The sequence below is a fragment of the Geotrypetes seraphini genome, chromosome 9 (assembly GCF_902459505.1).
Source record: "Geotrypetes seraphini chromosome 9, aGeoSer1.1, whole genome shotgun sequence".
NCBI classification, from domain to species: Eukaryota; Metazoa; Chordata; class Amphibia; order Gymnophiona; family Dermophiidae; genus Geotrypetes; species Geotrypetes seraphini.
In genome coordinates, this window is record NC_047092.1 from 73,987,222 (window position 1) to 74,968,774 (window position 981,553).

At 43.1% G+C, this 981,553-nt stretch overlaps 3 protein-coding genes across 8 annotated transcripts; 2 read left to right on the plus strand and 1 right to left on the minus strand.

Moving 5' to 3' along the window:
• Window positions 1-442: 442 nt before the first annotated feature.
• On the plus strand, window positions 443-193,243 carry SLCO1A2 (solute carrier organic anion transporter family member 1A2). 3 transcript variants are annotated; one of them, XM_033959647.1, is made up of 15 exons: window positions 443-493; window positions 22,078-22,188; window positions 29,519-29,660; window positions 47,211-47,343; window positions 55,288-55,397; window positions 60,522-60,668; window positions 76,979-77,077; window positions 99,075-99,308; window positions 100,690-100,854; window positions 111,304-111,499; window positions 129,822-129,984; window positions 142,444-142,631; window positions 149,361-149,425; window positions 163,511-163,628; window positions 192,406-193,243. In XM_033959647.1, the coding sequence occupies exons 2-15, from the start codon at window positions 22,129-22,131 to the stop codon at window positions 192,626-192,628; spliced, it is 2,043 nt and encodes a 680-aa protein (XP_033815538.1). In that variant the 5' UTR covers window positions 443-493; window positions 22,078-22,128; the 3' UTR covers window positions 192,629-193,243. The 3 variants fall into 3 exon arrangements, with proteins under 3 accessions (XP_033815538.1, XP_033815540.1, XP_033815539.1); XM_033959649.1 differs by lacking the exon at window positions 99,075-99,308; XM_033959648.1 differs by lacking the exon at window positions 29,519-29,660 and having other exon boundaries at window positions 462-493.
• A 3,263-nt stretch (window positions 193,244-196,506) lies between these two features.
• On the minus strand, window positions 196,507-224,641 carry NDUFB2 (NADH:ubiquinone oxidoreductase subunit B2). 3 transcript variants are annotated; one of them, XM_033959508.1, is made up of 4 exons: window positions 224,251-224,641; window positions 223,567-223,630; window positions 206,668-206,750; window positions 196,507-196,792 (listed from the first exon to the last, which is right to left on the minus strand). In XM_033959508.1, exons 1-3 carry the CDS (start codon window positions 224,427-224,429, stop codon window positions 206,676-206,678), a joined length of 318 nt encoding a protein of 105 aa, XP_033815399.1. In that variant the 5' UTR covers window positions 224,430-224,641; the 3' UTR covers window positions 196,507-196,792; window positions 206,668-206,675. The 3 variants fall into 3 exon arrangements, with proteins under 3 accessions (XP_033815399.1, XP_033815397.1, XP_033815398.1); XM_033959506.1 differs by having other exon boundaries at window positions 223,486-223,630; window positions 224,251-224,622; XM_033959507.1 differs by lacking the exon at window positions 196,507-196,792 and adding an exon at window positions 204,460-204,479 and having other exon boundaries at window positions 223,486-223,630; window positions 224,251-224,624.
• An 11,898-nt stretch (window positions 224,642-236,539) lies between these two features.
• Window positions 236,540-759,324, plus strand: MON2 (MON2 homolog, regulator of endosome-to-Golgi trafficking). Of its 2 annotated transcripts, XM_033958262.1 has the most exons (35): window positions 236,540-236,910; window positions 261,218-261,281; window positions 281,581-281,708; window positions 303,005-303,136; window positions 307,764-307,893; window positions 317,801-317,898; window positions 332,281-332,406; window positions 342,723-342,917; window positions 355,502-355,626; window positions 392,677-392,816; window positions 413,247-413,400; window positions 416,000-416,232; window positions 448,369-448,450; window positions 458,346-458,527; window positions 474,441-474,553; window positions 491,931-492,035; window positions 492,250-492,330; window positions 492,431-492,504; window positions 492,583-492,673; window positions 498,160-498,261; window positions 508,181-508,291; window positions 524,213-524,388; window positions 553,810-553,972; window positions 579,538-579,831; window positions 592,534-592,732; window positions 604,858-605,486; window positions 627,643-627,786; window positions 628,156-628,173; window positions 628,458-628,586; window positions 634,697-634,887; window positions 675,070-675,130; window positions 704,257-704,380; window positions 708,913-709,120; window positions 736,749-736,831; window positions 758,692-759,324. In XM_033958262.1, the coding sequence occupies exons 1-35, from the start codon at window positions 236,803-236,805 to the stop codon at window positions 758,853-758,855; spliced, it is 5,157 nt and encodes a 1,718-aa protein (XP_033814153.1). In that variant the 5' UTR covers window positions 236,540-236,802; the 3' UTR covers window positions 758,856-759,324. The 2 variants fall into 2 exon arrangements, with proteins under 2 accessions (XP_033814153.1, XP_033814154.1); XM_033958263.1 differs by lacking the exon at window positions 628,156-628,173.
• The last annotated feature ends 222,229 nt before the right edge of the window (window positions 759,325-981,553 follow it).

A 981,553-nucleotide genomic window follows, 5' to 3' on the forward strand; every position in this document is an offset into this window, starting at 1 on the left:
CACATAGCGTGGGTTTTAGCTCTGGCAGTGGCGGTAACTGCTCTGACGCTCATAGGAATTCTATGAGAGTTGGAGCAGTTACTACCGCTGCCAGCGCTAAAACCCATGCTATGTGTTTATAAAAGAGGGGGGAATATTTTTTATCCCCTATTCAATGACTGATAAGCAGAGAACAACCCTACAGTTTGTCTCATGGAATGTCTATGATCTTCAGCATCTGGTGTAGAGAGAGAAAATGTTGATTGCTCTTAAGAAACTAAATTCATTTGTCAGTGCTGCGTGTGTCTGGTAGTGCTAAAGAAATAATTAATAGTAGTAGTAGGCTACTTTGATATACCTTTTAACAATTGGTTTTCACAACAGCTGGCTTGTAATATGGTTAATTATCAACAAAATGCCTAGAATAGACCAAAGTCTCTTTGTATAAGTCTAACTTGTTTCAGGAATTAACTGTATTTGGACTGAAAATTAACTTCAGCGTGTGATGCCTCTGGTAAGTATAACCTATATTATATTTTAACAATGTTTATGCATACAGTACATTAGATTTTATAACCCCAAATGCTAACATAAGAAATTGTTAGTTCTTCTCACAGAAAAATGTAATCACTTCAGTTTTTCCATAAATATGTTATCTAAGAACATTATTTGACTTTTCAAATCAAGCATGGTACTGGAAGATTGGAGGGTGGCTAATGTAATGCCAGTTCTTAAAAGGGGTTCCAGAAATGACACGGGAAATTATAGACGTCGGTGCTGGGCAAAATGATAGAAATGCTTTTAAAGAACAAAATTTCTGAGCATATACTTAGGCATGGATTAAAGGGATTCAGTCAAAGGAAATCTTGCCTCATAAATCTGCTACTTTTCCCTCCTTTCCTTCTTCAATCATGTCTGTCTCTAATATGATTGCTAAAATGTTAATTGATTTAATTAGTTTGTATGGTGTTTAGTTTGTCCAATAGTATGTGAGACCACTATCTAGTGGCTTTTTAAATTGTACATCGCTTAGAAAATTTGTATAAGCGATTCATCAAATGGTAATAAAACTTGAACTTGAAACTTCTTTCAAGGGGCGAATAAAATGTGGACAAAGGTGAGCTGGTTGATATTGTGCATCTGGATTTTCAGAAGGCATTTGACAAAGTACCTCATGAACGACTCATGAGGAAATTAGAAAGTCATTGGATAGAAGGCAATGTTCTTTTGTGGATTAAGAACTAGTTTAAAATATAGAAAATGGAGAATAGGATTAAATGGTCAATATTCTCAATGGAGAAAAATAAATAGTGGAGTTCCCTAGGGGACTATGCTAGGACTGCGGCTTTTTAACATATTTAGAAATGTTCTGAAAACAGGTATAATGAGTGAGATGATTAAGTTTGCTGATGACACAAACTTATTCAAACTTGTTAAATCACAAGAAGATTGTGAAATATTGCAGAAGGATCTTAGGAAACAGAGAGTAGGAATCCAGATAGCAGATGACATTTAATGTGAATAAGAGCAAAGTGATGCATGTGGAAATAGGACCCTCAAACTGTAGTTACATGCTGCAAGGTTTCACATTAGAAGTCTCCACCCAGGTAAAGGATTTTAGGTATCATCATTGGTAATGCATTGAAATTCTCTTCTCAATATGCAGTGGTGGTTAAGAAAGCAAATGGAATATTAGGAATTATTAGGAAATGAATGGTGAATAAAACTGACCAAGCAGAAAAATTAACATCCATGGAAGTGAGCCTTGGGGACGTACACAGGCAGATAGAAAAATTAAAAACTGACAAATCCCCGGGTCCGGACGGAATCCACCCAAGGGTTCTGAAGGAACTAAAGGAGGAAATAGCGGAACTACTTCAGCAAATTTGCAATCTATCCCTGAAAACAGGCGAAATCCCGGAGGATTGGAAGATAGCCAATGTTACACCCTTCTTTAAAAAGGGATCAAGAGGTGACCCGGGAAACTACAGACCAGTGAGTTTGACCTCGGTTCCGGGGAAAATGGCGGAAGCGCTGATAAAAGACAACATCGATGAACATTTTGAAAGAAACAAATTTCTGATAACCAGCCAACATGGATTCTGCAAGGGGAGATCGTGCCTAACGAACTTATTGCACTTCTTCGAAGGAGTTAACAGACAGATGGACAGAGGAGACCCCATAGACATCATATATCTAGATTTCCAAAAGGCCTTTGACAAGGTACCCCATGAACACCTACTTTGGAAACTGAAGAACCATGGGGTGGAAGGAGACGTACATAGATGGATCAGGAATTGGTTGGCGGGTAGGAAACAGAGGGTAGGAGTGAAAGGCCACTACTCAGACTGGAGGAAGGTCACTAGTGGTGTTCTGCAGGGCTCGGTGCTCGGACTGCTGCTATTTAATATATTTATAAACAGGGACGAAGTGCGAGATAATAAAATTCGCGGACGACACCAAACTATTTAGTAGAGCTCGGACTAAAGAGGACTGTGAAGAATTACAAAGGGAATTGAACAAACTGGGGGAATGGGCAACAAGATGGCAGATGAAGTTCAACATTGAGAAATGTAAAGTACTACATGTGGGAAGCAGAAACCTGAGGTACAGCTATACGATGGGAAGGATGTTATTGAATGAGAGTACCCAAGAAAGGGACTTGGGGGTAATGGTGGACATGACAATGAAGCCGACGGCACAGTGCGCAGCGGCCGCTAAGAGAGCAAATAGAATTCTAGGTATAATCAAGAAGGGTATTACAACCAGAACGAAAAAAGTTATCCTGCCGTTGTATCGGGCGATGGTGCGTCCGCATCTGGAGTACTGCATCCAATATTGGTTGCTGTACCTTAAGAAGGATATGGCAATACTCGAGAGGGTTCAGAGGAGAGCGACACGTTTGATAAAAGGTATGGAAAACCTTTCATACGCTGAGAGATTGGAGAAACTGGGTCTCTTTTCCCTGGAGAAGAATAGACTTAAAGGGGATATGATAGAGACTTACAAGATCATGAAGGGCATAAAGAGAATAGATAGGGACAGATTCTTCAAACTTTCGGAAAATAAAAGAACAAGAGGGCATTCAGAAAAGTTGAAAGTGGACAGATTCAAAACGAATGCTAGGAAGTTTTTCTTCAAAGTGTGGTGGACACCTGGAATGCGCTTCCAGAGGGCATAATAGGGCAGAGTACGGTACTGGGGTTCAAGAAAGGATTGGACAATTTCCTATTGGAAAAGGGGATAGAGGGGTATAGATAGAGGATTACTGCACAGGCCCTGTTGGGCCGCCGTGTGAGCGGACTGCTGGGCACGATGGATCTCAGGTCTGACCCAGTGAGGCATTGCTTATGTTCTTATATTATAATGTCTTTGATTCCCTCTTTAGTTCAGCTGCATCTTGAATATTGTGTGCAATTTTGATCACTGCATCTCAAAGATGTGAAGGGGCATTTTCAATATGACATCCAGATCCAAGTTTGGATGTTTTGTGGACACATGCAAAATCCACAAGTGGACATGCCCATTTTTAAAGCAGAAAAACATCTTTTTGTTTTGAAAATGGCCATTTCTCAGATGTGCTTGTCCTCAGTGTGTCTATCTGTTTGAACCATTAAAAAAACCCTCAAAAAAGTCCAAAAGAAAAAAAAATGCACAAAACAAGCTATTGGGATGAAGGAGCGAGCAGCAGTTTTAGTAGACTGATGATAACACACACACATCCCAGCAGAGCACCTTAGGGGGCACTGCAGTCAACATCACATAAAAAATCCCAGGTACACATATCACCATAACCCCCCTTATAGTGTATGGTGAGCCCTCCAAAACTCACCCTAAACCTAATGGACCCAAATGTACACCATATCAATAGTCCTTATGCCTGCAGATGTCAACTTTATGTAGGTACAGTGGGATTTGGATGTTTGTTGTTTTTTTAAGGCTACCCTATTCCACCACAAATGCAGTAGTTAGAACAGCATATGGGCCTGGGTCCCCATCTCTATAGTTTACAACACCGCCCATTGTGCTCCTCCAGGAACCTGCTTACTGCTCTGCTAGGACTGGCCATAACATATGAAGCTATCATACAGGCAGGTATGCACTGTTTCATTCACATCTCTGGGGGGGTGGGATTGAGATCAGTGACCACTAGGGGAGTGTGTGTGTGTGTTGGGGGGGGGAGGGTCATGCCTTTATTCCTCCAGTGGTAGTCTAGTTAGTTTTGGCACCTTTATGGCACTCATTTGTTGTTAAAACAGGGCTAGCCCTAAACGTCCAAATTGTGCCCTGAACGTTTTCTAAAATGTTCAGTTATTGCAGAAAAATGTCTAAATCATAAGCCCTCAGTAGTCCCGCCCAAACCATGCCTCCAACATGCCCCCTTCAGATTTAGACTCACTGCAGACAACCACCATAGAAATCCATCTCCAAAATCCATTTTCAAATGTAGCAAATTGGGAGCTTAGGCAAGAAAAAGTCTATCTGCCCCTTTATGCCACATTTTTGAAAATGAGCCCCAGAGTGGAATTAGAAAAGATACAGAGAAAGTTGACAAAAATGATAAATGGTTGAATGACTTCTCTAAGAGAAAAAGCTAAAGAGGTTAAGGCTCTCCAGCTTAGAGAAGTGATGATTGAGAGGAAGATATGAATCAGTTCTATAAAAAAAAAACCAAACCTGAAACAGGTAAATATAAATTCCTTATTTACACTTTGCAAAAGTTCAAGGACTAGGGAGCACACGATGAAGCTACTAAGTAGCAAATTTAAAAACAAATTGGAGAAAATATTTCTTCATTCAGGGGCTCATCATAACTGAAAAGGAAATGCGTCTAAAAACCCGCCCAAGTCAGCACTTGGACAATCTAAAAGACAGGTCGTCCAAGTGCCGATAATCAAACTGAATTTCTGGACATATTCAAAGGCTTTTTAGGTCTCTGAATGCCACTGCGCCCACAGCTAAAAGGAGTGTTTTTGGAGGAGTCATGAGGGTGGGATTTGGGTGGGGCTTGGGCTGACCTAGACTTAGTCGTACTGTAGGGATAAACAATAAGTTTTACGAGGCTGCCTGGACGGAACTTATACGTTGTGACTTAGGTGATCTAAAACCAGGTCTAAGTGCCCAGAAGGTAACCAAAGTGACCAGATAACCACTACAGACACAAAGTACAGACCTCCCCACACTCCCCCAGTGATCACTGACCCACTCACAACGCCATAAAAATCAGAATAAAAATGTAAATACCTGTCTCCGGAACATCAGCACCTGCTACAGGAAAGCCTAGTAGAGCTGCACAGAGATCTTTTAAGTGGCCTGGGAGGTAGGCTAGTGATCCATAGAGAGGAGAACCCAGGTCCATAAGCCACTCTAACCATTATATTCATGGTGAAAAATGTGAGCCCACCAAAAATAAAACCCCTACTGTACTGCCATATAGGTGCCACATGCAGCCAAAGGGGTTATAGACAGGTAGGTATAGTGGGTTTGGGGGGGGCTCACCATAACCTATAAGGGAGTTCTGGTAAGATGTTTACGTGGCACCCTTTATGTGAAGTTCACAGCAATGCCTTGTAAGGTGTTTCACTGCTCTGTTGCCATGTCTGGGTGGCCTGTCCATCACATTGCTGGCCCCTCCACAAGGTCCACAAGGTCTTGTTATGGGCATTTAGGACTTGGGACAAATATTTGGATGAGAATGTGATATGAAGATAGACACAGTGGCAGTCTGGACAATCAAACGCCTGGACGTACATATGGACGATTTTTTTTTTTTTTTAAGTATACTTTTGACATATTTTTCAAGAATGGACATTTGTGCCCTGCCAACTTTGGGTTACTAACTCCCTATGTCAAAATCTGACTTAGATATATGTTTTGATTATGCCCCTCTCAATGTATAATTAAAGTGTGGAATTCATTGCCAGAGAACGTGGTTAAAGCACTTAGCTAAGTAAGATTTTTTAAATGTTTGGACAAGATCCTAGAAGAAAAGTTCATAAGCTATTAAGATGGACTTGGGAAAATCCACTGCTTATACATTGGATAACCAGCATAAAATCAGTCTTACTCTTCTGGAATCATGTGAAGTAATTGTAATCTGGTGTGATTGGGCTGAGCGGTCATTACCCATCACTCTTCTTTCTTGTCAACTTTGTTCTTTCAGACGTGCTTCAGGCATACTGTTCTTACACCTATACAACCCCCCTGGTCTCTTGGGCCACCTCTTCATTGATCCCTCTGGTCACCACCGGTCACTCACTCTCGGGCCACCTCTCTTAAGTTATCTAGGTGCTACATAAAGGGACCTCTGACAGCTCACGGTACCATTTAACGGTCTCTCCATTGGTCCCCACCGTTCCATCCTCAGGGTACTTGCCAGCTCCCCTCAGCCTTTGTATCTTGAACTCTTCCAACTGCTTCTGGGGCCACTGCCAGTTCCTTGCTCCCCAGCCTCTTGGGTCCCCACCAGGCCTGTATGCTCTTCACTGGTCCCTCCGCTGGTCTTCAAGCATGGGGTACTCTCCTGGTCACCTCAAGCTCTACCAGGCCCTCTGGCTACTTCACTCCTCAACTAGTCACCACTGGTCTCTCCACTAGCTATGGTCAGCCAGGAGTCCACTGGTACTCTGGTCCTTCCAACCCTCTGGTCGCTGGTCATTCTCTGAGGACTGGCTCTTTAGGCACACTTTCTCTCTCTCTGAGGACTCTCCTAATCCCTCAGGTGCTCTCTCACTGGGTCCTCTACTAGTCGTCAAGCCTGAGTGCACTTCAGTCACTCCAAGCTCTACCAGGTAAGCTAGTACAGGGAAAGGTCTCTCTCTCTCTCTGAAGACTCTCCTAGTCCCTCAGATGCTGTCTCTCATTGGATCCTCAGCTGGTCATCAACCCTGAGTGCTCTCCAGTTACTCCAAGCTCTACCAGGTAGGCTAGTACCGGGCAAGGTCTTTCTCTCACACTGTGCCCCCTGTTAGTACTGGACAGCTTCTGTACTGCACCGGTCAGTACTGGTATTGAGGGCTTATCGGGAATTAAGCCAAACCCAGCATTCCTCCTCTCAAGGATTGCCCAGGCTCCTGAAGGAGCTATTGCGTTTCTCAGCTCTTAGCTTAGGAACTGTCCTTTTCAGCACTTTACTTCACTCAGGGTGAATGGACAGCTCCCAGCAGCCTATGCAATATCTCTAGGCAAATGAGCTCTAATGCTCAGGCTCCCTCTGCTGGCTAGTGACAGGAACTTCACCCTGTCATACCTGGTTTGGCCACTACTTGAAACAAGATACTGGGCTTGATGGACCTTTGGTCTGTCCCTGTATGGCAATATTTATGTTCTTATGTTTATTTATCTGTATCTACATTAAAAGGATATAAAATACAGAAGGAATTTTTAATTTGAAACAAAAACATTAAGTCTATTAAGGAGGTAAAAGATTAAGTTAGAGCGGTATGTCGCAAACTGTGTGCCATGGCATAGTAACATAGAAACATAGAAATAGACGGCTGATAAGGGCCACGGCCCATCTAGTCTGCCCACCCCAATGACCCTCCCCTACCTTTCTCTGTAAATAGATCCCACATGTCTATCCCATTTGGCCTTAAAATCAGGCATGCTGCTGGCCTCAATAACCTGAAGTGGAAGACTATTCCAGCGATCAACCACCCTTTCCACCCTGGTGTCCCTGTGCAGTTTCCCGCCCCTGATTTTCCACGGATGCCCCCTTGTTGCTGAGGGACCCTTGAAAAAGAAGATATCTTCTTCCACCTCGATGCGGCCCGTGAGATACTTGAATGTCTCGATCATGTCACCCCTCTCTCTGCATTCCTCGAGTGAGTACAGCTGCAACTTATCCAGGCGTTCCTCGTACGGGAGATCCTTGAGTCCCGAGACCATCCAGGTGGCCATTCTCTGGACCGACTCCAATCTTAGCACATCCTTACGGTAATGCGGCCTCCATAATTACACACAGTATACCAGGTGGGGTCTCACCATGGATCTATACAATGGCATAATGACTTCAGGCTTACGGCTGACGAAACTTCTGCGTATGCAACCTATGATTTGCCTTGCCTTGGATGAAGCTTGCTCCACTTGATTGGCAGTCTTCATGTTCTCACTGTCGATCACCCCTAAGTCTCGTTCTGCTTCAGTTCTTGTTCTTGTAGGGTGCATTGGCGAGATTCTGGGTCTGCTGCCAGGGAATGAAATGTACACAAGTCTGTCATTGCTGGCGCTGGCACCTCTCCGTCCCCCAGCATACCTCTGTAAATGTTCGCCAGCACAAGAGCTCAGGGCTTCGTCAGGAGGGCCTCTAAGCATGCATATGTTTTTAATCACAGTCCTTGAATTTGTATCTGATCCTCTCCCAATCCCTTTTCTCTGTAATAAATACTCATTAAATACCATTTCCCTCTTGATTTCTCCTGCCTCACTCCGGACACACACATGCGCACACCAAGAATTCTCCCATGCCTGAAAAATCTTTCTCAGTCCAAGAGAGGAGGACAGGGTGCTCCTTTACCCATATAAAAACTTACTGCTGATAGTGCTGACAGCTACAGACACTTAGAAATTCTTTATAAAGGGTGCAAGCAGTAACTGGATGAACTGAAGCTGTGACCATTCAAAGAATTGCCTTGACCCAGACAGATGATAGAGTTTTAGAGTTTCTTTGTGAAAGATAGCTGCGGGATTTTGTTCATGGTGAATGGCTCCCCCAGGTTCTGCACTTTGTGTGGTGGTTTTTTTTAACTTCTAAAGAACGTTACAGAATTATTCTGATGCCATTCCATTTTTGCACTATTACATCTAGCCTGAAGGATACTCTCGTGAAAATAATACAGAGGCCAGGATTTATGCAGCTAACTTTTGTGCCCTTTTATGAAGCTGAAATAGGCACTAACACATGCTTAATCCAGCTTAAATGGCATACTGCAGGACACATTCAGGTATCCTGCAGTAAGTGCAAAATGTGTGCAAGCTAACCATATCTGGGGATAAAGAATGGGTGTTACTGCGTACTAACAGGTTAGTGAATGAATAGCACAAAATAGGTGGCAGTATGTGCACATGCACTAATTTTTTTAATGGCTGTGCACTAATGGTAATCACAAATAAATATTCATTAAATGTATAGGTACCTAAATGTCCTTCAGAAGTACATGTATTTAATGTCCTCTTTCATTTTGCCCCAACATGGTCTGTGTTTTGGCCTCCGGGGAAGGCCTGCCTCAGGGATAAAGGAATCAATGCAGTTGGTGGCGCTGTAGCACTGAAATAAAAAGCTCTGGACTTGTGATGAGGTGCTTAAAAATAAAATAAAACGCTGGGAAGCGTGAACACTTGATGCATAGAGCTGTTCACACTTCCCAGCATTTTATTTTATTTTTAAGCACCTCATTGCATGTCCGGAGCTTTTTATTTCAGTGCCACAGCGCCACCTACTGGATTGACCTCTTTATCCCTGAGGCAGGCCTCCCCTGGAGGCCAAAACACGGACCATGTTGGGGCACAATGAAAGAGGACATTACATACATGACATTATATTTATGTACCTATACATATATTGAATATTTGTGATTACAAATCAATAAAGTTTATTGTTTCCAAGGCTGACATGAACAGTCCCATTCCCCACTTGTTTCTTGTTTGGTTTGCTCTACGTGGGGTTGTTTTCCTTGCACTAATGGTCACATAAAAAAAACAAGGGCACTAAAACCCTTGAAAAACAAACAAAGCCCAAAAAAGTGGGGATGGAACACTACACAACCACTGGGGATATATTAACAAAATCAAATCTCAATGATAAAGTCTTTCTAAAAAACTTTATATAAAGTAACTTGACCCGACACGGTCTGTGATTTGGCTCTGCCTACATCAGTGGTACATATTGTATCAGGTAGATCATGATCTCATGTACTGGGAAGAAATTACTGCTTCAATACATCAATGAGAGAGTGAGAATTGCAACAATAGCGTTTGTTCCTACAAGCCACAGGAGAATTGCTTACCAACAATTACCAACGATAGCATGTATTCCAACAAACTGCAGAAAAATGCATGGCCATTAATACAAAAAATATCTGAAGGAAGGTCATTGTTGTGCAGAGGGTGTAAAAATCTATTTTAATGTAATTTGATGTATCGTGTGTGTCTGAGCCAGTGGATCAACAAGAGCAAAAGAAATTGACCCTGGAGAATCCACAGAGAAAAAGTCCAAGAAAAACTGTGGAGAAGTGGTGTTCCTGATATGGATAGATCTCACACATATTCTTTGGGGAAATCCTGAAAACCCGAGTGGATTGCAGCCCTCGAGGAGGGACTTTGAACACCCCTGGACAAGATGAAAACCCATTTCCGGCTCTTTCTTACAAGATCCGCTCTGTCTGCTGTACCACTTTTTATCTATGCTGCCTGTGAACCATCTCATCCAAAAATCCTCCTTGAGCGCTGTGTGGCGATATTTCAGCTACTCTTTGGACCTGTCTTAGAGGCGCTGCCACTTTTGACAACCCCGACTCTTTCTACCATGGATGGGCCTCGTTAATTTTTAATCAGCCTTTATCCATTGTAACTTTTGAAATGAACTGTTACTAATGACTAGTTATATGTCAGTATAATGAATGGAATGCACACTTCCAATTTGGTAATGAAAGCAGCTTGTTTAGAATTTTGTTCCATTTTGTCGCTCAGCAGTCCAATTACCATCCGACTACTTATACACAGCATATCACAGGCCATGCATTTAGAGTCGCTCGTGGAAAGGCTCATATGGCAAATGATTAGATAAATAAAATCACCAAGTAACAAAGGCAAGAAAGATGATTTATTTTCATTTTAGTAATTAAAACATGTCTGTTCTGAGAATTTACTTATATCTATATTTGCCACTGTACGAGTATAAAATAAATATATGTGGGGAATGCTTTATGCGTTTAAAAATTCTGACAGTGATTAATCACAATTAACTGATGTGCAGCCCTACTGTTTATTTATTTAATTTATTTACATTTGATTGATATACTGCATACTCCAAAGGACTGGCTTCTAAGTAATTCACATTAAAACAAATTAGCTGTCAGGGGAGAGAGAAGGCAAGGAGAAGAAAAGGAAGAGTTGGGTTAGCAAGATATACAATGCAAAACAGGTGTGTTTTCAGAGCTGCTTTGATCTTAGTATAAGAAGGTTCAAGCTGGAGGTGAGGAAGGAGTGAATTCTAAAGTGGGCCAGCATGACTTTGTTGCGGTGGCATAAATGGTGTCAAGGCAAATGGCAGATACTATAGAACTCTGGAATTCATTGCCAGAGAATGTGGTGAAATCAGTTAGCATAGCGGCGTTTTTAAAAGGTTTGGCTAATTTCCTAAATGAGAAGTCCATAGGCTATTATTCCTAGTATAAGCAGTATAGAATCTGTTTGCCACTTGGGACCTAGATTGGCCACTGTTAGAAGCAGGATACTAGGCTTAATGAGCCTTCGGTCTGTCCCAGTATGGCAATTCTTATGTTCTTATAATACTATGTGTAAAATTCATCATTGCTTAGATTTAATAGACAACTGGGTAACTTATCATTTACTGAAGTTGAACAGAGAAACCCCTCCCCCCCCCCAAATGTCTGTTGTTAGGATAGTATTTGGAACAATCCTCACTATTGGAAAAGAACATTTTAAATTTGATTCTTGACTGATAGTTCTAGGAGTTCAGGTAGATTAATTTTATGCATAGAACTGTAGGTGAATGAACTATAGGTGAATGATTTATTTAAAAATCAATATCTTGAATTACTAGTGTTTACAATAGTTTTACAGGCTCTACTGCTATTTTAGGGCCTGATTCTCAAAGCTCCTACAACACAGTAATAAATACTAGGTTGGGAGTGGGTGATGCTCAGCACAAACAGCATGCAAATCACATAAAAGGAAGGGGGGGTGAAGAACTGTGCCTGGTGCCTGCTCAGAAGAACAAATTGGTAGGCACAGCTCTTCTGAGCAGGCCCAGTAATTTCTGCAGGCTGATATCACTGCTCCTTCCTCCTGATGGTAGCTGCTGCTCTCCCTCTGCCCAGCTGATCGATCAGTTGAACCAGCAGGACTCACCGGAGCTGCTGATCAGCTGAGCCAGCACAGGGAGAGCGGAGCAGCAATCAACATGGAGGAGGTGTTCGGCTGGTGGGCTTGGGTAGGGTTACCATATGGCTCCAGAAAATGAGGACGGATTGAGAAGGCAAACAGAATGTTGGGTATTATCAAGAAGGGTATTACAACCAGAACGAAAGAAGTCATCCTGCCGTTGTATCGGGCAATGGTGCGCCCGCACCTGGAGTACTGTGTCCAGTATTGGTCACCGTATCTTAAGAAGGATATGGCAATACTTGAGAGGGTTCAGAGGAGAGCAACATGAATGATTAAAGGCATGGAAAACCTTTCATACACTGAAAGACTGGAGAGACTGGGGCTCTTCTCCCTGGAAAAGCGGAGACTTAGAGGGGACATGATAGAAACCTACAAGATCATGAAGGGCATAGAGAGAGTAGAGAGGGACAGATTCTTCAAACTTTCAGAACATAAAAGAACAAGAGGGCATTCGGAAAAGCTGAAAGGGGACAGATTCAAAACGAATGCTAGGAAGTTTTTCTTTACCCAGCGTGTTGTGGACATCTGGAATGCGCTTCCAGAGCACATAATAGGGCAGAGTACGGTGCATGGGTTCAAGAAAGGATTGGACAATTTCCTACTGGAAAAAGGGATAGAGGGGTATAGATAGAGGGCTACTGCACAGGTCCTAGACCTGTTGGGCCACCGCGTGGGCGGACTGCTGGGCACGATGGACCTCTGGTCTGACCCAGTGGTGGCATTTCTTATGTTCTTATGAGACATCCAGGTTTTACTTCTATTGAAAGCAATGAAAGTAAAACTCGGATGTCTCAATCCGTCCTCCTTTTTCTGGAGCCATATGGTAACCCTAGGCTTGGGAATCCCCACCAGCTTCAATAAGGGAGCTGAAATTTTGGATGGGCTTGAGCCCAAATTGAGTGGGCCCCAGCCCACCCATGGCTATAGCACTGCATTATTTGCTTTGGCTAGCTTACATAAGAACATAAGAAGTGCCATCTCCGGAACAGACCCTAGGTCCATCAAGTCCGGCGATCTGCACACGCGGAGGCCACGCCAGGTGTACCCTGGCATAGTATTAGTCCCCATATCACTCTAAGCTTCTCATAAGAGATGTGCATCTAGTTTAACCTTACCTATGTCACCTTAAGCCACTCATAAGGAGATGTACATCTAACTTACCCTTAAACCCTGGAATGGATGGATCACCGTTCATTCAAGTTCAATTCACTTTTGTCTTTAAAATATACTTGGCATATGGTGATTTGGATCCAAAGCTGAACGGGACGCATTAATTTTGTTTTGGAGCAGCAAGTAGTGTGGCAGATTGGGGGTTTACCTGCTTTGATTCAAAGGCTGAATTCAAATACCCAAGAACTTTATACATGCTAAAGAGCATTGAGAATTTATGCTTGCAGTTTTCATGGGATACTTTTCAAAAGTAAAGCATGGCATTTACAAAACTATCCTCCTATCTGCTTTGGTGCATATGCCATGGGAGAATTGCTACAGCAGCTTTGTAAATTGGGTCCTTATTTCTTCCTGAATCAAAGAAGAATTTGTATTTATCTTGCCACATGAGCTTGAGAATCAAGATTGAAGATCTTATTAAAAGAACTTTGTTGATTACTTCCTTTTGTACTCTGACCAGAATTAGATTATAAGAATCTTTTATACAAGTTTCAAGTTTATTAGGTTTTTATATACCGCCTATCAAGGTTATCTAAGCGGTTTTTACAATCAGGTACTCAAGTGTTTTCCCTATCTGTCCTGGTGGCCTCACAATCTATCTAATGCACCTGGGGCTATGGAGGACTGAGTGACTACCCATGGTCACAAGGAGCAGTGCGGAGTTTGAATCCACAATCCCAAGGTGCTGAGGCTGTAACTCCAACCACTGCGCCATACACTCCTTATTTTCTCAGATGTCTTGTTTACATAGGCCTAGATGCACAAAAGTCAGTCGGTATTATCGACTGTATCACTGTTGGCCAATTCGCTGGCCAATTCCCCAACAGCGATCGATCAAGTTTGCATGTAAATGATTTGCACAGAGGTGCAAATCATTTGCATGCAAATGCGATTGATTCAATTGCTCAGTGAGCGATTGACACATGCGTAAAGCCCTAACAGCAGTGACAGTGAAAGCAGCCTTCTGTCACTGCTGTTAGGGCTTCTGGGTTTGTTTTGTTTTTAATGGCACAGATGTGCGTGTGTTAAACACAACCTATCCCATTAAAAAAAAATAAGCCCCCTCGCATCATGTCCTCCTACCCTGTGCTGTCATCCCAAGCCACCGTCCACTCCCCCTCCCCCCCGAACCGCTGATCCATGGCAAAATGGCAGGAGGGATACCCATTCCCTCCTGCCATGAAGGAACTCCCTCTCCCCTCCTCCCCCCGATAAAAAAGGCAGGAGGGATGCCACTCCCTCCTGCCATGAAGGAATTCCTCGACCGAAAAAATGGGCAGGAGGGATGCCCACTCCCTCCTGTCACAAAGGAACTCCCTACCCCCACCTGAAAAAAAGCAGGAAGGATGCCCACTCCCTCCTTCCACTGGTGGCCCCCATCCCCACTCCCCCTCCTGGCCCCCTGCCCCATACCTCCTAAAAGTTGAGAGCAGGAGGTACTGAGAACACCTCCTGCTCCTCCTGACTAAGACACTGGGCCTTAGGCCCCAGTTGGCTCAGACACCACAGGCGTCTGAGCCAATCAGGGACATCCTTAGGCTCCTTCCTAAGGAAGTCCCTGATTGGCTCCTTCTTTTTAGGTTCCTTCCTAAGGAAGTCCCTGATTGGCTCCTTCTTTTTTGGCTCCTTCCTAAGGAAGACCCTGATGTACTGGGGAGGGGCCTAAGGCCCAGTGTCGTAGTTGGAGGGAGGAGGAGCAGGAGGTGTTCTCGGAACCTCCTGCTCCCAACTTTTAGGGGGTAGGGGGGCCTCCGTGGCAGGAAGGAATGGGCATCCTCCTGCCTTTTTTTCTAGGTGGGAGTTCCTTCATGGCAGGAGGGAGCGGGCATCCCTCCTGCCTTTTTTTCATGTGGGGGAAATCCATTGTGGCAGAAGGGAGTGGGCATCCCTCCTGCCATTTGTTTTAGTTTCTTAGGGGGCGCTGTGTTTATCGGGGGTCATTGGGGAGGGCCGTTGGAGATTTTTTTTCATTTTTTTTAATAGGACAGATATTTTGCAAAATATCTGTGCCATTGAACCCCCCCCCCAAAAAAAAAAAAAAACCCCAGGCAGACCAGTCACACAGTTACCGACAGGTCTAGAGCAATTGTGTTTTACGATGTTAAATAGCCAAGCAATGTTAGTAGATCAATCACTTGGCTATTTTGCATGGGGTTTTACTAATTTGCATGGATCAGATCGGATCGGAAAATGGGCAATCGAGGGGAAAAATACTCAGGACAGCAGTTTTGTGCATCGGGTCGGGGAATCCGCTAGATGATCATTAGACGATTGGTAAATTTTGTGCATCCCCCAGGTAGTTAGGAAGTTCTCAGTGGGGAAGGAGGTTGAGTATGAAATCATTCTTCTAAGGGTAAGGTTAAAATATATGAATTTCATACATTTTTTTGTGGGGGAGGATCCAGACCAATTCAAAGCACTGCTGGTTGTGTATCTCATATTTATTGGCCTGTTAGTGCCTCCTCTTTTTTCCATCTAAGTCCAAATCAGTGTTGGGATCCTGGTACCATATACTTTCATTCACAACTACCTGCAAATTTTTTTCTTAATAGAAATTTCTATTATGGTCACTAAAGCAATGGTTTGAGGTAAGTATACATGCACCAGAGCTCCTTCTGTACATCTGGTTGTCAGGTATCATTACCCTTTATGACCATGACTACTTCCCTCTCCAAGGGCTGTGAATGCCTCTGGAAGATTCTCATCCCCAGTGGACCTTGATTCAGAAGACCCAGAGGTTCATAATCGAAATGAAAATGCATCTAAAAACCCACATAAATTGGCACTTGGACAACCTATAAGACAGGTTGTCCAAGTGCCAATAATTTGAAATGGGTTTTAGATGTATCTAGAGGCAACTTAGGCTTTCTGACTGCTGCTGTGTGGCCAAAGTGAAAAGGGGCATTTTTTGAGGAATGGTTAGGGCCGACCAAACTTAGTCGTCCAGCAGCGATAATCGAAAGTTTAACATGACTGCCTAGATGGAACTTATACATTGTGACCTAGACGATCTAAAAACAGGTCTAAGTGCCCAGAAGGTATCCAAAGTGACCAGAGAACCACTGCAGGGACAAAGTACACACACACACACAAGAATGCGGTATAAAAATAGATTACTTGGAGGTCTGGACGATCAAACAGCTGGACGTAGAAGTAGACGAGTCTCGAAAAAAAATATTTTGGATGTATTTTTCGAGAATGGACTATAGACGCTGCTGACTTTGGGCAATTAGCACTCTAGGCTCGAAACGGACTTAGACCTTTTTTTAAATTATTATGCTGCTCTCAATCTGGGAACTGAACCACTAGCTTTCTACATGGAAGTACATAGCACTGCCACTGAGCAAGCCCTTTTAAAGCATTGCAAAAAAAAGAAAAATCTTGTAGAGCTACCGCTAATTCGGTTTTAGATCTGGTTTTGGCTTACTAATTGTTAAGAGGGCATTTTTCAAGACCATTTTTATGGACAAAGGTGTACTTTAAATACAAAAATAGCCTTTTACATAACTGTATGCCCAGTTTGCACATAAAGGGATACTTTTACAAAGCTGGGGTAAAAAGTGGCCTTAGCCTTCCCTTAAGCCTTTTTTACTGCAGCTGTAAAAATGGCTTTTTTCCATTTTTTGTTTTAATGACCTTGCACTAATGTTGCCATAGCACCAGTGGAGTAGTAAGGGGGGGCAGTCCACCCCAGGCGCAATGTTGAGGGTATGCCGGCACTCCTCCTCCTCTCCACCCCTTCCCACGCATGACGCCATGCGTGCATCTCCCTTCCCTTCCCCATACCTGCAGTTGTTCACTGCCGCAACAACTTCAATGTGTGTCTTTGCAACCATGTCGTCTCTCCCACTGACGTCACTTCTGGGTGCCATGCATAGGAAGTGACATCAGAAAGAGAGCCGATGGCGTCATGAGAAGCATGCTGAAGTTCTTGTTGCTTGCCGTGCTGAACAGCTAGATGTATGGGGATAGGGAAGGGGGCACGTGCGCTGCGGGGGGAATGGGGAAGGAACAGGGCAGCAGAGACGGAGAAGGGGCGCGTCTCACCCACCCTACACTACCTCATAACACGCTATTTTTCTTAATTAGTGTGTGAGCACTTACCACGCTATCATGCACTAACCAGTTAGTATGCAGTAATGTAATAGGACTAACTCGTTAGCGCAGAAACGCACACACTCCACTTCTGATACACCCCATCAAAAAAAAGAATAATTTTGTACTGCCTGGTTAGTATGCACAGTTTTCAGGATCACCATGGGATGCTGTAGCACATTCTATGATAACGCCATTTTGTGCTGGATCAGATGCATTTTAGTACCTAACACAGCTTAGTAAAAGAGCTCCAAAGTTACTGTATGTCTATATATATATATATATATATATATATATATATATATATATATATATATATATATATACAGTGGAACCTTGGTTTACGAGCATAATTCGTTCCAGGAGTATGCTCGTAAACCAAATTGCTCATATATCAAAGTGAGTTTCCCCATAGGAATGAATGGAAACTCGCTTGATACGTTCCCCCCCCCCCCCCACCGAGGCCACCAGCACTGCTCCGTTCCCCCCCCCCTCGATGCCACCGTTGCTGCTTCATACCCCCTGGCAATCCGGCATCCCCCCACGATCCTACATCCCCCACCGATTACCCAAATAGCATCCCTTACCCCAATTTGGCACCGGCAACAGCACCAACGCGCAGGACATGCCGGTGCCCGAAGATCCTCCCTCTTGGCTGGACTGGGCATCAAAGATCCTCTCTCTTGGCTGGGCTGGGTTGGACTGGGCCTTGAGCATTTGTGCATGCTCAAGGCCTTCTGGTCTCGCTCTCTCTGAGATTCTCTTAAACTGTGTAAAGGTGTTCCCAGCAGTGGGGTTGTGAAGGGCTTTGCATTTGCGTGCATGCTTTTGAAAATCTGGTTCATAGACAGTAACATGGAAGACAAAGGCGCGCGCCAACTGAGCGCAAGACGGAGGCACGCGCCGAAGAAAAAGACTGTTTTTAGAGGCTGCGACGGGGGGTTTTGTTGGGGAGTCCCTCCCACTTTACCTAATACAGATCGCGGCAGCGTTGTGGGGGGTTTGGGGGGTTGTAACCCCCCCACATTTTAATGAAAACGTAACTTTTCCCCTAAAAACAGGGAAAAAGTTAAGTTTTCAGTAAAATGTGGGGGTTACAACCCCCAAACCCCCCACAATGCGGCGCGATCTGTATAAAGTAAAGTGGGGGTTCCCCCCCACACCCCCGTCGTAGCCCCTAAAAACAGTCTTTTTCTTCGGCGCGCACCTCCGCGCTGCGCTCAGTTGTCTGCTCGCGCCTTTGTCCCGGCGCGCTTTTGACCTGACACCGAAAATCTTGTAGTATTTCTGCTAGAGATCAGGCTGCCAAATAAGGTATATAGAGAGCGTTCCCTTTTGCCTGCTTAAGCAGCCTGACCCTTGCCATTTAAACAGTAAGATTACCAAAGGGACATCTCAGTAGCCATTTTGCCCTTATTTAGCAGCCTGGCTCAGAATGGTAATCCCCTGAGATTAATGCTGTGAGGGGTCTCGGAAGCTTTAAGACAAAGTTGTTCCACTCTCCAGGATTCATAGATAGATTAATTATTCCATAGAGCCCAGCAAGAGTACTAAGATCGAAATCTCTTAGCTACACCTTCACAATGCCATCTCTTTTACGATACTACAAGAAAACCAGTTTTCTCAGTGACAGCGCCTACCCTATGGAACTCATTCCCAAATTCTCTCCAATCATCATATGAGAAATTTAAAACCAATTCTACAAACTTTCCTGTTCAAAGATGCCTTCAATCTATAAACGCATAGATATTTTTCATGCAGAATGAGGACTACAGTACTTTACTAATAAATAATGTATTTCTCCCCTCTTTTACTATGTGTCCAACTTTGTTATGAGTTTGTTTTGTCAGTCTGTCCTTTTCCCCATTTTTATCCGTAAGTCACTTTGATTTTGGAAAAGTGTGATATAAAACTTTTAATAAATTTGAAACATCACTCCTGTTTCCACTAGAAATCAAGGATCTCAGTAGTGCAGATGGGTATTGGGTGTGGTGGGTCTGCTAGGGGGGATTCAGGGGGGAGCTATTGCTGCTGGAGGGGAGCAGTTGGGGTCTTTATGCTAGGAGTTTTGAGTGGAAGGGATCTGTTGAATTGGTGGAGTGGAGGGGTTGGCTTTCACGGGGCGATCAGTTGTGGGGGTTAGAGAGAGGATCAAATATTTTGTGGGGGTTATCAGGGGGAATGAGGTTGGGGTGTGAGCATTGCTTCAGGCATTTTTTCTACAGTGGCAGAAGCGATTTTAAAAAGTTACTCCCATAAATACAATGTATATAAGGGGCATTGCCAGAGGTTGTGATAAGAGCAGATAGGGTAGCTAGTTTTAAGAAAGGTTTGGACAAGTTCCTGGAGGAAAAGTACATAGTCTGTTATTGAGAAAGGCACGGGGGAAGCCACTGCTTGCCCTGGATCAGTAGCATGAAATATTGCTACACCTTGGGTTTTGGCCAGGTGCTAGTGACCTGGATTGACACTGTGAGAACAGGCTGCTGGGCTTGATGGACCCAGTAAGGCTATTCTTATGTTCTTTACACAATTTTCTCCATGTGCAGCCTCTCGAAATCACTACTCCCATCACATATGATGAGGCATATACATACAATTATGCTTCTGGCAAAAATACTACAGGAATTCTCTACATCCCAGACTGGATAAATGAATTCATCTCTCCGTGTTCTTTCTAAATCAGGGCTCCATGACTTTTATTTTACAGTTATCACCTCAACTTTAAAGAGGACAATTCTATAACAGGGTGCTTGGTAAGCTACAAAGGAAAGTAGATGCTTAACTTTTAGGTTCAAGGGGTGGGAAAGGGAGATGGAGTTTGGTATACCACTTTTCTGTGGTTACAATCACAGAAACTTTCATATTATATACAGGTGCACTTCTCCCTCGTATTCGCTGTGATATGGGATTAACAGAACTGCGAATAACTTTTTCATATGTTATTCGTTGTTTTCTATTAAAAACCGCAAATAACATGGTGGGAGACCTGGCCTGTTCCTGAAGGAGAAGCAAAACACAGTGAAGAAAGTGCTGGGAATCAGTGATTTTTCACTGTAAATGCTTGGAATTAGCGATTTCTCTATGCAAGCTGATGTAATTTTTTCAGGGGGGGGGGGGGAGAGCCAGCAAGCAAGCAAGCTAAAAACTGTAAATAATCGAAACCGCGAATGCTGAAATCGTGACTACGGAGGGAGAAGTGTACTTATTTTGTACCTGGGGCAATGGAGGGTTAAGTGACTTGCCCAGAATCGCAAGGAGCCACACTGGGAATTGAGAAATGTTCTCTGGTTGTTGACACTAACTATTAAGCTACTCCTCTACCTCTACTGTGTTAGCGCCTTTATGGGTGGAAATGGAGGTTTTGATAATTGTTCCTCTCATGTACAATACACAATTATGTGTGTATAACAAATATCCACAATTACATGTTGATAATAAATAGGTGAATAATTGTGCAAGTATATTCTGGAAGCTTCTCAGGAAGCAGAGTATAGATGTAGAAGACTTACATGAGAAAAGTAGGCGCACAAAAATACAGGTACACTCCTTTGTGTGTACTTTTCCCAAGTAAATTTTTAAGTGAACAATTTCCTCTTGCAACATTGATGTAAAGTCTGTAAGTAAAAAAGAAATGTGCTCTTTGCAAGTTGCCTCCCTCTTTTTCCCTCCATAATGCGGATCTGTGAAATTTGCACAAAATGCTTTTCACGCTAAATGTCACTTTACAGCTGTTGGTCTGCTTCATATGTTGTGGTCATGAGAGAGGATACAAACCTTTTGGTTCTTTGTTGGATTATATCTACAAACGGTCTTGCATAAAAGGATCCCTTTGAGGGCGGATGTTCTGCTTTTTCCCCAGGTTCATTTCCTGGGGCTGTCTGGGGGGGAATATGTTGCTGCAAAAAGCTTCCTTAATGGCTAGAAAGTATATCCTTTTACAGTGGAGACAACCTGAAACTCCTATTTTTATCCTCTGGAAGAATGAAATGTTTACATTGTTAGAACTAGAATATTTGGATGTTTAAAGGGGTACACCAGGTCAGTGGAGAAGGTTTAAAATAATCCCCTGTATGGGATGGCTTGTAGCGCTCTGATAAATTCTTAATAATTGAACACTTGGGTGGGAGAGGGGTTGTTTTAATGTTTTATGCTTTTAATTTATACCTTTAAGGGGTCCTTTTACTAAGGCGCGCTAGTGCATCTTAGCACGTGCTAAAAATTAGCGTGCGCTAAATGCTAACGCATGTTAACATGTCCATTATATCTTATGGACGCATTAGCATTTAGCGCTTGCTAATTTTTAGCGCACGCTAAGACGCACTGGCGTGCCTTAGTAAAAGGACCCCTAAGTCTCCGTGAAGAAACATTGCGGGAGACTTTACATTGTCTGTTACATCATTTCTTTTGTTGCAAATCTTATGTATTTATTGAAACTGGAAAATGTATAAATATAAAAATTTGCACATAATGTACAGTAACCTAAAAGTTACATGTGTAAATTTGAACCCCCATTTATGCTCCATCCAAGCTCTGCCCTTGTATACACCCCCTTGCAAATAAGCGCTATGTAAGCTAAGTAGGTATGTAAAGAACAATGCATAAGCAGAATTTTGGCAGTTCTACATGTACATATTCTAAACATTTATGTCTGTAACGGGTGCACAAATGTTATCGAATTACCTCTAACGTTCTTTTTTGTAATAGACTCAAACCGAGAACTGGCAAGTTTAGAGGAAGAACAAAGAAAAAGCAAAAATGAAGGAAACTGAAACGCTACAATCAGCAAAGAAACAATGCTGCATTTCCAAACTAAAGGTCAGGAGTTGTGTGCATTTTTACTAACTATTGGCAATGATTGATGGAAAGAGACTCTTGAGAGGTTGCAAGTTAAGCTTTAATTTTTGTCATAAAACATTATAATTGTAATTGTATAAACTCTCAAGCCCAAAACAAAATGCCTTGGAAAACAATGTTCACCCATGTGGTCCACCAATGTGGTTCCTATACAGTATTTGGTAATCTCTAAATTTTAGCTGGTTAGGAAATTACAAAACAGAAATATACTCCTATGCCGATGACATCTAACTGCTCCTTCCACTAGGCGAAAACCGATCATCCCAAATCGCCACCCTCCAACACTGCCTCTCTGAAATGAAAACCTGGATGACGAACAATAAACTACAGCTGAACACCTCCAAGACTGAACTTTTATGGATCAGGAAAAAAAGCACCAAATTCACACGCCCAACACTATCATGGGACTCCACCTTACTAACAGCAGCAGATAAGATACGCAGCCTAAGAGTAACATTAGACGGCCACCTGTCCCTGTCCACCACATTTCTCAAGTAGTCTCCGCCTCAAGTTTCAAGTTTATTAAAGTTTTTGATTAATCGCTTAATCGTACTTCAAAGCGATGAACATACATTAAAAAAACAATTAAAATTACAATATTAAAAGTAATACATTATTTAAACATAAACATTAAAATAAACTAGACTATATACAAACTTAACAAACAAGAACAAAAAGGCGAAGGGGATTTGAACTACAAATTAATATAGAAAAGGTGGTCAGGTAAAAACACAAGGTTAGGAATTTAAGATGCATGGTCAAATACAACATTATTAATAAATTCGAGATTAAGCATCTTTGAAAAGGAATGTTTTTAAATTAGTCTTAAATTTATCAATATTATGTTCTTCTCTTAAATAAATTGGAAGAGAATTCCAGATTTGTGGGGCAGTAACGGAAAAGATAAATTGTCTTCTAGTGTTGATGATCTTGAGAGAAGGAATTGTCAGTAAATGTTGTTCGTTTGACCGCAATGTTCTGTTTGAGGAGTAAGGAATCAGTGATTTAAAAACAAATGCGGGTGTTTTAAAAAGTATTGATTTAAAAGTGAGTAGACATAGTTTATAAGTTATTCTATGAGATACCAGAAGCCAATGAGCGTTCTTAAGAAGTGGTGTTACGTGATCAAATTTTTTTGTCTTTGTTATAAGTTTGATGGAAGTATTTTGTATGATTTGTAGACATCTAATTTCACTTTGTGCAATTCCTTTAAAAAGGGCGTTGCAGTAATTGATTTTAGAGATTACTAAGGAGTGGATAAGGATATTAAGTGATTTAGAACAAAGATATTACCTCCGCCAACTAAGAAGGATCAAACCCTACATCTCCATACCTGACCTGGCCCAACTCCTCTACGCCTATGTCCTCTACGAGATGGATTACTGCAACTCCCTATTTAATGGAGTAGCCAAAAAAGATCTCAAGCGCCTCCAGCGGGTACAAAATGCAGCAATCCGCCTCCTGCATAGCCTCAACTACCATAACCCCATCTCCCCAGCCCTCCGCGAAGAGCACTGGTAAGGGTTGCTGCTGAACATGGGAAGAGGTGCTGATGGATGGGGGGGCAAAAAAAGGAAGGGAGGCCAACTGCTGGACAGGGGGAGTAGAAAAGAGGTGCTGCTGGACAGGAGGGGCAGGAAAAGGAAGGGAGGCCTACTGCTGGACAGGGGGAACAGAAAAGAGGTACTGCTGGACAGAGGAAAATGTGCTGATGGACAGGGGTGGCAAAAAAAGGAAGGGAGGCCTACTGCCGGACAGGGGGAGTAGAAAAGAGGTGCTGCTGGACAGGAGGGGCAGAAAAAGGAAGGGAGGCCTACTGCTGGACAGGGGGGAACAGAAAAAAGGTACTGCTGGACAGGGGAAGAGGTGATGATAGATGGGGGGTGCAAAAAAAGGAAGGGAGGCCTACTGCTGGACAGGGGGAACAGAAAAGAGGTACTGCTGGACAGGGGAAGAGGTGCTGATGGATGGGGGGGCAAAAAAAGGAAGGGAGGCCTACTGCTGAACGGGGGGAGTAGAAAAGAGGTGCTGATGGACAGGGGCGGCAGAAAAAGGAAGGGAGGTCTACTGCTGGACAAGGGGAGTAGGAAAGAGGTGCTGCTGGACAGGGGGGAGTTAAAATAAAAGGATAAGGGCTGCTGCTGGATAAGGGGAGCAGTGAAGGGGTGGTGGTGGACACAGGGGAAGAAAAAGGAAGGGAGAATGGACAGGGGGAGCAGGCATGGGGTGGTGGTGGACAGCCGAGGAAAAAGAAAGACAGAAAGAAAGAAATACAGAAATAGGCTAAGGAGAGAGAGAGAAAGAAATAAATACAGACACACACACAAATATTCTAGCACCCGTTAATGTAACGGGCTTAAAGACTATTATCTATATAAAACATTTAAATATAAGTACAAATCATTTTCTCACATCATTCATAGCATCCATCATTCATTCGGGGCCCCTTTCATCCATAGATCCACACCATATATTTCATTCATATTTAATGTAAGAAAGCTTTTCTTCTATGCCCAGTATACCCAGCTCAAACACATCTGTTATCAATTAGACCACGAGGCTCAAGGCGGGAAAACTCTGAACAAAAGATAGACAAAGAGAAAATCATTAACACGAAATGAAGTCACTACCTCAAGATGGAGTTCTTAATATCTTTCTATGTATCATGTATATCCTGATTTCCTCTATGGTCTGGCTTAATTGCGAAGTACATAAAAAGAATATTATTATGCTTTTCCTTAATATTAATCTATAGTGTGTTTTTCTGGCCTTGGCTACATCCATATTCAGATTTTTATTCACCAACTTTTTGTACGCTTCTATTGGGCGTGACCTTAACTAACACATATGCTTGTATCTAACTAGAGTTACCCAGAACCATACGAAAAGCAGGCATTTTTGTAGAAAAACTCCACAAATTACTCCACAAACACATCTTATTCATTATCCATTCCATAGCACCCCCTAGAGTCCATGAGTGCCATTATTGCTCAATCTTTATACCACATTCTCAACCAAAAATTCATCCAAGTCCCAAACACCCAGAACAAGACCTTTTGGACTTGGGAGAGGCCAGCATTGTGATGGACTGGCCACCCAGACATGGTAACAGAGCAGAGGGGCACTTTATAGGGCACTGTGAAAATCACAAAAAGGGTGCCACATAAACTTCTCACCAGAACTCCCTTATAGGTTATGGTGAGCTCCCCAAAATACTTCCAAAACCCTATTTGCCCACCTGTCTACAACCCCAATAGCCCTTAAGGCTGCAGATGCAATCTATATGGCAGTACAGTAGTGTTTTGGTGGTCTCACATTTTCCACCTTTAATGTAGTGGTTAGAGTGGTTTATAGGCCTGGGTCCTCATCTCTAAGGTTCAGTAGCCCAACATCCAGACTACTTAAGCCATCTCTGTGCAACTCTACTAGGCTTTCCGATAGCAGGTGCTGATGCTTCATAGGCAGGTATGTATGTTTTTATTTTGAACCTTGTGGGGATATGATGGGGTCAGTGAACATGGAGGGAGTGTATGGGCTCTTTACTTTGTCCTTGCAGTGGTTATCTGGTCACTTTTGATACTTTTTTGGCACTTACACATGCTTTTACATTGTCTAACTCTCACGACATATAAATTTTGCCTAGGAAGTCTCGTCAAACATTTGATTATCCTTGCAGGATGACTAAGCCTAGGTCAGCCCACATCCTACCCTAACCACTCCTCCAGAAATGCCCCTTTCAGCTTTGGGCATTCAGCAAGATTCAGAGGCCTAGAAAGTCCCTGGATACATCCAAAAAACCATTTTGATTATTAGCACTTGGATGACCTGTTTTTTGGTTTTTAGATGTGTTTAAGTTTCGATTATGAGCCCCAAAGTATATTAAATTTTGCCAGGTACTGACAGGATAAAGTCATTCTACTGACTTTAAAGATATTTGACCTCCAAAGTAAATGCTAATACTCTGATCTTACTGTTTCTCTATTTTCATATAAAAAAGAAAGATTAAGATATGTTTCCAGAATGTAATGGGAAATATCCCCCCCCCCAAAAAAAAAGGCACCAAATGGAGGATTTTTAAATAAAAATATCCACATTGCTATCTTTGAAACTCATTTTTAAGACATTTGTCTCTTCAATTTGTCTAAATCTCAAGGGGCATATTGGGGGCAGGGGGGGCAGGACTAGGGCAGGCTTATGATATAGACATTTTTCCACAAAAATGGAACATTGTAAAAATGCCCAGTGCCAAAAATTGGACATTTTAAGCTAGACCTGTTTCAATAACGAATAAGTGCCAAAAAAGCGCCCAAACTGGCCAGATGGCCACTGGAAGGATAAAGATGTGGTCCCTCCTTAATCACCTAGTGATCACTGACCGCATCTCATCTCCCTAAGAGGTGACAATAATAGTACATACCAGGCTGTATGACACCTATGCCTATACTTGAGAACTCAATATCAAATATGTATCTTAATTCTACTGATGCTGAAAATTTAAGATCCACTAAACTAATCATGTAGCTCTAGCAGTGGTTGACAAACTGCTGCAAGAAATAATGGATAACAACAAACCCTTTGGAGGAAAAGTTTTCTTACTTAGTGGAGATATCCGTCAAACACTTCTCGTGGTGCCTCACGGTAACCAGACAAAAATTGTAGAGGCATGTATAAAGAATAACAAGCTGTGGCCCAAATTCAAAGTCCTCAACCTTAACAACAATATTCGCACAGTCGACTCTGATTTCGGCATTTGGCTCATCAAAGTTGGTAATGGTGATACGCCACACATTGACAACTTGCCTGATGACATAATTGAAATCCCTTCCAAAATTTTAACCACAGACAATATCATCAAAGACTTTGTGGGAGAAAAAAATTCCTGTTACTAATATTCCAAAATTAACAAAAAAATCTATACTTTGCCCAAAAAATTCTGATGTTAAAACCATAAATGAAGAGGTGCTCAACATTTTGGAAGGACAAATTGTAACATATCTCAGCTCAACCTCAATTGATGACTCAACTCAGGAAGATACGCAAAACTATCCAATAGAGTTCCTGAGTGAGCTAACTCCAACAGGTATGCCGAAGCATAAACTCAACCTTAAAAAGGGAGCAATAATTATGCTCCTTAGAAACCCGTTCGACAAGGTTCCACATGAACGACTACTTCGGAAAATTGTGAGCCATGGAATCGAGGGTGAAATACTCAAGTGGATTAAAAATTGGCTAGAAAACAGAGAGTGGGGGTAAATGAACAATACTCAGACTGGAAGAGCATTACCAGTGGGGTGCCGCAGGGCTCGGTGCTTGGACCTGTGCTCTTCAACATCTTTATAAACGATCTGGACATTGGTACGATGAATGAGATGATTAAATTTGCAGATGATACAAAGTTATTCAGAGTAGTGAAGACACAGGGGGATTGCGAAGATCTGCAACGTGACATAATCAAGCTTGAGAAATGGGCATCGACATGGCAAATGAGGTTCAACATGGATAAGTGTAAAGTGATGCATGTCGGTAACAAAAATCTCATGCACGAATACAGGATGTCCGGGGCGGTACTTGGAGAGAGACCTCCCAGGAAAGAGACTTGGGAGTTCTGATTGGCAAGTCAATGAAGCATGGCGGTGGTGGCAAAAAGGGCAAACACAATGCTAGGAATGATAAAGAAGAGGATCACAAACAGATCAAAGAAGGTTATCATACCACTGTATCAGGCCATGGTGCGCCCTCACCTGGAGTACTACGTCCAACACTGGTCGCCATACATGAAGAAGGACATGGTACTACTCGAAAGGGTCCAGAGAAGAGCGACAAAAATGGTTAAGGGGCTGGAGGAGTTGCCGTACAGTGAGAGATTGGAGAAACCAGGCCTCTTCTCCCTTGAAAAGATCAAAACATTTAAAATACTGAAGGGAATAGACTTAGCAGATAAAGACAGATTGTTCACTCTCTCCAAGGTAAGGAGAACGAGAGGGCACTCTCTAAAGATGAAAAGGGATAAATTCCGTACAAACGTAAGGAAGTTCTTCTTCACATAAACTGTATGCCTCACTGGTTTGGGTTCAGTTACAGGATGGCAAAAAGGCATTAAAGCTGTAAATGCATATAAAATTTAAAAATGTCCAGCTTTAGTTCATCTAAATGCCTCCTTCCAAAATGTAGTTTATTTGTTTACTGCTGTATTACTTTCTATAAATTTTCAAAAATAATGATTAAACAGCAGCATATTTCTTTTTTACTTATCCTTTTAATGCAGTGTCTCTAGCATGCCCCAACGGGACCCATTTCGCCAAAAAGGGCTTTTTCAAGGGTTCATAAAGGAGCTCTTTCTCAGCGTCCTTTCGTATTTGGGGCTAGAGTTTGTCCCCATGTCATTCTCTACTTCTGACCTGTGTGTATTTGCTAAACTGCCTGCATCTTGGTTTCCAAGGGAACTGGAGGGCAGATGCAGACAGGTAGTCACCTTTAATACTGCCTTTGGTTTCCAGCAGTTTCCAGAAACCAAAGGGTAATGTGAGAAGCCAAGCCAGTTCTTGGGACTTCCTGGAGGGTGGTCTCAGAAATGTAACCTCACTCCAGAGGAGTCTTAAGCCCTGGCTGTGGGTGGGAAGTTTGTCTTTTGAGCAGAAGAAACAAACTGATCACAACAAAACCAACTCTGATTTAGGTCTGTGGTCTATACAATTCCAAGTTTCAAGTTTAATAAAATTTGATAAAATCGCTTATCTAGGTTTACTAAGCGAGTTACAATCCAATAATGGTACAGTTAAAAACAAGTTAGACACCTGTAAAAAAGGTCAGTAAAGGGAGAAATTGCAGCAGGATCCATCCAACAAGGAGGATCCCAGTGTATCTGAGCTATTTACATTTGATTGGGACTTTATACATAATTTTGGAGTTGTTTAAAGAAACTGTTACTGTTCACAGGTATTGCCTTTTCTGTGTTCCAAGGAGGAATAAAAGGTTTGAGCTATTTCAGCAACTTGCTTGTGTGGTCTAACATCATTTGTAGAGCAAGTAGAAGTCTGGTGCATGCTTGCTGTAGAGTTCAACTGTGGAAGCTGGCCCTTGCTCTGGTCCTCGACAAATAAAAATGCCCCTTCCCAGCATCCATGTATCAAAGGGGGTTATAAAAGAGAGAGAAAAAAAATAAAGGAAATACATCAATTGCACAGTGATCATTGAATTTTTTTACAGTTGATTCTTGTTAATGAGCTTGCAATATACTGTACAGTATTATTAAGTCATATTTCTAACAATACATATGTTTCTATTGCCATAGGTATTTCTTTTGGCATTATCATTTGCATATTTAGCTAAAGGAATGGCTGGAAGTTACTCAAAAAGCATGATTACGCAAATAGAAAGAAGATTTAATATACCAGCTTCTCTAGTTGGAGTTATTGATGCAAGCTTTGAAATTGGTAAATATTTTAATTATATATATATATATATATACTGACTTCTCCCCCTTTGGCTCTTTTTAAAATATTGGCTTTGGCAATCTAAGATTCCACCTTTCATCACTAACTCTCCTGATTCTATTAACTCCTCTTTAGTTGTACCTGTCTGGGAAAGTAATAATTATCTCTAAAATATTTTAAAACACTATTTCTCCACTAGGCGTTAGCGGCTAGTGCGGCAGGCAGTATAAGGTGCGGTATTACGCACGTTAAACCCCTACCGCAGCTTGATAAAAGGAACATAAGCAATGCCTCCGCTGGGTCAGACCTGAGGTCCATCGCGCCCAACAGGTCCAGGACCTGTGCAGTAATCTCTATCTATACCCCTCTATCCCCTTTTCCAGCAGGAAATTGTCCAATCCTTTCTTAAACCCCAGTACCGTACTCTGCCCTATAACATCCTCTGGAAGCGCATTCCAGGTGTCCACCACATGTTGGGTAAAGAAGAACTTCCTAGCATTCGTTTTGAATCTGTCCCCTTTCAACTTTTCCGAATGCTCCCTTGTTTTTTTATTTTCTGAAAGTTTGAAGAATGTATCCTTCTCTACTCTCTCTATGCCCTTCATGATCCTGTAAGTCTCTATCATATCCCCTCTAAGTCTCCTCTTCTCCAGGGAAAAGAGACCCAGTTTCTCCAATCTCTCAGCGTATGAAAGGTTTTCCATCCCCTTAATCAGACGTGTCGCTCTCCTCTGAACTCTCTCGAGTAACACCATATCCTTCTTAAGGTATGGTGACCAATATTGGACGCAGTACTCCAGATGCGGACGCACCATCGCCCGATACAATGACAGGATAACTTCTTTCATTCTGGTTGTAATACCCTTCTTGATTATACCTAGCATTCTATTCGCTCTCTTAGCGGCCGCTGCGCATTGTGCCGTCGGCTTCATTGTCATGTCCATCATTACCCCCAAGTCCCTTTCTTGGGTACTCTCATTCAATAACATCCCTCCCATCGTGTAATTGTACCTCAGATTTCTGCTTCCCACATGCAATACTTTACACTTCTCAACATTGAACTTCATCTGCCATCTCGCTGCCCATTCCCCTAGTTTGTCCAAGTCCCTTTGCAATTCTTCGCAGTCCTCCTTTGTCTGAGCTCCACTAAATAGTTTGGTGTTGTCCACAAATTTTATTATCTCACACTTCGTTCCTATTTCTAAATCATTTATGAATATATTAAAAAGCAGCGGCCCGAGCCCTGAGCCCTGCGGAACACACTCGTGACCTTTCTCCAGTCTGAGTAGTGCCATTTCACCCCTACCCTCTGTTTCCTACCCTCTAACCAGTTTCTGATCCATCTATGCACGTCTCCGTCCACCCCACGGTTCTTCAGTTTTCGGAGTAGACGTTCATGAGGCACCTTGTCAAAGGCTTTCTGGAAATCTAGGTATATGAGGCCTATGGGGTCTCCTCTGTCCCCTAGGTCTTATTCTCCTTAGATCAAGGGTGTCAAACTTCAGGCATGGAGGGTGGCAAACCAATCTGGTTTGCTGGATATCTCTGATATTCACAGCCAAGATGATCAGCTGTCCTAGAAGGATGCAAAACTATATCAAATAGGAAAGGTACAAGAAGGTTACACTACTTGCCAGCTTGTAATGACAGCATATGAAGACTACAAAGACATCTTCTTAAGTAATGTTTATCTCATGACAAAATTTGCATGGGAGATGATGTCCGAGACTGGCACACTCCTAAGTAACTTGAGATTGTGTATTCTGCCTTTGACAGAGAGGCAGTTATATGTGACATTGGCAAAACAGGACAGATGGAAAACAGTCAAAGCAGCCAGGGTAGACTAGGAAAAAGGGAAACCATGGTGGGATAAGGAGGGGCCCATGAGTGGAATGGTATAAGGAAACACCACTGATCCATAACATTGAATGGATAGCCCAAAATATGACCATTTTAAGAAGTAACACTGCTTAGGAAAAAGATTCAGTAGAAATAGTGCAGCCTATAAAAGTATGGCAGTGAACATAAAGAACATTAAGGTATCAGATCTGAATAATGTAGATCTATAAAGTGTCTTTCACTAACCCCCTCTTCTACGAATGGCCCGCGCTGCTCCCGATGCTCAAAGAGTTCAGTGCTAGAAACTGCTAGTGCAGTTTCATAGAAGAGGGGGTAAGTGTGTAGCATTGAGGACGAAAGGTCATTACACATTTTAGAGTATTACCTACTAAAGGGCTTCAAAGGCAGCAGTTTATACCTCACAGTATATCTTATACAAAGTAACAGAAAGAGGTGGTTTTTTTACTAATCACATTAATCGATAACTTATTTAACTTTATATAAATTCTCAATATTGGTGTTTCAACAGTGCCACTGAAATTTCATGGTCTGTTCTGGCCTTAATTAGTGTAGAGAGAAAATATATTTTCTTCTGAGTGAAGCAGTAAGTAAACTATAATAAACAATTGCCACACTCACTGTCAAAATCAATAAATAATTAAATATCTTCCTCGTGAATCATTCTTCATTCAATTGTTCATCATCATTTTCAAATCTCAATAAATAAATATTTTATAGTGACCTCAGCGGCTACACTCAAGCATCATATTTCATGTAAAGCTTGAGTCATACCGCAGCCAGCCTCCTCATCGGCCACAATATCTATATTTTCCTAATAAGTTTATTTAATAAATTTTAAAACCCAAGTTGACTTGACTTATCTTATCTTAGTAATCATCTAGTACTCGGGGCTCCAACGTGAATTCAGTGTTTCGCCAGAGAGCTGTTTCAAGGAGCATCCCCATTTAAGCCATCACACCACTTTCTCCGTGCTGGTCTCAATGATTCACAAGGAAGATATTTAATTATTTATTGATTTTGACAGTGAGTGTGGTAATTGTTTATCATACTGAAATTTCATGGGCACCTTTTCCATTTAATTTTATACCAGCTACTTTTAAGGATAAGTTATCTTTAAAATCAAGCAAAGTGCAAAGTGATACATATGAGAAGGAGGAACCCAAATTATATTTACATGATAGTAAATGTCAAAATGTATAGTGTTGCATATGCCTTTCAGTGCTATATATGTGATAAATAGTATTAGTAGTAGTATGATGCAAGATTTCACATTAGGAGTCGCTGCCCAGGAAAAGGATCTAGGTGTCATCATTGATGATAAGATGAAACCCTCTGCTGAGTTTGAAGCAGCAATTAAGAACACAAATTTCTATGATTTTATATGACGCAGCACAGGATGTACATAAGAACATAAGTAATGCATCTGCTGGGTCAGACCAGAGGTCCATCGTGCCCAGCAGTCCGCTCACGCGGTGGCCCATCAAGTCCAGGACCTGTATAGTAATCGTCTATCTATACCCTTCTATCCTCTTTTCCTTCAGGAAATCATCAAATCCCTTCTTGAACCCCAAAACTGTACTCTGTCCTATCACACTGTCTGGAAGCGCATTTCAGGTGTCCACCACCCTCTGGGTGAAGAAGAACATCCTAGCATTGGTTTTGAATCTGTCCCCTTTTAATTTTTCTGAATGCCCTCTTGTTCTTGTAGTCTTCGAAAGTTTGACGAATCTGTCCCTCTCCACTTTCTCTATGCCCTTCATGATCTTGTAAGTCTCTATCATATCCCCTCTAAGTCTCCACTTCTCCAGGAAAAAGAGCCCCAGTTTCTCCAATCTTTCAGCTTATGAAAGGTTTTCCATACCCTTTATCAAGCGTGTTGCTCTTTTTTGAACCCTCTCGAGTATCGCCATATCCTTCTTTAGGTACGGCGACCAATATTGGACGCAGTACTCCAGATGCGGGTGCACCATCACCCGATACAACATAACAGACTCCTAATGAAGGTATAGGCTGTCAAAACACAGTCCGTGTTGGGTCTTTACTACATCCATACATCTGCATTTTGCTGCTTCATTTTCATATAGTGCTTTTAATAAAGTGACTTCATTTTGGACTCCTGTTCTCATCCTGGTTATTTGTGGCATCAGCCTATATGGCTTCCAAACTTCTGCCCTAAGCCACAAACCAACTGCTTCGCTTGCAAGAAGAAAAGCGATTACATGTGCCCTCGGGACATGCCCTCCACCTTGAGAATGCCCGAAAAAGATCTTACTCGCACTACCTACAGTGTCTCTGGAACAAACTACCTACTTACATAAGATCGTTAGAAGATCTACTAAACTTCAGGAAGGCAATAAAAACTCACCCTCTTCCACTGACCCTCTATGAGCATGCACTGATCCTAATTCCCCAGACTTTCTGACAAAGGGCCCGACCCTCCATTAACTTGACTCTCAATTTCTGATATGCCTCGTCCTTTGATTGACCATGCCATGTTTTGTCATACAATGTTCTACCACCTCTGTCACACTGTTCACCATCCTTGTCCTACTATACATCATATTTAGCATACATTATTTGCCATACTATGACAGCCATGCTTCAATCTCTCATGCCTTGTCTGTCATTCTATGTCTTCCATGTTATGCTTCGTCATGCACACTTGCCTAACCAATTTTTCTAGTCATGTTATACTGTTTGCCATGCTTTCTAATACTATGTTTACCATGCTATGTTTTGTTGAACTATGCTTGCCATGCTGTCATACCATGTTTTATCATATTATATTTTTATCATGCTTTGTAAACTTTGGTTTTCCATCTTTGTCAGATGATATTTTTCATGTGGCAAGAACTGCGGGTTGTAGATTCCAACCCCACACTGCTTCCTGTGACCCGGGCCACTCCCCCATTGCCTCAGGTACATTAGATAGATTGTGAGCCCACTGGGACAGACAGAAAAGAATGCTTGAGTACCTGAATAAATTCATGTAAATCGTTCTGAGCTCCCCTGGGAGATCGGTATAGAAAATTGAATAAATAAATTTAAACGTGAGGATCCTGAACTTTACCAAATTGTTAACTGCAACCTCAAAAGATTTGTTTTAAAGGTTTCTGAAAGAAAAATTGGGATATATGACTTAGGCCTTCTGCCTCTACATAAGATCTACTATTTGCCTGTGCCTATGCAGCGTGCTAACTCCATGGATGGTAAATGTATTTATTTAAAATTTTTCTATACCGCTTAAGAACTAAACAGTTCACATGAGTTAAAACAAACATAATAATTATAACAAACCAAAATCTTAAAATCAACAGGGGAGAACTCTTCTTTTACAAAGAACTGTTAAGTCATACGAATGTGGTAACAAACAATTGGGTTTTTAGCTGTTTCTTGAATTGAAACTGATCAATACATTGTCACAAATGACCCACCAAAGCATTTCACATTTTAACACCAGCTATGTAGAATGTCATTGCTCTGGTGTCTGCATAGTAACCTTGCTTCTTGAGGTTAATAAATTTTAAAAGTAATACATGCACATTTAAAATGGATCGTGAGATGGACCGGAAGCCAGTGAAAGTTTAGAAACAAAGGAGACACATGGTCAAATTTAATTTTTCCAAAGATTAGTTTTGCAGCAGTATTCTGTATCAGTTGAAGTCTTTGAAGGCAGGTCTTTGTTACGCCAAGATAGATTGTCTTGGAAATTCCAAGGTTGAGAGCATTGCGATAGTCCAACCTCAACATAACCATCCCTTGTACAATAGTTCTAAAATCATAGGTCGAGATCATTGGTTTAAGGCAGGGGTGTCAAAGTCCCTCTTCGAGGGCTGCAATCCAGTCGGGTTTTCAGGATTTCCCCAATGAATATGCATGAGATCTATTTGCATGCACTGCTTTTATTGTATGCTAATCAATCTCATGCATATTCATTGGGAAAATCCTGAAAACCCAACTGGATTGCGGCCCTCAAGGAGGGACTTTGACACCCCTGGTGTAAGGCAATGAAGCATATGAAGTTGACCAATACATGCTTTTACAGTCTTAACAATCTGTAATTTCATGGTTAAACCTAGGTCCAAAACAACCCCTAAAACTGTAATTTCCCTCACCTCTTAACACACAAAAGGATTCTGGCCACGTCTCTTCCCTACTTCTCCCTACAAACATCAGCTCTGTTTTTCCTAAATTTAAACACAGGATATGACCACTCATCCATTCTTCTATCTTTGCTATATAACTATTTATAGAGTATTGTAGATCCACAATCCGCAATCTGTTTAATCAGATAGTTTATTAATAACATTTTGGAAAGTTCTGTTAGGGAAGTAACTTTAAGAACTACTCTCTTAGTGACTTTCATTTTCCAGTATGATAAAGAGGCCCTTTTGCATCTCTTTTTCAAGTCTCTTAATTTTAATTTTTTTGATGAGAAAATTTCTATTTTCCCTGATATTTCTAAGTGGATTCAAAACAGGAGGAATAAATTCCTCACATACAGACAGTATGTAGTTTCCAAGGGGGATAAATTTCAGCTGAAGAACAGTATCTTTGTAAATGTATGGTAACTTTGGATCAATATCATTATTATTCCATGAGCCCTCACAATTACATTTTTTCCTTAAAGTAGAGGGGTTTCAATGCCTATATCCTAGTTATTTATTGAAATTCTAGTAGGTAAAGTCTGTAAAGCTTATTAGAGGTTTGACCACTGCTATTACCTTAATACAAGGCAAATCAAAACTAAAGGAAACTTTCTCTGACTTATACTTAATTGTCTCTCTCCTATGTAGTCTTAACTAGGAGGCTAAATATATATTCTCAGACAAGGGAAGACTTGCCATAGTGCATTGTCTACTGTAATGACCTTCATGTTACACACAATGCAATGACTTCTGAGTAGCGAGTTACATAGTCTAAGATGACTAGAATATATTTGATGCCTCAGGTACTCTTTTCCAAGGGTCCCACAAAGCCAGTAGTTATTCTCTGAAATGGAATTTCAACAATGGGCATAGGTATGAGAGGGGCAGGAGGAACCCTTGTTTGGCTGCTCCTCTGGCAGAATGGGCAGGACTGGCAATACACTTGGACTTGTTTGTATAAGCCTTACCAGAAAAACTGGGCCAATGTTCACTTCTGAGTTTCTCTTTCCCTATGTGACCTCCTAACAGGTGACTATGAGCTAACTGCATCACGTGCCTGCAATAGGGTTGCAGCACTAACAGTTGCTCCACTTCCTCTCCTTCCAATGATCCCTTGGCCATCCTGTATACCAAATTACCTTTTAATATAAAATATGGGGTAATTACCTTTGAAAGGTCTTCATTACCCACTAATTTCCCATCTACCATCACCACCTAGGTGCAGGCCTCTCTGAGGAACTCATCATCTGAACCTTCTTAAAATTTCCTGAATTGTCTTCCCCATTCCATTCGACCATATTCTCTAATGGACCAGGGTTTTCCTGAGTGTCTTCACCTGTACCCAAGTCCTCATCTAAATTAGGGGTACTGTGTAGCTTCTCCAGGTGCACTGCCAGCAAGGTTTGGTTGGCTTGGAATTCTCTTCATACAAATCAGGATCTTCCAAAGGAAAGAGATTAGGGAAAGATGTATCCTTCTTCTCTGGGCTGGTAATTGGCAAAAATCCCAGCCCAGGATAACTGGATAAGATAGTCAAAGTATAACCTCAACCTCCAAATGAACTTCTCTGACTGTATACGAGACAAAGTCATGGTCCACTCATAATTCACTTGAGATCGGGAGAGGATCCCTTTTCGAATAAGATTTCTCACATTGCCAGAGTCCACCAGTGCTTAATATGGGCTTCCTTCCAGTTCAATTTGGAGCACAAAGTTCCTGCCTTCTGGCTGGGAAGCTTCCACAAAATCACAAGAGTGTGGCTCCACAGCATTCGCATCCAGAGTTTCTTTGTTCATTCTGAGACAGCCTTGCCAAATGTCCCTTGTCTCCACATTTAAAGCAAGTTGGTTATTGTCCCCATGTCCACATGGGGCATTGTGTTCTGTGCAAAGATGGCCTCTATCGCTCCAACCTTCCCTTCTGGGTTCCTGAGCTTGACAGTGGCCTCTTCTCCCTTGGGGTGCTTGACTCCTGCCATCTCTTTTTTCCTTCCAGGACTCCCACCTAATCTCCTCTCCTTCTCTGGTTCAGGGACTGGTTGTACTTGGTGGAATATTTCTACCTCTTCCAAGGCACTCTCCAGCATCAGTTTGGAGTGTTGCTTCACCCATTGTCTTGTGGACTGAGGTAGACCATCTGGGAAATGCTCCAGGAGAACCAGATTCACTATTTCCACACTGGACTTTCCCTCTGGTTGCAGTTATCTCCAATATCTTTCAGCTTGTAGAAAAAACTGCAAGGAGTTTCCTTTACATGGAGAGTGTTTTTCCTGAATTGTTGCCTATAGGATTCTGGATACGCCCTACCCACTCCAGGATGGCAGCCAGGCAATCAGGGTTGGCACTTTGGAAGGCAATTTGACTGCTGCTGGTTAACAGGTTTCCCAAATATGTAGTCTGCTGCATCTTTACAGCCAACCATGGGGACAATCCTCTCAAAATTCACCAGAAAATGATCTGTGTCATCTTCCGGGGTCATTTTCGGCAATACTGGGATATGTATATTTGCAGGAGATATTGGCCCCTCTGTAGTACCATGGATGTCTAGGTCAAAGATCCCTGCTGCAATTCTATCAGCTTCTGAAAAAATTGTTGCTGTAGTTGTTGCTGCTGCTGTGGCCACTGCTATTCAAGAAATCCATCAAGACAAACTCCACAGGAAGTATCTAAATCCCCCAAAGTAACCCGCTCAACTATGTAATCTCTTCTGAAATTATCTAATGTAATCCGCCTTGAACCACAAGGTAATGGCGGAATAAAAGTTAATGTTCAAAGTGCACCTGCATAAACTGTTTTTGCTGTTGCTATATTTTTAGAAACTGCTGCTGCTGCTGTTGGCCCTCCACCAGGGTCTGCATTAGTTTCTCCATGTTTTGCTTGCAGCCTTGGTGCATACTGAGTAAACACAACCCGTCTCCCCCTCCCCACACCACCAAAAAAAAAAAAAAAAAAATCTGGCCTGTCTAGAACTAAATACACTGTTTCATAGTAACATAGTAACATAGTAGATGATGGCAGATAAAGACCTGAATGGTCCACCCAGTCTGTCCAACCTGATTCAATTTAAATTTTTTTTTTTTTTTCTTCTTAGCTATTTCTGGGCAAGAATCCAAAGCTTTACCCGGTACTGTGCTTGGGTTCCAACTGCTGAAATCTCTGTTAAGACTTACTCCAGGCCATCTACACCCTCCCAGCCATTGAAGCCCTCCCCTGCCCATCCTCCACCAAACGGCCATACAAAGACACAGACCGTGCAAGTCTGCCCAGTAACTGGCCTAGTTCAATATTTAATATTATTTTCTGATTCTAAATCTTCTGTGTTCATCCCACGCTTCTTTGAACTCAGTCACAGTTTTACTCTCCACCACCTCTCTCGGGAGCGCATTCCAGGCATCCACTACCCTCTCCGTAAAGTAGAATTTCCTAACATTGCCCCTGAATCTACCACCCCTCAACCTCAAATTATGTCCTCTGGTTTTACCATTTTCCTTTCTCTGGAAAAGATTTTGTTCTACGTTAAAACCCTTCAAGTATTTGAACGTCTGAATCATATCTCCCCTGTCTCTCCTTTCCTCTAGGGTATACATATTCAGGGCTTCCAGTCTCTCCTCATACGTCTTCTGGCGCAAGCCTCCTATCATTTTCGTCACCCTCCTCTGGACCGCCTCAAGTCTTCTTACGTCTTTCGCCAGATACGGTCTCCAAAACTGAACACAATACTCCAAGTGGGGCCTCACCAATGACCTGTACAGGGGCATCAACACCTTCTTCCTTCTACTGACTACGCCTCTCTTTATACAGCCCAGCATCCTTCTGGCTGCAGCCACTGCCTTGTCACACTGTTTTTTCGCCTTTAGATCTTCGGACACTATAACCCCAAGGTCCCTCTCCCCGTCCGTGCATATCAGCTTCTCTCCTCCCAGCATATACGGTTCCTTCCTATTATTAATCCCTAAATGCATTACTCTGCATTTCTTTGCATTGAATTTTAGTTGCCAGGCATTAGACCATTCCTCTAACTTTTGCAGATCCTTTTTCATATTTTCCACTCACTCTTCGGTGTCTTCTCTGTTACAAATCTTGGTATCATCTGCAAAAAGGCACACTTTTCCTTCTAACCCTTCAGCAATGTCACTCACAAACATATTGAACAGGATTGGCCCCAGCACCGAACCCTGAGGGACTCCACTAGTCACCTTTCCTTCCTTCGAGTGACTTCCATTAACCACCACCCTCTGGCGTCTGCCGACAGCCAGTTTCTGACCCAGTTCACCACTTTGGGTCCTAACTTCAGCCCTTCAAGTTTGTTCAACAGCCTCCTATGAGAAACTGTATCAAAGGCTTTGCTGAAATCCAAGTAAATTACATCTAGCATATGTCCTCGATCCAGCTCTCTGGTCACCCAATCAAAAAATTCAATCAGGTTCGTTTGGCACGATTTACCTTTTGTAAAGCCATGTTGCCTCAGATCCTGTAACCCATTAGATTCAAGGAAGTACACTATCCTTTCTTTCAGCAACACTTCCATTATTTTTCCAACAACTGAAGTGAGGCTCACCGGCCTGTAGTTTCCTGCTTCATCCCTGTGACCACTTTTATGAATAGGGACCACATCCGCTCTCCTCCAATCCCCAGGAATCACTCCCATCTCCAGAGATTTGTTGAACAAATCTTTAATAGGACTCGCCAGAACCTCTCTGAGCTCCCTTAGTATCCTGGGATGGATCCCGTCTGGTCCCATCGCTTTGTCCACTTTCAGTTTTTCAAGTTGCTCATAAACACCCTCCTCCGTGAACGGCGCAGAATCTACTCCATTTTCTCGTGTAACTTTGCCAGACAGTCTCGGTCCTTCTCCAGGATTTTCTTTTGTGAACACAGAACAGAAGTATTTGTTTAGCACATTTGCTTTCTCCTCATCACTCTCCACATATTTGTTCTCAGCATCTTTTAGCCTAGCAATTCCATTTTTTATCTTCCTCCTTTCACTAATATATCTGAAAAAATTTTTATCTCCCTTTTTTACATTTTTAGCCATTTGTTCTATCGCCTGTGCCTTCGCCAAACGTATCTCTCTCTTGGCTTCTTTCAGTTTCACCCTGTAGTCCTTTCTGCTCTCCTCTTCTTGGGATTTTTTATATTTCATGAACGCCAACTCTTTCGCCTTTATTTTCTCAGCCACTAGGTTGGAGAACCATATCGGCTTTCTTTTTCTCTTGTTTTTATTGATTTTCTTCACATAAAGGTCCGTAGCCATTTTTATCGCTCCTTTCAGCTTAGACCACTGTCTTTCCACTTCTCTTATGTCCTCCCATCCTAACAGCTCTTTCTTCAGGTACTTTCCCATTGCATTAAAGTACATACGTTTGAAATCTAGGACTTTAAGTATCGTGCGGGCCGCTCTCCACTTTAGCCGTTATATCAAACCAAACCATTTGATGATCACTACTTCCCAGGTGAGCACCCACTCGAACATTAGAGATATCTCTCCATTTGTGAGGACCAGATCCAATATCGCTTTTTCCCTTGTGGGTTCCGCCACCATTTGTATGAGCAGAGCCTCTTGAAAGGCATCCACAATCTCCCTACTTCTTTCCGATTCTGCAGACGGAACATTCCAGTCCGCATCCGGCAGGTTGAAATCTCCCAACAGCAGAACCTCCTCTTTCCTTCCAAACTTTTGGATATCCACAATCAGATCCTTATCAATTTGCTGCGATTGAGTCGGAGGTCTGTAGACTACACCCATGTAGATAGAAGTTCCATCTTTTCTTTTCAGAGCAATCCATATAGCTTCTTCCTCTCCCCAGGTCCCTTGCATTTCGGTCGCTTGGATATTGATCTTTAAGAACATAAGAAGTTGCCTCCACTGGGTCAGACCAGAGGTCCATCGCACCCAGCTGTTCGCTCCCGCGGCGGCCCATCAGGTCTATGACCTGTGAAGTGGTTCCTGACCATTTCTCTAACCTACCTCTACTTCTATCTGTACCCCTCAATCCCCTTATCCTTTAGGAACCTATCTAAACCTTCCTTGAACCCCTGTAATGTGCTCTGGCCTATCACAACCTCCGGAAGCGCGTTCCATGTGTCAACCACCCTCTGGGTAAAAAAGAACTTCCTAGCATTTGTTCTAAACCTGTCCCCTCTCAGTTTCTCCGAGTGACCCCTTGTACTTGTGGTTCCCCACAGTCTGAAGAATCTGTCCCTGTCTACCTTCTCTATGCCCCTCAGGATTTTGAAGGTTTCTATCGTGTCTCCTCTAAGTCTCCGCTTTTCCAGGGAGAACAGCCCCAGCATTTTCAACTTGTCAGCGTATGAAAAGTTTTCCATACCTTTTATCAGTTTAGTCACTCTTCTCTGGACCCCCTCAAGTACTGCCATATCCTTCTTGAGGTACGGCGACCAGTACTGGACACAGTACTCCAGATGTGGACGCACCATTGCACGATACAGCGGAATGATGACTTTCTTCGTCCTGGTTGTGCTACCCTTTTTAATGATACCCAGCATTCTGTTTGCTTTCTTTGAGGCTGTTGCACACTGTGTCGATGCTTTCAATGTTGAGTCCACCATCACCCCCAGATCTCTTTCAAGGTTGCTCATCCCCTGCATTGCGTCTTTGTTTTTTTTTTTCAAAAAATGTCCACTCAGTCTCGATCTCTCTATCGCTTTTTCCCGGTTCAGTATCCTTGTTTGATACTCTAGTCCGATGTGTCGATGTCAGATCAACTATCGGCTTTCCCCTTCTCCTCAGTTTAAAGCCATGTCTATGCTGCTCTGGACATTGCGTGCTAGCATCCTCGTCCCAGCCGTGCTCAGGTGCAGTCCGTCCCTCCTGTAGAGCTTGTTCTTCCCCAAAAAAGTTGTCCAGTTCCGTACAAAGTGGAAACCCTCCTCTTCACACCGTCTCCTCAGCCAACCGTTTATTGCTTGCAGCTCGGTCTGCCTCCTTGCATCCGCCCTCGGTACTGGCAGGATCTCTGAGAAGGCTATCTTCTTTGTCCTCAGCTTCAGTTTCCTCCCCAGGGTCTTAAACTGCTCAGTCAGTGTAGTCCTGTTGTAGTTCCTTCTACTGACGTCGTTGGTTCCAACGTGGATTATCACTGCTGTCTCCTCTGTCTCAGCTCCCTCCAGGATTCTCTCGATTCTGTCGGAGATGTCCTTTGTCCTCGCCCCCGGGAGACATGTCACTAGTCGGTCTTCTCTGCCTCCTGCAACATGACTGTCCACCTCTCTCAGGATTGAGTCTCCCACTACGATTGCAGATTTCCCTTTTCTCAGCTTCCTCTTGGGTCTCAGGTCCATATCAGTGACTCGATCCTCCAATCCTTCCTCCGGGTTCTGATGGGTCTCTGCCTCCTCAGTTCCTCCGCAAGGTCCTCCCCCCCTGGGATCTGGTGGATTCTGTCCTCCATCTGTTGGTTCACTTCTGAATTGCTGGTGATCCTGTGCCTCCACCATCTTGCAGGCCTCCTCGATGAATCTCTCGAGCTCTCTAACCTGCTCGTTGATGTGGCTCTCTCTGGTGGTATCCTCAGTTGCCTCAATTGCCCACGGTTCCTCTACGGTGCGGAGTCCCTCCAGTTCCTGGACCTTGACCTGCAGTCTCGCGACCTCCTTCTTCAGGCTATCCAGTTCCTGACATCGACCGCATATGTACGCCTGCCTCCCGGAGGGGAGGTAGTCATACATATGACACTCGATGCAGTATACTGGGTAGCTTTGTTGGGTTCCTGCTGCCTCCATTTCTCTTTTCTCGTACCAAAAGTTCCTCAGTGTGTTCTCTCTCTCTCGGCCTGCTGCTGGTGTCCTCTCTCTCTCTCGCTCTGTCTGCTGCTGGTGTCCTCTCTCTCGCTCTGCCTGCTGCTGGTGTCCTCTCTCTCGCTCTGCTGCTGGTGTCCTCTCTCTCTCGCTCTGCCTGCTGCTGGTGTCCTCTCTCTCTCTCTCTCGCTCTGCCTGCTGCTGGTGTCCTCTCTCTCTCTCGCTCTGCCTGCTGCTGATGTCCTCTCTCTCTCTCGCTCTGCCTGCTGTTGGTGTCCTCTCTCTCTCTCGCTCTGCCTGCTGCTGGTGTCCTCTCTCTCTCTCGCTCTGCCTGCTGTTGGTGTCCTCTCTCTCTCGCTCTGCCTGCTGCTGGTGTCCTCTCTCTCGCTCTGCCTGCTGCTGGTTTCTTCTCTCTCTTTCGCTCTGCCTGCTGCTGGTGTCCTCTCTCTCTCTCGCTCTGCCTGCTGCTGGTGTCCTCTCTCTCTCTCTCGCTCGCTCTGCCTGCTGCTGGTGTCCTCTCTCTCTCTCGCTCTGCCTGCTGCTGGTGTAGTGACTCGCTCTTTGTGAAGGCCCTTCGCAAAGGCGCTCTCGCTAAGGCGAGCGCCTTTGACGCGCGCCTTCGACGTGCGCCGAACGGCTCAGCGCCATTGGCTCCTCCCCTTTTAAGGGGGAGCTTCGGATCGGTGCTTGGCTGACATAGAGAGCTACTCCTCCACCTTTATGACCATCTCTGTCCTTCCTAAAAAGATTATATCCCGGTATGTTTGCATCCCATCCATGTGATTCACTGAACCATGTCTCTGTGATAGCAACAATATCTAGATCTGCCTCTAACATCAGGGCTTGCAGATCATAAACTTTGTTGCTTAGACTGCGAGCATTTGTGGTTATCGCTTTCCAGCTATTTTTCAGCGATAATCTCCTTTTTCGTATGGATTTTTGTGTCGTTTCACTTTCCGTTGCAATACTAAGTTGCTGATATTGCTTATGTTGCAGCCTTTACTACTATCATATATTTTCTTTTGCCAGGGGTGGTCTCTATAATTGTCCTTCGTACATACACCCCCCCCCCCCCCGCCTTCTAGTTTAAATGCCTAGAAAAATATTGTCTAAATTTCTCTGCAAGGTTTCTTTTGCCTGCTGTAGTAATATGTAGCCCATCAGTGCAATATAGCTTCTTGTCCTTCCATGTATTTCCCCATCCTCCTATGTACCTGAAGCCTTCTTGATGACACCAGGCTCTGAGCCATCTATTAAAGTCCTCTGTGTTTTTCACTCTTTGCTCTCCTTTTCCATATGCAGGCAGTATTTCAGAAAAAGCTAAAGTGTTTACAAAAGGTTTCACGCCCTCACCAAGCTCCCAAAAAGCTTTCTGTGCTGCAAGTGTGGAGTTGTTGGCCAGGTCATTTGTTCCCAGATGGATGACAACATCAGTGTTAAAATCCTTAGTTTCTTCCTTAATTATAGTCTGTATTTGTCTGGAACTCCTGGTAGCTGAGGATCCTGGAAGACATTTCACTATTTTGGTCTCCTCGCCTTGTGTTCCTCTGATGATGGAATCCCCCAACAGTAATAGTTTTCTGTTTTTGGCTTTTTTATTTGTACTTAGGGTGCGCTTGTTCTCTTGAGTTACCTTCATTGGTTCCAGTCCCACCTCCCTTCTGTTTTCTTGAGTATCGCAGTGCATTAGTGGAGCGAAGGAATTCTGTAGAGGTAATATTAGTGAAGGTGGATGTTTCTGAGTTATCTCTCAACTCTCTGGGGTGAAACTAATCTTCTTAGCCCAAATTATGGTTTGATACTGGTTAGCCCAGAGCTCTGGAAGCTGAGGATTCTGGTTTCAGGAACAGAATGAATGAATACGTCTCATTGCAAAAAAACAGACGATGGGACGACAGAACTGATCTGATCCTTAAAGCTGAGTTTCAAGTCAAAAAGAACCCCAATAATACAGATGAAGTTCTGGAAAGGTTGGGGGAGGGTATCCAATGAGGGATGAGGAGGAGAGACTGATGAGGATGGAGAAAGATCCTTGGGATTTTGAGGCATTGAGAAAGAGCAAGTTGTCTTTCAACCATACCCGAAGCATGTATTCAGAGTGGTTATTAAGGAGGTGTCAGACACAGTGCAGAAGACCTGAATGTCATCTACATAACAAAGCCAAATGCACCTATTGTCTTAAATGACAGCAGAGGAGTTAGGAAGATTTTAAAAAGTGTAGGGGCCAAAAGGGAATCATGAAAGTGGGGGAGGAAAGGTTTTGAAAAGAGAGCTGAAAAGTACAAATGCTAAGATAACTAGACAACCAGGACAGAATTGTGTGTCAGATACCAATAGATGACAGTATATGGAGAAGAAAGAGGTGATTCACAAGATCAAAGGCTGAGGAGAGATTGAGAGATACTAGTCTAACAACCTGTTGGCAATCCAGGGCAGTGCAGATAGAGTTATGCAAGGCTAAGAGAAGAAATTCTGTGCTGTGACTGCATAGAATGCAATGTGTTAATGTTCTAAAGAAAATGCTCCAGTTGAACAAGGGCAAGCCTTTTGAGAATCTTAAAGAAGAAGGGGAAGTTAGAAATGAGGCAAAATCTGGGAGTGTCATCGTGGACAATATTTATTTATTTAAAACATTTCTACACCGCTTAAAACCTAATGTTAAAAGTGCTGCTCAGTGTGCAGTAGCAGACGAAAACAGAATGTTAGGAATTATTAAAAAAAGAGCAGAGATGAATTCAAAGAATATCATAATGCCTTTATATTGCTCCATGTTGAGATCATACCTTGAGTACTTTGTGCAGTTCTGGTTGCCTCATCTCAAAAAAGATATGCTGAAACAAGAAAAGTTACAGAGGAGCAAAACCAAAATAATTAAGGAGATTGAAGGACTCTCATATGAAGAAAAGCTAAAGTGGTTAGAGCTCTTCAGCTTAGAGAAGAGACAACTGTGGGGAGATAAGATTGAAGCCTATAAAATCCTTAATTGAGTGAAACAGGTAAATGTGAATCAATTGTTTTACCTTTTCAAAAAGTAGAAAGATGGACACTCCATGAAGTTATATGATAATACTTTTAAAAGAAATACAAGAAATATTTTTTCACTCAGTGAATAGTTAAGTTCTGGAACTCCTTGATGGAGCAACTGATAAAAGCATTTAATATAACTGGGTTTTAAAATGGTTTTGAACAAATTCCTGAAGGAAAAGTCCATAAATCATTATTAAGGTAGATCTAGGGATATCCACAGCTTATCCCTGGGATTAAGTAGCATGAAATCATTTTAGTACTCTGCCAGGTAATTGTAACTTGAACTGGCCACTGTTGAAAACCAGATATTGGACTAGATAGACCATTGGTCAGACCCAATAGGGCAATTCTTATGTTTGTATGTTCTTAAGCAATTGCTTCCTAATACACTTTGCAAAAGGACCCATAGAAAAATTTGTTCCTACCTTGAATTTAAAACAATGAACCAGAAAAAAAATAAGTCTAACAACTCCAAAATGAATTGCGGACTGAGGTTCTAATATATGTATAGATACAATTAATACACAAGTAAAAATATTTTTGTAGACAATACATAAATATAGTTGAAAATTGACATTTTCCCAAAAATTATACAGATGAGCTGTTTTATCAGAAAAGAATACTAGATCAAGAATACCACTTTATAGAATTTTAACTCAGACTCTGTTTTGTGTCTATATGTAAAATAATCTATTTCAATTATTTTTGGTCCTTCAACTCAATATGTCTCTATTTTTCCACTACTTATACAATTACAGGAAATTTGTTGGTGATTGCATTTGTGAGTTACTTTGGAGCAAAACTTCATAGGCCAAGAATAATCACCACTGGATGTTGTATAATGGGACTTGGATGTTGTATAATGGGACTGCCTCATTTTTTAATGGGACGGTAAGTAGATAACTGATTTATACATTTATCAAGGTATGATAGTTCCATCCATTTTTCCTTTCTTATGTAGAATTTTGACCTTTAATCCCTGAAGCACAATCAATATTCATGAAAATAGCAAGATATTTTTGACAAAAATATACTACAATAGTAGCCCAATGAATGTCCAGTACAAGAACATTATCCCAGGACAAGCAGGCAGCCTATTCTCACATGTGGGTGACGTCATCCACGGAGCCCAGATGCAGACAACCTCGCAAGCAGACTTGCTTATAGAAAACTTCGAAGTTTCGAGTCTGCTGCATCGCACATGCGCGAGTGCCTTCCCACCCAGCACAGGGCATGTCTCCTCAGTTCTCAGTTTTCAGCGGAGCTGAGAAGTCTATCTTTGACACTGCATTTAACTTCGTTCACTTCGTGCCGTCTCTCACCGCGGTTTGTGTTAGTTATTTTTGTGAATTGCTGTGTTCTTTCTTTCTTTTCTGGTTAAAAAAAAAAGTTTTATTTTTTTCATCGACTGACTGGCGGGGCAGGCCGTGTGCCCGCAGTCTGCAGGCTTCGACTTCGCAGCGGCTATCTTCCCTCCTATGTCCCCCCAGCCAGTCATGGGCTTCATGAAGTGTAGCCAGTGCCAGCGTGCGATTTCTCTCACGGACCCACACCGCTGGTATCTTCGTTGTCTCGGACCTGACCATAGTCTGACCTTGTGCGAGCACTGCACTACTCTTCAACCTCGAGCCTTGAAACGTCATTGAGTTCAAGTGGATAAGCTGTTCAGGATTGACTCTTCAGTTACACCCTCGACCTCGACTCCAGACTCGGCCAAGCCTTCAATCAGGGGTCCTCCTGCTTCCACAACTCCGACCTCGAGTCTCATCAGACCTTCCTCATTTGGTTCGGTCTTAGCCTCGAGTACACCTGCTATATCTTCCCCTGAGCATCCCTCAGGTCAGATAGCTAAGCGGTGGTCCTCAAGTTACCCAAGCATCAATCCAAGTCAAAGCATGCTTCCACTGCCACCTCGGAGCCTTTAGCCTCAGCAAGTGGTCCAGTTTCAGACTCAGATCCACAATTGCAGGCTTCTCTCCAGACCATGTTAGAGCAGCAATTTGTTCAGTTATTGAGCAAATATGTTCCTGCCTCGACTCTACTCTCTCCACTCCAGCCTGCACAATCAGCAGTCTCCCGTGAGGTCGAGTCTCTGCCTCCACCTCGAGCTGAGATTACACACTCTATGCAAGGAGTTGAGTCTTTGTGAGTGTCTCGATTGGAATCTTCACACTCTATGCAAGGAGTTGAGTTGTTGTGAGTATCTCGACAGGAATCCTCACACTCAAGACAAGGAGTCGAGTCCTTGGGAGTGCTTTGAGATTCCTCGATCCAAACTACTGAGTTTCGATCTACAGCATCTAGCCCTATTCAATCATCACCGGTGTTGCCAGTTTCCAGGCATAGGGCGAAGTCTCCTCAGCCTTACACGAGAACTACTTCCAAACAGTCTTCTCATTGACAATCGAGGCCTTCATCGAGACATCCATCGAGGCGCAGGTCTTCTTCTAGAGAAAAGCCTTCCTTGTCCAGACCTCCATCTATACCCTCTGTCTCAAGGCCTTCCACCCCTCATTCGAGGTCACCAGCTGCAGACCCTGAGGACTCTTCTGCTTCCATTGCCTCCTCCCAGTCTGCTTATTCTTTGGGTTTTCAATACTCCAGAGAGGCTTCGCCTTCCTTCTCCACTCGAGGTGTCTCGAGGTCATCGAGTCCTGCTCGAGGCCAAGCTCTGGCAGATCAATTGTCTTTTTCCTCCTTCCTACGTCAGATGGCTGACAACCTGGATATCAAATTGGATGCTGGTTCTAAGTACTCCAAAGAATATCTAGAAGAAATGCATCTGCCTCAGCCTCTTGCAGAGTCACTTAAGCTTCCTCTTAACAGACTTTTGTCTCAAACTTTCAAACGAAATCTGGAGACTCCTTATTCTATTCCTGCTTTTCCAGGAAAATTGGAATCACGATATAGAACCCTACATTGCAATGGATTTGATAATTCACAACTATCTCACCAATCCCTCCTTGTGGAATCTTCATTGAAGAGAACCCATCCTTCTAGAGTCTCTGCCACAGTACCTCCTGGAAGAGAGGGCAAGACCATGGACAAGTTTGGCCATCGCCTTTACCAAAATTCTATGATGGCTTCCAGAGTCCTGAATTACAATTTTATCTTCACGACTTATTTTAAGTTCCTGATTGATCATCTTCCAAGTTTTATGAAGAACTTGGATAAACATAGACATGTGGAGTTTCTGGAGCTCGGTGCTACCTTGGCACAACTTTGCTTGCATCTTCTCCAGTCATCTTATGATGCCTTCAAGCTTACTTCCAGGGTCACTGCTTTCTCAGTAGCGATACGCCGCCTGGCCTGGCTTCGCACCATCAATATGGACCCCAATCTTCAGGATCGTCTGGCTAATATTCCTTGTGAAGTCAATGTCCTCTTTAATGAAACCATAGAGGCCGCCACCAAGAAGTTGTCTGAACATGAAAAATCTTTTGCTTCCATCGTCAGACCAAAGCCTAAGCCAGCTCCTGCAAAACCTTCTCGCCCTCTTTCAACTTTCCAGAGGTGTTATCCTCCAAGGGTGGCTCCATATACTCGAGCACCCACCAAGAAACAACAGCAGCAGAAGCAACATAAACCTCAGCCTTCTGCTGTACCTAAGGCTTCTCAGCCTTTATGACTGTCTCAAACAGAGCATAACCTCCATCATTCTGTCTCTGTCCTCCTTTCCACCCATAGGAGGTTGTCTCCATCATTTTTACCATCGATGGGAGTCCATTACATCCGATCTCTGGGTGCTGTCCATAATCAGGGAAGGATACTCTCTTAATTTCACTCAGATTTTACCAGAGCTCCCTCCAAGAGAGTATCCATCCAATCCATCCCAGACCGCCCTTCTTCTTCAGGAAGCTTAAGCTCTACTCCATCTCCATGCCATCGAGGAAGTTCCTTTGGAACAGCAGAACAGGGGGTTTTACTCCTGTTATGTCCTAGTTCCGAAGAAGATGGGCGATCTGCCACCCATCCTGGATCTCAGGGCTCTCAACAAATTTTTGGTCAAAGAAAAATTTTGCATGCTGTCCCTGGCATCCCTGTATCCTCTTTTAGATCAGAACAATTGCTTTTGTTCTGTGGCTTACACTCACATTCCCATTCATCCAGCCTCCCGTCAGTGCCTCAGATGTCGGGAGTAGAATCTGCATTATCAATACAGAGTGCTACCCTTCGGCCTGGCATAATCCCCCAGAGTGTTCACCAAGTGCCTAGTGGTGGTAGCAGCAGCTCTAAGGAACCATGGTTTTCAGGTGTTTCCCTACCTGGACAACTGGCTCATCAAAGATTCAACATATCAGGGGGTTATTGTAGCGACCCAACGGACGACGTGGTTCCTACAAAGCTTGGGATTCGAAATCAACTTTCCCAAATCCCACCTTCAGCCCTCTCAGAATCTGCAGTTTATCGGAGCTGTGCTGGACACTATTCAACTCAGAGCATTCCTTCCTCAACAACATCTGGATGCTCTAATTCAGCTGTCACAATGTGTTTTCCCGTTCTTCTCTTTCAGCGAGACACAGGAGGATACTCCTAGGTCACATGACCTCAACAGTTCACGTGACTCCTTTTGCCAGACTTCACCTCAGAATTCCTCAGCGGACCTTGGCATCTCAGTGAACGCAGGCTTGCGATCCACTCTCTTGACACATTACAGTCACTCCTTCATTGAGACAGTCTCACCACTGGTGGATGCTCTCTTCCAATCTCTCCAGAGGTTTGCTGTTTCAGATGACCCCTCATCAGAAGGTCCTCATGACAGATTCATCAACCTATACTTGGGGGGCTCACATTGACAGTCTCCGTACTCAAGGCCATTGGACCAGCACGGATCGTCAGTGTCATATCAATCAATTGGAACTCAGAGCAATTTTCAATGCTCTCAAAGCTTTTCAACACCTTCTTCACGACCAAGTAGTTCTCAACAAACAGGGGGGAACAGGATCTCCCTCTCTTTGTCAGGAAGCTCTGAAGGTTTGGGACTGGCAATTCTTCACAACACCTTCCTCAAAGCTGTCTACATCCAAAGGGAGAAAAACTGTTTGGCGGACAAGTTGAGTCATCTTCTGCAACCTCATGAATGGACACTCAATTCCTCGCCTCTTCATCACATTTTTTCCACAGTGGGGAATGCCTCATATAGATCTCTTTGCATCTCCCCACATCCACAAACTGCCTCAGTTCTGCTCCAGGATATATTCTCCTCATCACCTCGAGGAAGATGCTTTTCTATTGGAATGGACGAATCTCTTCCTGTATGCATTCTCTCCATTCCCTCTCATTCTCAAGACTCTTGTCAAGCTGAAGAACAATCATGCCACCATGCCGTGCCAACCTTGGTACTCCCTTCTACTTCAACTCAGCAGCAGGGAGCCATAACTTCTACCAGTTTTTCCATCTCTGCTTACACAGAGTAAGGGTCTCTACTTCATCCCAACCTGCAGTCTCTACACCTGACAGCTTGGTACCTCTCAACTTAACTCCTTTTCAGTTTTCTCAACCTGTAAGAGACATTTTAGAGGCTTCTAGAAAGCCTACCACTAGACAATGCTACCACCAGAAATGGACTAGATTTTCAACATGGTGCATCTCTCACCATATGGAGCCTCGAGATACCTCCTTGGCTTCTGTTTGGATTATCTTTTGCACTTATCTACTTCTGGCCTCAAGTCTACATCCATTCAAGTCCATCTCAGTGTTATTGCTGCTTTTCATCAGCCTATTGAAGGGAAACCCCTCTCTGCTCATCTGGTGGTTTCCAAATTTATGAAAGGACTTTTCAATGTCAAACCTCCTCTCAAACCGCCTCCAGTGGTTTGGGATCTCAATATTGTTCTTGCTCAAATGATGAAGCCTCCATTTGAACCAATTTCTGCTGCTCATCTGAAATATGTCACTTGGAAAGTGACGTTTCTCATTGCCCTCACATCTGCTTGAAGAATCAGTGAGCTGCAAGCTTTAGTTGCTGATCCGCCTTTCACAGTGTTCCATCATGACAAGGTGGTCCTCTGTACTCATCCTAAATTCTTACCTAAAGTGATTTCAGAATTTCATCTCAATCAATCCATTGTTCTAACAGTATTTTTTCCAAAGCCTCATTCTCATCCTGGAGAATCAGCTCTTCATACTCTGGACTGTAAATGTGCTTTGGCCTTTTACCTGGAATGCACCAATCCACACAGATCTGCTCCTCAACTTTTTGTCTCCTTCGATCCAAACAAGTTGGGACATCCAATTTCTAAGCGTACCATCTCCAACTGGATGGCTGTTTGTATATCTTTCTGCTATGCCCAGGCTGGACTGCATCTACAGAGTCAAGTCATAGCCATGGCGACTTCAGTAGCTTTCCTTAGATCCACTCCTATTGAGGAAATTTGCAAAGCTGCCACCTGGTCCTCGGTTCATACTTTCACCTCTCATTATTGTCTGGATGTTTTCTCCAGATGGGATGGCCATTTTGGCCAGAAAGTATTACTAAATTTATTCTCCTAATTTGCCAATACTTCCACCATCCCATTCTGGTTAGCTTGGAGGTTGCCCACATGTGAGAATAGGCTGCCTGCTTGTCCTGGGATAAAGCACAGTTACTTACCATAACAGTTGTTATCCAGGGACAGCAGACGGCTATTCTCACAACCCACCCATTCCCCTGGTTGGTTTCTCTGATAGCTATCTGAACTGAGAAGACTCGCCCTGTGCTGGGCGGGAAGGCACTCGCACATGCGCAGTGCGACAGATTCAAAACTTTGAAGTTTTCTACAAGCAAGTCTGCTTGCGAGGCTGTCCTCATCCAGGCTCCGTGAATGACATCACCCACAAGTGTCTGCTGTCCCTGGATAACAACTGTTACGGTAAGTAACTGTGCTATCTAGTTGCTATTCAAAAACACTGATGCAATTAATTGCAACATGAACCACATACTGTCAAAGCGGTTTGGTATACCATCAATAATACGCAGAACATTGGCGCATTGACAATTCCATTCCATCAAATACGCGCACCGACAAGTGTGCACATGAAAAGAGGGGAATTGTCGAGGCAGAATTATAAGTGTAGTGGAGGGTTTTTTTTTGCCACAATGTTGTAATTCAGAGCGCGTTGGCATTGAACACACACCCCCCCCCCCTCAACGAGAGCGTGAGTGTAGAGGGGGGTTCCACTCCTCTGAGCACAAATGGGAAGGCATAGGGTGATGCACATTTGTCCTGCACGCAAATGTCAGGGCAGAATTGTCAGCACGCCAATGTCCTGTGCGCATTTGACGGGTAACCAAGTGGTTTTCATTGGACAATGAAGTCTTAAGGTACTAAGTACTTTTTAAATAAATATTTGAGCCAGATGTATATGTGGAGGGACATTTTTGATAGGACATATAAGTCTGATTTTGGACATTATGAGAAAAATGTCCATTTTCAAACCTGCAAGATATGTGTGTGTGGGGGGTGGGATTCAAGCTAGACGTCTAATTTCTTTTTTGCCATTATTACATAAGAACATAAGAATAGCCTTACTGGGTCAGACCAATGGTCCATCAAGGCCAGTAGTCCGTTCTCATGGTAGCCAATCCAGGTCACTAGTACCTGGCCAAAACCCAACATTCCATGCTACTGATCCAGGGCAAGCAGTGGCTTCCCCCACTTTCTCAATAACAGACTATGGACTTTTCCTTCAGGAAATTGTCCAAACCTTTATTAAAACCAACTACACTACCTGTTCTTACCATAACCTCTGGTATTGCATTTCAGAGCTTAACTATTCTCTGAGTGAACAAAAATTTCCTCCTCTTGGTTTTAAAAGTATTTCCCTGTAACTTCATTGAGTGTCCTCTAGTTTTTGTAATTTTGACGGAGAGAAAAATCGATCCACTTATACCTGTTCTACTCCACTCAGGATTTTGTAGACTTCAATCATATCTCCCCTCAGCCGTCTCTTTTCCAAGCTGCAGAGCCCTAACCTTTTTAGTCTTTCCTCATACGAGAGGAGTTCTATCCCCTTTATCATCTTGGTTGCTCCTCTTATAACCTTTTCTAGTGCTGCTGTATCTTTCTTGAGATAAGGCAACCAGAACTGAAAGCAATACTTCAGATGAGTTTGCATCATGAAATGATACAGGGGCATTATAGCATTCTTAGTCTTGTTAACTATCCCTTTTTAAATAATTCTTAGTACCCTGTTTGCTTATTTGGCCGCTGTCGCACATTGGGCAGAAGGTTTCATCGTATTGTCTATGGTGACACCCAGATCCTTTTCTTGGGTGCTAACCCCCAAGGTTAGGGTTACCAGATGTTCATTTACATCCTATAGTTAATTTTCTCAAAAACAGGTACTAACCAGCAAATATACTCTGGTCGTTGCAGCAACAGCTTTGGCAGGAAGCCATTTATCAAGGTTCCCTCTAGCACTCTTCAATCATAGGCCCTGAATCTAGCCACCAAATGTCATCCTTCAAGGACAGCATGATTTCTTCCACCTGAGGAGTAGAATAACTGACTGCACAGCATTCATAGCTATAGCAAACCAAGAGAACAGTTTTGGTTTTTTAATATACATACAAGTATAAAGTACTGTAATGGTGGTTAACATTGTCATACAGGAACTATGTTATAGATTGATTGTTGAGATATACCCCCTCCTTTTCTAACACGTAGCATGGGTTTTAGCGCCAGCAGTGCCAGTAACTGCTCTGACACTCATAGAATTCCTATAGTGTCGGAGCAGTTACCGCTGCTGCCGGCGCTAAAACACGCGCTATGCGTTAGTAAAGGAGAGGGATAGTTTTTATATTGATAAAGAAGAGTTTCTCATATTAGCCATAAAAATTGTTCATTTTTATAGGTATCAATATGAAAAGGCAGTTTATTCATCAAACAGCTCATCTTCCAGTATGTCTCTGTGCATAGCAAATCAAAACCAGTCTTTCATACCATTGGAGGAAATATCACCAGGTACAATCTTTTGTTGTATTTAATCAACTGCGTTGCTTGTCAGTTATTGTACAGGCTTATTGTAATTCTGGAGATATGGAAATTATGTATATTCTGTAATTGATTAGAATAAAATATACCAGGACCCTGCCCCTTGTTTATTGAGTAGATAGAGATACCACTCCAAAAAATACAAATACAAGTGAGATTTTTCAGATGCTGTTTATTTCTGGAAAGTTTTAAATGATCTGCTGCTCTGCAAATGAAAGAAGCAACACAAAATTACATTTATCTTTCTGTGATACCTCTTGCGTGAAATGGTGTGGTGGCCGTGTTAATCCACTCTTCAACGTAATATATGGAAATAAAACAAACCAATGCAATCAAGTGGTACAGAGAATACACAATACCCTAATCTTCTTGGACCTTCAGATGGTATATGTACCACATTTTGACCTAACTATTTACTTAATGGGTCTTTTGAAATGGCGGTTCCAAAATACCACCACAAACACCAAATGTGAATGGGCCGAATGGTCCTCGCCCATTAATTCCTCACTCCCAGGCTCTTCTGGACTTACAGGCACTGTTCTAACACCTTCATCACATGACCTTTCTGGTCTCTCAGGCCGCTAAAGATCGTTCCAGCCATTGCCGGTCCCTCTGATTGCCGTCAGCCACTCATTCTGGTCACTCCTGGGCATCTCTGAACATTTTGGTAGCCACTCTGGGCCCTACTGGTCACTCTGGTTGCTAGCCTCTAGCATCCCCACTGGTCCTGGACACCACCGGTCTCTCTGGTTGCCAGCCTCTTGGCTCCAGCCGGTCCCTTTGATTCCTTCGCTAGTCGCCACCGGTCTCCCCACCAGTTCTCAACCAGCCACTGTCTGCCAGATCTTCACCGGTACAGTGGTTTCTCCACAGACTCATTTGGACTTTTAGGTGTTCCACTGAGGACTCTCCTGGTCCCTCAGACACTTTCTCTCTGAGACTGTCCAGATCACTCGGATGCTTTCTCACTGAGCCCTCTACTGGGTCATCAAGCTTGAGGGCTCTCCAATCCCTCCAAGCTCTACCAGGTAGACTCTCACTATGGGGCTACTATTGGTCTCTCTGGATGCTGGTCTCTCAGGTCTCCTCTCTCTGAGGACTCTCCAGGTCCCTCAGATGCTTTGTCACTGGGCCCTCTACTGGTTGTCAAGCTTGAGGGCTCTCCGGTCCCTCCAAGCTCTACCAGGTAGGCTAATACATGGCAGGGTCTCTTTCTCTCTCTGCTGCACCGTGCCCTCTGTCAACACCTATCAACACTGGACAGCTCTTCCACTGTACCAGGCCCCCTGTCAGCCCTGGCCAGTATTGGGCTTACTGGGAGTTAAGCCAAAGCCAGTGTCCTCTTCCCATAGGAGCTCTTGTCTTTTTCAGCTGACTGCTCTGAAACTGTCTTTTTCAGCACCACTGTTCCCACAGAGTGAGTGGACATCTCCCAGCAGTCTTTGCAGGATGTTATGCAGATGAGCTTCACACACCACTGCTCAGGCTTCCTCTGCTGGCCCGGGACAGGAACTTTACCCTGTCACAGGTCTCAACCACCTCATCATTGGTCCATGGAGTGCTTATTCGTTAACTTCAAACTCTCAAAATATTCATTCAAAGAATCATTCACTTCTCCAGGCAATATAGACCTGTGGCTTATGCTACCATTTGGAGGCTTTTCCTTTCTTGGGTACTTCTCAATATTAGCACCCTTCCAGACTTCTATGTTTTATATTCTTTCTTTTTTGGCACAAGCGTATTGCCAAGGGCTTCAGCTTCAAGTGGCAATCTTAGCTTGTTACAAGGGCTAGGTATCTCACTCTTTGCTTACTTCTTATCTTCAGGTAGTTCATTTCCTAAAAGGAGTACAGTATATTCGTACACCTCTTAAGAAGCCCTGTCCGGAGTACAGTCTTAAGGTACCTCTTTGCAGTTTACAGAAGGCTCTGTTTCAACCTTGTCTTTTGAGACTCTTATCTTTTGAACACGGTGTTTCTTGCCATGGCTTCAGCTCGGTGGTTTTCTGAGTTGCAGGCCTTGTATGGCGGGGATTCTTATTTCTGATTTACAAGTTCGGACAGTACCACAATTTCTTTCTAAGGTGGTGTCATCCTTTCTTTTATGCCGCTCTCACTTTTCCTTCCTTCTTCCTAGGAGGAGGAATGGGGAGGCGAGCTTTTCTTCACTGCGTTTCTTAAAAGTGCGTAGCATTCTCTGCAATCTGTAGGTTTCTAACGACTTTTAGTCGTTTAGATCACCTCTTTGTATTCTTCAAGGGATGCGACAAATGTAAAGCAGCGTCCAAAGCCTCCATCGCTCGAAGGGTCCAGGAGGACATTCTTTACGTTTACTTGATGGCAGGGAAGCGATTTGCGGAAGAATTTCGTGACTATTCAGCCAGAGCGATGGCTACTTCTTGGACTCAGGTTTTTTCCTTGGAGGAGTTTTGTCATGCAACTACTTGGTCTTCCAAGAACACTTTATCTCAGCATTACCGGTTGGATGTGGGGGCGCATGTGGAGGCTGCTTTTAGTGCTTCAGTTGTTGCAGAGGCGGCGTTTGCTTCCCACCCAGATTGAGGATTGCTTTGTTACATCCCATTAGTCTCTGGATTCATCTGCTGCTGTTGCTAAGGAAGGAAAAATTATGTTCTTACCTGTTAATTTTCTTTCCTTTAGATGCAGCAGATGAATCCAGAGCCCCACCCTTTCTGGATATTGACTGTCGTTTTTTTCTTTTGCAACTTTCGAAGTCTGTTATTATTGATAGTTGTATTCCGTTTAGAAAATCCATCAGTAAATGCTAATATTCAGTGGAGATAGCTGACTATCTCTTGCTGAATATTAGTGTTTAGTCAGAGTTGTTTCTGGATGATTAAATAGCGCTGAATATTGAGTAGTTTATGCCTGGCATCTCTGAAATATAGCATTAACTTTGTGGTTTCACCAAGTAAATGTACTAGAACTTTCTTATGATAATAAATGTACCCTTTGGTTGTTCTATGACATCTCACTTGCCTTTTTCTTTCTCTTTTTTTTCTAGAGCCATATGGTAACCCTAGGTTAAGTGCCATTGAATATTAGACGCTAGCCCCTATGCCCCTCCCCCCTGAACTCCGTTCATTGGGAAGTCCCTTTTATCTCTACCCTTCTCCTCCACTGCCAACTCCAGACTCTGTCCCTTCTTTCTTGCCACATTATATGCCTGGAATTGGCTGCCAGAGTCAATATGTCATACTCTGTCTCTAGCAGTGTTCAAATCCAAGCTAAGAACCCAATTTTTTGAAGCTGCTTTCTTCTCCTAACTCTCACTCAACATCAGATACCTATACCCATTGTATCATTCCTTCAGCCAGAAACTCCCCAACCCTGAGATATCCTATCTGTCTATCCAAATGAGATTGTACGCTCTTCTGAGCAGGGACCATCTATTGAATGTACAATGCTGTGTACGCCTTTCAGCACTATGGAAATGATAAATTGTAGTAGTAGTACTAGCCCCAACCAAGTGATTTAACCAGCCAGCAACCCTCTGAAGGCAGGCAATAGGAGTCTCTTCTATAACAGAAGCTAGGCAATTAGATTCCATTATAGAATACTAGCATAACCTGCTATTTGTGGGCCTAATTTTTAGTTATCCACTCTTATACCTTGCTTAAGCGAGGGCAGCAAAATGTGGCAGGACATAAATGGGAGCTCCACTTATGTCCCCCCCATGCTCTGCCCATGCGTATGCCCCTTTGCAAATGCTCGCTATGCAAGATAGTTTTTAACGAATAGGGCTCAGACGGCACACTAGCAGATACAGCTATGAGCACATTTCTCCCATCTTAAGAAAATTGCATTGGTAACCAGTATCTATTTGTGTTCAATTTAGTCTTAAAACGTGTTCAACAAGGCATCTATGATAATCTGCCAGATTATCTGGCTAAATGCCTGTTGCGGTACAAACCATCTTGGTCACTGAGATCTGAAAATTGTATGTTGCTTGATACAGGGGAATTGAGCATTGTTCGATATGTGCGAACTAAAAAATTCTGCTTTTCTATGGAATGCTATGTCGGGCACTCTGAGGTTTTGCGATAATCTGTTGTAATTCAGAAAATTGCTCAAAACTTACCTCTTTGTACATGCATTTTTCTGTTAGCTCTCCACTTCTCAATGAAGATTATGTTACACTCATGCAATAATGTTTGTATCCCTGACCTCTGGTTTGTTTTTATGTTTTTTTAACTTATTATGTACTTAGGGCTCCTTTTACAAAGCTGCAATAGCATTTTTAGTGCACACAGAATTTTAGCATGTGCTAAACCCGCACTAAGCAGCTAGAACTAACGCCAGCTCAATGCTGGCATTAGCGTCTAGCACAAACGTCAAACTGCTAGCACAGCTTTGTAAAAGGAGCCCTTATCTTGTAAAACTGTATGTATTATAACCTGTGTATGTGAATTGTGAGCCGCTTTGGTATAAAAAAAAAAAAAAGCACATTATAAATGTTTTAAATAAATAAATACAGGCGTAAGTGGGCTTGGAAGCACATATACAGTAATATCCTAAATATTCATACGTGCAATGGATGCATAAATATTAGTGCCTAGTTTGTAGATTTGCCATTTACAAAACTAGTTTTTTCTCTTTGAAAATAAGCTACCATACTGGATGTAAGCTAAAAGCACCAATGTAACTTCCGCTGTGACTGTCTAATGGAGTAGTTTTGAAAATCCTACTCCTGCATGTGCAAATTTCCTCCCCTGTTTCCTTATGACTGGACTAAAAGTGCACATGCTGGGGTAGGTCATACTGTGGCTCACTGGTTGAGCTAGTGCCTCTGCACCCAGAGGTTGTAAGATCAAATCCCAGTGCTGTTCCTTGTGACCCTGGGCAAGTCGCTTAATCCTCCAGTGCCCATCGCTTTGAATGTAAGCTTTAAAATGCCAAAGCCACAAAAAGGTGGTATACAAGTCTCCATTCCCTATCCCTTTTAGCTGGACAGAGGAGGGCAATTTTCAGGCAAGCCAAATTCTCCAGGTAAATGGCTTTAATGATGTTCCTTCCCATATTTAAACTTAATATCAAATACACTAATATGTATACATATATTTTTGGTTTGCAGAGTGTATAAAAGAGACAAAGTCTCGAATGTGGTTATATGTGCTCTTGGGGAACATTCTTCGAGGAATTGGTGAGACACCAATAGCACCATTAGGACTTTCCTATGTGGATGATTTTGCCAAGACGGAAAACTCTCCCTTTTATATCGGTAAAATATAGCATTTACATTTGCTTCATTAGACACTAAATCATATTTCATTGAAAATAAAATTTTAAGAAACCTCTTTTATTACTGCCTATTATATCCTATTTGGAGCCCTTTTCCACTTTATGTTTGAAACAATTGAAGAGGTTGATGGTACTAGCATTAGCTCATATGGTTAGTATGTGAGGGAAACAGTCTGACACTCCAAGGATGTGCAGATACATGATGACACCAAGTCTAAGGAAAAACACACCTAAATACAGGTCCCAAGATCCAAAATCCCTCATTAGCTACTAATAAAAGTCATGGACTGCCAAAAGCATATGGAAACACCACACAAAAACTCTCATGGGGAATGTGGTCAGGGCCGCCATCAGAAATTTCTGGGCCCTTTACTGAGCAATCCTATTGGGCCCCCCACGCACCCCTTCCCCCCCCCCCCCGACTCCCTCTTCTTCCATGGGCCGAATACACACATACTTTTCTCTGTCGCCGCACTCTTTGACCAAAAGATTTGTAAGCCTGCAACCACGTCAAGGTAGACTCTTTCAGCAGGGCCCTAACCTAACCTAAACTAAACTAATCTATACCTATCTATACTAATCTATACTAAACGGATCTTTTTGCATTTTCTAATAACAAACTCAAGAGAAACACACATCCAAAACTCATTTCCCCTCCAGTTAGAGGCTACAAATTGAAAAAACACCACGAACACCTTCTCTCTCACCAAGCAGTCCTATGGGGCAAAGACCTAGACCAACCGCTTTCGCCCACTACATACGGGGAATTCAGGGAACGCCTAAAAACATACCTGTTCCAGAAATACCTAAACAATTGACCCGCGCTCCCTCTCCCTCCCCCCTCCCTATTCCACCTGAACTTACAGCACTGTTATAAATATAATCTGCTATCTTCATCTTATCGTAACTTTACGTTGCTATTTATCCCCAACAGGTCCTGTCGGACATTTCCTCCTGAGGTCTCTGATCTCTGTATTTCCTCTGAATATCTACTTATTGTATTTCGCTGAATGTCCAGCACTCTTGATTGTAAACCGCCTAGAAGTCGCAGATTGTGGCGGTATAGAAGAATAAAGTTATTATTATTATTATCTATTCTAAACTAACATATGTCTAATACTGAACTAATAACAAACTAACAAACATCTGCATAATAAATAACTAATAAATAATAGCGCTAGTAGCTATAATTCACTTTTGAATGTAAAATATCAGTTAAGGATTTCTTTTGACCTTTGTAGGCCAGAAGTAGATCACAATTGCACAATATTTTTTGTAACAAGTATTAAATGTGTTTTTATAAATACTGTAAGCTTCTCCCCCTCTGTCTTCCCCATATCCTTTCAGGGTCCTTCTCCCCCCTCTGTCTTCCCCATGTGTTTTCAGCGTCCTTCTCCCCCCCATCTTCCCATGTCCTTTCAGGGTCCTTCTCCCCCCTCTGTCTTCCCCATGTGCTTTCAGCATCCTTCTCCCCCCCATCTTCCCCATGTCCTTTCAGCGTCCTTCTCCACCCCTTTGTCTTCCCCAGTGCATACCAGACCAGAAAAATGCATACCACTAGAACGCTAACTCCATGCCCACTATCCAGCCAAGCCAGCATCCCCACCATCTGGGGAAAAAGACCTCCACCAAAACCTAACTCAAACACACAAAAATACCAAACCTCACCAAGAACTGTCATCAATACAACCACTACACCCACCACAAAATACACTACAATTGCTTGCGCCTATATGAACATCAGATCCGTCAGCCCAAAGGCAGAATTAATCAAAGATTGGCTGACCAAAGACAATCTAGACTGTCTCTTCCTAACCGAAACATGGCTCACCTCTGAGTCAGATCCAAGCATCACAGAATTCTGCCCCAAAGGATATAAACTTGAAGTAGTATGTCGAGAAAACAAAAGAGGAGGAGGTCTAGCAATCATAATAAAAAACAATCTCAACATCAACGTACTAACCAAGCACTCAACCCCTTATCTTGATCTGCTAGCCTGCCAAATATCTGACAAATCACTTAATGGAAACCTGAATTGTCTTATTTGCTACATTACACCAGGTAAATGGAACACTTCAAAACAAGAACTTGAAGAATTCATCTTCCAGAACTCACTCTCCTCCTCACACAACTTGATCCTCGGAGACTTAAATCTCCACTTAGAAGATCAATCATCCAAACAAACAACAGATATACTCTCATACCTCAACACTCTATCCTATCAAATTCTCAACCCAGAACCCACACACGAAAAAGGTCATCAACTCGATATAGCAGCTTATTCATCCCCAAATCAAAACACACAATACATCTACATCTCAAACGGGTCCTGGCACCCTACTCTATGGTCAGACCATTTCAAATATTCATTCACCATCAATTGGGCTCAAAATAACAACAAACCCATCCCAAAGAAAACACTCATCAAATTCAGACCGAAAATCGAACCTCACACATTCTGGAACACAGTCGACCCCAAAATCGACCCCAACAACCCCAAAGAATTCATAAATAGTTGGCGGACCCTCAGTGAATCTACACTAAACGAACTAGCTCCAATAAAAAACAAAAACAAAATAGACAGACCATCTAATAAATGGTTCGACGACGAACTTCTACAACTAAAGAGAAAATGCAGACAACTAGAAAGGTCATGGAAAAAACAAAAACACAATCACATCAAAGACGAATGGAAAATCCTGATCAAACAATACAATACCAAACTGAAGGAAAAACGAAAAAACTACTACTCCAAACTCATCAGCACCGAAAAACCAGACACAAGAATACTTTTTGACATCTTAAGAAAGCTCACTGATACCAAACCATTTCTCGCCACCCAAGGAAACCAAACTCCCACAGCCACCCAATTAGCGGATCACTTCAAACACAAAATCATCACAACCAGATCCACATTCAACAATTCAAGAATCAACATAGAAGAAATACGAATCAATCCCAAAACAGATGAAGCAATCCCAGCAGACAGGATATGGACAAACTTCACAAAGATACAATGGTCAGACTTGAACAGGCTTTACAAAAAATACAGCAAATCCTCATGTGACTTGAATAACTGTCCCTCATACTTACTAGCAACAGCTTCCACCAAATTTAAAGCTAGCCTCACACTATGGCTTCAAACAACACTAAGCGAAGGTCATTTCCCACCGGAATTAGGAGAAATCATAATTACACCCATCCTAAAAGATCCCAAAGGCCCTATAGATAATCCTGCAAACTATAGACCAATCGCATCAATCCCACTATACATTAAAATAACAGAAGGCCTTGTCGCACAACACCTCTCCAACTACCTTGAAGACCATCACATACTACATCCATCACAATCTGGATTCAGATCCAACCATAGCACAGAAACTCTACTGGTATCACTATTAGACATTGCCCGACAACACCTCAGCAAAGGAAACAAGCTGCTTCTCATTCAACTCGACCTTTCTGCGGCATTCGACTTAGTTGACCATCACACACTACTCCAGACATTAGACGCAATAGGAATCTCAGGTAATGTTCACAAATGGTTCCAAAGCTTCCTCAAAACACGAACATACAAAGTCAAATCAAAAGAGCACATATCCGATCCATGGTCAAACCCATGTGGAGTACCACAAGGATCACCTTTGTCACCCATATTATTTAACCTCTTCATAGCATCCCTAGGCATAACCCTAGACGCCCTAAACACAGTATCATTCAGCTACGCAGATGATATAACTATCCTCCTCCCCTTTAATATTCAAGACCCCTTATCCACAAACCACCTGAAAATGATAATGGAAACGGTAGAAAAATGGATGTCAAATCATAAACTAAAACTGAACTCGGAAAAAACTAAATTCCTACTACTGGAAAGGGAAAAAAAACCATCTCTCACAGAACTAGAAGTAAATACAATCAAGTACCCAATGCAAAGCACACTCAAGATCCTGGGAATTCTACTAGACAGAAATTGCACAATGCAGTCTCAAATCCACAAAATCATCCAAAAAGCATTCTTCACAATACGTAACCTAAGAAAAATAAGAAAATTCTTCAACAAAGATCAATATAAGATATTAGTACAATCCCTAGTACTGAGTATTGTAGATTACTGTAACAGCCTATACCTATCATGCCCAAATTACATGATAAAACAATTACAGACAGTTCAGAACACAGCCCTCAGAATCATCTACTCACTAAGCAAATATGACCACATAACCAAAGCATACCTAGACTCACACTGGCTACCAATAAAAGCAAGATCCCAGTTCAAATTCTACTGTCTATTATACAAAGTAATGCATGGAGCAGCACCCATCTACCTAAACAACAGACTACACCGTAACCTCTCACACAGATCAAGGAGAACCCAGAGCCTATTCACTTACCCCCCTCTCAAAGGAACACGACGAAAGAAACTATATGACAGCCTTTTAGCAACACAGGCAGCAAAGATCGATATTAACATCACCAATCTACTGACCAAATCAATAGACATTAAAGCATTCCGAAAAGAAATCAAAACTCATCTCTTCAAAAAACACTTCCCATCATCATAACCTCACAAAAGTATTAGAAAATGCGCTCATGACTACCCTAACACCACCACCAGCAACACCTTGAATCCGGACAGTATTATCTCCACTCATCTAAACAACAGAACCCGGACATTATTAACTCTACTCGTCTAAACAACCTATCACTATCTATTATCCATTACCAATTTCTCCTGGAAAAGTCCAGAATAACAATTGTAACTTAACGCATCCTTGATTATATGTACTGTAAAGCTACTGGAAATGTCCAGTCTTCTAAATTGTAATCCGCTTAGAACCGCAAGGCACAAGCGGAATAGAAATCACAAATGTAATGTAATGTAATGTAATGCTTTCAGCGGCCTTCTCCCCCCTCAGTTTTACCCATTTCCCTTAAGCGTCTTTTCTTCTCCACTCCACCTTTCCTCCCTTTCTCCCTCCCTGCCCCTTACCTTTGTGGCGCTTTCCCACCCGACCGACAACAGAACAGGCCCGGTCGGACAAACCTCCCTGCCCTGTAGCCGCGAATCTAAATTACCTTCTTACAGCAGCTGGAGTATTGAAGCTGCTGTAAGAAGATAATTTAGATTCGCAGCTACAGGGCAGGGAGGTTTGTCGGCCGGGCCTGTTGTCGGTCGGTTGGGGGAAGTGCTACAAGGCTAAGGGGACCTGACTGGCTGTGCACACAACCCCCAAGGCTGCACCCGGGGCGGACCGCCCCCTCCCCCTTCGGAACACGACTGCCTTTTCCCTACCTGCCCTGCCGCAAGCAGCCGACCCAAAGTCTTCCCGATGTCAGCGCTGATGTCGGAGGAAGGGAGGGCTTTGCTTAAGCCCTCCCTCCGACATCAGCGCTGACATTGGGAAGACTTCTGTTCGGCTGTGTGCTGCGGCAGGGCAGGTAAGGAGGAGAGGAGACTATGCTTGCGACCCTGGGGAAGCCCGGGCCCCCTGTCAGCTCCGGGCCCCTGAATGCAGGACTGGTAGTACTGCCCTGATGGCGGCCCTGAATGTGGTATAAAATACAAATTCTTAAATATAAATTATAATATTGTAAATCATAAATATAAATTGTTAAGATGGTGGATCCTCAGTATGAGGTCATGAGCAATAAAAGCACACTCCCTAAGAAACCACAAGTCCTTCGCTCCAATATAAGACCGTATAAAAACAGTGGATTAATTTATAACCATTGTTGGCCACACACCATCATCATATCTCACCCATGTGCAAATGTATGAAAAAAAAATATCTGTGAATTAATCTGTGAAGCTTAATAAAGATTATTAGTAAGAAACCACATTCCACATAACAATCACAAACTGTGTGCTGGAGCACCTGAGATTTCAGGTGTGCCGCGGCATACTGGGGAGGAGGAGAGGTGATAGCTGACTGCCTATAGAATGTGCCTCTCACCGCGAGAGGCATGTCCTGTAGGCAATTAGCCGGCATCTGCACCTCTCCTTCTCTCCGGCCCTCTTCCCTGCTGCCCCCCTCCCTCCCCCGGGCATCTCGGGGTCCGTCTGGAGGGCCTTTGCGCATGTGTGGACATCATCACAGTGACATCTGCGCATTTCTGGATGCCTCCAGCCACGGCCACTATGTTTGGTGTGCTGTGGCTCGACAAAGTTTGCGGAACAACTGACATATATTTTCAAAAAGACGCTGTGTAGGAAACTAATATAAAAAGAATAGTATATAGGAAGCAAATACAGTATTTTCAGCACAGCAGGAAAGATAACGTACAAAGGCAAAACAAAAATAGAAATAATGGCTTCTAATACTATCTCCTAATACAAATACTTAGTTAGGATAATGAAATGAACAGAAGTTAAATGATGTCAACACACACTCCTTGTCAAAAGCCACCTATAAACCCAGTTGTAATAGTGACCACAGAACTTAAACTTATATAACCTTAGTCTGTTGCTTGAATTGATGCCTAACAGTTATACCCAGGGCTGGCAATGCAGGAGGTAGTGCTTTAACCGTTGATCCTCTTTTGTGATTTGTCGTTGTCTGTGTGCTAGCTGCTATTGCTAATGCTAATGATGTCTTATACACCGCTATATCTCCTACTAGATTCAAAGCAGTTTACAAAAAAACTACAAAAATTTACAAAGGGTGATAAAGAACAAAAACACTGAAAATTATAAATAATAATAATAATAATAATTTTATTTTTATATACCGCCAAAGCCATAGTAGTTTGAGGCGGTTTACAACAAGAAGAGCTGGACAGTCAGCGAAGGGAAATAACAATGAAGACTTTGGATACAGCGAAGAAAAAAATAACAGTGAGGATTTTGGTTACATAAAGTCACAATGTGGGGAAACAAGAATATGTGAAAAGGAGTACAGTAGAGGGTTTAAGGGTTCTTGGTTACAAATCGGTTGAACAGGTTTGTTTTAACTAGTTTTCTGAAGTTAAGGTAGGATGAGGAGAGTTTGATGAAGTTACCTAGCCAGTTGTTTTGTTGACTTGCTTGGAAGGCTAGTGTTCTGTTTAGGAATCTTTTGTATTGGCAGGTTTTTATTGAAGGGTGGCTGAACAAATGTATTCTACGTGCTAAACATCATAGTTTGAGTGAAGCCCATTGTTCAAAGAGAGAGATTTTCATTGTAATAGGTAGGTATAGTTCTAATTACTGTTGGAAGATCATTCCAAATTTTAGAACCTAGGTATTGAAAGGTGTATTCATGGTATCTTTTATATTTGACAGATTTTAATGATGGATATAATAAGACTTTGGGCTAGATGCACTAAAGATACCGATTTGATTGCTGTTGGCCGATTCTCCAGCAGCGATCGAAGTGCAAATCATTTGCATGCAAATGCGACCGAACAATCACTCAGTGAGCGATTGACACATGCGCAGAGCCCTAACAGCAGTGACAGGGGAAGCAACCTCCTGTCACTGCTGTTAGGGCACTGTGACTCCCCCCATAGAAGCAACTCCTTCCCCCATGGCAGCGATGCAGCAGGAGGGATGCCCACTCCCTCCTGCCGATGCGACTCCCCCCCTCTGCAGCAGCGATAAGGCAGGAGGGATGCCCACTTCCTCCTGCCACCAAAGACCCAATCCTGCACCAGGTGCCCCCCAAACATCCTCTACCCTCCCCCTTCCCCTCCCCTGAAATAAAAGGCAGGAGGGATGTGCCACCAGAAGTCACCCGCCAACCCCCAAACCTCCCGTACCTTCTCAGAGACATTGGAGCAGGATGGAAGCTCAGTCTGTCCTGCTTGTAGGCTTGCTACTCCAGAATGAAAGGGCTTTCCCTCCCTGGTGTATCATGTGATGCATGGGGAGAGGCCTTAGGCTCCTCCCTCTGAATCCTGGGATACAAGGAGGAGGCGTCTAAGCCATATTGCTGCCCGATGGGGGGGAGTTGCATTGGCAGAGAGGTGATTTTTTCTTTTTTATGGGACAAATGTTTTGCATAACACACGTAAAATATCTGTGCCATTGAAAAAAAAATGAAAAACACCAGTCTTACCTGTCAGTAGCACAGTTTTTTCTGACAGCTAAAACCCCTTTTTTTTGCATAGTCAAGCAATGTTAGTGCATCAATCGCTTGGCTATTTTGTATGGCTGGATTAGTAAATGGGCGATCGAGGGGGAAAACACGCGGTGAGCCATTTTGTGAATTGGGTCACTAATAGCGATTGTTGCTAAAGCTGTGAAAACAAGTGTAGCGATGATCACTGACTTTAGGTTTAGAGGTTCCAGGAGAGCTCATACCTCTAGTGCACACCTGGCAGCAGCCTTCAAGTAATCCCAATGATACTAGGTCAGTAGCTGAACTTCCTCTGATTGGAGGGAGGTTTTCAGTCTATTGAGAAGCTTGAGCAAGGAATTCATTTGTCCTCTACTGAACCTATTTGTGGACAGAGTTTGAGCAACAGTGACATGGCTGCTGGATATTCAGGCTTAGGCAGATACTCTATATATTTCATTGTGCCCAAGAAAGACTCAGATGAATGGAGCCAGATCTTGGATCTGACGTTGGTCAGTTCAAGGCTGAAGGTACCCTGGTTCTGAATGGAGATTGTGCATTCAGCCATAGCTTTGGTGGCACTGGGGGAATTTCTGGCCTCTCTAGATTTGTCAGAGGCTTACTTACATATTCCAATATTCTGACTCACATATACTGGAGAGCCATTTCCAGTTCTCAATGCTCCCATTCGGCAGGCAACGGCACCTCACACCTCTACCAAGATGATGGTTATTGTCACAGTGCACCTACATAAAGCAGGGACCCAGAAATATCCATACTTGGACAACTGCTTGATCAGAGCTCCATCCAAACATGAGGGAGAGACAGAAGGCACAAGTTGTCCAGCTACCGCAGGACCTTGGTTGGATTATCAACTTTTAGAACACTTACTTGCAGCCCACATAATCCCTAGAATGCTTGGGAATTTACTTCAATATGGCAGAAGGCTGTGTTTTTTGTCAGAGACACGCAAACTGAAACTAAGAGGCCAAATTGTGGATATCCAGGTGATGCCAGCTCACACAATTTGGCACTATCTGCAGGTTCTGGGGTCAATGATGGCTACCATAGAGGAGGTTCTGGGGGCGAAAGCTCATCAACCACCTTTCCATGAAGCACTATTGTCCTGCTGGACTCCACAGGCAGATTCTCTGCAGAGGTGGCTGCCCTGGAAGGTGGAAGCACATCAAAGTTTACATTGGTGGCTACAATCGGAGTAGCTGAAAAAAGTCTTGCCACTCCACATATTCTTTTGGGTGATCCTGATGACAGATGCCAGCCTTTAAGGCTGAGGGGTCATTGCGAGGGTCATCCAGTTCAGGGCCAATGGTTGCCCTCACAGAGGAAGTGGTCGATCAACCATTTGGAGCTGTGAGCCATGTGTCTGGCCCTACAGATGTTGGAAAACTCTCTGGAAGGCAAAGTGGTCAGGGTTTTCTCTGATAATTCTACAGTGGTGGCCTATGTCAACATGCAAGGAGGCCCAGTTGTTTGCTGGACAGAAGTCCACCTGCAAGCTCTATCAGCAGTGGACCATGTACAGTCCGGCTATTAGGAGTGGACCATGTACAGTCCGGCTATCTCAACTAGCAGACCCTAGACCCAGGGGAATTATCTCTGTCTCAGAAGGTCTTCAACAGCCTTGTGCATTGATGGGGGCATCCAACATTCAATTTGATGACATTGGCAGTCTACAAAAAAAGTCTCTCAATTCGGCTGAAGATTTGAGCCCAGAAGTGCCAACATGGATGCTGTAGACAACAGTGCCCAGAGAAAGGGCTATCATACATTTTTACCCATGGCCTGTGATGGGCCAGGTCATTCAAAGAATAGTGAACCATCTGGAGTTGGCAATCCTGGTTGATTCCGGTTGGTCACATCGGCTGTGATACATGGATCTGGTTCATCTATAGAGGGACAAGTGTCTCACACTTCCACTGCATCTGACTCTGCTCTCGCAAAGTCCAGTTGCCTTGGAGAATCCAGAATGCTTTAGGCTTCCAGCATAGCTTCTGAGGGTGCAGTCTTAGCATGGAAGAGCCTCTTGGAGGTGGTTATTGCTACCTTCCTCAGATATAATAAACCAGCAACTGTTATGGCCTATGCTAAGGCTTAGGAGATGTTTCAGTGCTGGTGTACTAAGGAAAATGTGAAGCTGGTGAAGGCTCCAACATTAGTGGTCCTAGTGTTTCTCCAGGGTGATCTCAAGAGGGGTGTGGCCATTGGCCCCTTCAAAGTACAAGTGACAAGAATCATATTTTAGGGCATGAATAGAAGATATCCAGTTGTCACCAGATTTTGGAAAGGAGCCTAGCAGTTGCAGCCTCCTCTGTGACAGCTATTTCTGATGTAGAATCTTAACTCAGTAAGATTCCATATGTGCCTTTGCAAGAGGTGTCACTGATGGATCTTACTGCTGAGACAGTTTTTTTAGTAGCTATTGGTTTCAGAACTACAAGCTCTGTCATGCAGAGAGCCTTTCCTCAGGTTTATGAAGGCAGGGGTCTTCCTCTGCTCTGTCCCTTCATTCTGCCAAAGTAGTCATAGATTTCCATGTAAATTAGAAAGTTTGACTGCTCACGTCCTTTTCCATAGGTTTGCATAATAATCATTTTAAAAAACTTTTGACATTGCTGGATGTTAAGAGAGTTCTTCTCCATTAGTTAGAATCTTAGGCTCCTCCCCAGTGCATCCCAGGATGCACCAGGAAGGTGGCCTAAGGCCCTGATTGGCCCAGATACCTAAGGCCCCTCCCATAAATGGGGTTTAAGATATCCAGGTCAATCAGGGCCATAGGCCCCTCCCCGGTGTATCCCAGGAAGGGGAAGGTCTGCAATTTTGAAGAGGCGGGCCTGCTGGCAACAGGGAATGAGCATCCCTCTTGCTGACTTCTACAGTAAGGTATGGAGGGAGGGTTGCTTGAACTGGGCGGAGTTCTGAGCTGACCCCCCCCTAGCTCACCAGACCACAAGGGCTGTCTTTTGGGGTCTTGGTAGGGTGGTGGGAAGCAGTAGTTTCAAGTTTCAAGTTTAATATTTTTCTTGATTGATCGCTTAATCACATTCTAAGCGATGAACAGATTAAAATATAATCAAATAGAGGCAAAACAATACAAACTTTAAATAATAACATTGGGTAGATAACTAATACATTATACTCATTACATAAGGTAAGATAGGGGTTTGAAATACAATTAATAAAGATAAGCAAAACAAAGGAAAAATACAGTAGGGAAACAAATAACCATAGAACATAATAAAATCGCTGGTTTCAGAATTGTTAATTTAAATATTAAAAGCATCTTTAAAAAGAAATGTTTTTAGATTACTTTTAAATTTTCCTAAGTCCTGCTCATTTCGTAAGTAAATTGGGAGAGCGTTCCAAGTCTGAGGAGCAGTTACCGAAAAGATAAGCTGCTGTCTAGTGTTAATAACCTTAAGTGAAGGAATGGTCAACAAATTTTGCTCATTAGATCTCAAGGTTCTGCTTGGATGATATGGTATTAGTAGTTTAAATATGAATGCTGGAGTCTTGTAGAGAAGAGACTTAAAAACAAGCAAACAAAGTTTATATGTTATCCGATGGATAACTGGAAGCCAATGTGCATTTATTAAAAGGGGTGTACCTAAGGGGGGGGGGGCGGTGCACGCCCCAAAGGGGTGCACAGGAGAGAGCTGAACGGGGACGAAGGGGTACCCGCGGGGTTAAATATAACTCGAGCTGTGAGGCTCATCATCTGCTCCTACTGCCCTGCTGCTCACATATAGCCGATCGGAAGTCTTCCCCGATGTCAGCGCTGACGTCAGAGGGAGGGCTTAAGCAAAGCCTGCCCTCGGACGTCAGCACTGACGTCAGGGAAGACTTCCGGTCGGCTATGTGTGCGCGGCAGGACAGGCAGGAAATAGAAGACAAGCCTCGCGGCTCGAGCTACATTTTGCTGAGAAAGTTGCTAAGATGGGCTGGGAGGCAAACGCGGAACACAAAAGGGGGGAGGGAGTGCGTTTTGGACACAAGGCATGAACTTGGGAAAGATATGCTGAGGTGGGGGAGGGAATGCGTTTTTGAACACAGAAGGCATGGACTTGGGAGAGAGGAAGGGAGGGAAAGAGATAGTTGTGTACAAGGGGAATAGAAGAAAGGAGAATTTTTGGTCATAGAGAGGGAGTGAGGTACAGACAGTGGCATACCAAGGTGGGGGTGGGGTGGGGTGGGGGTGGGGGCAGTCCGCCCCGGGTTTATGCCCAAAGGGGGTGCACAGCTGGCCACCCTCCAGTGTTCTCCCTAGGTGGCAAACTGCGTCTCTTTAGCCACTTGAGTGCCACCGCCGCCATCGGAAACAGACCAGTGCCGATTTTTACCTGCTTTTCCCTGTGGGGCTGACCAACTCTCGTAACCCGCGTCAATTCTGACATCGGAGAGGACATTCTGGGCCAGCCAATCGCTGCCTGGCTGGCCCAGAATGTCCTCTCCGACATTAGAATTGACGGGTGGCGAGAGTTGGTCGGCCCCGCGGGGAAGAGAAGCAGGGTGAACTCGGCACCGGCCTGTTCCCGATGGCGACAGTGGCAGCCTATTCCCCAGTGGCGGCAGTGGCAGCATTTTCCCAATGGTGGTGGCATAAGGGAGGGCAGGGAGAAAGAAAGAAAGCGGGGACAGGGAGCCAGAAAGAAAGAAAGGGGGCAGGGTGAAACAAAGAAAAATGGGGCACAGAGAGAGAGAGAAAGAAAGCAGACATACAGAACGAAAGAGGGCATGGAGAGAGAAAGAAAGAAGGGGGCAGGGTGAAACAAAGAAAGAAATGGGGCATGGAGAGAGAGAGAAAAACAGACATACAGAAAGAAAGGGGGTATGGAGAGAGAGAAAAAGAAAGAAGGGGGCAGGGTGAAACAAAGAAAAAGTTTGGGGAGGGAATGAGGTCTGGAGGAGAGGAAGCATAGAGGAGGCTGAAAGAAGGGAAGAAATATTGGATGCACAGTCAGAAGAATAAAGTGCAACCAGAGACTGATGAAATTACCAAAGTTAGGAAAAATAATTTTATTTTCAATTTAGTGATCAAAATGTGTCCGTTTTGAGAATTTATATATGCTGTCTATATTTTGCACTATGGCCCCCTTTTACTAAACCTCAATAGCGTTTTTTAGCGCAGGGAGCCTATGAGCGTCGAGAGCAGTGTGGGCATTCAGCGCAGCTCCCTGCACTAAAAACCGCTATCGCGGTTTAGTAAAAAGGGAGGGGGAATATTTGTCTATTTTTGTATAATTGTTACTGAGGTGACATTGCATAAAGTCATCTACCTTGATCTCTTTGAAAACACGCGGAATATAAATGATAATTAACATTTTCTCTGCGTACAGCATGCTTTGTGTTTTTAGCATTTTATTGTTGGTAGATCATTTTGACTTGGCCACAAAGGTAAGGGGGAGGGAGGGAGGGGAGCTGCTGAAAGACATCTAGTAATCCTTGCAGGCTTGACTGTGTAGAGAATTATTTTTGTAAAATCATGTTTTGTTATGTGACTGGCATTATTTAGACTTTAATTTCTATGAATAAATAGAATGAAAATGATATAAAATTACTTGCTTGTTTTTATGTGCGTGCGCTGAAGGAAAGTGGAGAGAGAGTGGGCTGAGGACACTGAAGGGAAATGGGTAAGAGAGTGGGGAGAAGACGCTGATTTATAAATTGACAATTGTACAGAATATTGTTTCTTTTTATACTTTAATATAAACAAATCAAGGCTTGTGTGGATGGAATCAGGTGGTTTGCGGGAATGGGGACCGAGCTTACGGGGATTAGTCCAATAAAATGGTATTTTTTTTATTTCTCATTATTTTTTTTATTTTTATTTGTTAATTTGTAAAGTGGTGATTGTTATGTATCAGTTTTTTCAAATTTACATTTACTGTCTTTATATTTTGCACTGTATTAGAGGACATGTGTTACTGTTTTTGTGGTGTTGCATTGTATCCAGGGTCTGGTTTCTTGGCGGTTCAGTTTAACTTTTGTCTACATATTTCTATTTTTAGTTTGTAATTATTCCATATTGGGAGAGGGTGTATCTCTGTTCTGTGTGTATGAAAAGAACATAGTTTTCAGTTGGCATTGACTACAGGATCAATTGACTGTGCGGGATCTGGCTTGTTTAGTTTTACAATGTATGTGTTGGTGTTCTAGTGCTCACTGCAGTGTTTAAGATGCTGCCTTTTCCTAGGTACACTCTTGTGCAATACGTGGATTGTTACTAAAAATCATATTTTTCATATAATGGGGGGGGGTGTCAAAAAATTATGGGCCCCAGGTGCCACATACCCTAGGTACGCCACTGGTTGTACAGAATTTTCATTTGTTTTCTTGTAAAAGCATCTTTTCAATGTTAACTCCTCTCTATGATAAGTGAACTTTCATAATCACCAAAAATCTAAAATCACCAAATTTGTGATCACAGATAATTGCATGATCTACTACTGGTTTGTCTTTGGCCTGTGTCTTAATGACACTTTTGAGTTTGATACGGTAATGTGCTTGTTAAAGGCCCTTTTGGTCTTGCCAATATAAACATGTTTCATGGACATATCACAGCACACACCACATTTTTAGTTTTGCAGTTAGAAAATTGTCTTAATTCTAAACATTCCTCTGTAGATGGGTGATTAAAAGTTTTAGGCCTAGATTCACTAACCTCACAGATCCGATCCGTGAGGTAGCCGGGCACCCGATTCACAACGTATCTGCATGCAAATTAGGCCGATCGGAGGCACGCCTCAAACCAACCACACGGATCACTGATTGTGATACATGCACAGACCATCTTCTTTGCGTGTAGATGATCTGCGCATGTGCTTTCTCTCCGTGATTTTTTTTTTTTTGCTCTCTGCAATTTTTTTAAACTTTTTTACTTGCTATGGTTTTAACCCGCAGGTTTAAAATAGGGCTGTACTGGGGCATGTTCTGGAACTTAACAGAGCATGCCGTAGTGCAGCCCCGCTTTAACCCGCAGGAGTCATGGCGTCAAGAGCAGGAGAGTCGTTGTTCCTTCCCAAACAAGCATCGGTTGACATTTTTAACTTATTTTTTAGATAAATAAGGTCACAGTAGGCGGTAACACAAGTCTCATGTAAGGATTTTGCTTGACTACATGAGAGTCCATGAACTGCAAAAGGTGTATAATAAATTATACGTTTCTGTATAATTGCAGCTCGCTTTAGCCTTGAGAGGTATCATGCCAGAGTTTTCTCCATTGCTCAATGTGGCACCAGGGAAACCAAGGAACCCTAGGTCCATTCAGTGTGCTGAATTTCTTGCCTGCTGCAGTGCCACCGACTCCCATCTAGGGATCTTAGGGTTTATCCCATGTTTTCTTGAATTCTGGTACTGGGTTCTGTCTGCTTCACCTCCTAAAGGAGGCCATTCCATGCATTCACTCCCCCCCCCACCCCCCTCTTTTCCATGAAGATATTTTCTGATGTTGCTCCCTCGGAGATGCAGTTTCAAAATAAAACTGAAGCCCTTGGCTGAACACTAACTAAAAGAAAAGATATTCTGTGTTGTAGCTCTTTTTCTTTTTGATGGATGCAAGCCGACTCTTCTGCAAACTTTCATTCTAATATCTAATTTAGCATTTAGGCTGGAAAAGTGCGCCTCCTTACTGCAGACTAGTGCTTGCTGCTTGAGAATTGCAGGAGAGTTAGGGCAGAGAGCAGGAGAGTCAGGGCAGAGAGCAGGGTTTTTGCACAAGCGACTAGTCCTCAGCAGTCGCTTAGTTTTGGATCAGCCAGCCCAGTTGGTGTGCCTGAATTTGTTTAGTGAATCGAGGCCCTTCCTACTTTGCATGCACGGATTGGATCGGGTGCGGATATGCTCGGGAGGAAGGTTAGTGAATCGGGTTGGGGTCGCAAAGTGGTCGGAGCATGATCGGTGGGCTTAGTGAATCTAGCCCTTAGTTTTCAAATTCATATGACACACTGAGTAACTATGACATGAATAAAGATGTGCAAACTGATTATGATCCAAAAGCTTTGCCTCAAACTGTATTTCCCATTGCTGCTATTGAACTTTTTATATGAACTAGAATTAAGATTATATTTCCTCCCTCCCACTCCCATCTACAAATCACACACCATTTGATTTTTCTTTGATCTTTCCAATGGTAAGTACCTAATTTACAGTTCTCCTATATCATTCCTATAGAAACAGAATATATGCTAGTATTGCATCTTGAATCTGCATTTACATTTACTATGCTGTTTTTCAGGTTGTGTACAGACTGTGGCAATAATAGGTCCTTTGTTTGGTTCATTACTGGCTGCATTTTGTGCAAAGCTGCATGTCGACATTGGATCCATAAATCTAGGTAACAGAATATTTTTAATACTTTGGGTATATAGTAAGGAGATGGATAAGACTATATTACACTAGAATTCTCGATACATGGTTGAAATAATATCAAGAAGAAGGTTTTCAATATGTTTCTCTTTATTGCGTATTTATCATTCCCCCTTTCACAGTGAGCATCAGAGCCATTTACATACAGTAATCCAACATTAACATAGTAGTTGACATAAGAACATAAGAATTGCCACTGCTGGGTCAGACCAGTGGTCCATCATGCTCAGCAGTCCGCTCCCACGGCGACCCTTAGGTCAAAGACCAGTGCCCTAACTGAGACTAGCCTTACCTGCGTACGTTCTGGTTCAGCAGGAACGTGTCTAACTTTGTCTTGAATTCCTGGAGGGTGTTTTCCCCTATAACAGCCTCCGGAAGAGCGTTCCCGTTTTCTACCACTCTCTGGGTGAAGAAGAACTTCCTTATGTTTGTACGGAATCTATCCCCTTTTAACTTTAGAGAGTGCCCTCTCATTCTCTCTACCTTGGAGAGGAAGAACAACCTGTCTTTATCTACTAAGTCTATTCCCTTCATTATCTTGAATGTTTTGATCATGTCCTCTCTCAGTCTCCTCTTTTCAAGGGAGAAGAGGCCCAGTTTCTCTAATCTCTCACTGTACGGCAACTCCTCCAGCCCCTTAACCATTTTAGTCGCTCTTCTCTGGACCCTTTCAAGTAGTACTGTGTCCTTCTTCATGTATAGCGACCAGAACTGAGCGCGGTATTCCAGGTAGGGTGGGGTACCAATGCCCGGTACAGTGGCATGATAACCTTCTCCAATCTGTTTGTGATCCCCTTCTTAATCATTCCTAGCATTCTGTTCACCCTTTTCACCTCCGCCATGCATTGCGCGGACGACTTCATTGATTTGTCCATTAGTACTCCCAAGTCTCTTTCTTGGGGGTCTCTCCGAGTACTGCACGGGACATCCTGTATTCGTGTATAAGATTTTTGTTACCGACATGCATCACCTTACACTTAACCAAGTTAAACCTCATTTGCCATATCACGGCCCAATACTCGAGCATGTTTATGTCACGTTGCAAGTCTTTGCAAACCTTCTGTGTCTTCATGACTCTGAATAACTTTGTATCGTCTGCAAATTTTATCACCTCGCTCGTTGTACCAATTTTCAGGACATTTATAAATATCTTGAAGAGCATGGGTCCAAGCACTGAACCCCGTGGCATTCCACTTGTGATGCTTTTCCAGTCCGAGTATTGTCCATTTACCTCACTCTCTGTTTCCTGTTCCTTCCTATGATGGCAGATAAAGACCCAAATGGTCCATCCAGTCTGCCCAACCTGATTCAATTAATTTTTTTTTTCTTCTTCTTAGCTATTTCTGGGCAAAGCTCTGCCCGGTACTGTGCTTAGGTTCCAACTACTGAAGGCTCCGTCAAAGCTCACTCCAGCCCACCTACACCATCCCAGCCATTGAAGCCCTACCCAGCCCATCCTCAACCAAATGGTCATATACAGACACAGACCATGCAAGTCTGCCCAGTACTGGCCTTAGTTCTTCAATATTTACTATTATTTTCTGATTCTAGATCCTCTATGTTCATCCCAAGCTTTTTTGAACTCTTTCACCGTTTTCTTCTCCACCACCTCTCTCAGGAGCACATTCCAGGCATCCAGCACCTCTCCATAAAGAATAATTTCCTTACATTGTTCTTGAGTCACCCACCCCTCAGCCTCAAATTATGCCCTCTGGTTTTACCATTTTCCTTTCTCTGGAAAAGATTTTGTTCTACGTTAATACCTTTCAAGTACTTGAACATCTGAATCATATCTCCCCTGTCCCTCCTTTCCTCTAGGGTATATATATTCAGGGCTTTCAGTCTCTCCTCATACATCTTATGGCGCAAACCTCCTATCATTTTTATCACCCTCCTCTGGACCGCTTCAAGTCTTCTTTTGTCCTTCACCAGATAAGGTCTCCAAAACTGAACACAATACTCCAAGTGGGGCTTCACCAACGATCTGTACAGGGACATCAATACCTTCTTTCTTCTACTGGTTACGCCTCTCTTTAAACAGCCCAGCATCCTTCTGGCAGCAGCCACCACCTTGTCATACTGTTTTTTCATCTTTAGATCTTCAGACACCATCACCCCAAGGTCCCTCTCCCCACCCATTCATAGCAGCCTCTCACCACCCAGCACATAAGGTTCCTTCCAATTATTAATCCCCAAATGCATTACTCTGCATTTCTATGAGTTGAATTTTAGTTGCCAGATATTAGACCATTCCTCTGGGGGCGCTAGTGAGCCGGTGAAGAGATGGCAGCATAACTTTTGTGCTCCAGCTACACAATTACAGAATCGATAATTAACCATATTTTTCTGTGGCAAATTCGGGTGAATTCTTCTAGCAAGGATCTTTAATACGGTATGGCAACTTCCAAAGTAGGAAAGAGGCACAAGCCTGACCCACCGTCTCCCAAAAAATCGGCAGAAGATGCCAAAGACGAGGAAGGCTCCCAGAACATCATGGCGGAGCTTAAAGCATTGAGATCCATGCTTGCTGATGTGGGAATCGACGTTACTGAAATCAAATCTGAACTAGCTGACATGCGAGAGGATGTTACTCAATTTCAGCAGCGTTTACAAACTATTGAGGATAAGCAATCAGCTCAGCAGACCACTATTAAAGAACTTCAGATTCAAGTTTAAAAAATTGCCAATTTGGAGCGTGAGCTCAAAGACGCGAACCTCCGCTCTCGGCGAAACAATCTTAGAATTTTGGGAGTACCGGAGGGGACAGAGTCAACGGATATGGTTCACTATCTGGAAAACTTCATACCAAAAATACTGGATCTCAAATTTGACAAGCCACTAGAAATCGACAGGGCATATCGGGTTCCCTCGCACAAGTTAACCAATGCCCATTACCCACGCCCGATTGTGTTCCGTCTGCTAAGATACAGTCAAATCCCGGAAATAATGGCAAGAGCAAGGGTAAAATCGCCTCTGAAACTAGACGTATATTCCATCTTATTTGTCCCGGATTTAAGCAAAAAGACAGCACAGCTTCGGAAGCAGATGTTAGCCTACCGGCCTAAATTGAAGGAGCTGAATGCAAGATACGGGATGATGTACCCAGCGAGGATGAGGGTAACCCTCAATAACAACACTAAAGATTTTACAGAACCGACTGCACTAGCGGATTTCATAGAGGAAATGAGCCCATCAACTATAGACGCAGTATGATTGGAGACATTGAAGTTGTTCTCTTCCTACACGTTTTCAGTTATTCACAGAACGAGTGTCACTTTTGAGACAATGGTGGAGCATGATATATAACACACTGTTAACAGCAATGTGGGATTACTCTGATGGAGACACGGACATATTTATGTATTAAAGGAGCAATTACTCATTTTCCACTAAAAGGTGATCTGCTCCATGTTACTACATATCACCAATTCAACAAAAATGGCGTTACCTTCTTCTTCTTGTGGATGACCACGTGTCAACAGGCACGAAACTTTCGCGCCTTGTAGTGGTCGCGTCATCAGGGTGACATGCGAGCTTGCAGAGTTTACGTAAAGCGTCACATTCTTCGCTGCTTAATCCTCTGATCGCAATACTAAACGTAACTGAGAATCCTGTTATGAGCTTACAATATGTGATTGCTGCCTTTCCTATCTTCTAATGGCGTCTGCATTTACTTATGTCTTCTGTTTCAGCACTCGGTTTGACAACACTGCTACTCACGGGTTATTTTCTTAACTGATTGTTAGATGTCATATTGCTTTGCAGAAGTATTGCATAGGTATAGTTAGCTGGCGATAGCTAGAGATTTTCAATTTATTCTGTCTATTGCTACAGTTACACTGCTTTAAGATCGTTTCTTTTTCACTGTATTATTTACAATATATAAGTGGTTAGAATTTGTCAAAATTCACCTCCGGATTTCTTAATTGCTCACATCAGCTGTTATGCTTCGTTGTCCATATTCTACTGCTAGTATATCATATACGTTTAATCGCGCGATCTTACAGTATGCATTGACCGTATATGATGACAAGTATTATTAGCTCATTTGTACAATTCAATAATTTTGTTTTAACATCTTAGATTCTTTATACTATATTCACTATATATTTGCAATTAGGTGGCTGTCCTTAATTTAATCCACCGATTTAATATGACCATGAGTACATAGTATAGGCTGCATCACTATTGGTGAGTGTCACATACTGCCACACTAGAGGTATTGCACTTATATGGTTGAATTTAGGATAAACTTTTTGATTATTTCATACGATTATTTTAGCTTCTAACTTAGTATTTGTATATCTTTATGAAACGCACTATATTCTCCTTTGTAATGTTGTAACGCCGCTGAGATTCCATACACTTGGTAGATATTATTAGAGCCTTTTGACAACCTATTGTTGTTCTTATATATCCGCTTCTTATGTATTCTCAATGGTGTTACTTTTGCTTTAAGTTATTATTGACATACATTATCTAATATTTTATTTTCTTGCACATTCTTCCACACTTTATAGTTTACCTTATAGCCGTTTAAAGTACTGACAAACACACTACCAAAAAAAAAAAAAAAAAACTTGCACTGCACAGGTATTATTGGCTCATTCTGTCCATAATACATAGTTCTGGATTATCATAGGTCACTTCATTACACACAGGGTTACACATCATTCACTCGATTAACACATTGTATACACACTACTACAAAAGATGGCATAGTTCAGATGTTATTGGTTTATTCTGTTCGTGCTATTCTGTCCTAAAATATTACAGTCCACCTCCCTTCATCTATATTATACATCACTCCCTTGTTTAAATCATAGTTATACGCACAACCACATACATTTGCATTGAACTGATGTCATAAGTTTATTCTGTTCATGCTCCACTGTTATGGAAATAGCAATCCATCTCCGTACATATAATGTCATACATCAATTTTTATTTTAATATATTAATTCACATCCTACCACGAACAATTGCATAAAATGGATGTTATTGGTTTATTCTGTCATACCGGACTGTCCTGGAATATCACACTATCTTTCCGTAAATATAATATTATACCTCACTCCCTTGTTTAAATTATGGATCTACACACTACCATATACATTTGCCTTGAACTGAAGATATAGGTTTATTCTGTTCATGTGCTAATGTTATGGAATATTACAATTCATTTCAGTACATACAATGCTATATATCACTATTACGTTTACTGCATTCACATACACACTCCCACAAATGTTTGCATTGAACAGCTATTTTTGATATTTTGTTCATGCTACTGTAATGGAATATTACAGTCCATTTCATTACATACAATATTATCTATCACTCCCTTATCTCAATCAGTGTCCTGCACAATTTCACGCACACTTGCATTGAACAGATGTTATAGATTTATTCTGTTCATGCTATACTGTTCTAGAAGTTGCAGCACAAATCAGTTCTTGTGTTTACTGAAATGACATACACACTACCACAACCATTTGCATTGAACAGTTGTCTTTGATTAATTCTATTCATATTATATGGTAATGGAATATTGCAGTTCACATCGTAATATACAATATTATACATCACTTCCTTGGTTAAATCTTTGATATACACGATACCACATACACTAGCATTGAACTGATGTTATAAGTTTCTTCTGTTCATGCCTTACTTCTCTGAATATCACAGCTTATCTCAATATAAATAGTGCTGTACATCACATTCTTGTTTACTGTACTGTCATACACTCTTTCGCAAGCAATTGCTCTGAACAGATGTTATTAGTTTATTCTGTTCATGCTTTATTGTCTTGGAATACTACAGTCCATTTCATTACCTGTAATTTTATTTATCATTCCCTTGTTTGAATCACTGTTTCACATATTACCACATATACTTGCAATGACCTAATGATGTTGGTTTTATGCTATCCATACTATTCATCACATACAATGGTAGGGTACAGATGTTATTGGTTTATTCTGAACCTGCTATATTGCTTTTGATTGTTATGGTTCATTTCACTATATATAATGTTCATTTTGGTAAATATCACCCACTCATTTAACGCATTGACATACACATTACCATAATCATCTGCATTTACAAGATTTCATTGGTTTATTCAGATCATGGTAATACTAATTACTAACTGTTGTTACACTTCATCAACTACATAATGGCTACACATATTATTATTTGACCATTCAGTTACATGCTGTGCTGTAAGATGCGTTTGTCATTCTGGACAATAGGAGTAATTTACGACATTTGAAATACATTAAATATGTTATAGATTCATCACATGTTGACATGTAGTACCATCATATCACTTGACAATTTGAATGGTTGATACAAGAGTGAGTAGACTGATACTGTTTCTATCCAATTACTCTTATGGTTTAGATTCATGTCATATAAAAAAGGAAAAAAAAAATAATAATTATACTTGAGTGCACTTAAAATATATAGTTGACTAGAGGGTAAATGCTGTGGTTCGTTCTCCACCACATGTCTTAATTGTTACTTAGCATATTGACACCGTTATCACTGTGTTTTTCTTTAATATAGTGGTTAATGATAGGCTCTTATATTACAATTAGCAGCTGGAAAAGGTTGTGCTGCTTCTCACCTGTTCGCTTCCCATAGATATATATACCATATTTTTGTCCGATCCTTTGTTATGGGGACGCAAGTATGGTATCTTGGTACAGACGTGGGTTGTTTATGTGATACACATTACCTGGAATTGGGGCTTGGTTTGGTTCGCAGGGGCTACAGCGGCTTAAAACAACATGTACTCACATCTAAATGTCATTGAAACTACTTTCACTAAATGTAAAAGGTTTTAATAATCCAATTAAGAGAAAGAAAATACTCACCTATACTTCTCGCAAATCTCCTGATGTCCTCCTATTTCAAGAAACACATTTAACAGATACTGAAAGTCAAAAATTAAAAGTTCCTTGGGCCAATGATGTTTATTACTCACCAGCAGTAAACAAAAAGAATGGTACTGCAATGTTAATTAGATCTTGTCAGAATCTAAAGTTCTTGCTCATAAAAATGATTTGGAGGGCAGATGGAATATGGTAAAAGTACAAGTGGTAAACTACACTATTGCTATATTCAATATCTATGCACCTAACATTGATGACCCGATATTTTTTGATACTCTTACCGCACTAGCTTTGGCAGAAAATGCGCAAGCATATGTTATAGCTGGAGATTTCAATCTGGCCTTGGAGCCCTCCCTTGATAGGAAATCTACTGTATCCTATAGAATCACGAAGGCATGGCATAGTTTGCATAACATGCTGTCTCAACTGAATCTAATAGATTCTTGGAGATTCCTACATCATACGGAATTACAATATTCGTTTTATTCACCCCCCCCCATAACTCCTACTCTCGAATAGATTATTTCTTCATAAGTAAATGCTTAGTTCCTTGCTTATTAAATACATTGATTAATGAGATATCGGTTTCGGACCATGCTGCTATAGAACTACATTTGGACAATCTCTTACCTAGACATGCCTCCTGTACATGGAGATTTAATAATGCATTACTTGAGGACCCACAGTTCATCCCTTACATAAGGGCTGCCTTAACTGATTATTTTGAGTTGAACACTAGTGACCAAATAGATAGGGTTACACTATGGGATACATGCAAAGCATATATTAGAGGTTGTATAATTGCTTACCAAGCAAAAATTAAAAAAAAACACTCAACAATCTCTAATCGACCTAATATCAGATATTAGAAATTTAGAGATATCATATCAATCGAATCCATCAAATATGCAGCTATTGCAGCAACTTCGGGAACGTAGACTAGAGTATAACTTAACATTAAGTACTCAAGCGGGCAACATGTTATTCATGCAATCTGCATCCTATCATAGTTCAAATAATAGAAGCGGACACCTATTAGCTCAATATTTGAAGATGCGAGAGGAGAAATCTTATATTTATGCTATTTTAGATGACTCTGGTGATAAACATATTGAACCAAAAGGAATTATTCAACATTTTAAAGTGTTCTATGACTCTTTATATTCTACAGAATTGTCCCATTCTGATTCGAAAGAATTTTTGAAGCCCCTACTTCAAAGACCTCAATTAAATTCAGAAGATAACATCCCTCTAGAAGAAGAGATCACGGTCCCTGACATTATAGCGTCTCTATCATTAATGGCTAAGAAAAAATCCCCGGGACCGGATGGATACACAGTTGAATTTTATTCTACTTTCCAAGATATATTAGCTCCTCAATTATGTCAATTGTTTCACTATTATTCTACCACAGGTGATATTAGAGGAACGTTTACCGAAGCGTCCATAATCGTGTTACCTAAGCCGGGTAAGGATCCGTTGAAAATACAGAATTACAGACCTCTATCCCTAATTAATGTAGACGCAAAGATATATGCTAAGATACCGGCTAACCGAATTCAAAAAGTACTACCTATACTGATAGGCAAAGAACAGAATGGTTTTATGCAAGGCAGACTTGCCAGCGATAACACCAGACTGTTCACCTCAATTATCCAAATTGCCCAACATTCATCTCATCCTTACCTGGCTTTAGCTTTAGATGCTGAAAAGGCATTCGATCGAGTTGAGTGGGATTTTCTATTTCAGACAATATCTTGGTTTGGGTTCTCTGACAAATTCATATCAATGGTCCGGTTGTTGTACACTAGGCCTTCTACTACTGTCAGAATAAATGGTTTAATTTCGGAAATGTTTTATCCCACCCGTGGTACCCAACAGGGATGCCCACTATCTCTGTTACTATTTAATTTAGCGCTGGAGCCTCTTCTCATTTACATTCGTCAATCTCCTGAAATAGCAGGTGTTCGCTATGGATCAATTGAATTTAAACTTTCTGCGTATGCGGATGACGTGTTAGTATACACTGATCCTGCTTCATTGCCAATTTTATTGCGATTGATTAGTTATTATTCCCAATATTCTGGATACAAACTTAATACTTCTAAAACAGAATTGCTTCCTCTTAATAAACACATCCTGCAACATACTATTGCGGACTATAAATTTCAGTGGACTCAAACGAAGCTTAAGTATCTGGGTATACATTTCGGATCTACAATAGAGGATATAATAAAGTTTGCAATAGAAGATATCGTGCTCATGATAGGTACACTAACTGCTAGATGGAGTCCCCTAAATTTAACATGGTGGGGACGGATGGAAACTATTAAGATGATGTTAACTCCAAAAATTTTATACCCTCTTAATATGCTACCAGTTCTATTCCCCCTATCATTCTATAAAAGAGTAGACCAATTACTGACCAAGTTTCTTTGGAATAATAAGACTCCCAGGATAGCGTTGAACAGATTAAAATTACCCAAATGCGAGGGCGGCACTAATTTCCCTAACTTTTTGGACTATCATTATGCCTTTTTACTCAGACAAGGTGCTAAATGGATTTTACATGATACTAATGGATTGTCTGATAGTAATTGGATAACACTAGATGTAGAGACATATAGATGGACGTCGCTACCATCATTAGCTTTCATTTCATCTTCAGGATTTTTGACACATGGAGGCTACTAAGGCTGCTATTCATACAATGGACAAACTCTTACCTCATAAATGGAACGAATCACTCCATATCCCAATTTGGAACAACCCTAATATACAAATTCAACATACTACAGTAAATTGGAAAAAGTGGAAATCAGCAGGTATACAAACATTAGGTCACCTATACGATGGAAGCAATTGGATACCATATGATATACTAAGAACTCGGTATTGTCTTCCCCCGTCTACATTTTTTCAGTGGTTGCAACTCAAGCATGCCTTTCGTGATCTTTTACATAATAATAAGGACAAGTGGGTAGACCCTGACCTCCTGAGTTATTGTACAACATTCACCTTTAAGAAAAAGGAAGCTTCTAACTGGTATAAACTGATTCAATCATACAGACTGCCTTCCCATCATTCTACTCAAACTAAATGGCGGGAAGAATTAATGATACCCTTAGTTGAAGAAGATTGGAATCAAATGTGGGCTATGATCTATAAATTGACTAGTTCAGCAGCATTGTACCAGTCCTTTTTCTTTTTGATTTACCGAGCTTTTTGGACACCAAGCAAACTATCGAAATTACAAAAAGAACAGATCAATGGATTATGTTGGTCCTGTAAACTCTCTATTGGGTCGTTACAACATATGATTTATGATTGCCCCTTGTTACATGATTATTGGCATTCGGTGTGGACACAAATCTGTTCTTTTTTAGAGTTTAAGGAACAATTGTCCTATCCGACATTATTTATTAGCTTAACCGGTTCACATATGTCAATTCCTCTTGATAAAGTTCCATTACTTCAATTTCTCCTGTTAGTTGCACTGCGCATCATACTTACTAACTGGAAAGACTTTTCCAATGTATCACACATTGAATGGTGGAACACTGCATGTCTCTACGCCAAATATGAAAGAGTGGCAGCCACTCGGAGGGGATTTCTATCTAGATTTGAAAAAATGTGGGCACCATTACTTGCCTATATGGAGTATAGGAAGTGAGTACTGTGCTGCTGTGGCCCCTGTGGACCTAACGATTCTAACAATGCTAATGACCCTAATGATTCCATTGTTCACAATGATACCACTGCTGTAGCTACTGTGATGTTATGACTGTATTGTTACTGTGAGGTTTTTACTTATCAAGCTAGCCTTTGAGTTAAGGTATATAACATTATGCTTAGACTTATACTGTTTCACTTACTACCACGTCTGACCAGTTCTATTAGTTCTGGTTTTGTTGTTTGTTCTTGTTGCTTCATTATTACTATGGTTATATACTGAGGCATGGATGTCAATCTACATGTTTTTTTTGTTGTCACTGTCATGGATAATGTCATTCGTGCCTATGGATGTATGTATATTTTAAAATACTAATAAAGATGATTGAACTAAAAAAAAAAAAAAGACCATTCCTCTAACTTTTGCAGATCCTTTTTCATGTTTTCCACTCCCGCCATGGTGTCTACTCTGTTACAAATCTTGGTATCATGCGCAAAAAGGCAAACCTTACCTTCTATCCCTTCAGCAATTTCACTCACAAACATATTGAACAGGATCGGCCCCAAGACTGAACCCTGAGGGACTCCACTATTCGCCTTTCCTTCCTCTGAGTGGCTTCCATTAACCACCATCCTCTGGCATCTGTCCGACAACCAGTTTCTAATCCAGTTCACCACTTTGGGTCCTAACTTCAGCCCTTCAAGTTTGTTCAAGAGCCCTCCTATGAGGAACCGTATCAAAGGCTCTGCTAAAATCTAAGTAAATTACATTTAGCATATGTCCTCGATCCAATTCTGTGGTCACCCAATCAAAAAATTCAATCAGGTTCAGAGTAGTGAAGACAAAGGGGGATTGCGAAGATCTGCAACCTGACATAATCAGGCTCAAGGAATGGGCATCAACATGGTAGATGAGGTTCAACGTGGATAAGTGTAAAGTGATGCATGTAGGTAACAAAAATCTCATGCACGAATACAGGATGTCCGGGGTGGTACTTGGAGAGACCTCCCAGGAAAGAGACTTGGGAGTTATGATCGACAAGTTGATGAAGCCATCCACGCAATGTGCGGTGGCGGCAAAAAGGTGAACAGAATGCTAGGAATAATAAAGAAGGGGATCACAAACAGATCGGAGAAGGTTATCATGCCGCTGTACCGGTGTACCGGTGCACCCTCGCCTGGAGTACTGCGTCCAGCACTGGTCGCAGTACATGAAGAAGGACACGGTACTACTCGAAAGGGTTCAGAGAAGAGCAACTAAGATGGTTAAGGGGCTGAAGGAGTTGCCGTACAGTGAAAGATTAGAGAAACTGGGCCTTTTCTCCCTCGAACAGAGGAGATTGAGAGGGGACATGATCGAAACATTCAAGGTACTGAAGGGAATAGACTTAGTAGATAAGGACAGGTTGTTCACCCTCTCCAGGGTAGGGAGAACGAGAGGGCACTCTCTAAAATTGAAAGGGGATAGATTCCGCACCAATGTATGGAGGTTCTTCTTCACCCAGAGAGTGGTTGAAAACTAGAACACTCTTCCGGAGTCTGTCATAGGGGAAAACACCTCCAGGGATTCAAGACAAAGTTAGACAAGTTCCTGCTGAACCAGAACGTACTCAATAAGGGCTAGTCTCAGTTAGGGTGCTGGTCTTTGACCAGAGGGCCGCCGCCTGAGCAGATTGCTGGGCACGATGGACCACTGGTCTGACGCAGCAGCAGCAATTCTTATGTTCTTATGTTTAGCATGATTTACTTTAGTAAAGCCATGTTGCCTCGGATCCTGTAACCTATTAATTTCTAGGAAGTTCACTATCCTTTCTTTAAGCAACACTTCCATTATTTTTCCAACAACCGAAGTGAAGATCTTTTGCCTATAGTTTCACACTTCATCTCTGTGACCACTTTTGTGAATAGGGACCACACGCGCTCTTCTGAATTCCCCAGGAACCATTCCCGTCTCCAGAGATTTGTTGAAGTCTTTAAGGTTTAACAATTTTTTATTGAAGACAACAGTGAAAACAGGAGAAACAACTGAAAACAGTACAATATAAGTTTTGTCTTCCACATTTTGTTGTACCCAAAACCTCTCCCAAAATCCACAACTCACCCCATCTCCTTACCCCAATAGACAAAGAGACCGCCCCCCAAAAAAACATCCACTGAGCATACGAGAAAATACAACCGAAACCAGATCAACTGGGTAGTAGCAGTTAAAGCCTATACAATGGGGTTAACTGTACCAACATAATCCCCACCCATCCCTCTAAACCAGATGGATAAGAAAAGAGAATAGATTCCAAGACCCTGGGTTCGTGGAAAAGCTGGCAGACAGACTCCAGAATTAGCCACCCAGCCATATATGAGTTAGCGACCAACGCAGGACAACCATCTTAAAGAAACACGAAAAATATAGCAAGTGTCCATGGTTGAATGTAAAATGCACCCCCCCCAGGAGAAATGAAGAGTAGACAAGGAAAAACAGTATCTAGTCTGTAAAAACGAGATGAAAAGTAAGAAAAAGGAAAGAAAGATCGAGTAAAGAGAGAAAGAGAAAAGCGAGGAAAACCATATCTCTGGCATGCCACCGAGCCTCCCCCCCCCCCCCCCTCCGAATAGTTGCCGAACAGCACCAGTCAAAGGACATTTAAAATATCACTACAAGCTCTAGGACTCAAAGACTTGAATATAAGGGACCCAGATAGAGAAAAACTGTTTCTGTTGAACAAGTCTTTAATAGGACCTGCCAGAACCTCTTTGGGCTCCCTCATTATCCTGGGATGGATCTCATCTGGTCCCATCACTTTGTCCACCTTCAGTTGTTCAGGTTGCTCATAAACACTTTCCTCTGTGAACGACGCAGAATCTACTCCATTTTCTTGTGTAACTTTGCCAGACAATCTCAGTCCTTTTCCGGGATTTTCTTCCGTGAACACAGAACAGAAGTATTTGTTTAGCACATTTGCTTTTTCCTCATCATTCTCCACATATAGGATCCTAGCATCTTTTAGTTTAGCAATTCCATTTTTCATCTTCCTCCTCCAGGGACTCCCCCATATCCAGCTTTCTTGTTACCCAATCAAAGAAGCTGATCAGATTGGATTGGCAGGACCTTCCCTTTGTAAATCCATGTTGATGGGGATCCCATAGATTCTCCTCGTTCAGGATCGTATCTAATTTATGTTTAATTAGTGTTTCCATGAGTTTACTCACTATTGATGTGAGACTTACCGGTCTGTAATTCGCAGCCTCCGTCCTGCAACCCTTTTTGTGGAGTGGAATGTCTTTAGCTGTCTTCCAATCCAACGGGACTCTTCCTGTACTCAGGGAAAGATTGAAGAGCACGGATAATGGTTCCGCCAGGACATCACACAACTCTCTAAGCACCCTGGGGTGTAGATTGTCCGGTCCCATGGCTTTGTTCACTTTGAGTTTTGATAGCTCACAGTAGACGCTGCTGTGTGTAAACTCGAAATTCCGAAATGGGTCATCCGAGCTTTGCCTTGTCTGCAACTTTGGACCGGACCTCGGCGCCTCGCAGGTAAAGACTGAGCAGAAGTATTCATTTAGTAGTTCGGCTTTATCGGAATCCGATTCTACATAATTCCCGTCCGGTTTCCTAAGGCATACTCTCCCATCTGTGTTTCTTTTTCTATCACTAATGTACCTGAAAAAGGATTTATCCCCTTTCTTAATGTTCTTTGCTAGATTCTCTTCTATTCGAAGTTTGGCCTCTCTGACTGCTGTTTTGACAGCTTTAGACCTGGCCTGATAGTCTTCTTTTGCCTCCCTTTTTCCTGATCGTTTGTAGGAAATAAATGCTTTTTTTCTTTTCTTTAACGAGGTCCAAGATCTCCGCAGTGAACCACTGGAGTTTATTGTTTCTCCGTCATTTGCTTACTGTTTTTATGTAACGGTTTGTTGCTTCGTGTAGGGTAGATTTCAGGGTTGACCACATAGCCTCTACATTATCGGTTTCAGCTTGGTTTTGCAGCGCCCGATGGACGAAATCTCCCATGCGTTTGAAGTCAGTGCCCCGAAAGTTGAGGACCTTTGTTGCTGTGTTTGATCTACTGAAACCTTTCCTGAGGTTGAACCATACCATGTTGTGGTCGCTGGAGGCTAGCGTATCGCCTACTGAAACCTCTGAGACTTTTTCCGTTGGTGAGTACCAGGTCCAGTATCGCCTGATCCCTAGTGGGCTCCAATACCATTTGTTTGAGTCTTGCTCCCTTTATGGAGGTTAATAGCCTTCTGCTGCTGCTGGTTGTAGCGGAAAGTGTGTTCCAATCTACATCGAGCATGTTGAAGTCCCCTAACAGTACTGTGTCCCCTTGCAAAGTGATGTTCTCTATGTCATCGATTAATTATATATCCTTGTCTTCCTGTTGTCTTGGAGGCCTGTATACCACACCAAGATACAGGCATTTGTCATTTCCCCTGGCCAGGTTCACCAAGAGGGATTCCCCGGTGTACTTGACATCTATGATTTTGGTAGCTTTGATGTCTTCTTTAGTGTATAGTGCTACCCCTCCTCCTAACTTGCCCTCTTTGTCTCAACGAAATAAGTTGTAACCTGGTATAGCCATATCCCACCCATGTGAGTCTGTGAACCAAGTCTCGGATATCGCCACCACGTCTTGGTCGGCGTTCAATATTTCCGTCTCCAATTCCAGAATTTTATTGCCTAAACTGTGTGCATTAACATACATAGCCCTCCATACCTTATGTTTGCTAAGTCCCTGTGGAGAATTTCCCGCCTGAGTTAGTGTGACTCCTGTAGTATTGTTTTCAATGTGTGTACTTACCTCAGACTCAGAAATGGAGTTTCGACTTACCTCTCCAGGATAGTTACTTACTGCGCTGGTATGTGAGTGGGTACCCTCCCCCAACTTACCTAGTTTAAAGCCCTAGGCAGTACTTCTGAAAAAGCTACAATCTTTACAAAAGAGTTTGGTTTTATATTTCTTTATTGGTTTTATAATTTTGACAATCACAATCAAAACACAAGAAAAAATATCATGATAAAAGAAAATGTCATTAAATCCAAATAATTCAAGGTAAATTTTGATTACACAATATAGTTAGTCCACTATCAAATAGAGATGGAGCTGAAATTGCTGAAATTGAACATCCAAATTATATAACCAGGAAAACCAAAAGGAGGCTCGACTGCCGTTGAACATTTTCTCATCTAAACGGATTAAAAGAATCAGAGTAAGCAATTGCTTACTATCCTGAGATGCAATAAATTTAGATAAGTGCTGCGGTTCATAGAAAGCATATCTGTTCTCTTTATATACTATAATACATTTACAGGGGTACCTCAAAACAAAGGTCTCCCCCAACTGAACCACCCTAGGTCTCAATATAAGAAACTGTTTTCTCTCTTCTGTGTCGGACGTGAAACATCTGGGTACATTCTGACATTTGAAGAACAATTTTAACATCCATTCCCTATCTGAATCAATAGCAAACTGCACTAGTAAAGTAGCTGGTACCTGAGTCTCAATTTCTGACCTCTACAGGAAATTAGATAAATCCATACTATCTGCAGATAAATTCTGCTGATTGGGATTTTGAGACCTAGATCTCACAGGTAATTAATATATTTTAGAGAGAGGTGGATATGAGGAGTCAGGTACTTTCAAAACTTCACTTAAGTAATGCTTAAACATATCTATTGCCGATATGGAAAATAATTTCAGAAAGTTAATAATCTGCAAATTACATCTCCTAATGGAGTTTTCCACCATTTCTTGCTTGAAATGAACTTGCACTATCTTTAACCCAAGTTAGTGCTTTTGTTTCTAAAGATTTTATTCTGGTGTCAGTCATCTGATTTATTTTCCAAAACCGAAACTTTATTCTTCAAATCCAAACTTTCTAATAGTACCCCAGTACAACGTTGCTGTATCTGGCTTCCCAGGGAAATCTGGAGACTAGAAAAATTGATTCCATATTGAAGACTTTAGGTTTACGTAGGGGCAAAAACTCAGTTCTGATTTCCCCTGATAAAGCAATTGTACTTGCGTTTGCTGCAAAAATATCAGAAACCACTTTTGTCTGGTCCTCTTACTTCCTCATAGCTCTGGGTTCCCTGCCAGGTATGCAAGAGGGCATCCTGGACCTTACTCAGCGTTGACTGCTCCTCTCCCACTTCTACAACTTCCGCTCCCGACGCCTCAGGAAGAACCGGAGACAAGCTGACACCCTCAAAGGAAAGAACACACGCTTCAGCTTGCGCGTTCCCTCCAGCCGAGGCATTATCTTCAGGCTTCTGCGCTCTTGGGCCTTGCTGCACAAACTCGTCCATCGGGCCAGTCTGAGGTAACTGCTCTCCCGGTAAACTCGGGTGTTTAGATTTCCTTTTCACCATGGCTAGGTATGAATATTCCGCAAAGACCGCCACGACGTCTCGGTGCAAGTTTGAACCGCCATCTTGTCAAGCTCCACCTCTTCATATCATCTACAAAAGGCTTCAATTCAAAATTGTGGAGAGCCCTCTATGGTGTCCCCCAGGGCTCTCCATTGTCTCCAATCTTATTTAACATCTACATGAGTTAATTGAAACATTATAATTTGAATACCCGAGAAACTTTATTAACATATGCTGATGATATCTTCATATTACTTGAGGTTGATCCACATCTCGATAATTTGATACCCAATATTAACCATTGTATTACTAAACTTCAGTCTTGGGTGACAGTGATCCAGATGAAATTAAATGCTGTAAAGACTAAGCTTTTATGGCTTGGCCCAAAGTTAGATTCTCTCCCTTCTGCTGTGATCTTAGACTCAGGAGAATCTTTGAAAATTGAGTTTTCTTCGTTAATACTAGGTATTGTTATCGATTCTTTACTTACATTTAAGTACCAACTAAATTTGCTTATTATAAAGTGTTTTTTCAGCCTCCATGCTCTGAGAAGAATGAGAGCACTTTTTCACCAACAACACTTCTCTGTATTGGTTCAATCAATCATTTTGTCAAGGCTGGATTACTGCAATTCAGTGTATTTGGGTCTTTTAAAGGTCAGTCTGCAGAGACTTCAATTAATACAGAACACTGCAGCTATACCTATCTTTGGTAAGAGTAAATTTGATCACGTAACCCTTCTGCTCAAGGAATTACATTGGCTTCCAGTGTATCTCAGAATTCAATTTAAGTGCTTTTGTATTGCATTTAAGATTCTATTTGGCATTTTTGCCACTTTGATTCCTTTAGACTGAAATGTTCATAGATCTCATCTTGCCAGAAGTTCTCAAAAATTAAAACTTACATTTCCCTCTCTCAGTGGTAAAAACAGAACCTTTAAGAGATTTAGTTATTGCTTTGCTTTTAAATTAACTGAATTCTGGAATGCTTTACTGCTTACATTAAGAAGTTTAGGTTCTTTTGCTTTATTCCGGAAAGTTCTGAAAACTTTTTTGTTTGCTAAACATTTTGGAAATTAACTATTTCAGTCTACTTTTTCTTGTCAAATTTATGCATTATGTTTTACATTATTGTAAACTGAGTTGAGCTTCTCTTGGTTGATGACTCGGTCTATAAAACTAAGTTTTAGTTTAGTTTATGGGAAAGTCCTGGGCAATGGAAAAGAAAGAAGGAAAGAGGGATGTTGGACCCTAGGGGAGGGAAAAATGTTTGATCTGGATCCAGAGGTGGAAGGGAGGATGAAGAGATGTGAATCATGGAATGGAGGGATAGAGGGGAAGAAGGGAAGAGAGAAAGTGAAGTGTCAGATCATGGGGTGGATGGGAGGTATAGAAGGGGAGAAGGAGAGATGTTGAATCACAAGATGAAAGGAAGGGAGGGAAGAAAGCAAGAAATGTAAAAGGTCCAGGCTAGAGAATGACACGGGGAGCGATCCCCGCAGCGAACCGCTGCATGGCTGCGGTTTGGCTACGGGTTATGGTGACCTCATTAGCAAATCGCCGCAGACGCGGGGACAAATCCTTTCACCGACCGCAAAAACGGTGAATAGATTTGTCCCCGCAGGCCAATGTCCCCCCCTCTAGGAACCGCAATTTACCTGTGTTTTCACCGTGCTCCTCATTTGTCAGATCAACCCTTCCTGCCAATAGAACCCGCCCCCCCCCGACGATCGCCCTCACTGGTAGGAGGGTGCCCAACCCCTCCTGCCGGTCCCTCCCCCAACAAACCCCGCCATCCCGAAACACCACCCTTAGTCTTACTTTCCAAGTTGGACCGGACAGCTCCTCGCTCGTCTGGCCAGCAGGCCTGCCTCCGTCCAAATGAGGCGGGCCCGCCCCTCCCCTTCCCTGCCTAACCCACAGGATCCTAGGGCCTGATTGGCCCAAGCACCTAAGGCCCCTCCTATAGCGGGAGTGGCTTTAGGTGCCTAGACCAATCAGGCCCTAGGATCCTGTGGGTTGGGCAGGGTAGGGGCGGGCCCGCCTCATTTGGACGGAGGCAAGCCTGCTGGCCATACGTGTGAGGAGCCGTCCGGTCCAACTTGGAAAGTAAGACTAAGGGGGTTCCGGGGTGGGAGGGTTCGTTGGGGGGGGGGTCCAGCAGGAGGGGTTGGGTACCCTCCTGCCGGCGATCTTAGGGGAGGCCATTGGGAGGACCGGCAGGAGGGGTTGGGTACCCTTCTGCTGCGATTGTCGGGAGGGCCGTTGGGGGGGTCTACAGGAGGGGTTGGGTGCCCTCCTGCCGTGATCGCTGGGGGGAGGGGAGACTTGCAGCCGTAGCCGCGGTCACTATGCTAATCACGGCAGGGAGATCTTTGCCGCGATTAGGTACAGCGGCCGCGTCTACTTACCATATAGGCTAACATTGTAAGCATTTAAAGTACATGTCGTGTTTGTTTTTGCATTGCTAGCCCCAGGGGTGGTGGAAGATTAGTGATTGAAAAACTTTATGAAAAATAACTATTTTAAATTTAGTGATCAAAATGTGTCAGTTTTGAGAATTTATATTAATTAATTTTTTCTCTGCGTGTTTTGTTTTTGTATAGTTATTAACTAATATTTAACTAAGTTTTAAAGTTTTAAAGAATGTTTCCTTTATACGTAAATAAAGAAAAGTGAATGGGATTGCAGTGGCGGTGACGGGGCGGTGAATGGGGTGGCAGTGGCGGTGACGGGGCGGTGAAGAGGATGGTGAGACGGGGACGGGGCGGTGACGGAGATGGTGAGACGGGGACGGGGCGGTGACGGGGATGGTGAGACGGGGACGGGGCGGTGACGGGGACCAATTTTTTCACCGTGTCATTCTCTAGTCCAGGCATTTCTTCCTCTAGTTGGCCCATCTCATTCCCTTCCCCTCACCTTTCCGCTTTTCAAAAACTACTCTCTGTCCCTTTCTGTATAGCTATTAAAAGGGCAAAAAGATGACTAGTTTTTCTAACACAGATCCTGCAGAAATAATGCCTAGATTATAGATTCTGATATTTACACCTGCTGCATGGAGCAGGCATAAAAGGAAATGCTTAAAGTATATGTATTTTATAAAATGTAAATCATGATTCTGCCCACACTCCTCCCAAATTCTTCCTCTATATATGGTGCCTTATGTTGTCGCAAACACAGCCAATTTGTATCCACAGCTTAATTGTTTAGTAAACCTAATCAGTACCAATAATTAGCAAATAACACCTCATAATTGTTGCTAATTTGGACTAATTAAAATTATGAGCACACAGTAGGACAGGGGTGTCCAATGTTGGTCCTCGAGGGCCGCAGTCCAGTCGGATTTTCAGGATTTCCCCAATGAATATACATGAGGCCTATTTGCATGCACTGCTTTCATTGTATGCTAATAGATCTCATGCATATTCATTGGGGAAATCCTGAAAACCCAACTGGATTGCGGCCCTCGAGGACCGACATTGGACACCCCTGCAGTAGGATTATTCTATAAAGTGCTGCACATCAGGTCTAGTGCACAAATCTGAAAAGGGAATGTGGCCAGGGAAGGAACATAGGCAAATCGTGGGCATCTCTAGAATTTATGATCACTGTTATAGAATATGCCCAATGCATGCACAAGTTAGGCATAGGTATTTAGGCCTGGTTTTCCTTGGCCTAAATGGGAGCACCTAAAAGTTATGAAGTGCACTGGTACCTGGTGCAATTTTATAAAGTTTATATACCATTTTATGAAATCACATGAAGCGCTTTTCTAGTTGGCGCTGTTTTTTGTTTTTTTTTGGGGGGGGGGCACCATATATAGAATATGGCCCTAAATTCTTATATTCTCAGGAAGATGCATGAGTTCCAAATCAAAATGAGGCTGTGTTGGTAGTTTCCCAAGCCATGGACATTTTCTGGTGCTGCTTCAATCTAATCAAATACCGTAAGTTTCTTAAGGAGATCATGGTCACTACCAATTATCTGGATTTTCTCAAACCGGCTTTTAAGCCAAGCGTTTGCTTCATGAATTCCCTTGGAGTTTGGGATTCTCTACAGGCTGTGTTAGACATGGGCAGTGTCATGAAAAGTTGGGAGTTGTTCAATGTAAGTGGCTCACAAGTATTTGGTCCTTTATAAGTGCAGAGAAAGTAGCACTTGCACATGTACCCTGAGTGTTCTTCTCTAAGGGCACAGGTAAGTGTTATAACACACAACTGCAAATGGAGCATACAGATGGGCTGAGCATGAATGGGTGTCCCAGTTATGAGAGCATCTTACAAAATATTGTAAGCTACTCACCATGTCACATTTAGATGCACTAGATCTATGGTTGGTGTAACTATGGGTGCCTAAATTTTGGCTATGCTTTTGTCGGGTTACTCTAAATAAAGTTATACAGTAGTATAGCTTTTCACCATGTTGCATTAGAACATCTAGAAGGAGGCGCCCACTTATAGGACAATTTTATTGTTATGTTTATTAGGATTAATGTTTGTTTTCCTAAATGCAGCTTATCATACTTTATTTGTTATTTTATATTGTTACTTTTATACAGTATACTCTGTTATTTTATTATGTATGTTTTGTTGTTACTCACTCAGAATTGTTGGATTTGGTGGGATACAAATTTTTAAATAAATACCGCCCCCCCTTTTTTTTTTTTTAACAAAATCACAAAAGCAGTTTTTAGCAAAGGCCGGCACGCTAAATGCTCTGAGCTGCTCCCAATGCTAATAGAACTGTATGAGCGTCAGAAGCAGCACAGAGCATTCAGCCTGCACTAAAAACCACTTTTGCAGTTTTATTAAGGGGGGGGGTAAATAAATAAATTTGGTTGTTGATCTGTGTCTTGCTTCAAATACATAGCTTGAGGAGGCAAGTAATGTTTTTAAATTAAGTTCTCATAATTCATTCTACGTAGTATTTTTTTTGTGTCATTGGATCATGCTTGTTTACCTGATATTCTAATGACAAATATGAAATTACATACAACTCAAGATATAATGTATTTCATTATAGCCGACATTACACTAAGCCTTACTGATACACGTTGGGTTGGTGCCTGGTGGCTTGGCTATTTGATATGTGGATTAGTGAATGTCTTGGCTGCAATCCCTTTCTGTTTTCTGCCAAAAACCCTTCCAAAAGAAGGACTAGAAGATGAAGCAAAGTTATCAATTGAAATTTCTAAAAACCTGCTGAAAGAAACTGAGAGAAATCAACATCAAGACAGCAAACAGAACATCATGAAAGGTAAGTTTGTTAACACTTCATAATTGGCATTAATTGGCACTAATTAAAAGTTGCACGCACAACTCAGAAAGCATGATTCTATGAAAAGGGGTGTGGCTTGAGGTGGCTCATTGGCATTCCTAAAAGTTATGTGCATTGTTATAGAATACACCCCATGCGTGTATAACTTAGGCACAGGCATTTAGGCCTGGTTGTAGATAGTCTAAATGGGTATATCTAACTTATGCAATGCACACAGGCACTAAGTGCAATTCTGTAAAACATAAGCACACTTTTTAGTATCACACTGAGACCTCCTTTTATGAAACTGCAATAACAGCTTCTAGCGCAGGGAGCAGCACTGAATGACCCACGCTGCTCCCGACGCTCATTGAGTTCCTATGAGCGTCGGGAGCAGTGCAGGCCCTTCAGCACAGGCCCTTCAGCACGGCTCCCCGCACTAGAAACTGCTATCGCAGTTTCGTAAAAGAGGGGATAAGTGCCAATTTTGTTGGCACCACTTTTTTAGATGCCTTATATAGAAATATGGTCCTGCATGCATGAAAAAATGAATAGGTGACACTTTGAATAAATTTTGTTTTAAATGAACATAAACTGATTTTTCTTCTTTTTTAAAATCCTTTTTGGCTGTGTGCACCCTTGTGTACTATTTGCCAAATCCATTCTGTGAGAAGTCTCATGAGCAAAAATCTTGTATACCCTACATCAGTGTTCTTCAACCACCGGTCCATGGACCAGTGCCGGTCCACAGAAATTTCCTGCCAGTCCACAGGGCTAGCACATGCATCAGGCCCAAAACAGTGTTCTTCAACCACCAATCCACGGTGCGATCGATGCGGCGTTATCTTCGAGCCAGCTCCCTCTTCCTAACTGATTCAGTGCACAAAGCCACGGGCAATGGCTCCTATGGGCATCCTGCGCCTGAACCGGAAGCCTTCTCTATGACGTTGCAACGTCAGAGGGAAGGCTTCCAGATGAGGCACGGGACGTGCAAGGTGCAATTAGTACTATTAGGGGGCGGGGTCTGGGGTGGACATTGGGTAGAGATGGGCGGTGACTGGCCCACGACTTAGCCCAGTGTTCCTCAACCGCCGGTCCATGGACCGATGCCGGTCCACAGAATAATTATTTTATTTCTGCCGGTCCATAGATGTAAAAAGGTTGAAAAACTGCCCTACATACTGCCAGTCATATCACTATAGGCAACCTGCATTGAACAAAGGAAGCAAAAGGCTTTTATTTTGACCATACAGTATACTTTGGATAGAATAAAATGCAAATTGCCTGCTGAGAATCTTATCACGTGAATATAATTAAATGTAATTGTAAATTAGAGATAACATGTACAAAAGTCATATGTTGTTTTCTTTCTTTTTTTTAGATTTTTTGCCATGTCTACAAAGACTTTCCTTGAATTCTGTTTATGTGTTATTCCTGTGCATAACAGTGCTACAGTTTAATGCCTTTGTTGGCCTGATCACGTTTATGCCAAAATATATTGAAACACAGTATGGAAAATCAGCATCAGAAGCTATCTTTCTATTAGGTATATATTTTTGCTTATTATAACAGTTATAATTGATATGTCTACCAAACCAGTAGATAAGATAATCTATGTTTCTCAAGAGTCTATGGTGAAAAGTATTTTTCATTGGAAAGGTCCATCACATCCTTTATCATCTACAAATTATTTTGGAATGTATTTTTATACTTTTCTGTTTAAGCAAGACTATCAGATTTCTATTATTGTTGTGTTTATATATCATTGCATTGGGACCTTTCTGTCACAATAATTTATTTATTTATTTATTTTTACTATCAATGATTTATTTTAATCATAATAATGTATTACAGTTTCCCCCAGAAAAGTTAAATCGGTGAAAATTAGAAATTTTGGGGCCCTCCCTTTTACTAAGCTTTGCTAAGCATGCATTAGTGCTTACCGCATTTTAAAATCCACTACCATTGGGCGTGCTCAAGCATGGTATTTTTGTATTTTAAAAGAGATCAGGACATTACCGAGAGAATTACATTACAACGATTTAAGTAAATTACATGTTGTGGTATAGAAATACAAGTATAAGATATCTGGATTTATCGATAGAATAACTTGACAGGGTTCAAGTGGTTACAAGGTTCAGTGGGGAAAACAAAATAGGCAACTGAAGAGAGGTACCTAACTTTGAAGGAATCAGTTAAGTGGATACCTAAGGGAGATGCTTATTTAGGAGAAGGTTAAATGGATACCTAAGGGAGGTGCTTATTTAGGAGTTTGGATATTTTTGGTAAATGAGGTTCAAGGGGATGACTAGTGTGTTATTTGCTGGGGAGAGTGCATGTGCGATTGGGGAGGGGAATATTAAGTAAGGACGTGTTTTTTGAAAATAAATGTTTTGATTTCTTTCCGAAATACTTTGATGTCTGTTGTTTTGATCATCAGTTTGGTGATGGTGGGGTCAATTTTCGCTGCTTGAGTTGCTAGAAGGCTGTCGTAAAGTTTCTTACGTCGGGTACCATTATGAGGGGGGAAGGTGAAAAGATTCTGAGTTCTTCTTGATCTGGGTAGTCGGTAGCGGCAAAGACGGTTGTTCAGGTAATTGGGGGCCATACCATGGGTTACTTTGAAAAGTAAGCAGTAGAGTTTGAATTGAGTTCTTGCTTTTATCGGAAGCCAGTGAGAGTCTACATAGGCGGGTGTGACATGGTCGAATTTGCTGAGCGAGTAGATAGAGTCTGATAGCTGTGTTCTGAACGGTCTGTAGTTGTTTTATCATAGTATTTGGGCATGGTAGGTAGAGGCTGTTGCAGTAATCTAAGGAGCTGAGTATGAGGGATTGTACAATGATCTTGAAGTGTTCTTTGGAAAATAATTTTATTATTTTTCTTAGGTTTCGCATGGTGAAGAATGCTTTTTTTATGGTTTTGTGTATTTGTGTTTGCATTGTGCAGCCTCTGTCTAGGTGTGTTCCCAGAATTTTGAGAGTATTCTGTATTGGATATTTGATTGTGTTTACATCTAGTTCTGTTAGGGATGGTTTTTGTTCCTTCTCTAGTAGTAGGAATTTGGTTTTCTCCGCATTCAGTTTTAACTTGTGGTTCGTCATCCATTTTTCTACAGTTTCCAATGTTGTTTTCAGGCGTCCGTTGGAGGTGGGGTCTTGGATGTCGAAGGGGAGGAGGATGGTTATATCAACCGCGTAGCTGAAGGATGTAATGTTTAGGGCATCTAGGGCCGTGCCTAGGGATGCTATGAAGAGGTTGAAAAGTATGGGCGATAGAGGGGATCCTTGTGGAACTCCGCAGGGGTTTGACCATGAGTCGGATAGAAGATCATTTGACTTGACTCTGTATGATCTTGTTTTGAGGAATCCTTGGAACCAGTTGAGAACATTACCTGATATTCCTATGGCATCTAGTATCTGGAGTAGTATGGAATGGTCAACTAAGTCGAATGCTGCTGAAAGATCGAGTTGGATGATTAGTAACTTATTTCCTTTGCTGAGGTGCTGACGGGCTATGTCTAGTAGGGAAACCAGAAGTGTTTCAGTACTGTGATTGGTTCTGAATCCGGATTGAGTAGGGTGTAGGATGTGGTGGTCTTCTAGGTAATTGGTGAGATATTGTGCTACTAGACCCTCTATGAGTTTGACGTATAGAGGTATAGAAGCGATTGGTCTATAATTTGTTGGGCTATCTATTGGGCCTTTGGGGTCTTTTAGTATGGGAGTAATTATGATTTCGCCAAGTTCCGGAGGAAACTGACCTTCCCTTAGGGTGGTTTGCAGCCATAGCGTGAGACCAGCTGTGAATTTAGTGGATGCTGTAGCTAGTAGATAAGGAGGACAATTGTTCAAATCACATGAAGATTTGCTGTATTTTTTGTACAGCCGGTCTAGATCTGACCATTGTGTCGTTGGGAAGTCGGTCCAGATCCTATCTGCTGAGGTGGCTTCGTCTTTTGTGGGTTTTGTTAGTATCTCTTCTAAGATGTTTTGAGAGTTGTTGAATGTGGATCTGTTTGTGATGATTTTGTGTTTGAAATGGTCCGCTAGTTGGGAGGCTGTTGGAGTTTGGTTTCCTAGGGTGGCGAGGTGGGGTTTGGTATCAGTGAGATTTCTGACAAGGTTGAAAAGTTTTTTTGTGTCCGGTTTATCGGTGCCAATGAGTTTGGAGTAGTAGTCTGTTCTTTTTTCCTTCAGTTTGATTTTGTATTGTTTGATTTGGTGTCTCCATTCTGTTTTGGTGTGGTCTTGTTTCTGTTTTTTTCCATGTCCTTTCTAATTGTCTGCATTGTCTTTTTAGGTGTAGGAGTTCGGCGTCAAACCATTTGTCTGATGGTCTGCATATTTTATTTTTTGTTTTTGGTGGTGCTAGTTTGTTTAAAGCGGATTCACTTGTGGAGCGCCATGTGTTTATGAATCCTTTGGGATTGTTTAGGTCTATTTTTGGGTCTACTGTGTCCCAGAATGTGGTAGGTTCGATTTTCTTTCTGGACTTGAAGCTTGTTGTGTGTGGCATGGGTTTGTTGTTATTCTGCACCCAGTTAATTGTGAAGGTGTACTTGTAATGGTCAGATCATAAGGTGGGATGCCATGAGCCGTTGGTGATGTGGATGTTTTGTGTGTTAAGGTTGGGGGAAGTGTAAGCGGCTATATCAAGTTGATGGCCCTTTTCATGCGTGGGTTCGGGATTGAGTATCTGGTAAGATAGGGTGTTGAGGTATGAAAGAATGTCCGCTACTTGTTTGGAGGTGTGGTCTTCTAAGTGGAGATTGATGTCTCCTAGGATCAGGTTATGTGTAGAGGAGAGGGAATGCTGGAGGATAAATTCTTCGAGGTCTTGTTTAGAGGTGTTCCATTTTCCTGGTGTGACATAGCAGAGAAGGCAGTTCAGAGTTCCTGTGAGAGTGTTGTCAGAAAGTTGGCAGGCTAGAAGGTCTAGGTGGGGGGTGGAGTGCATGGCTAGGACTTTAATGTTGAAGTTGTTTTTTGCAATGATTGCATTTCCTAGAGTACTGTGCTTCTGTCTCTTGTAGGAGTACTCAAACACTAAAATTTTAAAAAATATAAGCAGAGTTCTGAGCATTATTAATATGTAGCTGGCATTACAATAGTTATGCTCAACAGCTATACAACAGTTCTCAGTTGTCACTGAAATTATTCCTCTAATCAGTAGTGATCAGTAGGGCTTTTTGAATGCAAAAGCCTGATTATTATCTCTATCATGTGAACTCCTCAGAAGGTGTAGACAAAAAGCATCTAAAGTCTCAGTGCTTTTTGGCCAAAAATCTACATCTTTGAACTCAATACACCAGGGTCTTTCTCTCATTATCCTGCCTATGTAGCAAGAGGAAGTACATGGGATGCAAAGGTCTGCAGACTGAGAGAATTAATTCTAATACTCTTGTTAAATCTGAAAAGCTGAAAAGATAACGCAAAACATCAAACAGCTGTTGAATTTCATGGAACATAATACACTACTACTAAAGTGGGAAAGGAGAATACAACTTTGGAAATTGCCCTTCCAAAACACTTACACAAATATATCTCTATATTCATCTCTGGTGTCAGGAATATATTCTTCCAAATTATAAGCCAATTACTACAGAATGTGAAATAGTGCAATGAATAGGGTGATAAAGACTAATGTTGCTAACCTCAAAAATATGAGGTATGTGTAGTTATGAATTTATCTCATCTAATATTCCATGAAAGTGGTCTTTCTTAGTACTCCTCGCCTTATTCCTACAAACTCTAGCATACCAAGGGTGGAGTGGTAGGAGCAATCTGTTCCAGGTGCTGGAAGTTGGGGATGCTGGAGCAGTCACAAGGCCATGGTCCACATGCGCACAGCCGTCGGCTCCACCAACCTCCTCCCCCTCCAAAATCAACTTCCTTTTCCAGGGCAGGGAACCAGTAGAGCCTTTGGCCACATGCATGCAGACCATGACCCCACAACTGCTATTGCCTGGAGGAGAGGGTGCTCCATCCCAGGTAGCCAGCAAGCCGGGCATGCCATTGCCTTCACCTAGCTGATATTTTGATTCTGTTCTTTCTTTTTTGTAGCTTTTCTCTAATGTTCTTTTTGCTCCTTTTCCTAGTGTTATCTATTCTGTTCTTTCTGCCCAGCTGACTTCCATAGCACATCTCTAATCTCAGGCTCTGCCCTGAATTATATAGCCAAGGAAGCTAAGTACAATAAGCTCATGGACATGAGCTCTGGAAAGTGAGGTCATTCTGTACATCATCATAATTTCAGTACCACCCACCCCCCTTCCTAAACAGGTGCCACTGATAGCAATAGCTAGAATTTCTGAAATCAGTCTGACTGTTAAAACCACAAGTTTCATGTTCCAAAATGGGGATGCTCACCTTTTTAATTTGTCCACCAATGGTAGGTTTTTGCTTTCATCTCCCCTTGCTTTAAATGGGCCCTGCTCTTTCCTTTTCATCTAGCTCCATACTATATCAGCATGGACCTGGCTGTGTGTGGAAACATCATTTTTCTATAGCCTGGCATCTCTAAAGCCATAATAATAAATAAAAATTGGCTAAGCGATCCTTGTCCCTGAAAAATTATATAAAAAACTAACAAAATTTAAGAAAATATAAGAAAATAACTAAGCAAATGGTCACTTATATAAATTATCAGTATAAGTGATAAATAAGAAATAATAATAACACATGACACTAAAGGACATCAGTATTTGAAAGCATATATGAGAAATAGCCTGAGCCAATACATCGTACGTTATCCATTCAAGGCTCATACTGATGTCCTTTAGTGTCATGTGTTATTATTATTTCTTATTTATCACTTATACTGATAATTTATATAAGTGACCATTTGCTTAGTTATTTTCTTATATTTTCTTATATTTTGTTAGTTTTTTATATAATTTTTCAGGGACAAGGATCGCTTAGCCAATTTTTATTTATTATTGTATTGGACAGTATTGGCTATTCTAGTCTTTCCGGGTTGCAAATTCTTTTTGCTGTTTTGGTAAAATCTCTAAAGCCAAACAGCCTGTTGTAGTTTTGTTCATAATCACAATGGATTCTTCAGAAACAAAATAAGTTTGCTCACAAGGACTTTCTATTGTGCATAGGCCTTGGGTAAATTCCACAATTTGGACCTCTTTATCAACTCTCTTTACTTTGTCCCCTACAACCCCAAAAGCAAGCGCTGGAAGCAATTCTATAAGTGTACGATACCTCCATTTAGGTTTTCCGATGCAACATAAAACCTATCTCTAACAGCACCTGAATACCTAGATTTTCTTATAGAATACTTGCATAATCTAATATTTATTTATTTATTTGATTTTATATCCCATCCTTCCCAAAGAGCTCAGAACTGGTTGGTATGCCTTACATTTGCATGCCCACAAATACACCAGCCAAAGGCTTGGTGTAACTCCGATTACGGACTAGTTCAGTGGAAAGAGACAGAGAGTGGTGGTAAATGGAGCTCACTCTGAGGAAAGGGATATTACCAGTGGTGTGCTGCAAGCTTTGGTTCTTGGACCTGTTTTTTTGTAAGTGATGTTACTGATGATACCAAAATCTGCAATCGGGTAGATGGTGTGAAGAACATGAGGATAGACCTATCAAAGCTTGAAGAATGGTCTGGAATTTGGCAGCAAAGATTAAATGCTAACGAATGCAGAGTCATGAATTTAGGCTGCAAAAACCTTAAGGAGCAGTATAGTTTAGGGGGGTGAAGAACTTTTCTGTACAAAAAAGGAGCAGGACTTATGATCATATGTGATGATCTTAAGGTATTCATACAGGTAGAAAAGGTAATAGTGAAAGCTAGAAAAATGCTTTAGTATAAAGCAGTGTTATCGCAAACTTTTTATAATGGTAGCACACTAATATTGGGGCTGGGGCTGGAGGGCACCCGGAAATGCACGAATATGGATGTGATGATGTCATGTACATGCATAATATCATCACATCAACGTCCACACATGTGCGATGGCCTCCAGCCATGGCCCTGAGCCTCTTATTACGGCTGGTAGGGTGGTGCTGCAGAAGGAGAGGTGAGGAGAAGGTGCAGAGGCACCTGCGAGGAGGAGAGATGCTGGCGCCAGCTGACCGACTACAGGACATGCCTCTCATCATGAGTGGCACATCTTGTAAGAAGTCAGCCAGTGCCGATGCCTCTCCTCCTCACTGGCATCTCGGGGCACACCTGAAATCCTCTGGGACACACAATTTGCAATACACTGGTAAAAAGGATGAGAAATGGCCAGTACGAAAAAGGAGATGGTGCCCCTGTATAAGACACTGGTAAGATCTCATTTAGAATATTGTGTACAATTCTGGAACCCACACCTTCAAAAAGGTATAAACAGGATAGAGTCAGTCCAGAGGAAGGCTACTAAAATGGTCAGTGGTCTTTGTTACAAAGCATATGAGGACAGACTTTAGAGTAAAGGCAGATGAGGGAGATATGATGTAGACAATTAAATACCTACGTGGCATAAATGTTAATGAGGCAAGTCTCTTACTTTTGAAAGAAAACTCTGGAATAAGGGGGCATAGGATGAAGTCGAAAGGGATTGACTCAAAAGTAACCTCAGAAAATACTTTTTCATGGAAAGAGAGTGGTGATTGTGTAGAATAGCCTCCCGGTGGAGGTGGTAGAAATAAAAAGTGTATCTGACTTCAAGAAAGCTTGAGACATATATATTGTGATCTCTAAGGGAGATAAAGTGATAGTAGATGGCAGGGATAGGCAGACTAGATGGGCTTTATGGAAGCTGATATTCAGAGATTTAAGGGAGCATGAAGCTCTCCTTTTAGGCAGCCATTTAAATCACTTCTGGCCGCCTAAAAGAGTGCCACTGAATATCCCCCTCAGTCCGCCAAACTAAAAAGTGAGCAGGTCAGGGGCTATGCTCGGGTTGGTACCAGAGAGGAGCCCAGGTTATGTGGGTGCCAGCATATTCAGTGCCAGCACCTGCATATTGAACACTGCCCATGTTCTACCCACATATATACATCCATTTACATACCATGCAATTTACACACACTATTACAGAATAATACTTAAGTCACTTACTGTCACTTTTGCTGGTAAGTATACACTTATGTGCATGACCGTACAATACACTTTTGTTCTCATATGGTAAGTAAATGTGGGTGCACTGATACAGAATTGCCACCTTATGAACCTTATTCACAATATGAATGCACAATTCTCAGTGAAAAGAAGATAATGGATTATTATTGTATACAGTATACAGTAAAATCTTGAATTGCGAGTAACTTAATGTGAGAGTGTTTTGCAAGATGAGCAAAACATTTTATTCAATTTTAATGTGATAAATGAGCAAGGTCTTGCAATACGAGTACGTACAGTATATGCGCATCAAGCCATCACAACTGAGCTGATGGTTCTTCTCTCTCTGATGCTGCGGGAGTGTGGTGACTATTCTAAAAAAGCGAGGTCTTCAATACAAGTACGTACAGTATTTTGTTTTAAAATTTTTGGGTTGTGGAACGAATCGTCTGAGTTTCCATTATTTCTTATTGGGAAATTCGCTTTGATATACGAGTGTTTTAGATTACAAGCATGTTTCCGGAACAAATTATGCTTGTAAACCAAGGTTGTACTGTACTTCTGTTTGGGATTGAGAATGCCACAATCAGTATGAAATTGAATAGGGGTACTCAAATTGCAGCTATTCAGTGCAAAGAGCCCTAACATTGAGCAGTGTGACCTTACTGGGTCAGACCAAAGGTCTATCTAGCCTAGTATCCTGTTTCCAATAGTGGCCAGTTCAGGTCACAAATACCAGGCAGAGACTAGAGAGTTGCGTGGGGACAGAAATCCCACCCATCCTCACCTGTCCCCGCCAGGATCCTCTCCGTCCCCACCCATCCCCGTAAGGAATTATCTCCATCCCCGCCCATTCCCATAAAAAGCAGCAATTACTTCTGACAGGATCATCAATTCCACAGTTTCTTGTGTGTTTGTGCTGCTGTTTTCCTTGTGGAATCTCTTTGGTGGAACCCTTTTTTTGTTTTCTGTTCAGGTAATTAACTTATAAACCCCCTCTTTTACTAAGGCTGACGTGTCCATTATATTATATGGATGAAGCCTGCTTCCAAAGCCTTCCATCCCCGTGGGAGTCCCGTGGACTAGAGGGGGGTCCCCGTGGGAGTCCCATGGGTTAGGGGGGAATCCCGCGGAACTCCCACAGGACCCGTGGGATTCCTGCGATTCCCGTTTCCGTGCAGACCTCTAGCAGAGACCCAAAAAGTGGCAAGATTCCATGCTACTTAATCCCAAGGATTAGCATCTGTTTTCCCTAGATCTGCCTTAATAAGAATTTATTTTTATTTATTTAAAAAAATTATCAACCACCTACATCTAGGTGGCATTACATTAACACAGAATATAACAATAAACCTTTTTTAGACCCAGCTACATTAGTTGGTTTTACCACTTGCTCTAGTTATGTTGAGTGAAAAAATATTTTCTCTGTTTGTTTTATGTAACTTAATGAAGTACTTTTTGAAAGGGTAAACAATTGATTTATGTTTACCTACTTTGATCCATTCAGAATTTCATAGACCTTTAATATCTTACCTCAGCCATCTCTTTTCCCAAGCTGAAAATCTCTAACCTCTTTAGCCTTTCCTCATATAAGAATCCTTCCATACCCTTAATCATTTTGGTTGCCCTTCTTTATATCCTTTCTAGATCTACTATATTTATTTGAGATGTGGTGATCAGAACTGCAAACAATATTCAAGGTGCAGTCTCACCATAGAGCGATACAGAGGCATTATGATAATCTTTATTTATTCTCTATTCCTTTCCTAATAATTCCTAACATTTTGTTTATTTTTATTGGCTGCCATTGTACACTAAGCAGATTTTAATATATTGTCTGCAATAATAGCTAAATCCTTTTCCTGGTGTAAGCCTGGGTTTCCTTAACTGTACTCCCTCACTAGGCTACCTTGAAGGAGGGCAAGATTCAGGCAGAGAGAGGATTAAAATCCCTAGTATAGGAACAGAATAGGGAGAAAAGTTTCTCCAGAGGGTTCTCAGGAAGGGCTGCAGTATCTAAAGATGAGCCCCTCCCCAGATGCCTCCTGTATGCCCGGGTCAGCCTGGGACTGTATAAGGCTGTCTTTGAGCTGCTACATACCCAGCATGAGCCCAGCCAGATGCCATCCCAGAGATTTTAATTGCAGGACTGCCAGGATGTGCAGTAACAGGCTTTGATATATTTGATTGAAGCAACTATTTTTTGGTTTACCTTCAATTCTTTGGCAGTTTCTGTAAAGGCTCAGTGCTACTACCATGTTCAAGTTACCACAAACAATAAATAACAAATGAGTGCATTCATTGGAGTCCAGTATATCATCTCATCTCTTGCCTGCATCCAACATGCCAGCCCTCATATCTTCATGTAAAGAGTGAATGCCACTGATACCCAATTAGGTAGAGGATTTTCCTAAGACTCTTCCTTAATCCATCACCATTGATAAAAATCAAAGGCTTTTGTTAAGTCTACAGTAGTAACAGATCTTGCTAACACTCATGATATTTCTTTTGGAATTGTCTATTCATGGTGCCTCTCACAACACAGAAGCCATTATAGGTTTAAGGAATGATGTCATTTGCTGGTGTTGCCCCACTGACATATGTTATTATTATATAACCACAGGAGGTGACACTCTATCTTAGCTGTTGAATTAAGCTGTTTATGTGAATATGCCATGTGCCAGGCTTGCTGCATTACACTGATGCTTTATAACACAATTTTATGTCTAGTCTGATTTTCAGGATATCTACAAATAATATTCATGAGATAGATCTGCATACAATTCAGTATACACAAATCTTTTCATGCATATTCATTGTGGATATCCTGAAAACCAGACTACCTAGGGGTACTCCAGAACTGGCAGGAGAAATACTAGTTTATATAATTGAACTAAATGTGATTATGTTTGTTATATCTTTATAGGTGTTTACAACTTGCCAGTAATTTGCATTGGGTATTTTTTGGGTGGCTTATTTATGAAAAGATTCAAGGTAACTATACTACAAGCTGCATATATTGGATTATGCACCTCTCTCATAGAATACCTGATCTACTTTTTGGCTTTTGCCCTTGTTTGCAAGAAGTCTGAAGTTGCTGGTCTCACTGTCTCTTATACAGGGTAGGTTCTATATTTAGCATTATTTAATGAATGTCTGATATGCTTTTGTTTTTCCTTGATTTGATTGACTGTATTGGTTCCATGTATTTAAGGAAAATCTTTCAATCAGGGCAATTTTCAAATTAATTTTCCTTGATTTGAGTAGCCACCTTTATCTATTTATTGATTTATGAAATTCTCATATACCACAAAGAGGATTATTATTCCTACGTTTATTTTTCAAAAAGTCATTTAACCAAATAAAAGGGCCATTGTTCCAAATCAATAGACTACTCAAACTGTGTGAAAAAGAGGAAAACTCCACCTTCTCAGTGTCTGTGGAGGAAAGATTTCAGTGACAAGTACAGAGAAAACAGGGGGCTTAAGCCCTGAAAAAAACCACCATCATAAGTCAGAAAACTCCATTCTCATCAACCCTTATTTTCTCCGGCTGTGGAAATTAAGAATGTTGTTCTTATCCTGGTTAAAAAACATCCTAACATCAGCATTTTATCTGCATCTAATTATATCAAGGGTAGGTGGGTTCAAATCATCATGAAAATAAATAATTCCACCATATCTTTAACTAACATTTACGCTCCTACAGTTGATTCCCAAAAATTTATTGAAGAAATTGCTAATAAAGTAGTTGCAACTAAGGTTATACATCACATTGTAGTGGGTGATTATAATATGATTATGGACAGAATTTCGAATTCAACCTATAGAATACCTAAGGCATGGACCACCCTTTCGGATATAATGACACATTTAGATCTGAAAGATGCTTGGCGATCCCTTCACCCATACAGTAAAGAATACACTTTTTATTCACCACTTCACTGTTCTTACTCATGCAAAGACATGTTTCTCATCAGCCATTCTCTCTGTCAATTCACAAAAGAGGCTTCTATTGAAGAAATTATGATATCTGACCATGCTGCCATAGCTTTAACTTTAGACAATATCATAAAAGTGCCTGTTTCCAAACAATGGAGATTTAACTCTAGTCTCCTCCAAGAATCAGACTTCAAGGAACAAATTAACAATGCCATTAAATAATTTTTTCAGTTTAATAAACCTGAAGATACTAATTGGACAACTTGGGATGCCTTCAAAGCATACATTCGAGGTGTGATCATCTCACTTAATTCCAAAATTAGGAAATTAAAAGATACGGAAGTTAAAACACTGGAACAGGAGATTAAACCCAAGGAGCTTGAGCACCAACAAGATACTAGAAACTTTAATACTCTCGTAGACCTTCAAAAACTTTGTTTCCAATATAACTCTATCTTACGGAAAAATGCGGCTCACTCAGTCTTCACCTCCGAAGCTAATTATTACGCTGAGAATATCAAATCAGGACATCTTCTAGCAACATACAGTGATACCTTGGAATCCGAACTTAATCTGTTCCAGAATCCCGTTAGAGTTCCAAAGCGTTTGAGTTCCAAGACAATTTTTCCCATTGAAAATAATAGAAACTGTTCCTGGGTCCCACAAACTCAAATTTTAACAGGACATACACTGGATTTTAAGGTAAAATATTAACAAAAATTCCAAAGCAGCATTCAGATTCTGGGGCACAAACACACACATACAATGTGCAGGGTGTTCGGATTAGAGAGTTGCACGGGGACAGAAATCAAACCCATCCCCGCCCGTACCCGGAAGAATCAAACCCATCCCCATCCGTCCCCGTTGGAATCAAATCCGTCCCTATAAACTTCAGAAGTAGTTATTTCATTTAATTATGCTACTTAATTAAAGGCTCTGGTAGAGACCCATTTACATATAAGCAAAGACACTTTTTAAATTTGGAAATATTAATTGAGAAGAATACATACTTTGTAAATGGGTTTCTACCAGAGCCTCTAATGTAAATATAAAATATAAATACTCAGCTGATGAGGACCCTCAAGCTGTCAGCTGAGGACTTCCTCTGCAGTTGGCCGAGGGGTCCCTTTTGCCAAGCTTGGCAGGCAGTAGTAGCGTCCAAGTCACAGATGCTGGCAGTGGCACCTCAGTGGCTCATGGATGCTGCCAGCGACTGCTGCGCTTGGTGGAGGGGAGTTCTGGCCGTCTCTAGAGGAGGTCCTCTGCTTGCGGAGCTTGGAGTCACAGTCCCCAAGTTAACATTTAACAAAGAAAGTTTTGAATGGTATTGAATCGTACACTTATACTCAACTTACTGGATTGTTCCAAAGTTGTCCAATCATTGGCTGCCAAATGAGATTTAAAAGTAAATAAAATAAAATACAACAATTAATCTAGTGGTTTACCGGTAATCAAAGACAGTCCAAAACAGCATGCTGTAGAAATGCCAATCAATTCAAAAACATCAACAACACAATTGAATGATCAAATAACCAAACATCCAGACAAACAACTTACCCATCCAACTAATAAACAACTAAGAAATTGAGTGGACAATTACCCAAATATCCAGTAAGCAATTGTGTGCATACCCAATCAACTGCTAAAAAAACAACACTTAAGGATCCAGACACCCAGGTAACTAGTCAAAGCAGCTGACTGACCAAAATGATTCATCAGACAAGCAGGGCTGGTGTTAGGGATGTGCAAACAAGGCAACAGTCTTGAGTACCATGCCACAGGGGCCCTAAATGTTGTCAGAAGCTGGAGGTGGCATAGCTAGCTGTTGAACCATGGGGCCTCTTCCAAATTATTGTTCTGGAGCTAAGCATGATCTAACATTGTCTCTTCCAGGCAAAAGTGCTGCAGTAGGAAGGAGGCATTAGAGCAGGGCTACTCGATTGTGGTCCTCAAGATCCACAGGATAGTCACAACATGCACGGCAGAGGGCTTTTCATGTGTTTTCTTTCACAGAGAACCTCCCACCGCATCACATCCTACTCCGATCGATGAATTCTATATGGGGGGGTTGGGAGTTCTACTCCCAGTCCCTGCCCTTTTTACCTGCCGCCGGAACTTTCAAACTGCTCCGTTAAGAGAGAAAAGCTGTGCAGGTCCACCAAGTCGCAGAGCTTAGCAGTGTCCTCATTCGGCCCTGCACATGACTGACGTGAAGCCTTTCCTCCAATGTCGGAGGAAGACTTCTGGGTCAGTTACGTGTGGCGTGTTGCAGGAAGGAAAAAAAGACGAGCCTCTCGGCTCAAGCTGCCTCCAACCCCGCGGGATCTCCAAGACCATGAGGGGCATCCCCACGGGATCCCCGTGACCCAAGGGGGCGTCCCCACGGGATCCCCACGACCCGAAGGGGGAACCCGCAGTATCCCCATTGTCCCCGTTCTCGTTCCCGTGCAGCTCTCTAGTTCGGATTCCAAAGCAGAGTTTGGATTCTGGGGCACAAACAATGTGCAGGGTGTTCGGATTCCAAAGCAGAGTTCGAATTCTGGGGCACAAGCACGCACATACAAATGTGTAGGGCATTCAGATTCCAAAGCAGAGTTTGGATTAAAGACAAAATTTACTACAAAAAAAGGTTCGGATTCCAAGTCATTCGAGTTCTGGGGTGTTCGGATTCTGAGGTACCACTGTATTTGCAAAGGAAAAGTAAAAAAACAAAACAAAAAAACAATCGATAAAATCATCTCTTCTTCCGGTGACACCATTTCCATAACTACTGAGATTATAAATGAATTTTTGAGAACTTGAAGATTCACAGAATCGCTCGCGCCGAAATAATTTTCGGATCTTAGGAATTCCGGAGGCGAAAGAAGGCAGAGCCATGATACCTTTTCTACAATCTCTGCTCCCTACCCTCTTGGATATGTCTTTTCAACATGATTTGGAAATTGATAGAGCTCACCGCGTGCCTTCTCATGCACCTGTTCCTGGAGCGAAGTACCCGAGACCTATTGTGATCCGTCTCCTGCGGTTCAGTCAAGTAATGGAAATTATGCAGCAGGCTAAATTGAAAAGACCGCTGAAATATGAGGGTCACTCTGTTTTGATTGTGCCAGACCTTGCCAAGCAAACTGCGAAGCTACGTAAACAACTCATGGAAATACCGGCCTCGGCTCAAGACCATTGGAGCAAAATTTGGTATGTTCTATCCGGCCACCCTTCGTGCACCCACAATAATGCTACTAAGAACTTTGAAAACCCTGCTGAACTGGCGGACTTTCTTGAAGGTCTAGCGCCCAGCAACTATTGACAATACATGATCCTAGTATGCTAATAAGTCTGTAGCTTGGATTCAATATCTTCGGTTAAGACCACTTAATGGCTGTTTTGATTATATTATATATATTTACTGTTGCTTCACTGTTTCTGAGTTTGCCTCCAGATTTATGACAATGATAATCTTTCAACACTAATCATGACATGGTAATATATCTTATGACTGAATGTTGTGCTATCTCCAACACTATGCTATGTTGGCTGACTGCTTTAAATTTTCTTCTACACATCCATTGCATTTTGTTCTTAATGCTATTTTACCTAAGATAGATGCTGATTATAATGCAATTAGATATTAACCGTCTTAGAGTCCATTAAATTGGCTATAGGGATAGTAATAATGGCTAGCTTTCCACTGATTCAGCCCTTATGTTCTCTTGACCCGACTGTTATTTTGATTCCATCTGTGTCACTGTTATTCGTTCTCATTTTAATGAATACTTGTTTCATCTCTACTTTAATCAACTCTGCAGTTACTGACTTTGAAGCACACTTTTCTTACTCTAATGTCTCTGCTATACTGTGCATAGCATGCGCTAATGCATAGCTACAGGTAATGAACACTGTGAATATGATGTGGTATTGTTCTTAGATAAGTTATGACCTTAACTTTTTGTTCTCTCAATGTAAAAGGGGCTCAACAATCCCATTAAAAAACAAAAAATATGGAATTATATCCAAACTCTACAACCGGATATCTTATTTTTGCAGGAGACCCATTTATCATCTGTGGACTCTGCAAACTTTTCTTTCTCATGGCCATACCTGGTTTGTTTCACCTGCTATCGATAAACGCAATGGGGTTATTACCATCCTCAGAAAATAGGCCGGATATTAAGCTCCTATCACATCTGACAGACCTAGAAGGCAGATGGATATGCGCTACTATTGACTTTAATGGTAAAAACTAATAGACTTGTATGAACATTTATGGTCCCAATGTTGATGACCCTGTTTTCTTTGACTCTATATCAGAGCAATTAGCTTCTGCATTAAACCGTCCAATTATATTAGGTGGTGATTTTCAACCTTATATTGGATCCGACCTAAAGATAGGAAATCTAGATCTGTATATAAACCAGCTAGAAATTGGCACAAATTGCAAGATTTACTATCACAATTCGACTTGATGATCCGTGGAGAATACAACATCTGAATGAGGCTGAGTATACATTTAATTCTGTTCACACACTCCTCTTATACCCGATCGATTTTTCTTAATGAGCACCTCACTAGCTAATATTTCTACATTCGTTCTACAATCAAAGAAAATACTGATCTCTGATCATGCTGCAGTTCTTCTAACGACTAAGTGAGATGATGAATTCTCAACCTCAGAAGAGCTGGCGACTTAACACTTCTTTACTTTCTGAACCAGATTTATTTCGTTTATTGAAAAGGAGATCTCTGATTTTTTACTCTGAATAAACCATCTGATACTACTTGGATTACTTTATGGGACTCCTTCAAAGCTTATCTTAGAGGCTCTATTATCTCATTTTCCTCGCATATGAAATCACAAAGGCTTTTGGAATTACAAGCTCTGGAAAAATCCATTAAGCAACTGGAACAGGATCATATACTTTCTGCTAATGACTTTTCAATTCTGAAAGAACTACGCTCTTTACGATTGAAATATAATCTATTATCGAGTCAAGTTGCCCATAATCAAGTGTTGTTGAAAAATGCCTCCTACTATATGGAAAGCAACACCTGTGGGCACAGGCTTGCCCAATATTTGAAAGGCCGATCCTCCAAAAAATACATCCCCGCTATTAAGGACGAAACTGACACCATGCTTACGAGCGCTCCGGATATCGTAGCTACCTTCCAAAGATTCTATACCACCTTATATACCTCTGAGGCTAACATTTCTACGTCTGCCTCGACTTTTCTTCATGACTTGCCTGTACTACTTTGTCCACTGAGGCAGACTGAACTATTAAATGTGGAGTTGAACCCAGATGAGATCATGAAGGCTGTACGCTCCCTCGCTAAGAAGAAGGCCCCTGGTCCGGATGGTTTCCCCTCAGAATTCTACCAAGTCTTTCTTCCTCACATATTACCACACTTGTTTGAGTTTTTTTCAAGCTCTCATTGCAGATGGATATGGTCATGGACCTTTACAGAGCGACAATCATTGTCCTTCCTAAAGAATGGAAAAGACCCTACAGATGTCACCAACTACCGTCCTCTTTCGCTCATCAACACGTGATGCGAAGATATTTGCTAAAATAATTGCTGAATAATTACAACCAGTTTTAACAAAGATAATCCATCCAGAACAAACGGTTTCTTATCTGGTCGTTTGTCTTCTGATAACTCCAGAATATTTGCAAATATCATTCAATACTCTACTCAGATCAAGACTCCTTTATTGGCGATAGCACTTGACGCTGAAAAAGCGTTCGATCGTATTGAGTGGTCTTATAGCTTTCAAGTGCTTCACTGGTATGGATTTCCTCCTTATTTTTTGTCTCTTATACGCATCCTTTATACTAATCCTACAGCGAGACTCTGCATAAATGATATCTTCTCCTCTCCGTTCCTATTGACTAGAGGCACGAGACAGGGCTGCCCTTTATACTCCCCTTTTATTCAATATGCACTAGAACCCTTACTGATTGCTATACGTATGCATAAGAATATTTCTGGAGTTAAAATGGGAGACTACGAGATTAAGCTGACCGCATATGCGGATGATGTCCTTATATATGCCTCGCCTTCTCTCTTCCATACATTACTGACCTGATTCGCCGATACTACCTTTTTTCTGGATACAAACTGAACTTATCTAAATCTGAGATAATGCTTATCAATCTGCCCAGAATTAGTGATGATGTTAAAAAATTGGGATTTCATTGGTCGCCATATAAGATTAAGTATTTGGGGAGTCTACTTTGGGCCTACACTGGATGAAACTCTGGAATATAATATGGATTATATTCTGAATAAAATTAAACGATCTTTAGCACTCTGGTCACCCCTTAAACTATTCCTGGTGGGGACGCCTGGACACTATTAAAATGATGATAGTCCCAGTGGTGAATTATGTGCTTTCCATGATACCAGTATTATTTAATAGAGCTTTTTATAAAAAAATAGAGTCTACCTTGATCGACTTTTTATGGATACATAAAGTGCCACGGATTGGCCTGCAAAAGCTTAAAAGTTCTAGACAAAATGGAGGGGTATCCTTTCCTAGCTTTTTTGAATATCATGTAGCCTATATTCTCAGGCAGAGCGCCCGCTGGTATTGTACATTAGACAATGCTGACATCACTCCTTGTCACCTATTAGAATCACATATTACTAATGTTTCTTTAAAATATGCACCAGTTATGTCTTTACCCACTGAGTCTTTGAATAATCCTATCCTGCGGTCTGCGGTGCTCTCTTTTAAGGAAGTAGAAGCCTTTTCAAATGTGAAATGGAATGATACATTACAGACTTCCTTATGGCTGAATCCTGACATCAAAATTCAAAACAATCCAGTCTCCTGGAAATCTTGGCAACAGGCTGGTTTATGGTCTGTGAATCAGCTTTATGATGGAGCTCAATGGCACACGTTTGCTTCTATCTGTAGATCTTTTGATCTTCCACCATCACAGTTTTTCAGATGGCTACAATTGACTCATGCCATTAAAAAGGATTTGCTGCCGAAGTGTCCCTCATCTGAACGGCCGTTGTTTCTTTCTCACTGCAATTCAATTGTCTCACAGGGCAAAGAGGCATCGAGATGGTACAAGATCCTTCAATTAGCTAAATACCCTCTTGATTCTACTATAATTCAACCCTGGCACAAATTGCTTGAAATCAAACTAGATGATCACACATGGAATGATATCTGCCTTTTGAAAGGAAGATCTCTGCACTCGGCTTCCATGAGACAAACTGCATTTTTTATTCTTCATAGGGCCTATTGGACCCCTCAGCGATTGACTAAATTTAACACACAAGGATCCAAAAACTGCTGGTCCTGCCGTACGAATGAAGGATCCTTGCAACACATGCTGTTTGATTGCCCTCTATTGGCAGCCTTTTGGTCTTCAGTCTGAAGACGGTTTCTGCTGCATTGAATATCACTTGCCCTCTGACTTATGACATCCTCATTATAGGTGACAAGGAATCCATCTTACCTATCTCTGATTTAAATCGCGTTTTGCTTAGAGCTCTACTCTTAATTGCCATAAAAGAAATTTTGGCCAATTGGAAGAACTTATCTGCTACTTCATACACGTCATGGTGGTCTACTGTATCTCTTGTTGTGAAATATGAACGTATATATGCTGAGAAATTTGGCTCCTTATGCAAATTTTATGACATTTGGGATCCTATTTTGAACCTCTGATACTTCTCCCTTACCTTGCATTGAGTTACACCTATACCGACTTACCTTGCTTCATTCCTCTGATACTCTATTTTTCTTGCCTGAATATCATTATATATATATTAATATCTATGCTTCTAAGTATGTAAAAATATTATGGAAAACTATATTCTTCTGAACTGACCGACAATACAACTTCACATACCTTTTTAGATGAAATCGAACTTCCAAAGCTATCAATTGAAGATCAAGACCAGCTTTCCTTACCTATGATGCAGAGTGAGATCCTAGACTCAATTTCTGAAATGGCCAAAAACAAATCACCAGGCCCAGATGGATTCACAGTTGATTTCTGTCAATCTTTCCAAAACACTCTAGTACCTTACTTGCAGCAGTTTTTCGCTCAGCTGATAAGGCAAGGAGTCGCATCAGGAACATTCAAAGAAGCAACTCTTATTGTCGTCCCTAAACTGGGGAAGGATCCTTTGCACGTCACAAACTATAGACCACTCTCTATAATAAATGTGGATGCCAAGATTTTTGCCAAAATACTTGCGACTAGGCTGCAACAAGTCATTCCACACCTGATTACAACAGATCAAACTGGATTCATTAATGGCAGACATTCATTTAACAATTCCCGTACACTATTGAACATAATTGCTGCATGTCAATCTTCTGATCACAAACTTACACTTATAGGACTGGATGCAGAAAAGGCATTCGACAGAGTAGAATGGCCCTTTATCTATGCTACTCTATGTAAATTTGATTTTCCTGCTTAATTCACCAACATTTTATTTATTTATTTATTCATTTATTTAGCCCATCCTCCCAAAGGAGCCCACATGATTGCTGTACTATACTCTGATCCAAGTACAAGAATTTCTTTAAACCCACCAGAGGAACACGTCAAGGATGCCCTTTGTCCCCTTTACTTTTCATTTTAGCGTTGGAACCATTATTGGTGGCCATCAGAGCTCAACCAGATATTATTGGATTTAAATACAATGATGTTGAAATTAAGCTATCCGCTTATGCTGATGACATCATGCTTTATGTTACACCTGATTCCATCCCCCAAGTCATCAAAGTTATTGAGCAATATGCGCAGGTGTCAGAATATAAATTGAACACTAATAAATCGGAATTAATGCCTCTCAACTGTACTGAAGACAAGCAAATTATTGAATCACTTGGATTTAGTTGGAATATAAACAAATTGAAATATTTAGGTCTTAAACTGAATGACTAAATTCTGATTATGTTTTAAATTTGATAAAATAATTAACACATAGATGGTCTCCATTAAAAATCACCTAGTGGGGTCGACTCGCCAATATTAAAATGATGATTCAACCCAAAATTAATTATTTGTTAAGCATGCTACCCTACCTCTTAAACAAGAAATTTATGCCATAATATTGAACAAACTTTGAGTAAATTATTGTGGAATACAAGCAGTCACATATCGAATTGCATAAACTTAAAAATGTTAAATCAAAAGGTGGTGTCAACTTCCTGGATTTCTTTAAATACCATCTGGCTTTTATAATGCGTCATGGTTCCTTATGGATGCATAACAAAACTAAATATAATCCCCCTTCGTGGCTTATTTTGGAAAAAGCTCACCTGGTGCCAACACACTTGCATTTACTCCATCTATATCCTTCTCTTTAAAAAACAAGAACAATTAAATTGTATTCTGAGATCAACGAGAGAGGTTATATAACATTTTGATAATATTATGGAAATTAAATGGATGGATATCTTGCTGATCTCACTTTGGAACAATGATACCTTCAAAATTCAAAACATCACTTTGAACTGGCCTATATGGCACTTTACAAGATCTTCTTAACCATAATGACTTTTGAGGAATTATGTAAAAGTATAATTTACCGGCTGACCAATAAGATAGTTGGTTGCAACTAAAACAATATATTAATGCAACAATTCCAGATAAGCTAAAGTTAAAGATTATACCTGATCTCTTTCTACAAAGTTTTACTATTACTCCTCTCAAAGGCGCTGCCTCTAAATGGTATGGTTTACTGCGCCAAGCGTTACCAGTGTCTATATCAGTGTTGATGAGTGCTTGGTAACCTGACTTAGATATATCTGTTGATGAAGAAACATGGCAAGAATTGTGGACCAGAACATTTAAATCGATTCAACCGGCCTCAACCCTTGAGTCGATATACTTTTTTTTTTAACATCAGACTCACTGGACTCCGCAGAAGATTGCTAAATTTTCACAAAAAGCCTCTAATCTATGTTGGTCCTGTGAGAAATCAGTGAGCACTCTGCCTCACATGATTTTTCAATGCTCTCAACTCACGATATACTGGGAGAAAGTTTGGGGCACCATATTCGCCATACTAAAATCCAAGAACTGTTAAATCTCAAAATCATTGTTCTAGGACAACAGGGACTCACACAATCCCTATCGGAACCCAACACTCGCATACTTAATATTCTACTGTTTTTAGCTATCAAAAACATTTTACACTGCTGGAAGAATTTATCCAAGGTAGAATTCATAGTATGGTAGAACACTCTATGTATTACTACCAAATTTGAAAGTGTAATCGCAGAAAAACATCATTCCATTTCCTTAAAATCTGGAGCCCGGTTCAATCTTATTGTGCTTTAGACCAGTGTTTTTCAACCGCTGTTCCGCGGCACACTAGTGTGCCGCGAGATGTTGCCTGGTGTGCCGCAGGGCCGCCATCAGGGCAGTACTACCAGTCCTGCATTCAGGGGCCTGGAGCTGACAGGGGGCCCGGGCTCCCCCAGGGTCCTAGGCAGTGTTCTAAGGCAGGGGCGCCAGTAGCTCGCCAAGGCAAAGTGAGTCGATCACCCAGGACTCACTTTGTCTTGGCGATCTAATCTATCGAGCCGATAAGTCTTCTTCTCCCCGACGTCAATTCTGCAGTCGGAGAAGAAGTTCGGGCCAGCCAATCGCTGCCTGGCTGGGCGGAACTTCCTCTCCGATTGCAGAATTGACGTCAGGGAGAGCATGTGTCGGCGTTGGCTTTGGGGCCTGTTATCCATTGGTGGGTCCTGTTCCCCGATGGCAACGGCAGTGGCAGTGGCTTGGGGAATGGCAGGGAGAAAGAAAGAAAGGGGGCAGGCAGGGAACAGAAGGAAAGAAGAGAAACAGAAAAAAAGAAAGAAAGGTCAGAGAGAGAGGAAGAAAAAGTTGGGGGAGGGAATGAGGTGTGGAGGAGAGAAAGCATACAGGCTGATAGAAGGGAAGAAAGATTGGATGCACAGTCAGAAGAAGAAAGTGCAACCAGAAATCACCAGACAAGGTAGGAAAAATGATTTTATTTTAAATTTAGCAAAGTGGAGGCAGTATTACCACAGTTTTCAAAGGAATTTGCCCAAATAACTTAATAGTTAACTGGGTAAATTCCCAGAGATGAAAACTTCCCTTCACTTACTATGCACAGTTCTGAATTTATATCTGCTGTCTATATTTTACAATATGGTCACCTTTTACTAAACCGCAATAGTGGTTTTTAGCGCAGGGAGCCTATGAGCGTCAAGAGCAGCGCTGGGCATTCAGCAAAGCTCCCTGCACTAAAAACTGCTATTGTGGTTTAATAAAAAGGATGGAGGGTATATTTGTCTATTTTTGTATGGTTGTTACTGAGGTGACAATGCATAGAGTCATCTGCCTTGACCTCTTTGAAAAAAACCCAGAATAGGAATGATAATTAACATTTTCTCAGCGTATAGTTGCTTTGTGTTTTTTAATTTTATTATTGGTAGATCATTTTGACTTGGTCATTTTAAAGTAGCTCACAAGCTCAAAAAGTTTGGGCACCTCTGAGCTACAGCGTTGAAACTGTGTATTTCTATTTTATCCCCCCTTTTACAAAACTGTGGAGCGTTTTTTAGTGCCAGCCGTGGTGGTAGCAGCTCTGATACTCAGAATTCTATGAGTGTCAGGGCTGTTACCACTGTGGCTAAAATCCACACTACAGTTTTGTAAAAGGGTGAGGGGTTAGTTTGTGATGACATATTCCATACTAGGCGAAGGTGTTTTCTGTGTTCTGTGTGTTTGAAAGACATGGTTTTCTGTTAGGATTGATGGTGTAGGATTGATCTGTGCTGGTCTGGCTTGTTTAGTTTTACAGAGCTGTCATCTGGAGCTGTCATCCGCCGGCTCATCGGGGATCGATCAGAAGAGTGCTGAGTGTGACGGACAGCGGCTATCTGGAGGAGACAAGCGCAGTAAGTCCTGAGTGACAGTGAGATACTGCAGTGATGGACAAGTTTTTGAAAAGGAAAGAACTAGACTCTGAACAAAATTTGGAGCCAGATGAGAGCCCAAGTATGAGTGGGGGTCAAAAGAAAGCAAAGATGGTTAGCGCAAGCAAATTCTCTGGCGCAAGGCAATATAGCGAAAGCTATATTTCAGTTGGATTTACTTTCACTGGAGATGCAAACAAACCAACTCCACTGTCCGTGGTGTGTGGTGAAAAGCTAGCTAACAGTGCTATGGTCCCAAGCAAACTTAAACGCCATCTCCAAACGAAACACCCTTCGCTTCAAAACAAGAATGCGGACTATTTTGTTCGCCTGCGTGACAACACGGAGAAACAGACAACTTTCATGAGAAAAACCACAAAGGTAAATGAAAGAGTTCTTAAAGCTAGCTATCAAGTTGCTGAACTTATAGCCAAGTCAAAAAAGTCGCACACTGTGGCAGAGACATTAATATTTCCTGCCTGCAAAGCTATTGTAGAGGAGATGCTCGGACCTGAAGCAGCTAAGGAAATAGCCAAAGTCCCTCTCTCAGACAACACAATTTCCAGACGTATTAATGACATGTCTGCAGACATCGAAAGTGTGGTTTTGGAAAAGATCCGTATCAGTGAGAAATTTGCATTGCAACTTGACGAGTCTACTGATATCAGTGGACATGCTCAACTCTTGGCCAATGTGCATTTTGTTGATGGTGATGCAATTAGAGAAAACTTCTTTTTTTGCAAGGCATTGCCAGAAAAAACAACAGGAGAATAAATTTTTCGGGTCACATCAGAATACCTTGAAAAAGGAGGACTTAAGTGGGAAAACTGCACAAGTGTCTGCACCGATGGAGCTGCAGCCATGGTCGGGCGCACCAAAGGCTTTGTAAGCAGAGTGAAGGAAAGAAATCCAGATGTGATTGTTACGCATTGTTTTTTACACCGTGAGGCCCTCGTAGCCAAGACTTTACCAGCAGTCCTAGTTCATGTGTTAGATGATGTTGTGTGCATGGTAAACTTTGTAAAGTCACGACCCGTGAAAAGTCGCATATTTGCAGCTTTGTGTGAGGAGATGGGAGCGAAGCATAAAACCTTGCTGTTTCATACGGAGGTCCGGTGGTTGTCGCGTGGCAAGGTCTTGGTTCGTGTGTATGAGCTGCGGGAGGAACTTAAAGTGTTTCTGACAAATGAGAGGTCAGATTACGCAAAGCAGCTTGCAAGTGATGAGTGGTGTGCAAGGCTGGCATACCTGGCAGATATATTTTATCATCTGAATGAACTGAACACACGAATGCAAGGCCGAAGTGAAAACCTGCTTACAAGTACAGATAAAATAAATGGATTCCGTTCAAAGGTGCAACTCTGGCATCAACACGTGGAAAGTGGCAATCTTGAAATGTTCACACTCACCAAGCAATGGCAAGGTGTTCACACTGCTGCACTGTGTGAGATAATAGTTAAACATTTAAAAACTCTTGAGGAGAAGTTGTCATTTTATTTCTCTTCAGTCTCCACTGAATGCCTTGACTGGGTTAGAGACCCTTATAGCTCAGCATCAGTTGGTGGAAAGGACATGACTTTACAGGAGCAGGAGGAACTAACTGAACTGAGACAAAATCGTGGTTTCAAGCTAAGATTTGCTGATCTACCTTTGGACAGTTTTTGGTTGGATACCGCCAAGGAGTTCCCCCTTCTGGCAAACAAAGCTATTTTGACATTGCTCTCATTTTCCACTACATATCTGTGTGAGATTAGCTTTTCAAGCATGATTGCTATAAAAACCAAATACAGAGAGAGACTGAGAGCTGTTGACGAAGAGCTACGTGTGTGTCTTTCTTCGATTCCAGCCAGAATATCAGCTTTGTGTTCAGCCAAACAGGCCCAGGTTTCGCACTGAATAAAGTATTTTATAATTTTTCACTATTCTGTTTACTTAATATTTCATAATAAAGTAATTATAAAATACTTTCTTTGTGTTTATTTGATTCCTATTCAAGAGAATTACTTTATATATAGTCAATATAGGCACAGAGTTAAATTTTTTAACATTTTCTAATGGTGGTGTGCCTCGTGATTTTTTTCATGAAACAAGTGTGCCTTTGCCCAAAAAAAGGTTGAAAAACACTGCTTTAGACCATTGACAAATAGTATTTTAGATCATATTGTATAAATTTTATACTGATCATCTTCTCTTAACATAATTTAATATGTGATGCTTGTTGGAAGTTCTCTTGTATGCTTATATGCCAGCTGCTGATAATGCATGTGCTGATCTTGCCATTTACATCTGATATACACAGTTTATATTTATAATACGCATAATTTGTACAGTTTGTATTGTTTCTTGTTTTATTTAATATTTGTATACTCTGTTTATTCATAATATAAAATTAATAAAAACACTTGAAACTTAAAAAAAAGAAAACTCCATTCTAGACCTTCTTATCTTCTAAAGTTCCATCATGCAAGATCTCACCAGCAAGTTTTATCTTAAAGCAAATTTTATTAAAGATCTGCAAACATAAAACATAAGCATTGCCATATTGGGACAGACAAAAGGACCTTCAAGCCTGTTATGTTTCGAACAGTGGCCAATTCAGATCAGAAGAACCTGGCAAGATCCCAAAAGAGTAAAACAGATTTTATGTCTTTGGAACCAACTTTTCAAAATGACTAGGGATGCTCAACTCACCACAAATTATCATGCCTATATAAAGTAAATTAAGGCATGGTGGGTTGTGTAAACACAATTGGTCAGGCTGTCTTTAAAGGAAGAGCACGTCAGGTGGTGCTATCCCTAGCATTGTGAGGAAAACAATGCTAGGGATAGCACTGCAAGTCCCACTACTGCAAGTCCCTCCATAGTTTACCATCCTAATCCCAGCCCATCTATACCACACTCAGAAATTTTGAGTGATGTGGCATCCATACTCTTCCACTGTTCTCACAATGAGGGTTAAGAAGGGTGAAAATACAGATGCCATGTGGGCCAAAGTGACTGATCTGCGTGGAATTGCTGGAGTGTAGAAGACAGCAAGTAATGGGAGCTGGGCAGGGGTGAGTATGGATATGTGTGATAAGAATTATGGGGGAAGCGGTGATTGAAGAGTGGAGATTGGTGGGATGATGATTAAAGTGAAAAGTGGAGGTCAGAGATTTGTGTGAGAATAAAAAATGGAGGCTAATATATGCCAGGGTGGGGGGAGGGGGGTAGAAGGGGAGGAGAAATAATGTTTTATTTTTCTTTATCTTCCACTGAGTCTTATGGGGGAAAAATTTGAAAAATGCTGTGCTATAAATTAGAAAACATTGATTCAGCTCAGATCAAATGTGGAGAATTTTCAGAGAAATGCAGGATGGGTATCTATGAAGTTAATAGGTAGCTACAGAGTCAGCCAGCTACTTGCCTATCCCTAAAGTGAGCATTCTCATTAAATGTTAATTTGTGGTGGTTCTCGAATATTCTGATTTCAGTTTGTCTTGCAAAGAACTATAATTATTGGGAAAGACTTTCAGGGAACACTTGATGAAGTTATAGGGAAATACTTTTAAAACCAATAGGAGGAAATTTTTTTTCACTCAGAGAATAGTTAAACTCTAGAATGCGTTGCCAGAGGTTGTGGTAAGAGCAGATAGCATAGCTGGTTTTAAGAAAGGTTTGGACAATTTCCTGGAGGATAATCCATAGTCAGTTATTGAGAAAGACATGGGGGAAACCACTGTTTGCCCTGGATCAGCTGTGAGAATAATAAAAATAATTTTATTTTGCATACTGCCATACCCAGAGAGTTCTAGGCGGTTCACAACAGTTAAAATCGAAGTACAAACATTGTAATCATTGAAGTTAACAGGAAAAAGTAGTAAAATGATAGTAGTAATAAGATGCATTAAGAATTCAGTCTGTGGAATATTTGCGCTTTGAGCTGCTTTCTGAACTCCAGATAGGAAGAGGCATCAAGCACAGTTTGGGCGAGCCAAGAATTTAGTTTAGCCGCCTGAAAAGAAACGGCTTTTTCAAGGAACCTTTTGAAATGGCATAATTTTAATGAGGGAAGGTCTTATTGTTGTCATTTAAATTGAAGTGGGGGTTAAGATAACTTGGTAACATACCAAATACTGTTTTGTAGCAGAAGCATGAGAATTTGAACAAGACTGGATTCAAATGGTAACCAGTGTAATTTATGGTAGAAAGGGGTAAAGTGTTCTTATTTGTTCAAGCCGAAGATGAGTCGGACGGCAGTATTCTGAACCAGCCTCAGCTTTCTGATGGTTTTCTTGAAGGAGCCCAGATATATGATGTTACAGTAGTCCAGGAAGCTGAGAATGGAGGATTGTACTAACAATCGAAAAGAGGTGTTGTCAAAGTATTTTTTTATGGTGCGGAGTTTCCAGAGGACCGAGATACTTTTCTTAAACACAAAGTCAGAATGTTTCTCCAGAGTAACATGTTTGTCTAAAGTGACTCCTAGTATTTTTAAGGATTGTGCGAGACAATAGTTCGATCCATTCACATGTATCGTGGAGTCATTGATTTTATCGTTGGGTGTTGCCAGGAAGAATTTGTTTTTTTCTGAGTTTAACTTTAATTTAAATGCTGACATCCAAAGTTCCACCTGATTAAGAATAATTGATAGAGAATTTAGAAACTCTGGTGTGAAACAAGTTAGCGGGATGATTATAGTAATGTCGTCTGCATAGATGAAAAATTTGAGCTTTAAACTCTACAAGAGATTTCCCAAGGAGACAAGATAGATATTAAACAGGGTAGGGGACAAAGGGGAGCCCTGCGGAACCCCACACAAGTTGCCCCAACTATATAAGAAAGTGTCATTCCTAAACACCTAGTATGATCTATTTCCCAGGAACCCACGGAACCAGTTGAGAACATGGCCTGAGATACCAATGGTTGCCAGACAGTCCAGGAGAATAGTATGATCGACCAGGTCAAATGCACTACTCGGATCAAGTTGTAAGATTAGAGTGCTTGATCCTTGCCTAAAGAGTAAGTGCAGGTAATCGAACAACGTGGCAATAATGGTTTCGGTACTGTGGCCTGAATGAAAGCCCGATTGATTGTCATGTAAAATGTTATATTTCTCCAAATATGTGGTGAGTTCAGCATTTACCACCCCTTTTGCTATTTTAGTTACTAGTGGGATACTAGCAATGAGTCTGTAGTTAGATGGGGCATTAAATGGTTCTTTTGCATTTTTTTTTATAGGTGTAATCATAATATGACCTTGCTTTATTGGGAACTTTCCTGAGGATAATAAAAAGTTTACCCAAGTTAACAACTTGACTTTAAAGTTGACTGGGGCAGTTTTCATGACATTTGGGAGACAAATGGGCTACTGGGCTTGATGGACCATTGGTCTGACCTAGTAAGGCTATTCTTATGTTCTTATTTTCTTAAATGATTCAAGTGCTACAATATCCAGCAGACTGACATACACAGAAGCTCCCCTTGAAAATTCTATTCCAGATCCTAATCTGTGCACCCCAGTCCTAGCAATTACAGATCCAATGGTTGTCTTGGGAGTTTGCAATGTATTTTTCCATCACAATCTTAAATGTCTTTCAGCCATGAACAAGTTTCTTATTTGGATGCCTTTAAATCTGATTGCAATCTTAACTGTACATGCCCAACCAATACTTGGGACCCAGTTTGTGGAGATAATGGAATCACATACATTACAGCTTGCCTTGCTGGATGTGAATCATCAATCAAGGCTGGACAAAATACAGTAAGGCATCCTATCGTTACATTATTTCATATTTTTCTTCTCTGAAATATATAGAAAAAGATAATAGAGTAATTTCATAACAGATTTCCTAGGTTTGGAGGGCAAGTAAGTGCCTATTTTATAGACACATAGGTGCCATTTCATTTAACCAGTGATTAAATTGTTGGAGGTAGGATTTAAGTAGTGTGAACAGGTGCAAAGCATACGGGTCTGTACTTTTAAAATGCATATTTAATAGTTTAATTTTCAAAGGGAAATTACCCAGCTAGTGTAAAAATATGCATGTGAAATATGGTTACATATGTTTGTGTAGGTGATGGAAGGGCAGAATGAGTTATCATGTGTCTTTTTGAAAATGTCAGTTGCCTTTATAGAATACTATGAGAAACCTGGAAGAGAACATGGCTAGGTTGAAGCTGCAGACTAGGGCTGCCTGATTCAAGATTCAAATTGATTCTCCGATTCAGTTTGGCTGAATTGATTCAAAATGATTTATTTTACAAAAAAACCAGGACTCACCGATTCAGGCTTAAGAGCTGCATGGGAACTGGGCTGTCGGGAATCCCCTCCAGACTTGCCTACCTGCCTGTGTCCTCTGAGTATTCTTGAGCTCTCCAGGATCCTCTCCAAGGCTTCAATAGGCTGCCAGCAACGGTTCCTCCTATATGCTGCCAGCGGCTGATCCAGAAGGCTTCCCTCTGATGTAAAACGTGTCAGATGGAGGGCTTCCGTCTGATACATTTTAGGTCAAAGGGAAGTTTTCTGGGTTAGCCGTTGGCAGCATGTAAGAGGAACACAAAAAGACAGAGAAGGCGACCTGTGGTGCTCAATATATTTATTGTAGTCAAGACTCGACATGTATGTGTTGCAGCCGTAAGGCCTGCCTCAGGAGTCGGAGCCTTAATTCATTATTTTACATTGTTGTAGTTCTCTCTTGTTAATATGGTGTTTAACTCATGCATACAAGCAAGCAAATGGAGCTGACAATAAATGAATGATCAAGATGTGTCTGCTGAATGTGTCATGATGCTCCGGGAAGGGGAAGGCCTGCCATTTTGAAGAGTCGGGCCTGCCAGTTGGAGGGAGTAGGCTCCGACTCGCTGTCATTGGAAAGATATAGTGTCCGAGAGTGTCTGTGGGTGTTAGGGGCAGGGGACCCTGATAGCGGGAAGGAGTGAGCATCCCTCCTGCTGGGAGTGTCCGGGGGTCTGTTGGGGCCCAGTAGCAGCAGCAGTGGCATCCCTCCTGCCAGGAGTGTTGGGGGGCTGTTGGACCCAGCAGCAGCAGCAGGAGGGAATGGGAATTCCTCCTGCCAGGGGGGTGGGGGGAATCACCAGCAGCGTAAGGGAGTGGGCATCCCTCCTGCCAGGAAATGGTACATCTCTGGCAAATGAAATGATAGAAAGATGTGGTTTGTTACATTTGATTCAGCATCTTCTTGATTACTTAGCCAGCTGAATAACTCACTTTTTAAGACTTAGTCCTTTTTCTTGGATTATGACACATCATGAAAACAGGAAAAGAACTCCCAAAATTTAAAGGAAGGGTACAACACACATCCAGACACACACATACCATACTTCATGAACTAAAGCAACTAATAACCAGACTTTATGCTATGTGCCTGTTACCTCCAAGCAATACCACCCGTAAGCATCTACTAGCCTAACTGAAAAGCTAGAGAGAACAAATGTGTCTTCAGCAACACTTTAAAGTGAGGAAATGATTGTTCTGATCGGATATGATCCAGGAGGGAGTTCCAGAGGGAAGATGCCAAAAAATTTAAAAAGATGTGTTTCATGTGGACTCCAAGTGTGCCTGGCTTGGATCAGGAAGAACCATCCTGTATGAATCGAGGGAACACAAGCTAGAGAATACAGGAAGCGGGATGGAGTGTAGAGGATGGTTAATGACTAAAGATACAGTGGCTGGGCCAGGCCTCAGATGAGTGGGCAAACCCGGCTCAGGACAGCAGGCAAGATTTATTTGTGCGCCTTTTATATGGTGGGTGGAAGGAAAACCCGGACACCGGATTTCAGAACCAACACGTAACTGGGTTTATTGAAGCACAAGAAAAAAAAACCAAAATTCCAAAAGGAACAATTATTTCCCCCCGGTATCCCTTATGCCATTTCTTCTGCTTAAGTCCAAACCCTCTCTCGGGGCTTTAGCTCATGCCCTGGACAGTCCTTGTCAGTGAGGAGAAAAAAAAATATAAATTCAAAACCACATCAACCTTTTTGTCTCTCCCAGGTTCCCTAAGTCACCCTCCTTAGGGCTGCTGGCTTACATTCATTCCAGTTCTTGCCAGCACTGGCGAAGTACTACAGGTGCCAGTCTATTTCTCAAATACTTCTCAGGCAGAGAGAGAAAAAAAACGTTTTCTCTGCTATGCCTTCTCTCTCTATCACCTCGTCCCTTCTAAGGACTCTCACAGCCCAGCTTTGCAGGCTGTGTGGAGCAAGCCTCCCTTTACCCAGGTCTTCAGACCCTCCCAATATGCTCCCCTAGTGTCTTTCTGCTTTAGTCTTTTGGGACCTGGGTGAATTGAGGTTTATAGAAACCTTGTTTTAATTTGGCACTGCTGCCTAGGCAGTACCTGCAGCCTTACTCTAGCTCAGGCTTCTTGTGGGCAGCTTGGAGGAAGAAAACAGCTTCACACTGCTCATTCATAGGTCCATGTCTTCCTCCAGCACACATTCTTCTGGGTCAGCTTCCCTGTATACTCCCCGCTCAGTATCGCAGGGACTGGAGACTTCCATTAAGTCCTCCACTTCAGGCTTTACCACCCCTCCCTCACTCTGAGTGGTTGGGAACTTCCCTAAGTAGTTTTCTTCATCATCATAACCATCTTCCAGCCCTTCACACCAAGGCTTTCTGTCCTTGCTGGCTGGCCTTGTGGAAAACCTCTTTTCTGGGGGATAAGAGACGTTTGGAAACTGCCCTCCCTGTGTGCTGCCTGGCTTGCCCAATCAGGGCCAGCTGTCTTCCCCTGATCGCCCTGCAGTCTTCCTATTTGAGGCTTACGTGACTGCAGAGCTCAATAGCTAACTCCACCCCCTTCTGTATTGGTTTTGTGTGTCTCCCTAGCTTTGGGAAAGGAGTAATAGGGGATAGACTGTGGTTTCTGTGCCCTCCCTGCTTGAATTCCTGGCTGTGACCTCACCTGCCTTTTCTCCCTTCTCTCTGGCTGTGCTAAATTAGGGCTTTTAGCAGGGTGTACAGGCTTTATTTCAGGACTTGCAGGTTTGAGGGCTGCACTTTTGATTGGGCTAGCAGTCTTTTTAACCATGACAGGAGCTTCCCTGTCACAATATAAAGGAATGCATGAGTGAAAAGCTCTATGTGTAAGTATTAAAATCTGGAATTTAATTGTGTAATGCACAGGTAGCCAGTGAGAAGAGAAGTGGGGAGACATGATCATATATGTGTGGTACAATTTTGAAGCATTTGAAGACATTTGATCTGAGATAAAGGGAGACCAGCATAGACAGAATTAAAATTGTCAAGTTTGGAAATGAGGAAAGCCTGAATAACAGTGTGCATAAAGCATTATTCAGTTTTGGCACTTTTTTGTATGTTTATTCTTGTATATTCTGTATATTTTCACCATGATCAAATTTTCACTACAGATATTATTGAACCCCTGAGGTAGACCTTTTTGGCTGAAACACAGCCCCTGTCAGATCTGTTTATTGTGAGAATTAACTTACTTTCTGTATGCACACTGCTCCTGGTTTTTTCTCTTCCACTGTTTTCTTTGTTCTGGATTTTTTTGTGGGGAATTTTCCTGTTTTTCTTGTCCATTTAAATTAAATCTACATGTAGAACAATAAAAATTTTATATGACAATCATATATAATAAAATGCTAAGCGCGCATGCGCACTCGCGCCGCGTGTTCCCTGATCTGTCACGGCGGCACGAGTGCGCATGCGCGCTATGTCACCAGGGAAGAGCAGAAGATTCCATCAGCAATTGCACTGGCCGGCCGACACCGGAGCAGGCCAGCGTGCCTCCACTGCAGAGCCAAAGATCTGCTGCCGAAACAAACTCCACCCCAGCATGAAGGGAAGGGTCCGGCCAGCTGGAGGCAGAAGGAAACAACTAAAAATAACACTTCCGGGGCAGGCAGATAGCGCAGTAAGGGTGATGCACCTGCATCGGAGAAGGCTTCCGACGCAGGCGGCGATCTTGAGAGGAGACGGCGGGAGATTGCCAGAATGTGGGAAGGCAGGTAGGGAAGTTTAAAGACTACGCCACTAAGTTTTAAAGTCGTGAAAAGCCGACGGCCATGAAGTATGCAGGCGGCATACTTCACGACCGACGGCTTTTCAACCCACCCCAGCACCGCCACCGCTGAACCTTTGAAAACCCTCCACCCCCACCAGCACTGCCGGCTGCGATTAAGGCCTGGCTTCTTACTAATCCAAGCAAGCACCTTGCACTATCGCTGTTGAAGTAACCGGCAGCGTGTGATGTCACCTTGAGGTAATTGCAAGTCTGAGGCAAGCCAGAGCACAATGAAACAAGATTTATTACTCTTCTAAGGTAACAGAGGGGGAGGGAAGAAGAGATGGCAGGGCATGGAAGGAGGAAGGTTTGCCAGACCAAGGGAAAAGGAAGGGGCAAAGAAAAGAGGAGATGCCATATGAAACAGAGAGAGAGAGAGAGGGCAGACACTGGATGGAAAGAGAAGAGAGGGCAGTGAATGGAAGAGGCAAGACAGAGGGTGAATAGTAGATAGAGTAGATAGAAGGGGTAGAGAGAGGGAGACAGACAATGAATGGAAGTGTGGGAGAGAGGAGGGACAGCTGCTGAATGGAAGTCTGAGGGATAAGGGGAGCAGACTTGGAAGAAAGTGGGGAGGAGAAAGAAAAATGGGCACATGTGAGGGAAGAGGATAGAGTTAGAAATAAAGATAGACAGACAGGGGGCCAGGGAGAAAGACAGAAAGAATTACAAACAGCGTCCAAGGAGAGAGAGACAAATAAAAAAACAACAGACAGACAGACATTTCTCTAGCACCCATTAATGTAACAGGCTGGGGGGGGAGGTAACAGGAAGGGAGCCCTACTGCTGGACAGGGGAAGCAGAGAACAGGTGCTGCTGGGCAGGGGGAAGGTAAAATGAAGGGAGAAGGGCTGGACAGTCGAGGAAAGAGAGAGACAGAAAGAAAGACAGACAGAAAGCAGCCAAGGAGAGAAAATGAAAAAAAGAAACACAAAGACACACATCTATTCTAGCACCCGTTAATGTAACGGGCCTAAAGACTAGTATCTTTTATATTTTTATGACAATATCTTTTATATTTTTCTAAGTTTTATATATATGGGCTTCAAATTTGAGTGCTTACTGATCTTCATAGTACATATTCTCATAATGAGTATCTAAAAATGTGTCCGTGCTCATATATCAAGGGTATGCATTCAAAAAGTGTACATTTTTTTAAAAGCAACCAAAATATGATCTTGTTTCAATGAGCTGCTTCAGGGTCCGGAAAAATCCATACTATAAACTACGTCAAACAATCTAATATTTACTCACTTGACAAACACCTAACCCTGGAAAACCACACAAACCTACTGTTTAAAAAATGTATTTCGGTCCTCTGGAAACTTCGCACTATTAAAAAATTCTGTGATGAAAAGTCCTTCCATTTACTAGTACAATCATCCATCTTAAGCACCCTAGATTGCTGTAACATCATATACCTAGGAACTTATAAAAAGAACCTCAACAAGCTGAGATTAATTCAGAACACCACGATCCGACTAATCCACAGTTTAAAAAAATGGGAACACATTTCCCCTTATTATCAGAAACTCCACTGGTTACCCGCAGAATCCAGAGTCCTCTTCAAGTTTGCTTGTTTTTGCTACAAAGCTGTCTTTGGGATTCTTCCAGCTTACCTAATCTCCCAGTTCTCCCCCAAGAGTCCAAGAGCACTCGCAGAACAATCCTATTTAATTACCCCTCCTTGAAATCTTACCAATACAAAAAGTTTCTAGATAGAATGTTATCATTCCAGGCAGCTAGGCTGAACACATGGCTTGGAAAGCCCATACTTGAGGCCACTACATACGCAGACTTTAGAAAATCCCTGAAAACTCGACTGTTTAACAAATTCTAAATTCCCATACCCAACTCTTCCTCACCATGACCCTTCCACCTCGCCCCCTAATTCCAAGGCCCAAAACTAATCATACTTTCCACCTTGAATCTCATGTACTGACATAATGTATCTTTATTGTAACCCACCAGCACCCCATGTACTGACAAAACGTATCTTTATTTTAACCCATGTACTGACTAAATGTATCTTTATGGTAACCCACCTGTATCCCTTACACTGACAAAATGCACCTTGATAGTAAACCACTTGTATTGTAACCCACTTGCATCCCATGTACTGACAAAATATATCTTTACTGTAACCCGCTTGTATCCCATTACTGACAAAATGAATCTTTAATGTAAACCACTTGCATCCCATGTACTGACTAAACGTATCTTTATTGTAAACCGTTTCTATCCCATGTACTATCAAATGTATCTTTATTGTAAACCTCTTCGAACTTCACGGTATAGCGGTATATAAGAAATAAATTATTATTATTATTAATAAAATGAAACACAATAGTGATAGTATCTTTAAGACTCACTTCATATACCTCACTATGGTATCAGCATAGATGAACCAATCCCTCACAATAATTGTCATTCTATAGTATTATTAAAACTAGAGAACTCAGACCCCATACCTGTCCCGTCCCTGCGAACTCAGACCCCATCCCTGTCCTGTCCCCATGAGCTCAGTCCCTGTCCCCACCCCGTCCCCACAAACCATCTGATCCCATCCACACAAACCTCAAATAGTTTTATACTGAACACAGCTACAATACTACTTTGTCCTAAAGCAATACTACTTTATCCTAAAGCAAAAAAAAAGAAAAGAAACAGAAATTTTTTTCTACCTTTGTTGTCTGGTTTCTGCTTTCCTTATCGTCTCATCATTCTCTTCCTTCCATGTCTGTCTTCTCTCTGCCTGTTCCTTATGACATCTGCTCTATTTCTATGCCTCTACTAGAAACTGTCTGTTTCTCCCTTCCATCTCTCCCTCCCCCTCCATTGGTCTGGCACCCATCTCCTTCCCTCCACTCCCCCCATGGTCTGGCATCTGTGTCTTCTTCCCTTCCATCTCTCCCTCCCTTCCCCAGGTGGTTTTTAGCATCTCTCTCCTCCTTTCCTCCCTTCAGATCTGGTATCTATCTTCTCCTCCTCCCCCAATGCTCCGGTGTCTCTTTCTCCTCTCCCTTTCCCTTCCTTTTCTGATCTTCCTTCTCAATTTGTTTTCTACCTCTTGTCTACTTGCTTTCCAGTCCTCAATTTCCATATCATTGTGTCTACCTACAACTTGCCACCTCTTTCCTTCATCCCTTCCAGTATCTCACTAAATCTATCCTCTTACCCCAATCCAGCATGTGCTCTATTTCTTTATCCCCTCTTTCCACCCAGTATGTGCTCGCTCTCTCCTTTCCCTTCCAGATTCTATTCCCCTCTCTATCCTCTCTCATCCAGTGTCTGTTCCCCTCTCTCTCTCCCCTCCCATCCAGTGTCTGCTCCCCTTTCTCTCCTCCTCATTTCCTTCTAGCATCTGCTCCCTCTCTCTCCACTTTCAACATCTGTTCCCCTTGTTCACACTCCACTTCCAACCAGCATCTGCTCCACCTTTCCCTCCACTTCCCTTCAGCGCCACTCAACCTCTTCACTTCGGGCCACCTTCTTCCCTTCCCCTCACCTTCGCAGGCGTTCTTCAGACTTTTCTTTTTATGGATGTCCAAATATGGCAACGTTCTCACAAATCCTGCGCAACTGCCCCAAACTTCTCGTCTGATGGGCTGTAGTAGACAAATTCCATGACTATCTATATTGTGCCAAATTCACAGTATGCCCAGGCAGAAACAGGAAGTGCATCAGAGGAGAAACTTTGGGGCAGTCACGCGGGACTTGTGAGGATGGTTTACCACAATCGGACACCTCAGAAAGAAGATAAAATTCTGAAGAGTGCCCGCGAAGGTGAGGGGAAGGGAGGAAGGTGGCCTGACGAAGTGAAGAGGTTGGGAAGGGAAGCAATGCGGCAGATACTTTAGTCATCAGCGGCACATTCCCTCTGCCGCAGTCCTGCCCCTCCTCTGACATCAGGGGCAGGATCGCAGCAGAGGAAACGTGCCATTGATGATGACGGCAGCTGCATGGATCGCTACAGCACTGGTGATCCTGCAGGCTGCCGTATTATGTTAAGGTAATAGCGGGGAAGCTGGGGGAACATGCAGGCCTTCGGAGGGAGGGGGGGGGGCAGGCCAGGCCTTCAGAATGTGGTTGATTCAGGCCTTCAGAATGTGGAGTTCTGAAAATGCTGCCTATGGTTAAAGGCAAGCTTTCATAAAGGATCCCAGGTGCCTTAAGTCCCTTGGGCCTAAAAATGCTGCCTAGCTTCTCTGAGCGAAGTTGGCCCTAGTAGCCAAGCTCATCAAGAACTTGGGGAAGCTGGGGGAACATGCAGGCCTTCAGGGAACCCTGGGGGAATATGCAGGCCTTTGGGGGGGCAGACCCTCAGGGGAAGCTGGGGGAACATTCAAGCCTTCATGGGTGGAGGGGGCAAGCCTTCTGGGGAGGGGGGCCCTGGTGTAGAAGTACACGGAGGGAGGGAAGGGGGGTTTGAAGAGATGTGCATATAACGGGGGAAGGGAATAAATAATGGGTCTAAAAACAACAGAGAGGGAGAGAGATAGTGGACAATGAGATTTAGGGAAGGAAGGAAGGAACAGAAAGGGAGAGAAGTTGGACACAAGGGATGGTGTGGAGGGGGAGGGGTGGGGATAAAGATACTGGATAGGAGGGTAGTTGGGAAGAGAAAGGGAGTGCTGGTGGACCCTGGGGTGGTGGGGAAGGAGGGAGAGATGCTGGATGAAGAGTAGTTGAGAAAAAGAGAGATGGTGGATCTGGGGATGGTGGGGTCCATCACTGCAGCTGTGGGGATGAGGGAAAAAAAAAAGGAAAGATGCCAGACCTCCGGGGGAGGGAAGGGAAATGGACGGGGAGGACAGAGATAGAAGATGGATGGTTAGCACGGAGAAAGAAGGAGACCCTGATCAGAAGACAGCCAGAGCTTGGAACCAACATGATTTAAATAATGACCAGACAACAAAAGATAGAAAAAATAATTTTATTTTCTGTTTTGTGATTACAATTTGTCAGATTTGAAATGTGTATCCTGTCAGAACTGGTGTTAGACAGCGAACGTGAGCTAGGATTTAACAGAGAGAAAGGAAGTCTTTTTTGCTTATTTTGTTTACATCACAGCACAGTGTGGGTAGGAAATGGTGAAGGAGGTGAAGAGGCTATAAAATAAATCCACCAGGATCTTTGTAAAAAACACCCAATAGGGCAGGAAAATCGAATCGACATTTTTTTTCCTGAATCAGGCAGCACTAATAGTGGATACTGTGGTGACTATGGACCAAGAGAAAGTTTTGCAGACCCTAATGGCTAAGCTGTGCCAGGAAGTTGCAGCCCTGAAGGAGGCGCAATTGCATAAACGAGGAGAAAAGCCAGAGAGAAAGAACTCTGGAAATGACAAAAAGTGCAAGGAGACTCAAACATCAACCAATACACATGATCCCAACAGTATGGAAAAGGCTAGGCCTACTTCTTGCTACAGGTAGACAGAAGGAAGTCACTGGTAAAACAGTAATCCCACTGGCTGGAGAGTGCGACATTGACTCTCACATGGGACCAAGTCCATCAAGCATCAGGGAAACTCGCGAGGGAGCCAATGAAGCAGCACCTGGAGACCCAAAATGCAAACAGCTCCAATTCCAGACTAGAAGTCTCCTTGAAAGTAGAAGGGAAACTAGTGTTGGCTTTTGCTGGCAGTCAACTGTCCTATATTGTGCATAGATGCTAGCCAAGTGTTAGATGCAGTATTGTATCAGGAGTATCCAGATGGTATGAGGCCAGCCAAAAATTATATATACCTGAAAAGTAGTATCCAGCTCACCAGCTTGAATTCCTAGCATTGAAGTGGGCTATAGTAGACAAACTCCATGACTATCTATATTGTGCCAAATTCACAGTATGCACGGAAAACAATCCATTTACATATGTGCTGACTACGACTAAGCTTAATGCTACTGTGATCACAGATGGCTTGCTGCACTAGCTACATATGACTTCAGTTTGAAATTCTGTCCAGGAAAAGTAAACATTGATGCTGATGCACTATCAAAGAGAACATAAAGCAGTAATTCTACGGTACAAGTGTTCTTCTGGCCTGCTTCCTGTGCAGGGGTTGCACTAACATTTAAGCTTGCCCTTGAGTTTGGATAGACAGCATGGGATATGAAGCTTTACATGTATCCTATACTATAAAGAGCAATAATTGCATGTTTGCATGTTTGTTGGAAATTTTATCTTGAAAACGGCTCTAAGAATTTTGATGAAATGGGGAGAGGTTACCTTTTAGGGTACCAGAAAGTGATTTAACTAGATGTTAAGTTTGGGAAAATTTATTGCTGGGGGTGGTTTTTTGGGGTTTGGGGAAAAAAAAAAAACACATTTGGAGCAGGAACGCACTGAGAAAAACTGTTGGAGCACCAGAGTGAGATTTGGAATGCACTGAGAAAGTCTATTGGAGCACCAGAATGAGGCTTAGAACACACTGAGAAAGTTTTCAGCACTCAATCTGAGGAAATAGGCAGGAGGGAAGTTTGGCAGATAAAACCATCAGCTTGGGCACGAGAAAAAAACACACAGTTCACAAACACAAAGGAGGGAACTCCACAACCTGGGGAAAATTAAATAGATAATGAGGTTGGGCACGTCACAAGCACACAGGAAGAAAGTTAGGCTGATAAATCATAATTTCAACACACAACCTGGGCATTTCACTGAGGATGTGTCTGATACACACCATTCTTAAAACATTTAAAATCTCTGCTTCCTAGCTAAACCCATTACACGCTTGTATATTATTCTGTAGAACATTTATTGCTTCTACCTACTACTCTTCACAAACTGTAGGACTTAACAAAAAAGAATCACCTCTCATACTCAACTAAAAACAAACCTTTAGTTCGTACCCACAAAACAATGGAAACTTAAACACTACAGTATAATAGCAACAATATAAAACTAAAACAAGAATATGTTCATCATCATAACACAACTTGTCTGAGTGAAGCTCGGTCTTCCTCATAAAATATGCAAGTATTTAGTGCTAACATTTAAGTCTGCTTTTGAGACAGTAGGCAGTATCTCTTTAGAATTTGTTCTAGTATTTTATAAGGACAAATAGGTTCCGTTGTGTCTTTATAAAACAGTAAAACGAAATATGTGCCTTCCATTCCTGTTAAGCTTGGCACCCTTTTATAAAATTTCTGTTTAGAAACAAGTGCCTCAAAGAATACAGAAGAAAGGGTAGTTGCAAGGATTCTTCTAAATACAGCAATACTCCCGGCAATTGTCAGAGAAATATTTTCTGAACTAGCCCAACTACCCTCATTGATGAAAGACCTTTACATCAATAAAATTGTCGCTGGTTTTTACTAAACTATGGTAGAAAATTTTACCATGGGCCAGCAAGGTAAATTCTCCAACGCTCATAGGAATTGAATGAGCATCGGAGTATTTACCTCACTGCCTATGGTAAAAAGCTCTACCGCGGTTTGGTAAAAGGAGTCCTGTATGATTAACTGCTTTACCAGCAGCTGGTGCATTGTGTACCCCAGATTTACTCTGAACTATCCATTGATTACCTCTCCCCACAAGATATAAACACATATACATATACCCCCCTTTTACAAAACTTGAAAAAAATTGGATCCTTTTATGACTGTGACTCTTAATTCAAAATCTTTGGGCCTACCCTCTCAAATGGTTCAACCTCATTCTATTATAATGGTATTCAAACTATCATCCCCCCCCCCCTTTTCTTTTTTTATTACAATACCGCGCAAGAGGTTTTTAGTGCCGGCATGATGAATGCTCTATGCTGCTTCAACGCTCATAGGAACTCTATGATCATAGGAGCAGCGCAAACTATTCTGCGTACCAGCCAGTGCTAAAACCGCTTACGCGGTATTGATAGTTTGAATACCATTATAATAGAATGAGATTGAACCATTTGAGAGGGTAGGCACAAAGGTTTTGAATTAAGAGACAAAGCCATAAAAGGATCTAATTTTTGCAAGTTAAAATAAAAGCAGAGTATATAAATAATGGGTTGGATTTGATACATGCCATCTTGTCTATCTATGCTGTACTTTGTTGTTGCTTGCTTTTTTTTTTTTTTTTTTTAAAGCAAAAGCTACAATTAGTTCAGGTATGTTGCAGTCGCTTTGATGAATACAAAATTGTACTGCTGTAGAGCATTAAATAAACGACTTATCTTTTGACAGGTGTTTAAAAACTGTAGCTGCCTTCTCGAAACTTCAGCAACTTTATATAGAAATGCCTCTGCAGTTCCTGGCCAGTGTCAAAGAGAAGAAAACTGTGACACAATGTTACATTACCATTTGATATTGTCTTTACTGTGCTGTTTGATTTATTCTTTTGGAGGCATTCCGGGATACATGGTCTTAATAAGGTATAATATATAGCATGATTACAAATATATGTTTCATTAATCGTAGGGTTGTTCAGAAAAACTGTGCGAATTGAAGTTTTTCCCATGATTTTGTGCTTGATCAGCAAATAATTTTTTAAAGCCCATCCTGGGGTCCCTCAAAGCCACTGATTACATAAAACACTGTTTTTCTTAAAATTTGCTGTTATTTTTGCTTAATGGAGCAAATTTTTTAGTATTATAGCTATAATTTTTATGTTTTCACACTCTGCAATGATACATTGACAAAAAGACATTTTATACAAAACATCTAGCAGTATTTTATTAAATAAACCTTCAATATCTGCACTTTATTGTGGAAAATAACAGAAATTTACTGTATATACTCGAATATAGGATGAGATTTTTGGGTCAAAAAAGCCTTGTCCTATATTTGGGTCATCACCTGACCCCCTCCCCAACTTGATTCAGGCCTCTGATAGGCCGGGACAGGAGAGATCCCTCCTGTCTCCCAGCCCATACAAATATATATTTTTAATATCCCCCCTGCATACCTTTTCAGTTAACACCCCCCACCCCCCCACACCTTTTCAGTTATCCCTGATGGTCCAGCAGTGTATGGGCAGGTCCGCGCACCTTCCCTGCGCCTCCTTCCGGGCTCGGGACTTGTCAATCAGGGCTCGCAGCAAACAGGCACACAGGAGTGAGGTTCCTGAGCTCCCGTGCAGCCCTGTGCTGCTAGCAGAATGGCTGCCACCAGTTCTCGCAAGACTTGCAGGACTTGGCGGTAGCTATTCTGCTAGCAGTGCAGGGAAGCGCAAGAGCTCGAGAAGCTCGCTCCTGCATGCCTGTGTGCTGTGAGCCCCAATTGGCGAGTCCTGAGCCCAGAAGGAGGTGCGCAGGGCAGGAGCACGGTCCTGCCTATACACCACTGGATCACCAGGGATAACTGAAAAGGTACGTGAGGGGGGGGGGGGAATGGTAACAGAAAAGGTACGTGGAGGTGAGGGGGTAAAAAAAGATTTGTAACCGCCGGGCTGGGAGATGGGAGGTGGAAGAGGAGGTGGAACAGGGTGCAGAGCCTAGCAGGGAGGGGGGACAGGGTGCAGTGCAGAACCTGGTAGGGAGGGGGGAACAGGGTGCAGCGCGGAGTCTGGCAAGTAGTGAGGGAGGCTGGTTGCATAGCCTGATAGGGAGGGGGGCTGGCTGCATAGTGTGCTTGGGCAGGGAGGGAAGGGGGCTGGGTGCAGAGCCTGGTAGGGAGGGGGGCTGGCTGCATAGTATGCTAGGGCAGAGAGGGAAGGGAGCTGGGTGCAGAACCTGGCAGGGAGGAGGACTGAGTACTGAGCTTGGCAGGGGAGGGCGTGAGGGAGAGGACACTGGATGCAGATCCTGGCAGGACATGGCACTTGAATATTAAGCCCCCATCTTATATTCAAATCAACCATTTTTCCTCCTTTTGGAAGGGAATAATTGGGGCCTCAAATTATATTCGGATCGACTTATATTCGAGTATATACGGTAACATACTTCGCTACTAGCTAAACACGTACACTTTGGTGCAGTCATCTACAAATGGCGTTCCTAATTCTCAATCATTCAATGTATTCTTGAGACAGTCAGAATAAAGCCTGTGATGCTGTTCAACTCCATGCAACAAGGCCTCACACTGCGCTGGGTCTGTGGTGATGCCAGTGGCAAAGTCAATGTTGTCATAGTGAAGGTGGTAAATGATGCAGCCAAGCAAGGTGTTAAACTGATAACTGACTGCCACTGGCATCACCACAGACCCAGTTCAGTGTGAGGCCTTGTTGCAAGGAGTTGAACAGTATCACAGGCTTTTATCTTAATGATCTCAAGAAGACATTGAGGACCATATTCTATAAACTTCACCTTAAGGTAGGCATCAGTAGGTGCCTACCAGTGCCTAACTTAAGTTGAAAATGCCATTAAAAAGAAAAGTATAAGCACTACTGGCGCCTTAAAAAATGGTGTATGCATTGCACCTACGGAAGTGTTATACGACGCCTTATGCCACTGTAGGTAACTTGGCTTTATTACCAAATGTATGACCAGGAGATGTAAGTGTATTGTAGCTTCTTTGATGTTTCCAGTTATTTGATGCAAAACCTTTAAAAAGTGTTGCTTTGGGTATTTTACTTTATTCTAATGGCCCGATAATCAGCAGGCAGAGCTTTGACTGCCTGCCGCAGGCATTCAACCTAGATATTCAATGCCAGTCTGTTTCTGTCAACCAGCATTGAATATCCATTCACTTTTGACCATGGCAACTTAGCTGGCTAAGCTGATATTCAACACTAACCAGTTAATTGCTTAGAGGTTAAAGATGGGCCTATTATTTCTGTGGCCTATTTTAACCATTAAATGTAGCCGGTTTGGCACTGAATATCCATGCCTAACCTGCTACATTGTGCAATATAGCTGGATAGCGGCTAGCCACTAACTATGAATATTCTGCAGAAGATAGCCAGTTATCTCCTGTTGAATATCTGCAGTTAAGCACTCAAATGCTATTTAGCTGGCCAGGCTGGTTAAATAGTTTTGAATATTGGCCAGCATATGTCTTAACTGCATGCAAAAGAAAACAAAAGAATATTCTTCATTTAATATGAAATATTTTTTCAAGACAATTTCCCCTGGATTCTCTAACTGGTGTCCATGTCAGCGGCCGCCTTAAAAGCAGCCGTCAATCATGTGACAGTGCTGGTTACAGAATTGAGCCCGATTCACACAAAGATAGGTGGCTGAAATATAGGCTCAGAAAACCCTTGCCTACATTTTGGTCACCTAACTTTGCCACAAGATCCCAGAACCAGACCACAGCTGCAATAAGCTGATCACAGCAGGGGAATTTATCCCCGATCAGCTGAGTCAGCAGGACTCACCAAAGCCGCAGGTTCAGGGAGTCTTGCTGGCTCAGCTGATTGGGGGAACTTGCCCTGCAGCAATCGGCTAAACCAGCTGCACCGGACAGACGACCCCTCTCCCCCAGTCAGTAAGAGGAATACCCACTCCCTCCTTCCTGACACCCCCCAACACCCTCCCACATCCAAAATTGGCAGGAGGGATGCCCATTCCCTCCTGTCTGAGAACACCTCCCCAACACCCCACCCTGACAGTCCCTGAACCTTTACCTGGACATAAAAATAGCCTTACTAAGTCAGACCAATGGTCCATCAAGCCTAGTAGTCTGTTCTCACAGTGCCAATCCAGGTCACTAGTATCTGGTCAAAACCCAAGGAGTAGCAATAATCCATGCTACCAATCCAGGGCAAGCAGTGGCTTCCCCCATGTCTGTCTCAATAACAGACTATGGACTTTTCCTCCAGGAAATTGTCCAAACCTTTCTTAAAACTAGCTACGCTATCTGCTCTAACCACAACCTCTGGCAATGCGTTCCAGAGCTTAACCATTCTCTGAGTGAAAAAAAATTTCCTCCTATTGGTTTCATATTTCCCTGTAACTTCATCGAGTGTCCCCTAGTCTTTGTAAAATTTGACGGAGTGAAAAATCGATCCACTTGTACCTGTTCAACTCCACTCAGGATTTTGTAGACTTCAATGATATCTCCCCTCAGCCATCTCTTTACCAAGCTGAAGAGCCCTAACTTTTTAATCTTTCCTCATATGAGAGTTCCATCCCCTTTATCATCTTGGTTTGCTCTTCTTTGAACCTTTTCTAGTGCCACTATATCATTCTTGAGATAAGGAGACCAGAATTGAATGCAATACTCCAGATGAGGTCGTATCATGGAGAGATACAAGGGCATTATAACATTCTTAGTCTTGTCAACCATCCCTTTTTAAATAATTTCTAACATCTTGTTTGCTGTTTTGGCCGCTGCTGCACATTGGATGGAAGGTTTCATTGCATTGTCTATGATGACACCCAGATCCTTTTCTTGGGTGCTAACCCACAAGGTAGACCCTAGCATCCGGTAACTGTGATTTCGTTTATTCTTCCCAATGTGCATCACTTTGCATTTGTCCACATTAAATTTCATCTGCCACTTGGACGCCCAGTCTTCCAATTTCCTAAGGTCTGCCTGCAATTTTTCACAATCCGCATGCGTTTTAACAACTTTGAATAGTTTAGTGTCATCTGCAAATTTAATCACCTCATTCATTCCAGTTTCCAGATCATTTATAAATAAATTAAATAGCACTGGTCCCAGGACAGACCCCTATGATACTCCACTGTTTACTCTCCTCCACTGAGAAAAATTACCATTTAACCCTACCGTCTGTTTTCTATCCGATAACCAATTCCTAATCTACATCTGAACTCTGCCACCTATCCCAAGACTCTTCAATTTTCTCAGGTGCCTCTCATGAGGAACTTTATCGAAAGCTTTCTGAGAATCTAGAAACACTACATCAACCGGCTCACCTTTATTCACATGTTTATTCACAGCTTCAAAGAAGTCAAGCATATTGGTGAGGCAAGATCTCCCTCGACTGAACCCATGCTGACTCCATCTCATTAAATCATGTTTGTCTACATGTTCCACAATTTTATTTTTTATAATTGTTTCCACCATTTTGCCAGGCACTGAAGTGAGGCTTACCGATCTGTAATTTTCCAGTTATCCCCTGAAGCCCTTTTTAAAAATAGGCGTAATATTGGCCAACCTCCAATCTTTAAGTATTACAGACGATTTTAGTGACAGGTTATAGATCACTAACAGCAGGTCAGCAATTTCATGTTTGAGTTCTTTTAGTACCCTGGGATGTATACCATCTGGTCCAGGCATTTATCACTTTTTAACATGTCAATTTGGCTTAGTATATCTCCAGATTCACTGTGATTTCTTTCAGTTCCTCCACATCATCACCCTTGAAAACCATTTCCGGTTCAGGTAGATCTCATACATTTTCTTCCATAAAAACTGAAGCAAAGAATTCATTCAGTTTCTCTTGATATGGCCTTATCAACCCTGAGCACTCCTTTTGCTCTTTGATCATCCAACAGTCCCATGGATTCCCTTACATGTTTTCTTCTTCTGATATATCTAAAAAAAAATTGTTATGAGTTTTTGCCTCTTTTGCAAGTTTCTCATATTCTTTCTTAACTGTCTTTATCATTGCTTTGCATCTAACTTGACAGTGCTTGTGTTTCTTCTTATTTTCTTCATTCCGATCCTTTTCCCACCTACTGTGGACACCCTCTGAATCCCCAACACCTCACTCAGACACCTCTCCTACAACATAGTACCTTAAATAACAATCCAACTGGAGGGATGCTCACTCCCTCCTGCTGGCAAGCCCACCTCTTCAAAATGGCATGCCTTCCCCTTCCCAGTGCTTCCTGGAATGCACTAGGGAGGGGCCTAAGGCTCTCATTGGCCCAGATGCCTAAGGTCCCTCCCATGGTGGGGCCTTAGGCACATGGGTCAACCGAAGTCTTAGATTTCCTTCCCAGTGCATCCTGGGATGCAATGGGAGTGGCCTAAGACTCTGATTTGCCAGATACCTTAGGCATCTGGACCAATGATAACCTTAGGCCCCTCCCAGGTGTATCCCAGAATGCATCAGGAAGGGGAAGGCCCACCATTTTGGAAGAGGCGGGCCTGCCGGCAGGAGGGAGTAGGCATTCCTCTTCCCTGCCATATCCTAAAGCAGTGGTTCTCAACCCTGTCCTGGGGGACCCCCAGCCAGTTGGGTTTTCGAGATATCCCTAATGAATATGCATAAGACACATTTGCATGCCTGTCTCCTCCATTATCTGCAAATTTCTCTCATGCATATTCATTAGGGATATCCTGAAAACCCAACTGGCAGGGGTTCTCCTAGGACAGGGTTGAGAACCACTGGGTACCTGGGAGGGGTTCAGGAGGTATCAGGGGGGATGTTGGGGTGTGAGGGCATGTATGGTGTGTCGGGGAGTATTGGAGTATGTTGGGGAATGTCGGGTGGGTGAAGGGGGAGTGTCAGGTGAGTGTTGGAAAGTGTCTGGGGTTCACCCAAGGCCACTTCCAGATGAAACCACGCCCAGCCTTGGGCGAGCTTAAGCATCCCTAGGCATCTCCCTACACCTGCAACAGGTTCCTACAGTGTTAGGTGGCCTGTCTCTGGTTTTGTTTTTTTGTTGTTTTTTTTTATAAAACATATGTCCCAATTGGCTGGTTAGACAGTGGTAGGACGCCTATTGCTACCTATAATTGGGAAGCCATTTATAGAATTTGCCCCTTTGTGTTCAATTTGCATGTATGTATCACCAAGAAATTATGATTTGGGTTTTGGATTCCTTTTAATAGTTATCATGCTATTCATTTTTATTTGTATGTTTTTTTATTTTATATGTTAATTTTTAGAATTATACTCTGGCCCTGATGCAGCCCATGATTGAGAAAAATGTAACTCACATCGGGTGTTTTTAAGTTGGACAGTTTGAATAAAGAAATATTTATATGTTTTATTTGGAATCCACTCCTTTTCTACATAGACTACCTTTTCCATGCCCCCTTCTCCCCTCCCACTCCTAATTTAAATCATATTGATCCAGGCTTCCAATTGAACATGTAAATAGCACATAAATACTTATTTACATGAAGTTTAAAAGAGTTAGAAAGTTTAGGGTGAATGGAGAGTTAGAAGTGATATCCTCCATATGTAGTATCCAAACCTACTCCACCTAGTTACAGAGTTTGGTTTGTCAGCCATCAAATTATACTACTTTCTAAACTGTTTACCAGTACTATTAATTGATTTTCTCAATTCTCTTATCTAGGAGTTTAAAACCAGAAGAAAAATCTCTTGGAGTGGGTGTCCATTTTCTAATTGCTAGGGCATTTGGTAAGAACTCTGGGGTTTTTTTTTGTTGGGCTGGGGAGGGTCAATTCTCTTTATTAACAAACAGAACACAATACAGCATAACAACATTGTAAAGCCAACTTCCATTAAAGAGAAAAGTAATCCATGCTTGCATTCTATTCATTTTCATCTTCATTTCTCTTCGTTGTAATATCACTTTAGGCTCCTTTAACAAAGCCGTGGTAATGGCTGAGCTGCTGTAATCACTCTGATGTCCATAGGGATTTAATGGGAGTTGTGTTGCCACATGGCAGCCGCTACCGTAGCTTTTTAAAGGTGTTTTGTTTTGGGTTTTTGTTTTGTTTTTTTTTTTTGCTAAAATGAGGGATAAAATTATAAGGTATGTACAGCCAAGTTATTCAAACTTATCTTGCATTCTTAACCAGTCCTGTTTTTGAGCAGACTTTATGATCAGTTTAGCTTATTGGTTTTAAATACATCCACTAAGAGCTGAATGGAGGAGTAGCCTAGTGGTTAGAGCACTAGGTTGATAGCCAGGAAAGTTCAGTAGATGATATGAAGTCATTGGAGCAGTGAATCCGGGCCCCCCTGACCTTCTCAGGCCCAAGGCACGGGTCTACTAGGCCAACCCTTTAATCCAACCCTGTGTGTATGCCCTTACAACACAGACCCTAGGACACTTCCAGAGGAAATTGTACCAGATACTGAGGCCACACCCTGGAAGATTCTGTCAGTGAAGGACATTAGTGACCCCTCAGAACAGACAGAGAAGGAACTCCATGAATGTTTAAATCAGCAAAATAGAATGCTAACTAATATTAAACCAGTCTCAGAGAAACTAGAAATATCAGCAAAATAGAATGCTAGCTGATATTAGTCTCAGAGAAACTAGTTCTAGTGACACTGCCTCTATTATTCTAGCAATAGGAAAGGTGCTAGAAAATAATCAAAAGACTCAAAGAAAAATACTTTCTATAAGAAGTTAAAAACATTTTCAGGAGGAGAAGATGATTATGATAATTGGATGGAGCAAGCTGCCCAGATGGTGGAGGAATGGGAGTGCCCTGTGAGCACAATTACTGCATCTTGGCTCAACATAGGGTACCTTTTGACGCCAATAACTCACATAAAGATATGCATTTTCATAAAAATAATATTTATTCAATTTATATCAAAATTAAATTTGAGGTTAAAATTTGAATTAGAATGCCAATTAATTATATGCATTTCTATAAACCATAACCCCATAATTATTGTTTGTGTGAGAGAGAGATCAACACAAGAGCCAAATTGTCTATACATGTGGAGAAAGATCTCCACCAAATCAGAGCTGTATAGTTGCTTATATACTATTGCAATGACTGGTGATACATCACGTCAGCTTCCAATACTTAGCTAACATGTTCGCTCAGAAGGCGGGACTATTTCAGACAAAGAAAATTCCTTAAGTTTTGAACAGGCTTAAAGAAAAATTTTACAAAGTATAAAAGTTAAATATTTTTCTGTTTCCAAGATATGTATTTAGAATTACATAAAATAATATGATAATGTGTACTCTTCAAAGGAAAACTCCATAGCATCTCTATCTTAGTGTAATAAACTACTAGTTTTACCAAATGAATAAAAAACCACTACCTTTTAGCAAAAGATTCTTATTCTCAAAAGATTCTAGGAAGTATGCATTATTGAAGATAGATAATGTTACCCTTAGAAAACAAGATATGAAAATATCTTTCATGAATCAGCATGTCTTTCTATAGTCTTAAAGGATAAATCAAAAAATTCTTTCTAACCAAGGTAATTTTCTCCAGAAAAAGCAGCTGACAGTTTTCACAAACACAAGCCCAAGCTAATTTCTTCTTAAATACCTCTGCTTCAAAAGCCGGACAGATTACACAAGTTTTTCCTACAACTTACATTACATGTACTAATAGAGAAAAGACCAGTTTGTGAACAGAAAATATTCTTAAATTAGGAAAACTTATATTTTAAATCTAGTTTTAAGGATATTTCACTATTTAGGCAAAACCCAGACAAAAGGTCAAATAGTTGACCTATATCCTGTCTTGGGCCTCTTGAAATGTCTAATGTCCATAATCAAGCTTCAAGGGCTGAGCATTTCCATGACAGCAATCCAAGAGACTGGCCAAAGGTCAGATAGGTCAAACTACACATGTGTGTTCATACTTCATCTGGATTTTCTAAAGTTTTGTAAAGTATTTATAAGTTTTTAGAACATTTTCCTATTTGAAAATCACACATACAATCATGTAGTCAATCATCCTTGGAGCTCCAAGTTTCATTCATATTTCACAGATTCAATAAGTATTACAGCACATAGAGAAGATTTTAACACACAAACTTCTCGTGCCCAGGAATGTGAAATCATATATCTTCATTACAACTAGGCCAGAAGTCAGAGGCCCTTCCAACCAGTTTCTCAGGCCTACCAGTTAAATATTGAACAAATAAACAGGCTTAAAGCAGGAAAGTAACCTTTAGCTAAAAGCCTGAAACCAAATAGAGAGAAAAGGAAACTAAGGATTTTCACCTTACCTTCTATAAATAGTGCACTTAATCTTTTCTAAATCCTGCTTAACCAGCAAATTACACAAATATATATATCTTGTTCCTATGATTTTCTTACTATTTATTCCCAGTTTTTCTGGCTCTTAACTGTATCCTATATTCAATTTTCTGTATCTCTTTCCCAGAGAAGCACTTAACTTTTTACATACTTTAACTTGGGCATTGCCTTATCTATCAATTTTATCTTTAGCTAGTTTACTCAGGTATCTTGACATATGGAAAGTAGGTGTCTGCATGTAGAAAAATCTACATCCAACTGGGGTCTCTCTCTCTGTTTTATGCTTACATATATCAAACAAATACCTTTTACACTGTCCATCTTAGGACGCTTGCCACACCCTCATTTATTTGAGTCAAAGGGCCACATCCTCACTTGCCATGGAAAAAAGAAGGTAATTGGCAAAAGCCTAAGGGGCTCCAGCTCTACAGGTTTTTGGGGCTGTAAAAGTTGAAAACCCCCAAGCCTCAACATCATTTGGTGGGATTAGTCAGAGAACTTCCTTGTAGCTGAACTACCAACTGTCAGAGATTTCATTAGATATAGGTTGTATTTGAGAAATATCAGTGATCAAGACATGAAATTACAGCACTGCTGGACTGGTCAATGACCAAATGAATTTGCTCAGTGGCACAAAACAAATCTAAAATTCAGTGATCCTATTTTAAATAGCCATGTTATGATTAAAGCAAAATTGAAATCCATTTGGGAACACCAGCAAAGTCTCTGTGGACAGAACAAGACTGGAGGAGAAAGACAGATTTATGGAGAAACTTGACACAATGATGGACATAACTGCAAGTGTGAAATAAAGAGTTCTACTGATGTGGGATGCAATTCTTTCTGTATCAGTGGAATACACATACTAGAGAATGACACAGGGAAAAAAATTTGTCCCCATCACCGCCCAGTCCCCGCGACCACCATCCCTGTCACCACCTCATCCCTGCGACCACGGTCCCTACCCCGTCCCTGTCCCTATGACCACTGTCCCCGCCCCGTCCCCATCCCCATAGCATACATACGGGCCTCAGTACTGCAATATTTAGCTTATTCCTTCCTTATAAATCAAAGTTCTGACTGTTGAAATAGAGAAAGAGATGTTCACCTGGCAGGGCTTTGTTTATAAATTTTTATCAACACAATTAATATACTACTTTATCCTAAAGCAAAATAAATAAATAAATATAATTTTTTTTTCTACCTTTGTTGTCTGGTTTCTGCTTTCCTCATCTTCTCCTCATTCAATTCTTTCCATCCACTGTCTGCCTTCTCTTTGCATCTTCCATTTGCTCTGTTACTGTGGCTCTCCCTTCCATTTCTCCCTCCACTCCCCCCCCCATTGGTCTGGCACCCATCTTCTTCCCTCCACTCCCCCCATAGTCTGGCATCTCTGTCTTCTTCCCTTCAGCGCCTTCCCCCCACTCTCTTCCCCAATTCTATTCAGCATCTGTTCCTCTCCACCCCACCTTCCCTCCCTCTCTCCCTTACCCAGTTCCCATCAGCATCTTCTCCCCACTCTCTCTTCCCCATTTCCCTACAGCTTCTGTTTCTCTCCACCCCACCTTCCCCAGTTCCCTTCAGCATCTGTTTCTCCCCACCCCACCTTCCCCAGTTCCCTTCAGCATCTGTTCCCCCCACCCCACCTTCCCCAGTTCCCTTCAGCGTCTGTTCCCCCCACCCCACCTTCCCCAGTTCTCTTCAGTATCTGTTTCTCCCCACCCCATCTTCCTCAGTTTCCTTCAGCATCTGTTCCTCTACACCCCACCTTTCCTCCCTTTCTCTTTCCCTGCCGCTTACCTTCGTGGCAGGCGATTTCTAAATTTCCTTCCTACTAGCAGCCGAAGCGTTGAAGTTGTGTGTGGCTGCAGGAAAGGTCGTCTCTGATACAACTTCTAGTTGCAACAGAGATGACCTTTACGGCAGCCACACGCAACTTCAATGCTCTGGCTACTCGTAGGAAGGAAATTTAGAAATCGCCCGCCATGAAGGTAAGGGGCAGGGAGGGAGAAGGGGAGATGCTTGGACAGGGCGGCGGTGATCGGGCAGCAGTTATCAGTAAGGAGGGAGGGAGATGTTTGGATTGGGCGGTAGTGGCGATCGGGCAGCGGAAGGGATCAGTAAGGAGGGAGGGAGCATGATTGGTGACCGCACGCATTCCCTCCCTTAACTGTGGGGACAAGGCCATTCACTGCTCCATGGAGTGGTGAATGGCCTTGTCTCCGTAGCTGCGATGAACATTGTTTTTTCCCCACCGTTTTGGCGGGTTACCTGCAGCTTACCGGGGGTATCAGCCACCGTGTCATTCTCTAACACATACTTTGTGACCACAGCAGAGAGAAGAAGAGTCCTTTGATTGAGTTAGCCTTTATATAAGGTCAAAAAGAAAATGTTGGGAGTGTTGGACCTCATCAGATTGGATCAGTCGACCTTCCTGAGACCAGAAGACGAGAACTAAAGAAGGAAAGGCAAGCAAAAAGGAATGATGATGAAGAAAAGCAGAGAATGAAGAATGAAAAAAAGAACAGCAGAAGAGCAAGATCGAGAGATCTAGATTCTATGCATGAAGTGGAACAGGAAGAGCAAGATATTGTGGTGGAAGAACCAATGGAAGAAGCTTCTGTTGCTCTAGAGAAAGCTAGGAAGAGACCAAAATATAATACTAGCCTTTGCCAGTTCAAGATATTTGTTGCATACTTCTGCTTTATTTTTCAATTTGTAAAAAGTTGTTTATATGAGAGATATTTTCAACGACTACTGTCATTTCAGGCTGTAAGTTGAGACACACTGACTTTAATCAATTAATAGCCAGCTCAACCTCTTATTTGCATTTTAGAAAGTTACAGAAATCTTATTTTGTTTGTACAATATTTGGAAGATTAATGTTTTGGACTGTATTTCACTGTAACTATACAATCCTCTTTATTTTGTAACCACATTGAACTTCAAGGTAATGAGGGATACAAATAAGTTTTTGTGTTATGTTTACACCATACTGGACTGAGAGACATAACAGAGATTGCTACTACTGCCTGGATTGATGCAGGATTCATCACTCACTTGGATACTGCTTTGGTGATTGATCACAACAAGGCAAAGAGGGCTCAGATGAGAATCATTTAAAAAAAAATTGGATGTACAGTATGAGTAGGAACTGCAGCAGAATGGCATCAACTGAATTTTCTTTGATGGTCATCATGATGATACCAGGGACATGTTAAAGGTAGAAAAGAATGGCAAAATATATCCAGGTAAGATGAAAGAGGAACATTATATAGTGTGTATGGAGCCAGGAGGCAGATATCTGTGGCATTATGTTCTTGCAAAAGCAACTTAAGAGAAGAGTCGTGCAGAAATAATTGCCGATAATTTGGTTGCATGGCTGAGAGAAAGAGGAGAAGAAAAAATTATTCAAGCTATTGGAATTAATTCCTGTAGTGTAAACACTGGTTGGGAGGTAGGATTGATGCTTTATGTTGAGAAACTACAAGGAAGCTGATGTGGATTGTTTGTATTCTGCGCACAGGCAAACTACCATTCAGGCACTTGGTGATTGGTTTAGATAACAAGACATTAAACAACAACAAATGGGCAGGTCCCTTGGAAAAATGCTGGATTCTGCTACTGAACTGGAAATAAATCCTGATTTTATGAAGATCTCTGTTGGCCTCAGCTCAGTGATGAAATGATCAAATTCTTAAGCACGAATCAAAACTATCGCTATAGAGTTGTAACTACTATTAGAACAGGTATCTTGACAAGGGATCTGGCTCTGTTGTAAATAGGGCCTATATCACTTAGCAGATGGTCCACAACAGCTCTGGTTCATGAGAATATGGATTTCCAAGCATAATCTGAAATAAAAGATACTGAAAAACTTAAGAATGATTGTAGAGTTCTGTAATGGGCTTTACATGGTAGACTGGTTCAATACAAAAATAGATAGCAACTGGACACAAGGTCCCAGGCATCTCCTTTCCCAGCTGCATCTGTTGAAAGAACAGTGTGAAGAGGTAAGTAAGAAAGTCATGCCTACAGTAAGAAGGTCAACTTGGTATGTTACAGTGAGTCTGTTCTTCAAGCTATGTTGAGCAGTGAAGAGGAACAGGAGAGAAGTGATGCAGTAGAAAAGATACTAAAGATCGGAGGTGAAAAGACACAGCTTGGAGACAGCAGAGTGAGACCCAGAAAAACACCATCCATCAACACTGAGGCAATTCAGTCCCAGGCAAGATGATGGAGGCACTAATAAAGGACACCATCTGTGAACACATAGAAAAAATGGACAACTAAAATCGAGCCAGCATGGCTTCTGCAAGGGAAGATCGTGCCAAACAAACCTACTGCACTTCTTTGAAGGGATAAACAGCCAGATGGACAAAGGAGAACCCATAGACATCATCTATCTCGACTTCCAAAAGGCCTTTGACACGGTGCCCCATGAGTGGCTTCTTAGGAAGCTGTGGAGCCACGGGGTGGAAGGGAACATACACAGATGGATTAAACACTGGTTGGCAGACAGAAAGCAACGGGTTGGAGTGAAGGGCCACTACTCGGACTGGTGGAAGGTCACGAGCGGTGTTCCCCAGGGGTCGGTGCTCGGACCGCTGCTGTTCAATGTATTCATAAACGACCTAGAAGCAGGGACGAAGTGTGAAGTTATAAAATTTGCGGATGACACCAAACTCTGCAGCAGGGTTAGAACCACGGAAGAATGTGAAGACCTACAAAGGAACCTAAACAAACTGGAAGAGTGGCCAAGCAAATGGCAAATGCGCTTTAATATAGAGAAATGCAAAGTCATGCATTTAGGGGGAAAAAAACCGATGTTCAGCTACAAAATGGGGGGGTCAGTGCTAGGGGATAGTAACCTTGAAAAAGACTTGGGTGTGCTGGTAGATACTACAATGAAACCAACGGCACAATGTGCAGCAGCCTCCAAGAAAGCAAACAGAATATTGGGTATTATTAAGAAGGGCATTACAACCAGGAAGAAGGAAGTCATCATGCCGCTGTATCGTGTGATGGTTCGTCCGCATCTGGAGTACTGTGTCCAGTATTGGTCACCGTACCTCAAGAAGGACATGGCGATACTTGAAAGGGTCCAGAGAAGAGCGACGAAAATGATAACAGGTATGGAAAACCTTTCATACGCAGACAGGTTGGGAAGGCTGGGGCTCTTCTCCCTTGAAAAGAGGAGACTCAGAGGAGACATGATAGAGACTTTCAAGATCATGAAGGGCATAGAGAGGATGGAAAGGGACAGATTCTTCAGATTATTGGGAACCACAAGCACAAGGGGGCACTCAGAGAAGCTGAAAGGGGACAATTTTAGAACCAATGCTAGGAAGTTCTTTTTTACACAGAGGGTGGTGGACACCTGGAATGCGCTTCCGGAGGTTGTGATAGGACAGAGTACACTACGGGGGTTCAAGGAAGGATTGGATAAATTGCTGAACGATAAGGGGATTGAAGGATACAGATAGAGGTAGAGATAGGTTTTAGACAGAGTGTGGATAGAAGGATAAAAGGGATTAGAGAAGGATCACATTACAGGTCATGGGCCTGATGGGCCGCCGCAGGTGTGGACTGCAGGGCACGATGGACCTCGGATCTGACCCAGCGGAGGCAACTTCTTATGTTCTTAACTACACTCACCCAATTACTTGAATGGAGCTCTGGAGTCTCTGAGCCTCCTCTTACCTGTACCATGACAATAGCAAACAAATACCTGTACCATGACAATAGCAGACAAAGGCATTCTGAGCAAGCCCATGATGGTTCCAGACTGGCCATCACACACCCAGTCCATAGAAAGGTGTGTAAAAATGGCAACAGAGGCTGCTGGTCATGTGTACAATCAGGAAAGGAGAAAACATTATACAGTAAAACCTTGGTTTGCAAGCATAATTCGTTCCAGAAGCATGCTTGTAATCCAAAGCACTCGTATATCAAAGCAAATTTCCCCATAAAAAATAATGGAAACTCAGACAATTCGTTCCACAACCTAAAAACTTTAATACAAAATACTGTATTTTCACGTAGATAACGCGCACCCGTGTAAAACGCACACACGGGTATAGCGCGCGGAAAACACAAATTTATGTACATAAATTTTTATATACCGCGCACACCCGTATACCACGCATGCTGCCCGTCTCTTCCGTCGCCGCCCGACTCTCCTTTTGCCCGCCCCGACTCTCCTCTGGCCACCCCGACTCTCCTTTCGCCCGCCCCGACTCTCCTCTCCCCCTTGAAGTCCTGTCCCCACCCTGAAAGCCTGATCCCCCCCCCGACGTCCGATTCACCCCCCCCCCCCCCGCAGGACCGCTGGCACCCCCACCCCGAAGGACCGCTCGCACGCACGCCCAACCCGACCATGTGCCCAAGGCCCCGCCCCCGGGAGGGACCTAAGGCTCCCGGGCCTATTCTGATTGGCCCAGGCGCCTTAGGCCCCACCAGTAGGCGGAGCTTTGGGACGGATTGGCCAATCCGGCCTCATTCCGTCGTTGACTGCCTGCCGAACAGGCGGGTTTGGCTCCCGTCTGTCCAGCCAACCACACAATGGTACGGGGAAGGGGGGTGGGGTGTCATGGGGGTCGGCCAGGGGGGTCACGGGTCGGCTGGGGGGGCGGTCGAAGGTTCTTGGGGGGGGCGGTCGTTGGGGGGAGGGGAGTTTGCGTCGAGGACAGGAGGGCCTGGGATCCCTCCTGCCCGTAATGTAGTGCGGGGTGGGGGTAGGGGGTCGCCGTGGCCAGGAGGGTTTGGGCTCCCTCCTGGCCTGATATTGTTGGGGAGTTGGGGAGTCTGCGGGGCAAGAGGGCTTGGGCTCCCTTTTGCCCCGATCGTGTCGGGGGGCAAGAGGGCTTGAGCTCCCTCTTGCCCCGATCGTGTCGGGGGTGCCGCGGTTGGCTGGGGCAAGAGGGCTTGAGCTCCCTCTTGACCCAATCGTGTCGGGGAGTCGGCGGGGCAAGAGGGCTTGACGTTAGAGAAAGGGCGAATCGCTGGAAGAGGAAGCAGCGCAGGCGCAGGGCTCACAGAAGGGCCGGGACCGCCAAGAGGAAGCAGCAGGACACCGGTAGGAGCTTCTACATGATGGGGGGGGGGGGTCGGGAGGCTGTGGGGGTGCGAGCGGTCCTTCAGGGTGGGGGTGCGGGTGGGAGTGCGTGCGAGCGCTCCTTCATGCGGGTGCGTGTGAGCGGTCCTTCGGGGTAGGGGTGTGAGCGGTCCTGCAGGGGGGGGGGGTGAATCGGATGTCGGGGTGGAACTATGTAAAAAAAATTTTGTACAGCGCGCTTACGCGTATAACGCGCAAGGTTATGCACGGTTTGTAAAAACACGTATAACGCGTGCGTTATATGCGAGAAAATACGGTGCTATACGTACTTGTATTGCAAGACCTTGCTCGTTTAGAACAGTCACTACACTCCTGCAGCGTCAGAGAGAGAAGAACCATCGGCTCAGTTGTGATGATGTGATGCATGTATACTGTATGTACTCGTATTGCAAGACCTCGCTCGTTTAGAACAGTCACTACACTCCTGCAGCGTCAGAGAGAGAAGAGCCATCGGCTCAGTTGTGATGTGTGTATACTGTATGTACTTGTATTGCAAGACATTGCTTGTATATCAAGTTAAAATTTAATAAAAGGTTTTGTTTGTCTTGCAAAACACTTGCAAACCAAGTTACTAGCAATCCAAAGTTTTACTGTATTAGGGGTCAAATGGTCATTAGCCAAAACAGAAGCAAACAATGTATAGCCTCTTTGCTGGATTTTGTTAAATAACATTAAATTAACTGCATAAATGACATTTTAAAGACAATTATGTGGCTACAGATTTAGTTCAGACTATTTGTTCGTTCAAATAAATATTACTTAATTTCTACATATTTCAACTGAGATTTGATGTAGATAAGACTCACTTTAAGCAGTTTCTGAAGATAGCTTTAGATTCAGCTTGCACAGCTATAATTTGGTCACCAGTAGTTTGTAAAGTTTGTAAAAGTAAAAATCTACCCATAAAATTGACATACCTTACTACCTCAATGTAAACCTATATTACGCCTGTGTTAACCATGCAGAAAGTTTTCTGCATGGGCCCCTTAGGATGTGAGCTCCCTAGAGACAAAAAGAGGCAAATTCTATAAGAGGCACCTAAGGTTGGGCGCCTAACTTAATTAGTATGTCAGCTTCAATTATGAGCTTTAACAAGCTAATTGAAAAAATTGAAACTTAATTGGGCGATGGGCGATAGGCACCTTTCAGAAATGCAATTCTACAAAAGGTAGGCGCCTATTGCTTGGTGCACAATGCCAAAGTAGGCGCATTTAGGGGCGAAGAAGGACTTAGGCACTACAGCCTAGGCTCAATTCTGTAAAGGACTTAGGCGCCTATAATATAGGCCTTTAAAATCCTGGCCTATATTACAGGCGCCTAAGTTTTGTTAGGTATCAGTAGGTGCAATTCTGTAAAAAGTACCTAAGCGTGATTAACACACGATAGGCACCTATATTATAGGTGCCTATATTTTTAGATGCTATTTACAGAATTTCCATCCAAATGCCTATTGTGATTAAATGTAATTCACTTGAGCTACTACTGGAAAAAAAGTGTGAGCTAAATCTAAATAATATTGAACAGTGGGGGAGAGGGGGACAATTTTCAGAGGCATGTAGAAAGTATAAATTGATTGTATTCCATGGAATACCGAAAAGTACAGGTACATTTTCAGCTGAATTAGAAAGCTATTGCAAGGAGTGCCAGAAAATCAGGACAGAAAACTGTGCATGTAAAATTTAATTTTCAAATGTATAATTGTAATTTTTTCCTGATTCCTCAGATGCAAAAATAGCCTGCATACAGATTCATATAGCAAGGAAAGAAGTGGAGAAGGAAAGAGTGCAGGCAAAAAAAGATATCCTCATAAAGTGGTGTAGTAAGAGGGGTGGACTGCTCCAGGTGCTGTCTTGGTGTTGGTCCTCTCCACCCTCCCCCATTCCTTTCCACTCCTCCCCCTCTGCGCACTTGCCTTCCCCCTCCCCTGTACCTTTAATTCTTCAACAGCATGAGCAGCAGCTCCAACCTGCTGCTCGCACCAGCCTCAGCTCTTTATCTGATGTCACTTCCTGGTTGTGGGACTAGAAAGTGACATCAGAGGGAAATCTGAGCCTGATGCAGGCAGCAAGTTGGAGATGCTGCTCATGCCAGGGAAATTAAAGATGTACAGAGGAAGGAAAGGGGTGTGCATACATGGTGGGGAGTTGGGGAAGGAGACGGGGCCAGAGAAGAGGACAGGGGTGCCACTGCCCTGGCCACCTCCCACCCTCGCTACACATACCCCCAAATTCTATAAATGACACATAGAGATGTGTGCTACATAACTTTATAGAAACATGCAGAGCAATGCACTAGTTGGCTCCAATATTTAGGTATATATAAAATCAGGCCTATACTGCATACCTTAGTCAGATCTGCCCAATGAGTGAAACTGCTAATATGTACCAACTTTGAGTAACCTTACTGCTACCTGGCTATGGCACCAGTTTTCACACTCCCTGTTCTCCTGACATTATGGAAGCTGTAGTGCCTGATCCTGCCCATTGAAATCAGTGCTGCAAGTTCCATAATGCACCAGGAAAGGGTAGTCAGAAATCCAGAACTGAACCAAAATCTCCAGCTTGTTACTGGATAACTTGACATTTGCATTGTATTACTTTGGCTAAACCTGGCAGAAAACTGTAATCTTGCCTTTTGTATACTGTACTTGTCACATTTTCCCGTGTCTGTCAATTCACTAATAAATACACATTGATATACTAATTGTAAACTGCTTAGCTTTAATGAAAAGCAGTATAGCAAATAAAAGTGAACTGTGAACTTTAAACTAGTGAACTATGCCATGCTACTATAAAACTATTGAACTAAAATAAGAGGTCATTAACTATTAAACATGTAGTAACAAAATTAATCTGTGTTTTTGTTGCAAGTCCATTTTTATGCAGTGAGCCCTGAGAGAAGGCTGGAGTGGAGGAATAGTCTAGTCTAGTGGGTAGAGTAGTGGGCAGGGAAGTGGTGTTAAATCCTACATCAAGTACAAACTTGGGGGTCTTTTTACTAAGCTGTGGTAAGGCTTACTATGATACATGCTTAGGCGTGGTAGATGCTCGGCATGTGCTAACCACACACTAAAATTTTTTTATAATTTTTTGAGAGTATGTCTTGGGTAAAGAGTATACATTCCTGCGCTAATCAATTAGCACATCTATATTACCATGTGCTAACTAATTAGCACAGGATTACCACATGAGCCTGTGCCACTTACAAAATAGGTACTGGAAAGTGCACCTGTGGTAATTCTTTATATAATGGCTATGCGCTCAGTGGTGTAGTAAGAGGGGGGTGGGGGGAAGACTGCCTTGGACACCGTCTTAACAGGGGTGCCAGCACCTCTCCTCCTCTCTGCCCCGCCCTGGCGTTGAAATGTTGAAATGTTCACCAGTGTGGACAGCATCTTCCACCTGGTTCTCACGCCAGCCTCAGATCCCTTATTACATCACTTTCTGGTCACGGGACTAGAACATGATGTCGGAAGGGATCTGATGCTGCTCGCACTATGAACATTTCAAGAGTTACACGTAGGGCAGGGGTGCTGAAGCAGCAGGGAAGAATGGGAAGGGGAATTCACGTGAGAGGGCGTAGCAATGCTGGGCACTAACCTCCCCAGCTACACCACTGCATGCGCTAATAGCAACATTAACACATGGCCATTAATACAAAAAATAGAAAATTGGCAATTTTCCAGCTGCTATAAAAATGACCTTAGTTCACAGGAAAAACCTCCATAAGGGCATACTATGGTCATTTTTACCACAGCTTAGTAAAAGGACCCCTTAGATTGTAAGTCCACTAGGGGCTACCTGAATGTAGCTCACCTTGAACAGGTAGATACTGCATGCATTAAATGTTACTAAAGGGTCCCCAGATCTGTTTACAATTTTAAAAATAATTTGTAGTTCTATTTGAAATTTTTTTAGGTATCAGATATGGTACCTATCATATTGCCGAGACCAGGGGTAGGCAATTCCGGTCCTCGAGAGCCGGAGCCAGGTCAGGTTTTCAGGATATCCACAATAAATATGCATGAGATAGATTTGTATCTCAAGGAGGCAGTGCATGCAAATCCATCTCATACATATTCATTGTGGAGATCCTGAAAACCTGACCTGGCTCTGGCTCTTGAGGACCGGAATTGCCTACTCCTGGCCTAGACCATAATCAGGGATTGCAACTAGATAAGTAATTGAATGGCTTCTGAATTCTACATTTTTCTGTAATAGGCACAGAAATGAGGTGTCATTTCCAACTCCAATTGAATTATCCTGGCAGTCTGTCACAGGAATACAGCTCTATAATACAGCAAAGCATAAGTGAATAATTACCTATTTATTTGCTATCAAATGAAAAATACAAGTGTAATATTTCTGATTTATAACCATATTTTACCCTGTTTGATATGTAGCTGGGATTCCATCCCCAATTTCTTATGGAGCTATAATTGATACCACATGTTTAAAATGGGGAACTACAAGGTGTGGCACACCAGGAGCATGCAGAATGTATGATGCTGATGCCTACAGGTAAAATCAAATGTACTCTATACATTTGTGGTAACTACCTTTTATACTCGAATATAAACAGATTTTGGGGCCCAAAAATGGCCCAAAAATGGGGGTCTCAGTTTATATTCCAGACAACCATATAAGTGGCACCTTTTCAATGTCAGATGATGGTTTCTTGCATTCTCCCCTACCACCCCATGACCAACTCTGCTCTCCTGCACATCCCCTCCTCAATGACCGATACTGCTCTTTGCATTCCTTCCCGATGACCAATCCTGCTCTCTGCACTCCCTTTGATTGATGCTGCACATACCCCCGATGACCGACATTGTTTTCTGTACCCCCTCCCAATGACTGATGCTTTCCTTCATTCTCCCCCTCCTGATGACAGACACTGCTGCTCTTCTGCACATTCCCCCCAATGATCAACACTGCTCTCTGCAACCCCCTATGACCAATGCTACTCTCCTGCACACATACACGATGACCCACGCTATTCTCTGCATCTCCCCAATGACTGAAGCTGCTCTCTGCACCCCCTCCCAATGACTGACGCCATCTGTACCGTCTCCATGAGCAATGTTGCTGTATTTCATCCCCTCACACACACACACCCTGCCGCATTATCCTTACCACTCTGATGCTGAAGAAGGCTGCGAGCAATGCTCCGTCCAGGGCCAGTGTGGGGCCTTGAGCATATGTACATGCTCAAGGCATGCGCTCTCCTGCCCTCTCTGAAATTCCCAGAGACAGCGGGATCCAGCAGGCATTGAGTATGCACAGATGCTTAAGGACCCGCATTAGCCCAGTAGAGAATGATGTCAGTTTACTTGAGCCAATTTTTCTGCAATCTCTTGTTTCAGTTCTTGAATTTCATCTCACAAGGCAAGAATCTGATATTTCTTAGACAAATACTGCTTTTTCAGAGTATAGTAAAATGTTTCTCAGTAGACTTTCGCAATAATGGAAGATATATGCACTCCTAGAAATAATCAAATAAGTTTAGCAGGGATAATAATATGTACTGTATATTATCAATAGTAAATTTGACCAAAATGGGCACATCCCTATGTTACTACCGTATGTTACTATGATGCTGCAGTTCAGCTAGGAGATACTGCCTTTCTGCTGGGTTTTTAAAATATACTGTATATATTTAACAGGGCCGCCATCAGAAATTTCAGGGCCCCTTACTGAGCAATCCTATTGGGCCCCCCCACGCACCCCTTCCCCCCCCTTCTTCCATGGGCCGAATACACACATACTTTTCTCTGTCGCCACACTCTTTGACCAAAAGATTTGTAAGCCTGCAACCACGTCAAGGTAGACTCTTTCAGCAGGGCCCTAACCTAACCTAAACTAAATTAATCTATACCTATCTATTCTAAACTAACATATGTCTAATACTGAACTAATAACAAACTAACAAACATCTGCATAATAAATAACTAATAAATAATAGTGCTAGTAGCTATAATTCACTTTTGAATGTAAAATCTCAGTTAAGGATTTCTTTTGACCTTTGTAGGCCAGAAGTAGATCACAATTGCACAATATTTTTTGTAACAAGTATTAAATGTGTTTTTATAAATACTGTAAGCTTAATAAATATATCAGAAAAAACTACACATCTGAGCGCATATCTGAACATACACATCTGTTTGATCCCATCCTCCTCTGCTTGCCTATAGCTGCATCATGCATGTTAAAAATGTACGATATGTTGATATGTGCACCTTCTTTTCTTCCCATCCATCCTCCTCAGCCTGTCCTTACACATCCACAGCTGCGTGTTAATGATGATGTATATGTTATGATGATAAATAAGTGCATATGAGCACATCATTAACATGCAGCTATGGATGAATATAAAAAAGGAACAATATTCTGTACAATTGTCAATTTATAAATCAGCGTCTTCTCCCCATTCTCTCTTCCCCATTTCCCTTCAGCGTCCTCAGCCCACTCTCTCTCCACTTTCCTTCAGCGCACGCACATAAAAACAAGCAAGTAATTTATATCATTTTCATTCTATTCATTCATAGAAATTAAAGTCTAAATAATGCTAGTCACATAACAAAACATGATTTTACAAAAATAATTCCCTGCAGTCAAGCCTTCAAGGATTACTAGATGTCTTTCAGCAGTTCCCCTCCCTCCCTCCCTCCCTCCCCCTTACCTTTGTGGACAAGTCAAAATGATCTACCAACAATAAAATTTTAAAAACAAAAAGCACGCTGTACGCAGAGAAAATGTTAATTATCATTTATATTCCGTGGGTTTTCAAAGAGGTCAAGGCAGATGACTTTATGCAATGTCACCTCAGTAACAATTATACAAAAATAGACAAATATTCCCCCTCCTTTTTACTAAAACGCGATAGTGGTTTTTAGCGCAGGGAGCTGCGCTGAATGCCCCACGCTGCTCTCAACGCTCATAGGCTCCCTGCGCTAAAAAAACGCTATTGCGATTTAGTAAAAGGGGGCCATAGTGCAAAATATAGACAGCATATATAAATTCTCAAAGCAGACACATTTTGATCACTAAATTGAAAATAAAACCATTTTTCCTACCTTTGGTAATTTCATCAGTCTCTGGTTGCACTTTATTCTTCTGACTGTGCATCCAATATTTCTTATATTTCTTCCCTTCTTTCAGCCTCCTGTATGCTTCCTCTCCTCCAGACCTCATTCCCTCCCCAAACTTTTTCTTTGTTTCACCCTGCCTCTTCTTTCTTTTTCTCTCTCTCCATACCCCCTTTCTTTCTGTATGTATGTTTTTCTCTCTCACCCTGCCCCCTTCTTTCTCTCACCACACCCTCTTTCGTTATGTATGTCTGTCTTTCTCTCTCTTTCCGTGCCCCATTTTTCTTTGTATCACCCTGCCCCCTTTCTTTCTTTCTGGCTTCCTGCCCCCCCTATCTTTCTTTCTCCCTGCCCTCCCCTATGCCACTGCCACTAGGGAATAGGCTGTCACTGCCACCATCGGGAACAGGCCGGCGCCGAGTTCGCCCTGCTTCTCTTCCCCGCGGGGCCGACCAACTCTCGCCACCCGACATCAATTGTAACGTCGGAGAGGACGTTCTAGGCCAGCCAGGCAGCGATTGGCTGGCCCAGAACGTCCTCTCCGACGTCAGAATTGACACGAGTGGCGAGAGTTGGCCGGCCCCACAGGGAAAAGCAGGGAGAACTTGGCACCGGCCTGTTCCCGATGGCAGCGGTGGCACTCAAGTGGCTAAAGAGCCGCAGTTTGCCGGCCTAGGGAGAACACTGGAGGGTGGCCAGCTGTGCACCCCCTTGGGACGTAAACCTAGGGCGGGGCGGACTGCCCCCCCCACCCTGGTATGCCACTATCTGTACCTCACTCCCTCCCTATGACCAAAAATTCTCCCTTCCTCTCTCCCAAGTCCATGCCTTCTGTGTCCAAAAACTCATTCCCTCCCCCACCTCAGCATCTCTTTCCCTCCCTTCCTCTCTCCTAAGTCCATGCCTTCTGTGTCCAAAAACCCATTCCTTCCCCCACCTCAGCATCTCTTTCCCTCCCTTCCTCTCTCCCAAGTTCATGCCTTGTGTCCAAAACGCACTCCCTCCACCCTTTTGTGTTCCGCGTTTGCCTCCCAGCCCATCTTTGCAACTTTCTCAGCAAAACAAAGCTCAATCCGCGAGGCTTGTCTTCTGTTTCCTGCCTGCCCTGCCGCGCACAAATAGCCGACCGGAAGTATTCTCCGACGTCAGCGCTGACGTCAGAGGGCAGGCTTTGCTTAAGCACTCCCTCCGACGTCAGCGCTGACATCGGGGAACACTTGCGATCGGCTATATGTGAGCGGCAGGGCAGGCAGGAACAGAAGACGAGCCTTGCGGCTCGAGATGTATTGAACTCCACGGGTCCCCCGTCCAGCTCTCTCCTGTCCACGTGGGGCGGACCGCCCCTCCCCCTAGACTGTGGCCTAGGACCCTGGGGGAGCCCGGGCCCCTGAATGCAGGACTGGTGGTACTGCCCTGATGGCGGCCCTGATAGTTAAGATAGCTAACTGTTTTTCTACCTGCATTTTATTAAGATAATTTCAGACATTGCATAATAAATTCAGGGAGGGGGGGGGAAGAGAAAGGAGAGAGATCATTACCATACTTTGATATAAACCCTCAGTTTATATTCGAGTCAACCTTTTTCTGGTTTATATTTGGATCAGTTTATATTAGAGTATATACTAATATTTATAGAGATAAGCAAACGCAAACTGTGTGACTTATGGATCATGAGTTATTGATGTTCCCACTAGTAATTTATATGTCATTTAGGCTTTGGTGGCTCTATCACTTATGGGTGATGTATGGATCGTAGAGAATTTTGTTTAACTAGTTCAGGGGTGTCCAATGTCGGTCCTAGAAGGCCGCAATCCAGTCGGGTTTTCAGGATTTCCCCAATGAATATGCATGAGATCTATATGCATGAATTGCTTTCAATGCATATTCATTAGGGAAATCCTGAAAACCCGACTGGACTGCGGCCCTCGAGGACCGACATTGGACAACCCTGAACTAGTTTAATGAATAACTTGTCTTTCGAACTGAATTAAACTAGAGCTGCATTTCAATAAAAAATTTTATTGCACAAAGTTATTTTATTTATTTCCCACTGCAGCTGTTTGTGACTCTAGGCATGTCACCTAACCTTCCACTGCCCAAGGCACAAAATAAGTACTTGTATATAATATGTAAACTGCTTTGATTGTAACCACTGAAAGGCAGTATATCAAATCCCACCCTTCCTTCCCTAAAGGACTGATAACCTCCCTCCCTTCTATCCCTATATACATCTCTCCCTTTCTCTTTCTTCCCGCTCTCTCCTCTTCCCCCAGGTAAATAATCCCTTTTTCTTGGGGTCCATTATCTCTCTCTCCCCTTCCTCCTTCTCTCCTATTATCCACCACTTTTCCTTCTATCCTCTCCATCCCCATGAGCAGCAACACAAACTACTCTTCTTGTAGTAGCTAGAGCTCACTGCCTGAGCCATAGCTTTCTTCAGTGCCCCTCCATTTCTACATGTGAGTTTGCAGCTCACTCCCCTCCCATCACCCGGGGTTCAGCATCTGTTCCCCAACTGGTCTATCTTAATGGTGGTCTTCTGTTGGTCCCTGGAGGTGACAGCATTACACATATGTGGCCTGTAGCCTGCTCCAAAGCTTTTCCTGTTTCTGCATGGGCAGGACGGGTCAAAGAAAAAACTTTGGACCAGGCTGCAGGCAGCATACAGTATTTGTAGTGTGCATTAAGAGACGTTGGACAACGGTGACAACATCAAATCTATACTGCGCAGAAGAAAGGCCCAGCAATCTACTTCTGTGTTCTGCTATGAAAACTTGATGATGAAAGATAATGAAGATGGCCAATGGTGCTAAGGTGCTTTATTGTTCATTTACATTAAAAACATACCTTACTGTATGAATATGATTATGAAATGATCTTGTACACAAAAACAAATCTGTGAAAACTATAATGTAGAAATGGAAATTTATTAAGTGACTGCCCATAGAGTTTTGCTCTGTGGTTCAGTTGCTCCTATTGTCTCGGATTGATTATTGTAATCTTCTCTTATAAGAACATAAGAACATAAGCAGTGCCTCCGCCGGGTCAGACCATAGGTCCATCCTGCCCAGCAGTCCGCTCCCGCGGCGGCCCAAACTGGTCACGACCTGTCTGTATCACCAGAAGAGGCTCCCTTGCCACCTTGGTTTCTCATTTAAGTCCTATCTTCCTATCGAAGCCCTAACCTTCCGGTCTTGCACATGCATGACCTGGTTTGGTTTCTATACTCATTACTTGGTTAGCTTTCTATACTTGTGTTACATCCCAGCTCCTCCCTCAGTATCCCACGATCCCTTTATCCCTCAGGAATCCGTCCAATCCCTGTTTGAATCCCTGTACCGTACTCTGCCTGATCACTTCCTCTGGTAGCGCATTCCAAGTGTCCATGACCCTTTGGGTGAAAAAAAACTTCCTTGCATTTGTTTTGAACCTATCTCCCTTCAGTTTCTCCGAATGCCCCCTCGTATTCGCTGTCCCTTTCAGTCTGAAGAATCTGTCCCTATCCACCCTCTCTATGCCCCTCATGATCTTGAAGGTCTCTATCATATCTCCCCTGAGCCTCCTCTTCTCCAGAGAGAAGAGCCCCAGCCTATCCAACCTCTCGGCGTATGGGCAGTGTTCCAGCCCTTTTACCATTTTCGTTGCTCTCCTTTGGACTCTCTCAAGTACCGCCATGTCCTTCTTGAGGTGCGGCGACCAATACTGAACGCAGTATTCCAGATGTGGACGCACCATCGCTCGATACAATGGCATGATGACTTCCCGTGTTCTGGTTGTTATGCCCTTCTTTATGATGCCCAGCATCCTGTTGGCTTTTTTCGATGCTACTGCGCACTGGGCAGATGGCTTCAGTGATGCATCCAACAGCACACCCAAGTCTCTCTCAAGTCTGCTGTCTCCCAACAATACCCCCCCAATTTGTAGTTGAACAACGGGTTCTTTTTCCCTATATGCATGACCTTGCATTTGTCCACGTTAAAGCGCATTTGCCATTTGTTTGCCCAGTCTTCCAGCTTGTCCAGGTCCCTTTGTAGGTCCTCACACTCCTCCCTGGTCCTAACTCTGCCGCACAGTTTGGTATCGTCTGCAAATTTTATAACCTCGCACTTTGCCTCCTTTTCCAGGTCATTGATAAATATGTTAAAGAGTAATGGCCCCAGCACCGACCCCTGTGGCACACCGCTTGTGACTCCCCGCCAGTCAGAATATTGACCCTTTACTCCGACCCTCTGCAGTCTACCCGACAACCAGTGCTTGATCCATCTGTGCACATCCCCTCCCACCCCGTGGTTCCACAGCTTCTTAAGCAGCCTTTCATGTGGCACCTTGTCGAAAGCCTTTTGAAAATCGAGGTAAATGATATCTATGGGTTCCCCATTGTCCACCCGACTGCTTATTCCCTCAAAGAAGTACAGAAGGTTTGTTAGGCACGACCTTCCCTTACAGAATCCGTGCTGGCTTGTTCTCAGTAGGCCATTCCTCTCGATGTGCTCGCAAATGCCGTCCTTGATCATAGCTTCCACCATCTTCCCTATAATTGAAGTCAGGCTCACCGGCCTGTAGTTCCCGGGGTCACCCCTCGATCCCTTCTTGAAGATAGGTGTGACATTTGCCAATTTCCAGTCCTCTGGTACCTCACCAGTGTCAGTTTGAAAGTGGCCCCCACAATATTAGGTGGTAGGGGTTAAGTGAAAGGCGTACTGACAAACGCCAGGTCCCAGGTTCAGTTCCTTCACAGAAGTTTCGTTAGGGATAGAATCAAATAAGAAGCACAGCCAGGGGTGATTATATAAAGAATATATTATAGAAATAGTCTTACAGAAAAGTAATATTTATAAGCATTACAATTAAGCAGAGAGCATTACACTTAAGCAGAGAGCAAGCAGTCTCACTGCCTTACAGAGGTCAGAGGCAGAGAGGGACATAGAAGCTTGCAGTTCTAGGAAGCTTCGTGTTAGATAAATAAAGGGAAGGATAGACAGAGAGAGGGAGAGCCAAGACAGAACCAGAGTGCCGAGCAAAGAGCCAAGAGGTAGTTAGATAGAAAGAGAGAGAGGTAACTTGATAGAGCAGAGAGCAGGCTTTTATACCTTGGAATCTTATTCTGAATAGAGAAAATATTGTATCTCCCAGTATCTTTCTGTTTAGAATTTGTAAACTGTTTGAGACAATGGTTAATTTAATTAACAAAGGAGGGTGAGAAACCTGATGGGATTAAGTCTCTGGCTTGATCTGTGCACCCTTGTCCTAAGCACCCTCTTAATCAGGCATTAACACCTTTTAGCTAGCCATGATTCAATCAGGGCTACTTGAAACTTAAAATATATCAATCAGGGCTACTTAAAACAGTTTCCCTGCACTAAGGGTCTATCTGCCTTCCCATGCCAGGGTCAGATTGATATAATCTCCCAGAGGCCTCTAGGCTGACATCTCCCATAATTTTTTTATTTTTATTCTTTGAAATGAGGGCAAGCTTGTGGTACCCTCGCTTACCTCCAACAGTACGTCCCCTGTCTTGCAGAATCTCCAAGCTATGAAGATAGGTTGTAAACAGTTCCCATTACGAGTTCAAACCTCTGTCTTAGGTCGTATAGGCCATAATCTGGGCGGGGATCCCAGTATGCCTATATCTTACCCGTCGTTGAGCGAGTGAACGTTGCATAATGGATGAAGCTTTTTCAGGAGGTTCAGGTATAAAGGTACCAAGATGTCATAAGAGAGAGTATCTAAGTATGGGGTATGGGATAATATTATATCTGACCCTGGTAATGGTAATGCAATAGGCCATGCCAAATTAAAACCAAATTAGAACCAAATTAGCAAGTGTCAGAAAAGATACTGGAAATACATGTATAACTGCCTTAGAAGTTAGAAGGAAGCTTGTATGATAAGCGTTGTAAAGAAATGTACATGTGTTTCACTTTACAGCAAAGAAAAATCATAATAATACATAACAAAATTTGTACAATAATTAAGATAATGATAGGGTGAATTAAAGCATTAAATACGTGGTTTGCAGTGGGCGAATACCCAAAGAAAAGTTCCCAAACTGAGACATGAGCATCTTGTATTAAATTTTGTGTGATCTGTCCATTTTAAAAGTGATAGTATGAATCACTTCTTTGGAAGTTTTCTTAAGTTGTTTAATGTAAGTATGGAGTTCAGTAAAGTTCAGCAGCTTGTGGAATGTCTCATTCCCCATTCCAAGAGGTAGTGGATGTAAAGTCTGGAATGTCCATAGAATAGGTTAAATAGGAGGAATTGTACAGCAAAGCGTTCTTAGGAAGGTGGCTATATCCGATGAACAGGAAACATTGTGTACAGCATGTGTGGAAAAGTCTTTGCAGCCAGGGTGCAGGAAGATGAATTAGTCCAGCAGGAACCGGCAGTCTCTTTAAACTGATGAGGTTCACACTTGAAATGAAAGGATGTTTGCACAGGATCTGATGTTTGCACAGGATCAGTCAAGTCACTGGAAACTGGTGGTGTTCGCCCTTGAGATGAAATGATGTCTGTGCATACAGGGAGGGATTTTAAAAGAGTCCCGATATCATTTAGCAGCTGTACTCCAGTGTGATCCAAATAAGAGATAGAAAATGGAAGAGAAAACATGTTGCCTGTACTGAATGTAGAGAGAGAGAAACCAGGTTGCCTGTACTGAATGCATAGAGAGAGAGAGAGAGAGAGACTAGTTGCCTGTACTGAATGTGGCAACATGTAACAATATTAATGCATTTACTTGTTATAGTTATGGCAAAAGACAGACAATAATCAGGTACTTAAGGTTCTTAATCAGACATTCCAAAAAGATATGTTTTTGTGTGCTGCATATAACTTATGGCAATTCAGAGAAACCATAATTCTGTACTGAATGTATATATAAAAAAAATTATGTCAGAAATGTGTACTGAATCTAATGAGGAGCATAGAATAAACATGGTATAGATATAGAATAAAACCTTTTCTTAAAAATATAACCCCTAACTAAGCTACATTTAGCATATGCAAATTATAGGGAAAAAAAGAACATTGCGCAATTGGGCTAGTTAAAAAAAATTGGGGAAAAGAGCTCTAGAAATGGCCAATGTTATGTATCCTGGGGTACCCCCTAAACTAAAACAAATAGACAAAAGACAGACCACATAGCACAGACAACATAAAACACAAATTTTGAGGCGTCGGCATTATTCTTCCATCTGTCAAGTGTTCAGGGCTGAATTTAACTCTGCAAATAAACACATTGTTATAGAAAAACACAGCAAAGATGAACACCTGAGTAGTACAAATAATGCATATCATAACCATCTCATATTCAGAAAAGGCATAAAGCTAATATCTTCTTTGGAACATCTTTATCTCTGCAGTGATAAAGAGGAACCTTGGAAAACACTAGAAATATCTTTGTGCCAAAATTGGTCTGGGATGGCAATATCCGAACTGCTGCTAGGAAAAAGAAAAAAAAAACATTTTAAATTAGCAGCAACCTCAAGGTCACTTAGAGCAAACTTAGTCCATGTTCCATTCAGGTCGACCTGGACCACATGTCTGCCACCTGGGTCCCACTGCACTCGGAGGAATGGGCACTGCGGTGCAGAAGTCAGGTGCAGGCTAGATTTGTCTTCTTTTGTCTGCACGGTTGTGTCCTGGCATTCAGAGGCAAGGGGCAAATTCCGAAAATCATTAGTCATGTCTAGGACAGAGAAAAATGCACATGTAGGGTTAAATTTCACAGTAATGTCAGAGCAAGAGGAAGCCACTGGCACTACAGGCTTTGAAATCTTAGTTAGGGCCTGAGAGTGTATAGTGAGCCTAACAGAGCCCTCTGATTTAGCAAATGACCCAGTTGGAGAGACACATGCTAAAGAGATAGGTCCACTCCGACCCCTCTCCTCCATCTTAGGCACCAGTTCTGTTGCTGGAGGAAGTACTGGATGCTGTGTTTGTGGTTCAGGATCTTTGCCCTCAAACAAAATTTTTGTGTACCTTTTCTCACAATCTTGTGCCCAAACTGAAAGATCTGCAGCCTCTGAGTGAGTTACACTATGATCATGCTTCTGCACTGGCATGCTACACAGTGTGGCTAACTGCACAGGAATAACCTTGTGAACCAAAGGTTTAGAAGCATTAGGAATTCCTGTACCTAATACAAGACCAGCCACCTCAACAATTTCTTTGCCTGTATTCTCACTCGTGCTGGCAGTAGTTTCTACAATGTCTTTCATTTGTTCCTTTTGTGGGATAGACACACACTTTGAAGCTATGTCATTTAGACCCTGAATCTCACAAATTTCCATATTTTTCTGATCTCCAGTAGGAGGTGCTCTATCTGTGAAACTGATTCTAGCCCCTGTATCGATCAATTTTAATGTATCCTGACCCTCTATGGTAGTATTAACCTTGGGGCTTTCGGAAGTGTCCAAAATCAAAGGTGCAACATATCTCAAGCTGAATTCTGAGTCTGACTTCTTTCTCTTATCCTGTGTCTCCAAAAGTGAGTCCACAGGTAAGTGAAAGGAGTCTGGCTGGGCTGTGAAGGCCTGAGTCACCTTGGCATTCGGACACAGAGAGTCAGGACATCCCTATGCACTAACAGTGTTTTTCCTAGCTGTCAAATCACTTTTTACTCTGTCCAATTCTATCTGCATTGTGTGACGATCCTGTTCCCATTTCCTTTTCTCTTTCTCTAATTTTTCCTTTTGGTCTCTGAGTTCATGGAAGGGAATGTAAGTGGAGGAATTTCTGTAACTACCTCTGACATGCCCTCTATTTCCTGTGTGTGGTGTTTTCTTGTATTGGGGTACTCCCTCAGCACGCCACCTTCTAGCTTCAGAGACTGAAATAATTTGAGCTGGCTGGCTCTTCCACACAGACCCAATCCTGAGCAGTAAAGTGTCAAAAGGTGTAGTTTTAGGGTCCTCCGAGAACAACAGAAGGTGTTTAGTAATCTCGGGAGATAATAATTCTAATAGGAATTCTTTATGTTCTCTCTGGCCATAATCTGAGGAAATGGGCCAATGTTCCTGTTCGTTAAGTACCGCGTTGATTACCCACACTCTATATGCAAACTGCTCTGGTGTATCACTTGGCAGGGGTGAAAGAGTTCTAAGTACTTGCAAAGAGGTGCAGCGAAATAGTTGTTCGATGCCCATCTTTACAAATTGGTATGGATGAACAAGAGATCCAAATTTATAATAATGTGGACCCAGGGCTAGGTGCATAAGCTTATCAAAATCTGCATTGTTCCTTTTGTATTTCCCTAGACCCCAGTGAATCAGTATGTCAGTAGCCCATTTGCACCATTCATTTATGTTAAAAGGCATAGGGCCCACTTTCTCCACTATTCTTTCAATATCACTATCTTTCATATGTCCCTGCAGCACTACAGTTACTGGAGCTGTGTCACTTATAGGGGTACTATTGGTATTGCTCTGGCCTGGTAATGAATTTTCTTCACTTTCGTTTGTCAGTTCTTCTTCCTGTTCTACATCTGTAGCTAGTTTACCCTTTCTCTGACCTGCTACAAAAACGGTTTTCTGACTACATGGATTATATGGTGATGGTGGCACAGGTGCAGACGGCAGAATAGCCTGTCCCTGTGAGGCACATTTTGACTTTAAATACTTTAATTCTGCCTTGGCCTCTTCTAATTGTTCATTTACAGTTAAAAAGGAATTTGTGGCCTGAACAATTTGGGTTCTTAGCATGGATATATTAATTTGTGCCTCATCTAAGTCTTTGGACAGCTGATGGCACTGAGTGTTCAAGTCAGTATTATCTTGTTTTAGGCTAATAAGTCCTCTACATAAGCCCTGAATGAAAAGGCATTTGCGTTTATCTGTTTTCTTTCTAAACTCCTGAGAATGAGAAACCATTTGTTTCTGAATATCGTGCCATGTGTTTTCTGGAAAATTACCCTCATATGGACCCCCTTTCTTGTCAAAATATTTGTGTACAATATCTGTGAGTTCTTGAAAATCAAAAGGGTTCATATTTGAGGCTGCAGAAGTCTGCCTTGGTTCGTGGGCCTTGCTCATATATTTCATGAGAGAGAATGGGCTTCTAAATGTCCCTGTCTGTGTGTAGCCTTTGAGATTGAAATGCTCCCACTTATGAAGGAGGGAGACTTTAGTTAATAGGTAGAAAAGCGAGGTAAAGCGTGTTAGGCAAGAGTCATTGGCATAAATAATACACTTATGCCCACACTTGCCCACACTGGTTACTACCTGAAATTTACAGGCAGAAGTTTAGCAGGATAAAATATAGAAGAGCAGAGGTGTCAGCTGCCAGTTCCAGTCCAGTGTGCACTGGGCCTTTCACCAGGGCAGAGACTGACAAGAAATAGAATTAAAAGCACAAGGTAAAAAAAGTTAAAGTTAGTACAGATGTGGCATGTCTTAATTGAGTGACTGTTTTCACTTTGAACCCTGCTTTTCTTCAGAGCAGCTCAAATATTCTTACATGCAACACCCTAGCAAGCATATCAAATCATACAATGCAAACTGGCACAGGTAAACTACAAAGACTTTTGATAGTAAAATCTCACCAAATATAAAACCCAAAATATTACTGAAACTTTTCACAATTGTGTCATCCAGTCTAAAACAATTTAAGGGTTCCAAAAGGACTTTTGATTTCTATCTCACTCTGTCTATCAATCAAAAATTGAAATAAAATCTCACCAAGTATAAAACCCCACAATATTACTGGAACTTTTCAACAGTGTGTCATCCAGTCTAACGTACAATCAATCTAAGGGTTTTCCAAGGACTTTTGATTTCTATCTCACTCTGTAATCCTATTGCACAGTGCATAAAAAAACTTAAATTCTACTTACCCAGATGAAATTATCAGGAAGGACCGAGACAAAGCCCCCAAAATGTCAGTTTGAAAGTGGCCCCCACAATATTAGGTGGTAGGGGTTAAGTGAAAGGCGTACTGACAAACGCCAGGTCCCAGGTTCAGTTCCTTCACAGAAGTTTCGTTAGGGATAGAATCAAATAAGAAGCACAGCCAGGGGTGATTATATAAAGAATATATTATAGAAATAGTCTTACAGAAAAGTAATATTTATAAGCATTACAATTAAGCAGAGAGCATTACACTTAAGCAGAGAGCAAGCAGTCTCACTGCCTTACAGAGGTCAGAGGCAGAGAGGGACATAGAAGCTTGCAGTTCTAGGAAGCTTCGTGTTAGATAAATAAAGGGAAGGATAGACAGAGAGAGGGAGAGCCAAGACAGAACCAGAGTGCCGAGCAAAGAGCCAAGAGGTAGTTAGATAGAAAGAGAGAGAGGTAACTTGATAGAGCAGAGAGCAGGCTTTTATACCTTGGAATCTTATTCTGAATAGAGAAAATATTGTATCTCCCAGTATCTTTCTGTTTAGAATTTGTAAACTGTTTGAGACAATGGTTAATTTAATTAACAAAGGAGGGTGAGAAACCTGATGGGATTAAGTCTCTGGCTTGATCTGTGCACCCTTGTCCTAAGCACCCTCTTAATCAGGCATTAACACCTTTTAGCTAGCCATGATTCAATCAGGGCTACTTGAAACTTAAAATATATCAATCAGGGCTACTTAAAACAGTTTCCCTGCACTAAGGGTCTATCTGCCTTCCCATGCCAGGGTCAGATTGATATAATCTCCCAGAGGCCTCTAGGCTGACAACCAGTTTTCAAGGATAGGTTGCAAACATGCTGGATTGTGCCCGCTATTTCTTGTCTTAGTTCCTTCAGAACTCTTGGGTGGATCCCGTCCGGGCCCGGTGATTTGCCGCATTTTAGCCTGTCTATCTGTTTGAGGACATCCTCCTTACTTACCTCTATGTGCTCCAATTTTTCAGCCTGTTCCCCACTCATGAGCTCCTCTGAGTCCGGTATATTAGATGTGTCTTCGCTCGTGAAAACCGACGAGAAGAACGTGTTCAACCTCTCAGCTACCTCTTTATCCTCCTTAATCACTCCCTTCCTATCACCATCGTCCAACGGCCCCACCTCCTCTCTCGCTGGTCGCTTCCCCTTAACGTAACTGAAGAATGCCTTGAAGTTTTTCGCCTCCCTGGCCAGCCCCTCTTCGTATTCCCCCTTTGCTTTTCTAACCTCCCGGTGGCATTCCTTTTGGCATTTCCTGTGCGCCTGGTGATTTTCCTCCTTTGGGTCCTTTTTCCATCTCCGGAAGGATACTTTTTTGTCCTTTATCGCCCTCTTTACTTCTGTTGACATCCAAACCGGGTCCTTTCATCGCTTGTTCTTGCAGCCTTTCCTGAAACTGGGGACGTACATTCTCTGTGCTTCCTGCAGGGTGTCCCTGAATAGGGTCCAGGCGCTTCCCACAGTCTCCATCCTAAAGATGTTTCTGAGCTTCCTCCCCACCATTTCCCTCATAGCAACATAGTTCCCTTTCTTGAAGTTCAGCGCAGTTGTTGCGGTCCTCCTTACTATGGGTGTCTCTCTTTCTAATGTGAATCTGATCGTGTTGTGATCACTGTTGCCTAGTGGTCCTCCCACTTCTATCCCTCTTGCAGGCCCCCCTAATCCGTTTAGGATGAGGTCAAGAGTAGTATCCCCTCGCGTCGGTTCTTTGACTAGTTGCTCCATGAAGCAGTCCTTCACAGCTTCTACAAATCCTGTCTCCCTAGTGCAGTTGGAGTGACCCGTAGTTGAAGTCCCCCATCACTGTTACACTTCCAGTCCTGCATTCCTGTCTCAATTCCGCTTCCAAGTCGTGTCCGACTCCTTCTGGCGTACCAGGTGGTCGATAGTACAGCCCCAGTTTTATGACCGCACCCTTGTTTCCCGGTAATTTGACCCATAGCGATTCCAGCCCCTCTGCCTTCGTTGCCATATCCATCCCGACCGAGTGGATAGAGTCCTTTATATATAGTGCTATGCCTCCCCCCTTCTTGTGGGTCCTGTCCCTCCTGTAGAGCTTGTACCCCGGCAGCGCCACATCCCATTGATTTTCCTCTGTCCACCAGGTTTCTACAATTCCAATTATATCCAGGTCCTCCCCCTTGGCCACGACTTCTAGTTCACCCATCTTGGCCATGAGGCTTCTTGCGTTTGCGTATAAGCACCGCAGGTCCCGTCGTTTTTCTTCCACCTCTGCATTTACCTGGGCCACTTGCCCTTGGATTTCGGGCTGTTTTCCCGTTCCCTGTGCTTCTGCTTTGCCCTCAGCCTTTACCCTCTTAGCTTTCAGCTTCCCCACATCCCCGTCACCCCACTTCCCCGCTTTTCCTCTGGGTTTTCTAGCCCTACCGGCCCCCTCTTGGGCTATCATTCCTTGAGCCTCTGTTTGATCCCCCTCGCCTTGTGGTACCTCTATATTACCCTCGGCTTTCGCCCTCGTGCCACCCAGTCCCCCTGTGTCTCCATGCCCATTAGTTTTCTCCCAGCAAGCTCCCTTTACCTGATGTTTCCCTTGCTGTCTGATTCTAAGATCTTCCGGTCCCTCTGCTTCCTCCCTGCAGTCAGCCCGTTCAGCATCTGTTCTGGATACTGTTGTCCGAAGCGTCAACATCAGATCAGCTGTCGGCTTTCCCCCTCTCCTCAGTTTAAAGCCCTCTCGATCTCCTTCCTCACATTGGCTGCCAGTAGTCTAGTTCCCGCTGTGCTCAGGTGCAGGCCATCCCGCCGGTAGAGCTTGCTCTTTCCCCAGAAGGACGTCCAGTTCCTCACAAAGTAGAAGCCCTCCTCCTGGCACCATCTCCTCAACCATGCATTCACAGCTTGGAGGTCTGCCTGCCTCTTTGCATCTGCTCTCGGTACAGGCAGGATCTCCGAGAATGCTATCCTCCGTGTGCTCCGCTTCAGCTTTCGTCCCAGGACCCTGAACTGGTCAGTCAGTGTGGCCATGCTGAAGTTCCTCCGGCTCACATCATTCGTTCCGACGTGGATTATTACCGCAGTCTCCTCTGTCTCTGCTCCGTCCAGGATCCTCTCAATCCTGTCAGTGATGTCTCGTGTCTTGGCCCCTGGGAGACAAGTCACTAGCCGGTCCTCCCTTCCTCCAGCTACATGACTGTCTACCTCTCTCAAGATCAAGTCTCCCACCACAATAGCAGACTTCCCTTTCCTCAGCAACCTCCTCTGCCTCAGGACCGTGTCCTCGGTGTAGTGTGGTGTCTCTCCCTCGGGGTCCCGGTGAGTCGCGGACTCCTCCTCTTGCGTGGTTCCTCCGCTAGGTCCTTCCCCGGTGTCGCCTTGTGGATCCTGGGTCTCGTCTGCCGACATCCGTCTGTGCTGCTGCTGATCCCGTTCCTCCACCTTCCTATAGGCCTCCTCGATGAATCTCTCGAGGTCCCTCACCTGGTCCACAATGGGGCCTGCTCCGTCTGTGTTCTGGGTAGACCAGCTCGTCTCCTCTGTGGTGCGCAGTCCCTCCAGTCCCTCCAGTTCCTGGAGTTTCTGGAGTTTCCAGTTTCTGCCGACCTCCATCCTCAGGCTTTCCAGTTCCTGACACCGACTGCATATGTACTCCCGCCTTCCCAAAGGGAGGTAGTCGTACATATTGCACTCTGTGCAGTATACCGGAAAGTACCTCTGGGATCCTGGGTCCTCCATTGCTCTCGTAAAGTGCTGGTGTGCTCCTGCAGAGAGAAAAGAGAAAAGAAGGTGATTTCTTGGTGTTTCTGTCTCCCTCGCAAGGCTCCTTCGCAAAGGCGCTCTCGCTAAGGCGAGCGCCTTTGCCGCTCGCCTTCGCCACGCGCCGAATGGCTGCGCGCCATTGGCTCCCTTCCTATTAAGGGGGGGAGTCCGGGCGCTGACGTCGGTGGTGACGCGGTGCGGGTGGGCGGAGCTAACTCTCGCCACTACCCGCTCCTTGCTCCCACCGTCCCCTGCCTTCTCCTTCTCCTTTGCCTGTCTCCTCTGTCTCCTCTGACCCACTCTCCTGCTGCTACAGCCGCCGCTTGCTCAGCTCCCCTCCTCGTGGCTGCTGTGGTTGTCTCTGATTGACAAAGAAAGCATGTAAACCTGTACAACTTCTTATTAATTCAGCTGCTATATTGATAATGGGCATCCCTAAGTTTGCCCATATTATTCCAGTTTTGAAAGCTCTACACTAGTTACCTCTTCAGCAGAGGATTTGTTACAAAGCATTATCATTTGTTCATCAAATATTGTACTCCTCTGCTCCTACTTGTTTTCAGAACTTGTGGGAAGTTTAACAACCTGCCAGATGTTTGCGATCTGAAGGAAGGATGTCACTAATCAGTCTAAAAGTAAATGGGATTCACTATGCAAAATCTAAAAAGTTTATTTTTTCCATTGCTGGTAAAAAAATCTCTGGAATTACATTACATTAGGGATTTCTATTCTGCCATTACCTTACAGTTCAAGGCAGATTACAAAAGAATTATCAAGGAAGTATTACAAAAAGATCTTACCAAAAAGAGATTTGGTCATTTTCAAAGAGAGTAAGAAATGAGTATGGTTATTTGTTTAGGGTAGTTGGCTTTAGTGAGAGGGGGTGTTTGATACTTGCGGTGTTATTTCTTTTTTCAGGAATTTCTTAAATAGTATGGTCATCAATCTCAAGTACAACGAGAGTATGCAAAGATCATATGTCCTTTAGGAAATTATTGAAAATACAATTATTTGTAGAAGCTTTTCTCTAAACTCTGTGGTTATTGTTTGTTTTTTGATTTTCTGATATTTTGGTATTAAGAGAAATTTGCTATATTTTATTAAGCTTGTTTGTGTTTTAAAATTGTGTATGTAATGTTCTTGTACATCACTTAGTTTTAAGCGATTCATAAAGTTTTAAAATAAATAAATAATCTAAGGGTTCAACGATGATTCAAAAATTTTGAGTGTTCAAATGAAGAGGTAACTGATATAGTCGTAGAAACATTGATTTTTAAATGGACACTGATCTTTTGAGGTATATTTTAATGTAAATGAAGGGCAATATCTTTATGTAAAAGTGATATTCTTTTGTTATTATTTATATATCTTCATGTTTCGTATGGTTGCTAGATAATTGCTAACCTTTTGTTATCTTTTAATGATATATTTTTGTTGTTTTCGATTTTGTTAAAAACACAATTGTCCTCTTACCACGGTGTCAAATAGAATGCTAGGAATGATTAAGAAGGGGATCATGAACAGATTGGAGAAGGTTGTCATGCCTCTGTACTGTGCCATGGTACGTCCCCTCCTGGAATACTGCGTCCAGCACTAGTCGCCGTACTTGAAGGACACAGTACTACTCAAAAGGGTACAGAGAAGAGCGATAAAAATGGTTATGGGGCTGGAGGAGTTATTGTACAGTGAAAGATTAGAGAAACTGGGCCTCTTCTCCCTTGAAAAGAGGAGTCTGAGAGGGGACATGATCGAAACATTCATGATAACAAAGAGAATAGACTTAGTAGATAAAGACAGGTTGTTCACCCTCTCCAAGGTAGGGAGAACGATAGGGAACTCTCTAAAGTTAAAAGGGAATAGATTCCGTACAAACGTAAGGAAGTTCTTCTTCACCCAGAGAGTGGTGGAAAACTGGAATGCTCTTCTGGAGGCTGTTATAGGGGAAAACACCCTCTAGGGATTCAAGACAAAGTTAGATAAGTTCCTGCTGAACCAGAAAGTACATAGGTAAGGCTAGACTCAGTTAGGGCACTGGTCTTTGACCTAAAGGCTGCCACGGGAGTGGACTGCTGGGCACGATGGACTACTGTTCTGACCCAGCAGCGGCAATTCTTATGTTCTTATATATATAATTTTTATTTATGTTGATGTATTTTCTGTGTTTGAATTGCATTATAAATTCTGTTTGCATTTTTTATGCTCCTAAACATGTGATATTGTCATTTTTATTTTATTTTTTGCATTTGTAGACCCCTGATGGGGGCCATAGGGCCAAAACATGTTTGTGTCGAGTCTTTTATAATCTGAACAAGAAAGCAACTTAGCATCATTGGCCGTCATCACTGTGTTCATTTAATTTTCATCCTGTGGAGTTGTTTTTCTTGTTTTGTTGGTATAATATTAGACACCCAAGTGACCAAACATTCACATATGCCTATTATGTTTGTGTGATCTTCTCAGATTTCAATGTCAAATTAATTGTCTCCGAGGCAATTAATTGAGAATGTGATCCATGTAAGAATTCATGAACTGGTGATTAAATGCGTTGAATACCATCAGCTTAAACCACCTTAACTTCAATTGTTATGAAACTTAAATGACAAATTGTGACTGAAAGCTACAAATTTAACTATTATTTTTCTCACTATTTATGAATAATTTTTACCAATTGTAAGCTTTAAAAATAAAATAAACATATACTATAATTGAAATATGTTGACATATTTTTTGGGCACTGTAGAGTGCCAATGACATCTCTTTTTTATAAGCGCAATAAAAAAATTTTTGACTGTATGTTATAAGGTGGTTGAAGATAACTTTCAGTATGAAATATAGCATACTTGGCCTGACTTTAAGAGTTTTCCAGGCCTCTTACCCACTCCCCAGAGTCTGAAAAAGGTCCTAAACAGATCCAAAGAAGCCTTTTAGTCAACAGCTCTTTCCTCAAGCAAATATATGCAAATTATATATGTAATTCACAGGTTGCTGTTAAAACTATCTTTAATGCTGAGCCTCTACAACCTCTCCCTTATTACCAGGCTTACTGAGGGTTAGGCACTAGGCCAGCATTCCTCCCCTCAAAGGTCACCTGTAGAGTCTGATCTCTAAAAAGTCATCAGAGTTCAGTCTCCAAGAAAGAGCCTGTAGCTTCGAGACTCTTCTCGCTGCAAGAAAGACCATCTTAAGCATCAGATCCATCAAGGATGCTTCCTTCAACAGCTCATAGCCTGGTTGAAGCCTTGCAAAACCACATTAAGGTTTTAAGAAGAGAACAGGAGTTTTACTGGGGGCCTGAGCTGCAATGCCCCCTTTAGGAATCTGCCTATGTCTGGATGACAAACCAATGAAGCTTTTCAGTCTTGAGCCCTGAAACAAGAAAGTCCCGCCACTTGGACTCTGAGGGATGCCACTGTAAGCCCCTTGTCAAGGCTAGCCTGGAGGAAGGCTTAACATCAAAGAGATCAGCACAGAGAAAGGTTCCTCCTTTTCCTTAATGCACCAGTGCTGGAGTTTCCCTTGCCTTCGCATATGCAGAAGCTATTGTAGGCTATTTGGATCTGAGCAGAGTAGCAATGACTACCTCTGAGTATCCCTTGTGAGCTAACACCATACACTCAACAACCAGGCCGTAAGAGCAAAGTGATCCGGATCTTCTGTGACCACTGGTCCTGAGAAAGAAGGTCCAGCTGTATTTGTAGTCTGAGACTTGTGCCTGTCTGAAGAAGCACTAGGTCTGCATACCATGGTCTCCGTGGCCAAACAAGCCATGAGAATGACTGCTCCCTGATGTCTTGCAATCCTTAGCGAACAGTTGCTGACACTCCTGTGCCATTCGATTCAACCAAACCATTGTCTTGTCTACATTAAGGGACCCTTCAGGAGCATCCCAATGCTCTGTGAGCAACACATTTATATCAGGATACCAGGGAAATGAAGAAGACAGGGCTTTCACTCTGCTCATTATAGAGCAGGGGGGAGCTCCTGGGAGTCCAAGTTTAACTCCTGCAGAGAGTCAGCGATAAGCTCTAACAGAGAAGGGTCTGACCTGGCAGAAGACCATGGGGTCATCCCCTTGATCAAGGGCCAGCACTGTATCTAGTGCATATGTATCTGCCTGCGACCCTCGCATCTCCCAACAGGGAGGGCTCGCTCTGTGACAATAAGGGCACCGAAATAGTCCCTTCATTTTCTGAGTCTCCATCAGAAAGACCCACGTGATCCTGGCTAGCTTCTGAAACTGAGGCAAATGTATCCTGGGAGTCCTAGCCTCCTTGTGTGCCTCCTGGTGCACTTCCAGACATCCCTTGAGGATTTTGGCCATCCAGAAAGGCTCTTCACCTTAGATTGACAAATTCAGGAGAAAATGCCATGTTAGGCAGTGCAGAGGCTTCTCTAGATGACTCCAGCTTGCATCTCTTGGGCTCCGCAGCCTTCACACCCCTGCTTTTAGGATGACCATCATTCTGGGACTCTGAAAAGGATTTACTCCCAACCAATGGACCCTCAACCATTCCTCAGCCATGGAGAGCAAAGGGAGACTAAGCTCAGGCCCCCTTCATGTGCTGCATGGTACGTCGCACAAGGGCGCCCTTTGGTCACCCATCCAGTGCAAACCTGGCATGGATTAGGAGTACAGGAGCGTGAGGACACCATCCCTGCTAGTTTTAAGGCAAAATGAGGTGGTTTGAAGCTTCTGGAGAACTTTTTAAAAAATTGGTAAATTCAAGATGGCTACTGTGGCAGCATTTTGGTGCTAAAAAAAGGCTCCAAAATGCTTTAGCTAAATTTTTTTAAGAACTGTGATTTTAGAGGTGGGGAAACCTAAGGGAAAGGGGAGAAACCTAAATAAACAGGTTTTAAAGGGGGCTTATATTCTTAGATTGTCATAAAAGTTCCTTTTAGTATTCGCAAGACAGTCCAAGAATGTAAAACTTTTGAAATCAAAATGATAAAATATTTTGATACCCACCAGACAGGATCCAACAAGGACCTTGGCTTTCTTTCCCACTACAAACAAACTTAGGGAAAGATTCACTAAGCTTTGCGAGCCTTCTCCAACCCCGACCCAATTCACTAACCTTCTGGCTAATCCGATCTGCACATGCAAATGAGGGGAAATGGCATGCAAAGTAGGAAGGCAGCGATTCACTAAACCAACGAAAGAACACCGATTGGTCTGGCCGATCCAAAAAGAAGCGACTGCTGAGGACCAGTCGCTCACGTCCTTGCTGACTGTCCTGCTTTCTGCCGCCCTGAAATCCAAGCCCTGCAGCCAGCAAAATAAAAAACATCTCCCTTGTGAAAAAAGCCCCTGATCTCTGCCACCCTGCCTCTCTACAAGTCTGTGTTTTTAACCTGAGAGTTTAAAGCAGGGCTGCACTATGGCGTGTTCTGCTTAGTTGTTCCAGTCTGGCTGCAAAGAGTGTTCTGTTCCCTTGAAATGATTCTCATGGGGCCAGCAAGTACAGCCACCCCTCCCCCCTTCTATTTTGACCTCAAGTTTGTGTGGAGAGCAAGCAAGCACGTATCGCATCTCCAGGCAGAGAGAATGGTCTGCGCATGCCTCTGGATCACTGCAGCAATCCATGGGATCGCTTGTGGGCGTGTGTCCCATCAGATCATTTGCATGGAGAATGTTTAGTGCACTGTTCTTCAACCGCCGGTCCGCAGGAAATTTCTGCCGGTCTGCGCAGAGATGGCAAGATTGCTGCTGCTGCTGCTAAAGCTGACAGGAAGTCTTCTTTCCGATGTCAATTCTAATGTCAGAGAGGACGTTCTGGGCCAGCCAATCGCTGCCTGGCTGGCCCAGAATGTCCTCTACGACGTCAGAATCGATGTCGGAAAGAAGACTTCCTGTTGGCTTTATCAGCAGCAGAAGGGAGGTAAGAAGGGGAAAGGAAGGAGGGAGGCTTTTTTTTTGTGCATGGCAGGGAGGGAGAGAGGTAGACAGGCAGGCAGGCTGGCTTCTTTGGTGGGGGTGGGACAAAGTGTGGAAGGCAGTGAGAGGGACATAGGAAGGAGGCACTGGAGGCTCTAAAGACAGGGAGGGGCACTAAGGACATGGGAAGGAGGCACTGGGGGCACTAAGGACATGAGAAGGAGGCACAAGGGGCACTAAGGACATAGGAAGGAAAGAGGGAGGGAATAGAAAGGGACAATTGTTGGGCCTGAGTACAGAAAGAAAGAAATGAAAGGATACACAGACAGAAGGAAACGCAACCAGAGACTCATGAAATCATCAGACAGCAAAGGTAGGAAAAATGATTTTATTTTCAATTTAGTGATCAAAACATGTCAGTTAGTTTTGAGAATTTATATTTGCTGTCTATATTTTGCACTATATTTATCTATTTTTTCTATAGTTACTGAGGTGACCGAGCTCGCGGAGATGGGGCGGAAACGGGGTTTTTAAATTTTAGTCCTAATAGTTTGCTGGTCCACAAAATAATTATTTTATTTCTGCCGGTCCACGAACGTAAAAAGGTTGAAAAACACTGGTTTAGAGAATCGGTCGCCTGGCAATACTCAGACACGAGTTGCCCACGGATTGGATCGGAAAGGTGAGTTTAGTGAATCTAGGCCTATAACTGTTTTATCACCTGTCTCCTACAACAATACCATGGCTTTCTTCCCCACTACAAAGAAATTCAAATTGCTTTGTCACCTCTTTGTCTCCAACTACAACTAAAATGCTTTCATGTTTCCCTTATATATACTGATTTTGCCAACATTTGCATATTTCTGATTTGAGGAAGAAGGTGTTACCTTCAAAAGCTAGTCATAAACTACACTAAGTTGGTCCAATAAAAAAGGTATTATTTTTATTTTATGTTGTTTTATTTCTACATATTACCTTGAAGAGTGGACTAACACGACCACCACACCATTTCACCTTTTTGAAGGAAATCACTAAAGACAGTATACAGCAAGATAATGCATGCATATTAAAACAATTGTAGCTTTCAATTACTGTAAACAGGCTGTTTGACTATTGGTCCTATATTCTCACATTGAGGCTCAAAGCACTTACATACAAATTACCATAGAAACCTATGATATTTTGTGTATCTAAGTGCTTTGTAAATGAGCCCCATTTTGGTGTTCTCTGTACTTACAAAATTTTACTTAAAATTTATTTCAAAAATTCTTTTAATTTTCAGGAAATAAAATCTTAATGAAAACTTCTTTTTGCATGCCGCTAAGATTCAGTGCTAGAACATGTACAATTGGGTGGCAGAATCCCAAGGCAGTATAGTATGGGTGAAATACTTATGCGTATGAAAGAAGAATGGGATCTGGGGGTGATTATATCTGATGCTATTATGATGGCCAAGCAGGTAGATAAGGTAATAGGAAAAGCCAGAAAAAGGCTTGGGTCCATAAATATAGGAATAGTGCAGGAAAAGGTGATTATAAGTGTTTAGTGAGCTCTCAATTGGAGGACTGCACATTCAAAAGTTTCAAGTTTATTCAAGTTTCAAGTTTTATTAATTTTGATATACCAACCATCAAGTTAATATCTGGCCGGTTAACAATATATTTAAAAGAAAGAGAAGCTAAAAGAAACTAAAAAAAAAGGTATTGTGTATATACAAATAACATTACCAGACGAACTAGACAGTGAGGATAGAAGGGAAGGGAGGGTGAAGTTACATATTTGAGAAGAAAAATGGAGATAGTAGGGTTAGGATAAAACATAATGGAGAGGGACGCTTTAAAGAAAGCGGTTATTATTGATAAATAGAAGAAAAAAAAAAAAAAAAAAGGAATGAAGGCTCTACGTGTTAGCGAAAGCATCACGAAATAAAAAAGTTTTTAAATCTGTCTTAAATTTGTCGAGTCGTGATTCGTCGCGGAGTAGCTGTGGCAGGGAATTCCAGAGGGTAGGGGCAGTTACTGCGAAATTTACTTTACGTGTATTGTAGAAGTCTTTGATAGAGGGGATAAAAAGAAGTTTTTGATCAGTTGATCTCAGAGTGCGTGAGGAACAGTAGGGAATGAGAAGTTTATCAAGGAATGAGGGCAGATGAGAGTTTTATTTTAAAGGATAGTAAGATAATTTTAAAGGTGATGCGGTGAGTAATAGGGAGCCAGTGTGCTTCTTTTAAAAGAGGGGTGATATGGTCGTATCTGCCTACTTTATGGATAAGTTTTATTGCAGTATTTTGTATTAGTTGTAAACGACAAATTTCTTTTTGAGGGAGGCCATTTAGAAGAGAGTTACAGTAATCGAGATGAGAAATTACTAATGAATGTATCAGGATAGTGATTGAGTTAGTTTCAAGGATAGAAGTTAGAGATCGGATGATGCGTAATTTATAGAAACAAGTTTTAACCACTGAACTTATGTGATCATGAAAGGTAAGATCCCTGTCAATGATTACACCTAAAAGTTTTATCTTAGTGTCCATTTGGATTGGTGTAGATTTAATAGAGATGTTGTCCAATAAAAATTCTGTGGATTTGATAGGGAGTAACAAACTTCGGGATTTGTCTAGATTGAGGGAAAGCTTGTTTGTGTACAACCAATCATATATGGTGTTTAGTTTGTTATTAATGTCTTTGATGTCTGAAATGTTTAAAGTATTAATTGGGTGGAGGAGTTGTATGTCATCGGCGTATGCAAAAATAGTAAATCCGATGGATTGAGCTAATGTAAGGAGAGGAGATAAGAAAATATTAAATAGTAGTGGGGATAGGATAGAACCTTGAGGGACACCATAGGAGTGAGTTGTGGCTGCAGAGGAAGTATTGTTTATATGTACTATATTGTAACGTTCATTAAAGAAGGATGTAAACCATAAGAGAGCTGAACCTGAAATACCGCAATCTTTAAGTCTATTGATCAGAAGAGAGTGATCAATGGTGTCAAAGGCAGCTGCTAAATCTAGGGAAATAAGAACCACAGATTTTTGATGGTCATGATAGTATTGAATGGTAGAGATAAGGCCTAATAGTGATAGTTCTGTAGAATGGGATGAGCGGAATCCTGTTTGACAAGGATGTAGAGCATGGGTTTTTTCGATAAATTCAGAGAGTTGGGAATGAATGATTTTTTCTGTTAATTTAGAGATCGTAGGCAGATTAGCGATGGGGCGGTAATTTTTGGGTAATGAGGGATCTAAATTGTATTGTTTGAGTTTGGGAAAAATAAGGGCTGTTTTCCATGCTTTTGGTACGGTATAATCAGAAAAAGATTTGGATATCATTGCTGAAATGAATGGGCCAAAGAAAGAAAAAAATTTGTTGAGAATGGAAGGTGGGATACTTTCCATGGGATTGTTGGATGTGTTTAATGATTGTAAGATAAGATGGAGATTTGTTAATGAAGGCATTTTGAAATTTGAGAGGGTACTGAAGGAAAGTTGTAAAGAGTCGTTAGAGTTTTGAGAAGAGGAATCGGGAAGTAAAGGTCCGAGATGAGATCTAATATTTTTAATTTTATTGTCAAAGAAATGTGATAGTTCGTCAGCTTTAGGTTGGGTAGAGGGAGGTAGGATTTTTTTCTTGGAGTATTTAGAAAGTGATTGAGCTATGTTAAAGAGATTAGAAGAGTTACGAGTAGAAGTAATCAATTTTGAAAAATATTCTTTTTTTGTTTGTTGTATAGTTTTTTTGTACTGAAAGGCTTTTTCTTTGTATGTAATAAGCAAATTATTGAGTCGGGATATGCGCCATTTGTTTTCAATAGAACGAAGTTGTCTAAGGAGTAAGGCGAGATTTTGGTTGAACCAGGGTTGTTGTTTTTTATGATTTTGTTTTGAATTTAGGTGTATTTCAACTTGGGGTGCCAAGGAGTCTAATAGTGATTTGGTAGAGGTTTCCCAAACTGAAAACTGTTCTAAAATAGAAAGAGTAGAGAAGTCTTCAATATTTAGATCAAAAGAAGCTAGGATTGCAGATTGAGTTAAAAGGATTTAAGCAGGATGATTATCGCCAAAGAGTGACTACTAAAATGGCAAAACTGTGATGTTTAACACATGCAGAACTAAAGTAGAATAAATAACAGCCAACACTTAAGTCTTTTTTAAAATCATTTTCTTTAAGAACTCTTTAAGCCTTTAGTTACAGATATTTTAGGGATTATCCTTTTGTCACATCCTATTCCTCAGGCTGGATGGTATTAGCAACTCTTCTATTCTTCTCCTTGGAAAGATGTGGTGGTGGGCTGGTTCTCCATTTACTGCTCCCCACTCCTTCCAAGTTTATTATCTTTTCTCCTGTTCATGGCTGGGCTAGCCAGAGATCTTTTTCCATTCATTTAATTATGCAGTGGCCAGTGAAGCAAGAGACAAAAGCAAAGGCATTGAAAATGGGCTAAGTAAATATATTGCCACAGTTTCCTTCCAAGAGGTATCTCCTTTTTCACTGTTAGTCACTGATTAGGAAATTCATATTTACTAGTTAAACTTCATTACTCTGGTAGAGCCAATAGACATCTCTGCAGTTTCTTAAGGGAGCAGACAAGAACATAAGAATTGCCATACTGGGACAGACTGAAGGTCCATCAAGCCCAGAATTCTGTTTCCAACAGTAGCCAACCCAAGTCCCAAGTACCTAGCTAGATCCCAAATAGTAAAACAGATTTTATGCTGCTTAGCCTAAGAATAAGCAGTGGATTTCTCCAAGCCATCTCAATAATGGCCTAGGGACTACTCTTTTAGGAAATTATCCAAACCTTTTTTTAAACCCTGCTAAGCTAACTGATTTCACATTCTCCAGCAATGAATTCCAGAGTTTAATTACACATTGTATGAAGAAATATTTTCTCTGGTTTGTTTTAAATCTACTATTTAGTAGCTTCATCGCATGCTCCCTAGTCCTAGTATTTCTGGAAAAAGTGAACAAGCAATTCATATCCACCCTTTCCACTCCATTCAGCATTTTATAGACCTCTATCATATCACCCCTGAACTGTCTCTTCTCCAAGCTGAAGAGCCCTAGCTACTGTAGCTTTTCCTCATAGGGAAGTTGTCCCAAATCTTTTATCATTTTCGTCGCTCTTCTCTGTACCTTTTCTAATTCAGCTACAGTATATCTTTTTTGAGATATGGCGACCAGAATTGCATAATATTCCAGTTGTGGCCATACCATAGAGCAATACAAGGGCATTATAATATTTTCATCTGTTTTCCATTCCTTTCCTGATAACATTCTATTTGCTTTCTTAGCAGCCTCCACACATTGAGCTGAGGGTTTCAACGTATCCTCAACCATGACACCTAGAAGATCCTTTTCCTGGGTAGTGACTCCTAGCATAAAACCCAGCATCATGTAGCTATAGTTTGGGTTCCTTTCCTATATGCATCACTTTGCACTTGCTCACATTATACAACATCTGTTATTTTGAAGCCCAGTCTTCCATTTTCAAACATGAAAGACATCTGATGAAGGAGGGATGTAAAGCTTAATATTGGTTTGGATGGGCAGGCTAGATGGTCTTTACTGACATCACTGTCTATGTTTCATCTATACAAGTATGATATTCATTGAGACTTTATTTTTATAAGCGATTGTTAGCCAAAGAAAAGAATATACTTAACAACAAAAAAAAGGTTGCATTACGTTTGCATTTTACAAACTGCATGATACACTTTTGATAGATTGTTTGTTAAATTTTACAGGTTGGTCTTCCTTGGTGTGACAGCAGCATTGCGTGCAATGTCCTACATTCCGTGTGCATTTATTATCATCATCTTAAAAAGGCGACATGTCCAAGAAAAGAACAAAACTTCAATGAATGATGGAATGGAAATGCAAAACGAAGAACAAGAAAACAATTCTGTTGATAAAGACAATGTTCAGCAAATGGATAGTTTACATATGCAATCACAAAGCAATCTTTAGAATAGGTATTTGTTAGAATGGAAGACTGCCAAATCTAGTCTTGTTTTGATAAGCATAGGTTTAAAATGTTTGCTTTATTGGCCCCTTTGAATCCTCTTCAGGTTGTGTCATCTTTCATCAGAATGACAAAATAAAATTAGACATAAATGTTATTTTACATTAGATTTCTGGTCCATGTAGGCCTCTCTTTCACAGTGCAAAGACAGCTGAGGAAGGAACATCCATGAAGTTTCTAAAGCTAATATAAAGTCAGAGCTATATTTCATTTATTTGTGTTGACCTAGTAAATGATATATACAGTATACTCGGAAACCTCACACATACCAGATGCTTGCAAAACAGCAAGAAAAAATAGTTCTATGCTAAGCCAGAATGAACAGACAGAAGCAAAATATTCTGATACTTCACAGGGGTTTTTTTTCCCCAAAGAATTATCACTAGTAAACATTAGTGCTGCCCGATTCAGGGGAAATTTATTTGATTTAGCCCATTAAATTGATTTTTTGATTCAATTCACTTTTCCTGCCCAATCGCGTGTTTTTTTCAAATATCCTGGTAGGTATATTTTGTAGCCTATTCACTCACCCCATCTCCCTTTGACCTCTCCAACCCCACACCAGCGCTGTGGTATAAACAAAATAAACAAGACTTTTTCTTTCTCTGTCAGGTCCTAGCTCACGCTTGCTGCTTAACACCAGCTCTGGCAGGATATGCATTTCAAATCTGACATATTGTAATCACAAAATAGAAAATAAAATTATTTTTTCTACCTTTTGTTGTCTGGTCAATTTATTATTCATATGATGTTGGTCCCAGGCTCTGATTTGTTTGACTTCTGTTAACTGCTCACCAGGGTCTCCTATCCATTTGACATTTTCTTCTTCCTCCATGCTCATCATCCATCTTTCATCTCTGTACCTTCCCTTACACTGCCATGTCCAATACTTCTGTTTCTTTCCCACTGTCTACCATCTCTCTCTCTCTGCCTTGTGCCCTGGGTCAAACCTCTCTAATCCTCTCCATGAAGCATCTCTTTCTCTCCCCCATTATCAAGTTTCTTTCCCCATTTCTCCCTGCCCTCCACCCTATGTCCAATATTTCTCCCTCTCTTCTCTATGCATGTCTCCCTCCCCTCCACCCTATGCAGGATTTTACGCCATGCTACCTTTGTGGCATCTCTCCCTTCCTCTCCTCTAACCCATGTCCAACAATTCTTCTACTACTCTCTCCCCCCATATGCAACAGCTTTCTATCCCTCCTATTCCCCTGTGCAGCACCTCCTGACCAACCCCTCCACCATGAGATCTGACATATGGGACTCCCAAAGCAGCAGTGGAGATGGCCAGTGGAGAGGCAGCGCTCTGAACAGGCTGCTTCTGACCAGCCCTGCCAAGGCTTTTCTTTGCCTTGTCATCAGTAACGTCATCAATGACGCGGCAGAGGGAAGGTCATGGCAGGGTAGGCCAGGAGCAGCCACCACTGCTGCTTCTTTAGGAGACCTGGAGGTGAAAAGACTCACTGAATCAGTGGGTTCAATTTTTTTAGAAAGCAAATCGTTCACTGATGTGAATCGATGAATCGATTCTAATCAGGCGGCACTAGTAAACACTAAACCCTATATATATAAAATTAATATCCATTATACACACGTGTGCACACATACACATATATATTTATTTATACACAGGGTGTATAAATAAATATATATTTATTTATAAATATATAACAGGGTGAGGCAAAAAAATAACCCTAGAGATTTTTGTAGCCACTTGGAGTTTCAATGTTAAATTATACAGCTTTTATTTGTTGTTAATTTAATTCCACTTGGCACATAAAAGTAATGACATGGAGAAAACATTTGTCCCTGGTTCTATGAGCTTAACCCCGTCTCGTCGATTCTGGTCCTCCATCCTGTCTCTGTAAACCATCTGATCCCATCCACACAAGCCTTAAATAGTTTTATACTGAACTTATTTTCTTAAAGTATAAAAAGAAACAATATTCTGTACATTTGTCATTTTATAAATCAAAGTTCTGGCTGCTGAATTGGAGAAAGAGATGTTCAGCTGGCAGGGCTTTATGAATTTTTATCAACATAACTAATATACTACTTTATCCTAAAGCAAAAGAAAATAAATATAATTTTTTTTTTCTACCTTTGTTGTCTGGTTTCTGCTTACATCTTCTCCTCATTCAATTCCTTCCATCCACTGTCTGTCTTCTCTCTGCCTCTTGCATATGCTCTCTTATTGTGCCTCTCCCTCCACCTACCCCCATTGGTCTGGCATCTCTGTCTTCGTCCCACTCTCTGTTCCCCATTTCCCTTCAGCGTCTTCTCCCCACTCTCTGTTCTCCATTTCCCTTCAGCGTCTGTTCCTTTCCACCCCCCCTCCTCCACTTCCCTTCAGCGTCTGTTCATTTCCACCCCTTCCCTCTCTCCACCCCCCCTCACACAGTCTGTGTATCTCCCTCCCTTCCACTTATCTTTGTGGTGCATTTTAATTTAATTTGTTCAAGCAGCCCTACCCTGAAGTCACTTGTGTTTGCAAAAGCTTCTCCTCTAACGGAACTAGAAGTTGGCTCCTGTGAGAACTTTTTATAAGACTGTGTTGAACCATGGCTAGCTCTTGTTTGTACTTGCTGTGTGCAGCCAGCCGCTGTGAGACCAAAGGGTGTGCAATCGGAGCTGAGACAGTTTTTGGACTGACCTGGAGGAACCACTACTATTGCTATTTTTCTCCCAGGTAAGTACAGTGGTACCTTGGTTTATGAGTGCACCGGTTTGCGAGTGTTTTGCAAGACGAGCAAAACATTCACAAAATCGGTGCCTCGGAAACCGAGCTTGCCTCAATTTGCAAGCGGCGACCCCCCATGATCCGGCACCCTCCTCCTGCAATCCGGCAACCCCTGTTCGCGTCGCACCCCCCCTGCCACGATCTGAAATCCTCCAGACCCACCCAAACACGCTGCTTACCCCCATCTGGCCACTGGCACCAACGCACAGGACATGCCAGTGCCTGAAGATCTGCGTCCTCTTCTTTGCTGGGCCTTGAGCATCTGCGCATGCTCACGGCCTGCGAGTTCACGCTGTCTCCGAGATTCTCCAAGAATCTCGGAGAGAGCGTGAACTCGCAGGCCTTGAGGATGTGCAGATGCTCAAGGCCCAGCAAAGAAGAGGACGCAGATCTTCGAGCACCAGCACTGGCACGTCCTGTGCGTTGGTGCTGGTGGCCAGATGGGGTAAGCAATGTGTTTGGGTGGGTCTGGGGGATTTCAGATCACGGCAGGGGGGGTGCGACGCGAGCGGGGGGATGCCGGATCGCGGGGGGAGGGGTAGAGCAGAGCCGCTGGCCTCGGGGGGGGGGGGGGGTGGGTGGGAACGTATCAAGTCTGAGTTTCCCTTAGTTCCTATGGGGAAACTCGCTTTGATAGACGAGTATTTTGGTTTACGAGCATGCTTCTGGAACAAATTATGCTCGTAAACCAAGATACCACTGTACTTGGCTTTTTGTGGTGTTTATTGTTTTGTGCACTTTTTTGTTTAACTTTGTGGCACACTACTGTGTGACTGTACACTGGTTACTATAGTTTCCTCTACAGTTGGGTGGGGTTCAGGTTTTTCTCGGATTGTGCCTGCTGAGTTTTTTACTGAATTTCCCACCCAACATGTAAGAGGAGCCAATGATTAAGGACATGTTGCCTTAGTGGCTAAAAGTACCTGACTTGAAACTATATATTGTCAGTGTGTCTGAGGCTCGTTTGATTAATTCTGTGTTTACACTGACAGTTCACAGAGTACTGACTTTTTTTTTTTAATCTATTTATTATATACCTAAAAATTTGACAGGTGGGGAGACAAGATGGCGTTTGGAGCAGGACGCTGAGAGGAGCACTTTCTCTTTTGCTCTCTCCCCTTCGAAACAGGGGATGTATAACAACTGAAATCATACATTTAATAAAATGAAAACCAAAGAATGGTCTTTTATGTAAAGAAAAAGCTAAGGGATTCACTTGTCTAGTTTGCCTTATTGCTTATTTACATGCATCCATTAATTCATTGACACATTTGTGATTTTTTAAATTTTATTTACACTAAGTATATATTTTGGAAATTTGACAAAGCTTGACCCAGATAGTCTTGTCCATGAGATGGAATTGGTGAACCTGTGGAAAAAGGAATAAAATGAGTATAGTAGAACAAAATGGATAATGCGCCATGAATCGTTCAGCAGAGACCAGTACTAAGGGCTCCTTTTATCAAAGGCGCATTACGGGGGTTAGCGCGTCGGACATTTCATCACGCGCTCACCCCTGCGGTAACCCTAAAAACTAACACCTCGTCAATGGAGGCGTTAGCGACTAGCGTGGCAGGTGGTTGAACGCGCGACATTCCACGTGTTAACCGCCTACCACACCTTGATAAAAGGAGCCCCTAAGTGTTGCACACAAGTAATAAACTGTTGGCCTGGATAGGGAAATAAAGCAACGGCTTCCCTTAACATACAATTTAAGAAACAAAATTTAGAATCAAAATTCAAGCAGGTCAATTTTCAGCACCAGGGTGATAACTTTTTTTTTTTTTTGTGATCCTATTTGAACATAAGAACATAAGCATTGCCTCCGCTGGGTCAGACCCGAGGTCCATCGCGCCCAGCAGTCCTCTCACACGGCAGCCCAACAGGTCCAGGACCTGCACAGTACTCTTCTATCTATACCCTTTTATCCCCTTTTCTAGTAGGAAAATGTCCAATCCTTTCTTGAACCCCAATACCGTACTCTGCCCTATTACATCCTCTGGAAGCGCATTCCAGGTATCTACCACACGTTGAGTAAAGAAGAACTTCCTAGCATTTGTTTTGAATCTGTCCCCTTTCAACTTCTCCGAATGCCCTCTTGTTTTTATTTTTTTAAAGTTTGAAGAATCTGTCCCTCTCTACTCTCTCTATGCCCTTCAAGATCTTGTAAGTCTCTATCAGATCCCCTCTAAGTCTCCTCTTCTCCAGGGAAAAGAGTCCCAGTTTCTCCAATCTCTCAGCGTATGAAAGATTTTCCATCCCTTTTATCAGACGTGTCGCTCTCCTCTGAACCCTCTCTAGTAACGCCATGTCTTTCTTAAGGTACAGCGACCAATATTGGACACAGTACTCCAGATGCGGGCGCACCATCGCCCGATACAAAAGCAGGATAACTTCTTTCGTTCTGGTAATAATACCCTTCTTGATTATACCTAGCATTCTATTCACTCTCTTAGCGGCCGCTGCGCACTGTGCCGTTGGCTTCATTGTCATGTCCACAATTACCCCCAAGTCCCTTTCTTGGGTATTCTCTTTCACTAACATCCCTCCCATCGTATAGTTGTACCTCGGATTTCTGCTTCCCACATGTAATACTTTACATTTCTCAACATTGAACTTCATCTGCCATCTCGTCGCCCATTCTCCTAGTTTGTTCAAGTCCCTTTGCAATTCTTCGCAGTCCTCTTTAGGCCGAGCTCGACTAAATAGTTTGGTGTCGTCTACAAATTTTATTATCTCACACTGAATGGAATTGCTGAAAATACTCATTTAATGTTAATGTAACTTATCCATTAAACATTGTACCTGCTATTTCTGCAGTCTAAGTTAGACTGATAAGTTACGACTCTGGCAGCTGAATATCACCATTAGATCTACCATGCAATACTCCTAAGCCTACCTCCAGCAGAACACCTCAACTTTGACTTTATGATTTCTAAGGCCAAAATTTAGCCATTTTCTGTCCAGCTAATTGTTGGCAGTTGCTGCTGACCTCTTAATTGCTTTAAATACCAGTCCCCTAGTATCTAGTGGTATAATATAAAGCTCAAAATAACAAAGCTCCTTACTCTCAAACATTAATAAATAGAAACCAACTGTTACCTGGTGAACATATCCTCCCCCCAACCAAACATTCACAGCATAATTTCCTCCTCCCTGAACCCAGTAACACCCCTCACACTGGCCTCAACTCAGAGACCTCTTCCCCTTCTCTTTACTGCAACACTGAGGTCCCAAAAGTGGCATCAAAGTGAGCCGCCATATCCATCTGGAAAAAAAAACAGGTAAAGGTAGGAAGAAAGGACCAAGTAGCCACCCTGAAATTTTAACTGGCAAAAAACACACAAGACTCTGCCCACAAAGCAGCAACACTTCTAGTGGAGTGGGCCTGAAAAGAAACCAGCAGCAGCTAGCCATGGGTGACATAAGCCATGGAAAAGGCCATCAGGCGATCGAGGCCACTGATGCCGGCCAACTACGCTGAGGTAGAGCAGTCAGGACAGATATCCAAAAATCATTAGCCTTCTCCTTCTCCAAAAGAGGAGCAAGACTCTCTTGCCATCCAACTTGCGAGTTCTAGTGCAGACCTTTGACTCCTTTACTGGCCAACAAGTCTAGAAACAAATCCAGAGGCAGGCAAAAGAAATCTATCTTGTGCCCCTCCCAAATGATGTCCACCATCCATTTTATCTGAAGACATGCAAGTCCACTCCTGGTAAAACTGAGCAAGGTGGCCCTCTGGAAGGCAGTTTAGGAGCAGTAGCAGCCTGGGTTCTAGATGCATAAAGACATCTGGAATTGGAAGTGTTATCATGGGGACTGTATCCCTGAGAATATCTCGGAGGAAGAACTTGAGGATCGCTGATAAAAACAGTGGGAGGGTTACCAAAGTGGTTGGCCTACCAAAGGCCAACGAGACTTAAGGAGGGGACAGTGGTCACAGGGATGGGATGGGGTGGGGACGGTTGTCACAGGGGCGGTGGCTGCAGGGATGGGGACAAATTTTTTTCCTGTGTCATTCTCTAGTCTGGACGAACTCATGGTCAGTGAATGGCCTTGTCCCCAAAGCCGCAGTGAACACTGTTCTTCTCCCCCCCCCCATTTCAGGGGTTATCCGCGGCTTACAGCGGGTAACAGCCACCATGTCATTCTCTGATCCACACCTTTCCCAAAAGGAAGCTGACCCTTGAAAGGAAATCTGCTTAAAAGTAGACTTGGAGGCAGAGTCCCCAGCCCAAGGACGGATCCAGAGGCCAGCATGCAGACACCGCATAAGCGGTAAGAACTTGAATGAGATCAAAAAGGGCATCTGCCACACCATCCAACACTAGCTGAGGACAGACATTCACTTCCACAGAAGGCACCCTGCACAATCTTGTGTGACAGACATGTGCCACAAAGGAGGCTGCTGCTGCCTTGATGCCTGAAGAAGCCACTTCAAAAAGGTTTTTTTTGTGTTAAATAGAATATCCACTCTGCGATCCTGGGAGTCCTCAAACACTACTCCCCCATCACTAAGGAAGTCCGTGCACTGGATATCCTGTGCCATGGCAGAATCCACCTTAGATTGCTCAAAACTGCTGAAAAGCAGGAACAAGAGAGCCGGAAAGAGCAGCTTAGGCATCCCTATTGTTCTGTAACCAGACCAAGAAATAACAGACACTATGACATGGAAAGAAGAGATTCCAATTTTTTGCTTTTTCATAACCTCAGCAAGCAAATGGTGAACAAAGCCTACTTAAAAGGTCTGCTGACAAAGGGGTCCTCTCCTAAATCCAGGCTCTCAGGGTGACAGTGCTGTATGAGTTCCAGCCAAGGTATCAGCCAGATCCAAAATAAAAGCAGTGTCAGGAGACAAAAGCAGCATAATATCTGTAATGCAAAATGCAACCGAGCTCTGCCATAGTCAGATGAGAGGGCTCCTGAAAACAGATCTCTGGCACTGGTGCAACTGGTTCATAAACTGATGTGCTCACTGGCTGAGTCCGAGCTGGATTCAAAGAATAAACTTTCTAGAGGAGCTGGGAAAAAAAAAGGGCCAGTGAAAAAAACTCACACCTTGTCCACTGTAGGGCCCTGCTGAAGCGCTCGCTCTGTGCCAAGAGTCCCCAGATTCTTAACGCTGGCGTTTGGCGCCAGACTGCAGAACGGCCTCTGGTTGGGAATTTTTCCTGAAATCATGGACCTATGTCCCTCCCCCAGAGGTCGCTGATTTGGCGCCAATTCGGCGCAATCAATGCACACATTTGACAGAGTAGGGGCTTGGGAGTCCATTGCAAATGATTTTTAATCAATTCGATGGGTTTTCAGGCACAAATAAAACTTCAGAGATCGATAAAAATCCAAGACTCGCACCAAAAATGGCAAAAATAAACAAAATCCGAAAATTAAAAATAGCAATTTGGGGTTTAGGGAGGTGGAAGACCCAAATCCTACCTTCAGAAACTCTCAAAAATAAGTTTTAGAAAGTTTCACAGACCACCTCTGAAGTTCCCATAGGAAATAACATAGGTCTGTACTCACAGTCACTGAAATGCCTTGCCTGTCGGTAGAGAATAACACGGGGACAAATTTTTTCCCATCCTCACTCATTTTCCTGTCCCATCCTAGCGAGTTTTTTTCCTGTACCTGCCCCATTCCTGCAAGCTCCTTCCTCATCTGCACAAGCCTAAAACACTTTAAAATCATAAAGTGTTTGAGGCTTGTGCGGTTAAGGCAGAGCTTAGAGGAATGGGGCGGAGGCAGGGACAAAACTCGTGGTGATGGGATGGGGAAATTGAGTTCCTGTAGGGACAGGGAAAAATTTGTCCCGTGTCATTCTCTACCTGTCAGCTCTTTTCACTGCAGCTGAATGAAGGAAAAGATTTTCTGCCTCAGAATAGCTCCTTCCTCATCTGCACAAGCCTAAAACACTTTAAAATCATAAAGTGTTTGAGGCTTGTGCGGTTAAGGCAGAGCTTAGAGAATGGGGCGGAGGCAGGGACAAAACTCGTGGTGATGGGATGGGGAAATTGAGTTCCTGTAGGGACAGGGAAAAATTTGTCCCGTGTCATTCTCTACCTGTCAGCTCTTTTCACTGCAGCTGAATGAAGGAAAAGATTTTCTGCCTCAGAATAGCTCCAAAATGACCAAACTTGAAGATCTTCGGACTGCCAGTCGTACGGACACTGACTATAACCCCTGCCCCCACAGATCCTCTCCATATGACCGGGGACAGGACGCATAAAGCCTGTGCTTAAACTCCTAACAAGGTCAGCAGGTAAGTGAGCTTCGAGGGGAATGGACCCCCACGTCTAGGAAAGGTGTCACATACCAGGCTAACACCACAAATCCACCGAAGTTTCTCAGTCTTTCATCTGACAGAGAACCACTGCAAAGGGGTTTCAAGGCACTCAAACCACCAAAAAGAAACGTTAAGTGAAAAAGTAAGAAAAAAAAAGATACAGAGCAAATCCAAAAGACTTATGCACGGATTTCTTGCAAAAACTGAAAACTACATGGGGCTCTAATTTTTTGAGGTGGAACATGTGCTCAGAAAAAAAGTGTTTGGATTTCTGCAACTCCCGGATTGCAGGAATGGACTGAACACCTAGCGTACTGAATCCGGAAGGGATGTAACAGAAACAGTCATTCTGAAGAGGTGGCACCTATTGGCTGGAGAGAGTATGCTTCCCTCCTCCTGATTTTTAATCTGAAGGTCCGGGGGTGTCGGGAGATGTTCAGGGATATTGAAGGGAGGGGTGTAAGGCTGGAGGACTGTCTCTCTGTGGGGCTGGGATCGGTGAAAGAAAGGGAGGGAGGGAGGGACGGAAGAATTGTGGTTCTCCCTATCGGTTCAGCTGATGCTGGCAGGGGACTATCCGATCAGCCAAGTTGGAAGGACTCCATGAAACTGACTCAGCTGATTGGGATTCCCCTGCCATGATCAGCTGATGGCAAGCTGTTCAGACAAGGCACCACATGCTAGCTGCTTGAACGTCCAAAAAGCTGGCTTTTGTGTGTCTAGCATGTAGATGTCTGTATATTTGAAAATGGCCAAAAAATATAGATGAACTAAGTGCCATAAAAAATACACCTATGGCAGCTTTGAAAATGGACTTTTTCTACTGGGTTTGTGGCCATCTTGCCCAAAACGTCCAACGTCAGAGTTAAATGTAATCCGGAAGGGATATACCAAAATTATCATGGTCTTGTTCTCCCTCCTTCCATCCAGGCTTTCTTTTTCCTGGCATCTTTTCTGTGGTATGGCTTGCCTTTGAGATTTTGCTCAGAAACTTTGTAAATACAATTCAATGGCTTTTTTCAATGGCTTTAAATACAACGTACTGCTGATTGATTCAATCACTGAGGCAGACAATTTAAATAACTATAACTTATGGTCATATCTTTTTAATTTTAGAAACTTTTATCACTAAGCCCTGGATTAGTACTGTATCTTGTATGAATGTGTTCTTTCCTATCAATTATTGGAGTTCTTTTCTTGCTACTGATTTTTGGAGAGTGGCTCTTTTTTGTAAATCATTTTAGACTTGGCGTGTCCAAAATTTTTCAATTCATCAAAAGTTTAACAAACATTTGTTTGCTTCTCTTCAGTCATCAGCACAGAATACCATTTCAGGCACTGGTATCTCTCCCACATCTGTCTTGGTGATGACCAAAGCAAAGAATTCATTTAATCTCTCCGCTATGGCCTTGTCTTCTTTAAGTGTCATTCTACCCCTTGGTCATCTAGCATTCCAACTGATTCTTTTATCGGCTTCTTGCTTTATTATACCAAAAAACTTTTACTATGCTTATTTTTGCCTCCAAAGCAATATTCTTTTCAGTATCTCTTCGCCTTCCTTATCAATGCCTTACATTTGACTTCCCATTCCTTATATCATTTCCTATTATTTCCAGTCAGATCTTTTTCTGTAGGATTTTCTTTTAACTCTAAAAGTTTTCTTCATATCACACTCTAAACCAGGGATCTCAAAGTCCCTCCTTGAGGGCCGCAATCGTCGGGTTTTCAGGATTTCCTCAATGAATATGCATTGAAAGCAGTGCATGCACATAGATCTCATGCATATTCATTGGGGAAATCCTGAAAACCCGACTGGATTGCAGCCCTCAAGGAGGGACTTTGAGACCCCTGCTCTAAACCATGACAGCTGTCATTAGCTCTTCCTTCCTGCTTTTTTAATATATCTGGTCTGGGTTTCCAGGATGGTATTTTTGAATAGCATCCATGCCTGATGTAAACTTTTGACCTTTGAAACTGCTCCTCTTAAGTTTTCTTTTGACCATTCTCCTCATTTTATCAGTCTCATTTTTGAAAGTTACAAGCTAACATACTGGATCTGCTGTGTGTATTTACTCCAGAAATTAAATCTAATCACGTTATGATCACTGTTAACAAGTGGCCCCAGCACCACAACCTCCTGCACCACTAAATGACTAGGTCTAGAATTGGTCCCCCTCTTATTCCACTTTTCACATGGTAACCACCAACACATTCACCTCCAGCATTATTAATCCCTTCCTCAACTCATCCTCTTTTAAGATTCATTTCCCTCCTCACAGATAACTATAGACTGAAAGGAGTTTTCGGTGGCTCTCTTCCCTTACCATCAGCTGAATATCGGGTCCTGATAGCATAGTGACATATGGGGTCTGGATAACAGCCCTCTGTTCTACACAGTAGATATAACTGTAAATGGACATGATCGGGAGGGTTTGAAGAGCGAGCTGCCTGTCAGCTTCATCTCTGTCCCTGCCTTTCCTGAATTCTAATGCTATTGGCTGATTGGGGAACTTGAGGGAAAAAGAAAAATTATTATTAAACTGATTTATAGCCTGTAACTTTTAATATTCAAGGCGGGTTAAAAGTTTATGATATATACACACACACTACACTGTATCGTATTAAGAGCAAATCAGAACATTAAATAAGTGAATAAGTATCCTACAACAGTTACCTCTGCATCCTCCTCCAGCCTCTCTTTACTCTTCCAATGGCAACTTGGTTGCACTGGAAGAGAGGAGCCAGAGCATAGCTCCACAGTACTGTCCAATTGCTGTAGGCACAAGAAGGAAAAAGCGTATTTTGCTGATAGAAGGGCTAAATTGAACTTCTGTCACAGACTGAACGTTTCTGAACCAAGATCTCCACATTCTCCATAATCTTCCTTTGCACAGAAAGCAAAGCATTGTGTACTTGGCTGACTTTTGCTGAAATGATGCACTATTTAACTGCACTCTGAAAAGTATCTGAATTACGTGGATATAGCCAAATTATCAAGAACTACCGTATTTTTGCGGATATAACGCGCGCGTTATACGCGTTTTTACCTACCGCGCATACCCCTCGCGCGTTATATGCCTGAGCGCGGTATACAAAAGTTTTTAAACATAGTTCCCACCCCGCCCGACGCCCGATTCACCCCCCCAGCAGGACCGCTCGCACCCCCACCCCAAACGACCGCTCGCACGCACTCCCACCCGCACCCGCATCCACGATCGGAGCAAGAGGGAGCCCAAGCCCTCTTGCCTGGCCGACTCCCCGACATCCGATACATCCCCCCCGGCAGGACCACTCGCACCCCCACCCCGAAGGACCGCCGACTTCCCGACAATATCGGGCCAGAAGGGAGCCCAAACCCTCCTGGCCACGGTGACCCCCTAACCCCACCCCGCACTACATTACGGGCAGGAGGGATCCCAGGCCCTCCTGCCCTCGACGCAAACCCCTTCCCCCCCAACGACCGCCCCCCCCAAGAACCTCCGACCGCCCCCCCAGCCGACCCGCGACCCCCCTGGCCGACCCCCACGACCCCCCCACCCCCCTTCCCCGTACCTTTGGTAGTTGGCCGGACAGACGGGAGCCAAACCCGCCTGTCCGGCAGGCAGCCAACGAAGGAATGAGGCCGGATTGGCCCATCCGTCCTAAAGCTCCGCCTACTGGTGGGGCCTAAGGCGCGTGGGCCAATCAGAATAGGCCCTGGAGCCTTAGGTCCCACCTGGGGGCGCGGCCTGAGACACATGGTCGGGTTGGGCCCATGTGCCTCAGGCCGCGCCCCCAGGTGGGACCTAAGGCTCCAGGGCCTATTCTGATTGGCCCACGCGCCTTAGGCCCCACCAGTAGGCGGAGCTTTAGGACGGATGGGCCAATCCGGCCTCATTCCTTCGTTGGCTGCCTGCCGGACAGGCGGGTTTGGCTCCCGTCTGTCCGGCCAACTACCAAAGGTACGGGGAAGGGGGGTGGGAGGGTCGTGGGGGTCGGCCAGGGGGGTCGCGGGTCGGCTGGGGGGGCGGTCGGAGGTTCTTGGGGGGGGCGGTCGTTGGGGGGAGGGGGGTTTGCGTCGAGGGCAGGAGGGCCTGGGATCCCTCCTGCCCGTAAAGTAGTGCGGGGTGGGGTTAGGGGGTCGCCGTGGCCAGGAGGGTTTGGGCTCCCTTCTGGCCCAACTACACAAAGGTACGGGGAAGGCGGGTGGGGGTGTCGTGGGGGTCGGCCAGGGGGGTCGCGGGTCGGCTGGGGGACGGGCGGAGGTTCTTGGGGGGGGGGGGGCGGTCGTTGGGGGGGGGGGGTTTGCGTCGAGGGCAGGAGGGCCTGGGATCCCTCCTGCCCGTAATGTAGTGCGGGGTGGGGTTAGGGGGTCGCCGTGGCCAGGAGGGTTTGGGCTCCCTCCTGGCCCGATATTGTTGGGGAGTCGGCGGTCCTTCGGGTTGAGGGTGCGAGTGGTCCTGCCGGGGGGGGGGGGGATGTATCGGACGTCGGGGGGGGGGGGGCATCAGGCTTTCAGGATGGGGACAGACCTTCAAGGGGGGACAGGACTTCAAGGGGGGGACAGTGCACGGAAAGTCAGGGGGGGTGAACGGAGAGTCGGGACAGCGCACGGAAAGTCAGGGCAGTGCACGGAAGTCAGGGGGGGGGTGAACGGAGAGTCGGGACAGCGCACGGAAAGTCAGGGCAGTGCACGGAAGTCAGGGGGGGTGAACGGAGAGTCGGGACAGCGCACGGAAAGTCAGGGCGGGCGAAAGGAGCATCGGGCATCATGCGCGGTATACCCGTGAGCGCGGTATACAAAAGTTTTTGTACATATCATCGTGATTTCTGCGCGCTATACCCGTGTGCGCGTTTTACACGGGTGCGCGTTATATCCGCGAAAATACGGTACATAGCTACTTCTTAGGATTCATAATCCTAATCCAAATCAGGGAATGACCTTCCAAACATGACAGCACCTACATACAAATAGAACAGACCTTAGAATTTATTCTTCATCATCTGGTGGAATGCCCAACTCTTCATCTGTCCATTTAGAGACGTCTGGATACGGAAAATGACCCTAAAAATACAAAACACATAACACATTTAATAAATAATTCAGGTACATTATTCCAAAGCCAGCCTGCTTGCCTGCCTACCTCCTTCCTTCCCTGCGGCGCACAAAAAAAAGCCTCCCTCCTCCCTTCCCCGGAATGTCCTCTCCGACGTCAGAATTGATGTTGGGAAGAAGGCTTCTGGGTAGCGATTAGCAGCAGCAGGGAGGTAAGGAGAGAGACTGGGAATCAGTAGTAGTGGCGGCTGAAAGACACCAGATAGCCTGGGCTGATCATAGAAAGTACAAAAAAAAAAAAAAGACTACCCGATTTTGTTTGCAAAATTAGCTGTCAATGACTGTGAAAATGATGGTTTAAAGCACCCCTACAAACCAAAACCAGAACCAGCAGGAAATCAGACCAATGGTTTGATAATGAATTACTCCAACTCAAAAGACAGTGTAGAAGATTAGAAAGAAAATGGAGAAAAAAGAACCAAGATCAAACAAAAACCGACTGGAAAAAAATCAACAAACAATACAAAAATCTACTAAAAGATAAGAGGAAAAGCTACTACACTAATCTCATAGGCACGGAAACCCAAGATTCCAAAAAAATATTCCAAATCCTGAAAGAATTAACAGACACCAAACCATACACTACCACCACGAACACACCTCCACCATCACCCACCCTCTTAGCAGAACACTTCAAGAACAAAATCACCAACACCAGAGCCACACTCATCCTTAACCCATCCCATCAAAATCCAACCACAATCCACCCTACAGGAAAAGAGGCAATCGCAGCAGACAGAATTTGGACTCAATTCCCTAACACACAATGGTCAGAATTCAACAAATTCTACAAAAAATACAGCCATGCCTCCTGTGACCTCAACCATTGCCCCTCATATCTCCTTACCACCTCCAGTGTAAAATTCCGCACCATAACTCTACAATGGATCCAATTCACGCTCACAGAAGGCACATTCCCTGCTGACCTCAGCGAAATTGTCATCACCCCAATCCAAAAAGACCCAAAAGCACCACAAAACCTCCCATCTAACTTTAGACCTATAGCCTCAATTCCGCTATATGTCAAAATTATAGAAGGCCTTGTAGCCAAACTCCTCACCAATTACATAGAGGACCATAACCTACTCCACCCCATGCAATCAGGCTTCAGAACAAACTTCAGCACAGAGACACTACTAGGCTCCCTTATGGATACCGTCAGACAACAACTTAGTACAGGGAAAAAAATGCTACTCATACAACTGGACCTATCGGCGGCATTCGACCTAGTAGACCACAACATCCTTCTACAGATCTTAGATGCAATAGGCATCTCAGACAAAGTATACTCCTGGTTTGAAGGATTCCTAAAACTCAGAACCTACAGTGTAAAATCAAACAAAGAAAAGTCAGAATCCTGGTCAAACCCCTGCGGCGTACCACAAGGATCTCCACTATCCCCTACCCTCTTCAATCTCTACACTGCTTCTCTAGGAACGCATCTGGATAATCTAGGCATAACCTCCTATAGTTATGCGGATGACATCACCATCCTCGTCCCATACGATCATTCTAAACCTACCATGACAGACAAACTTCACCAAACACTTGAAGCAGTCACAACCTGGATGAAAAATCACAAACTTAAACTCAACCAAGACAAAACCAAATTCATCCTCCTAGAAAATGACAAAATCCAAACCACAACCAACCTAGACATAAACGCAACCAAATATCCCATCCAAACCACCATAAAACTACTAGGCATGACCATAGACAGATGCTGCACAATGCAACCACAAATAAATAAAACAATTCAAAAATCATTCGCAATCATGAGAAACCTGAGACAAGTCCGAAAATTCTTTGAAAGAACACAATTCCAACTTATAGTACAATCCCTAATACTAGGTATATTGGACTACTGTAACATACTCTTCCTTCCATGTCCTGCAACTACGATAAGACAACTCCAAACAATCCAAAATACAGCTTTGAGACTCATCTACTCATTGAAAAAACATGACCACATCACTGAAGCCTTCATCAACTCACACTGGCTCCCAATCCAAGAAAGAATCCACTTCAAATTTTACTGCATATTATTTAAAACCATACACGGAGACAGCCCATCATACCTGATCAATCGCCTCATCCAAGCACCCAGTACCAGACACAGAAAAACGCACTCACCATTCATACCCCCCCCCAATCAAAGAAGTAAAAAGAACAAAACTACACGACGGCCTCCTAGCCACTCAAGCCGCAAGACTGGACAACCAGATCTCCAACCTTCTGATGACCACCCCAGACTATAGGACATTCAGAAAAGAAATAAAAACCACACTTTTCAAGAAATTCCTGAAATAGCAATAACAACACGACCTCTAAATGCTCTTAAGATCTACAACTTACCTCTCTAGCTAATCATTGTAATTCTGTCTTTTTTAAATTAACCTTTTGTAATCCGCCTTGAACCGCAAGGTAATGGCGGAATAGAAATCCCTAATGTAATGTAATGTAATGTAATGTTGACAAACCGTACCCCATTTGCTCCCCTAATTCTGCTGTATTAGATCTGTGAACAAATGACAGCTGTTGCCCATAACTTCTCCATGGACTACCTTTACCAACATACAGGGTAAGAGGCCATTAGGAGCCTTTTTACGATATTGCATTAAGACAATGGTTCTTAAACCTAGCCTGGGGGACCCCTAGCTGGGCGGTGGAAGGAAGGAGGGAGGGTTTTTTTGTGCGTAGCAGTCTGGGAAGGAGGTAGGCAGGCAAGCAGGCTGGCTTTGGCGTGACAGGGAGGGAGGGAGTTAGCAGGTAGGCTGGCTTCGGGGGTAGGGGTGGGACAAAATCTGGAAGGCAGTGAGGGGAACATAGAAAGGAGGCACTGGGGGGCAATAAGGACATAGGAAGGAAGGAGGGAGGGAATAGAAAGGGACAATTGTTGGGCCCGAGTGCAAAAAGAAAGAAATGCAACCAGAGACTCATGAAATCACCAGACAGCAAAGGTAGGAAAAATTATTTTATTTTCAATTTAGTGATCAAAATGTGTCAGTTTTGAGAATTTATATCTGCTGTCTATATTTTGCACTATATTTGTCTATTTTTCTATAGTTACTGAGGTGACATTGCATATTTTAAAGTCATCTGCCTTGATATCTTTGAACCCCCCCAAATATAAATGATAATTAACATTTTCTCTGTGTATAGTGTGCTTTGTAGTTTTTTAAAAATTTTACCATTATGAATTAATAAGATAAGTGTACAGGAAAAATGAATGGAAGAAATTGGGGCAGGGTTAGGGCAGGATTGGGGCAGGACTGACAATTAATAGATGTCCCCTTTTGATGAAAAAAATAAATGGTCACGTTATCCTTAGCCTCTCATAGGTAAGATAATTCAGAGAAATCAAAAACATGTGAGATTAATAATTTTCATAGCAGGTAATATGGACTCTTTTAGCAAAGTAAGAACCAGGTCTAGGGAACAGCCTAGCAGTTAGCTTTAAACCCAAAGATATATAAAATAACAATTGTTCAGAATATTGTTTCTTTTTATACTTTAATAAAATGATTTCAATATAAAATCATAACTATTCGAGGTTTGTGCGGATGGGATCAGACACAGTTTACAGCAGTGGTCTCAAACCTGAAGCCTGGGGGCCACGTGGCCCGCCAGGTACTATTTTGAGGCCCTCGGTATGTTTATAATCACAAAAGTAAAATAAAACAATTTCTTAATCATATGTCTCTTTAGCTATATATTACAACTAGTCTTTAAGCCCGTTATATTAACGGGTGCTAGAATAGATTTGTGTGCCTGTCTGTCTTTCTTTCTGTCTCTCTCTTTCTCTCTCCTTGGCCGCTGTATGTCTGTCTGTCTTTGTTTTGGTGTCTGTTTCCTTGGCTGCTGTATGTCTGTCTGTCTTTGTTTTGGTGTCTGTCTCCTTGGCTGCTGTATGTCTGTCTGTCTTTGTTTTGGTGTCTGTCTCTTTTAATCTGTCTCTGTAGCCCCCTGTCCTTCTGTGTGTGTGTCTTTTTTTCTGTTTGTCTCTCTCTCCTTGTCCAAAGTTGGTTTGTTTGGTTTTTTCTTTAAATCTGTCTCTTTAGACCCCTGTTCTTCTGTGTGGTTTTTTGACTGTCACCTTCTGTCTATCTCTTTGGCTGCTGTCTGAATGTCTTACTTTTGGTCTCTCTGTCTGTGTTTGTTTTGGTGTTTGTCTCTTTGGCTGCTTTATGTGGGGGTTTTTTTTCTGTCTCCTATTATTAACCAGAATTCCCTCCCCCCACACTACTTCCCTGTGCAGCAGCAGCGTTTCCCCTACCCCCCCTTTCCTTTCCCACGGTCTGGCCGGCTCCCTTAGTCCCTTTCCGCCCCTCCTTCCCTTCTGGCGGTCCCGACAAACCTGCGACTCCAGCAGCGTCTGCAGCACTGTACACACGCTGCTTCGGGGCCTTCTACTGCCCTGATTTGCTCTGCCACGTCTCTGATGATGTCATCAGAGATGTGCCAGAATAAATCAGGGCAGTAGAAGGCCCCGAAGCAGCGTGTGTACAGTGCTGCAGACGCTGTTGGAGTCGCAAGTTTGTCAGGACCGCGGGAAGGGACTAAGTGAGCCGGTTGGATCGCGGGAAGGGAAGGGGGGGCGGGAAGGGAGTAAGTGAGCCGGTCGAATCGCGGGAAGGGAAGAGGGGGCGGCAAGGGAGTAAGTGAGCCAGTTGGATCGCGGGAAGGGAAGGGGCGGCAAGGGAGTAAGGGAGCCGGTCGGATAACGGGAAGGGAAGGGGGGGCGGCAAGGGATTAAGTGATTCTGAAGCCGCAAGTGTGGGGCCGTTTCTGCAGCCACGCGAGGTGGAGAGCAGAGAGGCTTCTGTGGCGCGCATGCGCACTCTGCCGGCCACATCCCGACAGATCAGGACTCAGGGAACACGGGATAAGAGTGCGCATTCATGCTTAGCATATTATTATTATAGATATCATTATTAAGACTTAGCCAAAAGGAAAGATTTATAAACTATAAAGAGTTTTACTTCATGCAAAATTGTTATTTCTTTAATAAGACATTAACTATTTTTTCTGAGGCCTTCCAAGTACCTATAAATCCAAAATGTGGCCTGCAAAGGGTTTGAGTTTTAGATCACTGGTTTACAGGGACTAAGCTCCCAGGGATGGAGCTGTGACCTTTACCAACAGAGGCTATTTTGAAACTGAAGCTGAAACATGAAGGAGAAAATAGGCATTGCTGCAACCCATGGGGCTTCCTAAACCTGGAATAAATTCCATCTGCAGCAGTCAGCATTTGAAAAAAACAAAACATGCTGACTGCTGCCAGCTGAATATTTACCAATATATTCATAAATGTAAAGAAAAAAATAATATGTATTTAATATGCCAAATTATCTAAATGGCCTATGATTTAAGAAATTTTACTAAATAATCTAACACATCCTGCCACACGGAACAGGGTGGGGAGCACTGCGATTAAGTTTAGAGAAAACCAGATGTTCCACATAAGGGATTGGAGGAGAGCGGATGTGGTCCCTATTCATAAAAGTGGTCACAGGGATGAAGCAGGAAACTACAGGCCGGTGAGCCTCACTTCAGTTGTTGGAAAAATAATGGAAGTGTTGCTGAAAGAAAGGATAGTGTACTTCCTTGAATCTAATGGGTTACAGGATCCGAGGCAACATGGCTTTACAAAAGGTAAATCGTGCCAAACGAACCTGATTGAATTTTTTGATTGGGTGACCAGAGAGCTGGATCGAGGACATATGCTAGATGTAATTTGCTTGGATTTCAGCAAAGCCTTTGATACAGTTCTTCATAGGAGGCTGTTGAACAAACTTGAAGGGCTGAAGTTAGGACCCAAAATAGTGAACTGGGTCAGAAACTGGCTGTCGGACAGACGCCAGAGGGTGGTGGTTAATGGAAGTGGCTCGAAGGAAGGAAAGGTGACTAGTGAAGTCCCTCAGGGTTCGGTGCTGGGGCCAATCCTGTTCAATATGTTTGTGAGTGACATTGCTGAAGGGTTAGAAGAAAAAGTGTGCCTTTTTGCAGATGATACCAAGATTTGTAACAGAGTAAACACCGAAGAGGGAGTGGAAAATATGAAAAAGGATCTGCAAAAGTTAGAGGAATGGTCTAATGCCTGGCAACTAAAATTCAATGCAAAAAAAATGCAGAGTAATGCATTTGGGGATTAATAATAGGAAGGAACCGTATATGCTGGGAGGAGAGAAGCTGATATGCACGGACGGGGAGAGGGACCTTGGGGTTATAGTGTCCGAAGATCTAAAGGTGAAAAAACAGTGTGACAAGGCAGTGGCTGCTGCCAGAAGGATGCTGGGCTGTATAAAGAGAGGCGTAGTAAGTAGAGGAAGAAGGTGTTGATGCCCCTGTACAGGTCATTGGTGAGGCCCCACTTTGAGTATTGTGTTCAGTTTTGGAGACCGTATCTGGCGAAAGACGTAAGAAGACTTGAGGCGATCCAGAGGAGGGCGATGAAAATGATAGGAGGCTTGCGTCAGAAGACGTATGAGGAGAGACTGGAAGCCCTGAATATGTATACCCTAGAGCACAGGTGTCAAAGTCGGTCCTCGAGGGCCGGAATCCAGTCGGGTTTTCAGGATTTCCCCAATGAATATGCATGAGATCTATGTGCATGCACTGCTTTCAATGCATATTCATTGGGGAAATCCTGAAAACCCGACTGGATTAAGGCCCTCGAGGAGGGACTTTGACACCCCTGCCCTAGAGGAAAGGAGAGACAGGGGAGATATGATTCAGACGTTAAAATACTTGAAGGGTATTAACGTAGAACAAAATCTTTTCCAGAGAAAGGAAAATGGTAAAACCAGAGGACATAATTTGAGGTTGAGGGGTGGTAGATTCAGGGGCAATGTTAGGAAATTCTACTTTACGGAGAGGGTAGTGGATGCCTGGAATGAGCTCCCGAGAGAGGTGGTGGAGAGTAAAACTGTGACTGAGTTCAAAGAAGCGTGGGATGAACACAGAAGATTTAGAATCAGAAAATAATATTAAATATTGAACTAGGCCAGTTACTGGGCAGACTTGCACAGTCTGTGTCTGTGTATGGCCATTTGGTGGAGGATGGGCAGGGGAGGGCTTCAATGGCTGGGAGGGTGTAGATTGGCTGGAGTAAGTCTTAACAGAGATTTTGGCAGTTGGAACCCAAGCACAGTACCGGGTAAAGCTTTGGATTCTTGCCCAGAAATAGCTAAGAAGAAAAAAATTAAAAAAAAAAAAATTTTTTTAAATTGAATCAGGTTGGGCAGACTGGATGGACCATTCGGGTCTTTATCTGCCGTCATCTACTATGTTACTATGTTACTGTAGATAGAGAAAGCCAAGCTCTGTGATAGATCACCTTATATACTGTGCATGGATAGAAAGTACATTACGGAAAAAGAAAACATATTCCAAACAATAAACAAATCTAGGCTAATTATGGCACAAAACAAAAGAGCAACAAAAGCAAGTCAAGAAATAGGGGCAAAAAAGGAGGGAGAGGATTGTGCCAGGAGAGAAGCAAACAAAATACTCAAACAGGGGGCTCAGCAGTGACCACCTGAGATTAGGAGAGGCATGTAGAGAAGTGAGCAAGTATTAGTGCTGCCCAATTCAGGGAATTCTTCAGTTACGTAAAAGGGAAGCGACCAGTGAGAGAGGAGGTGGGGCCGTTGGACGATGGGGATAGGAAGGGAGTGATTAAGGAGGATAAAGAGGTAGCTGAGAGGTTGAACACGTTCTTCTCGTCGGTTTTCACGAGAGAAGACACATCTAATATACCGGACTCAGAGGAGCTCATGAGTGGGGAACAGGCTGAAAAATTAGAACACATAGAGGTAAGTAAGGAGGATGTCCTCAAACAGATAGACAGGTTAAAATGCGGCAAATCGCCGGGCCCGGACAGGATCCACCCAAGGGTTCTGAAAGAACTAAGACAAGAAATAGCGGGCACAATCCAGCATGTTTGCAACCTATCCTTGAAAACTGGAGAGGTACCAGAGAACTGGAAATTGGCGAATGTCACACCTATCTTCAAGAAGGGATCGAGGGGTGACCCCGGAAACTACAGGCCGGTGAGCCTGACTTCAATTATAGGGAAGATGGTGGAAGCTATGATCAAGGACGGTATTTGCAAGCACATCGAGAGATATGGCCTACTGAGAACAAGCCAGCATGGATTCTGTAAGGGAAGGTCATGCTTAACGAACCTTCTGTACTTCTTTGAGGGAATAAGCAGTCGGGTGGACAATGGGGAACCTATAGACATCATTTACCTTGATTTTCAAAAGGCTTTCGACAAGGTGCCACATGAAAGGCTGCTTAGGAAGCTGTGGAACCACGGGGTGGGAGGGGATGTGCACAGATGGATCGAGCACTGGTTGTCGGGTAGACTGCAGAGGGTTGGAGTAAAGGGACAATACTCTGACTGGCGGGGAGTCACGAGCGGTGTGCCACAGGGATCGGTGCTGGGGCCGTTACTCTTCAACATATTTATCAATGACCTGGAAAAGGAGGCAAAGTGCGAGGTTATAAAATTTGCAGACGATACCAAACTGTGCGGCAGAGTTAGGTCCAGGGAGGAGTGTGAGGACCTACAAAGGGACCTGAACAAGCTGGAAGACTGGGCAAACAAATGGCAAATGCGATTTAACGTGGAAAAATGCAAGGTCATGCATATAGGGAAAAAGAACCCGTTGTTCGACTACAAATTGGGGGGTGCATCGTTGGGAGACAGCAGTCTTGAGAGAGACTTGGGTGTGCTGGTGGATGCATCACTGAAGCCATCTGCACAGTGCGCAGCAGCCTCGAAAAAAGCCAACAGGATGCTGGGCATCATAAAGAGGGGCATAACAACCAGGACGCGGGAAGTCATCATGCCATTGTATCGAGCGATGGTGCGTCCGCATCTGGAATACTGCGTTCAATATTGGTCGCCGTACCTCAAGAAGGACATGGCGGTACTTGAGAGAGTCCAAAGGAGAGCAACGAAACTGGTAAGAGGGCTGGAACACTGCCCATACGCCGAGAGGTTGGATAGGCTGGGGCTCTTCTCTCTGGAAAAGAGGAGGCTCAGGGGAGATATGATAGAGACCTTCAAGATCATGAGGGGCATAGAGAGGGTGGATAGGGACAGATTCTTCAGGCTGAAGGGGTCAACAGGCACGAGGGGGCATTCGGAGAAACTGAAGGGAGATAGGTTCAGAACAAATGCAAGGAAGTTTTTTTTCACCCAAAGGGTCGTGGACACTTGGAATGCGCTACCGGAGGAAGTGATAAGGCAGAGTACGGTACAAGGGTTCAAACAGGGATTGGACAGATTCCTGAGGGATAGGGGGATCGTGGGATACTGAGAGAGGTTCTGGGATGTAACACAGGTATAGAAAGCTAACCAGGAAATAAGTATAGAAATCCAACCAGGTCGTGGATGTGCAAGACCGGAGGGTTAGGACTTCGATGGGAAGATAGGACTCAATGGGAAACCAAGGTGGCAAAGGGGCCCCTTCTGGTGACTCAGACAGGCCGTGACCTGTTCGGGCCGCCACGGGAGCGGACTGCTAGGCGGGATGGACCTATGGTCTGACCCGGCGGAGGCACTGCTTATGTTCTTATGTTCTTATTTGATTTGGCTTATTATATAGATTTTTTTAATTCAATTTTCTCACTCAATCAGGTGTTTTTGGTTATTTTAACATCCTGGTGGGTTTATTTTGTATCCTTTCTACCCACCCCGCCCCCTTTGCCCTCTCTAACTCCATGCCAGTGCTGTGGTATAAACAAAACCAAATAAAAAAATATGTTTCCTCTCTCTGTTAGGTCCTAGCTCATGAACACTGTCTCTAACACCAACTCTGTCAGGATACACATTTCAAATCTGACATACTGTAATCACAAAATAGAAAATATAATTATTTTTTCGATCTTCCACTGCCATATCCAACATTTGTTTCTTCCCCATTGTCTACCATCTCTCTCCTTGTCTTGTGCCCTGGGTCAAACCTCTCTATTCCCCTCCATGCAGCACCTTTCCTTTCCTCCCCTCCATCATCATGTACAACATCTCCTTTTCTCTCCCCTTGCTCCATCTCTCCCTGCCCTCCACCCTACGTCCAACATTCCTCCCTCTCTCTTCTCCATACATGTCTCCCTCCCCCTCAACCATATGCAGGATTTCTCCCTCACCACTTTCTACCACTGTTTACCGCATAGAATATAGGCTGGCAAAATGGCCTTATGGTGGCCTTGGAAGTGGAAGCACCCCGCTTAGAAGAATGAGTCAGCACAAAAAGATGGTCAGACAGGCAAAACTCATTTGTGACCTCTAGATAACACAGAAGAACTTTGCGGACATCCAATTTCCACAAAATGCAGTCCTGCTTCTTAAAACTAGTAGGCTGAAAAGCAGGCAAATGACTTCCCGATGGAATGCCGACACCACCTTTGGAAGAAATGAAGGAATTGTACAGAGAGGAATCCCTGTCTCCGAGATCCTCAGGAAAGACTCTACAAGACAGAGCCTGGAGTTCTGAGACACATTTCACTGAAGTAACGGCGACCAGAAATCCACCTTTAGCTTCAGGTCCAAGAGAGAAGCATCCTTCAGAGGCTCAAAAGGAGCTTTGGTGAGGCCAGACAAAACCAAGTTAAGGTCCCACAAAGGTCTAATGCAAAGAGCACCTTTCAGAAAACTGGACACATCAGGATGAAGCTAAAGACTACGTTCCTGGGCTCTGTAGCAAGAAAGCTCAGCAGCTTGGACCTGAAGGGAAGCCACAGTGAGGCCCATGTCAAGATCCGCCTGTAGAGAGGCTAACACTAAAGAAACAGGAGCTGATTACGGCTCCACACTTTTCTGGGTCGCACCAATGTTGGCAAGTCTTCCACATCTTAGCATAGGCAGACAGAGTAGTCGACTGCTTAGATTTCAGAAGAGTAGAATTGACAACATCAGAATATCCTTTATGCTCCAATGCTTCGCACTCATAGCCATGGCATAAGAGCAAAGAGATTGGGATCCTCCATACAGGCTGAACTGAGAGAATAGATCTGGAAAAGTCTGAAACCGAAGGCTGCAACCTATGCGAAGACACATCAGATCTGTGAGGCCAGTCTGGAGCCACCAGAATTACCCTTCCCTGATGAGTTGCAATCTGACTAAGGATCTAACTGATCATGAGCCAGGGAGGAAAACATACAGTAGGCCACAGCTGTACTAGAGCGTCTAAGCCCTTGCTTCCAGGCTCTGATCTTTGACTGAAGAATCAGTTTACTTTCAAGTTCTTCGCTGTTGTCACAAGGTCAAAGTGAGGCCGACCCTAGCACTGCACAATGGCCAAAACACTGCCGAGGACAGTTCCCACTCGCTCAGATCCAAAGTCTGTCTGCTGAGAAAGTCAGATTGAACAGTCGACTCCCGCTACATGCATTTCTGAAAGGGCCAGGAGATGACACTCCACCCAGAGAAAGAGCAGGCGGGCTTCCTGAGCCAGAGAAGTACTCTTGGTTCCTTCCTGGCAATTGACAAATGCCACCGCTGTTGCACTGTTGGAGAAGACTTTGATTGCTTAGCCCTCCAGTTGACTGCAATTTCACCAGAGCCAAGTGAATGGCCTGCAGTTCCAATTAGTTGATGGACCATTTCTTTTGAGAGGGCATCCAATGCCCCTGAATAGGACGACGGTTAAAATGGGTTTCCCAGCCGTGGTGACTGGCATCTGTCATCATAACTACCCAAGATGCAATCTGCAGTGGCATGTTCCTGTTGGTCCGGTTTCCAGAGAACAAGGAAGAGCTGTCAGCAACAACTGTCTGTAGAGTCTAGCGGAAGAGCAACGCATGCTGCAGAGGATGCATATGCACCCTTGCCCATAAGTTGCAATCCAAAATATATAATTAAAAACAATGTCACAAACTATGAAAAGACATAAAAAATCATTTCATAAACTATAATAATATTCTTCATAACTTAGTCATTTACCAAAACATACACAACACAATAAAAAAGATTCACTTAAATAATTCCAACACAGTATATTATTTATGCAACCACTGTTGGCTATCAGTGCCATTAATTTCACTTCCCGCTGAACCTCTCCAAGAGTACTGTACTCAGGGTGCATTGTGGAGGCACATCCTTACATTTTGGGGGGGGTCTACTGCACCCCCTTGCAAAACCTTACAGTCATCATAAGGATTTCCCCAGAACTGGGTTAAATAGAGAAACAGTGGCTGACAGAGAGGGCATGCCTAAAGAAGCAACACCACATAGACACGTCAGATGCGGAGCGGGACTGTGCAAGGGAAGAACAGCTGATCAAACATATTCCACAGAAATTTCAGAATATCTGCAAGGGCCTTGGGACCCTGGGGCTTTGAGCCACCCTTTGAAGACTTCACCTTGTGGTTTTTGGACTGCAGAGGGTCCGCAGCCTGGCGCACGGAACATTCAGCCATGCCGAGTCCTGAAAACAAAGAAGATTACTCTAAGGGACTAGCCAAGCATTTTAATACTTGCTTAGTCATGGGAGAGGTTCAGCTTTGCGCTGCTGCCTCTCCTGACCATGCCATGAGGCATGTGGAGCAAGGACACTCCTGAGGCGTTACATTTGCACAATCCTGGTAAGAATTCACATTAGGAGAGCCCAAGGACTCCATCTGGAATTGCTGGGAAGTTTTGAAAAAAAAGAAAACCCAAAAACTAGACAGCTAAAAATCCAAGATGGCCATCACTAAGAAATTCACACCAAAATCACAATTGTTTTTATTTAGCCAAGTCCAAAAATGGCTATTTTAGATTTTTTTAAGTGGGGGGAACACAGGAGGACATGCATAAACACTGAAAAACTATGAAATTCAGACCCCTCACCCTGATTCACCTCAAAGGCTGTGACACCTTACTGTGATCTGTGCTTGAAAAGTGCTGCAGCCTACCTCAGCTCTCTCAAAGTAGCAGGATAAGAAGAAACCACTGCATCATGTTGAGAATGCTTCCACGACACTGATCTTTAGGCTGCAAATCAGACATGGCGCCGGACCGTACCTCCACCCACATGGACCAACGGACATGGGTGGAGGCAAAAAACACAGCCGGAACCCTGCGAGACACCGCTGAACCCCCAAAGGACACCTAACAGCCTGCATTCAAATCTCTGCTTAACAGAGGGTGAGGGAAAAGCGGGCATGGTTCCAAGCTACATAGAAACTATTGCAGGCTGGCCATCAAGTATCACCAGGGATTGGCTTGTCTGCTGCTTCTCTATGCACACAAGAGCTGAAGAAACACTCCAAGCACAAAGAAATTCCGAAAAAGGGATGAAAATAAAATAAGAAAAAAGAAGAGCAAAACAGAAACACTCCTTAATGCACGTGTGCAAAAGGGAAAAACTGCAGATGGTGTATAGCTCTCAGTGAAGTACAATAGAGTCACAGAAAAAATCCAGAGTGGATTCCTTCTGCATAAGGCACGCGGCCATTGGGGTACAACCCACTTGTGTAGAATGTCACTTGTCTAGAATGTCTCACCTATTGCACTGGAAAACATTTTCATCTTTGTTTTCCATTACTTTCCTGATATTCCTAACATTCTATTTGCTTTCTTGCCCTACTGTTGCACACTGAGCTGAGGGTTTCAACATATCCTCAACAATGACACCTACACTAATGGCCAAAACTGTGGAAACACTAAAGAGTTTTTTGAGATCACAGAATTTTATTCAACTGTTGCTCCATTTACTTAATTCTGCAACGAATGATATTTATAAACATTACTGGCAATTTTGTGTAGTAATCTTGTTTTGTGGTTAGGAATGACTTTTAGTGATTTGACATCAAAAAGGTACACAATCGGTTGTGTTTCTTTTGATATATATTGCTTAGATTTTGAGCACATACAGTAGGTTGTTTATGTGTTTTGTTTTGATGCTCAGATGTCACAGCTTGTGGGTGTTGTCTAAAGGCCCTTTGTACAATATGACAAAATCTGAATTGCTATTTTTCATTAATTGCAATTTAATTGAATTAAAATAATATTAATTGTCTAAATGCACTAAAATTACAGCTGTATGCTAAATTTTGCAGAAGAGACTTCACTGGTCGCCTAAAAAGAGCAATAGCCAAATAGCCATAACCTTAAGAAAAGAAGGCTACAGTTACCAAGAGACTGCAGCCAAAATTGGTCAAAGTGTTTCACCGGTTGGGGTACTAAAACTCTGCAAGCGCTTTGAAAAGACTAAAAGCATCAAAAACAAAGCTGGAAGGCGCCAGAAAAAAGGTTACACCTCAGACTGATAGGATAGTGAAAATGGCTCTACAGAATCGGAAATTAACTTCCGCTGAAATCAATAAGTCACTGGCCGAAACAGGGGTGTTGAGTGTCAGGCTAGACAGTTCACCAGAGACTGGTGAAAGCATGCCTTGCGAGCAAGAATTCCCAGGAAAAAGCTCTTCCTCAATGCAGTTCAGCATTGTAAACATTTGAATGGGGCAGTGGAAGGTGGTGTTGTGGAGCAATGAGACCTGAATCTCCATATCTGGCAGTGAGTGTCCACTATGTTCGTAGGCAACTGGGCAAGGACTGTTTGCCAGAGTGTACTACTGCCACATGATGCATCCTCTGACTGTGATGATCTGGGCCTGCATGTTGTTGGTCAATTGCAGGTGCTTGGAGTGATAAATGCTGACAAATACATAAAGGAGGTCCTTCAGTTCAAGGTCCTGCTCTCAGCCAGAGACATCTTTGATGCCAGTCGACTATTCATTTTTCAACAGGATGGTGTCTCATGCCACACCTAGTTTAAAGAGGTAGAGCTGCTGGAAACAGTCCAGATCTCCCCATTCACGACATCTGTGTCAGATTAAAGAGAGCAGTAGCAGCATGACTGTCCAACAAATCTAAGTTGATAGCAACAATAATCAACTCCTGGTTCCACATAACTTTCTGTTTAAAACAAACAAAAGATCTATTTGTATACACTGCATGAGATCTATTTGTATACACTGCTCCCACTGCCATGAGGAGCAGAAGCAGAGCTCCTGACCCGAATTAGACGTTATGGATCAGTGGGGAGGTAGAATAGCTCTAAAGGTCACCAGGGTAATCTGATTACTGTGTTAGCTTCAAAGGGCCTGTTGTTGCAGTCCCTTACAGTTCAAACCTATAGACAGAGAGAGAGAGAGAAAGAGAAATACCAAACTTGAATATAAACCTGTATGTTTGGGCCAAAAAAAAAAATTGGCCCAAAAATGGGGGTCCTGGTTTATATTAGGGCCAGCACCCCCTCCCAGAATTACTGCAGGCCGCTGCCAGGATCTGCACCCTGTTCCCACTCCCAGCCCTCGTACCTCCTCTACCGATCCCTGGTGGTCCAGAGGTGCAGCGGACAGGAGTAAGCTTTCCGTGCTCCTGCCCTGCTGCTAACCCGGTCGGTGGTAGCTGCAGCAAGATCGGATTTCTTCAGCCGCAGGAACCAGTGGCTGTGGCTTTGCGATGTGTGACTGGGAGGAGAGAGCCAGCCAGAAGAGGTAAACACCGGCAAGAGGCATGACTTTGGGCCGCTGAATAGAGGGAAAGACAACAAGGGGCACGTTGGGACACCAAAGGGAGGAGTAGGGGCACGTTTTTATAGGAAGGGAGAGACAGGGTCATGTTGGTACACAGAAGGGAGAACAAACTTGGGACACAGAATGGAGGGAGAGATTGGAGCACAAACTTGGGACACAAAATGAAGGGGGTGAGGGAAAGAGATATTGAGGTGGGGGGAATAGAAAGGAAGAGTTGTTGGGCATCTGTGTCTGAGTGAGAGGGAAAGAGATGGAGGGAGGGGAGCATGAACTTGGGACACAGGATGGAAAAATGGAGGGAGTAAGGGAAAGATGCTAAAGTGGGGAATAGACAGGGAGAATTGTTGGACATGGGTGTCTGCGTGAGAGGGAAAGAGATGGCGCACATGGGGAAATGAAGAACGCGGTGAATTGCTGGGCATAGGGATGGAGAGAGAAATATTGGACATGGTAATGGCGAGGGAAAAGTGGGACAGATGAAGAGCAAAAGTGTAAACCTATCTTTTCTTTATATTTAGACTACAGTACTTTATTTTGAAGAGTTTCTTTAATGCTTTTATAGACTGTGTACTACTGTACAGGATCTGAGTTACATACAAATTCAACTTAAGAACCGTTTAAAAAAAACAAACAAAAACAAAACCAGAACTCTTTCTTAACCCAGGGACTGCCTGTAGTCTTAATTTAAATTGTCAATTATCCTACTTAGGACAACAGGTGAACTGGTTATTACATATGATGGCAAATTCACTAGAAGAGGAGGTGCTACTCAGAATAGTCAGTGGTAAAAGGAAGCTGGATACCATAAGAATGACACGGGAATGAACATCAAGCAGTTGAAAGAAGCCATGCTTTCCTTTTTTCCATGGCTTCTTTCAACTGCTTGATGTTCATTCCCGTGTCATTCTTATGGTATCCGGCTTCCTTTTACCACTGACTATTCTGAGTAGCACCTCCTCTTCTAGTGAATTTGCCATCATAATATCCAAGGGCCGGACACAACTGAATGGATAGTAGTAGTATTATTGGAATGAATAAAATTAATAAAAATTAAATAAACAGCATAACAAATATTTCAGTCAAGTGAAGTTCTCTGATCAGTCCTGTTCTGTCCCCCACCCCAAGCAATGTGTTAAAAAAAACTTACCAAAACTGCTTCTGGATTATGCCAAAAATGCCATAAGATCCAAAACCACATGAAGCTGCTAATAAAATGCGCCTGTCTCACCTGAGACTTGGTCAGTTCAGGAAATTGTCTGTACCGTGGCGTTATGTGAACACCTCCACTGCCACTAGAAAGAAAGTAAAGAACCAGAGCTAGACAATTCAAAGGCAACACAAATTTTGTTCAGCAGCCAGGATACAACAGCCACCAAAGTCAACAGTGCAATGCAAATAATTATACTGCTGGATTTAAAATAACCTTTGTGGCACCATATATCTTTCAAGAAAAAACAAGGACGACAATCTTTATATAGAACAAAAAATCTTATAAAGTGGCCGACTGAGGAATAGAAAAATCACTAATGCCTGAAAGACTCGGTAACAAATTCCTACAAGCAGTGCTGCATTCAACTGACTATTATTATTATGGATCAGGTTATCTTCAATCAACTGCAGTTATCTGATCCTTTTCTGGGAATGAGAGAAAAAGAAAAGGTATGGTGATGAAGGAGGAGATCGTCCAATTTCCCCTTCTCAAATAGCCAACACTCGGGGGGTGGGGGTGTATAAAGGATTACCAACTTCCATTCTGTACCTAAGGGTGGCTTCAGCCAGTTAGTAAAATAGATTCAGAGAAGAACATGAGTAGAGCCCACGGTAACAAGCCAAGTTATTTAGGCCGAACTTCCTAATGACTACCAATTAAAGTACTCGGTAACCACAGTTGCATCTCTCCCCCCATACTCACTTCCGGACCTGAACTGCTCCTTTCACGCCGCCGCCTCGGAGGAACCGAATCCCCGCTCGTATACCACTACCAATACAAATCGTAGACGCCATAGCGCATTTCGACCTTCGAATCGCTAGTCGCCCTCTACTACAAAGAATGCGCAACCGCGCATTCCTGCCTCTGATAGGCCGAATCATTTTGCCGAGCGTTCATTGAAAACCGTGAGCGTCCGTCCAAGTTCTCCATTGGCTCTTAGACAAATAAGTGTTTTATCGTGCTCGTGAGAAGAGAAAGAGGCGAATTTCGTTATGTTGTTTTTAGTAGCTTTACGTTAAGTAAAATACAGCCATTTTATAAGCTCCTTTTCCTTTTGTACTCCTATGGCACAGTACTGGTTTCATTTTACTAGGGTTACCAAATTGGTAAGTAAAAAAAAAAAAAGAGGCCACCTGACCCCGGTCCCGCCCATTCCCTACCTCACATACAGTGCCCTGCCCCTCCTATCTCCCCCAAGTTTCACCTATAAACCGCACCCCCCTGGAAGCCAGTGGCTGTAGTAATGGGAGGGGGGGGGCAGTCCGCCCAGGGCTCCATCATGGGAGGGCCAGCACCTCTCTTTTCCGACCTGCTGCTGCGCACGTGCCTTCCCTTCCCTTCCTCATACCTACTTAGGACTCAAATACCATATCTAACTTGACCATTTATTTTTTTCATCAAAATGGAACATCTATTAATATTCAGTCCCGCCCCCAATCCCGCCCTAGCCCCACCTCCAATCCTGCCCTAGTCCCGCCCCAATCCCCACTCCCACTCCCACCCTAGCCCCGCCCCCAATTTCTTCCATTCATTTTTCATGTACACACAATATCTTATTTCATAATGGTAACCATAAAATTTAAAAAAAACACAAAGCACCCTATATGCAGAGAAAATGTTAATTATCATTTATATTTGGGGGGTTTTCAAAGATGTCACCTCAGTAACTATAGAAAAATAGACAAATATAGTGCAAAATATAGACAGCAGATATAAATTCTCAAAACTGACACATTTTGATTACTAAATTGAAAATAAAATAATTTTTCCTACCTTTGCTGTCTGGTGATTTCTTGAGTCTCTGGTTGTGTTTCCTTCTGACTGTGCATTAGAGAGTTGCGTGGGGACAGAAATCCCACCCGTCCCTGCCAAAATCCCACCCGTCCCCATGAGGAATCCCACCCGTCCCCGTGAGGAATCCCTCCGTCCTCACCTGTCCCCGCGAAGAATCCCCTCTGTGCCCACCCGTCCCCGTGAGGAATCCCCTCCGTCCCCGTCCGTCCCTATATTCAGAAATAGTTATTTCATTTAATTATGCTACTGAATTAAAGGCTCTTGTAGAAACCCATTTACAAATAAGCAAAGAGACTTTATTAATTTGGAAATATTAATTGGGAAGAATACATACTTTGTAAACGGGTTTCTACCAGAGCCTCTAAAATAGATATAAATACTCAGCTGATGCGAACCTCCAAGCTGTCAGCTGAAGACTTCCTTTGCAGTTGGCCGGGGGTCCCTTTTGCCAAGCTTGGCAGGCAGCAGTAGCGTCCCTGAGTCACAGATACTGGCACTTCTTTATCATGCCTAGCATTCTATTTGCTTTCGCCACCACCGCCACACATTGCGCTGACAGTTTCAGGGTCCTATCTATCAGTACACCCAGGTCCTTTTCCTGTTCGGTCTTTCCCAGAGTTACACCTGACATACTATACTTGTGATCTTTATTTTTTTCTGCCTAAATGCATCACTTTGCATTTTTCCACATTAAAATTCATCTGCCATTTATTTGCCCACTTCTCCAATTGATTCAAGTCGTTCTGGAGTTCCTCGCTGTCCTTCTGCGATCTGATTGCCCGGCATAGCTTTGTGTCATCTGCAAACTTGATGATTTCACTGGATGTTCAAGTTTATTAGGATTTTATATACCGCCTATCAAGGTTATCTAAGCGGTTTTTACAATCAGGTACTCAAGCATTTTCCCTCTCTGTCCCGGTGGGCTCACAATCTATCTAACGTATCTAATGTAATGTTCCTTCTTCCAGGTCATTTATGAAAATATTAAATAAGATGGGTTCAAGTACCAAGTCTTGCCTACTGGTTGGGTCAGCCTTACTCAGGGGCAGATGGAGTAGAATGGCATATCTCTTTGTAGTGACTAGATTTTAAGTGCTGGAGGGACAGGGGCTGTCTCTTCCATGAGTCTGCATTGCACTGCGTATACGTAGAAGGGCCGCAACAGTATTAGCTGTTTCATATTGCTTTATCATTTGCTAGAAGCAGTTAAGGCAGAAAGGAACTGGAAAAGATTGCTCAAGGTTTATTTTGTTTCTGTGAATTATGTCCTCAAAAGGCTCCTGGCATCTGTGGACAGTGAATTTCTGACATCTGCTCCCCCTGCTATTGAGGACATAACTTACAAACAGTGGCGTACCTAGGGTATGTGGCACCCGGGGCCCATCATTTTTTGACACCCCCCCCCCCCCATGTAAAAAAATATTTTTTGTAATAACCATGAAAAATAAATGGTCATAATAGAAACAGGCACTGAAAATTTTATTTTATTGAACCTCATATATGTAACCATTAATCCAAACATAACATAAATTATGTTTGAATTGTCATGACATCAGAAGTACATATGGAGTAGTTGCAGGTGATGCTTGGGACAATTCTGATTGTGTTAGTTCGGTTTTATGAATAGAAGAGTTTTTATTTCTTTTCTGAAGGTTTTGTAGTTTGTGGTCGAGGTCAATAGGTTGTAGAGTTGGGGGTTGAGTGTTAGGAGGTGGTCGAACAGTTTTTTTTCTTTTGACGATTTTGGTTGGAGGGTGTGTGAATGGTGCGTGAATTATCCTATGTCTGGTTGAAGTGGATTTAATTATTTAGCTGAAGAAATTAGTAAACCCCCCCCCCCCATTCCACACACATTAATTCTCTTCCATTTTTGTTCCCATTCTAAAAAACACTGATAAGTTCCCGGAAAAAAAAATACATTAAAATAAGAAGTGAAAACAAAGGCCCCTACAGATGAGAACATAACATAACAATAGCCTAACTGGGTCAGACCAATGGTCCATCATGCCCAGTAGCCCATTCTCATGGTAACCAATCCAGGTCACTAGTACCTGGTCAAAACCCAAAGAGTAGCAACATTCCATGCCACCGATCCAGGGCAAGCAGACACTTCCCCCATGTCTTAATAACAGACTATGGACTTTTCCTCCAGGAATTTGTCCAAACCTTTCTTAAAATCAGCAATGCTATCTGCTTTTACCATAATTTCTGGCCACTTCATTTTTAAGCTTAGATCTTTCCTTCCAAACAGAGACCTTGCTAGATGTAACATACAGAAAGAACAAGGTAACTTCACAAGGACTTAGCTGTGCAGGAAATATGAATCTCCTCATACACCCACCATATAGTGCAAAAATGTGCAAAGGTCTGGTTTTTTCTTTCGATCACTACATAGCCTAATGCCACACAAGCAGCGCTGTTACAAACATATTCTGAAGGTCAATGCTAAGGTTAACAAAGTTTCCTTCCTTGGACCACAAGGAGATACTGACAAACCACTAGAAGAGATCCCAGAACAACTACCCAGGCACAACACCCAAAGACCCACTCAGTGTGTGAACCAGTTGAGTGGAGTGGACTAACTGGGGGGTGAAAATGGGTCCAGAGTTTGCTCAGCAGAATTTCCCAGACCACCTCTTCCTCTCAACACATTGACACGCTGCTGCCACCACCACCACCACCATTAGGAACACCTCACCGGGTAGGCCAGCAATGCTTATAAACTTTATAAAACACATTATTATATTTTCTTATAAAGCACATATTTTAACTGAACTCTCTGACATCCTCAGCCTTGCCATTCACAAAAATAGAAGGAAGAAAAGTTCCTGTTTCCTGCTGTCTCATGTCCCCGGCCTATACAATATTTTTCTTCTGCAGACCCTTCAAAAGTTTGACCAAATCCTCGTTTCACTTGCATTATAAAGTACTGAGGATGCCATCTCTCTCCAATCCCAGGTCCTAAAGTCTAAGACAGTAGCGCAAACTAGTGCTGCCCGATTCAAGAAAAAAAAAAAAAATTCGATTCGATTCAGCCTATTGAATTGGATTTTCGATTCAACTTTCCTGTCCAATTGGGTGTTTGTTTGTTTTTTTTTCAAACATCCTGGTGGGTTTATTTTATAGCTTTTTCACCCCCCTTTGGCTTCTCCTAACCACACTGTCGCTGTGGTGTAAATAAAATCAAGAAACAAAAAGGACTTTTCCTCTCTGTTAAATCCTAGCTCAGTTTGCGGTCTAACACCAGCTCTGGCAGGATTCACATTTCAAATTTGACATATTGTAATCACAAAACAGAAAATAGAATTAGTTTTTCTACCTTTTGTTGTCTGGTTATTTTTCAAATCTTGTTGGTCCAAGGCTCTGGTTGTCTTCTGATAACTTGCTTGCCAGGGTCTCCTTCTTCCTTCTTTCTGCATGCTAACCATCCATCTGCCATCTCTGTCCTCCCTGTTTCCCTTCCCTCCCCAGGAGGTCTGGCATTTATCCTTTTTTCGTCTCCCTCCACAGATCCATCTTTTCTTAACTACCCTTTCATCCAGCATCTCTCCCTCTTTCCCCACCACCCCAGGGTCCACCATCTCTCCCTTTCTTTTCCCAACTACCCTCCTATCCAGTATCTCTATCCCCCCTCCACACCATCCCTTGTGTCCAACTTCTCTCCCTTTCTGTTCCTTCCCTCTCTAAAAACCATGGTCCATCATCTCTATTTTCATGGTCCATGGTCCCTCTTCTCTATTTTCAGACCCATTATTTCTTCCCACCCAAAGTCCGGCATATGCGCGTCTCTTTGAACCCCCCCCATTCCCTCCGTGTATTTCTACACCAGGGCCCCCCTCCCTGAAGGCCTGTCCCCCCCCCTTAAAGGTCTGCATCCCACCCCTGAAGGCCTGCACCCCCCCCTTGAAGGCCTGCCTGCCAGCCTGTCCCCCCCCCTTGAAGGCCTGCCTGCCTGCCTGATCCCCTTGAAGGCTTATCCCCCCTCTTGAAGGCCTTTTCCCCCCCTTGAAGGCCTGTCCCCCCCCTTAAGGCCTGTCCCTCCCTTGAAAGCCTGCCTGCCTGCCTGTCCGCTCCCCCCCTTGAAGGCCTGTCCCTCCATTGAAAGCCTGCCTGCCTGTCCCCCCCCCTTGAAGGCCTGTCCCCCCCTTTGAAGGCCTGCCTGTCCCTCCCCCCTTGAAGGCCTGCCTGCCTGCCTGTCACCCCCCCTCCCCCTTGAAGGTCTGCCTGCTTGCCCGCCCCACCCCGAAGGACCGTTCGCCCCCCTGGCCTCCCTGCACCACCTATGAAGCAGCCCGCAGCGGGATCGCGATGTCAGCGATCCCTGCGCTGCTTCGGAGCTGCTTCCTCCGCCGCGGTCCCGCCCCTCCTCTGACATCAGAGGAGGTGCGGGACCGCGGCGCAGGAGCAGCGCCGAAGCAGCTCAGGGATCGTTGACATCGCGATCCTGCTGCGGGCTGCTTCATAGGTGGTGCAGGGAGGCCAGGGGGGCGAGCGGTCCTTCGGGGGTGGGGGGGACTGAACGGCAAGGCCGGGAGCACCCCCTCAGGGCTTGCACCCGGGGCGGACTGCACCCCCACTTAGTACGCTACTGCTTACAGAAACAAAGACACACTCCGGGCATCCTATTCTAGTTCCTTCATGCAGTAACTGCTTCTGGCAAATGATAAGGCAATGCACAAGCAGAAAGCTGAGCTGGAAGCCACAGGAAGCCCCCGAAGGACACAGTTAAAACTGTGTATAGGGAACGTGAACTTAAACACAGCTGAAGTGGTGTCCTTGCACAGCCCTGGTTTTTAACTGGTTTATATTCGTTCACAGCGCAATCGGGGTTTCTCCCTGTTGGCAGCGCCATCGCAGTACCACCACTGTTGTGTACATCCACCAATACAGAGTTTACAGTTTGATTTTCTGCCGACAGGGCAGGGTTCTTAACCTAGTCTTCAGGATATACCCAACCAGTCAGGTTTTCAGTCAAGCAGCCCCTGTTTTTTGGAAAGCTCAGTTGGTCTTCTTTTCCCTACCTGCCCTGCCGCAGCACACAGCGGACCGGAAGTCTTCCCGATGTCAGCGCTGACGTCGGAGGGAGAGAGGGCTTTGCTTAAGCCCTCCCTCCGACGTCAGCGCTGACATCGTGAAAGGCTTCTGGTCGTCTGTGTGCTAAGGCAGGACAGGTAGGGAAAAGAAGACACGCCTCACGGTTCAGTGCATCGGAACCCCGCAGGATCCCCGCGACCCTAGGGGGCATCCCCACGGGATCCCCGTGACCCTAGGGGGCGTCCCCACGGGATCCCCGCGACCCGAAGGGGGAACCCGCGGGATTCCCATCATCCCCGTTCAGCTCTCTACTGTGCATCCTTTTCTTTCATTTATTTCTGCACTCAGGCCCAACAATTGTCCCTTTCTATTCCCTCCTTCCTTCCTTCCTATGTCCTTAGTGCCCCCAGTGCCTTCTTCCTATGTCCTTAGTGCCCCCAGCGCCTCCTTCCTATGTCCTTAGTGTCCCCAGTGCCTCCTTCCTATGTCCTTAGTGCCCCTTTCTATGTCCTTAGTGCCCCCAGATCCAGTGTCAGTTCTCCTTTGTACCTTTGTTCCAGGTCTCCCTCTCTCTCCCTCCTCTGTTATGATCTTGCCTCTCTCTGCTCTTCCTCAGGGGCTCTCCCCCTCTGTCTGCACCTCCCAAAGTCCTGCTTCTGACTCCTGTCTTTCTCCTTTGGTCCAGGCCTTTAACTCTCTAGTCTTTCTTCTACATACAATCCCCCTACCTTCTCTGCCTCTTTCTCTCCTTCCTTCATCCCTCCTTCTTATGTCCCCCTCACTGCCTTCCAGCCTTTGTCCCATCCCCTCCCCTCCCAAAAAGCCTGCCGGCCTACCTCCCCCAAAGCCAGCCTGCCTGCCTCCATCAAAGCCAGCTTGCCTGCCTGCCTACCTCCCCCAAAGCCAGCCTGCCTCCCCCAGAGCCAGCCTACCTCCTCCAGAGACAGCCTCCTGCCTCCCCCAAAGTCAGCCAGTTTGCCTGCCTACCTCCCCCAGAGCCAGCCTGTCTCCCCAGAGCCAGCCTGCCTGCCTACCTCCCCCAAAGCTAGCCTGCCTGCCTGTCTCCCCAAAGCCTGCCTACCTACCTTCCCCAAAGCCAGACTGCCTGCCTCCCCCAAAGTCAGCCAGTCTGCCTGCCTTCCTCCCCCAGAGCTAGCCTGCCTGTCTGCCTGCCTGCCTGCCTCCCCCAAAGCCTGCTTACCTACCTACTTCCCCCAAAGCCAGCCTGCCTGCCTACCTCCCCCAGAGCCAGCCTGCCTCCCCCAAAGCCAGACAGCCAGCCAGCTTGCCTGCCTACCTCCTTCCCCCCTACCACGGGATAAAAAAAAGCCTCACTCCAGGCCCGACTTAAACTTCCCTCTGGTCCACCGCCGCTGCTCCTCTGCATACCTTCCTGCCTAATCGCGCCCAGAAGCCTTCTTCCCGACGTCAATTCGAACATCCTCTCTGAATTGACATCGGGAAGAAGGCTTCTGGGCATGATTAGACAGGAAGGTAAGCAGAGGAGCAGCGGCGGTGGTTCGGGGGGGGGGGGGAATTTAAATCAGGCCGGAAGGGACATTTTTGGGGTTTTTTTGGTGCAGCAGGGAGGGACAGGAAGCGATCGCCTGTCCCATTGTCCCCGCGCACAGCTTCGGGACGCTGTCCCTGAAAACGGGACATTTTGGCGTCCCGAAGCTGTGTGTGGGGACAACGGGACAGGGGATCTGAAAACGGGACTGTCCCGTTCAAAACAGGACGTATGGTCACCTTAATCACTATGTCCAACATTCCTCCCCCTTTCATCCCCTTCAATTTTTCCCTCTCCACCACCATCTCCAAAGTTTCTCCCTTCTATTCCCCATGCATCTCTACCTCACTCCTCTCTCTATGCCCAATTTTCCTCTTTCTTCCTTTCCCCATGTGCACCATCTCTTTCCCTCTCACTCACCTTCATGCCCAACATTTCTTCCTTTCTATTCCCTCCCTCCTATGTCCCAAGGTATTGCCCCTTTCCTCCCTCCCTTCTGTGTCCCATGTTCATGCCCCCTCCCTTCCTTCTGTGTCCCGAGTTCGTGCCCACCCTGCCTTTCAGCTTTTTTCTCAAAATCGTGCCCCTCCCATGTCCCAACACGCTCCTTCCCCTCCTCTTTCTCCCAGATCATGTCCCCTCTCTACTTGCTCTCTCCAGGGCCTCTCTTTCCCTTGCTTGCTTCCTTCAGGGCGGTCCAGCTGGGCTGCTCCTTCAGCGGCACTTTTTGCAGGGATACACAGGCAGTGACTCACATGCTGCACATGGCTGTCCCACAAGCCTTCCCTCTGACGTCAGCTCTGATGTCAGAGAGTAGGTTTCCGGGTCAGCCACTTGCAGAGTGAAATAACCGCTGATGCATCCTGCAACAAGTGCTACTGAAGGCAGGAAGGAACAGTCCACCTTGAAGGAGGTAACTGGGATCCTCCGCTGACCTGGAAGGCTTTCTCCGACATCAGCTCTGACATCAGAGGGAAGCCTGGGTCGGCTTCGGTGGGTGGGCAGGAAGGAGGGCATGGGATCCCCACCGGCGGCAGCAGCTTCAGTGGAGGGGTGGATGGGCAGGCAATATGAAGAGTATGGGATCCTCGATGGTGGCAGCCATTAAGGAGGAAGGGGGACGTGAAACCTGCACAGTACTGTGTACCCCCAAGAAGCAGCTTGTGTACCGTACCTTAAGAAACACTGCACTAGACCACCAGGATTTTGTTTTGAGGTGGTCAGAGAGATTGGAAGGGGGTGTTTAGTGTTGGGGGTGTCCGGCCATTCCAGTTTTGGGCCCGTCTGCCAGCAGGGCTGTATTTTATTTAATGCTGTTGTGCTTGTGTTGTGTGCACACAACACACACACAACAGTTACTGGCAGCTCCAGAACTGCCGGATATTAGTGATTGGAAAGGAGGGGGATTCCCTTTTGCGCATCGCTAGGAAAGTTCATTTAAATACTAATGAACTCCTAGTGATGTATTTTCAGAGGGTTCTGGGGGTTTGGGAAGAAGGGAGCATGCATGGCAGGGGAGGGGCGTGGAAGTGTGTTTCTGCCCCAGGTGCCCCCTACCCTTGCTATGCCATTGAGCGCAGCCTCTCTTTAGACCCCCATCTGGGGCATGTACCTTAAAAACACAAAATAAAAACATTTATGAATAAAACAATGTAAAAAATGACCAAAGGTGTGTATGTAAAATCTGGAAACATCAAGTAAAATAACTTAAACATACAATAAAAACTCATGAAAAATGCATCAAGTGAAATAACTTAAACAAACAATTAAAACCCATAAAGATGCATAATCATCAATTGTTGAACCTTGGAAAAGTATGAGAAAATACAATGTGGGGTAAAGAGAAACGAATGAGAAAACGGCAACGGTTAGAGCTGTCTAAACTTGAACTGCAAACCTGTGAGGAGTGAAATGAGATGTGAGCACTTGTTTTCATAGGGAGAGATCGTGCGAATATAGATGTGTTGACTATGGCACAGAGAAATAAATATGGAGTGGATATAAAGTATTGCAAAATAGTACTAAGCGCAGTGGTTGAAATGGTGAGCTGGAAGTGAGACACTGCTTGCTCACTTCCGGCTCACCACATATTAGCTTTCCCACGTATTCACCATTATAGGACCCCCAGGGACCCCTGAAGAAGACTTTTTGTCGAAACGCGGACCGTGTCGAGTCCTGCATCCCTAGCGGATTAGGTCCTTTAAGGCTCTTATGTGGATTACTTTACTTTTAGTGGATGATTTTACTTTTATGTGGATGATTTTGCTTTTATGTGGATGATTTTAGTGTACCTTTGGAACTTTGACATTTTCAAATAAAGTCCATTAAGGAACATCATCATTCCACAGAGTTTCTTTTGGTTTCCACTGATAAAGGAACATCATCATTCCACAGAGTTTCTTTTGGTTTCCACTGATAAAAGAAAAACAAAACTCACCCCATTCAATAGAACCTAAATATAGGGCAATGCAATTCTTAAAACCTAGGGGGCTGATATTCAATGGAACTTATCCAGGTAGGAATGGCTAAGTTCTGTTCACTTGATCAACACCCAGATTTTTAGTGGCATTATTCAAATAATGTTGCTGAAAATCCAGACTGACCATTTTGGCACTATCTGGATGGTGCCAGGGTGGTTAGAGATTGAGAAGGCATTTATCTGGTTAGCAGTGATATTAAGGTAACCAGGTAACTGCCTAGATAAAAGGACAATAAAATGCTGCCCTAACTTTATCTAGTTAATTATCTGGGTACTTCTCTAACTATTGCAAGTATCCTGATGCCCAATCCCTCCTGCTGCAATCACATGAACTCCCCCTCCCCTAATAATCGGCTGGAGGAATTTCCAGTCCCTCCTACGTACACCCCCCACCCTCCACTGATCAGCGGCAGGAGGGATGCCCAGTCTCTCCTGTTGACACCACCCAAAGTACACCACATCCCCGAATCCCCCCCACTAGGAACCCCTCTTAACCTGGTTTCATTGGTCAACTGGACAGCTCCTGCTTGTGTCCGGGCAACAGGCCTGCCTTCGAAGGAATGGCAGGCCTGCCCCTTCCCAGTGCATCTTGGGATGCACCGGGGAGGAGCCTAAAGGCCTGATTGGCCCAGGTGTTTAAGGCCCCTCCTATTCCTAGCCAACCGGAATTATAGGCCTAACATTCTGATTGGCCAGATCCCCTAGGCCCCTCCTATTCTGGCCAATCGAAATCTTAGGCTACTCCCAGTGCATCCCAGAATGCACTGAGAGCTGGATTTAACATTACATTTGGCCGAGAGGCATCCCTCCTACCGCCAATCATTGGGGGGGGGGGGGTAAACGGCAGGAGGGACTGGGCATCCCTCCTGTCGTGATCATTACGGGGGTGGGGGGTCAGGTTGCTTGGGCTGCCATGATCTTCTCAGCTGTCCAATCCGGAACTTATACCTGTTTTGACTTGGTCTAAGTCAAAACGAATAAGTTTTATCTAGGCAACCTGTCAGACTTTTCAATTATGGCTGCCAGATGACTAAGGGCTCCTTTTACTAAGGTGCGCTAACGTTTTTAGCGCATGCACAAGATTAGCGTGCATTAGCTGAAAAATTACAGCCTGCTTAAAAGGAGGCGATAGCAGCTAGTGCGCACAGCATTTTAGCATGTGCTAAAACTGCTAGCGTGCTTTTGTAAAAGGAGCCCTAAGTATAGGTTGGCCATGTACCTTACCTACTCCTCCAAAAATGCCCCTTTTCGATCTGGACGCACAGAGGCAGGGAAAAGGCCTAAGCTGGTTTTAGGTACGTCTAAAACCCTGGTCGATTATCGGTACTTGGACTACCTGTCTTTTTGATTCTCCAAGTACCAATTTAGGTGGGTTTTTAGATATATTTGGTTTTTGATTATGAACCCCTTAGTATTTAGGGATTAAAGAAAATATCCACAGTAGGTGGCATTTAAAAAATGCTGACCACCTTAGGCTGAATATGAGTGCCTCTTCATAGTTTCAAATGAAAATATAGCCAAACAGGATACTTTCAGCTGTATTTTGAAGACGGTATAGTGATACTTTCATGTTTATGTCATGCATTTGTAAATTATGGGCTCCTTTTACAAAGGTGCGCTAGTGTTTTTAGCGCACGCACAGGATTAGCGAGTGCTATAGCCGAAAAATTACCGCCTGCTTAAAAGGAGGCGGTAGCGGCTAGAGCGTGCATTTTAGCGCGCGCTATAACCACTAGCACACCTTTGTAAAAGGAGCCCATACTTAATTTTAGTGTATGTGAATTTCATTTACTTTTTATCACAGTATATTTTTTCATATATCCAACTGAACTGACATTTAACTTTTTTTTGTGCTTTTAATAAGTGTTAACCTGGTTACCTAGGAATGAGGAGAATGACAGGGAAGAAGTGGGGCTTGATACTAGTATTCTCTCTACTCACTTTCTGTGAGTCACCATGACATGCAGGTTTGAAAAGCACTGTCGTTGATATGAGGTAAAACCGGCTTAAATTATCCCCAATAACACGACGCTAGTCATCTGTATTTTAATAACCCGTTCCACAACTCTTCTCATCTATACCTGCTGCCGGCTCGTTCTCTAATAAATAAGCAGCTGCCAAACCTTAAAAGCACAAAAGGCGACAAGACCACGCCCCCTACGTGCAACTCACCGGCGGAGCGCGCAAGCGCCCGCGTCCTTTGCTTGTGTTTACGGAAGTAGTCCGTGACGTGTCACTGTGCGCGCGCCCCAGGGTTTGTGGGAATTAGGCTGCTGGCAGAAAGTCGGAGAGGTGCTGCCGTCACTGAGAAATGGCTGCGGCCTGAACTCAACTTGAAGTGTGCAGTGCCTGTGTAAGAGTAGCAGAGGCCCTGCGTCCGCTCCTTTCTGAGTCCAAGCAACCGCGCTCCGCAGGCGGAGAGGCGAGGTAGGCGAAAATGTGCACCAGTAGCCCCGAAGCGGTGAAGAAACTGCTTGAAAACATGCAGAGTGACTTGCGAGCCCTCTCGCTGGAGTGCAGAAAGAAGTTTCCCCCTGTGAAAGAGGTGAGTGCGGTTGTGCTGCAGATACGTGAGCGCGGAGATGGGAAAGGGCGAACTGGATCCCTTGGTTATTCATTAACGCGTTACACTAAGAGGACCAATTTGGTGGCGCCGGGACTTTATAAGCTTTTCTTCCTTTTGTAGCTCAATAGAGTATCTTTGGCTTGAAGAAATTAGCCGTGAAGCTTGTCACCTTACATCTGTGTAAGTTGCTATATTAAACCCCCCCAAAACGTAGGAATCTGAACCTCATTGACATTCTTAATATACAGGCTTCCTCAATCTGTGAATGAGAAGGAAAATACTGTATATTGCATACCCGGAATTCAGTAAATGTTGCAGAGTTCTTTAGATTCTTGTTTTTAGCAACATATAAACATGAATGGGCACATATTTACAAAAGATCAAAAGGAAATCACTCACTCAAGGCAACTGAATTATGAAAGTTTTCAAATTGTCAATAGTAGCAACAATTAAAGTTGAAGCTTTGACGATTCAAATATCGTGTTACTATGTATCCAGTATAAAAGGACTTTGATTTATCTCAGTCCTTTCTCAAAGATTCAAGGTGAGTTACATTTAGGTACAATAGCCATTTTCTCCTGTCCCCATAGGGTTTACAATCTGGACTTGAAGGTGAATTAGTGGCAGTTAAGTGACTGGCCATTTGCTTATCTGTTTGTGGCAGGGTACCTGCTGTCAAAATATGCTAGTGTGAGAATGATATGGCTTTCTTTGTAGCACCCATGACATGCTCTGCCTTGAAATACAGATATAATTGTGTTTTGAAAAATGATCAGTGTTTATTCTAAAGTGTTTTTTTTTTTTTGCTTGTCTTTATTGATGACTGGTTCAGCGAGTGCTGTATAAGTCACATTGTGCTAAGCAGCAAATAGGAATAAAGCTTTCTATGAATCATAATCTCTGCTTTATTACCAGCTGGTTGTAGTACGTAAACATTTAACTTTCTATAAAACTTATTAAAATAATCACTATTATTATTTGTTAATACAGCAGTCTTTTAGAAAAACAGGATAGTATGTTTTATTTCCATTTTGCAATGTAATGTTCCTTTAAAACCATGTGTAATGTTCTGTACTGGCAACATTTGTACAAATAAGAAGAATTTTGGTTAAACTTTTAAATAATTGTGTAGATCTTGAATTGATGAAACCATCCTTTTGCACTCTGGTATTAAAACAGTATCCCTGTTTTTCCATTGGTAAATTAAACAGGTTTGCATAACTACAGTAAAATAGAAAAAAAAATAAAGCACTATAATACTACACTTAATACTTTTCTTATGGGAACATCCAATCACTATGGTCCTGCTTGGAATACTTCTCCTGTCAGGGCTTATTGGGTGATTTGTCAGAAAATTCACTACTACCACCTCTTCCTTCCATATCCACTTCTGGGATCACCTGCCTTTCTTTATATTCCTACACTTCATTCTCCCTGCTCTGAGCCGCTGCTGCCTCCAGAGCTCCATTGCCTCCTGGGACTTTAAGTCCTTTTCCCCAGCTCTTTTCCTCTTAGAAATGTGTTCCTTTCCTCTGCTGTGGGGAATTAGTCCCTGCTTTCCTCCAATATTGTATGTCTATTTATATTTATTTATTTATTTATATACCACTTATATCCTAAGTGGTTTACATTTACATTCAGGTACTTTATCATATTTCCCTATCTGTTCCGGTGGGCTCAAACTCTATCTAGTGTACCTGGGGCAATGAGGGGATTAAGTGACTTGCCCATGGTCACAAGGAGCAGCAAGGGATTAAGAGTATAAGAACATAAGAATTGCCACTGCTGGGTCAGACCAGTGGTCCATCATGCCCAGCAGTCCGCTCACATGGCGGCCCTCTGGTCAAAGACCAGCGCCCTAACTGAGACTAGTCCTACCAGTGCTCTTGTTCACAACCTCAGGGTGCTAAGGCTGTAGCTCTAACCACTGCATCACACACTTCCATGCATTTATCAAAAATGTAACAATGAGCAGGTTATTAGTGTACTAAGTGAAATTAAAAATATATATAGAGGGAGCCCTTTATGATTTTTTAAAAAAAACTGAGGTTTGATATATTGCATGTAGTATACAAATTTAATATGAAAATCAGAAAAAACCCCACCATTGTTAGAGAGGATAGAGATCAAGAAAAGGCAGAGAGAATGAGAAGAAAGTAGTCCAGAAACAGGTAGACACTTTAGGTGTCAGGCTCTGTACTGACCAAAATTGCCAAATGCCTGTGAAAACAAGTGGGTTTCCCATGTGTTTTCAAATTTTACATAAGAAGATTCTAATTGGAAGAGTGGTAGAAAGGAATTCTAGAACATAGGTCCTAGGGGAATCCAGGCAAGTAGAGGATATGTGTAAACAACTTGAGTCTACTGGAGGAGCATAAAAAATGGGGCATTATTTAGTCAGTAATGAGAAATGCAAAGTAAGGCAAACAAGGTGTTAATATCCGATGCTGAAAAAGCTTACCAAAGTTAGAAGACAACTGAATATGGCAGAGCTGGCTTTCATATACAGTAGAGCAAGAATAAGGAAGTAAACCCCACGAGAAAGCAACAGAAATGGTACAAGTAGGGATTGAACTGTACACATCAACCAAGAATAAATTAAAATGAATAAATATTTATTAAAATAAGTTTCTGTTGTATATTCAATCTGTATTGTAGACCTGACACGGTCCATGTTTTGGCGTTTGAGCCTGCCTCAGGAGTACAAAAGACATGGAGCAGGTGGTGTGCTTATGACGTCAATGATTGCTGTTTGCAGTAAATCGTGTACAATCCTAGAGTAAAAGTATATCCCTCCAAAGGAATAAGCAGCAGTGCAAACAGAAACAAATAGGGTAACAAACCCAATAAGCTCCTAGCATATAAACATGAAGGGCAGAAAGGGATGAATTATATTTCTAAAATGTGCACAGGAGAAGAGGAATTAAGGCACAAAGGGACTTCGCATTTGGGTCCTCTGTGCTCACAGCAGGCTCATCTGCCCTGCCCTAGTCTCGGGGGACTACATTAGAGCATTGGGACATCCCCACTGGTTAAGATTGATATACCTTTTCCACCAGAAGGAAATATTAGGTTCTTACCTTGATGATAATCTTTCTGGTAGAAAGGTATATCAGTCTTGATGATCCACTCTGTCAGATATTGATTTTGCCTGCTTACTGTGTCATACAGGTATGGATTTCCAAAGGTTGGGATCTTCGCCTACATCTGAAGAGTAAAGAGACCTTGCTAGTTTAGAGACAAGTGAGAGTATGACAGCTTCACAGGTATTCATGCTGGTTGTGCTCAGGTAGATAGCTTGTTCATTCTACCTTGTTTCCATACTAGGTTTTTTTTATTGACATTTTTGAACAATCACTGTTGCAGAGCAGAATAAAAGTGATTTGTTTTGGAGATTCCTCGTACCCTTTCCTTTTACCTCTTATAGTGGTTTACAACTGCTTTGAGCCAAACTGAGGAGCTATATAGCACAGCCCAGTGAGGAAGGAGCTGGAGTCGAAAAAAGTAGATGATAATTTCCTCTCTAACCACAAGTTGTGTAGAAAACATTGCGGTAAGAACCTAATTTTTCCATCATGAGGAGAGTATGAAGCCCTCAGGAGCTACTTAGCCTCCTATGTAATGCATGAACTAAATTAGGCAAATAGCCAACTTAATGATGAAATTTTGGTTGAAGGAATTACAGTGGCTATAAGCAATCTGAAAGTGAATAAAATTCATGACTTTGATGGAATTTCAGCTGAATTTTATAAGTCTGTCAAGAGAAGTTTGTTTTCTCCTTGTAAGTCTCTGTAGTTGAATCCTGGAGGGAGGGGCACACTCTCTGATCTGCTATGCAAATATTACTAAAATTTATACTCCTGCCGGAATTTGGCATAAAAAAATTTTAAAATTCTGCAATCAAAGGCTCTCTTTTATAAAGCTGCAGCTGAGGTTTCTACCTTGACCCAGAGTGTTAAATGCTTTGACGCTCATAGGAATTCTATGAGTGTCGGAGCATTTAGCATATTTGCGGTTTTTCGAATTTCGGGAGAGTAGTGTAAACACCACATCACCAGACTTAACTTATGGACGCCAAGTCCTAAGTAGCCTCACACCCAGACTACAAGTTCGGATAGCTAGAGAACAACAACCAAAATATTGTGAAATCCTCCACTTCCAATTTATGCCAAGGAGCTATTAAATAACAGAGGTTATGTACCCTACTGTTATACAGAGGTTAACCCTCAGAACACATGTGAGCAATCAGTGCCTGAGAGCCGTATTCTGCAGAAACCACAACGGTAGCGCTCTTCCACGAATAGCCTGACTGCAGAGCACCAGACTTCCATGACTCCAAGAATTCATAAGTACTCCTGTTGATTGAATCCGCTACTTCTTCCACTGGTCCTAGCCCATGGCAAAGCCATCACTTTCATGAAAATGCACGACAGGATAAGAGACCCCCTTCCCCTTGCAAAGTTCTAGGGTATCAATCCTGTAAATACAAAAACAAAATGATGGCTTACAACCCAAAGAAGAGCCAATTGAAAGTATGAATTCAACAGGACTCTCAAAAGAGGTGAACTGCTGAACAAATGCAGGAAGAAAACCTCACCTAAGAGAGGAAATGACTCCTACACTTACACACAGAATGCTACATGAGAGGCATGGTTGAATCCAGCCTCCACCCCTATCAGCTAAGCCCTACCGAAGGTTGATGAGCTACACTCCAGAAGCTACGAATAAAGCTGATGTAACAAAGAGGAACCTGAAAGGTGAATAGTTGAAACTATTGGATAGAAACAAATGCAGATCCAGGTAGAGATGGACGGACTGGCTAGACCCTATCTGAAATGAGAGGGAAGAATGTAGTCCACCTACATCGTCTAAGCTGTGAAGAAGGCAAAGAAAAGCAAGATACAATATGCCAACAGGGGAGTCCAGCCTGTGAGAGAAACTAGATGTACCGAGAAGAACTGCAATGATCGCCCTCACCAAGATATGGGCTATAAAAAACAATCGAATAGCAACAGGCATGCTGGTACCCGTGAAAATGAGGAGAGCAGGCGGTAAGCAGACTCCGCCAAAATACCAGACCAGTGATCTAGAAAGGGAAGAGAGGACGATTAGCCCACCAAGAAGAATAAATGTAGCCCAACTGCTACAGAAAGAAATAGACAGTACCCATATCTCCCGATCCTACTTTGTGGCTGTAAGGTCTAATTCAGATCAGGTCCATTCCCCTCGTAACAGCTCCACTTATGATGTCCAAAGTGATGGTGTTAGTGGTGGCTTTGTCTGGTTAGAGACAGAGAAATCAGTTATATCCAAACCAAGACACCAGGTCTGCTGAGCGTCCTCTCATCAAAGAGCCTTTAGGTAACTCAAAGAGTATAAGCGGAATAAAATCTGAGTAAAACGCATGAACTCATAAACCATGCGACATAGAAAATTCAAGTCAGGGAATGACCAACAGAGTATCTGGGACAAGAAAAACTGTAAATCGGACAAACGGAGCATTAGAGAAACAAGAACTGCAATATAGTTTGAAACTAAAGAGCTACTGCCACTGGTCTGTTCACCATCCAGAGCGGTTGCCTCCCCGTCTGACCGACCTCAGGGAGTGCAAGCCCGCACAATGACAGGACAAACTGCAGCATACATTCTGTCCTTGCAATTCAGCCCAGTGCCTGCCTGCACAGCAGTTAATCTGGGAACATGTGCACAAGATACATGAATAGAATCTTTTCTTACCAGAAAATGGAGAAATGAGGTACCATTCCTAGCATAGCACATGAAATCCACCAGATACGAGAAGTAGGAAGTTGAAAGTATAGTTCAAAGAGTGGCCTGAAAAGGTCATCGCCATGCATTAAACCCCATTTGAATCTCCTGAGATCAAGTGCAGATGCACACTGGCGGTTGCTGAAGAACTGCCTCGTATCCAGAGCAACAAAACCCAAAATTGCAGCTGCTCAAGCTCCAGAAATCCCACCAGAGAAATAATCTGCCCAAAAGAAACAATTGCAAGCACAGTAATGAGTCTGGTCACCACCAAACCACAATAACCAAAGGGCCACCATAAAGGCTGCTACCTACATAAGACCAGAACGTAAGGCAACACCCTAAGAGGAGAAAACCGCCTGACTAACCTGCCTGAACATTCTGCCAGTCAGAATTAAACGAAGACTCTGACCTGCAGCAAAGACAGAAAGGAGAAGCAAGCTCGGAGCCCTCTATATGGACACCATGAGATCCAGTGAACTGTCAAAAGACAGAAGATAACAAAGGCTGTGAAGAAAGAGTAGGGTGATGGTACATCCTAAAGCCCACTATCACAGCTCAAAGGAAACTAAACCGAGAGAGCTACTACTGCTATAGAGGTTAGGTCCCATAATCTACTCAGCCTAGCCGAGAAGTTCAACATAGGCCTATTCTAGCACTCAGCCGTCACCAGGAAAAGGGCCCTGAATAGACCTCACAGAAAAGGCCACAGAACCTTACCGCCCATGACATGTGCTACAACCTTGCAACCCAAGACTGTCGCCAAAGGTTAGGAGAAAAGTAGAATACATTTGTGCAGTTCAAAAACAAAATACAACTCCCCTGTCGCCAGAGAAAAGGGTTCTATTCCAGAATAGAGAAACATGGAACCATTACAAGCGCCAGCAATGTCCAGCTCCTGAAGAACCCAAGGAAGGGAGCACTGAAAATCCTGAATGAGACACCCATAGCCGAAGACACACACACACTCAACCTGTGTAGGAAAATAAAGGAGAGAGAAGACATCAAGGCGCCGGGGCCCAACATAGTAAATAATAGCTCACCTACCAGTAGCTGCAGATAGTCTATGTGAGCGCCTCAAACTATATGCTGGGATTTGAACCTATGATCTCTGGAAGATGAGTACAGGGCTGTACCCATTGAAACACAGCAGCTTCCTACAGACGCTTGCTACCATGCGTAGTCGGGGAAATTGTGGATAAAGGGACCCACCAAAGTCCCCAAAGACTACGTAACTAAAATAAACACATCAAATAGGCATGCCCCAAGTCAGCGCCTTAACCTAACAACCAAATAGAAAGGAAGTATATCCATTGTTGTTTCAGGAAATACCTGCATACCCAGCACTGAGTGAAGGTGGGCCCACCAACCACCGTCAGGGACAGGAAAAACACCCCCGTAGTGGCCTAAGAGAGTGCCTAGAAGGAACCAGGTGCAGAATAGCAACCTGAGGTTCAAAATATTTTCTGCTGTACTTCTATCAGAGGATCTGACACAAAAATTAAAAAAACGAAGCTCCGGACAAAGTCCCTAACTACCAGTACAGCCCACAAGCTGTTGGTGACCGACTAACTAGCCAACAATCCCTCTGAAAGAAAATCAGCATAAGCAGAGGAAGAGCAGGCCATAAGCTTCGCTGGAGACTCTGTTACCTTGGACTCCCTAGGCGAAATTATAAGCCAGCTGCAGTTCCAAACCACCCTGAAACACCCCAACTGAACAGAGAGCAGAAGGAGCAGGGTAAATTACACGCACCCAACCAGGCCGCCATCTGAAAGTTTCGCAGCCCCTGCGCACAACTATACACACACACGAAGCAAATGTGCTATCCCGTACCGACGTAGTGACTACTACTAATAATACTAGTAGTATTAATTATGCCTACAGTGCAACCAGACACACGGAGTGCTACACATAGTCCCAAAAACATACCTGTGTAGCAGCAAACTGCTAAATTAATCTCATGCCAGTAAGCACAGGGGAAACTTTTGGGTTGCTTGTAAACAAACGCATACCTGCAACTGAATAGCGTTATAAAGCGCCCGGCCCCCAAAATTTCCCGCTGACTCATGGCTCCCTAGGGCAGTCTTACCGCTGCACTGCAGAATCTAGCACGCCCCACCAAAACTGTGCCTCAGTCGCGACCAGTTCTTAAAATAGTAAACCAACATTCTTACTGAAAATCTGCTTACCTGGCTGCTACCAGCAACTGAAAATGGCCGTGAGTTAGTGAGGAAAAAACTGCTTCAGCTCCTCTGCACAGGAGATCCCTGCCACCGGTGCCCCCTAGAGAGGAAGGATACCGCGGAGCTCCCCAAACTAAGTTCACTGGGACCAGGAAAATATGCTCCATTGAGCCCGTGTCAGCCTCTGCAGTCATGAACTGCGAAGCACCCGGAACCCTCGACAAGAACGGGCAAAGAAAAAACACTCACCTGCAAGCTGTGTAGGGATGGCCAACTAAAGGGGCCAGACTACATGTCTCTGTGAGCGAAAAACTCCACCCTCTTATGGAGTAACCCGCTGGTAAAAACCAGCATTCCTTTACCTTTTTTTTTTCTCCATAAATTTTTTTATTTTTCAAAATAAATATATAAAGTATACAAATAATTATTATAAATATGCAAATATACATATATGCAAATATACAAAAGATAACTTAAACATGAAACAGACTAGTTGTACATATCACAGTTAATAAGCGGGAAGATAGTATTAATTATAAGTCAAGACAACCAGTGTCTCGTGTCAACCAAATCCAGCAGGGCCAGTACATATAATTTCAGCTGAGAGTATACTATACGTGTAAAGCATAAAAGAGAGTTCCCAATGAGCATCATACTGAGCAACCCAAGCGACTTAATTAACTGACAAGAAGTGACTCTATATATTTTATAAATATTACATTGAGATAATTTATGTCAACGGTCCAAGTCACAATAAAGTTGAACAGGTCTCCATACTTTGAGAAAAGAACTATTAGAATGATGTTTTTCAGCTATTACACTTTCAAATTTGTTGGTTATGCATACCGTGTTCCACCATACAATGTATTCTACCTTAGATAAGTCCTTCCAACAGTGCAAGATGTTTTTAACTGCCAAGAATAATAAGATGTTAAGTAAACGAGCATTGGGTTCGGGCATAGAATATGTGAGACCATGTTGCCCAAGAATAATAATTTTAAGATGTAAGGGTTCATTAATATTTAGAATGGTGGATATGGTGCTCCAGACTTTATCCCAATACAATCTAATATGTGTGCATTGGTATAACACAGGGGTGTCCAATGTCGGTCCTTGAGGGCCGCAGTCCAGTCGGATTTTCAGGATTTCCCCAATGAAGTTTCAAGTTTAATTATTCTTAATGAATCGCCTATTTTAAATCACTAAGCGATGTACAAAACCTTAATACATACAAATTAATACCTAAATACATACAAATTAAATATTAGTGACAATTTAAACTGAATTTTGTTAAAGATAAAAAATTAACATACTAAAGTACATGCGTATAATAAAATATTAGTTGGGGTAAAAAGACATATTTGAATTGTGAGGATAAATGGGGAAGAAATTACAATAATTGGACAGTAAAGATAAAGTAATAAGGGAAAAACAAATAGGAGGGGGATATATATTTATTGATAAAAAAAGAATAATAAAATATTAAGAATCATATGCATCTTTAAAAAAAAACTGCTTTCATTGTATGCTAATAGATCTCATGCATATTCATTGGGGAAATCCTGAAAACCCGACTGGATTGCGGCCCTCGAGGACCGACATTGGACATCCCTGGTATAACATGTGCGGCAGTGTACCTTCAAATTTTCCACAGGACCAGCATAGATTGGAGCATTCTTTGGAAAATTTAGTGAGTTTATGCGGCATCCAGTGGGATCAATGTAGTAGAAAGTATATTGATTGAAGGACTGGAGCCGATCTAATAGATTTGAATATTCTGGTCCACACTTTCTGCCAAAGCTCATCATCAGCGGAAATATCTAAATCCGGATGCCATGCACACATCATTAGTGATATAGACATAGGTGAAGTTTGTCTCAATAAAGTGTACCATTTAGAGACAACACCTTTAAGAGGAGCTATAGTAATAATATTTTGAAGGAGATCAGGTATTGATTTCAATTTTAGAAGTTCTGGAATTGAAGCACACACAACGAGTTTTAATTGAAGCCAATTAATATATTGAATGGCTGGTAGATTAAATTTATCACACACTTCTTCAAAACCCAACCATCGATTATTACATAAAAGATCTTGCAGTGTCCAGATATCATATTTTTGCCAAATAGGCCAATTCAACGCTATGTTATTGATTTTAAAAGTGTTATTGTTCCATAATGAAATCAATGTGGTGTCCTTCCATTTGATTTTCATAATGCTATCAAAATGTAAGAGAACCTTTATATGTTGAATGGAAAATACAATTACAGTGGTACCTTGGATTACGAGCATAATCCGTTCCAGGAGCATGCTCGTAATCCAAAATGCTCGTTTATCAAAGTGAGTTTCCCCATAGGAAATAATGGAAACTAGCTTTGATACTTCCCCCCCCACCCCTGATAACCGGCATCGCTCCCCCCCGCTCACAAAGGCCCCCTCGCTCCACCCGGCCCCCCCCCCCCCCGCCAGTACAACTTAAATTTACCCACCTCCCCGTCTAGCACCAGCACCGGCATGCTGGCACAGCTCGTGTGCCTAGAAAATCTTCCGGCTTCGGTTCATAGTCAAAGCGCGCCTTTGTCCCGGCGCGCTTTTGACCTGACACCTCCGGCTTCTGCCTGCCTGCCTTGAGCATTCATCTGCGCTTGCTCAAGGACTTCTATTCTCCCTCTCGCCGAGAATTTCGACATAGTCGTATTTAATTTATAGCCAGAGACCTGCTCATAGGACTCAATTACCTTGATGACGTGTGGGATAGAGTCTGGTGTTATGCGCAGCATAACATCACTGCATACATAGCAAATTTGATTTCACAACCACAGTATTTAAATCCTTGAATATCTGATTTTGCTCTTAGAGCTACCAATAGCAGTTCTAGCGATAAATTAAAGAGCAACGGGGACAACAGGCATCCTTGACGGGTGCTTCTAGAGGGATTGAAGAAATCAGAGAGATGACTATTAATGGAAGCTCTTGTTCTGGGATTTGAATATAACACCATTATCATGTTAATAAAATGATCAGGAATACCAAATTTATGTAATGTGGCATAAATAAAAGGCCATTCCACTCTATCAAACGCCTTTTCAGCGTCAAGCCCTATTAGTGTAAATTTTTGAGTAGAGGATTGAGATGCTGCAATAACATTCAATAACATACAGGAGTTGTTAAGAGTGTCTACTATTGATAAATACAGTTTGGTCTGTGGTAATCAGGAGTGGTATTACTTGTTGTAATCTAGTTGCCAGTATCTTAGCGTAGATTTTAGCATCCACATTAATTATGGAAAGCGGTTATAAACTGGGGATCCTTTCCCGGTTTAGGGATAACTATAATGGTCGCTTCTGTAAAAGTACCTGAAGCAGCTCCTTGTGATATCAAATATGTAAAAAATTGTTGCATATATGGGGCAAGTATGTGTTTAAAAGATGAGTAAAATTCAGTAGTTTCAAGTTTCAAGTTTATTAGGATTTGATATACCGCTTATCAAGGTTATCTAAGCGGTTTTTACAATCAGGTACTCAAGCATTTTCCCTATCTGTCCCGGTGGGCTCACAATCTATCTAACGTAAACCCATCAAGGCCTGGAGATTTATTCTTGGCCATATCATCAATTGTGTCAGCTATCTCACTTTGTGTGATTGGCGAAGGTAGATGCTCTTGGGCACGATGGACCCCTGGTCTGACCCGGCAGAGGCAACGCTTATGTTCTTATGTTCTTATATATATATATATTTATTTTTTTATTTTTTTTTTTGTGGGAAAAGAGAATGTCATAGAAGGCACCATGTCAGTTCGGGAAAGGGACCTGCGATGAGCAGGTGTTACCCTGAAGAGGGTGTGGCAGGGAGCTGGGGGGGCCCAGGTGTAACCTCTAAAACTGGCACTGTTCAAGCCAGTACACCCCTCTTTTCCAAATAGCTAGGCCTGGCCCGAAATTCACCCTCAGAATCCAGGAGCTGTGAGGAACACACCCATCAGCCTGCTGGAAATAGAGTATACTAGTTGCTCAGGAGGCTGTGCATCCAATAAGGCTGAGGACAACTCAATTCTCTCTATCTCTACCTGCTGGTAAATGGACGTAATCCCATTAGTCTCTGGATTCATCTGCTGGTGATGACAAGGAATGGGGAAATGGAAGTGCCATGTTTTAAAATATTAGGCTGCGGCACTGCTGTATGGTATCTTCCACTGGATGCAAAAGGAAAATAAATTGTGGCTAAACATTGGAGATGTTCCATGCTGGGCTGGTCCAGGCAGGGCTTCCTCAGCTTTTCCACAACTTGTGAATTGCTTCTACAGTTAATACCATGTTTCCCCGAAAATAAGACCTAGCATGATTTTTAAAGCTGTTCCTAATATAAGCCCTATCCCAAAAATAAGCCTAGTTAAGATCGACCCCGCAGCCCCCCCTGTATATTTCTGACACTCCCCGACTCCATCCCTAATTAAAAAAAATAAAAATAAATTCCAGGCTTCCACTATTTCTGGGCTGCTGCCCAGCATCAGCATTAGGAGGGGAAGATAAATGCATATCGAAAAAATCAGACTCATCGATTCCACGACCCCCCTAACCCGGTGAGAGCTGACATACCTCCGCTCTGAGGCCTTCTAAAGCAGCAGCGGCGGTGGCGCTTTGAATGTGCTGCTTTGCGGCTTTCCCCGCCAGGGCTGGGCCTTTCCTCTGCAATATCTTTCTATTCTTCCCTCCCATCCACCTGTGCAGTACAATCCCACCGACCCTCCCAATGTGAGACTGACATACCTCTGATGCATCCAAAAACAGCGGCAGCGGTGCTCTGAATGGGCTGCTTCAAAGCCTTCCCTGCCGAGGCCTTCCCTCTGCTGTGTCACTGATGACATCATCAGTGATGCAGTAGAGGAAAGGCCCTGGCAGGGAAGGCCTTAAAGCGGCCTGTTCAGATTGTTGTGCATTACATCATAAAGTAATGGGTATCGCTAAAGAAACACACAGATTGGCAACACACATTTAGGTCCGCCAACATTATGGTAACAACGCTGGAAGAGACCAGAGAACATACTTGTTTTATAGGAAAGTTGATTATTATTGTTTGATGTCAAAACTAATGGCCTGGAAGTATGGAAGAATTGTCATTTTTCATAAGACCTGGGAAGTCTATACAGATTGGAGAGCACGTATGCTAAGTGAGAGGACTTCCCTTTAATGTTTGGACACTTTCTGGGACCATATGCTTATTTTATAGTGGGATTGGGAGAGGGGTACCATTGTTTTCTAAAAATGTTATATTGAAATAATGACGTTTTTTATCTGTGACATTTTCTGATAAATAAAAGAATTAAAAAGAAAATGAAACATAGTAACACACAAGAAATGTTATGAGATGTAAAGGAGTTCTGAAAAACCTTGTGAAATACACTCTAGCATGCCATCAGAATTAACAGCATCTCTGCATAACATTTCCTTTGTGTTAATGCTGTTTCATTTTCAAGATGATATTGACTCCTGACAAAGGCTATTCTGCTAAAACATAGCCTTGCCAATTCACCCTAGCAAATGTTTTATTGCCTATTGACGATAAAAGATTGTTATGTTATCCCAGGACAAGCAGGCAGCCTATTCTCAACATATGGGTGACGTCATCCGCAGAGCCCGGATGCGGACAGCCTCACAAGCAGACTTGCTTGTAGAAATGTAGAAGTTTTGAGTCAGCTGCACCGCGCATGCGCGAGTGCCTTCCCATCCAGCACAGGGCGAGTTTCCTCAGTTCTTAGTTTTCTGCGGAGCTGAGAAGTCTGTACTTTGACACTCTGCGTTGAACTTCGTTTGCTTCGTGCCTTCTCTCATTGCAGTTTGTGTTCTTTTTTGTCGCGAATTGCAGTGTTACTTTCTTTATTTTCCTTTAAAAAAAAAAAAATCAAAGAAGACTTATTTTACATTTTTTCTTCAGTGACTGACTGGCGGGAAAGGGCGCGCGGCCGCAATCTGCGGGCTTCGACTTCGCAGCGGCTACATTTCCTCCTATGTCCCAGCCAGTCACGGGCTTCAAGAAGTGTAGCCAGTGCCAGCGTGCGATTTCTCTCCCGGACCCACTCCACTGGTGCCTCAAGTGCCTTGGGCCTCCCATAATCCGAAGTCATGCGAGCGCTGTGCTACTCTTCAACCTCGAGCCCTTAAATGTTGTCGAGTTTTAGTGGGAAAACTCTTCAGCATGACCTCCTCGGTGACACCCTCGACCTCGAGTGCTACCTCAGTCCCGCCTTCCAGCGAGGGTCCTCCTGCTTCCACTACTCCGACCTCGAGCCTCATCAGACTTCCTCATTAGGATCATCTTTAGCCTCGAGTACACCTGCTTTATCTTCCCCTGAGCTCCCCTCAGGTCAGATACCTAAGCAGAAGGTTCCTGTGGTGGTCCTCAAGCTTTCCAAGACCTCCAAGTCCAAATACATCTCCACTGCTACCTTGGAGCCTTTAGCCTCAGCAAGTGGTCCGGTTTCAGACACGGATCCACCTTTGCAGGCTTCTCTCCAGACCAGCAACAATTTGTTCAGTTATTGAGCAAATATGGTTCTGCCTCGACAATGCCTCCTGTAATCCAGCCCGGGCAATCAGCAGTCTCCCGTGAGGTCGAGTCCCTGCTTGTGCCTCGAGCAGAAGCTTCACACTCTATGCAAGGAGCAGAGTCTTTGCGAGTGTCTGGTCTGGCATCTACACACTCAATGCAAGGAGTAGATTCTTTGCGAGTGTCTCGACAGGAATCCGTACATTTATCAATCCAAACCACTGAGTTTCAATCTACAGCTTTGAGCCCTATCCATTCCCCAGCAGCGTTGCCTGTTTCCATACATAGGGCGAAGTCTCCTCGATCCTCGAGACCTGCTTCCAGGCACCACTCTCGTTGCCAATCGAGGCCTTCATCGAAACATCCACCGAGGTGCAGATCTTCTTCTAAAGAGCAGCCTTCTTCGTCTAGGCCTCATTCCAGACCTTCCAGTTCTTTGAGGCCCCCAACTATTTGCTTGAGGTCACAACTTCCGGACCCTGAGGAATCAGCTGCTTTCATTGCCTCCTCCAAGTCTCCATATTCTTTGGATTGTCACTTCTCCAGAGAGGCTTCACCTTCGTTCTCCGCTCGAGGTGCCTTTAGGTTATCAAGTCCTTCTCGAGGCAAGGCCTTGGCGGATCAGCTGTCTTTCTCCTCTTTCCTTCGTCAGATGGCTGATGATCTGGAAATTCAGTTAGATGCTGGTTCTAACTACTTTAAGGAGTATCTCGTGGTCATGCATTTACCTCAACCTCCTGCACAGTCACTTAAGCTTCCTCTTAACAAGCTTTTGTCTTAAGTTTTCAAACGTCTGGAGACTCCTTATGCTATACCTGCTGTTCCAGGCAAATTGGATTCGAGGTATAGCACTCTGCATTACAAAGGGTTTGAGAATTCACAATTATCTCACTAATCCCTCCTTCTGGAGTCCTCTTGGAAAAGAACCCATCCCTCTAAGGTCTAAGCTACAGTTCCTTCTGGAAGGTAGGGTAAGACTATGGACACGTTTGGACGCCGTCTATATCAAGTTCCTTATTGATCTTCTTCCAGGTTTTCTGAAGAACCTGGATTAACATAGACATTTCGAGTTCCAAGAAGTCACTGCTACTCTGTCACAACTCAGATTGCATCTTCCCCAGTCATCTTATGATGCCTTTGAGCTGTCAGCTAGGGCCACTGCTTTTTCAGTAGCAATGCGCCGCTTGGCCTGGCTTCGCACCATTGACAGGGATCCTAATCTTCAGGACCGTCTGGCTAACATTCCTTGTCAGGGCAATGACTTCTTTGATGAATCCATAGAGGCTGCCACTAAGAAGTTGTCTGAACATGAAAAATCTTTTGCTTCCATTGTCAGACCAAAGCCAAAGTGAGCTCCTACAAAACCTTCATGCCCTACTCCGGTTTTCCAGAGGCGTTATACTCCAAGGGTGGCTCCTTACACTCGAGCCCCTTCCAAGAAACGCAGCAACAGAAGCAACAGAAACCTCAGCCTTCTGCTGCATCTAAGGCTTCGCAGCCTTTTTGACTGTCTAAAACAGAACATAACCTCCATCGGTTCTGCCTCTGTCCTTCCCTCCCCCATAGGAGGTAGTCTCCATCATTTTTACCACCGATGGGAGACCATTACATCCGACCTCTTAGTGCTGTCAATAACCAGAGCTTCCTCCAATCCATCCCAGACCGCCCTTCTTCTTCAGGAAGCTCAAGCTCTGCTTCATCTCTGTGCCATCGAGGAAGTTCCCTTGGAACAGCAGAGCAGGGGGTTTTACTCCCATTACTTCCTAGTTCTGAAGAAGACAGGTGATCTGAGACCCATTTTGGATCTCAGGGCTCTCAACAATTTTTAGTCAAAGAAAAATTTTGCATGTTGTCCATGGCGTCCCTATACCTCCTTATAGATTGGAACGATTGGTTATGTTCTCTGGATCTCAAGGAGGCTTATACACACATCCCCATTCATCTGATCTCCCGTCAGTATCTCAGATTTTGGGTGGGGAATCTGCATTACTAATACAGAGTGCTACCCTTTGGCCTGGCTTCATCTCCCAGAGTGTTCACCAAGTGCCTGGTGGTAGTAGCAGCAGCAGAAGCTTTCAGGAACCATGGTCTTCAGGTGTTTCCTTACCTAGACGACTGGCTCATCAAAGATTCAACATCTCAGGGGGTTTTTGTAGTGACCCAAAGGGCTACGTGGTTCCTACAAAGCTTAGGATTTGAAATCAACTTTCCCAAATCCCAACTTCAGCCCTCTCAGAATCTACAGTTCATCGGAGCTATTCTGGACACTATCCAACTCAGAGCATTCCTTCTGCAACAACGTCTGGAGGCTCTTCTTCAACTCTGTCATGCAGTGTCTCCCCGCTCTTCAATCTCAGCGAGACACATGATGGTACTCCTAGGTCACATGGCCTCCACAGTACACGTGATTCCTTTTGCCAGATTTCACCTCAGAATTCCTCAGTGGACCCTGGCATCTCAGTGGAAGCAGGCTTGTGACCCACTCTCTCGACACATTACAGTCGCTCCTTCGTTGAGACAGTTTCTCCGCTGGTGGATGCTCTCTTCCAATCTCTCCAGAGGCTTGCTGTTTCAAACGCCCCCTCATCAGAGGAGGGACCTCACAACAGATTCCTCGACCTACACTTGGGGCGCTCATCTCGATGGTCTCCGTACTCAAGGCCACTGGACCAATACGGATTTCAGTGTCACATCAATCTGTTGGAACTCAAAGCGATCTTCAATGCTCTCAAAGCTTCTTCACGACCAGGTAGTCCTCATTTGGATGGACAACCAAGTCGCCATGTACCATGATTTTCCTCCCTTTGTCAAGAAGCTCTGAAGGTTTGGGACTGGGCAATTCTCCACAACACCTTCCTCATAGCTATCTACATCCAAGGGGCAAAAAACTGTTTGGCGGACAAATTGAGTCGTCTTCTGCAACCTCAAGAATGGACACTCAATTCCTCGCCTCTTCATCACATTTTTTCACAGTGGGAAACGCCTCAGATAGATCTCTTTGCATCTCCCCACAACCACAAACTGCCTCAGTTCTGCTCCAGGATATATTATCCTCATCACCTCAAGGCAGATGCTTTTCTACTGGAATGGACAAATCTTTTTCTGTATGCATTCCCTCCATTCCCTCTCATTCTCAAGACTCTTGTCAAGTTGAAGAACGATCATGCCACCATGATTCTGATAGCTCCTCGGTGGCCGAGACAACCTTCATACTCCATTTTCCATCAACTCAGCAGAAGGGACCCATACCTTCTACCAGTTTTTCCGTCTCTGCTTCATCCCAACCTGCAGTCTCTGCACATGACAGCTTGATACCTCTCAACATAACTCCTCTTCAGTTTTATCAACCTTTAAGAGCCATTTTAGAGGCTTCTAGAAAGCCTGCCACTAGACAATGCTACCACCAAAAATAGACTAGATTTTTTATATGGTGCATCTCTCATGATAAGGAGCCTCAAGATTCCTCCTTATCTTCTGTTCTAGATTATCTTTTGCACTTATCCACCTCTGGCCTCAAGTCTACAACGATCCGAGTCCATCTCAATGCAATTGCTGCTTTCCATCAGTCTATTGAAGGGAAACCCCTCTCTGCTCATCCGGTGGTTTCCAGATTTATGAAAGAACTTTTCAATGTCAAACCTCCTCTCAGACCGCCTCCAGTGGTTTGGGATCTCAATGTTGTTCTTGCTCAATTGATGAAGCCTCCATTTGAACCAATGTCTATGGCTCAACTTGAGCTGCAAGCATTAGTCACTGATCCATCTTTCACAGTTTTCCATCATGACAAGGTGGTTCTCCGTACTCATCCTAAATTCTTACCTAAAGTGGTTTCAGAATTTAATCTCAACCAATCTATTGTACTTCCAGTGTTTTTTCCAATACCTCATTCTCATCCTGGAGAATCAGCTCTTCATACTCTGGGCTGTAAGCGTGCTTTGGCCTTCTACTTGGAACGCACCAAACCACACAGAACTGCTCCTCAACTTTTTGTCTCCTTCGATCCAAACAAGTTGGGACATCCAACTCTAAGCATACCATCTCCAACTGGATGGCTGCTTGTATCTCTTTCTGCTATGCCCAGGCTGGACTACAATTACAGAGTCAAGTCACAGCCCACAAAGTCAGAGCCATGGCAGCTTCAGTAGCTTTCCTCAGATCTACACCTATTGAGGAAATTTGCAAAGTTGCTACCTGGTCCTCGGTTCATACTTTCACCTCTCACTATTATCTGGATGTTTTCTCCAGACGGGATGGCCATTTTGGCCAGAGAGTATTGCAAAATTTATTCTCCTAAGTTGCCAACGCTCTCACCATCCCATTCTAGTTAGCTTGGAGGTCACCCATATGTTGAGAATAGGCTGCCTGCTTGTCCTGGGATAAAGCACAGTTACTTACCGTAACAGTTGTTATCCAGGTACAGCAGGCAGCTATTCTCACAACCCACCCACCTCCCCTGGTTTGCTTATCTGATAGCTTTCTGAACTGAGGAGACTCGCCCTGTGCTGGGCGGGAAGGCACTCGCGCATGTGCGGTTCGGCTGACTCAAAACTTCTACGTCTCTACAAGCAAGTCTGCTTGCGAGGCTGTCCGCATCCGGGCTCCGTGGATGATGTCACCCATATGTTGAGAATAGCTGCCTGCTGTCCCTGGATAACAACTGTTATGGTAAGTAACTGTGCTGTTTATACTTACTGGATCTGCTTGTTTGGTGTGTCATTTCCTTTTTCGTCTTAAGGTGGCCAAACAGGTTGAAAAGGTGACGGCAAAATCTAGAAGGTGCTAGGGTGCATAAGGAGAGGTATTGCCAGTAGGAAAAAGGAGGTATTTATGCCCCTGTATAAGACTGGTGAGACCTCATTTAGAATATGTAGAATTCTAGAGACTGCACATTCAAAAAAGATATGAACAGCATAGATTCCGTCCAGGGGAAGGTTGCTAAAATGGTGGTCTTCGTCATAAGGCATATGTGGACATTACTTAAAGATTTCAGTATGTATACTCTGAAGGAAAGATGGGAGAGGGGACATGAGATAGACGTTTAAACACTGAAATGGCATAAATGTACATGAGACAAACTGAAAGGAAGTTCTGGAATGAGGGCATAGGAAAAGTTAAGAGGTGATAGGCTCAGGAGTAATCCAAGGAAATACTTTTTTACAGAAAGGATGGTATAGGTAGAATAGTCTTCCAGTAGAGGTGGTGGAGACCAAGACTGTGTCTGAATTAAAGAAAGCATGGGACAGACATATGAGATTTCTTAGGGAGAGTAGGAGATAGTGGATGCTGCAGATTGGATGGACCATTTGGCCTTTTCTGTCATGTTTCTATGGATTTAGCTAACACATGATATCCCAGATGATAGAGGGATCTCAAAAACATACATTATTTAAGCAAAGTTTTAGTTTAAATTCAAGTTTCTTTTTGATAACTGGATGATACAGACTCTGTTCCTTACAATTCATTGATTTAATGCTAATCAAGTTACTCTTCAGCAGTGGCGTACCTAGGGTATGTGGCACCCGGGGCTCATCATTTTTTGACCACCCCCCCCCTATGTAAAAAAATATTTTTTGTAATGACCATGAAACAGAATAAATGGTCAGAATAGAAACAGGCAGTGAAAATTTTCTTATATTCCAAACATAACATAACATAAATTATGTCTGAATTGTCATGACATCAGAAGTACATATGGAGTAGTTGCAGGTGATGCTTGGGACAGTTCTGATTGTGTTAGTTCGGTTTTATGTGTTTTTTGAATAGAAGGGTTTTTATTTCTTTTTGAAGGTTTTTGCAGTCTGTGGTCGATGTCAATTGGTTGTAGAGTTGGGGGTCGAGTGTTGCAGCTCGAATGGCTAGGAGGTTGTCAAACAGTTTTTTTCTTTTGACGTTTTTGGTTGGAGGGTGTGTGAATGGTGCGTGAGTTCTCCTATGTCTGTTTGAAGTGGATTGAATTATTTAGCTGAAGAAATTAGTTACCCCCTCATCCCACACACATTAATTCTCTTCCATTTTTGTTCCCATTATAAAAAACACTGATAAGTTCCCAGAAAAAATACATTAAAATAAGAAGTGAAAACAAAGGCCCCTACAGATGAGAACATAACATAAGAATAGCCTAACTGGGTCAGACCAATGGTCCATCATGCCCAGTAGCCCATTCTCATGGTAGCCAATCCAGGACACTAATACCTGGTCAAAACCCAAAGAGTAGCAACATTCCATGCTACCGATCCAGGGCAAGCAGACACTTCCCCCATGTCTTAATAACAGATTATGGACTTTTCCTCCAGGAATTTGTCCAAATCTTTCTTAAAACCAGCTACACTATCTGCTTTTACCATAACTTCTGGCCATTTCATTTTTAAGTTTAGATCTTTCCTTTCAAACAGAGACCTTGCTAGATGTCAAATACAGCACAAGGTAACTTCACATGGACTTAGCTGTGCAGGAAATGTGAATCTCCTCATACACCTACCATATAGTGCAAAAATGTGCAAAAGTCTGTTTTTTTCTTTCGATCACTACATAGCCTAATGTCACACAAGCAGCGCTGTTACAAACATATTCTGTAGGTCAATGCTAAGGATAACAAAGTTTCCTTCCTTGGACCAGAAGGAGATAAACCACTGGAAGAGATCCCAAAACAACACCCAAAGACCCACTCAGTGTGTGAACCAGTTGAGTGGAGTGGACTAACTGGGGGGTGGAAATGGGCCCGGAGTTTGCTCAGCAGAATTTCCCAGACCACCTCTTCCTCTCAACACATTGACACGCTGCCACCATCGCCACTAGGAACACCTCACTGGGTAGGCCAGCTATGCTATAAACTTTATAAAACACATTATTATATTTTCTTATAAAGCACATATTTTAACTGAACTCTCTGACATCCTCAGCCTTTCCATTCACAAAAATAGAAGGAAGAAAAGTTCCAATTTCCTGCTGTCTCATGTCCCCGGCCTATACAATATTTTTTTTCTGCAGACCCTTCAAAAGTCTGACCAAATCCTCGTTTCACTTGCATTATAAAGTACTGAGGATGCCATCTCTCCCCAATCCCAGGTCCTAAAGTCTAAGACAGTAGCACAAACTAATGCTGCCAGATTCAGGAAAAAATTTTTTGATTCGATTCAGCCTATTGCAGGGGTGTCCAATGTCGGTCCTCGAGGGCCGCAATCCAGTCGGGTTTTCAGGATTTCCCCAATGAATATGCATTGAAAGCAGTGCATGCACACAGATCTCATGCATATTCATTGGGGAAATCCTGAAAACCCGACTGGATTGCGGCCCTCGAGGACCGACATTGGACACCTCTGGCCTATTGAATTGGTTTTTCAATTCGATTTTCCTGCCCAGTTGGGTGATTTTTTTCAAAACTCCTGGTGGGTTTTATAGCTTTTTCACCCCCTTTGGCTTCTCCTAACCACACTGGCGCTGTGGTGTAAATAAAATAAAGAAACAAAAAGGACTTTTCCTCTCTCTGTTAAATCCTAGCTCACGTTTGCAGTCCAACACCAGGTCTGGCAGGATACACATTTCAAATCTGACATATTATAATCACAAAACAGAAAATAAAATTAATTTTTCTACCTTTTGTTGTCTGGTTATATTTCAAATCTTGTTGGTCCAAGGCTCTGGTTTTCTTCTGATAACTTGCTTGCCAGGGTCTCCTTCTTTCTGCATGCTAACCATCCATCTGCCAACTCTGTCCTCCCTTTCCATTTCCCTTCCCTCCCCAGGAAGTCTGGTATCTTTCCTTTTTTTCATCTCCCTCCACAGATCCACCTTTTCTTAAATACCCTTTCATCCGGCATCTCTCCCTCCTTCCCCACCATCCCAGAGTCCACCATCTCTCCCTTTCTTTTCCTAATTACCCTCCTATCCAGTATCTCTATCCCTCCTCCACACCATCCCTTGTGTCCAATTTCTCTCCCTTTCTGTTCCTTCCCTCCCTAAATCCCATGGTCCATCATCTCTCTCCCTCTCCTCTATTTTCAGACCCATTATTTCTTCCCCCCCCCCAAAGTTTGGCATATGCACATCTCTTTGAACACCCCCTTCCCTCTGTGTACTTCTAAATCATGGTCCCCCCTTAAAGGTCTGCCTGTCCCCCCTTGTAGGCCTACATCCCACTTGAAGGCCTGTCCCATCCCCTTGTAGGCCTGTCCCCCCCTTGAAGGCCTGCCTGCCTGTCCCCCCCTTGAAGGTCTGCACCCCCCGAAGGCCTGCACCCCCCGAAGGCCTGTCCCCCCCCTTGAAGGCCTGTCCCACCCCCTTGTAGCTTCTCCCCCCCCTTGTAAGCCTGTCCCCCCTTGAAGGCTTGCCTGCCTGCCTTTCCCCCCCTTGAAGGCCTGTCCCCCCCTTGAAGGCCTGCACCCCCTTGAAGGTCTGCACCCCCCCGAAGGCCTGCACCCCCCCTTGAAGGCCTGCACTCCCTTGAAGGTCTGCACCCCCCCGAAGGCCTGTCCCCCCCTTGAAGGCCTGTCCCACCCCCTTGTAGGCCTGTCCCCCCCTTGTAGGCCTGTCCCCCCTTGAAGGCCTGCCTGCCTGCCTTTCCCCCCTTGAAGGCCTGTCCCCCCCTTGAAGGCCTGCCTGCCTTTCCCCCCTTGAAGGCCTTTCCCCCCCCCCTTGAAGGCCTGCACCCCCTTGAAGGTCTGCACCCCCCCAAAGGCCTACACCCCCCTGAAGGCCTGCACCCCCCCTGAAGGCCTGCCTGCCCCCCCTTGAAGGCCTGCACCCCTCGAAGGCCTGTCCCCCCTTGAAGGCCTGCCTGCCTGCCTGTCACCCCCTCCCCCTTGAAAGCCTGCCTGCCTGCCTGCCCGCCCGCCCCATCCTGAAGGCCTGATGCCCCGACCCACCCCGAAGGACCACTCGCCCCCCTGGCCTCCCCGCACCACCTATGAAGCAGCCGCAGCAGGATCGCGAAGTCAGCGTCAGCGATCCCTGCGCTGCTTAGGCGCTGCTTCCTGCGCCACGGTCCCGCCCCTCCTCTGACATCAGAGGAGGGGCGGGATCGCGGCGCAGGAAGCAGCGCCTAAGCAGCGCAGGGATCGCTGACGCTGACTTCGCGATCCTGCTGCGGGCTGCTTCACAGGTGGTGCAGGAAGGTCAGTGGGGCGAGCGGTCCTTCGGGGGTGGGGGGGGACTGAACGGCAAGGCCGGGAGCACCCCCTTAGGGCTGGCACCCTGGGCGCACCGCCCCCCCCCCCGCCCCCCCTTTGGTACGCCACTGCTCTTCAGTCTAGACATAAACACAGCCTTCCATCCATCCTCTCTCCCCCCCATTCTGGCATTATTAACTAGCCACTGTTTCTCTCTTTCATATTGATATCTCCCCAGAATTGCTGGGATATCATCACCTCCCCCAATCAGTATCTCCATATTTATTATAGGTTAGTTCTTGCAGTGGTCTGAAACTCGTGGCCCGCCAGGTACTATTTTGAGGCCCTCGGTATGTTTATCATAATCACAAAAGTAAAATCAAGCAGTATTTTGATCATATGTCTCTTTAGCTATAAATTACAATATTATTATTAAGACTTAGCAAAAAGGAAAGATTTATAAACTATAAAGAGTTTTACCTCTTGCAAAATTGTCATTTTTTTATTAAGACATTAACTATTTTTTCTGAGGCCCTCCAAGTACCTACAAATCCAAAATGTGGCCCTGCAAAGGGTTTGAGTTTGTAATATTGTATATACATACAAACAGGGAAATTTTTCTCATTATGTCCCCCTTTCACATGAATTTCATATATGCTTTCCTAACAATTGTTTTTTGTATTTACAGGCTGCTGAGTCTGGAATAATAAAGGTTAAAACGATTGCTGCACGAAGCACTGACATCCTCGCAGGTAACTGGTATATACTATAGTCCAGTGTAATTGGGATGGTATGCTGAACCATAGGGTTGTCAATGCCTGCTTATGAGCATTCTGCAGAAGATGTCAAGCACAGCTTTTCAGCTTCATCTCCTCCTCTCCAGTCTCTGCTTCCCCCTTCGTTCTTCCTTTTGCAGGCAAGCATGAAGGTGGCGTGCTGATCTGCTTTCTTTATTTCTTTACTAGTGTTTTAGCCCGTTACATTCGTTATAGTAACGGGTGCTAGAATAGCTCCACCTATACCCTGACCCCACTCATGCCCCGCCTCTACCATGCCCAGACCCTGCCTCCCACTGATCCCAGTCCCACCACCTCACTTTTCACCATTTCCTTAGTTCTCTGTATCCTTTTGGCCCTCATAAATCATCCATTGCATTTATAACCTGACAGGGCCTTTCACTCCATTTGGGTCTGGCCTCCTGGTACCCCATTACTTACCTGACATACCAATCCCTCCTCCTTCTGTACCCCAAAGCAGCAGCGGTCCTACCATTTCCATCTCTACCTTCCCCCTTTCACACCCTCTACCGTCTCTCTCTGACCATGTTTCACCCCTTTTGCCATCTTTCCATTTCCTGTCCCCTCTGTTCTTCCCCAAGGTCATCTCTCTCTCCTGCCTCCTCTATCCTCCCTGAAATCTATCTCTCCCTATCCCCTACCATGTCTCCCTGTCCCCTCTGTCCTTCTCGTCCATCTGTCTCTCTCTCTCTCTTTTCCTCACTTGAGTCCAACATCTCTCTCTTCTCCCACTCCCTCCCCGAATCCAGCACCTCCTGCCTCTGTGAAGCTCTTGCAGCACCTCCTCCAGCCAGGCTTCTGCCATCTACACTGACTCCGGGCTCGCAGCATTGTGGAGGGAGGGCGATGTGATTGCTGACTTTATTGAATCAGGGCCAAAGTTCTTCAAAGTTGTTAAATTACAAGAGAATTGTGAAAAATTGCAAGAGGACCTTGAGAGACTTGAAGACTGGGCATCAAAATGGCAGATGACATTTAATGTGAGCAAGTGCAAAGTGATGAATGTGGGACAGAGGAATCTAAACTATAGCTATGTGATGCTGAGTTCTGTGTTAGGAGTCACTGCCCAGGAAAAGGATCTACGTGTCATTGTTGAGGACATGCTTAATGTGCGGTGACTGCTAAGAAAGCAAATAGAATGTTAATCAAGAAAGGAATGGAAAACAAAGATGAAAATGTTATAATGCTCTTGTATCACTCTATGGTATGGCTGCACCTTGAATACTGTGTGCAGTTCTGGTCGCCATATCTCAAAAAAGATATAGCAGATTAGAAAAGGTACAGAGAAGGGCAATAACAATGATAAAAGGGATAGGACCTCTTCCTTGTGAGGAAAGGCTAAAGCGCTAGAGCTCTTCAGCTTGGAGAAGAGACGACTCGGGGTAATATGATGGAGGTCTATAAAATAATGAGTGGAGTGGAAAGGGTGGAGGTGACTCACTTGTTCACTCTTTCCAAAAATACTAGGACTAGAGGCATGCGATAAAGCTGCTAAGTAGTAGATTTAAAACAAACCAAAGAAAATATTTCTTCACATAAAGTTTAATTAAACACTGGAATTTGTTACCAGAGAATGTGGTGAAATCAATTAGCTTAGCGGGATTTAAAAAAGGTTTGAATAATTTCCTAAAAGAGAAGTCCATAGGCCATTATTGAGATGGCTTGGGGAAATCCACTGCTTATTCCTAGAATAAGTAGCATAGAATCTGTTTTCTTGTACAATCCCACTTTATTCTGGGACCAATGGGTTATTTCATTCTACCCACCAGGACTTTGTAGGAAGCCTCAAATTTCAGAGATTAATGGCCTATTTTACAGTCGCGCTAGTGGCTGCGCTGCGCTAACAGCCCCGAAGCTCATGGAGATTTAAAGGGCTTTGGGGCTGTTGCTGCGCGGCTTTGTAAAAGAGGCTGTTAAACTCCTCCCCCTCATACCTCATCACTCTGTCATTGGTTCTGTAAAGATAAGTCTTTCTTCCAATAAGCCAGGCTGTAGAAGCTTGCTTTTCTACTCGTACATAAGAACATAAGAATTGCCATCTCCGGATCAGACCTTGGGTCCATCAAGTCTGGTGATCCGCACACGCGGAGGCCCCGCCAGGTGTACCCTGGCATAGTTTTAGTCCCCATATCACTGTATGCTTCTCAAGGGAGATGTGCATCTAGTTTACCCTTAAATCCTAGAACGGTGGATTCTGCAATTACTTCCTCTGGGAGAGCATTCCAGGTGTCCACCACTCGCTGTGTGAAACAGAACTTCCTGATATTCGTCCCGGACCAGTCCCCCCTCAGCTTCAGTCTATGTCCTCTTGTCTGTGTCACACTGGACATTGTAAATAACTGCTTTCCCTGCTCCATTTTGTCGAATCCTTTCAGTATTTTTAAAGTCTCGATCAGATCTCCTCGCAGTCTCCTCTTCTCAAGGGAGAACAATCCCAGTCTCCTAAGTCGTTCCTCGTAGTCTAGGTTCTCCATACCTTTCACTAGCTTCGTTGCTCGTCTTTGCACCCTCTCTAGCAGTTTTATATCCTTCTTTAGGTATGGAGACCAATGCTGGATGCAGTATTCCAGGTGCGGTCTGACCATGGCTCTGTAGAGCAGTATTATAACTTCCTCTGATCTACTCGTAATTCCCTTCTTTATCATGCCTAGCATTCTATTTGCTTTCTTCGCTGCTGCCGCACATTGCGCTGACGGTTTCAGGGTCCTATCTATCATTACACCCAGGTCCTTTTCCTGTTTGGTCTTTCCCAGAGTTACACCTGACATACTATACTTGCGATCTTTATTTTTCTGCCTAAATGCATCACTTTGCATTTTTCCACATTAAAATTCATCTGCCATTTATCTGCCCATTTCTCCAATTGATTCAAGTCGCTCTGGAGTTCCTCACTGTCCTTCTGCGATCTGATTGCCCGACATAGCTTTGTGTCGTCTGCAAACTTGATGATTTCACTGGATGTTCCTTCTTCCAGGTCATTTATGAAAATATTAAATAAGATGGGTCCAAGTACTGTGCCCTAGGGTACACCGCTAGTTACTTTTTCCCATTCTGAGAACTTCCCATTTATGCCCACTCTCTGTTTTCTGTTCTCTGTTCTCTAGCCATTTGCCTATCCATCTTAGTATATCTCCCTCTATTCCATGGCCTTGTAATTTCCTGAGAAGTCTTACATGTGGAACCTTGTCGAACGCTTTCCTTTCGTGTAATTTCAGTCTTTGTGTTTGCAGTTTTTGCCTTCATCTTGCGGAGGTTCCCTGCGGGGACAGCTCCGACTATGGGAGATCACAGATCTTTGGGAAAGTCTGTTTCTGGAAGGTTCACTACTTGTCAGTAAGCCCTCTGGTCAGTCTGCACATCAGATTGGGGCTCAGGAACTGTTCCCTTGGAAGCTAGCTCACTCCAGGTTCATTCACTAGTGGGTCGAGCGCAGGCTGTGTGTTTTCCCATGGAGGCGTGCCCAGGATCGGAGACAGAACGTGTTCCTTCGCCAGGTGTGCTTCATGGTGTGCCCGAGGGTGGCGGATATGACCAGCTGTGAAAGTGAGGCCGGTGGGACAGTCAGAAGATTCAAAATTCAGGTTTTTGTGAATACCAGCTAACAGCTTGAAACAGAGATTTTTTTTTTTTGGGGGGGGGGGTCTTTCAAAAGGGGTTAGGTGGTTTCCCTACATGCCCTACCCCACCCACTCTTTAAATCCTAAAATCTCTGTTTTTGAGGGTTCTCTGTAGTTTTTTTTTTTTTTTAAATACTTGCCAGCTTCATTTTTGTAAGAAAATCAAATAGATGTTCTCCCCAGGCAGGATGTCATGAATTCATGCCTCATTTGCAGTGGATGGTATTCCATGTGTGCTCTAGCCCACAGTTCTTCAACTGACGGTCCGCAGAAAATTCCTGCCGATCCGCACAGGACCGGCGAGATCAACATCTTTAATTTCTTGCCGGTCCGCACAGGACCGGCAATATCGAGGGGCTGTAGTTGCGCAGGGCCAGAGAAATAATGGGGAGCCTCAGACTGTGCTTTCTCTCCTCCCAGTGGCTCTCCTTACAAGTGCAGCGATTCAGGAAGGAAGCTTTGGAGCTTTTGCTGAGTCGGGCCACCTCTGATGATGCAACTTCCGCTTTCCTCAGAGGCGGTGCGACCCAACAAAGGACCCAAGGCTGCCTTACTGAATCGCAGCGCTGGCAAGTAAGGAGAGTTGCTGGGAGGGGAGAAAGCTGCTGGGCATGGTGAAAAAAAAAAGGGACAGCTGCTACTGGACCTGGAGAGGGAGAAGGAGAGATGCTGTTGGGAGGGGAGGAGGGAAAGGAGTCTGGGAAGCTGATGGGCATGGTGGAAAAAAAAGGGATAGCTGCTACTGGACCTGGAGAGGGAGAAGGAGAGATGCTGCTGGGAGGGGAGGAGGGAAAAGAGTCTGGAAAGCTGCTGGGCATGTTAAAAAAAAATGGGACATCTGCTACTGGACCTGGAGAGGGAGAAGGAGAGATGCTGTTGGGAGGGGAGGAGGGAAAGGAGTCTGGGAAGCTGCTGGGCAAGTGGAAAAAGGGACAGCTGCTACTGGACCTGGAGAGGGAGAAGGAGAGATGCTGCTGGGAGGGGAGGAGGGAAAGGAGTCTGGGAAGCTGCTGGGCAAGTGGAAAAAGGGACAGCTGCTACTGGACCTGGAGAGGGAGAAGGAGAGATGCGGCTGGGAGGGGAGGAGGGAAAGGAGTCTGGGAAGTTGCTGGGCAAGTGGAAAAAGGGACAGCTGCTACTGGACCTGGAGAGGGAGAAGGAGAGATGCTGCTGGGAGAGGAGGAGGGAAAGGAATCTGGGAAGCTGCTGGGCATGGTGGAAAAAAAAGGGATAGCTGCTACTGGACCTGGAGAGGGAGAAGGAGAGATGCTGATGGGAGGGGAGGAGGGAAAGGAGTCTGGGAAGCTGCTGCGCAAGGGGAAAAAGGGACAGCTGCTACTGGACCTGGAGAGGGAGAAGGAGAGATGCTGCTGGGAGGAGAGGAGGGAAAGGAATCTGGGAAGCTGCTGGGCATGGTGGAAAAAAAAGGGATAGCTGCTACTGGACCTGGAGAGGGAGAAGGAAAGATGCTGCTGGGAGGGGAGGAGGGAAAGGAGTCTGGGAAGCTGCTGCGCAAGGGGAAAAGGGACAGCTACTACTGGACCTGGAGAGGGAAAATGAGAGATGCTGCTAGGAGGGGAGGAGGGAAAGGAGTCTGGGAAGTTGCTGGGCAAGGGGAAAAGGGACAGCTGCTACTGCACCTGGGGAGGGAGAAGGAGAGATGCTGCTGGGAGGGGAGGAGGGAAAGGAGTCTGAGAAGCTGCTGGGCAAGGGAAAAAAGGGACAGCTGCTACTGGACCTGGAGGGAGGGAGAAGGAGAGATGCTGCTGGGAGGGGAGGAGGGAAAGGAAAGGGAAGAGAGTTACTGCTGGACGGGGGAGGAGGGAAGGGAGAAGAAAAAAGGAAGGAAACGGCTTGCAGGGGGATTAGAGGAGGGGAAGGGGAGAGACAGGAATGAGATGGGAAGGGGGGTCAGCGGAGAAATTGAGAGGGACAAAGATGCTAGATCTGGTGTAGGAGAGATAAAAATGAAGAGAGCAGTGAAGCTGGAATGAATCGTGTAAATAGGAGAGAGGGGCATAGGCTGGATGGAAAGGGGAGGGGGCATAGAAAGAAGACAAATACCATATGGAAGGGGGAGAGGTCAGACAGTAGATGGAAGGGGCAGATGCTGGATTGAAGAGACAGAGAGGGCAGACGCTGGAAGGAAGAGAGTGAAAATAAGATGAAAGCAGAAACCAGAGACAACAAAAGGTAGAAACAAATAATTTTATTTCTATTTTGTGATTAGAATATATCAGATTTGAAATATATATCCTGCTAGAGCTGGTGTTAGACATAACTGGGGACTGCAAAGTCCAGGCAGTGGCTTAGGGCTCTTTCTGACCAGGGGGGCTGTTGCCCTAGTTGCACTCCCCTAACCCTATTCCTGCTATGTGTGACTGCGATATTCTGTTAGCATGATATTTCTGTGTAGCATTCTGTAATAATTTGGCTTATTCAGTTTTCTTGATAGTAGAGGGGATATATGTGAAGGGGAGGGGAGACAGGGGTTTTGTTGATCCTTGCTCTGTATTATTTGTATTTATAAAATGACAATTGTACAGAATATTGTTTCTTTTTATACTTTAATAAAATACATTCAGTATAAAATCATAACTGAGGCATGTGCGGATGGGATCAGATGGTTTGCGAGGACCGAGCTCGCGGAGACGGGGCGGAAACGGGGTTTTTAAATTTCAGTCCTAGTAGTTTGCCGGTCCACAAAATAATTTTTTTTTCCCTGCCGGTCCATAGGTGTAAAAAGGTTGAAGAACACTGCTGTAGCCCATCAGAGGTGAGAGACTTGCCCAGATTCAGTGCCTTCGACTTCCATGGAGAGTCTTCTAGCGCAGCGGTTCCCAAACTTTGAGCCACGGCTCCCTGGGATGCCGTGACTGACGTACAAGGGAACTGCAGAGTATTATTATATTAGACATCTTTTACAACCTTAAGAAATTAAAAAGTTTAAAGAAATAAAAATACTACAACTGAATCTTCAGCTTATTCATTGCTGTTTTGATGTTTATGGCTGGTAAAACAGTTTGTTTTCTGTTATTGTGTGAATGTAATCACTGTGGGGGAGACACTATGCATATGACTAGTGTGCATGCCTAGTGGCTTTGTGCATGGCTAGTGACCTCTATTTGAATGTAAGTAATTGGTGGATAGTTGTTGCAAACTCAACTGTTATACTTGTATTATCAAACTTTTTGTGTAAGTGTCAAGTTCTGATTAGAGAATGACACAGTGGTTGTTATCCGCAGCTAGCTGCGGGTAATCCGCCGAAATGGTGACAAAAAAAAGATCACTGTGAGTACGGGGAACAAGGCCATTCACCGCCTTGTGGAGCGGTGAATGGTCTTGTCTCCGCAATTAAAGGAGTGAGCACACATGGTGAACGAGTATGCAGTCTGGTAGCCCCCTCTCTCCCGCCGGCCGTCACCATTTCCCAGCGTCTTCTCCCTACTCTCTCTTCCCCATTTCCCAGCATCTTCTCTCCACTCTCTCTTCCCCATTTCCCAGCGCCTTCTCCCCTCTCTTTCTTCACCAGTTTCCTTCCTGTTTCCGGTTGCATCGGAGGAGACTTTTCCAGCAGTCAATGCCATGTGACTTCAAGGCTCCGGCTGCAATACAACGCATAGCCTTATAGAAATCGCCACGAAGAGAAGGTAAGGGAGGGAGGGAGGGAGGGAGGGAAATGCATGGCCTGCTGGCGGGAGAGAGGGGGCTGTCGGACCGCGCGAAGGGTGCTGGGGTGGTGGAGAGGAGAAAGACGCTGAAGCAGCCTGAAAGGAATTGGTGAAGAGAGAGTGGGGAGAAGACGCTGGGAAATGGGGAAGAGAGAGTGGGGAGAAGACGCTGGGGAAAAGGATAGATTAAGAATATTTGAATCGCTATTTCCTTTTGACTCTTCCCTATCAATCTCTTCTGCCTTTTCTCCTTACCTCCCCACCTCCGTTCCCCAATCCCATCCACTTTGGTTAACTCCTTCTACTTAAAGAACAATCTTCTCTCTAGGTTGCGGGGACGGGATGGTGACGGGGACCAAGCCCATGGGGATGAGACAGAGATGGGGGTGAGCTTGCGGAGACGGGGACAAATTTTTTTCCCGTTTCATTCTCTAGTTCTGATCAACATAATTTTTTAAATTTGTTGTTTCAGAACCCTAAAAATGAATAAATTTTTATTGAATTTTAGTAAGCATACGACAGCACAAAAAGAGCATGCACACAAACAAGTAACGGGTGTGCAAAAAAGAGAAAATATCGTAAATATGATGATAGTTATTTGGACTTTGGCTTCACATCAACAAATGTTAATGGAGAAGAAAGACCGCAATGTATAGTATGTTTTAAAATTTTGGCGCTAGACTGTATGCTTCCAAGTAAACTGAAGCGTCATTTAGAAACTAATCATAGAAACATAGAAGATGACGGTAGAAAAGGGCTACAGCCCATCAAGTCTGCCCACTCTGCTTACCCACCCCCTGTCTATGCCCTAATGACCCAATTTCCTTATCTTGACCCTCGTAGGGATCCCACATGGGTATCCCATTTATTCTTAAAGTCTGGCACGCTGTCTGCCTCGATCACCTGCACTGGAAGCTTGTTCCAATGATCTACCACTCTCTCTGTGAAGAAATACTTTCTGGTGTCGCCATGAAATTTTCCGCCCCTGAGTTTGAGCGGGTGCCCTCTTGTGGCCGAGGGTCCCTTGAGAAAGAAAATATCATCTTCCACTTTGACACGTCCCGTGAGGTACTTAAATGTTTCGATCATGTCTCCCCTCTCCCTACGTTCCTCGAGAGTGTAGAGCTGCAATTTGTTCAGTCTCTCTTCGTACGAGAGACCCTTGAGCCCCGAGATCATCCTGGTGGCCGTCCGCTGAACCGATTCAATTCTGTGCACATCTTTACTGTAATGTGGCCTCCAGAATTGCACACAGTACTCCAGATGAGGTCTCACCATGGCCCTGTACAACGGCATTATGACTTCAGGCTTTCGGCTGACGAAACTTCTATTGATACAACCCAATATCTGCCTTGCCTTAGATGAAGCCTTCTCCACTTGATTGGCAGTTTTCATGTCTACACTGATGATTACTCCTAAATCTCGTTCTGCTGAAGTCCTAGTTAAAGTTTCTCCGTTCAAGAAGTACGTCCTGCATGGATTTCCGCTTCCGAAGTGCATGACCTTACATTTCTTAGCATTGAAGCCTAGCTGCCAGGTTGAGGACCAACTTTCCAATGTAAGCAGGTCCTGCGCCATATAATTCTGTAAACTGCATCCACTTACTATATTACATAGTTTGGCGTCATTGGCGAATAGTGTTATTTTATCTTGAAGCCCTTGAGTCAGATCCCCTATGATTAATAAAACTCTCTACTTCTTTACCAGAAAATTAAAAGAATTAAAAGGACAGCAAGGTACATTTTCTCGGCATTTGTCAATACCAAACAATGCTCTGCTAGCCTCATACAAGGTTGCATATAGAGTTGCTAAGTGTAAAAAAAAACCATACCATTGCGGAACAACTGATTTTGCCTGCTGCTATAAATATGGTGAACATTATGATCGGCAAATTTGCGGGGAAAGTACTTTCAAATGTACCTTTATCTAATAATACTATCTGTTGGAGAATTCAACGTATGTCGGAAGACCTCAGTGACCAATTGATTGAAAAACTAAAGGGAATTTGGCTTGCAGTTAGATGAGATCACAGCTAATAATAAGGATGCACATTCAATTTGTTATGTACATTTTGTAGATGGAAATGCCATTGTGGAAGAACTTTTTTGTAAAAAAAAAAAAATAAATAACTAAGTGCAAAGGCTCATGATTTGTTTGAGATCCTAAATATATTTGTGACTGAAAATAATTAGAGTGGACAAAGTGTATTAGGATCTGTGCGGATGGGGGTCATTCGATGTCAGGCCGGTATGGAGGATTATAAGCACTTATTCGAAAGAAAGCTCAGGCTGCAATGTGGACCCATTGCATAATACATAGAGAAGTACTCACATCAAAGCATTTGAGTCCTACATTGAATTTGGTTCTAGAACATGTGGTGGATGTGATAAACTTTATAAAAACTCACCCAGTAAAAGGAAGATTTTTCAAAAAATTGTGTGAAGATATGAGAGCTGACTTTCTTGTGGTAATATGTTGGCCTGTATATTTCAATTACGGCAAGAAAAACACGAGTATGCCAAAAACTTTGTAGAGACAGTTTTTGATGAAACTGGCATACTTGTGTGATTTTTTTTTGAAAAAAGTTAAATATGCTGAATCTCTCCTTGAAAGGAGGCAGCATGCACATTTTGAAACTGATTGAGAAAATTTCAGCTTTCAAAAAACAAATTACAATTATGGTGGAAAAAAATGCAAGAAGATGGTGGCAAAAATTTCCCCTTTTACAGCAGTTCATGATCTCCAATAAAGTTTTTGAAGATCAAATAGTTTAAAAAATATTTTCAAGATGATCCCACACTACGATATGATCAGTTAATGTTACATGTCATCAATGATAACTGTGTTTTGTTTTTTTACCACAAAGAATTAACTTTATCTCATTGATTTAAAACCACATCACATTCTGTACCCTTAGATAGAAAATGGTGTAATTTTGAAATGAAACAATGTGTCCTTTTACGGTGATGCCTTTGACATTGGGACCTCAATTAGGGTTTCCCACTTATCATGGGCAACAAATAGATGAACAAAATAAAACAAACGTGTCATCTATGAACCATGTTCTTTACAACATATCTACAATTTGTGCCAATGGACCATTCCACTGCAAGGTTATACCTTTATACAAGAAATATCACATAAAAATGTTTGTGTTGCTAGCAGTACTGTTAAACTTGTGATTCATGCTATTCAAGCTCCCTTTTCAGTATGTTTATATCAAATGTGAATATTAATTTTTCTTTTGCCGATGTACTTACTCCAATTATTTTATTGCCATCTATAAAGAAAGCCATGCAAAATATATAGATACTGAATTTTGCAATACTAACTTGCATTCTGTGGCAGATCACATTGAAGCTACCACTGCACACCATTGGTGGGAGGCTTTTACTCTTCATCCCTTACTCTATATTTTTGTTTAACTATCCTTATGTTAACATTTCTTAATTGTGGGTTTACCTATTGTGTATACAAACGGACACTCTCTCCCTTTATTCGGATGATTTCTTATTGGGAGGTGCAGACTTGAGGATCGAGGGGTGGACTGTTATGCCTATGGCCAGGGGGTAACTGAAACTCAACATACTACGTGATATGTCTCCTCAAGTCTGCTTATCTGACCTCCTTGACCTGGGTGTTGCCAAAACAACATCAAAAGGACAGTAAAACAAGATGGAAAGCTGGTTTCTGCAACAAGTTTGCTGATCTGCTTATCTGACCTCCTTGACCTGGGTGTTGCCAAAACAACATCAAAAGGACAGTAAAACCAGATGGAAAGCTGGTTTCTGCAACAAGTTTGCTGACCTGCTATCCTGACCTCCTTGACCTGGATGTTGCCAAAACAACAAAGAACAAAAGACCAGGACCGGGTGTGCCTGAATCGTAATGAAGGACGCTGGTTACTGCAGGATCAGCTGTTTAGCTATGAACTCAGCAGCTTTCACCCTTTATAAGGACGGGATTCTGCCCCTAACATTAGAATCCAAGACGTCTAAAGGGACAGTCTCCCGTGTCCACCCACCTATCAATTGCAGGGATTCCCAATTGTGAAGGCTGGTCGTTGCCTGGGATTACAGTGAATCTATTTTATTCTTATATTCATATAAATATATATATTAAAGGGTTATTGTTTATGCTTTTATATTGTCTGTGTGCTTTTCTGAGTGTCACTGATCATCCCATCTGACAGAAATAAGTGGCGGAACAGACGGGATATAAATAAAGCTATTATTATTATTATTACTACTACATTCAGAGATATGGTGCTTAATGAAGTAAACCAAATTTGACTCTTGACCAGAAAATAGCTTTAAGATCTTTAACATCTGATCCTGACTTAATCATCTCATGTGCAGACAAAAGCGGAGCAATTGTGCTACAGAGTAAACATCTTTATCTTCAAGAAGCACATCGCCAGTTGGATGACCCATTGTTCTATAGATTATTGTATGATGATCCAGTCAAGGAGTTAAATCAAATTATCTCCACAACAGTGTCTGAAGCCTATAAGGCAAAATGGATTACTAATAAGTAGGTAGCATTTCTGAAACCCAATTTTTATGTGACTCTGAGGATTTATATCTTACCGAAAATCCACAAAAATTTAGAAAGGCCACCAGGTCGCCCAATTGTTTTGATGCGGAATCCACCATTAGAACCGCTGTCAAAATTTTGGGATATATTCCTGCAGAAGGAAGTGATGCAGGTTTCGTCTAGTTATAGACACAACCCACATGCTCCAGATGTTATCGGAGGTACAAAATGTGAAATCCCATTGGCTTCTGGTGATGTTTGACATCACTGCACTTTATACAATGATGCCTTGTATGACATTTTGAAAGTCTTTGCAAAGTTTTTCATCTATTCCGTTTCAGCTCACAGGATGCTCTGGATCCAGCAGTGGTCTGGCGATTCTTCTAAAGTGACCGTGAGCCAGTTGCCCTTTAAGGGACAGCTGCTGTTCGGCCAGGGTTGGTTGACCTTATGGCCAGTGTGCAGGATCGCAGTCCCAAGTTGCTGCCTGTGAATAGATCCTGCCCTTCCAGGGGTTCGGGGCATCCTAATTTTCATTCCTTCAGGCACTCTTGTCTGTACTTAGGCTCTTCCAAGGAACGACGGTCCTCTTCGTCTGCCAGACCGTGATTTGGCAGGTTTCGACATCAGCCATCTACTGGGAGTCATCCAGAGACTTCTGCAAAAGAAACAGTTTTGATGCCAGACCAGTGTCTCCTGCAGCGTGCATTGGGTGTGTGTATGTGTTTGTGTTTGTGTGTGTGGTTGTCTGCTTTTTTGGTGGCATGGCAGGTCATTACCTCCGACCGCTGGGTCCAGGAGGTTCTTTGTCCTCTGAGTGTTTTCTGGATTCATCTGCAGGCCCCCCAGAGAAGATGGTTCGGATGCAGGCCACAGCCCACAGATGTCTGGATATTGCGACCATAGAACCCGTACCGGAGCGAGACTTGGGCTCTGGGAGATGCTTGATATACTTCATCATTCCAAAGAAGGGCTCCAACAATTGGAGACCGATTCTGTACCTCAAGGTGGTCAATGCGGTGCTGAAAGTGCCTCGCTTTCACATGGAGACTGTGCACTCAGTGATAGCATCGGTGGTGCCAGGGGAGTCTCAGGGAGGCGTATCTCCATGTTCCCATTTTCCTGGACCACCAGAAGTATCTGCGGTTCCACATCTTGAGGCAACATTTCCAGTTTGCTGCAATGCCTTTTGGATTGGCAACAGTACCCCAGACCTTCACGAAGGTGATGGTGGTGGGCTATCTTTGCACCCTGGGTGTCTGGTTCATCCATATCTGGACGACTGGCTGATCAGAGCTTCCTTACTGTTCTTGGGGCATCAGGATGTTCATCAGGTGGTTCAGTTGCTGCAGTGCTTTGGCTGAGTGATCAACTTCAGGAAGATTCACCTCAAGCCAATGCAGGATTTGGAATACCTGGGAGTTCAATTTCACATGGGACAGAGCAAAGTGTTCCTGCCTGTGTCCCATCAGGAGAAGCTTTGACAGCTTGTCAGGGACCTTCTGGCCACTCCAGTCCTGACAGCATGGCAGTACCTCCACGTTGTGGGGACCATGGTATCAATGACCGATGTGGTCCCTTGAGCCAGAACCCATCTGTGTCTGCTGCAGGATGCTCTGCTTACACACTTGAATCCCCAGCGGGACACATTACATGCACCCTGAGCACGCGTATTGCCATGCGGCCCAACATAGAAACATGATGGCAGATAAAGGCGAAATGGCCCATCTAGTCTGCCCATCTGCAGTAACCATTATCTCTTTCTCAAGAGATCCCATGTGCCTGTCCCAGGCCTTTTTGAATTCAGACACAGTCTCTGTCTCCACCACCTCTTCTGGGAGACTGTTCCATGCATCTACCACCCTTTCTGTAAAAAAGTATTTCCTTAGATTACTCAGGAGCCTATCACCGCTTAACTTCATCGTATGCCCTCTCATTGCACAGTTTCTTTTCAAATGAAAGAGACTCAACTCATGCGCATTTACATTACGTAGGTATTTAAACGTCTCTATCATATCACCCCTTTCTCACCTTTCCTCCAAAGTATACAGATTGAGATCTTTAAGTCTGCCCCTATACGCCTTATGATGAAGATACATACCTTTTTTAGTAGCCTTCCTCTGGACCGACTCCATCCTTTTTATATCTTTTTGAAGGTACGGCTTCCAGAATTGTACACAATATTCTAAATGAGGTCTCAGCAAAGTCTTATACAGGGGCATCAATACCTCCTTTTTCCTACTAGCTATACCTTTCCCTATGCAACCTAGCATCCTTCTAGCTTTCATCAACACCTTTTCAATCTGTTTGGCCAATTTAAGATCATCACATAGAATCACACCCAAGTCCTGCTCTTCTATCTTGCACATAAGCTCTTCATTCCCTAATCTGTACCGTTCCTCGGGTTTTTGCAGCCCAAATGCATGACCTTGCATTTCTTAGTATTAAATTTTAGCTGCCACATTTCAGACCATTCTTCACGTTTCGCTTCTTCATGTTGTTCACACCATCTGGCGTGTCTACTCTATTGCAGATTTTGGTATCATCCGCAAAGAGGCAAATCTTACCTGACAACCCTTCAGAAATATCGTTTATAAAAATGTTAAAAAGAACATGCCCAAGTACAGAACCTTGAGGCACACCACTGGTAACATCCCTTTCCTCAGAGCGATCTCCATTGATCACTACCCGGTGTCCCCTTCCACTCAACCAGTTCTTGACTCAGCCTGTCACTTTGGGACCCATCCCGAGGGCACTCAGTTTATTTATTAGATGTCTGTGTGGAACACTGCCAAAGGCTTTGCTAAAGTCTAAATGCACCATATCTAGCGCACATCCTCTATCCAATTCTCTGGTCACCCAGTCAAAGAAATTGATCAGATTTGTCTGACAATACCTACCCCTAGTGAATCCATGTTGCGTCCAGTCCTGTAATCCACAGAATCCCAGAAATTTGAACATTCTCTGTTTTAAAAGTATTTCCATTAATTTGCTTACCACAGAAGTCAGACTTAACGGCCTGTAATTCCCTACTTCTACTTTTGTGGAGAGGGACCACATCCACCCTTCACCAGTCCTCTGGTACCACTCCTGACTCTAACTCGTTGAAAAGGTCAATCAGCGGAGCTACCAGAACTTTCTTAAGTTCCTTCAGCACCCTAGGATGTACATCATCCAGTCCCATTGCTTTGTCTACCTTTATTTTAGCTAGCTCCTCATGAACACAACCCTCTGAAAATCAATCAGGGTCTATTACCGTATTTTCACGCAAATAACGCGCACCCGTATAAAACGCGCACACGGGTATAGCGCGCAGAAATCACGCTGATATGCACAAAAACTTTGGTATACCGCGCTCACGGGTATACCGCGCATGCTGCCCGACGCTCCTTTCGCCCGCCCTGACTTTCCGTGCGCTGTCCCGACTCTCCGTTCACCCCCCCTGACTTCCGTGCACTGTCCCCCCTTGAAGGTCTGTCCCCATCCTGAAAGCCTGATGCCCCCCCCCCGACGTCCGATACATCCCTCCCCCCGAAGGACCGCCGATTCCCCAACAATATCGGGCCAGGAGGGAGCCCAAACCCTCCTGGCCACGGCGACCCCCTAACCCCACCCCGCACTACATTACGGGCAGGAGGGATCCCAGGCCCTCTTGCCCTCGACGCAAACCCCCCTCCCCCCAACGACCGCCCCCCCAGCCGACCCGCGACCACCCTGGCGACCCCCACGACCCCCCCACCCCCCTTCCCCGTACCTTTGGTAGTTGGGCCAGAAGGGAGCCCAAACCCTCCTGGCCACGGCGACCCCCTAACCCCACCCCGCACTACATTACGGGCAGGAGGGATCCCAGGCCCTCCTGCCCTCGACGCAAACCCCCCTCCCCCCCAACGACCGCCCCCCCCCAAGAACCTCCGACCGCCCCCCAGCCGACCCGCGATCCCCCTGGCGACCCCCACGACCCCCCCCACCCCCCTTCCCCGTACCTTTGGTAGTTGGCCGGACAGACGGGAGCCAAACCCGCCTGTCCGGCAGGCAGCCAACGAAGGAATGAGGCCGGATTGGCCCATCCATCCTAAAGCTCCGCCTACTGGTGGGGCCTAAGGCGCGTGGGCCAATCAGAATAGGCCCTGGAGCCTTAGGTCCCACCTGGGGGCGCGGCCTGAGGCACATGGTCGGGTTGGGCCCATGTGCCTCAGGCCGCGCCCCCAGGTGGGACCTAAGGCTCCAGGGCCTATTCTGATTGGCCCACGCGCCTTAGGCCCCACCAGTAGGCGGAGCTTTAGGATGGATGGGCCAATCCGGCCTCATTCCTTCGTTGGCTGCCTGCCGGACAGGCGGGTTTGGCTCCCGTCTGTCCGGCCAACTACCAAAGGTACGGGGAAGGGGGGTGGGGGGGTCGTGGGGGTCGCCAGGGGGATCGCGGGTCGGCTGGGGGGCGGTCGGAGGTTCTTGGGGGGGGACGGTCGTTGGGGGGGAGGGGGGTTTGCGTCGAGGGCAGGAGGGCCTGGGATCCCTCCTGCCCGTAATGTAGTGCGGGGTGGGGTTAGGGGGTCGCCGTGGCCAGGAGGGTTTGGGCTCCCTTCTGGCCCGATATTGTCGGGAAGTCGGCGGTCCTTCGGGGTGGGGGTGCGAGTGGTCCTGCCGGGGGGGGATGTATCGGAGGTCGGGGAGTCGGCCGGGCAAGAGGGCTTGGGCTCCCTCTTGCTCCGATCGTGGATGCGGGTGCGGGTGGGAGCGCGTGCGAGCGGTCGTTCGGGGTGGGGGTGCGAGTGGTCCTGCCGGGGGGGGGGGATGTATCGGACGTCGGGGAGTCGGCCGGGCAAGAGGGCTTGGGCTCCCTCTTGCTCCGATCGTGGATGCGGGTGCGGGTGGGAGCGCGTGCGAGTGGTCGTTCGGGGTGGGGGTGCGAGTGGTCCTGCTGGGGGGGTGAATCGGGCGGGGTGGGAACTATGTTTTAAAACTTTTGTATACCGCGCTCACGCATATAACGCGCGAGGGGTATGCGCGGTAGGTAAAAACGCGTATAACGCGCGCGTTATATGCGTGAAAATACGGTACTCCTCCATCCCTATTCACATTTGTCTTCTGCAGTCCTGCTCCCGGTGCTTTAGCCGTGAACATAGAACAGAAATATCTGTTAAGCAATTCAGCTTTTTCTTTATCAGCTTCTACATATTCCTCCCCTTCACCTTTGAGTCTCACAATGGCACTTTTGCACTTCTTCCTATCATTAATATATTTAAAAAATGTCTTGTCTCCCCATTTTACTGTTGTCAGCTATTTTTTCTTCCATTTGCATCTTTGCTTTCTTGACTACAAGACCAGCCTCTCTTAACTTTTCCAGGCCTCTAAGATAGGAAGAGAAATTCTATCCTCCATATTACACGTATAGTTTCCATGATAATAGTCCTTGGCCTTAGCTAAAGGTCAGCTAAGGTCAATCTCCACATGTTGCATCTTGGTTTTCCAAAATCGAAACTTTATAGTATTTATTAGTTTTGTAAAACATTTTTATGTTTGAATATCACCCCATACAGTCATCTTACATTCTCTCTTTTGGGATCCCAAAACATTCATTAATTCAATAATTATTCAAGCACATTTAAGAGATTTTAAGGTACAGACTGCCGTTGCTCAGGACCTAAGACAAGAAAAAAACATGGCAAAATTTAAGTCTGAACTTAAAAGTTTTCTATTTATAGATGCCTTTAATGATTAAATTCTTCGCATCCTTAATTTAATTAATAGGTCAATTGTCTTCGTCTCCCTTCCTAATGTTTTTCCCTTGAATTAATGATTTTAATACTGAATGTAACCATTAAATAATTTTCCTTTTGTTTCACTATAATTTGTAGAAATACCCTCTAAATGTACTGTAATTTGTATACATAAGATTATCATTTTTTAATTTAATAATTGTAAGTATGTTACCAAAAATTTTATTTATTTGTACATCGCCTTGAATTTTGAATAGGCAATAAATCAAAATACTTAATAAACTTGAAACTTGAAACTTGACTGTGAAATCCTATATCTTCCTTCCAACTACCAGAAGCCAGAGGCTCTTGTTAGTCCCCTGGGCATAGTAGTTTAGACAAATGATACAGAAGAAAACCAGGCTTCAGGCGGGAAAACTGAAATGTTTTTCAACTGAATAAAGAGAGGAGAAAGAACACTTATAATTTTAAACGTTTACCTCTACAAATAATTTTTATACTTAATTTTTCCCTAAGTCTTGCTTAACCTACAAATTACACAATTATATATATAATTATTATGATTTTGATTATTCTTACTATTAATTCCTAGTGGGCTTTTGTCTCTGGCTGTAACCCATATTCAATTTTTTTTTTGTATCTCTTTCCCAGAGAAGCACCTAACTTTTCATATGCTTTTAATTGGGTGTTGCCCTTAACTACCAGTTTCATTTCTAACTAGTTTATCCCAAATTATATGAAAAGTAGGTGTCTGCATGTAGAAAAATCTACATCCAACTGGAGTTTCTTTTTCCTTTATTTATACTTACATGTTTCAAACAAAAATACCTTGTACACTATCCATCCCAGGATGGCCTGCCGCACCCTGCACCAGACAATGCCAACTCAGCCCCCGCTTGAACACTGCATTGGCATCCCAATGCAGTGTTCACACCCAGGACTTCAGTTGTCCTACTTCTGGTCCTCATGGGGTTGCTTTGGGCACAACCTATCTTGTGGATCAGTGTGAGTATAGTAGTCTGCAAGTATGTACTTCTAATGCCAATTAGACAGGACAAACTGCAGCAAATGTATTTTTTTGTATTTTGTATTTTTTTTGTATTTATTCAATTTTTCTATACCGTTCTCCCAGGGGAGTTCAGAACGGTTTACATGAATTTATTCAGGTACTCAAGCATTTTTCCCTGTCTGTCCCGGCGGGCTCACAATCTACCTAATGTACCTGGGGCAATGGGGGGATTAAGTGACTTGCCCATGATCACAAGGAGCAGCGTGGGTTTGAACCCACAACCCCAGGGTGCTGAGGCTGTAGCTTTAACCACTGCGCCACACACTCCCCTGTGTGACCAGAAAAACCTATTACCAAGGTCTCTAAAGGTGCCCAGAAAGCCTCTTACCCATAGTATGCTTGACCTCTCAGGTGAGAAGGCAAGCAAATCCCATCCTCTGTCCTTGATAAAAACCCTTCTCAATTAAATCATGTGGTTTTGATAGTTAAGTTAAAGAATACAGGAAAACTTACAATACTCTTGCCTAATGTTAGCAGATATACATAAAGTGTCTGTTCTACCTTCAAGATACTCTAGCCATAGGCCAAATATCAGAAGAGCAAAACATGTTCATTTTAATTTATAGAGGTAATGGTGAAACACTGATACTCATAGATATAAAGGTAAAGAAAGAAAGAAAGTATAGCTAAGAGAAAAAAACTGGAAAAACTCAGTTATCTGAGAAATATCAGAATCCCTACCCTAAAATTTGAAACCCTAATATTACCAACTTAGAAGGTTCCCCTATATAAAAAATATCAGGCATACTGTAGGCAGCTACAGAGGAGTAAGTTATTTGTTGCTGTCTGTTATTTTCAAAGATTCAGTATATATATGGAAACCTGGTTTATCAATTGAAGTCTGAGTACCCACATAAATATCATCTCATCATACTTTCAGACTCCTGAGGCAGGCTCAGTTGGGGCTGAAACATGATTGTGTCGAGTCTTGAGATTCAATAAATGAGATTGGAACACAATCAGTCACCTTTGTTGTTTTTTCTGTTATTGCTCAGATAGCATGAAGATCAGGATTTTTTTGTTTTGTTTGTATGGTGACTTCCATGGAGAAATGTTCTAGTTCTGATTTGCATGTTGTGGGGAGGTAGAATATCAGCTCCCATATAACTAATTGTATTATGGTGTGTTAAACTGAGCTTTTCTTTTTTCATTCTTTCTCATTCTGCTCCTTGTTTGAATGTTATATATCCCCTTTGTATTTTTGCTGAAAAGCAGGTTAAAATATGTGTGACAGAATGTATTGTTTTGCTTTAAACATGGGTGGCCTGGACCTAAAAAGAGTAGTATGTGAGGCTCTGCTGTCATTTACTGTGGTACTAAAGCTACTACCCTCTAAGAAACTTCTTTCATAGTTAGCTGGCTAGTCTTGCCTAATAGTTGGGGCGGCCCTAGCCCTACCCCCATTTTGGATGCTCGGAGGTGGGGGGGGGGAAAGGGTATGCTCATCCCTTGCCTTGAGCCGCCTCTATTAATTGGAGAATGTCAAATATATTTGTTAAAGTTTTAATGCACTGTAATTGATATCTTTATTGATTTATCTTTTTGTATTGTTTTCTATTTTGAGCATTATAGCAATGGGGGAATAAAAAAGTGAGAAATATCATAGTTAAAATTTTTCCTAACTGTCATTGTTTTTATTAATAGCTTTGAAAGAAAACAGTTCAGAAGTAGTCCAGCCATTTCTGATGGGGTGTGGAACAAAAGAACCCAAGATCACGCTATTATGTCTAGCAGCCATTCAGAGACTCATGTCTCATGAAGTTGTTTCTGAGGTAAGATGGTATATATTTTAAATTAGGAAAAAATCCTAGTCCAGCCAGGTTCACCTTTTTTAAAGGAACGCATCAAATTTGTTTGCTAGGTTAAAGTTTAGTAGGTGAGTGATAAGGAAGAGAGAATAATGATTGCAGGAGACATTAAAAAAACACTGGTAATCCATTTATTGTGATTTTTCAAATTGAACTTCTTGTTTATGATTTTTAATGATTAACTTATTGCACATCTTCTGGTTACTACTAAGTGCTTGATTTCAGCAAATTGGGAGACAAGAACAAAATGTTTCCAAAATGTTTAGCAATGTGGGCCATTAGCCCAGCCCAAATTGGATGAATGGTAAAAGGCCTGAGAAAAGAGCTTGGATACTGAATTAAGTATTGGTCTGATTAGATTTGGAAAAGAAGGTGATAGTGCTTAAGATAGTGTACCAGCAAATATAATGGAATAATTTGGCATGCCTGGACAGATACCGAGGGCAACAATAGAAAACATGTTGAGAGTTTCCATAAAAGGTAGGGAGGAGCTGGAGTTGGTTTGAGCATGAGAATTTGTATAATTACAAATCTGTAGTGTTAAAGAACTAGAGAGAAGGAATCTGGACAACATGGACGAAATAATCTTTTCTTTGCCACTATGTACTATGTTTTTAAATGTTACACAAGAAAACACAATCTCTAAGTCCTATAGAGAAATGGAGAAAAGATCTCACTGTCCTTTACAAAAAATAAGGGACTTAACCTTTACAGCAAAAATCACCATTATCGGTCAGAAAAACTCCATGTCTAATCAAAACTCTTCCAAAATAGTGATGAACAGTGCAAAATCTGAAAAATGCACAGCAGTTAAATATAAACTCAGTCCCCAATGCTCTAAAAATCGCCATTAAAATGCTGTGAGCCATTGTAGTGGCAGTAAATTTCCCAGTTTCTAAATGACGAGTGATTCTCCAAAAAATTTGCATGCAAATGAGATCTGCAGAAATACCATCTGATCAGTTGGAGAAAGTGACTGACACATGCATTATCCTTAGATAAGCAGGCAGCATATTCTCACATGTGGGAGCCCGGTACAGACAGTATAAAAGTGTACTGTCACTTTAAGCTTTAGAAAGCTTTAAGATTGCCCGCACTGTGCATGCATGTGTGCCTTCCCGCCCGCTGCCTGCTTGCGAGGTCATCAGTTTTTTGTTTTCCACAGAGTGAAGACGTATCTGAACTTCATTCCTTCAAGTTGCCTTCCCATTTCACTTTTTCAATTTTCACTGTTATTTTACTTACTACTTCGTTGTTTTTATCTTCTATTCCTTAGCAACAGCAGCAGATGAATCCAGAGACCAATGGGATAGCCCACTTCTACCAGCAGGCGGAGATAGAGAAACTGATTAATAGGTGGTCCTATTGGCTGGCACTCCTCCTGTATCCTCAGTATGCTCTATCTCCCAGCAGGGGAAAGTCGCTATTCAACTAGCTCCTGGATTCTGGCTGTGACTAGAAATTTATTTACTCCTGTTGAGGTTTTCTCTTCAGTGAGACTGCCATTTTGTTTCTCCTGTTAAGATTTTCTCTTCAGTGAACTGGCAGTGCTATTTCTCCTGTTGAGATTTTTCTCTTCAGTGAGACAGGGGTGTCCGGCTGAAGGTGCTGGCTTTAGGGGTTACACCTGGGCCCCCCCGGTCCCTGCCTCACCCTCCCTCCAGTGATAGAGGGTCTAACTGGGTCTCTAATTTTTTCTTCTTTCCCTTTCAAAAAAAAAAAAAAAAAAAGTGAGACCGCATTTGCTATATATACTTGTGCCCTGTCTTTGAGCTTAGCCAGTGTCTATTGGCTCTACAAGCCCTGTCAACCAGGTTGTGAGTATTTCTTTTTATGTTACATCTCCGGGTTATATTTTCTGGTGGTGTTGCTGCTGTGTGTGTTAGTTTTTGACATTGTCTTAGAGCTGCGGGTTTTGTTGTGGATCTTATGTTTGGTGATTCTGGGAACCTGCAGCGGTGTGGTCACGTGGCTCAACTATTGGATGATTTATTTCTCAAAGGCTAAGCTTTCTTAAATTTTGAAATAGGTGGACATGTTCGATGGAGGGCTCCAGATATGTCTTTTGGGCTCGGTTTAAAAAAAAAGAGCCGGTGCCTTCCCACGCGCGGGAGGCGCGAGTTTGTCATCTTGCGTGGGCGGGAGAATCCTGGCTGTTACGGCCTGGTCGCTGAGGCTGTGTATCCTGCGGCTGTGTTTCATTTGCATTGTGGGTGACTGTTTGTGGAGCCAGTGCCTTTCGGTGGGCCGGACGCTCGCGCTTGGGCTCCGACGCCGGCGAGAGCGCCGCGGCGTCTTTGGTGTCTGTTTCGGCATCTCTCCTCTCGCTGCGCTTTCTGCGATCTCCCGGTTGCTGGACATGGCCGCTTCTGTGGGTTGCAGGTCCCAGTAATGTGGCAGTAGACTCTCTCCCGAGGCTGTTGTTGGGCCTATCTGCTTTTTCTGGCATGGGAGCCGTCCTGACTGGCCTGAGGGCGATGGAGAAGGGGTAACATTGTGTGCTTGGCTCCTGGGTTGCAGCTTGTTCCTGCACTGGGGCGGCAGCGGTCAGTTTGTCACTGACGGGAGGTCAGCAACAGGGGGATGTCCAGATCTTGGTTCAGATCTATCCTCCTCTCTCCCGGGGTACCTGTATGGTGCTTATGCAGTTTGTCTATTTTCCTCTTCCTTGCGCCTTAGGGCAGCGCTGCGGGTGTCTGCTAGCGCTATATAAATTATTTTTTGTCCTAACGTGCTAGGTTTACTGGTGGATGGCAGTCTAAGGATAGAGTGGGGTAGCCGGGTGGTGCCTTGCCTTTTCCTACGGGCAGGGCTAGGTTTTCTTGTTTTCAGGAGTGAAGCACGGTCCTGTGTTTTACAGGCTACTCTGCAGACTTATGAGGCTACCATCTTAACCTGCCGTATGGTGCTGTACACCCTATTTTTACCTGTTGTTCGAGGGTTCATTTCAGCTTTCAGCGACTCTCAGTAGGGGACACCAGGGCTCTATGTCAGTTTGAATCTTCCCTGATGGTTTTCTTTTGGAATGGGTGTCTTATCTTTCAGACATCCGGGTCCATATACTTTTCCTAGAGGTACTGTATTGTTTCTCCTTTTCCCTTATGGTGTCTCTACTTTCTGAGCCGTTAGTATTGGGGGGAGGCCTTTGTGGTGTTGTTTTTCCTCCTAGCTCTCCCGACTCTGTTTTTTGGAATTTCATTCTGTCTGGTCCAGGTTGCCTGTTCTCTTATCCTTCTCTTCTGTATTGCACCGCAATACTGGAGTTTACTCAGGACGATTCTTTTCTTTCCTGCAGTACTTGCGTATCTAGTCCAACCCGTTCCCCGATCTCCCGTGTGTCATTTGCGTGGGGGCTGTCAACACTTTGGGGTTCTTATGGGGGGAGGGACGAGAGAATGTATGATCAACTGTGAATACTCTTCTCCCTTTTCCTGATTCTTTCCGAGCCTCGCTGTGTCTTGGGCTCATTGTATATTGAGCAGGCCTAAGGTGCTATGGGTGCATGGTGACCTTCAAGGCTTCTAGGTACATGGGGAGGTAGTTCCTGTGCCCTAGAACTAATGAGCAGGTGAATTTCTTTGGTTTTCTTCGTAGTGTCTATAAAGGGGGGATCGGTCGGTCAGGGGCTATATCTCCTCTGGGTCGATTAGTTTTTCTAGGTTAGCTGTTTCTGGGAGAAAATTGTGAGATTGATTCTTGCAGCAGGGCGATGGTGGGAGTGCTTTACAGCGCTCGGTCTCTCATGGGTTTACTTTCATATCCCCATATGCTTGTCATCTCACCGGTGTATTCGCTGTGCCATCCTTGACAGCACTATCAGGTCAGCAGGTGCCATTTGAACTAGCCCCAGCTCCATACACATTTTAGACAATGTGGGTAGTCGTGGTGTTTTGGCACAACCAGGTATTTCAGGTTCTTTCTTTCTTAGACGACTGCTTGATTCGGTTGTCTTACGGCAAGGTGGACTTCTCAGGCACACATGGGTGATTTCCTTTCTTCAATACCTGGGTTGTGTATTTTCAAGTTTCCAGTGAGCTCTTTTCTCCAGTACTGATTGAGGGACTGTCAGGGGATTTTGTTCCCGTAGGAAGGTATTTCTTCCCAGAGTCTGGGGCACCAGATTACAGTCTCGGGTTTGCCTTCTTCAGTCGCCAAGTACATGAGTATGGGATTCTGTCCAAGTGCTGAGACCTTTGGGGGTGATTCCGCTGGGAACTTTGGCTCGCAGTCACATGGGGACGCGGCAGCAGTCGCTTTTAGTTCACGTTGTTCCCTGGGACTCAAGGCTCCGCTTCTAGTTTCTGGTGGGCTCCTCAAACTTCGCTCACTGTTATTTGGTGGCTCAGCGAGGTTACTCCTTTCTTAGGCTTGCCTCGGTCTTTTCTGGACTGGCTCCAAGTCGCCATACCTCCCGGGCGGTCGGGTTAGGGGGCCTCGGTGCTTTCAATTCCTCATGTCAAGGAGTCAGTGCTCGTTCCTTCTTCATGATGCACTATCTGTCTGCCGTTTCTGGGATTTCTGACCATTCTTCCGGGATGACGCTTGCGGTCTTTGAGGACGGGGTGGTGATAGTAGTATTTCTCTACAGCCCGGAAATTATGGGCAGTACTCCTTTAGCGCGTACAATCATGGTTATACTTCGATGGGTGGAGTCTAGTCTTCCTCTTCTGTCAGCACATCATTTTACAGGACGGGAAATGGGTTTCGATGGACTTGCTCGCTGCAAATCCTGGGCCTGGTCCATCTGTTGTAGGTTGCAATGTGCTGCGCTTTGTAGGCCTTTCAGCGCTTTAGCGATATTCTGTGGTAGTAGTAGTGAATTCTTCTACATCCTGATTATTGGGAGCTATTGGTTCAGGTGTTCCAGCCTTTTTGTATTAGGGGGGGGGTGATCTCCTGGGCCTAGACCTCATGACTTTGTCTCAAAATTCCAAGCTTCCTGGCTTCTTCGGCAGCCGCAGGTGATGGCAGTCAGAGGGGATAGCAGCGTTGCTTCTTTCTCGCCTATGGTTTCTCTTTTTTACGTGTTTTCCCCTGGCTGATGCTGGCTTGGATTGGCCTTCTTCCACTCGCTTCGGGCCCAGTATTGGGGGAATCTCTGGTTTGTCTGCGCCGTCCTTGCTATGCGCATCTGTTGATTCTGTCAAAGGCCAGACTTTTGGGGTTTCCTGGTTTCTCCGCATTTGCTCACCTACGATCCAATTAGCATGGATGTTCGTGCTACTTTGGTTTTACGACCTAGCTTTTGAGAAGACATGACTGGCGTGTAAGGGTTATGCGAAGCAGATTGTTTCTTCTCTTATCCAGGCGCTACAGTCATCTTCACCTGTGGCTTCTGCTTCCTTTTGGAGGTTTTTCCTTTCTGGGATACTTTTCAACATTTGCACCCTTCCAGAGTTCCTTTTTGGCGCAGGTGTGTTGCCGTGGGCTTAGCGTTCAATTCCTTTCCGCTTCAAGTGACATTCTTAGCTGGTTACAAGGGCTAGGGATATTGCTCTTCGAGTGTTTCTCAGCTTCATGTAGTTTAATTCCTAAACGGAGTGCAGTATATTGGTACACCTCTTGGCAAGCCCTATCCAGAGTGCGATCTTCAGGTGCTTCTTCGCGGTTTACCGAAGGCTTCGTTTCCTCCTTGGGCCGTTGTTCACGGGGTTTCTTGTGGCCCTGGCCTCAGCTTTGCAGTTTCCAAGTTGCAGGCCTTGTTCAGCGGGGATTCCTATTTCTGATTTCCAAACTCTGGGGTATCAGTTCGGACGGTGCCACAATTCTTTCTAAGTAGGTGTCATCCTTTCTTTGATGACACGCTCACTCTTCCTTCTTTCTTCCTGGGAGAAGAAATGGGGAGACGTGCTTTTATTCTCTGCATTTTTTGAAAGTGCGTAGCGGTCTCCGCGAGCAGGGTTTCTATTGTCTTTTAGTTGGTTAGATAACCTTTTTGTATTCTTCAAGGGACGCCTCAAACATATGGCGGTGTCCACAGCCTACATTGCTCAATGGGTCCCTGAGCAAGGGACATCGACGCCTCTTTGAAAGCTCATGGTTTGAAAAATAATAAACATGCAAAATGATACCAGCGCAAGGTTTTAAAAATTATAATTAAGATTTATTGAATTATTGTTTCTATTTTTCCATTATGATATCAAAAGAATCAAGCATAATTGCTTAACAGTTGCGCTAATGGGAGATCGTTATAGTTGCCAAATGCTGGCCTTCTCATAACGAGCTCACCTTAATATATACTTATTATATACTTTTGGCTTATTGTGACATCATCAGGTTGACAACCAATCAAATAACATGGGTGGTCTTAAAAGTTAGACAAAGCCAAAAGTTTCAGAAAAGTACATTTGTTTACTTATAGTCGTTTCTGAATATAAATCATAATTTTCACAAAAGTATATTAAGAGATAAAAAGATGCTGAAAAGTTCTCAACCTTGGAGGAAAAAAGCTGATAGGCTATGGAAGACATTCTTTACGCTTGCTTGATGGCAGGGAAGCGGTTGGTGAAAGAACTTCATGACTGTTCTGCCAGAGCGATGGCTACTTCTTGGACTCGGTCCAGAGGTTTTTTCCTTGGAGGTATTTTGTCTCACGGCTACTTGGTCTTCCAAGAGTGCTTTCTCTCAGCATTACTGGTTGGAGGTGGGGGCGCATGTGGTAGATGTGTTTCGTGCTTCGGTTGTTACGGAGGCGGTGTTTGCTTCCCACCCGGATTGAGGATTGCTTTGCTACATCCCATTGGTCTCTGGATTCATCTGCTGCTGTTGCTAAGGAAGGAAAAATTATGTTCTTATCTGTTAATTTTCTTTCCTTTAGACGCAGCAGATGAATCCAGAGCCCCACCCTTTCTGGATATTGTCTGTCGGTTTTTTCTTGTGCAACTTTCGGAGTTTGTTATTGTTGATGGTTGTTTTCTGTATTATTGCCTTTTCATATTTGTTATGGGAAAAAAGTTTTTTACATGCTTTGCCTATTGATGGTTCTGGATGCTTGGGCAAGGAGCTATACTGAGGATACAGGAGGAGTGCCAGCCAATAGGACCACCTGTTAATCAGTTTCTCTATCTCCGCCTGCTGGTAGATGTGGGCTATCCCATTGGTCTCTGGATTCATCTGCTGCGTCTAAAGGAAAGAAAATTAACAGGTAAGAACATAATTTTTCCTTTTATTTCTTTCAAACCAAAATAAAATAAAATAGGTTTAGGTCTGAGAGGCCTTTTGGCAATCTTAAAGCCTTTGGGGCTCATAATCAAAAGAGAAAAACGTCCAAAAATCGGCCTGTCGGCACTTGGACGAACATTTCTCAAAAACGTCCAAGTGCCGATAATAAAACTGGGTTTTGGACGTATTTCTAAATGACCTAGGCCTTCATAGTGCCGCTCAACATCCAAAGCTAAACGGGGCGTTTTGGGAGGCGTGTTGAGGGTGGGAGTTGGGCGGGACGTGGGCCGGCTGAGACTTAGTCGTACAGCATGTATAACTGAAAGTTTAACAACAGAGCCTAGACGGAACTTGGACGCTGTGACTTAGACCAGTGTTCTTCAACCTTTTTACACCTATGGACCGGCGGAAATAAAATAATTATTTCGTGGACCGGCAAACTAATAAGACTGAAATTTTTAAAAACCCCATCACCGCCCCGTCCCCGTGAGCTCAGTCCCGTTAACCATCTGATCCCATCCACACAAGCCTCAAATAGTTATGATTTTATATTGAACATATTTTTATTAAAGTATAAAAAGAAACAATATTCTGTACAATTGTCATTTTATAAATATAAATAATACAGGGCAATGATCAACAAAACCCCCGTCTCCCCTTCCCTTTACATAAATCCCCTCTAATATCAAAAAAACTGAATAAGCCAAATTATTACAGAATGCTACACAAATATCATGCTAACAGAATACAGCAGTCACACATGGCAGGAATGGTGTTAGGGGGAGTGCAACTAAGGTAACTGCCTCCTGGTCAGAGAGAGCCCTAAGCCAGCTGGAAGCTAAAGATGCACTGCCTGGGCTTTGCACTCCCCAGTTATGTCTAACATCAGCTCTAGTAGGATACATATTTTAAATCTGATATATTCTAATCACAAGATAGAAATAAAATTATTTTTTTTCTACCTTTTGTCGTCTCTGGTTTCTGCTTTCATCGTCTTTTCACTCTTCCATCCAGTGTCTGCCCTCTGTATCTTCAATCCAGCATCTGCCCCTTCCATCCACTGTCTGCCCTCTCCCCCTCCCACATGGTATCTGCGTTCTTTCTATGCCCCTCTCTCCTACACCAGATCTAGCATCTTTGTACCTCTTTCCTTATTTCTCATCTGACCCCCCTTCCCAGCATCAATCTCTCTCTACTTTGTCATTCCTCTGTCTCTCCCCTTTCCCTCATCTGATCTCTCCATTCCATCCTGACTCCTTCCCCTCTTCTAATCTCCCTGCCAGCTGTTTCCTTCCAGTTTTCCTCCCCCCCTGTCTAGCAGTACCTTCTCTCTTTCTTCCTCCCCTTATCCAACAGTAACTCTCTTCCCTCCCTTTCCCTTCTCCCCTGTCAGCAGTATCCCCTTCCCCTCCCTTGTCCAGGAGTACCCCTTCACCCTTTCCTCCTCTCCTTATCCAACAGTAACTCTCTTCCCTTCCCTTTCTCCCCTGTCAGCAGTATCCCCTTCCCCTCCCTTGTCCAGGAGTACCCCTTCTCCCTTTCCTCCTCTCCTTATCCAACAGTAACTCTCTTCCCTTCCCTTTCTCCCCTATCAGCAGTATCCCCTTCCCCTCCCTTGTCCAGGAGTACCCCTTCTCCCTTCCGTCTCCAGCAAATGTTTCTTCTATGTAGGCTAGCGGCAGCTCTGTGTGCTTTTAACTTCAGCACACAGCTGCTCCTAAGCAGTATTTTAGCCGCGGTTTCATGAGGCAGCCTCGGGGCCTTTGGTAGGCCGGCCCACATCGCATCATCGAAGCAGGCCGGCCTATCAAAGGCCCCCGAGGCTGTCTTATGAAACCGTGGCTAAAATACTGCTTAGGGGCAGCTGTGTGCCGAAGTTAAAAGCACAAAGAGTTGCTGCTGCTGGTCTGGGGGTGCGGAGACAAAGGCAGGAGCAGGAGACATACACGGCAGGAGTTCCGGTGGTGGAAGGCAGGAATCCCGTCATAGCGATGGCAACAGGAAGTTGCATGTCAGCTGACGCCGGCACCTTTTGTTGCGGCGGGGACCCGAATTCTTCATGGACTGGGAAGATTTTTTTGCGTACCGGCACCGGTCCATGGACTGGCGGATGAAGAACTGTGACTTAGACCATGTAAAACATGGTCTAAATCACAAAAACCCACCTAAACTCACCAGATAAGCACTTCAAACACATAACACAGACCCCCACACACTACCCCAGTGATCACCAACCCCCCCACCCCCATAAAAATTTTATTCACAACTTTAAATTTCAGCCTCCAAACCATCATCACCTGGCCGCCTGTCATAGGTAAGCCTAGTCGTCCAGCCCAGAGGCAGCTTAAGTCATTTTGGGGGTGGGTTAGCGACCCATAGAGAAGAGGACACATGCCTATATGCCCCTGTGGTCACTGCATTGATACTTAAACATGTACATTCCCCTATACACCCCCAAAACCCTTTTTGTCTGGCATATAAATGGCTCCTGAAGCCATAAGGGCTATTGGGGTGGTAGATAAGTGGGTCTAGGGGATTCTGGAGGTGGTTTGGGTGGCTCACCATGATCTATAAGGGAGCTGTAGTGAGGAGAAGCCATGGCACCCTTTTTGTGAAGTTCACAGCAGTGCCCTGTAAGGTACCCCACTATTTAGGTGGCATGAATGGGTGTTCAGTCCATCACTTTGCAGACCCCTCCCACATCCAACAGGGCTTGTTCTAGGCGTTTTGGACTTGGACGGAAAGTTGGACGGAAATGTAGTATAAAGATGGACAATTTAGCGTCTTGGATGATCAGATCAGCAGGACGTATAATTAGACGATTTTCAAAAGTAAAAAAAAGTTGGACGTCTCTTTTGAAAATGTGTCTTAGGCTCTTTTTAACTTTGGACGACTTGCGAGATGGACGTAAACGGACTTAGACGTCCCTTTCGATTATGCCCCTCTTAGCCTCTGCCGACAGTGTCAGTGGCTTTTCAGCCTCCAACATGGTATCGCTCTCCTGCTGTTCTGAGTCTGGGACAAAAAAATAAAACAAAAAACAAGATGAAGCAGATAACAGAATGTTTTTTCTTATTTCTAAATGTTATTCTCTTTTAGAATATTAGGCCTGGAGTTGGATTTCTAACAACTTGGACTTTTCTTTGGTACTAATTCCTATCAGTACTGGTCAACATTGACATCAAATAGCGTCCTTGGCATATTTAGCATCGAGTCTCTTGATGCATACCTCTCATCGACATCATCATTCTTTGATGCAGGCTTTCATTTCTAAAGCGCATCGCCTATTAAGGCAACCACGCTTCGACACCTGTTGCACCTTCAGAAAGAGCTTGCAGCATGCAGTACCTCCTCTTCATATATCGAGATCTTCCTCAACGCCATAGACATTTTCAACATCGAGTCTCTCGTTGCATGCCTTTCTTCGATGCCTCTTCAGGTATCGACACCTCAATGCCTTGCTGCACATATGGTACCACTTTGTGGCATATGATACCAGTGCATCTATTCATTTTGTTCAACGTCAGAGGATTATGTATGCATTGAGTTAAGACAGCATTGATGGTACCGACAGATGAGCAACAATACTGGTGCACTCCTTCCGGGATTAACTGAAGGATGACTTCAAGAGGGATATCGGTCACGTATTCAAGTTGCATGCGCCATCGATGCAATCCTCAAATCCCTCTGTACCAGCCCATGCTGAACATAGCGCATGAAGGCCCACAGATACCTACTCCAATTTTTTCTTAGAAGCATCAATGAGTATCGAGCATCATCACAGTACTGATTCTCCTTCCGTTTCACGTCATCGATCCAGTGCTCCCAATAATCTTCAGACTGACTGTCCTGAGTAGGCCTGCTCTTACATCAGAACAGCAGTGATAACATACTGCAAGGCAGTGGCAAACCACTTCTGTACTCTGCTGTGAAACATCATAGGATGGATTCCTCATAGGTATGTTGCCATGAGTCAGTAGCCAACTCAGTGGCTTATTTCATCCTTAAATTAGTTCTTATCAACACTTCTTAATCCAGAATCTTTGAACTAACTAACTAAAACTTAGTTTTATAGACTGGGTTAACAGTAATGTAATACATAATACATAAACTTGACAAGGAAAAGTAGACTAGAATAGTTAGTTTCCAAAATGTTTAGCAAAAAACAAAGTTTTCAGAGCTTTCCGAAATAAAGCAAAAGAACCTAAACTTCTTAATGTAAGTAGGAGAGGTGGACTGGGGGAGTGGAAAGAAGGGATATCACACTTGAGGGAAGGGGTGAGGAGAAAGAGAAAGCATACAGGAGGCAGAAAGTGTTGGACTCATGGAGAGAAAGAGCGAGCTGGATGGGGAAGGCACACAGGGAAAGGGGGAGATAGCAGAGAGTGAAAAGTTGGACTCATGGAGGGAGAAAGAGAGATATTGGTTGGGGGAGGGGAGGAAGCATGCAGTAGGGAAGAGAGAAAGAAATGTTGGTCTGGTGGAAAGGAAGGAGAAATGGATTGGGAGGGGGGCTGTTGGACTGCAGGGAGCAGAAAGGAGGAAGAGAGAGAAAAATGTTACACTGGGGTGGTGGGGAGGAGAGTTGACTTGATGAAGGGAGAGATGCCAGACCAGGGAAGGAGGGGAGTCTGGGAGCACTATAGAAACAATAATAATAGTAGTAATAGAAAGAGATGCAAATCTGTGGGAAGGGGAGAAAGGAAGAAGAGAGGTATCGGACTACTGGGAAGAGGGAGGGAAGGTGAGACATGTTAGACTTCTGGAGGGGGAGGGAGGGAAGGAGAGAGATATCAGACTACTGGAGGGGGGAGGGAGGGAAGGAGAGAGATATAGGAAAGGAAGGTAAGACATAGAAAAGTAGATTTTGAGAAGAAAGCAGAAGAAAGGAAAAAAGTTGAATTTTAAAAGTTAATGCCAACGATGGATGCAGGGCAGAAAGTGAAGAAGGAGAGACAGTCAATGGATTTAAAGACTCTGGAAACACAGTTAATAGCACAGACAGAAGGAAGTGCAACCAGAGACTGGGAAAAGATGATAAATTCCCAAGCATATAAAAAGATCTCTTGATGCACATATTACATTGAAGGAGATTCAGACAGCATTGAAGTCCCTTAGAGTTGGATCCGCTCCAGGAGGGGATGGATACACTGTGGAGTTTTATAAATCATTTCAAAATTCATTACTGCCTTATTTATTAAATTTATATCAGTTTCAACTGAATAAAGGCTGTATTTCAGGTACTATGGCAGAATCTTTGACTATAGTTTTGCCAAAGCCAAATAAAGACCCTTTTATTGGTTTCAAGCTAAAGGCCAATATCTTTGATAAATGTGGATAGTAAACTGTTTGCTAAGTTATTGGCTCTACGATTGGCCAAGGCTCTCCCTTATATCATAGGTATGCACCAAACTGGATTTGTTACTCATAGACATTCCTCACATAACACTAGATTGGCTCTTCATATGTTGACCCTAACAAAATCCATGGAAGATCCAGCCTTCTCTGTATCTTTGGATGCAGAGAAAGCATTTGATCGTGTAGAATGGATTTTTATATACCAAGCAGATGATTGGTTTGGGGTGGGTTCTGGATTTATACAAATGATCAAAGCTTTGTATAACTTCCCTTTGGCTAGATTGTATATAAATAATTCTTTTTCAGACGGTTTTCATCTGGAGAGGGGAGTTAGGCAGGGATTTCCCTTATCTCCTCTGTTGTTTGATATTGTATTGGAACCCTTACTATTGGCTATTCAACAAACAGAGGAAATTCAAGGTATTTCTTATGCTGATAGGGAATACAAAGTTTCTGCATATGCAGATGATATTTTGCTTCATTTGAGGAATCTTGAATCTACTATTCCGCATTTATTGGATGTGATTGAAAGATTTTGAAAATTTTCAGGATATAAAATAAATTGGAATAAATCAGAAATCCTTCCACTTAATATACATTCTCAGAAAGGATTGTTTGATCAGTTTCCTTTTCTTTGGAAAGAAGAGGGTATAAAATATTTAGAAATATGGATTTATAAGACACTGGAAGAGACAATAAAAATAAATGAATGATCTTTATTGTTAAAAGTAACAGAAATGTGTGAGCATTCGAAAACTTTGCATTTATCTTGGTGGGGGAGAGTTCAAACAGTGAAAATGATGATTTTGCCTGTGGTGTGTTACCAAATGGGAATGTTACCAATTTATTTCAAGATTCTTTTTACAAGAAATTAAATAGTATTCTTAGCAAATTTGTTTGGATGGGCAAAACTGCTAGAATAGCTTTAGTATCTCTACAAAAACCAATTGTGGAGGGAGGGGTAAATTTTCCAAATTTCTATAGGTATCATCAGGCCTATATTATGCGTCAGGGTATGTACTGGATCCTGCCTGACCTCATGGAACATTATCCAGAGTGTTTAATTTTGGAATGGAAAATTATGTCCCCAATGCGTTTGTCTCATGTATTGGACATTAAACTACCTAGTTATGCTAAGGATAATAACATTATTTTGGATACTTGGAAGACCCTAAGATGTATAAATAAGTTAACTGAAATTCCTATAGAACAGTCTTTGTGTCAATCCCTATGGCTGAACTCCAAGATTCAAATAGGAAGGTCTAAAATTGCCTGGAAGGATTGGATGTGAGTAGGCATAAGAACATTAGAGGATATTATTTTAAATGGAAAATTGCTTGATTTTTCACATTCAAGTTTCAAGTTTATTAGGATTTTATATACCGCCTATCAAGGTTATCTAAGCGGTTTTAACAATCAGGTACTCAAGGATTTTCCCTATCTGTCCCGGTGGGCTCACAATCTATCTAATGTACCTGGGGCTATGGAGGATTAAGTGACTTGCCCAGGGTCACAAGGAGCAGCGCGGGGTTTGAACCCACAACCCCAGGGTGCGGAGGCTGTAGATCCAACCCCTGTGCCACACACTCCTCTAACAATCTTGCAACAATCTTCTGGTATTTCAAAATTTCAGTTTTATAAATGGTTGCAACTGAAGCAGGCTATTCAGAAAGGGTTCCCTGAATGGCGTAATTTAAAAAATTTTTATAGTCTGCAATTCCTCTGTTTTCAGGCAGTCAAGCTATGACATCAAGCTGCCAAGTAGTATAAATTAATATCTGAACTTATGAATAAGAAACCCAAAAACGCTCTTAGAGATATTTGGAGCATTGAGATTAAGCAGTATATTTCTGCATCTCGATGGTCACGTATTTGGTCTTGGAGGATGAGGTATATAGCTTCAGCATCTATGAAACAAAATTGGTTCTTTTTGTTACTTCGCTCTTTTTGGACCCCAGTTAGATTGAATAAGTTAGATAATTCTAGATCTAATAGGTGCTGGCACTGTCACCTAGACATAGGAACATTAGATCATTTACTGTTTTATTGCCCTAAGATATTGATTTTCTGGAGATCAATTTGGGGACATATTAATAATATTTTAGAATCTGAGATTCCGTTAACTTATGAAATAGTAATTTGTTGTACCATTTTACATATTAAGGATCCCCTAGATAAATATAAAAGACGTCTCTTATTAATTATGACTAGTAGAGCTATACAGATGATTACACGAAACTGGAAGAACTGGGATCGTCTTAACTTTACATTCTGGTGGGCAAGTTTATGTCTAATATACAAATATGAGAAAATGAATGCTGATTTAGGGAATACAAAAAACTTTAACTTAATTTGGGGCCCATTGTCGTCTTTTGTAGAATTATTATAGTTATGATTTTTTGTTCTTAGATAAAATGCATTATTTATACAATGATAATAGGAAAGAAGGCTGTGTTTTATTTTTTGAGGTTTGATAAATAAGTCTGATTTATCATATGAATAACTTATGTTTTAAATATGTATAATATAACTCTGAACATATGATAAATTTTTTAATTACTTTAATGATAATGATTAGGAGGGGTGGGAGAGGGTAATGTTCTAAATGAATCTTGTAAAATTATAAGTGATGTCTAAAGTGTTAAATGTATAATCTATGTTGTTTACACTTATTGAACGTGTTTTAAAATGAATAAAGATTATTAAAAAAAAGAAAAATAAAATCACCAGATAACAAAAGGTAGGGAAAATTATTTTATTTTCAATATAATGATTGAAATGTGTCAGTTTTGAGAATTTATATCTGCTGTGTATATTGTGTGTGTATATGAAAAATGAATGTAACAAATTGCATTACAATTAGTAATGGAGGGGCGGGATCTGGGGCAGAGCTTGGGCAGTCAGTGGTTGGGGTACTCAGTTGATATTTGTTAGACTTAGGGGATACTTGGGTTGAAGAAGTTGAGAAACACTTATCTATCCCAACCATCACAATCACAACTCTGCTTATTATATTACCAGGATTGACAGAGGGATCCAACTTGGGTGTAGAGCCTGCTAAGTTGGGTCACTTTCCCTATTTTTTCCATTTATCAGACAAAACTGCTCTCGGTGTAGACCCTCTAAAGTAGATCACTTTTCTTTCATTCACTGTCTGTTTCATAAGTACATAAGTACATAAGTAGTCGCCTCCGCCGGGGCAGACCAGAGGTCCATCCAGCCCAGCGGTCCGCTCACGCGGCGGCCCATCAGGCATATTGCCTGGTCAGCGGTCCCTGACTAATTTTATGCCTACCTCTACACTTATCTCTAAACCTTCCACTGCTCTTATCTGTACCCCTCAATCCCTTTGTCTTCCAGGAACCTATCCAGGTCATCCTTGAAACCCTGTACTGTGCTATTTCTTATCACGGCCTCCGGAAGGGTGTTCCATGTGTCCACCACCCTCTGTGTGAAAAAGAACTTCCTTGCGTTTGTTTTAAAACCTGTCCCCCTTCAATTTCATCGAGTGACCCCTTGTTCTTGTGGTTTCTTTCAAATTGAAAAATCTGTCTTTGTCAACCTTTTCGATGCCCCTCAGGATCTTGAAGGTCTCTATCATATCTCCTCTGAGTCTCCGCTTTTCCAGGGAGAACAGCCCCAGCTTCTTCAGTCTGTCAGTGTATGTAAGGTTTTCCATACCCTTAATCAGTTTAGTTGCTCTTCTCTGGACTCCCTCAAGCATTGCCATGTCCTTTTTGAGGTACGGTGACCAGTACTGTACACAGTATTCCAGATGCGGGCGCACCATAGCCCAGTACAGTGGCAGGATGACTTCCTTCGTTCTGGTCGAGATACCCTTCTTAATGATACCTAACATTTGGTTTGCTTTCCTCGAGGCTGTGGCGCATTGTGCCGACGCCTTCAATGTCGTGTCTACCATCACTCCCAAGTCTCTTTCCAGATTACTGACCCCTAGCATTGATCCCCCCATTTTGTAAGTGAACATCGGGTTCCTTCTCCCTATATGCATGACCTTGCATTTCCCTACATTGAAGCTCATTTGCCACTTTTCTTCCAATTCTTCCAATGTCGTAAGATCCCTTTGGAGATTCTCGCAGTCAACCGTGGTTTCAACCTTGCTGAATAGTTTGGTGTCATCTGCGAATTTGATGACCTCGCATTTTGTTCCCGCCTCCAGGTCGTCAATGAATATGTTAAACAGGAGCGGTCCCAGCACCGATCCTTGAGGAACCCCGCTCGTGACCCCTTGCCAGTCTGAGTAATGGCCCTTTACACCAACCCTCTGCTTCCTGTCTGCCAGCCAGTTTTTGATCCATCGGTGGACCTCCCCGTGCACCCCATGATTCCATAGCTTCCTGAGCAACCGCTCATGTGGTACCTTATCGAAGGCTTTCTGGAAGTCTAGGTAAATTATGTCTATGGGTTCACCTTTGTCCACCTGGTTATTTACCCCCTCAAAGAAGTACAACAAGTTTGTGAGGCACGACCTACCCTTGCAGAACCCATGCTGGCTCGACCTTAGCTGTCCATTTTTTTTCGATATGGTCACAGATGCTGTCCTTAATCAGTGCCTCCATCATCTTTCCCGGGACCGATGTGAGGCTTACCGGCCTATAGTTTCCCGGGTCGCCCCTCGAACCCTTCTTGAAGATGGGCGTGACATTAGCTATTTTCCAGTCCTCCGGGATCTCTCCAGTTTTTAGGGATAGGTTGCATATTTGCTGAAGTGTCTCTGCTATTTCATTCCTTAATTCCTTGAGCACCCTTGGGTGAAAGCCGTCTGGACCTGGCGACTTGTCGCTCTTTAGCTTGTCTATCTGCCTGAGGACATCCTCCTGGCTCACCTCTAATTGGACCAGCTTGCTATCTTGCTTCATCCACATTCTCCACTGAGGCCTCGAAGATGGAGAATACTATGTCAGATGTTTCACTGTTTGTTCTCCCAGCAGGATCAACCAGGTTCTTCAACACAGAATATTTACCACTGTGCCATCGATGCTAATACAATAACCAGATGATATTCAAAATATTTCTTTTGGAATATCTTACCCCTTCTGCCCTTTTGCTAACGTCAAAAGGACAATGTCAAGATCACCCTTCATCTCCATCTACACTTCTCCCTCCGTATTCGCTGTGATAGGGGATTAACAGAACCGCAAATACAGAAAAACTGTGAATAACTTTTTCATATGCTATTTGCTGTTTTCTATTAAAAACCATCGTGAATATGGTGAAACCGCGAATAACATGGTGGGAGACCTGGCCTGTTTCTGAAGGAGAGGCAACACACGATGAAGAAAGTGCTGGGAATCATTGATTTTCTCTGTTAAAGCTTGGAATCAGCGATTTCTCTACACAAGCTGATGTAATTTGGGGGAGGAGCCAGCAAGCTAAAAACTGTGAATAATCGAAACCGCGAATACGGAGGGAGAAGTGTGCTTTATTCTAAAGAACTTGGAGGCTTGGGAGTGGCTGTAGGGGAGGAGGAGAAGGCCACTGCACATCCTTTTTAGGATGATTTTATCCTTTTTTGGCTTTCTCTGCCATCACTAAGGTCTCACTTTCTAATTCTAGCACTGTTCCTAAACTTGGCATGGTCCCTGTACAAGGATGGCACACAAATTCATAAGCGTTCTATAGTAACAGCATTTGGTTTTGTTCCAGTACTGAAGCTTGGCCATGCCTTCCTCCAAAGTCTTTTTTGTATTCCTATGGATATATCGCTCTCCCTCCAGAGCGTTACTGTTTTTTCTACCTGTTATACTCCTATGGAGTATATCTGGGAGCACATCTGAACCATCCCTCAGTGGTCACATGCAGTGTAGACTGACCCTGGTTCACTTGCTACTTCAGCTCTATTACCGGTTGCAAGTCCCTACCCCACTGATAATTTATGTTTGTTTCTTTAAGTCTTTCCATTTTTCTCTGTGACTCACGAGGAGCAACAGGCCCCCTTCTTGGCTAAGCCTGGAAGCATATAAACTCTCTCTGCCAGCTGCACAATTTGAAGTTCCCTGGTAGTGACTATGCTATGCTGAAATCCAAAATTACTTTCATCCTCTATCTCAGTTTTCTGACAATACTACCGTTCACATCCTATGAGATTTGTTTTTGTAGCTTGCTGCGATCATGTCTTATTTTTGCAAGTTACATTTTGCTTCTTTCTTGTTTTGGGCACTCTGATGCTGTCTGCAGTAGTTGCTATACACTCCTCCTTCAGGCTTCCAGTGCCTCCTCTGTGCATTTATTTGTGTGGTAGTATTGTTTTCATTCCACATGATAGCATGCCTTTCTTTCACTCATAGTTCCATCACAAATTTAGGCTGGAAATAACCTTTCCAGCAGTATATGCTTTCTATCGTTTCTCTGGCTTGTATTGTTACATTGCACAAATAATGCCTTGTAATGAGTCTATATTTTTTTCCGCTGGGCTAGTGAACTTTCATCACCAGCCCTTCTATCTTTTGTTTCAGTGCTTCTCTTAGTCATATAATTATCTGTGCAACACTACTTTTCCTACTGGTTGCATGGTTACTCTATTTCTCTCTATTACTTCCTGTCCACCTTCTTTTTGTGCCCCTGACTACCCCTCTTGCTTTTCAATAAAAGCCTATGAAGCAACTCTAATTCACAGACACATTGCCTCTTCTCATTTCTGTTAGGTCAACCTCATCTCTATGGTGTCACATCACCTTCAGTTCTTCTCTCTCTTGGTTCAGGGGTAAACTCTATTTGGTAGCAAGCATCTGAGCTCAAATTCCACATGAGTTCTCTCCGGACAAGCTTGCCTTTACTGTCTAGTTTTTTCCTATTCTCATCTTAAAAAACAAAAAGAAAACACAGAGAAAAAATAGGAACAGAATAGAACTGTTCCCCGATCATTCTGCAGTTCTCTTCCATTGAAACATGTGTTTTTTCTTCCTGTACTTCACTATTTGCAACCAGATTCATGGTAGCTCTTCTTTCCACCATTACTTTCTTTAATTAGAAAAAGTTCCTATATATTTTACTTGATCTTCAAGTTTCTGAGTTAACTGCTCTACTCTTCTTTTCACTGCAGGACGAGGAGGGTTCTGCATATAAATTTGCATATCTCTTTCTTTGTTTTCTTCCCTACTGGGATAGTCAACATTTCCATTCCCTGTGCACCAAGTCTTTACTAAACTTCTTTGCTAGTTTTCCATTTTTCTAGCATATTTCTTGAGATTCTCTTTTGCAATAATTGCACTGGCTCTTTTTGTTGTTTCAGAACAATTTTAAAATGTAGCTTTGCTCCAGTCCGCCACTATTACTTTCTATAATTCATAGTAATGACTTTCTCTTCTTGCTAGGATGGGTTTTCCTGTTTTCTTATAAAACTATTCTATTTAATGGGAACCATGCTTTCATTTTACTTAGCAAAATTCCCTTCCATTACCCATCTGTGTCTACCTGATAGCTCCATACACTTCATCCAATTTTGCTGCAATGACTTTAATCCCTTTGAAAATAATTATTTTGTTTGATCTTCAAACCAGGACATCACAACTTCTTTGACATCTTTATCACTTGAAAAATGCTATTCATGGAGAGCTTACTTTAATACTCGGAACAGGAAATGATCTGAGGGAGCTAGGCCAGAACTGTAGGGTGGATGGTTCAGTAGCTGAAACCCACATTCTTGGATAACAGCCTGTGATTGTCGTGGCATGTGCACTGGCACATTGTCGTGAAGAAGCAGTATGCCTGCTGTTTTTCCCTCATCTTTTCTCCTTAATTGACTCCCACAAAGCGATCATTGTGTTGGCGTAACTCTCCCCAGTTATAGTTGTCTTGTGTGGCATGAACTGCAGAAACAAAATTCCTTCATCATCCCAGAAGACAGTTTCCATGACTTTGCCTGCAGATTTTTCTGTCTTGAACTTTTTGGGGGTGGGGGATGACTTGTGTTTCCACTGCATTAACTCCATTTTGGACTCAGAATCTCTGTGATAGACCCAAGGCTCATCTCTGGTCACCAAACGATGAAAAAAATTCACTTGGTATTCACAGAGTATCTCCAAGTTCTCCTGACAGCACTGGAGCCTCGTGACCTTCTGACATGGCATCAGCATTTTTGGAACCCATCTTGCACTACCATTGGACATCCCCAACTTTTCATGAATTATTTTCCAAAATGTACCTGCCATAATGCCCATTTCTTCAGCTATTCAGGAAACCTTAATTTGTCTGTCTGACTAAATTAAATCCTCAACTTTCTTGCACATTTCTGTGAGGGTCATCTTCAGTGGATTCTCTGCCCACTTAAACTGCTTGCTCTAAAATTTTACTTTGTAGGATGATGGGCAGACTCATCATAAATTGCAGTCATGCGTTTATGGATCTCCTTCCAAGTTTTCAAGTTTAATATGTATTTGATTAATTGCTTATATCGACTTTTAAGCGATGTACAAAAGATAAAAATATTGATGCCGGTGGCCGAAGATCTTCCCTCTTCCTTGTGCTGGGCCTTGAACATCTGCGCATGCTCAAGGTCTTCTAGTTCTCGCTCTCTCCGAGATATTCGGAGATCTCCGAAATATACAAGTAAATTGGTTTACGAGCATGAATTATGCTTGTAAACCAAGGTTCCACTGTAATAGTTTTGGGGGACAGTATCAAATAGTTTTTCATCAACAGACTTGGAAAGGGTTCCAGCATTTGTCTATAGAACATGGTTTAATACCAATCAATAAACTACTTTTTATTTATTTATACAGACTGCTGCTGGAAATATTATTAATATGTTGTGGCAACTAATGGAAAATGGTCTTGAGGAACTAAAACTACTACAGACTGTCCTTGTGCTTTTAACCACCAACACAGTAGTTCATGATGAGTCACTTTCAAAGGTGAGATATTTATTGTAATTTGCAGGTTTCATTTGTAAGGATAATCATGGTTTCCCTCCCCAAATCCAGCTTGTTATGATATTATTTTGTATGTTTCTGGGTATTTCAATCTAACTACACTTGCTAAAATGTAGCCTGAAAGTATATTATGTAAAATGTAATTATATGCCATGAGGTTTAGTGAATCCTGCCCTTTGTTGGTTTTTTTTTTTCCCATTTGTTTTCTGCCTGACATCTTTATAAACTACTTTTTTATATGCATATAATCTTAAATGAGGAGGATACTTCCTAAAGTGAAGATGCGAAGTAGGACTGATATGTGAAACAAAAATTGTAGAATAAAAGTGACTGAAATTTGTAAATTAGGAATTTTTTCTCAAAGAATACATTTTGTTTTGTCTTTATGTGTTTATTTTAATAGGTTTATGCCCAATTGCCACTGTTCAAGGTGAGGTATAATAAACATGGGTAGTAACATATAACTAGGGTTGCCAGATTTTATATTCGTGAAATCCAGCCCCTACTGCTTGCTCTGGTCGGACAGGAGGGCATCTGCACATGCACGGATGCGACGTGATGACATAGCGCACACTCGCGCATGTGCATGACATCATTTTGTGGCATCCGTGCATGCGCTGATACCCTCTTGCCCGACACAATTCTGGGGGAAGCTTTTCAAAACCCGGACAAAGTGCCAAGTTTTGAAAAGCCATCTGGACCCCTGGGCATATCGTCAAAAGGAGGACATATACAGGGAAATCTGGCCGTCTGTAACCCTACATATAGCAAATACAGTACACAATGATACTGCCAAAACACAAAATGAACAAGGATGGAGAACTAGGCCAGCTCATTAAGTTTCAAGTTTATTAAAAATTTATTGTACACGCAATGTCAAATACTTCAATGCGTATGAGAGTTTAAAATTAGGAAACAAACCATAAAATAACTTTATACAAATAAACATACAGTGTATACTTACAAATAATTAAGAGTACAAAAGGAAAGGAGGGTGAACTACAATCTTTAAAGAAAATAGAGATACATTTAGGGAAAAAACAACTGGAAGGTGATAAAAATTAATCTTGAAAGCATGGCTAAACCTGGAGAAGAGGTAAAGGAGATTATGACCTATACATAAAGTCTGATTAAAATTAAGTATTAGAGCATATGCATTAATGATAGAAGAATTATGCTATCTATGTCTCAAATGCGTCCCTATACAAGTAACTTTTTAAAGATCTTTAAATTTTTCTAGTGAGGATTCACCACTTAAGTAAATTGGTAAGTTGTTCCAGATCTGGGGTGCTATAACCGAAAAGATGGTAGATCTCCTAGTACCTATTACTTTTAAAGAAGGGAGTCAGCAGTCTGTTGATCCAAGTGTCCTGACTGGAGAATATGGTATTAGAAGACGATCCAGAAATATTGGTGCGTTAGTTTGTTGGATTTTAAACTAAATACCTTATATCTTTATTAATATGCAAGATCAAACAGTTTAAGGTCTTTTTGAAACCCACAAACATCTCTTATGGCTCGTATTTCATTTAGGAACAAATTCCATCGTTTAGATGCATAGACCAAGTCAATCTGTTTCTTCCTCGCATTTAGGGGGGAATTCATTAAGCATGTTAAAGCATAGGAAAGCAAAATATCACAATTTACTGTATACACTGATATACACTGATATACATATAAAAAATTTTGAGTCCGAATAAAATTAACATTTCCATCGCGCAAAGGATTTAGACAAACTGAGTAAAACAGCATGTGTTATAGCCTTAACATTCATTAAGGAAATTATCATGTGCTAAATGCTAAGAAACTCATTTTTTTAAATACATGAGCTGCTTAGAATTTAGTGCGATTAAGGCCCTAATGTCTGCATGAAGAATTCCTTCTTGAATAGCAAAATAACAAATGTACTTTGTGTATGCAACTTCATCATACAAGCCAATGTATTGCTTGAAATAGAGAAGAACAACAGAAGAGGCAAGTGAGATGTCTAATCCAACCTACAGTTACATATATTGAAATATAACAATAATAATCCAACAAAAGTCCTTAATCAAATAACACATACAAAGTCCCAAAGTACTTGTATGTATGAATCCAAGGAAAGTCCCAACAAGGATCCAAGTATCGGCATCACAGTTGCCACCTTCAGGGGACAAGAAGTGACTGAGGACAGAGGTATAGGATAAAACATAAATAGATTAAGAAACCATCAACTTGAAATAATAGGCATCATAAAGTATTCAGTGTGTTAAAATAATATATACATATATTGAAATAAGATTGCATGTGTAAATATAGAACATAAAATGCATGATAAAAACATACAAGACAATATCATAAAATAGAAATAAAAAATGAAATAGGAATAAAATCTGAATCATATAAAAAACATGAGGAACAAAATGGCAAGGATAAACTGAATGTCATATATAAGAAATGAAAACATACTAAAACCAAAAGCATATAAAACATGGCATATAATCACATGAGGAGAAAAGTGGCATGGGTACACTAGATGTGGCATGGATATAAACTGTAAAAACAGAATATCAATTAAAACAATATCAAATAACAATATGATATAAAAATAGGTGGCACAATTGAGTGAAGGACTAGGTGACATGAACACGCACAACATGTGCCGTCAGAACTCTAAACAAAATGCAACCAAGTGTGTGTCATGACTCATAGCAGTGCATTGTAAGGAAAGCCAGAACCAACGACTAAGTGCAGCACACTCAGGAAACAGTGATGCGGCAAGGAAATAAAGGTGTAGAGATCTGCACAAATGTGTGAGAGTGTACGTGCCAAAAAGCTTACCTTTGGCTAAGGATGTATTCCATAGAATCTGTTAAAAGACCAATTCAAAGGCATAAGAATAATTAGCAAGGACTGAAAATGAGAATGACCAAAAATTAAGCAACTATCAATTGTGGCAGGAAGGAGAGGGAGCGGTAACCGAACCTTACCGTATTGGCGTCTTTGTGAATACAAGCGTGCCAAAAAGAATCCACATGTGCGGTGAGCGTAATTAAAAAGTAAAAACATCAAAGTAAAATATGATTGCATCACAACTGTTGAACAGGGAAGTTATTCCATTCAGTGAGACTGAATGGGACGATTGCTGAAAAGTGCATTGTGCATTTAAATTGACTGAAAAAATGACTGTGCATTTAAGTGCAAAAAACCATGTGTAATTTATCTATTTGCTGCATATATAATCTCATCATATAGTGCATGTGGTGCATATAAGAAAATATGAAAAAAATATGAAGACCAAATATAGTGAAATTGTATATGTAATACTGTAATGTCAGTATTTTGTATCTAACTTTACAAAATGGTAAATGGCATGGAAAATACAATGCTGGCATAGAATCATATCATCCAAGTGACTATACATCAAACATTGGCATAGACTTAAGTGTTCATAACTGGGATAAAACAGAAATTGAAAAATTATAGGGCATAAGCAATAATGAGTATCATGACAGATTTAAAACCCTGTAGCCTGTCTAGGTATATAATGCAGGAACACACTATAGTCAGTCTCTGTGTTCAAACCAAATGGATAGATGGTGTTAAGGTTATAAATAATAAAGTATTTTTTCACGCTGAATACTTTATGATGCCTATTATTTCAAGATGATGGTTTTTTTAATGTACTGTATTTGTTTTATCCTATATCTCTGTCCTCCGTCATTTGTTGTCCCCTCAAGAAGGCAACTGTGTTGCTGAAACTTGAATCCTTATTGGGACTTTGCTTGGATTCATACACACAAGTACTTTGGGACTTTGTATGCTTTATTTGATTAAGGACTTTTGTTGGATTATTGTTGTTATATTTCAGTAAATGTAGCTGTGAATTTGGATTAGACACCTCCTTGCCTCTTCTGTTGTTCTGGTATATTTTGAGGCAAGATCCCTTCTTCTGTTTTTTGTTTTGAAATAGAAAAGACAAATATTCAGAAGATAAGCTGTTTAAAACTTTAAATATTATAAATAAAATCTTTCTACTGGAGGCTTGTGTAGCTGCCTGCATGAGAATTAGTGTTATGAACTTAAATTGAGTTCACCTCAATAGCAATGTTGCTGTGATGTTCTAGTTATACCCACTGTATTATTTCCTCTACCATAATCTCCCCAACCCTGATATGTCCTGTCTAAATTAGATTGTAAGCTTTTCTGTGCAGGGACTGTCTATTGTATGTTAAAATGTACAGCACTGCATATGCCTTTCAGCACTATAGAAATAATAAATAGTAGTAGTAGTAATTAAATTAACTTGGTTTAAGTCTTCTGTTGAAGTACATAGAGGAGTTATAATTGTCTCTTGTGAGGGGAAAACTTGAAAGCACATCAACTTTAATCTATGTTCTCTGAATTTGTATTTCGATTTATTTTAAGGCAAAAGGTGGTGAGATGGGTCATAGAGCTTAACTAAAGTAGAGTGGTATATAAATCTAAATAAATAAATAATGAGGCATAATTATTTCTGAGAATTTATTGAAAATTGTAGATAATTTTAAAAATGGGAAAATTGTAGATAATTTTAAAAATAGGAGTCATGTAGTAAATTGTATTATTAATGAGGAACTGTTTATTTCAGGCAATTGTACTTTGTTTCCGCCTGCACTTTACAAAAGATAATATAACAAATAATACCGCTGCTGCCACTGTGAGACAAGTTGTCACTGTTGTTTTTGAGAGAATGGTTGCTGAGGATGAACGGCACAAAGGTGAGAACTTGGTCTTTTTATTTTATAAAATTAGGAAGTATCTTAACATTTGGTAAATGTGCTAAAAAAAAAAAAAATAGCCATACATATAAAATGTAGTTAAATATTAGAGATTACAGATATCAATGAATGGAGAAGAAACATTTATTTATTTTATTTATTTATTCAATTTTCTATACCGTCCTCCCATTGGAGCTCAGAACGGTTTTACATGCATTTATTCAGGTACTCAAGCAGTTTTCTCTCTCTGTCCCGGCAGGCTCACAATCTATCTAACGTACCTGGGGCAATGGGGGGATTAAATGACTTGCCCAGGGTCACAAGGAGCAGCGTGGGTTTGAACCTACAACCTCAGGGTGCTGAGGCTGTAGCTTTAACCACTGTGCCACACTCTCCCCTTTATTCATTTACTGCAGGTTGCTTTTACCTCTGGTTTCCCTGTCTCATGTTGGATTTTTTGTGACTTTTATGTTTTTATATTTAAGACAGCTAAGGACCCTATAAGACCCCTGAGGAAGGCATTTTTAATTTGCTAAAACATGGCCCATTTTTATTGTATACATTGCCTGGACATGACCCAGCACTGAATTTTGGGGGCTAATTTAGCCAGTGACAGTAAGTGTTTCAAACATCACTGACCGTTGCTGGCTGAATATCAGTGGGGAGAATCTTTCAGAAATGTTAGCCATATGTAATAAATAGATACAATATGCCAGGGTTCAGTGTAGATTAAAATAAAATCTGTCATAATAATAATTTGTGAGGACTAAGCAGCATTATTTTAGTCTTGTTAAGACAAGGCACATAAACCTATTCATGGTGGCTCTACCATATTTCCTGGACTAGAACACACCTCTTCCCTTGTACTCTCCTCTGCAGTTTGTTCCTTACCTCTCTGTATCTGTCTTTCTTTTGTATCTTCCTCCATCTTTCTGTCTTCTATTCGTGCTTTCTTTTCTTATGCATTCACCTTAACAGCCTCTTAACACTTTATTTCAATCCCCACAATTATCCTTTTGTCTTCTTTTTGCGTCTCACATCCTTTCCTTTCAATAAGGCCAAACTCTACTCCCCTGGCTCCCTTTCTGATTTATCAATATTAAAATCCCTCAGTCGATCTTGGAGAATGACATGGTTGATGAGATCAAAAGCAGTAGATATATCTAGTGAAAATATGCAACATGCCTATTGCTGTCTAGAATCAGTTTAATGTAATCTGTAAGGACCAAAAGGGTGTGTTTTGTGGAGTGGTGGGGATGAAGAGCATTTGTATGGTGAAAAAAACCAGAGAGATGGAACAGCTACAAATTTTTTCACAATCTTGGAAATAAATGGCAAGTTCGACATTGGCCTATGATTCACACAGTAGGTATCTGATTTGAGGTCTATGAGGAAAGGGATAATGATTGCAAAAAAATCTCGCTAGTCCTCTGAGTTCCAGAAGGGTCCGCAGGAGGTGGCTCTTGCCCCAAATGAGGGGTTTTCCCCTCTACTTTATTAATATGATGATCCAGGTTTCTTTGGCTCGGAAATTTAATGCCAGCTGCCATGCCGCAGGCATCACCGCTGGCCATGGAGACTGCTCCTTCCCAGGGCATGGGCCTTCTCTCCTGCCCCCCAACCCATGGTCTTTGTCAATATGCTGGCTGTGCCCGTGGTTGACCCAGATGCCCTGACAATGCCTCTATGCAGGCCGGCACTACTCCTGTATGCAGAGCTCCAGATCTTGGGGGGGGGGGGGGGGGGGGGGGGCGAGAGAGACCCACTGTATGTAGGTTTTTCAAGTCTGGGCATCTGGTGGATTTGATCTCCGAGTCCCTCCAGGTGTTGAAGCTGGAGGCTAGGCAGACCTGTCTCTGCAGGATGTTCTCTCATGAGGGATCCAATGACACGATCCGCAACTTTTCCTTATCATCTAGACATAGGATTTTCACGGACATTTGGAAGACATTGGAAGGCCCCTTAAAATATGCTAGGGCTATGTCTTGGCTCTGCCCTATAGCGGATGCTTTTAGCCAGCGTCTTGCTTTCCCCAAAGGTGGATTCCTCGGGGGCTGGTCCTGGAGGATGTTCAGGACCATAGAGTGGATTTCATTCTCAAGCCCCTATTTGATTCGGTGGTCCCCGGACTCAAGGTGGCGATGTCCTCCTCCTATGTGGCCAGGGTGTGCCATTCTAAGCAACACCATGTTCCTATTATGCCAGGGTTCTTGATGTCCTGGTTTCAGGGGTGGATTATATGGCAGATTCCCTGTATGACCTGTTGATGGGCTTCACTATGCTTTCAGCCTTTTCTATTTTGGCGTGTAGGATGCTGTGGATCAGATAGTAGTTCGGTGCTTTGTCCTCAAAAGCATCCTTGAACAGGTTGTCCTTTGAGGGACAACTTCTGTTTGGCAAGGGTCTGGATTTCCTCATGGCTAGTGTACAGGACTAGTGTTAACAAGCCCCGAGCCTCCTAGGGTTTGAGGCAGCCTCTTTTTCATGCCTTCAGATGTTCCTGTCCATACTTGGGGGAACTCCTCTGGCCAGCATTCCTCCCCATCTAACAAACCATGGCTTGGAGTCCTTGGCGCCAGCTGTCCAGGGGGAGCCGTCCAGTAGTGCCTGCAAAGAAGCAATTCTGACACCAGGCTTGTGCCTGCCCTCCTGCGGATCTGGGGTGGCTCTCTGCCTTTCTGGAGGAATGACAGGCTGTCACCTCAGACCGTTGTTGAGTTCTTGAGGTCCTCCTGGCTAGAATTTCATTGTCCCCTGGTGGATTATTTTCTGGATTCCCCTATGGGGAGGCCATAGTCTGTAGGTTGCTGACCATTGTGGACATAGAGCCCATTCTGGATCAAGTCTCGGGCTCTAGAAGATACTCAGTATACTTTGTTCCAAGGAGTGGCTCAGACGATAGGAGGCCGATCCTAGATCACAAGGCGGTCAGTGTGCTCTGAGAAAACCTTTTCTCCGAATGGAGACTGTGCATTCAGTGATCGCTTTGGTGGCTTCGGGGGAGCTCATGCTCTCTTTGGGATCTGCCAGAGGTATGTCTACATATTTCTCTCTTTCCAGACCACAGGAAGTACCTGAGTATCTGTGTTCTGTAGCAGCATTGACAGTTTGCGGCACTTCCCTTTGGGTGAGTGACAGCACCCAGGACCTTCACCGAGGGTCCTTTGGAGTTTTGGTTCACCTATATCTGGACAACTGGTTGATCAGAGCCCTGTTAGAGGCCGAGGGACGTTAGGCCGTTCACCAAGTCGGGTGGTCGATTTCAAGATGAGTCACCTCGAGCCAATGCAAGATCTAGAATACCTGGGGGCTCGCTTTCACATGGGTTGGACCCAGATGTTCTGGCCGTGTTCAGGAGAAACTCCGATAAGTTGTCTGGGACTTCCTGCTCACCCCGGTTCTGATGGCCTGGCATTTCTCCAGGTTCTAGGGACCATGGGGGTGACAGTCGATGTGGTCCCTTGGGCAAGAGCCCATTTGATTTAGCTGCAGGATGCTCTAATTTTGCACTGGAGCCCACAGTGGGATCTGTTACATATTCCACTGCCTTGAACGACAGTGGCTGTGATTCCAGCAGAGAAAGGAAGAAGGGAGTCAGCTGATTGTCCCTCCTCTCTCTCCACTTGAGGATTCTCAACTGAACTGAGGCCCCACCCTACTACCTTCTGGGCTTTATTAAGCAGCCATTTAAAGGGCTGCATGTCAGGTGGACCTGCACTGTCGTCGGGCCTTGTCAAACAACCTCCTGGGCCTGATTAAGCATCCCTTTAAACTTTGTATGAAGAAAAAGAAAACACTGGCCATTCTGATTCCAGCAGAGAAAGGAAGAAGGGAGTCAGCTGATTGTCCCTCCTCTCTCCACCTGAGGATTGTCAGCTGAACTAAGGCCCCACCTACTACCTTCTGGGCTTTATTAAGCAGCCATTTAAAGGGCTGCATGTCAGGTGGGCCTGCACTGTCGTCGGGCCTTGTCAAACAACCCTTTGTGGGGAGTTCCCGCCGTAGTCTCGAGAGATTACAGGAACTCACGGCAGCCATTTCCTATTGGCGATCTGCATGGGGCAGGAGCGTAGGAAGATCGCTCCTGTCCCGAAAGCCCGCTAGACCACCAGGTAAGGCCTGGATGCCTCCTTCCCACCCTTAATTATTACTTTTTACTTTTTATTTTTATCTAACCAGGATCAAAAAATCTTAATTAATAAAAAAAAGAGAGAAGAACTGCAACACTTCTCTAAATGGCCATTTGCCAGTGCCAACGTTGGTAGATATTTGACATACATGATTATATGGCGTGTTATCAATCCAGGATAAGAATCTGAAATAACATATATGTTATAAGAGGTTCTATGTACTGAGCTGGTAGCGTTTTTATGATATTTCAACCTCCTAGTTAATATTTGTACTTAGGAAAGTTTATTTTAAAAGCTGGGATACCATATGAACGGTTCAAGAAGTGGATTAGTTACATATTATACTTAATGAGCAATAAACTTTGACACTTGGGTATATAAAAGATTTTTCTGAGGAACTTTATTATTAAAAAAAACTCTTGTTTTTGATAATGGTTACTGACAGATCTGCCATTTTTTAAAAAAATGGCACAGATATTTTGCGTGTATTACACATGCAAAATATCTGTCCCATATATTAAAAAAAATCCCCCACCGCAGTCTTCCCTGATGACAATCGCATGCCCCCTCCCCAACAATTGCTGTGACATCGCCCCTCTTGTGTGCGAATATGGCAGGATGGATGCCCACACCCTCCTGCCACCAGATGTTTCCCGCTGCTCTTAAATATGGCAGGAGGGGATGTCCACTCCTGCCTGCCATTGCCCCCCCCAGCCGAACTTCCCCCCAACCCTCCCCCATTGCCCGCCAAACTTAAATATGGCAGGAAGTCCCTGATTGGCATTCCTCTGTTCAATGACCATCCACCAATCTAGGCTGCTCTATGCCTTGCCCAACCACAACAGCAGGAGGTCCAGGGTATCCACCTTGAGAGGAGTGACTTCTGAAGTGGACTTAAGTGAGCTCTTACATAGGGAACCATATCTATTCTGGCCACCATAATTCCCAGCAGTTGACGATACTACCAAACTGTGGGAGCCAGCTGGCCACAAATCTCCCAAATTTGCCTCATGAGCATCATTTTGCATGCTTCCGGGAGGCAGACTATGTTCTGTGCCATCTCGAAATGGATTCCCGAAAATTCCAGGGACTAAGTCGAGATCAATTCACTCTTTCTAAAGTTGACCACCCAGTCCAATGTCTGTAGGAGCTGGACCATTTCCTCTACCGCTGTCATTTCCTCGTCCCTCGAAGGTGCCCTTATAAGCCAATCGTCTAGGTAAGGATGCACCTGAATTCCTACTTTGTAGAGGTGCACTGCCACAACAACCATCACCTTGGTAAAGGTTCATGATGCTGTTGCACCATGGAAGAGCAGAGAATTGGAAATGCCTGTCCAAAATATGGAACCTCGAGAACTTTCTGTGAGCCACAAAGATGGGAATATGCAAGTATGCCTCTGTGAGATCCAGAGAGGCAAAGTATTTGCGCAGTGCAACTGCTGCAATGACCAGCCGTACCACTTTCATGAGGAAGTGGTGAATCTTGAGGACTGCACTGATTGACTTTAGATCCAGAATCGGTCGTCTAAGTCTCTTTTGGACATGAAGTAGTATATGGAGTATCTGCCCAAGCCCCATTCTCCTTGCGGTGTGGGCTCTATGGCTCTTAGCAGTCTCTGAACCGTTGCCTGTACCCGGGCCACCTTTTCCGGCTTCTCTGCCAAAGTAGTGAGAAAGAGATCGAGGAGGGGCTGGAAGAATTCCAGCTTGTACTCCACCCGAATGGCCCCCAGCACCCACTAATCTGAAGGGATCTGTGTCCAAGCCTGCCAGTACTTTGCCAGCTTCAGGAGAACAGCCGCAAACCTGGCATCACTGCTGTTTCTTGGAAGCTGCAGAGGAATGGGATCCAGTTGCTTGGGGATGCCTGATACTTCTGAACCTTTGTATCTGGCCCTGGAATGTCCTTTGATTAGAGGACACTCTTGAATACTGGCAAAACCGCCGGGAGTCATGAAAATTTCCCTAACTGGACCCCCTTACATTCTGGGGTATGCTATCTATTAAGGATTTCGGCTTGCGATCCACCACACTAGCCACTGGAAAAGAGTGTGGCTAGCATTCATAGATAGACTTCTAGTTCCATACACTACTTCAAGGTTACTGTATTTTCACGCAAATAACGCGCACCCGTATAAAACGCGCACACGGGTATAGCGCGCAGAAATCACGATGATATGTACAAAAACTTTGGTATACCGCGCTCACGGGTATACCGCGCATGCTGCCCGACGCTCCTTTCGCCCGCCCTGACTTTCCGTGCGCTGTCCCGACTCTCCGTTCACCCCCCCCTGACTTCCGTGCACTGTCCCCCCTTGAAGGTCTGTCCCCATCCTGAAAGCCTGATGCCCCCCCCGACGTCCGATACATCCCTCCCCCCGAAGGACCGCCGACTCCCCAACAATATCGGGCCAGGAGGGAGCCCAAATCCTCCTGGCCACGGCGACCCCCTAACCCCACCCCGCACTACATTACGGGCAGGAGGGATCCCAGGCCCTCCTGCCCTCGACGCAAACCCCCCTCCCCCCAACGACCGCCCCCCCCAAGACCCTCCGACCGCCCCCCCAGCCGGCCCGCGACCCCCCTGGCGACCCCCACGACCCCCCCACCCCCCTTCCCCGTACCTTTGGTAGTTGGGCCAGAAGGGAGCCCAAACTCTCCTGGCCACGGCGACCCCCTAACCCCACCCCGCACTACATTACGGGCAGGAGGGATCCCAGGCCCTCCTGCCCTCGACGCAAACCCCCCTCCCCCCCAACGACCGCCCCCCCCCAAGAACCTCCGACCGCCCCCCCAGCCGCCCCGCGGCCCCCCTGGCGACCCCCACGACCCCCCCACCCCCCTTCCCCGTACCTTTGGTAGTTGGCCGGACAGATGGGAGCCAAACCCGCTTGTCCGGCAGGCAGCCAACGAAGGAATGAGGCCGGATTGGCCCATCCATCCTAAAGCTTCCGCCTACTGGTGGGGCCTAAGGCGCGTGGGCCAATCAGAATAGGCCCTGGAGCCTTAGGTTCCACCTGGGGGCGCGGCCTGAGGCACATGGTCGGGTTGGGCCCATGTGCCTCAGGCCGCGCCCCCCAGGTGGGACCTAAGGCTCCAGGGCCTATTCTGATTGGCCCACGCGCCTTAGGCCCCACCAGTAGGCGGAGCTTTAGGATGGATGGGCCAATCCGGCCTCATTCCTTCGTTGGCTGCCTGCCGGACAGGCGGGTTTGGCTCCCGTCTGTCCGGCCAACTACCAAAGGTACGGGGAAGGGGGGTGGGGGGGTCGTGGGGGTCGCCAGGGGGATCGCGGGTTGGCTGGGGGGCGGTCGGAGGTTCTTGGGGGGGGCGGTCGTTTGGGGGGATTGGGGTTTGCGTCGAGGGCAGGAGGGCCTGGGATCCCTCCTGCCCGTAATGTAGTGCGGGGTGGGGTTAGGGGGTCGCCGTGGCCAGGAGGGTTTGGGCTCCCTTCTGGCCCAACTACCAAAGGTACGGGGAAGGGGGGTGGGGGGGTCGTGGGGGTCGCCAGGGGGGTCGCGGGTCGGCTGGGGGGGCGGTCGGAGGTTCTTGGGGGGGGGCGGTCGTTGAAGGGAGGGGGGTTTGCGTCGAGGGCAGGAGGGCCTGGGATCCCTCCTGCCCGTAATGTAGTGCAGGGGGGGGTTAGGGGGTCGCCGTGGCCAGGAGGGTTTGGGCTCCCTTCTGGCCCGATATTGTCGGGAAGTCGGCGGTCCTTCGGGGTGGGGGTGCGAGTGGTCCTGCCGGGGGGGGGGGATGTATCGGACATCGGGGAGTCGGTCGGGCAAGAGGGCTTGGGCTCCCTCTTGCTCCGATCGTGGATGGCGGGTGCGGGTGGGAGCGCGTGCGAGCGGTCGTTCGGGGTGGGGGTGCGAGCGGTCCTGCTGGGGGGGGTGAATCGGGCGTCGGGCGGGGTGGGAACTATGTTTTAAAAACTTTTGTATACCGCGCTCACGCATATAACGCGCGAGGGGTATGCGCGGTAGGTAAAAACGCGTATAACGCCGCGTTATATGCGTGAAAATACGGTACTCATGATCGACTCAGCAAAATCTTCTCTCAGTTCCCTCTATTCTCCAGATAGTCTATGACACAACTCGTAAAACAATGTTTTCAGTCATAGCACCCACACTGTGGCATTCCCTTCCTATTGATCAGTAGGCCAGAAAATTGTGCCTCATAATTTAAATCAAGCCTTAAGACTTTTCTTTTTAAAGATATTATCCTTATCCTTAGTATTCTTATATTCTCTTCTGCCTTCCCTTTTGATTTTTCACTTCCCCTGTCCATTTTCTTTTTTTATTATATAAAGTATCCTTTGCGGTCTTCCCTTTTCTTTCCACTGGGGTGCCGCAGGGCTCGGTGCTTGGACTCGTGCTCTTTAACATCTTTATAAATGAACTGGACATAGGTACGACGAGCGCGGTGATTAAATTTGCGGATGATACGAAGTTATTCAGAGTAGTAAAGATGCAGGAGGATTGCGAAGATCTGCAACGTGACATAATCAAACTCGAGGAATGGGCATCGACATGGCAGATGAGGTTCAACGTGGATAAGTGTAAAGTGATGCATGTAGGTAACAAAAATCTCATGCACGAATACAGGATGTCCGGGGCAGTACTTGGAGAGACCTCCCAGGAAAGGGACTTGGGAGTTCTGATCGACAAGTCGATGAAGCCGTCCACACAATGTTCGGCGGCAGCAAAAAGGGCAAACAGAATGCTAGGAATGATAAAGAAGGGGATGATGAACAGATCAGAGAAGGTTATCATGCCGCTTACCGGGCCATGGTACGCCCTCACCTTGAGTACTGCGTCCAGCACTGGTCGCCGTACCTGAAGAAGGACATGGTACTACTCGAAAGAGTCCAGAGAAGAGTGACTAAGATGGTTAAGGGGCTGGAGGAGCTGCCGTACAGCGAAAGATTAGAGAAACTGGTCCTCTTTTCTCTCGAACAGAGGAGATTGAGAGGGGACATGATCGAAACATTCAAGGTACTGAAGGGGATAGACTTAGTAGATAAGGACAGGTTGTTCACCCTCTCCAAGGTAGGGAGAACAAGAGGGCACTCTCTAAAGTTGAAAGGGGATAGATTCCGTACAAACATAAGGAAGTTTTTCTTCACCCAGAGAGTGGTAGAAAGCTGGAACGCCCTTCCAGAGGCTGTTATAGGGGAAAACACCCTCCAAGGATTCAAGACAAAGTTAGACAAGTTTCTGTTGAACAAGAACATGCGCTGGTAGGGCTAGTCTCAGTTAGGGTGCTGGTCTTAGACCAGAGGGCCGCCGCGTGAGCGGACTGCTGAGCATGATGGACCACTGGTCTGACTCAGCAGTGGCAATTCTTATGTTCTTATGTTCAGTATAGTCTCCCTCATTATTTTTAATTGCTTGTGTTAATACCCCTTTACATTTTAGTGTAATTTTATGTGAACCGCTTAGCTGTTCTCTGAAGACACATCAGGCACTCTCTCCCTTTTCTTTTTCTGGAACTGAACCTTCTCAACTGCAGACTCAAATTGAATCATGATGGCGGAGCATAGAAGTTGTTGCCCATGTTTGGAAATATTTCTAAACATTTCTTAGAAAGTTCTAGAAAAAAGGTCTGATCAGTGCCAAATGACAATGGCATCAACCATTTGTATGGTGATTCCCTTGTTTACAGAGAATATTTGTTAGAGGTATCTTCAATTTTATGTGCAGTGTGTATAGATCTTTTCATTTTGGAAGTTCTATCAGAACCTGTTTACAATCCTAATTCATGTTTCTCACACAGATGCTGTAGATCAACCTGTTCCAGTTCCAGGAAACAGTAACAGAAGATCTGTCAGTACTCTGAAACCATGTGCTAAGGATGCTTATATGCTCTTCCAGGTATGACTCATCCTTTTAAGGCATATTTACATTATAATTTTAGTTATTAAAAAACCTGGATTGTTTTTGTCCTTTGCATGTAAGGAACATATGCTTTTTAGATGTCACCTAATGCATTAGTGCTGTTCTTAATACACACCCACAGTTAACTCCTTGGCTCTCTAGAGGTTCCTTCCAAGCACTACTTATGTGTTTATTTAGATTATTCTCATCTCTTCCCAAGTAAACTCAAAACAGATTACAGTTTAAAAATGTTATATAATATTAACAACATGACATAACATTAAAATATAAATTCACAACAGGCCACAAAATAAAACACGGAATTCATGAAATGACCTTAAGACCTAAGCTATTTATCAAACCTTCCATCCTAATCATAAATATAGAAATGTCATAAAACTAGAAAACCCAGATCTTCAGTCCTTGATTCACTTCCATTAAATCCCAAAAGGAATATATTGAAAATTAGAAGGATTTTACAGGAAAATCCTCATATGTTATTTATTGAATGGAAATCTCTTATCAACAGGTACTCCTCTCCCTTCAGACAGTGGTATATGCAGTATTTCACTATTTTCTTTTCTAGATACACTCTGGGAGATTTTCAGCCGGTGGTGGGCAGTGTGGTGATCGCCAACTGCTGGTGCTGACCTGAAATATTCAATAATCAACATACATATCCCCTGGATCTTCTTAATTAAATTCAAATTTTTAGATCCTCAGCAGGCTTATTTATAGATTTTTTAATGGTAAAATATTTACCACATCAACTCCATTGGTCATTGGATCTGTTTTTAACATTTTTACTATTTTTAACATTTAGCATTTTTACCATTCCATACTTTCATTAGTAATTTATTATTTCTTTATAACACTGTATGATAAAAGCCACTTATCTGCTCAGGCTCAATGAAAGAAGTGCCTCTCCCAACATGATCATGTTTCAATTTAAACTTCCTCAGGGTTGAGGCTCCTCCACTGTTCTTTTGCACTAATTTAGAACATAAGAACATAAGAACTGCTGCTGCTGGGTCAGACCAGTGGTCCATCATGCCCAGTGGTCCATCATGCCCAGCGGTGGCCCTCTGGTCTAAGACCAGCGCCATAGCCGAGACTAGCCCTATCAGTGTATGTCCTTGTTCAGCAGGAACTTGTCTAACTTTGTCTTGAATCCCTGGAGGGTGTTTTCCCCTATGACAGACTCCGGAAGATTATTCCAATTTTCTATCATTCTGGGTGAAGAAGAACTTCCTTACGTTTGTACGGATATCCAGAAAAAGCCCGACACGTGTGGGCCACTGTTCGCAGGCTGTTAGACCTGCCAGCAATAGAGCCAGTTCCAAAAGAAGTCTTTGGCTCAGTAAGATACTCAATATATTTCATCATGTTAAAGAAAGGCTCCTTGCTAGCAGAGGGCCGCAGAGCAGTTCACCAAGTGGTGCACCTGCTGGAGTGTCTTGGTTGGGTGATCAACATGAAGGAGAGCCACCTCGAACCAACACAGGAATTGGAGTACCTGAGTGTCAGGTTTCACATGGCCAGGAACCAGGTGTTCCTCCCGGATTCCAGGAAGCTCAAGTTGCAGAGTTCCATTCAAGCCAATAGGCAGTCCCAGCTCCATCAGCCTGGAGGTATCTGCAGATCCTGGGCGTCATGGTGGCGACCATAGATGTGATTCCATGGGCCCAAGTTCAGCTTTGGCATCTTCAGCAGTGGCTTCTAGCCCGGTGGAATCCCCAGTAGGACCCACTGGCTATCTCTCTGCCTTGGATGGTGGCAACCCGCAGCAGCATGTGCTGGTGGCTGTGTCCGGTGAATCTGAACAGAGGGTTCCCTCTGAGAGTCTTGGACTGGGTGCCTCTAACCATGGACACAAGCCTGTCCGGATGAGGGATGGTGTGTGGATCTGTCCCGGCACAGGGCCGGAATCTGCTCTAGAGAGTAGATGGTCGATCAATTGCCTGGAGTTGCGAACGATTCGGCTGGCCTTGTTACACATTCAGGAGTGTCTCCATCAGAGAGCTGTTCGGGTGTTCTCTGACAATGCAACGGCAGTCTCCTATGTCAACCACCAGGGAAGCACGAAGAGTCTCTTTCTGTACCTGGAAGCTCAGATGCTATTTTCCTGGGTGGAAAAGCATCTGGTGGTCTTGTCCATGGCTCACGTAGCAGGCATAGACAACATCCAGGCAGACTTTCTCAGTTGGCAGATTCTGGACCCAGGGGAATGGTCCCTGTCCAGGATAGCGTTCAAGGCCATAGTCTGGCGGTGAGGATGTCCTTCCTTTGATCTGATGGCTTCTGCCAAGAACAAGAAGGCAGCCAGGTTCTTCAGCTGCCACCAAGAAGTTGACAGCAAAGGGTTGCACTCCCTGGGGCAACCTTGGCCACAGGGAGAGCTTCTCTACGTCTTTACCGTAAATTTATCGTCTATAATATAAATGTAACATGACTGAAAATGTATCGTCTAATATGTAAATGTAACTTTAACAAATTTGTAACTTCACTGTAAATGTACAGTCTCTTCATTTGTTAACCGCATAGAACTTCCATGGTAATGCGGTATACAAGAATAAAGTTATTATTATTATTATTTCCCTGTGGCCCATGATTGGGCGTGTTCTGCGCCGAGTATCTTTCCACGAGGGCCAGGTGATCCTGGTGGCCCAGACTGAGCCAGAAGACCGTGGTGTGCAGACCTTGTGGCGGTTGAGCAGGGGAGTGGTTTGAGCCTTACTTGCCACCCACGGCTGCTCACACAGTGCCCCAAAGCGCTTCACAATCCATACTATTTTGGTCTTATGGCTTGGCTCTTGAGCGCGCGGCTTTGCCAGCTAGGGGCTATTCTTCTGGGGGTCATTGCTATGCTCCTGCAGAATAAACAGAAATCCACTTTAGTCAGCTCATGCAAAAGCCTGGAAGTGCTTTCAGGCTTGGTATTACAAAGGCTCAGGTGGATCCCTCGGCTCCTTCTGAGGCGCAGGTTCTGGATTCCTTGCAAGTGGGCCTTCAAAAGGGCCTTATGGTATCGTCACTCTGTATTCAAATTGTGGGCCTCACTTGTTTGGATCCTGCTTCTTTCAGGAGTTCTCTATGTGTCTCACCCCAGACATGACCCGTTTCTTACGGGGCGGGGAGGCTGTGGCCTCCTTTGCACCTGCCTTGTCCAACTTAGAATTTGAACCTGGTGCTCCACTGGCTGGCTCGTTCGCCCTACGAGCCCCTGGATCAGATCTCTCTGAAGGATCTTACTATCAAGACTGTTTTCCTTGTGGCGATCGCTTTGGCTCATAGAGTTTCGGGGCTACAAGTGCTTTCATGCAGAGATCCCTTTCTTCGCTTCACTGATTCTGCAGTCCTCTTGAGGACGGTTCCTGCCTTTCTTCTGAAAGTGATCTCAGCTTTCCATGTCAATCAGGAAGTTCGCCTGCCCACCTATGTTCCATTGGGCTCTAAGTCCAAAGACCGTGTTTTGCGGTCTCTGAATGTGAGGCGTCTCCTTCTGAGATACTTGAAGGCCATAAATGACTTTTGTCTCTCGAACTATCTTTTTGTGCTAGTGGTCCTGTCCAGTGGGGCAGGCCTGCTTCTGTGGCTGCCATCTCTTGATGGATCTGTGCGGCCATTTCTAATTCTGATGTGTCGACGGGGGAGAAGCCTCTCCTTGGGATGAGGGCTCATTCTACCGGAGGAATGGCTTCCTCTTGGGCTGCATCGAAAACTGTTTCTCCTGAGGAGATCTTTAGGGTGGCCACTTGGGCCTCCCTGCCTACTTTCACTAAGTTCTACTGACTGGATGTGGCAGCAAAGCAAGATGCATCCTGTGGGGCTTTAGGCCTGGTGCCAAGCTCATCGGACCCCCCTGATGTGCTGGGACTGCTTTGATAATTCCCTAAAGTGTAGATTTCAGAGGTTATTGTACAAGAACGAAATATTAGGTTATTTACCTCTGCTAATCTTCTTTCTTGTAAATATCCTCTGGAATCTACATACTCGCCCAGACTTGTCTGACCGATTCGCAGGTCACCTGCCCAGTAAACTGATAAGTTGGATTTCTGCCTTTGACCAGCCTCAATAAGAAATTCCACTTTTGTTCTTTTGTGTGCGGATTGGAGGTCACTGGGTGGTTGTCGCCTTCTAAACCTCGGGCTATGTGTCCTTTAACCAAATTTATGCTGTTTTCAATTGGTTTATTGTTCAAATTGTTCTTATACAAAGTTTGGCCTTAGGGCTCTGTTTGTTTTCACTTGTTGTTCATGAGCAGATTTAATATGTGTAGCGGGGAGTTTCTCGCCCTCCTTCTCTTCTTTTGTTTCCTGTTTTGTGCTGTAGATCTCTGGCTTGTGTACTGACTGAATATTCAGGAGTAAGTCACAGCAGATGCACACAAAGGGACGGGCTAGAAATTGGTTTCAAGTTTCCTACAGTTTCCAGGCTGGAAAGGTAAATGACCCTAAGGTGTAGATTCTGGAGGATATTTACAAGAAAGAAGATTAGCAGAGGTAAGTAACCTAATCTTTCGTTATCATACAGTGTTATAAAGAAATAAATTACTGATGAAAGTATGGAATAGTAATATTTTGAAAATAGTAAAAATGCTAAAAAAACAGATCCGATGACGAATGGAGTTGATGTGGTAAATATTTTACTATTACAAAATCTATAAATGAACCTGCTGAGGATCTAAAAAACAGATATTCAATGCCAAGCTATTTCGAGCGAACAGCATTGAATATCCAGATTTACGCTGGCTAGCCAGTACATGTCTGATAAAGCTTATATTCCTTAGCATCAGCAGCAGATGAATCCAGAGACTAGTGGGCTGAGCCCATCTGTCAGCAGGTAGAGATAGTGTTCTGATTCTGAACTGTGCTTTATTGGATGTCAAGCCTCCTGGTCAGTCAGTATGCTCTATCTCCAGCAGGAGGATGAATGAGCTGTTTGGCTCCTGGGCTGGCCTAGTTCAGTATAGCTGAAAGGTGCTTTGTGTGGTGCCAGCTTTAGGGGATACACTTGGTCACCCAGGTCCTTTCCCCACCCTCTTATTGGGTCTGAAGTGCAGTTTCTCTTTCCCACACTTAAAACCCCCCAAAACAAAACATTATACTGCACTGAGTCATATAAGGCCTTCACCAGCTGCCTGTGCTGACTGGAGAGTTTCTGCTGCAGCCAGGGACCATTGGTTGTTTTCTCTTTCTCCTCCGGGCCCACAATTTGGATGTGTCCCTTTAAATTTCTTTTGGCTGTCGGGTGCAGCGTGGTTGTTTGTGGCTTTAGTTCTGATGGCAGCTGAAGTAGTTAAACACTGCTTGCATTGTGGGAAGTGCCGAGCAGCTTTGGAAATCTGTTTCGAAGGTTATAGAGGCTCTCTTGCTGCGTATCCAACAGTTGCAGGCTCTGGAGGTATTTCCTGCATGGGGAGGGGTGGCTTGCTTCTCCTTAGCTTACTGTGGTTGTGTTGCCTTCTCAAAAGGAACTTTCTGCGGTTTCAGCCGTGGTGGTTTTGAGTTCAGAGCTTGCTTTGCCTTCCTCCTCGGCCTCTATTATTCCTTCTCAGACTGAAGTTCCAGCATGGGGCAGACTTTTCCCTACGAGCCATTTCCCCTGGAGTTTGTTCTATTGATGCACAAAGCTTATTTTCTCTGAGGGGTAAGGGATGGTGGAGCAGGGGTTTTTTCAGGCATTCCAGGGGTTTTGGACCCCACTCTGTTTTCAACTTGGGCAAGAGTATGTAGCCACCAAGTGCAGGTGTGTTTTGTCAGTATCTGAGGTGGGCTCAGTGTCTGCTTCTTCTCCTGCACATTCCTGTGAGAATCAGGCTGTATCTGTTTCGGATGCGCTTTGGAAGAACTTAGGGAATTGAGGATATGGTAGTCCAGGAAGCTGATGACCCCACGGCTGTCAGGATCTTTCACAGGGAGGTGCTCCCTGCGTTTATTACCAAAATGCTGCAGGCCCTAGATATTTCCTTATCTGAGCCCATGTCCATGGCCTCTGCTAATCCTAAGATGGCTGTTAGAGAAAAAAGCCTTAAGAGCATCAATGCCAAATATCCTAAGATTAAAAGTAAAAGAGAAAGGCCTATCCAGATGATATAAAACAAACCATTAAGATACCAATTCTATGATTTAGATGTTATAGTAACAAATATAGATGATTATTTGTTTTCAATAAAAAAATTTTCACGTATCTACTAATTTTGTTTTTGTTTTTTATTCTCCCTGAGCAATTTTAAGCTGTGGTGGGCATATCATCTCATAAAGACATCAATCTTCAGAACCTCTTATGATATATATCATTTCAAGTTCCTGTCTTGTATATATTTTATAATCATCTATGCCCACCACCTCCTATCTACTTTCTACCTCGTTTTTATTTTTAACTCTTAAATTAATTACCCACAGAACAATAGGTATAAGTGTCTTTTTTCAAAATGTTATAAATCATGTGAGACAAAATATTATAAAGCATGTGAGACAAATCTCTCCTAATTCTAATTGAAAGGCACCACTTATTCTCAAATTTATGGTGGATCCTGCCATTATCAATGTTGACAATCAAGAAACTCCCGACGTCCTCTCTATGTTAGGACATTTAAACCCCAACAGGTCTTCTTCGGAGGAATAATAGACATAAGCTGCCTTTTTGTAAAACAAAAAGCAATGCAATTAATACTCCATTATTATATATCCTATCCTCTCCCAAATCCATAAAAATTACCCTTTCATGTGAATTCAGAATTTTCACATGAACCATTTAGAACTTGGTTTGGGTGAGGTTTTTTTTTTTAGAATATTTTAATTAAATTGGTTTGATTGTGAATACTCACGGTAAACATTGTATTTGATTAAATGCATGGTATTAATATCTGTTAAGTGGAGTACTCCAGATGCCATGTTATGGACAGTGAAGGCTGCGGCAAGCCTTTATCCTATATCTCAGGAGGATCAAAATAGGCTTTTTGCTTCATGTAGATGTTTTGGTAGCTCCGGTGACCAAGAAGACTGTGCTCCCTGTGGAAGGGGGATAGAGCTTAAAGATGTGCAGGATAGGAAACTTGAATCTTCTTTAAAGATGTCTTTTGAGGTTTCAGCTCTTCCTTTACAGGCAGCAGTCTGTAGCTCCTATGCCACAAGGGCTTGTGTCAGCTGGGTTCAGCTGATTATGAATTCCTTGGTAGAGTCTTGATGCACAGTTCCCTTTGGAGTTTCCTGACGCCCAGCTCCCTTCAGAGTTTCCTAATGTGGAAACATGGCTTGCATATGTGACTGACTCACTTTGTGATCTCATTAGGGTTTCTGCAAAACAAATGACTTTGGCTGTGAGGGTGAGACAATTTCTTTGGCTTCATCATTGGTCTTCAGATACGATATCTTTCTTCAGCTGCTTTCAGATATAGGTCTCCAAGTAGTCCTAAACTGGTTCTCTAGATTTCTTTTGTGCCGTTCATATTCAGTGAACCTTGAAGGTAATACATCTGCTTCATGGCAACCTTCCTATGGAGTTCCTCAAGGCTCTCCGCTTTCACCGATATTATTTAACCTCTATATGACCACTGTTAATATTTTTAAGTTGTCTACTTGTAAAACCTTACATATGCTGATGACATTTTTATCCTGATAGAGATAGATCTGGATACTACTGATTTATTGACTAAAGTAAATCTTTGTATCTTGAAACTTCTAATGTGGGCCCAGTCTGTTCGGATGAAATTGAATGCTTCTAAGACGAAACTGCTGTGGCTCGGCCCAAAATTGGATTGTTTCCCTAGTTCTGTAGTACTGGCTTCTGGATCCTCCCTACAAATTGAGTTTTCTGCTAGGATCCTAGGAGTCCTCCTCGACTCCTCACTTTCTTTCAAGGATCAAATCAACTCTGTGATTAAAAAAATGCTTTTTCAACTTATGCATGCTGAGGAACGTCAGACACCTTTTTCATCAACACCATTTTTCCATCTTGGTTCAGTCGATTATTTTATCTCACCATAGTGAGCATGCTTATGGAAACACTGATCAAACAGAAACTTGACACAATCCTGGACGAGGAAAACCTACGTGATCCCCACCAACACGGATTTACCAAGGGCAGGTCCTGCCAATCTAATTTGATTAGCTTCTTTGACTGGGTAACTAGACAACTGGATGCTGGGGAGTCCCTGGACGTAATATATTTGGACTTCAGCAAAGCTGTTGATAGCGTCCCACACCGCAGGTTATTGAACAAGCTGAAATCGCTGGGATTAGGGGACACGCTAACTGCATGGGTTAGGGATTGGCTAAGCGGTAGACTTCAAAAGGTAGTGGTAAACGGTACCCCTTCCAAAACGTCAGACGTGACCAGTGGAGTGCCACAGGGCTCTCGGTCTTGGGCCCGATTCTATTCAACTTATTCATAGGAGATATGACCCAAGGGCTTAGAGGAAAAGTATCATTGTTTGCCGACGACGCCAAACTGTGCAACCTAGTAGGTAAAAGCAACATAGTAGGTAAAAGCATTTTGCCTGACAGTATGACGCAGGACCTACTACTTGTCATCGACTTGGCAGTGGTCATCGACTTGGCAGCTAAGCTTCAATGCTAAAAAGTGTAAGGTAATGCACCTGGGTAAGAGAAATCCGTGCAGAACTTACACACTAAATGGTGAAACCTTGGCTAGGACCACGGCGGAACATGATTTAGGGTGATCATTCGTGATGACATGAAGGCTGCCAATCAAGTGGAGAAGGCTTCCTCCAAGGCAAGGCAAATGATAGGTTGTATCCGCAGGGGTTTTGTCAGCAGGAGACCCGAAGTCATAATGCCGCTTTACAGGTCCATGGTAAGACCTCATTTGGAGTATTGTGTTCAATTCTGGAGACCACACTACCGGAAAGATATGCTGCGAATTGAGTCGGTTCAGCGAATGGCCACCAGGATGGTCTTGGGGCTCAGGGATCTCACGTATAAAGAAAGGCTAAATAAATTGCAACTGTACTCACTTGAGGAACGAAGAGAGAGGGGAGACATGATTGAGACGTTTAAGTATATCACGGGCCGTATCGAGGTGGAAGATGATATCTTCTGTCTTAGAGGACCCTCGACCACCAGAGGGCATCCGCTGAAAATCATGGGAGGCAAGTTTCATGGTGATTCCAGGAAGTACTTCTTCACCGAAAGGGTGGTCGATCATTGGAACGAACTACCTCTGCAGGTGATTGAGGCCAACAGCGTGTCAGATTTTAAAAGAAAATGGGATATTCACGTAGGATCTCTAGGGGAGTAAAGTCAGGGGGGTGGGTCATTAGAGTGGGCAGACTTGATGGGCTATGGCCCTTTTCTGCCATCATTTTCTATGTTTCTATGTTTCTTGTCTATTGTAATGCCCTTTACCTCACTATTACAAAAACCTGGCTTTCTAGACTACAATTGTTCCAGAATACAGCTGCTAGATTGATTTTCAGGAAATGCAAATTTGATCATGTGACCCCACTGCTTTATAATCTCCACTGGCTCCCTGTATATTTTAGAATCCAATTTAAATGTGTCACTTTTAAAATTTTCTGTGGTATTTTTACTCCCCTAGTTCCTTTATCTTGGAACTCTTATAGATTCTCTTTTGCAAAGAGTGATCAACAATTCAAGCTGTCCTGTCCATCTAGTAAAGGTATTAAAAGAATCAAGACTCTTGGTCAATCTCTGTCGTTTAAGTTTACTCGACTTTGGAACGACCTTCCACTTCACTTTAGAAGTTCTGGTTCCCTTCCCTTTTTTCATAAGTATCTGAAAACTTTTCTGTGTACTAAACATTTTGGAAACTAATCTTTCTTCATAATTCTCTATATACCCTTATTGGCCTAACTTAATCATTGTAAACCGAGTCGAGCTTTCCTGGATTGAAGTCTCGGTATACAAAACTAAGCATTAGATTAGATTAGATTAGATTTCCAAACAACATTTTATTAAACTTCCTTTCAAAGGGAAGCTTCTGTTTGGTGAGGACTAAGAGAAATTGGTTAAGGATTTGGGGGACTCTAAGTCTCAATGGCTGCCTGGGGATAAAGTCACAACATGAGAAGATGACCCAAATTTCCACAGGAGAAAAAGGACAATCCAAACAAACAAGACTATGGAAATCCAATGTTCCTGACGCGCTTTTATTCAACAAATACTTTTAAAATACAAAATCCACATTTGTCATAGAGGGACCCAACACGGAACATGTTTTGGCAAAACACGCCTTCCTTAGGGATTCAAGATGTTGATAACATAATCTTTACAAATGTGGAATAACATCAAAGGCTTGACTAGCCCAAATGAAGCGCCAAAAGGCACGAAACCTATTGTGTCTCTAGCCCTCAGGTTTCGTGTCTTTGGGACCATTTGGGTTTTTATCTGCCGTCATCTACTATGTTACTATGTAAGTCTCAACCCGGATCTGCTCAGAAACCAGCTCAGTCTTTTTGACCTGTTTTTAGAGAGCAAAACCAACATTCTGCCACCTCATCCTCCTCCCCATCCTATTGGAGGATGCCTTCAGATATACTATCAGCGATTGACTCTCATCACCTCGAACACTTAGGTCTTAAAAATCATAAGGGAGGGTTATTCTCTCCACTTTACCACCATTCTGCCAGACAATCCTCCCAAGAGAGTCCTCTTTCACATCTCAACAGACATCTCTTTTTCAGAAAATCAAAGCTCTGCTTCAGTTAAATGCCATAGAAGTAGCTTCCTCTTCCCAGAAAAATCAGGGGTTCTATTCCAAGTATTTTCTAATTCCAAAGAAGACTGGAGAGCTTCATCCCATCCTCGACCTCCAAGAACTCAACAAATATCTGGTGAAAGAAAAGTTTCACATGCTCTCTTTGAGAATACTATATCCTCTTCTGGAATGAAATGATTGGCTATGCTCTCTAGATCTCAGAGGCCTATACTCATATATCCATTCATCCCGGTCATAGAAAATTTCTTCGTGTAGCAAGTTCGTCAAACAATATCTGCCTTTGCTGAAACCGTGCTGGCTGGTCCTCATCAGACTGTGTCCGTCAAGGTGATCAATGATGCGGTCCTTTATCAGCGCCTCTACCATCTTTCCCGGTACCGAGGTCAGACACACCAGTCTGTAGTTTCCCAGATCTCCCCTTGAACCTTTTTTGAAGATCGGCATAACATTCATCACCTTCCAGTCTTCCGGAATGTTTCCTGATTTGATCGACAGATTGGCTATTAGTTGAAGCAGTTCAGCTATGGTAACTTTCAGTTCCTTGATGACCCTCGGATGAATGCCATCCGGTCCCGGGGATTTATCGCTCTTAAGCCTATCGATCTGCCTGTATACCTCTTCTAGACTGACTGTCAACCCTGTCAGTTTCCCGTCTTCGTTTCCAGCATATAGCCTGATGGGTTCCAGTATGCTGTGTATATCCTCTTTGGTAAATACAGACACAAAAAATGTGTTCAGTTTGTCAGCGATTGCTTTGTCCTCCTTTAGCACTCCCTTTATTCCATGATCATCCAGTGGTCTCACCGCTTCCTTCGCGGGTCATTTCCCCTTAATATATCGAAAGAACGGCTTGAAGTTTTTCACCTCCTTGGCTATTTTTTCTTCGAAGTCTCTTGGCCCCTTTTACCGCCTTATGGCACCTGCTTTGATGTTGTTTGTGCTTATTCCAGTTTTCATCCGTTCTTGACCTTTTCCATTCCTTAAACAAAGTTTTTTTGTCTCTGATTGCTTCCTTCACCTCTACAATGAACCACGCCAGTTCCTTGTTCTTTTTCCTCTTGGATCCCTTGTTTATACGCAGTATATATAGATTTTGTGTCTCAGTGACTGTGTCCTTAAAAAGGGACCAAGCTTGCTCTAGTGTTTTTACAGTGCTTATCCTCTTCTTAATCTTCTTCCCCACCATGAGTCTCATCCCTTCTTAATTTCCTTTTCAGAAGTTCAGTGCCGTGGCCGTTGTTCTGGACTGATGTTTTGCCCCTACTTCCAGATCGAAGCGGATCATGTTGTGATCACTGTTTCCCAGCGTCCCTTCTACTTCTACACCTTGTGCCGGTCCTCGCAGTCCATTTAGAATTAAGTCCAGAATTGCATTTCCTTTTGTATTTTCCTTGACAATCACCTACAGCATCCAGGAACTTGGTCTCCCTAGCACAGCTGGAGGTGCCTAGGTTCCAGTCTATCCCCGGATAGTTGAAGTCACCCATGATAACTGCGTTGCCTCCCTTGCTGTTGCGTTTAATCTAGTCCGTTATTTCTCCATCAATTTCTTCTGACTGCCCTGGGATGCCGATCTTCATTTCCAGTCCATTTGTTCACGGAATTTTGACCCATAGAGACTCTAACTTATCAGTCTATTGTGGCATGTTCTCTCCAGTAGATTCAATTTCCTCTTTGACGTATATGGCAATGTCTCCACTTTTTTGAGCCACTCTGTCTCTGCGGTATAGTTTGTACCCCGGTAACACAGTGTTCCAGATGTTTTCCTCAGTCCACCATGTTTCCGTGATGCTGATGATGTCCACATTATCTTTTTGTGCCATAGCTTCTAATTCACCCATCTTATTCCTTAGGCTCCTTGCGTTCGTGTATATACAGCTTTTCTATGGTGCCAAAACGTTGACTGTATACTGTGCCTTTGATGAAGGAATAATTCAGGTGTTGGTTTATGAGGATTAATTTTAGACTTTTATCTTTTACAGGTGTTCTAGTCGAAGCTTTTTCACTGCTTAACAACCTTTCTTCCTTTTGTATGTCCCACTTCCTGTAGAGCTTACATATGAAGCTACATTATGCAGCACCTCCCAAAGAGTTGAAACTACCTACTGGAATTATAAATAGGGGTCAGAACTTAACCACTGAAGGATCTTGCAGAGTGAGAGAGTTCAGGAGCTTGTGCTTTGTTGTCTGTTGTTTATTTACTTATTTATTTGTTTGACGAATATCCCGCCTAAAACCTAAGTGGGTTACAAAATACATACATAAAATATAATGACATAAGAATAGCCTTACTGGATCAGACCAATAGTCCATCAAGCCCAGTAGCCTGTTCTCATGGTGGACAAAATAATATTAAACAATAACATATAGCATAAAATTTATTTATCCTGTATCCACATTTCCACAATAAATAATGTTCTTCATCTATTTAAAAAAAGCTTCCACAAATAATGCTGTTTTAAAAGTTTCGTAGTGTTGTATGTTATGCACCATTCTTAACTGTCCAGCTAAATCAGGGGTGTCTAACCTGCAGCCCGAGGGCCGCATGCGGTCCCAGGAAGTATTTTGTCCCCGGTCGATGGCGATGCAGTGTTTTCCTTTGCTGCCCCTGGGTGTTTACTGTCTTGCCGGCTCCCTCCTCTGTGTTGCTGCAGCGTTTGCACCGCCCCAGAAACATTTTTTCCAGCCAGTGCGGCCCAGGGAAGTCAAAAGGTTGGACACCCCTGAGCTAAATGATTCCATAAAGTCGCCTCAAGAACTGATATGGCTCTTGTTCTGGTATCAACATATTCCACACGCTGTAGGCTTCCTAATGACAAACACTTTAACACCTCTGATCTTAAAGAGCGATGTGGACAATGCCTGTGACAGATACCAAAATACCCTATTGTGAACAGTCTGAAAAATCAATACCAGTACTTTAAACACAATTCTTCTTTAAAGGATAGCCAATGCAATTGCTGCAGAAGGGGGGGGGGGGGTGACATGCTCAAACCTATCACTTCCACATACAAGACATGCTGTAGCATTCTGGATCACTTGCAATGCTCTGCCTCTAGAGGATACCGTTCCCAGATATAGAGCATTGCAGTAATCCAATTTCTGTAATATCATATTTTGTACCATCATCCGAAAATCACATTTTGATAATTATTCCTGCATGGATTGTACAAGTTCTTGATATATGTATTATTTGGTGTAATTGTGATTTTTATTTTTTTATTCTTGTTTTTAACTGCATTTTTCTGTGTAGGTAACTTGTCATGTTGATGATATTGAATTGTGATATGTCAGGCTAATTAATACCAAACTCCAAAGCCACCCTCTTTAGCTAGCAAACAAGTCAGTCACGAACATTCCCACCATCTTTTGGCATTTAAAACATTTCTGTTCCTAGCCATGCTGTAGTTTGAGTGGGCCTCAGAGGACATGTTCTATCAGGGCCTTTGGATGATATCACTTTTGTGACTTGCTTTAATAGTTGTTTGTGGAAAACATGAGTTACAGATAGTTGACTGTAGCCTTAAGTTTCTGTAAAAATGAGCTGAAATGGTCAGATAACTTGTAGCTCATTTTTGAAAGCCATAAACAGAATTAATGAAACGACTTGAGGGATAAAACAGATGGACATTTCCTGAATATGCAACAGAATATATATTTGGTTCTTTGTTTCTCCAGGATCTTTGTCAGTTGGTTAATGCTGATGCTCCTTACTGGTTGGTAGGCATGACAGAAATGACACGGACGTTTGGTTTGGAACTTCTTGAGTCAGTCTTGAATGACTTTCCACAAGTCTTTTTAGAGGTAAGAGTTTTGATAGATCAAAAGTAATGTATTTAATTTCTAGTAACTTTCTTTCGTGTAACTTGTATAAGTAATGAGAGAGATTCTGCAATATCCTCTCCTCCAAAAAATACTGAAATCAAATATTGAATGATTAGAAGAGATTACCTAAGAGAGATTTCAGATATCTTTAGGATCAAGGAACTAGCATTTGACTCTTAAATGTCCTTAGTGTTTTATTTGTAAATCACAGAACTATAAAATATTGAATTACACTATTTTTTCATTATTAATGTAACCCTAGTCTCACTCACACAGTCTCAGGGCACCAGCCAGCTCTTTTGGTTATGTACCCATGACCAGAGTATCAATAATAATAAAACCCTTAGCGTGCATGAGCACTTGAAACTCCGTGCCTCCGCATGCGCAGTAGAGTAGAACTCTGCCTGCGGTGGTTTCACCATTGCCCTCCCTCGGCGACACTGCAAAGCCAGAGCCAGTGATGACGGCGACTCCCCCCTCCCACTCTCTCTCCATCTGCCAAGAAAACCCTGGGAGAAGTAAGTGGCAGTGGCCTACCATGGAGGGGCGGACCACCCCAGGTGGAAGAATGGGGGGGGGGGTGCTCCCAGCCTTGGCGACTTGATCCGATAACTTTCAGGTGGAGAACAGCATACAGGGTCGTGGCTCTGCTGCAATCCCAGGGCAGACAGTGCTGAAGATGAGGCAGCAGTCCGGTTCCCCCAGTGACAGCAATCAGCTGATTGCTGGTCACTGGGGAATGCTGGAGGATTGATGGTGCATGCGCAGAAGGAGCCAGGTTTAGGCCAGAGGCATGGGAGCACATCAAAGACTTTCAGAGGGCCGGGAAGAGCAGAAGAGAGTCCAGGGAAGGAGAAGGCAGCGGGAATGTGAGTGGATCCCAGCTAGGTAAATGCTGGGGTCCGGAACAGTTGTGGATGTTGGAAAGGGGAAACAGAGACAAAGGGAGCCATGTTGGATGAGGGGGAAGAGATACAAGGGATTGAGAAATGAGTTGGTGATGGATGAGGGAAGAAATATATAAATTAAGATGGGTTGATTCTTGATGGAGGGGAAGACAGAGACAGCAGCATGCTGGATAGGATAGCAGAGAGAGAGAGAGAGAAGAAGAAGGAATGATGCTGGATGGGGAGAAGTGATTTAGAGTGATGCTGGATCAGGAAGAGCGGATGATGATGGATGAGATGAGAGATGGGGTGATGCTAGATCAGCAGCATTCCTGGTTGGGTAATTACATCAGTGGAGCCAGGTTGTCTTACAGCACATTTCGGAAAGAAATTAAGACTGTATTGTTTGATAAATTCATTTCCTAAATAGAAGTTATATTAATAACAATAATTCTACTCTGACTATTCTTAAGAAATATGTTGTACTTTTGCTATTTGTATTTTGTACTTCGCTGATTGTCCAGCTCTCTTCGGTGTAAACCGCCTAGAAATCATCTGATTGTGGCGGTATAGAAGAATAAAGTTATGTTATGTTATAGATAAGGGAATAGAATAGATTGGGGGCTTGAAGGAGACAGAACAATGCTGGGTGGGAACAGGAAGCTAGACATTAGGGTGATGCAGAATGGGTAGGAAAGAGAGAGAAACAATGCTGGATGGGAGAAGAGAGATAAATTGGGGGGAAATGAAAAGGAGGGAGACAGAACAATGCTGGGTGAGAAATAGTTTAATGCTAAATGGAGAAGAAGAGGGAGAGATGCGGATGGGGAAGAGAGAAAGAGAGCGGGGCAATGGTGCTATGCTGAATTGTTTGGAAGAGAGAGAGAAAGCAGAATGCTGGATGGGGAAGACGAGAAAGGGAGATAAGATGTAATGCTGAATGGGGAGGAGAGAGATTGGGTGATTCTGAATAAGGGGGAAGAAAAAGAAAGATGGGGTGATGCTGATAAGTGAAAAGATGGGACGGTGAGAGGGAAGGAGGCTTTAAAGGGAGGTACTTGAGAAAAGAGACCTGTGTAGGAGGCTGTTAAGACAATTCAGAGAACAGGGCTGGAGCTTGGGACTGCAAAAGGTGAGTTGTGAGAGAAGGGTTTGGGTCTGGATTTGGATTTGGAAGCTGAAAAGGAAGACAGGTGTGATAAAGAGACTGGGGCTATAGCTGAGGGCTGGGAGGAGCAATTATAAGAAGGGGTAAGGGTTAGGGGATATAAAAAAGGGAAATGTGTGAGAGAAGGGAGCTGGGGATGAAAAAAAGGGGGGAGGTGGGAGAATGGGAGCTACAAAGAGGGGACATGAGAGAAAAGGACTGGGACTGAAAGCTGGGGGCTAAAAAGGGGGCATGTGAGAGAAAGGGGCTGAAGATAGGAGCTGGAAGAATAAGTGTAGATGTAGAAGCAAAGGTTGATGGGGAAAGGGGGAATGGAGAGGGAGTTCTATGGAGCTGAAGGACAGATTTTTAAGTTGTTGGTGAAAAAAGGTGGAAATAGGGAAGGTAAAAGGGTAAATGGGAGCCTGAATATGAGGGTAAGACATAAGAAGAAATAGCCATACTGTAACAGACTAATCTATTCTAGCACCCGTTAATGTAAACACTAGTATAAAAAGAAAAGTCTTAAGTTTGAATTGGGCCTAGGCTGGGGCCAGATTCACTCTGGTAGGCTGAAGGATAACCTTTCCAAGGGTTCAATCACTCCAAACAAACTCACTTAAAGGGACAAAATCAAGCTGAGACCAATGGATACTTGATAACTTGAAAGTTACTTGAATCTTGATAGCAGTGCCAAACTTTCATTAATTTATATCTAGGCCTTTCAGAGTACAGGAATTGGTCTTAATGCTCATTTTAAAGTCATTTCAGATATTCCATCACAGTGTTTCCCAATCAATTCATACAATTCTTTTCAGTACTCGTGGTGAGACACCCCAGGTCATATCCCCTCAGCCTCTATCTTCCTGCCAAACTGAAACACTTCACAGAGGCTCTGGTGTAAGCAGGGTCTCTCATACTCTCATTTACCCACTCTCTCAGGTCAGGGTCCTCCAACTCTTCCTACCTAATCCTTCTGCACACATATGCTCAGTGACTCCCTGAAGAATCTCCTATCTCCAGCTCTGTAGCAAAGGCATTCTTCAGGGAAGGGGGGTGCTCACATTAACACGGTTGCTTCCCTACAGAGAGGTTCTTTTATTTTCAGTAGGGTTCTTTTATTTTTTTGGGGGGGGGGGGTGCTTTCAAATATATTTTTTCATTTTTAATTTTAGATCATGTTTCCTTTCCTAATCATTGCAACTAAAGTTTGGTGCTAAGAGAAGCAAATTCTGTCAATTTTTTAATTTGGTAACTAAGTTGATTTTTTTTTTTTATTGATGTCATGGTTTTCTTTTTTAAAAAATTTAGATTATGCTTACCTGTTATACCTAATGTGACCATTTATTTTTTTCATCAATATGGGACATCTATTAATGGTCAATCCTGCCCTAGCCCCGCCCCAATCCCTCCCCCAATTTCTTCCATTCATTTTTCATGTACACACAGTATCTTATTAATTCATAATGGTAACCATAAAATTAAAAAAAAACACAAAGCACACTATATGCAGAGAAAATGCTAATTATCATTTATATTTGGGGGGGGTTCAAAGATGTCAAGGCAGATGACTTTAAAATATGCAATGTCACCTCAGTAACTATAGAAAAATAGACAAATATAGTGCAAAATATAGACAGCAGATATAAATTCTCAAAACAGACATATTTTGCTCACTACATTGAAAATAAAATCATTTTTCCTTCCTTTGCTGTCTGTATCCATTGAAATGGAAAAGAGCATTGAAGTACTTCCACTCTGTTTGTTGGCAAATTCACATTCCTAACCTCTGACTTTGACATGTTAATCTGGAACCCTAAGAGCCAGCCATATGCTGCCATCTCCACCACCACTGCTGGATGGGAGCCCTCCGGCTCAGTAAGAATGAACAGAGAGTCATCTGCAAAAAGGCTTAGCTTAAACTCCTGTCCACCAGCTACCACTCCTGAATTCTTATGTTGTCCCATATCTTTTGAGCTAAGGGCTCAATAACCAGCGTAAATAAGACTGGGGACATGGGGCACCTCTGTCTAGTTCCCCGATACAGCTGAATAACTATCAAATAACTACCTTTGTACACCCCAGGGCACCATTATAAAGGACCCTAAGCCATCCCAAGTACTGGGGCCCAAACCCCATACGCTCCAAAATCTTAAACATAAAGGACTAGGAGACTATCAAAGGCTTTTTCTGTGTCTACTGAGAAGAGAAGCATTCCCAGGCCCAGTTTCTTAACATGCTTCTGTAGATTTATAACTCACTGGATATTATCTGCCACTTTGTGGCTAGCAATGAAATCAGATTGATCAGGGTGCACCAGCTGCGGGACTCAGTTTGTCAGTCTATTGACCAATATCCTAGTGAAAATCTTGAGGTCAACCACTAGAAGGGTAGATAAGGTAGTTCTCAGAACTTATCCTACATTTCTTCTGAAAATAGTCACAGAATTTCACCTGAATCAAATCCATTTTACTTCCTGTTTTCTTTCCAAAGCCTCATTTTCATACCTGGAGAAACAGCTGTTCGTTACATTTGGACTGTCAACGTGCCTTGGCTTACTACATATAGACTAAGCCATACAGATTTTCATCTCAGCTGTTCATCTCTTTAACTCTTAACAGATTGGGTCTGCCTGTAATCAAACAAACGATTTCCATCATGGTTAGTTGCCTGCATTTCCTTCTGCTAGGCTCAGGCTAGGCTGCAGCTTGAGGGATGTGTTACAACCCACACAATGGTCCGAGCTATGGCAGTATCAATGGCTTTTTTGCATTCCACTCCCATTGAAAATATTTGCAAAGCAGCTACTTGGTCCTCAATTCACATATTTACATCTCACTACTGTCTAGAAACAGGGCTGCCCAAGTCTGATCCTCGAGATCTACAGGCAGGCCAGGTTTTCTGGATATCCACAATGAACATGCACGAGAGAGATTTGCATACCAAGAAGGCAGTGCATATTCATTGTGGATATCCAGAAAACCTGGCCTGCCTGTAGATCTCGAGGACCGGACTTGGGCAGTCCTGGTCTAGAATCCTATTCCAGACAAGATGGTCATTTTGACCAAGCAGCATTGCAGAATTTATTTTCTTCCTAATGGCCAACTCTCCCTCCATCCCATTTCAGTAAACTAGGGAGTCCTACATGTGAGAATATGCTGCCTGTTTATCCAAGGATAAAGCAGACAGATATTCTCACATCCCTCCAATCTTCCCTGGTTGGCTTATTAGCTTGCTTATGGAACTAAGGAACCGCAAGCCCACATCGGGCGGGAAGGCACTCATGCATGTACAGTGTGGGCAATCTTGAAGTTTCACAAAGCTTAGCGACAGTACACTTTTATTTATTTTTTTATTTATTACCATTTAACCAATATTCACAAGAATACACTTGCTTCAGAAATACAGATAGCAACTTCTCAAACAGAAAATGCATAAGAAAAGAAATATACAAATCTTCTTTAGACCACAATAATAGGAGGGAGGCCTCGATAAAAGGAAGAGAGACTAATTAGCATGAAATAATTACAGGTATTGGCTTAACAGCTAATCCCACTATCTCTACACCTATTCATAATAGCTAAACAGTACTAGTCACCGACTTCTTTAAATCTATAAATTCTCTAAGCTGTTCCTGTGTAAAGAAAACATATTTTACTTCTAAATATTTAATCACACACTTGCATGGATTAGCCAAAAGAAATGAAGCCCCTAAAGTCATTTTTTCAGTTCTCATTGCCAAAAATAATTTCCTTCACTCCTGAGTTTGTCTAGTCACATCTGAGAACCCTTTATTCCCTTAGAACAGTGAATGCTATTCTTAGATTATTTTACAATTCTCTTTCAACATCTTACTCGAAAACAAATGCCACTACACTTCTCCCTCAGTATTCGCGGGGGTTAGGGGCAGAGCTGGCCCACGAATATTAAAAAACCACGAATAATATTCAGGCCAGTTCTGACCCACTCCCTAGAAACCCCAGACCTTACCTTAAGCCCTCTGAGACTGCCCGGGAACCGTACCTGGTGGTCTAGTGGGCTTTCAGGGGCAGGAGTGATCTTCCTACACTCCTGCCCCATGCAGATCACTCATAGGAAATGGCTGCCGTGAGCTCCCATTGTAGTCTCGAGAGATATTTTTATTTATTTATTTGTGATATTTTATATATATGAATTACTTGTTGCACAATTGTAGTTTGAAAATCTCATAAAGATATAACCCCCCCCAAAAAAAACATCGTGAATAACCGAATCCGCGGATACTGAAACTGCGGATTCGGAGGGAGAAGTATAGTAGAGTAGCTCTTTCAGAATTTTTGGGCAAAGTAGTTCCAAGCAAATCTGTAACATTAAGAGCTTCTTTTCCACTTATATTAATTTGTTCAACCTCTGGAGTAGCTCCTATTTATTTATTTACTGGTAAGCAAAATATTCAATTCACAGGCGGAATATTTTCAGAGGGAAATCTCAAAACTTCAATGAAATACTTTTAAAAAAGTTTCATAGGGGAGTTATTCCCAATGATTTTAGAAAGTTAAATACGATGCAAATTTAATCTACAATTATAATTTTCTAACTGTTCAATTTTTCTATTAAGTATATTTTAATCTTTTATGATCCCAGATGTTAGATCTTGAATATTTTCCATGCTTTCTTTTACCACGTCAGTTCAGAGGAAAACACTTCTTTTGTTCTATCCCATTTTTTATCCAAAGCCTCAACAGTACTCACTCTTGTGAAGACTTGGTGACTGTCATGTTCAGCTTCAGGAGAGCTTCCCAAATGCTCTTCAATGTCACCATCGCAGGTCTCCCTGTTTGGAAGCAAACTTTCACTCCAGCTCCCACCTCTCCCTGCACTCTTGAACTTCTTGTAGCAACAGCCCCTTGAATAGGGGTTTTCACAATGAGAAAAACTCCACAGGGTTCCCCAAGCTGGGCCACTGATGGAGCAGGGCGTGGTGGTGGAACAGAATCTGGAGGGGAAAGAGAGATCTCACACTCCAGTTCTTTGGTGTCTTCTCTCACCAAAGAATCAGTGGTCAACTCTCTGGACACCCCACGTGAGATAGAGGCAGTGGCGAACTCATGGATAGACCGCTGAGCAGGGAAAGAGGTCTTTGCCGCTGAAGGATCGGCCCAGACATTCCCTTTCCATTTAGAATAGGGCATTTCAAAAAGGTAAGTTTTAAGATTCTACTGCCGGGCTAAGACGGAGCCACTGTCACCATTGTCGCCGCTATCTTGCACTGTGACAGTACACTTTTTACACTGTACCAGGCTCCTTAGATTGACGTCACTCACATGTGAGAAATATCTGCCTGCTGACCCCAGAAAACACCTGTTTAGTAAGTGTGCTTTTTATCTCTCCATTCTGCCAATATCCTATCCACTCTCTCATTTCCAATAGTTTTTGCATTGGGCTCTTTTGTTTTGCCAACATTCTGGTTGCCAAGACAGTCTTCTTTACATCTTTCATAATGCTGTTGCTCTATCACTTCCTACTGTTACATCCACCAGTGCCAGCACTTCTCTACTGCTGCATACTATGGCTAAGAGTTTATGTTGAATCAATTTTTATTATCAAATAACAGAGAACATACCAACAAGCAAGAACCACAGTAACAAAGGAGAACAATCAGATACATATACATATATCGGATTCAACAATCCCACCCACACCACCCCCTCCCCATACCCCCAATCGGAAGCACAGAATAGCCATAGGGCAGTAGGCTTGGACTCAGATAACCCACTGCCAGAGATAATGAGTAAACTGCAACACGGAAAAAAGGGGAGAGAAAGAGAGAAAGAAAAGAGAAAAAAAAAAAAAAGAGGAAAAGAGAGTATACCTGGTGTCCTCTCAAGGATGAAAACAAGCCCGGGTCTCAGAGAGAATTACAAGGAATTCAGAATGTCACTTCGAGCCTGTGGTGATAATGAAAAAAGATAAGAATCCCAGATCCGAAGAAACTGGCGCTTTCTTCGCAAGCTAAAAGACGCATCCTTCCGCTCCAGCAGCAGCAGAGCATGCAAACGATTCCTCCAAGCCCAGAAGGAGGGCAGAGTATCTCCAATCCAGACCGATAGAATCACCTTCTTCCCCAGGACACCCACCCGTCTCATAAACTGCCGCTGACCCGAATCAGATAAACAAAAGACCTCATATTTATCTAGCAGGAGACCAGCTGCCGAAAAGGGAAGCGTAGTACCGAAAACACTCTCCACATAAGACAAAACCTGCCTCCAAAAAAGTTTAATTTTCACACAGGACCAAAAGGCATGGATAAACGAATGGGGTTGCTGGAGACACTTGGGACACAAAGGAGAGTCCGTATAACCTGAATAATATAACTGACTTTTCGTAAAATAGCCCCGATGAAGTACCCTAAATTGACACTCCCGGAGATCTGCATTAACAGACACTCCCGGGATCCTGGAAATCAAGGAAGGGAGATCCAAAGCGTCCTGAGCTATCCCCAAATCCTGACACCAGCGAACATGTAATATGGCACGATCAGTCGGTCCCAACCAACGCTGGAGATCTTTATAAAGACCTGAAACTGTAAACCCAGTCTCCAAATATGGATCCAGAAGTGTTGCAAATCTGTCCTCTATAGGGAACGCCAAAGCGGCTCGGGGAAGAGATCGAATATAATGCTGAAGTTGCCGAAACGCAAGAAAATCACCAACAGAAAAAAATTCCAGACCGGACGAGAGCATCCCAGGATATTAAAGAACCATCAGCCTGGAGAACATGAGCAAGCAACGTATAATCCCGGGATGCCAGTTTACGGAAACTAGCATTTTCCATACCAGGGCTGAACTGCAGATTCCCCTGAATAGGTAAGTATCGAGTAGTCGAGGGAGTACCATTCCAAGAGTTCAACACATAAGACCAGATGATGCGTAGAGAGTGCAACAACAAACTTCCCCGAAGTGTCACCGGTAAGGCTGAACGAGGCAACTGCACCAAGGACAGAATATGCCAAGGGGCAAAAAGGTCCTTCTCATACGGTTTTGGAGTAAAATCCTGGCGATCCGAAAGCCACTCCCCCAAATAACGCAACAAACAGGCCGCATTATATAACCGGAAATGAGGCAACCCCATTCCCCCACCGTCCCAAGCGCCAAACAGGTAACGTAACGCCACCCGCGGTCGTCGACCCCCCCCCAACAGAATCTAGAAAGCATAGAATGTAATTTAGTAATATCCCGTTTCAAAAGCCATAAAGGAAGTAACTGCAAAGTATAAAGCCATTTTGGAAAAAGGACCATATTAAACAAATGGATCCTGCCTAATAAGGACAGAGGAAGAGGAGACCAACGAGCAAAACACTCAGCCGAAGAACAGAACAAAGAATCAATGTTGACGCGATATAACGCTGAAGTACAAGGCGTCAACAAGATCCCTAAATAACGAAACGATGAGGAAGCCCATTGAAGCGGGAAAGGCCCAGGCCAAGAGTTCCGTAAAGACAAGGACGTGGCCAACGCTAGAGACTTGTCAAGATTAAGCTTAAAACCAGAATAATCTCCATGGCTAAGAGTTTATAAATAGAACGTAGAGTCCACAGTGGTAGGGAAAGTACATTAAGAGAGAGAGGTGGTGAGAGTGGCACTAAATCAATTTAACATTTATTTCATTAAAACAAACTTATGAAAGAAACTAAAAAATGTTTAAATCAAGGGGGAAAAGTTGCAAATTATTTGAAACTAAAATTCCTAAAATGGAGGGAAACAGAAAAGAGGAGAAACAGGAAGTAGTATATACTTTGAAAAGCAAAACAGAAAAAGAATAACCCTCTTTACAAATGTAAAATAAGCAAATTAAATCAAAAGAACCAAAACAGACCAAATAGTTTTATAAAACAATACAATTAAAAATCTTTTTCTGTGCTCCTAAAAGTTTTGGCTTGCTCCCAAGTTTTTAAAATTTGATTCCCAACCCAAATAATGATTTGGCTTGTCTAACCCCTCCTTTTACAAAACCATAGTGGTAACAGCTTCGATGCGCATAGTGGCCAGCGCTAAAAACCATGCTACTGTTTTGTAAAAGGGGTAAATGAGGATATTGTGCTCACTAGTTTTGCTATTCCAAATCCAATCAAGCAATGTTTTAACCTTTTTTCTTATATACTGAATGCTCCGAATTTTTAAATCATGTATTGTAACCTTTAAAGGATGTTTTTATTGATACAGAAAAAATAGATGACATTTGTCTCCTCTTTATAGAATAACATTTTTGTTTTGATTTCACAGCATCAAGAATTTAGTTTTCTTCTGAAAGAAAGAGTTTGCCCTCTTGTGATCAAGCTCTTCTCCCCAAATATCAAGTTTCGACAGGGTTCCAACTCAACTGCCTCACCAGCACCAGTAGAAAAACCATATTTTCCCATTTGTATGCGCCTTCTGAGAGTCGTGTCTGTTCTCATCAAACAGTTTTATAGTCTTCTGGTAAGATTCTAATCTTGTTTTCTGCTATATATTTATTGTTTACTGAACATTTGTATATGTACTACTGAACCTAGAATTTGTAGGCTGTAGGATGGTGTTTGAGTTTCTGTCCTTGGTAGATGAAACTGAGCTATTCTGAAACATTGACTCACATAAAATATTATGTATAACCTTTGTTCCTGTATAATAGGTGAGACATTCTCCCATTGGCTGTGTGCCATATGCAGAAGGAATCCACTCTGGATTTTTTCTGTGACTGTCCTCTACTGGGAGATCTAGCACCACCTGCAGGTTTTCCCTTTTTTCATGTGTGCCTGAAGGAGTGTTTTTGTTCTGCTCTCCCTTTTTTCTTATTTTATTTGGTGTTTTTGTCCCCTTTTTTGGCCAGTCTTCAGGGCTGGGGAGCCCATTACAGTTGTCTCATTCAGGGGTGTTGGACCCTTCTCAAATGAAATGGTCAATCAACCTTCTGAAGCTGAGGGTCATTTGTTTGGCTCTGGTGCACTTGCAGAAGACTCTGAAGGGCCAAGTGATCAGGGTCTTCTCTGACAACATGACAGCAGTAGCCTATGTCAGTTGCCAAGGAGGTACAAAGAGTGCATCTCTAGTTCTGGAGACCCGCTTGCTCTTCACTGGGTGGAGCATCACTTCTAGGCACTTTCCGTGGCGCATGTGGCAGGAGTCAACAGTGTTAAGCGGGCTATCTCAGCAGACAGCCTCTGGATCCAGGCAAATGGGTACTGTCCTAGGTGGCATTCCAAGCCATTGTACGGTACTGGGATCAGACTCACCTCGATCTCATGGCCAAAGCATGAAACAGAAAGGCAGATCACTTCTTCAGTTGAAGAGCTGAGCCAAGAAGCAAGGGTCTTGATGCTCATTCAGCCATGGCCAAGGGAGTCCTGTATGCTTTTTCTCCCTGGCCCATGATCGGCTAAGTCGTTAGGCAGATCACAGACTATCAGGGCCGGGTCATTCTGGTGGATCTGAACTGCCCTTGTAGACTGTGGTGCACAGATCTGATGTGTTGGGGTTGCGGCCTGTGGTTCTGCACCCATCCGGACATTCTTACACAGGGTCTGAGGGCCAGTCTTGAGGGCCAGTTCAGTCTTTCTGCCTTAACTCTTTGGGACTGCTTTTGTAAGTCTCACTTAACTAGAATGTCTCACCTATTGCACTGGAAAAAGAGATTATGTTCTTACCTTGATAATATATTTTCCTCTAGATAGGTGAGACATTCTAGACTCCCACCCTGTCCTTCCTGCACCTGCTTACTGTCTCATTCTGGTTTGTGCTTCTCCAAGTTGTTCTTGGATGCCAGTCAGCCCTTTGGGATTTTGAAGAATTCTTTGTATATGTTTATGTGCATGCAGGGGTCTTTCTTGAGCTCTTTTGATGTTTTGTTAGCTGTTTTGGAGTTGATGTTCTCATGCTCATTGTTGAGCAGAACAGTTGAATTTGGGGAATGTTTCCATTGGGGGTCCCTACTTCAAGTACTTTCCTTGGAGCTCTTAGTGCTTGGGTACTAACTACAGGTGGTGCTAGAATTCCCAGTGAAGTAGAGAAAGTCACAGAAAAATTTCAGAGTGAATTTCTTCTGCATATGGCATGCGGCCATTAGGAGATAACCCACTTGTAATGTAATGTCTCACTTATCTACTAGAAAAGATATTATCAAGGTGAGAAACACTGCCCTAGTCTTTGTAATTTTTGATGGAGTGAAAAATTGATCCACTTGTACCCGTTGTACTCCACTTAGGATTTTGTAGACTTCAATCATATCTCAGCCGTCTCTTTTCCAAGCTGAAGAGCCCTAACCTTTTTAGTCTTTCCTCATATGAGAGGAGTTCCATCCCCTTTATCATCTTGGTCACTCTTCTTTGAACCTTTCCTAGTGCCGCTATATCTTTCTTGAGATAAGGAGACCAGAATTGAACATGATACTCCAGGTGAGGTCACACCATGGAGTGATACAGAGCCCTTATAACATTCTTAGTGTTGTTAGCCATCCCTTTTTTAGTAATTCCTAGCATCTTGTTTGCTTTTTTGGCCGTCGCTGCCGCACATTAGTTGGAAGGTTTCATCGTATTGTCTACAATGACACCCAGATCTTTTTCTTTGGCGCTAACAGCCAAGGTGGACCCTAACATCTGGTAATTGTGATTTGGGTTATTCTTCCCAATGTGCATCACTTTGCATTTGTCCACATTAAATTTCATTTGGCACTTGGACGCCCAGTCTTCCAGTTTCCTAAGGTCTGCCTGCAATTTTTCCCAATCTGCATGCATTTTAACAACTGTGAACATTTTAGTGTCATCTGCAAATTTGATCACCCCACTCATTGTTCCAATTTCCTGATCATTTATAACTAAGTTAAATAGCACCGGTTCCAATACAGATCCATGCGGCACTCCACTGTTTACTCTCCTCCATTGAGAAAAATGACCATTTAACCCTGCTCTCTGTTTTCTATCTGATAAGCAATTCCTAATGCACAACTGAACTTTGTCACCTATTCCAGGACTCTTTAATTTTCTCAGGAGCCTCTCAAGAGGAACTTTGTCTAAAGGTGCCAGTATAGAAGAAGCCTTATGATATTTTTAAGGCTTATAGTATTGGCCATCCTTATAATCTAGCAATTCTTATTATTCTGTATTCTCATATCTGCATAGTAACATAGTAGATGATGGCAGATAAAGACCCAAATGGTCACTCTACTCTGCCCAACCTGATTCAATCTAAAAATTTGTTTGTTTGTTTTTCTTCTTCTTCTTATCTATTTCTGGGCAAGAATCCAAAGCTCTGCCCGGTACTGTTCTTAGGTTCCAACTACTGAAGTCTCCGTCAAAGCTCTCTCCAGACCATCTACACCCTCCCAGCCATTGAAGCCCTCCCTAGCCCATCCTCCACCAAACGGCCATATACAGATACAGACCATGCAAGTCTGCGCAGTACTGGCCTTAGTTCTGTTTTCTTCAATCTGTTAATGATCATTGCCTGATCTTTCATAGCCCTAAGTCTGCTCAGCTAGAATCTACCAGATACTTTGATTTCTATTTCACTGCCGTTTTTCCTTTGGAATTCCCTCCCCTTCCACATTTGTGCCAAATTAACATGTAAAGTTTCTAACAGAGGACCAGATACATTAAAGCCAGTGATCGTCGCTAAACCTGTTTTAACAGCATTAGCTACAATCACATTTGCTGACCCGATGCAGGAAACGGCTCACCGTCTGATTTTATACACGATTACTCATTCCCCAATTCGACCATGCAAATAAGTTCATTAATATTAAAATGTCATGTAAGTTAGTAGAGCGATTGATGCGCTAACATGACTTCCCAATGCACTAAAAAGTGATTGCTTTTAGCGATACAAAAAAAGCGACTGGTAAAGACCAGTCGCTTACCTGTCTAATCATTTTTTTTTTTTAATGGGCACAAATGCTGTGCATGTTACTTATGCACAATATCTGCCCCATTAGAAAAAAAAAGAAGAGAAAAAGCCTACCCCCCACTCCGATGATGGCCCTCTCTGACGAACTGGTACTGGGAACTGACACCCCCCTCCCATGCCAGTGAAAGCAGCAGGATGAAATGCCCACCCTCCTCCCCCCCAAACAAGAAAAAATGGCAGAAGGGATGCCCAGTTCCTCCTACCACTAAAGGCCCACTCCTGCACCAGGTGCCCCCCCCCCCCCAAACATAGCATTAATACCCCACAAAACCTTACAGATTCATGCGGCTAACAGTTGAAGAAAATCTGAACAGTAACAGCAAACTTCCAATAATCTGGGCATGTTGGACTTTACTACATCATTTGTACTGGATATCATAAGAATTTGCTAAATAAGTAAGACTTTAATGATTTCCTAAAGTCTATATAGGATACTGAGGCAATGAGAAATTTATGGAAAATTTGATCCCAGACGGCTGATTGAAAAGCAAGTAATCGATTATAGTGTCTTTTGTAGTAACAACTCTCAACCTAAGGAAATTCAAATAAGGTATAAATAAAGTATGTAAAATAAACAGCAAACTCTATCTTGTTAATAGTTACAATTTGTCTAAGTGAGTTAACACCACCCAGAATAACCAGAAAGCAGATGTTTCCTTTCCAAAACGACCCCCCTCTAGTAACTTTTGAAGGCAGAATCTTAAATAATAAAATGCTAGCCCGCGCATGCGCACTAGCGACCCGTGTTCCCTGATCCCTTTTCTGTAGTGCTGTGGCCGCACGACTGCGCATGCGCGCTTAGTACGTCACTGGCAGAAGACGAACCGTCACAGAGGGAGTTAACGCCGAGTCCTGTGGCACATCCGGATTGTGAGCAGTCCTGCCTTCGGTCCTGTCCCTGTTAAACCAGCTGGCAATAACAAAGCCAGATGCCATGGGTTCTTCCCTTTTGCCAAATTGCTAAAGGCTCTGCCGGTCTCGATCCTGCCCATCTCTGAAGTTACTTCCTGATTTTGAGGGGCGGGATCGAGACCGGCAGAGCCTATAGCGATTTAGCAAGAGAGAAAGCCCCCGTGATGTCTGGCTTCGTTATTGCCAGCCGGTTTAGTGGGACCGAGACAGGACCGGTGGGGGGGGGGGAGGTCTGGGAGGAGAGGGATCGCGGCCACTCAGCGCCCCCACCGAGGAGCCCAGCAACTTTCTGCTGCCCGGGATCCGAGTCATTTGCCGCCCTCCCCTTCCCTTACCGCGGGCCCGACTGGCGATTTAAGCAGCGTGTGCAGCAGTCTTCACACGCTGCTTCGGGCCCTTCTACTGCCCTGATTTGCTCCAGAGTAAATCAGGCCAGTAGAAGGACCCAAAGCAGCGTGTGAAGACTGCTGCACACGCTGCTTGAATCGCCATGTGTAGTCGGTCCCGCGGGAAGGGAAGAGGGGGGCGGCAAAGGACTCAGGCCCGCGTTTGTAGTCGTGACTGTGGGAAGGGAAAGGGGGTAGAGGAAACGCTAATGCTGCTGCATAGGGAACTGGTGTGGGGGGAGGGAAATGGAAGGGGGAGGGAATGCTGCTTTGGACAGACAAACAGAGGGAGGAAGGGAGACAAAGAAAAGAAGAAAGACACAGGGGCAGGTGGACAGGGAACTGGTGTGGGGGGAGGGAAATGGAGGGAGAGGGAATGCTGCTTCAGACAGATAGACAGAGGGAGGAAGGGAGACAGAAAGAAAAGAAGAAAGACACAGGGGCAGGGAGATATACAGAAAGACAAACAGACAAAGGGGGCCAGGGACAGAGACAGACAGAAAGAAAGACAGCGGGAGTCGCGTCAGGAGGGGTGCGGGATGCTGCAGAGGGAACTTTTCCAATGGGTGCAACTGGGCGGCTATCGGGAACCTCTGATCAGGGGCAGAGCAAGGTAAGTGTATCATAGGGATAAGAAGGAGGAGGGGGGGAGAAAAAGGAAGGGACGCCTACTGCTGGACAGGGGGAGAAGGAAAGAGGTGCTGATGGACATGGGGGGTGAAGAAAAAGGAACAGAGCCCTAATGTTGGACAGGGGGAGAAGGAAGGTGCTGCTGGACAGGGGGGAGGTAAAAGAAAGGGAGAAGGGCTGCTGCTGCATAAGGAGAGCTGTGAAGGGGTGGTGGTGGACACAGGGGAGGTAAAAGGAAGGGACAATGGACAGGGGGAGCAGGCAAGGGGTGGTGATGGACAGCCAAGGAAAAAGAAAGACAGAAAGAAAGAAAGCGGCTAAGGAGAGAGAGAGAGAGAGAAAGAAATAAAGAGAGACACACACACATATATTCTAGCACCCGTTAATGTAACGGGCTATAAGACTAGTTATTCTATAAGCAACCTAAAGGAACTTTCAAGCTAAACATCAGATAAATATTCAGGCCTGACATAAAAACTTGCCTTTTCCATCAAGCATACAATCACACATAGGATCACTTTAGCTCAACCCTCTGCCATTCCATTATTTTTTCCCACTTGATCTATCTAATTCTTATCTTTTTTCCTCCCTCTTACTGTTTCCCCTATTTTCCTTTATGATAACTTTAAAGGTTGTTTTTTTTTTTTTATCAGTCATCTTTATTGTACAGAACGAAGAACAACACAGTCTGGAAAAACAAAAAATGCAAACAAGAACATAACATAATAATCTGCGGAGCAAAAGATAACAATTTGAAATTTTTGCCCCACCCCCTCATGTCCCCTCCCTCCCAAGAATCAGGTGTGTAGTAGCAATGAAATGATAACTTTTAAGTTTAAATGCCTTTAAGATAACTGTTTTGCTTTTACCTTTTTAAAATTGTAGTTCCTTTCCTACTTTTAAAACCTGATTTTAGTCTGTAAACTGCACAGGTCTTCAGATTAGTTCATGTGGTATAGCAAGTTTTAATAAACTATTCAGTATGATATTCAGTCTTTCCAGTCCTGCTCCCGCTAGTCTGTTGCAGGAGATACTGATAACTGTTTTTAGTACCTTCTCCTTCTCACTGCTCTCTGCTGCCCCCAGTCAGTTACTACTTCTGCAAGTGAGCTTGCAGGAGCAAATTTGATCTGCTCGGTCTTCTTTTTTATTTTTCATGTAATTTTTGCAGTTTTTTGCAGGATTTTGTGTTCCGATTCAGTTCCAATTTGATCCACAGATTCTCCAGTCAGTCATTGCTTCAGTACAACTGGGAGAGTTCCTAGCATCACTGGATTTGACAGAGACACCTCCACATCCCGATATTTCTGGACCACAGGCACTTCCTTCAGTTTCATGTCATGGAGTAGCATTTTCAATTCAAGGCCCTCCCATTCAGCCTGGCTACAGCTCCCCAGACCTTCACCAAGGTGATGGTTGTAGTGACTGCTCACCTCCGTAAACTGGGTTGACTTGTCCACACTTACCTGGATGACTGGCTCATCAGAGCACCCTCTTGGGAGGAAGCGGAGAGAGTGGTTCAGACAGATTATTTTCATCCTGTGCTCGATGGTGGCCATGATAGAAGTGATCATGGGCGAGAGCGCATATATGCCCCCTAAAGCATTCGCTGGTCTCTGCAGAGGGATTGTTTACATGTTCGGCTGCCCTGGATAATGGAGGCTCGCATCAGGATGTCTTGGTGGCTTAGTCCTCAGTTGCTGTCCTCCGGAATGCCTCTAAGGATCGACTCTTGGACCACACTGACAACGGATGCCAACCTTCTGGGCTGGGGAGTGCACTGTGAGGATTACCCAGTACAGGGGTGATGATCCCCATCTCAGCGCTTTTGGTCCATCAACAGGCTGGAGCTCTGGACCATTCGGTTGGGGCTGATTCCATTTCAGCCCTAGTTGTTGAACAAAGCGGTCAGGGTGTTCTGTGACAACTTGACAGCAGTGGCTTATGTCAACAAGCAACAAGGCACCAGGAGTGTCGGTTTCCAGAAGGAGGCGAAAGCTCTCTTCCGCTGGGTGGAGGCTCATCTTCTGGCCATCACTGGACTACAAAATGTGCAAGCATCACATCACCGCTCTCCCAATGGATAGATGACTACAATTTCTCTGCTCCAATATCAGCCATAATAGATGCTTCCAGGAAACTGTCCACACAACGTTGTTACCATTTCACGTGGACTTGTTTTATAATAATAATAATAAACTTTATTTTTATATACCGCCCCTACCGCAAAGTTCTAGGCGGTTCACAACAAAGAGAACTGAACAATCAGTGAGAATATAAATCATAGGAAAATACAAAAAGGTCAGATTACTATCAGTTAATACATTTTTCAAATAAATGTGTTTTCAATAATTTCTTAAACAGATGGTAAGACTCAGTTAATGGTACAATCTTACCCAGCCAGTTCACTTTTCCTGCTTGAAAAGTAAGTATCTTATCCAAATATCTCTTATAACTGCAAGGATAAGCAAACAAATGACTGATCTGGGTTGATTTAATCGTTTTATGAAATTCAAAATGAGAGGCAAAGTAGGCTGGAGCTAGACCGAACAATGTTTTAAAGCAGATGCAAGCAAATTTGAACATAATTCTTGCCTCAACTGGCAGCCAATGTAATTAGCGATAATAAGGGCTGACATGATCATGCTTTTTCAGACCAAAAATTAACCAGACAGCTGAGTTCTAAATTACTCGCAATTACCAACAAACATTACCTCTGGACTCATGTCCTCTGCCATCAGTTTTAGACTATCTTTTACATCTCTCCAACTCTGGTCTAAAGACCATTTCAGAAAGGGTACAACTTGGTCCTATAAATGTTTTTCATATACCTTTAAACAGTAAACCTCTGGCTACACACCCATTGATTTCTCGGTTCATGAAAGGCCTACTACATTCAAAATCTCTAATTCAAACCTCCTACATATGTTTGGGACCTCAATGTTATACTCTCCACCTTGATGAAGCCTCCATTTAAACCACTTACAACTTCATCGCTCAAGTACCTCACTTAGAAAGTAGTTTTCTTAATCTGCATCACTTCTGCATGCCAAGTTACTGAACTTCAAGCACGTCTTGGATCCTCCCTATACTACATTCTGTCATGACAGAGATATCCTTTGCACTCGTCTCAGATTCCTACCTAAAGCAGTTTTGGAATTTCATCTCAACTAGTCTATAGTTCTGTCTGTCTTCTTCCCATGACCACATTTCTATCCTGGTGAAGCTGTGTTCCACACATTGGATTGTAAACGCTCTTTGGCTTACTACCTGGATTGGACCAAGTCTTATAGAACATCTACTCAACTATTCCTGTCATTCAATCCTAAGAGGCTGGGAACTCCTGTAACCAAAAGAACAATCTGTACATGGTTAGTGAACTGTATCTCCTGCTATGCTGGAAGGTCATGTCACAGCACATAAAGTTAAAGTAATTGCAACTTCAGTAGCTTATCTATTTCCATTGAGGATATTTGTAAAGCAGCTACCTGATCTTCAAGTCATACGTTCACATCCCACTACTGGAGACTCATTTCAGAAGGAATAGTTCGGCAGCAGTTCTATAAAATTTATTCTCTGTTTAGATATCAACTTCCCTCCAACCCTTCAATTTTAGCTAGGGAGTCCCATATGTGAGAATATACTGCAAGCTTGTTCTTTGATAAAGGGAGAGAGGGGAGATATGATCGAGACATTCAAGTATCTCACGGGCCGCATCGAGGTGGAAGAAGACATCTTCTTCTTCAAGGGTCCCGCGGCAACAAGGGGGCATTCGTGGAAAATCAGGGGCGGGAAACTGCACAGTGACACTAGGAAGTTCTTCTTCACTGAAGGGTGGTTGATCGCTGGAATAGTCTTCCACTTCAGGTTATTGAGGCCAGCAGTGTGCCAGATTTTAAGGCCAGATGGGATAGACATGTGGGATCTATCCGCAAAGATAGATAGGGAGGGTCACTGGAGTGGGCAGACTTGATGGGCCGTGGCCCTTATCTGCCGTCTATTTCTATGTTTCTATATTTACCTGTAACAAGTGTTATCCAGGGACAGCAGGCAGATATTCTCACAACTCTCCCACCTTCCCTAGTTAGCTTCTTAGCTTTTTTACCGAACTAATGGTCCTGTGAGCCAACATTGGGCGGGAAGGCACTGGCACATGCATTGGGCAGTCTTGAAATGTCTAAGAAACAGTACACTTTTACACTGTCTGTACCAGGACTCCATGGATGATGTCACCCATGGATAACACCTGTTACAGGTAAGTAACTTTGCTATGGCGTCATCAATGATGTGACGCAGGGAAGTCCTAGCGGGGCAGGCTGTGAAGCAGCCCATTCAGAGTGCTGCTGCTGCTTTAGGAGGCCTTGGAGGTATGTCAAGTTTCAAGTTTTATAAAATTTGTTATACTGCCTAATCAGACTTCTAGGCAGTTTACAGAGGTAGAAACCAAACAAAGGTAGATCTGTACATTAAAAACATAGTAAAATAAACATGGACAATGTCATAATAAAAATGTCAGGTCTCACGGTGGGAGGGGGCAGCATAGTAGTTAGTGAAGTGAACTTTAAACAAAGGGACCCAACTTAAAATCAATTGTGAGCCAACCGAGAGCAGAAAAATACGAGTACCCTACTGTACCTGAATGTGTGTCAGGCTTGTCGGTGGCTTATATATTTAGGTACAGTAGGTATTTTTCTATTTCTGTTAGGCTCACAATTACAAAATAAAAGTTAAAGTGAGATTTGAACCTGGGTCTCTTTAAGTTCACTGCACTAACCATTAGGCTACTCTTTGCAAAAAATTCCCATAACACCTGAAGCTATCAGAGAGCCTGGTATCCTCTTTCATTTTCACTTTCAGAGAAGAAGGAGGGGGACAGCAACCATTAGAGGATTAAGGCGGTGTCATGCTCTATCCCTTTAGTGGCTAGCGCTCAATCAGAGCACCTTTTTGTACCCTAGAAGTGACTGAGGCCTAGATGCACTAAGAGGTTCTGTAAGACCTTATGAGTCTGCATCGATCTGATTTTTTGGCAATTCAGAAAGAGCTATTGATGCACTAAAAAGTTTGCATGCAAATGATTCATGCGAAAGTTGACTCTCCGATCCAATGGATCCTTGTAAGAGTAACTGTCACACATGCGCAGAGCTGGCAGGAGAAGACTGAATAGCTGAGGCATGAGACAGCTTCCTGCTACTCAGCTGTTCGGGGCAGGAAACCTTTTTTTTTGTTTAATTTTTTTTAATGGGCACAGATGCTGTGTGTGTAACATAAGCACAATATCTGCCCCATTTTAAAAAAAGTAAACCCCTCCGGCCGATGACACCTTCCCCAACGACCCCCCAATGTAGGATGCCCCCCCAGTGTGAGACAAAAATGGCAGGAAGGATGCCCACTCCCTTCTGCCATGCCATCCACCCATCCCACCCCCCTGCGGCAGTGAAACAGCAGGAGGGATGCCCACTCTCTCCTGCCATGGCAGTCCCCCCCCCCGCAACAAAATGGCAGGAGGAAAGCCCACTCTCTCCTACCACCAAAAGACCCAGGCGCCCCCCCAAACACCCTGTACCCATGATGCACCAGGGAGGGAAAGACCCACCATTTTGGACTGACAGGCCTACGAGCGGGATGGACTGAGCTTCCCTCCTGCGCCAACTTCTTTGAAAAGATATGGGAGGGGGGGAGTTGGTAAACCTCCGGTGGCAGGAGGGAGTGGGCATCCCTCCTGCCTTTCGGGGAGGGGAGGGGATGTTTGGGGGGGGGGTGCCTGGCGCGGGAGTGGGCCTTTAGTGGCAGAAGGGAGTGGGCATCCTTTCTGCCATTTTTTCTTGCATGGGGTAGGTGGGGTTGGCATAGCCGGAGGAAGCGGGCATTTCTCCTACTGTTCTTGCTGGTGGGGTGGGGGGAGGGATGTCAGTTCTCTGTGCCGGTTCGTCGAGGAGGGTCATCATCAGTGGGGGGTGGGGGGGTGCTTTCTTCTTTTTTTCTAAGGGGCCAAATATTGTTCATGTTTAACATGCACAGCATCTGTGCCTATTAAAAAAAGAAAAAAGGTTAGTCAGGTAAATGACTGGTCTTGACCAGTCGCATTTTGTGGATCGCTAAAAGCGATCACTTTTTTTAGTGCCTCAGGAAGCTATGTTAGAGCATCAGTCACTCTACTAGTTTACATGGCATTTTAATATTAATCAGCTTATTCGCATGGTTGGATCGGGGAATGAGCGATCATGCAGAAAACCAGGCGGTGAGCCGTTTTCTGCATTGGGTCGGCAAATGTGATTGTCACTAAAGTTGTTAAAACAGGTTTAACAACTATTGCTGGCTTTAGTGCATCTGGGCCTGAAACAGATCTAACTTAGGATGTCCTTCTTTAAAGACTTGAATGTTTCTTCCCATTAATTAATCACTGTTGGACATTCTGATATCGATCCCTCCCTAGTCCCACTCAAAACATACACCCTTGCTATTTGGATGTACTGCAGTGTTGGGCAGTGGCGTAGCAAGGGTGAGAGGATCCCTCCCCGTCCTCGTCTCTGCCCCCCCCCTCTGCTTCACCTGATCCCTCTGCTGCACATGTGCCTGCCTCTTCTAGTGCGCCCCCTTACCGCAGCAAGCAACAAGAACTTCAACGTGCTCCTCCCAACCACATCATCTCTTCTGCTGCCATCACTTCCTATGCGCAGCTCCCGGAAGTGTTGTCAGTGGGAGAGACAGCGTGGTTGCAAGGAGCACGTTAAGGTTGTTACTTGTGGTGTTGAACAACTAGAGGTATGGGGGAAGGGATGGGGGCACGTGCATGGCGAGGAGTAGGAAGAAGCGGGAGGTGGCAAGGAGGAGGGGTGCCAGCGTCCCCACCAACATGGTGCCCGTGGTGGACCGGCCCCCCACCCTCCTTTACTACATCACAGGTGTTGGACACCCCTTTTCTGCTTTTACAAATGGGGATTTGGATGTTTCATGCCCATGAATGTCCATTTGGCCATTTTGAGACATCCATATGCATTGAAAATAAGCACCATATCAAGGAAACATGCCTGCATCAGTGTGCACATTTTGCATTTTTGTTCTCTCAGCTGAGAGTATATTATCTATCCATTGAATTATTTATTTTCAACATACTTTGTAGTTTGATATTTTTGAGACTTTTCAGAAGATTTGCCATGATAAAGAAAATATAGTGTATTATTTTATCATTTCTTTCAGGTAACCGAATGTGAGATCTTTCTATCACTGCTGGTGAAGTTTCTTGATGCAGACAAACCACAATGGTTGAGAGCTGTGGCAGTGGAATCTATACACAGACTCTGTGTACAGCCTCAGCTGCTAAGGTAGTAGCATTTATTTAATAAATCTACAAATCACCTGACTAAAAAACCATCCTGACCATTCTGTGTATAAAAATACAGTAAAATATTTAAAAACATGTCTGTAAGGTGGTATTTACAAAATATATAAAACAAGTTGTTTCTTGCATCAGCAATTCCAAGCAGTGAATATCAACATGACATTCAGTTAAAGGGACTTGGTCTCTTTTAGCAGGTATATTTTTCAAATGAAAAGTAAAGCTGGTGAGCTAAAAAAAGGATCCATCAGAGATGGACATTATTTAACATTAAATGAGGAAAGCATGTGGAACGTAGCATTTGGAATAGTTTCATCTCAATCCTTTTGTGAGAGTGCATGTGTGTTTGTATCTGTGTTCTCTCTAATTAGGGGTGGAAAGAGAAGTAGTTTGAAGTGGATCCAAAGCATTCCACTGTTTTAAAAAAATAAAATCAAATGTGATAATATATCCTAACCATTAGATATCACTGTCAACACATTTCAAAGGATGGATTTTAGGATTTAAAAATAGTTTAATCACTGTGTGTACAGTCATGTCCTATACCTAAGTTATCATAGGTGAGAGATACAAGACCCTGATTGGGTTTTGGATGACAAGTCCAGGTTATGTCCTGTCATAAGGGATGTAGGTAAGAGCTGAAGGATCCTGATGGTTTAAAACTTGGAAGAAAAGGTTTCTCTTTAAGAAGGAAGAAAACTGCAGACCTCGCAAAACTTGAGGCTAAAGCAGGAGACTCGGAGCCCAAAAGGGGAGGGCACTGTAGGAGGGTGTCAACCCATGAGGAACCATCAGTGGGGAGAGTTGTCCCTGGATGGTGGGGACAGGAAAGCCTAAAGTCAAGGAGAGATTTGTTCATATTCGGAAAAGGCTAGAACAATGTGTTGCAAACTTTTTTAAGCTGGCACACTAATCGCAGGACTATGGTCGGAGGGCACCCCGAAATGCATGGGATGGAGGATTGGACTTTAAAGTTATGGCAAGTTTGGTCCTACTTAAGGGAAGGTGGCTGTTAGACTAGAGCTCCTAGTCCTTTTTGAGAAAGAGCCAATCTTTCTTTTTTGGATACTTTTAAAAAGATATTGAAACAAGAAACCCCCCAGAACTTGTTAGAGGGAGAGAGGTTGGTGTCTGTGAGAGAGACTGGAAGCTAATAATAAAGATTTTGTAATCGCTCACGGGAGTATAGTAGTGCAAATCAGCAGTTTAACCAGAAATGGGAATTTATCGAGTGTGTGGGTGATTGAGGATATAGACAAAGTGGCTGAAAGAAGTGTATGTGTAGACTATTTCGGATCCTTTTTATTAGAGACTAGTCCTTAATCTCTTAGCTAGAGTGACCAGTGTTTTTCCATAAGCCAGTGGTGGCAAGTACTACAGCAGGGCTGCTCAATTCCGGTCCTCGAGATCTACAGGCAGGCCAGGTTTTCAGGATATCCACAATAGAATAAAGAATTTATTAAAAAAAAATAAAAAAAGGATATCCACAATGAATATGCAAGAGAGATTTGCCTGCACTGCCTTTTTGGTATGCAAATCTCTCTCATGCATGTTCATTGTGGATATCCTGAAAAACCTGGCCTGCCTGTAGATCTCAAGGACCGGAATTGAGCAGCCCTGTACTAAAGCCTCAGCTCAGAAGGACTGGTTACCACAGCCTTGTCACACATTGTCTGAAGGCAAAAAGAATGATTGTACTTTTCTAGTAGGCAGTACACTTAGCAACCAGTAGCAAACTACAGTGATATGAAAGATTTTGTTTACTTTCTGATTTTCCTGTTATTGCATTTATGTCACACTGATGGCTTCTGATCTTTACACAAAATATAATAGAGAAAGAGAACCCAGGTAAACACATAACAGTTTTAAAATTATTAATTTATTTAAATAAGTTATTCAATATCCATATCACCTATATGAAAAATTAACTGCCCCCTAAACTTAATAACTGGTTGCACCACTAAGATGTTCCCTCTAAGGATTGTTTGGGTGCGTTCAAATTTTTATTTTGTGTGAGCAACAAGTTCTAAAAGTTTTTTTCATATGATCAACAAGTTCTAAAAACCAACAATTTTTCAGATTTGCAAGTATTTTTGTGAGTAACCATCCTAGAACTATGAGCAGTTGCTTACATGCTCTGCTTAGAGAAGTTGTCTTCATTGTAAGGCCCACAAGCCAATGGTGGCCCTCTGAGACCTCTGGGGGCAGTCAGTGGAATCTATGCAAAATATCATCCACTCCCCTGTTGGAATCTGGCACTTTTTGTTTTCAGCGCTGCAGTCCTGCACTCTTTGGGCCATGGGCAGCGTGAATGAAGGAAAACAAGCTGTCTTGGCAGCCCTGGAAGCTTTCCCTTTGCTACAGCTTCCTGTTCCTGTGGTAGGAAGCAGTAGTGGAGGGAAAACTTCCGGGGCTGCCAAGGCAGCGTGTTTACTTCATTCACACTGCCTGTGGCCCACAGAGTGCAGGACTGCAGCGCTAGAAACAAAAAGTGCCAGATCCCAATAGGAGGAGGGTGCAGGGTTGGAGGGAATGGAAACAATAAGTAGATTGTTTATTGTAAGCTTCTGTACCGCTACTAATGACTAGGAAGTCAATTCAGAGCAGTTTTACATGAGCTTCTGTTAAGGTGTTACAATACAGAGTTGGCATTTTCTGAGATGGTTTAATTAAATCACAATCAATCATCCTACTTATTTTCACCTCTTTTTACCATAATCAATCTACCAGCTTATATATACACATAGAATCATGTACTGTGTTCATACTACAGTGGTACCTTGGATTACGAGCATAATCTATTCCAGGAGCATGCTCGTAATCCAAAATGCTTGTTTATCAAAGCGAGTTTTCCCATAGGAAATATTGGAAACTCGCTTTGATATGTTCCCCCCCCCTATAACCGGCATTGCTCCCCCCCGCTCGCAAAGGCCCCCTCGCTCCAACCGGCACCCCTCCCCGCCCGAACAACTTAAACTTACCCCCCCCCAGGTCTGGCACCGGCACGCAGGCACAGATCGTGTCGGTGCCTAGAATATCTTCCGGCTTCTGCCTGCCTTGAGCATGCATCTGCGCATGCTCAAGGACTTCTAATTCTCCCTCTCGCCCAAGCCCTCTTGCCCCGCCAGCCCCGACCGTCCACGACAGCATCAGGGCAAGAGGGAGCCCAAGCCTTCTTGCCTCTAGCGATCCCCAACTCCCCCACCCCCCGCCGATGATGATGGTACCAGGAGGGAGCCCCAGTCCTTCTGGCCATGACCCCCCCACAAGATTGGGCAGGAGGGAGCCCAACTTCTCCTGCCCAGGCAAACCCACTATCTCCCACCCCTGATTGGCCCAGGCAGCTCAAACCCCGCCCATAGGTAGAGCCTGAGTCGCCTGGGCCAACCGGAAGAGGCCTCATAGGCTTAGGCCCCTCCTGTGGGCGGGGCCTTAGGCACATGGGCCGTACTCAAGCAGATAGATAAATTAAAAACTGATAAATCTCCAGGTCCGGACGGAATCCACCCTAGTGTACTGAAAACTAAAAAAGGAAATAGTGGAATTACTATAGCAGGTTTGTAATCTATCCCTGAAAACAGGGGTGATCCTGGAGGATTGGAAGATAGCAAATGTTACGCCCATCTTTAAAAAAGGATTCAGAGGTGACCCGGGGAATTATAGACCGGTAAGTCTGACTTCGGTCCCCGGGAAGATGGCGGAAGCACTGATAAAAGACAGCATCGATGAGCATCTAGAAAGGAATAAACTGATGAAAACAAGCCAACATGGCTTCTGCAAGGGAAGATCATTCCTAACGAACTTATTACACTTCTTCGAAGGAATTAACAAACAAATGGACAAAGGGGACCCCCTAGACATCGTATACTTGGATTTCCAAAAAGCCTTCGACAAGGTACCCCATGAATGCCTACTATGGAAACTGAAGAACCATGGGGTGGAAGGAGAGGTGCATAGACGGATCAAAACTTGGTTGGTGGGTAGGAAGCAAAAGGGTAGGAGTGAAGAGCCACTACTCGGACTGATGAAGGGTCACAAGTGGTGTTCCGCAGGGGTTGGTACTCGGATAGCTGCTGTTCAATGTATTTATTAATGACCTAAAAACAGGGACAAAGTGCGAAGTTATAAAATTCGCAGATGACACAAAACTTGTTAGTGGGGTTAGGACTAAAGAGGACCTAACCCTAACCCTAACCGTGCCGAGCTCTGCGCTTGCGGAGATGGTGCAGTATACAAATCTAAGGTTTAGTTTAGTTTAGACTGTGAAGATTTACAAAGGGACCTGAACAAACTGGGAGAGTGGGCAAATAAATGGCAGATGAGCTTTAATGTAGAAAAATGTAAAGTCTTGCATGTAGGAAACAGAAACCCAATGTACAGCTATATGATGGGAGGGCTGTTAATGGGTGAAAGTAGCCTAGAGAAGGACTTACGGGTACTGGTGGACAAAACAATGAAGCCGTTGGCACAGTGCATAGCGGCCTCTAAGAAGGCGAACAGAATGCTAGGCATTATCAAGAAGGTATTACAATTAGAATGAAGGAAGTTATCCTGCCGTTGTATCGGACGATGGTGCGCCCGCATCTGGAGTACAGCGTCCAATATTGGTCACCGTATCTTAAAAAGGATATGGCGATACTCAAGAGGGTACAGAAAAGAGCGACAAGATTGATAAAAGGTATGGAAAACCTTTCATATGCTGAAAGATTAGAAAAACTGGGGTTCTTTTCCCTGGAGAAGTGGAGGCTTAGAGGGGACATGATAAAGACTTACAAGATCATGAAGGGCAGAGAGAAAGTGGAGAGGGACAGATTTCTTCAAACTTTCAAAAACAACAAGAACGAGAGGGCATTCCGAAAAATTAAAGAGGGAACAGATTCAGAACCAATGCTAGAAAGTTCTTCTTCACCCAAATGGTGGTGGACACCTGGAAGGACAGAGTACGGTATTGGATTTCAAGAAGGGATTAGATGATTTCCTGAAGGAAAAGGGGATTGAGGGGTATAGATAAAAGATTACTATACAGGCCTAGAGCCGCGTGAGTGGACTGCTGGACGTGATGGACCTCTGGTCTGACCCAGCAGAGGCAATGCTTATGTTCTTATGATATGATTTCTGATGATTGTTTGTTGTCTGTTTTATCATGTTTTTATAAAATTATGTATGTAAATTATGTAAACTATTTAGTTTTAAAAGGTATAGAAATTTTTTAAATAAATAAATAAAGATTGAGAATACCAGGGTTATTATTACGTTGGACTTTGCTTAATGGGTGAGGTAGGATTTATGTTCTTTGACCCAGTAGAGTTTGCCATATGTCATGATGTGTTGGATCTGCATTGTCATGTCTAGGTTTGGGTTCAGCCATACTCCTAGGTTTCTCACCCCAACCATGGAAGATTTTATGGTATTGCCGTTCAAAGTTAGTTGGCATCTTGGGCTATTTCCTCCCCATTGTTAATTAGCATTAGTTCTGTTTTCTCATTGTTGGCTACTAGTCCATTTGTTTGGAGCCATCTGAAGATTTTTCCTAGGCCTATCTTGATCCTCTGTTTAGTTTTCACATTTTGTTTCTTTAGTTGGTTTATTGGTTAGAGGGTGTCTGTGTAGATGTAGCATTCCCATCCCAATTTTCTGATGAATTTCCCCAGTGGTTGGAGGAAGATGTTGAAGAGCATGGTGACATAGTGTGGTACCCTAAAGACTGTTTCTTTCCAGTTGCTTGTATTCTCCTGCCATTCTACCCTCGTTAGTCTTTTTGTAAGAAAGGATTCTATCCATGCCATGACATTTCCTTTGAGACCCAAGGCCAAAAGTCTTGATTTTAGTAGTATGTGTTGGACTAGGTCGAAGGCTGCTGAGAGGTCCAGGAATCCCAGTAGCATGTCTTCTCCTTTGTACATGGTGTTTGAGGACTGAGTACTGTACTACTGCTAGCATGGTTTCTGTGCTCAAGTATATTCCGAAGCCTGATTGGGCCTGGTCAAGTTTTGATGTGTTTCCTCGAAAGTCTGATATTTGTTGGAAGGATAATTTGTCTATTAGTTTAGAAATCCACGGTTGGTTGGCTACCGGTCTGTAGTTCAAGAGGTCTTCTAGGTCTTTTTATTTTTCAGAATGGATTTGGTGACTGAGAGTTTCCATTTAAATGGAACTTGACCTGACTCTAGTGATTTGTTGATAATGTCTGTGAGTGTCCTGGGCCTTTAAATTCTCTCATCGGGCGTATAGGGCTTGTGGTGAGGGATCGTGGGCCTGGTTTTATTCTTAGTAGTTTCTTCACCTGGATCTCTATGATAGGTTTGAATTCTTCCATTATGTCTTCTGTTAAACATTGCATGTTTGTCCATTGGTATGTTGTTATTTAGGCTGATGTCTTTCTTTAACTTCCTTATTTTCTCTGTGAAAAAGTTATTGAAATCTTCACTGTTAAGGAGCATTTAGTGGTTATTTATTTTTTCACCAATAAATCATATACTACCTGTATAGGTATAGCTGTCAGACCTCTGTGGGAAGAAGGAGAGGAAAGGGGAAGAAGATTCCAGATCTCTGTGGGAAGAAAGATGGGGAGGAAAAGAGAAGATGCCAGACATCTGTGGGAATAAAGATGCCTAAAAAAGTGGCTGTTGATTGCGTGTCAATCACGTGATGGTACCGTATAGAGAATTGTGCCACTGGGAAAGACAGGTTTCCAGGCCTACATTTCCAGTGCCTACCTTTGTTATGAATATTGCCTATGGAGGCGCTTTAGGCCGCCTAATGCCACTTCTGGCATTAGTGTCCCACTTGGAACTCACTGGTACTGGGACACTTTTGGTTTGTCTGCTGGTTGCTATTGTGTTTGAGAGAAGATTATGGCCAGTGACTTTGATATATCTTAGCACGTGAAACAGGACTGCTGTCGAGCCTAGCAAAATTGTTTCTTCTTGTGAAGACTTCTGTTTAGAATCAGCATTGGATCGTTTTGGAACTAATGATTGGTTTTGTGACTGTCCCTATTACAACTATGAAGATAAGTACCTTGCTGTATAGTGACACTAAAAAGTTTTTTAGTAACTTGAAAACTTTGAAGTCTTGATATAATTGAAAGATGGAGTTTTTAAATTGAAAGATGGAGTTTGTAATGCATGGCTTTACAAAGGGAAGGTCTTGTCAATCCAACCTGATAAGCTTCTTTGATTGGGTAACAAAAAAATTAGACGAGGGTGAGTCCCTGGACAAAGTGTATTTGGACTTCAGTAAGGGTTTGATAGTGTCCACACCATAGATTATTAAACAAGATGCACTCATTAGGGCTAGGAGAAACACTGATAGCATGGGTACAAGACTGGCTTAGCGGCAGGCTTCAAAGGGTAATGGTAAATGGTATCCCCTCAAAAATGTCAAGAGTGACCAGCGGAGTGCCACAGGGCTCAGTCTTGGGCCCGATGCTATTTAATATCTTTGTAGGGGATCTGACTCAGGGACCTCGAGGCAAAATTACACTATTTGCCGATGACGCTAAACTATGCAATGTTGTGGGCAAGGCAACAGAACCTGACAGTGCAACCAGGCCCAACACTATGGAGCAGGACCTGCTTGTATTGGAAAAATGGTCCAGTACTTGGCAACTAAACTTTAATGCCAAAAAATGTAAAGTAATGCACCTTGGCAGCAGAAATCCATGCAATACATACACCTTGAACGGTGAAAACTTAACAAGAACTACTGCAAAAAGGGACTTGGGAGTTCTCATCCTGGAAGATATTTAAGCTGCTAATCAGGTGGAGAAAGCTTCAGCAAAGGCTAGACAAATGCTGGGTTGCATCAAAAGGAGCTTTATCAGCCGAAAGCCGGAAGTCATACTACCGTTATACAGATCCATGGTGAGACCTCACCTGGAGTATTGTGTCCAATTTTGGAGGCCACATTATCAAAAGGATGTGAAGAGATTGGAGTTGATACAGAGAATGGCCACAGAGGATGGTCTCAGAATTTAGAGACGTCCCATATGAAGAACGCCTTATAATCTCTCGAGGAGCACAGAGAAAGGGGGAACATGATAGAAACATTCAAATACATCACGGGTCACATCCAAGTGGAGGAGGAAATCTTTTCTCTAAAGGGTCCCACGGTGACAAGAGGGCATCCACTAAAACTTAAGGGAGGAAGATTTCATGGTGACACCAGGAAATACTTCTTTACCGAACGGGTGATTGATCAATGGAATGATCTTCCACGCCAGGTGGTCGAGGCCAGTAGCGTGCTCGACTTCAAGAGTCGATGGGACAAACAGGTGGGAGTACTACAGAGTTATGCTCGAACGATAGATACTCCAAGGAAGATGGGTTCTTGAGTAGGCAGACTAGTTGGGAGGGAGGGTTCTTGAGTGGGCAGACTTGTTGGGCCGTCGGCCCTTTTCTACCGTAATACTTTATGTTTCTAAGACTGATGACTGTGCTTAGCCCCAATACAGGACATATGTTGTGCTGGATGTATGGGGTGCAATAATTTCTGAGGTCTTTTCACCACAATTTTTGATGTCATTATTTACAGAAGTCTTTTGTCAAAGCTGTTTCAATACTATATATACTGTAGTATTGGTTTTGACTTTAGTAGCAGTTCTTGGTAAATTGATAGTATATGTAGCAGTGTGTTACCTCCACCTAGAAGACCACACCTCCAAACAAGTAGAAAATATACTCTCATACCTCAAAGCACTGAACTACCAGATCCTCAACCCCCAACTCACACATGAAAAAGGCCACCAACTAGATGTCGCTGCATAAATGTCCCAACACACTCACAATCCCGAAATCCACATCTCAAATGGGGCCTGGCACCCCTCCCTCTGGTCAGATCACTACAAATACACCTTTAACATCAATTGGGCTCAATGCAATAACAAGCAATCCCCTTCCAAAACTTCTTTCAAAACACGCCAAAAAATCGAACCCTCCAAATTCTGGGACAAAGCAGACCCCGCAATCACCAATATAGCCCCCAACGAATTCATATCACAATGGCGTACTGTAAGCGAAACCATCCTGAATGAGCTAGCTCCTGAAAAATCAAAATCCAGAATCTGCAGACCGTCAGACAAATGGTTCGACACTGAACTTCTCCAACTAAAAAAGCTCTGCAGACAACTAGAAAGAGAATGGAAAAAAAAGAGCCTAGAACACACAAAAACAGCATGGAGAACTCAAATCAACCAATACAAGAACAAACTCAAGGAAAAACGGAAAGCCTACTACTCCAAAATGATAGGCACGGAAACCCTAGACACAAAAAAGCTATTCAATCTAGTAAAGAATCTCATCGACACCAAACCTCACCTAGCTACACAAGGAAACCACCCACCGACAGCTATCCAACTAGCAGACCATTTCAAAAATAAGATCACCAAGATCAGAACCACATTCAACAATACTCACACCCACCTCAACAAGATAACAACAAACCCTTCAACAGGAGAAGCCATCGCCGCAGACAGAAGCTGGACAGTCTTCCCCGTATTACATTGTTCGGATATGAATCGACTACAAAAAATACAGCCAAGCTTCTTGCGACCTAAATAACTGCCCCACCTACCTGTTATCAAACTCCTCCACCACATTCAGAGCCAACCTCATGCTATGGATTCAAACTACATTAACAGAAGGTCAATTCCCTCAATATCTTGGATAGATCATAATCACCCCAATCATAAAAGACCACAAAGGCCCAATAGATAACCCCTCCAACTACAGACCAATCGCTTCAATACCAATATATGTTAAAATAATAGAAGGTCTAGTTGCACAATACCTCACCAACTACCTGGAAGACCATAACCTACTTCACCCCTCACAATCAGGATTTCGAACCAACCACAGCACGGAAACACTACTTGTAACACTACTAGACACAGCTCGACAGCAAATTAGCAAAGGCAAAAAGATGATGCTAATCCAACTTGACCTCTCTGCAGCATTTGACCTGGTCGACCACTCCATACTGCTACAAATACTTGACGCCATTGGGATCTCAGGCAAGGTCTACAATTGGTTCCAAGGATTCCTCAAATCAAGAACCTACAGGGTAAAGTCCAATAATATCAAATCAGAACCATGGTCCAACCCATGCAGAGTTCCACAAGGATCACCTCTCTTTATTTCCTCCCTTGGAGCCACTTTAGATAACTTAAATGTTACATCCTTCAGCTACGCAGACGATATCACCATACTCCTCCCCTTCGACCCATCAGAGCTCACAACTACAGCAAAACTGGAAATAACCCTAGATGCAGTGGAAAAATGGATGGTAGACCACAAACTGAAACTAAACTCAGATTAAACAAAATTCCTTCTGCTCAAAAAGGCCAAAACTCCCACCATTACAGAACTGAAAATTAAAAACACCAAATACCCAATACAGCCTGAACTCAAACTCCTAGGAGTAACAATAGACAGATGCTGCACAATGCAGTCCCAAATCATTAAAACATCCCAGAAAGCTTTTTTAATTATGAGAAATCTACGTAAAATAAGAAAATTCTTCGACCCAGCACAATTCAGGCTAATTGTCCAATCCCTAGTCTTAGGTCTACTGGACTATTGCAATTCCCTCTATCTACCTTGTCCTGTCAACATGATAAAACAACTTCAGACTATACAAAACACTGCCCTCAGACTAATCTACTCCCTGAGAAAATATGATCATATTACAACTGCCTTCCTAGACTCTCACTGGCTATCTATGCAAGCACGAATTCAATTCAAATTCTACTGTCTATTATTCAAAGCATTAAACGGCTCCGCCCTCCCCCTATCTAAACAATCGCCTAAACCAGATCCTCACCTCAAGACAAAGAACTCCGAACCCTTTTGCCTTCCCTCCACTCAAGGGCACTCAGCGCAAAAAGATGTTTGGTAACCTTCTGGCGATGCAAGCAGCAAAACTTATCCACTCCATCTCCAACCTGTTGACGGCAACGGGCGACTTCAAAACTTTTCAAAAAGAAATCAAAACCCTACTTTTCAAAAAATTTATCCTTTATGGCTTGGACACGCATGAAGGAGGTCGGTTAACAGAAGAGCTCCGTATAAAAAGTCCTTGAAAGAATAAAAAAGTCGCAAAAATTTGAAGAATTAAGATTAAATTTATGATAAAAATAAACTCAATGGCGTCAGGAAAGCAAAATAAAAACGACTTCGCAGTCTGTGGAAGCAGCAAGAGAGCAAAGCCCGAACAAGAGACAGGATCCAAAACAGCAGATCCAGAAGTAATGAAAGAACTTAAAGAAATCAAACAAATGCTTTCAATTCTCACAAAAAAAGTTACAGAATTAACAGATGATGTTTCAACATTAAATAAAAAGATGGATCTAATCGAATTAAAATCTAACGATTTAGAAGAAAGAATGATAACTGTGGAAGAAGAAATTCTCAACACAAAAACTGAAAAAAAGAAAATTGAAACACTTACTAAAGAACTGGAGGATTACTCGAATCGTGAGAGAAGAAGCAATGTTCGTCTGATAGGTTTACCGGAAGGAGCAGAAAAGGGGAATCCGGTGACCTTTATAGAAAACTTATTACCAAAACTACTTCCTCTACAAACTAAATATCCCATAGAGATTGAAAGAGCACATAGAGTGCCAACAAAGAGGTCAGAAAAGCATCAAGGACCGAGGCCACTGATATTTAAACTACTACGCCACCAACAGGTTATGGAAATTTTTCATCTTGCAAAACAGAATAAAGGTTTACAATATCAAGATGCCCGTATTCACTTTGTCCCGGATTTTGCAAAAAGCACAGCAATTAAAAGAAAGAAACTGCTGGATTTGAGACCACAACTACGTGAACTGGGAGCAAAATTTGGTCTTGTATACCCAGCAAATATGAAAGTAACCATAGCAAACAAAACTTTAACCTTTGATAATGCTGAAGAGCTACAAAAATATATACTAAACCAGGAAATGCCAATGTCATCTTAATTTTCTTTATTTTATTATAATTCAAATATTTTGAATGTCAAGATTGAATGTCTTATAATATAAACAGGTAGGGGAAATGATATGTTTTTCATTGTATTAAGAAGAGCTAATATCACCTTGTATTTTTTGAAATTATTGATTGAATATAATAAGTATTTAGCAGATGAAAAACAGTATAGAATGTTTTTGACTCTGTTCAAAAAATTCCTTCAACGATCTTTTTACTAGAAATATGGATAGACTATACATTCTAGAATGGAATGATTCTTCAAATGATAAATTAACATATAAGTATACAAGATCTTAGATAAAAGTAATATAGTTTTTAAACAAGGAAGAATATAATATTTATTAGCTAATAAATAAGAACTTAAATATAAAAACGAGATATAAGCCCTTAATTGGTTTTAGAAAGTTAATAAATAAATTAACTATTGATATTAATACTAACAAATGCTGTAATGAGCAGATCCTAAATACTATTATGTGATTGAATCATGGTCCAGAGCTTTCTTCCTATGGAATGTATGTAAGAATGAATGAAGATGTATGTATATATAACCCACTTCTCAAAAGACAATACAGGAAGAATAAACCTATTAAAAATCCTTTCTCGGGTTCAATGGAACTACAAATCCCAGAAGTCCTTGCAAAAGGAAATACATGTAAAGAATAACTCTTAAAACCGGATGAACTATGAATAAATATGATTAAATAAACTACTAGACTTGATAATAAAGGATAAAAGATTACATCGGATGAAAGATCACAAAATAAACTAAAATTAGATCATCGCTGGAACCGGAACTTATTCGGAACTAACAAACTATTGAAAAGAAATGAATAATACTCTGGATATAAAAAATACGAAGAAGAAGAAAGGAAGAAAAAATAATATTTACTTGGATGAATATCTTAAAAATGAAACTAGGAAGTATGTTATATGAATGAGGTATGACTCTGTATAATGAAGGAAGGAAGCTCTGGAACGGGGAAAAAAAAAAAAAATCACATAGTACAAGTAGCACACATATGTGAAACATTGTTTATTTTCCAAAGAAATGAAACATCTCATTATATAATATATAAGTTTAAAAGAAATATAAGGATCTAGAATATATTCATAAACTTATATATTACTTAAAAATATTATAAAGAAATAGAATTAGAAAATATAAAGGTGATATATATGAATTTAAAAAAAAAAAAAAAAGAAATTTACAATATTTTTCATATTATTTGAATTAATAAGATATACTAATAGTTATAAAATCTGAAAATGATACAGAAAATAATATTTGAAAAGATTAAATTTAACATTGGAAAAAAAAAAAAAAGGCAAAATGTTTAAATATTATATGGATTGTTAATGTTATTTAGTAATATTTGATATATTTGTGACTTATATCTGAATCTTAACAGGAAATGGACTTTTGTGGAGTGTTTTGATACCTGACCTAAGATGCGTGTTGCCAAGCATACACAGTTAATATTGGGGGGGAAGGGAGGGGAGGGAGGGAAGAGGGGAAGAAAGAGAATGGGGAAAATATATTATTACAATGTGTGGATAGCTGAAAATAATAATCATATGATTTCATGTCAAATTTTAATTACAAAAGTAAATGGATATTAAAATTTTTTCAATTAATGTCAATGGCTTAAATCATCCTATAAAAAGAAAAAAATTATTAGGTTTTCTCCATAAGCAAAACGCAGATATTTATTTCCTACAAGAGACACACCTTTCGGACACTGAATCTAGGAAGCTAACAGAAGGATGGATATCAAAATGTTTTTATTCACCGGCAATAGGGAAGAAAGCAGGGGTAGCGATAATAATAAATAAGAAATGCAAAGCTGATTTTAAATTAATAAATTCTGACTCTTCAGGAAGATGGATACATATTAAAATGGATCTGGGAAATACAACCCTGGATTTATTTAATCTTTATGCTCCTAATTCGAACCAAATGGAGTTTTTTTAATCAAATTCAACAGATATTACTACCACTGGCTACTTCTAACTTAGTAGTAGCTGGAGATTTCAATGCTGTAATGGATCCAATTGTGGACAAGAAACCAAGTAAAATCATAAAATCTTTAGGACTAGATAATTTAATACAATCTTGTAATTTAATAGATATATGGCGTATCCTTCATTGTAATGATCGAGAATATTCTTTTTGTTCTCAGGTCCATAAATCTTTTTCAAGAATTGATTATATATTTGTAACTAATAACATAGCGCAGCGTGTATCAAAAGCAGTTATAGATCCAATTATAATTTCAGATCATGCTGGTGTGTGGATTAACCTTAAGAATTATAATATTGATCAATTTAATTCAATATGGAGATTTAATAATGATTTATTAGCAGATTCGAAATTCTTAGAAGATCTTAAAGTAAAAATGCAAGAATTCTTTCAACTTAATTCTTCAGATGACATTAATATAGAAATTTTATGGGATGCTTTTAAAGCAACAATGAGAGGAAATATTATTTCTTATTCAGCTTTTATTAAAAAACAACTTAAAAAACAATATGAAGATATGGAAAAACAAATTAAATTATTAGAAAATAAATTAATTAAAAAATGGGAAAACAATACATTACAAGAGTTGTTAAAAGTAAAAGTTAAATATAATGAGATTTCTTCTCAATATGTGAGAAAAGACATTTTCAATAAACAAGTACAATATTATGGCAATTCAAATAAAGCGGGAAAATTATTAGCAAATTTTCTTAAAGCAAAGAAAAGAAAATCCAAGATTATTGCAATAAAAGATATACAAGGTAACACACATACCAGCACAAAAGATATTATAACACAATTTCTTGATTTTTATAAAGAATTATACACTTCTAATTCTTATAAAAATAAAGAACAAGAAGGATTAACATTCTTAAATTCCTTTCTTGGACCTAATATTCCGGATCATATAAAAGGAAGTTTAGAAGATCCTATATCTTTAAAAGAAATAGAAACAGCATTGAAGTTTCTTAGAGTTGGATCCGCTCCAGGTGGAGATGGGTATACTGTTGAATTTTATAAATCATTTCAAAATATCATTTTACCACATCTGTTAAATTTATATCAATATCAAATAAAGAATGAAAATATTTCAGGTACTATGGCAGAATCGATAATTATAGTCTTACCAAAACCAAACAAAGATCCTACTCTGGTTTCAAATTACAGGCCTATTTCGTTATTAAATGTGGATAATAAGTTAATGGCTAAAGTATTAGCACTTAGATTGGCAAAAGCTCTTCCTTTCATTATAGATGTACATCAAACAGGATTTATTGCTAAAAGACATTCATCAAATAATACTAGACTAGCATTCCACTCATTAAATTTAGCAAAAAATATAAATGATCCAGCTTTTCTAGTATCTTTAGATGCAGAAAAAGCTTTTGATAGAGTAGAATGGAATTTTATGTATCAAGCTTTACAATGGTTTGGTATAGGCTCCGGTTTTATTAAAATGATCCAGACATTGTATAGCTCTCCTGGTGCAAGATTATATATTAATAATAATTTATCAACTAGATTTAATTTGCATAGGGGAGTTAGACAAGGATGCCCTTTGTCTCCATTACTTTTTGATATTGTCCTAGAACCTTTATTAATTGCAATAAATAAGACTAAGGAGATAAAGGGAATCACGTTTTCCAACTGGGAATTTAAACTTTCTGCATATGCAGATGATATTTTATTATATTTAAGAGAACCGGATACTACTATTCCATGTATACTTAATTTATTAGAGAAATTCGGCACTTTTTCTGGATATAAAATTAATTGGAGCAAATCTGAAGTCCTCCCAATTAATGTTCATTGTACGAAAGGACTATTTGACCCATATTCATTTATTTGGAAAGAAGATGGAATAAAATACTTAGGAATTATGATCAAAAATACAATTGAAGACACAGTCAAAGAGAATGAAAAACTTTTATTGAAAAAAATAACAGAAATGTGTGAGCAATGGAATCCATTACATCTTTCTTGGTGGGGAAGAATTCAAACAATTAAAATGATGGTATTGCCTGTAGTTTGTTATCAAATGAGTATGATACCAATATTTTTTCAGGGGTCATTTTATAAAAAACTTAACAATATTCTTACAAAATTTGTTTGGTTTGGGAAAAGACCAAGAATCGCTTTAGTATCATTACAAAGACCAATTGTGGAAGGGGGGGTAAATTTTCCAAATTTTTATAGGTATCATCAAGCCTATATTTTAAGACAGGGTATGTATTGGATCCTCCCAGATCTCATGGAAAATGTACCAGATTGGCTGTATTTAGAATGGCAGCTCCTGTTCCCTTTATATCCAGAACATCTAATTACCATAACAATGCCTAGGAGATATAAAGATAACAGAATCTTTTTAGATACTTGGAAAACATTGAGATACATAAGTAACCTATCACCAGAACCAATAGCTAAATCTCTAAATCAATCAATATGGGTAAACTCCAGGATCAGAATTGGCGGATTTAAAATCGTCTGGAAACAATGGATAAATGCAGGAATAAGAACATTGAATGATGTCATATCAGAAGGTTCCTTGCTTAGTTTTTCACAATTGCAAAATAAATTTGGACTAAATAAAACACAATATTTTAAATGGATGCAATTGAAGCAAGCCATTCAAGTAGGGTTCCCTGAATGGAAAGATCTTAATACCCAATATAGTTTGCAAGTTTTATGTTTCCAGGCGGATTTCTTGGGACACCAAGCCGCAAAATGGTATAAATTAATATATGGATTTCTAAATAAAAAAAAGAAAACTGGACTTAGGAATATTTGGAGCATTGAGATTGGACAGACAATTTCTGCATCTCAATGGCCAAGATTCTGGTCCTGGAGATTAAGATTAACAAAGTCAGCATCTATGAATCAAACATGGATATTTTTATTACATAGAGTGTTATGGACCCCGACGCGCTTGCAAAAAATAGATAATACTAGATCTAATAGATGCTGGCATTGTAAAATAGAAGTAGGGACATTAGATCATTTAATTTTTTTTTGTCCCCAAATTAACATATTACTAGAAAATCATATTGGTCTCTCATATGATACCATATTATTTGGTACTGCAATGAGAACACAAAGTCCAATATCAGCAAACAATAACAAATTGCTTTTAATATTGACAGGAGTTGCCATGCAGCAAATCACACAAAATTGGAAGGATTATACCAAGCTAAATTATACATTCTGGTGGAACTCGGTGTGTCACATTTACAAAATGGAGAAAATATTGGCATTACAACAAGGAAATATAAAAATTTTAAAAAAATATGGGATCCATTGACAAAATATTCTAAAGATCAGATATCTTAACACATTGATAATAATAATATAGGGTTAGGGAGGGAAATATAGAAATTAATATGAGAAAAAATGAAAAAACAAATAACAGGGGAAAGGGATTCAATATATATGATATGATATTGTACATACAACTATAATTATTATAAATTAAATATTATGCTATTCATTTATTGTAAGAATGAAAATTTTATAAATAAAAATTAAAAAAAAAAAAAAAAAATTTATCCAGATATCTTAACCCAACCCTTCCCCCTCCTCCTAGATAAATTCTCCCCCAAAACCTCCACTTAAATAATCTCTTCCTCCCCAAAACACCAACCAAGTATTCAGATCCCTGAAATGTAATGTAATCTTATTTGTACTCTAACTGTAATCTATTTGTTATATCACACAGTAACATACAGTCAATTTAATATCCAATTTGCAAGTTCTTCCGGAATTAATCTAGGTACTTCTCCTCCCTTGTAACCAAAAAAAAACCCCCCAAAACTGTTGTAACTTCACTGGAAATGTCCAGTTAGCTCTTTTGTAATCCGCCTTGAACTGCAAGGTATAGGCGGAATAGAAGTCCCTAATATAATGTAATGTAATGTGTCGCAAACTTTTTAAGCTGCAGCATACTAATCTCAGGGCTTCAGCTGGAGGGCACCCTGAAATGTGCAGACGTCCTGCAGCCAATTACCACAGGGGGGGAGGGTGCTGCAGAAGGAGAAGTGAGGCACCGGCACTGACTGACTGAATACAGGATGAGCCTCTCGCCACAAGAGGCATGTCCTGTAAGCAGTCAGCCAGTGCCTCTCTTCCTCGCTGGCATCTCGCGACACACCTGGAATCTGCTGGGGCACACAGTTTGCAATATACAGCCTTATGCTATGAGTATCTTGTTGGGCAGACTGAATGGATCATAAAGATCTTTTCTCTGTCATCATCTACTGTGTTGTTATGTTATTATATGTTTGTTAGAAACAATATAGTAATAAACATAATAATTAAATTAGGTCAGTTGGTTGATTGAGTATGTAATCGGTTAAAACTATGTAATGTGTTCAGGTTTTCTGTGTTGTAAATCCTCATCAGTCTGGCTTTAGTACTGAAACTATGCTGACTGTTCTGAGTGAGATTTTTGGTTCATTTGATCAAGGTAATGTGGTAATTTTCTTTTGTCAAGGCTTGCAGAGCTTGGCCTCTAAGGACATGTGCTTAATTCGTTTACATCTTTTCTTTGCGATTGCTCTGATTGTTTCAGAAGTCGTTCTCCATACTACGCAAATCTTATGTGGCATTCCTCAAGAATCTGTGTAGGAACCCCTCCAATTTTTTTTGAACCTTCTAGCCACTATTGTTCAGTTGCTTGGGATCACGCCTACTATTATGCAAATAATATTTTATTTTTACATCATGACTGACCTGTCCATTCCTGATAGCACTCATTCCTGATAGCACTCCTCTTCAGTACTTTCTATCTAGGGGTGAGTCCTGACTTACTGACAGTAGATGGCTACATGGTTTTCTAATTTTTTTTTAATCACGTTTGACTTTATCCTGTTTTCTCAGATTCTCCAATAATGCAGGTTTTCTCATTCAATTATGTTACCAGGCTTACATTTCTGCAGTCATAAAATATTATTTTTCAACAAGTCATGAATTCTGATTGGTTAAGGCCCTACTAGACATTGCCTACTTAGAAATGATTTTTCATTCCCTTGTGTCTACTGGATTAGATCAGTATTTTTCAACCTTTTTACACCTGTGGACCGGCAGAAATAAAAGAATTATTTTGTGGACCGGCACACTACTAGGACTAAAATTTGAAAACCCCGTTTCCGCCCCATCTCCGCAAGCTCGGTCACCTCAGTAACTATAGAAAAATAGACAAATATAGTGCAAAATATAGACAGCAGATATAAATTCTCAAACTAACACGTTTTGATCACTAAATTAAAAATAAAATCATATTTCCTATGTTTGCTGTCTGGTGATTTCATGAGTCTCTGGTTGCGTTTCCTTCTGTCTGTGTATCCTTTCATTTCTTTCTTTCTGCACTCAGGCCCAACAATTGTCCCTTTCTGTTCCCTCTCTCTTTCCTTCCCATGTCTTTAGTGCCCCCAGTGCTTCCTTCCCATGTCTTTAGTGCCCCTTCCTGCCTTTAGTGCTCCCAGTGCCTCCTTCCTATGTCCCTCTCACTGCCTTCCACACTTTGTCCCACCCCCACCCCCGAAGCCAGCCTGTCTGCCTGTCTACCTCTCTCCCTCCCTCCCTGGCCAAAGCCAGCCTGCTTGCCTGACTACCTCCTTCCCTCCTTGCCGGCAAAAAAAAAAAGCCTCCCACCTTCCTTTCCCCTGCTCTTACCGCCCTACTGCTGCTGCTAAACCCGTCAAGAAATCTTTCCGACATCAATTCTGACGTCGGAGAGGACGTTCTGGGCCAGCCAGGCAGCGATTGGCTGGCCCAGAACGTCCTCTCCGACGTCAGAATTGACGTCGGAAAGAAGATTTCCTGTCTGGTTTAGCAGCAGCAGCAGCAGCAGCAATCTTGCCAGCCCTGTGCGGACCGGCAGAAATTTCCTGTGGACCGGCGGTTGAAGAACAGTGGATTAGATTATTGCAATATAATATTAATCGGCCTTCCTCAATATTCTGTCAAGCATCTGCATATGGTGCAAAACAGCAATTCATGTTCAGTTCAACATATTCTCAGTTCAACATATTCTATTTCGTCAGATTGTATTTCATCTTATTTATACTAACTTCACTGGCATCCTGTGAAATACCATTCTCAATTCAAAATCCTTTTGTTGATTCATTGTTCAGTTTTTACAGGACTCTTCCATATCTGGCATCTATTATAGTTCACTGTAGACTAACTCATCATCTATGACCATCATCAGAATGCCTCCTAACTCTACTCTCACTATCCCAAGCATGGCATGACTCCATCTAGCAGCCTGCCTTTTACTGTCTTACCTCTGTTTTATGGAACTCGGTCCCTCACATACTACATACTAAAGCTTTCAGGGCAAAATTTAAAATCACTCTCAAAATTCATCTATTTGAGCTGGCCTTCTGTTCTGATTCCTAGACCTCTGGATGTTTCAAGAGACGTGGGTAGGTATCCTGATGTATAGAGACTTCTAAATTTCCTGGTCTGAATTTCTGTCTCCTCACTTGGTCTGATTATGGAATTCTGTTTCCCAGCACATTGGCCTGGATACTCTACGGTACAGATATTGGCGGCTGCCTAAAAAGCAGCCGCTGATTGCGTGTCAATCACATGACAGCGCCGTAAAGAGAATCATGCCTCTGGGGAAAAATAGGCACCAGAAATGTACGCCAGGATTTTCCAGGCCTACATTTCCAGTGCCTATCTTTGTCGTGATCATGCATATGGAGGTGCTTTAGGCTGCTTAATGCCACGTCCAGCATTAGTCACAACCACAGTGGTGTTATGTGGCCTAAAGCTCTACAGCGACGTGATTCTGGTGCTGATATTTTAGGTGCCAATAGGTACCTTGAAACTCAGTTAAAATCATCATTTTAACGTGTGTTAGGTTTGTTTTTTACTGAGTTTGGGAGCATGCTGGTGCCTAAAAAATTGGTGCCAGTTAGAGAATCTGGGCTACTGAGCTTTTCTTTCTTTTTTTGGAAACCACTTAGTTTATGGTTTATTAAGTACAGTAAAACCTTGGTTTGTGAACATAATTCGTTCCAGAAGCATGCTTGTAATCCAAAGCACTCGTATATCAAAGCAAATTTCCCCATAGGAAACAATGGAAACTTAGACGATTCGTTCCACAACCCCAAACCCCAACATTAATACAACATACTATACATACTTGTATTGCAAGACCTCACTCATTTAGAACAGTCACTACACTCCTGCAGCGTCAGAGAGAGAAGAACCATTGGCTCAGCTGTGATGATGTGACGCGTGTATACTGTATGTACTCGTATTGCAAAACTTTGCTCATTTAGAACAGTCACTACACTCTTGCAGTGTCAGAGAGAGAACCATCGGCTCAGTTGTCATGTGTGTATACTGTATGTACTTGTATTGTAAGACATTGTTTGTATATCAAGTTAAAATTTAATCAAATGTTTTGCTTGTCTTGCAAAACACTTGCTAACCAAGTTACTTGCAATCAAGGTTCTACTGTATTTGTTATGCCACCTTTCATGAGTTACATCAATTGTTGCTGCAAGGGAGTGAAATAAGTTGCTGGTAGCATTGCGGCAACAAAGTGACTTTAGTCAATACAGACAATTATTATTTAACTTAACATAACACTTTTATTTGTATACCACATTACCTTCCAGTTCTATGCAGTTTACAACTTGAAGCTGAAACAAACTCAGGAAATACAAATTTAAATAAATTGTCATTCAAATCTTCTCCTATAAGAATTTATTGAATAAATACATTTTCAAGAGTTTTCTAAAATGTTGATGAAATACTGCACTGGTTATCAACTGACTAAACTCTTTATCTCTGACTATTGCCTGAAATGAAAATAGACTATCAAAGTATTTTTTTTTTGTATCTACAATCCTTAACAGAAGGAAAGGCAGAAAATGTCAAGAATCATTGAGAGCGTTTTGAAAAGGCCATTGCAAATCAATCCTCAGGATAATCTGCTGTAAGACCAAAGAGCACCTTATAGCACAGCAATCCAAAATTAAAAATGACCCTGGCTTCAACTGGCAGCCCGTGTAGTCTACAATAAAAGGGGATAACATGATCTGACCTTTTCAGGTTAAGAATTAACCTTACAGCCGTATTTTGGATCATTCACAATCTCTAAAGATTTTTTTGAAGACCTGCATAATAAATATTACAATAGTCAAGAGTACTGAGAATCAAAGACTGCATCAATAATCTGAAGGAGGAGGAGTCAAAATAAGATCTTATGGTGTGCAACATCCATAATGTATAGAAAAATTTACAAACCAGATAATTAGTATGTTCTTTCATTGATAAATCTCGATCTAGTATAATTTCTAAAATCTTAATTGTAGGACTTAGTGAATAGGAAGTTCTACCTAATACTAAACTCTGTTCTACTGTCTTGTTGTAGAGGGCAACAAAAAATAATTTTGTCTTATCCTTGTTAAGTTTTAATTTAAATTCCAGGTAAGGTGTTAAATCTTGAGAATTTTTTAATGACAGCCATAGAATTTCAGCCTGTGTTTTGTATTGCTATTCATGGAGCTCTATTGTGTGTAGGATTTGAGTTTGTGACTGTGTAATGTGTGTGTGTTTGTTTTTAATGCTTATGTATATTCCTTTTGTTCTCTGCCTTGGGTAAAGGCAGAATAAAAATTGAATGAAAAATGAAAAAATAAACTGTAATACATTTTGTGAAAAGGCCAGAAACCATTCAGTGTTATTATAAGAATGACATGGGGATAGAATTTGTTCCCATCCCCCACTGTGACATATACTAAAGATGACATTAAGGTCACCAGAATCACAGATGTCCACTACACTGGGGAATCCCTTTGGGTAAATTTGGCCAGAGAGAAGGACAAATGCCTCTATCTTGGCATATTATACAGACCCCCAAGACAACAGGATGACCTAGATATGTAATTAATCGGAGATATAGAGAATATCACCTTGCGTGGGGACACAGTATTGTTAGGTAACTTCAACATGCCTGATGTGGACTGGGACACACTTTCCTCTGCTTCCGGCAGCAGCAGGAGGCTATTAAACTCTATGAAGGGAGCAAGACTCAGGCAACTGGTGTTGGAACCAACAAGGGATCAGGCAATACTGGACCTGATACTTACCAATGGAGAAAGTGTCACAGAGGTCTCGGTGGGCGATACATTGGCCTCCAGTGACCACAACATGGTATGGTTCAATCTCAGGAAAGGTTTCACTAAATCTACCACACTGACCAAGGTCCTCAAATTCAAGGACACAAACTTCAAAGAAATGGGAGACTTCGTTCACCAGGCGCTACAAAGCCAAGCAGAAACCGATAACGTGGAAAAAATGTGGTCGACTTTGAAAGCCACCATACAAGAAGCAACAAACCGCTATGTTAAATCAGTAAGTAAACGGCGAAGGAACAATAAACCACAGTGGTTCTCTGCGGAGATTTCGGACCTCATCAAGGAGAAGAAAAAAGCATTCGTCTCTTACAAACAATCAGAGAAACAGGACTCTAGTCTATCTGGCCAAGTCAAAAGCCATCAAAACAGCAGTTAGGGAGGCCAAATTCCGCATGGAGGAGTCTCTAGCGAAGAACATCCAGAAAGGAGATAAATCCTTCTTCAGGTATATCAGTGACAGAAATAAGAACTCAGGCGTGATAGTACGTCTTAGGAAACCAGACAGAGACTATGTAGAAGCGGACTCGGAAAAAGCCCAACTGTTAAATGAATACTTCTGCTCAGTCTTCACCCGCGAGGCGCCAGGACTCGGCCCTCAGCTACAGACAAGGGTTGACGCAGATCCTGATAAAACTCCAGCCGATGTCCCTCCCAAGTCACCGTGCCGAGCTCTCGAGCTCTACGGAAGATCTGTTCTTTCAGCACGAAGCTCTGGAGACACAACACTATGTCTTTAGGTTGCTCGGTGGTTCGGGGTCCCAGTGCGCGATGAGCACGCTCAAGACCCGGCTCCAGAGTGTCATTCTGCAACAGCCAGCGGATCAAATTAATAATGGTAGCGCACACATCTTTATATTCAGGTAGGTCAGGTAAGCCCCACACCCGCAGGTTATTACGCCGGGTGCGATTCTCCAGGTCCTCCACCTTGTCTAACAGGAGTTGGTGGTCCGCAGCTGCACTTTCCACGGAGCGTTGCACTCCGGTCACAGCCTCCTCACAGCTATCCATTCGCATTTCCACCACTTCCCCACCTCCACAAGGTCCGTGCGCAGCTCCTGCACCGCCTCCCTGACCTGCACCGCCACAGATGAAATCTCAGATTTAACCTCCGAGATCCAGCGCTGCATATCCGCCTTGGTAAGCGGGACCGGGGAGGAGCATTCGGGGACCGGTTCCACCAGCATGTCTGCCACCGCCGCGATAGCCCCACTCAGCTGCGCCGCCTCTCCACTGCTCGTCTCTAGGCCCGCACCGCCACGTGCCGTCCAGCTCAGCGCCTGTTCCAGCGTTCCCTTGTACGGTTTTGTCCGTCGGGAGTTTTTTGCGCGTTGCCATGGGGTCCCTGCATCTCGCTCCCTCCACACCACTGCAGGGAAGTAATTTTAGCGTGGTTTGCACAGCAGAATCGGCGAAAATGCGCCGGGTCCGAACGGAGCTCACAGATTAAGCTCCCGTTTGCATCGGTGACGTCACTTCCTCCTCCGGGTTGACGCAGATGACCCGTTTAGTAATTTCGAGTTTACACCCAGCGGTGTCTACTGCGAGCTGTCAAAGCTTAAGGTTAACAAGGCAATGGGGCCTGACAACCTACACCCCAGGGTGCTCAGGGAGTTGTGTGATGTCTTGGCGGAACCGCTATCTGCGCTCTTCAATCTCTCCCTTAGTACGGGTAACGTCCCGTTGGACTGGAAGACGGCTAACGTCATTCCACTCCACAAGAAAGGCTCCAAGATGGAGACAGCAAACTACAGACCGGTGAGTCTCACATCAATAGTGTGCAAACTAATAGAAACTCTAATCAAACGCCAATTGGATACAATCCTGAACGAGGAGAATCTACGGGATCCCCGTCAACATGGATTTACTAAGGGGAGATCCTGCCAATCCAACCTGATCAGCTTCTTTGACTGGGTGACGAGGAAGCTGGATGTTGGGGAGTCCCTGGACATCGTATACCTGGACTTCAGTAAAGCATTCGATAGCGTACCACACCGCAGGTTGCTGAGCAAGATGAGTTCTATAGGATTGGGCAACACATTGACGAAATGGGTTGGGAAATGGCTTGGAGGTAGGCTTCAGAGGGTAATGGTGAACGGCACCCCCTCCGAAATGACGGAGGTAATCAGTGGAGTGCCACTGGGCTCGGTCCTGGGCTCGGTCCTATTCAACATCTTTATAAGAGACTTGGCAGAAGGGCTGCGAGGTAAAATAACATTATTCGCCGATGACGCCAAACTAAGCAATGTAGTGGGCAAAAGCACAACAGACATAAATTCAATGTCCGACAACATGATGCATGACCTACTCCTACTGGAGCGCTGGTCTAGGTCCTGGCAACTCAGCTTCAATGCCAAAAAATGCAAAGTCATGCACCTGGGCAGCCATAATCCATGCAAGACTTACACCCTTAATGGCGAGATCCTAACAAGAACTGAAGCAGAACGAGACTTAGGGGTGATCGTCAGTGAGAACATGAAGACTGCCAATCAAGTGGAGCAAGCTTCATCCAAGGCAAGACAAATCATAGGTTGCATACGCAAGAGTTTCGTCAGCCGTAAGCCTGAAGTCATTATGCCATTGTATAGATAACATAAGAACATAAGAAGTTGCCTCCACTGGGTCAGACCGAGGTCCATCTCGCCCAGTGGTCCGCTCCCGCGGTGGCCCCTCAGGTCTGCAACCTGTGAAGTGGTTTCTGACCACTTCTATAACCTATCTCAAGTTCTATCTGTACCCCTCTATCCCTTTATCCTCCAGGAACCTATCCAAACCCTCCTTGAACCCCTGTACAGAGTTCTGGCCTATCACATCCTCCGGAAGCGCGTTCAATGTGTCCACCAACCTCTGGGTAAAAAAGAACTTCCTAGCATTTGTTCTAAACCTGTCCCCTTTCAATTTCTCCGAGTGACCCCTAGTGCTTGTGGCTCCCCACAGTTTGAAGAATCTGTCCTTATTCACTTTTTCTATGCCCTTAAGGATTTTGAAGGTTTCTATCATGTCCCCCCTAAGTCTCCTCTTCTCCAGGGAGAACAGCCCCAGCATTTTTAACCTGTCAACGTATGAAAAATTTTCCATACCTTTTATCAGTTTAGTCGCCCTCCTCTGCACTCCCTCGAGTACCGCCATGTCCTTCTTGAGGTATGGCGACCAGTATTGAACACAGTACTCCAGGTGCAGGCGCACCATTGCGCGATACAGCGGCATGATGACTTCCTTCGTCCTGGTTGTGATACCCTTTTTGATGATGCCCAGCATTCTGTTTGCTTTCTTTGAGGCTGTCGCACATTGCGCCGATGGTTTCAGTGATGTGTCGACCATCACCCCCAGGTCCCTTTCCAGGTTACTCACCCCTAGCAGTGTTCCCTCCATTTTGTAGCTGAACATCGGGTTCTTTTTCCCTACATGCATGACCTTGCATTTCTCTACGTTAAAACTTATTTGCCACTTTTTTGCCCAGTCTTCCAGTCTCGTTAGGTCCCTTTGCAGGTCTTCACAATCTTCCGTGTTTCTAACCCTGCTGCAGAGTTTGGTGTCATCAGCAAATTTGATAACCTCACATTTTGTCCCTGTCTCCAGATCGTTAATAAATATATTGAACAGTAGAGGTCCCAGCACCGACCCCTGCGGAACTCCGCTCGTGACCCACTGCCAATCTGAGTATTGGCCCTTCACTCCAACCCTCTGTTTCCTGCCTGCCAACCAGTGTTTGATCCATCGGTATATATCCCCTTGCACCCCGTGGTTCCACAGCTTTTTAAGTAGCCGTTCGTGAGGTACCTTGTCGAAGGCTTTTTGGAAGTCAAGGTAAATGATGTCTATGGATTCCCCCTTATCCATCTGGCTGTTTATTCCCTCAAAGAAGTACAGCAAGTTCGTGAGGCACGACCTTCCCTTGCAGAAGCCATGCTGGCTCGCCTTCAGTTGTCCATTGTTTTCTATATGTTCGCAGATTGTGTCTTTTACCATTGCTTCCATCATCTTTCCTGGAACCGAGGTCAAGCTCACAGGCCTGTAGTTTCCCGGGTCACCCCTTGATCCCTTCTTAAAGATGGGCGTGACATGTGCTATTTTCCAGTCCTCTGGGATCTCCCCAGTTTTTAGGGAGAGGTTACATATTTGGCGAAGTGTCTCTGCTATTTCGTTTCTCAGTTCTTTTAGTACCCTTGGGTGGATGCCGTCCGGGCCTGGTGATTTGTCGCTCTTTAGTCTGTCTATCTGTCTGAGGACATCCTCTTTGCTTACTTCTAGTTGTACCAGCCTTTCGTCGTGTTCTCCGTTTATAATCACCTCGGGTTCTGGGATATTGGATGTGTCCTCTCTGGTGAAGACTGACGAGAAGAATTTGTTTAACCTTTCTGCTATCTCTTTTTCCTCCTTTATCGCTCCTTTCCTGTCTCCGTCGTCCAGTGGTCCCACTTCCTCTCTGGCTGGTTGTTTCCCTTTCACATACTTGAAGAAGGGTTTGAAGTTTCTTGCTTCTCCTGCCAGTCTTTCTTCATATTCTCTCTTTGCTTTTCTGACCTCTCGACATTCTTTCTGGTGTCTTTTGTGCTCTTCATGGTTTTCCTTTGTTGGTTTCTTTTTCCATTTCTTGAAGGATGATTTCTTGTCGCTTATCGCCTTTTTAATTGCAGTTGTTATCCATGCTGGGTTTCTAGTTCGAGTTTTTTTTGCACCCTTTCCTAAACCTTGGGACGCACAGGTCTTGTGCCTCGAGCACTGTACCTTTAAGCAGTGCCCAGGCTTCCTTTACGGTCTTCACCTTCCCTGAGCTATTTTTGAGCTTTTTTCCTACCATTTTCCTCATGTCCTTGTAGTTTCCTTTTCTGAAGTTGAGTGCTGTCGTTGTGGTTCTTTTCACCTTTGATGTTCCCATGTTTAATTTGTACTGGATCATGTTGTGATCGCTGTTCCCTAATGGTGCTAGTACCACCACTTCCTTTGCGGGTCCCTCTAGCCCGTTGAGGATTAGGTCTAGAGTGGCATCCCCTCGCGTTGGTTCCGTGACCAGTTGCTCCATGAAACAGTCCCTTATCGCCTCTAGGAATTTAGTTTCTCTCGTGCAATTTGAGTGCCCAATGTCCCAGTCTATTCCCGGATAGTTGAAATCCCCCATAACCACCACCCTTCCACTTTTGCACACCTGCCTCAGTTCGGCCTCCAGGTCCAGGCCGTTTGCTTCTGGCTGTCCTGGTGGGTGATAGTACAGTCCCAACTTGATGTCAGCTCCTTCCCCTCCTGTCAGCTTAACCCATAGTGACTCCAGACCATCTGCCCTTATTGTTGTTTCTGTTCTGGATGAAGGAATGGAGTCCTTTATATACAGTGCTATTCCTCCCCCCTTCTTGTGTGCCCTGTCCCTCCTGTAGAGTTTGTACCCTGGTAGGGCCATATCCCATTTGTTGTCCTCTGACCACCATGTCTCTGTGATTCCTATTATGTCTAGGTCCTTATTTCCGGCTATAACTTCTAGCTCCCCCATTTTAGTCCTTAGGTTCCTAGCATTTGTATATAGGCAATTTAAGTCCCAGTTTGTTACCTTTTCTTTTGGATCTACTCTTGATTTGTTTCTCCTGCTGGTCTCCTCACGTGCTGCCTCCTGTGATGTGTCTATCCCGTCCTCTGCCCGCTTCTTTATTCTTCGATAGCCCTCTGGTTCCGGCTGTTTCCTCCTTGTCTTGCTCTTTAGTTCTAATTTCCTCTTGGGTCCCTGTGCTACATCTTTGGGTATATGTCCATAAAGTGTCCATTTTGTCTCTAGTCCACTATCGCCATTTCCTGTTTCAGTATCCTTGCTCGATACTGTGGTCCGATGTGTTGAGGTCAGATCGACTATCGGCTTTCCCCTTGTTATTAGTTTAAAGTCATGTCTATGCAGGTCTGGATGTTACGTGCCAGCATCCTCGTCCCAGCCGTGCTCAAATGCAGTCCGTCTTTCCTGTAGAGCTTGTTTTTCCCCAGGAAGGTTGACCAGTTCCGTACAAAGAGGAAACCCTCCGCGTCACACCATCGCCTCAGCCATCCATTTGTTGCTTGCAGCTCGGTCTGCCTCCTCGCATCTGCCCTTGGTACTGGCAGGATCTCTGAAAAGGCTATCTTCCCTGTCCTCAGCTTCAGCTTCCTCCCCAGGATCTTAAACTGCTCGGTCAGTGTAGTCATGTTGAAATTCCTTCTGCTGACGTCATTTGTTTCGACGTGGATTATCACTGCTGTGTCCTCTGTCTCAGCTCCCTCCATGATTCTCTCGATTCTGTCGGAGATGTCCTTTGTCCTCGCCCCTGGGAGACATGTCACTAGGCGATCCGCTCTGCCTCCTGCTATGTGTCTGTCCACCTCTCTCAGGATTGAGTCTCCCACCACGATAGCAGATTTTCCTCTCCTCAGCTTCCTTCTGGGTCTCAGGTCTGTATCGATGATTGGGTCCTCCAATCCTTCCTTCTCCTGGTTGGTTCCTCCGCAAGGTTCCTCTCCCTCGGCTCCTGGTGGCTCCTGGCGGGTCCTGTCCTCCATCCGTTTGTTCCCTTCTGAAGAGCGGGTGATCCTGTGTTTCTACCATCTTGCAGGCCTCCTCGATGAATCTTTCAAGTTCTCTGACCTGTTCGTTGATGTGGTTTTCTCTGGTGGTGTCCTCTGTCGGTTCAGATTCCCTTAGTTCCTCTATGGAGCAGAGTCCCTCTAGCTCCTGTACTTTGATCTGCAGTCTCCCGACCTCCTTTTTTAGGCTAGCCAGTTCCTGACATCGACTGCATATGTAGGCCTGCCTCCCGGAAGGGAGGTAGTCATACATGTGACAGTCAATGCAGTATACTGGAAAGCTTCGCTGGCCTTCTGCTGCCTCCATGGTGAGGCCCCACCTGGAATACTGTGTGCAATTCTGGAGGCCGCATTACCGTAAGGATGTGCTGAGACTGGAGTCGGTCCAGAGAATGGCCACCCGGATGGTCTCGGGACTCAAGGATCTCCCATACGAGGAACGGCTGGATAAGTTGCAGCTGTACTCACTCGAGGAACGCAGAGAGAGGGGTGACATGATCGAGACATTCAAGTATCTCACGGGCCGCATCGAGGTGGAAGAAGATATCTTCTTTTTCAAGGGTCCCGCGGCAACAAGGGGGCATCCGTGGAAAATCAGCGGTGGGAAACTGCACGGGGACACCAGGAAATTCTTTTTCACTGAAAGGGTGGTTGATCGCTGGAATAGTCTTCCACTTCAGGTTATTGAGGCCAGCAGCATGCCTGATTTTAAGGCCAAATGGGATAGACACGTGGGATCTATTCACAGAGAAAGGGGAGGGTCATTGGGGTGGGCAGACTAGATGGGCCGTGGCCCTTATCTGCCGTCTATTTCTATGTTTCTATACAATATATACCGTGTATCCATGAAAAGAAGATACTGTTTTATATTCATTTGGGGCCCAAAAAAGGCACTAGGTCTTATTTTCGGGGTATGCACATGACCATCTCTCCCTTCCTCTCCTTCACCCCAATTCTTCCTCTTTCCTTTCTCTCTTCCACATGTGCAGCATTTTTCATCCCCTCCCTCCCTCCCATCCCCCTGTGCAGCAGAAGTTTGCCCAGCTTCTATCCTTCCTTCCCATCCCTCATGCAGCATAACCCTTGCCCAGCTTCTATCCTTCTCTCCCTCTCATCCCTTGTGCAGCAGAACCCTTGAGCACCCACCCTGCTCCCAACTTGCAGCTGAACCCCTGCTGACCCTCCATCCTACCCTACCTGCCGACCGCGAGCGAGCCCTACTTTCAGCCGAAGCAGCGTGGGGCGAGCAGCACTCTAAACAGGCTGCTTGGCCTTGTCTGTCGGGGATTTCATCAGTAACGCGGCAGAGTAAAATCCCCGATGGACAAGGCCAAGCAGCCTGTTTAGAGTGATGCCAGCTCGACGCTGCTTCGACAAAAGCTTGACTTCTTATACAGAGTCCTTGTAGAGTCTGTGTTAAAGAAGATTAGCAGCTCCGGAACCTATACTAGCACTCCACCTGGTAGAGAAGGAAGAACTTTAGACAAGTTTGGCTGAAGACTTTTTCAGAACTCAATGTTAACCAGTAGAATATTGAGTTTCAATTTTTATATGACCTTTTACAGGGAGTCATTAGTACAAAAACTATCTCATTATGAATAGTTTATTCCTCCTGATGACCAACTAAATGACTTTCAACATCTTTCTAATGACTTGTTGGAAGCAAGGAAGTACCGTATTTTTCGCTCCATAAGACGCACCTGACCATAAGAAGCACCCTAGATTTAGAGAAGGAAAACAAGGAAAAAAACATTCTGAACCAAATTCAGGCTCTGCACCCAACCCCACACTCCTTGCCAGGCTCTGCACCCTGTCCCCCCCTCCCTGTCAGACTCTGTACCCTGTCCCCCCTCTGTTGGTCAAGTGGTAGGCTGGGACAGGATAGGCTGGGACAGGGCAGACCGGGAAAGGGCACAGGGTATGGACAGGGCACAGGTCAGGCAGGCTTAGTAGCAGGCAGGCAGGCCTAGTGGCCTGGTGACAGGCAGGGCAGGCAGGCCTAGTCAGAGTCAAAGCAGTGCAGAAGGCAGGTGTGAGCTTTTTGCTTCCTGCCTTGTCCCACACTGTGGGAGTCAGCTGGAGGAAAGGGCAGGAGGGAGTTAGCTGGAGGAAGGGCCCTGAGGGGAGGGAGCTGAAGAGAGATGTTGCTGCTTTGCTGGCTCTTTCCCAGTCCCGATGCGGTCAGCGGGAGTCCTCGCATTTCAAGCAGCCACTGTGAAGAGAAAATGTCCATCGGCAGTGGCGGTATTTAACCTCTGTACTGTCAGAGGTCTTTCTCCCTTTTGTACAGCGTCGCCGGAACTGAAAACTTTTTTTTTGTCTGCTGTGGCGATGTATTCTACTGCCTTCCCCCGCCGGTGCTGAAAACAGGGAGCTGAAGAGACATGCTTCAGCAACTCTTCCTCCATGCCAGCGTGGAGCGGCACTGAGGGTAAGCATGTAGACAGTGGTGTCTACATAGAGGGAGTCAGCCAGAGGAAAGAGCAGGAGGCTGAAAGCTCCTGCCCTACAGCGCTGGACCACTGAAGGAATTAAGTTCGGGGGGGAGGGGGTATTTGCTTTATAAGACGCACCCTTATTTCCAACCAATTGTTTTGGGGCAAAAAGTGCGTCTTATAGAGCGAAAAATACGGTATATGGCTACATCAGTCTTATTGCCTTTGTCACCTCACGAGCATCAGCATTATCTATTGCCATGAGGAGACAAGCATGGCTAAGAGTTTTTGACTTGGATTCCAATGTGCAGGAGCACTTAGTCAATATCCCATGCTTTGGTGATGAGCTCTTTGGGGAGAAAATAGAGGAGGCCAACGAAAAGATCACAAGACACGAAGAGTCTATAACCATTCTGTGAGCTTCAAAATCTTCCAAATTTCAACCTATCAAATGGTTTTACAATCCTAAGCACTCTTACTATTCCAGGTGCAGATATGTTCCATCTGCCTCTTTAAGAGCCCTTCCTCAAAAACCCTCAAGCAACAGAGGGCTCAAAAGACTCAAATGCAAACTCAGCAGAAATCTGAACAGTCTTTTTGACTTCTTACTAGAGAGCCTAGCCAGCATACTACAACCTACACCCTCAACCCTACCTATCAGAGGTTGTTTCACTCAATTCTATCACCAATGATCCCTCATAACATCAAACCACTGGGTCATACAAATAGTGAGACAAGGTTATGCTCTTAATCTAAAAAATACTCCTTTCAGTTCCAAACAGACCATCCTTCTTCACCAAGAGTTCTCAGCCCTCCTCCAGCTCAATGTGATAGAACATGCTCCTCTGCAGGAGAGGGGCCAAAGGTTCTATTCCAAGTATTTCCTAATACTGAAGAAGACTGTAGATCTTTGTCCAATCCTAGATCTCCATGCACTCAACAAATATTTAGTAAAGAAGTTCAGAATGGTCTCTCTGGGAACCCTGTTACCACTTTTGGAGAAAAACGACTGGCTTTGCTCTCTACATCTCAAGGAGACCTACCCTCACATTCCCATTCTCTCAGCCCACAGGAAGTTTCTTCGCTTTCAATTGGGCACACATCACTTCCAGTACAGGGTGCTTCCATTTGATCTAGTTTCAGCACCCAGTGTTTTCACAAAATGTTTAGTTGTAGTAGCTGCAACACTCCGCCCTTGTGGCTTTCAAGTATTCCCTTATTTAGACGACTGGTTGATCAAGGCCCTTTACCTTCAGGCAGCTCAATTAATCATCAATTTGAAAGTATATCTGCTAGAGCTTCTAGGATTTGCAGTCAATTATCAGAATTTATTGGAGCCTTTTTAAACACAACTCAAGCGCGGGTATTTTTACCACAGCAGACACTCGATGCTCTGACTCAGATTTGCCAGAAAATATCTGCTCTTCACATCACCACTTATTGATGATGCGTCTTCTAGGTCACATGGCATCAATGGTTAATGTAAATCTATTTGCCCGTTTACATCCCGGACAATCTCAATGGAAACTTTCGACCCTATGGTCCCAAAGACTGCAGGTAGTCAATTCCTTTAGTGGTGGTTAACACTAATCAGTCTATCATCCATGTTTGGGTGGGAAGCCCACCTCAGGGGCCTCCATAATCAAGGCAGCTGTAATCCTCAAAAAAACCTCTACATATCAATCTTCTCAAATTATGTGCAATCCACAATGCTCTCTGTATCTTTCAAGATTGCCTCCTCAATCGGGTAGCACTCATCTGAACAGACAACTAAGTAGTCATGTACTACATGAACAAACAAGGAGGGATGGGATATTGCCTCCTTTGTCAAGAAGCCATACAGATTTGGTCCTGGGGTGATCCCTTGCAACATATTCTCAAAACTGTTTACCTAGCAGGAAAACAAAACATTCTAGCAGACAAGCTCAGCAGATTCCTGCAACCTCATGAAAGTCACTCAATTCAACTGTGTTAACATCAGCTATTTTCAAACTGGAGGATTCCGGAGATAGATATCTTTGCTTCTCACCATACTCATAAAGTCTTCTTTTCTGTTCCAGAATATACTGTACACTTCCAGTCATCTAGAGTCAGATGCCTTCTTCTGGACTGGACTGACGAGTTTCTATATGCTTTTCCTCCAGTTCCCTTGATAGGGAAATCTTCAAACTTCGCCAAAAACAAGGTACCATGATCCTCATAGCACCTCTCCCATCAGTCCTGGACTATCTGCTACACCTCTCCAACTCTGGTCTTTAAACCACTTCAATCAGACACCTTTGCATAAAAAGCCACTATCTGTCCATCCTTTGATCTCCAGATTCACGAAGAGCATTTTTCATACCAAACCACCAATCAGACCTCCTCCAGTTGCTTGGAATATTATACTATCAGCCCTGATGAAGCCTCCCTTTGAACTAATAGTGTCTTCATGTCTCAAACATCTCATGTGGAAAGTAGTATTCTTAATCTGCATCACTTCAGTATGCCGAGTCGGTGAACTGCAAGCACTTGTCTGAGATCCACCTTAAACAACATTCTACCATGATAGGGTGGTTCTCTGTACATATCCAAAATTTCTTCCTAAGGTCATCTCAGATTTTCATTTGAACCAGTCTATATTTCTTCCTGTCTTCTTTCCAAGACTTCATTCTCGCCTTAGTGAAGCTGCACTCCAGACATTGGACTGTAAGCATGCTCTTGCTTTTTACTTGGATAGAACCAAACCTCAAAGGACTTCCACTCAATTGTTCCTCTCATTTGATTCAAACAGACTTGGATTCCCTGTCACCAAGAGAACTATCTCTACATTGCTAGCAGACTGTATTACATTTTGCTATGCTCAGGCTGGGCTGACACTAGAAGGTCGTGTCACCACACATATAATTAGGGCTGTAGCAACTTCAGTAGCTCATCTATGTTAACACTCCTATGAAGATATCAGTAAAGCAGCCACTTGGTCCTCAGTTCATACTTTCACATCACACTACTGTCTGAAGAATCATTCCAGACGAGATAGTCAATTCAGCTAAGCAGTTCTGCAAAATTTATTCTCTGCTTAAATGCCAAACTCCAACTCCTTTGTTACCAGCTAGGGTTTCCATATGTTAGAATATATTGCCTGCTTGTCCTAGGATAATGTACAGTTACTTACCTGGAACAGATGTCGCAACTCTTCCACTTCCCCTAGTTGGCTTCTTAGCTTTTTTTACTGAACTGATGATTCTGCGAACCAGTGTCATGCTGGAAGGCACCGGCGCATGTGCAGTACGGGCAGTCTAGAGATTTACAAGCAGTTTAAAGTGACAATCCACTTTTGCACTGTGGATGTTCCGTGGATGACATCACCTGCATGTGAGAATATCTACCTGCTGTCCTTGGATAACACCTGTTACAGGTAAGTAACTGTGCTTTATCTGTAGTTAGGTGTACTTTAAAGATAGCAGTCCATAAGGCATACAGCTCAGCTGTGTCCTCTTGGGAGATATTTGACTTTACACAGGTTTTTCTCATGCTAAGGGCCATTTTTACTGCAGCTGTAAAATAGCCATTTTTCCAATTAATGGCCATGCGCTAATATTGCCTTTAGCACAAGGCCATGAAAAAAATTAGCATGTGAGCACTTACCAACATCTATTTTGTAGGTGGTAAGAGCTCACTTATTAATGCTGTGCTAATTAGTTAGTGACTAAGCTGCAGTAAGAACCAACATTTGTTTACCACAGGGTGCACTTGGGCGTCCTGAGGTAATTTTTGCATGTGCACGTGCTACTCATTCTGAGGGTAGGTCGGGGGGAGGGGGAATAATAATAATAATAATAATTTATTTCAGGTGTATACTGTGCTAATCAATTAGCAAAGCTACATCACTGAATGCTAACTGATTAGTACGTGGTTAGTGTATGAACCTTTACCACCTACAAAATTGGTATTGGTATTTGCTCATGTGCTATTGGCCACATGCTAATGGAAAATTAATGCATGTCCATTAATTCATAAAATTTTAAAAAGGCCATTTTACCTATATGGAAAAAAATGGCTTTAGCATTTAGGAAGGACCCATGTAAGCCAGCATGAAGGCCACTTTTTACCTCAGTTTGGTAAAAGGGCTCCTTAGTGCACAGTAATATAGCTGTGCTAACTGATCAGTGCAGAAATGCCCCTCTGGAAAAAATTAAAATATTTTTTAGTGCATGCAAATCTCGAATGTTCTGCAGGATGTCTGCAGCAAGCCATTCTAAGGTGTGTTAAATGTGTGCTTGTGAACACTTTTTATAGGTAAGCAAGTTTGTTTTTAGGTTTGCTAAAAGTAATATTCTTCTTCTTAAATTATTATGTTTTTTATATGACATCAGTGGTGTATTAAGAGAGGCAGACCACCCCAGGTGCCATATTGGTGGGGGTGCTGGCACCCCTCCACTCCCCCATGCTCATTCCCCACCCTGTACCTCTTTAAATCTTTGCCATTATGAGCAGCATCTCCGGCCTGCTGCTCGCATCAGCCTGACTCCCCTCTAAATCACTTCTGGGTTGTGGGGCCAGGAAGTGATGTCAGAAGGAAAGCTGATGAGAGTAGCAGGCTGGAGAAGCTGCTCACACTGGTGAAGATTTAAAGAGGTATGGGAGGAAGAGGGGATGTGCGGAGAGGAAGGAGTGTGTGGGGGAGAGTGTGCAGGGAGAGGGGGCGCTACCGCCTCAGGTGCCTCCTACCCTCGCTAAGCCACTTTAGGACATCCTTCTTTTTTTGTTCTTAGGTTCTGGGAAACATGATTTTAGAAGAGGGAATGAGGTAGTAGGGATACTTGTTTTGTTGTGAAGATTATGTGAAATATTGTGTTTTATTGTAATCCACCTAAGTTGTAGGCTGCAAAGAAATTTTTTAAATAATTATCCCTAAACCTTTCTAACATTTCACAGGTCTTTCTGCCAGTCCTATGATATGAAGCAACATTCAACCAAGGTTTTCCGTGATATTGTGAATGCTCTGGGCTCATTTATCCAGTCCCTCTTCCTCGTACCCAACACAGGCAGCACAACAACTACAACAAACCAAACTGGTATCTTTTGTAGAACTCTTTTCTTTGCTTTTTTAATTTACACACATTTCTAGGACCAAGAAACTTAGGAATAGAAAAATATTTAGACAACTTGTCCCCGTGAGCTCAGACCCCACCCCATCTCGTCCCCATGAGCTCGGTCCCCACCCCCACCCCCACGAGCTCAGTCCCTATCCCTGCAAACCATCTGATCCTATCCGCACAAACCTCAAATAGTTTTATACTGAACTTATTTTATTAAAGTATAAAAAGAAACAATATTCTGTACAATTGTCACTTTATAAATCACAAATAATACAGAGCAAGGATCAACAAAACCCCTGTCTTCCCTTCCCCTCACAAATATTCCCTACACTATCGAAAAAGCTGAAGTCAAATTACTACAGAATGCTACATATAAAAAAATCAGGCTAACAGAATACTTCAGTCACACATGGCAGGAATAGTGTTAGAGAAGTGCAACTAGGGCAATCACCCCGTGGTCAGAGAGAGCCCTAAGCCAGCTGGAAGCGAAAGAAACACAGCCTGGGCTTTGCAGTCCCCAGTTATATCTAACACCAGCTCTTGCAGGATACATATTTCAAATCTGATATATTCTAATCACAAAATAGAAAAAAAAAAATTATATCTTTTATTGTCTGGTCATTTTATTCTTCACATTACATTGGTCTCAGTATCTGGTTTCTGTTTCCATTTGTCTACTCTTAACTCATTTGGCAGGGTCTCCTGACCATTTGACATGTATTTTTTCTCCATGCTCACCATTCATCTTCCATCTCTGGGTATGTTTTTCTTCCATGTTCAGCAAGCATTTCCCTTCTCTGTCTCCTATACTTCCCTTTCCAGTATTTCCTCTGTGCCCATCTCCCTCCCTTCATCATCTCACCATTCTTTGATCCCCTCCTCCTGTGTATAGTATCACTCATCTATATGTTTATGCCCTGCCTGTCCAGCATCTCCCTTCTGCGTTCTTATTCTCCATGTCTAGCCATCTTCTATGTCCATATGCCCTCCCATGTCTAGCATTGCCCCTCCGTGTCCATATACCACCTCCATGCAGCATTCCCCATTTTGTCCCTGTTCCTATGCTCCCATCCATGCCCACCATCTCCCTGTGTCCAGCTTCTCGCCTCTCTTAGTCCCTTACACCAATGTGTCTCTCACACTCTCTCTTTCCCTCCCTCCCTCCTCTATGTTCTAGAGAGTTGAGCGGGGACAGAAAGCAAACCCGTCCCCACTGGAATCAAATCTTTCCCCGCCCAACCCCATAAACTTCAGAAATAATATGCTACTGAATTAAAAGCTCTGGTAGAGACCCATTTACAAATAAGCAAAGACACTTTATTAATTTGGAAATATTAATTGTGAATGCCTGTTTTTGTTGTCTCTTGTTTTGAGACATTGTATTATGCTGTTCTCTTTTCTGGTTGACTTTTGTATTTTCTTCTGTGCATTGTTCCTTTAATAAAAACATTAAAATAAGAAAAAAGAATACATACTTTGTAAACAGGTCTCGCCAGAACATCTAATTTAAATGTAAAATATAAATACTCCAGCTGATGAAGATCCCCAAGCTATATCAGTTGAGGACTTCCTCTGAAGGTGGCTGGGGGTCCCCTTTGCCAAGCATGGCAGGCAGCAGCAGTATCCCCGAGTCACAGATGCTGGCAGCTCAGTGGCTCAGGGATGCTACCAGCGACTGCTACACTTGGTGGAGAGGAGTTTTGCCTGTCTTTGGAGGAGGTTCTCGGCTGGTGGTACTTGGGGATCCCTACCAGCCACAGCAAGTACTTCTGCATTGGAGAAATAAAATCAGCAATGCATTTCCTTTTCTTTTGAACATAGTACAAAGACATCTGCTATATACATTTCTCAAAGCTAACATATTTTAGTCAACAATTTCCTTTTTTACCTTTGTTGTCTGGAGATTTATTTTTTTCCATCAAGATGGTCCCTGTTTCTCTTTTTTCTGCTTTCCTGTCTTCTGCAAATTCTTCTGTTGCTGTCCATTGGTTCCTTCTACCATGGTCCAGCATTTCTCCCTCTCTCTTCCCCTTCTACCATTGTACAGCATCCTCACTCTCTTCTGTCCTGGATCAATCTCCCTCTTTTTCCTTTCCTCACTCCTGAACAGCATTTCGTCCTCTCTCTTCCACCCCCATGTGCAACATGTCTCTTTCTCTCTCTCTTACTGTTCATCATCTCTTTCTCTCTCATTCCCTCCCTTGCTGCAAAGAGAGAGAGAAGAATCCAAGGTGCATCTCTCCCATCCCCTCTACTGCCATACCCAACATTTCTCCCTCTCTCATCACCCTGGATCATGTGCAGCATCTTTCACCCCTGCCTACCAGCCCCATGCCCAACATTTCTCCTTCTATCGCCCCTCCCAAGCACCATGCCCCATCTCTCCTTCCATTCCCTCCACCACTATGAACATTCCTCCCTCTTACATCCCTTTCAATCTGTTCCTCTCCACCACCATATCCAGCATTTCTCCCTCTCAACTTTCTCTTCCCCATGCCTGTACCTCACTCCTCTCCGTCCTTATGCTCAAAAATTCTCCTCTTTCTTCTATTCCCTGGGTATCTCTTCCACATTCAGTCACACACTCATGCCCAACAATTCTCCCTTTCTATTTCCACCCCCACCTCAGCATCTTTCCCTCCCTCCATCCTATGTCCCAAGTTCATGTCCTTTTCTGTCCGAAATTCATGTCCCTCCCTTCCTTCTGTGTCCCAATTTATGCCCCCTCCCTCCTTCCAGCCTTTATCCCAAGTTTGTGCCCCTCCCATGTCCCAACATGTGCCCTTCTCTATCCCAAGTCCATGCCCCCCTCTCTCCCTTTCTTGGTCCAACGATCACGCTTTTTATGGCCCAACTACTTCGGTGTCCCCCCTCCTGCAAGACTGTACCAGAGCTGTCCAGGTCAGCTGCCTCCTTCCCGCCTTCCCACCACACTTCTTCACAGGGCTAAGGGCCCTGCACCCTGCACGTGGCTGACCCAGAAGCCTTCTCTCTGACATTAGCTTTGACATCAGAGGGAAGGCTTCCGGGTCAGCTGACTGATGGCGTGCTTGGAGCGCTGCACACTGCTTGGTGGGGGAGCGAATGCGGTTGGAGGGAAGGAAAAGGAAGCACGCAGGTATTGGAGCCCCTCGAGGTGCCTCCAACCCCGTAGGATCCCTGCAACCACACGGGGCCCTACAGAATCCCGGCGTGCGTGTGTGTGTGTTGGGGGGGGGGTCACCACGGGATCCCCGTAGCTTCCACGGGATTCCCGTTATTTCCGTTCCCGTGCAGCTCTCTACTATGTTCAATAATTCACTCACTCTTCTTTCATCCCCTTGGTTCAGCATTTCTCTTTCCTTCTCTCTCTTCCTCCCTGCAGGTCCTGCACCTCTCTCCCTTTTCTCTAGCCCCCTTCCCATGTGTCCAACACCTCTATTCTCTCCCTTCAGCGCCCAGGTGTGGGTCTGGCACCTCTCCCTTCCCTCCAGCTCCACTCCACCGAGCACATGGGCCAGCACCTGTTTCCCTTCCCCCCCAATCCCCAGACCAGATCCAGCAACTGTCTCCCTTCAATTCAGCTCTAGCCTGTCCACATCCAGCAGCCAAGCAACTCCTTCCCTGCTTCCCGGATGCAGCAGAAGCCCCCCCTCATGAATCCAGCAGCCCCCCTCCCTCCTTATCGCAGGTCCAACAACCCCCTACCCTCATACCCTCTCGAAGGCAGGCGGCAAAAAAAACAAACAAACCAAAAAAACAAACAAACTGTCCAGCAGCCCCCCTCCTTCCTACCATCAGCGGTGAATGGCCTTGTCCCTTTACCCGCTGCAGCCATTCTTTTTCTCCCTGTTCCTGTGGGTTACCCACAGCTAGCCAGGGGTAACAGTCACCATGTCATTCTCTAGTCTTTGCATTGTCAGTTGCTGCATGCAGACATTTAAGAATCCTTTTATTAAAGCACACTAATGGATTTAGAGTAGTTAGCATATGTTAAATATAATAGGCTGCATGGCATTAGTAAAATAACCCCTTAAATAAATGAGGGGATCATTTACTAACAGTCTATATGCTTTATTTGCTTTAGAACCAATTTTTATACAATGGACTGTGTGGCAAATCAGTGTTAATATGTAGTTAGTAAATGACTGTTTTAACAGTTCAGTTGTGCAATAGTCTTTTATCATTTTGCCAGAGACTGAAAGAGAAAGATAATTTTAATAGGATGCAACAATACCTTGGATATCTTGTGCATTTCTGGTCACCTTCTAAAAACATTCATTCATTTATTCACTCATTCACCATTGCTGTTCTGCAGATTTAACAATACCATACTCTGCAGATACAGGCAGTGCAAAAATCCCATGAGGGTTATGATTTACAGTGCATTCTTAATTTTTCCACAATGCATTGTTAGGAAGTCTTTAAGTTGGTTTATTTTCAGTGGGAAAATAAAGCAATTTTTCCTTTGTATGGTTTTTGTTTTTATGTTTTTGTGTTTTATGGTGTCCTTCCTAAATAATAGGTTTGAAATGGTTAAATAAAATTAAAAATCATGTGGGTTGAATTTTCAAATCTAAATGCATTATTTTCCATGAAAGATCTACCTCTACAAAAAGATGCACTAATGCGCAAAAAAATGAAAGTAAAAGTATGCAAGTACTTTCATTTTTAATCTGGTATAAATTCCACAGGAAATTAGGGCCAACTTCTTCAAATGGTATCCCAAAGTTAGGCAGCGGAAGGTGTCCTACTGCCGTCTAATGAACCATCAGGATACACTTAAAAAAAAAAATTTCAGGCATCATTCTTACGTTCCTGTTTCACGCCTAAGGAGGCACATAGGGACACCTGCAGATGCCTAAGGCCAGTGTGGGCATATTATGTACCAGAAGTGGCCTTAGGCATTCGTAGGCGTCCCTATGCACCTTCCTAGGTGCAAGACTGACGCCTTAAATGTAGGCCTTCAAAATGCTGGCCTAAATTTAAGGCATTTATGTAAAAAATAAGATGCAATTCTGGACGCAGCGACTGCCAGTGATTGACACACACCCATAAACCCGCTGAATCAAGTTTTTAAGGTGCATCTGTGCTGAGCTCCTGCTCCCCAGGTCTGATTATATCTTTATTTGGCTTAATTATATTTAAAACTAAGGTGGATGCCTTTTTAAAGGAAAATACTTGCCTTAATCAGCAGTCCCAATGAGCTCCAAATCGGCTCGCAAGGAAAAGGAGAAGGAGAAATCTCACCAACCGACAATCAACATGGCGGGACCTTCTGGGAATCCGACACCTTTGATGTCTCCTGATTATGTTAAAGAGCTAACTGCAGCAGCCAGTACAAGCACGCGACCCTTGTCTTATTCAAATTTCAAACCAATTAGTTAAAATGGAAGCACTTTTTTTAGATCTTTCAAGAAGAGCAGGGGAATTAGAAGTGCGATTAGCAGATGTTGAAAATTCAACAGAAACGGCATCCGAGTCTGTCGAGTCCCTGTGGAAGCAATTTCGCCGACAGGAAGAGAAAATTGATGATCTGGAGAATCATTCATGAAGGGACAACATACGTATTGTTGGATTATTTGAAATGATTTCGGACTCCAGTCTCCGGTCAATATTGGAGCACTGGCTGCAGAAGGAACTGCCGATTCCAACAAGTTTGGGGCTATTAAAGATTGAAAGAGCTCATCGGTTAGGTCATAAGGTAGATAATAGTCAAAGACCTCGAGTGATTATTACTGTATTTTTCACTCCATAAGACACACTTTTTTTCCACCCAAAAATGGGTGGAAATCTCGGTGCATTTTATGGAACGAAGGTACAATTATTAACCCCCCCATACCGTTTAAAAAATCCCCCCCCTCGCTGCATGCCCCTTTTTAAAGCATCCCCCCCACATGTCTACCGCCGTACCTTTTTTAAACATCCCCCCAGCAAACACCCGCCGCCGCACCTTTTTCACCCCCCCCCCCGGCAAACACTAGTTGTAAAAAGGGAGGAGTAGTCATCTTAATTAGTAAACGCTTACAATGCCATACAAAGTTGTTGTCTAAAGACTTTGTCGCTTTCTTTTATTACAGGTAACTTTGAGTTCTTTTTCTTTTAACCTTTGTTCATTTTTCCACAGTTCATTCAATCCTCTTTGGCCTGAGTCCCCAATCAGATTTCTTTTCCTATTAAAACAAATTGAGCTGTTTGATTTTGTGTTGTTATATTTTGGATCCCTTAAAACTTCCAGTGGTTTAAAGAAGTGTATTAGATATAGCAAAGTTATCTATAGTTGACTCTCACACTTAGTGCTTGCTCTTCCTAGGGATTAACCATAAGGCCTCTGTTTTTCTGTGTCAAAATGTAGAAGAGAACCCAGAAAAGTAGAGAGGCCCAGCACGAGAAACATTTTGGTGTTTCTAAGTCTAGTTCATCAACATTGGCATTGAAAACATTGGTCCTTATAGCTGAAGAAGCTACATAGGACACTGGGAGCGCACCAGCATCAAAGAGGTCTTCCCCTGACTTAACATAAGTGCCAGTAGGGCCCTGTCAGACCTAACTTCATTAAACCCAAAACCAAGGACATGTCAGGATTCAATATCGTCCTCGTCAGCACTAAAGAATCCCGATGTCAAGCACTGATGAGTCCCGTTCAAAGTGCCAGGAAGTTGAAGCCATTGGCACAGCTGTTTTCCAAGAAGTCTCAGCACCAAGAGAACTGTTCCCTTTTTGTAAAACTGTTGCTCATGCATCAGTGTTCTTTAAAAAAAGAAAAAAAATCATTTATCAACAATTTTACAAGTATTAACACTTGTTAAAGAAACATGGATATAAGTATATATAAACTCATCCTTCTTAGACAACTATAGTGGGTATGTTAAGTTCAAAGAAAAGGAAATCCATTGAAGAAAAATAATTACAAAAGAAAAGCCCCAAACATGATATAACCCCTATCTAAATTTTTGTGCAATAAAAATAGGAAGTTAGACATTACTAGATCCAGTCTTCTTCAAATCTAAGAAAGCCCTCAATTTTTCCAGACCAAAGATCACACATTTTATCCCACCTATTTTACTAAACATTTATAAGAATATGCTAACAAGATTGATGGATTAGGACTTCTAAACCACCTTTTTGTAGTTATAAAACCACACTCAAAGCTGTTTACATACAGGTACTTCAAGCATTTTCCCTATCTGCCCTGGTGGGCTCACAATCTATCTAATTTACCTGTGGCAGTAGAAGATTAAGTGTTTTGCCCAGGGTTACAGGGAGCATCACGGGATATGAACCTACAACCTCAGGGTGCAATAACCACTACGCCACACTCTCCCAGGGATAGTGCTTTTCTTCACTCTTAAGTTTGTCTTGTTACATCTGGGTACATCATATCTTTTTCTAATAGAATAATGTTGAGCATTGTGGAAAAAAAGTTTCATCACTATATTTAAGTCTTGTTCAAAAACAAATGAAACAATGTAGCTTGTTCAGAATTTTCCTCAAGAGATGATTCGTGCAGTTACGACTCAGTATTGTTTTCAGTTTTTAATCCACGTGTTTTTATATCGGGACTTTAGGGACCCCCGAGGAAGACAGAATTGTCAAAACACGGACCGTGTTTGAGTCCTAGATATAATTTTTGTGGATTATGAATTTGTATATTTCTTAATAAAGCCTGTATCCTGAACATCACCATCTTGTTTTTGCTCAGTACAAATATCACCAATACATCAGAGTCATGATACAAGCCTAGCTGCCAAAACACAATTCATGTTGAGTCACCTTCTGATTATGAATAAACTCATCTAGTTGAATGCCATAAGATGTCCTTCACTGTAGTTGTGTTTGACTTTGGATTTGCAGTGGATTTGTCTTCCGTTTTTTTGGTTCCAATATTTCAGATATATTTAATAGCTGTTTTACTGCCTCTTGAACTCCTATCATTTGAGACTCCTCTGGCAATTTTTTAACAGGTATATAATAAATTCAGTTCAAAAGGGGAATATCCTCAGGAGTAAATTTCAATACTTCCAACAAGGTATTTTTTTTTTAAAGTTTCTAAAGAAGATATTCCTGGGGACTTAAGAAAGTTCAGGAGATGAAGATTGAATTATAATTTTCTATTTGCTCTGATTTTCTAGATACCTTTTCCGCAGACACCAGTGTTTTATATTGTACCTAAAATTCATAAGGGGATTGTTCCTCCACCGGGCAGACCTATCGTGTCCCTTTGGGGCACTGTATTGGAGCTGTTATCCAAATTCATGGATTGGTTTTTGAAATAACTGGTCTGTAAGGCCAGGACTTACATCAAAGACACGACGCATTCTCTCCAATTGCTTGAATTGGGTCGATGATTCTAAAAAAGGTATCCCGAGAAGATACTGAGAGGGAAAAATGCTGGGAAGAATCAACAGGCAAAAAACAAGACTTGATAGACCAAGAGGATGATGAGAAGAATGTAGCACAGGAGGAAGACACAATGGGCAAAAAGCAAGAGCTGACAGCTCGAGATGAGGATGATAAGAAGAACATAACACAGGAAAAGAAAACTAAGACAAAAACCACCAGGATTTAAACTGCATGTATACTAATGCAAGGAGCCTAAGGAACAAAATGGGAGAATTAGAAGTCATGGCCAAAAATGAGAACCTAGACATCATTGGAGTCTCTGAAATATGATGGAATGAAGAAAACAAATGGGACATAGTACTACCAGGGTGCAAACTTTATCGTGAAGACAGTTCAGATCAGAAAGGAGGAGGATAGCCCTATACATAAAGGATAACATGCACTTGACCAGAGTGGACACAGCAGCGACGATCGACAAATTGGAATCATTATGGGTTAAAATACCAGGAAGAAATGGGCCCGAGATAAAGATGGGCCTGTACTATTGTCCACCTGGGCAATCCGAAGCAAGCAATGAAGAAATGAAAGCCGAGATGAGGCGAGAATGCAAAAGCGGTAACACGATTGTTATGGGAGACTTCAACTATCCTGGGATAGACTGGAGTCTTGGAATCTCAAAATGTGCTAGAGAGACCGGATTCCTGAAGACTTTATAGGACTGCTTCATGGAGCAGCTTGTCAGGGAACCGACGAGAGGAAATGCCACTCTGGACCTTATCCTCAATGGGCTAAGAGGACCTGCAAAGGAAGTGGAAGTAGTGGGACCGTTGGAAAACAGCGATCACAACGTGATCAAGTTCAAAGTTGAAGTAGGAATATCGAAAGGGAAGAGAACCGTAGTGACAACTTTAAACTTCAAGAAAGGAAACTACGAAGCGATGAGAGTAATGGTAAGAAAGAAACTTAGGAACAACTCAAAGAAATCTCAGACTGTAGAGCAAGCCTAGTCACTATTCAAGGACATGGTGAGCGAAGCGCAAAATCTGTACATCCCCAGATTTAGAAAAGGATGCAAAAAGAACAGAACTAGAGACCCGGCGTGGAAATCCAAAGAAATGAAGAAAGCGATATGAGACAAGAAACATTCATTCCGGAAATGGAAAAAGGACAAAACCAGGGAGAACTGGAAAGAGCATAGGAAGCATCAAAAAGAATGTCACCGTGTGGTTAGAATAGCAAAAAGAGAATATGAAGAGAGGCTAGCCAGGGAAGCAGGAAATTTCAAACCGTTCTTCAGATATGTTAAAGGGAAACAGCTGGCTAGGGAGGAGGTGGGACCCTTGGATGACGGAGATAGAAAAGGAGTGGTGAACGAGCGATCACAACATGATCAACTTTAAACTTGACATCGGGAAAAGGAAACGTACCAAAACCTTAACCACGACCTTAAACTTTAAAAAGGGTAAATACGATCGCATGAGAGCCATGGTAGCACAACGGCTCAGGAAAAAGGTGGACAAACTTAAAACTGTAAATCAGGCATGGTCCCTACTGAAAAATACTATCACGGAAGCACAAAATCTTTACATTCCGTGGATTTCCAAAGAAAGGGGAACAAAAGGCAAAGGAGAACCGGCATGGCTTACAAGACATGTGAAGGAAGCCATAAAAGAAAAGAAGGACTCTTTCAATAAATGGAAACGCATGATAACAACCGAAGCTTGGAACAAACATAAAGATGATCAGAAGAAATGTCACAAGGCAGTGAGGGATGCCAAAAACGACTATGAGGAGAAAATAGTGCAAGAGGCCAAAAACTTCAAGCCCTTCTTTAGATATGTAAAAGGGAAAAACCCTGCAAAAGAGGCAGTGGGACACCTGGACGACCACGGAAGAAAAGGGTACATCAAGGAATTAACAAACAAATGGACAAAGGGGACCCCATAGACATTGTATACTTGGATTTCCAAAAAGCCTTTGACAAGGTACCCCATGAACTCTTACTACGGAATCTGAAGAGCCATAGGGTGGAAGGAGACATACATAGATGGATCAAAAATTGTTTGGCGGGTAGGAAGCAGAGGGTTGGAGTGAAGGGCCACTACTCTGATTGGAGGAGGGTCATGAGTGGTGTTCCACAGGGGTCGGTGCTCGGACCACTGCTGTTCAATGTATTTATAAACGATCTAGAAACAGGGACGAAGTCCGAGGTAATAAAATTTGCAGACAACACCAAACTATTTAGTGGAGTTGGGACAAAAGAGGACTGTGAAGATTTACAAAGGGACCTGAACAAACTAGAAGAGTGGGCGGCAAGAAGACAGATAAAATTTAATGTAGAGAAATGTAAAGTCTTACATATGGGAAACAGAAATCTGAAGTACAGCTATATGATGGGAGGGCTGGAAATGGGTGAGAGTACCCTAGAAAAGGACTTGGGGGTAATGGTGGACAAGACAATGATGCCGTCGGCACAGTGTGCAGCGGCCTCAAAGAAGGCGAATAGAATGCTAGGTATTATCAAGAAAGGTATTACAGCCAGAGCGAAAGAGGTTATCCTGCCGTTGTATTGGGCGATGGTGCGCCCGCATCTGGAGTACTGCATTCAATATTGGTCGCCGTACCTTAAGAAAGATATGGCGTTACTAGAGAGGGTTCAGAAAAGAGCGACGTGATTGATAAAAGTTATGGAAAAACCTTTCGTATGCTGAAAGACTAGAGAAACTGGAAAAGCGGAGACTTAGAGGGGACATGATAGAGACTTACAAGATCATGAAGGGCATAGAGAAAGTGGAGAGGGACAGATTCTTCAAACTTTTGAAAACTACAAGAATGAGAAGGCACTCAGAAAAATTAAAAGGGGACAGATTCAGAATCAATGCTAGGAAGTTCTTCTTCACCCAAAGGGTGGTGTACACCTGGAATGAACTTCCAGAGGGTGTGATATGACAGAGCACGATATTGGGGTTCAAGAAAGGATTAGATAATTTCCTGAAGGAAAAAGGGATAAGAGGATATAGATAGAAGAATACTATACAGAATACTATACAGATCCTGGACCTGATGGTCCGCCGCGTGAGCGGACTGTTGGGCATGATGGACCTCTGGTCTGACCCAGCAGAGGCAATGCTTATGTCCTGAAGTCAGTCAAATATCCCGCAGTCTGTGGCTCTGGAGTTACTCAAAGAGTTTTTTATGAACCAAGTGACCCATAATCGTATATCCTCAGAGTTTCTCATTACACTGACTGATTTAGTATTGAACTGCAATTACTTTTCATTTGATGGTCAATTTTTTTTTCCAAAAACAGCGTTGCCATGGGCACTGCTATGGCCCCAAATGTTGCAAATTTATATGTAGCCAATTTTGAGGAGAAACATCTGTATTCATTAGAATGGTTTAGAAGTATCAAAATCAGGCTATGTTTTATTGACAACGTGTTATTGATTTAGTCTGGCACTGGGACGAAAGCTGAAGCGGAGTACCAGGAGGGTAGCATTCTCAGAGATCCTGCCTGTACCGAGAGCAGATGCAAAGAGGCAGGCAGACCTCCAGGCTGTGAATACATGGTTGAGGAGATGGTGCCAGGAGGAGGGCTTCCACTTTGTGAGGAACTGGGCGTCCTTCTGGGGAAAGAGTAAACTCTACCGGCGGGACAGCCTGCACCTGAGCACAGCGGGAACTAGACTACTGGCAGCCAATGTGAGGAATGAGATCGAGAGGGCTTTAAACTGAGGAGAGGGGGAAAGCCGACAGCTGACCTGATGTTGACGCTTCGGACAACAGTATCCAGAACAGATGCTGAACGGGCTGACTGCAGGGAGGAAGCAGAGGGACCGGAGGATCTTATGATCAGACAGCGAGGGAAACATCAGGTAAAGGGAGCTTGCTGGGAGGAGACTAAGGGGCATGGAGACGCAGGGGGACTGGGTGGCACGAGGGCGAAAGCTGAGGGCAATATAGGGGTGCCACAAGGCAAGGGGGATCCAACAGAGGCTCAAGGGATGATAGCCCAGGAGGGGGCCAATAGGGCTAGAAAACCCAGAGGAAAAGCGGGAAGTGGGGTGGCGGGAATGTGGGGAAGCCGAAAGCTACGAGGGTTAAGGCTGATGGCAAGGCAGAAGCACAGGGAACAGGAGAACTGCCCGAAATTCAAGGGGAGGCGGCCCAGGTAAATGCAGAGATGGAGGAAAAACAACGGGACCTGCGGTGCTTATACGCAAATGCAAGAAGCCTCATGGCAAAGATGGGTGAACTAGAGGTCATGGCCAAGGGGGAGGACCTGGATATAATTGGAATTACAGAAACATGGTGGACAGAGGAGAATCAATGGGATGTGGCGCTGCCGGGGTACAAGCTCTACAGGAGGGACAGGACCCACAAGAAGGGGGGAGGCATAGCAATATATATAAAGGACTCTATCTACTCAGTCGGGATGGATATGGCAATGAGGGCAGAGGGGCTGGAATCGCTATGGGTCAAATTGCCGGGAAACAAGGGTGCAGGCATAAAACTGGGGCTGTTCTATTGCCCACCTGGTACGCCAGAAGGAGTCGGACATGACTTGGAAGCTGAACTGAGAAAGGAATGCGGGACTGGAAGTGTAACAGTGATGGGGGACTTCAACTACCCGGGGATAGACTGGAGTACGGGTCACTCCAACTGCACTAGGGAAACAGGATTTGTAGAAGCTGTGAGGGACTGCTTCATGGAGCAACTAGTCAGGGAACCGACGCGAGGGGGCGCTACTCTTGATCTCATCCTAAACAGATTAGGGGGGCCTGCAAGAGGGGTAGAAGTGGGAGAACCACTAGGCAACAGTGACCACAACGCGATCAGATTCACATTAGAAAGAGGGACACCCATAGTAAGGAGGACCGCAACAACTGCGCTCAACTTCAGGAAAGGGAACTATGTTGCTATGAGGGAAATGGTGGGGAGGAAGCTCAGAAACATCTTTAGGATGGAGACTGCAGGAAGCGCCTGGACCCTATTCAGGGACACACTGCAGGAAGCACAAAGATTGTATGTCCCCAGTTTCAGGAAAGGCTGCAAGAACAAGCGGTCAAAGGACCCGGTTTGGATGTCAGCAGAAGTAAAGAGGGCAATAAATGACAAAAAAGTATCCTTCCGGAGATGGAAAAAGGACCCAACGGAGGAAAATCACCAGGCGCACAGGAAATGCCAAAAGGAATGCCACCGAGAGGTTAGAAAAGCAAAAGGGAAATATGAAGAGGGGCTGGCCAGGGAGGCGAAAAACTTCAAGGCATTCTTCAGTTACGTAAAAGGGAAGCAACCAGCGAGAGAGGAGGTGGGGCCGTTGGACGATGGGGATAGGAAGGGAGTGATTAAGGAGGATAAAGAGGTAGCCGAGAGGTTGAACACGTTCTTCTTGTCGGTTTTCACGAGAGAAGACACATCTAATATACCGGACTCAGAGGAGCTCATGAGTGGGGAACAGGCTGAAAAATTGGAGCACATAGAGGTAAGTAAGGAGGATGTCCTCAAACAGATAGACAGGTTAAAATGCGGCAAATCACCGGGCCCGGACGGGATCCACCCAAGGGTTCTGAAGGAACTAAGACAAGAAATAGCGGGCACAATCCAGCATGTTTGCAACCTATCCTTGAAAACTGGAGAGGTACCAGAGGACTGGAAATTGGAGAATGTCACACCTATCTTCAAGAAGGGATCGAGGGGTGACCCCGGGAACTATAGGCCGGTGAGCCTGACTTCAATTATAGGGAAGATGGTGGAAGCTATGATCAAGGATGGCATTTGCGAGCACATCGAGAGAAATGGCCTACTGAGAACAAGCCAGCACGGATTCTGTAAGGGGAGGTCATGCTTAATGAACCTTCTGTACTTCTTTGAGGGAATAAGCAGTCGGGTGGACAATGGGGAACCCATAGACATCATTTACCTCGATTTTCAAAAGGATTTCGACAAGGTGCCACATGAAAGGTTGCTTAGGAAGCTGTGGAACCACGGGGTGGGAGGGGATGTGCACAGATGGATCAAGCACTGGTTGTCGGGTAGACTGCAGAGGGTCGGAGTAAAGGGCCAATATTCTGACTGGCGGGGAGTCACGAGCGGTGTGCCACAGGGATCGGTGCTGGGGCCGTTACTCTTCAACATATTCATCAATGACCTGAAAAGGAGGCAAAGTGCAAGGTTATAAAATTTGCAGACGATACCAAACTGTGCAGCAGAGTTAGGTCCAGGGAGGAGTGTGAGGACCTGCAAAGGGACCTGGACAAGCTGGAAGACTGGGCAAACAAATGGCAAATGCGCTTTAACGTGGAAAAATGCAAGGTCATGCATATAGGGAAAAAGAACCCATTGTTCAACTACAAATTGGGGGGGCATTGTTGGGAGACAGCAGTCTTGAGAGAGACTTGGGTATGCTGGTGGATGCATCATTGAAGCCATCTGCACAGTGCGCAGCAGCCTCGAAAAAAGCCAACAGGATGCTGGGCATCATAAAGAGGGGCATAACAACCAGGACGCGGGAAGTCATCATGCCATTGTATCGAGCGATGGTGCGTCCACATCTGGAATACTGCGTTCAATATTGGTCGCTGTACCTCAAGAAGGACATGGCAGTACTTGAGAGAGTCCAAAGGAGAGCAACGAAACTGGTAAGAGGGCTGGAACACTGCCCATACACTGAGAGGTTGGATAGGCTGGGGCTCTTCTCTCTGGAAAAAAGGAGGCTCAGGGGAGATATGATAGAGACCTTCAAGATCATGAGGGGCATAGAGAGGGTGGATAGGGACAGATTCTTCAGACTGAAGGGGACAACAGGTACGAGGGGGCATTCGGAGAAACTGAAGGGAGATAGGTTCAAAACAAATGCAAGGAAGTTTTTTTTCACCCAAAGGGTCGTGGACACTTGGAATGCGCTACCGGAGGAAGTGATCAGGCAGAGTACGGTACAAGGATTCAAACAGGGATTGGACGGATTCCTGAGGGATAAAGGGATCGTGGGATACTGAGAGAGGTGCTGGGATGTAACACAGGTATAGAAAGCTAACCAGGTAATAAAAAATAGTATAGAAACCCAACCAGGTCTTTTTTGGGCGTCTCCATGCTGAAGCGCCATTATCCACTTGAGATTCAACTTGCCTTTCTGTGTCTCCATGTTTCTCTGTACAGTCTTGAGAAGTTCAGTGCCATTGCTTCCAAGGAAGGAGGCTTGGACCCTCCAAAATGGAGCTCTGTATAGCTTTCAACATTGCAGCACAAACGATGGATTACCCTATTTTTTGGTCCATAAGACGCACCCACCTTTAGAAGAGGAAAAACCAAGAAAAAACATTTTTTTTCTTGGTTTTTCCTTCTCTACACGTAGGTGCTTCCAGTGGTCTGGTGCGTCTGGTATTGGGAAGGAAGCCCGCAGACCGAAGCCCGAAACAGCCTGTGCCCAAAGCCCGAAACAGTCTGCAGTCCGAAGAAGCAGTCTGCAGCCTGAAGCAGCTCGCAGCCCCCCCCCCCCGGTACCTTTTTTTAAGTGGCAGTGGTCAAGCACGGTCTCCCGCTGGATGGCTGCCCTTCTCCTTGCAGAGTGGCGGACAATGCAGGAGTGTAACCTTTGCGCTTCCTGCCTGGTCCCGCGCTGCTCTGTGATTGGTTGCAGTCAGTTTTTGTGATGTGAGAACTGACTGCAGCCAATCACAGAGCGGCGTGGGACCAGGCAAGAAGCGCATAGGTCGCACTCCTGCATTGTCCGCCACTCTGCAAGGAGAAAGGCAGCTGTCCAGCAGGCGACCGCGCTGGACCATCGCCACTTATAAAAAGTACCAGGGGTGGGGGGGAGAGGTGTATTCGGTCCATAAGACGCACCCACTTTTCCACCCCCTTTTTGGAGAGTGGAAAAAGTTCATCTTATGGACCGAAAAATACAGTAATTGCGATTCTATTCACGCTACTGCATTGTGAGATAAGTACCTCTTTGCTCTTTTTCACTCGAGTTCTTTATATATTTGCATTTTTGGATGCCAGGGGAGGACATTCCCAGAAAGTCGAACCTCAAATTGAATTTGGAACATTGTAGCAATATCATATCATATTTGATTTATTATTTATTGTATGATTTTGCACGTTGATTTGTATGTTTTCACTTAAGGATCAGGGATGTGTCACGCTTCAATAACCTATTTGGGTTCATATTGCTCTCAACTTGACATTACAGGCTTGCCCTGACAATTGAGTTATGTGAACTGAGGACTTATTTCAAAATTATATTAATATTTAAATTTATTTGTTGGATGTTATATCTTCTGTGATCTCCCAGTATACTACTCCCAGCAGTCATCAAAAGTTAGCAGTTTTTTGATTTGTGTTTATTTGTATATTGGTTCCTGTTCTTATAATCATGCTCAAGGAAAATCTTAAGTGTTTTTTTTTTTATGGTGTCTCATGGTTTAACAGCTATGGGGCTCATAATCAAAAGAAAAAAAACGTCTAAAAAGTGGCCTAAATGGCTACTTGGACGATCAAAAAGCCTGATCGTCCAAGTACCAGTAATCAAAGCTGGTTTTAGACGTATCTAAAACCAGCTTAGGCGTTTCCCCTGCCTCTAAACGCACAGAGAGAAAAGAGGCGTTTTTAGAGGAGGGGAAAGGGTGGGGCGGGAGGTGGGCCGACCTAGACTTAGGCGTGCAGCAGGTATAACCAAAACATTTGACAGGTTGCCTAGTCGGCACTTATACGTTTTGACTTAGACCAAGTCAAAACAGGTATAAGTGCTGGAAAAGGGGCTGCTGAGCTGATCGTGGCTCCTGCGATCAGTTCAGCGGACCCAGCAACCTGCCTACCCCTACAGCAATGATCGCGGCAGGAGAGATGGCTCATCTCCCCTGCCGCGATCCACCCTTCCCCCCCAGCGACAACGATCAGGGCAAGAGGGAGCCCAAGCCCTCTTGCCCCGGCGGCACCCCGACTCCCCGATTATGTTCGGGGCAGGAGAAAGCCCAAGCCCTCCTGCCCCGCAATCCCCAACCCCCCCCGATTACGATCAGGGGAGGAGGGAGCCCAAGCCCTCCAGCCCCGTAGCCCCCCCCCCTGATTACGATTGGGCCAGGAGGGAGCCCATGCCCTCCTGGCCTCTCGCCCCCAACCCCTACAAGATCAGGCAGGAGGGAGCCCAGCCTCTCCTGCCCTGGCGGACCCCCCACCCCCCTCTACAATATGGACAGGAGGGATCCTAGGCCCTCCTGCCCTCGACACAACCCCCCCAATGACCGCCCCCCCCCCCCGAACACCTGATCGCCCCCCCCACCCTCCTTCCCCTTCCCTCAAAACAGCTGGACGGACGGGTGCCAACCCGTCCCTCCGGCAGGCCAGCCGGCTCCAGAATGGGGCCAGATTGGCCCAGGCGGCTGAAACCCCGCCGACAGGTGGGGCCTGAGGTGCCTGGGCCAACCAGAATAGGCCAGGGAGCCTTAGGCTCCTCCTGTGGGCAGGGCCTTAAGCACATGGACCCAACCCGGCCCATGTGCTTAAGGCCCCGCCGACAGTAGGAGCCTAAGGCTCCCAGGCCTATTCTGGTTGACCCAGGCACCTCAGGCCCCACCTGTGGGCGGGGTTTCAGCCGCCTGGGCCAATTCGGCCCCATTCTGGAGCCGGCTGGCCTGCCGGAGGGGCGGGTTGCCAGTGTTCCCTCTAAGCTGCGCTGGCGTGCGCTGGCGCACAAAATATTACATCCAGCGCACAAGTTTCACGTCACAGCGCACGGCGGGCAGGGCGGCGAGAGGAGAATCGGGCGAGTTGGCTCATAACTTGCTGGCGCCCGATATTTGTAGCGCACAGCGAAAAAAAATTTTGCTCACAACACCCGCCCGCTTAGAGGGAGCACTGGTTGGCACCCGTCCGTCCAGCTGTTTTGAGGGAAGGGGAAGGGGGGTGGGGGGGCCGATCGGGTGTTCGGGGGCGGGGGGCGTTGGGGGGGTTGTGTCAAGGGCAGGAGGCCCTGGGATCCCTCCTATCCGTATTGTAGTGGGGGGTGGGGGGTCTGCCAGGGCAGGAGGGGCTGGGCTCCCTCCTGGCCCAATCGTAATCAGGGGGGGCTTCGGGACTGGAGGGCTTAGGCTCCCTCCTCCCCTGATCATGGGGGGGGGTTGGGGATTGCGGGGCAGGAGGGCTTGGGCTTTCTCCTGCCCCGATGTCATCGGGGAGTTCAGGGGTGCCCGGGGCAGGAGAGCTTGGCCTCCCTCCTGCCCCGAACGTAATCGGGGAGTCGGGGTGCCGCCGGGGCAAGAGGGCTTGGGCTCCCTCTTGCCCTGATTGTTGTCGCTGGGGGGGAAAGGTGGATCGCAGCAGGGGAGATGAGCCACCTCTCCTGCCGCGATCATTGCTGTAGGGGTATGCAGGTTGCTGGGGCCGCTGAGCTGATCGCAGCAGCCACGATCAGCTCAGCAGCCCCTTTTTCAGCACTTATACCTGTTTTGACTTGGTCTAAGTCAAAACGTATAAGTGCCGACTAGGCAACCGGATTGGCCCAGGTGGCTGAAACCCCACCCACAGGTGGGGCCTGAGGCGCCTGGGAGCCTTAGGCTCCTACTGTGGGCGGGGCCTGAAGCACATGGGCCGGGTTGGGTCCATGTGCTTAAGGCCCTGCCCACAGGAGGAGCCTAAGGCTCCCGGGCCTATTCTGGTTGGCCCAGGCACCTCAGGCCCCACCTGTCGGCGGGGTTTCAGCCACCTGGGCCAATCCGGCCCCATTCCGGAGCCGGCTGGCTTGCCGGATGGGCAGGCTTGGCACCCGTCTGTCCGGCCAACGTTTTGAGGTATGGGGAAGGGGGGAAGGTGGGGGGGATCGGTGGGTCGGCGGGGGTTGTGGGTCGGCCGGGGGGGGGCATCGGGGTTTCGGGGGGGCGGTCGTTGGGGGGGGTTGTGTCGAGGGGGAGGGTCTGGGATCCCTCCTGCCCATATTGTAGTGGGGGGTGGGGGGTGGGGGTAGGGGGCCCGCCTGGGCAGGAGGGGTTGAGTTCCTTCCTGCCCCGATATCGGGGAGTTCGGGAGTGCCCGGGCAGGAGGGCTTGGGCTCCCTCTTGCCCCGATGTCGTGGGAGGGGGGTTTGGGGTGGATTCTGTAACCGGTGTTGTTTTTGACAGATACCGGTTACAGAATCCAGCTTTTAGGCGAAGGATTGGCTCCTCCTTCGCCTAAAAGCTTTTGTTTTGGACATTTGGGGCTTAGGCTTTTTTTAGGTTGATTATAGAGTATAAGTTTAGGCTTGGTGGTGGTCTGGGCGTTTAAACAGCTGAACGTAGAGGCAGGCAATTATTTTAAAAAACCCTCCTTTTGGACGTTTTTTTTTTGATTATGGACATTGTCCTTGCTTCTACTTTCAACGTTTAAGGCCTTAGGCCAAAAGGGGACTTAGATGTTTTTTTTGATTATGCCCCTCCACCTTTGTTCTTACATTTGTTATCTAATCCCAAATACATTTCTTATATTTGATTAGCTCATTTTTCAAATTTTATTACTTTTTTTGGTTTATAATTAAAGAATGTTTCATTCTGCATTGGGGGGAACGGTGGGTAGATCTTGCATAGCATTTTCCAAGCCTATTCACCTTACTGAACTAAATAGATGGATCATTTTTGTCTTTATGTGCTTTCATCTTTTATGTTATCATGTTTTAATTAGTACAAAGTTGAATAGTGTAAATCGAAGCTTCCCAAACTGTGGTCAGGATCACAAATGGGATTACAAAACCTGCTGTTGGGGTCATGTCCTAGGTGTGCTCTCCATAGATACGTCATTATTCTGCATCTCCTGGAGATCTCACAGTTTTATATAGGCACAATTGTGGAGTCACAGGCACAAAAAGATTGGGAAGCACTAGTTTTAATAGTCTGAATGTTTTCATTTGATCATGGTTTTTCTTTTTACTGTAAAATACAGTTTCAAGAACTGCTTGAAAGTAGCTGTCAGGAAGTCTCTAAAAGTAGGAGGTACTGGGCAGACTCGTGGGATTGCACTTGTATTAGCACTATAAACCTCAAATTGCAGATAATCCTGCTAAAAAAGGTAGGTGAAATAAAATATATCACTTTCTTTCTTCTTGTTGCAAAGGAAACAATAGTTCCTCTACTCCTGCTTCAGCACAGACCACTCCAGGTGCAGTGGGAGCCAGTGGTGGTGTAACTCTGCTGCCTGCCTTCGAGTATAGGGGTACATGGATACCTATCTTGACAGTAACAGTCCAAGGCAGTGCCAAAGCTACATAGTAAGTAGCATAATTGTTAGTACATAGAGATTTAATTTGACCATTTTTAGATATATTGTAAATTGAAATGAATTTACATTCTTTGGCCCGGATTCTATAAACAGCATCCCTATTGAAAGCGGTGGTAGGTATCCTACCGCTATCTAACCAGACAATCGGGACACACGTTAATCTCCTGAGGCAGGCCACCTACATTGGAGGTGTATCCGGGAGCCTAAGGAGGCGCGCAAGCCCGCCTAAGCTCGCCTAAGGCTAGGCATGAGCGTGGTTTGGCCTGGAAGTAGTCTTAGACAGACCTAGGTGGCTGTATACATTTCCCTAGGCCAGCAATAGAAATGTACAATGTAGGCCAGCAAAATTGCTGGCCTGTATTGTAAGTAGATGCGGCCGCTGAGCTTATCGTGGCAAGGGTTCTCCCTGCTGCGATACGTTTAACAGCCATGGCCGCCTGTCCCCCCCTGCCCCCCAACAATCGCAGCAAGAGGGATGCCCAGTCCCTCCTGCCTGGCAACCCCTGCCCCCCCTGAAGATTGCCGGCAAGAGGGATGCCCAATCCTTCCTGCCAGAACTCCCCATTGCCCCCATAGATCACCGGCAGGAAGGATGCCCAATTCCTCTTGCCAGAACCCCCCCCAGTAGATTGCCAACCCCACTCCCACCCCACCTGTAGATTGCCTAGACCAGCCCCACCCCTACTAGTACCCCTCCTAACCCCACCTAAATCCCCCCAACCCCCCTAACCATTTTTGATGGCTGGATGGACAGGTCCTTTGTTTGTCCGGTGAGCCCACCTCCATGTGACTGGTGGGCCTGACCCTTCCTGGGGCATTGTAGGATGCACTGGGGAGGAGCCTAAGGCCTGATTGGCCCAGGTGCCTAAGGCCCCGCCCATAGGAGGGGCCTTAGGCACATGGGCCAATCTAAAATTCAGGTTGACCCATTGTGGGATGCTCCGCTGCATCTCACAATGCACTGGGAAGGGGCAGGAGATGGACCGGACGGAGGGAGGACCCATCCGGCTGGCTATCAAAAAAGCTTAGATGGGGTGGGGCAGCTCAGGTGGAATTAGGAAGGGTTCTAGTGGGGGTGGAGGGGGGTCTGGGCTAGGTGATCTACGGAGGGGGGGTTATGTCTGATAGGAGAGATTGGGCATCCCTCCTGCCAGGAGGGGGGGGAGGTTCCAGCAGGAGGGATTGGGCATCCTTCCTGCCAGTAGTCTTTGTGGTGGATGGGGACGGGTTGCCGCTAAACTTGTTGCAGCAGGAAGATCCCTTGCCGTGATAAGCTCAGCGGCAACCTGATTTTCTAACTGACATTTTTAACATAGACGTTAGTTAGAGAATCGGGTTCTTTTTAGGCAGGCATAGGCTTGATTCTGTATAGGACGCCTGTCGGCTTCTGAGACTGGGCGTCCTATAGAGAATCCAGGCTTTTGTATATAACTCTTTTGTTCATCTGTACTCATGTATCAGATATGCATCATGTGAATGCATAGGTTCTAAGTTAGATGAGAAGTCTTCAACATTGAAACTTTTCTTCTCAATAATTATTATTGTAAAGTTGTTGTTTTTTGAGTAGACAATTTAATTTAATAGAAATTTTCAACATTCATATTGATTGTGACTATTGTAAAGTATTCTATTGAATTTGAATAAGTAACTGGGAAGATATATTTTTGGATATAACCATATTAAATTTTCCCTAGATAAGAGAGCTACACTTCTCCCTCTGTATCCGCGCTTTCTGTATCTGCAGATTCGCTTATTCGCAATTTTTGTCACTGAACCCGGCATTTAACATTGGAAATCGCTGCTCCCTGTGGTTCATGGAGGAAATCGCTGCGCCCGGTGATTCCTGAAGGAAATCGCTGCTCCCGGCGTTGTACGGAGCAAATCGCAGGTCGGGTTATTCACGGTTTATTATTTTTTTCAGATCTTATTTTACTGAAAAACCATGAATAACATGCAAAAAGTTATTCGCAGTTTTTCGGTATTCACGGCTATGTTCTGCCCTTATCCCCCCACGAATACGGAGGGAGAAGTGTATTTACTACTGTATAAAATAAAATAGATAGGACGCCTCTCATGTCTTTTTGTTGTACTGTTCATATTTGAAGGTGAGGTGCTTCTTCTCTTGTTTGTTTGGTCATTCACATTTGCTCATGCTTGCTAGCCTCAGATGTATGTAAGTACAATAATACTATCATTCCCCATTAAATGGCAAAAACAAAAAGCCACTAAACAGGCTCCTCTTGCTTTTTTTCTTTCTTGTTTCTATTATATTAAATAAAGGCAAAAGAAAAAGCCTCAGACTATGGTGAGGTGTAACCATCCTCTACCACCCACATCACTGGCTAAAAAAACATTTGCCAATATATATTTTGCCATTTAATGGGGAGTGATAGTTTTTTGTAATTTTGGATAATTTCCCCCATTCCTCTCTATTTGAGCTTTTGTAAGTACAATAAGCCATAAAGTTTGCGATTACTAAATGTAGGTATATGCATATGCTTTCTGTTTGTATGCAAATACTAGCTGCATAAGTAAGACAGCTTGTTATAAAAGTACTCTTAAAATGTGTATGTGTGTAATTTTTCTAGCCTGGAAATGTTGGACAAGGTAGAACCACCCACAATTCCTGAAGGCTATGCCATGTCTGTGGCTTTCCATTGTTTGTTAGACCTCGTGCGAGGTATCACAGCCATGATTGAAGGAGAGCTGGGGCAGTCAGAAACTGTCAGTGAGTTTTCCACGGAGGAGAGTACATCACAGACACAGTCTTCAGATCAGCATGGGCAGCTATCGGAATCTGACCAGACTGATAAGGAACTAGGTGAGCAAGAAAACTGACGTAGAACTGCTGCAACAGAAAGTTCTGGTATTGAATGTGATACATGTAGTAAAAATATAGTGAATTTAAACAAAGATGATTTCCTTATCACCCTACTAGAGCAGTCCAGGCCTATAGTTATGTTCTTTTGTAGATGAGACAAAAACTTGAAGATTCTGATGACATCACTAATATAAGGGGTGGTGTAGCCAGGAATATTCCAGTATTTCTGTGCCTTCAGCAAATGGTGCAGGTGGTCTGGTGCAGCAGGATCGCTCTCTTTCTTAAATTTTTTGTTTATGCTTGAGCCATCCTCCTTGTGCTCTTGGCTCTGTGGTTGAGGTCTCACTGGGAAACTATCCCCCAGGATCTGAGTTACACCTAAACCACTGAATCAGGCAAAGGAGAGTTTGTAGTTTCTCCTCAATGGCCCATAGCCTCCACTCAGAGCTCTTTGCTATGTGTGGCAAGCAGTGGTGTATTAAGGGGGGTGAGGGGGCTGTCTGCCCAGGGTGTGGTCTTCCAAAGGGCGTGGCACCCCTCCTCCTTCCAGCATTCGCCTCTTGCCTTCCCCCATACCTTTTTGAGTTCCCCGGCATGAGGTTGCTGCCCACGTTGGCATTGGTGCTTTCTCTGATGGCACTTCTGGGCGAGCTGACACCTACGTGGGAAAGCTGCTCACCTCGGAGAAGTTAAAAAGGAACGGGGAAAGGGAAGGGGGGCTGCGTGGGGCAGGGAGATGGGGAAGAGGCAGAGGAGGGGTGCTACCATCCCAGGTGCCGCTTACCCTTCCTGTGCCACTTGTGGCAAGCTCTATTGGAGCTTATGAAATCAAGCAGCAGGGTTAAGCCCCCTTCAATGATGCTATGGATTTTTATTTATTTTTTGCTGTGGAAGCTGGTATGACTTCTTATCTGATTGGAAATTGAACTTTAAAAATAACAAAAGCGGGGGGAGTGGAAGAATGGGGAAATTATATACAAAATATGAGAAGGTTCTTATATAAGATCCCATAATTTATATTCAGCTGTGTCCATGTGGTTTAGGAATCTAACTAGCTATTTCTTTTATAAGCATGTTTCAGAATCTGTTATATATATGTTCAACTGTTATATTATCTTTTGTTCTTCAGCCTTTCACACAATAAATACTACACAGAAAAGAAGGCAAATGAGGGCAGAATAGCAAGCAGAGGCTCAGCGGTCTTGCTTAGGTTGGCGGCAAGCCTTTTGTAATTGGATCTGGGAGCAGCCATTACTGTCTTTATAGGGTGGTGGAGGATAGCATGTCTGCAAATGTGCAGAAATGATGCATCAAGTGCTTCTGTGATGCTGGAAGGCCAATGCTGTGGGGCTTAAGGGTCCTGGTACAGAAGCACTGAGGCTGGGTTCCTTTTGTCCATAGGCACTGCATTGTGTGGGGAAGCTGCAGTAAGCACCCAAGTCTCCCCCCAGGGACTGCAGCACACTCGAAGTTTCTGTTCCTGCTGCGATTGAAGTAATTTTGCCAGGAATGGTGGCCATTTTATCTACAGATCACATATTGGACAGAGGGAACCTCTCCTCTGCTGGACAGGAGCTTCCTGGGAGGCTTATTGTTCCTGTTAGGTAACAAAGTGAGTATCTTAGAGCTCTTAGGACTTCAAAAGCATGGACAGGGATTGGGTATTCTGATGGGACAGATGTGATTGGTCTGTATAGGGTTCCTTTGTCCTCCATATTATGTTTGGGTGATGAATGAGATTTCACAGGAGAGATTCCTCTCCAGGAAGTCTACCTTGGATTCTGGAGAGGTTTCTCATATAAGGACTCTGCATTCTCAGTAGTGTGCTTGTTTCATTGGGAGGAATTGTCCACATAAACCAGGTGTTGGCAATCTTTGCAATTCCCTTGGTAGTGGAGAAGTTTGCTTTTTCCCTCTACAGGATTTTGCTACTGTTGGTGCTGGTGGAGTTAGAAGCCCTTTCCTTTGGGATGACCTGATAAGGTTGTTTAAGATCCCTAAGGTAGATGCTCTGATGACAGTGGTCACCAAGAAGACCTGCATTCCAGTGGAGGGCAGTATAGCCCTTAAGGAGGCTCATGAGTGCAAGATTGAGTTGCTTCTTAAGAAACTCTTCATTTGCTCAGTGTTGGGGGTTCGGTCAGTAATACAGTCTTTAATCAAATAGATGGTCCCAACAAGGATCATAGTTTTGCTGTGTGAACAAAGCCTTCCTCAGGGGACACTCAGTTGGGAATAAGTTACATTGCTCTCCTGATCCTCCATGTCTTTCCTTCACTCTGGGATCCTTGTTGGGGGCCATCTATTTGAATAAAGACTGTATTATTGGCTGATAGGAAGCCTCTCTTGCCTTTTTGTTGTACTGTTCATATTTTAAGGTGAGGCGCTTCTTCTCTTGTTTGATCGGTCATTCACATTTGTTCATGCTTGCTAGCCTCAGATGTAGTTGCTCATAGATGGCTGAGGCAATGGCATAGAAATTGTTCCGCTAATGACACTTCTAAAGCATGCCTTAAAAATCATTTCTGGGTGTATCTGCTCTGTGGTGAAGATCTGGAGACGATCATTAAGGATCTGGGAGAAGCCAGTGACTCTGAGAACAGGTGCAATCCTCTAGGGTGCCCTGTTCCAGTAACGAGTCTTCCTTTCATACCTTGGCAGTTCTACAAAAAGGCCAGGCTTTTGGGGGGCAAGAAAGGTGGGATGTTCAGGCTGCTTCTCCTCTACTGGTAACCCTGCCAGAGGGACCAAAGGACCCCAATGAAATTCAGTGGGTCCCATCAGTGATAAAATTAATTGGAGGCAGGTTTTGTCTATTTCACCAGGAGAGGAGCTTTATTACCTCTGATTAGTTAGTTATAGAGTTGGTTCAGCTGGGATAAGCGCTCAAGTTTGCAGAACCTTTTACAGATATCTTTGATATTCACTTTTGAAGCAGGGCCTGAGCAACTTGTGGTAAGGTAGATTTTGTGTTGCTCTCTTGCTTTGAGAGCTGTTGAATCAGTGTCACCACAGGATGGGTGTGGCCATTATTCAATTTATTTTGTTCCCAAGATCTGGGGAAATTTTCAGCCAATTCTGGAACTTAAGGGGATCAATGCTTCCTTGAGAGTCCAACATTTCTGGATAAGAGACTCTCCATTCAGTGATCTCAGATTATGTCCCAGAGAGTTTCTGACATAAGAATTGCAGCTGCTAGGTCACACCAGTGGTCCATCGACCTGCCTATAATAGCAATACAGAGCCTAATGGCATCCTTATGGATTTTTTACTTTTGGACATTGATTAATGACATATGACTTCTCATAGGGTTTTGCATGGCAACACATAATTGCTTTTGGAACACTTAGTGAAGCAACCGTTTAACTATTGCATCAGTGCATTGCTTGTGCCCACTGGACTGGAATGATAGGGCATCATCTGCTTATTACAGGGACATCTGGTTCATAATTTTACAGACATTCTGGTGCCTAGGTTTGTCTAGATTTTCCAGAATGATGAAATGTGCATATTTTTGTGGATAAAAGGCATCCCAGAGAACAAGAGGGGCTTTTCCATTTCTGCTATCAGATCTGAACTGCCATTGTGTCAGGTGTCTACCAGCTGTATTCCATGCTGCACATCTCTACCCTGCCTGGACATCAGATCCTTCTTGCGTGCCTGCTCATCCGCTTGCTTGCTGATTGGCGCCTACACCTGAAAAGATTTCTATCCAGTCAGTTGCATATCAACTCTGTTATTGCTGGAGATTAAAATTTATATGGTTTACATTAAGGCCACTAGGGCTCATGTGTGTTTCCTACATAAAAGTTCTGATAGTATTCTCTTACCTAGCCTACAAAGAACTTTGTCTTTGGTTTCTCTGAGTTACTTAGAGCTCATACTGTTCTCACACACACTACCTCTCTCTGTTTGTTTAGTTTATTCACTTTTAATAAAAAGTAGTAATCTCTGGGACTGCTGTCATTTGCTTGTCATTTCCAGGAGCGATAGAACTTGGCTTCATATACTGTGTAGCATGGGGTTTTAGGACATCTTAATAACAGCTTTCTTTTCACCAATTATCCGTTCTACTCCTATGGTACATGCAGAAAGCACTGTACTATAGCTAGCTCTGCCTACATATGCTTACAAGTGCTTTCTGTGGTTTTGTGTCCTCAGGAAGCACTTTCATTTCAGAGGACTCCTGTTTGGCTTGGTCACAGCTTCTCACTTACCAAACTAATGACCATGGCTATGGAGTTTCTTCACAAGGACGGGACCAGAGTGTATCCTTACCTCAATAATTGGCCGATAGAAATGATTAAGAGCAGGAAGCCCCAAAAGACAATGGCTTGGATGGTGTCCTTCATAGAAACATAGAAATAGACGGCAGATAAGGGCCACGGCCCATCTAGTCTGCCCACCCCAATGACCCTCCCCTACCTTTCTCTGTGAATAGATCCCACGTGTCTATCCCATTTGGCCTTAAAATCAGGCATGCTGCTGGCCTCAATAACCTGAAGTGGAAGACTATTCCAGCGATCAACCACCCTTTCAGTGATTCCAGCAGGGGAAAGCCGATGGAGGAGGGCTGCAGTCCGGCCATTGGACCAACGGTTGGCTCGGGGGCCCATTCCAGCGGAGCACCTGACACTCTCTTCACTCCTCCCCCATTCCAGCAGGGGAGAGCCGACGGAGGAGGGCTGCAGTCCGACCATCGGACCAACGGTCGGCTCGGAGGCCCGTTCCAGCGGGGCACCCGACACTGTCTTCGCTCCTCCCCATTCCAGCAGGGGAGAGCCGACGGAGGAGGGCTGCAGTCCGGCCATCGGACCAACGGTCGGCTCGGGGGCCCGTTCCAGCGGGGCACCCGACACTGTCTTCGCTCCTCCCCCATTCCAGCAGGGGAAAGCCGACAGAGGAGGGCTGCAGTCTGGCCATCGGACCAACGGTCGGCTCGGGGGCCCGTTCCAGCGGGGCACCCGACACTGTCTTCACTCCTCCCCATTCCAGCAGGGGAGAGCCGACGGAGGAGGGCTGCAGTCCGGCCATTGGACCAACGGTCGGCTCGGGGGCCCGTTCCAGCGGGGCACCCGACACTGTCTTCGCTCCTCCCCCATTCCAGCAGGGGAGAGCTGACGGAGGAGGGCTGCAGTCCGGCCATCGGACCAACGGTTGGCTCGGGGGCTCGTTCAAGCTGGACTTCAGTTTTGACTGTTTTGATTTTATTTTCACTTCTTTTTAGTTTATGATATATTTTTTTAGTCTCACTCATTGTTTTACCACTTGTTTTGTTTTATTTTATCATTAAAATTTCCCCAGAATTCTATTGCTTCAACGGTTCTCCCTCTGCATCTATTCCTATCTCCACTCTTTTTAACCTTTCAAATTCCTTTAAATCATTGTAATCTTATTAGTATGTTTATTTTCTTATTTTTCTCCTCTATCTCTATTTTCTTTCTTTATTACTCTTCTAATTGTCATTTTTCCTGGTACTTTAGTTAGATTGTGAGCCTTCGGGACAGTAAGGGAATTTCTAAGTACCTATCTTACTTTTAATTTTAATGCACCAATATAGTCATTGTAACCCTTTCTGGGCTCTTTTGGGAAGACGGGCTAAAAATCGAATAAATAAATAAAAAAAGAATTTCCTTTTGTCCCCGTGCAGTTTCCTGCCCCTGATTTTCCACGGATGCCCCCTTGTTGAGGTGGGACCCTTGAAAAAGAAGATATTTTCTTCCACCTCGATGCGGCCCATGAGATACTTGAATGTCTCGATCATGTCACCCCTCTCTCTGCGTTCCTCGAGTGAGTATAGCTGCAACTTATCCAGCCATTCCTCGTACGGGAGATCCTTGAGTCCCGAGACCATCCGGGTGGCCATTCTCTGGACCGACTCCAGTCTCAGCACATCCTTACGGTAATGTGGCCTCCAGAATTGCACACAGTATTCCAGGTGGGGCCTCACCATGGATCTATACAATGGCATAATGACTTCAGGCTTATGGATGACGAAACTTCTGCGTATGCAACCTATGATTTGCCTTGCCTTGGATGAAGCTTGCTCCACTTGATTGGCAGTCTTCATGTTCTCACTGACGATCACCCCTAAGTCTCATTCTGCTTCAGTTCTTGTTAGGATCTCGCCATTAAAGGTGTAAGTCTTGCATGGATTATGGCTACCCAGGTGCATGACTTTGCATTTTTTGGCATTGAAGCTGAGTTGCCAGGACCTAGACCAGCGCTCCAGTAGGAGTAGGTCGTGCATCATGTTGTCGGACATTGAATTTATGTCTGTTGTGCTTTTGCCCACTACATTGCTTAGTTTGGCGTCATCGGCGAATAATGTTATTTTACCTCGCAGCCCTTCTGCCAAGTCTCTTATAAAGATGTTGAATAGGATCGGGCCCAGGACCGAGCCCTGCGGCACTCCACTGATTACCTCCGTCATTTCGGAGGGGGTGCCGTTCACCACTACCCTCTGAAGCCTACCTCCAAGCCAGTTCCCAACCCATTTCGTCAATGTGTCGCCCAATCCTATAGAACTCATCTTGCTCAGCAACCTGCAGTGTGGTATGCTATCGAATGCTTTACTGAAGTCCAGGTATACGATGTCCAGGGACTCCCCAACATCCAGCTTCCTCGTCACCCAGTCAAAGAAGCTGATCAGGTTGGATTGGCAGGATCTCTCCTTAGTAAATCCATGTTGACGGGTATCCCGTAGATTCTCCTCATTCAGGATCGTATCCAATTGGCGTTTAATTAGAGTTTCCATTAGTTTGCACACTATTGATGTGAGACTCACCGGTCTGTAGTTTGCTGTCTCCATCTTGGAGCCTTTCTTGTGGAGTGGAATGACGTTAGCCGTCTTCCAGTCCAACGGGACGTTACCCGTAGTAAGGGAGAGATTGAAGAGCGCGGATAGCGGTTCCGCCAAGACATCACACAACTCCCTGAGCACCCTGGGGTGTAGGTTGTCAGGCCCCATTGCCTTGTTAACCTTAAGCTTTGACAGCTCGCAGTAGACACCGCTGGGTGTAAACTCAAAATTACTAAACGGGTCATCTGCGTCAACCCTTGTCTGTAGCTGAGGGCCGAGACCTGGCGCCTCGCGGGTGAAGACTGAGCAGAAGTATTCATTTAACAGTTGGGTTTTTTCCGAGTCCGCTTCTTCATAGTCTCCGTCTGGTTTCCTAAGACGTACTATCCCGCCTGAGTTCTTATTTCTATCACTGATATACCTGAAGAAAGATTTATCTCCTTTCTGGATGTTCTTCGCTAGAGACTCCTCCATGCGGAATTTGGCCTCCCTAACTGCTGTTTTGACGGCTTTTGACTTGGCCAGATAGACTTCCCTAGAGTCCTGTTTCCCTGATTGTTTGTAAGAGATGAATGCTTTTTTCTTCTCCTTGATGAGGTCCGAAATCTCCGCAGAAAACCACTGTGGCTTATTGTTCCTTCACTGTTTACTTACTGATTTAACATAGCGGTTTGTTGCTTCTTGTATGGTGGCTTTCAAAGTCGACCACATTTCTTCCACGTTATCGGTTTCTGCTTGGCTTTGTAGCGCCTGGTGAACGAAGTCTCCCATTTCTTTGAAGTTTGTGTCCTTGAATTTGAGGACCTTGGTCAGTGTGGTAGATTTAGTGAAACCTTTCCTGAGATTGAACCATACCATGTTGTGGTCACTGGAGGCCAATGTGTCACCCACCTAGACCTCTGTGACACTTTCTCCATTGGTAAGTATCAGGTCCAGTATTGCCTGATCACTTGTTGGTTCCAACACCAGTTTCCTGAGTCTTGCTCCCTTCATAGACTTTAATAGCCTCCTGCTGCTGCCGGAAGCAGAGGAAAGCGTGTTCCAATCCACATCAGGCATGTTGAAGTCACCTAACAATACTGTGTCCCCACGCAAGGTGATATTCTCTATATCTCCGATTAATTCCATATCTAGGTCATCCTGTTGTCTTGGGGGTCTGTATATTACGCCAAGATACAGGCATTTGTCCTTCCCTCTGGCCAAATTTACCCAAAGGTAAAAATTAGGGGCGGAAAACTGCATGGGGACACGAGGAAATTCTTTTTCACTGAAAGGGTGGTTGATCGCTGGAATAGTCTCCCACTTCAGGTTATTGAGGCCAGCAGCGTGCCTGATTTTAAGGCCAAATGGGACAGACACGTGGGATCTATTCACAAAGAAAGGTAAGGGAGGGTCTTTGAGGTGGGCAGACTGGATGGGCCGTGGCCCTTATCTGCCGTCTATTTCTATGTTTCTATGTAAAGGGATTCCCCCAGTGTAGTGGACATCTGTGATTCTGGTGACCTTAATGTCATCTTTAGTATATAATGCTACACCTCCTCCCATTTTGCCCTCCCTGTCCCAGCGAAGCAAGTTGTAACCCGGTATGACCATGTCCCACCCGTGGGAATCCGTGAGCCAGGTCTCAGATATCGCCACCACATCCAGGTCGGCATTCCTCATTTCTGTTTCTAATTCCAGGATCTTGTTTTGCCAGACTGTGGGCGTTTTATGTACATAGCCCTCCATGTTGTATGTTTGTTATGTCTCAGTGGGGATGTTCCCGCTTGAGCTACTTGGACACCTTTAGCATTATTCGCATGTTTTGTACTTTCCCTAGACCCAGAGTTACAACGTGCACCTATCCTGGACTCCCCAGACCCAGAATTACAGTGTGTTCGTATCCCAGACTCGGAAATGTGTGTACCCTGTGGGGGTATTCCTGCTTGGGCTACTTGAACTGCTTTAGTACAATTTGCAATGTGTGTTCTCTCGCTTTACCCAGAATTACAATGTGTACTCCCTCTAGACCCAGAATTATAATGTTTACTCCCCTTAGACCCAGAATTACAATGTGTACTCCCCTTAGACCCAGAATTACAATGTGACCCAGAATTATAATGTGAGCCAACCCCCAGACTCGAAAGTGTGTATACTCTCCCCTGACCCAGATCGGTGTTTACTTACCTTAGTCTCAAAAAAGTATTGGCAGCTTAGCTCGCCAGGTAGGTTGTTTGTGCCCGTACCCTCCCCCAACTTACCTAGTTTAAAGCCCTGTGTAGTAGGCGGGCTAGACGGTGTCCAAGGATGTTCTTCCCTCTTCTGGTCAGGTGTAACCCGTCTGGTCCCTGTAGTTCTTGCAATGCCTCTCCATGGTGCAAGAACCCAAAGTTCATCTCCTTGCACCATCCCTGCAGCCAGTCGTTTGCCCTCTGGATGCGATCCTCCCTGGCACTGCCCTTGCCTCTTACTGGGAGGATCGAGGAGAAGACCACCTCCGCATCCATCCTCCTCAGCTTCTCACCCAGGGCTTTGAAGTCTTCAGGTATGCTCTCCGGGGTGCTCCTGGCGGCGTCATCGGTTCCGACGTGGATGAGAATCATGGGGAAGTGGTCACGGGGCTTGATAAGTCTGTCCAGGCAAGCGGTTACATCCCGGATCCTGGTCCCTGGCAAACAGCAGACCTCTCTTGATTGCAGGTCTGTGCCCCTCAGCAGCGAATCCCCGATGACCACCACTCTGCGCTTCTTAGGGGTGGGCCGATCTGTTGACTCCGGAACTGGATCCGTCTGCTGAACAACTTCCTGTTCCTCGTTGTCAGGACCTTCCTGTAGCAGCTGGTATCTGTTCCTCAGGGTGATTTGTGGTGTCGATGTAGAGCTGCCCTGTATGTGAGAGAAAGAGACAGAATAAGGTCTTCTGCGTTTTTCTGTGGAGGAAGTCACCAGCTGCCAGGAATCAGCGTCTCCAACCACTTCCTGTATTCCGACGGTTGGTCTCAAGTTTGCAGGTTTGGATGCTTTGGGTGTCTCTAGGATGGTCTTGTCAGATTCCTGTTCGGCGATCTGAGACAGCTCCTGGATGACTCCGTCGATGAAGGTCTCGTCGTCTCAGATACATCTTAAGCGCTGAACCTCCTATCTCAGGCTCCTCAGCTCTAGCAAAAGGCTTTCATCTGGCTGATCCATTCCTTCCGTCTGTGTGGAGACTGTAGACATCTTTGAGGGGATGGCCTCGGTCTGTACAGAGACCTCTGCCCTCCGTCCTGGCTTCCTTTCCATCTGTACGAAGACCGTAGCCATCCCCTGGGTACTTTCGGTGACTGGACTGCCTGTCTTGATAGAAGTCTTGCTGCTTCTAGTTCTACCTGCCATTTACAAAAGTTGGTTTGTTTGTTTTATTATATTTGCTAGGATGGGGGCTGTTAGGTGTTGTCAGAAAGTGTTGAGGTTGGAGGGATAGAGGTAGCTAGTTAGTTCTTGGTCTGGGAGATAGAGTAATTAGTTAATTGTCAGTTAAGGTTGCCTGCTTGTTAGTGTGCTAGTCAGGTCAGTCTGATTAAATGTTAGAGGATAATGTGGTCTGCCTGTTAAAATGGTTTGGGGATAGAGTGATTGGTGTGGTCCGCCTGTTAAGTGTGAAAGGTTTAGTTGTATGATTTTGGCTGGATTGTATATTTTTCAAGAGTCTCTAGGAACCAACTCATTATCCTCAAGTATTTTGGCATTCAGTTCAGTACATGAGCTTGGGACTATCTGGAGTTGCTTGGGTCCTTTGTTGTGACTCTGGAGGAAGTTCTATGGATAAGGACCCATTTGTAGCCTCTGCAGTGGGTTCTTCTGTCTTGTGGTCTCCACAACCTCTCTGGTTTGCACAAGTGACCCACAGGATAGAAACTAAAATGTATACAATAAAAATGTCTCCACACATGCTGTATTTCGGTAACAGGAACAACAAAAAATACTTTTAGAAGTTTCATTACAATGCTTTATTAATTACCACCATTTGTTCTGTTTTACCATCATTGTCTTTTCATCATTTCATTTCACTTCACATAGTAATTCATCATTCACACTTTTTTAAAAATCATTTTTATTAGAAAGGGTACAACTGGGTAACAGGAACAACAAAAAATACTAAAACCACAAATACAAAGAAGCAGTATATTTATTAAAAATAAATAAATAAATATACTGCTTCTTTGTATTTGTGGTTTTAGTATTTTTTGTTGTTCCTGTTACCCAGTTGTACCCTTTCTAATAAAAATGATTTTTAAAAAAGTGTGAATGATGAATTACTATGTGAAGTGAAATGAAATGATGAAAAGACAATGATGGTAAAACAGAACAAATGGTGGTAATTAATAAAGCATTGTAATGAAACTTCTAAAAGAGGTGAAACATGATATCAGCATTGTGAAAAATACTCAGTAAAAAATGGTCAGTGAAAATGATCCATTGGTGCAGTAGCCAGTGAGACTAATGAAACAGAAAATAAACTAATGAAGAGAGAGGTGAACTAAGTAATATGGCCCTAAAACTTTATGAAAAATCAGAAGTTGTATTTTAAAACCACATACCTTGGCTGTCTTAAATATAGAAACATAAAAGTCTACAAAGAAGCAATAAGGAACCACAGATGTCAAAAAAGCTAGAATGAATGCAAGAAAGAGAACCATTTTAAACATATTAGCAAGTATGAAAACCTCCAGTGCTACAAATGTACATACATAAATATCTATAAAATGCACGTGTGAAAAAAGGACAACACTATGGTATTTCAGAGGAAGAATTGAAGGACATGTACAAAACCTATGTCAAAAAAGCACAGTGTGGGTGCTATATAGTTAATATTATTCAAAAGAACATAAGAATTGCCGCTGCTGGGTCAGACCAGTGGTCCATCGTGCCTAGCAGTCTGTTCCCACGGCAGCCCTTTGGTCAAAGGCCATTGCCCTAACTGAGATCAGCCTTACCTGCTTATGTTCGGGTTCAGCAGGAACTTGTCCTTCTTTGTCTTGAATCCCTGGATCCCTGAATCTCTGGGTGAGGAAGAACTTCCTTACGTTTGTATGGAATCTATCCCCTTTTAACTTTAGAGAGTGCCCTCTCGTTCTCTCTACCTTGGAGAGGGTGAACAACCTGTCTCTATCTACTAAGTCTATTCCCTTCATTATCTTGAATGTTTTGAACATGTCCACTCTCAGTCTCCTCTTTTTAAGGGAGAAGAGGCCTAGTTTCTCTAACCTCTCACTATACGGCAACTCCTCCAGCCCCTAAACCATTTTAGTCGCTGTTCTCTGGACCCTTTCGAGTAGTACTGTGTCCTTCTTCATGTACGGCAACCAGTGCTGGACGCAGTATTCCAGGTGGGGGCGTACCTTGGCCCGGTACAGCGGCATGATAACCTTCACCGATCTGTTCATAAGGAACACATGCAAGAAAACTAAAAACCAAACAGAGCTAATTAAATATTATGGTGAACAAACATACACAACAAAAAGGAATGTAAGCTAATGCCCCAAAATGCCAAAATATGCATAACTAATTTAAGATCTAAGAAACAAACCATAAGAGTCTCAACTGGCTGTGAGAGTGGCACTTGATTGAGTATTAAGAAAGCAATATAAGCTAATGCCCAAAAGTGCCAGAATATGCATAGCTGATGTAGATCTAGGAAAGCAACCATAAAAGTTTCAACTGGCAGTGAAGAAGGCACTTAAGTCTTAAGGAAATAGTTGAAAGAAACACTGTTAAATGGATATTGGTGTAAAATGAGATGAAAAGTATTACTTCTACCACACACGCCAAATTAAAAACTAGAAGTAACTGAAGACTCAATTGAATTAAAAGACTAAATGAAACAGGGTGCAGCAAACTAGCAGTGCATGAGCCACAGCCCCAAGGTAAAACTAATGAAAATTTGAATAGCAAAAGTATTAGCAACAGGGTACATCAAAATAATAGAAGCAGTGCATGAGTCACAAAGTAAAAATACAGTAAAACCTTGGTTTGCGAGCATAATTCATTCCAGAAGCATGCTTGTAATCCAAAGCACTCGTATATCAAAGCGAATTTCCCCATAGGAATTAATGGAAACTCGGACAATTCGTTCCACAACCCAAAAACTTTACTACAAAATACTATATGTACTTGTATTGCAAGACTTCACTCATTTAGAACAGTCACTACACTCCTGCAGTGTCAGAGAGAGAACCATCGGCTCAGTTGTGATGATGTGACGCGTGTTTACTGTATGTACTCATATTGCAAGACCTTGCTTGTTTATCAAGTTAAAATTTAATAAAATGTTTTGCTTGTCTTGCAAAACACTTGCAAACCAAGTTACTTGCAATCCAAGGTTTTACTGTACTGATAAAACTGAAAGCTTAAATAGCAAAAGTACTAGAAATGGCACTTGCCACAAAAATACAAGTAGTTAAGAGACTACAAACAAGCAGCACTGCTCGCAAGACTACAATGTAGACTGGTGTTATGTGATATAAAGCCTAAAAAGGTTTTAAGGTGGTCCATGAGAATTGGTTGAAGGAAAATTACAAGGAGGACTTGAGAAAGATAGAACAGTATACAATCAAATATAAGGAAAAGATAAAGCACAGCAAAGTAAGGATTCTAAACCAACATAATAGTGTTAAAAATGAAAAGAAAAAAACCCAAAGGGGTTTTTAAAAAAAAAAATACAAAAAGGGCACACACTGAAAAAAGAGAGAAACAGAAAACAGGTGTAAAACAATTAGTGCATGAAAGGACATTATGGATGAAGTGTATGGAACAATATGTTGTATGCGCACATAGCAAAATGAGATAAACTAATACAAATAAAAAAATAGTACAGTACAAAGTAAAGAATGTACATAGAATATACATTTCTAAAAGATGACCCATTAATCTAATAATTATGCATGGTGAACTGGCACATTGCATATGCATACAGACCTATTCATACATTCTATCATGTAAATACATGATAATAAAGGCTAATCAAAGACTGAAATACAAAGGCAAAGAGGATAGAACATTATGATCACCTTCTGCAAGGTTGCAGAAGAGACACTTGGTGCTGGCCAGCGAGGCAAATGCTACAAGGTTTGCTGGAACTCCACGGTTATTGGAGCAACCAGCCCGCGGCAAAACCCCACCGCAGCTACATAAAAACAGCATCTGTTTATTAGTATTTATAGACCACTGTTCGATATATCATCATAGTGGTTTACATAGTACTAAACAAAAAGAAAGGAACTCCATTATCAATAGGAGAATTTGCGGCAACCAATCAGCTAGTACCTCTGCATGGGAAGAAGCGAAGGAAAGTTGCTCCTTCCCAGTTCTCCATTGGACTACCAGGGATTCAAAAGGAATGCGGGAGACAGTGAAAGGAGATATAACTTCTGAGAGTCAGCCAGGAGAGTGGGAACCCTCCTGTCCTGACCCACCATGGGACCACAAGAAGTTACGGCAAGCCCAGTAGAGTCCAGTAAGGCATCGGGAGGGAGGGGGACAGAGTACAGAACCTTTCAGGGCAGGGTGCAGAGATCAGCAAGGGAGGGAGGGAGGGGGCTGGATACAGATCCCGGCAGGGAGGGAAGGGGACTGGGTACAGAGCCTAGTAGAACAGGGAGGGAGGGGAAACAGTGCAGAGCCTGACAGGACAGGGAGGGAGGGGAGCTGGGTTCAGAGCCTGGTAGGGCAGAGCACTGCACTTGAATATTAACACGCTCCCACACCCCGGTTTATATTTAAGTCAACCTTTTATCCTCCTTTTATTGGGGAAAAAAGGTTTATATTCGGGTCAGTTTATATTTGTGTATATACAGTATTTCTTGAAATGCAACTGTGGTGCTCAATGATACATGTATGCACCATGTGTATAGTTTTATCAATGTACATAAGATTACAAGGACAGTTAAATAGGGAAACCCCATGACGTCCCCCCCCACGTCAATCGGAGAACTCAGTTAAGCCCGCCCATACACTCAGCCAAACGGCTCTTAAAAAAATAGAGCAGGTAAATGCTATACAGCCAGTGTCATCCAATCAGAAGTGAGGTTTAGTCCCTCAGGCTGCATTGAGTTTAACTCAAGCATCCATCGCAGCTCTTTAATGTTCAGAATGCGCTCCACATTGCCACCCTCCTACCCAATATTCACTTTAGATTACTTGAGAGTGTGCTTAAACAGCATCCAATATCGAATAAGGGGCACATTTTCACTTTGAGTATTAACTCTAGACTTGTGCTCGGTTAATCTGATTTTAATAGATCGCATAATACGTCCCACATACAGTTTCGGGCAAGGGCACTGGATCAGATAAATTACAGACGTGGAACTGCAATCAGTGCGGTTTTTTTAATTATATATTTTCCTTGTGGTAGGATGAGTCCAAGATTCTCCTACCAAAGTAGATGCACACCATTGACATTGTCCACAGGTGGAGTGATATCCCTGTGTTACAGAGATAAGTTCTTTAATAATGCTGTGATTGACCTGTTCCCCAATGTTTCTGGCATGTTTAAATGAGAAAAAGGGTTTATTTCCTATATTAGGAATGGCCAGAGTGACTATGTGCCAATGCTTCATAATGATTTGAGTTATCTGTAAAGCCAAACTAGAATATTTTTGCACAAAAGCAATGGTTCCTTTCTCTTCTACTCATTGTTTATATTGAACCAACAACTCACGGTGTGCATATTTGGCTCTTAAATATGTTGCATGACAGATAAGAACATCTCAAAGAACACACCATGTCAGGGACTTTTTTACTCTTCTGTCTTATAGTTAAAAGACAGTGTCCAGACAAACTAGACCTAAGGCAGAAGAAGAAGCCTGGTAGTGGGGCACTGAGGAATTCCAGTATTTGACCTGATGGCATCTTACCAGATTTCCAAATGCTCTTCTGTCAAAGTAAAGAGTCTGGGTCTGCAAGGCTGGAAACTATGCTGCAGTCCCGGTCCCAGCTGCAGCCCCTTGAATGTCTTTCCCCCTTGGCCTCTGGTAGATCAACTGATTTGTGGGATTGTGAAGAGGCAGTTTCTGGTTATTCTCATTGAGCCAGATTGGCTTCACCACCTTTGGTAATTAGATAGGATTCTTCTCCTAGAGGGTCCTCTTCAATTCCTTGCTGAGAGGGCCAGGGATTCTTTTCCAACGTCTGGTCCTTGTGGAATATCCAGATTCCTTTGGCTTAAAGCCAGGCCCTTGAAAGGCAGCACCTGTGAAGCAAGGGTTATTGTTTTTCCCTCCTTAGTTATTGCCACACTGCAGAAGGCATGAAAATCCCTCCATATCTCTGGTCTCTGTCAGTGTCTGGAAGGTCTTTAATGTAGGCAGACATTCATCTTTTTGTATTCTTAAAATGTGGTCTAGGTGAAGGATTGACACAAACTTCTCTCAAGATCCAGGTATCAACATTCACCTGTTTCAGAGTTGGAGTTGGTGGGGGTCTCTCGTGTGGTGCATTTTTTGTGGGTAATTATTTATTAATCTCTTTACCTCACTGCACCCATACCCCCTGCTTTGGTCAGTGGTGCCCCAGTGGGATCTCTGATATTGTTGCTCTTGCTGTACCCCCTTTTGAACCCCTGGAGCAGGCCTCCATGGAGGATCTCACTCTTAAAGTGGTATTCCTTGTGGCTGCCTGTTCAACTAGAAGGATCTCATAGTTGTAGGTATGTTCTTATAGGAACCCTTGTTTGTCCCTTTTTTCTTTTTTTGCTGTTTACTATTCTCTCCTTTCTGCTGAAGAGGCATTTACCTTTTCATTTGAACCAAACAGTTCCTCTCCCTGTTTTTTTGCAGGCCCTTGGTTGGGAATAGGTTATTAATCTTTTCAGATGTCAAATCATCTTAGAATTTAAAAACATAAGAATAGCCTTACTGGGTCAGTCCAATGGTCTATCAAGCTCAGTAGCCCGATCTCATGGTGGCCAATCCAGGTCACTAGTACCTGGCCAGAATCCAAGGTATAGCAATATTCCATGCTACCAATATAGGGCAAGCAGTGGCTTCCCCCATGTCTTTCTCAATAATAGACTATGGACTTCTCCTCCAGGAAACTGTCCAAACCTTTCTTAAAACCAGCTACGCTATCCGCTCTTACCACATTCTCTGTCAATGCGTTCCAGAGCTTAACTATTCTCTGAGTGAAAAAAATTTCCTCCTATTGGTTTTAAAAGTATTTCGCTGTAACTTCATCGAGTGTCCCCTAGTGTTTGTAATTTTTGATGGAGTGAAAAATCTATCCACTTGTACCCATTCTACTCCACTCAGGATTTTGTAGACTTCAATCATATCTCCCCTCAGCCATCTCTTTTCCAAGCTGAAGAGCACTAACTGTTTTAGTCTTTCCTCATATGAGAGGAGTTCCATCGCCTTTACCATCTTGGTCGCTCTTCTTTGAACCGTTTCTAGTGTCGCTATATCTTTATTGAGATAAGGAGACCAGAATTGAACGCAATACTTTAGATGAGGTCGCACCATGGAGCGATACAGAGGCATTATGACATTCTTAGTCTTGTTAACCATGTTGTGGTTCTCACAAGAGTCACATGGCCTTGATGTCTTTGTGCACTAGATTAAAATGGCTATTGAGTCAGCCTACATTCTTCAGAGGACCTTAGGACCCACTCCCATCGTGTCATAGAGTCTGTCCTGGGCTGAAGCAAGGGCTGTAGCCCTAGAAAATATTTACATAGTTTCAACATGGTTCTGTGTAAATTCTTTTGTCAAAGATTGCAAGCTTGATATTTAGGCCAGATAGGGCTGTCTTGGAAGATATGTCTTTTTCCTGCTCCGTGAGATAGTAATTCTAGTACAACCCTTGGGTCTGGACTGGTTGAAGTTTATTCTTACCTTTTAAGAAAAGGAAATTAAGTCTTGTTAGACTAGGCTAGGGCCTGCCCTGGAAGACATAATTTCTGAGGATTGTTTGTATGTTTATTTTATCATGTTTTTGTTTTAAAATTATGCATGTAAATTATGTAAACCATTTTAGTTTTAAACAGTATAGAAATTTTTTAAATAAAAATAAATAAATAAACAATCAATACCTGGATCCTAGGTCTGTCACCTGTGGGTATATAGTTGGTTCTGTAGAAGTAGCCTTAAGGGGCCTCCATTCTGACTTAGTTTTGGTTACTTGATTCTCTTGTTTTTAAACCTTGTTTTTGTCTCTCTGTTGAGTGGTTTTGACAGTAGCATACTGGAATGTTCCTGGATGTACAACTTCACATTGGTGATGTCTTTGCCTCAGTCTTCTAGTAAAGGAACATAATTATAAATCTGGTGTGGTCTAGAAGGACTTAAGGAAGGAAATTTATAAGTAGAAATAAAATTAGCCAAATTTTTCTGAATGTATTATATTTTTCTGAGGACAAGCAGGCATTGTATTCTCCCATGTGGGTGACAACTCTGGCTCTGCTCATACCTGCTCATACCAGGATCTACCTTTTGGCTGAAGATTTTATAGCATACCTTCTGATCCTTCTCCTCCACCTCAAAGGTGTATGTTTCTGTCAAAAAGTACATCTTTCACTGGCTCTATATGTCAGATGGCACAAGCCATATCTTTCAAAATGGAGAAAGAGAAAGAACATCACTCTGAACTTTTTGAGTTGCTTGACTGTGATTCTTCTCCACATGAATGTATCACAGTGCTATTACATTGAGTCATGAAGGATGCTATATTAATAAACTGGGAGACCCTCCCTATCAGTTCAGATAGTTCCTAAAACAGATTAACCCCACATATAGAATAAAAAAGTGTCCAGGTTTTGATAGAACTCAGCTACAAAATCATTCCTTAGGTGTTGAATCGGCTCTAAAGCGCTCATGCAGTTCATACTGATCCAGGTAGGGAGGCCAGAACTTTGAACTTCTTTGGCACGTGAATTTTTCAAACATCCATGTTTACAAACAGAATCATAGATTCCCAATTCTACACTTCCATTTATTTAAAATCTTTAATTAAACAGCTGTCATCCTTTGAGTTATTTATCCCTCAAGATAAACTGAAAGAATAACAACAACTCTGTCAAAACTTATTAACCGTTAGAAAGTTTCTTACCAGAGGTACTTTTGATGTCCCCTCTTGTACATCTGCAGTAGCAGTGGCAAGGTGTCACTTTTCTTGGCTTAGAATATGCAATAATGCCTTTCTAATGTTCCTTGTAAGGGTGATAACTTAATCAGAGACAAGGTTGAAGAGGTGGCTGACCTATTTAAAATCTACAATAAAGAAGCCACTGTTGTATCTTCAATCAAATTATATCATAAATGTCTTACTTGGGTCTCATCAAAGGCAGAGAACCATTCTTTAGTGTTCTTATTCTTAATTGTGTGGACCTTCAGACCACAGCCGGGCACAACGCTACCGGTTGTATTACTCTTCGTCGGTCCAATATTTATTAATTAACCAGTTTTAAACTTTCTTTCTACTTTTTTTAATACCTCTTATTTTTATATCAACCGAACATCACTTAGCCTTTATAGTGTGTCTGTCCTTCACCTCTCCCGATATGCATGTTTCAAAGTGAAACCTTTCTTCAGGGTCGAGGGAAACTAAAATAAAAATAAACAATTCACTGTGCCTTCCTTTCTTATATGCACTCGACATAGCTTAACAACAGACTAAGCTTCAACTCTACAATAATATAAATTACATAATGTGAAGAAACAGAGAAAGAAGCTTACTAAATTGAGGGAGCTTGTTCAAATTTTTAGCATGGCTGCGGGTTGCAATTGAGGCCATTAAGTACAGCTGGCCCAATGCACACAACAGAGTGTATGACATCATCATCTCAGTGCGAGGCACAGCCCACATTAGACAAAACCACTAATAGGAACACTCTTATAAGATTGATAACCAAAAACATGCGGACACCATTACAACCTCTACTTATACATCTATACTCACAGACCTCTACTTTTACATGTTACAGAAGATATCCAGCTCCATCTAGGCACTCTTATTATTATAATACTAAACGCTGATACAACCAACCTACTGCATCATCTTATAGGTCTACTAATCAATGCCCTCATATAAAGCAACAAAAAAAAATAGGCTTAGTCTCAGTTGAAGCAGTATACTTCCTTTTGACTCATTCCTAGAGAGCATTGCCAACATCCCTTTACTTCTATCACCCAGTCTTTCCTTTAGAGGCAGGTTACTCCTTTTCACCAATCCTAGTTCCTCATCACCACAGACCAGTGGGTACTTTGGGTCTTTTCTCAGAGCTGTGCTTCCACCCAAAGAGTCTCTTTTTAACTCCTTCCAGAAGATTCTCCATCAAGAGTTTTGGCCTTTCTCCAACAAAACGCATAGAGCCCATACCATTTCAAGAGAGAGGCCGAAGGTTCTACTCAAAGTATTTCCTAATCCCTAAAAAAGACTGGAGGTATTCGACCCATTCTTTACCTCCGTGGTCTGAACAAGTACCTAATGAAGGATCAATTTTGCATGGTCTCTCTGGGAACCCTTCTACCCTTGCTAGAGAAGGGAGATTGGCTTTGCTCTCTAGATAGCATACATTCACGTCTCTATCCTACCTGCTCACAGGAGGTATCTCCATTTTTGCATAGGATCTTGACACTGTTCCTCAAGTATTCACAAAGGCCCTGATTCTATAGATGGCACCTAGCCAAATTCTGCGCTGAAGTTAATTTATTTTAATTGGCTTAGTTGGTGTGATAATTCAAAACACCATTAAAAGCTAATTAAAAATTGATTTTGTTTAAACTGTACACAGAATTCAACATGATGCCTACCCAAAAAGTAGGGATGTTTGGGGCAAAATACAGGTGTAGTATGAGTTAGATGCTGATAGGCATCTGTGTTAGACACTGGCAAATTATGCCAGGAAATCCCTGACCTAATATACCGGCACTTAACATGACTCCTACCGGAGCTTAAACTGAGTTAGGAACCATTAGGCGCAATTCTATAAATGGTGCCTACCTTTCATTGACATTCCGTAGGTGCCGTTTATATAATCAAGACCAAAATACCTAGTAGTATAGTGGCAACCCTTCTTAAATGGGTCCTCAATACATACATTTATCTCTCATTACTGTTTGGAAAATAATTTCAGCAGAGACAATCTGTTTGGATAAGCAGCTATGCAAAATCTTTCACTTCCTGAGAGCCAACTTTTTCTCTAACCATTTTGGGTTTTCCCTGGCTCGTGCTTATTTAACATTTAAACTCTCCTGGAGTCATGATTATCCTAGGACAAGCAGGCAGCATATTCTCACATGTGGGTTACATTATCCATGGAGCCTTGTATGGACAGTGATAAATGTGACTACCTGCAACGCAAATGCTCATGTGCCATCCCGTCTGACGGTGGCTCACGGTATCTCTGTTCTTTGTTTTCCGCGGAGTGGAGAAGTGCTATTTTTCTGGATTCTTTCTAATGCATGTTACCTTCCCGTCCAACGTTCTTCTATTTTGGTTCTTCAACTACTTTTTCTTATTTTCTTTTATATCCTTCAGGCGGTAAAAAAAAATATTTTCCCCCCCCTTTTTTTCTTCGTACAACAGTCAGACCTTTCGGCCCTCTTTTTCCTGATCTCGGCATTTTTTTTCCTCCTCATTTGTCATCATTGAGTTCAACCTCACCACCGAGATTTTTCCATCCATGTCAAAGTCCATGTCGAGTGGTTTTAAAAAGGGTGCTGACACCGACAGCACTATCTCAATCACTGACCTGCACAATTGGTGTTTGGGCTCTCAGCATTGAGTGAACAGCTGTACTTTTTGTTCTACTTTGCAGAAACGCTCATTGAAGGCTCATCGCATCCAGCAGGAGAAGCTGTTTGGCTAGACCATGGACTCCGGTAACAAATCCAAGCCCTTGGTGGTACTGATGGTACCAATATCAGCATCAGACATTATTCTTGCATTGAGCAAGTCTGTTAAGAAGCCATCCTCTTCCCAGCAAGTGTCACAGGCCACTACAGCATCAAGTTGCTCAATGCAGGTCAAACATCGACGCCATCGCTCTCCTTCAGTGTAGACTGTGTCTTCAAGGCGTGCATCCTCTTCAAGGTCTCTCACTTCTCAACACCCTGCCGCACTGATGGTACCGGCCGTTGAGCCAAGGGTAGTGGTGCAAATCTTCAGGGAGCAACTCAATGAGTTTTTCTGAAGGGAGCTCAATGACATGTTCAAGTTGCATTTGATATCGGTACTTACATTGATTCCCTCGGTACCAGCCTAGCCTGAGCATAGCACTCTGAGGCAGCATGGTACCGATTTCAGGTGTACATCAAGATGCCGTTTACTTCCTATTGGTGCTCTTTTTCTAGAAAATGCTCTCTATCAAGACATCAATACTGTCGATCGAGGCATCGATCCTCTTCACCGAAGCAGCGATGCTCTGCATTGAAGCATTGACATACATCACATTCTTCCAGATCCAGAAGATCCTCGCATTGTTCACCCTCATAATTGTCTTTGGATTAGTACCGAAGTCATCGAAGAAGCTCTTCTCGATGCTCTCATCGGTCTCCTCCAAAATCTTCATCCTACAGAGAATCACCTGCGGTTCACAAAGTTGATTCTGACCTCTCCTATTACCATACTGATACTGAGTATGAGTCTGCGTTATTTGCTCCTGAATCGTATGGTATTCCTTCAGATCTGTCTCCTCCTCCTCCTCCTAGATGAAGGTCTCCTCCTGAAGGACTTTCATTTACTAAGTATATTAGACAGTTAGTGAAAGCACTACCTGTAAAATTGGAGACTGACACTGAGCCCAGAGTGGAACTCCTGGATGCACAAAATTTTGATGAACCCCCTAAAGAGCTTCTTTAGTTGCCTTTACACAATCTCCTCAAAGAAGCGCTCTTTAAAAACTTGTAGACTCCTCATTCTGTCACTATAGCTCCAAGAAAGATTAACTACCACTACAGAATAAAATCTTATCCTGGCTTTGACAAACTACAACTACCACATCAGTCATTGCTTGTGGACCCTTAAAAGTCTTCCAGCTCCAGGGTTTATGCCACTGCATCTATGTTGGCCAGCCGAGTTCTTAATTACAACTTCTACATGTCTTTTTACCTTAAACATCTCAAGAAGTTGGCTGATTTTATGCTGCATATTCCATCTGACTACCTAACTGATTTTCAATAGATTACTCACAGTCTACTTCAAACATGAAAATATATGGCAAGAACGGCATTTGATGCATTTGAAATGTCATCCAGAACATCCGCCATGTCTGTTGCTATGAGACGTCTTGCTGGTCTGCAAGTCTCTGACATGGATATTAATCTTCAAGATAGTTTAGCCAACAACCCTTTTCTTGGTGAAAAACTATTCAATGATAGAATAGAGGCTGCTATTCAAAAACATACTCATCATGAGCAGAATTGGAATTCTTTAACCAGATAAAAAACTAGGGCTTAACCATCTAAGCCTCCTCAGAAATCTACTTCTTTCTATAAGAGGCAGTATCCTACAACATCCTCTTCTTCTAAGCCTAAGAAGAGACAGAAGCAACAGAGACCTCAAAAGCCCCAGTCTTTGGCTCTTCAAAAGCCAGCTCAGTCTTTTTGACGTGCTTATAGTGAGCATGACCAAAATTTCTCTTTCTTAGCCCCTTCTCCAAACTATTGGAGGTTGACTTCAATTGCATCATTGTTGCTGGACTCTCATCACTACAGACTTCAAGGTCTTCAGAGTAATCAAGGAGGGTTACTCTCTCCATTTTGTAACAATTTCCCCAAACCATCCTCCAAGAGAGTCTTTTTTCACATCTCAACAGACGTTCCTTCTTCTTCAGGAAATCAAAGCTCTACTTTAGCTAAACACCATAGAAGTAGTTCCCCCTTCTCAGAAAATCAGGGGATCTACTCCAGATATTTCCTAATTCCAAAGAAGATCCAATTTACGACCTCCGAGCCTTAAACAAATATCTAATCAAAGAAAAGTTTTGCATGCTATCTTTAGGAGCTCTATACCCACTTCTAGAATGAAACAATTGACTGTGCTCTCTAGACCTCAAAGAGGCCTACATACACATATCGATACATCCCAATCACAGAAAGTTTATACGTTTTTGGTTAGCTCATCAACACTTCCAGTACAAAGTTCTGCCATTCAGCCTAGCTTCTTCTCCAAGAGTATTCACCAAGAGCCTAGTGGTCATAGCAGCAACCCTGCATATTCTCACGGGTTTCAGATGTTTCCATATCTAGACAATTGGCTGATAAAAGCTACATTACCTCAAGCAGTCCATTCGGCAACACAGTTGACGATAACTTTTCTTCAGCTTCTAGGGTTCAGAGTCAACTTCCCCAATCTAATTTAATCAAATCTAAATCTTGGATTTATATACCGTGTCATCTCCGCAAAGGAGCTCGACTCAGTTCACATAAAAATTGATAAGCAGATGATACCAAAATCTGCAATAGAGTAATAATGCCAGATTGTGTGAATAACATGAAGAAAGACCTGGCGAAGCTTGAAAAATGGTCTGAAATTTGGCATCTAAAATTTAATGCTAAGAAATGCAAGGTCATGCATTTGGGCTGCAAAAACCAAGAGGGAACGGTACAGTTTAGGGGGTGAAGAACTTATATGCACGACAGAAGAATGGGACTTGGGTGTGATTGTATGTGATGATCTTAAGGTAGCCAAAAAGGTTGAAAAGTTGACGGCAAAAGCTAGAAGGGTGCTTGGTTGCATAGGGAGAGGTATTGCCGGTAGGGAAAAGGAGGTATTGATGCCCCTGTATAAGACTTTGATGAGACCTTATTTAGAATATTGTATACAGTTCTGGAGGCCAAACCTTCAAAAATATATAAAAAGGATGGAGTCAGTCCAGAGGAAGGCTACTAAAATGGTATGTGATCTTCATATGGGGACAGATTTAAAGATCGCAATCTACTTTGGAGGAAAGGCGGGAGAAGGGAGATAAGATAGATACATTTAAATACCTATGTAATGTAAATGCGTATGAATTGAGTCTCTTTCTTTTGAAAAGGCATAGGATGAAGTTAAGAGGTGATAGGCTCCTGAGTAATCTAAGGAAATACTTTTTTTTACAGAAAGGGTGGTAGATGCATGGAACAGTCTCCCAGAAGAGGTGGTGGAGACAGAGACTGTGTCTGAATTCAGAAGGGCCTGGGATAGGCACATGGGATCTCTCGGAGAGAGGAAGAGATAATGGTTATTGCGGATGGGCAGACTAGATCGGCCATTTGGCCTTTATCTGCCATCATGTTTCTATATACTTCCCCATGTCACAGCTTCAACCCTCTCAGCTGCTGCAATTCATAGGAGCCCTACTTGACACCATGCTTCTACAGGTTTTTCTACCTCAACAAAGACAAAACACCTTACTTCATCTTTGCAGACATATCTCCACTCTACAAACCATTTCAGCAAGATAGATGATGCGACTCATAGGTCACATGGCATCCACAGTTCATGTTACCTGCTTTGCACGACTTCATCTCAGTTCAGCTCAGTGGACTCTAGATTCTCAATCGTCTCAAGCTTTCAATCCCTTATCCCGAAGGATCGCAGTCACCTCAACTCTTTATCAATCCCTTCAGTGGCGGATGGATTCAACATATCTTTCCCAGGGACTGCTGTTTCATGTTCCCCCACATCAAAGATTCCTTACCACGATTGCATCCATGTATCCTTGGGTGGGTCATCTGGATGGTTTCAGGACACAAGGTTAATGGTCTCAAGAAAAGACATTCCACATCAGCCTGTTAGAACTGCAGGCGATTCGGAATGCTCTCAAAACCTTTCAAGAAAGTCTTTCCAACCAAGTCCTTCCTGTTCGAACAGACAGTCAAGTAGTCATGTACTACATCAACAAACAAGGAGGAACAGACTCTCTTCCTCTGTGTCAAGAAGCTGAGCACATTTGGAACTGGTCAATTGCTCAGAACATATTCCTCAAAACCATATATGTACAAGGGAAACAATACTCTAGCAGCTAGAGTCTAGCCAACAAACTCAGCAGATTTCTTCAGCCGCATGAGTGGACTCTCAGCTCCAGAGTATTATGCCACATCTCCTCACTATGGGGGACTCCTCAGATAGACCTGTTTGTGTCTACAACCACAAATCACCTCAATTCTGCTCCTGAAAATACTCTTCTCATCATCTTGAAGCATATGAGTTTCTTATGGATTGGACAAACAAGTTCCTATATGCATTTCCCCCAATCCCTCTCATTCTAAAGACCTTAGTCAAGCTCAAGCGTGAATCAGCCACCAGGATCTTGATAGCTCCTTGGTGGCCCAGACAACCTTGGTGTTCCCTTCTGCTTCAGCTGAGTGCCAAGGTTCCAAGTCCTTTACAGATCTTTCCATCTCTGCTCACTGAGAGTCAAGGATCTCTTTTTCACGTAACAGCTTGGTACTTCTCAGTCTGCTGACTCAGTACAAGCCATTATAGCTGCTTCCAGAAAACCTTCTACTCAGTGAACATACTTCCATTCCTGGTGTAATCTCCATGACCAGGATGCTTCTGCCTCTTCTTTTCCTTCAGTGTTAGATTATCTGCTCCATTTATCTAATTCTGGACTTAAAACTACTTCGGTCAGAGTTCACCTCAATGCAATTAATGCTTTTTTATGTTATGTCAACAATAAACCATCCGCTTGTTTCCCGGTTAATGAAAAGTCTTTTCAACTCCAAACCTCCGCTCAAGATACCTCCCAGTTATCTCGGATCTTAATGTAGTCCTAGCCAGGCTGATGAAGCCACTTTTTGAACTACTGGCATCTACTCATCTTAAATTTCTCACTTGGAAAGTGGTCTTCTTGATCTCTGTCACTTCTGCTCATTGAGTAAGTGAACTTCAAGCATTAGAAACATAGAAACATAGAAAGATGACGGCAGAAAAGGGCTACAGCCCATCTAGTCTGCCCACTCTTCTGACCCACCCCATCAAGTCTGAGTGTTAATGACCCAGTTCCTTAGCTCGACCCCCGTAGGGATCCCACATGGATGTCCCATTTATTTTTAAAGTCGAGTACACTGGTGGCCTTGACCACTTGCACCGGAAGTTTGTTCCAGTGATCTACTACCCTTTCTGTAAAGAAATACTTCCTGGTGTCACCATTAAATTTCCCTCCTCTGAGTTTGAGCGGGTGCCCCCTTGTGACCGAGGGTCCCTTGGGGAAGAATATATCGCTTTCCGCCTCGACACGACCTGTGATGTACTTAAACGTCTCAATCATGTCTCCCCTTTCTCTACGCTCCTCAAGAGTGTAGAGCTGCAGTTTGTCCAGTCTTTCCTCGTATGGAAGACTCTTGAGTCCAGAGACCATTCTAGTGGCCATTCGCTGGACCGATTCAGCTCGAAGCACATCTTTTTGGTAGTGTGGTCTCCAAAATTGCATACAGTATTCCAGGTGAGGTCTCACCATGGTTCTGTAGAGCGGCATTATGACTTCAGGTTTGCGGTTGATGAAGCCTCTATTGATACATCCCAACATTTGCCTTGCCTTGGATGAGGCCTGCTCCACTTGTTTGGCAGCCTTCATGTCTGCACTGACGATTACTCCCAAGTCCCGTTCTTCTGAAGTCCTAGCTAGTGTTTCTCCATTCAAGGTGTAAGTTTTGCATGGATTTCCGCAACCGAGATGCATGACCTTACATTTCTTAGCGTTGAAGCCCAGCTGCCATGTCGAGGACCAGTTTTCCAACGTGATCAGATCCTGCGTCATACTATCCTTAAGATTGTTTTCACTTACTATATTACACAGTTTGGCATCGTCGGCGAACAGTGTTACTTTACCCTGAAGCCCTCGGGTCAAGTCTCTTATGAATATGTTGAAAAGGGATGGTCCCAGGACTGAGCCCTGCGGCACTCCGCTAGTCACCTCCGATGTCTCAGAGAGGGTGCCGTTGACCACCACCCTCTGAAGTCTTCCACTCAGCCAAACATTGACCCATGCAGTTAGCTTCTCGCCTAGACCCATCGACTTCATCTTGTTTAATAGTCTGCGGTGTGGGACACTGTCAAACGCTTTGCTGAAATCCAAGTATACTATGTCCAGAGACTCTCCCAGGTCTAGCTTTCCCGTCACCCAATCAAAGAAGCTGATAAGATTGGATTGGCATGACCTACCCCTAGTGAATCCATGTTGACGGGGATCCCTTAGGTCTCCCTCATCCAAAATCTGATCCACTGTACACAGTATTTCATCATGACAAGGTAGTTCTCAGGACTCATCCTAAATTCCTCCCAAAAGTAGTTACAGAATTTAATCTGAATCAATCCATTGTGCTTCCATTTTTTTTTCCGAAGCCTCATTATCATCCTGGAGAAACAGCTCTACACTCTTTGGACTGTAAGCGTGCCTTAGCTTACTACTTCCATACTTACAAAGGACTAAGCCACACTGGACTTCACCTCAACTATTCATCTTTTTTGATCCTTGTAGGAATGCCCCACAAAGGAAACACATACACGCAGTCTTAGAGTCGGGAGGAGGCGCTAGCAAGGACTAGCTCCGAGTCCCTTTTTATTATGCTTCTAAGCTAATGACATCATAGTAACTCCCTCATTTACACATCTCATGATTGGTGGGTACAAAGGTACATGGTTTTAAATTGGTGGATACAAAGATAGGTACATGCTTTTACCTCATGATCACCCTCCCTTTACCTTGTGCTTTTTCCTCGTGATTATCCTCCAACTGAGCACTTAGACTAGGACCTGATTAACATGTGGACAGAGCCCGAGTCTTTATACATATGCAATACCTGTCAGCTGATGTCCTTACCAAATAAGGACAGCTCAAATAAGATAAGCATGTGACAGTCCAAAGGTTATAATGCATGCTCCTTAGCCTTAAGCTGTAGGCAAAGTCTGATTGTTGCCCATATAAGGGATAAGGGTAAACCTGTGTCAGGTTAGTATGTTGACAAAGGTCTTGTGACAAGAGGCTAGCATTTTCCTTTACTTAGAATGGCATGGCAAGAAGGGAGAGAAAATGGGAATAGTTCATAATTCTTCACAGGGGCTCATAATTCTTTCACAGGGGCGGTGAAATCAGTGTGCTGATCTCGCCCTGTTTCAGAATGACAGAATGGCATCCCTACAGATCCTAACAGATTGGACCTGCCTGTAACCAAGATAATTATTTCCACATGGTTAGCAGCATGTATTTCCTTCTGCTATGCTCAGGCTGGGAGGCAGCTCGAGGGATGTGTTACAGCACACAAGGTCCCCGAACTATGGTAGCATCAGTAGCTTTCTTACATTCCACTCCTATTGATGAAATTTGCAAAGCAGCTATTTGGTCCTCAATTCATACATTCATATCTCACTACTATCTAGAATCCTATTCCAGACAAGTTGGTCATTTAGGCCAAGCAGAATTACAGAATTTATTTTCTTCTTAATGGCCAACTCTCCCTCCATCCCATTTCATTAAGCTACGGAGTCCCACATGTGAGAATATGTTGTCTTAGGATAAAGCATAGTTACCGTGACATGTGTTATCCGGGGACAGCAGGCAGATATTCTCACATCTCTTCCACCTCCCCTGGTTGGCTTCTTAGCTTGCTTACGGAACTGAGATACTACAAGCTGACATCAGGCAGGAAGGCACTCGCGCATATGTGATGCAGGCAGTTGCGAAGTTTCTGAAAACTTGAAGTGCAAGTACACTTTTACCACTGTCAATACCGAGCTCCATGGATGACGTCGCCCACATGTGAGAATATCTACCTGCTGTCCCTGGATAACACCCGTAACTGTACTTTCTGGCAGCTAGGGAGTCCCACATGTGAGAATATAATGCCTTCTTGTCCTCGGAGAAAATGAAGATGCTTGCCTGTAGCAGGTGTTCCCTGGGGACAGCAAGCATGCATTCTTACAACCTACCCGCCTCCCCTAGTTGACCTTTTAGTTTTTTTACTATACTGATAGTCCTGTGTATTGGCATTGGATGGGAAGGCACCTTCTTGACAGTGCACTTGGCAGTATTTGTACTGGGCTGCATGGATGACATCATCCACATGTGAGAATATATGCCTGCTGTCCTTGGAGCAACAAACACAAGGAGAAAGTCCAACCTAATCTGCAGAAAAAAACCAACCAGGAGAAACAAACAAAACTGCAGACTGTGTACAAGATGCAGGCAAAAATTTATTGTACCAAAATTAAAATGCAAACAAATAAAATAAAACCCTTTTACCAGCCTCTTTTTACTGCTTCCTTGAGACGCTTTACTTTTTTTAGCGATCCTCGGCGAACACTACATACAGGCACTTTGGTAAGTTCTTTTAATGCCCCTACTTTTTTAGTCTGGCTGTTTAACGCACATTTTTAACGCTGGTTTATTTTATTTTTCTAATTAAGATCAAGCATGAAGTACGTTTTGTAATATTCATTCAGTGGGCTATATATTCCGGTTGGAAAGATTTTTAAAGCCGCATCATCGCAATTTTTTGTGCTCATAACCTTTGTTTAGAACTCTATGGCTATATTACATCCATTTTGTAAGGTCATATGATTTGTTAACCTTTTAGGTTGCCCTTTTTCCACTTATATGCCTTCAAATATTGATCCAGTTTGTGACATAGTACTGTATGGTTTCTCAGTTAAGTTTCTTGCTAATGGTTTGGTGCTCATGGTTCTATTGCATATATCTTTTTATCAGATACTTCCTTTTATATTATATGCTTTGTTTAGGGAGTCTTGGCCTCTGCAATCCATAACACATACTTTTATTTTTCATTTTTATTTTTTACTTTTATTTTTTATTTTTATTGTTGTGTTGATTTTAACATATTTTAACATATTATCATTATGTAGCATTACACATTTTTTTATTTATATGATCCTGTCTAATGTCATACTATCAGCAACCTGTTTAATTTTATTCTATTGGATTGCCAGGTTCCCCTTTTTATTCTGCATTACATATGTTAATATTATGAATGGTCTATTATTGGTTTTACCATTGGTTTATGGTCACAAGTTCACATCATGTTGTATTTTTATGTTTTTCATATATATTGCCCAGGTGTGTTATCAGGTTCAGAATTTTATAACTAAGAGCAACAAATAGACCTTGGTGATTCAGACTGCAGTGCTGCAATATGCTGGGTCTGAGTCTAGATTCCCTGTCTTTCATGGTCTGGCTGTTTTGGGTTTACTTAAGGTCTAGCTATGGAATGGAGACTGTATCCTGCCCCTTTAGTCCCTATTACTTAAGAAATTGGAGGGGAAGGATTTATAGCAGTCAATGGTGAAGGGAAAATAGTGGGTAAAGGGAGAAAATAATATATGTGATTAATGGATTTTTGGATTTTAGATGTATTTGCTTACCTTTTCCAAATCTGAGCTCAAGGTACACAAGGCTTTTCTCTATCCAAGTGAGCTTTATAATCAAAGTTGTAGCTCAGGAAGTGGAGGATGAAGTGACCTGCCTAAGATTACCAGGAACATCACTAGGAAAGCAGGATAAAAACCTTGTCTTCCTTGATTTTTAGCCCCCTGCTCTAACCACAAGGCTTAATTATGAATGAGACCACCTTAACACTATTTCAGGATTGAAACTAGGAACTTAAAATAAGAGTTCATATAATTTGTTGTAAAATTCTAGGTATAGAAAGATAGTGAAACTTCTTTGCTAGGTTGTCTGCTCCAATTAAAATTCAATAGAGTGAAGAAAATGGACACCAATATATGCAGTTCTCTGAAGGTAAACAATTATTTGCGTCATACAGATAAGAGAAAGCTATCCACAGGGATGGCTTTACTATTAGGTGGGGCTGGAGAATCTGGAGGTGAGGTGGGAAAGCATTGGCATGGCCAGCAAGACTTGAGCAAAGCAATGTTTGGATGCTGCTAGCAACATGGTGGCAGGCCATTGAGTTCTGTATGCATGTGCTCAAGGCCTATCATGTCTCACTCTATTCAATATTAAGTTATCATTGGAGTGGATTAGATGTGGGAGACCTTGAAAGTGCATCAGTGCTCACAGAACTTCCACTATGGTAATGATAATCCCACTGAATAAATGACAGGCATAAAGAATATATGATTAATTTACCCAACAAAAATATTCAACAATATTGTGTGGAAAAAGTATGTGAACCCTTCATTCAGAAACTGGTGATCTCCTGGAATAGCAATAACCTCAGCTAAACATTTTCTGTTACTGCTGCTGAGTATCTCACATTTCTTTTGAGGAATTTTGTCCCATTCTTCTGTATGAACTGTTTTATCTCAAAGGGTTTCCTTGCATGAATAGCTCACTGTCTTGCCACAACATTTCAATAGTGTCTAGTTTGGGACTTTGCCTTAGTCAATCCAGAATATTATAAAAAATATATTTCTTTTTAGTTAACAGAGCTGTCTGGGAAGAAATGGTAAATGCCTGCTGGTGTGGTCTTCTTGCTGCATTATCGCTGCTCCTTGATGCCAGGTATTTCATGTATACCCTTTCTGATCTCTCAAAGGGTTTCTAAATTCATTATTCTGGGAATGAAAAAGGGAAATCTTTTGCCCAGTGCCAAAATAGTTTTCTGAAGACTTCATTATTATCTATTCTTAGCACCCTTGACTGCAGTTTTATGATATTAAACTCGATCAAATTATTAACAATCTGGAAGAGTTCTTCCTGCAGACCATACAGAGTAGAAAACCTTGTCTTGTGGCAGTGCTTGTAATACAAAATTCTGCAGGATCACTGCCTGCAGAACACAGTCTGATATTGTTGACCACAGCTGCAAGTTGTCAATATTTTACTTAACCATCTATTGTACTTTAAAAAAACAATTTAAAATTTAATATTGCAGGTGCAATACCTCTTTCTTTAGTACAGTTTTCATTTTGTGCATGTAGATAAGCAGTATCTGCAAAAAAGTAGGAAGAACTGGTCTTCACAAAGAATACAAGCAACATCAAACAGTGGAGACAACCATAAAAACAATACGATACAGTGTACAAACAAAATACTTTAAAAGTCCTTTATTTAAACAAATGTCCATTTGCTGTGAAGGATTTTGATCTAGGCTAAATTTCAGCATTATAGCCTGCATCAGGAGTCCAAAATTAATCTAAGAAATAACCAAATTAAAAACAATTCAAATGCATATTCAATACTCTGATAGATGTATGTATATAGAATTCTTATGAGACCCTACATATCCCCCTTTGTCCTTTTATCCCCCTCCCCTTCTATCCCTTGCTGTCCCCTGTCCCCACCACACAAACCCCTTTTTCCCCTTCCCTTCATCCTTCCCCATTCTCCCTCATCCCTCCCCTCCCCTTTCTATCTCCTCCTCTTCCCCTCCCTCCTTTCTTTTTACCTTTTTCTTTCTTTTTCTTTGTGTCACTATATCCTTCATCACTTTTTCATCTGCAGTTGAGTTGAACATATGCACTTTGCTAAATCTATTATCCTTTGACAAGCAGGCAGCATATTCTCACATGTGGGTGACTTCATCCACGGAGCCTGGTACAGACAGTGCTAAATGCGTACTATCACATTAAATTTCTTAAAAAGCTTTGAGATTGTGCACTGCCTTACCACCTGACGTCAGCTCGCAATTCATCAATTCTTTGTTTTCTGCGGAGCGAAGAAGTTGTTTTTTGGACTCTGTCCAATCGAGTTGCCTTACCAGTCAATTGTATTTTGCCGTTTAGCTTCTTTTTCTTTTGTTTTCTTGTGATTTCCAGTGTACTTCAGTCTTTCTTTAAAAACACATTTTATTATCCTCATATTATTTTCCTCTGTCAGGCCTTTGGGCCTTTTCTCTCTGGTTTTTCTCACTGTTTTTCAGTTTTGGGTGCAAACATTGAGCTTTTTTACCTTGCCGCCAAGATTTTTCCTCTCATGTCAAGGCCTTCTAGTGGATTCAAAAAGTGCACCTGTTGTTAGTGGCCTATCTCCATCACTGACCCGCAAAACTGATGCTTGTAACCACTGTTCTACTTTACAAAAATGCTTTCTTAAAGTGGTGTTTTGTTTTGTTTTGTTTTTAGATGTCTGAACTGTTTGTGAAATACTGTATTATTATTTGTGAGTTGTACTTCACCTTGTAAAAAGCGAATTATAAATAAACCATAGAAGTAGTATCCTCTTTCCAGAAAAATCAGGGGTTCTACTCCAGGTGTTTCCTAATTCCAGGGTTGCTGCCATGTGTCCAGCAAAATCCTATTGTCCTTATATAATCTTGGAAACTTGATAGTCAACACATGACTTAATCTCAGTGGAGACAGGCGTTGCCATTCCAACCACAGCCAATCCGGAAGATTTTCTATGAGCTCAGGGAGGATCCAATACATACCCTGACGCATAATATAAGCTTGATGATACCTATAGAAATTGGGGAAAATTTACCCCATGCGCCTCGATTGGTTTTTGCAAAGATACTAAAGCAATTCTCAGCTTTCCCCAGCCAAATAAATTTAGTCATAATACTGTTTAACTTTTTATAAAAGGACCCCTGCAAAAACACTGGCAACATACCCAGTTGGTAAGAAACCACAGGCAAAATCATCATTTTAATCATTTGAACTCTCCCCCACCAAGTCAGATGTAAGGGGTTCCATTGCTCACACATTTCCGTGACCTTTAGCAATAAGGATTTTTCATTTACTTTCATCGTTTCTTCCAATGTACTTTTTATCCAAATTTCTAAATATTTTATACCTTCTTCCTTCCAAAGTAAGGGGAATGAATCAAATAATCCTCTTGAACAATGTACATTTAGTGGAAGAACCTCCGATTTACTCCAGTTTATTTTATAACCAGAGAATTTTCAAAATTGATCAATCAAATCCAGTAAATGTGGAATGGTAGATTCAGGGTTCCTCAAATGAAGCAAAATATCATCTGCCACTCCCAGTTGGAGATTGAAACATCCAAAAGTCTTGGAAAATGCAAGGAAAGTTCAAAAATTACTTAACGGCACAGATTAAACTCGGCGCATGAGATGGCAAAAAACAGATGCTTAGCTGTCGGTCATTTCATGTCTCTCATGCCATGGTCCCCCAAATGAAAATGCACATGCAGGACAGCAGAACTTGAAACGGCATCTTCACTACAGGACCCGATAGGGAGTTTAATCTGTGCCTGTTAAGTGATTTTTGAACTTTCCCTGCATTTTCCAAGACTTTTGGATGTTTCAATCTCCAACTGGGGAGTGGCTACCGCTGATACTTGATTCAGTGAACATTTTGATTCAGAAAAACGAAGCCCATATGAGAGAAAGTGGACTTTTTTGAGCCCATGAAGCTGAACTGAGGCTTTTTCTCCACTTTCTTTTTCTTTTCTGGTTTTCTTGTGCTCCTTTTCCCTCTGTTTCTGCTTTGAATTTAGTGTGTGGTGTATGATTGCGATGGTGTATTTCCTCTATCTGTGAGTGATTATTTGGCAGTACTGAGTGGAATTGTAGAGGGTTCTATAGATATATTTGTTTATAGAGTATGAGCTTTGTTACTTGCTGATTTCAATTACCCCAACATTGACTGGTTAAATGTTACATCTTGGAGCAACTGGTCCGGGAACCGACATGAGGGGATGCTATTTTAGATTTGATCCTTAGTGGAATGCAAGACATAGTACGGGAGTTAACTGTGTTGGGTCCGCTGGGAAACAGTGATCATAATGTGATCAAATTTGAGATGATACCGGGAGTAATGTCGCAAAAGAAATCTACTGTGGGGGTATTTAATTTTCGAAACGGCGACTTTGACAAAATGAGGAAAATGGTTAAAAAGAACCTAAAAGGATCGGTTGCAAAGGTTAGGACTGTAAACCAGGCATGGATATAATTTAAAAATACCGTCGTGGAAGCCCAGACCAGATGTATTCCATGTATCAGCAAAGGTGGAAAGAATAGGAAACGAGAGCCGGTATGGTTAAAAGGTGAAGTGAAAGAGGCTATTAGAACCAAGAAAACATCCTTTAAAGAATGGAAAAAGGATCTGAATGAAGAAAATAAGAAGAAACACCAAGTTAGATGCAAAGCATTGATAAAGACATCTAAGAAAGAATATGAAGAGAAACTTGCAAAAGAGGCAAAAATTCATAGCAATTTTTTAGGTACATCAGAAGCAGAAAACCTGTGAGGGAATCTGTGGGACCGTTGGATGACCAATGAGCGAAAGGGGTGCTCAGGGTGGATAAGGCCATAGCGGAAAGACTGAATGAATTCTTTGCTTCGGTCTTTATGGAAGAAGATGTAAGAGATCTACCTGAACCGGAAATGGTTTTCAAGAGTGATGATGCGGAGAAACTGAAAGAAATCTCGGTGAATCTGGAAGATGTACTGAGCCAAATCGACAAATGAAAAGATGATAAATCGCCAGAACCAGATGGTATACATCCCAGGGTACTAAAAGAACTCAAACATAAAATTGCTGACCTGCTGTTAGTGATCTGTAACCTGTCACTAAAATCGTCTGTAGTTCCTGAAGATTGGAAGGTAGCCAATGTTACACCGATTTTTAAAAAGGGCTCCAGGGGAGATCCAGGAAATTATAGACTGGTAAGCCTCACTTTGGTGCCGGGCAAAATGGTAGAAACGATTATAAAAATAAAATTGTGAAACACGTAAGCAAACATGATTTAATGAGAATGAGTCAGCATGGGTTCAACCGAGGGAGATCTTGCCACACAAATTTGCTTTACTTCTTTGAAGGTGTGAATAAACATGTGGATAATGGTGAGCCGGCTGATATAGTGTATCTAGATTTTCAGAAAGCTTTTGATAAAGTTTCTCACGAGAGGCTCCTGAGAAAATTAAAGAGTCATGGGATAGATGGCAAAGTTCAGTTGTGGATTAAGAATTGGTTATTGGATAGAAAACAGAGGGTAGGGTTAAATGGTCATTTTTCTCAATGGAGTAGAATAAACAGTGGAGTGCCACAGGGATCTGTACTGGGACTGGTGCTATTTAACTTATATATAAACGATCTGGAAATTGGAACGACGAGTGAGGTGATTAAATTTGCAGATGACACTAAACTGTTCAAAGTTGTTAAAACGCATGCTGATTGTGAAAAATTGCAGGCAGACCTTAGGAAATTGGAAGACTGGGTGTGCAAGTGACAGATGAAATTTAATGTGGACAAATGCAAAGTGATGCACATTGGGAAGAATAACCTTAATCACAGTTACCGGATGCTAGGGTCCACCTTGGGGGTTAGCGCCCAAGAAAAGGATATGGGTGTCATTGTAGACAATACGATGAAATCTTCTGCCCAATGTGTGGCGGCGGCCAAAAAACCAAACAGGATGCTGGGAATTATTAAAAAAGGAATGGTTAACAAGACTAAGAATGTCATAATGCCCCTGTATCGCTCCATAGTCTGACCTCATTTTGAGCATTGGCGTTCAATTCTTGTCTCCTTACCTCAAGAAAGATATAGTGGTGCTAGAAAAGGTTCAAAGAAGAGCGACCAAGATGGTAAAGGGGACTCAGTTTTGATAGCATGGAATATTGCCATACCTTGGGTTTTGGCCAGGTACTAGTGACCTGAATTGGCCACCTTGAGAACAGGCTACTGGGCTTGATGGACCATTCGTCTGACCCAGTAAGGCTATTCTTATGTTCAACCAGTTCTTGACCCATCCTGTTACTTTGGGACCATCCCGATGGCACTCAGTTTATTTAATAGACGTCTGTGTTTTTCTAAAATCTAAATACACGACATCTAGCACACATCCTCTATGTTAAGTATGTTATAAAGGCTCTGAAACTGGGAAAATCATAGGTTAGATGGCTACACTGGTAGATTTTATAGGCAGTTTGGGGATGCCCTTAGTGGACTCCTTGTTCGGGTTGCCAATGGGGTGCATGAGGCAGGTGCCTTTCCTTTGACAATGGGAGAAGCTGGCATACGCTGTTGCTTAAACTGGGCAAGGACCCTAAGGGATATGGAGCTTATAGACGTATCTCGCTCCTTAATGTGGATGCAAAAGTTTTAGCTTTGAGGCTGACTAGGGTATTGTCGAGACTTATCCACATTGACCAATCTGGATTTATCAATAGGCGGCAGGTACGAGATGATAATTGAAAAACTTTACACCTGTTATGGAGTGCTCAGCAGCAAAGGCAGAAAACAGCTATTTTGGCCTTAGATTCAGAAAAGGCTTTTGATAGGGTCAATTGGGACTTCCTGTGGGCAGTAATGAGACATATGGGCCTAGCTGACACTTACTGTTCCTGGGTGCAGGCCTTATATAGTTCTCCCAGAACCTGTTTGAAGATTAATAGTTCATATACTGGGTTTTCCTGATTGGGAGAGGAACTAGGCAGGTGTGCTTTCTTTTTCCATTATTATTTGCTATCTCTATCAAACTGTTGGCAGCTTATGTTAGAGCACACCCAGATTTGAGGGGAATTAAAGTGAGGGACTATGAACATAGGATAGCATTATTTGCTGCTGATATATTATTGTATGTTCAGGATCCTGGGCTTACCTTTTCTGTACTATTGGAGACTTTTCAATTTTATGGGGCTATGGCAGGGTTTAAGGTGAACATGGATTAGTCTGATTTTATGGGAATGATTTTATAGGAGGTAGAAGAGCAGAGGATAGGGGAGGGCTTCCCTTTCAGAATAGCAGGACTTGTGACGAGATATTTGGGCATTTTCTGCCCTGGAACTTAGGTCATCTCTATCAGTACAACTATGCTTAGATGATATGCTAGGTGTGTTTGGTCTTACAATAGTGGAAGGGACTTTGGCTATCTTAGTGGGGTAGGATTGCTGTGCTAAAGAATGAATATACTTCTGCACCTTTTATTTTTGTTTCAGTCATTGCTTATCTCAGTACTGAGCTTACACGGTTTATTTTGGAGCGGGGGTGGTCTCCTAGACTGGCAAATAAAATTTTATGGGGCCCTAGGGAACAAGGGGGCAGGGCAAACCCTAATTTGACTTGGTATTACCAAACAGCACAATTACGATTTATATTAGATTGGTCTGCCACTGTGGCTAATCCAGGAGTCCAATTACAGCAATTTTTTGGAGGGGAGTAACCTTTGCAGTGTTGAATGTGGGCTTCCTATTCCCATAGGGAGAGACTGAGAGATGTGTCAAACCCTTTTTTTAGAAACAATATGTTTATTGATAACTGTAACCAAGACATACAGCCATTTGGTTGATATATGGGGGAATATGCAACGCAAAGGGGCGCAGAGAGGGTGGTGTCTACGATGGTATCACTTAGATTTGAGCCACAATATGTGGCGGGGAGGCTATGGGGTGTTTTGTTCATTGGAAGGGCTTGGGTCTACGAGTTTTTAAAGATTTTTGGAGGTGTGGTAACCAGGAAGGCACATTTTTGCATATCTGGTGGACAAAGTACTTTTATACAGACAATCTGGGGGATGGTTTGAGGTGGCTTGCCTGTTTGAGTCTCGATCCTCAGAGCTGTATACTGGGACTAAATAGTGACAAGTCTTTTGGGGGGAAATAATTTTTATTGATAAAGCAGCCAACACCAAACCAAGAGAATAAAAGCTATATCACAAGCGTAGTCCCGGAGGGACAGCAAGAAAAAACGACCTTGAAAGGACAGAAATAAAATACCAGCAAGTACAAATGCATACATAATACAGAAAGGCAATATCAGAGCCGTTAGCAAACTAGGTAAAGCCCCCTCAATAGGGGGACAGAACTGATGTTCTAAAGGGCACCCTTCTGGGGAACTAATCAGGGCTGCAATAACCTTTTATAATAAAGTGACCCCATGTCCTTCGCACCCCTGCAACCAGTCCACCTGACAACAGCCATCAATACGTACCATACTAACCACACCATATAAACTCCAGACAAATCCCCAGACAAAGACGCTTGTTCCGTCTGGGTTTGTCTGTAGCTAAATGTCTTATTGCATCTCGTTGGAAGGAAACTCTGGTCCCGACTGTGGAGGAATGGAAAAGTGGCCTGTATTACTTAATTCATCTCAAATGTGTGACTGACGAGAAAAGGCCATTATGAGAAGCATCAAAAAGACTGGAAATTGATTCTAAACCGAATAGATGGTTGAATAGTTTGTTTGGAGGAAGGGTGGGTGGGGAATATGGAGATAGAGAGAGAAATGACTTGTTGAACTATATAAAGTAGTTGTTTCTGTTATTTTGTCGTGTTTTGAACTTGAGCTGGGAGGGAGGATGTGGGGTATTTTGATAATTATTAATGGGGTTTGTGAGAGCTGGATGATATTGGCAGGGTATGCTTAGTTTGTTCTATTGCTGAATGAGATGATGAGTTTTTTTGGTTCCTATAGTTGCTCTTGAGAGCTGGTTCAAAAATTTTGTATTTTATTACTTGACAAACTATAAATAAAAATCTAATGATTTTTAAAAAACAAGAACTTTTAAATGACTGAAGGCTATCTTTACCTTAGGTGTTTGCTCCTGCCTGTAAATTATATAACAGTGCTAATGGAGGGATCTCCTAGAAGTTGAATACATTTTTTGCCTTTTACAGGTCTTTTTTTTCTTTCCATTTGAAGATAACAGAAGAACCTTGTATGATATTTCACTTCTCTTCCCACTCACTATATTCTTCTAAATAATTGAAGTGTTCAAATATCAACATCATTTTTTTTTAAAGAAAAATGGTTTTTTTTTTATTCCTTGTAGAGAGATTATTGTTTTTGTGCAGCTTTATTTCAGAAGAAACATTTACATGTTTACATTTTATTGGATCACAAGATCATAACCATTCATGAAGAGCTGTGCACCATCTTGACTCTGAAGTGATAAAAACTGGAACATGTAGAATGAATTTCATTCTCCAGGACTTACCATATTTTTCACTCCATAAGACGCACCCTAGATTTAGAGGAGGAAAACAAGAAAAAAAACATTCTGAACCAAATTGTGTACTAATATATACCAGACTGTACACCCAGCCCCCCTCACTCCCTGCCAGGCTCTGCACCCAACCCCACATTCCTTGCCAGGCTAAGCACTCTGTCCCCCCTCGTTGCTAGACTCTGCACTCTGTCCCTCCACCCTGCCAGGCTCTGCACCATTACATAAAACATTTTTTTTGTTCACATAGCACATCAAACATCAGAGCAGTGAATACAGCAAAATTACATAAATATCTCAGCAAAACATAATGCAACACACAAAGATCAACATCTCCATCACCAATATTTCCATAATAACATAGAAAACCTATAACTCTATATCAGTATGCCCCCCATGTTGCAATAACCCCTCCCCGTGTCCCTCCAAATAACTACCCCATTCAAGCCAAGCAATCCAACTTATCAGTGAGACCCTGTGTTCTGATATGTCTCAGAAATCAGATAAAAACAACAACAACCCATAAATGCTACCAGTTCCCCAAACCAAAGCTAAACATCTCCCCCACTACCACCACATCTGACTGAAGAAGAAATACAATGAGTCCTGGATACCGAGAGGCTCCTCACCATTAATATACTGGTAAATGACATGCTGGCTGAGTTGGAAAAGGTAATTTGCTCCTTACCCAGCAGGTTGCCACGTGCATGCCCAGTAGATCAGGTATCCCATGAATTTGATGCTGCCGGCCCGTGCACGTGTCAGCAAGTGCATTAGCTGTATGAACCCAGGCAGACAGCAAGAGCGGCTGCGTTGAATTTCTTAATGAAGGGAATAGGAGGCAGACCCTGGGTATGTAGGAGCTCACAGAGAGGCTCTTACGCTCGTACATGAGCGCCGTAGGAACTGCTCCCGTCCCCCAGCTCTGGTTTCTGAGTGGAGATCGCCCACAACAAGTCCCACCCTCTTCTGACGCAGCTTCCTGTTTCTGGCAAATGTGAAACGCTTGCGAGGGAGAGAAGTTGTGTCAGATGTGGTTGGGGGATCGAAGAAGGAAGGCTGCGGGATTTGGTGGTGGGTGAGCTCAGGTACCGGACTTTGACAGGAGGAGGAGGGGGAGGGAGTGGTGCTGACGGCAACCGTTTGTATCCAGCCATTTGTATCTTCGCTGCATAAGATGCACCAACATTTCCACCCATTTTTGGGTGGAAAAAAAGTGTGTCTTATAGACCGAAAAATATGGTACATTCTTTTCCTATCACTATATTGAAAGTCTTAGTACTTGTGAACAACATCCATCTCTATTGTGTTACAGGAGTTTTATTCTCAAGGACACATCTATAGGGAAACTTACTGTATATGTTTCTCCTAAAATGAAAGTTGAAAGACATTCTTTTGAGTAATGAAAAAAAATATTTTTCAAAATAAAATGTGATTTAGCTTCAGAATTATGTCTATTTTTAAACACTACATTTCATATCTTAAAACTGGTTAAAACTAATGCTAACTTTGTAACAATTGATGTCTTGGGTTATTGCAGCACAGATGAAGCTGCCACTGAGAATATTTTAAAAGCAGAAATGACTATGGCGTCGCTTTGTGGAAGACTCGGCCTTGTGACACCAAGAGATGCCTTTATTACAGCTATTTGCAAAGGCTCCTTACCACAGCACTATACACTCACCGTACTGAACAGTTCATCTGCTACACTTTCCAACAAATGTAAGAATCATATAATGGAGGAGATGATGGCATTCTTACTTATTATTTATATCTGTTCATGCAACCAAGCATTGGCAATCTCAAATGAATCTTTATTACTTCAGAGATATTCTTAAGCAATTTCAGATGTTACTTACTGATTTTGCTTATTTGACTTTCTGTATAACTTTTGTATGCCTTTATATACAGTACATTTAACTTAGAAAATATTTAGTTTATCTTTAAACAGTTATGGTAAGATTTGAAAATAATATGAGTGGAATCTGTAAGTAATATATTTTATTAAGATATGCTTCGGAATTAATTTAAGTAGATTTACGGGGCAATTATTAAAGACATTTATGTTGGTAAAAAGATGTTCACCTGTAGAACAAAACCCTTTGTTCAAGAAAAGGAGGCAGGGTCAGATATTTCATTCTGAAGTAGATATACTTTGGATATGCAAGAACCCAGGGTAAAGAATCCCCATGGTACTGGTGTGCAGCAGGATTTAGAAAGGCAAACTCTTTCTAAGGCGTTTGTTTCCCTTTTAAAATTGGCTAGCAGGCCCTTAGGTAGAAGCATTTGGTATACAGAATTTCAAGATTTCTTTCCATGTTATCAATTTCACCTTTGGAAACAAAGCATTAAGGAGAAAGACCTATTAATGACAGTGACCAAGCTTATTAATTTTTTCACTGAAATGATGAAGAAAGGACCAGTCGTTTTGAATCACATTTACACCCTAGTTCTAAAGACTGCAATGAATTGCTTCAACTACTCCTTCCAAAGGGGTTAAATACAAATGCACATTTGATTCACTCTTCACTTACTTTGGCACCAAGACCTGGACCTCCTAACTGACATCAAGATGGAAACATTCTACAACAGATTCTGAAAACAATTAAAAACTCTCTTCTTTGAAAGCATATAAACCATAGACAACTAACTTGAAATACCTAATGTCATTAAATCGTATATGCAACTCAATTGTTATACCAGTACAGTTATAGAAGCTCTATTCTCCCTTCCCCATTACTCCGTTCAAACTGCTGTAATGTAGTATATACATTATTTAATTCCTTATACAAGTCATCTTGAACCTGTTTCCTTTCGTCTACTAGTCCAATCTTCTATCTTGAGTATTCTTGACTATTGCAATATTATTTTTGTAGGCTCTCCCAAGAAAATTATTAGAAAATTAAGTGTGGTCCAGAACACGGCTGTCCGCCTTATTTATGGCTAAAGAAATGGGAGCATATCACCTCCTCCTATCAAAAGCTCCATTGGGCTGCCATTTGAATCCAGAGTTCTGTTCAAGTTTTCTTGTTTCTGTTATAAAATAACATTCAGTATGCTTCCGAGTTACCTAAACTCTCATTTTAATCTGAGTTATACAAACGAGTTCTTGAAGATTACATCTGTTTGCCTATCCCTCAGTAAAATTTTGGCAGTATAAAAGCTTTTGTGAAAAAATCTTTGCCTTTCAGGCAGCTAAATTAAATATTTGGCTCGCCCGGTGTGTGTTAGAAACCTCTTCTTACCTGGATTTTAGAAAACAGATAAAACTCAATTATTTAATACTTTTTTATATTTTTATCTTGCTTTGTAAATTTTTCCACATTCTTTTATACTGTATGCAATGCATTTTATAATTTATATATTTCTTCCATTACATGCCTTCAATTGCTGTCTTTTTAAATAACTCATACTGTTTGTATCTTATCCAATTGTGAACTGCTTAGAACTCTTGGGTATGGCGGTATATAAAAATAAATTTATTATTATTTATTTTTTATTTAGGCATAGCATGATTCAGAAATACTAGATTAGATTAGATATTGTAATCATGCCTTATCAGTGTGAGATCAAGGTGAGTTGCAGTAAATAAAAAGTACAGATATACAATTACTTTATTAAATAAGGACCAAGTCCTGTTCAGAATCTAATTCAGAAAGGGGATTTATCCCTTATTTGAAATGGCAGTGAGTATGTTAAAAAGTATAGTAGACTAGTGTTTAAGCCAGTTACATTAACGGGTGCTAGAATAGATTAGTCTGATTCAGTATGGCTATTCTTAAGTCTTACCCCCATATTCAGGCTCCCATTTCCCCTTTTACCTTCCCTATTTCCACCTTTTTTCACCAACTTAAAAATCTGTCCCCTTTCTCTGTCCTTCACCTCCATAGAACTCCCTCTCCATTCCCCCTTTTTGTTATTTCTTTTATTGTTCTTTTTCTTTACTTTTTATCAACCATGCTCAGTAGAAAAAAACCCACTTATCTCAAAAGCAGTTTAGGGGGTTCCAACATGGCCCTGTTTCGATCTCTTCTTCAGGGAACCCTAAAAAAGGGTTTTCTCTGAAATACTCTCAAAGTTGACCTCTATTATTGGTGGCAGAGAGCCTATGAAGCTGTCTTTAGAGGCTCCTGGTTAACTTTTTACTTGTATTTGCACAGCAGAGCAATATAAACTATGAGTTCTTCCAGCACCAGCTTAAGCTCAATTGGAATGTAATCTACAGTATTGTATGGCGCGCCATCACTCCATACCACAGTGAGTTTCCTTATCAAAATTTAAGAAGCTGCTCCTATCCTTCCACTTTTGGTCTATTTACTTTATATTTACTCTCTTTTAAATCTCCATATCTCTCTCTTTACTTATCATATCCTCTATCTTTTGCCCATTCATCTTAAAAAAAGCTTTCCTAAAACTGAAATAAAATTATAATAAAACAATAAATACTCTTATCAAAAAACAATGTTAACCAAAGGCCTACTCGTCTCCAAGGTTCTTTGCAAAGGCACTCGCTAAGGCATTCTGCTTCGCTTCGAGCCTTAGCCAATGCACCACAACAGCGATGCACTATCAGGGCAGCGGCTAAATAGGCCGGCATCTGACATCTCTGTAAGAGCGGAGTTAGCTCCCATGCCCAGCAGGAAAAGCACTTTCAAGTCAGCAAAAGTACCGCCAGGGAAGTGCTGGATGTAAAAGCTAAGAACAGCGCTTTAGTTTTTAAATAGCCTAACGTCTGACGTCTCTGTAAGGGTAAAGTTATCTCCCATACTCAGCAGCAAAATAACTTTCAAGTCAGCAAAAGTACTGCCAGGGAAGCACTGGATGTAACAGCAAAGCTCAAAAAGGTAGCGAGAGCAGACCACAGCATACGGAGGCGCGGAGTTTCAATGTGCATGCGCGGCTAAGGGTTTTATTATTATTGATTAGCCCTGCTTCTTTTGGCTATTGAAATGCCTCTGTGAAGTTAGGAGGATGTAGGCATGCTTTCTGCCTGGAGGGGGAAATACTTGGATGGTCTGGATGTTGCAAGGCTGGGAAGCATTTCTAGACTAGGTGCCTATAAGCCAGGCATTTTGAAGAAATATGTATAACTGTCTATTTCAATTTTCTCTAATTTTCCCCAGCCTCCTACCAGGCCACCACTGTTCTAGCCCCCCATCACCATTCCATTCCTTATTCTAACCACCCACCCAATTCTTTAGCCATCCCAGCACACCAGTATAATCATATAAACATAGAAAAAATGAATGCAGTTAAAGACCTTATGGCTTATATAGCTTGCCTAACCATTCCATCTACTATCTCCTCCTCTCCTTAGAGATCCAAAATATTTGACCCAGTCTTTCTTGAATTCACTACCTCCACTACCTCCTCCGTTAGGCCATTCCACGCATTCATCACTCTTTGTTTGAAAACGTATTTTCCAAGGTTACTTCTGAGTCTATCCCATTTTAACTTCATCATATGTCCCCCTCATTCCAGAGTTTCCTTTCAACTGAAAGAGATTTGTTTTATGCACATTTATGCCACCTAGGTATTTTAACAACTCAATCATATCTCCCCCTTTCCTGTCTTTCCTCCAGAGTATAAATTTTGAGATCTTTAGGTCTGTTCCTCTATGCTTTGACAAAGACCACTGATCATTTTAGCAACCTCCTCTGAACTGACTCCATCCTGTGTATATATTTTTGAAGGTGTGATCTCCAGAATTGTACACAAAATTCTAAATGAAGTCTCACCAGAGTCTTATATAGGGGCATCGATACCTCCTTTTCCCTACTAGCCATTTCTGTCCCTATGCACCCAGGCATCCTTCTAGCTTTTGCCATTACCTTTTCAACCTGTTTTGGCCAACTTAAGATCATCACATAGTATCACACCTAAGTCCCGCTCTTCTTTTTAGCACAAAACTTCTTCATCTCCCTAAACTGTAGCTAAGATTTAATGCTAAGAAATGCAAAGTCATGCATTTTGGCTGCAAAAAATGCATGACTTTGCATTTCTTAGCATTAAATCTTAGCTACCAATTTCTGGATCATTCTTCAAACTTTGCTAGGTCCTTCCTCATGTTACTTCATGCCATCAGAGCATATTGCAGATGTTGGTATCATCTGCAAAGAGGCAAATCTTATTAGACAGCCCTTCATCAGTATTGCTTACAAAACTGTTAAAAAGAACAGGCCTAAGAACCAAAACTTGTGGCACACCACTGGTAACATCCCTTTCCTCAGAACGATCTCCATTGACCACTACATTCTGTCGTCTACCCACTCAACCAGTTCTAATCCAGTCTTATCACTTTGTGGCCCATACTGAGGGCACTCATTTTATTTGACACCTGTGTGGAACATTGTCTAAGGTTTTGCTAAAATCTAAATACACCTCATCTAACGCTCTCCCTCTATCCAACTGTCTGGTCACCCAGTCAAAGAAATAGATCAGATTTGTCTGACAAGACCTGCCTCTAGTGAATCCAGGTTACCTCAGGTCCTATAATCCATTGGATTCCAGAGACTTCATTGTTTTAAAAAGGCTTCCATTAATTTACTTATCACAGAAGTCAGACTTAGAAAACCTGTAGTTTCCTACTTCTTGCTTTTCTCCACTTTTGTAGAGAGGAACCACATCCACCTTTCTCCAGTCCTGTGGTAGCACTCCTGACTCTAGAGAAGCATTGAAAAGTTCAGTCAGCAGAGCCACCAGAACTTCCCTAATTTCCTTCAGTACTCTCAGATGTGTGCAATTTGGCCTCATCATTTTGTCCATCTTTAGATTATCTATCTCCTCACAAACAGTTCTCTGTATATCGTGCAGTTTCTACTACACCTCCATTCTTATTTGTGTTTGTCTTCTGCAGTCCTGCTCCCAGCGTTTCAGCTGTAAACCTAGAACAGAAATATTTCAGCCTTATCTTTATCAGAAATAATCCAGCCTTATCTTTATCAGCTTCTACATATTCATTCCCTTCATCTTTGAGTCTCACAATGCCACTTTTGCACTTCCTCCTATCATTAACATATCTAAAAAATGTCTAATCCTCTTGTGTTATCGTTTTTCTTTCATTTGCATCTTTGCTTTCCTAGGTACTTGACCAGCCTCTTTTATCTTTCCCATATGTATTCATGCCTATTTTCCTCTTTCTTCAATCTTTTGTAGTTTATAAAAGCTAATTTCTTTTTCCTAACCTTTCCAACTACTGTACTACTTTTGAGAACCAAAGTTGTCTTCTTTTCTTCTTACTTTTACTTACTTTTTTTACAAAATGGTTTGTTACCCTTAAAATAGCTCTTTTCGGATGTTCCTATCCAGACAACTCATTGACATAATCCCCTATCTGAACAGTTCTTTTAAATTCTAGAACCTTTGCTTTCGAATGGACCTTCTCTACACCTACCTTAATATTAAATCACACCATGCAGTGATCACTGGATGCCAAATGATTACCCACTATAACATCAGAAACACTTTCCCCATTCGTAAGCACTAAGTCCAGTATGGCTCCATCCTGCTGGGCTTCATTACCATCAGCTGGAACAGTAGGAGACCATGTAACCAATTAACATCTGGCATATTAAAATCACCTATTAGTAGTACTTACCCTTTTACAGCTATATTTTGAATGTCTTCAAATTAAATTTCTGCTCACTTCTGTCTGTGAAGGAGGCATGTTGGTCATATCAATGTAAATACATTTTCCATTCCCTATTTCCATACTGGCCCACAGTGTCTTTTCCTGTAAATTCTGCAATATAACCCATATGCCCCCAGTCCATTAATTATTGCCACTGTGTACTCAACACACTAATGTGTAACACCGTGTCCCCTAACGCCCTAGCTTATCACAGTGGGAAACCCACAAATGATGTGCATCCATATTTGTTCATCACACCAACCAGTGTAACCACATTTGCTCACTACCCCAACCCACTGTGTGCTACAAAAACTTAAGAACATAAGAATTGCCGCTGCTGGATCAGACCAGTGGTCCATCGTGCCCAGCAGTCCGCTCACGCGGTGGCCCTTAGGTCAAAGACCAGTGCCCTAATTGAGTCTAACCTTACCTGCGTACGTTCTGGTTCAGCAGGAACTTGTCTAACTTTGTCTTGAATCCCTGGAGGGTGTTTTCCCCTATAACAGCCTCCGGAAGAGTGTTCCAGATTTCTACCACTCTCTGGGTGAAGAAGAACTTCCTTACATTTGTACGGAATCTATCCCCTTTTAACTTTAGAGAGTGCCTTCTTGTTCTCTCTACCTTGGAGAGGGTGAACAATCTGTCTTTATCTACTAAGTCTATTCCCTTCATTATCTTGAATGTTTCGATCATGTCCCCTCTCAGTCTCCTCTTTTCAAGGGAGAAGAGGCCCAGTTTCTCTAATCTCTCATTGTACGGCAACTCCTCCAGCCCCTTAACCATTTTAGTTGCTCTTCTCTGGACCCTTTTGAGTAGTACAATGTCCTTCTTCATGTACATTGACCAGTGCTGGACGCAGTATTCCAGGTGGGGGCGTACCATGGGCCCAGTACATGATAACCTTCTCCGATCTGTTTGTGATCCCCTTCTTAATCATTCCTAGCATTCTGTTCGCCCTTTTCGCCGCCGCTGCATAATGCGCGGACGGCTTCATTGACTTGTCCACCAGTACTCCCAACTCTCTTTCCTGAGGGGTCTCTCCGAGTACTGCACTGAAAATCCTGTATTCGTGGATAAGATTTTTGTTACCAACATGCATCACCTTACACTTATCCACGTTAAACCTCATTTGCCATGTCGTGGCCCATTCCTCGAGCGTGTTTATGTCACGTTGCAGGTCTTCGCAATCCTGTATCTTCACTACTCTGAATAACTTTATATCGTCTGCAAATTTAATCACCTCGCTCGTCATACCAATTTCCACTTAACCTACAGCTGCCTACTGTGTCCAGCTTAATCCTACCAGCCCTCAGCCCCACTTAGTCTATAAAACAGACTTGGAAAAAACAAAAACAACATTCACTGTAATCTAATTTTAGAATAGTCAGTGAACAGAATGAAAACATTCAGTAAGGGAATTTATCAGGTCCCTCAGCTGGGGATTTATGGTTAATGTAGCTGGACCTCAAGTGCTATTTAGGAAATGAATTGATCAGTTCAACTAATTAAATAATAGTTGTGTAATATGTAACCATGTAAAAGTTAAATAAAAAATAGCTAAATGTCAATTAATTGAACCAATCAATGCTGTTATTAGTTTTATTTATTTCTCATATTCTTTAGCAACTCTCCAGACCCAGCATAGGTTAACCTTGCAAGCGGGTATATATCTCATCAAGACCAGCAGGTGAAGACTGAGACAAAACTTTAGAACTGTACATATCATGTGACCCCTCCCTAATTACCTCAGTCTGCTGAATAGCCAAGCAGAACTAAGAAATATATACAGAAAACAAACAGGAGTATCAACAAATAAAACAGGAACACTGTTGGAAAATACAAAGGAACAAATGCAAATAGCAAACGTCCCCACAGCTACGCCAGCCAAGCCATAGCCGCTGTTCTTAATCTCCCTGGCCCTTGAAAAATACTAGAAACCGACTGAAAAATGAAAATCTTCACACAAGAACACGACAATAGACAGGGTGGGGTCCTATGCTAGTCTGGAGAGGTTAAAAGAAAGTAAATTAGCAGGTAAGAACCTAATTTCTCCTTGTAAGTGCCCATCCAAAAAGACTTAGCACAGTGTACAAATACAGCAACACATGAGGCTTGTTTGAACTGACCCAGACCCTAACTAAGTGAATTGCTAAATTTATATACCATTTATTTTTATATTGGCTTCTGACTAGATTCAAAATAGTTAGTTTAGAATATTTCTTAAGGCTATCCAAGAATGAATAGTGGAAGGAATAGAGTTTGGGTTGGTGGATTATTTGGCATAATAGGGTGGCTAAAGGGCATTAGATAGTACTTTGGTTTGATGGAAGGTACAATATGGTTTATTGGGGTTTTAGAGGACATGGGTACATTGGTGAATTGGATATAATATAGAAAAACGAAGGCAGATAAGGACTTAATTGCCTATCCAGTCTTCCTATCCATGCCATCTATTATCTCTTCCTCTCCCTTAGAGATCCTACAGCTGATATTCAGCCGGTGGCAGTCAGCATTTTTTTAAAACATGTACCGTCGCCAGTGAGATTAACCCCCAATATTTAGTACCAGGCTGTGTCCAGGCACCACCACTGAATATCTGGGGCTAACTGAAAGGGTCACAGATACCAGAGCATATGCGAGTCTTGACTAATATTCAGCTGATTGCTGCATAACTTTTTTTTTCAAGCTCCCCCAATCTCCCAAAAAAACCCTCCTTTCTTCCCCTTCCTCTAAGCCTGTGAGCCACAAAAACTTCTCCTATGTTGCCTGGAACGAATGCCGGAATCCCTCCATCATGGTAGGCCCCCTTGGGTCTACCTGATATCCCTTGTGATCCAGTGGGTCCATGGGGGCAGCAACAAAGGCCATTTGCTCCTGCCCTTTAACAGCTGCTAAGTAAACATGGTTGCCACAACCTCTTGCAGCAACATCAAAAAGCTTAGTTACCCTATTCAATCTACTATGAAGGTTTTGAGCATAACACTGGATCAGGGTCTAACCATGAAAGACCAGGTGGACTCTTTGGTTAAAAAGGATTTGTTTACTCTCTGAAAGCTTAGGTCCATTAGAGCATATTTTGATGCTTCATCATTTACAATCTTGGTGCAATCCCTTATATTGAACCAACTAGATTACTATAATATCACCTATCTGGCAATTTCCCAGAAGAATATGCAGCGATTACAACTAGTGCAAAATGCGGTGGTCAGGCTGAAGAAATTCTATCTTATAACTCCTTCCTACCAACTCCTGCTTTGGTTGCCGATAGAGGCACGTGTGAAGTTTAAGTTTGGATGTTTCTGCTTTAAGATACTTTTCAGTCTAGCCCCCAAATACATAACCGACCTTTTCCCTTTTTAACCAATAGACATAAGAGAAGCTCAAACTTGTTAGAGGATGTAAATTTAAAAGACATCACCAGCATCTTTTCTCTTATCAAGCAACATTATGGGGTAATGACCTGAAACAATTACTTATGCTTACCAATACTTATAGGGAATTTAGGAGACACCTAAAAACATATCTGTTCCTAAAGTACTTAGGAAGCTGATTGGCACAATCTTTCCCACAATAACTGATCTCTAGAGCTGTTAGTCACTAGATTTTAATTATGTTAGTTCTACTCAATCTGTAGCATTTTTAATCATTGTAAACCGCATAGAACTTCACGGTCCTGCGGTATATAAACTGTTGTTGTTATTATTATTTATGTAATACCATGAGACTATCGCAAGAGGTTGTGGCAGACATTTTCTTTTAGTAGCTGCAAGAGGCAGGAGTGAGTGGCCTTCACTCCTACCCCACTGGACTACCAAGGATATCAAGTTGACCTGGGGGAGGTCGTTCCAGGAGGGCTGGAATGGGGTTTTGTGGCTTGCTGGCTAGGAGGAGAGCTAAAAAAAATGTTATGTAGGTCCCAGTGGCTTTGGTTGGCCTAGCTAAGCTGGTTTCAACTTTGGTTGGCCTAGCTATTCAGGTTTCAACACTGAATATTGTTGGCACTCGCATAACTGCCATCTCTTCCACTTGACATGGGTGGTCAGAGATGATATTCAGCAGAACTGCCTGGTTTAGTGCCGCTGAATATTGGGGGGCCTATGTACTTTCCTGAATTCAGATAAGACTTCAGTTTACCACCTCCACCAGATGGTCATCACATGCATTCTCCATTTGTTTGGGAAGAAGTATTTCTTTTGGTTACTCCTAAGTCTGTCTTTTTTCACCTTCATCCTATGCCTCCTCATTCCATAAGAACATAAGAATAGCCATACAGGGTCAGACCAATGATACATCTAGCCCAGTATCCTGTTTCCAACAGTGGCCAATCCAGGTCACAAATACCTGACAGAAAGCCAACTAGCAGCAACATTCCTTGCTGCTGATCCTAGAGTAAGCAATGGTTTCCCCCAACTTGTCCAAACCTTTTAAAAACCTAGATATGCTAACCATTGTTCTGTTAATTCCCCTCTGGAGTCAATACGATGGATGTTTTATCTCAACAAACTGGATCTTCCAGAAAACCAAACACCTTTTTCCCTCTGCTCCTCCCGGTTAGCTGAGGAACACAGAGACTCCTGCAGTTTTTATTTCTGCAAACGAACCATGCAGATGTGCTTCTGATCTGCTCTGCTTTTTCATATTTTTTGCTTAAGATAATCTTTTTCTCAGTGGCTTTGGTGCCTTGAGACCCTTTTTGGAGGGGTTCTCTGCCTAGGAAAGGAAGTAGTTGCTGCAGAGCTGGACTGCTCTAGGGTTGGGGAGCTGGTGTGAGTACAGGAAATGGGCACGATTTGGCAGCAATGCAAAATGTAAGCGTGACAAGTCCGGGGATACCTCGCTTATGTTGTTTAGGGCCCATAGGGAGACATTGCCAGCCCCGGTGTGTGGCTTTTCCCCAGAATTTGTTCAGCTTATGTGGAGAACATACCTTATGGGCCCAGCTAGACTTCCATGCCAGTGCATTCCTTTGCGGAGGTCAATGCTCAGATCCCCAGCACCCCAGTCAGTACAGACCCAGACTGACTTACTTGGCACACTGATACTATGCTGGATACTGCTTCCACCCTGGATAAAACTGATTATCTTTGTGGAATAGTTACACACGATGTCTCAGGGAGCCCTGATCTGGGTGATGACCCCTCCATCCTGCGGCTGCTTAAGTTGGCCTCTGTCTACCATTTTATTGTGAATGCCACAAAGGAACTGAAGTTAGATGCTCAGTCCTCCTCATCTCAATGTACAGTCATGAGCTGTTCCAATGCTCTGACATCCTTTTTTCCAGCAAATCCAGATCTCATGGCTCATGATAGCACAGCAGTGGGAGACACCAGAGAGTTCCTTCAGACTGACTAAAGCTATATCTTAACTTTATCCTAAGGTGCTGGAATTTCAACAGCTGTTTGAGCAGCCGAAGGTTGATTCACGGTGGTCAGGTTACAAAGCACACTGCCTTCCTTAGTGATGCTTAAGGATTCTCAGGACTGCAGGGTGGATATGGTCTTGAAGCTCTTTGAGGTGTCTTCTTCGGGCATTAAGATGGTGGCAGCTGCCTCTTTTGCGGCACTTGCCTGTCACGCGAGATTGCACTGGAATCCATCAGTGGAAGAGGACGCCTGCCCCCAGCTAGTGTTCGAGGGGGTGGATTATATGGCAATTGCCTTTATGACCTCATAAGGGTTCTGGGTAAAGTTTTGGCTTATGTAGAGTCAGCTTGCATAACACTCTGGATTTGCCACTGGGCTGAAGATTCAGCCTCTAAGGTGACCCTAAGCAGACTGCCTTTTAAAGGACAAATACTTTTTGGAAAGGGGCTGGATGACTTTATGGCTAGTATGGCAGACCACCACCCTTAATCCCTCCCAGATAACAAACCTTGACCAACTCCTGGAGGCAGTTGCAGTAATAGTCATCCCTCATGTAGGTTTCACCAGAATTCCATGGGCTTATCTGACCAGAGATTTTCCCAGAGCTACAGACAATGGTATAGCAACCCCAGATGCCAGCAGTCTTCGGGTTCTCGTACCAACTCCACCTCCAAGAAATCCCAATGACGCCAACCGCGCCTCCACTTATTGAAGGCCAGTTGTCAGAGTTCCTCTAGGAATAGGAACTGATCCCCTCAGACGGTGCTGGACATCATATGGCAAGGACACATAACTCTCCCAGAGTTATTTCTGGATTCTCCAGCAGGAAAGCCATAGAAGGCATTAAAGGGAGATATATGAAAAAAGGGGAGATGGTGGGCATGGATGGGAGCATAGGAACAGGGACACAAAGGGGAATGCTGCATGGGGGTGGTATATGGACACAGTAGGGAAATGGCAGACACAGAAATGGCTAAACGTGAGGGAGAAGAGAACACAGAAGAAAGATGTTGGACTTGGGAGGGGGGCATAAGGTCACAAGGGATTGACACTGGGAGGGGATAAGGTAACAGAATAATGTTGATGATGAAGGCAGGGAGATGGGCACAGGGGAAATACTAGAAAGGAAAATATAGGAGACAGAGAAGGGAGATACTGAACATGGGGAAAAAACATACACAGCGATGGAAGATGAATGGTGAGCATGGGGAAAGAAGACATGTCAAATGGTCAGGAAACCCTGGTGAGTAAGTAGACAGAAGGAAATAGAAACCAGAGCCTGAGACCAGTGTGATGTGAAGAATAAAATGACAAGACAATAAAAGGTAGAAAAAATAATTTTATTTTCTATTTTGTGATTAGAATATATCAGATTTGAAAAATGTATCCTGCTAAAGTTGGTAGTAGACATAACTAGAGACTGCAAAGCCTAGGCCATGCTTTTTTAGCTTCCAGCTAGCTTAGGGTTCTCTCTGACCAGGGGACAGTTGCCCTAGTTGCACTCCCCTAACACTATTCCTGACATCTATGACCGAAGTATTGTGTTAGCTTGATTTTTCTATGTAGCATTCTATAGTAATTTGACTTCAATTTTCTCAATAGTGGAGGGATTATTTGTGAGGAGGGGGGAGACAGGTTTTGTTGATCCTTGCTCTGTATTATTTGTGATTTATAAAATGACAACTGTACAGAATATTGTTTCTTTTTATACTTTAATAAAATAAGTTCAATATAAAATCCTAACTATTTGAAGCTTGTGCAGATGAGAAAAGTTTGCGGGGACAGGCACCGAGCTCGCAGGGATGGGGTGGGGACAGGGACTGAGCTCCCGGGGACGAGGCCAGATTTTTTCCCCACGTCACTTTTGAGCCTATTCTGAGGGCACCTAGTGTATTTATAAGTCATCTGTGTGGATCCATGTTTAAGACTTTGCTAAAATCTAAATATATTACATCTTACACTGTCCCTTGAACCAATTGTCTGGTCACCCAGTCAAATAAATTAATCAGATTTGTGTGACAAGGTCTGCCTCTAGTGATAACATGCTGCTATGGTCCTGTAGTCCATTGGATTCCAGAGACCTCACAGTTCTCTGCTATAGAAACATTTGCATTAATTTACTTACCACTGAGGTCAGACTAACCAGCCTGTAGTTTCTAGCTTCTCCTTTTGTGGAGTGGAGCAACATTCACCCTTCTCCAATCCTCTGGGATCCCTCCCAACTCTAAAGAAGTATTGAAAAGATCAGACAATGGAACCACCAGAACTTCCCTAAGTTCTTTCAGTAACCTTGGATGCATGCTATCTGTCACCATTACTTTTGTTCACCTTTAATTCAGCTAGCTCCTCATGAATACAGAGCTCTGAAAATGGAATAGAGCAGGCTTGTCCAATCTTTTTTTATCGGGTGCCAAATTTAATATTTTGTAACATTTGGAGGGCCAAGACACGAGCATGAGCACACTTACATTCTCTTCTTCTCTCCCATTCCACCCTCCTGTCTTCCCCTAGGTAGTATTATCTCTGATTTTCTGCCCCTTGCCATACAGTATCTCCTCTGTCTCTCCTCCTCTCCCCTTTTCCATCCGGTATTGTCTGTCTCTGTTTGTCTCTCTACCCCTTCCCACTGCACCATTCAGTATTGTCCCCTGTCTGTCTCTCTACCCCTATCCAGCACTGCCTATCTCTTTTTCCTCCCTTCTCCTATGTAGTATTTCCCCTCTCTGCTGTCTCTCTAGCCCATTCATCATCGCCTGTCTCTCTCCCCCCACCTCCTTATTCATTATTGCCCCCTCTCTCTTTATATCTTTCTCCCCTCCCATTCAGTTTTGCCCTGTATGTTTTCATTTCCACTCATCCAGTATTGCCCCATTTCTCTCGCCCTTTCATCCATCCAGTCTTGCCCTGTTTCTCTGTCTTCCATCCTATCCAACTCTATGCAGCACAGTTTTCCTCCTTCCCATTGCATCTCCACCAAGTCTATGCTATTGAACAACAAAGAAAGTAACACGAGACTGTGGCTCTGTGAATGCTGCTACTGGTCCCGTCTCCCCTGACATAAATGGAACCAGCATAGGCTACAGAGAGTTGTGGTCTCCACTCCTTCTTAAGTTGCTTATTAGCACAGACCCAAGAGAGAAGAGGCAGCAGGTTTCTGGGCTGAGAAGATTGCAGTTGCAATCCCCTCTGATTTTGGGGGTACCAGAAGTGAACTGGGGGGAAAGCAACATATTCCCTCCAACCCCTGGGCATTAAAACTAATACTTTGCTGATGGGGATGCCAAAGACCCATCAGTCAAAAACATTCCCTGCTGAGCCGCTCCCTTCCTGGTCCTGCTGCAGTAACCCAGGACTCCAAGCATCAGCAGATGGGAGCAGCTCAGCAGCGAATTTATTTGACTAATGGAGCTGTAGCATCTCTGCCAGCCATTTAATAGATTGAGCGCAGGTTTGGAGAAGACCAGAGCCCAAAGTGGAGGAGGCACAGCGCCCCCCTTGCCTTGTGGCTCTGCCACTATTCCCCACTGTAACATAAATATCAATGGCAGTTTTAAAATGAAACTCCATGCTTTCTTCTGTTCCTCTGACCCTTGCCCTTCCCGGCTTTTTTTTTTTTTTTTTTTTGCTTGCACTTCTGTCATCCCATTTACTTGTTTCCCGGTATCTGGCTGATTTTCTCTTTTTTCTCTCTCTCTCTCTCCCCCCTCCCAACCTACACCAGTTCTCTCTCCCTCTCTCTCATATGTACAGCCCCCACCACCTTCGCCCTGTCTTGTTCCCATTACCTGATTGCTTGCTTCCCTGCCGGGTTCTCTGCCTCCCTGCCTGATACTTTGAAGGATCCTCCTTTCCTGCTGTGATGCTTTGATGATCCTCCTTCCCTGCCATGAGTGGTCCAAGAAAGCCCTATGAAGTCCTTCTATAAGATTTCTCTCTGCTACGACCATGAGATTGAGCCGTGCTGCACTGGAAGTTATAGTTGGTCTCACGGTATTAAGTCTTGCGAGACTTGTTACCATGGGACCAGCCTCAACTTCCTGCATCATGTAGATAGTGCTCCTGGTTAGATCAGTCACAGCATAGCAGCAGGAATCTCATTGAAGGACTTCACAGGGCTTTCTTGAACCATTTGGGGTAGAGCAGGAGGATCGTTGAAGCATTGTCGAGGACTTCACAGAGCTTCTATGGGCTGAGGCTAGACAAACCTGGCATAGAGTGTGCCACATTTCCATTTCAATGTGTGTTCTACTCTTGTCTCTACATCTGTGAATATGGAACAGAAATATTTGTTAAGCCATTCCCAGTGGATTGATAGGCATAGTGCAGTGTGGTGGGAATACTGGTGCTCATTAAATGGGCTGGGATACCTTGTGATGCATTACATTTTGGATACCACATTGAATTGGGTTGATAGGTACAGTGGGGTTTCTTTTCAGCCATAATACTGATTCCTCATTTTTTTTACATTTTATGTTAGCTTTAGACACTTATTAGTTTCATATTTTTTATTAACAGTATACCTTATTAACCATATAAAGAATCGGTTATATTTTTGGAATGAGATACAAACAATGTTTTTTTTATTATATGTATTAGTGTGTTTGGGAATGCTAACTCTAAATATGATGACTTGTTTGTTTAGCATATTCTATACAAGGACAGAATGTGCAGATGATAAGCCCATCAAGTGAGTCTCATCAGCAAGTCGTTGCAGTAGGGCAACCATTAGCAGTCCAGCCCCAGGGAACTGTTGTGGTAAATATTATTTATTAAGATATCTTATTTTTGGTAGTCTCTCTTGAATTGCAGCTATTCCTATTCCTCTTAGAGTTCTTAGCCAGAATGTTTTGTCTTAGCAGTGAAATTGCTGAAGGTTCTTCTGGAGCAAGGACCCACAACTAGTGTTTCTGCTATGTCCCTTCTGGATTCAGTGCACAAGGCGTCCAATCCATTGTTGTGAACCAGGGCTTGCAGAAGTCCATACTCTTTTTTTTTTTTTTCTCCATGTGCTCCTCCTACTTCAGAGATAGACACAACTCCCTGCAGTTGTCATTTTCTGCAAGTGAATTGTGCAGAAGTCTTTCTGATCTGCTCTGCTTCTTTTTTTTTTTTTTACTAAAGTTCATTTCTTTTGTTTTTGTATTTTCAACGTCTTTGGTGCCGTGAGACCCCTTTGCTGGAGGAAAGTAAGCAGTTTCCATAGAACTGGACTGCAGCTTCACAGGGCAAGCTTCATGTGGACCTGTGGGGCCAGCCTGATTGTTGTCACCCTTTTCAGCTCAGAGTCTGTCCCCCTGGAGCTAGCTTGCCCTCTGACCTTGTCAGAGGCTTAAACACTGGCTGTTTGCATCCTGAGTAACAGCCCTTGGGGTATCAGGGCACAGGCTGTGTTTCCTGCCCCAGGTCGTGTGGAGAGGCTCCGAGGGGGCAGAGTTTTTGGTCGGGTCTGTCCAGCAGGCAGCCCAAAGATCTTGAGGATTGATTCTACTGGAATATTTATGAGGCAGAAAACCCTTTTTTTTTTTTCATCATTTGATGCATACCTACTAGAAATGATCACCCAAAGTCTTTCAACCAACGTTGTTCCGAAATCTTGGAAATCAGCCCTAGTTTTCCCCAAACTAAAAAACAAAACCTGGATGAAACTCAACGTGCCAATTACCGACCTATGTTAATGTATAATAAGGCCTTAAATATATATCATCTCTCAAAATCAAATAATTGATGACAAAAAAGTGGAAGGGAAGATAGTGCAATTACCGACCTATTGCCAGCTTACTATTCACTGCCAAACTAACCGAAAAAAATTTTTTTTGCCAGATTTCCAAATTCTTCGAACAAGCGAATGCCCTTCATCTAAATCAAACTGGATTTTGCTCAAACTATTCGACGGAACTGTCTCTGCTCGGTCTCATCACCACCATGTATTACTATCATGACCATTGAAAATCAGTTCTCTTGATTTCCCTTGATGTGTATTGGCTGCCTTTGACACGATTGACCACGATTTACTCCTTAATCGTATTGAAAACAGTGGAATATCCGATTCAGCTCTTCTTTGGTTCTTCTCCTCCTTCACTGACCGGAATTTCCAAGTTCACTCCAAAGAAACTTCCTCCTCCCCAATCTTCCAACAAGGTTCAATTTTTCCCCCCCTACTATTCAATATCTTCCTAGCCCCTCTTTTGACTCTTGCTCAATCCATTGGATTCACCCCTTTTGCCTACGCCAAAGATATTCAACTTCTTCACCCTATCAACCCAGCTAACATTAATGACATCCAAGAAATTAATCTCAAATTAGACAAATTAAGCTTATGGCTTTGAACCAAGACTCTCAGGCCCTGATTCTCCAAAAGTGCGTCCCGATTTTAGGCAGCTGTAGGCATCCTACAGCTGTCTAATCAGCCAATCGGAATGCACATTTTTTTAAAAAAATGCTCCCCAGGCAGGCCGCCTATATTGAAGGCGAGGCCCGCAAGACACCTAGACCCTGATTCTGTATAGGACGCCCGGGAGAGGCGTCCTATTCAGAATCGGCCTAAACTAAACCCCGATTCTGTAAACCGGCGTCCATGTTACAGACACGGGTTAGAGAATCGGGTTAGATTAGACACGGCCCGCTACAGTTATCGCGGCAAGGGATCTCTCTGCCGCTATAAGTATAGCGGACCGTGGCCCCCTGACCGATCGCTGGCAGGAGGGTGCCCAAACCCTCCTGCCCGAAGACGCACCCCCCGACACTACCGACCGCCCCCCCGACATTGGCCAATCAGATCTTAGACTTAGTGGGGATGGGCGGATCCGCTATGCCTAAGGCCTGATTGGTCCAGGCTTCTAGAGCCTGGGCCAATCAGGCCTTAGGCTTCGGCGGGATGGACCGGGAAGGGGCGGGCCCGCCTCATTTCGACGAGGCTTGCCTGCCAGCTGGACGTGCAAGACCCATCTCGCCGTAAGAACAGGTTTGGTGGAGTGGAGGATTGGGGGTTGTTAGCGGCGGGGGGCGTCTTCGGGTAGGAGGGATTGGGCACCTCCTGCCAGCAATCGATATTGTCGGGGGGGGGAGATCGGTAATGTCGGGGGGGGGCGGTCGGTAGTGTCGGGGGGGGAGCGGTCGGTAGTGTCGGGAGGGTGCGTCTTCGGGCAGGGGGGATTGGGCACCCTCCTGCCAGCGATCGGACAGGCCGCGGCCCGCTATACTTATAGCGGCAGAGAGATCCCTTGCCGCGATAAGTATAGCGGCCGCGTCTACTTACAATGTAGACCAGCATTTTGCTGGCCTACATTTTAAGCTTCTCCTCTACTAGGGAGACGCCTAGGTTCAGCCTAAGGCCCGCCTAAGGCCCTTAGACGAGCTTAGGCATCTTGCGGGTCTCCCTAGGCTCCCGGAGGCGCCTTCAGGCCTGCCTGGGGAGCATTTTTTTTAAAAAAACGTGCATCCCGATTGGCTGATTAGACAGCTATAGGACGCCTAGAGCTGCCTAAAATCGGGACGCACTTTTGGAGAATCGGGGCCTCATTGAATATAGCAAAATCTCGAGGGATTCTATTCCCACTTAAAAACAATGACTCCCTAACTGGACAAATTACCATCGATTCTGCTCCCCTTCAAATTGAATCCAAACTTAAAACTTCTACCTACCATGACCAAATTAGCTCTCTGACCAAAAACTGCTTTTACAAACTCCGTTTAATTCGTTCCATAACTTCAGTCCTAGAACCTACCTCTATCCAAACTCTAATCTATTCACTGATCATGTCACACATAGACTATTGTAGCTCACTTTACCATGGAATAACCCAAAAGGAAACCCATCGACTGCAACTAATTCAAGATACTGCAATCAAACTCATCTATAAAGCCAAAAAATATCACATTACCCCACTACTTTGATAGCCTCACTGGCTACTAGTCTCTCATAGAACAACTTATAAGATCCTCCTTCTAGTCTTCAAAATTAGGACTTGCCTGCCTTTCTAGACAAATATCTCATCCCACACACCCCTGCTAGGGCCCTTAGATCCACTAATCAGAACTTACTAACAGTCCCCTCAATCAAGGACTTATACTATACTAGAAACACCATTTTTTCCCACAGTCACGCCTTCACTTTGGAATGCAATGCCACCACTCCGCTCTGAAAATTCTCTAAACAAGTTCAAAACACAACTTAAAAACATTTCTATCAAAATTCCAATTGAGAATCCAAAAAAGGGAAAATAAAAACTAATAAATGGAGAAACACTTTCAGAAAGTGACATCCCGCTTCCCCTCTTGTTCTCTTTCCTTCCTTTTATTTTTATTTACACAGTGTAATTAAAATCTTCCTCTCCCCCTCTTTCCTCTTGTCTCCTACACATCTTAATTACGTCCTTGTCTTGGCCTCAATCCCCCTATTTTTATTTCAATTTATTATTTTCTTTAAGCAATTTTAAATATTTTTTTAATTTCTATTATTGTAAACCGACCAGATACTTGATACAAGCTATAAATAAACTTGAAACTTTTCCTCCATTCAGCTACAGTGGACAGAGCTGGCAGGCAAGGCACTTCAGACATGAGTACACCTCCATTATTATGGGAGATTTGGGGGGTGGTCTGAAAAATGTGTTTTTCTGAGGGTAGGGTTCAGGTCTCCCACCTCCCCAAACCCCAAATCACTATTTTTTTTATTTTTCTAAAATGTTTGTTTTTACCATTTTTGGCGCAAATTTTCTGGTGGTGGCCATCTTGGATTTTTATCGATCTTTTTTTTTCAAAGCTTAAATTCTGCCTCAAAGCCCCTCAATTTTGCTTAAAATTGTTTGGGATGGAATCCTCAGCCCTTATTCTGTTGAATACATGTATAGATTGCACCGGTTTACCAGTGGATGGGTGTCTGTGTACCACAATGCGCAGGAGGATCGGGCAGGAACTTTGGGCTTCGCCTCCTTTGGATCCTCTTCGGCTGTGGAGCTGGCATGGGATAAGGTTAGAAAATCCTGTCCAGTGGCCATTTTGGATAATGGCACCAAACGTAAGCACACTAAGTCAGGGGGCTCTCTACAGCACCAATGACCCAACAAGACACGGCAGCTGCTCTAGGGTGTAAGTGTTTACCTGCCTTTATTCAGCGCTTGTAGAAAGCATAAACCAGGGCAGGCACATTACCCATTTCTAAACTGAGCTGTTCATTGCTGGAGGCACCCCTGCAGGGGTCCTTCATGCCAGTCACTAAGGTCCTGGTTGCCTCAGTTGGCATACAGATACTATGCCTCTCCTGACTGCTGATGCTGCTTCCACTCTGGATGATGCAGTACGGTTCGGCAGGATACCTCACAGAGTCTGGATTTGGGTGAGGACCCTTCTATCCTCAGACTCTTTAAATCTGTGTCCGTCCACCATTTCATTTCTGATGGCATAAAAGAGCTCAAGCTGGAGACTCAGCCCTCTACTTTGCAATGTTCGGTCATGAACCACTCTAATGCTCTGACGTCCTTTTTTCTGCACATCTGGAGCTCACTGGCATGGTTACGGAGCAATGGAACATCCCTGAGCTTTATCCTATGGCTCCATATTTCCAGCAGCTCTTTAAGCAGCCTAAGGTCGATTCTGCAGTGGTGCAGGTTACAAAGCGCATGGCCCTCCCTAGTGATGGGGAAAGTTCCCCTGGACTGGAAATTAGCTAATGTCGGTCCTCTGCATAAAAAGGGTTGCAGGGCAGAGGCTGCGAATTATAGACCGGTGAGTCTCACATCAATAGTGTGCAAACTCATGGAAACACTAATTAAAAGCAAATTGGACAAAATCTTGAATGAAGGGAATCTTCGGGATCCCAGTCAGCATGGATTCACCAAGGGTAGGTCCTGCGAATTCAATCTCATCAGCTTCTTTGACTGGGTAACAAGAAAGTTGGACTTGGGAGAGTCTTTGGATGTCGTGTACCTGGACTTCAGTAAGGCTTTTGACAGTGTCCCACACCGCAGGCTGCTAAGCAAGATGGAATCGATGGGGTTAGGAGAGACACTAAATGCATGGGTCAATGATTGGCTGAGTGGCAGACTTCAGAGGGTGGTGGTTAATGGTACCCTCTCTAAAACATCGGAGGTGACCAGTGGAGTGCCGCAAGGCTCGGTCCTGGGTCCACTCCTTTTCAACATATTCATATGGGATCTGACTCAAGAGCTTCAAGGTAAAATAACACTATTCGCCGATGACGCCAAACTATGTAATATAGTAAGTGAATGCAGTTTACAGAATTATATGGCGCAGGACCTGCTTACATTGGAAAGTTGGTCCTCAACCTGGCAGCTAGGCTTCAATGCTAAGAAATGTAAGGTCATGCACCTCGGAAGCGGAAATCCATGCAGGACGTACTTCTTGAACGGAGAAACTTTAACTAGGACTTCAGCAGAACGAGATTTAGGAGTAATCATCAGTGCAGACATGAAAACTGCCAATCAAGTGGAGAAGGCTTCATCTAAGGCAAGGCAGATATTGGGTTGTATCAATAGAAGTTTCGTCAGCCGAAAGCCTGAAGTCATAATGCCGTTGTACAGGGCCATGGTGAGACCTCATCTGTAGTACTGTCTGCAATTCTGGAGGCCACATTACAGTAAAGATGTGCGCAGAATTGAATCGGTTCAGCGGATGGCCACCAGGATGATCTTGGGGCTCAAGGGTCTCTCGTATGAAGAAAGACTGAACAAATTGCAACTCTACACTCTCGAGGAACGTAGGGAGAGGGGAGACATGATCGAAACATTTAAGTACCTCACGGGACGTGTTGAAGTGGAAGATGATATTTTCTTTCTCAAGGGACCCTCGGCCACAAGAGGGCACCCGCTCAAACTCGGGGGCGGAAAATTTCATGGCGACACCAGAAAGTATTTCTTCACAGAGAGAGTGGTTGATCATTGGAACAAGCTTCCAGTGCAGGTGATCGAGGCAGACAGCATGCCAGACTTTAAGAATAAATGGGAAACCCATTTGGGATCCCTACGAGGGTCAAGATAAGAAAATTGGGTCATTAGGGCATAGACAGGGGGTGGGTAAGCAGAGTGGGAAGACTTGATGGGCTGTAGCCCTTTTCTGCCGTCATCTTCTATGTTTCTATGTTTCTATATGGAGTAGTGCTTAAGGATTCCCAGAATTGCAAAGTGGACATTATCTTGAAAAAGGTTTTTGAAGTGGTTTCTTCGGGTATTAAGGCTGCAGCCTCCTTTTGCAGCATGGGCATATCGCACAAGATTGCACCGATTGCTCCTCTGATCACACAAGATTGCTCTTCTGTCAAGGAGGATGCCTGTCACCAGCTGGTGCTGGAAGGTGTGGACTATGTGGCAGATGCTCTATATGATCTCATATGCAGTGTTCTCCCCAGAAATCTTTTCCAGCCAGGTGGCATGAAAAAGTAGCCGGGCGGGGTGGGGAAATTTGGTAGTGGGGAAAATTAAGGGCTCCTTTTACAAAGGTGCGTTAGGGCCTTAATGCACTAAAATGCCCCGTGTGCTAGCCGCTACCACCTCCTCTTGAGCAGGTGGTAGTTTTTCAGGTAGCGTGCACTAATCCGGTGCATGCGCTAAAAATGCTAGCGTACCTTTGTAAAACGAGCCCTAAATGTGTACTATTTTTATTAGTTATTATTATTGTTTTCCAATGCTCAATATGACTTCCTTTTTTAAGGTTTGACACTTGTGCCAGAATATTTTTACTAAATTTAAAAAGTATCCAATTCTAGAAGTGAATAATTAGATTTGTGCCCTCTTTCAAATGGTATAGAGGTTTAAAAAAGGGAAATGCATTAATGAAGTCATTGGGTTCAATCTAGCCATTTATTTCTGCATGAATTTAAACAACTAAGAAAAAAAGATAAATATAGGTCATCCAGTCATACAAGAAACGGCTCTACAGCACTTCTAATAATATTTTGATCACTAGGTTCCTTCCTGAGGTCTCACTGAGGATAAGAAATAGATGCAATCCCCACTTCCAGACCTCTTCCACATAATTTATGGAGAGGTGTTACTGAGCCTTGAAGGAGACCTGTGTGATTGCACTACAGCAAAATAATAAAGTAGCAGATTAAGATCAAAGTGAGAGCTAGGGCAAAACATTTTAGGTAAAGATGCAGGTAATAATTAGCAATGTATTAAAAATATTTTATTTTTATTTGCTTATAATGTAATTTGAAAGCTGCTTGATGTTAATACAACTTTAATTTAATTCTTTATAGTGGGTGGGTATGTGGTGGTAGTGGGGGGACAATGCCTACATCAACAGTAAAGTAAGAATAGGGTCATTAAATCCTGTGGCGTACCTAGTATATATGACAGCCAGTGCTGATCATTTTTTTTAACCCTCCTCTATATAAAAAAATATATTTTTAGTAATAATCCATGAGTCACACAACAAGTGTGCACCTAGGAAAAGGCAGCATCTTAAACACTGCAGTGAGCACTAGAACACCAACACAGGCATTGTAAAACTAAAGCCAAATCCTGCACAGTCATTGCTAACGGAAAGCCATGTCCTTTTTATACACACAGAACACAGTTACACCCTCACCCAATATGGAATAATCACAAACTAAAAATAGAAATATGTAGACAAAAGTTAAACTGAACCAAGAAACCAGACTGCATACAATGCAACACCACAGAAACATTACTGTGCAAAATATAAAGACAGTAGATGTAAATTTGAAAAAACTGATATGTAACAATCACCACTTTACAAATTAACAAATAGAAATAAAACAAATAATGAGAAATAAGAAAATACCATTTTATTGGACTAATCCATTTTTCAATTAGCTTTCAGAGGCCAAATCCTTCAAGACTGTACAGTATACAGCTGTTATGGTATCCTGTCCTGACCTGAGGAAAGGGGTTTAGTCCCAAAAAACTGCCTTATTTCCATTTCCTATGTATAAACTTTAATCAATAGTTACAATACTACTTGATTCTACGTAAAGCAACAAAAAATTTTTTTTATACCTTTTGTCGTTTCTGCTTTAATCATCTTCTCTTCACTCTCTTCTTTCTATTCGGCGTTTGTCCTCACTTCCTTCCATGCAACATCTATCATCTCTCTTTGCCCTTCCACCCAGCCTCTGCCCTCTCGCTCTCTACCCCTTCCATCTACTGTCCACCCTCTCTCTGACCCTTGCATCCACTGTCCACCCTCTCTGCCTTTCCTTTCCTATGACAGGACATCCCTGATGTTTCCATCTAGGGCAAGAACATGTACAGGAAAAAGATCCTTAAGGAACAACTTTGTTTGATACCAAAAAGAGACCCAAGAAAAGTATAATTAGACCCAAGAAAAGTATAATTAGTCCCCCAAAACACCACAAAAAAATATGTATTTTGTGCCTGACATGCATAGGACTGGGTAAAACAAGGATCTTGCAAGCCCCATGAACCTCGCGGATCTCTACCTCACATCCTTAAAAATTTGCTTACCTCAAGGGTGAGCAGGAACCGTGAGGTCTGCGGGTGTTAAAATGCCCTGCAGACCCCATGCCACAAAGATGTGCGAGGTCTGTGGATCCAGGCAAGCCTTATTTTACCCAGTCCCCAAACTTAGGAAAGTCTATGCATTGAGAGTAATTTTTTAAGCTATTTACCCAGATGCTGTTTCCAGAAAAGGAAGGTTTAAATCTATGGGAATACTTATTTTCTTGGATGACTTTTTCAAAGAGAAAGTGCTCAGTGCTCTTAGTTTCATGATAGATGTGATGTACCAGTTATCAAAGAGAAAGTTTCCACAAACTTTTCATTGGCCTGAAGTTTTGAAAATAGCCCAGAGAAAACTCGATTTCTGTCATAGAACTACAACTCTACCTTCTTGCAGGACTTGGAAACAGCAGCCGTGCACATAGCCCCTTTTGCGCGATCATTAACTCATACCAACATCTGTGCACAATGCACAGCATGAAAATCCCTGCACTTCAAAATCATACCATCGTAGGAGCTTCAAGTAGCAGCTCTCATCTGATGATTTGCCAAGATTTTTTCCCTTTATTGTAAGGGATAGGATTTTTTTTTTTTCCTAAACTCACAAAAAAACACCTCTCTTCTGAGCTGCACACGTTAAGCACTGCAGTTCAAATAGCAAACAGCACTGGAACCCAGTGAGAAAACTCTCTTTGCTACCCATAGATGCATACAACTGATTAATAATGACTTGCTGTCCTGCCTCTTTTGGGGGTCAATGGGCATTTGCTGTGACTTAGGAAAGATCAGAGCAACTGACCCCCTTCCTTCGCCAGGAAATTCAAGTAGCAGAGGCACAACTCAGATTCTGCTCCCTCTCAAGAAAAAAATGACGTTACAAACCGAGTAACAATCCAAGAGACCAAAACCTAAAGTTTCCCGAGGCAGAAAGCCCCCCACGTGGTCTTGATCACCCTGTTTGCCGGAACTGAAGGGAACTTGACACTTTTTTTTTTTCCCAGAGGAGTCCCAGACTCACTGCAGCCACATGATCTGACGAGCAGAGGCATTATCAGCAGCTTTGTGGGAGGTGTTGTTTACACTCAACGCAGTAGGATTATTCTGCTTTCTGGAGACAGGGAAACATACCCAATCAGAGAACAGAGCCTGGTTAAAGAAACAACAAAATAGCTCAGTAACCCTCCCGAGCAAAACTGGAGACAACCTGAGGAGTGCCCTTCAGATCAGCTTCCCGTGCTTATAAATCGGCAGTGATTTGTATTTATTTCACAGGCAGCTTAGCCCGTAGCAAACTCATGATTCTGGGCTCTAAGGTGTGCGTGCTGGCTTCCCTTCTCTTCCCCCCCCCCCGGACGTAACTTCTAGTTTTGGAGGGAAGAGAAGGGAAGCCGGCATGCACACCTTAGAGCCCCAAAGCATGAATTCGCTATGGGCTAAGGCAGCTGCCTGTGAAATAAATACAAATCACTGAGTTCGCGTCTCCAAGCCGGTGAGAGGTGTTTTTTTTGTTTAGTTTGTTTTTTTTTTTATGTTGAGCGGCAGCGGCAGCAGCAGGATTTGCGATAGATGACAGCCAGGCGGTCATCTAAATTAGCCGGGCGTAGCGCCCGGCTGAAAGGCCCTGGGGAGAACACTGCATATGAGTTCTCAGTAAGGTCTCAGCCTAAGCAGTGCCAGTGCACCAGACAGTTTGGATTCGTCATTGGGCAGGAGATCCAACCTCTAAGGTGACTGAGCAGACTCTCCTTTAGAGTCGGCTCCTTTTTGGCAAAGGTCTGAATGATCTCATGGCTAGCATGGTGGATCACTGCCCTAAGTCTGTCCCCTACAACAAACCTTACCGTTCTTCTGAAAGGGCATCACAATTTTCGTCCCTCCCGTAGATTTTGCTGGGGTTCCATGGACTCATCTCAGAGAGATTTGCAGGGATACCGACCATGTTACAACTCCAATTCCAGACATCCCCAAGCATCAGGATTTCATCCCAGCATGGCTCCTAAAAAGTCACAATGTTGCCAGAAGTCCAGCAGTGCTTCCTCCGTTTGGGGGCAGTCTGTCTCAGTTTTGCCAAGAATGGACATGAATGCCACTGAATCAGTGGGTACTAGACATCATTCATGAGGGACACAAGATAGACTTCTTTCGCCTCCCTCCAAATTTGTTTCTGGATTCTCCAGCCGGATGGCCAAAGAAGAAGTCCAAAGTTCGCGTTCTTGGACACTCGAACGGCAGAGCCCATTCCAGAAAAAGAATTGGGCTTAGGCATTATCATGCCAAAGGAAGACTCAGAGGACTGGAGCCCCATTCTGGATCTAAAATCAGCGCCTTTTTGTGGATCCCACAATTCCAAATGGAAACGGCATTTATGGTTATCACTGCTGTCACACCGGGAGAATTTCTAGTGTCGTTGGACCTCACAGAAGCCATGTCAAAGGCTTTGCTAAAATCTAAATACACAGAAGTTTATCTTCGTATTCCAGTTACCGGATGCTAGGGTCCACCTTGGGGATTACCACCCAAGAAAAGGATCTGGGTGTCATCGTAGACAATACAATGAAATCTTCCACCCAATGTGTGGCGGCGGCCAAAAAAGCAAATAGGATGCTAGTAATTATTTAAAAAGGGATGGTTAACAAGACTAAGAATGTTATAATGCCCCTATATTGCTCCTTGTGCTACCTCATCTGGAGTATTGCATGCAATTCTGGTCTCCTTAACTCAAGAAAGATATAGTGGCACTAGAAAAGGTTCAAAGAAGAGTGACCAAGATGGTAAAGGGAATGGAACTCCTCTCGTATGAGGAAAGACTAAAATGGTTAGGGCTCTTCAGCTTAGAAAAGAGACGACTGAGGGAAGATATGATTGAAGTCTACAAAATCCTGAGTGGAGTAGAACGGGTACAAGTGGATCGATTTTTTTTGGTCCGTCAAAAATTACAAAGACTAGGGGACACTTGATGAAGTTACAGGGAAATACTTTTAAAACCAATTGCAGATAACAGATTTGGGAGTTGTCCCCGTACTGTTCCTTCCTTTCTGCCAAAGGTGGTTTCAGATTTCCATGTCAGGAGGTTCATTTACCTGTTTTTCGCTCCACAGGGTTGGAGTGGAAGGATCAGATTTTGCTCAGATTGGACTTGCAAAGAGACCTCCTCCACTATTTGGAGAAGATTAATGAATTTTCACTTTCTGATCATCTCTTTGTCTTGACTAACTAGTCACGAAGAGGTAAATCAATTGGAGGAAATTTTTTTTCACCCAAAGAATAGTTAAGCTCTGGAATGTGTTGCCAGAGGATAAGGTAAGTGCGGATAGCGTAGCTGGTTTTAAGAAAGGTTTGGACAAGTTCCTGGAGGAAAAGTCCATAGTCTGTTATTGAGAAAGACACAGGGGAAGCAGCTGGTTGACCTGCTTTGGTAGCATGGAATGTTGCTACACCTTGGGTTTTGGCCAGGTACTAGTGACCTGGATTTGCCACCGAGAGAACAGGCTACTGAGCTTGCTGGACCATTGGTCGGACCCAGTAAGGCTATTGTTATGTTCTTATAATTTACCCGGACAATCGCAAATATTATGGTTTCATACTCTTCAGCAGCATTTCCAGTTTGCAGTTCTCCCTTTTGGGCTAGCGATTTACCAAAGTTATGGTAGTTGTAGCAGCGTTGCTCTGCAGGATGGGGATCCAGGTCCATCTCTGTCTGGACAACTAGCCAATCTGGGCTCCATCCTGGCTGGAGTGCAAGAAAGTGGTGTAAACCATGGTATCTCTGCTACAATGCTTGGAATGGATTGTCAACTTCAAGAAGAGTCAGCTGACACCATCGCAGACCTTGGAATATCTGGGTGTTCAGTTCGACATACTGCAAGATCGTGTGTTTCTTCTCAAGTCAGGTAGACAGGTGCTACAGAAACAGATCATGGATCTCCTAGTGCTCCAGGTTCCCACAGCTTGGCATTATTTGCAGGTGTTGGGGGTCCATGGCAGCCTCCCTGGCCAGAGTGCATATGCAACCTCTCCAGGAGTTGCTCCTCTCTCAATGGACCCCACAGTGTCATCCCCTTCAGATGCCACTTCCCTTGTCAGAACCAGCTCGCAACAGCCTGCGCTGGTAGATTCATGGGGAGGCTCTCAGATCATAGAGTGGATCACTGTCCTTACCAATGCCTGGCTGGGGGGCTCATTGCCGGGACCACTTCATTCAGGGTTAGTGAACTCTAGTCAGAAACATTGGTCGATCAATAGCCTGGATCTTCGTGTCATATGTCTAACGTTGAAAACTCTCCCAAGCACTCTGGAAGGGAAAGCGATGTGAATGTTTTTTGACAACTCCATGACTCTGACATTTGTAAATCGACAAGGAGACACCAGAAGTGCTGCCCTGTGTCAGGAAGCATGCATGGTGTTTGGTGGGTGGAAGCACACCTTCAGGCTCTCTCTATGGCAGACGTGGCCAGAGTAGACAACGTGCAAGCAGACTTACTAAATCGCAAAGTCCTGGACCTGGGAGAGTGGGCTGTCTCCCAAAGAACATTCGAAAGCCAGGCACTTCAGTCAAGGAACAGAGCCAGGAAGCATGGGTCTGGACGCATTGGTTCAGCCCTGGCCATTTCATGAGCGCCTTTATGTGTTTCCTCCATGACCTCTCGTGGGTCAGGTCATCTGCAGGATAGCATCACATCCAGTATTGGTGATCTTAGTAGCTCTGGACTGGCCTCTTCTCCCATTGTATGCAGATCTGATCCATCTTCAACAGGACAGGAAGCTCAAGCTCCCTCTTCATCGTGACCTGCTCAATCAGGGTCCGGTTCCCAAGGAGAACCCACAGTACTTAAGTCTTACAGCATGACTCTGCATCAAAAGAGGTTTGGATTGGATTTTATTTATTATATTTGATATACTGCTTGTACATGAGTATTAAGCGGTTTACAATATTACTATATTGAGAAAGAAGGTTACAGTTAAAGAAAAAACTAATACAATAGGGATATAATCTACAAATTACATAACCATCAGAGGTTCGAAGAAAGGCAGTAGACAACAGAGAGAATGGGAGCTGAGAAAGTGAAAAAAGGTGCGGGGAAAATAAGCAAAATGAGAACAGGAACACTGAATTAGTAAGAATTAGAGGCATGGCTGTTAATGAAATGTGCTTGCTTGTGTACTACGGAGAGCAATCATATAGAGTTCCAAAATGCTGATGGAACAGTATTGTCTTCAGTTGTTTCTGGAAGGAAATGTAGTGTAATTCTTCAAGGAATCCCTGGAAAGTGGAGTTCAGAGGCTAGCACCCGCATATGAGAAGGCTCTTTTTCTAGTTGACTGAAGTTTTATCTCTCTCAGACCAGAAAGTACAAACTGGTCATAGTGTGCTGATCTTAGAGCTCTGCAAGTTTGATATCTGGCCAATTTCTTGTATAAATAAACTGGACGATGAAGATGCCAGGCTTTGAAGACTAGACAAAGGATACTCTGATGTGGTCATCTCTATGCTTTTGAAGTCCAAGAAACCCTCTACTATGGCTTGTTATGCAGTAGTGTGCCAAAGACCAGTAGGAGCCAGCATGAGTTCCCTTTCCGGTTATTCTTGCTTTCTTTCAGGCAGGTCTGAATAAAGGTCTGACGGTAGCCTCCCTTAAGGTTCAAGTAGCTGGTGTTTTGTAGTTTCGGGCACACAGTGGTTTTAGTTCGCTGATGGCTCATCCAGATGTGACTAGATTTCTCAGAGGGGTGCTGCGTTTGCGGCCTCCCTTACATCAGCCCTTTTCTATTGGAATCTTAATATTGTCCTGCAGGGTTTTGCGGAAACTCCATTCAAGCTGTTAAAAGATGCTTCAGTTAAAAGATGCTTCACTCCTGGATATGATGGTCAAGACTGTCTTTCTAGTGGTCATTGTCTCCGCACGGCGTATTTTGGAGCTTCAGGGTCTTTCCTGTAGAGAGCCCTTTTTGCAGATAACAGATTTGGGAGTTGTCCTCCATACTGTTCCTTCCTTTCTGCCAAAGGTGGTTTCAGATTTCCATGTCAGGAGGTTCATTTACCTGCTTTTCGCTCCACAGGGTTGGAGTGGAAGGATCAGATTTTGCTCAGATTGGAATTGCAAAAAGACCTCCTCCACTATTTGGAGAAGATTAATGAATTTCCTCTTTCTGATCATCTCTTTGTCTTGCTAACCAGTCACGACGAGGTAAATCAATTTTAAAGCTTCTATCGCCCATTGGATTTGCATGGCCATTTTGTCGTCTTATATTATCTACGACAAACAGCAGCCAGTTTCTCTCAAGGCTAATTTGACCAGGGATGTCATGCATTGTGGACAGAACCTCAAGCATTTCATCCAGATGAAATATGCAAGACAGCTTCTTGGTCTTCTTTTCATACCTTTACCAGATTTTCCGAGTAGTTGGGGTGGCTCTATCTGATACCACTTTTGGGACCTTGGTATTGAGGGCAGGCTCTTCTGTCCCCCCATCCCCCGACACTGCCATTGCTTTGGTACGTCACATTGGTACTGAATCCGGAAGGAATGTAACAGAATGGAAGATTAGGTTCTTGCCTTCATTAATCTTTCAGTTAGTCACTGGAGGATTCAGTACAGTCCACCCTCTATAAATACACAGTTTCTCTGAATCACCTGCCTTTTCTGCCTCGACTTTTCTCCTTCTAGGCCGAAGTACCTTCCAGCCAGCAGACGGGCCCTTTAGGGAGATTTTTATGTGAGTACATACCTAGCCAAAGGAAGGTTTCCAGTTTAGCAGATTAGTTCCACATTGTTTCATTGTCTATGTTGCCTGTTTGGCTGTTAATTAATTATGTTCTTATTTCTTGTAGAACAGAACAGAAAATTACATTTCTTATATTTTCGAGGAGGTTCCCTGTGTCCCTGTTTTATTATTGCATTGTTCTAGTAAGGTTGCTTGGCTTTTTGATGTAACTGAAGGGGCTCTGTCTCAGAAGTAGGAGGAGCACATGGAGAAAAAAGTGTATGGATTTCTGTAAGCCCCAGTTCATGGCAATGGATTGGACACCTTGCATACTGAATCCTCCAGGGACTAACAGAAAGAACCTAATCTTCCAATTAATAGTGCTGTTTTAATTCAAGTATTCTACATACAAATTTCTCTTTGCTATTATTGTTTTATAGTGAATGTCTAGTGCAGTGATTCCCAACCCTGTCCTGGAGGAACACCAGGCCAATCGGGTTTTCAGGCTAGCCCTAATGAATATGCATGAGTGAGATTTGCATATGATGGAAGTGATAGGCATGCAAATTTGCTTCATGCATATTCATTAGGGCTAGCCTGAAAACCCAATTGGCCTGGTGTTCTCCAGGACAGGGTTGGGAACCACTGGTCTAGTGAACCTGTTAACAAAGAGAAGAAAATAGATTTGATCTGGTGATCAGAATATTGAGCTATTAGGAGAAATGCTTAGAGATCAAGTTATACTTGCTTTCATGTGAATTCCTATATACATCGTTTATATGTCGATCTTAACTACAATTACCCTTTTTTAGCTGTTGAGAAACAGCTAGAGATATCAGAAATGAGTTGATAGACAATTGTTCCATGCATCTTTCTGAAACACTACATTGTGAAATGCTTTGGTGAATAAATACAATAAAATATTATTTTCTTGTTGCTTGTATCTAAGTAGTTTCTGACCTGAGAAGTAAAGAATTTGAATGTGACCTTTAGATGCTACTTATTATAGAGCTGAAGATCAATCAATGATGTGTCCATGCAAAAAGAATACCTTAGTTTTCGCTCCATAAGACACACCTGACCATAAGACGCACCCTAGATTTAGAGGAGGAAAACAGAAAAAAACCATTCTGAACTAAATTCTCCCTGCCAAGCTCTACATCCTGTCCCCTTCCCTGCCAGGCTCTGTATCTTCTGGTGGTCTAGTGGTAGGCCGGGGCAGGGCACAGAGCAGGCAGGCAGGCCTAGTGGCCTAGTGATAGGCAGGCAGGCAGGCCTAGTGACAGGTAGGCAGGCCTAGTGGCAGGCAGGCAGATCCCACACACCACCAGTACCTTAAATCATCCTCTCATACCCCCCATGTACCTTAAATCATCCCCCATACCCCTTAAATCATCCCCCATACTCTCAGGTGCCCCCAGTACCTTAAATCATCCCCCCCATGCCACATGCCCCCCAGTACCATAAATCATCCCCCACGTACCCCCCCCACTACCTTTAAATTCCATTCCAGCCCCCAGCACCTTTAAATTCCGACCCAGTACCCCTCAATCAATCATCATTTTTACATACCCCCCAGCACCGTTAAATTCAATTTTAGCCCCCCATCACCGTTAAATTCCATCCCAGCCCCCCCCCCCCTTCCCCTGGTGGTACCTTTAAATGTTGGAGGTAGGTGGACGACTGCCTGCTGCTTGTTGGGGCCTGCGGCACACAAGCACGCTAATGCCTGGGCCCGAACACTTCCCTAATTGGGCCGGTTGCTGCTGCTTCAGACACGTTGAGATAGCTCAGTGCCCCCTAGACATAATTTTTAAAGCAAACTCTTTTTTGTGGATGAGTATTTGATATTTGCTTCTTGATTATTGTTGTAACAAACCAAGTAAATATCCACAAAATATTTTTAGTTCTAAACCATTTAGAACAGCAGATTAGTAATTTGTAAGTTACTGCAGTTGTGATATGTATTAATAAATATTATTTAATTGCAGCTAACATCAAAAAATATTCAGTGTATGAGGACTTTACTAAATCTGGCTCACTGTCATGGTGCTTTTCTGGGAACCTCATGGCAGCTTGTGCTGGCAACATTACAGGTAGCATGCAAATATTATAAACATGGTTTTCTTAACATGATTTATTTGTATGCATATTTTAGGTTCAATTCTCTATTAGGTAATAATTTGCTTGTACCTATAATTTGAGAGGAAAATGTTGAAAATGAAAATGTATACTATATATATTAATTATTTATATACTATGCATTTTATTATATTTTGATGAATAGTAATTTTATTTGGTTTATTTTAGCATCTTGTCTGGATTCTGGGATTAAAACCCAGCAATGGGGGTGCCTTAAAACCTGGTAGAGCTGTGGAGGGACCCAGCACAGTAAGCATGAATCTTTTTCTAGGTTTCTTTTATTTGTTTCTTAATTTAAGGCCATTATATAACAGCCTTGGGTTTTTTCCCCCTTCCCACCCTCACTAAGGTTCTAACTACAGCAGTTATGACTGATTTACCAGTAATCTCAAGTATCCTTTCAAGACTGTTTGAAAGTTCACAGTAAGTGGTACTTTTTCAATTTAAATTTTGATCAATGTCCCATTATTTGGCAGCTAATAGAAGATTTTATTTTTTCAGGTATCTTGATGATGTTTCACTGCACCATTTAATAAATGCGTTGTGTTCATTGTCTCTTGAAGCCATGGATATGGCCTATGGAAATAATAAGGTAAAAGAGAAGGGTGCCTAACTGAGATGGCTAAAATGTGACCAGTTAAATTAACTTAATTTTCCAGTGCAATAGGTGAAACATTCTAGACAGTAGGGTTATTTCCCTATAGCTGCATGCTGCTGCAGAAGGAATCCAATCTGGATTTTTGATTACCTTTGTTATACTTCACTGGGCTCTCTATCTCCACCATCAGTTCATTCCTTCTGTACACGTGCCTGCAAGAGTGTTTGTTTTGCTTTCCCCATTTTATTGTTTTTAATTCAATGTAATTTCATCCCCTTTTGGATAATTTAGTGTTTGGAGTGAATTTGAAGCTCTGCCTGCTTGAGAATTCACAGACTTTGGCCTGTAGCTGACAGGCCGATCCCACTAGGTACCTGTTAGCCGGTCTACATAGTTTTCTCTTGAGCGCAGGGCTACTGTAATTCAGGGGTCAAGTGGTGCAGGCTGTTAGGCACCCTGAGGAGGCTCAGCGGTGTTTTGCAGGGTGCCAGCTGTGTCATCGTGCCTCCGACGATACCGATACACATCCATTGGTCTGCATGGTGGCAGTGTAGACAGACATAGGAGTCTGACTGGCAGCCCAAAGATCAGCTTTAAAGTTCCATTCCCAGCATTGTGGCAGTGAATTTTCTCATCCAGCTACTGGGGGCTACAGTACAGATCCTGCCAGGTCACAGTGGACAGGCTGACAGCCTGTGAAAGGAATCAGGGGAGGCTTGAAAAGTGGGGTTTTGAGTGTTTTTGAATGTTCCCCCTTGAAAAATCCTAAAATCGCCATTTTTAGTTTGGTAAGTTTGAAAAATATCACAATTTTGTCACGAATTGTTTCACATGGCCATCTTGGATTTTTAGCAATCTTTTTTTTCTAAAACTTCCTGCTTCTTCAAAACTGCAAATTTTGCGTAGAAACCTGATGGGATGGAGTCCTTGGGCTCTCCTCATGTGGATTCTTGCCCTAGTGTGAGTGATGTAGTGTTAAAAGATATGCAGGACTGCCGTGTGTGTATGTGGTCCTCAGGAAACTCTTTGACACAACTGCTTTAGGCATTAAAGCTGCTTAGGCAACATTTTTTATTGCACGCACCTGTCTCAAATGTTCACACTGGAGAGTGAGGCAGTGGTTCCCCCTCCTTAGTTTTTTTTGGCGGTGACAAATTATACAGTGAATGCATTGTATGCCCTTATGCGAGTTTGGCAAAGGTGTTTGTTGCAGGTTTCTGGGTCTCACTTCATCTTATTCAGGTAGAAACTGACATTTCGGCCATCATGCTGTGGCTTTCTTCAGGGTATGCTCTGAAGTCTGCAGTGTGACTTTGGAAATAGTGAGTTCATTGACCTGATTGGGAATAAGGCAGTTCACCAATTTGAATTTTGGCGGGAAAGTCAGTTGATCAGAAATTTGAATTTGTTGTAAAAGTCCATACAATGGAAAAGTCTCTGATAGGTTTAAAGATGTTCTCCTGTGAAACTGGGTTAGATGTTCTCTCAGGGTTTCCGTAGCTGGCATTGTGCTTGTTGTAGGTTTCCAGGTCTTGCTGCATCTTTGTCAGGTAGAAACCGGCGTTTCCGCCATCATGGTGGACTGCCTTGTTCCAATCAGGTCAGTGAACTCACTATTTCCAAAGTCACTCTGCAGACTTCAGAGCATACCCTGAAGAAAGCCACAGCATGATGGCTGAAACGTTGGTTTCTACCTGACAGATGCAGCGAGACCCAGAAACTTGTGACAAGCACAATGCCAGCTGCAGAAACCCTGAGAGAACAAAGGCAAAGGTGTCAGCGTACGCCTTCTCTGCCCACAGAATGCTTTGGTTCAGACAGTGGACTGGTGATCCCACTTCCAAAGCTTCTTGGGTGAAGTCACTGCTTCCCCTGTATCGGTAGCATGGAATATTGCTTGGGTTTTGGTCAGGTACTGATGACCTGGATTGGCCACCATGAGTACGGGCTACTGGGCTTGATGGACCATTGATCTGACCCAGTAAAGCTATTCTTATGTTCTTTGGTTAGATTGCCTTTTCAGGAGCAGTTATTGTTTGGCAAAGGGCTGGACGACCTCATGGATTCTGAGATGGACCATTGCCCTAAGATTGCCTGATAGCAGACCCAGACCCTCCTGAGGTTCTGGTTGTTCTATTTTTATGGCTCACAGCAATTCCTACCATATGCGAGTGCTATGTCGCAGAGATTTTCACAGGGCTACCGATGATGGTTTAATGGCTACAGGCACTACCAGCCTTCCACCTCCAGTTCTGCACCCTCTGCTGAAGACGCACAATGGCACCAGGCTGAGGGATGCTCCTGTTCAAATAGGTCTTGGACATTATTCGGTTGGGCTAAAAAGTTGGAATTTGCTCACCCTCTTCAAAGATTAGTTCATGGGCTCTCCTTCAGGTCGCCTAGACAAAGCGCTTAGGGCTTAAACCACCGTTCAGCACTTTCTGGATATTCAAGCTATAGAGCCAGTACCGCCCATCCTCTGGGACTCAGACAGATACTCCATATACTTTATCTGCCAAAGAAAGGCTCAGAAGATTGGAAGCCTATTCTGGATCTTTAGCACATGAATGTGGCTCTCAAGATTCCTCGCTTCTCAATGGAGACCGTGCGTTCAGTCGCCCCAGGAGAGTTTCTAGCCTCTCTGGATCTCACAGAGGCATCCTTGCACATTCCCATTTTTTTAACCCAACGCAAATTTTTGTGTTTTCATGTTCTGGAACAGCATTACCAGTTGCCAGTCAAAAGCTGGCAACAGCACCCCGAACCTTCACCAAGGTGATTGTGGTAGTGGCGGCTTACCTGCAAAAGATGGCTCTTCAGGTTCATCTTGATTGGATGACTGGCTGATCAGAGCTCCCTCGCTGACTGAGGGATGGCACATGGAGGAGTGGATGCTCCAGGTGCTGGAGGACCTGAGCTGGATTGTCAACTTCAGGAAGAGCCATCTGCCACCCACACAGTCGTTGGAATACCTGGGAGTCTTTTTCGACATGGTAGCGGGTACGTCTATCTACCAGAAGCCGTATGTCCAGATTTCTTCCCTTCTAGAGCGGCATCCCTGTCTGTCTTGGACTCTGGATGCATGGGAAAGCATAGACTGGTGGGTTATCCCACAATTGTTCCACAGGGGTGTACCCTCTACACATTGCCTCCTGGATTGTGGTGATGACAGAGGCCAGCCTTTGGGGCTGGGGAGCCCATTGCAATCGTTGTCCTGTTCATGGGTGATGGATGCCCTTTCAGCGAAAATGGTCAATAAACTGGTTGGAGCTCAGAACCATTCGACTAGCTCTGACGAGATTGCAGAAGACTCTGGAGGGCCAAGAGATCCGGGTCTTCTCCAACAATGCAATAGCAGTAGCCTCCGTCAGTCACCAGGGAGAGACCAAGAGTACTCCTCTGGCTCAAGAAACCCATCTTCTTTTTCTTTGAGTGGACCGCCATCTCCTAGCGCTGATAGCAGTGCATGTGGCAGGAGTAGACAACGTTCAAGCAGACTTCCTCAGCAGACAGACTCTGGATCCGGGCAATTGGGCCGTGTCCCCAGAGGCGTTCCAAATGATAGTGGGCACTGGGGACGGTCCTGCTTTGACCTCATGGCCACGGCAAGAAACATGAAAGCAGATCACTTCTTCAGTGAAGGGTCCGATCCCATCAGTGTGGGACTTGACACTCTGGTTCAGCCATTGCCTCAGGAGATTCTCCTGTATGTTTTCCTCCTTGGCTGATGTTCAGCCGGGTCATTCACAGGATCGCGGCTCATCCAGGCCGTGTCATTCTGGTGGCTCCAGATTGGTCTCACAGACCATGGTACGCAAATCTGATGCATCTGCGCAAAGGTTGCAGCCTTTGGATGAGTGCCTATCCAGAACTTCTCATGCACGTGTGTTGGGTGGCTCTATGTGCTTTGATACTAACTGAAGGTGGAGCTAGAGAGCCCAGTGAAGTATAACAGAGGCAGAATGAAAAATCCAGAGTGGATTCCTTCTGCAGCAGCACATGGCTATATGGAAATAACCCTACTATCTAGAATATCTTACCTATCTACTGAAAAAGAGCTTACCAGGGTAAGTACATAATCTGTTTTTTCAGCTAAATCTAGACAACTAAATTTGCACATGAAAATTTTCCTTAGCTAGCTAGATTTAGGAAGCTCATGCTTAAAATCAGCACTGGTTGGCTAAGTCCTCACCCACCTGCCTCAATAAGAATTAAAATGTGTGTGTTTGGAAGGGTGCTTTTCACCCTCTCATTCTCCATCTTTCTTTCCTGTCACTCAAATTAAAACATTTACTGTGGCACACATCCCCCCCCCAAACAATTCTCCTTCCCTTCCACCTAATTATTTAATAAAATACCCACTGTTTAATTGGTTTTATTACATTTTATTATAAATTGCTTTGGTAGTATTGCAGTATATCAAGATTAAATTAACTCTGGATATCAAGCTGAAAGGAGGTAAGCATGTATAAGTGTTAGACAGCTAACTTTCTTATTGTAAACCGCCTCGAACTACTATGGCTTTGGCGGTATATAAAATTATTAACTTGTCTCTTCTTTGATATTTCTGGGTCATAGACTGTAAAGTCGACCTGGTATTGTCTTAGATTCCAAATGCTAAAGTTGCCATTCAAACTCACCCTAGCCTATCCAAACCATCCTGTTTGTAGGATATCTACCATAAAGTCCAGTAACATCCTCATGTTCCAAGTTACTGGAGTTCCCATTGATGCCTTCCCCAGCCCATCCTACATCAAATCATCACATATGGTACACAGACCGTGTAAGTCTGTCTAGTACCAGCTTTAGTTTTTTCATTTACATCCTTTATTTTCTAATTAGAGATCCTCTGTTTATCCCACACTTTTTTGAATTCCAACACTGTTTTCCTCTCTACCACTTCCCTCGGGAGAACATTCCAGGCATCTACCACCCTCTCCGTGAAAAAGAATTTCCTAACATTGCTCCTGAGTCTTAAATATTAGTAATGCTTTTTTACAGAAAGGTTGATAGTTGCTTGGAATAGTCTCCCAGTAGAGGTGGTGGAGATAAAGACTGTCTGATTTCAAGAAAGCATGGGACAGGCATATGGGATCTCTTAGGGAGAGGAAGAGGTAGTGAATGCTGCAGATGGGCAGACTGGATGGGCCATTTGGCCTTTATCTGCCATCATGTTTCTATGTTTCTAATTAACATGGAGGCTTTGCATTTACTGTATATTAATTTTGTCCATTAACCCATGGCAACTGCAAAATATTACCATACTTTAGTAAACAGGGCCCATATTTAGATGTAATTGATGTTATCTATTTGTTTGTCATAGCTGTGAATCATTTTTAAGTATATTGAATTATAGATTTGTTTGGAAAAAGTTACTGACTTTGAATAAAGGAATCATTGTATCTGATTTCCAGTAAACTTGTTTGCATTTTATTTAAACGTATTTATTTTTATATAGTTTAAATTTTGTTTTGCCTTAGGAACCATCTCTTTTTGCTGTTGCAAAATTACTGGAAACGGGACTTGTCAACATGCACAGGATTGAGATTCTATGGAGACCTCTAACTGGTCATCTCCTAGAAGTAAGTTATGGCTGTCAATTATAGTACTGGCAGATATTTGTAGTCTTCTTACAATAAAATCATGCTGATATGTTAGTCACTCTATGCAGTCTTCAACAGTACCTAGTATATTTGACATCTGGGACTGATCATTTTTTTAATATCCCCCTCCACTATATAAAAAAATTATTTTCAGTAATAATCCACAAGTCACATAACAATCATGCAGCAAGGAAAAGGCAGCATCTAATGCTCACTGCAATGTTTAAGAACATCAATACACCCATTGTAAAACTAAAAAAGTCAGATTAATACAGATTGATCCTGTGCAGTCAATGCTAACAGAAAACCATGTCTTTTTCATACACACAAAACACAGATACATCCTCACCTAGTATGGAATAAGTATTCACAAGCTAAAAATAGAAATATGTAGACAGAAGTTAAATTGAACCACCAAGAAGCCAGACTTTTCATGCAATATGACACCACAGAAACAAATTAACAAATACTGTAGAAATAAAACAAACAAAAAAGGAAAATAAGAAAATACCATTTTATTGGATTAATCCATTTTTCAATTAGCTTTCAGAGGCCAAAATCTCCTTCCTCAGGTCAGTACAGTACACTGCTGTTACAGTATCATGTCCTGACCTGAGGAAGGGGGTTTTGGTGTCTGAAAGTTAGTAAAAAAAAAAGAATTAAAATTAGTCCAATAAAAAGATTGCCTTATTTTGATTTTCTATTTATAAATGTTTATCAATACAGCTACAATACCACTTTGTTCTAAAGGGATTTGCAACCTTCTTAAAGCAAAGAGCCATTTTATAATAAATGTTTGATCCAAAATTAGAGAGCTGCAATGGGTAGAGAAGTGGATTTCAGATACAATTTTTTAATGCGATATGAATCTATATGCATTTAGCACAAAAACAAAATTTCAAGTATGTACAGAAAATAAAGAAACAATTTGATGAGACTTTTGACACTATTTCCACACAGAGTTGTTTCACGTCCAACATTTCGCTCCTGCCCACCATTCTCCCTCTCTCATCGCCCGGACCCGTGCAGTATCTTTTGACCCTGCCCACCAGCCTCATGCCTATCATTTCTCCTTCTATCACCCAGCACCATGATACATCTTTCCCTCTATTCCCTCCACCAATATGTCCAACATTCTTCCCTCTTGCATTCGTTATCATCTGTTCCACTGTTCCTTTTCCACCGCCACATCCAATATTTCTCCCTCTCATTGCTCTCTTTCCCATGCTTCTCTACCTCACTCCTGTCCCACCACCATGTCCAATAATTCTCTCTTTCTCCCTGTGCCCAACAATTCTCCTCTTTCTTCTTTTCCCCACATGCAACATCTCTCTTTCTGCCTCATTCAGACACCCATGTCCAATAATTCTCCCTTTTTATTTTCTCTCCCACCTCAGCATCTCTTTCCCTCCCTTCCTCTGTCCTTCCATCCTATGTCCCAAGTTCATGCCCCCTTACCTTCGACTCTGTGCTAGAGAGCTGCACGGGAACGGGGATGACGGGAATCCTGCGGGGATCCTGCAGGTTCCCCCTTCAGGTCACAGGGATCCCATGGGGATGCCCCTCGTGGTCTCGGGGATCCCGCGGGGTTCAATTCAACTCGAGCCGTGAGGCTCGTCTGATTTTCCTACCTGCCCTGCCGTGAGGCTCGTCTTCCATTTTCTGCCTGCCCTGCCGCAGCACACATAGCCAATCGGAAGTCTACCCCAATGTCAGCGCTAACGTCGGAGGGAGGGCTTATGGAAGACTTCCGGTCGGCTATGTGTGCTGCGGCAGGGCAGGCAGGAAATGGAAGATGAGCAGTGTTCTCCCTAGCACCCAGTTGTTCCCCCGCCAGCTTAGCCAGTTTTCGCTGGTGCAAAGTGCTGAGGTACTCAAGTTCAGTGCTTTGAAAATATCTTTATATTGAACAAAATGTATTTTCTGGGTCTTGTAGTGTAAGTTCTTCGAGGAGGGATCTCCTTACCCGATATGCCTCCGGCCTAAAGCTGGGCTCATCTATTACCTGCTTGGCTTGAATGATCTTGTCCAGCGCTTCAGACAGAACAAATAACTCGTATTTGACCCAAGTTAGTTGCAAAAAAAAGGTGTCCAAATGTCTCTGCAGAGCTGGTAAAACTACATGCTAATATTTGAAAAATTCGATTAAATTTCTGATGCTTCTTTTAAAATAATAGAATGAATGAAGTGAGTTAAATGAGTATATTTTTATTTAATTATATTTTATTCAAAAACGAGGTGGTCAGGTTTTAGTGTGGCACTGGATAACATTTAAAGCTTCCCCAAAACAGTCTGAGAAGGGATTCATATGCAGACAGAGCTCAGAAATAATTTTTAAAGATTAGTTGCACAATATAGGTTTAGGATTTTAGATTGGGACATTTTAAGGCTAAATCAGACAGCAGAAAAATATAAAAGATATTTTTTTAAAGGGGGGAGGACCTTTGGGAGTATCCTCTGGCAAAAAGACAGGAGATAATGTTCCTATTTCTGTATTCAGGATACAGGGAAATCTAGGGCCAATTAGACAAGTTTTAAAAAACCAAATTCCAAAAAGAAAAGTTTCCAACCAGTTCTCAGGACACACCCAGCCTATCAATTTTTTAGGCTACCCATACTGAATATGCATAAGATAAATTTGTTTTCATTACCTCCATTGAATGCAAATCTATCTCATGTATATTCATGGAGGGTGTCCTTAAACCATCCTGGCTAGGTGTGTTTGAAGACTTGAATTGAGATGGAATCCCTGTAAAATTTTTAAATGAAAATCTCCAAAGCTAAATGAATAAAAACAAATTATTTACTTTCCCAAAACTTTGCTTTCTAATGTCTGCATAGAAGGACAATAAAAAGAGAGGGGGGGGCTCTAGAATCACTAAACTGGCAGGAGAGTGATTCGCAAAGCGAGTTTTGAAGTGGCTTTTTGATAATTTTTTGAAATTATATTAATTTGTGTAGATTGGTTGGGATGTATTATGATTTTTTTTGTAACCTGCTCTGAAATTGAATGTAGGGATATGGCAGGGTATAAAACCCTGACTGTAAACCCATAAAGACACTGGATCTGGACAAGGGGGAGGAGAGAGGAGAGAGAGACAGAAAAGGACCTTGAGGAGGGGCTGGAATGCAGACTTGAACCAAAAGGGAGGGGGAAGACAGAGCAGATGCTGGACTAGAAGGGGTAGAGAGGGGAAACACACTGAACTGAGGAGAGAGAGATGCAAGGCCCTGGGGAGAGGGAGGACAAAGAGAGTGAGACAGACAGAACGACCTGGAACAAAGGTGGGAGGACTCAATATGTTAGCTTTGGGAAATGTATATAGCAGTTGTCTTTGTATTGTGTTCAAAAGAAAAGGAAATGCATTTCTGGTTTTATTTCTACAGTGTTGAAGTACTTGCTGACCCTTGCTATGACTGGTGGGAATCCCCAAGAACCGCCAGCAGAGGACCTCCTCTAGAGACAGCTAGAACTCCCCTCCACCAAGCACAGCAGTTGCTGGCAACATCCATGAGCCACTGAGGTGCTAGCATCTGTGACTCAGGGACGCTACTGCTGCCTGCCAAGCTTGGCAAAAGGGACCACTGGCCAACTGCAAAGGAAGTCCTCAGCTGACAGCTTGGGGGTTCTCATTAGCTGAGTATTTATTTATATTGTATATTTACATTAGAGGCTCTGGTAGAAACCCGTTTACAAAGAATATATTCTTCCCAATTAATATTTCCAAATTAATAAAGTGTCTTTGCTTATTTGTAAATGGGTCTCTACCAGAGCCTTTAATTCAGTAGCATAATTAAATGAAATAACTATTTCTGAAGTTTATAGAGATGGGCGGGGACGGAGGGGATTCCTCGTGGGGAAGGGTGGGGATGGAGGGCATTCCTCACGGGGATGGGTGGGGACGGAAAGATTTCTCACGGGGACGGGTGGGGACGGAGGGATTCCTCGTGGGGACGGTGGGGATGGGTGGGATTTTGGCGGGGACGGGTGGGATTTCTGTCACCGCGCAACTCTCTATTCTGTGCCTCAACTTTGTACCCCCCTCCTGTGGTGTATACCTGTCTCCTGGCATCCTCCTCCTTCCTTTCAGGCAGCCACATGTGTTTCTTCATAAAACCATGGGCAGTGGTTCAAGCACACACACGGCTGACCTGGAATGCTTCTTTCTGATGTCGGGCCCCCAAATAGCTAACGTCGGTCAGAGAGAAGCCTTCTGGGTCAGCCAGTGGCAGCGTGTTTGAACTGCTGCTCACAGCTTTGTGAAGAAACACGTGAGGCTGCCTGAAAGGAAGGAGGAGGAGGCCACCAGGAGACAGGTACACATTGCAAGATCCCCACAAGAGAAGAGCTGTAGGTATGTGTTCAAAAAGCTGCATTTGACTTATGAGCCACAGGTTGCTGACCCCTGTTCTAAAGCAACAAAAAAATATTTTTCTACCTTTTGTCATCTCTAATTTATGTTTTCATCATCTTCTCTTCACTCTCCTTTCCATCCAGCATCCATCCTCTTTCTCTGCCCTTCCATCCACTGTCAGCTCTCTCCCCCTTCCATATGGCATCTTCCCTCTTTCTATGCCCCTTCCATAAACTGTCTACCCAGTGTCCCTTCTCTCCTTTATACATGATTCATTTCAGCTTCACCCCCACTCCATTTTTCTCTCTGTCTCCATCCCCTCTCCCATGCTCTGGCATCTCTTTCTTCTTCTTTCCTTCCCTCCTTTCTACCCATTCCATTGTCTGGTATCTCTGTCTGCCTCCCTTCCCCCCATACCCTGGCATCTCTTTTCTTTCCTCTCCTTCCTTTCCATCTCTCCCTCCCTCTCCATGCTCTGACATCTCTGTCTCCTTCCCTTCCCTCGCCCACCTATGCTTTGGCATCTCTCTCATCTCCTTTCTTTCCATATCTCCTTCCCTCTCCATGCTCTGGTATCTCCTCTCTTTCCCTTCCTCTCTTCTCCATGGTCTGGCATCACTCTCCTCTCCTCTTCCTTCCCTATCCTATCAATCAGGTGCAACATTTCTCGTACCCCCCATAGGTACCTCTATCTCTCATTGTTGGCAACCATCACAACTTGCTGCTCTGCTGGTCTCTGCTTCCACAAAGGCAGGGCCCGGCAGAGAGACACCGACCCTTGAAACACCCTCTTATGGTCTGCACCGGTCCTCAATGTATTTTACGTTACTGTATAGCAGTATCTCACAAACTTTTCCAAGCAGTGGCACACTAAACTCAGGGCCTTGGCTGGAGAGTCTTCACATATGCAGATATTGACGCGATGATGTCTCGCAAATGTGTGATGTCATCAAGTTGACCTCCATGCATGCCCTTCCAAATGGGGCCCTGAGTTTGTTAACCCTAAAATGACTAGGCCAGTGGGGAGGCACCAGTGAGGAGGAGAGGTTCTAGCTGACTCTACTACACAACGTGCCTCTCGCGGCACACCCTGAATCTCACAGCGGCACATTACTGTGCCACGGCATACAGTTTGCGATACACTGCTGTATAAGTTTGAAAACAACTCAGTCCATGTAGTTGAACCATCTTCCTATGTTGTCACAAATGTGATGATCCAGATAAAGGAAAAGCACATGTTTTTGGAAAAGAACTTCCTTAACATTTTCCTGTGGATGCTTCTGCCTTTTTCTTACTATAGACCTTGTGTACTAAACATTTCTCATGGGCACAACCTGAGAGAGAACCTTATGTAGGCCCCTATGTCACATGATTTTTTTTTACACTGTTCTCAGATTCTTTTCAAGCAACAAATCAAACCAAGAATACTGACAAAATGGTACAACAGTTTACAATATGATTTCAAATGTAAATATTTAAATCTATAATAATAAAATGCTAGCCGCGCATGCGCACTCTCGCCGCGTGTTCCCTGAGATCTGATCTGTCGCGCTGTGCTGGCGAGAGTGCGCATGCGTGCTTAATAAGTCACCAGGATACACTCCACAAGCCGGGACTGCAGACAGCCGCCTATTGCCTCCACAAGCCCGTTACTGGAGGATCGCCAAGGGAGCTCTCGGAGAATGCTGCGGCAGCGGGAGGGGGGTGTCAGAGGAGAGGGACCGGCGCAGAGGGAGAAGGCATCGCCGCCGAGCAACCCCGAGGACAGAGGCAGCCTGCGTGCACGGTAGACCGAGCGCGAGGACGGCTGCCCATGCAAACTGACAATTAAAACGGCTCATGCCGCGGCCCCGCCACACGCGTTCTGCCCCCGAGGCGCAGCAGCCCTTCATTGACTGGCGGTGACCTGGGAAGGGGTGGGGGAGGAGGAGGAGGTGGGAGCTCGCGTGCAACCCCCCTCCTCCCCACCCCTAGATTCAGTTCCGTTTCTCCTAGCGGCTCGCCGGCATGCGGACCTCGGTTTCCCTGCCCCTCCCCCCGGAGGGACCCGACGGACTGAGGGAGAAGGAGACGGAATGAAGCGGTGGTAGCGGTTGCGGGAGCTGCGAAAACTTTCTTAAAGGGACAATAACGACGGCTGCTCGCACGCTCCTCTCTGGACAGATGCTGCAGAACAATGATCCTTTATAATAATCAAAAAGTTGGGCGCAGGTATGAAGTATGCAGCTTTCAGCTCTGTCTCTACTGAGATCCAACACAGCGTTTGGAGACCTGGAGAAGGGGGCACAACAAATACTGGACCCAGGCACAGGGAGGGGGAGGGTGGAGAGACACACTGGACCCAGGAGTGGGGGAGAAATGCTAGGCCTAGGGTTGTGGGAGCTGAGGGAAGGGAAAGAGAGAGAAACCTGGAGCATAAGGGGAGAGTTAAGAGAGGGGGCAGATGCTAGATTAGGGGGGGTGGTGCAGTTGCAGAAGGAAGAAATGCTGATCCAGTGGAGGGGAGGAGAGAGAGATTTGTAGACTACAAAAGATGGGGGGGGGGGATGAGGCGGAGGCAGGAGGAAGGGGAGGAACAAGGCAATAACGGAGAAGGCCAGACCGTGAGAAGGGAAGGGGGGGCCGAAGGCCAGACTACGGGAAGAGAAGGGGGGGTGGGGGGAAATGCTGCTGCTGCTGCACAGGGGGCAGGGAAACGCACACAAAGACAGACAAAGAAAGGGGGCCAGGGAGAGAGAAAGAGAGAGACAGAAAGAAAGAAAGACATACATATATTCTAGCACCTGTTAATGTAACGGGCTAAAAGATTAGTTATTATTAATAAAATAATTGAAAGTAAGTTGAGGTTAACACACACATATATACAATCAGCATCTCGGTGTGTTTAAAATTTATTTATTTTAAAAATGTGTGTTCCGCCTAAAAACTACAGTCAACATGCATAATTAAAATACAAAAAGTCACCAACAAACAAATACCAATGCATAAATCTTTTCATCATCCTGTTCAGTTTCTTCTCCTTTAATTGATAATAAGACACAATGATAATTCTCAACAGAACACTTTAATGCTTGATACAGTTGCAGTAGTTTTCTTGGCTAAGTAGATAGTCTATATCTATAAGAAATATATAAACCACTTCAGTTGTATCACCGAAAGGCAGTATATCAAGAATAAAATAATAATAAATATGCCCAAGTTTATGGACAGACTGCCTGTTTTGCTCAATTTATTGCTGAGTACAGTACTGTATTTTTTTGAAGAGAGAGAATTACAATTGGTTTCCTCTTGAGTTCATAAGTACTACAGCCCCAGTGTAGAGAAGAAGGTCTGCTCTTGAAAAAAATGAGTGTCTCCCTTTTTTTTTTTTTTAGTACAATATCATTGAGCATTTAGTTATTGTAGAGCTTCAGAAACATGAGGTTATGGCTACAGAAAGGTTTGTAGGTGTTGGCTTATTGATCAACGTTACTATCTGTTTGCATTTAGTCAGTTATCATCTTAATCTAAAGATGTCCACTGTGAACACCACAGTTTAATGGAAAATAATTATGAGAGCATTTAATTAAGATGATAGAATGACATTCAGAACAAAGATACTAGTTAAAACTTTAACTTTGCTTTATCCATCTTTCTGTAATGGAGTACTGCATTTTACTTTATTAAAATCATTGCTGTTTTGAGCAAATTGTTTTCACATTCTCTGTCTTTTTCTTCCTATGCTTTCTTATTTAGAAGGTAAGTCTGTTTTATTGATATCTGTTTCCCCAATATTGAACTTAATTTTAAAAAACCACGTAGAAAAGCACCAACTTAAAGGGGGAAGATTTCATAGTGACACCAGGAAATACTTCTTCGCCGAAAGGGTGATTGATTGATGGAATGGTCTTCCACGACAGGTGGTCGAGGCCAGTAGTGTGCTCGACTTCAAGAGTCGATGGGACAGGCAGGTGGGGTTGCTACAGAGTTATGCTTAAAAGATGGTCTCTCAAGGGAGGGAGGGTTCTTGAGTGGGCAGACTTGTTGGGCCGTCGGCCCTTTTCTGCCGTCATACTCTGTTTCTATGTTTCAAACATTAGTTGAGTTTCCCAGTTAATTGAAATAGCTTAGGGTCATTGACAAATTTACAGAAGGTTGAAAAGCTCCTCATCATTCCCCCAGATTCTATATATAGTGCTCAAAATTGCACACATTAATTTGTTTACCTGCCAACTTTACATATGCAGTTTAATTGATAATTAGCCAATGAGTACCAATAATTGGGATACTAACATTCAAGAGGTATTAATGGGCAACAATTTGGATTTACACATGCATCATGCTAAGTGCTGTTCTATAAAGATGCACACATAAATCTTTTAGGGCTCCTGAGATTGAGACTTGTATAAAAGAGATTGAGCCTCATACAGAATACTGCGGTCCGCCTAATTTTTGGGCTGAAAAAGTATGACCACATTACTCCATCTTATAGAGAGTAGCATTGGTTGCCTTTTGAGGCTACTTGTTTCAAAGTACTTGTTTCAAAGTGTTGTTTGGCATGGCACCTGCTTACCTGTCTCTATGCTTTGAACGTTATAAACCTAATAGAATTACTCGAGGACAATATTTATTTGTTATTCCAACCATCAAACCTTGTCGATATAAGAGATTTTTTTAAATAAAATGCTCATTTTTCAGACAGGTAAAATGGACCAGTGGCTAAGTTCTGCTATTTCCCAGGCCTACTCTTATATGATCTTTAGGAAATTACTAAAAACGGATCTATTCGATAAATTTATAAACTGATGTTCCAGAATACTGACAGGCAAATAGTATAATGATCTTAAAGCCAGAAGGTTCTCGAGGTTTTTCACTGTATTTTAGCAAATTGTATCTTATTTTACTGTATAATTTTAGAATTTTATAGTATAATTTTAGTATTTTTATTGTATAATTTTAGTACTATTTAGAGTACTGTATTTTTAATTATTGTTTGTATAAAGTTATTAACATATGTAAACCACCTAGAACTTTGCAGTAGGGCGGTATATAAATAAATTATTATTATTATTATTATTTACAAAGGTGCGTTAGGGCCTTAACGCACAGAATAGCGCGCGTAGCCGCTACCACCTCCTCTTGAGCAGGCGGTAGTTTTTCAGGTAGCATGCGCTACCTACATGCTAACACACCTTTGTAAAAGGTAAAGGGAGGGGAATGTAGCCATGGAGGATCATGGTTGGATCAGAGGCATTTACCAAAGATGTATGCAGTATTATAAAATTTGGGGGATCTGTGCCTAATTTATGCATAAGGATTTATACTATGTTTCAGTTTGTGTAAATCCTTGCACCAAAAGTTGAGCAAGGATCCTGGCATTATACACTGTTCTATAGACTGTGTTCAATGCAGAGCTCCATTTATAGAACAGCGTTCAGTGCTCATTTTTCTGGCGACTGAATCTAATCCATTATATAGATCAGTTGTCTATGATATTTAAAATAATAATCAAAATACATTTGTTGTATTTGTAAATTATTGATTTTTTTCCATTAAATGTTAAGGTCTGCCAGCATCCAAACTCCAGAATGAGAGAATGGGGAGCAGAAGCTTTAACATCACTGATCAAAGCAGGTCTAACATTTAAACATGATCCTCCACTATCACAAAACCAGGTAAAGTATGTTTTTTTTTAGCATTGATAAGCTTTTAGATTTGCCCATTTGTGAAAGGAAATAGAATAAATATAATTTTTTTTCAGAATGTCATATTTTAATGGTGTTCTCTGAGGACAAGCAAGATGATATCTCCACATTGCTGGGTGATGTCATCCAGTGGAGCCACTGTATGAGAACCACTCTATAGTAACTTCCAGAAGCCTTTGAGAGCAGTGCATGTACATGCCTTCCCATCCATTACTGTCATGTGGGACCAAACCATTCTCGCTTTCCACAGAGCAGTGAGGTCATGTTTCATCACTCTCCCCTCAGCTTGAGTCTGTGCCATCTCTGTGCAGTTTTTGTATGTTTTTTATTTTCTTGTTTAGATTATCTTAAAGAGCCAGTGCCTTCCTTTCCTCTTAGTTCTTCAGTCAAGTTTTCAGCATTCCTATAAATTTCCTTTCTTTTTCTATTGCTCGCTTTGGTTCCCTTTGGCCTCAAGCATCCCTGTTGGGGTGTTTTTTCCAAAATTGACCTATTTGATTTCACCGTAGCCATTTTTCCTGACATGTCCCTTAAAGCTGTCAGTGGTTTTAAGAAATGCACCCAGTGTGACAGGACCATATCCCTCATGGACACTTATAGTTGTTACCTACAGTGCCTGAAGCCCAACCATAATATTACTACTTGTAAATTTTGTTTGCAGATGTGAAGACGTATTAGAGATTTAAAAAAAGAGCACAAAAATAGTTTTGGTGCAAGGAAGTCTGCTCCATTGATATCAACATTCAAAAGCATCAGTACCAATGGCTCCTGGAGCTGCATTTGACACTGGAGAGTCATCAGTATCAAGGAGGTTTCTGCCTGCCTTGACATCAAGCATCGATAGTGGCCATCAGGATTGGGAATACTGATGTCCCTCCCCAAGGACATGGAAGGATTTGTCTTTGTCCTCATCAGTGCTGAGAGACATCAATGCTGTGTGTTCTTGCTCAACTGACAGGACACGTACTACTACTAGACATACACAGCAATATACATAAGAGAAGAGATGGTCCCTGCCCAAAAGATCTTACAATTTAGTCAAGACAGACAAACTGGACAAGAAGGTACATCTAGATATAGTGCTTAGGTGGGGAAATTACAGATGGATATTGGTGCTTACCAGATAGGGGAATTACATAGGGAATAATAAGACAGATAATGGTGCTAGAAGGTGGGTTGGAGTTTGGAATTGAAAGCATCTTCAAAGAAGTGGGTTTTGAGCCAGGATTTGAATAGTTCCAGAGATGGAGCTTGACGTACTGAGTCAGGAAGTTTGTTTCAGACATATGGTGCAACAAAGTAAGAAGGAACCGAGTCTGGAGCTGTCCGTAGAGATAAGAGAGACTTAACTGATGTGTGAAGTGCCTGGGAGTTGGGGGGGGGAGTGTGGGGAGAGAGGAGAGATACTGAGGAGCTGTAGTGCGAATACACTTGTAGGTCAGTAAGAGGAATTTGAATTGTATGCGGAAATGGATAGGGAGCCAATGAAGTGACTAGAGGAAGAGGGGTAATGTAGGCATAGCAACATTGGTGGAATAGGAGATATGCAGCAGAGTTCTGAATAGATTGTAGAGAAGAGGGGATGGCTTAGCAGAAGGCCAGTGAGAAACAGGCTTCAGTAGTCTAGGCAAGAGATGATGAGGGTATAAATGAGGTTCTTGGAGGTGCGCTTAGAAAGGAAGGGTCTGATTTTAGCATATTGTAGAGAAATAAATGACAGGTTTTAGCAGTTTGTTGGATATGTGAAGAGAAAGAGAGAGATGAGTCAAACATTACCCCAAGGTTGCAAGCTTACGAGACGAGGATGAAGGTGTTGTTCTCAGAAATAGAGAACAGTGGAAGAGGAGAGATGGGTATAGGTGGAAAGGTAAGAATCTCAGTCTTGGCCATGTTTAATTTTAGATGGTGACAAGACATCTAGGTATCAATGTCAGACAAGCAGGTTGAAACCCAGAACTGAATGTCTGTCGAGATTTCAGATATAGAGAGTGACAAGTCATAGTAACATAGTAGATGACGGCAGATAAAGACCCGAATGGTCCATCCAGTCTGCCCAACCTGATTCAATTTAAAATTTTTTTTTTTTTTTTTCTTATCTATTTCTGGGCAAGAATCCAAAGCTTTACCCGATACTGTGCTTGGGTTCCAACTGCTGAAATCTCTGTTAAGACTTGCTCCAGCCCATCTACACCCTCCCAGCCATTGAAGCCCTCTCCTGCCCATCCTCCACCAAACGGCATAGAAGTGATACTGAAAGCCAAGGAAGGAGATTAAAGCAGCAAGGGAAGAAGTGTAGATAGAAAAAAAGAAATGGTATCAGGACAGAGCCCTGTGGTACACTGACCAACAGGAGGATGGGGATGGAGGATGATCCACCACAGCATAAGTTAAAGGTGCGATGGGAAAGATAGGAAGAAAACCATGTAATAACAGAGTCCTGAAATCCAAATGAGGCCAGCGTATTGATAGGTAGGTGGTGATTTACCGTGTCAAAAGCTGTGGATAGATCAAGAAGGATAAGGATGGAGTTGAGGCCATTGGATTTGGCCAGGAACAGGAGATTTTTGGAAAGGAAAAAGCCCAATTGAAGTGGATCAAGGATAGTTTGAGATGAAAGAAAGTCAGGAGAACAGCATTGAGCAGCATGTTCAAGTAACTTGGATAAGAAGGAGAGGAGGGAGAGAGAACAATAGTTGTAAGGGTAGGTAGGGTCCAGCAAGGTTTCTTTGGGGAGTGGTGTAACAAAGGCATTGGGCACAGTTGCAGTAGAGAGTGATAGGTTAAGGGTATAGCAGATAGAGGGGATGGTAATAGGAAAGAAAGTAGTAAGTAGATGGGTGGAGATGGGATTAGAGGAACAGGTGGTGAGTTTGGAGGAGGAAAAAAATGTGCAGTTTCCGCCTCAGCAATTTCAGGAAAGGAAGATAAGGTGACAAGGGATGAGGGTGGGGGGAGGGAAGTGGTTGGTAGAGCAGGCTGGGCAAGGTGGTTTGGTTGAGAATTCAAGGTTAATTGTGTGAACCTTGTAGAAGTACTCAGCCGTGGTTTGAGAGGAGATTGATTTGGGGGGTTCGATGTGGGGGAACCTTGAGTAAGGAGTTCAGTGTGGCAAATAGGTGGCAAGGGATGAAGCTGAGAGAGTCAGGTAGGTGTATTAATTTTGTTTGACAAGTGAGAGAGTGGATTGGAAGGAGATCAGGAGGAATCTGAAATGAATGAAGTCAGCATGAGTACAGGATTTGAGCCAGAGCTGTTCAGCAGACCTGGCACAGGAGCTTAAGTAGCAGATTTTAGAGTTTAGCCAGGACTGGGGTTTAGGGTGCCTTACAGAGCGTGAGGTAGGGGGAGAGAGGATATTAAACAGAGCAGAGAGTGGTGTCATAGGAGGAGACAGCTTTGTTTACAGATTTGCGTAGCATAGTGATAGAGAGGAAGGGTGAAACAGTGATGGAGAAAGTGCCAGGGTCAATGTGAGACTACCTGTAAATCTTGGCAGAGACTTTTAATTTTGTTGGAATGCGTGCAGCAAAATCATTGTAGTTTCATTTCAAAGGACAGGCTGATTCTATTTTGGATATGCAGTAGGATATTGTCAACCTAGGGAGTGTATCTTATCTGTTCTTAAAAATGCCTAGCAAAAAATGTTATAGTTATATTCAAGATTTAATATCTTGCTTATCAAAGGAATCATCTAAGTGGCTTATAATCTAAAAGTGAGTGGGGGAGGGAGTGCACAGACATGACAAGATCATGAGGAAAGGGGTAGAACTACAGGGTTTGAAAGAAAAGCGGGAGAAGGGGGAGAAACAAGAGGGCACATTCTGCAACTGATTCCAGTGAAATATGGAAGCAATAGAAATGGGATTAAGTATAAGCATCTGAAAATAAAAAATTTATAGGGGTGCTAGACTATTTTATATGCAGAACACCAAGAGGGCAGTTCTATAACTTGGCAGCAAGATGTAAATGCCATGATGGGGTTCACTTAGTGCAAATTCTGTAATGGCTTCAGAGCACACATAAGCCATAATAGAATATTTATTTTTTTTATTTGATTTTGTTATCCTGGAATGAGGTACTGAGTGGATCTGCTCTGCTGAGAGAAAAAAAACCCCGAACAAAAAACCATCCATTGGAACATCTTGTTGGTGGTATTAAAACTTGGGAAAAGTAAACTTAGATTTTAGTAGGTTATATTTTTGTAGTTAGGTTATATTTTTGTAGTTATCTTTTTTAGCTCAGCAGAATCAGTCAGGCAATAGTGTAACCTTTAGAGTCTGTTAGGGTTTAATACAAAACAGAGTTTTAGCCTTTCAGGGCATATCATAGAATTAGGGCACAAATAGCTGTTGAGGAAAGGCTCTGGTGTTAATTTAATTCCCTCCCACCCATCCCCACCCCCCAAGGCAGAGCTTTTTGATTTGTAGGCTCTCCAGCTAAACCTGGAACAGGGAATTACTTTGGTAGGATTTTTCTGCCCTTTCTTTTTGTTTCTTCCAGGTGTAAATACTTCTGCACCACAATATGGCTGGGAAACATCGTCAAAGCTGCTGCTCAGGTTACAACTTCTGTCTCTGTGCAGACAGAAAATGTTACCCAGGCAGAGGAGTCATTCCATGTACAAGCTGTTTTCAGCTTGAATCCCTCATGAAGGAAGTAGAAGAACTGAGAGAGGAGGTGGCAAGACTAAGAAGCACTAATACCACTAAGAATAGGCTAATGCTGGATTAAGTTGATCTCTATTGTTCTATCAGAGACTATGGATCTCAAGTGCCCGCAGCTGTTCGCCGTTAGAACCAGTCTTGGCTAATAGCCTATATGCGGGCTATCATCAATCCAACTGTCTCTTTTTTTATTTTTTGTTATATACTTTTATTTTTTTATTTTATTTGTCTCTCTGGACTTCTCTTAAGACAATATTCATATAAATAGTATTTCTTTAAATATATAAACATCCAAATACTCTTTTGCCCCTTTTATTTTATATAGGACTTGCTTATAAAGTTAATACTTAGCTCGGGTGTAGCTCTCTACCCGGCCTTCCAGAAGTGTTACGACAGAAGATCTCTGTTACGATGAAAGATCTCCATTTCGCTCTAACCTTATGACAAGAGCTTCTTCAGGAAATTTTGTTTTTTGCGATTACACCCGAGCTAAGTATTAACTTTGTAAGCAAGTCCTATATAAAATAAAAGGGGCGAAAGAGTATTTGGATATTTAAAGAAATACTATTTATATTAATATTGTCTTAAGAGAAGTCCACAGAGACAAATAAAATAATAAAAAAATATAAATGTATATAACAAAAAATAAAAAAGAGACAGTTGGACCGATGATAGCCCGCATATAGGCTATTACCCAAGACTGGTTCTAACGGTGAACAGCTGTGGGCACTTGAGATCCATAGTCTCTGATAGAAGTTCAATAGAGATCAACTTAATCCAGCATTAGCCTATTCTTAGTGGTATTAGTGAGTTACATGATTAAATAAGACTAAGAAGCATCCATGAGAATGAGAGGTACATGGATGAAATGGTTCATGAAGCATCAAATATTTCCAGCATTGGGGAAGAAGAGTTTGTGCTGAGGGAAGGCAGCTGAACTCAGATTACGGACCACTGCAAGATTTGTATTGTGACTCCCCCTGCCCTTGAACTGAAGAACTGGTATGCTGTCCTAGAAGTGGAGGAGATGAGAGCATCCCAAGGAGAGGAAGGACCAAAGCTTGAGATCCCCAAAAGTACTGAATCCTTGACCACTAGGAGGCGTAAGGTAGTGGTACTTGGCGATTCCTTTCTGAGGGGTACAGAAGCATCCATCAATAGACCAGACATGATGTCACAAGAGGTATGCTGTCTACCTGGTGCCTAAATCCAATATGTTTCGGAGAGTTTGCCGAGATTCATCAAACCTGATGACTACTATCTGATGCTGCTCATCCACATTGGCACTAACGATACTGCCAGGCACCCTTGCGAACATGTCAAAAGTGACTTTATGGCTCTGGGAGGAAAGGTGAAGCAGTCAGGTGCGCAGGTGGTATTCTCGTCCATTCTCCATGTCGAGGGTAAAGGCTAGGGCAGAGAAGCTCGCATCCTGGAAATGAATATGTGGCTATGTGGATGGTGTCGTCAAGAGTGTTTTGGCTTCCTGGACCATGGGATGATTTTCCAAGGGCTGCTGAGCTGGAATAGTGTGCATCTATCAAAGAAGGGAAGAAGTGTCTTTGCTGGCAGGCTGGCTAATCTAGGGCTTTAAACTAGAAGTGAATTGACGTCGGGGGGAGGGGAAGGCTTTTGGGCCCGGCTCTTGTGGACTGCATTCGCTGCATGCGCCTTGGTGTTGCTGCGGCAGGGAAACAGGGAGATATCCTGAGCTCCGAAAATGGGACAGGAGCAGGAGAGTCGTGGCTCAGTGAGAGCCGTTTTGGGCCGCATGCAGCCTGAGGGGCCGTATGTTGTACAGATCTGCAGTAGACTCTCAGTTAACCAGCACCCGTGGGGGGGGGTGGGTTAGGTGCTGGATAAATGTAATTTCTGGTTGCTTGAGAGTTATTATTAAAAATAGGCCTAACTAATACTATACCCCATACTATACCATACCATAAACTGTTCCAGACAAACTACCGACATGTGTTACGCAAAGCATGGGCATACTCAGGTGTGGCATGCCAAGTTTACACTTATACTTCTGCCAGAAATTTATTATATTTTCATTTTTATTTAAAGTATTGCAGTATTTCTTTTTTTTTTTTGCTGGTTGCGTGAGAGTTCTGGTTGCTTGAGTTCCGGTTAACAGAGAGTCTACTGTATTTGGGCTCTTTTTCGCTGTTTTCCCCATCAGGCTGCACAGAAAGCTCATGTTCTCACTGTGTTGCCTGAAGGCTAAGACAGGTGAGAGAGCCCTGTTGGAAACTCAACATATCATGGAAATGGCTATGCTAAAGTATATGTGATTGCTGAAATCTAAGATGTCTGGCATTTTGAACAAAAATCTACCCACCTCTTTGCAGAATGCATAAACTTGCACTTGTGTCAAAAGCAGGAAGTGTCGGGGTTCCCTCAATGGTACATGGATGCTGTATAACAAAGTAAGTAGATATACAATTTCTGTCAGAAAAGGGTTGTGCTTTTAGCGCTGATCAGTTTAGCATGAACCCTGCAAAACAACCTGAGAGACCCTAATGATGTTTTATTTGTACTTGTTTTCCCCCTAATACGCTGTTACCTTACGATCTTATAGATAATTATATGGCATGTTCTACCTGGAAGTGCTCAAAGGAGCTTTGAGTGCTATCAGATAACACCAACATTTTCATAACCTTTTTTTTTACAACTTCTCACGCTAGTCTAGAGCTCTTCAAGCTCTTGGTTAGCTGCTTTTGGTTAGGCTGATATAGAGACTGTAATGTTTGTGAGAAAGGAGGGTGAGTTGAATCCTCCCTTGGGAGATTAGATGAATTAACAAGCAAAATCCCAAAGGCTGAGCCTATCACAGAATTTGTCTTAGCTAGCCCTAAAACATACGACTATAGATTATCCAATGCTATAGCAGTTGGAAAGTAAAAGGGATTACACAACTTCGAAAACTGTGAGAAAATCAGTTTTTGCAGTTTTGAAGAACTAGTGTTGGACTACAACTCTGAGGTCTTCCAGGCAGAATAGAAAAAAAATACCCATTCAGCAAAAAGGTATCATAAGGAACAAAGCCCAGTGGTTCATTCAGATCCGGTTTGCTTAAGAAAATTCAGAGTAGTCTGACAAAAGAGTTTTGAAACGTCCTACAGAACATTTTGCACCTTTATTCTGTGTATATTTTCATACCTACAAAAAATAAATTTATTTTTACATACTGTGAGATAAACATGCAAATCTTGCTATGTAAATGTGAAGCAAATGTGTTTCATTGGGAAGGGTGTTTCTAAAAGGCAGGAGGGAAGAGGAAAATAAAAGGAACCAAACTGCACATGCTTTGTGGCTACACGGGACAGTGTTTGACATGGAAAGTGATATAAGAACATAAGCATTGCCTCTGCCGGGTCAGACCAGGGGTCCATCGTGCCCGGCAGTCCGATCCTGCGGCGGCCCTCCAGGTCCATGACCTGAAAGTGTTCCCTACCTAACCTAAAATGTCCCTACCCTATTTGCTCAGTGTCCTGTAAGGTAAACCTCTATCTGTACCCTGTTATTCCCTTCGCTTCCAGGAAGTCATCCAGTCCCTTTTTGAACCCCAGAATTGTACTCTGGCTTATCACCTCTCCGGGAAGCGCGTTCCAGGTGTCTACCACCCGCTGAGTGAAGAAGAACTTCCTTGCATTCGTTATGAATCTGTCTCCTCTCAGTTTTTCTGAGTGACCTCTTGTTTTAGTTGTCCCTGCTAGTCTAAATAATCTGCCCCTCTCCACTTTCTCTATGCCTTTCATGATTTTATAAGTCTGTATCATGTCCCCTCTCAGTCTCCGCTTTTCCAGGGTAAAGAGCCCCAGCCTGTCTAACCGTTCAGCATATGAGAGGTTCTCCATACCCTTTATCATCCTTGTTGCTCTCCTCTGGACCCTCTCGAGTATTGCCATATCCTTCTTGAGGTATGGCGACCAGTATTGGACGCAGTATTCCAGATGTGGGCGCACCATTGCTCGATACAGTGGCAGGATAACTTCCTTCGTTCTGGTAGTGATACCTTTTTTGATAATGCCCAACATTCTGCTCGCTTTTTTTGAGGCCGCTGCACATTGCGCCGCCGGCTTCATTGTGTTATCCACCAATACCCCCAGATCTTTTTCTTGGCTGCCTTCCCCGAATACCCTCCCTCCCATCGTATAGCTGTACATGGAGTTCCCCTTCCCTATGTGCAAGACCTTACATTTCTCCACATTGAAGCTCATCTGCCATTTTTTTGCCCACTCACTCAGTTTGTTCAGGTCGCTCTGCAGTTCTTTGCATTCCTCAACAGTTCTGACCCAGCTGGAGAGTTTTGTGTCATCCGCGAACTTGATAACTTTGCACTTCGTCCCCGTTTCTAGATCATTAATAAATATATTGAACAGCAGTGGTCCCAGCACTGACCCTTGCGGAACACCACTTGTGACCCCTATCCAGTCAGAGTAGTGCCCCTTTACTCCTACCCTCTGCTTCCTGTCTGCCAGCCAATTTTTGATCCATCTGTGCACGTCCCCTTCCACCCCGTGACTCCACAGTTTCTTCAGTAGGCGTTCATGGGGCACCTTGTCGAAGGCTTTTTGGAAATCTAGATATACGATGTCTACGGGGTCACCTTGGTCCAATTGTTTACTTATCCCCTCAAAGAAATGCAGTAGATTCGTCTGGCATGATCGGCCTTTACAGAAACCATGCTGGCTTGATCTCATCAGATTATTTTTTTCTATATGCTCATTGATACCTTCCCTGATCAGTGATTCGGCCATCTTCCCCGGAACAGAGGTTAAGCTCACCGGTCTGTAGTTTCCTGTGTCGCCTCTCGATCCTTTCTTGAAGATCGGTGTAACATTCGCTATCTTCCAGTCCTCCGGGATTACCCCTGTTCTCAGGGACAGGTTGCAAATATGCCGCAGTATCTCTGCTGTTTCATCTCTGAGCTCTTTCAGTATTCTTGGGTGGATCCCGTCTGGGCCCGGAGCTTTGTCAGTTTTTAATCTATCTATCTGCCTGAGAACGTCTTCGAGGCTTACCTCCATGCATGATAATTTCCCCTCTTGATCTCCCCTGAAGATTTTTTCCGGTTCTGGCACACTGGATGTGTCTTCTATTGTAAAGACCGACGAAAAGAACTCGTTTAGCCTACCAGCCACCTCTTTTTCCTCTTTCACCACTCCCTTCCGGTCACCCTCATCCAGGGGCCCCACCTCCTCCCTCGCTGGCTGTTTCCCTTTCACATATCGGAAAAATGATTTGAAATTTCTTGCTTCGTTGGCCAATCTCTCCTCATACTCTTTCTTGGCTGTCCTGACTACTCGGTGACATTGTTTTTGATGCTGCCTGTGCTTTCTCCAATTTCGGACCAGCCATCTTGGAAAGGAAGCGTAGTTTGGGCAGATGTATAACATCACTTTTGGTGACATAACAAAAGGGGCATGGTTTAGGGTAGAATTATAATGCCACTTCTGGTGATGTTACCAGAAAGAGCGGAGTTTAGGTCAGTTATGGCATCACTTATGTCAGGGGTGTCAAAGTCCCTCCTCGAGGGCCGCAATCCAGTCAGGTTTTCAGGATTTCCCCAATGAATATGCACGAGATCTATTTGCATGCACTGCTTTCATTTTTGGTAATAGATCTCATGCATATTCATTGGGGAAATCTTGAAAACCTGACTGGATTGCGGCCCTCGAGAAGGGACTTTGACACCCCTGACTTATGTCATCTAAAAGGCAAGGCATGAGCAGGATTGGTGGGGCTTGTGTGGAGAGTATGCGGAGCTGAGGTAGATCATCAATTTTGATTGGTTGCTGCAACCTGAATTTGGATATGACCACCTGCCAAATATATGCAAATTATGCTTGACAACCACTGTGTAACTTACCACAACCAAATTAGGCTTGACAACCACTTACCACAATCAAACACCTGCAACATAATCTTCCTGATCCCACCCCCAAAATTTATAGCATAACCTTATCACACCTGGACGGCTCTCACCTCCACCCCACAGCTCTTACCACAGGCTTCTTAGTGTCTGTGGGGCAGGAACAATCCCTAAATGGATGCCTTTGCCCCATTGGCTACATGGGATGAAAAGGTGTCTCTGACCTCTAGCTATAGTTTCACAGTAGTACTGCTAAGGGACAAGGTGCCAACTAAAGCCCATATGCCCATGTATTTAACGATCGTTGCTAAACCAGTTTTAACAGGTTTAGTGACAAAGTATTGCATCTATTGATACACAAAATGGCAAATCACAATATTTTTGGTGGTTTGTAGCAGCCTCAAATAATCGTATGTAAAGACTCCCACTCAGGTAGGCCTGAGGAACATAAGAACATAAGCAGTGCCTCTGCTGGGTCAGACCAGAGGTCCATCGTGCCCAGCAGTCCGCTCACGCGGCGGCCCATCAGGTCCAGGACCTGTATAGTAATCCTCTATCTATACCCTTCTAGCCCCTTTTCCTTCAGGAAATTATCTAATCCCTTCTTGAACCCCAAAACCGTACTCTGTCCTATCACACCCTCTGGAAGCGCATTCCAGGTGACCACCACCCTTTGGGTGAAGAAGAACTTCCTAGCATTGGTTCTTAATCTGTCCCTTCTTAATTTTTCCGAATGCCCTCTCGGTCTTGTATTTTTCGAACATTTGAAGAATCTCTCCTTCTTCACTTTCTCCATACCCTTCATGATCTTGTAAGTCTCTATCATGTCCCCTCTAAGTCTCCGCTTTTCTAGGGAAAAGACCCCCAGTTTCTCTAATCTTTCAGCATATGAAAGGTTTCCCATACCTTTTATCAATCGTGTCGCTCTTTTCTGAAACCTTTCGAGTATCGCCATATCTTTCTTAAGGTACGGCAACAAATATTGTACGCAATCCAGATGTGGGCGCACCATCGCCCGATACAATGGCAGGATAACTTCTTTTGTTCTGGTTGTAATACCTTTCTTGATAGTACCCAGCATTCTATTTGCCTTCTTAGAGGCCGCTGCGCATTGTGCCGACGGCTTCATTGTGTTGTCCATTATTACCCCCAAGTCCTTTTCTTGGGTACTTTCACCCATTACCATCCCTCCTATCGTATAGCTGTACTTCGGGTTTCTGTTTCCTATATGCAAGACTTTACATTTCTCTACATTAAACTTCATCTGCCATCTCGTCACCCACTCTCCTAGTTTGTTCAGGTCCCTTTGTAAATCTTCACAGTCCTCTTTAGTCCTAACTCCACTAAATAGTTTGGTGTCGTCAGCGAATTTTATTACTTCGCACTTCGTCCCTGTTTCTAGATCATTTATAAATACATTGAACAGCAGCGGTCTGAGTACCGACCCCTGCGAAACACCACTCGTGACCCTCCTCCAGTCCGAGTAGTGGCCCTTCACTCCTACCTTTTGCTTTCTACCCGCCAACCAATTTTTGATCCATCTATGTACGTCTCCTTCCACCCCATGGTTCTTCAGTTTCCTTAGTAGGCGTTCATGGGCTTTTTGGAAATCTAAGTATACGATGTCTATGGGGTCCCTTTTGTCCATGCGTTTGTTAATTCTTTTGAAGAAGTGCATTAAGTTCATTAGGCACGATTTTCCCTTGCAGAAGCCATGTTGGCTTGTTTTTATCAGTTTATTCCTTTCTAGATGCTGTCTTTTATCAGTGCTTCTGCCATCTTCCCCGGAACTGAAGTCAAACTTACCGGTCTGTAGTTCCCCAGATCACCTTTCGATCCTTTTTTAAAGATGGGCGTAACATTTGCTATCTTCCAATCCTCCGGGATCACGTCTGTTTTCAGGGATAGATTACAAACCTGCTGTAGTAGTTCTACTATTTTCTCCTTTAGTTCTTTCAATATCCTAGGTGGATTCCGTCTGGGCCCGGAGATTTGTCAGTTTTTAATCTATCTATCTGCTTGTCTACGTCTTCAAGGCTTACTTCCATGGATGTTAATTTTTCTGCTTGATCTCTTTTGAAGATTTTTTTCAGGTGTAAATACTGACAAAAAGAACATGTTTAATCTATCCGCCACTTCTTTTTCCTCCTTCACCACTCCTTTCCTATCTCCGTCATCCAGCAGTCCCACCTCATCCCTTGCTGGCTGCTTCCCTTTAACATATTTGAAGAACGGTTTGAAATTTCGTGCTTCCCTGGCTAGCCTCTCTTCATATTCTCTTTTTGCTCTTCTAAACACGAGGTGACATTCTTTTTGATGCTTCCTGTGCTCTTTCCAGTTCCCCCCGGTTTTGTCCTTTTTCCATTTCTGGAATGAATGTTTCTTGTCTCCTATCGCTTTCTTCACTTCTTTAATTATCCATGCCGGGTCTTTTGCTCGGCTCTTTTTCCATCCTTTTCTAAATCTGGGGATATACAGATTTTGCGCCTCGCTCATCAAGTCCTTGAATAAAGACCAGGCTTGCTCTACAGTCTGCGATTTTTTTGAGCTGTTCCTAAGTTTGTTCCTTACCATTACTCTCATCGCTTCGTAGTTTCCTTTCTTAAAGTTAAAAATTTGGGTGGGTTATGGGGGTTGGGGGAGGCTTTCTGGCAGGTTGTCATCATGGTCTCGTGAAAGGAGGAAGGCAAGGGAGCATGATTGGAGAGGTCGGAAGTTTTTTAATTTAACAAAACGTGTTATGTGGGTGCTGACCTGATATTCTGTGCCAGCACCTGCATAGCGAAGTGGTCAGATTTAGGACAGCTTTTCGAGCACAATCCTTTACCTGCCCATTTTTTAGTTAGGTGGTCTGAGGGGATATTCAGCAGCACTCTCTGGTCAAATGCTGCTAAATAACCCCTCTTAGGCAGCCAGAAGCAATTTAAGTGGGCAGGAGAGCTTCCTGACCACTTAAATTGCTCTGAATATTTGCTCCATGGTGCCTGAAATTGTGTAATACCTAATGAGCAAAGTACCACAAAGTACTGTAAATGAGCACTCCGATTGATGCCCACATAATGCACAAAATAACGCACCAATTTTTAATGCTCCAAAATCTCTGACAGGTCTATAGGTGCTGGTAGCGTTAAAAAAAATGAAAAGTGCTGAAAAGCAGCATTTGGGTTTTTTGTTTGTTTGTTTTTTCTTTTTTCTTTTAATGGGCATAGATGTTGTGCATATAATGCACAATATCTGTCCCCATTAAAAATAACTTTAAAAAAATTGGCAGAAAGGAAGCCCATTCCCTCCTGCCTCAGCCACCTGGACATCCTCCCCTCCCCCCACTCCCTCCTGCTGCTGGGTCCCCTGTGAACCTCCGACACCTCCACCTTTAAATTAAAGAGCGATAGGCGAGATGCCTACTCCTTCCTGGCACCAAGTCCCCTATGACTCTGAATAAGGCCTCTCCCATAGGCCTAGGCTAATCAAAGTCTTAGGCCCCTCCAAGTGCATCTCAGGATTCACCAGGAAGGGGAAGGCCTGCCAATTTGAAGAAATGGGCCTTCCGGCAAGAGGGAGTATACATCCCTCCTGCCAGATTGTCATCTAACAGGCAGCATAACTGGAAACAGGTTTTGTGTGGGGGTGTTGGGGGTTCAGAGTGGGGTGTGTGGGGGTGTCAGGGGTTCACAGAGGCCCCAGTGGCAAGAGGGAATGGGCAACCCTCCTGCTGTTTTTTAAAGGTGGAGGTGTCATTGGTTTGCAGGGGGCCCCTGATGGCAGGAGGGAGTGGGCATCCTTCCTGCTCTTTAATTTAAAGGTGGGGGTTTGTGGTGGGCCCTGGCAGCAGAAGGGAGTGGGCATTCTTCCTGCCATTCTTTAATTTAAAGGTGGGAGGGTTGGGGGTATGGGGAGCCCAATTGGCTGAGGCAGGAGACTTTTTAAAAAATTATTTAAATGGGCACAGATGTTGTGCGTGTATAACATAGGCATATCTGTGCCTCTTTAAAAATACCTATTCTTCCTATCCTGAACAGTTGAGCACCAGGAGGCTGCTTCAGGGCTTCCCCTGCCGCTCTAATGTTCGGGACCTCCTCTGCCACCTCTGTGCATGTGTCAGTCGCTTTCTCCAACGACTGATTGTATGGGATTATAGCAGAACTCTGGGGAACTCATTTGCATGCAAAATTGTTTGAACATCAGTCACAGTTTTCAAATCAGACAATTAATGAGCCCCACAGCAACCCACCGGATTTTAACGACAATTTTTGTGCATCTAGTCCTAAGTGCTTTGAGACTACTGCTAGTAATCATCAGCATACTTTTGATTCTGGGCCACTCCACACTAAATGCCAGGAAACCCCTATTAATAGCTAGGTAGGAGCTATAAGTGGGGTGGAGTGTTCTTCGCTGTAGAAGCAGTAGTTCTTTGGTATATTTCGACACAGCCCTGCTATTGCCAGTGCACATAAAATGTGATAAAACATCTGCCCATGTAGTAACTGCATGAGCAAATGCTGGGAACACCCTCCGGCAATTACCTCACAGGCTTTGCAGTTACTGTACATTGATTTTTACAGTTAATGGCACAGTAATTGCAGAACTTTTCCACACTTTACTAAACAGGCCCCATAGGGCATAAAACTCAGCTCTTAAGTCAGAAGTAAACCAATGTGTTAAATAGTGCAATTTTTTAATATTGTCCTGTAGTTGATTAAGCTGCATTAGTTTTGTTCTGATTATTTTTTGGCCTTGTTGTTTTGCTTCATGTTTGTGGATCTCTATTTGGACTGTGAACTTTTTTTCTGTACGTTTCTTTACATTATTGCTACCTAGTCCTCTGAAAATATGCTTGTTTAAAAATTTAAGACCCAATATTCAAAGTGATTGAACTGTATGAGTGGGCCAGCTACCAATATTCAGCAGCACTTAATTGGGCAGTGCTGTTAAATATTAGCTCTGACCACTGTGGCACTGTTTGGGCAGAATTGGGGCGGTCCAGGGTCAGTCCCTGTCAAGCAAACAGAAATAGCAGTTTTAGTCCAGTTAGCTATCCAAGTATGGCACTGTATATCTTTCTGTTATTGTTTCTCATTCAAATATTCAGTACCAGTGCTTAGATATGGCCTGGCATTGATTATCCAGATCTAATTTGACCAGCATAGTGAGTGCTTTAAAATTGCTCACCACTGCTGGCTGAATATTGACTGGGAAGACAAAATATTACCCATTTGTTGTCACACACCTAGTTAATGAAAGGTCTAGAAATGCAAAACTAATTAAAATAAAATATAAATAAATCAATAAATCAACCACAAAGATGCACATTTTGGTGTATGTTTTTCTGATTGCATTTTTGTTTTCTTCTAGAGGCTTCAATTGCTTTTGTTAAATCCTTTGAAGGAGCTATCAAACATAGTTCATCATGATATCAGACTGAAGCAATTGGAGTGTGTATTACAGATTCTGCAGAGCCAGGGAGACTGTCTAGGACCTGGCTGGCCATTAGTGCTTGGAGTGATAGGTGCAATCAGAAATGATCAAGGGTAAGTTCCAATCGTAAATAATTTTGGCATTCTCTGTAGACAGGCCTTCTTAGTGTGGACATACACATGGCTTAAGTGACCTATGCTATATGAGTTATCTGAGGTAGGCCTATACTGTCTATTTTCTATCACAATTGCAGTTCTCCCCTTATCCTTTTGTATCTAATCAGTCATGTTAGTCCTTGTCTATGTTAGTAATTATATTACCTGTCATCCCTATATTTTATTGTACATTACTTTAAATCTCAAAATTGCGATTTTATCAAAATTTTATTAAACTTGAAACTATAGAGCTTTCCTAAAAAGGTAATACATAACTGAGAACCAGCATAACTGCAAACATATCATACAGATTTAATTTTTTTCAGATTTTCTAGAATTTATATGCCAGAAATCTTTTCTTCCTCTATCTCATTAAAACTTAAGAGTTTCCATACTGAGACAGACTGAAGGACCATCAAGCCCAATATCCTGTTTCCAACAATGGCAAACTGAGGTCACAAGTTCTATCAGGATCCCAAAGAGTAAAACAGATTTTATACTGCTTGTGCTAAGAATAAGCTGTGGATTTTCCCAAATTCATCTTAATAATGGCTTATGGACTTTTAGACACCCCAAGAAGTCCAACAGGATAAGATCCCACAGGTACTAAACAAAAGAGAAGACAGTGGGAACGAACAATGAACACTCCACAAGAGCCAGCGGTGTGAAGTAAAGCTTTGTCTATTTCAATCTGGGACGTACAGTAACATGGACCCAACACAGCACTGTGTTTCAGTGAACATAAACGCTTGCATCAGGGTCACTGTAACGTTATGTTTCTCTGTGGATTTACTTTTTACCATTACTAGTAGAAATCGCTGCTGTGCTGTAATCCGCTGCCACTCTGTAACAGACGCTGTGAGCGTTTTGCGGTGTTTTAATCTCTCCCACTACGTCAGGGTGACTCGTAGGCAGCTGTTTTTACCAGTGTTGTTTCTCTGTGGATTTACTTTCTATCCATTACCGGTAGAAAGTAAATCCACACAGAAACATAATGTTGGTAAAAACAGCTGCCTACGAGTCACTATGATGTAGCGGGAGACATTAAAACACCGCAAAACACTGACAGCTTCTGCTACAGAGTGGCAGCAGATTACAGCACAGCAGTGATTTCTTTATGAAAAGTTTATGAAAAGCAAATGGCAGATAAGTAGTTTGGCCTATATGAATTATTAAGACAATAAAATGGAGTTTGCTGGTTTGAAATTTTGTGACCGTTTGAGGCTACCATAATAATTTTTGATGTGACTGTATGAAGGGGAAAATTCCCAAAAGTATATGAACAGGAAAACACACTAAGTCTAGACAAATATAAGATATTAAAAAAAAAAAGTAAAAATCAAAAAATTTAAATAACCAAGTTAATGAATAGGAAAAGTTGGAGGTTTTGCCTATGATTTGATTAGGAACGAGTGAATTTATCACACTTGAAACCCAGTTGGGTTATAACTTCATACTCTGAGGCTTTTTCACCCCTTTAAACAATATTTAAACAATTTTAGGAGTCTTTAACATACAAATATAAAGATTGATATAAGGGATACAGGAAAGGAATAATGAAGGTAGATCTCAGTAGTTCATGATTCCACAGTGGGTTTTTTTTTTTTAGTTTATATTGCTTTTGGACCACGTGGTCAGACAATTGTTTAGGTTTATTGGTTATATCCAGATTTTCCAGCATTGGGTTTGCACATGCTTATGACTATGTGTTTTGGACCTGAAACCAGAGATAAAGTTGGTGGACATTCCTTGTCAAGGAGACAGTCTTGTCGAGGTCAAGGTTGAGACCTCATAAAAAAAGAGAACTAATACTATCAAGTCCCTCTCTTGGCCCACTCCTTCTGCAGCCTCCTCCTCTAAGAGCTTTTTAGGCAAAAACAGAAAGAGTGCCTACTACTCTCAAAGGCATAGGTTCACTCCTTCATCCTGTTCTCAACAACAGGCCCAGCCTCTGCATTCCCATCCTTGGCAGCAGAGGCCCCAAAGGTCCCGACCAGATCCCCCGACCAATAGGGATGAGCTTTTGACTGACTTAGCCAACATCAAAGTGCCTATTCTAGTTGGCCTGCCGGTAGAAGGGAGGCTGAATTTTTTTCCATGAAATGAGGCTCCTTGTAATATCAGACCAGTAGGTGCTTCAAATAGTCCAGGAGGGTTATACACTCGGTGTCAACCTCCTCCAAAGTATCATCGAGAGCCTCAAAATTCAGCTCTCAGTACCAGGAAGTGCTCATAAAGAAAGAAGGGAGGAGACTGTGTTCCAAGTACTTCCTTAGGCCCCCCAAAACGGGAATTTCATCATATCCAAGTCCTAAAAGCTCTGAACAAATATCTGGTCAAAAAAGTTCAAGATAATTTCCCTGGGCATCCTTTTTCCTAAATTTAGGAAAATGATTGGCTATGCTCTTTGGACTTAAGGAATGCTTACACCTACATCCAGATATGTACAAGTTAACAGGAGGTATCTCAGATTTCAGGTTGGGAATCACCACTACTAGTATGATGAGCAGCCATTTAGTTTCATGTTCGTGCCCAGAATATTCACAAAATGCCTTGCAGTAGTTGTTGCATCACTATGTAAACTGGGAGTTCATATGTTTCTACACCTGGACCATTTGCTGATAATGAGCACATCAAAGAAAGATGCTCACAAATCAATGCAGAAACTATTCAAGCATTGGAGCTATTAGGGTTCATGATCAACTATCCGGTCCCGTCTGCTTCCAGTGCAGCAATTGGAGTACAATGGAGTCCTGCTATACACAGTTTAGGCTGAAGCCTACCTTCCTCGGGTTTAGGCAAATGAGCTCTTTTCCAATGTCACTCAGGTTTGGTGCAACCAGCAGGTTTCAACTTGGCAGATGTTAGGTTGTTTGGTCACATGGCCTCCGCCATGCATAGAAATGCTCAGGAGGGCCTGTTATAGGCTTCTAGAATTTAACAAACACTGGGCAGCCTCCACACTAGGGCTCCGTTGGTGACATAACTCACATGTGATACTTGTCTTGCTGTCCTCGAAGTACACCTGCCAAAGTTGAGTAACTACTTTATTTGCAATGTATTTTATTATTCAGATATGTGACGACTTTTCTTCTATTGTTTTTTTATAAATTTTGATTTATTAACCACTTTTATGAAGAGATTCACCTAAGGCAAGTACAATTCAGCTTAAAACTTACAATTTTATTAACAGCATAACGGTAGTAAAAACACTAAATATAACAAATACAATGAATGAGGTAAACTCAAAATCAGCAAATTGAACTTAATATGACTACCATGAAACAGTTTCAATAATATAACAGTACTGAAGTTCAATAAGAGAGATATAATATAATGTCAGCATAATACTTATAAAACAACTAATAAGTACAAATTAGAACATTCAAATAACATACGAGAGGCGTTCAATAATTTATATTCCTATGAAAGAAATTAGCAAGCATGTTGAAACAAATTTGTGCATGTTGTGACATGTCTCAAGGTTACTCATGCACAGTGGCTCAGTGCAAGTCTAACATTCCAAGAGACAATGTCAGGAGAGTCCTCATGCAAATCAAGTAAAAAACTGCTAGATTTGGAGCACTGTTCAATGATAAAATTTCTCACAAAAGAAGGGAAAAAGCCAAAGGAGATTCATGAATGCATTACTGCAGTTTATGGTGAGTCTGCCCCATCATGCAGCAAAGTGAAATTTTGGAAAAAGCAGTTTAAGTGGGGTAGAGAGTCCATTGAAGATGACTCTCACACTAGCCTGTGGAAGCAACTTCCACAGAAATATGCAAGAAAGTTGAGGATTTAATTTTGTCAGACAGACAAATTAAAGTTTCCAGAATAGCTGAAGAAATGGGCATCTCAGCAGGTACAGTTTGGAAAATAATTCATGAAAAGTTGAGCATGTCCAAGGTTAGTGCAAAATGGGTTCCAAGAATGCTGATGCCATGTCAGAAGGCCATGAGACTCCAGTGCAGTTAGAAGAACTTGGAGATGCTCCGTGAAGACCAAGCAAATTTTTTTTCATCATTTGGTGACTCAATCACAGAGATTCTGAGTCAAAATGGAGTCAATGCAGTGGAAGCACAAGTCATCCTCCACCCCAGAAAAATCCAAGACAGAAAAATCCGTAAGCGACATCATGGCAACTGTCTTCTGGGATGATGAAGGACTTTTGCTTCTGGAGGTCATGCCACACAAGACAACCATAACTGGGCAGAGTTATGCCAACACAGCAATCGCTTTGTGGGAGTCAATCAAGGAAAAAAGATGAGGAAAACTCACAGCAGGCGTGCTGCTTCTTCACAACAATGCGCTGGTACACATATCACGACAGTCACAGTCTGAGAATGTGGGTTTCAGCAGCTGAACTATCCACCCTACAGTCCTTTCCTGGCTCTCTCATATTATTTTCTGTTCCAAGTTTTGAAGAATCTTTCCGTATTAGATGGGGACAAAATGGGTGGTATAGAGTCCGTTGGGATAAACAGATGGGAGGCTAAATCAAGGCAAGTTGATTATACAGTTAAACAAGATATAAGGTACTGGTTTAATTACAGTGTGTGTAACAAGTTTGTCTCAGTACAGAATGAGTGTGTGGTCAGTCACCCTATGTAATAATAGTAAAATTTATTTATATCTTGCAATACCTTACAGTTCAGAGCGGTTTACATCAAGAGAGTCTGCAAAAAAAAAAACTCAGCGAAGATACATACATAAACATATGCATGAAATACATCACTGAAATAGTTTAAACAAATTTATCAAATACATACGTCTTCAAAGATCTTCTAAATGTTTGGTATGATAAAGAATTTAGGATCAGATCACTTATGGTTTTGCTCCAGACACCAGCTTGGTAGGATAAAGTTTTATCCAAAAATCTTTTGTAAATACATTCTTTCAATGTTGGAAATGAGAACAAGGAAGCTCCACGTATATGTAGTAAATTTACTGAAAGAACAAAGTGGTTTAGAAGATAAATAAGTGCAAAGCCTAACAGTGTCTTATAAGAACATAAGAATTGCCGCTGCTGGGTCAGACCAGTGGTCCATCGTGCCCAGCAGTCCGCTCATGTGGCAGCCCCCGGGTCAAAGACCAGTGCTCTAAAATGAGTCCAGCCTCACCTGTATATGTCCCAGTTTAGCAGGAATTTGTCCAGCTTAGTCTTGAAACCCTGGAGGGTTGTTTTCTCTTACAACAGACTCCGGAATATCGTTCTAGCTCTCCACCACTCTCTGTGTGAAGAAGAACTTCCTTACATTTGTACAGAATCTATTCCCTTTCAACTTTAGAGAATGCCCTCTCGTTCACCCTACCTTGGAGAGTGTGAACAGTCTGTCTTTATCTACTAAGTCTTTTTAAATATGATTCTGGCCTCAACTGGTAAACCAGTGTAATTTTTTGTAATACGGAGTATAATATGTTCAGATTTTTTAGACCAAAAATCAATCATATCACTGTATTTTGAATAATTCTTATTCTCTTGATGGGTTTTTTTGGGTTTGTTTTTTTTTAATAAGAGCCCAAGTAGATGATATTACAATAATCCAAAGTACTCAATATAAGAGACTGAACCAGTAACCTGAAAGATGAAAAATCAAAGTATGGTTTTAAAGAACGCAATTTCCAGAGTATGGTTGCATCTCTTAACCAGAATATCCTTATGAACCTCAAAAGTTAACATCTGATCTAGAGTAACGCCTAAGATTTTTATAGTGGGGTTAATGATGTAATTTCTCCCATTCAATATTAAAGAAGTCTCCTTTATTTTATTTGATGGACTTGCCATGAAAACGTTGTTTTTTCTGAATTCAACTTATTTGAAATTCTTGGCCCATTTTACAACGAGATCAAATATAGATATAATATTTTTTATCTCAGAAGACAACAAGTTAATAGGTAGAACAATGGAAATATCATCTGCATAGATGTATATTTGTGGTTTCAACTTGGATAATTCTGTACCCAGGGATGCCATGTAAATATTAAAGAGAGATGGTGACAGTGGAGATCCCTGAAGGACTCTGTTTTTCCTTCTTCAAAGGTGCAATTTTATCTAATATCTGTTTACTAAAAATTTCCCAGTTCAGGTTGAACTCCAGATCTGAATTAAAATTAACCTCATACTGGAAAACTAAACTAAACTAAACTAAACCTTAAGTTTATATACCGCGTCACCTTCACGGAAGTGGAGCTCGACACGGTTTACAGGAATTAAAACAGAGAAAGGAACTACAATGGAAGGAAGAAGGGTTGCTAAACAGGAAGGAAAGAGGGGGCTTTGAATAATGGAGGAGGGGGGGTGGTTACATTTTGGAGAAAAGCCAGGTTTTCAGATGTTTTCTGAAGTGTTGGAGGGAGGTCGAACTCCGAAGGTGGGCAGAGAAGCTGTTCCACAGCTCGGTGATCCTGAAGAGGAGGGATGTTCCAAGTTTTCCTGTGTGGGAAATGCCATTTAGAGATGGGAAGGATAGTTTAAATTTCTGAGTGGATCTGGTGGGGTGGGTACTCGAGAGCCAGGATAGTGGAAAGAGGGGAGGAAGGATGCCGTGAAGAGATTTGAAGGTGAGACAGGCGCATTTGTAGCGAACCCTGAGGGTGATTGGGAGCCAGTGAAGCTTAGACAGAAGCGGGGAGACATGGTCGAATTTGCCTTTTGTGAAGATTAGTTTAGCCGCGGTAGGATTTATGGTTTTCTTACGTGGAAGCCTCGGCCAAGGAGAACCGGCAGGTGTTGGAGGTCTTCCGGCAGCTCCTGCAGCAGATCGACGTGCCCGGCCGCTGGAGCCCGGCCCTGCGCAGGAGAAGAGAGACCATCCCCAAGGAGAAGGGCCCCTCCAAACCCCCCCTGAATAAAACCAACAGCTCTAGCATCTGCTAAAAAAGGGGGGTGGGCGAAGCGCACTGAAACCCCCCCAAGACAGATTTACATGTCTATTTGTTTAGTTTTCATTTAAAATTTTCTTAGAATTCTATTGTTTAACTGTTTCTCTTTCCATTCTATTCATATGCCTTCCTCTACCTTTTCTTTTTTCCTCACTTCTAATGTTTATTTTTCTTTTTACATTTCTATATTTGATTTAATTCTTAAAATTATTTTCTATTTAATTAGTTTCTTTCCATTACATTATTATTTTGGAATGTACGTTTTGTTTAACAGTATGGTATTGAGAGTTCAATGTATTCTAGTTAGGATGCTTCATATCTCATTTTTTCCTCTATCTTTATTTTCCTCTATTATTTTGCTAATTTGTTTGTTCTTTGGTACTTTAGTTAGATTGTGAGCCTTCGGGACAGTAAGGGAATTTCAAAGTACCTATTCTTTATTTATTTATCTTATTTTTATTGTCTATTTTCTGTAAACCGCTTAGAATCCTAACGGAGTTTAGCGGTATATAAGAAATAAATTACATTACATTACATTACATTACAAGCACCAGTTCGCTTTCTTTCCCACAAAATTTGGAATTTAGACATTAGATGATTGGACCAGATGGTATTTATCCAAACCTCATTGGCTATTCTAATGTAAGAAGTAGAGGGATTTTTTTAGAAGAAAAAGAGATTAGGAGCTCCTTTTACTAAGATGCGCTAGCGTTTTTAGCGTGTGCTGAAGATTAGCGTGTGCAAACCCCGTACTACACGGAAAATACTAACGCAAGCTCTATGGAGGCATTAGCGTCTAGTGCACGCGGCATTGTAGCGTGCGCTAAAACTATTAGCACACCTTAGTAAAAGGAGCCCTAAATCTAACTGATGTCCTTTCTGGTGAGCAACAATCTGAGATGGTATAGAAAAACCCCATAGATGATATAAACTAAAATATATCTTTTATTGTTGAATTGTCTTTCAATTCTAAGTGGAGATTAATATCACCAAGTAAAACGTTATGCACATCGTTAGTTGAATTCGTAGAAAAAATTCCTTTCTAACTTTACTCCATTTATTTGGAAGAATATAAAACAGAGTAGTAGCCAAGCTATCCATAAGAACTTGTTTAGATAGTTCTCAACTGAAAATTTCTAAATCTTTGATGGACTTCATATCAATAATCTGGAAATCAAAATATTCCCTTAAGACAATTGCAATCCTTCCACCTCTTTTCGAAATCCTCAATAACGGAATAATTTTATTACCTTTAGGGTTATAAAAATCATCAATGACAATATCATTATCCGAGATTAGCCATGATAAAGTCAAAAAGAGTATATCAGGTTGGGTTTCTTCTAACCAATCCTTAACTGGGCTTTATTCCTAATTGATCGTATATTTAAGTATGCACAAGAAATAGTGTGATAGTCTGGAATAATTAAAGAGTCTGAAAGAGTTACATTTTTCAAATGTCGTTCTCTTTTTCTAATGATTCTAGGAAAGTAGTGAGCAGTACTTGAATTGGGATAGGACCATTTTCTGAAAAGTCATACAAGGTTTGGGTTAAACGATAAAATCAATCGGCCCTAATATATCTATTAAAGGAATAGTGAACCGGACTAGGTTCAGAGACTAGTGCATTAGAAAACCAAATTCTAAAATAAATTAAATGTAGAACAAAGGTAATCAAAAAATCTTTCCTAAAGAAATCCATGGCTATATGACAGATTGAGATAAGCAGCTAAAAGCAACAATCAACCAAACAAAATAATTTAAAAGCTTGGGTGAAAAGTCAGGCTTCCTGAAGTAGAGGTAGTCTGGAGTTAGACGTAGCTCGTCTGGGAGTAAATTCCAGAGCATGGGGGCTATTCCTGAGAAGGCTCACAGTCGGGTATCACATCATACAATTTCTTTTGATGAGGGTACAGACAGTTATGCTTCTTGAGAGGATCTCAGAGGTCTCAAAGGTGTATACAAGGGGTTAGCTTATTTTTTAAGTATTCTGGCTCATTTTGTCTGAGGACCTTAAAAATCAGAGTTTCAAACTTAACCCTGTAAGGTACTGGTAGTCAGTGTAGTTTTTGCAGGAAGGGTGTAATGTGTTCACACCACTTGCAGCCTTCTGTCGGTTATGCTGCAGCATTCTGAATTAGTTGCATCTGATGCAAACTCTTTTTTGGTTACACTAGTGTAAGGGCATTACAGTAGTCTAGCCATGATGTTAATGTGGCATGGATCACTGTGGTCAGATTTGTTTTTTCAATATATGGAGAGAGATTTCTTGCTGCCATAGATGAAGAGACAATTTTTAAAGTTTATTTGAATTTGCAGGATCAGTCTAGCAGTATCTGAGATTCCTGACCTGTGATTTTAGAGGGGAGTTCATACTTCCCAAAAGATATTTTGAGGTCAGGTATTTGTCACCTTGTGTTAGGAGCCCAAAGAATCTCTATTTTGCTTGGGTTCAAACAGAGTTTGTTGTTGTTTACTCATTCCTGAGTTGTAGTTAGACAGGCAGTCAGTTTACTCAAAGCTTTGGGAGTTTACTCAAAGCTTTGGGTTGATCTGGTTCAGTGGGTATGAATAGTTGTACATCATTGACATAGATATAAACTTTTGTGTACATTGACCGAAGCAATTCAACCAGAGGCTTAAGATGGATATTAAATAATAATGGAGACAGTATGGACCCCTGTGGCACCCCAGAGTTCAGTGCCCAAGGTAATGATGTGCTGTTGAACAGAATTGATTGCTGTCTGTCTGAAAAATAGGATTTGAGCCATGTAAGTACTGTGCCACAGATACCTGTTTATGCCAGTCTTGTAAGCATGGTATTATGGTCCACATTGTCAAAAATCCATTAATAGTAGTATTGAGGCAGATCCTTTATCATGGTTTCTGTGCAGGGACTGTCTATAAATGTTGAAATGTACTATATAAGTGATAAGTAGTAGTAAACAGGACAGAAAAAAGGATTTGAGGACAGTTTTGGCACCTTAACAAAAATCAAAACCAAAATTTGGTTGGCCTCTAATCAGCAGGTAGTATGGTTGTATTAATACTGACAAGGGCATAGCCTAGGGTTACCAGATGTCTGGGAAAACCCAGACATGCCCTCTTATTAGAGGACTGTCCAAAGTCTCGGATGGACTTTCCAAATCCCGGCAGTTTGTCTGGGTTTTGGAAAACCCCGACAAGCTCCAGTCGCATCTGGAGGACATCTGAGCATAAGTGGATGACACTATACACATCTGCGCATGCTCCAGGTCCTCCAGACATGGTCGGAACTTGTCAGGGAAGAAGATAGGAGGTTTGTGGGGGTGGCACTGGAGGCTGAACTGGGAGAGGCTGGGGTGGAATGGGGCAGAGCCAGGGCTCTGATTTCTACAATCAGATTCCTGCTCCTGTTTTTAAATGCAATGATAGATTCAGAGACAGAAAAAAATGATATCCCTAAAAAACAAAAATTAAAAAAACCTTTTCTACTAACCATATTAGCAGTTGATGTATCCAGGAGTACATTGTAACATCCACAAAAAACAGACCGCTCGTTGATCTTGTCACGGCGTATTTTTATACACTTACAACTCTACAGAAATTATCCATTCACAGAGACTTTATTGTGTGTCTATGGCCCCTGCTACAGCTACATATAGATCTTGCTTGTCTTGGTTAGTCATTTTAGATATCAAAATGACCCCTATGAGGCTCATAATCGAAAGAGAAAAACGTCCAAAAACTGGCCTAAGTTGGCACTTGGACAATCATGAACAAAAACTAAGACAAAGTGCCAGGAATCATACAGACATTAATAATCAAAACAAGCACTTATATTCAATCAATAACAATGCAAGAGAAAAATATCCCTCCCCTCCCATTCAATACATTTAATCAAAGAATAAACCAACAAGATATCCCCCCCTGTCCTGGATGTGTATGGAAATAAACAAAAATTAAAAACAAAAGATACCTATAATGAAGCTATAAAGGATGTCAACGGGCCCCAAACCAGTTTGAATAAATTGCTATGCCCCAACATATCAGCATTCATCTTTTCATGTTTGTAACCTAAACATAAACTGGCCCACCAAAAAGGAAGGTTGAGGCAGTCACAATTTTTCCAATTGCGGGTTATCATTTGTATGGCTATCCCTGTCATAATTAGGAAAAGCCTGCATTTGTAGCGGTCCACAGGCGGCTTAATATGCAGCAATATTCCACATATAACTGCCTCATACATCAAAGGGATTGTTGATTCCAGTATGAGGTTAATCTGTCCCTATATTGACTTCCAGAAGTTGAGTATCAAAGGACAATAGAACAACAGATGATCCAGTGTCCCAATGTCTAAATGACAGTGCCAGCATCTATTAGATTTAGAACTATCTAACTTATGTAACCTACCAGGGATCCAAAAAGATCTATATAACAAGAAAAACCAAGTTTGTCTCATAGATGCTGACGCTGTACATCTCATCCTCCAAGTCCAAATTCATGGCCATCGAGATGCAGAAATATACTGCTTTATTTCAATGCTCCAAATTTCTCTAAGAATATTTTTTGGTTTCTTATTCAAAATTCAGAAATTAATTTATACCACCGGGTGGCCTGATGCCCCAGCAGATCTGTCTGGAAGCATAGGACCTGCAAGCTATAATGATTTTTGAGATTTTGCCAATCAGGGAACCCACTTTGAATGGCCTGCTTCAACTGCAACCACCTATAATTTTGAGACTTTGAAATACCGAATGATTGTTGCAGTTGTGAAAAATCAAGCAGTTTCCCATTAAATATAACATCAGCTAATGTATGAATGCCTGCCTGCATCCAATGCTTCCAGAAGATTCCAGACCCGCCTATTTGAATCTTGGAGTTTAGCCATAAGGATTGGTAAGTAGATTTCTCTATTGGAATATCTGTTAATTTATTAACAAATTTCAAATATCAAATAAAATACTATTGTCCTTAACATATCTTGGTAACTTGATACTCAAAACATGAAACAATCACAATGGGGACATAATTTGCCATTCTAAGTACAGTCATTCCGGAAGATTTTCCATGAGCTCGGGGAGGATCCAATACATACCCTGGCGCATTATATAGGCTTGATAGTATCTATAAAAATTTTGGAAATTTACTCCACCCTCCGCAATTGGTTTTTGTAAAGATACTAAAGCAATTTGAACTGCTTTACCCAGCCAAACAAATTTGGTAAGTATATTATTTATTTTTTTTATAAAAAGACCCATGAAAAAACACTGGCAACATACCCATTTGGTAGCAAACCACAGGCAAGATCATCATCTTAACCATTTGAACTCTCCCCCACCAAGACAAATGTAGTGGGTTCCATTGCTCACACATTTCTGCAACCTTCAGCAATAAAGATGTTTCATTTACTTTCATCGTTTCCTCCAGCGTTTTATGAATCCAAATAACTAAATATTTTATACCCTCTTCTTTCCAAAGGAAGGGAATGGATCAAATAATCCTTTTAGACAATGTACATTCAGCGGAAGAACCTCCGATTTACTCCAATTTATCTTATACCCTGAAAATTTCCTTAATCAGACCTAGTAAATATGGAATGGTAATTTCAGGATTTCTCAAATGAAACAAAATATCATCTGTATAAGGAGAGACCTTATATTCCTGACCTGCATAAGGAATACCCTGAATCTCCTTTGCGTGCTAAATTGGCAATAATAAGGGTTTCAGTACGATATCAAAAAGCAAAGGAGATAAAGTATTATTAATATATAATCTGGAAGAGGGGGGAGCTGTACAAGGTTTGAATCATTTGTACGAATCAGGATCCAATACCAAACCAATCCATTGCTTAATACATAAAGGTCCATTCCACATGATCAAAGGCCTTCTCTGCATCCAAGGACACAGAGGAGGCCGGATCATCCATGGCTTTTGTTAAATTTAACATGTGGAAAGCCAATCTAGTATTGTTTGAAGAATGTCTATGAGCAACGAACCCTGTTTGATGCATACCAATAATATAAGGGAGAGCCTTGGCCAGGCGTAAAGCCAATAATTTAGCCAGAAGTTTTCCATCTACTTAATCAATGAAATAGGGCTGTAACTTAGGATCTTTATTTGGCTTCGGCAAAACAATTGTTAAAAGATTCTGCCATAGTACCTGTAATAGAACCTTAAGTCAGTTGAGGTAACAGGATAATTTGAAATGACTTATAAAACTCTACAGTGAAACCATTCCCACCTGGAGCGGATCCAACTCTAAGGGATTTCAATGCTGCTTGTAGTTCTTTCAATGAAATAGGCGCCTCAAGGTTTCCTTTTATGTGATCGGGAATTTTTGGTCCCTTGATTCACTTTAAAAACTCGAATCCCTCTAGTTCTTTATTTAAATAAGGTTCAGAAGAATACAAAGCTTTATAAAAGTTCAGAAATTGTTAAAAAGTATCGCCAATTTGAGAATGAGTTTCACCCTTTTCATCTTTAATAGCTACAATCTTTACCTTTCTTTTTTTGGGTTGCGTCAGAATTTAAAGATAATCTCCAGTAGGTCCCGCTGTTTAAACTTCAGCGCCGACAGATCCAACACCGGCAGGCTACACTGCTGGAACTCCAAGTCTGTGATGTATCAAATGAAGAGATCTGCCTTCTCCTGCAGATATGCAGCTGCTCTAGCAGGAGGCCCCCTCCTTCTGCAAGCCGGTTAGAAATGATAGCAATGGTTTTTCACAGGCTCGTTTCACGTGCTCGTACACTCTCTCTCTCTCACAGCGATGACTTGCACTATAATAATAATAACAATAAACCTTTGTAATGGCAGGTAGGACTAGAAGCAGCAAGACTTCAATCAAAACAGGCAGTTCAGTCACCGAGAGCACCCAGGGGATGGCTATGGTCCGAGTACAGATGGAAGGGGAACCAGGACGGAGGGCACAGGTCTCTGTACAGACCGAGGTCATCCCCTCAAAGATGTCTACAGTCTCAACGCAGACAGAAGTAATGGATCAACCGGACGAAAGCCTTTTGATGGAGCTGAAGAGCCTGAGAGAGGAGGTTCAGCGCTTAAGGAGCATCCGAGACGACGAGACCTTCATCGATGGAGTCATCCAGGAGCTGTCTCAGATCGCTGAACAGGAACCTGACAAGACCACCCTGGGAACACCCAAAGCATCCAAAACGGCCACCTTGAGACAAACCGCCGGAATGCAGGAAGTGGTTGGAGACGCTGACTCCTGGCAGCTGGTGACTTCCTCCACAAGAAAATGCAGAGGACTTAATTCTGTCTCGTTTTCTCTCATACAGGACAGCTCTACATCGACACCTCAAATCGTCCTGAGGAACAGATATCAACTGCTACAGGAAAGTCCGGAGAAAGAGGTACAAGAAGTTTTTCAGCAGACGGTTCCAGCTTCGAAATCAACAGTACAGCCCACCCCTAAGAAGCGCAGAGTGGTGGTCATCGGAGATTCACTGCTGAGGGGCACCGAGGGTCCAATCTGCAGACCAGACCTACAATCAAGAGAGGTCTGCTGTTTGCCAGGGGCCAGGATCCGGGATGTCACTGCTTGCCTTGACAGACTCATCAAGCCCCGAGACCACTTCCCCATGGTTCTAATCCACGTCGGAACCAACGACACCGCAAGGAGCAGCCCGGACAGCATACCTGAAGACTTCAGGGCCCTGGGGGAAAAGCTGAGGAGAATGGATGCGCAGGTAATCTTCTCCTCGATTCTCCCAGTGAGGGGCAAGGGCAGAGCCAGAGAGGATCGAATACAGAGGGCGAACGACTGGCTGCGAGGATGGTGCAAGGAGATGAACTTCGGATTTCTGCACCATGGAGAAGCATTGCAAGGACTACAGGGACACGACGGGCTACACCTGACCATAAGAGAGAAGAACGTCCTTGGACACCGTCTAGCCCGGCTACTCCACAGGGCTTTAAACTAGGTAAGTCGGGGGAGGGTACAGGCACAAACAACATACCTGGCGAACTAAACTGCCAATACATTTTTGAGGCTGAGGTAAGTAGTCACCGAAATTCTAGGTCTGGGTCAGGGGTGAGTGCACACACTTTCGAGTCGGGAGTAGGGTCACATCATATTTATGGGTCACATTGTAATTCTGGGTCTAGGGGGAGTACACACTGTAGTTCTGGGTATATGGGGAGTATACTTTGTGGTTCTGGGTCTAAGGAAAGCACAAATAATGCTAAAGGTGTTCAAGTAGCTCAAGCAGGAATATCCCCATTGAGACGTAACAAAAATACAACATGGAGGGCTATGTACGTCAACGCACACAGTTTAGGAAACAAGATCCTGGAATTGGAAACAGAAATAAGGAATGCCGACCTGGATGTGGTGGCGATATCCGAGACCTGGCTCACAGACTGTCATGGGTGGGACATGGTCATACCGGGTTACAACTTGCTTCGCCGGGACAGGGAAGGCAGAATGGGAGGAGGTGTAGCATTATATACTAAAGATGACATTAAGGTCACGAGAATCTCAGATGTCCAGTATACTGGGGAATCCCTTTGGGTTAATTTGGCCAGAGGAAAGGACAAATGCTTGTATCTTGGCGTAATTTACAGACCCCCAAGACAACAGGATGACCTGGATATGGAAATAATCGGTGATATAGAAAATATCACCTTGCGTGGGGACACAGTATTGCTAGGTGACTTCAACATGCCTGATGTGGAATGGGTTACACTTACCTCTGCTTCCGGCAGCAGCAGGAGGCTATTAAACTCTATGAAGGGAGCAAGACTCAGGCAACTGGTGTTGGAACCAACAAGGGATCAGGCAATACTGGACCTGATACTTACCAATGGAGAAAGTGTCACAGAGGTCTCGGTGGGCGACAGATTGGCCTCCAGTGACCACAACATGGTATGGTTCAATCTCAGGAAAGGTTTCATTAAATCTACTACACTGACCAAGGTCCTCAAATTCAAGGACACAAATTTCAAAGAAATGGGAGACTTCGTTCACCAGGTGCTACAAAGCCAAGCAGAAACCGATAACGTGGAAGAAATGTGGTCGACTTTGAAAGCAACCATACAAGAAGCAACAAACCGCTATGTTAAATCAGAAAGTAAACGGCGAAGGAACAATAATCCACAGTGGTTTACTGCGGAGATCTCAGACCTCATCAAGGAGAAGAAAAAAGCATTCATCTCTTACAAACAATCGGGGAAGCAGGACTCTAGAGCAGACTACCTGACCAAATCAAAAGCCGTCAAAACAGCAGTCAGGGAGGCTAAATTCCACATGGAGGAGTCTCTAGCAAAGAACATCCAGAAGGGAGATAAATCCTTCTTCAGGTATATCAGTGATAGAAGAAAAAACTCAGGCGGGATTGTACGTCTTAGGAATCCAGACGGAGACTATGTGGAAAAGGACTCGGAAAAAGCCCAACTATTAAATGAATACTTCTGCTCAGTCTTCACCCGAGAAGTGCCGGGGCTCAGCCCTCAGCTACAGACAAGGGTTGGCTCAGTTGACCCGTTTAGTAACTTTGAGTTTACGCCCAGCAGTGTCTACGGTGAGCTGTCAAAGCTCAAGGTTAACAAAGCAATGGGACCAGACAACCTGTACCCCAGGGTGCTTAGGGAGCTGAGTGATGTCTTGGCGAAGCCACTGTCCGCGCTCTTCAACCTCTCCCTTAGTACAGGCAGCGTCCCGTTGGACTGGAGGATGGCTAACGTCATTCCACTCCACAAGAAAGGCTCAAAGATGGAGACAGCAAACTACAGACCAGTGAGTCTAACATCGATAGTGAGCAAACTAATGGAAACTCTAATCAAACACCAATTCGATAAAATCCTGGATGAGGAGAATATACGGGATCCCCGACAACATGGATTTACTAAAGGGAAATCATGCCAATCCAACCTGATCAGCTTCTTTGATTGGGTGACGGGGAAGCTGGATATTGGGGAGTCCCTGGACATCGTGTACCTGGACTTTAGCAAAGCATTCGATAGCGTACCACACCGCAGGTTGCTGAGCAAGATGAGTTCTATAGGATTAGGTGACACATTGAAGAAATGGGTTGGGAACTGGCTTGGAGGTAGGCTTCAAAGGGTGGTGGTGAACGGCACCCCCTCTGAAATGACGGAGGTGATCAGTGGAGTACCACAGGGCTCAGTCTTGGGCCCAATCCTATTCAACATCTTTATAAGAGACTTGGCAGAAGGGCTTCGAGGTAAAATAACATTATTCGCCGATGACGCCAAACTGAGTAATGTAGTGGGCAAATGCACAACAGACGAAGATTCAATGCCCGACAACATGATGCATGACCTACTCCTACTGGAGCGATGGTCTAGGACATGGCACGACAACAATAGGGCATCCGTGGAAAATCAGGGGCGGGAAACTACGAGGTGACACCAGGAAATTAGTTTTCACTGAAAGAGTGGTTGATCGCTTGAATAGTCTTCCACTACAGGTGATTGAGGCCAGCAGCGTGCCTCATTTTAAGGCCAAATGGGAGCGGCACATGGGATCTATTCACAGGGCAAAGGTAGGGGAGGGACATTAAGGTGGGCAGACTAGATGGGCCGTGGCCCTTATCTGCCGTCTATTTCTATGTTTCTATGTTTATCCAGGGGGGGGGGGGAGCCCGAAGGAGAAGGAACAAAAAGTCCCGCCTGTTCCAGACAGGTATAGAAAACCTGGGAAGCTGTCCTTATCTTCCACAAAATTAGTTACCCACGGAGCCATGCTAGCACTTCTGAGTTCAATCTACCCCCTGCTTCATAGTCTTGATCTCGGGCGAATCTCAGCCCGGATGTGAACATTCTCCAATTAGAGCACCAGAACATCAAAGAGGGAGGTTCTCCTTTAAGATAGCTTCTTTCCTATTGGTGAGATTACACCAGTCTCCCCGTTTCTCCATCAAATGACTCCAAATCAAATAAATCATTTGAAATAAATATCAAATCAAATCGAAAAATAAAAACATCAAATATATCAAAATATCAAAACATCAAAAATATCAAAACATCAAATATCAAAATAAAGACATCAAAAATCATTTAATATCCATCAAAGCATAACTTAGAAAATATTGTGGGATCACTTAAATTTGAAGGTAAATGCTTAACCAACTGTCAGATCATACACAGTTAGATATCCATACGATGTTACTTATCAATAAAATCCTCAAGTTTCTTTGGATCCCGATATTGAATTGTGTTATTATTGAATGTAACCCTCATGACTGCAGGATAAAATAACCCATATCTTGCTCCTAGATCTTTGAGCTGCCCACGAAAATCCAAAAACTGCTTTCTGACAGCAGCTGTCTGCCTGGCAAAATCCAGAAGGGAAGTGAAGTTTTTTTATCATTCCAAATCACTGTTGTTTTTTTTGTTTAGCAGCCTCAAAAATCTGCAATGCATGCTTAAAACACAGTACTTTATAGCATTGGTCTTGGCCCCTTCTAATTGCTCTGGATCTAATTGCTCTCTCGATTTCAAACGGCTCCACAAAATGAAGGGATAAAACTTCTGGGATGAGAGAGACAAGGAATGATACTGGATTTTTCCCTTTCAATCCCGCCTGTATTCCTAAAATCCAGACTTTGTCCCTTCTACTTCTGTTCTCCATTTCTTCCAATGTAGCAGACATCTGAGCAATAAAGTTTATGATCCTAATGGCTCTGAGAAGTTACCTCCTCCACTGCCTCAATCCTCTGCTCCAATTGTTCAACCCGGTGATTACTCACTGCCATTTGCTGGGACAGGTTAGCAACCTCACTTTGAAGACCATTTAACTTCGAAGTAGTTTCCTTGAAACATAGAGTATGACGGCAGATAAGGGCCGGCAGCCCAACAAGTCTGCCCACTCTAGAATCCCCTTTCCCACGAGAATCCATTTTTTAAGCATAGCTCTGTAGCAACCTCATGTGTTTGTCCCATCGTCTCTTGAAGTCGAGCACATTGCTGGCCTCGACCACTTGGCGTGGAAGACCATTCCATCGATCAATCACCCTTTCAGTGAAGAAGTATTTCCTGGTGTCACCATGAAATCTCTCCCCTTTAAGTTTTAGCGGATGCCCTTTTGTCACCGTGGGACCTTTGAGAAAAAAGATTTCTTCCTCCACTTCAATGTAGCCCTTGATGTATTTGAATGTTTCTATCATGTCCCCCCTTTCTCTGCGCTCTTAGAGAGAATATAAGCACAGTTTGGCCAGAGATTCCTCATAAGGGAGATCTTTAAGTCCTGAGACCATCTTAGTGGCCATTCTCTGGATCGACTCCATTATCTTCACATCCTTATGATAATGTGGCCTCCAGAACGGACACAGTTCTCCAGGTGAGGTCTCACTATGGATCTGTACAATGGTAGTATGACTTCAGGCTTTCGGCTGATGAAGCTCCTTCTTATGCAACCCAGCATTTGTTTAGCTTTTGCTGAAGCTTTCTCCACTTGATTTGCAGCTTTCATATTGTCCCGGATGAGTACTCCCAAGTCCCTTTCCGCAGTAGTTTTTGCTAAGTTCTTACCGTTCAAGGTGTATGTCCTGCATGGATTACTTTATATTACTTTACATTTTTTGGCATTAAAGTTTAGTTGCCAAGTACTGGACCATTTTTCCAGCAGAAGCAGGTCCTGCTCCATAGTGTTGGGCCTGGATACGCTATCAGGTTCCTTTGCCCTGCCCACAACGTTGCACAGTTTAACGTTGTCGGCAAATAATGTAATTTTACCACGAAGTCCCTGAGTCAGATCCCTTACAGAGATATTAAACAGTATTGGGCCCAAGACCGAGGCCTGTGGCACTCCACTGGCCACTCTTGATGTTTTTGAGGGTATACTGTTTACCATTACCCTTTGAAGTCTGCTGCTAAGCCAGTCTTTTACCCATACTGTCAGTGTTTCTCCTAGTCCTAGCGTGTTCATCTTGTTCAATAACCTGCGGTGTGGGACACTGTCAAAAGCCTTGCTGAAGTCTAAATATACGATGTCCAGGGATTCGCCCTCAACCAGTTTTTTTGTTACCCAGTCAAAGAAGCTTATCAGATTGGATTGACAAGAGCAGTTATTTTATTATCTGGAGGTCAGCTATTACTTGCTCTATAAATTCAGTGGAGTCCTTTGGCAAAGGAATCCTAGAAGGTGTAGGGGGGATCAGCTTTCAGTCTTTTGGCATTTCCCCCTGAAGTAAAGGCAGCATCCACCTTATTTTGCTTTCCTGAAGCCATACTAAGATTTAGTAAATCAATATTTAAAAAAAAAAGAAAAAGGATATATTTTAATCCTTCAGAATGTTTAGTTGAGTGAGACAGGGAAGAGCAGTGAGATTATGCTGCCATCTTCACTCGTGGCCAAGCTCCCCCCCACCCCCACACACACACATGGACAGTTCTGCCAAGATTCCCCTAAGAGCAAACTGAAAAATGATCCAAATCACAATGAATTCCAGAAATAACATCCAAATTTTTTTTACTGATGTGAGAGTTTGCATTAGCAATCATGGAAAAACTGAATGGGAATGAAGTTCATGGAAGGAATGCAAAACAGTTGAAATAAAGCATCAAGCATGGTAGTGAAAGTGTCATGGTATAGCATTACTTTGTTGCATCAGGACCTGGACTTCCTACCATTACTGATGGAACCATGAATTCTAATTTTTATTAGGAAATTCTAGAAGAGAATATCCTGCCATTTGTCTGTGAGCTGATTCAGAGCCAAAAGTAGGCCATTCAACAAGACAACAATCTAACCAGGGATGTCAAACTCAAATCACCTAAGGGGCCGAAATCTAAAACACAGGCTAAGTCACGGGCCGGATTTTTAATTAAGTTACTTACCCCCTCCTTTGCTGGTGCACAGCGTGGGCCCCAGCACCGACTGCTCTGACGCTCACAAGACTTCTGTGAGCGTCGGATCAATTGCCACTGCCTCCAAAACCCACACTGCGCGCCATTGAAGGAGGGGTTATTCTTAGTAGAAGTATATGGATACAACCTCTCCAAACCCATGCCGGCTATAAAATAAATAAAAAAGACTTTTTCTCTCTTTTAGGTCCTAGTTCATGCTTGCTGTCTAACACCAGCTCTGGCAGGATACACATTTCAAATCTGACATATTGTAATCACAAAATAGAAAATAAAATTAGGTTTTCGACCTTTTGTTGTCTGGTCATTTTGCTTTTAGTCCCAGTTTCTCTTTCTGATTTTGTCTATCTTCTAATTATCTTTCCAGTGTCTGCTGTCCATTTTTTTTCTCCTCTTCTCTCTTGCTCCAGTCCCTGTCTACAACATATTGATTTTTCCCTTTCAATTTTTCTCCTTTTTTCTTTTCTGCCTCTGTCCACTCAAATCTCACCCTCTTTCTCATCCTTCTCCTTTTTAAATTTTTAGCTACCTATCAATTCTCCATCTCCAGATCCAACTTCTCTCCTTTTCTCTTCCCAACTGCCCCCCATCCCATCTCTCCTCCTGTCTGCCTCCCTCTCTCTCCCCAGGTCCACCATTTCTCCCTTTCTCTTCCCAACAGTCCTCCGTGCAAGTATCTTTTTCCCTCTTTCGCCACACTACCCCAGGTCCAACCTCTCTCTCTTCATCTCGCTCTCCTCACAGCCCAGCATGCCTTTCCCTCCAGCGCTGTTCCCTCTCTCCTAACAGCCCGGCGTGTCTTTCTTTCTGGCGCCGGTCCAATGTCACCACCAAGCTGTGTCTCCAATGATGCGCAACTTCCTGTTTCCGCCCAGTTGGACCACAGCAGACGGAAGGCAGGAGGGGGAGCCACAGACAACACTGCCAAATCGCTGCTGAAGCCGGCAGACTTTCTGGAGTGATGGTGATGTTGGACCAGCGCGGGAGGGAGGATACGCTGGGATGTGAGAAGGGGAAGTTTGGGAGCATTGCTGCGGGCCACATAAAAAGGCCAGACGGGCCAGATTCGGACTGCAGGCCATATGTTTGACACATGTGATCTAAACACTCAAGAATAACTACAGAACAGCTGAAGAAGAAGAGATTTTATTTTTTGCACTGTCCAAATGAGGTTTGGGTGAAAACCTGGTGTAATGTGTGATAAGATGTGTAGTGAATTGTTCATGTAAGAAAGCCTTCAGGTGTCACAGAGATGAAGCAGTTTTATATGGGAAAAATGTACCAAAATTCTTCAAGTTACAGGAAAAGTTTATATGAAGCTATGTCTGTTAAAGAGATGTCACATATTGAAAAACTCATTTTCACTTAAGGTTACTTATTGTTGAATCTTTTGTTGAATAAATAATCAAAATATATAATTTTTATCATTTACTCAGTAGGTTATCTTTCGTCTTAGCAAGTTATGGATAAGGATCTGATTGTGTTTTGAATAGTTACAGAGCTGTACATCGACTAAAATGTTTAATTTGCCTCCTTTTATTTCTTTTTTAATCTCATTTTATTGGACACCATTTAGACACTTGTTTGATAGGATATCAGAAATAAAGAAACTTGAAACTCCCTCACATTTCCTCCTGTTAGTGTAATATGTACATAGCGTATATACTCTCACTCAGGCAAATAAGCAAGATTGTTTAATAGTGAATCTTCATGTAGATATATTTAACATAGATAGATAGAAAGATACTGTAGATATAGATATATCTTTGTTGATTATAGCAGACTTCAGTGGCTGTATTCAGTTCTACTTTCAAATCGCACAGAATTTGTCAGCCTATATCTGCATCGGTCCATTTTTAAATTTTCATCATTTCTTTTTAGATTTCAACTTCTTAAATGTAATTAACTGTTAAATTCTCTTGATTTAAAGCAGAATAAATATCTTAATAAATTTATCTTTTTAGCTCTGTTTTAATTGCTAACACTGCTGGCAGGTTATGAAAGGTTATAGGGAGGGAACCATGGTAGGCAGCAGCAGCGACGATGGCAGCAGCTCTCAAACGAGGGGAAGTGGCATAGCAGCATTGGTGACAACTTTCACAGGGGGAGGGCAGAGTCAGCAGTGACAGCTCTGCGAGATAGAACTGGCTTTATGGGAGGGGGCAGCGGCAACATTGGTACTTTCCAGCAGCGGTGAAATGGCAGCAGACGGCTGTACTTCCTCAAACTTTCAAACCACGCACCAGAAATGATAGGGAAGGAAGGCAGGTTGTAACTGTCCATTGAGAATTCTAGTGACTAAGGTAGGCCAGACCACATCGTACTGTTAGTGCATAAAAATTTTTTTTTTTTAAATTTATTGATTTTATAATACAAACCAAGCATATAACTTGTACAGAAAGGATTTAAGCCACAGAATTAAACTTAACACAAAGAATAAAGTTATAAACTTTCCAATAAAAACAAATTTATTTATTTTATTTATTTTGATTTCTATCCCATTCTCCCAGAAGCTCAGAACGGGTTACAGATAGACATTCACAATCGTTTGAAAACAGACTAGTCATGACAACAAATCTAGGCTTAATTCAATTCAAGACCTCAGTAGTAGAGATCCAAGATTAATTGTAGCGAGTTTAAGAAGGAAAGTTACATAGAAATGGCTAAGTGACCAAGGATAAGTACCACTTTTCCTAATAAAGAGCTTCAAGATTTTTCTTTATTTTTCTTACTCAGTCTTGACATTAATAGGAAAGATGTTAATTGAAAACGTATTTGAGCGTTCGATAATATACAATGCATTTGCAAGGATGCCTTAAGTAGAATGTAGCTCCCAATGAAATAACACCTGGCTTTAAAAGAAGAAGCACTCGTCTATGCCTTTGGGTTTCCTTCGACAAATCAGGATACATTTGTATTTTATGACCCAGGTATTCTTTTTGTTTATTTCTGAAAAAAAGTCTCAGAATCCAAGATTTATCAGGCAAAAGAGCCACTGTTAATAACAGTGTTGCTGGAGTCACTAAGAGCTCTTTTACTAAGCTGCGATAGCGGTTGTAGCGTGCGCTGAATTGCTATGCACACTAGACCTTAACGCCAGCATTGAGCTGGCGTTAGTTCTAGCTACGTACTGCGGATTTAGCTCGCATTAAAATCCTGCGTGTGCTAAAAACGCTATCGAAGCTTAGTTAAAGGAGCCCTAAATCTTTATCCGAGGATTCCAATAAAGTTGTAATATTCATCTGTTCTTGAGATATATTTTGTTGTCCTTGTGCTTTATTTAGTAAGTAATAGACTTGCGAAAATGGTGGTAAAGATTCTTCAGGGACCTCTAATATTTCCATGAAATATCTTTTAATCATATCCCTAGGCATTACCGTAGAAACCCTGGGAAAGCAAATCAGTCTCAAGTTGTGATTAAGGGAGAAATTTTCCAACATTTCAGCTTTCCTCCTAAGGTTTGTATTGTCCTTAATTAGAGTCTCCTGCACCTGTTTTTGAGTTGCAAGTTTCTGCTCTGATTTTTCCACCTTTAAATTAATTATTTTTTGTGAATGTTCATTTAATTGAAGTCTATAAAATCCTGAGTAGAATAGAATGGGTACAAGTGGATCGATTTTTCACTCCGTCAAAAATTACAAAGATTAGGGGACACTCGAAGTTACAGGGAATTACTTTTAAAACCAATAGGAGGAAATTTTTTTTTACTCAAAAAATAGTTAAGCTCTGGAAGACGTTGCCAGAGGATGTGGTAAGAGCGGATAGCGTAGCTGGTTTTAAGAAAGGTTTGGTCAAGTTCCTGGAGGAAAAGTATATAGTCTGCAGGTATGCAGGCAGATTGATAGGCTTAAGAGTGACAAATCCCTGGGAACGGATGGCATCCATCCGAGGGCCATTAAGGAACTGAAAGGGACTATAACTGAACTGCTTCAACTAATAGCAAATCTGTCGATCAAATCGGGAAAGATTCCGGAAGACTGGAAGGTGGCGAATGTTACGCCGATCTTCAAAAAGGGTTCGAGTGGAGATCCGGGAAACTACAGACTGGTGAGTCTAACCTTGCTACTGGGAAAGATGATACAGGCGCTAATAAAGGACTGCATCATTGATCACCTTGATGGACACAATCTGATGAGGACCAGCCAGCACGGCTTCAGCAAAGGACAATCTTGTTTGATGAACCTGCTGCACTTCTTCGAGGGAGTAAACAGACAGACAAGGGTGACATTGTTTATCTGGATTTTCAGAAGGCGTTCGACAAGATTCCGTACGAACGACTACTTTGGAAAATTGCGAGCCATAGAATAGAGGGTGAAATACTCACATGGATTAGAAACTTGCTGGTGGATAGGAAACAGAGAGTGGGGGTAAATGGACAATACTCGGACTGGAAGAATGTCACCAGCGGGGTGCCACAGGGCTCGGTGCTTGGACCTGTGCTCTTCAAAATATTCATAAACGATCTGGAAATTGGTATAAGTGAGGTGATTAAATTTGCAGACAATATGAAATTATTCAGAGTAGTGAAGATGTAGGGGGATTGTAAAGATCTGCAATGTGACATAACCACGCTCGAGAAATGGGCAGTGACATGGCAAATGAGGTTCAATGTGGATAAGTGTAATGTGATGCATGTCGGTAACAAAAATCTCACACACGAATACAAGATGTCCGGGGCGGTACTTGAAGAGACCCCCCCAGGAAAGAGACTTGGGAGTACTAGTCGACAAGTCAATGAAGCCGTCTGCACAATGCGTGACGGCAGCGAAAAGGGTGAACAGAATGCTAGGAATGATTAAGAAGGGGATCACGAACTGATCGGAGAAGGTTATTATACTGCTGCACCGGGCCATGGTGCACCCTCACCTGAAATACTGCGTCCAGCACTGGTCGCCGTACATGAAGAAAGACACAGTACTACTCGAAAGGGTCCAGAAAAGAGCGACTAAAATGGTTAAGGGGCTGGAGAAGTTGCCGTACAATGAGAGATTAGAGAAACTGGGCCTCTTCTCCCTTGAAAAGAGGAGATTGAGAGGGGACATCATTGAAACATTCAAGATAATGAAGGGAATAGACTCAGTAGATAAGGACAGGTTATTTACCCTCTCTAAGGTGGGGAGAACGAGAGGGCACTCTAAAGTTAAAATGGGATAGATTCCGTACAAACGTAAGGAAGTTCTTCACCCTGAGAGTGGTGGAGAACTGAAATGCTCTTCCGGAGTCTGTTATAGGGGAAAACATCCTCCAGGAATTCAAGAGAAGGCCAGACAAATTTCTGCTGAACCGGAATGTATGCAGGTGAGGCTGGTCTCGGTTAGGACACTGGTCTTTGACCAGGGAGCCACCGCGTGAATGGTCTGTTGGTCGCGATGGACCACTGGTCTGACCCAGCAGCAGCAAATTCTTATGTTCTTATGTTATGTTATTGAGAAAAAAACAAAAGGAATTGACCCCAAAATATCCACAAAGAAGAAAATCCAGAGAAAACCAAAAAAACTCTGTGGAGTGACGATGTTCCTAAATGGACTTTATTTGAAAGTATCAAAGTTATTGAGAAAGACATGAGGGAAGCCACTGCTTGCCCTGGATTGGTAGCATGGAATATTACTACTCCTTGGGTTTTGGCTAGTTACTAGAGGCCACCGTGAGAACGGGCTACTGGACTTGATGGACCATTGGTCTGACCCAGTAAGGCTATTCTTATGTTTTTCAATAGTTTGAAAATGCAGGTTTATCGATGTGCCCAAATTGGCCACAAGATCCCATTAGAATCCCATAGGGATTCTAATGTTATTTCAGTGGGTTGATCAATAGGAAATTGAGAATACATTGTAACAAATCGTTCATCCATTTATAGACTCTCCAAACCAATGTCTTCCTGAATCTGTACATTCCTCAAAGGTGTTTCAAGCTCAGTTTCTGGGCTCTCCAGTAATACAGAAGATCCCATTTCCACGTTTCCGGTTATTACTTCCTTGGTCTCTGAAGAAGAGGAGAACTCCGTTACTACTGAAGCTTCCCCCTCCTGCGGGGGCTGGGGTTTTCTAATGTAATTATTGTCTTTTGATACATTGGGTAGTATGGCCTATAATAGCTGGAAGAATGGTTTCAGTTTTCTAGAAGATTAAGTTGTTCAATTACTGAGGATGATGTGATTAATTGTATGAAGTCTCAATACAGCTTCACATTTGTAGTTTAAGAACATAAGAATCGCCTCTGCTGAGTCAAACCACAAGTCCATCATGCCCAGCAGTCCGCTCCTGCGGTGGCCCCCTAGGTCAATGACCTGTAAGTGATCTATTAATCTAAAGCATTTGTACTATATAGTACCCCTCTAATTATACCCTTCAATCCCCTTTTCCTTCAGGATTTTGTCCAGTCTCATTTTGAAACCCAAAATCGTACTCTGCTTTACTACCTCCTCCGGAAGTGCATTCCAGGTGTCCACCACCCTCTGAGTGAAGAAGAATTTCCTGGCATTTGTTCTGAATCTGTCTCCCTTCAATTTTTCCAAATGCCCTCTAGTTTTTGTTGCCCCTGCCAGTCTGAAGAATCTGTCCCTCTCTACCTTCTCTATACCTTTCATGATCTTGTAAGTTTCTATCATATCCTCTCTAAGCCTCTGCTTCTCCAGGGAAAAGAGCCCCAACCTGTCCAGTCTCTCAGCATACGAAAGGTTCTCCATGCCCTTTATCATTTTTGTTGCTCTTCTCAGTATCGCTATATCCTTCTTAAGGTACGGCGACCAGTATTGAACGCAGTACTCCAGATGCGGTCGCACCATCGCCCTATACAGCGGGAAGATAACCTCCTCGATACCTTTCTTGATAATGCCCAACATTCTGTTTGCCTTTTTCGAGGCCACAGCACATTGTGCCGCCGGTTTCATTGTTTTATCCACCATAACCCCCAAGTCCCTTTCTAGATTGCCCTTCCCCAATGATATCCCCTCCCCATCGTGTAATTGTACATCGGGTTTCCTTTCCCCATGTGCATGACTTTACATTTCTCCACATTGAAGCTCATCTGCCATTTAGTAGCCCACTCATTCAGTTTGTTCAGGTCCCTTTGGAGTTCCCTACATTCCTCAACTGTGCTAACCTTACCGGAGAGTTTTGTGTCATCCGCAAATTTTATAATTTTGCACTTCGTCCCTGCTTCCAGGTCATTAATAAATATATTGAACAGGAGCGGTCCCAGCACTGACCCCTGCGGGACGCCACGCATGACCTCTTTCCAATCAGAATAATGAATAGTTTGTCTGAGAAGATTTTTTACAGTGAACTGTGGTGGTCAGAGTTGTCAAAAATGCTTTTGTATGTATTAAACTAGGATAAAACACTCCATAACATAATAGAAGATGTAGATAAGGATTAGTTGGTTCAGGTAGCCAGAATGATTGATGGGGGTACATGGGCTGCCTGTTAGGGGTACGTGGGCTGGCCGCCACCTGGGATCTCTCCCTGTCTGCCCCTCCCCCACTGAAGCCACCGCTGCTGCAGACCCCTCCCTACCCCACCCCTGAAGCAGACCCTGCCACCTGACACGCTCCATTTCCACCCCCGCTGCCGTCGCAGCAACAGAGACAGGCCAGGCAACTGCATGTGGCCAGCCCACAAACCTTCCTCTCGATGTCGGAAAGAAGGTTCCACGTGCACGGAGGGTGGGAGTAGGAATGGAGTGTGTTGGGTGGCATGGTCGGCTTCGGGGGTGGGGCAGAGAACAATTGACAGTGGTAGCTTCAGCGGGGTGGGAAGCAGGCAGGGAGAAAGGAAGAAAAAGTTGGGGGGGGTGGAGTGTGTTGGATGGCAGGGTCGGCTTTGGGGGAAGGCAGGGAGAAATCGGTGGTGACTTCAGGGGGGGGGGCAGGCAGGGAGAGAGGAAGAAAAGTTGGACTCATGGAGGGACAGAGAGAGATGTTTGTTGGGAAATGGAATGAGGTCTGGAGGAGAGGAAGCATGCAGGAGGCAGAAATAAATAAATAAATATTGGATGCACAGTTAGAAGAAAGTGCAACCAGAGCCTCATGAAATCACCACACAACAAAGGTAGGAAAAATGATTTTATTTTCAATTTAGTGAGCAAAATGTGTCAGTTTTGAGAATTTATATCTGTTGTCTATCTTTTGCACTATATTTGACTATTTTTCTGTAGTTGTTATTGAGGTGACATTGCATATTTTAAAGTCATCTGCCTTGATCTCTTTGAAAAAAACCTGAATATAAATGATAATTTTCTCTGCGTACAGTGTGCTTGGTGTTTTTTTAATTTTGTGGTTACCATTATGTATTAATAAGGTTATATTGTGTGTATATGAAAAATGGTTGGAAGAAATTGCATTACAATTAGTACTATTATTATTGGGGTAGAGTCAGGGGCGGAGTTTGGGCGGGTCAGGGTAGGAGCTTGTGCGGGGGTACTCAGTTGGTATTTGTTAGGCTTAGGGGGTACTTGGCTTCAAAAGATTGAGAAACACTGGTCTTTACTACTCAAGCTAAGAATCCCAGTTGTGAGCCATAAAAGCAGGAATACTTGCAGAATATCACTCTTTATCTACATTTATTTTAGTCTATTTCCCCTTCCTTTGTTCTGTACCGTTCTGAATAAATGAGTGTACAAGTTCCCATATTTAAATCCTTTGGTTCTCAACACATTTTTATTATTTATAGAGAGTCTTTAATACGGACTGCATTCCAGTGTCTACAGTTGGTTGTGACAGACTTTCTACCCACAATGCCTTGCACATGTTTGCAAATAGTTGTAGAAGTTGCTGGAAGCTTTGGACTTCAGAATCAAGAACTGAATATTAGCTTAACGTCAATTGGTCTTCTGGTAAGTTACTTTGTAAAGTTTGTCGATCTCTTTATATGCTCTAAGTTCCAGTTTAATTTGTAGACTGTTTAGCTATATGTAGGTCAAAATTCATATGTGTATTTTCAACTGCATTAGAGATAGTGTGCTGAACCATTCAGAATGTTGGTACAGTCTCTTATTCTGAATACATTAGATTACTGCAGTATTCTTTATTTGTCAATTTTTAAGAAAAATGTTGCAGATTATTAAAAATACTGCAGTACAGCTGATTTTTAGACTGAAAAGATCAGATCACATATTGCAGTATTACTATAGACTGCACTGTTTGACAAAAGAAGCTAGAATAGTTTTCAAATTCGGTTGTGTATGCTTTAAGGCTTTGAATGGACTCTTACCCAGCTATCTTCTTGATTGCTTCAATTTTACTAATAGAAAACACTTGAGTGGGATGCTACCAGATTATCTTGCTTCTCATTTTTCTTTGAACTATTCTAATAAGAGTATACGTAGAATAAATCTATTTAATTATCCTTCTATAAAATTATGTCAATATAAAAGTTTTTTGCCTGAATTTTCACATTCCAGGCTGCTAAATTGAATACATGGCTTGGAAAACCTATATTAGAGGCTACTTCTTATTCTGATTTTAGAAAATCACTAAAGACATGCCTGTTTGACATGTTTACATCTTGTGGTACTGTTTAACTTCTCCTTGCTTTTTAACTGATGTATTCCAATTTTATTGATTGTTTTTAATACTAGCCGCCTCACTAACTTCAAAGGCCTTTGCCTCCTCCCTAACAATCACTCTCTTTTATATCCCCCCCAAAAAATGGACGGTAGCCAGGGAGGACTTCACTGAATTTTTATTAACCAACTCTTTAGCAAGTCCATACAACCTTCTATGCGGCGACATCAACATTCACCATGAGCAAACAGATCAGCCAGATATATCCGACCTCTGGTCACTAATCTCGCAGCTTGGTTACTTCAAACCCCCACCCATCGTAACCCACCAAAGAGGTCACCAGTTAGACCTGGTGTCCTTCTCCGCCAAAGAACCAATCACTCCCAAATTCGTGTGGAAACAAGACAACTGGACAGACTCCCTATGGTCCGACCACAAACTTTGTAGCTTCTCCATTCACTACCAACAAAAAACCACCATAAACAGAAAAGCAAGAAACACCAAAACCCACACCACTAGAGGCAAGATCGACCCGAACAAATTCTGGTCCCGCTACGAAACTATCACAAAACAAAACGAAGAAGCGGACCAAATCATGACCACCTGGATCAAAGACAGCACAAACATTCTAAACGAAATAGCCCCCTTAAAAACCAGCAGAATTAGATCCTCAAACCAGGAGGGCTGGTTTGACCTAGAGCTACTACAGGCAAAAAAGGACCTCAGAAAATCGGAGAGACAATGGACCAAATCTGGAACCCAAGAGCACAGAATAGCATGGAGACTCAAACTAAAAAACTACAAAACCCTAACCAAGGATAAACGAAAAAACTTCTATGCCCAAAAAATTGGAAATGTCACAATCAACAGTAGTAACCTCTTCAAACTGGTCAATGATCTTTACAATCTCGAGACAGTTACCGACAACCGCGACGAAGAACCCACACTAACCGCCAACTCCCTAGCCGACTTCTTCAACTCCAAAATACTGAAACTAAGATCTTCGATAACTGCCCCTGCCAATCCCCACGGGGACTTTCCAACTCTCCAAGACAACAACAGTTCCAAACCAGACCCGGGGTCCAGAGCAGACCTAAACTGGGATCAACTCGGTCACCAGAGGGCACTCGCTGAAAGTCAAGGGAGGGAAATTTCATGGTGATGCCAGGAAATACTTCTTCACCGAAAGGGTGGTCGATCATTGGAACGAGCTACCTCAGCAAGTGATTGAGGCCAACAACATGTCAGATTTTAAGAGAAAATGGGATATCCAGTGGGATCTCTAGGGGAGTAAAAGTCAGGGAGTAGGTCATTGGTATGGGCAGACTTGATGGGCCGCGGCCCTTTTCTGCCGTCAATTTCTATGTTTCTATGTTTCTAATTCACTACTATCGATTGGCAATCCTTCAACAAATTCTATAACAAATATACCAACTCCTTCTGTAGACTAGACACCTGTCCCCCTAACGTTATGAAAACGGCTCCAATCCACTTCAAAGCAAATATGCTGGCATGGGTTAACCTCCTACTATCTACCGGAAGCTTCCTAGCAGAACAAGGCCACATCTCGATCACCCCAATCATAAAAAACACAAAAGAACCACCCAATATCCCGTCCAACTACAGACCGATTGCAAGCATCCCGCTATTCACCAAAATAGCAGAAGGGCTGGTTAATGCCGAATTTACCACATACCTTGATAAATTCAATATTCTAAATGACAATCAATCAGGCTTTCGCTCCGACCACAGCACCGAAATCATTATAGCCTCTCTCCTAGACCACCTTCACACACTCTTCAGCCAAGGCTCCAGCGCCTTGATTGTACAACTCGACCTGAGCAGTGCATTCGACCTGGTCAACCACAACATTCTCCTTGACTGCCTCGCCTACATAGGTATCTCGGGCCAGGTCCTTAACTGGTTCCACGGGTTCTTACGGAACAGATCATACAGGGTATTCAAAAACGACGCCTTCTCATAAAGCTGGGAGAACTCCTGTGGCGTGCCACAGGGCTCCCCCCCTGTCTCCCACCCTGTTCAACGTCTACCTCGCCTCCCTAGGAAACCTTCTGCAAAACCTCAAGCTCAAATTTTTTATCTACGCAGATGACATCACTATAGTCATCCCGCTAACCAGTTTCACATCAGAGCTCCTTACCTCTCTTTCAAGCATACTCAATCAGATAGAATACTGGATGTTATCATACAGACTAAAACTAAACCCGGATAAAACAAAATTCTTCCTAGCAACCCCCAAAGATAAAATCAAAGACACCACAATTCAAGTAAAAGGATCCGTTTTCCCCCTTGAACAAAACCTAAAAATACTGGGCGTCACACTAGACAAACATCTATCCCTTGACAAACACACGGACAATACCGTCAGAAAAAGTATCTCGGTGCTTTGGAAACTCCGCACCATAAAAAAATACTTTGACGACACTTCATTCCGCCTGCTAGTACAATCCTCCATCCTTAGCATATTGGACTACTGCAATATCATTTACTTAAGCTCCACAAAAAAACCCATCAGGAGACTCAAAATGATCCAGAACACTGCTGTCCGTCTCATATTCGGCCTGAAAAAATGGGAACACATCACCCCTTTCTACCACAAACTCCATTGGCTGCCATTAGAATCCAGAGTCCTATTCAAATTCGCCTGCTTCTGCTATAAAACAGTATTTGGTTTATCCCCAAGCTACATCATCCCTCACTTCGCACTGAATCACAGCATCAAGGACTCCCGCAGAATCCAACTCTTCGCCTACCCCTCCCTTAAACTTTGCCACTCTAAAAAATTCCTCGACAAAACCCTTGCCTTCCAAGCCACTAAGCTAAACCCATGGTTATCCCAAATGGCCCTCAAGGCCCCCAACTACCTCGGCTTTAGAAAACTACTCAAAAACCGCCTCTTCCAAGACCAGGATCCCAACGCCCCTTCTATCTAACAACCCCTCTCCCCTCTACATCCTTCCCTCACCCCCCCCCCTGGCAACTTTGATCAATTTGTTATTGAACCGCTTGTAACCCCGCTCAACTGTTGTAAACCACTTGTAACCTTGTTTAATTGATGTGAACCGCCTAGAACTCTTCCGGGTATGGTGGTATACAAAAATAAAGTTATTATTATTATTATTATTAATATGTATTCTATTTTTACTGACTGTATGTATTGTTTCCTTTGTTGTGAACCGCTTCAAACTTTTGGTATAGCGGTATACAAAAATAAATTATTATTATTATTAAAGAGATGTGTTTACAAAAGATTCTTTAGTAAAACTTTGGCATATTTGGAAGCTACGTGGGACAAACAAGTTAGTACTTATCTCAATCTCAGCTTCTTATCTAGCTTTTAGAAAATTGTTGAAGACTCACCTATTTGGTAGATATTTTGACTAATTTATTGTGATCATACTACGAATGGTTAGTATCTTTTAGTTGTTAACTGCACAAAACCGCAAGGTAGTTGCGGTATATAAGAATTCATGTAATGTAATATAATGGTATCAACCAAGGCATTCTTAACAAGATAAATTTTTATTATTATTATTTATTTATTCATTTATCAATAAATTTTACAAGTATCCACTTGTTCTTGAAATACAGAGAATAAGGCATTTAAACAAAAAAAAAAAAAGCAAAGGGAATTAACAATATCCCAACATATAAGCAAATTATTTCTCTTCCTCAGACCACAAAACAAAGCACTAGGGGGAATACAAAGTGATAAGGAGATCGTCAATAATAAGCATATGATATTGAGAAATAAGCTTAACGGGATACAACAGAATCTATCTTACTTTATATCATCCCTGAATTTCCTGGGCCAGCTTCTTAGTATCCAAAAAGGCCTTAAGTTTCTCAGGAGCAAAGAAGATATATTTTGTACCAACATATTTAACTAAACATTTACATGGGTAACTTAGCAAAAAAGTAGCCACCAATGCCTTAAACTTCTTGTCTCATATTCAGGAATAATTTACTGCGTTCTTGAGTGGATTTAGTCACATCAGGAAAGACCCATATTCTTTGCCCCTAAAATAGAGCCTGAGAAAACAAAAAAAAACATTCACATTACAGAGTTTAGGTCTTGTTCAAATACAAATGAGACGAGAAGAGTAGGGCGAGATTGAATTTCTAAAGATTTTTCCAGGAGAACAGATAGGTTATTTAAGTCAACAATTTGTCTTTTTTCAGCTTCAGGGGTTTTTTCCAACTTCATTTTTTTCATAAAGATAATAAATACGATTTATGGGCGGCATGGCTTCAGATGGTAATGTTAAAATTTGAGACAAATAGTTTTTAAACATGTCACCCGGTGTCACCCCCGTTGCTTTAGGAAAATTAAGGAACCGAAGATTTAACCTTCTGTTAAAAGTCTCGATCTGTTCAATTTTTCTTTGAGTATAAAGTTTGTCCTTAGTCATGTTCCCAGTTAATTGTTGAAGAGGAGATACTTCTTTGTTAATCAAGTCAAATCTATCAGTTGTTTTTTTTTTATAAGTTCTACAGATTTTGTTAAATTTTCAATTTTACTCACAACTGTTGAAAACTCAGCAGATGATTTGATTACAGCTTCCATGTCAGAGTCCCGTTCAAGCAATTTAAGCTAAGTTATTCATTAAGGGGTCCTTTTACAAAGGTGCGGTAGTGGTTTAACACGTGGAATACCGCGCGTTAAACCACCTGCCGCACTAGTACCTAACGCCTCCATTGACGAGGCGTTAAGATTTTAGGCTGCCGCGGGGGTTAGCACATGATGAAATGTCCGACGTGCTAACCCCCGTAGTGCGCATTGATAAAAGGAACATAAAAAATGCCTGTACCAGATCAGACCATGGGTCCATCTAGTCCAGCGATCCGCACACGCGGAGGCCCAGCCAGGCCTACCCTGGCGAATACCTTAGTTACTCGTATCCCTAAATGTGTCTTTCAAGAAGATGGGCATCCAACTTGCCTTTAAATCCTTGAATGGTGGTTTCCTCCACAACCTCTTCCGGAAGAACGTTCCAGGCGTTCACTACTCGCCGTGTGAAGCAGAACTTTCTGACATTTGTCCTGGCCCTGTCCCCCTACAGCTTCAGTCCATGACCTCTTGTCTGAGTTACCTTTGATATTGTGAATAAAGTTGTTCCCTGCTCTATTTTGTAAAATCCTTTCAGTATTTTTAAAGTCTCTATCAGATCCCCTCGCAGTCTCCTCTTCTCGAGGGTGAATATTTAAAATGCATAAAAGGGGGGGGAGGGTCAGACCCAAGATGGCCATGGTATAGACGTTCTGAGAGTGACGCTCCAAACTGCTCCAGACATCTTACTTTTTTTTTTTTTTCCGTGATTCGGTGGCTTTGAGGCCCAATTTCCCCTTAAGATGCCGAAGAGAAGGGGCAGGAGTGTGGCTGGTGCCTCGTGGCGCTCTGATATGTCCTCCATCGACAGAATTGATGAACTGTTGCGGCGGATTCAGGGGGCAGCGTTGTCCAAGTCGGAGAGCAGCCCGTTAGGAGCACCCGGACAGAGCGAGGCTGGGGTTGTCTCTCCTGGGCTCGAAACCACCCTAAGCCCCGACGTGAGAGCTCCACCTCCGCGACCTCGGTGTACCAGTTCTCCAGGGGTAGAAGAAACCCCGGAGAACGGGGAGGTACTTTCCCCTGAGGCAGTAACAACAACTTTGGAGACTGTGGAAGCAGTGCTCTCTGACCAAGGAGCAACTGCAGAAGAAACCGAGGTAGGACAAGCAGACGGAGGTGGATTCCAGCCAGAATCAAACCAGGATAGCCTTTCTTTCCAGGACGGTGAACATTTCTACACCCAGCAAAGGTTTCCAATATGGGAGAAACTAGCACAAGTGACTTTAGATTCATTATGGGACTTGATTACAAATTTTACTAAAACTATTAGTCCCAATTTCCAAAATATAGAGGGAAAATTGATTCTACATACTAGAGAGCTGAAAGATTTAACTGCGGATTTGACTGTCTCAAAGGCTTCAATTCAAAAGCTTGATCAAGATATGCTTACAGTCAAACAAGTACAAGAGTCCCTAATTAAAGATAATATTAATCTCAGGAAGAAATTGGAAACACTTGAAAATAATTCCCGGAATAATAATTTGAGACTTATTAATTTTCCTAGATTAACCACGGTTACTCCTAGGGCGGGGGTCGGCAACCTGCGGCTCCAGAGCCGCATGCGGCTCTTTTCCACCTTTGCTGCGGCTCCGGTAGTGTGTCACGCAGGCATGCAGCTTAAGTCCGGCGTCGCGGCGGGAAATAGCCATGCTGAGCAGTGAGCTCAGCACATACACAGATGAAAGCCTTGCTTGCTGATTGGTCCGGCGGCCCCGCCCCGCCGGACCAATCAGCAAGCAAGGCTTTCATCTGTGTAGTGCTGAGCTCACTGCTCAGCATGGCTATTTCCCCCGCGACGCTGGACTTGTAAGGTGCTTGAAAAAGAAATCATCCTGGCCGGGGTCGGTGTCATGCTCCGGAGATCTACAGCCTTCCTATCTCCCTCTCCCTTCTACCTGCTTCCGGCCACATCCCCTGCTCCGCGGCTCTCTTCGGCAACTCAGCAGCAGCTTCTGACGTCGGGGCCTACCCTCTGCGAGTCCCGCTTGTTTCAACTTCCTTTTTCCACAAAGGCGGGACTCGTAGAGGGAAGGCCTCGATGTCGGCAGCTTGTCTTGATCACTGCTGCTGACGAGTTGCTGAAGAGAGCCGCGGAGCAGGGGGGTGTTGCCAGGTGCAGGTAGAAGGGAGAGGGCCAGATGCAGGACTCGTGGGTGAGGGAGGAGAAGAGAGAGAGAAAGAGAGAGGGGAGGGAAACAAAAGGAAATATTTCATACTGGGCTGGGCCAGAGTGGAGGGAGGGTGGAAAGATTCTAGCTACAGGGTGCATTAACAAAGGAAAAGGGGGGAAAGCTGAAAATGGAGATAGTGACACAAAGAAGAGAAAGAGTAAGCAAGACCTACTGACTAAGGATAGAGATACAGAGGGGACATGAAGAGGAGGTGAAATAGAGACATAGAAGTAATGCTGAAAAAGTGTGTGGGGGGAGATAAAGACATTGAAAGGGCAAATGGTGAACATGGCGTAAAGATAAGGACAGAGACAAATGAAGATTCTGAAAAAGTGGTGAGATAGGGATATAGGTGAGATGGACACAAAGAAGGGTGATGCTGGAAAATAGGTGGAATGGTAATTCTGACAGACACAGAAGGGAAATGCTGGATCAAGGAGAGATGGGGCTCAGGCTGGATGGAATGAGGAGAAATGCCTTGTTGGCCCGGAACTTCCTCTCCTACGTCAGAATTGACGTCAGGGAGCGGAATGCTGGTCAGCGCAACACTTCTGCAGGGAAAGCTTGGGACGGCGGTGGCTTGGGGGCTGTTCCCCGATTGCGGTGGCAGCAAACCGAGTGGCTTGGGGGACGGCACGGAGACAGAAAGAAGGGGGAACAGGGAGACAGAAAGAAAAAGTTGGGGGAGAGAATGAGGTCTGGAGGAGAGGAAACATACAGGAGGCTGAAAGAAAGGAAGAAAGATTGGATGCACAGTCAGAAGAAGAAAGTGCAACCAGAGACTCATGAAATCACCAAATAGCAAAGGTAGGAAAAATGATTTTATTTTCAATTTAGTGATCCTGTATATAGCATTAAGATAAGAAACAATATATGCAGTGTTAGATTTGTTTTATAATGGTTTTGCGGCTCCAAGTTTTTTTTTCTTTTCGAAAACGGGTCCAAGTGGCTCTTTATGTCTTAAAGGTTGCAGACCCCTGTCCTAGGGAAATGCTTAGGAGATACCTGATTGAAATATTGCAAGTTTCTGAGGAAACTCTACCACTATTTACTCAAGTGTATTACTTGCCAAATAAAGATGGGGCTCAATTGCAGTCTAAAATATCGAACCAAACACTATTGAATGTTTCTGAAATCTTAGAAACATCAGATAGAGAGATAGCTGTACCTTCTACAATGGTTCTGACCCTAGCTCTTGCAATAGATAAAGTATGGTTATTGAGACTTTTCTTCAAAAACAAACAAAGAGTTTCTTGGATGTAAAATACAAATGTTTCCTGACTTTTCTAGAGAAACTGAAAAGCATCATAGAGAATTCTTACTTTTGAAACCTGGAGTCACTTCACTGGGAGCGACGTTCTACTTAAGATATCCTTGCAAGTGTATTATTTGCTACCGTTCAGTCAAATATGATTTTTTTTTAACCTCATCAGTTAACCGCTTTTCTGGCTTTGTCTCGACTGGATAAAGAGGAATCAACAATAGCTCAATAGTTTATATAAGCTGTACATCATATCTCAGTTCTGTCTGTAATTTGTCCTATTATAACAATAGTTTTCTTTATTTTCTCGCATAACATAATCTTGGATCTTTTTTCTTTTTTTTTGGAGGAATTGAGTTGGGTTAGTTGAAAGAATTTTCCCTTTTTTTATTTAAATATGTTGATTCTGATTTATATTGGTTATAAGTCATATCTCCACTAACCTACTTCCTGTACAAGTGACTACTTGAATGTAAATTTAAAATCTATAAATAAATAAATAAAATGCATAAAAGGTTTATCTAGAAGAAAGAATAGGGGATAAGACCAATGAGGAGGCTAGCTGCGCTGGAAATTCTGTACTACAACAGATTTATTCTGTACAGAAGTAGCCGCTGAGGTCTCATCCCATAATAGGTAAATGCAAAGAAAAATTAAAAATGGATACGATTTTGAATGTTTGGTAAAATGAAGAAGAAATATTGGGATATATCAGAAAATTTTCTGTAAAACGCTCTGCAGATAAGGAAATGAGGATATAGTTGGTAGAGTGTGTGTTCATAAAATTCCTCATTTAGATTGAACTAGAAAACTAAATTTGCTATTATTTGATCTATGATTCTCAGTAGTATAGAATGACGTGGGGAAAACATATGTCCCCATCTCTGCAAGCTTGTCCCCGTCTCATCCTCGTGAACTCAGTCCCCATCCCAGTGAGCTCAGTCTCCATCTTGTCCCCTCAAACCATCTGATCCCATTCACACAACCCTCAAATAGTTTTATACTGAACTTATTTTATTAAAGTATAAAAAGAAACAATATTCTGTACAATTGTCATTTTATAAATCAAAGTTCTGGCTGCCAAACTAAAGAAAGAAATCTTCAGCTGGCAGGGCTTTGTTTATAAATGTTTATCAACACAAGTGGAGGGGCATAATCAAAAGAAACGTCTAAGTCCATTTTGGCCTAACTCACAAGTCGTCCAAAGTTGGACACAGGCAAAGGTCCATTTTCAAAAAATACATCCAGCATATTTTTTTCGAAAATCGTCCAACTGTATGCCCAGCCGTCTGATCATCCAGAGCGCTAAGTAATCCATCTTTATATCCCATTTTCGACCAAAAATTCATCCAACTCAAAAATGCTTAGAAAAAGACCTTTTGGGCGTGGGAGGGGCCAGAAAAGTAAGGGACTGGACACTCAGACATGGCAACAGAGTAGTGGGGTACCTTACAGGGCATTGCTGTGAACTTCACAAAAAAGGTTGCCACATAAACATCTCACAACAGCTCCCTTATAGGTTATGGTGAGCCCCCCAAAACACCCCCAGAATCTACTAGACCCACCTATCTACCACACCAATAGCCCTTATGGCTGCTTGAGCCACTTATATGGCAGTACAAAAGGGTTTGGGTTTTTTTTGGGGGTGCATATGTTTCTCCATAAATGCAGTGATTAGAGTGGCTTATGGACCTGGGTCCTCCTCTCCGTGGTTCACTAACCCATCCCCAAGACCACTTATGAGACCTCTGTGCAGCTCTACTAGGCTTTCCTATGCCAGGCTGCCAGGTGCTGATGTTCTAGAGGCAGATATGTAAAGTTGTTATTACAATTTTTATGAGGGTGGGGGTGGGGGGGGTCAGTGATAACTGGGGCTGTGTGTGGGGATCTGTACTTTGTGTCTGCAGTGCTTATCTGGTCACTTTGGATACTTTTTGTGGACTTAGACCTGGATTTAGATGGCCTAAGTCACAGTGTCCAAGTTCCATCTAGGCAGTGTTGTAAAACCTTCGGTTATACATGCAGTACGACTAAGTCTAGGATGGCCCACATCCCGCCCAAATCTCGCCCTCACCACTCCTCCAAAACGCCCCTTTTAGCTCTGGTCGTTCAGCAGCACTGTGAAGGCCTAAGTCATTTTTAAATACGTCTAAAACCCTGTTCGATTATCGGCACTTGGACGTCTTTTGTTCCTGATTGTTCAAGTGCCGATTTAGGCCAGTTTTTATTTTCGATTATGAGCCCCCTAATATACTACTTTATCCTAAAGCAAAAAAAGAAAAGAAATAGAATTTTTTTTTTCTACCTTTCTTGTCTGGTTTCTGCTTTCCTCATCTACTCGTCATTCAATTCCTTCTTTCCACTGTCTGCCTTCTCTCTGCCTCTTCCATATGCTCTGTTATTGTGCCTCTCCCTTCCATCACTCCCTCCACCCCACCCCACCCCATTGGTCTGTCACCCATCTTTTTCCTTCCGCTCCCCCCCATAGTCTGGCATCTCTGTCTTCTACCCTTCCCTCCTTCAAGTGGATTTTAGCATCTCTCTCCTCCTTTCCTCCCCTCAGATCTGGTATCTGTCTTCCCAATCCAGCATGTTCCTTTTTTTTTTCTTCTTCTTCTTTATCCCCTCCTTCCATACGGTTCCCTTCAGTGTCTGTTCCACTCACTCCTACCTACTTTCCTGCAGTGTCTTCTCCACACTCTCTTCTACCCACTTCCCTTCTGTGTCTTCTCCCCACTCTCTCTTCCCTAATTCCCTTCTGTGTCTTCTCCCCATTTCCCTTCAGCGTCTGTTCCTCTCAACCCCCCCCCCAGCACCCTTCACGCAGTACATCAGCCCCCACGCTCGCCGTGGTCCGAGCATCTCCCTTCCTTCCCCTTACCTTCACTGGCGATTTTATTTTTTTCTCAAGAAGCCTTTTCTGAAGCCATGTGCGGCTGCCGGAAACTTCTTCTCTGATGCAACTTCCTCCAGAAGGAGGGAGGGAGATGCCCGGACCGTGGCAATTGGGAGGAAGGAGGGAGGGGGCTGCTGGACCGCGTGATCGGAGATCAAGTATTTTTTGCCCATTCCCTTAATTAACTGCGGGGACAAAGCCATTCACCGCTCCACGGGGCGGTGAATGGCATTGTCCTTGTACCAGCGGTGTCTAGCTTTTTTCCATCCCTGTTTTGGCGGGTTACCCGTGGTTAGCCACAGGTAACAGTCACCGTGTCATTCTCTAGCCAGTAAGAAAAAAGAGGTATTGATGCCCTTGTATAAGACTGGTGAGACCTCATTTAGAATATTGTGTACAGTTCTGGAGACTGCACCTTCAAAAAGATATAAAAAGATTAGAGTCGGTCCAGAGGAAGGCTACTAAAATGGTACGTGATCTTCATCATAAGGAGTATGGGGACAGACTTAAAGATCTCAATATGTAGAGGAAAGGCAGAAGAGGGGAGATATGATGGAGACATTTAAATACCTATGTGGCGTAAATGCACATGAGTCAAATCTTTCATTTGAAAGGAAGCTCTGGAATGAGAGGGCATAGGATGAAGTTAAGAGGTGATAAGCTCAGAAGTAATCTAAGGAAATACGTTTTTTACAGAAAGGGTGGTAGATGCGTGGAACAGTCTCCTGGTAGAGGTAGTGGAGACAGAAACTGTATCTGATTTCAAGAAAGCCTGGGATAGGCACGTGGGATCTCTTAGAGAAAGGAAGAGATAATGGTTACTGCGGATAGATAGGCAGACTGGATGGGCCATTTGGCCTTTATCTGCCATCATGTTTCTATGTTTCACCAGTCATTACTAAGCTTTCAGTTTTGTGAAGTTTCCCTCTTTTTATTCCTTTTTTCCATATGGCATGACCTGGAATCTCAAGGGATCCTCATTAGCCTAAGTGGAAGTCTCAATACAACTGAGGCACTTCCTCGAAGTCACAGCCTCATCACCACTCATTGGCAGGGGGTTCCAGAGTAAAGGTAGTTTTCTTTCCACTCTGGACCTGAGATCCAAAAAAATGTTGTTGGTGTACACATATCTGATTTTCTTACCTAAGATTCTGAAAGATGCTTCAGAAAGTAGGCTAAGACTTATAAGAGCATGGGTATAGTTGTGTCCATAATAAGGGTACCAAACAAAAAAAGTTATGTTGAGTATCTGTTAGGGGATGGAGGAGGAAAGGAGCACTCTGGGTGAATTTTATTTTTGAGATTTCTAGTAGAAATTATTGCATGCTGCAGAGAAAATGTTTTTTCTTTAATACAGTTTTTGGAGAAATAGAGTTTTGCATTTAATGGACTGAACCTAGTTTATATGTTAAGTGTTATAAGAATAATTGCAGGGCAACTAGGTTAGATGGACTCCAGTCATGGTACATGGGCTTGTTGTGCCACTGGGGCTTGCGTGCATCTGTGAAACTGAAAGCTATGCCGTCGGTAGTTTCACTACCAGCAGGGACTCCCAAGGCGGACAGGTTTCAGTGGAGATGTCAGACTAACAATGTACCACCCATCTGAGCAGCAGAAGATGGGCAGTGTTGGAGGCGGAAGATCGTGTTTGTTTCAACAAAGGCGACATCAAATTTATGCTGCGCAGAAGAAAGGCTCAGCAATCTACTTCTGTATTCTGCCATGAAAACTTGATGAATTCAAACACAAGTCAGTGGCACCTAACAAATTAGATGGAAAGGAAGACACTTATTTTGAGCTTATTCTATAAAGACACATTGGTGTCCCTGTATATTGTTTGTTTGTTTTTTTAAGTTTGGAAATCGTCAACGGGAGGTGGGCCGGCATGACATTTTTTAAAAAAAAATTTTTTATTGGGGGCAGATACACTTCTCCCTCCAAATCCGCGGTTTCAGTATCTGCAGATTTGGTTATTCATGATTTTTTTTTTAACACAGGAAACGCTGCATTCCGGACCTCCCCGCCTCCCTCCCGCCTTCCCCCAGGATGGGTGCCTCTTCACTCTGTTTTAGCAAAGCATCTTGCTAGCGGCGATGTTCTCCGAACCCAGCCAATGAAAAGCTGCACTTTCGCTGCTCACCCACTTTTCTTGCCTGTGAAGCTGCGGTGCGTGTGCGCTTCTGCTTGCAACCTGACCTCCCCCTCTCCTTCCCCCCTATCCCCTTCTATCTTAGCCTATCCAACGTGGAGGACGTCAAGGCTCGCGCAAACTGGGAACGAAATACCAGGCTGAGAGTTAAGGCCGAGGACTGGCGGTACCTGTTTGGGAGTTCCCAGTGGCTTTTTCACGTCCAGGTTTACCGCTCTTTCCTTCCTGTGTTTCTTCCTGGTCCACTGCCGATATGCAGTGCCACTTCTGTTCTTACCAAGTCTGGTGCTGGGAGCTGGGGCGGGCGGGCCAATGGGCATCTTCGACCAGGTAAAGTCCAGGATGCCGGGGGGGAAGGCGGTAGGGAGGCGGGGGTGAGTCAGAGCTGGCCCAAAAGTTATTCGCAAATTTTCAACATTCGCGGGCCAGCTCTGCCCCTAATCTCCACGAATATTGAGGGAGAAGTGTATTGTGCATGTGTAAACTTGTTTGGATAAAAACTTGTATCAAAAAAACTTGTACTGTAACTATGGCAAATTGTAAACTATTAACTGTTTATTATGTATGTTAACCTGTAACCCATTCTGAGCTCTTTGGGGAGAATGGGATAAAAAAAATGAATTAAATAAATAAATCATCTGTGCCCATTAAAATTTCAGCACTTTTTTTATGCTACCAGTACCTCCAGACTTGTCAGAGATTTTGGAGCATTAAAAACCGGCACATCATTTTGTGCATCATGTGGTCATCAATCAGAGCTCATTGTAATATATTTGCATACGATTATTGGAGACTGCTATAAACCACGGAAAAGATCACAATTTGCTGTTCTGGGCATCGATAGATGCAGTACTTTGCGCTAAACCGGTTAAAACTGGTTTAGCAATGACTATTAAATGCATAGTGAGTTTTGTGTATATGGGCCCTAGCCTAAAACAGTCTCCCAAAGTTCTTCAGGGCTGAGCACACTTCTCAGTCCCTAATCCAAATATTGTCACAAAACTTCCCTTGAAAAAGACAGTACCTCTAGCACAGTGGTCTCAAACTCGGGCCCGGGGGCCACATGCGGCCCGCCAGGTACTATTTTGAGGCCCTTGGTATGTTTATTATAATCACAAAAGTAAAATAAAACAGTTTCTTGATCATATGTCTCTTTAGCTATAAATGACAATATTATTATTGGAGACTTGGCCAAAAGGAAAGATTTATAAACTATGAAGAGTTTTACCTCATGCAAAATTGTCATTTCTTTAATAAGCCATTAACTATTTTTTCTGCGGCCCTCCAAGTACCTACAAATCCCAAAAGTGGCCTTGCAAAGGGTTTGAGTTTGAGACCACTGCTCTAGCAGTTCACAATTTTAGTAACAAAATAACTCTTTAATCCCCACAATGTAGCAGCTTGCCTCATAGGCTGCTTCCAGCTGCCTTCATGGGCTTATTAATAACATACCTGTGAAAGACAACTACCTTACCCCTCCCTCCCTTCGAATCTCTTACTCTTAGCCAAAAATCAGCTTAAAAATCTGCCCCAGCAGGGTGTAGCAAGCAGTCTAAAAGAAAAAACAAAAACCATTTAACAGTTCCTGATCAGATCTAAAGAAGAAGGGTTACCTTCTAAAGCTAATCTAACAATACTCGGTTTAGTCCAATAAAAAAAGATATCGCCTTAATTCTTTTGTTTTATTTTTTTTTTTTTCTACATTAACTTTGAGTGGACTAACCTGGTTGCCACACCATTTCTCCTATTTGTTTTAAAAGTATTACTACGGTGTGTCTCCTAGTCTTGACTGTGAATTTCAGCATCATCACTTCAGTATGTCCAGGCAACATCAGCACTCATAATAGCTCCAGAAGGTGAAATAGAGGTAGAGACTGCTTAAGTGGCAGCACACCACCAGGGACCAGCTGCACTAGAAGATTGTAGCAGGGGCATAGTTATGGGTGCAGCCTCAGGCCCCATTCTTGACTTAGACTCCTCCAGTAGCAGTGCATATGCTGTCCAGCATTTCTCCCCCCTCCCCCCCCCCACACACACAATCTGTACAGTCCAGTGTGTGTCTCCCTTCCTTCCTTTCTCCCCATGGTCCGATATCTCTTTCACTTTCCCCCACTCCACACACTGCCACTGCAGGTCTCCTGCATCAGCTCTCAAAGCAGCCTCGCCTCTTGCCAGCCCCAGAAGCTTTCTCTGTACAACTTCTGTCACAATCTGCAAAGAAAATCTTCTGGGGCCATCAAGAGGTGAGGCTGCCTTGAAAGCTGATGCAGGAGAGCTGCAATGGCAGTGTATGAGGTGGGAGAAAGTGAAAAAGATGCCAACCATGGGGAGGAAGAAAGGGAGATTACATACTGGACCATAAGAGATGAGAGAGGGGAAAAGATGCAAGATTACCCTTGGCGGGAGTGGTTGGGTTTAGAGGAAGAAGGTGTTGTCCTCCCAGTCTTTGGGCCCTCCCCAAATTGGTGGACTAGCTACATCCCTGGACTGTAGTGAACCTAGGAGATAAACCAGACAATAGGCCAACATCAGCAGCAGGAAAATTTATAGATGTTTTTAAGATGTAGATATGTAGATTACCTTTAGAAGTTGAAAATTACATATTATTCTGTGGAAGGTAGTCAAATGATTAACTACTGGAGATTAACTTTAGCTGGCATTGCTGTGACAGTCAGAACTGAAATTAAGTTGTTGGAATTTATGATACATTTTGGTTTGAATATGGAGTCACATTGCAGAGAAAGCTGCCTTCAAATTGCTTTACTGACTAAAATATTTGTAGACACTTGGGTCCAGATTCTCAAAACCTTAACACCATTGCTAAACTGTTTCCCGGTGGTTTAGCCTGTATGCAGTTTAGTGGTGGATTATCAAAATGGATTATCTCTGTCTTTAGCAAGGTTTCTAGCAGTCTCTGACACTGACATGCAAATGGGCTCTTCAACACTGAAATGAGCCTCTGGTGGATTCTTAAAAAATGCCGAGCCATTTTCAAAAAGTGGCATCGGCTTTTGGCGACAATAATAAGCGACTGGTCCAGGGGTGCACAGTGTCAGAGACCACTAGAAAGCCCTTCCCTGCAGAGGTGGCAAACACACACACACACATACACACCCTCTGGAACGGTGGCAACACCACCCCCGCAGCGGGAGAGATGCCCATACTCTCATGCTGCCCTAAAATCCCCACCATGAACCCCCCCTCCCTGCAGCGGGAGAGATGCCCAAACTGTCCTGCTGCCCTAAAATCCCTGCCACAACACGACCCCCCACCCTGCAGTGGGAGAGATGCCCATTCTCCCCCCTCCAGCAAGTGACATCCTCCCCCAATCGGAGTCTTAGGCCATTCCCAGTGCATCCCAGGATACACTGAGAAGGGGGCCTAAGACTCCAGTTGGCTCAGGTGCCTAAGGGCCCTCCTATGGGAGGGGCCTTAGGCTCCTCCCAGGTGCATCCCAGAATACACTGGGAAGGGGAAGGCCCGCCATTTTGCAGTGGTGGGCCTGCCAGCAGGAGGGAGTGGGCATCCATCAGATAAAAGTATGGGGGGAGGGCATTCAAGATGTGGCAGGGGGATCTTGGGGGTTTCGGGGAGTTGTCTGGGTAGAGTCAGGGAGTGTCAGGGGGCTGTTGGGGTGTCCATGAGTGGCAGAGGTGGAGTCAGAGAGTGTTTTTTGGGGTTCAGGGGATGATGGGACCAGCGGCAGGAGGTAGATGCCTTGTGGGGTTGCGGCAGGAGGGAGCGGCATCCCTCCTTCCAGCCGACTTCGCAGGGGATGGGTTCCTTGCTTTAGCCACTAAACTTAATGCCAACACTCAAAATAGTAGACTAACTATGGACCATGATCAACAATTTATAAGTCACTCAGAAACGTGAAACTCTTCAAGGGAGGACCGCACCCCCCTAGAGATGAACCAGAGTTTGCCTTCCAGTCATTGCAACTGTTTCAATGCTGGTCCATGGTTGGTTACACAAATAAATAAAGATTGTTACAGTTTTTCAAATACTTGTGTAAAAGTTCTTTCTTTCTTTCTTATGTTTTGTCAAACAAACATCACTCTGAAATGAATAAGTTGTGATATAGTGACTTAGCTTTATGAAGGGGTAGGAGACTTATAAATTGTTGGTCATGGTCCATAGTTAGGCTACTATTTTGAATGTGAGGTCAGTTTATATTTTTGGATTCAAGCATTTTCTGACTTCCACTAGTTTTCAACTAGTACTATCCCTGTGATTCCTAAACTAAACTTAATGCGGCAGAGAGATTCCCTTGTCGTGATTAGCTCAGCAGCAACGCAATTTTCTAACCGGCGCCTGTGACATGGACGCCGGTTAAAGAATCGGGGTGATTAGGTGGGATTAGGCGCGATTCTATATAGGACGCCCATGTGTGATTCTCAAAAGCCGCTTAGGCAGCTGCTGAAACCAGGCGTCCTATAGAGAATCAGGCCCTACAGTAATTGGTCACTGATTTTTCTGTTGTACTGTTTATCATGTTACCTTTTAAATCTTAGGCAGGCTTTTACAAAGCTACACTGCTGAGCAGCACACACTAAATGCCGAGCTGCCCATAGGAATAGAGCTGGTGACTTGGCATTTAGCATGCGGTTGGCAGCTCAGCTTTGTAAAAGGATCTATTAGTTTATTATGTCTAATTTTGAGTTTGTATTAGGTATATGATCAGAGATATGAATGGTTTATTGATATTTTTACTCTTGTTTGAAATATATTATAATCATTTTTCTATTACCTCTTGTCATTCTGTATTTCTAATTCTTGTACAATCTCTCTAGCAGCAGAACGTTTGGAATCTTGTATCTCTATTAGCTTCAGCTGTAGGGCAACTAAAGATCCCGCCCCTTTGGGCTACCTGCCCGGGAGCTTCCTGTCTTGCTCAGTTTGATCCTGCAGTTTCACTGCTTGGTTTCATCTCAGTTAATTCTACTCGTGATTTGTTTTCAATTCCTAGTCTTATTTTGATTTTTTTGATTTTTTTTGCGGGTTTGCCCACGTGCTGCAGATCAACACGGTGCGAGTGATCCTTCGGCAGGAGATCGCAGACATTCTAATGTTTGTCTGATTATGGAAGGTGCTCTGTAAGCCTGAAACTGCAGTAAGCCCTCTGGACAGCCTGCAGATTGAATCGGGTCTCCAGGTTTGGGAGCCATCGCTCCCCTGGTTCGTCCGCAAAGGGGTAGAGCGCAGGATGCTGCGGTTTCGAAGAGGTATGCCGGGATCAGAACCGCGCCACAGGTCTTCTCTGATTTCCCTGCGGGGTCCTGGTGGTTGTGATCTGAGGTGGAAGGGAAGTTGAGGCAGCCAGAAGATCTGAAATTCCAGTTTAATCAGCTCCTGAGGTATGATCTCCCTATGGTTGCACTGTGTAATGCTGGCTGCCATTGAAATGCATTGCAGCACATGTACCTGTGGGGTCTGAGAGTCACAGAGTTTCCGATTTTGGGAGGTCCTCAAATGGGATATCCTGGTCTCCCCCACCTGTAAAATCCTAAAATCAACGTTTTTAGCATTTTCCTGAGTTTTTAATGGTCGTTTTTATGTCAAAATTGGCACCCGAGGTGACCATCTTGGATTTTCTTTAAAGTTTTTAAAACTATACTTTTTGGACGTAGAAGCTTCGTTTTTGCTCCAAACTTCACAGATGGCCACCTTGGGACAGGATGGCATGGATTCATGCCATAAATCCGGCGGATGGCTTGCGGTTGCGCAGCCGCGTATTCTGTACACCGCAGCCCATCAGGGGCATTTCTAGTGTGTGGATTCTACACTTTCCTCCTCCGGAGAGGACTTGCTTTTCTCCGTTGCCACCAAAGTCGCAATTCCAGTGTCCGGGATGCCGCAATTGTGTGAGGAGGGCGTTTTCGCATAAATGCAGGTGCAGTTTCAGAGAAAGTCTCATTGATCTTCAAACAATTTCAAATCAGTCCTGCTGATCGCCTCAGGCCGCTGAGGACTAATTTCCGCCAGAAATTGTGGATATGTTGTCTCAGGCTTTCATGAGAAAGCGGGCTATGCCTGTGTCTCCCTTTCAGACTGCAGTGTGGTAGTCTGTACAGCCTTTGGATTCCAGCATGTCAATCTGATCCTTGCTGGTACACCTGAACGTCAAAGCAACTTTCTGCTATTGTCGTGGTACCTGCATCACTTTCTAAGCCGTTGCTATCGCACGATGATTCGGCGGGTCCCGCTGCGTGACTAGCCTAGCAGATCTCAGAGATTCCCAGAACGCTGATTCTCACGATATGGGAGAGTATCAGATGCGCAGGCTAAATCCAGTTGCCTTCCTGATTCTATCTCTGAATCCCTGCGGACATTGGGACTTGATTCCGACTCTGCAGTTCAGGGGATGTATTCGATCATGTGTTCCACGTGCCCGTTCTCCGCCTCATTTCCGGATCGTGAGGACTCAGCAGAAATGTCCATGGAGGTTGGGGGGCCCGTGAGGGTCCCCTGAAGTGTACTGGGGCCATGGCTAAATTGTATCCCATGGCTTCGGAATTTTCCATGCGCCTAGTCCCACCATGGGTGGATTCGGCGGTGGCTCAGGTCCCTAAACATACCTCCTTGCCCTCGGATGGAGGTGTGGTCCTGATGGATGTCTAGGACCGTAAGCTGGATTTTGTCTTGAAGCGCCTTTTTAATTCTGCTGCGTCATGGGTGCGAGCTGCAGCGGCCACTTCCTTTGTGGCCCGGGCATGTCATACTACATCTCTATGATATTTTGATGGTTTTTGCTAAGCTGGGAGCTTATTTAGTTTCTGCTAGGAGAATGTTATGGAATCACCATTGGTCAGGGGATTCTTCATCCATGGCTACTCTGAGCAAGCTGCCATTCAAAGGTTTGCTCTTATTTGGCCAGGGTTTGGATGACCTTGTGGCAAGTGTGAAGAACCGTTAGCCTTAGGTGCTTCCTGGCCCTGGTTCTCGTCTGCCCAGGGGGCCGGGACGGCTGAATTTTCATCATTTCAGGAGGACCTTGCAGTACGCCGGACCCTCTGCGGCGGGACGGTGTTTCGGAGCCTCTTACAAGCCTCGCTTGGGTACAGCACACCCACAGCCTCCCAACTCTTGACCTTCGGTACCTTCCAAAAGAGAATTATGACGCCAGGGCTCTGGCGAGGCCTCCCCAAATCGGGGGGCGGCTGTCAGCTTTCCTTCCGGAATGGCTGAAGTTAACTTCAGACCAGTGGGTTCTAGAGGTACTCAGGGGGAAGGTCTTCGACTGTAATTCTTCTGGACGGCAGCGGACAGGGCCGGCAAGGTGTGCCCTCCGGTGCACCGGTTGCTGGATCTGGCGGCTATAGAGCCGGTTCTACAGGGCGTCTTGGGCTCTGGAGATACTCAATTTACTTCTTTGTGCCAAAGAAGGACTCAGTCGATTGCAGACCATTTCTGGACCTCATAGAAGTGCATGCATTCTTACAAGTTCTATGTTTCTGGATGGTAACGATGCAGGCGGAGTTACAGCGGTGGCACCCGAGGAGTTTTTGGCTTCCTTGTATCTCAAAGGAGTGTATCTACTCATCCTGCTTTTCTCAGAACATTGCAGGTTCCTGCGGTTTCGTGTTCTAGGGAGGTATTTCCAGTTGGCTATGTTCCCTTTCGGTTTGGCATCGGTGCCCAAAACCTTTACCAAGTTCATAGTGGTGGTGGCTGTCCTTCTGCGATTTCTGTGCATCCATACCTCGCCGACTGGCTGATCAGAGCTCCCTCATAAGAGCAGGTCCGCTTGGAGGTTCGCCTAGTGGTGTCTTCGCTGGAACGTCTCGGATGGGTGATATTTCTGGAGAAGGTCGCCTCGTGCCAACTCAGGTATTGGAGTATCTGGGTATCCGGTTCAGCACGGTGCTGAACCGGGCGTTTCTTTCAGATTGCCGGAATCTGAACCTCCGGAGTGCGATTCGGGACGGGTTGGCAGTCCCGGCTCAGCCTACCTGACGGTACCTGCAGATGTTGGGTCTCATGGTGGCAACCATGGACGTCTTCCATGGGTGAGAGCTCGCCTGCGTCCTCTTCAATTTTCTCTTCTGTGAGGTGGAATTCTCTGAGAGATGCACTGGGGATGCAGCAGTATGCCTGAGTTGGCAGCGGCGTGCAGCAGTATGCTGTGGTGTTTGAACCCAGTCACTCTGCCCATAGGGCTTCCTCTGCGGGTCTCATATTGGGTGACCCTGACTAAGGTTAAGAGTCTCTCCAGTCGGGGAGCAGTTTGCATGTCCGAACCTGTACAGGGCGGCTGGACAGGTAGCGATCTGCATCAGAGAGAGCCGCTGGTCGATCGATCGGCTGGCGCTGCAAGCGATCAGTTAGCTCTGCTAAGGGCCCAAGTGCATCTCCACAGGACAGCTGTCCGTGTGTTCTCAGCCAATGTGACGACTGTTGCCTATGTCTGCCGTCAGGGGGTGCGGAGAGTCCCCAGCTTGGATTGGAGGCTCAGATGCTCTTTCCATGGGGAGCACGTCATCTCTTGGCTTTCTCCATAGCTCATGTGGCCGGCATTGACAGTATTCAGGAAGACTTCCTCAGTCATCAGTTTCTGGACCTGGGAGAATGGTCCCTGTCTGGGCTGGCTTTCATTCCTTTGATCTGATGGCGTCCTAAGTGAAAAGGAAGGCGGACAGATTCTTCAGCCGCCGACAAGAGATCAGCGGCGTTGGACTCGACGCTCTGATTCAACCTTGGCCCACAGGGGACCTTCTGTACATCCTTCTCCCGTGGCCCATGATAAGGCGCGTTTTGCACCGGGTGTCCTTGCCCAGGGGCCCAGTGTTCCTTGTGGCTCCAGACTGGCCCAGACGACATTGGTACGGGGACCTTGTGAGGTAGAGCTCCGGGAGTGGTCTTCGTCTTCCTCGCCATTGGCGGTTCCTCACGCAGGGTCAGTTTGTACTTCAAGATCCGGACTGCTTTGGTCCTGCGGCCTGGCACTTTAGCGGGCAGCCTTGATGGCCAGGGGGTTATTCCTCTGTGGTTTTCGCCATGTTCCTGCTGAGCAAGCGGAAATCGCCGGTCTCAGCCTGTGAGAACGCCTGGGGTGTTTTCCGCTTGGTGTGCAGGGCTCCAAGTGGACCCTTTGGTTCCGTCGGTGGCTCCGGATCTGAACTTCCTGCAGGCTGGCCTCAGGAAGCGTCTGACAGTCTTTTCTCTATGTGTTCAGTTTGCAGGCCTCTCCTGTTTGGGTCCCTCTTCATTCAGGGGTTCTCTGGCTTCTCACCCAACTGTTGTCCGGTTCTTGCGGGGGCAGGGAGGCTGGGGCCTCCCTTATGACTGCCTTGCCCATTGTGGAGCCTGAATTTGGTCCTATGCTCCCTGACTCGTCCACTCTGTAAACCCCTGGATGCGATCTCTCTGAAAGATCTTACCATTAAGACTGTCCTCCTGGTGGCGGTCACTTCTACACGGCGAGTGTCAGAGCTTCCGGCTTTATCGTGTAGAGATCCTTTTCTCCGCGTCACAGAGTCGACGGTGATTTTGAGGACTGTGCCTTCTTTTCTTCCGAAAGTGGTTTCTTCTTTCCTCATAAACCAGGGAGTTCGGTTGCCGGCCTTTGTTCCTTCGGGTTCCATGTCTCAGGTCCGTGTTCTGCTGTCTCTGGCTATCTGGCATCATCTTTTGGGATACCTAGGGGCCACTACCATCTTACGTCTGTTGGCCCATCTGTTTGTCCTGGCAGGCCCCGCGCGTCAGGGTCGGCCTGCTTCTGAGACTTCCATTTCGCGTTGGATACGAGCAGCTATTTCCGCGGCCTGTGTGGCGGTAAAGAAGAAGCCTCCCCTTGGGGTGGAGGCTCACTTTCCTGAGGAATGGCTTCCTCGTGGACTGAGTCTTACATGGTCTCGCCTGTGGAGACTTGTCGGGAGGCCACGTGGGCTTACCTTCATTCCTTTTCCAGGTTTTCCAGGCTTGATGTGGCGTCTATGAGCAATACGGTGTTTGGCATTTCTGTTCTTGCGGCGGGCTCATCGGGCCATCCCTGAGTTTTGGGGACTGTTTTGGTACGTCCCAACCATTCAGCTGACAGAGAGATTGTACAAGAATGAAAGATTAGGTTTCTTACCTCTGCTAATCTTCCTTCTTGTAAATATTCTCTGGCAGCTGAACGCCCGCCCATCTGAGTTTTTTTTTGTCTGATTCGCAGGTCGCCTATTCAGTAACTGGTAAGCTGGATTTCTGTGTTTGACCAGCCTCACCAATTGAAAAAAAAAATTTCATGCGTATTCCCCTTTGTTGGGTTTAAGGGTTGGTAGGGGTTCCTTGGGGGGAGGGGGGGTGCCCCTTCTGATCTTCACGCTGTATCAATGTTCCAGGATTTCCTAGAAAAGGACTTGGTGGTAATAGTGGACAAGACAATGAAGCCGTCAGCACAGTGCGCAGCGGCCTCTAAGAAGGCGAATAGAATGCTAGGTATTACAACCAGAACAAAAGAAGTTATCCTGCCATTGTATCGGGCGATGGTGCGCCTGCATCTGGAGTACTGGGAAGGATATGGCATTACTCGAGAGGGTTCAGAAAAGAGGGACGAGATTGATAAAAGGTATGGAAAACCTTTCATATGCTGAAAGATTAGAGAAACTGGGGCTCTTTTCCCTGGAAAAGCGGAGGCTTAGAGGGGACATGATAGAGACTTACAAGAACATGAAGGGCATAGAGAAAGTGGAGAGGGACAGATTCTTCAAATTTTCAAAAACTAAAAGAATGAGAGGGCATTCAGAAAAATTGAGAGGGGACAGATTCAGAACCAATGCTAGGAAGTTCTTCTTCACCCAAAGGGTGGTGGACACCTGGAACGCGCTTCCAAAGGGTGTGATAGGACAGAGTACAGTATTGGGGTTCAAGAAAGGATTGGATGATTTCCTGAAGGAAAAGGGGATAGAAGGGTATAGATGGAGGATTACTAAACAGGTCCTGGACCTGATGGGCCACCGCGTGAGTGGACTGCTGGGCGCGATGGACCTCTGGTCTGACACAGCAGAGGCACTGCTTATGTTCTTATTTTCTTATGATGTTTGCATTATCTGTTTGTTTCCAGTTGGCCATTTTTGGCCGTAGTTTTTGATGACATGATATTGAGCAGAAATTAACTGGTAGCAGGAGTTCCCACGCCCTCTCTCTCTTTTCTTCTGTTTCCTGTTGTCATAGGTCTATGTGGCTTTTCTACTAACTGAGCAAGAAAGGAAGCTCCCGGGCAGGTAGCCCAAAGGGGAGGGATTTTTTAGTTGCCCTGCAGCTGAAGCTAATAGAGATACAAGATCCTAGCTGTTCAGCTGCCAGAGAATATTTACAAGAAGGAAGATTAGCAGAGGTAAGAAACCTAATCTTTCATTGCAGTCTTCTTAGAACTGATGGTTAAAATGGAATAAAGTGTAAAATTAAATTTTCTGTTTAATCTGTGGGCATTCTTCCAGATGCTGTATATCCAGTTGTCTTCTTTCCTGCTTCAGAGTTTGAAAAAAAAAAAAAAAAAAAAAAAATAAATAAATAAAGCTGCTGTTGGAGTACAAGCTCCCTAATAGACTTTTCCAGAACAAATCCAAATTCTGATGCAAATAGCATTTGAAGGTTATTTGCTTCTGCTTTGCAGTGCAGTATAACCCTATAATAACATTTTAACTCGTCTTGTTTATTAGGTCAATCTGATTGAAATTTCTCCTTTAATATTATCTTTAGCCCATTCAACATAGTCAAACCAGCAGTTTATTGCATACCTTCCTTAACAAACTAATTTACAGAGTGAGATGTGTATTTTTTTTTTATCTTGCTTTTGTAGTGGAACATTTCAGACTACTTTTTCCAGAGAAGTGAAACCATTGAAAAGGAGCTGAATAAAGAAGAAGCAGGATTACAAAAGCAAGCTGAAGAGAAGGGTGTGACCTTAAATCGTCCTTTCCATCCTGCACCACCATTTGATTGCTTGTGGTTATGCCTCTATGCCAAGTTAGGGGAACTCTGTGTAGATCCGCGACCAGCAGTCCGGAAGAGTGCAGGGCAGACATTGTTTTCTACAATTGGTGCTCATGGAACTTTATTGCAACATGCAACATGGCATACAGTTATATGGAAGGTACTGTGAGAAAACCAGTTTTTAATCTTTTTGAATGTCTATTCATGTTTGTCATGCCATTCAATACCATGATGTTTATTTGACAGAGTTTCATTTTTACAGTGGGATATGGTAAAAAATAGTGCAACCTATCTCTCAAAGAAATATCCAACATAGCTTAAAAGGCAAATATATTTTTTCTCAAAAAGGTTTTGATTTTAAGACCATTTAACCCTTTTATTTTAATCAGCGGTCTTTGATGATTGACATTAATTCCTTCTCGTTAAACAAAATTATGATTCCTTGTTTATATGAAGGAAAAACCAGCTGCTTAGTTGCATTGTCTGGATCATCTAGAAAAGGTAATTACTATTTAAATTTATAAGTTATCAAAGATCATTCACTTAGGGGAAGATTCTATAAATGGGCATCCCGATTGTAGCAGCCGATTGGGATGCACTTTAAAAAAAAAAAAAAACCAAGGCAGGCTGCTTACACTGTAAGCGTTTGTTGCAATTGAGGGAGACAGGTAAGGACACTTAAGCTCACCCGAGCCTGGATGTTGGTGTAGTTTTGCCCGGAAGTGGCCTTGGGTGAACTTAAGTGGTCCTAAGTGTCTCCCTAGAGCCACAACAAACACCTGAAATGTAGGCCATCAAGAGAATCCCCCTGCTGCGATTAGCTGAGCAGCTGCAGCATGGAACCCCCCTCCCTGAAGTACACCGGCAGGAGGGATGCCCACTATCTCCTGCCCAGCTGCTTCAGGAGGGATTCAGTAGCAGGAGGGAGTGGACATCCCTCCTGCCAATTTCAGCAGGACTTAAGGGAGTTCCCCTGCTGCAGCCACTCAGCTAATCACGGCAGGGGGATTCCCTTGCTGCAATCAGCTGATGGCAAGGGATCTCTTGATCAGGTGCATTCCCTAACAGGTGCCTGTAACATGGGTGCCTGTTAGAAAATTGGGGCAGTTAGGCAAGGTTAGACATCTGCCTATTAGGTCAGACGCGATTCTGTATAGGATGCCAGTCTGCGATTTTCAGTCGCTTAGGCAGGTGCTGAGACCAGCGTCTTATACAGAATCTCCCCCTTAGTGTTTATAAAGATTTTATTAAAACTGTAAGATTGATTCACCCTAGTTTTGACCTCTTGGAGATTAATAGCAGTAAATACTAGATAGAGATATTTGATTGTTATTTGTGATATTTTTAAATTCTTAAATGATCCACTTGTGACGGCCCAAATAAAGCTATTAGCAGCAAATAGAGCCTATCCTTACTTTCCATTCTCAGACCTCAGGCTCCTCTCTGCTTCCTCTCTTTTCTGCAAATGTGCATTCACCCACCTATTTAACAGATGTTATTTCTCTTTCCAAAGTGTCTGGCTTAAATATATTTCCCCCGATAAAAAACAAAAACTGTGGATACAGATGTTCTGGAGATAATTTATTAAACACTGATATATAAAACCATGAAAATTCAATTAAAAAAGTACAATGATAAAAAATGCTGTGATAAAAATCCAACCGGACCCTACACGGTCCATGTTTCGGTGAACACGCCTTCCTCAGGGGTCCTAAAAGGAAGAGGTAATAATGAATAATGATAAAGAAAAAGATAAAAAAATGAAAAGATAGAAAGATAAGAAGTGCCTGTGATGCCAATCTGGAGCATGCATATTAGTGTCTATACTCGACTTTTCATTTTTTATCTTTCTCTTTATCATTATTCATTATTACCTCTTCCTTTTAGGACCCCTGAGGAAGGCGTGTTCTCCGAAACACGGACCACGTAGGGTCCGGTTGGATTTTATCACAGTATTTTTTATCATTGTACTTTTTTAATTGAATTTTCATGGTTTTATATGTCAGTATTTAATAAATTATCTCCAGAACATCTGTATCCACAGTTTTTGTTTTTATTGGTGGATTGTTTTCACTGTGGATCATTGGATCTCCCCATTTTTCTTTGTTGTGTATATATATTTCCTCCAGCTTAGAGCAGAAGCAAATCCAGTCAGTCTTCTCTGTCTACATAGCTCACATTGAATAAAAGTAGATTTTGTATGTTATTTTTCTCCAGTGGAAAATCCAGGTAGCTGGCCCATGCCACACATTTTCCTTTTATTCATTTACCCTCCCCTTTACAAAACCACGCAAGAGGTTTTTTTAATGCCGGCTGGTACGCTGAATGTTCTGCACTGCTCCGATGCTCATAGGACTGTATGACCATCGGAGCAGCACAGAACTTTCAGTGTGCCGGTTGACACTAAAAACCTCTTGTGTGATTTTGTAAAAAAGAGGAGGGGGGTTAATTAGAATGGAATCGGATAGAAGTTCCAGAAAGAAAAATGGTTGCCACTTATCTGTTCAAAAGGTTCCATAATTTCATGATTTCATCTACAAATAGTACAATATTTCTTTGCTACTCCTACGTAAAAACACAAGATGCAAAGATCTCTCTAGTGGTCACTGTCATAAAATATATTGGACAGGTTTAAATATCTCAATATGTACACTATGCAAGAAAGGCACGTGAGGGAAGACATGATAGAGGCATGTACATATTTCCAAGAAATAAAAGCACAGAAGATGGGCCTCTCTCAATTGAAAGGAAGCTGTGGAACTAGGGGACATTGAATGAAGGTGAATTGGGGAGGGGGAGGGGGGGAGGTTGTAACCTTAGGAACATAAGAACATAAAAGTTGCCTTACTGCATCTGACCAAATGTCCATATAACTCAGTATCCTGTTTCCAGACGTGGCCAATCCAAGTCACAAGTACTCAGTGGCATAGCGAGGAAGGGAAACACCCATGGTGGTGGCGCTTGGCATCACCAAACTGGGTGCCCCCTACTCTTCCCCATCTCTAGAGTGTGCCTCCCCCCCTACAGACACACACACATACTTCTTGAAATGTTTGCCAGCATGAGCAGCATCTTCCACTTCCTGCTCGCAGCAACCTTGGCTCCCTTCTAATGTCATATCCTGGTTCCGCCAAGGTGGAAGATGCTACTCACACCAGCAAACATTTCAAAAGGTATGCGAGGAAGGGTGAAGAGGAGCAGAGACACCAGCGCCTCCACCAAAGTGGCACCTGGAGCAGTCTGCCCTCCCCTTTACTATGCCACTGCAAGTACCTAGTAGACTCTCAAAAAAAGTAGCAAGATTTTGTTCTACTTAACCACAGGGATAAACAGTGGCTTTCCCCAAGTCTTAATAACACTTCAAAAAGTATAAAGGCAAGAGGACAATCCATGAAGTTACAGGGTAATACTTTTAAAACAAATAAGAGAAGATATTTTTTCACTTAGCGAATAGTTAAGCTCTGGAATTTGTTGCCAGAAATTGTAAAACAGTATATCTGTGTTTACAAAAAAGGTTTGGACAAGTTCCTGTAGGAAAAATCCATGAACTGCTATTAAGTTAGACATGAGGAAAGCCATTCTTTAGGGTCAGTATCATGGAATATTGCTGTAATGAACTATGCATATCATTTTGTTTGTATGTTTGAGGTTAGCAATATTGGAGATATAGGGAGAATCAAAATGGAGGACAGGAAGATTTTTTATACTGGTTCTGCAACCCCTTTAAATCCATACATTCCATAACAAACTCTTTAGTATACGGATTCCTTCCACACTCATCCAAAATCCTCTGAAAAGCCCCCACTTTTGTGTTTAAATTCAGTGCTGCATTGTCCAATGTTAAAACAGTTTGTGTAGGTTTCTTAAACCATTTAAAAAAGACATGTTTACTTTTAATTTCTGTGTCTACATACCTCGGTGTCCAATAATTACCTCTTTAAAGAGTGCTAGATCAGAGTTCAGTTTTCCTACATGTACAATCCACAACGGGCAAACACAACTCAAAGATAAAGTAAACACATGAAGCAGTGCCTATTGCATATTAATGGTGCATTTGAAATAGAAGGAATTCAAAATGTGACGTTCCATTGTATCATATTCTATTTGGTCTTTTGGAATTAGTACAGAAATTCCTGATTTACATGTCTTGTCTACTTTTATATCAAATTTGATTACCAGTATTAGGGATGCATTAAAGAGATTGCAATTTTCCAAAACACTGTTTAACCTTATGATGCACATTATGGAAAATGCAGTACATGATGTTATCCCAGGACAAGCAGGCATATATTCTCACTGATGGGCGATGTCACCACGGAGCCCCAGTATGGACCACTTAAAAAACTTGGAAAGTTCTCGGCTGCCCGCACCGCGCATGCGCGAGTGCCTTCCTGCCCAATGTAGGAGCGCGTTCCCTTAGTTTTCTAGTTTCCGCTGTGATAGTCAGTTGCTTTCCAATCGTGTGCGTCGATATTTTGCTGCCTTCCCGCTCACATGGCTTTATTTTATTCTATTTTCTTCATACTTTGTTCCTTTAATCTTTTCTTTTTTATTTAAAAAAAAATTTTACTTTTTTGCTTTTGCGATCTCGGCCCTGTGGAACCTGTTCCAAGCCTCACCTCACCAACCTAAACCTCAGCAGCCCTTTTGACCAGTTTCATCGGAGCATAGCCAATCTCTGCATTTCTCCTCCATTGCCCCAGCCCATAGGGGGTCGTCTTCTGTTGTTCATCAATCGTTGGGAACTCATTACCACCTATCATTGGGGCCTCACCATCGTTCATCAGGGTTATACTCTTCATTTCCAGACTCTTCCTCCAGAATATCCTCCAAAAGAGTCTGTTTTGGACCCTGCACAGTCCTCCCTTCTTCTGCTAAATGCCATGGAAACAGTTCCTCTCTATCAACAGGGAAGAGGTTTTTACTCCCGTTACTTCTTAGTCCCCAAGAAGACGGGGAGACTCAGACCCATCTTGGATCTCAGAGCTCTAAACAACTTCTTGGTCAGAGAAAAATTCAAGATGTTGTCATTGGCTCTCCTGTATCCTCATCTCAATCTCAACGATTGGCTATGCTCCCTAGACCTCAAAGAAGCCTACACGCATATTCCCATGCATCCGGCCTCTCAGAAGTACCTTCGATTTCAGATAAATCAATATCATTACCAGTACAAGGTGCTTCCTTTTGGTCTGGCATCTTCTCCCAGAGTATTCACAAAATGCCTGATTGTGGTGGCCACCTCTCTGAGTTTACATGGTCTCCAGGCCTTTCCTTACCTGGACGACTGGTTGATCAAGGATATTTCATCTCAGAGGGTGGTTCAAGCAACATCTCAAACCATCTCCTTTCTTCAGCTTCTGGGATTCAAAGTCAACTTCCCCAAATCACATCTCATTCCGACACAGCATCTTCAATTCATTGGGGCGATTCTGGACACCACTCTTATAAGGGCATTTCTTCCACCAAATCGACTTCAGACTCTCATTCGTCTCTGTCAGCAATCGCTTCCTCTTCAGACTATCTCTGCCATACATATGATGGTTCTTCTGGGACACATGGCCTCCATGGCCCATGTCACACCCCTGGCAAGGCTCCATCTGTGAACCCCTCAGTGGTCTCAAGCGACGGATCGTCTCTCGAAGCACATATCCGTTACATCTTCTCTTCTGCAGTCTCTTCGTTGGTGGATGACCACATCCAATCTTTCCAGAGGTCTTCTTTTTCATTTGCCACCTCATCACTAGATTATCACCACCGACGCGTCCCCTTATGCCTGGGGGGCACATATGGACAATCTGCAAACTCAAGGTCTTTGGACTGCCAGAGAGAAGAAATTCCACATCAATTTCCTGGAACTCAGGGCAATGTTTTATGCCCTCAAGGCATTCAACATCTCACCTATCCTCAAGTCCTCCTCCTTTGCACGGACAATCAAGTATCAATATACTACATCAACAAGTAGGGAGGCACGGGTTCTCTCCTGTTGTGTCAGGAGGCTCAAAAGATTTGGTCTTGGGCGACAGCTCGCAATCTGTTCCTGAAAGCTGTATACATTCAAGGCGAGAAGAATTCCCTAGCAGACAACCTCAGCAGAATTCTCCAACCTCACGAATGGACTCTCGACTCTGTAACTCTCCAGTCCATATTTCCTCAATGGGGCACCTCACAGATAGGCTTATTTGCAACTCCTCACAACCACCAGTTGCCCCAATTTTGTTCCAGACTTACTCTCCTCTCCGTTTGGCGGCGGATGCTTTTCTCTTGGATTGGAAAGGTCGGTTTCTATATGCCTTCCCTCCACTTCCTCTCATGTTGAGAACTCTGTTCAAGCTCAAGAGAGAAGCAGCTACCATGATTCTCATTGGCCCAGGCAACATTGAATTTCCCTTCTTCTGCAACTAAGTTCCAGAGAACCCATACTACTTCCAGTGTTTCCTACTCTGCTTACTCAGAATCAGCAATCCCTTCTACATCCCAACCTGCAGGCTCTACGCCTGACAGCTTGGTTTCTCTCGAGCTGAGTTCTACTCAAATGCTCCTCTCTCAGCCTGTTCGTCAAATCATTGGTGCTTCCAGGAAACCAGCCACACAACAATGTTACCAACAGAAGTGGACTCGGTTTTCTTCCAGGTGTTTACTTCATCATCATGATCCCACTTCCTTGGCAGTGGAATTGGTGTTAGTTTACCTTCTTTTTTTGTCTGACTCTGGTCTTAAATCTACATCCATTAGAGTCCATCTCAGTGCTATTAATGCTTATCATGAACCAGTGCAGGGGAAACCTCTTACTGCTCATCCTCTGGTATCCAGATTCATGAAGGGGCTTTTCAATATGAAACCACCTCTCAAGCCTCCATCTGTATTCTGGTACCTTAATATGGTGCTTTCCAGTTTGATGAAGCCTCTGTTTGAACCAATGGCTATAGCTCATCTCAAATTTCTTACCTGGAAAGTGGTCTTCCTTATTGCTCTCACCTCTGCCAGTAGGGTCAATGAGTTACATGCACTGGTTGCAGATCCACCTTTTTACAGTTTTTAATCATGATAAGGTGGTTCTCCGTACTCATCCAAAGTTTCTTCCTAAAGTTGTCTCTGACTTTCACCTCAATCAGTCTATTGTTCTACCAGTATTTTTTTCCTAAGCCTCATTCTCTTCCTGGAGAATGGGCTTTGCATACTTTGGACTGCAAACGAGCTTTGGCTTACTACCTGGATCGCACAAAGCCGCACAGACCTCTCCCCAACTTTTCCTTTCATTTGATCCAAATAAGTTGGGACATCCTGTTTCTAAGAGAACGATTTCCAACTGGTTAGCCGCCTGCATTTCGTTCTGATATGCTCAGACCGGACTGGCACTGGAAAGCCGTTTCAAAGCCCATAAAGTTCGAGCTATGGCAGCTTCTGTTGCTTTCCTCAGATCTACTCCCATTGAGGAAATCTGCAATGCTGCCACCTAGTCCTCAGTTCATACCTTCACTTCTCACTACTGTCTGGAGTCTTTCTCCAGAAGGAATGGGCACTTCGGCCAACCTGTATTACAAAATTTATTTTCCTAATGGCCAACTTTCCCACCATCCCATTCTGTTAGCTTGGAGGTCACCCATCAGTGAGAATATATGCCTGGGATAAAGCACAGTTACTTACCGTAACAAGTGTTATCCAGGGACAGCAGGCAGATATTCTCACAACCCTCCCACCTCCCTGGGTTGGCTTCTTAGCTGGCTTAACTTAACTAAGGGACCGCATGCCTACGTCGGGCGGGAAGGCACTTGTGAATGCGTGGTGCGGGCAACCGAGAATTTTCCAAGTTCTTAAAGTGGTCCATACCGGGGCTCCGTGGTGATGTCACCCATCAGTGAGAATATCTGCCTGCTGTCCCTGGATAACACCTGTTATGGTAAGTAACTGTGCTCTATAGATCATATTAATGAAGAAGTGCAGTTATCTTGGTGGGAATCCATTTTTGCATATTCTCCCATAGCGCAAAGTTTTCTAAACACACTGAGACATCCAGTGATATTGTTGTGTATCATGCAAATAGTGGTTGGTGTTATTCTTCTTATCATGCTGATTGTAATAAAGTGTTGGTCAGTGAAACTGGAAAAACAGATCAATAGGATGCAAGTACAGATAGACATAATTAAGATGTGAAAAGGAGGTTCATTACAGAAGATATGAATTGAAACTTAAGAAAATGTACCTTGTTGGAGGCTTCTAACAAAGCATAACTATATACTCATCATAGTTATAAGAAGATAAGGAATAATGTAGAAATGAATAATAGTATATCAGAGTGGTAGAATATTTGGACATGTTTTATTAGAATTGGTGGAAATAGTAGAACAGCATTTATAAATGCACATATGTGTATAGGTACATACATGTATATTCACGTATATGCATTATAGTCTGTAGCAGTGGTTCTCAACCCTGTCCTGGAGGACTATCAGCCAATTAGGTTTTCAGGATAGCCCTAATGAATATGCAAGAGAGAGATTTGCATATAATGGAGGTGACAGGCATACAAATCTGCCCCATGCATATTCATTTGGGCTATCCTGAAAATCTGACTGGCTGGTGGTCCTCCAGGACAGGGTTGGGAACCACTGTTCTGTAGGATTAGTTAGACATATAGTTATTTGGAAATACATTAGTTCCTTGATAGCAGTGCTACTTCAGTACTAATGTATCTAGAGGGGGATATTTAAAAAAGGATCGAGAGGAGTGCCAGGCAACTACAGACCTGTGAGTCTCACGTCTGTCCCTGGAAAGATGGTTGAGGCGCTGATCAAAGATAGCATAGTCCGGCACCTACACACACACGATCTGATGAGAGCCAGTCAACATGGGGTCAGGAAAGGGAAATCATGTTTGACGAACCTACTTCAATTTTTTGAGAAAGTGAACAGACAAATTGATAGTGGAGAACCGGTGGATATTATATACTTGGCTTTCAGAAAGCGTTCGACAAGGTTCCACATGTAAGACTTCTCAGGAAATTACAAGGCCATGGAATAGAGGGAGATATATTAAGATGGATAGGCAAATGGCTAGAGAACAGAAAACAGAGAGTGGGCATAAATGGGAAGTTCTCAGAATGGGAAAAAGTGACTAGCAGTGTACCCCAGGGCGTAGTACTTGGACCCATCTTATTCAATATTTTCATAAATGACCTGGAAGAAGGAACATCCAGTGAAATCATCAAGTTTGCAGACGACACAAAGCTATGCTGGGCAATCAGATCGCAGAAGGACAGCGAGGAACTCCAAAGCGGCTTGAATCAATTGGAGAAGTGGGCAGATAAATGGCAGATGAATTTTAATGTGAAAAAATGCAAAGTGATCCATTTAGGCAGAAAAAATAAAGATCACAAGTATAGTATGTCAGGTGTAACTCTGGGAAAGTCCGAACAGGAAAAGGACCTGGGTGTACTGATAGATAGGACCCTGAAACTGTTGGCGCAATGTGCGGCGGCGGTGAAGAAAGCAAATAGAATGCTAGGCATGATAAAGAAGAGAATTACGAGTAGATCAGAGAAAGTTATAATACCGCTCTTCAGAGCCATGGTCAGACCGCACCTGGAATACTGCGTCCAGCATTGGTCTCCATACCTAAAAAAGGATATAACTGCTAGAGAGGGTGCAGAGACGAGCAATGAAGCTAGTGAAAGGTTTGGAGAACCTGGACTATGAGGAACGACTTAGGAGACTGGGGTTGTTCTCCCTTGAGAAGAGGAGACTGCGAGGGGATCTGATCGAGACTTTCAAAATACTGAAAGGATTCGACAAAATGGAGCAGGGAAAGCAGTTATTTACAATGTCCAATGTGACACGGACAAGAGGACATAGACCGAAGCTGAGGGGGGACAGGTCCACGACGAATATCAGCAGCGAGTGGTGGATACCTGGAATGCTCTCCCGTAGGAAGTAATTGCAGAATCCACCATTCTAGGATTTAAGGGTAAATTAGATGCACATCTCCTTAAGAGTGGCATAGAGTGATATGGGTAAGGGTAAATTAGATGCACATCTCCCTTGAGAAGCATACAGTGATATGGGGATTAAAACTATGCCAGGGTACACCTGGCGGGGCCTCCGCGTGTGCGGATCACCGGACTTGATGGACCCAGGGTCTGATCCGGAGATGGCAATTCTTATGTTTAGGGTTAGCAAGATAGGAGATATAGAGAGAATCAAACTGGATGACAGGAAGATTTCTTTTCTTTGCTCTTTCTCTCTAAAATGGCAGATCCTGCTTTCATAATGAGGCATGTCAGACCAGCAAGGCTTTTGCTAACTGGCTGATGATAATTGGCAATTGATCATGGGTTTGGATTGGAATATGGTGGCACGCAGAGTAACCAGTGGGCTGAAGCAAGAAATAAACAGGATTAGCTGAGTCATGTCTCATCCCCAGAGTCTGGGTTGAGGTGACCCAGAATTGTGAAGTGATCTGAGGTAAAGGGAGTTGACATGATATTGAATGCAACCAATTGCAGGTAGCTCTGGAAAGGAGTAACCCACGCTGGCTGGTGGTGATTGGTTGGCATTGTATGTTCTGTATTCCACCCTCTGTGGGGTTGTGCAAGGAAGGATATGTGCCCTGAAGACATGTCTGCACGAAATTTTCGGACTTTCCACCATTACATGGCCTAAAATTTATGCATAAAAGGCTATTGAGGGAAGAAGGGAGGGTTGCTCGATAGGCCTGATCCAGATTAGGACCCCTTCTAATGCTGCAGGATCCTAAACTGTTTACAAAGAAAGACTTGAGTAATGTATGGGTTTCTTTTGATTTGATGTAAGAATTTAGTTGCATTTATAGGAAGAAACTGATTTACTTAGGGATTAGATATCCATAGGATTAAGAGGTAGTTTTCTTAGAAGAGGTTTACTGTCATCCAAGCTGTGATTTACTTGTAAAGCCTCCAGTAATGCATATTTTTGGTGTGTAAATAATTTTCCTTTGTAATTATCAAATTAATTCTTTCAATAAGCCAGCTTGATTATTTAATCTCATTTCTGATCTCTGCTGTCATATTTGGGTGAGTTTCCGATATTTACTTTGCAATAACTTGACCTCAGATAAAAGACACATATACAGTACATTTTGAGATATAGAATTGCCAAGGCGGGGAGTGCATTCAATTACCTGTTGGGACACTCAGAGGAGATTCAGAACGCTGCCCTGTGCCCCTGCAGCAGCACTTGATCTTGGAGGAAGACGGACCCCTGACGTCATCGGGTCCGTCTTCCCTGCTCGTGATTTTTGCCTTAAATTGAAATGCTGCCTGCAGAGTCTTTGGGAGTGCATTCAGTTACCTGTTGGGACACTCAGAGAAGATTCAGAACGCTGCCCTGTGCCCCTGCAGCAGCACTTGATCTTGGAGGAAAATCGGGCAGGCATCGAGCAAGACCACTTGATTTTTCAGGTGTAGTAGAAGATCAACCACTAGCGGTAGAAAAACAAGATATTACCCTTAAGGATTTATGGTTAGGTATATCTAGAGTTGAAGGGTTTCTCAGAGAGTCATTGAAACAATCTGTGAGTTATTCACATTCAATATCTCAAAAGTTTGAGAATGTGGATTCCAATTTAAGTATTTTGGAAAAAAGAATAACTATGGTTGAAACTCAAAGTAATACATTGCAAGCTGTCTCAGTATCTGCGGTTAAGGATTCTACGATGTTACATTCTAAAATAGAAATGTTGAAAAACATGCATAGAGCGAGGAATCTACGCTTAGTTAATTTCCCAGTGACTTATTTACTTTCCTCCGAAATTCTGTTAAGGAAATATTTTAAGGAAATACTGAGATTACCCAATTCAGAGAATTTCCCAATTAATAATTGTTATTATATTCCACAAAAGAAAATACAATCCGACCAGGAAGTGGATCACCTGGTAGCAAGTGAAATAAACCTGACAGAGTTTTGGAAGATACTCAGGATGTTATTCAGAGTAGGTCCACTATGGTATTAACTTGCATGAGTGAGATAGATAAAATGTTAATTATGAAACTTTACTTCAAAAATAGGTTGACAAAATTTTGTGGAGATTTAGACAGAATTTTTCCTGATGTTTCAAGAGCTACGCAATTAAGAAGGAAAGAATTTTTGAAATTAAGAGTAAGAGTCTTAGCTCTTGAGGCATCGTTTTATTTAAAATTTCCATGCAAATGTCTTGTTAAATTACAAGACATTGAATATATATTTTGGGATCCAATTCAATTGCAACAATTCTTAATATCTCGAGAACAGAAATTACTTTCTTTTTAATGTTTATTAATGACTCATTACTGAGAATATAGGTGGATTTAAGATTCCCAAATAGTAGGGAATGGTTAAGATTATTTTGGAATCAAAACCATTTCTGAGTTTTCCTTTATTTTTGTTAATTGGATATTGAAATGCCTCTCCTGTATTGTGGGCTTGAAAAGGAATGTTTGTGTTTCTATATGATTGTAAAAACTTGGTATCTTTGATATTGTAAACTTTAAAATTTATAAATATATAAAAAAAAAAATAATTGCCAAGGCAAAGTGATTCTATTATCACAACATTGCTACTTTTTTGATTCTACCAGATACATGTGACCTGGATTGGCCACTGTTGGAAGCAGGATACTGGGCTAAGTAGACCATCGGTATGACCCAGTATGGCAAATCCTTATGTTCTTTAGATATTGTATGTGAATTGAGTCTATTTTAGTCCACTGTGATGGATAGTAACTAGTTTGAATCTGAATATGTGATCAGTTTGTTCTTTTTACTTCCCACTAATTCTCACTTTCATTATAGTGCAGTTGTATTAATTTAATATGGACAGAAATGATTCTGATGTTTTCTACCTGGATGTGGTAGGTTCTATTTCATCTGCTGGATCAAGTTCGAGAATCTTCCACCACAGCTGACAAAGAGAAGATTGAGTCTGGAGGCGGCAATATTCTCATCCACCATTCCAGGGACACAGCAGAGAAGCAATGGGCTGAGACATGGGTATTAACTTTGGCTGGAGTAGCAAGAATTTTCAATACCCGCAAATATTTACTGCAATCTCTAGGTACTATTTAATCGTGCAGTATGTATAGAAAGTACAACTGTATATTTATCATGTAATCTGCAATAATCAGTAGTTCAGAAGCAGTTAAATTCAGCTTTAGATTACCACCTCTTGTAGATTGCCACTGATGCCAGATAACAAGATTTAATCAATTTCTTTGTTGATAATAGGATTGACTCAGGCACACAGGTGGGTGATGTCTTTCAGGGGAAGATTCTCAAAACTTCATGGTAAAATCCAATGGGCTGCTACCAAGGTCACTATTGTAACGATTTCAAAAAGGCGAGTCATTCTCAAAAGACCCTGCATGCAAATAAGGTACGCAGATGTTCATGTAGGCTCACTAAATTTATTTGAGATGAGATGCTGGTGGTAGCAATCAGCATATGCACAGAATATACCTGCATATAAAAAAAAAAACCAAATCGAAAATTGTGGCAGGAGAGAGACCCACTCTCTCCTGCCACGCTCATACAATCCCACGACTGTACCCCCCACCATCACAGTGGGAGGGTTAACCACTCCTTCTCACCATCGGCCAACTCTCCCCCCCCACACACACTGACCCACCCTCCCACTCTTCCCTAAATTATTCAGGAAGTTCAGCCGGAGGGACATCTACCCCACTCCAGCTGGCAGGCCTGCCTCTTACAAAATGAAATGCACAGGGGAGGGGCCTAAAGCTCTGATTGGCCCAAGTTGCTTAAAGCCCCTCCTATGGGCAGGGCCTTAGGCATTTGGGCCAATCAGTGCTTTAGGCCCCTCGCCGGATGCACCGGAAGTTACATCGAGGAGGGACTTGTCAGCAGAAGAAAAGCCTCGGAAAAGGCCTTTGAAGATTTTTCATCATCGGCACGGCTGGATCCTTCAGGTAAAACTCCCATCATGTAGAAAAATCTTCAGAGGCTTGTTCTGAGGCCTTCCTTCTTCCGACAAGCCCCTCCTTGACGGAACAGGCCTCTGAAGATTTTTTAGCATGGTTTGACTGGCTCGTTTGGATAAGGTAGGCACAAGGGGAGCTGGGGTGGAGATGCTGACCCATGGGGAGAGGGTTATTGCCGCTATTGCTGACCCTGGTGCAATTTTTTTTTTTTGCCACAAGAATAAGACCTTTTACTACTCCTGCGGGATGGTAGAAGGCCTTTTTCCAGTTCCCACCATAAACCAGCTGTATTTTTCCCATTTCCGTGGACTAACCATGGTTTGCTGTGGTTTTGCGCAGGAACCCTTCTCCATGTCATTCTCTACTGGAGACTACAGCTCAGACGACTACACCACTTATTAGTCAGTAAGACAAAAATGAGAAAGGGAGTTGCCATTGTGGCCAACAAAAGAATCACAAGGTGCATAGAGAGCCCCCAGTACACCAATGATAGGATCATGTCCATCCGCATCAGAGGGAAACCTCTGAATGTGTCCACCATCCAAGTCCATGCACCAACAGCAAACACATCAGAGCAGGACTCTATGCCCAGGTCCAAAGTGCACTCGATAGAACTCCAAGAAAGGGCATCATCTACATTATGGGTGACTTCAATGCCAAAGTTGGAGAAGGAGAGAATGCAGAAGTGGTTGCTTGACATGGCCTAGGGGAGAGGAATGAAGCTGGGAACTGCCTTGTGCAGTTCTGCCAAAAGAACAAGCTTAGAATAACCAACACCTTCACCCAGCCAAAGCTGTACCTCTACACCTGGTCATCCACAAATGGGCAACATCACAACCAAATTGACTACAACATCTGCCATCAAAAATAGAAGGGATCAATTGTTACTGCAGAAACACTACCAGGCACAGCCCATGGTTCTGATCACCAACACCTTGTAGCCAAAGTCAGTGTCAGACTATGCAAAATCAAGCATCCAGACATGCAGAGGATGTTTGATGTCAGATCCCAGTACAGTATGCAATCGAAATGAGTAAGAGGTTCAACCTTCTCAGGCAGGAAGGAGGGGGGGCCCAGACAAATTGTGGGCAGAGATCAAAAGAATCATCACTGAAACTGCTCAAAAGCACTTATCATACAAGAAGCCAGTACGTGGTAGAAACTGGTTAACTGCAACCACCCTCCAAATCGCCAATAAGAGGAGAGGTAAAGGCTAAGAGCAGGTTGAATGAGGCAAGGCAACTCATTGCTGACTTCCAAAGAGCAGCCAGGAAAGAAAAGAGCAACTTCCTGAATAATCGATGCATGAACCTCGAAGAAGCATATAAGAAAGGCCACCCAGGGAATTATTTGCCCTGGTGAAACAAGTCAAAAAGCTTTTCTCAGCACGCCAATCAACCATCAAAGACTGTGATGGAAATGAAATTAGCGACCCACAGGACATCAAGTAGAAATATGGAAAGAATACACAGAGGAATTATACATCAGCACCAGCCCTGACTACCCTGAAGAGCTTTGGAGTCAAGAGGAAGCAGAACCAGACCTATTAGAAAATGAAGTGGATTGGGTGCTGAAGCAGCTGCCAAACAACAAAGCACCTGGCATTGATGGAGTCCCTGCAGAGCTGCTCTAACTAGTCCCAAGAGCCACACTGACAGCACTATGCCAGAAGATCTGGAGGACCTGCACATGGCCAAAGGACTAGAGAAGATAAGTTTTTATCCCACTGCTGAAAAAAGGTGATGCCAGGGACTGTACCAACTATAGAACAATCACCCTGATCCCCACACCAGCAAGGTGCTTCTAAAGATCATCAAAAGCCACTTGGGCAACATCCTTGATCAAGAACTTGCTGATGCCCAAGCTGCATTCTGTAAAGGTAAAGGGACCCATGATCACATCACAAACGAGGTGGATCATAGAAAAGATGAGGGAGTACCAGAAGAAGCTCTTCCTGTCTTCATTGATTATACCAAAGCTTTTGATTGTGTTGAGCATGGCAAGCTTTGGAACGCACTGAGTGAAGTAGGAGTGCCAGCGAACCTGATCAGGTTAATCAGATTGCTCTACTGCAATCAAGAAGCTACAGTACGAACAAATGGTTCAAAATCAAAAAAGGGTACAAGACAAGGATTCATCCTCTCATTTTTATCTCAACCTCTATGCAGAAGAAATCATGAGGAAGCTGGACTTAGATGATTCAAGTGTTAGGATGAAAATAGGCGGAAGAACCATCAGCAGTCTGAGATATGCAGATGATACTACCCTGCTGAAAGAGAGTGAAAAAGACTTCAACAAGTTGATCCTGAAGCTGAAAGAAGAAAGCAAGAAGATGAGACTTTACCTGAAGATCAAGAAGATCAAAATCATGATTGCCACCACTTAAAGTCCACTTAAAGATCAACAATGAAGAAATAGAAGTGGTTGTCAGCTTCATTTTTGGGGGGTCCTTCATTGATCACAGTGGCAGTTTGACATCAGAGATCAAACTTCGATTAGCACTGGGGCGTGCAGCTGTGGTGAGCATGGACCAAATATGGAAGTGCAAGGACATCTCAGTTACCATCAAACAAAGATTAATCACTGCCATTGTGTTCCCAATCATGACATATAGCTGTGAGACATGGATGCTCTTGAAAGCAGCTAGAAGAAGAATCAATGCCTTCGAGCTGTGGTGCTGGAGAATACTTCTGTGAATCCTATGGACAGCTAGGAGAATCACCAACAAAGATGTTCTTGATCATATAAACCCAAAGTTGTCCCTGGAAGGCAAGATTACCAGACAGAAACTGACCTATTTTGAACATGTGATGAGTGCGAATTCACTAGAAAAGGAGGTGCTATTTGGAATGATCAGTAGTAAAAGGAAGTAGGGGGAGACCAAAGGCCCATTGGCTGGATGCCATCAAGAATGGCATGGGAATGAACATTAAGCAATTGAAAGAAGCCGTGGGAAAACAGGGAAGCATGGTAAGGACTGGCCTACAGAGTATCCAAGGGTCAATTACGACTGAATGGAAAGTAGTAGTAGTTTAAATGCGATATTTCAAGAACTTATAAACCATTACCAGAAGGACTGCAAGCACTGTCCCTTTGAGCCCAGACGAATCAGCTTATTGGGCTCCAAGACCATTACAAAGATAAGCAGAGGGTCTTAAAATTGAAGACAGAATCTTCTGCAGAAAGATCAGCTTACTGGAACCTGGCAAAATCCAACAGGGCCAGAGGGAAAGTTGGCTTTAGGTAGGGAATAGATTCTGCAGAACTGCTTGCCCAAAATAACTCTTTCTTCTGGAGTTGTGTTTTAAACAGTAATGAGAGGTAAATGTATGCATTGAGGACCCAGGTAGCTGCTTTGCAGATGTCTTCAATAGATATATAGCAAAAATAAGCTATTGAGGTAGCCATAGTCTGTAATTGTGGGCTGTTACACAGCCTTGCAGCATCAGCCCAGCCTGAATATATGTGAAGGAGATACAGTCCGCTAGCCAAGTGAAGATGGTTCTCTTGGAGGCAGCTATGCTGAGGGTGAAAAACCAGAGTTGAGAGAACTTTTCTATGAGGTTTAGTCCAGACCAGGTAGTATGCTACAGCAGAGGCGGCTCAAGGCAATCTGCTGCCTGAGATGAGGGATGAGTTGGCACCACTAAGAGAAACCAGAAAGATGGTGTGTGGGATTTCTTCAAGACAATCCTCCAATGCAAAATAAATCCCACTAAAGGGTACTCAATGAGATAGTGGAAATCAATAGTCTCAAAAACCTTCTTGAATAAGTATTTGTTAATCCAAGGATATTTTAATCCAGTACTGGTGGTTTTATTTTATAGCCTCTTCACCCCCTTTGCCCTCTCCTATCCACACTGGTCCTGTGGTGTAAACAAAATAAACAAACAAAAAATACTTTTCCTCTCTCTATTAAATCCTAGCTCACGTTTACGGTCCAACACCAGCTCTGGAAGGATACACATTTCAAATCTGACATATTGTAATCACAAAACAGAAAATAAAATTATTTTTCCTACCTTTTGTTGTCTGGTCATTTTTCCAATCGTGTTGGTCCCATGTTGGTCTGGTTGTCTTCTGATCAGGCTCTCCTTCTTTCTTCTTTCTCCATGCTAACCATCCATCTCTGTCCTCCCCTTCTGTTTCCCTTTCCTTCCCCGGAGGTCTGGCATCTTTCCTTTTTTTCATTTCCATCCTCCCGCAACTGCAGCGATGGACCCCACCATCCACAGATCCACCATCTCTCCTTTTCTCATCTACCCTTTCATCCAGCATCTCTCTTCTGTGTCCCTGTTCCTATGCTCCCTCCATGCCCAGCATCTTATCTCTCCCCATATCCAGCTTCTTCTTTCTCTCTTCCTTACCTCCTGTATCCCCTTCCCCAGGTACAGGCTTTCTCCTACTATCGCTCCTGCCATCCTGCACCTTGCCCACCTACTTTAGAACAGTATCTGTCCCTCTTGTACCCTTCCCCTTGTGGTCTTGCATTTCTCTCTCCCTCCATTAGTCCAGCACCTCTCCTCTGCTTTCCTCCCCCTCTTTTTGGTCTCTATCTTCCCTTCACCCCAGGTCTGACATCTTCCCCTCCCCTCTCTTACTCCTTCCTCCTCCTCCTCCCTCTGTACAGGCCTGCCTCCCTGCAGGCCTGCTCCCCACCACAAAGACCTGTTCCCCACCATGAAGATCTGTTCCCCCCACGAAGGCCTGCTCCCCCCAGGAAGGCACTTTCTCCCTTCCTCCACGCGTGAAGGCCTGCTCCCTCCACCGCGAAGGCACATTTTCTCCTCCTCCCTACCGCAAAGGCCTGCTCCCCCCCTGCCGCAAACGAACGTCTGCTCCCCCGCCGCAAAGGCACATTTTCTCCTCCCCCCCGCCGCGAACGAACGCCTGCTCCATCCGCAGCCTGCACCTTCCCCGCTTTTACCTCCTTACCACTAATAGGGCATCTTGCAGGCTCGCTGGTGTTATAGCGATCCCTGCAGCTGCCCGTGGTCCTCAACGGCATGTTCTCTCTGCTGCGATCCTGCCCCTGACATCAGAGCAGGGGCAGGACATAGCAGGAAGAACGTGCCGATGAGGACCACGGGCAGCTGCAGGGATCGCTATAACACTGGCGAGCCTGCAAGCTGCCCTATTAGCAGTAAGGAGGTAAGAGCGGGGAAGCTGGGGGAGGTAAGAGCGGTAAGCCAAGAGCGGGCAAGCTGGGGGAGGCCTTTCTGACCGACACTCCCCCCCCTCAAGCAGGAACAACAGCAGATGGCCAGCAAGAGGCAGCGCTGCAGTTTCTGTTTTAGGAAGGCACAGGGGAAGGGTCGGCCATTGAATCGGGAGGCCGATATTTTTTTATTTTTATTTTTAATTGAATCGATTCGAATCGTGAATCGGGCAGCACTAGTACAGAGTACTGATAAGCCTGATGGGAACCCGTTTCGCCACTTAATGTGGCTTTTTCAAGGGTTCCCATGACACTTTATTTTAACGTCCTGCCTCATTTAGGGCTGGGGTGGGTGGTGCAGGCCTTCAAGGGGGGAACAGGCCTTTAAAGGGGGGAGCAGGCCTTCAAAGGGGGGACAGGCCAGGGATGGTGGCATAGGTCTTCAAGGGGGACAGGTAGGCCTTCGGGGGGGGCAGTCCTTCAGTGGGTGGGACAGGCCTTGGGGGGGTGCAGGCCTTTAAAGAGTAAACAGGCCTTTAAGGGGTGATGCAGACCTTTAAGGGAGGGGACAGGCCAGGGATGGTGGCATAGGCCTTCAGGGGGAACAGGCAGGCCTTCAAGGGGGGGGACATGCTTTCAGGGATGGGGGTACAGGCCTTCAAGGTGGAGGTGCAGGCCTTCAGGGGGGACAGACCTTCAGGGGAGGGGGGCCCTGGTGTAGAGGTACACGGAGGGAAGAAAGGGGGGTTCAAAGAGATGTGCATGCGCCAGACTTTGGGGGGGAAGAAATTATGGGTCTAAAAATAGAGGAGAGGGAGAGATGATGGGCAATGAGATTTAGGGAGGGAAGGAACAGAAAGGGAGAGAAGTTGGACACAAGGGATGGTGTGGAGGGGGGATAGAGATACTGGATAGGAGGGTAGTTGGGAAAAGAAAAGGAGAGATGGTGGACCCTGGGGTGGTGGGGAAGGAGGGAGAGATGCTGGATGAAAGGGTAGTTAAGAAAAGGTGGATTTGTGGATGGAGATGAAAAAAAAGAAAGATGCCAGACCTCCGGAGGAGGGAAGGGAAACAGAAGGGGAGGACAGAGATGGAAGATGGATGGTTAGCAGGGAGAAAGAAGAAAGAAGGAGACCCTGTTAAGCAAGTTATCAGAAAATAACCAGAGCCTGGGACCAAGATTTGAATAATGACCAGACAACAAAAGGTAGAAAAACTAATTTAATTTCCATTTTGTGATTACAATATGTCAGATTTGAAACGTGTATCCTTCCAGAGCTGGTGTTAGACCGCAAACGTGGGCTAGGAATTAAGAGAGAGAGGAAAAGTGTTTTTTGTTTGTTTATTTTGTTTACACCACAGCACCAGTGTGGTTAGGAGAAGGCAAAGGGGGTGAAGAGGCTATAAAATAAACCCATCAGGATGTTTGAAAAAAACACCCAATTGGGCAGGAAAATCGAATCGAAAAACCAATTCAGTAGGCTGAATCGAATCGAAATTGTTTTTCCTGAATCAGGCAGCACTAGCACATGGCCATTAATTGGGAAAATTAGCAATTTTTTGGTTGTGGTAAAAATAGCCTCAGCATGTGAAAAAGGCCACTTTAATAACGCAGCTTAGTAAAAGGACTCCTTCGCTATGAACATTGAAAGAACTTGTCTTATTCATAATATAATCAAGGAGTTGTTTAGGCTAAAAACACGATAGCATGCCAGTCACTTTATTTACAAACTAGCTGATGCCCCGGCGTTGCACGGGTATTTAATTATAGCAATAACACTGTAAATGGATTCAAATAAAGTTACTTTATAGTGGTGAATGAAATTATTTTTTTACAGCTTTATAAAAAGTACAATATTCAAATTATAAAGTGAAATATTTGACAAAATGAATACAATACAACTAACACAAAACTTGATTATAAACAACATTTTTAGTTTCACCTCCAGGAGCAAGAACATATACATTCTTGGGTGAACCCACCCTTGAGCAAGCAACATAGAGTTGTCCATGGGAAAAACAGGGGGATCTTAAATCCACTCCACAGTATGTAATAGTCTGTCCTTGTGATTTGTTGATTGTGATAGAGAATGCAAGTCTCACTGGAATTTGCAATCTCTTAAACTGAAAAGGAAGATCTGTTGGAATAAGTGGTATCCGCGGGATAAATACGGTTTCACCTTGTCCCTTTCCGGTTAAGATAGTCGCTTCAATTACATTGGCCAGTAACCTCTTTACACAAAGCCTTGTGCCATTGCAAAGTTTTGGTGGGTCAAGGTTGCTAAGTAAAATAACTGGAGATCCCACAGCTTTTTACATTTTTTCCATTGACTTGAATGGGTGAAATCAGATTTTCTGTTTGTAGCTCCGTCCACGTGTGCAGGTGGGCCGCGAGACCCCCAGAACATATCACCCCAGGTAGTGAGGGATCTGCATACCAAGTTTCGTTCAAATCGGTCCCACAGCTTTTTACATATTTTCCATTGACGTGAATGGGTGAAATCAGATTTTCTGTTTGTAGCTCCGCCCATGTGTGCAGGTGGGCCGCGAGACCCCCAGAACATATCACCCCAGGTAGTGAGGGATCTGCATACCAAGTTTCGTTCAAATCGGTCCCACAGCTTTTTACATTTTTTCCATTGACTTGAATGAGTGAAATCTGATTTTCTGTTTGTAGCTCCGCCTACGTGTGCAGGTGGGCCGCGAGACCCCCAGAACATATCACCCCAGGTAGTGAGGGATCTGCATACCAAGTTTCGTTCAAATCGGTCCCACAGGGGGGTTACCTGTGAGAGGTGCAGTGTTTCCAGAGGTGTTCCTGAGCCCCGGACGACAGCAGCACTCTGACTACATCGTGAGTGGCTGACTTCGGGTCCCGAATCTCGGCGGGCACCCGCGGAGACAACAGCCCTGACGTCAGCCGGGTCCTGCACTAGCAAGTGAAAAGGACGCCGCTACTGCCTGTCTGTGGGGGTTACCTGTGAGAGGTGCAGCGTTTCCAGAGGTGTTCCTGAGCCCCGGACGACAGCAGCACTCTGACTACATCGTGAGTGGCTGACTTCGGGTCCCGAATCTCGGCGGGCACCCGCGGAGACAACAGCCCTGACGTCAGCCGGGTCCTGCACTAGCAAGTGAAAAGGACGCCGCTACTGCCTGTCTGTGGGGGTTACCTGTGAGAGGTGCAGCGTTTCCAGAGGTGTTCCTGAGCCCCGGACGACAGCAGCACTCTGACTACATCGTGAGTGGCTGACTTCGGGTCCCGAATCTCGGCGGGCACCCGCGGAGACAACAGCCCTGACGTCAGCCGGGTCCTGCACTAGCAAGTGAAAAGGACGCCGCTACTGCCTGTCTGTGGGGGTTACCTGTGAGAGGTGCAGCGTTTCCAGAGGTGTTCCTGAGCCCCGGACGACAGCAGCACTCTGACTACATCGTGAGTGGCTGTCTTCGGGTCCCGAATCTCGGCGGGCACCCGCGGAGACAACAGCCCTGACGTCAGCCGGGTCCTGCACTAGCAAGTGAAAAGGACGCTGCTACTGCGGCGCGGCCGCAGGCCCCTTAGGACACGCCCCTTTGGAGACACTGGGAGACATTGGATAAAGGATTGCTGGAGCTGTATGCTAGTAAGTTAGTAAGTTGTATAATTAATCAAATGGGGAAAAGGAAAGCTAAACCCAAAGTATCGACTCCAGTAATAGTTGGCCCTATAGATAGACATTTTATGTCTTCCGATGTCAGAGGAGGTAATCAGGATGCTGCATCTTTGTCAGGGGCATCGCTTAGCCCTCTGGAAAGAACTCCTCCTCCTCTACCAAAAATAGCTGTGGGTTTGGATTCCCAAAGAGGTTCCAATTCTCAAACTGAGGTTCCTATGGAGCAGGAGGCATCTTCTTCATTATTTTATGAGGAAATGCCTAAAGCTATCTCCTTTCAAAGAGAGGCTTTTGCTCCATTAGAAACCCGGAATGAGCCACAGGAAATTTCCCTTAAAGATTTATGGTCAATAAATGTTAGAGTAGAAGAGTTATTAACATCAGTGGTAACACAAAATGTTAAATTTTCAAAAGAGGTAGTTACTAAATTAGAAAATATTGATTCAAATTTGAAAATTGTTGAGAAACGTTCTCTGATTATGGAATCGCAAGTATCAATATTACAAACTTTGTCATCTTCTGTCCTTAAAGATTCACATATTACCTATACAAAGTTTGAAAAAATGGAGAATTTACTTAGGGCAAGGAATCTAAGATTTGTCAACTTTCCAAAAACCCATTTATTGACTTCAGAGATTTTGATTCGTAAGTATTTTAAAGAAATTTTGGGATTGGCAGATCCAGATTCCTTGCCAATAACAAATATGTATTATATTCCACAGAGAAAGAAAGTTTCGGCAGAAATGGGATTAGATCAGTTGGAACAGATAGAATTTGATTTAACAGGTTTTTTGGAAGATTCACAAGATGTAATCCAAACTAGGTCTACGTTATTAATAACTTGTGCTAGGGAATTAGATAAATCTTTAATTATGAAGGCTTATTTTCAAAATAAGCAAGCAAAGTTTTGTGGATATAATGTGTTAATATTTCCGGATGTAGCCCAGGCTACACAACTTAGAAGAAAGTCATTTTTGAATTTAAAATCAAGATTGTTGGCCTTGGGGGCTACTTTTTATTTAAAGTTTCCATGCAAATGTTTAGTGAAATTTAAGGAGAATGATTATATATTTTGGGATTCTATACAATTAGAGCAGTTTCTAAAACTTCACGAAACACAAGTAATTGCCACTTGATTTAATTGTAATATGAGTTCAGTAGAATTATGCACTGTTAAATTGATCTTAGTCTTAAGATCTTGATTATATTTTTGTTTATAATTGAAGTTAAGATCAGGATAATCCCCCGTAATGAGGACTTGAGGACAATGAAAGTAATGTAAGATTAACTCTTTAATTCTTGAAGATTGTGATATTATGTTCCTTGTATTATTATTTGTATAAATGATAATGTTTAAAATTAATAAAAATAAAAAAAAAATCGGTCCCACAGCTTTTTACATTTTTTCCATTGACTTGAATGGGTGAAATCTGAGTTTCTGTTTGTAGCTCCGCCCACGTGTGCAGGTGGGCCGCGAGACCCCCAGAACATATCACCCCAGGTAGTGAGGGATCTGCATACCAATTTTCGTTCAAATCGGTCCCACAGCTTTTTACATTTTTTCCATTGACTTGAATGGTTGAAATCTGATTTTCTGTTTGTAGCTCCGCCCACGTGTGCAGGTGGGCCGCGAGACCCCCAGAACATATCACCCCAGGTAGTGAGGGATCTGCATACCAAGTTTCGTTCAAATCGGTCAAGCCGTTTTTGCGTGATCGCGGCACATACACACACACATACATACACACATACCTCCGATTTTATATATATAGATGAAGAGCTTCTTTTACAAAGCTTCAGTAGTGAATCCCCTGCAGTAAATGCACCGAAGCCCAATCAATTTCTATGGGGTTCAGTGCATTTCTTGCAGGAGATTCACTACCATGGCTTTGTAAAAGGTGCCCTAAGAGAGAGAGGTTCTTGGTTGCCAGAAACTTCCCAAATATGTGACTTTATAATATTAAAATGAGAAATCTATATGAAATACCAGTTCCTTTATAGTATCAGACTGAATTTAATAGACTGATTTCTTCATTTGAAATTACTACTTAAGTTGTATATGCTTTCACACTTTACTGTCTGTTTATTAACCTATACATTGCATTGCTAAATTTTTGAAATTTAATAAAATATTCAAAAGAAAAATAGAAATTGTTACTGCCTATTTTAATAGATTTTTCAGGTGTATTCTAAAAAAAAAAAAAAAAATGTTACATACATGTAAAATACAACACTGAAAATGTTCTCATTGTGAATTTTTAATTTCTCAGATTTGTTTTTAAATGTGAGAGGATTAACCAAAAGGTGCGAACAATGATATGCTCATTGCATTTTCTGGTTTTAGAAGACCTCACAATGCAGAAACTGACAATATGCATCTTTATTGTAAATTGCTCTTTTGGTTATAGATACATATTTTTTCTTTTCTATGTAGGTGATTTTTCCAAGGCTTGGGATGTTTTATTGGACCACATACAATCAGCAGCACTCAGCAAAAATAATGAAGTCTCCCTGGCTGCTTTGAAAAGCTTCCAAGAAATATTACAAATAGTGAGCCCTGGCCGGGATTCTGATAAACCTGAATCATTGCCTGGAATTAATGTTCCAATACCTGTCCTATTAGGACCAATAACAGCTTGTGGTCCAGGCAGACCATTAATGAGAATGGACCCTGTTGGAGATAAGCTAAGCAGATATACTGTGTCCGAACTCCCTGTTGTAGTGGATGAGATTGAAGATTCTGCACTTTGGTGGGCAGCTTGGAATACCTGGTATAAGATTGGTACAGAAAGTACAAAACCTCCAACTACTTGTGATAAATTAACTTTCATTCCCAGCCAGCCCTTCCTCACAGCTTTAGTTCAAATATTCCCAGCTCTCTACCAGCACATCAGGACTGGTTTTAGCATGGATGATCTTCAGAAACTGGGGATAATATTACATGGGTCTATATCAGTCCCTATCAGTTCAGATGCCTCGCCCTTCATCCTACCATCTTTTACCGAAGCAGTACTGACAAGTTTGCAGGAAGCAGTACTGACAGCATTGGATGTCCTACAGAAGGTACAAGTAATAGTAAAATTGTAGCTTCTTTTTTTTCCTGTGTCAGCTATTGTTTCTCATTGAAATATAAAGCCATACAGGTATAACCTATAAGTAAATGCAATTTAATTTAATTTGCACAGTGAAATCTGGTTAATAAAAGGGAGGTCAATTTTCTAAACGATTTACAAGGATAAAAAGCATTTTACTTAGTGTTAATTGGCTGCCTGAACATTGCCATCCCTGTAAAAGATGCTGTACACATACTCACTACTTTGATGCACTCTGTAAAGGCAGATTGCGTGAATAGTGCATAAAAAGAACCAACCAAGGAGATTGAGTAGACTCTCAGAATCTTCTGTGTTGTTCTACAGTGCACAGAATTTCAGTTGCACTGAGATGAGTTGTTCCCAGTATAAGACATGTGTTTAGGTAAGAGAAGAAGAGTATATGCAAAGTTGGCCTTTTTAAGTCTTTTTGAACACTTTTCTAGCAAAAATATGTTTGCAGGAAAAAAGCAGGTGCAAGTGGCCATGTCTTTTGTACCCATGGTAAGTTGCAAAGAAAAATTATTTTTGAAGACTAGTGCAAAACTTATGAATGAAAAGTAAACTGGGCTTTTGCACATGGGAGCTTATTTAACAAGGCTTAGTACTACCAGTGTATTTTAAGAAGTATTGTTATCTGTGATTTAGATAAATTCACCTACACATTTGCACAAACAATTAGGGGAATATTTTCAAACTGACCCATTGGGACAAAAGCCCAATTTACTGGGGTAAAAAAATGTAAGAATTGTAAGTTTATTATTCTTTTAGAATAGGACTTGGGTGAAGAATTGAGCAAAGCTGTGTAAAGAAGGCATCTATTTGTGTCTCAATAAATGAAAATGCATATAAATTGTTACCAGATGATACCTTACTCCAGATAGATTGATAGGTGCATTCCCCACAAGCACCAATTTTTAAGGGGGGGGAGGTATAATTAATTGTGGTGTTATTTGCATTTTGTTCCCAACTCTGGATTTTGACAAAATACCTCGCACATTACTTCTTTTTTTTTTTTGTTCAAGTAATCTTTTAGGTTTTATCAAGAAATTTTAACTCTTATGAACAAACAAACAAAACAGGAAAAAATCAGAAACTAGCAAAAAGAAAACCAATGTCACATTGTCAGTATCATATCATCCTTGTTGGAACAGGAGGTATCACTAGATACTGTACATCTATCAGCAATAACAAAAAAAAAAAACCTCCTATATCTTATAATAGTCCATAACTGGCTGTCAAACACTTTTTTTTTATAAGGATTCTTTCCTTTCTTAGTGCCCCATGAGACAGAAGGAGTTCCAACCCAAAATAGAAAAATACCAAGGTGTTGTTTTTCCATTTTCTAAATGCAGTTTGCAACACAGTGATAACAATAATATAAAACAATCATTTAAGAATCTAGGAGGTAAAGAGATCGATATACTAAAAATTTGTAGGACTAATCCGGTCAGTATTGTGTAACAGTGGCAATGCGATCCCAGACTTTGCTCCAAAAAGATTGAAGGTTAGGACAAGACATGATCATATGTTGAAAAGTATCTATGCTCTCTCCACAGGACCAGCAAATACGCAATTCTTCTTTCTTTATTTTACTTATTCTGAGTGAGTCCATAGAGCTTTATGCAGAAAGAAGTAGACACTGTCTATAAGAGGTCTTTTAATTGTCAAACAAAGATAATCCCATTGAGCTTCTCTGATTGAAGTCTGAGTTTCAGCTTCCCATATTCTTCTCATACCCAAACTCATATGAAGCATGCGGGGTTACACTACTTAGCCCATAACCTAAACAATGGGAAGCTCCTCACTAATAACGGTCACATAATAATAACCCCAATCCTAAAAAATAGTAAAGAATCATCAGCTCTAGTAACCAACTACAGACCAGTAGCATCCATTCCATTTATTGTAAAAATCATGGAGGGATTGGTACACACCCAATTGATGGAATATCTTAATCAGTTCTCTCTTCTACATGAAACTCAATCCAGTTTTAGATCTTTATTCAGCACAGAAACAGTAATTATGACTATCTTAGATAATCTGCATCTAGTGTTTAGCAAGGGCCTCAATGCCCTGATCATGCACTTTGATATGAGCTCTGCCTTTGATCTAGTAGACCATGGGAAAATGCTACAATGCCTAAACGCTATTGGTATCGGATGAGGTGTTGAACTTATTTCCTTATGTCCCGTACCTATCAAGTACATTTCAATTATGATCTCTCCAATACCTGGAGCAATCCATCCAGTGTGCCGCAAGGGTCACCGCTATCCCCATTGCTTTTCAATGTCTACAGTCTAGTAGGTAAGTAACTCCATCTTGGAGCCTGAGGTAAGTAATCGCGCAAAAACCAAAGGGGACAGAGGCAATTTCAAGGGTTATAAGGGCAAGATCAAAGAGGACAAAACATTTCGCAGCAATACAGAGGGGAGACCATGCAAGAGGAAGAGATTCCACCTTGGACGATGCGGACCAAGAACTAATTGAAGACATTGAGACCATCACACTGCGTGGAGAGACAGTGCTATTGGGAGACTTCAATGTGCCCGATGTGGACTGGAACAAACTATCAGCTATAACAAGTGACAGTTAAGAGGCTACTAGCCTCCATACGAGGAGCACACCTCAAACAGATGGTACCCACCAGGGAGCAGGCGATCCTTGACCGGCTCCTCACCAACGGGGACAGTGTCACAGAGGTGTCAGTTGGAGAAGCTTTGGCCTCCAGTGACCACAACATGGTGTGGTCCCATCTGAAGAAAGGAATTGCTAGGTCAAATACAACAACCAAGGTCCTAAATTTTAAAGGGACTAACTTTCAGTGCATGGGGGACTATGTCTACAAAGCACTGTAAAACCAGAGTACGACAGACAGTGTGGAGGTGCTATGGTCGGCTCTGAAATCAACCCTGCAAGAAGCAACCAACATATACATAAAAACTGTGAGCAAACGGCACAGAAAAAACAGACCAAAGTGGTTCTCAGCAGAGATCTCAGAACTAGTAAAGCAAAAGAAAAAAGCATTCGTAACCTACAAACAATCGCAACGGCCGAAAGCTAAAGAAACCTATCTGGCGAAATCTAGAAATGTTAAAACGGCAGTCAGGGAAGCCAAACTCCGGATGGAAGAAAATTTAGCAAGACAAGTTAAAAAGGGGGATAAATCCTTTTTTAAGTACGTTAGCAACAGGAAGAAGAACTCAAGCGGTATTGTGCGCTTAAAGAAACCTGACGGCAACTTCATTGACTCGGACGTGGACAAAGCAGAACTACTCAATAACTACTTCTGCTCAGTCTTCACCTGCGGAGCGCCAGGATCCAGACCTCAGCCACAGACAAAAGGGTACTTGGAGGACTCATTCCGGGACTTTGCAATTACCTCGGACAATGTCTACCACGAACTATCAAAGCTAAAGGTGAACAAAGCTATGGGCCTGGATAATCTACACCCCAGAGTACTTCGGGAATTGAGAGATGTTTTGGCAGAACCGTTGGCTGAGCTTTTTAATCTTTCCCTAACAAAGGGAAAAGTTCCCTTGGACTGGAAAACTTCCAATGTTATCCCGTTCCACAAAAAGGGATGCAGGTCAGAGGCCAAAAATTACAGGCCAGTGAGTCTCACGTCAATAGTATGTAAACTTATGGAAACGTTGATCAAAAACAGATTGGACACGATTCTGGATGACGAAGGACTAAGGGATCCCCACCAGCATGGCTTTATGAAGGGAAGGTCTTGTCAATCCAATCTAATAAACTTCTTTGACTGGGTAACAAAGAAACTGGATAAGTGAGAGTCCCTGGACATCATGTATTTAGACTTCAGTAAGGCTTTTGATAGTGTCCCACACCGTAGGTTACTGAACAAGATGAACGCGATGGGCCTAGGAGAAACACTGACTGCATGGGTAGAAGACTGGGTTAGCGGTAGACTCCAAAGGGTAATGGTAAATGGTATTCCCTCAAAAACGTCGGAAGTATCCAGTGGAGTGCCACAGGGCTCGGTCTTGGGCCCAATACTATTCAATACCTTTGTAAGGGATCAGCCTCAGGGACTTCGAGGTAAAATTACATTATTCGCCGATGACGCTAAACTATGCAACATTGTAGGCAGCGCACCAGAACCTGATAGCGCAATCATGCCCGGCGCTATGGAGCAGGACCTACTTTTACTAGAACAATGGTCCAGTACTTGGCAACTGAATTTTAATGCCAAAAAATGTAAGGTTATGCACCTTGGTAGCAGAAATCCATGCAGAACATATACCCTGAATGGTGAAAACCTAACCAGAACTGTAGCAGAACGGGACTTGGGAGTAATCATCCGGGAAGATATGAAAGCTGCGAATCAGGTGGAGAAGGCAACAGCAAAAGCTAGACAAATGCTGGGCTGCATCAGAAGGAGCTTTATCAGTCATAAGCCTGAAGTTCTACTGTACAGATCAATGGTGAGACCTCACCTGGAGTACTGTGTTCAATTTTGGAGGCCACATTATCAAAAAGATGTGAAGAGAATGGAGTCGATTCAGCGAATGGCCACTAGGATGGTCTCGGGACTAAAAAATCTCCCATATGAAGAACATTTGAGCAGGCTGCGCTTATATTCTCTCAAAGAGCGCAGGGAAAGGGGGGACATGATAGAAACATTCAAATACATCACGGGCTGTATTGATGTGGAGGAAGAAATCTTTTGTCTTACAGGTCCCACGGCAACAAGAGGGCATCCGCTAAAACTCAGGGGGGAAGATTTCATGAGGACACCAGGAAGTATTTCTTCACCAAAAGGAAAATTGATTGGTGGAATGGTCTTCCACATCAGGTAGTCGAGGCCAGAACCACGCTCGACTTCAAGGGACGATGGGACAGACAGGTGGGGTCACTCCAGAGGAATGCTTAAAAGATGGATTCCCAAAAGAAGGAGGGAGGAGGGAGTGTTCTTGAGTAGGCAGACTTGTTGGGCCGTCGGCCCTTTTCTGCCGTCATACTCTATGTTTTCTGTGTTTCTATATTTACATGTCCTCTCTGGGCGCACAATTAACCCAGCTGGGGATAAAATTATTCAGTTACGCAGACGACTTTACGATCATTGGGCAGAAGGTTTCAGCATTGGGCGTATCAGGTTTCACCAGATCAGTTTGGGCGTATCAGGTTTCACCAGATCTTTTTCTTGACCTCCAAGGTGTGGACACAAGCATCCGGTAACTATGATTTGGATTATTCGTCCCAATGTTCTAGAATTCTAGAATGTTGCCTGAATAAGACCTGGGCTTCAGTGTCTCTCTCTTATATTTTTAAGTTTTTAGTTATATTTAGTTTTCTTTGTTGATTTCTAGTTTATTTTTGTTCCTTTCATATACCTTATTCATAGTTTTACAGGGTTCTGCACTTTTTTCTTTTAATTTTCACTCGGGCGAGTCAGAAAACATCTTGGAAAGGAGGAGTTTGTCAGTTATAGAATCGCAGCATAACTGTCTACAAACCTAAAGGCCTAGAATAGTGCATTTTCAGCAGAGGCCCTTCCTGCGTCCTTCCTTCCTTCTCCCCTGATTCAGTAGGAGATAGCGGTGAGCACAAGTAGACGCTGGGGCCTCACGGAAACCAGCGGCAGACAGTAGAATCAGCGCAGGGACTTAATGAGCACAGCTCCACTCCTCCCCCGATCCAGCAGGGGATAACGGTGAGCACAAGGAGACGCCGGGGCCACACCGAAACCAGCGGCAGGCAGCAGAAGCAGTGGCAGAGACTTAAGAGCACAGCTCTGCCCCTCCCCCAATCCAGCAGGGTTCTATACCATACTAGATATCGGATCTGAGAATGGTGGCAGTTGACCGTTTAATGCAGCTGATGCACCGAGATGAAAGTGGCGGTTGTCTGGCTGTTGCAGAGGTCATCTGATCCAAATGACATGCCTTCATTTTAGCATTGCATTGATTCTGATCTAAATGACTAGCCTGTATTTTGGCACTCATTACTACTTCCTGGGAAACCTCATGGCTGAAATTTTGTGTGTTGGCTTGGCTGCATACGTCAGGGCTCAAGGAGCATGCCAGCTTTCGCTCCTTGGCATATCGTCTTTATGAACTTCTAACATCAGATCCTATTGTCTGACTGGAATTTCATTTATTTCATTTATTTTATTTTTATTTATTGTTTTCTCAGGTACTTTAGCTAGATTGTGAGCCTTCGGGACAGCTAGGGAAATTCAAAGTACCATTTTTATTTATTTTATTTTAATGTATCTTTAATCTATCTTCATTGTAAACCGCTTTGAACCTCATGGTATAGCGGTATATAAGAAATAAAATCAAATCAAATGTTCATCACTTTGTATTTGTCCACATTATGTTTCATCTGCCATTTGGATGCCCAGGTCTTCCAATTTCCTAAGATCTTCTGCAGTTTTTCACAGTCCACATGCACTTTAACAACTTTTAACATTTTAGTGTCATCTGCAAATTTAATCACTTCACTTGTGGTTTCAATTTCCAGCTCATTTATAAATAAGTTAAATAGCTAGACTTCTAGCTGTTTACAGACACTCCAATTTGTGTTTTTTCCTTGTATCTACAGGTTGCCAGGAAGATTACAGGGATAACTTGACATCTTTACTCTGCTTCCCTCTTAAGCACTCTTGGCTTTCTTTCACCATTATTGAAACTTCTCTATTGGTGCTCTCTATATGTTCTGATTCAACAGTATCCTTCAAGGATACTCCATACTGAACCATCTACTCCTGGGCGACTCTGCTTTTCCCCCCTGCTTAGTTTAAAAGCTGCTCTATCTCCTTTTTAAACATTGGTGCCAGCAGCCTGGTTCCATCCCGGTTAAGGTGGAGTCCATCCTTTTGGAATATGCTCCATCTTTCCCAGATGGTAGCCCAGTTCCTAACAAATCTAAATCCCTTAACCCTGCACTGTCGTCTCAACCACGCATTGAGACTTCAAAGCTCTGCCTGCCTCTTGACTCCTGCACGTGGAACAGGGGGCATTTCTGAAAATGCTAGCCTGGAGGATCTGGATTTCAGCTTTCTACCTAAAAGCCTAAATTTGGCTTCCAGAACCTCCCTCCCATATTTTCCTATATCATTAGTACTTACATGTATTAAGACAGGCAGCTTCTCCCCAGCACTATCTAAGATCCTATCTAAATGACACATGAGGTCCGCCACCTTCACACCCGGTAATGCTTAGGGACACCTAAGCTCACCTAAGGCTGGGCATGATTGTGATTTCGCCCGGAAGTGGCCTTGGGCGAGTTTAAGTGTCCTTATGCATCTCCCTAGAGCCACAATAGATGCCTGAAAGGTATGCCAGCAAAATGCTGACCTACATTTGAAAACCTAAAAGTAGACATGGCTGTCTCAATTGATCACAGCAAGGGAATCCCTGATCAGCTGAGCTGGCAGGCCTCCTCGAAGCCGCAGCTTCAAGGAGTCCTGCTGGCTTAACTGATAGGGGATTCCCTTTGCTGCAATCAGCTGATGGCACAAGATCCCTCAGCAAAGATAGGCAGCTGAGCCTTTTACAAAGCTATGATAGCGATTTGCTCACTGCAAATTCACCAATACCAATTCATTTCCTTTGAGCGTTGGTGCATTTGCCACAGGATAATTGCTACCTTGGCTTTGTAAAAGAGGCCCATAGAGTCTGTAGAATGGGCTTTAGAGGTAGGTGTCACTGGAGATTACTAACAGTTCATCTTTGGATCTAATAGCTGTTATTTTCATTGCGTTTTGTTTAGCTTTCAGATAATTTGCTAACATCCTACCAGCTTTATTTCTATCATCATATTACATAGCACTTTCCTGTAACAATTGAGTCCCTGCTTGGTCTGCTAGCTTTTGTTAAAAAACCAGTTGAGGTTGAAAGACTGGCTGAGTTTTAGCCTCATGGTAAATGACATCAGATAAAGATCTGAATGGTCCATTCAGTCTGCCCAATTGTACATGTTAAGTTAAATTCTCTTTTTCTTAAATATTCCTGGTCTAGAGACCTAGAGGTGTGCCTGGTACTATGCTTAGATTCTTCAGTATGTATATATCCATATTTTTTTATTTAGAGATCCTTGGCAGTTCTGCTGCTTGTTGGTAGGTGTCTGCTTTATGCATTACCAATTTATTCTAGAACAACAATTACTTGGTTTCTAAAATCACAACTTTCCATTTCCAACTCTACAACTTTCTGTATCTTTTCTTCTAAAACATTTATGTTGCTTTCTGTGAGCTAGAAACAATAATCTTCCTCTCTGGCTAATTTCTATCTTTTCCTTTAACAATGGGAATCTGTTCAAAGCAATTCATCCCTGGTAAAGGTTCTCCATTTTTTAAAACTTCCCTCCAATCTTTCCCTAATCCAGTTTTTAAAGATCACACAGTGTTTGTTTATAGCCAATCAAGGACTTCCTTAGACTCCTCCCTAAGAAAGTCCCTGATTGGCTGAGGCGCCCCAGGCCTTTCCCAAGGGAGGAGCCCGAGGCACCTCAGCCAGTCAGGGCCTTAGGCCATGCCCGTGCATCAGATGATGCAACAGGGCATGGCCTAAGGCCAGTATCACAGCAGAGCAGCAGCAGGAGGACTTTTGCCCTTCCTCCTGCTCCTGAAGGCCACGGGCACCCCTCCTGCTCCCACCATTTCTAAAGGTATGGGTAGAGGGTGGGCCCGGCCCAGCCAGGTGGCATTTGCGATGGCAGGAGGGAGATGGCATCCCTCCTGCCTTGTGTTTGGCGGGGCATCGGCGCGCGGGGCATTTTTTAGGGGTTTGGGGAGAGAGGAGGCACTTTGGAGGGAAGGCTTTTTTTATTTTTTATTTTAAACAAGCAGTTATTTTGCGTTTGTAATACACGCAAAATATCTGCCCGATTTAAAAAAAAAAAAAAAAAAGGTAAAAAGTCGACAGAAGCCCTGACAGTAGTGACAGGAGGCTGTTTCTCCTGTCACTACTGTCAGGGCTTTAGCGATCCATGTAGTCATTTGGGGCGTGCCTCCATTTGCATGCAGATAGTTGGCGAATCGGTTGACCTGCCTCCAATCGCACACGGATCGCACATGGATAGGAAGGTTAGTGAATCTAGCCCATTGTGCCTTAGTTTCAAGGCACACCAACTGAAGATTAAGGGCCTACCCCATCAGTCTTCAGCTTTCTAGTATTAAGGAGGAGCTCTGTATGCTTAAGAAGGATTTAGAGGCAATTAAAGCAGCTTCCATCACTCCACAGAATCAAACCAATTTACCACCAATGCCTCAAATAATAAAACAATCCAGGAATAAATGGATCACAGTAGGGTCAGGTAGACTGCGATATGTGACACAAAAACATTCATCCTCACAATTGATGCACCTACAGAATTCTTTTGCTCAATTAGAGCATTGCAATATTCAAGAAAAAAGAATTGAGATGGAACTGGAACCAGTGAAGGAAACTCAAAAAGAAAACACTCCCAAAGAGAAAAAAGAAAGCTCAATCAAGAAAATTGTTATTGTTAGGCGATTCCATCATAAGAGGCATTAACCTTGGAACACAAGTCAAGGAGCCTAAAAGGTGACGAGACAATCGCGTGCGGACAATTCCGGACAAACAATCGCACGCTGGATATCAGTGCACTGGATTAAAAACTATTTTAAAGTGTTCCGAAAGGGGGCGTGGGGGAATTCCCTCCACTTTACTTAGAACTGTTGGCACTCCCATTGGGGAGGTGGAGGAAACTGTAATTTTTCCCTAAAAAAGAGGGAAAAAAGGCTGTTTCCTCTATAATGGGGAGTTCCTCCCAACACCCCCACAACAGGAGCACCAACAGTTCTAAGTAAAGTGGGGGGGGTTCCCTCCCACAAACACCCTTTGAGCGCTTTAAAATAGTGTTTTAATCCAGCGCGCTGATGTCCTGCATGTGATTGTCTGCCCGGCATTGTCCGCACCCAATTGTCTCGTGCGATGTAGTCTATGTACCGCCTAAATAGTGAAGTGTCTTCCAGGATCCTTGGCAACCAGAAATACCAAACAAATACTGTCTATAATTAGGGAAGCATCTAAGAATTCTAAAGCTTATGTTGTTATCCACTTGGGAACAAATGACCTAACCAGAAATACCCTACTTGCAGCATAGAAAGCTTTTCAGGAACTGGGGAGGGATTAAAACCTTTTGTAAAGGCTGTAGCTTTTTCGGAAGTACTGCTTACATATGGAAAAGGAAAGGAAAGAGTATCAAATAGTGAGATCTTTAATAGGTGGCTCAGGACCTTGTGTCATCAAGAAGGCTTTAAGTACTTAGAAAGATGGGGGAAATACATGGAAAAGCAAGAGACTATATTGTACTGATGGGCTGTATCTTACTATAACAGGTAAAATAATTATTGATGAAAAATTCAGACAATATGTTTCTAGACATCTAAACTAGAATGTGGGGGTGGTATATGTTTGAAAGACACTTACAGTGGCCATCCCCAGCAAGGGACAAGATGTGATTGTAGTACATAGCAGTGTAGCACAACAATATTAGCAATGCACTTAGCAAAGCAACAGAAAGTGAGACTAAACAAAATACTAGACAAAAAAAAAAGAAATTGCCATGGAAAAGTAGCTGGAAAGCAATGACCACAAATGCTTGTAGTCTAGGCAAAAAAAAAAAAAAAATCATTATCTGCAAGCCCTAATATTAGAGACAGACTTGGCTATCGTAGCAATTGCAGAGATGTGGTTTAGTGATTCCCATGGATGGGATGCAAACTTATCGGGCTATAATCTATTTAGGAAGGACAGAGATGGTCAAAAGGGTGGAGAAATAGCTCTCTATGTGAAGACTGATATCCAAGCAACTGAGATGCAGGGTGCCTGGGGAAAAGAAGAAGCGATATGGATAGCTTTAAAAGAGAAGGTGGAACTTTTATCTACGTGAGTGTTATTTACAAACCTCCAACCGAAGTGCATCAAATTGATAAAGATCTTGCTGCAGATATCCAAAAGCTGGAGAGGTATTATTGCTGGGTGATTTCAAACTGCCGGCTGTGGATTGGTAAGTTCCATCTGCAAAATCAGAAAGAAGTAGAGAGATGGTGGATGCCCTTCAAGGAGCTCTGCTCAGACAAATGGTTGATGGAACCGACAAGTGAAAAAGTGATACTAGATCTGGTGTTCACAAAAAGGGAAAGTATCTCTAATATCCGAATGAGTGCCCACTTGGGTGGTAGTGATCATAAAACAGTTTGGTTTGATATAACAACTAAAGTGGAGGGCGACTACACAAAAATCAAAGTCCTAAATTTCAAACACGTGGAGGGGCATAATCAAAAAAAATGTCTAAGTCCCCTTTTGGCCTAAGGTCTTAAACATTGAAAGTAGAAGCAGGGAAAATGTCCATTATCAAAAAAAACGTCCAAAAGGAGGGTTTTTTTTTATAATGGCCTGCCTCTACGTTCAGCTGTTTAAACGCTCAGACCACCACTACGTCTACACTAACACCATATCCTAGAAACATAAAATAGACGGCAGATAAGGGCCACGGCCCATCTAGTCTGCCCACCGCAATGACCCTCCCTCACCTAACTCAGTGAATAGGTCCCACGTGTCTATCCCATTTGGCCTTAAAATCAGGCACGCTGCTGGCCTCAGTGACCTGAAGTGGAAGACTATTCCAGCGGTCAACCACTCTTTCAGTGAAAAAGAATTTCCTGGTGTCACTGTGCAGTTTCCCTCCCCTGATTTTCCACGGGTGCCCCCTGGTTGCCGTGGGACCCTTGAGAAGGAAGATATCTTCTTCCACTTCGATGCGGCCCGTGAGATACTTGAACGTCTCGATCATGTCTCCCCTCTCTCTGCGTTCCTCGAGTGAGTAGAGCTGTAATTTATCCAGCCTTTCCTCGTACGGGAGATCCTTGAGACCCACGATCATCCGGGTGGCCATTCTCTGGACCGACTCTAGTCTCAGCACATCCTTTTGGTAATGCGGCCTCCAGAATTGCACACAGTACTCCAGGTGTGGTCTCACCATGGATCTATACAATGGCATAATGACTTCAGGCTTACGGCTACGAAACTCCTGCGTATGCAACCTATTATTTGCCTTGCTTTGGAGGAAGCTTGCTCCACTTGATTGGCAGCCTTCATGTCCTCACTGATGATCACCCTTAGGTCACGTTCTGCTTCAGTTCTTGTTAGGATCTCGCCATTTAGGGTGTAAGTCTTGCATGGATTTTGGCTGCCCAGGTGCATGACTTTGCTTTTTTTGGCATTGAAGCTGAGTTGCCAGGACCTAGACCAGCGCTCCAGTAGTAGTAGGTTGTGCATCATGTTGTCGGGCATTGAATTTTTGTCTGTTGTACTCTTGGCCACTACATTGCTTAGTTTGGCGTCATCGGCGAATAATGTTATTTTACCTCGGAGCCCTTCTAAAAAAAAGCCTAGCTCCCAAACGCCCAAAACAAGAGCTTTTAGGCGAAGGAGGAGCCAGTCCTTCGCCTAAAAGCTGGATTCTGTAACCGGTGTCTGTCAAAAACAACACTGGTTACAGAATTCCTCCCCCCCCCCACAACGATCCGAGCAGGAAGGAACCCAAGCCCTCCTGGTCCACGGCACCCCGACTCCCCGATTAAGTTCGGGGCAAGAGGCAGCCCAAGCCCTCTTGCCCCTGTGGCACACAGACTCCCCGATTACGTTCGGGGTAAGAGGGAGCCCAAGTTCTCTTGCCCCACGAACCCCAACCCCCCACCCCCTCCCGCTGAGTCCGAGGGGCCAGGAGGGAGCCCAAGCTCTCCTGGCCCTGCGATCTCCAACCCCCCTCCCCCCAACGATCCGGCCAGGAGGGAGCCCAGGCCCTCCTGCCCTCGATGCAATCCCCCCATGCCCGGACCCCCCTGAACCCACGATCACCGACCCGCGAACCCCTGCCGACCCCACAACCCCCCCACCCTCCCTCCCCGTACCTTAAAATTGTTGGTCGGACAGACGGGTGCCAAGCCCATCCATCAGACAAGCCAGCCATCTCCGGAATGGCTGGCCTTAGGTCCTGATTGGCCCAGGCGGCTCAAACCCCGTCCACAGATGGGGCTTGAGGTGACTAGGCCAACCGGAATTGGCCCAGTTGTCTTAGGCCCCTCCTGTGGGCGGGGCCATAGGCACATGTACCCAACCGGCCCATGTGCCTAAGGCCCGCCCACAGGAGGGGCCTAAGACAACTGGGCCAATTCCGGTTGGCCCAGGCGCCTCAAGCCCCACCTATGGGCGGGGTTTGAGCCGCCTGGGCCAATCAGGCCCTAAGGCCAGCCATTCTGGAGATGGCTGGCCTGTCGGCCATGCTTGGCACCCGTTCGTTCAACCAACAATTTTAAGGTACGGGGGTGGGGGGGGTCGGCAGTGGGGTCGCGGGTCGGATGGGGGGGGCAATCGGTGGTTCGGGGGGGCGGTCATGGGGCGGTTGCGTCGAGGGCAGGAGGGCCTGGGATCCCTCCTGCCCATATTTTAGTGGGGGGTGGGAGTTAGAGGGTGTCGCCAGGCCAGGAAGGCTTGGGCTCCCTCCTGGCCAGATCATAGGTGGGGGGAGGGGGGTTGGAGATTGCAGGGCCAGGAGGGCTTGTGCTCCCTCCTGGCCCCATCAGACTTGGTGGGGGGGAGGTGTTTGGGGATCGTGGGGCAAGAAGGCTTGGGCTCCCTCTTGCCCTGATCGTTGGGGGGGGGGGAAGGGTGGATCGCGGCAGGGGAGATGAGTCATCTCTCCTGCTGCAATCATTGCTGTAGGGGGTAGGCAGGTTGCTGGGGCTGCTGAGCTGATTGCAGAAGCCACGATCAGCTCAGCGGCCCCTTTTCAGCACTTATACCTGTTTTGACTAGGTCTAAGTCAAAACGTATAAGTGCCGACTAGGCAACCTGCCTAAAGTTTTGGTTATACCTGCTGCACGCCTAGGTCTAGGTCAGCCCTCCTCCCGCCTACCGCCCGCCCTTTCCCCTCCTCTAAAAACGCCTCTTTTCTCTCTGTGCGTTTAGAGGCAGGAGAATGGCCTAAGCTGGTTTTAGATACGTCTAAAACCAGCTTTGATTATGGGTACTTGGACGATCAGGCTTTTTGATCGTCCAAGTACCCATTTAGGCCACTTTTTAGACATTATTTTTTATTATGAGCTCCATGGACTTTAGTAAAATGGAGGAGTATCTGAATAAAGTCCAAGCTGAAAGGAACAATAAAAATGGATTACGGCCTTTATGTGAGGAAAATAAATAAAAACAAGAGAGAAAGGAAACTGATATGGTTCTCCAAACTAGTGGCAGAGAAAATAAAGGCAAAAGAGTTGGCATTTGTGAAATATAAAATTACTCAAGAAGAGAAGCACAAAAAGGGAATACTGGATAAAAATGAAAGAAGCCAAGAAAGAGATACATATAGTGGAAGAACAAACGGCTAGAAATATAAAAAAGGGAGAGAAAATTTTTTTCAGGTTTATTAGTGAAAGAAGGAAGATGATTGTGAGACTGAGAGATGCTATGAACTGCTATGTGGAGAGTGATCAGGAAAAAGCAAATGTGCTAATCAAATACTTCTGCTCTGTGTTTAAGGAGGAAATTCCTGGAGAAAGACCACAATTGGCAAGCAAAATTACAAGTGAGAAAAGAATGGATACCACTCTGTTCATAGAATAAAGTGTTTATGAACCAGTTGAAAAATTGAAGGTGGACAAAGTCATGGGACTGGACAGGATCCATCCCAAGATATTGAGGGATCTCAGAGAGGTTCTGGCAGTTCTGCTTAAAGATTTATTCAATAAATCCCTGGAGACAGGAGTGGTTCCATGGGATTGGAAAAGAGCAGATGTGGTTCCTTTTCACAAAATTAGTTGCAGAGATGATACTGGAAACTACAAGTCGGTAAGCCTCACTTCAGTTGTTGGAAAAATAATGGAAGCATTCCTGAAGGAGATGATAGTGAAATTCCTAGAATCAAATGGGTCGCAAGATCCAAGACATCATGGCTTTACTAGAGGTAAATCTTGCCAGACGAATCTGATTGAATGGGTGACTAGTGAAGTAGATCAAGGAAATGCAATAGATATAATTTACTTAGATTTCAGCAAAGCTTTGACATGGTTCCTCATAGGAGGCTCTTGAATAAACTTGACGGGCTGAAGTTAGGACCCAAAGTGGTGAACTGAAGTGGTGAATGGTTGATGGACAGACATCAGAGAGTGATGGTTAACGTAATTTGCTCGGAGGAAGAAAAGGTAAGTAGTACAGTGCCTCAAGGATCAATGCTGGGGACGATTATGTTCAATGTGTTTGTGACCAATATTGCTGAAGGGTTAGAAGGAAAGGTTTGCCTTTTTGTGGATGATACCAAGCTTGGTAACGGAGGTGGATATTACGGAGGGAGTAGAAAACATGAAAAAGGATCTGCAAAAATTGGAAGAATGGTCTGATGTCTGGTAACTAAGATTCAATACAAAGAAGTGCAGAGTGATGCATTTGGGGAGCAGAAATCCAAGGGAGATGTATGTTCTGGGAGGCAAGAGGCTGATATCCATGGTTGGGGAGCGGGATCTTGGGGTGATGGTGTCTGAGGATCTGAAGGCAACAAAACAGTGTGACAAGTGGGTGGCTTTAGCCAGGAGGATGCTAGGCTGTATAGAGAGAGAGGCGTAACCAGCAGAAGAAAGGAGGTGTTGATGCCCCTGTACAGATCGTTGGTGATCCACTTTGGAGTATTGTGTTCAGTTTGGGAGGTCGTACCTGGCCAAGGATCTAAAAAGAATTGAAGAGAACCAGAGGAAAGCGACAAAAATGGTGGGTTTGCACCCAAAGAAGTACAAGAAGAGACTAGAAGACCTTAACATGTATACTCTGGAGGAGAGAAGGGACAGGGGTGATATGATACAGACATTTCAATATTTGAAAGGTATTAATATAGGACCGAATCTTTTCCAGAGAAGGGAAATTTGTAAAACTAGAGGGCATACATTGGGGTGGTATACTTAAGAGTAATGTTAGGAAATTCTTTTTCACAGAGAGGGTGGTGGATGCCTAAAATGCCCTCTTGAGGGAGGTGGTGGTGAGGAAAACTGATGGAATTGAAAAAGCGTGGGATGAGCACTGTAAGGATTGTAGTTTGTCCCCCCCACAATGTGAGGTGGTAGGGGTTACGTGAGAGGCGTCCCTTACAAAGCGCCAGGTCCCAGGTTCAGTTCCCTCACAGAAGATTCACCAGGAGTAGAATCAAATAAGAAACACAGCCAGAGGTGATTGCATAAAGAATATATTATAGAAATAGGCTTACAGAAAAGCAATATTCATAAGCATTACAATTAATGAGAGAGCAAAGCAGTTTCCATGCCTTACAGAGTTCAGAGGAAAAGAAAGACATAGAAGCCTGAAGTTCCAGGGAGATCCAGAGAGAGATTGAGAAAGGGGGATGGGGTGATGGTCTAAGCTTCGGGTTCCATAGATAAAGAGAAGGATAGACAAAGAGATAGACAGAGAAAGAGATGTTGCAGAGAGGAGGCTTTTATAGCTTGGAATCTTATTCTGAATATAGAAACTATTGTATTTCCCAGTATCTTTCTGTTTAGAATTTGTAAACTGTTTGAAACAATGGTTAGTTTAATTGATAAGGAGGGTGTGATACTTGCAGGCATGGTAGATGGGATTAGTCTCTGGCTTCTTTGTCCCATTCAAGCAGCCTATCTTGATAAACAATCCAGTCTGGCTGGATGATTAATGTATGTGAATTCTGTGCAAGAGCACAGAATTCTGCATCAATATTCCAGAGTCAGATTGATATAATTTCCCATAGGCCTTTGCTGACATTAGTTATGCCAACTGAAAATGCTGATTGCTAGCAATAGCTATGCTGACAAGCACAAAGGATCATTAATTAGAATATAAATGAGCAAACTTACACAGTTCCAATCCAGCAAAGGAGATGGTTTGGATAGGCTAGAGTGATCTTCAATGGCAACTCCAATAGTTGGAACCTAAGGATAGTTCCGGGTAAACTTCTAAGGTCTATGGCCCAGAAATAACAAAGGAAAAAAAGACATTTTAATTTAATCGTGAAATTGTAATGCATGTGATTACAGGGCAGACTGGATGGATCATTCAGGTCTTTATCTGCTGTCATTTACTATGTTACTTTGATGCTGAATAAGATTGTGACCACCAACAGTGGATGCTGATACTGTGCTGGAGTGATTTGAAAATCTCTGTATGTTCAAGGCCTGCCAGCTCCAACCCCCCCCCCCTCTCCCCTCCGAAAATCTCAGACAAGGTGGGAGTTGGCAGGCCTTGAGCATGCTCAGATGCTCAAGACCCCACTCCAGATCAGCATTCACCATCGGTGGTCACAGCCTTATCAGTTTTGCAGCAGCAGTTTTCTTGAGCACCAGCGGTAAGTGCTCCCTGTCTCCATGGCTGATAGGTACTGGACTTCAGTCAGTAAATGAGCCAGTATGGTTCTGGGCCTGGGACCTCCCTGTACAAGTTTGTTCTATAGGCTAGCTACAATTCATTTGCAAGAGGATATATTTTATTATTTCAGTATCCTTATTACCCATATATTTGGGTTCAGAAATGTATATTTTAATTACCAAGATGGGTGATTTGATCATTTATTCTATGACCTCTTGTTCCAAAATTTCCTTGCTTGTTTGGGGGAGTGTATGGAGGACACTGTTGCAGGTCATCTAGGGGGGGAGGGCATTTATTTCATGGCTTACAAAACGTTTAACCAGAGAAAAAAAGAGAAAGTGGCAAGGTTTTCTGAGACTAATAGAATGTGTGCCCTGTCTTCTCTCAATATTTTCTCCACCCAAATTTCTAATCTCAATTTACACTGCACAACAAAGTTTTTGCTTCCTGAACACTGCTGGGTGTTTCTTATAGAATTTTGGGTGCTGATCATGAATATTACATCAAAAATTACCCATCACGTACCATTTCAGAGAAATCTTCAATTTTGTCATGATTTTTTCTTATATTTGGATGCAAACAATTTTTTCTCCCATAAGTGTCTTATCAACAACGGTTTGTGCCGCCTGGGTATGTCCATGCATAAAATCTAGCCAGGTTGGAAGCTGTTTTATGGAAGATGACATCCTGGGCATGTCTGGGCAGGTCTGAACGAGCTTGCGCTGTCTCACCATGCTATAATGGTGGCTTCCATACACCGATCCTGCTCATTTGGTTAATATAGATAGTCCGTGTGTGTATATAGTATCAGTATAGTAAAGTATAGTAGTATAGTAGCTGTAGCAATATAACAGTAAGTAAGCTTGATGCTATAGACGTTTTGGTGTCGGGCAATATGTCTCGTCGGTGTCGTAACAGCCGCGACACATTCTGCTATATCTGTGGGGAATATACACTTACGCCTCAGAGACGTTCGATGACTGCCCTTGTAAAGAAAGCCTATCATCTGTATTTTGGCTGCAAAATAGGTGATCAAGACAAGCAATGGGCGCCTCACATTTGCTGTGCGACATGTGCTGTTAGTCTGAGAGCCTGGCTCAGAGGTACTCGAAAGACGATGCCATTTGCTGTTCCGATGATATGGCGAGAACAGAAAGACCATGTGACGGACTGTTATTTCTGTTTGACTAATGTGTCTGGTTTCTCTGCCAAAAACAAGAAGTCAATTGAATATCCTAATCTGCCTTCAGCAATGAGACCCATGCCACATGATGACAGTCTTCCAGTTCCGAAACCACCAGAGGATTGGACCTTAGACGAACCAGATGAAGAAACTGCAGTGCAGGGTTCTAACAGTGACATTGACCCGGATTTTGAACCATCCTCATCAGGCGATCCACATCTGATAACACAGTCCGAATTGAACGATTTGGTCAGAGATTTGGGTCTGTCAAAAGCAAAAGCTGAGCTGCTAGGTTCGAGACTGCAGGAATGGTGTTTGCTATCACCAGGTACGAAAATTTCTGTGTTTCGAGACCGGCATCATGATATAACCAAATTTTTTGCACAAGTCGACACTCTCTGTTTCTGTTGTGACATTGAAGGATTGTTCTCGGTCTTTGGTTGTGATCACAACCCGGAAGAGTGGCGTCTTTTCATTGATTCGTCAATGTTAAGCCTGAAAGCTGTTCTGTTGCACAATGGCAACGTTTATCCTTCAGTACCTGTTGGCTATGCAGCACATATGAAAGAAACATATGAGAATATGGAAATGTTACTAAAGTATGTCCAGTATACCAGGTATAACTGGAATATCTGTGGAGACCTCAAAGTCGTTGCTCTGTTACTAGGACTGCAGCTTGGCTATACAAAGTACTGCTGTTTCATCTGCGAATGGGACAGCCGAGACAGAGAGTCGCACTATTCTAGAAAGAACTGGCCACTCCGTAAAAAGTTAGTTCCAGGACAGAAAAATGTAGCACATGAATCGCTTGTTGACCCGACAAAGATATTTTTGCCTCCTCTTCACATTAAACTGGGACTCATGAAGAATTTTGTGAAAGCAATGAACAAGGAAGGGGAAGGTTTTCGTTATTTAAGACAGATGTTCCCAAGAATAACTGATGCCAAGATCAAAGAGGGTATTTTTGTTGGCCCCCAGATCAGACATGTTATGAGTGACAAGCGATTTGAAGATCTGTTAGTTGGGCCGGAAAAAATTGGCTGGAAAGCCTTGAAAGACGTTGTTGACAATTTTCTGGGCAATTACAGAGCCCCAAACTACATTCAGCTGGTAGACAAACTTCTCAAAGCATACAAGAGAATGAAGTGCAATATGTCACTCAAGATTCATTTCCTCCATTCACACTTGGACTTCTTCCCCGCAAATCTCGGTGCTGTGAGTGACGAGCACGGTGAAAGGTTTCATCAAGACATAGCTACGATGGAGAAACGATACCAGGGCAATTGGAATCCGTCAATGCTTGCCGACTATTGTTGGATGCTACAACGTGATGCACCAGACACTGAATATAAAAGAAACTCGGGAGCAAAACACTTTTAATTCTGTTTCATTTAGTCGCTTGTGCGAAACGTAAACTTGACTATATATTTTATTGTCAGTAAACATAAAAATGTCTATTTCTCATAGTTCTTACGTGATGCAGTAAAACCAAAACCATATTTGAGCATACCAAGTTGGTACCTGTCATAATCACCAAAAACTTTTCAGGAATCAAGACTTAACCAAAAAATTGTTGTGCAGTGTTATAATTGAGTCAGACTTATTTTCTCCTTTTTTGGGGGAAATAGATCACCTTGGTTTATATTCAAGTATATACAGTAATTGCAAGGTGTTCTATAGAAGATGTATATTCCATTTGAGTTATTCTTGGTAAAAGTTATAGTTTAAGGGAGGGCACAGAACTGCAGTGTACATACAAGGGAAAGTAGTTCTGATATAGAACAGTTGACTTCATGAAGCATTTCAGAGAACTGATATGAGAAAATGAGGATAGTGAAATCAAGCATGTCCTGTTCATATCTTGACCAAATTGAAGCAAAAGTTTCAAGCACAGTGGAAACATAAAATAACAAACATATTACAAGGAGGTGCTGAAAAGTTCTCAGCCCAACCAACTTCCTAAATTCTGAGCATTATTTTGCCACTGTAGCTGAATAGAGTGTTGTTTTATTTTGCAGAGTGCCAATTTACAGAATTGTAATGCTATGTTTTTACATTGTTTTAGATCATTGATTGAACCATGTCAATGAAAAGTATGAAATTTTCAAGTGTGGAACTCCAAACTGTCATGAAGATCCTATTACTGCAGAAGAAAATTCCAAAGGAAATCAATAAATGTATGATGCAAACATTGAGTAACAAATGCCCATCATACTCCACAGTGAAGAAAGTTTCCTCAGTGTAGAAATTTCAATACTGAAGATGTAGCAAGGTCTAGGAGGCCTCAAACAATGTCAGCTCCTGTAACTGTTGATCACATCCATGACCTGATTTTGACAGATCAGCAGATATCAGCTAAAACAATTGTTGAGACACTACAGATATTCAAGGAATGTGTTGGGCGTATAATCCACGAGCAGCTGGGTATGCAGAAGCTGGCTGTCAGCCAAGTGGGTGCCCAAATGTTTGAGTGCTGATGAGAAACAACATCGAATGGTCACTTCCAAATTGATCTTGCAGCATGTTCAATGAGCTGGTGCCAACTTTTTGGAACAATTAGTTACTGTTGATGAAACATGATTACACCACTATGATCCTGAGACAAATGGTGGCACTCGGGTTCTTCAAGGCCAAGGAAAGGTCATGGCTTCAGTGTTTTGGGATCAGGTAGGGGTTGTAATGACTATCTTCCAAGGGGCCAAACAGTTAATGCAGAATACTACTGTAATTTGCTGTGCTGATTAAAGGAGGCACTGAAAGAAAAAAGGAGAGTGAAGCTGAGAAAAGGAGTTCTCTTTTTGCAAGACAGTGCACCTGCTCACAAGGCTGGCAAAACGATGGATGTTTTGACGCAGTTGGGGTTTAAGTGCATAGACCATCCACCCTACTCACCAGGTCTTGCTCCATCTGACTATTGTCTGTTTCCAACCCTTAAAAATAATTGGAAAGGGCAACAATTTTCAAGTGATTCAGAGGTGATTGCAGCTGCAGAGCAGTATTTCAGTGGCCAGACAGTGTTTTAGGAAGGGTTACAGAAATTTCAGACACGACATACTAAGTGTGTTGAATTTAGGGGTGAATATGTGGAATAACTTGTAAGTTTCATGACTCCATATCATTCACTTCTTGGTTGGGCTGAGAACTTTTCAGCACTCTCTTGTAAAAGCCTTTCATTTATTTGTGTACGGTAATTTAATTCTAAAAGTATTTCTGTATCAAGAAAGGGAGCCAACCCTGAAGTAACTGAAACAGTAATTGTAAAAGCCCATTTCTAAACTAATGCAACTCTTGGAACAAAACAAAGAACCAACGATGATCTACTTGTATTTGTAACTATATATTTAAAACTATAACCTAACTGTATTAATAGTTATATTGATCTACATGTACTAACAACCCTACTGAATGTCCACATTAATCTGTCCACTGTAACTTCTTGGGTGGCTGACCCAACCTATTGTAAAATAATCTGACCTTGAACTGAATAGGTAAAGGCAGAATAGAATTTTTGATTAACTTAACATAACAGAACATGTGGATTTTAATCTAAACTCTGTATTTTGATTTCACAGGCAATCTGTATAGGACATGAAAATATGCAAATAATGTATCCAGCAATATTTGATCAGCTGTTGGCATTTGTAGCATTTTCCTGTAAACCTCCTCAGTATGGAAATCTGGAAACAAAGCACATTGCAAATGCAAAGTATAATCAGGTAACAGTAGTTATATTTTTTATATGTTCACTGCTGTAGATGCCACTTAGACAAAAATCCTATTACAAGAGCACTCATTTAATAAAATAACTTTCCATTGTTCATTATACATCTCCATTGAAGGAATTACCACAAAAAGAGCATTCATTGTTTGAGGATGATTTTTCCTGGCACTAAGTATGATTTTATAAGAGGAATGTGTTGTATGGTATACACATTGATATCTGTCTTCAGTTAGTATAACATCTTCTGAACACATATTACTGAGCATTGATAGATATTCAAGTTTTCTATATGTTGCAAGGTAATTCTTAAATTCATTAACTTCTCTTATTCTATTTATGCATCAACACTATGGAATCACAATAGATTCAACTATTTGCACCGGTGAGTTAAATTTCCTTAACAATTGCCCTAACCATTTAGACTCACATAAGTGCAAATGTTTTACGTTAGAGACTGTGTCTTGAGAATCTGTATTAGACACTAATGTCTTTAATACGGCTCCTGCCTTTTTGTTTTTTTCTTCTATATCAGCTATATTCACGTGTGATCATGCATGCAGTAGAATGATAATTTCTCCCAAAAATCTGTTATGTGCAGTTTTGTTCTTATATAGGTTGTTTATATCTTCATGTTTTGCATTTTTTAAAAGATGTCTTTCTTTTCAGGCGGAATGGGTGGCTCTGAATTACGTACCATTTGCAGAGAGATCTTTAGAAGTTGTTGTAGACTTGTACCAAAAAACTGCTTGCCATAAAGCTGTAGTGAATGAAAAAGTACTTCAGAGCATTATTAAGGTAAAAAAAAAGGTTTTCCAGATGCATGTCTTGTCACTTGTTTTTGTCATTGTTTCCTGTGGAGTATGGATATGTAAGTGTTTCAGACTATATTTGAATGAGATAGGGTTAGATTCACTAACAATAGCGACTCAATCGCTGTTGGCCGATTCTCTGACCGATTTTCCAACAGCGATTGATTCACTATTAAGTTTGCATGCAAATGATTTGCACGGAGGTTCAAATCATTTGCATACAAACCCACCGACTCAATCGCTCAATGACTGATTGAGACATGCGCAGAGCCCTAACAATAATGACAGGGGAAGCAGCCTCCTGTGACTGCTCTCAGGGCTTCTGCCGGGTTGTTTTTTTAAATTTTTTTAATGGCATAGATATTTTGTATGTATTACACACACAAAATATCTGTTCCATTAAAAAAAAAATTTTTATCCCCCACTGCCAGCCCTCCCCCAATGACCTCCGACAAACGTAGGGACTCACAAATGGCAGGAGGGATGCCCACTCTCTCCTGCCATGAAGAACCTACCCTTCCCCCCTGAAAAAAAAACGGCAGGAGGGATGCCCACTCTCTCCTGCCATGAAGAACCTACCCTTCCCCCTGACAAAAAAAAAGGCAGGGGGGAAGGTTAGGTTCTGCCATGAAGAACCTACCCTCCCCTCAAAAAAACAGCAGGAGGAATGCCCATTCCCTCCTGCCACCAGAGGCCCCCCCCTGCCCCGCCCCTGTGCCCCGTAACTCCTACCATAACGTTGAGAGCAGGACGTACTCAAAACACCTCCTGCTCCTCCTTTTTTCTGACACTGAGCCAATCAGGGACTTCCTTAGGAAGGAGCCTAAGGAAATCCATGATTGGCTCAGACACCTCAGGCCCCTCCCAAGGGAAGAGCCCGAGGCGTCTGAGCCAATCAGGGCTTTAGGCCCCCAACTGTGCATCACATGATGCACCGGGGAGAGCCAGTGTCGTCGGGAAAAAGGCTGAGCAGGAGGTGTTTTGAGTACCTTTGCTCTCAATGTTAAGATAGGAGTTGCAGGGCACAGGGGCGGAGAGGGGGGCCTCTGGTGGCAGGAGGGAGTGGGCATCCCTCCTGCCATTTTTTTCAGAGGGGAGGGGAGGTTCCTCATGGCAGGAGGGAGTGGGCATCTTTCCTGCTGCTTTTTTTTTATGGGGGTGGGAGGGGGGGAGGTTCTAATTTGCATGGCCAGATCGGAAAATGGGTGATCGAGGGGAAAAACATGTGGTGGGCTGTTTTGTGAATCGGGTCGGTTAGCAGCAGTCGTTGCTAAACCTGTGAAAACAGGTTTTGCGACGATCACTGACTTTAGTGAATTGGGGCCATAGTGTGTGGCTTTTTGCTTCTTAATGATTCGAACATTGTATTGTATGCATTGAAGGGCTTTTTCATAAGGGCATCCACATCAGACATTCCAAATTGATGTCCATTTTGCACATATTTTCAAACAGTAAAATTAAGAACATAAGAAGTTGCCTCCGCTGAGGCAGGCCAGAAGTCCATCTTGCCCAGCGGTCCGCTCCCGCGGCGGCCCATCAGGACTAATTGCCTGAACAGTGTCCCTGACTAATTCTGTAACTGCCTCTAATCCTCTAATCTTATCCCTATAACCTACCTCTACTCCCATCTGTACCCCTCAATCCCTTTGTCTTCCAAGTACCTATCCAAACCTTCTTTGAAGCCCTGTAGCGTGCTCCTGCTTATTACATCCTCCGGTAGCGCGTTCCATGTATCCACCACCCTCTGGGTGAAAAAGAACTTCCTGGCGTTTGTTCTAAACCTTACCCCCTTTCAATTTCTCTGAGTGCCCCCTTGTACTTGTGGTTCCCCATAATTTGAAAAATCTGTCCCTGTCTACTCTTTCTATGCCCTTCATGATCTTGAAGGTTTCTATCATGTCTCCTCTAAGTCTCCGCTTTTCGAGGGAGAAAAGCCCCAGCTTTTTCAGTCTGTCAGTATATGAGAGGTCCTCCATACCCTTTATTAGCTTAGTTGCTCTTCTCTGGACCCTCTCAAGTACCGCCATGTCCTTCTTGAGGTACGGCGACCAGTACTGGACACAGTACTCCAGGTGCGGGCGCACCATTGCACGATACAGTGGCAGGATGACTTCCTTCAGCCTGGTCATGATACCCTTCTTAATGATGCCCAACATTTTGTTTGCCTTCCTTGAGGCTGTAGCGCACTGCGCCGACGCCTTCAATGATGTGTCTACCATCACTCCCAGGTCTCTTTCAAGGTTACTCACCCCTAGCGGTGATCCCACCATTTTGTAAGTGAACATCGGGTTCTTTTTCCCTACATGCATGACCTTGCATTTCCCTATGTTGAAGCTCATTTGCCACTTTTTGGCCCACTCTTCCAGCGCTGTCAGATCTTTTTGGAGATTTTTGCAGTCCTCCATGTTATCAACCCTGCTGTATAGTTTGGTGTCATCCACAAATTTAATAACCTCACATTTTGTTCCTGCCTCCAGGTCATTAATAAATATATTGAACAGGAGAGGTCCCAGCACCGACCCCTGCGGAACTCCGCTCGTGACCCATTGCCAGTCTGAGTATTGGCCCTTTATTCCAACCCTCTGTTTCCTGTCCGCCAGCCAGTTTTTGATCCATCGGTGGACCTCCCCTTGCACCTCGTGGTTCCATAGCTTCCTTAGCAGTCTTTCATGTGGTACCTTGTCGAAGGCTTTTTGGAAGTCAAGGTAAATGATGTCTATAGATTCCCCTTTATCCACTTGGCTGTTTACCCCCTCAAAGAAGTATAACAAGTTTGTGAGGCATGACCTGCCCTTGCAGATGCCATGTTGGCTCGACTTTAGCTGCCCAGTGTTTTCGATGTGTTCCCAGATGCTGTCTTTAATCAGCGCTTCCATCAACTTTCCCGGGACTGAGGTCAAGCTCACAGGCCTGTAGTTTCCTGGGTCTCCCCTTGAGCCTTTCTTGAAGATGGGCGTGATATTTGCTATTTTCCAGTCTTCCGGAATCTCTCCAGTTTTTAAGGATAGGTTGCATATTTGTCGAAGTGGCTCAGCTATTTCATTCCTTAGTTCCTTGAGTACCCTTGGGTGAATGCCGTCCGGACCTGGCGATTTATCGCTCTTTAGCCTGTCTATCTGCCTGAGGACATCCACCTTGCTCACCTCTAGTTGGATCAGATTTTCATCCTGATCTCCTTTTACGATCTCCTCAGGTTCCAGAATGTTGGTTGTGTCCTCCCTCGTGAAAACTGAAGTGAAGAACTCGTTTAGCCTGTCAGCTATCTCCTTTTCCTCTTTTACCACTCCCTTTCTGCCTCCATCATCCAAGGGTCCCACTTCCTCCCTTGCTGGTTGCTTCCCCTTGACGTACCTGAAGAATGATTTGAAGTTTGTTGCTTCCCACGCCAGTCTCTCTTCATATTCTCTTTTTGCTTTCCTAACCACTCGGTGACACTCCTTTTGATGTTTTTTGTGCTCCTTTTGGTTGTCCTCAGATTGGTCCTTTTTCCATTTTTTGAATGATGCCTTCTTGTCACTTATTGCCTTTTTCACTGCATTTGTTATCCACACTGGGTTTTTTGTTCTGTTTTTTTTGCACCTTTTCCTGAACTTGGGGACACATAGATTTTGTGCTTCGTGCACCGTGCCCTTGAGTAAGGTCCAGGCTTTTTCTACGGACTCCATCTTCCTTGCGGTGTCGTTGAGTTTCTTTCCCACCATTTTCCTCATGTCATCATAATTCCCTTTTTTGAAGTTCAGTGCTGTCGTTGTGGTTCTTTTCACCTTTGATGATCCAATTTCTAGCCTGTACTGGATCGCGTTGTGATCGCTGTTTCCTAGTGGGGTTAGTACCGCCACCTCTTTAGCGGGTCCCCCTAGTCCGGTGAAGATTAGGTCAAGAGTGGCATCTCCCCGTGTTGATTCCGTGACCAGCTGTTCCATGAAACAGTCCCTCGTGACCTCCAGGAATTTGGTCTCCCTCGTGCAGTTTGAGTGCCCTATACTCCAGTCTATTCCCAGGTAGTTGAAGTCCCCCATCACCACCACACTTCCGCTTTTGCATTCCTTCCCCAGTTCAGCCTCAAGATCCTGGTCGATTTCTTCCGTTTGTCCCGGTGGGCGATAGTACAGACCCAATTTTATTTCTGCTCCAGTTCCTCCGGATAGCTTAACCCATAGTGATTCCAAGTCATCCGCCCTTCTTGTTGTTTCCATCCTGGTTGAAGGTATGGAATCCTTTATATATAGCGCTATTCCTCCACCCTTTTTGTGTGACCTATCTCTCCTTTAGAGTTTGAACCCTGGTAAAGCCACATCCCATTTATTGTCATCAGTCCACCACGTTTCTGTGACTCCAATTATGTCTAGGCCTTTTTTGTTGGCTAAGACTTCCAGCTCTCCCATTTTAGCCCTTAGGCTCCTAGCATTTGTGTATAGGCAATGTACCGTATTTTCACGTAGATAACGCACACCCGTTTAAAATGCGCACACGGGTATAGCGCGTGGGAAACCGAAATATATGTAAAAAAAATTTGTATACCGCGCACACCCGTATACCGCGCATGCTGCCTCGACTCTCCCGTCACCGCCCGACTCTCCTTTCGCCCGCCCCAACTCTCCTCTCCCCCTTGAAGTCCTGTCCCCACCCTGAAAGCCTGATGCCCCCCCCCGACGTCCGATTCACCCCCCCGCAGGACTGCTCTCACCCCCACCCCGAAGGACCGCTCGCACGCACCCCCACCCCGAAGGACCGCTCGCATGCACCCCCACCCCGAAGGACCGCTCGCACGCACTCCCACCCGCACCCCCACCCTGAAGGACCGCTCGCACCCCCACAGCCTCCCGCCCCCCCCCCCCCATCATGTAGAAGCTCCTACCAGTGTCCTGCTGCTTCCTCTTGGCGGTCCCAGCCCTTCTGTGAGCCCTGCGCCTGTGCTGCTTCCTCTTCCGGCGGTCCCGCCCTTTCTCTGACGTCAGATTTTATGCAACGGATTTTCCCAAGTCCATCTTAATAGCTTATGGGCTTTTGTTTAGGAAAATATCCAAATCTTTATTAAACCCTGCTAAGCTAACTGCCTTTGCCACATTCTCTGGCAGTGAATTCCAGAGTTTAATTACATGTTGACTGAAGAAATATTTTCTCTGGTTTCTTTTACATTTACTACTTATTAGTAGCTTCCCCCTAATGCTAGTATTTTTGGAAAGAGTAAACATGCAATTCACATCTACCCATTCCACTCCACTCAGTATTTTATAGACCTCTATAATATCTCCTTTCAGCTGTCCCTTCAATCTGAAGAGCCCTAGTTACTGTAGCCTTTCCTTTTAGGGAAATTATCTCAGCCCCTTTATCATTTTTATTGCCATTCTCTGTACCTTTTCTAATTCTGCTTTATTTGAGATATAGTGACCAGAATTACACACAGTATTCGAAGTACGATTGCACCATAGAGTGATAAAAAAGCATCACAACATTCTCATTTTTGTTTTCCATTCCTTTGCTAATAATTCCTAACATTATATTTGGATTGAGTTGGATTGGATTTATTATATTTGATATACCGCTAGTACGTGAGTATTAAGCGGTTCATAATACTACTACAAGAGAAGTGGAGGTTAAAACATTAGAAGCAGGAAGCTCGCTCTCAGGCTCCTGCTTTGGTCCTGCCTGTCTAAATGATAGGCCTTCCCCTCCCCGTGCATCAAGCCAATCAGGGCCTTAGGCTCCTCCTTCAGTATCCTAGCTACAGAGAGAGGTGCCTAAGGCCTGATTGACTCAGATGCCTATGGCCCCACCCCATTGACTGAAAATCATTAATCCAGAGAGTTCTACTCTAAAAAGGTTAAATTCTAAGGTGCTTTTCTCCTCTTATGGATTGTTTGCATTTTGTGATTGTTTTTCAAGGTTAGTCATTAGCAATGTTCTTTAATTTATAATGTGTATTGTTCTTTGCTATACCTGTGAGTTTTTTTTAATACAAATGGGAAGACCGGAACCAGTTTTGCCTTCATGGAGTCTTTTTCATGGATATTAACAGAAGTTTGTTTTCTGTTCTAGCTGTATAAGAAACTTTGTCTGTATAGAGTCCTCCTATGTATGACTCTTGTTTCCTAGGCATTGAGACTACCTTTGAGTTTAAAGTATGCCTGCCCCTCAGAAAGTACGTGGAAGCTTGCAGTATCTTCACTGCTAAAAGTTTTATCTATTGGGCTACCTGTTGCAAGGCAGCATGCTTCTTCTGGAAAGTTTGACAGTATGTGGCCGGAACTAGCTAACACATTTGAAGACTTTTTATTCACGAAAAGGTAAGCATGAAATAATTTAGGGAAATGTTGATTAAAGCCATGTAATAATGTTGCTTGCCTATTTTCAGTGCTTATATCTTCACTTTCCACCATTACCTTTTAGAAATATGCACTCAAAAATAAGATTGTACATTTCTCCCACCCCATTAAGTCAGAGTGCTTCTCTACGTGGGTCGAGAAGCACTCTGACTTAATGGGGTGGGACAGTAGAGTGGGCAGACTTGATGGGCTATAGCCCTTTTCTGCCGTCATCTTTCTATGTTTCTATGTTTCTAACATAGTCGTGAATACCGAAAAACCGCGAATAACTTGATGCATGTTATTCACATGCAACAACATGCACAATTTTTCGGTAAAATAGACCTGAAAAAGATAGTAAACTGTGAATAACCGATCTGCAATTTGCTCCGTACAACACCGGGAGCAGCGATTTCCTCTATGTGAAATGCTGGGTTCAGTGATGAAAATTAGGGGGCGGAGTCAGCAGCCAAAAAATCACAAATAAGCGAATCCGCGGATACGGAGGGAGAAATGTATAGATCAGTGGTCTCAAATTCAAACCCTTTGCAGGGCCACATTTTGGATTTGTAGGTACTTGGAGGACCTCAGAAAAAATAGTTAATGTCTTATTAAAGACATGACAGTTTTGCATGAGGTAAAACTCTTTATAGTTTATAAATCTTTTCTTTTGGCTAAATCTTAATAATAATATTGTAATTTATAGCTAAAGAGGCATATTACCAAGAAACTGTTTTATTTTACTTTTGTGATTATGCTAAACATACCGAGGGCTTCAAAATAGTACCTGGTGGGCTGCGAGTTTGAGACCACAAGTATAGATGGTCTGACCACTCTATAAATCACTTCTATAGCTCTACTTGGTGCATATAACGCTTTACAATTTTTTAAAAATATTTTTTTATTGAGAAATCTCAGAACAGACAATACAAGTGAAATCTGGCCTCCTATAACAGAGGTACCCTACAAAATCAGCACAAATTTGCATACCTGACAACAAAAACCCCTTCTAACAAAATCTGGCATCAGACTAGAACAATCATCAACTTCTACAAGAACTGAGATTTTTCTTTGTTGTATTCCCTCCTCCTTGCTTTCTTCTTCCCTCCCCACCCACTCTAGCTACCCATGACACTTGGAGTATAAATTATACCAAAGTTACAACTGAATGTCATAATGATCTGTATAATTGTTTTTTTAACTGCCAAGCTCCCATTGGGCCATTTCCTTCATGCAAATTTGCGATTTTGCCAGCTCCAGGGGACTTTCATCCATCCACATATGAAGGATTCCCTCTTTCCCTACAGCAGAGCCAGATCAATAAATTGCCACTGTTCAGTTGAGAATCTTTGACCTACCGGATCTCTGTTATGTCCCAATTCTAACATTAAATAGGACCACTGGATCTGTGTTCTTAAATATCTACATTTAAGCCCTAACACTCTATTCCAGTATTATCCTAAAGTGGGGCATTCAGCTAACATATGTAACAATGTTCTATTCATGTGTTTGCACTTCACACACACTGTGGTTGCCCATAAGCCTGCTTTAATACCCTGTTCCCTAGTGATATATGTACGATGCAGAATTTTAAACTGTATCTCCTAGAGTTGGGTATTTCTAGCTCCTCAGAATGCATTACAAAAACAGGCTCTCATAATTGCTGAACTAAGTTCCTTTCTAAGGCCCAGTGATAACTTAGACATCAGAATCTCTTAACAAATGTTCCTCCCTCTCTTCCAGGTCAGGGTGTTCAATAATTTATCTGTCTGAGTATGAAAGAAAGTAGCAAGCGTGTTGAAACAAGTCTGTGCATGTTGTGACATATCTCAAGGTTATGATAACAACAAAAATTTGAATGGTACTATATTAATAAAATAAACAAATAACAAAAACCATTCACAAAAATCATAAAAGAGACACCATTTCCAAAGCTATTTATTAAAATTTACTATAAACCTTAAATCTAGTTTAAAATATTTAAATTATTGATTAATTAATACGGGGAAATGCCTCCTGAAGGAAAAGGGGATTGAGGGGTACAATTAGAGGGTTACTATATAGTACAAAATGCTTTAGAGTAATAGATCACTTACAGGTCATTGACCTGGGGGGCCGCCGCGGGAGCAGACTGCTGGGCATGATGTACCTTAGTCTTTTAAGCACTAAGCACTTTCAACTTTGATGAGTTTAAATGCAATGTAGGATTGATAAATTTAAAATAAGGAATTAAGATATACCTGAAACATAATGAAATAAATTGAAATGCAAGAAGATAGTTAAACTGATATTCTAACAGAAGTTGGTCTCGAGTCTCAAAAAATGATATGCTGATTCTAAGAGTGCCTCAGTTGAAGGTATGCAAAGAACTTATCTTGGGTAATGCCTATTGTTTCTGGAGTTCCTCAAAAGAGGGAAATATAGAGATATCCTGCTTCAAAGGCATGATGTGTCCTAGATAGTGGTGGTCCCCATACTGTTCCCTCTGGTGCCTTGTGTCTCCAATTCCTGGTAAGAACCCAGGACTGTTGGAAATCATGTAAAATGCCCAGTATTCCCTCCTACCTCCATTATGGTATCTCCATCAAAGCAAGCCATACACTGTGTGACCCGCCCCTGCCACTGTGTTAGCGATAGACATACCAGCATTTCATAAGAAGCCACCCATGTGTTAAATAGTCCTACTGGAGCAAATCTATAATTCTTAGTATAATCATGAATCCATCTCATCAGAGTTGCAACGTTGTACAATCTTAAATCAGGAAGTTCTAATCCCCTACTTTGGGTAATTTTCCAAAAACTAATATGAATGAGCTTTTGATAGATCTGTATGTGCGTACATCTTTACTTTTAATCCAAAGAGGCAACATCTGTATAGGATAAAGTATTTTCGGACACAGGATCATTTTTACTAATGCTATCCAGCCAAACAGGGAAAGAGGCAGGTCTCCCCATCGAACATCAGCCTCCTGGATTTTTGCCAATTTGTCTAATATGTTAATATGTTGTCTAATATGCCCTTAGGAACCGTGCAGATCTCACGGGGGACCTAAGCTTTGATGAACTCTGAGGATGAAGGTTCAGAGTCCATGCCTTTAATTTCTCATTCTGGGTTCTCAGCTCTTGGAGATTCAGCATCCTAGATGGGGGGCTGACCACAATCAGGTGGCAGTCCTGGATCTTGGAGATGACCCCCAAGGGTGCAAAGGTTGTTCAAATCCTCTGGCCTACATAGTTGAATGCGGAGATGCTCCAGAAATTAAATTTGGAGCTATCTCAAGCAGTGTTTCCTCTAAACCAGTGGTCTCAAACTCGTGGGCCAGGGTCCACATGCCAGGTACTATTTGAGGCCCTAGATATGTTACCATTCTTCTGGAATGTTGCCCGCCTCACTGCTGTAACCTCACGAAAGATCTTTCCTGCATCTGTACGCGATTGTGAGGTGGAGTGGAGAGGACAATCGCGTACATATGCAGGAAAGCGCTTGCGTGAGGTTACAGCAGTGATGCGGGCAACATTCCAGAATGTAAGGTAACCATTGGAGGCAGTGCAGCTTGTGCATGTGTACGTAATCTTGTGAACTCTCACAAAATTCAGTACCTCTCCTGGCAGTGACTGCTTATTGTAAGATGGCGTTTGTGTCCAGTGCTGGAGGAGGTGAGAGCTGAAGATGGTTGTGGACGCAACCACCGGATACTTAGGCCTAAATTCTGTAAAGTGCGCCTAACTTTAGGCGTGCTTTAGACGTTCATGTGGCGCAAGTGGAAATCAGCGTTATTTAGGCACTATTTAGGCATCGTATAGACGTCTCTAATGCACTAAGCGTATCTTAGGCGTCTATTAGGCACGCATTCCCAAAAAACCCATATAGACACCAGATAGATGTCCCTGCGATGTTATATATAAAAAGGAAGGTGGTTTTTACTGATTTGTTATCATTATTTCAGGACTGTAAGCTTTAACATAATTAACCCAAAGTATTCCATCATTAAAAGGATAATAAAAACACAGTATACCGTGTTTAAAAGGATATTTATAATATATTAGTTTCAGTGGGAGTTGATCTGAGAACATCAGCATGGAAGGAGGGAAGCTTCACTCCTGTGCTACACAGAAACTTGTATAGCAATGGTATCATTAGTTCCTAAAAGAAGTATAAAGCATAGGACTTTGAGCTCCATATAGGCTTCAAATAGACATGGTTTAAGCTCCAGAAAGGCACGATACATGCTATTTAGGTCATCCAATCAGCTTTCTCTGGGCATCCCACAGATGTTATTTGAGAGAGGTTTTTAGAAGCGATTCCTTGCTCTAAATAACATTCTCTTTGTCATGAAACATTGCTACAATCAGCTCATTCTTTAAAGCAAACAGAAAGCCCATAACCTCAATTGGCCAAGCTAAAAACAGAATAAAACACAGAACAGACTTGAATGTGGCTTCTAGTTCATTGCAAATGGAGGTATGCAGCTGCACAATGATGACCTCATTGTGACATCATCACAGTTCGCCTGCACAAGTAAAAGACAGACTGGTTGAACTCACAACCTCTGGAAGATCAGTACAGCGCTTTTACTCATTGAGCTACAGCACCTTCGACTCCAGTTTCTCTGACTCCCATGTCATATCATAGCTTAGTGATCTGCTAAGGTAAAATCTGCTTAGCTATCATCTCACAGTTAGCTGAGACAAAAGACTGGTAGCTCAATAGCTTAAAGCGCTGCTTTCATTGTCCCACAAGACAGCATCTCAAGTTGGGTTCAATAAATGTGACGTGGATTCAAATACTGCTGTTTTGTATCAAATGCAAACTCAACTTTTGGAATAGATTGTTTCTAGTATTGCTAATGTTGTACTGTTTTGAGATGAAAATTAGATGTGATTGCTCTGTAGCTTGTCATTTTTATTAAAATGAGCATTTTGTCAGCTGAAGGACAAGAGGGAGTTGAACCCAGACCAGGCTCACACCCCAACCTTCATTCTAACCGCTGTGCTACAGAATCAGTCATAAAATCATAGCAATTCTAATTGGATTATACTGTGCTGTTTAGGCGTCGTTTGGGCACCCAAAGAATGCTGAATCGGCTGCAGTTCAGCATATCTCAAGCTGTCAGGGTAGGAAATGACTGAAAGAAGCCACCAAGTTAAGGTACCTGGTTCATCCTCTCCACCTCTCATCTAATCTCATGTTCTCAAATATTATGCTAGATGTAGGCTGTGAGGCAGGAGACATGCCAGCTACCATGTTTGCCACCCCATCCCCCCTTTGCAGCTTGGGCCTCATAAACACTAGATAAGACAAAGGTCAATGTGACCAAGGAGCTGAAGTGGTGCTTATTAAGGAAACACTAATGCCCGGCTGCTACTCAATATAAATAAGCACAAGATGAAAAATGGTATAAGATTTTTATTGCACAGTCCAGGAAAGCAGTAACTGCAGTTCAATGAGATGGATGACAGGTATGCAGAGTAAGGCACTCATAGGTCCAAGTTGTTTCTGTGGTAGAATTGGTAAGATCCCAGAATCTGCTCCTGGTAGGAGAAGGCAGGCTGAAGAAAAAGGAAGATGAATTGAGACAAATTAAGAGTTGATTGGTGAGTTTTAGGCTGTCAGATTCAGAATCTCAGAGAAAGCGAGACCAGAAGGCCTTGAGCATGCACAAATGCTCAAGGAACAGTCCAGCCCAGCACAGGCATGAGGTAGGATCTCTGATGCACCGCCCAGCCCAGAAGAGGGAGGATCTTCGGGCACAAGCACCGGCACGTCCTGTGCATTGGTGCCGGTGCCCAATCGGGGTAAGGGATGTCATTTCGGTGCTCAGGGGGGATGTAGGATCACGGGGGAGGGGGGGGACGATGCGAGCGGGGGGGAGCATGCCAGTTCGCAGGGGGGGTATGGAGCAGCATCGGTGGCCTCAAGGGTGGGGGAAAGCAGCGCCGGTAGCCTCGGGGGGGGGGGGAGAGGAGGAGGTGGAACGAATCAAAGCGAGTTTCCCTTACTTCCTATGGGGAAACTCGCTTTGATATATGAGCAATTTGGTTTACAAGCATACTTCTGGAATGAATTATGCTCGTAAACCAAGGTTCCATTGTATTGTGAAAATGTAGATAATTCAGCACAAGGGCAAACAAAGGTTTTAGTACATCATTCTCACCTATTCTGTCTGATTTAGTATTTGAGCTTTGTCCAGGTATAAGCTCTTGTGCTGAACCCAATTTGAATAGACCTGCTCTGGCCTCTGGGAAACACAAGAGGAGTCATTAACCACTCTGGGAACCTGAAATCAGGAGAAAAGGGGAAAAGTGAAGACATATGTGGCAAAAATAAAAAGCAGCAGTCTCAGAATAACAGCTAGAATGAACAGAAGCAAAAAAAAATTAAAATCACACTGTTCCCTTTTTATAATAAGGATACCTAACAATTATTACAATACATTACATTAGGGATTTCTATTCCGCCATTACCATGCGGTTCAAGGCGTATTGAAAATGGTTTGTCCGGATATTAGAAGTGTTTGGGGAGTAGTTTGTACATTTCTTTAAGTTGTTAAGGATTACATCTGAGTTGTCATGATATTAGAAGTTCATATGTAGTAGTTGCAGGTGATGCCGGTGTTAGTTTGGTTTTATGTGTTTTATGAAAAGAAGGGTTTTTATTTCTGTTTTGAAGGTTTTGTAGTCTGTGGTTGTAGTCAATAGGTTGTAGAGTTGTGGGTCGAGTTTTGCAGCTTGAGTGACTAGGAGGTTGTTGTAGTTTTTTTTCTTTTGACGTTTTTGGTTGGAGGGTGTGTGAATGGTGCGTGGGTTCTCCTATGTCTGGTTGAGGTGGATTGAATTAGTTGATTGTTCCAATAGGCTGGGCTGTCTCCATTTATTGCTAAAAAGATTTAACTTTAGCTTTATGAGGAAAAGCACTGCTATAGGTTCCACATATTCATGTAACTTGCATATCCATTTTGCTGGCACCAAAGTTTCAAACAGCATGGGGGGGGGGGTTTCAGCCAAGACTCCTGGAACCAATTATTATCATCACTAATTCTAAGACCTGCTAATGACCCTGTGGAATGGAGAGAATTATGGCAGATATCAGGGAGAGAAAAAGTTAATGGAGAATCACCATAAGCAGTAACACAAAATGGGAGCCTGAGCTTTTATCTAATAAAGACACCTAAATAGCTAGCAATATATCATTCTCGCCTAGATTTGTTCCTGGAAAGATGAAAAAGGTTAGACAAACATCAAAATTGCAAATTATTATAGCTGCTAATGGTCCTATGAAATGAGAGTTGTGGCAGATATAGATATGAAAAGGTTAAAAGATAATCAAGAAAAGTAAAGTCTCAGAAATAAGCATTGACACAGAATAGGGGTCCTAAAAGAGAAAACACTGCTCTGATGGACCTTCTTATTCTAAGCATGCCTAAGTAGCATCTGACGTCGTAGGCACCGTTTGGACTAACCACCAGAAAACTTTCAAATCTGATGGGGCGTGCTTTAGGTGTGGTTTGGGCAAACACACCTGTCCTGACTTTTTAATCAATTCCTTCCCTTCTCAAAGCTTTTACTAGAAGCCATTTGTCATCTGCTTAGTCTGTAGAGGCTCTGTTACCAAATTCTAAATGAAGTTCCCTCTCTAGCTCTATCCCTTTAGGCGTTGCTTTTATCTTCCATAGGTCAGGGGTTCAAGTCTTGAGTGCGGTTAGCAAATATTTGATATTCATTTTTCTATCAGAAAACCTTCAAACTCTTTGGCCATTCCTTTGCTTAAACATATTTGAGTTGATCTTTAAAATGATCTGCAGCAATTCTCAGATGTCTAAAGCAGCCTGTTCTCTCTTCCTAAACCCCCCTCCCCCACCCCAACACATACTTCTCAAGCATGAAACTACAAACAGCCAAGCTAAACATACCAACAGGAATGTCTCTAGGGTACATCTCAAAAACATGTACCTTCCTTCAATACCTGTCCAAGCCCTCTAAAGTTTTAGTAAACTCTTCTATCTGTTGCCCTGTGCAGATATTGCATAGAAGGAAATCCATTCCTACCACAATGGTTGTAGCAGAGAGAAGATGAATGTATCTGATGCACCGATGCCTGCAAACTGCAGAATGCTGATGAAAAAGCAAAGCCCACCACTTATGAGAGCTGTTAGGATGCTGTTAAAATAAGTAAAGGTGAGGGTGAGATTTGAACCGGGGAGCTTCAGAAGATGGACAAGGTGCATTAACTTGATGAGTCACAAATGACATCTTTCTGTCAGAGATGTTTTCCTCCCATGACAGCTTAGGATGTTCTAGCCATGGGAAGGAGAAAATAAGTTTGCCTGGAAAGGGAAATGTACTTCTAAAAATGGCAAAGTCCACCATCTAGACCCTCTTATGACAGCTAATAGGAAACTGTTAGGAAGTTGTTAAAATGAGTGAAGGTGGGATTTGAACTAGGAAGTTTGAGATGGACAGAGTGCAACAAGGCACATTAACCTGGTGAGACAGAAATGCTTTCTTTGTGGTGATTGTGATATGATAACTAATCAGATGATACATAGGCAGGTCAGTCAACTATTATATGAAAGGGCACTGAGTAGAAGCTGATGTAGCTCTATGGGTTAAAGTCCTGTGCTGATCATACAGAGGTTGTGAGTTCAACATCCAGCACATCTTTTAATTGTGGCATATTACCTTGAAGGTGCAGCTTGATGATCTCACAATGAGGTCAGCTTTGTGAAGCTAAAGAGCTCCATTTTGCAATGAGGGAAAATGCACGTTAAGGTCTGTATCTGGTTTTTCCCTTTTTAAGCGCTGAGAAATGAAGTAATGTGTGCAATAATATGTTTTTCATGTTCTTTTTTTGCTTTCAAGAAAGAGCTGATTGCAGCACTGTTTGTTGAGAAAAAGGGGTTCTTTTTAAGCAGGGTTATGGCGAACCGTGTCCTTAACTACAATTTCATCTTCACGTCCTACCTTCGATTCAGTATAAATGCCCTCCGCTCGTTCCGGGAGGTCGTGCCAGAGCCTCGGCATCAGGAGTTTCATCTCCTCGAGGAGACCCTCTCCAAACTCCGCCTGTATATGTTTCAGGCCTCTTACGACGCCTTTGAATTGTCCTCGAGAGTTACAACCTTTGCGATCGCCATGCGTCGCCTCGCTTGGCTCCGGATTGTGGATATGGATCCGAATCTACAGGATCGCCTTATCAATCTTTCGTGTGTGGATCATGAGCTCTTCGATGATTCCATCAAGGCGGCAATGAAGCACCTCTCGGACCACGAGTGGCCCTTTGCGTCTCTGGTGAAACTTAAACCTAAGGCCCCTCCGGCTCATCAATATAAAATCCCTTTCCAGAGGTATCCACAAAAATCCACTCCTGCTTTCTCTAGGCCTCCTTCAAAACGGCCCCTGCAGCAGCAGCAACGTCAACCTAAGACTCAGCCGCCGGCCCAGGCGAAGACCGGGCCGTCCTTTTGACAATTCCAGTCCGAGCCTTCGGGCTCCCTTCCTCCTGGAGCCTTCCCCCTTCCCCATCGAGGGTCGTCTCCATCATTTTTATACCCAGTGGGAAAGTCTTACCACCGACAGTTGGGTCCTGTCTATCATCTGGGAGGGGTACTCCCTCTACTTCGGTCGCGTACCCCTGGACTTGCCTCCAAGAGAGTTTCTTTCTACTCAGTCTCAGCTTCCCCTCCTCCTACAGGAAGCTCAGGCTCTTCTTCACCTTCGGGCGGTCGAGGAGGTTCCCCTGGAGCAGTGGAACTCCGGATTTTATTCCCGGTACTTTCTGGTACCCAAAAAGATGGGGGATCTGCGTCCGATCCTGGACCTCCGTGCTCTGAACAAGTTTCTGGTTCGGGAATGATTCAGAATGCTCACCCTTCCCACATTGTATCCCCTCTTGGACGAGGGGGACTAGCTGTGCTCATTGGGCCTCAAGGAGGCGTACACGCACATTTTGATACACCTGGCCTCTCACCGGTATGGGGAATCTCCATCTCCAGTATCGTGTTCTTCCCTTCGGCCTGGTGGCCTCTCCGAGGGTTTTCACGAAATATCTGGTTGTGGCGGCTGCAGCCCTGCGCCTCCGCAGCTTGCAGGTGTTTCCCTACCTCGATGACTGGTTAATCAATGCGTCTTCTCGCAACGAAATCCTGCGAGCGACAAATCAGACCATCTTGCTCCTTCAAAGTCTCGGCTTCGAGGTGAACTTTCCCAAGTCTCACCTCTGCACGACCCATTCTCTCGAGTTCATCGGAGCAGTCCTGGACACGGTTCGTCTCCTCACCCTCATCAGGAGGCCCTAATTCATTTGTGCCGAAGGGTGACCCATCTGCACTCGGCGCCGGCTCGGCTCATGATGGTCCTCCTAGGTCACATGGCCTCCACGGGTCATGTGACTCCTTTTGCCAGACTTCACCTCCATATTCCTCAATGGACTCTGGCGTCCCAATGGAACCAGGATCGGGATTCTCTCTCCCGACGCATTGTTGTGACTCCTTTGTTGAAAAGGTCTCTCCGTTGGTGGATGCTCTCTTCAAATCTTTCCAGAGGTTTTCTGTTTCATGCCCCTCCTCTGCAAAAGGTCCTCATGACGGACTCGTCGACCTATGCTTGGGGGGCTCATCTGAATGGTCTGCGCACCCAGGGTCTTTGGTCCCATGCCGACTGCCTTTGTCACATCAATCTTCTGGAGCTTCGAGCGATTTTCCTCGCTCTGAAAGCCTTTAGTCACCTACTTCAGAACCAGGTGGTGCTAGTTCGCACGGACAACCAGGTCGCCATGTATTATATCAACAAATAGGGGGGCACGGAATCCAGGTCCCTGTGCCAGGAGGCAATGCGGCTCTGGGATTGGGCCAACCGCCGCAACATATTCATTCGAGCTGTCTACATTCAGGGCCAGCGGAACTGTCTGGCAGACAAGTTGAGTCGTCTTCTGCAGCCTCACGAGTGGTCCCTCCATTCCATGACCCTGCATCAGATGTTTGCTCATTGGGGGACTCCGAACGTCGATCTGTTCGCATCCCCCCTCAATCACAAGTTGCCTCGATTCTGCTCCAGGGTTTACACTCCTCTCAGGATCGAGGCAGATGCCTTCCTTCTGGATTGGACGAACGAGTTCCTGTATGCGTTCCCTCCATTTCCTCTGATTCTGAAGACTCTCGTCAAGCTCAAGTCTTTGCGTGCCACCATGATTCTGATAGCTCCTCGGAGGCCCCGACAACCTTGGTTCTCCCTTCTGTTACAATTCAGTTCCAGGGAGCCTCTTCCTTTACCTATTTTTCCTTTTCTGCTTACACAGAGTCAGGGTTCTCTGCTTCATCCCAACTTCCAGTCTCTGCACTAACAGCTTGGTTCCTCGAGACTTAATGCCCTCGTTCCAGTTCTCCCAGCCTGCGCTGGATGTCCTGGAGGCGTCTCGGAAGAAGTCCACTCACCAGTGTTACCATCAGAAGTGGACCCGTCAGTTTTGCAACATCTATTCTCCTAAATTGCCAACTCTCCCTCCATCCCTTTCTGGTTAGCTTGGAGGTCACAGAAATGATTTGATTTGATTTGATTTGATTTGATTTCTTATATACCGCTATACCGTGAGGTTCAAAGCGGTTTACAATGAAGATCGATTAAAGATACATTAAAATAAAATAAATAAAAATGGTACTTTGGATTTCCCTAGATGTCCCGAAGGCTCACAATCTAGCTAAAGTACCTGAGAAAACAATAAATAAAAATAAAATAAATGAAATAAAGTAAATTCCAGTCAGACAATAGGATCTGATGTTAGAAGTTCATAAAGACGATATGCCAAGGAGCGAAAGCTGGTATGCTCCTTGAGCCCTGATGTATGCAGCCAAGCCAACACACAAAATTTCAGCCATGAGGAATGGAATTGTCCAAAACAGAATGATGTGCACTAAAAAAGTGTCCACAAACTCATCTAAAGGTGTAGAGATCTTTATTCTTCCAATATCATCATGGTAAAATCAATGATTCAATGATTCGACACGTACATGTTTCGGCCAACAGGCCTGCCTCAGGAGTCTCTTCAATTCTTCACCAGCAGCATCTCCTGCCTGTTGCTCAGACAAGTCTCAGCTCTCCTTCTTTATTTGTTCCCTCCATTTAATAAAAATGCAGGGAACAAATGAACATCAAATACATTACATCAAAGAAACATCAGGAGACAAACTTTCTTGACTGACGTGACTAACCAGAATGAAACAAACTGGCACATGAGGAAAAAGGGAAGAACTACAATCAATGATAGGAAAAAATGAAAGGGTAGGGAAACAGAAAAATAATACCCAATAGGATACTGGATACTGAAGAGTTATACTGCAAAAGCATCTTTGAAAAGCATAGTTTTTAAGCTAGACTTAAAGTTATCTATGGTAGTAATCTTGCGTAAATAATTGGGGGCCGAGTACCAGATCGATGGGGTGGTGATTGAGAAGATGTTATTTCTCATGAAGTTGGCATGACTTAAGAATGGGATTGCAAGTAAGTTTTGATTGGATGATCGTAGAGTACGGTTAATGGAGTAGGTTATAAGAAGTCTATTAATGAATTCTGGGAGCCCTGTCTGTCTAAGTTTAAACGTCAACATCATGATTTTGTAGGAGATGCGATGTTCAATCAGAAGCCAATGTGCTCTGATCAAAAGAGGAGTGACATGGTCAAATTTTTTAGCATTGAAAATAATTTTGACGGCTGTATTTTGGATTATTTGTAAACATTTAATCTCTTTCTTTGTGATTCTCTTATAAAGGGCATTGCCATAGTCTAAACATAAAATGACTAAGGAGTGAATGAGAGTGTTGAGGGAAGCTTGATCCAGTAACTTAGCAAGTGATCGTATCATGCGCAGACAATAAAAACTTTTATGTACAACTGAACTGATATGGTCATCAAGAGTAATACCCAAGAGCTTGATAGTTCTAACAGACTCGATAGGGGTGGACTTAATTTTGATTGGAGAAAGTAAAGTTAGACCATTTTTAACTGGGAAGATCATAGTTTTTGTTTTGTTTACGTTGAGGGAAAGCATATTGGAACTGAGCCAGTTATTCATTTTTACCAATTTTTGATTTATGACAGAAATTTCATTGGGATTATTAGATCAATCGGACGTGTTAATTGTAAGTCATACACAAAAATGGAAAAGCCTATGGACTGTGCTAGGGTAATCAGAGGAGCCAGAAAGATATTAAAAAGAAGAGGAGAAAGACTAGAACCCTGTGGAATACCAAATCTATTAGGGAATGTAGCAGAAGAAGAACCACAATATCAAAATAGAAATAAAAATTAAACTGAACCCTCAAGATGCTAGACTCTTCATACAGTGTAAAACCAGAGATAGACTGATATGTTTCAACCACTAAATTACAAATTAACAAATGCAAATAAAATTTTAAAAATGGATTGCTACTTCAGTGCCGCGGCAAACAGCAATTACCACCTTTGCTGTGCCTGTTACTTGGAGCTTATCTGCAGCCAGAGGTGGGCAGACCCCTTCCTTGGATGACGAGATATTGTTGAGCCTGGCAGGACCAGGGACACCTCCACGGCCCAGAGGGAAGCAGGGTGGTCTGACATTGCAGCAGGAGGTGTTAGGAGTTTCTTCGCTAATGGTACTGCCAGTTTCCCCTCTGACCCCAGAAGGATTTGCATCTCAGAGGAGCGTCTCGATGGAGATATTCTCACGTGGAGGAGCAGGCTCTCAGATGGCACCGGGAGGTGTTGAAGATTTACAGAATACGAATTTCACTTCAGCATCAGAAATTTATCTTATTCCACCCCTAAAGTCACTCGTGAAGCCTGCTATTATGGACATTGACGCACTCTGGGGAGCCATTGAAAACTTGCATCAGGTATGCTCCCTGTTCATTGCTCCTGTTATCGATTCTACCAAACAAATAAAACTTTGGAGAAGAAAATACAGCAACATTGTTAGAATAGATCAAGTTGAAAAATCGGTTTCTGAAGTTAAAACTCAAACTGGTCAACAGTTAAGAGATAAAAATATACTAATTAGGAAGATAGAAAATCTAGAGAATGCAAATTGAAATCTTAATTTGTGACTCCTTAATTTTCCTGCTTCTAGATTGTATTCTAATGAAATGTTTCAATTATTTTTGACTTCTGTTCTGAAATATTCAGATAGGCTTTATTATGACAAATAAATCTTTGATTAAAAACCTTTTACCAGGTAAGGGACCCAACACGGTCCGTGTTTCGGACTAACCTTCGTCAGGGGTCCAATTTTGATAAAGAAGAAAATTATCAAAAGAAAAAAGCCTTGAGTAAATAGCGATGGGTAACACACTGAAAACACCGCCCGGTAAAAGGTTTTTAATCAAAGATTTATTTGTCATAATAAAGCCTGCCTGCATCGTGTACAAGGTCTGCAGTTTTTTGCTTTGTTTGTTCTGGATTGTTTTACACTGCAGACTGTTGAACCTTTGAACCTTGGTTTCCTCCTTGGATTTGGTTTGTTGCTCTGAAATATTCAGAGACAAATATGCTGCCACTTCAGAAACTGTATTATTACCTTAATCTTAGCAAGGAAGAAGCACTGGCAGAAGAACCAACCGGATTGGATATTACAATCCCCTCAAGTAGAAATTATCGTCAGAGCCACGCTATTAGTGACATTTGTCTTTCTTCAAGAAAAAGAAGCAATTCTTCGATTATTTTATAAAATTGAAAAAGCTGAGTTTTTTGGCTCTAAAGTAGCAATATTTTCTGATGTTTCTAAGTGGACACAATCCCGCCGAAAATTTTTATCAGCCTACTCATTAAATATTATGGCATTATGATGTACGGGGCAGAATTTATTAAGACGGTAGTTTTAGTGCTTGTCACTTCATGAATATCTGCCTGAGGCTATTGGTCATCACGAAGGGTAAACTAAGCCTGTACTGATTGCCTTTCTTTATTATTATTTTTTGAATTTTTGAACGGTTTGTTTATTAGAATAGTGCAATGATCTTTCCATTGTAGGACGTCCAGTTGAGGAGATTAATATTTGTTTACCAATTTTTGAGATTTGGATTTATCGTATTATTGGTAATATATAAATTTTGGTTTTTTAAGGCCGTTTAAGTTAGATAATGACATAGGGACCGTTTACCGCGGTAAACCGTGATCACCGCAGTAAATCCACAGTAATGGGGACATTTGTGACTGGTTTATCGCAGGAATGGGCACAAGATCTTTCACCACCCTGCAGGAATGGGGACAAGACCTTTCACTGCCCCGTGGAAGCGGTGAAAAGTCTTGCTCCTGTGGTAAAAAAAATTGCACCCGCATCAGACTCGGCATCTCCTCCCCAGCTCCTCTTGGGCCTATTTTACCTTCAGGAGCCAGCCATGCCACGATGAAGACAGAAGGAACCCATAACCAAAGTCTGAGACCAATGTGATTTGAAGAATAAAATTACCAGACAACAAAAGGTAGAAAAAAAAATTTATTTTATATTTTGTGATTAGAATATTTCAGATTTGAAATATGTATCCTGCTAGAGCTGGTATTAGACATAACTAGGAACCACAAAGCCCAGGCTGTGCTTCTTTAGCTTCCAGCTGGCTTAGGGCTGTCTGACTAGGAGGCAGTTGCCCTAGTTGCTCTCCCCTAACACTATTCCTGCCATGTGTGACTGAAGTACACTCCTCCCTCCATATTTGCTGTGGTTATGGGCGGAACATAGCCGCAAATATGGAGAAACCGCGAATAACTTTCTCATAAGTTATTCGCGGTTTTCTGTTAAAAACCCTCGAGAACATGATAAAGCCACGAATAACCTATAAGAAAGTTATTGACCTCCTCCCCCTGCCTGCCCAGGTCTCTCCTTAACTCTGGCCCCGTCTACAGAGCAGGGGAGAGAGAGAAGCCCACCACCAACTCCCATCGCATCGCTGCAATCCCTCCTACCCCACCAAGCCGCCGCTCTTACCTCCGGGTCCCTCTCGCGCCCAGGCCACCTCCTCTCCTCAGAGCCGTGGACCCAAATTCCAGTGGCGCTCATGTGACAGTCTCGGCCAATGGCTGGGCAGCGCTCCAGTCTGAGCCATGGCAGCAGGAGCTCGAGGGGGTAGCGGCAGCCACTGCCTGGTGTGCGAGGGTTCCGTGGAGATCAGCCCCAGTTGCATTTGGCTAGGTGGAAATGAGGCTTTAGCCCACCAGTTTGCAATGGCAGGTATGCACCTCTTTACTTGATTTGGAATAGGTGGATGATGTAATTGGGGGGGGGGGGGAGCCAGCACGCTAAAAACCACGAATAGTTGAAACCGCGTGTACCGAAACTACGAATATGAAGGGAGGAGTGTATTCTGTTAGCATGACTTTTCTATGTAGCATTCTGTAGTAATTTGGTTTGTTCAGTTTTCACAATAGTGAAGGGGATATTTGTAAAAGGGAGGGGAGACAAGGGTTTTGTTGATCCTTGCTCTGTATTATTTGTGTTTATAAAATGACAATTGTACAGAATAGTCTCTTTTTATACTTTAATAAAATAAGTTCAGTATAAAATCATAACTATTTGAGGCTTCTACGGGTGGGATCTGACAGTTTGCTGGGCGGGGACGAGGACCGAGCTTGTGGGGTGGGGATGGGGACTGAGCTCACAGGGACGGGGACGGGGTCACGGGGACGTGGCGGGAACGGTGATAAATTTTTTTCCCCGTGTCATTCTCTAGTTTAGGTCTCTAAAGTTAGTCAAAAAGGTACTAAGATTAATAAAAAGATAACTCTCTCTTTCCATTTTCTTTGTATTTTTGTTTGTTTATTAACACAGCTACCACACTACTTTATCCCTAAAAATAAAATTATTTTTCTTCCTTTGTTGTGTGGCTATTTACTTTTTTCATTTGTGTTGGTACCAGTCACTGGTTTCCAGCATCTCCCCTTTCACTTCCTCCCTTCCATTATTTCTCTCCTCTCTGTCTCTACCCAATCCCCCAAATCTGCCCTCTATCTCCCCTGTTCTATCCAGAATCTGTCTTCCCCACTTCTATACAGCATCTGGCCCCCCCCCTCTCCCTTTCATCCATTTCTTTCTCTTGTCTGTCTACCATCCAGGGTCAACCTATCTTGTCTCTCCCCCACTTCCATACAGCATCTGCTGTGCCTCCTCTGTTCTTTCCATCCAGCATCTCCCCTTCCCCCTTCCATCATCTCCCACCTTTGTCTCTTTCCCACACCATCTACCCTCTTTCTCTCCCCTCTTCCATCCAATATCTTCCCTATCTCTCCCATACCCTTCTATAAAGCATCTGCCCCCAGGGCAGGATTAATTATTCAAGGACCCCTAGGCACACAAGTGCACTGGGCTCCCCAGTCCTGCCTCGCTCACACCCCAGCCCTGCCTCGCTCACACCCCACCCCTGCCTGCCCTCATTTAATTACCTGTTTTCTTATTTACTTCTTTATTTCCACTTGTATTTCTTTTTTTCTTTTATTATAAAATTCAAAACAACAAAGATTACCATACCAGTGCCAGTGTACAGTTTTAGTTCTATGCAAGTCCCAAACATCTCTGAACAAATCCCCCCCTTTCTTCCCACTTATTGCCCAGGACTTTAACTCTGAACCTTTCCATACATATACAAAAGTGTTCAAATGCATTGTAAAGCAGTAATACTATCCAAAACATAAGTCTGTATTAATAACCAAGTTTGAAACTCCTCTCAACTGCCTCACTCTATGTTGTCCAACTTTAACCCATATGTATGTATAAACAACCAAATCTGTAACTCTTCTGATATGTTCCACTCCATGTATGGTAATTTGTAACAAAACAACAAGGCAAGTGATCCACCAAAGAATCCAACGTGGAACAAAAGAAGATCGGCAGACAATAAGGAGATACAAATCAAGTTTATTCAAGGTGCTCCCAGGAGCCATGCCTAATGCATTTTGCCAAACAAAGCTGGTCAGTGCTAACAGAAAACCATGTCTTTCATATACACAGGACACAGAACCACCCTCATCCAGTATGGAATAAGTAATCACAAAATACCCTCCTCCCCCCCCCCCTTTTTTTTACAAAAGCACGGAAGAGGTTTTTAGCACTGGCTGGCGGGCTGTATGTTCTGTGCTGTTCTGACAAAAATAGGAATTCTATGACCATCAGAGTAGTGCAGAGCATTCAGCATGCTGGCTTGTGCTACAAACCAAAGGAACTGTATAGTAGAGAGTTGCGCAGGGACAGAAATCCCACCTGTCCCCGTCAAAGTCCCACCCGTCCCCGTGAGGAATCCCTCCGTCCCTGCGAGGAATCCCCTCTGTCCCTGCCCGTCCCCGTGAGGAATCCCCTCCGTCCCCGCCCGTCCCTATAAACTTCAGAAATAGTTATTTCATTTAATTATGCTACTGAATTAAAGGCTCTGGTAGAAACCCATTTACAAATAAGCAAAAAGACTTTATTAATTTGGAAATATTAATTGGGAAGAATACATACTTTGTAAACGGGTTTCTACCAGAGCCTCTAATGTTTATAAATTTTTATCAACACAACTAATATACTACTTTATCCTGAAGCAAAAAAAAAAAAGAAATAGAATTCTTTGTTGCCTGGTTTCTGCTTTCCTCATGTTCTCATTCAATTCCTTCCATCCACTGTCTCTCTTCCTTCTGCGTCTTCCATTTGCTCTGTTACTGTGCCTCTCCCTTTCTTCCCCCCTTCCAAATTGTTCTGGCACCCATCTTCTTCCCTCCGCTCACCCATAGTCTGGCATCTCTGTCTTCTTCCCTGCCAGCATCTTCTCCCCACTCTCTTCCCCATTTCCTTTCAGCGTCCTTCTCCCCCCCATCTTCCCCATGTCCTGTCAGCGTCCTTCTCCCCCCATCTTCCCCATGTCGTGTCAGCGTCCTTCTCCCCTCTGTCTTCCCCATGTCCTTTCAGCATCCTTCTCCCTCTCTGTCTTCCCCATGTCCTTTCAGCGTCCTTCTCCACCCCTTTGTCTTCCCCATGTGCTTTCAGCGTCCTTCTCCCCCCTCCGTCTTCCCCATGTCCTGTCAGCGTCCTTCTCCCCCCTCTTCTTCCACAAGTGCTTTCAGTGTCCTTCCCCCCCCCCCCCGTCTTCCCCATGGCCTTTCAGCGTCCTTCTCCACCCCTTTGTCTTCCCCAGTGCTTTCAGCATCCTTCTCCCCACTCCTTCTCTCCCGCCCCGGGTGCAGCATAGCCGGCCAGGTCCCCTTACTTTTGTGGCGCTTCCCTGACCGATCGACAACAGCCCCGGTCTGACAAACCTCCCTGCCCTTAACCGCAAATCTAAATTATCTTTTTACAGCTGCTGTAAGAAGGTAATTTAGATTTGCGGCTACAGGGCAGGGAGGTTTGTCGGACCGGGGCTTTTGTCGGTCGGTCGGGGAAGCGCCACAAAAGTAAGGGGACCTGGCCAGCTGTGCTGCACCCGGGGCAGACTGCCCCCCTCCCTTGGTAGCCATTCGAGCCACAAGGCTACTCTCCTTCTCCTTACCTGCCCTGCCTGCAGCACAGAGCCGAACGGAAGTCTTCCCGACGTCAGCACTGACGTCGGAGGGAGGGAGGGCTTTGTTTAAGCCCTCCCTCCCCTCCGACATCAGCGCTGACGTCGGGAAGACTTCCGTTTAGCTCTGTGCTGCAAGCAGAGCAGGTAGGGAGAAGAAGAGCCGCGCGACTGAGTACATCCAGCCCCACAGGAACCCCGCGACCCTCGGAGGCGTCCCCACAGGATCCCCGTGACCCGAAGGGGGAACCCGCGGGATGCCCGCGGGTCCCGCGGGATTCCCATTGTCCCCGTTCCCGTGCAGCTCTCTACTGTACAGTTTAGAGGTGAAGAAGCAGTGGTGCACATTCCCCAAACTAATAATCCCTTGCCTCCCTCCCTACCCTTCCCCTCCCCCCATGCAACAATTATTGGATCATTTTGTAATTGTCACTGGTTTATACCATATAATTGTTAACTAATTCTCTGCACCTACATTGTATAAATCGCTCTGAACTGTTTTTCGATATGCTGTAACCTCGATGTAACTTCGTTATAACTAAGCTGTAACTTCGCTGTAAATGTACAGTCTCTTATCCTGTAAACCGCTCTGAACTGTTTTGTGGTATTGCGGTATAGAAAAATAAAGTTATTATTATTATTATTATTATTAACTCTCTTCTTACCCCATCTAGTATATGCTCTTTTTTTATCCCCTCCTTCCATCCAAAATGTGTTCTTTCTCCACTTCCATTCAGCATTTGCTCTCTCCTCTGAACTGATATCTGCCTGTCCCCTTCTCTCTCTCTCTCCCCACTTCCATCATCTGCCTCTTCTCTCTCTCCCAGGCCCATCTCCCTCCCTTCCCCTCACCTTTGCGGGTCACCACTCACCTATCTTTCTGCTGTTTTTTTTTTTTTTTTCAAATGGGGACAAGTAAGATCATAAATACCACCCTCCAAGAGCGGCAGTGCCCCCATTCCTCCGGCATCAACAGCACTTAAGATCAGAATCGGCAACGGCCCTACCTTCTCCCTTCACCTCACCCTTTTTTTATTCAAATAGCTAGGGCAAATAAGATTGGCAGCACCCCCCCCCCCCCCACACACACACACACTTAAGATTGGCTATGGGCCCCCCCCCCCTTCGACATCAATAGCACTTAATAGATCAGCAACGGGCTCCCCGGTATCAGCAACAACTAAGATCGGCAATGCGGTGCTCAGCCCAAAGCTTCCCTCTGATGCAGCTTCCTGTTTCCGCCCGGGCAGTTCGCGTCAGAGGATAAGCTTTGTGTTGAGCACCGCATTGCCGATCTTACTTGTTGCTGATATGGGGGAGCCCGTTGCCGATCTTATAAGTGCCGTTGATGCCGTGGGTGGGGTGTAGTCGATCTTAAGGGGGGGCCCGTAGCCGATCTTAAGTGGGGGGGGGACCCATACCCAATCTTAACTGCCCGGGGGGAGGCCGTAGCCGTTTCAAAAAGAAAAAAAAAGCTGAGGTGAAGGGAGACGGTAGGGCAGCTGCTCTCTGTTTGTCCTCCTTCAGCGGGCCCCCCTGATATTTCGGGCCCTAGGCACATGCCTCCTGGGCCTATTCATTAATCCGGCACTGTCTGCCCCTCTCTCCATTTCTATCAGTATCTCCTAGTGTCTCCCCCTTCCATACAACATCAGCCCTCTCTCTTTCCATCCAGTGTCTTCCTCTCACCTCCTCCCCCCTTTCATCTCATCACCCTCCTGTTTCTCCTGTCTTCCATCCAGGCGTCTGTTTCCCTCCATCTATACAGCTTCTTCCCCCTCTCTCTCTACCCTTCCATCTGTATCTTCCTCATGTCTGTCTCCCCTTCCATCCAGCATTGGCCACCTTATAAGGTTAGGCATTTAGATAAGCCTGTTGGAAAGCATGATAATTTCAAAGGAAGCATGAAAAAGGCAAAAAGGAAGGAAGAAGAACAGTAAGAATGAGATTGTAAGGGTATCAATTAAATATGATAGAATAGGTGCTATAGAAGGCAATTATTTGACTTCATATCTCCACCAAATAGGAGGATAAGGAGCAGGAAAATTCAAAGAAGTGAAGATGTTAGAACAGTTATCAGAATGAGGAACTTTGAGGGAGGATGTATATGATTAGATGAGAGGAAAAAACTTTTAAGTTCAAAAGAAGTGCACTGACCAGAAGACAGGATGGCTGGTGAGATGAAGAATATAGAAGATAGGTACAGCGAACTTGAGTGTTTTACTGCAGGAAATTAGAATGGGAAAGATTAACATTAGGGTAAAAAAGATGTAGCAGAGCCATACAAAATAAAGAACAGGAAAACTGCAATTTTTTTATATGTCCATTTTACAATTTTAAGTCTTACTTGGAGATACGAGGGAGAATCAAAAATTAAAGGCAATTGTTAAATTGCGTTTAGGATTGCACAGTTGAAGAACAACTTGCAATAGTGCACTTTCTTTGGGCAGAGGGAGTGAAACCTGAAAATTCAATGTTGGATATTGACTTAGTATGGACATAGCACTATGAATCAATTAAAGATTTATGAGTGGGTAAAAAAATTTTAAGCGAGGAGAACAGGTGTAGAGGAGTGTGTGGTGCAGTGGTTGGATCTACAGCCTCAGCTCCCTGGGGTTGTGGGTTCAAACCCCGCGCTGCTCCTTGTGACTCTGGGCAAGCCACTCAGTCCTCTATAGCCCCAGGTACGTTAGATAGATTGTGAGCCCACCGGGACAGATAGGGAAAATGCTTGAGTACCTGATTGTAAAAACCGCTTAGATAACCTTGATAAGCGGTATATCAAATCCTAATAAAACTTGAAACTTGAATTAATAGTCATTCTCGTCACCCATGAACATCATGCATACAAGAGCACATTGACGGAGTAGATGCCTTGATTAAAGAAGACTAACAGATTTGTTTTAAGCTTTGTATTATAATTTTTAATATTCTATATGACCAGGTGCCATATTATTTATATTCAAAACTTTTTATTGGTCAAAAAACACAATCCAGAGTCAAATAACAACAAACAACACAGACCAAATTTTCATAAGACAAAAAAAACCACCCCTTCCCCCACCCAAAAAAAAAAAAGCATGGAGCAGCAGAACAGCAAGTGAGAAGTACCACAAATACTAGAAAAAAAACCATTATACAGTGAAATATTCAATACATGGCTTCGAGCATACCTGGTTAAGGAGGCCCATAAAGGGTCCCAAGTAAGCTGTAATTGACGTCCCCTAACAGAGTCCATCTCAGGAATGTCCAAACGTTCCAACTTCAACTGAGAAATCATGAAGGATCGCCACTGCGACAATGTTGGGGGATGTGCAGCCAACCAATGAACCAAAATGGACTTTTTCCCCAACAATAATGCACGCTTCAAAAAAGTGCAAAGACCTCTCAATATAGGATGAGTCAAAATTGAAGTAGAAAAAAGCATCTTTGGATGAGGCACATGAGTATTCCAGAGGTGTGCAATATGGCGATGAAGAGTTTTCCAAAATCTCAATACAAAAGGACAAAAATAAAACATGTGCCCCAAGGTAGCTTCACCCTCCCCCCCCCCCACACACATTTAGGACAACAAGAATCTGAACGAAGGGCTGCACGATAAGCCCTAGAAGGGCAAATGTAAACATGCATCCGCAGTTTATATTGCAATTCAATCAAAGGAATAGAAGCCCAGGACTGCCTAAATGACTTCAATGTAGTTTGTAACAATTCTATAGAAATAGAAGTTCCCAAATCAACAGACCACCGTTCATTCAAAGAAGCAAAGTCATAGTCCAGGGCCTCCTCCAACAAAAATTTATGATGAAAGCGCAGAGGAATCATAGACTGCACTTCCAAACAATACGCTTCCTTCAATGAATCAAAAACGGTCTTAGTTAAAATTTCCGGCGGTAAAGTGCAGACATAATGTTGCAACTGCAAATAAGGAAACACATCTTTAGGCAGGAGCCCATTCTTCTGAACCAAATTTGGAAAGGAGCACATCTGTCCAGCTGAGGTAAGGACATGATGTAGATACACCAACCATATTATTTAATGGAATTGATTTCATTACTAGCAGGAAGACCAGGTCATATTGTATGGAAGTAATTCTATGTTCAATTTCCCTCGCCAAAGACTATTAGATCATTTGTTTAGTGCAAGGCATTCTCCTTTAATATGGAATGATCTTCCTATTTTAATATATTTGGCAGGTCAATATAATGTTTTTAGAAAACTTTTAAAGACATTCTTGTTTAAAATATTTTATCTTGAAATGTATTAACTTGTACTGTTAAGGTTCTATTTGAATATTTGTCATTGTGTTGTTTAATTGGGTTTGTTTGTTTGTTTATTCATTTTATCCTGCCCTTATCTAGGGTGGATATCCTGCCCTTACTCAGGGTGGGTTACAAACTTATATACAAAACTATAACACTACATCCAACATTACATTAAACGTTACGTACACCATTGACAATACATGCCCCCATAATACAAAACCTTCAATGCAAAAACTCCCATTATACAAGAAGTTTGTTCTCAGTAATAGGAATATATTATTATCTGCCATGAACTCGTAAGGGCTTTGGCAGAATATAAGTCAGAATGTTATTTTATGTAACCTAACATATCCAAATATTAGCAATACCACTTTCAGAATCTCTATCACCAATATTATAATTCAACACAGTTATTTAAAAATATAGATTATATCAGCACCAAGTTAAAATGAGAATATCATAAAGAAAACTGAAGCTCCCACAGCACAAATTTTTTTGTAACATCTAGTAAGATTATTTCTGCTTTAAAGAAGAACTTAGATATCAATAACTACAGCAGGCAGAATAATTTATTTGTCCCTTGGCATTCATGAGGAAATTGTGTGTATGGACCTAGTTAGATTTATACAATAAGCTTTAGTCAATGAAAGTTATTGAAACTAAAATTGAGTGGTTTTTTAATTGCTTAGGACTGTACTCAAAAGTCTTTTTTGATATTGGCCAAGATAACTCTCATCTTGAGATAATTGTGGTTTGCCTAATCAAGTGAGTGTCAAATTTGCCTCTGTTTGGAGGAATATTGAAGATTGCTTCTACTGACTGAGTAGATCTGTTAAATTAAGTTGTTGAATTGAGAACTTAGATAGGCAGTGATTGTTGACTTTGGCAATTATGTTCTTGCATGTACTGCCAATTTTGATCTCTTAATTTCTCTGTATTGTATCTGAATTAGAGAGTTGCGCGGGGACAGAAATCCCACCCGTCCCCACCCGTCCCCGCCAAAATCCCACCCATCCCCACCCGTCCCCGTGAGGAATCCCTCCGTCCCCACCCGTCCCCGCGAGGAATCCCCTCCGTCCCCACCCGTCCCCGCGAGGAATCCCCTCCGTCCCCACCCGTCCCCGCGAGGAATCCCCTCCGTCACCATCCTTCCCTATAAACTTCAGAAATAGTTATTTTATTTAATTATGCTACTGAATTAAAGGCTCTGGTAGAGACCCATTTACAAATAAGCAAAGAGACTATTAATTTGGAAATATTAATTGGGAAGAATACATACTTTGTAAATGGGTTTCTACCAGAACCTCTAATGTAAATATAAAATATAAATACTCAGCTGATGAGAACCCACAAACTGTCAGCTGAGGACTTCCTTTGCAGTTGGCCTGGGGTCCCTTTTGCCAAGCTTGGCAGGCAGCAGTAGCGTCCCTGAGTCACAGATGCTGGCACCTCAGTGGCTCATGGATGCTGCCAGCGACTGCTGCGCTTGGTGGAGGGGAGTTCTGACCATCTCTAGAGGAGGTCCTCTGCTGGCGGTGCTTGGGGATCCCCACCAGTCACAGCAAGGGCCAACAAGTACTTCAACACTGTAGAAATAAAACCAGAAATGCATTTCCTTTTCTTTTGAACACAAAATAAAGATATCTGCCATATACATTTCCCAAGGCAGATGACTCTATGCAATGTCACCTCGGTAACAAAATACAAAAATAGACAAATACACCCCCTCCCTTTTTACTAAACCACAATAGTAGGTTTTAGCACAGGGAGTTACGCTGAATGCCTCGCGCTGCTCTCAATGCTCATAGGCTCCCTGCGCTAAAAAACAATATTGCGGTTTAGTAAAAGGGAGCCATAGTGCAAAATATAGACAGCAGATATAAATTCTCAAAACAGACACATTTTGATCACTAAATTGAAAATAAAATCATTTTTCCTACCTTTGCTGTTTGGTGATTTCATGAGTCTCTGGTTGCACTTTCTTCTTCTGACTGTGCATCCAATCTTTCTTCCTTTCTTTCAGCCTCCTGTATGTTTCCTCTCCTCCAGACCTCATTCTCTCCCCCAACTTTTTCTTTCTGTCTCCCTGTTCCCCCTTCTTTCTGTCTCTCTGTCTGCCCCCTTTCTTTCTTTCTCCGTGCCCTCCCCCAAGCCACTCGGTTTGCTGCCACAGCCATCGGAGAATAGCCCCTAAGCCACCGCCGTCCCAAGCTTTCCCTGCAGAAGCGTCGCGCTGACCAGCATTCCGCTCCCTGACGTCAATTCTGACGTAGGAGAGGAAGTTCCGGGCCAACAAGGCATTTCTCCTCATTCCATCCAGCCTGAGCCCCATCTCACCTTGATCCAGCATTTCCCTTCTGTGTCTGTCAGAATTACCATTCCACCTATTTTCCAGCATCACCCTTCTTTGTGTCCATCTCACCTATATCCGTATCTCACCACTTTTTCAGAATCTTCATTTGTCTCTGTCCTTGTCTTTACCCCATATTCACCATTTGCCCTTTCAATGTCTTTATCTCCCCCCCCCACACACACACTTTTTCAGCATTACTTCTATGTCTCTATTTCACCTCCTCTTCATGTCCCCTCTGTATCTCTATCCTTATTCAGAAGGTCCTGCTTACCCTTTCTCTTCTTTGTGTCACTATCTCCATTTTCAGCTTTCCCCCCTTTTCCTTTGTTAATGCACCCTGTAGCCAGAATCTTTCCACCCTCTCTCCACTCCGGCCCAGCCCAGTATGAAATATTTCCTTTTGTTTCTCTCCCCTCTCTCTTCTCCTCCCTCACCCACGAGTCCTGCATCTGGCCCTCTCCCTTCTACCTGCACCTGGCAACACCCCCCTGCTCCGCGGCTCTCTTCAGCAACTCGTCAGCAGCGGTGATCAAGACAAGCTGCCGACATCGAGGCCTTCCCTCTACGAGTCCCACCTTTGTGGAAAAAGGAAGTTGAAACAAGCGGGACTCGCAGAGGGTAGGCCCCGACGTCAGAAGCTGCTGCTGAGTTGCCGAAGAGAGCCGCAGGTAGAAGGGAGAGGGAGATAGGAAGGCTGTAGAAGCTCCGGAGCATGACACCGAACCCGGCCAGGATGATTTCTTTTTCAGGCTGCTGCTGCCGCTGCCATCCCCCACCCGAAATGACAAAAAACAGCCTAATGCCCGCGTCGGGAAATAGCCATGCTGAGCAGTGAGCTCAGCACGTACACAGATGAAAGCCTTGCTTGCTGATTGGTCCGGCGGCACGGTGGGGCGGGGCCACCGGACCAATCAGCAAGCAAGGCTTTCATCTGTGTACGTGCTGAGCTCACTGCTCAACATGGCTATTTCCCGACGCGACGCCGGCCAGACTTGTAAGCTGCATGCTTGCATCGCCAGAATTTAGGTAGGTTGTTTTCATCCCCGTGGGAGTCCCGTGGGCAAGGGGGCGTCCCCGTGGGAGTCCCGTGGGTCAGGGGGGCATCCCCGTGGGAGTCCCGTGGGCCAGGGGGCGTCCCCGTGGGAGTCCCGTGGGCAAGGGGGGGAACCCGCGGGATCCCCGCGATCCCCGTTCCCGTGCAGACCTCTAATCTGAATTTGAATTCTTTCAGGATGGGAGCTATGCTGTCTACTGCAGATTTTACCCAGATCAACATTCAGGTGGCTTCTTGTCTTCAGAAATTGTAGCTGGCTAGCAAAAGAAGCCATCTCAATGCCTCACTTAATCTATATTATGTCTGTGACAAGCGAATAATAGTTGTCTTTTGCAGTAGAATTAGTATTTTTACCATATTGTTGGTGTGCACTATTTACTTGAGGCAAATGCTTTTGATCTATTCTAATGTATCTAATATTGTTTATCAAATTCAGATCTTTTCCCCTTTGTAATTGATATTATGTACCCCTTAAGTTTTGCAGGCATCACTGATAACCAAATAACGGTGATTATTTCCAAAGCTGTTTAGATATGTATAAATTGGCAACTAAGGGGGAATTATCAAAATGGTCTACTGTTAAGACATATTATTGCACAAAATGGAATATATGCTAAAATTGCATGAGTTAATAGTAAAATAGCACATCTTAACGGTAGCCCACATTGATAATTGTGCCCCTAAATCCCAATTTTACCAAGCTTGGATACATGTCTAAAGCTGAAAAACATGAATATGACAAAGGGGCATGATCCACATTTCATAAGGGCTTCTTGTCTGTCTAAAAAGCTCTACTTCAGGATTTACACCTACTAATGGGGACATTTAGGTTCTAGAAAGGTACTCATTTTCTGCAGCTCTTCACTGGAGAGATAAGGAGAGGTGATCCTCCTTAGTTCCCCAGTGGTTGTTGTCCAGTAAAACTGGTAAACAGTGTAAATCATGCCGTTAAGTAACTGCAGCAGATTTCTGAGGAATTGCTCTTTCCTACCCTATTTTTGAAATTTCTGATAACAAGTGCTGGTACTATAAATCAATATTTGGAATGTTTTCACACATTCTTTAATACTTTAACAGTTTTTCAGACATTTTGGGCAGCAGTACAGAATCAAATTTTTATAGTTTTAGATATATATTATATGTATATATTATGAAAATCCTTAGGTATACATTCTTTACTTTTAAAGTTGCCATTGGCCCTGACTCTAAAACTCATTTAAACCTCTACAGAGAGATCATACTTTTGGACATAAATATGTGAAAGAATCAGAATTCTGTAAAGACCAGATTCATGTAAGCAATAGCTTTTTTTGTGCAAAATTTTCAGCTAGATTACCCTGTAAGTGCTACATAATAATACACAAGAGCCAGATTGGCACATACTTGCTAGCCTTCAACAGATACTACCTTCCTGGAATAAACATTACACATATCCTTTCCTGTTCATTCACACTTCTTACACAAAGACACCATCACACTACCACCTCCCTCACATACACACACACACTATAAACACATACCTCACGTTTTCACATCCACACAAGACCACAAATAACATACATAGTTCTCACAACCCCACATGTAGATCCTGCCAATATACACTTATACTCACTCCTATATACTTATCCTAAAAAAAGTTTCAATCAGTCATACTTAAACCCTCACATCCCTATACACACACATTGTTACACACCTCTTTTAAAAGACCTTCAGACATATACAAGTGATAAGCATTCTGTACTCACTGCATTACACCCAAACTGCACATACCAGAGTTGGGCTGTAATATATTACTTTTACATGTACAGTTGACTCTGCTTAAGTGCACGCCCTTTGGACTGGGTCGCCACATGCGCTTAAACAGTGTGTGTGCTTAATAGGAGTACCACTTGTTAGTCATGAAAAATCACAGTACGCTGTAGTCAAATGCAATAAAACTTTTATTCAACCAAAAACACACCAAATACAATGTAATACGGTACATTTGTAGAAACAGTATTTTTCGGTTTAATGCAATAAACCTTATTTTAAACCAACATTCTACTGAAATAATCAGTCATTGTTTTCTACACGCAGATTGCACGATTCAGGCTGATTGTATCTGATTACTGATACTGTAAAACTGTCCATAGTCATGACAGCCATTTATATCCAGATAACAACGCAGCGTTTGTAGGGACTTCAGCATGTCCGAGAAGGAAACAATATCTGCAAGTGGTTCATTAGTTGTGATGACAGCAGCAGCATCTCCATCATCATCAGACTCTTGGTTATTTGCAATGTCCTTTATGACTGTACAGATAATATAATTAGAGCTATCAGATGATGTGGGCAGATTGTTGTCAACGGCGACATACAGCTCAAACTCTTGTGACGAGAGTCCAACTGGGAGTTCAATGGACAAAGTGTCTGCTTCAGTTGTCTCATCAGCTGCGTGAACAAAGCTCGCCCGTCAATAGCAATTTGAAATCGTTGATGATGAGACTCGACTCCATGCCTCCCGTACCATATTAAAAGAGTCGAGCACTGTCATTTTTCTCGCCAGCTCAGGGGCTGGATTCCGTGCTTGCATCAATCACTGCCATCACATATCATAGGACAAGTGACCTGTAATGACGTTTGAAGTTTGTGATTATCCCTTGGTCTATCGGCTGGATAAAAGAAGTCGTGTTTGGCAGCAGAAACACGAGTTTGATGTTGGTTAGTCTTACATTATTGCTGTGTGCTGCACGGTTATCACACAGCATTACAATGTGCCTCCTACGCCTTCTCATCAGATTGTCAAGCTTCTGTACCCATTCAATCCAAAATGTCACTGTCATCCATGCATTTTTTGTTGCTTTCATATTCAAGAGGCAGACGTTTAATGTTTTTGAAGCACCAAGGATTTCTATTCTTCCCAATCGCCAGTGGCTCGAGCTTTTCACTACCATCCATATTGCAATTGAGCAGCAATGTCAATCGTTCCTTTGGCACCTTGAAGCAAACAGCTTCGTTGCATTTGAAAGCCAATGTTCCGTCAGGGATGGCACGCCAGTAGAGGCCCGTCTCATCGGCGTTGAACACGTCACATGGTCATATCCACCAATGACTGATGGCAATACTTCCATGACCCATCTTTCTGCACTAAACTCATCTGCATCTTGTATTTTGCCATGCTGTTTCTTAAATTTTATGCCATTACAAACTTTCCACCTCTCTAACCATCCGTTTGTCGCTTTGAAGTCTTCTATGCCCAGTTCTTCAGATTAGTATGCTGCTTTCTCCATCAGCAGAGGTCCACTGATTAGCAATCATCGACTTCTACCTTCAGCAAACCATTGCAGCAACGCCTGTTCAATGTCTCCAGCCTTCCCATTTCTTTTCCATTTTCTGGTAGGATTGCTGTTGTTCTGCCAGTCTTTCATTATGGCTTGCTTTTTTTTTGTAAATCCAAGAAATCTGGCTTGGATGAACACTGTAATGTTTTATGATAGAGACCCTACTCTCCCTTTGGTCAAGTCTCTTTAACACATCAACACGTTCAGCCAAAGACAATGATTTTTGTCCAGCATGGTGGACATGTTCATCCAAACACGATGATTTTTGTCCTTGCGACACCATGGCAGTTCTGAAAGTTCGAACACCTGGCCAGGCCTAGGCTGCAGTTCCAAAACACGTGGCTCATCCATGTCAGAACGTGTGATTGCATTTAACCAGAGTGAACATAACGTGAGAGAATGTTGGTTGGACCTATAACATCTGTGCGCATAAACAGATTGTGGGCCTATCAGAATTGCAATTATCCAGAGTTTACGTCCATTGACTTTAATGTAAAAAAAAACCAGGACCGTGGTAATCATGTGCAGATAACCAAAGCGTGCGCTTAACCGACGTGCACTTAGGTGGAGTCGACTGTAATACATTATTTTTCACAGTAACCCACTTTGACTAGTAACTGTAACATATTCCTATTTCCTAATTAAGCTAATGACTGTTTTATATTATTTTTGGAAAGTAGCTTACTCAACAGTGGTTACTTATACTTTTAATCATAATGTATTACTAGTGATATGTTGCCAATAATGTTTATTAAATTTGATATACTGCTCCAGCTTACAATAGTTCCTTCAGTATATTTCTTTCATTTGACAGTTGGCATTCTTTCTTCTCAGATTTAAATTTATCTATTGTTTACTGCATTATCTCCTCAGGAAATATGGTATATTAAATTATAATAAACAAGAAGATATAACTCATTATATATTACTTGCATAGCTCTGTATGCAGCGTATATCCTTACACACATCTACACAGGCTGCACACACCTCTTTAAAGCCTAAAGCTCACACACACCAAGGATAGGATTAACTCTTTGATTGGCTTTTACTCTATGCTCTGCATAATCATTTTGTCCTCCTGGCATAATCACCTTCACCGGTTCCCCTCTCTCAACTGATCCTACTATCAAGCAAAAGTCAATGAGCATCACTTATCTGCTACTGCCTGCTCTGCAGGTGTGATCAGCAGGTCTCCCAGTACTGAGGCCAAGGGAAAACTAAGGATGAATCTTGCCTAACTCTTTCACATGTCTGTCATATATTTTCCCTTCTTCCCCCTAGTCTTGTCTGCATGCTGCAGCAGAGCTGTTTGGTGTTTGAGTTGGCAGAGAGGAAAAGAAATGGCATGGTTCCCTTTATGCTGCACTGCTACAAAACGGTGTTCACTGGGATACTTGATAGCATGTGCAAGTGCATACATGCAGCTTAGAGGAAACTATGGACAGAATGTGATAAAGTGCCTTGCTGAGAGTGGCAGCTGAAAAAGAGAAAGTTTCAGTAAATTTTATGAAAACTGAGTGTCAAGTGCAAAACTTAATCAGTTTTTCTGTGGCTAACATTTTACATTATTGTGACCAACTGAATAAAGACATTTGAATTAAAAAAAAAAAAAAAGAACTCTAGAATGGGAAAGGCAATTGCATATTTTTCAAAATCTCTTTGCGGTGATGGTCTAATAAAAATTAGTGAGTAGATAACATAGTAACATAGTAGATGATGGCAGATAAAGACCCAAATGGTCCATCTAGTCTGCCCAACCTGATTCATTCTAAAAATTTGTTGGGGGGTTGGTTTTTTTTTTTTCTTCCTCTCCTTAGCTATTTCTGGGCAAGAATCTAAAGCTCTGCCCGGTACGGTTCTTAGGTTCCAACTACTGAAATCTCTGTCAAAGCTCACTCCAGTCCAACTACACTCTCCCAGCCATTGAAGCCCTCCCCAGCCCATCCTCCCCCAAATGGCCATATACAGACACAGAGGCCCTGATTCTCTAAAAGTGCGTCCCGATTTTAGGCAGCTGTAGACGTCCTACAGCTGTCTAATCAGCCAATCGGGATGCACGTTTTTAAAAAAAAAATGCTCCCCAGGCAGGCCTGAAGGCGCCTCCGGGAGCCTAGGGAGACCCGCAAGATGCCTAAGCTCGTCTAAGGGCCTTAGGCGGGCCTTAGGCTGAACCTAGGTGACCCTACGCGTCTCCCTAGTAGATGAGAAGCTTAAAAATGTAGGCCAGCAAAATGCTGGTCTACATTGTAAGTAGACGCGGCCGCTATACTTATCGCGGCAAGGGATCTCTCTGCCGCTATAAGTATAGCGGGCCGTGGCCCCTGACCGATCACTGGCAGGAGGGTGCCCAAACCCTCCTGCCCGAAGACGCACCCCCCTCCCCGACACTACCGACCGCCCCTCCCCCCGACATTACCGATCCCCCCCCCCGACAATATCGGTCGCTGGCAGGAGGGTGCCCAATCCCTCCTGCCTGAAGACGCACCCCCCCGGCGCTAACAACCCCCATTCCACCAAACCTGTTCTTACAGATGGGTCTTGCACGTCGAGCAAGCAGGCACGCCTCGTCGAAATGAGGCGGGCCCGGCCCATCCCGCCGAAGCCTAAGGCCTGATTGGCCCAGGCTCTAGAAGCCTGGACCAATCAGGCCTTAGGCATAGCGGGTCCGCCCATCCCCACTTAATCTAAGGCCTGATTGGCCAATCAGACCTTAGACTTAGTAGGGATGGGCGGACCCGCTATTCCTAAGGCCTGATTGGTCCAGGCTTCTAGAGCCTGGGCCAATCAGGCCTTAGGCTTCGGCGGGATGGGCCGGAAAGGGGCGGGCCCGCCTCATTTCGATGAGGCGTGCCTGCTTGCTCGACGTGCAAGACCCATCTGTAAGAACAGGTTTGGTGGAGTGGGGGTTGTTAGCGCCGGGGGGGTGCGTCTTCGGGCAGGAGGGATTGGGCACCCTCCTGCCAGCGACCGATATTGTCGGGGGGGGGCGATCGGTAGTGTCGGGAGGGGGGGGGGCGGTCGGTAGTATCGGGGAGGGGGGTGCGTCTTCGGGCAGGAGGGTTTGGGCACCCTCCTGCCAGTGATCGGTCAGGGGGCCACGGCCCGCTATACTTATAGCGGCAGAGAGATCCCTTGCCGCGATAAATGTAGCGGGCCGTGTCTAATCTAACCCGATTCTCTAACCCGCGTCTGTAACATGGACGCCGGTTACAGAATCGGGGTTTAGTTTAGGCCGATTCTGAATAGGACGCCTCTCCCGGGCGTCCTATACAGAATCAGGGCCTAGGTGTCTTGCGGGCCTCGCCTTCAATATAGGCGGCCTGCCTGGGGAGCATTTTTTTTTTTTAAAACGTGCATCCCGATTGGCTGATTAGACAGCTGTAGGACGCCTACAGCTGCCTAAAATCGGGACGCACTTTTAGAGAAACAGGGCCAGACAGTGCAAGTCTGCCCAGTACTGGCCCTTAGTTCTTAAATATTTACTCTTATTTTCTGATTCTAGATCCTCTGTGTTCATCCATGCTTTTTTGAGCTCTATCACCATTTCCTCTCCACCACATCTCTCAGTAAGCGCATTCCAGGCATCCACTACCCTCTCCGTAAGAAGAATTTCCTTACATTGCTCTTGAGTCTATCACCCCTCAACCTCAAATTATGTCCTCTGGTTTTATTATTTTCCTTTCTCTGGAAAATATTTTGTTCTACGTTAATATCTTTTCAAGTATCTGAACGTCTGAACATATCTCCCCTGTCCCTCCTTTCCTCTAAGGTATACATATTCAATGCTTCCAGTCTCTCCTCGTACGTCTTTTGGCGCAAACCTCCTATCATTGTCGTTGCCCTCCTGTGGACCACTTCAAGCCTTTTTGTGTCCTTCGCCAGATACGGTCTCCAAAACTGAACACGATACTCCAAGTGGTGCCTCACCAACAGAGCAGAAGTATTTGTTTACCACATTTGCTTTTTCTTCATCACTCTCCACATTTCAGTTCCTAGCATCTTTTAGTTTAGCAATTCCATTCCATCATTTTCTTGTCTTTTAACCTTCTGAACTTCTTTGCTTTCATGTTACATTTTCTTGATTGAGCAATGCAAAGGGAAAGGGATGACCTGACTAGAACATAAGAACAAAATTGCAGTCCAAAGGTCCATCAAGCCCAGTATCCTGTTTCCAACAGGGGCATCAACACCTTAGTTCTTCTACTGGTTATGCCTCTCTTTATACAGCCCAGCATCCTTATGGCAGCAGCCACTGCCTTGTCGCACTGTTTTTTCGGCTTTAGATCTTCAGACACTATCACCCCCAAGGTCCCTCTCCCCATCCGTGCATATCAGCCTCTCCCCTCCCAGCATATACGGCTCCTTCTGATTATTAATCCCCAAATGCATTACTCTGCATTTCTTTGCATTGAAGTTTAGTTGCCAGATTTTAGGCCATTCCTCCAACTTTTGTAGATCCTTTTTCATGTTTTCCACTCCCTCCTTGGTGTCTACTCTGTTACAAATCTTGGTATCATCCGCAAGAAGGCAAACTTTTCCTTCTAACCCTTCAGCAATGTCACTCAAAAACATACTGAACAGAATCGGCCCCAGCCAAACCCTGAGGGACTCCACTACTCACCTTTCCTTCCTCCGAGCAACTTCCATTAACCACCACCCTCTGGCGTCTGTCCGTCAACCAGTTTCTAATCCAGTTCTCCACTTTGGGTCCTAACTTCAGCCCTTCAAGTTTTTTCAAGAGCCTCCTATGAGGAACCTTGTCAAATGCTTTGCTGAAATCTAAGTAAATTACATTTAGCATATGTCCTCGATCCAGTTCTCTGGTCACCCAATCAAAAATTCAATCAGGTTCGTTTGGCACGATTTACCTTTAGTAAAGCCATGTTGCCTCGGATCCTGTAACCCATTAGATTCTAGGAAGTTCACTATTCTTTCTTTCAGCAACACTTCCATTATTTTTTTTCCAACAACCAAAGTGAGGCTTTCCGCTTCATCCCTATGACCACTTTTGTGAATAGGGACCACATCTGCTCTTCTCCAGTCCTAAGGAACCACTCCCTTCTCCAGAGATTTGTTGAACAAGTCTTTAATAGGACCCGCCAGAACCTCTCTGAGCTCCCTCAGTATCCTGGGATGTATCTCGTCCGATCCCATCGCTTTGTCCACCTTCAGTTTTTCAAGTTGTTCATAAACACTTTCCTCCATGAACGGCGCAGAATCTACTCCATTTTCTAGTATAACTTTGCCAGAAAATCTCAGTCATAGTAACATAGTAACATAGTAGATGATGGCAGTTAAAGACCCGAATGGTCCATCCAGTCTGCCCAACCTGATTCAATTTAAATTTTTTCTTCTTAGCTATTTCTGGGCAAGAATCCAAAGCTCTACCCGGTACTGTGCTTGGGTTCCAACTGCCGAAATCTCTGTTAAAACCTACTCCAGCCCATCTAAACCCTCCCAGCCATTGAAGCCCCCTCCAACCCATCCTCCCCCAAATGGCCATATACAGACACAGACCGTGCAAGTCTGCCCAGTACTGGCCTTAATTCAGTATTTAATATTATTTTCTGATTCTAGATCCTCTGTGTTCATCCCACGCTTCTTTGAACTCAGTCACCGTTTTCCTCTCCACCACCTCTCTCAGGAGCGGATTCCAGGCATCCACCACCCTCTCCGTAAAGTAGAATTTCCTAACATTGCTCTTGAATATACCATCTCTCAACCTCAAATTATGTCCTCTGGTTTTACCATTTTCCTTTCTCTCGAAAAGATTTTGTTCTACATTAATACCCTTCAAGTATTTGAATGTCTGAATCATATCTCCCCTGTCCCTCCTTTCCTCTAGGGTATACATATTCAAGGCTTCCAATCTCTCCTCATACGTCTTCTGGCGCAAGCCTCCTATCATTTTTGTCGCCCTCCTCTGGACCGCTTCAAGTCTTCTTACGTCCTTCGCCAGATACGGTCTCCAAAACTGAACACAATACTTTTCTTCCGTGAACACAGAGCAGAAGTATTTGTTTAACACGTTTGCTTTTTCTTCATCACTCTCCACATAGCGGTTTCTAGCATCTTTTAAGAACATAAGAACTGCCATCTCCGGATCAGACCCATGGTCCATCGAGTCCGGCGATCCGCACACGCGGAGGCCCAGTCAGGTATACACCTGATGTAGTTTTATTCACCCATATCCCTCTATGCCTCTCGTAAGGAGATGTGCATCTAATTTGCCTTTGAATCCTAGCACAGTGGATTACTTAATAACCTCCTTTGGGAGAGCATTCCAGGCATCTACCACTCGCTGCGTGAAGCAGAACTTCCTGACTTTTGTCCTGGACTTGTCCCCCCTTAGCTTCAAACCATGTCCTCTTGTCCGTGTCACATTGGACAATGTAAATAATTTATTTTCCTGCTCTGTTTTATCGATGCCTTTCAGTATTTTGAAAGTCTCGATCATGTCCCCTCGCAGCCTCCTCTTCTCAAGGGAGAACAGTCCCAGTTTCTTGAGTCGTTCCTCGTATTCCAAGTTCTCCATACCTCTTATTAGCTTCGTTGCTTGTCTCTGCACCCTCTCCAGCAGTTTTATATCCTTCTTTAGGTTGGGAGACCAATGTTGGATCACAGTATTCCAAGTGTGGTCTGACCATTGTTCTATAAAGCGGCATTATGACTTCTTCGATCTACTCGTGATTCCTTTCTTTATCATGCCTAACATTCTGTTTGCTTTCTTTGCCGCTGCCGCGCATTGTGCCGATGGCTTCAGGGTCCTATCTATCAGTAAACCCAGGTCCTTTTCTTGTTCGCTCTTACCCAGAGTTGCGCCTGACATTCTATACTCGTGTTCCTTATTCTTACTACCTAAATGAATTACTTTGCATTTCTCCACGTTGTACTTCATCTTCCATTTCTCTGCCCATTTCTCTAACTGATACAAGTCGCTCTGTAGTTCCTCGCTATCCTCCTGCGATCTGATTGCCCGGCATAGCTTTGTGTCGTCTGCAAACTTAATGATCTCACTGGATATTCCGTCTTCCAGGTCATTGATATAAATATTAAATAGGATCGGCCCCAAGTACCGAGCCCTGGGGCACACCACTAGTCACTTTCTCCCAGTCTGAGAACTTCCCATTTATGCCCACTCTCTGCTTTCTGTTTTCCAGCCATTTGCCTATCCACCTTTGTATATCTCCCTCTATTCAATGGCTTTATAGTTTCCTGAGAAGTCTTTCATGTGGAACTTTGTTGAATGCTTTCTGGAAGTCCAAATATATTATGTCCACCGGCATTCCACTATCAATTTGCTTGTTCACAGTCTCAAAAAAATTGAAGTAAATTCGTTAAACATGATTTCCCTTTCCTGAACCCATGTTGACTGGGTTTCAGCAAGTCGTGTGTATCTAAGTGCCGGACTATGCTATCCTTGATCAGTGCTTCAACCATCTTTCCAGGGACAGACGTAAGGCTCACAGGTCTGTAGTTGCCCAGTTCACCTCTCGATCCTTTTTTGAAAATTGGCGTGACGTTAGCTATCTTCCAGTCATCTGGTATCTGTCCAGTTCTGATTGTCAGATTGGCAAGTTTTTGCAATAACTCTCCGATTTCAACCTTCAATTCCTTTAAGACTCTCGGGTGAATTCCATCCAGTCCAGGGGATTTGTCACTTTTAAATTTGTCGATCTGGTAGTATATCTGGTCCAACTCCACTTCAACTGTGGTGAGGCTGTCTTCTATTACTCCACTAAACACTTTCACTGCTTCTGGTATTTTTGCGGTATCCTCCTCCGTAAAGACGGACGCAAAGAAGGAATTTAGTTTGTCTGCAATTTGCTTATCTTCCTTGATGTACCCTTTTCTTCCCTGGTCGTCCAAGGGTCCCACTGCCTCTTTTGCGGGTTTTTTCCCTTTCACGTATCTAAAGAAGGGCTTGAAGTTTTTGGCCTCTTGAGCTATTTTTTCCTCATAGTCCTTTTTTGGCATCCCTCACCGCCTTGTGACATTTCTTCTGATCATCTTTATGTTTTTTCCATGCTTCGGTTGTTTCATGTGTTTCCATTTTTTGAAAGAGTCCTTCTTTTCTTTTATGGCTTCCCTCACCTGTCTGGTAAGTTTTAGTTTAGCAATTCCATTCCATCATTTTCTTGTCTTTTACCCTTCTGAACATGTAATGTAATGTAATGTAATTTATTTCTTATATACCGCTCCATCCGTTAGGTTCTAAGCGGTTTACAGAAAATATACATTAAGATTAGAAATAAGAAAGGTACTTGAAAAATTCCCTTACTGTCCCGAAGGCTCACAATGCTTTCTTGATTGAGCTTTGCTTTCTTGATTGAGCAATGCAAAGGGAATGACCTGACTAGAAACATAAGAACAGAATTGCCATACTGGGCAGACCGAAGGTCCATCAAGCCCAGTATCCTGTTTCCAACAGTGGCCAATCCAAGTCTCAAATACCTAGCTAGACCCCAAGTTGGTTACATTAGCCACAGTACTACCTTCTCTGGCAACAAATTCCAGAGTTTAATTACACATTGTGTGAAGAGATATTTTCAATGGTTTGTTTAAATCTACTACTTAGTAGCTTCATTGCATGCCCCCTAGTCCTAGTATTTTTGGAAAGAGTAAGAAAGCGATTCACATCTACTCTTTCCATTCCACTCAATATTTTATAGACCTCTATCATTATCAATCCTCAGCCATCTCTTCTCCAAGTTGAAGAGCCCTAGCCCCTTTAGCCTTTCCTCACAGGGAAGTCATCCCATCCCCTTTTATCATTTTCATCACCCTTCTCTGTACTTTGTCTAATTTCGCTATATCATTTTTTGAGATATGGCGACCAGAATATATACAGTATTCGAGGTGTGGCTGTACCATAGAGCGATAGAGGTGTGGCTGTACCATAGAGTGATACGAGGGCATTATATAACATTTTCATCTTTGTTTTCCTTTCCTGATAATTCCTAACATTCTATTTTGCTTTCTTAGTCATCACCACACATTGAGCTGAGGGTTTCAACATTATCCTCAAACGATGACATCTATATCCTTTTCCGGTCAATGACTCCAAACATGGAACCCTCTATCGTCATAGCTATAGTTCAGGTTCCTCTTTCCCACATGCCTCATTTTGCACTTGCTCACATTAAACATCATCGGCTATTTTGACGCCCAGTCTCACAAAGGTCCTCTTGCAATTTTTCACAATCCTGTTGCAATTTAACAACTTTGAACTTTTTTGTCATCAGCAAATTTATTATCTCACTAGTTAGCTCAGAAGAGATAAGAAGTGGCAGCACCTATAAAAATCTTTCTCTGGTGTTCATGAAATACGGTACAAAATGGATCTTTTTTGTTCCTATGCCCTGAGGTTAGTATATAGAGAACTAGCAACTCCCATATAGAGGTTTGGTTTATATTTCTCTTTTTATACTCTTTGATTTGTTTTCTAGCTGCCTCTGGTCATCCTATTTTTATGATTTATGGGGTTGTTTTCCTAAGAAGCTGCTTGATTTTCCTTATTTTTTGAAGCATGCTACTTAGGTCATTATTCTAGCTCTGCTAACAGGTACATATGAGCTTTGTACACACAGTGATATTTTTTGAAGTTCATCAATTCCCTACTGTATGACATTCTTCTTCCAAAAAGATTGTTTTTTCAGGAAGTAACAGTCTGATGTTTTATTTTTCTTTCCAGCACACCTCCAGACAATCTCTCAATTCAGGAATTTCAAAGAAATGAAAATATTGATATTGAGGTGAGAAGTTTATACAGAATTTTTTGAACTCATATGAATTGTGTCAATTGTAAAGTCAATAAATTCAGACTTATAGTCCCCATGGTTATCACAATTGTGTAAAAATGACAAAACTAAAAGCAACTTGTAGATGCACATTAACACAATGTTTATTTCAATGTTAATGGCTGATGTTAAAGACTTGCAAATGAGGCAATCTTCCAGATATATACTTTTGTATTAATTGAATCTGAGCTGTAGTTTGCATGTATAATATTTGCTGCACCAATAGGTAATGAGCAGTGGCGTACCCAGGGTATGTGACACCCGGGGCCCATCATTTTTTGACACCCCCCCAGGTAAAAAATATTTTTTGTAATAACCATGAAACGGTATAAATGGTCAGAATAGAAACAGGGAGTGAAAATATTCTTTTATTGAACCTCATATATGTAACCATTATTCCAAACATAACATAACATAAATTATGTCTGAATTGTCATGACATACAAAAATGATACCAAATACCACTTCCAGAGAGTAAGTATCTAGAATTAATTCTACAATGATTATGACTACTCAGGAAAAGGCCTCAGAATGGGAGCTTACACAAAGTCCTATCATGGACTGAAACTTCAACGTAACTGCTCCTGCTCCAATCACTGGCCTCAAAAACCTGAGGATGTATTTAATACAGTTTACTTCAAGTTTGAATAAATATAATTTTAAAATTTTTTTTATAAACTTTTTATAAGACCTTTATGTAAACTGTAACTTTTTAATAAACTATGGATACATCTCTCTATTAGTTTGTAGTAGAATTTGACAACTAAGTACTTATCTTAAACGTTGTCATTGTTAGTTCAGGAGTTGCCTGTAAGTTGCCGAAAATTGCCGACGTGGCCAGCGTTTCGTGGACTTATCACTCGGTCCACTGCTTCAGGGCCATAGGCAAAAACATGCAGGCATCTACAAAATAATCAAATAATCATGTAAAAGTCATGTCATTCAGAATATTCCTATCATATGCTACAATGACTGACTTACAGTTCCGTTGAAAGCTGCCAAAAGCTTACAAACAGGGGAAATATGGCACCGGCAGTGCTATTAATACTTGTGCCTCAGCGTGCTGACTAGGCAACGTACCAGGACGGGCTGACGTCATCCTCCCCTGACATTAACCCTTAACAAGGGAGTTTAAAGTCCAAATACAGTTACATACACTCAAGCTACGTACCGGGACGAGCTGACATCACGACATTAACCCTTAACAAGGGAATTTAGAGACCAGATACAATTGTATACGCTTAAGCTAATAAAAATGTTGCCATTCAAAACTTTTATTTAAGCCGCCCGGGGCAAGGGAACCCAGACGATCTATCCAACGCTGTTCATGCTGGGCCAAGTACCGTTTAAAGTCTCCTCCTCTATTATTTTGATGTACAACTTCTATAACAATAGCTTTTAGGGAAAAGAATTCATGGTTTTTATCTAAACAATGCTTGGCTAATGAAGCTCCTATCACTTTATTTATTAATATTGCTTTTATGCTCTGTTAGTCTTGTGGTCAGTTTTCCTCGAAGTTTGTCCTACATATAATAACCCACAAGGGCATTGCAGAACATACACTACCCTTGAGATTTGCAGTTAGAGGAGTGTTTTAAAGTGTATTTCTTATTGTCTCTAGGGTTACTGAAAGAATCAGATGTAATCATAATTTTTACACATTTGGCATGTTCCACAACTTGAATGACCCAACTGAGTCTTACTAGCCTCCCTATCAGTATCTAAAAAAGTGGAGGGACATAGGATTTCTCTCAGGTTACGATTTCTCCTATATGCTATCCTTAGATGGAAATCCTGAAACACTCCAGCAATCTTTAAAATCTCCCAGTGTTTCCTAAGGGATCGAACGGTTTTATGGCAATCCCCTGAGTAAGTAAGGACACAGGTCATAACCTGTTCCTCCGCTGTGTGTGTTTTGTCGTCATTAGGGGTCAAAAGGTTCTCCCTGTGATTATAAATAGGCTGCTGAAACTATCTTTGGAGGATATCCCCGTTGAAGAAATTTTACATTCAGCGCCGGCCGCCTGTTTTTTAAAATCGATAATAGAAGAACATATTCTTCTCATTCTCAGAAATTGAGAATAGGGTAAACTTTTTTTGAGAGCATGAGGATGAGCACTGGAGAAAAGAAGGAGGAATTACAGTCCGTAGGTTTAACATAAACTTCCGTTGTGAATGTACCATCTTTAATTATGATCTGGACATCAAGGAAGGAGATCTGTTTGTCACTATATGTATAAGTAAACTTAACTTTAGGGTGACATTGTTCATATATACCAAAAATTGTAGTAATTCATCCTCTCCACCATTCCAAACTAAAAAAATATCATCGATGTATCTAACCCATGTTTTGGTCATCTTAAAGCATTGAGAAGGATAAATCCAGTCCCGTTCAAATTTGTCCATAAAAAGATTAGCCACAGAGGGGGCCATAGTAATGCCCATGGCAACCCCTGATTTCTGTTGAAAAAGGGTGTTCTCAAACATGAAGAAACTATCATTTAGAACTATTTTCGCAAGTTCCACTATAAAAATCCGTGGGCACCTTGGGATTCTTTCTCTTGTCCAGAGTATTCCTAATAATGTCTATAAGCCTCATTCTGGGGGATAATAGTATACAGGGAGCATACATCGATTGTCACCAACAGAGAATGGGAATCCAGAGTTATATTTTCTAGTTTTCTAAGAAAATCTGTGGTGTCTTTGGTGTATGACGTAGTTTGTTTCACAAAACTCTGAAGAAACTTATCAATATAGATTGAAGACGCCTCCAGTAGAGACCCACGGTTGGATACAATAGGGTCTCCCCGGTGGGGATGTAATAGATTTATAATCTTGGGGCAGAAGATAAAAAACTGGAGTTTTAGGATGCAACACATTCAGGAATCTGAACTCTCTTTTAGTGATAAAATTTTTTATCTAAAGCATCTTTAGTTATTATATTAATTTTAAATTGTAAAGATTCAGTGGGGTTTGTCATAACAGTGACATAATCATCACTATATAATTGTTTGAATGCTTCTTCAAGATATATATTTTTGCTCAATAAAACTATCTTCCCTCCTTTGTCCGCTCTACGTATCACAAGATCTTTATCTGCCATGAGAGTGGAGATTGCCAAATGTTCTTTTTTACTTAAATTGTAATGTATTTTCTGTTTATTAAATATAGTTTCATTATTTTTTTCTTTTTCAATATCTGTCAGTACTAATTTATGGAAAGTCTCCAATATCGGGTCAACTGGGCCTGGAGGGGATCCAAATGGATCTAGGGGTTACTATTGACGTATCTTTCACGGTTTCTGTAGGGTCTATTTTAGAAAAAAAAGCCCTTAATTTTTAATATTCGGAAAAAAAAATTTTCAATATCTATTTTAGTTTGGAAATGATCAACAGGCATTACTTGCCAAAGGCCTTTCCTTTGTACCAACTACTCCAGTTGATCATTTCCAAACTAAAATAGATATTGAAAGGGTAGTTAAGAAAAGGTGGATCTGTGGAGGGAGAATGAAAAAAAAGGAAAGATACCAGACTTCCTGGGGAGGGGAAGGGAAATGGAAAGGGAGGACAGAGATGGCAGATAGATGGTTAGCATGAAGAAAGAAGTGAGACCCTGGCAAGCAAGTTATCAGAAGACAACCAGAGCCTGGGACCAACAAGATATGAAAAATAACCAGACAACAAAAGGTAGAAAAATTAATTTTATTTTCTGTTTTGTGATTACAATATGTCAGATTTGAAATGTGTATCCTGCCAGAGCTGGTGTTAGACCGCAAACGTGAGCTAGGATTTAACAGAGAGAGGAAAAGTCCTTTTTGTTTCTTTATTTTATTTACACCACAGCGTCAGTGTGGTTAGGAGAAGCCAAAGGGGGTGAAAAAGCTATAAAACCCATCAGGATTTTTGAAAAAAATCACCCAACTGGGCAGGAAAATCGTATCTTTCACGGTTTCTGTAGGGTCTATTTTAGAAAAAAAGGCCTTAATTTTTAATATTCGAAAAAATTTTTCAATATCTATTTTAGTTTGGAAATGATCAACTGGAGTAGTTGGTACAAAGGAAAGGCCTTTGGCAAGTAATGCCTGTTGATCATTTCCAAACTAAAATAGATATTGAAAATTTTTTTTTCGAATATTAAAAATTAAGGGCTTTTTTTCTAAAATAGACCCTACAGAAACCGTGAAAGATACGTCAATAGTAACCCCTAGATCCATTTGGATCCCTCCAGGCCCAGTTGACCCGATATTGGAGACTTTCCATAAATTAGTACTGACAGATATTGGAAAAGAAAAAAAATAATGAAACTATATTTAATAAACAGAAAATACATTACAATTTAAGTAAAAAGAAACATTTGGCAATCTCCACTCTCATGGCAGATAAAGATCTTGTGATACGTAGGGCGGACAAAGGAGGGAAGATAGTTTTATTGAGCAAAAATATATATCTTGAAGAAGCATTCAAACAATTATATAGTGATGATTATGTCACTGTCATGACAAACCCACTGAATCTTTACAATTTAAAATTAATATAATAACTAAAGATGCTTTAGATAAAAATTTTATCACTAAAAGAGAGTTCAGATTCCTGAATGTGTTGCATCCTAAAACTCCAGTTTTTTATCTTCTGCCCAAGATTCATAAATCTATTACATCCCCACCGGGGAGACCTATTGTATCCAACCGTGGGTCTCTACTGGAGGCGTCTTCAATCTATATTGATAAGTTTCTCAGAGTTTTGTGAAACAAACTACGTCATACACCAAAGACACCACAGGATTTTCTTAGAAAACTAGAAAATATAACTCCGGATTCCCATTCTCTGTTGGTGACATCGATGTATGCTCCCTGTATACTATTATCCCCCAGAATGAGGCTATAGACATTATTAGGAATACTCTGGACAAGAGAAAGAATCCCAAGGTGCCCACGGATTTTATAGTGGAACTTGCGAAAATAGTTCTAAATGATAGTTTTCCTTCATGTTTGAGAACACCCTTTTTCAACAGAAATCAGGGGTTGCCAAGGGCATTACTATGGCCCCCTCTGTGGCTAATCTTTTTATGGACAAATTTGAACGGGACTGGATTTATCCTTCTCAATGCTTTAAGATGACCAAAACATGGGTTAGATACATCGATGATATTTTTTTAGTTTGGAATGGTGGAGAGGATGAATTACTACAATTTTTGGTATATATGAACACATGTCACCCTAAAGTTAAGTTTACTTATACATATAGTGACAAACAGATCTCCTTCCTTGATGTCCAGATCATAATTAAAGATGGTACATTCACAACGGAAGTTTATGTTAAACCTACGGACTGTAATTCCTCCCTTCTTTTCTCCAGTGCTCATTCCTCATGCTCTCAAAAAAAAGTTTACCCTATTCTCAATTTCTGAGAATGAGAGTTCTTCTATTATCGATTTTAAAAAACAGGCGGCGGCGCTGAATGTAAAATTTCTTCAACGGGGATATCCTCCAAAGATAGTTTCAGCAGCCTATTATAATCACAGGGAGAACCTTTTGACCCCTAATGACGACAAAACACACACAGCGGAGGAACAGGTTATGACCTGTGTCCTTACTTACTCAGGGGATTGCCATAAAACCGTTCGATCCCTTAGGAAACACTGGGAGATTTTAAAGATTGCTGGAGTGTTTCAGGATTTCCATCTAAGGATAGCATATAGGAGAAATCGTAACCTGAGAGAAATCCTATGTCCCTCCACTTTTTTAGATACTGATAGGGAGGCTAGTAAGACTCAGTTGGGTCATTCAAGTTGTGGAACATGCCAAATGTGTAAAATTATGATTACATCTGATTCTTTCAGTAACCCTAGAGACAATAAGAAATACACTTTAAAACACTCCTCTAACTGCAAATCTCAAGGGGTAGTGTATGTTCTGCAATGCCCTTGTGGGTTATTATATGTAGGACAAACTTCGAGAAAACTGACCACAAGACTAACAGAGCATAAAAGCAATATTAAAAATAAAGTGATAGGAGCTTCATTAGCCAAGCATTGTTTAGATAAAAACCATGAATTCTTTCCCTAAAAGCTATTGTTATAGAAGTTGTACATCAAAATAATAGAGGAGGAGACTTTAAACGGTACTTGGCCCAGCATGAACAGCGTTGGATAGATCGTCTGGGTTCCCTTGCCCCGGGCGGCTTAAATAAAAGTTTTGAATGGCAACATTTTTATTAGCTTAAGCGTATACAATTGTATCTGGTCTCTAAATTCCCTTGTTAAGGGTTAATGTCGTGATGTCAGCTCGTCCCGGTACGTAGCTTGAGTGTATGTAACTGTATTTGGACTTTAAACTCCCTTGTTAAGGGTTAATGTCGGGGAGGATGACGTCAGCCCGTCCTGGTACGTTGCCTAGTCAGCACGCTGAGGCACAAGTATTAATAGCACTGCCGGTGCCATATTTCCCCTGTTTGTAAGCTTTTGGCAGCTTTCAACGGAACTGTAAGTCAGTCTTGTAGCATATGATAGGAATATTCTGAATGACATGACTTTTACATGATTATTTGATTATTTTGTAGATGCCTGCATGTTTTTGCCTATGGCCCTGAAGCAGTGGACCGAGTGATAAGTCCACGAAACGCTGGCCACGTCGGCAATTTTTCGGCAACTTACAGGCAACTCCTGAACTAACAATGACAACGTTAAGATAAGTACTTAGTTGTCAAATTCTACTACAAACTAATAGAGAGATGTATCCATAGTTTATTAAAAAGTTACAGTTTACATAAAGGTCTTATAAAAAGTTTATAAAAAAATTTTAAAATTATATTTATTCAAACTGTGAAGTAAACTGTATTAAATACATCCTCAGGTTTTTGAGGCCAGTGATTGGAGCAGGAGCAGTTACGCTGAAGTTTCAGTCCATGATAGGACTTTGTGTAAGCTCCCATTCTGAGGGCCTTTTCCTGAGTAGTCATAATCATTGTAGAATTAATTCTAGATACTTACTCTCTGGAAGTGGTATTTGGTATCATTTTTGTATATTGTGTTTTGAACCACTTCGGGTGAATATATCTTGAATTGTCATGACATCAGAAGTACGTATGGAGTAGTTGCAGGTGATGCTTGGGACAGTTCTGATTGTGTTAGTTCGGTTTTATGTGTTTTTTGAATAGAAGGGTTTTTTATTTCTTTTTTAGAAGGTTTGTAGTCTGTGGTCGATGTCAATAGGTTGTAGAGTTGGGGGTCGAGTGTTGCAGCTCGAATGGCTAGGAGGTTGTCGAACAGTTTTTTTCTTTTGACATTTTTGGTTGGAGGGTGTGTGAATGGTGTGCGAGTTCTCCTATGTCTGGTTGAGATGGATTTAATTATTTATCTGAAGAAATTAGTTACCCCTCCCCATTCCACACACATTAATTCTCTTCCATTTTTGTTCCCATTCTAAAAAATACTGATAAGTTCCCAGAAAAAAAAATACATTAAAATAAGAAGTGAAACCAAAGGCCCCTACAGATGAGAACATAACATAAGAATAGCCTAACTGGGTCAGACCAATGGTCCATCATGCCCAGTAGCCCATTCTCATGGTAGCCAATCCAGGTCACTAGTACCTGGTCAAAACCCAAAGAGTAGCAACATTCCATGCTATCGATCCAGGGCAAGCAGACACTTCCCCATGTCTTAATAACAGACTATGGACTTTTCCTCCAGGAATTTGTCCAAATCTTTCTTAAAACCAGATAAGCTATCTGCTTTTACCATAACTTCTGGCCAATTCATTTTTAAGCTTAGATCTTTCCTTCCAAACAGAGACCTTGCTAGATGTCAAATACAGCACAAGGGAACTTCACACGGACTAAGCTGTGCAGGAAATGTGAATCTCCTCATACACCCACCTATAGTGCAAAAATGTGCAAAGGTCTGTTTTTTTCTTTCGATCACTACATAGCCTAATGCCACACAAGCAGCACTGTTACAAAAAGGTCAGTGCTAAGGTTAACAAAGTTTCCTTCTTGGACCACAAGGAGATACTGACAAACCACTGGAAGAGATCCAAAACAACTACCTAGGCACAATACCCAAAGACCCACTCAGTGTGTGAACCAGTTGAGTGGAGTGGACTAACTGGGGGGTGGAAATGGGCCCGGAGTTTGCTCAGGAGAATTTCCCAGACCACCTCTTCCTCTCAACACATTGACACACTGCCGCCACCACCACCACTAGGAACACCTCATCGGGTAGGCCTGCAATGCTTATAAACTTATAAAACACATTATTATATTTTTTATAAAGCACATATTTAACTGAACTCTCTGACATCCTCAGCCTTTCCATTCACAAAAATAGAAGGAAGAAAAGTTCCCATTTCCTGCTGTCTCATGTCCCCGGCCTATACAATAATTTTCTTCTGCAGACCCCTTCAAAAGTCTGACCAAATCCTCGTTTCACTTGCATTATAAAGTACTAACAATGCCATCTCTCCCCAATCCCAGGTCCTAAAGTCATGAGACAGTAGCGTAAACTGCCCGATTCAGGAAGAAAAATTTCGATTCAGCCTATTTAATTGGTTTTCGATTCGATTTCCTGCCCAGTTGGGTGATTTTTTTCAAAAATCCTGATGGGTTTTATAGCTTTTCACCCCCTTGGCTTCTCCTAACCACATTGGCGCTGTGGTGTAAATAAAATAAAGAAACAAAAAGGACTTTTCCTCTCTCTGTTAAATCCTAGCTCACGTTTGCGGTCAAACACCAGCTCTGGCAGGATACACATTTCAAATCTGACATATTGTAATCACAAAACAGAAAATAAAATCAATTTTTCTACCTTTTTGTTGTCTGGTTATTTTTCATATCTTGTTGCTCCCAGGCTCTGGTTGTCTTCTGATAACTTGCTTGCCAGGGTCTCCTTCTTTCTTCATGCTAACCATCCATCTGCCATCTCTGTCCTCCCTTTCCATTTCCCTTCCCTCCCCAGGAAGTCTGGTATCTTTCCTTTTTTTCATCTCCCTCCACAGATCCACCTTTTCTTAACTACCCTTTCATCCGGTATCTCTCCCTCCTTCCCCACCACCCCAGGGCCCACCATCTCTCCCTTTCTTTTCCCAATTACCCTCCTATCCAGTATCTCTATCCCTCCTCCAAACCATCCCTTGTGTCCAATTTCTCTCCCTTTCTGTTCCTTCCCTCCCTAAATCCCATGGTCCATCATCTCTCTCCCTCTCCTCTATTTTCAGACCCATTATTTCTTCCCCCACAAAGTCTGGCATATGCACGTCTCTTTGAACACCCCCTTCCCTCTGTGTACTTCTACACCAGGGTCCCCCCCCAAAGGCCTGTCCCCCCCTTGAAGGCCTGCACCCCCCCGAATGGCCTGCACCCCCCGAAGGCCTGCACCCACCCGAAGGCCTGCACCACCTTGAAGGCCTGTCCCCCCCTCTTGAAGGCCTGTCCCACCCCCTTGTAGGCCTGTCCCCCCCCTTGAAGGCCTGCCTGCCTGTCCCTCCCCCGAAAGCCTGTCTCCCCCCATGAAGGCTTGTCCCCCCCCCTTTAAGGCTTGCATCTCCCCTTGAAGGCCTGCCCCCCCTTTGAAGGCCTGCACTCCCCCGAAGGCCTGCACCCCCCCGAAGGCCTGCACCCCCCTTGAAGGCCTGTCCCACCCCCTTGTAGGCCTGTCCCCCCCTTAAAGGCCTGCCTGCCTGTCCCCCCCGAAAGCCTGTCTCCCCCCATGAAGGCATGTCCCCCCCCCTTTAAGGCCTGCATCTGCTCCTAAAGGCTTGTCCCCCCCCCTTGAAGGCCTTCACCCCCCTTGAAGGCCTGCAACCCCCCCCTGAAGGCTACACCCCCCAGAAGGCCTGCACCCCCCCCGAAGGCCTGCCCCCCCTTGAAGGCCTGTCCCCCCCTTGAAGGCCTGTCCCACCCCCTGTCCCCCCCTTGAAGGCCTGCCTGCCTGTCCCCCCCGAAAGCCTGTCTCCCCCCCATGAAGGCTTGTCCCCCCCCCCTTTAAGGCCTGCATCTACCCTCTGAAGGCCTGCCTGCCCGCCCCACCCCGAAGGAACCCGCTCGACCCCCCTCCCACCCTCCATCCAGAACATCCGGTTCTTCCCCTCTGGCCTCCCCCGCACCATTTAGAGTAGAAGCAGCCTGCAGCAAGATCACGATGTCAGCGATCTTGAGCTGCTTGTGCTGTCCTCCGCCGCAGACCCGCCCCCTCCTCTGACGTCAGTGGAGGGGGCGGGGCCGCAGCGGAGGACAGCACGAAGCAGCGCAAGATCGCTGACATCGCGATCTTGCTGCAGGCTGCTTCTACTCTAAATGGTGCGAGGAGGCCAGAGGGGAAGAACCAGACATCGGGGGGGGGGGGGAACGGATGCCGGAGAACCCCCTCAGGGCTCTCACCCGGGGCGGACCGTCCCCCCCCACCCCACCCTTAGTAGGCAACTGTTAATGAGTTATGTTAAATAGTTTTGTATGTTGTTAGTAGCATAATAAGTGATAGCAGATAGACCTGAATGGTCCATCCAGTATGCCCAACAATCACACTTATTCATGATTAAACCAACAATGAATGTGATATAAAATGCTTGATCGTAGAAATCCGCCTGGCACAGTCCTTAGATTACAACTGCTGGAGTTGTTGTCGAAGCCCACTCCAGCCTATCTGAATCCATCTTGTCATTTCTGGGACACAGACTATAAAATTCTGCCCATCCTCATGTTGCAATTACTGGAGTTTCTGTCAAAGCCCTCTCCAGCCCATCCTAAACCAGATTGCCATATATGGGACACCAGACCATGCAAAGTCTGCCCAGCACTGGTCCTTAATTCATTAAAAGTGGGAGTCACCATCTAAGCACCACTTGGCACCAGAGAATGAACACGGTGACTGTTACCCACAGCTAGCCACGGGTAACCCGCAGAAACAAGGGGGGGAGACTGTTTGCCGTGGGTACAGGGACAAGGCCATTCACCATCCTGTAGAGCAGTGAATGGCCTTGTCCCTGCAGTGAAGTATCTACAGCGCGTTGCCTCCATGCCCTCCTCAAAACAATTACACATCCAGCAAACCTCATCTCGCCATCATGAGGTCCAGCAGCTCCACTCCCTCCCTATCACTGGTCCAACAGCCCCCCACTTTCACACCCTTCCTCCTCCTGATGGCGGACAGCAAAAAAAAAAAAAACACCTATTTGAGCCTTATGCAGATGGGTCAGACGGTTTTTGGGGAAGGAGTGGGGATGGGGATCGAGTTTACAGGGACGGGGTAGGGACAGGGACCAAACTCGCAGAGACAGGGATACGGTCACCGAGGTGCAAAATCTATATATACCGTGTATCAACAATGGATCAAAAAGAATAAGGAACTGGCATGGCTCATTGTAGAGGTAAACAAAGCGATCAGAGACAAAAAACCTTGTTTAAGGAATGGAAAAGATCAAAAACGGACGAAAACTGGAATAAGCACAAACAACATCAACGCAGATGCCATAAGGTGGTAAAACGGGCCAAAAGAGACTAAGAGGAAAAAATAGCCAAGGAGGCGAAAAACTTCAAACCGTTCTTTCGGTATATTAAAGGGAAACGACCTGCGAAGGAAGCGGTGGGACCATTGGATGACCAAGGAATAAAGGGAGCACTAAAGGAGGACAAAGCAATCGTTGACAGACTGAACACGTTTTTTGCGTCTGTATTTACCAAAGAGGATATACACAGCATACCGGAACCCATCAGGCTATATGCTGGAAGTGAAAACGGGAAACTGACAGGGTTAACGGTCAGTCTAGAAGAGGTATGCAGGCAGATTGATAGGCTTAAAGGTGATAAATCCACGGGACTGGATGGCATCCATCCGAGGGTCATCAAGGAACTGAGAGGGACCGTAGCTGAACTGCTTCAACTAATAACCAATCTGTTGATCAAATCGGGAAAGATTCCGGAAGACTGGAAAGTGGTGAATGTTATGCCGATCTTCAAAAAGGTTCGAGGGGAGACCTGGGAAACTATACACCGGTGAGTCTGACCTCAGTACCGGGAAAGATGGTAGTGGCACTGATAAAGGACCGCATCATTGATCACCTTGACAGACATGGTCTGATGAGGACCAGCCAGCACAGTTTCAACAAAGGCAGATCTTGTTTGACAAACTTGCTGCACTTCTTCAAGGGAGTAAACAAGCAGATAGACAAGGGCAACTCAGTCGACATTGTATATCTGGACTTTCAGAAGGCGTTCAACAAGGTTCCGCATTAACGACTACTTCAGAAAACTGCGAGCCATGGAATTGAGGGTGAAATACGAGGATTAAAAACTGACTGAAGCATAGGAAATAGAGAGTGGGGGGGGTAAATGGACAATACTCAGACTGGAAGAGTGTGACCAGTGGGGTGCCACAGGGCTCTGTGCTTGGACCCATGCTCTTCAACATCTTTATAAACAATCTGGACATAGGTACGACGAGTAAGGTGATTAAAATTTGCGGACGATACGAAGTTATTCAGAGTAGTGAAGACGCAGGGGGAATTGCGAAGATCTGCAAATGTGACATAATCAGGCTCGAGGAATGGCATCGACATGGCAGATGAGGTTCAACGTGGATAAGTGTAAAGTGATGCATGTCGGTAACAAAAAATCTCATGCACAAATACAGGATGTCTGGGGCAGTACTTGGAGAGACCTCCCAGGAAAGGGACTTGGGAGTTCTGATCGACAAGTCGATGAAGCCGTCCACACAATGTGCGGCGGTTGTGAAAAGGGCGAACAGAATGCTAGGAATGATAATTAAGGGGATCACAAAAGGATTGGAGAAGGTTATCATGCCACTGTATCTGGCCATGGTATGCCCTCACCTGGAGTACTGCATTTAGCACTGTTTGCCATACATGAAGAAAGACACGGTACTACTCGAAAGTGTCCAGAGAAGAGCGACTAAGATGGTTAAGGGGCTACCGTACAGCGAAAGATTAGAGAAACTGGGCCTCTTCTCCCTCGAACAGAGAAGATTGAGAGGGGACATGATCAAAACATTCAAGGTACTGAAGGGAATAGACTTAGTAGATAAGGGCAGGTTGTTCACCCTTTCCAAGGTAGGGAGAATGAGAGGGCACTCTCTAAAGTTGAAAGGGGATAGATTCCGTACAAATGTAAGGAAGTTCTTCTTCACCCAGAGAGTGGTAGAAAACTGGAATGCTCTTCCGGAGTCTGTCATAGGGGAAAACACCCTCCAGGGATTCAAGACAAAGTTAGACAAGTTCCTGCTGAACCAGAATGTACGCAGGTAGGGCTAGTCTCAGTTAGGGCACTGGTGTTTGACTAGAGGGCCGCCCCGTGAGCGGACTGCTGGGCATGATGGACCACTGGTCTGACCCAGCAGTGGCAATTCTTATGTTCATGTCATTCTCTACTTGGCACATCAAATAACATTCAACCTTTTAAGTTTTATTTTTATACCTTTCATTTTCTACTTAGAAATCCTCTGTGTTCTTCCCATATCTTTTTGAATTTTGCCACCGTTTCTGTCTCCACCACCTCCCTCGGTTAAAACTATCAGAAACACATTTATGCACATAGAGGAGCATTTTCAAAACATCCAGATGTCCAAAAACCTGCCTTAATTGGCACTTGGATGTCCAAACGCCAGCAAGGTGTTCCAGGCTCTGTACGTTCAGAATATAAATGTGTGTGGTGGAGGCGTGTTATGGGCGGGCTTTGGGCAGTCTCTAGAATGGGTTAGACATGAACATCTTGCAGCGATAACGGAGCTTATGTGTTTGGAACTAGACCTGTTTTAGAAGGGTCTAAGTGCCACAAAGGTGCCCAAACTGATCACTGCATGGATCAAGGTAAAACACCCCCATACTTCCCCAGTGCTCATGGACCCTCTCACAGCCATAAAGATCAGAATGCAAACGTACATATCTGTCTCCAGAACATCAGCACCTGGTATAGGAAACATAGAAACATGATGGCAGATAAAGGCCAAATGGCCCATCTAGTCTGCCCATCCTCAATAACCATTATCTCTTTCTCTCTCTGAGAGATCCCACATGCCTATCCCAGGCCCTCTTGAATTCAGATACAATCTCTGTCTCCACCACCTCTTCCAGGAGACTGTTCCACGCATCTGCCACCCTTTCTGTAAAATAGTATTTCCTTAGATTATTCCGGAGCCTATCACCTCTTAACTTCATCCTATGCCCTCTCATTGCAGAGTTTCCTTCAAATGAACATTTACATTACGTAGGTATTTAAACATCTCTATCATATCTCCCCTCTCCCGCCCTTCCTCCAAAATATACAGATTGAGATCTATAAGTCTGTCTCTATACGCCTTATGATGAAGACCACACAACATTTTGGTAGCCTTCCTCTGGACTGACTCCATCCTTTTATAACTTTTTGAAGGTGCAGCCTACAGAATTGTACACAGTATTCTAAATGCGTGTCACACCAAAGTCTTATACAGGGGCATGAATACCTCCTTTTCCTACTGGCCATACCTCTCCCTATGCAACCTAGCATCCTTCTAGCTTTTACCATCACCTTTTCAAACTGTTTGGCCACCTTAAGATCATCACATACAGTCACACCCAAGTTCTGCTCTTCTGTCGTGCACATAAATTCTTCACCCCCTAAACTACCGTTTCCCTTGGGTTTTTGCAGCCCAAATGCATTACCTAGTAGAGCTGCACACAGGTGTCTTAAGTAGCTCAGAGGGTGGGACTAGTGAACCATTAGAGAGTAGTAAGTCCCATAAACCACATCTAACCACTATATTTATGGTAGAAAATGTGAGTTCCCCAAAACCCTACTCTACTACCATATATGTGCCACCTGCAGCCATAAAGGCTATTCGGGTTGTAGACAGGTGGGTATAGTGGGGGGGGGGGCTCACCATGACCTTATACGGGACTTTTGGTGAGATGTTTATCTGAACCCCTTTATGTGCACGTTCATAGCAGTGCCCCATTCTCTTGCCATGTCTGGGTGGCCAGTCCATTACAGGTTTGGCCCCTCCCCCACATCCAATGGTCTTGTTCTGGGTGTTTGGGTACGTGACATGTTTGAATTTGTTTTTATTAAAAAAGCTGAGCTGCAGTATTCTCTATCAGTTGTAGATATTTTAAATTAACCTTTACTAATACCACAATAAATTGAATTACCAATAGTCCAACTGAGCATATCAGTAGACCTGAAACAATCGTGGGAAAATGATGTTAGATAAAATAAAGGCTCAGTAAAAACTGATCTTCAGGCTGCCAGTCAAACTCCTATGTCTGACTATACCTCCACCCTGCGGACCAACAAATGCACACCGGTAAGGGCGGAGGTGCAACGACAAAGCCGGCACCCTGCAAGACCCCGCCGAGTTTCCTAAAGGCGCCAAACAGCCTGCGCTCAACCCCTGATTAACATCTCAGGGATGGCCCTGAGCTCCAGAGAAAACTATGCAGGATAGCTAACAGGTACCCCGAGAGATCAAACTGACAGCCACAGACCAAAGTCTGTGAACTTTCAAGCAGGTGGAGCTTCAAAATCACTCCAAGCACTAAAATACTCAGAAAAGGGACAAAATTACATCGAATTTCCCTTGGGGGCTGGGAAGAATTTACATATATGTTTCCATCTATTGGGGAGTAGTTTCCGAATTCTTTTAAAGCTTATATTGGCGGTTAATGATACTGTTTGTTTGAGCCTGTTGCTACAGGTGCCTCTACTTCACGGGTATTGGGTGGCTCTATGTGCTTGGTACTGACTAAAGGCTGAGCTACAGAGCCCAGTGAAGTATAACAGAGGCAGAATGAAAAATCTAGAGTGGATTCCTTCTGCAGCATGTGGCTAAAGGGAAATAACTCTACTGTTTATAGCAGGGGTAGGGAACTCCGGTCCTCGAGGCCTGTAATCCAGTTGGGTTTTCAGGATTTCCCCAATGAATATGCATTGAAAGCAGTGCATGCAACTAGATCGCATGCATATTCATTGGGGAAATCCTGAAAACCCAACTGGATTACAGCCCTCAAGGACCGGAGTTGCCCACAACTGGTCTAGAATGTCTCACCTATCAAGTTTCAAGTTTATTAAAATTTGTTATCCCTCCCTTTCTGTAGTCAAAGTGGTTTTACATAATAAAAATTATAGGGTGCAGGGAACAAATAAACATCAGATACATTACGTCATAGAAACATCAAGAGACAAACTTTCAAGACTAACATGATTAACCCTAACTAAACAAACAGGCACATGAAGAAAGGAAAGAACTACAATCGTTGATAGGAAAGAACAAAAATAAGGGAATACGAGAGGTTGGGGAAACAGTAAATTAAAATTAAAACCTGGTAAAGGATACTGGGTACTGAAAAGATTTTTTTTTGTTTGTTTGTTTGTTTTTTTAAAATTAAAACCATCCTTAAAAGGAAGATTACATTGCAAATGCATCACGTAAATAATTTGGGGCCGAATTCCAAGGCGATGGGGCGGTCACCGAGAAGATGTTATTTCTCATGAAGTTGACATGACTTTAAAGATGGGATTGCGAGTAAGTTTTGATTGGTTGATCTTAGAGTGCGGTTAGTGGAGTAGGGTATAAGTTATCTATTAATAAATTCTGGGAGTCCTGAATTGTCTAGTTTTAAAGAACATAAAAATTGCCGCTGCCTGTGTCAGACCAGTGGTCCATCGTGCCCAGCAGTCTTCTCACGTGGCGGCCCCTAGGTCAAAGACTACTGCTCTAAATGAGTCCAGCCTCACCTGCGTACGTTCCGGTTCAGCAGAAACTTCTCTAACTTTGTCTTGAATCCCAGGAGGGTGTTTTCCCTTACAACAGACTCCAGAAAAGCGTTCCAGTTTTCCACCACTCTCTGGGTGAAGAAGAACTTCCTTACATTTATATGGAATCTATCCCCTTTCAACTTTAGAGAGTGTCCTCTCATTCTATCTACCTTGGAGAGGGTGAACAGTCTGTCTTTCTCCTACTAAGTCTATTCCCTTCAGTATCTTAAATGTTTCAATCATGTCCCCTCTCAAGTCCTCCTCTTTTCAATGGAGAAGAGGCTCGGTGTCTCTAATCTCTCACTGTACGGCAACTCCTCCTGCCGCTTAACCATTTTAGTTGCTCTTCTCTGGACCCTTTTGTGTAGTACCGTGTCCTCCTTCATGTATGGCGACCAGTGCTGGATGCAGAACTCCAGGTGAGGGCGCACCATGGCTTGATACAGCAGCATGATAACCTTCTCCAATCTGTTCGTGATCCCCTTCATAATCATTCCTAGCATTCTGTTCATCCTTTTCACCGTCCTTAAGCATTGCGTGGACAGCTTCATTGACTTGTTGACCAGTACTCCCAAGTCACTTCCTGGGGGGGTCTCCAAGTACCGCCCTGGACATCCTGTATTCGTGCATAAGATTTTTGTTACCGATATGCATCACCTTACACTTATCCATGTTGAACCTCATTTGCCATGTTGCTGCCGATTTCTCGAGCATTTTTATGTCATGTTGCAGATCTTCGCAATCTCCTGTGTCTTCACTACTCTGAATAAACTTCGTATTGTCTGCAAATTTAATCACACTCACTCGTCGTACCAATTTCCAGATCGTTTATAAATAAGTTGAAGAGCACGGGTCCAAGCACCGAGCCCTGCGGTACCCCACTTCCAGTCCGAGAATTGTCCATTTACCCCCACTCTCTATTTCCTCTCCACCAGCCAGTTTTTAATCCATATGAGTATTTCACCCCGATTCCATGGCTCTCGCAATTTTCCAAAGTACTCGTTCATGTGGAAACCTTGTTGAACGCCTTCTGAAAATCCAGATATACACTGTCGACTGGGTCACCCTTGTCTATCTGCCTGTTTACTCCCTCAAAGAAGTGCAGCAAGTTCGTTAAGCAAGATCTTCCTTTGTTGGTCCTCATCAGACCATGTCTGTCAAGGTAATCAATGATACGGTCCTTTATCAACGCCTCTACCTTCTTTCCCGGTACTGAGGTCAGACTCTCTCCCCTCAAACCTTTTTTGAAGATCGGCGTAACATTTCGCGACCCTCCAGTCTTCCAGAATCTTTCCAGATTTGATCGACAGATTTGCTATTAGTTGAAGCAGTTCAGTTATAGTCCATTTCAGTTCCTTGATGACCCTCGGATGGATGCCATCCGGTCCTGGGGATTTTTCGCTCTTAAGCCTATCAATCTGCCCACATACCTCTTCTAGACTGTCCGTCAACCCTGTTAGTTTCCTGTCTTTATTTCCAGCATATAGCCTGATGGGTTCTGGTATGTTGTGTATTTCCTCTTCAGTAAACACAGACACAAAAAATGTGTTCAGTTTGTCGGCGATGGCTTTGTCCTCCTTTAGCACTCCCTTTATTCCATGGTTATCCAACGGTCCCACCGCTTCCTTCGTGGGTCGTTTCCCCTTAATATATCGAAAGAACGGCTTGAAATTTTGTCACCTCCTAAGCTATTTTTTTCCTCGTAGTCTCTTTTGGCCCCTTTTACCGCCTTATGGTACCTGTGTTGATGCTGTTTGTGCTTTTTCCAATTTTCGTCCGTTTTTTACCTTTTCCATTCCATAAACAAAGTCTTCTTGTCCTTGATCGCTTCCTTCACCGGCTACAGTGTAGCCACGCCAGTTCTTTGTTCTTTTACCTCTTGAATCCCTTGTTGGTACGTGGGTATATATAGATTTTATGCCTCGATGACTGTGTCCTTAAAAAGGAACCATACGCGCTCTACGCATTTTTATAGTGCTTATCCTCTTCTTAATCTTCTTCCCCACTATGGGTCTCATCCGTTTGTTAGTTCAATTTTCAGAAGTTCAGTACCGTGGCCGTTTGTTCTGGATCGATGTTTCACCCCCTGCATGCAGGTCGAAATGGATCATATTGTGATCACTGGTTCCCAGCATCCCTCTTACTTCTACATCTTGTGCCGGTCCTCGCAGTCCATTTAGAATTAAGTCCAGAAATTGCATTTCCTCTCTGATTTTCCCTTGACAAGTTGTTTCAGGAAGCAATAGCCTACAGCATCCAGGAACTTGGTCTCCCTAGCACAGCTGGAGGTGCCAAGGTTACAGTCTATCCCCGGATAAGTTGAAGTTACTCATGATAACTGCGTTGCCTCCCTTGCAGTTGCCTTTAATCTACATCTGTCATTTCTCCATCAATTTCTTCGGACTGCCCTGGGGGTCGGTAGTAATTGCTGCTCGATTCAGGAAAAAATTTCGAATTTGATTCGATTCAGCCTATTGAATCGATTTTTTTTTCGATTTGATTCGATTTTCCTGCCCAATTGGGTGTTTTTTTAAAAACATCCTGGTGGGTTTATTTTATAACCTCTTCACCCCTTTTATAGCCTCTTCACCCCCTTTACCTTTTCCTAACCACACTGGCGCTGTGGTGTAAACAAACAAAAAAGACTTTTCCCTCTCACTGTTAAATTCTAGCTCACATTTGTGGTCTAACACCAGCTCTGGCAGGATACACGTATTCAAATCTGACATATTGTAATCACTAAAACAGAAAATAAAATGATTTTTTTCTACCTTTTGTTGTCTGGTCATTATTAAATCTTGTATGGTCCCAAGCTCTGGTTGTCTCCACCCCTGAAGGCCTGCCTGTCCCCCCTGAAGGCCTGCACCCAAGGCCTGCCTGTCTCCCCTGAAGGCTTGCCTGTCCCCCCTGAAGGCCTGCACCAAAGGCCCCACCCCTGAAGGCCTGCCTGTCCCCCCTGAAGGCCTGTACAACCCCCCCCTCCCCGAAGGACTGCACCCCCCGGAAGGCCTGCGTGTTTCCCCTTGCCTCCCAGCATCAATTTACCTAATTTAAGCAGCCTGGATAAGATCTCTAGGTGCTAGCAATTCTTTGCAAGCTTCCATCGGGTCTTCTGAGATGCCTTCTCTCTGCTGCGGTCCCGCCCCCTCCTCTGATGCAGCTCGCAAGTCGCAGTTTGCCAACCACTGCTCTAGGGTATACAATATGCTAGATGTAATTTACTTAGATTTCAGCAAAGCCTTTGATACGGTTCCTCATAGGAGGCTCTTGAAACAAACTTGAAGGGCTGAGAGTTAGGACCCAAAGTAGTGAACTGGGTTACTTATGCCTAACAAAAAAAAGTCTTCAAAGACTCCAGCTTATCCCGAATACTGCAGGCCAAGTTGATCTTTACAAAACTGCAAATCTGACCATGTCTCCCCACTCCTGTTCCAATCTTCACTGGCTCCCAGTGATTTCCGAATCCATTTCAAATGCTCCTGCCTGGCTTTTAAGATCATTCATGGCATCCTTCCTCCCCTAATCCCACTGTCCTTTAACTCCTCGATGTCCTGACTCCACCAGACCCGCCCAAAGATATAAACTATCCTTCCCCTCTCTGCACGGTATTCTCTATGCAGGTAAACTGGGAAAATCTCTCTCTTCAAAATCACGAGGTCTCTGGAACGACTTTTACTATCCTGTTGCGGAACCTGGGCTCTCTCCAACTATTCCGCAAGCAACTGAAAACTTGGCTCTTCTCTAACATGTAATTCTATTTTCCCCCTTACCTTCTTCCATTCTATATATAAGCTCATATAAACCTTTTCCTTTCTCTTCTTATATTTTAAGTTCTTGTAAACCATGCCGAGCTCCACTTCCGTGGAGAGGATGCGGTATATAAACTTAAGGATTAGTTTAGTTTAGTAATAGACTCTCCAATTGCTTCATATAAAATACAACAGGAAGTCTCATGCTCTGTTTAATTTCCTCCTCCATAGGGCTGCAAAAGAAATTTTTCAATCATACTTTAGCATTTCAGGTAGCTTCCCACGACAAAGAACACAGTTGAAGACTTATCTTTTTTCTAAGTACTTGGGTCAGTTAATTTATTCCTGTCTTCTAGACTATGTTTACTGTTTATAATCTTTTGTAAACCGCGTTGAACTTACAGTTACGCGGTTAATAAGCACAATGTTATGTTATGTAGTAGACACAGAAGAGGGATAGAAAATATGAAAAAGGATCTGCAAAGTTAGAGGAATGGTCTCATGTCTGGCAACTAAAATTCAATGCAAAGAAATGCAGAGTAATGCATTTGGGGATTAATAATCGGAAGGAACTGTATATGCTGGGAGATGAGAAGCTGATATGCATGGATGGGGAGAGAGGGACCTTGGGGTGATAGTGTCCAAAGATCTAAAGCCGAAAAAAACAGTATGACAAGGCGGTGGCTGCTGCCAGAAGGATGCTGGGCTGTATAAAGATAAGGCGTAATCTAGTAGAAGGGAAGAAGGTATTGATGCCCCTGTACAAGGTCGTTGGTGAGGCCCCACTTGAGTATTGTGTTCGTTATAGGAGACTGTATCTGGTGAGGACGTAAAAAAGACTTGAAGCGGTCCAGAGGAGGGCAACAAAAATGACAGGAAGCTTGCGCCAGAAGACATATGAGGAGAGACTGGAAGCCCTGAATATGTATACCCTCACATTACTATATGTTATTATTTTATTAGGTCATAAGCCACCTAGAAGGTGGCTTATTACCTAAACCGTGCCGAGCTGTACATCTGTGGAGAAGATGCGGTATATAAACTTAAAGTTTAGTTTAGTTTAGTTTAGTTTAGAAGGTACTCCCAATAGGCGAAATAGTAAGTGAAAATAAACTGAAACTATAAAATACAATATGTTATGCATACCTATGAGAGTGTACAGGAAGTTACCAGTTCCCCTTAACAACACTCCTTCCCTAAGAATCTAGCTCTCGAGAACTCAGCTTGGCGGGTATGGTTCAGGGAGGTCAGATAAAACTCCATAGAAACATAGAAGATGATGGCAGATAAGGGCCATAGCCCATCAGGTCTGCCCACTCTACTGACGAACCCCCAAGTCTACTGTCCTAGGGATCCCACTCCTGGTGACAGGTTCCCTTGGCTTAACCCTCTAAGGGATCCCACATGGGCATCCCATTTGCTCTTAAATTCTTGCACGCTGTTTGCCTCGATCACCTGCACAAGGAGCTCGTTCCAAGGATCAACCACTCTCTCGGTGAATAAATATTTATCCCAGGACAAGCAGGCAGGTATTCTCACTAGTGGGTGATGTCATCCGACAGAGCCCCGATACTGACGTCTCACAAGCATATTTTGCTTGAAGAAACTCAGAAGTTTCGAGATGCCCGCACCGCGCATGCGCCAGTGCCCTCCCGCCCGATGCTCCGGGCGTGTCTCCTCAGTTCTTTTCTTTCCGCGGAGCTGAGAAGTTTTACTTCAATTCTGCGCTGACTGAATTCCCGTGTTTGCCTTCTAATTGCCGCGATTTTAGGTTTATTTTACTCTTTATCGTGTGTTTTCTTTGTTTTTATTCTTTTTAAAAAAAAAAATTTCTTCCGGCGAGTCGGCCGGGTCGGCCACGTGGCTCAGGCCCCGCGTCTTCGATCTTACAGCGGAGCTTTTTCGGCCTATGTCCCGGCCAATCACCGGTTTTAAAAAGTGTAGCAAGTGCCAGCGCGCAATTTCGCTGACGGACCCGCATCGACGCTGTCTGCAGTGTCTTGGTCCAGAACATTTCCCGAAATCGTGCCGGCCTTGTTCCACTCTTACAGCGCTGGCGTTTAAGCAGCGCTGTCTATTGTGGGAGTCGATGTTCAAGATGGAGGCTGCTAAAGAACCTTCGGCTTTGACTTCATCAGCCGCTTCGCCTTTCCATGCGAAGCCAGCTGCTACTCCTGCTACTCCGGGCCTTCTGAAGCCGGCTTCGTTCACTCCGGCTTCGGCCCCGAGTTCGGCGCCGGTGCCTGTCCCCGTCTCCTCGGCTCAGGTACTGCCTTCCACCATTCCGCCCGTGGTCATTAAGGTGCCGAAAGCTTCCAAGCAGAAGCACTCGACCACGAAGGAGTGCGAAGACCGTGCTGGAGGACCCCCTTTCGGTGCGGATCCCTCCATATCGGCTTCGTTACGGCCCCTCTTGGAAGCTCAGTTTGTCAAGCTCATGCAAACTATGGGACCCAGGTTAATTGCCTCCATCCAGGGTGACCTCCCGGTCCCGATTCTGGGAGGCGGACACCCCCTCCTCCTCCTCCTCGCCGGTCAATCTCGCTACTTGGCGAGGAGGAGCGACGTAGGGCGGCCGGTCCCTCGAGGCGGGCTTCCTTCAGCGACATGCCTCCTTTGGAGCCCATTACGCCTCCACGCCAACAGGGCGGGAATCCTCCTGTGGGTAATCGAAGCCCTGGGCATAGCAAGTCTCAGGAAGAGTTCTTCCGCACCCCATACCAGGCCTGGGCTGCGTCGTGTGACGCGTTGTCTGTTCCACCTCTTCGATCTACAGCTTCGAGTCCCATTCACTCGCTGGAAGCTTCGGGGGACCATGCGAAGTATCGTCATTCTCGCTCCCCCTCCAGGCACCGTGAGGGGCATCGGTCCAAGCATTCATCACGGCACTCCTCGCGCCATTCTGAGGTTTCGCCGCAGAAGAAGCTACCACGTTTGGGGTACTCTTCCTCTGACATATCTCCCCCGGAGGGACCGGAGTACGAGGAACCATCTACCTCTTTTTCTCCCTGTCGGTCCCAAGTTTCTCTGGATCCTGAGGCCTCAACTTCGTCCAATCCGTCTCGGAGACCTGTATTGGCCGACCAGTTGTCTTTTTCTTCTTTTCTCCGACAGATGGCTGATGACTTGGATGTTACTTTGGACACTGGGTCTCGATATTCTAAGGAGTATCTCGACACCATGCACTTGCCTTACCCCCCTGCAGAGTCTCTTCGACTGCCTCTCCATAAATTGCTTGACCAGACATTTATGATATGTTTTGAGACACCTTATTCTATTCCTGCAGTCCCGGGCAAATTGGATGCCCGATACCGCATAGTCCATCACAAGGGGTTCGAGGGCTCTCAACTCTCTCACCAATCCCTGCTGGTCGAATCCTCCCTCAAACGTTCTCATCCCTCCCAGGTGTATGTCTCTGTACCACCGGGTCGTGAGGGCAGGATGATGGACAAGTTTGGGAGAAGAATCTACCAGAACTCGATGATGGCTTCCCAAGTTCTTAATTATAATTTCTACTTTGCTTCTTATTTGGAGTTCTTCTTGCCTGTACTTCGAAAATTTACTCCCTACATCGATTCTCAGGCTCGATTTGAGTTCGAAGAAGTGGTAGCCTCGCTTTCCCAGCTTCGTCTGCAGCTTATGCAATCTTCGTACGATGCCTTTGAGCTATCGGCACGTGCTGCTGCCTGTTCCGTGGCCATGTGTCGGTTGGCATGGCTTCGGACCATCGACATGGACCCGAACCTCCAAGACAGGCTTGCCAATGTGCCTTGTGCGGGAGCGGATCTGTTTGATGAGTCCATCGAGACGGTGACAAAGAAGCTTTCAGACCATGAGAAGTCTTTTCAATCTATCCTTCGGCCTAAGCCTAAGCCTCAACAGTCTCGGCCTTCTAGACCGCCCTTGATTTATCAGCGGCGTTACACTCCGAGGCAGACTCCGGCTGCGAGGCAGCCAGTGAAGCAGCAGCCTCCTCAGAAGGCTCAACAGAAACCTCAACCACCGGCTGCACCCAAGGCTACTCAGCCTTTTTGACTCCATCCCAGGGAGCATAACCGACCTCGTTCTGCATTCCCCTGTTTTTCCCATCGGGGGTCGCCTCCACCATTTTTTTCATCGATGGGAGGCTATTACCACCGACCTCTGGGTCCTTTCCATCGTAAGAGAAGGGTACTCTCTTCAATTCCATCGGGTCCCTCCGGACCACCCTCCAAGAGAGTATCCTTCCAACTTGACGCAGACCGCCCTCCTTCTTCAGGAAGCTCAGGCTTTGCTCCGGCTTCGGGCCGTTGAGCCAGTCCCGGTGGACCAGCATGACCGGGGTTTTTACTCCTGGTACTTCCTTGTCCCGAAGAAGACGGGCGACCTGCGACCTATTCTGGACCTTCGGGTCCTCAACAAGTTCTTGGTCAAAGAGAATTTTTGCATGCTGACCCTTGCTTCTCTCTACCCCCTCCTCGAGCAGAACGACTGGTTATGCTCTCTGGATCTCAAGGAGGCCTACACTCACATTCCTATTCATCCGGCCTCCTGCAAGTTCCTCAGGTTTCGGGTGGGACATCTGCATCTGCAGTATCGAGTGCTTCCATTCGGCCTGTCCTCGTCTCCCAGAGTCTTCACCAAGTGTCTGGTGGTGGTGGCCGCTGCACTCTGGAACAGGGGTCTTCAGGTGTTTCCCTACCTCGACGACTGGCTCATCAAGGCCCCCTCAGCTCCAGAGGTCATTTTGGCGACCCTGTCGACAATTTGCTTCCTGCAGAGTTTGGGCTTCGAGATCAACTTCCCCAAATCTCATCTCCAGCCCACCCAGTCTCTCCCCTTCATCGGGGCAGTCCTAGATACCATTCGACTCCGAGCATTCCTTCCTCCTCAGCGCATGGATGCTCTTCTTCATCTCTGCCAGTCTGTGTCTTCTCGCCAGTCCATCTCGGCGGGACACATGAGGGTCCTCCTGGGCCACATGGCCTTTACAGTTCATGTGACGCCTTTTGCCAGACTCCATCTCAGAATTCCTCAGTGGACCCTGGCTTCTCAATGGACTCAGGTGTCAGACCCGTTGACTCGACACATCATCGTCACTCCTGCTCTTCGGCAGTCTCTACTTTGGTGGATGACCTCTTCGAATCTATCCAGAGGTTTGCTGTTTCACACTCCTCCCCACCAGAAGGTTCTCACGACAGATTCCTCGAACTATGCCTGGGGGGCTCATCTGGATGGGCTTTGCACTCAGGGATTCTGGACCAGTGCGGACCGACTCCATCAAATCAATCTTCTGGAGCTCAGAGCCATCTTCTATGCTCTTCAAGCTTTTCAACATCTGCTGCACGACATGGTGGTCCTCATTCGCACAGACAACCAGGTCGCCATGTATTATGTAAACAAGCAAGGGGGCACGGGAACGGCCTCCCTTTGCCAGGAAGCTCTCAGAGTCTGGGATTGGGCGGTTCGCCACAATGCCTTCCTCAAAGCTATATATATTCAGGGGAAGGACAATGCCTTGGCGGACAACTTAAGTCGTCTCCTCCAGCCTCACGAATGGACTCTCCATTCCAACCCCCTTCATCAGATCTTTGCACAATGGGGGACGCCTCAGATAGACCTCTTTGCGGCTCTCCACAACTTCAAACTGCCTCAGTTTTGCTCCAGGATCTACACTCCTCATCGCCTCGAGGCAGATGCCTTTCTGCTGGATTGGGGGAATCGCTTCCTGTATGCGTTTCCTCCATTTCCTCTCATTCAAAAGACTCTGGTCAAGTTGAGATCCGACCATGCCACCATGATTCTGATAGCTCCTCGGTGGCCCAGACAACTTTGGTTCTCCCTTCTCCTTCAACTCAGCAGCAGGGAGCCGGTGCTTCTTCCAGTGTTTCCTTCACTACTTACTCAACATCAAGGTTCACTGCTTCATCCCAACCTGCAGTCTCTCCACCTGACAGCTTGGTTCCTCTTAACGTAACTCCTCATCAGTTTTCACAGGCGGTGAGGGATGTCTTGGAGGCTTCCAGGAAGCCTGCTACTCATCAATGCTACTCCCAGAAGTGGACTAGATTTTCTTCCTGGTGTGTTTCCAATTCCAAGGAGCCTCAGCGAGCCTCCCTATCCTCTGTATTGGACTATCTTCTACACCTGTCTCAGTCTGGTCTCAAGTCTACATCTATACGAGTCCACCTGAGTGCTATTGCGGCTTTCCATCAGCCTCTACATGGGAAACCTCTCTCTGCTCATCCTGTGGTTTCCAGATTTATGAAAGGACTTTTCCATGTCAATCCTCCTCTCAAACCCCCTCCAGTGGTTTGAGATCTCAATGTTGTCCTTTCTCAGCTTATGAAGCCTCCTTTTGAGCCTCTCAACAAGGCTCCACTTAAGTATCTCACCTGGAAAGTGGTTTTTCTGGTGGCCCTCACGTCTGCTCGCAGGGTCAGTGAGCTTCAGGCCTTAGTGGCGGATCCACCTTTCACAGTATTCCATCATGACAAGGTGGTCCTCCGCACTCATCCGAAATTCCTGCCTAAAGTGGTCCTCTAGAGTTTCATCTCAACCAATCTATTGTACCTCCAGTGTTTTTCCAAAGCCTCATTCTCATCCTGAAGAATCAGCTCTTCATTACTCTGGACTGTAAACGTGCTTTGGCTTTCTACCTGGATCGCACCAAACCACACAGAACTGCTCCTCAACTTTTCGTCTCCTTTGATCCAAACAATTGGGACGACTGTAATCGAAGTGTACCATCTCCAACGGATGGCGGCTTGTATCTCTTTCTGCTATGCCCAGGCTGGATTACCCCTTCCCTGTAAGGTCACAGCCCATAAGGTCAGAGCGATGGCGGCCTCTGTAGCCTTCCTCAGATCGACACCGATTGAGAGATTGTAAGGGCTGCCACTTGGTCCTCGGTTTCATACATTCACCTCTCATTATTGTCTGGATACTTTCTTCCAGAAGGGATGGACAGTTTGGCCAAACAGTGTTACAAATTTATTCTCCTAAGTTGCCAACTCTCCCACCATCCCATTGAGGTTAGCTTGAGGTCACCCACTAGTAAGAATACCTGCCTGCTTGTCCTGGGATAAAGCAATGTTACTTACCGTAACAGTTGTTATCCAGGGACAGCAGGCAGCTATATCTCACGTCCACCCACCTCCCCTGGGTTGGCTTCTCTGCTAGCTACCTGAACTGAGGAGACACGCCCGGAGCATCGGCGGGAGGGCACTGGTGCATGCGCGGTGCGGGCATTTCAAAACTTCTGAGTTTCTTCAAGCAAAATATGCTTGTAGAGACGTCCGTATCGGGGCTCTGTCGGATGACATCACCCACTAGTGAGAATAGCTGCCTGCTGTCCCTGGATAACAAACTGTTACGGTAAAGTAACATTGCTTTCCTGGTGTTGCCATGAAATTTCCCACCCCTCAGTTTGAGCGGATGCCCTCTTGTGGCTGAGGTCCTTTGAGAAAGAAGAATCTCTTCTCCATCATCGATAACGGCCGGTAATATACTTAAACGTCTCGATCATGATCTCCTCCTCCCTACGTTCCTCGAGTGAGTACAGCCGCAAAGATTTTCAGCCTTGTCCTCGTACGATAGATCCTTGAGCCCCGAGACCATCCTGGTGGCCATTCCGTTGCACCGACTCTACTCTCAGCACATCTTTTCGGTAGTGGGGCCTCCAGAACTGCACACAGTATTCCAAATGAGTTCTCACCAGAGACAAGCCAGAAAAGCATGGTTAAGACAGGAGCAGCCCTCTATCATACGCCTTTTTAACTATGATATAAGGTAACAGAAGCTTTATTTATGCAACCTGTGAAAGTCCTGTCCTTTCTAGCTAGTCTTGGTTTGCTTATGTTGAAGTCAAGACTTTGTTGAACATTAATAGAGCTTTCATTTTATGTTTAAACCATTTGTATGGTTATGTTTGTGGAAGCTCCATGTCCAACCCTTGCTTACACTATCATAGCCCCCTTGCTACATTTGGATACCCACAATAACAGCATGCCACTTTTAGCTGAGTTGGCATGTCTGCACTAATCAGTGCAACTACAATTAGCATGTGCATAACTGATTAGATGCAGTGCAGGATTTTCATATGAGCCTTTACCGCCTACAAAATAAGTGGCGGTAAGGGCTCATACATTAATTTTTGTTAATGGCCCTGTGCTAATGGAAACATTAATGCATGGCAATTAAATCATAAAATGAAAATTAGCCATTTTTTGTCTGTGGGAATGGACCAACATAAGGACATACTAAGGCTACTTTTTGCCACAGCTTTGTAAAAGGTCCTTATATTAATCTAAAAGCTCTGCTTTTTAATTTTTGGACAAAATGGAATGAGTGGCAATCTTCCTTCTACAGTAATGTTAAAGAAATTGTGACATACTTCAAAATATAAAAACAAGTTTATTGAAAAAGTTAAGCGTTAGTAACTTTGCATTAAAATGTTGTTGTGAGCATCACAGAATGTTTTGCTAATTATTTGTTTAATCTCCTAGGGATATTTTTTAATGATTTTTTTTCTAAGTGTCTGATTAGTTTAAATGGAGACATTTAATCTTATCTTAGAAAACCTCTCCAAAATCTTTTTTCTTTTCTTATATAGGTTGTACAGCTCATCAGTGCTGAAATTCTTCCATATGCTAATTTTATTCCAAAGGAATTTGTGGGCCAGATAATGGCTATGCTTAACAAGGGCTCAATACATTCACAGTCTTCTTCGTTTACAGGTATGTTACTGGAATAGTAAAGGAGTAGACAAAAAATAGATTATTGTAAAACTGTTCTCCTTTTTTTTTTTTTTTTTTTTTTTTTTTTTAATAAACCACCTATTCACATCAAATGGCAGCAAACTAACAAACTGAATGATAACAAACTATCAGGATCTGATGGTATTTGTCCTAGAGTTCTCAAGGAACTCAAGAATATGACATCTACTCGTGATCTTTAACTTATAGAAATCTGCCACTTAGAATAGATCTGGATTTTAGAACTAAAGGGGAGCTAATATAATTCCACGTTAAAAATAAGAAACAAAGATTAGGATTAAATAGTTCATAGGCAGCGGAACGCTTTTTTGTTTTGGGGGGCCCAAAAGCTCTGCCCCAGACCCTGCCCCCATAATAGTACTAATTGTAATACCATTTTTTCCATTCATTTTTCATATATATAATTTTATTAACAACACATAATGGTTAGCCATAAAATTAAACTACCGTATTTGCCGGCGTATAAGACGACTGGGCATATAAGACGACCCCCCAACTTTTACAGTTAAAATATAGAGTTTGTTATATACTCGCCGTAAAGACTACCCCTTCTTCCGCACACCTTCTCTACCGCCCCGGGTGCAGCACAGCCGGCCAGGTCCCCTTACTTTTGTGGCACTTCCCCGACCGACCGACAACAGCCCCGGTCCGACAAACCTCCCTGCCCTTAACCGCGAATCTAAATTACCTTCTTACAGCTGCTGTAAGAAGGTAATTTAGATTCGCGGCTACAGGCAGGGAGGATTGTCGGACCCGGGCTGTTATCGGTCGGTCGGGAAGTGCCACAAAAGTAAGGGAACCTGGCCGGCTGTGCTGCAACCGGGGCGGGGTGGGCCGCTCCTCTCCCTTGGTAGCCACTCGAACCGCGAGGCTACTCTCCTTCTCCTTATCTGCCCTGCCTGCAGCACAGAGCCGAACAGAAGTCTTCCCGACGTCAGCACTGACATCGGAGGGAGGAAGGACTTTGTTTAAGCCCTCCCTCCCCTCCGACGTCAGCGCTGACGTCGGGAAGACTTCCGTTCGGCTCTGTAGCTGCAAGCAGAGAAGGTAGGGAGAAGTAAGAGCCGCGTACATCCAGAAGACTGAGTACATCCATCCCGCGACCCTCGGAGGCGTCCCCATGGGATCGCCCGCGACCCAAGGGGGCGTCCCCACGGATCCCCCGATCCTAGGGGCGTCCCCGTGCAGCTCTCTAATGTAAAGTAAGGGGCATGTAAGACAGTACCCGGCGTATAAGACGACCCCCGACTTTGGGGAGGATTTTAAGGGTAACTGAAAAGTCGTCTTATACGCCGCAAATACGGTATATAAAGCATACTGTATACTTCTCAAAATTCATTCCTAACCAGAATACCTGCCTTGGTCACACATGCAGAACACAGATAACCCCTATGCAAATATAGGGACCACAAACTAAAAGTACTGATATAGACAAATGAAATCTTAAGATGCAGAGACTCTGCATGCAGTACAACCCAGAGAAAAATAGAAACAAATGCATTTCTCTTGAACAGTGCAAAATATAAATAGCAGATATAAATAAATTCTCAAAACTGACAAATTCAATCACTAAATTGAAAATAAAATCACTTCTCCTAACTTTGTTGTCTGGTAATTTTATTTTCTAATCAATCTATTCCCAGTCTCTTGTTGCACTTCCTTCTGTCTGTGCTCTTAACTGTGTATCCAAGGCCTTCTTATCCATTTGCTGTTTTTCTCTTCTTCAGTTTCTGCCCTACATCCATCTTTAACATTAACCTTTATCATTCAACTTTCTTCCATTTTTCTGCTTCTCAAAATCTATCTTCTTTTCCATGTCTTCCCTTCCCATCTAGCCATGTGTATCATCTCCACCCTCTTCTCCCCTATTCCCATCTATCCATAAGAAGCATTTCTTCTTATCTCTTCCCTGCCACACCCATTACTGTGCACCATTTTCTCCCTCTGTCTCCCTCTCCCCTCCATCTCTGTGCACCATCTCATCCCTCTTTCTCCCTCTTCCATGGTCAGACATCTCTGTTTTTTCTCTTCCTATAGTTTAGCATCTTTCTCCTCTCCTTCCCATAGCCTGGAATCTGTCTCCTTCCTGCAGTCTGGCATATTTCTCTCCTCTCCTTCCATTTTGTGGTCTGGCATCTCTCTCCCCATTCCAGTGGTCTGGCATCTCTCTCTCCTTCCCATTCCACTAGTCTGGCATCTCTCTCTTGCCTCCTTCCATTACCCTTCTCTGGAATCTGACATCTCTCCTTTCGAGTCATCTCTCCTCCCTCCCAGTGTAACATTTCTCACTCCCTCCTCTCCATCACTATCATGTCCAATAATTCTCCCTGTTTTGTCCTTTCCCCATGTATACCATCTCTTTCCTTCCCACTCCACACACTTATGTCCAACAATTCTCTTTTTCTCTTCCCTCACCCACCGGTAGCATCTCCCTTGCATCTCTATTTCCCTCCCTTCCTAACCTTGAGCCCTTGCAGCCTGTGTCCTTCCCAATCCCCTCCCAGCCCGTGCAGCATCTGTCCTTCCCTGCCTTGTTGTCTAGTGATTTTATCTTTCTAATCATCTCATTTCACATCTGTAATTCTGCTTCTCTGTGCTCTGTCTATTTATGCTTTCTTTTTCATTTTTTCTCCTCTTTACTTTCTGTCCTATATCCATCTTTCATGATCAACTTTTCTTCCTCCTTTTCAAATCTGCCTAGTTTACGTCTCTTCCCTTCCCTAAAATTCATGGGCATCATCATCTCCCTCTCCTCCCCTTCTGTGGGTACCCTCTTTTCCTCCCCTTCCCTCCCTGTGCCCACCACTCTGCTCACTATTTCTCTCCTTCCCTCCTCTGTCACCATTTCCCTTATTTTTTCCATCCCTATTTCCAGAATCTAGCCCTCTTAAACATCACCCTATCACCCCTATCTGCACCACTTTCTCCCAGTAAATTTTCCTGTGATCCTAACCTCTCTCTCTTCTCCTCCCTCCATGGTTGGGTCTCTCTCTCTCCTCCCTCCTCCATGGTTGGGTCTCCCTCCCTACATGGTTGGGTCTCTTTCTCCCTCCTTCCTCCCATGTGTGGATGTTCAAAGGACTGAGGATTTTGATATCAACTTTTGCATTTACTCCTTGTTTGAGTTCCTAGTTCATAACTGGGAGCTGACACTTGCTGGCTTCTGGATATTTATATGGATTTTTAAAAAATTTTAAGTATGTTGTCCCATTATTTATTTATTTATTTAAAGAGCTTATTATCTGCTTATCTCCTAAGTGGCTTACAAGTAAACATATATAGTAGAGGTCAATTTTACCATACATTTTGCATTATAAAATGGGAAGTACATATATGTGTTTGGGGCACACTCATACCACTTACCAACACATCCCATTTAAATATCTGGGTATAGTGCTGTAAATAGTGGAGTGGCCCAGGGATCTATGCTGGGACAGTTGCTTTTAAAAAATATTTATGTGATATGACCCAGAAATAGAAACCCAGTCCTCAAAGCTCCAGATACAAATGAGCAGTTTTCTCACATTTATGCATTATTTAGAGCAGGGGTGTCCAACCTTTTGGCTTCCCTGGGCCGCATTGGCTGAAAAAAATGTTTCTGGAGCCGCACAAATGTACAAATGCTGCAGCAAGACAGAGGAGGAAGCCGGCAATACAGTAAACACCCGGGGACAGCAGAGGAAAACACTGCATCGCTCTTGACCAGGGCTGCACAAAATACTTCATGGGGCCGCATGCTGCCCTCAGGTCGCAGGTTGGACACCCCTGATTTAGAGGAAGTGCTAAATACCAATGAGGACATAACACATTTATTCCCTTTGTAAAATGGTCAATGCATTTATATTTTTACACCTACATGCTTGAATCTAATCCTTATTGCATTTCACCAAGTTTAATCCTGCTATTCTTCAGTTCCTGTGCATTCAAAAGTAATATTATAAATAAAACAGGCTGCCTGTGGCATAATCCTGATGTAGGTAAATGTTAACACAGAAGATAGTTTTTCATATTTGCATGCTCTCCCTCTCTTCTGCTCCCTACAAAATGTTAAACTAAACATTCCTGTTCTGTATCTACATGAGCAGCTGAAGCCAGCTGTGACATGCAAGAGAAGCTTAGCTTTACTGTGAAGCTGGAGTCTGGGTGTAACCTAACTAGCTAGAGGATATGCAGTTCCTGATTGACAGCAGGACTAACATTATGCAAATATTGCCCTGGAAATCTATACATCCTGTGGCTATACACATATAAGTAGTGACTGTTCTAAAATTGCAGCTTACACATGTGCCCATTTACTTGTGTAGATTAACATTTTAATTTAGTGCATCAGGAGTAAAACTTTTTTCAGTGCACAGTTCTAATGCATGGCTTATTACATTGGCCCCTATAACTTGCCTTGAACTACTCAGGTATGATACAAAGCATCACTGTTGTGCTCTAAATAATGTTACAGTTTTGCCTCTCTCTGAAATGCTTATGTTTTACCTTCACAGAAGCAGAAATTGACATTCGCATGAGAGAGGAATTCTCTAAAATGTGCTTTGAAACCCTTCTCCAGTTTTCATTCAGTAATAAAGTCACAACTCCTCAGGAAGGCTACATCTCCCGTATGGCACTCTCTGTGCTTTTGAAGAGAGCCCAGGATGTACTAAATCGTTATATTGAAGATGAAAGACTAAGTGGCAAATGCCCTCTTCCAAGGTATGAATAACATTTTTTTGCAATATAAATAACCATTTCAGATTTATTGATCTATTCCATACATCACCAGAACTTTACATAAAAGCAGGTCCCAGCAGGCAGTATACTGTACCTGTACACAATGTTCTCTCGTTTCAATCAAAATGGAAACAATAAATATTAGCATTCATTTTGAACAGCTTTTAAATATTTTTTGGTCATTTTAGTCTTGAAGAAACTGGATTATTTGTGGTTGTGATACATATTTTTTCCATTGACAAGAAGATAGGGATGCAGTCAACAAGAGCCAGTCCGGCAGAGATATGGAGCAGATCAGATAATAGTCAAAAACAAGCAGACCAATGTCTAAGAGTATTCCAAATGCAAACACTTATTAGCAACAAAAGCGGAGGGGTCAAAATCATGCCTGACTCAGCTGAGATTCACCTAAACAGGCTGCCTCAGGGGCTTACAATAAATAACATAATATACTGTAATAAGAACATAGTAAATAGTAAATGCATCAGTAAATAAATTATTAAATACTTTAAAACATAAAATTTTAACAGTACCCCAAAAATGCATCCAAACTATTAGAAACTAAAATAAAGTATAAAGTATGAACATACAGAAAGGAAGCCATAGCTGATAACTTAAAGTGCCTGATTGCTTATAACTGTATAACCACTTTGCAGACTTAAAATGAAATCCAAGTAAATATAGCATAACAATATGTATTTATAAAAAATATGGGTCAGGGTCTAAAAGTGATATGCTAAGAATGCAACAAACAGCTTAAATACCTAGATTGGTGAAGGAAACTGCTTGCACCAAAATTTGCTAAAACTAAAAGTAGAAGTAAAAAGTAGAAATAGAGAATTGGGGGGAGGAGTCAAGATGGAGGACAGACTTTGATGACATTCTTTCATTCCACTGATTTTTCCTGAGTGGCTTATCCGTTCTAATCTTTTCATGTTTCTTCTTCGGAGATTTTTCTCAATGCCACATTCGAAAAGGAAGAATACAGTGAGAGATGGTTTACTATCAGCACTGTCATCCTCACTGATTCAACCTACCTCAGATACTGGACCGACATGTCGCCGCCAGCCCTCAGCTGGAGGATCAGAGGCTAGGTTCTGCAATGGAGCCGAACAAAGGAGCGTTCTGCATAATATCTCGTTATCGCCTCTGTTAGTAAATATACCACCCTGACCAGCGGGAGTGCTAAGGAGTCTAGTTCCGGGAGATCAGGATAAGAAACTCCGGAACTGGATCTGGGTGAGGCCTCACTTCTGAAGGAGCTGCAAAGTGAGGAAAACATCAGAGAAGCTGAAAATCCAGCATTGGAACCTGCAATGACACTGGGAACACTTCTTGAGGCCATAAGGAAGCTTGATGCAACGGTGAGGAAAACGGCACACGATATAGAGGTACTTGTTTCAAAAGTAGATTCTTTCTCTTTGAATTTGGATCGTGTTCACCAAGATTGTATGGAGAAAATATAGAAACTACTAATTTGAAAGAGATGGTTGCTACAGTGATAAATGATCAGAAAAATATTTCACGGAAAATTGAACAAATAGAAAATTTCAATAGGTGATTGAACTTGAGAGTGTTGAATTGTCTAAAAATTTTGAGTATATCTCTGCTGAAAGTGTTTTAAAGTTTCTTTTTGAAAATTTGAAGTTTTCTTATGAAAGCATTCCACCTATAAACAAGGCTTATTATCTACTGGTTAATAAGGACAAAAAGATTGGAACAGATTTTAATTAGCAAATAATATTGGAACTACTGATCATATTCAACAAGAAAATAATTTACAGGATACTACAGCTATCCTTGAAGATTCTCTTTCTGAAGTAATGGATCGGGTGACTTATCTTTAATTTTATCTTTGAGCAAGATTTGAGTTCTATTTTGAGGATGTATTTTAAAAATAGTGGTACAGTCGATTTAAGTGCAAGGCCAATACTGGCCCGTCTCATTGGCGTTGAAAACGTTGCACGGTTCATATCCACCAATGACTGATGGCAATACTTCCATGACCCATCTTTCTGCACCAAACTCATCTGCATCTTGTATTATGCCATGCTGCTTCTTAAATTTTATGCCATTACGAACCTTCCACCTCTCCAGCCATCTGTTTGTTGCTTTGAAATCTTCTGCGCCCAATTCTTCGGATAACTGTGCTGCTTTCTCCATCAGCAGAGGCCCATTGATTAGCAGTTGTTGACTTCTAGCTTCAGAAAACCATCGCAGCAACGCCTGTTCAGCGTCTCCAGCCTTCACAATTCTTTTCCATTTCCTGGTAGGATTGCTATTATTTTGCCAGTCTTTCAATATGGCTTGCATTTTTTTTGTAAATCTAAGAAATCTGGCTAGGATGAACGCTGTAATATTTTGCAATAGAGACCTGACTCTCACGTTGGTCGTCTCTTTAAGACATTGACACGTTCAGCCAAAAACAATGACTTTTGACCAGAGTGTTGGACACGTTCAGCCAAAGACAAAGATTTTTCTCCATCAGATGCCATGGTGCAGTTTCAAAAGTTCAAACACCTGGGAAAGCCTAGACTGCTGTTCCGAAACATGTGGCTCATCAACGTGAGAACGTGATTGCTTTTAACTGGAGTGAACATAATGTGAACGAATAGAGGTGAGACCTATAACAGTGCGCATAAGCGGATTGTGTGCTTATCAGAATTTCAATTATCCGGAGTTTACATCCATTGACTTTAATGTAAAAAAAAACTGGACCATGGTGGTAGGCTGCGGATAACCGAAGCGTGCGCTTAACCAATGTGCACTTAGGAGGAGTCAACTGTACTCTTCTTTTGGTCAGTGGATTTGGTTATAACCAGATGTGACTAAGTCAACATAGGAGAGAAGGAAAGAATTCCTAATTATGAAAGAAGAAACAAAAAAAAAAATTAGGAGCTACCTTTTTGTTAGCATATTCATGTAAATGCATGATTAAGTATTTAGGTTTGAGATATATCTTCTTCCTACCTGAACATCTGAGGTCCTTTTTAGACCTCAAGAAGTTAAATGTTGGTGCTACATGAAGCTGAAATGGGATGAAGCTGAAGATAGTCTGTTTAAGCCAATTTTCTAATTCTCCTCTCCCACTGTTATAGTGGTCTGAGGAAGGCTTGCATTTCATTACTTTATCTTTTGTTTAGTATTTCTAACAGAATATTGAATCGGGAAAGTAAGCACTGAGTTACTGGAATAAGTGGTGTAACTTGTAATTATTTGTTAAAAAAAAAAATATAGACTTTAAAAAAAATTAGGAATAAAAATGATTAGCAAAACATTAAAATGGCTCTAAAGCAGTTAGGAGAGTAGGTCCAGGTCCAAAAATGCAATCTTAATGTTGCTGTCACCCTCAAATATTGTTGCATTTTAACTTACTTTGCTTTGTTTATGATATTTTACACCTCTAAAATTGTGATTTGGATATAATTAAGGACCCCTGCCCTTCCTCTTTTAGATTCAGCCATAAAATTCTGTTTTTAAGATCCTTGCCAATTTTAGAGGTTTCTGATATGTTGAGATTTTGTAATATGTTTTAAAGTTGTTTTGTGATTGTTCTGCCCCCATATTATGAGGGCAGTTTCTCATTTTCTTATATAAAACAAGTATATAGATTGTCTGTTCTAAGATGTGTAAAAAGTGTATGTTTTTGGTAAAGTTTTAAAATGTGGGCATTTTGATAACAAAATAATAAAGCATTAAAGACCGATGAAGAAGTGAGTGATAAATTGGTTCCTGGGCTGTACTACTGAGGTCTGTGTAGTTTAGTTTAGAAGAGCATTATATTGGACAAGCTTTTTTGAGTTTAGAACATATACATAAGCAAGGATTAATGAGAGAAAACCAACATAGTTTTAGTCAAGGGAAATCTTGCCTCACCAATCTACTGCATTTCTTTGAAGGAATGAATGAACATGTGGATAAAGGTGAACCGGTTGATATTGTGTATTTGAATTTTCAAAAGGTATTTGACAAAGAACCTCATGAAAGATTTCAGAGGAAATTAGAAAGTCATGCGATAAGAGAAAATGTCCTTTTATGGACTGAGAACTGGTTGAAAGACAGAATATAGAGAGTGGTCTCAATGGAGAAGGGTAAAAAGTGGGGCTCCCTAGGGGTCTGTGCTAGGACTGCTGCTTTCTAACATAAGAATTTCCATACTGAAACAAACCGAAGGTTCATCAAGCCCAGTATCCTGTTTCAAATAGTGGCCACCAGGTCCCAAGCACCTAGCTAGATCCCAAGTAGCAAAACAGATTCTAGAGCACAGGTGTCGAAGTCGGTCCTCGAGGGCCGGAATCCAGTCGGGTTTTCAGGATTTCCCCAATGAATCTGCATGAGATCTATGTGCATGCACTGCTTTCAATGCATATTCATTGGGGAAATCCAGAAAACCCGACTGGATTCCGGCCCTCGAGGAGGGACTTTGACACCCCTGACTAACTAGTGAGAAAATTAAATTTACTGATGACACAAAGTTGTTCAAAGTTGATAAATCGCAAGAGGATTGTGAAAAATTGCAAGAGGACCTTATGAAACTGGAAGACTAGGCATCAAAATGTCAGATGATGTTTAATGCGAACAAGTGCAAAGTGATGCTTGTGGGAAAGAGGAACCCGAGCTATAGCTACATGCTGGGTTCTATATTAGGCGTCACTGGCCAGGAAAAGGATCTAGGTGTCATTATTGAGGATACATTGAAATCTTCAGCTCAATCTGTGGCAATGGCTAAGAAAGCAAATAGAATCAGTGGTCCAGCTAGGATGAGAGGCGCCCCTCCCCCGCCCTTGTTTCTTCCCCCTGCTCCTATCCTGATCCTCCTGCCATGCATGTGCTCCCTTCCCCCATATCTCTAGTTATTTACTGCTACGAGTACCAACTTCAACATGCTCCTCACAACCCCGGCTCTCCCAATGATGTCACTTCGTATGTTTGATACCAGAAAGTGACATCAACAGGAGAGCTGATGCATTCGCAAGGAACATGTTGAACACGTTGAAGTTCTTGCTCACAGTGGTAAACAACTAGAGCTACGGAAGAAAGGAAGGAGGGGTGCACATATGGCAAGGGGTGGAGTGGGAAGATGCAGAGGGGGCACCTGGGATGGACCACCCCTCTCGCCCCCCCTTACTACACCACTGAGTAGAATATTAGGAATTATCAGGAAAGGAATGGACAACAAAGAAGAAAATGTTATAATACCCTTGTATCGCACTTTGGTATGGCCACAACTTGAATACTGTGTGCACTTCTGGTCACCGTATCTCAAAAAAGATATAGCAGAATTAGAAAAGGTACAAAGAAGGGCGATGGAAATAATAGGTTTGGGATGACTTCCTTATGAAGAAAGGCTAAAGCAGCTAGGGCTCTTCAGCTTGGAGAAAAGATGACTCAGGAGTGATATGATAGAGGTCTATAAAATACTGAGTGGAGTGGAAAGGGTAGATGTGAATCGCTTGTTTATTCTTCAAAAATACTAGGACTAAGGTGCATGCGATGAAGCTAATAAGTAGTAGATTTAAAACAAAACAATGAAAATATTTCTTTATACAACATGTAACTAAACTCTGGAATTCATTGCCAAAGAATGTGGTGAAATCAGTTAGCTTGGTGGGATTTAAAAAAGGCTTGGATAATTTCCTATAAGAGAAATCCATAGGCCATTATTGATATGGCTTGGGGAAATCCACTGCTTATTCTTAGGCTAAACAGCATAAAATCAGTTTTATTTCTTGGGAATCTAGCTAGGTACTTGGACCTGAGTTGGCCACTGTTGGAAACAGGATACTGGACTTGATGGACCTTTGGTCTATCCTAATATGGCACTTCTTATGTTATCAAATTCCCAGAGTGCTTAGCAGCTCTCAGAGGTATTGGCTGCAGCTTGATGGAGCCCACCTTCTTCTTCAGCTCTGGAAGAAAGTTGATGCCATCTTAACCACTTAACTGGACAGCACAATAGTTAAGTTCAGGATTACTGTGAGAGTTGAACACAAATTTCCAACCAGAAGGGTATACAGTCAAACCTCGGTTTACGAGTGCACCAGTTTGTAAATGTTTTGCAAGATGAGCAAAACATTTGCAAAATCGGCACCTCACAAACCGAGCTTGACTTGATTTACAAGCGCCATCCCCCTTCGTGATCCGGCATTCACCCGCTTGTGTGCCGCCCCCCCGCTCCGCGATCCTACATCCCCCGCCGAGCACCCAAATAGCATCCCTTACCCCAATTTGACACCGCCACCAACGCACAGGACATGCCGGTGCTCGAAGATCCTCCCTCTGGGCTGGGCTGGACTGGGCATCGAAGATCCTCCCTCTTGGCTGGACTGGGCCTTGAGCATTTGCGCATGCTCAAGGCCTTCTGATCTCGCTCTCTCCGAGAGGAGGGTATGGAGCAGCGTCGGTGGCCTCGAGGGGGGAAGAACGTATCAAGCGAGTTTCCATTCATTCCTATGGGGAAACTCGCTTTGATATACTAGCAATTTGGTTTACGAGCATACTTCTGGAATGAATTTTGCTCGTAAACCAAGGTTCCACTGTATATTCTTCCAAACCCCTCTTAATTCTCTTCGCAGTAAATACTTATAACGTTTATGGATTCTCAGAAGTACCACCTAACACTCAAACATGTTCATTGTGTCGGGCTTTATGTACTACTTCCTCACTGGATCACCCATCGTTTGAATGTTACGTTTATAAATATTTTTTTCCACCTTGGTGTATAAATAGTTTTAAATACTTTTTTATACTTAGCTGTAAAAATTGTGGTCACACTGTGAGGGATTTATGTCGCCAACATGTTTCCCCCGAAGGAGTTTTATCAAGGCTCACATCCCTAATAGAATGAAAAATAAACTTTTGTATGTTCACTCGGTTAACTATGATGTTATCTTACATTTAATTAACTATCATATCCCACCATCATGGGAACACACTTTTACAGATGGCTCTTTTATAAAAATGCACAATAGTGCTCAAACCTTTCAGCTTACCTTTCTAAAGCTTACTGCCGCTGTATCCAACCACTGAATAGTTAGTTCAAAATGGCTGCGGCTTGTTCCTACCTCACTTTAATACATTCACCCTTACCAAACAGCTGATGGTGACATCATCATGGAGGCGGCACCAACCCTTAGTGCAGGAAGGGAAAACCAGATAAATGGAACTTAATAACAGAATATTACCTTATGCCCTCCAAAAATATTAGATTCCCTGGGACTCGCCCGACTGAAAACATTCATATGAATGTAGCCCATTCAAGCTCCAAATTTAACCCAGAAGGGATCACCGTATTCAGCCGGTAAATCCATCTATGTTCAATAAAATTAAGTTTTTCTTCCAAGTTACCACCCTCCCTCCCTTCTTCTAAATGCTCAATAATCCTCCACTGTAGCTGCTCTACTGTGTGTTGAATCCAATGTTGGACTAGTGGAGTTTGAAGAGCCCCTGTGGTGATGTGGTATTTATGCTCGGTTAAAAATATCTGAATAGATCTTTTAGTACGGCCCACATATCAAGTTTCAAGTTTATTAGGATTTTATATACCGCCTATCAAGGTTATCTAAGCGGTTTTTACAATCAGGTACTCAAGCATTTTCCCTATCTGTCCCGGTGGGCTCACAATCTATCTAACGTACCAATAAGCAAGGGCAAATGATGAGGTATTTAACCCTACTTGTTCTACATTTAGTCCTATCATGAGCTTTGATGACTCATTTAGTTTGGGGGTCTTGCCATTGGGATCCTTCTATAGTCTAATATTATGGAGGGTATAAGATAATATTCTGTTATTAAGTTCCATTTATCTAGTTTTCCCTTCCTGCACTAAGGGTTGATGGCGCCTCCATGATGACATCACCATCAGCTGTTCGGGCAAGGTGAATGTATTAAAGTGAGGTAGGAACAAGCCTCAGCCATTTTGAACTAACTATTCAGTGGTCGTATACAGCGGCAGTAAGCTTTAGAAGGGTAAGCTGAAAGGTTTGAGCACTATTGTGCATTTTTATAAAAGAGCCATCTGTAAAAGTGTGTTCCCATGATAGTGGGATATGATAGTTAATTAAATGTAAGATAACATCATAGTTAACTGAGTGAACATTCAAAAGTTTATTTTTCATTCTATTAGGGATGTGAGCCTTGATAAAACCCCTTCGGGTGAAACATGTTGGCGACATAAATCCCTCACAGTAGGTCCACAATTTTTAAAGCTATGAATAAAAAAGTATTTATAAATATTTATACACTAAGGTGGAAAAAAGTTTTTATAAACGTAATATTAAAATGATGGGTGATCTGGTGAGGAAGTAGTACATAAAGCCTGACACAATGAACATGTTTGAGTGTTAGGTGGTACTTCTGAGGATCCATAAACGTTATAAGTATTTATTGTGAAGAGAATTAAGAGGGGTTTGGAAGAATATATACCCTTCTAGTTGGAAGTCCATCTTGGGCAGGCAAGCAGGAGAGAAGAAGCAGTTGGAGAATGAAGTAGAGGGAGAGGGAAGCAAAAGGAGAGAAAAGTGCAGGAGAGGGGAAGAAGAGGCCAGAGACTACGAGGGGAATCAGCGAGAGTTAGCTCCTCCCAATCCCCGACATCGACCACAGAAGCTCCCCCTTAAAAAGAGGGGTCAACGGAGCGGAGTTCAGTGGAGCTTGGGCAGGCAAGCAGGAGAGAAGAAGCAGTTGGAGAGTGAAGTAGAGGGAGAGGGAAGCTGAAGGAGAGAAAAGAGTAGGAGAGGAGAAGAAGAGGCAGGAGACTACGAGGTGAATCGGCAAGAGTTAGCTCTGACCACTCAAGCTCCCCCTTAAAATTGGAGGGGCCAACGGCGCTCAGAAATTTGGCGCATGTCGAAGGCGAGCATTAAAGGCGCTCGCCTTAGCAAGAGTGCCTTTGCGAAAGGGCCTTGAGAAGGGACGAGCCACCGCTAAAGGAGAGCAGAAAGAGACCAAAGCAGACATAGAGGACACACAACCAGGCAGACACAGCAGGTACAGCGGACACACAACCAGGCAGGCACAGAGGACACAGCAGGCACAGAGAAAACACAGCCAGGCAGACACAGAGGATACAGCAGGCGCAGAGGACACACAACCAGGCAGACACAGAGGACACAGCAGGTGCAGAGGACACACAACCAGGCAGACACAGCAGATGCAGAGGACACACAACCAGGCAGACACAGAGGACACAGCAGACGCAGAGGACACACAACCGGGCAGACACAGCAGGCACAGAGGACATCCACAGCAGACAGCAATGGAAGCAGCAGATAGAAGCAGGATGTTGAGCTACCCAGTTTTCTGCACCGTCTACCATATGTATGACTACCTTCCCTCTGGGAGGTGGTCTTACTTATGCACTTGATGCGGAGAACTGGAGAGCCTGAAGAAATAAATCAGACTCCTGGAGGGCAGAATACTGGAACTGGAGGCACTTCAAGCAGTGGAGGAGGAAGACAAAGATACAGAGAACATCAAGACAGAGGATGCAGAGAACATCAAGACAGAGGACACCATCGAGGAAGAAGTCCGAGAGCTGGAGAAGTTCATAGAGGAGGCATACAGGGAGGCCGTGGAAAATCACCAGCAACTCGTCTTCTTTTGGGTTCCCTCCGCTGTTTCCAAATCTTACTACTGTGTCACCCATTTCTTCCTGGTGGTTGTCCGTTGGATGGTCCACACTCTCTGTAGGTGTATCTCGGCAGTTGATGGATGGGAACAAAGGACACGGACCTATGGCTGGAGAGATGGACATACACCTGCGGCTGGAGAATCAAGAGAAGATAGAGAGGACAGTAATCGTCGTGGGGGACTCCATCATCAGACAAGTCGACAGCCACATAGCGGGAGGAAGACTGGATCGGCTGGTGACCTCTCTACCGGGAGCTAAGGTAGAAGACATACTGTGCCGCATCGACAGGATCATCGACAGTGTGGAAGAAGAAGATACGGTGGTGGTGATCCATGTGGGGACAAACAACATAAGCAACAGGAACTACAACAGGGAAGTACTGAAGGACCAGTTCCAGATGCTAGGAAGGAAGCTGAAGACCAGAACGTAAAGGATAGCATTCTTGGAGATCCTGCCAGTACCCAGGGCCGATGAGAAAAGGCAAATGGAGCTGCAAGCAGTCAACACATGGATGTGGCGCTGGTGTGAGGAAGAAGGATTCCACTTCTTGCACAACAGGACGACATTCTGGGGGAAGAGCAAGCTATTCAGGAAGGATGGACTCCACCTCAGCAGAGACGGAACGAGGCTACTTGCAAGTAGCATCAAGAAAGAAGTTGAGAAATTTTTAAACTAGGAAAAAGGGGAAAGCCAACAGTTGACCTAGAGAGAAAGTCGATGGTTTGGGAACCGATATACCCAGAGGATACCGTGCAGGAAGATAGAGGGGAAGACTCTCCGGATCACAGGCAAGACAGATCGAAAGGGACACGAGGGAAGGAAATGCAAGAAAGGAACAGGCCGCAAACTCAAGTGTATGTACACAAACTCAAGGAGTCTAAGGAATAAGATGGGTGAATTAGAAGCTATGGCACAAAAAGATAACATGGACATCATTGGCATCACGGAAATATGGTGGACTGAGGAAAATGTCTGGGACACTATGCTACACTAGGATACAAACTATACCGCAGAGACAGAGTGGCTCAAAAAGGTGGGGACATTGCCATATACGTCAAAGAGAGAATTGAATCTACTGAAGAGAACACACCACAACAGATGGATAAGGTAGAATCTTTGTGGGTCAAAATTCCAGGAACAAATGGACTGCAAATGAAGATCAGCATCTACTACCGACCCCCAGGGCAGTCCGAAGAAATTGATGGAGAAATGACAGATGAGATTAAACGCAACTAAAAGGGAGGCAATGCAGTTATCATGGGTGATATCAACTATCCAGGGATAGACTGGAACCTAGGCACCTCCGGCTCCGGTAGGGAGACCAAGTTCTTGGATGCTGTAGGCGATTGCTTCCTGGAACAACTTGTCAAGGAAAATACAAAGGAAATGCAATTCTGGGCTTAATTCTAAATGGACTACAGGGACCGGCACAAGGTGTAGAAGTAGAAGGGACGCTGGGAAACAGCGATCACAACATGATCCGCTTCAACCGGATGCAGGGGCAAAACATTGGTCTAGAACGACGGCCACGGCACTGAACTTCCGAAAAGGGAATTACGAAGGGATGAAACTCATGGTGGGGAAAAAGATTAAAAAGAGAATAAGCATTGTAAAAATGCTAGAGCAAGCTTGGTCCCTTTTTAAGTACATAGTCACCGAGGCGCAAAATCTATATATATATATATATACCGCATATCAACAAGGGATCCAAGAGGAAAAAGAGCAAGGAACTGGCGTGGCTCATTGTAGAGCAGGGGTGTCAAAGTCCCTCCTCGAGGGCTGCAATCCAGTCAGGTTTTCAGGATTTCCCCAATGAATATGCATGAGATCTATTTGCTTGCACTGCTTTCATTGTATGCTAATAGATCTCATGCATATTCATTGGGGAAATCATGAAAACCCGACTGGATTGCGGCCCTCAAGGAGGGACTTTGACACTCCTGCTGTAGAGGTGAGGGAAACGAACAGAGATTTGTTTAAGGAATGGAAAAGGTCAAGAATGGATGAAAACCGACCCCCCTTTCCCGTACCTTTGTGTAGTTTGCCGGACAGACGAGAGCCAAACCCGCCTGTCCGGCAGGCAGCCAACAACGGAATGAGGCCGGATTGGCCCATCCGTCCCAAAGCGCCGCCTACTGGTGGGGCCTAAGGCGCCTGGCCAATCAGAATAGGCCCGGGAGCCTTAGGTCCCTCCGGGGGGCGGGGCCTTGGGCACATGGTCGGGTTGGGCCCATGTGCCTCAGGCCCCGCCCCCAGGAGGGACCTAAGGCTCCCGGGCCAGGGGGGTCGCGGGTCAGCTGGGGGGGCGGTCGGAGGTTCTTGAGGGGGCGGTCATTGGGGGGAGGGGGGTTTGCGTCGAGGGCAGGAGGGCCTGGGATCCCTCCTGCCCGTAATGTAGTGCGGGGTGGGGGTAGGGGGTCGCCGTGGCCAGGAGGGTTTGGGCTCCCTCCTGGCTCGATATTGTAGGGGAGTTGGGAAGTCGGCGGGGCAAGAGGGCTTGGTCTCCCTTTTGCTCCGATTGTGTCGGGGGGGGGGCAAGAGGGCTTGAGCTCCCTCTTGCCCCGATCGTGTCGGGGGTGCCGCGATTGGCTGGGGCAAGAGGGCTTGAGCTCCCTCTTGCCCCGATCGTGTCGGGGAGTCGGCGGGGCAAGAGGGCTTGACGTTAGAGAAAGGGCGAACCACCGGAAGAGGAAGCAGCGCAGGCGCAGGGCTCACGAAAGGGCCGGGACCGCCAAGAGAAAGCAGCAGGACACCGGTAGGAGCTTCTACATGATGGGGGGGGGGTCGGGAGGCTGTGGGGGTGCGAGCGGTCCTTCAGGGTGGGGGTGCGGGTGCGGGTGGGAGTCCGTGCGAGCGGTCCTTCGGGGTGGGGGTGCGAGCGGTCCTGCGGGGGGGGGGGTGAATTGGACGTCAGGGGGGCATCAGGCTTTCAGGGTGGGGACAGGACTTCAAGGGGGAAAGGAGTGTCGGGGCGGGCGAAAGGAGAGTCGGGGTGGCCAGAGGAGAGTCGGGGCGGGCGAAAGGAGAGTCGGGCAGCATGCGCGGTATACGGGTGTGCGCGGTATATAAAAATTTCTGTACATAAATTTGTGTTTTCCGCGCGCTATACCCGTGTGCGTGTTTTACATGGGTGCGCGTTATCTACGTGAAAATACGGTATATGTTATTTCTGCATAGGGACTATGCAGACCATTTCTGGTAGAGAATGACATGGGAACATGTCCCTGCAGGAACTCATTTTCCCGTCCTAGCGAGTTCTTTTCCTGTTACTGCTCCATTCCTGTAAGCTCTGTTCTCATCTTAACAAGCTTCAAATACTTTAAAATCATAAGTGTTTGAGGTTTGTGTGGTTAAGGCTGAGCTTACAGGAATGGGACAGGGACAATACTTGCGGGGATGGGAAGGGGAAATTGAGTTCCTGCAGGGACAGGGAAAAATTTGTCCCCCATGTCATTCTCTAATTCCTGGCTTCCCCTAAGTAAAGTATGTGCCAGTAGAATGTAATGACTTTGTGAAAAACTGCTGTAAGAGCTATAAACTGTAAGTGTTCATGCTTCGTCTAAATTGATATTAAAAAAGACCTGTTTAAGGAACACAGAGTCCACACTTGGTAATATTTAGGCTACAAGAGTTAAACTGCTTGACTGTCATCCAGGGTATTGACAGGTCAAGACAGTAAAACCAGATGCTAAACTGCCAAGAAGAAGCTGGATACTTCCCTCTCCATAGTAGATTCAGAATATGGAGTAGTGCCTATTGGAATAGTACTGGCAGTGAAATCAGAACTCAGTTACAGTACTGCTCAAATCATCTCAGTAAAAATCAGAAGTTTGATTGTTGGCTGCGTCAAAGTGAGGATCACTCATTAAAATCAAGAAGCAAGAGAAATTGTGTGGAGTAAGTTACTGCTTATGTTTGAATTGTGTTTGAGGCTGCTTTTGATGGCTAAAAACAAAAGATTATACTCTGCGCACCATAGCTAAACTTGCATGAATAGTTCATAAGGAAACAAGCTTATATTGTATCCAGTGGTTGCCATAGAGACTGTTTAAAGAAAACAAGGGTAAAGCTGCATGACTAATTCATAAGGCAAGGGGAGAGTCCTGCCCATCCCTTAGCAGAAAAGAGAAACATTGTTTTGATTGCAGCCCTACTCAGCTGTAGGCACCCTTTAGAACTGTTTGTAAAAAAAAAAAAAAAAAAAAAGTGGGGGTTATTCCTGCATTATGGCCCAAAAAACAACAGATACCAGCCTGGCAGACACCCACCTTGCCAGTGAAGAGGGCACTGGCACAGAAATAAGGGTACACACTTTGACTGAGAAGGCTCAGGAAAACTATGCGTTAGATGTGCAAAAATACCTCATAGTATTAGGAACCTTTGGGCCAGAGTAACACATCATATAAGTGGGAAAGTCCCAGTCAGTCAAATAGAGGCTGCTTATCAGAAATATGAAAGGACATCAGCAAAATTTTTTGCTTACATGACTAGAAAGCATACTCAAGATAGTATGGTCCAGTCTGTGAGTTAAAGGGCCTTGGACCAGTATGGCAGGCCACGGTAAAGAATTCTCTTAAAGAGACAGAGCATTCAACAGAGGCCCCAGATAAAGACACTGAATCCCAATAATCAGACAGTTCTAAACATTCCACCAGGAGCTCCAAAACCAGCAGAACACACAGAACAGATCACTTTGGCCAGTCAACAAGCCACTCCAGCAGATCATCCACAGTCTAAGAGGTCCTTCTACTAAGCTGCAGTAGAAAATGGCCTTAGTGTACCCTTATGGGAGTCTTTCTCGTGTGCTATTCATTTTTACTGCAGCCAGAAAATGGACAGCCTCCGTCTTTTTCAATTAATGGCCATGTTCTAATTTGCCATTAGCAAAACCAGCTAAGGAGGCAGTGGGCCCTCTTGACGACCAAGGAAGAAAAGGGTGCATCAAGGAAGACAAACAGATTGTGGATAGGCTCAACTCATTCTACCAAGGAGGACACTGCATCAATGCCAGAAACAGGGAGAGTATTCAAGGGAGAAAATGAGGATAGCCTCACCACAGTAAATGTGGATTTGAATATGATATATTATCAGATCGACAGATTGAGAAGTGATAAATCCCCTGGACCAGATGGAATTCACCCAAGAGTGCTAAAGGAGCTTAAGATAGAAATCGGAGAACTATTACAATCCCTAGCTAACTTGTCAATTAAAACCGGGCAAATACCAGACGACTGGAGGATAGCGAATGTCATCCCAATCTTCAAAAAGGGATCGAGAGGAGAACCGGGCAACTATAGACCTGTGAGTCTTACGTCGGTTCCTGGGAAAATTATTGAAGTACTAATAAAGGATAGCATAGAGCAATACCTGGAAAATCACGACCTGATGAGAGCTAGCCAACACGGCTTTAGGAAAGGGAAGTCATGTTTGACTAATTTACTTCAATTTTTTGAGGAGGTGAACAAACAAATTGATAGCGGTTAACCGGTGGATATAATATACTTGGACTTCCAGAAAGCGTTTGATAAGGTTCCCCACGCAAGGCTTCTGAAGAAACTACAAAGCCATGGAATAGAAGGAGATATACTAAGATGGATAGGCAAATGGTTAGAAAACAGATTGTAGAGGGTGGGCATAAGTGGGAAGTTCTCGGACTGGGAAGAGGTAACAAGCGGTGTACCCCAGGGATCGGTTCTTGGGCCCATCTTGTTCAATATCTTCATAAACGACCTAGAAGATGAAACAACAAGTAATTTAATCAAGTTTGCGGACGACACAAAACTATGTCGGGTAGTTGGGACACAAAAGGACAGAGAAGAACTTCAGAGAGATTTGAACCAGCTAGAGAAATGGGCAGAAAAGTGGCAGATGAAGTTTAACATAGAAAAATGCAAAGTGATGCACCTGGGTAAGAAAAACAAGGAACATGAATATAAAATGTTAGGTATGACACTGGGCAAGACCGAACAAGAAAGGGACCTGGTGGTACTGATAGACAGGACCCTGAAGCCGTCGGCTCAATGCGTAGTGGCAGCAAAGAAAGCAAATAGGATGTTGGGCATGATAAAGAAGGGAATCACAAGTAGATCGGTGGACATCATAATGCCGCTTTACAGAGCAATGGTCAGACCACACTTGGAGTACTGTGTTCAACACTGGTCTCCCTACCTAAAGAAGGATATAACCCTACTGGAAAGGGTGCAAAGGCGAGCCACGAAGCTAGTAAAAGGTATCGAGAATTTGAGCTACAAAGAACGCCTCGGAAAACTGGGATTGTTCACCCTCGAGAAGAGAAGACTGCGAGGAGACATGATAGAGACTTTTAAAATACTAAAAGGATTTGACAAAATAGAGCAAGAAACATCGTTATTCACATTGTCAAATGTGACTCGGACAAGAGGTCATGGACTGAAACTGAGGGGCACCAGGCCCAGGATAAATATTAGGAAGTTCTGTTTCGCACAACGAGTGGTGGACGCTTGGAACGCTCTCCCTGAGGAAGTCGTGATGGAGACCAGCATTCTGGGATTCAAGAGCAAGTTGGATGCACACCTTCTTGCCAATCACATTGGGGGATACGAGTAAACAAGGTTTCTCAGCAGGGAACACCTGGCTTGGCCTCCGCGGGTGCGGGTCGCCGGACTGGATGGACCTAGAGTCTGATCCGTCTAAGCCATTTCTTATGTTCTTATGACCATTAAAAAGTTTAGAGCAAGCGCCCTTACACCTATTTTTTAAGTGGTAAGTGATAGTTTCTGTGAGCTTCAAAGGGTCTGTTTGGAGCAGTCCCCTATAAGTCATCCTATATAATAAAACGCTAGCTGTGCATGCACACTCAGACCTGCGTGATCTGTGATCCCTGATCTGTGATCCGTAGGTCCGTGGTAACAGTGCGTATGCGGCGGCCAGATCGGGAATGCACAGCACAGCCGGCGACTCTCCCCTCCCGCCCTCACTCACCATCAAAACCACCACCTCCTCCTTCTCGCCGGCTCACCCGCCTTTAAATGGAGAGAAAAGTGCTGCACCGCGCTAACGCTGGCTTTGCCGTCATCTGTCCACTGCGGCCCGCCCTCTCTGACTACTTCCTGTTTCCGCTAGGGTTGGCCGCAGTGGATAGAAGATGCTGAAGCCTCTGTTCCTCCAGCGGGGGGGGGTCTGGGAGGAGAGGGATCGTGGCCGCTCAGCGCCCCCACCGAGGAGCCCAGCAACTTTCCGCTGCCCGGGACCCGAGTCATTTGCCACCTCCCCCTTCCCTTCCCACGGGCCCGACTGGCGATTCAAGCAGCATGTGCAGCAGTCTTCACACGCTGCTTCGGGCCCTTCTACTGCCCTGATTTGCTCTGCCGCATCTCTGATGATGTCATCAGGGACGTGCCAGTAGAAGGGCCAGTAGAAGGGCCCAAAGCAGCGTGTGAAGACTGCTGCACATGCTGCTTGAATCGCCAGTCAGGCCCGCGGGAAGGGGAGGGGGGGGCGGCAAAGGACTCGGGACCACGTTTGTAGTCGCGACCGCGGGAAGGGAAAGGGGGGTAGAGGAAACGGAAATGCTAATGCTGCTGCACAGAGAACTGGTGTGGGGGAGGGAAATGGAAGGGGGAGGGAATGCTGCTTCGGACAGACAGACAGAGGGAGGAAGGGAGAAAGAAAGAAAAGAAGAAAGACACAGGGGCAGGTGCATAGGGAACTGGTGTGGGGGGAGGGAATGCTGCTTTGGACAGACAGACAGAGGGAGGAAGGGAGACATAAAGAAAAGAAGAAAGACACAGGGGCAGGTGCACAAGGAACTGGTGTGGGGGAGGGAAATGGAGGGGGAGGGAATGCTGCTTTGGACAGACAGAGAGGGAGGAAGGGAGACAGAAAGAAAAGAAGAAAGACACAGGGGCAGGTGCACAGGGAACTGGTGTGGGGGGAGGGAATGCTGCTTCGGACAGACAGAGGGAGGAAGGGAGACATAAAGAAAAGAAGAAAGACACAGGGGCAGGGAGATACACAGAAAGACAGACAGACAAAGAGGGCCAGGGACAGAGACAGACAAAAAGAAAGACCGCGGGAGTCGCGTCAGGAGGGGTGCGGGATGCAGCAGATGAAACTTTTCCAATGGGTTCAACTGGGCGGCTGTGGGGAAACTCTGATCAGGGGCAGAGCAAGGTAAGTGTATCATAGGGATAAGGAGGAGGGGGGAGAAAAAGGAAGGGACGCCTACTGCTAGACAGGGGGAGAAGGAAAGAGGTGCTGATGGACAGGGGGGGTGAAGAAAAAGGAACGGAGGCCTAATGTTGGACAGGGGGAGAAGGAAAGAGGTGCTGCTGGACAGGGGGGAGGTAAAACAAAGGGAGAAGAGCTGCTGCTGCATAAGGAGAGCAGTGAATGGGTGGTGGTGGACACAGGGGAGGTAAAAAGAAGGGAGAATGGACAGGGGGAGCAGGCAAGGGGTGGTGATGGACAGCCAAGGAAAAAGAAAGAAAGAAAGCGGCTAAGGAGAGAGAGAGAAAGAAATAAAGAGAGACACACACACATATGTTCTAGCACCCGTTAATGTAACGGGCTATAAGACTAGTATCTATATAAGGAGAGGAAAAGTCCACGTTAGCATTCTTTCTGAGAGGAGAGAGAGGGAAGAGGACATTCTCTTTCTGAGAGGAGAAGAGTAGAAGACGTATCTTTGGTAATTATACATTATTTTGCTCTGAGCTTTAATAGGCTTGGGGAGAAAAGCTCAATTGTAGGTTCCCTTCTATAGACAGTTTAGATCTTAAAAGAGCAAACTTTACTTAGCTAGACTGCATAGAATAATAGCCTTTTATAGTTCTATGGTTTTGTAAGCTTGAACCTTCTGCTTGAGATAGTTTCTGGCAGGCAGAGCAGGGTCTGGCTTAGACTCCTTTCCCTCACCCCTTCCCCTCTCCTGCCCACCCCTAACTCATTTCTTTACTTATAGTCTCCATTTTTTGTCAATTATTATAATTAGGACAACAGGAGAACTCTTTATATTTCAATACCTACAAAGAATCAAACACTAAATAAGCATACAATATAACCCTAAGACTATCTACGAAAGAAACACTAAATAAAGCATATAATAAAATCCTAAGATGCTCTATACTAGTCTAATATATTCCTAGTAGCTTAATAAAGTTTAATTAATTAATCAATACGCTCAATAACAAGATGCAGACAGTAGTCCAACAGCAAGAGGGGTACTATCCAGTCTTTTGCACTGAGTGTAACATGTATGAATTTCTCCCGGTTGGTGAGAAGTTATACATGTGTTCTCACTGCAAAGAGCTCCTAGCTCTCAAAGAATGAGTACATTTCCTTAAGGCTAGAGTAACAGACTTGGAGGAGCTGAGGGAGACAGAGAAGTACATAGAAGAGACCTATAGGTATATTGTAGAGAAGTCCCACCTCCAGTCTGGTAGCCCCTGTAACTACCTTGGAGGAGAGAGGCTTCTAGAAGGAGAGCATCTCCCTGGTGAAGTAAGAAATAATCCTGTAGCTAGGACCTGCCCACCAGGGGATGCAATATTCTCTTGCACTGAGGATGTGTCTCCAGGGGCTGCTGCCCTGGAGGGAAGGGTTAGGAAAGCTTTTGTAGTTGGTGATTTGATCATTAGGTATGTAGATAGCTGGGTGGCTGGTGGGCGTGAGGATTGCCTAGTCATTTGCCTGCCTGGTGTGAAGGTGATGGACCTCATGCATCATATAGATAGGATTTTAGATAGTGCTGGGGAGAGCCAACTGCCTTGGTACACGTAGGTACCAATGACAGGAAAGGGAGAGGGAGGTTCTGGAAGCCAAATTTAGGCTTTTAGGTAGAAAGCTGAAATCCAGATCCTCCAGGGTAGCATTTTCAGAAATGCTCCCAGTTCATGCGCAGGACCCAAGAGGCAAGCAGAGCTCCAAAGTTTCAATGCATGGTTGAGATGATGGTGTAGGGATGAGGGATTTAGATTTGTTAGGAACTGGGCAACTTTCTGGGAAAGGGGGAGTTTGTTCCAAAAGGATGGACTCCACCTTAACTGGGATGGAATCAGGCTGCTGGCACTAATGTTTAAAAAGGAAATAGAGCAGCTTTTAAACTGAGATGCAGGGTAAAGCTGACAGTCGCTCAGGAGCAGATGGTTTGGTGTCGGGTAACTTTGAAGGATACTATTGAAGCAAGATATTTAGGGAGTTCCAGTAGATGAGCCATTTGGCCTTTGTCTGCCTTCATGTTTCTGTGTTTCTATAAGAAAATACTTTTTTACAGAAAGGGTGGTTGATGCATGAAACAGTCTCCCAGAAGAGGTGGTAGAGACAGACTGTGTCTGAATTCAAGAGGACCTGGGATAGGCATGTGGGATCTCTTGGAGAGAGAAAGAGATGATGGTTACTCTGAATAGACAGACTAGATGGGCCATTTGGCCTTTATCTGCCATCATGTTTCTATGTTTCAGTAATGGTGAAAGAAAGCCAGGAGGGTTTGAGAGGAGGGCAGAGTAAAAGACTCAAATTTTCCCTGTCTTCTCAGCAGCCTGTAGTTGCAAGGGGAAAAACCCCACAATTTGGAGTATCTGTATACAAATGCTAGAAGCTTAAAAAATAAAATAGGAGAGTTAGAGTATATAGCACTGAATGATAATGTAGATATAATAGGCAACTCAGAGATCTGGTGGAAGGAGGACAATCAATGAGGATACTGTATTACCTGGGGACAAATTATATCGCAAGGATAGAGTAGATCAAATTGGAGGGGGGGTTGTGCTATATGTTAGAGGGAATTAAATCAAATAAATTAAACATTCTGCATTACATAAATAGCAGTGTGGAATCCATATGGATAGAAAATCCATGTGTGAAGGGAAGGAATATAAGGGTAGGGTTATACTACTATCCCCATGGACAAAATGAGCAGACATATGAAGAAATGTTTTCAGAGGTTAGGAAAGCTGGAGAATTGGGCAACAGTATAATAATGGATTATTTCAATTACAAAATATTAAACTCCCATACTCTATAAACACTCACTATAAGGAATCCCTCTGCATTAAGTGTATGGCAAACAATGACATAAACTTTCACTAATTGGCAACAATACACAGCAAGAGCCCCAAAACAAGGGAAAAGAAAAAAGAAAGAAAGTGAAGAAAAAAACCTGTTTGGCTTCATGGGTTCAAAAAACTCCACTTTTAAGTCTCTCAGCAACAGTCTCAAAGGCATGTATCCACAATATTCCTCTATATAAACATATAAGAGGACAACACTCGGAATACAGAGAAAAATCCCATGATTTCAATTACCTCAACATTGACTGGTTAAATGTTACATCAGGGAGTACTAGGGAGATAAAATTCCTAGATGTCATAAATGACTGCTTCTTGGAGCAACTGGTCTGGGAACCGACAAGAAGGGGAGCTATTTTAGACTTAGTACTGGAGTTAACTGTGTTGGGTCACTGGGAAACAGTGATCATTACGTGATCAAATTTGAGCTGATACCGGAAGTGATATAGCAAAAGAAATCTACTGTAGAGGCATTTAATTTTTGAAAGAGCTCCTATGATGAAATGAGAAAATTGGTTAAAAAGAAGCTAAAAGGATCATTTGCAAAAGTTAGGACTGTAAACCAGGCGTGAATTTTATTTAAAAATACCATCGTGGAAGCCCAGACCAGATGTATTCCATGTATCAGCAAAGGTGGAAAGAAGAGGAAATGAGAGCCGGCATGGTTAAAATGTGAAGTGAGAGGCTTTTAGAGCAAAAATAAAAAATCCTTTAAAGAATGGAAAAAAGATCTGAATGAAGAAAATAAGAAGAGACTTAAGCACTTGCAAGTTAGATGTACAGCACTGATAAAGAAAGCTAAGAGAGAATATGAAGAGAAACTTGCTAAAGAGGCAAAAACTCATAACAATTTTTTTAGGTACATCTGAAGTGGAAAGCCTGCGAGGGAATCCAAGGGACCGTTGGATGATCAAGGATCAACAGGTGCACTAAGGAGAGGATAAGGCCAAAGCTGAGAGGCTGAATGAATTCTTTGCTTCGGTCTTTACGAAAAAAGATATAAGAGATCTACTGGAACCAGAAATAGTTTTCAAGGGTAATGATGCGGACGAACTGAAAGAAATCTCTGTGAATCTGGAAGATATACTAAGCCAAATAGACAAGTTAAAAAGTGATAAATCGCCTGGAGCGGATGGTACACATTCCAGGATACTAAAAGAACTCAATCATGAAATTGGTGACCTGACATCTGTAGTACCTGAAGATTGGAGGATGGCCAAAATTACATCAATTTTTAAAAAGGGTTCCAGGGGAGATCTGGGAAATTACAGACCAGTAAGCCTGACTTCAGTGCCGGGCAAAATGGTGGAAACAATTATAAAAAATAAAATTGTGAAACATGATTTAATGAGACAGAGTCAGCATGGGTTCAGCCGAGGGAGATCTTGCTTCACTAATTTTCTTGACTTCTTTGAAGGTGCAAATAAACATGTAGATAAAGGTGAGCTGGTTGATGTAGTATAGCTAGATTTTCAGAAAGCTTTTGACAAAGTTCCTCATGAAAGGCTCCTGAGAAAATTAAAGAGTCATGGGATAGGTGGCAAACTTCAGTTGTGGATTAGGAATTAATTATTGGAGAAAAAACAAAGGATAGGGTTGAATGGTCATTTTTCTCAATGGAAAAGAGTAAACAGTGGAGTGCCGCAAGGATCTGTACTGGGACCAGTGTTATTTAACTTATTTATAAATTATCTGGAAATTGGAATGACGAGTAAGGTGATTAAATTTGCAGATGACACTAAACTGTTCTAAGTTGTTAAAACACATGCGGATTGTGAAAAATTGCAAGCAGACCTTAGGAAATTGGAAGACTGGGCATCCAAGTGGCAGATGAAATTTAATGTGGACAAATGCAAAGTGATGCACATTGGGAAGAATAACCCGAATCACAGTAACTGGATGCTAGAGTTCACCTTGGGGGTTAGTGCCCAAGAAAAGGATCTGGGTGTCATCGTAGACAATACGATGAAATCTTCCACCCAATGTGTGGAGGTGGCCAAAAAAGCAAACAGGATGCTAGGAATTATTTAAAAATGGATGATTAACAAGACTAAGAATGTTATTATGCCCCTATATTGCTCCATGGTATGATTTCACCTGGAGTCTTTTGTTCAATTCTGGTCTCCTTATCTCAAGAAAGATACAGTGATACTAGAAAAGGTTCAAAGAAAAGCGATCAAGATGATAAAAGGGATGGAACTCCTCTGATATGAGGAAAGACTAAAAAGGTTAGGGCTCTTCAGCTTAGAAAAGAGATGGCTGAGGGGAGATATGATTGAAGTCTACAAAATCCTGAATGGAGTAGAACAAGTGGATCGATTTTTCACTACATCAAAAATTACAAAGACTAGGGAACACTCGGTGAAGTTACAGGGAAATACTTTTCAAACCAAATAGTAGGAAATATTTTTTCACTCAGAGATTAGTTAAGCTCTGGAACGCATTGCCAGAGGTTGTGGTAAGAGCAGATAGCATAGCTGGTTTTAAGAAAGGTTTGGACAATTTCCTGGAGGAAAAGTCCATAGTCTGTTATTGAGAAAGACATGGGGGAAGCCACTGCTTGCCCTGGATCGGTAGTATGGAATATTGCTACTCCTTGGGTTATGGCCAGGTACTAGGGACCTGGATTGGCCACTGTGAGAACAGGCTACTGGGCTCGATGGACCATTGGTTTGACCCAGTAAGGCTATTCTTATGTTCTTTTATTCTCACACACTAATCTTGTGCTAATTATAAGAACATAAGAATAGCCATACTGGGTCATATCAATGGTTCCTATAGCTCAGTATCCTACTTCCAACAGTGGCAAAGCCAGGTCACTCTAGTACCTGTTAGAAACCTACATAGTATAAGCATTAAGTGCTACCAATCCCAGGGCAAGCAGATGTATCCCCCATGTTTATCTCAATAGCAGACTATGGCTTTTTCTGCAGAAATTTGGCCAAACGTTTTTTAAACTCAGATATGCTAATTGTTACCATATCCTCTGGCAATAAGTTCCAGAGCTTAACTATTCATAGAGTGAAAAAAATATTTCTTCTTCTTTGTTTAAAAAAAAAAAAAGTACACTTCTCTCTCCATATTCGTTGTGATAGGGGATTAACAGATACATAAAATACATAAAAACCACGAATAACTTTCTTCGAAAGAACACAATTCCAGCTCATAGTACAATCCCTAATCCTAGGTCTACTAGACTATTGCAATATCCTCTACCTCCCCTGCCCTGCAACAATGACAAAACAACTACAAACAATTCAAAACAACAGCCCTGAGACTTATCTACTCATTGAGGAAACACGACCACATTACAGAGGCATACCTCAACTCACACTGGCTTCCAATTCCAGAAAGAATACTATTTAAATTCTACTGTATACTATTTAAAACTATAAAAGGAGACAGCCAACCTACCTGAACAACCGCCTCATCCAAACTACCTCAAACTCACACCCCATTCACACAACCTCCAATCAAAGAAGTTAAACGGAAAAAAAAACTATATGACGGCCTCCTAGCCACTCAAGCAGCAAAACTAGATCAAATCTCCAATCTACTAATGATAACCCCAGACTACAAAACGTTCAGAAAAGAAATAAAGACTATACTCTTCAAGAAATCCCTGAAAAAGTCTTAACGCTACATATTCCTTCCTCTCATCTTCTTCCTGACCCCCCAAATCAACCTGATCTTCTCTTTACTCATTCTGGAAATGACCAGAGATCTTCTTTTGTAACCCACCTTCTATATCTCTTTTGTAATCCGCCTTGAACCGCAAGGTAATGGCGGAAAAGAAATCTCTAATGTAATGTTATTCGCGGTTTTCTATTAAAAACTATCGTGAATATGGTGAATCCACGAATAACATGGTAGGAGACCTGGCCTGTTCCTGAAGGAGAGGCAAAACATGGAATCAGCGATTTTCTCTGTAAACGCTTAGAATCAGTGATTTCTTTATGCAAGCTGATGTAATTTGGGGGGAAGAGCCAGCAAGCTAAAAACCATGAATAATCAAAACCTCGATTGCTGAAACCGCGAATACGGAGGGAGAAGTGTATTCCCATGTTCCAGTTTCCTGAATCTTTACAGGACACTATTGTGTAAAGAGCGACATTACCATATTTCCCCGCATATATGCCGCCCCTCTGCATAGGTTGCCCCCATGTATAGGCTGCAGAAAAGGGCAGCCTATATTTAAAAACCAGAAGATAAGCCGCCCTATGGTATTAGCTGCGGCTTATCTTCTGGTACCTCACCCTGCCTTTATAAATCATCCCCCCACCCCTTACCTTTGTCGGATCCCTCTCGCTGGATGGCGCACAGCTTGGGTCTCCAGCGGTGCAGGCAGCTGCAATCACTTCAGCATCCGGCCTGCCCTCGCACCGCTTGCTGAATGGCTGACGTCAGCTCTCGCAGGATTCATTAGTATAGACGTCAGCCATTCAGCAAGCGGTGCGGGTGCAGGCCAGATGCCAAAGAGATCGGCAGTTGCCTGCCCTGCACCGCTGGAGATTCAAGCCATGTGCCATCAGCCATCCAGCGAGGGGGCTCTGAAAAGGTACAGGGGGAGGGGGGATGATTGAAAATTGCTGCATAGGCCGCCTCATTTAACTAGGCCACATCCCATACATGGGTTTGTAAAACCCATGTATAGGCCGCGTCCTATAGAAGGGGAAATACGGTACTGGTCTCTTTAATTTCCTCTTTGGGGAAAAATAAAAGATGTTAATTTCTAAAGACTTTTTTCTCTAAGAAAGTGATGTCTTTTTGTGCACAGACAATATTGTATTTCCAGATGTTTCCAGAACTACATACAGCTGAAGTTTAAGGTTCTAGAAGTGGGAAGTATTTTCCTTTTAAATTTATCCTTATAAATGTCTAGTAACAATTAGGGAAACGTTCCTATATCTTTTTGGATCCTTCTCATCTGGAAAGTTTCCTCCACAGTAAAGTTGGTTAATTTTGTTTCTTATGCGTTGTTTTGGGGTAAAGAAATAATTTGCCTGCTGAATTATAAATTGTAATTTAAAACTTTCTTTTAATCTATTTCCTTGTTATTCACCTGATTGACGCTCCATAATGTGATCTAAAATGTTTAATATGTTGTTAATTCTTATTATTGGTGGATGTATTTTTTCTTGTAAATTATTTTATATGTTATTTGGTAATATAATAAGAAATTTCAATTTTAAAAAAGTACTCATTGAGTGTCCCCCTAGTTTTTATACTTTTTGAAAGAGTTAAAGGTCAGTTCATATTCACCCATTTCATACCACTCAGGTTAGCACACTGTAATATAGCTATGCTGATTAGCACAGAAACACCCTCTCTCTGCCTTCCAGACGTGCCCCCTTTGTGACGCATATAAAAATATTTTGTAGTGCATGGTTTGTGCTTGTAGATTTGAAAATTACCACAGGACACCTGCGTACATCCTGCCATAAGCCATTGTAAGCTGCAGTAAGTGGGCATTAGCACTTAACAACAACTTAGTTAGAGGACCCCAAAGACAAGTTTCAAGTTTATTAGGTGTTTATATACCGCCTATCAAGGTTATCTAAGTGGTTTTACAATCAGGTACTCAAGTATTTTCCCCTATCTGTCCTAGTGGCTCACAATCTATCTAATGTACCTGAAGCTATGGAGGACTGAGTGACTTGCCCAGGTTCACAAGGAGCAGCATGGGATTTTAATCCACAACCAAAAAATCTTCTATACAGGAATGAGAAAGAAAATCAAATCCAACTCCTATAACTTTCTCACAGGTATTCAAGAAATAATTTACTTATGCCACAATTTCATTGAAAATTTCATGCATATCAATTCTTATAATAATGAATAAGGGGAGAGCCTCAGAACCCCGTGTGTAATAATGTCAATTACTGCACTAGAAAGGGAAAAGATATTCACCGGCTCTTGACCCCCCTCCTACCTACAGCAGACACAGTAAATGTTTCAAAATGGTGTCAGAAAAATCAAAACTACTTAGCTTGTAGGTAGAATGCTCAATGATGTTGAAAATGTATTTTGTCTCTGCCAGTCCTAGCCGACGGAATTAGGCTAGCTACCGTTTCACTAGACAAGCTGCATCAGGGCTCCGGACAGTATAGCAGCGTACTGATTCACCACGCTTATTATAAGAATTGATGTGCATGAAACTTTCAATGAAATTGTGGCATAAGTAAATTATTTCTTGAATACCTGTAAGAAAGTTATAGGAGTTGGTTTTAATCCACAACCCCAGGGTGCTGAGGCTGTAGCTTCAACCACTGCGCCACACCATATTAAACTGAGCAGCTTGGAAGTCACCCACTTGTGTGCCTGCTTGTTGATGGGAGAAGCTATGTTGTTCATAAGACTGACAAAGCACACAGTATATCCCACCTCCCCAAGAGCTGTCTGCTTGAATATTTTGAGCTGAGGACACCACTGCATGCAGGATGAGCTATGCATGCTCAGAACTGTACACTAGCTTCTGGGCTCAGAGAGGGTGGTTCCATCTTGGTGTCACTAGAGGATATCACTGCATTTGTACACTTTATCAGTCTTGTATATTTATGGGAAACATCTATTACAGGTGAACAGTATTTCTTTATTTTAACCATTGGAGGTATAATCCTTTGGAGGGCTGTTTTCTTCATTTACCCCATAAAATGTTTTGGGGTTTGTTTGGGGGGTTTTGGCTCTTTTTTAGAAACTGTAGCACATTTATTTTTGCACATAAATAACAATGGCAAAGAAACCCCCCCAAAATATTTATTATACCATTTACAGTTCTGCACAGTTAGGAATAAATAAACAAAACTCAGGATTGTTGTTCTATATTGTAAGATTTATGTGAAAGATTTACTGGCTGTAACCAATGGTATCTGTTATCTGAAGTTTTAAAGTATGTCATTATAGTTATAGAATGTTTTATTTTGGTTTTTCTTAGGCAACGAGTAACAGAAATCATATTTGTTCTAAAAGCAGTTAGTACTCTCATAGATTCGCTTAAGAAAACTCAGCCAGAAAATGGTAAGTAACTAAATAGCAAATAAATTGTAATCTGAATAAAATTTGTAGGTAATGACTTGACAAATGTACTTCAGAGAAAATCATTGTTTGTACATTATTTGTACTTTTGTTTTGTTTCTTGAAAATTAACTGGGAGAGATCAGATGCTTTATAATATTCTTCCATAAAGGTTCAACTCCATGTATATACATATCCATGTTTTTATGCTGGTATGGAATTGTTGAATCTCACAATTCTGGAGGAATTTCAAATCATAATTTTATATCTGCATTCATTGTCAGACCATTTTTCAAAGGAACCTAAATCAAATCTAAAGTAATTTACTTGAGTAGATTGCCATGGTTAAAAAATTATCCCCCTTATAATTATGGTTTATTAATCTTGTTATACCACTCGTTCATTTTAAACTGAACTAAACCAAACCTTAAGTTTGTATACCGCATCATCTCCATAAAGATAGAGCTCGACACGGTTTACAGGTAATTCAAATAAATGAGGGAAGTACATAATAAGAAATTAGAGGTTAAGAAGAAGATAGCTAGAGAGACTATGGGAGCTCAAGACAGCCATTTCCTAAAAGCGATCTGCAAAGGGGCAGGAGCGTGGGAAGATCGCTCCTGCCCCGAAAACCTGCTAGACCATCAGGTAAGGGTTAATGGGGGGCTTACAGGGCTTAAAATAGCCCAAAAAATTAAAATGTTTTTTGGGGTTTAAAAATCGCGAATAACTGAATCCACAGATGCTGATACCGCGGATTCGGAGGGGAAAGTGTATAGAATGTTTTATTTTGGTATTTCTCCTGAACTAGTTCCCTTATTGTCCTCAAAGCTGTCAATGAATAAAATCCTTTTTTAATTACCTCTGACACTTGTTTTTCAAAGGTTAGCTATAATCAACCCAAATTCCAAGATATCTGAAGCTTTCTACTAATGGAATTTTCTTTCCAAAAATGTCAACTTCCAAATTCAGCTGTAAGTAATGTCCTGTGATCCAACAAGACACATATTTCTCAATACTGAGGACTAATCTATAGTCAGATAAGCATTGAGCAATTGCTACAAGTCCTTTCTTCACAGGTCTAGGTGAATTTAGAGTAGCTAAATGTACTGGTTTCACAACAAGAGCACTTTTTTGTCACTTTTAAAAGGGGCATGATTGGGAAACTACTACACACATACAACTGAATTTTCAAAACCACATGTATACTTTTATTTCATTCCTCTGCCTATAGATAAAGCGAGTTCAAAGTACAAGGAGAAATTTTCAAACACCCTGTCTAGATATAAAACACTCCTGGACCTTGAATTTTGTTTTCCACAGGAAAATATGTACATAGTTTCTTGTACAATCCCACTCTATTCCTGAATTCTCAGTCAATCCCATCTCATGAGATCTCTTGTAGGAAGCTTCATTTGCATAGTTTTGCTTCTCCTCTCTTACCTTTGGACTGCCCTCCAACTTTCAGTTGTCTTCCTACAAGTGAGATAGTAGGATCTAGTCTTTTCTGCTCGTGTTTATTTTTCTTTAACTTCTCTGTTATTCATAGCTCCACACGCAGGGCCCAATAGCCCTGGAGGATCCAGAACGCTTTGTCTTACAGCATGGCTCTTGAGTGCAAAGCTCTAGTGCGTAGGGGCTACTCGGATGATGTAGTTGATACCATCTTACACAGCAAGAAGTCAGCCATTGCAGCATATAGGAAAGCTTGGAAGTGTTTCCAATCCTGGTGCACTCGAAAGAGCGAAGACCCAAGCTCCTAGTCAATCCCGGTGGTACTCGCCTTTCTCCAGGAGAGCCTGGAAAAAGGGCCTAGCAGTCAGCTCTCTGAGAGTTCAGATAGCCGGGCTTTTTTTGCTTTGGTCCTAAGCCCCATGGGAGCTCTCTTTGCAGCTCATCTAGATGTGGTTTAGGTTTATAAAGGGTACCTTAAGGCTCCACCCTCCTCTGCGTCAGCCGTTTCCAACTTGGAATTGTAACCTGGTTCTCAGGGCACTTGTGAGTTTGCCCTATGAGCTGCTGGACCAAGCTTCTCTGATGGATCTCACCATCAAGACTGTATTTTTGGTAGCCATTACCTCCACCCGAAGAGTGTCCAAAATTCAGGCTTTGTCCTATAGAGATCATTTTCTTTGAATCATGGACTCAAGCATGGAGAAACACTAGCTAGGACTTCAGAAGAAAGAGACTTGGGAGTAATCATCAGTGCAGACATGAAGGCCGCCAAACAAGTAGAGAAGGCCTCATCCAAAGCAAGGCAACTTATGGGATGTATCAATAGAAGCTTCATTAGCCGCAAATCTGAAGTCATAATGCCACTGTACAGAACCATGGTGAGACCTCATCTGGAGTACTGTGTGCAATTCTGGAGGCTACATTACCGTAAAGACGTGCTTAGAGTTGAGTCGGTTCAGCGGATGGCCACTAGGATGATCTCGGGGCTCAAGGGTCTCTCGTACGAAGAAAGACTAAACAAATTGCAGCTCTACACTCTAGAGGAGCGCAGGGAGAGGGGGGACATGATTGAGACATTTAAATACATCACGGGACGTGTCGAGGTGGAAGAAGACATCTTCTTTCTCAGGGACCCTCGGTCACAAGGGGGCATCCATTCAAACTCAGAGGAGGGAAATTCGATAGTGACATAAGGAAGTATTTCTTCACAGAAAGGGTTGTAGATCACTGGAACAAGCTTCCAGAGCAGGTGATCAAGGCCACCAGCGTTATTGACTTTAAGAATAAATGGGATGCCCTAGTAGGATCCTTACGAGGGTCGAGTTAAGGAACTAGGTCATTAGTACTCAGACTTAATGGGGTGGGTCAGTAGAGTGGGCAGACTTGATGGGCTATAGCCCTTTTCTGCCGTCATCTTTCTATGTTTCTATGTTTCTATGACCCTAGGCACGGTTCTCTCTTTCTTGCTGAAAGTGGTTTCTGGCTTCCACAGCAATCAAGAGGGGCATTTGCCAGCCTATGCATCCTTGGGTTCAAATAAAACATGACAGGGTGTTAAAATCTCTGGATGTGCGCAGGCTTTTGGAAGTGACAAATGAATTTTGTATGTTAGATTATCTGTTTGTGCTGGTGAGAGCAGCCCGTCAGGGTAGGTTGACATCGAAAGTTTCAAGTTTTTATTAAAATTTGATGTGCACGCATTGTCAAATATTTCAAAGCATATTACAAATTTAAAAATGGGGGGAAAACACTATAGTAGATTAATACAAAATAATATATACATATAAAATTCAATACAGGTACAAAAGGAGAGGAGGATGAACTACAATAATTAAAGCAGAAAGAGAACATATATGGGTAACACATCAGCAGGGGGCAAAGAGTGAAAAGAAATTAAAAAAAAAAAAAAGGGAGGAACAATTGAGTCCTTCAAGTGAAGACTGATTAGAAATTGGAAATTAAAATATACAATTTTTAAAAATAAAATAATCGTCTTGTCTATATCTCAAAGGCATCCTTATATAGAAAACTTTTTAGAGAGCCTTCTATTTATCATTTGTAAATCATTCCCTGTTTATTTAATTGCTGTAAACCGAGTCGAGCCTTCTCAGAATGATGACTCGGTATACAAAGTTAAGCTTTAGTTTAGTTTAGTTTAGCCTTTGAATTTTTTTAATAATGTTTCTCCAAGCAAATAACTTGGTAGACCTCCTTGTACCGATAACTTTTAGGGAGGGGATAGTCAAAAGATGCTGCTCTGTTGATCTTAATGTCCTAAACGGAGTATACAGTATAAAAAGATGGTCAAGAAATATTGGTGCATTTGATAGCTGGATTTTAAAGGTTATTAATGCAATTTTGTATATGATTCTATAGGAAATTGATAACCAATGTGCTTTTTTCAGAAGTGGTGTCACATAATCGTATTTTTTTTTTTTAATTGGTGATAATTTTTATTACCGTATTTTGTATATTTGCAATCTTCCCAATTCTTTCTATGTTATGCCCTTATACAGTGTGTTACAATAATCCAACCTAGAGATAATTAAAGAGTGAATTAGAATGTTTAGGGCATCTGGTTCTAACATTTTTGTTAAGGATCTGATTAGTCGCAACTTGTAGAAGCAGTTTTTTTTACCACTGAGCTGATCTGGTCGTGGTATGAAAGTTTTTGATCTAGGATTACTCCCAATATTTTTGTAGTTGTTACTATTTGTAGTGGAGTTTTATCTAAGAGTATTTGAGAAAGCCACCATTTCCAGGTGGATTCGGATGGCCATTTCATCTGCCTATATCGGAGCTGGGAAATGGCCACATGGAGGCATTGCTTCTTTGTGTGCGAAATCTTTAGCAGTTTCCCCAGAATTGTAGAGCTACCACTTGGTCTTCTCTGCATACGTTCACAAAGTTTTACAGAATAGATGTGGCAGCCAAGAGGGATTCCACATTTAGAACTCTGATCTTGGTAGCAGGCTCATCAGTCCTACCCTAATTTTGAGGGACTGCTCTGATACATCCCGAGAGTTCAGGAATATAGTGGGGTTTTACAAGAAGGAAAGATTAGGTTCTTACCTCATTAATCTGCTTTCTTATAAATCCACACTCTATTCCTGAAGCCCACTCTGGGAGATACTGATTTGCCGGATGCCTCCCTGAATAATTACCGGTAAGTTGGACTTCTTGTTTATTTGACCAGCCTTACTAAGAAGACCATCCACAAATATTTTGTGCTTTACTCCAGGGGGTTGTCTTGTTGTATGCTTTGCAGGTAAGCATTCACATGGGCGGAGTCTGGACAGTTCATGGATGAGACACACACTTACATGTGTAATGGTGCTTCTCTCCCAGATCTAGGTACAAGTGATTTCAGCAGCTCTATGGCTGACATAAGTGCTCACACCTAAGAACACACACACATGTGTATATGGGGATGGTGCTGACAGGTTCTTAGCCCAACTAACAAAAGAATGACATGGAGCAATTCCCACACTGTTAGTTCACACAGTCTTATTGTTTCATTGTTTATTCTATTTTCAAAAAATTGTTGATTATTTGTTGTGATGTTTATTACTATAAGCAGATTAGACTTGTTTCTCGGGGAGTTCCCCCGTACCCCTCCCTCTTTTGTGTCCTCTACAATAATGACTGTCTGCTTTGTCACACACTGGAAGTTGGAGGGCAGTCCAGAGGTAAGAGAGGAGGAGCAAAAACTATGCAAATGAAGCTTCCTACAAGAGATCTCGCAAGATGGGATTACCCGAGAGTTCAGGAATAGAGTGTGGGTTTACAAGAAAGAAGATTAACGAAGTAAGAACCTAATCTTTCCTTTTGAAAATTTATCAAGCATAGAAACAAACTTTATACTGACTTTTTCTGTAAACAGATTTTTCTTGGAAAATAACATACACAGATTTGAAACTCTAATCTCCTTGTTTTGGTTTTCAAATTCACTCTAAATACACTCTGAGGAACACCTCCCCACAATCCAGTTACAACTATGCTTGCTGTAAAGGTTCTATTTTTTGTCAGATTGAAAAATGACAATGGAGTACCATTGTATCTTACTGACTAAAATTATTTTTATCCCTTAAAATTGTTTCTCAGCTTTTCTGCTCCTGGAGGAGATATTTGCCATGAGTGTTTTTGCAATATAATTTCATATAGAACAATAATTTGTTGAGTTGTTTTGTTTTTTTTTGGGGGGGGGGGGGTATAACACTACCTGGCATGTTTTTTGCTTCTGTACCGCAGTTCAGCTCTCTATGCAATCTTGAGCCATGAATTGCAGGAACCTTGGGAGTCTCGTGGCTTTGAGTCTTGCAGGACTTGAAACTGCAAGACCAGCCTGAACTTTCTGTACTGCGTGGCTCAAGTCTACATGAGAGCTGTATCGCTGTGGGTGCTAGGAAGTATGCTTTTTCCTCTATTAATGCAGTCTGCAAAGTGAGGGGAATAGGTAACAGTATTAGAGAGAATGGGTGAGTGAAGGCTGAAAGGGGGGTTATGAGAGAGAGTGGGTGAAGGCTGGGGACAGGTATGCATAAATGAGCAAGAGGCTAGGTGGTGTTGAGAGAGAGAAGGCTGACGAGAAGGGTTAAGAGAGACTGGATGAAGGCGGGGTGGGGGGCAGGTATGTGCAAGCAAGGAAGAGACTGGTGGATGGATGTGTGTGGGCAAGTGAGAGAGACTGGGTGAAGTCTGTTGAGAGGAAGGTATTGTGGCCGGGCCGGTCCCTGAGTAGGTGGGAAACCAGGCTCAGACCACAGGTAGATTTATTAATGCGCCTTTTATATGGCTGGATGAACAAAAACCCGGAGGACGGATTTCTTAGGAACTGGAACCAGGTTTATTGAAGTTCAAAAAAAAAACACAAAAAAAACATGTTGGAACATATAGCACGTTCTTCACATTTTCCTTTACCAAGCATAACATGGGCTTCAGTCCTTGTGCCCTGCCTGGAGCTTCCCGGTCCATAAAATAAAACAGGTTAACATCCCAAACCTCCCAACAAAAACAAAACAGAGGATTGGCTTTCAAATTCTCCCACACAAAAAAAATGTGTCCAGGGTTAATGAACGTAGCCAAGCCCAACCTGGGCTAACTTCCAAGATCTTCTTACCCCTCCAAGTCCTCTAGAGGTAAGTTAACTAAACAGTTATCACAATTACTTTTTCACTTGGGCAAAATTGCCCTGACCCTGCTTCACACACTGCTAGTGTCCAGGTCTTCAATTAGCCTGGACTGGATCCTTGAGAAAAAGGGGCAAAGACCTCTCATATCTCATACTCCCCCAAGTCCATGTCCTCCCCCGTTCTCACTCTCCCCAGGAAGGCTGTTCATTTCCCAGGTCCATAGATCCATAACCCTGGCTGGTTCTCCACCCTGTGTCCTTGGGCCTGCTTCTCCCAAACCCCCATCTTGCCTGGGTGTTAGCTCCTTGCAACCGGTCCTTTCCACCCGCCCTTCTCTTGGTGTACCCTCCCGGGGTTTGTATGACCAGGCAAGGTCGCGTCCAGGGCCTTCAATCTCCCACCTGCTGGGTTGTCTCCTGGATAGCACACGGGGCTGGGGAACCGGAACTCCTTGGAAGCTGCACTCCCTGCTGGTGGCTTGGCTGATTGTGATTAGCCCCACCTGAGCTTCCCAACTGATTTCCCCTTGTTGGTATTTGAGGCTTTCTGACCTGCAGACCTCGAATGTTAACCCCACCCCCTCCTGAGCTGGGTTTAGGTTTCAGAAAAGGAGGAAAGGAGTAATAGGGGGAAGACTTCGGTTCAAGTACCCTCCCCCTCTGGCTCTTAGGCTGGGTTATGACCGGTTTTTCTCTTCCCTTCCTGGCTGTGCCGGCTCCATGCCAGGTTTTCTCGGGCTCAGGGCAGGGTGCATGCTGGGTTTCGTAGTTCTTTTGGCTGGGACAGGGGCTTCCCTGTCACAGTATGTAGGAGCAAAAAGATTGAGGACCTAGGTTTTGGTGACATGTGAAACAAAGAAATAATTGCCTCTTTGTTCCACCTTTCTAGAGCAGTGTTTCTCAACTTCTTCAAGTCAAGTACCCCCTAAGCCTAACAAATACCAACCGAGTATCCCCGCCCAAGCTCCGCCCCCATAATGAGTACTAATTGTAATGCAATTTCTTCCATCCATTTTCATATACACACAATAAAATCTTATTAATACATAATGGTAACTACAAAATTAAAAAAAAACCCACAAAGCATACTGTACGCAGAGAAAATGTTAATTATCATTTATATTTGGGGGGGTTCAAAGAGGTCAAGGCAGATGACTTTAAAATATGCAATGAAAACTCAGTAACAACGATAGAAAAATAGACAAATATAGTGCAAAATATAGACAGCAGATATAAATTTTCAAAACTGACACATTTTGATCACTAAATTGAAAATAAAGATATTTTTCATACCTTTGTTGTCTGGTGATTTCATGAGTCTCTTGTTGCACTTCCTTCTGATTGTGCATTCAATATTTCTTTCTTTCTGCCTCCTGCACACTTACTCTCCTCTGGACTTCATTCTCTTCCCCAACCAACATCTCTCTCTGTCCCTCCATGAGTCCAACTTTTCTTCCTCTCTCCTCCACCCCTATTGGCAACATGTCTCCCTCTCTCCTCACTGTCCATTTGTCTTGAAGAGATCCAAGCATCTTTCCCACCCTCTCTACTGCCACATCCAACATTTCTCTGTCTCTCATACCCTGAATCATGTGCAGAATTTTTACCACTGCCTACCAGGCCCATGCCCATGTCTCCTTCTATCACCCCTCTCCAGCACATTGCCACATCTCTCCCTCCATCAATATGTCAAATATAGGAAGGAGTGGCATAGTGGTTAGAGCAACATTCTCTAGCACCCTAAGGTTGTGGATTCAAATCCCATGTTGCTCCTTGTGACCCTGGGCAAGTCATTCAATCCTCCATTGCCCCAGGTACATTTACTAAGTGCTATTCCATAAAGGGTGCTCTGGGTTGAATGCTGTTTATGAAATAATATGCAGTCCCATGCCCAACTTTGTGTGAGGATTTCTGCCTGCTGAAACCTGGTGTAAATCCTAGCATACAAGTTGGGTAGGTAACCCCATAATTCTATAACGCTGGCGCCTAAATTTTCAAAATGCCCCAACCATGGCCATGTCCCCTTTTGGGATTGCATGTGAGACAATTTAAGTGTGCAGTGTTATAACACAGACAGATTCAAGCACAAATCCAAAATTGGTGCCAGTTAACATCAATAATTGATTGTTGACACCTCATTAACTCATTCATTTGTGCATGCATCTGCTCTGCATGCTTAAATTTGGACACCCAATTTTGGGTGAGCTATATAGAATCCAGAGGTAAGTGCATTCACACAGTAATTGTAAAATTGTCCCAATGCATGGTAAAAGACATTTCAGTGTGATAACTGCAAAGGAAATGCTGGGCATGTTCCCAGCAACAACTTTACAGCTTTTGCAATTTCCATGTATTAATTTTTGGTGTTAAAATACAGTAAGGTACAAAACTGCACTTAAATAAAAGGACCCTTAATTTTTAACTATTTGCATGTCTCCCCAAATTAAATCACATACATTTGTATATATACATATATGTAAATATAGATATACCTATTTGTAATTGCTAGGATCTGTCCTCCTATCATATATCATAACATGTGACGTTCCATTTTTTGCATAGCACATCAAGGGTGAACTTGGAACATCCATGTGAGGGCAAAGAACTGCAGAGTGATATACTTGGGGAGTAGAAATCCAAGGGAGCCATATATGCTAGGAAGTAAGAGGCTGATATGCACAGACATGGAAAGGGATCTTGGGGTGATAGTGTCTGAGGATCTGAAGGTAGACAAAAAAAGTGTGACTAGGAAGTGACTGCATCCAGAAGGATTCTAGGCTGTAAAGAGAGGCATAACCTGCAGAATAAAGGAGGTATTGATGCCACTGTACAAGTCATTGCTGAGGCCCTACTTGGAGTATTGTGTTCAGTTTTGGAGGCCATATCTGGTAAGGATGTAAAAAGACTTGAAGCGGTTCAGAGAAAGGCAACAAAATTGGTATGTGGCTTGTGCCAAAAGACATACAAGAAGAAACTGGAAGGCCTGACTATGTATACTCTAGACCAGGGGTGCCCAATAGGTCAATTGCGATCTACTGGATCGATCAGCCTTCCTCTCACCGACGTCAATTCTGCTGTCGGAGAGGAAGTTCTGGGCCAGCCAATCGCTGCCTGACTGGGCTGGAACTTCCTCTTCGAAGGCAGAATTGATGTCGTGGAGAGGAATGCTGGTCGGCCCGACGCAGGGAAGCAGAGAGAGCTTGGAGTGGCGGCGGCTTTGGGGCCTGTTCCCCGATGGCAGCGGCTTGGGGGCCTGTTCCCCGATGGTGGCGGCAGTGGCTTGGGGGAGGGCAGGAGACAGAAGGAAAGAAGGGAAACAGAAACCAAGAAAGGGGGCATGAAAAGAGAAAAAAAAGAAAGGGAGGCAGGGAGAAAGAAAGGGCAGGGAGCGAGGAAAAAAAGTTGGGAGGGAATGAGGTCTGGAGGAGAGGAAGCATACAGGCTGAAAGAAGGAAAGAAAGATTGGATGCACAGTCAGAAGAAGAAAGTGGATCCAGAGACTCATGAAATCACCAGACAACAAAGGTAGGAAAAATGATTTTATTTTCAATTTCATGATCAAAATGTAGCCATTTTGAGAATTTATATTTACTGTCTATATTTTGCACTATGGCCCTCTTTTACTAAACCGCAATAGCATTTTTTTAGTGCAGGGAGCCTATGAGCGTTGAGAGCAGCGCTGGGCATTCAGTTAAGCTCCCTGCACTAAAAATTGCTATTGTGGTTTAGTAAAAAGGGAGGGGGGTATATTTGTCTATTTTTGTATGGTTATTACTGAGGTGACAGTGCATAGAGTCATCTGCCTTGACCTCTTTGAAAAAACCCCGGAATATAAATGATAATTAACATTTTCTCTGCATACAGTGTGCTTTGTGTTTTGTTTTGTTTTTTAATTTTATTGTTGGTAGATCATTTTGACTTGGTCATTTTAAAAGTAGCTCGCAAGCCCAAAAAGTGTGGGCACCTCTGCCCTAGACTAATATTTCTCAGCCCAGTACTGGAGTATCCACTTGCCAGTTGAGAGGAGGGACAGGAGAGATATGATAACAGATGTTTAAAATACTTGAAAGGAATATATATAGAACAAATCTTTTCCAAAGAAAGGAAAATGGTGCAACTAGAGGATATAAATTGAGGTTGCAGGATGGTAAATTTAGGAATAATGGTTAGAAAGTTCTTTTTCACAGAGAAGGTGATTAATGCCTGGAATGCCCTCCCAAGGGAGGTGATGGAGACAAAAACTTGACAGAATTCAAATGGCTTGGGACAAACACAGAGGATCTCTAATTAGAGCATGAATGGTATAAAAAACTTAAATGGTATAAAAAAATAAAACTTAAGTGTTTGATATGTCGAGTGATTCTTAGATGGCAACTCTGGTTGTGAAGAACTAAGGCCGGTAATGGACAGACTTGCACAGTTCATGTCACATATATGGCAATCCAGTTTAGAATGGGATGGAGAGGACTTGATGGAAGCTCCAGTAATTTGGAACTTGAGAACAGTGCCAGTCAGATTTTTATTGTCTTTGTCCTGCAAATTACATAGTTTGGATAGGCTAGTGTGGGTTTCAAATGATAACTCCAGTAGTTTGAATTGATAACTTTATACAGTCAATACGAGTGCACTGGTTTGTGAGTGTTTTGCAAAATGAGCAAAACATTTTCTAGCAAATCAGTGTCTCTCACAAACCGAGCGTGTGACTCGATTTGCGAGTGCTCCCCCACCCCCCACAATCCGGCATCCCCCGCCGAGCACTCCAAACAGCATCCCATTACCCCGATTTGGCACCGCACCAACGCACAGGAACATGCCAAGTGCCGGATGCCCGACGATCCTCCCTCTTGGCTGGGCTGGGCCTTGAGCATCTGTGCATGCTCAAGGCCTTCTGATCTCGCTCTCTCCATATCTAAGAAACTAGAGCTGATGCGGTCTATCCAATGCAATTTTCTGAACCAGCACTCCAAATAACCCCAGAAACAGGTCAAAAACCCAAGGCACCAAGAAAATTTTTTTGTTGTTGTTGGCCTATGTTAATAAGGAATGTGATGGACAGACTGGTTGGACCAGTCAAGTCTGTATTTGATGTCATTTACTATGTTACATTCATAGTTCCCTTGCTATTTTATAAAAGGCTCTGTCAAAAGGATCCGTTAGTATATACAGTATAGTAGTTCAGTAATTAGATTGAAATTTCTATTTGTAAGGAGGCAAGATAGTGGCGATGGTAGTTCGCTGGGAGGCTGCTCTGATCAGCGTTAGATACCACCAGCAATAACAACATGGTTAAGAGGAAGGGGAAGCTGCGTTTGTTCCCAGTTGATTTGGCTCCCTCCCCAGTACTGTTACAATGAACGCTGGAGAGTTTTCTCTTACCGGCAACTGTTGAGCAAAATCCTATGAGGTGCAGACAGGGTATTTTGCCTCTGCGGCAGAAGTCCATGCTGAGCCCCAAGGACTGCGAGACTCTACGCCTACCCAGAAGTGAAGCAGAGAAGCTGATGGGAAGCCCCGTGGATACCAGATTGGTTGCCGATGGTAACTTCATTGCTGGGACGTCGCTTCCTTCTTCACCTAGAGAGGTGGAACAACCAGCCAGGGAAATCTGTGAGGTAGCTACAGGAGGATGGCCTGAAGGAGTGTCTCCGAGGTCAGAGCCAGTGGTAACCAACATCAAAGAAACTGGTTTCAAGAGCTCCACCAGGTTGAAGAAAAGACCGGAGAAAATTACATTGGAGGAGATATGGGAGGCTGTTATGGTCTTAGAGGAAAAAATTGACTGAACATTTAGATAAAGTATTCCCACTTCCTGAGGTGGTTCAAGTTCAAGTTTCAAGTTTATTAGGATTTTATATACCGCCTATCAAGTATAATCTAAGCGGTTTTACAATCAGGTACTCAAGCATTTTCCCTGTCTGTCCCGGTGGGCTCGCAATCTATCTAATGTAATGTAATGGTTCAATCTCATATCAAGCAAACAGGGGACTTTACTGCAAAAGTGGACTCCCAAGTAGAGAATGACACGGGGAAAAATTATGTCCCCATCACCGCCCCGTCCCCAGACCACCATCCTCTGCACTGCCCCGTCCCCGCTGTCCCTTTCACCGCCCTGTCCCCGTCTCTGCCATCCCCTTCACCGTTCCGTCATCGCTCCGTTGTCTCTTTCACCGGCCCGGCCCCATCCCCGTCTTCAGCATCTTCTCCTCTCCATCCTCCCACCCCCAGCACCCTTCACGCGGTCCAGAATCTCCCTCCCACCGGCCAGCCGTGCATTTCCCTCCCTCCCTTCTTTTCCCTTACCTTTTCTTGTTAAAACGCGCATTTTCTATAAGGCTAGGAGCTGTATTACAGCCAGAGCCTTGAAGTTGCGTCGGGTTGCCGGCTAGAAAAGTCTCCTCCGATGCAACCGGAAACAGGAAGTTGCGTCAGAGGAGACTTTTTCCAGTGTGCAACGCAACTTGACTTCAAGGCTCCGGCTGTAATACAGCTCCTAGCCTTATAGAAAATGCACGTTTTAACAAGAAAAGGTAAGGGAAAAGAAGGGAGGGAGGGAGATGCATGGTTGGCTGGCCGGCGGGAGAGAGTGGGCTGCCGCTCGTTCACCGTGTGTTTCCAGATGGTTCACCGCCCCGTGCTACCATTCACCGCCCCACGGGGCGGTGAATTGCCTTGTCCCCGAACTTGCGGTGACCATTTTTTGGGGTCACCGTTTTGGCGGGTTACCTGCGGCTAAACGCGGCTAGCTGCGGGTAACCGCCACCATGTCATTCTCTACTTCCAAGTAAAGGAATTTAGAAAAATTATAGAAGGGGTGAAAATTGTTCAAACAACTTTGGGGGATGGGGTGAAAATTATTCTTATGTATTTCACTGATGGATATAAGTGCTGTCTTTTCAGGTAACTTGTTATGCAATTTTTGTATGCACTATTTTTAGAATAAAAATGAATAAAGACATATAAAAAGATAATTTGAATATTCACCAAGACTGGAAAACTATGAAAGGCGGTTGAACTTAAGATTTCTGAATTTTCCCAATCCGCTTTATTGCAACCAATTGGCATGTTAAAAAAAATACTTGAGAGATGTCTTGCAAATTTCTATTGAATTTATGCCCCTGATAACTAAAGCTTATTATATTTCTACTGGTAGCCCACTGAAAAAAACAATTTAGCTCAGAACCAGGAAGCCAGTCTTGATGTTACTGGCTTATTGAAGAATTCTGATATATCTTTGAATAAAGCTTACCCTATTGCTACATTTGCAATAGAATATGATAGGAACTGGATACTCCAAATAGTATTTCAGATTCAAGGTTGTAAAATTTGTGGGCAATTCTATTTGATATTTATCCCAGGACAAGCAGGCAGCCTATTCTCACATATGGGTGACTTTATCGACGAAGCCCGGATGCGGAAGCCTCGCAAGCAGACTTGCTTGTAGAAACTAGAAGTTCGAGTCAGCCGCATCACGCATGTGGCAAGTGCGTTCCCTCCCAGCGTAGGCGCGTCTCCTCAGTTCTCAGTTTTCCGCGGAGCTGAGAAGTTCGTCTTTGACTCTCTGCGTTTAACTTTTTCACTTCGTGCCTTCTCTCACCGCAGTTTGTGTTATTTTTCTTCACGAATCGCTGTACTTACTTTATTTCTAGTTTTTTTTTAAAAAAAATTTATTTCTTCCGTTCGACTGCCGGGGCAGGCCACTCAGCCTTCGATCCTTGCAGCAGCTGTTTTTCCTCTTATGTCCCGGCCAGCGACAGGATTCAAGAAGTATAGCCAGTGTCAGCGTGCAATTTCTCTCACAGACCCACACAATAGGTGCCTCAAGTGCCTTGGGCCACAACATCATCCAAAGTCGTGCGAACGCTGTGCTACTCTTCAACCTCGAGCTCTTAAATGTCGTCTACTTTCAGTGGAGAAGCTCTTCCAGATGGATTCAAACCACCAGTCTCACCTTCGAACCGAGGCCCCTCCTGCCTCCACTGCTTCGACCCTCGAGCCTCATCAGACCTTCTTCTTTTGCAGTGGCTCTTTCCTCAATGACATCTGCTGTATCTCCTCCTGTATCCTCAGTCAGATAGCTCAGCAGACAGTTCCACCGGTGGTACTTAAGATGCCTAAGACTTCTAAGTCGAAGCACATTTCCACTGCCTCAGTGGAACCATCCAGCCAAGGCAGGTGGTCTAGTTTCAGGATGCGGATCCATCCTTGCCGGCTTCTTTCCAGACCATGTTAGAGCAGCAATTTGTTAAGTTCCTCACCAAAATGGGACTGAAACTAGCTACTCTAATCCAGCCTGGGCATTCTGCAGACTCCCACGAGGTCAAGCCTCTTCCTATGCCTCAGACTCACTCTACACACTCTATGCAGGGAGCAGAGTCTCTGCGAGTGTCTGGTCTGGCATCTAAGCATACGAAGCAAGGAGCAGATTCTTTGCAAGTGCCTCGGCAGGAATCCTTACACTCCATACAAGTAGTAGAGTCTTTGGGAGTGCATCGAGGTTCTTCCATCAAGCCTCTGGAGCTTCGATCCACAGCCTCCAGTCCTATCCATTCTTTGGTGGCAATCGGCTGCTTCCCTCTCCGGGGCGAAGTCTCCTCGATCTTCGAGATCTGCTTCCAAGCACCGTTCTCACCGACGATCGAGACCATTCATCGAGGCATCCTTCAGGCATAGTTCTTCTTCTACTAAGCCTCGATCTACACCTACTTCTACTAGACCGCTGACTCCTCATTCGAGGTCTCCACTTCCACACCTCGAAGACTCAGCGGTTTCCATTGCCTCAATCCAAGTCTCCCTATTCTTTCGATGGCCTTTTTTCCAGCCAAAGCTTCATCTTCGACCCAGGCTGCCTCGACGACCTCGAGTCCTTCTCAGACAAGGCATTACCAGATCAGCTATCTTTCTCCTTTCTTCGTCAGATGGCTGTGGACTTGGACCTTCAATTGGTCGCTGCTTCCAAATACTCTAAGGAGTATCTCAAAGTCATGCATCTTCTTCAACCTCCAGCAGAGTCACTTAAGCTTCCTATTCTACAAGCTTTGTCTCAAACTTTTACCAGATGCCTGGAGACTCCTTATGCAATTCCAGCTGTTCCAGGCAAATTAGACTCCAGATATAAAACTCTCCATTGTAAGGGATTTGAGAATTCATAGTTATCTCACCAATCCCTACTTGTGGAGTCTTTCTTAAAAAGATCCCATCCTTCCAAGGTTTATGCTACCGTTCCTCCTGGAAGAGAAGAGAAAACTATGGACAAATTTGAACGTCACATCTATTAAAATGCCATGATGTCCTCTAAAGTCCTCAATTACAATTTCCATTTTATCACTTATTTTGAGTTCCTCATTACTCTTTTGCCTAAATTTCTTAGTTATTTAAATACTCAAAAGCACTTGAATTTCAAGAAGTCATCGCTTCTCTATCACAACTCAGATTACATCTGCTTCAGTCTTCTTATGATGCCTTTGAGTTGTCTGCCCGGGTGGCTGCTTGTTCTGTAGCAATGCATCGCCTTGCCTGGCTTCGTACCATTGACATGGATACTAATCTTCAGGACCACTTGGCTAAAATTCCTTGTGTAGGCAATGACCTCTTCAATGAATCTATCGAGGCAGTCACCAAGAAATTGTCTGAACATGAAAAATCCATTGCTTCTATTGTCAGACCTAAGCCAAAGCCAGCTCCTGCCAAGCCTACACGCCCTCCTCCCATTTACCAGAGGCGTTTTGCTCCGAGGACGGCTCCTTACACTCGCCCTCCTCCTAAGAAACAGCAGACTCAGAAGCAACGGAATCTCAACCTTCTGCTGCACCTAAGGTTACCCAGCCTTTTTGACTGTTTAAAACAGAGTGTAACCTCCACCATTCTGTCTCTGTCCTATCTTCCCCCTATTGGAGGTCATCTCCATCATTTTTACCACCGATGGAAGACAATTACATCCGACCTCTGGGTGCTGTCCATCATCAGGGAAGGATACTCTCTTCATTTCACTCAAGTTCCACCAGAGCTTCCTCCAAGAGAGTATCTTTCCAGTCCATCCCAGACTGCCCTTCTTCAGGAAGCTCAAGCTCTGCTTCGTCTCCATGCCATCGAACCAGTTCCTTTGGAACAGCAGAACAGGGGTTTTTACTCCCGTTAATTCCTTGTTCCGAAGAAGATGGGTGATATGCGACCCATTCTGGATCTCAGGGCTCTCAACAAATTTTTAGTCAAAGAAAAATTTCAAATGTTGTTCCTAGCATCCCTTTATCCCCTTCTAGATCAGAACGACAGGATATGCTCTCTGGATCTCAAGGAGGCCTACACTCATATTCCCATTCATCCGGCCTCACGTCAATATCTTAGATTTAGGGTGGGGAATCTGCATTATCAATACAGAGTTCTGCCCTTTGGCCTCACTTCCTCTCCCAGAGTGTTCACCAAGTATCTGGTAGTGGTAGCAGCAGCTCTATGGAACCATGGTCTTCAGGTATTTCCCTACCTAGATGACTGGCTCATCAAAGATTCAACATCTCAGGGGGTTATTGTAGCGACCCAATGGACTACGTGGTTCCCTACAAAAGTTTGGGATTCGAAATCAACTTTCCTAAAATCCCAACTTCAGCCCTCACAGAATCTACAATTCATCGAACTGTTTTAGATACTGTCCAACTCAGAGCATTCCTTCTGCAACAAAGTCTGGAAGCTCTCCTTCAACTCTGTCATACAGTGTCTTCCTGCTCTTCCATCTCAGTGAGAAACATGATGGTACTACTAGGTCACATGGCCTCCATAGTACATGTGACTCCTTTTGGCACACTTCACCTCAGAATTACTCAGTGGACTCTGGCATCTCAATGGACGCAGGTTTGCGACCCACTTTCTCGACACATAAGTTATTCCTTCATTGAAGCAGTCTCTCCGTTGGTGAATGCTCTCTTCCAATCTCTCCAGAGGCTTGCTTTTTCAAATGCCCCCTCATCAGAAGGTCCTCACGACAGATTCTTCGACCTACGCTTGGGGCGCTCATCTCGAGGGTCTCCGTACACAAGGCCTCTGGACCAGTACAGATCGTCAATGTCACATCAATCTGTTAGAACTCAGAGCGATTTCAAGGGTCTCAATGCTTTTCAGCATCTTCTTCATGACCAGGTAGTCCTCATTCGGACGGACAACCAAGTTGCCAGGTATTATGTCAACAAACAGGGGGGGACGGATCTTCCTCCCTTTGTCAAGAAGCTCTGAAGGTTGGGGACTGGGCAATCCACTACAATACCTTCCTCAAAGCTTTCTACATCCAAGGGGCGAAAAATTGCCTGGTGGACAACTTGAGTCGTCTTCTTCTGCAACCTCACGAATGGACACTCTATTTCCTCGCCTCTTCATCACATTTTTTCACAGTGGGGAAAGCCTCAGATAGATCTGTTTGCATCTCCCCACAACCACAAACTGCCTCAGTTCTGCATCCAGGATATATTCTCATCACCTCAAGGCAGATGCTTTTTTCTGGAATGAATGAATCTCTTCCTCTATGCATTCCCTCCATTCCCTCTCATTTCAGACTCTGGTCAAGTTGAAGAATGATCATGCCACCATGATTCTGATTGCTCCTCGGTGGCAGAGACAACCTTGGTACTCCTTCTACTTCAACTCAGCAGCAGGGAGCCATACTTTCTACCAGTTTTTTCCATCTCTGCTTACACAGAGTCAGGGATTTCTGCTTTCATTTCAACCCGCAGTCTCTACACCTGACAGCTTGGTACCTCTCAACATGACTCCTCTTCAGTTTTCTCAACCTGTCAGAGACATTTTAGAGGCTTCTAGGAAACCTACCACTAGACAATGCTATCGTCAAAAAATCGGACTAGATTTTCTACGTGGTGTTTTTCTCATGATAAGGAGCCTCAACATTCCTCCTTATATTCTGTTTTGGATTACCTTTTGCACTTATCCACTTCTGGCCTCAAGTCTACATCGATCCAAGTCCCATCTCAGTGCAATTCCATCAGCCTATTGAAGGGAAACCTCTCTGCTCATCTGGTGGTTTCCAGATTCATGAAAGGACTTTCAATGTCAAACCTCCTCTCAAATCGCCTCTTGTGGTTTGGGGACCTCAATGTTGTCCTTACCCAACACCGAAAGAGTGGTGGATTATTGGAACAAACTCCTACTGCAGGTGATTGAGGCCAGCAGCGTGACAGATTTTAAGAGAAAATGGGATACTCACGTGGGTTCGCTAAGGGAGTGAATTCAGGGGGGCGGATACTTGAAATGGGCAGACTTGGTGGGCTATAGCCCTTTTCTGCCGTCATTTTCTATGTTTCTAACTCATGAAGCCTCCATTTGAACCAATGCCTAAGGCTCATCTAAAGTATCTCACTTGGAAAGTGGTGTTTCTCATTGCCCTCATTTCTGCTCGAAGAGTCGGCTGCAAGCTTTAGTTGCTGATCCACCTTTCACTGTGTTCCATCATGACAAGGTGGTCCTCTGTACTCATCTTAAATTCCTCCCTAAAATGGTTTCAGAATTTCATCTCAACCAATCCATTGTTCTTCCAAAGCCTCATTCTCATCCTGGAGAATCAGCTCTTCATACTCTGGACTGTAAAATGTGCTTTGGCCTTCTATTTTGAACACACCAAACCACACAGAACTGCTCCTCAACTTTTTGTCTCCTTCGATCCAAACAAGTTGGACATCCGATCTCTAAGCGTACCATCTCCCAACTGGATGGCTGCTATGTATCTCATTCTGCTATGCTCAGGCTGGATTACACCTACACAGTAGAGTCACAGCCCATAAAGTCATAGCTATGGCAGCTTCAGTAGCTTTCCTCAGATCTACTCCTATTGAGGAAATTTGCAAGGCTGCTACTTGGTCCTCGGTTCACACTTTCACTTCTCACTATTGTCTGGATGTTTTCTCCAGATAGGATGGCCATTTTGGCCAGAGAGTATATACAAAATTTATTCTCCTAAATTGCCAATGCCATAGCTTGGAGGTCACCCATAGGTGAGAATAGGCTGCCTGCTTGTCCTGGGATAAAGCACAGTTACTTACCATAACAGGTGGTTATCCAGGGTCAGCAGGCATGCTATTCTCACAACCCACTCACCTCCCCTGGTTGGCTTTCTCTGCTAGCTATCTGAACTGAGGAGACGGCGCCCTATGCTGGGCGGGAAGGCACTCGCGCATGCGTGGTGTGGCTGACTCGAAACTTCTAGTTTCTACAAGCAAGTCTGCTTGCAAGGTTTCCGCATCCTGGCTCCGTCGATAAACGTCACCCATATGTGAGAATAGCTGCCTGCTGTCCCTGGATAATACCTGTTACGTGCTTTCCTGACCTTTGTAAGTCACGGATCAGAAAGCAGCCCAACCTGCCCAGAATAAAGTCCTTAACCATGTAACCACTCGAACAAGGCAGGGACACCCTGTTGATAAACACAATCTAGCTCAGGCTGTCAGAAAGGGAAATGATTGTGACTTCGTCCAAAACTCAGGCAGGGAGGGCATTGAAAGCTGGAAATATCCCCTATCACTCCTTTCCCCAATTCCGGGAGAAACCTGAAACCCACTGGAGAAGGGGTGGAGTCAGCCTTCGTAGTGTGCAGGTTGAAAAGCCTCAAATAGGAAATCAGCTAGAGGAGGAGGACACAGGTGGCTCTGAATGGGGAAGCCACACAACGCCCGGCTATCCTAGCTTCCAGAGGCTGCCTAATCCCCAGCAGGGAAGATTTGCCAGAGACCCGTTCACAGGGAGGGGCAGTGTGCACCCCGGGAGGAATGAGGAATGGCTGAGTAACCCACAGGAAGCAGGGCTGGGAGATTATGCTGAGGTAAATGTTCCCAGAGAGCTAGCCTGCATGCAGAGAGGGGGATGGGAGGAGAAGCCTGGTGTGAATGTGGGGGTGGAAAGCCCGGGTTCCCAGGAGTGTGAGTGGGAAATGTATAGTGACCCTGGGGTAGGGTATTTGATGAGGACATGGACCTGGAAGAGTATAGTGTGTGAGGGTCCTGTATTGTCCTGTGAAAAGAGTTTCTGCTACGTTTAAACTTGAGCTGAAGCAGGGCTGGGGGCAACCCTGCCTAATTGAGTGAAATTGCTACAGGGTGGGCTTGAAGACCTTTAATTAGTTAGGCTGTGAAGGCTCCCTGGGAAGAGAACCGTGATAAAGCAAGAAAAGCAAAGTTAATTCTATTTGTGCTGTGAATGTGGAAACAGGGGAAATGGGAGAAAGCTGACACAGGCTGGGCTATGCCGGATGGCAGGAATTGAGAGCAGGAGAAACTGATAAACCCAGAAGATGATGTGAGATTTTGCTTTTGAATTTGATTAAGTTTGTGCTGAGGGCTGAACCAGTTCCTAGATTAAGGCCAATGTGACTTTCCCCGGGACTGAGCTATATGAAAGAACAAGCAGGGGATAAGGGAAATTCCAAGATACCAAGTTTGATTGTTTTCCTCATATTTATTTCCTTGGGACACTAATAAACCTGATGCTGTTTTCAGAAATCCAGTATCCAGGTTTTTCCTGCACTTAACCACATAAAAGGCGCTATAAAATCTTGCGATCCTGGCCAGGCTTTCCTATATCCTTGGGGACTGGCCCAGTCACAATATATTGTTAAAGTAGAGGAGAAATCCTTTGCATTCTTTAATCCTGAGCATTTGAGAAATTTCTTGGAAGCAAGGAAGCCTCTGATTCCAATAGCAGTCTTCACACCTTCTAATGTGAATCATGTGGAAAGTAATGAAGCTTAACATTTAAATCCACCAGTTATAAATCTAGTCTCTTGATATTTTCCTTTATTCCGTTTTTTCAAACATCTTGCCTTAGCTTGCTCAAATAATTTATTTAATGAGGTTTAAATAGTTACTTAACGAAAAATTTTGTTACTTATTGATTTCTTTATATTTTGTTTTAAATGTAAATTCTATTTTCTTGTCAAGATTTAAGCGTGTAAAAATTGAAAATTTGAATTAAAAAAAATAAATTTGTATTTCTTTCATTTATTGATTTTTTAATTTACTGTCATTTATTAGGTACATCATAGCAGTTTACAGTTTGATTTTGTTTTCAGTCATTGTTATAATGGTTTAGCTACTAGCTTAAAATGTTTGTTAGATATGTTGCTAAGAGTCTTTTTTTAGAGTTTTCAAAGTCAATATACCAGAAGTTTCAAATTTGTTTTATTTCTCTATGAAAAGACAGCTTTTCTAGCTTTATTGTTTGTAGAATATCACATTAAGATTTTCAAAATGTATAAAGATTTTTTTTTTCTTTTATGCCCTTTTTATTACAGTGGACGATAACACTTGGGCCCAGATAATTGCCTTATATCCAACATTAGTAGAGTGTATCACCTGTTCATCCTCAGAAGTTTGCTCTGCACTTAAAGAAGCATTAGTTCCCTTCAAAGACTTCATGCATCCACCACCATCCAAGGTACAAAATGGCGAATCCTGACCAGATGAAATGTGCAATATGAAGAAAGAGTGAAATTCATCCCTTTCTCCAACTCCCAAAAATATTTGGGTCTCGCTGGGAAGGACATCACTGAGAAGCCAGTCCTGGCTGTTTTTGAAAGCGTGCTAACAAGAGTTCAGTAACTCATGAATACAATGGAGTAGCAAAATAAGCCTTTTAATAAATGAAGCTGACCAGTTGGAACATGTAATCTAATACATTTGCTACAGTTTCTTGAGGTGGTGAATGAAAGTGGGCTTATGTACAGTGTGCAGTGTATGTGCTCCTGCAATTAAAGTATTTCAGTTCAGTTAAATTTAAAAGGCTGGTATTTTGCACCCTTTTAAGTACAACATTGTACTAAAATTTTATACAAGTTGGTACTGTAACATTCCATATAATCTGTAACCAGCCTTTATAAAGAAAGGGATCAGATATACTTATATGTATAATAAATGATATAGTTCTATATGAAATTTGCATTTATTATTTAAATCTTTTTAGTGATGTTAAATGCTTACAAAATGTATTTACTGATCTTACTCTATTATTTTTCACTTAACAAAATGTCATCTTTGACATTGTTTTTCATACTTATGGTTACATGCATATTGTAACAGCAGTCACACTACAATTACCTATTATAGCAAAAAAAATGTATATGGAAATAGGCAGCAACACAGTGCCACAATGATTTTTTAAGTTCATGTGCTTAAAGTTAAGGAAATCAATTAAATACAAAAAAAGTTCCAAACATATTATACTTCACCTTCATTTTTTGTTTTGTTAACTTTTACTGCAATATTTTTCTTATTGAAAGTATTCTGCTTAGCTTGGTTTTAGCAGGATTTTATATTTTTATAGTTGTCTATAACTACAGCTGATACTACTTTTTAGAGTGGGACTAATATCAAACCTTCCTTCCAAAATAGTGGCTATAAATGTGAAGGTAACAAAAAAGGCAATTATTATTATTTTTTTTTTAGGACCAGCAGAATAATTTTGACCTTCTAGAGGGTAATTTTATAAAACTTTTTTTAGTGTGCAGAAGATGGAAACTGGAGTTTTGAAGATAGCTGTATCTGTCTGTTGGTTTCTGCTGCTGAATGTTTATAACAAACCACTGCACATTAAGATTGGAATAATCCATTTGAGTCTATAGCAGTGAATCGTAAACAGTGTGCTGCAGCAAGATTCCGGGTGTGCCACCAGGGATTTTAGGACACATGAATTGTCACTTCCGGTGTCAGCACATCTCCTCCTCTCCGCCCCCACACAAACCTCATCTCATTTTCCCTGAGCTTGGGGCCGGCCTCCAAGCATGCATGGACATCATGCACATGCGTGCAACATCATTGCATCAACATTCACATATGCTTGGAGGCCGCTCAGGGTAAACAAGACAAGGTTTGTGTGAGATGGAGTGGGGCAGAGCAGGGTGTGGGTGTGCCACTGATAAACATTTGCTTCATTAATGTGCCGGAGCAAAAAAAGGTTTGTGGTACACTGGTCTCTAGGATGGATTACATTGAAGGAGTTGTAAAGGAATGTTTTAAGGTTCTCTTTTCCTTTGGTCTTAACCGGTGTATCGCAAACTGTGTGCCGTGGCATACTAGTGTGCCTCCCGAGATTTCAGGTTTGCCATGAGATGCCATGGAGGAGAGGCATCGGTGCCAGCTCACTGCCTACAGGACGTGCCTCTCGCTGCAAGAAGCACATCCTGTAGGCAATCAGCAAACGCCTCTCCTTTTCGCGTTTTTTCCCTTCCAGCACCTCATACTGGTGGCTCAGGGCCCATCTGTAGGGCCTTCATACATGCACGGACATCAGCATGATTACGGCGCGCATGCGCGTGACATCATTGCATCAATGTCAGCACACTTCCAAATTCCTCGAGCTGTGGCAACTACGTTTAGTGTGCTGCGGCTTGACAAAGTTTGCGAGACACTGGTCTAAACTATGAAGTTATCTATGTACCAGAAATATATGAAAGGTTTGTTGTGGCAGCAATTTAGGAATGACTCCTGTAATTCTGATACACCTAGGTTGGCAGAACATTTGTAGTATCTTGCAATAATCTATTTGTCTTTTTCACTAGTGGCATGAGGATCTCTTCTAATACACGTCTCCCTCCAAATTTGTGGGTTTAGGACTCGCGACTTCTATTATTCGCAAGTTTCTACACCCTGACCCACCCCTGCCTCCCAGACCTCACCACACCTTACCTGGTGATCTTTCTACACTCCTGCCCCGTGCAGAGCTGTGTACAAAAATGGCTGCCGTGAGTTCCCGTGGTCTCAAGAAACTACAATGGGAACTCATGGCAGCTATTTTTGTACATGGCTCTGCATGGGGCAGGAACATAGGAAGATCGCCCCTGCCCTGCTTCACTGTTAGACCACTAAGTAAGATATGGAGAGGTCCAGGAGGTGGGGGTGGGTCAGAGCCGGCCCTAAAGTTATTTGCGGGTCAGTTCTGCCCCTAACTCCCATGAATTTGGAGGGGGAAGTGTATTCCTGATATTTTCTCTGTGAGTGTGTGGTCGGTACCAGGTACAGTTTGCCAAGGTTTCCAGATTTGTGTATCTTAGTTAACAGATAACAGTCAAGCTACAGCTAGCACTGCATTTGTTCTGACCTGCAAGACAGGAATTAACACCTTAAAGAATCCTGACAGAATCCTTTAAACAAAAGGCTATCATACTACAATAATTTCCAAGAAAATTACATCCACACTCAAAACACATAGGGAAAATCTATTAAAGTACAAGGAAAGGAAACCCATGGGACATGTACCACTTGTAGCAACATACAGAAAACCTCAGGAAAACTATAGAAGATTTTCAGTCTCCATTTCTGGAAGATGAATTACTAAATGAAATATTTCCTACATAGTTCCTTCCCCAGTTCTAAACTTCTAGCAACCACCTTACCTGAAACAAAAAACTGTAAAACGTAAACAGCAAACAGAATCCCATGGCACCAAAACCTTGCAAAGACATTATGATGAAAGCTATGCAAGAACAAATCGCAGGATCCTGCTGCTATCCATATGGAAAAGAATTTCAAAATCAAAGGCATCAAATGCATAATTCTCTATGAATATACTCTTTGTGATCTAATGCAGTGGTTCCCAACCCTGTCCTGGAGGACCACCAGGCCAATTGGGTTTTCAGGCTAGCCCTAATGAATATGCATGGAGCAGATTTGCATGCCTGTCACTTCCATTATATGCAAATCTCTCTCATGTATATTCATTAGGGCTAGCCTGAAAACCCAATTGGCCTGGTGGTCCTCCAAGACAGGGTTTGGAACCACTGATCTAATGCAAGAGGAATGCTACATTGGAGAAACCACCCAAAAATTGAGGATAAAGTATCATTCTTCATAGACTAAAACAAAGACTATTAAAAAACAGAATGACAGCTCATTAGGAAGATCGCTCCTTTATTGACCTTACTATATAGGTACTTAAAGCATGCTTCAGGAGCACACAGGAAAGGAAGATCTTTGAAATTATAATGATCAAACACTTGGACTCACACACAATAACTCAATAGCAATATTAGCTTTCTTGCCTTCTATCGGACATACAGTAAGACCTTTGACATATTTAAATTGGTTTGGGGCCCGTTGACATCCTTTGTTACTTCAACATAGTTGTCTTTGTTTTAATTTTTTTGTTTCTTTTTATATATTTCCAGGACAGGGTGAGGGGGGGGGGGATATCTTTTTGGTTATTCTTTGATTAATTTGTTGGATGGGAGGGAAGGGATATTTTTCTTCTGTATTGTTATTGATTGAATTTAAGTGCTTATTTTGTTTATTAATGTCAGTATATTTCCTGGCACTTTGTATTAGTTTTGGAAAATTAATAAAGATTTATTTTAAAAAAAAAAACAAAACCAAACAAAAACCCTTTGACATATAAAATCTTTCACCTCTGCCCTCTACCTTTTTTCACCGAGTTTTACTAACATACGCAGAAAACCTGAAACCTAGATGAATTTGTACTATTTAAACCCAATGTGGACTGCATTGTTTCTTCATGGGTCTGGTGAAGAGAAGATAACTTTCAAAAGTTTGTCAAAGATACATTAAGGAGCTCTTTTCCTGAAGTGTGTTTTGTTTTGAGCTTAATGTGCTGTAATATAAGATTTTAACATGAAACAAGCATAAAACTAATGCAACAACAAGAAAGAGCATTCCCAGCATTTTCACATTTTGGCCAAGTGTTTTAATTTGCCAGCAATGCACAGCACCAGCACACTGTTATTGCAGAGGCACTTAAGGCCAGATTCTATAAACAGCACTGAGCAGCACCTGCATTGTAGGCACCGCTTGGCACGATTGTCAGTCAAAAAAAATGCTATTTCTAGAATCATGCATAGGTGTCGCTAGGTATCCTAGACATAGGTGCCGCTCCATTAGACCAGCTTTTCACTCGCCTAATTTGGCGGTGCCTATGTCAGATGTCTAACAATGCTTAAGCCGACCATGCCCATTCTCCGCCCATAACCACGCCTACTTTTTTTAACAAAGTCGTTGTTAGACATCCTTATTTCAGTGCCGAACTCAAATTGTAGAATTTTTTTTTTTTTTTTGATTGGCTGAAAACCAACATGGTCAATTACCATGCAGATGAAGCAAATTAAAAAATAAAAATTAGGCACAAATCCCAAACTTAAGTGTCACTAGGTGACCTGCAATTAGGCTAATGGTGCCTAAGTAGGTGCCAGTTATAAAATATAACCCTTAGCGTATTCATATTACCAGCATTTTAGTCAGCACATGGTAACTCTAAACATGTTAACTTCTGTGAGCACTCCATACTCTTGTTATACCCAATAATGCCTTCTAACCAAAAACTCAACTGTGACTTAATATGCACTGAAGGACTTGTTACCAAACCATGTATTAAGATGTTATAATGTGCTATATCTGCATGTTAGCTAACACAGCTTAGTGAAAGGACTTCTAAGTTAGTTTAGTAATAAAGGACTTCTAAGTTAGTTTAGTAATAAAGTATCATATACAACTTATTTTCTGATAGTTATTTCCATGAAGCCAAGTGGATACTAGGTTGCATTGGGAGAGGTATGGCTAGTAGGTAAAAGGAGGTATTGATGCCCCTGTATAAGACTTTAGTGAGACCTCATTTAGAAGATTGTGTACAATTCTGGAGGCCGCACCTTCAAAAAGATATTAAAAGGATGGAGTCGGTCCAGAGGAAGGCTACTAAAATGGTATGTGGTCTTCATCATAAGGCGTATGGGGGACAGACTTAAAGATCACAATCTGTATACTTTGACGGAAAGGCGGGAGAGGGGAGATATGATAGAGACATTTAAATACCTATGTAATATAAATGTGCATGAGTTGAATCTCTAATTTGAAATGGAAACTGCAATGAATGGGCAAAGGATGAAGTTAAGAGGCTATAAGGCATCCAGAGTAATCTAAGGAAATACGTTTTTACAGAAAGGGTGGTAGATGCATGGAACAGTCTGCTAGAAGAGGTGTGGAGACAGAGACTGTGTCTGAATTCAAAAGGGCCTGGGATAGGCACGTGGGATCTCTTGGAGAGAGAAAGAGATAATGGTTACTGTGGATGGGCAGACTAGATGGGCCATTTGGCCTTTATCTGCCATCATGTTTCTATATTTTGATCATGGTTGTTTTTACCACATATAATTTTTTTGCAAGGGCAAATGATGATGCAAACCACATTACTTGAGTTGCAGTCATTAGTGTGTTTCAAGGTAAAAAGAAATTATGTCCTTACCTTGATAATATCTTTTCCATTAGATAGGTGTATCATTCTGGAAAAGCAGGATATCTCCTCATGGCCACGAGCCATATGCAGAAGTAATCCACTCCAGATTTTTTCTGTGGTTCTCCTACTTCACTACTGTGGTTCTCCTACTGTCACCTGCAGTTAGAAACATAGAAGATGACAGCAGAAAAGGGCCACAGCCCATCAAGTCTGCCCACTCCAACAACCCTACCCCCTTGAATCTACCCCCCTAGAGATCCCACATGTGTATCCCATTTCCTTTTAAAATCCGGCACGCTGCTGGCCTGAATCACCTGAAGTGGAAGTTCATTCCAATGATCGACCACCCTTTTGGTGAAGAAGAACTTCCTGGTGTCGCCATGAAATTTCCCACCCCTGATTTTCAGCGGATGTCCTCTTGTGGCCGAGGGACCGTTAAAAAAGAAGATATCATCCTCCACCTCAATACGGCCGGTGATAAATTTAAATGTCTCTATCATGTCTCCTCTCTCTCTACGTTCTTCGAGTGAATATAGCTGCAATTTATTCAGCCTTTCTTCATATGGGAGGTCTTTGAGTCCCGAGACCATCCTGGTGGCCATTCTTTGAACCGACTCAACTCTCAGCACATCTTTTGGTAATGTGGCCTCCAGAATTGTACACAATATTCCAGATGAGGCCTCACCATGGATCTGTACAACGGCATTATAACTTCGGGCTTCCGGCTGATATAGCTTCTTCGGATACAACCCATCATTTGTCTTGCCTTTGATGAAGCCTTCTCCACTTGATTGGCAGTCTTCATGTCTTCGCTAATGATCACCTCCAAATCATGTTCCGCCTTGGTCCTAACTAAGGTTTCACTAAAAGCTAAGTTAAAAGGTTTCTCTAAAAGCTGTTACTCAGTATTTCATATTCTGCTCTTTTCACTGGTTTTCAGCATTATATCTGCTTAATTTCTCTTCTCCTCCCTGTTTCTTACTAAAAAAAAATATAAAAAAGCACAAAAAAATAAATCCTTCTCTTTCCTCTGTTAAATCTTATTTCCTCTTCCTGCATTTTTGTTTAAAATACTGTGTTTTAGGTGGTATAGAGCCTATATTTCTGGTGCCTGTGGCTCAGGGTGACTAAAGTAGGGAAAATCCTTTTATAAATCCTGTGTTCTAGGGTAGCACTGATAGAACCTGCATTTTTGTTTAAAATACTGTGTTTTAGGTGGTATAGAGCCTATATTTCTGGTGCCTGTAGCTCAGGGTGACTCAAGTAGGGAAAATCCTGTTATAAATCCTGTGTTTTAAGGTAGCACTGATAGAACCTGCATTTTTGTTTAAAATACTGTGTTTTAGGTGGTATAGAGCCTATATTTCTGGTCACTTCACAACCAATCAAGTCACTTCACAACCAATCAAGATGACCTTTATTCTATGCAATCACTGTGGTGCTTTAATTCCAAGACATACTATTTGGAGGCTTAAGGCTTGCCCCATCTGTCTTCAACTTGCCAGTATTAAGGAGGAGCTCTGCAAACTTAAACAGGAATTGAATACAATTAAAGCAGCTTCCATCACTCCACAAAATCATACCAACTTACCACCTCTACCTCAAAGAATAAAACAGCCCAGGAATAAATGGGTCACAGTAGGCTCAGGAAGACTGCGACATATAACACAGAAACATCCACCTTCACTAATATTACCTCTACAGAATTCCTTCGCTCCACTAGTGCACTGCGATACTCAGGAAAACAGAAGGGAGGTGGGACTTGAACCAATGAAGGAAACTCAAGAGAACAAGAGCACCCTAAGTACAAATAAAAAAGCCAAAAACACAAAACTATTACTGTTGGGGGATTCCATCATCAGAGGCATTAACCTTGGAACACAGGGCGAGGAGACCAAAATAGTGAAATGTCTTCCAGGATCCTCAGCTACCAGGAGTTCCAGGCAAATACTGACTATAATTAAGGAAGAAACTAAGGATTTTAACACTGATGTTGTTATCCATCTGGGAACAAATGACCTGGCCAACAACTCCACACTTGCAGCACAGAAAGCTTTTCGGGAGCTTGGTGAGGGCGTGAAACCTTTTGTAAAGACTTTAGCTTTTTCTGAAATACTGCCTGCATATGGAAAAGGAGAGCAAAGAGTGAAAAACACAGAGGACTTTAATAGATGGCTCAGAGCCTGGTGTCATCAAGAAGGCTTCAGGTACATAGGAGGATGGGGAAATACATGGAAGGACAAGAAGCTATATTGCACTGATGGGCTACATATTACTACAGCAGGAAAAAGAAACCTTGCAGAGAAATTTAGACAATATTTTTCTAGGCATTTAAACTAGAAGGTTGGAGTGGTGTATGTACGAAGGACAATTATAGAGACCACCCCCGGCAAAAGAAAAGATGTGATAGTAGTAAAGGCTGCAACATAAGCAATATCAGCAACTCATTTCTTAGTATTGCAACGGAAAGTGAAACGACAAAAATCCATACGAAAAAGGAGATTATCACTGAAAAATAGCTGGAAAGCGATGACCACAAATGCTCGCAGTCTAAGCAACAAAGTTCATGATCTGCAAGCCCTGATATTAGAGGCAGATCTAGATATTGTTGCTATCACAGAGACATGGTTCAGTGAATCACATGGATGGGATGCAAACATACCGGGATATAATCTTTTTAGGAAGGACAGAGATGGTCATAAAGGTGAAGGAGTAGCTCTCTATGTAAAGATCAATATCCAAGCGACCGAAATGCAAGGGACCTGGGGAGAGGAAGAAGCGATATGGATTGCTCTGAAAAGAGAAGATGGAACTTCTATCTACGTGGGTGTAGTCTACAGACCTCCGACTCAATCGCAGCAAATTGATAAGGATCTGATTGTGGATATCCAAAAGTTTGGAAGGAAAGAGGAGGTTCTGCTGTTGGAAGATTTCAACCTGCCGGATGCGGACTGGAATGTTCCGTCTGCGGAATCGGAAAGAAGTAGGGAGATTGTGGATGCCTTTCAAGAGGCTCTGCTCAGACAAATGGTGACGGAACCCACAAGGGAAAAAGCGATATTGGATCTGGTCCTCACAAATGGAGAGAGTATCTCTAATGTTCGAGTGGGTGCTCACCTGGGTAGTAGCGATCATCAAATGGTTTGGTTTGATATAACGGCTAAAGTGGAGGCGGCCGCACGATACTTAAAGTCCTAGATTTCAAACGTACGGACTTTAATGCAATGGGAAAGTACCTGAAGAAAGAGCTGTTAGGATGGGAGGACATAAGAGAAGTGGAAAGACAGTGGTCTAAGCTGAAAGGAGCGATAAAAATGGCTACGGACCTTTATGTGAAGAAAATCAATAAAAACAAGAGAAAAAAGAAAGCCGATATGGTTCTCCAACCTAGTGGCTGAGAAAATAAAGGCGAAAGAGTGGCGTTCATGAAATATAAAAAAAAACCAAGAAGAGGAGAGCAGAAAGGACTACAGGGTGAAACTGAAAGAAGCCAAGAGAGAGATACTTTTGGCGAACGCACAGGCGGAAGAACAAATGGCTAAAAATGTAAAAAAGGGAGATAAAAATTTTTTCAGATATATTAGTGAAAGGAGGAAGATAAAAAATGGAATTGCTAGGCTAAAAGATGCTGGGAACAAATATGTGGAGAGTGATGAGGAGAAAGCAAATGTGCTAAACAAATACTTCTGTTCTGTGTTCACAGAAGAAAATCCTGGAGAAGGACCGAGATTGTCTGGCAAAGTTACACGAGAAAATGGAGTAGATTCTGCGCTGTTCACGGAGGAAGGTGTTTATGAGCAACTTGAAAAACTGAACGGTGGTTAATGGAAGTCGCTCGAAGGAAGGAAAGGTGACTAGTGGAGTCCCTCAGGGTTCGGTGCTGGGGCCAATCCTGTTCAATATGTATGTAAGTGACATTGCTGAAGGGTTAGAAGGAAAAGTGTGCCTTTTTGCAGATGATACCAAGATTTGTAACAGAGTAGACACCGAAGAGGGAGTGGAAAATATGAAAAAGGATCTGCAAAAGTTAGAGGAAATGGTCTAATGCCTGGCAACTAAAATTCAATGCAAAGAAATGCAGAGTAATGCATTTGGTGATTAATAATAGGAAGGAACCGTATATGCTGGGGAGGAGAGAAGCTGATATGCACGGACAGGGAGAGGGACCTTGGGGTGATAGTGTCCGAAGATCTAAAGGCGAAAAAACAGTGTGACAAGGCAGTGGCTGCTGCCAGAAGGATTCTGGGCTGTATAAAGAGAGGCGTAGTCAGTAGAAGGAAGAAGGTGTTGATGCCCCTGTACAGGTCATTGGTGAGGCCCCACTTGGAGTATTGTGTTCAGTTTTGGAGACCGTATCTGGCGAAAGACGTAAGAAGACTTGAGGCGGTCCAAAGGAGGGCGACGAAAATGATAGGAGGCTTGCGCCAGAAGACGTATGAGGAGAGACTGGAAGCCCTGAATATGTATACCCTAGAGAAAAGGAGAGACGGGAGATATGATTCAGACGTTCAAATACTTAAAGGGTATTAACGTAGAACAAAATCTTTTCCAGAGAAAGGAAAATGGTAAAACCAGAGGATATAATTTGAGGTTGAGGGGTGGTAGATTCAGGGGCAATGTTAGGAAATTCTACTTTACGGAGAGGGTGGTGGATGCCTGGAATGCGCTCCCGAGAGAGGTGGTGGAGAGTAAAACTGTGACTGAGTTCAAAGAAGCGTGGGATGAACACAGAAGATTTAGAATCAGAAAATAATATTAAAGATTGAACTAGGCCAGTTACTGGGCAGACTTGTACGGTCTGCGTCTGTGTATGGCCGTTTGGAGGAGGATGGGCAGGGGGAGGGTTTCAATGGCTGGGAGGGTGTAGATGGGCTGGAGTAAGTCTTAACAGAGATTTCGGCAGTTGGAACCCAAGCACAGTAACCGGGTAAAGCTTTGGATTCTTGCCCAGAAATAGCTAAGAAGAAAAAAAAAAAAAAAAAATTTAAATTGAATCAGGTTGGGCAGACTGGATGGACCATTCGGGTCTTTATCTGCCGTCATCTACTATGTTACTATGTTACCATTTAGTGTGTAAGTTTTGCATGGATTCCTGCTGCCGAGGTGCATGACCTTACATTTTCTAGCATTGAAGTTTAGCTGCCAAGTCGAGGACCAGTGTTCCAATAGAAGTAGGTCCTGCGTCATACTGTCTGGTAAAGTGTTCTCACTTACTATGTTGCATAGTTTGGCGTCATCGGCGAATAATGTGATTTTACCCTGAAGCCCCTGAGTCAGATCTCCCACAAATATGTTGAAGAGGATTGGGCCCTGAGGACTCCACTGATCACCTCTGACGTTTTTGAAGGGGCACCATTCACCACCACTCTCTGAAGTCTACCGTTTAGCCAATCACCGACCCATGTAGTTAATGTCTCTCCCAGTCCCATTGATTTCATCTTATTCAATAGTCTGCGGTGCGGAACGCTATCAAAAGCTTTACTAAAGTCCAAGTAAACGACGTCTAGGGACTCACCCACATCCAGTTTCCTTATTATCCAGTCAAAGAAACTAATTAGATTGGATTGGCAGGACCTGCCCTTGGTAAATCCATGTTGGCAGGGATCCCGTAGATTCTTCTCGTCCAGGATCGTATCTAATTTATGCTTAATTAGTGTTTCCATGAGTTTACTCACTATGGATGTGAGACTCACCGGTCTGTAATTCTCAGCCTCTGTCCTGCAGCCCTTTTTGTGGAGTGGGATTACATTGGCTGTTTTCCAGTCCAAGGGGACTCTTCCCGCCTTCAAGGAAAGATTGAAGAGCACAGACAATGGCTCCGCCAGGACATCACACAGCTCTCTAAGCACCCTGGGGTGTAGATTGTCCGGTCCCATGGCTTTGTTCACTTTGAGTCTTGATAGTTCGCAGTAGACGCTGCTGGGTGTAAACTCGAAATTCCAGAATGGGTCATCTGAGCTATGCCTTGCTTGCAACTGTGGACCGGACCCTGGCACCTCGCAGGTAAAGACTGAGCAGAAATATTAGTTTAGTAGTTCGGCTTTATCGGAATCTGATTCTGCATAAGTCCCATCTGCTTTCCTAAGGCGTACTATCCCATTTTTTGTGTTTCTTTTCCTATCACTGATGTACCTGAAGAAGGATTTATCCCTTTCTTAATGTCCTTTACTAGATTCTCTTCTATTCAAAGCTTGGCCTCTCTGACTGCCGTTTTGACAGCTTTGGACTTGGCCAGATAGTCTTCTTTTACTGCTCCTCTTCCTGAGTGTTTGTAGGAAACAAATGCTTTTTTCTTTTTCTTAACGAGGTCCGAGATTTCTGTAGTGAACCACTGGGGTCTGTTATTCCTCCGTCGTTTGCTTGTTTTTATATAGCGATTTATTGCTTCATGTAGGGTAGATTTCAGGTTTGCCCACATAGCCTCTACATTATTGATTTCGGCATGGTCTTGCAGTGCCCGATGGATGAAGTCTCCCATGCATTTGAAGTCAGTGCCCCGAAAATTGAGGACCTTTGTTGTTGTGGTCGATCTGGAGAAACCCTTCCGAAGGTTGAACCAAACCATGTTATGGTCGCTGGAGGCCAGCGTATCACCTACTGAAACATCCGATACGCTGTCTCCGTTGGTGAGTAACAGGTCTAGTAACGCCTGGTCCCTAGTGGGCTCCAATACCAATTGTTTGAGCCGTGCACCCTTTATGGAGTTTAACAATCTTCTGCTGCCGCTAGTTTGTGCGGTAAGTGCATTCCAATCTGCATCGGGCATATTAAAATCCCCTAACAGTACTGTGTCCCCGCGCAAGGTGATGTTTTCAATGTCTTCGATTAATTCCATATCCTTGTCTACCTGTTGTCTTGGAGGTCTGTAAATCACACCAAGATACAGGCATTTTTCGTTTCCTCTAGCCAGGTTCACCCAGAGGGATTCCCCGGTATACTTGACATCTGTGATTATGGTAGTTTTGATGTCTTCTCTAGTGTATAGAGCTACCCCTCCTCCTAACTTGCCCTCCCTGTCTTGACGGAGTAAGTTGTAACCCGGTATAACCATATCCCACCCGTGTGAGTCCGTGAACCAAGTTTCGGATATCGCCACTACGTCTAGGTCGGCGTTCATTATTTCCATCTCTAAATCTAGAATTTTATTGCCTAAACTGTGTGCATTGACATACATAGCTCTCCATACCTTATGTTTGCTAAGTCCCTGTACAGAGTTTCCCGCCTGAGTTAGTGTGACCCCTGATGTATTGTTTACAGTGTGTGCACTTACCTCAGACTCAGAGTGGCGACTCACCTCCTCAGGATAGTTACTTACTGCTCCAGAGAATGAATGGATACCCTCCCCCAACTTACCTAGTTTAAAGCCCTTCGAAGTAGGCGGGCTAGTCGACGTCCGAAGACGTTCTTACCTCTTCTGGTCAGGTGGAGTCCGTCTGGTCCCTGAAGTCCCTGCAGTGCCTCTCCATGGTCCAGAAATCCAAAGTTCATCTCCCTGCATCATCCATGTAGACACTCAGTCCTCTGGATACGCTCCTCCCGGGCTCTACCCTTACCTCTTAACGGGAGGATTGATGAGAAGACCACCTGCGCTCCCAACTGCCTCAGCTTCTCACCCAGGGCTCCAAAGTCTTTGGGTATGGTCTCCGGGGTGTTCCTGGCAGTGTCATTCGTCCCGACGTGGATGAGAAGCATGGGGAAGTGGTCCTGTGGTTTGAGAAGTCTATCTAGACAGGTGGTGACATCTCGGATTCTGGCCCCAGGCAGACAGCAAACCACCCTTGATTGTATATCCGGTCTGCAAATTGGTCCCTCGGTGCCCCTTAACATGAAGTCCCCAATGACCACCACCCTGCGTTTCTTTGAGGGGAGCTGTTCAGTCGTCCCTGGGACTGGGATCATGTGTCGGACATCTTCCTGTTCCTCAACTGCAGTCCCTTCCTGTAAGATCTGGAATCTGTTTCTCAGGGCGATTTGTGGGGTCGATGTAAAACTGCCCTGTTTGAGAGAAAAGGAAGAAGATGAAGAAGAAACTGAGAAAGGGGGGGTCTCCTGTGCTTGCCTGTGGAGGAAGTTACCAGCTGCCAGGAGTCGGCGTCTCCAGCCATTTCCTGTACCCTAGTCGTTGGTCTCGAAGCTGGGTGTTTGGGTGTCACGAGGATGGACTTGTCCAGTGCCTGCTCGGAGATTTGGGACAGCTCCTGGACTACGCCGTCGATGAAGGCCTCATCCTCCATTGAAATTAGGTGAAAAAAGGACAAAAATGGGAAATTTCTCAAACAAAGCAACTGCTCTGCTCAAACATAATAACGTTTGAACACTCAATGTACAACTAACAGCCAACAGAAGCATCAAAGGAGCTCAGGTAGTACCCCTGTAGACACTAGAACCATATTTTACAGTATTCTTCAGGCCCAACTGGCATCCACAATACAACCTTGGAGAAGAATAAACAGAATGAGACAGTAGGCAGGTGAAGGAAGGACAGGGTGGGGGGTCCAGAATGACTCACCTATCTACTGGAAAATATATTATCAAGGTAAAGATATAATCTCTTTTTCCAGTTCAATTGGTGTGTCATTCTGGACAAGTGGGATATACAAAACTGGTCCCAGAAATCTAGGGCATGCTGACTGTGCCATCCCGTAACACGGAGGAACCAAAGGCAGAGTTCTCTCATGCTACAATGTCCACCCTGTAGAACTTTGCAAATGTGTGCAGAGTGGACCAAGTCGCCGCTCTACAAATCTCAGCTGAAGATACTGCCTTTGCTTCAGCCCATGATGAAGCTACACTAATGTGCCTTGACGGAAACAGGAAACTGTTTCCCATAGATAATGCAGGCTTACAGATCCATCTAGAAATTGTGGCCTTGGAAGTGGGTGCATCTCATTTAGCTGAATGAATCAGCACAAACATATCGTCAAGAGTCTAAACTTAAGTCAATAAGTTTAGACTCTTGACGATATGTTTGTGCTGATTCATTCAGATAATGAAGAAGCACTCTTCTCATGTCCAGCTTTTTCAAAATGCAATCCTGTTTCCTACAACCTGTGGACTGGAATATAGGTAAGTGAATTTCCTGCTTAATGTGAAATGCCAAAACCTCCTTCAGCAGCAAAGAAGGAGCAGTAGGAAGACACCAGTCTCTGAAATCCTAAGGTGTCTGGAAGGCCTCCTAGCATTGCGTCATATCTGTGCATGCTTGGAGGCCTTTTAGATCAGCCCTGAAAAGTGGAGATGAGTTTTATGTGGGGGCAGGGCTGGAGTGGGGTGTCCTCTTTTTTTCCTATCAAAAATATGGTAACCCTAAGTCGGGCTGAATGCATGTGACTTGGTATGTCTGTGATTCTTTTAGTTATAGGCCTAAAAAAGGCCCTTCAGTGGTGTAGCAGGGAGATGAGGCACCTGGGGCAGTGGCATCCCCCTACCCTCTTTTCTGATACCCCCTGCTACGTGCCGCAGCCCACCCCTTCCCCCCATACTTCTTTAGCTCTTCATCGGTACAAGCAGCATCTCCAAACCTCTGCCCATGCCAGTATTGTCTGTGCAACCAGAAAGTGACTTCAGAGGGAGAGCTGAAACTGGTATGTGCAACAGGTTGGAGATGCTGCTCCCGACACCATAGGGGATGGAGAGGAGAGGTGCTGGCATCCCACCAAGATGGCACCAGGGATGGTCCTCTTCCTGCTCCCTTACTAAACCACTGCCTACAGCATATATAAAACTGCAGGGATAGAGTCAGGGCTTGCAGGCATAGACCTCTGTCATTCTCTATTTCTAACACCCTGCTCCTGTTGAGTTAGGGGACCTGCAGTATTTTTTGGCCTTGCAAATCTCTACAAGCTTTAATTATGTATGTAATCTCTGTAAACCACTGCGAATGTTAGAGAAGAGCTATATAAATGTATTCAAATATTAAATGGATAAAATCAAGGACTACCAAGTTCACAGTTCTTTAGAAGTTCAAAATCTCCCTTTGTAGGGTCATGAAATGGTTAACTGTTGTTTGAAATACTGCCTACATAGCTGGAAACAGTGTACAATCTGCTGACATCAACTGCTTGAAATTTATGTCCCTGCCTTACCACATTGTAAGCTAAATAGATAAGAGTTTGAGCCATGATGTACCCTGCCCTCCTAAACATGTAACAGTCAGAACTGCAAGGCTTAGATAAGCAGGAAAATGAACTAGCTTCCTATAGGACTATAAGTTGTACCCCTGAACCTATCACAAGTGCTGGCTTAGGACCAATAATAATTGTAGAAAAATTATAGACGTAACAAATGAGAAGTTGTAGATTTTGCATATATTAGTTTGTGAAAAGTGCATAAAAGTCCGTGCATTTCCTATTTCTGGCACTCTTGTAAGCAGGCTGCTCACTGCACAAGAGTCCGTCATGCTGTAAATAAAACTCTTGTACTTTCTTCACGCCTCTGACTTTGTATGTCCAAGTGACTTTTCATTTGGTGCCTGAACAGGGACTTGAAGGTCTCTTGACCACTGGTAACTCGATTGGTCACTTGTCTCTGGTCCTACGGCTGATGTGTCTGCCTAGCCGGCAGCCCTCCTTTTGGGGTTGGCAGACCTTGGGCAGTTCGACCACTTCAACTAACTTATCCAGTCTCAGTTTAAAGTACAAGAATCTGTATCAGTTTAATTCTGTCCTGGAGTGGCCACCATCTGGTAAGTAGGAATTGATCATTCCTATCCTGTCGCTTTTCTCCTGCCTAGTAAGCCACTTGACCCGTCGCTGAAGTCGCGGGGAGGAAATATAGGACCTGTGTTTCAGGTAACAGATATTACTGGCGTGTGTATTGTGTATGATTGAGACATCCTTGGGACAAAGCGAGTGTGGACTTCCTAGTACTGCGTTTCCCTTGTCCAGCGACGGACAAGGCCAGGAATGGGAGGAAGTGTTTTTGTCCTCCATTGCACGATGGGGAGAAGTCAGTCTGTTTATGGGGATCCCCTTGAAACAATGTTAGCTAACTTTAGGAGAGGATTTGTAACTGGTTCCAATTATGGTACCAAACTTGAAAAATCAACCCTTATTCGTTTGTGTCAGTTAGAATGGCCGACCTGCGGTGTAGGCTGGCCCCCTTCTGGTTCCCTGAATGAGGTTATAACCCGTCAGGTATTTAGTATCATTACGCATGCCAAGACTGGACATCCCGATCAATTCCCTTATATAGACTGCTGGTTGGATTTGATCCGTACCAGACCCTCTTGGCTTTTCCCGCCCACACCAAAGAGACTTCAATCTCAGGTCCTAGCCCTCAGAAAAACTATTGAATCGCCCTGGCCAGGTCCTCAGGAACGATCCCTCAACTGACATACTTGAAATATCCACTGCCCCACTTTCTTATTCGGAGGCACTGCTGCCGGTACCCTACCCTAATTTTGATCCCCCTGTTCAACAACCTACCGCCCCTCAGCCTGTACCCAATCCTAACCCTGCACCTCTTGTTCAAGCCACAGCTTCCTTTGCACAACCCCCGGACAACATATCAGTCCATGAGAACATATACCCGTCTCTATACACCCACTCCATTTCCGATGATTCCCCTATTAGCCACTGGCTGCGAACTGATCCTCCTTCCCTGATTCCCTTGAGAAGACGTCCGAGACAGGAAATTTTAGATACTGACCATTTAGCCATGCCCCTCCGCCAAGTTCCTGTCACTAACTCATCGGATGCTGCCGGAAATCCTAGGCCACCCACTGTAACTCTTGTATACCAGCCCTTGAGTACCACTGACTTGTATAACTGGAAGTCTCACTGTCCCCCGTATTCAGAAATACCCCAGGCTACTATTGACCTTATTACCTCTATAATCCAAACCCACCGCCCCACTTGGTCAGATTGTCAGCAACTGTTGTTGTTATGTTTGTTGAATACTGAGGAACGAAAACGCGTCCTCCAGGAGGCACAGGCTAGAGCCCAATTGAGTGCAGATGCAGGAGACCCCAACTGGGTCAATACTCACTTTCCGACAGTCGATCCTCAATGGGAGCCTAATAATGATGCCCATAGCACGCTTCTAACCCATTATCGTTAGTATATCCTGGAAAGCTTGAGGGCTGCATCCCGGAAACCCACAAACATTGCAAAGGTTTCTGAAGTCCTACAGAAATCGGATGAGTCCCCCGCTGCCTTCTATGAATGCTTGTGTGATGCTTACCGGACCTTTACCTCTTTTGACCCTAAGAAACGAGAAAACTTGTGAATGGTTAATACTTCCTTTGTGAGTCAGACTCAACTGGACATACGCTGCAAGCTTCAAAAGCAAGACGGCTTTGCCAGAATGAATACCACACAACTCCTGGAGATAGCACGTATCTTTATGAATAGGGATAGTGCTAACTGGCGGGAAACCGATAAACTCCACCGCCACAAGGCGGACCTTTTAGCTGTAGTCCTTCAAAACACTTTTACTAATTCTCAACCCCTCCTGTTGTCTCTACCTCCCGTCAGCCCAAGCCTAATGCGCTTTCCCGACCTTCCATACCACGGCCTGAGGGAACCACACTCCGCAGGGCTCTGGTACGGGATCAGTGTGCCTATTGCAAGGAAATCAGTCACTGGAAGAACGAATGTCCAAACAGACCCTAAACCCTCCAGACTGAAGTTATGAACCAACCTACTATTGGTCTGGCATTCTTCCACTCTGACTCTGAAACTGAATACTGAGACAGACCGGCTTGCAGTGAGTATTAGGGGCTTTCTGGATTGTTCCTGACTTACTCACTTGGTTCCCATGAGCCCTTGGTCTATGTCCTTATAGGGGACCACTCCATCTCTATGCTGGCCGATACTGATGCCCAGCATTCTGTTCTGACCCGTCCACTCAGCAAGCGTTCTTCCAAATCTATCTCCATTATTGGTGCCACTGGCTCCTCTGATTCTGTTCCTATCCTTTAACCTGTCTCGGTCCGCCTTGGAGGACTCTCTGTGCCCCATTCTTTCATATATATGCCCTCTTGTCCGGTTTCCTTACTTGGTCAGGACCTACTTCAGAGGTTGGGAGCCACGATTCGTTTGTCTCCCCGCGGTTTAACCTTGGACCTCCCATCCACAAGCCTTACTTCACTATCTTCCAATGATCCCTCAGTCCCCACAACCCAGCCTTCTCTGTTCTATCCTGTCTGGACCCCCTCCAGCCAGCCCATTTTTGCTTTTCAATGGGAATACCCGCATACAGGCCAAGTCTCCCAAGTAACCTGGACCCATCTCCCTCAGGGTTTTAAAAATAGCCCCACCCTGTTCAGCACTGAAAATCTTGCTCACAAAGCGGATTGAAGAAACCAACTTGCCTTGGCCAGTCCTATTACCCTCTGTCCTACTGCAGATCAGATGCACTCCAACTAAACCCACCAGATTGAGTCCCTTTGAACTTGTGTTTGGCCGACTGCCCCCAATTGTGAACCCCAACCCTGGATCCATTACTATCCTAGGTTCAGACATCCTCCAGAGCCAGGTTCAGTCCCTAGCTAGAACCATCCAAGAACTGCATAAATGGGTTCTAGAGCGAGCTCCCTTACCAATAGCCACTCAGGTTCATGGATATGTCCCTGGGGACACAGTATGGCTAAAAACCTGGAAGTCAGACCCTCTAGTATCTAAATGGAAAGGGCCTTTCACTGTTATAATTTCTTCTCCTACAGCAGTTAAGGTGTCCGGACATGAAACATGGTTCCACTACAGCAGGATTAAACCCGCTGCTACTTGGCAGACCATCCCGGGCAAAACAGATCTGCAGCTGAAGATCACCAGGATCCCAAGAGTGTTTTGAACTTTTACTATTATACTATTATGCTGCTAGGCAGGTGCTGAACTAACAGCCTTAGCAAGAGTTTTAAGTTAAATTGACTGTTTGTGGTTAACCACTGCCCCAATTGAACCTTCTTCTATGTACATTGAGAGTCACTCTGTGACAAATGGGTTTTCTGTGTATACATTGCCGAATGCTCCTATGTGTCATATCTGACTGCTGTTTTCTTCTTACTGTCTTATGCTTCTTCCTTTTGTATTTGTTTCCTGTTGTGCCAGAAGCTCAGGCACAACCTCTTAGTCCTGTAAACTCTGAGTCCTGTAAACCATGTCTTTTTGAGGTCTTTTTGAGGTAATGGAAATCAAGTAGAAATGGCCCTCCTGTACAGAATCCAATTCCGTTGTCACATTGCCCCCTTACCTGATGTCTGTTCCTATGAGGGAGTCAAATATTGCAAGTGCCAGACCACTGATGGAGTCATATGTTACCAACCCACCAGTATTGAAGATGAAAAATGGGTAGAAGTCCGCATTAATGGAGCTGATGTTAACCAAACTCCCATAGTAGATCCCAGGAAGCCAGTAACTGTGTATTTTGATGCATGTGGGGTTGCTGATAGGATTGCAGGTCTGGAGGACTCTAAGTATTCTGTTTCTTGTGGGTCCCTCAGTTGGCACTACTCCACATGTGATAAATACATGTGCCCTTTCATAATCCCTCCACCGTATGGGCAGAGAAAGTATGGTGCCTTTGCCTGTCAATATGAATACCAGATTAAGTGGGCTACTTACCCCCTAACCCACAAAAAGGGCCAGCCATCCCCAGCTTCCGCTACTCTACGCTTGGGCCCTATGCCTAGCCCTACCTGCCCGGTAGGGGCCTGCAACCCAGTTTCCTTCACTATCATGAAACCCCAAAAGTGGAATCAACGATTAGAGTATGTGAAAGGGCGTATTGTGTTTAGAATTTCAGGCAAAGGGTCTGACCCAGGTGCAGACCTATACATCCACGTAGTGACCCGACCCTGAGCACCAGTACATCATTCCATTGTATTTCCTCAGTTTATGAAAACATGAAAGTAGACATTGAAATTCCAGCAGTTACTCAAAACCTGTTTATACAGTTTGCTGAGGCTATTGGACAAACCCTTAATATTAGCAATTGTTTTGTTTGTGGTGGAACTAATATGGGTGAGCAATGGCCATGGGAGGCAAAGCAGTTGGACATGTTAAGCCTATCTACACAGAACCTTACTTTTGCTTCCATTCTTTGGCCTCCTTGATGGACTTTGCGGACCTCCATTATAGCCTCTCTCTGCCTGCAGCGGATTGATGGTCCCTTCAATGTTCAAGTCGGACACCTCAAATGTACCTCGCTCTGGTCCTTCAATGCCACAACAGCTACCTGGACTCCCTGGCCTGCTAACCTCACCTCCAGTTTTCCAGGTAGCCCCCTCCAAAATCTGCTTAATGGTATCTCCTATGATCACTGGCCGGCCCCTGATGGTCGATACTGGCTCTGCGGCTTATTTGCATACTCCTGGTTGCCAGCAAACTGATACATGTGTACTCGGCATGATCCGCCCCAGCTTCTTCCTGTTACCACTGGCCGATGGCGAAAGCCTGGGTGCCCCTATCTTCAATGCCAGGGGTCGCCAGAAGCGGTCTGACTCCCTCCAGATTGGAAAATGGGGTGACAATTGGCCTCCTGAATGGATCATTGCTGTTTACGGATCTGCCACATGGGCCGAGGATGGCACCTGGGGGGCTATCGGACCCCAATCTACATGCTGAACCGCATTATTCGTCTACAAGCTGTTCTCGAACTGATAACTAATGAGACCGCCCGAGCTTTGAGTACCATTGGCAGAGTGAATGCTAAAATGCGCACTGCTATTTATCAGAATCGTCTAGCTTTGGACTATTTACTAGCTGCTGAAGGGGGTGTCTGTGGTAAATTCAACCTCTCCAACTGTTGCCTTGAACTTGATGATGATGGTAAAGTGATTGAGGAAGTTGTAGACCGCATCACCAAGCTGGCTCATGTTCCTGTTCAAACCTGGCGTGGCCTCAATACGGACTGGTTCTCTGGCTCCCTGGGCTCCTGGTTACCGTCCGGTACGACCCTGAAAACAATTCTGCTGATAACTGCTTTGTCCTCCCTAGTTCTATGTTGTCTACCTTGTTTGGTCCCACTGGCAATGAAGTTTCTTCACCGCACTGTGGACTCTGCTGTCAACCGTTCCACTGCTGCATTGGCTCTTGCCCTCTCCCAGTATCATCTCATAACCACTGGAGACCCCGACTTTCCTGACCCCTAACTTTATTTTGTCAGGCTTGGCTCCTTAGGTACGCCAGCCTTAAAGGGGGGAATGTAGGGTCATGAAATGGTTAACTGTTGTTTGAAATACTGCTCTGGCCTACATAGCTGGAAACAGTGTACAATCTGCTGACATCATCTGCTTGAAATGTATGTCCCTGCCTTACCACATTGTAAGCTAAATAGATAAGAGTTTGAGCCATGATGTACCCTGCCCTCCTAAACATTTAACAGTTAGAACTGCAAGGCTTAAATAAGCAGGTAAATGAACTAGCTTCCTATAGGACTATAAGTTGTACCCCTGAACCTATCACAAGTGCAAGGGAGCCGGAGCACGAGGCAGAACTCGGCGGCGTCCTTGCTCTCTTTTCATTCTTACCTTTTTCTTTCTTTCCTGCAGTGCGGACCGAGGAGGCAGAGGGGAGGTAGGAAGCCGGGCCAAGCAAGGGAGAGACAGAGACAGAAGGGCAGTGAAGTGGAGGGACGGAAGCCAGCGAGAAGGGGCGGAAGCCTGATCAGGGTAGCGGCGAGAGGAAGCTCCGCCCACCCCCACCGCGTCAGAGGTCGTCTTGGCGCCCAGGCTCCCCCTTAAAAGCAAGGGAGCCGTAGCACGAGGCAGAACTCGGCGACGTCCTTGCTCTCTTTTCATTTTTACCTTTTTCTTTCTTTCCTGCAGTGCGGACTGAGGAGGCAGAGGGGAGGTAGGAAGCCGGGCCAAGCAAGGGAGAGACAGAGACAGAGGGGCAGTGAAGCGGAGGGGCGGAAGCCTGATTGGGGTAGCGGCGAGAGGAAGCTCCGCCCACCCCCACCGCATCAGAGGTCGTCTTGGCGCCCGGGCTCCCCCTTAAAAGCAAGGGAGCTGGAGCACAAGGCAGAATTTGGCGGTGTCCTTGCTCTCTTTACATTTTTACCTTTTTCTTTCTTTCCTGCAGTGCGGACCGAGGAGGCAGAGGGGAGGTAGGAAGCCAGGCCAAGCAAGGGAGAGACAGAGGGGCAGTGAAGCGGAGGGGCGGAAGCCTGATCGGGGTAGCGGCGAGAGGAAGCTCCGCCCACCCCCACCGCGTCAGAGGTCGTCTCGGCGCCCAGGCTCCCCCTTAAAAGCAAGGGAGCCGGAGCACGAGGCAGAACTCGGCGGCGTCCTTGCTCTCTTTTCATTTTTACCTTTTTCTTTCTTTCCTGCAGTGCGGACCGAGGAGGTAGGAAGCCGGGCCAAGCAAGGGAGAGACAGAGACAGAGGAGCTGTGAAGCGGAGGGGCGGAAGCCAGCGAGGAGGGGCGGAAGCCTGATCGGAGTAGCGGCGAGAGGAAGCTCCGCCCACCCCCACCGCATCAGAGGGGGCGAGCCAACGACGCGCGGCCATTCGGCGCGCGGCGAAGACGAGCGGCAAAGGCGCTTGCCTTAGCAAGAGCGCCTTTGCGAAGGAGCCTTGAGAAGGAGCCAGGAGCCCAGGCAGCCCAGCAGCAAATTCTAACTTCTAACTCCTAAAAAAATAAAAAAAAGTACTTTTCTTCTATTCTCATTCTTCTCTTCTCTCTCTGTTCTTTCAGCTAGCTGCACGCCGAGCACCACTCCTACACACCAAGGGACTTCAGGTACGAGAAAGGAGAAATGGAGGCAGCAGGAACCCAGCGAAGCTTTCCAGTATACTGCACCGGCTGTCATATGTATGACTACCTCCCCTCCGGGAGGCAGGCGTACATATGCAGTTGATGTCAGGAACTGGATAGCCTGAAGAAAGAGGTTGGGAGCCTGAAGAAGGAGGTCGGGAGACTGCAGGTGAAGGTCCAGGAGCTGGAGGGACTCCGCACTGTAGAGGAACCAGGCTGGGCAACTGAGGATACCACCAGAGAGTGCCACATCGAGGAGCAGGTTAGAGAGCTTGAGAGATTAATTGAGGAGGCCTGCAGGATGGTGGAGGCACAGGATCACCAACAAGTCGGAAGGGAACCAAGAGTTGAAAGACGGAATCCACCAGATGCCGGGGGACAGGAACCAATATATGGAAGACAGATTCTACCAGATTCCAGAAGGGAAGGACAGATTCCACCAGATTCCAGGAGGGAAGGACGGATTCCAACAGGACCTTGCGGAGGAACTGAGCAGACAGAGGAGGTGGAGACCTATCAGAATCCAGAGGAAGGATTGGCGGATCGAATCACTGATATAGACCTGAGACCCAGGAGGAAACTGAGGAAAGGGAAATCCGCAATCGTAGTAGGAGACTCAATCCTGAGAGAGGTGGACAGTCACATAGCAGGAGGCAGAGAGGACCGACTAGTGACATGTCTCCCGGGGGCGAGGACAAAGGACATCTCCGACAGAATCGAGAGAATCCTGGAGGGAGCTGAGACGGAGGAGACAGCAGTGATAATCCATGTTGGAACCAACAACATCAGCAGAAAAAACTACAACAGGACAACACTGACCGAGCAGTTCAAGATACTGGGAAGGAAACTGAAGCTGAGGACAAGGAAGATAGCCTTCTCAGAGATCTTGCCAGTACCGAGGGCGGATGCAAGGAGGCAGACCGAGCTGCAAGCAATTAACGGTTGGCTGAGGAGGTGGTGCGAAGAGGAAGGTTTTCACTTTGTACGGAACTGGACAATTTTCTTGGGAAAGAACAAGCTCTACAGGAGGGACGGACTGCACCTAAGCACTGATGGGACGAGGAGGCTGGAACACAACATCCAGAACAGCATAGACATGGCTTTAAACTGAGGAAAAGGGGAAAGCCGATAGTCGATCTGACATCGATGCATCAGACTAGTGTATCAAACAAGGATACTGGACCAGGAAAAGGCGATAGAGGGATCGAGACTGAGTGGACGTTTTTTGAAAAAAAATCCAAGGATGCAAAGCAGGGGCCCAGGGAACTAATGAAACCAAAGAGCAGGAAATGGAGGAAACAGCCAGAGGGACATCCAAACATGGGGAAGCAGACTGAGGATGAGATAGACACACCACAGGAGGGAGATGAGGATGTAAAAAACACACCACAGGAGGAGGATGAACGAAGCGAGGCCCGGGGACTTGCAGCCCATGAGGGGGTAGGCAGGAACACCAAACCACGAGGAAAACCAAAAGGAAGGTAAACAACCGGGACTTAAATTGCCTATACACTAATGCTAGGAGCCTAAGAGCCAAAACGGGAGAGCTAGAAGTCATAGCCAGAAAGGAGGACATAGACATAATTGGAGTCACTGAAACATGGTGGTCCGAGGACAACAAATGGGATATGGTCATACCAGGGTACAAACTTTACAGGAGAGACAGGGTGGAGGAATAGCGCTATACATAAAGAACTCCATTCCTTCAACCAGGATGGAAACAGCAATAGGGGCGGACAACTTGGAATCACTATGGGTTAAGCTACCAGGAGGAAATGGAGCAGACATAAAATTGGGACTGTACTATCGCCCACCAGGACAACCGGAAGCAAACGACCAGGTCCTGGAGGGTGAATTAAGGCAGGTATGCAAAAACGGAAGTGTGGTGGTGATGGGGGATTTCAACTAACCTGGCATAGACTGGAGTATTGGACATACAAACTGCACAAGGGAAACAAAATTCCTGGAGGCTATAAGGGACTGCTTCATGGAACAGCTGGTCATGGAACCAACAAGAGGAGATGCCACTCTTGACCTAATCCTCAACGGGCTAGGGGGACCTGCAAAGGAGGTGGTAGTACTAGCGCCACTAGGAAACAGCGATCACAACATGATCCAGTGCAAGCTAGAAATAGGAACACCAAAGGTGAAGAGAACCACAACGACAGCACTCAATTACAGATAAGGGAACTACGAGGCCATGAGGAAAATGGTGGGAAAGAAACTCACAGCAGCTCAGGGAAGATGGAGATCGTAGAAAAAGCCTGGTCCCTGCTCAAGGGCACGGTGCATGAAGCACAGAACCTGTACATCCCCAGGTTTAAAAAAGGATGCAAAATGAATCGAACAAAAAACCCGGTGTGGATAACAAATGCAGTGAAAAAGGTGATAAGTGACAAGAAAGCATCGTTCAGAAAATGGAAAAAGGACCAAACCAAGGACAACCAGAATGAGCACAAAAGCACAAAAGGAATGTCACCGAATGGTAAGGAAAGCAAAAAGAGAATATGAGGAGAGACTGGCAGAGAAAGCAGGAAACTTCAAACTATTCTTCAAGTATGTGAAGGGAAGGCAACCGGCCAGGGAGGAAGTGGGACCCTTGGATGATGGAGACAGGAAGGGAGTGGTAAAGGAGGAAAAAGAGATAGCTGACAGGTTAAACAAGTTCTTCTCGTCAGTCTTCATGAGAGAGGACACATCCAATATTCCAGAACTCGAGGAGATCTTAAATGGAGACCGGGATGGGAAGCTGGTCAAACTAGAGATAAGCCGGGAGGATGTCCTCCGTCAGATAGACAGACTGAAGAGCGACAAATCACCAGGTCTGGACGGCATCCACCCAAGGGTACTAAAAGAACTGAGAAACGAAATAGCAGAAACATTTTGCCAAATATGTAACCTTTCCTTAGAAACAGGGGAGATCCCAGAGGACTGGAAAATAGCAAATGTCACGTCCATCTTCAAGAAGGGATCAAGAGGTGACACGGGAAACTACAGGCCGGTGAGCTTGACCTCGGTTCCTGGAAAGATGATGGAAGCACTGATTAAGGACACCATCAGCAATCACATAGAAAACAATGGGCAGCTGAAGGCACGCCAGCACGGCTTCTGCAAGGGAAGATCATGCCTCACGAACTTGCTGTACTTCTTTAAGGGAATAAACAGCCAGATGGATAAAGGGGAATCCATAGACATCATTTACCTTGACTTCCAAAAAGCCTTCGACAAGGTACCCCACGAACGGTTGCTTAAGAAGCTGTGGAACCACGGGGTGCAAGGGGATATCCACCGATGGATCAAACATGGCTGGCAGGCAGGAAACAAAGGGTTGGAGTAAAGAGCCATTACTCAGAATGGCAATGGGTCACAAGTGGAGTCCCACAGGGGTCAGTGCTGGGACCGCTCCTGTTCAATATATTTATTAACGACTTGGAGACAGGGACGAACTGTGAGGTTATTAAATTTGCGGATGACACCAAACAGCAGGGTTAGAACCACGGAAGACTGTGAAGACCTGCAAAGGGACTTAACGAGATTGGAAGACAGGGCAAGAAAATGGCAAATGAGTTTTAACACTGAGAAATGCAAGGTCATGCATGTAGGGAAAAAGAACCCGATGTTCAACTATAAAATGGGGGGGGGGGGATCATTGCTAGGGGTGAGCAACCTTGAAAGAGACCTGGGGGTGATGGTGGACACAACATTGAAAGCATCAGCACAGTGTGCGACAGCCTCAAAGAAAGCGAACAGAATGTTGGGTATCATCAAAAACGGTATCACGACCAGGACGAAGGAAGTCATTTTGCCGCTGTATCGGGCAATGGTGCGCCCACATCTGGAGTACTGTGGCCAGTACTGGTCGCCGTACCTCAAAAAGGACATGGTGGTGAAAAGTCACTTGGACACACAAAGTCAGAGGCGTGAAGAAAGTACAAGTTTTATTCACAGCATGCATGCTGGACCCCTGAGCTCCAAGCTGGCTCAGAAGTGCCGAAACCAGGAAGTTACAGAGATATTTATTCATTTTTCAGGCTATACAACTGAATTCTAGAAAAAGCTTTTCACGTGTTACTTTTCTTAACACTCATTGGTTCTAAGCTCACACTAGCAGATCACTAGCAGGACACCTATCTAACTCTTACAGTTAAATGTACAGAAGGGCAGGGTACATCATGGCTCAAACTCTTATCTATTCAGCTTACAATGTGGTAAGGTAGGGACATACATTTTAGGCAGATGCAGTCAATAGGTTATACACTGTTTTCAGCTATGTAGGCCAGAGCAATATTTTAAACAACAGTTAACTATTTCATGACCCTACATTCCCCCCTTTCAGGCTGGCGTACCTAAGGAGCCAAGCCTGACAAAATAAAGTTAGGGGTCAGGAAAGTCGGGGTCCCCAGTGGGTAAGGGACGATACTGGGAGAGGGCCAATGCAGCAGTGAAACGTTTGACAACAGAGTCCATAGTTCAGTGGAGCAGCTTTATGGCTATGGGGACCATACAGGGCAGGCAGCAAAGGAGCAGAGAAGACAGGGCAGCAACCAGCAAGATGATCTTCAATGCTGAACCAGAGGGCAACCAGGAGCTGAAGGTACCAGAGATCCAGTCTGCAGTAAGGTCACGCCAGGTCTGGTCAGGAACATGAGCCAGTTTGGTGATACGATCCACATCGTTCTCAATCACTTTACTCAAGTTCAAGGCAGCAGTTGGAGAGGTTGAATTTATCACAGGCACAGCAGCTAGTAAATAGTCCAAAGCTAGACGATTCTGATAAATAGCAGTGCGCATTTTAGCATTCGCTCTGCCAATGGTACTCAAAGCTCGGGAGGTCTCATTGGTTATCAGTTCAAGTACAGCTTATAGACAAATAATGCAGTTCAGCATATAGATTGGGGTCTGATAGCCCCAGGTGTCATCCTCGGTCCATGTGGCAGGTCCATAAGCAGCAATGATCCGTTCTGCAGGCCAGTCATCACCCCATTCACCTATTTTAAGGGAATTGGTGGAAGTAGAACGCTTTTGGCGACCTCTGGTGTTGAATACAGGGGCTCCCAGGTGTTCACCATCGGCCAGCGGTAACAGGAAGAAGCTGGGACGGATCATGCAAAGCACACATGTACCAGTCCATTAAGCAGGCAACCAAGAGTAGACAAACGGATCACAGAGCCAATATCAACTATCAGGAGCTGACCATAATTCATAGGAAGTTCCATTAAGCAGTGTCTGAAGGGCTGAAGACAGTGGGAAGCAACAATGGAGGTTCACAAGGCCCATCATGAAGGTCGTGGACCTGACGTAAAAGTGAGGGTCTGTGAAGTCAGGTTTAACATGTCCAGCTGCATTGCCTCCCATAGCCACTGTTCTCCCATACCAGTCCCTCCTCATACAAAATAATTGCTAACATTAAGAGTCTGACCTATAGTTTCAGCAAACTATATAAACAGATTTCTAGTGATTACAGGATATTAGTATCTACTTTCATAATTTCATAAAACTGGGGAAACACCACAGAGTGATAGACAGGAGCACATGAGTGGGATACAATTCGGACATATACATCAGTACCTGGGTCTCACCTTTTACCATCAATATACAATGCCATGCAGTCTCTGGCCTTCTGGACTTGAACATTGGCATTCCAGTTATATGGGTCAGTGATAGTGAAAACCATGGGATTACAGTAGCCTGTAGTACACAAGGGGCCGGAGCTAGGACCTATAGTAAGGGAGGCAGACGGGGTGTTCTTTCTCATAAAGGACAGGCTCCACCATTAGTGAAGGTTTCCTCATAGGGGCAGTTCTTAAAGGCATCAGGTTATACAGACCTATATACTTAGCACATTTGGTATAATAACGCTGTCAATCTAGGGAGCCATACAAAACTGAATTAGGGGTAGTACCATGACCTTGAGAAACATCAAATAGCACACATGTATCACAATACAAAGACACCGGGCGAGTGGGGTCTACAATAAGAGTCTAGTTGATAAGTGGACCCTCAACATCATCAATGCAGATTTCCGCCCACTTTTAAACTTCATCACCAGTAGGTTGGAAACAGAAAATACCCTCAAATGTTTGACACTTTCTGTACTTAACTCCTTCATGCAAACAAACATCAGGCAAAGGGGCTGCACTTGTTAAGTACAAAATACAGAAGAAAGAAACATAAGTGAGGGCAACACAAATATCATATCTATATATACTAACATAGGAAGCTCATTTTTCTTTCAGGCACAACTTAGAAAACTTCAAACAGTTATACTCAAGACACTTGCTAAAGGCAGTGTGAACCACAGGCAGTCAATTAAACTCAAACACTTATAAAGAATTATATTCAGAACACCTGCTAAGTACAGTGGTAAATATTCAGAACTTTTGAGGTCTTAGAAAGCTTCAGCTGAAGATCTGTGTTGTAGTGGAACCAAGTTTCATGTCCGGACACCTTGACAACTGTAAGAGAAGAAATTATTACAGTAAAAGGACCTATCCACCTAAGTTTCAGGGGGTCTGACTTCCAAGTTTTAGCCATACTGTATTTACAGGGACATACCCATGGACTTGTGTAGCTATCGATAGTGGGGCCCTTTCCAGGACCCATTTGTGGAGCTCTTAAAGGGCTTTAGCTAAAGACTGGACCTGACTCTTGAGGATATCTGATCCCAGAGTAGCAAAGGAACCAGGATCTGGGTTCACAATGGGTGGTGGCCGGCCGGACATGAGCTCAAATGGGGCTTAGATGGGATGCATCTAATCTGAAAAAGAACAGAAGGCAGCAGGACAGGCCAGGACAGATTAGTTTATTCAATTCATTTTGTGAGAAGGGTCTTAAGAGTTCTGTTTATTCTTTCGACCTGACCAGAGCTCTCAGGATGGTAAGCAGCATATAATTTCTATTCAATTTGGAGGGCCTGAGCAATTTGTTGGACAACATCGGCAATGAAAGCAGGGCCATTGTCACTGCCTATAAAAACAAGGAGATCAAGGCACGGAATTATTCAGGAGGTGTTTGGTTACGTCTCTGGCGCGTTCAGTGCAAGTAAGGAAGGCTTTGACCCATCTAGTCAGGGTGTCTGTGAAGACTAGGAAGTGACTGAGGGAATGGGAAATGGGCATGTGGGTAAAATCTACAGACAGAACCTGCATCGGATATGTTCCAATAGGTTGGTATCCAAGAGGTGGCAGTCATCTGATTGGGAATTTTATTCTAGAACCGACAACACACTGTCGGACCATATTCCGGACTAGCTGATCAAGGTGATTGATAAAGAAATGTCTCTTGAGAGTCAATTTTCATAGCGGGTTCTCCAGAGTGTGCCAGATCATGGCATCTATTGACAATCGTGAGGGCCAGGTGTTGAGGAATAACTATGAGGGTGTTGTGCTTGCGTTTGAAGTATCAGTGTGTGGGTCTGGATTGGCACTTGAATTGGCGCATTTTGTATCCACCCCCCTTTCAGGACAGACTGGCCCAAAATAATGCATGCCCAAGTCTGTTCCTGAGAAGCGTACTGGGGTGTAAGGGAATCCAGAAAAGGAATGATTGTATACAGAGGAGCCGAAAGAGGGGGCAGAGACTGGCAGCTCGGGCTGTGCGGTCGGCAAGGGCATTGCCACGAGAGACAAGGTCCATCACGCGTCTGTAAGCATGGCAGTGCATAACAGAAACACATGAGGGTAGTTGTACGGCCTCAAGAAGGTCAAGAATGAGGGGAGCATGATGGATCAGGCGGCCGGAGGCTATAATGAAACCTCGATGTTTCCAGATGGCCCTATGGGAATGCAAGTTAAGGAAAGCATATTTGGAGTCAGTATATATATATTGCAAGACTGAGAGGCAGAGTGGCGCAGGGCAAAAGTGAGGGCATAAAGCTCAGCTTCTTGGGCAGAAGGGCCAGAAGGCAGGGGCCTGAGTCAGAAGTTTTTGGAGGCAGCGAAAAGACCGCTCCTGAAGTTGGGTCCAGACAAAAGGGGCTGAGTCAGCGCCTTTGGTGGAATCATACAGAGGACGAGCAATAGTAGAGAAATCAGGGATCCAGATGGGACAGTATCCTGCAATACTGAGAAAGGTGCTCAGAGCCTTGCAGTTATCAGGGACAGGGAGACTACAGACAGCCTGGACCTCGGTGTAGGAAGGGACCTGGTACCCTTGGAGATTTGAAAGCCAAGGTAGGTGACACGAGGAAGGCATACTTGAAATCAATGTAAATATGGCCACAGAAAAATTTAAAAGGCAGACCCACTATCTGAAAGACTCAGATAAATAATAATAACAGTTTATATACCGCAATACCGTGAAGAGCTATGTGGTTTACAAAAGATTAGAGAAGGTACAAAATAATTGAACTTAAGATGTGTACTAACACATAAGAATTGTTCTCAATCCCTATTCTATATCAGGTTCCTACCCCAAAGAGCTGACTTATAAAATTAAGCTAAATGCAGTTCTGGATCCACCCACTAAGCAGGGTAGTCTGACACAAGCGCTCTCTAAAGCAGCAGTCCCTTCACTATCAGCTGACTGGCAAAAATATTTACTTCAATACAAAAGCATTCCTAAAAATTACATTGTTATACCTAAACTTACATTTTTTATATACAGAAATACAAAACAAAGATTGGAATATACAGTAAAACTTTGGATTGCAAATAACTTGGTTTGCAAGTGTTCTATAAGACAAGCAATGATTTAACTTGCTATACCAGCAACGTCTTGCAATACATGTACATACAGTATAGAAGCATCACATTTTCACAAATGAGCCAATGGTTCCTCTCTATATGACGCTGCAGGAATGCAGTGACTGTTCCAAACGAGCAAGGGCTTGCAATACAAGTATGTATATTTTTGTACACTAGTGCCCTGGAATACAAGCATACTTCTGGAACAAATTATGCTCCCAAACCAAAGTTTTACTGTACTCACAAGTTTAAACATTGTTCATTTTTATTTTTTTTTACAATCAACATGGGTCTCAGTAGAGACTTACTCCCCCTTCCTACAGAATTTCACAAAGGAGAGAGAGTTGCTTAAAGATCAAAGAGATCAAATTACAGATGTAGTCCTTTTCAGAACTTTTAAATTTAGACAAATAACTACTAAATTTGGACAAAGAACTTCTTTTTAGCATGGAATATAAGTTCCAGAAATCATATTTTTTGTTTATATGCATTTCTGAATATGCATATACATTTTTTTTTTTTTTTTTTTTTTTTTTTTTTAATTCTTTATTTATTAGATTATTCATTACAATATCTTTGTAACAAACATGCATGAATGAACACAAAGTAAAAAATACAATGTAAATTCCCAACGGGAATTAACATAATAATAAGGAAACTAATTCAACCATGTCCTAGTCCACATTAAAACTGATCGCCAGTGCAAATAAAACATCAAAAGAAATATTTCTATCTACTCTCTAGGAACAGGCAAATGGCTATTTATATATTGAACATCATCCTCCAAAAATATACTAAATATAAGAAATTAAACTTTCAACAAAGGTTTCTCTTTAATAAAATCTTCCACCTGGGCTGGATCAAAAAACACATATTTCTCATTTCCATATGATATTAGGCATTTGCATGGAAATTTTAAGAAGAAAGTAGCTCCAACTGCCAAAACCTTTTGCTTTAGCTGGAGGAACTGTTTCCTCTTAAATTGGGTCTGTCTAGAGACATCTGGAAAAATAACCACCCGTTGACCACAAAACATCTCTTGTTTTTTCAGGAAATATAATTTCAAAATATCTTGTTTCTCAAGTTCTGTCTTGAAGGTCACGAGAAGAGTTGCTCGTTTTTCAATTATGTCTTTAGATGACTCCAAAAACTGTGACACATTCAAACTCTCAGGTGTTACTATTCTATCCATTCCACCTTCCTCTACCTTTTCTTTGGAATCTCTTGAAATGTAGTATAGATTATCGACCTCAAAGGTCTCCACTTTACTATAATGTAATATCTCCCTCAAATACATTTTCAAGAGTTCCATTGAAGAAAGGTAGTGTGTGGTAGGAAAATTTAACAAACGAAGGTTCTTAACTCTAATAGCATTTTCCATTTTTTCTAATTTAGCATGTAACATCATACTATCCTTTATATTAGAAACAGCACTAGCTTGTAAATTACCCACTGCCTGATCTAACTTTTCAACCTTTACAGCTGTTTCTCCAATTTTATCATTTTGTTCTTTAATTTTCACAGTTACATCAGATGAAAATTGACATAAATTCAAAACGGTTTTTTGTAAAGATGACTCTATTCTATTAATACTAAGCCAAACATCATTAAGAGTGATCACTTTATCCCTGGGAAGAACATCCGAGCTTTGCCCAGTACTCATCTGCACTGGGGTTAGTTCTTTAGCCTGCCCCAGGGACTGTCCTGAAACCTCCAAACCAGATAAAGACAATGATTGAAGGGAAGAAGAAATTATTCCTTCCTTGAAAGGGGAAGGAGATTCTTCTAACCGTAGGGAATATGATGGTTGAGGAGGTGGTGTTGGTTCCCCAGAGGATAAGGAGACAGCTTGAATATTAAAAGTTACCTGTTCCTCTACAGGAGGTAAGACGGGAACCACAAGATGGCGATCCATCGGGCCTGTTGTTGCAGCAGATGGTATTGCCTTGGCTTTCCTCTTACCCATGCTGAGGAGATGGTAGTCCTGCTCCCTGCTCCTCTTAGGCTCCGAAGGGGCTCAAAAGGGGCTAACCCCTTTAGCCACGCCCCTTCGGCTCGCGACCCGAGGCTCGCGACCGCGGGCCGCGTACCGCGGCCGCACCGAATATCAAGGCTCCCCGGAGGACCCTCTCAGCTGGCTGGGTCGGGCTGCTGCGGGACTGCCTGTCCCGATGAAGACAGTGCTAAACAGCACTAGCGACAGGCTCCCTCGGCAGCTGCACCGAATATCAAGGCTCCCCGGAGGACCCTCTCAGCTGGCTGGGTCGGGCTGCTGCGGGACTGCCTGTCCCGATGAAGACAGTGCTAAACAGCACTAGCGACAGGCTCCCTCGGCAGCTGCACCGAATATCAAGGCTCCCCGGAGGACCCTCTCAGCTGGCTGGGTCGGGCTGCTGCGGGACTGCCTGTCCCGATGAAGACAGTGCTAAACAGCACTAGCGACAGGCTCCCTCGGCAGCTGCACCGAATATCAAGGCTCCCCGGAGGACCCTCTCAGCTGGCTGGGTCGGGCTGCTGCGGGACTGCCTGTCCCGATGAAGACAGTGCTAAACAGCACTAGCGACAGGCTCCCTCGGCAGCTGCACCGAATATCAAGGCTCCCCGGAGGACCCTCTCAGCTGGCTGGGTCGGGCTGCTGCGGGACTGCCTGTCCCGATGAAGACAGTGCTAAACAGCACTAGCGACAGGCTCCCTCGGCAGCTGCACCGAATATCAAGGCTCCCCGGAGGACCCTCTCAGCTGGCTGGGTCGGGCTGCTGCGGGACTGCCTGTCCCGATGAAGACAGTGCTAAACAGCACTAGCGACAGGCTCCCTCGGCAGCTGCACCGAATATCAAGGCTCCCCGGAGGACCCTCTCAGCTGGCTGGGTCGGGCTGCTGCGGGACTGCCTGTCCCGATGAAGACAGTGCTAAACAGCACTAGCGACCATGCATATACATTTTATAACATAGCCAAAAACTTCAAATGCAAAACCACTTATCTGTTTCAGGAGAAACCACATTGGAAGTGCTACACACTTCATGGCCCTTATCAGCACAAAAGGAAAAGTACTCTCCTCTCATGCTGTGAACAACTGACAGTTTAAACTTCACTGATACATTTGAACAGACAGAAGTCATAAAGAACCCGGGATACTGCAGGACTTGGGAATCAGATGAAGGGAAGAATTTGGCAAGGTCTGAAGCAAGGGCAGTGCTGAATAGAGAGGGGCTAATTTTAAAGCCCTGGGGTAGACGGGTTCAGGTTACTTAGGAGGTTTGTCCAGTGGAAGGGTTTTCCCATTGGAATGCAAAAATTGGCTGACTGGAAGAGGAACTGACAGCAAACGAATGCATAAAAACCTGACGAGTTATGTCCTCTTCCAGGGAGCCAGAGGGGGCCAGCCCACACCAAATATCGGCCATTCTAACTGGCACAGACAAATAAGGGTTGATTTGTTAAGTATAATCAAAGACAAATTCCTTTTTTAAAATTAGCTAACATATCAAGGGATCCCCACAGGTAGACAGACATCCCCCCATTGTGCAATGGAGGACAAAAACACTTCCCTGAATTCCTGGCCCCGCCCGTCTCCGGACTAGGGAAACGCAGTACTAACAGGTCCACACTCGCTTCGTCCTCAAGGACGTCTCAGACACTCTCAAACACACAAAACACAACAGATTTCAGTTCAGTTACTCAACCAGAAAATAACAGTTCCTAGAATCCCTTTCCCACAACTTTTCAGCGACAGATCACGTGGCTTACTAGGCAGGAGACGAGAGACAGGATAGGGATGATCAATCCCCACTTACCAGATAGTGGCCACTCCAGGTACAGATACAGATTCTTGTACTTTAAACTGAGACTAGATAAGTCAGTTGAAGCGGTCCAACGTCCTGAGGTCTGCCAACCCCCCAAAAGGAAGGCAGCCGGCTAAGCAGACATATCAGCCGTAGGACCAGAAACAAGTGACCAATCGAGTAACCAGTGGTCAAGAGACCTTCAAGTCCCTGTTCGGAAGCCAAATGAAAGGTCACTTGGACACACAAAGTCAGAGGCGTGAAGAAAGTACAAGTTTTATTCACAGCATGCATGCTGGACCCCTGAGCTCCAAGCTGGATCAGAAGTGCCGAAACCAGGAAGTTACAGAGATATTTATTCATTTTTCTGGCTATACAACTGAATTCTAGAAAAAGCTTTTCACGTGTTACTTTTCTTAACACTCATTGGTTCTAAGCTCACACTAGCAGGTCACTAGCAGGACACCTATCTAACTCTTACAGTTAAATGTACAGAAGGGCAGGGTACATCATGGCTCAAACTCTTATCTATTCAGCTTACAATGTGGTAAGGTAGGGACATACATTTTAGGCAGATGCAGTCAATAGGTTATACACTGTTTTCAGCTATGTAGGCCAGAGCAATATTTTAAACAACAGTTAACTATTTCATGACCCTACAGTGGTACTTGAGGGAGTCCAGAGAAGAGCGACAAAACTGATAAAAGGTATGGAAAACTTCTCATACGCTGACAGATTGGAAATGCTGGGGCTATTCTCCCTGGAAAAGCGGAGACTTAGAGGAGACATGATAGAAACCTTCAAAATCATGAAGGGCATAGAGAAGGTAGACAGGGACAAATTCTTCAGACTGTGGGGAGCCACAAGTACAAGGGGGCACTCGGAGAAATTGAAAAAGGACATGTTTAGAACAAATGCTGGGAAGTTCTTTTTCACTCAGAGGGTGGTGAACACATGGAACGCGCTCCCGGAGGCTGTGATAGGCCAGAGCACGCTACAGGGGTTCAAGGAGGGTTTAGATAGGTTCCTAAAAGATAAGGGGGATTGAGGGGTACAGATAGAAGTAGAGGTAGGTTATAGGAATAGTCAGAAACCACTTCACAGGTCATGGACCTGATGGGCCACCGTGGGAGCAGACCGCTGGGCGCGATGGACCTCTGGTCTGACCCAGTGGAGGCAACTTCTTATGTTCTTATGACCAATAATAATTGTAAGAAGTTGTAGATTTTGCATATATTAGTTTGTGAAAAGGGCATAAAAGTCCGTGCATTTCCTGTTTCTGGCACTCTTGTAACCAGGCTGCTCACTGCACAAGAGTGTGGCATGCTGTAAATAAAACTCTTGTACTTTCTTCACCCCTCTGACTTTGTGTATCCAATTGACCTTTCACCTTCTTGATCTGGATTATTTAGATTTGAAAGACGGCTGCTAGAAAATGGGTTACCTATGTACTGTTATGAACATGGAACATTAAATTAAATTAAATTAATCTAATTAAACCAAACCACTTCCATTCATCCTGTTAAAAGGGCAGCATGACCTAATACGCCACTTACAGGCGTCAACACGTTAAAAAAAAAAACCCCGCTTCACAATGGAGGCGTGGGCTGCATGTTGTTTCAGAACGCTCACGCTTTTTTGTAAAGCTGAACTATATTTCCCAGCAATCTCCGCTTCGGCAGGGGAGTCGCATGAGAGAAGTACACACCCCACCTGACGTTTCCCGCGAATTTCGTGCTGACTGGTTGATTGCTCTGCGATCGCTCTTAGACGCCGAAGCTGGTAGGTAGATGCTGACCGTCAAGCATCTGCGTTTTGTGGTTTTTAATGCCGCCTTCTCTGCTAGGCATAGACTAGTAAAGAGCAAGAACATAACGCGCGGTTTTTTTTACTTTGAGGCTCGCGTGGCTGCGGATGAGTGGCGATTAGGGCCGGACATTGAGGGACGCTTATTTATTAAACATGTTTTAGGGAAACTTTTTTTTTTATTATTATTATTCTTTGTTTGATTTTCTTCCTATGCGTTCTGGAGTCGTAGTACAGCAATTTATATTTGTGCTATAGTGACTGTGTGGTACTGATCAGCATGTCCCAGTATTTTAAGCGGAAAGCCACGAGAAACGCGCCTCATTCCCACCCCTGTAATAGCTGGGCAATTAGTTCTCGCGGCTGAAGGTTGGGTTGCAGAGGGATAGGGGTTTCTTCTCTCCCCCGCCCGACTGCAGCGGCAGGAGCACGTGCCCATGATGGATGGATGGAGAGCAAACCATGGGAAGCGGGCGAGTTAAATTTGTTGTATTATTATTTAGAGTTCAGCCCCTGTAAGTTCTCTAATCGGTCTGTTAAAGTTGCATCTTGTATGCAATATGTGCTTGTCCAGTGCTAACGGGCTCCATCTTCCCCCGTATTGTGTGATATAATTGAGCGGGGTAGCGTCGGATTTTTTAACCCCCTTTAGTCGCTCTTTGGATATAAAATTGCGGGAGCCCGGGCGATTCTTTCCCTCGTGATCCTATCATGCGTTGCTTTTTGTGCTAAAAACTTTTTTTTTTCTCTCCCTGTCGGTCGATTTGGCTTTTTGCGTCTGGGCGCTGGTTTATTGAAATCCTAGCCGCCGGATGGGGGCGGCTCTGTAACGTTTCTACTCAACGACGAGGCTTGTGTCGCTTGCAGGTCAGGAGAGGGAAAGGGCAAAACCGAGGAGGAAGCTGGGCGGGGTTTCCCAGCCGAGGAAGGGAGTCTGCCTGATGTCTGTTGCAGATAGAAGAGCCGCCGGAACGCCCAGGGCCTATTGTCCACGTTCCCCGCCGTCGCCGCGTGCCCTGGTCCTGGCTGAGGTAGTAGTTTGTGCTGTTGGTCGGGTCGTGACATTGCCCGTTGTGGAGATAACTGCGCAAGCTACTGCCTTGCTAGTGCCCGAGGCTGAACGTCTGCAGAAGGAGACAATGAAAGCGGGAATCCCCTTTGTTTTCCCTGCGGTTGGCCGCTAATTTAGGGGAGATGGCGGGGGTGGGGGTTGTTGGGTATATTTTAAGACCGTGCTTCTCATCACAGGCAGCGTGAGAATGTCTTATATTAAATAGCAGATTCCACCTTTTTGCATTGCATTGCCTCCTTTAAGAGAGTATTTTGCCTGGTTGAAGAAGCGCTTTGTGCAAGCAAATGGGGAGTTGTTCTTCACTACTTCTGGGGAAGATAACTATATAATTTAAATGTTTAGTCAACTGTAATTTTGACGGGAACACTTTTTCTCAATTGTATTTATTTTGTGAATTTTAAGTAAAACGTTAATAAAGTAATTAGCAAAAGATTAGAAGCAGTGGATGTGTGGGTTGTGTTAATCCAATGGACAGAAGATGATCGGCTGATAACACTGTGGTGGCTCCAAAATGTGTCTGGCTCTTTTGGTAAAATTACATTTGGGTTTTATAACCATATAAATGAGGTGTAGGAAATTCAAATTTTAGTTTCACTATGTGTGCGCTTTCGTTTTTATTGGCAATAGACAACACAATGGCATGTTCTCTTCATTTGCAAAATCACACGTTCTTGTTTGGGGGCTGCGGTGGGAAAATACATGGTAAAGTGTGTCTGGGCTATAAGGGAGTGACACAAATGTACAAATATCACTTAGAGAATGTGGGTTGGTTGGTATGGGGTGTTCTATTTTTTATGTAATCAGTTCTTCACTGGCTTTTCTTTTTCCCAGTGAGGAGTCACTATGATTAAAAAAAAAAATTCTCCAGACATCTGCTTCTCTTCTGTCTAGCTTCCCCACCACCTCAGTAATGATTACTGGACATGGACACCTCTTCTGCCTCTGTTAGTGAAATGTCCCTAAAAATGGGTGCAGCAACCTTGTGTGTGTGTGTTTTCTATAAGGTTCTGATTTAGTTTGTAGGTTATTGGGAATTGGACCAGAATTAGTAAGTACCTTGTTATGAAGTACTTTGTTGTAAAATACCATTTGTAATGCTGAAATTTTAGGAACTTAAGTCTGAAGCAAGAATTTCTTGCTAATTGACTTTTGTTCTGCATCTATGATGTCCTCTCCATTGTATAGACCAGTGTGTCCCTTTTATTCCTTTGCTTTCTCAAGATAACCTGTTTGTAGACTGTTTGTTTCATGAGTATTCATTGTGGACATCTTGGAAAACATTTGTTTCCAGAAGTGACGATGACTAGTCTAGACAGTGAGAGCTCAAAAGCTTACTGTGCCAGTAAGACTGGTTATAGCCAGTCTAGTGTGCAAGTTATCAGGCCTCTGCACAAAAGGTTTCAGTGTGACTTTTACTATTTGTGGTAGCAGCCACCAAAATCATTCTACAACAGCTCCAGACCTGCCAGAAAATTCTGCGTTCCTCGCTGTGCATTACATGGAGTGCTCATTTTAATACTAATGAGCTTGCTGTGATGCATTGGCATAGGATTTTGGTGGCTGCTACCACAAATAGTAAAAGTCACACTGAAACCTTTTGTGCAGAGGCCTGATAACTTGCACACTAGACTGGCTATAACCAGTCTTACTGGCACAGTAAGCTTTTGAGCTCTCACTGTCTAGACTAGTCATCGTCACTTCTGGAAACAAATGTTTTCCAAGATGTCCACAATGAATACTCATGAAACAAACAGTCTACAAACAGGTTTTTTCTGGCAGGTCTGGAGCTGTTGTAGAATGAAGGTGACTTATTGTAAGAGCATTTTGCTTTAATTTTTTTAGACTGCAAGTGTTTGGGATATGTGGCCATCTGCGTGTGTGTCCCATGTATAACAGCATTTTCTTAACTTAAGGTGGTGTTGTAAATCACCTTAATTGCCTTATACCGACACTGCTTTCACTCTCTCAGCCCTCAGAGATGCCACCAGGGGATCAAATAATCATATCCTCTGGCTTTATGCACCTAATCTTCATAGGGTTGATATTATATTTTTAGGTATGTTTTTAATCTTATAATTTTATTATTTTACTCTTATTGATAATTTTTTAAAACAATAAATATACTAAAGAGTATTGATACTTAGCTTTATACGGAGTGGTTGCTGGAAAGGGATAGACAAGCCAACATGTTTCACCCGTAAAGGGGGTTTCCTCAGGGCTATTACCCCTGTAACAAAAAAGGCTGGCTTCAGTAAAAAACTAAGTCAAATAACATACACTTATAAATATAACAATTGTATCTGTACCTTGTTTATTCGTTGTTCACGACGTGACCACCCGATCTAAGTTTTAAAGATGGCCGCGGCGTGGTCAATAACTTCCTTAAATAACCCACAACCCGGATGTGGGCGGAGAAAGGGGAGGGATGAATATCCCAGCCGATGCTGCACCCAAAACCCGGGAAGGGGATTGTTTATACTGTATCAGCTCATATTTCTTTACCTCCTATATTGATTAAAAAGAGGGGTAGATAAACTCCCAGGAAACATCATAGTAGGGATGGCCATTCCAGTTCTAAATTCAAACCGTGGGGAACAACCGTATTCAAACGGTATATCCATCTTTGCTCCAGGTAATTCAACCTGGCTTCTAGATTACCCTCCATATCTACTGTACTTAAATTGTCAATGATTCTCCACCTAATGTGGTCTAACTGATGTTGTTTAGACTGCCAGTGATGAACTAGGGGAGCTGTCAAATTACCCGTAGCAATTCTAGATTTGTGCTCATTAAGCCTCACTTGGATAGCACGTCGGGTACGTCCTACATATACCATAGGGCATGGACAGATGATAATGTATATGACCCAAGATGACTTACAGTTAGTATGTGTACGGGCTTGGATAATTTTCCCCGTTTGTGGGTCACACCATTGAGTCCCCGCAATGGTCCTTTCACACCATTGGCATTGGGTACAGGGGGAATGAAAACCCAGAGAAGGATAAACAGGAGTACGGCGTTTTAACAACTGTCCAATGGTGTTACCTTTTGTAAATGTGATAAGAGGGAACTCTTCTAGACCCCTAAGATTTTTCAAAATGGACCAGTGTTGTTTTATAGATCTTACTATGGTGTGTACTACCACAGAATAGGGCAATACACACACCATTTTCCTCTCCTCCCTACTGGATTCAATATCCTTCCCTGACTGTTGTAAAAGGGTTTCACGGTGGGAGAACCGGGCCCTTAAATATGCTTGGCGTATACATTTTTGCGGATACCCCCGGACGCAAAATCTATGGCTAATGTCTTTGGCTACCCGTTGGAACTCGCTAAGCTCAGAACATACTCTTCTCGCCCTTAGGAATTGACTAATGGGGAGACTGGTCTTAAGCTTATGGGGGTGGAAACTAGCAAAATGTAGCAAAGTATTTCTCGCCACAGGTTTTCTATAGAGGGTGGTCTGAAAAGATGCCCCCACCCTATGTACTGTAATGTCCAAAAAATCAATCTGTAGGGGATTGTAGGTAGCTGTAAATTGCAAGTTATTATCCACTGAATTCATCCATTGTATAAAAATTTGTAATTCAGTCTCTGATCCAGTCCAGATGAAGAAGATATCGTCTAGGAACCTAAGCCATAGTTTTATACTGGAGCTGTATTGTGCAGATGTATAAATGTTGAGTTCCTCAAAGCGGCCCACATAGAGGGTGGCTACTGAGGGGGCAAGGGTGGCCCCCATTGCAACTCCCTGGACTTGTTTGTAGTAGGTGTGTTCATATGAGAAATAGCTATCTTCTATAACCCACTTAGCCAATGACATTAGAAATTGTGTAGTAATTCTTTGCGGTTCTTGTCTAGCTTCCAAAGTTCTTCTGATGATGTCCATAGCCCCGTTCTATGGAATCTTAGTATATAGGGACACTATGTCAAGAGTTACCATCCAACATTTGGATGGAAGATCTATGACTTCATCAAGCTTTCTAATGAAATGTGAAGAATCCTTCAGATATGAACGGACCTGTGTTGCTGCTTGTTTTAAAAAAATATCCAGGAACTTAGATAGTGGCTCCAGAATGCTGTTTCTCGTATTCACTATGGGTCTACCCGGTGGGTTTTGAAGGTTCTTATGTATCTTCGGTACAAAACGAATTGTGGGAGTCTTAGGGAATTTTTCCAAAAGGAATCCATATTCATGCTTAGTAATAAGCTTGTCTTCATATGCCTTAGTGACATAATCGAATATGGTCTTTGCCAGTTGATCTCCTGGGTTACTAGTGATGGAAGTATAGGATATGGTATCCCCTAATTGTCTTAGTGCTTCCATGGTGTAGCCACGTCGGTCCTGAACTACTATCGCCCCCCCTTTGTCTGCTTGATGAATGATGATCTCATCTCGTGCCGCCAGTTCTTTTATAGCTAAATATTGGGGGTGCGAAAGATACATAGGGTGGGGGCATCTTTTCAGACCACCCTCTATAGAAAACCTGTGGCGAGAAATACTTTGCTACATTTTGCTAGTTTCCACCCCCATAAGCTTAAGACCAGTCTCCCCATTAGTCAATTCCTAAGGGCGAGAAGAGTATGTTCTGAGCTTAGCGAGTTCCAACGGGTAGCCAAAGACATTAGCCATAGATTTTGCGTCCGGGGGTATCCGCAAAAATGTATACGCCAAGCATATTTAAGGGCCCGGTTCTCCCACCGTGAAACCCTTTTACAACAGTCAGGGAAGGATATTGAATCCAGTAGGGAGGAGAGGAAAATGGTGTGTGTATTGCCCTATTCTGTGGTAGTACACACCATAGTAAGATCTATAAAACAACACTGGTCCATTTTGAAAAATCTTAGGGGTCTAGAAGAGTTCCCTCTTATCACATTTACAAAAGGTAACACCATTGGACAGTTGTTAAAACGCCGTACTCCTGTTTATCCTTCTCTGGGTTTTCATTCCCCCTGTACCCAATGCCAATGGTGTGAAAGGACCATTGCGGGGACTCAATGGTGTGACCCACAAACGGGGAAAATTATCCAAGCCCGTACACATACTAACTGTAAGTCATCTTGGGTCATATACATTATCATCTGTCCATGCCCTATGGTATATGTAGGACGTACCCGACGTGCTATCCAAGTGAGGCTTAATGAGCACAAATCTAGAATTGCTACGGGTAATTTGACAGCTCCCCTAGTTCATCACTGGCAGTCTAAACAACATCAGTTAGACCACATTAGGTGGAGAATCATTGACAATTTAAGTACAGTAGATATGGAGGGTAATCTAGAAGCCAGGTTGAATTACCTGGAGCAAAGATGGATATACCGTTTGAATACGGTTGTTCCCCACGGTTTGAATTTAGAACTGGAATGGCCATCCCTACTATGATGTTTCCTGGGAGTTTATCTACCCCTCTTTTTAATCAATATAGGAGGTAAAGAAATATGAGCTGATACAGTATAAACAATCCCCTTCCCGGGTTTTGGGTGCAGCATCGGCTGGGATATTCATCCCTCCCCTTTCTCCGCCCACATCCGGGTTGTGGGTTATTTAAGGAAGTTATTGACCACGCCGCGGCCATCTTTAAAACTTAGATCGGGTGGTCACGTCGTGAACAACGAATAAACAAGGTACAGATACAATTGTTATATTTATAAGTGTATGTTATTTGACTTAGTTTTTTACTGAAGCCAGCCTTTTTTGTTACAGGGGTAATAGCCCTGAGGAAACCCCCTTTACGGGTGAAACATGTTGGCTTGTCTATCCCTTTCCAGCAACCACTCCGTATAAAGCTAAGTATCAATACTCTTTAGTATATTTATTGTTTTAAAAAATTATCAATAAGAGTAAAATAATAAAATTATAAGATTAAAAACATACCTAAAAATATAATATCAACCCTATGAAGATTAGGTGCATAAAGCCAGAGGATATGATTATTTGATCCCCTGGTGGCATCTCTGAGGGCTGAGAGAGTGAAAGCAGTGTCGGTATAAGGCAATTAAGGTGATTTACAACACCACCTTAAGTTAAGAAAATTCTGTGACTTCACCTTATACAAAGTTGAAGAATTTAAGCCAATCTTCCAATCCATGTATAACAGCTGCATCCAAATTTGGTGTGCAACAACAAAAAAAACCTTCTGAACTACTTCCATAGCAAGAGGCTTCAGCTGCAACTAGAGGAAAGGGTTTTTTTACCCTATGTTCTGCTTTGGTGTTTGGAGTGCTGGAGAGTACAGCCGTATACTATACCGGGCCTGCAGACAAGAGTTGCACATGTCACTTGGCTCTCTTGTGCACAGGTGCTAGGCACCATCTTCCCCGTTTTACCACTGATACTCAGCACTAATAGCGTGTATATAATTTGCATGCTGTTAGAGTTGAACATCACCCAGTACTTAGAATCTCTGAGCTGGGCTTTTTCAGGGACTTCTGTGAGTCTGGCCCTAAGAGTTTCTACACTCTATAATGGTATGGATTAGAAAATGGGAAGTATGGTGTTCATGTGGATAAAATATGCTGTCTTTAAACTGGATTCCCCCTTACATTTTCCAATGTTCATACTGATTGTAAAGATGAGTGAGGACTGTTTGTGATCAGCTTCTTTGTTAGTCCAATAAAGGTATCGTTTACAACTTGTTTGATCTTTATTTCTATGTAGTTATACAGTATGTATAACTTTGTATTACATGATTGAATGAGATGGGTCAAAGCTGTTTATAAAAATGAAGTATTGTCTGATAAATGGGGCAAATAGAATTCTTTTCTCTTTGAAAGCTATAGGAGTGACACAATTGGATGAGCAAACTAGTGGTTGAGATAAGCTTGACTGAAATGAATGAAAACAGGAAATAGCACACCATTTTTTCCTTTTATTTAAAATAAACTATACAGTAATTGTAGTTTAAAGTAAATCATTTTATTTTTGAAGGTACACAAATTTAGTTTTGACCTTCACAGCCAATCAGATTTGACATTTTTGCAAACTGTATAAACAAACATGGGCAATGTTTTTTTGACATGATTATGACTGATCTAGAAATAATTAGGACAATAGCCCAGTCTAGCACTACCTGCAAGATTTGACCCAAAAACGACATCCTCTAGAGCCACCATGTCCACTCTAAAAGCTGGAAAAAGAAAACAAAAAAGCAGATCAGATCAGAAAATCTCTGCACAATTTGCTTGCAGAATTGAAACTGGAAGGGGACACTGAGCTCTGCCTCCATGTAGGAGGTGCTCAAAACTTAAGTATTCACACTTCTGCAAGTCCAGTTTGTGGGAATGGATTAATCACCATACATACGAACTCCTGAGTTCAAAGTAACAGAATTAATTTTAATAATATGCCACCTGTGTATAGTGCTTGAATTATCTTCATGGAACCCTTTCTAGCAGATATTCAAAACTCCAGGAAAGCTCCTTTAGCACAGGATGACATTAAAATTATTATTCCCATAACCTCACTGACTTAAGAGATAGAACAATTCATCTCATCTGTCCTTACTAAGGTAGAACAGTGGACTACGCAATTTAAATTAAAACCAAATTCTGAAAAAACTCATTTTTTGGGCAAGTCCTAATAACAAGATCATGAATACCTCTTTGAGATTAAATGGGTTAAATTACCCAGTCCATTCTACTATCAAAATCCTTGGTGTCATCTTGGACCAAAGCTTGACTTTTAAAGATCATACTAACTCTCAGGTGGGTCATTCCATGTCAAGTGGACCAGGAGCCCACGCTCAACCCCCTTGAAATCCAACCAAATTTTGGAGCCCACGCTTGACCCCCTTGAAATCCAACCAAATTTTACAGTAGTGTTGTCTAGGGTCTCAAATGAAACTGCAAAATTTTTTGAATCTATCTCAATTTGGTCAGGAGCTAGGGGTGGTTGAAGAAAAGCAATCGATCCATTCCCATGCCTCGTGTAACCTAGAACGCCAACTTTGCTTAAGCACTGCGGTAGAAGGAAACTACCTACGAGTCTGAAATTTTGCAGTTTGGTGCAATACCTTGGGGCAAGTTTATGTGCCAAGTTTGAAATCTTGCGAACGTGCTTCCATGTCTACAAGTCAGCAAAGTAGGCAAAAAAATTCACAAATAAAAATTTTTGGCACAGTTTGGCTCCATACTACTGCTGGTAGGTAAGTCAGCTGAGGGTACAACTTTACGAGCAGACATGTACCATGAGGTACTTCCAAGATTTGCAATATGAGCTTTTATAGTCAAGTGAAGTGGAAGAATGACCATCCCAAAAATATGGCTTTATGCATTTATGCAAATTTTCACTTTTTTTCAAATTCAAATATCTCTAATGTGTAGGTTTTAAAAAATATTATTTGAAAGAGCATGTTTTTTGCTATAGAAGCTATCCTGTTTCATCTTGGACCCGACCTTTCTTTGGTGAGTATTAAAGCTTCAAAGATAAGCATTAGTTATATATGTGCATGAATATTTAATATTGAAAAGAGGCATGTTTAATACAAACCAAGTTGTATGCAAATGAACAAGGTGCATAAAGTTTCACAGTTTAGTTCAGATTGTTACTGTTTTATGATCCCTTTCCCTGTATCTATGCATTTTCATGTACCCACTCCACTGTTCGTGAAGATCATGACAAGTATATTATACACTGAGACCACATATTTATCAGTTATTGGTCCATTGTCTGAGACATTCCCAATAGTCAGATAATAGCTTTATTAAAGACAAAAAAGAAATGCAAAAGCCACACTTATTTAAAGTGCGCATACGTACTGACAAAGATCAGGAAATCGCATAAATTCAACTTAACTCAAGTTTCTTGCACATGGTTTTGAAAGTCTGGTCAATGTTTGCCAAAATAACTTGTAGATAAGTGTACTATCTGCCTGATGAAGTGGTCATGGGTGAATTAAGGCCTGTAATAATCTGTTCAAGGATCCATTATATGTCTGTAGGGAGGCCAGTGAAATGATCGTGCAGGACCTTGTGGATGCAAAAAAATTAACCAGGATGTCACATTCTTCCATTGAAATTTCACGTACATGACCAATCCACCAAGAATTGTCATATATGCAAGCTAAGTATTGCCAGGTTGAAAATTGGATGCTTGAAAGGTAAGGACATGTTCAGGATCAGTATCAGACTCTAAGGGCTCCTTTTACGAAGGTGTGCTAGCGTTTTTAATGCATGCATCGGATAAGCGTGCGCTAGCTGAAAAACTACCGCCTGCTCAAGAGGAGGCAGTAGCGGCTAGCGTGCGTAGCATTTTAGCGCACGCTATTCCGCGCGTTAAGGCCCTAACGCGCCTTCTAAAAGGAGCCCTAAGATATTGGCAATGAATGAGCTGGTGTCACTTGAAATTTTGCTAATGCAGAGTCTAGCAGTGTCTATGAGCTTAAATTGGTGATTTCCTCTTGTTCCAGCCACTGTGTGGCCCATACTAAACCTTTGCTCCTGAGAAGGTCTTAATGCTTCAATAGCTTCCTTAGCAATGAAGAAAAAATTTGATTTCTGAGAGAGATTTATCGCAGAATTCAAATAGATCCCTTGGTGTCAAAATTTGGTTATTGAGAGGGTGTTGTAAGCTGGCATGGGCAGCAAAATGCTTGGCTGTTCCCCCCAATCCCACCACATGGAGATTTGCCATGGTTGGTGCCAAAGAAGTTCCACTCAGCAGTAATTTGAAAGTCAGTATCATGGCTGCAGAGATTAATGAAATTCTTGAAGATTTTATATTGCGCAACAGAACCTGATAAAATGGTGAATATTGCTTAAGACAGGCAAGACTTCTTCAGATGCAGAATAAGCTTCGTCAAAAATGCATTAACAGCAATAGTATTGGGACGCAAGTAGTCACTGATCATGCATATACATAGGCTTTGGATATCGGGATTGCAGAAGTAGACAACGAAGGGGTGTAATGTTGCTTGGTTATTTTTCCAGTGAAACCCCTGTACTGCATCCTGAACGATGAAGGAATAATTTTCAGCGAAGTCCATCAAAACAATAGCATGCCACTCCTTTATAATTGCTTTCAGTTCCTTCAGATAAGCACTTTGGTACTTGGAAATAAAATGGTGGCGGGCCAAATTAGAATTTTTTTCCCATTCGGAAGAGTTTCCAGTGTATCCCAGTCAGAGTGAATCCACTGCTTAAATTCAATGATATCATCTGGATCATGTTCACCAAAGAACTCAGTAAAATATTCCTCCAGAGGGATCTGCCCAGGACATATTTCACACCGCTGCAACATGCAGTTTTTTGAGTTCATATCGCAGACAGTTTTATTCAGAAGTACCTTGTAGTCATCTGGAATTGGGTCATTCCATGTCAAGTGATCAGATTCTTGGAAAGTGCCCTGCATGACCATCACGGATTTTGATGAAACTTCATATGCAGAGTCCACCATGTCTCAAACGAACTTTGGTAAAGTTTTAGTTTCGCCTGTGGAATATTTGTGGAGATAAAGCCATTTGTTTGACCCCATACCACAATGAAATACAGTACGACGATGACATTCTGACAACTTTGAGACACAATATCTCACGAGCTATGTTTCCAAAAAAACTGAAACTTAGCTACCCTGCACAACATTTGGAGCTCTATTCAGTGCTACCAATAATAATTTTTGTCCAGCACTGAGTGAATGGCTGAATTACAGTAAACTTGGCTGAAAAAATTAGTGCTCCAAAAAAAGTCAAAGTTTGACATTACTTAGCTCCCACAATAATTGAGTAATAAATGCGAAATTTGGCACATAATGTCTCAGTACAACGTTGTTTTCAAAAGTACAATTTCAACCTCCAAGCTCTTTCCATTAGTTTACAAATTAAGTGTAAAGTTGCTAATTTGTGTTGTGACAGGGAAGCTCCTGTCACAGTGAAAACTACTGCTAAAACTCCCCAGAATGCAGCACAGGGCTCTGTAAAACCTGGCATGGAGCCAGGACAGCTGGCTCAGCCAAATGAATGCAAGCCCAGGCAGGTTCCAGCACAGCTGAAGAGCCAATTAAGGAAGGCTCTGAAAACCACTAATTTCCCCTATCACTCCTTTCCAGAGGTCAGGGAGAAACCTGAGACCAATATAGAGAGGGGTGGAGTCAGACCCAGGAGATTGCCTTATAGGCAGAGTCAGTTTACAGAGGAGAGGAAGCAGGACGAGGGGAAGCAGGAGAAGAGGAAGCAAGAGAGAGAGAATGAGGACACAGCTGTCTCTGATGAGAGCAGCCAAACTACTCCAGGAGTTTCCAGGTCACGGAGGGTGCCTGAATCCCAGCATGAGCGTAGGGCAGGAAGCCAGCACCTAAGGAAAGGTGGTGCAGCACTTGGGAGGTACAGTGACTGGCAACTTAAACCCCAGAGGGAAGGGCTGAGAAATTATCCCCAGGGAAAGGCTGCAAGTATTTTGGCAGACTTGCAGAGAGGGGGATGGGCAGTACAACCTGAGAGAAGTAATGAAACTTTAAGCCAAGGTTCCCATGAGGGTGAATGGGAAATGTGCAGTGTCCTGAGTAGTATGAGTGAGGAGGACATGGACCTGGGGGAATACAATATGTGAGAGTCCTCAGCTAAGCTCCTGAAGAACGTTCCCTCATTGTATGTGTTTCCTGATAGCCAGAGCAATGCTGGCCAAGTTAATGAGGTGAGAACAATGTGTTAAGCAAATGAAGAGAGCTGAGAGGAGAAAAGGCTTGAAGCAAGCCGTGCTCAGCTAGAGAAGCTAAAAGGTGTTAAAGGTCCAGAGAGATCAATAAATCCCAGTGGGGATACAAGCCAAGGAAGGCTCTGAACTGATAATATTTTGATGTTATAATAATTTTTGCTGTTTATAAGGAGGTGCAATCCAGCTCCTCAGTAGAACACCTGAACTGGACTATCATAGTGTGCAGGAGGCACCTAAAGGACTGTAACCAACCAAGGTGAATGTTTTCCTTTTTTTTGCTTATGTTTTCTTTTCTGTACACTTTGGGACTGTAATAAACCTGATACTATTTTCCAAGGAATCCGGTATCCGGGTCTTCCTTTCACTACCATATAAAAGGCGTACTAAAATCTTACTTGTGGCCCGGACCATAGCTTCCCACCTACTCGGGGACGGGCCCGGCCACAAGAAGTTGGTGGCAGTGGTGGGATTGCGCCGCCCACAGGTTAGTGGAGGAAGTACGCCCAAAGACTTGGAAAAAAAAAAACACCAAGAAGGAAAAGGAAAAAAAAAAAAACCCACGAATTTTGTTTTTTGGTTTTTTTTGTGCAAAGCAAACTGCTGACCTTTTTGAGGTGAAGAATAGTGCCAGAAAGTACTGTGTTCAAAGGCTGGTAATACAGTATTTTGGGAATTGTGGAACAATTCGAGTGGTTTTTTTTTAAGCCATAAATGTCCTAACCTGACTTTATTTGAGCCTGAGGATTACAAATACCCAGAGGCAAAGCAGGAAGAAGGAGCAGTATCCGGGGCAGTGTGGTTCCTGGTGGAGTACAAGTCAGCATCAAGGCATCCGGAGGACACAATCTGCTAAGGAGTGGAGCGGAGTCCGGAGGAGCGGTTCCAGGTTCCTGAGTTCCTGGTCGGAGGAGTGGCTGGGGAGGCCCTAATATCCCAAGGCTGAGACACATCAGTCCCTAAGGTAAAGGTGCTTAGGGGGTAGCTGATGTGGATTGGTGGGTAAGGGAGACCAGAGGCTCGGGGCTAGTGAGGGACCCTAGCATTGAAAGTCCGCACTTGGGTTCCTGTTCTCTTTTGTTTGTGTTCCAGGATGGAGGCGTCAAAGTTCCTGACAGGCCTGGAAGGGGAGATGCACAGAATGCAGCTGCGTTTTCAGGAGATGCTGCAGTCGCAGGCAGAGCTCTGGAAAGCAGATCACCAGGCCCAGCAAACGCGGCACACGGAACTTTTGCAGCAAATGTCCGCTCAGATACAGGCCATAAGCAACCTGGCACAGAGGCCTGCAACACCGGTGGCCGGCAGCGGTGATGGCGTCGTCGGGCCGGTAGGCGCTCCTTTTGGGGAGCCGATAAGACTGCATAAATTAAATGTAGATGATGACATACAAGACTATTTAGTTGGTTTTGAAAGAGTGGCCATGGCTTCGCACTGGCCAGTGGACCAGTGGTCTGTAAGACTGATACCATGTCTAGGGGGTAGAGCCTTAGAGGCTTATCAGACTTTGAGCGCTGAACAAGCGGCTAATTACCAAACTTTAAAGCAAACCCTGCTGGACTATCTGGGTCAGTCGCAGGAGCGGTATAGAGTCCAATTTAGGACAGTAAAAATGCATCCAGGGGAGCGTCCCAAGGCTTTAGTACAGCGCTTAAAGCGATTGTGTGAGCGCTGGATGGCACCATACGCTCATAACATGCAAACCGTTATGAGCGAGTTGGTGCGAGAACAGTTCCTGGAGGCAGTGCCCGGGGCCTTGAAAAACTGGCTGTTAAGGCAGAATATTACATCCTTAGGCCAGGCTATCGGGGTGGCTGAAGCATATTTAGAAGCTCAGCAACAGGGGCCGGCTGCTCAGGAGGGGGTAGGATCCAGGACCCCAAGCGGCCGGAGATCGGGAGGCATGTCCCGAGGGCTGGGCAGGGTTTCCCCGGCCGGCAAGTGTTTCACTTGTGGGAAACCCGGCCATCTTAGCCGACAGTGCCCGGCCAAGTTGAACTTAATGAACAAGGTGGGCCCCTTGGAAACAGGCCCTAAGAGGGAATGCATGATCCAGATAAAAATAGAGGGAATACCTTTAGTAGCCCTATTAGACTCCGGGGCCGATCAGTCCATACTGGCACAGAAGGTGTGGCGGAGGATCTTAAGAGCCCGAGGTCAGGAAATGGATAGACCCCAGGGGCAATTGGAGATACAGTGCATGCATGGGACCTCCTTAACCTATGAAATGAAGGAAGTATGGGTAGAGTATCAAGGGAGAGAGGATGCTCTGAAAATGGCACTGATGCCTAGGCCCCCATATGATGTAATCCTGGGACGGGAATGGCCCTACTTTAGGGAATGCTTTGGAATGCGAGGGGTGATGGCTTCCCCAGTGCAGGAGGAGAAGTTAGCCCAGATCTTCCCCCTGGAAGGTGATGTCCTAGAAGAACCGTCCCATAAAAGAGTTAAAAGCCGAGCGGAGAGGCGGGCGGACAAAAGATCTTGCTCTCCAGGCAAGGGAGGGGGGAGTCACTTATCTTGGAGACCCTGGGTGCCTTACGAGGTGGCCCAAAGATTCCCTACTCTAGGCCGTGAACAGAGGAAAGATCCTTCGTTAGATCAGGCTATAGAGCAGTGGGAAGTTGCTGGAGAGGGGGCTTGTGCATTCCAGGTTGTAGGAGGAATCCTCTATAAGAGAGGATGGAATCCTAGGACCCGAAAAGCTCAAAGGTGCTTGGTAATACCGGCCAGCTTTAGGAGACAAATATTCTGGTCCATTCATAGGGACCTAGGGAAGGAGCATTTGACCCCAGGCCGGACCATTAAAGGGATCCAAATGAAATTCTATTGGCCCGGACTAGCCCGAGAGGTAGCGGCCTGGTGTAAGGAATGTCCGAGGTGTAGGGACATGGGCGGGAAAAGTCCGCCAGTAAATCCTGAAGAGGAAAGCCTGAACAGGGACAGAGGCGGAAAGAGTCCGCCAGTAAATCCTGAAGAGGAAGGCCTGAATAGGGACAGGGGCGGAAAGAGTCCGCCAGTAAATCCTGAAGAGGAAGGCCTGAATAGAGACAGGGGCGGAAAGAGTCCGCCAGCAAATCCTGAAGAGGTAGGCCTGAATAGAGACAGGGGTGGAAAGAGTCCACCAGCAAATCCTGAAGAGGTAGGTCTGAGTAAAGACATTAAAGAGGTTCCCTTGGCAAGGGTTACACCGGACAAGGAGAAGCCCATTTTAAAGGTTATGCGGCTGTCTCCCAAGGCTAAACTGCCAGTCCGCGTGACGCCAGGATCCGTGGGCTGGGACTTAAGTAGTATCCAAGAGATAAAGGTGCCAAAAGGGGGCAGGAAGGTCGTGGATACTGGCTTAGTGATAGCTCTACCAGGAGAATGTTATGGTCGCATTGCGCCAAGATCGGGTTTGGCCCTCCGGCATGGCATACATATAGGGGCTGGAGTGGTCGACCCAGATTATCGGGGAACCCTGAAGATTTTAGTAATGAATCTAGGGGAGAGAGAATATGGAATAAAAGAGGGAGATTGTGTAGCTCAGTTAATATGCGAGCGAGTGATGATTCCGGAACTACGAGAAGAGGAGATAAAGACAGACACTGCTCGAGGGGAGCAGGGCTGGGGCTCCTCAGAGGAGAAAGAAGGGGTGGTGAAGAAACCCATAACCCAAAGAGTTCCGTCTCATTTAGGGGAAAAATCCTCTAAGAGTTTAAAGGGAGAAAGGACCGATAGTGGTTTAAGTAGGGGGGTATGTGACAGGGAAGCTCCTGTCACAGTGAAAACTACTGCTAAAACTCCCCAGAATGCAGCACAGGGCTCTGTAAAACCCGGCATGGAGCCAGGACAGCTGGCTCAGCCAAATGAATGCAAGCCCAGGCAGGTTCCAGCACAGCTGAAGAGCCAATTAAGGAAGGCTCTGAAAACCACTAATTTCCCCTATCACTCCTTTCCAGAGGTCAGGGAGAAACCTGAGACCAATATAGAGAGGGGTGGAGTCAGACCCAGGAGATTGCCTTATAGGCAGAGTCAGTTTACAGAGGAGAGGAAGCAGGACGAGGGGAAGCAGGAGAAGAGGAAGCAAGAGAGAGAGAATGAGGACACAGCTGTCTCTGATGAGAGCAGCCAAACTACTCCAGGAGTTTCCAGGTCACGGAGGGTGCCTGAATCCCAGCATGAGCGTAGGGCAGGAAGCCAGCACCTAAGGAAAGGTGGTGCAGCACTTGGGAGGTACAGTGACTGGCAACTTAAACCCCAGAGGGAAGGGCTGAGAAATTATCCCCAGGGAAAGGCTGCAAGTATTTTGGCAGACTTGCAGAGAGGGGGATGGGCAGTACAACCTGAGAGAAGTAATGAAACTTTAAGCCAAGGTTCCCATGAGGGTGAATGGGAAATGTGCAGTGTCCTGAGTAGTATGAGTGAGGAGGACATGGACCTGGGGGAATACAATATGTGAGAGTCCTCAGCTAAGCTCCTGAAGAACGTTCCCTCATTGTATGTGTTTCCTGATAGCCAGAGCAATGCTGGCCAAGTTAATGAGGTGAGAACAATGTGTTAAGCAAATGAAGAGAGCTGAGAGGAGAAAAGGCTTGAAGCAAGCCGTGCTCAGCTAGAGAAGCTAAAAGGTGTTAAAGGTCCAGAGAGATCAATAAATCCCAGTGGGGATACAAGCCAAGGAAGGCTCTGAACTGATAATATTTTGATGTTATAATAATTTTTGCTGTTTATAAGGAGGTGCAATCCAGCTCCTCAGTAGAACACCTGAACTGGACTATCATAGTGTGCAGGAGGCACCTAAAGGACTGTAACCAACCAAGGTGAATGTTTTCCTTTTTTTTGCTTATGTTTTCTTTTCTGTACACTTTGGGACTGTAATAAACCTGATACTATTTTCCAAGGAATCCGGTATCCGGGTCTTCCTTTCACTACCATATAAAAGGCGTACTAAAATCTTACTTGTGGCCCGGACCATAGCTTCCCACCTACTCGGGGACGGGCCCGGCCACAGTGTAAAAAGGCCAAAAATAGGGTATTTTCAGCCTGCTTTTACAGAAAAATACCTTTTAGAAACTCTTTCAAATCAGTCTCATTAGAAAGAGCATATTTCAAACCCCCTAGAAAAGTGGACTTCATTTTTCAACACAGGTTAACAATGGCTGAAAAAGGGGGACAAAGTTGGGAGACGTTGCCACGGCAACAACCTCTATTTCAACAGAGTTCTGTCATTTTTAAAATTACAGTTTTGTATTGACATAGTATTTCTACTATATTGCGTTGGTCCATGGTGACATTGTCACTACCAGTTCAAGAGTTTGAACTGGCAACCCCATCGCCATAGGGGTCACGCCCGATAGCTGTGCAATATCAGCCACGGGTGGGCCACTTCGTCCAGGTTCACAAGCCTCGCATTTGGTTTCTTTGTCAAGGTTCCAAAGCCTTTTGTTGGTATCTTTCTGGTTCCAAAGCCAATGATTAGGGTGTCTTATCCTAGGTTCCCAAGCCTAAATTGGGTATCTTATATGGTTCCCAAGCCGAAGTGAAGTCCACTTTGTTGGCATCGATTCGTTGGTATCCATTTTAAACTGAATTAATAATAATGTGGATCTGAAAAAGAAAACAAGTTGTAATTTGTAATCTGCATGCAACAAAATTATTACCTCAATTTCTAGTTAGGAATAATCATTAATTAAGAACACTATAATTGTACCCAAAGCTTGAGTAAAAATAAACAGGGAAAAACAGTGTGAAAAGTGACATAATTGTAAGTTGAAACGTAGGCCGTTGCCATGGTGACATCTCCCAACTTTGTCCCCCTTTTTCGGGCATTGTTAACCTGCGTTGAAAAATGAAGCCCACTTTTCTAGGGGGTTTGAAATATGCTCTTTCTAATGAGACTGATTTGAAAGAGTTTCTGAAAGGTATTTTTCTGTAAAAGCAGGCTGAAAATACCCTATTTTGGGCCTTTTTACACAAATTAGCAACTTTACACTTAATTTGTAAACTAATGGAAAGAGCTTGGAGGTTGAAATTGTACTTTTGAAAACAACGTTGTACTGAGACATGCGCCAAATTTCGCATTTATTACTCAATTATTGTGGGAGCTAAGTAATGTCAAACTTTGACTTTTTTTGGAGCACTAATTTTTTCGGCCAAGTTTACTGTAATTCAGCCATTCACTCAGTGCTCGACATAAATTATTATTGGTAGCACTGAATAGAGCTCCAAAAGTTGTGCAGGGTAGCTAAGTTTCAGTATTTTTGGAAACATAGCTCATGAGATATTATGTCTCAAAGTTGTCAGAATGTCACTGTCGTACTGTATGTCATTGCAGTATGGGGTCAAACAAATGGCTATATCTCCACGAATATTCCACAGGCGAAACTAAAACTTCACCAAAGTTTATTTGATACATGTGGGACTTTGTGCATAAAGTTTTATCAAAATCTGTGATGGTCATGCAGGGAGCCCTTGATCACTTGACATGGAATAACCCAATTGTAATTGCTGAAAGCATAAGTTTCACATTCTGGTGGATTGTGCAAACACAGACTGAATGAGTCCCTGATGAACTGACTGTGACACACCACTTTGGCCAAAGCTCACAGAACTTTGAGAACCCAATTTTAGGCCCTTGTTGACTGTGATAGGTGGTGTACAGTTCCTTCAGATTGCATAATAGCAATCTTATCTGTTTTTGTACTTTTTCACCACTGATCCGAACAGAGACATAATCTTTTTTGCCTGGACATAATTTAGAGATTTCATCGTCTTCATAAAAATCCAGGACTTTCTGTGTAATCTGCTGAGCAAGCACTTTTCCTCTTTGTTGCTGGAACAGCAAGAATGCCACCCTGCTGTTTCAGCTTCCTGGCCTTTTTAACCATTCTTGTTGAAAAGCCAAATTCCAAAGCAATTTTCTCAATAGTCCAGCTGTGTGGAGCAAGAGTGAGAATTTGTATTTTCTCCCTATTACTAGATAGTTCCAACTTCTGTTTCAGTTCAGTCAATAGAAGGTCATAGTCAGAACACCTTTTACATTGGCCACTTTCTGATTCTGCTTTGTTATCAGCTGGAGTTAAGTCACCAATAACTGCAATTTGGTCTGCAATTGCATTATGGGCTTCAGAGAGTTTGCGTTTAGCATAACTTAAGGAATTTTGCTTGCTAATCCGTTGAATCTTTAGATGAGAGATTCCTAGTGGTGAAAAGCTGGCATTGAGGTTTTCAGATGCATTGGTAGGGTTATCACTGTCAGAATCAGACTTAGGGCTACTTAAATCTTGCAATTTGACACGCAAGTCTTGCCTGCATCTTGGGCAAAGCTTTTGATCTGTTTTAAACTCGTGCTTTGTGATAGCTTTTAAATGATCAGCTGCAGGAAGATCAATTGGGCGTAGACCTTTGATATTGCTGTGATTCTGTTTTCTGAATGGAATGCAGTTTTTCTGTAGAAATTCAAACTTCGTCAGAATCAAGGCTTCATGATGAGTACACTTCCCCCTCTATATTCGCAGGGGTTAGGGGCAGAGCCGGCCTGCGAATATTAAAAATCCGTGAATAATATTCAGGCTGGTCCTGCCCCTAACCCCCACTTCCCCCGGCTATTTTAAACCCTGAAACCCCCCCCCCCTCTTAAGCTTTACCTGATGTTCTAGCGGGTTTTCAGGCAGGAGCGATCTTCCCACGCTCCTGCCCCGTGCAGATCGCTCACAGGAAATGGCTGCCTTGAGATCCTGTAGTCTCTAGCCATTTCCTGTGAGTGATCTGCACGGGGCAGGAGCTCCTGCCTCGAAAACCCGCTAGACCACCAGGTAAGGCTTATTGGGGGGGGGGGCTTACAGGGCTTAAAATAGCCTGAAAAATGAAAATGCATTTTTTGTTTTAAAACCGTGAATAAGTGAATCCATAGATACAGAATTCGTGAATACGGAGGGGGAAGTGTACAGATATTAGATTCCACGGACAAAGTAGATAGTTCAGAGCGTCTTTTAATTAATTCTTGGTCAGGCAAAGAGAAATCAGAAATAAGCTTTAAGCAGCTTTCTCCAGAATAGAAGATAGATGGTTTATGGCACTCAGAACTATCATAGATCCCAATACTGCAGGGCTCTAGCTCAGGGGTAGGGAGCTCCGGTCCTCAAGAGCTGTATTCCAGTCGGGTTTTCAGGATTTTCCCAATGAATATGCATTGAAAGCAGTGCATGCAAATAGATCTCATGCATATTTATTGGGGAAATCCTGAAAACCCGACTGGAATACAGCTCTCGAGGACCGGAGTTCCCTACCTCTGCTCTAGCTTATTATTAGTCTCCATAAGATAAAAGTCACCTAAAAATACAGAATAAAAGTTAAGGTGAAAAATATCAGTGTTGAGAACACAATGAAAATATAGCAAAGCAAGTTGTACATATCAGGAAGTGCAGCGTAAGTTTCCAAAATCCACACAGGCATAGTCTAGTTAACTAGGGAAAGAACCAGATGCTGCATAGAAAGAATAGATGGAAAGCAACATGCCAAAGGCAAACTTTGTCAATGAAGTCATATGGTGTTATAAGGTCATGATGAACTTTTAAAGCCAGACTTGTTCATACCTCAGTCTGAGGAGGAGGTTACAGTAGCTGATGCACAGCCTGAATCGTGCAATCTGCGTGAAGAAAATATTGGCTGATTATTTCAGTAGAATGTTGGTTTAAAAAAAGGTTTATTGCATTAGACCGAACAGTAGTTTCTAAAACTGTACTGTATTACATTGTATTCAGTGTGTTTTTGGTTGAATAAAAGTTTTATTGCATTTGACTACAGCGTATTGTGATTTTTCATGACTAACAAGTGGCACTCCGTTTAAGCGCATGTGGCGACCCGGTCTGAAGGGCGTGCACTTAAGCGGAGTCGACTACTGGACTTGATAATTTGTGGCAAGTCGAGCACCCTTAATCATTTTGAAAAGTTGGCTTATCCCAGGACAAGCAGGCAGGTATTCTCACATCAGTTATGTGGTCAAAGCCTCTTTTTACAGACTTCGTCAAATCCGTTCTATTTCAAAATTTCTCTGTGACAAATCTTTAAATATACTAATTCACTCATTGATCATTGCAAAAATCGACTATTGTAATGCTTTATTTAAAGGAATGGCCCAAAAAGAAATCAGAAAATTACAGATCATACAAAATACATCTATTAAATTAATTATGGGGGCCAAAAAGTTTGACCATGTAACCCTTTTATTACAAAAAGCACATTGGCTCCCAGTGGGACATCGAATATTATATAAGCTATCTTTACTCACCTTTAAATCGTTATTATCCAAAACTCCGTCATTCATTTATAAAGTTCTAATTCCATACACCTCTCAAAAAACTTTACGATCCAATCAACAACTTTTATTGGTCATTCCCTCCCTCAAAATCATAAATACCAGAAGACAGTATATTTTTTCTGTCACAGCCCCACAAACATGGAATTCCCTCCCACTTTATTTAAGGGAGGAGAAAAACCTCGATAAATTCAAAAGTCAATTTAAGAGTTTTCTTTTTAAAGACGCTTTCAATTCTTAATTGAAATGCCAATTACTCTTTACAACTCCCTTTCATTTCAGTCAGCTATAAATAAATATTTTGTTTCCCCATCCATTCTATGTTTTTACCCTATCGTACCCTCCTTTCCTATTTTAAATTGTATTTCTTCCCCCTCTATCCCAATGGTTCCTGTCTATATTTGTCTTGTTTTTTAAAATGATTTTTTAAAATTATTTTTAGAGTTTTATTATATTACTGTTAATTTTATCATGTATTTGCTGTAAATGTAAATCGCTTAGTAGTTACGATAGGCGATTAATCAAATAATGAATAAAACTTGAAACATATGGGTGACATCATCCGACGGAACCCGGATGCGGACGCCTCACAAGCAAGTGTCAGCACTGCCTCAAGTGCCTTGGGCCTAAGCATCATCCTAGATCGTGCCTGCCTTGCCAAATGCTTCAGCCTCATGCTTTTAAGCGTCATTGTATCCTGGTGGACAAGCTTTTCGAAATGGATTCTTCTGACCCCTCGACTTCGAAGATGACGTCGACCTCGACTTCGAAGACGACTTCAGCTTCGACTTCGGCCGATGGACCTCCAGCTTCTACTGCTTCCACCTCGAGCCTCATCAGACCTTCGTCTTTTGCAGCGGCTCTTACTTCATTGACATCTGATGTATCTTCCCCTGTTTCCTCAGGTCAGATAGTTCAGTAAACTGTTCCAGCGGTAGTGATTCAAGTGCCTAAGACTACCAAGTCGAAGCACAATCAACTACCCCGAAGGAACCTCCAACCAAGGCAAGTGGACCGGTTTCAGACGCGGATCCATTTTTGCCGGCTTCCTTCCAGACCTTGTTGGAGAAGCACATCGTTCAGTTCCTTACTAACATGGGACCGAAGCTTCTCCCTCTTATTCAGCCTAGGCATGTAGCAGACTCCCGCGAGGTCGAGCAGCTTTCCTTGCCTCAGTCTGATCCTCCACACTCTTTGCAGGGCGCAGAGTCTCTGCGAGTATCTGGTCTGGCATCTAAGCACGTTCAGCAAGGAGCAGAATCTGCATGTGCCTCGACAGGATTCCTCATACTCTATACAAGGAGCAGAATCTTTGAGAGTGCATCGAGGTTCCTTTACCTCTCTCCATTCTTCGACGAGGTCTCATCGCTCTTCGAGATCTGCTTCCAGGCACAGTTCTCATCACCACTCGATGCCTTCATCGAGCCATACTTCCAGACATGGCTCTTCCACTAAGCCTCGTTCTGTTCCACATACTCCTCGTTCGAGGTCTCCCATGCCGGACCTCGAGGATATTCCACATTCGATTGCCTCGTCCAAGTCACCATATTCATCTGATGCCTTTTTACATGCTGAAGCTTCATCTTCGACACAGACTGCCTCGATGTCCTCAAGTTCTTCTCGAGGCAAAGCCCTGGCGGATCAACTCTCATTTTCATCTTTTCTCCGTCAGATGGCTGTGGACTTGGATCTTACATTAGATACTGGCTCCAAATACTCCAAGGAGTATCTCGAAGTCATGCATCTTCCTCAACCTCCAGCTGAGTCACTTAAGCTTCCTCTTCATAAGCTTTTAAATCAGACTTTTGGTTGGTGCATGGAGACTTCTTTTTCCTTACCAGCTGTTCCAGGAAAATTGGATTCTCGCTATAAAACTGTACACCGCAAAGGGTTTGACAATTCTCAGTTATCTCATCAATCCCTGCTTGTTGAGTCCTCTTTGAAGAGATCCCATCCTTCCAAGGTCTATGCCACCGTATCCCCTGGAAGAGAAGGGAAAACTATGGACAAATGTGGACATCGCATCTATCAAAATGCCATGATGTCTTCTAAAGTCCTTAATTATAATTTTGATTTTATTACTTATTTCTCTACTTCCACAGTTCATAAGTTATTTGGATGGTCAAAAGCACTTTGAGTTTCGAGAAATTATTGCTTCTTTATCTCAACTTCATTTACATCTTCTCCAGTCATCTTATGATGCCTTCGAGTTATCTGCTAGAGCAGCTGCTTTTTCAGTGGCTATGCGTTGTATTGCCTGGCTTCGGACCATTTACATGGACCCTAACCTTCAGGACCGCCTAGCCAATATTCCTTGTGAGGGCAATGACCTCTTTGATGAATCTATCGAGGCAGCCACCAAGAAATTGACCATGAAAAGTCCTTTGCTTCTATTGTCAGACCTAAGCCAAAGTCAACTCCTGCTAAACCTGCACGCCCTCCTCCTATTTATCAGCAGCGGTTTGCTCCGAGGCAGGCTCCTTGTACTTGTCCTCTTAAGAAGCAGCAGCCTCAAAAACAGCAGCATAAACCTCAACCTTCTGCTACACATAAGCCTACTCAGCCTTTTTGACTGCTTAGAACAGAGCATAACCTCCATCGTTCTGCCTCTGCCTTCTTTTTCCCCTATAGGAGGTCGTCTCATCTTTTTTACCATCGATGGATGACAATTATGTCAGACCTCTGGGTACTTACCATCATCAAGGAAGGATACTCTTCATTTCAATCAGGTTCCTCCGGACCTTCCTCCAAGAGAGTATCCTTCCAGTCCATCCCAGACCACCCTTCTTCTTTAGGAAGCTCAAGCTCTGCTTCACCTCCATGCTATCGAGCCAGTTCCTTTGGAACAAGGGGTTTTACTCCCGTTACTTCCTTGTTCCGAAGAAGATGGGTGATCTGCGACCCATTCTGAATCTCAGGGCTCTCAACCACTTTCTAGTCAAAGAAAAGTTTTGCATGTTGTCCCTGGCATCCTTTTATTCCCTTCTCGAGCAGAACGACTGGTTATGCTCTCTGGATCTCAAAAAGGCCTACACTCATATTCCCATACAACCAGCCTCCCGTCAATATCTCAGATTTCGGGTGGGGAATCTGCATTACCTATACAGAGTGCTGCCCTTCGGCCTCGCTTCATCTCCCAGAGTGTTCACCAAGTGCCTAGTAGTGGTGGCAGCAGCTCTACGGAACCATGTTCTTCAGATATTTCCCTACCTCGACAACTGGCTCATCAAAGATTCAACATCAAGGGGTTATTCTAGCGACCCAACGGACTACCTGGTTCCTCCAAAGTTTGGGATTCGAAATCAACATTCCCAAATCTCAACTTCAGCCTTCACAGATTCTACAATTCATTGGAGCTGTTCTGGACACTATCCAACTCAGAGCTTTTCTTCCACAACGATTGGAAGCTCTTCGTCACCTGTCATATCGTATCTTCCCACTCTTCCATCTCAGCGAGACACATGGCCTCCACAGTACTGGGTCACATGGCCTCCACAGTACACGTGATTCCTTTTGCCAGACTTCACCTTAGAATTCCTCAGTGGACCCTGGCAGCTCAATGGACGCAAGTTTGCGACCCTCTTTCTTGACACATATCAATCACTCCTTCATTGAAACAGTCTCTCCGTTGGTGGATGCTCTCTTCCAATCTTTCCAGAGGCTTGCTTTTTCAAATGTCCCCACATCAGAAGGTCCTCAAGACAGACTGTTCGACCTAGGCTTGGGACGCTCATCTCGATGGTCTCCGTACTCAAGGTCTCTGGACTCGTACAGATCATCAGTGTCATATCATCAGTTGGAACTCAGCGATCCTCAAAGCTCTCCATGCTTTTCAACATCTTCACGACACAGTAGTCCTCGTTCGTTCGGACAACCAAGTTGCCATGTATTCTGTCAACAAACAAGGAGGGACAGGGTCTGCCTCCCTTTGCCAAGAAGTTCTGGAGTTTTGGGACTGGGCAATCCGCCACTACACCTTCCTCAAAGCTGTCTACATTCAAGGGGCAAAGAATTGCTTAGCGGACAACTTGAGTCGTCTATTGCAACCTCACGAATGGACTCTCCATTCCTCGCCTCTTCGCCAGATTTTTTCACAGTGGGGAACACCACAGATAGACCTCTTTGCAGCTCCCCACAACTACAAATTGCCTCAGTTCTGCTCCAGGATATACTCTCCTTACCGCCTTGAGGCAGATGCTTTTCTTCTGGAATGGACGAATCTTTTCCTCTACACATTTCCTCCATTCCCTCTCATTCTCAAGACTGGTGAAATTGAAGAACGATCATGCCACCATGATTCTAATCACTCCTCGGTGGCCGAGAACCCTGGTACTCTCTTCTACTTTAACTCAGCAGCAGGGAGCCATACCTTCTACCAGTTTTTCCTTCTCTGCTTACACAGAGTCAAGGATCTCTGCTTCATACCAACCTGCAGTCTCTACACCTGACAGCTTGGTACCTCTCAACATTACCCCTCTTCAGTTTTCTCAATCTGTAAGAGACATTTTAGAAGCTTCTAGAAAGCTTACAACTAGACAATACTATCTCCAAAAATGGACTAGTTTTTCTACATGGTGTTTTTCTCATAATAAGGAGCCTCAGCATTCCTCCTTTTCTTCTGTTTTGGACTATCTTTTGCACTTATCCAATTCTGGCCTCAAGTCTACTTCTATACGAGTCCATCTCAGTGCAATTGCGGCTTTCCATCAGCTTATTGAAGGGAAATGCCTCTACTCATCCAGTGGTTTCCAGATTCATGAAAGGACTTTTCAATGTTAAACCTCCTCTCAAACCACCTCCTGTGGTTTGGGACCTCAATGTTGTCCTTATTCAACTCATGAAGCCTCCATTTGAACCATTGATAAGGCTCATCTCAAGTATCTCACTTGGAAAGTGATATTTCTCATTGCCCTCACTTCTGCTCAAAGAGTCAGTGAGTTGCAAGCTTTAGTTGCTGATCCACCTTTCACAGTGTTCCATCATGACAAAGTGGTTCTTTGTACTCATCAGAAATTCCTTCCTAAAGTGGTCTCGGAATTCCATCTCAACCAATCCATCGTACTTCCAGTGTTTTTTCCAAAGCCTCATTCTCATCCTGGTGAATCAGCTCTTCATACTCTGGACTGTAAACATGCTTTGGCCTTCTACTTGGAACGCACCAAACCACACAGAACTGCTCAACTTTTTGTCTCCTTTGATCCAAACAAGTTAGGATATCCTATCTCTAAGCGTACCATCTCCAACTGGATGGCGGCTTGTATCATTCTGCTATGCCCAGGCTGGATTACCCCTTCACAATAAAATCATAGCACATAAGGTCAGAGCAACGACAGCTTCAGTAGCTTTCTCAGATATACACCTATTGAGGAAATTTGCAAGGCTGCTACTTGGTCCTCGGTTCATACCTTCACTTCTCACTATTGTCTGGATTTTTTCTCCAGACGGGATGGGCACTTTGGCCAAACAGTATTACAAAATTTATTCTCCTAAATTGCCAACACTCCCACCATCCCATTCTGGTTAGCTTGGAGGTCACCCATATGTGAGAATACCTGCCTGCTTGTCCTGGGATAAAGCACAGTTACTTACCGTAACGGGTATTATCCAGGGACAGCAAGCAGCTATTCTCACAACCCACCCACCTCCCCTGGTTGGCTTCTCTGCTAGCTTAATGAACTGAGGAGACGAGCCCTGCATTGGGCGGGAAGGCACTCGCTCATGCGCGGTGCGGGCGACTTGAAACTTCGAGTTTCTTCAAGCAAGTCTGCTTGTAAGGCATCCGCATCTGGGCTCCATCGGATGACGTCACCCATGTGAGAATAGCTGCCTGCTATCCCTGGATAACACCTTTTATGGTAAGTAACTGTGCTTTCTTTGCATATATGTAGGATATTTACGTAAAGGAAATGTTCACAGTAATTTAGACCCATCTAATGTAAGTTAATTCACCCCATCACTTTCCTTAAATAGGCCCTGTTTTAAATACAGATGTGTATACACATTCTTTAAATGTGACAGGTAGAAAGTAACTGCTTCCATGATTCAACTAAAATAGTAAATCAAATACTGATAAAAGATATAGATGGCTAGATCCATCTGTCTGTTCATTTCCCTACTTATAGCAGCACCTGTTTACTTATATTTTACTCTGATGTTATCCAGTTTGGATATTTTACAGAAAAGTGGCCTATACTAAATCATCTCAGATTTTACACTTTTTTTATGACCAAGGATCCTCTGTGCCTAGTCCATCCATGATTAAATTTTATTTTTTTGCCTCACTGCCACCTCAGTTGTCCACCAAAGGATCCCAAGAAGAAATTGGGCCTCTGGTTACCATTTCTGGACAAAACCATACACACTACCTCTTTTGTATCCATCAAACATAGCATTTACGCCCATGCTATATATAGTACATTTAGCCTCTTAAGAGACTATATATCATCCCAAATGTCTATCAGATTTCATAAAGCTGTATGTCCCCAGGCAGGCCCTGAGATCCGAAGATAATCTACAGCTGCTGCTAATTAATTTAAAAATATCATTCCACCCAAGGATGTGTTCCACTGATTTAAAACCTTTTTCTTTCTGAGCTAGACTGAATTATCATGTTCAGAATTAAAGCTGAAAACAAGATTTGTTTAAATCGATTACTAAATTGATCGCGTTGAAGACTAAGGCTATTTGCTTGTAATTTTTATTGCTTTGTATATTCTTAAAATGTTTTGTTACAGGTTTTTAGTGAATTGTAATCTGCTTTACACAAAACTGACCCACATCCCCAAACCTAGTATCTGGCAAAATAGTTACGATTTCACAGATACTTGGTGTTGCCCCATGCAGTGATACATAGAAGTTGACCAAAATCAGCTGTTATCCTTACCTAAAAAGACGGTGTCACTTGGAAAAGCTGATTTTGCATTTAAAATTTATTTTCTTGATCTCCCCATGCTCGTTAGCAGGCAGTGCTACATTTTGTTGGGGGAAGATCAGGAATTGCCAGACTATAACTTGAGCTGTGCATAGAGAAATAATCTGGTCCTGCTGCTTATCCTCATCAGATTGCTACTGTCATCTCACCATACCTGTGGCTTGCCCATTGTCTCCATTTTCCCCTCTACTATAAAAACCATTTTAAATTAAATCTATTCATATTGGTGGTCCTTTTTCAAACAGCCATCTGTATTAATATGCATTTTTAAACCATAGATTTTTCTTGGTCCCTTTGTCCTTTAGACAAGTAGCCAGTCCCACTGTCCTTTATAGACATACTAATCTTTAAGCCCATTACAAAGCAGGCCGCGATCGTGGTGGCCAGCCCCAGCGAACTTGGCAGGCCGCTCCCCAACCCGGAAGCACGCTCCCCCCCCCCCCCCGACGCGATCCCGTGCGTCAGAGGGAACGTGCCACCAAGGCCGGAAAGCGGCCCGCGAGGCCCGCCAAAGCCGGCCATGATCGCAGGCTGCCCCGAAGAGGAGGATCAGCGGCAGCATGGTGAGCGAGGGCAGGAGGTATGGTCCAGCTTGGTTCGGGTTGGTGAGGTGAGGGCGGGAGGTCTGTTCAGCTTCCTTTGGGTTGGTGTTCCGCCACTTATTTCTGTCAAATGGGATGATCAGTGACACTCAGAAAAGCACACAGACAATGTAAAAGCATAAACAATAACCCTTTATTATATATATATATATATATATAAATATGAATATAAGAATAAAAAAACATCACCGTAATCCCAAGCAACGACCAGCCTTCACAATTGGGAATCCCTGCAATTGATAGGTGGGTGGACACGGGAGACTGCCCCTTTAGACGTCTTGGATTCTAATGTTAGGGGCAGAATTCCGTTCTTATATAGGATGAAAACTGCTGAGTTCATAGTAAAAACAGCTGGTCCTGCAGTAACCAGCAGTTCTTTATTACGATTCAGGCACACCCGGTCCTGTCCTTTTGATGTCGTTTGGACAGCACTCAGGTCAAGGAGGTGTTAAACCAGTTTCCCATCTGGTTTTACTGTCCTTTTGATGTTGTCTTGGCAACACCCAGGTCAGATAAGCAGACTTGAGGAGACATATTACGTAGTATGTTGAGTTTCAGTTACCCCCTGGCCATAGGCATAACAGTTGGTGAGGGCGGGAGGAGGGGAGTGGCCAGAGTGATCATTGGCCGGATTCTGAAATGGAACACGGCCACGGATCACACACCATGGCCGCAGTAATCACGCTTTTTTAAAAGCGCATGCGCCACTAACCTTTTATTATATAGGATAGCTTCTATATGGATGATTATACACAATTTGTTTTTAACATTGTACTATCTGTTTTATTATGATAAAACTAGAAAACCGTAACAAAATGGAAAATTATTAAACCCCAATGCAGCCCTTAATGTGGGCAAAAAACAGCTTGTGTCGGGTTTTATATTCGTTTTATCTGATGTCTGCACAATAAAATTGAACTTGGTTTCTATACATCTTTTTGGCTGTGTTGCTTTTCGTTGACTATCATTTTGGATTTTGCAGACAAACTGCCCTATTGTCTTCTAGTAACAATAAGATGCTTCAGCAGCAGGGCACATGATGAAAGGATGTTGCAGTTGGTAGGAGTCTGATCAGTAGATTAGACTCTTGTTGCCACAAGACAAGACAAATGAAGTCATTTACCACTAGTTCATTTAAATCAGTTTCTGCAGTTTTTTAAATCATTGAATTCAGTTGCCAATTGTCTAAGATGTGTTAAGTTTTTACATATTGATACTAGGCTCAAGTTTTTAGAGAACACGGGGATAACATTTGTCCATCCCTCAGTTAACCACAGTAGCCATCTCTATCATTCTTATAGGAGCGTAGCAGTTAAAAATAGGTATGCCATTTTTGCAGCCTATTTTAACTGATAAACATAGCCAGTTTGGTGCTAATAGCTGTACATAATTGGCTATGTGATAGATATAGCCAGTTAGTGACCAACCGCAGCTATTCAAGCAGGAGATAGCCACTTATATCCTGCTGAATATCTGAAATTAGATGCTAAAGCAAGATTGTCCAACCTCAGTCCTTGAGGAACGCATTCCAGTCGAGTTTTCAGGATTTTCCCAATGAATATGCATGAGATCTAGTTGCATACAATCAAGGCAAAGCATGCAAATAGATCTCATGCATATTCATTTAGGAAACCCTGAAACCTAACCTACTGAGGGCCAAGATAATAACTTTATTTTTATATACTACAATACCACAAACAGTTCAGAGCGGTTTACCGAGAAAAAATTGTATACAGACAGCGATATTACAAAAAACTTTTGAAATTACATTAGCATGTTAAGATTAATCAAATTTATCTAGAAATTTTAAAAAAATACATCAAGGTAGAAATGAAGTCAGAAAAATTTATCAAAGAGATAAGTTTTAATTGACTTCCTAAAAGTTTGATACGAGAGTGTGTTTCAAATAAAGTTGGTTAAACATTTATTCCAACTGCCTGCTGGAATGATAATGTTCTATCAAGGAATCTCTTATAGATATAGCCCTTCAAGGATGGAAAAGCGAACAAGTAAGCAATAGGTGTACAAGTTGTGCATGGAAATTATAAATGATGAGATAGATTAGGGACGAACCTGTTATGGTTTTGAAGCAAAGGCAAGCAAACTTAAAAATAACCCTTGCTTCCACAGGCAGCCAATGTAGTTTTTTATAATACGAGCTTACATGATCCGATTTTTTGAGACCATAAATGAGACTGACTGCAGCATTCTGAACGATTTTCAGTCATTTGATGGTTTTCTTAAAAGATCCCAAGTATATAATATTGCAATAATCAAAGAGAAGAAATCAAAATAATGTTTAATGGCATGAAGTTTCAATAAAGTGAAAAAACAATTTTTAACCTGGTCATTCCATATCAAGTAGACCAATACTGAAAACCGCACATGCTCAACCCCCTTGAAATCCAACCAAGTTTTAAAAGAGTCTCAAATGAAACTCTACAAAATTTTTTGGATCTATCTCAATTTGGTCAGGAGCTAGGGGTGGTTGAACAAAAGCAAATCGATCCACTCCCATGCCTCATTGACCTAAAACGGCAACTTTGCTTAACATACTGCGGCAGAAGGAAACTACGAGTCTGAAATTTTGCTGTTTGGTACAACACCTTGGGGCAAGTTTCTATGCCAAGTTTGAAATATTTTGCGAACGTGCTCCATTTCTACAGGTCAGAAAAGTAGTCAAAAAAATTCACGAATGAACATTTTTGGCAGTTTGGCTCCATACTGCTGCTGCAGCTGAGGGTACAACGTTATGAGCAGACATGTACCATGAGGTACTTCCAAGATTTGCAATATGAGCTTTTACAGTCAAGTGAAGCTGAAGATATGACCATCCAAAAAATGTGGCTTTATGCATTTATGCAAATTTTCAGTTTTTCAGATTCAAATATCTCTACTGTGTAGTTGGTTTTTTAAAAAAATATCATTTAAAAGAGCATGTTTTTTGCTACAGAAGCTATCCTGTTTAATCTTGGACCCGACCTTTCTTTGGTGAGAATTAAAGCTTCAAAGATAAGCATTACTTCCTTGCATAAACATGTTATGTTGAAGGGTCACTGGCACTTCATTGTGAATGTGCAGTGGAACTATATTGATCTGAAAACTCATAACCAAGCTTTGCCAGCCACAAATACTCGTCTCTTACTATGCTCAGTGTTTCACAAACTTGCTCTGCACTTTTGCAAGATGACAGTCAAAACATGCATTGGCTTGCACAAACTACTTACTGTGTGCAAGCCCAAACGCATAATCATGTGATTTACAAGAATGTACGCATAGCTGTAGTAGTATGTTTGATGCATGCAGCTTTTCTAAACATGTTCTGACTTGCAAGTATCCCTCTTGAAATAAGATTTGTTTTGTAGTCATGAACACCCAGGAGAAGGAGTGAATTACATAAAAAAATAATAATGAATGTAATAATAAAATGTAATGTAACCTGGAAATAAAAAATGTTAATTAAAACCATAAACAAATAGATATAAAGATAAATAGATATAAAGAAGCACTAAGGATTCAAAATTTAAAATAGAAATAAAATGTAATAAACAAATGTAAATCAAATCTAGACAATGAAATTCTACTTCCCCTCTGTAGAGTTCTTTTTCCCCAGATTTGGGTATTTGAGGCTTTCTGTGTAGGGGTACCACATTGGCGCGCTGTTGCTAGCAGACTCTCTCTTCCTGAAACCAACCTACTATAACTAAAACCAAATCAATAAGAAAAACCCTATCCTAAATCTAATAACCCCACAGTTGCCTAAAATAAGCTAGGGAAAAAAACAGATAGTTGATGTTCCCTATACTATTTCCCTCCCCAAAATTTCCTATATATAATCGCAAAACTCATCCTTCCTCTAAACATTTCATGCATATAATTCTTTTCCCAAAATCCCAAAAATATTTACAGAAATTATTCCCAGAAAAAAAATTCCAAGGCAGTTTCACAACTTTGCTTCACTAATAGTCTCTCACAACATTCCACAGAAATCTGTCAAAGGACATCTCATTAACTTCTCCAGAAATCAGCACCACAGACTTATTACACAGAGACTGAAAATTTCTCCAGAAATCAGGTTTCAAAAGCAGTTCACAATCTTGCTTCACCAACATTCCACAGAAATCTGTCACAGGACATCTCATTAACTTCTCCAGAAATCAGGTTTCAAAAGCAGTTCACAACCTTGCTTCACCAATATTTCTCTCATAACATTATACAGGAATCTCACACAGGACCTATCATAAAATCTTCTCCAAAAATCAGCACCACAGATTTGTCACTTAGAGAATCTCTCAAAACACTTCCCAGAAGATTCTCACAGACTTATTTCTAGCATCAAAGTTTCACAGATAAAACAATTTGTCACATCAGCCAGAAATAAATGTTTTCACCCTTGGATAAATACAAGAATCTATATATCAAACCTCAACTTCAACCAGAACCTCCAATTCCTATTCAAAATTTAATAAAACCAGTTATAATTACCTTCTCACAAGGCACAGAAACCAAACTACCTGCACACAGATCCAAGTGACCCTCCCAACTGTCAAATCTGACAGTTAGAATGTTCAAGCAGCTGATGCTGATCTCTGCACTAGGACAGCAAACTTGTGCAGGAGATCAGCAACAGAATACCAAAATTGCACCAATACAAAAAAAATACACAAACCAAACTTCTCAAAATAAGAAAAAACCCAGTTCTTACATTCCAGATCCTCTCTGCTTCAAAAACCCTTCAAAATCTTCTTTAAACCCTGTTTTTCACACTCAAGTAATATTTAAACTTTTAACCCTGGTTACACTACTGATGCTGTAAAACTGTCCATAGTCATGACAGCCATTTATCTCCCGATAACAACGCAGCGTGTGTAGGGACTTCAGCACGTCCGAGAAGGAAACAATCTCTGCAAGTGGTTCATTAGTCATAATGAAAGCAGCATCATCTCCGTCATCATCAGACTCTTGGTTATCTGCAGTATCCTTTATGACTATACAGATATTGTAATTAGAGCTGTCAGATGATGTGGGCAGATTGTTGTCAACAACGACATATAGCTCAAACTCTTGTGACGAGAGTCCAACTGGGAGTTCAATGGACAAAGTGTCTGCTTCAGTTGTCTCATCAGATGCGTGAATGAAGCTTGCCCGTCAATAGCAATTTGAAATTGTTAAAGATGAGACTTGACTCCATGCCTCCCGTACCATATTTTTTATAATTCTTTATTAATTTTCAAAACTTCAACAATGCAATACAACAAATGCAACATATAATACCATATTAATTGAGTCGAGCACCGTCATTTTTCTCGCCAGCTCAGGGGCTGGATTCCGTGCTTGCATCAATCACTGTCATCACATATCAATAGGATGAATGATATGTAATGACATTTGAAGTTTGCGATTGTCCCTTGGTCCATCGGCTGGATCAAAGAGGTTGTGTTTGGTGGCAGAAACACGAGTTTGATGTTGGTTAGTCTTGCGTCATTACTATGTGCTGCACAGGTTTCACAGAGCATTACAATGTGCCTCCTACACCTGCTCATCAGATTGTCAAGCTTCTGTAACCATTCAATCCACAATGTCGCTGTCATCCATGCGTTTTTGTTGCTTTCATATTCAACAGGTAGGCGTTTAATGTTTCTGAAGCACCAAGGATTATGATTCTTTCCAATCACCAATGGCTTGAGCTTTTCACTACCATCTATATTGCATCTGAGCAGCAATGTCAATCGTTCCTTTGGCACCTTGAAGCCAACAGCTTCACTGCGTTTGAAAGCCAATGTTCCATCAGGGATGGCACTCCAGTAGAGGCTTGACTCATTTGCGTTGGAAATGTCACATGGTTCATATACACCATTGACTGTTGGCAACACTTCATGACCCATCTTTCTGCACTAAACTCATCCGCGTCTTGTTATCGCCATGCTGTTTCTTAAATTTTATGCCATTACAAACTTTCCACCTCTCTAACCATCCGTTTGTCGCTTTGAAGTCTTCTACCCCAGTACTTCAGATAACTGTGCTGCTTTCTCCTTCAGCAGAGGTCCACTGATTGGCAGTTGTTGACTTCTAGCTTCAGCAAACCATCCCAGCAACGCCCATTCAGCATCAGCATCTCCAGCCTTCCCCATTCTTTTCCGTTTTCTGGTAGGATTGCCAGTCTTTCAATATCGCTTGCTTTTTTTGTAAATCTGAGAAATCTGGATGAACGCTGTGATGTTTTTGTAATAGAGACCTGACTCCCTTTGGTCAAGTCTCTTTAACACATCGACACGTTCAGCTAAAGACAATGATTTTTGTCTAGCATGGTGGACAAGTTCAGCCAAAGACAATGATTTTTGTCCATGCAGTTCCGAAAGTTCGAATACCTGGCCAGGCCTAGGCTGCAGTTCCAAAACACGTGGTTCATCCATGTCAGAACGTGATTGCATTTAACCGGAGTGAAAGTAACTCGAGAGAATGGAGGTTGGACCTATAACATCAGTGCGCATAAGCGGATTGTGTGCATATCAGAATTGCAATTATCTGGAGTTTACATCCATTGACTTTAATGTAAAAAAAAAACTAATGGGACTGTGCTGGTCAGGTGCGAATAACCGAAGTGAGTGCCTAACTGACGTGCACTTAAGTGGAATCGACTGTAGCAAGAATTGCTTATTGAAGACATCTATACTGTTATACATTGCTTCTGTAAGGGTGTTAAATACATGAGCTTCTGTAAATGGTGTTTATTTAAAAATTTATATACCGCATAAAAACTATGTGGTTTACAAAATTAGATGCATACATATTTAAGAAATGCTAAACATGTTTCAACAAGACAAACACAAAAAGACATGAACTGTATCATAAAAATCTTTTAAATTCATCCTACAAGATGGAAACACAAAATCCCATAAAATCAGGCAATAGAGAATAGCATTAGCACAGGAAAGCACTGACAAATAATTATGTTTTCAACATTTCAAAGTTCAGTCTCCCATCACAGAATCGCAGAATACCAGGCAGCACATTCCAGAGCTTGGCACCAGCTACTGACAGCATTGTTGCCCCAATCTTAATATGATAGACTAACATCTTACCCTCAAAACTCAGTTTCATACTATTTTTAGATCTCAAACATTGTATGAGTTGATAGATTTCAAAAAATCCCTTTAGTACCATTGGAGAAATGTGATATTAAATTTGCTGTATGATTGAAAGAATCTTAAACTGTATTCTCTGCCGCATAGGTAACCAATGCAATTGTTTCAACATGGGGGTTATATGAGTTATTCTTGAAACCCAAGTAATCAGTCTTGCAGTGGAGTTAATTTAACATTTGCAGTGCCCTCATATTCACTTTAGTAACTCCCAAATAAAGAGAATTGCAATATTCCACTCTACTTAGTATTAATGCTTGCACTACTCTACGAAAATCATATGCTGGTAACATAGGTTTTAATCTATATAACAATTGCAATTGCATATAACCCATCCAAATTGTTTTCAATATTTGTTTTTCCATGGTCAAACAGCTATCAAACATACTCCCAATACCGTTATCTCTTTTATGACTAACAGTTTCTCACCCATCACATCAACACTTTCTAACTCAAAGTTATCCCTTTGACTTTTCACCATCATCACCTCTGTTTTGTTAAATTTAATTTCAGGTCATGTTCATCCATCCATTCCACAGTCATTTTCCTATATCATTGCAGGCATTGCTCAGCAGTGAGTGCATCACTCACCAGAAAAAAAGAATAAAATAACATTGGTGTATATTCGGTATTGCACTCCCATCTCTTGAAACTTTGCCCCCAAAGTAGACATATAAATATTAAACAGAATTGCAGAAATAGCAGAACCCTGAGGTACTCCCCTTTTAACCTCCACAATTCTGGAAACAGATTGCCCACTCCTTACTCGCAAAGCTCTATCTTCTAAATATTATGCAAACCAATGCAAAACCTCCCCCGCTAAACATAAATGCTTCAATTTAAACAGCAACATACCCAAATTTACTTGTCAAATGCACCTAATACATCAAGTATTACCATAAGATATTTCTTCTGTTTATCAATCCCCTCTCGTAAAACCTTCATCACAGAGAGCAGTAACAATTCTACACTATAATAATAATAGCTTTATTTATATCCCGTCATACCTTTTCAGTTCAAGATGGTATACAGTAAAGTAGAAATACAGTGTGGATACCACAGGTATCGGTACAAGTGGACAGAGCATGGAGATTACAGCATGGAGATTACGCGGGGTGCGCATGTAGGCGGGGATGAGTAGGGATTGTAGCAAGGATGGAAGTGTTCCAAAGGATCAGATAACCTTGTCGAATAAGTGCATTTTCAGAAATTTTTTGAAGGATTGGTATGATGGAGAATTCAGGAGAAGGGCACTGAAGGTGTTGTTCCAGATACCTGCCTGAAAGGATAGTGTCCTTTCAAGGAGTTTTTTGTATCGACATCCCTTGGGAGTGGGGAATGAGAATAGAAGGGTTTTGCGGGAGAGGCAGGGATTGTCTTATAGAATGAGTAGTTCATGAGGTAGGTGGGCAAGGAGCTGAATCGTGTCTTGTAGCAGAGGCAGCCAAATTTGAAGATAATTCTGGCTTCGACTGGTAGCCAGTGCCGTTTTTTAAAATATGGGGAGATGTCAGATTTTTTCAGGCCGAAGATCAGTTTTACCACCGTGTTTTGGATCGCTCTTAGTCTTTTAATGTTTTTTTTTTGTGGGACCCTAGGTAGATTATATTGCGGTAGTCCAATGAGCTTAGAATTAGAGATTGAACTAGCAGTCTGAATGCAGCGAAGTCAAAGTAAGGTTTTAGAGTGTGTAGTTTCCATAGTAGGCAGAAGCATTTGTTGATTAAGATGTTGGTGTGAGCATTAAGGGTGAGTTGTTGGTCGATGGTGATACCTAGGATTTTTATGGTACGGTTGATTGGGAAGTTGTTTCCGTTCAGATTGATTGAAGAATTGATGGTTTTGTTTGATGGGGTTGCCATGAAGAATTTGGTCTTGTCCGGGTTTAGTTTAAGTTTGAAGTTTTTGGTCATTGTGAGACCTGGGTGATGACTGAGGAGATGAAGATTTTGGTTTCGGTTGATAGGGTGGAGATGGGAATGGCAATTGTGATGTCATCTGCATATATGTAGTATTGATAAGGTTTGGCCTAGGGAAGACATGTATTTGTTGAAGAGGGTGGGAGAGAGGGGGGAACCCTGAGGGACATCGCAGGGGTTGACCCAAGATTGTGAGTAGGATTGTGAACTGATGACCTGGTAGGATCGGTTTTTCAGGAAGCCTTCAAACCAGTTTAGAACTTTGCCCGTGATTCATAAGAACATAAGAATTGCTGCTGCTGGGTCAGACCAGTGGTCTATCGTGCCCAGCAGTCCACTCACGTGGTGGCCCCTAGGTCAAAGACCAGTGCCCTAACCCAGACCAGCCCTACCTGCATACGTTCCGGTTCAGCAGGAACTTGTCTAACTTTGTCTTGAATCCCTGGAGGGTGTTTTCCCCTATAACAGCCTCTGGAAGAGCATTCCAGTTTTCCACCACTCTCTGGGTGAAGAACTTCCTTATGTTTGTATGGAATCTATCCTCTTTTAACTTTAGAGAGTGCCTTCTCGTTCTCCCTACCTTGGAGAGGGTGAACAACCTGTCTTTATCTACTAAGTCTATTCCCTTCAGTATCTTGAATGTTTCGATCATGTCCCCTCTGTCTCCTCTTTTCAAAGGAGAAGAGGCCCAGTTTCTCTAATCTCTTGCTGTACGGCAACTCCTCCAGCCCCTTAACCATTTTAGTCGCTCTACTCTGGACCCTGCTCAGGTAAACTGGAGAATTAGTGCTTGATTCCCCGCACTAAGTATGTGAGAAATGTGGTCCATGATGGAGGCTAGTGCGGTTTCTGTGCTGTGGTGTTTGCAGAATCACGATTGGCATTCGTGTAGTGTTGAAAATTTGAAATACACTAAATCAAAAATTCGATGGATAAAGTCCTAAACTATGAAGGTACATGTACAAAAGGACTTAATAAATTATATCATCAAAATAGATGTAAGTCTCTTAAGCTCTCAGACGCCTGCGTTAGCTTTATCATTATCTATAAGCTAACTAGAGCAGGCACAATGGTATCTTTCATCGAGCTTTTAAGAGTTTTTAGCGTTCATTTAAGTATTTGTTTGAAAATTTTTATTATGCAAATAAAATTTAATGCACAAAAGATAAAAATGCATTAAGAAGTCAAAACCAGCACTTAGCTTTTAACTTGTATTCGCCGGTATGAAGTTCAAATAATCACCCAACGGGCCCCGTTTCACCCAACTAAGGGCTTCATCAGGGGTCGGATTATTTCTCTAAAAAGTATAAAACATAAAATTAATATACAACCCTCTATTTTAACAATAAATTAAAAAGCTGTCGGGTACTTACCGAGCTATTAAGGCTCATTGTTTTAATTTGAAAAAATGGCGTTTGCGATGGTATAACGCCACGCATACTTTTTAGAGAAATAATCCGACCCCTGATGAAGCCCTTAGTTGGGTGAAATGGGGCCCGTTGGGTGATTATTTGAACTTCATACCGGCGAATACAAGTTAAAAGCTAAGTGCTGGTTTTGACTTCTTAATGCATTTTTATCTTTTGTGCATTAAATTTTATTTGCATATTAAAAATTTTCAAAAAAATACTTAAATGAACGCTAAAAACTCTTAAAAGCTCGATGAAAGATACCATTGTGCCTGCTCTAGTTAGCTTATAGATAATGATAAAGCTAACGCAGGCGTCTGAGAGCTTAAGAGACTTACATCTATTTTGATGATATAATTTATTAAGTCCTTTTGTACATGTACCTTCATAGTTTAGGACTTTATCCATCGAATTTTTGATTTAGTGTATTTCACTTAAGAGTTATGGCAGCTGAAGGGTGGAAAAGTGTATTTAGTTTCACCACAGAACGTGTGGGAAGAATTTTAGATGTATCCACACAGTTTGACTCTATTCAATCTACTGATAATGATACCTCATTATGGACAAACATCACTAAAAATTTCAAGTCTATGATAGGTATGGAGATCAACAGTCATATTCTTATAGAATATTGTAAAAAAGAACGAATACCTAGGGGATTACGTGTCAATAAGGCACCACAAATTTTTAAAGAGGATAGCCAGTTTCTTGAAACTTGGAATAAGATCTTAAATAAATGTTCTTTAGATCTTATGCTTTTAATTATTGAAAATAGCAATAAGATCATCAATCAACAAAAAGAACAATTAGATCAGGATATCAATGATCTAAAAATAAAAATGTCAGATAATGACTTCAGTAAAAATCTGAAAGATCTAAATGAAAATATGGAGAAGTTTAAGGAAGGTTTAAAGAAAAACAAATTAAAAAAATTCAAAAGAGATGAACAGGACTATTTGAACAATAAGGTGTATTCGTGGATCTCTTCAACAGATCAGACAGATAAGAACATTGACAAAAGTTCAAATTCTGACATTTCCTCATTTTCTTCATCTAGTAGTGGTAATAGTGGAAGTAACAATTCATATTTTTTTCGGGGAGGCCAAAACAGCCGCAGAGGCAGATTGAGAGGAAACAGAGCAATTCAACGATCCAGACCAATAACCAGATCTCAAACTCGAAAAAATCAGTGGTAGTGAATCTATCCAAAAAAGAACTTAGTGAAATTGAATTGAAAGTATTATCATTGGGACTTTCCTTCGTTCCTTCAACCAAGTTTGATGAATTTCAATTTCATATCGATTTTGAAAAATTCATAAGAAAATTACATTTGAAAACATTTTTTGCAGAGAAAGAGAACAAGAACGATCGTACCATCATATTACCTAAATCCAATTGGTCTCCACCAACTCCCCTAGATGTGATTGTACATGCTTTTAAAAAATGTGTATTAGAGGACATTAAAAATTGGCAAAAATCTGGCATTAGATCATTTAGTAATCTAAGTAAAGAGGAAAGATCAGCTATTGAGGCTCTGAAAAATGACAACACGATAGTAATAAAAAAAGCTGATAAAGGTGGTGCAATTATAGTAATGGAGAAAGAAAATTATCATAATGAAATTTTAAAACAATTAAATACAACAGACACTTATCAGAAACTTTCTTTAGATCCCTCAAAACGTTTACAACGACAAATTATGAAGATTACTAATCAAGGAAGACAAGAGGGATTTTTGACCACTAAAGATCATAAATTTTTAAATAAATATGCACCTATAGTCCCGGTTTTCTACATACTTCCAAAGATACACAAAGATCCTATCAATCCTCCAGGTAGACCTATCATGTCATCCAGAGGCTCCTTGTTGGAACCTTTATCAAAATTCATTGATGAATTTCTAAAATTTGAAGTAGTCAAGACAGATTCATATATACAAGATTCAAGAGATGTAATGTTAAAATTAATGGAAAATCAAAACAACGATTTTCCTTATTTTTTAGTCACATTTGATGTGACGTCATTGTATACGTCAATCCCCCAGGATGAAGCTTTGCTTATCATGAAGAAAATATTGAATGCCAGAGAACGACCTCACATGATTCCCACATCTTTTTTACTACAACTAGCTAGAATCGCGATGAAAGAAAACTTTTTTATTTATGAAAAGAAGTTTTATAAACAACTAAAAGGAGTTGCAATGGGAGCTGTGTTTGCGCCATCCATTGCCAACCTCTATATGGCAGATTTTGAAGACAATTGGATAAAACATTCCCCATTTGATTCTTTAATACAGTGCTGGTACCGTTACATTGACGACATCTTGGTATTGTGGAAGGGCACAGAAGATGACTTAAAAAGTTTCAATGTTTGGCTTAACAGTTGTGATATCAATTTATCCTTCACAATGAATTATTCCAATAAACAACTGGTTTTTTTAGATCTGATCATCATTCAACAAAATGATCATTTTGATTTTGAAGTATATACCAAGCCAACTGATCGAAACACTCTATTGAATTTTAAAAGTTGTCATCCATCAAGCCTTAGAAGAAATTTACCTTTTTCCCAGTTTCTAAGGATCAAAAGAAATTGTTCAACTGATAAAACCTTTAAAAAACATTCAAAGGTTTTATGTAAAAAACTGGATGATAGAGGATATCCTAAAGATGTTGTAAATAAAGCCTTTAAAAGATCAAAATATTATCAAAGGGATTGGCTTTTACAAAAAAAGAAAAAAGAAGAAAATTCTTGTGACAAATGTACTTGCATACTTCGCTATTCTACCCATGGGAATGATGTAGCCAATATTCTTCGAAACAATTGGAAAATTATTCAAACTCATCCAATGTTTCAGGAACATGATTTGCAGATAGCTTTTGCAAGAGGAAGCAATTTCAAAGATCTTTTGTCTCCAGCGGTGATTTCGAGCATTGAGAAATCTTTGAAAATCTTACCTGAAGGTTTCTATAAATGTGGACATTGCAGCATTTGCCATCTTACAATAACACAAAAAGCTTTTACAAATCCACAAACTGGCAAAAAATATGACATTAAACATTTTTTGACTTGCGATTCTAATCACATAGTTTATGTGATTAAATGCCCATGCAATTTGTTATATGTGGGCATGTCAACTCGCTCCTTTAGGATAAGAATTTCAGAACATAAATCTAGTCTTAAATGTCAAAGATTAAATGCCCCTTTAGTAGAACATTGCAATTTAAAATCTCACAGTTTTTCCGATCTCCGTTTCTTTTGCATTGATAAAGAAGTTATGAATCCAAGAGGTGGAGATAGAAAAAGAAAACTTCTACAGAGGGAGTCTCGATGGATTTTCCGTCTTGGGACGGTAAAACCTAAAGGTTTAAATTCTGCAGTAGAATGGAATTCCTTCTTTTAGTTTTCCAGTTTTTTAGGAACATCATTAAAATACAGTCAAAACTTTGTGGTTTTACATCTAAAAAATAACTCATTAAATAATAATAAAACTTATTAAACAACATATGCGCAGTACTAGAGATTAAAAATAAACAACACATGCGCAGTAGCAGAGATGATATAAAGCGCATGCGTGGCGTTATACCATCGCAAACGCCATTTTTTCAAATTAAAACAACGAGCCTTAATAGCTCGGTAAGTACCCGACAGCTTTTTAATTTATTGTTAAAATAGAGGGTTGTATATTAATTTTATGTTTTATACTTTTTAGAGAAATAATCCGACCCCTGATGAAGCCCTTAGTTGGGTGAAACGGGGCCCGTTGGGTGATTATTTGAACTTCATACCGGCGAATACAAGTTAAAAGCTAAGTGCTGGTTTTGACTTCTTAATGCATTTTTATCTTTTGTGCATTAAATTTTATTTGCATAATAAAAATTTTCAAAAAAATACTTAAATGAACGCTAAAAACTCTTAAAAGCTCGATGAAAGATACCATTGTGCCTGCTCTAGTTAGCTTATAGATAATGATAAAGCTAACGCAGGCGTCTGAGAGCTTAAGAGACTTACATCTATTTTGATGATATAATTTATTAAGTCCTTTTGTACGTGTGTTGAAAATTTGCCCAGATAGTTTGTTAGAGCAATGTTGATCAGACCTTCCATCAGTTTGGTGAAGAAGGAGATGTTGGCTACTGGTCTGTAGTTAGAGGTTGAAGATACAGGGTCCTTGTAGTTCTTTATAATGGGAATGATGAGGATGTGACCGAGATCAGTCGGGAATTTGCCATTGATTATCCGTTGTGAGATCCAATCGTAGAGCAGTGCTTTGAAGAGCGTGTGATGATGAGTGGACAGCTGTTGAGGCGGCAGTAGGAGCTGGTGTATTTGTTGTAAAGTTGGAGGAAATGGAACCAATTGGGTTCTTCAAAGTGATCCTAGTACATGTGGAGATTTGGAAGAGTGTGCTAAGCATGAGGATTTTTGTCCTGAAGTGAGTGGCGAAGGACTCAGTGGTTGGAAGTTGGATAGAGGGGATCTTTTATTGTGGTTAACATCGAACAGCATGTTAATTAGTTTGAAGAGTTCTTTGCTGTTAGCTGTGGGACAGCATATTTTGGTCGAGTAATTCTTTTGTATTCGTGAATCTTGGATTTCCAGATTTCTCTTTTTTTGTTTTGGTCCAGATTTTCAAGTTGGCATGTCTTTCATTTTAGTGTTGTTAGTTCCATATCATACCATCCATCTATTATGTGTCATCTTTTTTTGCCTTTCTTTAGGGGTGCAATTTTGTCCAGTATCATGTTACTGGAGTTGTTCCAGTATTCGGTAAAGTCCCTGTTAGTCAGGGGTGGGTAGTAGTGTGAAGTGAGACCAGAATTCAGTGGGGTTGAGGGCGGGTTTGAAGGTTATGGTTGGAGCATCCTGTCTGTGGTTGATGTTTAGGCTGGTATTCGTGTTGCTCTAGAGTAGTTGGAAGTTGGCCAGAAGGTGGTCCGACCAAATTGTCAGACCAGGTTTCTTTAGTGAGGGAGATGGGGGAGGGAGGTGGATCTTTGGAGGAGAAAGAGATTAAGTTTAGGTGGTGGCCTTTCTGATGGGTGGCTGTGTGGGGTGGAATGGGGAATCCTAGGGAGGTTAGGAGGGAGAGTGCTTCCTTAACTGATGGGGAGTCTTGGTGGAGATTTATGTCACCTAGTAGGAGATTATATTTGTCCATTGAGGTGTTTTAGAGGAGGAATTCAGAGAAGTCTTGGCTGGCTTTGTTCCATGTGTTGAGTGGACTGTAGAATAGTGTGGCTGTCAGTTAATTCATGAGGTCATGCTTCGAGAGGTTGCAGGTGGTGATTTCTAGGTCTTCAGTGGATTTGAAGTCAATAATCTGGAAGTTGAAGTGATTTTTTTTGGATGATGGCAATTCCTCCCTCTTTTAGAGCTTCGGGAGGGGGGATGATTATGTAGCTGTTGCGTAGGATGTCGTTGATGATTGTCATTTTCAGAGATGAGCCATAACTCGTTTAGAAATACTAGGTCTAGCTTGGAGGTGGTTAGCCAGTCTTTCACAAGTAGGGCTTTGTTTCTAATGGAGCGAATGTTAAGGTAGGCGCTAGAGAAGGTGCAGGAGTTTGCGGGTGGAGTGGGATTAGTGAGGGTGATGTTCCGAACTTATCAATGTTTTTTGGAGTGGGATTTAGTGTGGTGGCAGGTGTTATTGAGTCTTTGGATTTGAAAAGGGCCTGGTCCTTAGAGGTGAGAGGAAGTCATAGAATTGTCAGCCTTGTCTATTGGCTGGGATAGTGGTGGGAGGAATAGCTTCAAAGGAGGCAACCCTGTGGGACCAGAGTCTGAGGCTGATAAGGTATAGGATGGCGAGGGAGGAGGATATTTTTTGTGGGTTTCATGTTTGCTTTGTAGAGAGGATTGTAAGCGGAGGGGGGAGGAAAGTAAAGAGGGTAATTGAGGACGGTTACACAGAGCTTAATTGCAGTTAGATTGATTAAACAGTAGGATGGTATCTGTGGTAACAGTGGTGTGAATAATCACACAGAGCTAGAAGGCATGTGCCGTGGATCAAACAGGTTTTCAAAGGCTTAAAGAAGTGGCAGGTTTAGTTAGCCAGCAGTGAATAAATGGCTAAGATTAGGCAGCACGCGAAGTTTGTCAGGGTGGAGGATGTGCCTTGTAGTGATGAACGGGGCACGATTTTCCGCCATTGCGTTGGAGTGGTAGCAACTTAGGGTAGGAGCGGTGGAGGCGAGGTTGTTCATGGGGTCGCTTCTCAGTCATTTTGCAAAGGCGTGTGCTAAGGGGTGAGCCTTTGACATGCGCCTTCTACGGCGCGCTGTTGGGCGCTGAGCTCTTTAACTGGCTCAGGGGAATGGCGGGAAGGGGCAGAGTGCGCTCCCACGCCCAAGGGGATCTTCTGCTGCTTCCGGTCCAATGAAAGAAAGAAAATGGCAGGGCCAAATGAAATGCTTTTTAAATTGTTAAACTTTCCCGCTGAGCTCTTTAACTGGCTCAGGGGAGCGGTGGGGAGGGGCGGAGTGTGCTCCCATGCCCAAGGGGATCCTCTGCTGCTCCTGGTCCAATGAAGGAAAGAAAAGGGCAGGGCCAAATAAAATATTTTTTAAATTAAATTAAAACTTTCCCACTGAGCTCTTTAACTGGCTCAGGGGAGGGGCGGAGTGCGCTCCCACACCCAAGAGGATCTTCTGCCGCTCCCGGTGCCTGATGGAACCCAAATTGAAATGCATCAAGGTAATTATTTTGTAATATGTAGTCATTCAATTGGTTTAACACTACTTTTTCTCAATCACTTTACTCAAGAAAGACACGACAGAAATAGGATGAAAAGTTTTCAAGTTCTCAACATCCAATCCTTTTTTCTTTGGTATTGGGGTAACTGTAGATTTCTTACACCCAATAGGGAGTTGTCCCCCCCACCAAGGATTTATTAACAAATGAGATAACAAAAGTACTTAAGACTGAAGGTATCTACTAGTGCTGCCCGATTTGCGATTCAAATCGATTCACTTTGAGTGAATCGATTCGAATCAATTCGTTTTTAGACAAAATCAGTCTCCTGATTCGGTGACCAATCCTCCTGCCTACAGGAGCAGCAGCGCTGCCTTTTGCTGGCAGTCCACTGCCGCTCCTGCTTTAGAATACCTGAAGGCAGGAGGAGGGTTGGTCACCGAATTGGGAGGCCGAGGGGGGAGGGCCTGAAGCTGATAGTGGATCTCTGGTTTTACCTTAGCCTTTGATCCGAGTTGAAGTCACACAGGTGGAGCGCTGCATTGCGGGCACAGATTGTCCTTGTGCAATAGGACAGAGGGGAGCCAGGAAGTAGCTCCGGAGAATCAGAACCTGGGATCCCCTCAGGAGACCAGTAACGGATTCCCCCTGAACTGGGCAGCACAGAAACTCCTTTCCCTGGCCCTGTTAGAGTGCTACTCCTTCCATCTTGCAGCCTGGCACCCTTCCTCTGCTACTGCACTTCCTTGGTCACTTCTTTATTTTGCACCCGCAGATACCCACAGCAACTTCAGCATTCTACTGTAAAAAGACTTGTCAAACTTCCCCCTCTGCCGCGGCCGGCCAATAGGGAGGGAGAGGGAGGCAGGGTGAAGCGACAGGAAGAATCCTCCAGAGGGTGACTTGTTGGTCGTTGCTTACGATTGGACCTCGAGTGATTGGTGGAGGGAGGACTCAGCTGGCTCGGGACAGGCGGAGAAGTGGCAGCAGGGATTAAGGATGATCTTTGTGGGGTGGTCTGGGTTTCTTTTTGGTTTTCTGGTCTAGCGGTGTTTGGCCTTGGTTTTTTTTATTTTTTTTTGGGGGGGGGGGTCCAGTAATATATTGTTTTTGGACCTGTGTTTCTAGCTGTTTCAATAGGAAATAATTTCTTAGTCTGCCCCTTATTCATTTTTATTTATTTTTTTTTTATTAAGCCAGACCTTTATTTTAGAGGGGCCTTAAGTATGTGGACACAAAATTGGGCTTTGGCTTCTTCCCTGATCTCTATGCCCTCCTACCCTCCCTCCCCCCAGTGACCTCAATAGCTGAAGAGGTTCTCCTGGGGCCAACAGCCAGAGGCTCCCCAAAGCTAGCAGTTGGCATCACTTTCCATGGACTTTCGCCATAACTCTCTCCCTCTGGCTTGTATGGTCAGTTTTTGTCCATGCGTGAAAGTCAAGCATGCTTGGGAGGGGGTGGTGTATGATGGTCCTTGAAAAATACATACCAGTGCCACCAACCATGAGTATTGAGAAGGCACCAAAGTAGCACTTCTGCTGGCAAGGCTTTAGTACCAGGAAAATCAGCATTGTTTTGCATACTACATAAGAATCTAGGCAGCACACAAATCAGGTTCACTATTCCCTCTCACCACAGCATAGTAAACATTTTAGTGAGCAGTACAACATCAATATATCTATTGCACGGGTGTTAAACTCAGGCCCGCAGGGTAATTAAATTTGTCCTGCGAGAAAATACCCTGTTCCCTCCATCTCATTGTCCATCATCTCTCTCCTGGCTTCCTGGTCTCACCTTCAAAGCAGTCTGAAGAGGATTGCTGGTTGGCTGTAGTGATCCTAGAAGGCTGCCGTAGCCTCCGCAGAATGTTCCCTCTGCCACAGTCCCATAAGTCACAGAAGTTGGATACAAGGGATGGTGTGGAGGTGGTATACAGATACTGGATAGGAGAGTAGTTGGGAAGAGAAAGGGAGAGATGGTGGACTCTGGGGTGGTGGGGAAGGAGGGAGAGATTCTGAATGAAAGGGTAGTTGAGAAAAGGAGAGAATGGATCAGGGGATGGTGGGGTCCATTGCTGCAGCTTCAGGGATGGAGATGAAAAAAGGAAAGATGCCAGACCTCCGGGGAAGGGGAGGACAGAGAAGAAAGATGGATGGTTAGCATGGAGAAAGAAGGAAATGACAAATGGGCAGCAGACTCTGGCAAGTGAATTATCAGAAGACAACCAGAGCCTGGAAACAACATGATTTGATTGTGATTACAATATGTTAGATTTACATAGTAACATAGTAGATGACGGCAGATAAAGACCCGAATGGTCCATCCAGTCTGCCCAACCTGATTCAATTAAAAAAATTTTTTTTTTTTTCTTCTTAGCTATTTCTGGGCGAGAATCCAAAGCTTTACCCGGTACTGTGCTTGGGTTCCAACTGCCGAAATCTCTGTTAAGACTTACTCCAGCCCATCTACACCCTCCCAGCCATTGAAGCCCTCCCCTGCCCATCCTCCTCCAAACGGCCATACACAGACGCAGACCGTACAAGTCTGCCCAGTAACTGGCCTAGTTCAATCTTTAATATTATTTTCTGATTCTAAATCTTCTGTGTTCATCCCACGCTTCTTTGAACTCAGTCACAGTTTTACTCTCCACCACCTCTCTCGGGAGCGCATTCCAGGCATCCACCACCCTCTCCGTAAAGTAGAATTTCCTAACATTGCCCCTGAATCTACCACCCCTCAACCTCAAATTATGTCCTCTGGTTTTACCATTTTCCTTTCTCTGGAAAATATTTTGTTCTACGTTAATACTCTTTAAGTATTTGAACGTCTGAATCATATCTCCCCTGTCTCTCCTTTCCTCTAGGGCAGTGATTCCCAACCCTGTCCTGGAGGAACACCAGGCCAATCGGGTTTTCAGGCTAGCCCTAATGAATATGCATGAGAGAGATTTGCATATGATGGAAGTGATAGGCATGCAAATTTGCTTCATGCATATTCATTAGGGCTAGCCTGAAAACCCAATTGGCCTGGTGTTCCTCCAGGACAGGGTTGGGAACCACTGCTCTAGGGTATACATATTCAGGGCTTCCAGTCTCTCCTCATACGTCTTCTGGCGCAAGCCTCCTATCATTTTCGTCACCCTCCTCTGGACCGCCTCAAGTCTTCTTACGTCTTTCGCCAGATACGGTCTCCAAAACTGAACACAATACTCCAAGTGGGGCCTCACCAATGACCTATGACCATACACTTCTCAAAAAACCTTACGATCTAATCAACAACTTTTATTAGTTGTTCCCTCTCTCAAAATCATAAATACCAGAAGACAGTATATTTTCTCAGTTACAGCACCACAAACATGGAATTCTCTCCCACTTTATTTAAGGGAGGAAAAAAACCTCGACAAATTCAAAAGCCAACTTAAAAGTTTTCTTTTTATAGACGCTTTTAATCCTTAATTTAATTGCTATTTACTCTGTACAACTCCCTTTTACTTCAGTCAGCTACATATTTATTTTGTTTTCCCATCCATTCTGTGTATTTACCCTTATTTACCCCTTCTTTCCTATTATAAATTGTATTTCTTCCCCCTCTTTCCCAACGTTTCCTGTCCAGATTTGTCTGGTTTGTTTTAAATTGATTTTAATATTTTATTATATTATTGTTAATTTTTATTATGTATTTTCTGTAAATGTAAATCGCTTAGTAGTTACGATAGGCGATTAATCAAATATTGAATAAACCTTGAAACCTTGAAACCTTGATTTGAAATGTGTATCCTGCCAGAGCTGGTGTTAGACCATGAACATGAGCTAGGATTTAACAGAGAAAGGAAAAGTATTTTTTGTTTATTTTGTTTAAACCACAGCGCCAGTGTGGGTAGGAGAGGGCAAAGGTGGATGAAAAGGCTATAAAAGGGGAAGAGGCTAAAAAATAAACCCACCAGGATGTTTAAAAAAAACACCCAATTGGGCAGGAAAATCGAATCAAATCGAAAAATCGATTTAATAGGCTGAATCGAATCAAATTTTTTTTCCTGACTCGGGCAGCGCTATTATCTACTGCAGTGTTTTTCAACCGCTGTTCCGCGGCACACTAGTGTGCCGCGAGATGTTGCCTGGTGTGCCGCAGGGCCGCCGGGCCCGGAGCTGACAGGGGGCCCGAGGCAGGGGCGCCAGTAGCTCGCCAAGGCAAAGTGAGTCGATCACCCAGGACTCACTTTGTCTTGGCGATCTAATCTATCGAGCCGATAAGTCTTCTTCTCCCCGACGTCAATTCTGCAGTCGGAGAGGAAGTTCGGGCCAGCCAATCGCTGCCTGGCTGGGCGGAACTTCCTTTCCGATTGTAGAATTGACGTCAGGGAGAGCATGCGTCGGCGTCGGCTTTGGGGCCTGTTATCCATTGGTGGGTCCTGTTCCCCGATGGCAGCGGCAGTGGCAGTGGCTTGGGGAACGGCAGGGAGAAAGAAAGAAAGGGGGCAGGCAGGGAATCAGAAGGAAAGAAGAGAAACAGAAAAAAAGAAAGAAAGGTCAGGGAGAGAGGAAGAAAAAGTTGGGGGAGGGAATGAGGTGTGGAGGAGAGAAAGCATACAGGCTGATAGAAGGGAAGAAAGATTGGATGCACAGTCAGAAGAAGAAAGTGCAACCAGAAATCACCAGACAAGGTAGGAAAAATGATTTTATTTTAAATTTAGCAAAGTGGAGGCAGTATTACCACAGTTTTCAAAGGAATTTGCCCAAATAACTTAATAGTTAACTGGGTAAATTCCCAGAGATGAAAACTTCCCTTCACTTACTATGCACAGTTCTGAATTTATATCTGCTGTCTATATTTTACAATATGGTCACCTTTTACTAAACCGCAATAGTGGTTTTTAGCGCAGAGAGCCTATGAGCGTCAAGAGCAGCGCTGGACATTCAGCGCAGCTCCCTGCGTTAAAAACTGCTATTGTGGTTTAATAAAAAGGATGGAGGGTATATTTGTCTATTTTTGTATGCTATAAAAACCAAATACAGAGAGAGACTGAGAGCTGTTGACGAAGAGCTACGTGTGTGTCTTTCTTCGATTCCAGCCAGAATATCAGCTTTGTGTTCAGCCAAACAGGCCCAGGTTTCGCACTGAATAAAGTATTTTATAATTTTTATTTCGTAATAAAGTAATTATAAAATACTTTCTTTGTGTTTATTTGATTCCTATTCAAGAGAATTACTTTATATATAGTCAATATAGGCAGAGAGTTAAATTTTTTAACATTTTCTAATGGTGGTGTGCCTCGTGATTTTTTTCATGAAACAAGTGTGCCTTTGCCCAAAAAAGGTTGAAAAACACTGATCTACTGAAGTATACATGGATCCAAAACCGCATGTGTTGGTGAAATATTACATGAGCTTTTGTAATGATGATACAAAAAACAGTTTGAGTGTTTCTGTGATGGTTTCCATACAAGAGCATCTGTGGTGTCTTTAGCATTCCTATATCTTTCTGAATCAGGGTACTAGATTTCTTAGGGTGTTCCCTAGTCCCTCCCCCACCCCTTTATATGAAAATTCTGTTGCCTTCTTGTGTCATTTTCACAGCTTGCCTTTTTTTAAAAAATTCCAACCCTTCAAGATTGTTCTGCTTTGTTGTATTGAGACGCCTGCTTTTGGGAGTGAGGTAAAGGTTTTGATTGCAATGCTCCCTGCTCTAAGGAATTGCTATCACTTACAGCAGACAGATTTTTGGAATTCTTTGGATCAGGCACAGAAACATTTTTTTCTGTATTTAAAACAGAGGCAGCTTTTGGAAATTGGGGACTCATTCAGTTCTATAGTGTCTGAATTATCAATGCAACTTTCCTCATCCCAAACTATCCCAGAATCTATACCGAAGTCAGAAACACTAGGTTGGAAAGCTCCCTCTGACATGGTGACTAAAAGAAACAATGTCAGGTTATTAATTTTCTCTAGCTCTTCATTTTCCCCAGCAGAGAGGAAAGCTGTGGCCATCTTTTGCTCTATTTTATTCCCAGGGTTACTAATCTTTTGCATGGACTGTCCCAAAACCAAATTTCTGTTCTAAGCTGTCTCCAGTTATAGGAGAGTCTGACTCTTCAGCATCACCCTCTGGCAGGGACATGGAAATAGCATCAGTCTCTTGTGATCCCACTACCTTTATGGAATTAAGTGCAGGAATTTCAGCATTTATGTTTTCCCTTTCAAACTGCATTCCTCCTTTATCTCAGAGACACTGTTTCCTTGTGCAGAGAGACTGTCAGCTGGTTAACCAGAGCTTGAACTAGAAGACTAATCTGGCAGAAATTTAAAATCATGTTTTGTGAGTCAGTATCTGGAAGTCAAAGTTGCACCCTTCATATTGCTCAAAGATAAATCCCCTTGTCAGGGTCTCCCCTGTTTGGTTCACTATCCCTGTATTAAAGATCCATAGGAATTTCTCAAACAGAGCTGAATATAGGGTATCCTTGCTAGCTGAGAGTTGTCTAAACAGCCTTATCAGGATCCCAAGTTCTACAAAGACTAGGGGACATTCAAATGAAGTTACAAGAAAATAATTTTAAAACCAATAGGAGGAAATATTTTTTTCACTCAGAGAATAGTTAAGCTCTGGAACGCATTGACAGAGGTTGTGGTAAGAGAAATAACGTAGCTGGTTTTAAGAAGGGGTTGGACAATGTCCTGGAGGAAAAGTCCATAGTCTGTTATTGAGAGAGACATGCTTGCCCTGGATCGATAGCATGGAATGTTGCTACTCCTTGGGTTTTAGCCAGGTATTAGGGACCTGGATTTGCCACCGTGAGAATGGGCTGCTGGGCTTGATGGACCATTGGTCTGACCCAGTAAGGCTGCTATTATGTTCTTACCCAAAACTCTTAAAAGGGTTGCCTGCCACTCATCAATGTCTTCAACAGGATCCAGGAAATCTATAACCCTGTCGCTGAGTTTTATGACTTCCCATGTCAATTTAATTGCCTCTAGTACCAGTTCACCTGAATCTGGTAATGGCTGTTCTGGGAACTCTTCAATGATATAACATTCAGTTATACTTATAACATTTTCCATGAAATAATCAATATAATCGGGGAGTAATGTGACAGGAAGATGAATCCGGAAGGTAATTTTTGTCATCTTGAATACCCACTTGTTTAATACTGGGCTAAATAAATATTTTAATCAAAGCTAGGAAATAAATTTGACCATATGCCACTAGGGATTATTTACAGCAAATGATAAAGGTGGTATTAGAAACTTCAGAAGTGTAATAAAAAGTTAACGTTCTCTATCACTATGTGCAAAAGTTTTTAAAATAAAATCTCTCAAGGCTAGAGGATCTGCTAAGATGTATTGCAGATAAACAAATTTTAAAAACTCAATGTCTTGCTTTAAGTCATATATTACAATTTCAGCTCCTAGTACAATCTCTAATCCTAAGTATCCTAGACTATTGCAACATCCTCTATCTCCCCTGCCCTGCAATAATGATTAAACAACTACAGACAATTCAGAATACAGCTCTGAGACTCGTCTATTCATTGAAAAAACATGATCACATTACTGAGGCATTCATCAATTCTCATTGGCTTCCAATCCAGGAAAGAATACAATTTAAATTCTACTGTATACTATTTAAAACTATAAATGGAGACAGCCCAACCTACCTAAACGACTGCCTCATCCAAACCACCTCTACCAGGCATAGAAAAACACACACCCCATTCATTTACCCCCCAATCAAAGAAGTAAAACGGAAAAAACTATACAACGGACTACTGGCCACTCTAGGCAGCGAACATAGACAATCAAGTCTCCAACCTATTGACAACAACCCCAGACTACAAGATGTTCAGAAAGGAAATTAAAAGTATACTCTTCAAGAAATCCCTTAATAAAGCTTAATGCCATGATAAAGCTTAACCCCCCTCTTACCATCCCCTCCCTAACCCCAGATCCTACTTTTCCCTCTCTTGGAAACCTTCTCTGATCTAACGTAACCCTTCTTCCATAACTTTTTGTAATCCGCTTTGAACCAAAAGGTAATAGCGGAATAGAAATCTGTAATGTAATGTAATAACACAAGCTTGTCAATATTTACTAGTTAATTATGTCAATGGGACTCTCCACCAGTGATTACGTTAGTATGGATCAGTCTTGTCAGCAGTGCTTAGATTTAAAAGAGCACTCCCTGCTTGAGGACCGTCCCTTCTGGCTTATTAGTGCTAAGACACAGAAAGCTGTTTGTCTCTAATTCTTTCTGGGAATACTGCCAAAGCAGAATTGTTTATAAAATATGTACCCTATGTAATGCAAACAAAGATAACATACTCTGGGAAAAGCTCCAATGTACTAGTGATATTAACATAGTCTTGACTCTGACAGAAAAGTTAACCCGTACCCAAAAAGCAAAGTATTCAATGTGGGATTTATCTTATCTGTATAGTATAAGAACATAAGAATAGCTTTCCTGGGTTAGACCAATGGTCCATCAAGCCCAATAACCCGTTCTCACGGCCAATTCAGGTCAGTAGTACCTGGCCAAAACCAAAGGAGTAGAAATATACCATGCTACCGATACAGGGTAAGCAGTGGCTTCCCTTATGTCTTTCTAAATAATAGACTATGGACTTTTCCTCCAGGAAATTGTCCAAACCTTTCTTAAAACCAGCTACACTATCTGCTATTACCACAACCTCTGGCAATGCGTCCCAGAGTTTAATTACTCTCTGAGTGAAAAATATTTCCTCCTATTGGTTTTAAAAGTATTTCCTTGTAACTTTGAGTGTCTCCTAGTCTTTGTAATTTTTGACAGAGTGAAAAATCAATCCACTTGTACCTGTTCTACTCCACTTAGGATTTTGTAGACTTTAATCATATCTCTCCCCTCAGCCATCTCTTTTCCAAGCTGAAGAGCCCTAACCTTTTTAGTCTTTCCTCATACAAGATGAGTTTCATCCCCTTTATCATCTTGGTCACTCTTCTTTGAACTTTTTCTAGCGCCGCTAAATCTTTCTTGAGATAAGGAGACCAGAATTGAATGCAATACTCCAGATGAGGTTGCACCATGAGGTTGTGATATAGGGGCATTAAAACATTCTTAACCATCCCTTTTTAAATAATTCCTAGCATCTTGTTTGCTTTTTGGGCTGCCGCCACACATTGGGCAGAAGATTTCATTGTATTGACACCCAGATCCTTTTCTTGGGCGCTAACCCCCAAGGTGGACCCTAGTATCTGGTAATTGTGATTTGGGTTATTCTTCCCAATGTGCAGCATTTTGCATTTGTCCACATTAAATTTCATCTGCCACTTGGATGCCCAGTCTTCCAATTTCCTAAGGTCTGCCTGCAATTTTTTACAATCTGCATGTTGTTTTAACAACTTGAATAGTTTAGTATGATCTGTAAATTTAATCAAATAACAAAAAACATTCACAAAACTCAAAAAAGAGACACTGATTCCAAAGCTATTTATTAAAATTTACTATAAACCTTAAATCTAATTGTTTAAAATATTTCAATTATTAATTATTACGGGGAAATGCCTCAGACTTAGGAGTAAATCTTTCCAGCTGGTACTATTCAAGAGAAGAATGAATTAATCTCTTGCCTCCTTATAACATCACAGGCTAATTCCCCACCTCCCTACCAAAATATTTATTTTATTACTTTAATTAATTAAATAACATAACTTTTGATCTAATTTTAATTAATTTAGTAGAGAATCAACATATAACTTATAATCTATTTTAATTTAATTTAAAAATTTAATTTACGGATCAGCATATCATTTTTTGAGACTCGAGACCAACTTAGAAACATAGAAAGATGACGGCAGAAAAGGGCTACAGCCCATCAAGTCTGCCCACTCTACTGACCCACCCCATTAAGTCTGAGTGCATATGACTTAGTTCCTTAGCTCGACCTTCGTAGGGATCCCACGTGGATGTCCCATTTATTCTTAAAGTCGAGCACGCTGGTGGCCTTGATCACCTGCACCGGAAGTCTGTTCCATTGATCCACCACCCTTTCTGTGAAGAAGTACTTCCTGGTGTCACTACTAAATTTCCCTCCTCTAAGTTTAAGCGGGTGCCCCCTTGTGACCGAGGGTCCCTTGGGAACGAATATGTCGTCTTCCAGCTCTACACGACCTGTGACGTATTTAAATGTCTCAATCATGTCACCCCTTTCCCTGCGTTCCTCTAGAGTATAGAGCTGTAATTTGCCCAGTCTTTCTTCGTATGAGAGATCCTTGAGTCCGGAGACCATTCTAGTGGCCATCCGCTGGACCGACTCGGCTCGAAGCACATCTTTACGGTAATGTGGCCTCCAGAATTGCACACAGTATTCCAGATGAGGTCTCACCATGGCTCTATACAGTGGCATTGTGACTTCAGGTTTGCGGCTGACGAAGCTTCTCTTGATACATCCCATCATTTGCTTTGCCTTGGACGAGGCCTTCTCTACTTGTTTGGCAGCTTTCATGTCTGCACTGATGATTACTCCCAAGTCCCGTTCTTCTGAAGTCCTAGCTAGTGCTTCTCCATTCAAGGTGTATGTTCTGCATGGATTTCTGCTGCCGAGATGCATGACCTTACACTTCTTAGCGTTGAATCCCAGCTGCCATGTCGAGGACCAGTTTTCCAGCGTGATCAGATCCTGCGTCATATTATCCTTGAGATTGCTTTCACTTACTGTGTTACACAGTTTGGCGTCGTCGGCGAACAGTGCTACTTTTCCCTGAAGCCCCCGGGTCAAGTCCCTTATGAATATGTTGAAAAGGGACGGTCCCAGTACTGATCCCTGCGGCACTCCGCTAGTCACCTTCGATGTCTCAGAGAGGGTGCCATTGACCACCACCCTTTGAAGTCTTCCACTCAGCCAATCATTGACCCATGCAGTTAGTTTCTCACCCAACCCCATTGATTTCATCTTGTTTAATAGTCTACGGTGCGGGACACTGTCAAAAGCTTTACTGAAATCCAAGTACACTATGTCCAGAGACTCTCCCGAGTCTAGTTTTCCTGTCACCCAGTCAAAGAAGCTGATGAGATTGGATTGGCATGACCTGCCCCTAGTGAATCCATGTTGACAGGGATCCCTCAGATTTCCCTCATCCAATATCGTGTCTAATTCCCCTTTAAGTAGAGTTTCCATGAGTTTACACACTATTGATGTGAGACTTACTGGTCTGTAATTTGCAGCCTCCGCTCTGCAACCCTTTTTGTGCAGAGGAACAACATTGGCAGTTTTCCAGTCCAGGGGGACTCTCCCCGTTCTTAGGGAGAGATTGAAGAGCATGGCTAACGGTTCCGCCAAAACATCGCATAGCTCTCTGAGCACTCTTGGATGCAAATTGTCCGGTCCCATGGCTTTGTTCACCTTGAGTCTCGACAGTTCTCTGTAAACATCTTCTGTTGTGAAATCAAAATTCTGAAATGGGTCTTCCATGCTTTGCTTTGCTTCAAGCCGTGGCCCGTGTCCTGGTGCTTCGCAGGTGAAGACTGAACAGAAGTAATCATTCAGCAGTTTGGCCTTATCGGAATCTGTTTCCACATAGTTCCCTTCTGGCGTTCTAAGGCGTACCACCCCGTTTGCGTTCTTTTTCCTGTCGCTAATGTACCTGAAGAAGGATTTGTTCCCTTTCTTAATGTTTTTCGCTAGATTTTCTTCCATTCGAAGTTTGGCTTCCCTGACTGCTGTTTTGACCGCTGCAGACTTTGCCCTGTATACAATGTTTGCTTCTTTTTCCCCCGAGCATTTGTATACGAGAAATGCTCTTTTCTTCTCTTTGACGAGGTACGAGACCTCATCAGTGAACCATTGGGGTTTCTTTTTTCTTTGCTGTTTGGTTACCGATTTTATGTAGCATTGAGTTGCCTCATGAAGGGTCGATTTCAAGGTTGACCACATAGTTTCCACATTATCAGTTACTTCATGAACCTGCAGCGTCTGATGGACGAAATCTCCCATGCGTGCGAAGTCAGTGCCTCGGAAATTGAGTACTCTTGTTTTTGTTTGTGACCTAGGGAAGCCTTTCTTAAGGTTAAACCATACCATGTTATGGTCACTGGTGGCTAGCTTTTCTCCCACCGAGACCTCCGAGACGCTTTCCCCATTTGTAAGTACCAGGTCCAGGATGGCCTGGGCCCTAGTGGGCTCTAGTACCATTTGTTTGAGCCTTACTCCCTTCATGGACGTTAATATCCTCCTGCTATCACAAGTTGTCGCTGAGAGTGTGTTCCAGTCTACATCAGGCATGTTGAAGTCTCCTAACAGAACGACATCCCCCCGTAAGGTGATATTCTCAATGTCTTCAATTAATTCTGCGTCTTTGTCCTCCGATTGCCTTGGAGGTCTGTACACCACACCAAGGTACAGGCATTTTTCTCTGCCTCTGGCCAGGTTTACCCAGATGGATTCCCCAGTGTACTTGACATCCGTGATCCTGGTTGTCTTGATGTTCTCTTTGATGTAAAGTGCTACCCCTCCTCCCAACTTACCCTCTCTGTTTTGTCGAAGCAGGTTGTATCCTGGTATAGTTATATCCCATGTTACTTACTGCTCTGGTGTAAAAGTGGGTACCCACCCCCGACTTACCTAGTTTAAAGCCCTTCGAAGTAGGCGGGCTAGCCTGTGTCCGAAGACATTCTTACCTCTGTTGGTCAGGTGGAGTCCGTCTGGTCCCTGTAGTCCCTGTAGTGCCTCTCTGTGATTCAGGAATCCGAAGTTCATCTCCCGGCACCATCGTTGTAGCCACTCGTTCGTCTTCAGGATACGTTCGTCTCTGTCCCTTCCTCTGCCCCTAACAGGAAGAATAGAAGAGAATACTACCTGTGCTCCTGTCTGCTTTAGTTTCTTTCCCAGAGATCCGAAGTCTCTAGCTATGTCCTCCAGGGTGTTCCTAGCAGTGTCGTTCGTCCCGACATGGATGAGCAGCATTGGGAAGTGGTCCTGGGGCCTGAGAAGTCTATCAAACTTCTGTTAGAGTATCAATTTAATTATCTTCTTACATTTCAATTTATTTCATTATGTTTCAGGTATATCTTAACTCCTTATTTTAAACTTAACAATCCTACATTTCATTTAAACTCATCAAAGTTGAAAGTGCTATAGTGCTTGAAAGACTAAAAAAGCTAAAAGTTCAAAGAAAAAGAGCAGAAAGTGCAAAGAAAAAAAGTGCACTCTTGAATAGTTCCAACTGGAAAGATTTACACCTAAGTCTGAGGCATTTCCCTGTAATAATTAATAATTGAAATATTTTAAACAAATAGATTTAAGGTTTATAGTAAATTTTAATAAATAGCTTTGGAATCGGTGTCTCTTTTTTGAGTTTTGTGAATGGTTTTTGTTATTTGTTTATTTTAGCAATATAGTACCATTTGAATTTTTGTTGTTCTGCTGTAAATTTAATCACCTCATTCGTCATTCTTTTTTTTTTTAGTTCAAAAAGTTTTATTAAATTTTTCATAACAAAGTTAAATACATATGTCAAGATCAGAGGATGCAAATTGATATTACATTGAATAAAATGAAAGTTATGAAGTACAAAATGTCAGATGATGCAATAATATAAACAAAGATACATCCAATGACCTGAAGTATCATGGCTTAATAAAATACATTACCCAACATTATATCAAAGCTGGTAGCCATGAAAAAGCCAAAAACATTAGTAGGTCAACCTGGATGTCAATAAAAGACAATAGCTTTAGCATGGAAAACAAGCAGTTGTGGAATAAATGATTAGGGTAGCAGTATCAAAAGATACTTGTAGTTGTACTATCATACTACTCAGCCAACAGATTGGGATGGAGATAGGGAATATTCCAACAATGGAGTCCACAGTTTTTCAAAACGACGAAGTGCGTGAGATCTTTCAGCAGCCACGCATTCATATTTGGCTGTTAGGCAAATTGAGTTCCACCAAGTTCCATATTCCGCAGTAGCCAAATTTTTCCAGTTAGAAAGGATAATTTTGATGGCTACTAAAAGAAGCAAGTGTAGTAAGTCATTTTCATCATCTGATAACTTTAAGTGGCCCAGATCATCCTCAAATATAAGTATAGTGAAGGAGAATAGGTGTGATATAGGTAGTATCGAGCAGACATCAAGCCATATTCTTCTCCAATACTCAGGACATTCATGTAGAATGTGACGCAGCGATCCCTTGTCATTACCGCAGGACCAACATTTGTCCTCCACTTTGAAATTGAGTTTAGCTAGTCTTTGAGGAGTCCAGTAAGCTCTATGCATCAGAAAGAAAGACGTCTGTTTATAAGTGGCAGAGCGACAAATTTTTGATGTCCTTGACCAAAGAATTTGCCATATATCATCAGTGACATCCATGTCAATCTCTTGTTTCCATCTAGTTTCAAGATCTGTTAACCTCTGTACTTTCTTTTGCCTAATTAGTTTGTAGCACTGAGACGCTTTGTGTTGGTAGGACATGGATGAACAAACGTTGAGGATGTCAGGGATTTCATCTTTCATTTTCTTTGTTTTCATCATCAACTTTATTGAATGCTGTAATTGAAGCCATTGGTATTGGCAACTAGGAAGTAATTTATATCTCGTCACCAATGTGCTAAAAGGGATCCACTCAAGACCTTCCAATGATTGATTAATTCTCCATATGCCAGCATTCTGCCATTTTTTCCATGCGATTGTGTTGATCTGTATCTTAACTTAACTTAACTTCTGTGGAACCACACCTGATTCCTTCAATGTTAGAATTATGTCGTATGGAGAATAGAAGTGGTTCTAAAGCCAAGTTAAAAAGTAATGGAGACAAGGGACAACCTTGTCTCGTGCCCCTTGTGGGATGAAAGGGAGTAAAAGTCTTCCCATTTATGCATACGTTAATAGTAGGAGCCGCATATAAGACTAACCAGTTTGATGAACTCCTGACTAAATCCAAACCAAGTTAGGGTATCGAACATGAAATCCCATTCTACTCTATCGAAAGCTTTTTCCGCATCCAACGCCAAAGCCAATAATGGTGTATTACTTTGATTTGCACGTTGTATTACATTTGCAAATAATCTGGCATTATCACTCGATAATCTACCGGTCATGAATCCATTTTGTTCAATCCCAATTAATTTTGGAAATGCTGTCTGTAATCGCCCCGCACCGCCGAGACTGCCTGCCCTGCTCCACTGGAGCTTTTCGCCGACACCGACTTCTCCTGCGGCTCCCGACAGCCTTCTTACTGCTGGGCTGGGCGTGTGAGCTTGCTCCGCCCCCAGTCCCTGCCGGGAGATCTAAAAAAGTTTCTACTGAATGGCGCGCGGCCGTTAGGCGCGCCGGCTAAGGCACATGGCAAAGGCGCGTGCCTTAGTGCGCGTCTTTGCGAAGAGGAGTGCAATGCCGCCCCTCCACCCTACGCCACCCTCATCCAGCTTCCAGATCCGACTCTGTGAGACACCTCAGCAGTCTGAAGAGCCTCTTACCGACTACTATCTGCAATATTCAACCCCGACCGGGATATTCCACAAACGGCCCAGACCAGCCTAGCAGCTAAGTATCTGCATGACTACCTCATCTCACCCACCGGCAAGCCTTGACAACACTCTTCCCCCTTGCATGCCTCAGTTTCCCAACTGCATGCTTCAATTGCATGCCCCTAGTTCCCTGGACACCTCTTTACTGTCTTATTCGACCAACTTATTTACACTCCAACACTGACTCCTGCCAAGCCGATTTAAGTCCCAGAATCTCTGACTATTTTATCTCTGGCTATCCTCCACCTACTGGAGAGTCCAAAATAGTATTCAATATAAATTCTATTATTTTCTCACGGACCTCAGTGGTACCATCTGCATGCCGCTAAACTTTTAGATCATGCAGAGCACTGGCACCCCTAATCGTCATCGGTCCCTTATATTTCAATTTTTTCTTCCATAATTTATAAATATTTTAAATTTAAAATATTTATAAATTATGGAAGAAAAAATTTTAAATTTAAAATATTTATAAATTATGGAAGAAAAAATTGAAATATAAGGGACCGATGACGATTAGGGGTGCCAGTGCTCTGCATGATCTAAAAGTTTAGCGGCATGCAGACGGTACCACTGAGGTCCATGAGAAAATAATAGAATTTATATTGAATACTATTTTGGACTCTCCAGTAGAGGTTTTGACAAGTTTGTACTAGGTGGAGGTCTGAAGATTGTTGATAGCCATTGAATGATTTTTTGTATCCTCCACCTAGCCAGACCCAACAGCCACCGGCTCTCTCCCACCAGTACCTGCTGAACCAATTTCCCGCATCTGCTCACATCTTCCTCGATATACCCCCAGCTCCACCATTTTCCCCTTCCAACCCCAACCTAACGCCCAACTCTCTCTCTCCAGTTCAGTAAGGACCAACATGCCTAATTTCACAGGAAAACTGCTAACCCTCCTCCTCTATCTACTCAGAACGAGAAACTGGATCACCAGAGCCATAGCATTCGAACCATCCCCACCTACCTCACTTGGAACAGAATCATCAAACCAGGGAAACCACTTCTCCCCTCCCGTACCCTTCATGACTGCAATGAAACAGGTCCATTCTCAATAGCCGTGGTTAATGCCAACCGACGCTCCTCTAGACCAACGCAAAAAAGAAACAGATTCCTAAAAAATGTACCAATCACAGAGCCCATCACTCTCCCGGAACACCATACAATTTCGGGTGCCTATCTGAACATTCGCTCAGCTAGAAACAAAGCCCAACTGATCAAGGACTGGCTAGAAGAATCCCACCTCGACATCCTTCTCCTAACCGAAACATGCTAATCTCCGATCAGGACACCATCATTAGAGACCTACTTCCTCTAAACTACAAAATCATCCCACTATCAAGAAACTCTAGGAGAGGAGGAGGCCTAGCCATAATCCTCCGTGATCACTTCCAGTTCCAAACCCTCGATTCCAAACTGACCAATGACCTGGAAATCCTCTCCTGCAAAATCTCCAAAGCTGACTGTAAAGATAATCTAACCATAACACTATTCTACACCCCCCCCTAACAAATGGAACCAAGCCAAAGAAGATTTCTATGAATTCCTCCTTACAAATTCTGTCGCGGGCATTCACAATCTTCTCGCAAACGATGTCAATCTACACCTTGAACATGAAGAGAATTCCAACGTGGCAGATCTCCTCTCCTTACTAACATCCCTAGGTTTCTCTAAACCACCCCCTACTAAAACCCATGCTAAAGGTCATCACTTAGACCTGATCTCTTTCCTCCCCAATACCCCTACCATCCCCAGCATAAGCTTTAAAGAAGAAAACTGGACCACCTCCGATGCAATTTCAAATTACACTGGCTAAAAAATCAAACCAAAAGGCAACCTAGAACCATCCACAAAGAAAAAACAATATGGATTAGAGGTCTACTAAACCCAGAAGAATTCTGGTCCCACTACAACCCAACATCCATCACAAACCTAGACCCTTCTAATTTCACCTCAGATTGGAACAATTTCAGCAACCAGGTCCTAAATGACATTGCTCCACTGAAACTATGCAAGAAAAAACACCGCTCATCTGCCTTCTGGTTTGATGCCCTTAAACGAGAAGTACGCAAACTGGAAAGAACCTGGTGCAAATCAGGCACAAACACTGACAGACACTCCTGGCGAATAAAAGTTACAGAATACAAAAGAATGATCAAAGAAAAGCGCTACAAATATTACTCCCAATCTATCAACACCCCATTCCTGAACACCAAAAAACTCTTCAGACTAGTTAACTCCTTATTTGACACCGACCCACTTAAAAGCTCCCCCCCAGAACTACTACCCTCCCCGACAAATCTAGCCAACCACTTCACCAACAAAATTCTTAACTTAAAAACATCTCTTGCAACATCTAGCTCTTCCCCACCTATCCATCTACCTTCCCCAGAAAACGATGGTTCAACGGCCGACATGACCTGGTCTCGCTTCAAAAACCCAGACTGGAACCTATTTCTCAAGCTATACTCAAAATATTCCAAATCCAACTGCCTACTAGATAATTGCCCTCCACCCATCATGAAAACTGCCCCCCTCCCCTTCAAAGCCGAACTCTTCAACTGGGTCACCCTCTGCTTGTCTACCGGCTACTTCCCGCTGGAACTCGGCCACATCCTTGTCTCCAATAATCTAAAACCCCAAAGAACCACCCTCAGCAGCCGCCAACTACAGACCTATTGCCAATATCCCTCTCTTCCTCAAAATCATGGAAGGTCTAGTCAACCATAACCTCATGTCTTACCTAGAGAAATTCAACATCCTTCACGACTCCCAGTCAGAATTCCGCACCAACTACAGTACTGAAACCGTTCTAGCCTCATTAACCGATTACCTCCACCAACTTTTCTCACTAGGAAACAGTGCACTGCTACTCCAGTTTGACCTCAGCAGTACATTCAACCTAGTAGACCATGACATACCGCTTAGTTGCCTCAACTCCATTGGCATTTCCAGACAGGTACTAACCTGGCTCACAGGCTTCCTAAAAAACCGCTCCTACCAAGTCCACAATGACGGAACCTTCTCTCATACCTGGTGCAACCCCTGTGGAGTTCCCCAAGGCTCCCCCATATCTCCTTCCCTGTTCAATATCTATCTAGCTTCACTGGAACACATGTTATCGAACCGAAACCTGAAATCCTACATTTACGCAGATGACATTACTATCATCATCCCTATTACCTCACTGTCACAAGAGACAGAACTATACATCTCAACTGTCCTCACCATGGTTGAACACTGGACCACACGCTTCAAACTGAAACTAAATCCAGAAAAAAACAAATTTTTCCTTGCAAGTCCCAACCACAACTAACGACCACCACCCTGCAACTTAACGGGCTAACATATCCAATCAATCCCACCATTAAAATTCTCGGAGTCATCCTGGACCGCTGCCTCACCTTTGAAGACCATACTAATGCCCAGGTCAAAAAATGCTTTTCCACCCTTTGGAAACTCCGTTCTATCAAACACTACTTTGATTTCCCCACCTTCAGATTGCTGGTCCAATCCCTAATCTTAAGCACCCTGGATTACTGTAACATCATTTACTTGGGTTCTTCAAGAAAACCATTAAACGTCTTAGACTCATTCAGAACACCGCCATCCGCCTTATCTATGGCCTCAAAAAGTCAGACCATGTTAGCCCTTTCTACAGAAAACTTCATTGGCTTCTAATTGAAGCAAGGGTCATCTTCAAATTTGCCTGCCTCTGCTTCAAAACCTTAACCGGCTCATCCCCGATATACCTGTCATGCCACTTTGTGTTCCCAGGCTCCAACTGTACATGCAATGCCCACCTGTTTCCCTCCCCCTCCCCAAAAGGATGTATCTACAAAAGATTCCTGGACAAAACCCTCTCTTTCCAAGCTGGCAAATGGACTGACTGCCTGACCACCCTCATCTCTCTTGCCCCATCTTACCTATCCTTCAGGAAATCTCTCAAATCATACCTCTTTGATAAATTTCTCTAACTCCCTCCCCCCCAATTCACTAATCTTTACCCCGCCTCCCTTCCTTCCCTTCCTCTCCCTTCTAATCTACCTACCTCTTCTCCCCCGGTTTTTCCTCTCCTCTTTCTGCTCTCCCTTGCAACTGTTAGCGGATTATTTTGTAATTACTACTAGTTATATTATACACCTGAAATCTAACTTGCTGTATCTTGCTTCATATGTACAGTCTCTTCTCCTGTAAACCGCTCGGAACTGTCTTGTATTACTCTGTATCTTCGCTGCATATGTTAAGTCTCTTCTCGTGTAAACCGCTCTGAACTGTTTTGTGGTATTGCGGTATACAAAAATAAAGTTATTATTATTATTATTTTAGTTGGATACATATTACGGATCTTTACCAGCTTTAGGGAGAACTATTATACTTGCTTCGGTGAAGGTGCCAGATATCTGACCAGATTCAACCATGTAGTTGTATAGAGCAAGTAAGGGAGGGATCAACAGGTCTTGAAAAGTGCTGTAAAATTCTGAGGTTAGACTTCTTTTTTGCCATAGACTTAAGTGCAAGCTGTATATCATTTATCAAAATAGAAGTAGAAAGAATGCGATTGTCATCCTCTGTGAGGGTTGGATGTGGCACCTCACTCGTCATTCTAATTTCCAGATAATTTATAAATAAGTTAAATAGCACCGATAAATACCCCATTCAAGTTATACCCTGCACAACCCAATCCTAACAAGCAAAAATTGAAGCTTTTATTTACAGTACGATCTAGCATAAATACATGAGTGTGTCAGTGTTTCAGAGTTTCTTTCTTTACTCAATTACAATCTCCCTTCACCCACTCAAATGCATGAAAAAGGCCATCATCTAGATATGGTAGCAATGTCCATAAAGGAAATCATAAACCCTACCATCTCTCTCGAAAGGTACTTGGTGTCATGATATCTGGTCTGACCATTTCACGTATTATTTCAACCTAATTTGGACACGGCTAAAATCTAAAACACGCCCACGGACAAAAAGATAACACCTCACAAGGGGCCATATCAATCCAGAGGAATATTGGTCACAATATGATCTACAAGCGAAGATAGAAGAAGAAGAAGGAGTTGACTTCTATGCTTACTGGATGAAAACTAGCACGTCCATCTTAGATAAAATTGCCCCTACACGAAAGAGCAAAAGCTGCTCAAACAAATACAACAAATGGTTTGACGTCGAACTCCTAACAATGAAACAATCAGTAAGACGATTAGAGAGAATCTGGGAAAAAACAGAAAAAATGTCAGACCGAAACATCTGGAGATCCAACATAAAACTCTACAAACAACAGATAAAAGACAAACGTAAAACATTTTACTCATCCAAAATCAACTCATCTAATACTAGCTCAAAAGGAACCAATACAAAAGAACTGTTCAACATAGTTACAAATTTATTCGACACCACACGCCACACTCAACCCATGCATAATACCAAACTACCCTCAGTAAACGAACTAGCACAACATTTCGACTCAAAAATAAAAAACCTAAGAAATAACTACTCGACAATTGCTGCATACGAACATCAATCAATTGATATACCAAGAAATGAAATACCAGCGGACATGATCTGGAGTTCCTTCCACAATTCAGACTGGAATAGCTACATCAAATTATATAACAAATACTCTAAATCATACTGCGTCCTGGACTCATATCCCCCAGGGATTATGAAAGCAGCTCCACTAGGCTTTAAATTATCCCTATTGAATTATCTAACCAATAACCTAAACAATGGAAAATTCCTCACCAACAATGGTCATATTATAATAACCCCAATCCCAAAAAATTGTAAAGAATCAGCAACATCAATAACCAACTATAGACCAGTAGCATCTATTCCATTTATGGTAAAAATCATGGAAGGATTGGTACACACCCAACTAATGGAATATCTTGACCAATTCTCCCTTCTGCACGAAACTCAATCTGGTTTTAGGCCTCTATTTAGCACTGAAACAGTAATTGCGGCCATTCTGGACAATATGCATTACTTGTTCAGTAAGGGCCTCAACGCCCTAATCATGCAATTTGACATGGTGGACCATGGAAAACTGTTACAATGCCTAGATGCAATCGGAATCAGAGGAGAAGTACTGAACTGGTTTAGAGGTTTCCTTATATCATGCACCTGCCAAGTCTGTTTTAATCATGATCTTTCAGACACATGGAGCAATCAATCTGGCGTGCCACAAGGATCACCGCTATCCCCTTTGCTCTTCAATGTTTACATGTCCTCATTGGGTGCACAACTGTCCCAGTTGGGGATAAAACTATTTAGCTACACTGACGACTTTACGATAATTATCCCATTCACTAACTCTGTCTCAGAAGTCACCCCCAAAGCAACAGAAGTATTAAATTGGATGGAGCAATGGATGACTGAATTCAGACTAAAACTAAACTCAGAGAAAACAAAATTTTTCATAGCATCGCCATACCCACTCGACACTAAAGCACCAATGTGCATCAATAACCTTAGTTATCCCATTCAACCCACTATGAAGATATTGGGAGTAACACTGAACCAGAATCTGACCATGAAAGACCAGGTAGACTCCTTGATAAGAAAAATCTTTCTCACCCTCTGGAAGCTTTGGTCCATCAAAGTTTACTTCGATGCCTCATTTCGAATTCTAGTACAATCCCTTATACTGAGTCAACTTGATTATTGTAACATCGCCTTCTTGGCACTCCCCCAGAAGTATATGCGATGATTGCAACTAGTTCAAAATACAGCGGTCAGACTACTCTGTGGACTGAATAAGTTTGATCACGTGACACCTTCCTATCGACTTACACTGGCTGCCGATGGAGGCACGTGTGAAATTCAAGTTTGGTTGTTTTTGCTTCAAGGTACTCTATGGTTGAGCCCCTAAATACATAATAGACCTTTTCTCTTTCACAACCAACAGACACAAGCGAAGCTCACACCCGAACTTCGTTTCTCCACCGGTTAGAGGTTGTAAATTTAAAAGTCATCACCAACATCTTCTCGCACATCAAGCAGCATTATGGGGTAAAGACCTTGAACAATTGCTCGTGCCTACTACCTATGGAGAATTCAGAAAACGCCTAAAAACACATCTGTTCCTGAAATACTTAGGAAACCAATCTATTCAATCTTAGTCCTCAACAAACGATCGCAAGAACCATCAATCACTAAGTCTGTACTTTATTCATTCAATCTGTAATATTTCTAATCATTGTAAACTGCATAGAACTTCATGGTCTTGCAGTATATAAACTGTTATTTTTATTATTATTATTAATAAAGTTATGCAGCATGAACGAAAGAAAAGCTCTTCTTGCTTATCTGCTAAGTGAAGCAAACAAATACAATACCCCTCACTAAGCCTCAAAGATAGGCTGTTTTTACTATCCCCCAAGGAATAACAAAAATGGTTTCCACTCAGCAGCAAGATTTCATGGAGAAGCATGCGGACAGCAGGAGGGAGGCGATTCCATGAAGACGTTCTTCAAGACAGGTCACAGCAGCCAGCAAGTCTCATCTTAAGATGTGCAACTTGGCTTATATAAAGAGGGAAGGCTTTGTCTCTCCCACTATTCCTCAATACCTATCATTATTATAGATCTAGCTTAGGTATACATATTCACTAGCCATCTATTGCTTTTAGGTATCACAAACAGACTTCACATATATAACCTCACCTAAAGGGGTTTTGCTTTCCTAAGTAAGGTTTTTGTTTTCCTCTTAGGCTACATATATATGCACAGTTGCTGGTTATTAGAAAGGTAGCTTGTTTTCACCTGCATTTCCAAAGCAGAGTCAGTGCTTAGCTAGGGCATGTTAATCGTAGCATAGATTCACCATTATTTTAATAGGTAGGGTTTTTCCTTAATTTTCTCTGGTTTTACCTATATTTTTACACATTGAGTTAGAGCCGCTTCCTTACCTATATTTTTAATACACTTACAGTGCATATATAGATAGTACCCCAGCATAATACAATACCTATATTATTATGCTGTTCTGTCTGTCATCTTGATGTTCATCACCTTTGCAACGATGGTCTTTCTTCATGAATGCATATGCTGCATCTATATGGACTGTATTTTAATAGACTGTACAATATTTACAGCCATGGGCAATCTGCAGCTACCATGGACAGTAAGGACAATTGAAGTGGTGTTCAGCAGTTTTTCCAACATTGTGTTACAATACCGAAAAATCTACAGTGAACTAATGGACTTTCATGATACCTCTTCTCTGCAGCTGCCATAGGCATTGTTCAAAGCAGTTTGACTCATGTGCTACACTCTGTAGACATCTGCCTATACAGTACATATGCTATTTGTATTAAGTTTATTCTTTCATTCATTTTCATGTTTCATTTTGTGCATTTTTAAATTATGATGCTATATATTAGTTCATTCATCAGGTTCATTTGAATAAATGCACACCATTATTTTTTCAGCTACTGTTCCAATTTGGCCAACCCCTTTTAGAGCTGACCATCTTGAAAAGAGGGGGACTGTGAGAGTTCAGTGTGCATAGTGTAACAGAGTTAGTGCCAGCTTATGGTGGTTTATCACACAAGCATGGCTGTGGAACCGTGTGTATGTTGCTTCTGCCTTTCACTGTGTTGTCAAGGACATGCTGCAGCCTTTACTCCTTACCAACATGTGACTTTTTGGAACTAAAATTAATTTTGCTGATGTAATGTGTATGAGGTTTTGCAAAACCATCGCATTCCTGGCCATGTGGCAGAAACTACTGATTCATGGTCATGTGGTCAGCAAAAGATTATTTTACCCTTCTGGGATATTCTGATACCTTCCTGAAACTTCCAGAACAATGTATTGAGCGATAATGGGATAAAGCCTTCCTCCTCTATATAAGCCAAGCTGCACATTTAAACATGAGACTCGGCTAAAGTAACATCAGTCTTGAAGGATGTCATTGTGAAATTGCCTGCCTCCCACTGTCCGCATGCCTCTCCGTGAGACCTTACTGAGTAATAAACCATTTCTGTTATTCCTTGGGGGACAGTAACAATAGCCTATCTCTAAGGCTTAGTGAGGGTTGAGTGTTTGCTTCACTTGGTAGATAAGCAAGAAGAGTTTTTCTTTCTTTCATGTTGTATAACTGTCTTATAACTCTGACTTACTCATGTGTTTATGCTAGATTGTACTGTATATTAAAGCTTCTATTTTTATAATACACAGCCTGGGTTATTTCTTGTTAGAATTGAACTGTGCAGGGTAGAACTTAGATTTGGGGGGTATAGAACAGAGTTCTACATACATACAGGGTCATTTCATAAACACACCCTGGGCACTGCCTCCTATCAGACCAGGAGCACTGCAGGCAAAACCTGCACACGTGACTCCTTATCAGCTTATAGATACAAGCCCACCTGGGTGGCCTATGGTATCTGCACAATTCTGTGCTGGAACTTTTATACAAGTTCTTAGATGTGTTTTGTAAAAAGAAATTAGAACATACATAAAAACACAAGTATTGCCATATTGGGACATACTGAAGATCCACTAAGACCAGTATCCTGTTAAAAGTGGCCAACCTAGGTCACAAGTATGTGGCAAGATCCCAAAAAGTAAATCAGATTTTATGCCTATTTTCCTAAGTCCATCTGAATAATGGCTTATGGACTTTTCTTTTAGGAAATTATCCAAACCTTTTTAAAACCCTGCTAAGCTAACCACTTTCACCACATTCTCTGGCAACAAATTCTGAATCATACAGCAAACCTTATATCACTTTTCCCCCAAGGGTACTAAAGGAGTTTTTTGAAATCTATCAACCCAGAAAATGTTTGAGATCTGAAAATAGCATGAAGTTGAATTTGGAGGGTAAGATGTTAGTATCTCATGTTATGATTGAGGCAAAAATGCTGTCTGTAGCAGGTGCCAAGCTTTGGAATGTGCTGCCTGGTATTCTGCGATTTTGAGAAGGGAGACTGAATTTTAAGAAAATATTGAAAACACAATTATTGGTTAATTTGTTAATGCCTTCATGTGCTAATGCTATTTGCTGCTGAAGCCTTACCATCCTATAAATATTTTTATGGGATTTTGTATTTCCATCTTGTTAGATGAATTTGAAAAAAGGTTTTAATAATGAAACTGTTAATGTTTTATTGTGTTTGTTCTGGCGAAACAAATTTTAGTATTTTTAATATGTATGCATGTAATTTTGTAAATCACATAGTATTTATGCGGTATATAAATTTTTTAATAAATAAATACATGTGAAATCTTTTTTTCAGGACACTATTCACGTTGTGAGTACTGGATATTTTGCATAATAGAAACATAGAAACATAGAAAGATGACGGCAGATAAGGGCCATAGCCCATCAAGTCTGCCCACACTATTTACCCACCCTCTTAAGTCTACTGACCCCCTAAAGAATAATTGTAATTATACTGTCACTCTACTGACCCGCTCATTCAGTCCTAGTGACCCTATCCCTTGGCATGACCTCGTAGGGATCCCACATAGGTATCCCATTTGTTCTTGAAGTCTGAGATGCTGCGTGCCTCGACCACCTGCACTGGAAGCTCGTTCCAATGCTCAATCACTCTCTCCGTGAAGAAGTATTTCCTGGTGTCTCCACGAAACTTCCCTCCCCTGAGCTTGAGCGGATGTCCTCTTGTGGTCGAGGGTCCCCTGAGAAGAAAGATATCATCTTCCACCTCTACCCGTCCCGTGATGTACTTAAATGTCTCAATCATGTCTCCCCTCTCCCTTCGCTCCTCGAGAGTGTAGAGCTGCAATTTGCTCAGTCTTTCTTCGTACGGGAGACCCTTTAGCCCCGAGACCATCCTGGTGGCCATCCGCTGAACCGATTCAACTCTGAGCACATCCTTACGGTAATGTGGCCTCCAGAATTGAACACAGTATTCCAGATGCGGTCTCACCATGGCTCTGTACAGTGGCATCATGACTTCAGGTTTCCTGTTGACGAAGCTTCTCTTGATACAGCCTATCATTTGCCGTGCTTTAGATGAAGCCTTCTCCACTTGAGTGGCTGCTTTCATGTCAGCACTGATGATTACTCCTAAGTCTCGTTCTGCCGTAGTCCTGGCTAAAGTTTCTCCATTCAGGGTGTAAGTTCTGCAAGGATTTCCGTTGCCGAGATGCATGACCTTACATTTCTTGGCGTTGAAGCCCAGCTGCCAGATCAAGGACCAACTTTCTAAAGTATGCAGGTCTTGCTCCATAGCATCCTGAAGATTATAGCCGTTTACTACATTGCATAGTTTGGCGTCATCAGCGAATAAGGTTACCTTGCCTTGGAGCCCTTGAGTCAGAACCCTAATGAATATGTTGAAGAGGAGTGGGCCCAGGACCGAACCCTGTGGCACTCCGCTGGTCACCTCTGACATTTTAGAAAGGGTACCGTTGACCACCACCCTCTGAAGTCTGCCACTAAGCCAATCTTTAACCCATGCAGTTAGAGTCTCTCCTAATCCCATAGATTTCATCTTGTTCAGCAGCCTGCGGTGTGGGACGCTGTCAAACGCTTTGCTGAAGTCCATGTACACGACGTCCAAGGACTCTCCTGAGTCTAGTCTTCTTGTTACCCAGTCAAAGAAGCTTATTAGATTGGACTGGCATGACCTACCCTTGGTGAATCCATGTTGGCTGGGATCCCGGAGATTTCCCTCGTTCAGGGTCGTATCTAATTTATACTTAATTAGTGTTTCCATGAGTTTGCACACTATTGAGGTGAGGCTTACCGGTCTATAGTTCGCAGCCTCAGCCTTGCAACCCTTTTTATGTAGAGGAACGACGTTGGCTTTTTTCCAGTCCAACGGAACTTTCCCCGTACTTAGTGAGAGATTGAAGAGCACCGCCAACGGTTCTGCCAGGACATCTCTCAATTCTCTGAGCACTCTTGGGTGTAAATTGTCCGGTCCCATGGCCTTGTTTACCTTTAGCCTTGCCAGTTCGTTGTAGACATCCCCAGGAGTGAACTCAAAGTTCTGAAACGGGTCATCCACGTCTTGTATTATCATCAACTGTGGTCCGTGTCCCGGTGCTTCGCAGGTGAAGACTGAGCAGAAATATTCATTTAGTAGTTCTGCTTTTTCTGAATCCGCCACCGCATAGTTTCCGTCCGGTTGTCTAAGGCGTACTATACCGTCTGTGTTCCTTTTCCTATCGCTGATATACCTAAAGAAGGATTTGTCCCCTTTTTTAATGTTTTTTGCCAGAGTTTCTTCCACTCGACGTTTGGCCTCCCTAACTGCTGTTTTAACTGCTGCAGATCTGGTCTTATATTCTACTTTAGTTTCTCTTCTCTGGGTGCGTTTGTAGGAAAGAAATGCTTTTTTCTTCTCCTTAATGAGGAGTGAGATCTCTTCAGTGAACCATTGGGGTTTGTTGTTTCTTTGCCGTTTATCTACTGATTTTATGTAGCGATTAGTTGCTTCGTGTATGGATGATTTCAGGTACGACCACATAGTTTCCACATTGCCGGTCTCTGCTTGGTCCTGTAGCGTCTGATGAACGTGATCTCCCATACGTGTGAAGTCGGCGCCCCGAAAGTTGAGCACCTTTGTTTTTGTAATTGATTTAGGGGATCCTTTCCCAATGTTGAACCATACCATGTTATGGTCGCTGGAGGCTAGCGTATCTCCTACCGAGACCTCTGAGATGCTTTCCCCGTTTGTGAGTACCAGGTCTAGGATCGTCTGGGCCCTAGTGGGCTCCGTTACCATCTGTCTGAGATGTACTCCTTTTATGGAGTTCAGAAGCCTCCTGCTGCTGCTGGTTGCTGCTGAAAATGTGTTCCAGTCTGCGTCAGGCATGTTGAAGTCCCCTAGCAGCACAGTGTCACCCCGTAGAGTTATATTCTCTATGTCTTCAATTAATTCTGCGTCCATGTTTTCCGGTTGTCTTGGAGGTCTGTATACCATACCAAGATACAGGCATTTTTTACTACCTCGTGCCAGGTTAACCCAGAGGGACTCCCCGGTATACTTGACATCAGTGATCCTGGTAGTTTTGATGTCTTCTTTAATGTATAGTGCTACCCCTCCACCTAACCTGCCCTCTCTGTCCTGACGAAGTAGATTGTACCCCGGTATAGCCATATCCCACCCATGTGCGTCAGTGAACCAAGTCTCGGATATTGCCACCACGTCCAGGTTGGCATCCCTTATTTCAGTTTCTAGTTCTAGAATTTTATTGCCTAAACTGTGTGCATTAACATACATGGCCCTCCACACTTTGTGTTTGCTGAGTCCCTGTAAGGCTATTCCTGACCGAGTCTGTGTGGCTCCAAGAGAACTGTTTGCATATTGGGTCCTTACCTCGGAATCTGAGTGTCGACTCGTCCCATCAGGATAGTTCCTTTCCACCCCAGTATATGAGTAGGTCCCCTCCCCCAACTTACCTAGTTTAAAGCCCTGCGAAGTAGGCGGGCTAGTCGGTGTCCGAAGATGTTCTTACCTCTGCTGGTTAAATGGAGTCCGTCTGGTCCCTGTAGTCCTTGCAGCGCCTCTCTATGATCCAGGAATCCGAAGTTCATATCTCGACACCATCCTCGTAGCCATTCGTTCGTTCTCAGGATCCATTCATCTCTGGCTCTTCCCTTGCCTCTAACTGGTAGGATTGATGAGAAGACTACCTAACCCCCCCCCCCCCATAAAAATTTTATTCACAACTTTAAATTTCAGCCTCCAGACCATCATCACTTGGCAGCCAGGCATAGGAAAGCCTAGTCGTCCAGCACAGAGGCAGATTAAGTCATCTTGGGGGTGGGTTAGGGACCCATAGAGAGGAGGACCCATGCCCATAAGCCCCTGTAATCACTGCATTTATACTTAAACATGTGCACTGCCCTATAAACCCCCAAAACCCTTTTTTACTGGCATATAAGTGGATCCTGCAGCCATAAGGGCTATTGGGGTGATAGATAAGAGGGTCTAGGGGATTCTGGAGGTGGTTTGGGGGGCTCACCGTCACCTATAAGGGAGCTATAGTGAGGAGAAGCCATGGCACCCTTTTTATGAAGTTCACAGCAGTGCCCTGTAAGGTACCCCACTATTTAGGTGCCATGTCTTGGTGTTCAGTCCATCACTTTGCAGACCCCTCCCACGTCCAACAGGGCTTGTTCTAGGTGTTTTGAAGTTGGACGGAAATGTGGTATAAAGATGGACGATTTAGTGGCTTGGACGATCAGATCGTCAGGATGCATAATTAGACAATTTTCGAAAGTAAAAAAAAGTTGGACGTCTCTTTTGAAAATGTGTCTTAGGCTCTTTTTAACTTTGGACGACTTGCGAGATGGACATAAATGGACTTAAACGTCCCTTTCGATTATGCCCCTTCACATGTTCTGTGGTAAATGAATTCCAACTCCAAGTGAGTGAGTTGAAAACCAGATTCCTGAAATGAGGCTGTCCATACCAAGCAGTGAAGCATGCCTACCTTAGAACACAGTATGTTCAGAAGTCTGAACACTCAAATTTAACTTTTGCCCAAAAGTATTCCCCCCAATCTACCCAGATTAATCAGATTATAATGGCACACTGGCATGTAGTGTAATTATTAAACATTTTTCCTGAGAAGCCAATATTTGCATTTCTATGTGATTGAGATCGGGGGGAAACGGTAAGTTCTATGATTCAACCCCCTGTAAGGAATCATATGGGGACCTCTAACATGTGTAGCCATTGTCAATGGTGTAAGATTATGATGCCAGGACCTCAGTGGATATATCCCAAGACAGGACAGATATATTACTTCTTAACTGATACCTCTTGTGACACAGCGTTTGTTATCTATGTAATTCAGTGACCATATGATCCAATTAATGTGGGTTGTACAATCAAACATTGACTTATTTGACATAAATCTCAGGTGAACACTAATGTGGAAGTTGCACTCTTGGTGAGACACTGTAGAGCAAAGGGGCATCTATTGCAAGATTTGTGGTGGAGAGCTATTGATACCATTAAAAGAGGGTGGGAATAAAGAACACATCTCAAAGAACAATGCTGGATTTTTCACTTATATGCTGTGGCTCCAGAGAGAGTAAATGAATAAATTGAATGGATGACTCTAGTTTGATGCTTTATATGGGGGACACATCATGATGTATTTCAAGAGGTGTAAAGCCTCTCTTTCTAAATGTTGACTGGTCCTACTACATTAAGCATGTCAATTGCTCCAGATCACATACTAAAGTCTCAGTACCCAGTCTTGTAAAGTAGGGTCGATAGGCTGCTTCCATTTAGAAGCAATCTCACATTTAGTCTCTGCCAGACACATCAGTTTAATTTAATTTACCATTTAAGAACCTTTCTATAGGTCAAATCCAGCAAGCACACTTTTGGTTCAAGAGTAATTTGAGTCCTAAGACCCATAAGAACATAAGTGCCTATGCTGGGTCAGACCAGAGGTCCATCCTGCCCAGCAGCCTGCTCACGCGGCGGCCCACCATGTCCAAGACCTGTATAGTAACCCTCTATCTATCCCCTCCTATCCCCTTTTCCTTCAGAACATTGTCCAATCGCTTCTTGAACTCCAATACCGTACCTTGTCCTAACATGCCCTCTGGACATCACCTGTTGGGTGAAGAAGAACTTCCTAGCGTTGGTTCTAAATCTCCCCTTTTAATTTTGCCGAATGCCCTCTCGTTCTTTCAGATTTTGAAAGTTTGAAGAATCTGTCCCTTTCCACTTTCTCTATGCCCTTCATGATCTTGTAAGTCTCTATCATATCCCCTCTAAGTCTCCGCTTCTCCAGGGAAAAGAGCCCCAGTTTCTCCAGTCTTTCAGCATATGAAAGATTTTCCATATCTTTTATCAAACGTGTCGCTCTCTTCTGGACCCTCTTGAGTATCGCCATATCCTTCTTTAGGTACGGCGACCAATATTGGATGCAGTACTCCAGATGCAGGCGCACCTGCCCTCTGCTTCCTACCCGCCAACCAATTCCTGATCCATCTGTGTACATCTCCTTCCACCCCATGGTTCTTCAGTTTCTGAAGTAGGCGTTCATAGGGTACCTTGTCAAAGGCTTTTCGGAAGTCTAAGTATACAATGTCTATGGGGTCCCCTTTGTCTACCCATTTGTTAATTCCTTCAAAGAAGTGCAATAAGTTTGTTAGGCACGATCTTCCCTTGCAGAAGCCATGTTGGCTTGTTTTCATAAGTTTATTCCTTTCTAGATGCTCCTCGATGCTATCTTTTATCAGTGCTTCCGCCATTTTCCCCGGATCCGAGGTCAGACGTACCGGTGTGTAGTTCACCTCTTGATCTCTTTTTAAAGATGGGTGTAACGTTGGCTATCTTCCAATCCTCCAGGATCACGCCTGTTTTCAGGGATAGATTACAAACGTGCTGTAGTTCTGCTATTTCCTCCTTAAGCTCTTTCAGTACCCTAGGGTGTATTCCATCCTGGCCCGGTGATTTGTCAGTTTTTAGTTTTTCTAACTGCCTGTGTACGTCTTCAAAATTTATTTCCATGGATGTTAATTTTTCTGCTTGTTCTCCTTTGAAGATTTGTTCAGGTTCCAGTATGTTGGATGTGTCCTCATTTGTAAATACTGACGAAAAGAACATGTTTAGTCTTTCTGCCACTTCTTTATCCTCCTTCACCACACCCTTCTTATTTCCGTCATCCAACGGTCCCACCTCCTCCCTGGCCGGCTGCTTCCCTTTAACGTATCTGAAGAACAATTTGAAATTTCGTGCTTCCCTGGCTAGCTTCTCCTCATATTCTCTTTTTGCTTTTCTAACCACGAGGTGTCTTTCTTTTTGATACTTCCTGTGTTCTTTTCAGTTCTCCTCGGTTTTACCCTTTTTCCATTTCTTGAATGAATTCTTCTTATCAACTATCGCTTTCTTCACTTCTTTATTATATCAGACCAAAAGAGTCACAAGTTCCCACAGGTCCATCAGATACGCTTAGTAGAATGTCCCATACACCTCTAGCATACATCAGTAACAGTAGTAGAGAACAGAGCCTTTAGTTTTTACTGGGGTATAATACCAATGAGTAACAATCTTGTACGCATTTTCCTTTATCAATACACAGAATATTACTTCAAATACAAAAGAGCATGACAGGTGTGAAATGTCTATGTTCAGCTGTTAAGGCCCTTGTTATGCTCTTTAGGAGTTAGATACAGATCTGGTGATGATGATAATTAGCTTATGGATTCTAGTTTTTTGTTAATTGTTTAGCTACTGTAAGGAAGTGGCTGGGAGTGAATACACTGGCTGATAATCTTAAGAACTGGCTTCCAGTACAATACCAGATTCAATATAAGGTTTTGATCTTGATCTATCAGAGTTAGTATCAGCCCAAGCCATGGTATTTGAAACAAGTAGTACAAATGTATAAGCCGGTGTGAAATTAAGGACTGAATTTGATAAGCCTGTACCTTTGCCAGATCTGAATAAGATTCATTGTGTTGAGACCTTTGCATGTGCATTTTCCATAGTGAGACTTACTATGGAACAAGCTTCTAGGGTACATTCATTTTTGCAGGCATTCTCTTATAGAGTAATTTATTTTAGTGCAATCTGAGTAGACTTTATTGTTGGATCTTTTTTTAATTATGTATTGTAAGCCACTTTGCCTCTTAGGGTAGGTTTTAAAAATCAATACATCAGAAGTACTATGGGTGAGTCTTAATCCCCCCCCCCCCAATGTTTATCATATACAACTGTTTGATGATGCAAGACCTCTTAAGAGATGAGGCACAGAATTTGGGATTGTTCTTCGATTCAAATTTATCCTGTAAGAGGTTTGGTTTACCAGTTTCACAAACAAGATGCCATCAGGGCAGTACTACCAGTCCTGCATTCAGGGGCCCGGAGCTGACAGGGGGCCCGGGCTCCCCCAGGGTCCTAGGCCACAGTTCTTCAATCGCCGGTCCCAGTGGCGTACCTAGGGGGGGGGGGGCGGTCCGCCCCAGGTGCACAGGAGAGAGCTGGACGGGGGACCCGCGGAGTTAAATACATCTCGAGCCGCGAGGCTCGTCTTCTGTTTCTACCTGCCCTGCCCCTCACATATAGCCGATCGGAAGTCTTCCCCGATGTCAGCGCTGACGTCAGAGGGAGGGCTTAAGCAAAGCCTGCCTTCTGACGTCAGTGCTGACGTCAGAGAATACTTCCGGTCGGCTATTTGTGCACGGCAGGGCAGGCAGGAAACAGGAGACAAGCCTATCGGCTCGAGCTCCGTTTTGCTGAGAAAGTTGCAAAGATGGGCTGGGAGGCAAACAAGGAAAACAAAAGGGGGGAGGGAGTGCGTTTTGGACACAAGGCATGGACGGGAGAGAGGAAGGGAGGGAAAGAGATGCTGAGGTGGGGGAGGGAATGGGTTTTTGGACACAGAAGGCATGGACTTGGAAGAGAGGAAGGGAGGGAAAGAGATGCTGAGGTGGGGGAGGGAATGGGTTTTTGGACACAAGGCATGAACTTGGGAGAGAGGAAGGGAGGGAAAGAGATGCTGAGGTGGGGGAGGGAATGGGTTTTTGGACACAGAAGGCATGGACTTGGAAGAGAGGAAGGGAGGGAAAGAGATGCTGAGGTGGGGGAGGGAATGGGTTTTTGGACACAGAAGGCATGGACTTGGGAGAGAGGAAGGGAGGGAAAGAGATGCTGAGGTGGGGGAGGGAATGGGTTTTTGGACACAGAAGGCATGGACGGGAGAGAGGAAGGGAGGGAAAGAGATGCTGAGGTGGGGGAGGGAATGGGTTTTTGGACACAGAAGGCATGGACTTGGGAGAGAGGAAGGGAAGGAAAGAGATGGTTGTGTACACGGGGAATAGAAGAAAGGAGAATTTTTGGTCATAGGGAGGGAGTGAGGTACAGATAGTGGCATACCAAGGTGGGGGAGGGTGGGGCGGTCCGCCCTGCCCCGAGTTTATGTCCCAAGGGGGTGCACAGCTGGCCACCCTCCAGTGTTTTCCCTAGGCCGGCAAACTGCGGCTCTTTAGCCACTCGAGTGCCATCGCCGCCATCGGGAACAGGCCGGCGCCAAGTTCTCCCTGCTTTTCCCTGTGGGGCCGACCAACTCTCAGAAATAATACAAAACAGGAGAACAGATTAACCACTATCAATAAGATCCACAAAAAAAGGTTAACCTATTGAAAACAACTATTTATTCTAATGGTAATTTTTTATTTTATTATTTTATTATTTTTTATTATTCTTTTTATTTTGGTGAAGGTAAAGATCTCAGAGTTGCCACTCCCAGGATAATATTGTTATTGTCCAAAAGGGAATTGTGGCATGTGGTTTCTTTCATTGATCAAACCTTCATCACTAATTATTAATTGTATATTAAATACTCATACTAATTTTTTATGTAAACTTTTTCTAAAATATTATTGTATATTACCACTCATTTTTCTAAAATGTTGTTATAAATATTACCACTCAAAACTCATTTATAGTAGAAGAGTATTTTTCTAATATTATCTAGTCTTATTTTTAAATAGACTTTTTTAATATATTTTTCATCTTATACTGTGCAAAAAATGCCTAAAGTGCAAACGTGTCTTAAGGTGACTTATGCTACTTCAGCTTATCGATATGCAAATGCTAATCAAGATAGCAGAATAGCAAAAATATGCTGTGCAAAGGTGGAACATCATGAATAAGCCTAAAAATGGCAATTATCTATTTAACATGATGTAAGTCACTAAAAATTGCCTAAAGTGCAAACATTTTTTAAAGTGACTGATGCAGTTCCAGCTTATCGATATAAATATGCTGTGCAAAGTAGCAGAGTGGCACAAAGTAAATACCACTCTTAAATAGGCTGTGCAAAATAGCAACAATATAACATCATGAAAGAGCCTTAAACTGACACTTATCTTTTTATCATGATGTAAATTAAACGGCAGATTTCTTAAGCCGTATCAAACCCGTGTATCCAACCAACGGGAACCCGTTTCGCCGCTCTCATGCGGCTTCCTCAGGGTAATGTAAGGTAAACGGGCTAAGGATACAAATATAGAGACAAAGACATTGATTAACAAATGCCTGAAGGGCTCAATATATATAAAAATTTTCAAGCAAACTTGAAACACAGCTTACTTACTGTTATCATATAATGATCCGGGCTGTTGTTACACACACCCGCTCAAAAAATGGCGCTTAAAAAAAGACGCCGGCACATGCGCAATGTGATAGCCAATCAGATGGTTCAAGAACCATGACATTACGCACAGTAAATCACAAAAATGATTGAGCAACCAAATTAAAGGAATACAGACCAGTCTACTGTCGTGTTTAAACCATAAGGATGCATACTTTTAAGAGCAAAGATCCACCTAACTTCTCTTCTCTGTAATCTTTTTACTCTATCTCCTCCACGCTGATTCTTTGGTTCATGATCGATAGCTAGGACTCTCAGATCAGAGAAATTGTGTTTATGTATTGTGCAATGTTCTACAATAACCTCGGAACATCGATTTCGTTTTAAATTGGACTTGTGTTCACAAATTCTCGTTTTTAAGTCCCGTGTGGTCATGCCCACATATAGCTTCTTGCATGGACAGAGAATCACGTAAATTATAAAGGTGGATCTGCAGTTGGTAAAATAATTCAAAAAATATTGTTTGTTGTTGTTTGGATTAATGAAGACTTTCGTTTGCAAAGTAATTGCACATATACTACATGATAAACACTTGTAGTGGCCTTTAATCTGCTGGATTGTTGTTGAAGATTTCATGGTTGATGGACATAGAATCTCTTTTAAATTGGAATTCCTTGAAAAAGCAATACGAAGATCTTTGTTTTCAAAAATAGAGTGAAGTTTCATGATGTTCCAATTATTTCTCATAATCTGTGTTATCTGATTAGAATTCGGAAAATATCTCATTACAAAAGTCTCTACATCTTCCTCAAATGAGTTCTTTCTTTCCATGTCCAAAAGATGGTCTCTGTTGATATATTTTGCTCTACGTCTTGCTTTACTCAGTACATGCTGGGGATAGCCACGTATTATCAATTTTTCTTGCAAATTCTTTGATTGTTTTTGATATTCATTCATGTCAGTGCAATTTCTTCTAACTCTCAGCATTTGTGAAAAAGGTAAACTTTCCTTTAATTTTAACGGATGGCAACTATTGAACTGAAGGAAAGTATTCCTGTCGGTGTTTTTTGTAAAAACCTTAGTCACAAAAGTGTTTTTATCCTGATGTATATCGACATCCAAAAAATGTATATTATTATTGGAGCATTCCATGGAAAATTTAATGTTATTGTCACAAGAGTTTAACCAAGTAACAAAAGAATTGAGTTCATTATGAGATCCTTTCCAAAGGAGGAATACGTCGTCGATATATCTATGCCATGAATAGATTAAAGTATCAAATGGGGAGTTCTTAATCCAGACCCTTTCAAAATCAATCATGTAAAGATTAGCGATGGAAGGCGCGAACGTGGCACCCATTGCTACCCCGGTCAATTGCAAATAAAGTTCACTCTCAAATATAAAGAAATTTTCTTTTAAAGCTAGTCTAGTGAGTTGAACTAAAAATTCAGGTGGAATACGAAAAGGCCTAGCTGATGAAAAAAGTGCTTCTTTAACAATTTGAATAGCTGCATCTTGGGGGATGACTGTGTAAAGGGAAGTAACGTCGAGGGTTACCATTAAAAAAGGAAAATCATCATGAGGAACTGAGGACAAAATGTTCAAAAAATGAACAGTATCTTTTATATAGGTATCACTTGCACTAACGAGATCTTTTAGAAAGAAATCCACAAATTTGCTTAGAGGTTCCAGTACAGAATTCCGAGAAGAAATGATGGGTCGTCCAGGTGGATGGTCTAAACTTTTATGTACTTTTGGTAAAAAGTAAATGACTGGAGTTATAGGATTAGCTGTAAATAAAAATCTCGCATCTCTAGAAGATAAAAAACCAGCATCTGTTCCCTCTTTGATAAACCTTTTGATGTTATTTTGCAGACGTTTGGTGGGATCTAATTTAATGATCTTATAAGTATTAGTATCCTTTAATTGTTTAAATGCCTCAATTAAATAATCTTCTTTTTTAAGAATAACCACAGCTCCGCCTTTATCGGCCTTTCTTATGACAATGTTTTTATCTTCCATTAAATCATTTAATGCCTTTCTTTGATGTTTGTTCAAATTATTGAAGCTATTTTGTTCTTCTAAATGCAATTCTTCAACCTCTTTCATAATTTTTTGTTTGAAGATTAACAAAGTTTGATCCATAGGGCCCGGTGGAGACCAACTAGAATGAGGTCTCATAATCGATTTACTACCAAACTCATTCCTACCCTGAAAAAATAATCGCAGGTTCAATTTCCTAATGAACCTCTCCAGGTCAATATTAAATTGAAACAGGTCAAAATGTTTAGAGGGAACAAAAGAAAGTCCACAATTAAGAACTTGTTCTTCAGATTTCGAAAGACTTCTATCAGAAAGATTAATAATAGCCATAGAGTCTACTGGTGTTGTGATCTTGTTATTGGTCGACCTCTTTGGTTCCATCTCTGTCCTCCTCTCCCTCGTCTTTTTTGAGTGGCACCCTTGGATAAAAAACGCTTAGAACCATTTCCACTGCTGTTAGAGGATGATCTGCTGTTTGATCCTGCACTACTCGTGCTTGGGGACCCTCTTTGTGTAACTGATGTATTGATTGAGGTAGTTTCATTATCAGGAAGGTTTGTCCACCAATAGACTTTATTTTCTTTATAATCCCTTTCATCTCTTTGGAATTTTCTTAACTTGTTTCTTTTGAGCTGTTCTTTAAATTTTCCAATTTATATTCACTCTCAAACCCCTTGGGATCCTCTGTGCTTTACAGTATTCTATCAGAAACTGACTATTCAAATCAATTCTAGTAATATTCTTCTCAAGATTCAAAACATCTGACCATTCATTGGTATTAGTTGCTAAATTTTGTTGCTCAAACATAGATGGAACATTTAAAATATCAAAAACCTTTTGATCAGTGAAAGTAAGAGTGGTATTTTTCCAATTACTTTCAGCCATGTTCTCAAATGTTGATAAATCAGAAATAATACAAAACAGGAGAACAGATTAACCACTATCAATAAGATCCACAAAAAAAGGTTAACCTATTGAAAACAACTATTTATTCTAATGGTAATTTTTTATTTTATTATTTTATTATTTTTTATTATTCTTTTTATTTTGGTGAAGGTAAAGATCTCAGAGTTGCCACTCCCAGGATAATATTGTTATTGTCCAAAAGGGAATTGTGGCATGTGGTTTCTTTCATTGATCAAACCTTCATCACTAATTATTAATTGTATATTAAATACTCATACTAATTTTTTATGTAAACTTTTTCTAAAATATTATTGTATATTACCACTCATTTTTCTAAAATGTTGTTATAAATATTACCACTCAAAACTCATTTATAGTAGAAGAGTATTTTTCTAATATTATCTAGTCTTATTTTTAAATAGACTTTTTTTATATATTTTTCATCTTATACTGTGCAAAAAATGCCTAAAGTGCAAACGTGTCTTAAGGTGACTTATGCTACTTCAGCTTATCGATATGCAAATGCTAATCAAGATAGCAGAATAGCAAAAATATGCTGTGCAAAGGTGGAACATCATGAATAAGCCTAAAAATGGCAATTATCTATTTAACATGATGTAAGTCACTAAAAATTGCCTAAAGTGCAAACATTTTTTAAAGTGACTGATGCAGTTCCAGCTTATCGATATAAATATGCTGTGCAAAGTAGCAGAGTGGCACAAAGTAAATACCACTCTTAAATAGGCTGTGCAAAATAGCAACAATATAACATCATGAAAGAGCCTTAAACTGACACTTATCTTTTTATCATGATGTAAATTAAACGGCAGATTTCTTAAGCCGTATCAAACCCGTGTATCCAACCAACGGGAACCCGTTTCGCCGCTCTCATGCGGCTTCCTCAGGGTAATGTAAGGTAAACGGGCTAAGGATACAAATATAGAGACAAAGACATTGATTAACAAATGCCTGAAGGGCTCAATATATATAAAAATTTTCAAGCAAACTTGAAACACAGCTTACTTACTGTTATCATATAATGATCCGGGCTGTTGTTACACACACCCGCTCAAAAAATGGCGCTTAAAAAAAGACGCCGGCACATGCGCAATGTGATAGCCAATCAGATGGTTCAAGAACCATGACATTACGCACAGTAAATCACAAAAATGATTGAGCAACCAAATTAAAGGAATACAGACCAGTCTACTGTCGTGTTTAAACCATAAGGATGCATACTTTTAAGAGCAAAGATCCACTTAACTTCTCTTCTCTGTAATCTTTTTACTCTATCTCCTCCGCCCTGCCCCGAGTTTATGTCCCAAGGGGGTGCACAGCTGGCCACCCTCCAGTGTTTTCCCTAGGCCGGCAAACTGCGGCTCTTTAGCCACTCGAGTGCCATCGCCGCCATCGGGAACAGGCCGGCGCCAAGTTCTCCCTGCTTTTCCCTGTGGGGCCGACCAACTCTCGCCACTCGCATCGATTCTGACGTCGGAGAGGACGTTCTGGGCCAGCCAATCGCTGCCTGGCTGGCCTAGAACGTCCTCTCCGACGTTAGAATTGACTTCGGGTGGCGAGAGTTGGTCGGCCCCCACGGGGAAGAGAAGCAGGGTGAACTCGGCGCTGGCCTGTTCCCGATGGCGGCAATGGCAACCTATTGCCCAGTGGCGGTGGCAGCATTTTCCCAATGGTGGTGGCATAGGGGAGGGCAGGGAGAAAGAAAGAAATGGGGGACAGGAAGCCAGACAGAAAGAAAGGGGGCAGGGTGAAACAAAGAAAAATGGGGCATGGAGAGAGAGAGAAAGACAGACATACAGAACGAAAGAGAGTGTGGAGAGAGAAAGAAAGAAGGGGGCAGGGTGAGAGAGATAGAAAAACAGACATACAAAAAGAAAGGGGGTATGGAGAGAGAGAAAAAGAAAGAAGGGGCAGGGTGAAACAAAGAAAAAGTTTGTGGAGGGAATGAAGTCTGGAGGAGAGGAAGCATACAGGAGGCTGAAAGAAGGGAAGAAATATTGGATGCACAGTCAGAAGAATAAAGTGCAACCAGAGACTGATGAAATTACCAAAGGTAGGAAAAATGATTTTATTTTCAATTTAGTGATCAAAATGTGTCTGCTTTGAGAATTTATATATGCTGTCTATATTTTGCACTATGGCCTCCTTTTACTAAACTGCAATAGCGTTTTTTAGCGCAGGGAGCCTATGAGCGTTGAAAGCAGCGTGGGGCATTCAGCGCAGCTCCCTGCGCTAAAAACCGCTATCGCGTTTTAGTAAAAAGGGAAGGGGAATATTTGTCTATTTTTGTATAGTTATTACTGAGGTGACATTGCATAAAGTCATCTGCCTTGATCTCTTTGAAAACCCGCGGAATATAAATGATAATTAACATTTTCTCTGCGTACAGCGTGCTTTGTGTTTTTAAAATTTTATTGTTGGTAGATCATTTTGACTTGGCCACAAAGGTAAGGGGGAGGGAGGGAGGGAGGGGAGCTGCTGAAAGACATCTAGTAATCCTTGCAGGCTTGACTGTGCAGGGAATTATTTTTGTAAAATCATGTTTTGTTATGTGACTGGCATTATTTAGACTTTAATTTCTATGAATGAATAGAATGAAAATTATATAAATTACTTGCTTGTTTTTATGTGCGTGCACTGAAGGAAAGTGGAGAGAGAGTGGGCTGAGGACACTGAAGGGAAATGGGAAAGAGCGAGTGGGGAGAAGATGCTGATTTATAAATTGACAATTGTACAGAATATTGTTTCTTTTTTATATTCATCCATAGCTGCATGTTAATGATGTGCTCATATGCACTTATTTATCATCATAACATGTACATCATCATTAACATGCAGCTGTGGATGTGTAAGGACAGGCTGAGGAGGATGGATGGGAAGGAAGGAAGGTGCACATATCAACATATCGTACATTTTTAACATGCATGATGCAACTATAGGCAAGCTGAGGAGGATGGGATCATACAGATGTGTATGTTCAGATATGCGCTCAGATGTGTAGTTTTTTCTGATATATTTATTAAGCTTAGAGTATTTATAAAAACACATTTAATACTTGTTAGAAAAAATATTGTGTAATTGTGATCTACTTCTGGCCTACAAAGGTCAAAAGAAATCCTTAACTGAGATTTTACATTCAAAAGTGAATTATAGCTACTAGCACTATTATTTATTAGTTATTTATTATGCAGATGTTTGTCAGTTTGTTATTAGTTCAGTATTAGACATATGTTAGTTTAGAATAGATAGGTATAGATTAGTTTAGTTTAGGTTAGGTTAGGGCCCTGCTGAAAGAGTCTACCTTGACATGGTTGCAGGCTTACAAATCTTTTGGTCAAAGAGTGCGGCGACAGAGAAAAGTATGTGTGTATTCGGCCCATGGAAGAAGGGGGGTCGGGGGGGGGGGAAAGGGTATGTGGGGGGCCCAATAGGATTGCTCAGTAAGGGGCCCAGAAATTTCTGATGGCGGCCCTGTCCCTTTCTATAAATCTAGTTTTTTGCATCATTACAGGTTTATTTTAGCTAATTGGTTAGAGCTCTAAGACCCCTTTCCTTTTGTGTTTCCCTCCTTTTCTTCACAATTTTTATTGTAGTTCCTTCCTTCTCCCATACTTTCATGGCGTGTCTTCATGCTCCTTCCTCTATTTTTTAGTTGAAATCTGTTTTTATTGGCAAAAGGAATAACAACCAACAGCCACATGGGACAGAAGAATTGGTACATTTCTAACTGTATACAAACAGAGGGTCATCTACCCCCCCAGAAGGACTGGACTCTGATGTCCTCCCGGGTTACAAGGAGACCCAACCCCCCTCCCAAACAGACTCCTACCCCCGCAAACCCCCCTAACCCCCTCCCCTCCCAAAGATCCCAGAACAAAGGAATCCAAGGTCAGACAGGTGGGGTAGGATCTTCCTCTGTTTTTTAAATTAATAAATTATATTGTAAGCCACTTTTGGTCCCCTTTTATCAAGCCGCATTAGGGTTTTTAATCGCTAGCCACTGTGGTAAAAGCTCCGATGCTCATAAGAATTCTATGAGTGTTGAAGCTTTTACCATAGTGGCTGGCAATAAAAGAAAACCCTAATGCAGCTTGATAAAAAGGGGCCTTTACAATTGGTGGGATATCAAATTTTAATAAAACTTGGAAACTTGATTTAAAGAGCACTAAGACAGCTTGTCTTGCAATAACTTAGTGATATTTAAGACACTGCTGATTATATAGTAACTAGTCTTTAAGCCCGTTACATTAACGGGTGCTAGAATAGATGTGTGTGTCTTTATTTCTTTTTCTCTCTCTCTTCTTGGTCGCTTTCTGTCTCTCTCTTTCCTCGGCTGTCAACCATCACCCCTTGCATGTTCCACCTGTCCAGCAGTAGGCCTTCTCCCTTCCTTTTACCTCCCCCTGTCCAGCAGCACTCCTTACCTGCTCCACCTGTCCCTCTTCCCTGCTCCCCCTGTCCAGCAGCACTTCTTCCCTGCTCCGCATTCATTCTTCCCTGCTCCCCCTGTCCAGCAGCACTTCTTACCTGCTCCTCTTCCCTGCTCCCCTGTTCCTCTTCCCTGCTCTGCCTGTCCAGCAGCACTCCTTCTTTTCTCCCCCTGACCCTCTTCCTTGCTCCCCCTGCCCAGCAGCACTCCTTACCTGTGTCTCTCTTTCTCCTTAGTGTTTTGTTATTTTTTTCAATCTGTCTCTTTAGCCCCCTGTCCTTCTGTGAGTGTCTGTGTCTCTGTCCTTGTGCACTGTTGTTTGTTTAAATCTCTGTTTAGCTCCTGATCCTCTCTGTTTCCATGGCAACCCTGTTCGCGGATGTGAGGGCCGTTTTGTGGTGCCGGGTCTGGCGGCGCCGTGTAGGTCGGAAGCGGAAGACGGGCCTCAGCGTTTTGTAGGGCCGGGTCTGGCGTCACTGTGTAGGGCGGAAGCTGGAGGCGGGGCCTCAGCACCGGCCAGGCGGCATCTGGCATCGCTGTGTAGGGCGGAAGCGGGGATCAGCACCGGCCGCCGGCCCCCAGGAGCTCGAGGCCGGCGGCGGACATGGCTGGCATGGCATGGTGGAGGAGGAACAGAGTTCGGTGACGTAAAACCCACGCATGCGCAATCGTGTTTCCGCAACGGGATCAGGGAACACGATTTTTTTAGTGCGCATGCGCGTCCTACCATTTTATTATATTAGATGAGATGTAAAACATGCAAATGCTTGTAAAACAACTCATTACTATGTAAATTCTATAATGCAACTTGCGGCCCAATGTTCCTACCCATGACTTCTAGGCCAGACCCCCCTCCCTTATCCAAAGTCCTCCCCCCTCCCAGATTTGAGCCTTCTAAAATCCACTCAGATCCCACTGTACCTAAATATAGGTGACACTTGCAGGTATAGGAGCTATTGGTGTGGTGTATGGTTGGGTCCAGTAGGTTTTGGCTAGGTTTTGGAGGGCTCAGTATACAATATAAGGGGGTTTTGGTGAAAATGTATACCTGGGCCTTTTATGGAAAGTTCACTGAAGTGCCCCCTAAGGTACCCCACTGCTCTGCTGGGATGTCTGTGTGACTAGTCTACTAAAAATGCTGGCCCTTCCTACATCCCAATGACTTGTTTTCTTCGATTGTCTTTTGAACTTTTTTTTATGAAGGTGAGGAAGGGTCAAGATTGGCTTTTTTCAGTAATGGGGTTAGGGCAATATGTCCCATTTCTGCAGAAAATAGGCCCGATAGTAAAGCAGAGTTTATAAGTCTAGTGAGGGATGAGATGGCCTGTGTGGGAATTTCCTCGTATAGGTAGGAAGGGAATGGGTCAAGGGCACATTTGCAGGATTTCAGTTTGAGTTTAAAGATCTGGGATTCGGATACGTGCTCAAAAACAGTCCAGGATCTGTCTGCTGGGGCAGGGTTAAAGTCGGCTGGGATATGATCAGAGTCGCTGGGGACCAGAGAATTGTAAAAGACTGCTGGTGGGAAGGAGCTTCTTATGGTAGTGATCTTTTCGTTTAAGAATTTTGCTAGGTCGTCTGCTGATGGGGAGGAGGGGGGAATAGTGGAGTAGTTTTTAGAGGTTAAGGTGCGCCAGATGTTAAACAACGTACTACTCTGGTTGTTGGATCTGGAGATTTTATCACCATAGAAGTTCTTCCTTGCTTTTTTTAGTACTGTGTTTATAGAACTTGATATTGTCCCTCTAAGACTGTCTGTCCACAGGGGATTTAGATGTTTTTTTTTCCATTTACGCTCCAGTGCTCAACATTTCTGCTTCAGTTCCTGTGGTACAGAAGATACCAAAGGGCCTTGCGGGAGTAGGAGATTGGTTTAGTAGATAAAGGGGCAAGCACACAATAAGTGGTCTCAGAGAGGTTTATCCAGTTGGTTTCTGGGTCAACAGGCTTAGGACAGGAGGGAAGCTGGTTGAGGAATTGGGTCCAGAACAGTTCGCTCAGAATTTTTTTGTGGAAGGTAAAAGAATTTGTGGCAAGGGGTGGAGATCCAAGGTGAGACATGAAAATGGGGAGACAGAAAGAACCTAAAAAGTGATCGGACCAAGGGACATGTTCCCAACAAACGTCTTCGGCAGAAGTTTTGTGATTGGTAAGGTCGAGGAAACTGATGATGTCTAGTGTATGCCCCTTTTCGTGGGTTGGAGAGGAAGCGGGAGGGGGGAAGCCTAGAGAAGTGAGAAAATTGTTGAATTCGGTTGAATCCTTGCTGGTGTTATCATCTAGGTCAGGGGTAGGGAACTCCAGTCCTCAAGAGCCGTATTCCAGTCGGGTTTTCAGGATTTCCCCAATGAATACGCATTGAAAGCAGTGCATGCAAATAGATCTCATGTATATTCAATGGGGAAATCCTGAAAACCTGACTGGAATATGGCTCTCGAGGACCAGAGTTCCCTGCCCCTGATCTAGGTGGAAATTAATGTCGCCAATGATCAGTAATCTATGAAATTTTAGGAAGGCGCTTGTTATGGTTTCAAGGACAAGTTTGGAGGATTTATTCCAGGGGGTTGGTGGCCGGTATAGTAACAAGATACCCAATGGATGAGGGTGGAGTTTGTCGTTGACTGAAGCTAACATATATTCTAGTGAGTTATAGCTACCCTTTTCGAGGAGCTGAATGTCGAAGAATGATTTGTAGAGGAGTGCCAGGCCTCCTCCTTTCCGGTTAATTCTGGGAGAGAAGAAGCCATGGTAACCATGGAAGCAGAGTTCATTTTGTGTGAATAAATCATCTTTTTCGATCCATGATTCTGTGGTGCACAGGAATCCAGGATCAAAGTCCCCAGGTAGGTCCTTTAGTATTTGGGTCTTGTTGCAAGCTGATCTGCCGTTACAATAGAATGTTGGGACAGGAGATGAGAGAGTCAGAGGCGAGGTTCGGTAGTTTGGCAGGAGGAACGGGCTTTAAAGAGGAGTGATTAACTCCTGGGGGGGGGTTGAAGGGGTAATTTCTGGTGTGCACCAGTGCGGGGATTCTGAGGCCAGGGCAAGTATTACTGACATTTATGGAGTCGAGTAAATTAGGGGGAGAGAGGATTCAAGCAGAGAGTAGTATTGGTAAATGAGCAGAGTAAGAGAAGAAGGAGCCAAGGAGGTGGTTTCATGGTGAGATTTAAGGGGAACCTGTAAGAGGGCTGAAAGTCAGAACCTGTTTGTTTCTCATGTAAAGATATAGAAGTAGAACTTAGCACCAGTTAGGACAGGATTCAATAAACCTCCAAACCGTGCACGATCCGTTTCCTATTGCATGCCAGCCGACTGATTCAGTAAAGGCCTGCATGCAAATGAAGATGATCGTTAGCATGCCCCCTACCACAGCCAGAGCGATCCCCACTCATGCGCACACCCTGACAGTAGTGACAGGAGAAGCAGCCTCCTGTCACTTCTGTCAGGGCTCAGCCCAGCCCAGATCTCTTTTGCCTGCTCCCGGACTCTCCTGCTCTCTGCCGCCGTTCCCTGCAGTGCAAGCCCGTGGTTTTAAAGCAAGCCTGCACTGTGGGGAATGGCGGCAGAGAGCAGGAGATTACGGGAGCAGGCAAGAAAGATGTGCCCGACACCCCCTAGGCCGCGATCTCTCCTGCATGCTCTGCTCTGCTCTGCCGTGCCGCCCCCCCCCCCCCGGAGAAAAAAGTAGGAGGGATGCCAACTCCCTGCCATCAATGTTAAAACAAGAAAAAAAAGGCAGAATGGCACTCCCCCTCCCCCCCCCCGAACATCATGGTCCCCCGACACAGAACACCCGACCCCAAATTTGGGAGCAGGAGGGGTGCCGGGTTCCTCCTGCACCTTCGAGGCAGGCTTCCATCTGCGGGAGCAGCAGGGGCGTCCGGACCCTCCTCCTGCTCTTACGCTGCTGAAAATCTTCGGGAGGTCCTCCTGTTCTCTGACCAGCCACTGCCTTAGGCCCTGCCCCGGTGCATCATCTGATGCACAGGGAGAGGCCTAAGGCACTGATTGGCTGAGGCGCCTCAGGCTCCTCCCTTTGGAGGGGCCGGGGCACCTCAGCCAATCAGGGACTTCCTTAGGGCAGTCCCTGATTGGCCATAGTAAAGTGGTCGCAAACCAATCAGGGCCTTAGGCCTCTCCCCGTGCATCAGATGATGCGCCAGGGCAGGGCCTAAGGCTGCTATTGGGCAGCGGCGTCCCCGGGAAGCAGGAGCAGGAAGACTTTATTCCTGCTCCCGAAGATCGTCGTAGGAGCAGGAGGGTCCGGGCACCCCTCCTGCTCCCGAAGATGATGGCGATCCTTGGCAGAAGGAGTAGGAGGGACCGGGCATCTCTCCTGCTTCCAACTATTGCAAAGGAACTGGGATGGGAGGACTAGAAGCAGGAGGGACCGAGCACCCCTCCTGCTCTCAACTTTTTAGTGCCAGGGGTGGGCCGTGCAGTAAACAGGCTCCTTTGTAAAACAGAATAGCAACACAAATCAGTCAAAGTAAAGTTATGCCTGTGTAGCTGAATTAGGCAAATATTTGGATCAAACTAATTACAGTATTTCCTTCCTTCCTTAAGACAATAGGAAACTATTACTTAGATTTTGAAAAAGTCTCAGGCTTAAGTGGGAGAACCAGAAATCTACAGAGTTGAAAGAACAACACCAGATTTTCCAGGAAAGTTATGGAAATGTTTGAAAACTCAAGACAGTTTTTCCTCCAATTTGCTGTGTACCAGTTAACAACTAATTTGTTTATTTTCCTATAAACTTCAAGGTTAGAATCCTATGGAGTCTATATTCAGCCTACAGTAGTCATTAATTTTTAAGCCACTAAAAGCTGCCGGCAAAATGAAGCCCAGATACACAGAAATCTAGACAGTGTCAGCAGATAAAGACCATATGGCCTATCCATTCTGTTCATCCATACCATCTATTATCTCCCTTAGAGATCCCATGTGCTTGTCTCATGCTTTCTTAAATTCAAGTACAGACGCATGTTGAGGGGATTATCTTTCTGGCAAAGGGCCATTTGGGAGGGCTTTCTGCGGTGACAGTTTGCTAATTTGTAAGGGATATATTGTGGGGAAGAAGTGCATTATGAATCATTGGCTTCAGGACTCCCCACCCACCATTTGGTATTGGCGCAATAAATTCCATCTTTTAATGGTGTGGGAATCTGTCAGCACAGTTTTCCAGACATCGGAGTAAGATTTTTCTGTCCATCTGGATGTTAGGAATTATTAAAAAAATGATGGTTAACAAGACTAAGAATGTTATAATGCCCCTATATCACTCCATAGTGCGACCTCATCTGGAGTATTACGTTCAGTTCTGGTCTCCTTATTTCAAGAAAGATATAGGTTCAAAGAAGAGCAACCAAGATGATAAAGGGAATGGAACTCCTCTCATATGAGGAAAGACTAAAACAGGGCTCTTCAGCCTGGAAAAGAGACAGCTGAGGGGAGATATGATTGAAATTTACAAAATCCTGAGTGGAGTAGAACGGGCACAAGTGGATCGATTTTTCACTTTGCCAAAAATTACAAAGACTAGGGGACTCTCGATGAAGTTACAGGGAAATACTTTTGAAACCAATAGGAGGAATTTTTTTGTCACCCAAAGAATAGTTAAGCTGTGGAACACATTGCCAGAGGTGGTAAGAGCGGATAGCGTAGCTGGTTTTAAGAAAGGTTTGGACAAGTTCCTGGAAGAAAAGTCTATAGTCTGTTATTGAGAAAGACATGGGAGAAGCCACTGCTTGCCCTGGATCAGTAGCATGGAATAGTGCTATTCTTTGGGTTTTGGCCAGGTACTAGTGACCTGGGTTGGCCACTGTGAAAATGGGCTACTGGGCTGATGGACCATTGGTCTGACCCAGTAAGACTATTCTTATGTTCTTATGATATTTTACCCCCTCTAATCAAAAGTCAGGTCATGAAAAGGTTACGGAAGCCAGTGGTACCAGTACTGCCTGGGGGGGGGGGTAGTTGTGTGGGCGGGGGGTGTAGGGGAGGGAGTGGGGGGGATTTCCAGTAGGGTGGTTGATTGGCTGAGTCTGGGTTATAAGAACCCAAGCCTGGATTCTGATTGTCTTATTCTGTTCCACTTACTAGCTGTGCTTTTGCTTGTTGGATATTGGAAAATGCTGTTTCAGCTTGCTTGTATCTTGCCTTTTTCTAATAAACAGTTTTGGAAAAAAAAAATTCAAGTACAGTCTTTAAGAGCAATTCTATAAAATTGGCTTCTATAGATAGGTACCAATTGGGCATATAAGAAATAGAGTAATAGCAGTTACTCATATGATTGGTGCCATAAATTGGCACTTATGTATTTAGGTGCTATTTTATAACATAAATTGGCAAATAACTTAGTACATACAGTAGATTTAAAGGGAGCACATGTGGGCTGAGAGTGGATGGGACAGGGTGTATACTGAGGTGTGCGTGTAACTTATAGAATATAAGTTATGTGCACTTCAGGACATGCTTAAGCCCCAACAGTTATAACTGCCATTGACTTGACATAACTTTTGGTACCTATCTGTAGGCACTCCAATGCCAGCTTACGATTGTAGTCTATAATGGGATCTTGGTGCCCAAATGCCATTAAAGAATTGTTGCTAAGCACACAGCATTGGGGTGCCTAAATCTTGGTTCCAAATTATAGAATTTCCCTCTGTCTTTACCACCTCCATCTGAAGGCTACTTCACACATTCACCAACCTTTCCATAAAGTATTTCCTTAAACCAGGACAGACTGAGGAGTAATCTATCTTTATGGTATGCCCTCTCATTCCAGAGCTTCTTTTCAACTGAGACATGTCTCCTATGCATTTATGTCACAGAGGTAAACACATGTCTCTGTCATATCTCCATCCTGCTACATTTCTTTCAAACTATATATATTGAAATCTTTAAGCCTGTCTCCATACACTTTGGCATTTATGGATTTTTGAAGCACATAGACATCTCAAAAAGCTCCAAATGGACATCCATCTGCCTAAAACATCCAAATAGCAATTTTGCAACACCAAATCAGGGAATGTCCAACTGTTCATGGTGTTAGCTGAATGAGCATTATGATCTGGACATTGGAACGTGATAACAGATAGTGGGCTGACGTTCAGAGCCAGAACTGAGGATTTCTATCCTTAGACCTGATATAAAAACAGATAAGTGAAGCCGTGACTTATTTTTTCTGACCTATCTTTGCTGTTGCTGAAAGGAGAGTGGAGAGGTGGATTGTGGTTTGTTTATTTATTTAAACAATTTAAATAACACCACATCCACAGTTCTGAGCGGGTTACATAAAAACATACATTAATTGTCAAGTCTAGCACATCTCCTGACGTGCCACAGTTTAAAAGTAAAAGTAATCGCATGGCAAAGGGTATTAAAGCTCACCGGAAAGGTTTCCCCAGTGCACAGGCAGTTGGGGCTGATTATCCAAATACAGGTCCTAGTCCCAGTGGCAGGATAGGTTTGGCCAGTCTAAAAGGAAGCTATTAAACACTAGTATACAAAAGCCTTTAAACCTTTTCTAAAGAAACAGTACTATTGAGCAATCTGCAGCTTGGCCAAAGGGGGAGCCAGAGGGAGTTTTAGCCCATGCTGATTCCACATAGGTTTGGGCGGGGCTCCCACCAATATAAGGCAGAGCTTCAAGCAGGAGGTGAATAGAAGTAAGCAAGGCAGGAGGAGGCAGAGGAACAGGTACTACCCTATAGTAGAGCCCAGCCTAATTTGAAGCCTGATGTGGAGATATTGGAGCTAGATGAACCTGATCAGCTAACTCCACCACAACTGCCAGCTCATGAGGAATTCATGGAGGTTTCTGATGAACTACCACCCTCTGGGTAAAAAAGGAAGTTCTTTTTTACCCAGAGGGTGGTGGACACATGGAACGCACTTCCGGAGGATGTGATAGGCCAGAGCACTTTACAGGGGTTCAAGGAAGGTTTGGATAGGTTCCTGGAGGATAAGGGATTGAGGGGTACAGATAGAACTAGAGGTAGGTCATAGAAGGGGTCAGAAACCACTTCATAGGTCATAGACCTGATGGGCCGCCGCGGGAGCGGACCGCTGGGCGAGATGGACCTCAAGTCTGACCCAGTGGAGGCAACTTCTTATGTTCTTATGTTACCTTTTCAAGGTGAGCTAGTGGAAGCAATGGAAACCTGTTAAGAGGAGCAGTATTGTTTTGTAGTTTTGAATTGCCTAAAGTTGCCTTAACATAAGGAAACTTTCTTTTAAGAGTAAGCAGAGAGAAATCCCCTTAATTGCTGACACCTAGGAACTGGTGAAGTTTTTTTGCTTTTTGTGTTTCTTTTTTGCTCAGGAACTGTTTGGAATATGTGGCACAGAGTTGTTAAGTTTGCTGGCACAAGTATAAGAAAGAACTATAAGGCTGTGTGTGCAAGGAAAGACTGTTTAAACTGGAAGTTTTTGGTTTTCCCTTTTTCCTTTTTGAAACCAATGTTTTACCTTTTGGTTAGCTGCCTGCACGACTACAAACCTTACCTGTTTGCGATTTGGACATTCTGAAGTGACTGTTAAGACTGTAACTACCTGAATCTTGCTCATTGCAATGTTTGTTTGTTTTTTTTGGGGGGGTTCTTTGAGATAAACTTCTGATCTAAACACTGCTGCACTGAGGAGCAGGGTGTGGCACAGCGGATGGAAAGAAGCTACAGAGACCATCTTAATCCCTACTGCTGCTGCTGTGTTTCTTTGCCACTTGAGAGTGTGTTTCTTTGAATACCATACACTCCTCCCTCCTTATTCATGTGTTTTTGTGCCAGGACCCCCCCCCCCCCCTAGTGAATCAACCTTATCTGGTAGTCTAGCGGTGACGTGGGGTGGGAGCAATCTTCCTACACTCCTGCCCCATGCAGAGCCATCGTCGAAAATGGCTGCTGTGAGTTCCTGTGGTCTCACGGCAGCCATTTTCGAAGATGGCTCTGCATGGGGCAGGAGTGTAGGAAGACCGCACCTGCCCTGCATCACCGCTAGACCACCAGGTAAGGTCCGGGAGGCAAGAGGGAAGCGGAGGTTGGTCAGAGTCAGCCCAAAAGTTATTTGTGAATTTTCAATATTCGCGGGCTGGTTCTGCCCCTAACCACCGTTAATGCGGAGGGAGGAGTGTATTTTTCATTTACTTTGTTGCCTTTTTGTGTTTTTGCACATGTTTTATTTTGTGGTGCTGTTTTTGTGCCTAACAGCTTGTATAATAAAAGACTGTTTTTGAAACCAAGCCATCTGTTTCTAACCCTTGTATGTAGTGTCTGGGTTGCTCTTAAAGCAGTGTGGCTACCATACTGGGCCTGCACTTCCAGTAGGGCTTCCACCATTTTGGAAGCACGCCTAAGTTCAGTAGTGCTATCTAGTGGAGGGCTGCTGCATTGCTTAGCGAGTTCCCGCAGGTAATGATGATAAAGCAGTGACAAACAAACAATAAGAAGGAAAACCCTTATACAATTTACTTTCACCTCTCATAAACTCAATTCCTGTAACAAAAATACAGTAAGATAAAAGAAACTGCTTGTATCTATGCCCCAGCATGAAACATTTGAATTCTATGCACATATCCCATCTTGCTTGTTGTCTTTGTCTCTCTCCCTCAATCTATTACCTACACCTGCTGCCCTCCCCCTTTCATATGCCCCACCCTACCAACTGATCACTGTCCCCATTCTAGCACACCTCCCATTGTGACTCTTGACTTACTGGTCCAATTGCTGGGTGAATATGTGCTGTATGCTGCTTCTAGGCGAGTGTCTCACTGTGGGGTTTAGTCCTGAAGTTAGGTGATGGTATGCTCAGTGGTGTCAGTTGTGTCTGTGGTGCTAGAAGTTTGCACCTGTGGTGGTGGGATAGCTGCACAATCAGCATGAATCAGCTAGAGTTGGGATAGAGAGATAGGAGATACCCCAGTCAAAGAATTTTCAAGCCAAGGACCCAGTTCATGGATCTTAGTGATAAGCAGTGTATTACAAGGTACCATTTAAACAGGCTGCCATACAGTTCAAGTTCATATTTATTTAATATACTGCTGAAGGGATGTATGAGTATCAAGAGGGCATCCGCTCAAACTCAGGGGCGGGAAATTTCATGGCGACACCAGGAAATATTTCTTCACCGAGAGTGGTTGATCCTTGGTGATCGAGGCAAACAGCATGCAAGAATTTAAGAGCAAATGTGATGCCCATGTGGGATCCCTTAGAGGGTTAAGCCAAGGGAACCTGTCACCAGGAGTGGGATCCCTAGGATAGTAGAATTGGGGGTGGGTCAGTAGAGTGGGCAGACCTGATGGGCTATGGCTCTTATCTGCCGTCATCTTCTATGTTTCTATCTTAGAGGTTTATTCACTTTATTAATGCCTGTGTGGAAAGTGTCAAAGGCTTTGCTAAAATCTAAATACACCAGTCAAAGAAATTGATCAGATTTGTCTACAAGATCTGCCTCTAGTGAATCCATGTTGCCTTGGGTCCTGTAATCCATTGGGTTCCAGAAACTTCACTATTCTCTGTTTTAAATGGAAGATTAGGTTCTTACCTGGATAATCTTTCTGTTAATACACACAGGAGTCTGTATGTTAGGTGATCAATCCATGCTCACGAACTGCTTGTAGAAGGGTGTCAATCTCATCTTTGAGCTCCTCCTCCTTCACCAGTGGAGTATAGTACCCTCTTCAGTTTGTATCAAAGCAATCGATCTCCACTGTAACAGAAGAAAAGAGAGAAGGAAGGGCATGGTGAACTTCCCCGGAGATATCATACATTTCCATTCTGCTTTGTAACTCATGAAAAGGATAGTAATTATGAACTTGCAACAAAAATGTATCAATGAAACAACTTGCTGTGTGCAACTAGCCCTAACACATAAGCTCAACAAATCCAGTCCTTTATTAGTAATTTATTCATACATATTCAACCAATGACAGGAGAAGAACTCTAGTTCTGGATTATAGGGTTGTCTGAGGCAGAAGGCAGGCGGATTGCAGAACTCACAGGATGGGCCATACAGACTCCTGTGTGTATTAACAAAGATTATCCAGGTAAGAACCTAATCTTTCATATTGTTACATAAACACAGGAGTCTGTACATTAGGTGACATACCAAGGCAGTGTCACACATCCAGGGTAGGACAGATGAGCCTGCCTGCAAAACTGAGGACTCAAAAGAAGCATTCTTTCAAGCTGCACGTCCACTCTATAAAACCTTGCAAAGGTATGGAGAGTGGACCACATAGCTACTCTACAGATCTCAGGCAGAACTGCCTGGGACTCTGCCCATGAAGACACCACACTTCTAGTCAAATGCGCTTTGAGAGAAATAGGTGGCTGTCTGCTACAGCCAATATACGTCGACAAAACTGCTATACAAATTCATCTGGTGATACAAGTCTTGAATGCTGCCTTTGCCTCTTCTGAACTGACAGGTTAAAAAAAAAGATTGTCAGAAAGCTGAGAATAATTAGTCCTTTCCAGGTAGAGTAAAACTCTTTGTACATCTAGTCTCTAAAGTATTTTAACTTGCTTAGTCCAATTCATAGGCTGAAAAGCAGGCAAACAAACCTCTTGTTTGAGGTGGAAGGTTGACACAATCTTCGATAGGAAGGAAGGTACTGTACGCAATCAAATCCTATCCTCTGATCCTGAGGGAAAGGCTCTCTGCAGAAAAGAGAATGCAGTTCCAAGATCCATCTCACTGAACATAAGAACATAATTGCCACTGCTGGGTCAGACCAGTGGTCCATTGAGCCCAGTAGTCAAAGATCAGTGCCCTAACTGAGACTAGCCCTACCTGAGCATGTTCTGGTTCAGACGGAACTTGTCTAACTTTGTCTTAAATCCCTGGAGGGTGTTTTCCCCTACGACAGACTCCGGAAGAGTGTTCCAGTTTTCTACCACTCTCTGGGTGAAGAAGAGCTTCCTTACATTTGTACAGAATCTATCCCCTTTCAACTTTAGAGAGTGCCCTCTCGTTTTCCCTACCTTGGAGAGGGTGAACAACCTGTCCTTATCTACTAAGTCTATTCCCTTCAGTATCCTCTCGTTCTCCCTACCTTGGAGAGGGTGAACAACCTATCTATTCCATTCAGTACCTTGAATGTTTCAATCATATCCCTTCTCAGTCTCCTCTTTTCGAGGGAGAAGAGGTCCAGTTTCTCTAATCTTTCACTGTACGGCAACTCCTCCAGCCCCTTAACAATCTTAGTCACTCTTCTCTGGATCCTTTCGAGTAGTAACATGTCCTTCTTCATGTAAAGCGACCAATGCTGGACGCAGTACTCCAGGTAAGGGTGCACCATGCCCGGTACAGCGGCATGATAACCTTCTCCAATCTGTTCGTGATCCCCTTCTTTATCATTCCTAGCATTCTGTTCACCCTTTTCGCCGCTGCCGCACATTGCTTGGACGGCTTCATCGACTTGTCGATCATAACTCCCAAGTCTCTTTCCTGGGAGGTCTCTCCAAGTACCGCCCTGGACATCCTGTATTCATGCATGAGATTTTTGTTACCTACTTGTATCACTTTACACTTATCCACGTTGAACCTCATCTGCCATGTTGATGCCCATTCCTTGAGCCTGATTATGTCACGTTGCAGATCTTCGCAATCCCCCTGTGTCTTCACTACTCTGAATAACTTCATATTGTCCGCAAATTTAATCACCTCACTCGTCGTACCAATGTCCAGATCATTTATAAAGATATTGAAGAGCACGGGTCCAAGCACCGAGCCCTGCGGCACCCCACTGGTGACGCTCTTCCAATCTGAGTATTGTCCATTTACCCCCCACTCTCTGTTTCCTATGCTCCAGCCAGTTTTTAATCCATGTGAGTATTTTACCCTCGATTCTGTGGCTCGCAATTTTTCGAAGTAGTCGTTCATCAGCCCATGTCCATCAAGGTGATCAATGATGCGGTCCTTTATCAGTGACTCTACCATTTTTCCCAGTACCAAGGTCAGACTCACCAGTCTGCAGTTTCCCGGATCTCCCCTTGAACCTTTCTTGAAGATCGGTGTAACATTCGCCACCTTCCAGTCTTCCGGAATCTTTCCCGATTTGATTGACCAATTGGCTATTAGTTGAAGCAGTTCAGCTATGGTCCCTCTCAGTTCCTTGATGACCCTCGGATGGATGCCATCCGGTCCCGGGGATTTATCGCTCTTAAGCTTATTAGTCTGCCTACACACCTCCTCTAGACCAGTGTTTTTCAACCTTTTTTGGACAAAGGCACACTTGTTTCACTAGTCTGCCCTGTATTCACAATTTCATGATTAAATTAAAATGTCTTTTTTCTTGTTGTTTCTGGGCCATAGACCTTAGAAGTCTACCTGGTACTGATATGTACCCTTCTCCTCTACTGTCAACTCCAAACTTTGTCTCTTCTGTCTTGCTGGAACAACTTGCCTGACTAGGTACGTTGAGCTCCATCTCTGGCGGTATTCAAATCTAGGCTGAAAGCTCACTTTTTTGAAGCTGCATTTTAAGTGCTAACCCTACCAAGTCTCTTTGTAACCACTGTATTTGTTTGTCATTCAATCTGTAGTCCTCTTTATCTTATAATCCTTTTGTATTTCCCTACATGAGCAGCATATGTTGATTCAACATTTTTGTCCAATGTAATTTAGATTGTAAGCTCTTTCGAGCAGGTACCGTCTCTTGCATATTTAATGTATAGTGTTGCATGCATCTGGGGGCACTATAGAAATAATAAATAGTAGTAGTTTTACTCAGTACACAGTTAAGCTCTGGAATTTGTTGCTAGAAGGTATGGTAAAAGGAGTTAACATAGCTGGGTTTAAAGAAGATTTGGACAATTCCTGGAGGAAAGTCTATCAACAGTTATCTTATCTTAACAGCAACTTACTTACAAAAGAAAAGGGGAAAAAACCCTCAGTTATCTTATTATTGTTATTAAAATTTGATATACCGCAGAGTGACCTAATAAAGGTATCACAGCGGTTTACATTGAAATGCAAATAATAAAACCACATTGTAAAACAAAACAGAGATATACATCAACATATAAAACAGCACTAGAAATGAGGAGCAGACAGTACAAATAAACAAGGTCAGTATACATCAGAGCAGAGGACATGAGTCACATATGGCATAAATGTAAGTCTAACAAAGAAAGACAAAAGGCGGAATAGAAATTTTTAAAATAAATGAGATTAACTAGAAAAAGTCTGCAAGAATAAGTGTGTTTTAAGAGTTTTCTTGAATTATAACAGAGTAAGTTACTATTAATTATTTCTATAGCGCTACCAGACGCACGCAGCGCTGTACAGAGTCACAAAAGTAAGAGTTGATTCCTGATATGTGGTGGGAGATTGTTCCAAAGTTTTGGGCCTATGTAACAGAAGACAGATTATCATGAGGTGATAAAATAAATTTCTGAAAGAGGTGGTAGACAGGGAAGGTTGCTGTCTGTTGAATGAAGGAATCGAGAGGGAAAATATGGGATAAGAACATAAGCAATGTCTCTGCCGGGTCAGACCTGAGGTCCATCGTGCCCAGCAGTCCGCTCACGCGGCGGCCCAACAGGTCCAGGACCTGTGCAGTAATCCTCTATCTATACCCCTCTATCCCCTTTTCCAACAGGAAATTGTCCAATCCTTTCTTAAACCCCAGTACCGTACTCTGCCCTATTACGTCCTACTCGGATATAAAGGAACGTGTGGGAGATGAGACAAAGACACTAAAGATAGAAGTTTGAAAGTAATACGAGCAGAGAGGGAAGCAGTATTCTGATTTAAGCAATAGGATTACATGGTCGAAACGACATGCTGAATGGAGAAGCATTAATATTGCTAATAAGGTAGATCTGGGGAAAGCTACTGCTTGCCCCTGGATGTAAACAGCTTGGAATCAACCTACTGTTAGGAATCCTGTCAGGAACTTGTAAAATGGATTGGCAACTGATGGAAACAGGATACTGAGTTTGAATGTTGGTCTAATTCAGTATGGTAGTTCCTACATTCTTAGGAAAGAGTCAAGAGGAGAAAGAATGGATAGGCCTTTAGAATGAAACAAGCCAACGTGGAGGGGAGATAACTCAAGGAAAGATCTGCAGAAATGTGATTTGAAAAATCTTTAAGCCTTGAGGTTAGACTAGAACAGGGCTGAGAGAGGGATGAGAAATTTAAAGGAAAGCCCAGCTAGACTTCTGTGCAACAACAGTTCGAGAAGAAAGAGGGAAAAGGGCTTGGAACAGTATGTCAGAATACTGACAACTGCATAAACTGCAATATTCCACCAAAAATGAACATAGTAGCACAGTAGCTACAGCGTATGATGATGCTTGCTGCTTTAACATTTCTCTCGATTTACTTAATATGTGTGTTAACCCAAAAGGACTCCTGCAGCAACTGGAACCACTTTCAAATCAATTAAAAGTTGATGATTAATCTTAAAGAATTTTAAAGCCATGGATTTTGAGCTATGTCGGAAAATTCATCAATGGATTCTATGAACTTGTTTATTTATTAACTGAGCTGGGCTAAATCTGAAAGGCAACTCAAGATGATAAAATTTCAGCCTGAAACTAACAAGCCCAATACAAAATGCAAGAAGCCTAGAATGATGGGTTATTCTTCTGATGCCATCTCTTCTATAGCCCAATAAATTACTTACAGACTATTAAATGAATAGCCATAAATTAGCTCTCTGTTAAGACAGCCTCTTGTTAGGATTTCGCAGGGTTAGATTATTATAACAGCGAAGTGAACCTCCCACAAGAATATATCAATTTTTTTCAAGGAATGAAAAAAGACTGAACTTGCTTGTGCCTAGATGGTTCACAAGACAGAATTCCACTGCCCACCCCAGCTAATTCATGTTTCAATTGCACCCAGCTGTTTCAATTGCAATGCTCTGAGATTGCCTTGGTCCCCAGGTGCAGCACTCTGAGACTCTATTTACAGCAGAGGTTAGGCTAGTGACTGCTGGGATAGAAATTCATTTCTTAGACTGGCTTTTATTTACGCTCCTATTAAAGATCCTTTCACTCATATTGGAATGGCACCTAGTGGCTACAGTGAACACTTGGCACTGAACAAGCAGCAAAATTATCATGCTGATGAAAGATAGCCTGATTTCAATTTAACCTTTCACAGTGCTCCCCTTTCCACCTATATTTGCATGAAGAAGGATAATGATTATTGAAAGTAAGAAGAGCACAAAGGGATGAGAGAAAATCTCATCAACTGAGCTCTGATAAGAAAATGAAAATCCCTCCTTCATACACACCGTGTCCAGTAGCAAAATTATATTATTGATTAATGGCTTATTTTCTTTTAACTATATTACATTGTTTTTACAGATCTTGAAGGCTGAACGTGGCCTCTGGTGTGAGCATTTATTGGGATACTTATTTTATTTTTTTATTTTAAAAATTTATATACCGTTTAAACCTAAATGGTTTACATATTATTACATACATAATTCAATAAGACAAATGAAATCAAACAAACATTAACATATACTCATCCGAAAATCACGTAAAGTGCCCATCAAAAGAACAATCCCAAAGATCAGTTCCTAGAAAAATGCATTAACAAATAACTGCATTTTTAATAGTTTTCTGAAATTACCCTTGCCATAACATTTTTGTAATTGACAGACAAGTGAATTCCATAATTTCACCTCTGCACAGTAAAAGGCCATTTTACTGGTCTCAGCATAAATGGTAAGGTTTTCCACTATGATACTGAGTAAAAGTGGTATTAGAGTAAATCATAAATAAAACCCTTTCAGTTACTGTAAGGTTCGGTTAAGATGATGGTCCTTTCAGCTATTCTGAAAATAAGTTAGTCTTCCACCTTCACTCAGCCAACGTATACACAATAAATAATATTGCCTTTTATTTTATTTTTTCTGCCTAAATATATTAATCATCTCATCTTTCACATTTAGCAAAGTGTTATAGCATATGTAGTCTTCTGCTGTTTGGCAACAATGGAAGCAACCAGTTCATTTTGCAAAAGTGTACATAAAGATCTGGTGTGCACAAGGATGAAGCTAATGATAAAAACAAAAGACTGGATGTGGATGTTCTGAATGATGATTTATTATTCACTTTTCACAATAAAAACATAAAAATAAAAGTCTGAGTTTGTAATACATGTGTGATTGTCCTACCGAACCCTACACGGTCCACAAAACCGCCTTCCTCAGGGGTCCAGATGATGAAGGGCACACAGATAAAAAGTATGAACTAAAAACAATGTATGTGTCTTTGAGCAGAAAAACGAAAATGGCTTGAAACAAGCAGTGTGGTGCGTAAAATTGCAGGATGAAGCTATTCATACATTTTTAGAGGAATGCTGTCATTCCCTGATTTACAGTTCTCAATTTTTAGACCATTATAATTAAGAGGTCCTTTTACCAAGGTGCAGTAAGTTCTAGCATGTGCTTACCACAGCTTAAAAGGGTTTACCACAGGATGCGCTCAGGGGTCCTGCAGTAAGGGGCAAATTCTGTAAACGGCATCCATTATAGAGGCACCCAATAAGATAAGCGGCTATCTGAATTGAATAGAAGCCCAACTAAGCTCTTTAATTGGCAATAATTGAAACAGTTACCTATCAAGAAATATCAATTCTACAGAACAGCGCCTCAAAAAAATTAGGCACTATGTATGTTGGGCGTGGCTTGATGTTAGGCACTGTTTTGTAGAATCGGTGGTGTTTGGCCAAGATACTAAGTCAAAACAGGTATAAGTGCCGAAAAAGGGCCCGCTGAGCTGATTGCTGCAGCTCAGCGGCCCCAGCAACCTGCCTAATAATAAAGAAACGCTCTAACTTTTATGCTCAAAAAATTGGATCGCCGAACACAAATAGTAGAAATCTCTTTGAATTAGTCAACAATCTCTATGACATACAGGCTTTATCCTGTCCTACCCTTGATTCCCCACCATCTGCAGATGATCTGGATGAATTTTTCAACAGCAAAATCATCAATTTGAGATCCAAACTAGCGGGCTCCTCAACCAACCTTTTGGACTACCCGGTTGCCCAATACAAAGATGACCCTAGGATAGACATGGCCTGGAATAACTTTACTATACCATCCTGGCAGCAATTCTCCAAACATTACGCAAAATACGCCGTTTCCTACTGCAGATTAGATTGCTGCCCCCAAACATTATGAAAGTCTCTTTCAAAGCCAAGCTATACAACTGGCTCTCGTTTCTCTTACTAACCGGTACTTTCCCTGAGGATCTAGGCCAGATTTTGATCACCCCAATCATAAAAAACCCTAGAGAATCTACCAAACTGACATCTAATTACAGACCAATTGCGAGCACGCCCCTATTCTTCAAGCTAAAGGAAGGACTGGTCAACCAGGATCTAGTATTGTATCTGGACAAATTTAGCATACTGCATGACTATCAGTCTGGTTTTCATTCCGGATTCAGCACCAAAACTGTCATGGCATCACTTCTAGACTTACTCCATACCTTATTCAGCCAGGGTACAAGTGCTCTTATCCTGCAACTAGACCTAAGTAGTGCCTTCGATCTAGTTGACCATGCTATTCTGATTGCCTGTCTGGAATCAATTGGTTTTTCAGGTAACGTATTAAAATGGTTTCGGGGGATTCTGAGCAAATGGTCATATCAAGTCTACAGTGACAATAAAATATCCTTTAGTTGGGTTAACTCTTGCAGAGTCCTGCAGGGCTCTCCCCTTTCCCCCACATTGTTCAACATCTACCTTGCCTCATTGAGGAACCTACTACTTAGCTTAAAGGTTAAATTTTATATCTATGCTGACGATATCACCATTGTTATTCCCCTTACTTCTCTGATCTCCGAGATAAAGATTCATCTATCATCCATTCTAAATGAAATCGAACGATGGATGACCGAATTCAAATTGAAGCTCAACGACAAAACTAAATTTTTCCTGGCAAGCCCTAATGACAAAATCAAAGACTCTTGATCTCCCTGAATGGTCAGGACCACTCCATTAAAATCCTGGGAGTCACCTTGGACCGCCACCTCACTCTAAATGCACACACAGACTTACTAGTTAAAAAATGCTTTTTGGTTCTATGGAAACTCAGAACCATCAGAAAATACTTTGATGCACCATCCTTCCGCTTACTGGTTCAATCATCCATCCTGAGCTTGCTCGATTATTGTAATATTATTTACTTGGGTTCCTTCAAAAAAACATTCTAAGACTCAGAGTTATTCAAAATTCGGCAGTTCGACTGATCTTTAGGCTGAAAAAGTGGGAACACATAAGCCCCTACTATCAAAGACTCCATTGGCTGCCCCTAGAGGTGTGAATCCTGTTTAAGTTCGCTTGTCTATGTTATAAATCAATATTTGGTCTGGCTCCCACTTACTTGGTTTCCCACTTCAATCTGGCAAATTATCTTAGGCCCACACGAAGAATTCATCTGTTCACCTATCCGGCAATAAAAGCCTGCCACTACAAAAGATTCTTGGACGGAACTCTTGCCTTTCAGGCAGGCAAATGGAACGACTGGCTTAGTAACGTTTTCGCGCACTCTTCATCCTACTTCAGTTTTAGAAAACTATTAAAAACAAGTCTGTTCAATCGATTTGTTAACTAAGAATCTACTCACCACTTCTTATTCAATCCTGTAATCCTATGAACCTTTTAGCTTTCATATTCTTTATTATGTAAGATTGTATTGCTGACTTTGATTGTAACCTCTTCGCTGATTGTCCAGCGCCTCTTGCTGTAAACCGCCTCGAACTTATATGGCTTTGGCGGTATATAAGAATAAAACAAAAATATTAGGAGTAACCTTGGACCAAGAACTAAATTATCATAATCAAATCAGTACAGTTGTCAAAAACTGTTTCAATAAACTGCGACTTATTAGATCAATTGCAAAAGTTCTCAAACCAGAAGCACTTAATATTCTCATCCACTCTCTGATCATTTCTAGGCTAGATTATTGTAACTCTTTATACTGTGGAATAACTCATAAAGAAATAAGAAGATTACAAATAATACAAAATACAGCCATTAAAATTATAACAAACTCAAAGAAATATGACCATGTTACTCCGCTTTTACAAGATGCACACTGGTTACCAATTATACATAGAATTACATTTAAAATTGCATTACTAACATTTAAAATCCAACAAGTACACGCGCCATTATTTCTAGATAGACTATTAATCCCTTATTCTTCGTTAAGGACGCTAAGATCAACACAACAAAATTTACTAACTATCCCTTCATTAAAAATAATTGGGACAAGAAGAACAACTATATTTTCAGTGCAAGCACCTCAACTGTGGAATAATCTACCTATTTATTTACGTAACGAAACATCACTAGACAAATTTAAACATGGTTTGAAAAGCATTCTTTATAGAGATGCATTCAATACATAAATAGATAATGATAATAAACACAATATTTATCCTTTAGGAATCAAATATGCAGAACATCAAAGGAATCAAATATGTAGAACATCAACATAGAAATTATAAGAGTTCTTTTAATCTTACATTTCTTTCTTTTCTATCAAAACATCTTTTTTTTTTTTTTCTCTTTCTCTCTTTCTTTCCTTCATTACTTTTCTCACCTACCCTACCCTTATGTATAAACCTTAATTGTTAAAAAATTGTTTGTTTTTTTTAAATTGTAATTCCATTTTTTCTTTACCCACTTGTTTCAGTTTGTATTAATAATACATAATGATTAGTTTGAATAATTTTGTCTTATTTGTATTTGTATTTGTCACCCTAGTTTTTTTATTGTACATTTCAATTATGTAATATGCATTGAAATATTTGATATTGCGTAAAATCAAAATTTAATAAACTTGAAACTTGATTATTATTATTACTGCAACTATCGCGGCAGGAGAGATGGCTCATCTCTCCTGCCACGATAGTGATCGCCCATCCCCCTCTGAACCGCAGCACTTCGGGGTGAGCATTGCGGCAGGGCATCTCCCCTGCCGATGATCCTCACCCCAAAGTGCCGCAGTTCAGAGGGGGTGGACGATCACCATCGCGGCAGGAGAGATGAGCCATCTCTCCTGCAGCGAGCAGCCCTCCCCGTGACTCAATCTGGACAGGAGAGAGCCCAAGCCCTCCTGCCCGGCGACATCCCCCCCCCCCCCGACAACATCAGGGCAAGAGGGAGCCCAAGCTCTCTTGCCCCGGCAATCTCGAACCCCCCCTTCCCCCCGGTGATTATGATCGGGCCAGGAGGTAGCCCAAGCCCTCCTGGCCACGCGACCCCCCTCCTACAAGATCAGGTAGGAGGGAGCTCAACCCCTCCTGCCCAGGCGACCACCCTATCCCCCACCCCCACTAAGAACCAGGCCCTCCTGCCCTCGACGTACTCCCTCCCACGATTGCCTCCGAACCCCTGATCGCCCCTGCCAACCCGCGAGACCCCCTCTCACTGATCCCTCAATCCCCCTCCCTGTACCTGTAAACAATGTCCAGACGGACGGTTGCCAAGCCCGTCTGGCAGGCCAGCCATCCCACGAATGGCTGGCCTTAGGGCCTGATTGGTCCAGGCAGCTCAAACTCCGCCCACAAGTGGGGCCTGAGGCACCTGGTCCAACCAGAATCGGCCCAGTAACCTTAGGCCCCTCCTGATTTAAATGATATAACAGGTATATTAGAGAGCTCCCAGGAAGAAATTGAATACCATGGAACATTGATAATCTTAGTTTGTGAGCAGGACTTGAATGCAATAATGAAGGTTTTTTTCCAATCTTCACAAAGTCTATTTATGGTACAAAAAATTTGGATTTATCACTCAAGACCACAGAGAGATGTTTCTAGCTATGTGGGATGAAGTATTAAAAATGGGAGCTACATTTTTACTCGGTTACCCCACGCCTTAGTATAAGCTGAAACTGTTGTTGGCTTTTTGGCTTTAAGGAGAGTAGTAATGACTACTTCTGAGTATCCTTTTTGAACTATCATTGAGTGCTCAAAAGTCATGCCATAAGATCAAAGCATCCTTGGATCTTAGGGCAATCGCCCCTTCCGAGAGCAAGTCTTGGGTGTACCTGGACTCTGAGACTGTGCTCCTTTTGGAGGTGTATGAGACCGCATACCATGGGTTCCTGGGCAAATCTGGTACTACCAGTGATTTGTTATTTGGTGGATCACCCAGCCTATCATGTGCCAGGGTGGGAACACGTACAGTAGCCCATTTTTGGTCATGGTTGAACCAGTGTATCTAGCCCTGCACTTCCGGTTTGCATATTCGGCAGAAGAACTGAGGTACCTTTTTGTTCTTTGCATTCGCCATGAGGTCGAACATCAGATGACCTCATTGTCTCACAATGGCCTTGAACGCTTTGAGAGACAATGACCATTCTCCTGGTTTCAATATCTTGTCTGTGAGATAATCTGCTTGAACACTCCAACGCACCAAGGAACTTTGAGCACGAGGAAGGAAAAATGGAGGCAGCAGAAGCCCAGCGAAGCTTTCCAGTATACTGCGTTGAATGTCACATGTATGACTACCTCCCTTCCGGGAGGCAGGCTTACATATGCAGTCGATGTCAGGAGCTGGTTAGCCTAAAGAAAGAGGTCGGGAGACTGCAGATCAAAGTACAGGAGCTGGAGGGACTCCGCTCCATAGAGGAACCGAGGGAATTTGAGGCAACAGAGGACACCACCAGAGAAAACCACATCAACGAACAGGTCAGAGAGCTCGAGAGATTCATCGAGGATGCCTGCAAGATGGTAGAGACACAGGATCACCTGCTCTTCAGAAGGAAACCAACAGATGGTGGACAGGCCCCACCAGAAGCCGGGGGAGAAGGACCTTGCGGAGGAACCAAACAGGAGAAGGAAGGACTGGAGGATCAAATCACCGACACAGACCTGAGACCCAGGAGGAAGCTGAGAAAAGGGAAATCTGCAATCGTGGTAGGAGACTCAATCCTGAGAGAGGTGGACAGTCACATAGCAGGAGGCAGAGCAGATCGCCTGGTGACATGTCTCCCAGGGGCGAGGACAAAGGACATCTCCGACAGAATCGAGAGAATCATGGAGGGAGCTGAGACAGAGGAAACAGCAGTGATAATCCACGTCGGAACCAATGACGTCAGCAGAAGGAATTTCAACATGACCACACTGACCGAGCAGTTTAGGATCCTGGGGAGGAAACTGAAGCTGAGGACAAGGAAGATAGCCTTTTCAGAGATCCTGCCTGTGCCAAGGGCAGATGCGAGGAGGCAGATCGAGCTGCAAGCAACAAACGGATGGCTGAGGCGATGGTGTGATGAGGAGGGTTTCCTCTTTGTACGGAACTGGACAACATTCCTGGGGAAAAACAAGCTCTACAGGAGAGACAGACTGCACTTGAGCACGGCTGGGACGAGGATGCTGGCACACAACATCCAGACCTATATAGACATGACTTTAAACTGATAACAAGGGGAAAGCCGATGGTCGATCTGACCTCGACACATCGGACCACAGTATCAAACAAGGATACTGAACCAGGAAATGACGTAAGAGGGCTAGAGACTGAGTGGACACTTCTTGGTCATAAACCCAAGGATACATTACAGGGACCAGAGAAGCAACTAGAGCTAAAAAGCAAGAAAAGGAGGAAACAGCCGGAACCGGAGGGATATCCAAAAACAAAGAAGCAGACAGAGGACGGGATAGACACACTACAGGAGGGGGATGAAGACGACACAGACACACCACTGGAGGAGGGTGAACAGAACGAGGCTCGGGGACTGGCAGCCCGTGAGGAGATCGGCAGGAGCATCAAATCACGAGGAGATCCAAAAGGAAAGGTAACAAACCGGGACTTAAATTGCCTATACACAAATGCTAGGAGCTTAAGGACTAAAATGGGGGAGCTAGAAGTTATAGCCAGTAATATGGACCTAGACATAATAGGAATCACAGAGACATGGTGGTCCGAGGACAACAAATGGGATGTGGCCCTGCCAGGGTACAAACTCTACAGGAGGGACAGGGCACACAAGAAGGGTGGAGGAATAGCACTGTATATAAAGGACTCCATTCCTTCAACCAGGATAGAAACAACAATAAGGGCGGACAGTTTGGAGTCACTATGGGTTAAGCTGACAGGAGGGGAAGGAGCTGATATCAAATTGGGACTGTACTATCGCCCACCAGGACAGCCAGAAGCAAACGACCTGGACCTGGAAACCGAATTGAGGCAGGTGTGCAGCAACAGCTCAGGGAAGATGAAGACCATAGAGGAAGCCTGGACCCTGCTTAAGGGCACAGTGCATGAGGCACAAGACCTGTACGTCCCAAGGTTTAGGAAAGGGTGCAAAAAAAATTGAGCTAGAAACCCAGCGTGGATAACAAATGCAGTAAAAGAAGCGATAAGTGACAAGAAATCATCCTTCAGAAAATGGAAAAAGGACCCAACAATGGAAAACCAAAAAGAGCACAAAAGACACCAGAAAAAATGCCATCGAGAGGTCAGGAAAGCAAAGAGAGAATATGAGGAAAGACTGGCAGGAGAAGCAAGAAACTTCAAACCCTTCTTCAGGTATGTGAAAGGGAAACAACCAGCCAGAAGGAAGTGGGACCACTGTACGACGGAGACAAGAAAGGAGTGATAAAGGAGGAAAAAGAGATAGCTGACAGGTTAAACAAATTCTTCTCGTCAGTCTTCACGAGAGGGGACACATCCAATATCCCAGAACCCGAGGAGATTATAAGCGGAGACCACGATGAAAAGCTGGTCCAACTAGAGGCGATCCGAGAGGATGTACTCCGACAGATAGACAGACTGAAGAGCAACAAATCACCGGGTCCGGACGGCATCCATCCAAGGGTAATAAAAGAACTGAGAAACGAAATAGCGGAAACACTTCGTCAAATATGTAATCTATCCATGAAAACCGGGCAGATCCCAGAGGACTGGAAAATAGCAAATGTCACGCCCATCTTTAAGAAGGGATCAAGGGGTGACCCGGGAAACTACAGGCCGGTAAGCTTGACCTCGGTTCCGGGAAAGATGATGGAAGCACTAGTTAAGGACACAATCTGCGAACACATAGAAGACAAGGTACAACTAAAGGCGAGCCAGCACGGCTTCTGCAAGGGAAGGTCATGCCTCACAAACTTACTGTACTTCTTTGAGGGAATAAACAGCCAGATAGATAAGGGGGAATCCATAGACATCATTTACTTTGACTTCCAAAAAGCCTTCGAGAAGGTACCTCATGAACGGCTACTTAAAAAGCTGTGGAACCACGGGGTGCAAGGGGATATCCACCGATGGATCAAACACTGGCTGGCAGGCAGGAAACAGAGGGTTGGAGTAAAGGGTCATTACTCAGACTGGCAATGGGTCACGAGCGGGGTTCCACAGGGGTCGGTGCTGGGACCGCTCCTGTTCAATATATTTATTAACGACCTGGAGACGGGGACAAAATATGAGGTTATCAAATTTGCCGATGACACCAAACTCTGCAGCAGGGTTAGAAGCACGGAAGACTGTGAAGACTGGAAGAATGGGCAAAAAAGTGGCAAATGAGTTTTAACATAGAGAAATGCAAGGTCATGCATGTAGGAAAAAAGAACCCAATGTTCAGCTACATTGCTAGGGGTGAGCAACCTTGAAAGAGACCTGGGGTTGATGGTGGACTCAACATTGAAAACATCGGCACAATGTGCGACAGCTTCAAAGAAAGCGAACAGAATGTTGGGCATCATTAAAAAGGGTATCACGACCAGGACGAAGGAAGTCATCATGCCGCTGTATCGTGCAATGGTGCGCCCACATCTGGAATACTGTGTCCAGTACTGGTCGCCACACCTCAAAAAGGACATGGCAGTACTTGAGGGGGTCCAGAGAAGAGCAACTAAACTGATAAAAGATATGGAAAATTATTCATACACTGACAGGTTGAAAATGCTGGGGTTGTTCTCCCTGGAAAATAACACAAGAATTTTGGGAGTTATTATAGATAACAAACTTACATTTCGTACACACATTAGTGCGCTGGTCAGAAATTGTTTCTATAGGTTGAAGATGATTCGATCACTTGTCCCCCTCCTTGACAAATTTTCCCTTATTACACTAGTTCACTCTTTAGTTATATCAAAATTAGACTATTGTAATTCTTTATTAAAAGGGGCATTTTTAAAAGACATACAGCGACTTCAATTGATTCAAAACACAGCAATAAAGATAATTTCAGGTTCAAAAAAATTTGACCATGTTTCACCTTTATTACAAGAAGCTCACTGGTTACCAATAATACATAGGATAACATACAAAATAGCTCTTTTAGTCTTTAAAACAATTAAGACCAATACACCGGCTTTTATTGATAGGCTCCTGATCCCATATAGTTCATCGAGAGTTCTTAGATCATCCTCTCAGTCTACCCTTAACGTTCCCTCCTTGAAAATTATCGGAACACGCCGTGCCTCTATTTTTTCAGTTACAGCACCAACGATTTGGAATTCTCTCCCTTTGTTCATGAGACTTGAACAAGATTTGCAGAAATTCAAGAGTAGTTTAAAGTGTCTTCTTTTTAAAGAAGCATTCAACTGAATTTACTAAGTCTATCATGAGACAACATCTTATGATTTTTCTCATTCATGAAACCAGTTCACCAGTATTTTTCTCTCTTTTGATCTCTCACAACCACTTTCTACTTTCTCTTACCCTACCCAATGTACTTCCCTTTTATGTACTTTTCTTGAAAAATTGTATTTCTGCCCTCCATTCCTATTGTTTCTCAAGTTTAATTACCCCTGTTGGTCTAGTTATAAATATTATGTATCAGTGATTTCTTTAAAATCTCATTTTTATTTCTGTAAAACGCTTTGTAATTTGAAAAGCGTTTCATCAAATAATTTGAATAAACTTGAAAACTTGAAACTTAGAGGAGACATGATGGAAACCTTCAAAATCATAAAGGGCATAGAGAGGGTAGACAGGGATAGATTCTTCAGACTGTGGGGAACCACAAGTACTAGGGGTCACTCGGAGAAACTGAAAGGGGACAGGTTTAGAACAAATGCTAGGAAGTTCTTTTTTACCCAGAGGGTGGTGGACACATGGAATGCGCTTCCGGAGGATGTGATAGGCCAGAACACATTGCAGGAGTTCAAGGAAGGTTTGGATAGGTTCCTAGAGGATAAGGGGATTGAAGGGTACAGATAGAACTAGTGGTAGGTTATAGATATAACTAGAGGTAGGTTATGGAATAGTCAGAAATCACTTCACAGGTCACAGACCTGATGGGCCACCGCGGGAGCGGACCGCTGGGCGCGATGGACCTCTGGTCTGACCCAGTGGAGGCAACTTCTTATGTTCTTATGTTCTTAACATTGTCCATCCCAGCCATGTGCACCACAGAGATCACCTGTAGGTCAGTTTGTGCCCAACAGAACAATGCTTTTGCTTCCTGTCAGAGTGGAACACTCCTAGTGCCTTTCTGCCTGTTGATATAGGCTACTGCCTAATGAAATTATAGGAGAAGACTGACTACTTTGCCCTTCAGCAAAGACTGCTGTCGTTGCAGCACCAGATGAATGGCTCGCAGTTCCAGCCTATTGATAGACAACTTCCACTGAGACGGAGTCCATTCACCTTGCACTGGATGTCAATTGCAATGAGCCCCCCAGCTGAACAAGCCAACATCCATCATTAGGATGACCCAGGAACCAATACGGAGCAGGATTCCCTTTGATAGAGACAATAGGTGGAGCCACCAGCTCATGCTGCTTTGGGCTGCCCTGACCAAAGGAGTGGAACTTGCAAGCAGTCTCTGAAGCAACTATAGAGACAACAATACATCCTGGAGGGGACACATATGCACCCTTTCTCAGGGCACCTCCTCTATCATGGCTTGCACCATCCCAAGTACTTGTAGGTAATGCCATGTAGTAGGCACTGGCTTGGTCAACAAGGCTGAAATTTGACCACAAAACTTTTGTTTGCATGCTTCTGGAAGAAAGACATGGCCTTCTGCCATGCTGAATAAAATTCCCAGATATTCCAGGGACTGTGTCGGAACCAAGGGGCTCTTTTGAAAGTTCACAATTGAGCTCAGACTCTGCCACAACTGCAACTACTGCCACTACTGCTTTTTTTCCTTCTGTTCAGGATGGTGGCTGGAACTGGTTTTCCAAGTACTGAAGGAGTCTGGGTCTGGTTTTCCTAAGTGTTGAACTAAGTTTTCTCTTTAATAAAATGCTGAATTATGTTTAGCTGCAGACCTAACTTATCTCATGTTCTAGCCTGCCTGTACTGGATGTTAGCTTGGACATTCTAACTTCTTATGGCTATCTCAGCTTAAACGACATGCAACAGAAAGGACTTGCAGGGCCTAGGATAGTGACTTGCTAGTGACCTGCTTAGTGTGAGCTGAGGACCAATGATTGTTAAGAAAAGTAACACGTGAAAAGTTTTTTTCTAGAATTTAGTTGTATAGCCAGAAGAAATGTATAAATATCTCTGTAACATCCTGTTTTGGGGCACTTCTGAAACCAGCTTGGATGCTCGGGAGTCGCATACGTAGCTAATAACTATCTATGCCTTCTTCAAGTCTCTAGGTTTTTTGGCTGCCCAAAGTGACCTTTCATTTTGGCGCCCGAACAGGGACTTTAAGGTCTCTTTGACCACTGGTTACTCGATTGGTCACTTGTTTCTGGTCCTACGGCTGACTTGTCTGCTTAGGCCGGCTGCCTTCCTTATGGGGGGTTGGCAGACCTCAGGACGTTTGAACCACTTCAACTGACTTATCTAGTCTCAGTTTTAAAGTACAAGAATATGTATCAGTTTAATTCTGTCCTGGAGTGGCCACCATCTGGTAAGTGGGAATTGATCATCCCTATCCTGTCTCTCGTCTCCTGCCTAGTAAGCCACTTGATCCGTAGCTGAAGTTGGGGGGGGGGGGGGATTCTAGGAACTGTTATTTTCTGATTGAGTAACTGAACTGAAATCTGTTGTGTTTTGTGTGTTTGAGAGTGTCTAAGACGTCCTTGAGGATGAAGCGAGTGCGGACCTGTTAGTACTGCGTTTCCCTAGTCCGGAGGCGGGCAGGGCCAGGAATACAGGGAAGTGTTTTTGTCCTCCATTGCACAATGGGGGGATGTCAGTCTACCTGTGAGGACCCCTTGATATGTTAGCTAATTTTAAAAAGGGATTTGGCTCTGATTATGGGACTTCACTTAACAAATCAACCTTTATTCGTCTGTGCCAGTTAGAATGGCTGATATTTGATGTGGGCTGGCCCCCTCTGGCTCCCTGGAAGAGGACATAACCCGTCAGGTTTTATGCATTCGTTTGCTGTCGGTTCCTCTTCCAGTCAGCCAATTTCTGCTATTCCAATGGGAAAACCCTTCCCCTGGACAAACCTCCCAAGTAACCTGGACCCGTCTACCCCAGGGCTTTATAAATAGTCCCATTCTATTTAGCACCGCCCTTGCTTCAGACCTTGCCAATTTCTTCCCTTCATCTGATTCCAAGTCCTGCAGTATTCCGGTTCTTTATGAGTTCTGTCTGTCCAAATGTATCAGTGAAGTTTTAAACTGTCAGTTGTTCAAAGCATGAGAGGAGAGTACTCCTCCTTCTCCTTTTGTGCTGATAAGGGCCATGAAGTGTTTAGCACTTCAAATGTGGATTCTCCTGAAACAGATAAGTAGTTTTAGATTTAAAGTTTTTGGCTATGTTATGGAATGTTTATGTATATTCAGAAATGAATGTAAACAAAAGTATGATTTCTGGTACTTATATTCTATGCTAAAAAGAAGTGATTTGTCCAAATTTAAGGACTGCCTCTCTTTTAAACCTAAGGAACTAATTCTGAAAAGACTACATCTGTAATTTAATCTCTTTGATCTTTAAGCAACTCTCTCTCCTTTGTGAAATTCTGTAGGAAGGGGGAGTAAGTCTCTAGTGAGACCCATGTGGATTGTAAAAAAAAAAAAATGAACAATGTTTAAACTTGTGAGTACAGTAAAACCTTGGTTTGGGAGCATAATTTGTTCCAGAAGCATGCTTATAGTCCAGGGCACTCGTGTACAAAAATATACATACTTGTATTGCAAGCCCTTGCTCATTTGGAACAGTCACTGTACTTCTGCAGCGTCATATAGAGAGGAACCATTGGCTCATTTGTGATAAATGTGATGCTTGCATACTGTATGTACGGGTATTGCAAGATGTTGCTGGTATAGCAAGTTAAAATTTAATCATTGCTTGTCTTATAGAACACTTGCAAATCAAGTTATTTGCAATCCAAAGTTTTACTGTATATTCCAATCTTTGTTTTGTATTTCTTTTTATAAATCATGTAAGCTTGGTATAAGAATGTAACTTTTAGGTAAAGAATGTAAATTTTTAGGCATGCTTTTGTATGAAGTAAATATTTTGCCAGTCAGCTGATAGTGAAGGGACTGCCGCTTTAGAGAGTGCTTGTGTCAGACTACCCTGTTTAGTGGGTGAACCCAGAACTGAATTTTACTTAATTTTTATAAGTCAGCTCTTTGGGGTAGGAACCTGATATAGAATAGGGATTGAGAACAATTCTTATGTGTTAGTAGACATCTTAAGTTCAATTATTTTGTACCTTCTCTAATCTTTTGTAAACCGCATAGCACTTCACGGTATTGCAGTATATAAACTGTTATTATTATTATTTATCTGAGTCTTTCAGAAGTGGGTCTGCCTTTTCAATTTTTCTGTGGCCATATTTACATTGATTTCAAGTATGCCTTCCTCGTGTCACCTACCTTGGGTTTCATATTTCCCTTCCTACGCCCATGTCCAGGCTGTCTGTAGTCTCCCTGCCCCTGATAACTGCAAGGCTCTGTGCACCTTTCTCAGTATTGCAGGATACTGTCCCATCTGGATCCCTGATTTCTCTACTATTGCCCGCCCTCTGTATGATTCCACTAGGGGCGCAGACTCAACCCTTTTGTCTGGACCCAACTCCAGGAGTGGTCTTTCCGCTGCCTTCAAAAACTTCTGACTCAGGCCCCTGCCCTCTGGCCCTTCCGCCCAAGCAGCTGAGCTGTATGCCCTCACTTCTGCCCTGCGATATTCTGCCTCTTTAGTCTTGCAATATATATACTGACTCCAAATATGCTTTCTTTACCTTGCATTCCCATAGGGCCATCTGGAAACATTGAGGTTTCGTTACAGCCTCTGGCCGCCTGATCCATCATGCTCCCCTCATTCTTGACCTTCTTGAGGCCGTACAACTACCCTCACGTGTTTCTGTTGTGCACTGCCGTGCTCACAGACGCGTGACGGACCTTGTCTCTCGTGGCAATGCCCTTGCCAACTGTACAGCCCAAACTGCCAGTCTCTGCCCCCTCTTTCGGCTCCTCTGTATACAAGCATTCCTTTTCTGGACACCCTTACACCCCAATACACTTCTCAGGAACAGACTTGAGCACGCACTCTTTCGGGCCAGTCTGGACCCACACACTGATACTTCAAACGCAAGCACAGTGGGTACCCTCATATTCATTCCTCAACACCTGGCCCTCACGATTGTCAAAAGATGCTATGATCTGGCATTCTGGAGAACCAGCTATGAAAATGACTCTCAAGAGACATTTCTTTATCAATCACCTTGACCAGCTAGTCCGGAATATGGTCCGACAGTGTGTTGTCGGTTCTAGAATAAATTCCCCAATCAGACGACTGCCACCTCTTGGACACCAACCCATTGGAACATATCCGATGCAGGTTCTGTCTGTAGACTTCACCCACATGCCCACCTCTCGTTCCCTCAGTCACCTCCTAGTCGTCACAGAATGCACCAGGGACGTAACCAAACACCTCCTGAATAATTCCGTGCTTTGGTCTCCCTGTTTCTATAGGCAGTGACAATGGCCCTGCTTTCATTGCCAATGTCGAACAAACTGCTCAGGCCCTCCAAATTAAATAGAAATTATATGCTGCTTACCACCCCCAGAGCTGAAAGGACCCTTCTCATGAAAGGAATTGAAGAAACTAATCTGCCCTGGCCTGTCCTGTTGCCTTCTGTTCTTTTCAGATCAGGTGTACCTTGTCAAAACTCACTGGACTGTCACCGTTTCAGCTCATATTTGGCCGCCCATCACCCATTATGAATCCAGACCCTGGTTCTTTTGCTACTCTGGGATCAGATATCCTCCAGAGTCAGGTCCAATCTTTAGCTAAAGCCCTTCAAGAGCTCCACAAATGGGTCCTGGAAAGGGCCCCACTACCGATAGCTACACAAGTTCATGGGTATGTCCCTGGAAATACAGTATGGCTAAAACTTGGAAGTCAGACCCCCCTGAAAACTAGGTGGATAGGTCCTTTTACTGTTCTAATTTCTCCTCTTTACAGTTGTCAAGGTGTCCGGACACGAAACTTGGTTCCACTACAACACAGATCTTCAGCTGAAGCTTTCTAAGACCTCAAAAAGTTCTGAATATTTACCACTGTACTTAGCAGGTGTTCTGAATATAATTCTTTATAAGTGTCTTGAGTATAACTGTTTGAAGTTTTCTAAGTTGTGCCTGAAAGAAAAATGAGCTTCTTATGTTAGCATTGTAGGCGCCTTTTGTCTTATATATATCTGATATTTGTGTTGCCCTCACTGCCTTATGCTTTTTTATTCTGTATTTCTGTCCTATTGTACTTAATAAGTGCCCCTAGCCCCTTTGCTTGATGTTTGTTTGCATGATGAAATTAAGTACAGAAAGTGTCAAACATCAGAGGGTATTTTCTGTTTCCAACCTACTGGTGATGAAGTTTAAAAGTGGGCGGAAATCTGCATTGATAATGTGGAGGGTCCACTTATCAACCAGACTCTTATTGTAGACCCCACTTGCCCGGTGTTTGTATTTTGATACATGTGTGCTATTTGATGTTGCCCAGGGTCATGGTTTTGCCCCTAACACGGTTTTGTGTGGCTCCCTAGATTGACAGTGTTATTATACCAAATGTGCTAAGTATAACCTGTATAACCTGTATAACCTGATGCCTTTAAGAACTGCCCCTATGAGGAAATCTTCACTAATGATGGAGCCTGTCCTTTATAGGAATGTGTCTCGTGGGCCACCTACAAGATCCCTCATAAATACCCAGCCAATACCCCCTCTGCCTCCCTTACTTTAGGTCCTAGCTCCGACCCCTTTTGTACTACAGGCTATTCCCATGGTTTTCACTGACCCACATAACTGGAATGCCAATGTCCAAGTCCAGAAGGCCAGAGACCGCATGGCATTGTATATTGATGGTAAAAGGTGAGACCCAGGTACTGATGTATATGTCCGTATTGTATCCCGCTCATGTGCTCCTGTCCATCAGTCTATGGTGTTTCTCCAGTTTTATGAAAGTAGATGCTGATATCTTGTAATCACTAGAAATCTGTTTATACAGTTTGTTGAAACTATAGGTCAGACTCTTAATGTTAGCAACTGTTTTGTATGAGGAGGGACTGGTATGGGAGAACAATGGCTATGGGAGGCAAAGCAACTGGACATGTTAAACCTGATTTCATAGAATCTCACTTTTACGTCAGGTCCACGACCTTCACAATGGGCCTTGCGAATCTTCATTGTTGCTTCCCACTGTCTTCAGCGTCCTTCAGACACTGCTTAATGGAACTTCCTATGAATGATGGTCAGCTCCTGATAGTTGATATTGGCTCTGTGATCTGTTTGCCTACTCTTGGTTGCCTGCTAACTAGACTGATATATGTGTACTTTGCATGATCCGCTCCAGCTTCTTCCTGTTACCGCTGGCCGATGGTGAACACCTGGGAACCCCTGTATTCAATACCAGGGATCGCCAAAAGCGGTCTACTTCCACCAATTCCCTTAAAATAGGTGAATGGGATGATGACTGTCCTGCAGAATGGATCATTGCTGTTTACGGACCTGCCACATGGGCCGAAGATGACACTTGGGGCTATCGGACCCCAATCTACATGCTGAACCGTATTATTCGTCTACAAGCTGTACTCGAACTGATAACTGAGACCACTCGAGCTTTGAGTACCATTGGCAGAGCGAATGCTAAAATGCACACTGCTATCTATCAGAACTGCCTAACTCTAGATAGAGGGTGGTGCCTGTAATAAATTCAACCTCTCCAACTGCTGCCTTGAACTTGAGTAAAGTGATTGAGAACATTGTGGATCATATCACCAAACTGGCTCATGTTCCTGTCCAGATCTGGCATGGCCTTACTTCAGATTGGATCTCTGGTACCTTTCGGCTCCTGGTTGCCCTCTGGTTCAGCAATAAAGACCATCTTGCTGGGTGCCACCCTGTCTTCTCTGCTCCTTTGCTGCCTGCCCTGTGTAGTCCCCATAGCCATACAGCTGCTCCACCGAACTGTTGACTCTGCTGTTGACCGTTCCACTGCTGCTATGGCCCTTGCGCTTCCCAAGTATCTACCAGTCCCTACAACTGATCCTGACCTTCCTCCTTTTTAAACTTATCAGGCTCATCTCCATCCTCCTTCATTTGACTAGCCTGAAAGGGGGGACTGAAGGAGTCTGGGACTGGTTTTCCAAGTACTGAAGGAGTCTGGGTCTGGTTTTCCTAAGTGTTGAACTAAGTTTTCTCTTTAATAAAATGCTGAATTATGTTTAGCTGCAGACCTAACTTATCTCATGTTCTAGCCTGCCTGTACTGGGTGTTAGCTTGGACATTCTAACTTCTTATGGCTATCTCAGCATAAACGACATGCAACAGAAAGACTGCAGGGCCTAGATAAGTGACTTGCTAGTGACCTGCTAGTGTGAGCTGAGGACCAATGATTGTTAAGAAAAGTAACACGTGAAAAGTTTTTTCTAGAATTCAGTTGTATAGCCAGAGGAATGTATACATATCTCTGTAACGTCCTGTTTTGGGCACTTCTGAAGCCAGCTTGGAGCTCGGGAGTCGCATACGTATGCTAATAAACTATCTGTGCCTTCTTCAAGTCTCTAGGTTTTTTGGCTGCCCAAAGTGACCTTTCACTCTGATGAGCTAATCATCCAAGTATGGATGCACTTGCCAACCTGCTCTGTGAAGATGAGTGAGTCTTCTGAAGGAAATGGTTCTATGATTTGAATATCTATCAACCTTCATAAAGTTGCTCGGGCACGCAAACTCTATCTTGTAACCCCCTCTGATAATCTCCAGGACTCAGCAGTCGGTCATTATTTATTTCCAGGCCTCCACATAGTCCGAGAGTTGACCTCCAATCTTCAGAGGAACAGCTTGAGGACTAGCATCATTGTGGCTTTTTTACTGGCACTGAGGAACTGGAGCCTTTGTTCCTCCGATTCCTGGAAAATTTCTATCTGGAATCTTGATAGGCTCTCTGGTTAAAGGCTTCTGTTGAGTACTGTTGTGAGCTCCCTGACCTACAAAATGACCCCCAGGTCTGGACTCTAGCTACTTGAGGTCTGCTATCTGGTAAAGATCTTGGACGGCGATCTTGTACACTGGCCATAAGATCATCTAGGCCCTTCCCAAACAGCATCTGTCGCCTGAAAGGGATCCTGCTTAGCATTTGCTTTAGAGATCAAATCACCTCCCCATTGTCTGATCTAAAGCATACGATGGGTGGAGATCGAATATGCAGAGACTTTCCCCATGACTCTGATTATATCATAGAGTGCACTAAATGGTAAAAGCCCATAGGTATTGAATGGGCTGTGGCACTGAGCACACACTAATTCCTTTAATGCATGTTAAGGCCCCTTGATGAAGTCCCCCCTAAGTGTCATATTTAAAAATAGGCCCTTGGCACCCAAAATAAAAACGTTCAAGCCTAGCATTCTGTAGAGTTGTCACATAAACAAAAACTCATCTGATGTAATCAAAGTGTCCTGCAGTAGAAGGAGCATGTACTGCTCTTGAGGTGATAATCACAATTTGAATATTTTTTTGTATGATGTGTTATGAGAGAGAGCTCTGTTATTTGGGAGAATATGGAGTAAGTGATACAGAACTGCCGCTTCAAAGTTAATATTGAGATTCTGTCCAGTCCTTTAGAGAATCCAGACCACATCACACACCAGAATTTATTGAATGGTGCTATCAATTATAATGGTGATTTTACCTGGTAGCTGAAACTAGCTGGAAGAAGAGGGCTTCTTTTTGCATAGAAGACCATGGTATCTCATATTGTTAATTTAAAAAAGGGGGTTGGGGGAAGGAGTGATGATATGCCAGAATGTCACTTTGACTTGCCCATCCCATCTGTTGCCATTTCTGTCCAGATCAGTGGTCCCAAACTCAAACCCTTTGCAGGGCCACATTTTTTATTTGTAGGTACTTGGAGGGCCTCAGAAAAAATAGTTAGATTTTTTTTTTTTGTAAATCTTTATTAATTTTCAAAACTTATACAAAGTGCAAATAAATATACATTCAGATATAACATAGAACAGCACTTATATCTGAACAAATATTAAAACAAACTACCCTACTCCCCCCTTCCCTATCTGGATGTGTGTAGAAATCATCTAGGAAATAAGGGTTTAATCAATTCAATCAATCTTTTGTTTAACAAATGCCTCCAATGGACCCCATATTTCATTAAACCTTTTATTATTTTCCATTTGTTCTGCATTCATTCTTTCATACCTATAATGTAAGCAAAAATAGTTAATATCATTAAAGAAATGACAATTTTGCATGAGGGAAAACTTTAAAGTTTATAAATCTTTCCTTTTGGCTATCTTAATAATAATTATAATTTATAGCTAAAGAGACATGATCAAGAAACTTATTTTACTTTTGTGATTATGATAAACATACTGAGGGCCTCAAAATAGTACCTGGCAAGCCACGTGTTATCCCCCGGGTGGCGAGTTTGAGACCACTGGTCTGGAGACATCACTTATGTGCTGGTGTAGGCATTTTCAACCATGTGGAGGATGTGAAGGGATATATAATAGTCTTTAAAATCCAGACCTCCTTAACAAGTGTATAGTTGAGGAAGTTGAGATATTGGTAAGGTGACAATATGTCCCGTTTTGAACGGGACTGTCCAGTTTTTAGATCCCCTGTCCCATTGTCCCCACGCACAGCTTCAGGATGCCGAAATGTCCCATTTTCAGAGACAGCGTCCCAAAGATGTACGTTGGGACAATGGGACAGACGATTGCTTCACCTTCCTCCTTGCTGCACCAAAGCCTGCCTGCCTCCCTCCCTCCAGCGCCGAAGCCTGCACCCCCCAGACTGGTCCCCGCTGCTGCTTCTTGCCCACCAAAGCCTGGCCTACTGCTACTTCAAACCCCCCCCCGGTACACCACTGCTGCCGCCTGCCGCAACTAAAGAAAAGGAAGGTCCAGGCGCCAGCTCACAAACCTTCTTCCCGACGTCAATTCTGATGTTGGAGAGGAAGATCCAGGCCAGCCAATCGCTGCTTGGCTGGCCCAGAACTTCCTCTCCAACATCAGAATTGACGTCAGGAAGAAGGTTTGTGAGCTGGTGCCTGGACCTTCCTTTTCTTTAGTTGCGGCGGGCGGCAGCCGCAGCAGTGGTGGACCAGCGGGGTTTGAAGCGGCGGTAGGCCAGGCTTTGGCTGGCAGGAAACAGCAGCAGGGGCCGGTCCAGGGGGTTGAATCGGTGTAGGCCTTGGTGTTGAAGGGAGGGAGGCAGACAGGCATGCTGGCTTTAGCGCAGCAGGGAGGAAGGTAGGCTGGCTGGCTTCAGGGGAGGGGGTGGGACAAAGGCTGGAAGACAGTGAGGTGGACATAGGAATGAGCACTGGGGGCACTAAGGACATAGGAAGGAGGCACTTGAGGCACTAAGGACACAGGAAGGGGCACTAAGGACATAGGAAGGAGGTGCTGAGGACATGGGAAGGAGGCACTGGCAGCACTAAAGACATGGGAAGGGGCACTAAGGACATAGGAAGGAGGCACTGAAGGCACTAAGGACATAGGAAAGGACACTAAGGACATAGGAAGGAGGCACTGGGGACACTAAGGACACAGGAAGGGGCACTAAAACATAGGAAGGAAAGAAGGAGGGAGGGAATAGAAAGGGACAATTGTTGGGCCTGTTTGCAGAAAGAAAGAAAGAAATGAAAGAAAGGATGCACAGTCGGAAGGAAACACAACCAGAAACTCATGAAATCACCAGACAGCAAAGGTAGGAAAAATGATTTTATTTTCAATTTAGTGATCAAAATATGTGAGTTTTGAGAATTTATATCTGCAGTGTATATTTTGCACTAGATTTGTCTAGTTTTCTATAGTTACTGAGGTGACATTGCATATTTTAAAATCATCTGCCTTGACATCTTTGAAAACCCCCCAAATATAAATGATAGTTAACATTTTCTCTGCGTATAGTGTGCTTTGTGGGTTAAAAAAAAAAAAAAAAACGACCCAGCGCCAACGGCGCGCCGACGAAGGCGCACGACAAAGGCGCCTGTGCCTTAGTGAGCGCCTTCGTGGAGCACCTGAGAGGAGCACTTGCGGACCTTGGAACCGGGAACACCTACGCCCCAAATACCACTCCACAGGACCTCCCGCCGACTTCCAACATAAGGTAAGGAGCGTAAGTTCCCCGCTCCTCCCCCTCCTCCCAGCACGAAAAAACCTGACACTCCCAATCCAGCCGGGACTCAAAGGGAGAACCATTCCTTCTATTTAACACTCCCAACCAGACAACAAAAATGAAGCTCTCCCTGCAAACACACACTCTAGCCTCCCTTTTGATAATCCTCCTCATTTCTAGTTGGAAAGCAGCAGCAAACAACTTACCCACCACAACCACATCCTCCAGTACAACCAACTTCCAACTTCCCAACAGAAGAATACTCACATCAAGAAACTCGAACCACCACGCCAGCACTCAACACTCCATCACTGTTACCTGGAGAAGAAGATCAACACTTCCGAAAACAAAATCTCATCCATCTCCCACAACACTCATATACCCGGAAACAACTCACATACCCCAGACTGACACGACCTCCCTCACATGTGCCTATGTTAACATCAGAGCACTAGGACCCAAAACAGAAAACATAAAAAATTGGATAAAAACAGAAAAACTTGACTGCCTATTCCTCACTGAAACCTGGTTAACCTCAGACACAGACCCTAGAATAAAAGAAGTTTGCCCGCCGGGATATAAAATAACAGTAACCTGCAGAGAAAAAAAAAGAGGACGAGGACTAGCAATAATATTCAAGAACTCCCTAACTATAAACATACTTGAAAAAACATCCACTCCGCAAATGGATTTCCTAGCGTGTCACCTCACAAACCCAACACTAAAAAACTCACTAAACTGCTTGCTCTGCTACATAACACCAGGAAACTGGACCACAGTAAGACCTGAATTTGAAAACTTCATCTACCAAAACTCATTAACAGCAGAATATAACCTCATCCTAGGAGACCTAAACCTGCACCTAGAAGACACAACCTCCACACCAGCAAATAACTGTCTATCCTTCCTCAATGCCTTATCCTTCCAGATCCTAAACCCACAAACCACCCATGAAAAAGGTCATCAACTGGACATTGCTGCATTCATGACTCACCAACCATCCAATCCAGCAATCCAAACTCCTAACGGAACATGGTCTCCATCCCTATGGTCAGACCACTACACATACAACTTCAACATCAACTGGACCAAGACCAAACACACACATCAAGCTAAAAAAACCACATATACCACACGCAAACATATCGACCCAACCATTTTTTGGTCAAATGTAGACGAAACTATCCAAGACTGCGACCCAAAAAACTTCATCTCCCACTGGAAAAAAGTGTCCACCAACATCCTTGATGATCTGGCCCCCCTACAAACCAAAACCAGAACCAGCAGGAAATCAGACCAATGGTTTGATAATGAATTGCTCCAACTCAAAAGACAGTGTAGAAGATTAGAAAGAAAATGGAGAAAAAAGAACCAAGATCAAACAAAAATCGACTGGAAAAAAATCAACAAACAATACAAAAATCTACTAAGGGATAAGAGGAAAAGCTACTATACTAATCTCATAGGCACGGAAACCCAAGATTCCAAAAAAATATTCCAAATCCTGAAAGAACTAACAGACACCAAACCATACACAACCACCACGAACACCCCTCCACCATCACCCACCCTCTTAGCAGAACACTTCAAGAACAAAATTACAAACGCCAGAGCCACTCTCATCACTAACCCATCCCATCAAAACACAATCACAATCCACCCTTCAGGAAAAGAGGCAACTGCTGCAGACAGAATTTGGACTCAATTCCCCAACATACAATGGTCAGAATTCAACAAATTATACAAAAAATACAGTCATGCCTCCTGTGACCTCAACCACTGCCCCTCATATCTCCTTACCACCTCTAGTGTAAAATTCCGCACCATAATTCTACAATGGATTCAATTCACGCTCACAGAAGGCACATTCCCTGCTGACCTCAGGGAAATCATCATCACCCCAATCCAAAAAGACCCAAAAGCACCACAAAACCACCCATCTAACTTTAGACCTATAGCCTCAATTCCGCTATATGTCAAAATTATAGAAGGCCTAGTAGCCAAACTCCTCACCAATTACATAGATGACCACAACCTACTCCACCCCATGCAATCAGGATTCAGAACAAACTTCAGTACAGAGACACTACTAGGCTCCCTTATGGATACCGTCAGACAACACCTTAGTACAGGGAAAAAAATGCTGCTCATACAACTGGACCTAACTGCGGCATTCGACTTAGTGGATCACAACATCCTTCTACAGATCTTAGACGCAATAGGCATCTCAGATAAAGTATACTCTTGGTTTGAAGGATTCCTAAAACTCAGAACCTACAGTGTAAAATCTAACAAAGAAAAGTCAGAATCCTGGTCAAACCCCTGCGGCGTACCACAAGGATCTCCACTATCCCCTACCCTCTTCAACCTCTACACTGCTTCTCTAGGAACGCATCTGGACAATCTAGGCATAACCACCTATAGTTATGCCGATGACATCACCATCCTCATCCCATACGATCATTCTAAACCTACCATGACAGACAAACTTCACCAAACACTTGAAACAGTCACAACCTGGATGAAAAACCACAAACTTAAACTCAACCAAGACAAAACCAAATTCATCCTTCTCGAAAATGACAAGGTCCAAACCACAATCAACCTAGATATAAACGCAATCAAATACCCCATCCAAACCACCATAAAACTACTTGGCATGACCATAGACAGACGCGGCACTATGCAACCGCAAATAAATAAAACAATTCAGAAATCATTCGCAATCATGAGAAATCTGAGACAAGTCCGAAAATTCTTTGAAAGAACACAATTCCAACTTATAGTGCAATCCCTAATACTAGGTATATTGGACTACTGCAACATCCTCTTCCTTCCTTGCCCTGCAACGACGATTAGACAACTCCAAACAATCCAAAATACAGCTTTGAGACTCATCTATTCATTGAGAAAACATGATCACATCACTGAAGCCTTCATCAACTCACATTGGCTTCCAATCCAAGAAAGAATCCAATTCAAATTCTACTGCATATTATTTAAAACCCTACACGGAGACAGCCCATCATACTTGAACAACCGCCTCATCCAAGCACCCACTACCAGACACAGAAAAACGCACTCCCCATTCATACCCCCCCCAATCAAGGAAGTCAAAAGAACAAAACTACACGACGGCCTCCTAGCCACTCGAGCCGCAAGACTGGACAACCAGATCTCCAACCTTCTGATGACCACCCCAGACTATAGGACGTTCAGAAAAGAAATAAAAACCATACTTTTCAAGAAATTCCTGAAGCAGCAATAACATCACGACCTCTTAGTAACTCTAAAACTGACATTAGATCTACCCATTACCGCACTAATAATAACAAAAGAACCTCCACTGTGACCACCTATTAATTCTTTTACAAACCACCTCACCCACAACAACACGTTAAATGTTTATAAGATCTACAACTTACCTCTCTAGCTAATCATTGTAACTCTACTTTTTTAATTAACCTTTTGTAATCCGCCTTGAACCGCAAGGTAATGGCGGAATAGAAATCCCTAATGTAATGTAATGTAATGTAATAGTTACCATTATGAATTGATAAGATATTGTGTACATGAAAAATGAATGGAATAAATAGGGAGTGGGATTGGGGTCGGGACTGACGATTAATAGATGTCCCGTTTTGATGAAAAAAATAAATGGTCACATTAGATATTGGTGGGGCTCACAGGAAGCAGCTACTTCCTGTTTCTGCGAAGGTAGGACCTGGCAGAGAGGAAAGCCCAATGCCGACTACAGCAGTGAATTGTGAGTTTCACTGCCAATTGCAGAGGAAGGAAGTGAGGCGAGGGGGGGGGAGAAATGCCCTCGATTGGTGAAAGGGACAGAGAAGGAAGACCAGGGAAGTGAGAGGAGATGAAAGAGAGATGCCAGACTATGGGGAAGGAAAGGATGGAGAGGAAAGAAGGAAAAGAGATGCCAAGCCATGGCGGGGGAGAAAGAGAAGCCAGGGTATGAGGGAAGGAAAGTGACAGATGCTAGACAAGGAAGAAAGGAGGGAGTGAGGGAAAGGAAAGAGAGGAGATACCATGGAGAAGGAGGGAGAGATGGAAGGAGAGGAGGAAGAGATGCTCAACGCTGACCACAGCAATGAATTGCAAACATTGCACTGCTAATTGCAAGGTAATAAAAGGAGAGGAGATTCCAGATAAAATAGTATTGTAGTATTGTAACATTTATAAACAGAAAATAGAAAGGTAATATTTTTATTGGACTAATTTTAATATATTTTTTTACTAACTTTTGGAGACCAAAATCCCCTTCCTCAGGCAATGGCGTACCAAGGGGGGTGGGGCGGACAGTCCACCCTGGGTGCAGTTCCTAGGGGGTGCTCCTCTGATCCCTTTTTATATTGGGAGGCGGGGGTGTTAAAAAATGAGCGGCCCTAGGTGTCGTATGCCATTGTCTGATCCCCTCACCGTAGAGTATTAGGGAACTTCCAGATCTGTGGAGCAGTTTGAATCTGATTAGAAAGGGTTGTTTTGTGGCTATGAATTTTGTTATGTATCTTCTGTGAGTATGTTCGGAGATAGATTGTTCACCCAAAGTGAACACAGAATAGAAATATAACTGTACTCTGAACTGAACCAAGAAAGCCTTGCTCCCTGTGAAACCTCAAATCATTCCTCTCTGTCTTGAACTCATGGGGAGCAGATTTCCATTCCCTTTATTCTGATCTAGCTTCTTTCATTCTGGGTGCACACAATATTGGTTCCTACAAGCTTTAGTCCCATTCATGAATTCCCTAAAATGGTATAAAATTCCTCCAATTTGCCTGTGTCTGTCCTTCAGAGAATAATTTGCATAATGTACCAGCCAGCTCTTTCTGTAAATACTCAGCCATGTAATATTTTTGAAATAGTTAATGTTTCTACTGTAGCTCTGCCAAATGACAGAACCCTTTCTTATTTTTCTGATTCAGTACTGACACAGGAATTCTGGTTTTAAAGCCACTGTAAACAAAGATTTCTTCTCTGCCCAAGTTCTTGACAGAAAACCACCCACAAAGGGGGTTTTATTTCTATTTGTGTCTTTCTTATGTCCAATCCTGTTTGTCTATGGCTTTCCTTTTTCTCTGAAGTAATTTATTTATGTTAATTTGATGGATTGTAAACCATTTTGATGCTTTACTAAAGGTGGTATAGTAAGTATCAAATAAATCATAATCATACACCTTAAATATGATATTTAGCTACATTAAATTTGGCTCATACTATAGAATATCACTGCGTGGACCTGGTATACACTAGTTTTGGGGGAGTAGCATCTAGTGCTGTACCTGGATAACTAGCTTTAAATATTGACCCCCCTACTCTGTTATGTGTTTATATTCATGTTAATGTCTTGACTAAATTGTAAGTTCTTATGCTCTTGTGTAAAGTGCCACAGGCAGATTGTAATGCTACACAAATGATAGTAATAATCATAATATCAAGGCTATGCTACGAGGAAAGACTGTCTCAGTAATATTTATTATCTCAGTAATATTAGCATTGTCTAAGTAATATTTATTGTTGAGTATGGATCCCACTATAAGAAGCATGTAAAAAAATGTAATGAGTTGCATGCTAAAATGTTTTTAATATGAGTTTCAATTGCTGAATATTAACAGTTTAAACTTAGCTGGCTATATCTCATGATAGGCACCAATTTTAAGCACTGACCAGCCAAGTTTAGCGACCAGATAGGGCCATACAAAAAGCAGGTCTATATTTGGCTGCTAAAACTTGGCTGGCCAGTGTTTAAAATTGACTTGGCTGCTTAAGTTTAAGCCTGTCAAAGATAGACTGGATATTCATTGCCGATCACTGAAAATGGTCCAACATTGAATACTCCAAACCCAAAAAACTCGGATATTTGTGAAAAATCAATAATATTAAGAAAACACTTTCACAAGAAAAATGCACAGTGTCTGATGGATAGAAGCAGCACAGCTCAGGCTTAATTACAAAATGCAATTGAAAAATAGGAGGAAAAAGCCTCAGACTTGGACCCTCCCACCGCTACAAGAGGTGGTTAGGCGTTAACCTCGTTGGCAAAAACCTCAATTTTCGGTGCAAAGGATAAAAGCCTTGTGTGTTGTTGTTCTGTGCTAAAAGATAGAAGAAAAGACTGTCAGCTTATCTTCTGGTTGATCAGTACACCAACGGTGGCCAGCGTTTCACAAGTCTGCTGCCTCAGGGTGTAAAGTATCTGATCAAGCTTCAAATGGGACACCAAAATGCATCTCCTGCATCAAAAGATACTGGCAGTTAGTGCTGACCGTGGGAGTTAAACAGCCTCCCTCCTCAATATCGGCTCCTAAGTCACTAGGTCTCATTGTATAAAATGGGAATAATGCTAAAATAGCACATTAATGGTACAAAAACCTTCTTAACAGAAAACCACTTTGACAGCTTCCTCTCGATGGGGTTGTGCAGCCATTTCCAGAAGCTGGCTTGTGGAATTTGGTGTACATGAGAAACAACATGAATAATGAATCTCAGGATACTTCATTAAGGGGGGTGGAGGCTGGAATCTTATCTTGGTTTAAAATGTGATGACTCAAACTGCTGTTAACTGCAGAAGCACAAGATGAGGCATGATAGTCAAGTAGCAAGTAATGTGAAAACCGTATAAAAGGAGATAGCATGGATGGGACTTTCCTCAGAATCCATCAGCGTGCTGTAAAGGGATAGTCCCACAACTGACCCGGTCCATCAGCTGCCTAAAAAGGTGATTCTCCAGCTGTGAGTGGTGTTGCTGCAGTCATGGTGAAGTTGTTCTAAATCATTTGTGCTTTGTATGTTACTGCTATGCAATTTATGTAATGAATAAATTAATATAATAAGCATTACCTTGTGTATGTCTCTTTGTATGCCATGAAGTGCTGACTACCTAACGAACCTGGCATTACAGAATTTTGGTACCAGAAGTGGGGTAGTCATGTGGTCACGGAGACAAAAAGTCAAAAATATAAAAGAAGATCTTATTCCTTCTATATCAGGATGGGATAACAGTATATATAAAATTGTGGCCACTGAGTGGTTGATTGAAACCAGATTCTGTGAGTCATGGCAATCTGCTATTGGGGGTAGGTAATCCTCCTGAAGTATGCAACCTTTTGCAAAAACTGAAAATTACTAAGGGGAAAGAGCAAGAAGGCATATCTCGATGGGGATGGGGATGCTAACAGCATGGAGAATATTGCATGAGTTGAAGGATGAATTGGAACAGATGGTAGGGAGATTGGAGAGGAGTATGTGTGATCAACAGAATGCGTTAACAATGTTAATGGCTAAGGTGGATACGTATCAGAATGTAGCTGACCAGGTGGATCAAAAAAAAGGTGCTTGCGTTACTATCCCATCTTACAGAAGATTGGGACCCCGACACATGGGATGGGAATATTTGGGATAGTACTAGTAGGTCAGAAGACGGATATGGAAAAGGGGAAGAGAAATTAATGATAGATGATGTGTACTGTAACCCTGTGAGCCAGAGAAGGGTTACAGGAGATCTGCAAACCAGACAGGCAGTACAAAATGATATTATGGAAGATTATCGTCGTCAAGAGATAACAGATATAATGGCACGATTCTCTCAGCAGGAAGAGGAGCCCTTGGTTCAGTAGTTAATACGTACTCTGCACAGCCGTGCCCACTCCTCAGAGTGCCGTGGGACCCAGGTGGCAGACATGTGGTCCAGGTTGGCTTGAATGGAACATGGACAAATTTTGTTCTAAGGGACCTTGAGGATATTGTTGATTTAAAATGTTTCTTCTTTTTCTTAGCAGCCACTTAGAATACATAGATAGTCATCCCAGACCAGTTTTGGCACAGATATATTTTTAAGGTACTCAAAGGATCCTCTTTATCACTGCAGAGATAGAGACGCTCCAAGGGGACATTAGTGTTATGCCTTTTCTGAATATGGGATGGTTATGCTATGCTTTATTTGTACATATAAGAAGTTCAAGTTCAAGTTCAAGTTCACTTTATTTTTGATGAATCGCCTATTTAAAACATTCTAAGCGATGCACAATTAAAAAACAAATTATAAGAGAACATACAATCATATTAGTAATACATTAATAACAGCAAAATAAATATTTGTTAAATGATTACATAAAACAGAAAAGATCTCTATACATAATGTTAAAAACAAACATGAAAAGAGGGAAAGGGGGGAAAAAGTTACAAATTTTTCTCTTAATGGAGGAAAAAACATATATTAGGGAAAAAAAAACAAAGGGAGGGGAAAAGGAAAAAAAAAAAAGGGATTAATTAATCGATAAAAGCATCATTGAATAAGAAAGTTTTAAAAAGTTTTTTAAAGGAGACAAGATCTCTATCCTTTCTAATAAAAAGAGGCAGAGTGTTCCAGAGTTGGGGAGCTAAAACAGAGAACATATCGTTTCTCCTTGTTCCCACAATTTTTAAGGAAGGGACCAATAATAACTCTTGTGACGATCGAAGGGATCGATTTGAATGATATGGAATAATCATTCTGGATATAAATTGAGGGGTATTATATAGTAGGACCTTAAAGACTAGAAATGCTATTTTAAATGTTATTCTATGATTAATAGGTAGCCAGTGTGACTTAGTAAAAAGGGGTGTTACGTGGTCGTATTTTTTTGCTTTATGTATAAGTTTTATGGCAGTATTTTGGATTATTTGAAGTCTTTTCTTTTCTTTTTGGGAAATATTATATAATAAAGAATTACAGTAGTCTAATTTGGAAATGATCATAGAATGAACAAGGATATTAACAGATTTTGGTTCTAGAAAGGATGAAATAGATCTTATCAAACGTAATTTATAAAAACAGGATTGAACCGTTTGACTTATGTGATCATGAAAAGATAGGTTCGTATCAATAGTAACTCCTAAAATTTTTATGGATGAAACAGATTCAATTGTGTTATTTTCAAGCAAAAAAGGGGATATTGGTATAATGTCTTTTTTCCATGTAAATAGCATTGTTTGTGTTTTTTGTATATTTAGTGAGAGTTTATTGTTGCAGAGCCAGTTTTTTATTATATCCAATTTGGTATTGATGGCTATAATTTCATCATTATTTCCGGGATCAAGTGGGTGGAGAAGTTGGATATCATCAGCATAGGAAAATGAGGTAAAACCCAGTGATTGACAGATAGTAAGAAAAGGTGAAAGAAAGATATTGAATAAAAGAGGAGATAGAATAGAACCCTGAGGTATACCAAAAGGCGAAGTGTAAGGGGTAGAGTAATCTTTGATTATGACAGTTGAAAATCGATTGGAAAGAAAAGATTGAAACCATTCCAGTACCTGTCCTCCAATACCGAAGGATTCCAAACGATTGAGTAGTAGAGCGTGATCTATAGTGTCGAAGGCCGCTGAGAGATCCAAGGAAAAAAGGGCAACCGATCTGTGGTGGTCTAAGTAGTAATGAATATTAGATACCAAGCCTAGCATTGAATATTTTGTGTTATGGTATTTCCTGAAGCCCGTTTGGTTAGGGTGCAATATGTTTGATGACTCAATAAAGTCTGTAAGTTGTTCAAAAACCAATTTTTCAGTTACTTTTGCTAGGAAAGGCAAGTTTGAAATTGGGCGATAGTTGGCTACATAATAACATAAGAGCATAAGAACATAAGAGCATAAGCAATGCCTCCGCTGGGTCAGACCTGAGGTCCATCGTGCCCAGCAGTCTGCTCATGCGGCGGCCCAACATGTCCAAGACTTGTGCAGTAATCCTTTATCTATACCCCTCTATCCCCTTTTCCAGCAGGAAATTGTCCAATCCTTTCTTGAACCCCAGTACCGTACTTTGCCCTATTACGTCCTCTGGAAGCACATTCCCGGTGTCCACCACATGTTGGGTAAAGAACTTCCTAGCATTCGTTTTGAATCTGTCCCTTTTCAACTTTTCTGAATGCCCTCTTGTTCTTTTATTATTCGAAAGTTTGAAGAATCTGTCCCTCTCTACTTTCTCTATGCCCTTCATGATCTTGTAAGTCTCTATCATATCTCCTCCAAGTCTCCTCTTCTCCAGGGAAAAGAGACCCAGTTTCTCCAATCTTTCAGCGTATGAAAGGTTTTCCATCCCCTTTATCAGACGTGTCGCTCTCCTCTGAACCCTCTCGAGTAATGCCATGTCCTTCTTAAGGTATGGCAACCAATATTGGATGCAGTACTCCAGATGCGGATGCACCATTGCCCGATACAAAGGTAGGATAACTTCTTTCGTTCTAGTTGTAATACCCTTCTTGATTATACCTAGCATTCTATTCGCTCTCTTAGTGGCCGCTGCGCACTGTGCCGTTGGCTTCATTGTCATGTCCACCATTACCCCAAGTCCCTTTCTTGGGTACTCTCATTCAATAACATCCCTCCCATCGTATAGCTGTACCTCGGGTTTCTGCTTCCCACATGTAATACTTTACATTTCTCAATGTTGAACTTCATCTGCCATCTCGTCGCCCATTCCCCTAGTTTGTTCAAGTCCCTTTGCAATTCTTTGCAGTCCTCTTTAGTCCGAGCTCCACTAAATAGTTTGGTGTCGCCCGCAAATTTTATTATCTCACACTTCATCCCTGTTTCTAGATCATTTATGAATATATTAAATAGCAGCGGCCCGAGCCCCGAGCCCTGCGGAACACCACTCGTGACCCTCCGCCAGTCCAAGTAGTGGCCCTTTACTCCTACCCTATGTTTCCTGACCGCCAACCAGTCTCTGATCCATCTATGTACGTCACCTTCCACCCCATGGTTCTTCAGTTTCCGAAGCAGGCGTTCATGGGGTACCTTGTTAAAGGCTTTTTGGAAATCTAGATATATGATGTCTATGGGGTCTCCTCTGTCCATCTGTTTGTTAATTCCTTCGAAGAAGTGCAATAAGTTTGTTAGGCATGATCTCCCTTGCAAAAACCATGTTGGCTGGTTATCAGAAGCTTGTTTCTTTCAAGATGTTCCTCGATGTTTTCTTTTATCAGTGCTTCCGCCATTTTCCCTGGAACAGAGGTCAGACTCACTGGTCTGTAGTTTCCAGGGTCACCTCTTGATCCCTTTTGAAAGATGGGCGTAACGTTGGCTATCTTTCACTCCTCCAGGATCACGCCTGTTTTCAGGGTTAGACTGTAAATTTGCTGTGTGCATCTTTGTTTTGGTTTTCTATAACAGTTTGTTTATTTGCAGAGTTAAGTTCAGCCCTGAATCCTTGACAGATGGAAGAATAGTTTCAAGTTTAAAACTTTGTGTTTTCTGCTGTGTTTATGCCATGTGGTTTCAGTTTTGTCTATTTGTTTTAGTTTATGGGGTACCCCAGGATACATGACATTGGCCATTTCTAGAGCTCTTTTCCCACTTTTTAGCTATAGTTTTCAAAGCCTAGGTGTAGCTTTGTTAGGGGTTATATTATTAAGAAAAGGTTTTATACAGTGTTTATTCCATGGTGCTCACTAGATATGATCAATTCAGTACACATGTCTGACATAGTTTTTTTAAAAATACAATCAGTACATAATTATGGTCTCTCTTGAGTGCCATAATAGTTGTGTGTGGCACACAAAAACATATTTTTAAAAATATCCTATTGAGTACCTGAATATTGTCTCTCTCTTTCCATACCTATACAAGTAAATGCATTAATATTGTCACATGTTGCCACATTCAGTACAGGCAACCTGGTCTCTCTCTTTTTCTGTGTCTTCTTTGGATCACCTCACTGCCGCTGGATGATATCTGGACTCCTTTCAAGCTGGTGTATCCCTCCCTGTATGCACAGATACCATTTCATCCCAAAGGAGAACTTTACCAGTTTAAAGAGACTGACAGATCCTGTGCAGACATCATTTCATCCCAAGAATGCACCTCACGAGTTTAAAGAGACTGTCGGCTCCTACTGGACTAATTCATCTTCCTGCACCCTGACTGCAAAGATCTCCTACTTCTCTACTTCATCACACATGCTGTATCACCTCAGAGCTGGACGCTTTTGTTTTCACTTGTTCTTTCCACAAAATGTTTCCTGTTAGTTGGATCCCCGAATTCATGGCAGCCACCTTCCTAAGAACACTTTGCTGTACAGTTCAAGCTCTTTACCGAACAATACCTGGTGTAGTCATTCAACTCTGTCCTCCATCACCATTAATGGGACAACCTATTCCAACTAATGATTCTATGGTCATTCCAGACTTTATTTCATATGCTGTGTTTCCATCCCTCTTGGTATGGGGAACGAGACATTTCACAAGCTGCTGACTACACTGAACAACTTAAGAAAACCTCTAAAAGAAGCGAATCATACCATCACTTTTGAAAATGGACAGATTGCACAAACTGTTGACAATTTGCTACGAGACGCTCATGTCTCAGTTTGGGAACTTTTATTTGGGTATTTGCCTACTGCAAATCATGTCTTTAATGTTTTAATTCACCCCATTGTTATCTTAATTATTGTACAAATTTTGATATGTATTATGATTTTCCTTTGCTGTAAAATGAAACACATGTACATATTTTTACAATGCATATCCCACAAAGTTCCACCTACCTTTTAAGACAGTTATACATGAATTTCTAATATCTTCTCTGACACTTGCTAATTTGTTTGATTTGGCATGGCTTACTGCAATGCATACCAGGGCCAGACATAATATATGATCTCATATCCTATACTCTCATACTCATGGCATCTTGGTATTTTTGAGCCTGAACCTCCTGAGAAAGCTTCCTGCATCCCTTATGTACTGTTCATTCGCTCAAAGACGGGTAAGATATAGCATATTGGGTGTCCCCGCCCAGATGACTATATCACCTAAGACAGCGGTCTGAACTCATAATGGGAACTGCTTATCTTCATATCTTGGAGATTGTGCAGGACAAGGGGATATGCTGATATAATGTTGGAGGTAAGAGAGGCATCTGCGAAGGGCAACTGGCTGTTTACAAAACAGTTGCAGAAGTGTAGGTCTTATGTACCGCAAGCTGACCTTCATTTCAAAGAATAATTTAAAAAAAAGTATGGGAGATATCAGCCTAACATTGCTAGCAGCCAGCATTTTTGGTTGGCCTAACAAATATCAGCAGAGGCCTATGGGACATTATATCAATCTGACTCTGGAATGTTGATATAGATAGACCCTAAATGCTACTGCACTATTAAATGCTTCAATAGTACACCATCTTTCTACATGTAAAAATACTAGTTTAGAACACAAAACTTCTATATATGAATGGACAATCAGACTTCCTTATCTACCAACATGTAGAACAAAATGATGGTTAGATACTCTCTTGGGAGGGGCAGGAACAAACTTAGGTATTGGCAATACTATTGATTCTGAAATATTAGCTGGTAAACAAGCAACTTTTGAGGGAAAGGTGATAGATGTTTTTCATTGGGAAGGGAGGTGGCTTCCCAACACTGTACATAACCAAGAGCTTTCTCTGAAATATGATGATATTATTTTAAAGCAATCTTAAATTGGACCTTTTGTGAGATTCAGACTTTGGCTATTATACAACAGCATATAAACTTCATACAGCAGTTGCAATTGCATAACATTACCCTAATACAGCAAATGTTCAAAACTATAGATCTAAAAAACCTTTGGTGGAAGTTTGAAATTATTGCCTGTTTGGATCTACAATGTCCAGGGATGCTCATGGTTTATTCTGTGAGCAACTCTACCATTATGTGTCCTTTATTTGTGATGCCTCTGGTAATATAACCACAATTGTGGTTACGTAAGTACTATGGGCAACAAATTGATCTGAACAATAAAGTGTATAATTTTATGAATTGTGTATCTGTATCTCAAGGCCAAATATGTGATACACCTTACCCCATATATGAACCATGTTCCTTGCAACATACCTATAATCTTTGTCAATGGTCATTACAACCCAATGGTTATACTATTTTAAAGGAGATTTCTCCCAGATTTGTATATATTGCTTCAACAACAACTTCTTTACTATTTCCTAGATTATCTGCTCCTTTTACTCAATGTATTCATAACATTATTTTTTTACAATGGGCAAATATAAGAAATTATTCTTACCATTTTTATGAACCTATACTTTTTAATCTGACTATTCAAGTAGAATTTTCTATACCAGTGCCTCCTATTCTGCTATTACCATCTGTACAAGAGGCTATGTCTAACATCCAAATTCTAGCCAAAGCAAATCAAAAACTTAATCTACCACATAGAAGCTACTACGGCCCATCATTGGTGGGATGCATTTTCAGGGTGGAGTGCTACTGGTCATAAGGTCTTTTTACATGCCCTTCTTTTCATATTACTAGGAATTTTATTACTAACCTTTTTGAATTGTGGCTTCACCTGGTGCACTTATAAACAAACCACTATCTCAGTATGAATTACCTCTATCAATCTGTTGCAGTCTCCTGAAATTCAAGGGTGGAATGTGCAGCATGAATAATGAAACTCAGGATACTTCATTGGGGGTTGGAGGCTGGAGTCTTATCTTGGTTTAAAGTGTGATGACTCAAACTGCTGTTTACTGCAGAAGCACAGGATGAGGCATGATAGCTAGTCAAGTAACAAGTAATATGAAAACCGTATAAAAGGAGCAAGTGTGGGACTTTCCTCAGAATCCATCGGCGCGCTGTAAAGGGATAGTCCCACGACTGACCTGGTCCATCAGCTGCCTAAAAAAGGGATTCTCCAACTATGAGGAGTGGTGTTGGTGCAGTCATGGTGAAGTTGTTCTAAATCATTTGTGCTTTGTATAATACTGCTATGCAATTTATATAATGAATAAATTAGTATAATAAGCATTACCTTGTGTATGTCTCTTTGTATGCCATGAAGTGCTGACTACCTAATGAACTTGGCATTACAGGGGTCCTTTTATTAAACTGCAGTAAGCGTTAGTGCATTCTTACCACACATTAAAAAGGTTTACCGTGGGATGTGTGCTGATATCCCACAGTAAATTTGCCTTTTTGCGCACACACACCATGTGATAAATTTTTTTTTATTTTCCTCTAAGAAGGTGTGATAGGAGGTAGAACGTGGATGTGACAGCACTAATCAGTTAGTGCATGAGGCTTTGCCACATGCTAATAGGTTAGCACAGGGGTCCTTACTGCCTACAAAATAAGTAGCATTAGGAGCTCATGTGGAAATGTTTTTTTTTTTTTAAATGGCTGAGTTAATGGTAAAATTAGTGAATGGTCATTAATTTGGAAAATGTGCCATTTTCAAGCTGCAGCACAAGTGGCCTTAGTGCATGGTAAACATAAGAATAGCTTTACCGGGTCAGACCAATGGTCCATCTAGCCCTGTATCCCATCTTCTCAGAGGCCAATCTAAGTCACAAGTGTCAGCCTAGCATTGCTAGCAGTCAGCTAGGTTTTTGGTTGGCCTAACCAACGTCAGCAAAGACCTATGGGACATTATATCAATCTGACTCTGGAAGGTTGATGCAGATAGACCCTAAATGCTCCTACACAGAATTCACATACATTAAGCATCCAGCCAGACTGGATTGTTTATAAAGAAGATAGACTGCTTGAATGGGACAAAGAAGCCAGAGACTAATCCCATCTACCATGTCTGCAAGTATCACACCTTCCTTATCAATTAAACTAACCATTGTTTCAAACAGTTTACAAATTATAAACAGAAAGATACTGGGAAATACAATAGTTTCTACCTGTAAAAGCCTCCTCTCTCCAACACCCTCCTCTCTCTCTCTCTGTCTGGAACATCACCCCTCCCCTCTCTCTCTTTTCTATGGACTCTGTAAGGCAGGTAAACTGTGTATTCTCTCTCGTTAATTGTAATGCTTGATGTATCTTTATAAATTCTGCTTTTCTATAATATTAAGCTTATTTCTGCACAATATATATATTCTTTCTACAAGCACTCTTAGATGTCTTTGTCAGTAATTTTACTGCCTACTGGATCTTCAACAAGGGTATCGAACCTGGGACCTAGCCTCTGGTTTAACCCCACAGGTTCTTCACTATTAAGCAGATTAATCCAGAATTGCTCAGCGCGTAACAGTTGAAGTGAATGGTTATTTACTTCTTCCCCAATGTGATCGATGACACAATTTTACTATTTTATTGTCTTATTTAACTTTACTATACTTTTGTTAATTATTACCCCTTTGTATTTTCCCTTAATGTCTTTTCTTTACTTTAAGAATTGTATTTCTTCCCTCCTTACCCATTGTTTAGTAATGTTAATTTAATATTTAAGTATTTGTACGTTTTGTTTTGTCCCCTAAACAAATGTGAATTTTAAAGTGTACATCGCTTAGAAATCCTGATTAAGCGATTAATCAAGTCACCTAATAAACTTGAAACAACAGCGTAACTCATTAAATGTATGGTTATATTCCATTAAAGTCTAAAATCTCAGCTTTATTGATATATTTTCATTAAAATACTTTTTTTCTTTTATAATTTAATAAAGTGCTCAGTGAAATAGTTCATGCATAGATAACTTGCTACAGCGGTTAATCTTAGGCCGTCTTGATCTTCATTGCCTTTTACCAACCTATAATTAAGTAACACACTTATTTATAGTCTCTCTTTCAGTTGGATTTCTTCAATAACCGCTGGATAATTTATAAAAGTGAACTTGTGCAAAGTGCTGTAGTGCTGTAAACTTGACTCCTTTAAGTTTCAATTACCCCCCAACTCGAGTTTCGAGGCTTGTCTTCATCAGGAGGGGTACTAGGAGCATAAAAGCAATACATAAAGAAAGTTACTATCTAAATTAAAACTCAAGTTAACTACTCTGATAATACTTGTTTACTGGCTCTCAAATTCTTAAATTATTATAACTTCAATCCTACTCGAATTAAATCTTTCATACCTGTCAGTCGGCTCTCACGATTGGGGAGAACGAGCAATACCGGTGTCTTGCTCTGTTTATAACCGAGCTTTAAATACATTATCCAGATACTCTAACCGGTTAGAAATACCCCCGTACTTTTCTGGTCCACCCAAACCATGTTCACAACATACATCCTTTCAAACTATGTGTGTTGCTGATTTATACATACACCCTTTCAAACTATGTGTGTTGCTGATTTATACATACATCTATAAATAGTAGCTTTCCAAAACAGGCGTGTAATACAATGGCCATTTCCATATATACGAAGGGGTGCTGAAAAGTTCTCAGCCCAACCAACTTCCTAAATTTAGAGTGTTATTTTGCCACTGTAACTGAAAGGAGTGTTTATCTTATTCCATTAAGTGCCAATCTGCAGAAACAAAATTCTCTGTTTTGACATTGTTTCAGATCATTGATTGAACTATATCCACCATCATTCTCTTCTTGGCTGGGCTGAGAACTTTTCAGTACCTCCTCGTAAATGTACTATTTACTCATATAAAGGTTTCATAAGCATTCTAAAAGGACCTTCACAAATTATTTGTATTAAAAAGTAACTGCACAAAAAGCAGGTGCAAATAGCTGTGGGTACTTTGTACCCGCGATGATTTTCAAATTGAAAGTGGGCTCATGCTTTCACTGCAGGTTAAAAGTACAGTACTAGCAGACTTTGTCCTAATGGTGGACCGGATGAAAACTACTGCCTATGGGACCATAAGTAATAGGAATCAAATCTGCTGGCAGTAATCATTGCATACCTGTAATTCTGCATCTAGTCCATATTTTAAATGTCCAAATTTAAATGAATGCTAAAAAGCTCTTATTAATTATGGACCAGATGCAAAACTAGTAATGGTTATATCCAATTGATTTGATTTCTATCACATCTATTCATTTAGGGAGGAGGATAATTTTCAAATTGACCACACTGCTTGCAGTCCTGCAGGTGCTAGGAACTTGTTGCTACAGAATGTGGTAACAGCAGTTAGTGTAGCTGGGTCTAAAAAAAGGTTTGGACAAGTTACTGGAGGAAAAGTCCATAGTCTGCTATCGAGACAGACATGGGGAAAGCCACTGCTTGCCCTGGGATTGGTAGTATGGAATGCTGCTGCTATTTGGGTTTTTGCCATGTACTTGTGACCTGCAATGGTCACTGTTGGAAACCAACTATTGGGCTAGATGGACCATCAGTCTTAGCCAGTATCGATATTCTTATGTTCTTACTTTGCATTCAGAACTTCAAAGGGAACCTGTCATGGAGATTGCCAGTATCGGAGCTATTGCTGTAAACTAGACTTGTGATTGCTCTTCAGAAGGTGTAAATTCAGCACCATAAATCACAAGAATTTTAAAGCAAACCCTCTGCCAAACCTCCTCCTATTAAGACCCTTGTAATTCCCACCTAAGTATCATGTATAAATTCACCTTTGTCCTCTATGTCTGCCATAATTAGATTATAAGCTTTTTCAAGCAGGGACCATCTTTTGTGCATTTAGACCCCCTTTGACTAAGCTGCGATACTCATAGAATTCCTGAGTGTCGGAGCATGTAGCGCCCTGGGTCGCAGTAGAAACCTCTATTGTGGCTTAGTAAAAGAGGGTCTTAATATACAGCATTGCATGCATCTGGTAGAACTTTAGGAATAATAAATAGTAATAGTATTGTTGAGTCTATACTCTCCCACCCCTGGTACTATACCTTTATGGCACTGACAAAAATACCTGCAAAGGGAATGGTGAAAGTCATGAGAAGGAAGCAGCCTGGAGAGGTTCTTTTACAGCAAAATGGATTATTGTATTATCAATGCCTTTTGTTTTTATCCACATCAATGTCCTTATTCTTGTGCCCTTGCAGTCAGGGACCCCCGAGGAAGGCAGTCGTAGCCGAAACACAGACCATGTTGCGTCCGCCACATTGTTAGCTTATGTGGTTCATTGCATGGGCTTGTATTATTGACATTCTATGTGGATTATTGCATTTTTAAAATGTGGTGGACACAAATGTCTGCATCAGCAATATCTATTCCACAGTACTATTATTTATAGTTTTAGCTGAATAACACCTAGATATTTGAATTAAATAGTTGAATTAAATAGTAAATTTTAAGTGTGAAATGATCAGCATTTAGAAATAAACCACATAACAGATGGGGACTGTCTTATTTTGGGATGCACAAATGTTTTATATTTATTAGAAGTGACTTTCCTTTTTCCTTTCACTGTTAATTCTGAATTGTTTGGCCTCTGTATTTTTATTTTATTTTTTAAATTTTGTTTCACACACCTCCAAGTTTGTCAGAGCTGAGCATCATGTTGAACAATACAGATATTTGAGTTCAGGAATCGACATGCAAGACAAAACTCAAATTAAGACATGGAAAGATGAAATATTTTTATATATATTTGCCTAAAATTTAATGGAGCATATACATCTCTCTTCTTTTCTCTTTTGTCATTGCACATAAAATTTTCAATACACATAAAATATATCCCTTTACTAAATTTTTGTTTTCATCTTACAAAAAAGCTTAACATTTCACAGTCACAAACAGTACTTTTTAACATTGGTCCAAAACTTTTAAATTCTTCAATACTTTTTGGTACTTATGAAACATAGACTTCTGTATTCTTTACAATACTATCAGCCTTTAGTTCTGGCCACTTCAAGCCAGAATGGGAATGGAGAAAGTGGTAACTTCTAGAAAAAAATAAGGTACCCATGGAAGAACAGAATAGGTGGAGGAACATAGAAAGCCTTCTTTAAATACATGTAACCTGGGAGGCGCTGGTGAGCACCGATTGGGATGGCAGCAGGGTAACGGAGCTCCAGCCCTATTAAATATTCCATCGAGGAAAACATTGCTTTTCATTTATTTTTTTTTATGCGCAATAGCTACGAATTGCAGGTTAAACATGTCCAGCACCAAACCGAGTAAAAGGAAAAACGCCGAACCATCATCACCACAAAAAGCTGGCGAAGAGAAAGCTGAGGACAGTTCGGGGGCCTCCATATTGGAAGAGCTACGCTCGATCAGGAATTTAATTCTTGATACAAAGCAAGATATCAACGATATTAAAACTGAACTCACCACTATGCGGGAAGAATTCACTTCAGTTAAAGCTCGTACGGAAGCTCTCGAGGCTAAAGTTCAATCCTCTGAGGACTCCATTAAACTTTTATTTAAACAGTCCAATCGCATAGCTCAGCTGGAACTAGCACTGGAAGCGGAGAAAAACCGTGCTAAAAAGAACAGTTTCCGGCTGCTCGGCCTGCCTGAAGGTAGGGAAGCATGCGATCTGCGGGATTTCCTGGCTGCCCTGTTGCCTGAACTACTCAAAATACCATCTGAAACAAAGCTCGATATCGACATGGCATTCCGTGTCCCGCAGCACGTGGCGCGACCTAGCAAATTCCCGCGCCCGATCGTGGTGACTCTACTGCGGCAGGCTCAAGTACAACTTATCCTACAGAAGGCAAAAACATATGCGCCAGTGATCTTTGAAGGCATCAAACTGATCCTAGTTCCCGATCTTTCAAAGGAAACTGCAAAGAAGAGGAAGCAGCTTCTGGCGTTTCGTCCAAAACTAAACGCCATCGGTGCCAAACATGGCCTCCTTTATCCGGCAAGAATGCGGGTCACACACAACAATGCAACGAAGGATTTCACGAATCCAGCTGACCTAGCTGATTTCATAGAAAATCTGCTACCGACGGCGATTGACAAGACCTGATTACATAGAAGGCCAATCTCTACTATCGACTTCAAGGCTTTTCATTCATTTATCTTTTTTTATCAATAACTCTTCCTGTTCCTGTTAGCCTGTTTCCTATGCAATCGTTAGCTGTTAGGTGGCTCACAAGCCTCTAATGGCACATCTCTATTGGTAACCTGTTTCAGCAATGTTTTCCAAACAAATGCTTTATTGCTGTCTGCTCTGTTCCCTCACTCCCTGTTCCTTGTTTGCCTACCCATGGAATTTTACTGTAGTTTTACAGTTAGTCACGTTTTTTTGATTGCAAGTGTTTTTTTCTTTTATTTTCTTCCATCTAGTTATGCAGGCATTTACCAGTCATATGGATTTTTATGTATGTTTTGTTGTCCTCTGTGTTTGTATAGTTTTCTGTTCAGTGTTTCATGTGGCCACTGTATTCATCTCTCTTATGCACTTGTCTCTCTATCTGAGCTGCACTACCAAACAACTTACAGCCTAATTCATTTAGTCATGTTTTCTCCTAACAATGCTATTGTTGCCTATATCTCCGACATACTTTTACTATTGATTGCTAATGCCTTTTTCCAATGCTGCATTACATTCAAATGTTCCTATATACAATTTACTGCCAATAATTGTCATTGCTATGCGGGTTTGATATGGGACTGCAAATGGTCACAACCACTGCATAGAATATACTATATAGTACGATTTGGTTATTATGTTCTATGCTGCATGTTCTGTTATTTCAATATTACAGAAGTAATGAGAGGATTATTATTACTTTGTAGGAGAGTGTTTGAGTCTACGGCTAGGTACCACATTTATGTGTCTTATAACTTTTGGTGCAACTTCCATAATTACTGTACTAAAGTAAGTAATCCACTTGCTCTATTTGTGTTTCATATACATCTCTGTATTAATATACCATTGCACACTTTTTCACTTTTTGTGTATCTATATGCATTTTGCAAGTGCTATCAAAAGGTTGAGTCCTGTCATAATACTTTTATTACTAAGCCTATACATACACAATGCCTAGTATATAAGTACATAATAGTTCAGAATAAGTATGACTCTTATATGTCTGCTTAATAATGTCAATAACTTACTTTTCCTTAAATGTAAAAGGTTTTAATAACCCAATCAAAAGATCCAAAATACTTAAATATACCACACAGTATAAACCGGATGTGGTAATGTATCAAGAAACTCATCTTAATGAAATGGAATCCAAAAAGATCTGTCCTAAATGGGCATACCCACCTCTGTTTTCACCAGCAATGGGCAAGAAAAATGGTGTACTCACGCTGATCCGACGTCGCCCAGATATAAAGATCAACTCTCATTCTAATGACGACTGTGGCCGTTGGTCCAAAACTGATCTAAGTATTGGCAATGAGCGCCTTACTATTGTTAACCTCTATGCCCCTAATATAGATGAACCAGTCTTTTTCCATAAAATATCAGATGTAATTTCTTCTACTGGTAACACTCCGTGTGTAATAGGTGGTGATTTCAATCAGATACTGGACAAAAAATTAGACAGGAAATCTGGGTCCACTTACCGCACCACTAAAACATGGCAAAGTATACAAGATTTAATGAATCACCTAAAGATGATCGACATTTGGAGAATTTTACATCCTGATGAACGTATGTACACCTTCTATTCTCCTCCTCATGCTTCTTACTCGAGAATAGACTATTTCTTAGTAAGCTATTCATTAACCCAAAAAGTAAACTCAGCCCAAATTAATTCTATTTCGATATCTGACCATGCCTCTATATTACTTACACTATCTGATTTGAGTTGGAAACGTACACCGGGCTTATGGAGATTTAATTCTTCTTTGTTATCTGATGAAGATTTTTGTATGAATATCAAACAACAAATTGCACTTTACTTTGATTTTAACAAACCAGGGGATACCTCTTGGCAAACAACTTGGGATGCGTTCAAAGCCCACATAAGAGGTCACATCATCTCTTATTCTGCCACCAAACGTAAAGCTGAACGCGCTCGTATGCAACAATTGGAATCTGATATACAACTGGCAGAGAAACTACATCAGGAAGATCTAAATAACCCCATTAAACTTTCTAATTTGCAGAAATTGAGATTTGACTATAATTTAACATTGAGCTCGGAGGCTGCCAAAGAACTGTTTCGAAATTCCACCACTTACTACTCGAGCATGAATAAATGTGGACATCAACTTGCTGCTTATCTAAAACTAAAATCAGAAAAGACTTTAATACCAGCAATTACAGATGAGAATGGGAGTACGGTATTAAATACTGTTGACATTTGTAAGAAATTTCAGAAGTTTTATCAGGAACTTTATAAAACTGAAAACCCTGACCAGTCTAAGTTTGACTCATTTTTGGATTGCCTACCCCATAAATCCCTGACTGAGGATGAGACATCTTCATTATCTGAACCGTTCACACAGTCACAAGTGGAACAGGCCTTGAAAACAATGGCTAAAAACAAAACTCCTGGACCTGATGGGTTGCCTGTGGAATTTTATCAGGCCTTTAGTTCTGATATTCTTCCTTTTCTATCTCAATATTTTACACAATTAGCTGAACTTGGGACAGCTTTCGGTTCTATTACGGAAGCGATCACAATTGTTTTACCCAAGCCGGGTAAGGACCCCTTATTTGTCCAAAATTATAGACCGCTATCATTGATAAATGTCGATGCCAAATTATATGCGAAACTTCTAGCAATTAGACTCAATTCAGTCCTCCCTTCAATTATCCATCCTGACCAATGTGGTTTCATGCAAAATAGACTTTCTAGTGACAACACCAGACTCTTTGCACATGTTTTGCTCCGAGCTCCGCAAGTTAAGGATTCTATGGTGGCCATGGCACTGGATGCGGAAAAAGCCTTTGACCGTGTCGAGTGGTCATTTCTCTTTAGAGTAATGTATTGGTTTGGCTTTCCTGAAAGCTTTCTCCGAATGGTACAAGTCTTATATTCCAACCCGACTACCAAGCTTCGAATAAATGACATCCTCTCAGAAGATTTTTATCCATCCAGAGGTACAAGGCAGGGCTGCCCTTTGTCGCCCCTTTTATTCAACATCGCACTGGAACCTCTTCTTATAGCCATCAGATCTTCACCTAATATTGTGGGTCTCCAATATGACACAGTGGACATTAAATTATCGGCATACGCTGACGATGTTATGATATATGCCACCCTTCCATCCATCCCATACATCTTACAATTAATTAACAGTTATGCAAGTATATCGGGCTACAAACTCAATACATCCAAGACGGAGGTTATGCCATTATCTGGTTCCCCCTGTAGGGACATCATATCTAACCTTGGTTTGCAATATTCCTCTTCCCGTCTGAAATACTTAGGGGTCTATTTTGGCCCATCACTAGAAGAAACTCAACAGTATAATGAGGATCATATATTTAAATTGATCAAAGAAAATACATCATCATGGTCTCCATTGAAATTGAGCTGGTGGGGAAGGCTGGATTCCATAAAGATGGTCCTGGCTCCTAAAATAACATATATACTCTCAATGTTACCTTTCCTGTTTCCTACAAAGACTTACAACAAGATAGAAGCTGTACTGGCTGAGTTTCTATGGAACCACAAAACTCCACGCATTGCCCTAAAGAAACTGAAGGCATTCAAATGTAATGGGGGTGTGAATTTCCCAAGTATGTATGAATATCACATTGCTTTCTTAGCCAGACAAGGGTCGAAATGGCTTTGCCCAACCTCAAACTCTCCTACTCCTGCATGGCTCATGCTGGAACGTCAACTTTATGATGAAAGGTTCCTACAATTTGCTTCCTTCCTCATATCTCCTCCTCGCATACGCAATAACAAGATACTTTCCTCTACTATAAAGGCACTTTCTGATTTGGACAAATTAGCACCGATCCAGTGGAACTCTACTACTCTCGCCTCCATCTGGCTAAATCCTCAGGTAAAAATTCAAGGCCAATATGTGGAATGGAAGTCATGGATAAAATGTGGTATTTGGTCCATTTCACAAGTTCTAGATGTTGGTAAATTGGCCTCTTTCGCTGTTTTATCCACTACATATGCTCTACCATCTTCTATGTTCTTCCTATGGCATCAACTTCATCACAGCCTTCACTCTTTAATGAAGTCTACAATTCTGTCAAATAATTCTCCCACCATACTGGAATGGTGTAGAATATATAGTGGTTTTAAGGGTGAAGCATCTAGATGGTATAAATTGTTAAAAGGGTCTATTTATCACAGTCCCAATGCTTTATATAGTATATGGGCACATGACACCTCTGTACAACTCTCCTCTGTGGAATGGGAATCTTTGTGGCTCAGAGCCTTTGGTTTGCTAAAGGCAGCATCTATCAAACAATTGGTTCTTTTTATGTATCACAAGGCTTATTGGACCCCATATAGATTGTCGAAAGTTTCATCTACTGTCTCAAATATGTGCTGGTCTTGTTCAGCTGATGTCGGTACATTAACCCATATGTTATTCTCTTGCAGTCTTCTAAAATCATATTGGACTAAAGTTTGGACTACTATATGTGACATTCTACCTATTTCTGACCCCCTTAACTACTCCATTATTATTTTAGGTAGTGTGGCATTAACGTCGAAACTAGATAAATATGGGGCTAAACTATTGCACTGCTTATTAATAATTGCACTCAAGACTATATTATCACATTGGAAAGACTTCTCAACCCTTAATTACCATGAATGGTGGAACACTGTTTGTATGTATGCGAAGTATGAAAAATCGATTGCAGAAAGAGATGTTTTCTCGTTTTCCTCATATACGAAGATGTGGTCATATTTACTGTCTTATGCTGAACGCTCTCCTTAACTCACATGAATGTGTACACATTTCTGTTTTACATAAATAAGCCACCTTGCCTGTTTAACACATGACTGTTTACTTTAATGCTTGTAATTTTGAAAGCGTGACAGTTCTCCTTGTTATCTTAATCTGTTAACATTATTGTATTTCTTTATTTGAAACTTCAATAAAACTTATTGAACGTAAATACATGTAACCTTCAGCACTAATTTCTAAATAACTTGGAATGAAGAACTAGTTAACATTGCATTCAACCGAGATAATTTTTCTCACAGCGTTATCACTTCATTCACACGTGTGGTTAATCATTCACTGTTCCTCAGCGGGCCACCATGCGCTCAAACAATCTCATTGAGCATGGCTTTATGTCCCCACTCCTCATTGGAACCAGCGTGTTTACTCTTATTGTGAATCTTATTCAAATTCAATTATAAATAAAGTTTAAATGCTAAAAGTACTTAGCTTTTAACTAGATGTTAAACCGGGGAGTTTTAATATGTACCGACATGTTTCGCCCGTATCAGTTACTGGGCTTTATCAAGGTTCATGCTCCCTCATCTACACTTTTACCACCATAGCGTCCAAACGGGATTATTCCGTTTGGACGCTATGGTGGTGAAAGTGTAGATGAGGGAGCATGAACCTTGATAAAGCCCAGTAACTGATACGGGCGAAACATGTCGGTACATATTAAAACTCCCCGGTTTAACATCTAGTTAAAAGCTAAGTACTTTTAGCATTTAAACTTTATTTATAATTGAATTTGAATAAGATTCACAATAAGAGTAAACACGCTGGTTCCAATGAGGAGTGGGGACATAAAGCCATGCTCAATGAGATTGTTTGAGCGCATGGTGGCCCGCTGAGGAACAGTGAATGATTAACCACACGTGTGAATGAAGTGATAACGCTGTGAGAAAAATTCTTTAAATACATGGCAAGTAGAATGCAGTGGTAAATTATAGCATTGTTTGGTCACAGTCTACATGGTAGCCACAATGGTGCATTTTCATCTAACAGAAAAAATAACATTTATAGAGAACTCTGACAAAAAGTGCCATGTTGGCCAAAATATACTTATGAAATAAAGCTATGGCATGCTGTAGAAAAGACAAGACGCTCTATTACTACATGTGTATTTGTATATAGGGGCGGAGCAGAGGTGAGTGGGCAAGGTCAGAGGGAAGTGAAAAATCCAGTAACTGCAAAACATTAACAGAAACAAAACTTATGTATTAATTCAGTGTGGAATATTCAGTCATACAGTACTTCAAATCCATGTACTGAAATCTTTCTTTCACATTTTGTTCCGAGGGCAAGTTTCAAAGCCATTTATCCGGTTAAATTGGGCTCTCTGAAAACTGCTCTCTTTCCCCCAGTTATAAACATGCAGCCTTCCTACAGCATGTACGGACATGCTTAGCTGAATTCCAAGGGTTACATTCAGTAGGGCTATGCATTGGTTGGAAACATGGGAAGTATCATTTCATATTAGTTTTACCCTGAAAATGTTTTGTGCACTCCTCCTGACATTGCCTTTGAAATGAATCCCCCTCCCGCCAAAAAAAGTAACAATAAACTGAATTTTCCATGAACAAGACAACTAAACAAATTTGAACAATTCTGGTTTGCAGCTGCCTAGTATTTAGGTTGGGGAAGTAAATCAGACTAATTAGATGTGATTTTCAAATGTGCATTTGCTATTTTGAGTTCACTTGGGCTGCCTGCATAAACAGCAGCTACACAGAACACAAGGGACATAGTGATAATTTTCAAAGAGAAATAACACAGGTGGTTCCTTTTTGAAAACTTCACATAAGTGTTTATGTACACTGCAAACAATGCAGACTATTCAAAAATTCCTCTGCCTCTCCACAACCAATTTTGGCTATTGCTTTTGAATCGTTTGGGAGCACTGGTTCTCCACAGTATTTCTCAACCTATACCTCGGGAGCAGTGGCGTACCTAGGGTATGTGGCACCCGGGGCCCATCATTTTTTGACACCCCCCCCCTATGTAAAAAATATTTTTTGTAATGACCATGAAACAGAATAAATGGTCAGAATAGAAATAGGCAGTGAAAATTTTCTTATATTCCAAACATAACATAACATAACATAACATAAATTATGTTTGAATTGTCATGACATCAGAAGTACATATGGAGTAGTTCCAGGTGATGCTTGGGACAGTTCTGATTGTGTTAGTTCGGTTTTATGTGTTTTTTGAATAGAAGGGTTTTTATTTCTTTTTGAAGGTTTTGCAGTCTGTGGTCGATGTCAATTGGTTGTAGAGTTGGGGGTCGAGTGTTGCAGCTCGAATGGCTAGGAGGTTGTCGAGCAGTTTTTTTCTTTTGACGTTTTTGGTTGGAGGGTGTGTGAATGGTGCGTGAGTTCTCCTATGTCTGTTTGAAGTGGATTGAATTATTTAGCTGAAGAAATTAGTTACCCCCTCATCCCACACACATTAATTCTCTTCCATTTTTGTTCCCATTAATAAAAAAACACTGATAAGTTCCCAGAAAAAAAAATACATTAAAATAAGAAGTGAAAACAAAGGCCCCTACAGATGAGAACATAACATAAGAATAGCCTAACTGGGTCAGACCAATGGTCCATCATGCCCAGTAGCCCATTCTCATGGTAGCCAATCCAGGACACTAATACCTGGTCAAAACCCAAAGAGTAGCAACATTCCATGCTAACCGATCCAGGGCAAGCAGACACTTCCCCCATGTCTTTATAACAGATTATGGACTTTTTCCTCCAGGAATTTGTCCAAATCTTTCTTAAAACCAGCTACACTATCTTGCTTTTACCATAACTTCTGGCCACTTCATTTTTAAGTTTAGATCTTTCCTTTCAAACAGAGACCTTGCTAGATGTCAAATACAGCACAAGGTAACTTCACATGGACTATAGCTGTGCAGGAAATGTGAATCTCCTCATACACCCACCATATAGTGCAAAAATGTGCAAAGGTCTGTTGTTTTTCTTTCGATCACTACATAGCCTAATGCCACACAAGCAGCGCTGTTACAAACATATTCTGTAGGTCAATGCTAAGGATAACAAAGTTTCCTTCCTTGGACCAGAAGGAGATAAACCACTGGAAGAGATCCCCAAAACTAACACCCAAAGACCCACTCAGTGTGTGAACCAGTTGAGTTGAGTGGACTAACGGGGGGGTGGAAATGGGCCCGGAGTTTGCTCAGCAGAATTTCCCAGACCACCTCTTCCTCTCAACACATTGACACGCTGCCACCATCACCACTAGGAACACCTCACTGGGTAGGCCAGCTATGCTATAAACTTTATAAAACACATTATTATATTTTCTTATAAAGCACATATTTTAACTGAACTCTCTGACATCCTCAGCCTTTCCATTCACAAAAATAGAAGGAAGAAAAGTTCCCATTTCCTGCTGTCTCGGTGTCCCCGGCCTATACAATATTTTTTTTCTGCAGACCCTTCAAAAGTCTGACCAAATCCTCGTTTCACTTGCATTATAAAGTACTGAGGATGCCATCTCTCCCCAATCCCAGGTCCTAAAGTCTAAGACAGTAGCGCAAACTAATGCTGCCAGATACAGGAAAAAAAATTTTGATTCGATTCAGCCCTATTGAATTAGTTTTTCAATTCGATTTTCTGCCCAGTTGGGTGATTTTTTTCAAAACTCCTGGTGGGTTTTATAGCTTTTTCACCCCCTTTGGCTTCTCCTAACCACACTAGGCGCTGTGGTGTAAATAAATAAAGAAACAAAAAGGACTTTTCCTCTCTCTGTTAAATCCTAGCTCACGTTTGCAGTCCAACACCAGCTCTGTCAGGATACACATTCCAAATCTGACATATTATAATCACAAAACAGAAAATAAAATTAATTTTTCTACCTTTTGTTGTCTGGTATATTTCAAATCTTGTTGGTCCAAGGCTCTGGTTTTCTTCTGATAACTTGCTTGCCAGGGTCTCCTTCTTCTGCATGCTAACCATCCATCTGCCAACTCTGTCCTCCCTTTCCATTTCTCTTCCCTTCCCAGGAAGTCTGGTATCTTTCCTTTTTTTCATCTCCCTCCACAGATCCACCTTTCTTAAATACCCTTTCATCCGGCATCTCTCCCTCCTTCCCCACCATCCCAGAGTCCACCATCTCTCCCTTTCTTTTCCTAATTACCCTCCTATCCAGTATCTCTATCCCTCCTCCCCACCATCCCTTGTGTCCAATTTCTCTCCCTTTCTGTTCCTTCCCTCCCTAAATCCCATGGTCCATCATCTCTCTCCCTCTCCTCTATTTTCACACCCATTATTCTTCTTCCCCCCCCAAAGTTTGGCATATTGCATGTCTCTTTGGAACACCCCCTTCCCTCCGTGTACTTCTAAATCATGGTCCCCCCCCAAAGGCCTGTCCCCCCTTAAAGGTCTGCCTGTCCCCCCTTGAAGGCCTGCACCCCCCTTGAATGCCTGTCCCATCCCTTGTAGGCCTGTCCCCCCCTTGAAGGCCTGCCTGCCTGTCCCCCCCTTGAAGGTCTGGCACCCCCCGAAGGCCTGCACCCCCCCGAAGGCCTGTCCCCCCCCTTGAAGGCCTGTCCCACCCCCTTGTAGCTTCTCCCCCCCCTTGTAGGCCTGTCCCCCCTTGAAGGCCTGCCTGCCTGCCTTCCCCCCCTTGAAGGCCTGTCCCCCCTTGAAGGCCTGCACCCCCTTGAAGGGCCTGCACCACCCCCCTCGAAGGCCTGCACTCCCTTGAAGGTCTGGCACCCCCCCCCCTTCGAAGGCCTGTCCCCCACTTGGAAGGCCTGTCCCACCCCCGTGTAGCTTCTTCCCCCCCCCCTTGTAGGCCTGTCCCCCCCTTGAAGGCCTGCCTGCCTGCCTTTCCCCCCTTGAAGGCCTGCCCCCCCCCTCGAAGGCCTGCACTCCCTTGAAGGTCTGCACCCCCCCCTTCGAAGGCCTGTCCCCCACTTGAAGGCCTGTCTCACCCCCTTGTAGCTTCTCCCCCCCCCCTTGTAGGCCTGTCCCCCCCCTTGAAGGCCTGCCTGCCTGCCTTTCCCCCCCTTGAAGGCCTGCACCCCCTTGAAGGCCTGCACCCCCATCCCGAAGGCCTGCACTCCCTTGAAGGTCTGCACCCCCCCGAAGGCCTGTCCCACCCTCTTGTAGGCCTGTCCCCCCTTTAAGGCCTGCCTGCCTTTCCCCCCCTTGAAGGCCTGCCTCCCCCTTGAAGGCCTGCACCCCCCCTTGAAGGCCTGTCCCACCCCCTTGTAGGCCTGTCCCCCCCCTTGTAGGCCTGTCCCCCCCCTTGTAGGCCTGCCTGCCTTTCCCCCCTTGAAGGCCTGTTCCCCCCCCTTGAAGGCCTGCACACCCCTTGAAGGTCTTGCACCCCCCCAAAGGCCTACACCCCCCCCGAAGGCCTGCACCCCCCCTGAAGGCCTGCCTGCCCCCCCTTGAAGGATTGCACCCCTTGAAGGTCTGCACCCCCCCCCGGAGGGCCTGTCCCCCCTTGAAGGCCTGCCTGCCTGCCTGTCACCCCCTCCCCCTTGAAAGCCTGCTTGCCTGCCCGCCCGCCCCACCCTGAGGCCTGATGCCCCGACCACACCCCGAAGGACCGCTCGCCCCCCTGGCCTCCCCGCACCACCTATGAAGCAGCCGCAGCAGGATCGCGAAGTCAGCGTCAGCGATCCCTGTGCTGCATTCCTGCGCCACGGTCCCGCCCCTCCTCTGATGTCAGAGGAGGGGCGGGATCGCGGCGCAGGAAGCAGCGCCTAAGCAGCGCAGGGATCGCTGACGCTGACTTCGCGATCCTGCTGCGGACTGCTTCACAGGTGGTGCAGGAAGGTCAGTTGGGCCAGCGGTCCTTCGGGGGTGGCGGGGGACTGAACGGCAAGGCCGGGAACACCCCCTTAGGGCTGGCACCCGGGGCGCATCGCCCCCCCCCCCCCCCCCCTTGGTACGCCACTGCTCGGAGGAAGTACATCCAAACCAGTCAGGTTTTCAGGATTTCCACTAAGAATATTCACAAGAGAAATTTGCACACTAAAGAAACACTGTATGCAAATCTTTCAGGATTATTCATTATGTATATCCTGAAAGCCTGACTGGGTGGGTGTAGTCTGAGGACTGGGTTGAGATGTACTACATTAGAGGGGTTAAATTACTGAATATGAAACACTGGAATACAGTGTTCTCTATAAGGGCAACAACCCAAATTTTCTAAGCTGTAGAATGTGGGGCTCATAAAAACCAGCCTAAGTCAGCACTTGGACGATCTAAAAGACAGGTCATCCAAGTGCCGATAATTGAAATGGATTTTGGACCTATCCAGGGCCATTTTAGGCCTCTGAATCCTGCTGTGTGCCCAGAGCTGAAAGGGGCGTTTTTGAAGGAGTGGTTAGGCTGGGATGTGGGCTGACCTAGACTTAGTCATCCTGCAGGGATAATTGGATGTTTGACGAGACTGCCTAGACACACCATATTTATTCCAGGATTTTCCTTGCCTAAATGCCAGCGCAGAATTAAAAAAGAGGCACTTAAATCAAAAACACGTGCATGATCTGCCCCCCATGTTCACTTTTAGGTAGGTGCTTTGGACTAGGTATCCACTTTCTATAGAATCACGTTTTTTCAGTTAGGCATGTAACTTTCAATTAAGTCCAATTAATGCCAATTATGAGGTGCTAAGTGCAGATTATCAGTGCCAATTAAGCCTATTAACCAATTAAGTTAGCGCCTACATCAGCTAAGTGCACCGATGTAGGCATCTAACTTTAGGTGGACTATATGGAATTTGCCAATTAGTCGTTATTGAAACAGATCTAGTCAAAAAAAAATCCTATTCATTGTCCTGGAAATTTTTCCAATGTTCCATTGTTGTAGAAAAATGTCCAAATCCTAAACCTGCCCTAGTTCTGCCCATAACACCCTTCCAATAAGCCCCCTTGAGAATTAATTGAACTGCATAGAAAAACATCTTAAAAATGAGTTTAGAAAATAGCAAATTGGACCATTTTTGTTTAAAAAAAAAAAAGAAAAAAAGTCCATCTGCTGTTTTGTGCTGTTTTTTTGTTTTGAAAATTTATTTATTTAATTCAATTTCTATCCCGTCCTCCCAATAGCTCAGAACGGGTTACAAGCAAACATTCACAGTGGAATACATTTGGACAGTACAAAGACTATAGAGCAACTTGAGTACAGGTTAAGAATGGAGAAGAGAGTGCAGAAAGGAAGGAGGAATTTAAGGGGGCGATGGGGGTTGATTGCAGTTGGAATTTTAGTTGAAGAGGAGGATCTTTACCACTTTCCGGAAAGTCATCAATGAGTTTTGTAATCTGATTTGCGGGGGGAGTTGGTTCCAGAGTTGGGGGATGAAGTGGTTGTAGGAGTGTTTGCGGGCGGTTTCTGTCAGGAGAGACTTTCCTGAGGGGATGCATAAGCGTTTTTCCATTTCAGAGCAGAGGAGGAGGGTGGGGGTGTACAGGGTTAGTTTGGATCCTATGTAGGCTGGGGTGGTGGCGTCTACTGCAGGGCTGGCATTGCCTGAGAAGTACCAACAGGAATGGAAGTTTGGTTAGCCACAGAAAATCACAGTTATTCACTAGGTAGTTAACTTAATCCCCTGCTTTTTTTTTTTTTTAATTGTTTGTTTTGTGTACTTTTTGCTTGATGCATTTTGAGTTGTTGAGTATGCAGCCTGCTCAACTAAACTGCATCAAATAAAAAGAAGGACTCTTAGGCTGGGGATTCTCCAAACCCCTTGAAGGCCCTAACAGTACTGATCTGAATTTGATTGGCTGAGCAGCATCTGCATGTTGCCTGCTCAACCAATCAAATTTAGAACAGTACCCTCAAGGCCTATAGGGGATGGAGGCAAATCCACTGAAGGCCCTGACCACAGGCCACTGCTGGTCACTGTTGGAGACAAGATGTTGGGCTCAGTTGACCTTGGACTCAGCATTGACAGAGGCATTATGATATTCTTCGTTTTATCTCTATTCCTTTTTAAATAAGTCTTAACATTCTGCTTGCTTTTTCAGCCGCCATTACACACTAAGCACATGAAGGACAAGTCTATAAACCAGATTCAGATAGAGGAAACAATCTGCACACAATCAAAGCAGCAAACCTCGCAAAGCAGACCAGTAGGTGTAGAAGTGTGCAATTTATTAAAACAAAGCACCCAATGTGGCCACATTTCATCTTTAAAAAGGTGCGTCAGGGTAAAAGCTGTCAGTTCAGATATATAAATTAATTAACAACAAATATTGGGGTCCTTTTATTAAGGTGCGTTAACCGATTTAGCGCATGCTAAATGCTAAGGTGCCCATCAAATATAATGGATGCCTTAGCATTTAGCATGCCATAATAAAAGGATCCTATAACTTGTATCAATACAAAATTTAAAATAACATGCAAAAGAAATAAACTATATTATGAAATAAACAGTACAATCAATGACTACGAAGACAAGTATTCAGACACAAAATTAACTAAAAATGCATAGCTTCAATGAACATTTAAGTGCAAAAGGAGTGCAGAGAAATTGAGAACATAAGAACAAAAGAATTGCCGCTGCTGGGTCAGATCAGTGGTCCATCATGCCCAGCAGTCTGCTCATGCGGCGGCCCTCTGGTCAAAGACCAGCGCCCTAACTAAGATTAGCCCTATCAGCGTACGTCCTTGTTCAGCAGGAACTTGTCTAACTTTGTCTTGAATCCCTGGAGGGTGTCTTCCCCTATGACAGACTCCAGAAGTTTTCTACCACTCTCTGGGTGAAGAAGAACTTCCTTACGTTTGTACGGAATCTATCCCCTTTCAACTTTAGAGAGTGCCCTCTCGTTCTCCCTACCTTGAATGTTTCGATCATGTCCCCTCTCAATCTCCTTTGTTCGAGGGAGAAGAGGCCCAGCATAATGAACTGGCTATATTTGAGCATATGGGACTGAATTCTGTATATTTGCCTGGATTCTCAAACTGCCAATTTTCTGTGTACCAGTAGGTGCCCATACCTCCGCTAAAAAATGCTGTCCAAATGGCATTTTCAACTGAGATTTGAGGCGCATACCAGTGCCTAGAAAATCGGTGCCGGAATCACTTAGGCCACTGAACACCAAAATAGGAGTGGGGAACGCCAGATGTGGCAATAGGCAGCCTAAAGTGTCTATGTAGGTGCAATTCACTGGAAATATAGGCCCAGAAAACCTGGCCTACATTTCTGGCACTTTTCACATCAGCGTGATTCTGAAACCGGTGCCGATGTGTGATTGACATGCAATTGGCGGCTGCTGATATCGGTGCCGGTTCGAGAATCCAAGCCATTGTGCCTAAAAAAATGAGCTTAGAAACCTCCCCCCGCTCCATCTAAGTAGTATTCTATCAACCACACCTAAATTTAGATGTGGTTGATAGAATAGCACTTACGCCCAGGAGTTGCGCCTAACTTTAGGCGTGACCAGTTGCACCAGCAGAAATGTGCAAAACCTCGCACCTACAGTTAGGCACAGATGCACTTTATTCTACAATTATGCATGTAACTATGAGGAATGCCCCCAATACATCTATAACCCCTCCATTTCCATGCCCTCTTTTTGGTGCTGTATGTAAATATTTTAGCTTGCGATAGGCCCTCAATATTACTCCCCAGACAAAAATCTACATCACTGTAACATCATTAACAGTAAGCCTGCACCCCCACTTTTTTTCCAAATACCTTGGTTTACGAGCATAATTCGTTCCAGAAGCATGCTCGTAATCCAAAGCGCTCGTATATCAAAGCAAAGTTCCCCATAGGATATAATAGAGACTCCGATGATTCGTTCCACAACCACAAAACTGGCTGATGTGAGGGAGAACCAGTGACAACCAGCCTCTATTAGTATCACAAGGGAAAAGAATCTGGTTGAAGTGGTAAGGCAGAGGACTTTCTCTGTCTCCGTCCCTCCTCTCTCTGCCCAAGTTCTCCTCTTTTTTCATCTCCCCATATGCACCCTCTCTTTCCCTCTCTCAGCCACCCAATTCTCTCTTTCTATTCTCTCCCTCACCTCAGCATTTCTTTCCCTCATTCCCTCCATTCTTCCATCTTATGGCTCATGCTCCCCTCCCTCTTTCCCTTCATTCTGTGTCCTGTTCATGCCCCTCCCTCCTTCCTTCCATCATTTTTCCTCTCTCTCAAGTCCCAACACGCCCTTCTCCCTCCCTCCCTCCCTTCTGTGCCGCGGGTGTTTACCTTCTTGCCGGCTCCCTCCTCCTTCTTGCTACAGTATTCCCTCAAAACTGTGGGCAGCGATTCCTACACGTCTCCCGCGGCTGATCTGGAAGCCTTTTCTCTGATGTTGCGATGTCAGAGGGAACGCTTCCAGGTCAGCCGTAGGAGGCACGTAGGAGCCGCTGGCTGCGGCTTTCAGTGAACACTGCAGCAAGAAGGAGAAGGGAACCGGCAAGAAGGTAAACACTCGGGGTCGGCAGAGGAAAACACTGCATTGCCCTTGAGCAGGCCGCACGAAATACAGGGCCGCATGTGGCCCACAGGCTGCGGGTTGGACACCACTGTAAAGGGGGCAGCTCTGCAAAGTATGGAGAGAGGGATGTGGGATGTTTTACTTTGGGACACGCTCGTAAAGTGAATCAATGCTCGTTTTGAGAGTTAACATTTGCTGGAGTGTTTTGCTCATCTTGCAAAACACTCACAAACCGTGTTACTCAGAAACTGAAGTTTGACTAGTTGTAGTTTTACAGTGCACTGCTCTCAATTCTTGAAATGCTCTTGGAACTGAGGGCTCTTCAACATGCTATTTGCATTAATAGAATTCTAGATTGTAAAGCTCAGGGTGTTCAGTCAGTTCATAGGAACTTTTTGGATGTAAATCAAAAGTTCACCAGGGTTTATCCAAGCATCAATTAGGCTATTTTTTCTTTTTAGTTTTACAGTGCAAACATTCTTGAATGTGCAAAAATCTCATTCCACTTGGCACATAAATGTAGATACTAACAACAAAAAAAACTATAAAATGTCACACTGAAATTCCAAGCAGTTGCTGAGAAACAGCCAAAAACTTTAGGGGGTTAATTTTCTTGGTCTTATCCTGTGTAACCAATTTATTTAGAGTAGTATTCTATAAAGAAAAGCAGATGTTTATTTTCTGTTTCTGAATAGGCTCTAAAAAGGTGCCTCTTTGTAAAATTGCTTTGTACAGTATCTGAATAGTGCAGAGGTTATCTGTACGGATATTCATAAGCACTATCTGGATAGTATCTCTGAATATACTTTATCTGGAGAGTAGGTGCTGTTATTCAGATAAATATTGACCTCTTAGTACATTTCTGTCCATAAGTTGGGTGAGTGTATGTATATGTGGGGAGGGGAAGGTTGAATGGATGTTAGGAGTCCCCGCCCAGGAAAAAGATCTAGGTGTCATCATTGAAGATATAACCCTCAGCTCAGTGTGAAGGCAGCTAAGAAAGCAAATAGAATATTAGAATTGATCAGGAAAGGAACAAAAAACAAAGACGAGAAGGAAGGAAGGAAGCCATGGAATAAAGGGAGCGCTAAAGGAGGACAAAGCAATCGCCGACAAACACATTTTTTTTTGCGTCTTTATTTACCGAAGAAGATGTACATAGCATATCGGAACCCATCAGGCTATATGCTGGAAACGAAGACGGAAAGCTGACAGGATTGATGGTCAGTCTAAAGGAGGTGTATAGGCAGATTGATAGGCTTAAGAGCGATAAATCCCCCGGGACCGGATGGCATCCATCCGAGGGTCATCAAGGAACTGAAAAAGACCATAGCTGAACTGCTTCAACTAATAGCCAATCGGTCGATCAAATCGGGAAAGATTCCAGAAGATTGGAAGGTGGCGAATGTTACGCCGATCTTCAAGAAAGGTTCGAGGGGAGATCCGGGAAACTGCAGATAGGTGAGTCTGACCTCGGTACCGGGAAAGATGGTAGAGTCACCGATAAAGGACCGCATCATTGATCACCTTGACGAACACAGGCTGATGAGAACCAGTCAGCACGGTTTTAGCAAAGGCAGATCTTGTTTGACGAACTTGCTGTACTTCTTTGAGGGAGTAAACAGACAGATAGACAAAGGCGACCCAGTCGATATTGTATATCTGGATTTTCAGAAGGCGTTTGACAAGGTTCCACATGAACAACTATTTCGGAAAATTGCGAGCCACGGAATCGAGGGTAAAATACTCACGTGGATTAAAAACTGGCTGGAGCATAGGAAAAAGAGAGTGGGGGTAAATGGACAATACTCAGACTGGAAGAGCGTCACCAGTGGGGTGCCGCAGGGCTCGGTGCTTGGACCTGTGCTCTTCAACATCTTTATAAACGATCTGGACATTGGTACGACGAGTGAGGTGATTAAATTTGCGGACGATTTGAAGTTATTCAGAGTAGTGAAAACACAGGGGGATTGTGAAGATCTGTAACGTGACATAATCAGGCTCGAGGAATGGGCATCGACATGGCAGATGAGGTTCAACGTGGATAAGTGTAAAGTGATGCATGTAGGTAATAAAAATCTCATGCATAAATACAGGATATCCAGGGCAGTACTTGGAGAGACCTCCCAGGAAAGAGACTTGGGGGTTCTGATTGACAAGTCGATGAAGCCATCCACGCAATGTGTGGCAGCGGCAAAAGGGTGAACAGAATGCTAGGAATGATAAAGAAGGGGATCACGAACAGATTTGGAGAAGATTATCATGCCGCTGTACCAGGCCATGGTGCACTCTCACCTGGAGTACTATGTCCAGCACTGGTCGCCGTACATGAAGAAGGACACTGTACTACTTGAAAGGATCCAGAGAAGAGCAACTAAGATGGTTAAGGGCCTGGAGGAGTTGCCGTACAGTGAAAGAATAGAGAAACTGGGCCTCTTCTCCCTCGAATAAAGGAGATTGAGAGGGGATATGATCGAAACATTCAAGGTACTGAAGGGAATAGACTTAGTAGATAAGTACAGGTTGTTCACCCTCTCCAAGGTAGGGCACACTCTAAAACTGAAAGGGGATAGATTCCGTACGAACGTAAGGAAGTTCTTCTTCACCCAGAGAGTGGTAGAAAACTGGAACGCTCTTCCGGAGTTAGTCATAGGGGAAAACACTCTCCAGGTATTCAAGACAAAGTTAGACAAGTTCCTGCTGTACCAGAACGTACGCAGGTAGGGCTAGTCTCAGTTAGGGTGCTGGTCTTTGACCAGAGGGCCGCAACAGCGGCAATTCTTATGTTATAATGCTCTCGTATCACTCCATGATACGTCCACAACTCAAATATTGTGTGCAATCCTGGTCACTGCATCTCAAGAAAGATATAGCGGAATTAAAAAAGTTACAGAGAAGGATGACAAAATGATAAAAGGGATGGGATGATTTTCCTATTAGGAAAGGCTACAGCGGGTAGGGCTCTTCAGCCTGGAGAAGAGTCAGCTCAGTTCTATAAAATACTGAGTGGAGTGTAACAGGTAGATTTGTATCTCTTGTTTACTCTTTCCAAAAATACTAGGACTAAGGGGCATGCAATGAAGCTATTAAGTAGTAGATTTAAAACAAACCAGGGAAAATATTTCTTCATTCAACATGTAATTAAACTCTGGAATTTGTTGCCTGAGAATGTGGTGAAAGCAGTTAGTTTAGAAGGGTTAAAATAAAGGTTTGGATAATTTCCTGAATGTATAGCACGATATGATTAATTTTATGGGGTATCTGAATCTAAGAAAATTATAGCTGAGAATTATATAAATTATTTTTCAAGCTGATCTCTGAAAGGCTCTGCACAGCTAATACTATTGCAAGCCTGAAACAAAGAAGTACTCCTTTCAGTGAATGCAAAAGATAGCTAGTCTTGGTATCAGTTTCAAACAGAACTTTACTCTGCTAGATATGCACAATAATAGAAGTCAAAGCAATGTCAATCAGAACTTTATTCTCCAAGCTATGAACAGCAAACAGAAGCTGAAGTAGAACAAAAAGACACAGGGTTTGGAGCAAAAGTGTTAAAAGAGATACCGTCTACCTGAAACTCCTCAGACAATGACCCTATTAAAATCCAATCAAAGCTCTGCCCAGCTATGAAGCATGTGACCAGCCAGATCAGATGACATCACTCACCCAGAACAGAAACCAATTTTGAACTATTCCTGACTTGTGATTGGACACTATTCCTGATGTGATTGGACACTATTCTGACTTGTAATTGGACCTGACTTCCAGCTACTTTTCTTTGTGGATTGGCGCTTGATCTGCAACACACCTTGTTGGAATCTCCTCTGCATCTGAGTCTCCATGTTCCACTCCTCTGCTATTCTACAACTGAAGAACTTTTCTTCCATAAAGGAACTATCATCTCAGGCTATCCTCTGCAAACAACATACCTCATTCATCCTTCTACCCAGAAGCAACAATAAGAAGGAATACTTTTTGGGCCTTTACCAGAGTGAGTTACTTTTAATCTAGCTTAATTAACAATTCTGATTCTCTAACAATATTTTATCTTGTGGCACATCTGTTCTTAAATATTACACAGAGCTAAGTTATAAGTAGGTAGTGCCTTCCTCAAATTAACATCTATTTATATTATATATTTTCTTGTTATAAAAGTAAAGTCCATAAGCTATTATTAAGATGTACTTGGGAAATCCATTGCTTATTCCTAGGACAAGCAGCATAAAATCTGTTTTACTCTTTGGGATCTTGCCAGGTACTTTTGACCTGGGTTGGCCACTGTCGGAGACAAAGATACTGGGCTTGATAGACCTTCCGTCTGTCCCAATATAGCAATTCTTATGTTCTTATATTAGAATCCTATAAGCTGCTGACACCAGCAGTAGCTCCAATTATGAAACATCTGTGCTTTCTGTACAGTGTTATTACACAGACATTGAGCAATGTATGGAACACTGTTCAAGCAACAGATGGGATGTGGTCTGCATGTCTGGGCCAAACAGTTACACTGGAATGCCAGAGTTTAGCTTGGAATCACATTAATTTATTAAAATATATTTTACATATGCTTCGGGTTGAATGCACTCATTTAGAGGCTGAAAAGAAAGTTGTCCAGAATTATTAACTGTAAAGGTTGGGTGATTGGTGAAAGCATGAATTTAAGTATGAGACAGTTGGCTTTGGGAAGCTGAATAGTAGCAAAGAGACCGATGACATATTTGGGGCATGGCTGGTTTTAAGAATGTGCAGGGGGAAAAATTCAATTTGGTTTTGGATTTTTCCCTGATTTTCATTGTTTTCCAATTTGTTTCAAACATTCTTTCTAATTTTTGTATTATAATTAATATTTATAAGCTGCCCAAATTGACTACTAGTGTTAAATTGATAGATTAGTTCATATTAAGGCCCTCTGTTATTAAGTAATATTAAAATTCTGCAGTTACTGCAGATTAATTGTAAAGTTTAACAGGCAGTAACTGCAAAACCTCTGCATTATCTTTTGGAGGCATGCCCAGCATCTTCCCAAACAACATACCATGTGCTAACTGCATTGAACATAGCGCAGATGCAGTTAACATTCCCTATTGAGGCATTATTAAATGATATGCATTATTTTCTGGATTACTGTACTGTATAGCCCCCCCCCCAAAAAAAAAGGCAAACGACCCCTCGGGTCATGACTGTATTGTAGGCAGGACATGTATATCTGCCCCTGTACAAGCCTACCAGTAAAATACACATCATTATATTAAAGTACATATTTTTATGCCAGTTGCTAGTTTATCAGAGGCCATGTGTTCACGTATGTGGCCACATAAACTTATCTCTTTAATGAAAACCGGGAATGGGACAGGGAATGGATTGGGACTGCACTGTACACTTAAATATTTGATACAGTAAAGAAGAAGTGGGGAAGGAACCGTGCACATCAACCTGAGATAAAGCAGAGTTTATGGAATACAAATAACTATTGTAATTCAAAACATATAAAATATTTTGTACTTTCTTCCAGACCCGACACAGTCCGTGTTTTGGCTTCGGAAAGGAAGGGGTACAGATGACAATCCGATAGATTAAATTGTAAGCTCTTTCAAGCAGGGACTGTGTTCTTTGTGACTCTGAACAGTGCTGCGTATGTCTGGTAGCGCTATAGAAATAATTAATAGTAGTAGCACTAGTAGTAGATGGCACTGAAGCACTTGACAGTTATATCTCACGTCGTGAAAAACTCGGTGAGAACTCTTGGGAACGGTAATGAATCACTTGGGAGCTGCATAGCTGTATGTATATAAACAGTACTACTGAAGCAGGCTTCCATTCCGAAGCCGAAACACGGATCATGGCAGGTCTGGAAGAAATTACAAGTTAATTTATATGTTTTGCATTACAATAGTTGTTTGTATTCAATAAACTCTGCTTTATCTCAGGTTGATGTGCACGGTTCCTTCCCCACTTCTTCTTTACTGTATCAAATATTTAAGTGTAAAGTGCAGTCCCAATCCATTCCCTGCCCCAATCCCTGTTTTCATTAAAGAGATAAGTTTATGTGGCCACATACGTGAACACATGGCCTCTGATAAACTAGCAACTGGCATAAAAATATGTGCTTTGATATAATGATGTGTATTTTACTGGTAGGCTTGTACAGGGGCAGATATACATGTCCTGCCTACAACACAGTCATGATTTCTACCATTTATGCTAGAATTTTATATTATTTATGTATTTATTCATTCAATTTTCTATACTGTTCTCCCAAGGGAGCTCAGAATGGTTTACATGAATTTTTCCCTGTCTGTCCTGGCGGGCTCACAATCTATCTAATGTAGCTGGGGCAATGGGGAATTAAGTGACTTGCCCAGGGTCACAGGGAGCAGCGTGGGTTTGAACCCACAACCTCAGGGTGCTGAGACTATAGTCACACTCTCTTCCAAATTCAACAGAATTCCAATAGCAATTGGCAATAAATATAGAAAGAGCAAAACCCTCACTATATGAGCCAAAATGGGGAAGAGTCAAAAATACAACAAAAAAGTGAAATCAATTAACAATAAACAAAAAGAGAGACCTCAGTACTGGGGAACTGCAATGAATCAAAACCTTATCTGTATACCCCTGGGCAGCCAACTCATATTTAATTTGAAAAGTGTAACCTGTACATCATAATGTCTCCTATATAGTGAAAAAAATAGTGTTAAATAAGTGAAAAATAATAATGTGAATTTTTTTTAATATAATGTACTCTCATCTGATAAAAGTTGTCTTCAATTTTCTTTCGCTACTCAAATCATAAACCTGTGCCTATACATTCCTATATCTATTTGGCCTGGCTTAATAGGATATACTCGCTAAAAAACAGACATTGGATATGTTGCCAGGTAAACGTTGTCAAAATGTTCAACCGTACTCTTCCCCATCTCAGCAATATATATTCTCCTTTACTGAATCCCCAATAAAAATATTAAAGGGAGAAATAGCAAAAGACCAAAACTGTTCCCAAAAAAGCTGCTGTCAATAAATATGTCATACAAGGTTAAAAAAAAACTCCCTCTTATAAATGCATCCAATTACTGCACTATTTTAACAATTAATTGTTTATATGGAGAAAGATCTCAAAGATATATCCTTTCAAACACAAAATCTAGAAGAAACTCCACAAAACTAATGACCAACAGACTGAAAACAAGTCAGAGAAAGTTTTCCCCTTCATGTAACTCATACTTAAGCTGCGGAATCTGTTGCCAGAGGACACAGCACAATTTAAGAGAGATTTGGGAAAATTCTTGGAGAAAAACTTCATAACAAATTATTACCAGGTATTACCATTGCTCATCCGTGGAAGCATACAAACAAATCTACTTTTTGGGATCTAACAGGTACTTGTGACCTAAACTAGCCACTGTCAGAAACAATATGCAGAACTCGGTGGACCTTGGTCTGACTCAATATTGCTTTTCTTATGTCTCTATTCTAGCTCTGTGTTCTAGCTCTACTCTGAGTTCTGGTATAGTTCATTTTCCAGATCCAGCACTCTAGCACTGTTTCCTGCTTTAACTCCAAAGCTCCAAACTATGAGTACTATAGCAAATACAGGACTGAAAAAGATGCTACAAGCGCGCGAGTCAAGTTGTATGCAGATACTGTAAATAATAGGGCCAGCTCTAAGGATTGTGATGCCTTAATCCAACTTCCTTTAGTGCCCCACCCCCTTCTACCCACCTTGGTGCCCTCCTCCTTTATGGTTCAGTATCACTCTCTACCCCCACCCACCCACAATCCTGCAAACCTGCTGGCAACAGCAACATGAAAAGAGGCAGTCTTTGACCAGCGTGCCCGCTGTTTGTCCCACCTCATCTGATGAATTTCCTTTGGGCGGGATGCTAGCTGGCTGGAGGCTGCCTCTTTTCTCGTTGCTGCCACTGGCAGGTTTTCAGGACTTCAAGAGGGGGAGAAATGAGAGAATGATACTGGAGCATAGGGGGCAGGGAGACAAGAGAGAGTGGGAGACTGGAGATCCAATCCAATCCTTAGTTTTATATACCGGGTCTTTCCCCAAAAGTGACTCGATCCGGTTCACAAAATTAGCCCAAAAAGGTAGGAAAAAACAATAATTAAACAGGTGTACAACTATTACATCCATTACTCATTAGTTAAGAATTTCTTAAACAAATATGTCTTCAAAGTTTTTCTGAAACATGTCAAAGAGGAAAGGGATCTAATTTCTGAAGGGAGGTCATTCCAGATTTTTACCAAGGCAAATGCCAAAGAGTGGGAGAACCTATCTAAAGTTCAAATACCCCTAATAGAGGGGAATACTAATTTAAATTTATGTATTCCTCTAGTAGAGAAGGGATGTTGTGAATTGAAGAAAAGTGTAAGTAATGGGGAAAAAAATCCCATATAAACTTTTAAATACCTTCCAATACACTGGAAGCCAGTGTAATGCCCTCAGTAATGGAATGACATGATCATATCTTCTCTTACCAAAAATTAATTTGGCAGCCATATTCTGAATAGGCTACAAGCTCTTTAAATTGCCCTTACTTAAACTGATGTAAAGAGAATTTGCATAATCCAGATGAGCTAATATAATAGCCTGGACCAGCACGGCAAAATGATGCTGTTGGAAAAAACAACGTACCCACCTTAACATCCGTAAACTTAAAAAAACATTTTTTTCGATACAGTATTAATTTGATTAGTCAAAGAGAGAGTAGAGTCCAAAATGAACCCGAGAATTCTAGATGAAAATTCAATGTTCAAAATATCACCAGAAATTAATCGTAAGGAAGAAGGTAAATTGCATGCAGTAGGGTCAAACCATAGAAGTTTAGTTTTGGTGGTATTTAACTTCCTACGTACGGTGGAGGAAGCCCAATCTTGAAGTCTAGAAATGCTAGATGGAGATGGCACTGAAAGGAGAGGTACTAGCAGTTATGTCAATGGCTGGGGATATTGGTATCCTTAATAATCAGTCCCCCTGAGCCAGTGCATCACCTAGTCCAAAGATTAAGCCAGCCCTGACCTAACCCTTTTTTTGATCAATGATTAATATTCTGCAGCTTTAGGAAAGGAACATTATTTAATGAAAAACAACTGTGCAAGCAAAAATATGCTCAAAGAATACTTCATAACCTGTGACATAGTAAAGGAGGGGGGGGTGGCCCACCCTGGATGCTGTCTTGATGGGGGCGCCAGCACCTCTCTGCCTTCTTACACCATGCTCAAACTCTCTTTTCCAACCCCCTCTCCCCTGGTACCTCTTTAAATCTTCACCAGTGTGAGCAACTTCTCTAGCCTTGTGCTCGCGCCAGCCTGGCTCCCTTCTGAAATCACTTCCAGGTTACGGGGCCAGGAAGTGACATCAGAGGAAAAGCCAAAGTTGCCATGAGCAGCAGGCCAGAGAAGTTGCTCATGCTGGTGAAGATTTAAAGAGGTATGGGGTGGGGGTGGGGAGGGTGCAAGTGTGGCATGGGGGCGCAGGAGTGTGTGTTTGTGTGTGGGGGGGTAGGGTAAAGAAGAAGGCGTGGAGAGGGGTGCCATAGCCCTGGGCGCCTCCTACCCTCGCTATGCCACTATTCATAACTATCAATTCATTGTTACCTTTAGTAATTTTTGTACAAACTTTGGCTTCTGAATTATTTTCCATTCACTATTTGCAGGATGGACAAGAAACAAATTCTCAAACTTACATAGGATCTTATGCAATAAAGTTCAGTGTACACATTAAGTGGCACAATCTAATTAGTTCACCAATGTGGCCTTTGGATTTATTTAGCGCAGAGCTCTATTAAATTATTTTGTTATCATTAGTTGATGCTTTATGTAGATTGTTTTATGCTTATTCTGCCAGTTTACAAATGTAGGTAACACCACAATATTGTTTTGATAAATGGCGAATGCTTTATTGTCACGATAAATGAGTATAAGGTATATGTTGCTAACATGATCATTTTATGTTTAATAATCTTGTGGGTTCTGATTGTGAGTATCCCTTCATGTCACTCACTAACCCAAGGTTTATTCTCTCTTACTTGGGGTTTTCTCCAAGAGGAGATGTTCAGCTTGGATAAGTGTAAGGTGATGCATGTCGGTAACAAAAATCTTATGCATGAATACAGGATGTCCGGGGCGGTAATTGGAGAGACCCCTCTAGGAAAGAGACTTGGGAGTACTGGTGGACAAGACAATGAAGTCATTCGCGCAATGTGCGGCAGTGGCGAAAAGGGCAAACAGAATGCTGGGAATGATTAAGAAGGGGATCACAAACAGATCGGAGAGGGTTGTCATGCTGCTGTACCGGGCCATTGTGCGCCCTCACCTGGAGTACTGCGTCCAGCACAGGTCACCGTACATGATGAAGGACACGGTATACTCGAAAGGGTCCAGAGAAGAGCGACTAAAATGGTAAAGGGGCTGGAGGAGTTGCCGTACAGTGAGAGATTAGAGAAACTGGGCCTCTTCTCCCTTGAAAAGAGACATGATAGAAACATTCAAGATACTGAAGGGAATAGATTTAGTATATAAAGACAGGTTGTTCACCCTCTCCAAGGTAGGGAGAACGAGAGGTCACTTTCTAAAGTTGAAAGGGGATAGATTCTGTACAAACATAAGGAAGTTCTTCTTCACCCAGAGAGTGGTGGAAAACTGGAATGCTCTTCTGGATATTGTTTATAGGGGAAAACACCCTCCAAGGATTTAAGACAAAGTTGAATGGGTTCCTTTTGAAGCAGTAAGCAGGTAGGGCTGATCTCAGGGCACTGGTCTTTGACCTGGGGGCCACCGCGGGAGCAGACTGCTGGGCACGATGGACCACTGGTCTGAACCAGCAGCGGCAAATTCTCATGTTCAGCACGGATGTACATTGCCTTTTCTTTTTTTGTTAATTAGTTTTGATAAGGACAACTTACATAGATTTGTCACTTAGGGCTAGATTCACTTACATGACTCTCCTGCCTAATCCATGCAGGCCCGACCAATTCACAAAACAATAAAATTAAAATGAGGGCAATTGGAGGAACGCCCCCTCCAACCGCATGGATCGCTAGTGTGCGATACTGACGCATGCGCAGACCATCTGTTTTCCCTGTAGATGGTCTGTGCATGCATTCAATGTTCATTTTTGCTGAGGGGATTTTACTGGCCCTGAGTTTCCTGCTCTGGAAGGGCGATCCTCGCAGGCAATTTTTGACTCTCCTGCTCTCTGCCATCCTTCCCCGCTTTAAAACCACAGGCTTGCATTTCAGGGAAGGGCGGCAGAGAGCAGGAGAGTCGGGGCGGCAAGAGCAGGGCTCGGCTGGAAGGGGCCGAGAGCAGAGCGGCTCCATTCTCAGCTGTGAATTAGCAAAGGCCTAGAAATACTGACGAAGTTAGGTAGAGAGAAGCAGCAGAGAGCAGGAGAGTCGGGGGAGGCAGAGAGAATCAGGGCAGGCAGAGAGCAGGAGAGCTGGGGAGCCAAAGAGAGAAGAGTCAGGGCAGGCAGTACTCAGAGTGCAGCCTCACCAAAGACAGAATCGGGGCAGAGAGCAGTTTTTTACACAAGTGACTGGTCCTCACTAATCACTTGTTCTTGATCGGCCTGCCAGTCGGTGTGTCAGGAGAAAAGGGTATTGAATCCTGACACATTAGATAGATTGTGAGCCTACCAGGACAGACAGGGAAAAATGCTTGAGTACCTGGATGATCTCATGTAAACCGTTCTGAGCTCTCCTGGGAGAACGGTATAGAAAATTGAATAAATAAATAAATAAATAAATAAAATGAATCGTGTCCTTCCTGCATTGCATGCCGATTCCCCTCATTTGCATGCATGGATCAGGATCAGATCGCTACACATTGGGGTCAGAGGGAAATCGGGTCGCAAAGGACTCACGAACCGATCGGTTTGCTTAGTGAATCTAGCCCTGTTGTGTGTCACTAAATGTGAAAGGAATACAAAATCCCATTAAAAGACGCAAGCTCCTCTTCTATTTAACCCAACAAAAACCTGACCTTGCTTTACTACAGGAATCTCATCTGAATGCTACTGAAGTTTCTAAATTGATCAATAACTAGACTATCCCACCACTATTTTCTCCTGCTGGTGGTAGGAAAAATGGTGTTTCTATCCTGATAAGGAAACATCCTGATATCAAACTGCTTTCATCTATAAAGGACTCGATAGGAAGATGAATTATGGCAAAGTTACAGATTAAAGGTGAGGTATTAAACATTACAAACATATATATTACCTATACTAGATTTGAGAAGATGGAAAATATTTTATGGGCAAAAAATCTGCGTCTAGTCAACTTTCCAAAAACTCATTTGTTGAACCCAGAAATTTTGATTTGGAAATATTTTAAAAAAGTTTTGGGGCTGGCAGAAGCAGATACTTTGCCCTTAACAGACCTATATTATATTCCACAGAAAAAGAAAGTTCCTGCAGAATTAGGTGTAGACCAGTTGGAACAGATAGAATTTGATTTAACTGGTTTCCTGGAAGACTCATAGGATATAATCCAAATTAGGTCTACCCTATTAGTGACCTGTGCAAGAGAGTTAGATAAATCCTTAATCATGAAAGCTTATTTTAAAAATAAGCTAGCAAAGTTTTGTGGAGATAATGTATTAATATTTTCCTGATGTGACCCAGGCTACACAACTGAGCAGGAAAGCATTTTTAAACTTGAAATCAAGGGTGTTGGCTCTGGGAGCCACATTTTACTTAAAGTTTCCATGCAAATGCTTAGTGAAATTTAAGGAATGTGAATATGTATTCTGGGATTCTATGCAGTTGGAGCAGTTTTTACAGCTTTGTGAAACTAGCAATTAGTTTTCACTTTGAATTAATTATAAATGGAGTTCAGTAGTATTTTGCACCATAAAATTTGATCTTAGATTAGATCATGATTATATTTCATTGTATTTTTAAGTTAATATCAGGAATGTTCTCCCGTTATGTGGACTAGAGGAGATAAAAAGGTAATGTTGTAAGGAATATCCTTCAAATTTTGGTTTGTCTTTATTTGTATAAAATGATAATGTTTAAAATTGATAAATAAAAAAAACCCATATATGCACCAAATAGCGATGAACCGGCTGTTTTTTGATTCAATAGCTGATCTATTAGCATCTGTTAATGAATTTCCTGTTATAATTGGTGGTGATTTTAACTTAGCAATGCAACCTGCCATTGATGGGAAATCCAAGGCAAGATATTGCAAAAAAATAATTCCTGGTTGAAATTGCATGACATCATACTACAGTTTAATTTAGTGGACCCTTGGAGGCTCATGCACCCAAATGAGATGAAATTCATATTTTTTTCCGCTTCCCACAATTCATACTCACGTATTGACTTCTTCCTGATATCTAGCTCATTAACGAAAGTGGTGCAACATTCTGATATATCCTCCATAATAATATCTATTATGCTATGGTATCTTTAAATTTAAACTCGATATCACGGAAAAATGTATCATTTTGGCGCTTCAATGCTGATTCGCATTTTGTTGAACATATTAATTTGGCTATTAAGGAGTATTTTGAGTTCAATAAGTTTGAAGAATCTGGCTGGATAATCGTTTGGGATGCTTTTAAAGCTTTCATCAGAGGAATGATAATAGCTTATACAGCAAAAATTAGGAAACAACAAAACAGAGATTTGCAAGAATTAGAATTGAAGATTGCCAATTATGAAAAACAATATCAAGCTGATAGTGGGAATTTTACTGTTCTGGAAGAGTTAAAGAAACACATTTTTCAATTCAACACAATTTTGAGTAAAAGGGCAGGCCTAGCTGTATTCATGAATTCTGTGACACATTATTTGGATCAAAATAAAGTTGGAAGTTTGCTAGCTAATTACCTTAAGGGTAAGAAAGGAAAATCTTACATTTTGGATGTACAGGACTCCAACAATGTGTTAATGACTAGTGATGAAGATATCCTGAACTGTTTTCATAATTACTATAAAGAGTTATTTACTTCCTCTGTTACAACTGATAACTACGATTTCCTTAAGGATATAGATCAATATTTAATAATGGAGCTGGATAACGCTTCATTCTGTAAAGATATTAATGATGTAGATGTGTTCAATGTGCTGAATAACTTGGCCAAAAATAAAACACTGGGCCCTGATGGTTTGACTGTAGAATTCTATCTGGCATTCAATTCACTTTTAATACCAAAACTTGCGGATGTGTTTCAACACTTCATAAGCTCTCAGAATGTGGAAAGTACTTTTACCGAAGCAACAATTATCGTATTGCCCAAAGGAGACTAAGATCTAACATTGGTTCAGAATTATAGGCCTCTCTCTATGATAAATGTCGATGCAAATATTTATGCAAAAATACTTGCTTCAAGATTACAAAAAATACTACCAAAAATTATTTCCATTGATCAAAATGGATTTTTAAATGGCAGGACTTCTATGGATAATTCAAGGCTTTTTCTTGACAAGAAATTTGGTAGATCTATTGGCACTGAGTCTACATGGGCCTATGAACTCAAGATGGAAATATTTGATAAACAATGGGAGCAAGTTTGGCTATCTATACATAAAACTCTGAAATCACCATTATTCAATCTATATATTTCACTCTACATAAAGCAGTATAGACTCCTTACAAACTGAGCAAAATGAGATCTAATGAGTCAGATAAATGCTGGTTTTGCAATAAGGATAGGGGTACGCTGGTTCACTTACTTTATCAATGTGATTTATTACAAATACATTGGCAAAGAGTTTGGGTTTCCATTTGCTCTTTGATTAATATTCATGAGCCATTGACCATAAATATCATCATGGTGGGTAGTCTTTCCATAAAAGCGTCAATTACAGATGAACAGTCCAAATTATTACAAAGTCTACTTAACTTAGCTATTAAAATAATTTTTACTCACTGGAAGGACTTTTCAAATACTGAATACATCGCATGGTGGAATCTAGTAAGTCTAACTGCCAAATATGAAAGAGTGTTTGCAGGAAAAAGGGATTGCTTGCATATTTAAAAAAAAAAATTTGGTATCCTCTCATAAAATATAGCGACATATCACATTAAAAATGAATATTATTATTATTTCTCTAAATGGTAATGTACATCCATACTGTTAGTTTCTTGTATTAATACAGGTTGGCTTTAGAGCTAACACTATGGGCTCCTTTTACGAAGGCGCGTTAGGGCCTTAATGCGCGGAATAGCACATGCTAAAATGCCGCACACGCTAGCCGCTACCGCCTCCTCGAGCAGGCGGTAGTTTTTCGGCTAGTGCGCGCTAATCTGGTGCGTATGCTAAAAAAGCTAGCGCACCTTTGTATAAGGAGCCCTATAAGTATATTGTTTTGGGGTTTTTTTTTATTGTAAAAGATATTGTTTTAAGAACTGCTGTTGTAATCTATTTTGTTTATCATTTGTTATTTGAAAATTCTAATAAAAATTTATTGAACACACAAAAAAAGGACACTTAGGGCTCCTTTTACTAAGCTGCGGTAGTGTTTTTAGCGCGCGCTAACCCCCACACTATGCGGAAAAACTAATGCCAGCTCTATGGAGGCGTTAGCGTCTAGCGCGTGCTAAAACCGGTAGCGCAGCTTAGTAAAAGGAGCCCTTAATGTGTTAAAATAACATGCTTAGCCAGAGTCAGAAGAGATTACTGTGAACAAGCATTTAAATAAGGGGACATTACAAATGAGGTTATAGTGTGTGTACAGGAAATAGAATGGTGCTCTCTTCTCCACACGCTCTTCACCCTACGCTTCCTAGTGAAGAAAATTGAACACATGCCATGGATTGGAACTCTAAGGCTTAAACATTCCTATTTCCATTTCAAAAGCTCCTGAGCTAAAAAACCCAAAATGAAACACTGATATAGCCATCAAAAAGTTCCAAACCAATAAAACTTTTGAACTGAAAAAAAAAGGTTCCACTACCCCAATCATTCCAAGTAAAGATGAACCACAGTGCTGTAATGGTTCACCCCAAAAGCAAATGAGGGTGAGGGTTTATTGGTCCAACTAATCTCCCTTACTCCATTCACCTGGATAAAAGATTAAGCTAAGCTAAACCTTAAGTTTATATACCACATCCTCTCCATAAAGATAGAGCACGGCACGGTGTACAGGTACTTTAATAAATAAGGGGAAAACATAATAAGAATTAGTGGTTATAAAGAGGGTAGTGAGCTTTACATTCCCATTCCCAATTCTCTCCTTAGACAGTTCCTCTGCTTTCTGATGAGGGTTCCAACAGATTATGGTGGAAAAGAATTGTTCAGTTCCTGATTATTCCCAAATAATTGTCAAAATGGTAGCTGCAATCTGGTTGGGGGCAATTCTGTTACATATGCACTATTGTTTATGTGTGCATAAATGTTTAGAATAATGGCATATATATGCACATATGTACATAACTGCCAAAATTATGCTTAAGCTCTATTCTGTAAATATATGCTCAATTTATATAGCATGCATTTACAAAGGGCAGACTCACACATGTAACGTATAGAATACTGTATGTAATGCACATATTTGGGGCATTAGGTGGTAACACATATATAAGTTCTGTGACTGGTACTTAGGGGTCCTTTTACAAAGGCGCGGTAGCGGTTTAACGCATGGAATACCGCGTGCTAAACCGCCTGCCACACTAGTACCTAATGCTTCCATTGACGAGGTGTTAGGATTTTAGGCTGCTGCGGGGGTTAGCGCGTGATGAAATGTCCGACGCGCTAATCCCCGTAGCGTGCCTTGATAAAAGGAGCCCTTAACTAGGAGTGGTTACCCTAGTTTTCTATAAAGAAAAGCAAGTACCAATGTTCCTTTATAGAATAAGGGGCTGAATCTCACTGGGCGGCTGAAAGTTAAGTGGTGGTAGGTGTTCTTCCGCCACCTAACTTGTTTTAATTGGTGTTACCAGTAAACGACATGGTAATTGACCATGTCGTTTAAAACCAGTTAAAATATGATTAAAAAAAAATTAGATGCTGCTAAGCAGCCTCCCCGACTGGTGCCTGTCTTCATGGTGCCTAGCGGCGCGTAGTGATGAAGCCCAGAAGGGGGTGTGGCTAGGGGTGGCACTGGACTTCGATGTCACTATATGCTGCTGGTCGGGATTCTGGTGTGACCCTAGGCACCGAAAATGTGCCCTGTGAAACCCTGGCCTACATTTCTGGCGCCAAGAGTCCCGTCAAACTGCGAGTCTGGAAGCAGCACCTGTCAGTGATTGACACTCGCAGGCGCCTGTTTTGTAAGCACCTGCTGTGGCAGGCGCCGCTTCTAGAATCCTCCCCTAAGTTTATAGCAGGTATACTCTGGGAACAAGAACAATGAATGAGGTCATGTTCAGTTTAAGAATTGTCCATATGTGCACAGCAAGCACATTTTTGATATTTGCTTGGAATAGGAAAAAAGCCTGGAAGGGTTAAAGTAGGGTGAATGGGGCATTTGGCTCCTTGATCTTTGGTTCAGGCCACTGAACTCCGATCGTTTTGCCTTGGAGGTGGGGGTGCGATGAATGCTGGGAGCTACTGAGCCCTTGCTAAAACCTTACTATAGAAGGTTGAGTCGATCGTAGTATGGAAGGACTTTGATGGTTGTGCCGGGCTGACAAAAAAACACTGTGCTAACTGTCCTTTCCAAATCTGAAAGATTAACACAGGGTATTTGCAAAGTATGCATGGGAATTTCAAAATTTAATTTGATTTAATCATAAAATGAAATTCCCCCCCTACTTTACCCCCTTTTCTAATCCCAACTTTGAACAAACGTATGCACTTTATAAAACAGTGTTCTTAACTTTGGCCACAAATGGGATTTATTGCAAGTTATTGCTTAGTTACCAGAGCAATTTCAACATTGTTCTCACAATGGTTTGATTGATTTGATTAGAGTGATTTCTCCATGAAAGCCTTTTTAGAAATATCATTTAGATTTATATTCTTTAACAAGATAAACATTACATTACATTAATGACTTCTATTCCGTCTGTATCTTGCAGTTCTAAGCGGATTACATCAAAAAGATAACTGGACATTTCCAGGAAGAGGAATACAATTAAAGACGTTGGGCCTAATACATCAAAACGATAGCTGGACGTTTTCAGGAAGAGGAATACAATTAAAGGGGTTAGGTCTAAATCAATTTTGAAGGGAGGATACTAAGAGGGGGAGAGAGGGGAAAAGAATGGGGGTTAGGAAATTAGGATGAATTTCTTGAATAGTATGGTTTTGATTTCTTTTCGGAAAGCTTTGAGGTCAGTTGAAGCTGTCAGTAGGTTGGTGATGGAGTGGTCCAATTTAGCTGCATGTGTTGCTAGTAAGTTGTCGTACATCTTTTTGCGCTTAGTTCCTTTAAAAGGGGGGTAGGAAAAAGGGGACTGGGTTCTCCTCTGTTGGTCCTTTATATTTTCAAGAAAATTTCAAGGTTTGTGGTAAGCTTGATATTTCATTGTAATATTAGCTGAAGTTACATAGATCTATGGTATGACTGTGGATTTCTGGAGGTTTCTAAATGTAGACCTCTAAAACAAGTGATGTATAGGTGATACAAGTTAGACATTTTCTCTGACTGCCTCAACACCCTACCCAGAAATATGCAAAATATGGAGAATATTCCGCTACTGAAGCAGTTTTTTTTCTGGTCATTTTATAGTAAGGGGTAGTAGATACTAGATGGGTGAAGGGGGATGATATCTTGCTATATGATTTAAAAAAAAAAAAAATCCCATAAATTAATACTTGACCCACCCAGAAAGCACTGGAATAAATGAGCATGTAGCAGCAGTTACAATTGCAAACAATAGTGATACGATAGCAGTACAGTACTCCCCCGATATTCGGGGGGGGGGAGTTCCGTTCCAGGAACCCCTGAGAATTAAAAAAACCCCGCAAATATGGTTTTTCACCTGTCAAAAGGCAAGAGAGGGCAGCTGGAGCGCCGTCGAGTGAAGAAAACCACTCGTGGTATGCTCTGACCGCCTCTTCCTGTTCCTGCTTTGACACGCAGCTCCTGATTGGTGTAGCCCGACTTTAGTACAGGAAGAGGTGCAAATTAGTGAGTCCACGAATTCGCGGGAGAACACTGTACATTTGTTTGTAGGGGAGGGACTGAGAAGGATGCTTCTCTCTTTCCTTTTCTGAGTCCAGCAGAAATGCACATCACCAGCAAGAACTAACAATATGGCCAAGATAACCACATAAACAGGACCGCAAAAAAGTCAGTCCTATTCTTATGCAGGTTCCCATAACTGGTTAAATGTTGAATATTGTACTTTCAAAAAACAGCAAGGGAATATATTTATCCAATGTGATACTTATAAATATCCCTGGCAATTATCAAGCAGGTAGTGAGCAAATCTAATATTTCAGTTTAAAAGAAGGAGCTGGTAGGAACTTTAGCTGAATTTGTGGTGTGTCAAAATTATTTCCAATTCGCAAATAGGTTCTTCTTTCAGACTAAGGGGGTGGCGATGGGGGCCACAGTGGCCCCGTCCGTCGCTTGCCTCTATATGTCTGAATATGAAGACAAACATGTCTATACTTCCAGATGGTTTAATAAAGTTGGTCTATGGAGAAGGTATATTGACGATATCTTCTTTTTGTGGCATGGGGAGCGTGACGAATTGGAGGAATTCCTAAATGAGTTGAATCAGGCAGATTCCAATATAACTCTCACTCATGAAGTGAGTAGTGATAAGGTGTCCTTTTTGGATATCCAAGTAGTAAAATCTCAGATCAGTTCTCAAGTGTGTTATGACACTACTCTTTATAGGAAACCATCTGATCGGAACACGCTCCTACACTACCATAGTTACCATCCAAAACCCCTTAGGGATAGTATCCCGGTGGGACAATTTTTAAGGTTGCGGAGGATCTGCTCTAACGAGTGGGATTTTCACCAACAGGCCATGCTTTTATACACAAAGTTTAGGGAGAGAGGTTACCCTCCCCGGGTAGTCAAACGGGCATGGAAGAGAGCCCGTAACTGTCAGCGGGAGTGGTTATTTCATCCCCAACAAAGAGAGAAAAGTGGGGCCTTGGTGTGTGTATTGCCTTATTCCAATCGAAGTCAATAAATTAGAAAAATCATTTTGAAACACTGGCCAGTGCTGCAGGTGCATGAGAGCTTGAATGACATTCCTTTATTTGCCCACACTAGGGGCCGGAACTTAGGTCAGATTTTGAAACATCGTGACCCTGTTCAACAGAACAGAGAGGGTCCTCATGTACGTTGTCATCAGTGTGTATATTGCCCTCATGTCCTCAACACTGACCAAGTGGTAATTCCTCAAACAGGGGGTAAGAAATTTTATCTAAGAACAGGCACCAATTGTTTGTCTTCTGCAGTAATATATTGCATTATTTGCCCTTGCGGGCTATATTACATAGGACATACTCGGCGTGCTATTAAAATCCGCATTGCCGAACATTTGAGTAATATAAGATGCAAACGAGTAACTGCCCCCCCTGGTGAGCCATTGGATTGAGCAACAGCATTCGATAGAGGAATTACAATATACTGTTCTTATGCGTGCTTATAAAGATTCTGGAAATATCACTCAATATCTCCTTTATTTGGAGCAAAAGTTTATATTCCAATGGCATACCTTGGCCCCCGTAGGATTAAATAATGATATCGAATGGTTTCAATTATAATTTTTCACTCATGATGTAAGGAGTGATGACGTGGTAGGTAGTAAAAGGGGAGTGTATTTAAAGCGTGGCCTGCTGGGAAATCCCCTTTGTCAGCAGCGTGTGTGTGTGCAGTATGGAGTGTTTGTGCCGGTAAGTCGCAGAGAGAGTGTGTGCATTGAGTATTTCAAAATGTTTAGTTTATTAAGAAAGCAAGCTGTGTGGTGCAGTGTTGATTTGAGTCATCTTGTAATTTTAGTACCCCTCCTGAAGAAGCCAGCGGGTGAAACCTAGGTTGGGGGGAATAA

What these genes read in the sequence shown, in the direction of transcription:
- SLCO1A2 (XM_033959647.1), top strand. Translation starts at nt 22,129, where the DNA reads ATGAAGGAAACTGAAACGCTACAATCAGCAAAGAAACAATGCTGCATT. An exon ending in AAACTCTCCCTTTTATATCG is followed by an intron (nt 60,669 to 76,978) that starts GTAAAATATAGC and finishes GCTGTTTTTCAG; the next exon opens with GTTGTGTACAGACTGTGGCA. An exon ending in TATGATGCTGATGCCTACAG is followed by an intron (nt 163,629 to 192,405) that starts GTAAAATCAAAT and finishes TAAATTTTACAG; the next exon opens with GTTGGTCTTCCTTGGTGTGA.
- NDUFB2 (XM_033959506.1), bottom strand. Translation starts at nt 224,429, where the DNA reads ATGATTCGGCCTATCAGAGGCAGGAATGCGCGGTTGCGCATTCTTTGT. An exon ending in GGAGCAGTTCAGGTCCGGAA is followed by an intron (nt 223,631 to 224,250) that starts GTGAGTATGGGG and finishes CTTTCTTTCTAG; the next exon opens with TGGCAGTGGAGGTGTTCACA. An exon ending in ATAATCCAGAAGCAGTTTTG is followed by an intron (nt 206,751 to 223,485) that starts GTAAGTTTTTTT and finishes TTGTATTTTTAG; the next exon opens with GGTCATTTTCCGTATCCAGA.
- MON2 (XM_033958262.1), top strand. Translation starts at nt 236,803, where the DNA reads ATGTGCACCAGTAGCCCCGAAGCGGTGAAGAAACTGCTTGAAAACATG. An exon ending in AAGCACTGACATCCTCGCAG is followed by an intron (nt 261,282 to 281,580) that starts GTAACTGGTATA and finishes TTTTATTAATAG; the next exon opens with CTTTGAAAGAAAACAGTTCA. An exon ending in CTCCACTATCACAAAACCAG is followed by an intron (nt 508,292 to 524,212) that starts GTAAAGTATGTT and finishes GTTTTCTTCTAG; the next exon opens with AGGCTTCAATTGCTTTTGTT.